Here is a 1,115,584-nt window from a genome sequence, read left to right as displayed (position 1 = left end):
GCAGCATCTCTTCCCTCTGTGGTCCCCTTTACCCATTCCATGACGTGGTAGACACAAAAAAGATATTTATTGCAAGGCCCTCTGTGTTTAACTGCATATGTTTATGTATTGCTTGAATTATTTTTGTAAATTTAAAAAAGGAAAGGCAAAGTCGTTTATAGTGAGGCCGGATGGACTGGGCACCCCAAGTGTAGATGCCATATGTTTCTTCTGCTTCACATGCTTCCCCCTGGAGAGAACCAGGCTGCCAGAGAGAGCCTGTGCTGTTTGCAGCAGCAGAAACAGTTGCTAGAGGAAAGGTGTTAATTCCACACTCTGAGGACCAGGCTGGTCCAGATACCCACAACTCCGTAGGCCTCACAAGCGGGAGATGGGGACCTCCTCTTGTTTTTTTGTGGATTGATGGTAACCCAGACATAGACTTGATGCAGAAGCTGTGATTTTTTTTCACAAGAGTAGTGAGAAGGAGCATTGATTCTTAATTCACACTTAAAAGGGAATACTTTTATTTTTAAAAATATAGTTTCAGGCCGAGTATGGTGGCTCATGTCTATAAGCCCAACACTTTGGGAGGCTGAGGTGGGTAGATCACCTGAGGTCAGAAGTTCAAGACCAGCCTGGCCAACATGGTGAAACCCCATCTCCACTAAAAATACAAAAATTAGCCATGTGTAGTGATGGGTACCTGTAATCCCAGCTACTTGGGAGGCTAAGGCAGGAGAATCACTTGAACCTGGGAGGCAGAGGTTGCAGTGAGCCAAGATGGCACCACTGCATTCCAACCTGGGCGACAAAGCGAGATTCTGTCTCAAGAAAAAAAACTATATACACACATACACACACACTACACATATATATATACATACAGTTTCAGGATTTTACCTTCCCTTCACCTAGCAAGGAATAATGCATCTTACCTTGCCAGATAGTCACAGAAGGTATTGCCTTGTCTGCTGCCTGTGGATGGGTAAAATACATTTTGTTTTGTTATTGAGATGGAGTCTTGCTCTGTTGCCCAGGCTGGAGTGTGGTGGTGCCATCTCGGCTCAGTGCAACCTTCACTTCTCGGGTTCAAGTGATTCTCCTACCTCAACCTCCAAATAACTGGGACTACAGGCGCGTTCCACCACGCCCGGCTAATTTTTTGTCTTTTTAGTAGAGATGGGGTTTCACCATGTTAGCCAGGATGGTCTCGGGCTTCTGGCCTTGTGATCCACCCACCTCAGCCTCTCAAAGTGCTGGGATTACAGGTGTGAGCCACTGGGCCCGTCCAAAATACTTTTAAAATGTTTTATTTTGGCCAGATGCAGTGGCTAACCCCTGTAATCCCAGCACTTTGGGAGGCACAGCCAGGCAGATAAGGTTGGAGATCAGCCTGACCAACATAGAGAAACCCTGACTCTACTAAAAATACAAAATTAGCTGGGCATGGTGGCACATGCCTATAATTCTAGCTACTTGGGAGGCTGAGGTAGAAGAATCACTTGAACCTGGAAGGCAGGGGGTTGCGGTAAACCAGGATCATGCCATTGTACTCCAGCGGGGCCAACGAGAATGAAACAATGTCTCAAAATTTTTTTTTGAGTCAGAGTCTCAGCCGGGTGCTGTGGTTTACACCTGAAATCCCAGCACTTTGGGAGGCTGAGGCAGGCACATCACGAGGTCAAGAGATCAAGACCATCTTGGCTAACATGGTGAAACCCCATCTCTACTAAAAATACAAAAATTAACTGGGCGTGGTGGTGGGCGCCTATAGTCCCAGCTACTCTGGAGGCTGAGGCAAGAGAATGCTTGAACCTGGGAGGCGGAGGTTGCAGTGAGCCAAGATCATGCCATTGCACTGCAGCCTAGGCAACAAGAGCAAAATTCCATCTAAAAAAACCCACAGTCTCATTCTGTCACCCAGACTGGAGTGCAGTGGTGCAGTCATAGCTCACTGCAGCCTTGAACCCCTGGTCTTAAGCAGTCCTCCCACCTTGGCTTCCCAGAACGCTGGGATTAGAAGTGTTAGCCTGTAATTTACTGCCTGGCGGTAAAATACTTAATTGTGCTCTTCCCTCCTGCAGGCATGCTATGTTGCCCGGGCTATTGCTGAGATCATAGCTCAATATAGCCTCTATCTGTCAGGCTCAAGTGATCCTCCCATCTCAGCATCTAAGAGCAGCTGGGAATACAGGTATGCACCAACATGTGAGGCTAATTTTTTTTTGGCATGGGATCTCACTATGTTAATACCCAGGCTGGTCTTGAACTGCTGGACTCAAGCAATCCTTTCACCTTAGCTTCCCAAGGTGTTGGGATTATATGTGTGAACCACTGCGCCCAGATTTCTTTTTGTTACTTAAATTTTGTTTTCAAGAAGTTTGAATCTGATACTCCCATATTTTAAACATATCCATCAGCAGGGCAAGTTGGCTCCCACCTGCAATCCTAAGTGCTCGGAAGGCTAAGGTGGGAGGATCACTTGAAGCCAGGAGTTTGGCATCATCCCAGTCAACTCCATCTCTAAAAAGATAAAATGAGAAAGTTGGGTGTGGTAGCATGCACCTGTAGTCCTAGCTGCTCTGGAAGCTGAAGTGGGAGAATCACCTGAGTGCAGGAGTTTGCGGCTGCAGTGAGCTCTGCACCCACCTGGGTGACAGGAGGCCCTGTCCCTTTAAAAAAAAAAAAAAAAAAATCCATGACAAAGGAGTTAAGCAATCAGAGACTGGGCGTGGTGGCTTACACCTGTAATTCCAGCACTTTGGGAGGCCAAAGCAGGTGGATCATGAGGTCAGGAGTTCTTCAAGACCAGCCTGGCCAATACGGTGAAACCCCATCTTGGCCAGGCATGGTGGCTCACGCCTGTAATCCAAACACTTTGGAGGCCAAGGCGAGCGGATCACCTGAGGTCAGGAGTTCAAACCAGCCTGACCAACATGGTGAAACCTAGTCTTTATAAAAAACTAAATAAATAAAAATAAAGAAAGAAACCCCATCTCTACTAAAAATACAGACGTCAGCTGGGCATGGTGGTGCGCTGCTGTAATCCCAGCTACTCGGGAGGCAGAGTTTGCGGTGAGCCAAGATTGAGCCATTGCACTCCAACCTGGGCAACAAGAGCGAAACTCCGTCTCAAAAAAACAAAACAAAACAAAACAAAACAACTGAGCTGGGTGGCTCACGCCAGTAATCCCAACCCTTCGGGAGGCCAAGGTGGGCGAATCATGAGGTCAGGAGTTTAAGACCAGCCTGACAAACATGGTGAAACCCCTTCATGCCTGTAATTCCAGCACTTTGGGAAGCGGAGGTGAATGGATCACCTGAGGTCAGGAGTTAGAGACCAGCTTGGCCAACATGGTGAAACCCCGTCTCTACTAAAAATACAAAAATCAGCTGGGCATGGTGGTGAACGCCTGTAATCCCAGCTACTCAGGAGGCTGAGGCAAGAGAATCACTTGAATCTGGAAGTTGGAGGTTGCAATGAGCCAGCTAATTTTTGTACTTCTTAGTAGAGATGGGGTTTTGTCATGTTGGCCAGCCTGGGCTTGAACTACTGACCTCAGATGATCCACCCGCCTCAGCCTCCAAAAGTGCTGAGATTACAGGTGTGACCACCTCACCCAGCCCTAAAACACCATCTCTTAAAAGAATAAAATAATCCGCTGGGTGTGGCAGTAGCTGGGATGCTGGAACCACAAGTGCCTTGTTAAGGGCTGAGTGCAGTGCCTGACACATACACACCCTCCCAGGAATGGCATGGAGAATAAACTTCAATTGAGTGCTGGGGAAGCATGCTTGGTAACCCTCAGCAGTCACCTACCAAGTGACCACCTCTTTCCAGGTTTACCAAATCCAAGTTCCAATGCCCCAGGCCTATTCTGGTCAGAGACACCCTGGTACTGTGCCGCAGTCCCCAGCTTTGAGTTCTGGCCTCAGGGAGTGAAGTCCCAGTCACCTTACACCTCCCCCTCATCGTTGTTCCCATCAACTCTAAACCTGTGAAACCACCCTTAGGTCCACAAGCAGCACCACCTAAGGCTCCCTGAGCTGGGTGTGATGATGGGCGCCTGTAGTCCAGCTACTCAGGAGGCTCAGGCAGAAAAATCATTTCAACCTGGGAGGGAGAGGTTGCAGTGAGCCGAGATGGAGCCATTGCACTCCAGTCTGGGTGGCACAGTGAGACACCACCTCCAGCATCTGTTCCAGAGATGGCTGTTTCTTCCTCTTCCCTTGTACCATGTGCAGTCAAGATGTGGGTCGCAGGCTCAGCACAGTGGTTCACACCTGTTATCCCAATACTTTGGGGGGCGCTGAGGAGGGAAGACTGCTTGATCCCAGGAGTTAAAAGTCGACCAGCCTGGGCAACATGGTAACCCCCCCCCCTTTTTTTTGAGACGAGATGGCACCACTGCACTCCAGCCTGGGCAACAAGAGCAAGACTCTGCCCCCCCCCAAAAAAATTGCAGGTCGCCTGTATCATGATGGAAATGGGGCGTGTAGAGGCAGGGCTGTGCCAGAGGGGAAAACCTGGCTTAGATGCACTCCCTAAGAAGTGGGGACAGTGCAGCCTGTGGCTACCCAAATGCATCAGAGCCTGATGGAAACCCGAAGACGTCACATTAATAGAGGCCAAAGTGATTAAAGGACAGCTGCTGCGAGGAGCTGCTACCAGGAATTCTCTCCAATGAATTCCTCTTAGAAGAAACAGAAGGGGGGACGAGTTGAATTTTAACCAAAATGCTTGGAGCCTCTCAGATTTCAGTGCCATGGGGTTTTAAGAGAGCAGAGTTCAGGAACGAGGTGCTCCTTTGTAGCGGGTGTCTGGGTATATCCCATTCCCCCAACATTCTCAGTCACAGCTACCTTCCAGAGACCACCTTCTCCCCACCATCATGCCCATTTCAGAACAATGAAGAACTAGAGAGCTTTTTCTTTTTAATTCAGAAAGAGAAAGGGAAGGAAATAAAAAAGTTTGTTTAAATAACTATTGCAGAAAAGATGTGGCTGGATGCTGGGACCTACCTCTTAAAGGATGGGTATTTAATTTTTTGAGACAGAGTCTCGCTCTGTCGCCCAGGCTGGAGTGCAGTGACACAATCTCAGCTCACTGCAACCTTCACTTGGGTTCAAGGGATTCTCATGCCTCAGCCTCCTGAGTGGCTGGAATTACAGGTGCACACCACGATGCCCGGCTAATTTTTGTATTTTTTTGGTAGAGACAGGTTTTGGCCATGTTGACCAGGCTGGTCTTGAACACCTGACCTTGAGTGATCTGCTCACCTCGGCCTCCCTAAGTGCTGGGATGACAGGTGTGAGCCACTGTGCCTGGCCAGATTCATGATTTAAAACAAAGAAACAAGAAATAAATTATTTTGCTCAATACTGTTTGGCATAATTGCATTGTTTTTCATATTTTCAACACTCAAAACAGCCTCTTCAGGAAACACTGAGATGGGAGTGGCAAGACTGGCTGGGTCCTAGCTCTCTAAAACCGTGGGGATTGGGGGCGCCCCAAGAGGCATTGTCCTCCCATCACCCCCATTTTTACTCTTCCTACTTTCGGAATTGGGAAGGACCACATTCAAGCTAAGTTCCCAATATATTAACTTTCAGAGGTGCCCACTGCCCGTCCCAACCCTCTCCTAACCAAGTCCCCTGCCGGTCCCTGTTCCCCCATCCAGCTGCAGGAACCCACCAAGGGCCAGGAGGCTGCCTGGTGGTGTCAACTAGGAAAAGGGGGAGCATCTGCACCGTCACTGTTGGGAAGGGGGTTCTATTAGTGGTCTGAGAGCTTCACAGAAGCCCTTGCCCCCTCCTAAACTTCCCCAGCCTCGAAGGGGGAGAATTCACCAGCAGCCCAGTCAGGGACCTAAGCTGGGTTCAGCCATGCAAGCAGCTTCCAGGTGGAACCCTAGCCGCGAGCTTCTCAGCCCTTCTAGAGCAGGAGATGGAGAGCGGGGTAGAGGGAGATGACCTGCTGTGCACAAGTCTCCTCTTCCCCGGCCGGCTGCGGGTTGCGGGCTGGGCCAGCTCAGGATTTGCAAATAATCTGCGGGTCGGCCACCCTTGGCAGCTTCGGCGTAACCAAAACATGAGCCCTAGGCAGTCATCCCCAAGCGAGAGGCGATGGATGAAGGAGGTGCATGCAGCGAGCAGCCGGGCCCATCGCCAGCCTCCTTCCGCCATTCAGCCACCTCCCCAGAGCTGGCCAAAGACTGGGGAAGGGAGGGAGCCGGGAGGCAGGGTTTTTTTCCAGAGCAACAGGTAGGCTGGTGAGGAGGCCCCGGGCCCAGGGAGAGGCGCTGAGAAGGCTGCGGGTGAACAGGAGGGCCGAGGGCACACGTGAGTGAGAGCACCTTGCACTGGAGGGGACAGGGCTTCCTGCCCTGTCCCCTCCACCTGTCCGGAGTTCGGCCCGGGCGCACCCCACCCTGCAGGGGACGCCACTCCCGGCTTCCTGGAGACGCGAGAGGCCCTGGGGAAGCGGCCGTCCCACAGTGCTGCCGAGGCGGGGCGGGGTGGGACAGCGGGTCCCGCGCCCCGGGCTCCGCCCCGACGGCGTTTCTTTGGTGGGTCTGCACGCGCCCATCCGGGCCGGCGGGGAAAGGGGCCAGGCGGCCACCGCTCTCCTGAGGCCCGCAACGACTGCGGAGGGCGCCCACTCCCCTCCCGGGCCGGCCAGCGACTGAGACGCTCCTTCGGCGGAGCCTGAAAGAAGTGCTTCGCCAAGGCCCACAGCATGCTCTCCTCCTCAGAAAGCGGGAAAGAAAACGCTAACCCAAAGCATAAGAAGTGGGGACTGAGCGGCCACCGGCCCGCCCCCGAAGGCCATTGATTGGAGGAGACGGGACCCAGCACCGGAAGTTCTCCTTGAGTCGCATGATTAGCGGGGAGAAACAGAAGCTCCGCCCGACTGCAGCGCTGATTGGTGCCAGGCCCAGCCGGTCCCGAGTCTCATGATTGGCGGGGGACAGCAGGCGCCCCCTGTACTGCAGCATGATGGGTCCCAGGTCCAAGGTCCCAGGTCCCAGGTCCCGGGCCGGAGCGCGGGCGCCTTACGGTTGTGCCGGGAGGAGCACGGCGAGGCCCGGCTTAGTTACCCCGGTAGACCTCAATCTTGCTGGCCTTGGCCAGCATGTCGATTATGTGGGCCTCGAAGTCCGCGTCGTGTACGCCTGTCTTCCGGAACTCGCCCGCATACCGGTTGTTCTCCCAGTAGTGGTGCCAGTTTCCCCGGCTGTCGGCCCCGAACCCGTACACGTTCACCTGCGGGGAAGCGCGGCGCAGCGTCACCCCAGGTGGGGACCCAGAGGGCGGCTGGGGCGGCCTTGGGATGACAGGGAGGACAGGGGAGAGGGAGGCCCCAGGGAGATGCGGACCCGTCAGGCCTGGCCTAAGGATACGGACTCAGATGGGGACACCACCTTCCCTTTGCAGTTGTCCTTCCTCTCCAGCCCTTGCTAATTCCTCCTTTCCTTTTATTTTTTGAAATGGAGTGCTTTTGATCAGCACAATTGCAATGAAGCACTTGCTGGCAAGGTGGGCGTACTGGACCTCAGCTCTGCTCTTGGTGTCATGGCAGCCCCGGCCACTGGTGGAACGGGTTCTCTGAACGACTAAGTTCCATTTTTACACGAAGTAGGCTTGGGGCTCAGAGCTGGTGGGGGCAGCCTTTCAGTTGGAATTCAACTACGTACACTCTCCATTCTATTTATATTCTTTTATTCCTTTTTTCAAGACGGAGTCTTGCTCTGTCGCCCAGGCTGAAGTGCAATGGTGTGATCTTGGCTTATTGCAACCTCCACCTCCTGGGTTCAAGTGATTCTCCTGCCTCGGCCTCCCGATTAGCTGGGATTATAGGCGTGCCCCACCACATCTGGCTAATTTTTTGTATTTTTAATAAAGATGGGGTTCCCCCATATTGGCCAGGCTGCTCTCGAACTTCTGACCTCAAGTGATCCACCCACCTCAGCCTCCCAAAGTGCTGAGATTACAGGTGTGAGCCCCTGCACCCTGCCAATAATTTAACTTTTTAATGAAATGACTTCGGACTTAGTAAACTCATGACAGCAAAAAACATTTGGGAAAGGCAGATCTATGCTTTACAGCCTAGAGGTGGGGGAAACCAAGGCCATGTGGATTCTGCCTACAGAACCACATTCCTCTGGAAGCCGGCTAAGACTGGAGAAGGGCTGCACTCCTCTGTTCCATGGGTTCCCACTACCCCCACCACAGGCCTACCCACCTCATCGCACACATGCAAGGCAAAGAAGAGCACCAGCATCCCTGTGGAAGGGTACCGCCCATGATGCTCTGTCCACCTGTCGTGGATATACTTGAAGAAGGCTGGGTTGTAGATCTGGACCTGGGAGAAGAGATGACAGGTACATGAGGGGTTTAGGAACAGATTCAGGCTAGACTGATCAGATTCTGCTTGTCTATGCCCATCAGCAGACATATGTCTGTGTCTCCTGGCTCCTGTGACATCTGCTGGGGACAGGTATCCCAGCACATGGGGACCCTGAGCTTCTGGAGGGGAACTGGAACACACCTAAGCCAAAGGACCAGGTGCACGGGCTGGGCCAGCACTGTTTCCACTGAAGTGGGGAGGAAGTGAGGAGCTTACCTTTTCTTTATCCACTCGAAGGAAGGACTTCACTGGGGCGTAGGTGCTGTAAGCAGACAGAAAGATAACATTTCAGGCCAGATGCGGTGGCTCATGCCTACAATCCCAGCACTTTGGGAGGCCAAGGCAGGTGGATCACCTGAGGCCAGGAGTTCGAAGCCAGCCTGACCAACATGGTGAAACCCCATCTCTACTAAAAATACAAAGATTGGCTGGGTGTGGTGGTACATAGCTGTTATCCCAGCTACTTGGGAGGCTGAGGTTTCAGTGAGCTGAGCTGGGAAGCAGAGGTTGCAGTGAGCTGAGATCACACCACTGCACTCCAGCCTGAGTGACAGAGTAAGACTCCATCTCAAAAAATAAAAGAAAGGTAGCATTTCAGGTAGCCCCATGGGATCTAGGGATACCCCTCCCCACGAAGTCTGAGTGACATCAGCCCGACACCTTCCAGACTGCTCTGCTTCTGGACTGCTCTTCCCCGGCTCGTTCATCACTGCCATGCCTTGCTCCAGAGCCTCCAATGGCTCCCCACGGCATCCAAAATAAAATGGGGATGTTTTAGGCAAGTGCTGAGGCCTTCCCTAGTCCAGCCCCAACCTTCCTCCCCCAGCTCTCTGCTGTGAGCTCTCCATTAGAGCTGGCAATCATCTCAAAGCCACCATGTTTCTGTTCTCACACCTGCCCTCGATCCACTACCCTCAGGCTTTGCACAGACCCCACCTCTCTGCAGCCAGCCATGGCCCCCGTAAGTACATGCCTTTCTCTGAATGTCTATGGTACTTCAACTCTACTGCACTCATTTTAGCCCTCAGGTCTCCCAAACATGACATAATGAATATCCTCAAGTCAGGAAACTATAACTCATTACTTTTGCGTTTATAAAATACATGGTGACAATAACCAAAAGGTAGTAACAAACCAAGTGTCCACTGAAGGCTAAGCAGATACACAAAACAGGTATATCCCTAAAATGGAAGCTTTTTTAGCCTTTAAAAAACACAGGAAATTCTGACACATGCTACAAAATGCATGAACAACAAGGACATTATGTTAAGTCAGTCAGACAAAAGGACAAATATAGTTATGATCTGACTTAAATGAAGCATCAAGAATAGTTAAATCAAGCCGGGTACAGTGGCTCACATCTGTAACCCCAGCACTTTAGGAGGCCAAGGCGGGCGGATCATGAAGTCAAGAGATCAAGACCAGCCTGGCCAACATGGTGAAACCCTGTCTACTAAAAACAGAAACAATTAGCTGGGTGTGATGGCATGTGCCTGTAGTCCCAGCTACTCAGGAGGCTGAGGCAGAAGAATCTCTTGAACCCAGGAGACGGAGTTTGCAGGGAGCCAAGATCGCGCCACCGCATTCCAGCCTGGCAACAGAGCGAGACTCTATCCCCGAAAAAAAAAAAAGAATAGTCAAATCAGGCCAGGTGAGATGGCTCATGCCTGTAATCCCAGCACTTAGGGAGACCAAGTTGGGCACATCACTTGAGGTCAGAAGTTTGAGACCAGCCTGGCCAACACAGTGAAACCCCGTCTCTACTAAAAAAGAATGAACCCCATTACTGTAATCTCAGCTACATGAGAGGCTGAAGCAGGAGGCTGAAACAGGAGAATCACTTGAACCCAGGAGGCAGAGGTTGCAGTGAGCCGGGATCATGCCACTGCACTCCAGCCTGGGCAACAGAGCGAGACTCGGTCTCAAAAACAAACAAAAAAAAGAATAGTCAAATCATAGAGACACAAAGTAGAATAAGTTTACCTGGGATTGAGGGGCGGGGACAATGGAGAGTTAGTGTTTCATGTGTACAGTTTCCATCTGGGATAATCAAAATGTTCTGGAAATGGAGATGGCTATGCAACAATATGAATATACTTAATGTTACTGAGCTTTACACTTAAAAATAGTTAAAATGGTAAATTTTATATAGTGTTTATTTTACCACACAACAAAAATACATGGTAAGACAGAGAGTAAATTAATGGTTGCCTTGGGCTGGGTGTGGGAGGAGTGGGGATGATGGCTTAGGGACCCAGGGGTATCTAGATTTTTATTTTTAAAGACCCCTTAGACCATGAAAATGTTCCTTTTTTTTTTTGAGGCAGAGCCTTGCTCTGTTGCCTAGGCGGCAGTACAATGGTACAATCTCGGCTCACTCTAACCTCTGCCTCCCAGGTATAGACGATCCAATCCTCCCACCTCAGCTTCCAGAGTATAGAGGCATGCCAGTATATCTGGCTATTTTGTGTGTGTGTGTGTGTGTGTGTGTGTGTGTGTGTGTGTGTGTGTATTTTAGTAGAGACAGGGTTTCATCATGTTGGTCAGGATAGTCTTGATCTTCTGACCTTGTGACCCACCTGCCTCAGCTCCCAAAGTGCTGAAATTACAGGCTTGAGTCACCATGCCCGGCCAATTGTTTTTTTTTTTTTTTTTTTTTGAGACAGAGTCTCTGTCACCTGGCCTATAGTGCAGTGGTGGGATCTTGGCTCACTGCAACTTCTGCCTCCTAGGTTCAAGTGATTCTCCTTACCTTGGCCTCCCAAGTAGGGATTATAGGTACCCACCACCATGCCCAGCTAATTTTTTTGTGTATTTAGTAGAGACGGGGTTTCACTATGTTGGCCAGGTTGCCCTCGAACTCCTGACCTCGTGATCCACCCGCCTCTGCCTCCCAAAGTGATGGGATTACAGGTGTGGGCCACTGCACCTGGCCATTTTTGTATTTTTTATAGAGCAGAGTTTCACCATGTTGCTCAGGGTGGTCTTGAACTCTTGGGCTCAAGCAATCCACCCTCCTTGGCCTCCTAGAGTGCTGGGATTACAGGTATGAGCCACTGTGCCCAGAAGAACATGATAATGTTTTAAAATTAATTGTGGGGCTGGGTGTGGTGGCTCATTCCCTGTAATCCCAGCACTTTGGGAGGCCAAGGCGGGCGGATCACCTGAGGTCAGAAGTTTGAGACCAGCCTGGCCAACATGGCAAAACCCCATCTCTACTAAAAATGCAAAAATTAGCCGGATCCGTGGTGACTCACACCTGTAATCCCAGCTACTTGAGAGGCCGAGGCAGGAGAATCGCTTGAACCTGGGAGGCAGAGGTTATAGTGAGCCGAGATTGTGCCACTGCACTCCAGTCTGGGCAACAGAGTGAGACTCCATCTCAAAAACAAAACAAAAACAATTAATTGTGGGCTGGGTGTGGTGACTCACACCTATAATCTCAACACTTTGTGAGGCTGAGGCAGGTGGATCACTTGACATCAGGAGTTTGAGACCAGCCTTGCCAACATGGTGAAACCCTGTCTCCACTTAAAATACAAAAATTAGCCAGGTGTGGTGGCATGTGTCAGTAATCCCAGCTACTCGGGAGGCTGAAGCACAATAATCACTTAAACCCAGGAGGCAGAGGTTGCAATGAGCCAATATTCCCCTACTGCACTCCAGCCTGGGCGATATAGTGAGACTCCATCTCAAAAACATAATAAAATTTTTAAAAAATAAAATTAATTGTGGTCGTGGTTATACAACTCTGAATATATGAGAAGTTACTAGATTATATACATTAAATAGGTGAGATGTATGGGATGTGAATCATATCTTGATAAAGCTGCTAAAAAATATACTTGGTGAACTAGATTTCCCATGGTTCCCAGCTATGATGGGATAACTGCCCCCAGAGAAAGTCCTCAGAAGGCAGAGCTCCCTCAGTTGGGAACCGTCACCCAGAAAGGAGACCAAAACCTCATCTTTCCACTATCAGTATGCTAGGTGTCACCACGCAGGAAGTGACACAGAGCAAGCTGTGCCTTCAGCTCACCCACCATCTTAGGCCCTCCCTTCTCACCAGCCCCTCTTGGCCAAAATGTTCAATGAAAGGAATTCTACAGTCTGGCCACCAGGAAGACTCTGCCCAAGGTGTTCCTGTCACCCATATTCTACCAGGGCCAGCAAGAGGCTCACAATCGGATCTGCCCTGTGGACAGGGCGCTGGCAATCCACAGAAGGTCCAGGGCCTTGAAGGGGACCAGCACGAAGCTGACGTTGGCGGGCAGGTTCTTGGCACTCTCAGGGTACATGAAATGGTGGGTGGTTCGGCTGCCAACATCCTGCTCGAAGCCCACAGTTGGTGCCTGATTCATCCTGCAGGGACAAGAGGGTGACAAGAGAACTCCCATGGAAACGGGTACAAGATTCTTAGAGGACAGTTTGAGGCCATCCATCAAAAATGCAAATAATGTATACTCCAACACAGCAATTCCACTGCTAGAAATCTATCCTATAAAAATGGCTGCATAGGTGTGCAAAGGTATGTATGAAGATATTCACTGCAGAATTATTTACAATAGTAACAACAGAATCAATCAAACAGGCCAGGTGTGGTGGCTCACGCCTGTCATCTCAGGACTTTGAGAGGCTAAGGTGGGCTGACTGCTTGAAGCCAGGAGTTTGAGACCAACCTGGGCCAACATGGTGAAATCCCATCTCTACTTAAAAAAAAAATACAAAATTAGCTGGGTGTGGCAGCATACACCTATAATGCCAGCTACTTGGGAGGCTGAGGCAGGAGACTGGCTTGAACCTGGGAGGCAGAGGTTGCAGTGAGCCAAGATCACACCATCACACTCCAGCCTGGGTGACAGAGCAAGACTCTGTCTCAAAAAATAAAAATAAAAAGCAATGGTTACTCTCAGAATAAGATTGGGGGCTTAACCCATTTTTATTATATACGTTTTCATTTATTATTATTATTATTATTATTATTGTTTAGACATGGTCTCACTCTGTTGCCCAGGCTGGAGTGCAGTGGTGCTATGTCGGCTCACTGCAACCTCTGCCTCTGCCTCCTGGGTTCAAGCGATTCTCCTGCCTCAGCCTCCTGAGTAGCTGGGACTACAAGCACATGCCAGCACGCCCAGCTAATTTTTGTATTTTTAGTAGAGACGGGGTTTCACCATGTTGGCCAGGCTGGTCTTGAACTCCTGGCCTGAAGCAATCTGCCCACCTCAGCCTCCCAAAGTGCTGGAATTACAGGCGTGAGTCACTGAGCCTAAACAATTTTTGTTTGTTTTTACATCTCATCTGTCACCCAGGCTGGAGTGCAGTGGCATCATCATGGCTCACTGCACACTCGACCTCCTGGGCTCAATTGATCCTCCAGCTTTGGCCTCCCAAATGGCTGGGACCACAGGCGTGCATCACCACACCGTATTTTGTTCTCTGTTTTGTAGAGACGAGGGTCTCACTATGTTGTCCAGGCTGGTCTCAATCTCCTGAACTTAAGCAATTCTCCTGTCTCAGCCTCCTGAGTAGCTGGGACTACAGGCAGATGCCACTATGCCTGGCCTACTTTTATAATTTTTTAAAGAAATAACTTTTAAAAACAGCCTTCCACAGCTTCCACTGACCTGGCTATTCTGCCAGGTTTCTATAAGGCGAAAGCAAGATAGGAAGGTCAAGCCTCCCCTCAGCCCCTGGGCTGGATGGAAGTCTCACTCCTGCCACCACCCACCACCTTGTTCCTATCTGCTGCTTTAAGACCCTGTGGGCCCTTCTACTCCAAGGCCAAGAGAAATGCCCCAAGTTCTGATGGTGTCTGCTGTTGGTGTCTTTCTCGTGATGTGCAATGTCCCCTCTCTCCTGCTGCTGTCTAAAGAGGGGACATTGCTGTGGCTCCTGTCTAGAAACTCTCTCCATGGGTATAATAGCCAAGAAGGCCTCTACTTCCTTTCAATTTGTGCAAAATATAGGACAAGTAAAACCAAAGTTCCCCTTTTTAATAATCATCTTACATAACAGGTGAACCAGGCTTAAACACAAACCTGTTGGTCTTTTTTTTTTTCTGCTATGACTGTTCATGAGGACATTCCTGTCTCGCCTGGACCACCTTGTGGAATAATAACTACCAAGACAGGGTGACTGTAACCTGGCCCTCCACTAGGAGCACAAGGACCTGGGGAGGAAGGGAGTGCAGTCTCTAGGTGGCTCTCCCGACTTTTTATGCCAGTTCTGTAAAACCAGCACAAACATTCCCTGTCCTTACAGTGGCTGGCACCAGCTAGCTGGGCTGGGTGAGGACTTGCTGTGTTGCACGGGCTCCCACGCTGTCCTCATCAGGGACAGGACTGGGGAGGACCATGGGCTGTGCTGTCCAGGATCCCTTCGCCCCACTGGTCCCACGGTTGTGTCTCCTACCTCTCATTTTCCCTTCCCTTGAGGGTCTGGAGGGTGCTTTGGGGTGGGAGCCCTCAAAGCCTAGAGAATATCTGGGCCTTAACCACTTCTGTTCTAGCTGGCTTCAAACAGATGTCCAGAATTCCCTCCAGAGAAACTAACATGTTCTGTCTCCAGAACAAGGATCTAGTTTCTGCCTCCCTCTCCCAAATTCATGTTTTTCAGTGAACTGCCCCTTTGAGCCTGGTCTTTAGGGTTCAGAGATCCTATATCCCAGAAGAGCTGAGAAGTATTTTTCCCACCCATGAATAATTCCTAACAGCTCGTGGGCTGCTAAACTCCCACGCAGGCACTGGTGTCCTAGGGTTACACTGACACAGTCTGGATCTGCCTACGGCCAAGCACTCTGGGACCTGTGAGGAACAGAGCAATTGGAGAGGAAGCCTTAACAGGGGATGCCAGAGCCAGAAGTATGTCTCAGCTGCCAAGGGTACTGCAGGGGTAAGCAGGAGGTGGAGGAACTGGGCTGGTGACACTCAGGCTGGCTGGGATCTGGGCGGGGCAGGAGCTAGGATCAAGATGTACTCTTCCTCTTTTTTAAAAAACTAGAGATGGGGTTTTGTCATATTGCCCAAGCTGGTTTCAAACTCCTGGGCTCAATCAATCATCTCGCCTCAACCTCCCAAAATGCTGGGATTATAGGCATGAGCCACCATGCCCGGCCAAGATATATACTTGAGAAGACCTAAGTGATGAACTTCATCTCATCAGAGATGGTGAGGCTAAGAGATCCTGCAGTGCACCGGGCTACAGCTGGCCCCAGCTGGCTTCTCAAGACCCACCATCCACCTTCTCCACTGACTTGGCAGCCTGAGCTATCATGAAGTCCCCATGGGACCTGTTAGCCAGGCTTACCCTGCCTTCTGCACGTGAGTGGCCATGCTACAGAGCCTGCCCCTCCTCCCTCGCTTCCCCTGTGTCTAGGGGAACACCAGCTTCCAAACATCTGGGAATTAAAGGAGCAAGAGGTCCCAAAAAATGTTTCACAGCCTCCACGGGAAAGGGAAGGAACATGGCACTGTAAGGGGGACAAGGTTTTGTTTCAAGGCTCTGATTCATCCTGGAGAAGCCACACCCTGGAAAGGGGCCAGAGCAGGATGGTGAGGATGAGCTGCATCTCTGGGACTCAGGGACACAGCATTCTAGAAATCTATCTGTCCTTGGCTGCCTCTAGCAGCCAAAGAAGTACTCAGGGACAGGGGCGCAAGCAGGGTGTGTGCTCTCTGGCTAGGACCTCATATTGGCTGCCTAGTCCTCTTCACTCCTGCATGTATCTGTAGTGCGCCTACTGTCTAGCAGGCACTGTTCTTGGAGTTGTGGATGGATCTGCTGGCCAACTAAGGCAGGACCAGCTCAACTGGACTTGGAGTGGTCCACAGGGGCTCAGAGGACAAATAGGAGGAGGAAGGGGTGGTGAGGCGGGCAGGGCACAGGTGGGTTAGGCCATCATCTTGCTGTAATTCAGCTCAGCCCTCCAGTGAGTCTTTTGTTGGTCTTGTTTCCAGAAACACTGGTTCCAAACCTGGATATGCCTACAATTGAAGTCACCCCCACCGCCATCTGTTGTTTTTGTTTTTGAAATGGGGTCTTGCTCTGTTGCCCAGGCTGGAGTACAGTGGGGCCATCATAGCTCACCACAGTTTCAAACTCTTGGCTCAAATTATCCTCCTGCCTTAGCCTCTCACGTATCCAGGACTGCAGGCTCACATCAGCAAGCCCAGCTTATCCACTGCCATCTGGTTCATTATACACACCAGAAGACAGCCAATTACTACCTGGGTCACCCCTTCCAGAAAGTGATTCTGGGGTCCACTCTATACACCCCCCATTCCTCACCTGGCCCTGTGAGGAAGCATCTATAAATTGCTTCTTTCCTCTCCTCAGCAGACAGCCAATTACTACCTGGGTCACCCCTTCCAGAAAGTGATTCTGGGGTCTGTGAGGAAGCATCTATAAATTTCTCCCCTCTCCCTCTCTCTCTCCCCCTCTCTCTCTCTCTCCCTCCCCTCCCCCTCCTCCTTCTTCTCTCTCTCTCTCACTCTCCCCCTCCCCTCCCCTCTTTCTTTCTCTCTCTCTCCTTCTTTCCTCCAGATGGAGTTTCTCTCTTGTTGCCCAGGCTGAAGTGCAATGGTGTGATCTCAGCTCACTACAACCTCTACCTCCTGGGTTCAAGCGATTCTCCTGCCTCAGCCTCCCAAGTAGCTGGGATTACTAGCACATACCACCATGCACACCTAATTTTTGTATTTTTTGTAAAGACAGGGTTTCACCATGTTGACCAGTCCAGTCTCAAACTCCTGACCTCAGATGATCCACCTGCCTCGGCCTCCCAAAGTGCTGGGATTACAGGTATAAGGCACCGTGCCCAGCCTTATAAATTTCATTCTGATAGTACTGGCAAGGTGACTTAGAGCCAGTCCTTTAGGGCCTGAATCCGGGCTTCCACCTAGGAGCTTCCTGACCATCACTGAGGTGCCTGCCCAGTGAAAGCTCAAACTTGATGCAGGTGCTTCAGGCACCTGAGAGCACTGTTCTGGGCTTTCCGAGTGCCCAGGGCTGCACTGAAGTGACAGATGCCTCAATCCCCAACCTGGTCATGGTCTCTGGGGAAGGGAGTGGCTCCTCTAAGACCAGCTCCCATCCCATTTCCCTCCCATTGGGGTATCAGCAGTTGGGGGATACGGACACCCTTAGGTTGCTCAGAGTCCTGGACAGGGTGTGGTCTATTCTGCTCACCCTCCCACGTGCACAATTTCCCAACGCGAGGAAGGTCTTACATGGAATGCTGAATGCCTCCAAGATATATTGCTGCCTTCGTGTTGCTATGGAGACAGGAACAAGACAAAGCCCTCCCTTCCGCCTCCTGGGAAACCTGGTCTTCCTGCAATGCTCATCCTAAAAGATGCGTGAAAACTGGGCATTGGCAGGAGCCCTGTTCTTCAGGCTCCTCCTCTACCAAGGAGTTGGGTAGAAGGATCCCCACTGTGGCATTTCTTCTCCCCAGCCAAGTCAAGGGGGGATGTCAGAAAACACAGGCTCTGGAGCAGAGCGAGCAGCCTACGTTCAGGTCACAAGCCTGCCCTCTATTCCCTGTTCACACCCAGGCCTTCACTACAGAGTCTCGGTCAGGACTGAAGCTCCTCCCAACCCTTCTCCCTTCCTCATGGCTGGGCATAGAGGTGTTGGGAATGAATGAGCCCCAGAGCAAATACCAAACAGCTCCTTTCAGTGCCCAGAACATCTGTCTTCCTTGCGTCTGCCAGAGAGAATCCCTGTTGCTATGAAGCAGGATGCTAGCTGTGCTTGGGGCCTTCATTCCTTGGCCAGCTACTGATAAGATGAGGAGGATAGGGCTGGTTTCTGATGGGAATTTTGGTTTTTAAGACAGGGTCTCAGTCTGTTGCCCAGGCTGGAGTGCGCTTGTGTAATCATAGCTCACTGTAGCCTCAAACTCCTGGGTTTAAGCACTCCTCCCACCTCAGCCTCTCAAAGTGCTGGAATTACAGGCGTGAGCCACCCTATAAAAAAAATCCCTCTCGTGGGATTTTTCACTGAACGTCAGCCAGGAGTCTAATGTCAGCTCTTTCCAAAGGAATTCAGAGCCTTGGAAACAAAGTGCAGGCCTCCAGCAAAACTTAGATTGGGGATTCTGCCTCCCTATCCACCCCAAAAGGGCAAAGGAGAGAGCTGCAAGCCTGCCACGGAAGGCTCTGGGAGGCAGGGCCCCACAGCACCCTGGTAGCTGGCAGCGTGCACCCTGCCAGACAAGGCGGAGGAGGCAGTCGCCCTCCCAGAGGCCTGTGGTGGGCCCACCCTCGGGCTCTGCAGCGTCTCACCTCATGATGAAGTTGTGCCCGTCTATGTCCTGCCCGTAGCCAGAGCCCCGCAGGTTGCCTGAGTTCCCCACCACAGCACATCGCCAGCACTGGTGGGGGTCCCGGAAGCGGTAGGGGTTCTCGCCGGGTACTATCTGGAACAGCTTCTCCAGCACCTCGTTGGTATTGTGTGACTTGAACTGAGGCTGCAGCATCTGTGGAAGGGAGGGGAAGACGGGAAAGGAGGAAGGGGAGAGGCATGTCAGTAGGGAGGAGCCCTGGCCTCCCCTCCTCTGTCTTCATTCTCCAGTGTCTGGGCACAAGCCTCTTTATCCAGGGCTTTGCCAGGGAACAGGGATTCTTTCCTCTGGTCAGTGAGGGTCCCTCCCTCTCTCCATGACAGCAAAGTCCCCAGTTGTGAGTCTCAATGTCCAGAGATTGGGTGCCCTACTAGTCAAGGGCGGCTCTGAGGCACTGGAGGGGGCTCAGGGGTCAAGGTGCCCTCCACACATTTTCTGGGGACCTGCAGGCCTAGGCCACAGAGGAGAGCAGCCTCCTTCACAGGCTCCTTCCCAGTCAGCCTACAGGGGGCATCCCAGGCACCTCAGGCTGAGGACTGCAGTTACAGAAGCTACCTCCAGGGGACAATCCAGCCAACTCCCTGAGTTCCCAGGGCAGGGCAGAGAGGCTGATAAATTCTTTCAGAGCCAGAACGGGTGAAATAAAACTGGTGTCTGCTCCTACCAGTGAAATCTATACCAACCAGCTGATGGTCAAAGACCATGAAACAAGGCAGTGCCAACCACTTACAGGCCAGCAGGTGCCGCACAGGAGTGATGTGGCAGGTGAGGTCCACAGCCAACAGATCTGAGCCCCGGCAAAGAGGGGCAACTTAAGCCAACTGCTGCCACATGGGATCATCAGCCCAAAAGGGCCAAATTTTCTCATTTTTCAAGAGACACTGAAAATGATGATTTCATGAAATAAGAAAAATAAAATCCTGATTTTTTTTTTTGAGACAGATCTCACACTGTTGCCCAGGCTGGAGTACAGTGGCACAATCTCAGCTCACTGCAAACTCCGCCTCCCAGATTCAAGCCATTCTGCCTCAACCTCCCAAGTAGCTGGGATTAAAGGCACCTGCCACCATGCCCAGCAAATTTTTTGTATTTTTAGTAGAGATGGAGTTTCACTATGTTGGCCAGGCTGGTCTCAAACTCCTGACCTCATGATCTGCGTGCATCAGCTTCCCAAAGTGTGATTTTATTTATTTATTTATGTGTTTATGTATTTATTTATTTTCGAGACAGAGTTTTGCTTTTGTTGCCCAGGCTTGAGTGCAATGGTGGGATCTTGGCTCACCGCAACCTCTGCCTCCCAGGTTCAAGCAATTCTACAGCCTCAGCCTCCAAGTAGCTGGGATTACAGGCATGCACCATAATGCATGGCTCATTTTGTATTTTTAATAGATACAGGTTTTCTCCATGTTGGTCAAGCTGGTCTCAAACTCTTGACCTCAAGTGATCCAACCATCTTGGCCTCCCAAAGTGCTGGGATTACAGGCATGAGCCACTCACTGTGCCCAGTTGAAATCCTGATTTCTAAATGTTGGTAAGTAATGCACATATTTTAAAAACACTGAATGAGCTGCACTTGGCCCATGGGCCACCAATTGGTAATGTTAATTAAAATGCTCTGTGGGGGCCATGCGCGGTGGCTCATGCCTGTAATCCCAGCACTTTGGAAGGCTGAGACAGGTGGATCACCTGAGATCAGGAGTTTGAGACCAGCCTGGCCAACATGGTGAAACTTTGTCTCTAGTAAAAATACAAAAAATAGCTGCTCGTGGTGGTGGGCACCTGTAATCCTAGCTACTTGGGAGGCTTAAGCAGGAGAGTCACTTCAACTCAGGAGGTGGAGGTTGCAGTGAGCTAAGATCAAGCCACTGCACTACAGCCTGGGCGACCAGAGTGAGATTCCATCTCAAAAAAAAATAAATGTTCTGTGGCCAGGCAAGGTGGCTCACGCCTGTAACCCCAGCACTTTGGGAGGCTGAGGCGGGTGGATCACTTGAGGCCACAGGTTCAAAACCAGCCTGGCCAACACAGCAAAACCCAATCTCTACTAAAAACACAAAAATTAGCCAGGCGTGGTAGCACGTGCTTGTAATCCCAGCTACTCAGGAGGCTGAGGCATGAGAATCACCTGAACCAGGAGATGGAGGTTGCAGTGAGCCAAGATCGCACCTTTGTATTCCAGTCTGAGCAAAAGAGCAAACCTCTGTCTCAGAAAAAAAAAAAAAATGGAGGCTGAGACAGGAGAATTGCTTGAACCTAGGAGGTGGAGGTTGCAGTGAGCCAAGATCACGCCACTGCACTCCAGCCTGGGTGACAGAACAACACTGTCTCAAAAAAAAGAAAATGTTCTGTGGGCCAGTCATGGTGGCTCATACCTACAATCCTAGTGTTTTGAGAGGCTACACTGAACTAATATTATACCACCCCACACCAGCAGGGATGATAGAGCAAGACCCTGTATCTAAAAACATAAAAATAGGCTGGGTGCAGTGGCTCATGCCTGTAATCCCAGCACTTATGGAGGCCAAGGCAGGTGGATCACTTGAGGTCAGGAGTTTGAGACCAGCCTGGCCAACATGGTGAAATCCTGTCTCTACTAAAAATAAAAAAATTAACTGGGCGTGGTAGTAGACGCCTGTAATCCCAGTAATCGCCTGAAGGAGGAGAATCACTTGAACCCGGGAGGCGGAGATTGGCAGTGGGCCAAGATCATGCCCTGCACTCCAGCCTGGCGACAGAGTGAGACTCCATCTCAAAAACAAAAACAAAAACAAAACCACACACGCATACATAAAAATAAAATAAAACGTTCTGTGGGTGGAGCCATAACTTGAAGGGTTTGTGGCTGAGCAGGGCCTGCTCAGGGATGGAAGATTGATCTGTAGAGGGAGTTTGGCTCTGAGACAAGAATTCCTATACAAAAATTAGCCAGGCGTGGTTGCCTGCACTTGTAGTCCCAGCTACTCTGAAGCTCAGGTGAGATCGCTTGAGCCTGGGGCGTCAAGGATGCAGTGAGCCAAGATTGTGCCACTGCAGAGACAGGGAGAACTTGTCTCAAAAAAAGCTGTCACATTAAGAGCCCACAGGGCTCCTAGTGGCCCCAGCTCTGCAGACCCTGGTCCTCGGGCACTCTGACAGTCTGGGCCAAAAGGCAGGTTCTGTGGCATCGTTCTGATAAGCCTGATCACCTGAGCTCATCCCTCATGGCTTGGGAGCCTGTGGGGGCTCAGTGCTGACACAGCTCCATCTTGACATGTGCAGCAACCAGACAGCCTGCAGACCCTGTGGAGCGACACTGCAGAGGCTTGGCATGAGGTAGAAGGAATTAAAAGTAGTGGAAAAGTGATGACTGGAAGGACAGGGAGGACCCCTGCAGCCCCGCCCCTTCACCTCCCTTATCCCCTGAGGGTCTCTTTTACTTACTTTTTTTTTTTTAACTCTATAATCAGGCAACACTTTATTTCATAAAATAGATTAAGTCTTCCCTACAAGGCTTTCTTATCCTAGCTCAGTAAAAAGTCTTCCAGCAGTTGTAAAGAACCAAGCAAGGGACTCTGCTCTCATGGTATTTACAATTATTTTGGCTGGGCATGGTAGCTCACACCTGTAATCCCAGCACTTTGGGAGGGTGATGCAGGCGGATCATCTGAGGTCAGGAATTTGAGACCAGCCTGGCCAACATGGTGAAACCCTGTCTCTACTAAAAATGCAAAAAAATTAGCTGGGTGTGGTAGCGCATGCCTGTAATTCCAGCTACTCAGGAGGCTGAGGTAGGAGAATTGCTTGAACCTGAGGTGGAGGTTGCAGTGAGCGATCACTGCACCACTGAACTCCAGCCTGGATGACAGAATGAGAATCTGTCTCAAAAAACAATTATTTTGAGCCAATGTTTATAAATTAGAATATTTTAGTTTTAAAAATTGGGATTCCTGGGTTTTCTTAAAAGAAAACCCAGATCCAACTTCATGCAGTAACAACTGCTGGGGCTGAGGGGCGGCTGCTTCCTACTTCCGGGGCAGGCCCCCCATGGCCGTGCTCCCTGCTCCCACCTGCTCCCTGCATCCATGCTGCCTGCCTGGTCCAGGAGGCACTTCTGGCCTATGCTCAGCTCCTTACAAGCACTGGAAAATACTAGCTCCTTTCATCAGGTCAGCACTCTTTGCCCTTCAGTAATCTGTGATCCTATTAATGGCTCTGGTCAAAAGGGCATTACACTTTGTCAAGGCTCTGGGGGCCAGAAATCCAAGAGGGGGCCCTGAGTGGCTCTAAAACTGGGGACAGACCCCCAGAGATGGGCAGTGACTCTTACCATCCACCACCTCTGGACATCAGGTGGAAGATCCATGTTCTCTCGGGTCCAGACGGGGGAAATGTTGCCATCGAAGTGGCTGTCAAACCAGTCGGAGGCACCGGCGTTGCCCATGCAGCGGCGACAGGCACAGCTCTTGCCCGAGAGACCCTCCTTACTGAGGCGCTGCAGGCCGGCATAGCCAGGCACCAGCTTCACCCGGTGCGTCCCGCCCAGGGCCGCCGAGTCCAGGTAGGGCAGTGTGGCCATGCTGTGATGTGAGTAGGTGAAGAGCAGGGACATGATGAACACCAGCAGGAAGGCCACAGAGAGGAACCACACCCGCAGGGAGCACTTCATGGTGCTGGCAGTCACACGGCGGTCACCGTGGCCACTCCTTTCCCAGCCCACTGAGGGGCCAGCCACGGCGTAGCCTGACTGTTGTGGCACCACATGCAAAGGGCATAGGGGCAGCTGCTGCAGCAGGGGACAGTGGCAGGGCCCTTGCTACGCCCTCCCTCAACGTGGGGAGAACGCACGTTGGCAGGAGTTGCTGTCCTGTCCCTGAGTCAGGCGGGCCCCTGCTTAGAGCTTCATCGGGTCTCTCCGTCACTAGCTGGGCCACAGAGGCTCTGCCTCTTCCGCCACTCTGGCGAGGGGGAGGTCAGTCCATCGCAGCCCTTTAGTCCCTTGGGATTGCTGGCTGCCAGCTCTAGGGGTCCCCCTCTTTGGTGGCTTGAAATAATCCAGTCTGGAGCAGTTGGGGACTTCGTGGCTCATGAGCAGACACTGAGGCGGCCCCTCGTCCCTGGCAGCAGGGAAGCCCTAGAACTCCAGTCTCAATGGAGAGCACATGGACTTCAGGGGACCTGGGTTCCATGCAAGGGTTGTCCCACCTTGGCTGATCCTCTTGGCCCAACACCTCTGCTGGAGGAGGGGAGCTAGACCCCAACCCTGAGAGGAGAAAAACAGGAAGTGCTGTGAGCGTTGGAAAACTCCACTATAGACTGAGATCCTTCTCGTCGGAGTTCCTGTCCATCTGAGGTGCTGGTCCCTTCTCCTGGTGGCCACAGTCCAAGCTACAGTCACGTAAGGGTTGCAAAGCTCCTACTGTGGCTGTGGGGTCCTCTGGCACTGGGCAGGGCACTGTGTCCAATATCTTCTGGGTCAGGCGAGCATGTGTCGAGCTCCCCGCCAGGGCCCAGGCCTCCTTCCTGGTACCTCTGGCCAGGGTTCGGCAGCAGCACTGCCCATCCCCACTCCCCCGGGGCCAGCCTGTCCTGCTGTTAGCTCGTAGTAATCCCCTGGCAGGTTTCCCTTCACTTGTGAGGCGCCAGGCTGCCGCAGCACGACCCTAGAATGACAGAGAGGGGAAATAATGTGTGGATGAATAGCAGGGATACCGGGCTCTGTCCCAGCTCCACCCCAAGTCCCAGAGGGGACAAAGCTAGCAGGAGAGGAGACGCCCACATAATCAGATGGTGGACATGACCAAGGGGGCTCTGCTCTCTAACTGCACAGACAGCATCACTCTGTGGGACTCCAGGGCCTGGAGGACTAGATTAGCCCAGAGTTTTCACTTCTTAGCCAGAAGGTAAACAAGGAGTAAAGTGATTTTCCCTAAGCCACATGCTGGATGGATCAGGTTTAGAAAGTTCCTAGTCCAGCTATGTGCAGTTAATTTCAGGCAAAACGTCAGGGAAAATGGCCCAGAGAAGATCCCAGGGGAGTATGGATTGACTGCCCCCAACAGCACTCTCTGGAGCCTGTCAGTGCCTGCAGAGGTTTCTCCCAGTAAGAAGGGAGGGCTGGCCAGTCTCTGTGACTGCCCCACTTCTCTTGTCTGTGGATTATCAATGAAGCATTGCTGGGTCCACTCAGTGAACCATGAACAGTCCTGCCAGCTCTGGTGCTGGGGAGAACCTGTCTGTGTCAGGAGGTGCGGTTGCTGGGCTTGATCCTGCCCCCGACAGCCCTCTGGGCAGTTGCCTACCTCCATCTGAACATTATAACAAAGTGAATGCCAGGGTCCCTAGCAGCACTGACAGGCTGAGGCCCCATGCTGCCCAAGCAGGCAAGAACAGGGAGAAGAGGCCACTTGTAGGGCAATTGGGGTCTCAGCCATAAGGAAAGGAGCTCAGATCCATGCCAGGTGCAAGGGAGCCAAAGTGGGTCAGAGGAACGCTGAGAAGGGAGCCCCTGAGCGCTGGCTCCGTGCCTTGGGAATCCTACAAACCTGGCTGCCTCACCTCTCCCAACCCCCCTCCAAATCTGCCTAGCCACACTGCTGACCTAGCCCCTGGGCCTCACAGAGCAGCCCTGCTCCCTGTCCTTGTTGAAGTCTCTAGCCCCCTTTTGGGGTCTCCTGGCTGTTTCCAGCAGCTGCAGACAAGGTCTCTCAGGCTCTGTGCTTAAGAAACCAGCTGCCCCTCCATTTGTGGCCACAAAGCCAGCAGGGAATGGAACAAGCATATTACAAAAAGGACATTATTCTGGGTGGGAAAATGATGTTCACAAAAGTAGAGGAACTTATCTAAGGTCACGACCTTGTGAATGGAGGTGGCTTTGGGATGGGCCAGGGCACAGAGGTGAGAGGGAAGGGGACATGGAGTTGGCTTCTCAGGATCAAGAGTGAAGCCCCACCCACGGGCCTCACTAGTGCTCCTGGCTTTACTCCATGGAGATCCCAGCAGCACTGGCTTAAATATGCTTCTTCCAATGTTCTGCTGTACCCATTTAGCAGATCCCACTCTAGGCATGGCCTTGGCTGAACTGTCTGTAGATGGGAAGCCAGGTCATTGTCTCTTTCCATTCTCTCTTTGCCAATGTATGCCCAACATCTAAAGAAAGAACTTGAGTTCTTCCAGGGTCCCGCTCCCAGCTTCCTGTGACCTGAGGAGAGCCAGTCACCATGCAGGTGGCCCTGGAAGGCAGTGATTTTGCAGCTGATGGGAGCGAGACATCCTGGCTAGGCAGCCCCCCAGTGGCCACTGAAGCCAGGGGCTGCACAGAGCTGGCACAAGAGGCTTCCAAAGGAAGCAACTCCATCAGGAAAGTCATTAACTCCTGGGGTTCTGGATCAATGCAGGAGGCATCTGAGGTAACCGCACTGCCTGTGAGGAGAGGAAAATCCCTGGTTTTGACAACATGGCTGGAAAGAGCAGAGAAGTAGAGCATCTGGCAAAGGCCCCTGCTTTGGGAACCCCAGGTCCAGGTGTTACTGTGAACTTAAGCTGCTCAGCTTGTGGTGGTGAAGGCAAATAGAGCGATGAGGAGGAGCTAAAAAAAAAAAAAATTAGAGGTCCCCAGACATGCACTAAAGATCCCAAAAATCACCAGGCGCTGACCCTCTCACAGTTCATTTCCACCTGTGCCCCTCAGCAGCTCCCCTTCACAGCTACTCAGATCATTCACAATCCATGCACACCTCCATATAAAAAGCTCAGAGAAGGCCAGGCACCATAGCTCATGCCTGTAATCCCAGCACTTTGGGAGGCCAAAGTGGGAGGATCACCTGAGGTCAGAAGTTTGAGACCAGCCTGACCAACATGGTGAAACCCCATCTTTACTAAAAATACAAAAAATCAGCTGAGTGTGCTGGCGGACACCTGTAATCCCAGCTACTCGGGAGCCTAAGGCAGGAGAATTACTTGAACCTGGGAGGCGGAGGTTGCAGTGAGCCGAGATCATGCCATTGCACTCCAGCCTGAGCAACAAGAGCAAAACTCTGTCTCAAAACAAACAAACAAACTCGGAGGGGGCTGGGCACAAGTGGCTCACACCTGTAATCCTAGTACTCTGGGAGACTAAGGCGGGCAAATCACTTGAGGTCAGGAGTTTAAGACCAGCCTAGCCAACACGATGAAACCCCATCTCTACTAAAAATACAAAAATAAGGCAGGTGTGGTGGCACATGCCTATACTCCCAGTTGCTCAGGGGGCTGAGGCAAGGAGAACCCTGGAGGCGGAGGTTGCAGTGAGCTGAGATTGCACCACTGCACTCCTGTCTGGGCAAGACATCGAGACTCTGACTAAAAAAAAAAAAAAAAAAAAAAAAAAAATTAGCCAGGCATGGTGGTGTGTGCCTCTAGTCCCAGTTACTTCGGAAGCTGAGGTAGGAAGATCACCTGAGCCTGGAGAGGTTAAGGCTGCACTGAGCTGTGATGATACCACTGCACTCCAGCCTGGGTGACAGAGTGAGATCCTGTCTCTAAATAAAAAAATAGCATTCCCATCACCCCAGAAAGTTCTTTTTGCTCCCTGCCAGTCCATACCCAAGGCCCCTTCACTTTTCTGACTTCCGTCACCAAAGGTCAGATGTGCCTGCCCTTAAGCTTCACAGAATCACCCAGGACAGATGCACTTGGGTGTGCCCTGGGGATCCGCTTTGTCTGCTGTGTGTCAGTTGCTTGTTCTTTTCCCACGTTCGAACATTTGAGTGTTAGGAAAAAAGCTGCATGAACTTCTTTGCCAGTCTTTTCGTGGGCACATACTCCCACTTCTCTTGGAAATAAATACCTGGGAGTGGAACTGCTGGGTCATAGGGCAGGAGGGTGTTTAATTTACCAGAAATTATCAGCCTCCAAAGTGGTTGGAGCATTAGGCATTCCCACCTGTGAAATATGAGTTCCAGAGTTCCATTTGTTTCATGTCCTTGATATTTTCAATCTTTTTAATTTTAGGCATTCTGGTGGGTGTCTAGTAAACGCTACTGTTTTTACTACTAGGTATGTAGGAACCTGTGCACCAGGACCTGTACAGGAATGTTTATAACAGCACTGTGTAATAGCTGAAAACTACAAACAATTCAAATGTCCATCACTATAGGATCAATAAATTGTGGTGCATTTGTACCATACAGTAAAATGAATAAACTCCAGTTTTAGACATGAACAAAGATGAATATGGCCAAAAAACTATTATGTCAAGTTGAAAGAGTGGTCATGGATAAATGATCACAGCATGAATCCATGAAAAGCTAAAAAATATGTAAGACATTGTCTACGTCTCTCTAAAAGACAGTAATAGAGAAAATCAAGGAAACAACATAAAATTCAGGGAATTCCTCTGGAAGGGGAAGAAAGGTAGATGAAATAAGGAGAGCTGGAGTACTGGGTACCTCATAATCCAGGTGGTGGGTACAGAAGTTTTTTTTCTTTTGAGATGGAGGCTTGCTCTGTCGCTCAGGCTGGAGTACAATGGTGTGATCTTGGCTCACTGCAGTCTCCTCCACCTTCCAGTTCAAGCAATTCTCCTGTCTCAGCCTCCTGAGTGGCTGGGATTATAGGCACATGCCACCATGTCCAGTTAATTTTTTGTATTTTTAGTAGAGATGGGTTTCACTATGTTGGCCAGGCTGGTTTTGAACTCCTGCCCTCAGGTGATCCACCCACCTTGGCCTCCGGAAATGCTGGGATTACAGGCGTGAGCCACCATGCCCAGCCATGGTGTATTTTTTATGTTTACTCTTTATATTTTTTATTGTTGTTTTAATGTGTTGCAATTCACAATGTTTATTCTTTCTTTTTAAATTTATAATTTTCTTTATTTTTTTGCCAGAAGATATTCTCATCTGAACAATATTTATTCTTTAAAGAGCACACGTATAATATATACTACTTTGAGTCTGTGATGCATTTCATAGTAAAATCTAAAATTCTCTTAGGTTAAAACATGTTTTGTTTTATTTTTACTTATATAAATAAGTAAAATATAATAAATACATAAATAAAATTTATTTATTTGGGAGACCAGAAAGGAACTGCTGCAATATCCCAGGTGGTGGAGAAATGGTTGTATGTACTCTGAAAGGCTTAACTAGTAGGGTTGGAGGGTACAAGGAGGGGGCCCATGGGGAGGGGAAGCAGGTGGGAAGAGAAGGAGAGGAATCAAGGAAACACAGAGCCTGCAGCCTGAGCAACCTGGTGCACGGGGGTGCCATTCACTATACAGAAAAAAAAAAAAAACAACTATGGGTTTGGGTGGGAAAAAAACAAAAGTTCTGGTTAAACTTAAGATATCTTTAGGCTGGGTGCTGGGCGCAGTGGCACGTGCCTGTAGTCCCACCTACTAGGGAGGCTGAGGTGGGAGGATTGCTTGAGCCCAGGAGTTCTAGGCTGTAGTGCTCTATGCCGATTGGGTGTCTGCACTAAGTTCAGCATCAATATGGTGACCTCCTGGGAGCGGGGGACCACAAGGTTGCCTAAGGAGGGGTGAACCCGACCAGGTTGGAAACGGAGCAGGTCAAAACTCCCGTGCTGATCAGTAGTGGAATCGTGCCTGTGAATAGCCACTGCACTCTAGCCTAGGCAACATAGCGAGACCCCATCTCTAAAAAACAAACAAACAAACAAACAAAAAACATATCTTTTAGGCCGGGTGTGGTGGCTCATGCCTGTAATCCCAACATTTTGGGAGGCCAAGGTGGGAGGATCACTTGAGGTCAGGAGTTTGAGACCAGCCTGGACAATACAGTAAGACCTCATCTCTACAAAAATGTAAAAACATTAGCTGGGCATGGTGGCATGTGCCTGTAGAACTAGCTACTCAGGGGGCTGAGACGGAAGGATCACTTGAGTTCAAGGTTGCAGTGAGCTGTGATCATGCCAGGGCACTCCAGCATGGGCGACAGAATGAGACCCAACTCAAGTCTTTTAGACATCCACATGCAGATGGAAAGACAGTTGGACACACCTGTCTGAAGCTCATGGGTGAGGTCACAATAAGAGGGATGTATTTGAGAGTCATCAGAGTACAGATTGTTCTTAAAAGTATAGGACCAGAACAAATCTAGGGAGGGCCTGCCACAGACAAGAGTAGATGCCTCATGACAGAGCCTGGGGCACTCTGCTGTCCAAAACAGAGGCCTGGAAAGAAACAGGAAACGAGGCAGGGGGAGAAACAGCCCTGTATCTGGGAAGCCAGGAGAAGAAAGGTTCCAGAATGAAGGAGGAATCAACAGTGTCAAGTGTTGTGAAAAAGTAAGGTGAGAACTGAGAATTGACCACTGGAAGGAGGGCGGTGGTGACCTTCATAATGACTGATCCAGGGGTATCGTGAGGCTGCAAAAGCCAACAAGCACAGGAAAAGATGCTCAACGTCATTAATCAACAGGGAAATGCAAATCAAAACCACAATCAAATGCCATTTCCTGCCCATCAGGGTGACTATAATCAACAAGACAGATAATAACCAGTGTCAGTGAGGATGTGAGACATTAGGACCCTCAGACTTTGCTGGTGGGAATGTGAAATGATGCAGTCACTTTGGGAAACAGTCTGGCCGTTCCTCAAAAGAGTAAATGTCCAATCACCAAAATATATGACTCAGCGATTCTACTCCTAGGTATGTACCCAAGAGAAATGAAAACTTAGATACACATAAAAACCTGTACCCATGGCTGGGCACGATGGCTCACCCCTATAATACCAGAACTTTGGGAGGCCAAGGTAGGCAGATCATGATGTCAAGAGATTGAGACCATCCTGATCAACATAATGAAACCACATCTCTATTAAAAATAACAAAAATTACCTGGGCATGGTGGCATGAGTCTGTAGTCCCAGCTACTCAGGAGGCTGAGGCAGGAGAATCACTTGAACCCAGGAGGCAGAGGCTGCAGTGAGCCGAGATAGTACCACCGCACTCCAGCCCGGCAGGAGTGAGACTCCGCCTCAAAAATAAATAAATAAATAAAAAATGTTGTACACAAATGATTTATATCAGCATTATTCTTAAAAGCGCCAATGTCAGCAGGGAAATGCAAATCAAAACCACAATCAGATACCACTTCCTGATGGAACTCAAAGTTCCATCAACCAATACATCAATAAACAAAATGTGGTATATCCATACAAGGGAGTATTATTCAGACATAAAAAGGAACGAAGTTCTGATACTTGCTACAGCATGGATGAACCTGAAAACCCCATTTAAGTGAAAGGAGCCAGGCACAAAAGGCCCCATGCCGGATGATTTATGTAAAATGTGCAGAATAGGCAAATCCATAGAGACAGACAGTAGACTACTGGTTGCCAGGGGAGAATGGGGAATGACTGCCAGTAGGTTAGAGTTTCCTTCTGAGGGTGATGTTCTAAAATCATTTGTGGTGAATAGACTAAAAGCTACTGACTTGTATGCTTCAAATAGATGAACTGCATGGTGTGTGAACCACAGCTTAATAAAGGAGGTTAAAACAAAAAGAGGGAATGGGGCTGGGTGGGGTGGCTCATGCCTGTAATCCCAGCACTCTGGCAGGCCAAGGTGAGCAGATGACCTGGGGTCAGGAGTCCAAGACCAGCCTGGCCAACATGGCAAAACCACTTTTCTACTAAAAATAACAAAAATTAGCCAAGGATGGTGGTGGGAGCCTGTAGTCCCAACTACTTGGGAGGCTGAGGCAGGAGAATTGCTTGAACCGGGAGACGGAGGTTGCAGTAAGCTGACATCATGCCATTGTACTCCAGCCTGAGTGACAGAGTGAGACTATTTCAAAAAGAAAAGGGGGGCGGTGCTGGGCGCAGTGGCTCACACCTGTAATTCCAGCACTTTGGAAGGCTGAGGCAGGCGGATCACCTGAGGTCAGGGATTTGAGACCATCCTGGCCAACATGGCAAAACCCCATCTCTACTAAAAATACAAAAATTAGCTGAGCGTGGTGACATGCACCTGTAATCCCAGCTACCTGGGAGGCTGAAGCAGGAGAATGGTTTGAACCTGGGAGGTGGAGGTTGCAGTGAGCCAAGATTGAGCCACTGTACTCCAGCCTGGGTGACAGAGTGAGACTCTGTCTTGAAAAAAAAAAAGAAAAGAAAATGGGATGGAAGAGAGTAGAATGTGGAATGGGGTTTGGCTGGAAGATGGTCCAGAATGTATGTATACTGATAGGAATGATTTACTAGAGAAGAAGAAATTTATGATGCAGGAAAAAGAGGTGAACAGAGGAACAAGGGCTGGGAGCAGCAAGAGAGGATGATGGGATTGAGTGTTGTCCTGGAAGGGCTACTTATGGGACAGGTGGCAAAGCAGAGCAAGTGGCACAGACAGTGAGGGTCTCTTTATTGTTGGGGTTGGAGATTTACAGAGAGAACAGATGTGAAATAGTCTTCTAAGAGAGAAAGGGAGTGACTAGGGAAATTTAGAAGGTAGCAAAGCAACACTATGGTCTATTTTCTTTTTTAACAGTCTTACTCTGTTGCCCACGCTAGAGTTCAGTGGCGCGACCTCGGATCACTGCAACCTCCACCTCCTGGGTCCCAAGTAGCTGGGACTACAGGGCCTCGCCACCATACCCGGCTAATTTTTGTATTTTCAGTAGAGACGGGGTTTCACCATGTTGGTCAGGCTGATCTTGAACTCCTAACCCCAAGTAATCCACCTGCCTTGGCCTCCCAAAATCCTGGGACTACCAGTGTAAGCCACTGTGCCCAGCCAACACTATGGTCTTCTAAGAGGTGTGGTCACAAATATAGCAAATTTGAGGAGACCATTTATCAATATATGTCCCCTGAATGACCCATGTCAGGGCAGCAAGGGCCCTGAAGACCCTGCCTTCCACCATCAGGAGATGCAACCTTGAGCTACTTCCACCTTCCGGTACAAGGAACCTCAAAGGAGACACTCACCAGCTCACAGATAAACATAAAAAAACCCAAAAGCAATGGACTGAGGAGGAGAGTGCCCCAAAAGGAGAACAGCAGGGACCGCTTTGGAGGCTGTAGCAGCTTTAGAGCCATTCTCGGTCAGATCCCAGGAGACAGCCATCATCGAATTAACCTAATGGAGCACAGAATAGCACGGCTTCAGACCAGCACAGCTGAACACAACCTTCCTGGCAGGCAGAAAAAAGAAACGTCAAAATAAGGCCCTGAGGCTGGGGGGATGGGTGCCGCTTGCCTCTGGGAGGGAGGGGAGAGGGACAGAAGCCTAACCCAACACTCAGATAGAGCCTCTCGCTACCCACTTCCACACAGCCTGAGGACATGTCCCAAAGCTCATTCTAAAGGCATCAAGCCACAGCCTACTGCTCCAATGGCCTGATGCTTTATGAACCTCTGAGTGTTTTCAGGGATAGCCTCTCATTTAGTATGCGCAGAAGTCCCAGGACCAGCTGAACAAGGTCAGCCAGGCAGAAGTGAAGATGCTTTAATACCATGCCAGGTCTGATGACTTCAAGCCTAAAGCTCCTTCCACAAGACCCCACTGCCTTCCCAAAGCACTCTTCTACTAACTGGGATACAACCATTAAGATTCCCTGTGCCCCAGATCCCTGCCAGCCTAGTAACCCAGAACACTCCCTGTCTCCTAGGGGAGGCAGCACCTGAACCTGGCAGAAGAAGCTGGCGGGGTTGCGGGGTGGCCAATTATCTTGAAGAGACCGAAAGCCCTTCCCTCCCTGACAACTCAAATGCAGCAAGGCCTGTCCTTGACCTGTCTGAGAATGGGCTGCTTCAATACCCAAGCTTGGTTAACTCAAGTTACCCGAATTGCAACACCCTGGCATCAGCCTCTGGCATGGACTCTTCAGCACTACCCTAGGGACTCAAGGCCTTTCCACTCCCCAGTACCAACCCCTCAGGCAGCCCCTGCCTTCCTGCAGAACATCAGCCTTATGTCCAGCTGAAATCTCAGCTCTGGTACCTCCAATGCTGCCTAGAGTTTGTAACCAGAAACCCAAAAGGCAAGAGCTAACATACTTCTTCAAACCAAGAGTGTCACTTTGGCTTTCAATGAAGTCCTAGAAAAACAAACTCAGCCTTCACTGCATGAGGATTGAGGTTGCACCCTAACAGCCTCTTCCTGTAGGAGATAGCTCAAAGAAACAAAATAAATAATAATAATAATAATAAAGAAAAGGAAAAAAAACAAAGAACAGCCTTAGAGGGGGAAGCTGGGCCCTGAAGCACAGGGAGGGGGCGCGGCAGCGGAGCTGGGATGAAGGGTCCCTTCAGATCCACCAGCTGCTCTGCCCTTCACCTGCTCCCTCAGGAGGGAGCCCCACTATGTTTTGAGGCAGGGTAGGCAGGGGGAAATTCAGTGTCTTGTTGTACCTATCTATACTAAGGTATGAAGTAACGTCTAGAAAGACAATTCTCAGGCCAGGCGTGGTGGCTCACACCTATAATCCCAGTACTTTGGGAGGCTGAATCACAAGGTCAAGAGATCGAGACCATCCTGGTCAACATGGTGAAACCCTGTCTCTACTAAAAATACAAAAATTAGCTGGGCATGGTGGCGTGTGCCTGTAGTCCCAGCTACTCGGGAGGCTGAAGCAGGAGAATTGCTTGAACCCAGGAGGCGAAGGTTGTGGTGATCACTGCACTCTAGCCTGGCTAATAAGAGCAAAACTCCATCTCAAAAAAAAAAAAAAAAAAGACAATTCTCGACTGGCTGTGGTGGCTCACACTTATAATCCCAGCACTTTGGGAGACTGAGGCCAGAGGGTTGTTTGAGTCCAGGGGTTGGAGCCTGGGCAATATGCTGAGACCTTACCTCTATTTTATGAAAAAGTTTAAACCACCTGTGTGGGGAAGATGAGGTCTCTCCACACTCTAGACAGCTTTTTTCCCCCGCTTGCTCTGCTGCCCAGACTAGAATGCTGTGGCACGATCACAGCTGACTGCACCCTTGACCTGCGCTCAAATGATCCTTCTACCTCAGGCCCCCGAGTAGCTAGGACCATAGGCACATGCCACCAGATCTGGCTAATTTTTTTTGTAAAGACAGGGTCTTGCTATGTTGCCCAGGCTGGACTTGCTCTCTGACTCTTGTCTCAGCCTCCAAGTAACTGGAACTACAGGGGTACACCGCTGTGCCCAGTCTACACTACTTCTTTTGTTTTTTTGTTGTTGTTATAGATATGATGTCTTGCTGTTTTGCCCAGGCTGGTCTCAAATTCCTTTTCTCAAGTGATTGTCTCAACTTGGCTTCCCGAAGAGCTGGGATCACAGGCATGAGCCACCTTGCTCAGCCCTCAGACTTCTTTGCTTTTTATTTCATCTGATACTCTGTTGTTGCTATTTTCAAACAGACTGAGTTTAATCCATTTCACTTTGGATTTATGTTACTATCTTAGTGTTTTGTCTACTCTTTTTTTCTCTTCCTGACTCCAGCCTCCCTCACCACATGTCCCCCACTCCTGGTTTGGAAATTATATTCCTCTTCTTTTAGTGATTACTCTTATATTGTTAGCATATGTACATTTGGATGAAGTCTTCAGTTTTTCAGTAATGCCATTCTCTTCTTTTTTTTGAGATGAAGTTTCGCTCTTCTTGCCCAGGCTACAGTGCAATGGTATGATCTCGGCTCACCGCAACCTCCATTTCCTGGGTACAAGCGATTCTCCTGTCTCAGCCTCCCAAGTAGCTGGGATTACAGGCATGCGCCACTACGCCTGGCTAATTTTGTATTTTTAGTAGAGGTGGGGTTTCTCCATGTAGGTCAGGCTAGTCTCAAACTCCCAACCTCAGGTGATCTCCTGTCTTGGCCTCCCAAAGTATGGGGATAATAGGCATGAGCCACCACACCCAGACAGCAATGCCATTCTCTTAACAAGACAGAAATTTGGTGTGGCTTAAAATTATCTACTTTATTTTTATTCTTCCTCGGTAATGTGATCAACAATTCTAGTTTTCCCTTTAAAAAAAGAATTAAAGGCCGGGCGCAGTGGCTCAAGCCTGTAATCCCAGCACTTTGGGAAGCCAAGGAGGGTGGATCACGAGGTCAAGAGATCAAGACCATCCTGGTCAACATGGTGAAGCCCTGTCTCTACTAAAAATACAAAAAATTAGCTGGGCATGGTGGCACGTGCCTGTAATCCCAGCTACTCAGGAGGCTGAGGCAGGAGAATTGCCTGAACCCATGAGGCGGAGGTTGCGGTGAGCCGAGATTGCACCATTGAACTCCAGCCTGGGTAACAAGAGCGAAACTCCATCTCAAAAAAAAAATAATAAATAATAAAAATAAATAAATAAATAATTAAAAGCCTATTTAGAACCTGGTGCTTTTTTGGGTTGTTGTTTCTGTGTTTTGCCGTCTGTGGCAGATACTGCTGGCTGCCTACCAGTGGCCACTCTCTGTTTTGCTTGCCAGCAGAATCCTAATTTGTTAGGGCAGCCAAGGACCCCATCCTGGCAGATGATGCAAGAGTGGCCAAAGCCAACCAGAGCCAACCACAGCAAGCCTGTCCCTTTTTCACCAGGAATTGGTCTTAGGATGGACCAGCTCAGGCCAATGACATCCAAGGGAGCACCTGCTAAGGCCATGTTGGAAAGATTCTCCTTTCCAAATAAGGGGCTGGGTGCAGTGGCTCATGCCTGTAACCCCAGCACTTTCCGAGGCTGAGGCAGCCAAATTACCTGAGGTCAGGAGCTCAAGACCTACCTGGGCAACATGGTAAAACACCATCTCTACTAAAAATACATAAATTAGTGGAAGTGGTGGCAGGTACCTGTAATCCCAGCTACTCAGGAGGCTAAGGCACAAGAATCACTTGAACTTGGGAGGTGGAGGTTGCAGTAAGTGGAGATCACACCCCTGTACTCCAGCCTGGGTGACAGACAAAGACTGCATCTTAAAAAAAAAAAAAAAAAAGCAGCACATGAAGAGAAAGCTTCCTTTCTCCTAAGATCTCCTTGTCTTCCTGCCTGGGATGTTACAGGGTGATGATATAATGTCTGAAGTTGTAGCAGCCATCTCACAACCATGAGAAACGTCTTGCACCCTAGGATGGCAGAGTAGAAAGATCCAGGGTCCTTCATGTTGCTGTGTGACTACTGCTCCAACCCTGGAACTACTGACCTCCACACTTCTTGCTATAAGCTAATCCACTGTTTCCCAGTTTAAGTAATTGTGGGTTATTCTGCTACTTGCATCCTAATATCCTGTTAATAGTTAATTCAATTTACAAACATAACATGTCCACTGCTGTGCTCACTGTTGGCACTAACAACCTGCTCTTTCTCCAGGGGTTTACTTTTCTTCTTACTGAAGTACATCAACAACCATTCTTTTTTTTTTTTTTTTTTTTTTTGAGACAAAGTCTTGCTCTGTCCCCAGGCTGGAGTGCAGTGGTGCAATCTCGGCTCACTGCAACCGCCACCTCCCAGGTTCAAGTGATTCTCTTGCCTCACCCTCCTGAGTAGCTGGGATTATAAGCATGCACCACGATGCCTGGCTAATTTTTGTATTTTTAGTAGAGATGGGGTTTCCCACACCCGATACTGCAGTGAGCTGAGATCAAGCCACTGCTTTCCAGCCGGGGCAACAAGAGTGAAATTCCATCTCAAAAAAAGGAAAAAGTTAGCTGGGCATGGTGGTGAGTGCATATAGCCCTAGCTGCTCAGGAGGCTGAGGTGGCAGGATTGTTTGAACCAGGGAGGTCAAAGCTGGTGGCATGTTCCTGTAGTCCAAGCTACTCAGATCATGCTACTGCATTCCAGCCTGGGCAAGAGAGAGAGATTCTGTCTCTATAAAAAATAAAAAGCGGCCAGGCACCATGGCTCAAGCCTGTAATCCCAGCACTTTGGGAGGCTGAGGCGAGTGGATCACGAGGTCAAGAGATCGAGACCATCCTGGTCAACATGGTGAAACCCCATCTCTACTAAAAATACAAAAAATTAGCTGGGCATGGTGGCACGTGCCTGTAATGCCAGCTACTCAGGAGGCTGAGGCAGGAGAATTGCCTGAGCCCAGGAGGCAGAGGCTGCTGTGAGCCGAGATCGCGCCATTGCACTCCAGCCTGGGCAACAAGAGCGAAACTCCGTCTCAAAAAATAAATAAATAAATAAAAAGGTAAAGCCCCAGGAAATGGTCTGTAGCAACTTTTCTCAGGCTACTTTCCAGCCTATGAATTCAAGCAATTTCCTAGCTCTAATTCCATGCTCCAAGTGGAGCACTTTATAACTCTGTTAGCCCAAATTTCTGCTTCCAGATTCAGAGACCGGCAGGCCTGCAACTTCAGCCCTGCTGTCTTCTTTGTGTTGCTAGTTCTCATCCACAGGGATGTTTATCATTTTGAGTGTGGTAGGGGGTAGAAAAGTGGTGGCATGGATAAACATGTTTTCAGAGTTTTATCTTTTTATGTATTACTGCTATGTGTTTAGAGTATAAATTTACAGTGCTATCTTGACTGGATGAAGTGGATTTAACTATTTGTACCAGGGAACTGGGGATCCCTGCCAATACTAATCTCCTGGGAATAGGTATCAAACCATCTCTAAAAAGATTCATAGAACCCTAGCCAACACCATGAGGGAAGGAGACTGAGATACCCTGGGGTAAACTGATCAAAAGCCCCAATTGAAACTGCTCTCCCATACCTAATGCTACCTTCATTCCAGTCCACAGAAAGATAGGCACAGGGCGTGCAGACATGCAAACGGGATCTTTCAAATGTGGTCTGGGCAGGCCCTCACTGACCAAGTAACATGTGCCTTAAGCCTCTTCCTCACCACTTGACCATTTCAGACTTGCACCTGACTAGTGAAAACTGCACACTGGCTGTACGAACGCCCCTGATGGAAGGCCCATCTAACTCTCTTCAAATCCTCAGTCTGCCTGCACAGGCCCAGCCTGAAGTTCCACTGAAAATCAGAACAATTGATTCAGGAGCCAAATTCTAGTCTAGACTATCAACCAATAAGCCAAGCAAGTTACTTTTAATTTCCAAGCAAATATTTTGTTTGTTTTTGAGATGGAGTCTGACTCTGTCACCCAGGCTGTAGTGCAGTGGTGTGATCTCGGCTCCCTGCAACTTTCACCTCCTGGATTCAAGCAATTCTCCTGACTCAGCCTCCCCAGTAGCTGGGACTACAGGCACCCGCCACCATGCCTGGATAATTGTTGTATTTTTAGTAGAGATGGGCTTTGCATTTTTGGCCAGGCTTTGATTTCAAACTCCTGACCTCAGGTGACCTACCCACCTAGGCCTCCCAAAGTGTTGGTATTATACGCGTGAGCCACCGTGCCTGGCCAAGAATTAAGGCTATTTTGTTTCTTTTAATTAGAGACAGGGTCTCACTCTGTCTCCCATGCTGGAGCACAGTGATGTCACCACGGCTCACTGCAACCTCAAACTCTCAGGCTCAAGTGATCCTCCTGCTGCAGCCTTCCAAGTAATTGGGACTACAGGCACATGTCACCACACCTGGCTAATTATTTTATTTTTGTAGAGATGGGATCTTGCCTTATTGCCCAGGCTCCAAGGCTCTTTTTTTTTTTTTTTTTTTTAAAAAAAAACACAGGGTTTCGCCGTGTTGGTCAGGCTGGTCTTGAACTCCCTACCTCAGGTGATCCGCCCACCTTGGCCTCCAAAGTGCTTGGATTACAGGTGTGAGCCACCACACTCAGCCCTTTTTTTTTTTTTTTTTGAGATGGACTCTCACTCTGTTGAGGCTGGAGGGCAGTGGTGTGATCTTGACTCATTGCAACCTCTGTCTCCTGGGTTCAGACGATTCTCCTGCCTTAGCCTCCTGAGAGCTGGGACTACAAATGTGCGCCACCACACCCAGCTAATTTTTGTATTTTTAGTAGAGATGGGGTTTCACCACGTTGGCTAGGCTGGTTGGTCTCAAATTCCTGACCTCAAGTGATCCACCCACCTCAGCCTCCCAAAGTCCTGGGATTACAGGCATAAGCCACCCTGCTCAGCTTCCAAGATTCTTTAACAATCAAAAGGAAGCAGTCCTACCTCCTCTCTTCCTCCCGGATGACTTCAGTATTGGTTACTGCTGACCACCACTCTGACTCCCGGTCTTACCTATTTCTTTCAGCTGCTAATGTATTTCAAAAGCATGAGATGGGTTGCCCTTATTCATGTGGCCAAGGTCAAGATCCTTAACATAAACAGCATTCAGAGATCCCCAAGGCTCTCCTCCCCAGCCTAATCTCTTATCAGACCCTGCTCTCTAGGGCTTACAAACTAATTTGGATCCCAGGCCAAATCTGACCTACATTTATTAAGATTCTACACTGAAACTAAAAAGACATGTATGTGCCTCTCACTTAGAAACCCAACACCTCTGAGGGTACAGAGACCATACTATTTAATTCCTCATCTCTGTACCACTATAAGGCCTAGCACTGTCCTGCAAGGAGGCATCAGTAAATGTTTGCCCAACTGAGGATCATCTCTCTGCATAAGCCCAGGGCTATAAAAATCAGAAGAAATTATGTTTATAAAAAAATGCTTTGAAACCATTTTTATGAATTATATAAGTATGCATATGAAAGTGATAATTATATTCTGCCCCCACTTTTCCATCTCTGACATTCTAGAAGTGAGAGCTTTCTCTAACTTCTCTTGGACCACCCAGAAACATGAGGCCTTAGGTATAAACCAGATTGAAAAATCGGAGCCTGTGGGAAACGAGTGTGCACGTAAAGTGGAAGCGGCTGCCTGGACTGTGACAGGGACAGTGGGAGCCTGCTGCTTTTAAGGGCCTGGGAACACACACTGCTGCTGACCTGGAACTCCTGCGGCTCACTCCCCTAAGATCGCAGGCTCAGTCCTCCCAGCTGGGGCTTTCCAGATCACTCATCTGTTCACCTCAGCTCAAAGCATCTCCAGATCAACAAAGTACCTAGAGAAACTTGCATTCACATTGTGGGTTTGCCACTTGTCAGCTAGTGCCATGTAACTTGTCGCATGGTCCTGATCTGTGCAATGGAAATAGCACCCATCTCAAAGGGGTTCTGTGAGGATTATATAAAGGCACATAAAGCACCGACTCCGTGGCTATGGCTGGGTCCTGGGCCACAGTTCTGTAGAGTTCATGGCCCTGGATAGGCATCACAGGGAACAAACCCCTCCCCCGCAAAGCCCTGACTCTGGCTCCATAGCACCCCAGCACTTCCCTGCCCGCCCTCTCCGTGTCTGGCTAAGCACAGGCACCCTCCTCCCCACAGCCCTGCTCCCAGCAGGCACCAGCCTCCAAGAAGGTTGTGGTTTAAAGGCCAGCTCTTCCTTAGTTGATCCTTACCCCTAGACCCAGCAGAGGAGGGTGCATGTCCATTCTGTGGGACACGGCCATGACCCCTTCCCTAGCTCCCACTTTAGCACACCATGCAGAGCAGAGACCTGACCTGAGCTGGCTCTAGATGGCCTCCTGAGGCTTGAGGCTAGAGAGCCACAAGCCAGGAGCAAGAGTCTAGAATACAAAGCTATTATAATAAGAGGTTTCTCTGCAGCGCCAAAAGCCTTAGACATTAACAGAGGCAGAAGATGGGTGGAAGACCCTGAAGGTAGGAGATAGGGAGAAACCCAAGTCTCCTGGGAGACTTCTGGAGGAAGTGGGAAGTGGGATGAATAAACAATGGTCCAGGGGAAGCCAGAGAGGGTCTGGAGAGTGTGGGGTGGCATGGAAGGGGTTATTAGAAGTTTATCTCCCAACCCTGCCCTTTGACTGCCTCCAAGGGGCCATTAAACTGGACCACATTACCTCCCAGGGCGAAGGGACTAAGGTGCTGACAGTCTGCTCTGATTTCCTTTAAAGACAGGATTTCAGAAAGCCGGGCAGCTTGGCTGCTCATCACTGCTTATGATTCTGATCTTGGTCACACTATAGATGTATAATAAGGAACCACCGAGGAGCTGTCAGGGTCCTTTTGTCCCTTCTACGCTCGTCTGCATGTCTGGAGTATGCTTTGAATCACAAGAGAAAAGCAGAGGATGCGTGCGTTCTGCACGGTTATTGATCGACACTAGGCAGTGGCAGCCAGACTGGGAAGATCCCTGGCCACCTCCCTCACGGTCAGGGGCTGTGTCACTGACCCCTTAGCCAAGCCCTTCTTCCAATGGCCTGGTGGCTCCCTCTGGAAACAATCAGGTCAGCTTCCTGCTCCGTTGAGGAGCACAGAAATGGGGCTCCTCTGTTTTGAGGACTTACCTGCAAGCCCTCCAGCCTACCACAAAGCCAGGGCTCCTTGGTTTTGACAGCCAGCCTTCTGCCAGGAGGGCTGGACTTCCAAAGGTAGCAGGGGCAGCTGAGCTCAGAGACTGGCAGCCTGGGGGTCCCAACTGTAGGCTTTCCCCTCTGTAAGGAGGCAGAGCTGGTGACAGAAACACTTAAGCACCAGTGGGGCACTGCTGCTGAGGGCAGAGTTAGGGCTTCAAGGAGGAAGAGGTGGGTGCAGTCCTCCACTGAGCACCCCTCAGCAAGCAGGATCATGCTCCCTGCCAAACTCACCCTCATCAAAGTGGGCCCTCCTCAATCTTCACAGAACACGGGTCAGTCCGCTCCTCCCCAAGCCCTGGCTTCCCCAGATACACAGACCAGCCTGGTTGTGGAGGTCCAGGTTAGGTGTGAGAGGGTTAGAAAAGAACCTCTGTGTGCTTCACTGTCCTCTCCAGAAGAGGGGTAAAAGGGAAGCAAAGTGAGCAGTATCTCCAGGTAACCTTCAACCCTCTGGCAGGAAATCAGCTCGTAGCAACAGAGCACCCCACACCACAGGCTTCCTGGAACAATCTCCACCAAGGGCATACAGCAGGAGGAGGAGATTCCAGGGCGGGGACACAAATGCTCTCCTAAAAAGCCGAGCCAGGGCAGGTCACATGAAGTGGCAGGGAGGGCAGGGCATTCCCTCCCCGTCTCCCAACTCTTGGATGTCAACATCAAGGACTCCAAGACTCCGGCCACTCTGCCCCTCGCCTAGGAGAAAGCAATGGGACTGGTGCTTCTGCTGTCTGCCACTGCCCTTGCCTGCCCCTTCCCAAGGCTGGACCATGGCAAAGGGCTCTAGTCTGGGTCCTACCCTCCCTCCACTGTAAGCTCTGGCAGGTTGGCCACCCTGGAAAAGGTCAGACCTGCTAGACCCCAGCAGGGGCTCATGCCAAGGGGCTAAGCTAGGGCACTTCCAAGTCCTGCCCATGCATACATACCAAGGGAAAGAGGAGATAGGCTCTGGAACCTCCAGGCCACAGTCCTTTCTGCCCAGAGTTGAAGGACTGGACTTAAAAACCCAGCATCTATCCCCAGATCCTCTGATGTGGGATGTGAGAATAGGGAAGAGAATACCAGGAGAGAGGTCGCAATCCAACCACCAGCACTGCGAACCTGCAAGATGGGCCCAGGCAGTGGGGGAAGTGACTGCTTCAGTGAAAAGGAAAGCCACAAAACAGGGTCTGTGGAGTCACTGCATAGGCACAGAGGCCCTCGGGAAACCAGAGAGCACAGTGATCTGGCTGGCATTCTGAAACAGGCTCGGCCCAAAGCTCCAACTCACAGGACAAGCTAAGCCCCTGAGAATGCTGGGAGCATCTGGGACACAAGGCCCTGAGGGTGCAGCAGCCTCGGGTCTCAGAGGCTTCCCTGTCCTAGCCTGGCGACCAGAGGTCAGAACAGTTCACTCGCCTCGCTAGTAGTGGTGTCACACTTGAAAGAACAGGTTCTTGAAAGACAAGGCTCTTATCAGCCACAGTCATGCGCCTCACCTCCTCCACAGGGCCAGTATGACCTCTGCCTGTAAGCTTTCAGTCCTCTGGCCCAGCCAAGCTACCAAGGTGGGGTGTGTGCCAGAGCTGATGGGGCCAGGCAATATGGTGACAGCAACAGTCCAGGCTGCAGGCATGGAGGCCTACTTTGTACCAGCAAATCTCTCCAAAGGGCTCCTATGTTATCAGTCGGGTGGGGACAGCACAACTGACAACTTGACCCCTCTTCTTTTTTTTTTTGAGATGGAGTTTTACTCTTTCACCTAAGCTGGAGTAAAGTGGCATGATCTCAGTTTACTACAACTCCGTCCCCTGGGTTCAAGTGATTCTCCTGTCCCAGCCTCCTGAGTAGCTGAGATTACAGGCACCCGCCACCATGCCCAGCTAACTTTTGTATTTTTATCTACTAAAAATTTTTTTATCTACAGGGTTTCGCCATGTTGGCCAGGCTGGTCTCGAACTCCTGAACTCTGGTGATCTGCCCACCTCCACCTCCAAAAGTACCAAAAGTGCTAGAATTACAGGTGTGAGCTACCACTCCTGGCCTTGACCCCCCTTCTTAGTCTATCCTGCCCCTACTTTTCCCCGTGAGGCAGTGGTTCTTTTGATTTCTTGGGACCGCAAGTGAACACCGAGAATGAAATGGGTATATTGTGCATGCCAACAAGCAGCAGCCTGGAGTCTAGAGTCTGGAGCCACCCAGATGCTAAGCAGGATGCAGAGCTGATGCCACAGGCTGGAAACTGAAGTTTGTGGCCAGGATCTTATCTACTTTCTTCATTAACATGTGCTGGGGATTTTCTTTCCCCCCAAACCTAGAACACTCCTTTCCTCCAGCCTACCCAAAAAACTTCCATCAACCAGGCCAACTTCTAACTTATCAGTTACTATTCTTGTGGCCCAGTGGGAGGAAGGAACCAGGTGGGGAGATGTCTGTAGTTTCCGCCAAGATCAGATGTTGGAGAAAGCCTTTTGTATGGCAGATCGTGGGCTAAGCTGGCCTGAGCAGTATGGCAAGAGGTAGGTCATATTACAAGGCTTACTTGGAACAAGACTGCGCTCCTAAAAGGTATAGTCCCATAGACGCCAATCCCCTAGGAGACCTAGGGAAGGAGGCATCCCTCCCTTCACCACCACAGCCAAGAGCCGTGGGTAGAGAACGGGGCGCAACAAATATCTGACCACAAGGTGGTCAAGTAGTCTGGAGAGGATTCCTTGTGGGCACAGGAGAGGCTTCCTGGTGGCACAGGCTCTAGAGGATAACCTAGACAGGAGGCAAGCCAGCACTGAGAGGCCAGAGAACCTGACAAAAGGGCCTGCAGACATCTGCTGACCCTGGACGTGGTTATCTCCTGGGAGGGGAAGAACAGGGCAGGGTCTGAAAGCCCTGGAAACAAACCAGTAACCTGTTCTTTGTGAGCCAGGCTGTTTTTATTCTTCACGCACTCTATCTTTAGCTTTCTTTTGCTCTCCTTTTATATTTAGTAATGCCTTTGAGAAGGTCAGTCTGTGGCAACTATGCTAATGGAACTCAAGGAAGGTGTTTGTATCCATGCTTGGACCAGAAGATTAAAGGGAAGCCATGTCGTCCCACCCAGCCCAGCCCCTCCAGAGTGAAGGTAAAAAAAACACAGAGTAAAAGATGGAGGGAACCAGAGGTGGGCCCCTTGCTCAGCTGCTGTGTCCTGTGGACATTTCCTTTTCAACAGGGACCCCCCGGTAGTTCCAACTAGGAAGAGAGGTCGTCATGAGCCCAAGGCCAGCCTGGTGCCATCTGATAACTTCCAGCACCAAGCCTGCAGGTGGCTTTGGGAAGAATCACTGCCCTGCACCCTGCTTTTCCTGGTCACTCAGGTTCAGCCCTGGTACGTAGGCTGGGGAGGACAGTGCCCCGAGAGCCCAGCACACACCTGCCTTCGTGTCTCCTGAGCTCCAGCTGAGGAGTATTCCTCTTTCCTGAGGAGCCGATGACGTGCTGTGACCTACTCAGGCAGGCTCCCTGGTTGCCAGGGAATCACTTTACCACCTCTGGAAAATGGCAATATCAGCTGCTGTGAGTAGACCCAAGGGCAGTGCTCCCTGGCACTGCCTCTGAGCCTCACCTCTGGGTGAGAAGAGTGAGGGTGGGGGAGGCCAGGGCCCCTCCTCAGTCCCTGCTGCCCATCCTCAGGAGTGGTCTGTCCTCCTGGATCTGGCCTACGCTGAGTTATAAGCTCCCTGCCAAGACAACATCCATCATGCCATGCACTACTGTTGTCAACTTTGGGGGGATGTGGAAGGGAGGGAAACACAGACCTTGGTCCATTACAGTGGCCCCAGGGAGCTGTCTTTGTTATCTGGCTTTATTATATAGCTTGCGATGGCCCACAGGGGATCGCCCACATGATGGTGCTGTCAGGGACTGGGGCTGTGCAGGGATGACCTGGGGGCTGTGAGGTGGGGGCCCAGAGCCCACCTTCAAGGCCCCCCTCTTTCTTTGATAAAGTCTTACTCCAGCCCATGCTGGAATACAGTGGTGGGATCATGGCTCGCTCCAGCCTTGACCTCCTGCCTCAGCCTCCTGAGTAGCTGCGACCACAGGTGTACATACCACCACCTCTGACTCCGCTTTCAAGCTATTTGCCTCCCCATTGTGAGGCTAGGGTATCCCCATCCCCACATGTGATAAACTCATACCTATGAGTTACCATTTTGTTTGTTGTTATTGTTTGTTTTTATAAAGCCAGGGTCTCACCATGTTGCCCAGGCTGGTCTTGAACTCCTAACCCTGATTCTCCTGTCTCAGCCTCCCAAAGTGCTGGAATTATGGGCCTGAACCCATAATGCACCCATTTTACACTACCCATGATGCACTAACATTTTACAGTGAACAATGGACCAATGCTGGAGGACCTTGATTCCAGGACTGCTGTGCTCAATAGCAGAGTAGCTGTAGGTCTTTGGGCAAATCATACCTCTCTGGGCCTTAGGTCCTCCATTTGTAAAATGACCATGCTAATACCAGCCTGCTAACCTCACACACTCCCTGCAAAGATTAAATGAGCAATGACTGTAGGCTGTGGAGTGCTACATACCCAAATAACATCAAGTTTCAGCCTCACAGAGAGGAAGGAAATAGGGACAAGAGGGGATACTGTGGCTAAGCCAAAGGCCACAGAAATGTGCGAGACGAGGCTGGGGGATCAGTTAGAACCTGGCCCCAGACAGAAACAGACAGGGTCCTCTGGGTGCCGAGCAGGAGAGGCAGACAGAGGTCAGTCTGGGCTGGCAGACAGTTCAGGAGAGAACTGGCTGTCAGCAAACATCTGAAGGGCAAGAGGAAAGACACAGGAGGGAGAGGCTCAGAATAAAAGAGGCATCCAGTTCCAAACTTCACTCCCGAGAACCAAGGAGCTGGTGAGCACTGCCCCAAAGCTCCCAGACGCGATAGCATTTTGTTAATATACACATAATGCCACACCCTCAAAGTGCCCAAAGCCCTCATGAGGCCAGCCTTGCCCTCTGGACCAGAGATCCCAGCAAAGTGGCTCACTTGTGTAAGACTGAACTGAGGTCTTAAGACAGAGGCTCAAAGCCCAGAGCACACTGCTGAGATCTTCCTACAACACCCATTCCTGACTCTGCCAAGCTGAGTCAAATACCTGTCCTCTCACAAATTGGAGGTGACAGAGAATTGAGTCCAGAAGAGCACCATTTTTGTCTTTCTGTACCTAAAACTGGCACCACTGTCCTGGGCATACTCTTCCAAAGGAAGAGACAGATGGGGAGCATGACTTGCCCCAAATCCCCCAACAGAATCCAGAAAGCACAGCCACACCAAAGCCATGTCCTCATCCCAGTCCCAGCAAGAAACAGACCAGGAGATGGGTGGGCATTCAGGAAGCTGATGTCACTGAGGGTCTGCATCTCAGACAGAGCCCTTCCTAACACCAGCCACCATACAGATCACCCCCAAGCCATTAGGAGAAAGAGACCATTTGCCAAAAAAGTCAGCACTTCAGACCAGGCTCCGGTGGCTCATGACTGTTAATTCCAGCACTTTGGGAGGCCACATTGGGCAGATCACCTGAGTTTGAGTCCAGCTAGGCCAACATGGTGAAATCCTGTCTCTACTAAGAATACAAAAAATTAGCCAGCATGGTAGCACATGCCTGTTGTCCCTGCTACTGGGGACGCAGGAGAATCGCTTGAATCTGGGAGGTGGAGGTTGCAGTGAGCCCAGACGGAGCTACTACACTCCAACCTTGGCAACAGAGTGAGACTCCATCCCGAAATAAACAAACAAACAAAAAGTCAGCACTTCATACTGGAAAGAGCCCCCTGCCTGCCTGCAAGTCACACAACCTGGTCTCTTGCTTCAGTTCTTCTGCCTCCTGGTTTGGGGACATTGGGCAAATTTCTCAACTTCCACTTCCTGATCTGCAAATGGAATGACTCAATGATTTTAAGTTCCATTCCATTCATTCTAACATTCAATTTGAACAAAGTAAATTAATAAATGGCAACAGAACTAGGGCAAAGCAAGTTCTCCATGGGTCATAATGGTACCTGGCACTGCCTCAACATATCACATCTTTTATTTTTAATTTTAATTAATTAATTAATTTTTTTGAGACAGAGTCTCACTCTGTCATGCAGGTTGGAGTGCAGTGGAACAATCTTGGCTCACCTCAACCTCTGCCTCCTGGGTTCCAGTAATTCTTCGGCCTTAGCCTCCTGAGTAGCAGAACTACAGGTGCACGCCACCATGCCCAGCTAATTTTTGTATCTTTAGTAGAGACAGGGTCTTGCCATGGTGACCAGGTGATCCGTCTGCCTCGGCCTCCTAAAGTGCTGGGATTATAGACGTGAGCTGCTGCGCCCAGCCTATCACATCTTTTTTATGTTGCCCAGGCTGTACTTGAACTCTTGGACTCAAGGAATCCTTCCACCCTAGCCTCCCAAGTAGTGGGGACTACAGGCATGCGTCACCATGCCTGGCTCAATTCATCATGAACAATAGTTCTTTGGGGAACCATCTCTCCCCAGCTGCCACCTCTGTGCCCTGTAACCCAGGCTTGGGTGCTCAGGGTACCAAATGCACCCAGCCACAGTACATGGTCTGGGGTTGTATACAGACTCCATTTCAGAGTGAACCCAGGACTCTTGCAGGCATCCTAAGAAGAGATCCTGAGAAGATGAAGGCCTGTGCCAAGAGCAGGCACCTTCTATCACATGGGAACCAAGAATGGCATCATTTTCCCCACATGCAGCCAGACACACCCACAGGCACCTGAATCAAAGGTTTCCCTTTCATCAAAGGACACTTTAAATTGGATTTTTGGATGGTGTAATTAAAGAAGTCCAAATGATACAATCTTGCACACATGTACAACCATTTTCCATTTAATTTGCAAGAACTTTATAAAGCTCCTTACTTGACATCTGATGCAGAAGGGCTGCCCTGAACCCGCCCTTAAAATACCCACCCTTGGGCCAGGCATGGTGGCTCATGCCTGTAATCCAAACACTTGGGAGGCCAACTCGAGCGGATCACCTGAGGTCAGGAGTTCAAGACCAGCCTCATCAACATGGTGAAACCCTGTCTTAAAGAAAAAATAAATAAATAAAATAAAAAATAAAAATAAAATAAAATCCCCACCCTTGATAAATCAACCCAGGTCAGAGGCCCACAAGAGCAGAAGTGGTCTGGGTACTGACGGTCAGGGATTCCTGTAAGTGGCTCAGCTCTGGCCAGGACCAAAGTCCTTCTCCAGCCAGGGACACTGCCCAGACATGCAGATGGCAAGGGAGAGACCCTGACTACATGACCTTCCAGGGTGGCCTAGAGTAAGCACTGCCCACCATCAGAGTCCCCCAACCACAGGGATGCCTCAGCAGGGAAGGGTGTCATGCCTTTTGCTGTCGAGCGGTACCTTGAACGAGCTGAAATGGTCAGGAAAAGAGAACATGACCATGAATATAGAATGTAACAGAAATTTAGGATCCTACATTCCATTTCTCATCTTGCAATACATTACAGGGTTATGGGGGCTAAAGCCTTTTTTTTTTTTTTTTTTTGAAGCGTCTCACTCTGTCACCCAGGCTGGAATGCAGGGGCACGATCTTGGCTCACTACAACCTCCGCCTCCCAGGTTCAAGCGATTCTCCTGCCTTAGCCTCCTGAGTAGCTGGGACTATAGGCACATGCTACCACACCCAACTAATTTTTTATATTTTTAGTAGAGATGGGGTTTCACCATATTGGCCAGCCTGGTCTCAAACTCCTGACCTTGTGATCTGCCGCCCTGGCCTCCCAAAGTGCCGGACTTACATGCGTGAGCCACTGCACCCAGCCCTCAAAAGCATTTTTCGGCCAGGCGTGGTGGCTCACGCCTGTAATCCCAGCACTTCGGGAGGCCGAGGCAGGCGGATCACAAGGTCAAGAAATCGAGACCATCCTGGCCAACACCATGAAACCCCATCTCAATTAAAAAAAAAAAAGTGTCTTTCAACCTTTAAGAATTATCCCTGGGCCAGGCATGGTGGCTAACGCCTGTAATCCTAGTATTCTGGGAGGCCAAGGCAGGTGGATCACAAGGTCAAGAGATCAAGATCATCCTGGCCAACATGGTGAAACCCTATCTCTACTAAAAATATAAAAAAATTAGCTGGGCATGGTGGTGCGTGCCTATCGTCCCAGCTACTTGTGAGGTTGAGGCAGGAGATCTGCTTGAATCCGGAAGGCAGATGTTGCAGTGAGCTCAGATCGCACCACTGCAATCCAGCCTGGCAACAAAAGGAAGATTCTGTCTCAAAAAATAATTAATTAATTAATTTTTTTAAAATGGCCACAACAGAAAAAAAATTATCTCTGGACTTTCTTTGTTTTGAGAAAGGGGCTTGCTCTCTTGCCCTGGCTGAAATGCAGTGGCACAAAAATGGTTCACTGCAGCCTTAACCTCCAAGGTTCCAGCAATCCTCCCACCTCAGCCTCCTGAGTAGCTGGGATCACAGGTGTGTACCACCATTCATTCCCAGCTACTTTTAAAAATATTTTGTACAACAGGATCTTCCTATGTTTCCCAGGCTGGTCTGGAACTCCTGGGCTTAGGCAATCCTCTTACCTCAGCATCCCAAAGTGCTGAGATTACAGACATGAGCTACCATACCTGATCATCTCTGGCTTTTCAAATTATTACAGTCACTCCCCTAAACACCAGACCCATCCATCCCACTAATTTCTGGATGCTATCTTTTTGTCTGTTTTTTTGTTCCTTTTTGTGAAGAATGGGGTCTCACTATATGGCCCAGACAGGTCTCGAACTCCTGAGCTCAAGCTATCCTCCTGCCTCTGCCTCCTTAAGAGCTGGGATTACAGGTGTGAGCCACAGTGCGTGGTTCTGGATGCTATCCTTTAGACAATATACCTTAGAGGTATCCCAAAAGTACTTCAAACTCCACCTGCCCCAAATCAAACTCATGCATAATCCAAGCCCCTTAAACCCAGTCTTCTTTCTGTATTCCCAATTTCTGGGAAAGGAACCCCCATCCATCTAACCCTGAAACTTAAGAGTCATATGTGAGCCCCTCCTCCTCAGCCTCTCACAGCCAATCTATTACAAATCCCAACTGATTTTTACCACCAGAATGTCTCTCAGATCTATTTCCTGCTCGATCATTCCATCCAAGGAAATGTCATCCTTCACCTCCAGCAGGCTCCTAACCACTTAAGCCCCAGATCTACTAAACAGACCCCTTCCAATTCCTTCTTCATAGGGAAACCAAAGTGGTCTTCACACAAGCAAATCTCATCAGATCCTCATCTCTAACTCAGCCAGACCTCCCAGTGCTCTGGGGTAAAGGCCCCAGGTCTGGCTGGCTGAACTGCAGGGTAATCCTGAGACCAAAATGGAAGAGAAAGGTCTGGAAGTCATTGCTCTGTCCACAGCCCTGGCGCCACTCCTGAGTCAGGCTCAGAATGAGCTCAGTCTTGCCGGGTTTGCCCCCTCCCCCAGTGCAGAGCTGACCGCAGATGGGAAAGGGAACCCGTGGCCAGGCAGGGGAAACCCAGCTGGGCTGAAGCCAGGAGCTGTGTATTTCTGGAGGAGGTGACAGAGCTGCAGCAGCACCACAATCAACTGTCAGTATCTGTGGGGCCAGCTAAGAGAAGACAGCTACCTGGGATTACAAAACTCAAGGAATCTATCTCTTCCCTCTTATCAGACTTAACTTTGGCAGCCTTGCAGCCTGTGAACAAACAGCCCTTAACAATCCCTCCCACAATCCCTATAAGCACAATTCTTTGTGACCAGCCCAGCCCAGCCAGAGGCTGCCGGAAAGCCTGCCCCTTCCTCCCTGTTAGGGTGGGGCTTGGGGGCCATCTCTCCCCAGACCCCTGTATCCTAAACCCTTCTTCAACACAATCCAGGAAATCTTATGCTGTATTCAAACTGGATTCCCCAAGGTCCCCAAACATTCCCTGCCTTCTCAGTTCAGGCCTTTGTATCCTGGTATGTGTGGCCTTTTCCTCACTATCTTCCTCCTCTTCTCTACAATGAGACCCTACTCCGCCCCTTCTAAGCCGGTTTTCAACTCTTCACAGATCCTCCACGTGGCTGTGCAGCTAACCCAGCGCCTTCCAGGATCAACTTGTGATTCCACCGCCCACCCTGGCTTTGGGGAAAAAAAACCTGGCTAGAGCAGAGCACTGGACATAAAGGGGTGAGGGAGAACTTGGCAAAGAAAAAAACCGGGAATCCTATTAACTTTCACCCCAGGGCCTAAATGATGGCCAAAGTAAGAAGGGAGGAGAGGGTCCAGATGGAGTTTTCTGCCTAAATCCAGGACAGAGCAGGAGTTGGAAGTGGGGGTGAGGAACTACTAGACACAGGGGAACTGAGCACAGCTCCCTTGGCTGCAGGAGCCTGAGTTCTCACAGAAGATGCCAGAGCAGGCTGGCTGCCGCTGAACAAATCCAAACAGGTTAGGAGAAAGTTCAAGCCAATTCCCACAGACATCTGGACCTCATGATGGACTCCTGGGCCCCCAGTACTCCTCCTTACTCAGGCTGTGGCGCACTTCTGTCAGTCATATTGACCAGATGGCTTGAGAGTGAATCCCTGAGCACAGTCACAGATGAGGTCTCCCAGACTTAGAGAGGGAGTGACTTGCCCTGTGTCACACAGCACGAAAACCCTGTGGGCAGCGAAGGCAGCAAGAATCCTATATGCATCCACCCAGACCAAGCCCTGGACTATGTGCCCCCTGAGAATAACAAGCTGCTTCCCCTTGAAGACAGAAAAACAGGCCTGCCCTGAGGCTCCTGGGCCCTCGGTCAGCCCAGACCTCCACCTGGGCCTCTGGACTGCCAATAGATGGCCAGCACTCTGTCCACACAACATGAGTGGCAGGGAGTGCCCAGGGACCCAGGCTGGGCAGGAACTGCCAGGACTGGCAGCATGGGTGGAAGATAATGCCCTCCAAAATACCTGAGCCAGGTCTGAAGGGGCTGAGGAATGCAGACAGCTGGGTACTGCCACTTGAGATTAAAACTCACACTCATTCTAGAAGTCTGCCTACTGCGGCTTTAAGCAAGAGTAAATTGCTTTTCAGGCACTGAGAAAAATCCTTCATCAAACAGCGGCCACTGTGATCTTGGGCTGCACCTTCTTGATATAAACTATCGATGTGCTCCCCATGCCTCAGCCTCTTCGGTCTAGTGCCAGTGTGGGCCCCCTCAATGAGGGGAGCCTGAACAGGGTCCCCATTCCTCTCCTCACCATCTCCTCCAACCCATGAACGTGGGATCTCCTCTGGGCCACGCTGGATGCCCCAGGAACCAGCCAAACACTAAACAGACCTGGATCCAGGGAAATACTAAACCTTTACTTGGGACAGGAAGAAGCAGAGAGAGGGCCAGGCCCCAGAAACTCCCTTGCGGCCTGGCAACCCAAACCCGGGACTCACACTGCTCCCTAGAGCACCCAACAGAGATGGGAACAGAGGAGGCAGGGGTTCTCTCCTCTCCCTTCCCTTTCCCATGCAGCCTCATTCCCTTAGGTTGCTGCCATCTTTTCTTGTGCAGCCTACAGATTCCACACAGGCTCATAAAAACTTTCACTTCCCCCTGAAACTCAGGTTCCAATTTGCTGCCTACATCAAATTGCTGGTACTTTGTGTTTAACTGAACTTGAGTAGGAACAGAGGTTGGGGAAACCTGACTAATGGAGCAGGGGAGATTCCACATTCTAATAATGTCCCTTGCAAACTCAAAGGAAGCCTGCAAAAAAGGCAGGAAGGAGGGAGTGTGGGGGAGGCAGCAGGGGGTGGAGCGGTGGGGGCAGCAGGGCAATCCCCTGACCTGGCCTCTTTTCACCCTCCCCTCTTCACCATCAGCCCTAGTCCCTCTAAGTTCCCTTTAGCCACACAAATAAATAACTTGTTGATTTTTGCACACCAGAGTAGTTCCCTGTAGACCAATTAGCCATTAACTTTTGTTACCAGTTTTCTCCCTCCAAAAGCTGCTGACCTGCTGAGGCTGGGGGTTGCAGCCTGGCCACAGGGCTAGGACTGCTGAGTCAAGAGAGAAAAGGCAGAGCAGGTTCTTGGGTCATGCCTCAACACCTTAGGGTCCCCTCACCGCCCCTGAGCCCTGTAATGCCACCTTCCAGGAGGAGGGGCCCCTTTGCCTGGGAATTAATAGCATCCGAAGGAAGAAGCTGGGTTGTTTTCCACATCTGATACCAGAACTATGTGTGTTATGTTAATTTTCACCATCATGCAAATAAAATCTAGCCAGGTGGGAAGATCACTTGAAGCCAGGAATTTAAGACCAGCCTGGGAAACATGGCAAAACTCCCATCTCTGGCGGCACCTGTAATCCCAGCTACTCAGGAGGCTGAGGCAGGAGAATTGCTTGAACCCAGGAGACGGAGGTTGCAGTGAGCTGAGATTGGTACCACCACTGTACTCCAGCCTGGGCAACAGAGATTTCTTCTAAAAAAAAAAAAAACAGGCCGGGCGCGGTGGCTCACGCCTGTAATCCCAGCACTTTGGGAGGCCGAGGTAGGTGGATCACGAGGTCAAGAGATTGAGACCATCCTGGTCAACCTGGTGAAACCCCATCTCTACTAAACATACAAAAAATTAGCTGGGCACGGTGGCGCGTGCCTGTAATCCCAGCTACTCAGGAGGCTGAGGCAGGAGAATTGCCTGAACCCAGGAGGCGGAGGTTGCGGTGAGCCGAAATCGCGCCATTGCACTCCAGCCTGGGTAAACAAGAGCGAAACTCCGTCTCAAAAAAAAACAACAACAACAACAAAAAAAAACCAAAACAAACAAACAAACAAAAAACTCCCATCTCTAAAAAAAAGAAAAAAATTTTAAACTTAGCTGGGCACAAAATAGTGTACACCTGTAGCTGCAGCTGAGGTGGGAGGACCCTGAGCCCAGGAGGTCAAGGCTGCAGTGAACTATGCTAGCACCACTGTATTCCAGCCTGGGTGACAGACCAAAACCCCATTTAGCATCATTGGCAAAATAAAGAAAAATTACATTTTTTTCTCTAGATTTCCCTTGTCCCTTGTTCACCTTATTATACACGGTAGTATCCACTGCATTAATAGACTGTAAAACAGCACATATATTTGAATTGAGGGAAAGTCCTCTTCACTCCAGGAAGATGACCTGCTCTGAGATTCTGCAGGGATAAGGCACCCTTCAGCATAGCTCCTCCTGCCTCCAGGCAAGACAACTCTTGCATGAAGTTCCCTCCCTCCCACCCATTTCTGCAGCAGGAAACCACCAGTACTCAACTAGAAAGCTGGGAGTGCCCAAAGCCCAGCCTGTGCCCTGGAGCCCTACAAGGTCTGCAACTGCAACATGAGAGCTTGACAGTATGTTGTAACCACAACAGTGATTTATAAATAGCAATAAGAAGTACTCTATGCCAGGCGCGGCGGCTCACACCTGTAATCCCAGCGTTTTGGGAGGCCGAGGCAGGTGGATCGCAAGGTCAGGAAATTGAGACCATCCTGGCCAACATGGTGAAACCCCGTCTCTACTAAAAATTCAGAAATTAGCTGGCACGATGGCACGTGGCTGTAGTCCCAGCTACTCAGGAGGCAGAGGCAGGAGAATTGCTTGAACCCAGGAGCGGGTGGTTGCAGTGAGCTGAATCGCGCCACTGCACTCCAGCCTGCGGACGGAGAGAGACTCTATCTCAAAAAAAAAAGAGGCTGGGCAAGGTGGCTCATGCCTGTCATCCCAGCACTTTGGGAGGCTGAGGTGTGTGGATCATGAGGTCAGGAGTTAGAGAGCAGCCTGGCCAATATGGTGAAAGCCCATCTCTAATAAAAATACAAAAAATTAGCTGGGTGTGGTGGTGTGCATCTGTAGTCCCAAGCTGCTTAAGAGGCTGAGGCAGGAGAAATGCTTGAACCCGAGAGGTGGAGGTTGCAGTGAGCCAAGATCATGCCACTGTACTCTAGCCTGGGCGACAGAGCAAGACTCCATTTAAAAAAAAAAAGGTACTCTAAAATGGCTGGTTAGGGACAAGGCAGGGGTCCCTAACGAGGATGGCATAACTGGAGGAAACTGTTTTCCCCAGACAGCAGGCAAAGTTCAGACCCTCTCCTTGTGACATGTCACTTGGAGATGTCTGATGAGGATTTATCATTAACAAGCATTCTGAGTAAAGAGGAAGGACAACTCCATCTCAGAAAGCAGGGCCAGGCCCTTTAGTTGGTAAGGGCTCAGGTGTGTGGGAACATGGTGTGGGAGGGAAGCTGGGACATGGGAACTAGAGGACAGAAGGGGAGGAGAAACCCATCCAGGACTGCCTGTGGAAACAGAAGGGATGCAAAAGCACTGAGCTGGCCAACAGCCCCAGCTGTGTTCAGGATGTAGAGAACCTCTGGGGCTTGGTGCCCCCCACCTGCCCTGCTTCAGGGCGAGGCCCTCAACCTCAGGCAGCTCACCAGGATTCCAGGTGTACCGTCAGCACGAGCACACAGCTCCTCCAAAGCAAGGGCACATCACCTCCTCCTGAAACTCTTCCTCCTCCTGAGTGCCCCGTTTCAGTGAAGGAACCAACTCCTATCACCAGGCACTGAAACTCCAAGCCCCCAGCACATCAAGTGTCTGTCCCGAAGGTATCTACTTTTGCAAGCTCTCTAGACTCAGTCCCCTCTTTTCCACTTCTACTGCCAAGTGCCAGCCTTCATGACATCTTATTTGGACTTTATCTAGTTGTCTATGTCCTCCCTGTCCCCTTATGACCCAGCCATACCCTGCTGCCAGTTAGCCCTCAGAAATTAGTCAGACTAAAGCCCCCCACTCCGCCACCTGTCAGTTCAGGTCGTCATCCAACACCTGTCTGTGCTGATTTTTTGCAGTGTCATTTCCTCTCCTTCTGGAGACACTTGTTTTTGGATACGGTCTAGGGGTTGCAAGGGAACTGCCCAGCATGCCACCAGCCCTTCCCTGGCCCAGGAAGGGAACAAGGAAACAGGGCCCAGCCTGGGCCAACCAGGCATTTCCTCCCTCAGATATGAATCCCAAGCAGTGATGACAAAATGACTCAGCACAGCTGGAGCAGATGCATCCTGCCAACAGCGGTGCCCCGAAGAGACTGCCTTTGGTCCCTGCTGCACCCACTCCAAGACCCTGGAGGGGACCTGGGTCCTGAGTCATGGCTCTGATTTTATAGTTCCCACAGCTTCCCGAGAATTGTTTTCCTGCCAAAGTCAGCCAATTGCTGCTTGCAACCAAACAGGACTCCTTTTTACTTTCTAAATAAATCCCTATGCTCTAGACAAAGGGACAACTCCCTAAGTGTGCCCTGTGACAGCCTTTCTTTGTACCTGTTGGCCTGCACAACCCTCCAGCCCAGAGGCACTGCTTGGAAACCTTCCCTTAGAGGCCCATGCCAAACGCCTTTTCTGAGCCCTCTATGGGGATGACTTCAACCTCCTTTTACTGGCCACACATCCGCTGTGCATACATTGCTAGACTTGTCTTATCCCCTCTTAGGGGACAGCAACTTGGACATTACTATCTCCTCCACAACACTCAGCAGAGTTCTTGGCTCAAAAAAACTCAGACTTGGCTGGGTGCAGTGGCTCACGCCTGTAATCCCAGCACTTTGGGAGGCCAGGCAGGTGGATCACAAGATCAAGATTGAGACCATCCTGGCCAACATGGTGAAACCCCATCTCTACTAAAAATACAAAAATTAGCGGTCATGGTGGCGTGCGCCTGTAATCCCAGCTACTCAGGAGGCTGAGGCAGAATTGCTTGAACCCAGGAGGCAGAGGTTGTGGTAAGCTGAGATTGCACCACGGCATTCCAGCCTGGGGACAGAGCAAGACTCTGTCTCCAAAAAAAAAAAAAAAAAAAAAAGCCCACTTTTGGGGGCAGACAATCCCAAAGGACAATTAAGGTTTGCTGAGCACGACAAGGAGCAGGAACTAAGAGCAAGGGGTGTGCATCAGAAAGATGTGTTTCAATCCCAGATCTTCCTGCTATCTGTTTGGACAAGTCTCCTAAATTCTCTGTCTCAGTTCGTCATCTACAAAGCAGCAGCAACAACGCCAACCTGTAAGGATTCACTAACACCTGAGAGCACCTAGGATGATGCCCAGCTTGCAGCAAGCCCTCAATGAACAGCAGCCATTATTCAAGCTATTAGCAGCAACTGGTTTAGCAGCCACTCAGTAGGTGTTAGAAGCAGGAGTTCCAGGGTCACTGTGTGACCCACAGTGGATCTCTGTTCCTCAGTAACCCTACCCGGGTCTGTATCTGCCTTATAAATGTTCCACTGACCTGTAAAACAACAGCTGGAAAATGCTTTGCAAAGCACAATGTAAGTGATGCCTCCTGCTTTTCTGAATTTCAAAGACTCCCAGGCATCCCGTCCAGTGCGCAGCCATGGCAGGACTCCACTTGGCAGGCACCCCAACTCGCTTGGTTGGGGAAACAGGCACAGGGCAGACGAGGGCCGGGCTCAGCAATTTGCTTCAGTATGGCCACACAGTCACCTTTTTCCAAAGCCATGGCTCCTAAATTTCCTGCTTGGTTGTGGAGCCTTCCTTCAAAAAGGAAGCCTTCCTTCAAATAACCGTGGGGCAGTGTCCCCCAGTCATTGCCAACCCTGGGCAGCATCAGAGTGAAAGAAAGGCCAAACCAGTGCAGCTGCCAGAACAGCCTGCTAGGAAAGTAAGGTGGAAGAAGGTCTCTCTTAAGACTTTACGTGTAGCTGGGCACGGTGGCTCACGCCTGTAATCCCAGCACTTTGGGAGACCGAGGCGGGTGGAGCACCTGAGGTCAGGAGTTCAAGACAAGACCAGCCTGGCCAATATGGACACACCTGCCTCTACTAAAAAAAAAAAAAAAAAAAAAAAAAAAAGACTTTACATCTGCCTGGATTAATCTCTCAAGCAACTGTAATGGCCCCAAACTAGTGGTTCTCAAAGTATTAGCCCCAGGGAGCTGGAGAGAGATGCAAATTATAGGCTTCACCCAGAGTAAACCACAAGACTCTGGCATGGTGCCCAGCAATCTGTGCTTTAACCAGCTCTCCAGGAGACTGACTCTCGGTTAAGCGTGAAGGACCCTTCCCTAAACCTGTAACCATGAGACCTTCTGCCGTAACTCATTTAATGAACACCCACTATGTGACAAGGACCAAGCCAGGTGGTGGTATTTCAGAAAATGAAGACACATTTAAAAAACATCCACAGTCTAATGAGAGCCAAAATCAAGTACACAAATGCCACCAAAATAAGGCAGGAAGTGATAAAAACAACACAAAGGAATCTGTTTCCAACCCCTCTCCCCAGACCCTACCCCTCAGGTCTTCTTTTGTCATGAAGAGACGGAAAAGCCAAGCTGCCTAGCCTCCCAGAATCCCCAATCCTGGTACTGCAGACTCCTTAATCCCAGGTGCCCTCTCAAGAAGAGTGATCCTAGGCCAGGCACGGTGGCTCATGCCTGTAATCCCAGCACTTTGGGAGGCTGAGGCGGGAGGATCACAAGGTCAAGAGATCGAGACCATCCTGGCCAACATGGTGAAACCCCGTCTCTACTAAAAATACAAAAATTAGCCGGGCGTGGTGTCATGAGCCTGTATGTAGTCCCAGCTACTCAGGAGGCTGAGGCAGAGAATTGTTTGAACCCAGGAGGCGGAGGTTGCAGTGAGCCGAGATCGTGCCACTGCACTCCAACCTGGCGCCTGGCAAGTTGAGACTATGTCTCAAAAAAAAAAAAAAAAAAAAAAAAATGGTCCTTACCCTGACACTTGGCTGGAGTAGAAATGCTCCCCAGAGGCCACAGCCTGTGGTTCTTAGAAGGTTGATTTTATCTGGGATTTGCACTCTGAAAGTTCCCAGGAGCCCTCAGCATGCCACAGCACATCACAACAGTGCACTCCCAGGCAGGGTCACTCCCACAGGCCCCTGGCAAGCTTGCAAGCAAGTGCCCAGAGGCAGACATAAACATGCGCACAGACAGTTGGCCCCTGGCCTCCCTTCCTCCATTCTCAAGTTACAAGGTTAAAAGCATCCTATTCACAGCCAAGGGGGAGGGCTAGGAAGGGGTTGCTAAAGCAGTGAACCATCTGGTTCAGATCAAGATTGCTCCTTCAGGACCCCACAGAACTCCCGGAGCCTCCCATCCCTCCCTTCCTCCATCCATCCCACTGGGAAACTGGGGATTGGGGTTGCATGTATGACCACCCCCACCTCCACAAAAAAAAAAATCTGAAGACAACAAAAAACTGAATTATACAGGCAAGTCTGTGCCACCTCTCTGAGCCCTCGTTCCCTCTAAATCCTGAGCACCACGACTAAACTTGAGATCACCGCCCACAGACTCTGTGCCTTTCTCCAGAGATCAGGGCAGCCAGCAGGCATCCCTCCCTGAAAGGGCAACCCCTCCAAAGTTAGCAGCAGAAGCAAGATGATGCTTAGGGGTGTGGTCTCCCAGACTCCTCTTATGCCACGATCTCCCTAAAGGCCAGCGATGCGTTCCACCTCGGAGGGGCTTCAGAGCCCACCAGGCAAGGTAAGAGGAAGGGGTGGCCAACCAGCTTCCAGACATCCGTCCCAAAGACAAGGCGGGAGTGTAAGTTACTGGCCAGAGGCTCCAAAGTGCCCTGTACCCCCATCGGCTTTGACTGAAAAGAGGCCGCAGGCCCCTGTCTGCCCCCAGAGCCTCTCTAGCCCATTTCCCCAACACCACCTTTGACTCAGTCCTCTGCTCCTTTAGGCAGCAGTTAAAGCAAGAGGCAAGATGTGAGAAGAGAGATGGATGCAGTTGACAAAAGAGAAATCAAAAGGCTAACTTAAGCAAGCAAGCAATGGGTGGTAACTCCTCTACAGGCAGAGAGGGCCAGGAGTGGGCTATGCGAAGGAGGGAAGGGCAACAGGAGGGGCAGGAAGCTAAGTGACTCAAGTGAGCTCAGCCCAGAGCTGTGGCAGGGGGTGGAAGTTTGGTCCAGTCAATGGGGAATGACTCGGGGGGAAGAAATGACTTCCATTCCAAGGCAGAGAAGGAAGAGGAGAGAGGAGAGTTCTCTCCCTAAAAGCCAGCCTGGTTCAGGCCAGCCTCCACGGGACTGGCGCATTGGCCAAGTTTCTGGCTTACGCCGTGCCTCAGTTTCCCCAAAGTAGGAAAGTCGAGCTATGAGAACTGGGCCACGAGGGTGGCTAGGGGGGCAATGCCCGGTAAGGGAAAGATCACAGGGGAGAGAGGAGAGAGGTGCTGATGGGGCAGACAGGCTCTGGCCAAGAGAGGCCCAGGTGGAGCAGAAGCCGGCAACGCCAGGGGTTGGGGGTACGAACTAGGGAGTGGACTGGAAGTCGGGACCAGGGCACGGAGCTCTTCTGAGGGCTGGGGCTGGGGCCCGGGGCTGGGGGCCCGGAGCTAACGGCAAAGGAGCGGAGCGGGAACTCCGGGAGGCTGGGAACCGCTGGACGTGCAGAGCAGAAGGCGGGGATCCGGATTGAGGCCAACGCGCGCGGACCCGCACCCACGCGAGGGAGCCCGGCGCCCCAGTCCGGGGGAAGTTGCGGGGCGGGACCCGGCCGGTTTGGGCCGCTGGGCTGCGCCAGGGAGATCTGGGCAGCCAGGGGCCCTGGGCACTCGGCATCCCGCCCGCCCTCATCCCGCCCGCCCTCATCCCGCCCGCGCACCTCAGTCAGCGCCCGGCGCCGCGCGGGCCATGCTCGCAGCTCCTGCCGCCGCCACCGCCCGCGCAGAAAGCCGTCGCAGCCGGCGTCCAGACCCGTTAGCTCGCGGCTCTCTTGTCCGCGGACCGTGGGCTAGTCCCGCCCTTGCCCGACCCAGCCCTCCGGAGCGCCGCCGCCGCCGCCGCCGCCGCCGCCGCCGCCGCCGCCTCAGCCCGGCCCCTCCCCCAACCTCTGCCCGGCTTGAAGGGAAGGGTGGGGGACAGGGGCGTCTGCCCCCACCCTATTCACATCCTCCCCGTCTCTCCCTCCCTCCGCCCCCAGCACGCGCGCAGGCATGCTGGAATATGAAGTCCAGCCGGCGCTGGGCCCCTGGGGGTGTCCCGCGTCCAGGACTACATCTCCCAGAAGATAGCGCGCGCACCTCAGGGATTGTGGGCTTTGTAGTTTCGCTAGGGCTCAAGGGGTCCGCCGCTCAGGAGGGGAGAGGGAGGGGGATGGGAAATCTTCTTTCTTAGAACGCAGGACTCTGGCGGCTGGAGCAGACCGCCCCAAGCCGGGTCAGATACCTGGGTCCCCAGGGAGGTGCATACTAGCCCAGGACGCCTCTCAGATGCTGCTGTGGCCAGCTGCGGACAAGCCCAGCCGGAGGGCTCTGTTCCCACTCGCGTTCTCAAAGAGCCGCGACCCGAGGCCAGCTTGGCTTCACGCCTGGTCTCTGCAAGTCGGAGCTGCGGTGGGGCCGCTGTGCCCTGGGCCTACGGGAGAAAGACCCCATCAGTGGTGTGGGTGGGGGTTTGGCCTCGCTGGACTTCGTGTTGCCCACATGGGAAAAGAGGGAAAGTGGGCAGAGTGTCTGTGGGTTCCTCACCTGCCGGGGCATCTCCCCATTGCAGGCTCTCTCTTAGATGCCCGTAGCTTCCTACTGTTGAGGGTAAAGTGAATGCATTTTAAATATTTTCCATGTCTTTTCTTAGCTCATCCTTCCTGTAACTTCCGCACCTAGTTCAAAACCTTAAGAAACTCCAGATAGACGCAGTTTCACCCTCCAACAGACTGAAGTGAGGCTGAAGTGGTTCTGAATTTTTGGTGTGTATGGGATCCTCTTGGGGAGGTTGTTCAAATGCAGATTGCTGCCCCTTACCCTCAGCTTCTGGTTCTTTAGCTGTAGGGCAGGGCCCAGAATTGGCATTGCTACCCGGTTTCCAGGTGTTGCTCAAGCTGCCAGTTATTACTTTGATAATCTGATAACCTCTGCTGTTGGTGTTTGCTGCTAGCACACTGGTATTCTCTTTCAAGGATGGCCCTCCTGTGGGATAATTAATAATGACCCTGAAGCGCCAAACTCAGAAAGGCAAGGTCCCAGTCCTGTCCAGTTTAACACAGGAATGCTCTTTGTTTTTGCTCAAGGTCTCAGTGTCACCCAGGCTGGAGTGCAGAGAGGAGATCACAACTCACTGCAGCCTCGACCTCCCAGGCTCAATAGATCCTCCCACCTCAGCCTCCTGAGTAGCTGGAACTGAATACAGGCATGTGCCACCACACCTGGTTAATTTTTGTAGACATAGGGTTTATATGTTTGTTTGTTTGACACAGAATCTTGCTCTGTCCCCCAGGCTGGAGTGCTGTAACACAATCTCGGCTCACTGCAACCCCCACCTCTTAGGTTCAAGTGATTCTCCTGCCTCAGCCTCCTAAGTAGCTGTAGTTACAGGCGTGCACCACCACACCTGGCTAATTTTTGTATTTTAGTAGAGATAGGGTTTCACCATGTTGGTCAGGCTGGTCTCTAATTCCTGACCTCATGATCCACCCGCCTAGGCCTCCCAAAGTGCCGGGATTACAGGCATGAACCACCATGCTCTGCCAGAGCATGTTGCCCAGGTTTTGCCATGTTGCCCAGGCTGGTCTCAAACTTCTGGGCTCAAGCATCCCAAAGTGCTGGGATTACAGATGTGAGCCACCATGCTCTGCCAGGAATGCTGTCTTTAATAGTAATAAATAAATCAGTGCACTCCTTAAAGGAAGATACCACTTGGGCCATCTGTCTGCAGGTGTTCCAGGCCTTAACCCTTGAAATTTCCCCTAAAGCTGGGAAGGTTTTTCTTGTGCAAGGTGGACACCTGGTGCTACCTTCCAAGCTATGGATACAAGCCAGGGTTTGTGATATCAAACCCTAGGACAAGGTCAGTTCACCTCTGGGTGGGCTGTGACCTAAGACAGGCTAGGGAAGTGAGAGTTGGGGAGGTAGATTCCTGGCTTGTCAAGTACTGAGAAAGGTTCTCATTATTTTTGTTTGTTTTGAGACGGAATCTTTCTCCATCGCCCAGGCTGGAATGCAGTGGCACTATCTTGGCTCACTAAAATCTCCGCCTCCTGGGTTAAAGTGATTCTTGTGCATCAACCTCCAGAGCAGCGGGAATTACAGGCATGCGTCACCACACCTGGCTAATTTTTGTATTTTTAATAGAGACAGGGTTTCACTATGTTGGCCAGGCTGGTCTGGAATTCTTGAACTCAAGTGATCTGCCCACCTCAGCCACCCAAAGTGCCAGCACCGCACCCAGCCAAGAATGGTTCTCGTTCTAACCCAGGTGAGCCCTTCTTACTACTATTATTCTGTTCTTGCAGCTACAAACTGCTGAAAAGAAAGCTTATTAAGCACCACCCTCAAGCAGGAGGAACCCAGACTCTTCCAGCTGTCAGCTGACCAAACTCCTTGACCAAACTCTAGATAGGCTCCCCTAAGCCCTCTTCTCAACTAGGCCTCAATCTTGGCTCATAACATATACAGACTCTTGGTCTGGGTGTGTTGGGTCACACCTGTAATCCCAGCACTTTGGGAGGCCAAGGTGGGCAGATCACTTGAGGTCAGGAGTTCAAGACCAGCCTGACCAACATGCTGAAACCCCATCTCTTCTAGAAATAAAAAAGTAGCTGGTTGTGGTGGTACATGCCTATAGTCCCAGCTACTCAGGAGGCTGAGGCAGGAGAATTGCTTGAACTCGGGAGGTGGAGGTTGCAGTGAGGAGAGATGGTGCCATTGCACTCCAGCCTGGGCAATAGAGCGAGACTCAGTCTCAAAACAAAACGAAACAAAATGCCTGCCTGAGAAAGCCCACCACTGCCAAAAGAATTGACTGTTCCAGACAACAGCCAACCATAGGCTCCAACTATACTTTCTCATCAGGGCATTTACTAAAAAGGGCTCACAATTGTGAGTTCCTTCTCTGATCCTCTGAGATGTGTAAGTATGATCTACAACTCTAGAGGGTCTTTCTCAAAGACCTGACAGCCACTCCTTGAATGTCATCATCCTGAAGTGTAAGGCCTCTGTCTCCCATTTTTTGTGGGAGGATAGAATCCTAACTTTGACAATTACCAGTTAGTGGACAGAGCTGTACACTGACCAATCCTTTGCAACTTTTCATGTCCCTGACTCTACCGAACCACTGCTTGCCACCTTCCCTACTCCTTCATCCACTTTAAAACACAGCTAGGCCAGGCATAGTGGCTCACACCTGTAATCCCAACACTTTGGGAGGCCAAGGCAGTTGGATCACTTGAGGCCAGGAGTTCTGATAGCAGCCAGGCCAACATAGTGAAACCTCTCTCTACTAAAAATACAAAAATTCCAGACACGGACAGGATTGACAGATTGATAGCTCTTTCTGGATTCTGTGGGTTTGGTGCATGGCCGTTCTTAATTGGTGGAGCAATTTGTCTGGTTAATTCTGATAATGAACCAGACTCTGGCATAGTAACTAGTCCCATGACTCCCGAGCCCAAAAGAGAGCCCACATAGCCAAGTCAATTCTAAGCAAAATGAACAAAGCTAAAGGCATCACACTACCGGACTTCAAACTATACTGCAAGGCTACAGCAATCAAAACAGCATGGTACTGGTACCAAAACAGATATAGACCAATGGAACAGAACAGAGACTTTGGAGGCAACACCACACATCTACAACCATCTGATCTTTGACAAATGTAACAAAAACAAGCAATGGGGAAGGGACTCCCTGTTTAATAAATGGTGTTGGGAAAACTGGCTAGCCATGTGAAGAAAGCAGAGACTGGACCCCTTCCTGACACCTTACACTAAAATTAACTCCAGATGGCCGGGCGTGGTGGCTCATGCCTATAATCCCAGCACTTTGGGAGGCCGAGGTGGGTGGATCACGAGGTCAAGAGATCGAGACCATCCTGGTCAACATGGTGAAACCCTGTCTCTACTAAAAATACAAAAAATTAGCTAGGCATGGTGGCACGTGCCTGTAATCCCAGCTACTCGGGAGGCTGAGGCAGGAGAATTGCCTGAACCCAGAAGGTGGAGGTTGCGGTGAGCCGAGATCGTGCCATTGCACTCCAGTCTGGGTAACAAGAGCGAAACTCCGTCTCAAAAAAAAAAAAAAAAAAATCTGGAGGCAACAGATGCTGGAGAGGATGTGAAGAAATAGGAACACTTTTACACTGTTGGTGGGAGTGTAAATTAGTTCAACCATTGTGGAAGACAGTGTGGTAATTCCTCAAGGACCTAAATATAGAAATTCCATTTGACCCAGCAATCCCATTACTGGGTATATATCCAAAGGACTATAAATCGTTCTACTATAAGGACACATGCATAGGAATGTTCATTGCAGCACTGTTTACAATAGCAAAGACCTGGAACCAACCCAAATGCCCATCGATGATAGACTGGACAAGGAAAATGTGGCACATATACACCATGGAATACTATGCAGCAATCAAAAACGATGAGTTTGTGTCCTTTGTAGAGACATGGATGAACCTGGAAACTATCATTCTCAGCAAACTGACACAAGAACAGAAAATCAAACACTGCATGTTCTCACTCATAGGTGGGTGTTGAACAATGAGAACACATGGACACAGGGAGGGGAGCATCACACACTGGGGTCTGTCAGGGGGAAATGGGGGGGATAGAGGAGGTGGGGAGTTGGGGAGAGATAGCATGGGAAGAAATGCCAGATATAGGTAATGGGGAGGAAGGCAGCAAATCACACTGCCATGTGTGTACCTATGCAACAATCTTACATATTTTTCACATGTACCCCAAAACCTAAAATGCAATAAAAAATAAAAATAAAAATACAAAAATTAACCAGGCATGGAGGCAGGTGCTGGTAATCCCAGCTACTCGGAGGGCTGAGGCAGGAGAATTACTTGAATCTAGGAGGCAGAGGTTGCCGTGAGCCAAGATCACACCACTGCACTCACTCCAGCATCAGTGACAAAGTGAGACTCTGTCTCAAAAAAAAAAAAAAAAAAACCAGGCAAAGTGGCTCATGCCTGTAATCCCAGCACTTTGAGAGATTGAAGCGGACGGATCACGGGGTCAAGAGATGGAGACCATCCTTGCCAACATGGTGAAACCCCATCTAAAAAATAATAATAATAAAATAAAAAATAGAAAGAAACAAATTTGGGATATGGTAAAGATGTCTTTTAACTGTGTAGGGGAAGCAGAGAGTCTTCCAAAAATGGTGTAGGAAAACTAGGGAACTTTCTGCTAACAAAGTTAAGTTTACCCTTAATAAATTAATTAATCTAGGCAAAAATCACCAATGGCTACTAATATCAAGAAAAAGAGATCCTGTGTAATTTGAAGAGATAGAGATTATTGACTCCTGATGAAAGTACTTAATACTCTCCAAGTACTGTTGAAAAAAGAAATCACCCTAAATCTGACAGCGGCCAGCGTCTGGTAACTTGAGAATACGGTCATCAGAGGAACATGTTGAGCAAAACCAGTGGTATGGAATCAACAAAATACGGTAAGAAACTCTACAGACCACATGACCCAGTTTCTTCAATGAGCACATTGCAATTTTTTTTTTTAAGACATGGATGGGAGTCTATAAATTAAAAAGAGATATATATGCCACACTCAGTGGCTCATGCCTGTAATCCCAGCACTTTGGGAGGCTGAGGTGGGCGGATCACCTGAGGTCAGGAGTTAGTTTAAGACCAGCCTGGCCAACATGATGAACCCTCATCTCTACTAAAAATACAAAAATTAGCCAGGCGTGGTGGCACATACCTGTATTTCCAGCTACTTGTGAGGCTGAGGCAAGAGAATTGCTTGAACCCAGGAGGTAGAGGTTGTAGTGAGCTGAGATCATGCCATTGCCCTCCAACCTAGGCAACACAGCAAGACTCTGTCTAAAAAATAAAAAACAGACATATCAACCATTGCTACATATGGACTTTTAGAGATAGGATCTTGCTCTGTTGTCCAAGCTTGACTACAGTAGCAGGATCTGAGCTCACTGCAGCCTCAACCTTCTGGGCTCAAGAGATCCTCCCGCCCCTGCCTCCACAGTAGCTGGAACTACAGGTGTGCACCACCACATCCAGCTAACTTTAATACTTTTTTTTAGAGAGGGGGTTTCCTTATGTTACCTCCTGCCTTGGCCTCCTAAAGTTCTGGTATTACCATGAGCCACCACACCAAGCCTCACTTTTTTTTTTTAATGTCTTGTTTGGCTAGGCATGGAGGATTTGGAGGCTCATGCCTGTAATCCCAGCACTTTGGAAGGCTGAGGTGAGCAGATCACTTGAGGTCAGCAATTTGAGACCAGCCTGGACAACATGGTAAAACCCTGTCTCTACTAAAAATACAACAATTAGCCGGGCATGGTGGCAAACACCTGTAATCCCAGCTTGGGAAGAGAAGGCAGGAGAATTGGTTGAACCTGGGAAGCGGAGGTTGCAGTGCACCAAGATTGTGCCACTGTACTCCAGCCTGGGTGACAAAGCGAGACTCTGTCTCAAAATATAATAATAAAAGTAAAAAAGAGGACGGGCGCGGTGGCTCATACCTATAATCCCAGCACTTTGGGAGGCCGAGGCGGGTGGATCACGAGGACAAGAGATCACGACCATCCTGGTCAACAAGGTGAAACCCCATCTCTACTAAAAATACAAAAATTAGCTGGGCATGGTGGTTCGCGCCTGTAGTCCCAGCTACTCAGGAGGCTGAGGCAGGAGAATTGCTTGAACCCAGAAGGCGGAGGATGCGGTGAGCCGAGATTGTGCCATTGCACTCCAGTCTGGGTAACAACAGTGAAACTCCATCTCAAAAAAAAAAAAAAAAAAAGTAAAAAAGAGAAGTATAGGCTGGACGTGGTGGCTCACACTTTAATCCTAGCACTTTGGGAGGCCAAGGAAGGCGGATCACCTGAGGTCAGGAGTTCGAGACCACCCTGACCAACATGAAACCCCATCTCTACTAAAACTACAAAATTAGCCAGATGTGGTGGTGCATGCCTGTAATCCCAGCTAATCAGGAGGCTGAGACAGGAGAATCACTTGAACCTGGAGGCGGATGTTGCAGTGAGCAAAGATCGTGCCATTGCACTCCAGCCTGGGCAACAAGAGTAAAACTCCTTTTTTTTTTTTTTTTTTTTTTCCTGAGATGGAGTCTCGCCCCATCACCCAGGCTGGAGTGCAATGGCGCAACCTCTGCCTCCTGGGTTCTCCTGCCTCAGCCTGCCGAGTAGCTGGGGTTACAGGCGCACGCCACCATGCCTGTCTAGTTTTTTATATCTTTAGAAGAGACGGGGTTTCACCATGCTGGTCAGGCTGGTCTTGAACTCCTGACCTTGTGATCTGCCCACCTCGGTCTCCCAAAGTGCTGGGATTACAAGGCATACACCACCAAGCCCAGCCAAAACTCAAAAAAGAAAAAAAAAAAAAGAAAGAAAGAAAAAAAGAAAAGAAAAGACAGATAAACCAATTGCAATGTATGGACTTTTAGAGATAGGATCTTGCTCTGTTGAGCAGGCAGGCTGCAGTAGCAGGATCTGAGCTCACTGCAGCCTTGACATTCTGGGCTCCAGAGATCCTCCACCCCTGCTTCCCAAGTAGCTGGGACTACAGGGGTACACCACCACATCCAGCTAATTTTAAAAATTTTTTTGTGGGGAAGGGATCCCATTAACGTTGCCCAGGCTGTTCTCAAAATCCCGGCCTCAAATGATCCACCTGCCTTGGCCTCCCAAAGAACTGGGATCACCATGAGCCACCAGACCAAACCTTATTTTTTGTGTGTGTGATGGAATCTTGCTCTTGTTGCTCAGGATGGAGTGCAATGGTTCAAATGATTCGCCTACCTCAGCCTCCCATGTGGCTGGGTTACAGGCACGCACAACCATGTCTGGTTAATTTTTGTATTTTTAGTAGATATGGGGTGTCACCATGTTGGCCAGGCTGGTGTTGAATTCCTGACCTCAGGTGATCCACCCAACTTAGCCTCCCAAAGTGCTGGGATTACATGCATGAGCCACTGCAGCCAGCCATTTTTTGTTTGTTTGTTTGTTTGCTTTTTTTTTTTGAGATGGAGTTTCGCTGTTGTTACCCAGACTGAAGTGCAATGGCACCATCTCGGCTCACCACAACCTCCACCTTCTGAGTTCAAGAAATTCTCCTGCCTCAGCCTCCCGAGTAGCTGGGACTACAGGCGCGAACCACCATGCCCAGCTAATTTTTGTATTTTTAGTAGAGACGGGGTTTCACCTTGTTGACCAGGATGGTCTCGATCTCTTGACCTCGTGATCTGTCTGCCTCAGCCTCCCAAAGTGCTGGGATTATAGGCATGAGCCACCGCGCCCGGCCGCTTTTTTTTTTTTTTTTTTTTTTTTTTTTTTAATGTCTTTTTAGCTGGGTGAGGAGGCTCATGCTTGTAATCCCAGCACTTTGGGAGGCCGAGCTGGGTGGATCACTTGAGGTCAGGAGTTCAACACCAGCCTGGCTAACATGGTGAAACCCCATCTCTACTAAAAATACGAAAATTACCTGGGCATCGTGGCGGGCGCCTGTAGTCCCAGCTACTCAGGAGGCTGAGGCAGGAGAATCACTTGAACCCTGGGGGCAGAGATTGCAGTGAGCCAAGATCACGCCACTGCCTTCCAGCCTAGGCAACAGCCTGCCTCAGATTCCCGGGTAGCTGGTTCTATGGGTGTACACCAACATACCTGGCTTATTTTTGTATTTTTAGTAGAGCTGGGGTTGCACCATATTGGCCAGGCTGGTCTTGAACTCCTGGCCTCTACTGATCTACTGCCTTAGGCTCCCAAAGTGCTGGGATAACAGGCTTGAGCCAACACACCTGGCCCTAATACAAAATAATGACGCAAATCTGTAAGTAAATGACCAAATAGACAACTTGGCAGGGTATGAGGTGAGGATCGCTTGAGCCTGCGAGGTCCCAGTCCAGGCTGCCGTGAGCCGAGATTGTGCCACTGCACTCTAGCCTGCTTGACAGAGCAAGACCTTGTCTCAAAAAACAAACAAACAAACAAACAAAAACAGTAAAAGGAAAATGACTGAGTAGCCAATAGGAAATGGGCAATCATACAGTACTTGTCCTCTTGTGACCAGTGTATTCTACTTAGCATAATGTCCACGAGGTTCATCCATGTTGTAGCATATGTCAGAATTTCCTTCCTTTGTAGAGCTGAATAATACTCTATTATATGTACATACCACGTTTTCTTTATTCATTCATCTGTCAGTGATGGGCTGTTTGCAGCTCTTGGCTATTTCTAATAATACTACTATGAACATGAGTGTACAAATATCTCTTTGAGCTCCTCCTTTCAATACTCTTATTGTCTTCTCTCTTTTTTTTTTTTGAGACAGGTTCTGTTCTCAATTTTTGCTTCAAAATAATGTTGCCGGGCATGGTGGCTCACGCCTGTAATCCCAGCACTTTGGGAGGCCGAGGCAGGGGGATCACAAGGTTGGGAGTTCAAGACCAGCCTGACCAACATGGTGAAACCTCGTCTTTAAAAAAGAAAAAAAAATACAAAAATTAGCTGGGTGTGGTGGCACATTCCTGTAATCCCAGCTACTCTGGAGGCTGAGGCAAGAGAATTGCTTCAACTGGGACCCAAGAGGTGGAGGGTACAGTGAGCCAAGATCCTGTCACTGTACTCCAGTCTGGGCTATAGAGTGAGACCCCGTTTCAAAAAATGATAATAATAATCCAGGGTTGGGGTGTAGGTATGGAGACAACAAGGTTGGTTAAATTTATAAATATAGAAGATGAGGCCAGTTGCGGTGGCTCCCACCTGTAATCCTAGGACTTTGGGAGGCTGAGGCCGGCAGATGACTTGAGGTCAGGAGTTTGAGACTGGCCTGACCAATATGGTGAAACCTGTCTCTACTAAAAATACAAAAATTAGCTGGGCTGGTGATACATGTCTGTAATGCCAGCTACTCGGGAGGCTGAGGCAGGAGAATCGCTTAAACCCAGGAGGCGGAGGTTGCAGTGAGCAGAGATCGTGCCACTGCACTCCAGCCTGGGAGACAGAGCAAGATTCCCTCTCAAAAGAAAACAAAGCAAGGTGTGGTGGCTCATGCCTGTAATTTCAGCACTTTGGGAGGCTGAGGTAGGTGGATTGCCTGAGGTCAGGAGTTCGAGACCAGCTTGGCTAGCATGGTGAAACCCCGTCTCTACTAAAAATACAAATATTAAGCCAGGCATGGTGGCACACAGTGGCTCACGCCTGTAATCCCAGCACTTTGGAAGGCCGAAGCGGGTGAATCATGAGGTCAAGAAATCAAGACCATCCTGGTCAACATGGTGAAACCCCGTCTGTACTAAAAATACAACAAATTAGCTGGGCATGGTGGTGCGTGCCTGTAATCCCAGCTACTAAGGAGGCTGAGGCAGGAGAATTGCCTGAACCCAGGAAGCGGAGGTTGCGGTGAGCCAAGATTGCACCATTGCACTCCAGCTTAGGTAACAAGAGCAAAACTCCATCTCAAAAAAAAAAAATTACAAAATTAGCTGGGCATGGTGGCACGTGACTGTAATCCCAGCTACTCAGGAGGCTGAGGCAGGAGAATCACTTCAACCTGGGAGGCGGAGGCTGCGGTTAGTTGGGATTGAGCCATTGCACTCCAGCCTGGGCAACAAGAGCAAAACTTTGTCTCAAAAAAAAAAAAAACAAAAACAAAAATTAGCAGCCGGGCACAGTGGCTTATGTCTGTAATTCCAGCACTTTGGGAGGCGGGTGGATTACCTGAGGTCAGGAGTTCGAGACCAGCCTGGCCAACATGGTGAAACCCCGTCTCTACTAAAACTACAAAAATTAGAAAAGAAAATTAACTGGGTGTAGTGAAAAAAAAAAATACAAAAATTAGCTGGGTATGATGGCAGGTGCCTGTAATCCCAGGTACTTGGGAAGCTGAGGCAGGAGAATCACTTGAACCCAGGAGGTGGAGGTTGCAATGAGCCAAAATTGCACTATTGAATTCCAGCCTGGGCAACAGAGTGAAACTCTGTCTCAATTAAAAAAAAAAGAAAAAGAAAAAGAGAAAAAAAGAAACAAAAAGTAAGGAAACAGAGGAGATGAGTGGGTTACTCTGGGTTAATTAATTATAACATTTTTTTCATCTTTGGATATATTTGAAGTTTCCATAATGAAATGATTTTTTGGCTGGGCAAAAACTAACCGGGCATGGTGATGTGTGCCTGTAGTCCCAGATACTTGCAAGGCTGAAGCAGAAGGGTCAATTGACCCTGGGTGGGGATCCAGGCTGCAGTGAGCCATGATTGTGCCATTGCATGCAGCCTGGACAACAGAGCAAGTGAAATTGCTAAATCATATAGTGATTTTTGTTTTTTGCCCATAATCAAAAACTTTATTGAAAAACTGACACCAAAATAGACCACTGTTGTATATATTACAAAATCAGACATAATTAGGAATACATTATCTTGGTAGATGAATTAGAATTGCTAGATTTGGCTGGGTGTGGTGGCTCATGCCTGTAATCCTAGCACTTTGGGAGGCCGATGTGGGTGGATCACCTGAGGTCAGGAGTTCAAGACCAGCCTGGCCGTCATTGAAACCCCATCTTAAAAAAAATAAATAAAATAAATATTAAAAAATAATAACAAAAAAAGAATTGCTAGACTTATGATAAGGCTATCTGTGAGATAACAGAGATTTAGGAAGCGGTGTGGATCAGCACATTTGTGTTGCTTTTCTCTAAGTGAACACCCTCTGTGAGTCTGGCCTTTCCTTCTGTAGGCTCATACTGTGGAACAGCCCATGCAAAGAACTACTGTCTGAGCATGGCTGAAAACTATGGTAATTTTGAGACAATCTGAACACCCATAAAATAAGAATTTGGACTTTGAACTAACAGTTTCTTTTCTGATTTTTCTTTTCCTTTTCCAAAGATGGATGTAATAAATCTCTAGCCAAAGACATGTTGACCCTTTCACAAGCCCTGCCTGTCCCATCCACACCTAGTAATTTTTTTTTGTTTTTTTTGAGGAGCGCCATACTGTTTTCCATAGCTGCTGCACCATTCTACATTCCCACCAACAGTACATGGGGCTCTGACTTCTCCACATCTTCACTAACACTTGTTATTTTCTCAGAGCATCACTCTTCTTTTTTTTTCCCCCACTCTGTACCTCAATGGGATGCAAAGGGAGCATCATTTTTTCCCCTTCCCCTTTCCTTCCCTTTCCTCTCCTCTTTCTTCTTCTCCTTTTTATTTGTTTATTTTTTAGACAGAATCTCGCTCTGTTGCCCAGGCTGGAGTGCAGTGGCGCAGTCTTGGCTCACTGCAACCTCTGCCTCCTTGTTTCAAGTGATTCCCCTGCCTCAGCCTCCCCAGTAGCTGGGGCTACATGGCGCGCCACCATGCTTGGCTAATTCTTTCTCCTTCGCCTTCTTTTTCTTTTGCAAAGACAGAGTCTGATTGTGTTACCTAGGCTGGTCTGTGACTCCTGGGTTCAAAGTGGTCCTTCTACTATGACCTCCTAAAGTGCTGGAATTATAGGCAAAAGCCACCATACCTGACCAGAGTGTTACTCTTTTTTTTTTTTTTAGGCAGAGTCTCAGTCTGTCACCAGGCTGGAGTGCAGCAGTACAATCTTGGCTCACTGCAACCTCTGCCTCCCAGGTTCAAGTGATTCTCCTGCCTCAGGCTCCCTAGTAGCTGGGTCTACAGGCACGTACCACCACACTCGGCTATTGTATTGTATTTTTAGTAGAGACGGTGTTTTACCATGTTAGCCAGGATGGTTTCAATCTCCATCTCGTGATCTGCCCTCCTTGGCCTTTTTTTTTTTCTTTTGGATAGAATGCAGTGGTGTGATCTTGGCTCATTGCATACTCTGCCTCCTGGGTTCAAGCGATTCTCCTGCCTCAGCCGTCCCAGTAGCTGGGACAACAGGCATGTGCCACCACACCTGGCTAATTTTTACATTTTTAGTAGAGATGAAGTTTCACCATGTTGGCCAGGCTAGTCTTGAACTCCTGACTTCAAGTGATCCACTAGCCTCCCTCCCAAGTGCTGGGATTACAGGTGTGAGTCATTATACCCCGCTGAGCATCACTTATTATTATTATTTTCAAGATGGAGTCTTGCTCTGTTACCCAGGCTAGAGTGCAGTGGTGAGATCTTGGCTCACTGCAACCTCTGCCTCCCAGGTTCGAGCCATTCTCCTGCCTCAGTCTGGAGAATAGCTGGGATTACAGGCGCCCACCACCAAACCAGGCTAAATTTTGTAGTTTTATTAGAGGTGCGGTTCAGCATGTTGGCCAGGCTGGTCTCGAACTCCTGACCTCATGATCTGCCTGCCTTGACCTCCCAAAGTGTTGGGATTACAGGCCACCACTCCTGGCCAAATTACTCTTAATAAAAGAGATGCAGGTGAAAACCACCACACTGAGATATCATTTTTCACATATCAGATTGGCAAGGATCAAAAAGCTTGATAATTATCTTGGGAAGAGTGTGGGGCATTCTTTTTTTGGTGGGGGCATTTTTATCCACTGCTAGTGTAACTGGAAATCTGTGCCACCTCTAAGAACAACTTGGTAATATCTTCAAAATTACAAACGCACAAACCATTTGACCTAGGAATTTCTTTTTTTGTTTGTTTGTTTGAGATAGAGTCTTGCACTATCGCCCAGGCTGGAGTGCAATGGTGTGATCTCCACTCACTGCAATCTCTGCGTCCCAGATTCATGTGATTCTCCTGCCTCTGCCTCCCGAGTAGCTGGGATTACAGGCACATGCCACTACACTTGGCTAATTTTTTACTTTTTTTACTTTTTTTTTTTTTAGTAGAGACGGGGTTTCACTATTTTGGCCAGACTGGTCTTGAACTCCTGACCTCATGATTCACCCACCTCAGCCTACCAAGGTGCTGGGATTAGAGGCGTGAGTCTCCATGCCCAGCCTAGGAATTTATTTTCTAACGAAGTATCTCATTTGTATATGTTCAAAGTTCCACATAGAGATGAACATTTGTTGCAGCATCGTCAGAGCAAGAGCACAGTGGCTCACTCCTGTAATCCCAGCCCTTTAAGAGGGTGAGGTAGGAGGATCACTTGAGCCCAGGATTTGGAGAACAGCCTGAGCAATATAGTGAGGACTTGTCTCTATAAAAAGCTTAAAAACTGAGGGCCAGGTTCAGTGGCTCATGCCTGTAATCCCAGCACTTTGGCAGGCCAAGATGGGTGGATCATGAGGTCAGGAGTTTGAGACCAGCCTGGCCAATATGGTGAAATCCCATCACTACTAAAAATACAAAAATTAGCAGGGTTTGCTGGTGCATGCCTATAGTCCCAGCAACTTGGGAGGCTGAGGCAGAAGAATCTCTTGAACCTGGGAGGCGGAGGTTGCAGTGAGTTGAGATTGTGCCATCGCACTTTAGCCTGGAAAATGAGCGAGACTCTGTCTCAAAAAAAAAAAATTAGCTGGTTGTGGTGGCACGTGCCTGTAGTCCCAGCTACTCGGGAGGCTGAGATGGGAGGATAGCTTGGGCCTGGAGCCAAAGGCTTCAGTGAGTAAAGATTGAGCCACCACACTCCAGCCTGTCTCAGAAAAGAAAAATAGACCTTGTCTCAAAAAAGAAAAAAAAAATGATCTAGATGTTGGCCAGGCCTGGTGACTCATACTTGTAATCCCAGTGCTTTGGGGAGCCAAGGTGAAGGGATCATTTGAGCCTAGGAGTTCAAGATCAGCCTGGGCAACATAGGAAGACCCCTTCACTACAAAAAATAAAATAAATAAAATTTAGCTGGGCATGTCGGTGAGAGGTTATAGTCCTAGTGAGTTGAGAAGCTCAGGCTGCAGAATCCCTTGAGCACAGGAATTTGAGATTAGACTGGGCTATGATTGTGCCACTGTGCTCCAGCCTGGGCTACAGAGCAAGATCTGGTCTCTAAAAAAAACAAAACATAAAAAAAATACACATGCAAAAAACCAATCAAATTAGAAAAGTGATTAAATGAATGGAATTAAGAAAGCTTCAGTTCATGGTGTCTTTTGTTGCCCAGGCTGGAGTGCAATGGCATGATCTTGGCTCGCTGCAACCTCCACCTCCCAGTCACCTTCAAGCGACTCTCCTGCCTCAGCCTCCCAAGTAGCTGGGATTATAGGCATGTGCCACCACACCTGGCTAATTTTTGTATTTTTAGTAGAGACAGGGTTTCTGCATGTTGGTCAGGTTGGTCTCCAACTCTCGACTTCAGGTAATCTGACTGCCTCTGCCTCCCAAAGTGCTGGGATTACAGGCGTGAGCCACCTCGCCCAGCATCATGGTTCATACCACTTGTTCATACCACTTTACTAGATAATAAACTATAAATTATTGTAAAGTAGGGAACTTGCCTTTCCTTCACTCCCTCCTTCCCTTCCTTCCTTCCTTCCCTCCCTCCACCCCTCCCTCCTTCCCTCTCTTCCCTCCCTCCCTCACCCACTCTCTCCCTCCTTTCCTTCCTTCCTCTTTCTACCCTTCTCTTTTCTTTTCTTTTTTGATTGAGTCTTGCTCTATTCCCCAGGTTGGAATGCAGTGGTGCAATCTTGGCTCACTGCAATCTTTGCCTCCTGGGTTCAAGTGATTCTCCTTCCTCAGCCTCCCAAGTAGGTGGAATTACAGGTGCCCACTACCACACCTGGCTAATTTTTGTGTTTTTAGTGGAGACAGGGTTTCTCCATGTTGATTAGGCTGGTCTCAAATCCCCGACCTCTCAAAGTGCTGGCATTACGGGTGTGAGCCACTGTGCCCGGCCTTTTTTACTTTTTTAGTTTTATTTCTCCAGTGTCAAGGAACTGCCTTTTTTTTTTTTTCTTATTTTTTTCTTCACTTTTCTTTTTCTTTTTCTTTCTTTCTTTTTTTTTTCTTTCTATCTTCCTGCTCCAAAAGGAAGAGGAACTGCCTTTTTTTGGTTACAGAGTCTTACTCTGCTGCCCAGGCTGGAGTGCAGTGGCGCAGTCTTGTCTCACTGCAATCTCTGCCTTCTGGGTTCAAGCCATTCTCCTGCCTCAGCCTCTCATGAAGCTGGGATTACAGGCATATGCCACCATGCTCGGCTACTTTTTATTTTTGTGTATTTATTTATTTATTTTTTTTTTTGAGATGGAGTTTTTGCTCTTATGGCTCAGGCTGGAATGCAGTGGGACCATGTTGGCTCACTGAAACCTCCACCTCCCAGGTTCAGGCAATTCTCCTGCCTCAGCCTCCTGAGTAGCTGGGATTACAGGCATGTGCCACCACGCTCAGCTAATTTTTTGTATTTTTAGTAGAGACAGGTTTTTACCATGTTGGTCAGGCTGGTCTCGAACCTCTGACCTCAGGTGATCCACCCATCTCGGCATCCCAAAGTGCTGGGATTACGGGCATGAGCCACTGTGCCCAGCCTCGATTGCATTTTATGTTCCAGAGCTCCCTGTCCAATCACATTGAGGCTAGAGTTAAGTGAACGCGTATCTTTACTTGGTTTCTTTTCCTGCCCTATCTTGCTTTCCCTACTCCCCCAATAAATTGCTTACATAAGAATTCCTGTCTCAGGCTCTGCATCTAGGGAGCCACCTAAGATATCCTTGTGAACTGTCCTGGCTCCTAGAGGGAATTCCTGCTACCAGTAATAGCTACACAGCTCATCAGGGGCCCGAAGATTTCACCTTCTCCAAGAAGGCCTCTCTCCCAGACCTGGACCCTCACATTCTGGCAATATGTCATTTGTTTAACAATAAGGAGGTTGGATGCCTACCCTGTACTAGGCACTGCGCCAAACCCTTTATGTTCATTAGCTCACTAAACCCTCCCAACAATGTAATTCGATAAATTCTTTTTTTTTTTTGAGGCAGAGTCTTGCTCTGTCTCCCAGGCTGCAATGCAGTGGTGAAATCTCGGCTCACTGTAGCCTCTGCCCCACCCCTCCCCATCCCCTGGTTGCAGTGATTCTCTTGTCTCAGCCTCCTGGGTAGCTGGGATTACAGGTGTATGCCACCACGCCCGGCTAATTTTTCTATTTTTAGTAGAGATGGGGGCTTCACCATGTTGGCCACGTTGGTCCCAAACTCCTGACCTCAGGTAATCCACTCACCTCAGCTTCCCAAAGTGCTGGGATTACAGGCATGAGCCACCGTACCCGATCTGGTAAATTTTATAATAATCTCACAGATAAAGAAGCTGGCCTAAAAGAGGTTGAGTGGCTTGCTGACACAGTTAGAAAGTGATGAGAGGACAGATATGGTGGCTCACACTAGTAATTCCAGCACCTTTGGAGCCCAAGGTGGGAGGATCACTTGAGCCCAGAAGTTCAAGACCAGCCTGGAGGTCGAGAGTCGTGGCTCATCCCTGTTATCCCAGAAGTTTGGGAGGCTGAAGCAGGTGTATCACCTGAGGTCAGGAGTTCAAGACCAGCCTGGCCAGCATGGTGAAACCCCATTTCTGCTAAAAATACAAAAATTAGCCAGGCGTGGTGGTGCATGCCTGTAATCCCTGCTACTCAGGAGGGTGAGGCAGGAGAATCACTTGAATTCAGGAGGTGGATGTTGCAGTGAGCCGAGATTGTGCCACTGCACTCTAGCCGGAGTGACAGAGTGAGACTCCATCTCAAAAAAAAAAAAAAAAAAAAAAAGGATGGGCCTGAGCAATGTAGTGAGACCCAATCTCTGCCATGTAAGAAAAAAATATTGTTTTTAAAGGGCTGAGTGTGGTTGCTCATCCCTGTAATCCCAGCACTTTGGGGAAGCCAAGGCAGGAGGATTGCTGGAACCCAGGAGTTTGAGACCAGCTTTGGCAACACAGCAAGACCCTGTGTGGTGGGACACAACCTATAGACCCAGCTACTTGGGAGGCTCAGTCAGGAGAATCGCTTGAGCCTTGGCGTTCAAGGTTGCTGTGAGCTGTGATTGCACCATGGCACTCCAAACTGAGTGACAGAGTAAGACCCTGTCTCAAAAGAGAGAAAAAAGAAAAAGAAAAGAAGAAAGTGATGAGGGCTGGGAGGATCTGTCTAAGTGTAATCCGTGGATTTAACTCTGCTCTACTTTATTTTTATTTTATTTTATTTATCAATTTTTTGAAATGGAGTCTCACTGTGTCGCCCTGGCTGGAGTGCAGTGGCACAATCTTGTCTCACTGTTATCTTTTGTCTCCCAGGTTCAAGCGATTCTCCTGAGTGGCTGGGATTACCAGCACGTGCCACCTTGCCCAGCTAATTTTTTCATTTTTAGCAGAGACAGCGTTTCACTATTGTCCAGGCTGGTCTCGAACTCCTGACCTTGTGATCTGCCTGCCTCAGCCTTCCAAAGTGCTGGGATTACAGGCATGAGCCACCACACCCAGCCGACTGTGCTCTATTTTATAACAGAGAGAAAGAGAGAGAGAGAGTGGTTCATGGCTCTGTGTACCCCAGAACGTGTGTGTGTGTGTTTGTGTGTCATGGCTCTGTGTACCCCAGACGGTGAGACCATGTACAGCGCAGAAAGCTACACAGTTTTGTATCTACTGCTGCACTTAGGGCTTCATTTTACTAAAAACCTTCCTTGTGTATCTTTGCTTCTCAGGCATGGAGATGCCAGAGCAGCCTGGAAGCTACGTCTCCTCTGCCAACCATACTGCCCTAGGAGGTAGGGTGGAGCCCTTTGCCTCTGAGCTCCTTGGGGGCACATTGTTTTTTTGAGCTCCTGCCACAGCTGCAGTTGCAGGCTTCCCTGCCTCCTACTTTACTGCGGAGCCCAGGCCCTGCATTGCTGAGAACAGCAGCAGTGGGAGGCAGCTCATCACCTCCCTGGAGGCCTCCTGGGTTCACAGAAGAAAGAGCAGGCATTGAAGTGGGAGAAGGAGGATAAGACCTGGGCCAAGTGAAGACGGGGGATGACTCCAGTGGGAAGACTGAGGGAAGGAGAGAGTGTGGGGAGCTGAGCAGGAGATTGCTCTTCATTCATTCAACCCATTGTTTCTAACCACCTACCATGTCCTCAGCACTGATCTAGGGCCTGAGGATACAGTGGTGAACAAACCAAACACCCTGCCTAATGGAGCAGGATGGGAACAACGACAGTAATCATAATGGTTAATATATATATATATATATTTTTTGAGACCAAGTCTCACTCTCACTCTGTTGCCCAGGCTGGAGTACAGTGGCACAATCTCGGCTCACTGTAATCTCTGCCTCCTGGGTTCAAGTGATTCTCTGCCTCAACCTCCTGCATAGCTGGGACTACAGGTGTGTGCCACCACGCTGAGCTAATTTTTGTATTTTTAGTACAGACGAGTTTCACCATGTTGGCCAGGATGGTCTCTATCTCTTGACCTCATGATCTGCTCACCTCGGCCTTCCAAAGTGCTGGGATTACAAGCATGAGCCACCGCGCCCAGCAATGGTTAATACCCCTTTTGAGCATTTACTATGGAGTCAAGTATTTATCCTACCCTCACAACAATCTTGGACATTTGATACTATTATTAACCCACTTTACAGATAGTTACAGAGTTAGAGCAGGGTCCATTTCCACTGTGACTGACCACAGGGCCTCTCAGGCTCCTCGTTATTTAAAAATTTACATATATTTTATTTTATTATTTGAGATAGAGTCTTGCTCTGTCACCCAGGCTGGAGTGTAGTGGCAAGATCTCAGCTCACTGCAGTCTCCACCTCCTGGCTTCAAAGGACTCTTCTGCCTCAGTCCCAAGTCACTGGATTACAGGCACCCACCACCATGCCTGGATAATTTTTGTGTTTAAAAATTGACCACTGGCTGGGCATGGTGGCTCACGCTTGTAATCCCAGCACTTTGAGAGGCCAAGGCCGGTGGATCACCTGAGGTCAGGAGTTCAAGACCAGCCTGAACATAGTGAACTCCCCATCTCTACTAAAAATACAAAAATTAGCTGGGCATGGTGGCACATGCCTGTAATCCCAGCTACTCGGGAGGCTGAGGCAGGAGAATCGCTTGAACCTGGGAGGTGGAGGTTGCAGTGAGCAGAGATCGCATCAATGCACTCTAGCTTGAGCAACAGAGTGAGACTGTCTCAAAACAACAACAACAAAAAAATTGGCCAGGCTGATCTTGAATTCCTGACCCTCAGTGTTCTGCCTGCCTCAGCCTCCCAAAGTTTTGGGATTACAGGCATGAGCTACCACACCCACCCCTAATTTATATATATTTCAGAGATGGGGCCTTGCTATGTTGCCCAGGCTAGTCTCAAACTCGCGAGCTCAAGCGATCCTCCCACCTTGGCCTTCCAAAGTGTTGGACTACAGGTGTGAGCCCTTGTACCCAGCCTTAGGCTCCTTATTAACGACAGATTTGGAAAGTACATTCTTTTTTTTTTTTGAGACGGAGTTTTGCTCTTGTTACCCAGGCTGGAGTGCAATGGCGCAATCTTGGCTCACCGCAACCTCCGCCTCCTGGGTTCAGGCAGTTCTCCTGCCTCGGCCTCCCAAAGTGCTGGGATTACAGGTGTGAGCCACCACACCCAACTTTTTTTTTTTTCTGAGACCGAGTTTCACTCTTGTTGCCCAGGCTGGAGTGCAATGGCACAATCTCAGTTCACCACAACCTCCACCTCCCAGGTTCAAGGGATTCTCCTGCCTCAGCCTACTATGCCTGGCTACTTTTTTGTATTTTTAGTAGAGACCGGGTTTCTCCCTGTTGGTCAGGCTGGTCTCAAAGGTGATCTGCCCACCTTGGCCTCCCAAAGTGCTGGGATTACAGATGTGAGCCACTGTGCTCTGCCTTTTCTGAGTCTTTGATCAACCTTTCACATGTGAGAGGGGAGTAGAGGAATAGTCATTTATGCATTCATCTAGTTCAGTGAATTTGCATTTTTACAAAATAAAAAATAAACATAGGGCAGAAGAAGCAATGAGATATGCATTTGTCTCAGGTGAGCAGAGAGATAACTTTGAGTTCTGCCAGTCCAGCACCTGTGAAGATAAGCTATCACTTTACACTGTCAGGGTGAAATTCCACAGAACTGTTTGAAGGTACAGATCTTGGGGTCCAGAAGGAATTTCCTAGTGGGCAAATTGTGAGGGCCAGGCCATGTCTAGCGTTTTATCTTTGTAGTCATCTTATTAAGGAATAAAATGGGAGGTAGGTTTGCATGATGAAGGCCCCAGATTGACTTTTCCCTTTGGCTTAGTGACTTTGGGGTCCTGAGATTCATTTTCCTTTCACATAGTACCTTAGAGAGAGACACTCGGAGTTTTTGCAGTTTTCAGCCATGACAATCAATGCTGCCATTCACAACTTTCCCCAAATCTCTGCAGATCCCCTGCCCACTACGGAGTTGGAAAGTTTCTTCCTAAAGGACCCACGTGAGGAAACCAGCGCAATTTCTTCTAACTGCAAATCCAATGTAGCTGCTTCCACTTGGGCAAAGTGTGATTTTTCTCCCGAGGAAAACGGCAGCTCTGGGTCCTGGCCAAAGAGGTTAAAGAAAAAAAAAATCCCAAGCCAGAAAACAAACAAACAAATAACAAAAAAGCAACATATTACTTGGATCCCTGAGTCTCAGAAAAGGGGCCTGTGTCTTTAAGGCGCATCGGTCTTTTGGGAGTTGTAGTTTCGAGGGTACAGGAACGGCCCTCTCCCCACCTCCCTTCTCAATCGCAGCCCCGCTGCCCTTCAGGAAAGCGCTGCCCCGACCATCCTCGCTAGCCCGTGCGGTGGCACCGAGCGTGTCGTTTGCCGGGCGGGGATCCGGCCAGGCGGACGCAGAGGTTAAACTACATTTCCCAGTGTTCGCCGCGAGGGTCGCGCAGCCTCGCGTTAAAGAGCCCGCTCCGCCGAGCACCGGGCCGCGGCAGGTACGTCTGTCCGCGAGGGTCCCCGCAGCGCCCCTTTGCCCCCGCGGCTTCCCGGTGCACCCTCCCTGACGGGTAGCACCGAGCTGAGCCGCGAGCTGCCCGGGGTCTTGACAGGGAAGAGTCCCCGGGAAGTCTGCGCCACCCGGGGAGCCCACAGGGGCTTCTGCGCTACCGCGTCCCCTTGGCCTGGTTCTTCTAGGGTATCCCCGCGACCCGTCTGGTGCGGCGGGACCTGCGGGCGGCTGGGACCGGGAGGGATGCGGGCCCCAGAGGATCCTCGTCCTGAAACAGGTGGGGCCCGGGATGCCGGCGCTGCTCTGAATTTGCTTTGAGGCCGCGTCTCTTGCCTCAGTTTACCCGGCCAGGGGTCAGTATTATGCACGAATCTCAGTGATATGTTGTTGGTTAATTTACAACACGATTTTACTCCTAATTAACTTCTTTCGGTCTGTTATTCAGAAGGCAGCAAATACTCCGTGAACCATTTTTTTCCTCTTTAAAGTTCTAAAATGTGCAGTCCCTGACCCACCTCTCTTCAAAAGGTACATATGAAGAATTCTTTATATTTTATTCTGTCTCTGGCTCCCCCACCCTATCCCAGTCTTGGACATCGTGGGGCTGAGGAGACTAAAACATTTATTTTTCTTTTTTTGAGGCGGAGTTTTGCTCCTTCGCGCCTGCTGGTGTGTGGTGGCGCGATCTCCGCTCACTGCAACCTCTGTTTTCCAATTTCAAGCGATTCTCTGGACTCAGCCTCCTAAGCAACTGGGATTGCTGGCACCCGCCACCACGCCTGGCTAATTTTTGTATTTTTAGTAGAGACAGCGTTTCCCATGTTGGCCAGGCTGGTCTTGAACTCCTGTCCTCGTGATCTGTCTGCCTCGGCCTCCCAAAGTGTTGGGATTACAGGCATGAGCCACCTCAATGGCAAGATCGCACCACTGCGTTCCAGCCTGGATGAAAAGAGTGGAATTCTGTCCCCCCTCCCCCCAAAAAAAAGCCAGGCATGGTAGCTCACACCTGTAATCCTAACCCTTTGGAAGGCCCAAGGGGAGGATTACTTGAGTCGGAGTTGTAGGTCAGCCTGGGCAACAAAGCCAGACCCCATCTCAACAAAAAATAAAAAATTAGCGGGACTCATGCCTATAGTCCCAGCTACTTGGGAGGCTGAGATGAGAGGATCACTGGAGCCCAGGAGTTTGAGGCTGCAGTGAGCTGTGATCATGTCTCTGCATTCCACCCTTTGGTGCCAGAGCCAGACTCTGTTTCTCAAAAACAAAACAAAAACCTAGCCTGCCGGTACTATTTTTGTACCAACCTAAAGCTACGTTTCTGCTTTTGAAACTGTGGTTTCCTTATCCAGAGCTTCTGTGAGATAAGAGTCAATTCTTAGGGCTGCTGGGTGGTTCATGTGAAGTAATGCTGAAGTGCCTTTGGCATAATGCCTGAAAAAAGCACTCCATATGTGTTAGCTCCCTATCTCATTTTACCTTTTGCATTAATCCCTCAGGAAATCAACCCCTCAGCCTTGCTTGATTTCCCCATGGCTTCCCTGATTGTTTTCTTCTTCAGGGCGATCTTGAACTCACAGAATATTTGAGAGCTTCCAGTCCCTCCTTCAGGGACAGGTTAAACTCTCCTGCTTCCTTGTCTGGCTGGAAAGATCTGTCACTCATTGTGTGTCATATACTTTACCTTGTATTTGATGCTGAAAACAGTCCTGGGAGGTTGGTATCTTTGACCATAATTTTCAGATTAGGAAACTGAGTCTTAGAGAGGTTAAGTAACTTGTCCAGGATCATACAGGAACAGGTAGGGATGGAGTCAGAGCCTTATGGGACTGATACTTAGCCCAGGACTGTTCCTCTGCTCCTGCCATTAGGAAGGGATACCCTCACCACTCTGGCCGTGATCTGTCACCTGCTCATGTCTCTCCATCACTATGTTGAGATGAAGACTGGGCTCAGACCTTCTGGGCCATTGAACTTTATTTAGCGCATTTCTTTCTTTTCTTTCTTTTTTTTGATTTTTATTTTTGCCAGGTGCTGTGGCTCATGCCTATAATCCCAGCTCTTAGGGAGGCAGAGGCAGGAGGATAGCTTGAGCTCAGGAGTTCGAGACCTGCCTGGGCATATAGCAAGACCCCGTTCTCCACAAAAAGGAAAAAAAAACAAAAAAAGCATAAATTTTTATTTTTGAGATGGAATCTCACCCTGTCAGCCAGAGTGCAGTGGCATGATCTTGGCTCATTGCAACATCCACCTCGTGGGTTGAAGCAGTTCTCTGTCTCAGCCTCCCGAGTAGCTGGGGATTACAAGTGCCCATCACCACACCTGGCTAATTTTTGTATTTTTAGTAAAGACAGGGTTTCACCATCTTGGCCAGGCTGGTGTTGAACTCCTGACCTCGTGATCTACCTGCCTCGGCCTCCCAAAGTGCTAAGATTACAGGCATGAGCCGCCCTGCCCAGCCTCTTTTTTTTTTTTTTTTTTTTTTTTTTTAGGACATTGTTTCACTTTTATTGCCCAGGCTAGAGTGCAATGGCGTGATCTCAGCTCACTCTAGCCTCTGCCTCCCAGGTTCAAGCAATTCTCCTGCCTCAGCCTCTGGGGTAGCTGGGATTACAGGTGCCTGCTACCATGCCCAGCTAGTTTTTATGTATTTTTAGTAGAGTCATGGTTACACCATGTTGGCTAGGGTGGTTTCGAACTCCTGACCTCAAGTGATCCACCCACCTCAGCCTTCCAAAGTGCTAGGATTACAGGTGTGAGCTATCGTGCCTGGCCTTCTTTCTTTTTTTTTCTTGAGACAGAGTCTTGTTGTGTTGCCTAGGCTGGAGTGCAGTGGCGCTATCTTCACTCACTGCAGCCTCTGCCTCCTGGGTTCAAGTGATTTTCTTGCCTCGGCCTCCTGAGTAGCTGGGACTACAGGCACATGTCACTACACCTGGTTAATTTTTGTACTTTTAACAGAGATGGGGTTTTGCCATGTTGGCCAAGCTGGTCTTGAACTCGTGACCTCAAGTGATCTGCCTGCCTTGGCCTCCCAAAGTGCCTCCCAAAGTTCCATTGTGGATGTGAGCCACCTGTGCCCCAGGCATTTCAGGGATTTCTTTCTTGCTGTCTTTTCTTGTTTCCAGACAGGGTCTGGCTTTGTCACCCAGACAAAGCAATGACACCAGCTTACTGCAACCTCTGCCCCCAGGGCTGAAGTGATCCTCCTGTCTCAGCCTCCTGAGTAGCTGGGACTATAGGCACACTCACTATGCCTGGCTAATTTGTGTGTGTGTGTGTATGTGTGTGTGTGTGTGTGTGTGTGTTTGTGTGTGTGTGTGTGTGTGTGTGTGTTTGGTAGAGATGGGGTTTTGCCATGTTGTTGAGGCTGGTCTCAAACTCTTGGGCTCAAGTGGTCCACCTGCCTCAGCCTCCCAAAGTGCTGGGATTACAGGTGTGAGCTGCCACGCCTGGCCTCTTGCTGTCTTTCAGTGCCTTTGCTTGGGACCAGATATCATTATCACCGTCACTTGAATAAGAATCCAAAAGACCCAGGTATGTTACAACTTCGACTCTAGTGTCTACTGGCCTCTGTAAAGTGGAGATAATAATGTTTATCTTGGAGGGTGTAAGGGTGTTGTCAGGATAAAAAAAAAATCACAGCACCTTAACTACTGTCTAGAGTGGATTAGCTCAGTCCAAGTGGCTCTGATTAATTAATTAATTAATTACTTTTATTTTGAGACGGAGTCTCGCTCTTTGACTAGGTTGGAGTGCAGTGGCGCGATCTCAGCTCACTGCAGCCTCTGCCTCCAGGGTTCAAGTGATTCTTTTGCCTCAGCCTCCTGAGTTGCTGGGACTATAGGCATGTGCCACCATGCCCAGATGATTTTTGTATTTTTTTAGTAGAGGCGGAGTTCCATCATGTTGCCCAGGATGGTCTTGATCTCCTGACCTTGTGAACTGCCCACCTCAGCCTCCCAAAGTGCTAGGATTACAGGTGTAAGCCACCATGCCTGGCCGACATTTTTTAAGTAGATGAAACTATAGCTTTAGAGAGCAGATCAGTGGTTGTCAGGGATTAGGGGTGGAGGAGAGAGTGTATGAGGAAGTTTTTTTGGAGTGCAGATAGTGGTGATACCAACAAGAACCTATACACATGTTAAAATCATAGAATTGTATACAAAAATAATTAATTTTACTTATGCCAGCTTAAAAAATAGTTACATCTACCCATCTTGCTGTCTCAGGAAGCCTCTCCGCTTGGCCAGAATGGAGCAGCCAAAAGGAGTTGATTGGACAGTCGTCATCCTGACCTGCCAGTACAAGGACAGTGTCCAGGTCTTCCAGAGAGGTAGGGGACTCCCCCTTCCCACAAAGCTCCTAATGGAGAACCCCCTCCCCTTCCTGGCTATGTCCTTCCAACCCTAGGTGCCAGGCAGACCTGGGTTCAAACCCAGATCACCTTCTCCCTAGCCATGACATGCTTATGTGTCATGTCATTTCCTTGTGCCCCAGGGTTCTCATCTGTAAGATGGGAGTAATAGGACTTCTCTCACCGAGTTGGGTGAAGATCTAATGGCCTCCTACATGGAAAGTTAAGTCAAGGATGATCAAACACTGACGATCAGTAGGCTCGCTCAGGTGCTTCAGGCCAGGACACTGAGCTGGGGGGCAGGTCTCAGCGTCTCTTCCGACCTTAGAACTGGAGGTGCGGCAGAAACGGGAGCAGATCCCTGCTGGGACGCTGTTACTGGCTGTGGAGGACCCAGAGAAGCGTGTGGGCAGCGGAGGAGCCACCCTCAATGCCCTGCTGGTGGCTGCTGAACACCTGAGTGCCCGGGCAGGCTTCACCGTGAGTGCTTACCAGGGCCACCTCCCTGGTCCATGTCCCTACTAGAACCAGGTCATTTCCAAGATTCCTGGCTCCTCTGGCTCCATCTCCCTGGCCAATTCAGCTTTGGCTTCATCATTAGCTTCAGTTTTTGTTTCTGTAAATTGGGCGGATTCATCTCTGCCTTGCCATCCAGGTGAGGGTGGAAGGCAGGGCCAGCTTTTGCACTGTTTTTAGAGAGTTGAAGCAAATATCTCAAAGTGAGGCTTTCTGGCTTCTCTAAACTTTCAAAGGTCTTGCCAGCCTGGGCTATCATTCCCACATGGCACCTAACTGTTCACTGGAACTGAGATGTGGCCGCCTGCTTTGGGCAGGGCATGTGAGTCAGCATCCCCACTGATCCCATGTCTCCCATGCACCCAGCCACTTTGCCCAGTCACCCTGTCTGCATAGCACCCTTGTGTGGAGTGTGAGGTTGGGCACAGGTGTGGACGTGCTCTGCAGAGGGAGATGGCACTAGCAGAGGAGAGGACCAGCGGAGCTGACTCCGCTGCGTCACCCATCTAGCCCCAAGCTGTGGCCTGTAACCTCCCCTTCAAAACAGGCAGCAGAGGCCGGGTGCGGTGGCTCATGCCTGTAATCCCAGCACTTTGGGAGGCCGAGGTGGGCAGATCACCTGAGATCAGAAGTTCGAGACCAGATTGGCCCACATGGTGAAACCCCATCTCTACTAAAAATACAAAAATTAGCCAGGCCTGGTGGCACACGCCTATAATCCCAGCTAATCACTGTAATCTCAGCAATTCTGAGGCAGGAGAATTGCTTGAACCCAGGAGGCGGAAGTTGCAGTGAGCTGAGATTGGGCCATTGCACTCCAGCCTGGGCGACAGAGCAAGATTCTGCCTCAAAAAAAAAAAAAAAAACCAGATAAAAAAAATTTAACAGGTAGCCAGGCGTGGTGGTGCACGCCAGTAGTCCCAGCTAGTTTTGAGGTGGGAGGCTTGCTTGAGCCTAAGAGATTGAGGCTGCAGTGAGCTGGGATCATCCCACTGCACTCCAGACTGGGTGACAGAGTGAGACCCTGTCCCCAAACAACAACAACAACAAACCAGGCAACAAGAAGGTGGCCCAGGTGGAGGGCCCTGGGTTCCCTTATCCAGGAGGGACGAGGGCTGCCCCTTGCCTGCCTGTGGCCATTGGTTTGACCTTGCCTTTTGTCCCTTGGGTACCTGAGTAAATTTGTGTTGGGGTCTCTCTCTGGATTTGAGGGTGCCTGCCATCCTCTAGGGAGCATTTGCCTCAGGCCTCTGTTCACAGGGCTTTCCTGCTCCTGCAGGTGGTCACGTCTGATGTCCTGCACTCGGCCTGGATCCTCATTCTGCACATGGTAAATGAACTTCGGGGCAGGGGCCAAGGAGAAGGCTGGAACTGCAGTTCTTGGAGTTGGGCAGGACTTCAGGGGTGTTCTGCCACAGTGTGTGCAAGGTGTAAATCTGGAAGATTCAGAGTCAATCTAAACATTCAGAAATTGGGAACTGGCCAGGTGCAGTGGCTCATGCCTGTAATCCCAGCACTTTGGGAGGCCAAGGCAGGTGGATCACCTGAGTTCAGGAGTTCAAGACCAGCTTGGCCAACATGGTAAAACCCTGTCTCTTCTAAAAATATAAAATAATTGCCGGGTGTGGTGGTGGGTGCCTATAATCCCAGCTACTCAGGCGGCTGAGGCAGGAGAATTGCTTGAACCAGGAGGCGGAATTGCAGTGAGCTGAGATTGCACTACTACACTCCAGCCTGGGCGATAGAGCGAGACTCCTGCTCCCAAAAAAAAAAAGGGAACTGGCTAAATATATACCACATATCCTTCCAGCAGAATATTAGATTAAAAGGTCTATCAAGGGCCAGGCGTGGTGGCTCATGCCTGTAATCTCAGCACTTTGGGAGGCTGAGATGGAAGGATATCTTGAGCCCAGTATATTGAGACCAGCCTGGACAGCATGGTGAAAACCTGTCTCTATAAAAAATACAAAAATTAGCTTCCGTGGTGGTGCATGCCTGTAGTTTCAGTTACTCAGGAGGCTGATAGGGGAGGATCACTTGTGCCTGGGAGGTTGAGGTTGCAGTGAGTTATCACACCACTGCACTCCAGCCTGGGTGACTTTGTCTCAAAAAACAAAAATATAGGCTGGGTGCAGTAGCTTACGTCTGTAATCCCAGCACTTTGGGAGGCCGAGGCAGGCAGATTATGAGGTCAGGAGTTTGAGACCAGCCTGGCCAGCATAGTGAAACCCCATCTCTACTAAAAATATAAAAAATTAGGGCAGGGCGTGGTGGCTCACTCCTGTAATCCCAGCATTTTGGGAGGCAAAGGCGGGTGGGTCACGAGGTCAAGAGATCGAGACCATCCTGGTCAACATGGTGAAACTCCATCTCTACTAAAAAAAAAAACACAAAAAATTAGCTGGGCATGGTGGCGCGTGCCTGTAATCCCAGCTACTCAGGAGGCTGAGGCAGGAGAATTGCCTGAACCCAGGAGGCGGAGGTTGCGGTGAGCCAAGATTGAGCCATTGCACTCCATCCTGGGTAACAAGAGCGAAACTCCGTCTCAAAAAAAAAAAAAAAAAAATTAGCTAGGCATGGGGGCGTGTGCCTGTAGTCTCAGTGGCACACAACTGTAATCTCAGGAATTTGGGAGGCCAAGGTAGGCAGATCACTTGAGGTCAGGAGTTTGAGACTAGCTTGACCAACATGCTGAAACCCCATCTCTACTAAAAATACAAAAATTATCCTGATGTGGTAGTGCACGCCTATAGTTCCAGCTATTTGGGAGATTGAGGCAGGAGAATTGCTTGAACCCAGGAAGCGGAGGTTGCAGTGAGCGGATATTGCACCATTGCACTCCAGCCTGGGCAACAGAGCAAGACTCCATCTAAAAAATTGCAATGCAATGCATAACATAACTAAAAAAATATTGAAAGAGAAAATATCAAGAGAACTTTCTTTTTTTTGAGACAGAGTTTGGCTCTTGTTACCCAGGCTGGAGTGCAGTGGGGCGATCTCGGCTCACCGCAACCTCCGCCTCCTGGGTTCAAGCAATTCTCCTGCCTCAGCCTCCTGAGTAGCTGGGATTACAGGCTCGTGCTACCATGCCCAACTAATTTTTTGATTTTTAGTAGAGACGGGGTTTCACCATGTTGACCAGGATGGTCTCGATCTCTTGACCTCATGATCCACCCGCCTTGGCCTCTTAAAGTGCTGGGATTACAGGCTTGAGCCACTGCACCCGGCCAAGGGAACATTTTTTATCAGCCCTGCCCTGGATGGCTTTCTGCTTGCTCAGCTGTTGAGGTGGCTTTGGGCTCTGTGGATCTTGGGTTTCCTAACCAGTTCTCCTGCTTCCAGGGCCGAGACTTCCCCTTTGAGGACTGTGGCAGGGCCTTCACCTGCCTCCCTGTGGAGAACCCCCAGGCCCCTGTGGAAGCCTTGGTCTGCAACCTGGACAGTCTGCTGGACATCATGACCTATCGGGTGAGGCTGGGCGGTGGCCTGTGGGGCCTCATCCTAAATAGAGCCACTTCCTTCCCACTGTTCCCCCAGCTATAACCTATACTGGCTTAGCTGGGGACCCCAGTAGGAATGGTTTTGAGAGTGCCTAGTGTTAGTTAAGAGCTTCAAGAAGTTAATTCTGTCTGGGGGCAGTGGCTCATGCCTGAAATTTCAGCACTTTGGGAGGCCAAGGTGGGAGGATCACGTGAGGTCAAGAGTTCAAGACCAGCCTGGGCAATGCAGTAAGACCTCACCTCTACAAAAATTAAAAAAAAAAATTAGCTGGCCATGGTGGCATGCACCTGTAGTCCCAGTTACTCATGAGGCTGAGGCAGGAAGATCACTTGAGCCCAGGAGTTTGAGGCTGCAGTGAGGTATGATCGCACCATTGCACTCCAGCCTGGGTGACCTTGTCTCAACAACAACAAAAAATTAGTCTTGGCCACATGGGGGGCATTGTAGCGCCAGGCTGGACAGAGGGTGGGGGCAGACCAGGTCTTGGAGGCCCCTGTTATGTCAACAGCACAGTATCCCAGGGCAAGGAGGGGCAGGTGAAGGGCTGGGCCAGGCACCAGCTGTGTTCTCTGTCTCTGCAGCTGGGCCCGGGCTCCCCGCCAGGCGTGTGGGTCTGCAGCACCGACATGCTGCTGTCTGTTCCTGAAAATCCCGGTGAGCCTGAGACTCCCTGGGACCACCTTCCCTCGTCTCAGCCACAGCAAGAAGCCAGCTCTGCCTTTGTCGCCCACCCTGCCTCTGGGCCTGCCCTGCTGCCCTGTTAGAAGGGTAGCTGGAGGGTGTGGAGAATGAAGCCCTGAGAAGGCGGGGGTTCTCCTGCCTTGCCTCAGTCTGCCTGTCTGTAGGACGGACAGAAGCAGTCCTGCCCCTTCTGCCCACAGGGCTCTGCGGAAGGACTCTGGGAGAGGAGGGTGGGCATTCTCCCAGGGGAATGTCCATTTGGCTTGGAAACCATATTTCCCTTTTAGAGGTGCCCAGGTGCCCCAGCCCTGGGCTCTGGCTTCCTCCTGGAGGGGGACTCCCTGCCTTGGGTGGAGGCCCCTGGGAGCCTCCTGACTGCCCCACCCCACAGGGATCAGCTGGGACAGCTTCCGGGGAGCCAGAGTGATCGCCCTCCCAGGGAGCCCGGCCTACGCTCGGAATCATGGCGTCTACCTCACTGACCCCCAGGTAGTGCCCCTGCGGGCAGCGGAGCCGGCCGGGGCAGCCTTCAGCCTTCCCCCGTCACTGGGCAGCCTCTCATCCTGGATTTTCTCGCATGCCCCTGAATCCAGCGAGTTTCCTCTGTAATAATGGCGCCGGTGCTCCCTTACTCTCACCAAAAATACATTTCACACTGACTGCCTGCCCTGTCTCGATGCCTGGGCTCAGGGCTGCAAAGACATTTAAAGCCTGCCCTCTGCCATCACGGAGTAGAAATCTCAGGCCCCCTGAGAACACCAGCGACTGCCAGACTTGCATCCTCAGCTTTCCTTTGGAGGACGCCCTTGCTGCCACCTGTGGCTGTGCCCTCCTTCCAGATCCCTTCCTGCCCGCTCCACTCACTCTGTTTCTCCCCGCACATAGGGCCTCGTTTTGGACATTTACTACCAGGGCACTGAGAGGGAGATTCAGCGGTGTGTCAGGCCTGATGGGCAGGTGCCACTGGTATGGCTGCTGGGCCCAGGTTGCGGGGCTTTGGGGACCTTATGGGACAGGGAGGGAGGGTTTGCCTTTTGACTCCTAGAAGCCTGCAGAACAAGCTAGAGCTAGAATCTGAGGACAGAGTAGCCTTGGAATTCAGGGTGTTGTTCTGAACCAGAAAGCCTAGAACCAGGCTGGGCACGGTGGCTCATGACTGTAATCCCAGCACTTTGAGAGGCTGAGGCAGGTGGGTCATCTGAGGTCAGGAGTTTGGGAGCAGCCTGGGCAACATGGTGAAACGCTGTCTCTACTAAGAATACAACAGTTAGCTGGGTGTAGTGGTGTGCACCTGTAATCTCAACTACTTGGGAGGCAGAGGCTTGAGAATTGCTTGAACCCAGGAAGTGGAGGTTGCAGCGAGTGGAGATCGTGCCACTGCACTCCAGCCAGGGTGACAGAGCAAGACTCTGAATCAACCCCCCAACCTGCCAAAACAAAACAAAAAACTGTGAGCAAGTCAGGGAGTGCGGTGGTGGTTGGAGGAGGTTAGAGCCCAACTCAGGACTGCTTCCAGCACGAGGGGCAAGGATTGGAGAGGCGGGGAAATCTGGGAGTGGACCACAGTGAGAGTAGAGAGCTGGGGTCAGGAGAAGGCCTGAAAGTTGAGGGGGTCCCATAAGGTGCCTTGGTGGGAGTTGCCCCAAGTAATCCTGGAGTCTGGGTGCTGGAGTGGTCAGAAGGCGACACTCCCTGCCTGGTGTGGCACCCAGCTTCACGTGGCCCGTCTGCATGTGCCTTCCTGAACTTATAGCAGGGTTTGGTCCAGAACCTCCCTCTCCGATCCTTTTGGGGTCCCTTCCAGGTGTCTGGGGTTGTCTTCTTCTCTGTGGAGACTGCTGAGTGCCTCCTAGCCACCCATGTGAGCCCGCCCCTGGATGCCTGCACCTACCTGGGCTTGGACTCTGGAGCCCGCCCTGTTCAGGTGACTGGGGGAGGGCAGCTAGTGGGACCTGGCCTGGGGACAAGGCGTTGTATGACCTCAGGCCAGCCACTTCGCCTCTCCAGGGTAGAATCTCTGCAGATGGGACTGCCCTGGCTCAGCCTCAGAACTTGAGGGCTGAACCCCTGCTGTGCCAATAGCTGTGCTTCTTCCCCTTCCCCCAGCTGTCTCTGTTTTTTGACATTCTGCTCTGCATGGCTGAGAACGTGACCAGGGAGGACTTCCTGGTGGGGCGACCCCCAGAGTTGGGGCAAGGTGATGCGGATGTAGCGGGTTATCTGCAGAGCGCCCGGGCCCAGCTGTGGAGGGAGCTTCGCGATCAGCCCCTTACCATGGGTGGGTACTGCTTCTCAGCTCCCTGGGGTGGGGAGACCATGGGAGTGAAGACCCCAAGAATGGAGCTGCTCACTGCATGCTGGGCCAGGCAGCCCAGCGCAGGGACTGGGCAGTTCTCCTGACCTGTGCTGGAGCCCCCCACTGAGCTGCCTCCTTGTCTTCCTTTTGTCTCATTCCTGGGCTCTCCCAGCCTGTCCACTTTTTTTTTTTAAGCGATCCTCTACACTGTATACTTTTTTTTTTTTTTTTTTTTGAGATGGAGTCTGGCTCTGTCGCCCAGGCTGGAGTGCTGTGGTGCTATCTCAGCTCACTGCAACCTCTACCTCCCCGGTTCAAGCAATTCTCCTGCCTCAGCCTCCTAAGTAGCCGGGATAACAGCTGTGTACCACCACACCTGGCTAATTCTTGTATTTGTAGTAGAGATGGGGTTTCACCACATTGGTCAGGCTGGTCTCGAACTCCTGGCTCCAGGTGATCCGCCTGCCTTGGTCTTCCAAAGTGCTGGGATTACAGGCATAAGCCACCACGCCCGGCCCTAACCTGTCTACTTTTTAGCTGTGTGGCTTTGGGCAGGTTCCTGACTCAGCTTCCCCTAACCAGCTCATCGCCACGCCTGCCCCCATGTGTCTCTGCTGCTGGGAAGCCGGCCTGGCCCGAGTTGCAGCAGGAATGGGGTTGAGGTCAGTACTTATGTCTTTACAGCCTATGTCTCCAGCGGCAGCTACAGCTATATGACCTCCTCAGCCAGTGACTTCCTGCACAGCCTCACACTCCCCAGGGCCCTTGGGGCCCAGATTGTGCACTCCCAGGTGGAGGTGAGACTCTCTGGCCCTCCAGTGCCTGCTGGGTACCTGGGGTCAGGTGGGATGTAGATTTCTGGGAAGAGAATAGGTCACGCTTGGAACAGATGACCCGAGTGCAGGTGTTACCCCTGTTTCACACATGAAGTACTGGAGGCTCAGAGAGGCTAAGTAACTCACCTAAGGCCACAGAGCCAGTCAGTGGCCAAGTCAGGATTCTGGATCGAGCATGCCTGATTGAGAAGCTAAAGGAGACCTTTCTTCGGGGTCTTCCTGGGGAGACAGTGGTGGGCCTGGGTCAGTTCAAAGGTGGCCCTCTGGATGGCAAGGTTGGGCGTAGCTGGACAGATGGGATGGAAATAGACCTCAGGCTGGGGCCAAGGTAGGTCCAGAGAGGAGTCTAGAGGGTGCAAGGCAGGGGAGCCACAGGCCTGGATGCTTTACATGCAGATGCTTGGTGGGAGGAGGGTTGGAGCAAGCCTGGCCCTTGAACCTCACTCCCTTCCTTCCCTGCTACACAGGAGCAGCAGCTCCTGGCGGCTGGGAGCTCTGTGGTCAGCTGCCTGCTGGAGGGCCATGTCCAGCTGGGTCCTGGGAGTGTCCTGCAGCACTGCCACCTGCGGGTAAGGTCTGAGGGTGTGGGCAGATCGGGATGAGGGCGCTGGTGTCCTGTGTGTGTTGGGGGGTGCTGGGTGCCTACCCACCCAGGATGCCTGCTCTGTCCCCCGCCAGGGCCCTGTTCACATAGGCGCTGGCTGCTTGGTGAGTGGCCTGGACGAAGCCCAGTCTGAGGCCCTGCATGCCTGGGAGCTGCATGACCTTGTCCTGCAGGGACACCATATACGGCTACATGGCTCCCCAGGCCGTGCCTTCACCCTCGTTGGCCGTCTGGACAGCTGGGAGGTAGGCACTCGCCCTTCATTCCTTCAGGCTTTGGGGAGTCCCAGGGAGTCCTGGCCCCCACCCCAGTGCAGGGTTCTCTGAGCACTGGCGCATGGGACAGGATGTGGGGAGGGGGAGGGTCGGTTGTAGGGAGGAGAGGATATGGGAAGGAGGTAGGGTGAGGATAGGCCGTGAGACCAGCAGCATCTCCATAGGCCTTTACCTCCCTGCTTGCATCTGCTCTGCCAGGTGGGCTGGGTGGGGACTTTGTTTTTTTTCTGGAGCTGGAGTCTTGCTCTATCACCTAGGCTGGAGTGCAGTGGCCCAATCTCAGCTCACTGCAACCTCTGCCTCCCAGGTTCAAGCAATTCTCCTGCCTCAGCCTCCTGAGTAGCTGGGATGACCAGTGTGCACCACCATGCCTGGCTAATTTTTTGTATTTGTAGTACATGTTGGCCAGGCTGGTTGGGTGGGGATTTTTATCCCCATTTGACAGGCTAGAGACAAGGTGACCCACCTTGGGCTACAGCCTGTTGTGGTGGGCTGGGCCTGGAACCCAGGGTTTTGCTCCAGATTTCAGGCACCTCAGCAGGAGTGTTGGTGGGCTGTAGAGCTAAAAGCAGTTTCAGAACTTGCTCCCTGGCTGGATATAGTGGCTCAGGCCTGTAATCCTAGCACTCTGGGAGGCTGAGGTGGGAGGATCTCTTGAGGCCAGGAGTTTATACCTGCAGTGAGCTATGACTGCACCACTGCACTCCAGCCTGGGTGGGTCGAGTATGTCCTATGTCTGTCTTCCTGCCCTCACTTGAGCACTTGAGCAGCTCCCGGCCCCCTGTCTTAGTGTCTCTAACCCCTGTGGCCCCTTAAGCCCTGACTGCTTCTTCCTCTTCCCCCAGAGACACGGGGCAGGCACGTATCTCAACATGCCCTGGCGTGAATTCTTCAAGAGGACAGGTGTTCGGTAAGCTGGGTACCCTGAGGGCCTCTGTGGGCCTGGGCAGCTGGGGTGACTGCTGCTCTTCCAGGCATGTCCTTCTCGTGGCCCGGAGCAGCACCGGCCCTGCTACCATCCAGGGGCCTGGGTTGTTTTATGCAGCTAGATTTTTCCCCTAGGCAGAAAGTCAGTCTCTGGCTGTGCCGACTTTAGCATTCTTGTTCAGTGGTCTGGGAAAGGACGCAAGGGAGCCTGGCCCCTGACCCGAACTGTCCACTTGTGCTACCTCGGAGAAGTCTGTCCTGTCCCACGAACTGATGGGTGACTCAGGGCTTGGGGAGGACACTGGAGCCTTTGCTTCTCTCCCCCGAATGTGCCTTCTCCCCACATTAGAGCCTTGGACCTGTGGGACCCTGACACACCACCTGCAGAGTGCTGCCTTCCCAGCGCCCGCCTCTTTCCTGTGCTCCACCCCTCGAGGGCCCTGGGGCCCCAGGAGCTACTGTGGATGCTGGATCCCCAGGAGGATGGGGGCGAGGCCCTGCGAGCCTGGCGAGCCTCCTGGCGCCTATCCTGGGAGCAGCTGCAGCCGTGCCTGGATCGAGCTGCCACACTGGCCTCTCGCCGGGACCTGTTCTTCCGCCAGGCCCTGCATAAGGCTCGGCACGTGCTGGAGGCCCGGCATGACCTCAGCCTGCGCCCGCTGATCCGGGCTGCTGTCCGTGAGGGCTGCCCTGGGCCCTTGCTGGCCACGCTGGACCAGGGTGAGTCTATGGGCAGGTAATGCTGCAGAATCAAGCCAGGGGCACCTGACCTCCCTGTCTTCTGAGCCATCCCCTGAGGGGACTAGGTGGCCATGAGGTGCTTAAGCAGGGAAGGGGCATGCCAGAGTTTACCTTTAGGATTGTGGAAGGCCTCATTCTTGTTAGCTGGGTTTGGTCAAAAGTTGAGGGCTAGCAGCTGAGCTCTAGGTCCTGGGCACGTCAGCAAACCCTACATGTTCTGTACCTGGTGCCAGGATGTGGGTGCAGAGTGTGGGGAGGGGACAGAGTTCCCCAGGGGACGTGGTCAGCTCTGCATGAGGTCCCAGGCACACTGCTGGGGGCTCACAGTCTTAGCCTCCTGGGCTGCACCTCATGAAAGGTGCCAGGACCATGGACACCAGAGCCACACAGATAGCTGGTGGTGAGGCTGAGACCTGAGCCCAGGTGGTTTGACCCCAGAGCCCGAGCTCTTCACCACTATGGGTATCCTGGGTGGGGGTAAAGAGACACCTATGGGCTGGGACTGGCAAGATGAGAGAATCTCTGCCAGGCAGGGAGTAGGGCTGTAGCTACAGTCAAAGATACATTTTGGGGCCGAGTGCGGTGGCTCAAGCCTGTAATCCCAGCACTTTCGGAGGCCGAGGCAGGTGGATCACGAGGTCAAGAGATTGAGACCATCCTGGCCAACATGGTGAAACCCGATCTCTACTAAAACTACAAAAATTCTTGATTTGCAGTAGCTTTGAAAAAAAAAAAAAATTAGCTGGGCGTGGTGGCATGCGCCTGTAATCCCAGCTACTAGGAGGCTGAGGCAGGAGAATTGCTTAAACCTGTGAAGCGGAGATTGCAGTGAGCTGAGATCGCGCCACTGCACTCCAGCCTGGTGACAGAATGAGACTCCTTGTCAAAAAAAAAAGAAAAAAAAAAAGATACATTATGGGCTGGGCATGGTGGCTCATGCTTGTAATCCTTGCTCTTTGGGAGGCTGTGGCAGGCGGATCGCGAGGTCAGGAGACGAAGACCATCCTGGCCAACATGGTGAAACCCTTTCTCTACTAAAAATACAAAAATTAGTGGGGTGTGGTAGCGTGCACCTCTACTACCAGCTTCTTGGGAGGCTGTGGTAGGAGAATCACTTGAACCCAGGAGGCAGAGGTTGTAGTGAGCTGAGATCAAGCCACTGCACTCCAGCCTGGTGACAGAGCAAGCAAGACTCCATCTAAAAAAAAAAAGATACATTGTGGGCAAAAGCCAGGAGGTGTGAGGGGCCTGGAGCCTTTAGGGACTGCTGAGTAGTCTCTCGGGGCAGAGGACAGGCCTCCTCCCCTGCCACCCCTGACTCCTGGTCCCTCAGTTGCAGCTGGGGCAGGAGACCCTGGTGTGGCGGCACGGGCACTGGCCTGTGTTGCGGATGTCCTGGGCTGCATGGCTGAGGGCCGTGGGGGCTTGCGGAGTGGGCCAGCTGCCAACCCTGAGTGGATGCGGCCCTTCTCATACCTGGAGTGTGGAGACCTGGCAGCGGGCGTGGAGGCACTTGCCCAAGAGAGGGACAAGTGGCTAAGCAGGTGGGTTTGCTAATAGATCCCTTGGAGAAGCCCCTGGCCATCTGGGAAGTGGCCCTTGATGGAGGAAGCCCAGAGAGAGGTGGGGTACCCTCGAGTCACCCAGGACAGTCAGGACCACAAAGCCAGGTAATCTGCCCCCAGCTTGGGGCTGCCTGCCGCCATCCCTCCCTTTCCTCTTGGCAGGCCAGCCTTGCTGGTACGAGCGGCCCGGCACTATGAGGGGGCTGGGCAGATCCTGATCCGCCAGGCCGTGATGTCAGCCCAGCACTTTGTCTCCACGGAGCCGGTGGAGCTGCCAGGACCTGGGCAATGGGTGGTGGCTGAGTGCCCAGCCCGTGTGGATTTCTCTGGTGAGCCCTTTGTGGCAGGTGGGGGTGAGGGTAGCTGCACCACAGCCAGGCTGGCAGCTTCTGTGACCAGCTTGAGTCTTGCCACACCATCATAGGGGGCTGGAGTGACACGCCACCCCTTGCCTACGAGCTTGGTGGGGCTGTGCTGGGCCTGGCTGTGCGAGTGGATGGCCGCCGGCCCATCGGGGCCAGGGCACGCCGCATCCTGGAGCCTGAGCTGTGGCTGGCAGTGGGGCCTCAGCAGGATGAGATGACTGTGAAGATAGTGTGCCGGAGCCTGGCTGACCTGCGGGACTACTGCCAGCCCCATGCCCCAGGTCAGGCACCCCGGGACCTCTGCAGGTGGGCTGGCACACGTAGCCAGCTGGGGGCTGGGGACAGAAGCGAGAGACTACAGGCCACTGGGGCCTGACCTGAGGGCCACCTAGTCTGGGTGAGGAGCCTGAATGGAAGGAAGGGGCTAGGAGTCACCCTGCCTAGACACTTACAGAGGAAGTAGAGATGACACATGTGTCCATGTCTGGGAGTCCAGAGGCCCTTTTATGGCTTGGGGATGGGACCAGCATTGCTGCTGGGCTTTCTTCCCATCAGATGAGTCCCACACTGGGCTGGGAAATCACAAGGGTGGGTGGGGTGTCTGCATCTGCCCTTGGAGACCGAATTCCTCTCATGCCTGTCCATCTGCAGGGGCTCTGCTGAAGGCGGCCTTCATCTGCGCGGGGATTGTGGATGTCCACTCTGAGCTCCAGCTGCGTAAGCAGCTGCTCCGCACCTTCGGGGGTGGCTTTGAGCTGCACACCTGGTCTGAGCTTCCCCACGGCTCTGGCCTAGGTGAGCGGGCCCTCCCTCCTGCTGCCCACCGACTGTCACAGCACTCCAGCCTTGCCTGTGATCTCCCTCCCTGGCCTCTGCCCTGAGAGGGAGTCAGGCAGGACTAGACAGGGTGGAGGCATTTCATGCCTGCTTTCTCCTCTGCGCCCTGCAGGCACCAGCAGCATCCTGGCAGGCACTGCCCTGGCTGCCTTGCAGCGAGCCGCGGGCCGGGTGGTTGGCACGGAGGCCCTGATCCACGCAGTGCTGCACCTGGAGCAGGTGCTCACCACTGGTATGTGACTGCCTTGGAGCTGGGGGAGGTCACTGACACTTTCCCTAGGGCCTGTGGTGGGAAGTGGAGCTCTCCTGGATTTATATGTGATTGGCCAACAGCCAGATGACTGTGCTACTCTTTACAAATTTCCTTCTTGTCACTTTGACCACCTCTGGTGGTTGTCAACTTGAAATATTCTACCTCCAACGAGGTGTTTCACGAGCACCTACTGAGTGCCAGATTCTGTGCTGTGCCTTTCATGCTTGTTGGGACCAGGTGCTGTGCTTCGTGACTGTGCCTATCCAGGGCTGTGCTTGGGTGGGGCTGGCAAGCTGGTTTGGACCTTCCACCTGCCCTTCTGGCATCATGCCATTATTTGAGATAAAATCACTGGTGCCCCTGCCCCCACCTCCTGGCCATATGGTGGTACAGCAAGAGCCCAGCAGTGACTGTGATCTCATGAATGTCACCAGCACCAGGCTTCCCGCTCTTCCTGGCCATGGAGCCCCCTGGAATCCATGGCCAATGTAGAGCAGCCACAGGCTTATATGGTTCCAGGTGCATCTCAGGGTGTCAGGCCCCATCTCTAACACACCCCTGGAAGGAAACTGCTGCAAAGGCCTACTGGAGCCTGACTGTGGTGTCTTCTGTCACTGCAGCTCAGGCCTCTCATTTTGCTGCAGTGACTCACATACCATCATAGTTAGTCTGTGAAAGGAGCAGATGGGGAAGCCTTTTCAGTTTTCTTTTGAGGTATACCATTCAAGTTCTACATCTGGCCAACGGACAACTATTTATTGAGAACCCATTCTGTGGGTCCCTGAGGATAAAATGAGCAAAAATGGGTTCCTGCCCTCGAAAGTCCTGTGGTCTCCTGGAGACAGACATCAACCAGTAACTACTCAGGTGCATGTGTATTACAAACTGTGCTCTGAAGCAGAGGGGAACCGTTAAGTCTTGACATTTCAAGACTTAACAGCTACTTTGCAGCCACCAGGTTTTGGCTGCAAAGTTCCAGATGGCTCCTGCCTTTTGCATTTCATACTTTAAACCCTTGCAGGCCCTTCCCTAAATATCAATGGCCTGTCCCATAAGCAGCTCAAGTTTTTTATTTTTTGTTTTTGAGACAGAGTCTAGCTCTGTCACCCAGGCTGGAGTACAGTGGCATGATCTCAGCTCACTGCAGCCTCCACCTCACAGGTTTAAGCAATTCTCTTGCCTCAGCCACCAGAGTAGCTGGGATTACAGGCACCTGCCACCATGCCCAGCTTTTTCTTTTTTTTTGTAGATGTGGGGTTTCACTGTGTTGGCCAGGATGGTCTCGAACTCCTGAGCTCATGATCTGCCCACCTTAGCCTCCCAAAGTGCTGGGATTACAAGTGTGAGCCACTGTGCCCTGCCTAGTTTTGTTATTTTTATATAGCTACAAGGGGGAAAATGATACATACTTTCATTACTGAAGATGGAAAGATGTCTAATAAGTTACATAAGAGAAAAATAGATCCCAACGAGCTTCTTTTCAACATAAACCACCTGTAAGAAGACAGGGTGCAGGGAGACTCAGGCTACAGGGAAGGTACTTGTCAGCCTCTCCTCTAAAACTCCCCTAGGAGGGGCAGAGGTTAGTGTAAAATCTTTTTTTTTTTTTTTTTTTGAGACAGAGTCTCATGCTGTCACCGAGGCTGGAGTGCAGTGGTATGATCTCAGCTCACTGCAACCTCTGCCTCAGTCTCCCAAGAAGCTGGGATTACAGGGTGTGTGCCACCATGCCTGGCTAATTTTTATAATTTTGGTAGAGATGGGATTTCACCATGTTGGCCAGGCTGGTCTTGAACTCCTGACGTCAAGTGATCTGCCTGCCTTAGCCTCCCAAAGTGCTGTGATTATAGGCATGAGCCACTGCACCCGACCATAGTGTAAAATCTTTACCCTTCAATGTGGTTTATCCCAATTTCAATTACACATTAGGTCTACAACAAAACTCAGGCCTTGGGAATTCCAAGCTTTGCTCTGGTGTGAAGCCCATTCCTTTGCTGGGATTGTCCTGGGGACAGAGCTGTGTAGCTCACTGTCCCATGGAGTTGAGGGAAGCTCTTTCCACACTGATCCCAGCCAGGGGTACAGGGCCGGGAGCCTAGGCTGGGAGAGTGAAGCTGGGCCAGGTAGACTCCAACAGTGACACGTCCTGGGCTCACAGGAGGTGGCTGGCAGGATCAAGTGGGTGGCCTAATGCCTGGCATCAAGGTGGGGCGCTCCCGAGCTCAGCTGCCGCTGAAAGTGGAGGTGGAAGAGGTCACGGTGCCTGAGGGCTTTGTCCAGAAGCTCAATGACCACCTGCTCTTGGTGTACACTGGCAAGACCCGCCTTGCTCGGAATCTGCTACAGGTGAGCCCCAGCCCCACCATGAGGGAGGTAGGGAGGGGGGCCACCGGCTGGGCCTGGGTCCTCACTGCCCCTTCTGCCCTGTCTGCAGGATGTGCTGAGGAGCTGGTATGCCCGACTGCCTGCCGTGGTGGAGAATGCCCACAGTCTGGTGCAGCAAACCGAGGAGTGTGCTGAAGCCTTCCGCCAAGGTGAGGGGCTCCTTCCAGGGGGATCAGGGCACCAGGAGCCAGTACCCTGTCACTTGTGGGTTTGAGGCCAGGGTCATTTGCAGGCTTGGCACAAGCTCCAGATACTCAGCCTCTGGGAACAGAAGCCTACTGTCTATCCTCTCCAGGGTCTCACAATCAGGGGGAAGTCACATCTAAGGACAAAATTTTCATCATGGGAAAGGCCCTCTAGCCCCACCTAACAGGAAGCAGATAGGGGAAGGGACTTACCCCATGGCTGAGTTCCAGGGAAGTGTGAGCTAGGCAGGGTCCCCAGTCTGTGGCTTCACAGCTCTCTGGGTGCGGGTGATGCTGGGTGTGGTGGTTTGCTTCCTGCACATTGGTCCTCAGGCAGTTCTGGGAAGTGGGCTTGCTTCTTCTGGCTCCAGCCAGCACTGGAACCTGGCTTCTTTACCATGACACTGGCTCAGCAGCACCTCTTGGCACTTCACGCAATCTCCAGATGGGTTCTGAGTGAGTATCTTGGCCCAGGCACGCCACTTCCCTCTGTCCCACCTCAGGAAGCCTGCCTCTGCTGGGGCAGTGCCTGACCTCATACTGGGAACAGAAGAAGCTCATGGCTCCAGGCTGTGAGCCCCTGGCTGTGCGGCGTATGATGGATGTCCTGGCCCCCCACGTGCATGGCCAGAGCCTGGCTGGGGCAGGTGGTGGAGGCTTTCTCTATCTGTTGACCAAGGAGCCACAGCAAAAGGAGACCTTGGAGGCTGTGCTGGCCAAGACCGAGGTACTACTGATGGGGTTGGGGTTGGCCCAGAGACCTATGAGGGCAAGAGATCTCACTGTGGCCCACTAATTATCCAGGGGCTATATCTGCAAGTCTCCCTGGTCCTGTAGCCTCAGTCCAGCCTCCAGAAGGCCTGATCTTTCTGCAGAACCTTCTAAACACTTGCTCTCCTGTCCAGGGCCTTGGGAATTACAGCATCCACCTGGTTGAAGTGGACACTCAGGGCCTGAGCCTGAAGCTGCTGGGGACCGAGGCCTCAACCTGTTGCCCTTTCCCATGAAGCTGGCTTCTCACTGCAAGAAGAGAAAACCTGGAGCTACAGTGTCCCCCACCTTCCTTACCCCACGAGAACCTCCACCTCCCACTCTCCATCCACCTCTGTGAATCCGCTCCCAAAGGAAGCTGACTGAAGCAAGACCTGGGCAAGCAGAGTGCTTGGGACAAGACTGTGACCTGGCTGACAGTGGCCTAGGTGTAGCCTGTTCCTCTTACATATAAGAAGGTCCCAAGCTTAGTGTCCCATGTGGCCTTTACAAATCCCATGGGTGGCCTTCTCATTCCACGAGGGCCCGGGAAAGGGTTGACCTCCAGCCTTGGCCTATGGCTGGAAGTCCCTTGGCAAGGCCAACCCTGAAGAGGCCCTTCGAGGCATTTTCTATGGCCTTCCTTAGAGTTGTAGAGACTTCACGCTCAACCCTCATGGGCAAATGGAAATGAGGGTGGTGGTCCTTTGCCAAGTTGGTGGCAGTGACCCAGCGATTCACTGCCATCCCAGGCCTTAACCAGCAACACTACGGACCGTGCCAAGTGACCTGGTGCCTGTGGGAAGTGGGTTCTCAGGACTGGCATTCTTGGAATAAATTCACTCTGTCCTTGTAGGTGGTCCTCGTAAAGTCACTTTGGCTCCTGCTGGGAGCAGTTCCCTTTCCCTAGCACCATGGGGAACTGACTCTGGAATGATCCAGCTTGTGGTGCTGAGGGCCCAAGAGGACCTTGAGGATCTGGGACTGGATGGGGTCTCCTGCCATCATGTGGGGCCTGGACACAGCTGTGCACTGTGCTGTGTGTGGGGAGGAGGCTGAGGTCTTGGGTTTGCCTTCCTATTCCAGTGCTACTGGTAGACCTGCCCTGCCCATAGGATCTGGTCCTCCCTGGAAACGGCACACTGGCATCTCTTCAAGGAGTAGCTTTATTCAGGGATCATAAACATCACAGCCTTGCCTCGAAGTCAAGCCTAATTGCTAGGTCCCCAGATGGACCCAAGTTGTCTAAGGCTGGCAGGGGCAGCTTGTTTGCTGTAGCATTTGAGGGCAAGAGACTGACCACCCATGCAGAAAGCCAGCCTGGGCTGCCTGCTGCTGCCTGCCATGACTTTCTCACCTCATTAGGAGCCCAATTCTCTGGGTGGGGAAAGACCGCCCCGAATGCCTCGCCAGGCTAGGTCTGAGGGCAGAGCATGGAGTGAGTCCAGGCTGTCTCTGCTGCCACCTGTAGAAAGGTCTGGGCTGTCAGAGCTCCTCCAAGGCAAACAGCCTCGTTCAGCTCCTTGGCTGGGGCCCCTTAGGGAACAGGCTCAGAATTGTGATGAGCTAGGTGTGCTCATCCAGGCAGCTACAGGCGCAGCCTCTTGATGTCTTCACTGCGGAAGTCTATGCGCAGGGCCAGCACCTGGCGCACTTCAGCAGGGGTGAGACGCCACGTCAATGGGCCGGAGTTGGGTCCCCAGTAATCAAGGATCTCCGTCACCTGTGGGGAAGGACAGAGAGACCAGTCGGCAAGATGGGGCTATTCTGAAAGAAGGCTCTGGCCTCTACCAGGGGCAGAACAAGAGCACTCAAGAAGGGGAAGGTGTCCTACAGAGCTGGCTGCTGGCAGATACACGATTTAGAGGGAAGTGGCAGGGATCCATCTTTGCCTCTTTCAGTCACCCCTCCCTGGCTGGGCCAAGGGCGCCCCACCTACCCGCTCCAGATTGAGGATGGTGGCCATCTGAGAGAGCCGGGCAAATTTGTCTCGGATGGTCCAGGTGGTCACCGTGGTAAGGTAGGCAATGAGTGACCTCAGCTCCTTGTCAAATTGCAGACCGCCCAGCTGCAGGAGAACCCAAGTCCAGTCACTACTTAGGCCCGGCCAAGCAGAACTGGCCTCCAATTGCCCCCAGAGCTGGGTGGCAAGGCCGGCCAGGTCTCAGGTGCCCTGTGGTTCCAGTTTGCTCTAAGGCCTCAGAAGCCAGGGCAGGACTAGACCCAGACGTGCAGGGCAGCAGACAGTGGGGACACAAATCCTGGGTGGTGGCATGACTTGTCTTCCTCAGAGGAGAAACGAGAGCTGCAGACCCATGACCCCTTCACCTTACCCGGTTAAAGGTGGATTTCAGCACCACTTTCTCCAACTCCACGGCAACAAGGCTGGTCATGAGGCCGGTTAGGCTGTCGTAGATGACTGGGGACAGGCTGGCCTGCACACAGAGGCTTGACATCAGCCAATCCCCACCTAACCCCTCTGCCTCTCCACTGGAGTCTTTGGGGGTGAGGACAGTTATGTGAGGCCACAGGGGAGTGTTTCTATAGGTTAGGGTTGGAAGGGCTTTCAGGGTCTCCAGAAGGAATGTGATGAGACCCTGCAGGCTGCTGGTTTGGGCAGAGGTGGGTAATTACCTAAGTGGATCCCTAGGGCCCCTGCTCACCTTGAACTCTGCCATTTGCTGCTCCAGGTTAAGGATGAACTGTTGTACCCAAGGGTCGTTGGCCTCATAGTCATTGAATTCTTCCTGTTGTCAGGAAGCAGGGTTGGTCACCACAGGCCCCTACGAAGTACCATTCGCTGCCACCCACCTCTACCCCATTAAGAAAATAAGGTAAGACGTTCTTCCTTCCCTGTGCCTTCTGACTCATCTAGTTTAAAACCAGCTCAGACACCCAGACTGGCAGAAACTGACCAGCAAACAGCTCAAGGCTGCAGCAGTGGCCCACATAATGGCTGAAGTTCCTGGCATTTTATTCCTTCTTGGATCTCATGTTCTATAGGAATGAAATCACTAGGCCAGGAGGAAAAAATGCTCCTAAGTCTATCATAAGTAGGGCAAAAAGAGCTCCAATACAAGAGAATGAGTTAGGTCAAGGCAAACTCCTTATCTTTCTGAGCTCTTCTGACTAGGGACAAATTGCTTCCTGGGAGGAACCTAGTGTTCAAGGGTGAGGGTCGGGGAAGTGGGCCTGGGAGGCATGGAAGATCTAGTCTGTTCCTGGCTCCATTCCCTCCAGCTGGAGATGGGGGTGAGGGGTCATCAGGCTGGATGGCTGCCTGTGGCCAGGCTGACCTCCTCGATGTTATGAGAGACGGAGAAAAAGCTGTTAATCCAAGGCTGCACCTGTGGCTTGATGGCTGTGCTGTTAAGCTCCGTGAGCCCTTCCTGCACAAGGACAAGGTGGAGACATGTCAGACACAGCAGGCACACCCCATTCCTTCCCTCTCTCTTCTACCCATCCCTTGATTGCAAGGCGTTCTTCCAGCCCTGAGGCTTTCTGCAGGTCCTGTTAGAGGTTGTAACAGAGCTAGTGCTAATGAAAGGAGGACCCAGGAACATGCCCCTCTCCAGATCTCAGCTGATTCAGGCCCAGGGTGAAGATGAGGCCTTGAGGCTGTTCTGGTAAACTCTCAAGAGAAATTTCGGAGTGCCCAGTGCTAGGCTATGGCCACAGGTCAGAACCATGTGGCTCCACTTCCTCTGAGCATTTTCTAAGGGCTCCTGACATGTGGGGCCAAGCGGAAAGTCTAGAGGAACCAGATGGTGGCTTGTCAGTGTGACAACTTCACTGATGAAAAACCAACAGGGCCTTTAGTCTCAAGGGACCGTACAACTCCAAACTCCAGGGCTTGCTGGCTGCCCCCTCACCCGTCCTCCTGGCTTCTTTGCACACGATGAGCCAGCTAACACTCTTCTTAGAGCAATGTACAGGCACAGGATTCAGTTAGCAGTTGAACCTGGGGCTTACCTGCAAGAGGTCTCGGAATTTGCTGGACACGGCGGCCAAGTCAGAAAGACAGCTGTCAAACTTGGCCTTGGCCTGCTCCCCTCCAATGCCCTGGCTGAAGAGCTTGGTGCAGTCACTCTAGGGGATAACACTGCTGTAAGACCACTGAGCACACGTGGGCCATGGGAGTGTGAGGAGAGGCAGAGAGGAGGTCAATATGCCACCAGCTAGTTCTACTCCTCCAGCCTTCTCTGGGCACAGCTATGGCCTATTGAGAGCCCTGGATGGGTTTCAGGTTTCAGAAAACATGAATTCTCTCCTGATGGCTATCCACTCGGCTCCCACTGCCCCCTCTGTAATATGTGGGTGCCAGTGTCAGGGGAAGTGAATAAGAACCGAAATACCAGAAAGTTTTTTGTATCTTTAGAGTCACACATTCCTAGGTTCAAGTCCTGGCTCAGTCATGGATTAGCTGAGCGACCTTGGGCAAATAATTTAAAGTTTCTGAGCTTCAATTTTCCTGTTTATAAAATGGGAACATGAATTCCACCTCCTCATGTATGAGATGAAGCTCATACATGTAGCTCAGTGCCTGGCTCAGGAGACACTAGCTATTATTGCTAGAGTTTCTCCTTTTTTCCCCACTTTTCTATTTATTTACTTCTCCTTTTAAAATTTTATTTACATGTACAAAAAACCACAGAAGCCAGTTTCTCTTCTTAAATATTTTGGTCTGGCTACCAAAGAAAGATGGTCAAGATCATAATTAAGGTTTAAGGGCTTACTGTATACCTGGCTTTGTTCTAAGCATTTTACTTTTATTAAAGTACCAGGCTGGGTGAGGTGGCTCATGTCTGTAATTCTAGCACTTTGGGAGGCCAAGGTGTGAGGACCACTTGAAGCTGGAGTTTAAGAACAGCAGCGAAACATAGTGAGAAGCCATCTCTACAGAATATTAAAGAATTAGCTGGATGTGGTGGTGCGCCCCTGCATCCCCAGCTACTTGGGAGGCTGAGGTGAGAGAATCCCTTGAGCCCAAAGGTTCAAGGTTGCAGTGAGCTATGACTGTGCTACTGCACTCCAGCCTGGACAAGAGTGAGACCAAAGTATCTATTCTCCCTAAAAATAAAACAAAATGAAAACCCAAAACCCCCACAACTGTTTTAAGTTACTTTGACCTTCATAAAAAAAGTATCTCCTTTATTAAGTAGGTAACATTATTATCCCCAATGTACAGATGAGGAAACTGAGGCATAGAAGTTAATAATTTATTCAAAGCTGCCAGATGTAGTGGCTCACGCCTGCAATCCCAGCACTTTGGAGGCTGAGGCAGGCGGATCACAAGGTCAAGAGATTGAGACCATCCCGGCCAACATGGTGAAATCTTGTCTCTACTAAAAATACAAAGATTAGCTGGACGTGGTGGTGTGTGCCTGTAGTCCCAGCTACTTGGGAGGCTGAGGCAGGAGAATCGCTTGAACCCAGGAGGCAGAGGTTGCAGTGAGCTGAGATTGCACCACTGTACTCCAGCCTGGTGACAGAGTGAGACTCCGTCTAGAAAAAAAAAGTATTCAAAGCCATGATAGTAAGTCTTGAAAAGCTGTGGACAGTGGCTCAATATTACAATCCCTGAACTTTGTGAGGCCAAGGAAGGAGGATCACTGGAGCCCAGGAGTTCAAGACCAGCCTGGGCAACAAAGCAAGACCCTCTCTTTTTTTTGGAGATGGAGTCTCGCTCTGTTACCCAGGCTGGATTGCAGTGGCATGATCCTGGTTCACTGCAATGTCCGCCTCCAGGGTCCAAGCAATTCTCCCACCTCAGCCTCCTGAGCTGCTGAGACCACAGGCATGTGCCACCACACCCGACCAACCTCTGCATTCCAGTAGAGACGGCTTCACCATGTTGGCCAGGCTGGTCTCGAGCTCCTGACCTCAGGTGATCCACCCACCTCGGCCTCCCAAAGTGCTGGGACCACAGGCCTGAGCCACTATGTTCTCTTTTATTTTTTTTAGATGGAGTCTTACTCTGTTGCTCAGGCTGAAGTGCAGTGGCATGATCTCAGCTCACTACAACTTAAATCTCCTGGGTTCAAGCGATTCTTGTGCCTCAGCCTCCTGAACAGCTGGGATTACAGGCACCGGCCACCACGCCCAACTAATTTTTGTCATTTTTAGTAGAGATGGGGTTTCACCATGTTTGCCAGGCTGGTCTTGAACTCCTGACCTCAGGTGATCCACCTGCCTTGGCCTCCCAAAGTGCTGGGATTACAGGTGTGAGCCACCACGCCTAGCCATTATTTTTACTTTTTAAATGACAGGGTCTCATTATGTTGCCCAGGCTGGCCTTGAACTCCTCAAGCAATCCTCCTGGCCCCAGAGTCCCAAGCAGCTGGGACTATAGGCATGAGCCACCCAACTACTGTTATTTTTAACTGTTAATACAACTAATAAGTACCACTGCATGCCTCTCACGTTCATCTCACATTCATCTCACGACAGTCCTGTCGGGCAGAGGCCATTATCCCTGCTTTATGAATGAGGAGACTGAGGCTCAGGGAGGTTACAGAACTTTTGCTGGGTAGTGGTCAAGTGGAGATTTGAACTTGAGGTGTCTGGCTTCAAAGCCCAAGCAATTTCCACTATACTCTGCTGCTTTCCTCTAAAAAATAACAGCTACCAGCTTTATAGAGGATTTGGCAAGCCTTATCTTAATCTCCTATATTTATACAGGGATTTGTCATTTTTATAAGGTGCTTTTGATCCTGATTAAAAAAAAATTTTTTTATAGAGACAAGGTCTTCCTACATTGCCCAGGCTAGTCTCAAACTCCTGGCCTCAAGTGATCTTCCTGCCTTGGCCTCCCAAAATTTTGAGCTTATAGGTTTAAGCAACTTGGCCTCAATCCTGTGTTTTCATTAGCCCACCCAAGAAACCCAAACTAGGGCAGGATGAAGCTATGTATCTCATTTCATAGATGAGAAAACTAAGGCTCAGAGGGTTAAGGGACTTGTCCAAGGTGACACGTCAACTATGTGCTAGAAGATAATAATTTTTTTTTTGGAGACAGAGTCTTGCTCTGCTGCCCAGGCTGGAGTGCAGTGGCATGGTATCGGCTCACTGCAACCTCTACCTCCCGGGTTCAATCGTTTCTCCTGCCTCAGCTTCCTGAGTATCTGGGTTACAGGCAACAGCTACCACACCCAGCTAATTTTCATATTTTTAGTAGAGATGGGGTTTCACCATGTTAGCTAGGCTGGTCTCAAACTCATGACCTCAAGTGATCTGCTTGCCTTGGCTTCCCAAAGTGCTGAGATTACAAGTGTGAGCCACCTTGCCCAGCCTGGAAGATCTACTCTGAATTCTGATCTTCCAACTCCTAAGCTTTTCCCACTTGTCTAAGGATGCCTTGCTATCATGTCAGTCACCAAGGAATCCCTTCAAGTGTGGCTCAATGTCACCAGGATGAGTGCCTTCACCAGGATGTATGTACAGAGCTCTCTCTCAGCATGGGAAGAGGTGGCTGCTGACTGTTGATAGGCAATTTCCCTTGTACCTCTAGTGTCTTCTTCAGAGTGGAGATGTTTTCACTGCAGACTTCCACATTGTTCAGAGTTACCTGGGAGATGAGGAAGGAAGAACGTGACTTCCTGCTGATGGTGCCTGCTACCCACTCCAATGCCAGACTGGCTGATAGCTGCGTTCCACGAGGATTAGAGAAGGACTTGCTGGAGTTCAGACTTCAGCTAATGAAAGGCCACACCTCTGCATCAGGCAGGACACTCAGATCTTGGATCTGGCAGAATGGGGAACCAGCCTTGCCCTTTCTGGTTGCCCGATGCCAGGGAGCCTCAAGTCATGGTCTTTAGGTCTTTTTGTACTGTTACCTACAGATCAGAAATGACTCAGGCATACATGTCTAGGATAAGTTCTAAGGCTCCAAATGGCCAAGCCCCAGATCAGTGATACAAAGCCTGACATTCATTAAAGAAAAACTTCCAGAGGTCCTGCCACCTATGAGGCATTTTCTCATTCTTTATCTCATGGAATCTGCCAAATACCCCCCATAGAACAAGCATTATCAAGCCCAGTGCATGGGAGGAAATGAGACTCCTCATTTCTTCAGAAGGCAAAGTGATTTGGCCAGGTGTGGTGGCTCACACCTATAATCCCAGCACTTTGGAAAGCCAAGGCAGGTGGATCTCGTGAGGTCAGGTGTTCAAGACCAGCCTGGCCAATGTGGCGAAACCCTGTCTCTACTAAAAATACAAAAAAATTAGCCAGGCATGTTGGTGCACTCCTGCACTCCTGCAGTCCCAGCTACTCGGGAGGCTGAGGCAGGAGAATCACTTGAACCTAGGAAGCAGAGGTTGCAGTGAGCCAAGACTGCGCCACAGGACTCCAGCCTGGGGGACAGAGCAAGACTCTGTCTCAAAAAAAAAAAAAAAAAAAAGAATGTAAAATGAGTCATCAAGGTCAGACAGCAACTGATTCAGCTAATATTTACTGAGCACCTGGATGTGCCAGGTATGGTTCTAGGCACTGAAGAGAAAGCAATTAACAAAACAGACATGGTCTGCCCTCACAGGGCTAACATTCCAGCAAGGAAGCCAGATAGTAAACAAATGCATTATATAATACCAGGAAGAATAATAAAGCAGGATAAGGGACAGACATCAGAGTGACAAGTGCACAAAGCTGGAGCCAAGCTTAGAATTCACGTCTCTGAGCTTCCAGGAGAGTGGCCACCCTGGGAGGGCATGGAAGCTCCACACCCCTTTCCCCATAATTAGCCCTATTCATCTCTTCATCTGTATCCTAGATAACATCCTTTATAATATACCAATAAACTAAGAAAAAGAATTCTGATCTCCCTACTCTGGTCCAAAGATGACTTCTTCCTTTTTTTTAATTAAAAAAAATTTTTTTTATAAAGACGGGGTTTCACGATGTTGGTCAGGCTGATCTTGAACTCCCGACCTCAGGTCATCTGCCCGCCTTGGCCTCCAAAGTGCTTGTATTACAGGCATGAGCCACCACGCCAGGCCAAGACGACTTCTTTCATAACTTCTTTGTGCCTTATAGACTAGGTGCAGAAATACCAATGATAAAAGTAATATGGGCACGGTGGCTCACACCTGTAATCCCAGCACTTTGGGAGGTCAAGGCGGGCAGATCACCTGAGATCAGGAGTTCAAGACCAGCCTGGTCAATGTGGTGAAACCCCATCTCTACTAAAAATACAAAAATCAGCCAGGTGTGGTGGCAGGCACCTGTAATCCCAGCTACTTGGGAAGCTGAGGCAGGAGAGTTGCTTGAACCTGTGAGGCGGAGGCTGCAATAAGCTGAGATTGCACCATTGCATTCCAGCCAGGGCAACATGAGTGAAACTCTGTCTCCAGTAAAAAGGAAAGCAGCATGGGGCAAAAATAAAGGCACTAATTGCTCTGGCCATTCGGAGGCAAGAACAAACTGTTTCGGTGTGAGGAATCTAAGGAAGGTTCCATGGCAGAGGTGGTAGCTGAGCTGAATTAACATAAAGGAGTGGAACATTAGCTTTGCGCAGTGGCAGTATTGTAGCCAATGAGGTTTATCCGAGGCATGATTATTGCTAACTGAAAACTTTCCCAATACCCCGCCATGACGACTTACAATATAGTTGGCATTGGCAATTTTTGATAGTCTCTACAGAGACTAAATAAAAAAAAGAGTGGAACATAATTCTGATAGGAGATGAAGGTGAGAACATTTCTCCACCCCATCAGCCTCTCTCTTCTTCACTGTTTATTTATTTATTTTTTCTTTTCTTTTTTAAAAAAGAGACGGGGTCTCACTATGTTGCCCAGGCTGGAGTGCAGTGGCTATTCAGAGGCGTGATCCCACTACTGATCAGCACGGGAATTTTGACCTGTTCTACTTCCGACCTGGGCGGGTTCACCCCTCTTTAGGCAACGCTGGTGGTCCCCTGCTCCCAGGAGGTCACCTTATTGACGCCAAACTTAGTGCGGACACCCAATCAGCATAGCGCAGTACAGCCCAGAACTCCTGGACTCAAGCGATTCTTCAGCCTCCCGAGTAGCTGGGACTACAGGCACATGCCACTGTGCCTGGCCCTATTTGATATTTTTTTAACAGTCCTTAGGATTTCCCGACATTCTCTGGTTTATCTGTTTCTTGTCTGCACAGGTCTGGCCTGTTTTCTTCATCACTGCATCTCTATACAGCACTGTCTACCTTTCCGGATGATGGAAATAATCTAACTGCACTCTCTGGTATGGTAGCCCCCACACGTGTGGCTATTGGGCACCTGAAGCATAGCTAGTGCAACTCAGGAAGTGGATTTTTAATTTAAATGTAAATTTCAATAGCCACCTGTAGCTCTAGAACCCAGAACAGTGCGTGATATATAGGCGTTTCTCAATAAATATTTGTGGAATCAGGAAGAGAGTGAATGAACATACTCTGGAAAGGGGATAATATAAGCAAATGCAGAATGGCAGAAAACCCAAAAAGGTATCTGGGAGATAGCACAGTCAGTTCATAGACATGTGCAGGGAAGTGGCAGGACATAGAGCTGTGAGGGAAAGAGCCTGATGGGGACTTGGGTGCTCTGCTGCAGTTACCTCTGTGTCCTGTGGACAGTGGGCTGGCATTGAGGATTTTTAAAGCAGTGAATGCCACATAAGCACAACTGTGGTTTGGGAATACTCATCAAGATGCCACATGTGGGAGGAATTAGAGGGCCTGGGGATCCCACTGCCTGTGAACTGGTATACTGGTAGCATGATCAGCAAGGCAGGGTTGAGGTAAGGAGGAGCCAGTCTTCAAGACATGAGTCAGGAGCTTCAGGATTTCAGGGTAAAAGGAGGATCTCAGAACCCCAGGGGCTGCAATTAGAAAGTCCGTCTCATCTTCCCCAGAGTGTTTCCCTTGTCAGTGTCCTGCAGTCAATGCTGAAAGTTATGATGCTGATAGTGCTGCTCAGGCCACTCTGATTGTGGACAGATAAGCCAAGAGGTCTTTCTTTAATATACCACAACAAAAGGCCGATCATGTGACAAGTTTCCAAATAACTCCTGTCATGACAGCTGAAGGATGAAGGCCATAAGTGTTTTCCAACGCATTTAAGAGCACCAAGAATAATTGTCATAATAGAACTTATGGATTTGAGTCCAAATGGTATTGATTTCAAAGTTTCCCTTGTACTGACAGCCCTAGTAAGCATGGATTCACTGGGCTTATTCCCTGCCCACGGTGCATGATGTCAGTATGGCTGGGGAATTCATCTTGACAGCCAAATGATCAAGGTGACATAAAAAAATAGGCCCTGAAATGGGAGTGATGACATTTTAAATACACGGTGTCAGGAAAACCAGAAACCTGTCACCAAGCATTTAGCATTGCCTTTCTTTTTGGTCTTATCTTCTGGGGCCTCAAACAATGAAACTGTATTAATGGGAGGTCCTCACAGAGCAAGCATGCACTGGCCAGTTTTAGAGACGTGTAGTCAAGTGGTGGAACACAGAACTGGAAAGGTGGGATGGGTTATATTTAGGAGACATCTAGCTTTGATGTGGCAGGCAGCAAGGAGTCAATGATTATTTTTGAGCACAGAAACGAAAGTAAGTTCTGTAAAAAAATGAAAGAATACAAACAAGATAAAAAACTTAAGTCATTTCACAATCATATGATGCTGGTTGCTAGGCACTTTGGCAAAGGTAACAAATTTCACAGGCAAAGTTCTTTGGAGCTGACCTGTTTTTGGTAGCAACCATATCCTTTGATTGACAGAAACCATGCCCAGGGCAAATATTTTCTCTGACAGGAAGAGAGTGGGGCTGCCTAAATAGCTTTTGTATTGAATCTGTCTGATAACCATTACTATGGGTTCCTCTGCACAGGGGTTGGCAGGTACTGCAAGTTTAGGCTTCTGTCTTTGAAAGTAACAACTCTGAACTCTTTTGGAGGTCACAGACCCTTTTAAGAATCTGATAGCTGGGTGTAGTGGCTCACGCCTGTAATCCCAGCACTAAGGGAAGGTGGATCACTTGAGGTCAGGAGTTTGAGACCAGGAGTTGAGGTCAGGAGTTTGAACATGAAAAAACCCCATCTCTACTAAAAATACAAAAATTAGGAGGCTGGGCGCGGTGGCTCACGCCTGTAATCCCAGCACTTTGGGAGGCTGAGGCGGGTGGATCACGAGGTCAAGAAATCAAGACCATCCTGGTCAACATGGAAAAACCCCGTCTCTACTAAAAATACAAAAAATTAGCTCAGCATAGTGGCACGTGCCTGTAATCCCAGCTACTCAGCAGGCTGAGGCAGGAGAATTGCCTGAACCCAGGAGGCAGAGGTTGCGGTGAGCTGAGACTGCGCTATTGCACTCCAGCCTGGGTAACAAGAGCGAAACTCCGTCTCAAAAAAAAAAAAAAGAGAAAAAAGAAGAGAAAGAGAAAAAAAAAAAATTAGGCCAGGTGCGGTGGCTCATGCCTGTAATCCCGGCACTTTGGGAGGCTGAGGTGGGTGGATTGCCTGAGCTCGGAAGTTTGAGACCGTCCTGGCTAGCATGGTGAAACCCTGTCTACTAAAAATACAAAAAATTAGCTGGGTGTGGTGGCGTGCACCTGTAGTTCCAGCTACTCAGGAGGCTGAGGCAGAAGAATCACTTCAACCCAAAAGGCGGAGGTTGCAGTGAGCTGAGATCATGCCACTTGCATTCCAGCTTGGGTGACAGAATGGACTCTGTCTCAAAAAAAAAAAAAAAAAAAAATTAACTGGCTGTGGCAGTGCATGCCTGTGATCCCAGTTACTCAGGAGGCTCAAGCAGAAGAATCACTTGAACCCGGGAGGTGGAGGGTGCAGTGAGCCAAGATCGTACCGTTGCACTCCAGCTTGGGCAACAAGAGTGAGGCTCTATCTCAAAAAAAGAAAAGAAAAGAATCTGATAAAAGCTAAGAAACCTGTGTCCAGAAAAACACATGTGCACATTTTTCCATCCAACCCCATCTGTGGACTACAGATTTACAGCTGTGCTACTAGATGTTTCTTTCAGGCTCTGAGCCTCAAGAGTAAAGACTCAGAATGTGGCTAATGTGGGGGATGGAGCAGAATGGACCTTGGTCTGTGCCACTCCTGTGCATGCTAAGACAGTGTGAGCCAGAGAGGGCTGATCTTGAGCTTAGGATTCATTTATGTTCTCTCTGGCTCATCATAAACTGGCTGTTGCTTTATACAAATCTTTTCGTCTTTCCATGCTTCTCCTTTCCAAGCTGTCACACAATAGTAAGACTTGCTGCTTTATCACATCTGTCATTCTGGGTAGCAAAGGGCTTTAATAAGGCCTCCTTTCCAGAGGAAATTGAAAGCCTAAGATGTGCTAAGCAGAGCAATGCTGGCAGGCCAGGAGGACTGGCGCCCACTCATGCTGCAGGCCTCTGCTCAGAGAAGCAGTCTGGTGGCCTGGCACAGATGGTGCTGTTGGTTCTGTGGCAGATGCAAGCCAAGCCTGATACTCAGTAGGCTCCCAAGCAGCTGGGCACTGCTCTGGGGAAAGAATGCTAGGTGACAGCTGGGCAGCCCAGCCTCTATCCTAGCTCAGGTTGCTCAGAATATGTCCCTGAGTAAGAAATGCTTTCAGAACCTTCTAGGAGGAACTTTCCTTAAAGGAGGAGTTTTCATTCTATATAGACACTGGAGGAAAAGTCTCTAGCTAGAGGCCTATTATACTGTGGCTTAGCAGTCATAATGTAACCTCTCGAGATAAACCAACCCAGCTTGTGAGCTGTGGGCTACCTACCAGGAAGGACAGCTTCGCTTCATCAGTACTCTCGATGCCTTTTGTGTCAAATTTGCCCTGCTGGAGGCTGCTGTGCATGATGTTCACAGCACTTGTCACCCCACGCTGGATGTCCTGGAAGGTGGTCGCTGGGAAGCCCAACCGCAGCTTGTTGCACAGAACATCCCTGGGGGGCAGGAAGGCATAGAGGGATTGACACTGCTCAACTTGGCCTCCAGGACTGAAGGGCCAGAGTGTCCACCACCCTGACCCAGCAGCACAACGTACTCTTTTAGGGGGAATAACCAGTCCTTGAGACCACTGTAGGAGACCTGAGGAGCCAGGGTATGAAAGTGACCAGCACCCACTCAAGGACACTGATGTGACAAGAACATAGAGAGGAGACTGGCCAATCTCTACTGTTTATGAAGCTTTTAGCCATCACCAGTGCACTCCAACAAACAAAGCCTTGAGGCTTAGTGAAGGCAGTACTACGTAGGAGTTGAGAACAGGTTTTGAGTCACTCAGCTCTGAATTCCATCTCTTACTCCTAAGTGGTGGATCTTTGATGAGGATGGAATCTCCCTAAAGCCCAGTTTCCTCATCTATAAAACAGAGCTAATAGTTCCTACCTCATAGGGTTGTTAGTAGGACCTCAAAAGGCGAGGAGAATAGCATAGTGCTCGGCCTGTAGCAATGGTACCTATTACAACTACTGCTTTCATCTGAACGGCCTGTTCTCTTTCCTATATCTAAGGGCTCATAGCCCCTTCAGTCTAGTCCAGAGAACAGAAATTTGGCCCACAAGATATCTGGCTGATCGACAGCTTCCTGGAGCCAAGGATACTCTTTTAGGGACAGGAGTTTATGTCCTATATATAACTGAACTAGAATCATGAGGACAAAGGGCAGAAATAAACGGGCCTCAGGAATCAACAAGGGCCTTTCTGGCCAGAAAGGAGAAAGGGAGTCAACTGTACCTGAAGTCAGACTCCAGCTCTGTGGTGGCGAGGTTGATCATGGCACAGAGACAGTCGATGCTAGAGCTGGACAGAGCCCGCCCAATGCACTTCTTAACAATGTAGAAGACATCATCCACCATGCTGGATGTCAACTGGCCCTTCTCATAGGTGTCCAGAGCCACAGCCTACCCAAAAGGCAAAGCCAACATTGAGGGTCCCAGTTCTACATGTGACATTCTAGATAACTCCGGTACAATGGTCCTAGCTCTGCTCCCTTTTCTGTACCTTGTCCATGTTTCTCCCAACATGGTGTGTTCTGGTCACAGATTGGTGTGCATCTTCCTTGTCAAAATAGCTCATTTCCCTATTGATCACTAGGTGAAGAAATTAAATATTTTGGGCCTTAGTCTTGTGGAGATCCATTAGTTGAGGTGTAAGACATCTGCAGAGGCCCTACTTCCCTGAAGTTCCTTACCCACATATCTTCAGGGAGGTGGGGAACAAGTGAGTTTCCTGAAGAGCTGAGCTGAGCTGTTCTTTTGTAATTCTTGGGGAAGAAGTCCTAACTAGGTACACAAAGATCACAATGACTCCAAAGATGCTCTTTAACCATACAAAGTCATACCACTCCATCTACATGCAAGAGTATTCTCAAAGCAGGACCAAGAAATATGACATGCCTCAGCCATTTCCTTCAGCCTGGCTTCTTGGACCGGAAGCCCCATTTCCAAGAGATGCGTCCTATGTCCTACCTTATTGACAGTCTCCCTCATGAAGTACTCCTCCATGGTAATATATAAGCCAATCAGCTCCTGCATGGTACAGCTCAAAAGGCAGTTATTGAGGAGTTTGTCCAGACACTTCTGGTGCTCTAGGGGACAGCGAAGAAAGGAATACTCACTTTTTTTTCCCCAAGGGAAACAGAGCACCTTTTTTCATTTTTTCAGGTCTTTCTTCCAAATATGTACATATTTTACATGGTTATAATCATGATACAGATAGCAATTTTGTATTCTGCTTTAAAAAATTATATCATAAATATTTTCTGTGTTTCCATCTACCTTACTAATTTTTCATGACTGTGGGATTTCATCAGGTGCATAATCCACATTTTAAAAACTACTTTTATTTTTAACTTTTTTGTTGTTTTATGTGAAATTGAGAAAAAAACCACTCTATTTTTAGATATCTGGTTATTGCCAAACATTTTGCCATTACTGGAGATAATAAAAGATCACAATATTGGAGATTATAGTGAATGCTTTTGTACAAATAACTTTTTACTCCTTTTCTTTTATTCCTTTAGAATTAATTAATAGGAGGCAAAAGATGTAAGTTTCCATGGCAAAGACAAAAATATATTGGATATAGATGACTTCATTCTTTACACCAGTATTGTCCAGTAGAATTTCTGTGATAATGAAAATATTCTGGTCAGGTGTGGTGGCTCACACCTGTAATACCAGCACTTTGGGAGGCCAAGGTGGGAGGATCACTTGGGTCCAGCAGTTTGAAAACAGCCTGGGCAACATAGCAATACTCTGTCTCTATAAAAAATAAACAAACAACAACAAAAAAGAAAATATTCCCTATCTGTTGTCTGATATAATAGCCACTAGCCATGGTAGCGATTGAGCACTTGAAATGTGATGAATAGAACTATAAATAAATATTAAAAAAAAAAAAATGTAAATATATAATATAAAATAACTATAAATAGCTATAAATAAAATACAAAATAAGAACTATAAATAAAATAAAATGTAAATAGATGTAAATGCATAAAATAATATAACTATAAATAAATAGTAAGTATAAAAATAATATAAAATAAAAAATAAATATAAATAAATAAAAATAGATATTTATATATATATATATTTTTGAGACGGAGTTTCGCTCTTGTTACCCAGGCTGGAGTGCAATGGTGAGATCTCGGCTCACCGCAACCTCCGCCTCCTGGGTTCAGGAGGCAATTCTCCTGCCTCAGCCTCCTGAGTAGCTGGGATTACAGGCACGCGCCACCATGCCTAGCTAATTTTTTGTATCTTTAGTAGAGACAGGGTTTCACCATTTTGACCAGATGGTCTCGATCTCTTGACCTCGTGATCCACCCGCCTCGGCCTCCCAAAGTGCTGGGATTACAGGCTTGAGCCACCGTGCCCAGCTATATTTTTTTACTCAATTTTTTTTCCAGAATTTAAAATTTTATTTAATTGCAATTAAATTTGAATTTCAATTCATGAATGGCTATGTATGGAGAGCACAGCTCTGAACAGTGGTAGTCATCATTGACATCGACAAGCAAACTCCAAATGAGCATACAATCTCCTTCATACACTGATTCTGTAACTCCCCTGCCACGGATTATTGGCACAAGCCATGCAGAATGCCAAAGATGCTGGGTGGGTCTCAGGTCCCCAATCCAAAGAACCCCGCATGTATCTGCCCAGCAGAATTTTTTTTTTCTTTTTTAACTCTTGCTTTAGTAGCCAGCAGGAATTAAATGGTTATCTTAAAAACGTAGAGAGTCAATCTGTAAATGAAACTGGACTCTAGTATACCTTTTTAAAAAAATTTAAAAATGTTTATTTTTTATTACTAATTTAATTTAGTTTAATTTTTTAGAGATCAGGACTGACTATGTTGACAAGGCTGGTCTCAAACACCTGGGCTTAAGCGATCTTTCCTCCTCAGCCTCCCAAAGTGCTGGAATTATGCATGAGCCACCACACCCAGCCAAAATTTTTATCTTTTAATATAGTGACAGAGTTTTGTCATACTGCTCAGGCTGGTCTTGAACTCTTGAGCTCAAATGATTCTCCCTCCTCAGCCTCCCAAAGTGTTGGAATTACAGGTGTGAGCCACTGCACACAGCCCCCTTTTTTATCAATGTTAATTATTCCTTGAAAAATTGTGACTGGGGGAACTGGGAGACTGAGAGGGGATGAGCAGATTCCTATACATTATATATTCTTTTTTTAGAATATATAGTCTCGCTATCAACCAGGCTGGAGTGCAGTGGTGCGATCTTGGCTCACGCAACCTTTGCCCCCAAGGGTTCAAGCAATTCTCTTGTCTCAGCCTCCCAAGTAGCTGGGACTACAGGCACATGGCACCATGCTTGGCTAATTTTTGTATTTTTAGGAAAGACAGGGCTTCACCATATTGGTCAGGCTGGTCTGAAACTCCTAATATCAGGTGATCTACCCACCTCGGTTTCCCAAAGTACTGGGATTACAGATGTCAGCCAGCATGCCTGGCCTACATATTCTTTTTTTTTGCAAAGAAATACCTTATTGAAGTATAATTTATATCCCATAAAATTTAAAACAAGGAATCAATGTTCTCATCTGTAAAATGATTAGACAGCCTCAAAGATCTAGTCTAATTCTAAAATCCAGTAAGTTTAGATTTCCTCCTGGGAGTCAATTTGCCTACAGACCACCAGGGGCTAATTAAGTCCCAATTGTTTCCTTAGTAAGAGATCTGTGGCTTAACCATTATGAAACACTGCCAATTATATCTCAACCCTCCCAAAAAATAGGGGAAATACTTTTACCTTGCTTTACTTCTTCTGAGGCCATGGAGTCCCCCACCTCAAAATCAGAGCTAATCCTCTTCCTGAGGAAACGTAAGTACAGCTCACTGCGGGCATTCATCAGGGTGACCTCAGTCAGGATGGGGTCCAGTTCTCTGAGACACACGGAGCAGAAGGAACAGGAGGACAGTGGATTGCCTTAGACAAAGGGCTAGAGGGCAAACAGAGTCCCAAATTCCCCCTCCCCACTGGGCCCATAAGGATTGGCTCTGCTGACCCAATATAGAATCAGAGATAGCTGTCAACCACATTTTCCATAAATACCTGTTTCACCTAAATTATCCCCTAAAATTCTGCCAGAGGTAAATAAAAGTTTGAGAGGTGTGTTTTCTTTTTGAGACAGAGTCTTGCTCTGTTGCCCAGGCTGGAGTGCAGTGGCACAATCTTGGCTCACTGCAACGTCTGCCTCCCGGTTCAAGTGGTTCTCATGCCTCAGCCATATGAGTAGCTGGGATTACAGGTGTGTGCCACCATGCCTGGCTGATTTTGTATTTTTAGTTGAGATGGGGTTTCAGCATGTTGAGTAGGCTGGTCTCGAACGCCTGGCCTCAAGTGATCCTCTTAAAGTGCTGGGATTATGGGCATGAGCCACAGCACCTGGCTTCTTTTGTGGTTTGAATAAAGATTATGTCTCATGTGAAAGAAAACTCCCCAATCTCTAATTTAGCCCTAAGGATGTTAGGAAATACCATTAAACTGTGCCCTACACCCATTCATTTATCCGGATAAATAGCTAAAATAATCTTGAAAGAAACAAAGTTGGAGGAATCCCACTTCCTGATTTCAAAACTAACTATAAAGCCACAGCAATCGACTGTGGTACTAGCATATGGATAGATATATGGATTAATGGAACAGAATTGAGAGTCCAGATGATTGATTTTCAATGAGTACTGGGACAATTCAATAAAGAATGAAGGGTCTTTTCAGCAAATTGTGCTAGGATAACTGAGATCCACATGAAAAAGAATCAAGTTGAACCCCTGCCTCACAAGATATACAAAAATTAACTTACTTTGCACACCGAAGTCCAAGAGATCTTTTCTTTTCCCTCCCTCCCTCCAACCTTCCTTCCTTTCCTCTCTCTTTTTTCTGAGATAGGGTCACCCTCTATCTCCTAGGCTGGAGTACAGTGGCACAATCATAGCTCACTGCAGGCTAAATTTCCCTGGGATCAGGCAATCCTCCCACCTCACCCTCCCAAGTAGCTGGGATTATGGGAGTGTGCCACCACGCCCAATTAAATTTTTGTGTTTTAAAAAATTTTTTGAAGCACTGTGGTTTGTATAATTTTTGCATTTTTGATAGAGACCGGTTTCCCCATGCTGTCCAGGCTGGTCTCAAACTCTTGGGCTCAAGCGATCTGCCCAACTCAGCCTCCTAAAGTGCTAGGACTACAGGCAGGGGCCACTTTGGCACCTGGCCCCAAGAGATCTTCACAAACATAAATCTGGTCATACCATATAGTTTCCATTGCTCTCAGAATATAAGACTCTGAACAGCCTGACTCTAATGATCTCTCCATATCCACCATTTCAGGCTCTCCCCTACTCTTTGCACTTCAGCTACACTGGCCTTTTAGTTTTCAAAATACCCATGAGCTTTGCACATGCTTTCCTTGCACTATCTGGAACACTCCTCACATCTTACTCCTACTTACTCTGAAGGTCTCAGATCTAAGGTCATTTCCTTAGGAATTCTTTCTTCAGTTTTCCCAGATTAGGCCACATGCCTTTAAGTGTAGGCCCACACCCTACACTTAGTGTATCACAGTGGCTGACGGCATCCACTCTAGTGTCAGACTGCTTGGACTCCATTTCTCGCTCTGCCACTTCCTAGCCGCATGACATTGGGCAAGTCATTTGACCTCTCCAGGCTTCAGTTTCTTCATCTGTAAAATGCTTATGGATTAAATCATTGGTTTTCTACTAAGGGCATTTTATTCCCAGCTCCCCCATTCCCCTACCCATACCCGGCTGGGGACTTTTAGCATCCAGTGGATAGAGGCCAGGGATGCTTCTATGCTGTTCTATACAATGCATAGAACAGTCCCTGCTAACAAAAAATTATCCAGTCAAGGCTAGGCACAGTGGTCTATGCCTGTAATATCAGTACTTCAGGAGGCTGAGGTGGGCAGGTCACCTGAGGTCAGGAGTTTGAGACCAGCCTGGCCAACATGGTGAACCCCTCTCTCTCCTAAAATTAGCCAGGTGTAGTAGTGAGCACCTATAATCCCAGCTACGCAGGAGGCTGATGCACGAGAATTGCTTGATCCTGGGAGGTGGAGGTTGCAGTGAGCTGAAATTGTGCCACTGCACTCCAGCCTGGGTGATGGAGTGAGACTCTGTTTAAAAAAAAAAAAGAAAAATTATCCAGTCAAGATGCTGTTAGTGCAGAGGTTAAGAAACCTTAGATTAAATGATTTAAATTTGTTAAGTGTTTAAATTTGTCAAGTGTTTAGAACAGTGTCTGGCATGTAGTTGATACTACATATGTGTTAGCTACGGTTATTATCTGTCTACTTCACAGACCATAGGTGCCAGAATTACATTTGTTTGCTCACTTTGCTTGCTGCCATATCAAGGACCAGTATCTGGCCCAAATGTGTATTCAGTAAAACTTTGTTGATTGAATGAATACATTTAAGTTTTGATTTTCTTTTAACAATCATATATTATTTTTATTATAAAAAAGTAAAAGTTCGGCTGGATTACAGTGGCTCACGCCTGTAATTCCAGTGCTTTGGGAGGCTGAGGCCGGAGGATCACTTGAGGTGAGAGGTTTATGACCAGCCTGAGCAACACAGCAAGCCCTCATCTCTACAAAAAATAAAAAAAATTAGCTGGGAGTGGTGAATGTAATCCTAGCTACTCAGGAGGCTGAGGTCGTAGGATCACTTGAGTCCACAAGTTGGTGGCTGCAGTGAGCTGTGATTGTGCCACCGTACCACTTCACTCCAGCCTGGAAAACAGACCCTGTTTCTAAAAAAAAAAAAAAAAGAGTAAATGTTTAAAATTTTAGGATAGTAGTTACAGGAGGGAAAGAGGAGAGTCACTCTGGGGGCTTCAAAAGTGTAGTCATGCCACATAAGAACATTTTGGTCAAAAATGAACTGCTGGGCCGGGCATGGTGGCTCATGCCTATAATCCCAGCAATTTGGGAAGACTTACTGAGGTAAGAGGATCACCTGAGCCCAGGAGGTCGAGATTAGCCTAGGCAACATGGCAAAACCTCGTCTCTACAACAAAAAATACAAAAATTTTCCCATTGTGGTGGTGTACACATATGGTCCCAGCTAATTGGGAGGCCAAGGTGGGACGACTGCTTGAGCCCAAGAGGTCAAGGCTGCAGTGAACCAGGATCATACCACTGCACTGCACTCCAGCCTGGGCTACAAAGCAAGACCCTATCTCAAAATAAAAACAAAAACAAAAACAGAAACAAAAAACCCCCCAAAAACTGTATCTATATACACAATAGTGGTCCAGTAATACTGTATTTTCACTGTACCTTTTCCATGTTTAGATACACAAATACTTGCCATTGTGTTACAATTGCCTAAAGTAGTCAGTACAACAATATGCCATTCAGGTTTACAGCCTAGGAGCAATAGGTTGTACCATATAGCCTAGGGGTATAGTAGGCTAAGTACACCCTGTGATATTCACACAGTGAAAATCGCCTGGCTCAAGCCTGTGATCCCAGCACTTTGGGAGGCCGAGGCAGGTGGATCACGAGGTCAAGAGATTGAGACCATCCTGGTCAACATGGTGAAACCCCTGGGTAACAACGCTCTTGTTACCCAGGCTGGAGTGCAATGGCGTGACCTTGGCTCACTGCAACCTCCGCCTCCTGGGTTCAGGCAATTCTCCTGCCTCAGCCTCCAGAGCAGCTGAGATTACAGGCACGCGCCACTATGCCCAGCTAATTTTTTGTATTTTTAGTAGAGACGGGGTTTCACCATGTTGACCAGGATGGTCTCGATCTCTTGACCTTGTGATCCACCCGCCTCGGCCTCCCAAAGTGCTGGGATTACAGGCTTGAGCCACCGTGCCCGGCCTGACAAAACATTTTAAAAACATAGACCACATTGTAACACAGTAGTCTGAATCATACATGATTACCAATTCAAACTTCTGTGGGCTGAAGAGAGATGGATTATTACCTTGGTTCGATTTTTTCTGTTGTAGAATTTCTCATCAAGTTGTTCTGAACATGCCGGAACTGCAATATACCACAGGAATGAGAATACTCTTCCCCACAGGAATGAGAATACTCTTCCCCACCCCACCATCTACTGGTCTCTTGCTGGTCACTTCAAACTTTTGGCATACAAGAATGTTTAGGCTTAGTTTGCTTACTAGGCTTACCTTTCCTTCAAGCCAGCAGTGGGCTTTCAGGATGACAGGCCAAAGATTTGTTTTTGGGTTGGATGCTAATAATACTCACCTCTATCACTGTGCTTAAAAGTCATACTATTGGTGTTCCAATGGATGACTGTCTAGTCTCCTAGTCTGGAATTCTAGAAATACAATTGTATGAGGCCACTCCTATTTTTATGTCCTACTTTTACTTTCTCTGCTCAAAGGAAGGAAAAAATAAAGTTCTGAAAATGCAAACATTATCTTTAACATCTAAGGAATGAAGGGGAAATTGGAGACAATTATTTGGACATTTAATACCACCTGAAGTAATAGAATTGTCATTATAGCACCAGAGGGCAATGGTGCACATTTTGTGATAGAGAATTGGTCTACCACTTCTGTTGTTTTCCTTTCAGGACGCCCCTTTTATTTCCTTCTCAGTCTTGAACTGAGGCCACCATCAACTCAACAATACCTCAAGTCCAAATTAAGCTGACAATGGCCAAGATGCAGGCCAGTCTGCACTCAGCATTTATTTTTCTCGTTTGCACCTTTTTTCATTTTTTCCCCTCCAATTTATCCTACACAGTGTTCCTGGCTAAAACTGCTACCAAACCACCCCTGCTCACCTGCTGATGGTAGTCCCTTTGTTTGATGAACTTGTCTACCACCTTCTCCACCTGTCTGTCACATTCCACCTGCAGATATTTGATCAGGGTATAGAGTCTCCCTGGCCCATAATAGGTCTCCACTATTGGTTGGTGGGTCTCCACAATGCGAGCAATCCCTACAAGGGAGGAAGCAAAAGGGTTGTATTCCAAGTATTCTTCTTATAACTTGCTCCCATCTGAGACTAAAGAAGGGTCTAGTGCAATCCTTTTGGCCACTACACTTTCTGATACGAATACAAACAGGCCTAATCAATGCTAGGGGTTGCTAAGCAAATATGTTAAATATGCACAGTGCTTGGTACACCAGCAGGAATTTGGTAAGTTACATTGATACTGTTTTCTACAGCAGCATCTTTGGAAATCAGCATTACTTGCTTTCCAGCAATTTATTTTAGGATTAAATTTATTCTTACAGAGTTTGGGGCTTGAGGATTAGGCCGGATCAGAATACTGGATATACTCTAATCATTGTTAATAAGGCACTGAATCTGGAAGTTATTTAATTATCCAACCAATTAAAACACAGCAAACTACACGATTAAATTAAAGTAATCAGGCTAGAAGGGTGAGAAAGGCTAGGATGCAGGTGTCATACAGAAATGTCTCTAGTCTCTCTAGAGTGGAGAAGAGGCTCACCTTCAAACAGAAGAGTAAGTGTATCTGCAAAGATGACTGCAGCTCTCCGATCACTCATGTCTGTCCCCAGCACCAAGAGCAGATTCTCCTCAGCTTTACTGGCCACCTAAAACAGGGGAAAACTCACAAACATTTCTCAGAAAGGCCAGCCTCACACCACGTATGTCTCAGTTTTCCAAAAAGGCCTCCCATTGGCTTTCTTTTTTCTTTTTACATTTCTCTTGATGTTTGGAAGCCCAGGCAGCAGAGAGAAAACTCCCTTGAGGGACAATGGGCTGTCTGAGCCTCAGGCAGGACAAGGAACATGGGCATGGTGGTAGCTCTTCTTTCATTATTTCCTCCTCATGGAAAATACGGACTGCCATTAGCCAAGGGAGAGAGTCCCCAGTTTCAACAATCTTCTCAAAGTGTAGCTTTCTATCATTTTTAAAAGTAAGACAGGGTCTCACTCTGTTGCTCAGGCTGGAGTACAAGGGAGCCAAAGTCATAGTTGACTGTGGCCTTGATCATCTCACCTCAGCCTCCTGAGTAGCTGGAACTACATGCAAGAGCCATCATGCCAGGCTAATTTTTAAAAAATTTCTGTAGAGATAGGTTTTTTCTATGTTGCCCAGGCTGGTCTTGAACTCCTGATTTCAAGTAATCCTCTTGCCTCAGCCTCCCAAAGTGTTGGAATTACAGGCATGAGCCATTATGTTTGGCATGTTATCATTAACAGTGGTTTGTCAAGCAGGACAAAACCTGGCTACTGCAGAAGGGATTTTGACTGGATTAAAGGTAGAAGCCATTTCTAGGTCCCAGGTGGCAAAGTATACTGATTAAAAAAAAAGTACCATAGAGCTGTTGTATTTTGTTTTTAATTAATTTTTTAGAATGAGTAAAACGCACACTTAAACATTCAAAAGGAACAAAGGAATGTTCAGTGAAAAGTGGTTCTTCCTCTAACCTGTGTCTCTTAATTTCCCAATTTTCTTCAGAGGTGACCATTATTAAACCTTCTAAAATAAACCCTATGCTTATACAAATATATCTTGATTACTAACTCCCTCATTTTAAACAGGAATGACAACATATTGTTTTGTACCCTGTTTAACAAGCCACATGTTAAAAAATAAAATACATCAGCACTTAGGGAATGGTCTCATTTTTCTTAACAGCAGAATAATGGTCTGATAGAGAATTTTTGGTGAGAGGGGAGTAGACACAGACATATAGCTAAAAAATGTCTGAGTGAGGTGGTAAGTCCAGGACTTTGGGAGGCTGAGATGGGAAGACAGCTTGAGGCCAGGAGTTTGAGAACAGCCTGGGTAACACAGTGAGACCTTTTCTATAAAAAAAAAAATTAGCAGGGCATGGTGGCATGTACCTGTAGTCTCAGCTACTTGGGAGGCTGAGGCGGGAGAATTTGCTTGAGCCTAGGAGGTCGAGGCTGCAATGAGCTGCGACTGTATCACTGCACTCCAGCCTGATCAAGATGAGATCTTGATCAATCAATCAATCAATCAATCAATCAAAACCCAACAACCCTCTGCACAAATGCCTGCTGGACTTGCTTCTCTCCATCTAAGGGGTGAGAATAGGGAAGCCTTGAGACTTTAACCGAAGTCTGTTTCTTTATCAGGATTTAACCTTATATGGTCACCTCCTTCATCTCAATGTGGCTTATTTTGAGACTCAAGCTTGGTATTGAAAACCACTAACCATGAATTCCAATTGCTCTTAAAAGAAGTCAGTTCCTTACTGATAGCTTGAAAAGAGTGATTCAACTTGTCAGAAAACTTGCATTTTAATTTCGTATGCTTTCACTTGGTCTGTTGGAAATGAAAGTGCACTGGCAGATGTCTTGGCCATGCCTGGTACACAGCAGGCTGGCAATGGGTGTGCTGAATGAACACATGCATCCAGTCTTGCCAGCCTACATAGCAAGGGCAGAAAGGGGGGTCAATCCTGAAGAGATAAAGTATCCACAGAAACTGGATCCATCAAGTGCCCCAATCTGCAGGCAGAGAGTCACACAATTATACTGCAAAGCAATCAGGGTCCATACCTGCTTGCAAAGGTATTCTGAGAACTTGCTTAATCCCTCCTCATGTAAACCCAGCAGTGGGAATATCTTGAAGAAGCGCTCCACCTGGGGCAGATCACCTTCCTTGGTGGCAATGGCAAACTTCTCTGCTACAATGGCTTTGAGACGTTGCTCAGCTTCCTGCAGCAATTTCAGGTTGGCATCAATCATGCTCCCTGCTCAATGGGCAGAAAATGAAAGTTCAAGTAAAGAATGGTACTGTGTCAGGTCCATGCCACTTTGTCTGTGTAATACTATGCATCCAACAAATATGTATTAAGCACTTACTATGTGAAAGATGCTGTGCTAGCAATATGTATAATTACAAGATGAATCAGCCATGATTATACCATCATAGACGTTAGGATCAAGTAGAAGAAATAAAGTTTGTGCACAAATAATGATGATGAAATACAGTAACAATAAGTGTCATAAGAAAGGTGCCAAACATCACATTCTGGTTAAAGTAATCAGAAAGGGCTTCCTAGAGAAGGTGACATCCCACCTCTCGAAGATGGGCAGGATTCTGATACCTGCACAGGTGGAACAAACATTCCAGGCAAAGGGAATGAAATAAGTAACAGAAGGCAGAAAGATGAAAAGAATATCTGCAGAGTATTGCAAGCAGCATGCTCCCTGGCATATGGAGGAGCTTGAGAAATATTTGCACAATGAATGGATGCATACGTGAACACCATTAAACAAGGCTGGAAAGACAGAACGTGTAAAGATCATGGACGATCTAAAACATCAGGCTAAGAATTTCATTTTAAAAGTAGGCAATATGAAGAATAATAAAAAAAAAGTAGGCAATATGGTCAAGGGCAAAGAACTCACTGGCCAGAGAATCAGTAGATCTGGATTCAGTTTCCTCTTCCATAAAATGGGAATACAGTAGTCCCCTCTTATCTGTAGGGTATCTTTTCCAGGACCATTATGGATGCCCAAAACCACAGACAACACTGAACCTAATATATACTATGTTTTTTCCTATATGTACATACCTACAATAAAGTTTTTTTTTTTTTTGAGACGGAGTTTCGTTCTTGTTACCCAGGCTGGAGTGCAATGGCGTGATCTCGGCTCACCACAACCTCCGCCTCCTGGGTTCAGGCAATTCTCCTGCCTCAGCCTCCTGAGTAGCTGGGATTACAGGCACGCACTACCGCGCCCAGCTAATTTTTTTGTATTTTTAGTAGAGACGGGGTTTCACCATGTTGACCAGGATGGTCTCGATCTCTTGACCTCGTGATCCACCTGCCTCAGCCTCCCAAAGTGCTGGGATTACAGGCGTGAGCCACTGCGCCCGGCAACAATAAAGTTTAATTTGTAAATTAGGCATAGTAAGAGATTAATTACAATAATATATAATAAAATAGGATAATTATAACAATATACCATGACAAAAGTTGCGTAAATGTGGCCTCTCAAAGTATCTTACTGTACTGTCCTCACCCTTCTTGTGATGAACAGACAGACAGGGTGGTGCAAGATTTTATCACACTACTCAGAACAGCAACCAATTTAAAACTAGTAAGGTGTTTATTTCTGGAATTTTCCCTTAATATTTTTGGACTGAGGTTGACGATCAGTAACTGAGGTTGCAGGTAACTGAAATGGCAGAAAGTGAAATCACACTTAAGGGGCACTACTGTAACAAAACCAGCCCCAGGATGGTACAGGACCTACGTATGGCCTACCACCAGATAAAAAAACTTCCTGTCTGGGTGTGGTGGCTCATGCCTGTAATCCCAGCTCTTTGGGAGGCCGAGGCAGTTGGATCACCAGAGATCAGGAGTTCAAGACCAGTCTGTTCAACAGAATAAAACTCTGTCTCTACTACAAATACAAAAAACATTAGCTAGATGTGGTGGTGTGCGCCTGATCCCAGCTACTCAAGAGGCTGAGGCAGGAGAATCGCTTGAACCCAGGAGGCGGAGGTTGCAATGAGACAAGATTGCTCCAGTGCACTCCATCCTGACAAGAGCAAGACTCTGTCTCAAACAAAAAAAAAAAAGAAAACTTCCTACTAACTGATAAGTTTTTACTAGTCGAGTCTGCCTACTTCAGATTACAAATTACAGATGATTTTAACTAAACTAAAAACCAACAGTTTGGGATGCTGACCCTCTTTGCCCTGTCGGCTGAGCTCAATGACTGACTTGTCGAGGCACAAGTAGCGATGAATGTGGGCTGCAGCTTGCTCATAATCTTCATTCCTCAAAGCAGTCTGAACTCCATCCATGCAGAACTTCAGGTCCAAGATGTCATCAGCTCTCTGAATGGCCTGATAGAGGCGGTTCTGCAAAAAGATTTGGTACTTAGAAACAATGTCCTATTCTTTCAAAAACACCTCCCAAGAAGGTAGGGAGATTCAGGAGCTGAATCTGGTCAACCATATGTCCTTTTAAGCTATCAAGAGCAATCTCACAAACACCACCACGACTGTTAACATAACTGTTACTGATGATGATCAAGACTATTGATAGTTATCACACAATTTTTAATAACATGTTCAAATCATTTTCTCTTTATTTCAGTCTCACTCTGTTGCCCAGGCTGGAGTGCTGTGGCACAATCATGGCTCACTGCAAACTCTGCCTCCTGGGCCTAAGTTATCCTCCCACTTCAGCCTCCCAAGTAGCTGGACTATAGTCATGTGTTACCATGCCTGGCTAGTTCTTGTATTTCTTTTGTAGAGACAGGATTTTACCATGTTTCCCAGGCTGTTCTCAAACTCCTGAGCTCAAGTAATCTGCCTGCCTTGGTTTCTCAAAATGCTGGGATTACAGGTCTGAGCCACAGAGACCCACCTTTTTTTTTTTGACACAAGGTTTCACTCTGTTGCCCAGGCTGGAGTGCAGTGGTGCAATTTTGGCTAACTACAACCTCTGCCTCCCAGGTTCAAGCAATCCTCCCACTTCAGGCTCCCAAATACCTGAGATTACAGGAGCACATCCCTATAACCAACTAATTTTTGTATTTTTTGTAGAGACAAGGTTTTGCCATGTTGCCCAAACCCAGGCTGGTCCTGAACTCCTGAATTCAAGTGATTCTCTCTCCTCAGCCTCCCAAAGTACTGAGATACAGGAGTAAGCCACCACACCTGGCCTACTTCATTTTTTTACCTAAATGCCCTGGATAGAACCATATAGCCACCAACTCACATATTAAAGTTTTTTTTAAACATGCTTGCTTGTTCTAGAGACATGGTAAGAGAATGCACCCTTGTCTTGTTCCTCATCTTAGGAGGAATCACATCTTTTACCACTAAATATGATGTTAGCTGAGGGTTTTTGTTTTTTTTTTAATTTTTGTAGAGACAGGGTTTCACTGTGTTGCTCAGTTTGGTCTCAAACTTCTGGCCTCAAGAGATCCTACTGCTTTGGTCTTTTGGTGTTAGGATTACAGGCATGAGACACAACACCTGGCCAGCTGTGGTTTTTCACAGATGCCATTTATATAAAGGCTGAGAAGTTCCTCTCTATGCCAAATTTGTTGAGTGTTTTTACCGTGAAGGGGCACTGAATTTTGTCAAATGTTTTCTTCTGAGTCTATAAGGTGATCATGTGTTTTTGTCCTTTTTTCTATTAATATGGTATATTATTAGGTTGGTACAAAAGTAATTGTGGTCTTGGCCATTACTTTTTTTTTTTTTGAGATGAAATCTTGCTCTGTTGCCCAGGCTGGAGTGCAGTGGTGTGATCTCGGCTCACTGCAACTTCTGCCTCCCGGGTTCAAATGATTCTCCTGTATCAGCCTCCCAAGTAGCTGGGACTACAGGTGTGCACCACCACGCCTGGCTAATTTTTGTATTTTTAGTAGAGATGGGGTTTCACCATATTGGTCAGGCTGATCTTGAACTCCTGACCTCATGATCCGCCTGCCTCAGCCTCCCAAAGTGTTGAGATTACAGGCGTGAGCCACCGTGCCTGTCTGGTCATTAATTTTAATTGATTTTCAGATGTTAAATCAACCTTGTATTCCTAGGATAAATTCCACTTGGTCATAGTATATAATCTTCTTTATATATTGCTAGACTTGCTTTGCTAGGGTTTTATTGAGTATTTTTATGTCTATATTCATAAGAGCTACTGGTCTGAAGTCTTCCATGATATTTTTATCTGGCTTTGGTATCTTACATTAGATTTCTATTGGCTGGTGCTCCTCTAATCTTTATGTGGTAGCTTTTTTTTTTTTAAATAGAAACTGTCATTTATTTATTTATTTTTAATTCGAGACAGGGTCTCACTCTGCACCTCAGACTGAGTACAGTGGCATGACCTTGGCTTACTGCAATCTCTGCCTCTTGGGGTTAAGTGATCCTCCTGCCTTGGCCTCCCAAGTAGCTGGGACTACAGGTGTGCATCATCACACCTGGTTACTTTTTGTATTTTTTAGTAGAGACAGGATTTGCTATGTTGCCTAGGCTGGTCTCAAACTCCTGTACTCAAGTGATCAGCCTGCCTCGGCCTCACAAAGTGTTGGGATACAGGTGTGCACCACCATGCCCACCTAGTTTTTGTATTTTTTGTAGAGAAGGGTTCTCCTATGTTGTCTTGGCTGGTCTCGCACTCTTGGGCTCAAGCATTCCTATTGCCTTGGCCTCCTAAAGTGATGAGATTATAGGTATGATCACCACACCCAGCCGTAAGGACATTTTGATGTTTGAGTTAGTAGAGGGCAATAAAGAATCTATTGGCCAGGCAAGGTGGCTCACATGTGTAATCCCAGCACTTTGGGAGGCTGAGGTGGGCGGATCACCTAAGGTCAGGAGAGCAAGAGCAAGCTGACCAACATGGAAAATTTCCGTCCCTATAAAACATACAGAATTAGCTGGGCATGGTGGTGTGTACCTGTAATCTCAACTACTTGAGAGGCGGAGGCAGCAGAAGCACTTGAACCTGGGAGTCGGAGGTTATGGTGAGCCGAGATTGTGCCACTACACTCCAGCTTGGGCAACAAGAGCAAAACACCATCTTAAAAAAAAATTAGCAGGGTATGATGGCACATGCCTGTAGTCCCAGCTACTCAGGAGGTTGAGGTAGGAGAATTGCTAGAACTCAGGAGGCAGAGATTACAGTGAGCTGAGATCGCGCCACTGCACCCCAGCCTGGCAACAGAGTGAGACTGAGGCTCAAAAATAAATAAATAAAATAAAGAAGCTACTATGTTGGGGTGTGGTGGCTCATACCTATATATAATCCCATCACTTTTTTTGCATATGGACACGATGTCTTCTACTTTTTTTATACCTCCCTGTAACTTTTAGCTTAGTTTGCTCTACAGTCAACTTTTTCTTGAGGGATGTCAAGGTGGAAGGGTAACTTGAGCCTAGGAGTTCAAGAACAGCCCAGGCAACATGGCAAAACCCCATCTGTACAAAAAATATAAAAACTAGCTGGGCATGGTAGTGCATGCCTGTAGTCCTAGCTGCTCAGGAGGTTGAGGTGGGAGGATTGCTTGAGTCCAGAAAGTTGGGTCAGTAGTGAGCTGTGATTGTACCACTGCACTCCAGCCTGGGTAACAGAGCAAGACCCTGTCTCAAGTAAAAAAAGAAACTCCATGTATTACCTTGGCCAGATCAAGCTGACGAACTTTGCTGGACACATTCTCAGCCAGGTTGCAAGTAAAGGTGATCATTCCAGCCAGTTGCTTTGCATCTCCCTCAATTAGCTGCAGGTTGGGACTGGAGAAATACATTGTCAGCACACACATAACCACAGGGCAGTGGGTAAGAGATAGAAACTTTTTTTTTGCATATGGACACCATGTCTTCTACTTTTTTTTATACCTCCCTGTAACTTTCAGCTTACTTTGCTCTACACTCAACTTTTCTCAAGAATGTTTGACTGTACACTCACACCTAGACTTGATAAAAAAATTTTTTTTTTTCAGATGGAGTCTGGCTCTGTGAACAAGTTGGAGTGCAGTGAACCTCTGTATCCTGGTTCAAGAGATTCTCCTGCCTCAGCCTCCTGAGTAGCTGGGACTACAGGTGTGCACCAACACACCTAGCTAATTTTTGTATTTTTAGTAGAGACAGGATTTCACCATGTTGGCCAGGATGGTCTTGATTTCTCGTGATCCATCTGCCTTGGCCTCCCTAAGTGCTGAGATTATAGGTATGAGCCACTGCACCCGGCCAAAATTAACTTCTAAAACCAATAAAGACACCCCTAAATAGGTATAGCCAAAGAACTAGAGAACAAATTCTCTCAATTGCTAAGTGAGCATAAGATGCACTAACCAGTACTATCTGAGAGGATGGTGAGATCAAGGAGCAACTTTTTTTTTTGAGGATGGTGAGATCAAGGAACAACTTTTCACTTTGCCACCCAGGCTAGGGCATGGTGGCACGATCATATCTCAACACAGCATGATCATGAGCTCCAACTTCTGGGCTCAAGAGATCCTCCTGCCTCAGCCTCCTGAGTAGCTAAGACTACAGGCGTACACCAACATGCCCAGCTAATTTATTTATTTTTATTTTTTTTGTTTTTGAGACAGGGTCAAAAGTAATCCTCTAGCTTCAGCCTCCCAAAGTGCTGGGATTGCACCCAACCAAGGAATAATTTTAACGACTCACAAGTATACACTCTTTTTTTTTTTAAAGACGGGGTTTCACCATGTTGGTCAGGCTGGTCTTGAACTCCCGACCTCAGGTGTTCTGCCCACCTTGGCCTCCAAAGTGCTTGGATTACAGGTGTCAGCCACCATGCCTGGCCAGTACATATTCTTATTAATATGGTGGTTCTCTGCTGAGCGTGGTAGCTCATGCCTATAATTCTAACACTTTGGGAGGCCAAGGTGGGTAGATCACCTGAGGTCAGGAGTTCCAGACCAGCCTGGCCAACATGGTAAATTCCCGTCTCTACTAAAAAATACAAAATTAGCTGTGTGGTGGCAGGAGCCTGTAATCCCTGCTACTCAGGAGGGTGGGAGGGTGAGGCAGAAGAATTGCTTGAACCTGGGAGGCGGAGGTTGCAGTAAGCCGAGATCTCACTACTGTGCTCCAGCCTGGGGGACAAGAGCAAAACTCCGTCTCAAAAAAAAAGAAAATAAGGTGGTTCTCAAACTTGGACTATGTATTAGAATCAATGGATCACTGGATAGGCTTATTAAAAATACCTCTTCCTGGATCCCACTCCCAGAGTTTCTGATTTGGTAAGTTTGGAGTGGGGATCTAGAATTTGCATTTCTAACAAGGTATGATGCTGGTACTACTGGTCCAAGGACTCTTTGAGAACCATCCAACTAATACCCTTAGGTGTTCACTTTTCCTTGAGATAATACCCTCTATTATACTTCAAGCTCAACTAGTGTTTATAACAGAAAGTTAAACAAAATGGTAACTTGTCAAATTGACCCTGCCGGAATTTACATTAGCTCTTGCTGAGACGCACAGACTCACCCCATTCGGTGGAGAGTGACCATCTTACTTTCAATGGTGTTTTGCTGTTCCAAAAGAGCATCTAGCTCTCTTTCCACCACTTTCTGAAACACAGAGAAACATCCTGTCAGCAGAAAGATCAAAAAGAACCCTAAGAGTTATCTAATCCAATCACTTGGCTGAAAGGTCAATCTCATTTCCAAATCCTTTTTCCCTTCCACTATGCTCTCCCTAGACTTTAACCATACTTCAGTTTGCACTTACATTGCATGATAGTTATCTTACATATATCTTATTCCATCTGGCAGATGAGCATCACAATGGGAAGAAATTAACTTTTAATCAGTATCATTAGCATAATGTCTAATACAGGAAGTCATTTAAAATACAATGCCTGGCCTGGCACAGTGGCCTGTAATCTCAGCACTTTGGGAGGCTGAAGTGCGTGGATCACCTGAGGTCAGGAGTTCGTGAGCAGCCTGGCCAACATGGTGAAACCCCATCTCTACTAAAAATACAAAATTAGCTGGGTGTAGTGGTGGGCGCCTCTAATTCCAGCTATTCAGGAGGCTGAGGTAGGCGAATCGCTTGAACCTGGGAGGCAGAGGTTGCAGTCAGCTGAGATTGCACCATTGCATTCTAACCTGGGCAACAAGAGTGAAACTCTGCCTCAAACAAAACTAAAAATAAAAAAAAAATTAAAGTCTAAACAATTAAATTTCCAGTGACAGTTACAAAAATTTTTCTTGGTGTATAGTCAGTAGCAAGAGGTAATCAATACAATTCTAATTCTCTCTCATTCAAGCCATTTATTGTGCAACCTCAACTTATGTAACATTTTAATGCTTCTGTTTTTTCATCTGTAAAACAGGGATAGCAATACATATCCCATTGGGCTGTTGAATGACTCAAACAGGAAACCACACAAAGTGCTTAACATGGTATGTGGCATACAGTTCAACAACAGCCATTAAAATTAACCACACATTTTTATTTTTTGGGGGGGCAGGGGCTCAAGAACTCTTCCTACTTCAGCCTCCCAAATAGCTGGGACTACAGGAGTGTACCATTCTGCCATGCTCACTGTTTAATTTTTTGTAGTGATGAGGTCTCACTATAATACCCAGGCTGGTCTCCAACTCACAGGCTCAAGCTATCTGCCTATCTCAGCCTCCCAAAGAACTGGGTACTTATGCCCAGCCAGCTATACTTTTTTTTTTGAGATGGAGTTTTGCTCTTTCACCCAGGCTGGAGTGAAATGGCATGATCTAGGCTCAATGTAACCTCTGCCACCAACCCCCCACCACCCAGCAGCTGGGATTAAAGGCACCAGCCACCATGCCCAGCTTTTATATTTTTAGTATAGATGATGTTTCACCACATTGGCCAGGTTAGTCTTGAACCCCTGACCTCATGTGATCCACCAGCTTTAGCCTCCCAAAGTTCTGGGATTACAAGTGTGAGCCACTACACCAGGCCATATACATTTTTATTAAAATCGTTCAGTAGGCTCCAGAGGGAAACTTCCTCCTGACAGTCATCAAATGCAAATACAGAACTTACTTATTTTGTCTATAAGATTTCCATAATTTTCCACCCAACGTATTGAATGCCTTAATGAATGCAAGCTTAGGAATGTTAAGTCAAGATACTAAATTTTTTTTTGAGACAGAATTTCGCTCTTATTGCCCAGACTGGAGGTCAACAGGACTATCTTGGTTCACTGGGAGACTTGAGCCTCCCAGGTTCAAGGGATTGTCCTGCCTCAGCCTCCCGAGTAGCTGGGATTACAGGCATATGCCACCACACCCAGCGAATTTTGTATTTTTAGTAAAGACAGGGTTTTGCCACGTTGGTCAGGCTGGTCTCCAACTCCTGACCTCAAGTGATTGGCCCATCTCATCCTCCCAAAGTGCTGGGATTACAGGTGTGAACCACCATGTCCGGAAAGATAGTAAATTTTAAAACACATCTTGCTGAGGCCAAACAAAAAACAAACAAAAACACACACTAAACTAGGCAGGTATGGTGGTGTGTGTCTATAGTTTCATAGATTGATTGCAGCACCACTGCACTCCAGCCTGGGCAACAGAGAGCCGCCCTGTTTCTAAAAATAACAAAACAAAACAAAAAACCCACACACATCTTGTTGAAAAATGTGTCAGAAACTGCTAGAGTTAGTGCAGGTTTATACTTCAAAATACTCAAAGATATCAACGATTCCCTCTCCCTCAGGCTGAAACTGCCTTTTGTGCTCAACTTTGCTATAAGTGTGGTCTGGGAAATAGTTGAAAAGGGTAAATTAGAGCTTAGATCTCTTAACTGGCAAGGAACCCTAACTGACATTCCAAAGTGAATTGACAGCATCGGGTTGCCATTGAAGATTAAAAGAGGCAGGAGACAGAACGTTATGAACTGAAAGGAATCGGAGAATGTAGTCCACAACCCTCATTTGATAAAATGTCAAGGGTACTAGAGATGAAGTGACTTGCCCAAGCTTAGACAGTTATACCTGAGTCTGAAAATAAGCTCAAATCTCTACAAAGATGTGCATTTGGCCGAAACACTAAAATCATACCCATAAATCACTTCCCAAAAGAGGAAGTCTTAAAACACTTCAAGAAGTTTATCTGCAATGCCTTCCCTCTTAAATGAGAAAACAGGATGAAAGCGTTTCATAATTTGTAAATTAAGCCAATGCAAAATAGCGCTTATTATTTTGAGAACCAAGCACTTTGGCATATATTCTCAGACTAACTTTACTCCCGTGGAGAAACCGGTGGCTATGGATCAGGGAAATCCATGGGGGTCTAGGGAGGAGAGGCTGCAGATCGCCCAGGTAACAGGGAAGACAAGCTTGGGGCGTCGGACAGCGTGAAGAGTTGACAGTTCTTCTCACATACCCGACTACCCTTCCGCTTCTTTGTTTTCCCGCTTTTTTGTATCCCCCCAGCAACGAGAGCTTCCCACAGCCCGGATTTCCCGACTGAAAGCTCCCACTATCCCTAGATCCTCCAAAAAGGAGGAGGCTCAGTCCCGCACCTCCTCGCCGCAGAGCCGTTCGTATACAGCCTCCAGCTCTTGCAGCTCTGTCAGGGAGCGAATGAGCTCTGCGGAGATTTCGGAGCAGCGGCCACCTCCCACCCCCTCAGACGGCGGCTGCACCCCTGACAACTTCGGAAGCGACTCGAGGTCCGCCATCTTGGTCCCCGTTCGGCACTTCCGGTCCCGCGAGGCTCCCCTCTTCGTTGGCGCCTCTTTGGGGCTGCCCACAGAAGTGCCCAATGAATTATTGTGTGTTGTTTTTCAAAGTCTACTTCTAAAAGCCTATTATTTTTCTCTTCTGCTGGAAAAATCAAAGCCAGAAAGCATATTTAAATACTTTTTAATGCTGTCTGGCGGCAAGACGGAAGCATTTTTTAAAACTTATACTCTTCAGGCGCGGCTTAGGTACCTTTTTCCGCCGCGCGCCACCGAAGGTCCCTGTCTTGAGGTCTAATGGCGGACGACAGTAGGTTGGAGTAGGTGGTGGCTTAGTTTTTGAAGGGAGGTAGCATCCGTCGGATATCCACGCCATCTTTCTCGCTGCACGGTAAAAAAACAGTCTGGAGACTTCCCTGGGCCCCGGGAGGCGGAGAGCGGCCATATAGAAGGGCGGGGGTCCGAGATTTTGGCGGGTGCGAGGCCTGGGACCAGGAGGAGGTGCAGAGGGGATGGTTGGGGCGCGAAAACGGCTTCCTGCAATCATCTCTAGCTTCCATCCGCAGGGTGGGAACATGTCCTAGTTCAAAATAGGTCTTGTGGAGATTGCTTTTAACTTCTGGGGCCTCGGAAGAGGGAGGTCTGACAAGCAGCGGGAGATATGGATGTCTTCCTCTGTGAAGAGTAAATGGAACACCGATGAGAAGGTGGAAAGATGGAGCGTGTTAAAAGCGTAAATAACGGAAACAGTCTTTAGAGCCAAGACTCGGGTTTGAATTTGTATTTTGGTAGTTAGGCAGCTTTTCTCCTCTCAGCCTCTATTTTCTCATTTGCGAAGTGGGGGACAGAGTTTAAATGCGATGATGTTTCTCTGGAAGATGGGGAAGATGCAATGAGCAGTCATACCTGCTTTTTGTAATAGTGTTAAACAGACATGGGAAAAGTCTTAAAGCTTACCAAACTTATTTGGTATATATATATTTTTTGTTTGTTTAGTTTTTGAGACGGAGTCTCGCTGTCGCCCAGGCTGGAGTGCAACGGCGCGATTTCGGCTCACTGCAGCCTCCGCCTCCCTGGTTCAGTGATTCTCCTGCCTCGGCCTCTCGAGTAGCTAAGATTACAGGCGTGTGTCTTCACACCCGGCTAGTTTTTGCATTTTTAGTAGATGTGCGGTTTCACCATGTTGGCTAGGCTGGTCTCGAAAGCCTGACTTCAAGTGATCCACCCACCTCGGCCTCCCAAAGTGCTGGGATTACAGGTGTGAGGCACCGCGCCCGGCCCTCTGTATATATATTTTTAGTACTGAATAGATCTTCTGAAATGCGCCTTCCTCCATCACCCGACATTAAGTGTCACTGGAGAACCTGAATCGAACTAAGTTTGGGAAAAATGAATTCTAGAGGTTTGTAATGAATTTTATCAGTTATAAGGAAAGTAGACTTTTTTGGTCAGCTACAAAGTATGAAAAGTAGCTTGAGGAGAGCTGTTCAGGGATTCCCAAGCGGCTTTTAGCTTCCTCTCCTTCTTCCCTTTTTTTGTTGGTCATTTCTCCACTCCCTGGTCTTTCTACTCAGTCCTTTTCATCTTTTCGGGTGTTCCTAGAGCATTAAAGATATACCTTAGTATCAAGTAGAAAATTTTACGTCTCAGGACCCATTTCTAGCTTGGAGGATTGATCTTACCACCCTGCTTTTGCCCAGCCCAGAAATTATTATTTATGAGGATGTTTACTCATAGTTCTCTCTTCTGGTTTAACAACAAGATCAAATTTGTATGTTAGTTATATCCCAGTGACGTTGGATTTCTCAAGGTCCTTTGCTTTTTTTTTTGATATGAGTTCTTACCCTGTCGCCCAGGTTGGAGTGTAGTGAGTGACACCCCAACTCAAGCAGTCCTCCCGCCCCAGCCTTCCAAGTAGCTGGGACCACAGGTGCGCACCACCACACCTGGCTAATTTTTTGTATTTTTGGTTGAGATGGGGTTTCCCTGTGTTGCCTATGCTGGTCTCGAGCTCCTGAGCCCAGGCAGTCAGCCCACCTTGACCTCCCAAAGTGCTGGGGTTAGGGATGAGTCCGCGACTGGCCTCGCATGCTTTTGTTTATAAATACACTGGGGAGGCCGGGCGCGATGGCTCAAGCCTGTAATCCCAGCGCTTTCGGAGGCCAAGACGGGTGGATCACGAGGTGAGGAGATCGAGACCATCCTGGTCAACATGGTGAAACCCCGTCTCTACTAAAAATAAAAAAATTAGCTGGGCATGGTAGTGCGTGCCTGTAATCCCAGCTACTCAGGAGGCTGAGGCGGGAGAATTGCTTGAACCCAAGAGGCGGAGGTTGCGGTGAGCTGAGATCGCGCCATTGCACTCCAGCCTGGGTAACAAGAGCGAAACTCCATCTCAAAAAAAAAGAAAAAACAGGGAAAATAGTTTATTTTGTAGTGGTAACTATAGGTATAGTTTTGGGTAATTATGGCAGAGGTACAGTTTGTGCTGTCTTCAGTCCTGTCTGCTGAGAAGGAATGCTTTTCGGTGACTTTATACTCCTTTAGGGAGGCTGCCTCCTGATGAGACGGAAATGATGAGGCCCCCTCCTGAGGTTTTGTTTTAGTTTTTGATGAGTAAGTTGAAATTTTAAATTCTAAGCAGTCTTTGAATATAGAGTTATATGAGAGATGCAAATGAGAAAGAAGTACACTTAAGAAACCAATTTTCTTCATTAGATTAGCAAAGGTCAAGTCTTATCATTTTGGCTGGTTGTGGGGAAATGGGGCTTGTACACTGCTGGGCATGTAAATTGTTAGTCTCTTTGGAAGGCAATTCGGTAGTACCTAATAGTATTTCAAATGTATGACTTCCTCAATCCAACGTTTCTACTACGTACAGGAATTAATTTTAGAGATATACTTATGAGCATGTGAATTATCTACATACAGGGGACTTTCTTTTTGGCAGTATTCATAATAGAGATTGGAAACACCTGAATGTTCAATGGGGTGTTGGCTAAATGAATATGCCCATCCTTTGGAATACTCTGCAGCTGTAAAATAAAAACAAGACAGCCCTTTGTTTATTGTGTAGATAGAGTAATACAAAATAAGGTGCGATATAGTGTGAATGTATAAAATATAGTACTCAACTCAACCCTTTATTAAAAAGGGTTAATAAAGTGCTATGAGCCAGGTGCTGTGGCTCCTGTAAGCCCAGTTCCTTTGGAGATTGAGATGGGAGATTCCCTTGAGCACAGGAGTTTGAAGCCAACCTGCCCAGCATAGTGAGACCTTGTCTCTACAGTATATGTTCTTATTTATAGATATAAAAAATATTTGGAAGGATACATTATGACTTAGTGAAGTAGATTCCCCCAGGAGAACTGGATGGCTAGGGAATGGGTTGGAGGGAGCTTTTTGCTATGCCTTTGAATTCTGACTAAGTTAATGTATAGCCTGTTGGAATACAAGTAAACATAGATCTGCTTAGTTTCTGTGACAAATTGCCTAATACTGCATTAATGTTACAGATTCCAGTTCTCACACCATTTTCATTTGTTAAGTGACCTTGGGCAGGTGATTTAATCTCTGAGTTTGTGTTTTCTTATCTATAAAATGGATATAATACTGCAACTTAATAGGATTCTTACGAGGCTAAAGGCAAAATATATGGCATTGTGACTTGGCATTTAGAGGTTGCATTTAATTTTTTTTTTTTTTTTTGAGTTGGAGTCTCACTCTGTAGTCCAGGCTGGAGTGCAGTGGCATGATCTCTGCTCACTACAACCTCTGCCTCCTGAGTCCATGTTCAAGCGATTCTCCTGCCTCAACCTCGCGAGTACTACCTGGGATTACAGGCACCCACCACTATGCCCAGCTTATTTTTGTATTTTTAGTAGAGATGGGGTTTTACCATGTTGGCCAGGCTGGTCTTGAACTCCTGACCCTGTGATCCACCTGCCTCAGCCTCCCAAAGTGCTGGGATTACAAGTGGGAGCAGTGGTACGATTTCAGCTCACTGCAACCTCCACCTCCCAGGTTCAAGTGATTCTCCTGCCTTAGCCCTCTGAGGAGCTGCGATGAGCCACCTCGCCTGGCCTATTGTTTCTTGCTCTTACTCCACTAGTTCTGCTGTCTTCAACCAGAATTTCCCATACAAATATGTCTGTTGAAGTAACAGTCTCCCAGCTATTTTTCTGTTTTCTGTTTCCTCAGTTTGCTTGCATTCGGTACTCTTGGTGTGCAAGACCTGGAGGCGTGGATTAGGTTTGCTGGCTCAGATTTGCTGCAGCCATGTTCCTGTACAACTTAACCTTGCAGCGAGCCACTGGCATCAGCTTTGCCATTCATGGCAACTTTTCTGGTAAGTTCTTTTGTTAACATCTTTCGAAATTTTAAGTGGATTAGTACATATCTTGCTTAATCTTTTGTGGAGGAAATTTTTCCATTTATGACAAAACAGTTGTTGGTAAATGTAAACAATTCAAATTATGAGATAAGGTGTTAAGTTCTGATGCATTATCTATTACCTATTTCGGGGACATTTCCTAAACACATTGTGTAATGATTCTTGTCTGGGCACACATTTCTTGGCTGCCTACTTAGTGCCAAGTCGTGTGCTTATTGCTGTGAGACATACTGAGATGTGTAAGACCTGATCCTTGATCTTGAATTTGACATCAGGTTGGGTAAAAAGAATGTCTGAAGGTGTTTGTCAGGTTATCAGAGAGTGATTTAAGTTATCATAGAGTGATTTAAGTAAAGGGAAAGTTGGACCTTGGTTTGGTGCTTGAAGAGCTAAAACTTTTGAATGAGAATGGAGAAAGTGCAATTTAGGTAGTGAGTGCTGCCTGCATAGAAACAGGTCATTTGCTTATGTCCATGTCGGGGATATTTTTGTAAAGATGGATTAAAGTCAGGTTTGAATTGTGTGAAATTTCAAATACTGGGTTAAGAAATACATAGTTACCCAAAAAAAGGTACTAATGTTTATAAAATAACTTTTTCTTGCCATTTACAGATTTAACATTTGTGAGTTAATCCAAGTAATGCAGGAGGTTCATGATGGTGTAGAGTATTACATAATTTTGAGGTATAAATCTGAAAACTGAATGTGTGGTAGTGAGCAGCAGCCTAATTGACCACACAGCATTCATATTTCATGTTACTATTTTCTCTGATCCTCATTATGGCTCTTTGTGGGTTTGAGGCTTCATTTGGGTAATTTAGTTATTTGCTGTGTTTGATTAAGGAAATATGCATATGGGAATTTGGAGATTTGTGACTGACTTCATTATATAATGTAATGAATCTCAGCTGGAGTTTGGATAGAATTTTTGAAAGTACATTTTTTTTTTCCTTGAGACGGTGTCTTGCTCTGTCACCCAGGCTGGAGTGCAATGGCACGATCTCGTCTCACTGCAACCACTGCCTCCAGGGTTCAGTTGATTCTCCTGCCTCAGCCTCCTGTGTAGCTGGGATTACAGGTGTGCACCACCACGCCCAGTTAATTTTTTGTATTTTTAGTAGAGGCAGGGTTTCACCATGTTGGCCAGGCTGGTCTTGAACTCCTGACCTCATAATCTGCCCACCTTGGCCTCCCAAAGTACTGGGATTAGAGGCGTGAGCCACTGTGCTTGGTCGTTTATTTATTTATTTGTTTTTAAAGAGACGAGGTCTTGATGTGTTGCCTAGGATGGAGTGCAATGGCAGGATTATAGCTCACTATGTTCTCTAACTCCTGGGTTCCAACTCTCCTCCCAGTAGCCTCCCAAGTAGCTGGGACTAGAGGCATATGTCACACACCTAATTTTTTTTTTTTTTTGAGATGGAGTCTTGCTCTGTTGCCCAGGCTGGATTGTAATGGCACTATCTTGGCTCACTGCAACCTCCTCCTCCCGGGTTCAAGCGATTGTCCTGCCTTAGCCTCCCGAGTAGCTGAGATTACAGGTGCGCGCCACCATGTCTGGCTAATTTTTGTATTTTTGGTAGAGATGGGGTTCACCATGGTGGCCAGGCTGGGTTCTAGTTGTTTATAATCTTTATTTTTTGGTGATCTAGGAACCAAACAACAAGAAATTGTTGTTTCCCGTGGGAAGATCTTGGAGCTGCTTCGCCCAGACCCCAACACTGGCAAAGTACATACCCTGCTCACTGTGGAAGTATTTGGTGTTATCCGGTCACTCATGGCCTTTAGGCTGACAGGTGGCACCAAAGACTACATTGTAGTTGGCAGTGACTCTGGTCGAATTGTTATCTTGGAATACCAGCCATCTAAGAATATGTTTGAGAAGATTCATCAAGAAACCTTTGGCAAGAGTGGCTGCCGTCGTATTGTTCCTGGCCAGTTCTTAGCTGTGGATCCCAAAGGGCGAGCCGTTATGATTAGTGAGTGATTTACTCTACCCGCTGTGCATTCTTGGTTTAGGGTCACAATGCTGTGATCTTGGTGGTGTGCCAGTTAATTACCTATGTGGGTTTGACATATTTGGATTTACTCTAGGTTTAATGTTGCATTACTTTTTAAAAAGAGTTGCATTTTCTTTTAAAACAATGGGAAAAATCTTAACACACCTTTCTACTTCCCATCTAGTTGGAAATTGGTGTTTTCAATTCCTTTGTCTTTGGCCAAAAGACTGCAATGAAATGATATTATGTTATTAGACAGTGAATATAGTTGCTCTCATCAGCCTGAGGTGATGATTCACCTTCATGTCTCTTCTCAGAGAAATTCTTGAAGAAAATTTTGTGTAATCTGATCAGGCCTCTAGAGGGCAGTCCTCTCTGAGCAGTCACAAAATCGTTGGATCTAGTGAATAAAGCTGATAATTTTATGAATTACAATTTTTTAATATCCTTAAATCTAGGACTCATTAACAAATTTTGATGAGGTTGAGGGGTAGTGTTTTTTTTATTTTTATTTTTGAGATGGAGTCTTGCTCTGTTGTCCAGGCTAGAGTGCAGTGGTGTGATCTTGGCTCACTGCAACTTCTGCTTCTTGGGTTCAAGCGATTCTCCTTCCTCAGCCTCCTGAGTAGCTGGGTCTACAGGCACCCGACGTCATGCCTGGCTAATTTTTTTGTATTTTTAGTAGAGATGGGGTTTTACCGTATTGGCCAGGCTGGTCTCAAACTCCTAATGTTGTGATCTGCCTGCTTCGGGCCTCCCAAAGTGCTGCAATTACCGGTTTGAGCCACTGTTCCCTGACAGTGGGATATTTAAGATTCCTATTAGGAAGGAGGGGGCCACAATGATGCCATTGTCTTTTTTTTTTTTTTTGTCACCCAGACTGGAGTGTAGTGGTGTGCGATTTGGGCTCACTGCAACCTCCGCCTCTTGGGTTCAAGCGATTCTTTTGCCTCAGCCTCCTGAATAGCTGGGATTACAGGTGGCGTGCCACCATGCCTGGCTAATTTTTTGTATTTTTAGTTGAGATGGGGTTTCACCATGTTGGTTAGGATGGTCTTGAACTACTGACCTTGTGATCCACCCATCTCAGCCTCCCAAAGTGCTGGGATTACAGGTGTGAGCCACTGTGCCCAGCTGCCATTGTCTTTTTGAAAAACTATTTATTTATTTATTTTTAAAAGAAATGGGAGTCTCTCAAGAGATCGAGACCATCCTGGTCAACATGGTGAAACCCCGTCTCTACTAAAAATACAAAAAATTAGCTGGGCATGGTGGCGCGTGCCTGTAATCCCAGCTACTCGGGAGGCTGAGGCAGGAGAATTGCCTGAACCCAGGAGGTGGAGGTTGCGGTGAGCCGAGATTGCGCCATTGCACTCCAGCCTGGGTAACAAGAGCGAAACTCCGTCTCAAAAAAAAAAAAAAAGAAATGGGAGTCTCACTATGTTGCCTAGGCTGGTCTTGAACTCCTGGGCTCAAGCAATCCTTCCTTGACTTCCTGAAGTGCTGTGATTACAGGCTTGAGCCACTGTGCCTGGCTCTACTATCTATTGTCTTTTTTTTTTTTTTTTTTTTGGTGAGACAGTTTTGCTCTCGTTGCCCAGGCTGGAATGCAATGGCACAATCTTGGCTCACTGCAATCTCTGTCTCCCAGGTTCAAGCAATTCTCCTGCCTCAGCCTCCCAAATAGCTGGGATTAGAGGCATGCGTTACCACACCCAGCTAATTTTTTTGTATTTAATAGAGGTGGGATTTAACCATCTTGGCCAGGCTGGTCTTTAACTCCTGACCTCTTGATCTACCTGCCTTAGCCTCCCAAAGTGCTATTTTGATGATTGAGAACAGAATCCTGAGTTATACACTTACAGAGTTAGTGCTGTTAATAATTACTGAAAGAAAACCGGCTGGGCGCGGTGGCTCAAGCCTGTAATCCCAGCACTTTGGGAGGCCGAGGCGGGTGGATCATGAGGTCAAGAGATCGAGACCATCTTGGTCAACATGGTGAGACCCCGTCTCTACTAAAAATACAAAAAATTAGCTGGGCATGGTGGTGCGTGCCTGTAATCCCAGCTACTCGGGAGGCTGAGGCAGGAGAATTGCCTGAACCCAGGAGGCGGAGGTTGCAGTGAGCCGAGATTGTGCCATTGCACTCCAGCCTGGGTCACAAGAGCGAAACTTCGTCTCAAAAAAAAAAAAAAACAACCATGAAATGACTCTAGCTGTTCTGTAAGTCTCTCTTCTCATTATCTGGGAATCTTTTATGTTTTATCTCCTTCAACTACAGGTGCCATTGAGAAACAGAAATTGGTATATATCTTGAACAGGGATGCTGCAGCCCGTCTTACTATTTCATCTCCCCTGGAAGCCCACAAAGCAAACACTTTAGTATATCACGTAGTTGGAGTAGATGTTGGATTTGAAAATCCAATGTTTGCTTGTCTGGAAATGGATTATGAGGTAATGGGGACCATGTCTCTTTGGATTTCTTTCAGTCACCTCAGTGTTTAAGATTGTTTTCTTCCTTGTGCATCTTTTTTTTTTTTTTTTTTTTTTGAGACAGAGTCATGTTCTGTTGACCAGGCTGGAGTGCAGTGGCACGATAACAGCGCACTGTAACCTCTGCCTCCCAAGTTCAAGCTGTTCTTTAGCCTCAGCCTCTTGAGTAGCTGGGACTACAGGCGTTCCCACCACACCCAACTAAAAATAATTGATGTATTTTTAGTAGAGATGGGGTTGCACCATGTTGGCCAGGCTGGTTTTGAGCTTCTGACCTCAGGTGATCAGCTCACCTCAGCTTCCCAAAGTGCTAGGATTACAGGTGTGAGCCACCTTGCCCAGCTCCTTGTGCCTATCTTAGTTCTGTCTTGCTAACAGATCTCCATATTACAAATGCCTTAGTGAAATTCTTTGGGATGTTTCTGAGGTTAACCAACAATTAAATAGCCTTTCTCTGATTTAAGTAATCTCCCTATGGAAACAAGGTTTTTATTGGGAAAAGCTTCATGCAAAAGCTGAAGCTATGTTTAATGTATTTTTTCACAGAGCATACTGTTCTTTGCCTTGAATGGAAGGCAGTATCCTCTAGTAAAGAGATCCCTGGATCCAGAATTTGGAGATTCCACTTCTTCTAGCTCTGCCATTATTTTGTAGTATAAACTTTGTCAAATTATTTGGCATGGTGTAGTGGCATGTGCCTGTAGTCCTAGCTGTTTGGGAGCCTGAGGCCCAGGAATTCTAGGCTGCGGTGAGTTAAGATTGTACTACTGTGCACTGTAGCTTGAGTGACAAGAGTGAAAACCTGTCTTTCGACAACAACAACGAAAATTGACATCTATGGACCTCTGTTTCCTCATTTGTAAAATGGAGTCCTGATGTCCTTTCCAAATCTGTGCATTTTTAGATTTTATGCTGCTGATTAGTTTTTATGCCACTGTTCTCTGTAGGAAGCAGACAATGATCCGACAGGGGAAGCAGCAGCTAATACCCAGCAGACACTCACTTTTTATGAGCTAGACCTTGGTTTAAATCATGTGGTCCGAAAATACAGTGAACCTTTGGAGGAACATGGCAACTTCCTTATTACAGGTACTTATCTTTCAGAGCTGCTCTGTATCCTTTTAGTTGTTTCATTTTATACCCAAACCTAATAGGTTTTGCTTAATAGGGTTTGAGTATTAATTCATTTGCGGTAAATCTGAATACCTTGTCTCTCTTTTTGAGAGGTTAGAATTTCATGTGGTGGAGTGATTTTTAAAAGTGTTGGAGATAGACTGTCTAGCTCCTTAATAACTCATATTAAGGACATATTAAGTAGACAAGTTTAAGGGAGCAGTCAGCTTGGAATATTGATTACTTACTGTTAGTTGCTGTGACAGTTTGGCTATAGTCACTCTTTACCCCTCAATCAAACCTAGCTCTTTGAAAAGCCAAATGAAATGGACTAAACCCATCAAGATAAAACTTGTGAATTTGAAAACGTACACAAAATAGAAATATTTTTGAAGATGGTTACCAGATTGATCCAAAAATAAATTAAGAACCTCAGTAGAACAGTATTAGAGAAATTGAAGCAGTAGTTAAAAATCACTCTCCCAAGAGATTTAGGTACAGGATTTTCACGAAAGTTTTTATTTTCTTGTTGAGGGACATACATGTATTCTGTTTTAAAACAAGTTTCTTGGCTGGGCGAGGTGGCTCACACCTGTGACCCTGGCACTTTAAGAGGCTGAGGCAGGAGGAGAATCACTTGATCTCAGGAGTTTGAGACCAGCCTGGGAAACAAGGTGAGACTTTGTCTCGATGAAAAAATAAGAATTTAAAAAAAGTAAAATTCCTCCAGAGTACAAAAAGAGTAAATGCTACTGTGCCACATTATGAGTCTGGTATAACTACAACATCAAAAGTAGGGATGGACAGTAACAAGAAAAATTTGCAGGCTAGTTCATACGGTTGTAGATAGGAAAACCTAACATTCCTGCAAATCAGATTTAATGTTTTAAATGCCCATAGCTAAGTAACGTTTTTGGTTGAGATAAAAGAAGCAAAATCTTTTCACCTTTGGAAATCAGTTCACCATTGGAAAATCCATATTACTGATCCATTATATTAAAAGACTAAAGACTACAGCTACATTTGTGGTCATATGCATTTCAACAGGCTTGGGTTAAACTGATCTAGTTCTATTTTGAGTCATTTGCACTTGAATTGATGTCTAAAATAAAATGTCTTTGGCAGAAGATATTGGAGAATAATAATAAAGGATAGCACTTACCTTTGAGTAGTAAATCTTAGAGACTGTTAATACATTAAGCAGATAAATTATGGAAAGTGGATTACATATTTCGTTACTTGTAACGTATTGCCATACCTTTCATTTACAAGGGCTTCTTCATTCTCTTAACACATGTTTATTGAGCCTTTGCATTCAGTATGGGCTAAGTCAGTCTGTTGGATCTTGGGATTTCAGCGGTGAAAAATTAGATGTGGTGCCTCCTTTGTGCAAGATTGAGTCTGGTGGTGAATACTGATAAATAATCAAAAAATTACCAGAAACTACCAGATGCCACGATAGCACAGAGAAGAGGTTCCCTAAACCAGGAAAGGAAAGGAATGTGTTAGAGAAAGCTTGCTGGAGTCTCTGAGACCTGAGGACTAGTTAGGAGTTAGCTAGGTGCAGTTAGGGTGGGAGAAGAAGTTTTAGTTGTAGGCAAACGGAACAGCATTTACAAAAGCCTAAATACAAGAAATAACATGGTTCATTGAAAGAATTAAAAGCTCATTATGATTTATTTATTTACTTTTTTTTTGAGGTGGAATCTCGTTCTTTCACCCAGGGTGGACAGATCTCAGTGGCTTGATCTCAGCTCACTGCAACCTCTGCCTCTGGGGTTCAAGGGATTCTCCTGCCTCAGCCTCCTGAGTAGCTGTGATTACAGGCATGTGCTACCATTCCTGGCTAATTTTTGTATTTTTAGTAGAGATGGGGTTTCACCATGTTGGCCAGGCTGATCTCAAACTCCTGACCTCAGGTGATCCACCTGCCTCAGCCTCCCAAAGTGCTGGGATTACAGGTGTGAGCCACCATGCCCGGTCTGAACACACTGTAGTTTCAGATTACCTGTGGAAGTTCATGTCCAGTAGGTGATTTGATGTATTATAGGTCTTACGATGAGAACTAGATTTGGACTTAGAGGTAAACATTTATGTGTTAACTAGGCTGAGATCAAACCTTCCATATAAACACAAACTGTTCTTCATCCTTATCTAGTATGAACATAAGGGAAGAGAAACACTTGGAGTGTTTCTTAGTCTCTGGCACATTGCCTCATCAAGTTTTGCCAAAAGAGAGGAGGAGTTGAAAGTTGAAGAAATTCATGTCTGTGTTAAAGTCACTGCTAAGTTTTATTTTCTCTGACAGTTCCCGGAGGGTCAGATGGTCCAAGTGGAGTACTGATCTGCTCTGAAAACTATATTACTTACAAGAACTTTGGTGACCAGCCAGATATTCGCTGTCCAATTCCCAGGAGGCGGGTAAGATCTTTGATATAAGAAGAGAGATATTTGTGTTTAATTTTTGTGATTACAGTGTAGTCTGTTTGTTAGCAAGTTAGTTTTTTTGTAAATTAAAAAAAAAATTCAGTGGTCCCGGGCAGGGACGTAAGTGTTGTTTTTAATAAAGCTGGTAAAACATTTTAGTAAAAGCCAAACATATTCTTTTAGCAAGAGAATTAAAACTAACCTAATTTCCTTTCAGAGGAACCTATGGACAGTTAATTAATTTGAAATTCTTGAAAGTTTTTAGTTTGGAGAAACCAAGCATTTGTTAGAGATAGATTGCGTTTTATTCTGTTTGGCTTTTTTCCCCCAACATTTTATCTTGAAAATTCCAATATACAGAAAGTTTAAAAATAATAAACTATGACTTCCCATATGCTCATCATTTAGGTTAATCAGTTGCTAATATTTTGCTACTTTAGTTTTTTCTTGTGATATATCTGTATACTTTTCTAGGCTAAGCAATTTGAAAAGAAGTTACAGGCATTATGATGCCTCACTCCAATAATCTGAGATAATGGCTCCTGAGAACAAGGCCATTTTCCTACTTAATCAGATTACCAATATCATACCCTAGAAATTGTAAAATTTTGTGTAATATAGTTATCTTATGTGTAGGTCATATTCATATTTCTCTCATCCAAAAAAGTTTCTTCATAAATGGCCTTTAGTCTCCTTTAGTTTAGGGTTTTTCCTTCTCACCTTTTTTTTTTTTTTTTTTTTTTTGAGACGGAATCTCGCTCTTGCCCAGCCTGTCGCATTGTTATGATCTTAGCTCACTGCACCCTCTGCCTCTGGGTTCAAGTGATCCTCCCACCTCAGCCTCCTAAGTAGCCAGGATTACAGGCGTGCACTGCCACACTCGGCTAATTTTTTTTGTATTTTTAGTAGAGACAGGGTTTGTTGTGTTGACCAGTCTGGTCCCAAACTCCTGATCTCAAGTGATTTGCCTGACTTGGCTTCCCAAAGTGTTGGGATTACAGGCATGAGCCATTGCGCTCTACCAGTCTGGACTAATTTCTTTTTTTTTTTTTTTGATAGACTCTTGCTCTTAATCCCAGGCTGGAATGCAGTGGCATCATCTAGGCTCACTGCAACCTCCGCTTCCTGGGTTCAAGCCATTCTCCTGCCCCAATCTCCCAAGGAGCTGGGACTACAGGCACCTGCCACCACGCCCGGCTAATTTTTATATTTTTAGTAGAGACGGGGTTTCACTGTATTGGCCAGGCTGGTCTTAAACTCCTGACCTTGTGATCTGCCTGCCTTGGCCTCCCAAAGTGCTGGGATTACAGGTGTGAGCCACTGTGCCCAGCCAGCCAGTTTTCTTATGGCCTGTCCCGTAGTCTGTTTCCTCATGATTATATTGAGTTTGATATTTCTGATATAATTACTAAATAGGTGGTGATGTATATAGGTGATATATATTCTCCATGTTGTCACACATTGTGCATATATAATGTTGATTTATTTCATTGAGATATTAAATTAGTCTCTTTGTTAAGGTGGTACCTGCCCATTGTCTTCACTGTAATGATATCTTTTCTTTTTTGGTAATTGATAATGGAATTTGATGGTGATCTTTGAGACTAGTAAATATCCCTTTTCCCCAGCATCTTTTCACCCGGTGGTTTTGGTGTGGCTCCTTTGCCTGAATCAGTAAATGTAATCTTTCCCCTCACCTCTGGATTATTTATTTGCCTGGTGTTTAACTTTAGGGTTTAAGTTATTTAATCTAATACATAGTATGCAAGTAAGATTCCATTAATTTTAAGTTAAATTGTTCTTGTTAAGGGATGGGAAGTCACTAAGTTAATTAGACATTGAGCACCTAACTGTGCCAGGCACTGTACTTGGCTTTGCAGCAACAGAGAAGTCTATAACTTCTTGCAGAGCTTACTTGGTGAGAGAAATAGAAACTGTTGGAAATGTTAAAAAATGCAAGCCAGGTGCAGTGGTGTGCCTGTGATCCTCAGCTACTTGAGAAGCTGAGATTGGAGGATCCCCTGAGCCTAGGAGTTAGAGACCAGTCTGGGGAACATAGTGAGACCTTGTCTTGAAAAGAAAAAATATTCTAAATCATAGTTAAGGAGGTGCCTTTTAGGAATCAAGGCATTTCATGTACAACAGGGTGGTTTAGATGGAATAGTGTTTCGGTCACAGCCTGAAAAGATGACTCTTTAAATTTCATGTCTCTTCTCTGACATTTTTCTCTGGAGTTAGTTTTTGCCTTATGGCTCTGATCAGGCTGTAGAGTGAAATTGGGACTCTTTTGGTTACCCTGGTTTTATTAGATATAGCAGGTGAATTTTTAGCTGTGAACTTCCATTGCTCTGGGTTGGCAGGCTGTTCTGGATCAAAGCTTGTGCTTGTAGGCCCTGAATGTCGTGTTTAACCCCTATTGCTAAAGTGCTGAATTCCAGAACTAAGAAGGACCCATTTCTAAGATGTTGATTGTGTATTTGACTTTGCTAGAATGACCTGGATGACCCTGAAAGAGGAATGATTTTTGTCTGCTCTGCAACCCATAAGACCAAATCGATGTTCTTCTTTTTGGCTCAAACTGAACAGGGAGATATCTTTAAGATCACTTTGGAGACAGATGAAGATATGGTAAGTAGACCATGGATGGACCAGTACAGCTACTCTATGAGATGAGATAGGCAAGACAGGTAATAATTTACAGGTTAAAATAATGAGAACTTAAAAAGTGGTTGCCCTTGGAACACATCACATTTTTGGTCTGGTATTCTTACATACAATATAATGCCACTTGTAGTGATTATTTTCAGGTGATAATAATTGGTGAACTGGGTAATAAACAGGATCTCTTACTTGTTTTGTCCTGTAGAGAAGCTCTGTGAATAGTTTCTTAGATAGCTGTTTGGATCAGCAATTGGCAAACATTGTTTTGTAAAGGCCACGTAGTAAATATTTACAGCTTTTGTGAGCTACGGAGTCTCTGTCTCAACTACTCAGCCATGCTGTTACAGCACAAAAGTAGCCATAGACAGTACTGATTGGCATGACTGGCCCATGAGCTGGAGGAAATACAGTATTTTATTTGCTACTTAGCCTGTGCTGTCTTATAATAATACTGGGCTGACTTCACTTGTTTGTACACCAGAATCTTTCTTTTCTCTCCAGGTTACTGAAATCCGGCTCAAGTATTTTGATACTGTTCCTGTTGCTGCTGCCATGTGTGTACTTAAAACAGGATTCCTTTTTGTAGCATCAGAATTTGGAAACCAGTGAGTAATCCTTCTGTTACCCTAATTTGCCCTGGTTACTATAAAAGTTGGTAGCAGGGGCTGTGATCAGCACTTTGGGAGGCTGAGGCGGGCAAATCACTTGAGGTCAGGAGTTCGATACCAGCCTTGCCAACATAGTGAAACTCCATCTCTACCTAAAATAGAAAAATTATCTGGGCATGATGGCGGATGCCTGTAATCCCAGCTACTTGGGAAGCTCAGGGTGGAGAATCACTTGAACCTGGGAGGTGGAGGTTGCAGTGAGTGGAGGTCATGCCACTGCACTCCAGCCTGGGCAACAAGAGCAAAACTCAAAAAAAAAAAACGTTGCCGGTAGGAAGGTGTGGCTTCCAGGCTTACGGAGCTTTTCACAAGAATGTCTTCTTTAAAAACATAAATTTGTTTTCTGTTTCCCTTTAGCCTCTTTCTTTTTCTTACCTTCCTTTGTTTTAGTGGCTTCAGTCAGTACCTCTGGGTATCTGCAGAACTATCTTTAGATTTGATGTCTCTTCTGAGCTTTTTGCTGAACATTTAATTAAATAAATATTTATTGAAATACTTAACTACTTCTGGGTGCAGTGACTCATGCCTCTAATCCCAGGACTTTGGAAGGTTGAGGTGGGCGGATCACCTGAGATAAGGAGTTCAAGACCAACCTGGCCAACATGGTGAAGCCCCTTCTCTACTAAGAATAAAAAATTTAGCCCAGTGTGGTGACGGGTGCCGGTAATCCCAGCTACTTAAGAGGCTGAGACAGGAGAACCGCTTGAACCTGAGAGGGAGAGGTTGCAGAGAGCCGAGATCATGTCATTGCACTCCAACCTGGGCGACAAGGGTGAGACTCTGTCTCAAACAAAATAATAAGTAAATAAATAAAATGAAATACTTAACTGTTAAAGAGCTGTTCCATAAGCACTTGATTGGTACCTGTCTAGAGTTGAAGCTTATCAGGTCTTACCTGCCCACACCTATCAGCAGTCCTCCCATCCTCAGTATTTCTGTTAGTGACTTGTAATACGCTAGTTATAGCAACTAAAGTGTGAAATCTCAAAAATTTCTTTATTGTCCAACACTTTCAGTCATGTGCTAAATTCTGTATTTACTTCTGTATCCCTATTATTGTGATGCTAATCTTCAGAGTATGAGACTGACGCGCTGCCCACTGTGCTAAGAGGGCGATGTGATGCTAATCTTGAACTAGTTCACTAGTTGTCTTATTTCATTGCCTTTCCTGTAAAACTCAGCCTTTTGTAGCATCATCTCAGCCAGCAGACAAGACAACCTTGTTGAAATCATTTCCCCTATCCCTGTATTGTAATCATAAGTGGCTTTTCATTGCCAAGTGGAAGAAAGCTGAATTCAAGCCTCAAATTTAAGACCACCGTCTAAGACTCCAAATTATTTACATAAGATAAGGTGACAAGGTCTTGCCAGTATCTGCTAAAGTGTAGGCAAACTACATTACTGATCTAATGCTCAGTTTCTCCAAAATCAAAATGAAATACTCTCTAGGATTCTGGCAAACCACTTTACTAATCTAATGCTCAGTTTCTCCATAATCAAAATCAAATACAGTCTAGCCATTTCTGCCTTGTCTGTAGCTATTCTCTCATTCTCAAATTGTCTTTTAATCCTCCTCACTTTTTTTCCTTTCATTTTTTTAATAGAGATAGGGTCTCACTGTGTTTTCCAGGCTGGTCTTGAACTCCTAGGCTCAAGTGATCCTTTCCCCTTGTCCTCCCAAAGTGCTGGAATTGTAAGCACTTGAACCACCACATCTACCCTTCTTAGTTTTTTTTTTTTTTTTTTTTTTTGAGATCGACTTACTCTGTCACCCAGGCTGGAGTGCAGCGATCTCAGCTCACTACAACCTCCACCTTCTGGATTCAAACGATTCTCCTATCTCAGCCTCCAGTAGCTTGAACTACAGGCATGTGCCACCATGCCTGGCTAATTTTTCTGTATTTTTAGTAGAGACAGGGTTTTGCCATGTTGGCCAAGCTGGTCTCAAACTCCTGACCTCAAGTGATCCATTCACCTTGCCTCCCAAAGTGCTGGGATTACAGGCCTGCACTACTGCGCCCAGTCAAGACAACTTAGCTTTTTGGCTTTTTGTTGTTTGTTTGAGACAGAATCTCACTCTGTTTTCTGGTCTGCTGGAGTGCAGTGGTGTGATCTCAGCTCACTGCATCCTTGGCTTACCAGGCTCAAGTGATCCTTCCATCTCATCCTTCCAAGTATCCGGGACTGTTATCCAGGTGCATGCCTGGCTAATATTTGTATTTCTTGTAGAGTCTCAAACTTCTGGACTTAAGTAATCCACTTGCCTTGGTCTCCCAAAGTGCTGCGATTACAGACATGAGCCACCAGTAGCCTCTGTTAGAACTTTATTCCTTTTTATGGCAGAATAATCCATTGTACGTCTATACTGTGTTTTGTTTATCCCTTCTATTGTTGATGTACACTTGGATTGTTTCCACCTTTTCACTGTTGGGAATAATGCTGTGGTAGATGCTGGTGTGCAAATACCCATTTGAGTCCCCGTTTTAGGAGTGGAATTACTGGGTCATGGTAATTCTGTTTTTGAGGAACCACCAGACGTTGTCATAGCAGCTGCATCATTTTACATTTCCAGCAGCAGTGTATCAGGGCTTCAGTTTCTCCACATCCTTGCCAATTTGTTTTCACATTTGTGATTATGGCCATCCTGCAGGTGTGCAGTGGTGGCATGAAGTGGTATCTCATCATGCTTTCCCTTTCCCTAGTGATGAGTGATATCGAGCATCTTTACATGTGCTTATTGGCCATTTTTGTATCTTTGCTGGAGAAATGTCTATTCAAATCCCATCACCCATTTTTTAAGAATTGTCTTTTTGAGTTCTCTATGTGTTCTGGGTATAGACCTTTGTAGGAAATACAATTTGCAAATATTTTCTCTAATTTTCGGGTTATCACCTTGCTTCCTTTGATTCACAAAAGTTTTAATTTTTTTTTGAGACGAAGTCTTACTCTGTTGTTAGGCTGGATGGAGTGCAGTGGTATGATCTCGGCTCACTGTAACCTTCACCTCCTGGGTTTAAGTGATTCTCCTTCCTCAGCCTCCCTAGTAGCTGGGACTCCAGGCACCTGCCACCACACCCGGCCAATTTTTTGTATTTTTAGTGGAGACGGGGTTTCACCATGTTGGCCAGGATGGTCTTGATCTTCTGACCTCATGATCCACCCAGCTCGGCCTTCCTAAAGTGCTGTAATTACAGTTGTGAGCCACCGTGCCCTGCCAAGTTTTAAATTTTGATAAAGTCCAGTTTATCTGTATTTTCTCTGTTACTCGTGCCATAAATAAAACACTCACTTGCACTTCCCAGATATTCTCCCTGAATTGTTTTGAAACAAATCCTAGCTGCCGTATTTAGTGATAACACCTAAAAATAATAAATGTCTTAATAAATAGTTTGTGCTTTATGTTGACATCAAATATTATCCTCAGTAGAGAACTCGTTACCTAAAGTTTCTCTTCTCTGCTTCTTCCCAGTTACTTATATCAAATTGCACATCTTGGAGATGATGATGAAGAACCTGAGTTTTCATCAGCCATGCCTCTGGAAGAAGGAGACACATTCTTTTTTCAGCCAAGACCACTTAAAAACCTTGTGCTGGTTGATGAGTTGGACAGCCTCTCTCCCATTCTGTTTTGCCAGGTTTGTGGGCCTTTCCAGTCCCTTCCACAAAGAGTCTAAAGTTAAACTGAGGTCTAGTCTAAGTAGCTTTATTAGCATTAATAAAGCAGGGGTAATAAATTCAATTTTGCAGCAGTGATGAGAGTAAATGATAATTGGTGATATCTACAGACCTAAAAGTGACATAAATGAATGTTGTTTCTGTTGGTGACAAAGTTTATGGAAGGAAATGTTAAATTTCACTTGAAGGCTGTGGAACACTTCATATGTCTAAATGTGAAAGTTCCTTTGTTAACTTATAAATTGATTTAAGCCTTGGTTGGGAAAACCTGCTGCATCAAACTGTTGTACTTTTTAAAACATTGGGGCTTTTCTCTTTATATCTCGGGGCTGGTAGCCAATATATTAGCTTAATAGAGTCAAAAATAGTTTGTCTCCCGAGAATGTGAGTCGTGTTTGAAAACAGCACTGGTAGATATTTTTTCATCTTTTTCTCTGTGCAGATAGCTGATCTAGCCAATGAAGATACTCCACAGCTGTATGTGGCCTGTGGTAGGGGACCCCGATCATCTCTGAGAGTCCTGAGGCATGGACTTGAGGTAAGATTGCAGTTTCTAGATAATCCACAGAGTTTGGAGGGAAGCATTGAAAAAGTAGTTGATAGTTTTACTCTGATATCGTCAGAGACATAGTTGCGGGATCTGTGGAAAAGTATGTTCTTTCTCCCTGACTTCCCTGAAGTTTATTCTTTAGACTTTCTTTTTGTTCCTGAGACAGGGTCTTGCTGTGTTGCCCAGGCTAGTGTTCAATAGTGTGATCTTGGCTCACTCTGTAGCCTTGACCTCCTGGGCTTAAGTGATTGTCCTGCCTCAGCCTCCCAAAGTGTTGATTACTGGTGTGAGCCACTGTGCCCAACCTGTACTTTTGATTTTCTATTTCTTAACTTGTTAGCATGATAGCCCATATGGTCATTAGTCATGACATGGAGGCTAGGAAATATTTCACTCTTTACATCTAGTCTTAGTTAAATCAACTATATTGATGCTATATGTATTTTTGTATCTTATTAAAGTTATTCCTTATTACTGTATGCTCTTAAATAGCATACTTTTATTTATTTATTTATTTTTGAGATGGGGGTTTCACTCTCAGGCTGGAGTGCAGTGGCGCCATCATGGCTCACTGCAGCCTTGACCTTCCTGGGATCAGGTGATCCTCCTACTTCAGCCTCCTGAGTAACTGGGGTTGACAGGCATATGCCCCACCCAGCCAGCTAATTTTTGTATTTTTTTTTTTTTTGTAGAGATAGAGTTTCATCCTGTTGGCCTGGCTGGTCTTGAACTCCTGGGCTTAAGGAATCTGCCCTCCTCAGCCTCCCAAAGTGCTAGGATTACAGCCGTGAGCTACCACACCTGGCCAAGATGCATAATTTTTAGTGTTTCTGTAATATTACAGCAAAGTGGATAGATCAGAATTTATTTAGTGAATCTTTTACTGCTGAACTTTTTAGGGAATTTGGACACCAGAAGTTATCTTCTCAGCCAGGCGTGGTGGCTCAAGCCTGTAAACCCAGCCCTTTGGGAGGCTGAGTTGGGCAGATCACCTGAGGTCAGGAGTCTGAGACTAGCCTGGCCAACACTGTGAAACCCCGTCTCTATCAAAAAATAATAAATAAATAAATAAATAAAGTTATCTTCTCAAGTCCCTTATTCTCTTTGTATCATAGTCTTAATGACTTCTAGTGAGGGCCCTGAACTTGAACTTGTTAGGAATAAAAATAAAAAGCTTCCTATAACAGTTTGTTTTGAGAACTTGAGAATGGCAAACTGTAGCTCTCCAGAGGCCTGCTGCCTGTTTCTGTAAATTTTATTGGAACATGGTCAAGATAATCTGGGGTTTGAATCCTGGCTCTGCCACTTAAGAGCTATTACTTAGCTTTTGTTTATTCTGTAAAATGGACTTAATAATGGTACCTGCCATGAAGAATTGTGTGAATTAAATGAGATGATACATATGAAGCACTTAGCTTAATATATGGCATGATGTATTCAATAAATGTTAGCTGTTAGGCCAGGTGAGGTGGCTCATGCCTGTAATCCCAGCACTTAGGGAGGCCGAGGTGGGTGGATCATGAGGTCAGGAGATTATCCTGGCCAACATGGTGAAATCCCATCTCAATTAAAAAAAGAAAAATGTTAGCTTCTAATACTGCTGTTTCAGGGAATTTAAAAATGTTTTGTCTCTTCCAAAATGTATTTTCAGTTCACCAAAATTTCAAGGACTCAGACCCAATTTAGAACCATAGGTCTGTCGTTTTTTTTCTTTTTGAGTGCAGTGGTGAGACCTTGCTTCACTGTAGCCTTGAACGCCTAATCTCAAGCAATTAGTTGGGACCACAGGTGTGCACCACCACACTTGGCTTATTTGTTTATTTATTTTTGGTAGAGACAGGGTCTTGCTGGGTTGCCAGGGCTGGTCTTGAACTCCTGGGCTCAAGTGATTCTCCCACTTCAGCCTCCCAAAGTGTTGAGATTACAGGTGTGAGCCACAGCGCCTGGCTAAGAGCCATTGCTTTTGATTCATTACTTCATTAGATCTTAGTGAGTATATGATGAAAGCTAGTACTTTACACAAAAAAAATGCCTATATGTGGCTGGGCGGGTAGATCACCTGAGGTCAGGAGTTTGAGACCAGCCTGGCCAACATGGTGAAACTTCGTCTACTAACACTACAAAAATGAGCCAGAAGTGGTGGTGAGTGCCTGTAATCAGGAGACAGAGACAGGAAAATCACTTAAACTGGGAGGTGGAGGTTGCAGTGAGCTGAGAAAACACTACTGCACTCCAGCCTGGGCGACAGAGTGAGATTGTGTCTCAAAAAATTTTTTAAAATGCATTTGTGCATTAGCAGATGATTTTTATGAAGTGTAAGAGATAAAGGGCTCAAAAATCATCATTTTTGAGTTTCCTGCTGCTTCTCTTCCCACTTCAAATCTGTAGACACACCTTTGTTATATATAAAAATATTTGAGAATTGTTGAATGTTGCTTTGTTCCTTTATGACTGTTTGTTATACCTTGTTCTCTAACTAGATTATGCTCACAACTGAGCCAGGGTGACTTGACAGTTTTACATTTGGTATAGAGTGTAGCATAATTGACAGTTGAATTTTATTCATGAGAAAGTTCTTAGGTCTTCCTTCTAAATATCAGTAAACCAGGAAAGGGCTATTCCTCCTGTGAATATACATGAGTTTTTCCTATAATATGTGGGTTACACACTATATATAAGTGGCTACTTTATTGTGTCTAGATCATTTAAAAACATTTAATAATTTTAATTTTATGATGATTTTACATTTATAGAAAAATTGTAAAGATAGTGCAGAGTTTCTGTATAACCCACCTCCAGTTTTCTCCTCTAGATCATTTCGAATTTGGCTTAGATGTTTTGTTTACTCTTATGTTTGAGAACCCATGGAACATGTAGAGAATCATTCACTCTGACTTTGAGGAGCATAAAAATCTAATAGGAAAGACTAAAACAGTTAGTGCCCTAAGAAGTGGTGACTGATTTCTTCTTTTTGGAGACACGGTCTCGCTCAGTCCCCCAGGCTGAAATGCAATGGCACAATCTTGGCTCACTGCAACCTCCGCCTCCCAGGTTCAAGTGATTCTTCTGCCTCAGCCTCCTGAGTAGCTGGGATTACAGGCGTCCACCATCATGCCCGGCTAATTTTTATATTTTTGTAGAGATGGGGTTTTACCATGTTGGCCAAGCTGGTCTTAAACTCCTGACTTCAGGCAATCCACCCGCCTTGACCTCCCAAAGTGCTGGGATTACAGGTGTGAGCCACTGCATCCAGCCAGTGGTAACTTATTTCTATGAGTGTTTATAGAAGAGAGGGGTGACTGCCAGCCAAGGGGATAAGGGAATAATTTTTCTAAAGGATGTGGCATTTGAATTGGTCCAGGTGGGATTTGGTCTTATGGGAGTTAGGGAAAGAAGTGGGATGCCAATTTAGATGGCATGATTCATTTCCAGTGGATACTGCTGTTCTGAGGACAATCATGGCATGTTGTACCTGAAGGAAAGGGGTATGGTTTTGGCTGCAGCAACTGTACCCTCTTAGACATCCTGTGACTTTTGCTTAAAACTGTCAGGGGGATTGCTGCTGTCTCTAGCCTGTTTGGTTCTTAGGTTCTTCTTTCATTAGGTTGTTTCACCCTTTAAATCCGGCAAACTTTGTGAACCCTGCCTTTGAGACCTTATTTTCTGGTGTGATTGTAAGAAGGTAGCTGAGTTGCATGTTCACCGGATCTGTGGCTTCCCTCCTCTCCTGTCAGGTGTCAGAAATGGCTGTTTCTGAGCTACCCGGTAACCCCAATGCTGTCTGGACAGTGCGTCGACACATTGAAGGTAAGCAGCTCTTTCCCAATAGACAAAATGAGGGTCTGGGTGCCATTGCCATAGAAGGCTTAAAAGGCAGCGTTCTTAATACTTCTGTATCATTCCCTTTAGCACCATATACCAGAAACTTTTTCTGGCCCAACACTGTTTTTGAGGCTCTTCTAATCAGGATGCCTTCACCTACCATTTCTTTTTGTGCAGGTGGGAAAGGTTGGGGGCATAGGTTGGCTGTCTTATTTTAGTACATAAACATTTCATAGAGCCGTCAAGTGTGGTGTTCTTTGAGTTTATATTGATAAAGGCTCTGGATTCCTCTGTGTAAGAGGTATGAGGTGAGGTAAAGTTGTGCTTTTTCATTTTTCTTCAACTATGTTCTTTCAATTGTTTTGAAACCACAGTGAAATTCAGGGTGGTCTAGGAATTAAGAGATTTGGGAAAGCTTGTTAGTCTTGCTAGTGCTTAAGGACAGCAGGTGGAATTGAGTGGAATTAGAATTTTAGCATGAGTAGAAAAGTGGGGACAGGGAAGGAGAAGGGAGTTTGAGTTCCTGGATATAAATGGTCACCTGATCCTAAAACTTTGCAAGTAATAGGAGAACGCCTAGTAGTTAGTGCAACAGCAGGGAAGTCTTGTGATAGTCGAATTGCAGTCTCACAGAAAGAAAGCTCAGTCATTTTTCTGTCGATTCACTTTGGAGCTACGTTTTTCTCTTGTTCTCTCAGGAATCTGGGATGGAAAAAGCTGGCTGGCAGACAGTTTTTTCAAGAAAACAGCTGTAATTCTGCCTGATATTTAGATATTCTGCTTGTATGAAACATTTAACGAGTTGGGAAATATGTAGGAGGAAAACAACTTACTATTAGTAGAATACTCATTTTTGTGGAATTAGTTTTCATTGTAGGCATTTGAATTGTATCCGAGTTGAGTAGAAAGGGAAAAATGTGAATAAGAAATTGGTAGGCTTATGAGCTGAAAAGATAATTATTAGGCACCTGGTTTTGTGTATAATGTCTGCATAAAGTAGTTGCTCCTTGTTGGTGTTTAACTTTTTAAATAAACTTTTTATTTTAAAACAGATTCAGGGCTGGGTGCGGTGGCTCACACCTCTAATCCCAGCATATTGGGAGGCCGAGCTGGGCAGATCACCTGAGGTCAGGAGTTTAAGACCAGCCTGGCCAACATGGTGAAACCCTGTCTCTACTAAAAATACAAAAATTAGCTGGGTGTGGTGGTGCATGCCTGTAATCCCAGCTACTTGGGAGGCTGAGGGAGGAGAATCACTTGAAAGTGGGAGGTGGAAGTTGCAGTGAGCTGAGAATGTACCACTGCAGTCCAGCCTGGGTAACAGAGGAAGCCTCCGTCGCAGAAAACGAAAAAGAAAATGAATTTAGGTTTACAGAAAAGTTAACCCTGACTGTTTATGAAGAATACAGGAAGTTATAGGGGTTGACCATCTCAAGACATAGTCTAGGTAGTGGGGACAGAAAATCCTGTTTCCTGAATCTCAGTCCAGTGTCCATTTTGATTAACTGCAGTGAGAGTCTGTGGGTCTTGCTGGTTTCATTCAGGATAAGTTTCGTTGTTTGAGTCCCCACCATGTACTCAGAGTAATTAAGATAGCGTCTTTGCCTCAGAGCTCTTGCCATCTAAAAAAGAAGACAAATATACAAAACTGTTGTGTGTTGTGATGTGGTGAAAGGCATGGGTACATTGCCAGGAGGGGTTAAAGGAGGGGGCAAGTGTTTGAAGATCAGGAGAGGTTCTTAAGAGGGACAGCATTTGCTAACTTGGTGACTGGCAGTTTGTTGCATGATGGAACTTGTAGTTGAAAGTTTTTCTCCTTTATTAAATGTCAGAAGTCTCGGAAAGGACTATATCCTGCTAAATTATATTCTTTCGGTACTGTAATTTGGGAGTCACCCATAAATATTGGTCGGGTTCTCTTGGTTCACTCAGTTTCCAGATACCCCAAGTTACTATTGAGTGAACATTCCTTCTGTCCGCACATGCTGCAGTCTTCCAGGCAAATACTAACCTTGGCTGGTACTTGGTGATACACACTACCAATACCAAGCCTTTTTTTCTCTTCCACAGGTGGCTGGTGAAGGTGCTGATCACCACAGGTGTGTACCTACTGCTAGGGTTGACTGTGGGTTCTCATACTTTATCCAGGGAGAGGGACCTGCACAATATATTGAGGCTGCTCTGATAGTGTCTGTCAGAGGGTAACTTTGCACTTGGATGTCACTGGGCATAATAGTGCTATACACTGTCTGCCTGTGATGAGATGGTCTGAGGCAGGAGTCTGCCTCTCTACTTTCTCCCATAGAATTTGTCAAATATGGTTAATTTGTCTTTTACCAAGCTAAAAGAGTCTCTAGCTAGAGAACTTTAGCTTTATACTCTCTTGGAGTTGTACATTCCAGGTGTCCTGACTGAAAGATCAGGACCTGGAGAAAGCTTTTGAGTATATTCAGGACTTGCTGAAGCAAGATTAATCTTGTCTATGAAGTGAGAGTGAGTTAGTGGAGGTTTCAGTTATCTGGATAGTCGCTCACTTTACCTTTTGGAGTGAGCTGCTGGTTGAGCCTTAAATCCTAAGGCAAGGGAAGTAGAAGAGAAAAACATTCCCTCTTCTGGGGTCCTAAGCAGTGTTCAGACAGATGGAGCCCTGCTGAACTGAGACCTAAAGATGCATTCTCATACCCTGATAGATTCTTCACTGAGGTATGAACTATTGTTCTTTCACGTGAGACTTGCATCTCTTAGAAAAGGGCAGTGTGGATGATACAGTTCCTAGTCATTTATCTTGACTAAAGCTTGGCTTTGTTCTAAACTCCAACTTTTTTTTTTAATAATTCTTTGGGCTGGGTGCAGTGGCTCATGCCTGTAATCCCAGCACTTTGGGAGGCTGAGGTGGGTGAATCACCTGAGGTGGCAAGGTCGAGTCCAGCCTCACCAACATGGAGAAGCCCTATCTCTACTAAAAATACAAAATTAGCTGGGCACGGTGGTACATGCCTGTAATACTCAGCTACTTGGGAGGCTAAGACAGGAGAATTGCTTGAACCCGGGAAGTAGAGGTTGTGGTTAGCCGAGATCGCGCCATTGCACTCTAGCCAGGGCAACAAGAGCAGAACTCCATCTCAATAAATAAATAAATAAAAATAATAATTGTAATTTTTTGTGGAGTCGGGGTCTTGTTATGTTACCCAAGGTGGTCTTGAACTTCGGAGCTCAAATGATCCTCCCTCGTCAACCTCCCAAAGTGCTTGAACCACCATGCCTGGCTTGAACTCCAACTTTTAATCTGTAATTACTCTAGTACATAAGAGTTAATCTGCTATAACTCTTCCTTGCGGTAGAAGGAAGGGGTAGAAGTTATAGTGTGTTTGGTGTTCACAGGACAGTGTTTATTTTGAGAAAATCTGTGATTTAAAGCAGCTTTGAGATGTCATTGACTCACGTTTTGAATTGTCTAGCAAAAGTATGACCCTATTTGAATCCACTGAGCATTTATTTTCTTTTATGTTTGAGTAATCTGGAGTCTTGGTCAAAGGAAAGGTACCCTTCCTCCCTTCCTTTCCCCATTCTCTCCCATGAAAGTCAAAGGTTGTATGGTCTGTCTTCTGGAAGGCCCCCTTTTCCCCTTGGTGAAGAACCGAGACCAGAAATCCTGGCCAGTTACAGCCTTTTGTTGCTTGGCTTTAATTTGCTTTGACACACTTTTTAAGATTATTAGGTTTCAGTAATGGGAACACATGAAATGGTAATGTTAAAATTAAGCAACTTCTGTTATTTTTACACAACAAAAATTTCCAGTGCAAAAACTGAGAATTGGAGTAAAGGTTCCAAGCTTGGTGTTATATAGAGATTTTTTGGTTTTGTTGTAAGCTATTGAGACATCCATTTCAGAGACAACCATGTCCTCACTCGTGATAGTGAATAGTGCTTAATTTTACAAAGTCACTTTGTAAGACGTCCTCAAAGCATTTGATATGTAATGACAGTTCTAACAAAATGATGAAAAACCAAGTATCTTCATGTCCAGTATTATTCCTTATGATTTGGAAATTGAACCTTTACTCTGGATTCCTGGTCTAACCATTAGAGCATGCCCATTAAAAAACCTTTGAGCCTTGTTTTACAGCCACCACGGTAAATACATATATATATAATATTAACTGAAACAAAAGTCTCACAAAACAGTAATTATTTTACTATATATGAAGCAGCATCGTTGATTACATTTATTTCTGTTATAAAGTGCCTATTGTGCAACCCATTAAATTGATTTTATGTCCTGCTGATAGGGCAGAACACTACTGTAGGCCACGCCAATGATACATCTTGTTGTTTGTTTGTTTGCTTTGAGACAGAGTCTCATTCTGTCACCCAGGCTGGAGTGCAGTGGCACAATCTCGGCTAACTGCAACCTCCGCCTCCTGGGTACAGGTGATTGTCCTGCCTCAGCCTCCTGAGTAGTTGGAATTATAGCTGCCCGATACCATGCCCGGCTAATTTTTCTATTTTATTTTATTAATTTTTTTAGTAGAGACAGGCTGTCACCATGTTGGCCAGGCTGGTTTCGAACTCTTAACCTCAAGTGATCCACCCACCTTGGCCTCCCAAAGTGCTGGGATTATAGGCATGAGCCACCATGCCCAGTCGAATGATCTACCTTCACTTGACCCCTGCTTCTTTAAAGAATGCTGATTCTGCATTCTGCAGAGCCAATCTAGTAATCTTAGTTCAGCTGAACCTCATTTGAAGTCATCAGAACCAAAAGTATGCTCTTCATGTGGGTGGATAGACCAGCCCTCTGGCATTGAGATCTTGACAAGTGCTTAGGCAGACAGGGTCCTATAGCTGCTACTACTAGGAGTGAGGTAGCCACTACATTTTGGTACTGTTTCTTGTTCTGTTCTTTTTTTATCTGATTTCTGGGCAAGGGGGTGTTGATAGAAAAGTTCAAATGTAAAGTAGGAAAATCTCAACTCTTAAAAAATTAGCATGCCTTTACTCAACTTTTATCAAGCTGTATGCCATACATTGTACTGGATGGGGACATTTGCAGAAGGTGTTTTTTGTTGTGGGGTGAGATATATGGGAAACAGGGATCTGCAGAAGAAATTTTGAGGGTTTCTGATATATACCTCAAGTCCTCTGACTTCCTTGAGAAACTCATTAGTGTTTGTTTATTCAACTACATTTCATTATAAAAAGCAAATTCTAATAGGATTGCTCATGACCACGGGATTGTTCTATTTCTAAGTAGTGAAAAACCAGAGAGGTCAAGGTATAACAATATAAACACCGCCCCCCCCCCCCAATTCCTGGTTATCTAGTTTTCTTACATCATTCCCTTTGGGACTAGGAGTCTCAGTTTCCAACCCTAGAATGACTTAGTCTCACAGAGGCTTAAGTAATCCCTATTTTATTCATTAAAGCTTGTGTTTATTCCCACATAAGCTGCTTTTGGAAGAAGTTAGGGGTCTTTCCTAGTTAAAAGGGGTATCTCTTTTTAGGCAGGGATTGTGGATTGACAACTGGCACAAATAAATGAAGCTCTAGCTCAATATGTTCATGCATCAATATTGTATTAAAAATGTCCTCATGCCTCCAATTCCTTTGCTTTGTCCTCACTTCTCTAGCAGATGTCTTAAGAAAATATTGAGGACAGAGGGTATATCTGTAGGCTCTTATGACTTCCATTTTTCTTTTGGCTCATCCTCTGCTCTGTGCATGTGTTGTGTGTAATAACTACACATAGAAGTGCCTTGGAAGGTTCCGAAGAGAACTCTTAGTGTTTCATTTGGCTTTGTAGTTCTAATGAGTTATTATCTAACCAACTCCCTTCTTTTGTTTTTCAGATGAGTTTGATGCCTACATCATTGTGTCTTTCGTGAATGCTACCCTGGTGTTGTCCATTGGAGAGACTGTAGAAGAAGTGACTGACTCTGGGTTCTTGGGGACCACCCCAACCTTGTCCTGCTCGTTGTTAGGAGATGATGCCTTGGTGCAGGTGAGGATTCTCAGAGCTTACCTACTCGGCTTGCTTTGTTCTTTCTTGGCCTTTGTTGTGGTGTAGGCTGCTGTGTTCACGTCTCTTTTCACCCTCACCTTCCAGCAGGCCTTAGGGAGGGAACATATGAGTTTGGCACATAATATCCCCTCTGTATTTGCCTTTTTTTTGGTTACAGAGCCACATCACTGCTATCTACATCTCTAGTAAATATAAGTGTTTTGTTAATAAGATTTGAACTTCTTTGAAGTGGACATTGCAAAATATTATTTAAAAGTTGACCTTGCCTGGGGCCTATTAAATAACTCTTTTGTCATTGACTCCACTGGTGCCTCAAATGCGATGGCCGCAGGTCTGATCATAGTGAGAGATCTGATAGGTGTGAGGGTCATTCTGAGTGATGAGTCAAATCATTAAAGTCAGTTTCTTTCTGTTATTGACTCTAGGTCTATCCAGATGGCATTCGGCACATACGAGCAGACAAAAGAGTCAATGAGTGGAAGACCCCTGGAAAGAAAACAATTGTGAAGTGTGCAGTGAACCAGCGACAAGTGGTGATTGCCCTGACGGGAGGAGAGCTGGTCTATTTCGAGATGGATCCCGTATGTTCTTTTATCATTGCTTAGTGTAGGGTCCAAAGGGAAAGATGGCCATTGTAGTCTAGGCATTTAGATGACAGTTAAAGAGAGTCGAAGTGTCCACAAAACGATTTGGCCATCTTTTCACCAGCATCCCAGTGGTGGGGAAAAGGGTAAGTTGATGCCTAATTCTTGGTGGATTTATGAAATCCCCTCTTAGCAATTAAACACTTGCTCCTCCTGCATTTCACTCTCTACTTTTCCAACAAATATTTGGCATAGATTTAATTTCTACAGTCTGAATCTATTTCTGAAAACTTCTGTATGGGAGGATATTCAGTACACTTAACTATCTTGCTCTCAGGAGTTTTCTAGTGTGGCAAAATTTGTAGTCTCACTGTACCTTTGGTTGAGATTTCCTTGTCTTTAACCGTATTTGCCCTTCACCCAGAGTATTCTCATAAACGCATAAATAGTTTTATATATCTCCATTTCCTGAGAGCAAAGTTGGCTTAGAAAATTGGTGGAACATTGGCCTTCTCAAAGGTCTTTTCATTCTCCGATTGGTAGAGATACTCTTTTTGCTTGCAGTGTGCCTGTTAAATTCAGTCTTGGGAACTCAGGAAAATTCTTGTCATTGACTATACTGAGAGGAGTGGGGGGAAGCAGAACAAAATTTAACAGCCCCCCCTTCATTCTCTAGGTCCAGGGTTGGGGTGAATTGGAGCATCTAGACTCACCCCTTTGTAGTTTTGACTTCACTCTGTTTTTCCTCCTGTAGTCAGGACAGCTCAATGAATACACAGAACGGAAGGAGATGTCAGCAGATGTGGTTTGCATGAGTCTGGCCAATGTACCCCCTGGAGAGCAGCGGTCTCGCTTCCTCGCCGTGGGGCTTGTTGACAACACTGTCAGAATTATCTCCCTGGACCCCTCAGTGAGTGGCACTCTAAGCTTTAGGGATCATCTGGTTGGAACCTGACCATCTGGCCCACTCCTGATGTCCATTGTCCATCTCTGAGATCAGCTGGGTTAGACCCCAAAATCTGTACCTACTGCTTCATTTGTGTTGCAGTGTGTTTCGGGAGTCTCCTGCTGGGTGCTGTGGTTTAAGGATATGATCCCTGAGACTACAGAAATGCTTCTTTGGCTTAAGCTTCAATTCCCTTTTCTTTGTTAAAAACCAAGACCGCTTAAATTTGACTTGCTCCGGGACCCTAGATGACTTTGTGGGAGGTGTGCTTTGTTTTATTACCTTTACCATTATCTCCTTTGACAACAGGAGAAAAGCATGATCTTCCTGAAGCTTATTCTGAGATTTGGTGTAACTAATAATTCAATACTCTCTTAAAACTCACTTCCAGGGGTTTTTCTGTGCATAATCTAATTCTAGAATTAGATTTTCCTAAGTATGTTTTTTTCCCCCCAATATTGTTGTTTTCTGTGTTTTTATGATTTCTCTCTCTCTCTCTCTCTCAGGACTGTTTGCAACCTTTAAGCATGCAGGCTCTCCCAGCCCAGCCTGAGTCCTTGTGTATCGTGGAAATGGGTGGGACTGAGAAGCAGGATGAACTGGGTGAGAGGGGCTCGATTGGCTTCCTATACCTGAATATTGGGCTACAGGTAAGAGATCCAGAGGCCTACATTGTGGACATCAGGCCTTCTGTAGGTTTCATGCACTCCCTTTTTTTGATAACAGACATTTTCTCTCTCCATGGTTTCAGATCCTCGCCTTATGAAAAGTAAACAGTGTCACTCTGGGTTCTGCTGTCTTAACTCTTTAATTTGAACAAGTTAGGCTGGGAAAGAAATATTTTCATAAAGAGTCTTCACATGTGATAAATGCTTTCTTTTTTTTTGAGACGGAGTTTCGCTCTTGTTACCCAGGCTGGAGTGCAATGGTACGATCTTGGCTCACTGCAACCTCCGCCTCCTGAGTTCAGGCAGTTCTCCCGCCTCAGCCTCCTGAGTAGCTGGGATTACAGGCACGCACCACCATGCCCAACTAATTTTTTGTATTTTTAGTAGCGACGGGGTTTCACCATGTTGACCAGGATGGTCTCGATCTCTTGACCTCGTGATTCACCCACCTCGGCCTCCCAAAGTGCTGGGATTACAGGCTTGAGCCACTGCGCTCAGCTCTGATAAATGCTTTTTGATAGCTGCTCTAAGTCAGAACTGGATGGGATCACTTGTAGTTACCACTATTCATTTCTGCTTTTGGAATGAATACCTCTCGGTTCGTAATTGGCTTCGTTAGCAATAAAGGACCTCTAAATGTTCCCTGTTGCCAAAGTTGCTGAGCTCTTCCTGCTGTGAAAAAGTGTGCTTTGACACTAACATAGTGTCAGGATTCTTGATCATGTATTTTTATTTTCTTTAATCATTATTGACATCTAAGTAATCTAGCCCAGGTATTTTTTCCTTTTTAATTTTACTTCCTGATTTCGAAATCTCAAACACAACCAGAAGGTAGAGAAACTAATACAGTTGAACTTCCATGTACCCAGTTTTTTTGGGGAGGGTTGTTACTGTTTATCATTTTTTTTCTTTTGTTTGATTTTAACTGGCTGCCACATGTATTTTCTTTTTTTTTTTTTTTTTTTTCTTTTTTAGTTTTAACAGCTAACAACATTCTGCTGTTTCTGTTTTATCTTTTCCCTGGACTATTTTTAAAGCAGATCCAAGATGTTGTCATTTCATCTACAGATAATTGATAATGTAGCTCCAACAGATGTCTGTTTTTGTAAGACATTAGTATTATCATGCTCAGCAAAATACAACAATAGTTTTTTAGTACCATGTTCCAGTTTTTCCCGTTGTTCTTCTTTCCCCCAAAGTGGCTTTAGAGTTGGTTGTGCTCAGCTTCTCAGCATAGCACTCTACGCTTTTTTCCATTTGCTTCATCTGTCTTTTTATGTCTCTTAACCTGTCCTACCCCATTTTGCAGCATTACAAGATCACATCATTTGTCTTGTACAATTTCCCACCTTCTGGACTTGACAAAGTCATTGCTTGTGTGTTCAATGTTTCTGTATCCTCTTTATTAAGCTGGTGGGTAGAGTTAAGACCATGCCATCCGTTAGAAATATAAGGTGAGCTACAGGTGTAATTTAAATTTTCTAGGCCAGGTGGGCAGATGACTTGAGGTAGGGAGTTTGAGACCAGCCTGACCAACATGGAGAAACCCCATTTCTACTAGAAATACAAAATTAGCTGGGTGCAGTAGCACATGCCTGTAATCCCATCTACTTGGGAGGCTGAGACAGGAGAATGGCTTGAAGCCGGGAGGTGGAGGTTGCAGTGAGCCAAGATAGTGCCATTCCACTCCAGCCTGCAACAAGAGAAAAACTCCATCTCAAAACAAAAAATTAAATATTTGTAGCCACAAAAAGGAAAAAAGTAATTTGAATGTTTTTTTTCTTCTTCTTCTTCTTCTTTTTTTTTTTTTTTTTAAAATGAGATAGTCTCTTGCTATGTTGCTCAGGCTGGTGTTAAACTCCTGGCCTCAAGTGATCCTCTTACATTGGCCTCCAAATGTGCTGGTGGGATTACAGGCATGAACCACTGTGCCTGGCCAGTTTTAATGTTCTTTTAACTCTGTATATCTAAAATCATTCCAACATGTAGTTAATATAAAAATTGCTAAGGTACTTTACCTTTTTCTCTCTCTTTTTTTCTTAATTAAGTCTGAAATCTGGTATTTGGTACTTTACACTTAACAGTCAGTCTTAGTTCTTTTTAAAATCTATTTTTACGAAAAAATTTTTTTCCTTGAGAAAGTCTTGCTCTGTTGCGTAGGCTAGAGTGCAGTGGTGCGATCTCAGCTAATTTTTTGTGCTTCTAGTAGAGACAGGGTTTTGCCTGTCTGGTCTTGAACTCCTCAGCTGGTCTTGAACTCCTCAGCTCAAGTGATCCACCCGCCTTGACTCCCAAAGGGCTGCGATTACAGATGTGAGACACCACTCTAGGTCCTGTCTCAGTTCTGATGAGCCACATGTAGCTTGGTATAGCTATAGTATTGCATATTGCAGATCATGAAATTGGTTAGATTCAGATTTAATTATTGGGGGAGGGGGCATTACTTTGCTTACTGTAAGTACAGTTTATACAGGAAAAGGATACTTTTTTTTTTTTTCATTGTTCACCTGTTTTCAGAGTAAAGAGTAAGGGCCATAGCACGTGGGGACCAGTAAGGTGGGCTTTTTGCTGTTTTTTAGAGTAACATTGGCCAGGTGCTGTAGCTCATGCCTATCCCAGCACTTTGAGAGACTGAGGTGGATGGATCACTTGAGCGCAGGAGTTTGAGACTAGCCTGGGCAACATAGCAAAACCTTATTTCTACCAAAAATGCAAAAAATAGTTGGGAAAGGTGGTGCATTTCTGTAGTCCCATCTACTTGGGAGGCTTAGGTGGGAGGATTGCTTGAGCCTGGGAGGCCTGGCTAAAGTGAGCTTGTACCACTGTACTCTAGCCTGAGTGACAGAGTGAGACCCTGTCTCAATATATAAATAAAAATAAAATAGAGTAACATCATAAACTTGTATGGATTTAACTCCTCTGTGTGTGTTTTTTTTTTAATAGAGTCTCACTGTGTTGGCCAGGTTGCTCTTGAACTCTTGGCCTCAAGCAGTCCTCCTTCCTTGGCCTCCCACAGTGCTGTGATTACAGGTGTGAGCCACCTCACCTGGCTTTTTTTTGTATGTGTGGGGATGCTTAATTGCCTCATTCTAGAAAAGTGGAAATTTCTCTTTCAAGTTGGTTTCTTTGTCTTTTTAACCTGACCCCACTATTTGTGAGGGTTTCCTTTCCTTGTTGCACAATAAGATGTCCCCACATGTGTCTGGAACATTCTGCTCCAGCTCCAGACGAGTCTTTACTTTTAGAAACCTTGTTCCTTTAAGAGGAATGCTGTTTAGGGACCGTGGTTGATATGGTTATTTATTTATTTATTTGAAATACACATTAATGAGGAAGGATTTAACATACATGGTAAAAATAAATTTTAACGAGATCCAATGAAAAATAAGTTTGTTTTTACTTAGTAGATGGTCCATAACTTTGAATGATTAAGTGATTTATGAGAGAATGAATGAATGGCTATCTGATTATTTAGGATCTTTTTTTTTAAACAACCAAGTTATTTCTTTCCATCTGCTCTGATTTCTTATATGAAGTAGCCAAGGGGGAAGTTTCCCATCATAGCTGCTAGGCTTCCATCATGAGTAGGCTTCACCCGCTCCTCTCCTTTTGATTAGAACGGTGTGTTGCTGAGGACTGTCCTGGACCCTGTCACTGGAGATTTGTCTGACACTCGCACTCGGTACCTGGGTTCCCGTCCCGTGAAGCTCTTCCGAGTCCGAATGCAAGGCCAGGAGGCTGTAAGTAATGAAGGTTGGGGACAGGGAACATGTTTGGGATTTTAGTGGCACCATCTGAGAACAGTCTTTGTTGTAAGCTTTACTTCCACTAATTTACCACTCCGTCTTGATTGGTTTTTTTAATGTGGGAAGTCCTGAGTTTCCTAACCTAGAGCCTCCTCATTGGGCTTCCATGGTACCATGTCATTTATACGTGGGTTGAGATATTGATCCCTTTAGTCCCCTCATTGGTCAAATAGGGCTGGAAACCTCCCATCTAGGACACCACTAGCCATGAGAATTCTTCTGAGTTTTACCCCAGTCTTAGATCAGTACTGACTTTACTACCTAATGTGAAAGAGATTGGGAAACATTGTATACTGTGTAGTTAAGAATGTTAGTGTTTCTGGGCACTGTGCTGATTGATTCCATGTAATTCTTTTTTTTCACTCTGTTGCCCAGGCTGGAGTGCAGTGATGCTATCTTGGTTCACTGCAAACTCTGGCTTCCTAGTTCAAATGATCCTACTGCCTCAGCCTCCCCAGTAGTTGAGATTACAGGCACCCGCCACCGTGCCCAGCTAATTTTTGTATTTTTAGTAGAGATGAGGTTTCACTGTGTTGTCCAGGCTGGTCTCAAACTCCTGACCTCGGGATCTGCCTGCCTCGGCCACCCAAAGTGGATTACAGGCATGAGCCACCTTGCCTGGCCTTCATTCCGTTTAATTCTTGGAGCTGTCTAGCCTTGTGGCACTATTTTCATTTTACAAACATGGAAGCAGGCTAAGAGAGATGATGTGGTTTGTTTAGATCATATGGCTCGTAGTCCATGCCTTTTGCATATGCTCAGCTACACTGCCTCTTTCTAACCCTCTTTTTCTTAAGACAGCCTGTTAGATTTCCAGGATATCTTAGGATACTCTGCACTGAAATTTAGGGATAAGGTTTTTGGTCAGTTTATCATGTTTGTGTTTTTTCCCAAACTTAGTGGAGCTGTGTTTTTCCCCTCAGGTATTGGCCATGTCAAGCCGCTCATGGCTGAGCTATTCTTACCAATCTCGCTTCCATCTCACCCCCTTGTCTTATGAGACACTGGAATTTGCGTCGGGCTTTGCCTCGGAACAGTGTCCTGAGGGCATTGTGGCCATCTCCACCAACACCCTGCGGTGAGTGAGTCCATGTTTCAAGCCCAGCAGGAAGTCTTTCTGCCAAGGTCTCAGACTAGTTCTGCCAGAGTGTTAGAGGACGCTGTGAAGAGGTGGCAGAGAACTGCCTTTCCCATGAGACTTGTGTGTTACAATTGAAACTTTCATTTGGCTCAGGATTTTAGTACCTGGAAGCCAAGTTTCGGTGTTTTAGCTTCTGTTAAGACTTTCACGGCCAAGCTTCAGTACTGAGCAGTACAGTCCAGTCTTCCTGAGATTTCAGATTTTTGTTCTCTAGCAAAAGGGCATTGCCATTGAATTAGTTTTAGAGCAAGTATTGGATCACTGCATTGATAACCTTTCTTACTCTTATCATTTGCAGTGTTAAATCTTAAATTTTAACCAACATATGTCATTTAGACCTTTTTCAAGTTGACAAAATTGTTCTTCCTGGTAATATTGATAGGAAGTTTGAGCACTGTATGTAATATTCCTTGTAAGATGGAAAATAACCTGAAATAACCCAGTCAGTTTGGCTTCCTTAAGTTTTCGGGGGCTTTTAAACTTAGGCCACCAAAGTTGTTCACATCCTGGTTATAACTATTGGCTGTTCATAATGGAACTGGCCTCTTTATAGATTAATCACTATTGCTTATCAAATGAGCTCCCAAAATTTCTTTGCAACAGCTTTCAGGGTCTTTTCTTGGTCATTGCCCTTTTTCTTTCCGTCATCTTTGTATGTATCTTCTGCTCCAGCAGACTTGATCTCCCTGCACTTCTCTACATCACTTAATATTTTTTGAATCTCTACCTGTCCTGGAATGCTTCACCCACTTACATACCTGCCTGTCAAAGTTCTCCTTGTTTTTTAAGCCCAGTCTTACAGCCTCATCTGTGGTCCCCCTAACTCCTGAATTGCTATAGATTTAGACAATCCCTACAGATTTTTAGATTTCCTAGCAACAGAACTTACTTCCCCCTAAAACTAAGTTAGGGAAGATGACTGTTTGAGACAAATAAAAGCAGAGTTCTTGGGAGCAGTTTGTTTATTTTTAAAATTTAATTATTTTTAAATTTATTTTTTGAGATTAGGTCTTACTCTGTTTGTTGTACAGGTTGGAGTGCAGTGGTGGGATCATGGCTCACTACAGCCCCAGCTTCCTTTTTTTTTTGTCTCAACCTCCCGAGTAGCTGGGACTGTAGGCACATGTCATCATGCCCAGCTAATTTTTGTTTTATTTATAGAGATGGGATTTCACCATGATGCCCCGGCTGGTCTCGAGCTCCTGGGCTCAAGAGACCCTCCTACCTCAACCTCCCAAGTAGCTGGGACTATAGGCATGCTCCACCACACCCAGCTTTTTTTTTTCTTCTTCTTCTTATTTTTAGTAGAGTTGGTGTTTCAGTGTTGCCTAGGCTGGTCTTGAACTCCTAGCCTTAGGAGATCTGCCCACCTCAGCCTCCCAAAGTATTGGGATTGCAGGTGCGAGCCACCGTGCCCAGCCTCTACTTTTTTTAATGTAGAGAATAAACTACAAATAAAACTCCATCATTAGAGAGCAGGTAACTATATAGAGTTCAGGTGATTCTCCTGCCTCAAGTCTCCTGGGTAGCTGGGATTACAGGCACATGCCACCACGCCCAGCTAATTTTTATATATTTAGTAGAGATGGGTTTCACCATGTTGGTCAGGCTGATCTCGAAATCCTGACCTCGTAATCTGTCCACCTTGGCCTCCCAAAGTGCTGGAATTACAGGCGTGAGCCACTGCACCCAGCCAGGTAACTATATTTTTTAGAGTACCTGAGTTCTGCTCATTTTGCATAGTTTGTCTTATGTGTGCATCTCTGTCCAATTTGACAGAAATTTTTAGGTCCCCTATTTCTGTCTCTTGCATTGACATAGTTTTCCTAAACCGAGGTGATTTTTTGTTGACAAAGGCATCCACTTTATTTTATGAAGCACAATCACTACAAATACTATGTATGTTCAGGTAATTGCAGTGTTTCACAACAAATTTGGGATTGATACTCTTTATTAACATTGGAGTGATTTAAAAAAAAGTTTTCTTGACAGTTGTTTGTGTTTCATTGGTGGGAACTAGAATTGTCATAATTGTGGTAGGATGTTGCTGAATGGGAAGGCCCTTCCTGGATCTCTTTGTCTACAGTGCAGAATCTTCTAGATTAAGGAGATCATTGTTTAATGCCAACATTAAAGCTTCAGGGCTTAATGTGTTTGCTGACTGCTCAAAGTCTATTTCAACACCAATTTCTAGGTTCCGAGGAGTATCAAATAACTGCTTTGCTTTTTGTCATAGGATTTTGGCATTAGAGAAGCTCGGTGCTGTCTTCAATCAAGTAGCCTTCCCACTGCAGTACACACCCAGGAAATTTGTCATCCATCCTGAGAGTAACAATCTTATTATCATTGAAACGGACCACAATGCCTACACTGAGGCCACAAAAGCTCAGAGAAAGCAGCAGATGGCAGAGGTAATGAGACTGCCGTTCAGGGGTTCTATTAGAAGATATGTGAAATTGGGTTGAAAAGTTTAAACCTTCCAGCACTTTGGGAAACTGAGGTGGGAGGATTGCTTGAGGCCACTAGCTCGAGATAAGCCTGGGCAACATGGCAAAACCGCGCCTCTATTAAAAAATTTAAAAGTTAGGCCGGGCGCGGTGGCTCAAGCCTGTAATCCCAGCACTTTGGGAGGCCGAGGCGGGTGGATCGCGAGGTCAGGAGATCGAGACCATCCTGGTCAACATGGTGAAACCCCGTCTCTACTAAAGATACAAAAAATTAGCTGGGCACGGTGGCGCGTGCCTGTAATCCCAGCTACTCGGGAGGCTGAGGCAGGAGAATTGCCTGAACCCAGGAGGTGGAGGTTGCGGTGAGCCGAGATCGTGCCATTGCACTCCAGCCTGGGAAACAAGAGCGAAACTCTGTCTCAAAAAAAAAAAAAAAAAAAAATTTAAAAGTTAGCTTGGTATGGTGGCGCACACCTGTAGTTCCAGCTATTTGGGAGGCTGAGGCGGGAGGATCACTTGAGCCCAGGAGTTCAAGGCTACAGTGAGCTATGATCATGCCACTGCATACCAGTGGTGCTTTGGAAATGAGACTGTATTAAAAGTTTAAACTCCTTTTACTGTTATTATATTTTTTGTTTTTAAAGATCTAGGCTGCTTTCAGCTTCTTTAAGCAGAGGCCTTTGCCCCAAAGTACTTCATTTTAGAGCCTTTCTTTTAACCCAGGACTATCCTCTGACCTCCATTTATTCACAATTAAGTTCCCTTTCTAAAACAGAGTTCTCCAGTCCTCGAGCTTCCAAAATAGACTATTTTCTGGATTTGGGCCCAAAGGAGACAGCTTTCATTTTCTCTACAACACCAGCTCTTTCTACAACTCGTTTCCTAGCCAAAACCAAGTAGCTACAACCATGTAGAACTGGATCCAACCTGAAAGAATGGAGACAGAGTAGTCTTAGCAAGGGAAATCAGATGGGTTGGATAGAAAAATGGGGATTTCATTGTCATTTTTCTCAGACCACTAGTCCAGTATTTGTCACAGCTGCTGTTTTTGGTGTTTTCTACTAATATGTAACTAGCCACGTCTGGATTTCCCTTTTGTGATCTTCTGTTTTCTCTAGTCTGTATACTTTTCCCTTTAATCTTCATTTTGGGAAATCCTGGTTGGGATGACAGACTTTGCTGCTTTATGTATTAAGAGGCCCCTGAAGTGTTCTTACTACCTATCCTCTTAGCCAGCCCCAACTCTGAGCATGCCAACTCAGTTATTTGTGTTTTTGGGTTTAGGAAATGGTGGAAGCAGCAGGGGAGGATGAGCGGGAGCTGGCTGCAGAGATGGCAGCAGCATTCCTCAACGAAAACCTCCCTGAGTCCATCTTCGGCGCTCCCAAGGCTGGCAATGGGCAGTGGGCCTCTGTGATCCGGGTGATGAATCCCATTCAGGGGAACACACTGGACCTTGTCCAGCTGGAACAGAATGAGGCAGCTTTTAGGTAAGGAGCCCAGGACAGTCCAGGGTTTGGTAGACTGGAACAGGAGCTCTCTGGGTTTTGACCAAGGCCTGTGACTCTTGCTTCTTCCTCTGTGTGTAGTGTGGCTGTGTGCAGGTTTTCCAACACTGGTGAAGACTGGTATGTGCTGGTTGGTGTGGCCAAGGACCTGATACTGAACCCCCGATCTGTGGCAGGGGGCTTTGTCTATACTTACAAGCTTGTGAACAATGGGGAAAAACTGGAGTTTTTGCACAAGGTAGGAATCAGCCAGTGGCTCTCCTAGTTCTTAAGTCCTATTGAATTCTCCCACTTTGCTTATATTATAGGTCAAATCTTTTGGGGATCATCTCTTTCCAGCACACGGAAAATGCTGGGGCCTTCTAGCTACAGTGATGTTCTTGTGCCTGTGTGTTCCATTATGTGCTAACTGCTCATAATGGGGAGATAGATGCATACTTAATGAGCCCCTTGTGTACTGTCTTAAGCAGGCAAGAATTTGTGACCAAAATTCAGCAGTTTAATGAATTAAAATTCTGGCCTGGCATTGTGGCTTATGCCTGTAATCCCAGCACTTTGGGAGGCTGAGCCAGGTGGATCACCTGAGGTCAGGAGTTCGAGACTGGTGTGGCCAAGATGGTGAAACCCCATCTCTAATAAAAATACAAAAATCAGCCAGATATGGTGGCGGGTGCCTGTAATCTCAGCTACTTGAAAGGCTGAGGCAGGAGAATTGCTTGAACTCGGGAGGCAAAGGTTGTAGTGATCTGTCCAGCACTCCAGCCTGGGTGACAGAGAAGATTCTGTCTCAGAAAAAAAAAAATCTTATCCACCAGCATTTCCAGAAAAAAAATAAATGAAGTTACTTTTAATGGGTACAGAGTTTCAGTTTGGGAAGATGAAAAAAATTCTGGACATGATGGTGAAACAACAGTAAATGCGTTTAATGCCACTGAAGTGTAGAGTTAAAAATGATTGGCTGGGCACAGTGGCTCATGTCTGTAATCCCAGCACTTTGGGAGGCTGAGGTGGGCAGATTGTCCCTGAGGTCAGGAGTTTGAGACCAGCCTGGCCAACATGGTGAAACCCTGTCTCTACTAAAAATACATAAAATCAGCTAGGTGTGGCGGTAGGCGCCTGTAATCCCAGCTACTCGGGAGGCTGAGGCAGGAGAGTTGCTTGAACCCAGGAGGCAGAGGTTGGCAATGAGCCAAGATTGTGCCACTGCACTCTAGCCTGGGTGACAGAGTGAGACTCCATCTCAAAAAACAAAAAAAAACGATTAAGATGCTAAACTTTATATTATGTCTCTTTTACCATAATTTTTAAAATAAAAAGAATATTTTCCTCTCCACACTGACAGCATGTGGATTCCTTCAACCCTACCATAAGAGGAGTATCCTCTAGGAAATACTTCATAGACCCTTTTGCTTGTTAAATTTGTCTCTCCTTTACAAGTACGATGTCACTAGGCTGGGTGTGGTGGCTCACGCTTGTAATCCCAGTGCTTTGGGAGGCTGAGTCGAGCAGATGACTTGAGCCCAAGAGTTCGAGACCAGCCTGGGCAATGTGGTGAAACCCAATTTCTACAAAAAAATACAGATAATTAGTCGGGCATGGTGGTGCATGCCTGTATCCCAGCTACTTGGGAGACTGAAGTTGGAGGATCACCTGAGCCCAGGAAGTCCAGGCTACAATGAGCCATGATTATGCCTGCCACAGCACTCCAGTCTGAGCGACAGTGAGACCCTGTTTCAAAAAAAAAAAAAGATGTCACTTTTTACTAGCGTTTTTTTCCTGTCCCTCTACAAATGACAGTCCCATCTTAGATGCTCAGGCTTCACTGTTAGAAGGCCAGTTAAACCAAGCACAGGCTCTGGGCAGCAGTCATCAGGTACCAGAACTCCTTGTTACTTGTAGCATTGACCCCTCTACTGGGTGAAGTGCAGCACATATATGGGTCCTGTTCACCCCAACACCCTGATTCATTAGAAGCTACTGTATATGTCTTTTATTTCTCTGATGAGCAAAATAAGATCACTGGTATTAATAGGCTCCTGTGGAAGAAGCCATTTCTGGGCAGAAGGGCGGGACCCGTGGCTGGCTGGCTGTTGTAATAGCTGCATTAACTGCTTTTCCTCTGTAGACTCCAGTGGAAGAGGTCCCTGCTGCCATTGCCCCATTCCAGGGGAGGGTGTTGATTGGTGTGGGGAAGCTGTTGCGTGTCTATGACCTGGGAAAGAAGAAGTTACTCCGAAAGTGTGAGAATAAGGTAAATGTGCTAGCATTGGTGCTGAGATCTAGCTCACCTGTCAAGGGGGGAGGCATTGGTGGGGTGGTGGGCATTGATTTTTAAAATCTTATCTTTATTTGGGACTTGTGTTGCCCCAATTCCAGCTTCAGAATTAGGCCCTTGGGTTTTTTTGTTTTTTTTTCTCACCTTGTTGCCCTGGCTGGAGTGCAATGGCGCTATTTTGGCTCACTGCAGCCTCCACCTCCTGGGTTCAAGCGATTCTCCTGCCTCAGCCTCCCAAGTAGCTGGCATTACAGGTGTGTACCACCAAGTCCGGCTAATTTTTTTGTATCTTTAGTAGAGACCAGGTTTTACCATGTTGCCAGGCTGGTCTTGAACTCCTGACCTCATGATCTGCTTGGCTTGGCCTCCCAAAGTGCGGGATTACAGGTGTGAACCACTGCACCCAGCTGGCCCTTGAGTTTTGAGAGGAGCAGGAGTAGAAGGATCTCATTTCTTGATTTATCAAGCAAGAACCAGCTTTCTGTCTTGCTAGCTTTTTTTTTTTTTTGAGACAGAGTTTCACTCTGTCACCCAGGCTGGAGTGCAGTGTCACGATCTTGGCTCACTGCAACCTCTGCCTCCTGGGTTCAAGCGATTCTCCTGCCTCATCCTCCTGAGTTGCTGGGATTACAGGTGTGTGCCACCACGCCCGGCTAATTTTTATATTTTTAGTAGAGATGGGGTTTCACCATGTTGGTCAGGCTGGTCTCAAACTCCTGACCTCAAGTGATCCACCCTCCTCAGCCTCCCAAAGTGCTGGGATTATAGGCGTGAGCCTCCGCACCCAGCCGCTAGCTTCTATGAGAGTTAGGCATATGTTTGCACTATATAAAAAGCTGTTTGGCTTTTTTTTCTACCTAGAATTCATTCCTGACTGCTGTTCTTTGATATTTGCTGTTCTGCTGACCCTGTATATGTCATTTGGATAACTGGACTTTGGGTTCTGAACCCCAGGGTTACACCCACTATTGTCCTTGTTTTTCCCAGCATATTGCCAATTATATCTCTGGGATCCAGACTATTGGACATAGGGTAATTGTATCTGACGTCCAAGAAAGTTTTATCTGGGTTCGCTACAAGCGTAATGAAAACCAGCTTATCATCTTTGCTGATGACACCTACCCCCGATGGGTCACTACAGCCAGCCTCCTGGACTATGACACTGTGGCTGGGGCAGACAAGTTTGGCAACATATGTGTGGTGAGTTGAAGTTGTTAACTTGCATTACAGTGATGTGTAGGAAAGCTGGTTCAGTTTGTTGTGGGTAAAGCTAAGGACACAGCATCATGATCTCCAATCTGAGAAGTACAAAGGGTATAAAATTCTATTCTATTAAAGGCAACTGTACAAACAATCTGTTCTTTAAGCCTTCTTACTAGTCTTTGGATTTTTCTCTGTGGTTTATCTCCCTCCTCCCTATTGAACATGATTTAATAATACATTTAGTTTGAGCTAATGGCTGTATTTCTTTTCATGTTTTGTAAGAACTTTGGAGTGTCTCTTATGTTGTGTGGTTTTGCTTTTACTCTTAGCTGTGTTAAACCCTTGCTCATGGGTTGATTCTTTTGAGTTTCTTGTTCTTAAGACAAAGCTCCTGTCCACCAGAGAAGGTGCAGTACATGTGGGCTCAGGCCTCTGCCTAGGCACTGCCGCTGTGGCTGACCTGCAAGGACCTGGGCCAGACATGTTGCTTGGAGACCCAGTTGAGCAGGTCACGGCCCCAGCACTGTGACTTGTGTTACTTCCTTGTAGGTGAGGCTCCCACCTAACACCAACGATGAAGTGGATGAAGACCCTACAGGAAACAAAGCCCTGTGGGACCGTGGTTTGCTCAACGGGGCCTCCCAGAAGGTAAGATTGCAGAATGGGGCCTAGGGAGGGTACTGCTTAGTGCCCTTTCCTGTTGCCCTCACTGAAGAAATTGCCTTTGGTGAATTATTTACAGTGCACATGACTGTGCTGAGTGCTCTCCATCCATAGTCCTTTCTTACCCATCTGCAAAAATGTCCTTGGAGGATAGTGAATTCCTTAGAGAGGGTCCATTCCCAGTCCTCTGCTCTGAGGTTTATCCTGGGCTTTACTATCTCCCATAGGCATGCGCTGCTTTAATAGAGCGTCTCTGGACTTTTGGAGAGATCTCTTTTAGAGGACAAGCCTAGTAATTGCGAGTTTGTAGTTTTTTTTGTTTTCCTTTTTCTTTTTTGGCAACTTGATAAATTAAACAAAATGGTTCTTATTGTTTAAGAAATGATGAACAGTAACTTTAGCATGTTTTGTGAGGCATTACGCGTTAAGTAAATGAGAGAATTTTAAAGTATTTTTAGGTTTTAATAATTTTTGGGTCTCTGTCACCTGGGCTGGAGTGCAGGTGACACTCCACAGATCACTGCAGCTTCCGCATCCTGGACTCAAGTGATCCTTCTCCCTCAGCCTCCTGAGTAGTTGGGACTACAGTACATGCCCCCAAATCTGGCACATTTTGTGGGTGTGGGTATATGAGGCCTCACTGTGTTGCCCAGGGTGATCTTGAAATCCTGGGCTCAAGCAGTCCTCCGACCTTGGTCTCTATAATAATTTTTGGATGTTAATAGATGGTGAAATGTGCCTTTGGGAGCACTGCTTGCTCCTGGGAGTCCAGGGAGGCTACTGAGGGCACACAGTCACTAATCTGTTTCTGACTCGCAGGCAGAGGTGATTATGAACTACCATGTCGGGGAGACAGTACTGTCCTTACAGAAGACCACGCTGATCCCTGGAGGCTCAGAATCACTTGTCTATACCACCTTGTCAGGAGGAATTGGCATCCTTGTGCCATTCACGTCCCATGAGGTGAGAGTGCCCACATTGCTCTTCCCTTGGCTTTTAAGGTTGTTTCTTGGTGTTGAATCTACCGAAGAGGTCAAATTTGTTTATCCCCACATATAATGAATAATGTTTTGGAAATTATAAAGTGACAGAAGTACTTGGGGAGATAGGAATCTTGATTCCCCATACCTGGGGAAGGCCGTTTGTTTTTATACCGTACTAGGGTTTGCTTCAGTCCGATGGAAGTTTACATGGTTAGTCTGAGCCCAAAGCTCCAGAACCTGACTCTATAGACTAGGATTGACGGTATTGATGGGATGGTGCCTGCTGAGGCGCACATCATCAACTTGAGGTTTGGCAGAGTTTGGCGTGTTTTGTTCCAGCCACGGAAGCTGGGATTGGGAATCTGACCTCACAAACCCTTCTTTTTTTGTGGCATTTTCTCTTGCACTGCAGATGACATGAGGTCTCCTTTTGGGTTTTAACTACCCTGTTTAGCAGAAAAACCTGTGATTATCAGAAAGTGATTAGATATTTCCCATGTGTTTGTGTGGTAAAAATCAGTAGCTTGTCTGTTCCTTGTGCTTCTAGAAACTATAGTTGAAATCACTTCTCAGTGACAGACTTTTTTGTTTCTTCTTCCAGGACCATGACTTCTTCCAGCATGTGGAAATGCACCTGCGATCTGAACATCCCCCTCTCTGTGGGCGGGACCACCTCAGCTTTCGTTCCTACTACTTCCCTGTGAAGGTAGGTTGGGGAAATCTGAGCTGAAAAGGGAGATCCTGGGTAAGGGAGCAATACAGAGTGTGAATGGATTGATGGGAATAATACTAGGGAGGGCAGCTCCCCTCAGGGCAGACCACAGCCAGAGCAAAAGTTTCACCTGCTTCTGCCATTCTGAACTCTGAGTACCAAGAGTCCACTTAGATGGTGTTCCTGGCTCTGCAAGTGGTGCTCAGGTATCGGGTGGAGAATAAAAAGCATTCCCTGGTTGGGCGTGATGGCGCACGTTTGTGGTCCCAGCCAGTTGGGAGGCTGACCCCAGAGTTTGAGAGTGCAGTGAGCTATGACTGTCCCACAGCACTGCAACCTGGAAAGTAAAATCAGCTTTCCCTACAATTGCTGCCTTAGTGAGTGCCATTTTCTTTGGGCATCTCACTTATTTTTCTTCTGCTTTCTCCGTATCTTAGAATGTGATTGATGGAGACCTCTGTGAGCAGTTCAATTCCATGGAACCCAACAAACAAAAGAACGTCTCTGAAGAACTGGACCGAACCCCACCTGAGGTGTCCAAGAAACTCGAGGATATCCGGACCCGCTATGCCTTCTGAGCCTTCCTTTCCCCGTGGGGCTTGCCAGGGACAGTGTGTTTTGTTTCCCCCACCACCATTAATGCCACCTGGCTTCTGCCATATCGCAGGGTGGTAACTGGATAATCAAGACTGCATTTTGAAAGCCAACAGTTCTTTCCCCGCACCTCTTCTCATGGAATGACCGGCTTCCCCTCAAATTGGCACTGAGATTTGCTACACTTCTCCCAACCTAGTACATGATACATGACCACAGGCTCCAGTGTGGAACACGATGCCCCTATTCCCCATAGCCGTCCCTACGTTGATATGTCTGGCTCTCCTGTCTACTTTTGCACACACTCGTAATTTTTAACTGGTTTTCCTGTAAATAGAGTTTTGTACAATGTTGTCTCTGGGAGGAAGGAAGGCAGGCTGTGGTGGGACTGGGTTGGTTATAGTTTCAATCCTGAGTTCTACCGCTCTAGAATCTAACCAGAAATAGAAACCTAGTTTTTAAGGTGACTAGCGTCCATGTGTCTTTTTCTGAAAATTAGGATGTAGGTGGGAGGTTTGAGCCCAAGTTAGAGCAGGAAGAACCGAGTAGTCTCCTTCCTTTCAGATGCTACTTGGACTTGGAGCACTCTGTGGTTCCCCACTCCCAGGTCTATGGTGATTTCTGGTTTTTCCTGGTTCTTTTTGCTGTGTTGATGAAACATGGGCTCGACAACCATGTGGACAGCCACCCCTCTTTCCATTGGATATTGAGGAAGGGTGGCTGATTCTTTCCCTGTTTTAGCTTCCTTCTACCTTGAGGATTTTAGTATGGGCATTTTAGCATGAATTCCAGCTGGGGAGTCTTAACAGATGCTCGTTTTACTGATAAAGCACCTGAAGAGATCTTTGGCTCAATAGGACCATAGGAAAGGTCAGAACAGAAGAACCCAGATACTCCCCTGCCCGTGGGAATGGTGTATATGTGTGCCTGTTTCTGCAGCACCCATCTCAGCTGGGTTCCTGAGGGCCTTTAGGGCATAATAAGAGCCTGTCTGCTGGAAGAGGCCCAATTCCAGAAACGTTCCAGCCTTCCCCTAATAATTCCTCCTGCTTAATTGTATGGGAAGCCTTCGTTTTCCTGGCTGTTGTGACTTGAACCTGGAGAAATGAGCTCACTGTTCTTATTACTTCACAAAGTAAAATGTGTGCTCAGCCACCTAAATTGAGCATATCCAGTGAGCATTGGGTTAGAATCAGGAATGGTAGTGATGAGATACGATCTGAACCTCCCAGAGCCTAGTGCAGAGGGTTCCTGACACTGTCTCCTAGAACTAAGTATCTTGAATCAGGATTAGGTTTTAGATCAGTAAAGGGAGACCCAGGTTTTGCTAGAAATCGAATCCCTAAATGTCATGCTTTGTTCTCACTTAGCTCATGGATTTGCATAGTAGACAGTAGTTCTGAATTAGATTTGGAAAACCTAATTTCAGGGCTCATTTTTTCTTATGGCCCTAAATTCATTCTATCAAATTTTGTGATGTTGACACGCAAGTCATCTGAGGAAGTCAGCATAGATACTTGAGCAGCTTCTTGCCCCTTTTCTAACTCGTTTGAAATACATCCACTCCATACGGTTGGTAGGGAGCGGTTATGTAAGAAAGGAAAACTAATTTCTCTGGAATCGAGTTGTCACCACCGAGCTTCCTCTGGAAGTCTGCCCATCAGTTTGCTGGTTCTCTGTAAGGGGTAGGGCTAAGGCAAGGAATTGGGATGGGATATGGAAAGGAATTTTCGTAGCTGTTGCTGCAGGGCCTACAAAAGTTCAAAATGTACTGATTGGATGTGGCTCAATGTCAGGTCCTATCTTCGTAATTGTTAAGGGACCTGATTGACTTACATGGTTTGATTGAGCAACCAGGTACATAGGGACCTCTCTCCAGCCTTGCAAAATCCACTTGCAAATCTGCTGCTGCAGAACTCAGAAGGGGTAGTGAGACAAATGCATCTGCCCTTGGGTTTGCTTCCATCCTGTTCCTTTGCTAAGTCCTTGTGACTTAGATCCTAGGACTGAAAAGTTTTAGCTGCCTCAGCTTTCCCCTGACATTACAGGCAGAGGTTCTGTAGATGTTTCCTTTGGAAGATCTCTTGCCAAGAATAGCCTTCCTTTGGAGGAAGGGGGTTCTAGTTGGAGTGTTGCTTTTCTTGGTTAGTATAAATGTTTTGCTAGCGAGACAGCTGCCAGCATTGGAAAAGGCTTGTCTCACAGGGAGAGTGCTGGTCCCCAGAATGTGTGCTGTTCCCACGCTGCTGCCTTTCTTGAGCGTTCAGATGGGACCAACCTGGCTTTCAAAATTTTTTAACTTCCTAAATTCTGTTTTATTTTTAAATTTTTTAGTTTTTACTAGAGACAGTCTTGCCTAGGCTGGAGTACAGTGGAGTGAGATTATAGCTCAGTGGGGTTTGAACTCCTAGGCTCAAGTGATTCATGTCAGCCTCCAGAGTAGTGGAGACAACAAGTGGGTGCCACCGTACCCAGCTAATTTTTAAATTTTTGTAGTGACAGGGTTTCCCTGTGTTGCCCAGGCTGGTCTTGAACTCCTGACATCAAGCCGTCATCCTGCTGTGGCCTACCAAAGCACTGAGATTATAGGTGTGAGCTGTTGTGGCTGGTCCTAAATTCTTATTTGTTTGTTAGAGATAGAATCTCTCTTGCTGAGGCTGGACGGCAGTGGTACAATCTTTGCCCACTGCAACCTCCTCCTGAGCTCAAGCCAACCTTCTGCCTCAGCTCCCAAGTAGCTGGAACTACAGGCATGCACCATCATGTCTAGGTACTTTTGTATTTTTGGTAGAGAAGGTTTCACCATTTTGGCCAGGTTGATCTTAAACTCTTGGCCTCAAGTGATCTGCCTAGTTCAGCCTCCCAAACTGCTGGGATTACAGGCATGAGCCACTGTGCCCAGCCTCTAAATTCTGTTTTCTATTCAAAATAGGGAATGACGTGTGTTTGAGTCATCCACTTGCTCATTTGCATATGGAATATTGTGTGTTTTATTACACCCTTAAAATTAATTTTCAAGGGCTATATGTAGAACTCAGAAGAAACATCTCTGCTGCTGAAATGAAACGGTCTAAAAAAAGAAACAATGGAGGAGAGGGACAGATGGCTCGGGCACAAGGCAGGTTGATTGACATTTGAGTGATCTGATAGCCCAACACGCCGCACACTTGTGAAGTTCAGGTGACCTGAAATGGGCAGGTATAGGCTACACACCAGTTTAAACCAGCATAACCAAGAGCTGTTTCTCTTTTTTTGAGATGAAGTCTTACTCTTTTGCCCAGGCTGGAGTGCAAATGGTGCAATCTTGGCTCACTGCAACCTCTGCCTCCCAGGTTCAAGTGATTCTCCAGCCTTGCAGGTGTGCACCACCGTGTCTGGTTAATATTTTTATTTTTCATAGAGATGGGGTTTCACCATGTTGGCCAGGCTGATTTTGAACTCGACCTCAGGTGATTCACCTGCCTTGGCTCCCAAAGTGCAGGGATTGCCACCGTGCTTGGTCAGAAGCTGTTTAAGCCAACATCAGGAGATATGCTGACCCACTAGAAGAGTCTGCTATGCTTATTTCTTCCACAGACATTTACTGGGCACCTAACCATGAACCACCCCCTCCCAGCTCTGTTCTGCACCCAGAGGCTGGAGGAGAGTTTATAACCTGGCAGTCTCTTCCTGTGAGGTTGGTGGGGAGGTGAATCTGTCAGAGGGCCTGCCACCAGTTTAAGAAGAGCCTACGGCCCATGTCTGATTTCGTCAGCCACAGCCTTGGGACTTTTGTAAAAATCAGAAGGTCCCATGTCTGAAAAATGAAGAGGTGGCGAGTGTGCAGCCAGGAGTTTTAGGTCAGGAAATGGTAGGAAACCTGTAGCTGTGGTTCTTGATGGTGTCTGCCCCGATTATTCAGGAATCTGCTTGTGGTTGGGTGCAGTGGCTCATGCCTGATAATACTAGCACTTTGAGAGGCCAGCCCAGGAAACAGAGACCCCATCTCTATAAAAAAAAATTCAAAAAGCTGGGCGTGGTGGCACATGTAAAGTCCTGTTTCAAAAGTCTGCTGGTGATGTCTGGGCATCTGTCTGGTGTTACGATCAGTAGCTGTGATGGACGAGTGGACATTGCTGCTTGTTCAAAATGAAGAAAAAAATGTTACCAAAGAAAACCAAGTTTGGAAATTGCAGTTTTGGAAAAGGAGTTGGGCCAGCCCACCTGGAGTAGCTGAGGGGCCCTGTTAGCACCACCTACCCCATCCCACCCCTGTGTCCAGCCCCTCTGGCAGTGCCCAGAGGCAAGCCCCCTTCCTCTCACTCTGCCTTCCAGAGCCCAGTCCTCAAGTTTTCAATTCTCAGGTCCACCCTACAGAACTTGCTCCCTTTTCTGACTGCAAAGTCTTGGAAAGGAGAGGTGCTTTCATTTGGGTCACTGGGAATTATTTAGTCTCAGAAGTTACTAATTTGGGGTCATGAGTATATGCGTTTAAGCTAGTGACACGTGGTCAAGGGAAGCATTACCATTTATTGTGGGTTATTAGGGCCTCCTGCTGTTGTGAGGACATACTGGGGAATCTCTTGCCTTTAGAGAGTCGATGTTATAACTGGAGAAAGGCAACATTGCCTCATAAAGCAATCAGAAATGAGATTCCACCTGCCAAATGCCAAGAGGCAGCGACGTCCATGAAGAGAGCACTGTACACAGTCAGATGACCTGGGCTCACTAGCCTCTAAGCATAGTCTGTTTCCTGCTTGTAAAATGGGAGAATGACTGATCTGGGTCCGGCATGGTGGTTCACACCTGTAATCCCAGCACTTTAAGTGACCGAGGCAGGAGGATCCCTTGAGCCCAGGAGTTTGAGACCAGCTTGGGCAACATGACAAAACCCCATCTCCAAAAATACAAAAATTAGCCAGACGTGGTGATGCACACCTGTAGGTGGGGCTGACACAGGAGGATCACTTCAGCCTAGGAGTTTAAGGCTGCAGTGAGTTATGATTATGCCACTGCACTCCAGCCTGGATGACAGAATGAGACCTGCCTTAAAAAACCCAAAAAGCAAAAACTGGTGTCCTGGGGTCATGATAGCATGAGGGCACATGGCTGAGTGCCCAGGGATTCTGAGGCTTGTCCACTGACTTGGGGCTCTGGCCCTGGGACTCCTGGGAGATCTGGGGGACCTGCCGTCCTATGTGTGATGCTTTGAAAGAAAGGGTCATCATTCCAAGCCAAGAGGCCCCAGAGAGGGCACCATGGCATTTTTTCAGGTTTCTGTGAGGCCCCAGTGAGATCCTGTGGCGGTGACCCCATCACCTCCACCCCCTCTGACTCCCACGAGCTGCGGATGAATTAATCCACGAGGCGGATGAATCAACATCTTGGCAGAGCTTTCCAGCAGGGCCTTTCAGAGAGTGTGTGTGGCCTGTGTAGCCACTCCTTGGGGATAGGGGTGGGGAGTTAGCCGGGAACATTCCAGCGTGGGCATTATTGTCCTGTTGCAAGTTCAGGGCAAAACCAGGAATCCAGTTTTGTCGATTCAATTGGGAAAACATTTCATGAACAACTACTTGTGGCACGCATTGGCCCTCAGAATAAAGCGTGCTGTTATCACTAGGTGGGCATTTCTTTTTCTCCTTTTCCTTTTTCTTCTTTTTAAAATTTTATTTGAGACCAAGTCTCTGTCACCCAGGCTGCAGGGCGGTGATCTCGGCTCACTGCAACCTCCACGTGCCGGGTTCAAGCAATTCGCCTGCCTCAGCCTCCCGAGTAGCTGGGATTACAGGCACCCACCACCATATCTGGCTAATTTTTGTGGTTTTAGTAGAGACAAGGTTTCGTAATGTTGGCCAGGGTGGTCTTGAACTCCTGACCTCATGTGATCCGCCTGCCTTGGCCTCCCAAAGTGCTGAGATTATAGGCATGAGCCACCTCATCCAGCCAGGTCAGCACTCCAGACTAGGTCGGTCATGGAAGACTAGGTGTTAATAAGGGGTTCCTAAATCAAGGATTCTGTGCTCACATTCAGTGAAACACTACAGACTCCACTCTTGGATAGTTTGAGGGTTTGAACACAGCTCTTCTCTTATCCTCCCTCCCCCACAGGCCCACCCCTAATGAATCCAAATGCAGTCTAGTAAAATCTGGAAGCCTGCTATGAAAACTCCTCAGTAGAGGTTCTGAAGATACCCCTGCAGGTGCCTGCTCTAACCCAGGTCAGAAGGGAGAATGGCTGTACCTTTGGTGATGGTGCTGAGGGAAAGGACCTCAGCTCCCATAAGTGCTGGGTCTGAGGCCATGTGTTTCACCAGGACAGGTCCTGTGTCCCTCAGGAAAGCCTGGCTTTGGGGTCAGACCTCAGGAAGCAGCAGAATCTTAGCTAAGATTCTCTCTCTCTTTTTTAAGAAAAGAGACAGGATCTTGCTCTGTCATCCAGGCTGGCATGCAGTGGCTCAATCATAGGTTGGTGCAGGCTTGACCTCCAGGGCTCAAGTGATCCTCCTGCCTCAGCCTCCCGAGTAGGTATGACTACAGGCATGAGCGCCACCAGGCCCGGCTAATTTTTTAATTTATTTGCAGAGATGGGGTTTTTCTATGTTGCTCAGGCTGGTCTCTCTAACTCTTGGGCTCAAGCCCCAGAAAAAGGGCGAAGAATCTTATCCAAGGCCAGGCTCCGTAGCTCAAGCCTGAAATCTCAGCACTTTGGAAGGCTAAGGCAGGACGATTGCTTTAGCCTGGCAGTTTGAAACCGGCCTGAGCAACACAGGGAGACATCTGTATCTACAAAAAATAAGAATTTAATAATTAGCTGAGTGTAGTGGTCCTAGCTACTTGGGAGGCTGAGGTGGGAGGATCGACTGAGCCCAGGAGGTCAAGACTGCAGTGGGCTGTGATCGTGCCAATGCACTCCAGCCTGGGCAATAGAGTAAGACTTTGTCTAAAAAAAAGGTCAGGCGGCCAGGTGCGGTGGTTCATGCCTGTAATCCCAGCACTTTGGGAGGCCGAGGCAGGCGGATCACGAGGCCAGGAGATGGAGACCATCTGTGGTGAAATCCCATCTCTACTAAAATACAAAAAATAAGCCAGGTATGGTGGCAGGCACCTGTAGTCCCAGTTATATGAGAGGCTAAGGCAGGGAAATCACTTGAAACTGGAAGGCGGAGGTTGCAGTGAGCTGAGATCACGCCACTGCACTCCAGCCTGGCAACAGAGCAAGACACCATCAAAAAAAAAAAAAAAAAAAAAGGGCCAGCCGTGGGGGCTCATGCCCATAATCCCAGCACTTTGGGAGGCCCAGGTGGGCGGATCACCTGAGGTCAGGCGTTTGAGACCAGCCTGGCCAACATGGTGAAATCTCATCTCTACTAAAAATATGAAATTAGCCAGGTGTGGTGGAGCATGTGTGTAGTACCAGCTGTGAAACTCTGTCTCAAAGAGAAAACAAAACAAAACAATTATTCACCTTTTGGAGCTCATGTCTTCGTCTGTAGACTCAGTAATTCATCATTGCTCAACAGGGATGATATATCAGAGAAAGGTCTTCTTTTCCACCTAATGGACCCCCATTCCCATACACACACACACACACACACACACACACACTCTCCAGTCACCACCACATCACTCACTTTTTGTTTTGTTTTATTTTTTAGAAACAGGATCTTGCTATATTGCCCAGGCTGGAGCACAACGGGTATTCACAGGTGCAATTACAGCTCACTGCAGCTTTGAACTCTTGGCCTCAAGAGAGTCTCCCACCTCAGCCTCCTGAGTAGCTGGGACTACAGGCTTGTGTCATTGCACCCAACTCCCCATCACCTGGCTTTATTTAGTTTTATGAGAAGAGGTTTTTGTCTGGGTCCGAGTGTTCTGGAGAGGAGCCGGGGTAGTCCCTTAAAACAGTCCAAGCTACTTGGGAGCCAAGGCCTGGGTTTTGGGGACTTACCATAGTCAACTGGCTGGTGCCCTCAGTCGGACCAGTGCCCAGGCTGGTCCTCTGGGTTGAAGGCTCCCTCCTATTCCACACTCCAAGGCAGGCGGGGGCCATGTAGCCCTGCCCCGCCCCTGCTGGCTCCGGTTCCTGATTCGAGCTGCCTTGGCCTGCTTTCCCCGCCCTTCTCATCAGACAGGAAGCCTGGACTGTGGGCTGGGGGCAGCCTCAGCCTCTCCCACTTGGCACCCACTGCCTGTGGCCCCTAGGCACCTGCTTGGAGCCCTGGAGCCTTCTAAGGCCACCAGCAAACCTTAGGAGACCAAGTCCTGGCACGTGAACAGGTAAGAAGAAGGCAGCAGTCTTTCTCTCCCATGCCTCGCTTTCCTCTGCCTCTGACGGCCTGGCTTCTCCACTCCGATTCTGTTGCTGCTTCACTGATCCCAGCAAGAGGGACTTGAGCTAGACTTGACAAAGATAGTCGCAGCCAAGACGCTCTGAAGTATGCCTCAGAGTAATGGTGTGAACTGTCTGCTCTGGGTTTCAATGTTTAACCTTTGCCTTCACCAGCCTTGCAGGAAAAAGCAGATCCACATAACCAAAAAGGAAGTCATTTCTGTGTGCACCCTTCTGAGTTGAGTCAGTTGACAAACCTACATTCTCAAATTGTTGGCATGGGTTATGGGGCACTGCTCCACTATATATTGCCATAGGTCTTTGGCCCTTATGTACTGTGTGTGTGAACAATCACATGCATGTATTACTTTTTTTTTTTTTTTTTTTTGAGACAGAGTCTGGCTCTGTTGCCAGGCTGGAGTGCAGTGGCAATATTTTGGCTCACTGCAACCTCCACCTCTCATGTTCAAGAGATTCTCCTGCTTTAGCCTCCCGAGTAGCTGGGACTACAGGTGCATGCCACCACGCCCAGCTAATTTTTGTACTTTTAGTAGAGATGAGGTTTCACCATTTTGGCCAGGATGGTCTTGATCTCTTGACCTCATGATCCGTCCACCTCAGCCTCCCAAAGTGCTGGAATTACAGGCGTGAGCCACTGTGCACGCCCGTATTACTTTATCAAAAATTAATTGACTTGGCCAGGTGCGGTGGCTCACGCCTGTAATCTCAGTACTTTGGGAGGCTGAGGCAGGCAGATCACTTGAGATCAGGAGCTTAAGACCAGCCTGGCCAACATGGTGAAACCCTGTCCCATTAAAAATATAAAAATTAATTTGGTGTGGTGGCGCACACCTGTAATCCCTGCTACTCGGGAGGCTGAGGCAGGAGAATCACTTAAACCGGGGAGGTGGAGGTTGCAGTGGGCTGAGATCATGCCACTGCACTCCAGCCTGGGTGACAGTGAGACTATGTCTCAAAAAAAAGAAAAAATTGATTTCAAATTCTTTATTTGAAATTTAAAATTTAATTTTTGAATAAAAAATGTCAATGGCATAGGTAAACCTTTCTCGTGCAGATGGGATTTCTGAAATTAAAATGAAGTGTTCTGCTTTTACACTTCACATTTTTTTTGTTTGTTTTTGAGATGGAGTCTTTCTGTGTGGGTCAGATTGGAGTGCTGTGGCATGATCTTGGCTCACTGCATCCTCTGCCTCCCTGGTTCAAGTGATTCTCCTGCCTCAGCCCCCTGAGTAGCTGGGATTACAGATGTGCACCACCATACCTGGCTATTTTTGTATTTTTAGTAGAGATGGGGTTTCACCATGTTACCCAGGTTGGTCTTGAACTCCTGACCTCAAGGGATCCGCCTGCCCATTTGGGCTCCCAAAATGCTGGGATTACAGGCGGGAGCCACCGTGCCCGGCCACCTTTGCATTTATTTTTAAATGCACATAAACCAACTAACTAGATGTTGTTTCAGGTCCACGTGATACTCACTAAGTTAACAGACCCATCCCAGGACGGGCAGCCTCTGCCACTGATGGTGAAGTTGGGTGCTTCTAAGTTGTTTTGCAATGAATAATTCAACTTTTATGGACAACTCTGTGGAAATAACTTTGTTTTTTCTTTTGGTATTTTAAGTTGTTTGGTTTTTCCCTTCTCCTTGGAGTTTATTCTGCATCCAGAATGAATACTCTGGGTTAAGGGCAAGAACATTTTTGCAGCTTAGCTCATGGTATGCGTGGGGTCAGCTCACTCACCAGAATTACAGAACTAATTTTCTAATTTCCAGGGGCATGGTGGCAGAATGGGCTGGGTGGAGGATATTCTCAGGAAGGGACAGAGACAGTGTAGCATAGTGGTTAGGAACCTGGCTTTCGAAGGCTTAGTAGCCTGGGTTTGTATACAGTAGTTGCCTGACTGTGAACTTCCACCATGAAACTTAATTGTGCCTTAGTTAGTTCATGTGTAAAATAGTGGTTATAAAACTTTTTAGAGGCCGGGCATGGTGGCCCATGTCTGTAAGCCTTGCACTTTGGGAGGCTGAGGTGAGTAGATTGCTTGAGCCTAGGATTTTGAGATCAGCCAGGGAAACATGGTGAAAGCGGTCTCTCCAAAAACAAAACCTTGTTAGGGATGTTGGAAGTCAGAAATCCTGTTTGTGAAGCATCTAGCATAAGGTCTGGCACTTAACAAGCACCCCTGGAGGCCCCCCTTCCCCAAGCCTGGTGCTTTAACAAGCCAGGCAAAACTGAGACGGTCAAGGACATCTTCCTGGCCCATAGCCTATTCCTTTATTTATTTTAATTTTAATTTAATTTTATTTGAGACAAAATCTCACTCTGTTGCCAGGCAGGAGTGCAGTGGTGTGATCTTGGCTCACTGCAACCTCTGCCTCCTGGGTTCAAGCGATTCTCCTGCCTCAGCCTCCCAAGTAGCTGGGACTACAGGTGTGTGCCACCACACTCAGCCAATTTTGTATTTTTAGTAGAGACGGGGTTTCACCATGTTGGCCAGGATGGTCTCGATCTCTTGACCATGAGATCCATCCGCTTCGGCCTCCCAAAGTGCTGGAATTACAGGCGTGAGCCTCTGTGACTGGCTGTTAGAGCCTATTCGTACCCAGCTTCATGGTAACTGGTGTGAAAGGTGTCATCACCTGTTTGAGGACATTTTGACTAGGCTTCTTTCCGTCCCAAGACTGGGAGATGGAGCATGAGGCTCAGGCCTCCCTCTGGGGGGGGCCCCAAACTTTTATGCCCCTCTGTTGTCACATCTGGATGCCACCATTCTTATCTCTCAGCCACCCTTCTCACCATGCAGGTTTAAGGGATTCCTGGACAGAGAGGAGAGTTCCCGGAACGTCTGCTGGTGTACCTGCCCAGCCCCGGTCTGCCGTCACCGAGGTCAGTTGCGTACATGGCTTAGCAGTAGGAGTGTAGGCTCTGGAGCTGGTCAGGCTGGATTCCAGTCCTGGCTGCACCACTTCCCACCTGCGGGCAGTCACTGGACCTCTCTGACCGCTGGTTTTCTCATTTGCAGAATGAAAGTGTTAATATCTGTGGCCTAGAATGATATGAGATCACACGGATAAAGCAGCTGGCCCCAGGCAGCCCTTACCATAAAAGTCCAGGCTGCACTCCAGAGCCTTCGGGAAGATACTGGAATTAGGCATAAAGGACAGGCAGAAAATCCATGTGTTCATTTTTTCGGACAATAAACATTGATTGGGTTGGCCAGCCCTGGTGTTGGGAACCAGAGAGAGACATGCACAAGACGCCTCTTTGCTCTTGACAGCACATGCCCCCCTGCTGCAGAAGCAGGAAAGACAATGACCCAGTCTGCCTGAGTACTTGGGAAATGGCTCCATGCTTAAAGATGAGGAATGATTGATTAGGCAGAGATTGGAAGGAAGCTGGTGTAGCAGGCATGGAAGCTGAGTTGAGTTTGGAGAAGCGGGAGAGGGAAGAGAAGTTTGGGAGGCCTGCAGGGCTGGGTGTAGGAGGAGGAGGAGCCGGAGATGAGATGAGGGGAGGCAGTGAGGATGAGATTTTGAAGACCTTTGAAGGTCAAGTGAGAAGTTTGATTTGATCTCGATGATGAGGAATTTTTTTTTTTTGACAGTCTCACTCTTTTGCCCCTGCTGGAGTGCAGTGGTATGATCTTGGCTCACTGCTAACTCTGCCTCCCAGGTTCAAGCGATTCTCCTGCCTCAGCCTCCTGAATAGCTGGGATTACAGGCACCCACCATCATGCCTGGCTAATTTTTGTATTTTTAGTAGAGATGGGGTTTCACCATGTTGGCCATGCTGGTCTCGAAGTCCTAACCTCAAGTGATCTGCCTGCGTTGACCTCCCAACGTTCTGGGATTACAGGCCTGAGCCACCATGCCCGGCCCAGGGCAATTAGGCTCTTCTTACAGCTCTTTCATTCTGGGGTTCTGTACAATGTTTCTGGAAGTCACAGCTTCCCTTCCCCTGACCCCAAAGCAGTACTGTCCTGTGGCCTTCCCTGATCCAGCCTTGGAGGAAGAGACATCTTGTCTGAGATGGGCAGTGTGGTGCTTTGACCTGGAGAAGGACTCTATGGAACTGTGGCCTCCAGGCATGGGACCATCCCAGGGTGGCTCTGGGCTCCAGCTATCATGTATGCTTGTGTGTGAGGGCCACGTCCCATAAGTAAGGGGCAGTGTCCCCTGGGAACTGGGGTGCAACTGGCCTGGGAACCTGTTTCCTCAGGTTCCCAGGGACTGTCTGGAGAGCTTCCAGGATGCCTGAAAAGCAGACAGACTTTCCTCTTGGGGTCCTCTTTATGTTGTAGGATGTGGATGGGTTGAGACTTGCCTATAGCTAGAAAGGTTCCGGTCAAGGTGATAAGTTGGAAAGGCCAAAGAGATGTGGACTTCCCAGCAGCCACTGAGAAAAGTTAGCACTCTGCTGCAGAGCTTCCTGGGGTGCTCATGCCTCTCCCAGCATGAGAAAGTCCACATTCTGGCCAGGACTCCACCACAAAGTCCCAGCTGCCCTTTGGCTTTGTCACCCACTCATCTTCTCGATATTCCCTTCCCTCTTTCCCAAGAGCCAGCCCTTTGCTCTTTCCTTGTCTTCCTACTTTATCTCTCTCTCTCTCTTTTTTTTGAGACGGAGTCTTGCTCTGTTGCTGAGGCTGGAGTGCAATGGCACGATCTCAGCTCACTGCAACCTTTGCCTCCCGGGTTCAAGCGATTCTCCTGCCTAAGCCTCCGGAGTAGTTGGGATGACAGGGAAACGCCACCACGCCTGGCTAATTTTTGTATTTTTGGTAGAGACGGGGTTTTTCCATGTTGGCCAAGCTAGTCTCAAATTCCTGACCTCAGATGATCCACCTGCCTCAGTCTTCCAAAGTGCTGGGATTACAGGCATTAGCCACCATGCCCAGCCATCTTAATTATTTTTAAGGTTACAGTTCACTAGTGTTAAGAAAATCCACATTGTTGCATCACAGACCTTCAGAACTTTTTTCATCGTGCAAAACTCTCTTCCTATTTTTTTTTTTTTTTTGAGACGGATCTCACTCTGTTGCCCAGGCTGGAGTGCAGTGGTGCGATCTTGGCTCACTGCAACCTCCGTCTCCTGGGTTCCAGTGATTCTCCTGTCTCATCCTCCCAAATAGCTGGACTACAAGTGTGTGCCACCATGCCTGGCTACTCTCTTCCTGTTAAACAACTCACCAAACTCCCCATTTTCCTCCCCTCAACCTCTGGGCACCACATTTAAGATGTCTGTCTCTGTGAATGTCACTGCTATAAGTACCTCATGTAAGTGGAACCACAATCATACAATATTCATCTTTTTGTGACTGGCTCACTTCACTTAGCATAATGTCCTCAAAGAGTCTTGCTTTGTCACCCAGGCCAGAGTGCAGTGGTATGAACACGGCTCAATGCAGATTCAAATGATCCTCCCGCTTCGGCCTCCCAGGTTGCTGAGACCACAGTCATGTGTCACTGTACCTGGCTAATTAAAAAAAATTTTTTTTTGGAGAGACAGGGTCTCCCTATGTTGCACAGACTAGTCTTGAACTCCTTGGCTCAGGCAGTCCTCCCACTTCAGCCTCCCAAAGTGCTGGGATTACAGGCGTGAGCCATTGCATCCAGCCTCCTTCCTTTTTAAGGCTGAATGAAACCCTATTGTATGTATATACACCGTATTTTGTTAATTTATCTGTGTACGGACACTTGGCTTGCTTCCATCTCTTAGCTATGGTGAATAACACTTCTGCCAACATGGGTGTACAAAAATCCCTTCACGGCTGGGCCTGGGGGCTCACATCTGCAATCCAGCACTTTGGGAGGCCGAGACAGATCACTTGAGTCCAGGAGTTTGAGATCAGCCTAGGCAACATGGAAAGACTTCATCTCTGCAAAAAATAACTGGTGGTGTGTGCGCCTGTAGTCCCAGCTACTTGGGAGGCTGAGGTGGGAGGATCGCTTGAGCCCTGGAGGTTGAGGCTGCAATGAGCTGTGTTTGCTCCACTGCACTCCAGCCTGGGTGACAGCAAGACCCAGCCTCAAACCAAACCAAACCAAATAAGGATGAATGTGTTACTGCTCAGAGAAGTCACCTGCAGAGGCCGGATCCTTACTCCTAAAGCTCTGCCAACCCCTCCCGTGGTGAGGGGCAGAGTGACACGGGGTTGATGTAGAGTACAGAGGAATAGTGTGGGAGAAGACAGGGGTGGCAGGCACCATCTGGGCCTGCCCTCCAGCCTGGCGTTGTATGTCTGCTGCTCACTGAATGCTCACAGCTCCTTGCAAGGTGAAATAGAGTCTCCCCCATTTTACAGATGATGAAATTGAGGCACACGGAAGTCTCCCAGCTTGCCCATGGTCATGCAGGCGGGAGGTTACAGTGATGGGAGGTGGCCCCAGATGGGCTGTGTCCTGCTTCACCCGTGGCGGCCTCCTGATTTGGTCACCTTGCTGGTGGTCCCCCTGCTGTCCTGCAAGATAATCTGAGAGGTTGCTGGCTCATTTGGTGGCTGCTAAGCTCGCCCTGGGGCCCTGGTCCTGCCTGCGTGAGATGGAGATCCCTCCCAGAATGCTAGCTAGTGTCAGTGTCAACTAGGTCAGGGGCCGGGGTTGGTCTTGCAGCTCCTGGGATCACTGCCTCCTCCCTGGCCAGGCTCTGGGTGGAGATCAATGCTGGAGGCCCTAGGGCAGCCACTGAGCAGTGACACAGCAAGGATTTGGGGATGAAAGATGCTGAGAGCACCACACAGCCACGGACAGCGCTGAGATTGAATCTCAGCTATGCCACCTGCCGCCTATGGGACCTTGGTGGAGTCATCATGCCTCTCCACTCCCACTTTTCTGAGCTTAAAATGGGGATAAATACAGAGTCTCCCTACAAAACACTCCCTCACACCCGTCAGGATGGCTGCTATCAAAAAAAACAGAAAATGGCTGGGCGCAGTGGCTCATGCCTATAATCCCAGCACTTTGGGAGGCTGAGGCGAGGGGATCACTTGAGGCCAGGAGTTCAAGACCAGCCTGACCAATATGGCGAGGTCCTGGCTCCACTAAAAATACAAAAGTTAGCTAGGTGTGGTGGTGCACACCTGTAATCTCTATTACTCAGGAGGCTGAGGCATGAGAATCACTTGAATTTAGGAGGTGGAGGTTTCAGTGAGCAGAGATTGCGCCACTGCACTCCAGCCTTGGTGACAGAGTGAGACCCTGTCTCAAAAACAAACAAACAGAAAACAATATGTGTTAGTGGGATGTGGAGGAATTGCCACCTTGTGCACAGTTGGTGGGAATGTTAGCTGGTGCAGCTGCTATGGAAACTAGTTTAGTGATTCCTGAAAAAATAAAAAAATAGAGTCCAGGTGTGGTGGCTCTCGCCTGTAATGCCAGCACTTTGGGAGGCTGAAGCAGTTGGATCATCTGAAGGTCCAGAGTTTGAGACCCGAGACCAGCCTGGCCAACACAGAGAAACCCCGTCTCTACTAAAAATACAAAAATTAGCCAGGCGTGGTGGCACATGGCTGTAATCCCAGTTACTGGGGAGGCTGAGGCAGGAGAATCACTTAAACCCGGGAGGCAGAGGTTGCGGTGAGTCAAGATTGTGCCACTGCACTCCAGCCTGGGCAACAAGAATGAAACTTTGTCTCAAAAAAAATAAATAAATAAAAATAAAAGTAGAATCACTGTACAATCCAGCAATCCCACTTCTGCATATATACCGAAAAGAACTAAAAGCAGACTCTCAAAGAGATGGTTGCACACCCATATTCATAGCAACACCATTCACAGTAGATGAAAGGTAGAAGCGATTACAAGTGTCCATCAGATGAATGGAAAAACATTTGCCATAAATATATACAATGTGCTATGATTCAGCCTGAAAAAGGAAGGGAATTCTGACACGTGCTGCAACATGAATGAACTTTGAGGAAATCATATGAAGTGAAATTAGCCAGGCACAAAAGATAACTGCTGTATGATTGTGCTTGTGCAAGGGAGCTAGAGTAGCCAGGTTCATAGAAACAGAAAGTAGAATGTAGATACATTGTGGAGATATCTATGGTAGTTGCCAGGGGCTGGTGGCAGGGCAGTGGGGAGGAAGGAATGGATATAAAATTTTGGTTTTATAAGATGAAAATTTCTGGAAATGGATGGTGGTGATGGTAATGTAATAAATGTATTTAACACCACTGAACTTACACTTAAAACAGAATGCTAGCTGAGAGTGGTGGCAAAAAATGATAGCCAGGTGTGGTTGTGGGCACCTATAGTCCCATTCTCTCGGGAGGCTGAGGCAGAAGAATTGCTTGAACCCCAGAGGCGGAGGTTGCAGTGAGCCGAGATCATGCTACTGCACTCCAGCCTGGGTGACAGAGTGAGACTCAGTCTGATGGCGGGGGAGGGGAAGAAAACAATTGGTTGAGATAGTAATTTTTTTTAACTTTTATATTAGATTCATGGGTACACGTGCAGGTTGTTACACAGGTAAACTCGTGTCATGGGGGAGTTGTTGTACAGATTATTTCATCACCTAGGAATTAAGCCCAGTACCCAATAACTATCTTTTCTGTTCCTTTCCCTCCTCACCTTCCCATAGGCCCCAGTGTCTATTGTTCCCTCTATGTGTCCATGAGTTCTCATCATTTAGCTCCCACTTATAAGTGAGAAGATGCAGTATTTGGTTTTCTGTTCTGTGTGACTTTGCTGAGATTAATGGCCTCCAGCTCTATCCATGTTCCTGCTAAAGACATGATCTCATTCATTTTTATAGGTGTATACATTTTACCTTATGTGGTTTTTTTTACCATGTTTTTTTTTTTTCTGAGATGGAGTCATGCTCTGTCACCCAAGCTGGAGTACAGTGGCGCAACTTCATTTCATTGCAACCTCTGTCTCCTGGGTTCAAGGGATTCTCCTGCCTCAGCCTCCCGAGTAGCTGGGATTACAGATGCCTGCCACCATGCTGGTCTAATTTTTGTGTTTTTAGTAGAGATAGGGTTTCACCATGTTGGCCAGGCTGGTTTCGAACTCATGACCTCAAATGATCCACCCCCCCCCCATGACCTCCCAAAGCCCTGGAATTATAGGCGTGAGCCACCATGCCTGGCCTTACCATAATTTTTTAAAAACAAAGGAAAAAATAGTAGGTCCTTTACAGGGTTTGTTGAGGACTGGGTGAAACAATGCACGTGAACTGTGTTATTAGCATCAGGCCTGTGGGAATCCAAGACTTTCTGCCTTCAGGAAGGTGTTGCTAGAGAGATGGACGGACCCATGGAGAGGAGGAGTGTCTGTGTCCCTGTGGAAGTGATTACTCCATTCCTCAGAAGCTGCTCAGAGTGGGAGAGGGCTGGGGTTCAGGGAACCCCTCCTGGAGCTGTGACCAGGCCTGCTTAGGGGATTCCTAGCATCTGTGGGATGGGCATATTATTGGAAACTCCCTGGCAGAAAAATCACTCCCACTTAGGGGCAGTTGTAGGGAGGAGATTTGAGCTCAGCCTAGAGAACTCGTGATCAGAGATGTCTGCCTGAGGAACAGGCTGCTTTGTGGAGTGGGGAGCTCCTCCTTAATGGAGGCAGGTAAGGAGGTGCCTATGTGAGGTGGGGTGGAGCCAAGGGGTCTCCGAGGCTCTGCACCTGTCTGATGTGACCCAGTCCAGACAAAGTTGCATATAACAAGCCGGTGTAAAGGTGGTGCTCAGTCAGAGGGAGGGAGCAGCCAGGTGGGAAGACTTGTCCCAGGTCTAGCGCAGAAGTAGCTGCTGCCATTTCTACTGGGCCAGGCGCTGTGTTAAGCTGAACGGGTTTGATCTTAAATCCACACCACAGCCCTGTGCGATCGGGGCCTTCAATACCTGGGAACCAAGGCTCAGAGGTTAAATCACCTGCCCAAGATTAGCCAACAGCTGGCATTGCTGGGATTCCAACCCAGGCAGTCTGGCTCCAGCCCTCCATGCTGGGTGGAAGTCTCCAAAACCCTTCCCCCTGCAAGTTGGCGTCTCCCTGCCTCCTGTGGCAGCCCTGGCAACTGGTTCCTGGGGTCCGGGGTACCCTGCCATTCCCACAATACAGACTTAGCTGCTGTCCCCTCCCTGCCCCGTTCCCTGGTGAGTCAGCGCTGCCCCTCCCTCTGGCTGCCTTCACACTTTCAGTGCTGGCTTCTCTGTGGAGCCAGAGCTGGGTGCAGCCTGCTCAGGTCTCAGGGTCTCAGGATGGCACTGTGAGGACCCTGCTGACCGAGGCTGGGAGAGCTAGGCTTTGTGTTACTCAAAGCCTTCCTTCTCCTGCCATTCAATGAGACACTCCTAATAACTCTCCTCCAGGCCTCAAAGTCTGTCCCATAGCTGTTGAGCTGATTTTGCCTTTTGTGCAACTGTGTTTTCTGACTCAGCTCTCTGGATGCCAAGACCTCGTCCATGTGATTCAATTTGTTCAGCTCCAACCTAGCCCCTGATAGGCCGTCAATGCCATTCCGGAAAGAATGACCCTCACTGTCCTCCCACCCCACCCCTGTTAGCTTGGGTGGCATTCACCTTGTATGAAGGCACAGGGAGCTGTCATTTACCTCTGTGCCAGGCGGGGTGCTGAGCCCTATACAGGCACCATCTCCCTGGCTTCCTGCAGGGCCCAGCTGGTGAAGTGCAGCTGATATTCCTATACTGCAGATGACAAAACCGAGGATGTGAGAGGTTAAGTCATGCCCAGGAGCCCGGCTTCTCCCCTCCTCTGGCTCTGGGCCTGAGGCTTGGTGCTGGGGCTGGGCTGGGGCCGACAGCAGTGATGGTTGTGCTCCTCACTGCTTGGAGGAACCAAGTGCATTTACCTTTCTCTTCTCACCACTGCCCTGGGTGGGGGCCCTGGTAGTGCTAGCTAGTGATTAAGAAGCTGCTTAGGATCTCCTCCAGGTTTCCACAGTGGGAAGGGGCACCAGGGGGCAAGGTGGTGATTCTTCTCCTCCCCCGCCACCTGCTCCAGGCTTGTTCTTGTGTCCACCGCACTGAGTCACTCCATAGCCCTCCTCCTGGCCTCCCAGGGCCTAGTAAAGCTATGCAATGCACTGAAGGCCCAAAGACCTGCTGGCCCGGCTGAGGCTGGGCTGGGGCCAGGTGCTTTTCGATGTCTTGTCACAGGCAGGAAACCTTTGTTGGATAATGTCACTGGTGCGAGTGCCTCCTGTCCTTCTCACCCCTGTCCCCGTCTCCAGTGTACCCCACCCTGATGGCCTCCTGAGGGGTAATAGAAGGGCCCACCTCTCTGCCCATGAGAATCAGCATAATTTTTGACTCTTATGCTGCTGTGACAGAGTTCTGGAACCCTGAACCCAACCCTGAAGGTGTGGCTATAAACCCCAGAGGAGGAAGCGTGGCAGGCTCAGGATTCTGAGACTTGACTACTGGGCTATCTGCCTGAAAAACCAGTACCATTTGCTGAATAATTATTTAAAAAATAGCTTTTAAATTTCCTTAAAAAATCAACAGACTTTTCGAAGGTAGTTTTATTTATTTATTGGTTTATTTTTTATTTTTCTTAAAAACACAGTTTTAGGCTGGGTGCGGTGGCTCACGCCTATAATCCCAGCACTTTGTGAGGCCAAGGTGGGTGGATCACGAGGTCAAGAGATCGAGACTATCCTGGTCAACAAGGTGAAACCCTGTCTCTACTAAAAATACGAAAATTAGCTGGGCATGGTGGCGCGCGCCTGTAATCCCAGCTGCTCGGGAGGCTGAGGCACGAGAATTGCTTGAACCCAGAAGGCAGGTTGTGGTAGGCCGAGATTGTGCCACTGCACTCCAGCCTGGGTAACAACAGCAAAACTCCATCTCAAAAAAACAAAAAACTAAAAAACAAAAAAAACCCCACAATTTTATTCTTTCTCTCTCTTTTTTTTAATAAATAGAGATGAGGTTTTTGCCTCAGGGTGGTCTCAAACTCCTGGCCTCAAGCAATCCTCCCATGTCAGCCTCCATTTTTTAACTGGGTTGTTTGTTTTCTTATTGTTAAGTTTTAAGAGTTCTTTGTATAATTTAGATGCAAGGTCTTTATCAATATGTCTTTTGTAAATATTTTGTCATTTTCTTATCAGTAGTGTGTTTTGCAGCTTTTTAGTAAAGTCTAATATCAATTTTTTATTCCAAGGATCCTGCTTTTGGTATATAGAAAAACACCACCAAACCTAAGATCAGTTAGATTTTCTTCTAGAAGTTTTATAGTTTTACATTTTATGTTTAGTGTCAAGTTTCATTTTGAATAAACTTTTGTGAAAGGTTTAAGGTCTAAGGTCAGACCTTAGAATCAAGATTTCTTAGTATCTAGTTTTTTGTTTTTTTTTTGAGACAGTATCTCACTCTGCTGTCCAGGCTGGAGTGCAGTGGCATGATCATGACTCATGGCAGTCTCAAACTCTGGGTTCAAGTGATCCTGCCACCTCAGCCTCCTGAGTAGCTGGGACTACAGGTACATGCCACCATGCTCGGCTATTTTTTTCTATATATATGTTTTTGGTGATAGGGTCTTGCTCTGTTGCCCAGTCTGATCTCAGACTCCTGCCCTCAAGCACTCCTCCTGCCTTAGCCTCTCAGAGCACTGGGGTCAGAGGTGTGAGCCAGTGCACCTGGAAATATCTAGATTTTTTGTGTGTGTGTGTATGTGGACGTTCAATCATTCCAGCACCATTTGTTGAAAAGACTATCCTTTCCCACTGAATTGCCTTTGCTCCTTTGTCAAAGTTCAGTTGACTATAATTATGTGGGTCTATTCTTGGCTCCCCATTGTTCCATTGATCTATTTGTCTGTTCTTTCGCCAATACCACACTATCTTGATTGCTCTATCTTTAGGCAAGTCTTGCAGTCAGGGAGCGTCAGTTCTGATTCTTTTCTTCCTTTTCAGTATTTTGTTGTCCTTCTAGGTCTTTTGCTACTCTGAGTAAACTTTAGAATCACCTTGTAGATATCACAAAATAACTTTCTGGGATTTTGATTGTGTTGCATTGAATCTACACAGCTGGGGAGAACAAACAACAGTATTGAATCATCCTATTCATGAACATGGAATATCTCTCCATTTATTTAGATCTTTGCTTTCTTTCATCAGAGCTGTAAAGTCCTCCTCATACAAATCTTGTACATATTTTGTTAGATTTATAGTGAAGAATTGTATTCTTGGGGTGCTCATATAAATGAGGTTGTGCTTTCAATAGGTAATATGTACACATAGTAAAAACATTCAATAGATGGAGATTTGTTTTTAATGAAAAGTAGCTTCTGGCCAGGAGTGGTGGCTCACGCCTATAATCCCAGCACTTTGGGAGGCCGAGGCGGGTGGATCATGAGGTCAAGAGATCGAGACCATCCTGGTCAACAAGGTGAAACCCCGTCTCTACTAAAAACACAAAAATTAGCTGGGCATGGTGGTGTGCGCCTGTGGTCCCAGCTACTTGGGAGGTTGAGGCAGGAGAATTGCTTGAACCCAGAAGGCGGAGGTTGCAGGGAGCCGAGATCGGGCCATTGCACTTCAGTCTGGGTAACAACAGTGAAACTCTGTCTCAAAAAAAAAAAAAAAAAGAAAGAAAGAAAAGTAGCTTCCTTTACTTCTCATTTGCTAGGCCTCCATTCTTCTGTCTAAAGACAGTTACTGATGCCTGGTTCTTATAAGTCCTTCCAAAGATTGTATGTGTATGCTCAACCTCATAGTAATAATTATGATTTATTCAACAAATGTCATGAGCATTTCTGATGGGCCAGACACAGGAGATGGGCAGAGCCCAAAACAAAGTCCTGTTCTCCCTGAGCTTACATGCATTACAGTTAGCACCACTGACCGTAATGTCTAATCCTCACAAGAATTCTGCCTGGCAGGTCTTATTATTGCTGAGGGAGGCTCAGGGTCCCAAGGAAGACTTTTTGGGGAGGACTCTCTTCCTCTCCAAGAGCTCAAGTAGAACATACTCGTCCTGCCAAGATCTAGGGGCATGGCTGCTGCTCAAGACCAGAGGAAGCAGGTTTTGGAAGGGAGGGCTTCTTGCCAAGCCAGTGGGTAGAGATGAGGAGGAGGTGAGGAGGAGGCTTTGGGAGGCTGCCAGTCTACTCGGGGCAGATTCATATCTAAGACTCTATGCCTTGGAAACCCTCGTATTTCCAGGTGGCTGCGTTTCAATTTCTCTCTCTCTTTTTTTCTTTTTTTTGAGACAGAGTTTCCCTCTATCACCCAGGATGGAATGCAGTGGCACGATCTTAGCTCACTGCAACCTCCGCGTTCCAGGTTCAAGCAATTCTCCTGCCTTAGCATCCCAAGTAGCTGGGGTTACAGGTGCCTGCCACCACATCCAGCTAATTTTTTTTTTTTTTTTTTTTTGGTATTTGTAGTAAAGACAGGTTTTCTCCATGTTGGCCAGGCTGGTCTGGAACTCCTGACCTCGGTTGATCCACCTGCCTTGGTTTCCCAAAGTGTGGGATTACAGGTGTGAGCCACCGCGCCTGGCCTGCATTTCAGTTTCATAGTTTTGTTTCCTCTCTAGTTTTCTTCTCCTTCTCTTTCTTCCTCTTTTTCTTCCTCCTCCTCTTCTTCCTTCTCCTTCTTATTCTTCTGAGACAGGATCTCACTACTGAAGCTACCCTGTAGTCTGGCTGGAGTACATGGCTCACAGCAGCCTTGACTCCTAGGTTCAAATAATTCTCCTGCCTCAGCCTCTTGTGTAGCTGGACCACGGGTGTGCACCACTGTACCCTGCTAACTTTTATTTTTAGTAGAGATGGGTTCTCGCTTTGTTTCTCAGGCTGGTCTTTAACTCCTGGGCTCAAGCGATCCTCCCACTTCAGCCTCCCACAATGCTGGGATTACAGACATGAGCCCCCACGCTGGGGGCTCCTCTCTAGTTTCATAGGAACATTCTTCTGGGGATTAGTCTAACCTTGTTTGGCTGACTTCAAGAGAAATGGGATTTGTCTTAGTCTGTTTGGCCTGCCATAAGAAAATCGGGCTGGGTGTATTGGCTCACGCCTGTAATCCCAGCACTTTGGGAGGCTGAGGCAGGCGGTTCAGTTAAGGTCAAGAGTTCCAGCCCACCTGAACCAACATAGTGATATCCCGTCTCTACTGGGCATTGTGGCATGTGCCTGTAGTCCCAGCTACTTGGGAGGCTGAGACAGGAGAATCGCTGGAACCTGGGAGGCAGAGGTTGCAGTGAGCTGAGATTGTGTCACTGCACTCCAGCATGGTGACATATCGAGACTCCATCTCAAAAAAAAAAAAAAAAAAAAAAAAGATCGATCCAAGATGGCCGACTACTAACAGCTCAGGATTGTAGCTCCCAGTGAAAGCCCAGAGAACGAGACGACGCCACACTTTTAGACGAATTTTCGTCACTCACCGATCAGCTGATTCCCAGTGGAGGAGCCCCACGGGTCGCCAGCGCGACTCTTGTGGCCCCCGCAGTGGTTTTGCCGACGCCTTGGCGCAGCAGCTCTTCATGCAGAGCCAACGGGACCACTTCCCCTACTGACCGGAGTTTGGAGCTCCGGGAAGTCAGAGCCGCTTGTTGTGGACAAGAGGGAAGCCAGACCGGATATTCCGGGGCAGAAGAGCACCATCAGTCTTATCGCTGCTATGTAGGCTGCCACAGTGGGTTGCTCGGATCCCAGCACTGGGAATCAATAAGTTGGATGTCGACTCAGAAACCTAATTAGAAAGGCGGTTCATCTACAATGAAGGGAAAAAAACAGCCTAAGAAGGCCGAGTATACTCAAAATCAAAACCCATCAGCAACGGAACAAACCCTGATGGAAAAGGACTCATCAGTAACGGAACAAACCTTGATGGAAAAGGACTGTGTTCCATTATCTGAAGTAGGCTTTAAAAGGTGGATGATAAGAAACTTCTGGGAGTTAAAGGAACTTGTTCTAATCCAATGTAAAGAAACTAAGAACTTGGAAAAAAGGTTAGATGAAATGTTGAAAAGAATAGACAATACAGAGAGGAATACAAATGAACTTATGGAGTTGAAAAATACAACACGAGAACTTAGTGAAATATGTACAAGCTTAAACAGCCGAATGGATCAAACAGAAGAAAGGGTATCAGAGGTCGAAGATCAACTTAATGAAACAAAACAACAAGACAAGAATAGAGAGAAAAGGATAAAAAGGAATGAGCAAAGTCTCCAAGCAATATGGGACTATGTGAAAAGACCTAATATACGCTTGATTGGTGTATCTGAATGTGATGGAGAGAATCAATTCAAGCTGGAAAATACTCTCCAGGACATTATCCAGGAAAATTTTCCTAATTTAGCAAAGCAGGACACTATTCAACCCCAGGCAATACAGAGAACACCACAAAGATATTCCTCAAGAAGACCAACCCCAAGGCACATAATTGTTAGATTCACCAAGATCGAAACGAAGGAGAAAATATTAAGGGCAGCCAGAGAGAAAGATCAAGTTACCCATAAAGGTAAGCCTATTAGGCTTACAGCAGATCTCTCAATGGAAACCCTACAAGCTAGAAAAGAGTGGGGGCCAATATTCAATATACTTAATCAACAGAACTTTCAGCCCAGAATTTCATATCCTGCCAATTTAAGCTTTACATTTGAAGGAAAAATAAAATCTTTTAGGAACAAGCAAGCACTCAGAGATTTTATTACCACCAGGCCTGCTTTACAAGAACTTCTAAAAGAAGCATTATACACAGAAAGGAACAACCAGTATGACCCTTTCTAAAAATACACCAAAAAGTAAAGAGCATTAACATAAAGAAGAATTTTTATCAACGAAAGGACAAAATAGCCAGTTAATATCAAATGGCAGCAACCCTAAATTTAAATCGACCAAATCTCCCAATCAAAAGATACAGACAAAATCTAACGGTATATCCAAAGATATACACAGACTCAAAATAAAGGGTTGGGAAAAAAAAACGTACCAACCAAATGGAGAGCAAAAATAAATAAATAAAAATCAGGAGTTGCAATTTTCACATTTGACAAAATAGATTTCAAAGCTACAAGGATACAAGGGTAAAAGGATTAATGTAATAATAAGAGATCTTAACACCCAGATACATAAGACCCATAATGAGATTTAGATTCAACGAGACAGAAAATTGATAACGATATCCGGGACTGGAACTAAGATCCAGAACAAATAAACTCAATAGAGCTCGCCATTTTAAACACACAAAATATACATTATCCACAAAATCTAACGGTATACCTAAAGATATACAAAGACTCAAAACAAGGGGATGGAAAAAAACTCACCAACCAAATGGAGAGCAAAAATAAATAAATAAAAAGCAGGAGTTGCAATTCTCACACTTAATAGATTTCAAAGCTACAAGGATGCAAGGGTAAAAGGATTAATGCAATAATAAGAGATCTTAACACCCAGATACATAAGACACATAATGAGATTTAGATTCAATGAGACAACAAATTGATAACGATATCCAGGACTTGAATTCAGAGCCAGAACAAATAAACACAATAGAGCTCTCCATTTTAAACACATAAAATATGCATTAACCACTTTAAACACTCAAAATATTGATCGGCCATTATTGAAACCCATTTTAGGAATGAAGTAATATTCCTTTTTCCCTCTTTTTCTTTTTTTCCCCTTCTTTTTCTCTTTTTCCCTCAAAAAAAAAAAAAAAATACCACCCCACCCCAGCACTCCCTACCCCCAGCAAAAAAAAAAAAAAAAAAAAAAAAAAAGAAAATTGTATAGATTGGGAGGCTTGTAAAAAACAGAAGTGTATTGTTCTAGAGGCTGAGAAGACCAAGTTCAGGCACTGACAGATTGTCCTAGGTGGCTGTGTTTCCCTGTAGTCTCACAGGCAGAAGGAGTGAGGGATCTCTCTGGGGTCTCTTCTATAAGGGCACTAAGCTCATTGATGAAGGCTCACTGTCATAACCTCATCATCTTCCAAAGACTCCACCTTCTAACTCTTCACCTTGGGGTGATGACTTTTGCAGGGGGATGCAGATATTCATACCATGGCAGGATTTATTTATGCCAAGACTAAGACTGCTCAGGAAGGTGGCCAGGGCATCCCCAGAGGCACAGAGAAGACCATGGTGATGACAGGCTGTGATATGGAGCCAGGGAGAAGCGAATTGCTGCAGACCAGGCATCTGAGTGCCAGTTCTGGGCCAAATTAACCTCCTCCCGTGTCCCCCTCCTAGGCTGGAGGTGACTCTTCTCCACACGGCATTGGACACAATGGCAACTAATTACCCACCTCTGCCTCAGAAACTGGAGCCCCTGCAGCCACGCGTATGTGTCTCTGTACCCGTATCCCCTACCCTGCCAAAAATATTTGTGTTCAGTTGCAATGAGCCTGTAGCGGCTATTGTCCGTGTGTGTCATGCTTATAGTAACGTTAGCTTACCACTGACTAGGCCCAGGGCTAATCACTGCAAATTTCATTCACTCTTTATTAAAAAAAATCATTTTTTTGGCTGGATGTGGTGGCTGATGCTTGTAATTTCAGCACTGTGGGAGGCTGAGGTGGCTGGATCACAAGTTCAGGAGTTCGACACTAGCCTGAGCAACATGGTGAAATCCCATCTCTACTAAAAATACAAAAATTAACTGCGCATGGTGGCTCATGCCTGTAATTCCAGCACTTTGGGATGCTGAGGCTGGCGGATCACCTGATGTCAGGAGTTCGAGACCAGCCTGGCCAACATGGTGAAACCCTGTCTCTACTAAAAATACAAAAATTAGCTGGGCATGGTGTCAGGCACCTATAATCCCAGCTACTCCAGAGGCTGAGGCAGGAGAATCGCCTGAACCCAGGACTCGGAGGCTCCAGTGAGCCAAGATTGCGCCACTGCATTCCAGCTTGGGTGACAAAGTGAAACTCGGTCTCAAAAAATAAAAATAAATCTTTTAAAGAATTAAAATTAGTTTTATTCAGAAGTCTTACTGAAGATGATAGATGGATATGTGCAGCCTAGTAGCTGTTCTTCTGACTACTCTAAGATAGTGCTTCAGCTCCTAGCTCATACACAGGCAGTAGGGGTTCAGAAGGTGCAAAGTCACATCAGACCTGCTCAGAAGTTACATTAAAGTAGAACCACATCAAGGTTGAGTGTAAGAGTCCATCCAGTTACAGATTAGAGGCTTATTACCAACCTTGTAAGATGTTATCTTATGTGCAGCGAAAGGCAAGGCTCAGGTCATGCATGTTTTAAGGAATATACTGACTCAGGCAAGAGATGGTGGGGGTCAAGTTCTCTGTCCTGTTTTGTCTTCAGGCATTTTTCTGGAGAGTTACACGTTGTCAGCCAAGGGGCTTTGTGAAATGGCAAGCAGAAATAAGCAAACAGGGATTCTAAGGTTTATTACTTTGTCTTATACCTGTTATGTCTGGCTTCTTTTTTTTTTTTTTTGAAACAAAGTCTCATGATAAGATCTCGGCTCACTGCAACCTCTGCCTCCTGGGTTCAAACAATTCTCCTGCCTCATCCTCCCAAGTAGCTGGGACTACAGGTGCCCACCAACACGGCCAGTTAATTTTTCTGTTTGTTTTAGTAGAGACGGGGTTTCAGCATCTTGGCCAGGTTGATCTCCAACTCCTGATCTCAGGTGATCTGCCTGCCTGGCCCCAAAGTGCTGGGATGACAGGCATGAGCCACTGTGCCGGCCTATTTATTTATTTATTATTATTATTTTTTGAGACAGGGTCTTGCTTTGTGGACCAGGATAGAGTGCAGTGGTGTGATCACAGCTTACTGAAGCCATTGCACTCCAGCCTGGGTGACAGAGTAAGACTCCATCTCAAAAAAAAAAAAATCCAAGCATGGTGGCTCACATATATAATTTGGGAGCCTGAGGTGGGCAGATCACGAGGTCATGAGTTCAAGACCAGCCTGGCCAACATGGTGAAACCCTGTATCTACTAAAAATACAAAAAGTGTCCAGGCGTGGTGGTGCTTACCTGTAATCCCAGCTACTCAGGAGGCTGAGGCAGGAGAATCACTTGAACCCAGGAGGTGGAGGTTGCAGTGAGCTGAGATCGTGCCACTGCACTCCAGACTGGTGACAAATCGAGACTCTGTCTCAAAAAAAAAAAAAAGTTCCCTTAGGCAGCATGTGGTGGCTCATGCCTGTAATCCCAGCACTTTAGGAGGCCAATGCAGGTAGATCACTTGAGACCAAGAATTGGAGACCAGCCTGGCCAGCATGGAGAAGTGAAACCTTGTCTCTACTAAAAGTACAAGAATTAGCTGGGCATGGTGGTGTGTAATCCCTGTAATCCCAGCTACTCAGAGGGGATGCTGGGAGAAACGAGAAGATGTGGAAAAAGCAGAGGATGCTGGGAGAAATGAGGGGATGCTAGGAGAAGTAGGGGATGCTGGGAGAAGTGGGGAATGCTGGGAGAAATGAGGAGATTCGGGGAGAAGCAGGGATGCTGGGAGAAGTGGGGGATACTGAGAGAGATGGAGAATACTGGGAGAGATAAGGAATGCTGAGAGAAGTGGAGAATGCTGGGAAAGGAGGGGAGAGTGCCCTAATGGGCATCCTGCATGGATTCAGCATTCCTCCTCTCCATTCCCCTGTCCGCTGTTTATGTGCTGCCTCAGAGGCCGATTCCTTATTTATTAAAAAAAATTTTTTTTTTAAATTATAGAGACAGGGTCTTGCTATGTTTCACAGGCTGGTCTTGAACTCCTGGCCTCAAGGTATCCTCCCACCTCAGCCTTCCAAATTGCTGGGGTTATAGGTGTGCCCCATCATGCCCAGCCTGATTCCTTCTTCATCTTTTTTTTTTATTTTTATTTTTGAGACAGAGTCTCGCTCTGTCACTTAGGCTGGAGTGCAGTGGTGCGATCTTGGCTCACTGCAACCTCTGCCTCCCGGGCTCAAGCAATCCTCCCACCTCAGCCTCCTGAATAGCTAGGACTACCCTGCCCGGCTATTTTTTTTTTTTTTTTTTTTTGCATGTTTAGTAGAGATGAGGTTTCACCATGTTGCCCAGGCTGTTCTTCATCTCCTGACCTCAAGTGATCTGCCTGTCTTGGCCTCCAAAAGTGCTGGGATTACAGGTGTGAGCCACCACTGCCATCTGGCCCTAATCCCTTTTTTATCAGAAGCCAGCCTCCCGCTAGGTTTCCCAGCAGCCCCAGGTGGGGTTGGGATATTGGGAATAAAAGGCTATCTTCCCTTATCTGGGAGGGGCCTTCTCATGACCCTGGCAGAACCAAGGTTGCCTCTGTCCAACTGGCTGCCTTGCTGGCAGACAAGGAAACTGAGCTGCCAGCCCCAGGCAAAGCCCAGACAAGCATGGTCTTGGGGAGACAGAAGGAAAAGGGGCCATAGATTTTCCAGCTTTAGAAGAAGTAAAGATGGCAAACCCATCCATAGTGAAGTGGAATTGCTCCTCTCTAGGTCCAGCAGCTCTGGACTACAGCTGGAGTGGCCTATCCTGACAAGCTCAAGGTAGGGCACGCAACCCCTGTGTTCAGACTCTGAAGTTGCAGAGGACTCAGGTCTCCCCACTCCCGTGCGAGATCCTCATAGTTGCTGTGAGCTGTGTAAGGCCAGCCTCCTTTGAGCTCACAGTCAGGCTTTTGAGCTGCACAGAATTGCTGGGTTGGGGGAATGTGGTCTTTTCCTTTGCCTTCAGACCATTGTGGGGATGTAAAGTTACAGCAAGAGCATGACCGTTAGGCTTAGATTTCATAGTTGCTCCCCGACTTGCTAGCTGTGTGGCTTTAGGCAAGTTGCCAAACTTTCTGAGCTTTGGTTTCCTTATCTTTAAAATGAGGGTGAGCCAGGGACCTCTGCAAACATGCATTTCTCCTACATCACTGGCTCCACCGAGTTTGAGGAGGAGCTTCTCAAGTTCCATTGTTCAGATGGGTAAATTGAGGCCTGGAGAAAGGAAATGATTTGCTCTCTAAGTCCCAAGTCGGGAAGTGGAAACCAAAACCAGGCATTTGGCAGCCTGTGGGTGTCTGCCCAAGTCTCCACAGTCCATGCTCTATCTGCCAACACATGGGAAACAAAGATGACTTGTTCACCAAGAATGCCATTTTCCCCATTGTTCTCCACTAGGGCCATTTCTGAGTTAGTAAAAAAGGAACCGGTTCAGCCCCAGTTCCTGGCAGTGGATCAGCTGTGCCAGGTCTAGATGGACTCGAAAAGTCAGGAGACAGAAAGGAGTTAGGCAAAGTCTGATAAGGAGCTTCTGGCCTGGTGCCCAGGCACAAAGTGATGTGGAGGATACTTCCAGAAGGCTAAAGGAAGAGCGGGGACCGAGGGTCTGGGGGCACAAAAAGGCCCCTTGGAGAGGCTGGCAGCCTCCTTCGGCTCAAGGGCTGAAGTCAGAGAGCCTGGGTGTGTGTGTGCGTGCATGTGTGTGTGTGCATGTCTGTGTGTGTCGGGAGGGTTCTGCTGCTAGTGGGGGATGGGCAAGGCCTCTCAGAGCCAGGATTAGGCTGGTGGGGGAAGGGAGAAAGGTGTTCTGCTTATTGGAAGCAGCAGGTGCAAAGGGGCGGAGGCCAGTTAATATTAGGGCGAGGGGTGGGGACTGCAGGGGTGGAGACCTGACTCCCTGGAGATCCTGGGTCTGTGGAACAAAGGATCCCGAGGGCCTTGCCCTGTGAGAGGGCAAGGCTGTCTGTCCCATGGGCAGAGAGCTGTCCGGAGCCTCTGAGGACAAATGTCCCCTTGGGAGGTTTAGAAGAGCCCAGGACCCTTCTTCACATCAAATGCAAGTGTCCACTTCTATGTGATTCAGATTTTTAAAAAACATTTTTATTGTGATAAATGAAACATAAAACTTACTATTTAAGCTATTTTTAAGTGTATAATTCAGTCACATCGGTGCATTCACTGTGTTGTGTAATCCTCACTGCTATCCAGTTCCAGAACCTTTTCATCATCCCAGATAAAACTCTACCCATTAAAGAACTCCTCTTCCCTCTTCTCTCCAGCCCTGGAAACCTCTAGGTGAGGATTACACAACACAGTGAATGCACCGCAGCCTCTGCCGGGAACCCTGAGTAGCTCAGGTGAGTCAGCCCAGGTGAGCCTTAGGCCAAGGTCATGCAGAAGACTGCTCCCCACAGCACGTGCAGGTGGGGCGGGCTCTGCTGCCTCACTTTCTTGCCTGGGGAGGCACCTGGGGCTCATCGTGGGATCAGCGTGCAGATCATCAGCTCAGCCTCACGCCTCATTCTCTGCATCTGGGAAGAGGAGCTGGTGCGGGGGCGGGGAGAGCTCAGGCGGCGAGAAGGCTACAGGACCAGCGGGCGCCACTCAGACCCGGTTGGAATTGCACTTCCTTTGACCATAAAATGGAGGCAATCATTGCCTTCCTTCAGGGCTGCCATATGACATGAGCCGATGGTGACAAACCACTTAAATTAATGAGATGAAAGCGGGGTTTTAACATTTTTATTTATTTATTTTGAGATGGCAGTGGTGCCATCTCAGCACACTGCAAACTCCGCCTCCTGGGTTCAAGCAATTCTCCCTGCCTCAGCCTTCCGAGTAGTGTGTGTGCCACCATGCCCAGCTAATTTGTGTGTATTTAGTAGAGACAGGACTTCACCATGTTCACCACGCTGGTCTTGAACTCCTGACCTCAGGTGATCTGCCTGCTTCTGCCTCCCAAAGTGCTGGGATTACAGGTGTGAGCCACTGTGCTCTGCCTGAAAGTGGGGTTCTTGAAGCTGATGCCACAGCTCGAAAGCTGTAAGTCCTGGGACCAGCGCCTTCATCTCTCAGCCCTAGTCCTCTGTAAAATGGAGATAATGACACCTGGAGGTGTGGGACTCCCAGGATAAATTGATGTCATACCAAGTGCCTGGCACCTGGGAAATGCTGGGGGATATTAGGGGATCTCACAGGTGCCAGAGACAGGCACACTGAGCAGAGACTGTCTGGGACTGCAGCCAGGAGGTGAATGGCCGATCTGAGGGGTAGGGATTTATCCTGCTTTGCTTTCAATTTGCAGAGGCCTGTGTCTGAGTGACTGATGTTACCCTCAAGGCCAGTGCTCCCAGCAACCCCATGAAGCTGGCATGGTCACTGTGCTTCTTGCAGGTGCCAGTGGGGAGAGGGAGGCTCAGATTTATAGCTAGAATTGGAACCCAGATGCCCCTGGATATTTTGAGAGGTTTGCACCATTTACAGTGTGAATATCAGGCCAGACGTAGTGGCTAATGCCTGTAATCCCAGCACTTTGGAAGGCTGAGGCAGGTGAATCACTTGAGGTCAGGAATTCAAGACCAGCCTGGCTAACATGGCAAAACCCAGTCTCTACTAAAAATACGAAAATTAGCCAGGCATGGTGGGCACCTATAATCCCAGCTACTTGGGAGGCCGAGGAAGCAGAATCGCTTGAATGCGGGAGGTGGAGGTCGCAGTGAGCGGAGATCACGTCACTGCACTCTAGCCTGGGTGAAAGCGAGACTCCATCTCAAAAAAAAAAAAAAAGTGATTGTCTTTCCAAGGTAGGAGCAGAGAGAGGGACGAGTGAGAGGAGGGAGGAAACAAAGGGCCAAGAAAACTCTTGGTGGATTCTCTCCTTCTTCCCCATCCTGGTCTTGTGCCCTGGTTTCCTCCAGCATCTTGGAGTACTGAGTGTTCAGTTGACCTAGTTCTCCTTCTCTGCTGGAATTTTGGCCTCTGGCCCATGGGTCCAATTTATTCACTCAGATGTGATTTGCTAGATGTTAGAGGATTTCCTTTGTGCCAAGCAGATGCCAGGCTCTGAGGCTACAGTGATGACACCAGAATCAGGCTCTGTCCCCAGGGAGGTCATTCCCATGGGGAGACGGACACACAGCATACAACTGAACACAGTTAGGATAACGTTGAGTGGCCAGTGCTGTGCGGAGTGCCTCAGAGGGTGCGACGGGGGTGACCTCGTGGCCAGAGAGGGCATCTCTATGGAGGTGATGTTTGAGTTGTCAGGAAGAAACCAGCTGGGGAGAAATCTCTTGTGGAATATTCCGATAAGATAGAAGGCAAAGTCTTTAGGGAGCAGCTGTATGTGTGGGACAGCGGGTGGAGCTGGGGGGAGAGGAAGGAGGGGCCGCCTCCAGCCTGCCGGGAAGCCACAGGGAGCAGTTAGGGTGGATTCTGAGGGCAGATTTCAAGATTCTTCTGGAAATGAGAAGATGCTTGCATTTTTTTCTCCCCTTTCATCCTTTGTGATTTGGGTTTCCTTCCTTCCTCCATTCCTCCCTCCCTTTCTCTTTCCTTCTTTCTTTCCTTTCTCTCTTTCTCTTTCTTTCCCTTCCTCCCTTCCTTCCCTCCCTCTCTCTTTCCTTCCTTCCTCCCTCCCTCCTCTCTTCTTTCTCTTTCTCTTTCTTTCCCCTCCCTCCTCCCTCCCTCCCTCCTTCCCTCCCTTCCTTCCTTACTTTTGTTGTTGTTGTTGTTTGAGACAGAGTCTCGCTCTGGGGCCCAGGCTGGAGTACAGTGGCCTGGTGCAATCTCAGCTCACTGCAATCTCCACGTTCCAAGTTCAGGCGGTCCTCCCACCTCAATCTCCTGAGTACCTGAGACTACAGGTGCGCACCACCACGCCTGGTTAATTATTCTGTTTTCAGTAGAGATGAGTTTCTCTGTGTTGCCCAGACTGGTCTCAAACTCCTGGGCTTGGGGGGCTTCGTATTTTGAAACACGTGTGAGAGGCTCTCAGAACTGGAAGGAAGGATTGGTGCCCTCAGACTGCCTGAACTCACTGATGTACCCCCTTCCTAGTTGCTGTGAAGTGGGAAGGGCTGCCTGGGATGGCAGATCAGTGTCCTCCTCTCACCTTGCTGGAGATACCTGGGAGTTTATACCACTCTACACCTGCAGGGGGGCCACTGAGTGATTTCTTTGCCTCAAAGGGGACAACACTGTGGTGCTATTTAAAAATAGCCTTCAGGGGGCCACTTGGTCTGAGCCACGCTGAAGTCGGGTGGGTAGTTTGTTTTGACACCCGACTGCATAAGATGATGATGTTGAGACCGAAGGTGGAGAGGGGTTTGTGGTGAAGCTTCGGGGCTTGCACTGGTCTTGCTCGTCCCATGATGTGCAGAGGTTTTTTTTTTTTTTCTGACTGCGAAATTCAAAATGGGGCTTAAGGTATTTGTTTCATCTACACCAGAGAAGGCAGACTGTGTGGCCAGGTTTTGTTGAACTTGAATCAGAAGATGAAGTCAAAATGGCCCTGAAAAAAGACAGAGAAACTATGGGACACAGGTTTGAAGTATTCATCAAACAACATTGACATGGATTGGGTGTTGAAGCACGCTGGTCCAAATAGTCCTGACACGGTCAGTGATGACTTCGTGCGGCTTAGAGCGCTTTCCTTTGGCTATAGCAAGGAAGAAATGGTTCCGTTCTTCTCAGGGTTGGAAATCGTGCCAGACGGGATAACATTCCCAGTGGACTTCCAGGGGAGGAGTACGAGGAAGGACTTTGGGCAGTTTGCTTCACATGAAGTAGCTGAGAAGGCTCTAAAACACAGGGGAAGAATAGGGCTCAGGATATTGAAATCTTTAAGAGCGGTAGAGCTGAAGTTAGAACTCACTATGATCCACCATGAAAGCTTGTGGTCATGCAGCAGCCAGGTCCCTATGATAGACCTGGGGCTGGCAGAGGGTATAACAGCGTTGGCAGAGGAGCTGGCTTTGAGAGGATGAGGCGTGGTGCTTCTGGTGGAGGCTATGATGACTACAGTGGCTCTAATGATGGCTAGAGCTTTGGGTCAGATGGATTTGGAAGAGACCTCAATGACTGTTTTTCAGGAATGTCGATCACAGATACGGGATGGTGGCTCTACTTAGCACAACAGGACACTGAGTGCACGTGCATGGATTACCTTACAGAGCTACTGAAAATGACATTTATAATTTCTTTTCACCGCTCAATCCTGTGAGAGTACACATTGAAATTGGTCCTGATGGCAGAGTAACTGGGGAAGCAGATGTTGAGTTTGCAACTCATGAAGATGCTGCAGCAGCTGTGTCAAAAGACAATAACACGCCACACAGCTGCGTAGAACTCGAACACCACAGCAGGAGAAAGCTGCGGTGCTTCTGGTAGCCAAATGGAGAGAGGCTTGAGCTCTGCTAAACTCGGGATCTGCTTCACCAGTTACTCTGCCATCAGGACCAATTTCAATGTGTACTCTCACAGGATTGAGCGGTGAAAAGAAATTATAAATGTCATAAATGTCAAACCAGTCCAGTTATGGTGGCCAAGCCAGCTAGCAGCTGAGTGGTGGTTATGGAGATGGCTATGGTGGCCAGAGAAGCATGAGTGGATACAATCAAGTTTTACAAGAAAATTCCAGTGATTTTCAATCAAACAGTGCACAGGTAGCCAAGGAGCAATGAATCGCAGCTACTACAGTAGTGGAAGCCGTGCATCTATGGGTGTGAATGGCATGGGAGGGATGGCTAGCATGTCCACTGTGAGTGGTGGATGATCACTGACTCTTGGTCAACTTTTTTTTTAAAGATAAAACCACGGGAGCCGCGGTGGCTCTGGCCAGGTGTCCTGGCGCTTGAGGAGGCGAGGCTATGAGTTCAAGGCCAACCTGAACAACATAAGAAGCTCTCATTCATTAACAAAAACAAAAAAAATTAGGCCAGGCACGGTGGCTCACACCTATAATCCCAGTACTTTGGGAGGCCAAGGTGGGTGGATCACGAGGTCAAGAGATTGAGACCATCCTGGTCAACAAGGTGAAACTCCGTCTCTACTAAAAATACAAAAATTAGCTGGGCATGGTGGCGTGCGCCTGTAGTCCCAGCTACCCGGGAGGCTGAGGCAGGAGAATTGCTTGAACCCAGGAGGTGGAGGTTGCGGTGAGCCGAGATCGCACCATTGTACTCCAGCCTGGGTAACAAGAGCAAAACTCCGTCTCAAAAATAAAAAAAAAAAAAGAAAGAAAAAACCAAAACTTCAGTTTAACAGTTTCTGCAGTACAAGCTTGTGATTTATGCTTATTCTCTAAGTGGAAATCAGGATTGTTATGAAGACTTAAGGCTCAGGGCTTTTGAATACAGTACTCATCTAGGATGTAACAGTGAAGGAGTAACCTATAACTGTTACGGTTCCAGCTTTTCTCAGGTTTGTTATATTATAGGATGAATTTGTTAAATGTTGCCCTTTGCTACCTTATATTGAACACTGGATACATGTTGAAAGACATGCTTTTTTTAAAAACTCAATATAGGAGCTGTGTCTACAGTTAAAAGTGAAACATTTTGGCATGTTTGTTAATTCTACTTTCATTTCATAACCTGTAAAGCACATAAATTTAAGGTTTTTTTTTTTTAGTTAATGGAAAAAATTTGAGATGCAATACTAATACTTTAGAATTTTGGTCTTGGTGTTTGAATGAAATGCTGAGGCCTTGATTTAAATCTTTCTTTGTATTGTGATTTCCTTTTGGGTATGTTGTGCTGAGTGAAACTTGTCAAGTAAATCCTCCTTTTAAAAACTGCTAAAAATAAATAAATAGCCTTCAGGCTGGGTGTAGTGGCTTACATCTGTAATCCCAGCTCTTAGGGAGGCTGAAGCAGGTAGATTGTTTGAGCTCAGGGGCTTGATTCCAGCCTGGGGCAACATGGTGAAACCCCATATCCACACAAAATTTAAAAAATTACCAGCCTGGCTAACATGGTAAAATCCTGTTTCTACTAAAAATACAAAAATTAGCTGGGCATGGTGGCAGGCACCTGTAATTCCAGCTACTCCAAAGGCTGAGACAGGAGAATTGCTTAATCTCACGAGGCAGAGGTGAGATTAAGATCACACCACTGCCCTCCAGCCTGAGTGACAGAGCAAGACTCTGTCTTTTTTTGAGATGGAGTTTCACTCTTGTTGCCCAGGCTGGAGTGCAATGGCGTGATCTCGGCTCACTGCAACCTCCGCCTCCTGGGTTCAGGCAATTCTCCTGCCTCAGCCTCCCAAGTTGCTGGGATTAGAGGCACATACCACCATGCCCAGCTAATTTTTTGTATTTTTAGTAGAGACAGGGTTTCACCATGTTGACCAGGATGGTCTCGATCTCTTGACCTTGTGATCCACCTGCCTTGGCCTCCAAAAGTGCTGGGATTACAGGCTTGAGCCACCGCACCCGGCTGAGACTCTTGTCTTAAAAAAAAAAAAAAAATTAGCTGGATGTGGTGGCACACACCTGTGGTCCCAGCTCTTCGGGAGGCTGAGGTAGGAGGACTGCTTGAGCGCAGGAGGTCAACGATGCAGTGAGTCATGATTGTACCACTGCACTCCAGCCTGGGCAATACAGAGAGACTCTGTCTATAAAAAAATAGCCTTTTCTCTTGAGGTTCCCTCCCTTCATTAATCATGTGAAGCCCAATGCCTGTCTCAGGCTGGCTTCTGGGAAAGCCAGCCTCAGACAGGCCCGTCGGGGCTATGTGTTCTGTAGTCTAGAAGTTGGGGTTCTGTATCTTGGAACCAGTGACCCCTGGGGGTATTTCCTTCCAGCTTTAAGAGTCTCTAAAGCTGTGTGATTTCCTCAAGTCACATATCAAGTTAACAGCAGAGCCAGGCCCACAAACTACTCACAGCCTGAAGGCACTGGGGGCTGGGGACTAGGGGGACCTGCTGGTGAATGGGGTGCAGAGGCCAAGGCCCAGGTTGTGATTCATCCAAGGCCATGCTCTCAGGTCAACCTCTAGATCTCAGGTAAGGCCTATTCTGCTGAGACTTTAATTTCCTTAATTCTGCTCCCTTTCCCTCCATATTAGAATAATTCTCACTTAAATGTGAAAGATTGTCAGCTCAGAACCTCCCCAGAAACAATGGATCCTGGAAAGAAAATGCTTGTTAACCACATCAATCTCTAATTGAATGAACTTTTTGATGGGGGATAAGGTGAGTTAGAAAAAATGCACATGGTGTTAAATCCGGAGACTTTGGAGCTCAGGAGGGATTCCTCACTTCCCCTACATCAGCTTCCCCACCCCATTTCTGCTTATCCCCACAATTAGAACACATTTTTTTTTGGGATACAGAGTCTTGCTCTGTCGCCTAGTCTGGAGTGCAGTGGTGCGATCCTAGCTCTCTACAACCGCTGCCTCCCAGGTTCAAGCAATTCTGTCTCAGCCTTCTGAGTAGATAGGATTACCACGCCCAGCTAATTTTTGTATTTTTAGTAGAGATGGGTTTCACTATGTTAGCCAGGCTGGTCTCTAACTCCTGATCTCAAATGATCTGCCCACCTCAGCCTCCCTAAGTGCTTAGGATTACAGGTGTGAGCCACCGTGCCTGGCCTCAGACCACATGTGTTGAGAAATGCATGTCCTCTTCAGGTTCTCACAACAGGGCCTGTCAAATGTGTGAGTCATCAGAATTCAAGGTGACACAACTGAAGAAATAATTTTGTCAAAAGTATTTTGCAGAGGCTGGTGGTTTGAACTAATCTCTGTGGTAAGTGGTTGATTTCTCAGGAGAGTGAAGGACTGTGCATGATTCAGTAAATTTCAATGCCATGTTCTGAAGGGCTGGCATCCCTTCTTGGCTCAGGCAGGCTTGTAGCATAGACCTGGGGACATGGAGTCAGGGGTGGAGCGGCGTTTCTGAGGCATGGCTGCCACACTGGATGGGGCCTCACCTGGTCTCTGCCCTTACTGTGCAAGTGCCCTTGGGCAAGTCACTTACCTTTTTAAAGGGACAGTTTCCTCATCTGTGAAACAACTGGAGTTGGGTATTCTGGAACCCTGGTACTCAAAGTGTAGTCTGCAGACCAGTGGTATTTGCAGCACCTGGGAGCTTGTCAGAAATGCAGAGTCCAAGTCCAGCCAGGTGCAGTGGCTCACGCCTGAAATCCCAACACTTTGGGAGGTCAAGGAGGAGTAGATCACCTGACGTCGGGAGTTCGAAACCAGCCTGGCCAACATGGTGAAACCCCATCTCTACTAAAAATACAAAAATTAGCCAGGCGTGGTGGCATGTACCTGTAGTTCCAGCTACTTGGGAGGCTGAGGCAAGAGAATCTCTTGAACCTGGGAGGCAGAGGTTGCAGTGAGCTGAGATTGAGCCACTGCACTCCAGCCTGGGTGACAGAATGAGACTATGTCTAAAAAAAAAAAAAAGAAAGAAAAAAAGAAAAGAAATGCAGAATTCAGCTGGGAATGATGGCTCACCCCTGTAATCCCAGTGCTCTGGGAGGCTGAGGCAGGAGGATTGCTTGAGGCCAGGAGACTTTGTCTCTTAAAAAAAGAAATTGGAAGGTGTGATGGTACACATCTGCAGTCCCAGCTACCAGGGAGGCTAAGGTAGGAGGATTGCTTGTGTCCAGGAGTCTGAGGCTGCTATGAGCTGTGATCATGCCCTTGTACTCCAGCTGGGGCAATGGAGCAAAATCCTGCCTCAAAAAAAAAAAAAAAAAAAAGAGAGAGAGAGAGATGCAGTATCCCAGATGCTACTCCAGACCTTCTGAATGAGAGTCTATATTTTAACAAGATTCTAGGTAATGTGTCTGCATGGCACAGTTTGAGGAATCCTTCTCTGGAGCAGATGCCTCAAATGTGGTCCTTGCACCAGCCCCATCAGTATCATCTGAGATAAAAAGCATGGTGGAAATGCAAGTTCATGGGCCCCTGTTAGAAACAAAATGTTTGTTCCTTGGTGCTGCAGGAAAAAATTAGCATTCAGACAAAAAGTTTTCTCAGAAAGGCAATTTTACTTTCTGCATAAAGGGTGCTGTCCATCAGCAATCTTGCCACAAGAGCACAATGAACAAATACAGAAGGAATATTTATCCCGTATGCATTGGGTCCTTACTGCTGTGTCCTGTCTCTGTTGGTTGGAGCTGGACCTCACAGTTTAAGCTAAACCCGACTGGCTAACAACTTAAAACTTTCCTAAATAGGTAAAGGAAATGGAGAACAAAAGGAAAATAGGAAGTTGCTTGCAAAAGAATTTAGAAAAATAGTAACATTTTCAAATAAGGAAGGGGCACAGGCTGTGAGCTGGGACATGCCTGAGCATGTCCAGAACAAGTATCTTGGTTAAAGTACAAGGGCATAGAATGTACTTATTCCCTTATATGTAACCGATACATAGGACAGGCTTAACGAAGAGTTATTAGCAAACAAAACCAAAACTAAACACAAAATAAAAAACAAATTTTAAAAAAGCCTTTGAAGGAAGTTAGTCTTTAAAAGAAACCATTATTTTTAACATTTATTATTTATTCTTTAACAAGAAGGGAAACTTTGAAGAGGAATTTTTTACTTTCTACAGCCCCGACCTACTGAATTGTATCTCTGAAGGAGGGGCCTGGAGCTTGTTTTTAACAGCTTCCCCAGGTGGTCTTAAGCCCACTGAGGTTTGAGAAGCACAGAAACTCAGATTCAACAGGTACCGTAGCTGAGGTATAGCTGTGGTGCAGCTGCTGAAACCAGAATTTGTTTTGTTTTTGTGCTGCTTTTGGAAATGCTCACACACTTGCACTTCACAGCAATTTTGTGATGTTGTTCTGTGCTGAGAACCAGCTTGGTCGGGAGACCCCCACCCAGGTGGGCTGAAAGCAGTGAGAGAGGCAGACACCCAGACAGTTGACAGAGTGGATCTACCCTGGGACCAACAGCCTGAGAGCCTCCGGGGCTTGCAGCTCTCCAGGACTGAAGGTGTGGAGCAGAGATTCATCCACAAATTTAGTTGCTCTTTTACAGGTGATTCTTATCAATACACAGGTGTTCTACATACACACATAACTCAAGAATACAAGTAGGCAGCTGCTACACCTATCACGAATTACAAGCTAAAAGGCGTCCTCCGCAAAGGAGCCGTGAGGGCAGGGTAAACTCAATGTTTCTCAACAGTTCTGTCCTTATCTTTGCTCTGCCTAGATGTAACTAGGTTTTTTGTTTTTTTAATAAAGACGGGCTTTCACCATTTTGGTAAGGCTGTTCTCGAACACCTGACCTCAGGTGATCTGCCCCACCTCAGCCTCCCAAAGTGCTGGGATTACAGGCGTGAGGCACCACGCCCAGCTTTTTAAAATTTTTTATTTTTAATGTAACTAGGTTTTAAGGGAGTTTATGTGAATTGCTCACACTCTGTCTCACAATGCCTTGCAATACCAATATTGACATAAGTTGTTTCTGGCAAGTGTCAGTGAGCTATTACAGGTGATAAAACTTCTTGTAAATATTTGCTTCTTGATTATAAACGACAGAGGTTCTGTTGGAACAGGAGCTGGGGTAGATCTTGTAGGTCTTGCCCAAGGCTCAGGAGCTGATGAACTGCAACTCCTCGGTTTTACGGCTTCATACTTTGATTAGAGAATAAATTAATATGGTTTCAACATCATGTAAAATAGAGCTGTAGCAAAGAGTTTTCTTCCCACACTTCTCCCATAACCAGCCTCACTGGGTAACTGTTTTTATTTTATTTGGTCTAATCAAATTAGAGCTGATCCTCAGGAAAACTGAGAAATCTCCTGATCTTTGGCTCCTCTATGACCCCCAAATCTCTGGACTTGTAGTGTGTGCATTTTTTTTTTGAGACGGATTTCACTCTTGTTACCCAGGCTGGAGTGCAATGGTGCGATCTCGGCTCACCGCAACCTCTGCCTCCTGGGTTCAAGCAATTCTCCTGCCTCAGCCTCCTGAGTAGCTGGGACTACAGGTGCGTGCCACCATGCCCAGCTAATTTTTGTATTTTTAGTAGAGACGGGGTTTCACCTTGTTGACCAGGATGGTTTCGAGCTCTTGACCTCGTGATCCACCCACCTTGGCCTCCCAAAGTACTGGGATTATAGGCGTGAGCCACCGCGCCTGGCCATGTATGCATTTTTGCAACTAATTTTACTACCCTGACTTAAAGTCCATCAAATAATTTACTTATTTGAGTTAACAGACATCATCTTTTACAGATACACTGTCTCTGAAAGATACCTGAGTTGCCAATATTTCACACTTTAGTATGAATTATTCTAATATGTTCTCTTTATGCAAATGCAAGCATATATATATATATATATAGACCAGGAGCAGTGGCTCATGCCAGTAATCTCGGCATTTTGGGAAGCTAGGTGTTAAACTCTAAATTCTTGAGGTTAGGAGTTCGAGACTAGCCTGGGCAACGTGGTGAAACCCCAACTCTACCAAAAATACAAAAACTTAGCTGGGTGTGGTGGTGCACACCTGTGGTCTCAGCTTCCCAGAAGACTGAGGTGGGAGGATCACTTGAGCCCAGGAGGTGGAGGTTGCAGCAAGCTGAGATGGTGCCACTGCACTCCAACCTGGGTGACAGATCTTAATCTCAGTTACAAAAACAAAACAAACCCAAACCCGTTCCACAAATATTTATGATAAAAGTTTGCCACCTTTGCTGAACACAGCTTCCAACATAGAATACGCGTCGTTCAGTGTCTTGCTTGTTTTACTGAATATATCATGCTATACTATTGTGTGTGAACATGCAGGTTATCCCATCTGTTATACGGACACTGCTGAGATGACAAAGCTTATACACGTTGCATGTTGCAGGTGCATACGATGTATGCAGGATACATTCCCAGAAATGGGATTGCTAACTATGTGCATTTGTAATTTGAGAGTTATTGCCAATTTCCACTCTATAAGATTAATATCAGTTTACACTTCTATCAGCTTTGGATGAAAAATTAGTTTTCCTCCATCATTGCCAACACATTAAATTGGATTTATATAATGGGATTTTTACCAATCTGATAAAAGCAGTGACTCAATGTAGTCTTCATTTAAATTTATTATGAAAAGTTTTACATTTATATGTTTAAGGCCTGTTTCTTTCTCTATGACTGTCTTACTCATATTGTTTATTTTAAAAATTAAATTGTTGTCTCTTTCTTATATATTTCTAGGAGCTTTTTACATATTAGTGAGATGAGTCTTGAGCCTTTGATATAAGTTGCATTCAGTTTAGTGTTTCTCTTTCGTTTTGTTGATTTTTTTTTTGGTTTAGTGTACACAAGTTTTATGGAGTCAAATTTATCAGTCTTTTATGGTTTCTGAATGTTGAATCACAGGCAGTGAAACCTTTCCACTTTAAGAAAACACAATGTGGTTTTTGTTTTGTTTTTTGAGATGGAGTTTTACTCTTGTTGCCCAGGCTGGAGTGTAATAGTGTGATCTCGACTTAATGCAACCTCTGCCTCCCAGGTTCAAGCAATTCTCCTGCCTCAGCCTCCCAAGTAGCTGGGATTACAGGCATGTGGCACCATGCCCAGCTAACTTTGTAGTTTTAGTAGAGATGGGGTTTCACCATGTTGGTCAGGCTGGTCTCAAACTCCTGACCTCAGGCGATCTGCCTGCCTCAGCCTCCCAAAGTGCTGGGATTACAGGCATGAGCCACTGCACCTGGCCAAAAACTTGGTATTTTCTATGTTTTCTTCTATTATTTTATATTCAAATTTTGATCCTTTTGGGATTTATCCTGATGGATGCTCTGAGGAGTAGGTCCAACCTTATTTTTTTTTCCAGATGACTTTTTTTTTCAGCTAAATTAAGAAGCTATTTTATCATAAGGCATTTATCATGAGTTCTTTTCTATATATGCATTTGAGTTTATTTCAGAACTTGCTACTCTTTTCCATTAGTTTCTCTTTCTATTCATGTTCATTAAAGTTCCCACTGTTTTGCTGATTAAGGTTGATAGTATTTAAAAATATGCATATTTCTTACAGAGACAGGGTCTTCCTATGTTGCCCAGGCTGGTCTTAAATTCCTGGACTCAAGGGATCCTCCCACCTCAGCTCCCCAAAGTACTGGGATTATAGGCCTGAGCCACTAAGCCCGACCCTAAAAAATGTATTTTAATATATGAAAGGGATGTTGCCCTTATATTTTGAGCTCTTTCAGGCTATTCTTGATTATTGCTTTTTTCCGTTTGAACTTTAAAATCTAATATCTAATTACATAAACACACAGGCTAGTGTTTTTATTGAAATTGTTTTGATAAAAGCTGAAGTATAACACACATACAGAGAAGTAAATAAATTAGAAGTATACAGCTTAATGAACTATCACAAAGTGAACACACCCTTGTAACTATTACCTAGATCTGGAAATAGAACATTACCAGCGTGTAGAAGCCCCACTCAGATCCCCTCCCCTCCCCTCCCTTCCCCTCCTCCTTTCTCTTTGAGACAGGGTTTTGCTCTGTTGCCCAGGCTAGACCACAGTGGTGCTATCTAGGCTCTCTGTAGCCTCTGCCTCTTGGGCTCAAGCAATCCTCCCAAGTAGCTGGGACTACCTGTACATGCCACCACGCCTGGCTAATTTTTAATTTTTTTGTAGAGATGGGGTCTCACTATGTTGTCCAAGCTGGTCTCAAACTCCTGGGCTCAAGCAATCTACCCATTTCAGATCCCAAAGTGCTGAAATTGCAGGTGTGAGCCACTGTGCCTGACCCTTATTTCTTGTCATAGATTGGTTTTGCTGTATTTTTAAAAAGACTTTATATAGATGTATTCTTTTGTATCCGACTTATTTTGCTCAACATTTAATTTGTGAGGTTTTATCCACATGCCATGAACATTGTAACACATGGCTTTTGGTGCCCGTGTAGACATAGTACTGTTGGATATTTACTTGTGAAAGAAATTGCTAAGCTGTGGGATATGCACGTTCAATTTCAGAAAATACTACCAAACTGTTTTCCAAACAGACGTGCGACAATGTACCCTCCTTCCAGAAATGTCTGCGGATTCCAGTTATTTCACATCCTTGCAGCACTTGGAATTTTGGTCTTTTTAATTTTGTTAATTCTGGTGTGTGTGTAGTGGTAATTAATTGTGGTTGTGCATCTTATTTTATACGTTTATTGGCCATTTAAATATCCTCTCTTGTGACATGCATGGGATTGCTTTAAATTTATACATTAACTTCAGAGAATTGGACCTACTCATGATATTACATCTTCCTTTCCAAGAACACAGCATATCTTTCCATTTGTTCAAATCTGTGTCCTTTAGCATTGTTTACAGTTTTGTAGTATATGTCTTGGGCATTTATTGATAAGCTTATTTCTAGGTATTTTACATTTTTTATTGTTATTGTAAGTGGACTGTTTTTAACAGGCTAGTGCATGGGTGTTTTTTTTTTTTGAGATGGAATCTCACTCTGTCACCCAGGGTGGAGTACAGTGGTATAATTTTGGCTCACTGCACCCTCTGGCTCTCAGGTTCAAGAGATTCTCCTACTTCAGTTTCCCAAGTAGCTGGGATTACAGGTACCTGCTATCACGCCCGGCTAATTTTTATATTTTTAGTGGACACGGGGTCTTACCATGTTGAACAAGCTGGTCTTGAACTCCTGACCTCAATTGATCCACCCGCCTCAGCCTCCCAAAGTGCTGGATCAAAATTTTCCTGAATCAAAAAGGATCAAAATTTATATTCAAATTTATTCAAAATATTCAAATTTTGATCCTTTTGGGATTTATCCTGATGTATGCTCTGAGGAGTAGGTCCAACCTTATTTTTTTGGAGTGCTGGGATTACAGGCATGAGCCACTGTACCCGGCCTTTTTTCTTTTTTGGAGACAGGGTCTCACTGTGTTGCTCAGGTTGGAGTACAGTGACTCAGTCACGGCTCACTATAGCTTCGAACTCCTGGGCTCAAATGATCCTCCCACCTCAGCCTCCCAAGGAGCTGGGATGACAAGCATGGGCCATTGTGTTCAATTTATCTTTATATTTTTAATGTGTAGACAGGGTCTTGCTGTGTTGCCCAGGCTGGTCTCAAACTCCTGTCATCAAGTGATCCTCCTGAAGCACTGAGATTATAGGCATGAGCCACTGGACCTGGCCCCTGGTTATTGTTTATAGCAGTTTCTTAGTTGATTCTCTCGGATGTTCTAGGTTTATAATCATCTCATCTATAAGTGGAAATAAGTTTATCTCCTCCTATTTAATTCTTGTATCTCTAGTTTGCTGATATAATTGCATTGGCTGCTATCTCCTGTATGATGGTAGTGAGCACAATTGTATTCTTTCTTTCTTTAGTGGGAATGCTTCTAGTGATTCTAAGTTATGCAAAATGCTGCCCTTTATCCGAGGTTGAGATATTTTATCATGTTAGGTAATTATCCATCAATTCCTACTTTTCTTGACTTTTGTCAGGAAAGGGTGTTGAATTTTGTCAAATGCTGATCTAGCATTTACAGATCTCCCAGAATCTATTACAGTTGTTCTTTTGTATACTTATGGGGCTGGTTCCAGGACCCCCCAAAGATAGCAAAAGCCAGGGATGCTCAGGTACCTCATGTAAAATGGCATAGTAGTTGCATATAAGCTACTCCCATCCTCCCATGTAATTTAAATCATCTCCAAATTACTTATAATAATTATTGCAATGTAAATACTATGTCAATATTGTTACACTGTACTGTTTGGGGAGTAATGACAAGAAAAATGTGTGTACATGTTCAGTACAGAAACAATCATTGTAGGTAGGCCTCACTACATTTTTTAGTGCAATGTTAGGTCACTTTATTTTTCTTGTATAAAAACCCTGTGTTGTAGCCACGGCTGGAACTTGGGTCCTCTACCCAGAGACTCTGGTGTGGGTCTTGACCAGGTGGTCAGTGAATTCCTGATAGGGAGACTTGGTGAATACAGTCTGCTTCCAGAGATCAGGGGTCAGGTAGCTGTAAGTCTTAGAGATGGCATCAAAGGTGGCCTTGGCAAAGTTGCCCAAGGTGGCAGTACAGCCCCTAGCTGAGGTGTAGCAGTCATCAATAGCAGCCATCATGAGCAGCTTCTTGGGCACAGGTGCTGAGATGATGCCAGTGCCCCTGGGCACGGGGATGAGGTACACCAGCACAGAGCCACAGTGGCCTGTCACCTTGCAAGGGACAGTGTGGGGCTTGCCCATCTTGTTCCCCCAGTAGCCTCTGCGCACGGGGACAATGGAGAGCTTGGCCAGGATGATGTCCCCACGGATGGCAGAGGCCTCCTCCTTGGAACACTTAGCACCCAGACCAACATGACCATTGTAGTCCCCAGTAGCAACAAACACCTTGAACCTGGTGTGCTGGCCAGCACGGGTCTGCTTCTGCACCAGCATAATCTTCAAAACCTCATCCTTGAGAGAGGCCCCCAGGAAAAAAGTCAATGATCTCAGATTCCTTGATGGGCAGAGAGAAGAGACAGATCTCCTCCAGATATTTAATCTTCATGTCTTTGACCAGGCGGCCCAACTTGGTGACAGGCATCCACTCCTTATCCTCGGCTTTGCCTTGGGGAGCTCCGCAGCCTCGCCCCGGCCCGGATGCCACTGCCGAAGCCTCCGCGGTTCCCCATCCCGGGGCTCCCGGGGCCTCTGGCATCATCCGCCATTTGGTGTTTTATCAGAGAAGAAGCTACATTGTTTTTAATTTGAAACTTCTGTGGATATGTAGTAGGTATTATATTTATGGGGTACATAAGCTATTTTGATGCAGGTATGCAATGCTTAATAATCACATCAGTGTACATGGGGTCTCCATTTTCTCAAGTATTTACCTTTTGTGTTATTATCCAATTATACTGTTTCAGTAATTTTTAAATGTACAGTTACTGACTGTAGTCACCCTGTTGTGCTATCAAATACTAGGTCTTATTTATTCTGTCTGTGTTTTTGTACCCACCAACCATCATTCCTACTTCCACCCATTGACCACCCTTCCCAGCCTCTGGTAACCATCCTTCTTCTGTGTCCTTTAGTTTAATTGTTTTAATTTTTAGCACCCACACACAAGCGAGAACATGTAACATATATCTTTCTGTGCCTGGCTTATTTCACTTAACACAATGATGACCTCATGTGGTTACAAATGACAAGATCTCATTCTTTTAATGGCTGAATAGTACTCCAGTCTGTATATGTACTACATTTTCTTTCCTATTTTTATTTTTTGAGATGGAGTCTCTCTCTGTCACACAGGCTGGAGCATATTGGCCTGATCTCAATTCCCTGCAACCTCTGCCTCCCAGGTTCAAGCAATTCTCCTGCCTCAGCCTCCTGAGAAGCTGGGACTACAGGCATGCACCACCATGCTGGCTAATTTTTGTATTTTTAGTAGAGACAGGATCTCACCATGTTGATCAGGCTGGTCTCAAATTCCTGACCTCAGGTGATCTGCCTGCCTTGGCCTCCCAAAGTACTGGGATTATAGGCATGAGACACTGTGCCTGGCCTCTTTCCTTCTTTCTTTTCTTCTTCTTCTTCTTCTTTTTTTTTTTTCTGAGACAGGGTCTCACTCTGTCACCCAGGCATGATCAATGCAATCATGGTTCACTGCAGCCTCAACCTCCTAGGCTCAAATGACTCCCAAATAGCTGGGACTACAGGTACACTGCCACACCTGGCTAATTTTTGTATTTTTTTGTAGAGACAGGGTTTCACCATGTTGCCAAGGCTGGTCTTGGAATTCTGGGTTCAAGTGATCCTCCGGTCTCAGCTTCCCAAAGTGTTGAGATTACAGGAGTGAGCCACCAAGATCGGCTCACATTTTCTTTATCTATTCATGGACACTCAGGTTGCTTCTAAATCTTGGCTATTGTGAATAGTACTGCAGTAAACATGGGAGTGCAGATATGTCTTCAGTATACTGATTACCTTTCTTTTGGGTATATATCTGGCAGTGGGGTTGCTGGATTATGTGGTAGCCTGAACTACATTTTCAATCTGTTGTTGGTTGAAACTGCAGATGCAAAACCACAGACACAGAAGATTGACTGTGTTATGTTATATTAATAATATAATAGTTCCCAACTTCCTGATATTGAACCATCCTTGCACTCTTGGAATAAAGTCTCTTTGGTTCTTCAGTGTTCTGTGCCACCCAACTGGAGAAGCCCCTTTGACTGAGCCAATAACTACTGTGGACTCTTGTGGACAGGGCCAGTACCCATAGACTTAAGTCTCCTTTTCTGCAGTAAGAAATTATTGGTTTGATTCACTTCCAAGAAACCCCACTTGAAGTCCTTTCTGGTGTCAGGGAGAGTAGAAACTGGGTTTTCCCATGGAGTCAGAAAAAACTGCAGTCTTTTCCAGTTTAGCTCTTCTTGTTTTTGCTAACTTTTGAAACAAAACAAAACATACTAAAACCTCAAAAACAAAACCAAAGAATCTTCATCCTGTTATAATCAGCTTTGTTTATATAATGTTTTGGAGGATGTCCCAATGACCTTTTAGAGTCTCTGGGCTGTTATAAAACTAAACTTGGAACTCACTTCCCTGGTGTTTCTTAAGAAGAGTAGAAAAATAAAAAAGTTAAAATAGTCTGGGTCAGTAACAAAGAAAAACCTTTAGGTTCTTGGTCACTGGAGAATGTGATACCTAATCCCTAAAACAGGTACACACTTGTCAAGGCAGCCCAGTGGTTAAGACTGTCCCTGCTTTGCAGCTTACTATGTGTGTGACCTCTGACAAGTTACCTCATCCCTCTGGTCCTCCATTTCCTCATCAATTTGAGAAGATAATAATATTGAGCCCAGGAGTTCAAGACCAGCCTGGACACCATGGTAAAACCCCATCTCTACAAAAATATTATAATGCAGGAAGTTAACTGAGTGGGCTGTTGCATGCCTGTAATCTCGGGTGTGGAGGTTATAGGTGTGATGGTTAATTTGGAGGCTGAGGTAGGAGGATTATCTGAGCCTGGGGAGGTTAAGGCTGTAGTGAGCGGTGATCACGCCACTGCACTTCAGCCTGGGTGACGGAGTGAAACCCTGTCTCAAAAAAAAAAAAAGAGAGAGAGAGGGGGAGGATGATAGTTCCCAACTCCAGCCTTGTTGTGAGGCAATTTGTTAATACTTGGAAAGTTCCCTGGGACATGGTAGGCGCCTGGTGAATGTGGAGGAGTCTTCGTGGGGATGAGATCATGCAGTAGAGATTGGGCTGGGTGGTCCCTGCATTCAGCAGCCATTTCCGACCTTCACTGACCCTAATCCTCTTGCAGACATCTGCAAGGTGTGCTTAGACAAATGACGGGCCTGTTCTCAAGGTCTGGGCTTCTACCATGAAGCAAAATAAGTTTTTTAAAAAAGTCTCCTTTTGTAAATGTTTAGGCTTTAGGAGGAAAAGGGATGGAGCTGAAGATTCCTTCAGGTGGGCATTTTGGGCAACACACCTATGAATGAATGGGAAGAGGAGCTGGGCCAATGCTCTTGGCTCCTGACCAGGCAATCCTGAGGGCTCTAACTCCAAGGAAGGGAGTGCTCTGACAAGCGGGCCAGTGGCTTTCAAATGGAGAATCTGCAAAGTGGGTCTCTGGGGTAGTGCTGCACAGAGAGCACGTGGTGTTTGTGTTTGAGAGGGTGAAGGGGGCATTTTTGCTGTGGGCAGAAGGGACAGTTTTTTGTGGTAGATGAGCAAGAAGGGAGAGCCATGGGAAGGACCTAGTTGGTCAGTGCCCAAGTACTGCCTCTCGAGGTGAATTCAGAGTAGCACGGGGCTGGCTCTCTTTCGGGGCTTCATTTGATGAAGCATGAGCCAGGTTGGAACCTTCATCACCAGCTTGCTGTGTCCAATGAGCAATTTTATATTGTTAAAAAAATAGAATTTTTTTCTATTAGATAATTTAAATAGAAAATTTTTCTATTAAAATTGGAATATAACTTACTTAAAATAAAATTCTTCCTTAAAATGTGTCTTGGAATGTGGTGGCACGACCATGGCTCACTGCAACCTTGACCTGGCTCAAGTGATCCTCCCACCTCAGCCTCCTCAGTAGCTGGGACCACAGGTGCATGGCACACCATGCCTGGCTAATTTTTGTATTTCTAGTAGAGACAGGTTTCTACTAAATTTTGTATTTTTAGTAGAGATGGGGTTTCACCATGTTTCCCAGGCACGTCTCAAACTCCTGAGCTCAAGTGATCTGCCCTTCTCAGCTTCCCAAAGTGCTGGGATTGCAGGCACCCAGACCGATTTTGTTTTATTTTTTTTGAGACAGGATCTCACTCTGTTGTGCGGGATGGAATACAGTGACGTGATCATGGCTCACTGAGGCTTTGACCTCCCAGGCTAAAGCGATCCACCAGCCTCAGCCTCCTCAGTAGCTGGGACCACAGGTTAGCACCACCGTGCCTTGCTAATTAAAAAAAAAAAGTTTTTTTCTCTAGAGACAGGGTCTCCTATGTTGCGCAGGCTGGTTTCAAACTTCAGGCCTCCAACCTCTTCCTTCAAATGATCCTTTAACCTCTGCCTCCCCAAGTGCTGGAATTCCAGGTGTGGGCCACTGTTCCTGGCAGAAGTAAACAATCTTAGGTGTTCAGTTTGGTGGTAAGGATGTTTCCCAGAGCTTCCATAAGAAAGTACCAAAGTACCACATTTGGTGGCTTAAAGCAACAGAAACGTATTCTCTAACAGATCTGGAGGCTAGAAATCCAAGATCAAGGTGCTGGCAAGGCCAGGATCTCTCTGAAGGCTCTAGGGAAGATCTTTTCTTGCCTCTTCCCAGTCTCTGGTGTCTGTGTGCAATTCTTGGTGCTGCGTGGCCTGTGGACCTCACTCCAGTCTCTAAATCATCACATGGTCTTCTCCTTGCATCTCTCTCTCTCTCTCTCTTTTTTTTTTGAGACAGAGTCTCACAGTCATCCAGGCTGGAGTACAATGGTGCATGTGATCTTGGCTCACTGCAACCTACGCCTCCCAGATTCAAGTGATTCTCCTGCCTCAGCCTCCTGAGTAGCTGGGATTACAGGCACATACCACTATGCTCAGCTAATTTTATACTTTTAGTAGAAATGGGGTTTCGCCATGTTGGCCAGGCTGGTCTCAAACTCCTGACCTCAGGTTAGAGTCACCTTGCGTCCCCCCTCTGCGTCCCAAAGTGCTGGGATTACAGGTGTGAGCCACCATGCCTGGCCATCTCTCTCTTCTTATCAGGACACCAATCATTGGATTGGGCCAACTAATCTGGTGTGACCTCACTCTAATTTGACTAATGATGTCTGCAAATACTGTTTCCAAACAAGGTCACATTCTGAGATTCCAAGTAAGATATGAACTGGGGGCAGGTGGCACTGTTCAACCCAGTACAGATATGTTTTATTGACAATTACGTATACCCATGAGACCGCCACTGCAACAAAGAGACAGAACATTTCCAATCCCCCAGAAAGTTCCCAAATGCCCCTTTCCAGTCAGATCTTACCACCACCCACCCCAGATAACCACATTTCTGATTCCTATCACCATAGATTAGTTTATTAGCCTGTTCTTACATGCAAATAGTTGGAATTGTGTAGTGTGCATGCTTTTGTGTCTGGCTGCTTTTGCTGAAAATAATCTTTTTGAGATTCAACCATGGTGCTGCACAGATCAGCAGTTCGTTTCTTCTGATTTCGGAGCAATATTCCACTGTCTGACTATGGCACAGTTCATACGTCCAGTCTTCTGCTGGCGGATATCTGGATGGTTTTCAGTTTTGGAAGTGCCTATGATTCATAGTATAAGTATAGCAGCAATATGCATTCTTGGTCACTTGTCTCGTGGCCATAGAGTTGATTTTCCTAGGTTAAATTCTAGGGGTGGGATTGCTGGGTCAGAGGCTAGGTATGTGTTTAAATTGGTTAGAATCGCCAGTCTTCCAAAATGACAATCCCAGCGTATACTCTCAAGGACAATGTGGAGGGCCCCAGTTATCATGCATTCTGCAAACTCAAACTGATTTTCTTGGCGACAGATATTTTCTTTGATCCGTAGAGGGGTTAACCCTTCTGTAGAGGTTCCCATCTCAAGCTAAACACCCTTCAACCGCTGCCACCTACCCTGATCCTTTTTGCTTTGTTTTCTTATGTCTCCTCCTGCTCCCAGGAAGAACAAAGGCCTGTTGGAGGCCGTTTGTCTACGGTCCCAGCACCAGTGTGGATGCTCCACAGTCTGTTCTTTTACTCTTGAGTCACCTTGCTAGTCACAGGTCAGAGGGTGGAGGTCAGGGGTCAGAGGTTGGAAGCTGGAGTCCTTCAGAGGAACATCCGCAGCTTCCTTGAGCAGGAAGGACCCATTGAGTGGTCCCACGTTGGGTTTCTTTCTTGCCTTCTTTCACAATCAAGTAAGTCTTTGCTCACAGATCTCTATTGATAGTGCAAAAGCAACAGCAAAAAAGGAAATGATTCAAAAATAAAAGAGAAAGCCTAAGTTTTTCCAAAATGCATTTTTTACTATCAGTGATACTAGTGAGTAACAACAACAGCAAATACCAAGACAGTGTGTATTCTATGCCGGCTCATGTTTTAAGTTTTCTATGCATAGAAATCCAGTAAATCCTTACATAGTCCTTTGAGGTCAGAATTTCATGTCCAGCCCAATTTACAGATGAGGATGCTGAGGCAAAAGAGAATCTTCACCTTGCCCAAGGCAAGGTGGAGCCAGAGTTTGAACCCAGGCAGTCTAGTGTCAGGGTCTGTATCTTTTTTTAAAAAAAAAATTTTATTTTTGAGACAGTCTCACTCTGTCATCCAGGCTGGAGGGCAGTGGCATGATCTCAGCTCACCGCAGCCTTTGCCTCCCTGGTTCAAGTGATTCTCCTGCCTCAGCCTCCTGGGTAGCTAGGATTACAGGCGTGCTCCACTATGCCTAGTGTGACCTCACTCTAATTTGGCTAATGATGTCTGTAAATACTCTGTTTTAGTATAGACAGAGTTTCTCCATGTTGACCAGGCTGGCCTCAAACTCCTGGCCTCAAGTCATCCCCCTGCTTCAGCCTCCCAAAGTGCTGGGATTACAGGTGTGAGCCACTGTGCAGGTCCAGGGTCTGTATTTCATACCTGCATGTTTTCCCTTAGGTTCATTTACAGTCTAGAAATGTAACCACATTTATTTAAAAAGGAAGCTTTGTATCACTAGCATAAATGGAAGATCTACATTGCTTGACATAAAGAGATGATAACCATAAAAAAATGAATACTCTGACCTAGTGTGGTGGCTCATGCCTATAATCCCAGCACTTGGGGAGGCTGAGGCCAGGAGTTTGAGACCAGCCTGGGCAACATAGCAAGACCCTGTTATTACAAAACAAAAAAATAAGATAATTAGTGGGGCATGATTGAGTGCACCTGTAGTCCTAGCTATGTGGGAGAATGCCTTGAGCCCAGAAGTTCGAGGCTGCAGTGAGCCTGCTTGTGTAACTGCACTCCAGCCTGGGCAACAGAGTGAAACCCTGTCTCAAAAAAAGAAGACGGAGAAGAAGAAGTGGAGGAAGAGGAAGAGGAAGAGGAAGAAGAAGGACAAGAAGAAGAAGAGTACTCTGATATAACAGCATAACATGATTCTAAATAGCACCTATTGCTCCTTCCCCATTTTAATTTTTAAAATTTCTTTTCTTTTCTTTTTTTTGGAGGGGGAATGGAGTTTTGTTCTTGTTGCCCAGGCTGGAGTGCAGTGGTGCGATCTTGGCTCACTGCAACCTCTGTCTCCCAGGTTCAAGCGATTCTCCTGCCTGAGCCTCCAGAGTGGCTGACATTACAGGCATGTGCCACCATACCTGGCTAACTTTGTATTTTTAGTAGAGATGGGTTTTTCCATGTTGGTTAGGCTGGTCTCGAACTCCTAACCTCAGGTGATCTGCCCACCTCAGCCTCCCAAAGTGCTGGGATTACAGGCATGAGCCATCGTGCCCGGCCTATTTTTCTTTTTTGTTTCTAGCTTTGCATGGATAATCCTTACTCATTTTTAAAGTAGTTTGTGCTGCTTTGGGTATCATATATAGGAAAATTTTGCCCAAATCAAAATTACAAAGATTTTCTCCTAGAAGTTTTAGGTTTTACAATTAAGTCTATAGTCCATGTAAAGTTAATTTCTTTTTTTTTTTTTTGAGATGGAGTTTCATGCTTGCTGCCCAGGCTAGAACGGTGTGATTTTGGCTCACTGAAACCTCTGTCTCATAGGTTCAAGTAATTCTCCTACCTAAGCCTACCGAGCTGGGATTACAGGCACACACCACCTCACCTGGCTAATTTTAAATTTTCAGTAGAGATGGAGTTTCATCATGTTAGCCAGGCTGGCCTCAAACTTCTGACCTCAGGTGTTCTGCCTGCCTTGACTTCCCAAAGTGCTGGAATTATAGGCATGAGCCATGGCACCTGGCCAAGTTAATTTCTATACATGGTATGAGATAAGGGTTATGTTTAGTTTTTTATATACATATATAAGGATGTCGAATAGTTTCCGCAGTGTTGATTGAATAGACTCCTTTCCTCTGTCTTCTTTGAATCTGACTTTTCTCAGAGACTGGGAGGTTTGAGACTCACAGTTGCTACAAGGATAGAAAGTTATAATTATTTGGCTATGCTCTATTTAAAGCAATCGGCACAATCAGCACTCAGGATATACCGTTTCCCAGATGTTGCTAAGCAGTTTTCTGTGGTTTGGCATTTAGGTGGTTTCCAGGTTGGTTTGTTTTGTTGTGCTTTGCTTCAAGTGTAAACAGGAATGCAGTGGATAGTTCAGGCATTCAGCTTTTTCTTCTTTGAAATTATTGTGGAGTGTATTTCTGGGTCTTGCTCCATACTAAAAATCAGTATAAAAAGTGGACCCGGCCGGGCGCGGTGGCTCACACCTGTATTCCCAGCACTTTGGGAGGCTGAGGCGGGTGGATCACGAGGTCAGGAGTTCAAGACCAGCCTGGCCAAGATGGTGAAACCCCATCTCTACTAAAAATACAAAAATTTTCATTGACAAGCCTAAGGTAAAGATGAACAAACAAACAAACAACAACAACAACAACAAAAAAACACCCCAAAATTAGCTGGGTGTGGTGGTGTGCACCTGTTATCTCAGCTACTGAAGGCTGAGGCAGGAGAATTGCTTGAATCCGGGAGGCAGAGGTTGCAGTGAGCCAAGATCGTGCCACTGTACTCCAGCCGGGGTGACAGAGCAAGACTCTGTCTAAAAAAGAAAAAAAATGGACCTATGCACTCTGCCAGAAGCCATGGATTGATTTTGAATTAGCCCTGCTTCCAACCAGAGGGAGCTCCCTGGGAGGTTTGAAACATGGAATCAGGCTGGGTGCACTGGCTCATGCCTGTAACTGCAGCATTTTGGGAGGCCAAGGTAGAAGGACCACTTGAGCCCAGGAGTTCAAGACCAGCCTGGGCAACTTATTGAGACCTTGTCTCTACAAGAGAATTGTAAAACTTAGCTGGGCATGGTGGTGCGCACCTGTAGTCTCAGCCACTTGGGAGACTGAGGCAGAAGGATCACTTTGAACCTAGGAGTTTAAGGCAACAGAGTGAAGACCCTATCTCAAAAAAAAAAAAAAAAAAAAAAAAAGAAAGAAAGAAAAAGAAAAAGAAAAGAAATGGAATCATCCCCTTCCCTGGGGAAGCTTTCCGGCTTTCTGACCTCCCTGCTCCCTGCACTCTATCCCTGGTCCTCTGATTGATGGTTTCTTATCCTCCCAATAGCTGCATATGCTTTCCTGTGATATTTTATACTTATTTATTTATGTATTTATTATTTTTTTGAGACAAGGTCTTTGTCACCTGGGCTGATCTTTCTCTGTCACACATGGCTCACTGCAGCTTGGAATTCCCAGGATCAAGCCTCTTGAGTACGTGGAACTACGGATATGTCATCACATCTAGCTAATTGAAAAAAAATTATTTGTAGAGATCAGGTCTCATTATGTTGCCCAGGCTGCTCTCAAACTCTTGGGCTCAAGCAATCTTCTTGCCTCAACCTCCAAAAATGCCAGGATTGCTGGTGTGTGCTACTGCACCAGCCCAGTATTTTTGTTTTTTAAACAAATAAACTTGTTTAAGGAAAAAAGGTGAGTGGCTGTAGGGAAATCTAACTCCATGTAGGTAGTATCTGGCCCAGGAGTGCTGTGGTAGGCACCTGGCTCTGTTAGGAAATGCTGACTAAGGCATCGTCCTGTTTTGGTGTTTCTGTCACTTGTAAAGATGGCATGGATTTTCATGTTTTGTTTCACCTGAGCTTGGGAGATGCCCTTGGAATGTGGTGTGGCACTGAGGTTTCCAGATGTGCTAACATTGATCACAGATATGTGGCACCCACTAGAAGTGTATAGCCTGGATCCAGGAGTGTGTTTGATCAAATTCATTCAGATGTCATTGGGTCATATGGGAAAATGCATGTCCAGAAACCAGCCAATCTTGTTTGAGAAGCAGTCATTTGAAAGCAAATTCCATGGGTCTGGAGACTATCTGATTTCAGGCAGAGGTCAGAAACAGGAGGAAAGCACAATATTCTGTTTATATCAGACACCTTGGCAAAGCTGTTCATCTGCTACTGCCTCTGCTTGCCTCATGGGGAAAGACTTAATCAGAAAGTGAGATGAATTTCACGTTTAGCAACCCTCAGTGAATTAATGAGTCTAGGCATTTAGCGGCATTGGCTGCCAACATCAGCAAAGAGTGGAGCGTAGTTGTCATGTGCCTTCTGTTGAAAGAACACAGCACCACTTGCATCGTGACAAAGGGCTTCAGCTTGAGTCTGTTCCCACTACAAATGTGCAGAAAGAGAAGACAGGGGAGGCCAGGCATGGTGACTCATGCCTACAATCCAGTAGTTAGGGAGGCTGGGGTGAGAGGATTGCTTAAGCCCAGGAGTTTGAGACCAGCTTGGGCAACATAGTGAGACCCTGTCTCTACAAAAAATAAAAATAAAAATGAGTCAGGTGTGGTGGTTCATGCCTGTAGTCCCAGCTACTGGAGAAGCTGAGGCAAGAGGATCACTTGAGCCCAAGAGGTAGAGGCTTCAGTGACCTGTGATTACACCACTGCACTCCAGCCTGGGTGACAGAGGGAGACCCTGTCCCCTTCAAAAAGACCAAGGAACATATTGAACTCCACTGTGAATCTGCAAACAGGAAACTCTAGGCAATAGCCTGAGGATACTTCTTAAAAGAAAAACTTTGTGTGCAGATCTTGCAGGATTGTTGCATAGGTACATGCCATGTACAAACCACATGCCATGGTGGTTTGTGGTCTCCATCCCCCTGTCACCTGCATCAGGCATTTCTCCCAGTGTTATCCCTTCCCTCCCCTCCCCTAGCCCCCGAAAGGTCTGCACATGTACCCCAGAAATTAAAGTACAATAAAAAAACCCTACATAATAGAATTGGAAAATGCCTTAGCTTTCTAAGACTGATTTGGACTAAAGTAAAAACAACGAGAAAGACAGACTAGAAAAAGAAGTAAAGACAGGCCAAGCAGACCTGAAACTACTCTGAAATTATAATTAAAATGATTTCCTTCCTTGGATTCCTTTTTATTTTATTTTTTAAATTTTTGCTGGAGGTTGGTTTATTTTATTATTTGGTAGAGACAGGGTTTCACCATGTTGGCCAGGCTGGTCTCAAACTCCTGACCCCAAGTGATCCATCCTCCTCAGCCTCCCAAAGTGTTGGGACTACATGCATGAACCACCATGCTCAGCCGTTGTACACTTTATTTATTTATTTATTTTAAGAGAGGATGTTGCTCTGTTGCCCAGGCTGGCGTGCAGTGGCATGATCATGGTTCACTGCAGCCTTGACCTTGCTGGCTCAAGTGATCCTCCCACTTTGGCCTCCCAAGTAGCTGGCACCACAGGCATGTGCCACCGCAACTGACTAATTAAAAAAAATCTTTTTTTGGTAGATATCTGTTCTCACTATGTTGCCCAGGCTGGTCTCAAAGCCCTGGGCTCAAGTGATCTCCTGGCTTCGGCCTCCCAAAGTGCTGGGATTACAAGTGTGAGCCACCACACACAGCCTGTGCACTTCAAAATGGTATATTTTATGGCATGCAATTTATATCCTGATTTTTAAAAAGAAAAAAAGGTCTTAAGAGGCACATCAGACATTAAGAAATAACCAGAGAAAATGGAACATGGATTCTATATTAAATCATATTAAAGAGTTATTAATTTGAGGGTTGTGTAATAATGATATTGTCATTATATATTTTAAAAATCCCTACATGCTGGCAAAATGGCATGTTTGAGATTTGCTTTAAAATATTCCTGGAAAAAAAACTGGGAGTTGAGTGAAACTGGAATGACAGAGGATTGATATTTTTTTGTTGTTTTGAGACAGAGTCTTGCTCTATTGCCCAGACTGGAGTGCAGTGGTGCAATCTTGGCTCGCTGCAACCTCTACCTCCTGGGTCCCAGCGAGTCTTGTGCCTCAGCCCCCTGAGTAGCTGGGATTACCAGTGTATACCACCATATCTGGCTAATTTTTGTATTTTTAGTAGAGACAGGATTTCACCATGTTGCCCAGGCTGGTCTCAAACTCCTGGCCCCAAGTGATCCGCCCACCTCAACTACCCAAACTGCTGGGATTATGGATGTGAGACACTGCACCAGCCAGATTGATAAATTTTTTTGTTTTTGAGACAGAGTCTCGCTCTATTGCCCAGGCTAGAGTGCAGTGGCATGATCTTGGCTCACTGCAACCTCCACTTTCCTGGGTTCAAGTGATTCTCCTGCCTCAGCCTCCTAAGCAGCTGGGATTAGAGGTGCCCACCACTGCGCCCAGGTAATTTTTATATTTTTAGTAGAGATGGGGTTTCACCATCTTGGCCAGGATGGTCTCAAACTCCTGACCTCATGATCCACCCACCTTGACCTCCCAAAGTGCTGGGATTACAGGTGTGAGCCACCATGCCCAGCCCAGATTGATAATTTTTGAAGTTGAGTAATAGCTATTTTGGGGTCCATTATACTATTCTGTCTTCTTTCACTTTGTTTTGACAATTTCCATTATAAAAAGCTGTAAACAATAAATCAAATATGGCAGAGAAAAAAAAGTCTTGACTAGTCCTGAATTCTAGAAAGTTCCTCTTCCAGCTGAAGATTCTGAGCTGGGTCCTATGGCAAGGACAGCACACTTTCATCCTCAAAGGCCTCCTGACTGGGGACTGAGCTTCAGTTTGAGAGAAGCCACCTGAAGCACTCCTAGAAGTTGTTTGGGGTTGGGTCTGAGCTGGTGTACAGAGCATTTTGGAGATGGTGTACATTTGTGTTGTATCAGTTAGCTTCTACTGTGTAACAAATCATAATAACACTTAGTGGCTTCAAATAAATAAATATTTATTATATCTCATGATTCTGTGGGTGGACTAGGATGCTGGGATGACTTGGCTGGGGCCAGCTCTTCGAGGATAGCCTCCCTTAAATGTCGGGGGCTTCAGCAATGCCTCCTCTAGCAGGCTACCAGGATTACTTACATGATATGAAGGCTCCCTGGCAGCAAGAGAGGGAAAGTCCCAATGCACAAGTATGTCCCATTGGTCACAGCAAGTCACATGGCCTAGCCTAGATCCAGCGGGTGGAGGAATAGAGGCTCCTTTGCAGATTGGACCTGGGATCTAAGAGTGCTGGCCAGCATGACTGAGACCACCTCTCTGAATGCAACTGACATCTAGGTGTGGAGTGGTCCTCTGTTATTCATGTGCCCCATGTCTGGAATCTTCTTGCCACTGTTCAGACAGGGTTGGTGGGTAAAATATTACTTAGAAATATAGATCCCGGGCCCAGGCATGGGGGCTCACACCTATAATCCCATCACTTTTGAAGGCAGAGGTAGGCAGATCACTTGAGGACAGGAGTTCAAGACCAGCCTGGGCATCATAGTGAAATCCCATCTCTGCTTAAAAAAATTTTTTTTAGTCAGGAGTGGTGGCTGGAGCCTGTAGTCCCAGCTACTTGGGAGGCTGAGGCAGGAGAATTGCTTGAACCAAGGAGGTGGAGGCTGCAGTGAGCTGAGGTATGCCACTGCATTCCAGCCTGGCCAAGAGAGCGAGACTCCATTTCAAGAAGAAAAAAGAAAGAAAGAAAGAAAGAAAACATTAGATCCTAGGCTTGGACTAATGGAATTAGCCAGAAGAAATGGTTCCTAGTTCTGCTGTTATTTGTCTCCCTTTCTCTGCGGCCTAAACTCAGATTTCAGTCCTTTTTTCCCTCCACCTCCTCTTGTGTTGGACATCCGGGACTCACTACCTTGATCACTTCTTGTGATCCTACATTCTTAAGGGCAGACTGGCTTGATTCAAAAGGGGAAGATGGGGTGGGGTGAGTTGGTGACTCTGTGGCCTTGGGCCAGCTCCCTTCCCCTCTGAGGTTTTGCTTTCTCATCTCTAGGATGTTGGATTGTATGGTACAGCTCTGAGAACTTTTTGGTCCTGTCCTGCTTATAGGGAAGTGTTCAAGTAGGGCAGGTGATTCAATACTATATCCCTTGGGACTTTTACACACACACACACACACACACACACACACACACACACCCCTCCTGCCCTTTGCAATGTGATTTTGCAGCTCCTTTTATCAAGAAGTTGAGTCTGTCCTCCCATCACACACCTTGAATCTGCTTTGAGCAATGTGATGGAAATGATAGTGTGATTATTCTGAGCCTAGGCCTTAAGAGGCCTTGACTTATTTGCTTACTTTCCTGAAGCCCTGCTTCTGCTGTGAGAACAAGTCAAGGCTAGCCTGCTGGAGGATGAGACATCCTAGATAAGGCCAACCTAGACTAGCCAGCACCCTGCCAATCCACCAGCAGGAGCAAGGCTACCCAAATCAGCAGAGCTCAGCCTGAATCAGTCAAGTCCAGCCTAGATCAGCCCAGCCCAGCCTGGAACAGCCAAGTACAGCCCAGATCAGCTTAGTACGGTCTAGATCAGCTAAGTCCAGCCTAGATCAGCCAAGCCCATCCTAGATCAGCCAAGTACAGCCCAGATCAGCCAGAGACAGCCTAGATCAGCTAGAGACAGCCTAGATCAGCCTAGCCCAGCCTAGATAACCTAAGCTCAACCTGGATCAGCAGAGCCAAGCCTATATCAGCCAAGTCCAACTTAGATCAGGCAAATTCAGCCTAGATCAGCCATATCCAACCCAGATCAGCCAAAGACAGCCCAGGTCCGCCAAATTAAGCCCAGGTCAGCCAAGTCCAGCCCAGATCAGCCAAGACCAGCCCAGATCAGCCCAGCCCACCCTGGATCAACTGAGCCAAGCCCAGATAAGCCAAGCCCAGATCAGCCAAGTCCAGCCTAGAACAGCTAAGTCCCAACCAACCTGTAGTTCATGAAAAATATCATGTGATTGTTTTCAGTCACTATATTTTGGTGTGATTTGTCATATGACATATTGAGTGGGTGCTTGGGGTTTCTCACTGGCTGTGTGTGTCCTGAACATGAAACTGTACCACCTCTTAAGGGCTGGGGCACAAGCTCTAGAGTTAAACTGCCAGGATTTTACTCCAAGTTTTATATTCCTTTCCTGGGGGGGGGGGTAGTTTTGGTTTTCGGACAGGGGACAGAGGAACCAAAAACAAAGCAGTTATCTCAGGAAAGGAGGGGGCAGTGAAGTCCACAGGATGAGCAGGGCCTTACTGCCCCAACTGGTGGACATCACAATGCAGGCCCAGCACAAGAATTTATTTATTTATTTTTGTTTTTTGAGACAGGGTCTTACTCTGTTGCCCAGGCTGGAGTGCAGTGGTGTGATCCTAGCTCACTGCAGCCTTGATATCCTGGGCTCAAGTGATCCTCCTACTTCAGTCCCCTGAGTAACTGGGACTACAGGCATGTACCACCCACCTGTCTAGGGATTTTTTTTTTTGAGATGGAGTTTTGCTCTGTCACCCAGGCTGGAGTGCAGTAGTGCAATCTTGCTTCACTGCAATCTCTACCTCCTGGGTTCAAACAGTTCACCTGCCTCAGCCTACCGAGTAGCTGGGACTACAGGCACCTGCCACCATGCCTGGCTAATATTTGTATTTTTTAAAATTTATTTTATTTTCTAATATTTGTATTTTCAATAGAGATGGGGTTTCACCATGTTGCCCAGGCTTGTCTTGAACTCCTGACCTCAGATGATCCGCCTGCCTCAGCCTCCCAAAGTGTCGGGATTATAGGCATGAGCCGCTGCACCCAGTGGGAATTTATTTGTTTTTAATTTAGCTTTTATTAAGTCAAAGTTATATCTGTACCTGAATTAAAGAATCAAATAGTTCAGTGTGACATTACACACAATAGCAAGTCTCTGCCTGTTCCATTCTTCCTGTTTTCTGCTTTCCAGACATAGGACTTTCAACTTTTTTATTTTTTAATTATTTATTTATTTAATTTTTTTAGAGATGGGGGTCTCGCTATGTGGCCCAGGCTGAAGTGCAGTGGGTGTTCCCAGGCGCGATCCCACTACTGATCAGCACAGGAGTTCTGACCTGCTCTGTTTCTGACCTGGGCCAGTTCACCCCTCCTTAGGCAACCTGGTGGTTCCCTACTCCTGGGAGGTCACCATATTGATGCTGAACTTAGTGCAGACACCAGACTGGCATAGAGCACTACAGCCCAGAACTCCTGGGCTCAAGCAATCCTCCCACCTCAGCCTCCCGAGTAGCTGGGACTACAGGCATGAGCCACCATGCCTGGCAGGACTTTCAACTTATTAAAGTCCACAGGATAAGCAGGGCCTTACTGCCCCAACTGGTGGACATCACAACACAGGCCCAGTGCAATAATTTATTTTTTTATTTTTGTTTTTTTGAGACAGAGTCTTGCTCTATTGCCCAGGCTGGAGTGCCAGGCTCTCTATATATCAGTGATATATAGAGAGATAGATAGCATTCTTTTTTCTTTTCTTTTAAACAAGGCCTTGCTCTGTTGCTCTGGCGGAAGTGCAGGGCCATCATCATGGCTCATTGCAACCTCTGTCTCCTGGGCTCAAGCAATCCTCCTACCTCAACCTCCCGAGTAGCTGGGACTACAGGTGCATGTATCGCACCCAGCTAATTTTTGTATTTTTTGTAGAGATGGGGTTTCACCATGTTCCCCAGGCTGATCTCGAGCTCTTGGGCTCAAGTTATCCTCCTGCCTCAGCCTCCCAAAGTGCCACAGATGTGAGCCACCATGCTCGGCCTAAAAAGCATTTTAAATAGCTGTGTCTTCATTTCAGGCCGTATCTATTGATTTCCCACCAGGGAAGAGTTAGCTCTTGTCACCCCCTTCCCTCTCCATACAACTGCCCTCTCTGACCTTCATTTCCCAGTATCCTTAAGTCATGATTCAGTGAAATTAATATTCACTTTTTACTCATTATTGTGACTTTGAAAATGCTTTTCACCACTGAATGATGTAGACTGCTATGACAGCTTTTACTTCTTGTGCAACTTTCTCTGCCTGAATTTCCCAATGACTGCTGTAAGCCCCAGGGATGGGCAAGGTATGTTCTCAAACTCTCACCCCACCCCGTGCCAGCCCTGAGAGAGAGACAGAGACAGAGAGAGACACAAAGAAAAACAGAGACAGAGAGATACAGAGTGACAGAGAGAAATACACAGAAAGCAACAGAGACAGAGGGAGAGATAGGGAGACAGAGATAGAGACAGAGAGACAGGAAAGCAGGGGCAGAGATACACAGAGAGAGACAGAGACAGACATACACAGAGACATGGAGACAGAGAGACAGAAAAACAGGAACAGAGATACACGGAGAGAGACAGAGTGATACACAGAGAGAAACAGAGAGACAGGGAGGTAGGGACAGAGAGACACAGGGAGACAGAGATGGAGAGGTAGAGAGAGACAGAGAAAGAAAGGAGAGACAGAGAGAGAGGAAAGAAAGACAGGCCGGGCGCAGTGGCTCAAGCCTGTAATCCCAGCACTTTGGGAGGCCAAGGTGGGTGGATCACGAGGTCAAGAGATCGAGACCATCCTGGTCAACATGGTGAAACCCCGTCTCTACTAAAGATACAAAAAATTAGCTGGGCATGGTGGCACATGCCTGTAATCCCAGGTATTCGGGAGGCTGAGGCAGGAGAACTGCCTGAACCCAGGAGGCGGAGGTTGCGGTGAGCCGAGATTGCGCCATTGCACTCCAGCCTGGGTAACGAGCGAAACTCCGTCTCAAAAAAAAAACAACACAGAAAGACAAAGAGACTGAGATAGACAGAGACAGAAAGAGACACACAGAGAGGCAGAGAGAGGCAAGCTGGGATCCTCCCGGCCATTGGGGAAGGCCACTCTTTTTTTTTTGTGATGAAATTTTGCTCTGTCACCCATGAAATGGCACTTTCTCAGCTCACTACAACCTCCGCCTCCTGGGTTCAAGCGATTCTCCTCCTTTAGCCTCCCATGTAGCTGAGATTACACATATGTGCCACCATGCCTGGCTCATTTTGTATTTTTAGTAGAGACAGGGTTTCTCCATGTTGGTCAGGGTGGTCTTGAACTCCCAATGTCAGGTGATCTGCCCCGCTCAGTTTCCCAAAGTGCTGGGGTTACAGACATGAACTACTGTGCCCGGCCTGGGAGGGCCACTCTTTTGGGGACAGGTGGCAGCAGACCACTGCTTAGGATCCTTTGGCAGGGAGGGGCCCTGAGGCCTGGGGGCTGGGTCTATTTCAGGGGCTCTGCGAGCAGCCTGCTTTCCTGTGTCCTGCTGCCCAGTCCTGGTGTCTGTGTCATTGGGAACTCACTCTGTTCTCCCCAAGCTTCCTTATGGTTTCTGCATTTCCATGGGGCCCAGGCTTGGGATCAGCAGGTGTGGCTTGGAGGTGGCCGTGCCCCATTATTCCTCACTTCCTTTTCTTCCCCATCAGGGTATGTGGTCCCAGGTGCATGGCAGGGCTCTGCACTGGGGGCTTCTCTTGGCGATTTCTGAATGAGGAGGGTACTAGGAGAATCTTTGGGGCAAGGCCAGGGCAAAGAGCGTGGCTCTGGTGTGTGTGCCTATTGGGCCAGCCTGGGGTCCGAGCTATGGGATCTACAGTTCTGTGCACAGCAGAGCCATGGCCACAGGAGCAGAAAGTCACTGGCCAGGCCCCTGTGGCAGGCAGGCAGAGCCCAGGAGGTCTGAAGAGCTGTGATACACGACTCACAGTTATAGACCAGTCCCGAGGGACGGAACTTCCCCCACACCCAAATCTGTACACTGAGGCTTGCGATGGTTTATTCACAATTCCCAAAACCAGAAACAGCCCAGACACCCTTCAACTAGTGGACAAACAAGCAGTGATTGGTCTGTACAGTGGAATACACAGGGAGAGACACACAGGGAGACAGAGATGGAGAGGGAGAGACAGAGAAAGAGGAGAGACAGACAGAGACAGAGGGAGAGAGGAAAGAGAGACAAAGAGACTGAGACAGAGATAGGAAGAGACAAAGAGAGACACACAGAGAGGCAGAGAGAGACAAGCTGGAGTCCTCCCAGGATTGGGGAAGGCCACTCTTTTTTCTGAGATGGAGTTTTGCTCTGTCACCCAGGCTGGAATGAAATGGCACTATCTCGGTTCACCGCAACCTCCGCCTCCCAGGTTCAAGAGATTCTCCTGCTTTAGCAAGAAAAAGGAAGGGACACACACGGTCCCCAACTTACAGGGGCTTCACTTACATTTTCATTTTTATTTGTTATTTTTGAGACAGATCTCACTTTGCCACCAGGCTGGAGTGCAGGGCTGCAAACATGGCTCACTGCAGCCTCAATCTCCTGGTCTCACGTGATCGTCCCACCTCAGCTTCCCGAGTAGCCAGGACCTCGGGCGTGTGCCACCATGCCTAGCAAATTTGTTGTAGAGATGAGGTTTCACCATGTTACCGAGGCTGGTTTCTAACTGCTGAGCTCAAGCGATCTTCCCGCCTTGGCCTCCGAAAGCGCTGGGGTTGCAGGCGTGAGCCATTGTGCCTGTCTCACTTACAATTTTTTGACTTTACAATGGTGTAAAACCATCACAGTTTTGAAGTAATGCACAGTATTCAATAAATGACTTGAGATATTCAATACTTCATTATAAAATAGACTTAGCGTTAGATGATTTTGCCCAACTTTAGGCTAAGGGAAGTGTTCACGTTTCAGGGAGGCGAGGGTAAGCAGGGTGTTGGGAAGGTTTGGTGTATTAAATGCATTTTTTTTTGAGATGGAGCCTTGCTCTGTTGCCCAGGCTGGAGGACAGTCTCGCTACCTTGGCTCACTACAGCCTCCACCTCCTGGAATCAAGCAATTCTCCTGCCTTAGTCTCCCGAGTAGCTGGGATTACAGACATGCGCCACCATGCCTGGCTATTTTTTGTATTTTTAGTAGAGAAGGGGTTTCACCATGTTGCCCAGGCTGGTCTCGAATTCCTGGGCTCATGCAATCCTCCCTTCTTGGCCTCCTAAAGTGCTGGGATTACAGGCATGAGCCACCGCGCGTAGCCTTTTTTTGGGGTGAGAGCACGTCCTCTTTTTTAACCTGCTCGGCAGCCTGAGTCATTCATGGCCCTCGATGTGTGAACTCATACCACCTGTTCATTCTTGGTCCTGCTTTTGTTGAGGCCCCAGGCTGCCAGCTGGTGTCATCGCAACTCACTCATGGGCTGGGGATGCTCAGGTGTCCCGAAGTCGTTTCTCATGTGAGCCCTGTCCAGTTGCCAGGGCAGGGTGGTCCTGTGCAGGCTTTACATGTGGTGGGCACGGTGGCTCCTCCAAGCCTGTGACTGATGGCTGAGTGGTAGCACTGCTCTTATATAATCAGTTTCTCCCCTCCTTTCTCTTCCCAGAGCCAAATTTCATACTGAGCAGCTGCAGTCGGAGAAATCAGAGAAAGCGTCACCCAGCCCCAGATACGGAGGGACCTGCCAGGGACTCTCTCCTCCTGCTCCTCGGAAAGAAAGACCCTGAGGTCACTGGCTCAGACCCACTCCTGGGCTGCCATGGGACTCGCAGCCACTGCCCCCTGGCTATCCTCCATGCTGCCGGGCAGATAAGGGCAGCTGCTGCCCCCGGGGCACCTGCCCGCTGCTGCCCAACCACTCCTCCAGGGCCAGCCCTTCCCTGACTCAGTGGCCACCTCTGCTGCCCCTAGGCCATGCTCAGGCCTCCATAGACACTCCACTGGGGATGGTTCCTGAGCTCTTGGGGGGACGAGGAACACTACCATGCCCTGGGGCTTCGCCTGGCTGCGCTGTGAGTACTGGGGTGTCTCTGGGGACCTTTCCTGGGAAGCCTTGGCCGAGATCCAGGCTCTGCCATGGCTACAGCAACCAGGGCATTCTCGCTGGTGAGAAGCTGTGATGCTTCCCAGCCTGACAGCAGACACCCTGTGGGATTCCCACGGCCACCCTCTGCCCTGTCTGCTGCTGACCTCAGGCTCCAATGGGCAAACTGGGTGGGCGGTTCTGGCTGGGTGGGCATGGTCCCCAGGGTGGTCTTAGGTTGGGACAGGCACTGGGGGTAGGTGGCAGCATCTCACCTTTCCAGGCTCGTGGGTGCTGGGGAGCCATGTGCAGGCAGCAGCAGCATAGTCCTGGGCGTGGCCGGTGGGGGTGGGGCAGGGGCTGGTGAAAGTGTCCAGGAACCCAAAACCCACCGCAGAGAAGGCAGCCTGTTCCCCTCCAACTCTCCCTCCATAACAAAAAAATTCAGAAGCAGAAAGATAACATTGTTGGTAAAAAGAAAAATAAGTTGAAATGAGGACAGGAAGTAAAAAAAGGATCTGGAAGCCTCTCATGTCTGCTGGGTGGGACGTCAGACCAAGATCCCGTCACTCTCCAAGATTCAATTTAATGGACTCAAATTCATCACATTTTTCTGGTGCCTTCCACGTGCCCACTGCAGTCACTCCCATGACAACAAGAACCTTGCTGTCTCGTGCCTCTGTCTCCAGTGCCTGGCACAGGGTTGACTGCTCAGAAACTGTTTGAGGTCATGGGTATGAGCCTTGGAGGGATTCAGAGAAGAGTTGGCTCCACCCTGGCCCTTGTGACAACAAAGGGTTGGGACATTAGGGACAGGCGGTGGACCTAGTGTTCTGGAAGCTCCCAGGTCATGAGGATCAGGGGTACAGCGTGGGGGATGGGCTGCTGGAAATGGTCTGGAAGGTGGGGTGGTGTTCGTACAGGTAGACCTGAGGTCATGAGGCCTGTGTTCCGGGGAGACGGACCAGTGTGAGCAAAGTTTCGGCGATAGGATGATGAAAGGCCAGGCTGGAAGCTGGTTTGGACCCGGGTGGCTGAGGCCTTGGAAGCCAGGCAAAGCGTGCCTCCTCACCTGAAGCAGGCAGCCCTGGAGGATTTGAGAGCCAGTGGGGGTGGTTGGGGGAGTCGTGCTTGGGAGTTCCTATGCTCCTGAAGATCAGTCTGGCAGTACTTGTAGGAGTTGCTGTTGGTACTGTCTGCACAGGAGGAAATGAGGGTCATTCTGGAGGTGGAGTGTGAATGAAAGGCAAGGGATGCTGAGCTGGTGGCTCACACCTGTGATCCCAGTACTGTGGGAGGCCATGGCAGGAGGATGGCTTGAGGCCAGGAGTTTGAAACCAGGCTGGGCAACATTGTGAGACCCCCCATATCTAAAAAAAGAAAAATTAGCCGGTGTGGCAGCATGCACCTGTAATCCCAGCTACTCAGGAGGCTGAGGTGGAGGGAATCACTTGAGCCCAGGAGATTGAGGCTGCAGTGAGTGAGGATTGCATCACAGCACCGCAGCCTGGACAACAAAGTGAGACCCTATAAAAAAAGAAAGAAAGAGGGAGAGAAAAAGAAAAGACAGAAAGAAAGAAAGGAAGGAAGAAAGAAAGGAAGACAGAAAGAAAGAAAGCAAAGAAAAGAGAAAAGCAAGGGAGAGGGGAGGCGTATCCAGGAGGCCTATCTTAGGACCGGGCTAGGTCTGGCTGGGAGATGAGGGACAGGAGGGGCAGCAGACTGAGGTGGGGGCTGGTGCTCAGGGGCTGAGGTGCTGAGGAAGTTGGGCTGCCATAACCAATTAGTACTCTTCCGGGGGCTTAGAGCAACGGGAGCGTATTGTCTCACACTTCTGGAGACTGAAGTGTGAGATCAGGGTGTCCACAGCGCCAGGTTCCCTCCAAAGGCACCGGGAAGGAGCCTTCCTTGCCTCTTCCAGCTCCTGGCAGCTTTGGCCTCCTTGGCCTGTGGCCAAGTCACTCGGATCTGCCTCTGTCTTCATGTGGCCAGACTCTGTGTGTCTCTGTGTCCCCTCTTTTTCTTCCAGGGACACTTGTCATCGGATTTAGGGACCTGCCTAAACACCGGATGGGCTCATCCTGACATCCTTCATTTAATAACACCTGCGAGTGGCACAGGACAGGCAAGCCCCCAAGTGGGGCTTAGCTTGGGAGGGTTCTTGGCTTTGGCTCAGAGAGAATTCAAGGCAAGCTGATGTTAGAAGAAAACAGCTTTACTGAAGAGGTGTTACGACTCCATGCCAGCTCCTGCAGAATAGGGCTGTGCCAGAGGAGTTGTACTGGGGAGCAGCGCAGGGCCATTTGCAGTCATATTTATTCCCACTTCTAATTGCATGAAGATTAAGAGGCAGTTTATACAGACATTTCTTGGGAAGGGGTAGTAACTTTTGGGTCACTGGGTCATTGCCATGGAAAGGAGTGGTAACGCCCAGGTGTTGCCATGGCAATGGTAAACTGACAGGGCACACTGCTGGGCATGTCTTTTTGAATGCTGCTTCTGCCCATCCATCCCTATTTCCAACACCTCTGGGGTTGGTCCTACCTCCTACTTCTCTGAGCCCCTATTTCCAAACAAGGGCACACTCTGAGGTTTGGGTAAATGTGGATTTGGAGGAGATACTATTTAACCCACAGCACAGGTTCAGATTTGGTCCCTGGGGCTGGAAGTGACAAGGCTTACTTGTCACTGCACATAGGGTCATCACAGGGAGGGGGCAGGTCCCTCTTGCCCCCCACCTGGGGCCAGGGAACCAGGAAGGGAGCACTGTACTCATGCGAACCTTTCTTCAGCCTCTCTCTGTCTTGCAGGTTGTTTTATTTATTTAAAACCGAGTCTCGCTCTGGTGCCCAGGCTGGAGTGAAGTGGCACTTTTTCAGCTCACTGCAACCTCTGCCTTCTGGGTTCAAACAATTCTCATGTCTCAGCCTCCCGACTAGCTGGGACTACAGGCACCTGCCACTGTGCTCAGGTAATTTTTGTTTGTTTTTTGAGACGGAGTTTTGCTCTTGTTACCCAGGCTGGAGTGCAATGGCATGAGCTGGGCTCACTGCAACCTCCGCCTCCTGGGTTCAAGCAATTCTCCTGCCTCAGCCTCCCGAGTAGCTGGGAACAGGTGCACGCCACCATGCTCAGCTAATTTTTGTATTTTTAGTAGAGATGGGGTTTCACCATGTTGACCAGGATGGTCTTGATCTCTTGACCTCGTGATCCACCCGCCTCGATTATAGGCATGAGCCACTGTGCCCAGCCATAATTTTTGTATTTTTAGTAGAGATGGGGTTGGCTAGGCTGGTCTTGAACTCCTGACCTCAGGTGATCCGTCTGCCTTGGCCTCCCAAAGTGCTGGGATCATAGGCATGAGCCTCTGTGCCCAGCCTATCTTGCAGGTTCTTGCCTCTGGGGTAAGATGAGGGAAGGGGGGGGGGTCTCTTGACTAGGGTCGGGGGTGGCACTGGCTGTGGGGTTCCTGATGTGCAGAGCATGTTGGGGACAGTGGCCTTGAGGTTGGAGCTGTGCTGCCTCTGCCTGGACCCTGTTTGTTAACCTGTTTCTCTGGGTGGGTGAAGGCAGCAAAACAGACAACTGATACTTAGGAGTGATATTTGGGCTGCAGCCTTAGAGGAAGGCCACCCAGCTGGGGAAGGGACAGATCTTCTGTGGACAGGGCTCCCAGGGCAGCCTGTGTGCCCACTGTGCCAGGCTGGAAGGCGCAGTGTCATTCCAAGGCACAGTCCCTGCCTTGAGGCCACAGCTGCTGGGTTCCCAGGGCCCCAGAACAGGACACAGAGAAGGGCAGCTGCTGTAGGATTGGGGGGTGGAGTAGATGGCCAATGGTGATGGCCACACAGGAAAAAAGACCCAGTGTAGACAGAGGTACTGATTTTTTTTTTTTTAATGAAAAGCTGAAATTGTGAATTTTTATGTGAAATCCCTGTGGACCGGAGGTGGCTGTTGGGACACCAGCTTGCAACTGTTGCTGTAGGTCTGCGGTTCCAGACCAATGGCCACAGCTTTACCTGGGAACTTGTTAGAAAGGTAGATTCTCTGGCCTCATCCTAGACCTGCTGAGCAGAGACTCCGGGGCGGGGCTGGATGACCTGTGCCTTAACCAGCTCTCAAGGGATGCTGATGTCTGCTCCCATTTCTACCCCTTGAAGCAGATCCTCAAATGCACATGTAAAGTGTTCAGCACACTGGACTGTGCGGTGTTTAACTGCTTTATGGATTCACATACCACAGTCAAGGTCATGAGTGAATGGGGAAGGTGGTGCTGAAGACAGAGACCAGTTGGGGCTGGTGCAGGCAGGGGAGACCCTGGTGGGGTGATGGGGGGAAGAGAAGAGTCTCTGGGAGGCTTTGAAGGAGGTCGGTCTGTAGTGGGAGGGGGTACCCAGCATGGACACAGCATGAGCCCAGGAGGCAGGGATGATCTTGACCTCCAGGGACGATCTTGAACTGCAAGGGTGGGTGCCAAGCTGAGAGGTTCAGGACTTAGGACAGAAAGCAAGCAGATATCGAAGGGGCAAACACTGGTTCAGTTCATGTTTATCTGTTCCTCTGGCCCAATACTGTGTCAGGCACAGGGAAAGAAAGAGAGAGGAAGTACAAGACACATTGCAAACTCACAATCTGGCAAAAAATGTGGGGCTATATGGGGCACAGGGCTTGAGGAGACCTGAGGCTCTGAGCTGAGCAAGGGCACTCCCATTGGGAGGTCCCAAAGGAGCAAAGGCCAGGCAGGAAACCTGAGCAGGGCAGGTTTGGAGAGGGAGGTGGGGAAGTGGCAAACGGGTGGTGTGGCCCAGACCAGAGGGGCGGTAAGTACAAAAGTCTTCCGAGATGCTGGGAGTGGGGAAAGTCCAATCAGTAATTCCTACTCATAGCTGCGGGTGGCTCAGGGAGGTGACAGCCTGCCTGACTATTTTTGAAAAAAAAAAAAAAAAGATGGCTATTGCTTTTGTCTATAACAGTAATAGATATGGATTATAGCACATAAAAAATGTCCTGTAAGGCAAGGTGTGGTGGCTCATGCCTGTAATCCCAGCACTTTTGAAGGCCAAGGTGGGAGCATCGCTTGAGTATAGGAGTTCGAGACCAGCCTGGGCAAAAGAGCAAGACCTCGTCTCTACAAAAAAATTTTTTAAATTAGCTGGGTGTGGTGTTGGCACCTGCAGTCCCAGCTGCTGGGAGGCTGATGTGGGAGGATTGCTTTAACTTGGGAGGTTGAGGTTGCAGTGAACAATGACAGTGCCACTGCTTTCCAGCCTGGGTGACAGAGCAAGACCTTATTTCAAAAGAAAAGCACTAAAAAATCTCCTGTAGAGATGTGGTACAGTCATGCTATGAACACAGATAGTGTTGAGTGATGGTTTTTCAAGTTCACGCAGCACAGGCGAAGCTTTGACAATGTGATTTTTATGGACACATGTATTACAATGGGTCATCTAGGCCATTTCCAGCTTTTCACTATTATAAAACAAATGTTGCTTTCTCTGTTTTTGTTCATAAATTTTTGGTTATATCTTTTGCTTTTCTTCCAATTTATTTCTAGACGTGAATTTAGAGGGTGAAAGAGCGTGGACATTTTTAAGGCTTAGTGATTGGAAGCGGGTGGATACCATCAGATCCATTAACAACAAAAATTGCTAAATTGCTTCTCAGGACAGCACTCGCTGCACTGCTTGCCTAGCAGCACCGTGAACATATACAGCATAGTTGTTGTTGTTTTTCAGACGGAGTTTTTTACTCTCATTGCCCAGGCTAGAGTGCAATGTTGGCATCTAGTACTAATTATTCATTATTAAAACAAAATGAGCTTTTAATAATTTTAATAATATGGCCAGGTGCAGTGGCTCACGCCTGTAATCTCGGCACTTTGGGATGCTGAGGCAGGAGAATTGCTTGAGCTCAGGAGTTTTGAGGCCAGTCTGGCCAACATGGCGATACCTGTCTCTACAAAACATACAAAAAATTAGCTGGGTGTGGTAGCCCCTGCTTGTAATCCCAGCTGCTTGGAGGCTGGGGCATGAGACACAAGAATTGCTTGAGCCCAGGAGGTGGAGGTTGCAGTGAGCTGAGATTGTACCACTGTACATCAGCCTGGGTGACAGAGCAAGATTCTGTCTCAAAAAACAAACAAACAAACAAAGAAAACACCTGAGTGCAGTGGCTCCCGGCACTTTGGAAGGCTGAGGAGGGTGAATAGCCTGGGGTCAGGAGTTCGAGACCAGCCTGGCAAATGTGGTAAAACCGCATCTCTACTAAAAATGCAAAAATTAGCTGGGCATGGTGTTAGGTACCTGTAACCCCAGCTACTTGGGAGCTGAGGTAGGAGAATTGCTTGAAGTTGCTTGGTTGCAGTGAACTGAGATTACACCACTGTACTCCAGCCTGGGCAACAGAGGGAGACTCTGTCTCAAAAAAAAAAAAAAAAAAAAAAAAAAAGCTCGGTGCAGTGGCATGTGTCTCTCATTCCAGCTACTTGGGAGGCCACAAGAGAGCATCGCTTGAGACTAGGCATTTGAGACAAGCCTGGGCAACATAGCAAAACCCTGTCTCAAATAAGTAAATAGCCCCAACAACCCAAAACCCACAAAAAACGTTTTCATTTGAACATGCGAAAAATGGGCTGAGCACAGTGGTTGATGCCTATAATCTCAGCACTCTGCGATGCTGAGGCAGGAGAATTGCTTGAGCTCAGGAGTTTGAGGCCAGTCTGGCCAATAAGGCAGTAGTACCCTTTCTCTACAAAAAATATAAAGATTAGCAGGCATAGTGGCGTGCAACTGTAGTCCTAGCTACTTGGAGCCTGAGGCGGAAGGATCCTTGAGTCTGGGAGTTGTAGGTTGCAGTGAACCATGATTCCATGACTGCACTTCAGCCAGGGTGACAGAGGGAGACCCTAGCTCAAAAAAAAAAAAAAAAAAAAAAAGAAAACTTATATCTGATTGTTTTCATGTGAATTTCTTTATTTGGTTTATGAGTCTGATCTTTTGGATACTTGCTGGCCTTTTTCTATTTTATTCTTTCTGCTCTGATGGACTTTATTCACATTTGTTGCGAATTCTCTCCTATTTTTTCTGTTAAGGCACATGGAAATCGTATAGGCTGTTTTTGAAGTCACAGTGACCCCCAGTGGCAAAGTCTGGTAATGTTCCAGCAGCTCCTCATTTGTGGCCGGAAGAGACGCAGCCAGTGTGCGATCTGCTTAATGTCCCAGAATGACCAGACTGGAAGGCGCTACAGACCCGCTGGCCCAGTTAGCTGTGAGGGACACTAAGATCAGATAGGGCAGGGAAGAAAGTGGTGTGGGTGACTGAAGAGTCATTTGTCAAGTTGGAACCAGAATCCAGGATGATTGATTTCCTGAATGCCTGGCTGGAAAACCCAGCAACGAGCTTTGAAAACATGTCACCTGGACACCAGGGGCTGAAGTTGTCCTGGGTGGGAGGTTTTGCCTGCCCCATGGAGCAAGAGAAGCAGGGACACCAGATGTCGACCTTGGGGCGTGCCTCCTGAGGGGCTCTGGTGGCTGGTGTGGGGTGGGTGTGGACCCTCTGGACTGCTCCTGCCTGCCTGCCTTTGCTGTTCTGGAGCCAGACCCCAGGGAAAGCATTCCAGATCCTGTCCCCACCCCCACCACCACATCTTTCCTAACAGTGCATGTCACCTACGAGAACAGATGATGGTCACTCGGCTTTGGACGTTGTGGACTGTGTGGATGAGATGCAGGATGCTCATGTGCCCTTGTCGCATGTGGTCCACAGATCTTGGCATCCTCCTCAGCATGGCCTTGGGGAATGAGCATTTGGAGATGTGGCCCTTGACGCAGAGCAAGGAGTGCACTGTCACGGGTTTTCTGCGGGACAAACTGCAGTACAGGAACCGACTTCAGTACATGGTAACCATGTGGGCACCAGCTGTTTCCTTGTCCCCAAGTGCTGGGGCTCACCTGGCATAGGTCTCTGGACATTCAGGGCCCTTCCTAGGACATGTGTCAGCCCTGAGCAGACCATGGCTAGTTTCTCTGCCTTTTTCTGAAACCTACCCATGCACTGGTCTGCACTTACCGACCCCTCTCCTGCCATCTCCTGGGGCTGCCAGCCCTCCTCCTTGGTCTCACTTTAATCCTTCATGGTGGCACTCACCATGTGACTCAGAAACGGACACCTGGAGTTCTTTGAGGAACCCCAGGCACTTATTAGCCGGGAAGATAAAGACCTAGAAATTGGAGCATTTAGTTCTTTTTGTAGAGTGGAAATATCTGTGTGGCCCTATGCTTTTTTTCTTTGTTTCTTTCTTATTTTTTTGAGACAGGGTCTTGCTCTATTGCTCAAGCTGGAGTGCAGTGGCATAATCTCAGTTGACTGCAACCTCCACCTCCCAGGCTCAGATGATCCTCCCACCTCAGCCTTGCTAGTAGCTGGGACTACAGGCATGCGCTATAGTCCCATACCCAGCTAATTAAAACTTTTTTTTTTTTGAGATGGAGTCTTGCTGCCCAGGCTGGAGTGCAATGGCATGATCTCGGCTCACCTTAACCTCCACCTCCTGGGTTCAAGCGATTCTCCTGCCTCAGCCTCCTGAGTAGCTGGGATTACAGGTGGGTGCCACCATGCCTGGTTAATTTTTATATTTCTAGTAGAGAAGGGGTTTTACCATGTTGGCAACGCTGGTCTTGAACTCCTCACCTTGTGATCAGCCCACCTCAGCCTCCCAAAGTGCTGGGATTACAGGCGTGAGCCATCATGCCTGGACAAAACATTTTTTGAGTAGTAGGGTTTCACCATGTTGCCCAGGGTGGTCTTGAACTCCTGGGCTCAAGCAATACACACACCTTGGCCTCCCAAAGTGCTGGGATTACAGGTGTGAGCCACCATGCCTGACCTATGTATCTTTTAAAATTAATTAACTTTTAGAGACAGGGTGTCACTGTTGTCCAGGTTGGAGTGTAGTGGTGAGATCACAGCTCAGTGTAACCTCAGACTCCTGAGCTCAAGTGAATCTCTCTCCTCAGCCTCCCAAAGGGCTGGGATTACAGGCTTGAGCCAGTGCTTGTGAGTGAGAGTGAGTGTCAGCTTTACTGACATATAATTTATGTATTTACATATGAGACATAATTCAGCTCCTTAAAGTGCACAACTCAATGGTTTTTAGTGTGTTCACAGAGCTGTGCAACCATCACATAGTAATATGTTTTTCTTGAAGTAGTGAGTCCTCACTCTTGAGCCTGAAACTTCTGTGTTAACAGGAACTGTGTGTTTTGTTCCACCCTCCCCGTGTCCCAGAGGAAAGTGAGCTGGTTTTTTATTTTTTATTTTTTTGAGACGGAGTTTTGCTGTTGTTACCCAGACTGGAGTGAAATGGCATGATCTCGCCTCACCACAACCTCCGCCTCCTGGGTTCAAGCAATTCTCCTGCCTCAGCCTCCCGAGTAGCTGGGACTACAGGCACGCGCCACCATGCCCAGCTAATTTTTGTATTTTTAGTAGAGATGGGGCTTCACCATGTTGACCAGGATGGTCTCGATTTCTTGACCTTGTGATCCACCTGCCTCGGCCTCCCAAAGTGCTGGGATTAGAGGCATGAGCCACCACGCCCAGCCCTAAAGTGAGCTGTTTTTATCCCAGTTGTGAGCCAGGCATACCTCTCTGTACAGGACCACCTCTGCCATCAAAGGGCTGGGCCCTGAGTCCTCTCCTCTTACATCAAAATTCATCTGGAGGCCAGGTGTCGAGGCTCATGCCTGTAATCCCAGCACTTTGGGAGGCCAAGGTGGGAGGATCGTTTGAGCCCAGGAGTTCAAGACCAGTCTGGGCAACATGATGAAACCCCATCTCTACAAAAAATTAAGACATCTGGGCGTGGTGCCATACACCTGTAGTCCCAGCTACTTGGGAGGTTGAGGTGGGAGGATTGCCTGAGCCTGGGAGGTTGAGGCTTCAGTGAGCCATGATCCTGCCCCTTCACTCCAGACTGGGTGATGGAGTGAGACTGACTTTAAAAAAAAAGATCATTTGGGAGGTTGGGGAGCCTGCTGGTCATTTCTACCTCTGGCCTCACGGTTTGTTCTTGTGCCTCTCTAGAAATATTACTTCCCCATCAACTACAAGATCGGCGTGCCTTATGAGGAGGTGTTCAGAATCGCCAATGTCACCAGGCTGGTGAGAATCCCCTGCTGGGCTGGGGGGACCCTGCCTCCCATGACATCCAGTGGGCCCCATCCTCAGAGGTGCACTGGACTTGGCAGGTGGTGCTCCTGGCCTGGGGCCTTTCTCCAGCCTGAGAGCAGGTTAGCCCTTGTGCCTGGGCCAAGGACCAGCCTGCTCTCGGGGCTTGGGAGAGGCCCCAGGCCAGCAGCACCAGCTGCACTTACTGTCCACAGCGGATGCCCCCGTCTGCTCCCTCTGCAGGGGCAAGTCCCTGGTGAGAGGGTGGTCCGAGCCCAGAGGGCTCTCGTCTCGGGGGTTGCAGTGACTTCCCTGTCTCTGCAGCAGAGGGCCCGGGTGAGCGAGCGGGAGTTGCGGTATCTGTGGGTCTTGGTGAGTCTCAGTGCCACTGAATCGGTGCAGGATGTGCTGCTCGAGGGCCACCCGTCCTGGAAGTATCTGCAGGAGGTGCAGACGCTGCTGCTGGATGTCCAGCGGGGCCTCACGGTGAGCCGTGCAGCGGGTGGCAGGCAGGGTGTGTGTGTGCACAGGTATGTGCATGTGCGTGTATGAGTCTATGAGGTGTGGCCAAGGGCTGGTGAGGAGAGGGGTGAACACTTGGAAAGATGGGCACCAACCAAGGAGCGTGGGAAAGTGGGGGAGGGGTGCAGGCAGGAAAAGAAGCCTGTGGAAGGAGGAGGCCGCCACTGTTCCATGCCAACCAGGCTTGGGGTGCAGGAGATACCCCTGAGACTGTTCTAGCCTCTGCCTCTCTCCCTCTGGATCCTGGGCCAGTCATCCTACCCTCTTTGTTTCTGCAACGTGAGGGTCCTGGAGGTGGGGGAGGGAGAGTGGGGAAGAATAGATGGAGCACAGGGAATGTTTGGGGCAGTGAAACGGTGCTGCAGACCAGCCATGTCTCATGCCTATAATCCCAGCACTTTGGGAGGCTGAGGCGGGCGGATCACCTGAAGTCAGGAATTTGAGATCAGCCTGGCCCGTCTCTACTAAATATACAAAAAGTGGTCAGATGTGGTGGCACACGCCTGTAATTCCAGCTACTTGGGAGGCTGAGGCAGGAGAATTGCTTGAACCTGGGAGGTGGAGGTTGCAGTGAGCTGAGATCCCATCATTGCACTCCAGCCTGGGTGACAAGAGTGAAAAACCTGTCTCGAAAAAAAAAAAAAAAAAAACCCTAACAATAAAAAAGCAAAAAACCCCTGAAAACTATGCTGTATCATTGTTCATGGTGGATACGTGACAGCACACATTTGTCACAACCCACAGAACTGTACAACAAAGTGTGAACACTAATGTAAATTATGAACTTTGGTTAATTAAAAAAAAAAACAAAGAGATTCCCCTATCTTCACCCCATTCAGAGAAATTAATCCGAGGCCTCAGGGATATTGTCCTCTAAAGAGCCTGAGTTGTAGTAAAAAAACAAGGTGGCGGGATTACCCATGCAGGCTGTGTGTGCTGTGGGACCCCTCCCTGTCCCCATCCACCCTCCTCAGGAGTCTGGTGCACACCTGTCCTGGGGACCCACCTGCTGCCCTGCTTAGCCAGCTGCTGACAAGGTCTAGCCTGTGGGCAGAGCATCCCAGGCCAACTGTAAGCTTCGGATGGTGAAAGGGCTTAGGGACCAGCACCTGTTTTTGCAGCTGCCTAGAGCTTTCCTGGGAGGAGACTGGTGGGAAGGCTCCCAATTCTTACAAAGCCAGGAGACTCCTTGATCTCCTTGGTGGCTCTTTTTCTTGTTTATTTAATTTCATTTTGTTTCATTTATTTATTATTTTGAGATGGGGGTCTTGCTATGTTGCCCAGGCTGGTCTTGAACCTCAGGCCTCAAATGATATTCCTGCCTCAGTCTCCCAAAGTCCTGGGGCTACAGGCATTAGCCACCCTGCCTGGCCTCTGTGGTGGCTTTTGTTTGTTTGTTTGTTTTGTTTTGAGATGGAGTCTCGATCTGCCACCCAGGCTGGAGTGCAGTGGCATGATCTTGGCTCACTGTAACCTCCTGGGTTCAAGCAGTTTTCCTGCCTCAGCCTCCTGAGTAGCTGGGGTTACAGGTGCCTGCCACCATGCCTGTTTTTGTAGTTTTAGTAGAGATGGGGTTTCGCCATGTTGGTCGGGCTGGTTTTGAACTCCTGACCTCAAGTGATCTGCCTGCCTCAGCCTCCCAAAGCGCTGGGATTACAGGTGTGAGCTGCCACGCCCGGACGTCTCAGTCTTTTCATGGCCTTCCACCTGGTGTTTCCATGTCTCTGTGACCTTTCTCTGACAAGGACATCAGTCATTGGATTAGGGCCTACCCTAAATCCAGGATGATGTCCTTCTGAGATCCTCTGCAAATACTCTATTTCCAAATAGGGTCACCTTCACAGGTACCAAGGGGTAGGACGAAGACACAACCTTTTTTTTTTTTGCTCTTGTTGCCCAGGCTGGAGTGCAATGGCGCAATCTCGGCTCACCTCAACCTCTGCCTCCCAGGTTCAAGCGATTCTCCTGCCTCACCCTCATGAGAAACTGGGATTACAGGTGTGCACCACCAGGCCCAGCTAATTTTGTATTTTTAGTAGAAACAGGGTTTATCCTTGTTGGTCAGGCTGGTCTTGAACTCCTGACCTCGGGTGATCCACCTACCTCAGCCTCCCAAAGTGCTGGGATTACAGGCGTGAGCCACTGCACCTGGCCAAGACACAGCTTTTGCGGGGAGGAGATGGACACAATTTGGCCCAGGACATGTTGCCTGGGCTGTCACCCCCTTCCAGAAGATCACCCCCCACGTTTCCCATGATGCTTTCTACAGTGACCTTGACCTCCTGCCTGGGGACTTCCCTCCCTCGGTACCACGGTGCACCCCACATGACCTTTTTGTTGAGTCTCGTGGAGAGAAACCACCCAAGCTTGGAGCTGGACATCCTGCCCTGCCTATGTGACTTAAGCCTGTGTCCCTCTGAGGGCCTTCTGTTGTTCCTTGGAGTTGATGGAAGTCTTTGCTTCCTGAAGGACAGTTTCCCCAGGTCAGGGGGTCCTCACGTGGTGGTGGGTGGCCGTGCCTGGGTGCGGGATGCCCCAATTTCCTCACTGTCCTGGCCTGCACCCTCTACTCATTTTTCCAAAGATGGAAAAGCGGAGCCTTGGAGTTGTGCATGGGTGAAGGGTGGCATCTGGGACCCTCCTTGCGCCCACAGGAAGAAGATGGTGAGAAATAGCGATCCAGGCTCATGGCCACAGAAGTCTGGTCCTTCTTCCATGGTTTGGGCAGCTCCAGGTGACTGGACAGCCCCCACGGCTCTCCTGGGGTACAGCGCCATCTTGCCACCGCTCCTGACGGCTTCCTCCTTTCCAGGACGTGGAGGTCAGCCCCAAGGTGGAATCCGTGTTGTCCCTCCTGAATGCCCCAGGGCCAAACCTGAAGCTGGTGCGGCCCAAAGCCCTGCTGGACAACTGCTTCCGGGTCATGGAGCTGCTGTACTGCTCCTGCTGTAAGGAGCTTCTTTGGGGGTGAAGCCTGGGGGCGGGAGGCCGGGCATCAGGGCCCAGGCCAGCTGGTAGAGCCGGCATCCTCCCCGGCATACCCTCTGCTCCCCAGGGCTACAGGTCATTTCTGGAAGCCAGGATAGGCCCTGGTTATGGGGGGACAAGCACACGTGGCTTGGCTTCGTGAGGGGGGCGGTCTTGAGCACTGCTACAGTCTTTTTTTTTTTTCTATCCCTTGCAGGTAAACAAAGCTCTGTCCTAAACTGGCAGGACTGTGAGATGCCAAGTCCTCAGTCCTATAGCCCAGAGCCCTCATTGCAATGTGTGGCCACCCAGCCGTATCCTCCGCCTCCACAGCCCCCCAGCTGCTCTCCTCATTCCACCGGCTCATCGAGGCCGGTCAGGACACAGAGCAAGGGTCTCTTGCCCTGAGCAGCCTGGATGGTGACTGCAGACAGGGCAGCCAGACCAGCTCCCACAGGAGTTCATCTGGGCCTGAGACTTTGAGGGGTGCTGGTGGGAGCCCCTCCTGGGAGATGACTCCTGGGAATGATGTTCTTCCTTTGAGGGGGATTCTTTGCCACAGCAAGGCTCAGATTCCTGCCTTCCACAACTGTCATAGCCTCACATGCAGCAGAGGGGACCTGGGGACCTGGGGACCTGAAGGTGGATGGGGATAGAGCTTCTGGCCCTTCCTGGCACTGCCCTCACTGTCCCCCCACCTGAAGGGGGTGCTGAGCCTCCTGTGACCTGCAGCAGCAAGGCACAGCGGTGGGTTGCAGGGGAGACAGGCAGCATGACGTAGTCAGTCATTCTAGGACCTCCCCCCAGCCTGGCAGACTGTGGACTTCGGGGCAGAGGCCAGTGCCAAGTGCCATATATTGCCACAGTGGATGCTCTTCCAGTTTCTTTTTTCTATTAAGTGCCCCACTTCATTTGGTTTGCTTGGCATCTTCAGAGGTGAACCTGGAGGGGGATGGGAGGTGGCCAAGTGCAGGAGGTTGGGGGGCGGGCTGAGGATTCGGATTTGCAGTGGGTGGAGCCTGCCCAAGGGACTTGGGATGAGATGGGTGCCAGAGATGGAGTTTTGGCCCTGCCTAGCCCTGGGGCCTCTGCAAGCCTGTGTTGGCCAGGAGGGAGGGAGTGGTGTTGGCCTGGCCTTGACCTTTTCCATCCTCCCTCCATCTGGCTGCCCCAAGGCAGCCCCTAATAGGAACACATGGGAGGCACTTTAGAGACCCAGGTCTGGCCCTGGCCCCCACATCAAGATCTGAGATCCTCTGGGAGCGCCCCCCGCCGCCCCTGCCCCCTGCAGCCGGGATCTGGGGTGGGAAAGGTGAGGCTCCGGGATGAGGTGGGGAGGCAGCGGCAGCCTAGGGAAGCCAGGCAGAGGCAGGGTGTTAATTACAGTACACCTTTATTAATACTGGAATCTTCACAGTGCATCTGTTACTTGTCGCAGAGACTATTTAAATCAGGGGGCGGATGGTGTGGAGGGGGTAGGGAGGAGAGGAGAATTTTTCCAAAATCTGACATAAAGAAAAGAAACAAAATGGTTCAGATGGGGGGGGAGGGGGAAGGGTGAGTAGGAACCAGGAGGGCTGCCTGGGGTGGGGGGGAATAAATTAAAAAAAGGAACAAGTTAACAACAGCACCAGGAAAGTTACTTCAGTCAAAAGACGCTTTTGAAAAGAATATTTCTCTGTACAAAATGAGAAATAAAAGAACATAAAGAAGTCCCTCAAACCAAAGTTTGTGATGTGGGATGGTGGGCTCGGATCCCGAGGTGGGTGGGCCTACGAGGTGGTTGCTAAGAGGACGAGAGGGTGGGGTGGTCTCGGGGATGGAGTAGAGTATGTACAGCCCCCGGGGCTCGCAGGGGAGGGGGATGGGAGAGTTGGTGGGGGCTGCATCATGCAAGCCCCCCTCTCTGGGAAGCCCCTGCCTCCCTTCCCATCAGGACCTCTGAAGTCCAGGCCTGCCCACCCACTGCCCCTCACACTGTTCCCACCACATCCTGAATCCTGCTCCACCACCCCCCTGCCTCAATAAACCCCCGCAGCCCTGGGGAGAATATGCGGCAGAAATTCCACCCGAGACTTCCCCAGACTGGTCACCTGCTCTCCTGGCCCCTAAAACCAGGGCTCTGGTGTCGGCCTGAGCTCCACAGGCTGAGTGCTTGCCTGGCCAGGCAGTTCTTGGACCTGGTGACTTACAGGGACCATTCTCTATCAGCTCCCTCTGAGGGGACTGTCCACATCGAGGCCTGCTCGGTGCCCGGACCTATCTGGGGTCCCAGCTCATGGCACAAGAACTCCCAGGAGCTCAAGCCTGGGGGGGCTCAGACCCAGCTCCATTCCATCAAGACCAAGGCTCTCCTGACCCCCAGGTAGGACCCCACCCTAGGCCCACGACGTCCTCTGAGCCCTGCTTTCCCTCCTGACCTACAGGGCCACCAGGACTCCCTCCGCTCGCCCTAGGTTAACGTGCTTTTACCTGCGTGACTTGGTGCTTGGGGTGGGGCAGCCTTGCCCCTCCCCCGACCCTGCTGCCAGCCGAAGCCTGGACTACAGTGGGGGCGGTCCTGGGATGGCATCTCCTCTGGCAACAGAGAGTCAAAGCCAATCTTCCCAGCCCCGCTCCCTGACCTGGGCTTGCAGCCCGCTCACACAACAGCAGACAGGCAAGGGGGCCCCCAGCCCTATTTTGGCTATCCTTAAGACGCCGAGAGAACAGTAACTTCCCCCCGCCCCCGCTTTGGGAGAGCCATGTCCCTCCATTCTCCTCCTGCCACAGAACCACCAGGCCGCTGGGGGGTCCTGTCCCTCAGGCACTCCCAGACACACACCCTATATCGTCCCCTCACCCCACACACAGTCCTCGTCCACAGCCAGCTCCATTTTATTACATCCATCAAATGACCCCATGCCACCTACTGCTCCAGTCCCCACCTCCACAGGTGGCTGAAACTGTGACCCCAAAGTTAAAGGATCGATGTGGCCAATGAGAAGTGGACATCTGAAAACAGCGCCTTTGTGGCTGACCAATGACCCCAGGGCCTCTGTCCTCCTAACCCTGCTGCCCTAGTTCCCCAGGAGTGCCCTGGCCCTTACTCCCGCCAGCTGCACGGGGTGGTGGGGGGTTGAGGGGTGGGAGCCACCACAGGGCCCCCGAGATCCCCTAAGCAGCCACCGGTTTCCTCCCTGAGACTCCGCATGGGCCCTGGAGGTCTCTTCCCCCATAGTGGGGCCTGGCCTCCCAACTCCAACCTGTTGCCCCCGCCCCCAGCAGACATCCAGCCCAGCACGCACCTGGCCCCTCCACAGCTGCCCTGCTTCTCAGAGGGAGAAGGTCCTGGGAGAGGCAGAGAGAAGGCAAGAGGGGAGGGGGGGCTCAGGCACGGGAGAGGAGAGGCCGGCATTCTGGGAGGAGCTGAGGCAGGGCCGGCCCTAGGAGAGGCAGGGATGGTGAAAGGCAGGCCAGCCCAGCCCCTCTGTCGTGGGCTGGCCCTGGCGCTTATGGGTACGGAAGAGGCAGGGCACGAGAAGGGGAAGAGGAGGGGCAGAAGGGCATAAAACAGGCCCCAAACGAGGCCCAGGCCCCAAACGAGGCCCAGGCCCCAAACGAGGCCCAGGCTTGCAGGCTCCCTCCTGGTGTGGCTTGTTAAGAAGTTGCTTCCCATTTAAACGCTGGAATTCAAGCGAGGCGTTCCTTTCCGTCAAGCGGCACTGCCCCTGCCCTGGCTCTGTCCTGTCTCCAGGCTGGGCCTTCGCTGAGTGCCTGTGGCTCACAGACCAGGCCACCTCTCACACCAGGGCCTGAGAGGAGAGGGAGGGTGGCGCCATCATAAGATGCGGGGCGCCGACCTGTCGTTGGTGACGGTCCTGCGGAGCCGGACCCCACGCCGGATAGCCACGAGCATGTCTTCGGCTGGGGGGTCGCTGGTGGCGGCAGGAGGCGGGGTCGGCGTCTCCTCCGTGGGGGTGGCCGACAGGGCAGTGGGGAAGGGGAACTGGCCCTCGCCCAGTGCGTGGGCGCCCGCCACCAGCTCCCCCAGCTTCTCCACCAGGCTGTGCCTGTTGGCCGCCAGCTGCTGCTGCTCGTCCTCGGCCCCAGCCCCGGGGTACCCGGCTGCCTCTGCGGACGGGCTGCCCCAGGCTGTGTTGGGCAGGCTGAGCCTCTTCGGAGAGGCCTTGGCGAGGTCCGGAGCCAGGGGTGAGGCGGCCTCGTCGGTGTAGAAGACACACTCCTCGCTTCCCGCTCGCGTGGGCCCCACGTAGCCAGGTGAGTCAGGCACCGTGGGCGTCTTCACAGGGACGATGGGCGGCCGGATGGGGATGGGGCCAGTGCTGGACAGGGCGCGGCGCACGGTGGGTTTGGTGGAGGGCGTGCGGCGGATGGTGGCCACGCCGGGGGGTGCGCCCGAGGGCAGGCCGGTGGCTGTGGGCAGCCCCGCGGTGGAGGCCGGGCGCTTGGTCTGGATGAGGCGGCGGTAGTTCTGGGCGATGTTGCTGTTGCGCGGGATGGTGGACGACTTGTCGAACTCTGTCGGGCCCTCGCTGTCCGCGTCCCCGTTCACGGAGTAGCAGTCGTAGTCGGAGCCTGGGGGCACGGGACACAGTGAGGCCGGGGCCCAGGTGGCCCCTGGCCCCCAGCCCACCAGGGTAAGCACGGAGGGGGAAGGAAGGGGCCCTTCTGGGTGGCTCAGTCCCAGCCCCGCGGGCCTGCCTTGGGAGGGGATGGTGTCCTCAGAGCAGGAGGGCGTGGTGGTCTGTGTGCTGTAGCCGCTGGAGTACTGCAGGGAGTCCCGGCTGCTCTTCTGGTGCTCCAGGCTCAGGCCGCGTGTCAGCACCATTGCTAGGTCACTGGCTGCGGGGGACACCTCCTCGCCATGCTGAGGGTGAGAAATTGCAGGCTGAAGCCTTGCACCCCCCAGTCCCCTCTGCCCAAACTCCAGGCAGCCCCACCTGGTAGTTGGAGCTGGGCCTGAGGCCACTGGCTGGGCCTCCTGGCACTGACCTGGGAGTGAAGTGGGGTCCTGGCTGGCCTACCTTGGCTGCGATGGTGGCAGGGGACATCCGGGGTCGAGGTGCTTCTTCCCCACTGGGGCCCAGGGTGCCCCCACTGGCAGGACCTGGCTCTGTGTCTCGCAGGAGCTCCACTCGGTCCTTCCTCCGCTGCAGAGTGGCACCCGAGGGCTGCTCATGGGAGCCAACCTTGGACCAGTCCTGCAGGGAGGGCGTGGCAGGTCAGGGGGTCCTTTGGCCCCACCACCTATGGCCTGGGGGCCCCTCACTGTTGCTGAGGCTCAGGGTGTCCAGGGCTATCAGGGCCCTCTGGTGCGCAATCACAGCCAAGGGCAGAGCATGGAGTGTGACTGTGACTCCTCAGTCTCACCAGGCCCAGGGGTTAGATGTGGCTATGGGCAGTGCCTGCAGGAGATGGCCAGGTGGCCTGTCTCTTGGGGACAGGTGTTGTGTGCACCCCTGGCTGAACCCAGGCCCTCTGTGTGGTGATGGCAGCGGGTGGGGAGGGCATGAGAGGGGCAGCTGGTGACTGGCCTGGGGCTGGGCTGGGAGCACTGACCGAGGTGGGGGAGCTGCACTCGCTAACAGACTGGCAGGTTTCCGAGGCCTCGGAGGATGCGGAGCTGGAGGACTTCTGCCATGCAGAGGCCAGCAGGCAGTTGCAGACAGACAGGGGCCAGCGGGTGGCGAGGAGGAGAGGAGAGAACAGTTCTGGTCACAGAGCTGGCATGCAGGGATGGTTCGATTCAGCGCCTCGCCCAGTGCCCACACCCCACCCCTGTCCCAGGGCCATGGCTGCTGAGTGTCTTCAGCAGAACGCAGCAGCCCAGGGTGCACACAGTGGGCACTGACCTACCCGACAGTCCAGCCCAAGACCTGCGCATTTTAAAGACTGACCACAGGACTCACTGCTGATGGCCTGGATATGGCCAGTGAGGGAAAAAGAGACTAAAGGTGGTAGCTGGGTGTTTGGTCTGAGCAGTTGGGTTGATGGTGTCACAGTTTTCTCAGACAGAGGACACGGGGAAGTGTGAAGCCCTGGGTGCCACGCTAAGCACTGAACTGAGCTGTCTGTGAGGTCTTGTGCATGGATGCAATGCAGGCTGTCGTATTCACAAGCTGGAGTGCAGGAGAAGTTGGGGTTGGAGCTGTGAATGCAGCAGTTTTGGGGTGGGATGAAGCCACCCAGCAGTGACTGCAGTTAGACAGGATTTGAGGGCTGCTGATGTGCACAGCTGGAGGAAGTGAGTCCCGTAAAGGAGAGCAACAGGGAGCAGGCAGAGAAGTGGGAGGAGAACCATGAACACGTGATGCCCCAGAAATCAGGAGAGCCTGCAGTGCAGAGCAGGGGACCCACTGTGCTGATGCTGCTGGGCGGGGCCATCGGCTGGGGGTAAAGGGTGTCCATGTTGACCCTGAGGAGAACTGCCTTCATAGAATGGGGTGGGAGAAGCCTGTTTTAAAGTGGACTGAAGTATGAAAGGGACACACTTGCTCTGGGCAGTGGGGTGGGCTAGGTGTGCTGGGAGGCCTGCCATTCCTAAACAATTACAAAGAAGAAAGAAAAAAGCAAGGTAGACACAGGCCCGTGAACTGCTGAGCATGTGTGATGGGCAGGGTTCCCTGGGGCAGGCGCCGGCTTCAGTACAGCAGTGGGGTCATGGAGCACGGTGAGGCGTTAGCCTAGGAATGAGCCAAGGTAAGCCAGGGCAGCCCCCTTCCTCCAGCTCTTGGCATCATTCAGATTTAGATCCCCTGATTTCCTGCAGATTCTAATGAACCAAGATCACCAAGATAAAAGGAAACCAGGCATTCCCTGTGAGGATGTGGAGGAAATAACAAGGGCAGACTTCTGGCAATATGATGGGTAGAGTAAAAAACTCAATGGAAAAAGTATGTGGAAAACTCAGTGAAAAAGCTCAACACTTGCTCATGTAAAAACAAAGACACAAGCATGGAATAGAAAGGAAGTTGATCTGATAAAGAATATCTATAAATGCATTGATACTTTCCCTCTGAGATTGGGAGAAACGCAAGGATGCCCACTCTCATCACTCCTGCTCAGCACTGGAAATCTTAGTCAGTGCAATAAAGCGAGAACAGGAAATAAAAAGCAAATGGATTGGAAAGAAAAGAAAGAAAGCCCAGTGTGGTGGTTCACAACCTATAACCTCAGGACTTTGGGAGGCTGACTTAAGAGATGCAGGAGGATCACTTGAGCCCAGGAGTTCGAGACCAGCCTAACATAGTGAGACCCCTGCCCCTACAAAAAGTAAAATAATTGTCCAGATGTGGTGGCAGATGCCTGTGGTCCCAACTACACAGGAAGCTGAGGCAGGAGGATAAGAATTCAAGGCTGCAGTGGGCTGTGATCACACCGTTGCATTCAGGCATTCCAGGGTGGGTGACAGAGCAAGACTATATCTCAAAAAAAAAAAAAAGAAAATGATCACTATTTACAAGTGACATAATATATGTAGAATATTAAAAAGACTGCAAATTCATATTACAGTTAGTAAGGGATTAACGTTTTAACAAGATTATTGGAACAAAGTCAGAAAAAGTCAAATTGAATTTCTAAATACCAGCAGCTAACAGGCAAAAAAAAAAAAAAAAAACCACCTGAAACACCAATGTAATTTTTTTTTTTGAGACGGAGTTTCGCTCTTGTTACCCAGGCTGGCGTGCAATGGCGCGATCTCGGCTCACTGCAACCTCCGCCTCCTGGGTTCAAGCAATTCTCCTTCTTCAGCCTCCTGAGTAGCTGGGACTACAGGCACGTGCCACCATGCCCAACTAATTTTTGTATTTTTAGTAGAGATGGGGTTTTACCATGTTGACCAGGATGGTCTCGATCTCTTGACCTCGTGATCCACCTGCCTCAGCCTCCCAAAGTGCTGGGATTATAGGCGTGAGCCACCGCGCCCGGCTAACACCAATGTAATTTATAATAACGTCAACAAACACCAAATACCTAGGGAAAAAAAGTCCAATGACAGATAAGCAAGATCTTTATACAAAAACTACAAAACAGGCTGGGCATGGTGATTCACGCCTGTAATCTCAGCACTTTGTGAGGCTGAGGTGGGCAGATCACATGAGGCCAGGAATTTGAGACCAGCCTGACCAAGAAGGTGAAACCCCATCTCTACTAAAAATACAAAGATTAGCCGGGTGTGGTGTTGCATGTCTGTAACCCTAGCTACTTTGGAGGCTGAGACAGGAGAATTGCTTGAACCCCGGAGGCTGAGGTTGCAGTGAGCTGAGATTGTGCCACTGCACTCCAGCCTGGGTGACAGAGTGAGACTCCATCTCAAAAAAACCCAAAAAACAGAAACCTCTACAAAACCTTTCATTGAGAGCAGGTAAAGTCTAAACAGATGGAGAGCTATGTGCAATTCCATTCACATCCCAGGAGCTTCTCTTTTTCTCTTGGTGGGAACTGACAAGCTGATCCTAAAAGTTATAAGGAAATGCAAAGGGCTGAAAATAGATAAACTGGTGCCAAAAAATAACTAAGCTAGGGGACTTCCATGACCAGATACAAGATTTTTTGTTAAGTCTAGCCATGCGCAGTGGCTCACACCTGTAATCCCAGCACTTGGGGAGGCTAAGGCAGGTGGATTGCTTGAGATCAGGAGTTTGAGACCAACCTGGCCAACACAGCAAAACCCCAATACAAAAAATGCAAAAAATTAGCTGGGTGTGGTGGTGCACTTGTAATTCTAGCTACTCAGGAGGCTCAGGCATAAGAATGGCTAGAGCCTGGGGGCAGAGATGGCAGTGAGCCAAGATTGCACCTCTGCACTCCAGCCTGGGGGACAGAGTGAGACTGTCTCAAAAAAAAAAAAAAAAAAAAAAAAGATTTTTAATAAAGTTATAATAGTTAACATGGTGTGGCATTGGTATAAGGCAGATGAATCAGCAAGCAGGATAGAATGCCAAGTCTAGAGAAATAGCCACACACCTACAGACACCTGACTGATGATGAAGGCAGCACTGTCGTGCACTGGGGAAAAGAAGATGCTATGCTCCAAATGTCTATGTTTCCCCCAAATTCCTCCATTGAAATCTTAACCCCCAAGATGAGGTACTGAGAGGTGATTAGATCTTAAGGGTGGAGCCCTGATGAATGTCAAGAATCTTATGAAAGAGGTTTGAGGGAGCTAGTTCGCCCCTTCCACTATTGAGGACACAGCAAGAAGGTGACATCTATGAACCAGAAAGTGGGTCCTCACCAGACACTGAATCTGCTGGTGTCTTGATCCTGGCCTTCCAGCCTCTAGAACTGTGAGCAAAACATTTCTGTCATCTAAGCCACCCAATTTATGGTATTTTGTTATGGTACTTCAAATTGACTAAGACAGATTTTTTTTTTCTGTTTTCAATATACTCTCCTAGGTCCATTGGATATCCATAGGAAAAAAGGACCCCTACCTCACACCACACCCCCCGCCCCCACACACACTCAATTCCAGATGAGCTGTGGATCTAAAGGAAAAGGGCAAAACCAAAAGGGTTTTAGAGAAAAATCTCTTTGTGACCTTGCAGTAGGCAAAAATCTCTCAAGCAGGACACAAATAGCACTAACAATTTAAAAATGGATAAACTGGACTATTTTAAAACTAAGGACTTCCGGTCATTAAAAGACCCCCCCCACTAAGAGAATAAAAAGGTACCCATAGGAGAGAAGATAGCCGATGAGGAACTTTATCTGCAATACCAAAATGTTCTACAAATCAGTAAGAAAAAGATAGACAATCCAGTAGAAAAATGGGCAAACGATTTAAAAAGGTCCTTCATGAGAGAAAATATTCTAATGGACTTTAAAAGTATGAAAAGGTAGCTGGGTTCAGTGTACACATCTATAGTCCCAGCTACTCAGGAGGCTGAGGTAGGAGGATTACTTAAGCCCAAGAGTATGAGGCCAGCCTGGGCGACATAGCAAGACCCTATCTCTTAAAAAAAAGTATGAAAAGTTATTCAATCTATTTAGCATTAGGGAAATGTAAATAAAATATACAGAAAACTACTAATGCTATGCATCCACCAGAATGGCTGAAATGAAATCAGTATAAAATGCCAAGGGCTGGGGAGGATGTGGAATAGCAATGAACTGTCATAATCTTGGCCAGGCTTACTGGCTCATGCCTGTCATCCCAGCACTTTGGGAGGCTGATATGGGTGGACTGCCTGAGGTAAGGAGTTTGAAACCTGGCTGGCCAATGTGGCGAAACCCCATCTGTATTAAAAATACAAAAATCAGCCAGGTATGGTGGCACACACCTGTAATCCCAGCTACTCGGAAGGCTGAAGCAGGAGAATCACTTGAACCCCAAAGGTAGACATTGCAGTGAGCTGAGATTGTGCCACTGCACTCCAGTCTGGGCGACAGAGTGAGACTCTATCTCAAAAACAAAACAAAAACCAAAAACCAAAACCAAACCAAGCCAAAACAAAACAAAACAGTGTCCTAACCTTGCTAACAAGAGTGTAAACTGACATGAACACTCTGGATTACTGTGTGGTAGTACCTATCCGATCCGAACATGTGCACATTCCATGACTTTGCAATTCTGCTCCTAGGTATGTGCCCCACGGAACTGTGCACTAGAACGTTCACAGCAGCACTGTTAGCAGCATCATAGCCAAAAAACTGGAAACTATGCAAATGTCCATCAAAATGGCTAAATTATATATTCGCACAATGGAATGCTATATAGCAATGAGCATGGTCTACAGCTCTACCAAAAACATGGATGAATCTCATAACCATAACTGAGCAAAAAGCAGCCAGACATAAAGGATACATAGTATATGATTGTATATATACATGTAGAAAGGATAAAAGGGCCAAACTAGGCCAGGCACTGTGGCTCACTCCTGAAATCCCAGTGACTTGGGAAGCTGAAGTGGAAGAATCACTTGAAGGCAGGAATTCGAGACCAGCCTAGGTAACATAGTAGACCCCATCTCTATAAAAGAAAAAAATTAGCCGGGTGTGATGGTGCACACCTGTAGTCCCAGCTACTTGGGAGGCTGAGGCAGGAAGACCACTTGAGCCCAGGAGTTCGAGACTGTAGTGAGCAAGGATTGTGCCACCATACTCCAGCCTGGGTGACAGAGTGAGACCTTGTCTCAAAAAAAGAAAAAAAAAAAAGTCAAAACTTGTCAGGATAGTGGTTACCCTTGGGTGTGTAGTGATTTAAGAGAGCACTGGCGGCTTCAGGAGTGATGGTTATCCTGCTTACGTTCTTGTTCTTGGTGTGTTTAGAATATTTCAATAAAAAAGTTTGTTGGCCAGGCACGGCGGCTCACGCCTGTAATCCCAGCACTTTGGGAGGCTGATTCCGACGGATCACTTCAGGTTAGGAGTTTGAGACCAGCCTGGCCAACACGGTAAAACCCCATCTCTGCTAAAAATACAAAAATCAGCTGGGTGTGGTGGTGCGAACCTGTAATCCCAGCTACTTGGGAGGCTGAGGTGGGAGGTTCGCTTGAACCTGGGAGTCAGAGGTTGCAGTAAGCTAAGATCACACCATTGCACTCCAGCCTGGGTGACAGAATGAGACTCTCAAAGAAAACAAAAAGGTTCCTGAAAGACTCATTGGTAATGGGCTATAACCCAGAGAATAAAAGACATATTTATGAGTCTGCATTGCTAAAAACAAAAATTAAATAGACAAATAAATGGGGGAGAAGAGACAGATCTTTTTATAGTAGAATCTCAATTAATAAACAGAGGAATGATGGAAATAGAAAGTCACCTAGTTTAATAAGCAAGAATCATCAGTGGATGCCAAAATTAGTAAGCAAAAGTACGAGGAGAAGCAGGACATTTGCATCCTCTCAAAAGTATCCCTTCATGGGATAGTTTATTAATTAAAAAGGAGGAAATCATGACTTCAGTGGAGAAACATGGCACATGCCACCTTCACCACGGATCAAGGTCAACAGCACCAGTCACACGGCACAGTGACATCGTGCAGCATTCAGGATGCACCAAGACGGGGCAATCCACTTCTGTGATACTCTTGCCAAAACTGTGTGACTTGTACTTCTGAATGAAAAGCTATCAGATAAGGCCAGATTTAGAGGCAAATCTAAATATCCGATCAGTATTCTTCAAATGTATCAAAGTCATGAAAAACAAAGAGGGACATGTTTGAGAAACTGTCATGAGCAGAAGACACTGGGGTGACACCAACATGAAACACTGTAGGGTCCTTGCCGGGCGCGGTGGCTCAAGCCTGTAGTCCCAGCACTTTGGGAGGCCAAGACAGGCGGATCACCTGAGGTCAGGAATTCCAGACCAGCTTGACCTACATGGTGAAACTCCGTCTCCACTAAATACAAAAAAATTAGCTGGGCATGGTGGCACATGCCTGTAATCTCAGCTACTTGGGAGGCTGAGGCAGGAGAATCGCTTGAATCAGGGAGGCAGAGGTTGTGAGCTGAGATTGTACCACTGCACTCCAGCCTGGGTGACAAGAGCGAAACCGTCTAAAAAAAAAAAACCTCCCACCTGTAATCCCAGCACTTTGAGAGGCCGAGGAGGGTAGATCACAAAGTCAGGAGTTTGAGACCAGTCTGGCCAACATACTGAAACCTCATCTCTACTAAGAATATAAAAAATTAGCCTGGTGTGGTAGGGTGCGCCTGTAATCCCAGCTACTTGGGAGGCTGAGGCAGGAGAATTGTGCGAACCCAGGAGGTGGAGTTTGCAGTTAGCTGAGATCGTGCTATTGCACTCCAGTCCAGGCAACACTACAAGACTCCATCTCAAGAAAAAAAAAAGGAAATATTACGTAGGGTCCTAAATTGGGTCATGGACCCCTGGACCAGCAGAAGGACAGAAGAGAGAAAACTGGCAAAAATAGAAAAACAAATGTAGATTACTTAGTATTATACTAGTGTTAATTTCTTGGTTTTAAAAATGTTTTTGGTGGTTACGTAAAGTAAGATGTCAACATTGGGGAAGACTCTGGGAAGGGTATGAGGGAACTCTACATATTTTACAATTCTTCTGCAAGTCTAAACTGATTTCAAGATAAAAAGTTAAAACAAAAACAAAAAACCCTCTGTGGGTAGGTTACATAGAAAAAAAGAGAAAAAGTAGTATTTTTTAATTTTATTGATTGGAAGATAAAATTGAAGAAATGATTCAGACTCTATCTGGAGAAACAAGGAGATAGAAAATATGAGCTAAGAGATGCATAAGATAGAAAGAGAAGCGGCCATGCATCCAGCCAGAATCCCCACAGGAGAGAATAGACAGAATGAAAGTGGGAATAAAAAGATAATCACTGGCTGGGCGCGGTGAGTAACGCCTGTAATCCAAGCACTTTGAGAGGCTGAGGCAGGCAGATCCCTTGAGGTCAGGAGTTCAAGACCAACATGGGAAACGAGGCAAAAATGCCATCTCTACTAAAAATACAAAAATTAGCTGGGCACGGTGGTGCATATCTATAGTCCCAGCTGTTTGGGAGGGTGAGGTGAAAGGATCGCTTGAGCCTGGGAGGAAGAGGTTGCAGTGAGCCAAGATTGCGCTACTGTGCTCCAGCCTGGGAGACAAAGTGAGACCTTGTCTCACAAAACAAACAAAACAAAACAAAACAAAACGAGATAATGACTGAAAATTCCCGGAACAAATGAAAGACATGAGTACAAACCAAGAGATGTTAAATAAAAACAAATCCACATTATAGACACATTGTGGCAAGACCGAAGAGAAGGCCTAGAAGTGCCCAGAGAGAGACGGAGATTCTTCAGGAAGCAGCATCAGTGTGACTGACAGCAGACCTTCCAACCAGTGGCGGAAGCCAGAACACAGTGGGAAAATTCCTTCAGTGTGGATGGGAGACAGCCGTCACCCCCGGGTAGTGTCCCCGGCAAAACTGACTTTCAAGAAAGAGGATGAAATAAAACATGTTTACAGATAAACAAAAAGAGTTTACTCCTACAGATGTATGCTAAGAGAGTTTCTTTACTTCAGAAAGAAAGAAAATAGACTGGAGGATTTGAGATGCAAGGAAAAAATGACAAGAAATGTCTATTAACATATGGGTAAATCTAAACAAGCACTGTATGTATAAAAAAATTCAGAAGAAAAATGTCATTTGTGGGCACTATAAAAAAAGAGAAAATAATGTAGCTTATAAGTCTGAGAGGGAGTGGTTGACAAGTATAATAATCTATGTGAAGGGCCTTGAATAATTCAGGAGGTGGGGTTGTGACTTTGTAAGTATGCATGGTACAATTTCAACGTGACCTATAAAATAAAAGAGATAGAGTATAACTTACGATCCAGTTGAGGGGAAATAAGAGAAAAGGAAAAACAAAGGCAAGGGTAGAGACAAGAATTCAGGACAAATAGAAGAAATCCAGAAGTCCAAACATGTCAGTAATCACAATAAGTAGGAACGGGCTGAACATGCCAACTAAAGATGGAGGTGGTCAGATTGGATAAAAAAAGAAAATCTAGGCATCATGCTGCTAACAAGAGACTCATTTAAAATATAAAGATAGGTGAATTTAAAAGCAGATATAGAAAATGATAATATAAATACTGAACAGAATAAAGGCCTCAGGGCCTTCAGGCCAGTCTCAACAGCAATAGTGGCCCCACATGTGACTTGCCTGATGCTGGCATAAGGCTGTGGCACCCCACCCTGATTGACCCTCCTAATGCCCCCTCACCTGGCTGGTGATGTCTGAAGGCATAGGCGAGGGGGGCTTGGAGTAGGTGGCGTCCTGGGAGACGAAGCCAGAGTCATGGGAGGAGACGCTGGAGAGGCGAGTGGTGGTAGTGGCTGGCTGCGCCAGGCTGCGGTAGCGACAGGTGGAACTGGGTGAGTATGTTTGGGCACCCCCAGGCCATGGGGCTCCGCCACCCTTGGCACTGCTACTGCTGCTGGGGGCACTAGGGGAGTGAAGGAGGAGGGCACAGCAGCCAGACAGGGAGACAGAGGGGTGTGTGTTTGGGAGAGGGTGACAGACGAGGGTGGGGAAAGAGGTGAGGGGCAAAGGAAGGAAAAGACAATGTCAGACTAGGAGGTCCTGAGACCCAGGTACTACAGAGGAGCTGTGTTCTGGGACGGTGCGGAAGGGGAGGGCCAGAGCAGGGTAACCCCAGTCCTAGCGCTGAGGGGAGCCATGGTCAGGGAATGCCCAGGGTGAGGCAACCTCTTTGCCTCCTATTCTGCCATTAGGAACAGCTGTTTGGGCTGGGTGTAATGACTCAGGCCTGTAATCCCAGAACTTTGTGAGACCAAAGGTGGGTGGATCACTTGAGGACAGGAGTTCAAGACCAGACTGGATAACATTGCAAAACCCCATCTCTACTAAAAATACAAAAGTTAGCTGGGCATGTTGGTGGGTGCCTGTAAATCTAGCTACTTGGGAAGCTGAGGGACGAGAATTGCTTGAACCCGAGAGGTTGAGGCCACAGTGAGCCATGATTGTGCCACTGCACTCCAGCCTGGGTGACAGAGCGAGACCCTGTCTCACACAACAAATCAAAAACCAAAAAAACCTATTGGCTTCGCCAGATACCTTAATCTAGATTCTTATATCCTATATAAAGAATATATATTTATCACTGATGACCCCCATTTAAATAAAATAGGTTAATGATGGGGAAACTGAGTCACCAGGCATCAAACAATTAGAGCCAGACACAAGTCTGATCATTTCTAACCCACCTTCTCAAAATTTGGTATTTGCCATCCAATCCTAACTGGATATGGATGCATCTAGCATATGGTGATGGTGTGTCTGGGGACAGAGCTCACCTTCCAGGTGGGTCCTGCACCCACCATCACCCTCACCCTCTCCATTCCCTCAAGGGTGTCTGGCCCTCTATGGCTCACACCCTGAGCACAGCAATTCAACCTTTGGGCGGTGTTCCTGGCAATGAAAGTTGCCTTCTCCCTGAGTGTGACCCTGAAGCCTCCCAGCCTCTGCCCCGCTTGTGGCTGTTCCCTGCAACCAGACCCTTCACCGTGGATGGCCACCCATCCAGGGTCTGAAGAGCCTCTGTGGGCCCTGGGCCCTCCTCTCTCTGAGGTAGTAGCTGATCGCTGTGCCTGGCTTCTCCCAAGCCCTGGATGTCCAGCTTGAGTGATTCTGGGGTGAAGGGTGCCATGGCAAAAGGGGAGCCCCGTCAGCACGTTTCTCTGTGCTCACTGCCCTCCCCACACAAGGAAGGCCCCCGATCCTAAGCCTGGTTGGTGACTGCGAGATCCTTGGCCTCTCCCCAGCTCTTCGAGGTCCCGAGGTCAGCCTGGGTCAAGGCTAGAACTGTGGCAGCTGCCCCCATGGGAACCAGCACTTAGGAGCCAGCCAGGCTGGAGTGTCCTATACCTTGTGGCTCCAGCGCACGTTCCCAGAAGCCTTCCCATCCCTCCCTGATCTTCTCTTACTATGACCCCACACCATGCTGGGCCTGGCAGAGTCCAGTGGTTAAATGCTGAGACTCCATACGTCAGTTTCCCTTTCTGTGAGATGGAGATAACATACCTGATAGAGGAGTGTTAGGATCAATGAGAAGAAATGCATAAAGCACTTAGCACAGCACCTGGCACGTAGTGGATGCTCCATAAATGAAGCTGCCGCCGCCCCTGCTCCCTATCCTGCCAGCAACGCCTGTGCCAGTAGCAGTCTTGGGATGACAGGGCACATTTTCCCTCTACATATGCAAATTCCTCAGATGATGTAAAAGTTGTGAATTTTGAGGCCCTGAAGTAATTTCTGATGCAGCTTTGCTGGAGCGTCCCCACTTCCTCTTGGGATACTGCCCCCCACACCCCCGGGAGTCCCACCGCCACTGACCTGCACATGCTGGACTTTCGGGAGCTGGAGCTGCTGGGTGAGGAGGGTGGGGTCTGGTAGGACCAGCTGTAGTCCGAGCCTTTTAGGTCTTTGATTACCTGCACAGGGACATGGATGGGGGCGGGGGTCACTGGAGGCAGCCCCTGGGAGCTGGTAGGGCCAGAAGCCCCCCGACTCTCTTCCCAATTGTGGACCATACCCTAGAAGACCTAGGAGTCTGAAGTTCCCTCCCCCAGCCTTCTCCTAATTTGGGGAACAGGGAGACATGGGGGGACACTGATGCTCCTCCGAGCCCCTTCAGCTCACACACACTGAGTAGAGATTCTGATCTGACCCTGGCCTCATGGGGTACAAGTTGCTCCTGTGCCTCCCTGAGTTTGTTTTCTCCTGCGAATCGGGGCCACCTGTTCCCGTCTCAGAGTGGAAGATTCCCTGACATAACTTGGCAGATGCCGGGCATGTAACAAGTGCCTCTGGAGTGTGCTGCCCTGCAGGCTGTGGGTGGGACCGGTCTGAGTGGAGTGGGAGCAGGGCTGGCGAGGAGGATGAGGTGGCCAGGTCTGCCTGGGTCTAGGGGAGGGGATGGGGTTTCTGGGCACAAAGGGTGGAGGGGTGTCTCCAGATTTGGCAGGTGGTCCGCACAGGTGGAGCAGGGCAGGCAGACTCTGGGCTTGGCTGCATGGACCCAGAACGTTGCACATCTGCTCTGAGTCTGAGAACGCCACTGGCCAGGGCGTACCCTCCCTCACCTGGGCAGGTGCTCTGGGACGGCCTGCAGTGGGTGTTAGAAGGGGTCTGGTCTTGTGCCCTCAGCTGCCTCCCCTAAATGCCATCCCCTTTTCCCCTCTACTTTTCCTAACCTAAGGCAGCCCATCTCCTCTCTGCCCCTGCCCCTGGCCCGAGGGCTCCCGCACCTGCTCACTGGCGGGAGGCAGCTTGTGGGGTTCCGAGGTCAGCACCACCAAGTCATCGATGATGCCCTGCAGGTGGGTGATCTCTCCCAGCATGGTCAGCTCTCCGTTCTGAGGAAGCAGCGAGTCAGCCCCACCGGCCCTGCCGCCCACCCGCCCTGGAGAAGCAGGTCTTGTTGGGCCTCTCCTCTCACCCTTTCTTGCTAACGAATGCTGCTTTGGGGCTGGTGCAGGCGGGGCCCACACAGCCTGGATGGCTGGCGTGGTCTTTCCAGACCAAATCAGTACACGGGGAGCTACGAGACCTGCCTTTGGGCCAGGAGCATGCGGCCTTGATGCTCCTAGCCAGGGAATGCTGAGAAGTGACCTTTCTTGGAGGTCAGAAGGTCAACCCTGGGCCCAGCCCACCCCTCTGGGGTCTTCGAGTCCCCAGGAGCCCCACCACCACGGGCTGCAGGAAGGTGATGAAGGTGCAGAAGCGGCCCCGCTCCTCGATCAGCGCCCGGCGCACAGCCTGCTTCTCCGTCTCCTCCAGCAGCAGGTACATGTCGTTGACGTCTTGTAGGGCACTGTCCAGCTGGGGCTGCAGGTCTCCTTTCCCTGGAGGGGTGGGGAGGAGAGGCCTTGCTGGGGATGCTGGCCTGGCCTGCCACACCCACAAATGGCTCAGACTCTGATGGCAGCATACCCCGGCCATGGGGCTGGGTGCTGCCCTGGGGCCAGGGACTGGGGAGGGCAGTGGGGACTGTGCGGCTTGTGGAAGGGCTAGTCCCATCAAAGCAGGCAGCGAAGACAGACACACGCACAGGAAAGATGCCAAAGCTGCAAAGCCACCCCGGATCGGGGCACCTCCAGGGAGGCTCTTGGAGCCCAGGAGCTCTGCTAACACGGAGCCTCGCTGGCCTCCACCCAGGGCCCGGGATGGTGCCCCGAGTTGGGACAGAAGTGGGACAAAGAGTGTGGGGCTCAACTGTAGGCCAGGCCATGGGGACAGGAGTCAGGAGAGCTAGGGCTGGGCCTTGAGGGCAGGGAAGGGGTCTGTCTCAGTGTGAGTCCCCACTCAGCTCAGGGAGCAGTGCACACAGACAGCAACAGCGACACAAGAAGCAGCGAGAAAGAGAGAGGTGAGAGGATGATGCAGAGGAGATGATGAGATGGCAGGTGTGGAGGTGACAGGTAAGGACACAGGCCAGCCTGGTGAGGGTGGGGCAGCCAGGGCCTGTGGCCCCACCCCACCCCGGCCAACCCCTTCTGGCCTGGCAGACTGACCCAGCAGTGGCCCCAGACTCATCCCTGGCCAGGGGCCCTGGGGGCCCCAGGGGTACTGTGCCCCAGGCCCCTCCCTCGCGGACCGACCGCCTTCCTGGCTTCTCGTTGGCCCGGAGAGGTTCCTTCCAATGGCCCTGAGCTGAGGGAGACAGACAAATGCGACAAGGGCGGGAGGAGCAGCTGGAGGGACCGACATTTGACTTACCAAGTAGCTCTACAGGAAGGATGTGGGAGGAGAGGAGGAGAGACAGAGAAAGAAAGAATGTGTGAAAGACGCCGGATGGACAGAGCCACTCCTGGGGCAGGGCTGCCTGGGCCTCCTGCTGCCTCCCAGAGGGAGGTTCTGGACCAGGTCTGGGGGGCAGGGCGGCTCCCTCTGTCCCACCCAACAGGTTGGAAGGTCCTGTGTCAGGGACAGCGCCCCTTTGGCCAGGATGGGGCGCCCCACGGGGCGGCGGGGCTGTGGAGCGGGGCCACGGGGCTGTGGCTTGCGGGGCCGCGCCGGGCACTACCTTTGCGCGCCTTCTTTTGTAGCTTGAGTGTGTCGGACGACTTCTTCTTGATCTCATGCCGGGCTCGTTTGTACTCTGTGCAGAGTGGGAGAGGGGAGCGCTCTAATGGGGTCCCTGAGGAGTGGGGGGCAGGAAGCCCGGCCCCTCGCGGCCCCCACCTTTCGCGTGGTCCTTATCCAGCTGGTTGGCCGCCTTCTTCCAGTCCTCGATGCGCTCCTGCAGTGGGTTGATGAGGCTTTCCAGCAGCGCGCTGCGGAGGGAGGGCGGGTGGGAGCGCATGTCAGGGCAGTGCTCCCCCGCCCCGCCCCGCCCCGCCGCGCTGCCTGCCCGCCCGCTGTGCACTCACTTGGTGAACTGCCGCAGCTTGGTCTCAATGCTGCGGTGGCGCATGCACATGCGCGTGAGCGCCGAGCCGATGTCCCGCGTGGCCCCTGGCGAGGTAAGCGCGGTGTGGGAAAGGGCCAGCTGGGGCCTGCGCAGTCCCGGCCTCAGGCCAGGAGGGGGCGCCCCGCCCCCACCGAGCCTCAGTCCCACCGGCCCGGGGGATTAGGGGCCTCTTCCTTCTCCACTAGCTCTTCCTCCGCCATCCCCGGCTGGGAGAGGCGGGCGCCAAAGACCATTCCAGGAGCCGGCCAAACGACCCTCCTGGTGTGCCCAGATGCAGGTGTGGGAGTGTAAGCATGCCCAGGGCCCAAAGGAGCAGGAGCCCAGGTCTCTGCCACTCCGACCAGTGGGCAGAGGAGGCGCCAAGCCTAGCGGCGTGCTCACCTGCCCCCGCGTGCTCTCAGAAGGGCACGCAGGCACGGGTGGGAAGAAGCCCTAAGGAGAATCTCTGTGCGAAAGGGGGAACAGCGTGGCTGGAGGGGGGAGGGTCACTTGAGCAGCCCACAGCAAGAAGGGAATCCCCAGGGACCACTCCTGTCACCACTCACCTACTCCTGCTTGCATGCCTCTTGTGATGAGGGGCTCATTCTTTCCACGACCAGCCCATTCCATTAAGGAACGGAACTCAAGGTCCTGGGCTTGGCATCTTCTCTCTGGCCCATCCTCTACTCTGCCTTTCCAGCCTCCAGGCCCACCCTGGGGCACCCCCAACCTCCAGCCATGCCCCTCCCCACCTCGGGTGTTGGTAGCCATGTCAGCCACTTTCTGGAAGGCATCCAGGAAGGCCACAGCAGCCAGCACGGTGGTCCTGGGGAGAGGGACAATGGCACAAATGGTCAGGGGATGGGGGTGCTCTCTCTGCCTGCCCCTCCCCTGTGGGGGTGCCCTGGGCCACCTCACCTCAGCTGGGAATGCAGCTTCGTGGCCTTGGAGTTGAAGTCCTCCCAGATGGGGTAGGAGCTCTGCCGGTGAGATGGGAGAGGAAGTGAGGTTCTTGCAGCCCTGCCCCATGGAGAGGGAGGCTCTGGGCCCTCTGGGAGGGACAGAGAACCAAGGACAGAGCCACCAGGCGTGAGCAAGGCCTGTCTCTGGGAATGGGCACCTTTGCCACGCCCTGCCTCCCTGATGTCAGGATGTCTACCCTACAGGCTATAGGGTGTCCATATCCTCCCTCAGGGGAAGCGGAACAGGAAGTAAGTTTCTGTCAGGCAGGTCCTGTCCCCTTGGGGTTTCCCAGGGCCTGGCAGGGAATCTGGGCTGAGCCCAGTGAGGGGCTTGTGTTTCTGGGACATGTGCCTGGGACAGTGGCACTGACCGGCCCACCAGAGCAGAGGTACAGCATGGAGGGCAGGGCTGAAGGCACACCAGGTGTAGACTGGGGCATCCAAGGCCCCCCACCCTGTGTCCTGGAAGCTGTCATCCCAGGCTAGCAGCCGTGGCTCCCAGGGCCAAGGAGGCTGTGGCTGCTGCAGGGCCTGGCCAGCCTGCCCGGGACAACCAGGCCCTCGGCTGAATGGGGCCTTGTGCGGCCAATAGAGCCACCTTTCTCCACCCCCTTCTCCCCTCCCCTCCTGGGGAAACAGTGTGGCCTTTATCCCAGGCTGGCCCAAGGCTCCAAGTTGGGAGGGGGTTTCCCAGTGGGGAGGTCAGACTCCTGGCGACTGAGCTGTCCAGTCTGATTATGGGGCTTTTCTGGCTAACGCGTGCCCTGGGGTCCAGGGGAAACCTAAGCCCTGGCCCAAACGCCCTGTGGTGGTCTTCCTCCTTGAAGGGGAGCCCTGGGCGGGCCAAACCCCAGCCCACAAGGGCTGCTGACCCTCCCCTTTATGTAGGATGGGGCACTGGAGGCTGGGGCTCTTCCCAAGGAAAGGGGAAAGCGGAGTCCCTGGAGAGCCAGGGACTCAGAGGGAGGCTCTGCCCAGCTGCAAGGAGTGGGCTTGGGCTGGGCCTGCCAGGCTAGGAGAGTTTGCAGGGTGAGATGGAGACAGGTCGGCTTTAGGGACCTCAGAATCTCCCTCCCCTCCCAGCCCAACCAAACCAGTGTCCAGAGAAACCAAATATTTGCAAAGTCCACAGAGCTTGAAACAAGAGTGGGGAAGCTGTGGGGGGGCTGTCTCCAGGCCGGCATAGCTCAGGGCGAAGCGGCCTGGGAAGCTGTTCTTGGCCGTCCCAAGGAGTGGACTCATGCCACTGTGTCTGGGTACCCCTAAGGGTCTTCGAAAAGGGGGCACTTTCCCACTGCCTAGAACCCCACCCCACCTAGTCTTGAAGCCTTGCTAAGACCTCCCTCTAGGGAGTAGAGAAGTTGCTAGGGGCGCCGGGGGGTCCAGAGCCAGCTGTCCTGGCACCCAGAAACCTTCTTAGCTCCCGAGCAGCCCTGGGGCAGACTCAGAGATTAAAGCCTCTTCCCTGGGGAGGGGACAAGACGGGGCGCAGGGGAGGCCAGGCCATTTTCCCTTCAGCAAATGGACCCAGGTGCCTCAGTCTCTAAGGACCTGGACCCACCCCCCTCCCCACGGTAACCACATAAATGACCCAAGACAAGGAGGTACGCCTTATTTGTTTATATCTGCCTCTTCACGATAGGTCAGTTTTTCTGGTTAAAAGTAAGAGACATTGCTCCAAGAACAGCATCCTCAGCCTTCATCTGAGACAGGCCCAGGCAAACAGCCTTCCCAGCAGCCCCATGGGATGACTACCACGACTGCCCCCATTTCACGGACGAGGAAACGGAGGCCCATAGAGGTTAGCTCATTTGCCACACAGCCATAGGGTGGCCGGGTCTGGACCTCATCCTATGTCTGCCTAGTCACTGGACGCCAGGTAGAGGGGACTCCCTTACAATGCAGGGAGACAAGCACTGAGCGTCAAGGTTGGGGAGGCAGCAGGGACTGCCGGGATGCAAGAGACACCCAGTTCCGCCCCAAGCACAGTGGCTGCTCTGGAGTGGGGAGGTGAGGGGCTTGTCACTAGAGGCTCCCAAGTGGATGGGGATGAGGAGGCTCTGTCTGTCCCGGCATTGGCTGTGGTTCAGATGTGGAGTACGGGTGAGCAATCCAGCCTCCAGTTCCAGGGAGTGGGCTTTCCATGTGCCCCTGGGAAAGGGCCTGTCTGAGCCTCGTTTTCTTCACCTATAAAATCAGGAGCGGAAGGGCACCTGCCCCACCAGGCCAGTGTGGAGACTGAAGCAGACTGCCCAGCCAGCATCGCGCAGTGCCCAGCACACAGTAAGTGCTCAGTTAGCACTGGCTAGCCATACGCAAGCCCTGCCCTCTGCCAGGGGCCCCTAGCAAAGGCCTGGCCAGGCTTATGTGACACACGCCACTCTTGAGGGGGTGGGCGAAGATTATGACCGGATTTTTTGGATGGGCCAACAGTAAGTGGAGGCCTTATTCACCTTGAATAAGGTGAATTAGGCACCGTGCCCAGGCTGGGGACCTTGGGCAAGTCCCTGCTCCTTTCTGGGCTTCAGTGGGCAGCCTGACACCAGCAGGCATCTGACCTCGGCCCCTGCTCAGTCCAAGGTCAGGGCCTCCCAGGGGCCCAGGGGAGAGGGCTTTTGTGGGGTCTGTGGAGTCGCTGTGGGGTGGCCTCACGGGGCAAGCTCAGTCTCCTCAATCCGGCTGCTGCTGGTTGCCTTCCTCTGTGGAAGCCCTGCTGCTCAGGCCACCGAGGGAAAAACTAGCAGCTGCCCTCCAATCCAGGCGGTGAGCTTCCAGGTGGCCTGTCCCCTCCTCTGCCCCTGAACACGCGCCTGTGTCATAGTTAGGGGCACATCTGTCTTGGCATCATCCCAGCTGAAGCCTCTCCTGTTTTGCCTCCACATGTTGGCAAATCCTGCCCAATGTCTGGCTTGAACCTCTTGCTCTGATCTGGGCCCACTTCCGTCTCATCCCAAAGTTCCTTGCAAATCGGCTAGAGAGGGAGAGAGATGGTCCGCTTTTGTGAGCAAAATCTGCTGCTGTCTGCCGTGGTTGCTATGAGGTTGCCAATGGTGGTGGGTGATGGGGTGTGGGAAGGCCCATTCTTAGCCAGCCCTGGGATCAGCCAGGGGAGGGTGGTTTGGGTGGCCCAGTCCCCGACAGGATTCTGGAGCCAGGGCTGTGATGTCTACAGGGCAGGTGGGGACTGCTGTGGGCTGGCGGAGGGGCCCGGATGTATAGTTGTAAGAGATGGGGGCCCCCCGGAGAGTACACCATAAGGGGCAGGGGGTGGGGTCCATCTACAAACTGCTAACTGGGTAGTCCCAGGCCAGGCTGGCTTCAGGCCTCTTCCGGGGGCAGGGATCTGGCAGCTGTCCCTGGGGCTGTTGTCCTGGCAGCACCGGGAGCCTCGACCTTCAACCTGCCAGCAACTCCCACCCCTCAAGGGGCCTGTCCCAGCAGCACTGTGCTGGGTGGCATCACCCCCATCCCTGACCTGGTGGGATTCTGTGTTGTGCACTTGAGAGTGTGCAGTGGTGGGTTGTGGAGGTGGGGGCCCTTGGGAGTTCCTGTGGGTGCCTCCTTTTTTCCCCTTCTCCCAGCCCCCAAATCCTGCTCCTTCATCCAGGAAAGGGGGCAGGGCAGGAGGGCTGGTTTCTGGCCCCCATCCTATCACTGGAGCTGGGCCCTCTCTGCCTAGTCAGCCTAGGGCAGCCTTGCCAAACCTTGTCCTCGTTTTGGGAGAGGAACCCACTAACTCTCTCAGGAGGAAAAATGGGGGCTGAGGTCAGGGGCAGGGTCCAACAGTCTCCTTAATGACCTTGAGCCATTCCCAGGTCTCAGTTTCCCCACCTGGTGGGGTGAGGAATGAATGGGTAGCCGGCTCCAGCCTGACCTTAGGCAATCCTGAGGGGGGACGGGGGCTCCGAGCTAAGAGCCCAGGGTGGTAATGGGGTAGGAAAAGCGCTCCCTTGGGGTTGCTCCACCGACCCCAACCTTCATCCCGACTCCTCCCAAGGTGACGATGAAGGTCTATCCTTGGGATGCAGGGACATTCAGCCTGGAGACCTTGGAGTCCTGAAGCTTCCGGGGGGCGTTGGGGGTGGGGCGGGGCTGGGGGCAGCAGTCTCAGGGTACGGCGCAGAGGCCTAGGTCGGCGGGGAAGGAGTTAACGGTTCTCTGCTTTAATATTTTTTACTGCTTCGGCGGTGACAGCATTGTCTGGGCTCCCGGCTGTGGGGGAACATGGTGGTGGAAGGGGGCGGAGGCCCGGGAGACCCCGGACCGTTAAAGGGCCCTAGAGTCCGTCCGGGAGACAAACCCCATTCATGGTTTGGGGGTCTGGGACGCAGGGAGCCTGCGTGTGCACAGGCTTTGGGTCAGGACCCACGGGGCTACGGCGGACACCGCATGGACACCCCGACGCATGAGCACCCACACACCCAGACGGGCGTCCGGAGACACGGGCGCCCAGCAGGCGCAGGCAGGACGCGCTCAGACAAGGACACACAGACACTGCGGTGCGCGGCCACACCGGGCTCGGAAGCTCACCGCCACGCGTCCCCAGGGGGACCTGCACCCACCGCCGCGGGCCCGGTTACCTTCATGTCGTTCACGATGGCCTGGAAGAGCCCGCCCAGGGCACCGCATTCCTTCTCCGCCGTCTCCATGCTCGGGCCTGGCCGGGCCGCAGCGGCGGGGCGCACGGAGCGCAGGGAGCCACGCAGGGGAGGGGGCCAGGCCGCGCCGGCGCTCGTTCCGAGGCCGGGCCTCCCGCCTAAGTGCAGCGCTCAGCGGCCCGCCGTGCCGCGCTCCGGGGTCGCGGGCCTCCCGCGGGTGGCGCGGGCCATGTCGCGGCGCTGGCGGGCGGCACGGGGGGCGCGGCGCGGGCAGCTCGCGGTGCAGCCTCGGCGCGGGGACTGACGGTGGCGGTAATCCGAGCTGCTGAGGCTCGGGCGTCACGTGGGCGCGGCGGAGGGGGGATCGCAGGGAGGGAGGGAGGGAGGGAGGGAGGGCGGGCCGGCCGGCCGCGCGGGAGGGAGCTGTGGGAACGGCTGTGCGGGCGCAGGCCCATTCGCGGCCAGAAACCAGGGCTTTGAAATCCGAGCCCGGGCGCTGCCAGACTGGTCCGGCGAGCGGGGCGGCGGGCGCGGGTCGCGGGGCGGCGCTAGAGCAGGGTCTGCCCTGCCTACGCGGGAGCGGAATGGGTGGCTGAGTTTCGGGCTTCACAACACTTTCCGGCTTTTGGTCTGTGGTGCAGGGGACTTCCCGTGCTTCCAAAGACGGGCAGTGGGTACAGCGGCGGGATGGGATACACAGCACAGAGCAGAGCGCAGGGGGTCGTGGGGCCGCCGGTCTTGGGATGTTTCATCCCAGGCCCAGACCTTCCTCCTTACTGACCCTTCTAAGTTCTTTGACTCCTTTTACAAGTGCAAGTGGTGGTGATGCCACCCAGATGGGGTGCCCAAGGCAGGGCTTTTGAGGGGGCAGGGGCCTCAGACAACCTCCTTCCTAGCGGGTAGGGGCTCATGTCTGACAGAGCTGGACTGTCCCTGGTCTCTGCTACCTGGGTCCACGGTGGGTTCGATGCACACATGTGCATGGGGTGACAATGTTAAGTGCAGTCTGTCCTGGAGACTCCCAGGTGGGGAAACCCACCCTAGGGGGCAGCATGATGCGGGGGTGGGGAGTGGGTGGGTGGCACTCTGGGGAAGAGCAGGCACAAGCTCCTTCTCCCCTACTCCAGAGGCCAGAGGGAGCCAATTACAAGCTCATTAGGAGACCAAGCCCAGGGTTCCCAAAGCCTGGGGACAGGTGGTATCCCCGTGGGTGAGGAGGGGCTCTTTCAGCCAAAGCACTGACTGGGGCACCTGTCCTTCCCTGGACTGCTCTGGGCTTTTCCTCCCCTTGCTCAGCGATCTGCAGTGTGCATTGGCCTTTCATGCAGGAACTCCTGGGGCTCAGCTCCCATCTGCCCAGTAGGGAACTCCCATTGCCCCAGGGAGTCAGGATGGAGGCAGGATGAGAAAGGTGGATTAGAGGCTGGGGGAATGCAGGGTTTTAGGGTAGGTCGTGCGTGGTGCTGTATAGGAAGATGCAGGTTCCAGAAGCGGAGACCTAGGCTCTAGGCCCATGGCCCCACTCAGGTTGAGTAGGGGAACAGGCCCTGGGGCAACCACTTTTCCTTAGGGCCATCCTGAGACCCGATCTCCAGGACAGGGTGAGGCTCTGCGGCAGCTGCAGGTGTCAGCTGGGAAGGAGCAGGCGGGGTTGGGTTGAGGGTTTTCTGTTATTTCTTTATTGGGGTGGGGGTGGGATGCATCATTCAGATCTTTGTGCTGGTGCCTATGTGTATACAAGCACACACACATACAGGCATGTGTTCACGTATGTATACATATACACACAAGGCCAGAGCTCTGGTGTGTGGGGGAGGCCCAGCTCTTTTTCCAAGAGGGTATTAGATAGAGGTTGATTCCACAGGATGGGTGGTGTCTGAGGTTGTAGCCCCCTGCAGGGTGGGCAGCCAGCTCCGTGTGAATGCCAGGATGCAGCCGACAGCGCTGGAGGCCTTTGAGCTGGGCTTTGAGACGAGCTTGGGCAGACGCAGCAGCCTCTGGTGTCCACACTGCCCTGGGCTGGCAGGCCTAGCCTTGGTCCTGAGAGTCAGGTCCTTGAGCTCCTTGGGAGGGCGTGACGACCCTGAGTGCTTCATGGGACCACTCGGCGGGCCCTCCTCCAGCCAGGCCGGTCAGAGGACAACCCTCCGGTCCAGGTGATCCCCACGCCCACTCCGTTGGTGCCGCACTTCCAGGTGCTTGTTCTGGACCTTCTCAAAGTGCTGCAGCAGCTCTGCGTAGTCGATGCTGGGGGAGTCAGCTTTCTGGGACTTGGGGGCTGCCTTTAGACTGTCTCTGGGAAGAGGGAGCAGAAACGCTCAGTCAGGGGATCGGCTCACACGGGAGTGGCTGCTAGAGGTCAGTGGGGTCAGGGGAAGAGCTGCAGGCTGGTGGGCTCGGCTTCTGGGCATCTGTCTCAGACCTGGCAACTCTTCCTCCACAGCCAGCCCCAGAGCTGGGAAGCTCCTGAGCATCCCCCTCTTCCACAGTTGGTGGGTACAGCCCACATTGCTGCTTGGCTGTTGCCCTCAGCCTGTGGGCTGCGATGGCGCCCGGAGAAGGCATCGCATTGGGAAGCATTTCCTGTTTACGAGTGGCTCCCTTTGGGGTGAAAGCCAGGGCTAGCAGCCAGCCAGGAAGCCAGCTGGGGCCTGGAACAGGGTTGGGGGAAAAGGGAGGTGGTAGCCTGGCCCTTTCTCTGAGGCAGGGCTAGGACTGGGGAAAATGGGGATTGCTGAAGAGCCTCTGCTGGGCCCTCCACTTGGCAGGACATTTGTTTTTGAGGGTTGGGGCCCTGTGGCCTGCAGTCACTCACTGTCCCTGCTGGGAGGGATGCTGGTCTTGCCACTGGACATGCCGAGTACTCCTCCATTCCTGATGCTACAACCCTCTCCAATTGCTCTGTACAGCAACACAGGTTGTACACTGTACAACTAGTGTGCACGGTGCTCCCTATAATCCTGCAGTGCGGTAGCCTTGCTGTCCCCAACCAGCCCAGTGCTTAGCTTGCCCCGGGGACGAGATCCCCGTGGGGTCCTGTCCCATTCCTACTCACCCTCCAGCAGCGTCTTAGGAAATGTTCTGCTCCCTCCCTTTGGCCTCACAGTTTTGGAGAAGCAGATCTGTGTGGGGTAGGTAGTATCTACTTCCAGGCCCTGAGGCCTGGTGGCCTTGGCAAGGGGTGTCAGGAAGACTCTGGGCTGCTTAGCTAAGCAGAGAATCTTGGGGGCTTCATGTTCATGAAAAGATGCCAATACGGGGGGTGGTGCAGGCAATGGCAGAGCACAGGAGCTAGACAGACCTGGACCCAACCATAATGCCACTGCTTCCTAGTGGTGTCACATAGGTATGTGACTATTTCCTCATCTGCAAAGTGGGGGCTATCTCAGGTGCATCCCTGGGGTGGCTGCCAACATGCCTTGATACGACGTGTAAGTGCTTTGCCTGGTGTCCAGCCCCAGCCTAGGTACCTGGTGGGGCCCACTGTGGCTACAGGTCTGCCCACCTGACGTAGGGCCGGCCGGGGCCCAGTAGCTTGAGGGTGGAAATAAAGGAGGTCATTTTGGGGAGACACAATGGAGCTCCTCCAAAACACACCCTTGGCAATGAGTTCAGTCCAGCAGGAAGAACCAACGGCCAGACAGTTGCCTCTGATGGCCTGCCAGCCTGCTGGGTAGGACCGGGGCAGGGGGACTCTTCCAACAGTTGAGATGCCATCTGGGGCCCGGAGGCAGCCTTCTGCAACCCCACTCAGCTCTGCCTGCCCACACCTGTTCCCGTCCCGCCTCCCAGCTGAAGATGCACACCAGAACACATCATCTTGGACGTGTCTGTGGCTGCTGCTTTTCTAGGCCTGGCACTCCTGCCTCCCGAGCGGGGCTTGCTGACATTAGTTCAACAAAGATCCAAAGCAGCCAGCTGGGACCCACTCTAGAGGGCCAGGCTGTGGTTGCTCTTGGGAAGGGACCTCCCAGGCACTGTAACCCTGGGGCCCAGGTGGCACTGCTCCAATAGTGGCCTGGACTTCTGAGGATGACAAGGAACACCCTGGAGCTTGGAGCCCTAAGTCCAGGGTGTGGCCGGATGCTCCTCTAATCCACTTAGGCCAAGGCCACAGGTATGACCCTAAAATGTTTTCTGATGGTGAGCACCCATGGGTCTGTGCGCTGCTCCCCCATGACACTCCTGGCAAGCCAAGGCTTTAGGGAGATGCTTCTAGCACTGGACAGCAAACCTGGGGAGATGGGCACTGGGGTGGCGGCGTGGGAAGAGTGGGCCACATCTGCTCCCTGGGCCCTTAGGGTTGCAAGAAGTCCTGCTACCTGTGACAGGAAGACCCTTCCTGGCTGGAGGCCTTGGGAGCACGGCGGGCTGTGTCCCTGGGGGTGGGAGACACCGCCTGGGCTGCTGAGCACAGAGGCCAGGGCCGCTCTCCCACCTAATGAGCACAGCCACGGCCGCTCTCAGGCCCTGCATGTCCTCTGTAGGTTCATAACCACCCTTGGGCACTGAGGCTGAGGCCAGCCCACAGCAGTGTGGGGAGTCCTGGACTCAGGGCCGGCTCTCGCTCCTGCCATCCCACCCATGCCTGTGTCGCCAGCTTTTTCTTAGAGGTTCCCTCCTGCTTCACTGAGGAGACAGTCCCTGGGGAGTGGCCCAGAAGACCGGGGGGTGGGGTGGGAGAGCTGTGGTCCCCAGGGCCCCGATGGCGCCTGGAGCGCACAAACTCCCCCAGCTGTTCCCGACTGCAAGGCCTGCCCCGCAACACGACCTGGTCTGCCAGCTGCCTGCCCTTCCCAGGGCTGGGACTGTCCTCAGCTCTGTTCCCAGGACCTGAACTGTCCTCTGGGCCCCACCGTGCAATCTGACCCCTCCCCCAGCTGTTCTGGAGGTCCCTGGCATACCCACTGCTCCTGTGCCCCTATCTATGGTAGCTCTCCCTAAGTCCTTGCAAAGAAAGGCTGGGGGGCCAGAGGCTTGAAGGCTATGAGATGCCTCACACACCCATTTGGTCCCAATGTGCATTTACTGACCAAGTAACTAAAAGCCCGGAGAGGGCACTGGGCTTGCTGGAGGTCACACTGAATCCATGGCAGAGCTCACACCAGATCCTACTCTAGGCCTGCAAACCATCCAGTGACCCTCAGAACCTTCTACCCAGAGGCCTCAACCCCTTGGCTCTAGAATTCCCTGACTCTGATCGTGGGAGATTCTGAGGAAAGCCGTGAGCTGGCTGCCTTCCCAGCTGCCCTCTGCAAACTTGTCCTACCCTGGTTTGGGGAGATGGGGAGGGGTACGACTGCTCTGAGCCTCTGCTCCCCTCACAAGAAGAACTCAGCACGCAGAGCCTGAGAAGCCTCCCAGGAAGGCAGGCTGGTTCCCACTTGGAGACTGCAGGTCACAGGGAAGCAGCCCTCCCTGCCTCCTCCCTGCTTCTAGCTGCACCTTTCCCTCCTGGTGCCTGCCAAGGCGGCTCTGACACCATGAGGCATTGGAAGGGCCAAGGCAGAGGCTGGGCAACAGCGAGGCAGTGTGGCTTCTGGGCCTCTTTTGGAGTCTCCAGAGCTGGCAACACTCTGGCCACAGGAACCCACATGGATGTCCTACTCCATGGCTGACCCTGCATCACATGATCTCTCCTGGGGACCACCTGGCAGCACCCTGGACAGCTGGGAAGGCCTAGTCCTGCCATGGCAGAGCACTGCCTTCTAGAGAAAGGGGGCAGGGAAAGCAGGGGCCTGTCTGGGGGCCACAGTTTCTGGTGGTTCAGCCTCTCCAGCTAGCCTGGGTCGGAGGGCCTATCAGGTGCCCTACACTCAGCTATCGCAGGGCCAGTCTGGGTGCGAGGGGCAGTGGGAGCTGACGCCCACCGATGTGGTGGGCATAGGGGCTCTGGGCAGGCCTTTCTCAAGGCTGCCTATGTCTGTTGCAAGGGTGAGCGCCTGAGGCCCTTTGCTAGAGCAAGGCGCCAGGCCTGCTGAGTGGCGCTAAGGGCCTGGGAGGGAATTCTAGACACACAGGGCATCTGATGCAAGCTGGGTGCACTCCATTCAGCGTAAATCTTCTCAGTGGCTCTGCTGGTTTCCATGGCGACCTGACAAGTGAAATTTTCCATCTCGGATGCCAAATGCCTGTGGATGAGGCAAAGCCTCCAAGGGTTACCAAATATAGACACAGCCCTACAGGCTCTGGGGTAGGGGCCAGCCGTGGGTTCAGGGTGGGAGCCGGCACCCCTCTGCCCAGAGGCTGCCAAGCTGGGCCTCTCGGTGGAGGGGTGCCTAGGACCTGTTCCTTCTATAGGCAGGACCTGAGCAGGTGAGCCTTGAGTGCACCCCTGCCTCCCACCCTGCCCAGGAGGTGACTGAGAAGGTCCCAGCAATGCTGAGGTCTCCCAGTGTCCCAGGGTTGAGCCTCTGCCACAGACAGGGTGGGGAGGGGCTCCATGAAGCCTGGTAAGTGCCCAGGACTGGGCCCTTTCTTGCTCGATGGACACTGGGGCCCCCATCTCTAAGCTGAGGCAGGAACTCCTTCCCTTGCCCAGAGCTTCTCTCCAGCGTCCTCTGTCTGGGTCACTCCAGATGCCCTCAGATTTTTTTTTTTTGAGACAGACTCACACTGTCACCGGGCTGGTATGCAGTGGCGTGATCTTGGCTCACTGCAACCTCCACCTCCCTGGTTCAAGCAAGCTTCAGCCTCCTCAGTAGCTGGGATTACAGGCACGTGCCACCATGCCCAGCTAATTTTTTTTTTGTATTTTTAGCAGAGACAGGTTTCACCATGTTGGCCCCGCTGATCTTGAACTCCTGACCTAATGATTTGCCCACCTTGGCCTCCTAAAGTGCTGGGATTATAGGCATGAACCACCATGCCTGGCACCCACCACTGCCTTTTTCATTTTGAGACAGTTTCACTCTTGTTGCCTAGGCTGGAGTACAGTGGCTCAATGGCTCACCGTGACCTCCACCTCCCGGGTTCAAGTGATTGTCCTGCCTCAGCCTCCCAAGTAGCTGGGACTACAGGCATGTGCCACTATACCCAGCTAATTTTGTATTTTTAGGAGAGATGAGGTTTCTCCATGTTGCTCAGGCTGGTCTCAAACTCTGGACCTCAGGTGATCCACCTGCCTCTGCCTCCCAAGAAGGACTGGGACTACAGGTGTGAGCCACGGCACCCAGCTGTCCTCAGAGTTTTTAGGTTTTGCTCGGCCTCACTTGGCTCAACCCTGATTGATTGCTTGGAGGTGCTGCTACTCCCTGCCACTGTGTGAAAAGTCTCAAAATCCCTGGCCTGGTACTCTGATGTGGACATAAGAGGGCAAGTGGCTGCTGGGGGCGGGGGGGGAATGGTGGCCATAGTGACAAAAGGGGTGGGATGCTGAAGTAAGGGAGGCCTCGGCAACCCCCCCCCCAACAGTCCTTCCTCACCAAGCTCCTCTGGGCCTGTCCCGGCTGGGGAGGGGAACAGACGGTGGGGGCACTCACTCTGTCTGCAGCAGCTCGGGGTTGGGCACGCACTGGAGTCGGTGCGAGAGCAGCTGGAAGGCGCTGCTCTGCGGCAGGAGCATGAGCAGGCCGTAGAGGGCCTTGATCAGGTAGGGGTTGTTCTTCACGTCCAGCAGCTGCAGGCGCAGATCTGGGGTGGGCAGAGGGCAGGGGTCAGCGACCTGGCACTGCTTTGGAACAATGCTTAGCCTATACTCCCTGGCTCCGCCTGGCCAGGGCCACTGGGACCATGGTACCCACAGCCCAGGGACCCAGCTGTGTAGGCCCAGCCAGGTGGCCACAGCCTCTGGCAGGGGGGCATTCCTTCACAGTCAGTTGCACTGCCCCCACCTCCACCAGGAGTGTCCCAGCTATTCCATGATCTCATCTTCCTTTCCACCTGCCTGTCTGATCTTTCCAACAATCACCTCAGCCCGACAACCCCTAGACACACTGTGGGGCCTGGTCTGTTCCCGCCCCGCCCCCTGCTCAGCTGCCTCCCTGGTGATACGAGGGCTCGGGGCGTAGTGTAACAGATTCTCCAGTCGGCTCTGCACGTGCCAGCACGGGAGAGCTATAAATAGGGTGTGCTGGAGAGAAAGACGGTGGATTAGGACAGCTTTAAGGGAGGGCAGGATGGAAAAACACTTTTGTGTGTAGTGAGAGACACAGCAAAGCCCCGGAGTGTCTGGGAGGTGCTTCTGGGGCTCTAGCTCACATGCCAACCTTAGCACCACCCTGCCAGGGGGAAAGAGACGCAGCCAGGGGACTGCTCAGCACACTCCAGCCCATGCTGCTGCATGGACCCCGCTGGTGGCTGGCTGCACCACAAGACAGTCCCGGCTTCCCCAGGGCCCAAAGGGGAGGATTGATAAGGGGCTCTCACTTCTTCTCTCCCATGAGCTGGGAGAATCACTAGCTTCTACCTTCTTGTGTCCCTAGGCCCAGTCTAAGCATTGTTTGTGGAAGATGTGTCACATGCTTTGGGAGAGGGGCTATGTCGCCCCTGCAGCGGCCACACAGGGAGTCCCGCTGACTCAGGGAGCCGAGGAATGGAGGACTCTTGGAGCCGGGGGGGGGGGGGGGGGGGGGGGGGGGGTTTCTCCCCAGGCCTGGCTGCCCCTGCAGAAGTGTGAGCCTGTTTCCAGTCCTTTCTTCCCTTTGGGCCTTGGGGAATGGGCATTGCCTACAGCCAAACCAGCCACCTCTAGGATCCAGGCAACTCAGGGCTGGGACGGTGGTGGGTGACACCAGGGTGGGCCTCTCCTGTCACCCTGCCCCAGCAAAGCCCTGGGCTTGAGGAAGGTGGTTGGAGTTCCTAGGGAGGGCAGTCATTTCAGGGATGCTTCTGGAATGCCAAGAATGTGTAACTGGAGATGAATCAGGACAGACCAGCAGCGGGAGCAGGGTCTTCTTAGGACCTGACCTCAGGTGGCTGCATGGGTGCCTGTGTCCCTGGGAGGCCCTGGGGGAAGTGAAATGTCAGGCTGGGCATACCTGGGACAGGCTTTCGTGCACTCTGCTGAGAGCGGAGTCTCCCTCCTGCCCTCTGTCTCCAGGGCATCAGTCCCCACAGCACCCTGCTTCCTGGCCAAGCTGCTCTTTGAAGGGGGGTCAGTACGGGCTCCAGGGCTCAGGCTGATGGGCTTAGGCCAGGCGGGTCAGAGACACTGCCAGAGAGTGCCAGAGGCCTGGGTGGCCAGCTTGGCAGGGAAAGTGGCCACCAGCAGGGTGGCCTCCTGGCTTCTCTGCACATTATAAACACACAAGTGTCATTCAAAATGTGTATGTTGAGGCGCCAAGAGCTGTGCTTGCCCCAGCCAGCTGCCACTTTTGCACATTCAGCCTGGGTGTTACTAAGCAGGCAGCTCCTGCCCACTGGCTCCCAGCAAATGCCAACTCTTCTTTCAGAGAGGTGCTGGCATGGCTCTTGGGCAAACAGGCACCTGCGGAGGGGCCCAGGGTGACCCACAACTTCAGAGAGCCAGGGCACATGCAGCAGGCTCGGAGGGGTGGCTTGGGACAGCTCAGGGGCAGCCTTCAAGGGGGGGGTTCTGCTGTCAGCGCTGGCCCACACCCACGAGACCTACCTTGAGGGACACAGGCAGGACCTGGGTTCTGATGCCATGTGCCCCTGCCCTGTTCCGCCTGGGCTCACAGTCCTGTCATCTAGTCTTTTTTTTTTTTTTTGAGACACGGTCTTGCTCTATCACCCAGGTTGGAGTGCAGTGGTGCAGTCATAGGTCACTGCAGTTTCTACCTCCTGGGCACAAGTGACTCTCCCACCTCAGCCTTCTGAGTAGCGGTGACTATAGGCATGCACTATCAAGCCTGGCTAATTAAAATTTTTTTTGTGGAGATGAGAGCTCACTGCGATGCCAAGGCTGGTCTCGAACTCCTGGCCTCAAGAGATGCTCGTCTCAGCCTCCCAACATGCTGGGATTATAGGCGTGAGTGACACTGCAGCCCCCAGTCTCAGATTCTCCACATTCCAGAAGCTTCCCTGGGATGACTGCTCTTCCTTCCTCCCCAGCCAAGAGAGACCAACTGGAGACTGGCTCCAGCCACCCCACTGCAGGCCGGCCCTGGGCTCATGGCATGAGATATGGTGGGAGGTTGTTCTTACATGTGAAGATGGGGCACTCGATCAGCTGCACCAGCTTGTCCACCTCTGCGAGGAAGTCCACGGTGACCTCCAGGTCCCCACTGGGTGTGCAGTCAAGGAAAGTCTGACTGCCAGGCCAGTACAGCCGTAGCTCAGAGCACCACGCACCCTCCCCACCCATGCCTGGCTTCCCAGGAGCAGGATTTGGTGCACAAAGGACACCAGTCTCTTCCCTGCTCCTGCCTTTCTGTCCTAAATGGAACCCCCACTTTTGGGAGCTCCAGGTTCCGCTCCAGCAGCTATCTCCTCCACACCCTCCAGGCTTGGGGAGGCTCTTATCATAGGGCTGCAGCCCGTTGGGGGAGGGCCAGGCAGGAAGGTCTCTCTCCTTTCCTGCCGGCAGGGCTTCACTAGGGCTGCAGCGGGTTTGTGGCGCTGGGCAGTGGCCCGCCAGTCCTTGGGTCACAGCAGTGGCTGAGAGGGGCAAACCCAGGTTGCAGAAGGGAAGCAGGCACCCTGCAGGAAGCCAGGCAGGGCCAAACCTCGCCCTCCACGGAGGCACCTCATGGCCCTTTCTTCCTTAGTTCCAACTCCTGGCTGGTCATGTTGCCTTTGAAATCGCACTCCAATCCTGGGTTGCATGTCAGGCACCCATGGATGAGGCTGATTTGCCTCTCAGTATTTAAAAAAAAATCTGGCCAGGAGTGGTGGCTCACATCTGCCATCCCAGAACTTCGGGAGGCCGAGGTGGGCAGATCTCTTGAGGTCAGGAGTTTGAGACCAGCCTGGCCAATATGGTGAGACCCCGTCTCTACTAAAAATACAAAAATTAGCTGTGGTGGTAAATGCCTGTAATCCCAGCTACTCAGGATGCTGAGGCATGAAAATTGCTTGAACCCAGGAGGTGGAGGCTGCAGCAGTGAGGTGAGATAGCCCACTGTACTCCAGTGGGTGACAAAGCGAGAGACTGTCTCAAAAACAGAACAAAACATCTCATCTAACCCTGATGCCTTTTGAGGAGCGTGGTGCTGAGGTGAGCATGGGTGCCTCCCGTTCTGGAGGCCTCCGCCCAGCCCGCTTCTCCCCACCGTGTCATCCTTAAGCCTGTTAGGCTCTAGTTCTATGGCCTCTGGAAGCCCACGCCTGGGCTGGAGCCTGCAGGCACACAAATGCCTGCTCCAGCCATCCACCCACATCCCCAGCTCCGGGCCTTCTCCCCCAACCCCACACCTGGCCCAGGAAGAACTACAATGAACAATGAAGGCAGCCACCTTCTCCCCAGGGTAGGAGCTGGGGTTCTCTCAACCCAGCAAGATGGCTCAGCATCACCGGCTGGAACCTGCCAGGCTGGGCCTACTCAGACCCAGTCCCAACCCACAGGGTTTCCCCCGGCCCAGCTCCCCTCCAGGAGTCCCTCTTTGTTACCAACCTCGTTCTCCCAAATACGTCCCTCACCTCCCAGCATCCAGGCAGCCCTGAAGTCACAAGCCCTGAGGCTGGGTGGAGGCAGGGGGAGAAGATGGCACTTGGGCCCACCTGTTGGGTAGAAACGGGGCACCCGACCCCTTCCTGCCCCTCAGTGGCCCAACCCCAGCAGGGACAGGAAGGATACAATTTCTGGATGAGGTCATAGGCGTGCCGGTAGTTCTGGGTGAGGAAGCAGAGGGACACCGTGGTGACTGGGTTGTGGCACCAAGAGCGGTACAGGCAGCAGAACAGGTTCTGGCTCTCCTGTGAGGGAAGAGGCATGAGCCGTGAGGGACCCCCTAATCCTTGTCCCCTCCTGGTCCATGGGGGTCCTGAGGCAAGGGTCACAGGTCTGAGTCCCAGGGGCCTCGGTGGGGAGGCGGCTGGAGCCAGCTCAGCACCCCAGCTGTTTAGCAGCTCTGCTGGGAACGAGCCGTCACAAAGGAAACGCTGACAGTTCCTCCACAGACCCTGTCATTACCTCTGGGTCCCAGAGCCGTGTGGTGGCTGTCCTTTGTGCTGGCAGGTCTGCTCTTGACAAAATCACAGTAACTGTCCCCACTAGAACTCTGTGGTCCTGGAGTCTCACGGGGCTGGGAGGGTGATGGGGGAGTGGGCAGGGAAGGAAGGAAGCACCCTCAAATGCCATCTCCTCCCCACCTCTGCAGGCCGCCTCAAACACTTGGAGACTGCCCAGGAGCCAAGCCCAAACTTGGGGGAGCCCCTGCCCCTGAGGAAAATTCTTAAGGACTCTGCAAATGTCTGGAAGGAACCACAGGAGGGAGGCAGGGCTGTGGCCTGGATCATCGGAGCCACTTGGCCCCAGATGCCCTCAGTCATGGGCCTGGATATCCCCAAGGTTCCTGAGGAGGGTGCAGGCAGGGCCTGAGCCAGCAGGGGGCCGGGGAAATGAAACCCCCAGGACGCTGCCTGTCCCTGCATGGCTTCTGCAGCCACCACCCTCTGCCAGGACACAAGAGGCCTGGGACCTGCATCTCTCCTTGTTCCTAGGGGAGTGAGAGTGAGTGTCCCCTCTGCTTTTGCTGACCAGTCATTGGTGTGTCCTCACCCAAAGCCTGGGATGGATGGGCAGCAACTGGACACCCTGGCTTACAACAGATGCCTTAGGAGGTAGGTAGGCCAAGGAGGGTAAGAACAGTTAACCCGATTCTCTGGCAAGGTTATAACCCAGAGGCCTATCCCTGAGAGGGTGGCCCTGCCCATTGGGGCCCATGGCCAGCAGAGTTTCTGTTTTCAAGGGGGCAGTGCCTGGAGTGGGACTGGGGTGTCCTGGATACAGCATGGAGCCTTCCTTGGGCAGAGACCTCAGTGTGGGTGACGTGATACACCTGTGGTTAGCGTTGCATGCAGCCACTCACCCGTGATCCCTATTTCCCACTAGACCAGGGGATGTACCAATTTCAACCCCCTCTTCTCCCTGAGAGCCTCCAGTGTGTACTCCCAGGCATGCAGGAGCACGCCAGAGGTCAGAGCTGCTGATGCCGCCTACCAGGGTCTTCAGGTCCTTTAGCTGGTTCCGCAGCTGGAAGAGCTCTGTGGAGGTCAGCAGGATGGTGTTGAGGGCGTGGACCATGGTTGAGGCGAACTTGAGGTCCTCCTCCCGCAGCAGGATGTCTGCCATCGAGTGGAAGATGTTCTCTGCGTTCAGCAGGAGGCACAGCTGCCTGGAAAGCAGGGGCAGGGTTACTGCGCAGCCGTCCTGGAAGCCAGTGCACTTCAGCCTGGGAGGTGGCCTCTTGTTTTTGCAGCGTCCTGGGGAAACCTGCTCCTTCCTAAGGCTGGTGTGGGGGCACGACTCTGAGGCCTGTGGGTGCGGGGGCCTCTAGTAAGGATCCCATGAGCTAGCCAACACTTCTGCTGTTAATACTGTCTTGGGGCTTTGCAGCCCAGCGATCTGGGTTTTCCTACTCTGCAGACCTAGGGTAATCTGGTGTCGAGGCAGGACGCAGCCCCACCTCCTTCCCAGCGGCAGGATGGGAGTCAGCCTCAGTGGAGGCCCCTGCGCTGCTGGGCCCCAGAGCAGCCTCTCCAGGCTCCGCCTCCTAGGGCAGGGGTGGCTGGGCCAGTGGCTGGAGCATGGGGGGCCTCAGTGCTGCTCTCTGTGGTGCCTGCTCCCACCTCTCCCCTCCCTTCCCCTCTTGTGGTGCTTTAATTAGAGACACTCAGAGGGAAACACCTCGTGAGGAAGCTTATGCTCTGGAGTCTCCTGGGATGAGTTGCTTCCCAGGGCTCTTCAGCCAGCAAGAGAGTGCAAGAGGAAGGTCTGGGCAGGGCAGCCCAGCCAGGCCAGGGCTTGGCCTGATGAGTGACAAGGGCAAAAATGTAACGTCAGGCCATTGCTTTCCACACACCAGTGTTTGCATGGCATGAAGAGACCTGCCTGGGCATAAGGGGAGAGGATGTGCTGGGTGGGGGTGGCTTTGTCCAGGGACCCTGGGTCCTTGAAGATGCGTGCCCTGAAGGAATTAGAACTTTCTCTTGGAAGGGGCTGGTAGGAGGGACATGCGTTCCTGACCGAGGCTTCACTGAGACTGGAGGTTGGAGCTGAGTCTCCAAGGTCTGGAAGGAGTCTGCCACGTGCTGATGCTGGCCGAGCCACCAGGCCAGGGAAGAGCAGGTAGCCCCTCTAGGGCCATGTGCACTTAGCAAGGTCAGGAACCGAAAAACCCAAGAGGCTAGAACACCAAGAGTGGAGGAGGGACAGCAAGAGGGAAGCTGGAGAGGACCCAGCAGGAGGTGTGAGACCCTGCAGGCCGAGGTGAGGGGCTGGGTGTGTTTCAGATCCAGGAGGAAGCCGTTAGCCAAGTCCCAGGAGGGAGGGAACGCTCCGGTCATCACATTTTAGGATTGTTCGGTTGGTGTGTGGAGGGTGGACTGTGGGGGCAGGAGAAGCAGTATAAGGCAGATCCTGAGACGCAGGGAGATGGACCAGGCAGGAGAGGCTTTGCCAACCTCCAGGCCTCCCAGCATTGGGCCTACACATGTCAGGGTGCTCCATGCTATAGTAATCACCCCGCAGAAGAGAAACAGCTGGGCCTCCAGCTACGCTAATTAGTCCTGGGACCCCTGTCACCTTCCTAAGCTCCCATGTGCATGCGCAATGCCCTCCACCCCAGGCCCAGACACCCCTGTCCCCTGCGGGCCTTTCTTCTCTTGCTAGAGTGCATCTTCATCCAGCCAATTCTCCACACATCAGTCACCTGTTTACCGCTCCCCTTTCTCCTCCTGAAAGCGCCCCAGGTCAGGGATTTGTGCTGTGCAGGCTGTACCCCGCTGCCTGGAGCACAGATCCTTGTGTGATAAGCGTTAGGACCCTTAGTTTTTTCTTCATTGTACACATGGTGAAACTCTGGTAAAGTGACCTGACCCAGGTCACATGGTCACTTAGTGCCAGAGCCTAGCTCGCTGGCCCTGGGCCATGATCCCTTTCCCGTCTCTTGTTTAGTAAGAGTCATGCAGGGCTAAGAACTGGACTTTGTTAAGAGGAACCTCCACGTTATGCAAAAAGTAAACAAGAAACCCAGAGAATGAAGAGAAGTGGTTTCCCTACGATCCCCGGGCAGACAACACCAACAATGAGAAGTCGGTGGTGAGGACAGGCTTGGAGGAAGCTGCACTGCTTCTCCACGTCCCCTTGGAGGCCTGGCCGGCAGGGGAAGGGCACCTGGGCAGTGCTTCCCAGTTGGAGTCCCAGGGATTCGGGAGCTTCCCCACAACAGCAGAGTGCAGGCAGGGTGGGGCCAGGTGGGGTGGCTGGTGGGAGGGTGGTGTGTAGCACTGCCCTTCCTGACTGCTGGGCTGGCAGCAGATGGCACCCCTGCCTACACCACCTCCTGTCTGGGGCTGAGCTCCACTGCCTGACACCGAGTCCCATCTCCGGGGAAGCATCACCACAGGTCTGACACGGCATCGGAGGTTGCACGGTCTCGGGTGCTCAATGACATGAGCCCCGCTTCTCAGCGGCAGGCCCAAAACACATCCACCTCCTCCCAGGTCGCTGGACTCATCCTCTGCTCTGCATGACCTGGGCCTAGCCTCCTGAACGCCTCTGAATGGGAGCCACGGCTCTGGGGCCAGCTAGAAGATTCCGACCCAGCCCCAAAGCAACCCCAGAGCATTTGGTAACAAAGACGCCAGACCACGATGTGCAAACAGTAGGCTGGCCATTCCAGTCTAACGCTGGCTGGAGCCTGCAGGCCTGGGCAAGAAACCACGAGAAATGGAAACAAGACATGCAGGGCGGGGGTGGTGGCCGCACCAGTGAGGGCTGCTTAATCTCCCCGCACACGCCACCAGGACCCTGCCATGCTGAGGGCTTCCCTGGGGTTAGGTGGGAGGTGAAGGCCTCAGCCTGGTGTCCAGCTGTGTGACCTCAGTGTCTCCGTACAATTTCTCCACCTTAATTAGGGGCAATACCTAACTGTGAAATAGGGGAAGTTCTCAGAGGACAGCTATCTGGCCACATGACACCATTGTGGGGCCACAGCTCCGCTGAAGGTGAGGAGGTGGTGGCCCCGCTGAAGAGCCCAGACAGTGTTTCCTGACCCCCCCCTGTTCTCTCCCGTCCCCCGTCCCCTGACCCCTCCATGAGCCCTGTCTCCACAGCTGTGGGACAGAAATGTTCCAGAAGGGCAGGCATGGGAGGAAGGGGGGCGTTCTGACAAATGGTCACAAGTGCCCGTCGCCAGCAGCTGCTGCCGTCTCCATGACAGGGGCCAACAGCTGAGCTGCTGCCAGGCAGCACTCTCCAGGGATGCAGGCCGGCAGGCAGGACCCACCGCAGCGGAGGGCAGGCTGAGGTGGGTGCAGAGTGAGGGATGGACAAGGGGCTAGTGGTGAGGAGCAGTGGGCACCCAGGCCTCCTGGTGTCTCAGAGAGGCCGGGGAATGCTGACCGTTACAGAAGGTCAGGGATAGTGGAGTTTTCTGGAAACTTTTCTTGCTACCAGTGACAGTGCCTTCTCCTGGTTTTCCTCCCACCTCTCCCCCAGCACTGGGTGGCCTGTCCGCTCTTCTCTCTCTAGTTTGCGCCTCTTGGTGGTCTGTGGTTTCCATCAATGACCCCTGAATGTGCCCTCTGGCCCTGAGCCCCCAGTGGGCTCAAGATGGAACAGCTGCTTCCCTAGTAGAAGGCCCTGCCTGGCTGCCTAACAGCCGTTTCAAACCTCGATGGGGCCACAACCAAACCTTGGTGTCCCCACAGACCTGCCACCCCCTCCTCACCTCAGTAATGGTGGCACTGCCCACCAGCTGCTCAGGCCTAAACAACAGTCATCCCAGCCCCTCCGTCGGGTCCACTGGCAGGTACGGGGGCCTTGCCCTGGGAGGACAACCTACATGGATACCCTGCCCCCAACACCCAGCCCCATGCCTTGGGGGGCCGTCGGCCTCTCCTGCCTGGTCCATCTCCCTGCGTCTCAGGATCTGCCTTATACTGCTTCTCCTGCCCCCACAGTCCACCCTCCACACACCAACCGAACAATCCTAAAATGTGATGACCGGAGCGTTCCCTCCCTCCTGGGACTTGGCTAACGGCTTCCTCCTGGATCTGAAACACACCCAGCCCCTCACCTCGGCCTGCAGGGTCTCACACCTCCTGCTGGGTCCTCTCCAGCTTCCCTCTTGCTGTCCCTCCTCCACTCTTGGTGTTCTAGCCTCTTGGGTTTTTCGGTTCCTGACCTTGCTAAGTGCACATGGCCCTAGAGGGGCTACCTGCTCTTCCCTGGCCTGGTGGCTCGGCCAGCATCAGCACGTGGCAGACTCCTTCCAGACCTCGGAGACTCAGCTCCAACCTCCAGTCTCAGTGAAGCCTCGGTCAGGAACGCATGTCCCTCCTACCAGCCCCTTCCAAGAGAAAGTTCTAATTCTTTCAGGGCACGCATCTTCAAGGACCCAGGGTCCCTGGACAAAGCCACCCCCACCCAGCACATCCTCTCCGCTTATGCCCAGGCAGGTCTCTTCATGCCATGCAAACACTGGTGTGTGGAAAGCAATGGCCTGACGTTACATTTTTGCCCTTGTCACTCATCAGGCCAAGCCCTGGCCTGGCTGGGCTGCCCTGCCCAGACCTTCCTCTTGCACTCTCTTGCTGGCTGAAGAGCCCTGGGAAGCAACTCATCCCAGGAGACTCCAGAGCATAAGCTTCCTCACGAGGTGTTTCCCTCTGAGTGTCTCTAATTAAAGCACCACAAGAGGGGAAGGGAGGGGAGAGGTGGGAGCAGGCACCACAGAGAGCAGCACTGAGGCCCCCCATGCTCCAGCCACTGGCCCAGCCACCCCTGCCCTAGGAGGCGGAGCCTGGAGAGGCTGCTCTGGGGCCCAGCAGCACAGGGGCCTCCACTGAGGCTGACTCCCATCCTGCCGCTGGGAAGGAGGTGGGGCTGCGTCCTGCCTCGACACCAGATTACCCTAGGTCTGCAGAGTAGGAAAACCCAGATCGCTGGGCTGCAAAGCCACAAGACAGTATTAACAGCAGAAGTGTTGGCTAGCTCATGGGATCCTTACTAGAGGCCAGACTGAGGGCAGAGGGTATGACAAGTGGGCCCTTGAGTCAGGAAGCTGGAGAGGGAGAAACGATTCTCCACTACAGTCCCCAGAGTTGCCACAGGCCTGGCGCTGGGCTCTGAGCTTCACCCTCAGTGTCAAGCCAAGTCCTCACACAACTTGGGCAGGGTTATCACTCCCATTGCAGAGAAGAGGAATCTGAGGTTCAGAGAGGACCCAGCTCACCAGAGGAAGAACAGGATTCAGACCTAGAAGAATCGACTTCCAGAACCTGCGTTCTTCCTCACCACTCTGCTTCCCCAGTGCCTGTTGAGTGGGTACCGGGGCTGTCCCTGCCCGGCGGAGGCCTGACAGATGGCTGCCTCGCAGGGTTGCTGCGTCATCGATTCTCTGCTGAGCCCCAGCCCAGCTTGAGCTGCCTGCCTGGCTCCCAAGCACAGCATCAACAGTGGAACACAGCTTGCAAGCATTAAACATGTGCCCATATTTTCCAACACCCGCATGAAAACGCTATTCGTCATGAGACAATGGCCTGGAATGTGCTTGGGAACCAGGCAGAGAGCTAGGGTGGGAAGGAACCTGAACAGGGTCTGAGAGAGCACAGGGGACCTCCTGTACCACTCTGGGGGTCCACAGGGGAGTGGCTGAGTCAGTAAGGGGGCCTGTGACTCAGACACAGGCAGGGGGAAGTGGCCGGAAGGCAGGGACACATGCCATTTAGGGAAGGCTCCTCCCTCCGTGGCGATGGAGCTTTTGGCCCAGCAGGGGCGGTGCTGCTGGCTGTGCCCTTCACACACAGCCCAGAGGCCCCGTGGACGCGGCTCTGCCTCTCCATCTTGGGCTGCTGGCTGCCGCCTGGACAGCTGCTGCCCCTTCCAGGTCCGCTGGGGGCAGGACCAGCTTCTCTTTGGTTTCTCTGAAACATACCAGGAGCTCTCAGAGGAGCAATCTGCCCTCAGCCTGCTCACAACTTCCTGGAGCCCAGCAGAGGGGGTGGTCACTTTTCCTTAAGAACTGAGTCCACACAGCCTTGCCCATGGAGATTCCTTTTGGGGCAGCTCCAAGGCCAAGGCTCATGCTGGGACCCGGGAAGGAGAGATGTGGCTCTGCATCCCTAGCAGCCTCTCCACTGCCCTGGAGCAGTGTCTGCTTGGAGGTGACTGCACCACACCTGCCAGGCTAGTGTGAGCCTTTGAGTCACTGTCCCTCCCATCACTAATACTAGCAAGCATTGAACACACCAGGCGCCAGCCCTGGACAGCCGCAGGCCTCAGTGGGAGATGCTCTCCCAAACCACCACCTGGCATCCATACATAGTTCCTGCTTCAGGTGAAACCCGGGCCAGGATGGGCAGGAGTAGTAGTAAGGTGCCAACTGGCTTTGTAGGTGCTGCAGGTGTCTGGGTGACTCTAGACTGGCCAGTCACACTCTAAGGTCATGTGGTCTAGGCTGGCAGGAGCCCTGCCTCATAGCAGAAGGGGTGGTGGGAGAAAGGCACGGACAGGCTGGATGGGAGCCAGGAGCCTGGCACTATTTTCTTTGTCCTGTCCTGGGTTGGGGGAAGGGGCCACACACTGCATCTCTTCCAGGGATAAGATAGGTCACTGATTTGGGCAAAGCCAGGCCTTGATGTAGAGGACAAGACTTCCTAGGGCCTTCACCCTACAACACCCCCTTCTCCAGGCTATGTGCAGAGCAGAAGAGCTGCTATGCAAACACCACTCTGAGGGTATAGCTGGCTGTGGCCAGGGGCCTCTCCCACCCTGATTTGTTCCTGCAGGCCTGGAGCAGGGAACGGGGAGGCCCAGCTCATAGTGGGAGAGAGGGAGAAGTTCCTTGCAGAACACTCTCACCCTGGGGAGGGCAGGGCCTGGCCCATTAGAAGCTGGGGACAGCTGGGGCCTGCTCGGGAGGAGCTGGGGAATGGCTCCTTCGCCAGGTGTCTGTAGGAGGAGGGCCCTGTGCTGTGGGTGAAGCCCAGGAGGGCAGAGGACGGAGCTTGGGTCTCCTTGGGAGTTGGCATTCTGGCACCCTGCTGTGCTCTGCCATGGGAAAGCTAGACTTCGCCATGTGCCTTCGGGGAAGACATGAGACTTCGCATGACCTCATGTCCCTGCACCCTCTGAAAATAGGACCAGCAAAGTGACCAAGGCCAGAAACACCTCCCCATCCTCACTGTCAGCTGATCCTTTCCAGGTCCCTCGGCTGTTTGCTCAGGATACTTGTGCTGGCTCCCTTTGGGGACCCTCCGCTGGCTCTGGTCACTAAGTAGGGGTACATTGTTGCTCCCACCACCCCCACCTGCCTGGTGATTCTTAGGACGCTGAGCCATGTGCTGGGGATGTGAACCCATGCACTCACTGGGTGCAGGCTCTGTCCTCCCCACCCCTCCTTCCTCGGGTCTGGCCTCTTTAGGAGGGTGACCAAGGGAGCAGCAGATGATGCATCTGACCTGTGGTGGGGGTGTTTAGGGTGAGTGCCCAGCTGGGGAGGAGGAGAGGCTGAGGGTCCAGCCAGGAATGCCCCTCCGCCAGCTGGCCTGCCAGCACTGGCCTCCAGAGCCCTCGGTGGATGCAGCCTGCCCCTCTGGTGAGCCAACCTGGGACTCATGGGCAGAGATGTCGACGGGGCAACAGATGAACTCAAGAAAGTTTACGGGGAAGTGGAGACCGAAGTGACCATCCCCTCCCAGGGGCCTCTGACATTCCTGACTGTCCCAAACAATAAGCCACCAGCAGTGTGGAGAACAGCTGGCCCAGTGGGAAGATACCCTGGACCCAAACCCTAAAAAGAGACAGCAAGGTTGAGAAATGAGTGTGGAGGATGGGGGCGCCCGCTCCTGATCAGCATGCTCTCAGCTGCTGTCTCTACTCCAGCCTTCACTGGCCCCACAACGCTGCCCTCCCCATGACGAACAGAGGACTCAGAAGAGTCCTCTGAATTTGCCTTAGCTGGCAAATTCCAGGCGGGATAGGTGTACCCCAGCTCCTCAGTTTTTCACTACGCTCCACCTTGTCCACTCTCGCGAGCCATGATGGGACGTCCTTCCAAATGGAGCCTTGTTGGTGGCCCCATGAGGCAAAAGTGTGGGTGATTTTACTTGGTACCTCCTGTTAGGCTGGGTCACACAAATGGCCTCAGTGGATACAGATACAGGAAGGGCTCCTCCTGCTGCCCGACCATGCCCTGCAACTAGCCACCGGGTTCTTCATGCCTCTGCATCTCCAGTCTGGCACCAGGACCCCCGGGTGGCGCCCCTCTCCCAATCCAGTGGGTCCAGTTCTCCAGCCCCACTGGCCCAGCTGGGACCTGGCTGCAAGCCCAGCTCTTTGGTTAGGGAGTGTTGTGGGTCACGGAGTCAGTGATCGATGCGCTCCCTGGCAGGCTGTTGGCAGCTCTGGACAGGGATGGGGTTCTCATATGGGTGACTGAGCAGGCAGTCCTGGCTCCAGGTCCCTCATAGGCTGGGCTGGATGGTGATTCTGAAGAGAGTGTGGGGTAGGTGAACTCCACTGGTCTCTCTGCAAGCAGCCTTAGGGCTGGGCGAACTGGTAGGAGGGCAACAGGCTTCGGGTGCCTGCTGAGGGCAGGGCATCCTGGCTCAGAGGCCCCTCCCTTCTCCCTGTAGCCAGGCCTCCTTCCTTCATTTCCATCCCTGGCTGCTGCTGGTGGCTCACTGACCAAGCACAGAAAGACAAGCTCTTGTTTTTCTTTTCTCTTTTGAGAACGAGTCTCACTCTGTCACCCAGGCTGGAGCACAATGGCGCAATCTTGGTTCACTGTAACCTCCGCCTCCCGGGTTCAAGCGATTCTCTTGCCTCGGCCTCCTGGGTAGCTGGGATTATAGGAATGTGCCACGATGGCAGGCTAATTTTTGTATTTTTAGCAGAGACATTTTGGCCAGGCTGGTCCTGAACTCCTGACCTCAAGTGATCCATGTGCCTCAGCCTCCCAAAGTGCTGGGATTACAGGCGTGAGCCACCTTGCCCGGACTCCCCTTGTTTCTTTTCTATGCTGGACGCTGGTTGGTGCCCACATCCCTCCCCTTCAGTGGTCCAAGGCCAATGGCCAGTGCTTTCCTAGGAGACAGCTGGAGTCTCACGGCCAATAAATCTGAGGTGCAACCTAATATCAAGGCTAAAAACTATAGAGAAGGCCTGGGGCCGCTCCCACCGGAAAAGGGCCTCCTCCCTGCCTTTCCTGCCCCACAGCTGGGATCCTTTAGGAATTTAAAGTGGAAGCAGCTTTTGGGTCAGTATACTGTTAGGATGGGGAGAGGAGGGAGTGGCCTCTCATTTAGAGTCCAGAATGCTCCAGAATCTCACTGCATCCTGCCCCTCCCCCTCTGCTCTCTTCCCTTCCAACTCTCTGCTTCCAAGTATGAAAATTGTGAATCCGTTTTATTTATTTCAATCAATCCTCGGCAGTGTGCCCCTCAGGGCAAAGGCAGCCATGGTAACCCTGCCAACTCATGCCTTAAAAATTCATCGTGTTTAATGCAGTTGATGCGTCTGGTACACTTTAAAGTTTCTTTCGGAGAGTGGAGGTGGGAGGAGGAGGAGGATGCAGGACTTGTTTTTCTGGGTTTTGCTAGGAGCTGGTGAAAAGGGGATGGAGGGTGGAGGGGCACAGGAAGAGGCCTTCAGTCCTCTTAGCCATATCTGTCTCTCTGTGCAAGAGGAGCTGCCATCGGGCTTTGGGGGGTTCCAGACAAAAGGGCTGGGCTCATCTAGAGACCTCCAGAGAAGGTCTCATCTGGATGGAAGCTGCCACAGAAAACCAAATAGTCTCCTGGAGGCAGTGGGGGTCCCAGTCCCCCAGGATGAGCAGGTCCCTCACCCTAGGTTTGGGGCTTGCTCTAGGGATGGAGTTGAGAGCGGGGCAGAGCAGGAGAGATGACTCCCGCTTTCTGCACTGCCCAGGGTGGAGTCAGGTGGCCCTTGCTGCCATGGGAGGGGCTCTGCCTTCTCCTCAGGGTGGACGTCATCATCTGCCTGGGCCCATCGGGCTGGCTTGGCCTTTTTTCTTTTTCAGACAGAGCCTTGCTCTGTTGTCCACTGCAATTTGATTGGCTCACTGCAACTTCCGCCTCCCTGGTTCAAGTGATTCTTCTGCCTCAGCCTTCTGAGTAGCTGGGATTACCAGCACACACCAACACACCCGGCTAATTTTTGTATTTTTAGTGAAGACAGGATTTCACCATGTTGGCCAGGCTGGTCTTGAACTCCCGACCTCAGGTGATCCGCCACTTTGGCCTCCCAAAACAGTGCTGGGATTAAAGGGGTGAGCCACCGCACCCACCTTGGCCTGTGTTCATTCACAGGTACTCAAAGCCCCCTGCCCTTTCCCAGGACAGCCCTCCCCTGTCTCCTGCCTCAGCTGCTGCTAGTTCCCACCAATTTCCTTCCTAAAGAGGTGCTTGGCCCCTGAACCTTGGTGCCTTTTCCACTTAGACCACAAGGCCTAGGGCTGGGACCCTACAGGCAATGGGGGAGATGAATGCTTGTAGGACAGAAAATTAATGGCCAGGAAGGGACAAGGTGGCCTGGGTTACTTTGGCCATGGGGCTGGGCATGCAGGCGGAACCGCAGGCCGATGGGCCTGGGAGACTGGCAAGTGTTGGACTGGGTTATCAGGGTTCTTGGGGGGTGTCTGGCTCTGGCAGAAGCATTTCACAATCTGCAAGGAGCCCCTGTGAGGGGAATCAGTAGGCGTATGACTCCCAGTGCGGTCTGGGTTTGTGTCCCAGAAAAGAGGCTGCGCCTTCTATCCCACATAGAGACACCCCAGAATATGGCTGGATGCAGGTCAGATGGCGGGGCTCGTCACCCTGTGCTGGAGGCTCTGAAGCTGAGATGGCAGAGAGGACTGACGGGGACTCTGCTGAGATAGCGTCTCCGTGCTGGAGCAAAAGGCAGTGTGAGGAGGACAAGGCCGGGGTGAGTAGACGACGGGGTGCGGGAGCAGGGGCAGGGGTGCGGCCGGTCTGGGCCTGCCTGGGGCCTTGGCACAGAAGCAGGGACCTTCTGCATGTTGAATCCTCAGTGCAAACAACAACAAAGGGACTGGTCACTAAAGGAAATCCTCTTGTCTCCCTGACAACTCCAAGAAGCGCTGAGAAGGGCCCAAGCCCTTGGTCCCTGCTAGACTCCTGCCTTCTGCCACAGGGATGTACTCTAAGCTGGAATCACCATTTCCTTCCTAATCCTGGCCACAAATAACAGTACATTAGGAACATCGTGTATATTCAACTCCCCAACATGGGCCATGGGTGATTTCAGAGGCCTTGCCAAAGTCCCGGCAGGTCAGCCTGACCCCAGCACCCAAGTACACATTGCTGCCCACACGCCCCCTTGTCCCCCAACAAGCTCCAGGGCCCAGACGGCACAGAGCCTTAGACATCCTTTTCTGGGAAGACAGTCTGAACCACCTGAGCTGCAGAGATCACCGGGCCTTCTGGTGGACTGGAGAGAGTTTCTCCAGAAGCTTCCTCTGGCTCCGGGGCAGTGTATCTGCAGCCAGCTCCTTCCACCCCACTCTCTCCTTGAAGCCCCCTCTGTGGGTGGATGGCACTGACCACACCTGGCTAGGATGGTGTTGGCCTGTGGTCCATCCTTAGTTCTGCCCTCTGGGGGAAATGGTTTGTCTCCAAGGGTACGGGAGGGAAGCAGGGCCTTGCAACTGCAGCCTGAACCCAAACTCAGACCTGGGGGAGAAAGTCCATGGGGCTGACTGCAATACCAGTTCCCAGAAACCAGTTAGGAGCAGCAGACCTGAGTGTGGGAGCCAGGCCAGCTGCTGCCTGAGGTCCAGGCTGGGGTGATTTTAATATAAAGACTCCTGGTGCCCAGGGAGACGTGCCAGGGCTTGTGCTCTGAACTCACTTGCGCTGCCAGGGAATGGCATCCCTGAACCCTAACTGCCCTGGGGCCTCCTGGGCTCTGCTGGGAGAACTGCAGATGTGACCTTTCTCTCCCTTTCAAGTCCTCTGGGCTCCACCCCTCTAAGCAGGACTTCCTCCTGGGGATGTTCTCAGCTGCCCCTGTGGAGGCCAGCCCTGCCCATGAAGAGGCTGCCACCGCCTGGCATGCTGCTTCCTGGCCCTGCCTGCCCTTCCATGCCCCTGCCACCCGCATGGGACAGGAAGAAACTGAAGCCAAAAAACTGGTCCCAGGCCACACAGCCAGGGCCACAGAGGGGCCAGAACTTGGGTCCCTGACCTGGCATTCACATTCCCACGAACATGTTCCCACGCTCTGTGGCATCTGCCAGGGACACAGAACTCCCTTCCCTGGCCTGGCTCCCCTTCCCACCCATTCTCTGCAGCTTGTATGCCCAGGGAAGAGACATGCCTTCACCCCATGGCACATGATCTCAAGCAGGGTCCTCTGAGATCTGGAGTCTGTATTGGGACAGGTAATGGAAAAGCACCCCGCACCTCGGCCATTTTCCCCTGCAAACTGTGGGGGGCTGTGTGAGGAACGAGGCAGGTGAGCAACAGCGGTGCTGGGGCCCAAGTGAGGCCGCCAGAGCTACTCCGGCCCCAACAATGTCTGGGGACGTCCCTTGCCCGTCTTCTCATCACCAAGCTGTTCATTTTCCTTTACTTCAGGCGATAATTCCCAAACTAGTCCCTTTGTTCCAGGCCAAGGAGCACCTTGCTGTGGCATATTCCCGAAGTTTACAGACGGTGAGCACCCCCTTCTGCCTCCTCGGTGGTGGACCCAGACACTGAGGCCTCGGCAGGGCCCATACTCGGACCCTCTGGCCTTAAAGCCACGTGCCCGACGTGGGTCCAGCAGCCCTAGTGTCTGTGTGGCCACAGCCCCGTGTGGAGAATGCTTCCCTCCCCCAAAGTGTTTAACCAAACAGGCTGTCCTCCTGGTCATGGGCCATGGGTGATTACAGCGAATTACTAGTATCTTGTGTTCCCGTGGCGACTTTCCTTCAGAGGACCCCCTGCACTCTGAAGGAGTTCCAGCCAGGGGCTGCCATTTTGCTTTCTGGTGGCACCTCCAGTGCTCTGCCTTAGGCACCATGCGCATGGTGCCAGCTCCACACCCCTTGGCGGGGAGCCACCAGCCCCTGTCCCATCAGTGTCCTCATCTACCCAGAAGGCTGCACATTTACCCTCCAGAACAGGGAGGGTCCCTCAAGCCAGGAATATCCTGAGGGGCCCCAGAACCTGGCTGTATGCCTGGACCACAGGAGCCCTCACCTCCAGGAGGTCCAGGATCTATACTCTCAACAAGCTTCCTGGGTGGCCAGAAACCTGCTGCCTGCAACTGCCTCACCAGGGCCAGTGGCTTCAGGCACGGTGACGCCCTCCTGAGGGAAGGGGAGATTTTGGCAGCAGTCTCAGAGGATGGGTGGCAGTGCAGCCTGGCTCGGCCTTGGAGCTCTGGGTGGGAGGCCCTAATGCTTGCCTTCTTGAGGCCTCAGCCCCACCTGCACAAAGCCTGGGTCCTGGTTTAAGTTTCTACTTGGTATGTCACTGTTTCCCTGCTGGTCTCTACCTTCGTGGTTCCAAGCCTGCTGTGCACAGCCCTGACCTTCTCTGTTCAAACAGAAAGACAAAGAGGTCAGCTCTGGGGCAAGACCCGTGCTTGGACTCTTCCTGGCCTCCTGGCAACCATGTGGCTGGGCCCACCTGTGTAGCCCCAGCACCCTGAGAGGAAGCACAGCTCGCAGCTGCTGCCCTGGGCCCACGCGCTTCCTGCCTTCCTGGCTCCGATCAGGAGCTAGAGCCATGAGCGCCCTTCTTGTCTTCACATCTTCAGTCTGGGGGTTTTGTGAAATTTTATGCACTGAGAGGGCTTTCTGTAGGCTTTGTAAGTGCCCACTTAAAGGGCACTAAGAGCACTGAGATAAGTGTCAGAAAACTGGATGAGAAGTTAAACACGCATACCCACCGCTGGCGACAAAGAGCAAATATCAGCACCCTCACTGCAGCCTCCGAGATGCTGGTAAAAAGATCAGTCTCAAAGGGCTGGGAGGACGGAGGGGCCAAGGCCGCAGTGGTGGGCCCAAGCGTGGTGGGAAGGAGACTCCTCCAGCCATTCTCTGCCAAATGGAAGGGGAGGGGTTCTCCTATTTGTACCTCCCCCACCCCCTGCCAGGAGGCTGAAAAAATTCCTTTTGTGATCAGCCATTTTCAGGGAATTTTAAGACGCATGAAATAGGCTTTTCATCCACATGTTCCCTGCCAGCCCAGGAAATCTCCAGGATTAAATGCGTGAGAAATAAGAGGACTCCAGACATGAGGCATCCTTGGAAGTCACCCCAGGAGACATGTCTTAGTCCCAGCTCTGGGTGACAGGCCAGCTCCCTACAGCAGAACTTGTGCTGGTGGGTGAGAGGCCTGCTCCCTCCATTCCCTGCCAGGATCACGCCACCAGGTAACCACATACAGAGAAAGGCAAGTGGACAGATTTTTTTTTTTTTTTTTGAGATGGAGTCTCCTCGTCTCCCAGGCTGGAGTACAATGTCGTGATCTTGGCTCACTGCAACCTTCACCTCCCTAGTTCAAGCAATTCTCCTGTCTCAGCCTCCTGAGTAGCTGGGATTACAGACATCCACCACCATGCCCAGCTAATTTTTTGTATCTTTAGTAGAGACAAGGTTTCACCATGTTAACCAGGCTGGTCTCGAACTACTGGCCTCGTGATCCAGCCGCCTTCGCCTCCCACAGTGCTGGGATTACAGGTGTGAGCCACTGTGCTCTGCTGGGTGGACAGATTTAACACCGGGATATGGTAGCCTCTGTGGCGAGGGTCAGTGACCCTGACCCACTGGGCTCTGACTGGGAGTGTACAGGATCCAGAGGGAGATGTGTTCTGTGCAAAGACCGTGAAGCGGGTGGACCTGGGCAAGCTGCAGAGCTCTCTGAGTCCAGAACCCACTGCAGCCAAACCAGCACCAGACTGAGCCTCATGCTGATAAATGCACAGAAAGGGCAGCAGAAGGAAACATGCCAAGCTGACCCCAGAGGCTACTTCTCCGGGAGGTGGCGGTGGGCAGTCAGGGGGTCTTTCCCATTTCCCACTATACCATTCTGCATTATTTCAGGTTTTATTTTATATGGTTCAATATTTCTGAACAGAAAATACAGTATTCAGAATCCTCTGTGTGCTTCTCTTGGACTCCCTCTCAGGGAGGCTCCGAGGCGGAGCCTGAGGGCAGGGCTGGGGAAGGTGCTACTTCCCCAGGGTGTGCTGCTCCGGCCTGGCCGTGATAGTGGAGCTTTCCTCTCCAGAGGGGCTGATGCAGGTTTAACAATGGAAACAGGCATTTTACAAATGACAGGATCAACAGCCGGGAAATGGTATTTTTAGCGACGGTGGCTCTTTGCTTCAAAGGCGTATGTTTCATCTAAAACCAGGCAAACCTCCTACAAAGTCTGCCTGCTTGCAAGGAGTGATTAGCATAATACGAGCACGGAAAAAAAAAGGCCTGGCTCCACTTTGAGGCAGGAGTGCCTACTACAGGGGGAGGCTTTCTCCTAAAATAGAATCGCCAGCAGATGAGGAAAGTCTTATCAATGGAGACGAAGCCCCTGTCTCCACTTAGAGCAAAAAAGCTACCGTGCACAAATGGTGTGGCTATGATGGGCGCACTGCAGCCACCAGCACAGAGTGAAGTCGGGATTGAAACACTGGCCACAGCTCTGCCCTGAACACTGCCCTTCTGGGTGCTGTTTCAATCACGCTTGCCTCAGGCTCCCACCTTTTTCCAATTAAAGTACAAAGGGTTTTGGGCTGCTTTTCCAGACATCCTTCCTGGGGGTAGGGAAGAGCCTAGTCAAGAATGGCCAGGGGAATGGACATGGAAGGATGCGGGCTTGAGGAGACACAGATGATGAAATCTTAGTGAGGCGCCCACTCCAGAGGCCACACCACTGTGAGTCAGATGTCTGCTCCTCTGAGTGCCCCCATCACGCCAGACCACCTGCCTCCTGGGCTCCCCACTCTCCTGCCCAATACTATCTTTGTTTATTTTTTGTAGAGATGGAGTCTTGTCATGTTGCCCAGGCTGGTCTTGAACTCCTGGGCTCAAGTGGTCCACCTCCCTCTGCCTCCCAAAGTGCTGGGATTACAGGCGGGAGCCACTGCACCCGGCCTGGCCTGCAGATGCATATTTGATTGCCATCTTTTCTCTCCTAGAAACCCATTAGCTGGCTTGGGGAAGCCCAAACCTGGGGCTGTGTATACGTGGAGAGAGGCTTGAACAACCTCCACAAAATACCACAAAAATGAAACGGAGGCCATGACCTTCTAGGAGCGGTAACTGCAGATACCAATCTCTGCAGCTGCTGGAGACAGTGTACTCGGCAGCTGCTCCAGCGCCCCTCCCTCCTGTGGCCTGCAACCTTGCGATGTAAGGGTAGGTGAGGGTGAGGGGGAGGAGACTAGGGCAGAGAGGTGGTATTTTTTCTATTTTAGGCTTCACTGGCAGGAATGAGAGAAGAGACTGGAAGGATGGCTCATCCCTCCATCACCTCTCTAGCCCGGGGCGCCCCACAGGGGTAAGATCATAGATGAGTCTTCCCGCCAGGGTCTGGGAATGGGAAATGCTCGCAGACGGGGTGTGCAGCTGAAGATCTGAGAAACCAATTACCATGCTACTGGGGGGCCCAGGAACAGCAGAAGGAACTGGACCGGGACGGCCGCTCAGGCTTCAAGGGCAGGAAGGAAGGTGACTCCAGGAACCTGTCAACTGTGAGGGCAGGGGGCTTCCTGGAGTCACCCGCACAGAGGCAGGTGGGGATCTTCAGGAAAGGGGCTGGAAGGAGGGGCTCAGCTCATGAGAGAGGAAGGAAAAAGCTGACTCTTCTCAGGAAAAATGAGTGGACAAGGAAAGTTGGCTGAGTTCACAGGCACCTGGAATTAACTGACTGAAGCCAGTGTACCCTGAAGAGTTAAACAAGTCCAGGGCGTGGATGTCTGGGGTGTCAAGAGGGTTTTACACTTGGTCCAGGTGATCTGTTTAAACTGCCTGTCCTAGCAGCACCAAACCTTCCAAAATGACAGAGCAGCAAGAACCCTTGTCAAGCAAGCTTCCTGACTAGCCTGTGGCGTTTCATGAGACCAATGGCAGAGGAAAATGTGTAGGGCCACAGCTGTCACGGTGAACAAGTGAGGGTCTCACCACCTGCCCCTACTGGTGAGCCCTGGACCCCATTTCCCTCCGTCCCACTGGAAAGCTCTGCATGCCAACCACCTCAGGCATGGCCTGGCACACACTCGCTGCCAATCCGAAGGCTCCTCTCAGGGACTTGGGCACCCTCACACAGGGGGAGGGTGTTTTCTGTTTTCTGAACCCACTTCAGTCCTCTACTGGCTCACAGGGTACCCCAGGGCTGCTGGTGAGGCCACTAGGAGCTGCCCAGCCACACTCCAGGTCGCCCAGAAGGCGTGGGGACTAGCCTCTGGGCTTCTGAGCAGACTGCTTGCTGGTCAGAAACACCTCCCTACCCCTCTCTTTTCTGTCCCCTAATTCCCCAACCAGTTCCTACTCATTATTCTTGGCTTGGCTTAGACGTCACATTTCAGAAGCTTTCCCAGACCCCCCCAACAGGCTGGGCACCCCTCCCCCACATCTGTTCCACCACGCTGTGATGCTACGCTTGTGATCATGGCTAACCCTGTTGGGCAGGGACTAGCTCTGCCCGCTGCAGTGTTCCCACTGGTGGGCACTGTGCCCGGCACTGACGGACACCCAGGATGGGGCTGCTCACTGACACACGGCTCTTCCTGGCCCCCCTGCCTGCCCAGCAAAGCAGCAGCGCCCCCCACCCCCATGGAAACTCTGATCTACCCTTAACGGGGAGGGGGCTGAGCTCTCGCTCCTGGCGGTTCCTTTCTCAGAGAGGCAAGTGCTCTTGCCTGGCCTGACAGCTGTGGCCTAATTTCCAGGGCTATAACCGGGCTCCTTATTTTTACCCACTTGGTATTTTTCATTACTGATGCACGGGAGATGGCGAGGGACTGGGAATGGGGGAGGTGTGGGCTAATGGAAGACAGGAACGCGGTGGAGTCAGGGCTGTTGGGCAGAGGCGAGGACCTGCAGGCGGGATAGAGATGGGTGAGGCGGACCAGACGGATAGACGTATTTTCTAATTTTACAAAAGAAAACGAAAATCCCAAATCCCACCTCCTTGTTTTTCCTCAGTAAGCATTTTCAACAAGGTCACAAATGCGCTGGCTCTATAGATTTTTGGCTCCAAACCACATTTCAGGCAGCCTTTAAAAGCCAATTCTTGGCATAGCTTCAACGGAGCCTGAGGAGAGGGGAAAACTAGGGCACTTTTATGCTTTCAGAAAACCTCGGATCCAGGTCACAGCTTCCTGGCTCTCCTGACGCTGTGGGGCACCCCCCTTCCCACGGGCCTGACCTGAGGACCGCCCCCGTCTCCCCCAGTGTTTTCTTCAGAGCATGGATCACAAGACTAGGTCACCTGTTTCTTCATTACTTGTCCCTGTGGGCCCCTCCCATGAGGCTGCAGCCCCAGGGGAGACAGGAGCCATGCCAGAGCTGGTGTGGGGCCTGGCACATCCCAGGCACTCAGGAATATTTGTGGAATGGCCCTCTGTGTGGAGTGAGTGAATCTTTGACCCCCGTTCACCAGCCAGGGAGCTCTCTCCTTATGAACTCCCTAGCACTCTTGTCCACCCCCGCCACAAGATGTTCCCAACTCACTGAAATACCTTCTCCCAGGGCTGTGGAGGTTGGGTCCATGTCAGCCGGCCCAGGCCCTCCTCCATACAAAGGCAGCAGGCAGTAAACATTAACAAGAGAAATCAGAGTGTCAGTTTCTTCCTATATGAAAGAACCCAGCAGGCCGGTAAGGCCCCTCTCCTGGCCTCTCTCTGACTGAGACTCTCCAGGACTCTGATCAGTTTTGGCCCTGCAGCCACCATGCTTGAGCCACACGTGTGGAGACAGAGCCCCAAGCAGGCCCTGTTAGGAGGTACTGGGCCTGCCTCCAACCCCAATTCCACACACAACAAAGCGTGGAAGAACCGTCCGCTCTGTTTGCACTGATGCTCCCAGACATAGTGCTGTGGTAGAAGGAAGTCACAGAAGAGGGATCAGCTGGAGGCCACACCCCACTGCCACCTCCTTACTGCCTGCTCCCACTGTGGACCCCGAGGGTCGCTGGGTCACACATACAGCTTCACTCTCCCACTGTCCTGCAGGGAGGAAGGAGTTGGCTGCTGGGAGGTGAAAAAGTCACTCCTTCAGCTACCCCATGGTGTCCCTGCCTCACACTCTTCCTCTGTGAGCATTTACACTCAGACCAACAGGGGCCCACTGCTGTGGGCTCTGCCTCCTGATGTCCACAGCCTTGGACCGTGGCTCCAGAACCATGACGGCGCATGGACACCTGTTCCTGCACCTGAGCAAGGGCACCCGACCCTGTTCAGGACGATTGGCACCACTGTGCTCTGGTCACACTGCTGGGTCCAATGGGACATCAGTCAAGGACAGGTGCTGAAGTCTGGGTGCTGAGAGGGCCGGAATGAGCCATTTGGCCACAGAGCAGATGGCCTGTCCATAAATGGGGCAGATAGAGAAGGAAGAGCCAGCTGTGGCGGGGGAAAGGGAGACCTGAGGACAGGAGGTGGCCTGGGCCTTGAACGTCTAGGTCTTTTTTTTTTTTTGAGGCGGAGTCTTGTACTGTTGCCGGGGCTGGAGTGCACTGGTGCAATTTTGGCTCACTGCAGCCTCCGACTTCTGGGTTCCCATGATTCTCTTGTCTCAGCCTTCCGAGCAGCTGGGATTATAGACGAATACCACCACACCCAGCTAACATTTTGTATTTTTAGTAGAGATGGGGTTTCACTATGTTGGCCGGACTGGTCTTGAACTCCTGACCTCATGATCCACCCGCCTCAGCCTCCCAAAGTGCTGGGATTACAGGTGTGAGCCACCGCGCCCGGCTGAACTTCTAGTTTCAAATGAACCCATCCTTGCCTCTGCCTGCACGCTACCTTTTTCATTTTTAAAGAAAGTATAGAATTTATTTTCTGGATATAGACTGGCACACTGAACAGTATTACACCTTTGTTCTTCTTCCTGTAAGGGCGGGAACTGGCTTTCTGTCAAGTGCTGTCCAGAGTCCTGACTGGGCAGCACTGGACAAGGGCTGGTGGACAGAAGGGGGGGAATGCTGGGGTTTGAGCATTCATTTTTGTCATTTTCATTTTGTTTTTTCTTTGAGACAGGATCTCACTCTGTCAGCCAGGCTGGAGTGCAGTGGCACCATCTTGGCTCACTGCAACCTCTGCTCAAGCCACTCACCTCAGCCTCCTGAGTAGCTGGGACCCCAGGCGCATGCCACCATGCTCAGTTAATTAAATTTCTTTCTTTTTTGTACGGCAACAAGGGTCTCACCATGTTGCCCAGGCTGATCTTGAACTCCCGGGCTCAAGTGATCTGCTTCCCAAAAATGCTGGGATTACTGACATGAACCACTGTGCCTGGCCTTGAGCACTCATCTGAATGACTTAAGACTTTCTCTCTTACCCTTCTCTAGAAACAGGAGAAAGTGAGTCAACCCCAGAACATTCTTCGAGTTCCAGGAGCTGAGCCTGAGGGAGCAGCCAGGCCAGGCCCAGCTCTGTGACCAACCACTGCTGGTCCCCAGGACTCTTCTACTCCTTACAGTTACCAACTAGTTGCTTCTGGTACCGAGTGCATGGTTACTAGGTGCCAGGCTGTCTCCTAAGCACTTTCCATATGTGATGTCATTCGGTCCTCACAGGATTAGGAGGAGATAGTGATGATCCCCGTCTGCATTTCTATTTTAAGGAAACTGTGTTCAGGAAGGCAGCCTCGTGGCCAGCCCCTGTGGTCCTCATGACTCAGCATCTCATGGGAAGAGTGGTCCCTTTTCCCTAGGAGCGCTGTTGCTCCCCCATTCCACATGGGGTTCCATTAGGGCTGCCACTCACAGCACCCCTCAGCCCCACCTCCCTGCCACTGGCCCTGTCTGGGCCAATCAGAGCTTCCCTCTGGATAATGACCTGCCAGGATGCAATGCCCAGGTGATGTGGTGGCCATGTCTCTGCCACTTGGAAGAGACCAAAACATCAAGGCTGACTTCAAATAGGGCTGGAGAGAACATGGTGACCCTGGTCTTGGTCTGGATACATAGGCCAGCCAAGTCCCTTTGCTCATTTTGGCGCTGTTGACCTGGGTTCCTACCATATGCCACTCAAATGGTGATGCCCAATACAGTAAGATTAGTGGTTCCCAGATCCAGGCTGCAGACCACTGCTGGCCTGGCTGCCCCAGAAGCCCCTTGGATTCTGGCAGGTCGGGAGGCCAGGAGGGCTGAAGGGATGGCTAGGAATCTTTGCTTTTACAAAGCACAAACAGGCTGGACTAGATGGTTTCCAAGAGCCTGTCAGGAACCAAGAAAAAACACCTCTGGATTCCAGGTGGGTCATGCTCAGCATCCACCTTACTGGGAATGCTGAACAAACATCACTCAGAAACGGGCAGCTTTGTTGGTATGTTTCCATGAGCTTCTAATTTTTAAAAAAAGCACCACAAAACAAAACAAAAACAATGCTAACTGTAAAGAAAAATGGACTACCTGGACTACATTAAAAATAAAGAACGTGTGTTCATCAAAGGACATCATTAAGGGAGTGATGAGGCGAGCCACAGAGGAGCAGAAGATAACGACAGTATATGCAGTTGAGAAAGACCCAGATTCAGAATACACAGAGGATTTCCGCAAATCAGTAAGAAAAACACCAAAAACCGAAAATCCCAGAGAGAAGGCAAGACCAAACCAAAGATCCCGGAGACATGGCAAGACCAAACCGAAGATCCCGGAGACATGGCAAGACCAAACCGAAGATCCCGGGGAGACGGCAAGACCAAACCGAAGATCCCGGGGAGACGGCAAGACCAAACCGAAGATCCCGGGGAGATGGCAAGACCAAACCGAAGATCCCGGGGACATGGCAAGACCAAACCGAAGATCCCGGGGACATGGCAAGACCAAACCGAAGATCCCGGGGAGATGGCAAGACCAAACTGAAAACAAGCTGCAGTGTCTCGTGGTGCAGTAGAGCTTCCCCAAGGCACCTTCCTCTGAAGCAGTGGGAAGGGCGGGGAGGTGTCAAGTTTGGATGAGTGTCCTTCCTTCAGAGGAAAAGGAGTGGATATGCAAATAGCAAGCCTGGAGGCAGAAGGGCCCACCTGAGGACACAGGTTTACTGATGACTAGGTGGACGGCGAAACCGAGACACAAGTGCCACAATGAGGGGGAAGAAGATGCTCTCCCAGGGCAATGAGGAGGCCCCGATTGCCCCACGTGGGGGATATCCGCCCATGTGGTCTGGAGCTAGAGGTCATGCCTGGCGCTAGGTTATGCCACACCTCTTCTGAGGGAACAAAGAGTCGAAAAATTTAGCACATAAGGAAGCAGTTTGCGAAAGAAAAGTGAGAGACTGGGGTCAAAACAGACTGGCGGAGGACTAGAAAAAAATGAGCGTTGACTTGAGTGCACCTGAATCATCTCAGCTTGGCTTTAAAAAGAGGCCGACGTGGATGAGGCGAGCCACTGCAATAAGCCAGGGGAAACACGAATCCCCTGGAAGAGGGGGCGACACACGTCCTCCTGGGCAAGAATTGAAAAGAAGATTTAGACCAGAAGACACATTCACCGTCAAAGTACCACGGAGCTCCTGGGAGAGTATGCCAGCCAGAGACCAGAAGTGGGCCAGGATAAGGGACAGGCCAGCATGGAAGGGCTAGGGCCTAGAAGGCAGCCAGGGCAGATGTGCAGACTGACTTGCTGCTTCACCTCTGCCTGAGTGGGTAGAGCCAGTGGGAGCCATCCCAGGCAGGGATGAAAGCCCTGGGGCCAGGGGACTGGGAGGAGGGGAAGGAGGAGGAAGAGGAAGAGAGCAGGTGAAGGAGAAGAAATAGGAGGAGGAGGAGGGAAGAGGAGAAAGAGGAAGCCGAGGAGGAGGAAGAAGGGGAGGATGGGGTGAGGGAAAGAGGAAGAAAAGATGAAAGAGGAGGGGAAGGAACGAAGAGGAGGAGGAAGCCAAGGAGGAAGAAGAGAAGGAAGAGGAGGCTGAGGAGAGGTCTTTGTGGGATTTTTCTAAGGCTAAACAACCCTGGGTAGGATGGCAACCCATGAGAGGGCCTGGCTTCTCTCTAATGAGGCTGATCCCTGGGCTGCCAGGTCTGGGGTCCTGCCCTGGTGTGTGGAAATCAGGAGATGTCGGCTTTCGTCTCAGCTCTGTCCCCATGTGCTGCATGGGACAGACACTGTGCCTCTCTGGGCTGCACAACATGAACTCTCTAGACCCAACTGTGAATCGTGGGCTTTCGGATCTGGCACTGCTCTGCACACGGGGTTAGGTGAATCCCATGGTTCCAGTCCTGGATGGCATGTGCCCCCTGGGCCTGTGTGATGGTGTTCATGGCAGGCCATCACTCTCTTTCCCCATAGCACAGGACCCCAGGCCCGGCGGAGGGAACCTCAGCTCTGGGGTCTTTGGATGGCTATGTAGCACCATGCAGGTCACCTCCCGATGCCACAGCCGAGAACCTAGGACTGGGGGCAAGGGCAGACGCTCAGGTGCCACAGGGGCATTTAAAAGACGCAACATTGACGATGACAACAGCAAACGACCTGAGGCTTCCGCTGTCCTGGGACTCCCTGCATCTAAGCCCTGAACTACAGAAAGCTCCCTCATCCACTCAGATCCCAAGAGCCTTTTTGGGGGGTCATCCCTGCCTGGGCTATGAAAAGGACTCAACCCACCCCGTACCCTTCCCCGGGGACCGTGTGCTCCCTTGCAGGGTGGTGAGTGCCATGTGAGGCAGAATTCTGTGCCATGGCTCCCCCAGGCCAGGCCTCTCTCAGGGCTACATCACTCTTGCTGAGAGACAGGAGCGCTCTCCTTCCCCGTGGAAGAGGCACCTGGTCCGGAAAGCTTTTCATAAACTGCATGCAGCAGAAACCCTTCTGGGGGTGTTTCTGTGACAGGGGCCAGGGCGTGGGTTAAGTGATCTTTGTGACTTTGTGACTCTGCTAAATCACATGAGGAGAGAGAAAAGAGAGGCGCACAGAGGTCTCCAAGGGCGGCCCAGGGAAACGCCGTGAAAAGACACCATGATAGGAGAAAGAGCTTCCTGAGAAACGCATTCTACAGTGATGGACAAGACACTCTCGGTGTTTAAAAGCACTGAAGACAAAGGGCACCCATATTTGTCTGTCCTGGCTCAGACGCAGGCCTACCCCAAGGAGGCAGGAGAATGGAAAATGGCCTCTAGGGGCCAGTTCCAAACCTGCCACTGGATGTGTGTATATGTATATACATGCACTGTATGTGTGTATATTTTTTTGAGACAGTCTCACTTTGTCGCCAGGCTGCAGTGCAGTGGTGCGATCTTGGCTCGCTGCAACCTCCGACTCCTGGGTTCAAGAGATTCTCCTGCCTCAACCTCCTGAGTAGCTGGGATTACAAGAATGCACCACCATGCCCCGCAAAGTTTTTTTTTTTTTTTTTTTTTTGAGACGGAGTTTCGCTCTTGTGACCCAGGCTGGAGTGCAATGGCGCAATGTCGGCTCACCACAATCTCCACCTCCTGGGTTCAGGCAATTCTCCTGCCTCAGCCTCCCGAGTAGCTGGGATTACAGGCACGCGCCACCATGCCCAGCTAATTTTTTGTATCTTTAGTAGAGACGGGGTCTCACCATGTTGACCAGGATGGTCTCGATCTCCTGGCCTTGTGATCCAACCGCCTTGGCCTCCCAAAGTGCTGGGATTACAGGTGTGAGCCACAGCACTCTAGCCTGGGTGACTGAGTGAGATTCTGTCTCAAAAAATAAATAATGATACCACATTATGGTCCATATTAGTTACTTGTTAATTACTGAAGCTGTTGGAGTGACCAATGTCAAACGTTTCCAAGTTTCTTGGCATCTTTAGGTGAAGTCTAAAGATCCAGAGAAAACTGCAGGTCCCATGTGGAAACAACTTCTCAAGCTTCAGAAAGAAATTCATTATCAAGTTCTCAGCCCCTAAAAATAGTTCCTGACCATCACCCCAGCAGCCCTGCTGGTTGCCTGAGCTATTGGCTGGTGGAGGTGGTGCTTCTCAGGCGTGTAGACTACAAAGAACGCGCTTTTAGTGAAAGGCTTGCAAGGGGCCCACAGGTGCCAGTGTGCACTAGAGAGGAGTCTGACCATGTGCGCCATGTGGTGGCCCGAGGCAGGAGCTTTCCCACCAATCCACTGCTGGGTCCTCCCCTCCCTCACAGGAGCTCCTGGAAATAAGGGTGACAGCTGATTTCGTGGTAGCATGGCTGCTTGGGCTGTGTGAACAGGGATCACCCTGAAGGACAGATGGCCACCTCTTGCCAAGTTTACCTGTGACCTCTAGTCTGCTCCCATCAGCCCTGCCCAAAGCAAGTGGACCCCCCAAACACCAGGCCCTTTGAGGCTCTTGGGCCCCCTGAGCACACTGTGCCGGGCTCCCTCTGGCCAGCATTTCCTCTCCTCCCCTCAGGCCTGGGGTCAGACCTAATTCACGCCAGCATGATTTAGCAAGGCCCGTCACATGTGGTATCCATTTTGCAGGAGAAAAGCCATCCCTTCTTACAGGGAGTGCCAGTGTCTATGACAGTGTGGGGACTGCTTGGAGAAGGCAGAGCAAGGCCAGGACTACCCTCCTCCCCATCCCCAGCCACTTCTGGATCAACAGGGAACAATTTCATAAGCTTCTGTGAGGTACGGGGATGCTGGTCACTTTGCCATGGACTAGGGGCAATGGAATGCAGGCTGGGCCAGGCTCTCTGGACTTCCCGAACTTTCTACCTCACAGGGCATTTTTTTTTTTTTTTACCTTGGAGGGCAGCACTCTTTTTCTACTATCAATCTTTTCTGTGAGTCAGACTGGACCTCCTGGGTCCCCTGCCATTCCCATTCCCAAGGGGTCTCCAATTAGGAGATGAGAAACCAAAAGCTGATTATCTAAAGCAGCTCTGCTGCACACACCCCTGCATGGCAACAAAAGCACCCCAGCCCTGTCCCCTGGGCGGAAAAACAGCTGTGGAAAGCTCCAGAAGATTCACAAAAGGAGCTGGACAGGCAACTCAAGCCAGCAAGAAGAGAAGCTCTGCTGAGAGGGAAGCAGGAAGTTCTGTGGAAGAATTCCTTCCGCCTGTTCAATGTCCCGTTTCCTGCCCCTCAGCTGGGGGCCCAATCGATATGGCTGTGGACTAAGGAAAGATCAAAACCCATCTGCATTCTGGGCAGGTGGATCGGGGCCTCTTCTAGCAAACAGACTTAGGTTGGCGCACATTTGCCACAGCAATTTATTTTTATCCTGAACGAAGGAACGCAATCCATTAAAGGGGCAAGAGGAAGAGAGGGGCTGCCTAGGAGCTCTACTTGTGAGCTAGGGTCAGAGGCAAAGCAGGGATCTGGTCTAGTCGCTTCACTCCAACTCGCCTTCCATTAGCACCTGCACAATGGGCTTCTGGGGGCCGGCCGATGCCCCCGGGCAGGTGAGAGGGCACACACAAAGATTCACAGAGTGAGGAGGGGGTCCAAAATGTTGAAAAGACTCCAGGCTGGGCAGCTGGGGAGGATGACGGAGCCCAAAGTGGGAGCCGGGCTTGGGAGGGGCCCGTGGTGAAGACAGCGGGTGGCCCTGGACGCCATGGTGATTTGGCCCCAAGTAAGGGCCCTGTCCACAGGGCAGAAAGCAAGAGGCCAGCAAAGTGGAATTTCCCAATTACGGCCTCAAAGAGAGCATTTCTCAGGCCCTTCCCCCAGGCCCGCAATTAAAAACAAGTCCAGTTTCTAGTGGCTGCCCGGTCGCCCACCCCCTCAGTGACCAATCAGCTCCCCACTCCACTTATCCCTGATCTTTCCAACACAAGGGCTCTTATGCAAACCCAGGACACTGGGGAGGGGCAGTAGCAGGGGCACATATTAGGGACTCTGAGCATTTGCTCAGCTGGAGAGGCTGCCATGCCCGTCTGTAGCAGGGGCGAGAGGAGGCCCAGAATGAACAGGAAGCCTTGTTGCTGGGCTTCTCTGGGTCAGGATCTCATGAAAGAAGTCCCATGACCGCTTCCTCCTTTCCCATGTGGGCCCCATCCTCTTCAAATGCCGTCCCCTCTGATAAGTACCCTGTTTTCCTGGGAGGTGGCTCGAACTTCATCTACCATTACCTGGGCTGGTTCGGGTCAGGGCCTGGCCTTCACCGCATACAGTGGCTCATTACAGATGCAAGCATTCTCCGGCCAGGCCTCTCTGAAAGGCAGCAGGGAGGAAGAGGAGGAGAAAAACGCACAGTTGCTGAAGCCAAAGTGCGGCTGGCCAGAGGGCTGTGTTGGCAGGCAGAGCGACTGTCTTCAGACTTGCTCGCTTCCCAGCACAGAAGCAGGCCTTGTAAAGATCACAGCTGTCGGGTCATGCTGGAGTTCATATCACAGTTTATCAAAGAGGCTGGGTTTTCTCCCTCCTCTCCTTTCTACTGAGTATAAGTGGCTGGTTCACGGGGAGACAAGGACTGGGCTTGTTCTGCCTGCATTAGCATGGAGGGTGGGAAGAGGCCGGGGGAGGGCAACACACACCAACACCTACTTTGGGCAGAGTTATTTTAGCGGGGCCAGGCCAGGCCACTGGTGGGTGCCCTAGGTGCTGGGGCAGCAGGGCTGGTGCACTGGAGCCAGCTCTCAGCACGGAAGGTGCCATAATTTCACCCCTCAAGTGGGTCTGGTTTCCCATCCACAGACCACCCTGGGAGGCAGAAGCCCCATGGGGGCAGCTGAACAACAGCCCCGCTGTATCATTCACAGCCAGCGTGGGGCTAGAACATGGGCCATTTATGTAACCCCCACTGCATGACTTGGTAGGCACTGCTATCATCGCTGTGTCACAGGCAAAGCAGACAGGCCTTGGAAACAGGTCACATGGTTAAAAACGGGAGGAATTGGGGTTTGAACCCCAATCGAGTGCCTGCAGGAGGCTCATCTGCCCTAGTCTTGCAGAATCCTGTGGAGGGAGGTGGGGTACAGCACCCCACTGCACATGTCCCCATCCTCCCTCAATCTCTGGGCTCTGCCTCAAATCCCTACTGCTAAGGGAAGGGCCTGGGGCCAGAGTCGCTGGCTGAAAGATGAAGGTTTTGGAGCCACTGGCTTCACCTCGACATGTGTCTAAACCATTATGTCCACCAGAAAAGGAGGCCATGCGGACACCAAGAGGATGTCCAACCCACTCAAGGCTGGCTGGAGCTGGGGGACCTGGTTCTCACTCCCCTGGACTCTGACATGGAGATGCGGCCTGGGAAAGCTGCCTGAGGAAGAGGAAATGCTCCCAGGGTCTTCAGGGAAATCATGCAGCTTCCTCAATGGCAAGAGCCCCCACCAGATGTTTGTCTTCAAGAACTCCCGATGCCTCTGTCTTTCTACAGCAGCCGCTCCGGGGCCCAGAGCTAAACACACTTCTGCCAAAAGAATGGCTTTTCACTTGCTGGCCAGAATAATCTCTTTCCTTCTCAGTGTTCAATTTTGGAGGCTGAGAAGAACAACTTCGAGTTTGCCTAACAGCTAAGGAGAGGGTTAAGAAATCAGCCATTGTGCTCCTCATCAGGCCTACGGCTTCACGCCAGTATCTGCAGACCCATCACGATGTCTCTCTATTTCTCCTTTATTTCTTGAGACAGAGTCTCACTCTGTCACACAGGCTGGAGTGCAGTGGTACGATCTCGGCTCCCTGCAACCTCTGCCTCCCAGGTTCAAGTGATCCTCCTACCTCAGCCTCCTGAGTAGCTGGGATCATAAGAGTGCATCACCATGTCTGGCTAATTTTTGTATTTTTAGTTGAGACAGGATTTCACTATGTTGGCCAGGCTGGTCTTGAACCCCTGACTTCATGATCCACCCATCTTGGCCTCTCAAAGGGCTGAGATTATAGGTGTGAGCCACTGCACTTGGCCAATGATGCCCCTCTTTAAAGCTGACACAGGAGAAAAGGAAGTGTGATGGAGAAGCAGGAGGGCAGGCGGACACCCCCCACCCCAATGGCTCTTCCCCAGCAAAGGTCTTATAAAGGACCTCAGGCCCCCACAGGACTATGGCAAGGTTGGAGGAAGCCACATGTTTGCAGGGCCTACTCCATGTCAGATGCTGTGTGTGTGCCCAGACTGGGTGGCTGGGCCTACAACCCAGGGGCTGGTCAACAATGGCATGGGGGGCTGGCAGAGTGGGCAGCAAGCTCCTGAGCCAGCTGGGCCGGGTGGCTATCTGCCAGGACGCATACTGACAGGTGTGGGTGCTGCTTTTGAGGGACAGCAGTCTGCACAAACCGGGTAAAGGACTAGGAGAGACCCAGTCCTTTGTGAGGGGCCCAGCCACAAGGTTCCTTCTGTCCCAGCCCACTGGGCTTTTAGTGTGGGTGCCAATGGCTAAGAGAGCCTCTGTGGCTGTGTGGGTGGAAGTGAGGCCCAGCCTGGAGGCCAGGCTCGATTTCCACTTGAGAACCTAGTGAGGACAGCTTTGAGCCCTAGAAGAGCAAGCGATCGCCATGCTGGATATACCGAGCCCCTGGAGGATAGGAAGGGAGGGCTCACTGGCCCAGCTCCTGAGCACTCTGAGGCACTGGGCCTCAGCTGATCCTAGCACACAGGCTGTTCAGGGCCCCTCACGGCACCAGGCTCTGCAGTCCACACCAAAGGGACAAAGTGGCGGCTGCTGAATTAGCAGAGTGCAGGAGTTTGCAGCCTAGCTCCTGCCCAGCCCGGGGGGTACATTACTGCCTCTCATTTTCCCTTCTGCAAAATGACAATTCTCGTGAGTCCAGGAAGCCCAGGAGATGCACTGCAAAGCAAGCAAAGCTCCCTGGCCTGAAGTCTGTATCTGGGAACATGGTGGCAGGCTGGCCTCCAGCTTCACAGAGCCTCGGGCTCCGAGTGGGTGGGGAAGGCGCGCAAGTGTGCCCACGGGTCCTGCCCTTCTGCTCTGTGCAGCCTGGGGATGCTGGGTACTACCCCAAGCTCCCTCTCCCCATGCCTCTGATTGGGCATGTGGGGCTAAGACAGGGTGGAAAACCCGTTTCAGCCCAGTTCTCCAGAGGGGATGCTAGCTACAAATTCCTCCTTCAAAGGCCTCTCCTTCCAAGGACTCCCTGAAAGTCATCCAGGCAAGGAGAGCTCATCATGAGAACTGATGCCTCTGCAATTTGGAAAACCATATGATGTTAACTGCCACTCTTGTGGGAACATTCCTCTGCTTTCCTGGTAGGCAGTGAGCGGGCGGTGGGGGGTCTCTTGCACCCTAGCTAACCTCTACCTCAATCCCGCCAACTTGATGGGAAGAAACACCATGGAAATCTTCCTCTTTGGCCAATGAAGGTCAAGAATCCATTTCTGTCTCTGAAATGGTGGGTCTCAACCGGGTGATTTTCCTTCCTAGGGAACATTTGGCAATGTTTAGAGACATTTCGGACAGTCCCAACTGGGTGAAAGCAAGTGCTACTGGCGTCCAGGGGCAGAGGCCTGGGATGCTGTGGACATCCTACAGAGCACAGGTCAGCCGCCATCCCGAAGAGTTATCCAGCTCTAATGTCAACGGTGCTGAATGTGAGAAGCCATGTTCTAGAAGAGCCGAGAGAAGCATGAGGGTGGTGACAGCCTCCCCACCACCACAGGGGCATCCTTTTGGTGGTCCAGACCATCAGAAGCTCCTGCCGCCCACTGTGGTCCTGCTCTTTGTCTTTCTGGTTGGGCAGGCCTGTCCTCTCCCATGACTCAATCCTGAGGCCCCATCCCCAGAGTGCCTTCAACTCCACCTCAGCTCCTGGGCTGGCCTGTCACCTCCTGTATGCTCCCCTCCCTCAGCTTCCCCACCAGCATTCAGGCTCCTACAGGCAGACCACCTCCAGGTCTCACCTCCCTCACTGCCTCCTGCCACCTCCCTTCTCAGCCGCTTCCTTTACCACTCTGGCCCTTCGTCACAGCCTCCTTTTCTGGCTTCTCCTTCTTTTCCCAACCACTACAGTCTGGAGCTTTTAGGGCTTGGTCTCAGACCCCTTCGCCTCTTCTTACTCCTTAAGAATGAAAGCTCCGCAAGCATAGAACCATCTAGAACCATATCTCGCACAGAGTTAGTGTTCAGTAAAAATCGGTTGAATGAATGAATGAACGCATGAATGACTATGCCATCAATATCAAGATCTGTATCTTAGACCTTGGTACCCGCCGAAGAGCCTAGTACAGCAAACTTCTTCTTTAACACCTTCCTTTTGAGGTCCCCAAAGCAATTCAAACTCAAACATGCAACCCCTCCTCACTCCCTGCTGCTCTTCTGGGCTCCCACCTCAGGGACTGGAATCACCATCCACCCAGCTGCCCATACCATAGGCCTGGACAGTCTGACACTCCCAGCTCCCTCTCCCTTTGCTCTCTCCACATTAGTCACCAGAGAACTCTACTTCCCACTCAGTATCAAATCCTCATTCTCAAATCCAGCTGCTGCTACCCATCCCCCTGACAAGCTGCCACAATCTCTGCTTGGACAACAGCCTCCCAGCTGGCTCCACCTCAGCCCCTCCAACCCATTTGCCCCAGCAACAGTTGTCTTTCAAACCAGAAATCTGGTCACAATGATTCTCCATTCAAGCCCTTTCAGTGGCTCCATGCTGACCCGAGTAAGGTCTCCGATCCTCACTGCAGCCCACGGGCTGAACCTGCTTTTTGACCCATCTCGGCTCACTGCAATGTCCGCCTCCTGGGTTCAAGCGATTTGCGTGTCTCAGCCTCCGAGTAGCTGGGATTACACGTGTGCACCACCACGCCTGGATGATTTTTGTATAAGGCATTTTTTTGGTTTACAGCAAGATGAACTCCACGGGCTCTTCCGACTTGAAGCCCCATGTAGCCAGGGGCCCTGCTGGTACTCCTTCAACTCCCGACCCCCAGATCATGGCAGTCGGCGGCCTACTCAGTCCCAAGCACCCCAGACCATTAAGAACCCCATCCCCCAGAGGTTTTGATTTCACTTGTCAGAGGGAGGCCCAGGCCTCTTTTTTTTGAGATGGAGTCTTGCTCTGTTGCCCAGGATGGAGTGCAGTGGTGCCATCTCGGCTCACTGCAACATCTGCCTCCTGGGTTCAAGCAGTTCGTGTGTCTTAGCCTCCTGAGTAGCTGGGATTACAGGTGTGCACCACCATGCTCGTGCCCGTGCCCGGCTAATTTTTGTATAAGGCATCTTTTTTAAAAAGCCTCTCCAGGGAGGTAGGGCTGAGAGCCATGGCTGGACAGCACCTAGGGCCACTGGGACCACTCTAGAAATCTCCTCCACCTGGCTTTGGTGTAGATCCTGGAGGCATTTATGCCCCTGCTCTAGCTTTCACCAGGCTGAGCGTGACACGAGGCCACTCTTCTGGTGACCCTACTTCTTGGAGTTGAGTTGGTGGCAAAAGACTAGCCCCAGACATGCTGCTACTGATGACAGTTCTGGACACCTCCAGCCACTGGGGCTGGTGTCCTGCCATCATCCTGGGCTGGGCTCATATAGACGCACAAGCCTGGCTCTACCAAACCTGGCCAAATCCTGCACCGGGGGCTGGGCCTGGAGCGCAGCCCCATGTCCCACGCCATCTGGCTCATCTCCTTTCCTCTCCGAAAGCCTGACAATGGCATTGAGTAAGACGCTATTCCACCTCAGGGGATGAAAGTATCTCAGGAAGCAAAAAATGAATGCAGTTTTGTTGAAAAACAACAATGACCTGTCTGTTTCATGTCAGAAGCATCAGCAACCAGTATGAAGGGGCAACTTTCTTTGTTTCTTTTAAGAACAGACCCAAAGGTCAGGAAAAGGAGGAGAGAGAAGGGAAAGAGAAGGTGGCTGCTTTGACACTTGAATGGCATGAAAGCGAAAAGCCAGGGTGGTGGGAGGAAGAGAAGAAAGTGCACCGGCGAGACTGACCTGATGATGAACGGGCCTCTGACCTCCAGGAGCTTCCGTTCGCTGCTGAATCTCTTGAGAAGGTTGATCATGAACTTATAAAAGTAGGAATTCATGGTGGGAGTGGAAGGAGAACATTCTAAACCTTTGGTACCTGTAGAGAAAGGGACAGGGCAAGGAATTATTCTGATTATGCGTCCACAGGGTGAGGAGAGTCACACAGACTATAGACGAGTATAAATGCCAAAAAGGTTGGGGGTGGGGCGTTATAACGCAGTGAGGGAAAATCTCCAATCAAGGGACATGGAGCAACAGAGAAAAAAGCAAGGTTGCACAAGCAAATACAACTTGACTTACTGCAAAAATGCCCATTAATTAAAGTCCTACTTATAACTTGAAAAAAAAAAATCCCATTACTATCCACCCCTTTATCCAAGCCCGAACCACTTAGTGAACATCTCAGGTGTGTAAGACCCTGCTAGGTGCTGTGATTTTAAAAAAAACAACAAAACTCTACTCATTATCCCAATAAATGAAATATACTTGGGGTCTATTTGGGCCATGAAGGACAAACAAGAAATCAGAGAAGAAATGGGTAAGGTGGGTACTTGTGTCAATCATTGTGGCTCAATGATGAACGAAACTGACAGACCCCAAAGAGGCAAAAGCCAATCTCCTTTCCTAATATTACTCGAGAAAAAGAAATTATGCACACACACACTTGGTTACAGACAGCAAACACAACTGTTACAAAGTGTTTTAAGTTTTACCAAATGTTTTGAAATCAAAAACTCTTCCTCATCCTCAGGCATAGACTTTGAAAACTTTCAAAGCCTGACGTGGCTTTCTAACCAGAAGCACAAATGTCTCTGACATATGTCCCAGCAGGAAATACACCAAGGTACAGATACCACCTCCCCTTCCAGCCTTCCCCTGCACAAGTACCCCTTGGTAAAGTACCCAGCACCAAGGGGACAAGGGAAGGGCTGATGGAATACTTGGATGATCTGGGGTGGTGTATCCGTAAGCCCCTTGGGGTCTTCCCTGGTAGTCTCTTCTAATATATGCCAACCTCCACAGCTCTGTGAAAGGAGTTACCAGGGGATGGAAGGAATCCTCACTCACTGCCCGAGGCAGGGCATCTTTTATTTATTTATTTACTTATTTATTTATGAGACTGAGTCTTGCTCTATTGCCCAGGCTGGAGTGCAGTGGAGTGATGCTGGCTCACTGCAACCTCTGCCTCCTGGGTTCAAGCGATCCTCTCACCGCAGCCTCCAAAGTAGCTGAGATTATAGGCATGCACCACCACGTCCAGCTAATTTATATGAGAGAGAGAGAGAGAGAGAGAGAGAGTATACATATACATACATATATATATATATATATATATATATATATATATATATATATATATTTTGTTTTGTTAGTTTGTTTTCTTTTTTTAGTAGGCACAGGGTTTCACCATGTTGGCCAGGCTGGTCTCAAACTCCTGACCTCAGGTGATCCACCTGCCTTGGCCTCTCAAAGTGCTGGGATTACAGTCATGAGTCACTGTGTCTGGCCCGAGGCAGGACATTTTTTAAAAGAAAACAGGTTTATTGAGATAGGATCCATATGCCCTAAGCTTCATCCTTCTGCAATTCAGTAGTACTCAGGACATTCACAAAGTCTTGCAGCCATCACCACTAATTTCAAAACATTTTTATCAACCCCCAAAACCCCATACTCATCATTCTCACCTCCACTGGCCCCTAGCAATCACTGATCTACTTTCTGTCTCTAAGGATTTGCCTCTTCTGGACATTTCCTAGAAACAGAACTAGGCAGTATGTGGATTCTTTCATTCGGCATGTTTTCAAGGTTCATCTATGTTGTAGTATTTATCAGTTCTGTACTCATTTTTAGGGGCAAATAATATTCCACTTCATGGCTATTCCATATGTTGTTTGTCCATCAGTTGGTATTTTCTCCCATTTTCTTCCTTTTTTTTTTTTTTTTTTTTGAGACAGGGTGATATTATATTCTGAATATTTGTCCCCACCCCAATTGCATGTTGAAATTTAATTCCCAGTGTTGGAGGTGGGGCCTGGTGGGAGGTTACTAGATGATGGGGGTGGATTTCTCATGAATGGTTTAGCACCATCCCTTTGGTGTAATACTTGACATAGCAAGTTCTGACAAGATCTGGTTGTTTAAAAGTGTGGGACACCTCCCTCACACTCTCTTGTTCCTGCTCTGGCCTGCTGTTTGCTGCCCCTTTGCCTTCCACTATGATTGTGAACTCCCTGAGGCCTCCTCAGAAGCTGAGCAGATGCCAGCACCATGCTTTCTGTAAAGCCTGCAGAACTATGAGCAATTAAATCTCTTTCCTTAATAAATTATCCACTCTCAGTTTTTAAATAGTAATACAAGAACAGCCTAATATAGTGTCTTGCTCTGCTGCCCAGGTTGTAGTGCATGGGAGTGATTACAGTTACACTGCAGCCTCAAACTCCTGGGCCCATGTGATCCTCCCACCTCAGCCTCCCAAGTAGCTAGGACTACAGGTGTGTACCACCACACACAGCTAAATTTTTTAAACATTTTTTTTTTTTTTTGTAGAGATGGGATCTCCCTATGTTGCCCAGGCTGGTCTCAAACTCCTGGACCCCTGGCCTCCCAAAGTGTTGGGATTATAGCTGTGAGCCACCATGCTCAGCCTCTTTTTATTAAAAAAAAAAAAAAAAAAAAGCAGCAGCACAGACAGGATCCAAGATGGCTGAATAGGAACAGCTCTGGATTGCAGTTCCCAGTGAAAATGCAGAGGGACAAAGATAGCAGAAGAAGAAACTGCCAGCAACTCTTACTGTTCTGCAGCCGCCACAGGTGATCCCTAGACAAGCAGGGTCTGGAGTGGACCTCAGCAGTCCTACTGCAGAGGAGCCTGACTGGTAGAAGGAAAACTAAGAAACAGAAACAAGTAACTTCATCATCAACAAACAGGATGTCCATTCAGAGACCCCATCTGAAAGTCACCAACTACAAGACCACAGGGAGATAAATCCACAAAGATGGGAAGCAATCAGTGCAAAAAGGATGAAAACACCCAAAACCAGAACGCCTCTCCTCCTCCAAGGGATCACAACTCCTCACCAGCAAGGAAACAAGACTGGATGCAGAATGAGTCTAGTGAATTGACAGAAACAGCCTTCAAAAGGTGGGTAATAAGAAACTTCTCTGAGCTAAAAGAACATGTTCTAATCCAATGCAAAGAAACTAAGAACCTTGAAAAAAGGTTTGATGAAATGCTAGCGAGAATAAACAGCTTAGAGAGGAATATAAATGAGTTGATGGAGCTGAAAAACACAACATGAGAACTTCGTGAAGCATACACAAGTTTCAATAGCCGAACTGACCAAGCAGAAGACAGGATATCAGAGATTGAAGATCAACTCATTGAAATAAAATGAGAAGGCAAGATTAGAGAAAAAAGAATAAAAAAATGAACGAAGTCTCCAAGAAATATGGGATTATATGAAAAGACCTGATCTATGGTTGACAGGTGTACCTGAATGTGACGGAGAGAATGAATCTAAGCTGGAAAACACTCTTCAGGATCTTATCCAGGAAAACTTCCCCAACCCAGCAAGGCAGACCAATATTCCAGTCCAGTAAATACAGAGACCACCGCAAAGATATTCCTCAAGAAAAGCAACCCCCAAGGCACATAATCGTCAGATTCACCAGGGTTGAAATGAAGGAGAAAATGCTAAGGGCAGCCAGAGAGAAAGGTCGAGTCACCAACAAAGGGAAGCCCATCAGACTCTCAGCAGAAACCCTACAAGCCAGAAGACAGTGGGGACCAACATTCAACATCCTTAAAGAAAAGAACTTTCAATGTAGAATTTCATACCAGCCAAACTAAGTTTCATAAGTGAAGGAGAAATAAAATCCTTTATGAACAAGCAATTGCTCAGAGATTTCATTACCACCAGGCCTGCTTTACAAAAGCTCCTGAAGAAGCACTAAACAAAGAAAGGAATAACCAGTACCAGCCATTCCAAAAACATATCAAATGGTAAAGAGCATTGACACAATGAAGAAACTGCATCAACTAATGGGCAAAACAGCCAGCTAGCATCAAAATGGCAGGATCAAATTCACACATAACAACACACACACACACACACATCTTTTTTTGAGATGGAGTTTCGCTGTTGTTACCTAGACTGGAGTGCAATGGCATGATCGTGGTTCACTGCAACCTCCGCCTCCTGGGTTCAAGCAGTTCTCCTGCCTCAGCCTCCTGAGTAGCTGGGACTACAGGCACACACCACCATGCTCAGCTAATTTTTGTATTTTTAGTAGAGACGGGGTTTCATCTTGTTGACCAGGATGGTCTCGATCTCTTGACCTAATGATCCACCAGCCTTGGTCTCCCAAAGTGCTGGGATTATAGGCGTGAGCCACCGCGCCTGGCCACATAACAATATTAACCTTAAATGTAAATGGGCTAAATGCCCCAATCAAAAGACACAGACTGGCAAATTGGATAAAAACTCAAAACCCATCAGTGTGCTGTATCCAGGAAACCCATCTCATGTGCAAGGATACACATAGGCTGAAAATAAAGAAATGGAGGAAGATTTAACAAGCAAATAGAGAGAAAAAAAAAAGCAGGAGTTGCAATCCTAGTCTCTGATAAAATAGACTTTAAACCAACACAGATCAAAAGAGATAGAGAAGGACATTACATAATGGTAAAGGATCAATGCAACAAGAGCTAAAGATCCTAAATATATATGCACCCAATACAGGAGCACCCAGATACATAAAGCAAGTTCTTAATGAATTACAAAGAGACTTAGACTCCCACACAATAATAGTGGGAGACTTTAACACTCCACTGTCAATATTAAACAGATCAATGAGACAGATAATTAACAAGGATATCCAGGACTTGAACTCAGACCTGGACCAAGCAAACCTAATAGACATTTACAGAACTCTCCACACCAAATCCACAGAATATACATTCTTGTCAGCACCACACCACACATACTCTAAAACTGACCACATAATTGGAAGTAAATCACTCTTTAGCAAATGCAAAAGAATGGAAATCATAACAAACAGCCTCTCAGACCACAGTGCAATCAAATTAGAACTCAGAACCTAACTCAGAACCGCACAGTTTCATGGAACTCAAACAACTGGCTCTTGAATGTTGACTGGATAACCAATGAAATGAAGGCAGAAATAAAGATGTTCTTCGAAACCAACAAGAACGAAGCCACAACATACCGGAATCTCTGGGACACATTTAAAGCAGTCTCTAGAGGAAAATTTATAGCAATAAATGCTCACATGAGAAGCAAAGACAGATCTAAAACAGACACCCTATTGTCAAAATTGAAAGAGCTAGAGGAGCCAGATCAAAAAAACTCAAAAGCTAGGAGAAGACAAGAAATAACTAAGATCAGAGCAGAATTGAAGGAGACAGAGACACAAAAAACCCTTTAAAAAAAAATCAATAAATCCATGAGCTGGTTTTTTGAAAAGATCAACAAAATAGACCACGAGCCAGATTAATAAAAAAGAAAAGAGAGAAGAATCAAATAGATACAATAAAAAACGATACAGGGGATATCACCACAGATTCGACAGAAATACAAACCACCATCAGAGATTACTACAAACAGCTCTACGCACATAAACCAGTAAACCTGGAAGAAATGGATAAATTCCTGGACACTTGCCTCCTCCCAAGCCTAAATCAGGAAGAAGTCAAAACCCTGAATAGACCAATAACAAGGGCTGAAGCTGAGGCAGTAATTAACAGCCTACCAATAAAAGAAAGCCCAGGTCCAGATGGGTTCACAGCCGAATTCTACTAGACATACAAAGAGGAGCTAGTACCACCCCTTCTGAAACTATTCCAAACAATCCAAAAAGAGGGAATCCTTCCCAAATCATTTTATGAGACCAATGTCATCCTGATACCAAAACCCGGCAGAGACTCAACAAGAAAAGAAAACTTCCGGCCAATATCCATGAAGAACACAGATGTGAAAATCTTCAATAAAATACTGGCAAACCGATTGCAACAGCACATCAAAAAGCTTATCCATCACGATCAAGTAGGCTTCATCCCAGGGATGCAAGGCTGGTTCAACATATACAAGTGTATACAAGTAATTCACCACATAAACAGAACCAAAGAAAAAAACCACATGATTATCTCAATAGATGCAGAGAAGGCTTCTGACAAAATTCAACAGCCCTTTTATGCTAAAAACCCCCAATAAACTAGGTATTGACGGGACATATCTCAAAATAATAACAGATATGACAAACCCACAGCCAATATCATATTGAATGGGCAAAAACTGGAAGCATTCCCTTCGAAATCTGGCACTAGATAAGGATGCCCTCTCTCACCACTCCTATTCAATATGGTATTGGAAGTTCTAGCCAGAGCAATCAGGCAAGAAAAAGAAATAAAGGATATTCAATTAGGAAAGGAGGAAGTCCAAGTCAAATTGTCTCCATTTGCAGATGACATGATTGTATATTTAGAAGACCCATCATCTCTGCCCAAAATCTCCTGAAACTGATAAGCAACTTCAGCAAAGTCTCAGGATACAAAATCAATGTGCAAAAATCACAAGCATTCTTATATACCAATAACAGACTTAAAGAGAGCCAAATCAAGAACGAACTGCCATTCACAATTAATACAAAGAGAATAAAATACTTAGGAATACAACTTACAAAGGACGTAAAGGACCTCTTCAAGGAGAACTACAATGCACTGCTCAATGAAATAAGAGAGGACAAAAACAGATGGGGAAACATCCCATGCTCATGGTTAGGAAGAATCAATATTGTGAAAATGGCCATACTGCCCAAAGTAATTGACAGATTCAATGTTATCCCCATCAAGCTACCAATGACCTTCTTCACAGATCTGGAAAAAACCACCTTAAACTTCTATGGAACCAAAAGAGAGCTCGCATAGCCAAGTCAATTCTAAGCCAAAAGAACAAAGCTGGAGGCATCATGCTACCTGACTTCAAACTATACTACAAGGCTAGAGTAATCAAAACAGCATGGTACTGGCACCAAAACAGAGATATAGACCAATAGAACAGAATAGAGGCCTCAGAGGCAACACCACACATCTATAACTAACTATCTGATCTTTGACAAACCTGACAAGAAAAAGCAATGGAGAAAGGATTCTCTGTTCAATAAAGGGTGTTGGGAAAACTGGCTAGCCATGTGCAGAAAGCAGAAACTGGACCCCTTCCTGACACCTTACACTAAAATTAACTCCACGTGGATTAAAGACTTAAACATAAGACCTAACACCATAAAAACCCTAGAAGAAAATCTAGGCAAAACCATTCAGGACATAGGCATAGGCAAGGACTTCATGACCAAAACAACAAAAGCATTGGCAACAAAAGCCAAAATAGACAAATGGGATCTAACTAAACTCCACAGCTTCTGCAGAGCAAAAGAAACAATCATTAGAGTGAGTGGAGACCAACAGAATGGGGAATAATTTTTGTAATCTACCCATCTGACAAAGGGCTAATATCCAGGATCTACAAAGAACTAAAACAGATTTACAAGAAAAAAACAAACAAACCCATTCAAAAGTGGGCGAAGAATATGAACAGACACTTTACAAAAGAAGACATATATGAGGCCAACAATGTACAAAAAAATGCTTATCATCACTGGTCATTAGAGAAATAAATGCAAATCAAAATTACATTGAGATACCATCTCGTATCAGTTAGAATGGCGATCATTAAAAAATCTGGAGACAACAGATGCTGGAGAGGATGTAGAGAAATAGGAACAGTTTTACACTGTTGGTGGGAGTGTAAATTAGTTCAACCACTGTGGAAGACGTGTGGGAATTCCTCAAGGACCTAGAAATAGAAATTCCATTTGACCCAGCAATCCCATTACTGGATATATATCCAAAGGATTATAAATTGTTCTACTATAAGAACACATACACATGAATGTTCACTGCAGCACTGTTTATAATAACAAAGACTTGGAACCAAACCAAATGCTCATCGATGACAGACTGGACAGACTGCACATATACACCATGGAATACTATGCAGCTATAAAAAATGATGAGTTTGTATCCTTTGTAGGGACATGGATGAATGTGGAAACCATAATTCTCAGCAAACAGACACAAGTCAACAGAAAATCAAACACCACATGTTCTCACTCATAGGTGGGTGCTGAATAACAAGAACACATGGTGGACACAGGGAGGGGAGCATCACACACTGAGGTCTGTCAGGAGGAACTAGGGGAGGGACAACAGGGGGTGGGGAATTGGGGAGGGCTAAAATGGGGAGAAATGCCAGATATAGGTGATGGGGAGGAAGGCAGCAAACCAAATTGCCACATATGTACCTATGCAACAATCCTGCATGTTCTTCACATGTTGTACCCCCAAACCTAAAACGCAATATAAAAAATTGAAGCACAACATTTTAAATTTTGATTAAGGCTAATGTGTCTATTTTTTCTTTGGTTGCTTGTGCCTTTGGTGTCATAGCTATGAAATTATTACCTAACCTAAGGTCATAAAGATTTACTGATATATTTTAGGTCTCTCGTCCATTTTGAGTTACTTTTTTATATGGTGTGAGCAAGGGGTCTAAACCTTTTGTATATGGATATCCAACTGTTCCAGTATAACACAACATCTTAATAGCCAATTCATAGCTACTATCTATTGAACACCTACTATGAGCTTGGCCTGCCTAAACCCTTTACACATAGTATCTAACACCCTCGAAAAACCCCCCAAAACAAAAAAACACTTGGAAAATATGCACCATTATTATTCGCATTATATACACATAGGAGCTGTGAATTTGGGTGAGAATTATACAAAGTCACAGAGCTGGCAAGTGGTAGAGTTGCTGACCCAGGCAGCTGGTCTTCAGAGCCCATATTCTTTGCAGCTCTGCCAGACTGCCTGTCTCTTGGGCACTAATGTTTGGATATGTTTGGGGCTCACAGATTAGGAGGCTGTGCCGTGGTAGGCAGAAGGGCAGAAGATGGCATAAAGATGAAAACCCAGGTCCTGTCAAGCTGAGACTGAGGATGCAGGAAATGATGCTGTCAAGAGCTATGGAGAGAACACCTGGCCGTAGCTCTCTGGAAACCCAGGGAGGACACTGGGAGAAGCAGAGTGGCTGGCAGAGGTATCCAGGGCCATCATTTTCCAGGCTGGCCCCTTTCTGGTCTAGAAGTTGTATGGGAGCCTTCATTTTTTCCCTAGGCCAGGGAGGAAATGGCCAGGCGCCAGCACAAGATATGGAGGCTCTGGGAACCGAACTTGGCCAGAAGCATCAGATGTTTCCAGAAGCATCAGCCCAAACACGAAATAAGAACATGCAGAACCATCCAGAGTATTCCAAGTGAATCTCACGGAGGCACCTGGACAGACTGACTGTATTCAATGCCAGTGGCCAGGAAGCAGCTGCAAGGCTCTCCACCCAGGAGTTCCGTCTTTTTTGCTGAACTCAGACTTCCCTTACATCCTGTCATGGTCCTTCCGGAGAGATGGCTGGCTCTAGAAAAGACTTTTTTCTCTTCTGTTTTTCCCAGCTATGAATCACTCCATGAGGGATTCCTCACCAGGAGCCACACCTCCAAACTGTAGCATCCTCAATCCCAAGAATCTCCTAGATAGCTCCCGTGAGCCGCAGGAGCCCTGAGTGAGAAGGCCAGTTCAAGGCCAGGCCTCATTCCACTTCTTCTTTGGACTGCATTGTTCTGGGTGCCTGCCTGAATCAGCCTGGCTCGGGAGGTCCTGAGCGACTCTGGAATGGCAAACAATCTCTGCTTCCTGGCCCAGAAGGGCTGTTTGCAGAGTCAAGTGTCACATTCTTACAGATTGAGTTACCCCAGGCCCAGCTGGGGCTGATCTCTAAAGAGGTGGCTGCAGAAACAGCTGTTGAGACAGCCCTGCCTCACTGTTCCCACCCTCAGGAGATGAATTTGGTGAGCCTCAGTGGCCTGGCTGGAGGGCACTGGCCATACACCACCGCCCACACTGGAGGCGCCCAGTTCACTGCAAGCTTCTCCCAGGTGCTTGTTTTTGAAGCTCCCTGTGTCCCCTCCTCCTATATGTGCACCCCCAGCCTAACCCAGTTCCAGGCCTGGGGCCACTTAGGCTCCAAAGCATTCCTAAGAACAAAGGGACCCATGACGGAAGTCACCACAAAGAAATCCTCCCAACTGGGGCCATCAGGGACCAGAATCTCCACTCCTAAGGGGCTAGGTGCTGTGGGCAGCCACTGGGAAGAGGTGCGGGGCCGTTCCAGCCTCACAGGGGCAGTAGCAAGTGCTGAGCATGGTGTTTAAGCCTGTTTCCTCATCTGTAAAGTGAGTGCAATAAGAGCCACTATGAAAAGAGACAAAAATATGTAATGTGCTGGGTCTGGAGGCTGCCACAAAGTCTGCACTCAATAAATGGGGGCTCCTTTTATTAACAAGTGTCCCATAGCTCAGAGCACTGTGCAGGGCAGGCTGTTCTCATTTGGAGTCTCAGAATGGATGTCTGGGGCTGGTCTGAAATGGCTGAGTGGGGAGATTTCATTTCTGGCAAATTCACAGTGCTCTGTCAGGATGCTCTGAGGAAGAAGTGGGGGCCACCTGCGACTCCCATACCACATCAGGGGAGGGAGATCAGCATACCACTCCTCTGACAGTCTGGCCAAAAATGGCAGAAGAGAAGGCCTGGGCTGCTGTGGACACAGCTCTGGTCTCCTTAGCCATGGCCCCCAGTTTGGACCCAAAATGGATTCTCAATGTTCAGGGCTGCCCCTTGGGCCCTGGAGCTGAGCACCTTAGTGGAGGGGAGAAGGAGGGCAGTGTCACAGCTGCGAGAAGCCACGTTAAGTGATTCACATTCTCAGCTGAGTGCAGTTCAACCCTCAGTGCTCCCACTGCTCAAAGACTTTCTGACCCTGTCCCTCCAGGCAGGACAGGGCTGGGGGCCTTGGAAGGTGATGCACTGAGACCACGGGTTTTAACAGGGCAGTCTTCTCCTAGCAACAGAGGGGGGGAGAGGGGCCACACTTGACGGGCAGGGAGGGTGGGCTGGACAGGGATGGGAAAGGCCTCAGTGCTCAGCAGGATGGGGTGGCGGCTGCTTGCTCTCTCCCAGCCTCAGGGGCTCCCTTCACGTCCAGCCACTCTTCTGATCTGAGCTGCCCTTTGGCTTGAAATGCTCTCTGAGGCCGGGCTGCAGGCTTGGGAGGAGGAGATGAGTGGAGAGAGAACAAGCACACCCTGGGAGCATTACTATAGGAGAAATGGGCCCCTCAAGTGCGCTGATTTCTGCTTCTCTGCTGCCTGCTTTTCCATCCACCTCTGGCTCTGGCTCATCTGCTCTTGTAATTGGGGTCCTGGGTTGGGTGCTACAGACACATGAGGACAGGGGCTTGGCCGGGACACTCAGGGCACGTCCTCCAACATGGCACTCCAAGGACCTCAGTGGTTTTACTCAGGGGTGCCACTGAAGCATAGCCCCCTGGAGATGGTGGGCAGCTGCTCCAGTGGTGGGTGGAGGAGAGGCGCGCCTAAGAGAGTGGGATTTCCATTCCCCAATCCTGCAGAAGGCAGGAGGCACAAAGGAGAGCGCCGTCCCTCAGCTGAAGGCCGCCGTGCCCTGCATTTCTGGTTAGCGCAATCAAGGAGGCTGCCAGGCCCTGGCAGGAAGTACACGTGACCGGTGGCTGGCCAGGGCACAGAGACGCACTTCACACAGAAACCCAGGCCGGCGGGGTGGGCGGCAGGGGAGCCACCCCTGCAGATGTTACAGAGTGAAACCTGATGTGGCGACATGAGAAGCCACAGAATGTCTCGCAAACAACCTGCCCCGGGATGTTTTGGATTGAGTTTTGTGGTTATGACGTGAAGGAACCTCACATGTTGGGATAAAAATAGCCCTGGCTTCAGTACATAATGCAAGTTACAGTTCAACAGAACCAGATGTGAAAACATCAGCCACCCAGTTCAGGCCTGGCAGGGTCCCTGCTCCACTCTGGCCTCCATCCCTGCTGGGTCGGGGTCCATGTCCCTGGACAGCCTGTTGTGGGCTCAAGATTCGCTGCCTGGAGGATACAAGAGAAGGGCCAGAGGCTGCCCAGAGCACCCAGAGTCCAGGCGACCACACCATATCCAGGCCCTGTCACTGACTAGCAGGGCAGGGGACGCAGCGCTGCTTCTCAGAGGCCGGCTCCTCTCCTGTGAACCAGGCAGGGCTAAAGAGCATCATGTCATGTGTGGCACAGGAAGTGGTCCACGGAAGGGGTGGGTGATGGAGAGGCTGGTATAGAACCACGAGGACAGGGTGAGAAAGGGGTAGCTTCTCCCAAAAATCAAGTAGCTGGGAGACAGGGAGGTGAGCGGGATCTTGGGGGTGTGGAGTCTGCAGAACTGGAGGGGGTGCACAGCTACGTGGACAAAGGCCGCCGCAAAAGCACACCATCTTGGGACCTTACCCAAGAGGTGACCACTTTCTCATCTGTGAGCTGGCGTTGGTTGGCAGGACAGGAGCGCTGGAGGCCGCACCCATAGCCAGGAGACTGCCGCTGCTCAGGTCAGAGCGAGAGAAGCTGATGGGACACAGCAGGGACCAGAGGGGACTTCCAGCTAACGCGGCAGCGGAGAGGTCACAGAGCAGCCTACCACTGGGAAAGAGCTGTTGCTGCAGGGTGAGGGCTGGGCCAAGGGTCCAGAGGAGAGGGGGAGGAAGAAGGCTCCTGGGGCGGGGAGTGGACTGCTGGGGCTGGTTTTCCAACTGGTGATGAGGGCCTGGCAGCACGGGTATCAGAGGATGCTGTTCTGGGCAGCAGCGCTGGGGGCCTGAGGTTCACTGTCAATAACAGGGTGATCGGTACCCCCTGCCTTCCATTATTTTAATGAACTCTCAAAAATTGGTACTGACTGTTACTGGGCACCTGGTGCCAGGAATTTGGGGTGAGTAAACTTGGCCTGTGTGGCCAGCGATGATGCTATTCAAACTGAGCTGATCACACAAATCACCCAGCACTGGGCAATGCTGAGGAGCCCCCGCCTGCACTTTCAGCGGGAGGTCTAAGATCACAGCCAGGAGGGTGCAGATGCGAACTCTGCCACCCACCCAGGCAGACTGGGGCAGACTGTGTCCTGTAATAACCAGGACACAAGCAAATGCTCCCTTCACATGCAGGGAGCATTTAGTTTAGCCCCTGCTATGTGGGAGGTCACAGAGCCCCCAAGTCCCCCAGCACGAGGTTTAGAGAGGGAGGAGGTGGCAGAGTGAGGCAGAAGCCTGGTTCAAGGTCACAGGATAGGTGGGCAGAGCAGGGCTGTGAACCCAGATCCCTCCGACCCCAGTGTCAGTGCTCCCTAACGCTGCCTCCCGAGGCTGGGAGGGGGTGAGTGGGAGGAATGGGAGGAAGGGACTGGTGTGGCCGGAGGAAGTGGTAGGGGGCAGCAAAAGACAAGAGATGAGGCACTGCCATGGCCTGAGGCTGGGAAGGGGTCTCTGAAGTCACTGTGAAGAGAGGACACACGCCCTCATCACTGCCAGGCTGTGGCCATGACCTGGTCCCTCTGCTCCTCCCCTCCAGCCATGGAAGCTTCCAGTGCTGCCAGGTGCAGGTGGGATTTTCCAGAGAGGGGTGAAGAGTGTGGGCTCTTGGGCCATGCTCCCGGCCCAAACAAGCGGCGAGTAACACAGAGCTGGCCTCTCAGAGCTGCTGCGAGGAGCCCAGGAGCTCACCAGGGAGCCAGCAAGTGTGAGTACTCAGAGTAGGTCAGGTCCTAATGTGACCTTAGCCATGATGATTGTTGCCATGATTACTGGGGAAAATGGTTTTCTGGCTATCTTCTGTCTGGTGACATGAAGATATGCTGACATTTGGCTACAATACAATGTCCTGGGCTACAAGGAATGAAACCGAAGATGAACATTTCATTTTTTGATTTAGAGCCAGGGGTAAAAACACCTTGGATCACTGAGCCCTGAAAGATATACTGACATGAACAGTTTTTTTTGTTTTATGCTTTTTGAGATGGAGTCCTGCTCTGTTGCCCAGGATGGATGCAGTGGCACTATCTCAGCTCACTGCAATCTCTGCCTCCTGGGTTCAAGCGATTCTCCTGTCTCAGCCTGCCGAGCAGCTGGGATTACAGGCACATACCACCACGCCCAGCTAAATTTGTATTTTCAGTAAAGACAGGGTTTTACCATGTTGGCCAGGCTGATCTCGAACTCCTGACCTCAGGTGATCCACCTGCCTCAGCCTCTCAAAGTGCTGAGATTATAGGATTGAGCCAACGTGCCTACGACATGAACAGTTTTTATCTCACCAGGAACGGGCTCGGTGGCAGGCAGGGAAAGTCAGGGAAGACTGGGTTTTTGGGGCAAACACAGTCCTGGGGTGACCTTTGGCCCCAGACTGACACATTGTTGTACATTGCCGAGGATCTGAGGGCTGCCTGGCTCTCCCCAGGCCTGGCTGCACCCTCTCTGGCAGCAGAGATATCCAGGCCCAGGGATGACAGGCATGTCTCTAACAAAGGGCTGACCCTAGAGGCTGCCTCTGTCCTGCGAAGCTTTCTGCACAGGCTCAGGGTATGATGGGCCCACAGGCCTGTTTGACATCCCTGTCCCCAGAGCCAGTAGGACCCCTGCAGACTCCCCTGAGTGGAGACAGGGCACAGGAAACACAAAAGGAAGAGATACAGGAGACCCCAGGGGTGGGAGGCAGGAAAGTGTGGTGTTCCTCCACCAGCTTCCCTCAGAGCTGCCCACCCAGGCTGCTCCCCATCCTGTTTGGCCCCAGGTGGCTCTCTCCCCAATCCTAGGGCTCTGTGCCGGTCAGGAATAAAGGAGGCGGGGTGGGAGAAGCCTCTGCCTTAGCCACTCTGCGGGGGAGGGAGAGATGTTTATCCTAGGCCAGGAGAGAGGAAAATCCCATGTGGGCGACTCTGCCTCAGGGGGCCCTGGGAACCACTGCTGTGGTGCATTTAGGCCAACACAGCAGCTACCCAGGCATGTGATGGGCTTGCTTCTCCACTGCTGTGTGTGATCCGCGCCATTTGGTTCCCTACAGATAGCACTGACTTCATCTTTGCTAGGCTCCCTGCCTCTGAGGCTTTCCAGACAGTTCCTTTGTGCCTTTGGGACGATCTACTCTACAGGGACACAGCAGTGCTGCCTGCAAGTTCTCTAAGTTCTCAGGGCTGGGCCCTGGAGAGCCAGAGGCAGGCAGAATCCAGACAGGAAGAGGGTCTGGCTTCAAAGCCTTGTCCATGTGTCTGGCCAGAAGGAAACAGACAGAACGAGCCCCTCACATGCCTGAGAAGCAGTCTGGGAAGGAGCAGCTCGCGGAGGGAGGAGTGTGCACTTCCTGCGTGCCTTCTGACCTCAGCGCCACCCCACGCATCCTCCGTGCCTGGTGCGTGCCCTCCTGGGGCTGCGGAGGTGGGAGAGGGATAGGGCACACTCTGGCTTTCCCGGTTGTTCTCTTACTGGCTTGAGCTGACCTTTTAAAATTATGGCCCCATTTGTGCAATCTGATGCCAGCTGTGGACACGCACGTGTGAACACATGTGGATCTGCTCGGAGCCTCCAGGCCCACACGTGAGCTCTCAGGTTAAGAGCTCCTGGTCGACAGAGTGTGGATTCTCCCCCTGCATCCCCCACTGCTCCCTGGGTGTGGATTCTTGAAGCAAGAAGTGTGACTGGCTGCAGGCATTTCCTTGGTGTTCTATCTAGGATGGAGTTCCTTCCCATCTGGCATGCTTCACTGTTTTTCTATGAATTCCAAGTGAGTCCCTGGCTGATGTGAGCTAATCTGACAGCCTCAGTGAGCTGGGGCAAGAGTCTCTACTGCCTTGGCCTTGTTCAAGGTCCACCCATCTTGGCATGGCCAGGAGCTGGGGTTGAGAGTGCCCTGCCCTACAGTGCCCCGACCCTGGTTCCCAAGCAGCGCAAAGTCCTTGATGCTACACGCATCCTACTCCCCAGCCCAGGCTGCCCTTGGCAGTCTCCTGGTCCTCATTCCATGAGCAGGGGCCCACATCATAGTCATCAACTTCTCTGTGCCCCAGAGGAAGAGAAAAAACATATGGAGGACAGGTCACTGAGGGCCTGGGAGGCCTGGGTGCCCTGGCTCCATCGCAAGGCTGTGCTGCCCTCAAATTCTCTGCTGCTGCCACTTTGAGGAGTAGGGAAGAGGTGGTGGCGCCTGGGTCCTGGGGAGGGAAAGTCAAGGGCACACCCCCAGGGCTCCTCTGCCCGGGCCTCCTCCCTGCAGGATGCCTCCTCCTGGCTGCTGCCTATCTTCTGGTGGGTTCTCGCTGCTCCTCCCCACCCCACCCTCCCTTCCTAAGGAAGAACTCTCCCTTTCTCTCTCCTTTCCTACTAACTTCACTGGGCCCCCACACTCCACCTCTGGTATTCCTGCCGTCTGTTCGTCTGTTCCAAGGACGTAAGGTTGGCCCCCTTATGTTGACTTGGGGACACAGGATGGAGAATGGACTTGCTCACCCAGGGGATAGAGGGTGGGAGCCTCAGCAGAGGTCCCAGGATGAGGATGTGAGAACCGCTTCCCTGACCACAGCCACTGACTGCCTAGAACTGGGTTCCTGGGCGAGGCCCCACACGGGCCTTCTGTGACTTGACCTGGCATGTCCTGGGGCATAGGCAGGCCTGTGGGGCTCTGGCTGCCCCTTGCCAGGCACTGGGCCTGGTCTCAGGGCCAAACAGGGCTGGGGCGCCTCCCACTGAGGCCAAGGAGGTGCTCTCGGGGCTGTGGGGGGAGGCTGCGGCTGCAAGACCCATAAACCTCTATGACTCGAGGCTGCATCAAAGCATGGGCTGACTAGGACCCTGGGTATGGATGTCCAGAGGGGCACAATGGACAGAGAACCCCAGGCAGACACCTGAGATTCACTGGGAACTTTTCTACCAACTCGTGTCTCCAGGCATTTTCCAGGACTGCATCGCCAGAAGGAAGTGGCATCTGCTGGGGCCCAGGGAGAAGAGCCGGCCTGCTGTCTAGAAGGGACTTGGAGGTGAGGACTGGGAACGCTATGGCCGTCTTTACTTCTAAGTTACCTCTCTGACCGGAAACAGCCTGTTGTGAAGGAGGCTGTCTCCTGCCTGGGCTGCCTGCCACATGGAGTGCTATTTTTAGCTTCTCAGTGAAGAAGGAAATGGCCACCTAGTTTTCTTCCACCTGTGAGACCCCAAGACCAAAGCCCCTGGCTTCTAGACTGGAGAGACGGGACCCAGGCAGAGAGACGAGCAGCCGACCCATAAAAGCCGACGATGGTTTTATGTTTAGCCAATGGCTCAAAGGCATCGAAGGTGCAGCGAAATGCGGAAAAAGGTCTGTGAGGATCTCTGGAGGCTGCTGGAGGATGAGGGCTGCCTGCCTCCGGGGCGTCTTGAGGTGGCAGATTGCCAGGAGCAACCCAAAGACCCTGCACACCCTGGAAGAGCTCCAGAGATCCTGAGCAATAGCCCAAAGGACTACTGTGATCCAGCCCGAGACCTGGACTTCTAAAGCTCCTGAGGCTGGAACCTTCAGAAGACTTACCGGAGGTGTTCAGTAGGCCGGCTCTGCTGGGGGTGGGCACCTGGAGCTCTGAGTGGCTGGTCCGGAGGTCAGGGCCATCAAGGGTGCCTGGGTCATCTGTCTGGCCTGCGGGGGAGGAAGCAATTTCTGCCAGCACCTCCAGGTCCTTCAGGATCACCTGGGGAGAGAAGAGGGACAGGAGGGATGAGCTCTCCACTGTGAGCTGTGCTGACCTGGGCAGAGGTGTGGTCGGCGGCCCACCCACCGGTTGGGAGTGGTCTGCAGATGACAGCAGGCTGGGTAGACATTAAGGCCATAGCTGCGCATGCTCAGAAAGGTGACACAAAGGACACGGATTAAAGGGAACACAGACCACAGTGAACAGGGCCTCTGGAAGAAGGAAACTGGAATCCGAAGATGGCAAGTCAGTTTCCCCCAAATCCCTCTTTTCTTGGGTCTCCTGAACTAGGCTCTGAGGCTCCCCAGGAGCCACGGGACTCAGGAAGCAGGGTGTTCTCTGCACAGTGTGCATTTCAAGGCCTCCAGGATGCACAAAGCTCCCAAAATGCCCTCTAGGCCATGTGTGACTGTGTGCGGTAGCCACGGCCCCACCCACCCTTGGGCCACAGAGCAGCTTCTTCTGCAGAGCTGACACCAGCCCAGTGCAGACCCTACAGGGCCCTCCACATTTGGCATGCTACTCTGGGCTCCAAGATAAAGGACTTCTTAATGTCCAGACATGTCAGGTGGTCCTCAGTGGCTCTGAAGTGTCCCTGCACAGGTTTGGGTGGGGTGAGGCCCCACCCAGCCTGACCATCTATCTGCTAAGTTCTTCTGAGACAGAGGCAGAGTGGGGTATGGGGCCAGGGCCCACTCTGAGTGTGAGTGCAGGTCAGCGCTGTGTCACAATGTCCCCAGGGCTACTCTATAGCCCCTGTATCCTTAGAAGACTTTCCTCACACGGCACCCATTTCTGCTTGGCACCAAGAGCTGGCACTGTGCTGCAATGGGCAGTGGGGAGAGAGGCTGGGGCCCTGCCCTGCTGGGACAGGCTTCACTGTGTGTGTGTGTGTGTGTGTGTGTGTGTGTGTGTGTGTGTGTGTACACCTGCTTCAGGGGCTGCTGAGGCTTTCTTTCTGGCCACCTTCTGCTGGCTCTGCTCGTCCTGCAGGGAACTCCTCACACTGTGGGTGGTTGCCTGCTCTTTCTGCCCCTCACTCCTCTCTGGCTCTGAAAAGGGACTGTGTCTGTCCACTCAAAAAGATGTATCTCCAGGACTGTCCCTGCACCCAGCAGATGCTCAGCAAACATCAGGTGAATCGGTGGCTGCCTGCGCCTCTTCCTGGGCTACTCTGAGCCCAGGCCAAGAATAACCATGGCAACCAGGGGCTTCAGCCCTGGACCAAGAAGTGGGACAGAGCCTGATGGGCAGGGCCATGTGGGCCAAGACCAGCCAGATGGGTGGAATATGGGAATACAAGATAAAGCTAGCACTGTAGGGTTCCTACTGGGGGATTAAAACGTTCTGGAACTAGATGGGGGTGATGGTTGCAAAAGCCTTGTAAGTACACTAAAAGCCAGTGAATTCTATACTTCAAAAAGGCAAATTTTATCTCAAAAACAAAAAAGATAAGGCCTATCCCCTCGAAAGCCATTCCTGTCATAGCAAACACAGGGCAGTGCCTCTCCCACACTGCCCAATTGTCACTCCTTCTCCTGGTTCCTCTAGGCCAGTCCCGGCACACCCGGCTGGGAACCCCTTTGCTTGCTCACCTATTCCCACCCCTCAGCCTTCAAACAGCATCACGTGCTGGCACGCAACCTCCCGGCCAGCTGCAGCCTGGCCTCACCCAGGCAGGAGCTGGCACTCACTCACACAGACTCATTTACACAGACCCGCCTCCCGCTGTCCAATTCTGTCCTTCCCCTCATGGCTCTTCCACACGGAGACTGGGATGTCTGTGGGCCCCTGCTCTGTGCCAACTGCTGCTCTGGGTTTTGGGGCTGTACAGGTGAGTCACAGCCAGCCCTGCCCATGGCCTGGTGCACAGAATAGAGAGCTGATGATCCACGTGGCTGAGAAACGTGGCTGCCACACAGCCCAGTCATATGGCAGGAACAGGGGGCTGCCTCTTCACCCAGGCCAGGAGCCCGGGAGCCCTGGTGGGTCTCAGCCTAGAAGCAGGGAGGGCTGAGGCCTCCACTTACACTGAGGACAGAACCTCCAGGGATTCTTTGATTCAGCCACAGAAGAAAGACGCACAAGATGGAGAGAAGGATGGGGAAGCAGCACAGCAGTGAGTGATGCTGAGGTCCTGCCTGATTCATCCTGCCACAGCATGATGTACACAGGCCACACACCCCAATACTTGCTCGACTGTCCAAACACAGCCAGGGAGGGGCTCGAGATCAGGAAATGAAGGCAGAGGGGTGGGGGGAGGGGGGAATGACTCACCCAAAATTAAACAGGCAAGAATCAAGCCAACAGCTCCCCAGACAGTTACCCAGAGAGCTGCCACAGGTAGACACCCACTCCTAGGTAGTTACCAAGAGAACTGCAGACATCTGTGCCCATCAGACTTATATATAAATGCTCACAGTGGCATTATTCCTAATAGCCAGAGAATGGAAACCACCCAAAGGAAGTGCAGTGGAGACATGAAGAAATGGAACGTGGCACAGCGGCACCAGGGAATATTATTTGGTAATAAAAAGAAATGAGGTACTGGTACCTGCTACGCGTGAATGAACCTGGAAAACACGTGCTGAGGGAAAGAGGCCAGCCACAAAGACCATACCCTGTATGATGGCTCCATTAACTGGCAAATCCACAGAGACAGAGGGTGGGTTTGTAGTCGCTAGGGGCTGTGGGAGGGAGGCACAGGGAGTGACTCCTAATGGGTGCAGGGTGTGTACAGGGCTTCTTTCTGGGGTCATGAAAATGTTCTGGAATTAGCAGTGATAGTTGTATAATCTTGTGAAAATACTAAAAGTTACTCTACTGCATACTTTTAAAGTATACAATAGAGTGGTTTTATGAATTTTATGGTCTGGGAATCGTACAAGAAAAAGAGGGGGGCAAACCCCCAAATCAGCAACCTAATTCCTAACCCATCTGCTCTTGTTCTGCTCTCCAAGGTGGAGGGCTCTCACCCACTCCCTGTGATCTCTCGCCTGATCCAGGAGAGATGAGAAGCATAGTGAGGTGATGTCTCTTTACATCAGTTCACCCCCTGACCGCGTGCTGCCCATCCCAGCCAGGTGTGTCTGTATAGGGGGACAGAGGCACACGTCTCTGGGCAGCCAACACTAGTGGCCACATGCACCAAGGGAGGAAAGTGGGAAGAAAAGTGTGAGCCAGTAGGGCGGCTGGGGCCAGGCTGGCACTTGGCAAGATCCCTGAGCCACGAGGACAAACTGACTGACGCTGGGTATCTGGCAGGTGCCTATTTCCCTGTTGGAAAGAGGGCTGGGAAGAGCCACCGGCACGCGAGAGGCCTGGCCTGTACAAGCTTGCCTCCACCTCTCAAGTGGCTCCCGAGCCAGACTGCAAAGAACAAGGAGGCAAGAGGAGCAGGCTGTCCTTGCTCCCGGCCACAATGAGTGCCCTCACTTGTCACCAGTCTCACCTCACACAATACACACAAGGGATCTGAGACTTGGAGAGTCACCTGCTCAAGGTAACGGTGAGTCCATCTCAAACCCGGCTCTGGTCCCCACACCTGAGCCTGCTGGTAACACTACACAGGGCTCTGTGGTCAGACAGGGCTGCCATCCAATCCTGACCCTGGACCAGTTAACTACAGCCACACAACCCTCCCTCTCCGGACAGCTACTGAGCAGCTGCTGTGGGCTGCTCCTTTGCTGGCTGTAAGACACACACAAGGCTGAGCAGGCTAGGCTCTGCCTTCAGTGAGGTCACAGACTCCTGGTGGAGACAGGTGGTGAGCATTTACTGATAATACAGGGCAGGTGCCACGGACCCAGAGACAATGCCTGAGGGGAGCCCAGAGGCTCTGGAAGTAGTTGAGCATGAGCTGGCCGAGAGAACAAGAAGGGAGAGGACGGCATTCAAAGCATTCTCTTACCTAGCATAAGCCATTCATGGACACAGAACCACGTGGCATATTACAGGAAACTAGGCTTTGGGGCTGGCTCGAGTGGGGAATGGGGCCAGAGGTGGCAGTACAGTCAGAAATCAGGCCAAAGTGTTAGGCAGGGCCAGACCTTCAAGAGCTCATGACACAAGGCCAGGTGTCGCGGCTCACGCCTGTAATCCCAGCACTTTGGGAGGCCGAGGCAGGTGGATCACCTGATGTCAGGAGTTTGAGACCAGCCTGGCCAACATGGTGAAAGCCCCTCTCTACTAAAAATACAAAAGTTAATTAGGTGTGGTGGTGGGCACCTGTAATCTCAGCTACTTTTTTTTTTTTTTTTTTTTTTTAGGAGGCTGAGGCAATAGAATCGCTTCAGCAGAGGTAGTGAGCTGAGATCGCACCACTTCAGTCCAGCCTGGGAGAGAGAGAAAGACTCCGTCTCAAAAACAAAAACAAAATGAAAAAGAGCTCATGATGCACACAAATAAGTCTGAACTTTGTTTTGCAGAGGACGGGAGCCTCAGTTTCCCCATATGCACAAATGGAGCTATGACCTTGCCAGGCTGTTGTGACGATTACAAGAGTTACTTGATGTGCAAAGCACAAAAAGCAGGCACACAGGGAAGGCTGGATCACCACTTCATTACAAGATTTCTGGTCCCACAGCTGAGCTGTTACCCGGCCTGGGCTTAGTGACTGAGCACCAGGTGCCCATACCAAGGGCTTCCCACCCGCTTTCACTCCCGTAGAGAACGTGCTTAGCCCACCTCGGTACCACTGCCTCCTGCCCTGCTGCAGAGCACAGCCAGCAAAGCTGCATATTTTACATTTTCAATTCTCTTATTTTAGAAAGTTTAACACCAAATGGCAAATGAATGCAAATTACACTTCAATTGCACAATTAAAGCCGGAAATGTTGTCTACAGGTTGCTTCAGTAATCCCAGCCACTCCTCTTGTGCTTATGTATCACGGTCCCCAGAGGCTGGCAAAAAGCCCACAGCCCTGGCTGGGACGACACTGAGTGTGCTAGTGTGCACAAACACACAGCAGCCCTCTAGTCCCTTAAATAAAGCAGGACCCGGGAACAGCATCCCCATCTTCCTTTAGCCTCCTAGAGGTGAGGAGAAGGCACCACCCAGATGGAGGGCAAGGAACAGCTTGACGTGCGGCCTGGGGTGCTGGGAGCCGGCTGACACCCGGCTTCTGTGCCCATCCAGTCCAGCTGCTGCTTTGCTCCCAGCTACCAGCAAACCTGACTCAGCCTAGGGGTTGACCTTGAGGCTCTGGAGCAACAATATTCATGGGGACCTTGGTCAGGACTCTGCCTCTGCCTGGGGTGGGAAGAGAGGCGCTGGTGAGAGGAAGGCCCTGGGAGGCAACCTCGACAGGGGGCCTGGGACCCAGCAACAGAGACCAAGGGGAGCCGCCCTTCAGTTACACCTGGCTTTCAGCCTCTGTGCTGGGCCAGGGTTTTGGTGCTCTGTCCACCTGGATACCCTGCAACCCTTGGTGTGTGGGCAGAAATCTCTGGACGAGGATAAGATGATTCAGTGGCCTGGCTGTCTGTGTGTCCCTCTCAAGAGTTGAAGATACACTGCTAGGCCACTCCTGCATCAGCCTCTAGGAAAACAGACCCAGTCCTCCTTCCAGTGAGCAGGCTGGCTGGAGCTGGCTGGAGCTAGCAGTCCCGGCTCCAAGGATGAGAAAAGGCCCAAAGAAAGCAGGAGGAAGCCACACCAATTAGTATGCGCTACACAGCTTTTTTGCAAAATGAATATAAAACACTTGTGCTTTCTTTTTGTGTGAGAGAAAGACGGGAGGAAAGAGAGGGAGGGAGGGAGGTTATAAGAAAGCAATATTCTGCAGGAGCAGGAGAGCCTGCTGTTACCACGGCAACAGGTGGGGGTGGGGAAGGCCCATCAGCTGGCCCCTGGTTTCGGAGTGGAGTTAGCTGGCCATCAGTGGAGTGAAAGGGTCAGGGTGGGTGGCACCTGGGTGTGGGCAGAATCTCACAAAGCAGCTCTCAGGAGGCCTCAGTGTGAGGGGAGAGGGCTTCTTGCCTTCCATGGAGGTGATTTTACACCAGCAAAGGGCATATTTCAACATGGGAGGAGGGTCAGTGTCTAGGTGGGGCCATCACAGGCTGTGGCCCCACTGCATTCCAGCAGGGGCAGCCTAGTCTCTCTGGGATGGTGGCTGCTCCCCCTCTTCTCTAACTGATCCATCCAGACATTCACTGTCCCAACACTTGGTCCCAGACCAGTCCTAAGAGACCTCGGCGTGGGAGGCTCCCTGCTCCCACACTCCCCAGGGTGCTGTGGATGCTTCTTTACACGCCAGGAACAGCTAGGGACTGGACACCAGCTTTGCATGTCAAGTGTCTAGGCCGGGAGGACCATTCTCACCTCCTACCAGGATTCCTGAACATAGAGTCCCAGGGTGAGGCACTCAGCCTAAACTAAAGAAATACTTGCTGACCTGCAGTGTTGGACAGGAAAGGGAAGAAGGATGGCTCTGAGCAGCTTCTGCCAAGGGGGATGGAAGGAGAGGCCATCTACTTCACTCTACCCACTTGTCCTTAAGAGACTTTGTCAAAGGGCCACACAAGCCACTGGGCTGCTGATGAGGTCCTAGAAGTCAACTGACTCAGCCTTCTAGCTCCTGAAGAGGGAACCCTTCTTGTGTTGACAGGAAATCCCCAAGCTGGGCCCTCTCCAGGCCTGGCCAGGAAGAAGCTGCAAGAATGTTTCCAAGGGACACGCTTGGTACTGGCAGGGAGAGATGAATTCAGGCTAAAGGCCTTGGAGGCTGAGGTCTGGCCAGTGCAGGCCACTGCCAGGGCCTATCCGATGCCTCTGCCTGGAGTGGCCAGGTTGCAGGGCCTTGCCTGAGATCGGGGTCAGGTCCAGCCACTCCTTCTTGTGAAGTGGAGCTAGAGTTAAAGTGCACAGGCCCTGAGGGAAGGCATGCATGGAAAACCTCGGGGTCTTCTGCTTCCTTCCACACAGGAGCCTGGCCCCTTCCTTTGTGAGGGGTGCAGTCTGGCTGGCTAGGCCTCTTTGGTCCCTGACCATGTATGGAATGGCTCCTGCTGCCTGGTTTAAGGGCATCAGCCAGAGAGCTCACCCTAGGAAGCCAGGCTGCTGTGCCCAGGAAGAGTTCCTTGAAGGAGCCAAGGGAAGGACAGCAAGGCTCCCATTGCTGAGAGCATGGAAGAAGGAACCGGCACCAGCTGACACCAGGGCCAGAGGCCTCTGCCCTGGACAGGGAGAGTAACCACGAACCGCAGAAGGCAGCAATCAGACCCGGGCCCTGGCCTGGGAAAGGGGTGGCCTTCTGAGAAAGGCCCCAGTCTGCACAGGCTCACAGCAGCCCTGCCTTCTGCAACAAAGAAGGAAAGCGTTGCCTAAAGAACACTTAGATCTGGTGGCAGGAAAGGAGCACTACTTAGGCCTAGACCTATTTTATTTCCCACTGAGAAAACCATCCTGATAGAAAATGGTTTGTCTTGGTAAAGCAAAAAAATAAAACAACAACAACAACAATAACAACAAAACAAAAAACCTAAAAAAAAAAAAAAAAAAAACTATAAATCTTAGTGTTGTGTGACTTTGAACACAAGCCCTTGGGGATGAGGACGGTGTTCTCTGTTTAAACATTTTGCCACCTTTCCTTCGGTGCCCGGCCCTGTGCCACATATGCCAGCGGCTGTGCCTAACGCTGACTGTTAGGTTCCACTGATGAATAGTGACAGCACTGTGTGGGTCTGGCAGCTGAGGATACTCTAGCGGCCATTCCTCTTAGGGTAAAGGAGAAAAGAAAGGCCAGCCTCTGGTAAGACACTGTGGAGACCAGATCCCTGACTGCTGCCTTCTCTCTAACCCCCCAAGGTCTCCGCCTCCTTCCAGCTGATTCCAGCCATTGCTCACTTGCTTCATCCTGGGCCCTGACCCAGAAGGTACGTTCTCAGGGTTATAAATTCTCCCCTTGAGCTGGGCAGGGACGGGATGGTGCCTGCTGCACTGAAGGCAGCATGAGTGGTGCCCACATACCCGCTATGGCTCTGTTACCAGGTGATGAGCCCAGAGGCCATGGCAGCCAGGAGAGGGCTCCTGCTTCCCTCTAGCACTCCTGCCTCCCTCCAGGGCCTGCTTCATTCTGGTTTACTTGCAAGCCACGCATAGCCCCTGAGCTAAGATGCAGGCTCTACCCCATAGTCCTAGCTTCCAATATGCTGTGGAAGGGCCCAGTGTAGCAGGGAAGGCCCTAGATGTGGGGTACGCCCAAGGAGATGAGCTCCTCTTTCAGCCAACCTCTTATTTGTTCACTTTCTCAGATGTTTCTGAGCACCTACTGGGGGCTGGATGGACCATCCTCACAGAGCTCCCAGGATAGGAGGTCTGAGTGACAGGGAGACATAAAGACACAGAGGGAACCTGGCATAGCCTTGATGTGCAGGAGAGGAGGGTGTGTGTGTGTGTGTGTGTGTGTGTGTGTGTGTGTGTGTCCCAGACAGATGGACAGATAATCTAGGCTTCATGGAGCACCTAAGTGAGATCTGGTGTGTGTGTGTGTGTGTGTGTGTCTGTGTCTGTCTCAGACAGATGGACAGATAATCTAGGCTTCATGGAGCCCCTAAGTGAGATCTGGCCCATTATTTAACTTCCCCCGTTTCCTCTTAGGGGAAATGGGAAAAGCAATGGGACCTAACCATGAAGGTTGTCTGATTGTGAAGATGAACTAAGATCACTCACAGGGGGCAAGCACAGGGTGTGGAACAGAGCAGGCCAGTGTGAAATGCTAGGTCTCGTTAGCAGTGGAAGGGAGAGGCCCAGTCCTCTATATCTCTGGGCTCGCCCGGGCTCACTCAAGCTCCTGCCCAGTCTGCGGGCCTTGTGACTTGCCAACAGGGAGGTGCCTGGGAAATTCGGCCGATTCAGCCTTGGCCATCTCCAGAGGAGGAAAAACCAACATATGACTTGGATGAAATTTTGACTTCTGAGGACACCAGGAATGCTAAGTGGGGTGAAAACCAGGGGCTCTGGCTTGGCTGCCACACCTAGGGCTACACAGAGAGGGCCCCAGAGCTGAGAGCTAGGGGCATACAGCCTGCAGTCTCCAAGCAAGATCTCATGCTGGTTCTGTGCTCCCAATGAGCGATGTGCACCAAACCCACCAGGGAGCATGTGAAAAATACCAGTCCCTGGGCATCCAGGCTCTGCTTGAGGGACAACTGAGAAAGGCTAGGAATGGGGTCCAAGCAGCTGGATTTTAGAAGCTCCAGGGAATTCTGGTGACAGTCCTGGTTTCGATGGGTCTGCTGTGTGACTTGAGATGGGGCCAAATAGTGTGCTCCGCCCTGCAGGCAACTCACCCTACAGCGTGGCTCTAGGAAGAGTGAGCGAGACAGGCCCAACCTTGCCTCAGGGAAAGGCCAGCTACATTGGCTCCACTTGGCGGGGTTCCTCCTACCGCCAGAGGCACAGCCTCTGGGAGAGCAGCCTACCTTTCTCCCATGCTTCTCAGCCCAACCTCTGCCTTCACCAGGAGCCAGGCAGTACCCTCCTGGCCCCCAATCCACTCATAGCAGTTACTGTGCCCAGGTCTGGGTCCTCACTGGTCCATCTGCCCAGGGCAAGGAATGTGGAGAGGTGAACACTCAAACCCTCCTGGCACAGAGCCCTGTCTTCCCTGGAGGGAGGTGATGAGGCTGTCCGTAGTTACCGGGGGTCCCCCTGTGCTCTGGGGTGGCTATGTGTGGGCACTGAAACCACAAGGTGGGAAAATCTGGAAGAATGAAGAGTGGGCAGAGGCCTTCTCGGTGGATACAGTTCTGGGACTGCTTATCTTGCCGTTCCCCTTGCTTCCCTAGCAACCATTTGCTGTCAAGCCTCATTTGAGAAGACCACAGTCCTCCCTGAATCCCCAGTGGTGGCTGCTGGTACCTCTGCTGGGGGGCTGTCCCTGAGGAAGGAGGCCCAGGACTGTGACTGGAGTTTAGATGTTTCACTGGCTGATGGTGGCTCTTCTCCCTGGCTCATGGCTCCCTTTCCCTTGCTCTCAGAAGCCCCCCCACAAAGGTGCCGGGACAGCCATGGGAGAGGTGATAGAGGGCAGTGTCCCCTGCCCTAGGCAAGGCCCCAGGAGGGTGCCTCAGGAAGAGGGTCCCCGGGCCATCAGTGACCGCCCAGCAACTCTTCCCCTCCAGGCTGGGCTCTTGGCAAGAGGAGTCAAGTTCTCTGGGCACCGACACGGTACCCCTCTGCTCTCTGGGCTGAGGCTGTACCTTAGTGCGTGATCTGAGTTTAAAGATAGCCACAGAATTGGGGTGGGGGTGGAGGGGTGTTTTTGTTTTGGGGAGTGGATGGAATGAAAATTGGAGGGAAGTGAACACTAAGGCACAAATAGGAGGAAAAACAAGTCCTGTTCTTACGGAAGAATGTCCGCTTCTAAGCAGTCAGCATTAGTATTCCAGGGAGTGGAGTCAGGACCACACAGATTCAGGGCTGGAAGGGACCTCAGACCATCCAGTCCAACGCCAGCACTCTGGGAAGAAAACTGAAGTGAGGTGGTGTCGTGTGACCTGCCTGGACCTGTGGAGAGGTGGGTAGCGAGGGGGCAGAGACCAGCCCTCCTGATCCACACCCAGGCAGCTTCCACACTGCCCTGCAGCAGGCCTGGCCACTGGCCTCAGCCCTTGTGGGAGAAGACCAGCCAGGTGGAAGATGGAAAGGGCTTCTGGACCGAGCCCTGGAGGGGAGCTGGGGGCCCCCATGTCAGTGAGCAGCCAGGGACAGCTATGGGGCCTGGGAAGGGGCAGGGGAATGAGGTCAAAGCCAAATGCGCAGAGGGAGAAGGTGCATCTAGAACTGAAGGTCAGCCAAGGACAAAACCCCATTGGGTCAGCGGAGGGCCTGGATAAGGCAGTGCCTCCACCCTGGGCTGGTCCCTGCTCTGCAGTGAGGTGACTCCTTGTGTGGGATGCTGTGGAATCAGATTTGACTGCCGATTCTTGGGCAAGTGATCCTCCTCACACCTGGGGGTAACAGATCACTCCTGGACCGCCTTGTGGATTTATTAAGACACAGACGCAACGCGCTCAGAACAGGGCCCAACGGCCGCAGACTTCAGCCTGTACCCTCTCTTCCTCGCATCTCCTCCCACTGACGTGAGCGGTTGACAAACAACCCATCGTGCTTCCTGAAGAGAGCTGCAGTGGGGGTGGTGGAGGGGCCGTCATTGGCTCTCTAAGCTGCCCTCAAATGAAGGGGCCTCTATTTCAGTGGAAGCCCCATTTTGGGGTGGACGCTGAGGGATGGCAGTAGCAGGCCCTCCCTCTGGCGGATGGAAGATAGCAGCCTCAGCCACCTTGGAACCTAGGGCACTCTGCCTGCCCCCCAATTCCTCACAGCACAGCTCTGGGGTTTGGGGCTTCCCCTAGGTGGGACCCCAGGCTGGGGTTATCAAGAATTAAATTCTTTTAAAGCCCCCGTTATCAAGAATTAAATTCTTTTAAAGCAGGCAGATGAGCCCCGGGACCCAGCTGGCTGACCCACCAGATCATGGTGACAACGACTGCTTGGGAAGGATAAGGTAAGGGAGGACTTTTGTGGACTGGGTGGCATGAGGCTGGGGAATGGAAGAGGCATGATGGGGTGACACACAGGGCTGCTCCTGCCTCGAGGCAGGAAACCAGGCAGCCTCCCCTCAGCATTGCTCTGCTCTGGGCTGGGGCTGCAGGCAGGCGTGGCACTGCCAGCCCAAGCTGGGCTGCTCCTCTGGGCACCTAGGCAAGCCCCAAGATTTGCTTCTCTTTCTGGTGAGTTGGCCTGGCCCCAGTGAGCACTCTCCTTTCAGATCTGAGAACTTCCGGAGTTTTTCTGATCCATTTCTCCTAGGACGAGCACCATGAAAACAAATTAAATCTCCCTTTCCTCCCATACCAAAGTAAATCACACCTTAAAATACAGTCTAGGTCACAGCAGGGACTGCTTCCCAGCACCTACCCCGCTGGTGAGGGGCTGAAAGGGCTGTGACCAAGAAGGGCTGCATAGGGCATCTGACACCAAAGAGAAGAGCTCCTCAAGGAGTCCTAATCCTCTCCCCTCAGAACTGAGCAGAGGCTGGGACAGACCCTGGGGTTCTATCCCAGGGGTCAGACACTTCTGGTATCTGTCCTCAACCCAGGTACCACTGGGTCAGGGAAGTACCGGGCCACCTTGGACTGAGTACATTGCTGTACCCATGGTGTATGTACCTTAAGCAATGTACAGATGCTTTTCAGATGCCCTAAAATCACTCCCTTTCCTCCCGAGTCATGGCTGTGCCACAGTGGGTGTGACGGCTGGTCCATGTTCCTCATGCAGTGAGTAAATTCCCGAACTAGAAACGCTACCACTGCCATGAAAAATGTCCTCAGAATCCTATTTTCCAAATTTTCCAGAAAGGTGGTTCGTATTTCTTTTCTCTGCATCTACACCAGTCACATGAGCCACAAACTCCCACTGGCAATGTTTCTGTTACTTTGAAGCTGAAGGAGGGGGAAGAGGGGAGTTCCTCCTGGGTTGAGACCCTCTTCTCCAAAGTGTTAAGGATGCCCCGGCTCCGAGATGCTGGAAAGACTCTGGGGACACTCTCTCTGTAGGCCCAGATGCAAAGAAAACAGTTCATGCTGGTGACTGGGCCCAGCAGGGCATGCCTTGTGGATCTCAAAGGTTTTACTTCTGAGTGAGAGTTGTGGCTGTGGAGGCCCCGATGCAGGTCCTCTGCTGATGACACCACTTCTCCTCTCCCTGGACCCAGTGTGGCCAACTGGAGCCCTTCTGCCTGCAAGTCAGGGAAGTGGCGCTATGGAGTTGCTGACAATGGGGCTCTGATGAGTGAGGCTTGTGCTGAATGCAGCCTCGCTCCTGCTCTGGCAGTCCCAGCCCAGGAGTGCTGGGGAGGTTGGAGAAAGGAGGACAGGAGGGGAGAAAAATGCACAGGAGGCCAGTCCTGTGGCCCACTGTGTCCTCGTCTGCCTTTCTATGACCTCAAAATGCAACTCAAGTCCCTTGAACACCTCTGAGGTCCTCCGGCCTCTAGAGATAGGCAGGAAAACAGAGAGGAGCTTCTGTCCTGGCTTTTGCTGCTGAAGCGGAGCCAGAGAGGACTTGGAGCAGAGGCGGAGCCTGTCACCCTGATCTCAATGTGCATCTCCAGGCCCTTCATAGAAACGACCTCCCGCATCATAGGAGCTACTGCTTATCATGGGTTTATGTGTGCTGGGTACTGAGCTGAGCATCTGACATTCATGATCTCATTTCATCCTTATAACAAACTTGGGAGTAGGCTTCCATTATTATTTTCTGTTTACAAATAAGGAACCTAAAGCTGAGAGAGGCTAGGTTACCAACCATTAAGTGCCAGAGCCCAGGGTGGACTCCAAGACTTCCTGAACCCAAAGCCTGTGCTCTTAACCATAGGCCTCAGTGTCACCTGAAGACGTGTCAGTGTCAGGGAAGGAAGCAGGAGGGAAGTCATTCAAAATCACAACAAAATTACAAAACACTGAGAGTATTCATCAGGAGCGAATAAAACCTACAAAAAATACTCTAAAGCATTACCGAAGGACATCAAGATGGCTCACAGGACTAGGAAGAGTCTGGCTCCTGGGTGGGGGAGTTCACCACAGTGACAGGCTAAGTTTCCCAAACAAACTTTTAATGACAGACAGATCATTACAAGGGGCTGAGATCTGGGTAGGGGCTTTACACTTTCTCTTTTAACACGCCTATAAGGCAGGTGTAGACATCATTAGCCCCCTTTCACAGGCCCAGGGAGGTGAAACTCCTTGCCCAGGCTCCTGGAAAGGCAGGTTTAGAGCTAGGATTCAAGGTGGTGTCAACCCGGTCCGGGACGCCCATGTTCACTCAGAGGGGAATAGATATCCTTCCAGGATTTTCCTGAGACTGTGATCACCCTGAGACGTCTAAATGAGGGTTGGGAGGCGGTGTGCTTAGGAGTTGGGGACCACCTGAGATCTCACCATCAGGACCATGGAGAGGGCCCCCATCCCATGGATATTCACAGGTAAGGCTATGGCCATCTTACAGACAGCACTCACTCAGGCAGTATGGCGGCTGCCTGGCTGCCAAACAGCTGACCATTGGCATCTTCTGGGCAGGGGAAGCAACAGCCCCACCTCCCAAAAAGGGACCGAGCGGTATGCTGTGAGCATGCACCCTGCAGTCTGCACTGTGGAAATCAGGGTCACGTTTTCACTTAAAAAACAATTGGATCTGTAGCTATGGGAGGATTTCTACACCAGTGCCAGGAATATTAATTTGACACCTGCAAATTCTTTTTGACAAAAGGGATTTTCAGATAATGTCTGCAAGGAGCAGGCGGTGCTGAGGAAACAGCCACTTATCTTGAATAATGGGAAGGCAGAGACAACTGAGGATGCCAGAGGGCGGAGACTAACGAGGTGTCACTCGGTGGAACTGGGGAACAATGGCAGACGAGACACCCCAGTGAGGCCACGCGCTTGTGGGACTGCGAGAGATGGCTGCGCTCTCTCTGAGGCTCTGCTGTGCCCATGCCAGCTCTTGTATCACCAACACCTGAGCGCACTGTCCCCTGACAGCAGTGGCTCTCAGCAAGAGGGAGGAGCATGTGGGTTTTTCACAACCATCCTGGGAGAGCAAGACCTTTGCAACACAGATGACAAAGCGAATGTCCCAAATATACAAAGAGCTGCTACAAATCAATAAGAAAAGCAGACGAAGAATATGGGGGCTGAAGGGGGAGCTTTTCCAAAGTACACATACTGGCTGGGCATGGTGGCTCATGCCTTTAATCCCAGCACTTTGGGAGGCCAAGGCGGGCAGATCACTTGAGGTCAGGAGTTTGAGACCAGCCTGGCCAACATGGTGAAAGCTCATCTCTACTAAACAAACAAAAAGTTAGCCGAGTATGGTGGTGCATGTCTGTAAACCTAGCTTCTTGTCTATAATCCTGGCTGAGGCAGGAGGATTGCTTGAACCCAGGAGGTGGAGGCTGCAGTGAGCAGACATCGCACCACTGCACTCCAGCCTGGGTGACAGAGCGAGATTCCATCTCAAAAAACCGCCCAAAGAACAAAAAATATATACCCCTCTCCATGCTTAAGAACTGAAACAAGAGAAAAAGACTATAAAACCTTCCCCTGGTGAAATCACGAGGAAATGAGGAGGGAGATACCATCACACACAAGCTCCCTGTCCCGCTGCTAACACGGGGGCTGGGGGCACGCTGGCTGAGACTCCAGCCCCGTGAGGAAGCGACTAAGGGGTCGGGCTTTAGTGTCAAACAAATCTGGCTCTGGGTTTGGACTCTACCACCTCTTGGTTGTGTGCAGATCACAGGACCCCCTCAGGACTTAGTTTTCTGAACTGCAAAATGGAAGTAAGAGGACTCCCCACAGAGAGCCTTCGTGAGGGTTCTACAGACACAGGTGAAGGGTCTAGCATGGTTCCTAACACGGTAATGACTTCCTACAATTAAGAATCTTCCACCACAACCAGTGCTGCAGGGCTGCCAAGCTGGATGTGCGAGCCTTTGCAGGGAGCACTGAGGTTCACTTCCGTGAGTATGGACTCTGGTGGGAGGGGACCCGTCTGTCTATGTTCCTGCTTGACCAAATGGGCTTCCATCATCTTGAATCCCAGAGAGCTCCAATTCAAGATCAGAGCTGTGTATGGAAATATTTGAAAAATCCCGAGAGCACTTCCTAGATGTCCTAGAAAGGAAATTTCAGGAGAAGATGGGCTTTGTCTCGTTCATGGCTGTGTTCCCACAGAGCACACCCTCAGGCTCAGCAAAGCAAAGGGGACACTGAGGAATGTGATTCTGGAAAGGAACCAGGACGTGGCAGAATCAGGACTCACCACTGATTAAGGTCCCCAAATCCCTCCTCTAGAGAGAAGGGGAAGCAGGGGCTCTTCGCTGCCGTTATGGCTCCCCCAACTGTCCTCAACTGTCCCCCAGAGCAGCTTCCATGCTCTCCCCAGTGCAGGCCCACAAGACGTGCCCCAAAGCCCTGACAACATTTGGCACTTCAGCAAATTGAGTTTCCACAGCCGAAGCCTGAACAGCGCTGTTTAATGGACTGCATCTCCGCCCGCTCCCTTTAAATGCACACGCACACAAAAACCAATTTCCAGCACAGAAAGCTGGATGGGATTAAACAACTCAATTTAAAGGACTGAAAACTCAGCTGCTTCCAGCGAAGTCCTAGGGAAGGAACCAATCAGCAAAGCTCTGCTCTTCCTTTTTGTATTGAAATGAGGGATGTGACAGTGCAGTGAGTCACTCCCAACTCCAGGCAGAACGGGCCACGTCCACCTGGGCCTCGCACTGCAGGGGGTGGTGCAGGAAGAGAGCGGGTGTGTGTATGCATGGGGGTGGGGGGTAGGCAGGAGAGGCCAAGGGCACACTCACAGACCATCTGTTTTGGATTTTTCTGCTAATGCAGAAAACCTCAGAGGATCTAGAGGCTGATACCTGCCTGTCCATTTCTCTCTTCAGCCCAGGATCAGGAAAGTAAATTCAGGCTGCAGGACAGCTTCCCGGGCCCCCCACAAGTCTGGCACCAGCCCAGGGAAGACTGAGGAGCCTCACTCCATGGGGAAGGTGAGCCATAGCACGCTCCCTTCCCCCAACCCAGCCTCGTCCACTCTCTGCAGTGTGGGCAGGTCTGTTGATTCACAAGCCCGCTGCCTCATGGAGATACAGCTCCGCCCGCAGCTCACAGTGCCTTGGAGCTCAGATGCCGAAAGTGGGTTGAGGCTCGGCTTAGACCATCAGCATCTGACACGCAGCCTGACGGGCGGGCATGGACGGAGGAATGGGATGCAGCTGTGATATGAGCATGCCTGGCTGCAAATCCTGCCGCTTGGCTGGGAGGCAGGGGAGCCCCGTAAAGGAACACCACGCAATGGGCACGGCTGAGAATGGTGTGCAGAAAGGCGTGTGTGACTGGGGAGACTCTCGCCCAGAGGACAGGAGGACCCAGGTGCCCCCTCCACCTGCCAGGCCAGCCTCTGCACTCTGGCTCTCATTCGAGGGCTCCCTCCTGCCGCCTGGGATCTGGGTCAGCCTCTCCCTCTGCAGCAGCAGCTCTTGGTGGCCCCCAAAAGGCAAAGCTTAAGAGTCCAATTTCAAACTAGAGATGACGATGGAGTCCAGCTGAAATTAGTAACACAACCCGCGCTAATTGAGCGTGCTGCAGGGGCCCGGCATGGTGCTTAGCATTTTACATGGATCATTTTGCTCTTACATCCCCCGTGGTTACTACCCCCATTGATCAGAGGAAAACTGATGCTGAGATGTGGAGATACTAAATGTCTTGCCTTTGGGCAGCCCGACCCCAAGACCAAGCTCCCCACCTGCCCTCTGCCACCTCCCTCACTGACACCCCTGCCCCAGGTGCTCCAGAAGAGTCTCCAGTGAGTTTTTTTTTTTGAGACAGGGTCTCACTTTGTCACCCAAGCTGGAGTGCAACGGTATGATCTTGGTTCACTGCAACCTCTGCCTCCCAGGTTCAAGCAATTCTCCCACCTCAACCTCCTGAGCAGCTGGGAGTACAGGCAAACATCACCATGCTTGGCTAATTTTTGTATTTTTAGTAGAGACGAGGTTTTACCATGCTGGCCACACTGGTCTTGAACTCCTGGCCTCAAGTGATCCACCCACCTCGGCCTCCCAGAGTGCTGGGATTACGAGCGTGCGCCACTGAGCCCGGCCCCAAAGTGAGTCTTAAACACAGCTTTACCTCTAGGAAGGATGCACTGTACCAAAATAGGCATATCTCAGCTCTCAGCATCAGTCACTAACAAGGGGAGGCAGGGCAGCCAATGTTCCATAAGGACGGGTGGCAGTGGTGACTTACCTCGTCTGACTCGTCCGATAATGTCTGCAGTAGGATGGGGAAGAGGCTGTCCGTGTGCCGGAACATCTGGAGAGAGAGAAGGAGGGGTGCCCGTGAGCACGCTCCTTGCCCCAGAACTGCGCTAGGTGCAGTGTCCCACGGGTCTGCATGGACCACTTCCCTCCCTGATCCACCGAGGGCTCCTTGTAGCACCTGTCACTTCTCTGATGGCCAGGGTTTCTCTCAAAGTGCTATGACAAAAATCCTACCAACACGGACAGGCCCCTGAAAACCAAGGTGGACCCAGAAGAGGCTCCCTGGCTGGGAGGGGCCCGGGGCTCACCTTCCGAGGAGTTTTGATGTAAAGGTGGTAGAGCCACTTGAGAACCGCAATCCTTGTCATCATCCCAATGGCCGTGTCACTGAGGTGGCAGTTTAGGACCTGCACGATCCCATCAAGGTGAAGGGTCACTGGAGCTCTTTCAGTGCTGTGGGTAAGACCGGAGGGAGAGCAGAGGTGAAGCCCACCATAGCCCTCTCCCACGGAGTCACAGCACCACCTGGGCCTGCACATCCTGTACCACACACTGCTAACCACTGTCCTGGGAAGGGTGGTCGGGGGCCAGAAATGACCCAATCCCACACATCCTTGCTGGTCTCCCACCAGCCCTGCCCAGCCCAGCCCAGAGGCTTGAAGGGGGGCTTCTCTCTCTCCCTTTCCAAAAGTGTTTGGAGCTTGATGCTGGGCTAAAACCATGATAAGCACGTCTGGGGAACAAGGACGGATCTCCTGGGCTCCCACTCACTTCCTTTTCTTTCTTCAGCACTAGCCTGCCTTGTACAGGAAGAGAAACCCTCTCCAAGTCACTGAGCTGATCTGACCAGGCTTAGGCCATGACATTTAGACCCTTTCTTGATAAAACAAAATCACCAGATCCAGACCGTATGAGGGAAGGTACCAATAACAACTGTTGACCTCTGCCAGGCCCTTCACCGGCCACCTGACGGATGTTTCTCGAGTGAGGTCAGGATTGAGGCTAGTCACTGTGCCTTGTCACTGCACCCTGCTCCAGGGCACTGAGAACATCTGGCCTAGGAGAGACGCCTTGAGAGTTGCCTGTGAGGCCAAAATGAGCTCCTTTGAGTTGGGGAAGTGGTAACAGAGCTTCTACCTATGAGAAACTGATATTGCTCAGGATGTGTTTTTATTCTGGTGGGCACAGGAAGCCCCCCGGCTTCCGTGGACTGAAGCTTTGCTGGTCCCCAAAGTCCTGCTAAGTAGCCTGTGGGACGGCAGGTGCTGCTGGGAGGCTAAGAGTTTGTTTTCCATCCAAAGCACTGCTCCCTGGCACAGGCTGGATTTTCAAGGGTGGGGACATCATGGGTAGAAAATGTCAGGATGTCGGGGAGGCGCTCCCTTCCTACCGATGCAGTACACTGTACTTCTCAAACGGAGCCTAGAGGTGCAGGCCGGGGGCTGCGTTTCCTGAGGACCTGGGCCAGGCAGATCAGTCCCCTGCAGGTACAAAATGGTCTTCTGTGGCATTTCTAGGCTGCTCAATTATTCATTTGCATCAGGAACTGATGGCTGTGCTTTCCTCACTCGCCTGCAGCCTCTCTGAAGCTCATTTGATGTGAATTCCTAAAGGGCACAATTCTGCGCTCTGTAATTGCTGAGAGGAATTGCTATTTAATATGGTTTGATGATCCCCATGGTGCATGTTCCAGGGGTGAGAGTTGGCACATCTATCCTCTGGTGGCCAGGAGCTCTGGGCATGTGATATGGCCACAGAGCCCAGAACTGAGCCTCTGGGTGGGTAACCACTGTGATCTGCCTAGTGGCTACATGGCTGGAAGTTCCTAGTGTCTTCTGAGGATACCAAAACACTTAAATCTTTGCTAGCCTGAGACAGACAGGGACTGCACAGACAGAGGAGTCGAGGATGGTTTTAAACACCGGCTCCACCAATCTCTTAATCAGTTTCTCTCAAGTGCACTGTCTAGCAGAAATACAACAAGAGCCACCGATGTAATTTTACATCTTTCACTTTTAAATTAAAAAGGAGAAAGAAAAAAGTGAAATAAATTTTAATGCTATGTTTTAACTGACCCAATGTATCCCAAATATTAGCATCTCAATGTGTAATCAATATAAATATTCCCAACCAAATACTTTATATTCTATTCTGTGCCCTAAGCTTTTGGGACCTGCTGGGTATTTCATGGTTATGGTGCACCTCGGTCCAGAGCAGCCACCAGGAGCTCAGTAGCCACGTGGCTGCCGCACAGGTCACACGGCAGTCCATGCCAGGGCTTTCTGAGTGTTTTCTTGTCATCTCTGGCAGCCAGCATTTACTGTTTTATCTCCCTGTCCCTCTTTTGCCCACTCTGGCGTGCCTCCTGCAGAGCTCCTTCCCTTGCGTTCTGTTCCATATGTTTCTTGGGCCGGCAGAATCCCCTGGCTAGAGAAGCTCATGTCCTGGGGGTGGAAGAGATGACTCCTTGCAGCCCAGGGCCTTATGGAAAGCAGGTGTACAGAAGCCACCCTCACCCACAACCTGGTCTTTCCTGACCCTGTGAGCCCCGAAGTCTGTAGTGAGCCCCTTTCTAGCAGGAGCCACAGGGACATGTCAGCTGCCAGGGTCCAGGGTGTCACAAGGACCCCATGCCTGGCAAATCACTGTGACAAGCTAAGCTGAAACAGCCCCCAGGGAGGAAGGCCTTGTTTTTCCTTGTTTCCCTGGGAGACTCGGGACTTCCCTGGAGCTGCTGGTGAGGAGGAAGGCAGTGCTGTGACCAGGTCCCCTACTCCACTGGCATGGGGAAGGCCTAGCGGTGCGTCTGAGCCCCCGGGGGAATAACAGCTCTGATAATGACGGCCATGATGGTTCTGAAAGGTGAACGCTCTGCTGGGTGCTTTCCTACACAGCCTCATGTCACTCCTTAAAAAGCCCTATGACCTAAGGCGCGCCACTTCCATTTCGGAGAAGAGGGAACTGCAGCACACGGATATGAAGTAACCCGCCCAAGGTTACACAGATGGGGGTGGTGGGGCTGGTAGTCTGGATCTGATCAGTCTGACTCCAGAATAATCTCACCTGCAACACAGCTCAGCCTCCTGACTAGGACAGCAGGCTCAGAGAACGTCCCTGGTGGCATCACCTCCACTGTCTCCTGGGAGGGGCAGCAGAATGGCAGCTCCTGTGTGGACCGGCCCCTCCAAGCCCAGGGGATACCTGGCAGCTCCAGGAGTCAGTGGAAGGAGGTTAGCACGCATTTTTCAGTGTCCTTTCTTGTCAGAAGGGGAGACAGTGGCTCACATCTGGAATCCCAGTACTTTGGGAAGCTGAGGCAGGAGGATGACGTGAGGCCGTAAGTTCGAGATCCAGCCTGGGCAACACAGCAAGACCCCGCCTCTATTAAAATTTTTTAAAATTAGCTGGATGTGGTGGCACATTCTTAGGGTCCCAGCTACTTGGGAGGCTGAGGTGGGAGGATCACCTGAGCCTAGACAGTTGAGGCTATGGTGAGCTATGATTATGTCACTACTCCAGTCTGGGTGACAGAGCAAGACCCTGTCTCAAAAAAAAGAAAAAGAAGGAGAGACAGAGGACACGAGGGAAGCCTGATGCTCCCACCTGTGCAGGGCATGCTCAGAATCCAAAAGGGCCAAGACACAGGCTGGACAGCCCCTCTGCAAGCAGAGCTCTGAAGTGCACAGTGGCCCTCAGATGCTGCTGACCAGCCTGTGGGGCCTCTCCTGCAAGGGGTGCTGTGTCATGGCAGCATTTCAGGGAGCTGGTATGTGAACTGGCAGCATTTTTCATATTAACCTTCTCTGACTAGCAAACACCTGAACACAGCAAACCTGAAGATATGGGCATCTTCAGGCTGCTGCTGAGGTGGTCCTGCTGTACCCAACCCAGAACTTCATCACTGAAAGGGAACTCATGGGCAGGTAACCCAATCCTTCAAGGCACGGATGAGCAAGCCCCAGGTCCAGAGGCAGTATGAGACTTGTCCGAGGCCATGAGGCCATATACCAAGCACTCATTCCCTGGGCTGGAGACACTCCCCCTGGGCCTCTCTTCCCTTGCCTGGCTGGAGATGGAGTCACAGGAAGCAGGTGGACCCTAGGGCACCAGGGAAACTGATCTTAGTGCCTGAGAAAGGGAGGGTCAAGATCCCAGCTGCTGCCAGCTCCCAGCTGCTCTGCTGGGCAGGGTTGGCTGCCACTGCCAAGCTCTGTGCATGCTCGGCAGGGGAGCTGGGGCTCTGGGACCCTGGACCCTGCACCCTACCTAAAGGGGCACACTGCATGATGCGCTCAGCTTGCCAGCCGGCGGGCTGGAGCCTGAGATGTAGCACCCTCCTGTCCTGGCTTACCTTACTCATCAAGAACAGAGGGAGCTCACTCAGTTTAAAATACATCTCAGCATCAGTTCCAAAAAGTCTAGACAAGTCACTCCTGGGGGCTTCTGAGTTATTTCAAGGTGTCTACAAAATTCCATTTTCACGGAGCATTTTCTCATAAAGCATCTCATAATGAATGTCTTATACATACACATACTATAGTTTTCAAATGCATGGCACTACTATGGCCATTAAAATACAGACTTACTGAATAATGCTTCTGATACTACCAATAAATAATAACAAGCTCCATTGTTCTCCCTGGGAGATAGCACTTCATTTCTGTCTAACTTTTTATGGTCTTCAGGTTACATCTCCAATGAAACTAGAAGAGAGGGAAATCTAAAAACAAAGTTGCTTCTGAAAGTGAAGTTGCTTTTCAAAATATAAATTTTTTCAAACAGCAGATGCTAAAAGCTGCGAAATACTGATTTCTAGAACTTTCTGCCTGCTTATGTATAGGGCAGCCAGCTACCCCAGGAGAACTGGTATCACTGAAAACATCATGACCCCTTTCCACTGCCTGGGTGTCAGAGGGGGGACTGTTCATATAACACCTGTTTGAGAACTCCTGCATCTAATGAGTTAGGGAGGCCAACTGCAAAACTTCTGCAATTCTCCAACTGCAACTAATAAAGTTAAATGCATGGGCTCTGGAGTCAGGCAGATCTAGCTTGAATTCCAATTTGGCTATTAATTAGTTGAGTGACTTTGGGCAAGAAGTTAACTTCTCTGGGTCTGTTTCCTCTTTTGTAAGATGGTAATAAGGTTCTTGTAATAACAATTGTAGCTAAAACGTGTAAAGTGCTTGCTGTGGACCAGGCACCACGCTATGTTCTTTACATGCTTAAAAAACTTTTTAAAATTATTATTATTGAGACAGAGTCTTGTTCTGTCACCCAGGCTGAAATGCCGTGGTGCAATCACGGCTCACTGCAGCCTTGGGCTCCGGGGCTCGAGGGAATCTCCCACCGCAGCCTCCTGAGTAGCTGGAACTACAGGAATGTGCCACCATATCCAGCTCATTTTTGTATGTTTTGTAGAAGTGGGGTTTTGCTATGCTGCCCTGGGCTAGTCTCTGACTCCTGGGGTGGAGCAACCAGCCTGCCTTGGCCTCCCAAAGTGCTGGGATTATAGGCGTGAGCCACCACGCCTGGCTGTTCTTTACATACTTTAACTCACTGAAGAGTCATACCCCTTTGAGGTCAGTACTATCACTACACTGAGTTGAAACATGAGCAAACTGAGGCGGGGGAAATCAAGCTACTTGCCCAAGGCCACAGCCAGGCATTCTGGAGTTAGGGTGTGGATCCAGGCAGCTGGCTCCACCACCCAGAGCAGTCACGAGAGAGAGCACATTCAGGAGAGACATTTCTCTTAACCCTTTCCTCAGCTGCAAGCATGCTTCCTCCATCCTGGTTCCTTCACTTTCCATCCCTCCCTGGGGGGTCCAATTTTCAATCGCCCATGTATTTCCCCTGCTCTGGAGGGTGGAGGAACGCAGACCTAAGCCACCTCGTCACCCCCTGCTTTTCCAGGTGGCTTTCTTCTGTGGCGAAGCCAGGGGCCACTAGGAACTTCTCCAGCATTGCAGGAAGAGGGGAGATGAGGCAGGGGGAAGAGGGAGGCTTCCGCTCTTGGGTTTAGCCAGTTAAATCTCTCTGTGATTCGGTCCAAGTGAGAAATCTTTAATGAAAAGATCTGGGATGCAATGATTGCTTCCATGGTGATGCTTGAACCCCTGAAAGTGCATTCAGAATTTCATGTGTATGTGCATTTCGTGTGTGTGTGTGTTTGTGTGTATATGTGTGTGTATGTGTGTGAGATAAAGTCTTGCTCTGTCACCCAGGCTAGAGTGCAGTGGCATGATCTTGGTTCACTGAAACCTCTGCCTCCCGGTTCAAGCAATTCTCCTGCTTCAGCTTCCTAAGTAGATGGGATTACAGGTAAGTGCCAGCACACCTGGCAATTTTTTTTTTCTTTTTTGCTATGTTCCCCAGGCTGATTTCAAACTCCTGACCTCAGGTAATCCACCTGCCTTGGCCTCCCAAAGTGTGGGATTACAGGTGGGAGGCACTGCACCCAGCTGTGGATGTGCATGTTTTTGGAAGAGGGTCCATAGCTTTCATCAGACTCTCCAAAGGTCAATGGCCACTCAGAGGCACACGACTGCTGGCACCATGGCAGTTTTCTGCCAGGCGGGAATGCCTTTCTGCCGTGGGAGGAGTCTCCATTCCAGCTACCACCATGGGCAGACCTGAACTAAGTAAACTGGTAACCTCATGTGGTGCCCTAGGCAAGCAGTGAACCGGAAGAATCACAGGGTGGGGCTGGCTATCTGGTGACCCTGCAGGATCCCACTGTGTCCAAGCTCAGTCTCACTGTGTCAATACCACCTGTGGGAAAAAGGTGGTGGGCTGGGGCCTGAGCCTCTTGGCTCCGGTTTTACAACTCTGAAGGCACCCACCTCTTGAGCACAGCTGCTGACACAGACTATACAGCTGCCACGCAGGGACCTCTGTCACCAGGAGTCAGGAAGCACTAGATCAACTGTTGTTTTTCAGGTAGAATGGTTTGGATTTTAGGTAGGATTTGGCATTGGCTCCTGGATGACAGGTATAAACCAAAACCCTGGTTCCAGTCTAGCAGTTCCTGGCCTTAGCGTAAGAACTGAGGGATCCTGTAGGCCCGTCCCAGCCACCACAGCACACTCTGTCCAGCGAGACAGCGGACAGCTGTGCCCCCTCTGCATCTTATGGGTTAAGCCCTACCTCTGCGTTCTCCGAGACCTCCCCTGACCTCTCCCTCAATCCCCGCAGGCCAGATTAGAGACAAGTCTACAACAGGCTTTTGGCTGCCAGACGGAGGATGCTGCAGTTCCCACTTGTGACGCTGTCTCCACAGTCTGCAGTACAAAAGTTAAGCCCTCTGCAGGAGGACTGATGTCAGTCCCCGAATGTCTGTCCGACCGCTCCCTGGGTTCCAGGGACCAGTACCTGAGTCTGCCTCCCCGCTTCTCCTGGGATGCTCAGAGTTACCTGGAACAGAGCTCTTGACTGCCCCAACCACACCTGCTCTTCCTTCCAGTCCCAGTGTGTAAATGACACCAAGACAGCCAGGGTCTGGCTCACACTAAACTTCTAGAAGGCAGTCTTTCCCTTGCCTCTCTCCTGCCTACCTCACCCCACCCATCAGCTAGTCCTGTTAATTCTGCCTTCAACATGGAGCTCAAACTCACCCAAATTTCTCCACATGTTGCCCCCTCCCCAGCCTGAGCCCCCATCCCCTCTGATGGGGACAACAGTGGTGGCTTCCTGGTGGGTCTGTGTCCACCCGAGCCCCTCCGAGAGCCACTGTCCACAGAGCAGCCCCTGTTCTTCCCTCCCTTCTCATACCTGCCATGAAGTAATACTACTAACCCCACAGGACTCAGACAAGGCTAAAGGATCCAACACAAAGGTTAAGCACCGCGCTGGGCCCTGGACGCCTCGCTGCGCTCCCTGGCGTTAGCTGTTATTCGCAGCCACTCTTCTCAGCGCCTGGGCTCAGGCACCATGGCCCTCCTTTTCCAGGAACTTCACCCCTCACAGCAATTGCTCCCCTTTCCAGTAACTTCCTGCCTACTTCTCTGCCTCGCCACTAGAGTAACTAAAAGGTCAGGGACACGTTCGGGGCGGACTCTCATCTCGGAGCCTGCAGCGGTGAGTGTGGGCAGGTGCACTGCAATGCATGACAACTAAGTGAAAACGAGAATGGGCAACGTTCACTGATCTGCTCCACCAGCGTGGGGCTGGCTAGGGGCACGTTTTATACTCAGCTGTACCTGTGTGCTTAGAAAACATGCTTGGGGTGCTGAGGGATGAGGAGAAGTTCACAAATGACATCAACGGGGAGGGGTCCTAGGAGTCTGGGGAGGAGAGCCTCTTGGGGCAGAGTCCACATTTTCTCTTCATGAGTAACTGGCTCTCCCGGGGCCCAGGTTCACTGTCCAGCTCAGAGGGGAGAAACCCCTGTATGAGACCCGCCATCCACTCTAGTCCCAGAGGTGCCAATGCCACCCAAAGAAAAAGTGACATGGGGCAAGTCCAGGGAACTCAGGCCAGGGCAGAACCTTGACAGTGCTCTCCCCTGGGAGTCCCATCACCTTGTAGGGGGTCTGGAGGGAGCTGCAAAGAGGAGAATTATTTTGCTGCTTGGCCTGCACTGCCCCCATGTGGAAGACTGCGCCATTGCAGCTGACCTAGGAGCACAGGAGAGGACAGCTCGTGGGGCCTGTGATTTACTCTTAATCTCAGAGATGATTAATGACTGCCCACGCTCCAGGCTGTCCTTGAACAGACTTCCCCTTGTCAGTCTTGTTGGCCCCACATCATCCTGGACAAACAGAAGTGCTGAGTCAAGGCACCTGTGTCTCACCGCAGTCACCACGTATTGGCTGTACTTTTACTTGCATTTACTGACCTTCAATAGCTTAAGTTTTTAAAAAAGTATTTAAAAATAAGCAAGAACAATCCATTTTCTTCTATTCCTTTTTTTTTTTTTTTTTTTTTAAAGACATGATCTAACTCTGTCATCCAGGCTGGAGTGCAGTGGCATGATCTCAGCTCACTTCAACCTCAGCCCACCTCAGGCTCAAGTGATCCTCCCACCTCAGCCTCTCTAAGAAGCTGGGACCATAGGCACGTGCCACCACGCCCAGCTAATGTTTTGTATTTTTAGTAGAAACAGGGTTTCACCACGTGGCCCAGGCTGGTCTTGAATTCCTGAACTCAAGCGATCTGTCTGCCTCAACCTCCTGAAGTGCTGGGTTAGAGGCGTGAGCCACCGCGCCCGGCCCCCAGTGGCTTCTAATTCACCCTATCTATCCATCAGCCTGGATGGGGTGGGCTTGCTCAGTGTCCTTCAGATTCCCTCATCAAGTAACTCCTTTGTGTATGATGGTGTCCCAAAAGAAGCAGCCGTGAGCAGTGTTTGCCTTGGGTCATCGCTGTACTGCCTCCAGGAAAGATGTTTCCACAAACCCTCTGGCTGAAACAAACCACTTACCTGGCAGCAGTGAAGACGCTGATGCCGCAACTGAAGCTGGAGTCACAGGAAACATCTGGACCTCCTGGGAGAGGAAGAGGAACAAGCGGTCACGAAAAGCTGTCAGGTCTCTTGAATAAACCAGACCCCTGTGACAAGCACACACACAACTCTCCAGTGCCCCCAACCTTGATTCAGGCTCTTCCAAAGGACCATGACTCTGGAGCCCTGAGGATCCAATGCCGAGTCATTCTCCAAAGCTCTTGGGATAGACCCCACGCTTGTAAGTTTGAAGGCACAGTGATCTCACAAGGAGGCGACACCAGTGCTGAACACATCCAGCAAATCTCAGAGGGGATCCCTGGCCTGAGGGGAGTGGATGTTTAAAATCAAAGATACCCAGCATCCTTAGCCATCAGGAAAATGCAATCAAAACTACGAGATATTACTGGACACCCATCAGGATGGCTAAAATAAAAGACAGATAATTGCAAGTGTTGGGGAGGATGTGGAGAAACTGGAACCCTTGTACATCGCTGGTGGGAATGTAAAATGATGCAAGCTGCTTTGGAGAACAGTCTGGCCATTCCTCAAAAGGCTAAACATGGAGTCAACACATGACTCAGCAGTTGCATTCCTAGGTATATACCAAGGAGAAAGGAAAACTTATGGCCACATGAAACCTGGTACATCAGTTGTGTTCACATCAGCATTATCTACAACAGCCAAAAAGTAGAAGCAACCCAAATGTCTATCAGTGAATGAATGGATAAATGAGGTGTGGTATAGCCACACAATGGACTATGATTGGCAATAAAAAGGAATGAAGTACTGATGTGTGTATGCCACAACATGAATGAACTTTAAAAGCATTGTGTTAGGTGAAAGAAGCCAATCACAAAAGACTACATATTGTATGATCCCCTTTCTCGAAAGCGTTAAGAACAGGCAAACCTATGGAGAGAGAAAGCAGACTGGATGTTGCCTAGGACTGGAGGAGATGGCGGAGTAGGGTATAATGGCTAAGGGATTCTTTCAAGGGCACTGAAAATATTCTAAAATTGCTTGTAGTGATGGTTACACAACTCTGTGAATCTACAGAAGTCACTGAATTGTACACTTAATGCTGGGTGGATTGTGTGGTATATGAATTCTATCTCAATAAAGGGCTTAAAAAATGACTTTGGAGAAAGGACTGTGACTGCATTGTGCCCAAGACTTCCTCCAAGTGGCCAACTCAATACATGTCATCAGTATCTAACTTACTGTCACACAACCCAGGGTAGAAAAGCATCTTTCTGGCATCAACTATTTATTTTTTCCCCATTAAGGAATAACCTTTAAATTCCAACTTTTTTCTTTTGGCATCTAATCAAATTTCCTAAAGAGCCAAGATGTTCCAGATCTGGAAGGCTGCCAGTAGGATCCCGTTCGCCTTCAGCCTGTTTGGCTCTCACTGCACTGAGAAGGGAGGAAGGGGCTGGCAGTCTGCAGTGTGTGGGGTGGGAAATGCTCTGGGAAAAAATTCCATACTCCTATTTTTTTAGTTGTGAAATAATTTTAGATGTACAGAAATGATGCAAAAAGAGTAGAGAATTCTTTGTATATCCTTCAGGCAGCAGTCCCTAACGCTAATATTGTACACGCCCATAGTTCAATTATCTTTTTTTTTTTTTGAGACAGAGTCTCGGCTCTGTTGCCCAGCCTGGAGTACAGTGGCACAACCTTGGTTCAGTGCAATTTCTACCCCCTGGGCTCAAGAGATTGAGCCCACCTCAGCCTCCAGGGTAGCTGGGACTATAGGCACATACCATCAAGTCTGGATAATTTTTTTTTTTTTTTTTTTTTTTCCAGTAGAGATGGGGTTTTGCCATGCTACCCAGGCTGGTTTCAAACTCCTGGGTTCATCTGATCCGACTATCTCAGCTTCCCAAAGTGCTGGGATTACAGGCATGAGCCACCACACCCGGCCCTATAGTTCAGTGATTAAACCCACAAGTTTCACATCAATTCAATACCACTAACTAAACAGTTACCCTAATTTGAACATCACAAGATTTCCATTCCTGGTCTTTTGTTCCAGGATCTCACACTGCATTTAGCTAAACTGGCTTTTTTTGTCTCCTCCAATCTGTGACAGCCCCTCAATCTGTGTGTCTTTCAAAAACCTGACATTTTTAAAGCCCTGGTCAGTTACTCTGCAGAACTGTCTCCCTGTCTGGGTTGGTCTCATGCTTTTTCATGAGTAGGGAGTTACACATCTTTGGCGTAATGTCACGGAAGTGTCGCGCCTCAGTGCACCCTATCGTGGGCGCGTGTTGTCTGCTGGCCTTGTTATTAGTGACGTTAACCTCATTGCCTGATGAAGACAGTGTCTGCTCAGTTTCTCTCCTGTAAGGCTACTGTTTTTCTGTTTGTAATTAATAAATACCTTGGGGAGGATACTTGAGATTAGACAAATATCCTGTTTTCCCTCAAACATGTCCCCAGTGATGGACTGCAGCACTCAGGCCTACAAACATTATTGTGGAATTGTGGAATTTGCCTTATGGTGATCCCCTCCCTCCCTCCTTTCTTTCCTTCCTTCCTTTTTTTGGACCAGTTTGACTCTGTTGTCCAGGATGGAGTACAATGGTGTGATCTCAGCTCATTGCAACCTCCGTCTCCCAGGTTCAAATGATTCTCATGCCAAAGACTCCCAACTAGTTGAGATTACAGTCAAGTGCCACCACGCCTGGCTATTTTTTTTTCTTTTTTGGACAGAGTGTCACTCTGTCATCAGGCCAGAGTGTAGTGGCAAGATCTCAGCTAGCTGCAACCTCCGCCTCCCGGGTTCAAGCAATTATCTGATTCTCCTGCCTCAGCCTCTTGAGTAGGATTACAGGTGCACACCACCACACCTAGCTAATTTTTGTATTTTTAGTAGAGAGAGGGTTTCACTATGTTGGCCAGGATGGTCTTCACCTGCTGACCTTGTGATCTACCCGCTTTGGCCTCCCAAAGTGCTGGGATTACAGGTGTGAGCCACTGTACCCAGCCAATTTTGTTTTATTAGTAAAGATGGGGTTTCGCCATGTTAGCCAGGCTGGTGTTGAACTCCTGACCTCAAATGATCCACCCACCTCAGCCTCTAAAAGTGCTGGGATTACAGGTGTGAGCCACCAGGCCCAGAGCTGTCCCTTCTTCACCATTAGTTAATTCAATTATTTATGTCATTATGGATTCCTGGATATTGATATTATTCCATGGGTTATAAATCAAAACGATCATTATTTATATCATTATTCAAATGATACCAGAATTGGCCTCTTAAAAGTGTTAAATCATACAAGTAAAATATATCCTCATTCTAAAAATTTTGAAACACAAAACACAACCTCTTTCCTTCCTGAATCTTCAGTCTTACTTTTCTCTACCTGTAGGTCACACTCCCCTGGGTAGGCAAGTACTCCATGCTGGATTGCGCTGTCCTACTTCTTATTTTGTAAACATAAATGGGATCACAGTGTATCTTCTGCAACTTCTGTCTTTCACTCTGTCCTGTGGCTTAGAGTAGTGCTATTCTAGGTGTGGGCCATACACCTCTTCTCCTAGTAAAGGGGGCCTTTATTTCCATGTCTGTACTGCCGCCTGTCCCTGTAGACCCAGGACACAGTTTGGAGGGGACAGGGGCAGCTGTAGCAGGGAGATGGGCCTGCTGAGATGCTCGTCCTCCCAGTGCCAAGGCCCAGGGAGCCTGATGTCTGACTGTGGTACCAGGGCCTGGGGAAAGGTGGGGAGGGAAAGCCGGGCAGGATAGACTGGAAGAGCAGCCAGGACTCCATGCCCCTGGAGGGCATCTTTTAGAAATACCCACATTTATGGATGAAATCATGTGGTGTCAGAAATTAGCTTCAAATTAATTTCGACTGTTTCCTGATTTTCACTCTTACATGCATCCTGTGCTTCCATGCAGGGTAGGGCTGCTGAGGGGAAGGATTGGGCATATTTTATTTAGATGGAGTCTCACTCTGTCACTCAGGCTGGAGTGCAGTCGCGCAATCTGGCTGCAACCTCCGCTTGCCAGTTTCTAGCAACTGGGACTACAGGCATGTGCCACCATGCTGAGCTAATTTTTTGTATTTTTAGTAGAGATGGGATTTCACCATGTTGGCCAGGCTGGTCTTGAACTTCTGACCTCATGATCTGCCCACCTCAGCCTCCCAAAGTGCTGGGATTACAGGCATGAGTCACAGTGCCCACTGTGAGTCACTCATAAACATGTACTAAAACAACAACGAAGCTCCCGTTAGTGTTTGTCATGTACTAAGTGATTTACGTGTAAAAATCTTTTCTAAAACACACATCATACAATAGATTAGGTATCACTACTGTTACCCTACTTAACAAATAAGAAATCTGAGGCAGCTGTCTAAGAAGAAGCTGAGCCAGGACTCACAGGCAGGTTGTTCAGACCCCAGAATCTCTGCTGCCACTCCTGAGACAATCAGGACACGTCCTGAAGGGGCCCAGGCTGGACACATTAAGTGCCATAAGAGCTCAGAACCAGGGAAAGGGCACTGTGCTGTGGATGCCCCCAAGTGGCAGGCCAAGAGGGAGCTGGAGCAAGTGAAGAGGCATAGAAGAGGGGCTGCCCTGACTGGGGGTCCCATGGTCCGAGGATAAGGGGGAAGATCCAGAGGTTGGGGCAGGGGTGCAAATATGCACACACGTAAAGGTTCTTGCCTGGAGGTGTACTATGAGGAACGTGGTACTGTCGGCGGATCGGCACAACTAAACAAGGAAGACCAGGCAGGAGGTCCTGTCTTTAGCCAGGTGGGCCAGGGTGGGAAGAGACGGAGCAGAGAGGGAAGAGTGAACAGGAGAGGCTGTGATGAACCCGTCCCTGACCAGCAAAGCCATCTCTGTCTTGCGGCTGGCAGGGACTTTCTCCTGGGCACTTTGGTAAAAGACTGGTGAGGAGTTAGTTACAAGCTAAGCAGGGCTGAGAGTGGATGTGAAGGCCCCAAATTAGCTGTTACCATCTCTGGGAAGTAGTACAAAGTGAGCTTTTCATCTACTGAAGTGCTGTTTATGAGGCAGTAAAATCTAGAGCCAAGAGGCATGAATTTATCCGAGTTAGGGTAATACTCTCCTAGGCAAGCAGCTGTGTGAAAAATGCTTGGGAAAACCATCTAAAAAGGTAGACAAGCTGCATTAGCCGGGAATCGAACCCGGGCCTCCCACGTGGCAGGCGAGAATTCTACCACTGAACCACCAATGCTTCAGCTGGCAGGGAGGTTTTTAGTTGAGGCCAGAACCCACAGGATGGAGTGGTTCTTCTCCAGCGCGACTGACTTCTTGCCACGTAAGCAGAAAGTTGGGTTCTAATTTAGGGGAATAGACACTGACTTTTTTTTTTTTTTTAATGGAGATCTAACTCATATAACATAAGATTTCACATAATAAAAAATTCACCATTTTCAGGTGTTCAACCAGGTAGTTTTTAGTACATTCACAAACTTGTGCAACCACCCCCTTTATTTAATTCTAGAACAGCTCCATTATCACCCCCACAAGAAACCAGGTATCTCTAAGTAGTCAGTCCCAATTCTTCCTTTTCTGCAAACCCAGGCAACTATTATTCTATTTTCTGACTATGGATTATGAGGCATTGTGAACTTCAAACAGAGCATAAAGTTGTGTAAGCTGTATGGTCCTGTGTGTGTGTGTGTGTGTGTGTGTATGTATAAAACTGGAAAAAAATAGGCCAAAATTTGAATATTCATTGCCTCTTGGGGACAGTCTTATTTCTTTGCATTTTTCTCTACTTTCCAAATTTTCTAAAATGAGAATTAGAAAACAAAAATCAAACACTCATATTTCAGTGTAATCCTGAGTCTTCTAGTTTCTCCCAGTAAGAAAGCTCCTCACTTAGAAGGCCCACACTAGCTTGTCTCTCCAAGTTAACTTATTTCTCCAAGTTTTCTTTTTCCAGGAGCTGCCAAAATGCTGTCAGCTGCTGCATTGGCCGGGAATCGAACCCGGGCCTCCCGCGTGGCAGGCGAGAATTCTACCACTGAACCACCAATGCTCCAGCTGAGTGCTGCTCTGCCTCCAGCTGTTTTGCTGCTCTGGCTCACAGTGGTGATGGCACAGCTGTAACCTGACACCCAAGACAGGCCCAGCATGGACAGCTGCTGGATTTTACCAGCCAAACCCACGGGAGGAGGTGGGGCACGCATGCTTGAGATTCTGCTCAGCTGTTCAAAAGAAAAGTCCATGAATGGCAATGGGAGAATTCTCAGCCGTTCTTTTGGCTCCCGGGGGCAGGACCCAGACTTTACTCTGTTATCCTTAAATATCTGAGTGGGTTGTACCTCAGTTTACTCTCTCGCTATTTCTGCAAAGGAGGACATCACCCCAAAGCTGATCAGTGAACCCTCAGTGAGGACAGAGACCTAACATATATGAAAGCATCAGGGTTCTAGGTAACATCTCGAGTCAAATTCCAGATGCCAGTCAGCATAAATGCGGCTTCTTTTTTTTTGAGACAGTGTCTTTGCTGCGTACGTTGGAGTACAGTGGTGCAATCACAGCTCACTGCAACCTGGGCTCCTGGGCTCCAGTGATCCTCCCTGAGGGGCTGGGACTATAGGCGTGCACCACCACACACGACTAATTTTTGTAATTTTTTTTTGGTAGAGACAGGGTTGCCCAGGCTGGTCTCAAACTCCTGAGTTCATGCAGATCACCTCAGCCTCCCAGCTGGAATTATGCAGCCTGGCCATAAATGTGGTTTATGTTACAGATAAACAAGAAAATTATGTTAGAGGAGTCCGAAAGGAGAGCAGAGCCACTTCACTTTTTAAAGGCACTTACTCGGGCAATAGAATTTTCAAGTACAGAATAAATCGAAGCTAGAGCTTTCTTACCCCTCCCACCCTGAGAATGACCCACAGGGCAAAAGCAGCCAGCCTTCTGGGTGGCTGGATGTCTACGGCCAAGAATCAAGTGCACCCTGAATCCTGGTAATCCTCCCTCCGTGCCGCAAACTTTCCTGCCCAGAAAACAACTATTTCCTGTAGGTGAACCCTGGAAAAAGATGAAGGAAAGGTGTTATGGTCTTTGAGGTAGGAAGGGTTAAGATCGTGGCCACTGGGGACAGCCTGCCTGGGCTCCAATCTGGTTCCAGCCTTCACTAGCTGCAAGTGTGTGGCCATGCTGCTCAGCTTCCCTGTGTCCTGTCTGCAGAAAGGGGAGAAGCACTCTTGCCACTGCGCTAGGTTGTGCTGCTACAATTATGTGAGCGGAATATATAAAGTAGTTCTTGTTGCTTAAGTGAGGTTACTTAAGGCAAGTCCTGTGACTTCTGGCTTCCCAGGCCCCTGAAAGGAGACAAGAGATAGGGGCAGAGTCGACTCACCACTAGCTGTGCCTTCCTGCTTTGGCAGGGCATCGTCAGGATTGGGCTCTGCCGGCCTCTGCCCGGGCCTCAGCTCGTCCGGCTCGTCATCCTCCGGGGTGACCAGCTTCATCAGGCTCTGGTTGCACACGTTGGCCACCTCTTTGATGCCTAGTCCACTGAATTAAGGAGTGTGATCTGATTTGGATGTTTGTCCCTCCAAATCTCTCGCTGACATGTGATTCCCAGTGTTGGAGGTGAGGCCTGGTGGGAGGAGTTTGGGTCACGGGGGTGGAATCCTCTCCAACTGCTTGGTGCCCTCTCCATGGTACTGAGTGAGTTGAGTGAGTTCTCTATTATTATTCACGTGGGAGCCAGTTTTTTCAGAGTGCTACCTCTGTTGCACCCTCTCTTGCCACGTGACCTGCTGGCTTCCCCTTCACCTTCTGCCATAACTAAAAGCTTCCTGAGGCCTCACCGGAAGCTGAGCAGATGATGGCACCATGCTTCCTGTATAGTCTGCAGAACTGGAAGCTGAAGGAATCTCTTTTCTTTATAAATTACCCAGCCTCAGGTATTCCTTTACAGCAACACAAAATGGGTTAATATAGAGCGGCCCCAGCCAGGGGAGGCGTCCTTCAACCTGGTATTCCTGGTCTGGAGCTCAGTCCTCCTGGGTCTACGTTAGGCAGACAGGCTCTCTGAACTGAGTCCCTGCTCTCCTTGCCACACTGTGCTCTGTGAGATGCTCCTATTTCTTTCTTGGCACCCCCTCCTAAACCCTCCCACCAATGGGATTTCCCCAGCCCAAGGTGGGGCAGTGTGAGCTCAGAGGGTTGGAACTCTGAGGCCCGGGAGAACTGTACCAGATCTGCAAGTGACCAGGCAAGGTGTGGGCACAGCCAGCATCAGCCCCATGTCCCTGGCTTTCCTAATCCACGTTTGGCTCCACTGCTTGTTCCTGACCTGCTAGGGAGACTGTGGAAGAGCAACGGATCCTAAGACAGCCCTCAGCTCCCGATGCGGGGTCCCTCAACTTCATAATCCCTTTGGAGTTTCTCTCAATTCTTCTCTCTCAGAGCAAAGGATACTTTTCTTGCGGTCATCATAGGCCAGGCAGGGCAAGACAGCAGTCAGGATCCCAGAGGAGTAGGGCAGCATCACGCGGCCCGCCAACTGGATGAACTCCCGCATCCAGCACATGGCTGTCAACTGGATGAGGTCGTCTGGAAGGGGAATCAGGGGGTTCAGAGGGGCCAGCATACGCAGCTGGAGTGCTCCCTCCCACTGACCATACTCGTGGGATGGGGCTGGAGACCTGTGGAACCCAAGGGCTTGACGTTTTCCAGCCTCACCAATGCTCTACTACCTGTATGTTTTGCCTTCCAAAGGTGCAGATACAGGCTGCGATGGAGCAACAAGCCTGTGCTAGACTGTAAGGGCAGCATATCCCTGCCCCTCTGCACTGGGACCCTGCTCCTCTTCTCATCAAGAAGTGGAATTAACCACCCCTTGAATCTGGGCTGGCCTTGCTTCTTTGGCCAATGGAACGTGGTGTGGCCGCAACAGGCCTTGCTCACTTCTACTCTCTGTCTTGGAACCCCACGGATGCCATATGAGCATGCTCAGGCTAGCCTGCTGGAAGACGAGACACATGGTCCAGCTGTCCCCACAGTCCCAGCAGATAGCCAGATAACTGCCAGACATGAGTGAGGCCATCTTGGGCCATTCACCCCGGCAACCCTACCATTAACAGCAGGTGCATGATTGAGTTCAGCCAAGCCTGGCCCAGGTGAGTGGAACCACCCGGTGACCCACAGACTCATGATAAGTGACTTGTTTTAGGCAACTATGTTTTGTAGTGGTTTGATACTCAACAGAAGTGAACAGATACATTATCCCATGCTCCAAGCATTTCAAGTCTCAGGGCTAAGGACAAGTTCGCCAGCAAGGAAACCCCCAGATCTTACTCCACACAGGCCACACACAGCAGGTGAAAGGCCCTCCATGTCTCTGTGGTGACAGAACCTGGACCTCCCTGTGAGAGACCCAGCATTCCACCTCACCCAGGGCCCGGTGTCACACTAGCTAACGCTCCTTCCAGAACTCTCTCCTGCCCCTCACTGAGGCTGAGATGGTGAAAGGTGCTTCTGCGGAGGGGGCAGTGGCAGCAGTGGCTGGGCCCCCCACACCCACCCGTGGTCTGACAGTGGATCACCAGGATGTTGGCCATCTCAGCAAACTTCACACTGGAGGGGTTCTTCTTAATTTCTTTTAAGAATTCTCCAAGAACAACCTCACACCTATGAATAAGAACAGAAAAGTGGAAACAGCGTGGGTCAGCCAGGGCTGGAAGAGCCTCAACCAGCCCCCATTTCTGTGCTGGGACAGTCACACAGAGGGCGACCTGGGTTTTGGACTTGTCAGGTGATCATTTTCAGAGGCTGGGGGTTGAGGGGCTCTTGGCTCCTTAAAGCGGGAAGCATGAGAGCCAGGAAGAAGAGCGAATTTCCTGCCCTCCTGCAGCTGCCTGTCTGTGGGTGTGAAGCGTGTGGGCACAGCCGGGGGTGGCAGCAGGTGGCAGCTTCCTGCCTCTCACTCCACTCACATCTTACGGATCTCTTTGCCATTGTCGCCCAGGATCTGGAAGAGTCCATCCAGGATCTCCGGCAGGTAATCCAGCAGGTTAATGTCTGGCACCGACTCCAGAACGAGGATCTGACCGGGGGAAGGAAACAGGAGGGGAAGTCACACCCGCCCCAGAACCCTGTCTAACTTCTGGGACTGGGGCGTGGGAAGAGGACCCCGCTGAGACAGCATTTCCCTGCAGTGTGGGCGTCTCATGGTGGAGGCGGATGCCAGGGACAGCCAGCACTTTTTGTTTTATGTGCAGGAGAATGGTCATTTGACTCTAAGGAAATTTGGATGCCCAGGGGAGAAGGAGATGGATGGGGAAGGACAGACAAGGCTAGAAAAAGTGGGACTGCTGGAAGTAGCACTGCTGTCTTTAAAGAGAAATCTGAGTGTTTTATGAGGAAAGAACTGGACCCTTCAGGGGCAACAAGAACTGGGACCCCTTCAGGGCCAACACAGTGGGTTTCGGGGGCAAAGCTGAATAAGGTTTTTGAATTATCAGGTGTCAATGGCTATTCGAGGGAGAACATGGAGGGTGCCTATAGCCAAAGGGCCTGGCAAGGGTGTGCTAGGGAGAAGACTGTCCAAACTGGAGGCTGGAGAAACAGTGTCCGGCCAGGCCTTACCCAGGAGATGATGAACTGCCGAGCATACTGGTTGTTGGAGTAAATCCTCTCTCGCAACAAGGGGATGAAGCCCACCAGGTCAAACTTGTTGCTCTCAGTCACAATGTCCTGTGGATCGGAGGAAAGTGAGCTGCCGAGAGCCAAGACCAGGGCTGCCTGACCTCGCTCAATCACTGGCTCAGGGCTGGCTCCAGCGCTCAGGTGGACACCGCAGAAAATGGCAGAGCCCGAGCTAGGCATGAGAGGCCTCTGGAGTGTTCATCCTGTCCCAGGCCACAGGACAAGCAAAACGGGTAGAATGAAAGCTAGAATCAAAGTCGAGAGAATCAATTGAACGGCAAGACCCTACTCTCTGTGGTCTGGATGTAACGCTGAGGCCCCTGCTGTCAGGGCCAGCTGGTGTGGAAGGTGACAGGCAAGCTGCTTTGCTCTAGGTGGCAGCCACAAACGGGGACATTTAGGGTGACGGCACCGTTCTGTATTTGACAATGGTGATAGAGATCTATATTCTTGTCATAGAACTGCATACCAGGGAGTACATTTTACTGCATGCAAATTTTAAATATATTTCAAATTCAAGAACATTCCCAATGATAGAATTTCTAAGCTGTACAGACAGATGGAAGAAATAGACTGTGGAAATAAAAGTGGGGACAAAGTACAAATACCTTTAAAAGGCGGTCTAGGAGCTCGGATCCACTTTTCACATTGGGGTCCGGGTCGGCTGCCAGCTGTGAGAGGCATAGAGAAGGGAGGTGACACAGAGGCGGGGGTCACGGTTGGATGCAAGACCAGGGATGTCCTGCAGACTAGCAGCCCAGGCCTTGGGACAGCCTGGAACAGCTAGCAGGCCCCACCTTCAGCAAACACATTTGGGAAAGGCTAGGAAAGCAGGGTGAGCGCAATGGAGCCTGCTCAGGAGCCAGATGCGGGGAATTCCCTCTGTTTAGGGACTTCTCCTGGGACCTGCTGTGGTTCCTGTTTCCTGCTGCGACTGGGTCAGGGGGTTGCTTCCCGTCAGCCTTCCCCAGGGGTTTCCAATCTTAAAGCACTGGGTCCTGGCACCACTCCTGGAGGAGGGGACAGAGAGCTGCGAGGCTGATACTCTAGAAATGCCACTTCCATGGCATTGTGTAGGGGCAGTAGCATTGCAGGGCTGCTCTGCACCTGGGAGGGGAACTCCAGGAGGCTGCGAGCAGCACGGAGGAGAGCTTTTTCTAGGGTGCTTGTGAGCTAGATGAAGTGCTGCCCTCCCCACAGGGAAGTATGGTCTGGGGAAGATGGCTTCAGGATCATCCCCTTCTATCAGGGAGGCTAGTGTTCCAGATTATCAGTTTCTTCCCTCAACTGTGTGGTAGACTGATTCTTACACCAAATGCAATAAAAATGAATTAAAAGAGAAACAAAAAAAAGTGTAAACGCAAGTCCATTAAAAAATGATCAGATTCAACAGTGTCCCTTGCAGCCACATGCTTGTTTGCTCTGCTTGCATCTGGGAAAAGGGGTCCAAGGTCTCAGAAGGTCAACTGAAGTGGGTGAACTGAGCACAGCCCAGTGAGGAGGAGGGCAGTTACCTTGCTCAACCCATCAAAGAGCACATTGAAGTGGGGCAGCACAGCGCCCCGGGCCACCTTGACGATGTTGTAGAGGGCCTCGCAGGCATAGTAGCGCAGTCTGCTGTCTGCATCATTGAAGCAGGTCAGCACTGGCTCGATCAGCTCCTTCAGGTAGAGCCCTGAGTCCTGCAAGGGGGGCAGGAAGACGAGAAGACAGCTCAGAATGGGTCAGGGTCCAGACCCTGCAGCCTGCAGTGCCAGCTGACATCCCAGCTCCCTTGGAGGTGTACAGGCCTTTGCATGAGGGCTGGGCTCAAAGACCCTTCCCAAGCCTGCTTCCCAGAAGAGGGCCCATGCCTAGGGGACCAGGCTAGAAGGCGACAAAGCCAGCCTTGCTGCTCTCAGGCGTGGATAGAGTGGTAATAAAATGTAGGCCTGCAACACCCTGTGGGGTCTCGAGAAGAAAGGAATCTGGATGGCTTGGTCAGCATCAAGGCTGGGATGGGTGTGTCTGTCCCTTGGGTGAAAGGCCCACCTTGCCCAGTGCGATGGAGCAGGCGGCCAGGCCGATGAGGCCCCCTTTCCGGCTGTGGGGGTGCTGAGACAGGGCAAACTCCTGGGACAGGGTCTGGATCACATGCTTGATTTGCACGGTATTGTTCTGGGCCACGAACTCCCGGACCAGCCTGGAGAGAGAGGAGAGAGGGGCTGTGGGAATCAGGCAACCTCTGCTGTGGCCTCCAGGGCCTGGGGCTGCAATGAGGAAGGGAGATGACCTGTTTGGAAAGAGGAATTGGGAGTCAGGTGTCTCAGGGCAGGTCTCAGTTCTGCTGCTGGCTGAGCCATGGTTGTTTCCCTACTCTGGGTCTCAGTTTCCCTTTGTGTACAATGCAATAAGGAACAATGGTGCTATCTCACTTCTGGGAACCTGGAAGAATGCAAGTGAATGTGTCACTGGAGACCAAAACAGTGCAATGCATCATCAGTTGATCAACTGTCTTTTTTTTTTTTTTTTTTGAGACGGAGTTTCGCTCTTGTTACCCAGGCTGGAGTGCAATGGCGCGATCTCGGCTCACCGCAACCTCTGCCTCCTGGGAATTCTCCTGCCTCAGCCTCCTGAGTAGCTGGGATTACAGGCACGCGCCACCATACCCAGCTAATTTTTTTTGTATTTTTAGTAGAGACGGGGTTTCACCATGTTGACCAGGATGGTCTCGATCTCTTGACCTCGTGTTCCACCCGCCTCGGCCTCCCAAAGTGCTGGGATTACAGGCTTGAGCCACCACGCCCGGCGATCAACTGTCTTTATTCAACACTTACTCAGCTTTCCGTTTGTGCATCTCAGAAACTCTGCATCTGAGTGACTATTTCCAGGGACGTTGCTGGGACACACAGCTGAATTAGGCCCTGGTATAATGGGGGAGATCCACATGCAAACAAGTAATAGTAGCAAAATGGTGCCAGTGATATCACAGAAGCAAGAAAATGTAATGGGCTAAGTCTCCCCGGGCTGTCCAGGAGGGTTACAGGGATGTGCTAGTTGAGTCCAATTTTTTTTTTTTTTTTTTTTTGAGATATTGTCTCACTCTGTAGCCCAGGCTGGAGTGCAGTGGCCTGATCTTGGCCCACGGCAACCTCTGCCTTCTGGGTCCTGGTGATTCTCCTGCCTCAACCTTCTGTGTAGCTGGGATTACAGGCATGCACCACCATGCTCGGCTAATTTTTGTATTTTTAGTACAGACGGGGTTTCACCATGTTGGCCATGCTGGTCTTGAACTCCTGACCTCATGATCCACCCGCTTCAGCCTTCCAAAGTGCTGGGATTACAGGCGTGAGCCACTGCGCCTGGCCTGTCAGATTTTAAAAACAGTAACAGGCACTTTCCAGGTAAAGAAAGGAAAGCAGGGCATCTTGGGCACAGGGAAGAAGAGCCTGGCCAAGGCAAGACATGATGACATGGCATATCTGGGCCAAGCCGAGTGCTCTGGTGTGTGGAAGGGGTGGCTAGAGACAGGTAAGGAAAAGATGAGCTGGGGGAAGTTTTCCAGCAAGGGATGACATGCTCAGCCCCATGTTCCAACTGGACACCTCTGGTAGTGGCTGGAGAAGCTGGACTGGGGAAGGCGTGGGTTTGACGGGAGACTGATGCTGGGATGTTCAGGAGAACACTGTGGCTATGGGGTACGGAAGTCCTGAAATGTGACTGAGTCAGGGGAAAAGAGCACAGGAAACTGTTTCTAGAATTAAACAGAAGAGCGTTAACAGCTGACTAAGAAGAGGAGAGAGGAGGGTAGGGTAGACGGTGCCCCCAGGGCGTCTCCCTGGGCAGTGACGCTGACAGGGAGAGGTGCAGGTAGGAGGGAGGCTGCCTTCATGGGAGGGAGCGCCTGCTGGTCACCCAGGGAGGATGCATCCCCAGACAGGCCCTGCCCTGAGCGGAGGAGGTGAGGCAGGCCTGGCTCCACCAGCCAGTCTGTCTTCAGAGGCCCATGGCCATGAAAGCCAGGCCTCTGCTCTCCCAAAGCTCATGGCATCTCTGCAGCACCAAGTCTCGCATGGGATATGGTGGCAGGAGCACCCCAGATCACTGATGGAGGAGAGGCAACTGGGGTGGTCAGGGAAGTCTTCTGGAAGTGGGATGGAGCTGGATCTTGAAGGAGGCAGGAGGAAAAGAAATGGGCCTTCCTAGCAAAAGGAACCCTGTCAGCAGACATGAGGATGGAGAAGTAGCCAACCTTGTCTGGGGCCGCTGAGAACAGGACAGCAGCGGGAAATGCGAGGATAGGCTGCTGGCGGTAACTGGGGCATCTCCAGTGAAAAGAAGAGATTTCAGGTACCAGGGAGCTGAGCATATGAAAGACTGTCTTAAGAAACCTGGAGATGCTTGTGAGATGATGGGAGGTGCGAGGGATGATACTCATGGAGCCATTGAAGGTGGAAGAGGGGTCTAGAGACCTCAGACTTTACAAAAAGTAACTGCAGGCATTCTCTCTCCTTGCTTTGCATCCAGTCATGGCAGGTACCTCGCTCAGCTGTTGCACAAACGGGGTCTCAAGCCGACTTGAACAATAGTCATGTCCAAAAGGTGTCCATGAGTCTCTGTGGTTCCAGCTCAGGAGCTTTCTAATAATTAGAGCTACGACTTTCTAGTAATTAAAAAATGTGCTGTCCTGTGAGACAGACACCAGCAGAAAGGCCGTTCAAAGAGGGGCCGGGCAGTGGTTTGGTAAAGATTTAATACAGCCAGTCATATGGAGCACCTATCATGTGCCAGGCGCTGTTCATGTAAGAGGTGACAAAACAGGTCTCGCTCTGGAGTAATGGATGTTGGAGACATGATGGATGCTTCAGGAAGGAGCTGTACAAGTGGCCTGTGAGTTGCCCCTTGCTTTTATCTTTATGAGGCTGGGACTGTGGATGAACCCACGGCTTCTGGATAGAATCTGAACTCTAGTTCATAGGCCTCAACTCCCAAAGCAGTGTACTAAGGCCTGGCAAAGATGGTTCTACATCAACTTGTCTGGTCTCCCAAACTGGACAAACCAGCCAGGTGAGACCTGATCATCTGTTAGTACCTGTCTCTTTGACAGAGACAGCCACTTACCAAAAGCCCTGCAGATGCTCTGGCAAACAGCTGGAGCATTGGTGGTTCAGTGGTAGAATTCTCGCCTGCCACGCGGGAGGCCCGGGTTCGATTCCCGGCCAATGCAATGCAGTGTTGCTTTTTTTGCCTTTTCCTGGCCAGTTTCCTGACAGAGAGATCCTGCTAAGGAGCCAATAAGTCTCTCCAACTACACTAGACCTGCAGCAGCCAAGGCTGCCCACAAATCTGGAACCACACTGCCCTGCTGAATTAGCAACAGAGCTGCTGGGTTCTCTGGAGAGGCACTCACTACTGGCTGTGGAGTCATGAACTTGATGCCTTCACCTTAAGGGAGCTTCTGCTGGGCTGTCCTCAGCCTTGGCCAGTCTTCCGCAGGAAGCTGGCATGAAACCTGAGAACAGTAAAACAGTGTAACACAAGACTAAACGCAGAATGCAGTGGGAGGACTCAAACATCACAGGGGAAAATGTCCCCCAAAGTCTTAATATACTTTTGCTCCCGAGAAAGACTCAAGCTCTAGTTTCTGTCCTGAGCTCTGAAGGCAAATCAACTGGACAAACACATGCACATCTTTGCGCTTCCTGCCTTTTCCCTCCTGCCCTGCAGTCTGAGTGTTCCATTCTTGCAACTGTGCCGATGTGGCAGCATCAGAGACTGGCTTCATATCCTGTGAATCAACTTATACGCAAGAAGGCCCAGGAATGGGGTTAAAGGGAGGTGTGCACACAGCTGCTAACATCTGCAGCACTGGTGGTTCAGTGGTAGAATTCTTACCTGCCACGCAGGAGGCCTGGGTTTGATTCCCGGCCAATGCAGCAGCAGACCTTTTATAATCCTAAGAGACTGAATTTGGGATTTCACATTGCCTTAAGTATCTATGAATCCACTCTGAGAACTGAGAATGACTTGTTTCTGGTTGGAATTCAAATGCCTTCGATGAAAACACTCAATTTCCTAAATTCTGCAAAGATCTAGAACCTCATCTCCTTGTTCTCAAAGAGTCCAGGATGTGAGGATGTGCCAAGGCCCACTAAAGCAGCTGTGCCTCTCCACGCCTACCCAGACAGCCTGCCCGGGAAGCCAGGACATGTTTCCGCTTGGTACAAGTTACGGCAGCACTAGGAGTGGGAGTGGGGACATCCTTGAGGCTTCCGCAAGGGGTCCAAAGGAAATCCAACCTGCACGGCAGCACAGGCCTGGAGCCACCTCCTCTCCTGTCTCCTTGTTTCAGGTCACAAACATTCCCTGAGCAACTGAAGAGGGAACTCCTTCCGTGTGACAGTCAGTGGATGGGAGCTATTCCCTACCTCTGAGGAGCTCTCTGCCAGGGTGGGAAGAGGAGGAAAGAAGAGAGGGCTTAAGGAATACTGTGCAAACTGAGAAAAAACATTTGGTAAGAAGAGTAGGAGGCGAGCAGGGGCAGGCTGGAAAGAGAATGATGGGTATCTGCAGGGAGGGGATGTGCTGGGACTCCATAAGGGTCAGCATCGCTGGGTTTTGAAGGATGAGTAGGTGTTCGTTCTGGAACTGTTTAGGATGAGGCTGAATAAAGGCTCAGAGGAAGGAGGACCAGGCATTTAGTTTGGAAGAAAAAAAGAGCCACAGGTGGAGGGGAAGTGGGTGACAGGGTTGGAAAGTTGCTCTCAGTCATGCGACGCAGGACCCTGGACCCTGGCAAAGGAACTGGCATTTAGCCCCAGTGGCTGTGAGGAGCTGCAGAAGGCCATGAGCCCGCAAGTGGTGTAAACTTTAGGAAGGGCAGTCTGCACTGGCGGGTGGTACAGGTTTGAATGGCACTTAGGGAGCACTGAGGAGAACGAGGAAAGTGGCTCTGATGTCAGAGTGACAGCCTGCAAGAGTCACAGGGCCTCCTGAGGGAGGACATGGGAAAGGGGGGGATTTCTGTGCTGGGCATCCCCTCCCCACCCCATCATCTTTACAAAGAGCAAATGCCTCCTTGCTTGGCACCAGCTGGAAAGCCTCTCCCACCAGAGTCCTGCTAGGACTCAACTCAGGACACCACAGGCTACTACAAAAATTCAAGCCCAGTGGCCCCAGGAACTCCAAGGTTCTACAGCCTCTGCCCCTATACTTAAGGGTAGAATATTCTTCATCTCCAAGAAAACAGGTCTCTGGCAGACAAACAATGGCTGGAGGGAAAACTCTGGAACATGTCCTCACCAATATGTCAGCCTGGAGCACACCAGGCCTGGGGTCAAGTCCTGGACCATGGGCAGGAAGAATCTGTTCCACAAATCAAGCCCACCCTCCTTATCTGACACTTGGGAAAAGCAAAACAGGGCCAGGCCGACCTCTGCAGCCTTCCTGCTGGGCTCCCAGCACAGGCTTCAACTTCAGCCAGGCCTGCCTTCTTACTGCACCCTGCCTGGTCCACTGCTGCACCTCCCATCTGCCCACTCTCTAGGAAAGCTCCTGGTCCCTTTCACAGTCTACCTGTCCCCCAAAGTCCAGCTCAAATCCAATTCCCCGCCTTCCCTGATGATCCCGTGAAGTGAGTGTAGAAGGACTCAGGACCTTCCTTCTGTGCCCAGCAACATGCTGTCGAATGTCAGCAGGTAAATTCCTTCTAACTCCTTCTCATGCATGATCCCTACCTCTACAACTCTTTTTTTTTTCCCTTTGAGACGAGTCTCGGTCTGTTGCTCAGGCTGGAGTGCAGTGGTGTGATCTCAGCTCACTACAACCTCTGCCTCTTGGGTTCAAGCGATCCTTCTGCCTTAGCCTCCTGAGTAGCTGGAATAACAGGCACCTGCCAGCACGCCTGGCTAATTTTTTGTATTTTTAGTAGAGACAGGGTTGTACCATGTTGACCAGGCTGGTCTCGAGCACCTGGCCTCAAGTGATCCACCCACCTCAGCCTCCATTATAGGTGTGAGCCACCATGCCCGGCCCCTCCACAACTTCTTGATAAACCCCTTGAGGACTGACAGGCACCATGTATCTGCACCTCTAGTACCAGGCCTCTCTCCAAGCCCAGAACTGTGTGTGCAGTAGGTGGGGCAACACCTGTCAAGCCTGGCAGGGGTGACAGGCAGTTTGAGCTGCAGGGAAAACCTGGCCAAAATCTCACACTGCTATAGTGGTGACATGGGGGTGCTTTGCAAGCCCAAACCTAGCCTACTGGGTTAATCAAGAAGGCATCTGGATGGTCTCACTCTCTAGTCTAATAATCCAGGTTAGCAGGAGTGAAGGCCATCATTATTAGGACCAGAACATGCACACTGAGAAGGGCCCAGGTCTCCAGAGCTGTGGCTGGTGGCCAGGGAAAGATGCACATATTCACATGAAGCCTGAAGGGCAGTTGAAGGTGCACTCTGACCCCTTGCTAGGTGCTCCAGAACTGCCCTAGTCAGCCAGCCTGTGATGTGGTCTTTCCACTCCACAGCGCAAGTACAGAGACAAAAAAAAAAGCAACTACAAGGGGAAGCAAAGTAAGTGAAGTTGAAAACCTGGGCATCCCCAGTTCCAGGTTTAGTGTCTCTTCAAAAGACCAAACTGTCCCTCCTTTCATCTACAGGTTGGGAGCCAGAGGTGGGGGATCTGAGGCTGAACTAGTTTTGAAGTTAATATCTGGCCCAGAAACTCTCACGATCACAAATCCCTGGAGACCTTCACTAACGCAAAGGTCATGGGCACTGCTGTCTTATACACCAGAGAAGAGAATCTGCCTCTGCCTGGTTTCCTCCAAAAGGTGCTGAAGAACTCTGGGGCAGAGGTGTCTTCTAGAGGCTGCTCAAAGCCTTCATTTTCAACTGGCCAGTGGCATTGCAGGATGGTAGGAACACCCACTCCCCAGAAGATACAAGCCCCGAGGTGGGCCAATGTCAAGCTCTTGACGCCACCCTTAATGTCTCAAAGACTGTCACATCGACTACCCACTCCCTGAAAGGAGAAGCAGCCATGGGCAATGCAAGATACATCTGGACTTTCATTACCCAAAGGAGAACCTGGGGCCACCCAGCACAGCCACAGGACCCCTTAGCCTCTGTACCACAGCATGGTGAGAGTCGCAGGTGACTATCACATGTCACACAGGGGCCACTGAGTTGACCACTTCCCAAGCACTCACACTCTGCTACATATTCCAGGGGTCAGTTATTCCTTAGGACACCTCCTTCTGAGCCATTTTTATTCCCATCTTCCAGATCTAAAACAGTCTAAAGGAAGGTCTGACATCCATACTCTTTCAACTATGCCACAGTTCCTCCCTCCCATCTCCCTGAGGCACTTCAGCTGCAAACTGAACGCATTCAATTACAGATGGCAATTCCCTTACACAGAATCAAAGCTCCCAGGTGAAACGCAGTTTTCTCTATACACTTTCCCACACTGCTTGGTCATCGTCAAGCCATTCCTCCCCATACACACGGAGTACAGATGAGGTACCTACTTGAAATGTTTTGAAATGAGGCTCTAGCAATGGTTTTCTGTTAATGCAGGAATGGAGTAAGTAACCATTAGCTGAGCACTTACTATTTGCCAGGCAATGTGCTGCATGCTTTACATACAAGATCGAACTGAAACCTTACAACAATCCATGGAGTTGAGTACCATTATACCCATTTTATAGCTTGCGGAAACTGAGGCTCAGAGAAGTTAAGAAGCATACACAGAAGAGGTGGGGGGATCCAAGATGGCCGATTAGGAGCAGCTCTGGATTGCAGCTCCCAGCAAAAGCCCGGAGGTGAGTGGACGCCACATTTCCAGATGGATTTTTATTGCCCACAGACCAGGAGATTCCCAGGCAGAGGAGCCCCATGGGTCGCCAGCAAAGCTGTTTTGGCTGGCGCAGCCGGTCTCTGCACAAAATACATGAGTCTGGGCACCATTTTAGCTGGTGATTGGAGCGCCATTTTATTAGTCACCCGTTCAACTAATAAAAAAGGGACCGAAACAGGGAGCCAGGCCAAGAGATTCCCAGGCGAAAAAGCCCCATGAATCTCCAGCGTGGCTGTTTCAGCCGGCGCAGTGGGTCGCTGCATGGGAAATCACACAGATCCCAGCACCTTTTCAAAGGGGACTGGAACACCTGGGAGACAGAGTTGCCCGTTCAACTGAAAAAAAGGAGACTGAAAGAGGGAGCCAGGCCAGGAGACTCCCCGGCAAAAAAGTGCCACGAGTCTCCAGCGGCTGTTTCAGCCGGCACAGCAGGTCTACGTACAAGAAATCACACAAATCCGGACGCCATTTCCAGTGGTGATTAGGACGCCTGGGAGACAGAGTTGCCTGTTCAACCAAAAAAAAAATAGGGGTCTGAGGCAGGGAGCCCGGTGATCATTCTCGGCTGAACCTAACCCCACAAAAAACAGCAATCTGAAACGCTCTGGATTGAGAGTTTCACAGCAGGCACAGTTGAACCCAGGACGGTCCACGTCTGTGGGGGAGGGGCGTCTGCCATTACCAAGGCACTCTGCCACTACCGAGGTAGTCTGCCATTGCCAAGGCAGCCCACAATTGCTGAGGTGGCCTGCCATTGCGGAGGCAGTTCTAACTATATCCCTATAAACAAGACTGCAGGGAAGTTCACATGGCAGCTGGGCAGAGCCCACAGCAGCTCAGCAAAGTCTCTGTAGACTGTGACTAGGCTGCCTCCTCACTGGGCAGGGATGCCCTGAAAAAAGGCAGCAGCACAACGGAAACTTATAAAGCCCTAACACCCTGGGACAGAGCACCTGGGGAAAAAAAGGCGTTAATGGGCTGGGTGCGGTGGCTCATGCCTGTAATCCCAGCACTTTGGGAGGCCGAGGCGGGTGGATCACGAGGTCAAGAGATCGAGACCATCCTGGCCAATATGGTAAAACCCTGTCTCTACTAAAAATACAAAAAATTAGCTGGGCATGGTGGCGCATGCTGTAATCCCAGCTACTCAGGAGGCTGAGGCAGGAGAATTGCCTGAACCCAGGAGGTGGAGGTTGCGGTGAGCCGAGATCGAGCCATTGCACTCCAGCCTGGGTAACAAGAGCAAAAGTCTACCTCAAAAAAAAAGGGCGTTAATGAATTCTGCTGCAGCAGACTTAAATGTACCTGCAAAGCAACTCTGAATGGAACAACAGAGCTCACAGCTCAGCACCTGAGCTCCTATAAGAGACAAGACTGTCTCCTCAAGCAGCTCCCTGACCCTCATATATTCAGAGTCACCTCATAAAGGAGAGCTCAGAATGACATGTGGCGGGTATCCTTCTGGGACAAAGATAGCAGAAAAAGAAACTGGCAGCAACCCCTACTGTTTTGCAGCCGCTGCAGGTGATCCCCAGGCAAGCAGGGCCTGGAGTGGACTTCAGCAGTCCTACAGCAGAGGGGCCTGAATGTTAGAAGGAAAACTAAGAAACAGAAAGAAATAACTTCATCATCAACAAACTGGACGTCCACTCAGAGACCCCATCTGAAAGTCAACAACTACAAAGACCACAGGTAGATAAATCCACAAAGACGGGAAGAAACCAGCGCAAAAAGGATGAAAACACCCAAAACCAGAATGCCTCTCCTCCTCCAAGGGATTGCAACTCCTCACCAGCTAGGGAACAACGATGGATGGAGAATGAGTCTGGTGAATTGACAGAAACAGGCTTCAGAAGGTGGGTAATAAGAAACTTCTCTGAGCTAAAAGAACATGTTCTAACCCAATGCAAAGAAACTAAGAACGCTGAAAAAAAGTTTGACGAAATGCTAACAAGAATAAACAGCTTAGAGAGGAATACAAATGAATTGATGGAGCTGAAAAACACAACACGAGAACTTTGCATACACAAGTTTCAATAGCTGAACTGACCAAGCAGAAGGATATCAGAGGTCGAAGATCAACTCAATGAAATAAAACAAGAAGGCAAGATTAGAGAAAAAAGGGTAAAAAGAAATGAACAAAGTCTCCAAGAAATATGGGACTATGTGAAAAGACTTAATCTACGTTTGACAGGTGTACCTGAATGTGACAGAGAGAATGAATCCAAGCTGGAAAATACTCTTCAGGATATTATCCAGGAAAACTTCCATAACCTAGCAAGACAGGCCAATATTCAAGTCCAGGAAATACAGAGAACACCACAAAGATATTCTTCAGGAAGAGCAACCCCAAGGCACATAATCATCAGATTCACCAGGGTTGAAATGAAGGAGAAAATGCTAAGGGCAGCCAGAGAGAAAGGTCAAGTCACCCACAAAGGGAAGCCCATCAGACTCACAGTGAATCTCTCAGCAGAAACCCTACAAGCCAGAAGAGAGGGGGGGCCAATATTCAACATCGTTAAAGAAAAGAACTTTCAACCTAGAATTTCATTTCCAGCCAAACCAAGTTTCATAAGTGACGGAGAAATAAAATCCTTTATGAACAAGAAATTGCTCAGAGATTTCATCACCACCATGCCTGCTTTAGAAGAGCTCCTGAAAGGAGCACTAAACAGAGAGAGTACCAGCCACCCCAAAAACATACAAAATGGTAAAGAGCATTGACACAATGAAGAAACTGCATCAACTAATGGGCAAAACAGCCAGCGGGCATCAAAATGGCAGGATCAAATTCACACATAACAATATTAACCTTAAATGTAGATAGGTTAAATGCCGCAATCAAAAGACACAGACTGGCAAATTGGATAAAAAGCCAAAACCCATCAGTGTGCTCTATCTAGGAAACCCAGGTCACATGCAAGGATATATAAAGGCTCAAAATAAAGGGATGGAGGAAGATTTACCAAGCAAATGGAGAGAAAAAAAAAAGCAGGAGTTGCAATCCTAGTCTCTAATAAAATAGACTAAACCAACACAGATCAAAAGAGACAAAGAGGGTCATTACATAATGGTAAAGGGATCAATAGAACAAGAAGAGCTAATGATCCTAAATATATATGCACTCAATACAGGAACACCCAGATACATAAAGCAAGTTCTTAATAAATTACAAAGAGACTTAGACTCCCACACAATAACAGTGGGAGACTTTAACACTCCACTGTCAATATTAGACAGATCAAAGAGACAGAAAATTAACAAGGATATCCAGGACTTGAACTCAGACCTGGATCAAGCAAACCTAACAGACATTTACAGAACTCTCCACCCCAAATCCATGGAATATACATTCTTTTCAGCACCACACCACACCTACTCTAAAACTGATCACATAATTGGAAGTAAATCACTCCTCAGCAAATGCAAAAGAACGGAAATCATAACAAACAGTCTCTCAGACCACAGTGCAATCAAGTTAGAACTCAGAACTCAGAAACTAACTCAGAACTGCACAGCTTCATGGAAACTGAACAACTGGCTCTTGAATGTTGACCGGATAAACAATAAAATTAAGGCAGAAATAAAGATGTTCTTCAAAACCAATGAGAACGAAGACACAACATACCAGAATCTCTGGGACATATTTAAAGTGGTGTCTACAGGAAAATTTGTAGCAATAAATGCCCACATGAGAAGCAAGGACAGATCTAAAATTGACACCCTATCATCAAAATTGAAAGAGCTAGAGGAGCAAGATCAAAAAAACTCAAAAGCTAGCAGAAGACAAGAAATAACTAAGATCAGAGCAGAACTGAAGGAGACAGAGACACAAAAAATCCTTCAAAAAATCAATAAATCCAAGAGCTGGTTTTTTGAAAAGATCAACAAAATAGACCACGAGCCAGATTAATAAAAAAGAAAAGAGAGAAGAATCAAACAGATGCAATAAAAAACGATACAGGGGATATCACCACAGATTCCACAGAAATTCAAACCATCATCAGAGATATTACAAACAACTCTATGCACATAAACTAGTAAACCTGGAAGAAATGGATAAATTCCTGGACACTTGCATCCTCCCAAGCCTAAACCAGGAAGAAGTCAAAACCCTGAATAGACCAATAACAAGGACTGAAGTTGAGGCAGCAATTAATAGCCTACCAACCAAAAAAGTCCAGGTTCAGATGGGTTCACAGCCAAATTCTACCAGATATACAAAGAGGAGCTGGTACCATTCCTTCTGAAACTATTCCAAAAAATCCAAAAAGAGGGAATCCTTCCCAAATAATTTTATGAGACCAACATTATCCTGATACCAAAACCCGGCAGAGACGCAACAAGAAAAGAAAACTTCAGGCCAATATCCATGATGAACATAGATGCAAAAATCTTCAATAAAATACTGGCAAACCGATTGCAACAGCACATCAAAAAGCTTATCCACCATGATCAAGTAGGCTTCCATCTCAGGGATGCAAGGCTGGTTCAACATATGCAAGTCTATAAATGTAATTTGCCACATAAACAGAACCAAAGACAAAAATCACATGATTATCTCAATAGATGCAGAGAAGGCTTCTGACAAAATTCAACAGCGCTTTATGCTAAAAACCCTCAATAAACTAGGTATTGATGGAACGTATCTCAAAATAATAAAAGCTACTTACAACAAACCAACAGCCAGTATCATACTGAATGGGCAAAAACTGGAAACATTCCCTTTGAAATCTGGCACTAGATAAGGATGCCCTCTCTCACCACTCCTATTCAATATAGTATTAGAAGTTCTAGCCAGAGCAATCAGGCAAGAAAAATAAATAAAGGATATTCAATTAGGAAAGGAGGAAGTCAAATTGTCTCTATTTGCAGACAACATGATTGTATATTTACAAGACCCCATTGTCTTGGCCCAAAATCTCCTGAAACTGATAAGCAACTTCAGCAAAGTCTCAGGATACAAAATCAATGTCCAAAAATCAAATGCATTCCTATACACCAATAGCAGACTTAAAGAGAGCCAAATCAAGGAAGAACTGCCATTCACAATTGATACAAAGAGAACAAAATACCTAGGAATACAACTAACAAAGAACATAAAGGACCTCTTCAAGGAGAACTACAATGCACTGCTCAATGAAATAAGAGATGACACAAACAGATGGGGAAACATTCCATGCTCATGATTAGGAAGAATCAATAATGCAAAAATGGCCATACTGCCCAAAGTAATTTACAGATTCTATGCTGTACCCATCAGGTTACCAATGACCTTCTTCACAGAACTGTAGAAACCACCTTAAACTTCATATGGAACCAAAAGAGAGTCTGCATAGCCAAGTAAATTCTAAGCAAAAAGAACAAAGCTGGAGGCATCACCCTACCTCACTTCAAACTATACTACAAGGCTACAGTAATCAAAACAGCATGGTACTGGTACCAAAGCAGCATGGTACTGGTACCAAAACAGACATATAGACCAATGGAACAGAACAGAGGCCTCAGAGGCAACGCTACACATCTACAAGCATCTGATCTTTGACAGACCTCACAAAAACAAGCAATGAAGGAAAGGATTCCTTGTTTAATAAATGGTGTTCAGAAAATTGGCTAGCCATGTGCAGAAAGCGGAAACTGGACCCCTTCCTGACATCTTACACTAAAAGTAACTCCACATGGATTAAAGACTTAAACGTAAGATCTAACACCATAAAAACCCTAGAAGAAAATCTAGGCAAAACCATTGAGGACACAGGCATAGGCAAGGACTTCATGCCTAAAACATCAAAAGCATTGGCAACAAAAGCCAAAATAGACAAATGGTACCTAATCAAACTCCACAGCTTCTGCACAGCAAGAAAAACAGACATTAGAGTGAACTGGCAACCAACAGAATGGGAAAACATTTTTCAATCTACCCATCTGACAAAGGGCTAATATCCAGAATCTACAAAGAACTAAAACAGATTTAGAGAAAAAAACAAGCCCTTCAAAAGTGGGTGAAGGATATGAACAGACACTTTACAAAAGAAGACATACATGAGGCCAAGAAACATATGAAAAAATGCTCATCATCACTGGTCATTAGAGAAATGCAAATCAAAACTATACTGAGGTACCATCTCACACCAGTAGAATGGCGATCATTAAAAAATCTGGAGACAACAGATGCTGGAGAGGATGTGGAGAAATAGGAACACTTTTACACTGTTGGTAGGAGTGTAAATTAGTTCAACCATTGTGGAAGACAGTGTGGAGATTTCTTAAGGACTTAGAAATACAAATTCCATTTGACCCAGCAATCCCATTACTAGGTATACATCCAAAGGATTATAAATCGTTCTATTATAAGGACACATATGCACACAAATATTCATTGCAGCACTGTTTACAATAGCAAAGACTTGGAACCAACCCAAATGCCTATCGATGATAGACTATACAGGGAAAATGTGGCACATGTACACCATGGAATACTATGCAGCCATAAAAAAGGATGAGTTCATGTCCTTTGTAGGGACATGGATGAACCTGGAAACCATCATTCTCAGCAAACTGACACAAGAACAGAAAATCAAACACTGCATGTTCTCACTCATAGGCGGGAGTTGAACAATGAGAACACATGGACACAGGGAGGGGAGCATCACACACTCTGGGGTCTGTGTTGGGGAGAAACAGGGGAGGGACAGTGGGGGGTGGGGAGTTGGAGAGGGATAACATGGGGAGAAATGCCAGATATAGGTGATGGGGAGGAAGGCAGCAAATCACACTGCCATGTGTGTACCTATGCAACAATCTTACATGTTCTTCACATGTACTCCAAAACCTAAAATGGGATAAAAAAAGAGAAGCATACACAAAGTCATGCAAATTGTAGCTGATGGATCTAAAAACCAAATCAAGGTTTTATTAACCTCAAGGTCTAAAATCTTACCCACTGTATTACACTAGCCCCCTCCCCAAATGGCAAAGCTACCACTAGCTGGATGCCCACTGTGTGCCAAGCATGCTACATTTGTGATTTCATTTAACTCCAATCCCATGTCATTTGGTAATATCCCCATGTCCCAACCTCTGTGCTAGGTGGCAGAGGTTTTAGCCACTGACCTCAGGTTCCCATGTGTTCAGAGGAGAATCCTCAGCTGTAAGGTGGGTTTAATCACTACAATGACTTTACAGTGCTTTTAGAGAATTAAATTAGATAATCACATATCGTGCTCTCTATTGCACATGTTCAAATAACAATATTAGTGCAAAGTCAGAATCAGAGACAAGCTGTGGTCTTATACACACCACACGAGGTTGTGTTCATTCCCTAAGTGTTGGCTGAGCAGCCACAGTGCTCCTGGCTCCAAGACAGATGTAAAGATAAACCTGTGGGTGACATTTATTCCTGTGTTGTGAAACTCAGTACGGACTTGGGGCTGCTGCTGTTTCCCCCTGCAAGTCCAACTATCCGTCCCGGTTCTCTCTACAACACACCACACTCGGGTGGCATATCCAGGCAGCAGTGTCCCAAACAGCATCTGGGTAAACATCTCTGCCAGCTGCTTTGCTGAGGATTTACGTAATTTGGTTTCCCCTGGCACACCAGTCTCCAAAACTGAATGAGAAAAGTGGAACATCTGCCTCTGAGGAAGAACCAATGCCCTTTTGAAAAGGCCTAGGAATGAACTGATCAGAAATGAGCATGTATGACGTGGGAATGAGCACGTACTGAGCAAACAGTGGATCCAACCAATGGAAAAAGCTATAAAGAAGAAGCGAGAGTCGCAGACAGCAGAGGCCTGTTTTGATCGCGGGTGAGGACGTTGCGACCACCGAATAAGCACTTCCCTCATGCTGTAACAAAACAGCACTAATTTAAGAACTGAAGCACAATTCACATAGCATAAATTCACTCTTTTAGCATGGAGACATCAGCAGATTTTCGTATATTCACAAAATTGTGCAACCATCATCATCATCAATTGCAGAGCATTTTTTTACCACCTCCAAAAGAAACCCTGCACCTGCTAGCCGTCACTCCCTGTTCCCCGGAATCTCCACCCTGAGCCCTAGGCAACCCAGGTCTACTTTCTGTTTCCACAGATTTGCCTGTTCTGGCCATTTCATATAAATCAAATCACACAACATGTGCCCTTTCACGGTTGGCTTCTTTCACTTCACATAATGTTTTCAAGGGGCATTTTTTTTTTTTTTTTTTGAAGATAAGAAAACTGAGGCCCAGAGACGTTAAACCAGAGAGCAGAAAATCAAATGCTCACAGGGACCAGGCAGGAGATGCAGGGGGCAGCCCCAGCAGGTAAAAGAGGCTCTGGTTAACCTGCCAACAGGTGGCAAAGCTCCTGCCGATTTGCTTTGCACGAATGCAGGCCCCCAGAGCCACATCGCCCAATCAATAAGATAACCCAGAAACCTGAATTTCACTGTGAAATTTCTCAATTTAAAATACTATGTGATCCAGGCTGAACCAAACAGGTCCACATGGTGGTCACAGCCCCTAGAGGCCAGCCTGTGACCCTGGGATTAAGCAATTTACACAGGGACCCACTGCTGATAAACAGCCAAGCTAGGTGGAATTCTGACCTGCACTCCAAAAATTACCTTGAGCCACTGGGTAATAAATACAGTATGTGCCACCCAAGGACATTTTGGTCAACAACAGACTGCATATTCCACAATGGTCCCGTGATGATAATATTGTATTTTTACTATACCATTCCTATGCTCAGATATATTGAGGTACACAAATACCACTGTGTTACAATTGCCTAAGTACTGAGCAATCACATGCTGTGCAGGTTTGTGGACTAGGGACAACAGGCTCTACCATAGGCCCTGGGTGTGTGGCAGGCTGTACCATCTAAGTCTGTGTGAGTACGGTCTATGTTGTTCACACAATGATGAAACTGCCCAACAACAAATTTCTCAGAACGCATCCCCCTGAAGCGACACATGACTCCAGTGTCTTCCCCACAGACGTAGTAAGCTTAGAAGAACCAGGTCAAACCCTACAGTGCAACCTTTGACTGTTCACAGAGCTCCAGGGACTCATGTCCCCCATAGCCAGCAGCCAGGGAGGCGTGATTCAGGAGCTTTGCTCCCAGCAGCTCTGCTCCCAGAATGCCCCGTGAGAGCTTTGGGTTCTCAGGGGGCATGGCCTGGGCCACCTAGCAGGGCATTTGCATTTGCTGGCTTTTGAACTCAAAGCCCAAGGACAGGGTCAGGTGTGTTCAGGGAGGTAGGACCACAGAGGGAACTCAAAGCTCAGGACCACTAGAGACTCGACCATGAGTGGTGCTGTCTCTTCCCAGCCAGCAGTGAGACAGTGCAGGCCCCGCCTCCACGATGCCTGGCAGAGCAAGCACCCACCATACTGATCCGAGGGCCGGCTAGCATTTCTCCCCCACGTTAGACTCTTCTGGGAAGACAGCGTGGCATCTTCCCACCCTTTTTATTATGACTGATCAATGACTATATTAAAATTGAAAAGCCACAAAACCGGAAACAGCCATTATAAAAATCCTAACCTGAATGCCGTAGCCTATAGGAAATTGTGTGGTAATGTGGGAATAAGGCTGTAGGGGCTAATGTTCTCCAGGACTTGTGCACAACTGGCTCCCAACATTCAGCCAGTTAGTGTGGTCACTTAACACACTGGTGGTCTTAAGATTCTGGATCCAGAGGTCCTTGAGCTGAGACAAGCATCCATCTCTGCATTTTTAGTGGCTGAGAGGCTTGTCATCATGATACAATCCCCTCTCATTTGTGGTTTCTCTTTTTTTTGAGATGCAGTCTCGCTCTGTTGCCCAGGCTGGAGTGCAGTGGTGTGATCTCGGCTCACTGCAAACTCTGCCTCCCGGGTTCAAGTGATTCTCCTGCTTCAGCCTCCCAAGTAGCTGGGACTACAGGTGCATACCACCAGGCCCAGCTCATTTATTTCTGTATTTTTAGTAGAGACGGGGTTTCACCATGTTAACCAGGATGGTGTCAATCTCCTGACCTTGTGATCCACCCGCCTCAGCCTTCCAAACTGCAGGGATTACAGGTGTGAGCCACTTCGCCCGGCCTATTAGTAGTTTTTAAATCCTCACTGGGACACCTTATGCAGGACTGGCTCTGTCGTCTGAGCTCTGGAGAACTGAAAGTGGCAGCTAAAACCACCATGGAGATGTGCAAGGATGAAATTCCTTTCATGATAAGCATGTTCCCTTTTTGGTAGGGAAAACCAGTCATGCAATGGGTACGTTTTACACACATGAACCTGACTTTTCTAGCTAGGTTCTAGCTGTAAAACCATGAGAAGATTACTTAATCTCAAGAAGCCTGTTTCCTCATCTGTAAAATGGGGTAACCCCGCCATGCTCATACGGCAGCCATGCAAAATAAATCAGATGAGGGGTATATGACGGCCAACGGGAAGCTTTTCTATATCCTCCCAACAGTCCAAAATGGGGCAGATCGGCACTTTACATACATGCACTCCCAGGCTTCACTATGATCACTGTGATGGACTGAACTGTCCCCCAGCCCCCAAATTCATATATTCAAGTTCTGATCCACAATGTATTTGGAGGGAGGGCCTATAACGAAGAAATTAAGGTTAAAAGAGGTCATAAGGGCAGGGCCCTTGATTCCATAGGATCAGTGTCCTTATAAGAGGAGAAACGAACTGGGGCAGTAGCTTGTGCCTGTAATCTCAGCGACTGCTTGAGGCCAGGCATTCAAGACTAGCTGGATGTGGCGGTGTGTGCCTTTAGTCCTAGCTACTTGGGAGGCTGAGGTGGGAGGATAGCTTGAGCCCAGTTCAAGGCTGCAGTGGGCTGTAATTGCACCACTGCATTCCAACCTAGATGACAGCAAGACCTGTCTCTAAAAGAAAAAAAAAAGAGAGACACTAGAACCACCACCTCACCCTCCTTATCCAAAAGAAGAGGTCATATGGATCCAAATCACACACATGAGATGGCAACTGCCTAGAAGCTAAAAGAAGCCTCAGGATGAAACCTACTTTACTGACATATTGATCTTGGATTTCCCAGCCTCCAGAACTACAAGAAATACATTTCTGTTCTTTAAACCATCTAGTCTGTGGTATTTTGTTATGGCAGCCCCAGCAGACTAATACAGTGTATTCCATCTTCTGGAGATTGAATCAAACCCTACCATGATGGCCACCCTCAGGCTAACAGAGAAGCTGTGGGTTGACTATTTGATCTGGGAAAGCCAGGGGCAAACCATATGAGCAGTTAGTGCTTCAGCCTTCTGCTAACACCTGCCAAGTGCTGGCAAGCCCTGAGCATATGAAGATAATATGGAGGCGTGGATCCTGCCTTCAGGAAATTCACAGTCTGGGCAGGGTGGCAGATTCTGAAACAATGGCAGGACAGTTGTAATAGTCTTCTATTTTCTACAGTAATAATTACCACAATCTTAGTGGCTTAGAATAATATATAGTTGGCCAGGCACCCTGGCTCATGCCTGTAATCACAGCACTTTAGGAGGCCACAGTGGGAGTACTGTTTGAGCCTAAGAGTTCAAGACCAGCCTGGGCAACATAGCGGGACCCCACCTCTATAAAAGAAATTTAAAAATTAAGACAATTCAAGAACAACACATTTATTACTATGGGTCTTACTAAGCTAAAACCAAGATGTTGGCAGGCTATGCTATTTTCTGAAGCTTTGGGGGAAAATCCATTTTCTTGCCAGTTTCTAGAGGCTGCCTGCATTCCTTGGCTGGTGGTTCCCTTCCACCTTCAAAGCCAGCGATGACTGGGTAAGTCTTCTCACATCACATCACTCTGACACTGACTCTTCTGGTTAGGGTTACACTGGGCCTACCTTGATAATCCCAGATAACCTCTCTATTTTAAGGTCAGTGATTAGCGACCTTAATTTCCCACGGCCATGTAACATAACATAACATATTCACAGGCTCCAGGGATTAGGATGGGGCAAATATGGGAGGCTATCATTCCCCCTACCCAAAAGTAGTAAGAGCAGTACTGACAGATGACAACTATGTTATATACATATGTTACAATTATGACAGTTATATAAGAATTCTCTCTATATATAGTTTATAACAATTACAATATGACCAGTACTGCATTAAGTACTTGATGTGGTTTGGATCTGTGTCCCTACCAAATCTCTTGTCTAACTGCCCCATCTCCAACAAGTTCCCAGTGTTGGAGAGGGGGCTGGTGGGAGGTGGGTGGATCATGGCGGTGGATTTCTCCCATGATGATGAATGGCCCAGCACCAACTCCTTGGTGCAGTTCTTGTGATAGTGAGTTCTCAAGAAATGTGGCTGTTTAAAAGTATGCAGCACCTCCCTGCTCACTCTCTTTTGCTCCTGCTCCCGCCATGTGAGACGCCTTGCTCCCTCTCTGCCCTCCATCATGACTGGAAGCGTCCTGGGGCCTCCCCAGCAGCAGAAGCCACTATGCTTCCTGTACAGCTTGCAGAACTGTGAGCCAAATCAATCTCTTTTCTGCATAAATTATCCAGTCTCAGGTATTTGTTTACAGCAGTGGAAGAAGGTACTAATGCAGCACTTGATAACATTAGCTCAAACAACTCTATACATATTATTGTTATTATTCCCATTTTACAGATGAAGAAACTGAGACAGAGGTTAATTAGCTTACTTAGGCTCACCTAGCCAGAAAATGGGAGCTCGAACCTCAGCTCCAGAGCCTGCTCTTAACCACCATGCCATGCAGCTTCTCAAGAAATAGGGTGTCTTAAAAGGGGCCGCTTACCTAAGAACAGGACTAAGCACTTTCATTTAGGGAGCACACGAACTGACTCTTCTACACTACACAGATAATGCCAACATTCAGACTCTTACTGGGCATCTGCAGTCTGATTAATGAGAGATTAATTAATAGTCTGTGTTTGATGAGGGTCACTCTGACCAGGCCAAATAAAGAATATATTAAAACATACAATAGCCTATGTGTACCTAACACACAGAAAGTGTTCAGACACACAGAAGGCTGGTAAAGCACAGACAGTTAAGTCAGTATCTGTCTCTAAGCAATTTGTGAAGCACAGGCTTTGAGGAAGGCACCAAACTAACTGGCCATTCTTCATTCTGCCCACGATTGGAGAAGGCTGGAGAGGGTCTTTGAGGCTGGTGCTTCTCAAACTTTAAGGTGCACGCAATTACTCAGGGATCTTGTTAAAATGCAGATTGACTCCACAGGTCTGGAGCAAAGCTGGAAAGCCTCTAACAAGCTCCCAGGTGATCCTGATGCTGCCATCTGTAGGCCATGCTTTTGAGCATCAAAGTCCTTAGCCTGCAATGTTATTTCGCCGCTGAAAATGTGTGGTCATTCCTTTGTTTGGACATCAACCATCAAGTGCTGCCAGGCACTATGCTAAGTGTTGAGGATAAATAAAACATACATCAGCAGAACTCTGTGCTCTTAAGGAGTTCACAGTTCAGTTAAGGCACTAGTGAGTTTCTCCAAATTCCACAAATCAACGGCGATGTCCAATACAAAAGGAACTCCATCAAAGACAAAACCCTTACAGATCTGTCTCGAGTGAGAACAGATAGACAGGTGGTGCTGGAAACAACAATAATGTTCAGACGAATACCTCTCTCCTCAAGGACTCAACAGATGACTCAAGCTATCATAAAACCAGATATTCCTGAGAAGGAGAGTGGGTGAGGGACAAAACTAGGTGTCAAAGCAACTTCAAAGCCACCAAAACTCCATGGACACGGAACCATGCCTATATATCATCTCTGGGTCCCTCTATTCAGTTTGGCAATGTGCAATAAGACTTGCTAGCATTTGTTAGAGTCAGGTAGAAACAAAAAGCTATATAAAAGTTCAGTTAAGGCACTAGTGAGTTTCTCCAAATTCCACAAATCAACAGCGATGTCCAATACAAAACGAACTCCATCAAAGAGCAGTTAAGAAAGTGACGTCTGACGAGAGAAGCAGCTAGATGTCGGTGGACATACTGAGTATGAGGGCTGAATGGAGGCAGGGTGGGGAGTTTCTTATCAAAGTCCAAATCCCTTAGTTTAGGAGGAAATTAAAATCCAAAGCAACATTTGGATTACAAACAGCAGTTCTTAACCTGGGCAATTTTGCTCCTTCAGGGGACATGTGGCAATGTCTGAAGACATTTTTGACTGTTAAAACAGATAGAGTGCTACTGGCATCCAGTTGGAAGAGGTCAGAGATGCTGCTACAAACCCTGGAAGCCACAGGATAGTCCACTACAACTAAGAATCATCTATCTGTCCCAAAATGTGAATGGTGCAGAGGCTGAGAAACCCTGAGTTAAGGAATTTGCCCCAGGTTAAAGAATGAATGTCACTCCATGGAATAGATTAGAGCAGTCCAACAGAACACCCTGCAACGATGGAAACAGTCTATAATCCGTGCTGCTCAATGTAGCCAGCAGCTACATGTGGCTATTGAACACTTGAAATACAGGTAGTATGACTGAGAAACTAAAGTTATCTTTAATAATTGAAATTTATAATAGCTATGCATGGCCAATGGGTACTCTACTGGACATTAGAGAACTACAATCTACCTTTTCTGACTTCCGGACTGGTGTTTTTCCCGTTTCACAGCCTGCTTTTTTCCACTCTTCTGAAATCACTCAACTCACTTGAGTTTAACCCTATGATGTGACTGCCAAAAAAACCCCACAAAAGTAAAAATAATACTGCAGCAAAATAAATAAATAAATAAAACATTCGCAGTTAAACATTCGCTGTTTTGTGTATTGGGAAATAAAGTAAAATATCCGTTCATTGTTACACATACATGTAACAGGACTGCAGAAGCAAGAAAGGTCAAATTATTTCTACTTCCGCTTGCAGGGAAGGGTGTTATAACACAGATAAAACAAACAGCTCTCTGAGTCTTGAGATCATGAGGGTTCCGACTTGATTTCTCTACGTGGTCACTAACAGTCTGTTTCACTTCTCAGAAGCTGAAACCAGCTGGTCAGCATCACCCGCATAATTCTCCAGCTTCTGACTTCTCTCCCACCAAAGACACAACTCTCTCATTGGCTGGCTTGGGTGACACCGCACCGAAGACTCACCATGTGCCATGCACTGTGCCAAGCACTACTCACACATTATGTCACTTCATTCTCAGTGCAGCCCTTTGTGGAACCGAGAGGTTAAAGAACTGGGACCAAATCACATAGCCAGTCAGGAGTAAAGCGGGGACTCCCAGATGACTCCCAATCTGCTCTTAAACACTGCACTAAGGTAAGGGCCTGAAACCTGGGAAAGTAACACTGGCTGGGAAGGCGTGAGTAGTCTCCCTGGGGAGCAGAGCAGTCAAGGGCTGCATAGCCAGGGAGGAGTCCTGACAGCTCTTACTTCTCAATTTCCAGCGCTGCCACCTTCCGCTTTTCGTATAGCTTGTCATTGAGGGCGCGCACGATGTTAGGCGTGAGCGGCGCGAAATCCTTCTCCGGGTTCATGGTGAAAGCTCCGGGAGCCTCGCTACTCCTTAGCCGGCGGCTGCCGGGGCCGCGCCGGAGCCAGGGGAATCTGCGGCTCCGCGCTGCCCCCGGCGCCGGCGCATGGACCACGCCGCTCCGGGCTTGTCTGCCTTGCCCCGCCGCTGCCCTCTGGAACCCGGGCCTGGACCCTGCTCCAGCACACCTGACCCTGGCCGCCTAATAGCTCCCGCCCGGCACTAGCAGCACTTATGGGACAGCGGCCATATTACTCGGGTCACATGACTCTACAGCACTTCCGCCTTCCGCCGCGAGGACCCGCCTTTTTCCAGCCACGCCCCCACCGCGGGCCGCGTGTGGATTAACCACGCCCTCGCAAGACTCCACCCCCACGCGCACAACATCCTGGCTGGGCGCCGGGTAGCTGGAGTTCGGTTTGAGACGTGCTTTAATGGGTGTGTATCTCCCGTCCAATTGATGGCACGTGGTGGGCTTCTGTAGATGTTCGTGAGATCGAATGGGTTCCTGGAGTCTGATTCACTTAACATGATTTATTCAATACTCACCGAATTCACTGGTTCATTCAGTACGTGGTCACTTACCAGTTTTGTAGATGCCCATGTTTCCCTAACTGGAGTTAACACCGTCATCACTTTCACCATATTTTAGCCACTTGTATTAATACTATATCTATTTAATGTTTTCCTCAAATCAATTCACTAAAATAAAAACCCTTAAATCTCTTTTAGTTTTGCTTATGCCCTAAAATAATGTTTGAATAGGTATATTTTTTCTAAACACATCAAAATAAATTCTCAGTTAAAAATGGCACTACCTGTCTACCACCTAAGATCTCAGTTACCAACAGTGTCTGTCACCCCACCATTTGGGACTTGAGGTGTGTTTACCACGCTCTGATGCCTAGGAGGGCTGGTTACAGACAGATAGAAAGGCCCCAGATTTGCTGAGTGCAGGTCTCTAGATGTGTCCCCTGGAAAGCAGCCCCTTCAAATGCTTTGGGAATCACACTACATCGTGGAACAGAAATCCCAACTATGTGGCCAAATATTTAAAGGCAATTTATGGCTGGAGTGTGGTAAACATGCAGTGACAGAAAGATGAATCAGACTTTATCATAAGCTTTCAGAGTGAACAGGGACTTAGGACAAGGGCTAGATTACAGTGGAGCTCAAATAATATCAAATATAAACAGTTTTAGAATAGATGGTGATACTCTTCTCTAATGAATGAAAGGTGCTTTATAACAATCTTGAAAATGGAATATTATCCTCAACTCATAGATCAGAAACAGGGACACAACGAATGAATGGCAAAGGTAGGCAGAATTCTAGAACGACCTCCAATATTCCCACCCCTTTGTGTACATGACTGTATTATCCCCTTTTTCAGTGTGAACAAGACTTGTAAACATAATGGGCTGTGTATCACTCACATGATTATATTATTCAATATTGCAGAAGAGATTTTGCAGATGTAATTAAGGTCCCTAGTCAGCTGACATTGAATTAATAAGAGAGATTAACTTGGGTGGGCCCGACTGAATCAAATGAGTACTTAAAAGAGATGAGAAGAAATCTCAAGTGGAAGAGAGACTCTCTTGTAAGGATTTTAGTCACATGGCCACAAGGAAATGAATTTTGCCAACACACTGAGGGTCCTTGGAAGCAGATCTTTCCATAGTTGAGCCTCCTGATGAGGATGCAGCTGGCCAGCACCTTGATTTCAGCCTCGTGGAACCCTGAGCTGAGAATCCAGGTCACACCAGACTCTCAACCCAGGGAAACTGTGGGCTAATGTTTGTATTGTTTTAAACTCCTAGTTTTGTGGAATTTGTTATGCAGCCATAGAAAATGAATACAAAGGCTAATCCCAAACTCAGCAAGTCATGAAGATAGGGTGTCTAGAACAATCCATAAAAAGTGTATTTTCCTGTACTGGTGGGGTTTTCACAGCTGTTAAAATCTTCGCCAACACAATCCTATCAATGAACGTAGGTGCACTAACAAGCGGTAGTAGTACTGCCAAGGACATCTCCAAATGTCTTGCAAAGTTTGATTTTAGGATTTTGATGATGGTTGCTGCAAAACACTGAAAAAATGTAAATCAATGGGAATGATTTAGTTGTATTTCTCCAGAGTGTGTTGATCACCATGGGATCCTTATCTAATATAATAGTTCATCTTTTTCTTTTTCTTTTTGGTTTGGCTTTTTCTCAGAGGTGAACTGAATTTCCCAAGGGTCAAAATGTGATACGGTTTTTAATAATTCAAACAGTAAGGAATTTTTTTTTTAACAGAAGTATTCTTTTCTCCTGAAATTACATTCTGACTCAGGTTACTAAGTAACCAGTTTCTTATTCAAGGCCCAGACCAGTGTTTATCTTTAAGTCCGAAGTTCCTAGAAAGAAGTGTTTCTTTTCTCTAATATCTTGAAAAATGCCAACTAGGTAAGATTATTTATGCATAATTGAACTAGCAGTGGTGCTAAAAATAAAGCCCAAGGGCCACCCTTGCCTTCCACCCTCGTTCCTCTTCTCTGACCTGTGGCCATTCCTGTCGAAACTCTTCTAGATTAGGGGATAACTGATGTGCCCGGCTGCATACTGGTCATTTGATGGTTATAATTCATCTGCATCTGTAGAGGCTCGGATGAAGCAAGCATCTCTTATGATGCTAGAACTTGTAATAATTCTGTAACAACTATTCATAATCACTATTATGAGGTATGTAAAAGTTATGACATAACTTGTAGTAAGAGGCTGCTGGTGACATTGTAAGAAATTGGACCTAAATCTTGAACCGTGCAAAGCAGTTTCTCTGACAGCAAAGCTTGCGTTCAAGGAAACTTTAGTTTAATAATGGCTCCAAAGCACATGGGTAGTGATGCTGGAACAATTATTAAAATTGTTCCATGTTATCATTAGTTATTGTTGTTCACCTCGTACTGTGCCTAATTTATAAATTAAACTTTACCATAGGTATGTATGTAAAGGAAAATACCACAGTATGTAGAGTATTCTGTACTATCTGTGGTTTCAGGCATCTCCTGGGAACCTTGGAACATAACCCCTGAGGATGAGGGAGGACTACTGTAAAGGTCTGTGTTTACAGAAGAAAAAGCTTCTTTGTTCCTGGAGTATACTGGGCTAGAGTTGTAGGAAGGTGCAGAAGAAGTAGAAGAGTCTCCCTCCATGAAAGCCACCTCTGACAATTATAAAGGGCTTGCTAAAAGATTGTTGGGCCACACCTGTAGACTTTCTGATTCAATAGATCTGATGTGGGGACTGAGAATTTGGATTTTTAATAAATTCCTAGGTGATATTACTGTTGCTGGCACAGGGACCATTTTTGAGACCCACTTCTTTATGGCATTCATTCCCAAGAGGCCATCTTCTTCCAGCCTCCTCCTCCTCTTGCAGGAGGGCTGTGGAGGATGAGTGTGTGGAGCAGGTAGATGCAGGGGACCCTTAGTCAGAGGTGTATGTCTGCAGAAGCAAATCCATTCCAGGGCCAGACTTTAACCATCTTTATTTCAAAAGGTGACACTGATAGGTGAGTGGTCCTATTAACACACACCACGAGACCCACGGGAAGCCAAGTCTCTGGGCTGAGGCAGGTGCTCCACTGCTTCTTGGAGGTGAAGCTTCCAAAGTGATGTTTGAAAAAAGACACTTAATCACCATGCTTTGGGTGCACACAAAATAGGGGCAGTTGCAACGTATCAAACTGAGGTGTGGTCCTTTCCCTGGCAGGGATTTCCTAACTCAGTTGCAGCACAAATGGCTGGGCAGGTGACTGATCTGTGGCACTGGTTCTCAACTCTGCTGTACAAGTTATATATATAATAAAGATGCCCACACCCCTCTCTGGACCAATTAAATCAGATGGGGTTGAGGGAGGGTCTGAGTGAGAGTTAGGTGGTTCTGATGTGCAGATGGGTTGGGAATCCCTGCTCTCACTCCAAGTGCTATCCAAGGCTGGGAGTGTGTGTGTGTGGCAGGGGAAGCTGAGATCTCTATTAGCCATTCTCCAGAGCCTGGACTTCAGTGAGAACTTTCTGTGTAGGACAAATGTGGGATTTGGACACTGATAGCATAAAAGCCAAGAGAAAAAGTCATGGAGGTGTCCCTGGGTGCCCTAATGTTATCTGTCCATCCCTTTGAAAATACTCATTTGGCTTTTATGTGAAAGCAGAATAAAATGCCGCATCAAAATAGTCATGTTTAAGGGCTTTTTAAACCATTTTGGATTTTTAAAAATCAGTTATCACTAGTTTATTATAAAAGAGAGAGATGGGAATTATTTACATGATGGAAGATTTCAGAACTTCAGTGGAACGGGCAGCTTCACATTGATGCCATTTCAACAGTGACTTATTTCAGTCTACGTACTTTCCAAGAACGTCACCATCTCTAAATAGAAAATAATCCTTGTCATCTAGAACTACTTTGGTGCCTCCATATTCTGGGAGAAGAACTTTTATCTCCAAGTCTCACGCTAACTGGATGAATCTCTCCACCCTTTCCTTTAGAACCCCATCCAACAGTGACTACTGTTGCTTGCAATACTTTTCCTTGAGATTTTTCTGAAGCGTAATGCCTCCTTTGGTTACAGTTTCAGCAGCACTCCTTTCAACCAATACTCGGTCAAAGAGTGGGAGAAACTTTCTAAACGCCTGTCCTGCCATGACTCCCTTCGCCTCAGACTGTACTCTGCTCTGGCGCACCGCGGCAAAGAGAAACCCCACCCTTTTGGATTTCAAAAAGAAACTCAGGGCCCAGGGTCACACGCTGCTAAGTGTTGTATGGTAGAAGGTTATTAGTGTGATGCTTGTGCCTTCCTGTAAAAAATGGAGATTATTACAAAGTACTTGAGCTTTGGGGCGATGTCAAGAAACTAAATTTAGGGACTTACAAGGATTCAGTTGTCTAAAATACGGATCTGTTGTGTGTAGTTATAATGCTTAATATGAATAGATATTTCATATCTATATTTGGAAAACATGTAATATGGAAATAACTGCCCCTATAATTGTATGAGAAGAATAAAAACAGTTCCTTTAGAATTTTTATTGTTTTCTCTCTTCTTTGTCAGGCTAAGACAATGCATAACTTTTGGTTGATGCAGGTAACTCTGGTTACCACTAAAGGGTGATCCCCTTCAGATAATAAACCCATTTAATTCCAGTTTCACTGCCTTCACCAGGAGGGCAGCTCACAATCAGCTTGGTGGTGATGGGGGTTTTGCTGCCGGATGGGTTTCCTTCAAAGAAGACTGTGATGTTGTTGATCTTCTTGGGCCGCACAGACTCCACAGCGCGAATGCTGAAGGCTGGGTTCTCCACGATGATGGAGAAGGTCACCATGTGATAGAAGATATTCTTGAAGGGGATGATTATGCTGTATCCGGCTCTGATCAGGAAGGGACCTTGGGGCTTGGGAGGCAGAGCCATTCCAAAGAGGGGGATGATATACTCCCCACCTGCAAGTGATGATAGCATGAGGATGCCCTTGGTCTCACCCAGGTGGCTGGGCTCGAAGAAGACTTCCACACTGGCTTCAGTGCCGCTCTGGCCTCCTGGGGCTGCATTAATGATTTTTTCTGTGTGGAAGTCTGTGCAGTCAGTCTGAAAGGGGAACAAAGAAATTCAGCTCACGTGAGATCCTGAGGAGCACATCAGGACCTCAGGTCCACCCCAGTCCCTCCACCTCTGGACATCAAGCTACTTTGTCTGTGTGAGACTGGGAATGCTATAAAGTTGTGTCCTTGTAACTCCCTTGCAGGGTAGGCATGACTAATTATTATTTCCATTTTGCTACAAAGAAACAAAGGCAAAGAGATGTTAATGATGTGCACTGAGACACACAGCCAGATTATGTAAATAGGGCAGTCACAGAGGCTGGTCCCCTATATCGGGTTCTTTCCTTCCACGCACACGGAAGACCAAATGTCCTGGCTACTTGCAGATGGGTGGGGCTAGTTTCAGACAACTGGCTGTGAGCAGAAGTGAAAGGTACGCTTGCATGCTAGAGCCTTTCATTGCCAGTTTAACTTCTGTCAGGGTCTTTTCACCCCTCTGGTACTGTACTGGAAATATCTGAGATGCTGCTGGAATCCCGAGGGACTGAGATCAGCAGGTTCCCCTGCCGGTCTCTCTGGTAGATAGCTCAAATGAGGAACGAGTCTTCATCTTAAGCCTCCGTGGTTGTTACTGCATATAACTTAGCCTCTCTTGGCTGATAAGACTCATCGAGAGCCTCTGCCTCTTGGTTACAGCCACAAGATCTCTGATTGTACCTGGGCATGTGACCGCCCAGTACAAAAGCTACTTTTCCTAGGTCCTTTGCTGATAAGTGTGGTCCTGTGAAGTTTGGTTTCAGGGAATATTAGTGGAGGTGATATACGCAGCTGTCCCCTCTTCCCTTGTAGCTGGCAGGAATGTGGATGTCCCGATAAACCATCTTGGCCCATGTGGACCAAAACAACTCCCTGGAGAGGGCAAAGCATTGGGACAGAAGGTGTGGGGTGCCTGGTGTCAGCAAGCTGCGATTCCAGCTCAAACTGCTTATGCTCAGACTGTTATTTGTGAGAGGAACCAACATCTAATTTGCTATTATTTGTGGTTTCTGTTTTTAAAATTTTTTATTTTATTTTATTTTTAAAAATAGAGACGAGGTATAGCTCTGTTGTCCAGGCTGGTCTTCAACTCCTGGCTACAGTGATCTTCCCCGCTGCCTCTCAAAGGGTTGGGATTGCAAACATGAACCACTGCACCTAGCTTTGGGTTTTGGTTTGAGTAGTTGAACCTATATTTCAACTGATATAACAGCTAATGTATATGGGGCACTTACTATAGGCTAGGCTCTAAGAAAATGGCTTTAGATACATATTTAAAATCCTTACAGCAATCCTGCAAGGTCGGGGGTATTAGTCCCATTTATAGATAAGCTTAGAGAGCTTAAGCAAATTATTTATACAAAGAATAAGTGGTGAAGCCAGGATTCAAACCCATGTCTGTTTGATTCCACAGCTGATGTCATGACCACTAAGCTATACTGTCTCCCTCTCTGGATCCCTGAGTGTGCGATGGGAAACAAAACTCCCCTACCCTCCATCACAGCTTGTTAAGACAGAAAGTCTACAATGGCAGAACTCAGGCCTGATGCTGTTTGTTTCTAGCTGGGCATTTCCAGGCTAGATTTAGGCCTCTGAGGCAGGTGTCGCCATGGCGATGAAGCACCTGAGTCTCTCTGAGTCTCACATTCATTCTCCCTCTGTGTCTCCTCTCATTGTTTTTGGGCCCAGCATTTTTGCAAGGGAAGGGTAGAGGGCAGAGCAGGGGCTGCTCACCCTGCAGTAGTATTCTATCCTCTGCCGTGTATAATTGATGAACTTCACAAGCATGTTTTGGCTGCTGCCAAGGACAGTCTGGAAGTGAACGGGCTTTTCCGGAAGTGCTGGCGTGGCTTTCAGATTGAGCTCATACTGGTAGTAACCCAAGTCAGTACTGTGCAAAGTCAGTCTTCCAAAGGTTTCTCCAGCTTTCAGGGGCTGGAATTCAAATGAGAACGTGCCCTGGAAGAGAAGACAGAGGCTCCTGTCATGCTGAAAGACTAACTCATCACCTACCACCTACAGACCTGCCCAAGGCTCCATAGGCAGGTTGGGGGCAGAAATTGTGCTCCTGCTCATGATGATCGTGCCCCTGGGGAACCTCTGTCCATACCAGCCCACCCTCCCTCTGCTTTTCCCCTCCTAGCTTTCTCTAGTCCGGGTGATTCTGTTTCTGGGATCCCTATGAATCTGGGTGCAGGTGCTGGACCTTCTCCTGAGAAGCATGCCTAGGGAGATGTGAAGATGGGTAAGTGCTGCCTGTAGGAGGGCTGAAGCTTAGGCAGCTCCTTCTTTGCATGGCTAATCTCAGAAGAGTGCCCTGGATTCTGCCACCCTTCATTATTGCCCATAGCAAAACAAAGCAAGAACCAAAGAGCATTCCTTATAGAGCAAAACGAGGAAAACAATTCAAATGTATCATTAGTAGAAGACTGGTTAAATAAATTACAGTTTTCTCACTTCAGTGGAATATTGTGTAGCCACTAAAAAGGATGAGGTGGAGCAATACGCATTGAAATGAAAGGTGTTGATGATATTTTAAGTGGAAGAAAGGAGGTTCCAGAAATGCATATATACTATGAGCTCTTTTTCTGTAAAGAGTATGTCTATGCATCTATAGAAAGAGACTGTGAGAATGTATCCCATACTGTTACCAGTAGCTATGTTAGTGTGGGAAAATGGGATTCTGGAGACTTATTTTCAATTTTATATACTTTTATGTAGGTAAAGTTTTATTCTACTATGAGTAGGTATTTTAAAAAATAATTAGTTCTTACTGAAAAATACCAGGCGGCTGGGTGCAGTGGCTCACACCTGTACTTTGTGTGGGTGAGGAAGGAAGATCACTTGAGCCTAAGAGTTTGATACCAGCCTGGGCAGCATAGCGAGAGCCTGTTTCTACAAAATAATTTAAAAACATTAGCTGAGTGTGGCAGCACATGCCTGTAGTCCTAGCTACTCAGGAGGCTGAGGCAAAGGAGCCCTTGATTGCAGGAGTTTAAGGCTGCAGTGAGCTATGATCACACCACTGCACTCCAGCCTGTAAGACACAGTGAGACCACATCTCTAAAAAAACGTTTTTGAAAAGAAAAATATCACCTACACAACAATCCTGCATGTTCTTCACATGTACCCCCAAACCTAAAACGCAATAAAATACAAGAAAAAGACAAAGAGCAGAACAAAGAATATCACTGATGTTATAGATGTTTAACAAAAAAGGATATAGTATAAGGATTTAGATAATTTTATCACAATTCAAAAACTAGATAAAAGACACATGTATAAACAAACATAACTTATAAAAACAGACCCAAGAAGACATAGAAAACCAACATAGTTCTATTAATATAACCATTAGAGAAATGTGATCAATAATAAAAAAAAATCCTTAAATAAATTCCAGGTTCCTAAAGCTTTACTTGTAGATTATACTAGATAATCAAGGATGAAGGAATGCCAATATTCCACAGATTCTCTCAGATGTAAAACAAAGAGGGAACCCACTCTAATCAACATAAAGTTGATAACAAAATTCAGCAAGAATAACAGGAGAAACAAAAATGGGATGCCAGTCTTTCTCCTGAACATAGTGAATTTTAGCGGATAGCTGGATACAAAGTCAATATACAAAATAAGTTAATTACAGCCACATGCAGCAGCTCACACTTGTAATCCCAGCACTTTGGGAGGCCCAGGCAGGAGGATCACTTGAGGCCAGGAGTTCGAGACTGGCCTGGCTAACATGGTGAAACCCTGTCTCTACTAAAAATACAAAAATACCCATGCATGGTGACACACTCCTGTAATCCCAGCTACTCAGGAGATTGAGGCATGAGAATCAGTTGAACCTGGGAAGAGGAGGTTGCAGTGAGCCTGATCATGCCACTGCACTCCAGCCTGGGTGACAGAGTAAGAAACCAACCAACCAACCAACCAACCAACCAACCAACCAACCAACCGGAAATAAGTGAACTGTAAAAGATGATTGGATACAAAATCAATTATATTTCTATCTGCTTACAACAAATAGAGAATGAAAATTTAAAAAGATACTATTTATAATAGCATAAAAATATATAAAACCTAGAAATGAGCCTAGCAGAAGATGAACAAAGTCTCTACATAGAAAACCAAAAAAGTGCTATTGAGAGAACTTAAAAAGGCCTTAAACAAGCGGAGATTTGCTCGTGGATTGGAAATCTCAATGTTGTAAAGATATGAATCCTCCTTATAATAGACAGGCTCAAAATGGTCCTCAATGATCCCCACCTCTGGGGATTCCCACCTTCCTGTAGTCCTCTCCATGATGCCAGGGCCTGACCTATGTGACCACCGGTATACAGCAGAAAGGATGGCATGTTACTTCTGAGATTAAATGATGAAAGACTGTGGCTTCTCTTCTTGTGCACTCTTTCTCTTAGATCTCTCATCCTCGGGGAAGCAAGCTGCCATGTTGAAAGCAGCTCTAGGGAGAGGCCCAAATGCTGAGGAACTGAAGCCTCCAGCCAACAGCCAGCAGGGAGCTAAGGCCTTCCCAGCAGCCACATGAGTGAATTTAGAAACAGATAATCTAGCCCCAGTCATGCCTCGAAATGACTAGAGTCCTGGCTGATAACCTGACTCCAACCTCCTGCAAGACCCTGAGCTCAAACCGCCTAGCCAAGGTGCTGCTCTTGAATCCCGAGCCTCAGAAACTGCACAGACAGTAAACGTTTGTTATTTTAAGCTGCTAAGTTTTGGTTTATTTGTGATGGGTCAACAAATAACTGATATATTCTCAAAACAATCTATAGGTTCAATGTAATCCCAATCAAAAGCCCAACAGGTTATTTTTCTTTTCTTTTTGTTTTTTATGGAGGAACTTGACAAGCTGATTTCAAAATTGATATGGAAATGTAAAGGGCCAAGGATAGCTAAAATATTCTGGCAGAACAATAAGATAAGAGGTTAGTAAGTCTCAACATAAAGCTGGAATGATTGATTGCTTTACCTTACTCTAAGTGGGTAGTAATTAGGATGCTATGATATTGGTACAAATTCACAAATTAAATCATTATGATATCATAGAAAAGCTAGAACAGACTCATGCATAAATGAACTTGATTTATTTCATAAGTGGTTCTGCAGAGCAGTTGGGGAAAAGATGGCCTTTTAAGTAAAAACAGCATGAGACAATTTATATCCACTTGGGAAAAAAAAAAAAAAACTTGACTCTTGCTCACAGCATGTGAAAAGCAAGTCCAGGCTCTGGGCAAGATGATTGCAGCAACATAGTTTGTTATCTCCCCAAATCTCCCCACAAAACACACAGATCTACTAGGTTAACAGCGGCAAGAACACATGGTCAACATTTATTTATTTTTGAGATGGAGTCTCACTCTGTCTACCATGCTGGAGTGCAGTGGTGTGATCTGGGCTCACTGTAACCTCTGCCTCCTGGGTTCAAGCAATTCTCCTGCTTCAGCCTCCCAAGTAGCTGGGACTACAGACACATGCCGCCCACACCTGGCTAATTTTTTGTATTTTAACAGAGACAAGGTTTCACTGTGTTGCTCAGGCTGGTCTTGAGCTCTGAGCTCAGGCAATCCACCTGTCTCGGCCTCTCAAAGTGCTGGGATTACAAGCATGAGCCACTGCACCTGGCTGCATGGACATTTACAACAAAACTAAGTGCAAAGGTAACCCCTCAAATCCCAGAATACTAGCGGATAGGACCAAACTACTAAACACCAGTAGATGGTACAGTATCAGCCACTATATGGGAAAAGCGGAAGGAAGGCAAAGGATCATCATCAGTCCTGAGAGCTCGAGAACCCAGAATCATCTCTGAATTGAGGGATCTCATACGACCTGGGAAACTTTTATTCCTCTGACATTGTATGAACAGGCAAAAACCTGGAAAACCCAACAGGTCAATTTGACAATAGCAGCCTAAAGTAGAGGAATGATTTCAGACTCCAGTTTATGGGAAATTGCAAAAACTGTTGTGATAGAACTGGAAATTATGGGGCAGTATAGGCCATTTGAATGCGCAAAGCCAAGTGACTGAAGCTCCTTTCTAGGATAAAACTCCTGCACTGAGAGAAATCTAAGAAAGTAGAATCTATTTGACCACAACTGAGAGACACTAGGGGTAAAGGAAAAATAGAACTCAGAAAAGAAAAATGGGAATGAGAGCAGAGAAAATAGATGTTAAAAGCATAAGGCTGTATTTGAAAAAAAAAAATCAACATTTTGCAGTTACAATAGAGCTACCTTCTCCTTCCAAGAGTATGGAAAAATCTAGCATGACAATGGAAAAGGAGGATGGTAGAATTATACACAAAGTTATTACCTTAAAAGAGGGAATGATGAGCAGAACAATAATGAAGACAAGAGGGGAAGAGAAATTTACAAAACAAAGGAGAAAACAAATACAGAACAACCCGGATAATGAGAAAGCACATGGGGGTATGTAAACTTGACCAGGTCAATTTATTAAATACAAGTAATGTAGACGCTCCAGTGAAAAGTAAAGATTGCTAGGATGGATTAAAAAACCAAATACGGCTGGAAGTAGTGGCTTAGGCCTGTAACTCTTGGGCTCAAGCAACCCACCTGCCTCAACACTTTGGGAGGCTGAGGCGGGTGGGTTGCTTGAGCCCAGGGGTTCAAAATGAGCCTACAAAAATATATCAAAATTAGGCAGGTGTGGTGACGCGCACCTGTAATCCCAGCTACTTGGGAGGCTGAGGTGGGAAGATCACCTGAGCCCGGGGAGGTTGAAGTTGCAGTGAGGCATGATCATACCACTGGGAGACACAGTGAGATGAAATGAAAAAGCGATGTCACATGAAAAAGGTAATAAGATATTAACAACTTTATACCAACATTTTAATATATGGAGGAAATGAACATGATCTTATTACTGACTCAGGAAGAAACAGAAAATCTAAGCAGTTCAATAACCCATTAAAGGAACTGAATAGTAGTAGACAAAAAAGTATATTCCACAGCAGCAAAGATAAATGAACCTCAGCTGCGTGCAACAGAACGGACGCGCATCACAATCACGACATTGAGCAAAAGAAAGAAGACGTCAGAGAAAGCATGTGCTCTGATTTCTCTCACAGAAAGGTCAAAAACAGGCAAATCTAAATTTTGTTGCTCAAAAACAACAACCAAAAAATGATCATCACAAAATAAGGACACTGGTAACTCTGAGGGGTGAGACAGGGAGGGTGTTGTGATTGGGGAGGGGCACGTGGCTGAAGGTTTCTGCAGTGATGGCAATTTCATAGTTCTTGGCCTGGGTTTTGCGTACAAGGATATTTATTTCATAATTATTTGTTTGAAATACACGTTGTAACACATTGCAGGAATATATATATATATGTTTTATAGACTTTTCAGTATAGATTTTATAGTTCACACTAAAAAGATCAAAATTAAAGGGCATGGAGACTTGCTCTGAAGAACAAAGTGGACTGTAGATTCTGAACAGGAAGGAAGTCGGCGGGGCCTGGAGTGAGGAACTCATCGGGTGGGCTGAAGGTGGAGAAACAGAAGACATTTGATAGAATCTGGGCAGCGAGAATTTGGAGCGATAACCTGATAAAAAGAATCTAAAGCAAGTTCATTTCTCTACCAGTTCACAACTCTTTAACTCCAGCCACGCCCTCCTAACCACTGTCAAAGTTTTCCTCTGCTCCTTCCTGAAGTAGTACATCCTTGTGCGCATGCATTAAGTGCCTTGTTTTCCTTTCACCACACCTATTCTATATTGCTTTTATTTTATTTTATTATTTTGAGACAGAATCTCACTCTGTCGCCCAGGCTGGAGTGCAGCGGCACGATCTCGGCTCACTGCAACCTCTGCCTCCTGGGTTCAAGCAATTCTTCTGCCTCAGCCTCCCGAGTAGCTGGGATTACAGGCACCCGCCACTACTAGTGAGCTAATTTTTGTATTTTTAGTAAAGACAGGTTTTCACCATGTTAGCCAGGCTGGTCTCAAACTCCTGACCTCGAGTGATCTGCCCTCCCTGGCCTCCCAAAGTGGTAGGATTACAGGCATCAGCCACCGTGCCTGGACTCTACACTATTTTTGTAATTATCAAAAAACAAACAAAAAGTTTTAGCTGGAACAAAGCAAGCAAACAAATCATAGGGACAAGGTTCATAAGAGAGAATTCCAAACTACATGCCCAAGCTCATGTGAGGACTTCATCAATAAGGAAAGGAACATGAGGGTGATGGTCCCATTCCTTGCCTTCCTGACCACTGCCAGGGCCGGCCCACCCTCTGAGGATGCAGAATGTGGATCCAGAGGTCTCAGGGGTGGAGGCCACTATCACAGCTCTCAGTGAGCCCCTGACAGCCAAGGGGCCATACCTCGGAGTTGGGAGGCACCACAAACTGGGAGGGGAGGGAGATGTCCGGTATCCGGCATTCCATGGAGAAGGTCACCAAGTAGGGCAGAGGGTTCTCCAGCTTGATGGAGGCTGATGCAATCTGCCGGACGGGGGTCACCATCTCGATGGTTCTGATGATGCCTGAAGAGATGACCTTGAAACTCACCGTGTAGTACAGGAACTCATTTGTAATCTCGTTTCGGAAGATCACCTGCATTCACCGGGAAAAAGGGAGGAAGGAGGGAAGAGCAGGGATGAGCCGAGGGTCCTCTGCACGTTTTCAAGAAGAAGCTAGAGCAGGACTGTCCAGTGCCAGCACTTTCCTGGTGGGAATAGCCGGCCATCTCTGGAAAACAAGTGAGACTTCTGAGGTAAGTGACAATGGGCTTTCTTTCTTTTCTTTTTTCTTTTTTGAGAGTGGGTCTCACTCTGTAGCCTAGGCTGGAGTGCAACGGCATGACTCGGCTCACTGCAACCTCTACCTTCCCGGTTCAAGTGATTCTCCTGCATCAGCCTCCCAAGTAGCTGGGATTACAGGCACCTGCCACCATTACTGGCTAATTTTTGTATTTTAGTAGAGATGGGGTTTCACCATGTTGGCCAGGCTGGTCCTGAACTCCTGACCTCAAGTGATCAGTCCATGTCGGCCTCTCAAAGTACCGGGATTATAGGTGTGAGCCACCACAATGGGCTTTCTACCTATTCCTGTTGCTGCTGCCATAGTTTAATAACAACAATAGCATCTAACAGTTAATTAGTGATTACTGCGTACCAGGGAATAGAAATAATTAGTTAATGCACACAATTCGTAGGCACTGTTATTATGTCACTTCACTTTTTTAAAAATTTTTTTACTCTTGTCACCCAGGCTGGAGTGCAGCAGCACGATCTCAGCTCACTGCAACCTCTGCCTCCCAGGTTCAAGCAATTCTCCTGCCTCAAGTAGCTGGGATTACAGGTGCCCACCACCAGGCCCAGCTAATTTTTGTAATTTTGGTAGAGATGGGGTTTCCCCATATTGGCCAGGCTGGTCTCAAACTCCTGACCTCATGATCCACCCGCCTCGGCCTCCCAAATGGCTGGGATTACAGGTGTGAGCCACTATGCCTGGCCTTTTTTTTTTTTTAATTAAGGGAACTGCCGCTCAGCAAAGTCAAGTATCTTGCCTAAGGTCCCATGCAAAGTAGTGTCAGGACCAAGGTTTGAACCCAGGGTAGGCTGACTCCAGAGTTTGCACTTGTAACTACACAGTACTGTCCCTTCACCCCTGCAACTGACTTCTTGTAATGTTTACCTTTTTAAGTTCTTTTCCCTGGTGACTGATAATGTTCAGCATCTTCTCATGTTTTTATTGATCGTTCACATAGCTACTTTTGTGAAATAGGATCTATTCAAGTGGTCTGTCCTTTCTAATACATTGGGTTGTTTATGTCATTATTATTAGGTGGTATAATAGTTCTATATATAGTCTGGCCTTTCACTTTCAACTTCTTTGTGTCCTGAAGAGCTTCTAACATTTAAAGTGATTGTTTATATGTTTGGCCCGAAGTCTGCTTCCTTGCTACCTATTTTCCACTTGTCCCTTTTACTTTTCATTTTTCTGTTGTTACTTTCTATTTTCTTTTGGATTGATATGTAATCTTTTGGAATATATTTTATTTCCTCTACTGGCTTCTTACTCATATTTTAAAACAATTTTTTTGGGGGGATGGAGTTTCACTCTGTCACCCAGGCTGGAGTGCAGTGGTGCAATCTCAGCTCACTGCAGCCTCTACCTCCTGGGTTCAAGTGATTCTCTAGCCTCAGCCTCCCAAGTAGCTGGGATTACAGGCATGCGCCACTATGCCCGGCTAATTTTTTGTATTTTTAGTAGAGATGGGATTTCACCACGTTGGCCAGGCTGGTCTTCAGCTCCTGACCTCAGGTGATCGCCCGCCTCCGCGTCCCAAAGTGCTGGCATTACAGGCGTGAGCCACTGCACCCTGCCTTTAAAACAATTTTTAGTGGTTCCTCTAGAGCTAACAACGAATCCTTATCAGTATTTATCAAAGGTTAATATTTTATCACTTCCCACTTGACAATGGATGCTTCCTGGTTCCTACCTCACACTGGTAATAAGAATCACTTTTTTCGCCTGCCCACCCCATCTTTGGTGCTTTTATTGTCATGCCTTTTACTTCTACATACATAAGAATATCCACTTAGAATGGTATTATATGTTATAAACTGTCAGTTGTCTTTTACCTCCAAATATACAGTTTGTATTTCCCTAGGTATTTAACGTTTCTAGAGCTCCTCTTTTCTTCTTGCAGACTGAAGTTCCCACCTGATATCATTTCCCTTCAGACTGAGGAAGATATTCACACGTTATGCAGTAATGTAAATCTACTGGCAACAAACGCTCACAGGTTCTTTTATATGCAAATGTCCACTTCATTCTCAGTTTTAAAGGACATTTTCAGTGGATAGTTTTGGATGAACCGTTTCCTTTCCTTTCAGCACTTTACAGATAGCTTCCACTCTTGCCTAGGAGAAGCCAGAAACCTAGGAGAGTCGTTGTTATCGCTGTTCCTCTTTCTGTAATATGTCTTTTCTTCCTCTGGTTGCTTTAAGCTTTTCTCTTTATCTTTGCTTTTTGGCAGTTTGAAAATGAAACTATGCCTGATGTGTATAGGCATAGTTTTATTTGTATTTCTCCTGCTTAAAGTTTGCCAAGTTTCTTGCATCTATAGTTAAAAAAAAGTCAAATTAGGAAAATTTCAGTACTTATTTTTTTCAAATACAGCCACATCTCCATTGATTGCACTTCACTTTATTGTACATCGCAGATATTGATTTTTTTTAAACATATAAATTGAAGGTTTGTGACAACCTGTGTTGAGCAAGTCTATTAGCACCATTTTTCCAACAGCATGTGCTCACTTTGTGTCTCTGCATCACATTTTGGTAATATCTGAAAAATTTCCATTATTTTTATTTTTCATAAAGATGGGGTCTGGCTGTGTTTCCCATTCTTGACTTCAAGCAATTCTCCTGCCTTGGTCTCTCAAAGTGTTGGGATTATGGACATGAGCCACCATGCCTGGTTGTTTCATTATTTTGGTATCTGTTATGATGATCTATGATTAGTGATTTTGGATGTTGATATAGTTTGGCTTTGTGTCCCCACCCAAATCTCACCTTGAATTGTAATCCCCACATGTCAAGGGAGAGAACTGGTGGGAGGTAATTGGATCATGGGGGTGATTTGCCCCATGCTGTTCTCATGATAGTGAGATCTCACGAGATCTGATGACTTTATAAGGGGCTCTTTCCTGTTTGCTCACCACTCTCTGTCACCTGCCACCATGTGAGATGTGCCTCTTCCCCTTTTGTCATGACTATAAGTTTCCTGAGGCCTCCCCAGCCCTGTGGAACTGTGAGTTAATTAAACCTCTTTTCTTTAGAAATTATCCAGTCTTGGGTATGTTTTATAGCAGTGTGAAAACAGACTAATACAGATATTACTATTGTAATTGTTTAGGGGTGCCATGAACTGTGCCATATAAGACAGTGAACTTGATCAGTAAATGTTGTGTGTGTTCTGACTACTCCACTCCCTGCCTATTCCCTCATCTCTATCCCTCTCCTTGGGCCCCCCTATTCCTTGAGACATAACAACATTGAATTTAGGCAAATAATAACCCTATAACAACATCTAAGTTAAAGTGAAAGGAAGCATCATATGGCTCTCACTTTAAACCAAAAGCTAGAAATGATTAAGCTTAGTGAGGAAGACATGTCAAAACCTTAGATAGGCAGAAAGCTAGGCCTCTTGCACCAAACATTTAGCCAAATTAAAAATGCAAAGGAAAAGTTTTTTAAAAAAATTAAAAGAGCTATTCCAGTGAACTCACAAATAATAAGAGTTATTGCTGATACGGAGAAATCTTTAGTGGTCTGGATAGAAAATCAAAGGAGCTATAGCATTCCCTTAAGCCAAAGCCTAATCCAGAACAAGGACATAACTCTCTTCAATTCTATCAAGGCTGAAGAAGTAAGGAAACTGTAGAAGTCTGAATATTGGTTCATAAGGTTTAAGTAAAGAAGCTGTCTTCATAACATAAAACTATAATGTGAAGCAGCAGATGTTGATGTAGACACTGCAGTAAGTTATCCAAAAGATTTAGCTAAGATAATTGTTAAAGGTAGCTACATTAAACAAAAGATTTTCAATGTTGATAAGCCAGCTTTCTATTGGAAGAAGATGTAATTTAGGACTTTCTTAGCTAGAGAAGAGAAGTCAATGCCTAGCTTCAAAGTTTTAAAGGACATGCTGACTCTTGTTAGGGGCTAATGAACCTGGCAACTTTCAGTTGAAGCCAATGCTCATTGACTATTCTGAAAATCTTAAGGCTTTTAAGAATTATGTCAAATCTACTCTGCCTATGCTCTTGAAATGGAACAACAAATCCTGGATGACAGCACAACTGATTCTGATTACAGTGTGGTTTACTGAATATTTTAAGCCCACTCTTGAGACCTACTGCTCAGAAAATAGATTCCTTTCAAAGTATTACTTCCCTTTGATAATGCATCTGGTCACCCAGGAGCTCTGATGGAATTATGCAGGAGGTGAATGTTGTTTTCATGCCTGCTAACACAACATCCTTTCTGCACCCCAAAAATCAAGGAGTCATTTTGACTTTCAAGTCTTGCTATTTAAGAAATACATTTCATAAGGCAGTAGCTGCCATAGATAATTATTATTCTGATGGGTCTGGGCAAAGTAAACTGAAAACCTTCTGGAAAGGATTTGCTATTATACATGCCATTAAGAACATCTGTGATTCACTGGAGAAGGTCAAACCCTCATGTATGACTTTGAGAAGTTCAAGACTTCAGTAACTTGAAAAGTAGAGGAAGTAACTGTAGATGTAGTGGAAATAGCAAGAGAACGACAATGGAAATGGAGCTCAAAGATATAACCGAATTGCTACAGTCTCATTATAAAACTTGAATGAGGAGTTGCTTCTTATGGATGAGCAAAGGAAGAGCTTTCTCAAGGTGGGATTTACTCATGGTGAAGATGCCATGAACATTGTTGAAGTGATCACAAAGAATTTAGAATATTCATAAACTTAGTTGATAAAGCAGAGGCAGGATTTTAGAGGACTGACTTTAATTTTGAAAGAAGTTCTCTTGTGAGTAAAATGCTTTCAAACAGTGTCACATGTTACAGAGTAATTTTTCATGAAAGAAAGAGTCAATTGATATGGCAAATTTCATTGTTGTCTAATTTAGGAAATGGCCACAGTCATCCCCACCTTCAGTAACTGCCACCCTGATCAGTCAGCAGCCATCAACATCAAGGCAAGATGCTTTACCACCAAAAAGATTATGACTCTCTGAAGGCTCAGATGATTTTTTTTTTAGCAATAAAGTAATTTATAATTCAGGTATATACATTACTTTTAAAGACCTAATGTTATTGCACAATTAATAGATGACAGTATAGTATCAATATAACTTTTATATTTCCCAGGAAAAAAATTGTGACTCACTTTACTGTAGTATTTGCTTTGTCATGGTGGCCTGGAACTGAACCCACAATATCTCTGAGGTATGCCTGTAATTTAATTTTCTGCCTCATTCTCATTCTCTTCTTCTTGGAGAATGTAATGTTCTAACAGTTGCTGTGAAGTCTTTGCCTGCTAAATCCAACATCTGGCCCATCTTGGAGTCAGTTTCCATTGATGGCTTTTTTTTCTTGACTATAGATCACATTTTCCTGCTTCTCCACAGGTCTAGTAATTTTTGTTTGTGTACTGGACAATGCTGATGATCATTGTAGAGATTCTGGATTCTGTTGTCTTCCTTTTAAGAGCGTTGATTTTGCTCTAGGAGGTAGTTCAATTACTGATTTAAATTTGTGTGGGTTTAGTTTTATGCTTTGTTAGAGCACATCTGTGTAAAGCTCAAGGTGTTGATCAGGACCTTCTGACTTGGTGGGATTCAATCTCCAGATTCTGTCCTCCCTGTAGATCTTGTAGGTGCTTAGTTTTAGGCTTTTTTTAAGGGCTGGTAAAGAGAAGGCCTTATACTAAGGGAATGGCCCTTTCTCCTAACCCTTTCTCCTGGCCTTTCTAGTATTTCAGCTGGGTTCTCACGATTTTAATGAGGTATTAATGTAATGTCTTTCCTCTGGCTGGGCCAGACCGCCAATGTTCCCCAGCACTGATTTACACAGCTCCTCCCTGGAAAATCTCATGTTGTCTCACCCTGTGCATGTGGATTCCAACTCTTAGCCAAAGATAGTGAGGGGAACCTCATGCTGTCTTCTGACCTGTCCTCTTCACTCATGCACTGCTCCCTTCTTCTGGTGTCCTACACTGTAGAGACCAGACTTTTTTAACTGCCCTAAACTCTGATTTATGCCTCCTCAGCTCTTTGAAGGCTGCTTTGCTTTGCTTAGACTCTAACTCACTACATTGCAGTCAGGAAATTGTCCCTAGGCAAAGAACCAGGATAATTGTGAGGATTCATGTCATGAGTTTTCCTTCCCTTTGGAAGATTACAGTATTGTGTTGCCTGTTGTCCAATGCCTGAGAAAAGTTGCCTCAGAGATTTTGTTGAGTTTTATGTGTTTTTTTTTTAATAGTGGGAGGAGTATAAAATAAAGTATTATAATCATTATAACCAGAAGCAGAAATGCTTTTTATTCTTTAAAAAACTTTGTTGTTATTTTAAATTTCAATATGTATTACTATAAGGAGACTGGTGATCTGGGTTCACTCTGTCATTTTTACCCCAAAGTCTTATATTTTAATACAAATCTTTACTTGTTTTTTTGTTTACATCTACAGTTTATGAATATCTCTATTCTCTTCCTATCTGAATGAAAAAACTTCTCTTATTTCCCCCATTCTGTTCCTCCAGATTGAGCATGTTTGTCATTGCCTTGTTTTATTCTTCCCCTTGCTATTTCCTATGTTCAGGTCATATGAATATTTATGGTAGATTGTCTTTTAACAATTATTTAAAATTACTTATCAATTTAATTTTGATTCTTTGCTTACTATATTCTTGTACTTTCCTCTTTGATTCACTTTTTTTTTTTTTTTTTTTTTTTTGAGACAGGGTCTCACTCTGTTGCCCAGGCTGGATGGAGTGCAGTGATGTGATCTTAGCTCACTGCAACCTCTGCCTCCCGGGTTCAACTGATTCTCCTGCCTCAGACTCTCAAGGAGCTGGGACTACAGGCATGCACCACCATGCCCAGCTAATTTTTGTATTTTTAGTAGAGAGTAAAAAATTTAGTAGAGAGTAGTGAAACCCCCATGTTGGCTAGGCTAGTCTTGAACTCCTAACTTCAAGTGATCCACCCACCTCAGCCTCCCAAGGTGCTAGAATTACAGGTGTGAGCCATAGCACATGACTCACTTACTTATTTTTTAAGCTTTGCTAATTTAAAAACTTTTAATTTTATAATATTTATTTTCAGATGGAGTTTGTGCATAATAGGTGGGTTAGGTTTTTTTTTTTTTTTTTTTTTTGAGACAGGGTCTTGTTTTGTTGCCCAGGTGGAGTGCAGTGGTGTCATCTTGGCTTACTGCAGCCTCAATTTCCTGGGCTCAATCAATTCTCCTACCTCAGCCTCCTGAGTAGCTGGGACTATAGGCACGTGCCAGCCCACCTCGGCCTCCCAAATTGCTGGGATCACAGGTGTGAGCCACCGTGCCTGGCCCTGGTCAGTTACTTTGAGTCCTTGCAAGTCCATGTTTTGCTGTCATAAGAGTTTTGTCTGGAAAAAGAGTTCTAGATTGATAATCCTTCTCACTCAGAAATTTGGGTAGCTTATACCATTATCTTCTTGTATTTAGTGTTGCCACAAGAAGTCTGATGCTACTGTGATTATTATTTCCTTTAGAATCATTTAGGACTTTCTTTTTCATCCGGTTTTCTCAAACTTTGCTCTGATGTGTTCAGATGTGAGTATTTCTCTCATCCACCCTGTGTGACAACTTGGTGGACCCGCTCGATTAGAAGACTCGATCTTAAAAAGCTCTGGAAATATTTCTCCAATTATTTTGTTGAATATTTTCTTCCTTCTAGTATCTTGTTACTATTTCAGGAGCTCCTATTACATAGATATTAGAACTTCTTGATTTATATATTGTCTCATATTTCCTTTCATTCTTTTTTTTAACAGCTTTATTGAGATATGACTCATATATCATACAATCCTCCATTTAAAGTGTTCTATTTAGCGGTTTGTAGTATATTAACAAGGCAGCATAGCCATCTCTACAGTAAACTTTAGAACATTTTCATTATTCCTAAAACCCTGTAACCATTATGACTCCTCTTTTCCCCAACCCATTCCCTCCATCCCTAAGTACCACTCATCGACTTTCTATTTCTGTAGATTTGCTTACTCTTCAAATTTCATACACCTGGAATCATATAGTATGTGAATGGCTTCTTTTGCCTACATTTTTCAAAGCATACATTCACTTACATTTCAAAGTATACATTTGTTACTGGCCTCTTTCACTTCGCATAATGTTTTACAGCATGTATCAATATTTTATTTCCATTTCTTTTTATTGCCAAATTCCATTCTACTTACACACTGAACAGTTCACGAAAATTTGGGTTGTCCCTACTTTTTGGCTCATAGAAATAATGTTGCTATGAATATTTGTTATACAGATTTTTGGGTGCACATATGTTTTTTATTTCTCTAGGGTATTACCTAGGAGTTAAGTTGATGAATCATATGGTCACTCTATGTTTAACCATTTGAGGCACTGCCAGACTGTCTTCCAGGGCAGCTGTACCATATCATACCCCTACCAGCAGTGTATGAGGGTCCCAATGTCTCCATATCTTTGCTGATGCTTGTTATTATTTCATTTCATTTCATTTCTTTGTCCTCATGGGCTAAGGTCTGGCGATACTACTCAGCTCCATCTTCTAACTTATTAGGAATCTCTGTTATAAAGTCCATCCTTCCTCTATGGTTTTCTATTCTAAATATTCTATTTTTCATTTCTAGAGTCTCTAATTGATTCTTTTTCACAATAGCTTATCCTTATTTCATGGGTGTGATTTTCTCCCTTTGGGGATATGAATAATATTCACCTAAAGTTTTCTGTTGGTTTTAATAACTCTTTCCTTTCAGAGGTTCTGATTTATTGAGTTGATGTTTCTATTTTACGGTAACTTTTTAAAAGATGTTTCATGATTTCTTAATTTTGAGATTCTCTTAAAATCTTGTCCGTCTGTGAATGCTGATCCGAATAGATGTGATTAGAACAGCCTACTCAGTTATTGTAGAAAAGGAGATCTCACACTGCTGGATGTGTCTTGGCAGCCTCCCCCTTCCCTCTGCCCCCTCCCCCTCCCCCTCCCCATCTCCCTCCCTCTTCCTCTCTCTCTCTCTCTCTCTTTCTCTCTGTGTTCCTAGGTACTTTCTTTATTTTACTTTGAAGGGTTTCCCCTGGTGATTCCATCCCACATACCTTCAAATACTATCTATAAGTGAAAAATTCCCAAATGTTATCTTCAACCCTGCCCCCCCCATGAGCTACAGATCCACACATGCTCCTTTTCTTCAAAGCACTTATCTCATTTTGTAATTATACATCCACAGTGCAATTATTTGAATAATGTCCATCTCTCTCCACTAGACTGTGTGTTCCACGAGAACAGAGATTGTGCCTATTCAGGTCACGGATGTGTTACCGGAAATCAGTGTGTGCTGAATAGATACTTGTTAAAGGCATAGGTGCTAAATAGATCTTTGTTAAACCACTAAATGAATGAGGTGAAACAACTCTTGTGTAAGAGATTCTGTGATGTCTTGGAGCAGTGACTGCGGGCGGCCATCTTTACTTGCTAACACTAGGATCAAACTCAGGGTAAATGTCCTGAGTTCCAGGGTGTGCCTTTGCCATGTAGATACCTTTGCAGTGTACATTCCCTCCTTGTAGGAAAAGAAGTTCAGCTTGTAGTCTTTCTTAGAGCCAGACAGTACATCAATGTAATCAAGGCCCTTCATAGTAACGCTTAGGTCTGGCTTCTCCGGTTTCAGTATTTCCACGATGACCCTGAATCTGGGGCAGCATAGGAGAATACAAGAGGGGAGAGGAAATGAGACCATTAACCCAAAGGAAAGAGGAAAGACTGCTAGCTGTATTGATTTTATGGGAAGTGCAAGGGTTCAGCGTTCTAGTCTTTACTCTGTCACTAACAATAATGGGAACTGCCATTACTGACCACCTATTATGTGCTAGGGACTGAGTCAGTGCTCTGTGTGTTACAGGCATTAATCCTTGCAGTATCTGTAGGAGGTATTAATACATAGCACTGTCATCACCATGTCACTAAACAGAGGCCAAGAGAAGGAAGATAAGATGCTCAGGTAACATGACTGGATATTGGCGGAACCAGGATTCAAATTTAGGTCGGGCCTTTACCCACTATGCTAAGCAGATAGCCTTCAGTACTTTGTGCTTTGTCGCCCAGTCTTGAGTTCCTTCTCTGTAAAAGAAGGGGACCATGCTCACTGGCCTTGAGCTCTCCTGGTGCCTGATTTCCACTCTGTTCCTATTGTAAGGACAAGATCCAAGGACTTGCTTCTCTGGCCAGTGGCTTAGGTGATAAGACAGAGGACTCAGTAATCACAGTGATGATTATCGTTATGATAATGATAACAGCTAACATCTATCAAATGCTTATTTTGTGCCAGGCCTTGTTCTAGGGGACTTACAAGTAACTAACAGCACAGAAAGGAGAATCTCTCTAGAGGATTAGTGTTCAGGAAATGCCTGGTAACATCAGGGAACTCTGTCTCTGACTCCTCGAGCCCCTCCACATCCTTTAGAGGCCCTAAGTAGGGGAATGACTGGGCTAGATGGTGGAAGTCCTTCTTCCATCTCTCCACCCAGACCCCTTGCCCCATCCCCTTACCTCTGGGGCTTGCTTAGCCAGTTGGTAATTGGCAGGAGTTCAGTGTAGGGGGTCTTACATGGTACTTCACGGTAGATATTGGCTACAGCTTTGGGGAGCTCAGCAGTCCCGTGCAGAGCATACAGCCAGCCAGTCCCATCTGGGAGGGGGAAGAAGAGGGTGCCCTAAGGAGAATAAGGATGAGATCAGAATGACACACAGCATTTTTTATTAGGTACCTATCCGGCATGTAGAGACTCAGGATTAAGGGAGGACAATGGAGGCTCCGCAAATAAACGTAATTCTTTGGAAAGCATCTTTCAGGAGATGGTGGTATATTTCAGGAGACAGGTAACGTTCGTATGTATCTGAGCCAGGAATCCCATCCCAGAGAACTTACTGAAGAACAATCCCTCCATAGGAAAAAGTTGTGCGTATTTATGAGAACCACCTATAATGTCGATGAAAATTTGTCGATAAAGATTCAACAAACGGGAATGTTAAACAAATTGTGGAACTTCATTCAGTGAAATATTAGGCAGTTAGTAAAAATAATGATCACAAAGACTGCGTAGTAAAATAGAAAAATGCTAGTGACATATTGTAAAGTGAAAAGAAACAATGCAAAACCGGGTACATTATGATGGCAGTTATGGCTGCATCTGAGTAAGGACTGGTAGTGAAGATAGAAGAAAAAAGCTCATTTTTTAATAGGGTGAAAGATTGTGGCCACTTTTCTTTTTGTTACTGTCACCATTATGTTATTTATGCAATTAAGTGAAACATTAATTACTTGATGCTTGGTCTGGACTGCATTTTAGAACTGAGCCCCTGGCTCTATGAGAATCCCCTATACATGAAAAAAGGAAGCCACAGCTTGATAATCTGTACAGTTCCTCACGATTCCAACATGATCTGGGTGCTCCCCATCCAACATTCTCTGAACTCTCAGCTTCCAAAATGTATTTTCTTTTTTTTTTTTGAGATGAAGTCTCACTCTGTTGTCCAGGCTGGAGTGCAATGGTACAATCTTGGCTTACTGCAACTTCTGCCTCCCAGGTTCAAGCCATTCTCCTGTCTCAGCCTCCCAAGTAGCTAGGATTACAGGTGTGTGCCACCACGCCTGGCTAATTTTTGTATTTTTAGTAGAGATGGGGTTTTGCCAGTTGGCCAGGTTGGTCTTGAACTGCTGACCTAAGACGATCTACCCGTCTCAGCCTCCCAAAGTACTGGGATTACAGGTGTGAGCCACCGTGCCTGGCCCCAAAGTGTCTTTTAACCTCATTCATACAGCGCCACCTTCAACTATGCCAGGAAACCAGTGGGGAGGCCTCAGCCTACCTGGTGCTTGCGGTTCTCCAAGTTCATGGTGCAGGGCCTGTAGGTGATCTCATAGGGCTTGTTTTGCTGGTGGGGCTCCAGGGTGATGAACTCAGGTCCCTCCCAGTGCTCACCCTCAAAGATGGGATGCAGATTCCAGGTCTGGTTGGTGCGGTTTGACAGCAGGATGGTCTGTGTGTGCTTGGACCGCACCTGGCACGTGAAATTCACCACCTGGAAGAAACAGGCACCTCATCTTCCACGGCATGTCCCCTTGGTCTGTCTCCGGGGCCAGAGGTAAAGAATCTGTGCTGGGGAAGACTGATTTATTTTATTTTATTTTAATTTTTATTGTACTTTACGTTCTGGGGTACATGTGCAGATCATGCAGATTGTTGCATAGGTACACACATGGCAATATGGTTTGCTGCCTCCATCCCCCCGTCACCTACATCTGGCATTTCTCCCCATGTTATCCCTCCCTGACGTTCCTGGCCCCCCGCTGTCCCTCCCTTGGCCCCCCCAACAGACTCCAGTGTATGATGCTCCCCTCCCTGTGTCCATATGTTCTCATTGTTCATCATCTGCCTATGAGTGAGAACATGCGGTGTTTGATTTTCTGTTCTTGTGTCAGTTTGCTGAGTATGATGGTTTCCAGATTCCAGTCCCTACAAAGGACAAAACTCAGCATTTTTTATGGCTTCATAGTATTCCATGGTGTATATGTGCCACATTTTCCTTGTCCAGTCTATCATCGATGGGCATTTGGGCTGGTTCCAGGTCTTTGCTATTATAAACAGTGCCACTATGAACATATGTGTGCAGGTGTCCTTATAATAGAATGAATTGTAATTCTTTGGGGCTGGGTCAAATGGAATTTCTATTTCTAGGTCCTTGAGGAAGCGCCACACTGGAAGACTGATTTTACCAGTGCTTCCCATCATGAGTTTCAATGGATCTGTTTATTTTCCTTTCATTCACTCAGCACATACTTATGGGTACCTTCTATGTGTTAGGCATGGTTCTTGGTGGTGGAGATACAGCAATGAACAAAATAACAAAAATCTCTGCCCTTGAGCTGAGATTCTAGTGGGGAGACACATGCACACAGTGGAGTATAGAGTGTGCAGGGTAGAAATAAGTGCCAAGGGGAAAGACAAAGCAGAGTGGGTGCCAGACTGGGAGTGGGTTTGAGTTTTTACACAGGGTGATCAGGAAAGGTGTAACTGAGCATATGAATTTGATTACAGAACAAGAATGAAGTAGGGGAGATCTGGGGAAGGGCCTGAGTGAGCCAGAGTGTAACTGGCAGAGGAAATGCCAGTTACAAAGCTCCTGGTTTTGACAAAAGGCAGGGAGGCCAGTGTGGCAAATGTGAAGTGAGTGAGGGGGAGATAAAGGAAAAGGGAACAGCATGCAGGGCCCTGGAGTCATGGTAGAAAAATTTTTTTTTAATTGAAAAGGAGGACTTATGAGTGTTTTGGGTAGAGTGACCCGACCTGATCTATGCTTTAACAGAACTGCTCTAGATGCTTGGAGGTGACAGAGGAAGAGATTAATTAGAAGACACTTGCATTAGACCAGGTGGGGGATGACAGTGGCTTGGGTGGCACTGGTAGCACTGGGGATGGTGAGAAGTGGATATATTCCAGTTGTACTTGGAAGAGCCAATACATTTAGTGCTGTATGGTATCTTGGGTGTAGGTGGAAGAAGGTTCAAGAATGACACCCAAGTTTTCAACCTGAGCAATGAGCAGAATGGAGATGCCCTTTACTGATGTGGGGTTGACTTAGGGAGGAGAAGGCTTCAGGGAGAGATCAGGAGCTTGTTTCATACATGTTGAATTTGATATGCCTATTAGTCAAGCAGGAAGTAGAATTTACAAATCTGGAGTTCAAGGGAGGAGTCCAGGCTGGAGATAAAGATTTGGAAATTGTCAGCAGAGCAATTTCATTGTTGTTGTTGCTGTTGTTGTTTTGTAGAGATGGGGGTCTCACTACATTGCCCAGGCTGGTCTTGAACTCCTTGGCACAAGCATTCCTCCTGCCTTGGCCTCCCAAAGTGCCAGGGTTACAGACATGAGCCACTATGTTCAACCTGTTTTTTTTTAAGACCAAGAAACTGGGTAAAATCAACAAGAAGTGATTATATTTAGAAGAAAGAAGGAATCTAAGGACTAGTTCATGATTGACAAACTCCAATGTTAAGAAGAATCAGAAGGTTGGGCATGGTGGCTCATGCCTGTAATCCCAGCACTTTAGGAGGCCAAGGTGAGTGGATCACCTGAGGTCAGGAGTTTGAGACCAGCCTGGCCAACATGGTGAACCCTGTCTCTACTAAAAACACAAAAATTAGCTGGGCATGGCAGTTGGTGCCTGTAATTACAGCTATTCAGAAGGCTGAGGCAGGAGAATTGCTTGAATCTGGGAGGCAGAGGTTGCAGTGAGCCGAGATCGTGCCACTGCACTCCAGCTTGGGTGACAGAGCGAGACTCTGTCTCAGAAGAAAAAAAAAAATTAGAAGATGAAGAGAAAGAAGCTGGTGAGTAGGCGGGAACCCAGGAGAGTGCTGTGCTGAATCCAAGTGAAGGAAGTGTTTCCAGGAGGAGGAATGGGTTTATGGTGTCAAATGCTCCCTATAGTTCAAGAAAGAACTGGCCGTTAGATTTAAAAATGTGAATGCTTTTCACAAGATGGTGCCGAAAGCAAAGAAGGAAGCTCCTGCCCCTCCTAAAGCTGAAGCCAAAGCAAAGGCTTTAAAGGCCAAGATGGCAGTGTTGAAAGGTGTTCACAGGCCGGGCGCGGTGGCTCACGCCTGTAATCCCAGCACTTTGGGAGGCCGAGGCGGGTGGATCATGAGGTCAAGAGACTGAGACCATCCTGGTCAACATGGTGAAACCCCGTCTCTACTAAAAATACAAAAATTAGCTGGGCATGGTGGCGTGCATCTGTAATCCCAACTACTTTGGAGGCTGAGGCAGGAGAATTGTTTGAACCCAGGAGGCGGAGGTTGCGGTGAGCCGAGATTGCGCCATTGCACTCCAGTCTGGGTAACAAGAGCGAAACTCCGTCTCAAAAGAAAAAAAAAAAAAAGGTGTCCACAGCCACAAAAAAAGAGAAGATCTGCACATCGCCCACCTTCCAGCGGCCCAAGACACTGCGACTCTGGAGGCAGCCCAGATATCCTCGGAAGAGCGCCCCCAGGAGAAACAAACTTGACCACTATGATATCGAGTTTCTGCTGACCACTGAGTCATGAAGAAGACAGAAGACAACAACACACTTGTGTTCACTGTGGATGTTAAAGCCAACAAGCGCCGGCTCTATCAGGCTGTGAAGAAGCTCTATGACACTGATGTGGCCAAGGTCGACACCGTGATTCGGCTGATGGAGAGAAGAAGGCGTGTGTTCGACTGGCTCCTGATTACGATGCTTTGGATGTTGCCAACAAAACTGGGATCATCTAAACTGAGTCCAGCTGGCTAATTCTAAATATATGTCTATCTTTTCACCATAAAAAAAATGTGAACAGTGTGGTTTTGGCATAAAGATGGTCAAAGAGACCAATAGAGAAGAACAGAGTTCAGCAATAAACCCACATACATATGATCAACTGATTGTCATTTATAATCAATGACAACGTGCAAAGGCAATTCGGTAGACAAGAGTCTTTTCAACAAGTGGTACTGGAACAACTGGATATCCATGTACAAAAAATGTTTTGATCACTATCTCCCACTATATACAGAAATTAATTCCGAATAGACTGAAGACCTAAACACAAAACTTATGTTCGGAATGTACAAAGAGCTCTCAAAACTTTAATAAGAGGACCAATGACCTAATTAAAAATAAACAGAAGATTTGAACACACACTTCAACTAAGAAAACATACGGCTGGCAAGTAGCTTAACATCATTAGTCATTAGGGAAATAAAGCCTCAATGATTAGATTGGCTGAAATGTAAAAAACTGACTCAATTACTGACAAGGATGTGAAGTAAGTAAGAAACTTTGTGAGAAACAGTCTGGCAGTTACTTACAAAGGTAAACATACACCTACCACAAGACCCAGCCACCCCACAACTAGGTCTTTATCCAAGAGAAAAGAAAGCATATGTTCCTGCTGAGACATACACACAAGTTCATAGCATGCTGTATGATTCCATTCATATAACATTGTTTAACAAAATTATAGACAGGGAGATTGAGTGTCGTTTCTACCATAAGCAGTGTTGCCAGGTAACACAGCTGACGGTTCAGTTAGGTTTCCAGGAACAGGGCTAGCAGAGGGATATAGCAAGGCCATTTTTTTTAACCATAGAAAAGGAGAAAGGTGTTAATGCTTTACTCATAGATCTTAGAATTCGATCTAGCCAGGATGTCAAAGCAGGCTTCCTTGAGAATGTAATGCTTCAGATGAGAGCTGAAGAATGGAAAGGAATAAATTAAATGAAGAGGAGAGGAAAGAATATTCCAGCACTGGAAACGGTGTATTCACAGGCCTCGTGGAGGGAGGGGGCTGGCCTGTGTATTTGAAGGAGACCTGGCTGAGTTCACTTGCTGGGGTCTCTCCTGCCACTGGGGCACCCCAGGCAGCGCCTACTAACCTCTTTTACTGCAGGTGGTCCCACGCAGACTCCAGACAGGGTTAGGCTCAGAGGACTGCCTCCCTGGATGAAGCAGAGAATGTTTTTACAGAGGCTCTCCTTTCCCACCTCGGTGGGATGGTAGGTCACTTCAAAAGAAACCTCCATGCCTGAGGTAATATAGCCTTCTTCTGGGCTAATGGAGAAATGAGGCTCAAATTTTTTGATGTCCCATTTAAACCTTTTCCAAGACAAAAAAAGACAAAGAAGAGAGTTTATGGATGTTGCAAGGGTGTCCTCAAAGCTACTGAGAACAAGAGATTCTGCCTGGGCTGTGAGGTTCACCTTCCTTGAGCACATCCCAGGACCTAGGAGGACAAAGAGCTACCAGACAGAGCAGAAGCACTGGGGAATGTGGGCTAAGGTCACCGGGCAGGTGGACCTGGCTTCCTTGCAGAGCTGAGCCAAGGGCAGGAAGTGGCTGCATCTTATTATCCATGAGTGACACATCAGGGAATGTATGAACACACAAACACACATGTCATGTACTCTAGGTCACACAGCTAGGAAGTGCTGGGCTAGGACAGAAACCCTTCCAGGACTGTGGCCTTAACTGTTCCCTGCCCTGCCTCTCAGTTCAGATCCAGGAGGGTGGCGACAATCCCTTCCTGTGAGAGTTGCCTGTGTTCTGGGTGGCACTGGTATCCCATGACCCGGTGCGGTCCTCACTCTGTGGTCGGGCACTCACTTGTCTATCAAATGGGTTGGGAGTAGTCTTGGTCTCATGGAACTGTAATTGGATTAAATGACATGTGCCATGTCAAGGCATGAAACAGATATGGAGTAAGTATCTTCTGTTCTCTCAATTGCAATAATCATAGTAGCAGCAATCACCCAGCAAGGCCACTGCTGACACATCTTGAGGGAAGTAGGGAGATGGAGAAGGGAGAGGACAGAAGTAAAAAGTGACTGCACTTACAGAACTAGTCCCGGACAGATACAGGGCCTAGCAGTCATGGTAGAGACTTTTCTGTTTTTTAATAGAAAAAGGAAGGGTTATGAGTGTTTTGAGTAGAGTGACCTGATCTGATCTATGCTTTAACAGAACTTCTCTAGATGCCTAGAAGTGACAGAAGAATAGAGGTTAACTATAAGACACTTGCAATAGACCAGGTGGGGGCTGACAGTGGCTTGGGTGGCACTGGTAGCACTGGGGATGATGGAAAGTGGGTATATTCCAGAGGCCTCTGCTGCAGCCTTGGGGTGGGAGGCACCACTCACCTACCTTGCACCCACGTCGCCTGTGTTCAACATGAGGATGCGACGCATGGCTTGTGTCTGATACACCACGGGTCCGAAGGGAATATGTTCCTGGTCCAGGGATATCTCCAGGGCCTGGCAGCAGCCACTAAGGAGGAAGAGGGGGCGCAGGAGCCCCATGCATTCCATGAACACCTCCTCAGAGAAGGGAGGGATGCGCTTCTTTGGGGCAAAGATGACGTCCAGTTTGCAGACTTCTCTGGGCTTCAGCGTGATGTTGCGGAAGGGCACCAAGGTGATGACCTGAATGAAACACCCAGAGTCAGCAGCTGAGGGCAGGAGGCTCCTAAGGCCTCAGTGCCCTGAGGTCTTGCTTCTGGGATTGGAACAGGGGTCAGATCTCACTCCTGCTCTCCCATCAGCTATGACTGCTTTGGTAAATTACTTAAACATTCTGTGACTTACTCTATGTTGAAGATTAAGATCATCTCTATAAAATCTGTGGCACATAATAGGTATTCAGTAAATGTCACTTCCCTTTCCTAACTCTTTCCTAACTTATTTTGTGCATTTCCCTCTTTCTTCCTCCTCCCTGATAGAGGAAATAGAAACAGGAAATAGGAAACACTTAGCACTCTGGTGTTTCTCCAGGAGTGTTCTCTGACTCAGTTTCCCTGCATGGTTGTTAAAATGCAGATTCCAGCTGGGTGCTGTGGCTCATGCCTGTAATCCCACCACTTTGGAAGGCTGAGGTGGGTGGATCACTTGAGGTCAGGAGTTTGAGACCAGCCTGGCCAACATGGTGAAACCCTGTCTCTACTAAAAATATAAAAATTAGCTGGGCATTGTGGTGCATGCCTATAGTCCCAGCTACTCAGGAGACTGAGGCATGAGAATCGCTTGAACCCGGGAGGCAGAGGTTGCAGTGAGCTGAGATCACACCACTACACTCCAGCCTGGGTGACAGAGTGAGACTCCTCCTTAAAAAAAAGCAGATTCCTGGATCCTGCCCCAGACCAAATGAATCAGAGTCTCCTGGGGAGAGCCTGGAATCTGCATTTTCAAAAGTTCCCCAGGTGACTCATGTATTCTAAACTCGAGGACCACTGCACAAATGTGTTCAGCTTTTTCTTTCCCTCTAGTCCTGGTAAAAACCAAATCCAAGTCAGCTTTAAGGAAGCCAAGTCCCTTTTTATCTGTAAGCTCTCTTTGGTACAGAGCACTAACCAGTCACCAGTGAATGGACGGTGGCAGCAGGGAGTGAGATTATGGGCTGCGGAGCCGTGACAGGAAAGTCACCTTAGAGACTTCTCTAACATGATGATGTGGGAAGCAAGCCTCAGGGTGTTTGGTGCAAGCATGGGGCACTCTGGCAGCTTAACCTGACCAGCTGAAGAGGCAGATTTGGTATGGCCAAACTGTTAGGGACCCTGACATGCTGGAAGCAAGGACTTTAATTTGGATTAGTGAGGAAAAGGAAGCAATAAGTCTTCCGTGCCTTGCCCAGATGGCAAAGTAGGCACATGGGGTTCTGGAATGAGGTGCTCACAGGGTCTCTTACCTTGGCTGGCCTCTCACAGCCAGCTTCTTTGTACCTTGCCATCCCCAAATGGCCTACAGTGCTCTTTCCACACCCCTTCCTAACCTGTTGAGGGACACCTCTTCACACTGCAAAGTTCGGTACAGGCCCCTCTCCATGGGAAGCCTTCTCTAATCCCCCGAACCCTCCTCCGAGCAGCCCTGATCCTGATTCACACTCTGTCTCTGTAGTTTCTACATTGTCCTGGGACTGTTTATGTGTCTGTGAACTTCAAAGACTGCGATCTCCACCAGACCAAGGTCTGTGTCATAGTCACCTTTTATTACTGGCACCTAGCATGTATTACTGAGCGAGTGTAAGAATGAACCACAGGAAGGAATGGATGGAGTCTGGTCTAGGAATCAAACATATTCGGTGCATTTTCAAGGGTCATGCAAAAACGGACGGCTGTAAGATGAGTAGCTGGCAACATAGTAGCTTCTATGTTCAGGGAACTGGAGGAAGTAGACTTGACAACTAGCATGCTTTCCTCTCACTGCTGGTGGGTGTGCAAAGAAGTGGGATAATCTTTCAGGGGGCAGATTGGCCACACATATTGAAACACACTTTCCCTTTTGAGCCAATGAGCCCACTTTGAGGAATGTATCTCAAGCACAGAGTCAGGGATGCACACAAAGGCTTGAGGAGAAACACCTGAAATGAGCAACAATAGAGAACCGGCTTATCTACATAGTGAAGACGTAAATAAACACGAGAATGAATGACGTGGAAAATGAAATGAAAATGCAAAATAATGAAAATAATGTTCATTTTCACAAAAACAGTACAGGACTAGTGCACCCCGTAAAGCCCTATACTGTTTTTGTGAAAATGAACAGAGAGAGCACACGGAAGGCTCTTGGAATGGTCTGGTGCGTTACAGATGCACACGAAATTGTGAGCTGTGAGTGCTGCTAGCACGGCCATCCTCATCATCAGGGAGCATGAAGGGGCCCCTAGAAGCCCCTCTGAGCACCAACCTTGGGTTCCTGGAGTTCTGGAATTGAGAACATAACGGACTGGTTAAATGTGAGCTGGGCCAGGCTGTTGTTCTTGACGGAAACTGTTCTTTTCACAACCTGCCCTGGCAGGACAGCTCCCAACTTCACAATCCTGTTGGCTGGATCTAGGACTACAATCTGTGGGACAAGAAAGAGTAGGAAGAAGAGCTCATTAGTTAAAGAGAAAAATAAACATATGTCTACTCCGGTGAGGCAAGGTGCTTCCTTCTCTTTCTGTGACCTAACTTCTTCATATTGGGTGGGCACTGTCCTAATCAGTAAGCATTTAAGTGCCTGAAATGCCCACTGAGGTACTCATCACACAATTATACAACTACAACTGGGTTAAAATATATGTAGGCAAATCTCAGGGCACCTTGAGAGCATATTACAGGGGGCTGGCAGCCTTTCCAGCTAGGGGGCTTTCAAACTAGGCTAGGGGGCTCAGGGAGCCTTTCTGCAGATGGCATGTGTATATTGAGAGCTAAAGAAAGATATGAGCTAGTCAGTTTGAGCCAGAGCATGTGTGGAATTGGAGAACAACCTAAGGCAGGGAGATAACCTGTGGCCAGACCCTGAGCCAGAGGGAGTGGCCCAGTTAAGGGCTGAGGCTGGGCCCTAGGACCTGAGAAGATGACGTTAGTGAGGTGGTCAAATCTTGCAAGGCCTCGCCGGCCACTGCTGAGTGAGAAGTGGGAGACTGGGCTTCATTCTGGGAGCAAGGGAAGTCAGTGAAGCATGGAGTTTGTGAGAGAGCTCTGGCTCCTTTCTTCACAGAGAATGGGCTTGAAGAGGGCAAGAAAGAAAGCAGGAGTGAGAGGTGAGGGTGGTTTGGATTAGAACAGTGGCAGGAGAGGCAGAGAGAAGTAGTTATGCTTCCAAGTCCTCAGGAAGACACTGTTTAAAGTGGTGCCTGGATGTGGCCAAGGCCAGGCTGAGCCTGCCCTCTAAAATGGCACTGACCCACAATGAGCAGCACCCACTGGTCACTGTCATGTGATCAGTCACTAAACTGCACCCCTCCACCCAACTGTCTTTAAACCCAGCCCACATGTTTCTGGTTTGTCTAAAAAGGCAAGAGAGTCTCCTCCACCAGCCATGAGCTCCTGGATGTCTGAGAACATGTGTAAGTCACTTCTACATCTTCCCAAAGTACCCAACACACAATGGGTGCTAACTGAACCAATGAAAGACCAATAGGAAAATGAATGCATCAATGGCATCAGACTCTGTCTCTGGCTTGGGTCCAGATACATTAGTTGGCAATGTCCTGTTGCTCCTATGGCTTGATGGAAAGGCTGCCAGGAATATACCCATCTCCTGGTTGCTGAAATACCCTATGCATTCTTTAAAGTCTTGGAAGGGTTCCAATATTCCAATACCTTCTATTAAAATACGGATAATCCCATCAGACAAGTACCTCACATGCTTACTAGCCATGAGAAGGAAACTAACGAGCAGCAAAATGTGATCATTCCCTTCCTATCCAGAGTGCCTGGGTAAAAGGAATGCCCTGAACCAAATATCACCCTGGGATCTGTGGCTGGCTGGAGAATGCTAATCAATGGAGCCTTGATCTAAGGAAAGATGTTCCATCACTGAAACACGTGTCTGTATGCACTGCTTAAAAATGTTATCTATTCAACCTGAAACCCACTGCCCTAATGCAGAAGGAAAAGGATATACTTGGGGTGCTGAGTTTGAAAGTCTCAAATTTCTCCAAGGAAAAGAATGTTTCTCTAGGGTCTGTATTACCTGTGTCCTTTCACACAGAAAAGTTTGGTATTGAATATGATCTATGATTCAGTGAGTCTGATCTGGCGATTCACCCCTTTGTGTTACTAGGAACATCATTTCAGTGGGACTGGCTGACTCCAACAGAGCAGCCTGGGGCAGAGAAGCAGAGGGGCTAGAAGGGTGAGGGGGTTCTGGGGGGCAAAGAAGGATGAGAAGGGTAGGAAGGAGTTCCCGACTATCTGTTACCTTCATTTCAGCACCCTTCCCTTTGATTTCAACTGTTTGTTGTGAGAGCCCATTGATTTCAAAGGGGATGAGTTCTTGATAGTTGATACTTTCTCGAGGATAAAAAGTTATTGGAACCTCCAGTGTCTTTCCGGGCTTTATCACATCAACACGGCAGCTCACCTCCAGGTAAGTGGTGTTGGTGTACAGACAATCTATGCTGCAGAAAACCAAGAGGAAGAGGCATAAGCTCCGGGAAGTCTGACCTAGAGGGACAGAGGCTATCTCCTTGTCTCTTTGGGTTGGGCACTGATGGGTTTCCTGCCCTGCTGTCCGAGAGTTGCAGAAGTCATTTAAGAGCTGGAAGGGAGGTCGACAATGACCCAGCCCATGCTCTCTAAGACATAACCAAGTTGCTCCAAGTCATATTCTGAGATCCTGGATGAACTGGGTTTCAAACTCAAGGCTCATCACCCTTTAGCCAATATTCTTCACTCTATTGATTCTCTCTTTCTTTTTTTCTTTTTTCTTTTTATTTGGAGACAAAAGTCTCACTCTGTCACCCAGGCTGGAGTGCAGTGGTGCGATCTCAACTCACTGCAACCTCCGCCTTCCAGGTTCAAGCGATTCTCCTGCCTCAGCCTCCCAAGTAGCTGGGATTACAGGGGTGTGCCACAGTGCCCAACTAATTTTTGTATTTTTAGTAGAGACGGGGTTTCACTATGTCGGCCAGGCTGGTCTGAACTCCTGACCTCAGGTGAGCTGCCTGTCTTGGCCTCCCAAAGTGCTGGGATTACAGGCGTGAGTCACCGAGCCCAGCCTGATTCTCGATGTCTTGATAATGCATCTCGTGGTTTTGTACATGAGGGCTTTGTACCCTCTCATAGGAAGGAAGTGCTTTCAGAAGGAATGAGGTGACAAGGCATAGTAGAGAGGAGTGTGTTCTAGAGTCAGGCGGAGAGGAGTCTGGATCCAGGCTCTGTCACTAATTAGCCAGATGATCTTAGAAGGACTATATAGCCCACTTGGGTCTCTGTTTTCTTATCTGTAAAATGGGGGGTAGTGGTAACTATTTTATAGGGCTGCTGTGAGGATTAAGATTAAGTGATTGAAGCAGTCATTAAATAGGGCACAGAGAACATATTTCATAGAGGTGATCTGCCCTAATAATAATAATTATTATTACTAATTGTTCAACTAGAAGGTGTCTTAAAAGATCATGTCCACCCTACTCCACATGTGGGTGGGAAGGCATGTAGGCCTCTCCATTACAACCTCTCCTTGTCTGCCTTACAGTCTGTAGAGGAGTCTAGGTAGGCCAACACATAGAGCTCAATGCCGTAAGCAAACTAAGACTGAGATTACATTACATCATGCAAGAAATAGCACAGACAGATAAGATTTAAAATTACATGACACATTTATGACTTAATATTCAGAGCACTAACAATAATCAAAACAACAACAGCATCAGCCGCTAACAATAATTGGGCATGTCTGACGTTCTAGGCAGTGTTCTAAATACTGTTCCTAGGTGAACTAATTTAATCATCCTAATAGTCTTAGTAGATGGTATTATTATGACTCCCATTTCAGGCAAGGAGACAGAGGCATAGAGAGTTTTAAAAATTTGCCCAAGGTCACACAACTAGGGAAGAGTTGAAATTTGAACTTAGATCTGTGCTATCCAATATGGTGGTCACTAGACATGTGGTTATTAAAATTAAAATTAACATTAATAAAAATAAAATAAAAAATCAGTTCTTCAGTTTCGCTAGCCACATTTTAAGTGTTCCAAAGCCACGTTCAGCTATAGGTCACTGTACTGGACAGTGCAAATATACAACATCTTCATCATTATGGAAAGTTCTCTAGAGTACTGATAGAGAGCTCTGAGTAAACACAGGTCTTTGGGCCAGCCCCTGAAGGTTCTGTCTCATTAGGTCTTGAATGGGGCCCAGAACCTTGGACTAGAACATACAGGGATGGTACAGAGAGGCTAGATTTGAATCAGAAAGCTTAGGCTCAGTACAGAGCTCCTATTTACTGCAAAGCCCCTAGCCTGAGAAATTTACCTTTTAACTATTCAAACTTCAGTTTCCATGTCTATTACATGAGAAAATAAATGGAAGTCATAAAACCTCTTATTAGGTCATTTGGCATTGCTCTTAGAACTCCACAAAGGGGATTTTTAGCAGGGTAGCTCGTGGCTACCCAAGTATTAGTGTTAGTTGTTGGGACAGGGACCCAGGATTCATACCCACTTAGGTTTGACTCTTTCCCATAATCATTTTTTTTTTGCCTTGGGAGCACTTTACCTCTGTGGAGGCTATAGGACCCACGAGCAGCTGCAGAATCGTCTGGAGCCTCTGGGAAGCCTGCTTACCTCATAGGTGTTTCTTCCTTGTTGGTAATGACCAAGGTTTGTTTGTACGGGGGCATCCCAGCCTGATATATAAAGCAGGTCCCAAAGTTGTAGCTGGTGAAGGAGAAATGGATAGCCGGGCTCACAGCACAGCCTGAGATGCTACACATCAATGTTGGGCCATGGCTGATCTGTGCGGAAGAAATGGCAGGGGGACCATGATGAGGAGAGGGCTCTTAAGTCCTCAGGTGAAGCAGGAAAGCAGTTGGTGCTTTAACAAATACAGGTCTAGGGGTACCATTTCCAGAGATTCTGATTCAGTAGGTTAGAAGATTATGTATTAAAGAAAAGCTCCTCTGTAATCAGACCCTACATTGCCTCCCACTTTGCTCTTGCAGCAATGATTCAGCTTGAAGGCCCAGGGGTATACCAGGCACTGCTAGTTACTACCCAACATCTGCTCCCCATGGCTTCCTTCCTAACAGAACTCTGATTGGATGCCAATGTGCCTTGGTGCAAATGCTTCATTTCACACCTTCCCCTTGAAGCTCAGGATGAAACTAAGCCATCAGACATAGTTCCAGTGATTGAGATGTAAACAGAAGAGGACAAGAGGGTGTTCTATCTTGAATAAAAAGGCAAAGCCTTGCTGGGGAAGTTCTCTGCCTTCAAGCTCTTCCCCTTTCTTTTCACTCTGGAATGCAGACATAGGATGCCAGGTAGAATGGTCGTCTTGTGACCAGGAGATGACAAGAACGAGAACAAGGTTAATATGCCAAGGATGATAGAGTGGGAAGACAGAAAGAGCACAAGTCATCATCTGGACTTTTAATCACAAGGTAGTATGTGACTCATTGGTACATGAACTGAATTTGCTCTTCACAAACTCCCCATAATATGAACTTTCACAAATTGATAATTGATTTCAGATAAATTATCTATTATTCATTCTAAGCATCATTAGAATAAAATTATTAGAATAAACATTCATTTGAAACATGATTAGAATAAGTCAACAGTCATTGGTACAAGCTATCATAAACAACTTTATAAATTTAAAAACATTTTCTTATTCAAAACTTTTTTATTTTTCTTTTTTTCAACTTTTATTTTAAGTTAGGGGTACATGTGCAGGATATGCACACGCTTATGCAGGATATGCAGTGTTTACATTTTGTGGCTGATTCAATGAAAAGGATGTAAATTTATCACGTTCAACGATTCTGCCAACTAGAGTAGAAAGATCTTATGTTATGTTTCTGTTTGGTCTAAGAAATCTAAGTTCTGAAGAAGACAGTTCTCAAAAGGAATAGGTCCCTCCTGAGGCCACAAACCTGGCTTTTCTCAGAGAAGATGGCTGCAACTTTTCTGCTGAGTTCCAGGCCAAGAAAACAGAGGATCTTCCTGAACTCCCAATGGCCAGTGACACACCTTGGATTTTTTTCATGGCTTGAATGTTTGTCCCCTCCAAAACTCATGCTGAAATTTAATTGCCATTGAGACAGTATTGGGAAGTGGGACTTTTAAGAAGTGTTTGATTATGAGGGCTCACCCTCATGAATGGACGAATGCCATCATTGTAGGAGTGAGTTTGCTATGGCAGGAATAAGTTGACTGCTTCTTGCTCTCTCTCTCTCTCTCTTTCTCTCACTTCCTCCTGCTCCCCACCTTTCTTCCCCCAACCATTGCCCTTTCATCATGTGATGCCATCTGCCATGTTATCATGCAGCAAGAAGGTCCTCACCAGATGCTGGCAACTTGATATTGAACTTCCCAGGCTCCAGAACTGTGAGTATAAACATTCCTATTCATTGTAAATTACCCAGTCTCAGGCATTCTGTTATAGAAGCACAAAACAGATGAAGACAGGTTCCAATGGTTTTACCCCACTTTTCTGTCAATCACCTTCTTCTTGAGGATTTGGTAAAGATGACGTGTTAGACTGGGCATCCCAAACTTCTTTTCATTGTGGTTGAAGAACATGCTTTGCATGATTTCAATCCTTTTAATTTATTGAGGTATGTTTTATGGTCTACTATCTGGTCAATCTTGGACAATGTTCCATGTTCACTTGAGAAGAATGTCTATTCTCCTGTTGTTGAATGAAATGCTCTCAATATGTCTGTTAGGCCTAGTGCCTTCAGGATAATCCCAATTGTTCCATCTTCAAGTTTGCTGAGACGTTTTTCTCTTTTTTTCAACTATTTTATTCTATTTGCCACAGCTGATTCTTTCTTTTGCCATATCAACTCTGCTACTGAGACCCTGTCGTGAATTTTTCATTTCAGCTGTTATGCTTTTCAACTCCAAAATTTATATTTTTGTAATTTCTATCTCTTTACTGATATTATCTATTTGGTGAGACATTGCTCTCATCCTTTGCTTTAGTTATCTAGACATGGTGTCCTATTGTTCTTTGAACATATTTTAAATAGATGACTTCAAGTATTTGTCTATGAAATCCAATATATGGGCTTCCTAAGAGACAATTTCTATTGATTGCTTTTTTCCCTGTATATGGGTTATATTTTCCTGTTTCTTGTCATGTCTCATTTTTTTTTTGTTGGAAACTGGAGATTTAAAATAATAAGTGTAGCAACTCTGAAACTCAGATCACCGCCCCCCCACCCCAGGGTTGGTTACTGTTGTTACTCTTAGTTTATTTAGTAACTTTTTCCAGTAAAGTCTATATTCTTATTTATGCATTGCCAATAAAGTCTCTGCTCAGTTAGTTTAGTGGTCACCTTATGACTGAACAGAGATTTCCTTAAATCTGGAAACAATAAGTCTCCCAGCTTTTGCTGAGGGGCTCTTTGTGTGTGGTGGACATGCCTTTCACACTCAGGCGGGCAGTTCCCAACTCTGCTTTGGCTTTCCTGGGACCTAAAGGTTAGTCAGAGGTAAGAGCTTAAGGCCTTCACAGGTCTTTCCTGAGCAGTAACACAGCCTGGAGGTACACACATCCTATACATGCATGGCTTTCTAGACTCCAGGGAATATGTTGAAGCTTTTCAGAACCCCCCATGAATAACTTGTTCCCAGCCTCTCCTTTTTAGTTTTTCAATCAGCTTCTCATTTGCCCCTAAGGTCAATGCTCCCTCCATCAGGGGCAGTGTTAAATTACAATAGATTGTTTCTGAGCAAGCTTGCAGTCAGGTCAAATAGAAGCAATCCCCATGAGGGGGTTTCCATTGAACTTCTAGACAGGGCAAATAATGACAAGTCTTTTAGAATGGGGGCTTTTGGGAAGTTCTAATTTGTTCTACTTTCTCCAGGGTCTGATTGATTGCTGACTTTCACTTTGATTGCTGAACTATTGGTTTTCAAGGCTACTGCAGAGCTGGAGTGAGGGAGGAGGGAGAGAACAGGCCAAGTCAAAATGCCGCAAAGTTCGCTGTCCTTATGGGTATTCAGCCATTTTTCCTGGATTAGTACTCCTAGAATTGTTGCAAGCTTATCAATAATTTTCAGAATTCTGAAAAAGTTGATCTCAAAATTTTTTTCCAGTGGTCTCATTGCTATTGAAGAGCAGTGTTTTAGTTGTCCTCCTCTGCCATTCCTGCTGACATCACCATTCTTTGTTTTTTTAATTCAATAATTCATCTTAGAAAATGGTGTACATATTCTTTCCCTGCCCCCATCTATCACTGTTATTTATTTTAATGGGTAAATGTATTGCAGTGCAACTGCTTTTCAATCCACATTTACTCCCCAGGCACCTCAACCATGGATGAAGCCTTTGTATTAGACATTGTGAGGCTGTGTCCAACACAACTATCCTCTAGGAGCTTCTGGACATGTGGAGAAGACAAAGAACACACAGGAGAATTACCCTGTTTCCAGGCAGCATGCTGAGAGTACTTTTGGAGTTTGGACAATGTGAAATGGACTTGCCTTTATTGTGAGTTCCAGATCTGTCAAGACACACTTCTTAACTGGATGAAAAGACAGGATGGCATGTACACTCTGCCCCACATCCACAATGCTGTTAGTGGGTGAAAATTCCAAATACTGCAGCAGGGCTTTGGAGCCAGACAGCTCTGCCTGGAAGCTGAAGGTGAACTTTCCAGTGTTGATAAAGTTGAATTCACACTGGACACATTCATTTAACTCCACCTAGGAGACAGAGAACAGAGCAGTGAGTGCGAACCATAGTTCCCTTGTCTGGGGTCAGCATTTGGAACATGTCGATAAAAAATATCCTGTGGGAAATAAGGATGGCAGATGATGTTGGTGATTTGGCTATCTTCACCCTAATGGAGTCAGATATTCCAGCAAGAGCTACTAAGTTTTGGGTCCTCTCATATCTCAGAGAGCGAAGTGGCAACTTAGTTCCTAGACCTTCGCTGGTAGTCAGATATCCTTCCCGGATGTTTACCACAGGCGTTCTTTCTCCTCCCCACTGTCTCTCCACCCGCTGAAAAGTAAAACAAGAAAAGCATTCACATCATATCTACATACGTTCTGGGGATAGAGCTGCTCTTGGAGGGTTTCTGTTTTCCTGGTCTCTTTGGCATTTGAAGCAGAAAGACTCAGCTCATATTCATTTGTAATACTTTCCCCAGTCAGAATGGAAGCTGAGATAGACGGCACCTTTACCTCATAGAAGTTGATAACATTCTTCTGGTTGGGAGTCAGCAGAGTGACGGTGCCTGTCTTGTCCTTGCACTTGATCTCTGCATTCATAGTGTAGCCCTCAGCCTTGACATTTAACCTCAGAGGGTGGACTTTCTTTTCCACATTGCAGATCAAATTAAAGTTCACATCTCCTTCCTGCTTTGGTGTGAAGAAAATATCAATTGGAAACCTGGTCAGGGAACAAAAGAGCAGATTAATTGACCAGGCCAACTTGTTAAAACCTTAAAAAATATGAGCCTACTAGAGTAGCAGATTCATTATGAGAAAAAGACATAACTCCAAATTACGATGAGACTTTAAGATTTGTGGCTACGGTAACCAAAACACCATGGTACTGGCATAAAAACAGACACACAGACCAATGGAAAAGGATAGAGATCGCAGAAATAAAGCCACACACCTACAATCATCTGATCTTTAAAAAAGTCAACCAAAATAAGCAATGGAGAAAGGGATCCCTATTCAATAAATGGTGCTGGGATAGCTGGCTAGCCATAGCCAGAAGAATAAAACGGGACCCTTACTTTTCACCATATACAAATATTAACTCAAGATGGATCAAATATTTAAATGTAAGATCTCAAATTATAAGAATACTAGAAGAAAGTCTAGGAAGCACCATTGTGGACATCAGCCTTGGGAAAGAATTTCTGACTGAGTTCTCAAAAGCCCTTGCAATAAAAACAAAAATTGACAAGTGGGACCAAATTAAACGACAACAAAAAAGCTTCTGCACAGCAAAAAACCCACCATAAACAAAGGAAAGAGACAACCTACAGAACGGGAGGAAACATTCGGAAACTGTGCATCTGACACAGGTCTAATATCCAGAATCTCTAAGGAACTTAAACAACCGAACAAGCAAAAAAGCAAATAACCCCATTAAAAAATGAGCAAAAGACATGAAAAGACACTTCGCAAAAGGAAACAGAAAAGTGGCCAACAAACATATAAAGAAATGCTTCACATTACTAATCATCAGGGAAATGCAAGTCAAAAGCACAATGAGAAAACATCTCATACTAGTCAGAATGGCTATGATTAAAAAGTCAAAAACAACAGATGCTGGTGAGGCTGCAGAGAAAAGGGAATACTTAAACCTGTTGGTGGAAACATAACCTTGTCTGGCCACTGTGGAAAGCAGTTTGGAGATTTCTCTAAGATCGTAAAACAGAACTATCATTCAACACAGCAATCTCATTACTGGGTATATGTAAACAAACAAACAAAGCAAAGCAAAAACTTGAAGTCATTTTACCGAAAAGACACATGCACTCTCATGTCCACTGCAGCACTCCTCACAATAGCAAACACATGGAATCAGTCTAGGTGCCCACCAACTGTGGACTGGATAAAGAAAGTGTGGTCCATGTACACCACAGAATACTATACAGCCTTGAAAAGAATGAGGTCATTCTTCGCCGCAACATGGATGCAACTGGAGGCCATTATCCTAAGCAAATTAATGCAGAAACAGCAAACCAAATACCTCATGTTCTTACTTACAAGTTGGAGCTAAATATCGGGTGCACATGAATGTAAAGATGGCAACAATAGAAACGGGATTACTAGGGGGACGGGAGGAAGGGAGGCAAGGATTGAAAAACGAATGATTGAGTATTAAGCTTAGTATCCGTGTGATGGGCCCACGTGTACCCCAAACCTCAACATCATACAGTAAACCCGGCAGCAAACCTGCATGCATACCCCTTGAATCTAGAATAAAAGTTGAAAAAAATAAAAAAAAGACTTTAAACTAAGTCTTATAACGTAAGTTAATAAAAAAGAGGTTGCGGACTGAAATGTAAAGCTATAAAACTGATAGAAAAATTATGGAAGGACATTTTCTGAATCTAGGGCTATTCAGAGATGTAGAACAGACATGAAAAGGACAGTCCATAAAAGGACAAATAGATAATTTGGACTCCATCAAAAATAAAAGGTTTTGCTCTGTGAATAACCTTGTTAAAAAGAGGAAAAGACAAATTACAGATTGAGAGAAAATATTTTCAGACCATGTGTCCACTATGTATGTAAAGAACTCTCAACAATCAAAAATAAAAATCAAACAGGCTGAGCAGAAAACTGGCAAAAGACAAGAAGAGACATTTCACTGAAGAGGCTCCATAGAAGGAAAATAAGCATGTATGTGTTACATGAAAGGAGAGTAGGTTAGCACTCCCCTTGACAATGATGGAAGAGGCCCTCGGGCCTGACAACACATATATGGAAAATAAGCACATGCAAAGATGTCCAATATTATTATTCATTAGGAAAATGCTAATTAAAACTACAATGAGATATCACTATACACCTATCAGAAAGCTAAAATAAAAAATTGTCGCCAGGTGCAGTGGCTCATGCCTAAAGTTCTAGAACTTTGAGAGGCTGAGGCAGGTGGATCACTTGAAGTCAGGAGTTCGAGACCATCCTGGCCAATATGGTGAAGCCCTGTCTCTACTAAAATACAACAAAACAAAACAAAACAAAACAAAACAAAACAAAACAAAACAAACAAAAAACCCAAACTAGCCGGGCATGGTGACGCATACCTGTAGTCCTAGCTATTTGGGAGGCTGAGGAAAGAGAATCACTTGAACCCAGGAGGCAGAGGTTGCAGTGAGCCAAGATCGCACCACTGTACTCCAGCTTGGGTGACAGAGCGAGACTCTGTCTAAAAAAAAAAAAAAATTGTGACAACACCAAATTTTGGTAATGTTGTGGAGACTCTGGAACATTCACAGATAGCTGGTGGAATGTAAAATGGTGCAGCCAGTCTGGAAAGCATTTTGGCAGTTTTTTTTTCCTTCTGGAAACATGTCATTATCATACGCCCAGTAATTGCAGTCTTGCTCATTTTCCCCTCTGACATAAAGACACACAAAAATCTGTACATGAAAGTTTATAGCAGCTTTATCCATAACAGCCCAAACTGGGAACAATCTAGAGTCCTCCAGTGGGTGAATAGTTAACTAACTGTGGTGCATCCCTACTATGGAATGGAAGCCAGTCATAAAAAGGAAGAAACTCTCAAAACAACCTGGATGTATGTCCAGAGAATTATGAGTGAAAAACAGCAATCACAAAAGGAACGTATGCGTCTGTTAATACAACATTCCTGAAATGACAAAATGGTAGACATAGAGGAAAGTATTGGATTCCAGGAGGTGAGGAGGTGTTGCTTGGGGGAAGAGAAAAGGGCGTGGCAACAAAAGGGTCACACGAGGAATCCTCATGGTAAGGGAGCTGTTCTATGTCTTGACCCTATCGATGTCAATACCAGGTTGTGACATTTTACTGAAGTTTTGCAAGATGTTACCCTTGGGGAAAATCTGGTAAAGAACACGATGACGTCTTTGCATTGTTTCTTCTTCCCTTTTTTTTTTTTTTTTTTTTGAGATGGGAGTCTTGCTCTGGAGTGCAGTGAGGTAATCTTGGCTCACTCCAACCTCTGCCTCCTGGGTTCAAGTGATTCTCCTGCCTCAGTCTCCCTAGTAGCTGGGATTACAGGCATGCACTACCACACCTGGCTAATTTCTGTATTTTTAGTAGAGACAGGGTTTCACTGTGTCGGCCGGGCTGGTCTTGAACTCCTGACCTCAGGTGATCCACCTGCCTTGGCTTCCCATAGTTCTGGGATTACAGGAATGAGTCACTGTGCCCAGGGGTCTTTGTATTATTTCGTACAACTGCCTGTGAATTTACAATTATTTCAAAATGTAAAATTTTATTTGATTATTATTTTTTGAGACAGATGCTTGCTTCATCACCCAGGCTGGAGTGCAGTGGTGCAATCTCAGCTCACTGCAACCTCCGCCTCCTGGGTTCAACTGATTCTCATGCCTCAGTCTCCCAAGTAGCTGGGATTGCAAGTGTGTGCCACCACACTTAGCTAATTATTGTATTTGTTTGTTTGTTTTTTTGAGATGGAGTCTCACTCTGTTACCCAGGCTGGAATGCAATGGTGTGAGCTTGGCTCACTGCAACCTCTGCCTCCCAGGTTCAAGCTATTCTCCTGCCTCAGCCTTCCAAGTAGCTAGGATTATAGGCGTCTGCCAGCATGCCCAGCTAATTTTTTTGTTTTTAGTAGAGATGGCATTTCACCATGTTGGCCAGGCTGGTCTGGAACTCCTGACCTCAAATGATCTACCTGCCTCAGCCTTAATTATTGTATTTTTAATAGAGATGGGGTTTTGCCATGTTGGCCAGTCTGGTCTTAAACTCCTTACCTCAAGGATTTGCCTGCCTCAGCCTCTCAAAGTGCTGAGCTTACAGGCATGAGCCGCCACGCCTGGCCTGAAAATTAAAAGTTTAATTAACAAAGAGATTAGCCATGAAGTCCTTGCCTACTCCTATGTCCTCAATGGCTTTGCCTAGATTTTCTTCTAGGGTTTTTATGGTGTTAGGTCTTAGGTTTAAGTCTTTACTCCATTCATTACTAAAACACCAAAAGCATTGGCAACAAAAGCCAAAATAGACAAATGGGACCTAATCAAACTCCACAGCTTCTGCATGGCAAAAGAAACAGTCATTAGAGTGAATTGGCAACCAACAGAATGGGAAAAAATTTTTGCAGTTTACCCATCTGACAAAGGGCTGATATCCAGAATTTACAAAGAACTCAAACAGATTTACAAGAAAAAAAACAAACAAGCCCATTCATAAGTGGGCAAAGGATATGAACAGACACTTTACAAAGGAAGACATACATGAGGCCAACAAACATATAAAAAAATGCTCATCATCACTGGTCATTAGAGAAATGCAAATCAAAACTATACTGAGATACCATCTCACGCCAGTTAGAATGGCGATCATTAAAAAATCTGGAGACAACAGATGCTGGAAAGGATGTGGAGAAATAGAAACACTTTTACACTGCTGGTGGGAGTGTAAATTAGTTCAACCATTGTGGAAGACAGTGTGGCGATTCCTCAAAGACCTAGAAATAGAAATTCCATTTGACCCAGCAATCCCATTACTGGGTATATATCCAAAGGATTATAAATCGTTCTACTATAAGGACACATGCACACGAATGTTCATTGCAGCACTGTTTACAATAGCAAAGACCTGGAATCAACCCAAATGCCCATCGATGATAGAATGGACAGGAAAAATGTGGCACATATACACCATGGAATATTATGCAGCAATAAAAATCGATGAGTTCGTGTCCTTTGTAGGGACATGGATGAACCTGGAGAACATCATTCTCAGCAAACTGACACAGGAACAGAAAATGAAATACCGCATGTTCTTACTCATAGGCGGGTGTTGAACAATGAGAACACAGGGACACAGGGAGGGGAGCACTACACACTGGGTTCTGTTGGGGGGAATAGGGGTGGGACAGCGGGGGATGGGGAGTTGGGGAGAGATAGCATGGGGAAAAATGCCAGATATAGGTGAAGGGGAGGAAGGCAGGAAATCACACTGCCACGTGTGTACCTATGCAACTATCTTGCATGTTCTTCACATGTACCCCAAAACCTCAAATGCAATAAAAAAAAAAACAGAAAAAGAGATTAGCCAGGCAAGCCTGAACGTTGCGCTGTGGATTCACATATGCAGTGTATAGCAAGGAAAAGAATACAAAGAGAAAATATTTGAGATAAAGGGCTTAGAATTCTCAATGCTCCATATTGATCCGGAAAACAGATATCAGGGAGTAAGTAGGATGGAGATGGAATTGTTACGATCTAATCTTAGAGTTGAAAGTGATTATATAAATGGGGCACTCTAAGTGCTGGCAGGCTCGGTGACTGGCAGTGTCAGAAGGATGCAGACAAAGTGAGACCTTCATTTCTGTTTACCTGGACAGTGGTGGGAGCCAGCCTTCCATGGGACACACAAGCAGGCTGTTGCTGAAACCTTCAGAATAGCGGGAGTTGTCCTGGAAGGAAAAATCAAAGCCCTGCTCCTCCTTGTTGATGATCTGCACAGTCTCCCTGGCTTCTCTGCCTGAGGAGGAAACACAAGCCCTCAGTGGGGCCTCCTGCCTGCCCGGTGGAATCTCTCAGCAGACACCCGCGCCACAGGCAGGAGAGACCCTTTTTAGAAGACTTTCCCCAACCTCTTCAGCCTTTGTCTGCCTCTCTTCTTTCCTTTTCCTCTCCAAGTCACCTTCCTCCTTTCGGGGATTCCATGTCTTTCCTCATCAGTTGCCTGCTCCTGCTGGTGTCTCCTATGCCCTGGCCATAGCTCTCCTGGGATTCTGCTGACACTGTTTTCTTCCCTTGCTCCTTTAGACCCAAGAATTGTTAATCCCTCCCTGAATTCATTAATGGGGGCTTCACTTTCCTTGGTTGACCCCTTTAACTGCCCATGTATCCATAAATAATCCTTGCATCGAATTCTTTAAAAATAGACCTTGGGTAGGCTGGGCACAGGGGCTCACAACTGTAATCCCAGCATTTTGGGAGGCCGAGGTAGGCAGATCACGAGGTCAGGAGTTCGAGACCATCCTGGCCAATGTGGTGAAAACCTATCCCTGCTAAAATGAATATATATATATATAAAATAGATCTTGGGTGTGGCATGACTATCCTGGCCAGGGCCCTGACTAACACATCTTCTCTCACTGTAATCTTTTGCTCTCCTCTTGGCTATTAGAACATTTATTCTCCCATGTAAACTTTATAATCATTGTGTCCAATTCTCTCCTCTTCCAATTCTTTTGGGATTCAGCTGACAGATTTAGCAAATAATTTTTTAGTATAAATATGTCCCATGCAATATTTGGACATTCTTACACTTAAAATTATTAATTGCTATTTGAAATCAAAATTTAACTATGCATCCTGTATTTTATCTGGCAACCCTAGTTGGCATTCTAATTGGAACTTGATTAAATTTGCTTTTAATTTTAGAATTAACAAATGATCCGATCTCGTTTGGGGAGATTTTAATCAGATTTGATAGTTTCCTTTATGTAGGTCTTTTCTTGTGTGTATCTTGTTACATTTATCCTTAGCTATAGGATAGATTTTGTATACGTTTTGCCAGTACTAAGTGGATGTTTCCTTTAGATTTCTGTTTCTAGGTCCGAGTGCTAAAAGGGGAAACACTATGTTTGCATATTTGTCTTGCATCCGCCTACCTTTCCAAATTATTCTGTTGGGTCTAGTAGTTTGTTTTGCTTTTCTCTAGAGCCTCTTGTGGTTTTATGTGTATAAAATCATCAACAAAAGCAAAAAAAAGATAATTTTATCCCTTTTTCCCAATGTTTATATAAATTATTTAATTTTCTTGTTTGATCAGATTTGCTAAAGTCTCCAAGCAAGTGTTCAATAATGATGGTGATAATAAACATCCTTGCCTAATTCCTCATTTTAACTGAAGTAGTTTTAGTCATTTACTACAGGATCATAAATGCCTCTTGATTTTGGTTAATCCTTTTTTCCATCAACATCCACTTTGCTATAAGAGCTTTTGCTGGGAATGTCTGCTAAATGTTGGCAGTGGCTTGTCGGTGTATATTAATATTATCACATGATTGTTCTTTAGTCTATTTTGTCTAATATTTATTTATTTATTTTAGCAGAGATAGGTTTTCACCACGGTGGCCACTGATGTAATGATTATATTGAAATGTACCACTGTTGAATTCTTGGATTAAACTCTTACAGTTATTATTCTTATGCTATATTGCTTGCTTCTTTGTTCAAAATCTTAATAAATGCTGTAATCCCCCCTCCCACCTACTTATGTGTATCAGTAAAATACATATCCAGCTGTTAACACTGCTTTCCTCTGGGATGGAAAGAGAAAGATGAGACAGGATGAAAGCGGAGAGGTTAAACTTTTTCTTACACAACACCACATTTGTGGACTTACTAGAAAGAATATTTTATAAAAAAACCAACATATTATTAAAAACACCTTGACTTTAGTTGTATTTTATACACTCAACAGAGAGAGATGTCATAACCATGGGAAAGATACATGGGGTTATAAGGGACCTGGCAATTACTTCCTTTGTTTCTCTTATGTCTCTGCTTAAACGTCACCTTCCCACTGTCTCCTGGCCTTCCTTATTCTCCCTACCCTGCTGTCCTCTTCTTTAAAGCACTTATCACCATCTGACATGGTGTGCAGTTTACATAGTTTCTTTTGGCAGCCTGTTTCTTATTTCTAGAATGTAAGCAACAGGATAGTAGGGACTTTGGGCTTTATCCATTAGGGCAATCCCAGCCCACAGAAAAGTACCCGGGCCATTCTACAGACTCAGTGATATTTGCTGAGTCAAATAAATGCACAAAAGGATGAGAGAGGAATCTGACCACTGTGACACAGACCAAGAAACAGACACCCCCCCCATAAGCTGGGGGCAAGTGCAAGAAGGATGGGGCCATATTGAGGCTCCAGAAATAAACAGCCCATGTCTTAAAGGAATCTGCCAAGTAGGATCTTTAACAAGACTCCTAAATTTCCTGAAGCTATTAATTGTGGGTTTAAAAGATACTTGGTGGAAATTAGATTGAGAGGTAAATATTTGGTGGCTTCCTAGAACCTGATTGAGACCCTCTGATATGCTTCTGGAAGACACCAGGAAAGGCTTCCTATGTAAGCTTGCTCCTGGAGCTCTTGATGACCTTGCCCAGATCATGCCAACTCTAAATACATACCAGCAGGGCTGCCTTACCAATGAGGAGAGAGCTGAAGTTGAGGTGTGACTTGTTCAGAGAGATAAGAGGGTCAGTAGTTTTGCCCACCAGCAGGAAAGGGACTGTGATGTTGTGTTCAGGGATTAGGAAGGTCCACAGTGATTCAGTGATGTCCAGATGGAAAGGTGTGAACTGGAACACGATCTAAGAAGACAATTTGGAACCAAGTGGTGAGAGACACTTCTGTTTGCTTACTCCAAGAGCCCCTGGGGACTTGTCAGCATGAGGGTCATGAAAGTTGATTATTGCTACATTTCTACAATCCATGCAAAGGCACATAGGTGAGGCTGTACCAGAAACATCAATGTCCATCTGCCCTGCTCATGTGTTCTTCTAAGGGAGTCCCCCCAAACCACAGCCTTTGTATTTGTGCCATGTCTTTGGATGGCATGGTTGTACTATAGCTGACTGGAACAAAGAGTTGGCACCCATCCCAAGGAAAGACAATCCCCATACTTGTCCATAGCTGGACACACAGCCAAAGACAATATGATTAGCAGGGCCAACCAGATTTCTTTCTCGGAAGTTTGGAATTAGAAAATGAGTGGCCAGGCCAGCTGGCAGTGGAGCTGATGGTGAAAGGTACCATGCAGGTGAACTGGGCTATGGCATGTCATTACCAATTTGCTAAGTGATATTACAAAGCAACTGAAGAATCAATCAATCAACAGTGAAGAAACTGGTCAGTGGCGAGAGAAAGGAGTAGATGGGAAAAGAGAAGCAGACAGTCTGAGGAGGAAAGTCCAATCTCAAAAGCTGCCCCAGGCTCGCTTGCGCGCTCTCTCTCTCTCTCTCTCTCTCTCTCTCTCTCTCTCTCTCTCTCTCTCTCTCTCTCTCTTTTGAGCTAACTTGAGTGCATTTCTTTGCAATCAATCAGTCAGGACCAAATGAAGGAATAATGGTGTTTGGCCAAAGAGGAACCACACAGGTTAACATGCATTGTCCATACCACTGCCAGGATGATGCAGGGAGGTGCTATGGAGATGTGCCACCTCAGTGACATTACTGTCACTCAAAGACCAGCATGGCCCTGGATGATGGATTTTGGAACTTGCCTCTCAGAATTGAGCTCACGTTTGAAACATTTCTGGGCTGAAGTGGGAGCCATGATTCAGGTAGGATTGTGTCTATGGTGGACCCAGCTCCTGGACCTTACCACATTTAACTAGATGGCCTGGGTACTGACATTATACAGAGGTCAAAACCAGGTGGAGAGTCTACAAGTATGTTTTGTTTGGTTTGGGAATTGTTAAAAAAAAAATCGAACTAGCCACCAGCATGTAAAATAGGGAGCTTCACATAGAAATTTGGAATCTTGTCTTTTCCACAGTTTGGGTGAGTTGGTCCCCTTGACCGCCCTTGTCTGCAAAGTGGTCATCTGCCAGAGAAGCCCTGTGGCCAGTGGCCCTGGTGCCCTGTGTTACCCACGGATGCCCCCTTGGCCTACTTTATTCATTTGTGTGACACTCTTGAGGGCACTGGAATTCATAATTTTTGTTTCATGGATTTATTTCTGTCTTCAAGATTCTCTGCAGTACTGGCTGGACATGGGGCTCACAGATCTGTTTTGGCCAGCAAGTTCATATTTCTTTATTTCTGCCCCATATTGTGAAAATATTTAGGACTAAGTAACGGGACATGGCTCCACTCTGAATTGACCTTTGGCCTAACCAAGTAAAAACACATCAGTGTCCTTTCACTGTTTTTGGTCCTTTGACAAAAATAATTTTTTATTCTTGGAGTGATTCCTAGGATCCCCAGGCATTGGTGTCCCGTTACCCTTTGCTGCCTAAATATTCTCAGTTTTAAAAAGCTGCAAATACGAGAGCTCTCTGCTTCTCCTTGGCTAACCCAAGAGAGCTCAGGTCTGTCTTGTCATCAGGATTGCCCAATGTATACTGTGGCCACTCACTAAATACTTGTTGAGTGACACACCCTTAGGCACTTCTCCCTAATTCCACTTACTGTCTATGGCACACTTTTTACACAGCAGTGGCTAGAATGATCTAAGCCTTGGGTTGAGTGGTTCTCATTTGCACATACCTCAGCTTTTTTTTCAGGGTGGATGAAGCCCTTCTCTGTAAGACATGTGAATGCTGTGGGGTTCTGGAGACTTTCAGTTTCTTCAGAGGTCCAGGAGAAGGAGTAGGTGCTATTGGTTGGGTTTAGGATTGTAAAGGTCCTGGCCAGGGAGGAAGAATTAACAGCAGAGAGTGAGACAGGGGATTGAGGATTACGAGAAGTTTTTTAGAACCTGGCCCTAACCCAGTCCCCTATCTGGGAAGCAGAACTGTTCAGAGCCATTTTTTACTGCGGAAATGAAAACTCCATCTCCTCTAGTGATCCAGTCAGTGTAGCGTTCTGGACATTGGGCTGACAATGCTGCCAAGGGCACAACTGTGCCAGTGATCCTCTGTGGACAAGGAAGTGGTCAGGTATTATATTTTTATGTCTTCCACATTTTCCCCAGTGGCAAAACTAAGGAGATAGAATTCAGCTTTCTTAATGTAACAGTTCTCTAAAGTCAAAGTTTGACCTCTAAAACTGAGGTCAAACCCCAGGACATCAAGCCTGCTTATAGGAATCAGTCTAGCTCATCAATCTGAATTCTTCTAGAGTTCTTTAGGACTGATGTGAATTCGAATGATGCAAACCTAAGCGACTCACCGGAGATTCTTCCCTCCTAGGCCCACAGCGGCGAACTCAATCACCCGGATGTTTGAATCCAGATCTCCCCCACCAGGTCCTCGGAGCTCTGGGTTGCGCTGATGGCCACTGATGTAGTCTGAGTCTTTCAGATCAAAATGGCAGATGGGCAAGATGCTCCGCCCTTTTGCTACCAGGACCGGACCTTGCTCTCCAGGTGGCAGGTTGGGAATCCTGAGAGGATAAGGTTATTTTTCTTTATGTTTTATTTTGTTATCAGTCGTTGCTTTCTTAGTTGGTTGGAAATGAATATTATATCCACCAGAATGTGAGCTCTATGAGAGCAGAGGCTGGGTCTACCTTGGTCAATAGCATTACTCAGTGCCTTGAATGCATGAGTGAGCTGAGCATAAGCAGCCTGAATTTGGCTCCTTCTGTGTACCTAAGTATGGCCACGTTACTTCCTCCATCAATGCTGAGAAAATCTTCCTGCTGCAAAATGAGCACAGCCGTACCCTCTGGGCTCTCTCATAGGCATTTAGTGGGATATGGAAAGTGACCTGGAAATCCTAAAAAAGTATCTTGAGCTCCTTAGAGAAGGTGAACTGGCTATGGGCAGACACTCAGCTCCAAGACCAAGCTAAGGTGGCCTAGGTGTGGGAAGGGTTTCTGTGTTGTGACTGCAGGGGATCAAGGAGGCCCTGACAGCTCACATATGTCTCTGTCATCCTAGACTATAGCCCACAGGATTTTTCTGTAAGGTGACTATACTTCAAGCTTTCCTGGGAGTGGGTACCACATCAAGGACTTTCATTGTCAGATGTCATTGGATTAGCTTCTCTCACTGCGATGTACCAGGTCCACCACTACCACCATCATCACCACTACCACCACCATCACCACCATCAACCACCATCATGATCACCACCACCACCATCACCACCACAACCACCACCACCATCACCACCACCACCATCACCATCACCACCACAACCACCACCACCATCACCACCACCACCATCACCACCACCACCATCATCACCACCATCAACCACCATCATGATCACCACCACCACCATCACCACCACAACCACCACCACCATCACCACCACCACCATCACCACCATCACCACCACCACCATCACCACCACCACCACCATCACCACCACCACCATCACCACCACCACCATCATCACCACCATCAACCACCATCATGATCACCACCACCACCATCACCACCACCACCACCACCACCACCACCACCATCACCACCACCATCAACCACCATCATGATCACCACCACCACCATCACCACCACCACCACCACCACCACCACCACCACCATCACCACCACCACCATCATCACCACCATCAACCACCATCATGATCACCACCACCACCATCACCACCACCACCATCACCACCATCAACCACCATCATGATCACCACCACCACCATCACCATCACCACCACAACCACCACCACCATCACCACCACCACCACCACCACCACCACCTAATGTTTATTGTACTTAGTATGTGCCAGGCACTGATGTGAGTTATTTGAATTAACTCATTTAACTTTCCCAACAATTCTACCAGGTGGGTATTATATTTGCATTTTATGCATGAGGAAAATGAGTCTCAGAGAAGGTACAAGAAAGATTTCCTAAGTTCATGCTTGGACAAGGACCGAAACCCAGCTGGCTGTCAGCAGTTTGTTGCTCAGTGGAATCCTATCTGCAGTTGGGAAGGGGAAAGTAAGAGCATCTGGAGAGGTTGATGAGCAGGACACAGACCAAATTATCCTTGTCTCTAAAGGCTGAACCTTTGGATTCTTCCAAAGGGGAAAGGGATAATTTGGGACTGTGCAGGGGTCTAGGGCCAGAAAGGATAGTGGCAGTCGCTAGACAGAAGAGGGGACAAGAGCCACAGAGCTTTGCACCTGCCAAGAAGCGGGTTATGGCGAGCACATTTTCTTACTGGCAGAAAAGGTTGCTCTCGAAGTCTCCAATGTCCAATGGAGAGAATTTCACTTTGAGCTTCTGAATCTTCCCCACAGGCACGATTCCAGAGGAGGGCTCCACAGAGAAGGGTTGTGGGGAACCTTCAGTCCAGTGGTCCATGGCGCTGTCCAGGGTGCTGGCCGTGTGCATCGTGACCTGACTAAGCTGATCTTTTTGAGTGGAACCTGGGGGCAGACAGAGAGTGGGTGATATTTTGCATTTTCAGTGAGAAGCAGATGGAAGGCAGCCCACTCACAGATCCTCAGGGGCCCTCTGTGGGATTGGTGGACTCACATTTTGTACCAGGTGTACTTAACCTTGGGCACCAGAGGTAGAGAATTGCTCATATAGCTTACAGAAGACTTATGAAAAAGATTTCTATTTATTCCATAGGGTTTTCAAATTTTTTTCCTTTTCGCTCAAGGGGGTGAGTCAAGAAGATGTTTGTGCCCTAGAATAATGGGCTGTGAACATATCTTTTGGAGAATCATTGTTCTAAAGTAGGGATTTACAGTTTGAGGACCCAGGGACTAGGGTCTGTGACCCATTCAAAAGTTCTGTGCATCTCCAAAGTTGAAATAATAATAATAATAATAATAATAATAATAATAACTTGCCTACCAAGTGTTGGGCCATTTTACAGTGTTTCATATGTACAAACTGCAGACTTGGACATGGGTGTGTATCTTCCTGGTAAAATGATTCGTAACTTTCATCAGTTTCTCCAAGGGATCTATAATCTCCCCCCAGGTTAAGACCTAAGAGACAAGATTTCTAGTTACCTTGAGATGGGGCATTGGCCTAGTGCAGGGGCAGAGTCCAGACTCCAGGAGGGTGGAAGTAACTTTTGGAGTCCCTCAGGCCATTTGGCTCTGCAGACACCACAGGGTCTCTGCTTTTCTTTTCTTTAGCTACTTAGGAGGCCCTGGGAGCAGTGCCGGCCTCTCTATGAGCAAGACTCTTCTGACTGGTAACTCAGCCTGGGCCCTGGCTTTTACTTGTCATTAAATTTACCGTGGTGATCTGGTTTTGCAGAGCTGACTGCCTTTGAGGAATCTTCTGAGACCCAGCTAAATTCCAGCTGCACACGTCCTGAATTAGTCATGTCAAACCTGCAAATTGATCAGGGAACAGATTTGAGAAATGTGCTGCAGGTGATTTTGGTCCTGGCTACATGCCATCTCTACTGTACTTAACCTTTTAAAGTCATGTCACTTTGTTTCTTAAATATTTTTAAAAGGTACATTTTAGATAATTTTATCAGAAATCATGCATGTGACATACTCGAACAATAAAATATATACATAGTGATTTAAAGTAAAAACATAAAAATATTTAGCACTCGAAAGCATTTTGCATTCTACCAACATCCTGTGCAATGAGCCCTCAGCATGCATCACAGTAACCCTAAAACCCCCCATGAGAGAGCAAACAAGATCTGTTTCACATGACAGCACCTCCCTCAGGAACATATTCTACAGGCCCTCCCTTCCTGAATCATCTCCCACCAGATACAATGTCCCTGGCTGGGTGCAGTGGCTCATGCCTATAATCCCAGCACTTTGGGAGGCCAAGTAGGGCTGATCACTTGAGGCCAAGAATTTGAGACCAGCCTGGCCAACACGGTGAAACCCCAGCTCTACTAAAAACACAAAAATTATCCAGGTGTGGCACACGCCTATAGTCCCAGCTACTCAGGAGGCTGATCCATGAGAATTGTTTGAAACCAGAAGATGGAGATTGCAGTGAGCTGAGATCATGCCACTGGGCCAGAGAGCAAGACTCTTTAAAAAAAAAAGAAGAAGAAGAAGGAAAGAAGGAAAGAAAAAGAAAGAAAGAAAGGAAGGAAGGAAGGAAGGAAGGAAGGAAGGAAGGAAGGAAGGAAGGAAGGAAGGAAGGAAGGAAACAACGTCCCTGTGATCAGAAGCCATTTGACCCCTGCCTGTGACTCCTCTCCCGACTGAGGGAGAGATTTGAATTTTAGTTACTTCAAACTCAAATTCTGAATCAGCAGAGGCTTTTCCTGCCTCAGATTTTTCTACTTTAAGACAAGAACAGGGCCAGGTACAGTGGCTCACACCTGTAATCCCAGACCAATGTGGGTGGATCAACTGAGGTCAGGAGTTCTATACCAGTCTGGCCAACACAGCGAAATGTCGTCTCTACTAAAAATACAAAAATTAGCTGGGCGTAGTGGTGGGCACCTGTCGTCCCAGCTACTTGGGAGGTGGAGGCAGGGGAATTGCCTGAACCCAGGAGGTGGAGGTTGCAGTGAGCCGAGATCACGCCACTGCACTCCAGCATGGGTGACAGAGTGAGACTCCATATCAAAAAAAACAAAACAAAACAAAACAAAACAAAAACAAAAACAAAAACAAAAGACAAGAACAGGGAGACAGAGGTTTTTTTGTTTTGTTTTGTTTTTTTCTCTCCTGGAATCACTATTAAACTTGATCACAGTTAAGAGCAGAGAGATAAAGCCCTGGCACAAGAAAATAAATACCCATGCCCTTCCTGGTTTTAGGGGAGTAGTAAGAGTTAGGAGTTTGGGTGAGGGGTAGGTCTAGGGTAAGATGGATGTAGAGATTTGATTTCCACCCTCTAGTCCAGGTAGACAGACCATTCAGTTATGCCTGAAATCAAGTACCTTGATCACAGGGGCTTGTGTTTATTTTGTGAATTTAGAGCACTGGTATTTATTCTAAAGACAATTTTTGTAAAGTGGAGAAATCTCAGTGGCACAGAGTACTTTTCATAAAAAGAGTTCTTAGTTTAGAGGTTGGCAAACTTTTCTAAAGGGCCACATAGTAAGTTTTTTGGCTTTGTATCCCATATGGTCCCTGCAACAACTCAGCTCTGTCTTTGTAGTGGAAAGGCAGCCACAGACAAGTCGTAAATGAATGGGCATAGCCACATGCCAGCAAAACTTTATCTATGAAAACAGGCTACAGGCCACAGTTTGCTGACCCCTGCTTTAGGTGAAATGGCCATCAGCAGAAGATCACACCTCCTGACATTTATCTTTCGGTTCTTTTGTAATTTCCAAAGACATTAAAATTCAACAAATGCACAATGAGTTGAATGAGCTAATTTTTAATTTGCATACAGTAGAAATGTCAGTGGCTTACTTTTTTGTCCTTGTATATGTTGTATATGTTGTGCTCTCTGCCTAGAGAGAGCCCTTCCTTCTCACGTCTTTACTTGGTTACCTCCTATCTGTCCTCTAAAGTTCAGCTGGGAAACTAACTTGTCCAGGAAGCCTTCCTTGACTCTCTTATCTGCCTTAGATACCCCTTTGCTTCATGCATATGACACCATGCTGTAATGAACAATTCTCCTGTTTCTACCCATCCCCTTGCTGCCACCCTCAGATGATGAGCTCTTGGAAGGCAGGGCCCATGGCATCCCTGAGTCCCTGCATCTGAGTGTGGCTGAAGGGTTAATGTAACTTTTTCTCCTTCTCAAAGATGAATTCGACTCTGAATTACCTTTCTATCTCTGTTCCCTTGGAAACCAGATAAAGGAGGAAAGTCAGTTATATTATTAGGTGATGCTGTTTATACTAAAAATGGCCCCTGATGAGTAAATAATATATGCACCAGGAGGAACTATGACCACCTAGAGGGAAGCCATAGCTGTGGGGTTCTCTGAGTGTAGTGACTCTTGTAACTGGGCATATTCTCTGCAGGGATCCCAGAAGAGATATCTACAGAGTGGTTAGGAAAAGCGGTGGTCTTTTGGGCCTGGGCTTCTAAGCTTGGATGGACCCCATCCCCACTAACGTGGATATTGTCTGGGTTGTCATTTGGTGCATGGGCAACAAGAACAGATCCTGGGTGGCTGTGTAGGCTGCTGTAAGAAGAACTGTTCCCACTAAAGTGGACTGTCTGACCCCACCCTCCTGGTAGACTATGTTTCCTGGCCTATATCTTGATTTCAAGTGTGAACTTCAATAGCTCTGTGAGGCTGAATGTTTCATTGGACCTAAGACAACACTCTGGTGCATCCTATACAGATATGATGCCTAGCAGATACTGCTGTAGATAACAGATGTTTGAAGAGTGAGGGAGTGAGTGAATGATGGAATGAGAGAGCTTTTCCATCTAGTGTCATGAGGCTTTTGATCACTCACTCAAACACCCGGGTCTGGTAAACCAAGGTTTCCTTAAAGCACACATCTCTTGTTTGGCAGTGGTAGGAAGCAAAATCCACATTGGCGCTGATTTGAAGCTGCAGTTCTGGGTAGTTTTCTTCTACTACTGAGTGAGCAGGCTCAGGATCCGTCTCTATCACCTGCAAAAAAGGCAGCTGTGTCCTCAGAGATGCAGAGTGCAGGGACAGAAAAATTGACAGTGGAATAGACTAGAGAGACCAGAAACATTCTAGGCAAATATGAAATTTAGGTACACTATATGACAATAAAGTTCTGACAGATCACTAGGGAACAGAGGGGACAAATGAAAAAAAAAAAAGGAATCTAGCCAGATTAGTCATCTAGATGGAACTGGATTCTTGCTTCACAACATACATAAAATCCAGGTGGGCCAAGAGCTGAAATATCAAAAAACAAAACTCTTAAAAAAATATATACGTGAACGTCTTTCTGGGAGGAAAGAATTTTAAAAATAAGACACAAAAAGTAATAAATAAGGTATTAATAAACTTGAAGATATTAAAATTAGTAACAGAAAAGATAAACTAGGCCAGGCATGGTGGCTCAGGCTTGTAATCCCAGCACTTTGGGAGGCCGGGGTGAATGGATCACTTGAGGTCAGGAGTTTGAGACCAGCCTGGCCAACATGGTGACTTGTCTCTACTAAAAATACAAAAATTAGCCAGGTGTGGTAGTGCATGCTTGTAATCCCAGCTACTCGGGAGGCTGAGGCATGAGAATCTCTTGAACCTGGGAGGCAGAGGTTGCAGTGATCAAAGATTGTGCCACTGCACTCCAGCCTGGGCAACAGAGCAAGACTCTGTATCAAAAAAAAAAAAAAGATAAACTATAAATTTGGTAATGATAGTTGCAGACAAATAATATGAACAGAAGAGTTTATAAAAAATAAAATAACTGATACAAAGTGCAAGTACCACAATTGAAAAATGGGCAAAAGGCATGAAAAGACATTCTTATAAGGGATAATTTATATGACCAGTAATCTTATGAGGAAATACTCAGCCTTATTTGTGATCGGCGATCAGGAAAATGCAAAATAGGCTCATAATGAGACCATTTCCCATTCATTCAAATGATATAAATCAAGAAGTCTGACAATGCAATGCCAAGTGTTGGAGAGGATGTGGATCAATAAGATCTCTGTCGTAGGAGTATAAATTGGTACAGCTACTCTGGAGAATTAGTTGGGCATTATCTTGGCAAGTTGAACATTCATATATCCAATAAGTCAGCCATTCCACTTCTAGCAATATAAACTCTCACAAATGAACACCAAATGAACAATAATGCCTGTGATAGCAAAACACCAAATAATTTTCAAAAGGAGAGGGAATAAATAATAATGGAATTTTATGTAGCAGTGAAATGGATATATTACAGTCACATCCAACAATATGGATGACCACATACAATAACTTTTTTAAAATTAAAAACTAAAACTAAACAATATATGTTTTATTTTTATTTTTTGAGAAAGAGTCCACATGCTGTCTTCCAGGCTGGCGTACAGTGTGATCATGGCCCACTGCAGCCTTGAACTTGCCGAGCTCAGATGGTCTTCTCACCTCAGCCGCCAGAGTAGCTATGACTACAGGTGTGCCCTATCACACCCAGCTAATTTTTCTATTTTTGGTAGAGATGGGGTTTCACCATGTTGCCCAGGCTGGTCTCAAACCCTTGGGCTGAAGCAATCTGCCTGCCTCGGCCTCCCAAAGTTCTGGGATTTTATAAAGTGGAGAAATCTCAGTGGCACAGAGTACTTTTCATAAAAAGAGTTCTTAGTTTAGGGGTTGGCAAACTTTTCAGGCACATGAGCCACTGTGCCTGACCTGATACAGCTTTTAGTGTGCATAGGTTAAAAAAAGAACAAAAAACAAAAAACCCAGGGAGTAAACAAGTCAAGATAGTGATTACTTCTAGGGTGGAGGCAGAGGGATGGAATGGCTGAGAATCACACAGGTAGCCAATGTTCTACTTCCTGTGTTGGGTGTGGGTTTATTTTTGTGCATTATGTTATTTTAAAAAAACTAACCAAGGCATGAATAAAAGAGGGGCACACATGGACCAAAGATGAGATCCCGCCATGTACTGAAGATGATGACTAATGTGATTCTGGACACCTGAGGGAGAAAGGAAACAACTAAAAGATTAGTCTTGACATTTTTGAAGAAGAAAAAGGTGGGAGAACTTGTTAAACTACTTATGAAGAAGCTAAAGGTCTACCAATGAAGATATGTGGTACAAGCAGCATGGATGGAGGGCAGCATGTGTGCAAGTTTGGTTTCTTACTTTTGGAATCAAGGTCAAATAGAATGGTAACCTTTTCTTTTTTCTGTGAAGAAAGGAAATGATGAGGGATTTGAGAACAGTAGGAATCCAAGCATGGAGGTCTAGTCAGATTGACGCTTAATGTCTCCACTTACTTTTCTTTTTGTATTGAGAGTTCCAGGCATGTTTCTGGGCACGTCCACCCACTTGACTGTGTGCATGCGGTCATCCCAATCGGAGACCTGGTCTGCAGGGACCTGAAACATGATCTTGGAGAGCTTGCACTTGATCTGCATGTTCTTCAGGTTGATGGGTACATCTGACTTCAGTGTCACCACTATGTCCTTGGCACACCCAGGGTGGAGGTGGCCCATCTAGGGAAGAGCCTCATATTAGTATTTTTGAGAATCTAATTTTGAGGACTCTTTATATACGCTGGTGATATTCTAGAGAAGGGAAGGAGCTAAAGATCTTGGCAAAAAATTCATCAGTCAAGCCTGTGTATGTAGACAGAATTAAATATGTACAAGAGGTTCTTAGGTAGAAACATAATAACAAGAATAGCTAATATTGATCAAACTTACTTGATTCAGGCATTATTCTAAACCTTTACACAATTCTCCTAATCCCAACAACAAACCTGTGAGATGTACAGCTATTATTCCCATTTTATAGACAATGAAACTTTTAACTTGCTGAAGGTTCTTAATTTTGGAGGAGTTGGATTTAGACCCAAGCAGTTGGACTCCAAATGTCATACTCTTAATCAATATAATCTATACAAATGATGGAAAGAGGAATACAGTATACTAGCAGTTCTCCAAAGGGGTTCTAGTGACCTTGGGATCCCCAAGACCTTTTCAGGGGGTCCATGAGGTCGAGACTATTTTCATAGTAATACAAAGATGTTATTTGACTTCTTCACTCTCATTTTTCTCATAAGTGTACAATGGAGTTTTCCAGAGGTTATGTGATATATGGTGATATGGTCTGGCTATGTCTCCACCCAAATCTCATCTTGAATTGTAGATTCCATAATTCTCACATGTTGTAGGAGGGACCTGGTGGGAGATAACTGAAATCATGCGGGCAGTTTCCCCATACTGTTCTTGTGGTAGTGAATAAGTCTCACAAAATCTGATGGTTTTATAAGGGGTTTCCCCTTTCACTTGGCTCTCAATTTTTTGTCTTGTCTGCCACCATGTAACATGTGCCTTTCACCTTCTGCCATGATTGTGAGGCATCCCCAGCCACATGGAACTGTGAGTTCATTAAAACTCTTTTTCTTTATAAATTACCCAGTCTCAGGTATGTTTTTGTCAGCAGCATGAAAATGGATGAATACAGTAAATTGGTACTGGTAGAGTGAGTGGGGCACTGCTATAAAGATACCTGAAAATATAGAAGTGACTCTGGAACTGGGTAACAAGCAGAGGTTGGAACGGTTCAGAGGGCTCAGAAGAGAACAGGAAAATGTAAGAAAGTTTGGAACTTCCTAGAGACTTGTTGAATGGCTTTGACCAAAATGCTGATTATATGGACAACGAAATCCAGGCTGAGATGGTCTCAGATGGAGATGAGGAACTTTTTGGGAACTGCAGTAAAGGTGACTCATGCTATGTTTTAGCAAAGAGACTGGTGGCATTTTGCCCCTGCCCTAGAGATTTGTACAACTTTGAACTTGAGGGAGATGATTTAGGGTATCTGGCAGAAAGAATTTCTAAGCAGCAAGGCATCCAAGAGGTGACTTGGGTGCTCTTAAAAGCATTCAGTATTAAAAGGGAAGCAGAGCATAAAAGTTCAGAAAACTTTCAGCCTAATGATAGAAAAGAAAAACCCATTTTCTGAGGAGAAATTCAAGCTGGCTTCAGAAATTTGCATAAGTAGCGAGGAGCCAAATGTTAATTGCCAAAGCAATGGGAAAAATGTCTCCAGGGCATGTCGGAGACATTTGTAACAGCCCCTTCCATCACAGACCCAGAGGCCTAAGAGAAAAAAATGGTTTTGTGGGTGGCCCAGGGATCCCTTGCTGTGTGCAACCTAAGGATGTGGTGCTCTGTATCTCAGTCACTCTGGTCATGGCTAAAAGGGGTCAATGTACAGTTCAGGCCATGGTTTCAGAGGGTGCAAGCCCCAAGACGTGGCAGCTTCCACGTGGTGTTGAGCCTGTGGGTGCACAGAAGTCAAGAATTGAGGTTTGGGGACCTCTGCCTAGATTTTCAGAGGATGTATGGAAATGCCTGGATGTCCAGGCAGAAGTTTGCTGCAGGGATGTGGTTCTCATGGAGAACCTCTGCTAGGGCAGTGTGGAAGGGAAATGTGGTATTGAAGCCCCCACACAGAGTCCCCACTGGGGCACTGCCTAGTGGAGTTAAGAGAAGAGGGCCATTGTCCTCCAGACCCCAGAATGATAGATCCACCAATAGTTGCATCATGCACCTGGAAAAGCCACAGACACTCAATTCTAGCCAGCGAAAGCAGCTGGGGGATGGGGGACTGCACCCTGCAAAGCCACAGGGTCAGAGCTGCCCAAACCATGGGAATCCACCTCTTGCATCAGCATGACCTTGATGTGAGACATGGAGTCAAAGGATAACTTTTGGAACTTTAAGATTTGACTGCCTCATTGGATTTCAGACTTGCATGGGCCTATAGCCCCTTCATTTTGGCCAATTTCTCTCATTAGAAACAGCTGTATATACCCAATGCCTGTACTCCCGTTGTATCTAGGAGGTAACTAATTTGCTTTTGATTTTACAGGCTCATAGGTGGAAGAGACTTGCCTTGTCTCAGATGAAAATCTGGCACGTGGACTTTTGAGTTAATGCTAAAATCAGACTTTGAGGGACTGTTGGGAAGACATGATTCATTTTAAAATGTGAGGATATGAGATTTGGAAGGGGCAGAATGATATGGTTTGGCTGTGTCCCCACCCAAATATCATCTTGAATTGTAGCTCCCATAATTTCCACGTGTTGTGAGAGGGATACTTGAATCATAGGGTTGATTTCCTCCATACTGTTCTTGTGGAAGTGAGTGAGTCTCACAAGATCTGATGATTTTATAAGAAGTTTCCCCTTTTTCTTGGCTCTAATTTTTCTCTCTTCTCTGCCACCATTTAAAATGTGCCTTTTGCCTTCTGCCATGATAGTGAGGCCTCCCTAGCCACGTGAAACTATGAGTCCATTAAACCTCTTTTTCTTTATAAATTACCCAATCTTGGTATGTTTTTATCTGCAGTATGTATCCAATTGAATATAAAAGTAGATACGAGAATCCAGCTGTCTTCTATTAAGCCAGATAGTAAAGAAATTTATAAAAACATAAAACAACACCACTTCTTTTACTCAAATTTTTGAAAATATAGTTATTCTCATAAAAATATGGTATTGATATTAACATGTAGTGGGTTTATGATATCTTGAAATAAATAAATACATGTTTTTAAACATCCTCATTTTTAATTTCAAGTATGGTAAATTATGGTAGACACAGTCCACATAAACCAAAGCTCTTGTGGATTTTCAATAATGTTTAAGAGTATAAAGAAGTCCTGAGACCAAAACATTTGAGAATTGCTGAAGCATTTCAGATATATGGGAAATCCAGTTTGGGCTGTAGAATACAATCATTTATGATTTTGCATACATGAACATGCACATACGCACACACGCAAATATACCATATCTATGACAGTTCTATCATGTTTCTGACGATAAAAGTCTCCCTACTCCGGAAAGTGAGGCAAGAAGAAAGGTTTTTCCAAGGCATATCTGCGTGTGTGTGCATGTATGTGTACCAGTGATGTGTATATATAAATGAAGTATAAGCAGCTTTTCTCTGCCTTTTTTTCTTTTGCTACAGAGTATCCTCTGTCCCCTAGGCTGGAGTGCAGTGGCATGACCTCAGCTCACTGCAAACTACATCTCCAAAGTTCAAGCAATTCTCCTGCCTCAACCTCCCAGGTAGCTGCGACACTACAGGCACATGCCACCATGCCCAGCTAATTTTCGTATTTTTAGTAGAGATGGGGTTTCACTATGTTGGCCAGGATGATCTCGATCTCTTGACCTTGTGATCCGCCCATCTCAGTCCCCCAAAGAGATTATAGGCGTGAGCCACCATTCCTGGCCTCTCTGCCTTCTTTGACTAACGCTTTGCTAACAAAAATAATGCACGAAAGCAGATTACCCTATTATATTGTACTGTGTTTGTCTCTTCACAGGTAAAATGCAGATAATAGTAGTATCTATGGCCGGGTGCAGTGGCCACTGCACCTGTAATACCAGCACTTTGGGAGGCCAAGGCAGGTGGATTGCTTGAGCTCAGGAGTTTGAGACCAGACTGGGCAACATGGTGAAACCTGTCTCTATTAAATGTACAAAAAAATTACCCACGTGTGGTGGTGCATACCTGGTCCCAGCTACTTGGGAGGCTGAGATAGGAGGATCACTTGAGCTTGGGAGGTGGAGGGTGCAGTGAGCAACACTGGACTCCAGCCTGTGTTTAGAGTAAGACTGTCTAAAAAGATAATAGTATTTGCCTTACAGCATTGTTGAGAAGATTAACCAAGGTCTTAGAACTATGTCTGGCATCTAGTAAGCACTCAACTTGGAAATAAAATGGTATATTAGCTCTCTTCAGGGATGGATTTGGACCATGTTGAAATGGAATAGTCAGGGTCCTAACGAACTTTACATCCCTCCAAAAAAGCAAAATTCATCCATAATAGCATGCAAAGATTTAGAGATGACAAAGCAGAATCCCCAACCCCCTTAGTCCATCTCCTTTGAGTACTGTGCTTGAGTAGACTCAGTGGCTGTGTGTCAACAGAGCAGGAGGCAGTGAAGAGACTGGGGTGTGCCAGTGCCCTGGGAACTCAGAAGTGAACTGTCTACAGAAAGCAACCACTGACCAGAGGCAACCATCCGCTAGAACAGTACCCTAGACCTTGTTCAATGTTAAGCTTTAGTCAGCAATTCAAAACTGTGTGCTGTGGAGATGTGAAAACAAGGGGTTAGAAAATTCCAGGTAGGCCAGGTGTGATGGCTCACGCCTGTAATCCCAGCACTTTGGGAGGCTGAGGCGGGTGGATCACGAGGTCAAGAGATCGAGACCATCCTGGTCAACACGGTGAAACCCCGTCTCTACTAAAAATACAAAAAAAAAAAAAAAAATTAGCTGGGCATGGTGGCATGTGCCTGTAATCCCAGCTACTCAGAAGGCTGAGGCAGGAGAATTGCCTGAACCCAGGAGGTGGAGGTTGCAGTGAGCTGAGATCGTGCCATTGCACTCCAGCCTGGGTAACAAGAGTGAAACTCTGTCTCAAAAAAAAAAAAAAAAAAAAAAAAAAGAAAATCGCAGGTAAAACAAAGTTAACTAGGTTATAATATGCCAAACGGAACCAGGAATCTTTAAGAGAAAGATGGAACCTGAAACATTTTATAAATCTCAGATGTCCACAGAACCCATCACCCCCATTCTAGCCTTTGGTGAAGCATTTTGAAGGACTGTTACTCTAAAGGACACACACCTAGGAGAACATAGCTCCACACTCTGGGATAGGAAGACTAGGACCTGTATCCATCTAGAGAGGCCTCCACAGGGCCCCTTGACAGCAGCCTAGCAACAATCTTGGCCAACTTCATTCTTTGTCTTTCCCTCTTAACCAGGGGAGACATGAACAGTGTCCTCTGCTACCAGGTATAAGTGAGGGATGATTCCTGGGCTGTCTCTCAGCTTGAGATACATTCATTCCAAGCCATGCATCCATAGGAAAGGGCTGACAATCAGTCTGGGGTTGGCTTAGGGCTAAGGGATTCCAGAAAATGATGAATGACTTTTATTTACCTGTGGGGAGAAAGTAACTGTAGCTAAAACAGGCCATTCAAACTGTATCACGTTCACTTGGCTGTGATTTGTGACTGTGAAGCTCACATTATAGCTGTGTCCAATGTGGCAGTCCCCAAACTGGATATGGTCCACCAGAGCAGCTAGGGATTAGAAGCAGAAGGCTGTGAGTTCTCCCTGGCCTCCACTGAAGGTTTGCTTCCTTAAGGAGGCATAGTGCTTCACTCCCATACAATCTTTCCATCCTTGGATGGTTATATTTGAAAAACCTAGAATCTCTGAATAACAAGATTTCATTCCTCAAGAAACCTACCTACCCATCCATCCATCCATGCATCCATTCATCCATCCATCCATCATCTACCCACCCATCCATCCACCATCTACATATCCATTATCTACCCATCCATCCATCATCTATCTATCTATCCATCCATCCTCCTATCCATCACCTACCTGTCCATCCATCCATCATCCACTTATCCATCTATCCATTATCCACCCAACCATCCATCCTCTACCCACTAACCCAATCAGCCATCATTTACCCATCTGTCCATTCATCCATCCATCACCCATCCATCTATCATCCATCTACCCCCATCCAGCCATTATCCATCCACCCACCCACCCAGCCATCCATTATCCACTCATCCATTATTTCCACACCCACCCATCCATCCATCCATTATCCACCCTCCCATCTATCCATCATACACCCATCCATCATCTACCTATCCATCATCCATCTATCCACCCATCCATCATCTCCCCATCCATCCATTATCCATCTATAATCCACCTATATATCCATCATCCACCTACTCACCTGCCCATCCATCCATCTACCAACCCACCCATCATCCATCCATATATCCATCCATCATCCATCCATCGATTCATCCATCCATCATCCACACACCCATTCATCTACCATCATCCACCCAGCCACTCACCCATTCATCTATCATCCACCTATCCACTCACCCATCATCCACCTACACACTCAGCTCTCTACCCATCATCATCCACCCATCTATCCATCATCTACCCACCCATCCACCCAACTATCCATTTATCCTTCCATCTATCCATCCATCCATCCATCAACTCTCCCATCTATCCATCATCCACCCATCCATCATCCACCTATCCATCATTGACTTACTCATCCACCCATCATCTCCCCATCCATCCATCCATTATCCACCCTCCACCTATCCATCCACCATCCACCTACTCACTTGCCCATCCATCTATCACCCATCCATCCATCCATCCATCCATCCATCCATCCATCCATCCACCTACCCACCCATCCACTCATTTATCCATCATCTACCCACCCATTCATCTATCATCTACCTACCCACTCACCCATCATCCACCTACACACTCAGCTATGTACCCATCATCATCCACCCATGTGTCCATCATCTACCCACCCATCCATCCATTTATCTTTCCATCCATCTATCCATCATCCATTCACGTACCTTAGCCCTCACCTCCATTTGTACAAGAGAAAATAGATCCCCAACTCCATTTGCTTGGTGAGACAATACTATAAAGGATTGGGATTGCCAGATAAAATACAGGAGTCTCACTTAAATTTGAATTACAGATAAGTAATGAATAATTTTTAGGATAAGTATATCCCATTCCATGTTTGGGATTACACATACTAAGAATTATTCATAGTTTAACTGAAATTCCAATTTATTGGGGACTCTTTTATTCTAATTGGCTTACTATGGCAATCCTATTATGGGCATGAAATCTGAGTTCTGAACTTAGATTAACTGCTGGCTCCTGCTTGATCCTTGATAAGAGAGATGTCACTCTGCAGCCTCAAACAGGGATGAAACACCAGGTATATGAGGAGTTTTGATCTCAACTCATGTTGTGTAGACCACCTAATGGCACATTCTAGGACTGTAATTAAGCCTCTGGAAAAACTGTGGGGCTCTGTTTATAACTCACTTTTTAGCAACCAGCCATATAATTAGGGCACTTAACTTTTTATAACAATGAAGTAAATTTTTCCAATCCCAAAAATGTCAACTAAATGAAGCTTCAGTGCTTGGTAGACTGTAGCACAACATATCTTAAGCTTTAGTATAAACACATATCACCTGGGATCTTAAAATGTGGATTCTGATTCAGTAGGTCAGGGCAGGTCTGAAACCCCTAGTTATAACAAGCTCCCAGGTGATGCTGGTGCTATAGGTTCTCAAACTGCTTACTGAGTAGTGAGGCTGTGCAGATGTTCTAGAGGTGGCCCAAACCTATACTCTCTCTAATTAAACAAGATCGACAATGCCCATGCAAGCCAGCTAATAAATGCAGACAGGAAAAACTGTAAGGCATTTATTTACCTATTAGTTGAACTGGAATTTGAATATCACAGTATAAGCTCCTTAAGAGTATAGACTTCCTTGTTAATTTTGAAACTGCAGGGATCAGCATGCCGGGAACATGTACTTGGTGCACCATACATGTTCCTCAAGTGAACACATGAATAAGTGGAAAGATGGATGTCATGACTGAGCCAGGCAAGCCACAGTTCAGTGAGGAGAGTGAGACAGTGAGTGAGGAGAGTCAGTCCTAAATTCTCAGGGAGCTAACCAACCTGTTATGTAAATTTAACTCTTGTTTAAAACAAATGACCCAGTAGCCAACACTTGTCAACACCCACTACTGCTTCTCCCACCTGCCACCAAGTCTTCCATATCATTGTCCTCGAGGATCTCTGTGAACTCAGAGATACTTATGCCTTCCTGACTGGTGGAAGCCACCAGCCCGTGGATGTTGTCCAAGGTGATGTCATCCTCATAGCCCTCTCCCACCATGCGGATGATGGTGTCCTCATACTGGTTGTTGATCACTGACAAGTGGATGATTCCTTTCACTCTCCCAACCTTCTGGGAGTGGAAAAAGACATCAAATTCAGCTGTATCTCCAGGAGAAACAACCAAGGAGGCTGTGTGAGCTTTCTTTGCTGCAAAAAGAAGAGAGGTTATGATTTAGAACCAGTTTCAAGAAATGTGTATCCATAAAGACCCCAGTTGAAGGGAAACTAACCCTAAAATGGGAATGAGCCTTAGCTAGAGGCCAGTCGTGATGAGAATGGGCATTCCTCTCTGGCTGGGCCCTGAGTGATCCCCTATGGAAACAGCTACTGAGATCCATTGTCCTCCAGAAGCACCTTTCCCACACTTACCTTTCTCATGTGGTTTGTTTTCCTCTGTGATGTAGATGTACGAGGTGGTGGGCCTCCCCTTCAGGGAGAAGACTCCTAGGTCATCCTGCAGGTCAACATGCAGCTGGCAGAAGGAAAGCAGGACTGAGTTCTAGGCTTACAGGCTGCTCATAGGCTTTGAGTCTGGGGTGAGATACTGTGCTGGGTTTGGCGTAGGACCCCAAAAAGTTATCGTACCTACTGTTTACAATAGCAAAGACCTGGAACCAACCCAAATGTCCATTGATGACAGACTGGACAAGGAAAATGTGGCACATGTACACCATGGAATACTATGCAGCCATAAAAAACAAGTTTGTGTCCTTTGTAGGGACACGGATGAATCTGGAAACCATCATTCTCAGCAAACTGACTCAAGAACAGAAAACCAAATACCACATGTTCTCGCTCATAGGTGGGTGTTGAACAATGAGAACACATGGGCACAGGGAGGGGAACATCACACACCAGGGTCTACTGGGGGGTGGGTGACTAGGGGAGGGATAGCAGGGGGTGGGGAGATTAGGGAGTGATAACATTAGTAGAAATACCTAATGTAGGTGACAGGAGGATGGAGGCAGCAAACCACCATGGCATGTGTATACCTATGCAACAATTCTGCAAGATCTGCACATGTACCCCAGAACTTAAAGTATAATAATTAAAAAAAAGAAGGAGAAATAGACACTTCACCACCAGCAGACTCACATTAAGAAAATACTAAAGAGTATTCTTCAGTTGGTAAGAAAAGGATGTAAGATGATGATATGGTTTGGCTGTGTCCCCACTCAAATCTCATCTCGAATTGTAGCTCCCATAACTCCCATGTGTCATGAAAGGGACCTGGTGGAAGGTAATTGAATCACGGGGCGGGTCTTTCCCAGGCTGTTCTTATGATAGTGAATAAGTCTCATGAGATCTGATGGTTTTATAAATGAGAGTTCCCCTGCACAATCTCTCTTGTCTGCCACCATGTAAGACACGTCTTTCTCCTCCTTTGCCTTCTGCCATGATAGTGAGGCCTTCCCAGCCATGTGGAACTGTGAGTCAATTAAACCTCTTTTTTCTTCATAAATTAACCAGTCTCAGGTATGTCTTTATTGGTAGCATGAGAACTGACTAATACAGATGGAAAACTGGAGACCCAGCAATAAAAATTATTAAGAAATGAGTAAACCTAAGTGAGTCATAAATGTATAAACAATAAGAACAACAGCAGCAAGAACAATAGTAAGTTTAAAATAGAGAATCCCAGGCCTTCCACAAGTTGTTCCATTACTGTATCCTTGCATTTTTATCTTCTTTGCTCTTCTATCTATGTCTATGCTCTCATGAACCTGGGCGCTTACTAGATCCTGCAGTAGCTTGCACTTTTTCTTTTTCTTTTGGCTTCTGCACGTTTAAATCTTTCTCTCTCTTTCTGGTTTGCATGGACTGACAAATGCCGACTGGCTGAAACCCAACTCCTTCACAGAGCCCCATTCAAATGTCATTTAGAGTGACTTTTCTCTTTATCATCTAGATGGGAATAGATCTTTTTCAAAAGTCCTACAGTCCCTTGTAGAGTACAGTACATCACCTTTTTTTTGGGTAAAAATAAAACTATAATGTAATCAGTGAATCAATATACATTTAGATGTTGAATCTCTCACCCCTACTGAAATTTCGTTTATCATCTTATCCTCATTACAAATGCAAAGTTCATTATAGAAAACAATTAAAAATAAAGACATTAAGAATACCCATAACCCTACCCACTCAGCTTGGTGCATATCACTGCACACTACCTTGGACAGTAGTTAATGATATATTGTAGAATCCAGTTTCCTACTTTCCTTGAGGACAAACACCATGCCAGATTCCCCTCTGCATGCCCCTGACACATAGGTTAGTGTATGTGGATCAACAGAGAAGTCCTCATGCATTAGGCATGGCAGAGTGTAACTTTTGGATTCTTCTCCCTTTCAGCCTCATGCTTCACCCTCTAGTATTACCTGGGCAGGAAGGATGCCATTGTTCTTGAGGATGAGAGGCAGCTTCTCTGAATGACCAAGGAGAAGCCTCTTAAAGAGGAGCAAGGGGTTTCCATGTTGGTTATGAAGAATTGGCCGCACAACCGTCACTCGAGGGAGGTTCCCCTCACCAGCGATGTCAAACACAAGGCCTCGGCTCTTGACCAGGGTGCTACAGGGAACAGGAAGATTGCAGCCTGTCAGCCTGGCATGGTGGGAATGACACTCCGTGGGGAGTGTGGCCTGTAGCCCTGCTGCAGGAGAGGGAGCTGGGAGCTGGTACCTGGGCAAGCCATCCAAGGTAGCCTCGAAGATGCACTGGTAGTTCTGCATGATCTGCGGGGTGAAGGACACCGTGGCAAAGGCATGGGAGTGACTGGCAATGCACATCTTGTTGGGTTCCACGTCAAAAATGTCGACGATGCGGGCATAGGGCTGGTGATGGGGGCAGAGACCAGAGTGTGTCAGCGCCTTTGCATTCTCATTAGGCTTGTTCCTCATTTTCAGGAGCTCCCCCAACTGCCTCATCTAAATGCGGTGGTGGACATGCTCCACTGCCTGCAGGGTCGGGGCCCTGGAGGGAACAGCCTGGGACCCATCCCTGAATGATGCCTGGCTGGATTTGGCTAGACCTATGATTTTTGACTCAAATAGATGAACTAAGCCAGGAAGTCAGATATTCTCCCCACTACCCCACCCTGTTAACTAAATTGGGATGCCCAAAGATTGGTGTTGGTTGGTATTTAAATTCTTTTTGAGACAGGATCTTGCTCTGTCACTTGTGTTGGAGTGCAGTGGGATGATTAAAGCTCACTGCAGCCTCAACCTCCTGGGCCCAAGCAATCCTCCCACCTCAGCCTCCCAAGTAGCTGGGTCTACAGGTGTGTGCAACCATGCCCGGCTATTTTAAAAAAAATATATAGATGGGGTTTTGCCATGTTTCTCAGGCTGGTCTCAAACTCCTGGCCTCAAGTGATCTGCCTGCCTCAGATATGCCAACCATGGTGGGCCAGGGGCCACTGGGAGTGTCTTACCTTATTGGAGACAGGCCTGACTACAACGTTGACATCACAGGCAATCTTTCCCACGTTGCTGATCTTGAACCGAGCCTTGGCTTGGCAGCCTACCAGGACATTGCAGAAGATGAACTTGTTCTCGTCCTCCACAAACAGCCCCCCACTCTCTATGGTCTGCAGGATGTGGTACAGGTTGGCGCTGGTGCATATCTGGTGCTCTTCAAATATCAAGGCATTGTTTTCAGTCACGAAGGCTGGGGAGTGAAGGGAAGGCTGTGAGATGCTGCCTGATCGCTGGATTCTGGCTCTGTAATTCCTAATTTGGAGCTTTGGATTCTCACAAAAGAGAACCACAGAGGACACATAGGGGAATTCATGCAAGGGGGTGTTTGGGATGGGAAACACTCTGTCTTGTCTTCCTCTTCTGTATTGTCCTTGCTACACTCCAGTGAGCATTTTTCTCCCAATGGTAAGATCCAAGATCTAGGGTGGGCTATGGAGGGAAGGGGGCAACTGGGCCACTTTGCTTCAAGGCTCCAGGGATCCTATGGTCAAAGCATGAGGCATTCTCTTTGCACTTCATCTGCAGTCCTGTGGGGTTACAGATTTTGCATGCTCAGTTACTGAACATTGCTCTGTCATTCACGTTGGAATGCAGTGGCACGATCATGGCTCACTGCAGCCTTGACCTCCTGGGCCCAAGCAATCCTCCCACCTCATTTGTTCATGGGAGTGACCTGGCCATGAGTGGGACTCAATGGTCCTGGCTCCTGTGCCACAGCCCATCCCATCATGATTCTCAGATAGATTATTCATCTAAGAACCCAGGAGAAGCCTCCTGGGAGTGTAAAGCTGTACCATCTCCCTTAGGCATGCATGCCCTGTAACAACGCAGCTGAAGACACTAGAGGAAGGTCTAGGACCCCAAAGCAAGCAGTCCAGCCATGTCTGCCAGACATCTTTGGAAAAATTTGCAAGAAAGGGGTAGAGGTGTTACAAATGAAGGTCATTTATTTATTTATTAATTTTCGAGATGGACTCTCACTCTGTTGCCCAGGCTGGAGTACAGTGGCATGATCTCGGCTCACTGCAAACTCCACCTCCTGGGTTCAAGCGATTCTCTTGCCTCAGCCTCCCGAGTAGCTGGGATTACAGGCATGCACCACTGCACCCAGCTAATTTTTTGTATTTTTAGTAGAGACAGGGTTTTGCCATGTTGGCCAGGTTGGTCTCAAACTCCTGACCTCAGATGATCCGCCCATCTCGGCCTCCTAAAGTGCTGGGATTACAGGCATGAGCCACCGCACCTGGTCTCAGATGAACGTCTTTTAAGTGATGCTGTCCAATATGAGTGGTCAGTACCTGGGAGACAGGCTTCAGCCAGCAGAGTGTAAGGAATGCTGGTAGGCTGGTCTGTAGGGTCTCGGCCGGAGATATCAATGGCTATAAACTCCTCACATCTTCCCACGGGGTCAGCCACACAGTCAACATTGATGACCTGCTGTACTCCGGCAGGGATGGAGCCAAACCAGGGGTACACGGTGAACATGCCATGGGAGAAGCGGGCCTGCAGAACAAGGGTGGGAGGGAAGGAGGCTTGGAGGTAGAGTGAGTGACAGCCAGACTGAGAGCTGGGAGATGGTGTGCAGAGTAGGGGACATGTGGGGTTTCTTCTCACAGCCACTCTCTGGGCCCTCACTCTTTTCTTCCTGGAGGGACAGAGGGCCTGGGATGGGTGGTGGGGTTGGGGTGGTCTTCAGGGATAGGCTCTCTCAGTATTTCCTTCCACGTAAATTCCTTCAGACCAATTGTGTTTGAACTAAGGGCTTAAAGGAGCAGACAGACTCCACATCATATGGCACGTATTCAGCTGGGCATCTTGAAGCGGAGGGGTGCAGAATGTAGTAGTGGGTATGGTTATGGGCTTTTGGGTGAGATACACCTGGGTTTGAATCCCAGCCCTGCTAAATATTGACTGTTTGACCTTGAACGAATGACTTCTCTGAGTCTCAGTTTATTTACTCATAAAATGGAGCTAAAGCCCCGATCCCAGAGATTGCTGGAGGTTTAAATGAAAGAACAGGTATGAGGCACATGACGTAGCATCTAGTATAGAATTACTGCTAAAAAACAAAACAAAACAGGATGTTGGTGCAATCCTTAGATGTCCCGGCTCTTCTCTCTCCTGCTTGCAGTTTTCCAGATGGTAGAAAGTGCTGAAAACGCAGGGGCCTGATATAAGGGAACGGTCCGGAACAGTCCAGGCTCTGTCCTCATCCCTCCTAGAACAGGATGTCTTGCACCTTAGAGATCCACGTTTCCTCTGAGGCACAAAACCCCAGGACCAAATGCTTTTGGTGCCTTTCAGCTGCAGTGTGAAGTGGGGCATGCATAGATGGGACTTCATCCAGCCCAGGCAGCTTTCCTGAGCCTTGGGAGACCAACTGTCCATGGATACTAGGCTTCTATTGGTTTTCGACACCTATCTGATCACTTGCTTTGCGTGACTTGTGTGAGTGGTTCTGTCACACTGGACTCATACCCTGGCAGTTGGATTTGAGCAAAACCTCTGTCAGCTGGGGTTTGTGAAGGACCTCCTGCCAGATGTAGGAACCCCAGCAGATACTGGTGAGGTGGTTAGAGGTCTCCCCTGGGAGTGATGCCAGTGCACAATATTGGCAAAGTGTTTAGAATTCTCTCCTGGGATTGGTAGCTGGCACATGGAATTCCCTTCCCAGGGACTGATGCTGAGGCACGGTATTCTGCTTCATAGTCAGCATGCATGCCTGTGGTACTCATGAGCTTTCTTCCTCTTTCTCATTTTCAGAAAGCTGTCAAAGGCAGTCTGATTTATGTTCTCTCTCTTTAGGGCACCTATTGTACCATGCCTGGAATCTATCACAGTGGTGAGGTGGTAGGTGGGGACTCTGTTACTGATGAACTTTCAACCAAATTCTGCTCCTCTTCCCTTTGAGATGCATTCTTTCCAGTGGCCTGTCCCTTGATCTCCACTAAACCCCTTCAGGTATATTCTCTAGTAATGGTGTATTAGGAAGAGGTCTGTTCTGACAGTGCTCAGACACGGACTCTGCATTCTTCAGGGTATTCGAAACTTCTCTTAAGTTCTTACCATGGCTGCTGCAAGTGGCTGGGTAGGTGGTACGCTGCACACCTCTAGGGGGCACTCTTCACACAGGCAGCTGTGTGGAGGCGGCCCCTAGCATTGTGCGGTGTGACTGCACAGACATACATGGAAGCTCTCAACTAACTTGTTCGCTATTTACTCTGAATACCTACTATGTGCTAGGAGATGTCGTGGGCACTGAGATTCCCAGATAAACCAACCTGACAGAGGAGAAGGTTGGAGAGTAGTAAGAAAATGGCAGGACACTGTCTCAAAAGAGCAAGGAGCAAGTCATAGTGAGGGCAAAGAACTGAGGTGCAGAGAGCTGGAAGAAAGGGAAGCGGTCAGAGAAAGAGGTCTTGGAAGTGAAGGATTCAGAAGCACCTCAGTTTCCTGTGAGGCCAGATCCAGGCTGTGACCATGAAAATAAGCTGCCAACTTAGAGGACAGGACAAGTTCATTGAAACTGAAAGGCAGAGTGCTGGAGAGGCTGTTTCACTGAAGGCTGAGAAGATATGTAGGCAAAGAAGTAAAAAAAAGTCTCTAGAAGAGAGTTAAATAAATATGTGTAGAAAATTATGTAGGCTAATAAAATAGTCTTTGCTTGACAAGAGGAAACCACTTGAAAAGATCTAAAAACCAACATGTAGAAAACCTAGTTCACGTCAATCAATAATTATTTGTGTTCATAGAGTGCAGAGTACCTACTTCTGTCATTGCCTTTGATGCAGAGGTGGTGGCTGGAGCTGCAGCAGCCGTCTTGTAGCCATAAGGGAAAGGCCAAGAGAATCACAAATAACAACAAACAATTAAACTGACACCAGCAACTGCCTACCCCATTTATATATACTGTATTTGTTTAAACCACTAACTTTGGATTTTCTGCTATCTACAGCTAAACATGATTCTGATACACCAATCAAGCACCTCCTCCTCTGTGAAGCCTTCAATGGCTCTACATAGCTACCAGGAAGAGTAAGACTTCATTCTTCCATCTTTCCAGAGTCTATCCATGTACATGCACCTCAATGATAGTATTTGCCATCTTGCTTAACAACTGCTCATTCACCTGTTTTTTATGAGGAATTCTTATTGTCTGTCTTCAAGTCCATTGATTCTTTCCCCTGTCTCCTCTCTAAAATATTTCCTCTACATCCATTTAAAACCATATCAGACAGCATTATAGGGTTGCTTCCATTGATAAAGATAATTTAGAAAACCCAGGAAGAGAAGTAAGATCTTCTGAATTTACCTACATTATTGCTTACCACTATTTTTTCTTCCTTGTTGATGTTCCATGATTACTTCGTTATTTACTTTCTGTTTAAAGAACTTCCTTTAGCCATTTTGGGATAAGTCTACTGGTGACAAATTCTTTTAGCTTTGTTTCATTTGAGAAAGTCAATTTTCCATTTATTCCTGAGAAATATTTTTGCTGGATATAAGATTCTGGGTTCACCATTATTGGTTCTCTACACTTGAAAATATTGTGCCTCTTTCTTTTGGGTCTCTACCGTTTTTGTAAGGAATCTGCTGTCATTCAAGGTTCATTTCTCTCTTGATGTGTTCAAAATTTTTAAATTTTTAAACATTTTCAGAAGTTTAACTATGATATGTGTTAGCATGGTTTTCTTTTGGTTTCTCCTATTTGGGTTTACTCAGATTTTTGAGTCTGTAGGTTTATATCTTTTGCCGAACTTGAAAAGTTTTCTGTCATTATTCCTTTGAGTACCTTTTCAGTCCCCTTTTGTGACTCTTTCTGGAACTCCAATGACAAGAGCATTAGATCTTTTGCTCTGGTTCCGCAGATCCCTGAGCATCTATTCATTTTTCTTCAGTAGACTCAAAAAGACTTTCAAGAGTCTCAAAATAGAGTCTACTTTCTCTCTTTTGTTTAGACCGGGCAGAATAATGGCCTCCCAAAGATGTCCACATCTTACTCTCTGGAACCTGTGAATATGTTACGTTACACAGCAGAGGACTTGGTTGACGCGATCATACTAAGAATCTTGCAATGAGGAGATTATTCTGGATTATAATGAGCCCAATGCAATCACAAGGGTCCTTAGAAAGAGAAGAGAGTTAGAAGGAGATATGATTATGAAGGTTAGAGTAATGTGATGTGAGAAGGCTCCGACCCCCTGTTGCTGGCTTTGAGGATAACAGAAGGGGACTACAAGCCAAGATATGTGGGTTGCCTCTAAAAGCTGGAAAAACAATGAAAATGATTATTTCCTGGTGTCTCCAGAAAAGAATACAGCCCTGCCAACACCTTGATTTTAGCACTCTGACCTACAGAACTATAAGATAAAAAAGTGTGTATTATTTTGAGCTTCTAAATTTGAGGTGATTTGTTGTGAGAACAATGTGAAACTAACACAGGAATCCCTATTGTCTGTCTTCAAGTTCACTGATTCTTTCCTCTGCCCCCTCTCTGTAGTTGAGCCCATCCATGGAGTTCTAAGTTTGGTTATTTATTTTCATTTCCAGAATTTCCATTTGCTTCTTCTCTGCATCTTCTTTCTTTGCTGAGATGTGCTATATTAAAAATTTTCCAGGAATGCTTATAATTGCTCACTGAAACATTTTCAGCCAATTCTGACACCTCTGTCATCTCAGTGTTGTTATCTAGCATTTATCTATTTTCCTTCAGTTTGATTCTTCCTGGTTCTTGGTATGATGAATGATTTTCAGTTGAAATCTCGAAATTTGGGGTTATGCTATGAGACTCGGTTTCAGCTGGCTTTCTTTGGCACTACCCTGGCAGGGGAAGGAAGTGCACTGATGAGCTACTGCCAGGAGAGGGCAGTAGTCCAGATTCCCACTCAGACTCACTATTCCTGCTGGGCAGGGGTGGGTGTTCCAGCACTCCACTAGTCCTCAACTGATACCTCCCTTCTGGGGACAGGTGAGTGCCTGCTACTGTTCTGCTGATGCCATGGGAGATGAAGGTCCTCTGGCACCATTCCAGCAGGGGACAGGGGAATGCTTCATTACCACTAGGTTAGGTGGATGTCAAGCTTCCCCATGTGGTGTCTCCACAAACAGCAGTAGAGGTGGTGAGGGACCTCCTGTTTTTTTTTTTTTTTTTTTTTTTTAATATAAGGAATTATTTCATAAGGAGGTGGTGGGGGACCTTCAGTTATTTTTATAGGGAATTCTTAATGTCTATCTTCAAGTTCACTGATTATTTCCTCTGTCCCTTTCTTCTGTCTGTCTAAAATATCTCCTCTACATCCATTTAAAACCTTATCAGACAGCATTATAGGGTTGCTTCCATTGACAAAGAAAATTTAGAAAACCCAGGAAGAGAAGTAAGGTCTACTGAATGTACCTTCATTATGGCTTACCATGTTTTTCCCTTGTTGTTACCACCCATGGGAATCAAAGTTTTGACTTCCTGCTCGACATTCTCTGAGACAACCCTGGCAAGTAGGTGGGGCACCTCAAGACAGCTTGGAGAGGGTGGAGTCCAGACTCTCTATTTGGCCTTTGCTAGCAGGGGTGGCTTGGGGCCAGATATTTTTCTTAGGTGTTTGGCTGGAGTAGAACAGTTATTATCTAGAAGTTTTCTGTCTTTCTAGGTTAACTGTTGTCTTTAGGTTACTATCAAAAGTTTTCTGTCTTTCTAGGGGCAACCTAGAAAGGCAGAAAGAAAGTAGGAGTAGGCTTCTGTTGGGGCTTGTTTTCAGTCTGTGTCTGTTGATGTTTTGGGGTTGCTGGCTGCTTCAGCACTCAGTCTGGGAGATATGAGGCAAAAAGAAAACTTGGGAACTCACCACCTTGATGTTCCTTGGGTCCCAAAGACCCTGGGGATGGTCTGGTTTCTTTTCTCTACCTTTCAGAGTCTGAAGTCTGTTTTATACACAATGTCTAGGGTTCCTAGTGGTACTTAGTTGGGAAGAATAGGAAAAAGTACATCTAGTTGATCTTCCAGAAGCAGAAATCCTCGAATTTTCTTTTATTTAAGCCTGTTTGGAAGGGCTTCTCTTTCTTATTCTTGATTAAAATACGTATGAAGAGTTGAAACAGTTTTAAGGCACTGGCGAGTCAATGAAGGTTTTAAAGCAAAAGAGAACATCCAAATTAAAGGTAATAATGTATTAGCTTAAAATGAAAGTGACACCTCAGTATGTTTATTTCCTATTTCTGCTATGATGGATTCAAATCCTATTATCCGAGGGAAGTGATGTGGCAAGAGCTAATCGGGAGATGGCCTTCCTGGGTATGAACAAGGAAAAGGATACATACCTGGCCTGTGCTGATCACTTCCTTCTGAATCAAGTCAGAGAACTTGTATGTTTTGGAAGGGCCAGTTTTGTAGAAGCTCTCACTTTCTCGGGATCTTGCTTGTCTGATGTGGCTGACCCTGATTAAAGAAGCAAGAGTGTACCCTTAGGTTGCAGGGTGTGGGGGTAAGACACCACCTGTCTGTCTGCTTGCAACATCCTTTGTTTTAGGAATGGAGGAAAGGGTTCTTCTTTGCCCAAGAGGACATTGGAGTGGCACAGTTAGCTAGTTAATCACTGACCAAACTCATTTCACAATTGCAAGGAAGCTGGGCAGCGATTATACTTATCAAATATGATTGATAGGGACACTGAAAATTACTGCAAGAAAACAGTAATTTTTAAATGCCTACTTGAGTTCACTGGAAAGCAGTGTGTGGAAAATCACTTGCGGATGTCAAATATTTCACTTAATCTCATTTTAAAAAGTGAAGTGGCAAATAAATTAAGCTCTGTTTTCTTCTTCACATTTATAGTCATGATTTTTGAAGGTTTAGTATAAGCAGGTCTTGGTAGTGTTCGCTTGCCTTGAAACTAGTTCATCCAATAGTTAGTTTGCCTAGAGACCAGTTCACCTGAAATGTTCAGATGTATCTGAAATGCAAGTTAAATTTTTGAGAATTTTACACATGCAAGTATTCACTTTCTTAACGACCAGAACACCAGAAGTTCAACCACCTTTTGTGCGTTTAGCGTGAACCTGTGCATGCCAAAATGAAAAGCAAATAAAAACCAATTTAAAGCAAAACAGAATTAAGCTATAATCATTAGAGACATTATTACATTGTAATAAAATAAATTGTAAAAATATTTGGTTGAAATTAAATTAAGAAGAAAGGGACCTGACGCAATTAACTCTACATTTTAAAAAATGTTCAAACTTTGCCAAAACAGAAAAGAATAGCTACAAAAATATAAAACTACAAACAATGTAAAGGCATCATCTAATTTAAAAGAATTAACTAGAAAATCAACATTAAATTAGAAGTGCCTCAGGAATTAGTAAAAACCATCCTTAATTTGCCCAAAAAGAGTATGACAGCCTAATGGAAGCCAAAGCACTCAAAAGACAAGTTGTTTTGGGTGAATTGATTGACAGCCTCCTTTTGAAGAACATGGCGTTTTGCTGTTGGAACAACTATTAAGGTAGCTTTGTGATGGTGAAGCTACCTTAATGGGAAGAAGGCAATAACAATAACAGTCCCTGGTAGGCTGAAGGCATCACCACACTTCCTCTCTTCTGGGCTTCCAGAGCGGCCCCACCTGAAGCACAGCTACAGTTTCTTTTGATTTATCTTGCTGTGATAATAATCTCTTGGCATTGTACAGAATGACACATACGACAATGATCTAATAAGTCCTTTAGGACTCCAGAAGCACCAGGACAACAGACAAAATCCCAGGCAGAAGACTATGTTTGTTCAACTAAAATTTATGATATATTCTACAGAAAATCGACAAAACCTAGAGTCAGAAGGTTTGTGGGCTCACAACCAAGATCCACTGGTAATTTCATGTATAATTTTTTTTTTTTTAAGATGGAGTCTCACTCTGTTGCCCAGGCTGGAGTGCAGTGGTGTGATCTCGGCTCACTGCAACCTCTGACTCCCGGGTTCAAGCAATTCTCCTGCCTCAGCCTCCCTAGCATGGGACTACAGGTGTGTACCACCATGCCCATCTAATTTTTATATTTTTTAGTAGAGATGGGGTTTTACCATGTTGGCCAGGATGGTCTGGAACTCCTGACCTCAGGTGATCCACCCGCCTTGGCTTCCCAAAGTGCTGGGATTACATGCCCAGCTTTTGTGTATAATCTAAATGAGCCATTTATAAATCTTAGTGACCTCACCCACGAGAGGGGATTGGGTGAATTTAAGTAAGATATACCAAAGCTCTTTACAAAATATAAAGCACAAATTAATAAGAGAATGAAATGAGTTAAGTAAATACTGGTCTTACGCTTTCTTTTGATGAATGGGGCTCTCCCCTGTCAGCCGATAAAGGGAGAACTTGAAGTCAGTAACACCTTGATTTTCTATGGTGAAGGTGGTGCTTTTACGAGCGCCACAGATCAAAGCTCCAAAGTTGATGATGGAGGAGGGGCTGATGTTGTATTTGGAATATACTGCATTCACAGAAAACTTAATTGGGATGCTGGCAATGATCTCACCTCCTTCTGAAATACTGGGCTCAATAATCTAGAAAGAGAAGAAGAATTACAAGTCAGCCACTGCTGTAGCTACAGAACCCCATTCCCTATTTTCATGACTGACATGAGGCTATGTTCTTTATTTCACTGTCTTTGTATTAGTGCATCAACAATGATATTAGCAAACACTAAAGCAGAGCTTGCTGTGTACCAGCCAAGGGTCAACATAGTCAGCTTTTCCTCCTGCTTTCAATTCCCCGCTCATCCTTTGCACTTGATGATGGGACTCAGCTTCCCTGCCTCTGATGCTCCCCAGAGACTTGGGGGCACATTTCCTCTCTGGCTCTATTTCTGATGACTTTGCCTGCTAGTTAGGACCAACCCCCGGTGTATCCTATCTGGTTGTCACCCCGGCCAGGCCTCCCTTTTTCCCCCTGGAGCATGGATTAGGCCAGGTATCCTCTTTGCAACAGGAGTCCCATGATCCTGCCATCGAGGCAGCCCCTCCCTTCAGAGCTCTCTTACCTGACAGTGCAGAACAGGCTGGTGCTCGATCTTCACTTCCTTTTTTGCATGGAAGAAAACTTGGACATTTGTGGGTTTTTCTGTTGGGGTCAGTGAACCCTTTTTGGGTTGGACTGAGATCATGGAATTTATATTAGGTGTTGAAATCCCTACAGAGTCCACGGAAAAGCTGAAAGACAAGAATGAAAAGTCAACCTAAGTCATTATCCCGGGAACTCAAGATACCAGAGAGGAGACTAGATGGCTGAGTGCCTGCTGTGTCTCCAGCCCTGTTCAGCCACTATGCCCAGCAGAGTCCACTGTGCTCTGTATGCTCTGATCGCCTCTCCTTAGCCAGGACTGACAGGACCAGGAATTGATGCTTGAGGCAAAGATAGCCACACTCTATCCAATGGTCAAGAGAGGCCATTGCAGGAGATCTCTGTCCAACAGGGACACTGGACACCGAAAAAGGACCAACTAAATTAATTCTCTCTCTCTCTGTGTCTGTCTGGCTCTCAGTACATGCAGAGCAAACAGTGACACAGAAACCAGGGAACCTGGGGAGAGAGAGCAGAGAGGGGGCAGGGGCCCTGCAGTGGAGGCACTAGGGAGGGAAGCCCATGGCATACTGGAGGTGAGGCGAGAAACACAGGAAGCAGCTGGCTCATGAGACCGAAAGAGGCACTGGCATAGGCCCAAGGTGTTTCCCACCTAAGCAGAGGAGGGATGCCCGGAGTTGCTGTGGGACTCTGAATGTCACCCCCATGCTCCAGGAAACCCTGGTTGCCCAGTTACTTGCATCCCTGTGCTTCCTCACTTCCCTGAACATTCTTTCAACAAACCCTCTCTCACATGTTCCAGCCTGTGACTCCACTCCATGCAGCTCAAACAGCACAGCTAAAGCCCCCGTCTTAATCTAAAAGAAAACTCACCAACAGGCAAGATTCCACTTAGCACTAATTCCAAAGTGACAGGGGAAAAGTCCCTTTGTCAACTGTGAATTCTCAGGGAAGGAGAACCTTCCATGGAATGAAAAGTGCAGGCACTGCCACGAAGGGCTGTGGGGCCCTGTCTGAGGGTGTCATGCCACCCTTTTGTTGCTGAGGAACCTCCAATTCTCCCATCACAGGCTCCCAAGTAGCTTGGACTACAAATGTTAGGACTACCATGCCAAGCTATTTTTTTTTGTATTTTGTAGAGGCAGGGGGTTCTCACCATTTTGCTCAGGCTGGTCTCGAACTTCTGGACTCAAGCAATCTACCTGCCTTGGCCTCCCAAAGTGCTGAGATTATAGGCATGAGCCATCACACCCAGCCTCTGTGTTTCATATTTAATCTCAAGGGATGACCACAAGCTGGAGCTCTATTTTACTAAGCCACTATTTGAATTCTATAATGTCACCGTTCTTAGAACGTAATGAGAAAAGAAAACCCTCTCTTCACATGAAATCTGCTGTAGAAGGACTCCTTGCAAAACAGATAAGAGCTGGCAGCAGGCAGGACAGCTTGAGGCCAGGTCCCCCATCTGCAGTCTCTCCCTCCACCCAGGGACCTCTTCTCATCCCTAGAATCTCCCCCTCCCAACCTCTTCCCCCAAGTCTCTTCCTCCACCCCCAGAAACCTGTGGTTCCAACCAGCCAGGTACATCCAGGCCACTTAAAGGCCCCCGTTAAACCGCAGAGTTGAGAACAGCATGAAAATCTCTGCTCCCTTAGCAGGTGGAATTCCATTCATTTGAAGTCAAGGGAGGCAAAAAAGCAGAGATGGTTCTTATGATTTCCTTGACTGACTGATAAGAAAAGTTTCCCAGACCACGCTCCTCCCGACGGCGGACTTGGCGGCCGCACACCCGATGGGATTCCGGTTACCTGAACCCGATCTCGTATTTCCCACGGTTCTTCAATTGCAGGGGCTGCTTCACCTCCTCTGTGACCCTGACAATCCCAAAGTCCAGGCCTCCTTCAGCTCCTGCACAGACCAGGGGCCAGGGCAGAGAGGGGTGAGCGGGCATGAGAGTGAGAAGCAGGGGAAATGCCTCTTGAAGTTCACATGGAAAATGCACAGTGACAGTTTAAAAGAATTTATTTCTGAAAGCACTGTGGCTAGAAAAGCCTTTTCTAATTGAGCCTGGGCAAACAAACAACAGATGCTGCTCTTGATGCACTCTCAGGGCTATTCCTTCCGGATTCCATCCATCCCAGGCTTATTGCCTTTCATGTCTACCATCAGCTAAAACTTGCAATATTTAAAAAAAACTTGCAAAAATTGGGATATTACACATACATTTATGTTGTTTTACTTAGCATTATATCATAAGCGGTTCCCCAAATAATTAAAAACTCCTCATAAGTGTGATCTTAGTGGCTGCATAATGTCTTACGATATGGTGGTTCCATAATTCATTTGGAATATTAATTCAGAATTATCTTGATCAGCCCAATATAATCACAATGGGGCTTAAGAGCAAAGAGGAAGGCAGTGTGGGAGAACCAGAGAAAAGGCAAGATGAGATGGAGTTGGCCCAACCTTGCTATTTTTGAAGGTGGAAGAAGGGGATCATGATGGAGGAATGTGGGCAGCCTCTAGGAGTTGGAAATGGTACAGAAATGAATGATCCCCCAGAGCCTCCAGAAGGGAAGGCAGCCCTGCTGACATCTTGATTTTAGCCCAGTGAGACCCATTTTGCACTAGTGACTTCCAGAACTGTAGGGTAATATGTTTGTGTTAAGCCAGAAAGCTTATGGTGAAATTTTATGCAGTGATAGAAAACTAATACCGGAAAGAGGAGAGGTGTTTACTGTCACACGACTGCTCTGAAAAGAGCTCTGCAAACTGTACATCTATGACCACTCCCTTGCTATTTCCTGTTGGAGTAATTACTATGTGTAGTCATGCTGCTAATATCACTCTGGGGCTCACATTACTATTTATCACAGTTGCTCCCCCCACCCCCAATCCCTGGAATACTAACAACACACTAGCCTTTCTCTACCCAGAAATACACAATACAAAAGACCCAACTTCCAAACATCCTTTCCTTGAAGGGCCCAGCATACCTTTGGGGAAGGTGATGTCCAAGGCGATGTCGTATGCCTCTGCAAAGACCATGATATTTTCAATCTGAACAACACCGAGAAGATTTTCTGCATCTAAAACCTACCAGGGTAAGGGAAATTCTTCAGTAAAAGCAAGACCCGTGAGGCGCTTGGAGCCTGAAACATGTAACATCCTAACGGGGATATGGCAGGGAATGTTTTTGAATGTATTCCCCCGTAGGTATTTTATCTTCACCCACCATTTGTGCTCCTCTTAGCACTCTCTGGGGAATGCTTGTATAAACAATACAAGAATGGGGAAAAGGGACTGTCTTTTTTATTGTTGCTACATTACTGAAGTTTGGGCTCAGAGGTGACATTACAGGAAAGTGGTTTTTTATTTTGTGACAGGCTCTCACTCTGTCACTCAGACTGGAGTGCAGTAGTGCAATCTTGGCTCACTGCAGACTCGACCTCCTGGGCTCAAGCCATCCTCCCACCTCAGCCTCCCGAGTATCTGGGACTACAGGAGTGCACTGTCATGCTCAGTTAATTTTTGTATTTTTTTTTTATAGAGGTGGGATTTCACCATGTTGCCCAGGCTGGTCTTGAACTCCTGAACTCAAACAATCCTCCCCTCTCAGTCTCCGAAAGTGTTGGGATTATAGATGTGAACCACCATGCCCAACTGCTTTTTTTTTTTTTTTTTAACTTCTAAATCAAATAAACCTTGTGAGCATCACCCTGACAGTGGAAATGAAATTTAGGCTCCAAGTCATCCTTGCTCTACTCATTTTATAAATCTGAATCATTTTGTTCTTTGTATGTGGCTTAACCTGCGGGAAGGTGCTAGACTTTTCATAGAAAGCAAGTGTTTAATGTTTGGAAATACCAAATGTTATATTTCTGTGACTATCATGGTGATTAGGGCCGTTTTGTTGTCATGCTTGTGGGTGGTCCCTCCCTCATCATTCTCAGACACCTCTGAACTGCTATCGCTGTCAGCCTGACCTGACTGTTGACTCTGCTTTCTTCTTCTTTATAAACATCTATATTTTATTTATTTTTTTTGAGACAGAGTCCCGCTCCATCACCAGGTGCCAGGCTGGAGTGCAGTGGCACGACCTCGCTCACTGCAACCTCCACCTCCTGGGTTCAAGCAATTCTCCTGCCTCAGCCTCCCGAGTATCTGGGACTACAGGCGCTCGCCACCATGCCCAGCTAACCTTTTTGTATTTTTAGTAGAGATGAGGTTTCACCATGTTGGCCAGGATGTTCTTGATCTCTTGACCTCGTGATTCGCCCGCCTCGGCTTCCCAAAGTGCTGGGATTATAGGCATGAGCCACCGCGCCTGGCCTCATCTATATTTTATTTTAATAGGTTTTGGGGGTACAAATGGCTAGAGTGACAACCCACAGAATGGGAGAAAATATTTGCAAACTATGCATCTAACAAAGGACTAATATCCAGAATCTATGAGGATCAAATCAGCAAAAAAAAAAAAAAAAAACAAACCCAAATAATCTCATCAAAAAGTGGGTAAATGACATGAACTGACTGTTGCCTCTTGAGACTAGCTAGGAGTTGGTAAAGGGTCCATCTGTCCAGGGAAAGAGCTGGTGGGCAGTGGGGAAAGCTTTCCTGTGCCTGTGTGGAGCTCACCTCTGTCTTTGCTGAGACCTCCAGTTGAAAACCCAAGCCACCCACTCCCCAATTGCACATACTTTGGGTGCCAAGGGGAAATTTCCAAGAGGAAATTTGCAGCTGTCACCAAACTCAAGTTTTAAATTAGAATTTCTTTCTTGTCTTTCATTAGACATCTGCCAGTGCTTCATGGAGCAACTTGAACCGACTTGAGTTTCGCCTTCTTTCTCTGACTGCTTGCCCTCTGACGGGTGGCAAGATGGGCAGACGGGATTTATGCAGCTCCTCTCTCCTGAGGCATGGCAAGTGCCTGGAGCCTCCTACTTCCTTTGCTTCCCCATGGCGAGTTGGAGGCAGGGGGGAGACTGAATTTTAGATTGAGGAAAATAGGAAGGACAATTGAAGAGTTACACAGATGAAATAAAACAAGTTCACCAAATGCTTTCCGAAGGGACCGGAGATGAAGGCATTTCCTCCTGTGGATGTGGAGGTGAATGTAAGTTCACTTTGGGGTCTGACAGAGGCACATACTGCTTGTGCAGAGCCCTAATCAGGCTGCTGCTTGGCTGGGACACACAGAGATGGTCACAACAGTTGTGAAAATATAAAAATGTGATGGTGCAGTGGCTCAGCCTGTAATCCAGCACTTTGAGAGGAAAAGGTGGGCAGATCATGAAGTCAGGAGATCAAGACCATCCTAGATAATGCGGTGAAACCCGGTTTCCACTAAAACTACAAAAAATTAGCTAGGCATAGTGGCATATGCCTGTAGTCCCAGCTACTTGGGAGGCTGAGATAGGAGAATCGCTTGAACCCAGGAGGCGGAGGTTACAGTGAGCTGAGATCACGCCACTGCACTCCAGCTGGGGCGACAGTGAGAGACTCCATCTCAAATAAATAAAAAAAAGTCAATGACATTCATTCATTCATTCATTCATTCATTCATTCATTCATTCATTCATCAGATTCTGCTGCATGCCTACTTCAGCCAATCTCATGCTAGGCACTGGGGATATGATGGTACAGGGGTGTTGAAAGGTGGTTCCAAAAAAAGGATGCCCACTTCTTAACTCCTGGAGCCTGTGAATGTGACCTTATTTGGAAAAAAGGGTATTTGTGGACTGAATTAAGTCAAAGATGTAGAGATGAGATCGTCTTAAATTATCAAGGTGTGTCTTAAATCCAATGACAAATATTCTTATAAGAGATGGAAGAGAAGACACAGACAGAAGAGGTGTTGTGATGATGAAGGCAGAGACTGGACTGATGCAGCCACAGGCTGAGAACACTCGCAGAAGACCCCAGAAGCTGAAGGGGAGAGAGAGGAAGGCTCTTCCCTGGAGTCTTCAGAGAGAACATGGCCCTGCCAGCACCTTGATTTTGCACATCTTGCCTCCAGAATGGTGAGAGGAATGTCGGTTGTTTTAAGCCACCCAGTGTAGGGTAATTTGTCATAGCAGCCCTAGAAGAACTAAGACAGGTTCTAAATCAGGTGAGATCCTGCCCTGATACAGTTCATATAAGAAAGTAAAGAAAGAAGTAGGATAATGTCAGGAAGAGGTGGTCCTCTGAAGGATGGAGGACGGGGTGGGTTATTGTGCATAAGGGGTATTCTCTCAGTGGGATGATTAAAGAAGCCCAGTTGAAGCAGCAATGTTGGTGGTGGTGGGGGGGCCTGAAGCAGGAGCCTAAGGGCAGATTCACAGCAGCGTTGCAGCAAGGTCAGGGGCTTGAGCCAAGAAAGAGCCAGGACAGTGCGTGAGAGCCAATGAGTGAGGGCGAGGGTGGAGCAGGTTGAGATGCTGAGGCAGGCAGTGCCTCAGAGGCAGGTGAGGACCCAGGCTTTACTCCTACCGCAGCAGGAAGCCAGTAGAGTGTGTTAGGAGGGGTCATAACCTGTTTGAATGACATTGTAAAGATCCCTCTGGACACTGTGGGGAATAGCAACAGGGAAACCAGTTAGGAAGCCTCTGTAGAAGTCCAGGTGAGAGAAGCTGCTGGATGCCTGGACAAGGTGGTGGCAGCAGCGAGGAGAAAGAAGTGGATGGGCAAGATACATTAGGAGGCACCATTCCTGTAATCCCAGCATTTTGGGAGGCTGAGGCAGGAGGATCATCTGAGGTCAGGAATTTGAGATCAGCCAGGCCAACATGGCAAAACCCTGTCTCTAGTAAAAATATAAAAAATTAGCTGGGTATAGTGGCACGTGCCTGTAGTAGTCCCAGCTACTCGGGAGGCTGAGGCAGGAGAACAGCTTGAATCCGGAGGTAGAGTTTGCAGTGAGCTGAGATCACACCACTGCACTCCAGCCTGGGTGACAGGGCGAGACTCTGTCTCAAAAAAAAAAAGACACATTGGGAGGTAGAATTAGCAACCTTTGCTGGAGGCCTGTGTTGGAAGGGAGGTCATCAAGAAAAGGGGGAATTAAGGCTGATAGCCAGGTGTCTGTTGGGAGGCTGACATTTACCAAGATAGGAATCCAATAGGTGACTGGCTTTAGGAGTGTGAAATCAGGACTCTGATGCTTACCTAGGTATAGCAACACTATTTGTTCATTTGCTAATTCATTCATTCTTTCATTCACTTATTTGTCCCTTTCTTCCACATTGATTGCTGTGTTCCCGGCACTGGGAAATCAGGCATAAGCAATAACGCCTTTATGGAGCTTGCAGTTGTATCCACAGCAAGATATTGTGGACTGGTGATATCAAAAGGGAATCAGATGGGAGCATGTAACAGGGAGACCTCTGTGTGTGTGTGTGTGAGTATACATGATTTGATAACCAAGTCAGTGGACATGTGAAGCCTCACCTCCAACCGAAAAGCCTTCCTGATGTTGATAGGCTTGGTGGGCTGAAAGTAGAGATGAAGGCCATACTCAGCCTTGGGGGGGATGGTTCCCTGCATCATGGACACAGTGAAATCATCACCCAAGTGCTCCAGGTTGGTGATCCGCCAGGCCACCGGCAGGAGTGTGACATTGCGGAGAAGAACTACCCTGGCTTCCTGTCTGCAGAGACAAAAGGAAAGTTTGAAATTTCACTTCAAATTTTGTAGTTTTGTATTTTTTAAAAAACTTTTAGTTTCAGAAGTTCATGTGCAGGTTTGTTATACAGGTAAACTTGTGTCATGGGGGTTTGCTGTACTGATTTCATCACCCAGGTACCAAGCCTAACACCCCAAAGTTATGTTTTTCTGCTCCTCTCCCTCTTTCTACCCTCTACCCTCAAGTGTCTGTTCTTCCCCTTTTTGTGCTCACTGGTTCTCATCACTTAGCTCCCACTTATAAATGAGAACATGTGATATTTGGTTTTCTGTTCCTACATTATAGTTTGCTAAGGATAATGGCCATTATCCTTAGCATATGATTTTTTTTTTTTTTTTTTTTTGAGACAGAGTTTTATGCTGTTGCCCAGGCTGGAGTGCAGTGGTGAGATCTCGGCTCACTGCATCCTCCACCTCCTGGGTTCAAGCAGTTCTCCTGCCTCAGCCTCTTGAGTAGCTGGGATTATAGGTGCGTGCCACCACGCCTGGCTAATTTTTGTATTTTCAGTAGAGACGAGGGTTTACCATGTTAGCTAGGCTGGTCTCAAATTCTTGACCTCGTCATCCACCCATCTTGACTTCCCAAAGTGCTGGTATTACAGATGTGAGCTACCACACCTGGCCAAGCATATAATTTTTAAAAATCACAGTTTTTCTTTCATGTATGGGTGCTGAACAAGATTTCTCAATGCTTTTTTGAATTGTTTTATTTAGGTCTGCCATATTTTCAATTTGTGTTTCATTAAAAAAAATCACTAATAAGCAGACCCGCCCAGTTCAAACCTGCATTGCTCAAAGGTCAACTGTATTTTTCTTTAGCACATTAAAATTGCCATTCTATTGTCTTCCAGCTTCCTTTGTTACTGATGAGGAGTCAGTCATACTGTATTTCATTTTCTCCTGGCTGCTGTCAAGATTTTCTCTTATTTCTGGTTTTAAGAAGTTGGACTAAACTTTGCCTTAATGTGGTTTTCTTTCTTGGTTATTAATCTATTATATAAAATAGGTGAAGTTGATATTATTAATCCCAGATGACCTATAAAAAACCTGAACGTGCTGGTCGTGGTGGCTCAAGCCTGTAATCCCAGCACTTTGGGCAGCTGAGGCAAGCAGATTCCCTGAGCTCAGAAATTGAGACCAGCCTGGGCAACATGGTAAAACCATGTCTTTACTAAAAATAAAAAAATAAAAAATATTAGCTGGCTGTGGTGGCACATGCCCATAATCCCAGCCACTTGGGAGGCTGAGGCAGGAGAGTCACTTGAACCTGTGAGGTAAGGTGGCAGTGAGTTGAGATTGCACCACTGTATTCCAGCCTGGGTGACAGAATGAGACTTTGTCTCGAAAAAATAAACAAAAAATCAAACAAACAAAACCCTGAAGCTTAGAGAGGTTAATTGATGGCCCTAAAGTCACAGATTCAGTGGCAAAACTTGGGCTATAACTATATTTATCAAGCTTAAGGTTTGCTAAGCTTCTCGGAACTCTTAAGTTTTTGCTTTTTCAACAAATCTGGGAAAGTTCCATCTATTCTTCACGTATTTTTGGCCCCTTCCCTCTCTCTTTTCTTTCTGGGACTCCAATCACAAATATGTTACACTGCTTGATGTTGTCCCACTATTTACTGAATGTTCATTTTTTACCACTACTTTTCTTTCTATGCTGTTTTTTTTTTTTTTTTTTGAGACAAGGTTTTGCTCCGTCAGCCAGGCTGGAGTGCAGTGGTGTGATCATGGCTCACTGGAGGTCAGAAAAAGCACTTTTGGTTACTTCAATTATTACTTAGTTCTTTAAGCAGTATTTATCAGGAAAAGGGGCCTGGTGGTGGCGATTACAGAATGCAGGATACATGTCACAACAATATTCTCTCCCAGAAGCCGCAGAAGTAAACATTCTTTCTACTTAGAATAATAATACAATTCCAATTAATGAATACGTCAGTTCTAGTTTTGGTCTAATGTTCTGCTTTTACTTTAATTTCTGGAGCAAATATTCTTTTTTATTTTAATTTTTTTATTATACCTTAAGTTCTGGGGTTCATGTGCAGATGGTGCAGGACTGTTACATAGGTATACACGCACCATGGTGGCTTGCTGCCTCCATCCTCCCAACATCTACACTAGGTATTTCTCCTGTTAGTCCTCCCCAATGCCCCCACCCCCTGCTATCCCTCCCCTAGCTCTTCCACCCCCCGAGAGGCCCCATGTGTGCTGTTTCCCTCCCTGTGTCCATGTGTTCTCATTGTTCGACACCCACTTATGAGTGAGAGCATGTGGTGTTTGGTTTTCTGTTCTTGTGTCAGTTCACTGAGATAACTTCTTTGGGCAATAGACTGCTTTGAGAATCTGAAGAAAGCTAGTTATTCTTCTGAAGAAATGCAGATAATACGCATATTTTGGTAGTTGATCTTGGGGAGGTCCTTGGCCCTGCTGAAGTTCATCTACTGAACTAACAGTCTGTTAACTAGATAGGTTCACTAACCATCCTGGTTTGCACAGGACCAAGGAATTTCCCAGGGTGCAGAACTTTCAGTGCTAAAACCAAGAGTCCAGAGTAAATCGGGATGAGTTGTTTACTCTAGAACTAAAGGCTCCTCAAATTCCATTCCAGTCCTGACATGATCTAGAACTCTGACCTGTGCAGCAAGAGCCGGTCAAAATGTAATTGCCTGGGTTCCAACTCTAGTTCCGGGCGGATCCCCTGGCAGCTTAACTGGAAGATGACTGGCTCTGGGTTATCATTGATGCAGCAGACGATACTGTCTTCAAAGACACCAACTGAAGTAGGGTAGGCCCATACGTTTAATATCTGATGGAAGGAAAAGTCAAAAGAAAGTACATTTATACCAAGGGTGCCAAGGCCTCACATTTCCCGAGAAAGCCTTGCTTTGTGTCCATATGACTGTACCTGCTTCTCATTGGGCTTCAGGACCATGGTGTTGGGTTCCAGGAAGTATGTGTTTGCTTTGACATCATTCTGGAAATAGAAGAATGCCTCCACCACCATTAAGGAAGTGTTCAGGATTGTGAGCCTCTCCATGTTGCCTGGGAATACTGATGACTTGTACCTGGGGATGAACAAGAATGGGGCTAAGGGTGTGAAGACTGAATGAGAATGCAGGTGGAAAAGAAGCCTGTGATGAGAAAGGCAATTCAAAGGGACAGTGTGGCTGCACAGAGGCAGTGGCATGGTGGCAAAGAACATGAGGTTTGTAGTTGTGCAGACTTGCCTTGGAGAATAAATGCTACACTGTGACTTGACTCCCCTGAGCCTTGGACTCTTTATCTCTAAAATGGGATGATAACACCACTTTGGATGGCTGAGTAGGAAGTGAGATCACGCATCTAAAGCTCTCAGGACAGCTGCAGATAGCAAATGCCCAATGAATGTTAGCTACGATTATTGCAAAGAATTTTAACTGAGAAATATGTAGATCTATCCTTCCACTTTCTCATGTCCCCGAGAGAGATTATCACTTGAGTAACTTTTTATTTCACATCTGTTTTAGAGATGACCTCATTCACCTCCTTCTCCCACACCCTCAGAGAATGCTACTGTTCTGATATGAATTCATTTGGCCTTGTTCACTGTTAGGAGGCAGTGTCTGTTCCTTAGTGCCTTAGGGAGAGATCTGCAGAGTTGAGCACTGTGGGCATTTGCTCAGTTAATAGTAGCTGAGCAAAACAAAGCAGGAGAAGGCCTGAGGGAAAAAAGTCACATCAGAGGTCACAGCACAGGCTAGGAAAGCAGAAACAGTCTGAAAAAGGTTTTAGATAGGCCATGATGGAGGATGAAAGGAGAGAGAATGACAGAAACCAAATGAGAGTCAGAGACACAGAGACCTCTCTGTGTGGATAACTGCCAAGGGGTGTGTGGCCTTCTCACCTAACCACTAATCACCTCCACCCAAGCCTGTGCTAAAGGCTCCATGTGCATTACCCAGTTCAGTCCTCACAAATCTGAGGGGGGTCCTGTTGTCTTCCCATTATACAGATGAGGAAAATGAGGCTCAGCAAGGTTTAAAAGAATAAGTGAATAGGCTTGGCGCAGTGGCTCATGCCTGTAATCTCAGCACTTTGGGAGGCTGAGGTGGGCAGATTGCTTGAGCTCAGGAGTTTGAGACCAGCCTGGGCAACATGGCGAAACCACATCTCTACAAAAATACAAAAATTAGCCAGGTGCGACGGCACACATCTGTAGTCCCAGCTACTGGGGAGGCAGAGATGGGAGGATTGTTTGAGCCTGGGTGGTCAAGGGTGCAATGAGCTGAGATCACACCACTGCATTCCAGTCTAGGTGACAGAGTAAGACCTTATCTCAAAAAAAAAAAAAAAAAAAAAAAGACCCTGCGCAGTGGCTCATGCCTGTAATCCCAGCACTTTGCTTAGGTGGGCAAATCACAAGGTCCAGAAATCGACACAATCCTGGCCAACATAGTGAAACCTCATCTCTACTAAAAATACAAAACAAAACAAAAAATTAGCTGGGCGTGGTGGTACGTGCCCATGGTCTCATAGTCCTGGGAGGCTGAGGCAGGAGAATCACTTAAACCCAGGAGGCACAGGGTGCAGTGAGCCGAGACCGCACCACTGCACTCCAACCTGGTGACAGAGTGAGACTGTCTAAAAAAATAAATAAAGCTTAAAAAAAAAAAAGAAAAAGAATAAGTGAATAATACCCAGTTGTACTGGAAGTTGTTTTGAATCACCGTCGTCACTGCCCTCCCAGATCAGTGTCATCTGTCCCCACATCCCGGTGAATTCCAATGCTGTCCCAAACGGGTACCTCCTTGAGCAGCCTGACTCCCACCCCCAGACTGTTCTGCACCTCATGTCCGTTAACCTGATCACACTTCTCCCTCCCGAGCCCTCCTATTGGGCTTTGTATTTCCTCTCCATCATCAGCAAACTCCTTTCACCTTCACTTTTTAATCCAACATCTCAGGGAATAAAGTGGAGGTAATGGGAATGGAGGACAAAGACGGCCACAAGCTGCACTGAGGAGGCCCAGAAATTAACGACCTCTACTTAGCACAAGAAATGCTGTATGGAGTGAAGACATGGTGGAGACCTTGGTTCCAGTTTTGGTTTCATTTCCTGCCTATATGATATGAAATTTGTATATAACTGAAAAAACCAGTCTAAGAATGTATGATCACCAATCTCACTAATAATAGGTGAGATTGGGTCCCCAATTCCACCTGATAATCTTAATCTGTTTCTCTAACATGCTCCCTCTCCTACTTTCCACAAAACTGTTTTTCATGCTCTCTCTATTTCTTCAAGATTTCAAATTTCCTCAACTCCCCTCACTGCAAGGGATGATCTCACATCATCTGTCAAGGAGGAAAAGACATGACTGTGTAGGAGCCTCCTCGCTCTTCCAACCAAATTGTAAGCCTACCTTCTGCGATGCCATCTTGCTTTTTTCCTCACTGGCATGCAGTGATGGTCCCTCTTCCTGGCATAGGCCAGCACCCCCACATCCCACTGTGCTGCCTCAGGGAGCTATGCCATTGATGGCCCTTACCATCTCCTGAAACTCCAACCTCTTCCTTCTGTCTCCTCTCGGCACGCAAGCATCGTAAGAACAACAGTGCATGAACAGCCTGCTCTGCGCTCCAGGCTCTCCTCCCATCTCCCTTCACAGCCAAGCTTCTCCAAAGAATTATCCTCACATCTGACTTCTCACTTCGCTTTGCTTGGGCAAAGGACTCTTGCTAACGCCCCTAGTGACCTCCATGTTGTTGAACTCTGTGGACATCTATGCCCTCATCTTTCTGTACTTTCTGCAGCATTCAATGTAGCAACCATGACCTCTTCTCCACGACACTGGTCTTTTTGGTTTCCCCAATACTGTTGGCCTCTTTCTCATCTCCTGGCTCCTCCTTTGGTGTGTATTGGAGTTATTCAGGGCTCTTTCTCTTCTTACATATACAGTCTTCTCTCAGGTGATCTCATCTATATCTGTGGCTTTTGTTGCCTTGAAGAGTGACCTCTCCTTTGAGAACCAAAGCTGTACAACCTATTCTCTGCTTCATGTGACTACCAGAAATATCTTCCTGGCAATTTAAACTGAACATACGCCAAAGTAAACTCTTGATCCTACTCTGATCAAGCCTGAAGCCTCTCTCAGGCTTTCCCATATGGGAAATGGCACCCTCATTCCTCTGGGTGTCCAGCAGGAAGTTGGGACACAAGAACCCAGTTCTCCTGATTTGTGGTTAGGGGCTAAGAGAGGCAGCATTAGTAAAAGCTACATCTGTGTACATAGGAATCCTACCTGTACTGTTTATAAGCCCAACCCGGGAGTCTGAAATCTGCTTTAAAATAATGGAACACTTACTTATCTCTTGATTTACCACAAAGCAGTGGCCCGAAGTAGTATGTCTCCACACTCATAACATACTTCTTAAAGACGACCTCATTTATCTTCATGTCCATCTTCCTCTGAGGAAATATCACTCTGAACACAGAAGAGGAAGAGGTGAGGGGAGGCTGCCTGAACAGAAGTTCAATGCTGCCATGTGATGTTTATATAAATCCAACTCTTTGTCCCAGCTCCTTCCCACCACTGGAGAAGACATTATGATCTGAACTTGAAAAAAAGACTCCCAGTGGTGTCTTCCATAATGAGAGTGGTGACAGAGCTGAGTCAGATGTTTCGTTCTAGTGCACCCAGCTAAAAACATTCCTGCGAACCCCTATGGAAAACCAGTTCCAGGAGACAGAAATTAGCTTCTGAGTCCCTTGGTTGAATGTGGCCAGTTGCTGAGCCAGGTGCTTTTCTGCAGTGCATGAGCTGCACAGTGCTGTTCAGTAGCTTGGAAAAAGTTCACCCATGCAGAGTCACACAAGGTTTCTTTTTCTTTTCTTTTCTTTTTTTTTTTTTTTGGAGACAGAGTCTCACTCTGTCATCCAGGCTGGAGGGCTGTGGCATGATCTCAGCTCACTGCAACCTCCGCCTCCCTTGTTCAAGCCATTCTCCTGCCTTAGCCTCCCGAGTAGCTGGGATTACAGGTGCCTGCCAGTACACCCAACTAATTTTTGTATTTTTAGTAGAGACAGGGTTTCACCATGTTGGCCAGGCTTGTCTTGAACTCCTGATCTTGGTTACACATGGTTTCTAAATTATAGGATAGAACTGCTTTAAACTTGCTTAATAGTTAAATAAGCAAACTCATTTGCCAAGGGAAGACTTTTTTCCTCCCACTTTGCACCTATGATCGTCTTTATTGCAGTCTGGGAATCCCTGGTAATATCACGTCCCCCCTGTGGCTCTTAGTCAATGTCCAAGATAGGGAAGCTGATACAACAAGAGGGGCTGGGATGCTGCCCGAGCTCCATGTTATGATGAGAGCCACCTGTTCAAAGTGCCACGGAGGAAAATAAAAACATAGCAGTCAACCTTATCTTTTAAAATGAAGCACACTTACTTTGGGTCTTGGGAAATGTATGGGTAAGTGCAGATGCCTCGGCAGTGGAGCTGGTACTGGCGGCAAGTCCCTAGGATCTCAAAGTTAAAGGTTTGGTCAAAGTTCCCCAACTCGTCAGAAGAGAAGTACACCTGCAACGTTACCTCGCCGTTGGCTGGGACAATCCACCGGAAGTGATTCAGTCTGCAAATGACGACACAGGTTTGTAAAGTGAGAGTGCTCCCCTCTGGCCAAGAGAAGACAGGAGAGCTGCCTGGAAGTCCTGTCCTGTTGGGCTAGTGGCATCGTGGCCCCTGGAGCCCCACAAGCAGGACAGCTCTGTTCCCCTCCAGTGCTGTGACAGCCACACCCTCAACGTGGGCTTTGGCATTCCACTCCCTGGGTTGCTGGGAGGCCCACCTGACGAGTTTCTCCTGGGAGTGCTGCCCGTTGAAATTGTTCAGGTCTGTATCTGACAGCAGGGAAATGGTTCCAGCAGGTTCCCCCGAAAGGGCCTTCTTGGTTAAGGCTATGCGACGCTTGTCCTTCTGAGTCTCATAGACTTGGTCTATCTTTTCTTTCATTTTCTGTCTGCCTGTTTTAGATGAGCTGGTCTGCTCCTCTTGAACCTTAATTAAAAATAAGCGTGAGGTCTTAAATATTCACTTTTTGTACACACAAATAGAAGAGAGAGATGACTACAACATGTCTACATGTCTGTCATCTGGGGAGATGGTTCTGCAGGGTCAGGAGGCCTAGAGCAGGGCAGGGTCTAGTCTTGGGTAGTAACAAGACCAGTGCATTCCTTGGCACCCTAGTCTCTTAGGAGGAGAATAAAACCCTAGAGAAAACTTGAAGCTGGAGTGTGTGTATGGAACTCAAGTCTTAGTTCCTGGCAGTCCCCAACATGGCCAGCAGGGCTTGTAGCTCTCTTGGCACCGCTAAGCCAGTTACCCCCATCTGCTTGCTGTCTACTTCCTAATACTTTGTTGACATATAGCCCTCACCACTAGCTCTCTCCCATTCTCTTTGTTCTTAAGAATTATACATGAATAGAAAATCTTACAGTTTCTACAGAGGGAGAGATAAACATGTGATTAATCTGCTACATTTAATAAGAAGCTCCCATTTTTCTAGTGGTATTTTCATGTTTCCTGATCAAAAAATTTTTTTGCCTTTTAATTTACCATTTCCACCTTTAAATTTTTTTTTTTTACTTTTTATTATTATTATTTTTTGAGATGGAGTTTTGCTCTTTGTTCAGGCTGGAGTGCAATGGTGTGATCTTGGCTCACCGCAACCTCCAATTGCTTAGTTCAAGCAATTCTCCTGCCTCAGCCTCCCGAGTACCTGGGATTACAGGCAGTCGTCTACGACTGGCTAATTTTGTATTTTTGATAGAGACAGGGTTTCTCCATGTTGGTCAGGCTGGTCTCAAACTCCCGACTTCAGGTGATCCGCCCACCTCGGCCTCCCAAACTGCTGGGATTATAGGCGTGAGCCACTGTGCTTGGCCCCATTTCCACCATTTTTTTAAATTGCATTTTAGGTTTTGGGGTACATGTGCAGAACATGCAAGATAGTTGCATAGGTACACACATGGCAGTGTGATTTGCTGCCTTCCTCCCCTTCACCCACATCTGGCATTTCTCCCCATGCTATCCCTCCCCAGCTCCCAGGCCCCCGCCGCTGTCCCTCCCCTATTCCCCCCAATAGACCCCAGTGTGTAGTACTCCCTTCCCTGTGTCCATGTGTTCTCATTGTTCATCACCCGCCTATGAGTGAGAATATGTGGTATTTCATTTTCTGTTCTTGTGTCGGTTTGCTGAGAATGATGTTCTCCAGATTCATCCATGTCCCTACAAAGGACATGAACTCATCGTTTTTGATTGCTGCATAATATTCCATGGTGTATATGTGCCACATTTTCCCAGTCCAGTCTATCATTGTTGGGCATTTGGGTTGGTTCCAGGTCTTTGCTATTGTAAACAGTGCTGCAATGAACATTTGTGTGCATGTGTCCTTATAGTAGAACGATTTATAGTCCTTTGGATATATACCCAGTAATAGGATTGCTGGGTCAAATGGAATTTCTATTTCTAGGTCCTTGAGGAATCGCCACACTATCTTCCACAATGGTTGAACTAATTTACACTCCCACCAGCAGTGTAAAAGTGTTCCTATTTCTCCACAACCTCTCCAGCATCTGTTGTCTCCAGATTTTTTAATGATCGCCATTCTAACTGGCGTGAGATGGTATCTCAGTATAGTTTTGATTTGCATTTCTCTAATGACCAGTGATGATGAGCATTTTTTCATATGTTTGTTGGCCTCATGTATGTCTTCTTTTGTAAAGTGTCTGTTCATATCCTTTGCCCATTTTTGAATGGGCTTGTTTGTTTTTTTTCTTGTAAATCTGTTTGAGTTCTTTGTAAATTCTGGATATCAGCCCTTTGTCAGATGGGTAAACTGCAAAAATTTTTTCCCATTCTGTTGGTTGCCGATTCACTCTAATGACTGTTTCTTTTGCCATGCAGAAGCTGTGGAGTTTGTTTAGGTCCCATTTGTCTATTTTGGCTTTTGTTGCCAATGCTTTTGGTGTTTTGGTCATGAAGTCCTTGCCTACTCCTATGTCCTGAATGGTTTTGCCTAGATTTTCTTCTAGGGTTTTTATGGTGCCAGGTCTTATCTTTAAGTCTTTAATCCATCTGGAGTTAATTTTAGTGTAAGGTGTCAGGAAGGGGTCCAGTTTCTGCTTTCTGCACATGGCTAGCCAGTTTTCCCAACACCACTTATTAAACAGGGAGTCCTTTCCCCATTGCTTGTTTTTGTCAGGTTTATCAAAGATTGTATGGTAGTAGATATGTTGTGTTGCCTCTGATGCCTCTGTTCTGTTCCATTGGTCTATATCTCTGTTTTGGTACCAGTACCATGCTGTTTTGATTACTGTAGCCTTGTAGTATAGTTTGAAGTCTGGTAGTGTGACGCCTCCTGCTGTGTTCTTTTTGCTTGGAATTGACTTGGGTATGCGGGCTCTCTTTTGGTTCCATATGAAGTTCAAGGTGGTTTTTTCCAGTTCTGTGAAGAAAGTCAATGGTAGCTTGATGGGGATAGCATTGAGTCTGTAAATTACTTTGGGCAGTATAGCCATTTTCACGATATTGATTCTTCCTAACCATGAACATGGAATGTTTCTCCATCTGTTTGTGTCCTCTCTTATTTTGTTGAGCAGTGGTTTGTAGTTTTCTTTGAAGAGGTCCCTTATGTTCCTTGTAAGTTATATTCCTAGATATTTTATTCTCTTTGTAGCAATTATGAATGGCAGTTCATTCTTGATTTGGCTCTCTTTCAGTCTGTAATTGGTGTATAGGAATGCTTGTGATTTTTTCACCACCATTTTTTTTAAAAATAAAACTTTAAGAGTTGAAGGCCTGGTACAGTAATAACTAGTTTTAGCAGTTGTCACTTTTTCTCCTGAGTCATTTGAAGATATGCTGCAGACATGATGACTCTTTGCCTCTAAATACTTACACCTCCTCAAGCAGGTACTGTCTCTGCAATCCTGTATCTACTATCATCACACCTAAGAAAATGAACACTAATTCCACACTTTTGTTCTGGCACACAGTCTATATTAACATTTTCCTATTTGTCTCAGGCATGTCTTTTACAGACATTTCCCCCCAATAAATACCTAGTCAAAGTTCCTATATTGTGTTTCTTTGTTATGTTTCTTTTTTAAGTTTTTTAATGATTTTTCCATAGGTTGCTGGGGGTACAGGTAGTGTTTGATTATATGAGTAAGCTTTTTAGCGGCAATTTATGATTTTGATGCACCCATCACCCGACCAGTATATACTGTACCCTATTTGTAGTCTTTTATCCTTTGCCCTCCTCTCACCCTTCCCACCAAGTCCCCAAAGTTCATTGTATCTTTCTTATGCCTTTGTATCCTCATAACTTAGTTCTCACCTATCAGTGAGAACATAAAATGTTTGCCATTCTTGAGTTATCACAGTTTCTTTATCCACTTGTTGATGATGGGCATTTGGGTTGGTTCCATGATTTTGCAATTGTGAATTGTGTCGCTATAAACATGCGTGTGCAAGTATCCTTATGATTCTCTTCCTCTGGGTACATACCCAGTAGTCAGATTGCTAGATCAAATGGTAGTTCTACTTTCAGTTCTTTAAGGAATCTTCACACCGTTTTCCATAGTGCTTGTACTAGTTTACATTCCTATCAGCAGTGTAGAAGAGTGTTCCTGATCACTACATCCATGCCAACATCTGCGGGTTTTTATTTTTATTTTTTGATTATGGTCGTTCTTGCAGGAGTAAGATGGTATTGCATTGTGGTTTTGATTTGCATTTCCCTGATCATTAGTGATGTTGAGCATGTTTTCATTTCGTATATCTTCTTTTGTGAATTGTCTGTTCATGTCCTTAGCCCACTTTTTGGTGGGATTGTTTGCTTTTTTCTTGTTTGACTTTGTTGTAGATTCTGGATATTAGTCCATGTTCAGGAGTACAGATTGTGAAAATTTTCTCCCACTCTGTCGGTTGTCTGTTGACTCTGCTGACTGTTCCTTTTGCTGTGTAAAAGCTCTTTAGTTTAATTAAGCCCCAGCTACTTATCTTTGTTTTCATTGCATTTGCTTTTGGGTTCTTGGTCATGAAATCCTTGCCTAAGCCAATGTTTAGAAGGGTTTTTACAATGTTATCCTCTAGAATTTTTATAGTTTCAGGTTTTATTAAATCCTTAATCCATATTGAGTTGATTTTTGTATAAGGTGAGAGATAAGGATCCAGTTTCATTCTCTTACATGTGGCTAGCCAATCATCTTAGCACTATTTGTTGAAAAGGATGTCCTTTCCCCAGTTTATGATTTTGTGTCCTTTGTTGAAGACCAGTTGGCTGTAAGTATTTGGATTTATTTCTGGGTTCTCTATTCTGTTCCATTGGTCTATGTGCCTATTTTTATATCAGTACCATGCTGTTTTGGTGACTATGGCCTTAGAGAATAGTTTGAAATTAGGTAGTGTGATGCATCCAGATTTGTTCCTTTTGCTTAGTCTTGCTTTTGCTACATGCTATATGGGCTCTTTTTTGGTTCCATATGAATTTTAGAATTGTTTTTCCTAATTCTGTGAAGCATGATGGTGGTATTCTGATGGGAATTGCATTGAATTTGTAGATTGCTTCTGGCAGAATGGTCATTTTCACAATATTGATTCTACCCATCCATGAGCATGAGATGTGTTACCATTTGTTGGTATCATTTATGATTTCTTTTAGCAGTGTTTTGTAGTTTTCGTTTTAGAGGGCTTTCACCTCCTTGGTTAGGTATATTCCTAAGCATTTTATTTTACTTATTTATTTTTTTGCAGCTATTGTAAAATCAGGAGCTACTGAGTTCCTGATTTGATCCTCTGTTTGGTCATTGTTGGTGTATAGAAGAGCTACTGATTTGTGAACATTAATTTTGTATCCAGAAACTTTGCTGAATTCTTCTGTCAGTTCTAGGAGCTTTCTTGAACTCCCGATCTCAGGTGATTCACCTGCCTTGGGCTCCAAAGTGCTTGGATTATAGGCGTGAGCCACCACGCCTGGCCCTAGTTCTAGGAGCTTTTTAGAGGAGTCTTAGGGTTTTCAAAGTAAGTGATCATGTCATCAGCAGTTTGACTTTCTTGTCTGATTGCTCTGGCTAGGACTTCCAGTACAATGTTGAAGAGGAGTGTTGAGATGGGGCATCCTTGTTCCAGTTCTTGGAGGGAACACTTTCACCTATTCCCCATTCAGTATTATGTTGGCTGGGGGTTTGTCATAGATGGCTCTTATTACATTGAGGTATGTTCCTTGTATGCAGATTTTGCAGAGTTTTAATCATAAAGGGATGTTGGATTTTGTCGAAAGCTTTTTCTGCATATATTGAGATGATTGTGTGATTTTAAATTCTGTTAATGTGGTGTATCATATTTATTGACTTGCATATATTAAACCACCCCTGCATCTGTGGTATGAAGCCCACTTCATCATGGTGGATTAACTTTTTGATATGTTGTTGGATTTGGTTAGCTAGTATTTTGTTAAGGATTTTAGCATCTATGTTCATCAGGGATATTGTTCGGCAGTTTTCTTTTTTTGGTTGTGTCCTTTCTTGGTTTTGGTATTAGGGTGATGTTGGCATCATAGAATGAATTAGGGAGGGTTCCCTCTTTCTCTATCTTGTGGAATAGTGCCAATAGGATACCAATTCTTTTTTAAATGTCTGGCAGAATTCTTCTGTGAATCCACTTGGTCCTGGACTTTTTTTGTTGTTTTTGGTAATTTTAAAATTACCATTTCAATCTCACTGCTTGTTATTTGTCTTTTCAGAGTATCTAGTTCTTCCTGATTTAAGCTAGGAGGATTGCATTTTTTTCCAGGAGTTTATCCATATTTTCTAGGTTTTCTAGTTTATGAGTGTAAAGGTGTTCATAGAAGCCTTGAATGATCTTTGGCATTTCTGTGGTGTCAGTTGTAATACCTCCTGTTTCATTTCTTATGGATGTTACTTGGATTTCTCTCTTTTTTTCTTGGTTAATCTTGCTAATGGTCTATCAGTTATATATATCTTTTCAGACCAGCTTTTTTCCTCCCACTTATCTTTTGTATGGCTTTTTGTTATTGTTGTTTCAGTTTCATTTAGTTCTGCTCTGATATTGGCTATTTCCTTTCTTCTGCTGGGTTTGAGTTTGGTTTGTTCTTGTTTCTCTAGTTTCTTGAGGTGTGACCTTAGGTGGTCAGTTTGTGCTCTTTAATTCTTTTTGATGTAGCCATTTAGGGCTATGAATTTTCCTCTTAGCATCACCTTTGCTGTATCCCAGAGACTTTAATATGTTGTATCACTATTGTCATTCAGTTCTAAGAATTTTTTAATTTCCATCTTGATTTTGGTTTTGACTCAGTGATCATTCAGGAACAGGTTATTTAATTTTCATGGATTTGCATGGTTTTGAAGGTTTCTTTTGGAGTTGATTTCCAGGTTTATTACACTGTGGTCTGAGAGAGTGACTGATATAATTTCAATTTTTAAAAATTTATTGAGGCTTGTTTGTGGCCTATCATACGGTCTATCTTGGAGAAAGTTCTATGAACTGTTGAGTAGCATGTGTAGTCTGTGGCTGTTGGATGGCATGTTCTGTATATATCTGTTAAGTCCATTTGTTCCAAGGTGTAGTTTAAATCCACTGTTTCTTTATTGACTTTCTGTCCTGATGACCTGTCTAGTGCTGTAAGTGGAGTATTGAAGTCCCCACTGTTATTGTGTTGCTGTCTATCTCATTTCTTAGGTCTATTAGTAATTGTTTTATAAATTTGGGAGCTCCAATGTTAGGTGCATATATGTTTAGGATTGTGATATTTTCCTGTTGGACAAGGTCTTTTACCATTATGTAATGTCCCTCTTTGTTTTTAAACTGCTGTTGCTTTAAAGTTTGTCTGATATAAGCATAGCTTCTCCTGCTCACTTTTGGTGTCCATTTGCATGCAATGCCTTTTTCCACCCTTTTACTTTAAGTTTATGTGAGTCCTAATATGCTAGATGAGTCTCTTGATAGTTGTTTGATTAATTCACATCCATTCTGCAGTTCTGTATCTTTTAAGTAAGGCATATAGGCATTTACGTTCAATGTTAGTATGGAGATGGCAGGTACCATTCCATTAATTGTGCTATTTGTTGCCTGTGTGCCTTGGTTATTTGTTTTTTAAAATTGTATTTTTGTTTTATAGATCCTGTGAGATTTATGCATAAAGAGGTTCTGTTTTGATGTTTCCAGGATTTTTTTTTCAAAATTTAGAGCTCCTTTTAGCAGTTCTTATAGTGCTGGGTTGGAAGTGGCAGATTCTCTCAGCATTTGTTTGTCTGAAAGAGACTGTATCTCTCCTTCATATATGATGCATAGTTTTGCTGGATACAAAACTCTTGGCTGATAATTGTTTTGTTTGAGGAGGCTGAAGATAGGGCACCAATCCCTTCTAGTTTCTAGGGTTTCTGCTGAAAAATCTGCTGTTAATCTGATAGGTTTTCCTTTATAATAGATTACCTGGTGCTTTTGTCTCACAGCTCTTAAGATTCTTTCCTTCATCTTAACTTTAGAAAACCTGATGACAATGTGCCTAGGTGATGATCTTTTTGTGACGAATTTCCCAGGTGTTCTTTGTGCTTCTTGTTTTGGATGTCTAGGTCTCTAGAAAGGGTGGGGAAGTTTTCCTCAAGTATTTTCCCAAATATGTTTTCCAAATTTTTAGATTTCTCTTCTTCCTCAGGAACACTAATTTTTCTTAGGTTTGGTAATTTAACATAATCCAAGACTTCTTAGAGGCTTTGTTCATATTTTCTTAATCTTTTTTGTCTTTGTTGAATTAATTCAAAGATCTTGTCTTTGAGCTCTAAATTTCTTTATTTTACTTGTTCAATTCTATTGCTGAGACTTTCCAGAGCATTTTGCATTTCTCTAAGTGTGTCCAATATTTCTTGAAGTTTTGACTTTTTTATGTTATGTACTTCATTGAATATTTCTCCCTTTACTTCTTGTATCATTTTTTGGATTTCCTTGCATTAGGGTTCCTTCCGATGCCTCCCTGACTGGCTTAATAACTAACCTCCTGAATTCTTTCTCAGGTAAATCAGGAACTTCTTGACTTGAATCCATTGCCAGTGAGCTACTGTGATTTTTTGGGGGTATTAAAGAATCTTGTTTTGCCATATTGCCAGCGTTGGTCTTCTGGTTCTTTCTCATTTGGGTAGGCTCTGTGAGAGGGAAGGTCTAGGGCTGAAGACTGTTGTTCAGATTCTTTTGTTCCACAGGGTGTTCCCTTGATGTAGTATGCTCCCCCTTTTCCCATGTATGTGGCTTCCTAAGAGCTGAGATGTAGTGATTGTTCTCTCTCTTCTGGGTCTAGCCACCTAGCAAGTCTGCCAGCCTCTGGGCTGGTACTGGGGATTATCTGCACAGAGTCCTGTGATGTGAACCATTTATGGGTCTCTCAGCCATGGACACCAGCTCCTGGTCTGGTGAAGGTGGCAGGGGGGTGAAATGAACTCTGTGAGGATTCTTATCTTTGGTGGTTTAATGCTCTATTTCTGTGCTGGTTGGCCTTCTGACAAGAGGTGGCGCTTTCCAGAGAGCATCAGCTGTGGTAGTATGGAGAGGAACCAGTGCTGGGTGGGGTCCTAGAACTTCCAGGAGTATATGTGCTTCATGTTCAGTTATTAGGGTGGGTAGGGAAGGATCATCAGTTGGGGGCAGGGTTAGGCATGTCTGAGCTAAGAATCTCCTTGGGCTGATCTTGCTGTGGCTGCTGTAGCGGATGGGGGTGAGGTTCTCAGGTCAATGAAATTATGTACCTAGGAGGATTATGGCTGCCTTTGCTGAGTCATGCAGGTTAAGTGGGGAAAAGCCAACAGTTAGAGGCCTCACCTAGCTCCCATGAAATCCAAAGGGACAGTCTTACTCCCACTGTGCCCCGACCAATAGCATTGAGTCTCTTTCCAGGCAGTGGGCAAGCAGGGCTGAGAACTTGCCCCAGGCTACCAGCATCCCAGCTGCAGAAGCAAGTATGACTTTAGTTATTCCCCTGCCTGTGGAGTCTGTGTGCTGGATCTGTGCCCTCCCCAGAGTTCTGGCCAGGAGGCTTCTTGTCCAGTTCAAATTGTTACAAAGTTCAGCTGGAGACTTCCTTCACCCTGTGGCATTTTCTCTGGGCCTCTGGCTACCCTCCCAAAGGATCCCTGTGATGCCAGAAAGGAATGGCCTGCTTGGGGACCTAGGGAGCTCCCAGGGCCTTTCCCACTGCTTCCTTTACCTCTGTATTTCACTCAGCTCTCTAAATGGACTCAGCTCCAGGTAAGGTTGGAATCTTCTCCTGTCAACTAGACCTTTAGTTTCCCCAGTGTGAGTGTGTGTCCAGGGGCGGAGGATCTTCCTTTCCCACTTCCACAGTTTGGGCACTCACAGTATTTGGGGTGTCTCCTGGGTCCTGCAGGAGCTGTTTGCTGATTTCAGAGGGTCTGTGGATCTCTTCAGGTATCCTAATTTATTCCTGCAGTTGTTCTGGAGCTAAAATTCACAAGGTGGGCCTCTGCACGCCGCTCTGTACAACCGAGTTGGAGCTGCAATCTAGTCCTGCCTCCCGTCCACTGTGATCTGTTATGTTTCTTTAGTATCTTTTAATCTAGACCCTGCTGCTCCATCTCTCAATCACATTGCATTTTTGGAGACACCAAATTTGTGTTCTTACAAAATACCCCATAGTCTGGATTTTTCTGACCATTCTTACAGTGTCATTTAACGTATTCCCTGTATTTCCTGCAAACTGAAAACTAGGCTTAAAAGCTTAATTAGATATGTAGATGATGCCATGGACTTCATACTCCATCACAACAGGAACAAGTCAGGATGACCCATGGTTGCAGATGCCAAGTATGTTACTGTTAAAAACATGGTGTCAACCCACGGTGAACTGCATTCTTCCCTGTGCAGCCGGCAGTCACCGGACCTGTGGCTGGTGTTCAGGCTGGTGTGAGTGTCTTCTTTCCCAACAACCTTCCTGACCTGTGGCTGGTGTTCAGGCTGCTGTGAGTGTCTTCTTTCCCAACAACCTTCCTGACCTGTGGCTGGTGTTCAGGCTGCTATGAGTGTCTTCTTTCCCAACAACCTTCCTGACCTGTGGCTGGTGTTCAGGCTGCTGTGAGTGTCTTCTTTCCCAACAACCTTCCTGACCCGTGGCTGGTGTTCAGGCTGCTGTGAGTGTCTTCTTTCCCAACAACCTTCCTGACCCGTGGCTGGTGTTCAGGCTGCTGTGAGTGTCTTCTTTCCCAACAACCTTCCTGACCCGTGGCTGGTGTTCAGGCTGCTGTGAGTGTCTTCTTTCCCAACAACCTTCCTGACCTGTGGCTGGTGTTCAGGCTGCTGTGAGTGTCTTCTTTCCCAACAACCTTCCTGACCCGTGGCTGGTGTTCAGGCTGCTGTGAGTGTCTTCTTTCCCAACAACCTTCCTGACCTGTGGCTGGTGTTCAGGCTGCTGTGAGTGTCTTCTTTCCCAACAACCTTTCACCTAGTGCTTTTTGCATCTTTTGATGATCCTTAATCAAATATTTCACCAGGGATAACAAACAGTAATTTTCAAGTTTAACCAATTTTTCTAGAATTTTAAGCTGCCAGTCTTCTAGAATAAAGAGTTTTCATTTGTCTACTGGGGAGGAAGCAAGTTTCCTTCTAAAATGATAGGTTAAACAATTATTTCTTTTTCATGGCTTTCTTTCTCTTTCTCTCTCTTTCCCTCCCTCTCCCCTCCTTCCCTTCCCTCCCTCCCTCCTTCCCTTCCCTCCCTCTCCCCTCCCTCCCTTCCTCCTTCCCTTTTCTCCTTCCCTCCCTCCTTTCCCTTCCCCTCCCTTCCTCTCTTCCTTCCCTCCCTCCCTCCCTCCCTCCCTCCCTTCCTTCCTTCCTTTTATTTTCTTTTATTTCTGCACAATTTTGTTTTCATTATTTATACTTTAATCGAGCTGGAATGTATTTTACTATATTGTGTCAGGCTAGGACATAAACAGTGACTTTACCCAAAACCTCCAATCTTCCCATCCTAATTTCTTTAATAATTTATCCTTTCTGTAATGACATGTGTGCCCTTAACTCACGTGTGTTGATTCTTATATTCTTACACACTGTCCGAATCACCTTAGCTTCAAAATACATTTTTACATTTTTAAAAAGGTTAGATCTTTTAAAAAGTGCTAGCTTTGCTGATTTTTTATTGTGGGTGTGCTGAAGAGTAATTCAACAAGTTTCCTAAACCCTCCCATGGGGACGGCAAAGGTTGTTAGGTGAGAATCAATCATTGTCAGTTTCCTCTTGGGACGCAGGACAAGTCAGACCCAGGGAAGGTGCAGTGCAGGGATTCTCATGTGAGGTTTTCAGGGAGGATCCCCAACAAGTTGAGGGAAAAGAACCCAGTGAGCAGAACACCTCATGCCAGGCTCTGCTTTCGGGACCTTTTCTCCCTGCCCGCTGAAGTCCTGCCAAGGTTAGGAGAATAAATTGCTCATGTGTTACCTTGATAGTGTTTGTGGAGGCCAAAAGGTCTGATTCTATTTCCATTTCTCTTCTTTCATCGAGAGACGCGTCTTCGGATGGTGGGGTCACAAACACAAAATGCCCCAGGGTGTCTGTTCCGGACAAAGGCGGCCGTTTCGCAGGGTAGGAGACGATTGAAAACAAGGCAGGAGGCGGAATGGGTGGTCCGGAGGAACCCAGACCCAAGATGTCTAGGATCTAAAGGAAAGACCCATTGTTAATTTCCTGTGTAAAACTCTATGCCTCTACCACAGCCTTTGTCACACTTTATTGCAATTGTTTAACTGTCTGCCTTCGCAACGGGACTGTAAACTACATTAGGACAGTTAGCAGGTGGATATGGCACACAGCCTAGCACACAGTGGGCAATCAATAAACCTGTGTTTAATGTGAAGAGACCAGCTCTTAAGGTTCTAATGTCCAGAGTATACGCTTGTTCCATCGATTTTCAGATTCCATGTTCATTTTTCTTTTTGCCTTAAATGTTCCTTCCTTCCACAGGTGAAACAAAGTTGGGATGGGAACAAGTCAAATACAGCAAAGAAAATAATAAAGCAAAGGTCCTGGGACTGGGATAGAGAAGGGGAATGAAGAGAGAAGTGAAAATAACCTGAGAGAAAACATGGATTCCTCCAGCATTTTCCCATTCTGCTCTCATATATAATGAATGAGTAATTTCCAGAGCAAACGGGTTAAAATTTTCACGGCTACTTCCTGCCTAGCATGTAAAGACCCTCAGAATAGACACGTTACCCCTAGACTAACAGCCATTATCACAATAGTCAAGGTTACAGCCCACCTGAGGGCCCAGCCTGCGGACCACTGGACCTATTAGGTCCAGCAAGTAACTAAGTAACTTCATGTAATCCTGTGCTTCTCATCCTGCATGTCAAGGAGCTAAAGGCATTTCCTGACTAATATGCAGCTGAGTGAACTCCCAGGATTCAGAATGTCTATGAGGAAAGGCAAGAATGATTTGTAGCAATTGTTGAATTACCAGAGCCAGGGAGTTCTTCAAGCAGCAGTCTAGCCTATGATTTGGAAGGCGGAACGTATTAAAAGAGGAAAGAAGATTCTTATTATAGCCCTCAAAAACAACAACTCATTTCTGGGGAAAAAAATCACAATTCCTGAGCTACGGCTGGCCTTAGGAGAAACTGGGAAGGGCAGGGAGCTGGTTTGTGTGTCCCCCAGCTGTTCCTCCCTCCTTTGGTGCCACCCGGGACCACTGTGGCAAGGCTTTTACTGTGGGGCCACAGCACATGGAAGTCACGTGGATCACGTGGATGATTCTAATCCTCCCGTCATCCCTGATTGCTGTGTATCGACTCTAGTCTCTACTTTTAAAAGTTGGCTCATGCCTGTAATCCCAGCACTTTGGGAGGGTGAGGCAGGTGGATCATTTGAGGTCAGGAGTTCGAGACCAGCCTGACCAACACGGTAAAACTCTGTCTCTAGTAAAGCTACAAAAAAATGAGCTGAGCCTGGTGGCACAGGCCTGTAGTCCCAGCTGCTCGGGAGGTTGAGGCAGGAGAATTGCTTGAACCCAGGAGGCCAGTGAGCCGAGATCGTACCACTGCACTCCAGCCTGGGCGACAGAGCGAGACTCCATCTCAAACAAAACAAAACCAAACCTTGCACCTAGTTTGTGATGAATGAAACAAGAGGGCAGCAAACCATGGTGCCCTGGCGAAATCTGGCCTGCTACTTTTTCTAAATAGACTTCAATTGGAACACGGCCATGCCCTTCCAGTTACACATTGCTGGTGGTCACTTTCATCCTTTGAAGGCTGAGCGGAGTAGTTGTGATAGAGGCAGTATCACCTGCAGCCTAAAATACTTTCTAGTCCTTTACAGAAAAAGCTTGTACCTGGACAAAAGGGTATAATAAGCCTCTCCTCCAAACTGCTCGCAAAGGTGGCTTTTGGATATACGATACTTTCGTTTATAGGAACAAAGAGCTAATAGGATAATTTCTGTCACTGTGGGACACCTGTGGGAAAAACATTTTGGAGTGGATAGGTCTCTTGCTTCACCCCAAAGCCTCAGTTGCCTTGCCATTCTGTAGCACCCATATTATCAGTATTAAAATTCAACCATACAAGTGGCTTTCTGTAAGGTTGGATGGGCTCATTTAGATGTGTGACACTTTCTGTGAATTTTCTTTGACCAAGTAGAAAAGGTCCTTTAGTCATTACTGTCTTAACTCCAAGGGGGGCATCAGAGATGAATGAAGTTGAAGGGATATGGGTTTCAGGTAGGGAGAAGCACCCCTGATGATATTAGCACAGTGCCTGCTACCTTACTTGTGACATCCCCATCCTGGAGGGGGGTCCATACCTGCTCCCCTTTGGGAAGCCTGTCACTCTCTAGGGCCTGCTTCCAGCTCAAGCCTTCAAAGTCTGGTGCCTGGATGTTGAGGAAGGGCACGCCCAGGTCCTTCTCCTTCTTCCCTTCATGGTCCTCCTCACTTTCCCCCTCCCAGTCGCTCCACTCCTCCAGGGCTCTCAGCTTCTCCAGGCGTTCACGCTCCGCCTTCTCCCTCTCTAGGCGCTCCTTCTCCGCCCGCTCCTTCTCCTGGCGCTCCCTCTCCCGGTCCCTGCGGCCCCTGCGCCCACTGGAGGGGCCCTGGCGCTGGTCGTTGGGCTCATGGGGCACCTCCTCCATCCCCACGGGAGGCAGCTGGACTCCTTGCTTCCGGTCCCAGTACATAAGGATGTTCTGGACGTCCTTCAGCGTCAACTCATAGGCCTTAAACTTCTGGGCCAGTTGCTTTTCGGGGTCCTTCGAGATGTCCCCTTCGCTGTCCTCTTGATCCTGGACAAGAGGAAACCCATGCGTGCTGACATCGGTCATGTTCTTTTTCTTCTTGTTTAGCTCTTCCTTGTCAGATGTTGCTTGTTCCTTAGCAGATATTTTCCCTTCGACCGTCTCTGTCTTGACATCCGCTTTGGTGGAAGGAGGAACCTAGAAGGCATGACACAGAAAAGATGCGTCAAACAAGGGGGAGTAAACACATAAGGAGCTGCAAAAGGACGTTTTGTTTCATGAGAAGGCCTTCGAGGATCCGGGCAACTCCCATGCACACTAAGGTTGCCCTGGGAGACATCTTGGGGGCTTCTATCTAAATATCCATTCCATGGTCCTTCTCTGTTCAAGACCTGGCTGGGTCCTGGCATTGTGCCTTTGGGAAAAGGTGCAGAGTGACTTTGATTTGTACTCCTGGTTGTGAGCTGCTGTTCTGCATGATCGAGGGGAAAAGACCAGCAGATGCAAGCCATCTGCACCTGCCTCAGGTGCCCTGGGATGGGCCATAGTGTGTAGTGGTCCAATCCCGGCTGCACTGCTTGGTAGCTGTGACCATGGGAGAGGACCTAGCCTCTTTCTGTCTCATCTGTAGAATGGAGACAGCTATATTGATACCTACTCCAGAGGACTCCTGAAGATTAATTGTGTGACTGCGTGTAAAAAGCTTACAATGTTGCCTTTGCAGTTATTAAAACCACACAGGTATTATATACAGTGGGCATTTTGGGGAACAAATGGGAATTTAGAATCTGGCTGTACCTCAAGATTTTAAGATACGTATTTATTTAATGCACTGGGCATAGAGAAACCAACTTTACTCTTTTTCTTACTGCTCTTTTAAACTTGCTTTGTGGGCTCTGATTTTCTCCTCCCCTGGATGAAATCCTCGGGTAGGCTCCATAGATTTTTGGGTCATTCTTTGATGATACTATACAAAATCCAGTCCAGTCTAGTGACTGCTCTCTGCAGCACAGCCCAGTGTCCCCCTTCCCAGGTCTAGCTCTGCTCCTCTCTAACTTCAGGCCAACATCAGGCTTGGAGACGTGAATGACCAGGGGCTGGCTTTTCCCCTCATCTGGCTGCCCTTCCTCTTTCTCTGCTTCTCCATCTCTAACACAGCCTGGGTAGGCAGCAACACCAGAGACGGGCACAATATCTCATGCGGGGAGGCAGGGACTTGGCTCCTACTCCTTCATGCTTTGCCAAGACACCTGGATTTTTCATGGAAGACGGAGCCCAGTGAGGGAGGGACTTGCACTTGCAAGACTGTGGGAGCCCAGCATAGAGCAGCCGGAGGCTGATGATACACTACAAAGAATATAGACGATTTTAACAACTTCATCAGGGGACTTGAGCAAATAGATGCAGAAAGAAAATACACACACTATTCAAATGCACGTGGAACATTCACCGACACCAATCACCTATGAGGCCACACAACAAGGCTCCACAGATGCAGAGGATCAGTATGACATAGAACATGTACTCTGCAGATAGTAATCAAAATCAGAACTCAAAAAGAGAAGGCCAAATGAAGCTGTTCATTTGGAAATTAGAAAAGATGCTTTGAAATAATTCATGGATTAAAGAAGTAGCCATAAAGGATACTAGAAAGTATTTAGAATTGAACAGTGAAAACACCGAATAACAATAATTGAGGAATATAAAAAATAATGTTTGAAAGCGTATATGTCTTTGCATGCTTTTGTAACTTTTCTGTTTTTTTTTTTTTTTGGATAGGTTGGAGTGTAGTGGTGCGATTTTTCTGGGCTTGGTGATCCTCCCACCTCAGCTTCCCAAGTAGCTGGGTGTGCACCGCCATGCCAAGCTAATTTTAAATTGTTTTTGTAGAGACAGGGTTTTGCCTTGTTGCCCAGGTTGGTCTTGAATCCCTGGGTTCACGTGATCCACCCATCTTGGCCTCCCAAAGTGTCAACATTACAGGCATAAGCCACTGTGCCTGGTGCCTTTTATAAATTTTCATAAATTGGAAAACAAAAATGATCGAAAATTAATAAGATAAGCATCACTTCAAGAAGTTAGAAAAAGAACAGAATAATAATGCAAATAAAGTAGAAAGAAGGGCCAGGCACAGTGGCTCATGCCTATAATCCCTGTATGTTGGGAGGCCAAGGTGGGCAGATCACCTGAAGTCAGGAGTTTGAGACCAGCCTGTCCACCATGGCAAAACCCTGCTTCTACTAAAAACACACAAATTTGCCAGGCATGGTGGTGGGCACCTGTAATCCCAGCTACTTGGGAGGCTGAGGCAGTAGAATAACTTGAATTTGAGAGGTGGTGGTTGCAATGAGCTGAGATCATGCCATTGCACTCCATCCTGGGTGACAAGAGCGAAACTCTGTCTAAAAAAAAAAGTAGAAAGAAGGATATTATTTAAAAATAAGAACAGAAGCTAATAAAGCAAAAAACATACAATGAAGATAATCCACAAAGGCAAAAGTTATTTCTTTGGAAAAATAATAAAAATGACAAACTCCTAGTAAGGTTCATTGAGGAAAAACAAAGAGAAGGGTATAAATAAACAACATGTGAAATGATTGAGAGGAAATAATAGAAACAATAGAAGAATAATAGAAATGATAGAAGAGGTGAAAAAGATAGTAAGATAAAACCATTAATTTTCTTATGCCAATAAATTTGAAAATCTGATAAAATTTATACTTTTTCAGAAAATCATGAATGACCAAATTAACTCGGAAAGCAAAAGGTAAGCTGAATAAACCTTTAAGACCAAAACAAATTGATCCAATAATGCCATATGTAACCTATTGTGTGATCCTACTAAAGAAGAAAAAGAAATACAATCATGTCGATGGATGCAGAAAAATCACTTGTTAAAATTCAGCACCCACAAGTAGAAAATCTTGACAAAATGTTTAAAAAACCCATGTGTCTGAAAGCACTGGAGAGCCATAAAGGCAGTTTCAGGCTAAGATCTGGGAGAGGAGAGAAATAGAGAGAAGCAGGCCCAGTGTCTGGGGTTGCTTTTCCCTTGAGGGCATTTGTAGCTGACAGTGTGGCTGAGAAGCTGAGCAAAGCTTCTGACAGACTCGTGGGGCTGGGGTTCAAATATTAGACTCCAGGCCTGCCAAGGAAAAGAGGTCCTGGTAAATCCACTTGGGCCTTTGGGTTAAGACTCCAAAAGGCTCCATATTAGGAATAAGGGTCAATCTGTCCTTTGCAGGGACATTGGATGGAGCTGGAAGCCATCAGGAATAGAAAGCCAAATAATATGTATTCTCCCTTATAAGTGGAAGCTGAATGATGAAGACACATGGACACATGGGTGGAGGGACAACCCACACTGGGGTCTGTTGGGGGTTGAAGGGTGGGAGGAGGGAGAGTATCAGGAAGAATCGTTAATGGACGCAGGGCTTAACACAGTGGCACACGTTTACCTAGGTAACAGTCCTGCACTTCCTGCACGTGTACCCCTGTACTTAAAATAAAAGTGGAAAAAAGAAAAATAAATAAAAAGGTCAACCACTGACGCTCAGTTTTAAATGATCTCAATACCGATTGAATCAAGATTTCTAGTACTCTTAGCCTAGCTGACTGCCAGCATCAAACAGTGGTTCTCTCTGGAGGGAGACAACATTTTTCAGAGCCTCAAAAAGTGTTTTTTCATTCAATATCTGGCCCTTGATAAAAACCTGGGTTGGGCATGGTGGCTCATGCCTGTTATCCCAGCACTTTGGGAGGCTGAGATGGGAGAATTGCTTGAGGCCAGCAGTTCTAGACCAGCCTGGGCAAGCAAGACCTCCATCCATAAAAATAAAAATAAAAAAACCTGGCAACTAAAGAGTCAAGACCATATGACTGTAAACCAAGAGCAAAAGACAGACAGGAGACAGGACTGCCAGGGAATCCATGTATGGCATTATCAGACAAGGACTTAAAACATATTTAATACACTGAGGGAATTAAAACCCTAATGAGAATTGAGAATCTTGAAGAGAACTAGAAACAATAAGAAAAGAATTAATGGATTCTTAATGCAATAGCAAAATGAAAAACTGAAATGGAGAGAGGAGAAGATGGCGCTATAGGAGCAACTCAGGATTGCAGCTCCCAGTGAAAGCACAGAGGGTGAGTGGATGCCATATTTCCAGACAGATCTTTATTGCCCACAGTCTAGGAGATTCCCAGGTGTAGGAGCCCCACAGGCTGCCAGAGTGGCTGTTTTGGCTGGCACGGCCATTTCGGTCTGCGCCGCAGCACAGCGGCACTCTACAAAATACACTGGTCTGGTTGCCCTGTTAAACCAGCAATTTGAGATTTGGGAAGGCAGATTAGCACATTCATCTAATTAAACGGGACTTAAACAGTAAGCCAGGCCAGGAGATTCCCGGTAGCGATGTTGTTTCAGCCGGCACAGTGGGTCGCTGCATGGGAAATCACACAGATCCCGGCGCCCTTTCAGCAGGTGATTGAAACACTTGGGAGAGAGTCAACCATTCAACTTAAAAAAAAAAAGGGCTCTGAGGCAGGGAGCCAGGTGACCAGGCTCGGCGGGTCCCACCCCCACAAAAACAAACAAAACAGCAATTGGAAATGCTCAGGGTTGAGAGTTTCACGGCAAGCACAGCTGAACCCAGGATGGTGCAGCTCGGTGGGGGAGGGGCGTCTGCCATTACCGAGGCACTCCACCCCTACAGAGGTACCCTGCCATTGCTGATGCAGCCTGCTGTTGCTGAGGCAACCTGCCATAACAGAGAGAGTCCGCCATTACAGAGGTGGGCCACCATTGCCACAGCAGTTCTAACCATACCCATATAAACAGGACTATAGGGAATTACACACGGCAGCAGAGCGGAGCCCATGACAGCAGGGTGGAGCCCATGGCAACAGGGCAGAGCCCACGGCAGCAGGGCGGAGCCCAGAGCAGCTCAGCATAGCCTCGGCAGGCAGGCAGTGACTAGACTGCCTCCTTGCTGTGTAGGACAGTGCAACAGATACTCATAAATAAAGCCCTAACTCCCCAGGACAGAGCACCTGAGGAAAAAAAGGGGCTGTATGAGTTCTGCTGCAGCACAATTAAATGTACCTGCCTAGCAGTCCTCAATGAACAACGGAGCTCACAGCTCAGCACTTGAGCTCCTATAAAGTACAGACTGTCTCCTCCAGCAGCTCCCTGACCCCTGTATATCCAAAGAGTCACCTCACAAAGGACTGATCAGACTGACATTTGGTGGGCATCATTCTGGGACAAAGATAGCAGAAGAAGAAACTGGTAGCAAACCTCACTGTTCCGCAACTGCCTCAGGTGTTCCCCAGGCAAGCAGGACCTGGAGTGGACCTCAGCAGTCCTACAGCAGAGGGGCTAGACTGTTAGAAGGAAAACTAAGAAACAGAAATACTTCATCATCAACAATCTGGATGTCCACTCAGAGACCCAATCAGAAAATCAGCAACTACTCAGATGACAGGTGAATAAATCCACAAAGATGGGAAGAAACCAGCGCAAAAAGGAGGAAAACACCCGAAACCAGGACACCTCACCTCCTACAAGGGACCACAATCCCTCACCAGCAAGGAACAAAGCTGGATGGAGAATGAGTATGATGAAATGACAGAATCAGACTTCCGAAGGTGGGTAATGAGAAACTTCTGTGAGCTAAAAGAATACGTTCTAACTCAATGCAAAGAAACTAAGAACCTTCAAAAAAGATTTGAGGAAATGATAACAAAAATGGACAACTTAGAGAGGAATATGAGTGAACTGATAGAGGTGAAAAACACAACATGAGAACTTTGTGAAGCATGCACTAGTCTCAACAGCCAAATTGACCAAGCAGAAGAAAGAATATCAGAGGTTGAAGATCAACTCAATGAAATAAAACAAGAAGGCAAGATTAGAGAAAAAAGTGCAAAAAGGAATGAACAAAGTCTCCAAGAAATGTGGGACTATGTGAAGAGACCTAACCTATGTTTGATAGGTGTACCAGAATGTGATGAAGAGAATGAATCCAAGCTGGAAAATACTCTTTAGGTTATTATCCATGAAAGTTTCCCCAACCTAGCAAGGCAGGCCAATATTCAAGTCCAGGAAATAGAGAGAACACCACAAAGATGTTCCGCAAGAAGAGCAACCCCAAGGCACATAATTGTCAGATTCACCAGGCTTGAAATGAAGGAGAAAATGCTAAGGGCAGCCAGAGAGAAAGTTCAGGTTACCCACAAAGGGAAGCCCATCAGACTCACAGCAGATCTCTCGGCAGAAACCCTACAAGCCAGAAGAGAGTGGGGGCCAATATTCAACATCCTTGAAGAAAAGAACTTACAACCTAGAATTTCTTATCCAGCCAAACTGAGCTTCATAAATGAAGGAAAAATAAAATCCTTTGCGAACAAGCAAGTACTCAGAGATTTTGTCACCACCAGGCCTGCTTTACAAGAGCTCTTGAAAGAGGCACTACACATAGAAAGGAACAACCAGTACCAGCCACTCCAAAAACATACCAAATGCTAAAGAGCATCAACAAAATGAAGAATCTGCATCAATAATGGGCAAAACAGCCAGCTAGCATCAAAATGGCAGTATCAAATTCACACACAACAATATTAACCCTAAATGTAAATGGGCTAAATGCACCAATCAAAAGACACAGACTGGCAAATTGGATAAAAAGCCAAAACCCATTGGTGTGATGTATCCAGGAAATCCATCTCACATGCAAGGATACACAAAGGCTCAAAATAAAGGGATGGAGGAAGATTTACCAAGCAAATGGAGAGCAAAAAAAAAAAAAAAAAGCAGGAGTTGCAATTCTCGTCTCTGATAAAATAGACTTTAAAGCAACAAAGATCAAAAGAGACAAAGAAGGACATTACCTAACGGTAAAAGGATCGATACAACGAGAAGAGCTAATGATCCTAAATATATATGGACCCAATACAGGAGCACCCAGATATATAAGGCAAGTTCTTAATGACTGACAAAGAGACTTAGACTCTGACACAATAATAGTGGGAGATATTAACACTCCACTGTCAATATTAGACAGATCAACAAGACAGAAAATTAACAAGGATATCCAGGACTTGAACTCAGACCTGGAACAAGCAAACCTGACAGACATTTACAGAGCTCTCCACCCCAAATCCACAGAATATACATTCTTTTTTTTTTAATTTTTTATTGCATTTTAGGTTTTGGGGTACATGAGCAGAGCATGCAAGAAGAATATACATTCTTCGCAGCACCACATCACACCTACTCTAAAATTGACCACATAATTGGAAGTAAATCACTCCTCAGCAAATGCAAAAGAATGGAAATCATAACAAACAGTCTCTCAGACCATAGTGCAATCAAGTTAGAGCTCAGAATTCAGAAACTAACTCAGAACCGCACAGCTTCATGGAAACTGAACAACTGGCTCTTGAATGTTGACTGGATAAACAATGAAATGAAGGCAGAAATAAAGAAGTTCTTCGAAACCAATGAGAACAAAGACACAACATACCAGAATCTCTGGGACACATTTAAAGCAGTCTCTAGAGGAAAATATATAGCAATAAGTGCCCACATGAGAAGAGTGGAGAGATCCAAAATTGACACCCTATCGTCAAAATTGAAAGAGCTGGAGGAGCAAGATCAAAAAAATTCAAAACCTAGCAGAAGACAAGAAATAACTAAGATCAGAGCAGAACTGAAGGAGATAGAGACACAAAAAACCCTTCAAAAAAATCAATAAATCCAAGTGCTGGTTTTTAGAAAAGATCAACAGAATAGACAGACCACTAGCCAGATTGATAAAAAAGAAAGGAGAGAATAACCAAATAGATGCAATAAAAATGATAAAGGGGAAATCACCACAGATTCCACAGAAATTCAAACCATCATCAGAGAATATTACAAACAACTCTATGCACATAAACTAGTAAACCTGGAAGAAATAGATAAATTCCTGGACACCTGTGTCCTCCCAAGCCTAAACCAGGAGGAAGCCAAAACTATGAATAGACCATTAACAAGGTCTGAAGTTGAGGGAGCAATTAAGAGCCTACCACACAAAAAAAGCCCAGGTCCAGATGGGTTCACAGCCAAATTCTACCAGACACACAAAAAGGAACTGTTACCATTCCTTCTGAAACTATTCCAAATAATTCAAAAAGAGGGAATCTTCCCAAATCATTTTCTGAGACCAACATCATCCTGATACCAAAACCCGGCAGAGACTCAACAAGAAAAGATAACTTCAGACCAATATCCATAATGAACATAGACGCAAAAATCTTCAATAAAATACTGGCAAGCCGATTGCAACAGCACATCAAAAAGCTTATCCACCATGATCAAGTAGGATTCATCCCAGGGATGCAAGGCTGGTTCAACATATGCAAGTCTATAAACGTAATTCACCACATAAACAGAACCAAAAACAAAAACCACATGATTATTTCAATTGACACAGAGAAGGCCTTTGACAAAATTCAACAGCCCTTTATGCTAAAAACCCTCAGAAACTCAGTATTGATGGAACGTATCTCAAAATAATAAAAGCTATTTAAGACAAACCCACAGCCAATATCATACTGAATGGGCAAAAACTGGAAGCATTCCCTTTGAAATCTGGCACTAGACAAGGATGCCCTCTCTCACCACTCCTATTCAATATAGTACTGGAAGTTCTAGCCAGAGCAATCAGGCAAGAAAAAGAAATAAAGGGTATTCAAATAGGAAAGGAGGAAGTCAAATTGTCTCTATCTGCAGACAACACGATTGTATATCTAGAAGACCCCATCATCTCAGCCCAAAATCTCCTGAAACTGATAAGCAACTTCAGCCAAGTCTCAGCATACAAAATCAATGTGCAAAAATCACAAGCATTCCTATACAACAATAACAGACTGAAAGAGAGCCAAATCAAGGACGAACTGCTATTCACAATTGCTACAAAGAGAATAAAATACCTAGGAATACAACTAACAAGGAATGTAAAGGACCTCTTCAAGGAGAACTACAAACCACTGCTCAAAGAAATGAGAGGACACAAACAGATGGAGAAACATTTCATGTTCATGGTTAGGAAGAATCAATATCGTGAAAATGGCCAGACTGCCCAAAGTAATTTACCAACTCAACGCTCTCCCCATCAAGCTACCAGTGACCTTCTTCACAGAACTGGAAAAAACCACCTTAAACTTCATATGGAACAAAAAGAGAGCCCGCATAGCCAAGTCAACTCTAAGCAAAAAGAACACAGCGGGAGGCATCACACTACTGGACTTCAAACTATACTACAAGGCTACAGTAATCAAAACAGCATGGTACTGGTACCAAAACAGAGATATAGACCAATGGAACAGAACAGAGGCATCAGAGGCAACACAACATATCTACTACCATACAATCTTTGATAAACCTGACAAAAAACGAGCAATGAGGAAAGGATTCCCTGTTTAATAAATGGTGTTGGGAAAACTGGCTAGCCATGTGCAGAAAGCAGAAACTGGACCCCTTCCTGACACCTTACACTAAAATTAACTCCAGATGGATTAAAGACTTAAACATAAGACCTGGCACCATAAAAACCCTAGAAGAAAATCTAGGCAAAACCATTCAGGACATAGGAGTAGGCAAGGACTTCATGACCAAAACACCAAAAGCATTGGCAACAAAAGCCAAAATAGACAAATGGGACCTAAACAAACTCCACAGCTTCTGCACGGCAAAAGAAACAGTCATTAGAGTGAATCGGCAACCAACAGAATGGGAAAAAATTTTTTGCAGTTTAACCATCTGACAAAGGGCTGATATCCAGAATTTACAAAGAACTCAAACAGATTTACAAGAAAAAAACAAGCCCATTCAAAAATGGGCAAAGGATATGAACAGACACTTTACAAAAGAAGACATACATGAGGCCAAAAAACATATAAAAAAATGCTCATCATCACTGGTCATTAGAGAAATGCAAATAAAAACTACATTGAGATACCATCTCACACCAGTTAGAATGGCGATCATTAAAAAAATCTGGAGACAACAGATGCTGGAGAGGATGTGGAGAAATAGGAACATTTTTACACTGCTGGTGGGAGTGTAAATTAGTTCAACCATTGTGGAAGACAGTGTGGTGATTTCTCAAGGACCTAGAAATAGAAATTCCATTTGACCCAGCAATCCTATTACTGGGTATATATCCAAAGGACTATAAATCATTCTACTATAAGGACACATGCACATGAATGCTCATTGCAGCACTGTTTACAATAGCAAAGACCTGGAACCAACCCAAAAGCCCATTGATGATAGACTGGACTGGGAAAATGTGGCACGTATACACCATGGAATATTATGCAGCAATCAAAAACGATGAGTTCGTGTCCTTTGTAGGGACATGAATGAATCTGGAGAACATCATTTTCAGCAAACTGACACAAGAACAGAAATTGAAATACCGCCTGTTCTCACTCATAGGCGAGTGATGAACTATGAGAACACATGGATACAGGGAAGGGAGCACTACACACTGGGGTCTATTGGGGGGAATAGGGGAGGGACAGCGGTGGGGGGAGCTGGGGAGGGATAGCATGGGGAGAAATGCCAGATGTGGGTGAAGGAGAGGAAGGCAGCAAATCACACTGCCATGTGTGTACCTTATGCAACTATCTTGCATGTTCTGCACATGTACCCCAAAACCTAAAATGCAATTTAAAAAAAAGAAAAAGTGAAACGAAGTCTGAGTAGCATATTAGACATTACTGAAAAATAGACAGTGAACTAGGCAATACATCAGAATAAAATATTTCACATAAAGAGAGGACAAATGTATGTAGAACATAGACTAAGCACAACCGACATGTATTACTGTGAAAAGTTTGCAAAAAGGCCTAGCACATGTATGACTGGAATCCTAGAAGGAGAGGAGAGAAAGAACGAGGAGAAGAAATTTGGAAAAATTACTGGCTAATGGTTCCCTATCCACATATTCAAGAATCACTAGAAACCCCAAGTAGGATAAAATACAAAGAAAACCACACCTAGGTGAATCGTAGTAAATTACCGAATGAAGACACAACATCTTAAAGGCGTTGAGACCTTAAAGACAAACGGAAACATCTTAAAGGCAGTCAGAAACAGAATGAGGCAGGAGGCAGGGCTCAGACGCTGGATCAGATTGAGGACTTGCTAAAACAAGGCAGGGGTGGAAGCAGTTTTCCAAACAGACATACCCCCCAGTGTGCCATGTCAATATATCATCGCCATGGCAACACCCAGAAGTTACCACCCCTTTCCATGGCAATAACTCAATGACTCAAAAGACCTCTTCCCTAAAATTTCTCATAAACTGCCCCTTCATCTGCATGCAATTAAAAGGGTATAAATAGGACTGTCAACTGTCCTGAGCTGCTCTCTCTGTCTTCGGGGTAGCCCTGCTCTGTAGGAGCAGTCACAGAGCTGTCACACTGCCTCAATAACATTGTTTTCTTCCACCTCCACCTTGCCCTTGAACACTTTCCTGGGCAGAGTCGAGAACCCTCCAGGCTAAGCCCCACTATGGGGCTCACCTTCCCTACATCAAGACTAACATGGAAGGAGCACAATAATGCTGACAGCCGACATCTCAACAGTCACAATGAAGACCAAGATAGAAAAACAATATCATCAAAGTGCTGAAGAAAAATGGCTGGTAACCTAGAGACCTGCCTAGAAAAAAACACTCTTTAAAAATCAAGGTGAAGTAAAGACATTTCGGACAAGTAAAACTTGAGTAATTTGTTGCCAAAGAAACTACACCTAAAAAAAAAACACCAAAGAATGTCCTTTAGGTAAAAGAAAATGGATACGAAAGATGTAGAAAGGAGTTAAAAGAGTGTCTAGGGGGGTACTGAGAAATGTGGATTGATAAATATCGATAAATGGGCATGTAGATAAAAATAAATGCATTTTGATTGTTTTAATCAATAACAGTAATGTCTGTGCATTACAAAATATATAGTGAAAATTCAAATACATAGCAACATTAGTATATCGTTTAGAAAAGGGCACTTTGGGAGGCTTAGGCGGGTGGACTGCTTGAGCCCAGGAGTTTGAGAACAGCGTGGGCAACATGGTGAAACCACATTTCTAAAAAAAATTTACACAGGTGCCGTGGTGCACCCCCACAGTCCCAGCTGCTCAGGAGGCTGAGGTGGGAGGATTACCTGAGCCCGGGAGATAATCTCTTAATCAGGCTGCAGTGAGTGGTGACCACGCCAAGCACTCTAGCCTGGGTGACGAAATGAGATCCTGCCTCAAAAAAGAAAAAAAAAAGGAGGTAAATGTGGACTCCTGTATCTTCAAATGGAAATACCTCAAGGCGGTGGCTGAGGAAAATAAAACTCTGTCTAGTCTATTAACACACTATTTAGTCAAGTGATTAGACGGATCAAACTTCCACTAGGCTTTGTTCAATCTTTAATAAATAACACCCAATACAAAACAAACCATTGACACAAAATATAAATATAAAGGTAAACTTTGTTTTTAAGGAATAACACTTGGGAGAAAATTTCCTTTTATAGATTTGGAGTAAGAAACGATGGATGGCAAGGGCTTATTTAAGGGAGGAAGGCAAGTTGAGAGGGATAGACTTGGGTTTAAGATTAGCTGGAGGGTAGAGAGGAGGATTTTGGACAGAGAAAGAAGGAAGCAAAGGAAAGTTCAGAGGCGAAACAAGGATGACGGCCAAATGCAAGACTTTCTTCTTTTACAGTGAGAAACCATCATTCATTTGTTTAAAACAAGATTAGATTGGCTGGGCATGCTGGCTCACGCCTGTAATCCTAGCACTTTGGGAGGCCAAGGCAGGTGGATTACCTGAGGTGAGGAGTTCGAAAGTAGCCTGACCAACATGGTAAAACTCTGTTTCTACTAAAAATACAAAAATTAGCTGGGTGTGGTGGCAGACACCTGTAATCCCCGCTACTTGGGAGGCTGGGGCAAGAGAATCACTTGAACCTGGGAGGTGGAGATTGCAAGTGAGAAGAGATTCTGCCATTGCATTCAGCCTGGGAAACAAGAGCGAAATTCTGTCAAAACAAAACAAAACACACACACACACACACACACACACACACACACACACACGCACGCACCCCAAAAACATCAGGATCAGATTTAGTTAAAGTGCACTTTTTTGGTTATATTTTTGAAATGAAAATTTTAAGAGATAACAAGCTTTCCAGTAGGACAGAGAAGACTGCAGCAGGAAGGGAAATTAGAGATCATCTAGGGATGAGATACGGAAACTTTGGCCCAGAGGGTATATGACAAACTCATAGCTGCACAGATTAGTTTTTGAGTTTCCAGACTGACAGGTGTATTTCTCGCTTCCTGTCCTGTCTCCCATTATAGCTGGTTCTGTGATTTTTTTTTTTGTCCAACATCCCTTTATTTTTCCCATCCTTTATTCTTGCTCTGTGCCAACACCTCTTATTCCAGGATTAAGTAGATGATTCAGAACTGACCAGTCACAGAATGGCATCCTCCTGGCCAAGGTGACTGGTTCAGAGCAGGCACATGGCACTCTCCAGTGAGAGTGAGAGCCAGCACCATGGCCAAAATGGTGTTTTAATGAAGCACTCCTTTTCAGCTGGGTTTGGACCTGGGCGAATCTAAGCCAGAACTTTTGGGGTTCTCATATGGAGAGCATCAGTCAGAGAGCAAAACCGGCACAGGTAAGCCAAGAGATCCAGGCAAAGAACTCTGCATGGGGGCTTACAGTTCTCGTGTGTGAGAATGAACAACCAGCAATAAAACTCCCTGAGAGCTCTAGAGACTAAACAAATTAGGCAGTTTACAAACGGGGTGTTGAAATTTGGAGTAAGAGAGTTGCATAAAGTGAGTCCTCTTTCCCCTTTTTTGTGGCTTTACTGAAGATAGTCATGGCAGTGGTAGTAGCTGATGGCCACACTGCAATAGAAAAACCCACCAACGGGGCCAGGCGTGGTGGCTCACACCTCTAATCCCAGCACTTTGAGAGGTTGAGGTGGGAGGATCACCTGAGGTCAGGAGTTCGACACCAGCCTGGCCAACATGGTGAAACCCTGTCTCTACTAAAAATACAAAAATTAGCCAGATGTGTTGTCACGTGTCTGTAGTCCTAGCTACCCAGGAGGCTGAGGCAGGAGGTGGCTTGAACCTGGGAAGCGGAGGTTGCAGTGAGCCAAGATTGCACCACTGCACTCTAGCCTAGGCGACTGAGCAAGACTCCGTCTTGGAAACAAACAACAAACAATCAAACCAATCAACCCACTCTAGCCTAGGCGACTGAGCAAGACTCCGTCTTGGAAACAAACAACAAACAATCAAACCAATCAACCCACTCTAGCCTAGGCGACTGAGCAAGACTCCGTCTTGGAAACAAACAACAAACAATCAAACCAATCAACCCACCAACCTTCATTCTAGAGGAGCCGGAGAAAGAAGTTCTGGGGCATTCAGAGCCTCCAGAGAGTGAAGGGGAGACCCCAGGAAGAAGAGAGTGTCAGAGAAGAGGAACTCTGGCTGGCTGACTCTTGAACTATGCGTGTGTGGGGCAAACTAAAAGCAATTTGTAAATAAGGTTTAAAGAATGGAACTGACATCTTAGTCACTGACCACTGCAGATGTGAAAGACCAAAACTTGATCCAACCAAGCTTAAGTGTCTGTTAAACCTAAAATACCAACATTCTTTGGAGAACTGTAATACGATACAGAGTCTACAACATAACGTTAAAAAATTCCAGGATTTGATACAAAATTCCTTGACATATGAAGAGTCAGGAAACTGCCACAAATTATCAAAGTTTCAGCCAACCTATGCCAACCCTGAGGTGACTCAGCTGGGGGAACTGTCAGACAAGAACTGTATGCGGTTATTCTAACTATGATCAGTAAGGCAGAAGGAATTCTAAGCAGATAAATTGAAAATTTTAAAAAGAACCAAGAGGAAATTTTAGAACTGAAGAATACAGTATCTGAAATAAGAATTCAGGATGGAACAAGCCATGAATTTTCATATATGTGAGCAAATAAATGTTATATTTTAAAAGTGTTTTGAATAGGGTTTTCTGTGTCTTTCTTCTGCTGCTGCCTTTTTTTTTTTTTTTTTTTTTTTAAGACAGGGCCTTGCTGTGTTGTTTTCCAGGCTGGATTCAAACTCCTGAGCTGATGCAATTCTCCTGCCTCAGCCTCCTGAGTAGCTGGGACTACAGGTGCACACCACCTCAGATAGCCTGAATCGAGTCTTCTGTTGCTTGCAGTTTAAAGATTCCTGACGATATAGCCACTGGAGACTGTGCTTTGGCTAACATTAATGTTGGCTGCTAAGCAACTGCTTAGAGCCTTTCTACTCAGAGTGTGACCCAAGAGCCAGCAGCATGAATGTGACCTGGGAGCTTGTTATAAATAGAGTCTCAAGCCCCAGCCAAGACCTACTAAATCGAAACCTCTCTGCATATTAACAGGATCCCTGGGTGATTTGTGTACATATTAAGATTTGAAAAACCGATATAGAGAAAATCAGAATCACCAGTAGATTTCATTTTATAGGATAAACAGTTAAAGAACAGTAGGCTACTAGATGGAAGGAAATCTTCTGATTAGAAAGGTAAAAAGAGGCTGGGTGCGGTGGCTCACACCTATAATCCCAGCACTTTCAGAGGCCGAGATGGGTGGATCACTTGAGGTCAGGAGTTCAAGACCAGCCTGGCCAACATGGTGAAACCCCATCTCTACTAAAAACACAAAAATTAGCCAGGTGTGGCGTCAGGTGCCTAATCCCAGCTACTTGGGAGGCTGAGACAGGAGAATTGCTTCAACCCGGGAGGCGGAGGTTGCAGTGAGCAGAGATCGTGCACTCTAGCCTCATTGACAGAGCGAGACTTGTTTCAAAAAAAAAAAAAGAAAGGCAGAAACAATCCACAAAAGAAATAAAAATGATTGGCCAGGCGCAGTGACTCACACCTATAATCCCAGCACTTTGGGAGGCTGAGGTGGGCAGATCACTTGAGGCCAGGAGTTCAAGACCAGCCTGGGCAATTATGATTTCTTTCCATGGACATTAAACTAATTTGTCAATAAGCAAGAAAAACAGAAAAACACACTTTATATTTCTGCAAACTGTGCCCTCGTCCCCATCCTGTTTCCAGAACTAGAAGACCAGGGGGTGTGATGATAGAATTACCTCCCATCTACACAGTACCACAGCAAAGGCGAGACAGCTGGGGACAGGGGAAGAAAGGAGAGCCCTAGTCTGGGACAGGCTTGAGAACGATTTAGGAGGGGAACTCCCTCACCAGAGCTCCTGCTTGGTCACGGGTGAAGGTGAAGAGGCGGCAGTCAGGGCGACTCTGGGATTTGGGCCTGGGAGCTGAAAGAAGGGTTGGGGAGGAATATACAGCCAGGAAGAGGTCTGGGAAAAAGGCAGCATAGATGACGAGCTTAGTGTGGGCTGTGTTGAGTTACCAGTGTCAGAGGGACAACCTGAATTAGTGTCAGGAGCCATGGATGGACTAAGGGCTTGGGAGGCGGTGCAAGACCCAGGGAAGGGAGTGCCTGCTTTGGAGTTGGACAAATTGGGCCTGCCTCCACCGCCTTCTGGCCATGGGACCTTGGCTATATCCCTTAACTGTGCTGCATTTCAGCTTCCTCATCTCTAAAATGATGGTGGTGATCATGTCTCCCTCTGCGGGTGTTGTGGAGATTGGAGATTGGTCACAGGCAGGAATTCAGCACACAGTAGATGTTAGTTGTTAAAACATTGGTTTAGCTCTTTTTCATGTGGCACCTGCCTTTCTATGTACCCTCTTTGGGGCCGTCCCTCTGGTTGGAATGCCCTTCACTTTGCAGTGGAATTTGCAAGCTTTTCCTAACTCCCCTCTTCTTCCTCCGACCTATTATGAATGTCCATGGAGCAGTGAAGTCACGCATGTGATGGGGGTCAGCCTTAGACTAAGTAGGAAGAGACAAATGCTGAGGCTGGAAACCTGCAGAGTGACTAAGAATGGATGGAGGTGGGTCCAGAAAGAAGCCAGAGAGAAGGGGGAAGCCAGAAAGGTCGGGCCAGGACACTAAGAAAGAAGAGAGATAAAGGAAATGTGGTACCTATACACCATGGAATGCCATGCAGCCATAAAAAAGGATGAGTTCATGTCCTTTGTAGGGACATGGATAAAGCTGGAAACCATCATTCTCAGCAAACTCACACAAGAACAGAAAACCAAACACCGCATGTTCTCACTCATAAGTGGGAATTGAACAATGAGAACACATGAACACAGGGAGGGGAACATCACACACTGGGGCCTGTCACGGGGTGGGGGGGCTAAGGGAGGAATAAGAGCAGGTAGGGGGATAGGGGAGGGATAGCATTAGAAGAAATACCTAATGTAGATGACGGGGTGATAGATACAGCAAACCACCATGGCACATGTATACCTACGTAACAAACCTGTACGTTCTGCACATGTACCCTGGAATTTAAGTATAATTTTAAAAAAAGGAAGAAAGAAGAGAGATCCAAGGGAGGTCCGGTTGACAGTGTAAAGCTCATGGAGGAGAATGTCAATCAAGTCAAGGCCTGATCCATGCCCATTACATCTAGAAATGGACAGGCTGGAGCCTTGGATTCAAGGTGGTGGTAGAGACAGGAGTCAGGATACGAAAGGGGGTGGCAGGAAGAAGGGGTGATGAGGCAAAGCCAGCAAGCAGGGACAAGTATGAAAGAAAGGAGAGGAATGGGGTTGCTGGAGGGCACCAGGGTTGAAGAAGAATTTTTTTTTTTTTTCATTCTAAAAGTGGGCAATTCTCGAGCACATCTTAAAAGCCTGTGAGAAGAGATTGAAGCCAGAGCAGAGAGGAAAACAGGTGTGCTGATTGTGTAAGACATAGAGCAATCCTTTTGATGAGGAAGCAGGAAAGTCTTTAGTCCTTCCCTCTCACCTTGGCACTCCCCCTGGAATTTTCTTTCACTTTCTGAGAGCGCATCTAGTCTCAGCAGTTTTTCTTGACCTTGAGTGTTTTCAGACCAGGCAACTGCATTAGTCCAAGAGTCTCAAGAAGTCCCCCCAGGGAACATGATTGATTGTGCTTTGTGCTAAGCTCAAATGATACACAAGCCTGTCTCCCAATGGACAACGGTGATAAAGTCCTTACCACCTCCATCCAAGGTCAACGAAGCACGTGCAAAAGTACCTGGCCTGAACCCGGTAGTGGGTCGGGGTCGGGGGATGGGGTAGGTGCTCAGGCGGTAGCAACTTGAACTGAGAGTAAAATAGGAAAATCCACATGTTCCTACTTAAAAGTTCCAACAGATTCCAGATGGAGACACCAACGACGGAGTCAGTGGGTATAATGTGAGGTTAACTGTGCGGCAAACAGTCTCTCTTTTAATGATGAATGAAATGTCTTTTAAAAGCAAGCTTTGGAAGGTGACTTCTGCAGCGATTATCCTGAACTTATGCCACATAAGAAATTGACTTTAACGGCAAAAAGAATGGATGAAACACACAGGTACTCAAATTCTCCCTCCTGACTTCATGTACAAAATCACCTAGGAGAGGTAGGGATTGGTCCTGGTAGTTCTCTCTTAGGGACCCCCTTTTGTTCTCAGCCTGAGGTGTCATAGATTTCCTTCAGGTCGGTATCAGGCATCCCAAATCTGCCTAGATCTGTTTGCTTAGATACGGCTCCGTCCTCAGCACTCCCTGGTCGAGACCCCTGCACACCAATTTCTCTGCCCTCATGTCTGCCCAGCCACTGTCACTGTCTTTCACTCACCTACTTAGACCAGTCTGCACCCTGTCTGGAGGCTGGTTATAGTTTCACCCTCAGGACTCGTGGCTGCCCACACCAACTGGTCACGACCGTCAGCCAGGATCACCACTGTGGGGGCTCCTTTAGCCTCTCTGCCCTTCTAGTGCCACAGGGGGCAGGGAGGTGACTGCTACTCCTGGCAGGCGGATAAACTGCTGGCCCTTGCCTGCGAGGATAAGCTCATGCCGAAGTATCTTACTTGACGGTTGCCAAGGGTATGCTCCTGATTGGACACACCGGCTCACTGGCTTTGTGGTTTCCTGGGAACACATCTTTACTATTAGCCCATCCTGGGCCCTGCAGGGGGTGGTGTAAGCAGCAAGGACTGTGGACAGACCCAAGTAGGTGAGGTCCTGGAACTGTCTTCATTTCTCTGAACCTCACAGGGTGACAGGGTTGTTTGGTACAGGCACAGCACTTCACATACAATCCGCCTTCAATGGCACAGCACTTCACACACCGTTGAGTGTTCAACAAATGCTGGTCCCTCTCCTCCTGCCTTCTGCCTCACCGCAAAATCCGAACATGATCAGGCTAATTTCCTGGAAGGGGAAGGCACCAGGCTGCCCTCCACATCTGCCTCCTGGCGAGGAGCGACTGAGGGGTGTTACCTGCTTGTTTGCGGCTTGAGATTTCTTCAGGGATGGCTCCTCCTTCACGACTCCCTGCTTTCCTTTTTTGATCCTCCGTTTCAGCCCATCCTCTTCCTTTTGTCGCTCTAGCTCCTGCTGTAGCTTCTTTTCTTGCATCTCCTTTGCCAGCCTCTCCTGCTCCCTTCATCAAACAAGGCAGAGAAAAAAGAGTTCAGGGGCCCCCATGACCCACCCCTCCACTGCCTGGGATTTCCAGGTGGAGGGACATTGGGCAGAACTTTCTTGGGCATAAAGAGAAAGAACAAACTAAGCTGGATAAATAGAAGGAAAGGAGAAAGGAAGAGAAGGCAAGAAAAAAAAATGACTCCCATCTATGTTTGAATGGTCATTCAGCAAGACTGATTCATTGAAACTTAACTGGGAGGAATTCTCCATTTATATGTATTTTGAGTCTGAAAATCAGCATGATTTTCAGCACTTAAAAAAAGCAACTTTCAAAGACTGTTCTGGTATTAGTGCAGATGAGGCCCAGCCTCCCACAGCTGAACATGTTTGCTATTCAGACAATAACAAATAGTGTAAGAAATGGTAGATATATATATATATTTTTTGAGACAGTCTTGCCCTGTCACCCAGGCTGGAATGCAGTGGTGCAATTAGCTCACTGCAACCTCCGCCTCCCGGGTTCAAGTGATTCTCCTGCCTAAGCCTCCTGAGTAGCTGGGATGACAGGTCCCCCATGAGATGAATGCCTGAAAGCAACAGCACTGGTAAAAAAGAAGAGATTCCTCTAAAATCTCAAAGCAACACACCTGGCTAATTTTTGTATTTTTAGTAGAGATGTGTTTCACTCTGTTGGCCAGGCTGGTCTTGAACTTCCAATCTCAGGTTGATCTGCCCCCCACCTCGGCCTCCCAAAGTGCTGGGATTATAGGCCTGAGCCACTGCGCCTAGCCTGAAGTGGTATTTTCAAAGCAGTCTCTGTGGTGGCTAGCTTAGAGCCAGGGTGCTCAGCCTGAAAGCCGTGTTCCTCTCCTCCACCCTCTCTTTTCCTTTCTGCTGTCAATCAGCCGCTCCTGCCCCTGCTGCTGACAGCACAGAGTGCACCAAAGCCAAGTACCAGGTACAAACAAGTAAGGGAATGGCACTTCTGAACATAGTGCACCCAGTTATTTTCATCCAGGAATCCCTGTTTCTGGTGCCATGGCTCTCTGCCCACTGCAGCCAACTCATCTACTTCATCATGTGTGTGTGTGTGTGTGTGTGTGTGTGCGCGCGTGCACGTATGGTGTGACACAAACAAGTTGTTGCTGCTCTTTGAGAATCAAATTTGCATTTTCCAAGTCTACCATGAGATGAATGCCTGAAAGCAACAGCCCTGGTGAAAAAGAGTTCCCTCTAAAATCTCAAAGCAGGGCTTTTGGTAACTCTGGAGAACTGGGCATTTCTACAGTGGACCATGCCACAGAAAGATTAGCGCACACCCAGCTGGGCACGGTGGCTCACGCCTGTAATCTCAGCACACTGGGAGGCTGAGGTAGATGGATCATTTTAGCCTAGGGGTTCGAGACCACCCTGGCCAACATGACAAAAACCTGTCTTTACTAAAAATACAAAAAAGAATTAGCTGGGCATGGTGGTACATGCCTGTAATCCTAGCTACTTGGGAGACGGAGGCAGAAGAATTGCTTGAACCTGGGAGGTGGAGGTTGCAGTAAGCTGAGATCACGACACTCGAGGCATGGTGGAGGCACTCCAGCCTGGGTGACAGAGCGAAACTCTGTCTCAAAAATAAAAGATTAGGGCATACTGTAGGGGCACAGAGGGCACAAGCTCTTTCGGGTCAGTGGGAGAAGTGTGGAGCTGCAGCAGAGGAGAGAAGGGCAAATTGCAGGTGAGTATCTAGGCTCTCTCCCTGCAGCGCCTGTAATCCCAGGGAGGAGGTGGGCAATAGAACCACTGCCCCCCATCCCATCCCTGCAATCTTTGAAGATCTGAGGGCAGAAAGGACACATGTCCCACTGCCCCCAAAACCTCTGAGATTGCCTGAGGTGGCAGTCCTAAGTATCCTGGGCACTAGGAGGCATGGGGGGATCAAGTCATTTCTGCGTGGTTCCCAGTGAGGGGCACAGAAAGTGGCTGAGGGTGAGCCCGCCTGGGGACTGCTCAGGCTGAGGATTCTATGACTGCTAGACCTCAGGGGATGGGAGGCACCACCCAAGGCCAAGAAGGGGACCCAGGCAGAAGGAGGAAGAGCTGAGATCTGGGGAGCAGTCGCTATGCCCAGGTCAAGAGAGTGGACCGTGGATGACCAGCTGTGGATACTGAAGCACGGAGGCAGTGAGCACAGAGACTGATAAGCCACACTTGGGGGCGCTGGTCAGGTGGGCCAGCAGGGGCACCAGGGCAGCACAGGGGCCAGAGGCCCCTCCTCCAGGGCCACCCATGACATTACAGCCTGGTCCCAAATGCCCTTCAGTGAGAAGGAAGGGGAGTGGGAGAAACCCTGAATGGTACAGCTGCCAGCACCCTGGAGTCTTCCTGCTCCCTGCAGGTCATCTTCCAGGGCCTTTTGCAGCTGCTGCTGCCCTCCTGGAAGACAGCCCAGGCTCACACCCCAGTCCTGGTCACTCTGTGGGGACGGTCCCGGGGAACAACTTCTGCTGTGGCCAGCCCTTGGCCCTGACCTCTTCTTCCGCTCCCGGAGCACCTGCTGAATCCCCCGATCCAATGTCATTTTCTCCTCCTCGGTCAGGGCATCATATTCGTCCTCATCCATGTTTTGGAGACGCTCCTTCTCTTTCTCAAGAGCCTCCTTGTGCTTGCGTTCTGTGAGGGGAGCACAGATGGGAAGGTGAAAAGCCCTTCCCAGACTCACTAGCAACCTAACCAGGTGGAGGAGGGTCTCAGTGTGGGGCAGCTGGTGTGGTGCCTGGTGTGCCTCATCCCTGCGGTGGGGGGTCCCTCATCCACACACTTCCATATTTGGGCTCTGTCTGCAGGTGGCTGAACAGTGGCCCCCAAAGATGGCCATATCCTAATCCTCAGAACCGGTGACCGTGCTGTCTTCCATAGCAGAGGGATTTCGCAAATGTGATTAAATTAGGGATCTGGAGGTGGGTAGATTATATCGGATTATCTTGGGGGGCCCAATCTAATTATAAAGATCCTTTCGAGGGAGGCAGGAGAAGCAGTCAGAGAAGGTGATCATGTGACAGTGGGAGCAGGGGTTACAGAGCTGCAAGGAAGGGGCCAGGAGCCAAGGAATGCAGGAGGCCTCCAGAAGCCGGAAAAGACAAGAGAAAGAGGCTACCCAACAGCCTAAAAAGGAACGTGGCCCTGCCAAGAAAAATCCAGAGCACTGACCAGGCATCCCTCAGCAGTCATCCAGCCTCCAGCTGCCTAGTTTTCCGGAAAGTTCATTTCTTCATAATGATTCATTTGAAACTAATGACCACTTTTCATTTTCCCTGTTATCTTTGGAACGAAATTCCTCCTGTTTAAATTGTGGACTCTTCTCCCCTAAATCACCTGCATTTGAAATGTCCTAAGATAGTGTACAGTCATACTCTTATTTCATTAAAATATCATGTTTGTTGAACATGTATGAACACACCGGGCACTGGGGAAAGCACTTTACATGATCGCTTATTTAATCTCCACAATGGCCCTATGAGGGAGGAGTTATCATTCTTATCTGTGATTATCCCTTGATAAGTGACAGAGAAAGATGTTAGGACTTCTGACCCCGGAAGTGCAAGACAATAAATCTGTGTTGTGTTAAGTAACCAAGTTTGTGGTTGCGATGGTGTAAATGTTTGTGTCCCCTCAAAACTCCTATGCTGCAATTTAATTCCCCAAGAAGATGATATTAAGAAGTCAGACCTTTAGGAGGTGATTAGGTCATGAGGGTAGAGTCTTCATGACTGGGATTAGTGTCCTTATAAAAGAGGCCCAAGGGAGCTTGTTTCAGGACTTAGTGAAAAGATGCTCTCTGTGACCAGAAGGTGACCCCTGCCTGACACTGTTTCTGTTGGCACCTTGATCTAAGACTTGCCAGCCTCCAGAACTGTGAGAAATAAATGTCTGTTGTTGACATGCTACCCAATCTATGGAACTTTGTTATGGCAGTCTGAACAGACTAAGACAGGGGTAATTTGTCACAGCAATGATAGAAGACACATATATCACCCACTGACTTGACTCATTATGAGCATATGCCACTAATAGGATCATGGTGACAGGGCCATTTGCAAACCAAGGGGAATCCCCTTCCCTGCCTGGTGGTTCACACTTAGGACAAAGGCATCAGCTTCCTCCTCACACCTCCCTTCCTCACACCACCATCATCCTTGCAAGTTTGAGCTGCAGACTCAGACACCTGGATTTATTTCCCTGCCATTTATCAAGGGATAATCACAGAGAAGAATACCAACATAGGGCCGTTGTAGAGATTAAATATGTGATCATGTAAAGTGCTTCCCCCAGTGCCTGGTGTGTTCATAGATGTTCAATAAACATGAGATTTTAATGTAAGAATGCGTGATGCCATGCCATCATAGGACATTTGAAATGTAGATGATTTAGGGGAGAGGAGCCCACAATTTAACTGGGAGAAATATCATTCTGAAGATAAGGAAAAGGAAATGTGGTAATTATTTTCAAGTGGATCATTATGGAGAAATGACTTTCTGGATAACTAGGCAGCCAGAGGCTGGATGACTGCTGAGGGATGCCTGGTCACTGTTCCAGATCTTTCTCAGGATGAGACTATCCGGAAGCTGACTCTGAGTTCTGTTCAAGGACTGGGACAGCCTAATGCTTGGAAGTATTTCCTTATTTGAAAAAGTATTATGATTTGAATAGATTGTGCTAGAAGGGAGAGGTAAGCCAGAGTGAGGAAGGGCAGTTGTGTGGCTGGAGCTGAGGCTTCTGGGAGATGGGGCTCTGATTCCCATGGACAGCGTCACCATCCTCTGTCCTTCAACCCTGCCCCCTGGGTGGCCAAGATTTGCTGGGGCTGCTTCTGACTATATTGGGAACTTAAGCTAACATTACTTGTGTGTGTGTGTGTGTGTGTGTGTGTGTGTGTGTGCGCGCGCACGTGCATGCATGTATACCTTTCAATTATTAACATTTTTTCCCAGGCCACTGGTATAATGAGGGGAATAGCAAAGGTTTTAGAATTACATGGACCCAGTTCTCCTACTAATTGGCAATGTGATTTGGCATAAGACTTTTGCTATCCCTGAGCTCTATTTTCCCTTTCTGTAAAATGGGGGCAAGATTCACAGGGTTATGAGAATGAAATGCCCCAAAGTACACAAAATGTCTGCAATGGTGCCTGGTGTGCAGCAGGCGAAGGTGTAGGTGTTTTGGAAAATTTCTCAACACCTTGAGTTTTATAAGAAATGCATAGTTGGGCTTAAACAAAATCAACAAGCAAATCAGTTGCCTGAGTCAGGATGCGACCCGTAATGGCTGTAATTGCAGAAAGGATGGAGGGCGTACAGTGTGATGGGAGGGAAGCAGGAATGCACCTGCTGTCAGCAGAGCCTTCACCACAGAACCTCCCAACAGGCCACTTGCATCCCAGTTCCCTGCCAGCAAAGTAGAAATACAAACTCCCGGCCACGTTACAGGGCAGAGGTGAGGCACCAATGGAATAGCAAATGTCAAAGTTTCATCTGAGCCCAATGGGAAGGAAAGAGACCTTGCCTTCTTGCTCCTTTTTGGCTTTCTCCTGGGCCTTCATGGCTGTGTAATCCTGGGCCATGTTGAGAACGTATATATGCTCCCGGCTGCCAATGGCCTTCAGCAGGCAGAGGAGGGCGGCCGCGGCATTCCGAGCAAAGAGTGTGTCAAGGCCGTCAAACACCACCCCTCGGTAGCAGTCACTCAGCTGAAACCAGAGAGAGCAAAGACAGTTACCATGGCCACAACCTCATTTGTTCTGTTTCTGCTTTGACTCGGATTGCAAAAGGTTCTGCAGACCTACTGGGCCCCAATGCAAACATCATGCCTTTCTGCTTGCTAAATCCAAGGTGTTGTTATAAAATAAAAGGGAAGGATCAGAGTGTTTAATCAGCCTTGGTCGTTTTTTTTTTTTAAATGGAGTCTTGCTCTGTCACTCCAGTGCTGAGGCTGTCACGCAATGGTGCAATCTGGGCTCATTGCAACCTCTACTTCTTGGATTCAGGTGATTCTCCTGCCTCAGCTTCCAGAGTAGCTGAGATTACAGGCACCTGCCACCATGCCCAGCTAATTTTTCTATTTTTAGTAGAGATGGGGTTTCACCATGTTGGCCAGGTTGGTCTCGAATTCCTAATCTCAGACGATCCGTTTGCCTTGGCCTCCCAGTGTAGGGATTACAGGTGTAAGCCACCACGCCCAGGCAGATGGTCTTTATTGTATATATCTGTAGAGTAAAGGATTTATTCTGTCTGTAGAAATAAATGAACATACAAAAATGTCAAAGGGCCAGTCTGGGAAGATCCATGAGGTATGCAAAAATGAGATGAAAAGGGAAAGATGTTCCCCAGCACAGTTGCCGGCAGCAGGGGCACCAGTGATGGGCTTTCTGTATTTTTCTTAGTGGTCTTACTGCCTTGGAGTATAATGATTTTGGTAACAGTAACCACTGAAGAACAGCCTCTGCCTTACTCAGTGTTACTCAAAGTGTAGCCCATAGTCTGGCCACCAGTGAATGAGCATTAGGTTTTGATGAGACAAGAAGCTTGTGTTATAATGTAAATGACCTGTGCCACTAAACACACTATTTGATTCAGCTGGCAACTGAACAGGTACCACAGCCACATCATTCTTTCTCTGTGGCTGAACTTTGTAGCAAGACTTTGCGATGGAAGAAGCTGTGTAAGCTCCATGTGTCATCAGAGACCAGCACTTGGAGCAGCACAGCCTCACTGGCTTACTTTGGGGCCTTACCTGTGTTTCTCAGTCTTTACTCTGGGTGTCTAAAACCCTGGTACACTTATGGAAACATACTGTTCAAAGCAGTTGAGAGTGATAGTGCCTTTAATGAAGTAGCAGTGAAAATCTCAACATAAAAAACTCTCTGGTGGGATATTCCCCCTCCTCTGGGAGCCTCAAGTCTAATTTTGTTATATGTAAATGTGCAATTAATACTGTGGCCCTACATGAAAAACGAAAGCAAACACCCAGAGCCGGCACCTGGTGAGCAGTATAGACATGTCTGCAAGCCATGAGCAGAAACCGGCTTAAGTGATACCCTCCTCAATCCTGCTGACCTTATTTTCTTGTTGTTAACTGTAGAACAGTGGGAAAAAAACTAAAAATTGGAAACAGCGTTATTGTTTTTCCGACTTTAAAAGCAGTATGTCATTGTTAAATAATTGAGAAATGTATAAAGAAGACTAAAATTCTATAATCCTGCTACCCAAAGATAAGCTCAGTTAACATGAATTTTCAGAGTTTTTACTGTGTGTGTAATATACACATTTACAGATATTTATGTAGGATGTTGTTATGTTTTAGCCACTATTTCCTAGTTACTTCTTTTGAACTTAATAACATTGAAAATATGTTTCTGAAGCAGTTAACATAGCTCCACATTTGGAATTTTTAACACACCACTCTGTTTCTGGTAATTAAAAAAATGTGTGTGTAGTCTTCTGCTCTCTGGTCCTTTAAGAAGGTGAGTGGCTTCAGGCTGTAGACTAGGCCAGGGTCAGCGAGTGACAAGAGCTGTCAAAAGACAAGCAAATGACTGCCTTCTGAACCACCGTGGGCGGCCGATGGCCCAGAACCTCTGCCCAGGGCGTGGGGATGGTGTTTGAGTGCTGAACCCTGCAGCTCTGTGCAGGCCACACGGACTCACCTGTATCCGCTCTGCCAGGATCTGCGTGAGAAGTTCATCTGGGAGCGCACAGCTCATCAGCCCCGTCTCGCCTCCGACACTGGGTCTGACACTGAGCCGGTGCTGAGGGGGCCCCGGAAGAGGGCTGGAGGAAATCTATTGAGTGGGAGAAAGATCAGAAGTCAGAATCTGGCTTTGTATCTCAACAACTCCTACACTTACCAGCTACAGGACCTCGGGAAGATCATATGATCTCTCATTTCCTCATCTGTCCAAGGAGAACTGCATTAGAAAATGAAGGTATCCTGTCTTCCTTAAAGAATGGCTGTAGGTTTCAAGTGGGAATAGCGTGGAAGGTACACTGTGTGTGTGCTGAACTGCACGCAGTTTTCATTCATTCAACAATTATTCACTGAGCACCTGTCACACTCCGGGCAGGCTGAGGTACTGGGGATACAACTACAAACAAGGTCGTCAATGGTGCTGCCCTCGGGGCCCTTGCATTCCAATGGAGGAGACAGGAACAGCTGCTTTCCTCCACAAATCAAGATAATTTCAGAGTGCTGAGTGCTAGGAAGGAAATAGCCAGGTGAGGGAATAAGGAACATGACAGGGTTGGGGAAGGACAGGTTGGGCTATGTAGAGAGGATACTCACATTACCTGGGTTACGTGAAAGAATGAGAAAAGATCTTGGGAGCAGAGCCTATCTGGGAGGAGACAGCAAGCTCCTTCAACAAAAGGGTACTTGAGGAATTTGGGGGGCACACGAAGCCCAGTGTGGCTGGAACTGAGTGAGCAATGGGGAAGATGGTCAGGGTTAAGGTCAAAGACACCATAGAATATGGAGGGCCTTGTAGGCCATGGTAAGCTCTTTGTATATTACTCCAAGTATTGTGGGAAGTTGGTGTGTTTCACAGACAAATAATCTGATTTTCATTTATATATATATTTTTTGAGATGGAGTCTCACTCTGTTGCTCAGGCTGGAGTGTAACTGTGCCATCTCAGCTCACCACATCCTCTGCCTCCCGGGTTTAAGTGAGTCTCTTGTCTTAGCCCCCCAAATAGCTGGAATTGCAGGTGTGTGCCACTGCGTTTGGCTAATTTTTGTATGTTTTTAGTAGAGACAGGCTTTCGCCATGTTGACCATGCTGGTCTCGAACTCCTGGCCTCTGGTGATCTGCCTGCTTTGGTCTCCCAAAGTGCTGGAATTACAGGCATGAGCCACTGTGCCTGGCCTGATTTTTAATTTTAAAAGACCACTCTACTTGTCACATGAGGTGACATGAGTGGAAACAGGAAGATGTCACTGTGGTCAAGGCAGAATATGACAGCAACAGAGAGGAGGATGGCGGTGGGGAGTGACATGAGGACGGTGGTGCTGAGAAGTGGCTCATACAGGATACGTTTTGGAAGTAGGGCCAGTAGGACTTTGGATGGATCATAAAAGTGGGCATTGAACAATGAGAACACATGGACACAGGGAGGAGAGCATCACCCTGGGGCCTGTCGGCGGGTAGGGAGCTATGGGAGGGATACCATTAGGAGAAATACCTAATGTAGATGGCGGGGTGATGGGTGCAGCAAACCACTATGGCATGTGTATACCTTTGTAACAAACCTGCACGTTCTGCACATGTACCCCAGAATTTAAAGTGTAATAATAAAAAAAAAGAAGATTCAAAAATGATTCCTTGAGTTTTGACCTTAGCAACCTGGAAAATGGTGAAATTATTTATTAAGAAAAGAAAGACTGGGAGAAGAACAGTTTTGGGGGAGCAGTGGAAGCAAGAATCCCTTTTTGGACATAAAAATTTTGAGATGGCTCTAAGACCTTCAAGAGAGACTGAAAATGAATGTGGATATACAAACTTGCACTTGGGAAGTTTTCGTGATAGAATTTTTAGTGATAGAAGGTTTTTAATGATAGAAGGTTTAGTGATAGAACTTTTGGGAAGGGCTGGTGATAGAATTTTGAGAGTCATAAGCATGTCAAAAGTACTTAAATATTTAAGCAATGCAACGGAGTGAGCTCACCTGCAAAGACAAGGTAGGTAACAAAAAGGAGAGTAGTAGAAGACTTTGTCCTGGGCTATTCCAACAACCAGAAATTTGGAGATCCAGAAGCTGGGGAAGTAGAGGAAGGAGCTGCTAATGAGGTAGAAGGAAAGGTGGAAGAGTGTGGTGTCTAAAAGCCACATGAACAAAGTGTTTCCAAGAGGAGGGGGTTATCAGCTGTGAGATGAAGACAAAACTGACCGCTGGATGTGGCCAGGTGAAGACTATCAATGATCTTGAGCAGAGAAGCTGTGAATGGTGGGGACAAAGGGCCCACTGGAAGTAGTGAAAGAGAGGATGGGGGTGGGCATGAGGATGAGGAGGCAGGCGACGCAGCAGTTGTTTGGAGGAACGGCAGAGGAGAGGAGCTGAGAGAGGAGGTAATAGGTGGATGGGGATATGGGGTCATGGGAAAGCATTTAGGGATGGGAATAATAATACAGCATGCATAGATGCGGATGGGAGCAGACTAGGGGGATAATGGGAGACAGGGGACAATTGCAGGAATTTAGCCCTTGGGTAAGAGAAGGGGTGGGGCTGGGTGCCCATGTGTAGGGATCAGCCCTTGGTCCCTGCAGGGCAGACACTCAGCTGCTGGGAAGACACAGCCGGGTGTGTGGATGGAGGCTGCTGGGTGATTTGGTGGCCAGAGGATAAGGTCGTTGTCTTCTGATTGCTGCAGCTTTCTCCATGAAATCAGAAGAGAGATGATCAGCTGACAATGAGGAAGAGAAAAGTATTTTGGAGGCTAGCAGAGTGATGACAGCAATAAAACAGTCATCTTGAATAGATGGAGGGCTGGGCCGGACCAAAGCGTCCACTGGAGACCTGTGGTCCTAAATTTAAATTAAGATCCTTCAGGAGAGATGAGAATCTTCTCCAGCTATGCTCAGCTGCTCTGCATGGAGTAGGTGGAGGATTAGGTTTGCCAGGGCTGAAGCTCTGTTTTTGAGTATGGTGAAGGGGAAGTTGCAAGGGGGTGCTATGGTGGTGGACCATGGCATCCAGACTGGGTAAGGAGGGCATGGGGTGGGTGGTAGGTAGTGAGGATGAGGACTGGAGGTTCTGATGGGGCCAGTTGCTTACCAGAGTTAGTCATCTGGAAAGTGAGAAGATGGCTGCTGGAAAGCAGGACTATGACAGAGAGATCTTGGAGTTTATGGGTAGTGATGAACAATGTCTAGGGTGTGATCATAGAGGTGAGTAGCTGAGGAGGCCATGAAATTGAGAAGCAAGAGTGTGGATTAAATATCATTTGGATATTTGGATTAAATAACATTCAAAAGATCAGGATTTCTAACTGGTGCTTTTCTGAATAAAGGAGATTTATAAATAAATGACCTTATGGGACACATCTTCAGTATATAATATATTTACACATTTCTTTCCATTTGCAACATGACTGAAATATCAGCCACTGGAGAATTCATGCTTTATTGCCATTTTCCTGCCTAAGTGCTTTGACAGGGGGACCCTGTGGTCTAGGTCATTTGAGTCCTGTCACACTGGGCAGTGGAGGTAGCCACAGGTGGGGGTCTGCCAGCTCTGATTTCTACTGTGATCTTTACATTTCCTTACTGAAAGGAGTTTGGAGTCAGAATTGGGAAGTTCTGCCTTTGAAGAATTCTAAAAAGCTTTATTTGCCTGTCCAGATGGACAGGCAGTACCAAAGGAAATGACTCTCTGTAACACCCTATATGGTAGCAGAGAAATGAGTTTCAGTTCATCCATAAACATCTGGGTAAAGAACACTATATTGGATCCTGGAAAAGAGGATGAAAAGGATAGTGATCTAAAAGAAAATGAATCAATGGTTTTCGTTTTCATAGTTAGAAGACCATAAAATGGAGTGACAATCAGATTTCACCTGGCTCACGTTCAGCCCTGTGGGCTGCTCCATCCAATCTGCAGGTCTTCCCTCCCTTGAAGACCTTTGCCTCTGCTCCATCCCCTTGCCTGATCTAACATTAGGGCCTCTTCTCCTACAAGGACCTACATCATTCATTCATTCATTTATAGATGGAGTCTTACTCTGTTGCCTAGGCTGCGGTGCAATGGTGCCATCTCTGCTCACTGCAACCTTTGCCTTCTGTGTTCAAGCGATTCTCATGCTTCAACCCCTTGAGTAGCTGGGATTACAGGCATGCACCACTACACCCAGCTAATTTTTTATTTTTATTTTTAGTAGAGATGTGGTTTGATCATGTTGGCTAGGCTGGTCTTGAACTTCTAGTCTCAACTGCTCTGTCTGTCTCAGCCTCCCAAAGTGCTGGGAGTACAGGTGTGCGCCACTACACCCCACCTAGGGACCTACATCTTTATTCCACCCACGTGCTCTATCCAATTAACAGATCTCATTTCTCTTGAGGACCTATAATTCTTCTCCATCCATCAGCTCCTCCCAGTGCATGGGCCTCCTCTCCTACCAGGACTTTCACTTCTGCTCCATCCACCTCCCCCACTGTCCCTACAGCACACTCAGGCTGTAATGAGATTCACCCTTAACCCTTTCTGCTTCTCCTGTTCTATGTTCTCTTCTTAATTCCTTCTCTACTGAGAAGATGATGCTACCCTCAACTCTCTTGCCCCTAGTTCTGAGCACACACCCTCTCCTCAATGATGACATTCTTCTCTCTCCACTCCTAAATGGGAGCTGCCAGGTCCACTTAGAGAAATCTTGCTAGGCATGGTGGTTCATGACTGTAATCCTAGTGCTTTGGGAGGCAGAGCCAGAAGGATTTCTTGAGGCCAGAAGTTCAAGGCCAGCCTGGGCAACATAGTGAGATCCCATCCCTACAAAAATTTAAGAAATTAGCCAGGCGTGGTAGGACATGCCTGTAGTCCCAGCTATTTGGGAGGCTGAGGTGGGAGGATTGCTTGAGCCCAGGAGTTCAAGGCTGCAGTGAACAAAGATCATGCCACTGAACTCCAGCCTGAGTGACAGAGTGAGACCCTGAGTCTAAGGAAAAAGAGAGAGGGAAAGAGAAAGAGAGAGGGAAAGAGAGAGAGAGAGAGAGAGAGAGAGAGAGAGAGAGAGAGAGAGAGAGAGAGAGAGAGAGAGAGAGAGAGAGAGAGATTTCACAACTGTATAGTTTCCAGTCTTGTTGGGCCATGATCTTTCTCAACTATTTATTCCTTGTCCATCACCAATTTCTGCTTCTATTCACCATAGTGGGGACACCAGTACCCTACCACTCCCATCAAGCATGCTTTGTAGCCCCACAAGCATGCTTTGTAGCCCCAGCCTCCTTGTTGCTTCCCTCAAAAGACCATGCCTCCTGCATGCATGATAGCACCACATTCAGGAAGATCTTCTCCAATATCCATTCTCCATTTGGCTTCTTTCACCTTTAGCTGTGTCTGGTTTTTTTTTTTTTTTTTTTTACCTTTACTAACCCTGAAGGAAGCCAGCTCTCTTCTCCTTTAATTGTACTGAATTTTGCTCTTCCTACTGCCTCCCAGGATCTCATTCCCTCTTGAGTGGATTGCCACATGGCACCTCTCCAGGGGCTCGATGCTTCATAGACCTGCTTCTGCTTCTACTTCCTTTTTGAGAATGGACTCTGCTGACCCTGGCTTTGCCCCTCTACTACTCTCTCATTTTTTCCCTTCACTTTCAAACATCATAAAAGCCTACACTCACCTGATTTCACTTCTCCACCTACAACTCATTACTCACTGCACCCACAGTCTCTGGCTTCAGCAGCATCTGCCAGTCGGCTGAGATTGCTAAGTTCCTTGGCACATTGCTCAAATGCTGCGACTTCTTTCTGACTTTCCAAGACTCGCCCTGCAGCCCTCCTGTAACTTAGATTAATGGTTGTATCCTTAACACTCCTTTAGAATTAGGTTGAGCCATAGGAAATTGCTATTATGGAGTTCTAAAAGGATTGAATTTTGGCAATTTTCTGTGGCACAGCCTCATTCCTTTTTCATGCTTCTTTTGTTGCTAATTTCATTGCAAATGTGGTTATCTCCTTCATCAGACTCTTAGTGCAGGGATTCTGCTTTCTTTATTTGCACTTCACCAGTGGCTACAGCATAAAAGATGCTAGCTGAGCATGGGCTGGGTGAACATCCCTTTCAGAATGAGGGGTGGAGGGATGGCGCTCAGGCCAGTCTGGTGAGACCAATGGAGGGATGAAGAGCACTGACCTGGCTGCAGGATGCTGGGGAGGAGGAAGATGCTAGCCCTCCTGCTGGAGAGCCCTGATTGGTACCTGTGATGTTTCGGACTGCTGCAGGTGATGCTGCTTCTGCGACCCGGAGCCATGGCTATCCACCTTGCTTTTGGAGTTTACCAAGCTCCCACGAACGCTCTTTCCAGGTTTAATTTCCGGGGCCACCAGAGCCATCTCTGAGGTCAACCTGCCCAAGATCTCACTGCTCAGTTGTCTTTGCCCCACGGCATTTTGACCCACAGCAGCCTCCTGGGCTACAGTAAGGAGAGGATGAGATTTTTATTAAGTCACTTTAGAATCACACATACAAAAAATGACAGTGGGGATGGTACCCTGAAGTCTGCTCTGTTCAACAGACATATAATGTGAGTCATATATGTATGTAATTTAAATATTTCTAGTAGCCACATTAAAAAGGTAAAATTAATTTAGGGACATATTTTATTTAACCCAATATTTTCAAAATGTGATCATTTTAACATGTAATGTGTAAAAATTGCTACTGTGTTATTTCCAAGTCTTTTCTTCATATCACATCTTCAGGGTTCCCATGAGTGCTGTACACTCACCACACACCTTGGTTTGGACCAGCCTGGTTCACATGTTCAGCAGCCCCCAGGGCCAGTGGCTACTGTACGGCACAGGCAGGTTAGGGTTCATGGCTGCCCCTTCACTCCAGCCTACTGACTCCACCATGCAGCAGATGCAGGGGAGATATTAGGGCCTAACCCCCCGACTGCAAGGGCTCTCTCCAAAGACACCAGGGACCTCCCGACTGAGAAATTCAGGTGGTCTCTACTCAGGGCTCATTCTATTTGGGCTTCCAGCAGTCTCTAATTCTGTTCATTTATTGATTCAATGAATCCTTTATGAATCTTTATTATGGGTCAGGGATTCTTCCAGGTGCTGGGACAACACTGGGGAAAACGAACACAAGCCTCTGCCTCCAGAGCTTACATGGGGTGAGGGTGGACAATGAAGGAAGTAAGTCAGTGTTAGGTTAGCTAGACACGTGGCTGTGAGAACAGGCTAGCAGGAAGGCTCGCCCTTCAGCAGGGCTCTGAGAGGCGTGAAACTCCTCCTCTCTTCTCCCTTTCCTAAGGCTTCAGGGCCTTTCCTCGACTTCCCTGACAGTCCCTGTGACCCTGGCTCTGCTGTCTCTGCCTCCCAGCTTCCCCATGACTCCTCCTGAAATGTACGTGTTCCACATGGTCCTGATCCGCCTTGTCCATTCCTCCTGGCTCATTCTGAGCTGTTCTGGGCTGCTTCATTTACCCTAGTGGCTTCACGGAGAGAGACTCTCCCGCTCTGTCTCTAACTTGATGTTACTTTCTCAGACCAGGAGCTCAAATTCACCCTTAGGCACAGGACATGAACCTGGCTCTACAGATCACTATGAAATGTAGATTATTTCACAGAAAAGGAATAAAAAAATTAAGAGAACCAGCATTAGGGCATAGCCAGAGGTTCTCACTAAAGAGCTATTTCTCTTACCTTCCCAGCAAAGAATTTTCCACTTCCTTAAGTGTCCCACACAGAGGTACTGAGGGGAGGGGACAGCCCTGAAAGCCCCAGCCAGTTTTATCAGTTAGCAGGCTGGAAATACTCTTGGGGATTACATCAGGCCATGGGTACTGACACAGGCAGGCTTCCACTCTGAGCAGGTGCTCTGCTTGGTGTTCAGTATATTTTCCCATCGAGCAGCTGCTTGCCTGCCCTGAAGTTCCTCAGATAGCCTGATGGAGCCCGAATCCTCAACTTTTTGTAAGAAGGCCACACCAGGCCTCCCCACTTGGGATTCCAAAACTCAATTCAGGCTACGCATGGTGGCTCAGTCCTGTAATCCCAGAACTTTGGGAGGACTGCTTGAGGTTAGGAGTTTGAGACCAGCTTGGGCAACATAGTGAGACTCTAAAAATACAAAAATTAGCTGGGCATGGTTGTGCATGCCTGTAATCCCCTCTACTCAGGAGGCTGATGTGGGAGGACCATCTGAGCCCAGAAGGCTGCAGTGAGCTATGACAGCATCACTGTATACCAGCTTGGGTGACAGAGAGAGACCCTGTCTCAAAAAATAAAAAAAGAAGGAAGGAACGAAGGAAAGAAAGAAAGAAAGAAAGAAAACAACCCCAACACCCTCTCTCCCTCAAACCCAAAACAATTCATTTTCCTCTCCAGTAAACTTTCTCTTCCTTCTGTGTTCCCCATCTAGATAAATGACATCACTCTCTCCTGGTTTCTCTCCTGGTTTCTGGGAATCTGGGCATGGTCATCTTGAATGCCTCTCACTTCTTCAATTCTCCACCATGCAGGTGGCTGTCAGGTTGGCTGACGTGGGCCCATTTGTCTGCAGCTTCACTATTGCTCTCTTCACATGATATTCAAGAGCCACCTTTCTATTGTGATTTTCCGTCCATTTCTCCAGAGTGTAAAAACTGTCCCAATGGCTCTTTTCTGTTAACATAAAACTAAAATTCCTAATCTTGGCATTCAAGGTCAACATTGATTGGCCTCAACCTGCCTTCCCATCCCCAATTTAGGATCAGCTTCCCTGCTTTCTTGGTCTGGAATGTTCTTGTCCCCATCTTTGCCTACTAACATTCTCTTGCTTCTTCAAACCCGTTTTCTTGAAAACCTCCCAAATCACCCTTGTTGGAACCCATTCATCCCAAACTTGCTCTTTCACAGGAGCTTGTATTTCTGTTGCAACATTATTTTCCTCTGCTCTGAGTGACCCCATCCCTGCTTCCCCACCAGTTGTCAGACTTCCAAAGGTGTGGGCTGTGTCTTATTCATTGTCCTGGTCCCTACAGTGGCAAGAGCACGCCGACACTGGGCAGGGCAGGACACCCAGGTGCTTCATGAGGAGAATCCTCCTCTGGGCTATGAAGTTGGCAGCATGCTGTAGGGCAGCCTTCAACCAGGCTGTGGGAGGAGAGCTCAGTGGGGCACAGAGAAGATGGGTGTTGCCAGTGGGGGTGCTGGTGACTTGACCACAAAAAGCCGGGGAGAATGGGCTCTTACCAGCCTCCTCTCCTTCCTTCATGGACTGCTCTATGGCAGCCCTGATGCAGAGCTCACGGGCCCGGATCCCTGGGAGGTTGTTGCTGTCAGACACGGCTTCCAGCACGATGGAGTCGATGCTCAGGCAGGCTGCATTGTAGTACCTGGCCATGCTGACAGCGCTGGCTGACTTTCCTATCAAAAAGACGAAGGCGTTGAATTTCATGGTGCTCTTTTGCTCAGTGTCCCAGACAGAAGAGGTCTTAAGAACAGAGGTCCCTGCGAAGTGATCTCTCTGAGTGCTCTGGCTCCTTCTCGTGTGGCTGGAGGTAGCAGCAGCAAAGAGAAGGAAGACCCCTGCCTGGAGTCAGGGCCGTGGGTCTGATCCTAACCTTGCCACTGATGCACACGTGCTGTGGCAACCTCCATCATCACTGAGTTTTACCTCAGTTACCGTGGAATACTATGCAGCCATAAAAAAATGACAAGTTCATGTTCTTTGTAGGAACATGGATGAATCTGGAAACCATCATTCTCAGCAAACTGACACAAGAACAGAAAACCAAACACCACATGTTCTCACTCATAGGTGGGTGATGAACAATGAGAACACAGGGACACAGGGAGGGGAACATCTCACACTAGGGTAGATCAGGAGGTGGGGGGCCAGGGGAGGGGAGGGACAGTGGAGGGTGGAGTGTTGGGAAGGGATAACACCAGGAGAAATGCCTGATGTAGGTGACGGGGGACGGAAACAGCAAAGCACCATAGCATATGTGTACCTAAGCAAAAATCCTGCAGGATGAGCACATACACCGCAAAGCTTCAAGTACAATTTTTTTTAAAAAAAGGTTCTTTTTTTCTTTTTTTTTGAGATGGAGTCTTGCTCTGTCACCCAGGCTAGAGTGCCATGGTGCAATCTTGGCTCACAGCAACCTTCACCTTCCTAGTTCAAGTGATTCTCCTGCCTCAGCCTCTCAATTAGCTGGGATTACAGGCACGCACCCCCACGCCCAGCTAATTTTGTATTTTTAGTAGAGATGTGGTTTCACCACGTTGGCCAGGCTGGGCTCAAACTCCTAACCTCAAGTGATCCGCCCATCTCAGCCTCCCAAAGTGCTGAGATTACAGGTGTGAGCCACTGTACCCAGCCTGTTTAAGAAACAGATTCTATCAGACGATATTTAAAATACTTTGTAGTTCTTCCTGTCTCTGATTCTAATAGGAAGACTTTTTTTGTTTGAAGGAATAACTTGTGTTGATTTGTTTTGTCATTTCAAAGTACTTTCATTTAAAAAAAAAAAAAGCAGAACATTCAGAAATAACAGACAAGAGAAAAGAAAGAAAACCCATCCACTCATTCGGGGATAGTACAGTTAGCCTATGGTTGCTAAGTACACAGGCAACTATGTTATTTGTATTTCTTATAAAAAAAGAAACAGGTTATGTGGCAGGCTGAAAATGGCTCCCCCAAAGATTTCTACATGCGAATTCCTGGAACCTGCAAATATATTTCCTTCTAGGGTAAAAGAGACTTTGCAGATGTGATTAATTTATAGATCTTGATATGGGGGGGTTAGCCTGGATTATCCTACTGGGCACAATCTAATCACGTGGGTCCCCATGAGAGGAGAACAGGAGGGTCAGAGTCAGAGCAGGTGATTGACCATGGAAGCAGCAGGAGAGACTGGCAGATGCTATGCTGATGGCTGGGAAGGAGGAGGAAGGAGCCAGGAACCAAGGGATGCCGGTGACATTTCTAGAAGCTAGAAAGGACAAGGAAACAGATAGTCCCCCAGATCCTCCAAGAAGGAACACAGTCCTGCTGACCCATTTTAGACTTCTGACCTCTGGACCTATGAGAGTGTAAATTTGCATTTGTGAAGCCATGAAGTTTGTGGTCACTTGTTATAGTAGCGACGGGACACTAACACTAACTACTATGGCACTCTTTCTCATGTGAAATGATATCTCATGAACAACCTTCTATTCATTTAGTACACTTATATGACACTGTTTCTGTTGTGGTAAAGTATACATAACAGTTATCACTGAAATCATTTGTACATGTATAGCTTAGTGGCACTAAGTGCGTTCACACTGCTCTGCCCCATCACCACCATCCGGCTCCAGAACTCTGTCATCTTCCTGAACTGAAACTCTGTACCCATTAAGCCATAATTCTCCGGTACTCACCACCCTTCCAGTCCCTTGGAAACCATCATTCTGTTTCTCTTTCTATCTCTGTGAATTTGACCAGTCTGGATACCTCATCTAAGTGAAATCATACAGTATTTATCCTTTTGGGACTGTCCTATTTCACCTCGCCTAAGGTCCTCAAGGTTCATCCATGTTGTAGCATGTGTCAAAACCTCCTTCCTTTTTAAGGCTGAATAGCATCACATCATACCATATTTTGTTTTTCCATTCATCCACTGATGGCCATTTGGGTTGTTTCTACCTTTTGGCTACTGTGACTAATGCTGCTGTGAACCTGGGTGTACAAGATGCTATTTTTAATGGGAATAAAATTCACTATGTAAATTACTGTGGCCTCATTAACCAGTCCCCCATATTGAAAATTGCAATTGCTTTCAAGTTTCTATGACAGCATACAGTGCTGCAGTGAACAATCAGGCAGTTCATCTTGTCCACATCATTATTTTTCCTAAGAAAGTTTTAGAAGTAGCGCTGCCAGGTCAGAGTCTGCACATATATTTCTCTCTCTTTTTAAATAATTTAATGTCTTGGATTTTTTTCTTTAATATATAATTTGTTTTAATTATGGAAAGAATACAAGTTCAAAGCATTCAGAGATGTGTACATTCCAAATGAGGTGTCTTCCCTCTCCTTTTCAACCCCTTCTCTGAGGTCAACAATTTACCAGTTTGGGAATAATCCTTAAGTATATAGATTATAAACAAATGAGCCTCTTACTGCCTTCAAAAGTTGTATGTGCTAACTTCACCATAAACAAAAGGGGCAAAAATAACTTACATCGATCAGCCTGACTTTGACATGACTATTAAGCTGTTCATGAAGATTCTTTGAAAGCTGTAAAGCTCCATAAAAATGCCAGCCTTGTTATTACTGTAGTTCACACTCTCATAGGCTTTTCACCCGCAGATGGAAAGTGACTGAGCCCTCCGCTAGAACACGGCTGGGGCTCTTTCCAGGTCAGTGCATTTTTGGTGTTAACTCTCCAGCCGTCTGCAGTTTATGGGTCCATAAACCATCTTTCCGGCATTCCTTTTAGTGCCACACAAAAATGGCATGAGGCCGAAAGTGGTGTGTGTGTGTGGGCGGGGGGGGGGGAGATCTTGAAAACATTTCCAGTTATGTTCTTACTTGCCTTGTTTGATTTCCACCTGATCTAGACTTCTACTTTTCAGGTCCTGGTTTATAACTCCTCAAGGAAACGTTCTTCAGAGGAAGGGGTAATGAATGGTGACATTTTTAGATTCCTAAGTCTCTCGGTGATTAGAACTTCAAAAATGCTCCGTAAATGTTGTCTGTATGAGTGATAGTAATTGGGTCAGAACAAGATTTCATGGCCCTCCGTCAAGTGAGCCGAAGTTAAGAGAGGTGATAGTATGAGTGATAGTAATTGGGTCAGAACAAGATTTCATGGCCTTTCGTCAAGTGAGCCGAAGCTAAGAGAGGTGGCAGGGCATCCTCCGAATATCCCTCTGCTCTGCCACTTTCTAACTGGGTGACCTTGGGCAGATGTCCTTGAGTTTCTCTAAATCTTAGCTTCCTATGAGGTAGGGGATATCAAATTCTCTTTTCTGAGTGATTATGAAGTTTAACTAGACAGATGGATGGGAAGGAGCCCTGTAAACTGTGAATTACTATACAAATAAGAGTTCTTTCCAATGCAGGTGATTTTGCTCCTTTGGGTTTATGGTGAAGTTAGCATGTGTAATTTTCAAGGTAATAAAGGATTCTTATTAAAGAATATATTTTTTTCTTAATCAAGGGCTCACCCCTTGACTGGTTTATGGTTAGGAAAAATATTCCTCGAGAATATTTAGCATGTGATGGGAGCTTCTTTTCAATGAGGATTCACACTGCAGATATGGTTATAATTGTGAATGAGAATAGTCATCACAGTAATAACAATAATACCAACACCTTTATGTTTGAGAATTTACTATGTGCCAAGTATTGAGATAAGTATTTTTTATAAATGTTCTCATAACTATCCTGTAAAATAGATAGTGTCAATATATCTATAGATAGATGTTATATTAAATTCTCATGACTATCCTGTAAAGTGGATAGTGTCAATACCACTTTCCAGGCAGGAAGACTGATCACGGGAAACTTAGTGAATTCTCCCAAAGGCACACAGCTATAAATGTGTAATCACTATCCTATTTGTTCTTCAAATAAAGCCATTAGTATTTGCCATAACCACACAGCTGATGTTGCCACCCTGGAAGCCGCAGAGTTTACAGAGAAGACATGGCATCACTGGTCTTAACCACCCCTCAGAATTACTGCGTACCTGACAAGGGTGTCCCATGGATGATAATGGCAATGCCTTTCCGGTTCTTAGCCAGGCGACCTTCTGCAGAAATGTCAATACCCAGGTGGCGAGCAATTGCTTTGCTCACTGGGTTGTTTTCTACCTCTCCAACTTCCTCCATGGGGTGGTTGTCAATGCTCTGAATCTTGTCAGCTGTAAATTAAAAATATATGTGTGTGCACACATGGGCATGCATGGCTACACAGCCAGAATTTACACGGTCACTGATGGAAATGGGAATGAATATTTCTTTTTAAATGCTGTTCTTTTAAATGGCAAACATTGCAGCAGTCCCAACTTGTAGTGTAAGACAACGCCCTTTTGGGCTAATAATTTCTTTATACCTAATAAAATTTACAGCTAATGATTTGTTTATAGCTACTAAAATGAAAGAAACAGATTTTTTGACTCTACTTCTGTTTTAGAGAATCTCTCTTGCTGAAAAGTAGAAAGGGCATTTGTGTGGAGAGGAGGATGGCTTACAGTGGCAACATATTAGAAACTGGTGAAATTTGCAGCATTAAAGGAAATGGCTGAACAAATGGTGGCATATTTATATTACAGAATCAACAGACAGCAGCTATTAAAATGATGACTTCGATACCAGGGACTAGTCAACTAGTCTATACAAATAAGACTGTTTGCCAGTGCAGGTGATTTCTGATGTCAGTCATCCCAAATACATTCAGTGTTTTAATAAGCAAATCTGTCCTGCTGCTTGTTTTTGTAAATAAAGTCGTACTGGAACACAGTCACATCCTTTGATCACATAGTGTCTTTGTCATCACAGCCACTCTGCAAGGGCAGGGTTGAGTAGTTTCAGCAGGGACCGTACGGCCTTCGAAGCCCAAAATATTTACTGTCTGGCCTTTAATGGGAAAAGTTTGCCAAGCCTTGATTTATCAAATGTATTGGCCTAGAGGAACGTTCCTAATAGAAAAAAGCAAGCTGCAGGATCATATGTGTAATAGCTTATAGGGTAGTACATAGCCAGCTACATACAGTCATCCCAAATACATTCAGTGTTTTAATAAGAAAGGTAGGATGACACTCTGAATTTTGTTCTGTAACTTGATTTCACATAATACATCTTGGACATCTTTCCATTTACTTAAATACAAGTCTAGCTCATTCTTTTTAAATAGCTGCTAAATAACTCCCACTGTATGGTTCTGTCGCAGTTTCACTAGTTCCCTACTGATGGGCATTTAGATGGTTTTCATCCTAAGCACTACGGTGTGCTTTCTTCTCTCTGGGGGTGTCCAGGGTCAGCCCTGGAAGAGCTCAGGCATGGGGAGCAGAGTCAGGGTGTATGGGGTGGGAAGGGCTGCTGGGAGAGACCAAGAGCCACCTGGGGGTTTGCCAGTATAGCCAGGGTGGATTAAATATGGGGCATGGAGCCAGGAATTTCTGTCTTTAATCTTAGTTTTACCATTACATGCTCCTGACTTAATTTACTCACCTGGTTGATGAGGGCTACAAATGACAACTTAACTCCTTAAAGAGCTCCCGAGCCTCGCCCGTGATTCCTATTCTGGGGGTAAGCACATGACGAGCTGCTTATGCTTATCATGATTCACAATGACCAGCAAACAAATGGCCCTTATGAACTCAGTTGTAGTAAATCCAATTTTCTAAATACAGTTCCAACATCTTGTAAAACTTGGAGAAAATAAATGGCAGAAAATGGGCCCATAATGCCGGGAGGTCGAGGAGAGAGCTCTCTAATAGTCCCATTGTGGGGGACACTGGGAAGAATGTCCCTACCCCCATAATGTTTCTCTAAACACCTCCCAGTCTGCCAGAATCTTAGCATGAAAGGTTCAGGCTTCCACTGAGTCTAGTTGAAACACAAATAACCGTGGCAAGAAGATGCTGTATGCTAGACTCATCATCCGACTCCCAAGCTCATATCCTAGGGTGAGCGGCAGATCAGCGCTTCCCCACAGGGCAGCTGTGGGAGGCAGGGCAGCACGGGCTGGGAGCCACACCAGGAGGCTTGGAGAAAGTGACAAGGTACTGAATATTGTCTTCCGACTTCTGCTTGGAGAGAACGAGTATCAAAACATTAAAATGCTCGGTTACTTTGGAACATGATGTTTTCCACACTGTCCTCATCCTCCTCTTCCTCTGGATAGGTTCTGGACTCGATCAACAGGCCCTGCTGCTCTTCCAAGTTGGACGTGGCAGAGATCCCTTGGCTCAGCGATGACCTCTTCGTGCTAGAGGAGGTTCCCTGATCTGATGTGAGCATGTCTTCTTCTTCTGCCAGGGAGCAAAGGATGAGAACACAAGGGGAAGAGTTGGGAGGGGCGCAAGGGAGATGGGGACAGAAAAGGTTAAAAAAAAAAAGATGAAGAGGAGACTCACCATACTGGCTTTCATCACCCTGGACCATTCAACCCAAATAAACAAGAGCTGCAGTCAGTCGGCTATTCCTCGGTTTCTCTGTGCATAGTGTTTCTACATTTTAACATTTATTTAGGAACCAAAATTATGCATTTGCTTAGAAAATGGGGAAAACTCAGAAGAGCCAAAAGTGATAGAATTCAGCTACAAAAAGAGGTGGAGATAGACAAAGAAATGGCAACAGAGAAGTTGTATAAATGTTACCACGCCAGCATGGGAGAGCTGCAACCTCAGATTTTTAACTGTCTGAAACTAAGCGTGGGGTCATATTGCACACACTGACATGTAGCCTGCTTTCCCCTTTAATTTACCATGAACACTTCCTGTGTCAATGGTAGGGACAGCTACCATTTTGTTAGCCCAACACCTTCCTCATTGATTGCCCATTATTCTATAGCACTTCAGGGTGCAATGGGCTCTGACCGCATGAAGTGACCACCCTCTACTACAGGGCAAGACATTCTCTGTGTCACTCAAGGTAGAAATTAAGCCTGAGGGGTTGAAGCTCTCTCAGGAATGGTGGCCTTTTGACTTGGGGCTGTGGGCTGTCCCTGGAAGGAAGGGAAGCAGAGGAGGATGATCTATAGCATGAGAGCAGAGGGAGTAGACAAGCTCATCAGAGAGGTTCTGGTGAGAAGCAGGGCGTGTGGCTTCCTGAGTTCCCTCTGCACCCACTGATCCTGGCTTAGAACACTGTCCATTGGGCCAAATGGATAAATGAGCCGACAATTGTGGTGTGTAAGGATGAGGGGAGCACCAAGGCCTTCTCTGCCCTTGCGAGGTCCTTTGTGCATTGCAGCTCTTGCCACCCCTGCCTTGGGCTGCTAGGCAGTCCCTCTGATGGGGTGTCTCTCCTCCCACTTTCTTCATGACTGTGGCTCTCAAAGGCAGGGATTCATTGCCTTTTCTGATTTTTTCCCCAGCACTTTTTTTACTGATTTTCCCCCCACCACTTCAGCTTAGTGCTTGCAACACAATGGGTCCTGGTGACGGGCTTAATTGTGTTCCATCCTAATTCATATGTGGAAGTCCTAACCCCCAGAATCTCAGAATGACTGTATTTGGAGATAGGGCCTTTAAAAAGGTAATTAAGGTAAGATGAGGTCACATGGGTAGTCCTAACCAGTAGGACTGGCGTCCTTATGAGGAGAGGAGATTGGGACGCAGACACACACAGAAGGAAGACCATATGAAGACACAGTGAGGAGACAGCCAACTGCAAGACGGGATTCAGAAGAACGCAACCCTGCTAATACCCAGCCTTGGACTTCTAGCCTCCAGATCTGGGAGAAAAGAAACTTCTGTTGGTTAGGCCACCCAGTCTGTGGTATTTGTGATGGCAGCCCTAGCAAACTCAAGGAACGCAACTAGGAGACTGGGTGGGTGGCAGCTGCCTTCTCTCATCTTCTCCTTTTAAGCCAAATTAATGTCTCTGACTAGCTTCTCTTTCCTACAACGAGATAGACCCAAGGGCAGGACAAAGAACTCCATTCAATCCATGAATGCATTCACTCACACAGCACCTATTTATTGGGTACTATTGGGTCAACTGCTGTTCCATCCACTGGTTTTACTGTGGGGAATATGTGATCAATGCCTTTCTGGGACTTCTTGGCTAGTGGTAGAGGCAGTGTGAAGAAACTAATTGCATGTATGACTGCTACACAGAAGAGAGCAAGGAAGAACAAGGTAGGCACATTTCCAAGGTGAGGTTACAGAGAATCAGGAAGGAGATGATGTATCCTCATAAGCCACAGAGTCCCACAAGTCAACAAGGAACCTTTATGGGCAAGCACACAAGAGCCCCTGGGCACATGATGGGATAACTCAGGGCTGGTGGGCCAGAAAGGGCATGATTCTGAGACCACATGACAGCTCTGTGATTGGAGTTTGGCCTGAGGACTATGGAGGGGCTGGCCTTTTGCTTGTGTGAATGCCCACCCCCTGCTTTTAGGGTACCAAGTTTCTACAATGACACATTACTTTGCACTACCAAGGTCTACCCATAGGAGGCAGTGTTTACCATTATGGACTCTGGAGTCAGAAAGCCCTGGGCTGGAATCCTGATTCTGCCACTTAAACTGTGGACCTGGCCTCTCTGAGCTTCAGTTTCTCATCTGTATGGGCAAAGCCCTCAACATGGCATCCAGTAAGTGTTCTTCCATCTATATCAGCTGTTTCTAAGTCATACTACCTCAATAGGGCTCCAGTGACAGCAGAATGTTTTCCAGCCTCCGCATTCATAAAATGGGGATAATGTGACCCATTTTGTAAGCATTAGAAATAAAATGCACAAGGCAGGCAGTACCTGCCTGGCATCTGGCAGGTACTCAGACATGGGTTGGTCCCACAGCAGGGGTAATTCAGAGGGGCGAAGGCATTGGTTAGAGCCAGGGATTCTCCATGTTAAGTTCTCACCATTCTCCTGTGCCAGATTCTCCAGGTATTTCACCCTTATCTGCTCCTCTTTTGACTTCTTCATATCCTTAAAGTACTCATACAGTTCTGGAGGCAGCTTCTCCCCCGGGTTGCGGGGAGGCAGCAGCAGGGTGTTGTAGGAATCATAGCCCTTCATCTTCCGCAAGATCTGCTCAAGGGGAGAACAGGAACCCTGTTGGTCTCGGTAGAACTCTCCCTGCAGCTCTAAGTGAGTCTGTGCACTGATTTTATAAAACTCCTGCTCATGCCCGAGGCCGAGATTTGTACAGATACTTTCTAGATTTCAAAGAATGGGGCCCTTTGGAGAGGTCTCAGAAGTAAGGCTGAGCTCTGAGTCTGTGGGGATACATGATCTTTATTTTGATACATTTCAGTCTGGGCATTTCACATGTGGGTATAAATTTTCTTCTTGTTTTAAAAACAATATGCATTCTTTTCCCATCTTGCCCCATGACAAAAGTACAGAACTCCATTATCTACCATGAGTGACACATCCATTCTTAATATTGTGGTTAACGATTTTACACTAAGCAATGTTGTGGTCTCATAAATAGAGGATCCAGGGAAAAAATGAACAATGAATAACTTTTTAGCATAAATACGTCCTGTGTAATATTTGATACATACTAAAAAATATTTGTTATTTATCTGAAATTCAAATTTAACTAAACAGCCTGTATTTTTTCTCCTGAATCTGGGAATCCTAGCGTGTGCATTTATAAGGTGCAGTATAATCAAGCTTTAAAAAGCATTTACTTCTTCTACAGCTTCAATTATTGGTCTCAAAAATCTGCTTTGTTAGGTAACCCATCTTTAGGATTCCCATTTTTAGTCGTTTGAACACCACTGCCAGTAAGCTCATTCTAAAATTTACATGGAAGGGCAAAATTAAAGCATTAGTGAAAAGAAATAAAAGAAGGGTATTACCCCACCAGATAACAAGCCTTATAAGGAAGCTGTAGTAATAGAATGGCAATGATGCTGGAACAGACACACTGACCAACGAAATAGAAGCGAGAGCTCAGAACTGACCCATTTATTTATGGAGCTGTGATAAAGGATAGAGGTACCATAGAGAATCAGTGGGCAAAGGAAGCAATATGCCAAAGACTGGTTGATGTTGGGCACAAAAGCCTGACAAACTTGTAGCAACTGGGGCAACTCCAAAGGGCCAACCCGGCTCCAGAGTGTCCTGTGTGATTAGCTGAAGTCCTCGTTGCCATCTCATCACAGTTCATCTCTCTCTGCCCAAATCTGCTGTCCTGTTCTTCACATGTGTTCCTGAGAGTGCCCCTGAGAAACCTCCCAAGTGCAAATCTCAAGTCTTAGATTATGCTTTGCACAGAGCCTGACTCTCGCTGGAAGGTGCTGTGCCAACAAAAGCCACTGAGGATCTCATACATTCCTAATGAGAAGACTCCCTCTATAGGGGCAGATCACCATTCTGAGAAAAACTTCTGGGAGCAGACTGCAAACCAAGCAGGCTGCCAACCCTGGAAGTAAAGAAGACAGAAGATTCAAAGACTGAGTGGAGAAGGGTCCAGAGGAAGCAGAACCACCTCAGCTAAGCCAATTTTCTATTCACAGAAAGCACGAGATGACCAGTGTTTCTTTTATTATATCTTATTTATTTATTTTTTACTTTAAGTTCTGGGTATATGTGCCGATTTTGCAGGATTGTTGCACAGGTATACAGGTGCCATGGTGGTTTGTTGCCTCCATCCTCCCGTCACCTACATTAGGTATTTCTTCTAATGTTATCCCTCCCCTAGCCTCCTATCCCCCAACAGACCCATGTGTGATGCTTCCCTCCCTGTGTCCATGTGTTCTCATTGTTCAACACCCACTTATGAGTGAGAACATGCAGTGCTTAGTTTTCTGTTCTTGTGTCAGTTTGCTGAGAATGATGATTTCCAGATTCATCCATGTCCCTGCAAAGGACATGAACTCATCCTTTTTTATGGCTGCATAGTATTCCACAGGGTATATGTGCCACATTTTTTTTTTTTATGCAGTCTATCTTTGATGGGCATTTGGGTTGGTTCCAGGTCTTTGATATTGTAAACAGTGCCACAGTGAACATACGTTTGCATATGTCCTTATAATAGATGGATTTATAATCCTTTGGGTATATACCCAGTAATGGGATTGCTGGGTCAAATAGTATTTCTATTTCTAGATCCTTGAAGAATTGCCACACTGTCTTCCACAATGGTTGAACTAATTTACACTCCCACCAACAGTATAAAAGTGTTCCAAATTATTTCTCCACATCCTCTCCAGCATCTGATGTCTCCAGTATGAGATGGTATCTCAATGTAGTTTTGATTTGCATTTCTCTAATGATTAGTGATGATAAGCATTTTTTCATATGTTTGTGGGCCACATAAATGTCTTCTTTTGAAAAATGTCTGTTTATCTCTTTCACCCACTTTTTGATGGGGTTGTTTTTTTCCTTGTATATTTGTTTTAGTTCTTCGTAGATTGTGGACATTAGCCCTTTGTCAAATGGGTAGATTGCAAAAATTTTTTCCCATTCTGTTGGTTGCCAGTTCACTCTAACAATTGTTTCTTTTGCTGTGCAGAAGCTCTTAAGTTTAATTAGATCCCATTTGTCTATTTTGGCGTTTGTTGCCATTGCTTTTGGTGTTTTAGTCATGAAGTCTTTGCCTATGTCTACGTCCTGAATGGTATTGCCTAGGTTTTCTTCTAGGGTTTTTATGGTGTTAGGTCTTATGTTTAAATCTTTAATCCATCTGGAGTTAATTTTTGTATAAAGTGTAAGGAAGGGGTCTAGTTTCAGCTTTCTGCACATGGCTAGCCAGTTTTCCCAACACCATTTATTAAACAGGGAATCCTTCCCCGCTGCTTGTTTTTATCTGGTTTGTCAAAGATCAGATGGTTGTAGAAGTGTGGTGTTGCTTCTGAGGCCTCCATTCTGTTCCATTGGTCTATATCTCTGTTTTGGTACCAGCACCATGCTGTTTTGATTACTGTAGCTTTGTAGTATAGTTTGAAGTCAGGTAGCGTGATGCCTCCAGCTTTGTACTTTTTGCTTAGAATTGTCTTGGCTATGCGGACTCTCTTTTGGTTCGATATGAAGTTTAAGGTGGTTTTTTTCCAGTTCTATAAAGAAGGTCAATGGTAGCTTGATGGGGATAGCACTCAATGTATAAATTACTTTGAGCAGTATGGCCATTTTCACAATATTGACTCCTCCTAAGCATGAGCATGGAAGGGTCTTGACTTTTTATCCAGTTTTCCAGTCTGTGTCTTTTGATTGGGGCATTTAGCCCACTCACATTTAAGGTTAATACTGTTATGTGTGAATTTGTTCCTGCCATTTTGATACTGGCTGGTTGTTTTACCTGTTAGTTGATGCAGTTTTTTCATTGTGTCGATGGTCTTTACCATTTGGTACATTTTTGCAGTGGCTGGTCCAGGTTGTTCTTTCCATGTTTAGTGCTTCCTTCAGGAGCTCTTACAAGGCAGGCCTGATGTTGACAAAATCTCTCAGCAATTGCTTGTCTCTAAAGGGTTTTATTTCTCCTTCACTTATGAAGCTTAGTTTGGCTGGATATGAAATTCTGGGTTGAAAGTTCTTTTCTTTAAGGATGTTGAATATTGGCCCCCAGTCTCTTCTGGCTTGAAGGGTTTCTGCTGAGAGATCCACTGTGAGTCTAATGGGCTTCTCTTTTTGGGTAACCTGACCTTTCTCTCTGGCTGCACTTGGCATTTTTTCTTTCACTTCAACCCTGGTGAATCTGACGATTATGTGCCGTGGGATTGCTCTTCTTGAGGAATATCTTTGTGGTACTCTCTGTATTTCCTGCATTTGAATGTTGGCCTGCCTTGTTAGGTTGGGGAAGTTCTCCTGGATAATATCCTGAAGAGTGTTTTCCAGCTTGGAAATATTCTCCCTATCACATTCAGGTACACCAATCAAACATAGATTAGGTCTTTTCACATAATCCCATATTTCTCGGAGGCTTTGTTCATTTATTTTCAATTTTTTTTCTCTGATACTGCCTTCTCATTTTATTTCATTGAGTTGGTCTTCAATCTCTGATAGTCTTTCTTCAACGTGATCGATTCAGCTATTGAAACTTGTGTATGCCTCATGAAGTTCTTGTGCTGTGTTTTTCAGCTCCTCAAGTCATTTATGTTCTTCTCTAAGGTGGTTATTCTACTTAGCATTTTGTCAAACCTTTTTTCAAGGTTCTTAGTTTCTTTGCATTGGGTTAGAACATGTTCCTTTAGCTTGTAGTAGTTTTCTTATTACCTACCTTCTGAAGCCTGCTTCTATCAATTCATCAAACTCATTCTCCATCTAGTTTTGTTCCCTTGCTGGCAAGGAGTTGTGATCCCTTGGAAGAGGAGAGGCATTCTGGTTTTTGGTGATTTCATACTTTTGCACTGGTTTCTTCCCATCTTCCTGGATTTATCTACCTCTGGTCTTTGAAGTTGGTGACTTTCGGATGAGGTCTCTGAATGGATGTCCTTTCTGTTGATGTTGAAGCTATTTCTTTCTGTTTTTTAGTTTTCCTTTGAACAGTCAGGCCCCTCTGCTGCAGGACTGCTGGAGGTTCACTCCAGACACTGCTTGCCTGGGAATCACCTGCAGAGGCTGCAGAACTGTAAGGGTTGCTGCCTAATCCTTCTTCTGCTATCTTTGTCCCAGAAGGGTACCTGCCAGACGTCAACCAGAGCTCTCCTTTATCAGGTGCCTCTTTGGATATACAGGGGTCAGGGAGCCACTTGAGGAGGCAGTCTGTCCCTAATCAGAGCTCGAGTGCTGTGCTGGGAGCTCCGTTGTTCCATTCAAAGCTGCTCGGCAGGGATGTTTAAGTCTGCTGTAGCAGAACTTACAACCACCTCTTTTCCCAGGTGCTCTGTCCTGGGAAGGTGGGGCTTTATTTATAAGTCCCTTCCATGCTGCTGCCTTTTTTCAGAGATGCCCTGCCCGGCAAGGAGGGAGTCTAGTCACAGTCTACCTGCAGAGGTGTTGATGAGCTGCACGGGCTCTGTCTAGCTGCTGTGTGAACTTTCTTGTGGTTTTGTTTACACTGGTAAGGTCAGTACTGTCTTGGTAATGGTGGGCTGCCTCAGTAATGGCAGATGCCCTTCCCCCGCTCAGAGCTCAATTGTCCAGGTCGCGCTCAAACTGCTGTGTTGGCTGCAAAACTCTCAAGCCAGTGTGTTTCAGATTCCTGGTCTTTGTGGGTGTGGGACCTGCTGAGCCAGATCACCTGGCTCCCTACCATCTTTTTCAGGGGAATGTGCATCTCTGTCTCATAGGTGTTCCAGGCATCAGTTATTGATATCACTATTTTGAAGCTATTTTGTTAATTTGTTTTTTTTTTTTTAATTTTGTTTGAGACAGGGTCTCACTCTGTCACCCAGATTTGTGCAGGTTTTTGTGCTGGAAACCCACAGCACTTGTCAGCTGGCAGGACTCTCCTCATCTGTGGGCCATAAAGACCATGGGAGAAGCACAGTATCTAAACGGGAGTACCCGGTGGCTGAAAAAGCCCCTGGTCACCTCCGTTGGGTGGGGGATGGGGGTCCTCGAGTTCACTGCACTTCCTGGGTGAGGCAGCGCCCCACCCTGCCTTGGCTCACACTCCTTGGGCTACACCCACTTTCCAACCAGTCCCATTGAGATGCACCTGGTACTTTGCTTGGAAATACGGTGATCACTCGCACTCTGCATTGCTCTTGCTGGGATCTGTGCTCTGGAGCTGTTCCTATTCAGCCATCTTGGCAGAGCTCAAGTGTTTATTGTTTCAAGTTGCTAAGCTTGGGGCTAATTTGTTATGCAGCAAAAGATAACTAATATAGCATTGGGCTTCATGAACAGCAATACCTTATGAGGAAACAATGGGGCAAACATTTACAATAGCCAAATTAAGAAAATGTAAGCCAAGAATATTGTATCAGATCTTCAAAAGTGACAGATAAATGGTTACAAATGTTCGAATACTCAGAGAATATCATTCCCATGAGCCCTTCCTGAGAAATCCACCAGAGAATGAACTGTATATATCCTAGAAGTGATTGGAGAAGCTTCATTATAAGGATTGATGATGGGCATTGATTATGTCTACGTGTAAAACTAAGACTCCATAATGGAAATTAAGTCCTGACATCTTACTACTATATGCTCTGACAATATAGATAAAATAAAAGTAGCAAACATGGGGGAAGCATACATGAAGTGACTACCTAGTTGGTATTCGCTGGAAATAAAAGAATGCCATTTTAAATTAGAGGATGGAAAGGGGAGAGGGAAAAAGATATTACTAGCTAATTTCAATATTGCTCATAGGAGGGAATTAAGAGGCAGTTTCAAAGAGTAGGGCACTAAGGTTATCAGACAAAGGTGTAGCTCAAGGTAGTGCATTAGGGTGGGGAGCATGAAATGTGGATCTGGGGGAGCAGCTGAAACACAGCACAGAGGCCTCACCATACTTGTGGATAAAAGGACTCAGTAGTCCTATTATTAATATGGTTAGTAGGAATATTGATATCACTATTTTGAAGCTATTTTATTAATTTGATTTTTTAAAAATTTTGTTTATTTTGAGACAGGGTCTCACTCTGTCACCCAGGCTGGAGTGCAGTGGTATGATCTTGGTTTACTGCAGCCTCCACCTCCCAGGCTCAAGTGGAACTCCCACCTCAGCGTCTCAAGTAGTTGGAACTACAGGCATGTGCCACCATGTCCAGCTAAATTATTATTATTATTATTATTTTGTAGATAGGGGTTTGCTACGTTGCCCAGGCTTGGCTCAACCTCTTGAGCTAAAGCAATCCTCCTGCCTTGGCCTCCCAAAGTGCTGGGATTACAGGTGTGTGCCACTGTACCTGGCCAAATGTATATTTTATAAGATAAATTGATAAGTAAGTTTATAGCCATGATTTTCAAGAGAAAGAAGAAAAAATATATTATTAAAGAATTTAGATAAAATCCTATCATCTTAAATTGGAATTTGAAACATGATTGTGCATTGTGATTTTTTTCTCACTCTTAAAAATCACATTTTCTAATTCTTTTGATTAAAAAGACCTAGAAAGTCACAATCCAGTGGTCCAGACTGTGATCTGTAAATGCCATATCATACTAAAAGGAACAAGGGCTCCTTGGAGAGATGACTGACTCCAGGTCTGGGCAGAAAATGAACCTGTCAAGTCTGGGACATCTTAGGAGCATCTTCCCTGGCAGTGGGTAACAAGACCTCACCTCCCTCCAAACCTGTCAGTAAAGACCATATAGGAAGCTTGGACTTCTACATCCATCTGGTGGTAAAGAAGTGTCCCTCCTCCTCTCTGCTGGGGTGGTATCAGATGAAGTCTAATGGAATGTCAGAACTTTTGCCATTACCCAGTGGTCTTGGATAGTATGGCTATCCCTCTATTTTTCCATGTAGAGTCAGTGGAGGCTGTGTGGAGAGTAGTAATGAGGCACCCCTGGCCCTCCCAGCCAGTAAGGTATCAATGGAGGCCTTGCAGAGAGCCAGAAATACCTACTTCTGCCCAGCAGTAATGAAGAGCCCCTCCTACTGTTTGTCAAAGAAGGCCAAGGAGGGAACCTAGACTATTACCCACATCTGTCAGTAAGAAGGGAGTGCCCCCTTCCTCCTTGCCTATGTCCTTTCAGAAAGGCCAGTTAAAACAGAAAATTTAAATAAGGTCCAGAGTCTCATAATGCAATACCAAAAATATACAGGTTCGAGCTAAAAATCCTTCATCATAGTAACAACCAGGAAAATTTCACCTTGAATGATAACAGAAAATGAATAGATTAGTTGAAGCAACTAATATCACTTCAAGATAACAGTGATATTAGTTATCTTGCAAAGATTCTAAAGCAGCCATCATTGTAATGCTTCAGTGAACAATTATGAACATATTTGAAGCAAATAAAAAAAAGAAAGTCTTAGCAAAGAAACACAAGATATAAAAAAGAACCAAATTCAAATACAAATTCTAGAACTTAAATATACAGTTACCAAAATAAAAACTCAATATATGGGCAGAATAAAATGGATAGAGAAGAGAATTGGTGAACTTGAAGATAAAATAACAGAAATTACTTAATCTGGATAACAGACAAAATAGACTTAAAAAAAAAGAAAACCACCTCAAATAACTGTAAAACTAACAAAACATCTAATACAAGTGTCATTTGAGCCCTGGAAGGAGAGTAGAAAGAGCACAAGGCTGAAAAAGTACTCAAATGAATAATGCCTGAGAAACTTCCAAATTGGAAAGAAGATAAAAATCAACAGATTCAAGAAACTCACCAAGTCCCAAACTGAATAAACCAAAAGAAATTTATGCCAAGAAACATTTAGTCAAACTTCCGTAAACTTAGGCACAGAAAAATTCCTGAAAGCAGTGAGAAATGAAATCCTCCTTATAAAGAAAAAAAAATTCAAATGACATTGAATTTCTCATCAGACCATGGAGGAGGTCAGAAGAAAGTGGCATATTTTTCAAGGGATGAAAGATTGTCAACTCAGAATTCTATATCCAGTGGACAAATCCTTCAAGTATGAGGGGGGAAATCAAGGCATTCTCAGTGAAGGAAAACTAAGACATTTCTATTAGCAGGTGTACCCTAATGGCAGAGCTAAAGGTAGCTCTCTAAACAGAAAGTCAATAATAAAAGAAGAAATCTTGGCATATCAGAAAGGAAGAAAGAACAGAAAAAGTAAAAAGAAAGACAAATATAATACATTTTCCATTTCCTCTAGGGTTTTCAAATGTTGTGTTTGACAGATTAAACAATAATTATAGTGCTAGATAATATAAGAAAAACATTTAAGACAGTGACATTAAAAATCAGAAGGCTGAAGGGACTTAAATGGTGGAAAGTTTTCTAAATTATACTAGAACTGGTAAAATGTCAATACCAGTTGATTATAATGTTATATATAGATAAGGTAAGACCTACAGCAACAACTAAAGAAGCTACACAAAGAGATACATGCAAAAAACATCCTGGGTAAATAAATAAAATGGAATTTTAAATAATGTTGAAGCAACTGACAGGAAAGTAGGAAAAAGCAAACAGACCAAAAAAAAACAGAACATACAATTAAGTCCTCTTGAGTCCTGGCATAGCAATAATTACAGTAAGTGTAAATGGTCTAAATACATCAACTAAAGCCAGAGATTGGCAGAGTACATTCTAAAAAATGACTCAATTACATGCTGTCTACAAGTAACTCAACTTCAAATATAATGATATTGGCAAGTTGCTACATACGGTTCTTTACGGTTTGAATTTTAACATGAACATGCATTAGTTTTTCAATTAGTTGCTTAAAATGTATAGGATTCTACTCAGGTCAAGGGAAGTAAGTCAGGAAAGGCTATAGAGAAGTAATCACTAAATTGACAAGGAAGAATTCAATGGGAAAAGGTGGGAAAGGCCAGGAGGTTGTTATTTCATGCAGAGAAAAGAGCGTGAGTACATAGCAGGGTCCAGCACATGTGGAAAAATAGAGTTTGGCTTTGGCCTCTGCTCACCTTTTCTTCTATGAGATATTGCTGATCAAATTCTAAGGAATAAAACTCAATGGGGAAGTCACAGGGATTCTTCACTATCACTTCGGCCTCATCTCTAGGTGCACAAAGTAGCAGTGGCCCCAGGTCCAGGACTGAAGGACTAAATTCCAGGCGTGGCTCTAGACCTTGCCCATATACCAGCAGTGTAAGCTTTTGAGTACTCTGGGCAATCTGAAACATTAGGGTTTGGCTGTAGAATTTCTGAAAAACATAAAAACAAAACAAGCATCTGAATTTATTTCTATTACATGGCATGTAAAACAAAACACTGCTGAGAGGAAAAAAACTATTTATTTAGATTGAGAGAGGTAAGTTATTATAAAATTGCATAAGAGTAATTGATATTACTAGATTAATATAAGTACTGGGTATTTAGCATGCCAGGCATTGTACTAAGTGCTAGGTATAAAATAAATTCTGAGTATCTAGCACTGTAGCACTTGTATCAAGTGCTTCATTATTTGTAGCAAGGTCTCTGTCACTGTTATATCCTTCAGATCTTTCAGTGTGCTCGGACTTCCAACTGCCACAGTCTGTACCTCTGGGCCTGAAGGTTCTCATTTCATGAACCCTCCTGTCTATGGGAAGGGGAAGGCAGGGCAGAAATGCCAGGGAAATAATATTTTCTGGAAGTAGTTCTCAAGCAATGGCTCTAGGGATTTATTGTAAAAAGACCCCAGCTCCCTTGCTCCTGAGGAGTATGATTCTAAAGAGCATATTTAGTGTATTTTCCCAGAGCCTGGCAGAATGCCAGGGCTAGGGCATTCAGTTCATCAGATACAATTACAATCAAATACTGGATAATAGTGTCTTGAACTTCCGACTTCAGGTGATCCGCCCGCGTTGGCCTCCAAAGTGCTTGAATTATAGGCATGAGCCACCACGCCCAGCCTGGATAATAATGATATCACAACTACTTACATGTTTTCTCAAAATGGTACCAAAGTCTACATTCCATTCCATAGTTCCTAATCTGATTTCATTGGGGAACCTATTAAACATGCAGATCCTCAGATTCCATCCCTAGAAATCCTGACTCCCTAGGGGCAGAGTAAGATTTAGCATTTTTAACCAGATGCCTAGGTTATTGTGGTATAGCTGGACTTGTGGCTTGGTGTGAGTGGAAATTGTGCAAACCACAATTTGAAGACTTTCTATCTTAGCTTGAAGGGAAAAAGCAAATGGATGGAATGTATACAGACACACACACAGAAATATCTATTGCTGGACAAAAGATAAATTATTGGCTAAGAGGGGTTTCTATATAGCTATTGGCTTAGTACCTTATGATTCAAACTTCTATATTTTAATTACTCCTTATGGAAATCTTTCTAAAACATTTCATTCATTTTCTTGAACATGCTATAATGCCCAAGAATTGTTGCTGTGGATGTCAGTGATTTCTTGGTACTGTTGATGTTGATGATGATGCAGATATGGATTGTATGGGTTGTAGGACTAACCAATTCCTCGTATAGAGATAACACATTTCGGCCGGGCGCCGTGGCTCAAGCCTGTAATCCCAGCACTTTGGGAGGCCGAGGCGGGTGGATCACGAGGTAAAGAGATCGAGATGGTGAAACCCCGTCTCTACTAAAAATATAAAAAAAAATTAGCTGGGCATGGTGGCGTGTGCCTGTAATCCCATCTACTCGGGAGGCTGAGGCAGGAGAATTGCCTGAACCCAGGAGGTGGAGGTTGCGGTGAGCCGAGATCGCGCCATTGCACTCCAGCCTGGGTAACAAGAGCGAAACTCCGTCTCAAAAAAAAAAAAAAAAAAAAAAGAAAAAGAAAAAGAAAAAGAAAAAATATTAAAAGAGATGACACATTTCTCTCTTATTTGGTAGAAACATTTTTATTGACTTTGACCAATTCCAACTCAACATTCATGAAACTGCTTTCACAAATCCATTATTTTTACGATGTTTCCCAGATTAAGTAATGGGGAAAAAAATCCACAATCTTGAGTAAACCCTTTGAAAATTTTAAGACTCTTTAAGAATGATAAACATATTACTAATTTTCTTTGAAACAAACTGGGAAGATTTTGATAATGATAAAAACATGGGTTTTATTTTAGAATGAGATATGAAGTCATTTGCTTTTTTCTGTTTTTCACTGAAGGTATTTAAGCATTTTGTCAAAGCCATTACCAGGAAAATGGGAGTTAACCACAGCTCTTCTATAAAACACACATTAATTTTCCTGTTAAAAGAACAGAATAGAGAAAAACATATTTCCCAAATGCCTTAGGTTTTGAACAAAAATCTTTATGGTGCAACCTCTTGAGATTCTCTCTGGTTCTAGAATCTTATTAATTTTACTGTGTTCCTGGTCAGAAGTAGCTCTGAGTTAATAATGTTCACAAAAGAAACATTTATGAAGCTATGGGAGGTCATATACTGGGATGTACTTTTCAGGACTACTGAAGATAATAGTTAATAGATATTGAGAGACTTACTATACATAGAACAGCATTCAGTGCTGTGCATTGAATCCTCAAAATGATTTTAGAAGGTAGTCATTGCAGGTTGACAATATCTTATCTGAAACCTAGGGCCAGATACTTTCAAATTCAGATTTTTAAAAATAGTAAGCACAGTGCCTATACCATATGTTACCTAATACTTTTAGCAGGGTCTGGGGCAGTTCCCCCATACTCAAACACATTAATATTTGTTGGCGATGTTTGACTCTGAAAACTAAGTGGTATAAATAAAGGTTAAATGGTCTCATGTCAGTTCAGACGAGACTTTTCTGCCAAATGAGTTTTTGTCCGAAACTTATGAAATCTCAAACCCCCCACCCCCATTTTTAGTTCTTACTGGGTTTCAGAATTTCAATAAGGGACTGTTGATATGCAATATTATTACTTTTTCTTTTATCTATGAGTGAACTGAGGCTGAATGAGGCTAAGTAATTTCCTCAAAGACACACAGCATGGAAGTGTGCAGAGGCAGAAGGCTACAAACCCAGGCCTGCTGATGATAATTGATGTGTTAGTCTGATGATTCCGGACCACTAAGCCACACAGCCCCTATGTGAACCAGAAGTGCTTGGGATGCCATATTCAGAAAAGCGAGGCACAGATCACTCACAGTTTCCCTTGAGACTCAGACAAGCACGGACTTGAGTAAAGCTCAAAGAGGTCCAGATAACCTAAATGAAGCCACGTTTCTTTAAAGCTCACCTCTTCTTTTGGCATGAATTTCACTTGCACGTTGGACTTCTCACCAGGATCCAAGACTCCAGAAATGGGCTGGATCTCAAAGATCCGGATCTTGGGCTTTAATTCTGCACGCAGTTTCTGTCTTAAGTATTTTGGCATGTGTTTCTCCAGCTGGTTGACAAATATTAGACAATCAGATCATCCTCTATGGAAAATAAACTCATTCACCTTCCACTCACACAACCAACCCACATTTCCTGAATACCTCTTAGGTGTCAGGGAATGTGTAGATACCAGAGGTACAAAGATGAATAAGACATTCCACCCGACAGTATGGCTTGACAGGACCTCAAGGGCTGGGATAAGGGCCCAGATTTTATTCAGGAGGCAATGCAAGTCTTTGAGCCGGAGATTGAAATGATGAGTACAAAGGCCTAGACTTACAAATCTGGCTGAAATGGAGATGGAGAAAGGAGGATCAATGGGCCACAGCTCCTTTACCTTGTCAATAGGCTTTTGGCTGTGGACAAACCATTCACAAGGGACTTGGAGATGATTGGAAAGCTGAATAGTTTCCACCAGGCACTGTCCACACTGAATTGTGGCAAAGTCCACTTTTTCACGAGAGAGAGTCATGGTTGGAATGGTCACCTTGGCTTGAAGACAGATGTGAACTGGTGGCCCTCCAACCACCTAGAGCAGGTATAAACTGAAGTTACCATGTGACATGGGGTTGGGGAAAGGAAGAATCATAGCTCTGACATAATAACTGAATCATCCCAGGGGCCATCAGCAAGCAGAGCAGGAAACCTGCAGGGCTGGGTGGGCCCAGTGGTGCCTCGTACCTTGATGGGCAGAATGACTTCTTTGCTTCCAACAGGTAGATTGGCCCCCTGTGGGTCAAATCTCACTTCAAACGTTTCTGTTTCACAGTAAGGCAGATTCTTTACACGATCTAGCTCAGTACTAAATCCTGGACCAAGACAAAAAAATATCTAGGTGGGAAAGAGAAACAGCAAACAAGAACTGCTCTAGAGAAAGCCCCCACTGGGTCAGAAGGACCACTCAGGATCATTGAATAGCCCAAGAATCCTTTTAGCTGATCGCAGAGGCACAAATGCTGCTCCAGGAGGACAGTACTAATGGGTTCCTTGTGAGAAATGATCAAGTATAATAGGAAAGGGCCTCACCAGCCTGGGTACCTGTCTCATGAAGGACGCGCTTGTCTGCGTGGAACGACACTGGAAACTGACTGGTGTTGGTGATTTTGATGATGTGGGTTCGGACTTCACCAAGGATGATGTAGCCGAAGTCCAGGATGTACTCTGGCAGCTGGACTCTGAAATGGTTAACAGTCCTTATTAGTCACTTTCAAACCTGGAAGGCCACTTTTCAAAAGTGAGAGAGCCTGACTTTTTTTTTCTATCTCCTGTGTACAGTTTTATTCTCTAGAGTGGAGAGCAATGAACAGCTACCCAAATGGAGACTAGAAACAACATAACTCCCCCAGAAATTCACACTGCTGTTTGGGCCATTTTCTCAGAACACGTTCCGCATGGGCCCCCGTGGATCTGAAACTGGGTCTGTTTATTAGACTCAGCTCTAATGTTGTCACTTTAAGAGGCAGAAACCTGCCCAGTTGGCCTGATGCTAGGGGATGACAGATAACAGAGGCGAGTGGATTTCATTTCTAGATGATCAGCCCGTGTTTTGGGAGTGCTCTGCATCAGGCAGCACTGCTTGCTCTGCTGCATTCTGAAGCAAGCACAGCACAGAAGGGCAGTCACTGGAAACCACTCACTTGGCCAGTTTGCGGCGATTCCGAAGGCTGAAGCAGGTGTCTGTGGGATCAGGGGTGATCGTTTTCTGACGTTCTAGGACATAGCTTTGGACAATAAGTCTCTCTACTTCCATCTGGATATGAGAACTTACCTGAAGCAAGAGAAGGGCAAGTCAGCAAATTCTTTAGGAACATGGATTTTCAACAGGGACAATATCACCCCTAAAGAGGCAAAAATTAGTTCTTGGAGGGTGGTGGAAAATACTGGAAATATTACAATGGTTTGTGGCCCCCCAAGGGCCACAGAACATAAACAAATACACAGTATGTTTAAGGCATTAAATTTTTCCTGGGAAGGGTGCGGGGATGGTAAGCAAATTGGTATGTCCATACCATGGAATACTCAGCAGTAAAAAGGAATGAATTATTGAGGTGCACAACTTGAATGGAATTACAAGGGCATTATGTGAAATGAAAAAAGCCAATCTCAAAGTGTGATGTGCTGTATGATTCAACTTATATAACATTCTTGAAATAACAAAAGGATCAAGATGGAGAACAGATGAGTGGTTGCCAGAGGTAAGGAATGGGGAGAGAAGGTGGGCGTGGTTATAACGGGGTGGGGGTGGGGCATGTGTAAGATCAAACACAAATGGAAAATGAGGCTTAGTTCTCCTTGTTGAAAATAGAGTTCTCTTCTTACTTTTCTTACAATATTTAGTTTACAACATTTGTAATTTTAAGTTCTTTGAAATGTTATCGCTTTGAAATGTAGATAAATCTTTTTAAAAGTGAAATAAGCCTCTTGCCAGCTTTAGGACCCAGAAGTGTCTATCTCAAGGCATCTCTTTGAAATGTAATCAACAAGGAAGATGAAGTCCCTATTTCCAGTTTCTGTGAGAGGATGGGAGCCTAGCTTCTATGGGACCCTGCTAGAAAGACAAGTTTGTTTTTCCTTGGATAAAGCCAATTAGCTAACACAGCTGGTCACTTTAATTACCATTTTGATTCAGGATAAACAATGTGTGACAAATGATGGTGTCAAGTCCTCTTACTTGAGACTAGCTATTATTTATTCTGAGAACATGAATGAAATGCCTTGGATCTGCTTGGCTCTGCAAGAGGGGCAGACTTCCTCTGTCTTTGCAATCTTTTAGTAGTGGGTTGCCTGTGATGTTTATCACATTCCGGTTTAATGCTTCTTCAATAATAAAATTGTTTTCTTTCTCTTCTACCTTTGTGGATAGATTTTCTGGGTTGGAAAGAGATTTTGTTTTTAATTTTGTTTCCCCAAGAAGCACAAGGAATCCTTGTAGCAGTGGAATAGTTCTGGATCTTAATTGTGGTGATGAGCTCACATATCTACGTGTAATAAAATTGCACAGAACTACACACACACACACACATGCACGCACACACACACACACATGCACGCACACACACATGCACACACACATGCACGCACACACACACATGCACACACATGCACGCACACACATGCACACACACATACACACACATATGCACGCACACACACATATGCACGCACGCACACACACGCACACATGCACGCACGCACACACACATGCACACACACATGCACACGCACACACACATGCACGCACACACACATACACACACGCATATAAGAGTGGTTAAATCTGAATTCGCTCTGTGGCTTGTACCAGTGTCGATTTTGTGGATTGATACTGTACTATAGTTATACAAGATATTACTGCTGGTAAAAACTTTTTTTTAAAATTCCCTGTAAATCTATAATTATTTCAAAATATAAAGTTGAAAAAGTATATATCAAACTATTCAAAGAGATTCCATTTTGTATATAATAAAAATATTTCATGGGGAGTATTAGGAAAAAAGGTCTAAAATGAATTTTTAGGGGGTGATAATGGAAAAGGTTGAGAAATGCTGTTTGAAAAGGGCTAACCCTTAAATCTAGGGCCCAGCAGGAAAGGTTAATGTGTACCATGGCCCACAGTGAGGCACAGGAGGTGAGAGTGATGTGTGACAAACTGGGAGAGGAGCAGGGCCTGCTGACATCATTCCCAGTTACCTGCATTCTAGAGGAGCAAAGCCAACCCTGTGCTTGGCTCCTGAGCCACGAGTGGTCCACCCTGTCCTACTCAAGGGGATCAGCTTGGCTCTGCGCGTACCATTATGTTCATAGAAACCCCACCCCACAGCTATCCTAGGCTTTGATGAGGTGCAGCCTGGGAATGTGGTTAGCAGGTGGAGACACACCACTGCCGCCAGTGGGCAGCCCAGGTCTGGTAGGAGAAGGCAGAGGCTAAGAGCACCATCTTAGCAGCTGGGCAGGCCTGGGTGCAAATCCTAGCTCTGGGCTTGCCTTGGGACATGTCCTTCACTTCTGTAAAACTAAAATTTAGATGACAGTGGCACCATTTTTCCCCCACCCTCATTATGGGAAGATTTAACAAGATAACAGTGCAGGTTAATAGTGTGACACAGGCTTAGTACAAAAGCCGAGTAAATGGTAGCTGATGTTATTAATTATGATCATCCTTGGTGCTAAGGTTCACTTTTGGCATCTTGTGCTTGAACCAGGCTTCTGCAAAGCAAATCATCGCTGGTGGCCTTTGGTGCTCCCAGTCTCCCCCATGACATCTTTCTCTCCCACTTTAGAACCCCTTTTAACCAGCCTAAGGGCTCTCTAGCCACATATATGATTCTTCCTTAGAACAATATTCTCATGCACATTTGCATTTTGAAAGAAGGGCACAGGGGGATGGCAGCTGTCATGGTTAGGAACAGACTGTTAAAACAGGACTTTCAGGGGTGATGAGGGCAGACATACTGAGACTTTGCCTTCCTATCCCAGCCTCTATTTACAAGCTGAGACGCTCCCTCCTCCAGAGACCCTCTCTTGGCTCCCACCTCTGCAGCATCACAAGCTCCTGACTTTTCCAGAACCTTTTGGTCACCCCTTCTCCCCCATTCAGATGCTGGGGTACTTTGGGGCTCCATTCTGAATCTGCCCTTCTCCCTGCTCACTAGACACACTTCCTAGGGAATCTCCTCATTTCCTGTGATTGCAATAGGCATCCATTGTCTCTCAAGTCACTTTCTCCAACCTCTCTTTCTTCCCCAGGCCCCCCAGCGGTGGCTCCAGTTCCCTACTGGCTGCTCTACGTGGATGATGCACAGAAATCTCACATTCGGGAGCCACCGGAAGCAGCTGAACTCCTTTCCCTTCCAACTCCTCCCATCAAGACTTGCTTCCCCTGTTGCCTGTCTCAGTCCCTCTCCTTTCCTGGTCATCCAAGCAAGACTTCGAGGTCCCCTCCACCCCAAGCCCATATCCAATCAATCCCTAAGTCTTGACCATTCCACTTCTGGAATATTCCTTGAACCCACCCAGTTTGCCCTATTCCCACTGTCACCATTGCTTTCAGTACCACCATCTCTCACCTAGAATTACTCCATCAGCTTAAAAAAAACTGTACAGGTGGAGTTTCACTATGTTTCCCAGGCTGGTTTTAAATGCTTGACCTCAAGTCATCCTCCCACCTTGGCTTCCCAAAGTATTGGGGTTATGGGAATGGGCCATTGCACCTGGCCCTCCATTGGCTTCCAAAATAACTGATCTCTCAAATCTACTCTCATCATCCCCAAGTTCCTGTCCCCTCAGAGTTCTACAAGGCAGCCAAAGGGATCTCTTAAATATGGGAAGTAGATTAGGCTACACCTTTGTTTGCCCTCAGGATGAAGTCCAAAGACCTTAATGTGCCAGCCACCTGAGAGCTCATCTCCCGGGCTCATCTCGCCTCTCCTAGCTTCCAGCTTCTTTGCTTTATCTCTGTCTTTCTCCTCTCTGTACCTCAGAGACCATGTCCTTGCCCCTGGGCCTCTACATGCAGTGCCCTTCTACATATGCATCCCACACACGCTGCACACAGCACCCCTCTGCACACACATCCCTTGCACACACCGCCATCCTGCACTGGTGTCCCATGCAGGCTGCAGCTGCCTTACCTCTGCAGACTCATCTTCTGGCACTTCCTCGGTTATTATGTCAAACTGATCGACTGTTTCACATTTGTTATACTCTTTGTCAGTGTTTTTCCTGGCCTGATTCAAGAAGGTTTCATACTTTTCATTCGCTGTGCCAGGGCGGGGAGTGGGGGATGAAAGGAGAGCAGAATCAGGAAGGTTAGAAAAATATGAATGATGTCCCAAACACAGCCTTGCTTTCTCTGCTTCAGAGGGTGAGGTGATTTGAGAGTTGAATATGTATCAGAGACCTCAGTGAGTTCAATGAGATTATGTTTTGGTAAATGACTGGCTGGTTCTCCAGAACTTGAAGGTAGTAACATTTGAAGCCACTTGTAGGGTGACCCTTTTGATCCTGGTGTGCTTGGGGGTTTCTTGGTCTGGCACTTAAACCCCGAAGCTCTCCCAGTATTGGACAACCCAGGCAGCTGGTCATCCTTTAAGTCAGTTTTTATGTTTATTAAATCTCAATTAACAAAAAATATGTTTGGGTCAAGTTGCTTTAATTAACACTAAATATGCCACAATATCCTGAATCAGGGAGGGTAGGTAATTGGTAGAGAGATTCCCACCCGAATTCACCACTAAGCCAGTACAAATCCAAATACTTTGAAAGGCAAGGTAGGAAAGTCATTTAAAATGACTACTAAAGGCCAGGTGTGGTGGCTCATGCCTGTAATCCTAGCACTTTGGGAGGTTGAGGCCAGTGGATTGCCTGAGCTCAGGAGTTCAAGACCAGCCTGGGCAATATGGCGAGACCACATCTCTACTAAAAATACAAAAAGGTAGCTGGGCATGGTGGTATGTGCCTATAATCCCAGCTACTTGAGAGGCTGAGGCATGAGAATAGCCTGAACCCGGAGGCAGAGGCTGCAGTGAGCTGAGATCCCACCATTGCACTCTAGCCTGGGTGAAAGAGTAAGACTGTTTCAAAAAAAAAAAAAAAAAGGAAGAAAAAAGAAAAGAAGCCTATTATAACACAATAGGAAATGCCGTGACTGTAGTGAACTGGAGAACAGAAGACTCAATCAACGGTGTTCAAATTTAAATTATTTTAAAGCCCTTACTGGCCAAACCGTATCTACTGCTCTGATGAGGCTAGCTGGGTGCCCTGTTTTCACTCATATGGCAAAGGTCTTCCTTCCTGAAAATTACATGTGGAGCTGGAGTAACCCTTGCCTGGCTTGAACTCTAGATACGAGAGTGTAACATGGTCTTGGCGTTAGTGACATTTATTGCCAGGCATTATGGCTCAACGACTGTAATCCTAGTGTTTTGTCAGGCTGAGGTAGGAGGATCACTTGAGACCAGGATTACAAGACCAGCCTGGGCAACAAAGTGAGATCCCATCTTAAAAAAAAAAAAAAAAAAAAAAAAAAAGGAGGCCAGGCATGGCAGTGTATACCTGTAGTCCCCGCTACTCAGGAGGCGGAGGCAGGAGGATCCCCTGAGCCTAGGAGTTAAGGTTACAGTGAGCTATGATCGCACCACTGCATTTCAGCCTGGGTAACAGAGTGAGACCTTTTAAAATAGACAGGGTCTTGCTCACATATATATACATACACACACACACACACACACATATATATACACACATTATATATGTGTGTATATATATATATGTTTTTTTTTTTGCAAGTTTTCAGGGAGAAGACAATTAGAATTCAGCAGATGATTAGCAACAGGAGAGTTAGTGACTTCAGGGAATGTGGTAAGAGGAAAGGCTGGGTGGGAGGATTTAGTCTGAAGTTTTTGAGGGAAAGTAGATTTCAATGAGCTTGAAGAGGGATTTATGAAGGGTGAGAAGTTTGCCTGACCCATCATCCTGTACCTGATGTCTAGAAGAAAGAGCCAGGGACAGTCTATGGCTAAAAGGGCCTGCTCAGCTGAGATCTGGAACCCACCAAGACAGAAATATTCTGGTAGGAAAGAATAGTCCCAGGCGCCAGAAATAACTGGAAAACGTAAGTGGAAGACAATTATTAAAGTCTAATTTAGCCTTTACCTTGTGTAGTGCCAGAATATTGGCTCAGGATCTGTTTGCCCTTCTGTGCAGTTTATACTTTGAGAATTGTACGCCTGGAAGCACGTTGGCTCTCACCTTCCCAGTGGCCGTCTAGGAGAATACCACTGGGAAAGGACAGCTCAGGGAAAGACCAGGGCTGGTAGGAAAGTGCACAAGTGGAGGAAAAGGAGGTGAATTTCCCGATCCCTCTGTAAGTAATTCAGTAATGGCCAAACTGACCAGGGTTCTTCATCTGGGACTGCCATAGATCATTTCTTGTCTCACTAAACTCAGGTTACCAATTTGGCAATTGAGGAATAACATGGAAGAGAGCCACACGGGATCTCTAAGCAAATAAATTAAGTAGCCAGCAACCTTCCAATAAGCAAAGCTAAAATGTTTGTTTTGCCCCCCAGTGGAGAAATATTCCAATGTGAAGTAGTACCTGTGAGGTTCCTGGGGAGATCGAGGCAGATTTGGGGAAAGATTCCCTCTCCACTCAGAGTGATACTTTCTGGGTCCAGGTGGGCGATCTGTATCTGGAAACTCCTTTTAAAGACCTCAGGTACTCCAGGTAGGTAGTAAACTTTCAATACCTGCTCTTGATGTGAACTGATAAAACCCTACGCAGTAGAAAGACCAGAAGAGGGAGAACAAGTATGTCACAGGCTCAACTCACTCAGTGAGTTAAAACAACAACATCAACAATGACTAAGTAAACCTGAGGAAAGAAGGAAACGAGTAAGAGATTTAATGAAACAGAGTGCAAAGAAATAGACGAGGTTCATAAATCCAAAAACTGTTTATTTGAAAAATGACAAATCAAATACACAAAACTGGCGAGACTGATTAAGAAGACAAGGAAAGAAGTAGTAGATGTAGTAAAATAGTACATAAATCATATATGATTATGAGAAAACTTTATTTCAACATATTGAAACGTTCGTGAAATTAATAATTTCCCAGAAAAATATGAATAACCAAATTAAAAAACCCCAGAGTGATCTGTATCCTATATAGAAACTGAAAAATGAAGAAAATTACCCTGGCAAAGGAATACACGGCATTAGAAGCAAGGTCTACCACTCCTTCAAAACAGATCATCTCTTTAGTTTATGAGCCATTCAGGAAACAGAAAAAAGAGAAATGCCCATTTTTTAAAAATCTGATATCCAAACTGATGAAATGCAGCATGAAGAAGGAAATTTATTAACTAACAATTGCTATAAAAAGGTGCAAAAATTTAAAGTAAAATAGTAGCTAAGTGAATCCAACAATATACATGTATTTTAAATGCAGATGGTAGCATATAGAGTGTTTTTCATCTTCTTTTTACCTAACAATATATTTTACAATTAACTCAATGTTAGTACATCTAGAGCTACTCCATCATTTTTAGTTGCTATGTATTATTCCACTTCATAGGTTTAATATATTTTTAAAAACTAGTTTCTCAATGATAGACATTTAGTTAGTTTCTTGTCTTTTGCTATTGCCATTACAAAATATAGAGAAAATAATCTTACAAACACATCATTGTGCAAATGTGGGAACATGTATGTAGAATAAATTCTTAGAAGTGAAATTTCTGGGTCAAAGTCTAATTTTAATAGATAAGGCCAAATTGTTCTCTGTATGGTCATCAATTTACAATAACTGCAGCAATGTAAATTCAAATGCTTTTAAAAATTTAGGAAAAGGGCAAGGAAAACATAGCAATTGTGTTAAAAAGATAGAATGAAAAGGAAACACTAAGGGAATTTTAAAAATAGACAAACAAAATCCAATGAAGGAAATAACAGTAAGTATTTCAGTTTTGCTAATTATAAGAATGTGTTAAATGTTCCTATTGAAACTGAAGGGCTCTCAGAGAAAATTAAAAAATAAATTTGAAATACACATGTTGTATGTGATCTGTTTTGAAGAATGTGTACTCTTCAATGTATAAGCCTAAAACAAAATGAAATAGACTATGGGCAAACGATGTAAGGTAAAAAGAAAGCAGCAATCACAATACTACAACCAAACAAAGTGGAATTCAAAGCAGAGCATTCAAAGGGAACAAGAAGGCAATTTAAGGTAGACAAAACACAGTCCATGATGAACACAGAATAGCCATGAGATCTTCTGTGTCGACAGAGAAACAAAAAAGGCATAAAACTAAAAGGTGCTGTGTAGAAAACAATAGAGAAATGGACAAAAGTTTTATATGCCACTCTCGAGTCTTAGAAAAAGATAGAGAAGATTTGAATGTTATAATTATTCAGGTTATTTTACTAGAGATTCCAGGTATGATAATCTCCATTCTATAGCCCAGGTAACATTATTTTCAAACATATTAAAAATCACTTCAGGGCCGGGCACAGTGGCTCAAGCCTGTAATCCCAGCACTTTGGGAGGCCGAGGCGGGTGGATCATGAAGTCAAGAAATCGAGACCATCCTGGTCAACATGGTGAAACCCCATCTCTACTAAAAATACAAAAAATTAGCCAGGCATGGTGGCGCGTGCCTGTAATCCCAGCTACACAGGAGGCTGAGGCAGGAGAATTGCCTGAACCCAGGAGGCGGAGGTTGCGGTGAGCCGAGATTGCACCATTGCACTCCAGCCTGGGTAACAAGAGCGAAACTCTACCTCAAAAAAAAAAATCACTTCAGGTCACTAAAATATATTAATAAATTAACTAAGTAGGAATTTAGAGGGCCATATTATCTGATCACGATTCAAAAAAACCTCAATATTACTAACAGTTTAAATAACAAAAGCAAAAATCTTAGTCATTTGGAAATTTAAAAAAGAAAAATATATTTTAAATTATATTTGCAAGTAAAACTATAATATTAGACAACTTAGAAAATAATGAAAGTTATAGTAGTAAATATTAATGTGTGAAACATACAAAATTGACTTCTACTTTTTTATCTGTAATTTTCTTAAAATATAAGGAATAAGGCTAAAGGTGTCCTTAGGCAAATGAACAATCTTACAATTTTTCGTTATTGACTAAGAAAAAAAAGAATGCAGGCATTCAATTTAGGAGGTTAGAGAAACAAAACATAAGAGTGAATTTGGGCTGGATGTGGTGGCTCATGCCTGTAATCTCAGAACTTTGGGGTAATCTCAGAACTTTGGGAGGCTGAGGCAGGCAGACTCTTGAGTTCAGGAGTTCAAGACCAGCCTGGGCAACATGGTGAGAGCCTGTCTCTAAAAAAAAAAAAATGCAAAAATTAGCTGGGTGTGGTGGTGCATGCCTGTGGTCCCAGCTACTTGGGAGGCTAAGGTGGAAGAATTGCTTGAGCCCAGGAGGCAGAAGTTGCAGCGAATCAAGATCTTTCCACTGCACTTCAGTCTATGCAACACAGCCAGACCCTGCCTCAAAAACAAACAAACAAACAAACAAAACACCAAAAAAGTGAATTCAAAAGGTGAGCTAAAATACATTGGGAAAAAAACAAAAGGGGAGTTGACCTAACAGATATTAATATGTATTTTAAAGCCACAGCAATAAAAATAGTATAGTATTAATGTCGGGACAGACAGATAATGCAGGGACAGACAGAGCAATGAAGAATAAATAGACCAGCAGTAAACTCAAATATGTGAGATAATTTAGGGGAAGAACAGACTTTACCATCAATGATGATGGCACTCATTATCTTGGGATTACAAGAGTATGAATAGTTATACTTTAAAAATATTTTCATTTTTTTCTGTAACAATTGTGTGCTATTTTCATAATAAGAAAAATTCAAGAAATGTTCCTTAAAACTGGTAGATCAACATAATATGAACAAGAAATCACTTCCTCTGTTTGCTTCTGAAACCAGTTTGGCTCAGCACACTCTGCTGGTGTTTTCACACCTGCTAAAGTCAGTGGAGAGGAGGCCCTCGGGAATTACAAGGGCAGTGTGAAGACACCGGTGGAAATAAATTAGTCTCATTATCATGGTTAAAAAAAAAATCCATGGGTTGCATCTGTCTTATTGATTGCTGTATCCCTGGTGCCTGGAAACTGACTACTTGGGGACTAAACAAATATCTGTTTAATCAGTGATTGAAGTGGCTTGGATTTATTTATTTTTTTCTGCTTCTGAGAGTTCTTCAGTTTTAATAAGAAGAAAAAGTCACACCTGTAGTCCTGGCTGTGAATCCTCACATGCATCGGGGTGAGGCTTGTAGGTTTGAATTCAGGCCCCTCCCACTGTTTACTTACCGAAAGAGGCAGAATTAGTGGCACTCCAGGTAGAAGGTTGTCTGGAGAAGACTGGTGGTCAGTCAGAACCTTGAACTCAAAGCTGACTTTCCCCGTGTTCATCAGCGTGATTTCCCTCTCTGTGATGTGGTCAAACAGCTTGAGAAGAGAAGGGGAAGAGTGACTCCTTTGCCACCCACTTTTGGGATATGGCTTTGATCATGACAAAGGTGCAGAAACATGCCTCATGGATTAGAATGTGACAGCTCCTGATATAAACACTGGTCAGTCTATATCTTAGCATCACAGCAAATGCCAACTGGAAACCTAGACTCTGGAAAACTGGCTCTTAGTTCTTCTAAGAATGGATTTAGTTTAGGTTTGGTTGTGGGGTTGAGCATTTAACCTTCCTGGGTCTCAGTTTTTTCACTACAGGAACTTGTGATAGAGAATCTTAAAGTAACCTTTCTACATTAAGAAGATTCGCCTTCTGGATTTTGTCCTGTAAGAAAAACAAAAGATTTGAGTTTAGAATGTTCTAGAATAATTTTTTTTTCCATTCAAATGGAGAACCATGGGTGTAACAGGCCAGTCATGTTCTTTTTCCTGGAATTTTGCTAACATAATTCACCAGCTGGGTTAGCAGGCCCAATAACTACAAACAGGCCACTTTAGGGGTCCTCAGGAAAAGCTAGGGTGAGGACTGGCTGCTTCAAAGACTACACTCACAGATGAGCCAAAAGCAAGTGCCCAAAGGACCCTGGAGATGAGGAAGGAAAGAGAATTCTATTTGGTCAGCATCATGGAGATAGTCTCTGTAGGTGTTAGGTGAATCTAATTTTAGGCACAATCTTTGATCGACAAACACACATAGATGCACACAATTCAGTAATTATACATGCAGGAGCTATGTAACAGAGATTCCGTCTTCACTGAAATTTCGTAGGAGATATGGTCTCCCAATCAGAATCTGATTGGGAAGAGAATATGTACTGATGGAATTAATTGAAAATTATTCCAAAGCTAAAATGGGAAAGTATATTATATTACGGCAAAGAGTATCACTAAGTGCCAAGGGAATGTAAAGTAAAAGATAACTGAGGAAGGAGCTGAGCTGGGTCTTACAGGATGCAGAGGTTTGGGCTTGGCAGAGTGGAGGATAAGAGGGATAAGGTAAGAGAAAGTGTAGCCGCATGAAGGGCTGGGGTTCAGTGGGACCAGGGGGTAGACCAGCTTGGCCACACTGAAATGTATGGATTATAATAGGGAAGTATGGAAAATGAAACTTACAGTGTAAAGATCACCAGTTAATGGAGAGGCTTAGGATAGCCTCACCCAGGTAGAGGAATGGGCTCTGACCTGAAGGAACTCACGACAATTGACATCCAACTCTAACCCAGCACAGCACAGAATGGACGCCAAATAATGACAGCTCCTGGAAGGACAGGCCTGTTACTCCATTCCCATCTTATAGATGAGGGACACTGAGGCTTGGAGAGGCAATATGCCCAGGGCCATGCAGTCAGGAGGAAGTAAAACCAGAATGTGAAACCACGCTCTGGTCAATATTACATTGCTTTCCCAAATGCTTCAGGTTTTAATTGGCCAGGGATTGATGGGATGACAACACCATTTGGAAAATGTCTCTGGACTTACTGAATCGGAATCTGCACTTGAACAAGACTCCCAGGGGATTTGTAGGCACATTACAGTGTGGGAGGAACTGCTGTAATAATTTAGGAATGGCTTGATGAGACCCTGTTATGTAATAACAGTGCCAATGGGAAGGGAAAACTGACTCAGAGAGGGGACCCTGTTGATGAGTCAGCAAACCCTGGATACTTATAAGGATATAGAGAGGTGAAGGAGAGATGTGGTGGAAAAGCCCTGGAGATTGTAAACCTAGGGGTGTGAGAAAATGGTAGTGCTCTTGAGAGAAATGCAGAAGCTGGAACAGGCTCCTGGATTGAAAGGGAAAGTGACCTTGAGTATCTAACATGCTGTGTTTCAGGAGATAATAAGAAAAACAAGTGCAAGTATCTGGCAAACAGTTGGGAGCAGGAGGATGATCAGGGTTAGGGAGGCAGACTGGGGATCAAGGGCAGGGGTGATGGTGAGACTGTGATGATCAGGGTTCAGGAGAAGATTTGTTTAAGATGCTTAAGGCAAAACCAGAAAACCTCCACCTGATGGTTTGTGATACCTGTAATCCATAGTGAATATCCTTGGTGTCAAAGGAATAGCTGACCAGGGACGCCTCTCCCTTTAGTGTTATTTCATAGGTGGGTCCGCCTTCCACTTCACACAGAGCTTTAGCCTGTGAAATGATGTTACAGTGTCCATAGAAGGTGAACGACACTTGGTGGCTGCTGTGTGGCTGCAACACTCCATAGAGGGGCAAAATATCAAAAACCTGCAGAGAAAGTCATTCCATAAGAGAGCAGCTATTGGGATGAATACCTGCCAAGGGTAAGTGAAACTTATGTCAATTTATGGATTAATTTCAGTCTTTAACTCATTTGGTAGAAGGTAGCCCAGCACCTTGAAAACACATAATGGTAGTGATGGTAACAGTGTTCTGGTGAGATTTAAGTTTCTAATGTGGGGCAGGTGCTCAGCTAGAAAGGAAAGTCAGTACCTGATAAGGTCAGGAGTCTCACGGTGTCACTTACTTCTTCTATTCCGATGGAAAGCATCTCATTTGGTTCACAAGTCTGTAGGCATTCCTGATCCTCCACCTGGCTCTGGCTTGAGTATATTCTTTCTGTTTCAGCAGAGCTAATTTTTAATTCCTAGAAATTAAAGATGTGAGGAAATGCTGGCAAGCATTCAAAATAGATCATCAATTGACAGAAAAACAAAGTTTGTTGTATATGATTATAAAAATAGCACATCTTTTTCCCCAGGGAGATAACTGAGCAAATGACTAAAATGTACATACAAGGATGTTTACTGCAGCATTATTTATAACAGCAAAACTTTGGAAGCCAACTCAGTGCCCATCAATAGGAGGTCACTTTAAATGAAGTATGTGTGGTACCTCTATCCATGAAGGAAAATGCATGTATGTTTATGTATGGAAATGATGTGTACAACATATTATTGAGTGAACAGCAGTTCCATTCACGTAAAATTACATATGTCTTGTGTCTGAAGGTGCGAGTGTGTGTAAATTCCTTCAGAGATTTGCATATGCAAATATAAATATCGGGGAGGTTCTCTGCTAAGAATTTCAGTAGCATCTTTCCCAGTGGGGTAGAAAGAAGATAGGAATTTTGAGGATGTTTGCTTTAATTTTTCTGTATTATTGAGTGCCTATGTACACATGTATATATACATAGATATACACATATGTACCTATATGTACATATATGTGTGCATATGTATATATATATATATATATATATATAGAGAGAGAGAGAGAGAGAGAGAGAGAGACAAGGTGTCTGTCACTGTCACCCAGGCTGGAGTGCAGTGGCATGATCAGAGCTCACTGTAGCCTCGAATGCCTGGACCCAGGTGATCTTCCCACCTCAGCCTCCCGAGTAGCTAGGACTGCAGGCAGGCACCACCACACCCTGGAGTCTTGCTATGTTGCCCAGGCTGGTCTTGAATTCCTGGCCTCAAGCCATCCTCTTGCCTTGGTTCCCAAAACACTTGAAAAAAGGTTTGACGAAATGCTAATGAGAATACACAGCTTAGAGAAGAATATAAATGACCTGATGGAGCTGAAAAACACAACATGAGAACTTCACAAAGCATACACAAGTTTCAATGGCTGAATTGACCAAGCAGAAGAAAGGATGTCAGAGACTGAAGATCAACTCAATGAAATAAGATGTGAAGGTAAGATTAGAGAAAAAAGAGTGAAAAGAAATGGACAAAGTTTCCAAGAAATGTGGTATTATGTAAAAAGACCTAATCTATGTTTGATAGGTGTATCTGAATGTGACAGACAGAATGAATCCAAGCTGGAAAACACTATTCAGGATATTATCCAGGAGAACTTCCCCAACCTAGCAAGGCAGGCCAACATTCAAATCCAGGAAATACAGAGAACACCACAAAGATATTCTTCAAGAAGAGCAACCCCAAGGCACACAATCATCAGATTCACCAGGGTCAAAATGAAGGAAAAAATGCTAAGGGCAGCCAGAGAGAAAGGTCAGGTTACCCACAAAGGGAATCCCATCAGACTCACAGCAGATCTCTTGGCAGAAACCCTACAAGCCAGAAGAGACTGGGGGCCAATATTCAACATCCTTAAAGAAAAGAACTTTCAACCCAGAATTTCATATCCAGCCAAACTAAGCTTCATAAGCAAAGGAAAAATAAAATCCTTTACAAACAAGCAATTGTTCAGAGATTTCCTCACCACCAGGCCTGCCATACAAGAGCTCCTGAAGAAGCACTAAACACAGAAAGGATCAACCAGTACCAGCCACTGCAAAAATGTACCAAATGGTAAAGAGCAGGAACACAATGAAGAAACTGCATCAACTAATGGGCACAACAACCAGCTAGTATCAAAATGGCAGGATCAAATTCACACATAACAATAATAACCTTAAATGTAAATGGGGTAAATGTCCCAATCAAAGACACAGACTGGCAAATTGGATAAAAAGTCAAAATCCATCGGTGTGCTGTATCCAGGAAACCCATCTCACATGCAAGGACACACATAAGCTCAAAATAAAGGGATGGAGGAAGATTTACTGAGCAAATGGAGAAAAAAAAAAAAAAGCAGGAGTTGCAATCCTGGTCTCTGATAAAATACACTTTAAACCAACAAAGATCAAAAGAGACAAAGAAGGGCATTACACAATGGTAAAAGGATCAATGCAACAAGAAAAGCTAACTATCCTAAATAGATAATGTACTCAATACTGGAGCACCCAGATACATAAAGCAAGTTCTTAATGACCTATAAAGAGGCTCCCATACAATAATAGTGGGAGACTTCAACACTCCACTGTCAATGTTAGACAGATCAATGAGACAGAAAATTAACAAGGATATCCAAGAGTTGAACTCAGATCTGGACCAAGCAAACCTAATAGACATCCACAGAACTCTCCACCCCAAATCCACAGAATACATATTCTTCTCAGCACCACATCACACTTACTCTAAAATTGACCGCATAATTGGAAGTAAATCACTGCTCAGCAAATGCAAAAGAACAGCAATCATAACCAACAATCTCTCAGACCACGGCACAATCAAATTAGAACTCAGGATTAAGAAACTAACTCAGAACCACACAACTTCATGGAAACTGAACACTGGCTCTTGAATGTTGATTGGATAAACAATGAAATGAAGGCAGAAATAAAGATGTTCTTCAAAACCAACGAGAATGAAGACACAACATACCAGAAACTGTGGGACACATTTAAAGCAGTGTCTACAGGGAAATTTATAGCAATAAATGGCCACATGAGAAGCAAGGAAAGATCTAAAATCAACACCCTATCATCAAAATTGAAAGAGCTAGAGGAGCAAGACCAAAGCTAGCAGAAGACAAGAAATAACTAAGATCAGAACAGAACTGAAGGAGGCAGAGACAGAAAAAAACCCTTCAAAAAATCCAGAAGCTGGTTTTTTTTTTAAATGATCAACAAAATAGACAGACCACTAGTCAGATTAATAAAAAATTAAAGAGAGAAGAATCAAATAGATGCAATAAAAAACGAAAAAGGGGATATCACCACTGACTCCACAGAAATACAAACTACCATCAGAGATAACTACAAACAATTCTATGCTCATAAATCAATACACCTGGAAGAAATTGATAAATTCCTGGACACTTGCCTCCTCCCAAGCCTAAACCAGGAAGAAGTCAGAACCCTGAATAGACCCATAACAAGTACTGAAGTTGAGGCAGCAATTAATAGCCTACCAACCAAAAAAAGCCCAGGTCCAGATGGGTTCACAGCCGAATTCTACCAGACATACAAAGAGAAGCTGGTACCACTCCTTTTGAAACTATTCCAAATGATCCAAAAAGAGGGAATCCTTCCCAAATCATTTTATGAGACCAACATTATCCTAACACCAAAACCAGGCAGAGACTCAATAAGAAAAGAAAACTTCAGGCCAATATCCATGATGAACATAGATACAAAAATCTTCAATAATATACTGACAAACCGATTGCAATAGCACATCAAAAAACTTATCCATCACCATCAAGTAGGCTTCATCCTGGGAATGCAAGGCTGGTTCAACATATGCAAGTCTATAAATGTAATATACCACATAAACAGAACCAAAGACAAAAACCACATGATTATCTCAATAGATGCCGGGAAGGCCTTTGACAAAATTCAACAGCACTTTATGCTAAAAACTCTCAATAAAGTAGGTATTGGTGGAATGTATCTCAGAATAATAAAAGCTATTTATGACAAACCCACAGCCAATATCATACTGAATGGGCAAAACCTGGAAGCATTCCCTTTGAAATCTGGCACTAGATGAGGATGCCCTCTCTCACCACTCCTATTCAGTATAGGAAGTTCTAGCCAGAGCAATCAGTCAAGAAAAAGAAATAAAGGGTATTCAATTAGGAAAGGATTAAGTCAAATTGTCTCTATTTGCAAATGACACAATTGTATATTTAGAAGACCCCATCATCTCAGCCCAAAATCTCCTTAAACTGATAAGCAACTTCAGCAAAGTCTCAGGATACAAAATCAATGTGCAGAAATCACAAGCATTCCTATACACCAATAACTTAAAGAGAGCCAAATCAAGAACAAACTGCCGTTCACAATTGCTATAAAGAGAATAAAATACCTAGGAATTCAACTAACAAAAGATATAAAGGACCTCTTCAAGGAGAACTACAAACCGCTGCTCAAGGAAATAGATGGAACACAAACAGATGGAAAAACATTCCATGTTCATGGTTAGGAAGAATCAATATTGTGAAAATGGCCATACTGCCCAAAGTATTTTATAGATGCAGCACTATCCCCATCAAGCTACCTATGACCCTCTTCACAGAACTGGAAGCAACCACCTTAAAGTTCATATGGGACAAAAAGAGAGCCCGCATAGCCAAGACAATTCTAAGCAAAAAGAACACAGTGGGAGGCATCACGCTACTGGACCGCAAACTATACTACAAGGCTACAGTAATCAAAACAGCAAGGTACCAGTACCAAAACAGAGATATAGACCAATGGAAGAGAACAGAGGCCTTGGAGGCAATGCCATACCTCTACAACCATCTGATCTTTGACATACCAGACAAAAACAAGCAACAGAGAAAGGATTTCCTGTTTAATAAATGGTGTTGGGAAAACTGGCTAGCCATGTGCAGAAAACAGAAACTGGACCCCTTCCTAATACCTTACATTGAAATTAACTCCAGATGGACTAAAGACTTAAACATAAGACCTACCACCATAAAAACCCTAGAAGAAAACCTAGACAAAACCATTGAGGACATGGGTATAGGCGAGGACTTCATGACTAAAACACCAAAAGCATTGGTAACAAAAGCCAAAATAGACAAATGGGATCTAATTAAACCCCACAGCTTCTGTACCGCAAAAGAAACAATTATTAGAGTGAACCGGCAACCAACAGAATGGGAAAAAAAATTTTGCAAGCTACCCATCTGAAAAAGGGCTAATATCCAGAATCTACAAAAAGCTAAAACAGATTTACAAGAAAAAAACCAAACAAACCCACTCAAAAGTGAGTAAAAGATATGAACAGACACTTTTCAAAAGAAGACATTTATAAGGCCAACAAACGTATGAAAAAAATGCTCATGATCATTGGTCATTAGAGAAATGCAAATGAAAACCAGAATGAGATACCATCTCACGCCAGTTAGAATGGTGATCATTAATAAATATGGAGACAACAGATGCTGGAGAGGATGTGGAGAAATAGGAACACTTTTACACTGCTGGTGGGAGTGTAAATTAGTTCAACCATTGTGGAAGACAGTGTGGTGATTCCTTAAGGACCTAAAAATAGAAATTCCATTTGACCCAGCAATCTCATTACTGGGTATAGATCCATAGGATTATAAATTGTTCTATTATAAAGGCACATGCACACATATGTTCACTGTGGCACTGTTTACAATAGCAAAGACCTGGAACCAACCCAAATGTCCACTGATGATAGACTGGACAAGGAAAATGTGGCACATATACACCATGGAACTATGCAGCCATAAAAAATGATGTGTTCGTGTCCTTTGTAGGGACATGGATGAATCTGGAGAACATCATTCTCAGCAAACTGACACAAGAACAGAAAATGAAACACTGCATGTTCTCAGTCATAGGCAGGTGTTGAACAATGAGAACACATGGACACAGGGAGGGGAGCATTACACACTGGGGTCTTTTGGTGGGGTATAGGAGAGGGACAGTGCAGGGTAGAGAGTTGGGGAGGGATAACATGGGGAGAAATACCAGATACAGATGACGGGGGGATGGAGGCAGCAAACCACATTGCCATGTATGTACCTATACAACAATTCTGCATGTTCTGCACATATACCCCAGAACCTAAGTGCAATAAAAAAAAATATATATATATATATATATATGAAAGCTTTGAGCTTAGAGCAGTGCTCAGTAAGTGTTGGTTGCTTTTATTGACTTTTTCTTCATACGAATAGCAGCACACAATATACTTTGTTTTGCACTGAGCATTTTTTCTTAATACATCAGAGATTGTGCCAAATTAATATATAGAGAACTTTATCATTTTAAAAAAGAATTTCATAGATTGCCTTGCATAGATGTAATTTAGTTTATTCAGATGGTCTCCTATTGGAGGAATTAAGTTATTTCCAACATTTTTTGCTTTTATAAACAAAGCTGCAGTGTACAAGGAAATAAAATGCCTTATGCAAATGAAGAGGTGTATCTGGAGGATAATTTCTAGAAGGGGACAACACATTTTAAATTTTGATATACTTGCCAAGTCGTATGTTATAGAGGTTATGCCAATTCATACTCCCACCCACACCACAGGAAAATCCCACTCAGCACTATCTTAAAAGTTTGCATCTCATCATGTAATGCAGGAATTTAGTTTTCCTTTTTTGCTCTTTCTAAAATGTTGTAACAAGCATCTTTGTATGCATCTTTGTATCTCCAATAGTTTCATTAAGCTATGACTCTAGAAGGAGAATTTAAGGGTATTAATTTTGAAGCTCTCTTGCTTTTGTTTTTGCTGTGGAATTACTAAGCAAATATTTCTCCTTAGCATCCTCCGTCTAGGGTATAGGAACATTGCAAGATCACCAAAGTTTAGAGATAAATGGCTTTTCCATTGTAGAGAAGTTCCATGTGCTAAGGTGTTCTGGGTTCTCCCTGAGTGTTGGCTCTGGGGTGTTTGGCTGGGAAAAGATGTGGGTAAAACTGTGCAGCCGTGTCCCAACTAAATCCAAGCATTGCACTGGCCACTCTGCTTCTGGTTCTGTCTTTGTTTTATGGGAAGGACCCTCGACCTGCCAACCCTCCCCAGGGAAAGGACACCGTACGTCTGAGACCACACTGGACACTTTCGTTTTTCTGAGCTCTTCATTCACAGGACTGGCATCTTCATTCACGAGGAGAGTCCTGGGGAGGTGAATGAAATGCAGAGATTCACTCATTGGGCTGTCATCACCGCAGTCTCAGGTGTGTAACTGCCCTGTCTTCCTCTTCTCCCTCTATCACACCTCAAAAAGTAGGGGGTTCCCAATCAAGGGATACCTTTCTCAAGAGGTCAGCTGATCAGAGGTCTGCTGTCCTATGCTTCCAAACATGTGATCTAGGCCACTAAACTGGTCAGTTTTGCCCGGGTCCCAACTCTTCTTTCCTGGCCCATCAAGCCCATGTCCAGCTTACAAAAAGTCCTAGGAAGCTCTACCAATTCTTCAGACAATTTGGGTGTCCTTTGTGCTCAATGTTAAGTTTCCTTATTTATTGGAGCATTTTATTGCAGGGATATAATGTTTGGTGAATTGTTATATTCTTCCCTGCTTGCTACCCTGGATCTAATCCTGGCTGTAGACCTTGGACATACAGAGAGGACAATACTATAGGAAGGGCTCAGTCCCCCAGGGCTCATGACGGTACCCCCTCCCTATCCCAGAGGTCTAGTTTGGGGTCTACGCATAGAAGACACTTACTAAACTGTGGACTGGGGACTGGATGAATGAACTAGTGAGGGATGAGTGGTGAGAATTAAGTCAGTGTAAAGAAAAGAAAACTATTAAAAAATCCATGTTGGTTTTGCATTTGCACTTACTTAACAGAATTATTTAAATCCATCTCGGGGGACTCTACTGCAACTCGGAGTGCTGGTGAGCTGGCAGTCGGTGAGGTTGCTGGGATGGACTCTGTATGGGACAGCGGGGCACTGTAGGGCTTTGGCATTGTCACAAACCTGCAAAGGCATGGGGCAGGGAATGTGGGGAGACAGGAGACATCAGTTTTTGCAAATCAGTGCTCAGTGGGCTCTCAGTTTCTAAGGCCAAGCTCCAAATCCTAGACCAGGCAGGTCTAACCTATACCCTCCCTTGAACTTGCCTTCTTCAAATCTTAGCTGAGGTTTCACTTGCTCTTAAAAAGTTTTCTGACTGGGCCGGGCGCGGTGGCTCACGCCTGTAATCCCAGCACTTTGGGAGGCCGAGACGGGTGGATCACAAGGTCAAGAGATTGAGACCATCCAGGTCAACATGGTGAAACCCCGTCTCTACTAAAAATACAAAAAATTAGCTGCGCATGGTGGCGCATGCCTGTAATCCCAGCTACTCGGGAGGCTGAGGCAGGAGAATTGCCTGAGCCCAGGAGGCGGAGGTTGCGGTGAGCCGAGATTGCGCCATTGCGCTCCAGCCTGGGTAACAAGAGCGAAACTCTGTCTCAAAAAAAAAAAAAAAAAAAAAAAAAGTTTTCTGACTTCCAGTCTGGGCCCAGTATCTTTCCTCTCAGTATAGCCCCTGGGCTTCCCCTTTCACATTTATTTTTACCATCCCTGCTAGATGTGGACTTGCTGAGGACTGGTGTCCAATATGGTGTTTAATCCAGAGCCTGGCCTGGAGTAAGTAGTCGCCATGGTCATGAATGAATGAATGAGCCACTGCGGATCCTGTTCCCAGATCACCAGAAAGCACATATATGACTCGGCTGAGGCCTGGGAAGCACTCTCTGATAGAGGCCTGGAAATGCAGGCTCGGGTTTCTTACGCGACCTTGTCTCCTACAATGTGACCTCAGTGCCTTGCTTGCCACAACCTAGTCCTGGTCCTGCCAACAAGCTGTGCTGCCACTAAAGTTTTCTGAGCAGAGGAACCCAGGGGAAAAGAAGCAACTGTACCAGCTGGTGCTGAAGCTCATAAGTCCAGGTTTCACTGATTAAAAAGGCCTTTGGATGTCACAAAGAGAAAGGTGGTGGGGTCTCCCCCATTCTTCCTATTTCCCTTTGGTGCACGGCTTTTTCTGGACCCCTCTCTGCCCCTCCTCTACCTATTTTAAGCTCTTGATGTGAATTTCAATTCATTTAACTTATATATTCATTTTGGCCCCATCTGTACTTACAGCCTCCCCAGAAATGTCATCCATTATGTGAAGCTCCCACCACTGGCCCATCTTCCCGCTGGAATAAATTATGCCTCCCTTGGAAGTTTCACAGCATTTCATCTGCACTTCTTTTAGGATACTGTACACTCTAATCATGTCCTGGAGTATCATTTCCTAAATTTCAGGCATCCCACTACCATCTTCACGATTTGTAAGGACACAGTTTGATGAGTTTTATGCACATCTGTGGCGCTATCATCATATTAATATACAGAATGTTTCCATCATCCTAAAAAGTTGCCTTGTGCAAGCACTCATCTGCTTGATATCACTAGAGATTAATTTCCCTACACTTATATAGAAATGGAATTGGAAATATGTACTAATTTGTGTCTGATTTCTTCTGCTTGGTGTGATGTTTTTGAGATTCATCCATGTTGCTGCATGGAGCAGGGATTGGTCCTTTTTTCTGGAGCAGTATTCCATAGTGTGGATGTACTCCCGTCTTGTTGATGGACACCTCAGCTATTTCTAGCTTTTGGATACTACGAATCAAGTCGCTATGAACATCTACATACAAGTCTTTTTGTAGACATATGTTTTAATTCTTCTTGGGTAAATTTCTTGGAAGCGAATTGCTGGGTTGTATGGTATATGTATATTTAACATTACAGAAAAGTGCCAACCAGTTTTCCAAAGTTGTTGTACCATTTTATACTGCCACCTGCATTATGACAGTTCCAGTTGGTCTGCATTCTCATCCACACTTAGTAGTTAGTCTTTTAAATTTCAGTGATTCAAATGAGCATATGGTGATATCACATTGCGGTGTTCACTAATAGGCTTATTTTAAAGGAAAATTCTATGTCATTACTATAAATGAAAACACAGTATTATCTATCATATTTAGAAAAATCAACACAATGGAAAAAAATCAATGTAATTATTTTCTTGCCTGGGTGAGGGCTCTGAGCTGAGCTCTGCTTGCTCTTTTTAAGAAGGGAAAACACTGGGCTGGCATGATCTGTGGATGGGCTTATTACCATATAGAAGGAAGATCCAGGGTATCCCCTTTACAGACCCTATTGTACAGGGTCTTATATTTAGAGCCCAAGCTCAACAGATGTTTGAATGAATGAGAGAATGGATGAATGGATGGATGGATGGATGGATGAATGGGTATGTGGATTGTTAAATGAGAACAGCTGAATACCATGGAGGGTAATCTGACTATTCTGCACCCTCTCTGTCAACCTGTGATAAAGAGTGGGGATGGGAAATTAGCTGGGCATGGTGGTGGATGCCTGTAGTCCCAGCTACTCAGAAGGCTGAGGCAGGAGAATTGCTTGAACCCAGGAGGCAGAGGTTGCAGTGAGCCAAGATTGTGCCACTGCGCCCCAGCCTGGGTGACAGAGTGAGACTCTGTCAAAAAAAAAAAAAAAAAGAAAGAAAGAGGGGATGGGAAAGCGTGGAGAAGTCACAGAGTATGGAGAAGCTCTTTGCACCTTCTGGCCTGAGCTTCCATTTGACTTGATCCAGACTAGATGTCTCTAACTGACTTTATCCCTGGCTGAAACCACTCCATTAGAGGCAGAGAACACACATTGGGCTGGGTGCTAAAATCTTCTGGGAAGCTTGTTAAAATGAAGATTCCTGAACCTCATCCTCTGACAGATTTTCCAGTTCAGCAGGTCTCAGGAGTTAGATTTTTAAGTCTTGCCAGGCAACTCTATTCGGCAGCCAGATTTAGGAGCTGCTATGGGTAGGAATGGCAATATGACAGGTGAGGATGGAGCTGATAATTAACATGGGGCTATCACTGCAGCCTTACCAGCTAGGGACAGTGAAAATCAGCCAGGGAAAATTCTGAACACTTATTAAACCACCGCAGGTCAGCAGAGATGCCTGGGGAGGCTTTGCCGGCTCGCTGCCCCACCCAGCCGCACTCTCCCATCCAGCCTTTGCATCCCTGTGGGATGTTGTGCTGTATAAAGAAAAAGCATATGGGAATTTCCGTTAAGGAAAAATACAAAGCTGTGGAGGGTCTTCATACCTGAGGACAAACCACACCTCAGCCGACAATGCTGCCTGGACAATTGGGAAGCGAGAGGTCTCTTCAGAAATCAACAGAGGAAGGCAGGGCAGCCCTCCCTGTTCGCTGCCTGAGCCACAGGAGGCAGAGAAACCTTTACCGTAATGAGGGCTTTAAGTTATTAAAACCGGAAAACCTGCTCTGAAAAACTGAAATAGGACATTGGTAGAGTTTTTTCGATCAGATTTCCTTTTACCCTCAGGAACAGATGATTACTCCCCTGGTATCCTGGCCCAAACAGGATTAGGTTCAGTTATTTTCAAAAGGGAGTGCATAGCAAACAAGAACAATCGATACTGTTTCGATTCCAGAGCTCCTCTTTCCAAATCAAGGGAGGAGCCAGGAAAGAAATGACCCCTGTAGCTACCGGAGAATCACGTGCAGGTCATAGCACTGGCTTGGGGGCAGTGGTTTCCCTCCTCATGTTTTATTTTTCAACTCTTGAGGAAGGACCAACACAATCTTTTGTGCTGCAAAGTAAAAAAGAAAAAAATTCTACCATACTTATTTCCTGATCTTTCTTCATGGGAAGCAGTGTGGTGCTAGAATAAAACACTAATGAACAAGCTTGTATTTCCATTAATGTTCTGTGTTGCAGCTTCCATGATCTTTGTAGATGGGAGGCTGGATGCTGGACACCCATTGAAGACTGTGCAGTGCAGTCCTGTGGGAAAAGGTGGCAGGGGTGGGCAGCCCTGTAGGAGACACAGTGACTTCTAATTCACTGATTCATTAGACTTGGGTCCTGGGAGTGTCCACTGCAGAGGATGAAATCAGCCACTGGCTGGACAGGAAGGGCCTGCATATGCTGTTTAATACTTTTTTTAAACTGGTGACAGCAGCAGATGCACTTTATTAGGGTGATGCATCCAGGCGCTGTGAGTATGGAGCACTGCCATGGCCTGACGGGAGATGCCTCACCCACCCTGAGCTGCCTTCCCTCTCAATAGGGTATGACTTACAGGAAGGAGTGACTGATAGGGGTGGCAGCTATGAGAGCCCAGCCTCCTTGTCTCTGAGTGAGATAAACTGTGATGTAATTTACACTCCACAGCTCCCCCAGTTGTGTGCTTTATTTCTATTATTATTATTACATTGTAATATAGGATGAAATTATTATACAACTCATCATAATGTAGAATCAGTGGGAGACCTGAGCTTGTTTTGCTGCAACTAGATGGGTCCCATCAGTGGGTAATGGGAGACAGTGACAGATCATCAGTCATTAGATCCTCATGAGGAGCATGCAACCGGGATCCCTTACATGTGCAGTTCACAATAGGTTTTCTGCTCCTATGAGAATCTAACCCGCTGCTGATCTGACAGGAGGCAGAGCTCAGGAGGTAATGCAAGTGATGGGGAGCGGCTGTGAATATAGATGAAGCTTCGCTTGCTCACCCACTGCTCATCTCCTGCCATGTGGTCCAGTTCCTAACAGGCCATGAACTGGTACTGTTCCGTAGGGGGTTGAGAACCCCTGCTCTAAAGGAAATAGGAAGGAGAGAACGTGGATTCCCCAGGGACAAGGAAGAAGTCTGTTGTGGGAGCGGGTATGTGTAGGTGCCCAACGTAAGCAGGTGATGATGACGATGATGATGAATACAGAAGCAATGAGGTGGGGTCGGTGATGGTCAGCACTGGGGGTGGGCATGACAGGAAGGGGGATAGTAGCCATGGGGACGGGGAAGGTGCTGATGCCCCAGCTGCCACTGCAGTCTGGTACTTACCCCAGCAGTCACTGTGACTGCTGTCATGGACCTCTTCCTCCTGGCATTGAGCAGTTAACATCTACTGAACCTTTAAGCATTAGCTTAGATGTTACTTTCACTGGAACATCTTCCCTGACCCCCAAGACCAGGTTCAGGGGTCATCTCCATACTTCTACATCCTACATTATAATTTATTCATCAGCAGGGGCAGGAGCCATGTCTGTCTCTCTCACCACCATCTCCAGCACTGGGCACCATATCAAGCTTAGAGTCATGCCTAACATTTGTTGAATGAAATTCTAGTCAAGAGTCCTGTAGTTAACTCCCTGTAGTAAAAAGGGCTATAAAGATCTGGTTTTCTTCAAATGTTATATCAGATGGTCTATTATTTGTTTAAAAAAAATCCCTCCAATTCTTGTATTCACAACTCTTTGTAATACAACTTTGCCTCTCCTCCCATCTACAGATGGAGTCTGTTTTCTTCAGGTCTTGCACCTGGGGTTGGCTTGACTTCTGTGGCCAATGAGGCGTTCAAAAATATGATGCAAATGGCAGCTTGAAAACCACCTAGCTGATTCACAGATTTATGAGAACTAATACACATTTTCTGTTTAGACAATTATGTTTCAGGTATTTGGTTGTGTGGCAAAAGCTAACATACACAGGTTGGTTTTTTTCTCCCTAGCACAGTGCCCTGAACAAATATTCTCAATAAACAACTACAGAATGAACAAGTGGAATGAAGACATTTCAAGTATAGAAATAAAATGTCAGTATTTTTAGTGGTGCAAGCTGGTCATCATCCTTATAAATCACTGGTATCAAAATGAGAAGATGATCCATATTAGCCACTGGGTGTCTTGCATGGTCAGAGGTCCAGTTATGAGAGTATCCAGCACTCCAAGGGTCGGAATGTGTGCTGGTGGCCTCTGTGAATTAATTTCATCAGCGATTATTTTCTCCTGCAGTTCTAGTCTCATATCTCCATTGTTACTAATTTATAAATTGGTGCAAACCACACATCTTTATTTGTCAGATCTTACCAGGTGGTTTCCCAAACTCCTATTCTTGCTCTCAGCTATCTGACTTTGCTTCTCTCATTTTGTAAACTCCCTGCCTCCCATCCTTCCTTCTTTCCTCTGACTCTACATATTGCAAATCTGCTCCAGATTAGGCAAGCCCCTGACTGCTGTTTCTAAAGGGAGCAGATTATAATCATTGCTTGAAATTATATTAAAAGTGAGCATATTTCTAAGCCCCTCTGGGTGCAAACACGAAGTCCCTGCCATGTTTCCATATTTATTGTCTGAATTTGTGGTCCTACACTTGCTCATCCTCCCACATTGGGAAGCAAATGACAGATGGAAACAGATGGGCTGGCCCAGCGCCTTCCCTACCAGCATGGTCTAGCTCTGCCACGTGAGAAGGGGAAGCCAACTAAAGACATGTATCTATTATGGAAAGTGGCCTCCGTGAGCCCTCTGACGTTATACCACAAAATACTTCCAACCGGCCACATGTGCTAAGGTGGAAACTGATGAGAGATTGCTGAGAGGCTGAAACTCAAGTTACTCAGAGGTTAGGAGATGAAAACCATCTTTTTAAAGGTTCTCAAATGGAGTTGCTATTGGAGCCTCTCGAACAGTGGTTCTCAGTGTTGGCTATCCATTGGGATCCTTCATGGACCCTTAAGAAAGACTGAAGCCTGAATCCCAACCATAGAGATTCTGATTTCCTTGGCATCAATCTATTTGAAACTTCCCAAGGTTATTCTAATACGCATTCATGGCTGAGAACCACTGACCTAGAAGATGGTGGTGAGAAGGTCATGAAGAAAATAGTGGAAAAGCAACTGTATCAGGTAAGAGGCCTAATTAAGTAACTGCAGCTGACCTCATTCATCACTATGCCCTACAGAAACGAAGAAGCACTTGATAAGCACTGCTTCATTTCATCTCCACAACAGCTTGAGGAGGCAGTTAACTATGACTATCCTGTCTTCAGATGACAAAACTGAGGCTCAGAGGACAGGTCAGTGGCTGCATTAGACCCACACCAAAGCTCATGCTCTTAGTGACTTTGCTGGAGAGTCCAGCCAATCCACGGGTGAGGGCTTCTCCCAGGTCCTTTCGTGTCATGCCATACCCAGGGCAGGGACTCTCAAAGCAGGATTTTTCATTCCAAAAGTAAGTGGAACCCACAACACGTGGAACAAAACAATGGGCTGTCTAGGACCTTCGAAAGAAGAGGAACCCATTCTGATTGTCATCTGGATGAGAAAAAGCAAGGCACCTTTGACTTTGCCTTTAAATAACTTGGCAGAAACAGTTTTGCTGTCTGGTGACTGGTGGAGGAATGTGCCTAGAATCTACCTCGAAGCTCTCTAGAGGGAATTCTATGTAAAAAGGCCACTTCTATAAAGCTCCAGAAGGTGTCCCCACTGCTACATGATCTTAGAAAGGTTGCCAAACAGGTAGGCTGTGAAATCTCCCTTATAATCAGCTTCAAAGCTCTTTAGAAATACTTTCAAAACAGGATGGTTTTTAAAGTCAATTTCTTTTAATGTCTGGCTTTCAGTAGATGTAGCTAGCTTTGCGAGGATTTTAATTAACATGAACACAGAGATCAACCAAATGAGCCCTTTTTATGAACAAAATTGGACCCAACCCTGACTGAGGTTCAGATAGGCACTGACAGTTTCTGCCAATTTCATTAGAAGCTGGATTAGCTCACACTGAATCACTGGAAGACTGATGCCCTCCACTGATATTGGAAACATTGAGAAAATGCCTTAAAAAGAATGAAGCTATAATAAGGTGACTAGAGTTCTATAATAACACAAAAGCAGGACAAAAGGTTTTATAACACTCACAATTGAAATGAAAATCAGCCCAACTCAGTTATCTATGGGGTAATGGATATGGTAACTCAGGAAATGGGACTAAGCTGATAGCAAAAAGAAGTAGACTGCATGGGCCTTAACATGGAGATAGCTTTTAAGTTAATTATAAAGAGACCTAAAGGCCTATCCTGCTTCATATGTCTCCCTGTGCTTGGCCCTGAGTCACTTGCAGGTCGGCTACAAAGGCAGGAAACTTGTTTCTGGAAACTCAGATTCCAGAGATGGCAGACAGCCCTCATTAGCCTCAGTGAGTAATCTGACCCCCTGGTCAGGTAAATTAGCTGACCCACTGCAGCAGAAGAGGAGATTCTAGATGAACAGGCTATAGGAGGCCTGGATGATGAAGGCTCTGGGAAGGTTCTGGGGACACCAGGGGTGGAGTATAACGTGATCTCCTGCTCTCAGGGGACTTCTATTTACTAACAGTATCCTATTTGTAACAGGGATCATGAAGCAGGGACACCGATTTATGCCTCTCAAACTGTGTATATATGTTGCATACACTTTTGCACATACAGTATAGTTTCACAATTATAACATCATTGCTGACCTTCTGCAGAGGCAGTTTTGGTCAAGTGAGGGGGCCAAAAACCAGCTTAAATTGGGTGGGGAATGAATGGAGGCAACCAGGGTACTCTGTTTTCTTCCATTGCCTGGTAGAGTTGATGATTATACAAGAGGATTAAGAGAAGGGCTTTCTAAGAGGTAGAGCACTTGTTCTGTAGGCAAAGGAATAGGAAGCCTGAAGACATTGAGAATGAGAAGATTATTGCTAGAGAGAACAGACAGAAAGCTTGGCCTGGAAAGGCAACAGATGCTTTTCTTCTGTACAGTCACCCTCTGCATCTGTGGGTCCTGCATCCGTGATTCAACTAACCAGGAATCAAAAATTCTGAGAAAAAGAAAACAACAAAACCCAACAACACAACAATTAAAAAAATATATAAAAAGCCAATACAATACTGCAACTATTTACATAGATTTACATGAGGTATGGGTAATCTAGAGAGCATTTAGAGTATACAGGAGGGTGTTGGAAGGTTATAGGCAAATAGAACACCATTTTACATAAGGGACTTGAGCATCTGTGGATTTTGGTATTTTCAGGGGCCCCAACCTTCAGTGGATACCTCGGGGATGACTGTGTATGTGAAAATATTCATGGAGTTTTAAAAAGTGAAGGACTCATCTTCCTCCTGAATCATGGGGAAGGAAATATGGGGTGGTGAAAGCAACAGCCTCAAGAAAAGTAATCTCAGGTGGTCTGCAGCCAGGGGAGACCAGAGGGAAGAAAGCCACCAGCAAAGTGAGGTAGGGAGCCTGGAGGGAGGATTCCTGGGCAAGAGGATGAAAGCCAGGGCGGGTCCAGGAGACACTGCGGAGGAAAAGCTGGTGGAAACACTTGGTGTGATCGTATTTTTGTCCAATCTGGTGGATATGTAATGGTGTCTAGTTGTAAATGTTGTAATTTCCATTTACAAAATTACTGAGGTAGAACATCTTTTTATCCTCTATCGGCCTATTGTTCATATCTCCTCCTCTGTGAAATAACTGCTAATTCTTCTCTCCCATGTTTTAGTTGATTTCTGTCTTTTCCTTCAAGGGCATTCTTTATATAGTATGTGCCCTGACCATTTGAAGACAGTCTGTATGCCAAAACTGCTGTTTGTGCCTTGTCTGTGTACTCTTTTAATGGTATCTCTTGATGAAGAAAGTTCTCCCATTCAATGTAGAGATGATGGATAGTTTCATTATGATTTTGTGCTTTTTGTATCTTGCTTAAGAAATTCTTCAGACTGAGGACACATGAGAAAAGAAAAACAAAACAAAACAAAAAAAGAAATTCTGAGGTTCTTTGCCTCAACTTACAGGTGTCAGGCAACTTCTGAGGCAAGTTGCCTGACACCTGTAATCCCAGCACTTTGGGAGCCCAAGGTAGGAAGATTACTTGAGGCTAAGAGTTTGAGACAAGCCTGGGCAACATAACGAGACCCCTATCTCTACAGAAAATTTAAAGGGAGCATTAGCCAGGTGTGGTGGTATGCATCTGTAGTCCTAGCTACTTGGGGCATTGAGGCAGGAAGAATAACTTGAGCCCAGGAGTTTGAGGATGCAGTGAGCCATGATCGGGTTACCACATTCCAGCCTGGGCAGCACAGTGAGACCTTGTCTGTTAGAAAAAAAAAAAGAAAAAAAAAGAAATTCTTCTTTATTCAGAGTCAGAGATCATCAAAGCATTAGCTTACTTTTTCTTCAAATTAAAAAAAATTGACTTACACCTTTCATGTTTATATCTTTAACACATTTGGAATTAACTTTTTTTTCTTTTTTGAGATGGAGTCTCCCTCTATTGCCCAGGCTGCAGTGCAGTGATGCAATCTCAGCTCACTGCAACCTCCACCTCCCAGGTTCAAGTGATTCTCCTGTCTCAGCCTCCTGAGTAGCTGGGACCACAGGCATGCACTACCATGCTTAGCTAATTTTTGTATTTTTAGTAGAGATGGAGTTTCACCATGTTGGCCAGGTTGGTCTCAAACTCATGACCTTGGGTGATCCGCCTGCCTAGGCCTCCCAAAGTGCTGGGATTACAGGTGTGATCTTGTATAGTGTGAGTGTAGGGATCCACTTATGCTTTTTTTCTATATAGATGATATATTGTTTCTGGATCATTTACTGAATACGCCACGCCTTCTTCTTTATTCAAATATTTTAATTTTGTCATGTTTCCATACATGTAAGGAGCTGGTTCTGGGCTTTTTATTCTGTTCCTTTACTCTATTTGCCTATCTGTGCACAAATACTGTGCTTTAAACTTTATTTTATTTTTATAATAGGCTTGATATCTAGGAGCTTGGCTAGTCTCATCCATCTTCTACATAAAGCTTAGGATCAACCTGTCAGGATTTTGATTCGAAGTACACTTAAACTATAGATCATTCTGGGGAAAAATAACATCTTTACTAAATTGAGTCTTTTAAATCAATGAAACAAATATGTCTCACCATTTATTTAGGTCTTCCTTAATGATTTCAAATAAAATTATTGTTTATCCATAAATACTGTGTTTTTAAGGTAGATTTATTTCTAAGTACATTTTTACTGCATTGTATTTTCTATTTATTCCTGCTATACAGAAATGCAATTGAATTTTGTAACTTTATATCAATCCATCCTCCTTACTAAACTCTTTTATTAATTCTAGTAATTTGTCTGTTGATTATTTTGTGTTTCCCATGTAGATAATCATTACATGACTTTTATTTCTTCCTTTCCAAATCTAGTCTCTTTTATTTATTTTCCTGTCTTCCTACACTGGCTGGGATCTTTAGTAAATTGTTGAACAGAAACGGAACTCTTGTCTTATTTCTGAATTTTAAAGAAAATGACTTTAACATGTCTTGATATTTTAAAACGTCATCCTTGATCAGGTTAAGGAATTTTCATATGAATAGTTTGTTTGGTTCTACTGAATATTTTTCCTTGATTTATTAAGATGATCATATGGTTTTTCTTCTTTAATGGGGTAACATAATAAATTGAATTATTAGATTTTGTAATGTTAAACCAACCTTGCATTCATGGAATAAATTCAACCTCATTATATCTTACCCTTTCCTGCTTTGCTGGATTCAGTTTGCTAATATTTTGGTGAATGCGTTCCATTTATGTTTTTGAATTAACGAGTCCAAATGGCCTGAAATCTTTATGTCCCTGACCTGGTTTAATGGGTTTTAGTATGGAAATTAAGTTATTTTTATAAAATAAGTTGGGCAATATTGTCTCTTATGTGAATTTAATTTTGAAATAATTTGTTCCTTAAATCACTGGATGAACTTTTCTTTATTAGGGCTTAGTGTGTGTGTGTGTGTGTGTGTGTTTTTAATGTGGATATTTGAAACTATTTCATTAATGGTTATAAGAGCATTTGGATTTCTTTTTTTAAAAAAACTCAGTTTTGGAAAGTTGTATTTTTCTAAGAATTTGTCCATTTTATCTAAGGTTATTCAGAAGTATGTTTAAAAATGTCTAAGCCTGTGTTTTTGTTTACTTGTTTCTTGTTGTCTATTTGCTATTGACTTCTGACAGAACAGATTATTTTGTAGAGATTTGCTTTAGGCCCTTGTATACAGTAATTTTTCATAACTGTGCAAGGGGCAGGAAGACTTTTTTTATTGCAATGTTCTACATATGTTAATTATAGTAAGCCTGTTAAATGCATTCAAATTGGCTATAATAGTGTTGTTTGCTAGAACCTTAAGCAATGATAGAAATATTCTCTATCTGTGCTGTCCAATACATAGACACTAGTCATCTAGCACTTAAGAGATAATTTGGTTTAGATAAGGTCATGAGGGTGAGACCAGCCTCATGAAATTAGCACAATATTCCCTACTAAATGGGGTCTGGGATCTGCTGTGGGGGCTCAGGTGCCTAGATCCCTAAAAGCAGGTATTCTTCCTCACTCTGGATTGCTGTATGACATATAATGAGTCAGAATGACACCTGGCACATGGTGGGTACTCAATCATAGTTATTGCTGTTGGTCAAGATTACAGAAGCTTCCTCTCATTGCTCCCAATAGCTCCATGTTGAAGATTTTGCCACATACATCTGTCTACAGGAAATAGCTCCTACTTGAGACATATTCTTTGGGCTCTGGAGAGCTGTTAAAAGAGATTTTTCCCAATGTAAAGATATGAATTGTTCACACTGTACCAATAGTCTTACTCTAAGGTCTCAAAAATAGGCAGGTTACCTTTCCTAGAGAAAACGTGAAGGTGCCTACATGGCTGGTGCTTAGGGCTGCATGGTGCCAGGGCTGTTCTGGGAATGAAGTCTGATTGCAAGTTGTTTTTCCACAGTGCCTGAGGCGTAAACCAGCCTAGCACGTATCAGGGCGTTGGTAAAGTGGTCTTGTTCCTCCAATACCCTTCCATGCAGGTGGCACCTAATTTCATAATTAGATGTCCATTTCTTTGGCTTAGGATTAGCAAGGGAAAGGCAATGAGCCTGATGAGTCATGAAGGTGGAATCTTTCTTCTTTGCTGCCCAGAATCCATTCTCCCTTCCTCTGGTCAGGTACTTTCCACTTCCGTCTGGGAACTAGCCTATCTCTGACATTCAGCCTAGCCCAGGAGTAGGTGAGTTCCCCAGACCATAGGTGAAGGAAGCAGGAGTCAATCACAGCCAGTGAGTTACAGCAAAGCATTCCCAGGACTTACTTCAGAGAAAGAGCCTCTCTTTCCTCCTGCTAGACTTGAACCTGCATATGAAGAGCTGGAGCTGCTGAGTCATCTTGCAACCATGCATGTATAGAACCTGACTGAGAATGGAGGTAATATGGCAGAGGGCAGAGCTGAGGGATGATGGAGGAGACACTGGGTGCAGGTGATGTTTTTCAAGTCCTGGATCAAGCTGTGCCTGAAGCCTGAATCTAGACTTTTCAGATGCATGAACCAACAAATTCTGTTTTTTTGTTTTGTTTTGTTTTTGTTTTTGTTTTTTGAAAGTTTGCTTACAACCAAAAGACTCCTAATGATATGGTCATTAATAGAGGATCCATTTTTAAAAGCTTGCTTGGCCTGGAAGAGAGTAAAGGGAGTATGAAAACTCAATGCTTGTAATGTTGGAGGCTCTGGGTGGGTTGGATAGGGGACATCAAGATGTCAATGTTTGAATCCCTGGAACCTGTGAATGTTACCTTATATGGCAAAAGGGGCTTTGTAGATGGGATTAAGTTGAGGATCTAGAGAGGGGTAATTATCCTGGAGTATATGGGTCAGCCCAGTGATCTAACCACAAGTGTCCTTGTATGAGGGAGGCAGAGGGCTATGCTACTCCAGAAAGGGGAGGAGGGGATGCCATGTAGTGGGCTTTCGAGATGGAGGAAGGGCCAGAGCCTAGGAATACAAAGAATGAAAGGAATGAAGCTCTGGAAGTCAGCAAAGGCCGGGGATTTTCCCTGGAGCTTCTGGAAAGAGCAGAGGGAGCATGGCCCTGTCCATACCTTGGTTCTGGCCTAGTGAAACTGATTTCGGACTTCTGGCCTCCATAATGGGAAGAGTAGAGATTTGTGTTGTTCCCGTGCCCTTAGCTTGTGGTGATCTGTTACAGCAGCCACAGGAACTTCCTGCGGAGAGGGCCCCCATTCCTACTGGGCTCACTCTTTGTGCTGTAAATCTGCCATCCTGGCTCAGACACAGCAGGGAGAGAGTGGGGAAGAAAGGGGGCTGAGGGGGCAGAAAATGGACTGTGGCCCCTGATTCTGTTTCCCCTTCATGACCCTTTTGCCCCCTCCTTAGGGCCATCTTCCCTCTGGCCCCAGGGCCAAATGTTTGCTTTTGGCCTCAATCCAACTGTTCCCTGGGAGGTGAAAAAGAAAAACACAAATACTGGAGCTTACAGCATTCTGAGAGGTACAGGGTTGGTGGGGAAGAGAGGGATGTTTATGGAAGGGACAAAAACTTAGATCAGCAAGAGGCACCTGTGGCCCTTGGCCCCTGTGAGACCTCCCCATGTCCTGAAATGGCTCAGACTGATTGCAGGAGAAAATATCTCAAAACTGCCTCTGGGGTGCTGAAATATGGCCCGGTAGCAACATCAGAGAGGCATGCACTCATCAATTTCTTCAATAAAGAAGTGGCCGTTAGCATCCTCACCACATCCCTCAGTGGATGGCACCATTATTATTCTGCCTCATTTCACACAAGAAAGCTGAGGCTCAGGGAGGCTCAGCCACCCAACTGGGTCACGTGGGGCAGGTGGCTGAGGCAAAGTCTGACTTGGAGACCAGCACCCTGAACTGCCTGGGGACAGCTGTGGTTTAAGGGTACCTAGTGCCTGCCCTTGTGGGATTCAATAAAGCAATGTTTATTTTGAAAGAAAGAATAATCACATGTTGCCTAAACATTTTTATTTTCTTGTTGGGCCCTTGGGCAAAGCAAGGGAATGCCTCTAAGGCAAGGTCTGGGCTTATCTGGCTGCAGGGAGGAGTGATGGGTAGAGAGGGGAGGCCTGCCTGGCCCTGGCTCCCTTGAGCCACACACAGGCCACGGCAAAGTTTGGCTAAAGCCTAGCTTTGGCCTTGATGAATGCAGCTTGGTGTAAGAAAAGGATTTTCTATCCTTTGTCAGAAGGAAAAGGAACCTGGGTCCATCTGTGGGTGTCTAAGGACCATATAGCTCCCATAGGAGGACCTGTAGGAGCCCTTATTAGGGTTCTGGGGCTGCTTCGCTTAGCAGCATTTGGTACAAAGGAAGGGACTGTTAGAGAACCTAAAAACAGTCACCAATTTGGGAGTGCTCAGCATGCCTCAGGGACGTATGCATGTTATAGGCAGACCTCATTTAATCCTCACAGCAACTCTTTTAGGTGACTAAATCATCCCCAGTTTACAGGTGAGTAAACTGCAGCACAAGGCCACACGGCTAGGAGCACAGTGCTTGGATTCTAACCAGCCATGTCTGACTCCACATCCCAGGTTCTCAACGACCACTAATACATTTGAGAAAGTTCCGCTTTTGGGCCAGGAACAGTGGCTCACACTTGTAATCCCAGCACTTCAGGAGGCTGAGGTAGGAGGATCACTTGAGCCTAGGAGTTTGAGTCTAGCCTGAGAAACATAGCAAGATCCTGTCTCTACAAAAGAAGCAAGTGAACAAAAAACAATGAAAATCCAGAAATCAGCCAGATACAGTGGTGCCAGATACAGTGGTGCCTGCCTATAGTCCCAGCTATAATAGTTGGCTTGAGCCCAGGAGTTTAAAGCTGCAGTGAACCAAGATTGTGCCACTGCATTCCAGCCTGGGTGACAGAGTGAGACTTCGCTTCCAAAAAAAAAAGGCTGGGTGCTGTGGCTCATGCCTGTAATCCCAGTACTTTGGGAGGCCGAGGTGGGTGGATCATGAGGTCAAAACTTGGAGACCAGCCTGACCAACTTGGTGAAACCCTGTCTCTACTAAAAATACAAAAATTAGCTGGGTGTGGTATTACATGCCTGTAGTCCCAGCTACTCAGGAGGTTAAGGCAGAAGAATCACTGGAACCCAGGAGGCAGAGGTTACAGTGAGCTGAGATCACACCACTGCACTCCAGCCTGGGCGACAGGGCAAGACTCTGTCTCAAAAAAACAAAAACAAAAACAAAAAACAACAACAACAAAACAAAATCCAGTTTTGAAGCAACAGAAGTTGAGGAATGATGAAGACAGAGATGGAAATCTAGAAAATGAGGCTCTTCCTCCTGCTTCCTTCCAGGCCTTCCGCCTTCCTCTTCCAGTCTCAAAATTGGCTGGCTGGTGCTCCTCATAGAAAAATCGATGTGAGAATAACATGTTCCTTTGCTGTGGGACTTGGCTTCCCTTGTATTCAATTTATTTATACTCTGATTTGGAAATGAAAAACCAAAGCTGTCCATGGAGACCACTTGGCCCACGTGCTCTAAGTTCAAGCGCAGCCTCAGCTTCCTCGTTCTGAGGCTGGGTAGAGACACCAGCCAAGCCAGAGGCCGTTTAGCTCCCTGAGGGTTGGATCTCTAGTCTGGCCCCTTAAAGATAAAAGCTGGTTCAAGCGCAGCTGTTTCCTTCTGCTTCTCTTTCACACAGATGCCGTGAAGCACTGTGTTCTTATCAAACCAATCAGTTCCACCGAAGAGATGGACCTCATAAAAAGGTGGCTTCTGCCGTGACATCTGTGTGGGCATCAATACCCAGCCCTGGCACTTTATGCCAGCTTGCTCATTACATGCAGATGTGGGAGAGGGAGAGACTGCCATCCACCATGGTTGACCCAGGTTCCCGTCACGGGTATGAACTCACAGGCTTCTGAGACAGTGGCTGCCTTTTCCTTTCACTGAATGCGTATTTAGCTGCTTGTCCATTTTACTTCTTTCTTTGCTCTTAGATGTGACATGAGGGCCAACTTGGGGAAAAAAATGTGAGCTCAAACAAGAGGGATGCTTTAAATCAATGAATGAGAATTGCCTGCAGAGTCACATGCACACACATGCATGCACACACACTGCAGATGGACATGTGTTGTGAAGGAACGTGAGAGTGTCTAGGCAACCTCAGACCCGCCTAATAAAAGAAAAAGAGAACTCTCTCTTACTCTTTTATTTCTTTTACTAAATGTAAAGCTTAGAAGAACCCTAGCTGGATAAGAAAGTTAGAGTTTCTGTATATCTGATAAAAGTGACCTTTAACCAGAGTGGTTTATGTTTTTCAGACATCCTACACAGAGAGAGTCTGTCTGGAAACCAGGTGGCTTTTTTTTTTTTTGTCTACTCTTGGTGACATTTATGCCTGGAACTGTTCTACTTAGCGGGTGCCAGGAAGCTAAGAGAGGAATCTCAAGGCAGGTATGAAATGATCTCCTTCTCTCTACAAATACCCAGGTGGGAGCAGCCAATTCACCAAGAAACATCCTTTGAGGATGTACTCTGTGCTGGGGACTGTGCTGGGCTCTGGGGCTCCAGAGGTGACAGGGCAGGTGTGCTTGCTGGCCTCATGGGGATTAAGAGATGCTGGGAAGATAGACATTGAGCCGTAGATAGAGGTGAGATGGGAGCCACCAAGGAGATGGGACTACCAATGTCCATGACAGGGGATCTGGCCTAAGGATGAGTCTTGGAGAAGGTTTCCCTGCAGGATGGTGAAGGAGGGCCTGAAGAGGGGTCAGCAAGGTGGGGCTAGGGAGGAGCTTCCAGTAGAGAAGGGGCAGTCAGACAGGAACAGCACTGGGCAGGACAGAGGCCAGTGTGTTGGGTAAACAGAAAGGTCAGTGTCAGGAGGGGAGAGCGAAACTGAAGAGGAACGTAGGGACCAGCACATGCTGAGCCTTGCAGGATTGAGTGAGTGCTTTGTACTTGATTCCAAGAAGCATGGGTAGTCACTAAAGGCTTAACCCCAGGGCAGTGGCATGGCTACTGAGGGGAGTAGGAACTGTGGTTAATGCGTGGAAGCAGAGAGCTCAGGTAGGGCTGTGACCATGGTCTCAGCAACAGGTGATGGTGGCTTGAGCCAGGGTAACAGCAGTGGAAATGGGAATGAGGTTTTCAGAAGGCAGAATAGGTAGAAGTTGGTGGTAGATTTGACGGGGTGGGTGGGGTTAGAGAGGAAGAAATCCTGATGCCTCCCAGGAGAGCAGTGATGTCGTTTACTGGGACAGGGTGTTGAGGAGAGGCAGGGAGGAGCAGGGAAGGGACAGAGCTTACTTATGTGGAACATGTTAGGCATAAATCACCTGAGAGGCATCCAAGGGATGTCCAAGAGGAGATGTCAAGAAGGCAACAGACTTGGAACTCAGCGGAGAAGGCTCAGTCAAGATATGCACTGGGGAGCCTTGGCAAAAGCAGCTGACTGGAGTGTGTCAATTTCCAGGAAGAGAGGGTCTAGGACGAAGCCCTGTACCCTTCTACTCCTGCGGAGCTGCTGCTGGCAGAGAACTGAGAAGTTATTGAGGGGACAAGAGGAAAAGGAGGAGAATACGGTGTTCTGCAAGCCAAGAAAGGAACATATTTCAGGAAGGCAGGGTTGGTTGCTGTGCTGAATGCTGCTAAGCATTACCTTTCTGAAAAAACCTTTGTCACCTTCTTGATTACAAATCTCACCATTGTCTCCAAGAAAGAGTGTTAATTCCTTCTGGAATACCAGGCCTCTCACACACATCTGCCACTATGCCTCTCCAGACTCATCTTCCATAACTTCTCCCATCCAGTGAGGTCTGCCCACCAGCCATGCTGACGTACCCTCTGCTGACACCATGGTAGGAGCGTGTCATTTGCGCTCCAGCATCCATTCTCCCTCTGTCAGTTTTTGTTTGGCGATCTATCCCATTCCCACCCACTCCAGTCCATCTGGTTCTGAGATCATGATCTGCAACCTTTGGTGTGAGGCATGTGGCCAGGTCAACCATGATGAGTGTGTCACCCTCCTCTGACAGTGACTGATGAGGAGTAGGGACAGGAATGTGACTCAGTTGGTCAGATCAGAGTGAATCTCCTGGAAGTTCTGGGAGAAAGATCTCATCCTGTTTTCCAGTGGATCAGAGTGTAAAAGGACATGGCCCCAGCAGTGCTGGCAGCCACTGGGTGATAAGGAGAGAAAAGCTGATCTGAGAATGAGGTTAACACACAAAACTGAGCAGAGCTGAGAGACAGAGAACCTGGCTCTGATGATGACATTGTGTGATCCTTGCTTTGAGTCAGGCCAGAAGCCAAAATGAATCTGGAATTTTGAGTTGGGAAAACCAGTGAATTTCCTTTCCTTTAATTTTTGCTTAGGGTCAGGTTTTCAATGACTTGCAACAGAGTGAACACATGAATTCTAACTAATAGATGCATGCTATTCCTATTACTCAGAATGTCTCCCTGCCTCTCCATCTGGAACATTTAACTGTGGCTCCTCAGTTCAGCCTTTTCTGACTTCTCTGGGCACAGGCCTCCCACATACAGAGCTCAGTATTGCCACATGTCCACTTTGGTATATGTCAGCTTTCCCCACTAGCCTGAGGACAGGTATCACATCCTGTTCATTTTTATACTGCTGATTCCTAAATATGTGGCTGACAATAATCACTTATCAAATGTTTTCTGAATGACTCCCTGACTGAACAAATGAATGAGCAAATTATAAGCAGAGGCTCAATATCAAGAGATAGGGAGACGCTGAAGAAAGAGAAAAACGGTTAAATAAATGCTTATGCCAATGAAAAATTAAGTGTATCATCTTCAGTAGTGGCCAAGTACACTTTCAAGACTGTATCACTTTAATTATGAAAGTGGCCTCTTAAAAATAAAAAAATAAATAAAGCATGTCCTTCCTCCCAGATGGAATAAACTCATTTAGAGTTACATCAGAATCACTTCACAAGATCCGATATTTGAAGTGCAGTAGGTTGGGTTGGCTGATTTTCCCATAATTATATTAAATGTTCACCATCCACAGAATTTCATTCCGAACCCAAACAGTCCACGGTACTTAATGAGCAGACTCCAATGCTCAGGCCCAGGACCGGCTGCCAGCTTCAATGCTTTGCTAGGTCATCCTTAGATGTCTACGGAAGACATTCAGAGCGAGCCATCGTTACCGTGGTAACAAGTGCAGGAGAGAAAAGGGTGGCTGTCATACATAAGATGAGGATTATGGACAGGAAGCACTGACAAGCCCCTAAGGAAACAACATGAGGTTTCCTCAGTTAAGAATGGCCGTTCAATATTCACATGCTAACAACTGAGTGTCACAACATCCAATAAGGACATACACAAAGCCCATTAGTTCTGGTTGCCAACCAAGAAGAAAATGTAGCAATCGCTGCCTCCCACTATTTTATAATTATGTGTGTGTCTATACATATACATATATGAACCAGGACAGAAACCCATTGAAATACACAAAACAGACAACACGGAGCTCAGTGTTGCACATATTCAATGTAGGGTCCTACTCAGTCTGTGCTTTGACTTTGAGATGATTTTCAAGAAAATTCTGCAACAACAAAACCAAAAATAAACAGTAAGATCACATCAAACTAAAAAGCTTCTGCCTAGCAAAGGAAAGAATAGAGTGAAAATTCAACCTATGGAATGAGAGAAAATATTTGTAAACCATATATCCGATAAGGGGTTAATCTCCAAAATATATAAGAACTCCTACAACTCAATAGCAAAAAAACCACTAATGATCTAATAAAAAAAATGGGCTAAGGACTTAAATAGATATTTCTCCAAAGAAGATCTACAAATGGCAACAGGTATAGAAAAAATGCTCAGTCATTAATATCAGGGAAATAAAAACCCCAATGAGATACCACCTCGCGCCTGTTAGGATGGTGTTACCAAAGAAACATCAAACAAGTATTGGTGAGAATGCGGAGAAACTGAAACCCTCGCGCACTGTTACTGGGAATGTCAAATGGTGCAGCCACTATGAAAAAGACTACGAAAGTTCCTTTAAAAATTAAAAGTAAAACTACCACGTGATTCTGCAATTCAACTTCTGGGTATTCATCCAAGAATTGAAATCGGAATCTCAAAGTGATACTAGCACTCACATGTTCACTGCGGCAAGATTCACAATAGCCAACATGCAGAAACAACCTAATGTTTATTAACAAATGGATGGATAAAGAAAATTTGTTATACACATATGAAGGGCTAGAATTTTGTTCAACCTTAAAAAGAAGGAAACTCTGCAATATGCAATGACATGGATGAACCTTGAGGACATTACACTCAATGAAATAAGTCAGTCACAGAAAGACAGACACTGCATGATATGACTGGTTGCCAGGGCTAGGGAGAAAGGAAAATGGGCAACAGGCAGAAAGTTTCAGTGCAGCAAGATAAGTTCTAGAAATCTGGTATACTTATAGTCAACAATACTGTATTGTACACTTAGAAATTTGTTAAGTTGTATATAAAATAATTTTTAAAAATTCTACAAAGACTAAATATGAATTTCTAATGATATTACCACTAGATTCAAAACTAAAATGGGCTTATGGATGTTGTTTTGTTAATTCGGTGATGATTGGGACTTTCAAAGATGTTTTATCTATGTTTCCTGTTAGGAAATCTAGGAAGGATCACGATTTTAAGCTCCTTGTTAATTCTGTCTGTAATTAGTTGTCAAAACTGCAAATATTCATGAATGGCCAGTACATGGAACACAGAAAACCCTGTGAAAAGACTGAAAGAGAAAATGAATGAAAAGCAGAGTTGTGTGAGAGTTCTTTGCTGGTGGTACCTTATCTGATTTTCCTCATGATTCACCAAGAAGAACCAGCGGAACTTCACAACCAAGGGGCTGCAGTTGGTGATGGTAACGTAGCGAATGACCTCAGTATCATTCAGGATGCAGCCAAAATCCAACTCCATTGTCTCAAAGCTAAGGTTGGGGTAATGCACTTCTCCACGCAGGTCCAGGCTGTCTATCTGAGGGTGTTCCACATACTTAATTTCAAGAATTTCTTCTGCCACCCAGTTGATCAGATCGTTTCTGTAGGAGGGGTCAAACTTGATCAGCAGGTTTTTTTCTTCATCAATTTCCAGTTTAATAGGCTACAAACAAGATAATAGGGTAGTTACCAACTTTTGTATTATGCTTTTCTACCCTGCTACATGAAACAGGACAGTCAGACATACACATTATATGTATTTATGGACACATACAGATACACATGTATTTATGCACACACATATTAGTATGAAAAACATACATATACACATTCATATGTAAACAGCTAGTGCGTGTAAGTAAAGATACTTATGTATATGCATACATATTTTATTAGTTGAAAATAAAAGCAAGGAAAATATGGAATTATTTAAAGGAAGAGATTTTGATAAGTGTGTGAGGTTATAAAAATTGAGGAGTTGTAAAGGAAAAGTCAACAATGAAAAACTATTATAAAATATTCTTAACTAAAAATAAATTTGGTTGTGAAATGCCTTTAGGCAAGTGAAAGAAATTCTTTGCTTAAGAAATTTTTAAAAGGGTTTTCTAAAGCACTGGGGGGCAGGGGGACTCTAGAAGTGACCCAGAAAGGGACAGATTAGATAATTTAATTTCTTTTCTAATGTCAGCAATCCTAACTTTTAAGCACAGTGTCATCCACTTTCCGCTGTTTTCTATTCAACTTAAAATGACAGTCCTGAGCTTGCTTAGTACATTTTATTTGTTCTTTTCTGTCTTTTATTCCAATCCCTATGTGTTCCTTGATGCCAGTGTCTGCAGTAACACCTTCTCATAGAAAGGCTGGCTATGAGTTGGCTTTTTTAGGCATTGCTCAATTCCCACATTTAATGGGCATGAAAGCCACCTCGTGGTTTTGCAGCAAGTGCCCTGAGGCAGACAGGAAGAATGAACACAGGAATGAATCTCTTTTCAGTGCACCTCATCTTTCCACTGTACTTAAATGGTTCCGGTATTTAACTGTGCATTTAATGACATGATTAGATGGTTTTGGATGATAAAGCCACTCACCTAATTCAACAACCAGAGAGAGAGTAATGATTCTTCTGTTGGCCTCCTCCCAGTTAAAAGCCAGATCAGCCACCTGACCTTTGATTTTACCACTAGCACAAGGGGCTGGGCATTAAGTTAGGATCCACCCTCGTAGATCATGGCATCTGCTGCACTCGGTATTATCACACTTGGTATTTAAATATTTTGAAGATTGACTTAATTTTTTTTTCAGGGAAATGACTTTATTGTTTTGTAGAAATGATACAACAATTTATATTATATATAAACACACAAAGAAGAAATGAGAAATTTATCCTAAATTTCACAATACACAATCAGAGTTAATCATTTGGTAGATGTTCCTCCAGACGTGATGGAGGAATACTAAGATTTTACAAAAATGGAATTGGAGGATAGTATTTTCGAAAAAATATCATTTTTGAATTCCGCCCCCCGCAAAAAACCTGAAGAAATGTTTCACATACAAGGGATATTAATTCCTAAGATTAAAGGCTCTGGGGCCAGACTAGTTAGATCCAAATCCTGGTTTTGCCTCTTACTAGCTGTAAGACCTCGGGCAAAATACCAGGCCTCAGTTTCTCCATCTCTAAAACAGGGGTAATAATAACACTTACCTCTGTTTATGAGGATCTAGTTAATTAACGTATATGTGAGGTGTTTCGGGGCAGTGCCCTGCACATAGTGCAAGGTATTTAAATGGTTGCTATTACTATTATCCCTTTACAATAAAGAAGAGAGATGGCTAAATGTTAAGCAGTTTCAACTTTAGACAATCTCTTATTGACACCTGGCTGTAGAAGGGCATGAAATCAGTACACCTATGCTTCCTTCACCTCCCATTTTTTTATTAGCTATAGTGAATTTTAAAAAGGTGAGGTTTAAAACATTCTGCTCTGAAATCCAACTGTCAAAAGTTGTGTTGTCTCTGTTCCATAGTTAAATGGATCAAGTCCTCCTATCCATCTTTTCCTCATAGCTTTTTTTCATTCCTGAGCCCCTTTTTTAATTCTTTTAGATGACTGCATGTCACTGGCAAATTGGTTTTCAAAGATGAATCTAGCACTCATGCACCCCGTTGGAAAAACTAATTTGCTGAAGACGTGCAATCACCTAGAAGAATCAAATAAAGTGCTCAGGAATGAAAAAATGTCCTTGCATCTTGAGCATCCCTGTCTGTTATCTTTACACACAAAGTGTCTGTTACATTTACACTCAAATAGTATCAAAGGATACTTTAGCAAGTTATAAAATTCTTGAGCCAAATTTCCTTCCCTCAAAACTCTGTAGTCATTGCTGTGTTGCCATGTGGCATTAAGTGTTATTGTTCAGAAGGCTGAGGTTAGTCTAAAATCTTCCCTTGATGGGTCTCTTCTGTTTAGATACCATAGAATTCCTTGGTTGTCAATAAGTCCTGTAACTTTACTAAGATATGTCTCACTCTTGAATATTCCCTATCATTTTGTCCTAGCACAAGGTGAGGCCTTGTTTCTAAAAATATTCCATATCATTTTGTCCTTGGACAAGGTGAGGACTTATTTCTAAAAATGTTAGAAAAATATTGGCCGGGCGCGGTGGCTCAAGCCTGTAATCCCAGCACTTTGGGAGGCCGAGGTGGGTGGATCACGAGGTCAAGAGATCGAGACCATCCTGGTCAACATGGTGAAACCCCATCTCTACTAAAAATGCAAAAAAAAATTAGCTGGGCATGGTGGTGCGTGCCTGTAATCCCAGCTACTCGGGAGGCTGAGGCAGGAGAATTGCAGGAGGTGGAGGTTGCGGTGAGCAGAGGTCGCGCCATTGCACTCCAGCCTGGGTAACAAGAGCGAAACTCCGTCTCAAAAAAACAAAAAACAAAAAACAAAAAAATATTTCACTGATATTTTGGATAGACAGAACAATGAAAAAGCAAGTTGACTTTGTGTCCATCCCCCCATCTCTTACCTAAGCCAATAGTTTCCCTCCCTTGAGGAAGCCAAGGTTAAAAGTGTCTTGTTTACCTTTGTAGAGATATTCTATGAACATAAAATCATATTTGTAAATATTCTTTTATTTTTTGCACATGATAGCATATCATATACACTGTTCTATATTTCAGTTTTCTTGCTGGAAGATCACTTGATATCAGTACTATGAAGCTGCTTCATTCTTTCTAACAGCTGCATTTCATTCCATCATATAATTCTGCCATCTTTTATTTAACCAATGTCCTATTGATGGATATTGGTTCCCAATCCTTTGCTCTTATAATCAACATTGCAGTGAACATCCTTGCATATAAGTCATATTGTGTATTGTGTTTATGTCTGTAGGATAAATTCTCAGGAATGGAATTACCAGGTGAAAGAGTATGAGCATTTAAATTATTGATAGCTACCACCATATTGCCTTCCAATGTACAACATACACTGTCTAGTACTGCAGGAGACTCTTTCCACATGCCCTTCCAAAACACAGCACTAGCCAATTTTTGCTCTTTGCCAATCTGATAGGTTAAAAACTGTATTTCATGGTCATTTTAATTTGTATTTTCACTCATATGAATAAAGTTAAGCATATTTTTTTTTCCCTTCTGTGAAGCCCCTGTTATTTTCTTTGGCCTGTTTTTCTGTTTGATTGTTGGTATTTTTTCTTGTTGGGTTGAAGTTCTTTATTTTTTAAATTATGTGTGTGAGTTTCTTAAAATTATACACACGATCAATATAAAACGTGAAACCGTACTATAAGAGTTATTATAAAAAAACAGTAGTTCCTGACCTACTCTGTCATTCTGCTGACTCAGAGGCCACTGCTTCTCAATTCTTATAGTAGGGTTTGTCTTTTAAATAGTTTCCTTGGGCAGAGAGGTGGCCATGAAGCTGTGGACACAGCCAGATATCTGAATGTGGAGTGAGGAGGGCTTATTCTGGGGTCCTAACACGGGCAACATTAGAAGGACTAGATTTCCCCAGATATCTTAACCAATTTTATTTGGAGAACAGCACTATTCTTCTTAAGATAAAAGCCAGCTGTCCATGCTTCCTGAATGGGGGCTGGTGCACAAAGAATCCCTATAATTATTGCCCTGTCCTCATAATTGTTGCCTCTGATCCCAGAGTTACACCAGACCACAGGGCAGAACAATTGCTTCACCTTTTATAACTTCATTTGAACATTTTCTGGGATGCAGATTTTTTGTGTCTTTTTTCCAACCCACTCCAAACCTCATTCTATCTTCCAGAAATTGACTTCAATCTCTCATCATTTGGAGATGCCCATCCTCCTCCCCCTTTATATTATTGCTCTGGCTTCCTTCTCTTTTGAAAATTTCTGTTTATCTTATTAAGGTCTCAGAAGGGGCTGGGCATAGTGGCTCATATCTGTAATCCCTGCACTTTAGGAGGCTGATTCAGGAGAAATGCTTGAGCCCTGGAGTTCAACAAGACCACCCTGGGCAGCATAGCAAGACTTCATCTTTATAAATTAAAAAATTAGCTGGGATCAGTGGCAGGCATCTGTGGCCTCAGCTACTCAGGAGGCTGAGGTGGGAGGATCACTTGAGCCAGGAAGTTGAAGCTGAGCAAGCTGACATTGTGCGGCTGTGCCTGTTACTCCAGCCTAAGTGACAGAGTGAGACCCCATCTCAAAAAAAATAAAAATAAAAAAAGATCTCAGGAGGGATAAGAGTGGGCCTTGTCCACCGCCCAGACTGAGAAAGGTGCGCACGTCTGAATCTTCCTTTTTCCACCCATTTGTTCTCTGTGCTCTGAGTTCACTCTGCATCTCCTTTTCAATACCTGCATCTCCTCCTTGGGTTCTTTCTAAGGCCAGGCCATATTCTCTGTAATTGGTGTGAGAATGTAGGGAACACATATTTGTGCCTCTGGTCTTCTTTCTTGGGTGCTTCCCCTTGCAGTTAGTTTTCATCTGTTTTTGGCTTATAATCATTTCCTCTTTTCCTTTCTCCCTTCGAAGATCTTAGCTAGTTTCTTCTGAGCTCCTGCTTGAATGAGACTGTTCATTCAAAGCATCTGTGATGGAGGGGCAGGGTGTGCGCAGCCCACAGCCTCCGGTTGGTTACTGATGGGACACGCTGTCACCAAGTATGCTGTCCCCACTCTCCCCAAAGATCTATCTCCCAGAGTGTGGCTCATGGTAAATCTCCTTAAGTCTCAGCCTCCCTCTTCTGAGACCTCATGATTGCTGTCTGCCCCCTTCTCCTTCATACCCCATCTTCATTAGCTGTTTCCCTATTGAGGGAGGCTGAGCAGGCTGGAAGTTGTGGCTCATGCCTGTAATCCCAGCACTTTGGGAGGCCAAGGTGGGCAGATCATGAGGTCAGGGGTTCAAGACCAGCCTGGCCAATATGGTGAAACCCCGTCTCTACTAATAATACAAAAATTAGCCAGGTGTGGTGGCATGCACCTGTAATCCCATCTACTCAGGAGGTTGAGACAGGAGAATAGCTTGAACTCGGAAGGCAGAGGTTGCAGTGAGCTGAGACTGTGCCATTGCACTCCAGCCTGGACAACAGAGCACAACTCTGTCTCAAAAAAAAAAAAAAAAAAAAAAAAGAGAGGGAGGCTGAGCAAAACATGGGGTCTGGTTTCTCCCTCAGTTCTCCTCTCCTAGAGTGTCACAGGCCCATGGACCTACCATTCCCAATGCTATCCTCACAGCCTGCAGAGGATCACAGGGACAGTCTTGGAAGGTTGTTTAGAGAACACTGCATCCTGTTGCAGACTAGTGGCTGGGACAAGCCCATAACCTCCTCCCTTAGCCCCACTCAGACTTCTCCGTATTCAGAAGTGGGCTCACTGGTCTGGGGACGGGACTTGGCTATTTCCTAATTTCCTTGAGCATGGAGGTTTGGTTGGACTTGAGGGAGGAGAATGAAAAGATCTTAACTATTATCAGTAGAAGTCACTGCTATCTGTGGATCGGCTTCATTAGAAGGGGCAGGAGCGAAGGGTGAATTTATTGAGCTGAAGTTCTCACCGTGAATGGTAGTGTTCTACAGATGGGTAGTGGAATTGATTTACCACTCATTTTAAATTTTCTGTAGTCTTCCCTGTTTGCTTCCCAGATCCTTTACATCTTTCTGAGCTGAAGTTGGGTGGTATATCACTACTCTTTTCTTCCTTTATCACACCCACCCGACTCTGACAGCTTGCCAGAACAGCCCCCTGTTGAGGTACCTCAGGAGTTGCCGGCAGCAGGGATTTATCAGTCTCACATATAAAGAAGGGTTCAGATGTTGACAGCAACAAGTTCACAGGCAGGGTGGAAATGTTCTTTATGGCCAAGGGCTGGTAATCAGATTTCAGGATAGTGTTAGGTTTCTGCAAAAACAGAAAAAGAGGAAACAAATCAAGTTATGGTAAATACAGTAATCTTTAAGCAACAGTCTCAGGTTCATTGTTTAGAAAAAATTTAGTGATCTCTCTCTCTTTTTTCGTGTGTGTGTCTGTGTGTGTGCGTATACACACATATATATGCATATATAAGTAGATGTATACAAACATTTTTCTCCCTTGTAGAACTTTAGATAAATCATGTGGAGGCCAGGCATGGTGGCTCACACCTGTAATCCCAGAACTTTGGGAGGCTGAGGACGGTGGATCACCTGAGGTCAGGAGTTGGAGACCAGCCTGGCCAACATGGTGAAACCTTGTGTCTACTAAAAATACAAAAATTAGCCGGGCATGGTGGTGGGTACCTGTAATCCCAGCTACTCTGGAGGCGGAGGCACAAGGATTGCTTGAACTCGGGAGCTGGAGGTTGCAGTGAGCTGAGATTGCATGACTGCACTCAGCCTGGGCGATAGAGTGAGACTCAGTCTCAAGAAAAAAAAAAGATAAATCATGTGGAATGATGTGTGGTAGACTACTGAAAAATGGACCTACATAACCCAGCCAACGCAGATTAGATTTTTTACCCCCTTGGCGCTCAGTTGAAAAAAACCTACACAAGCCATGCTTCTGGATAAACTATTACTGTAGGGGTTTCCACAGTGTCACAAGACAAAGTCTAAAAAATTAGTTATATCTTATGCATAAACATAGCTATCACTATAATGAATAAAACATTTTTCCCTTGTATAATATTTTTCCATGCTCAAAATACCTGATTTGTAAATATCTTGTCATACTGACGAATGCTTACACCTATTTCCTGTAAATGTTTCCTGATAACACCAGGATAGTTGATTTTTAGAAGCATCTTTTTACGTTGTTAGATACATCAGATTTAATTTTTCAACTAGAGAAGGTAACAGAAATGAATCTCAAGTTGGAAGTTTCTGGCCAGACTGGATTTTTCTCATTCTGATGTCAGAGCTCACACTATTCCCTAGAAAGGGCGTTCTTTAATATCAGAAGAGAGTGACCATGAGCCTCAATCTCTGGCCTCCAAAAAGAACCTCCCCCCAATTATCCCTTGGGTCTTCTGACAAGGCTAGCCTGTCTTTCCTAAGCCTCCTTGTTTTCATTTGCATTTTCTCTTTATGTCAATTTCAGTTACGCCCTCCTATTTTCGTATTTGGATCTGACTCTGTCTTCCAGTTCTATACCTTCCACTGTGGTTCCTGGGTGAGCCTGAGTAACCAGTTTCCCTTGAGCCTCATGCCTGGGTCACCTGTGCACTCCCAAGGTGACTTCGGGGGTTAGGTCTGGCATTTACTGTGAGATACCAGCCTTTGTTTCCCTCCCTATAATATGGGGCAGCACAGAATTGGACTCACCTTGCTTTGCAGGTTTTATACTACAGTTTAGGGAGGGATGAAGCAGCACTTTGGGGCCTACTAAGGCTGCATGGAGAACTGTCCACCCAGTGACCTTCCCTGAAGGCTGCTGTGTCACTGCAGATGGCTTTGAAGCGCAGAAGTAACACTTGGTTGGTTTTGGCAAGAGGCCATGTAGAGGCTACTGATGAGAAGGAGTCGAGCACAGAGAAGCCATTCTATTTTAAAATGACCCCTTCTCTTTGGGTTGTTCGTCTCCCCAAATATCAGCAGACAGAATTTGCTGCTGGTACTTCATGAGGAAAAGCGGCTGCTAGTTTCAATTGACCTTTTCAATCCCACAGAGAAGTGGTTTCATCTCCGTTGCTTATGAATGGTATGATGGTTATAAAGGAGATCAGATCTGAGGAAGCAGTTATAGAAAAACTCTTCCCATGGACAGGGTCAGTATTATTATATTCTAATGTAACAAATCAGATGCACTGCCTTGAGCTGAAAACAAGGAGACAGAACTGATAATTGGATGTTACACAATTAAATCTGAATATTGAGACCTAAGAAGTCTCTTGTATGCTGGGTAACGAAGTTGCATTTCTTCGTTGTCCCTGACATGGATTAAATGTGAGCAGGAAATGAAAATGAAAAATACAGTAATAGGACAGACTTCAAACTTCCCATCTTTGTGGGGGAGGAGAGAAGGGTGGAAAAAAAATAAGTGGGGAATTGTAGCTCAATTCACTTTTTAATTCAATAAGAAGTTACTGCCATATTCAAAATGTTTCCATATTTTAATCTAGTAAAAAACTCGAAGAATAGACATTTAAACAAAAACATGTTCCCCCACTCTGCCCAAAGGCAAAAGGATAGAGAGAAGAAAAAGAGCACTCCCCACACATTTTTATGAGTGTTTATGGGCTTAGAAAAATGTAATAAGAAACCAAGCTGCATATTTAACATATATTACAACGTCTTGCCCAGAATAGCTATTCAATCAATATTCACTGAGTTTTCTCCCAGTAGAGACATTCAGAGAAAATACGATGCCACCAACTTCAGTGCAGCTGTTGCTAGTAAATATCTTTCCTGATTACTTACAAATGAAGAATTTAAAATGGAGCAATAAAGGTTAATGACTGTAGCAGGAACTCTTGTAGTATTTTCCTTTTACATGTCTCATGGAGCTTGTTGACTTCGTGTTCAGCTTGGGTTTGAGTGACAGGAAGTTAAACTAACAATGTCTACCTCCCCTACTCAGCTGTTAAGCCATGGTCTTTTAAAATTTAATTTAAGTTTATTTTATTTTGCTTTAAGTCCTGGGATACACGTGTAGAGGTGCAGGTTTGTTACATAGGTATACCTGTGCCATGGTGGTTTGCTGCACCTGTCAAACTGTCGTCTAGGTTTTAATCCCCACATGCATTAGGTATGTGCCGTAATGTTATCCCTCCCCTAGCCCCCCACCTTCCAACAGGCCCTGATGCGTGATGTTCCCCTCCCTGTGTCCATGTGTTCTCATTGTTCAACTCCCGCTTATGAGTGAGAACATGTGATGTTTGGTTTTCTGTTCCTGTGTCAGTTTGCTGTGAATGATAAGCCATGGTCTTTGCTGTGTCTTTTCTGCCTTATATATTTTAGGTGTCTGATAAACCTGCTCAAAAGTTACCTGTTGATTTGAACTGAACTTGTGCCTCTTGCCTCTCCTACTGGACCACAAGCTCCTTTCATCTAGCAGAACATTTTCCCCGTGGTGTGATACTCAATAGATACTAATTTGTTTTGATGAACAAAATATGATGGAATCCACTACCAAAATAAATGGTCTTGAACACTCTTCTGCAAACCACCTGGTAATGAAAGGAACCCCAGTTGATTCCCCATGACTGGTTAGGCACCGCCACACTCAGTGCTTCTGCGGGACAGCACAGATCACACTGTGGGGCAGTGACTTACTTAATGTTTGGTCTTCCCAGCCAGCTGTGAAATTTATCAGGGAGGACTCTTCTCACTGTTGTATCTCTAGCCCCCAACACTGTGCCCAGCACGTGACAGGCCTTAACAAACATTCTATTCAGCAGCCAGCATGATGGTTTCAGTGAATCAATCTGACCATGTCACTCCCTTCCTGGAAGCCCTCCAATGGCCAACCAGAACAAAACCCAAAGTTCAGATAATGCCTCCCAGGCAGGCTGCACATCCCCAGATGGAACTTTTGCCATCCTTGGCACATTCTCTGTCCAAGGTGGCCTTTCCTAACCCGAGCCCTTTGCATGAGCTGTTCCCTCTGCCTGCAATTCTCTCCCTGTCCCTTGTCACCAGACTAGCTTCTATTTTTACTTTGAGTCTTTACTTGAGACACTTGCTCAAGAAAGCCATCTGTGACCACACGGACAAACAAGGCCATACCTCCAGATACATGCCCTCCCAGCACCTTTCACCTCTTCTTCATAGCATTGTTTATAACAGTGACTTAAACAATTATATTTGAATAATTTGTTTACAGTCTATAACCTGAACCAGTCTTTTAGCTTTGGTTCTATCTGGCTCACTAGATTTTTGGTACCAGCTCAATCTCCAATTCAGAACAGGCATTCCTTACATGTCTTGAATGGTCACTGATTCTGCATGGAAATGGCCTAGGAGTAGGTCAAGCCTACTGTGATATCTCCTCCACCCCACCACTTCACCATCCTGACCCCCTGCCCTGAGCAGCAGCCATTACCTTCTCTCCCTTGTCCCCTAACTCTGACATTTACTTTCTGCCCTGATGTAGAGCCATTTAAGTTAAAGAGTGTGAATCTAATACTTGAAGTTGATTATTCTCCAGCTTAACCTGTATCTCAGTGTCCTCACGTGCATCACAGGAATGATAACAGAACCTGCTGCATACGGTTGCTGTGAGGGACTCTTGCGAAAATGTATGCAAAGAACATGGCTCCATGTCTAACATATGCTAACCAATAAGTGGTCGCTATTCTTACTGAGTATTATGATTATTGATAATACTCCAATCCTTTCTTTGCCTTGAGTTTATTTTACCTGATTTAAGTAAGATGACTGACTAAAATGCATACTCAGTGCACTGGAATACCACTTCCCTTAGGTCTTAGACATCAGGAATGATAGAAATAGAATTTCCGCAACAACTTACATGTCAAAGGATTGTAGGTTTAGATTCAGATGTTTTAGTTGAATGTGTACTGGTCTCTGAAGCTTGAAAGACATGGGCTGAATTTTGGGTGGAAAATGATGCCCATTCATTTAGCTTTCAAAATAGCAATGTAAACATGCTGACCCCAGTCGGAGTACCCAGCCCTCGCTAGCACAGCCCACTGACCTTCTCCAGTTGGTAGATGAGCTGTTTGGTGGAGAGCTGGATGAGAGGCGCAATGAACTCGCAGGTGATGTTCACAGTCAACAACAAGCTCTTCCCCTTCTGCATCCCGATGATGGCGTGGCACACCAGCTTCTCTTTAACTATCTGCCAATGAGATAAGCCAGCATTTTGGGAACAACTATAACTTAATACTTACTCAGAATACTTATTTACTCACTGAGAGAAAACTGATTCCCAACTTCCTGCCCGGGGACACAAGGAAGAGCACATTTTTCTGAATAGCGTGCTTCGGGGACTGCTCTTTGTCACATGATTATGTTATTGTTAGTTAAACATGACTTTGATGGATTCTGTATTTATTTCTGACTGCCCTGAGGCAGTCGATTTACATTCAGTTCTATATATATAGTTATATTATGATCTATTATACATCAGGAGGTGTGTTGGGTGCTGGGCGTACAAAACAGTGATGAACAAGACAGATAAAATATTTCATGGGGCTTATAGTTCAACAGTAGTTATATGATTTCTTATTAAATTAATTATTGCAAACTGTAGTTGAAAAACTTTTGACTTTCTTCTTCTTCTTTTTTTTTTTGAAATTGAGTTTTGCTCTTGCTGCCCAGGCCGAAGTGCAATGGTATGATCTCAGCTCATTGTAACCTCTGCCTCTTGGGTTTAAGCAATTCTCCTGCCTCAGCCTCCCAAGTAGCTGGGATTACAGGCCCACACCACCACACTTGGCTAATTTTGTGCTTTTAGTAGAGACGGGGTTTCTCCATGTAGGTCAGGCTGGTCTCGAACTCCCGACTTTAGGTGATCCACCCGCCTTGGTCGCCCAGAGTGCTGGGATTATAGGCATGAGCCACCATGCCCAACCAAATTTTTGCCTTTTATACTTAAACATTTAAAGATAATGCATTAGAAATTAATATTTCCTTGGACTCAAAAAGCCTAGATTTTCATAAAGCAGAAAGAATCAAAAGTGAACTTGTAGCATGAGGAGGTTAGACTGAAGAGTGCTCAGGTTAGGGTTGCTAATGCATTCCAATCTCTCCTCAATTATGTAGCATGATTTAGAAGAACATTCAAGGAAGTTTTAGTAAAGCTTAAGCTGAGTTTACTCCTCTAACAGCTCAGATTTAAAGCCTTTAAAAATATGGCCAACTCTTGATAACCACATTATAAACATGCTCTTTCAACAGGCTGTCAGTGTCTTGAGATAAGGGGCTGTGTTCTATTCATCTTTGCATCCTCAGTGCCTAGCACAGTATTTGTCACATGGTCTACACATACTACTCTCTGAATAACAGAGAGAAAGAACACATTACCTTTTCCATAATGAGAGAAAACTCCACTTTTCTTGGACTGAGGATGTGTTTGACCTGAGAATACTCTGTGAAGAAATAATCTAATGAAATAAATTGGAATCTGTGACCTTAGAGAAGTGAAGCAATGGACTAGCTTTCCAGCTGTGTCTACTGGGAGACAAAGGTCTTACTGCTTCCTATTTTATGTGGGGAAAAGTCAGTATTACATCCAAATTTGGGGACACAAGCAGGATCTTAAGCAAGCATCCTTTCTCATCTACAAGGTCTGCATTTTGTGGGGAGGGAGAAACTCTTAAGTGACTTTGAAAGCCTTGCCTTTAGTTTTTTAATGATTTCCACACCTGCAAGAGAATAGGGATAAACAGACCCATGATTTGGATTTACTGAAATGTTTTGCGTAGAATGTATGGAGATCATGTAAATAAAGGCAAGGAATCAGAGTTACTGAAGATAAATGTGACTCCTTAATTAATGCACAAACAGAAGATGTTTTGAAATGGGGGTTGTATTCAGGCTGGAAGGAAAGGAACAGGGTGTCCCAATACCTGAATAGGAGAGACAGCCCAGAGTATCTGCATAAACACCCTTTTTGAATGAATATTAAGTTAATCCTGCTACGTGTTAATAGGAGAATTTGCTTTGGCTGAAAACTGGATGTTTTCTACCACAGACTTGCTGGCTGGTCACTGCTCATCCTGGGTATGATAAGATTTATTTATCATAGGAACAAGGTAATGTGTTCCTTCTCTCTGTTAACTCTGCTTTAAGATTGGGTTCACAGTAGCTATAGAAACAAACCGAAGACTGAGCAGAGCTGTACCCTAAAAGCAATGGATGCTACCATGGTAACTCAGGGCTATGCACAATCCTTGAGAAACCATATCCAGGATAAATGTCAAGGGATGTTCCTAAGAAATAGATATAGTAGAGATTTATTCAGGAAAAAAACAATAGCTTCCAAATGTGCTGTCCCCTTACCCTGGGAGTAGCAGAATAGGCTTCAAGTGTCACATCGATTGTCTGGTCTGGGTACAGCTCCATCGTGGCGGGGTGGAGCTGAAATACGGGGCTCTGTGGATCCCTGGGCTCCTGAGAGCCACTGGGCTGAGGCCAGCCATGAGCATGTCCCTTCTTAACCCGGCCCTTCTTCCTCAGCTTGGCCTGGGGATGGAAGCTATCATTCATCCAGAACAACTGTTGGACCCGACGTCCCTTGTTGGTCAACTTAAAGCGGTAATAATGGGTATCCAGGCTGGAAAAGAAGAGGCAGGTATTGAGAGGATTCAGTTTAGGGATGTTCTGTTCAGCTCTACACCCTTGGGATTTACTCCTCTGTAAGTACTTTAAAAAGTGAGCAACAAAGGAAGCCTTTTTTTTTTTTAAATGTAGGAAGACTAAGTCATGATGGCTCTAGGAACTAACCAGTGATGGGACAAGGTAGTATCTACTTAAGGGGCCAACAGGTGTGGAATCACAGACCTGGGTTTGGTCCCAGAGTTGGCATCACCAGGTAAGGGGCTGTGGAAAATCCCCACTCCTGCTCAGTCTTCCCCAGCAGGCCCCACACGCTGCAGGACACACACAGTTGACATGAAAAGCAATCCCATTTAGAGAAATAGCTCTGAGGAGTGAGAGGAAAGCAGAATACCTGCTGGAGGAGAAGCAGGTTTCAAGCTGTGCTGAGTAAATTATTCCCGGCTGAGTGGAACGTCCTGTGATGATGGGCTCAATTTGAAGGAAACGTTGAAGAAAAACAATGCAAAGAGGACTAAAGCTTAGTCCTCTAAGCTTTTACAAAGACCAGGGGGACTGCAATGGGCCAGAACGCCACCAAGATTGGTCACCTATCTCATACTAATGTGCTTTAAAGATGTTGCAGTTTCATTTATTCACTTCTCATTCATTCATGTATTCCATACATATTTATTAAGAACAACCTGACTGCCTGGCAATTTGCTAAAAAAACTGGGATTTCTAAGATATTGGATATGATTCAAATGTGTTTTTGTTTGTTTGGGCTTTTTTCCCTCACAGGCTTACTTTAAAATATTTTCTTAGGGAAAAACTCATCTCAGGACTGTTTTTTTATTTTTTAAAATTTTACTAGGCTTTGAGATTTCACCCCATCTGTTCCTCCTTCGGAAATGACATCATGCCTGGTAAGCTGAACCATCAAATAAAGAATCAGAAGGAGTATTTGCTAGTTGACAGGTATATCCATTCCTATCTAAATGTGTTGTGAATATGTGTCCACAGGGCATGCTCGAGAGCTTCTTTACTTGGCAGTTTATGGCTAACAGTAGGCTTTTAGGGAAAATAACAAACAACATATACTGTTTATACAAACCATATACTGTTTATAAAAAACACATACTGTTTATAAAGACTAGGCAGGATGTCTGTTACTTATTCACAGTATGTCTTTCAATCATTATGGCAAGGATTTACTACCATTTTATAGATCAAGAAACGGGAGGTCGGCAAACCTAAGGGAGTCACTTAAATGTATGCAGTTAGAGCCTGGTGCAGTGGCTCATGCCTGTAATCCTAGCACTTTGAGAGGCCAAGGCAGGTGGATCACCTGAGGTCAGGAGTTTGAGACCAGCCTGACCAACATGGAGAAATCCCATCTCTACAAAAAATACAAAAAATTAGCCAGGTGTGGTGGTGCATGCCTATAATTCCAGCTACTTGAGAGGCTGAGGTGGGGGATCACTTGAACCGGGAAGGCAGAGGTTGTGGTGAGTCGAGATCACGCCACTGCACTCCAGCCTGGGCAACAAGAGTGAAACTCTGTCTCAAAAAAAAATCAATTAGAAGTGGGGAGCACATGGGTATGGGTATTTCTTTAGACCAGAGGTTGGCAAACTTTTTCTTTAAAGGGCTAAATAACAAATATTTTAGGTTTATTGGGCTACATGGTCTCATAACAGCTACTCAATTTTCCCTTGCAGTATGAAAACAGCCGTGGGCAATAGTTAAAAAATGGGCACGGCTATGTTCCAATAAAACTTTATTTACAAAAGCAGGCAGAGGGGTATAGTTTACCCAGCCCTGCTTTTGGCAATTCTGGAGATTGCGGGCATCATGATTTTATGTCAGAAAGTTTAGGCAGAGGGCAAATTAGCAACTAAAAGGTACAGTTTGGTTTTATATTCAAAGAAAACTGTTAGCCAAACCTCCAATTCCATGTAAGTATCTGAATTTCCTTTGAAGGCTACTTGACATTTGCAGATTTAAAAGAACATGTAATGAGGTCTGGTTTGGCATGTATTGTTTCCTGCAATTATATTTGCGTGCACGAAAAGCAATTTGAAACTAGAGGCACTGGTATGCAATCACAAACTACCCTAGCTTATGGCCAATAGACAGAAAGGGAGGAAGAGGCTTATATTTAGTCGACTTGAAAAATATAATTGGATAGCTGCCTAAAAGCATGCAGTTCAACCATATGACTTGCTTTTTACTTAATTTTCTACTAGTATATGGTATTTTCAATCAAGTCCTATATTTTGTAGATGGAACAGAGGGAAGGATTTTCGGGAGGGCTCCTAACTGATTATTGTCAGTCACATCTTCTCCAAGCACAGCATGTATGACTTGATTTCAGAGCCTATGAGCTCAGAAGGTAGGGGGAGTACCTTTCTGAGATCCGTTCGTAGCACTGCAACAAACAAGTTCAAATTCAACTGGCCCCAGGAGCCAACTAGTGATAGTGACATGACTCTCCTGAGGAATCAAGACTAAATCCCTGCACGTGCCCTCTACACTTAGCACTCAAACCTCATGTATACATTTATTTATTTAATTCAGGATGGGGTCCTGCTTTGTTGCCCATGCTGGAGTTGCAGTGGTGTGATCCTGGTTCACTATACCCTCAACCTCCCAGGTACAAATAATCCTCTCACCTCAGCCCCCCAAGTAGGTAGGACAATAAGCATGTGCCATCATGTGAGGTTAATTTTTTTATTTTGTGGAGATGCAGGTCTCCCTCTGTTGCCCAGGCAGATCTCCAATTCCTGGCCTCAAGCAGTCCTCCCACCTCAGTCTCCCAAAGTAAAGTGCTGGAATCATAGGCATGAGCCACTGCTCCTGGCCCAAACCCTGTGTGTGTGTGTGTGTGTGTGTGTGTGTGTGTGTGTGTAAGACAGGGTCTCACTCTGTCATCCAGGCTGGAGTGCAGTGGTGCAACCTTGGTTCACTGTAACATCTGCCTCCTGGGTTCAAGTGATCCTCCTACCTCAGCCTCCTGAGTAGCTGAGACTACAGGTACCTGCCACCAAGCTCAGAATTTTTTGTATTTTTGTATAGATGGGGTTTCGCCATGTTGTCCAGGCTGGTCTTGAATTCCTCAGCTCAAGTGATCCTCTCGCCTTGGCCTCCCAAAGTGCTAGGATTATAGGCCTGAGCCACCATACCTGACCCAAACTTCATTTTTAAATCCACATTTAGATTGTTCTGCTCAGAGGTTCCTATACTGTACCACATCTTATGTACATATTTAGACCCTTTAGATTTTCCTGAGTCATCAGACAATGCCAATGGAAACCATCTCAGTTGTTGGTGCTATGGTGGGGAGTTGAGTAGAGGACATAACCTTTGAAAAGGCTGCCGGCTCCGCAATACCTGATAAAATACACTTGCAATAAATATTCACCTTCCTCAGTATGTTCTACTTAGGTTACCACTAAGTGGTATCTGTATTTTCCAAATTTGTGGAGAGGGATTAGCAGTGTATTGGAATCAAAGGGGAGAAATTATGGTTATGAGTCTACATTAATCACAGAGTAGTCAGTTTGAGAGAAGAATGCATTTCCTACAAACTGTCTTATTCTTGCATGTAGAGGGACACAGAGTAGCGAATGCAACCAAGCTATGACTAGAGTATGTCTTCTCGTTGCCGACGTACCCATCAGGAGGTGGAAGAGTGAGGACAGGAGAGGAGAGGGACTGAGGAGGCTCATTTTAATGACTTAAAATGATTTTCCAAAGTGATGCTCAGCATATGCAGCATATGTGATTATCTATAAAAATTGGTCCATGAGATTTCCTTACCTAAAACGTGCCCCCAGATTGAGTTCTGGAGCAAAGGGCTTATCTGAAACAATAGTGGAACCAGTTCCGGAAGCCTGAACAGGAATCTGATAGGTACTGCTATTTTCAATGTCCAAAATGACACAGTCTTTGAATGTCAGTATGTCATTCAGGTTGGCAGTCAGTGCCAGCTGAACATCAGTTTCTGGAGGAACCATGCCTTCACTGGGTTCAATCGTCCAGAGGGATTTTTTGTGTGCCTGCAACACAAGAGTACAAGTTAACAGGGAAGATATTCTTGGCTTTTCATTCTATAGATGTCAAAGCCCTCTACACTTCAAATTGTTGGCACTGTGGAATTCAACATCAGAGACACACATTAGTTTTTGAATTAAAGCAGCTGGATGTTTGTTGGTTTTTCTTTTTTCAAAAAGCAATCTGATTCTGAAGAGCAAACCTACCATTTTACTTTTGAATACTCTGTGAAGATTCTTCCCATTTCTTTCCCAAGGTAACAGACCAATTCTCCAACAAGCTTATAATTATTATCTGCTATAATCTCCAGATTCTGAGATACCAACAGAACGTACAATATTCTTTATGGAGTTTGAAATTTTTATTTGTATTTATTTTTCCTTTGATTTTATTATTTTTTTGGAGTTTGAAATTTTTAAACGAAATTGTTTTTCAAATGCAACATTTCTAATGTTATAGTGAGGATGAACCAATTTCATTAATAAGTACAATATTAGAAGTCATCTGCATTTCTAATAATTTATAACAATTAATAATTAGCCTCATCAGAATTTCATTAGCTAAAATTACAAACTTATTTTGAAATATAGTCATGTGTTGCTTAACGACAGGGACACATTCTGAGAAATGTGCCGTTAGGTGATTTCGGTGCTGTGTGAACACTGTAGAGGGTACTTACACAAACTGAGACAGTGGAGCCTACTACACACCTAGGCTATGTGGTATAACCTGTTGCTCCTAGGCTGAAAACCTGGACAGCATGTTTCTATACTGAATACTGTAGGCAACTGTAACACAGTAGTATTTGTTTATCTCAACATATTGCTGTTTCTCAGCCTCATCTGCATTTTTGGTTGGTTATTTTCTGTGCTTCGTTTTTGATGCTTTCTTTTGAGCTGTCTTCCAGTCCACTAGTTCTCTCTTCAGCTATGTGTAATATACTGTCAAACACATCTATTCTGTCCTTAATTTTGATTTCTATGTTTTTGAATTCAGGTGTTGGCATTTTATATTTTTACAAGGTTTTCATCTCTTGAGGACTTTTATAATTCGGACTATGACATTCAACTTATTAGCTACTACTACTAATAATTAGGGACTACTCCTCCTAGCCCTTCCAAGTCTTCTGCAAATTTAATGGGCAAATTGTTTTTGGACTTTTCAAGTAAATATAACAAATACATATTCAAAGGCTCTGAGGTCCAGGGAAATACATAAACACCCCAAGGAGCTGACAGCAATGACATTAGTGAGATCAATATTTCAACAACAGAAATAGAATTCAGAAGGAAGCCAGAGTGAAAGTGCTTCTGGTGAATCTGACAAATGTACCGCACAAATTTTCTTTTCGCTCCAAATGTGAAATTGGGCTTAATCATCAGGTGGTGTGATTCCTGATTATATTGCACTATATTATTAATATTAATAAAATTCTAATTTGTTTAATTGCCTACGTAAACAATTGCCTCAAAGTTAATAAAAAGCATCTAATAAAAAACATCCTTTTCAATGAGGTCATGCCCTTTGCAGGGACATGGATGGAGATGGAAGCCATTAGCTTCAGCAAACTAACACAGGAACATAAAACCAAACACTACATGTTCTCACTTATAAGTGGGAGCTGAATAATGAGAACACATGGACACAAGGAGGGGAAAAACACATACAGGGGTCTGTTGGGGCCGGGGCGGCGGTGGGGGAGAACATCAGGAAAACAGCTAATGCATGCAGGGCTTAATACCTAGGTGATGGGTTGATAGGTGCAGCAAACCACCATGGCTCACATTTACCTATGTAACAAACCTACACATCCTGTACATGTTCCCTGGAACTTAAAATAAAATAAAATAAATCCTTTCCTGATTTTGACTGCTTTGTCATTTAGATTGATTCTGAAAGTCCTGCTTTATTTTGGGAAAGGCATTAATAAGAAGTACATATGTGGATTAATCTTCATAGAAAATATTTATTGATTACCAATATGCACTGAGAAAAAGCTGCAAAAGAAGAGATGTGGAGACTATTTAGATGCTTCCAGGAAAACTGAGAGGAAAAGTCACATTCTCCAGTACACCAGAAAAGAGTCTGTCTGATTATTCCTTCATGAACGTTCTTTGTGAATCTCCCAGGAAGCTTTGTGAAGATTCCTGAATTTCGTAGCGCAGAAGCAGCCCTCCAAAGTCACACATACAGAAGAAAACAATGGATTTGAAAACAAATGCAAAGTTTCCTATTTGAGTGGGACTCTAGAGGACATTCCAGTGTAAGATTATCCTTCTTTGATTTAATTCTATGATATACTTCTCCTAGCAAAAGGAAAAGAAGGAGAAATGTAAAAACACATGTAGCTCTATGGGGGCTCAAGTAAAATGGACTGGAAACTTCCTGATGAACTTAGGTCAGAGTTGCACTAATGATCTCTGCAAGTGACATAAATGTACACTGCAGACTGCAGGCAAGAGTTAGAGATTTCAGCAAGGCAGAGTCTCACAGGGTGACAGTGCCTTAGAATGTCACCAAAATGCTGGTCTGGCGCCAGTGCAGATTTAAAAAAACAGATTTGGTCAGTGGGCCCAATGGTCACTCTTAGGAATAGGCTCACAGGTACTTAAATAAGGATAACCTAATATTTAAAGCAAAATGTCAATTTCCCAACTTATAATTGAGGACAAATGTAAGACAGAGCAGAAGGCTAGTTACATTTCTTCCTGGTTTGAAAATCTACATGGGAAATAAGTAAATTGCATTTTAAAATTTAAATGAATTAAATAAAGGAAAGAAGAACATTTCTCGAGGTTTTAAACTGTATATAAATGAGGATGTTGATGAATGATAACGAAGAAATTTTAATGTTGGTATTAAGGGAAACTACAGATATAACTCTAAGTCAAGAATCCTAGTATTACTCATGATCTTCAAATATGGAAAATCCCAAAGAGACAGAAATAGGAAAAAAAAACAAACAAACAAACAACTAAACATTAAGTACCACACTAGATAAAGCAGGACCTGGATGGAGATGTTTGTATGATAATTGTATTCAAAGGACGCATATGAACAAAATACTGAATCTTGTATTTTTATTTTTTTAAAATTTTCTCTATAACGTTCCTACTCACACTAACTTGGTTCTAGCAGAGTACTAAAATATTCAGAAAACAGTAAACAAAGTCTCTGTCTTTCCAGAGCATGAATCTGTATTTGTTTATAATTTCATATTAAAATATAGCAGAAGATAATAATCATTATAAATTTAACGTTCAGGACTGTAGCTCAATTATTATTGGCAAAAGAAACTATAAGGAGTGAATGTTACAACTGTTCTACCCATAATTAGGTTCAAAGAAATAACTTCTGATGCAGCTTCCTAATTTATCAAAAGAAACATTTTAATAGTCTCAAAGTGAAAACACTAAAATCCTCTAACACATTAATCATAGGAAATGACATAAAATGTGTTCTAAAAGCTACAAGTGTACATTCAGTTTTCTATAGACATTTAAAAATGGATCAAGGTAGCTTCATTTCATCTTGAATTTAGATTACAGTAGACAGGAATCTTTGACTTTTATCATTTTCAGTTGGCCATACACAATCAGAGCAAGACATGGAAATGGATTTCTCAGGCTTGAGTAACCAGACCTTCTCCTTTCTTAGAACTGTTTTTCCTACTTGCTGTTTTGAAATTCTAGGCTATCATTTTAGATAAGTTTATGGTAGCTGTTGTAACAGAAAGACCCCTGATGCTCAATGGCTTTCTACAACAGAAGCTTATTTCCAGCCCACATGAATTCCAACTGGTGACAGGTGTGAGTGAGGATGGGCTTCTATTCCATTTAGTCATTCAAGGATCTCTACTCAACAGATTTGATTCTGACATATTTAACTGTTGGTTTCTAAGAGCTAGATATTGACATCCAGCTGGCTAGTAAGAGAAGAAAGAGAAATGAGGGTTGTGTGCTAGGACTTTATGCATCATGCCTGGAAGGGATGCACATCAATTCTGCTCACTTCCACTGACCAGAGCTGAGTCAACGCAGTCTAACCCCAATGGAGGTTGGGAAATGTAGTCTATCCCTGGGTCCAGAGTAAAGAGAGATGGGTGTGATGAGCTGCTAGCTGCTTTCTGCCAAAGCTTCCTTGTTGGTTCACTTTACTACTACATCCTCAGATCTTCCCCCAACTCTCCCAGATCTCAGATTTTGAAAGGTGAAGAGCTCACTCCATCAGAACACAGATCCTATGGGAATTGGCTTTCAGCCCCTATGGGAACTGTAGGCCTAGAGTTCACATCCATCTGCTTTAGGACAAATGGAGGGGCAGCTGGAGAGAAAAATAAGAAAGATCTAGGCAAGAGGATCTTACTTTCTTCCCAAATTGGTGGCCTGTTAGCATCCTACATAGTTTTGTTCATTTATGAGACTCAGCTTACAATGAAAACATAAATCAATGCCATTTTTGTCCTTTTATCAAAAAGCAAAATGCCTTGCTGACAGAGTACTGTCAGTGTCATCTTTCTTATTCCAATCATTTGTTTTCCTCCTCTAGCTGGTAGCACAGGCCAATCCTCTGTTCACGATGAAGTGAGAATGTCATCAGCATAAGCGCTATTTCAAGTCAGGGGACATTAGTTTTCAATGGATGTGTACCATTTCTCTTCTGTTTCCTGCTGACACAGGTTGGCTCTTCTGGAAAGACCTGAAGTTGTTCTTCAGAGCTGAATTGGTGAGTTTTCTGATGAAGCTTATTAATCAGTGCTTGGCAGGAAACCAGACAGCAAAATACATCATAGAATCCAAGACCAAGGCACATTAAAATGCCAGACGCTAAGGCACCGGACTATTCTTACCTTACACGAGTCAGCCTCTAAACTACTCTATCACACTTGTGTCTCTTTGGTGGCTGACTTTTAGGAGTATCCTTTGCTTTAGGGAGTGCTTGGTCAGTGTGACATCTTCTGTTATTAGATGGAAAATTTGACTAAAAAAGGAAAGAACAAATGATAATCATCATAGCTATGGAGGGCATTTCGTAAGTTTTTCAGAACCACAATAGGGCAAAATAGCAGCTGACAGAAATAGGCTGGGAGGGAGGGTGCTGAAGGAAAGGGATGTAGGTTTGAGTCCCCATTCTGCTGCTTTACAGATGTGGAACTTTGGGATGTCTCCTCTCTACATATGCCTGGTCTCGGGCTTCTCATCTTTAGCTCAGGATACTGACAGTACCTTCTGTATAGAACTGTGGGGATGGATGAGTGAGAGAGTGCAGGTAAAATCTCCACACAGTGCTGGGCACAAAGCAAGTCCTCAAGCACGAAAGCTATTGTTATCATTTTCCCCAAATCTGAAATGCCCCATGTGACATGCAATTATGAGCTCAATAGTATTTGCTTAAAAAAAAAGATTACAAAACAGAAAACAAAGATGGATGTTCACAAAGCATGTAACATTCAAGACTCTTGCCAGAAAAGAAGAGGCTGTAGAGCTGTGATAGGCAGAATTCTAAGTTGGTCCCCAGGATCTCCACCTCGTGGAGTATGATTATCTTCCCCCAGTTACTTGGTCAAACACAAATCCAGCTGTTGCTGTGAAGGGATTTGGCTCATGTAGTTAAGTTTCCAAATCAGTTGACTTGAAGATAGGGAGATTATCCTCAGCGGTTATGACTTAATCAGACTATACTCTTTCTGGTGAAAAGATTCCAAGCAAAGAGGACCTATGGGGGAGCCACATGGCAAGGGACGGTGGCTACAAAGTAGCTGAGAGCAGTCCCTGATGGAGAGCCACCAAAAAACTGAGGGCCTCTGTCATTCAACTACAAGGAAAACTATTCTGCCAATAACCTGGGGGACCCAGTAGTGGATCTTTTCCTCACCAAGCCTCCCAAAAGGAATGCAGCTCGGCTAACCTTGATCTCAGCCTCTTCAGATCCTAAGGAGAGAATCCAGCCTGATCATGGCTGGACCTCTTACCTATGGCAACTGAGATCATAACTTAGTATTGTCTTAAGCCACTATGTTTGTGGTAATTTGTTACCCAGCAATAGAAACCTAATACAGGGTTCCATATATTTGTTCCAAAGATGATATAAAATGAGTTTTCCTAAGCTTTTCGTGAAAATGTCAGTGTTTTTTCTACAAACTGGGGCTAGAAAGCCAGAGTCATTTGAACAGCTCATAAGCAACATGTACAGGAGGTATGTACGTGCCTGCAGGGAATATGACTGTGCAAAAGAGAGAAAATCTGTGATCTCTTGCAATTCAGAATTCCATGTCCACCGGTGACGAGTGCTAAGCCCTCTCCTCTGAGGTTTCACGTATTTAAAGATAACATTTGCTTTTTATTTGAAAATAGGGCAGCAGCACACTTAAGCAGTGCTCAGCTCCCAAGGTAAAGCAGCCAGAGCTTTTTATATGTTTCCTTATTGTGTATTTAATATTTCCCACGAAAGGCAGCAGTGAACACCATTGTTTGCACATGTCGCCCCCACAATCAGGGAGAGTATGGCTGTGCTCACACAGACCTGCTTTTTGTAGTGCTAATAACTAGGAATCTTGAAGAAAATAGCACTGTGCACCTTTCTCCCAAATAACTCATTTCCCAATTGAAATCTGCAAGAATTTCTTTCCACGAAATAAAGAGAGCAAATAACAATAGGAAGCAACGTGCAGAGTGAGGGATTTCTTTGGCGTTATGCTGTTATCTCAGCAGATGACCAATTCTTTGTAGAACAAAAACCATGGTCACCAAGGCCTTTCTCTTTTTAAAAAAAAAATTTTTTTTTTTAGATGAAGTCTCACTGTATCACCCAGGCTAGAGTGCAGTGGCACAATCTCGGCTCACTGCAACCTCTGTCTCCCGGGTCCAAGTGATTCTCCTGCCTCAGCCTCCAGAGTAGCTGGGATTACAGGCATGCGCCACTATGCCCAGCTTATTTTTATATTTTTTGGTAGGGATGGGGTTTCACCATGTTGGTCAGGCTGGCCTCTGACTTCTGACCTCAAGTGAACTGCCTGCCTCAGCCTCTCAAAGTGCTGAGATTATAGGCCCTTTCTCCTTTTTTGTCTTGGTGTCTCTTTTTCCTGAAGTGAATTACTTTGCTGCTTAAGAGAGTCAACTGAAAATTAAGAGAAGAGATGCAGAAAAAATGGTGTAGAGCTTTACGAGGGAGGCAATTTAAGGTCATAATCAGAAGTGTGGGCTTGAGTCTCATGACCTGGTGGTCAACTATGGACTCTGCCATTCATAGCCAAGTGACTTTGCACTAATTTTAAAATCTAGGTTTTGGTTTCCTTTTCTGTTAAATGTTAACTTGAAGATGAAGTAAAAGGGGGCTAAGCATGTAGCATCTCATCTATCATAAACTACATATTCAGTCAGTGGTGATCGTTCCTAATGTTAATTTTCCAAACTTCCCATCCAGTTCTCCTTCCTGCTGGCACCCTCCCCAGTCTACATTGCTGACAGTGAGAGAGACAGCGGGGACAGAGGAATTCTAGGCAGAAAAGATTGGGTCCCTGGCAAAACCCCACCCTTAAGCTGAAAAGCCTGAACCTGTGGCCCAAAGTGAGAACTTATATCCCTGTTTCCCCACTTGAATGTTGCCTTTCCCTAAACCACCCATGGCCCCACCCCATGTCCCAGCCTGTGCCTATGAAGACTCCACTTAATTCACATTAAGTGACTACAATATACTGTTAAGTGAAAATAGCTGGTAACAAAATAGTATTACCCCATGGGAGGGGGTAGGAATACAGCCAGACCACACACACTGTAAAAAATTCAGAAGATACACACCAAAAATTTAATAGTGGTTATCTGCATGATGGGACTATGAGTCATTTTTTGTTGTCATCTCTAACTTCTGTTTCTTCTATAAAGATACTGTTACTTATGTAACAGGGAGACACACATTTATATTTATTGAATAAATAACTCATCTTAGAAGGAGATGGTCACTCTTTTTAGAGCTCATTTAATTTTAATTTTGTTTGCTCTCTTGCTGCAGTCTCATTCCCAGTTTGTTTCTTAGAAGCTTTTAAAAAATAAATAATACACGTAGACAGCGTAACATTCAAATGAATTCAAAGGGGGAAGAGTCTCTCTTCTGCCTGTGCATGGTCACTAGTTACCAGCCCCAGAGGCAGTTGTTGTTATAGTTTTCTGAGGGACCTTCCAGATATACTTTATGATTAATATTTGCATGCATGTTTTCTCTTACATAAATGGTACAATACTCTACAGGCTGTTCTGCACCATGATTTAAAGTTTTAAAATTTGTATCAAAGGTATACATAGGCACAGTTTAAAAAGCCAAATGGTTCTGGAAAAGGCATACGGTCCTTGGAATCCGCCCTTCCATCTTTCCCATTGTGCTAATCCTTGCCCGTTAACACAGTACACCAATGTCAGTTCTTTCAGCTTTGGCTTTTTGGATTTGCCTCTATATTGCTAAGGACTCTACTGCTACTTCTTAAGTTTTCAGTTTGCACATTATTCATTTATTTCTCCCCATGGTAAATAATAATAGCTTTCTTTCTTGCCCTCTCTCCATGCCTCTTTCTCTCTCTCTCTCACTTTCTTCTCTTCATCCTCCCAATATAATTAACGTTCACTTTTTGCGAGATAGACACCTGTATTTGCACCATCATGAGTATACAAATACTAAACTCAGCTGAACTATAAAAAATAGTCTATGATGACATTTCCTTTCTTATACAACTTCCATGTTCCCAGGAATTGTTTTCACTTGGTTTCATGTATCTATCACGGACATCGCATCCATCACAAACTCATCCCCAAACTCTCAGCCAAAGAGACGAATTGCCTCTCAATATTTTTAGAAACATCTTCTACAAGTCCCATCTTCTTGGAGATAAATGTCTCCCGGAGCTGCCTGTTCTCCAGCTCTCATCTGGGCAGGCTGCCCTCTGGGATGTGGCTGGTGTCCCAGCACTGGCAGGCAGCAATGTCCCGTGCACCCCTCGGCATCCTCTCCCGTGTTTGGGCCCATTTGCTGAATCCATGGCTTCCTATGTGGTGTAGCACTCTTCAGTGGCCTCCTGACAAAAGGTATGTGGAATGCAAACTTTTTGAGATTTTGGATATCTGAAATGTATTTTATCCCCACATTTTGTTAGTCTTTTGGCTAGATGATGGATTTAAGATTAGGATTGATTTTCCTTCAGAAAATCATTTTTCCCCATAGTGTTTCTGTCAAGAAGTCTGCTGCTGCTCTGGTTCCTAACGTCTTGGGTTTTGACCATGATTTTTTGTTTTTTTTTTTAAATCTGGAAGTTCCTATAGCCTTCTGTTTGTGTCTCGTATTCTGGATCCTAGTTACAGTGTGCCTCCACACGGCCAGTTTCCATGCATCGTGCAGCATACCTGACGAACCTTCCCTGTAAATTTCTTTCCTCTGGTCTGAAAACATTCCTTCAGTTATTTCTTGGATACCTTTTTTCATCTCCATTTAAGAACGTGCTCTTTTGGCAGCACATATTGGGTCTGAGAACTCCTGAACAAACTGACTCATTTTCTTGTCTTTCTCCTAATCTTTTTCCTGTTTTCCTACTTTCTGATAGTTCCTCAATTTTATTTTCCAGATATTCCATCAAATTTTAAACTTCTGGCATTATATTTTTAATATCTATGAGCACACTTTTATTCTTGTTCTTTTAAAAAATATCACTGCTCTTGTTCATGGATACAAAGTCATCTTTCACTTTCCTGAGATTTTTAATTATCATTTCATTTTATTTTAAACTTTCTTCTTGCATTGTCTTTGTTTTCTCCAAGTTCTCAATTTTATGTTTTTTGGTTTCTTTCTTCTGTTTTCCTGGGTGAGCCTGGTCAAGTACTTATGTTTAAGACTAAAGCACTAAGGCTGGGTGCAGTGGCTCATGCCTGCAAGCCCAGCACTTTGGGAGGCACAGGTGGGAGGAAGATTGCTTGAACCCAGGAGTTCAAGACCAGCCTGGGCAACATAGTGAGACCTCATATCAAAAAAAAAAAAAAAAAAAGAAGAAGAAGAGTGAAGCACTAAATCTTCTGCATGCTTGAGTGCCAGCCCACCAAAGGCCCCCAGATATTTCACATGCCTAACGAACGGTTTATTTCTGCCTTTGGCTGGTCACATTGCCCAGAGACGAACCTTCCAATTTTCTGGCCATATTCTGAGAATTGGGGGAGACGGGGGATGGAACTGTACCTTTAAACGTGAAGACTTTTTTGTAGTTCATTTGTTTTCCTAATGATATCCCGCCCGCCGCAGCGCCTGTGAAATCAGCTGTCAGTTTAATATCCACCTTTTTTCCTGATGCTTTAAGATTCACTGTTTGGTTTTCAGCATCTTTACAATAACGTGCCTAGATGTGGTTTTATCTTGCCTGGTTTTCATAATGCATTGTGAATGTGTAGCTTGGTACCAGCCTTTATTTATCTATTCTCCCCCTTCTCTCCTCTTCTCTGGTTCTCCAATAACCATACCCCCATGTTTGCTTGCTTTATTATCTAGTAGTATTCCTCATCCTTTTATCCCGTTTCATTTTGGGCAGTTTCTTCAGACCTATCTCTGACTTCTGCAAGCCTCTATTCAACAGGGTCTAATAAACAGTTTAATTCATCTGTTGAGTCCTTAATTTCAATTGTATTTTTCAGGTCTATAATTCTTATTTGTTCTTTTTTTAATAGTCTCCACAGCTCTATAAAATTTCTAAAATTTACTTTTTATTTCCCTGAACATATGGAGCATATTTTAGTTTTCTACTAAGTTGTCTTGTCTCCTTATATGCCTGGTTATTTTAAGATTAAGTATTGGATATTGTATATACAAATTGTAGAAGTACTTTGAGGCCTAGAATAATGTTTTTGTCTTCCAGTGATGATAGATGTTTGCTTCTGGGAAAGTTGTGGTAGAAACTAGAATTTCCATCTTTCAGGCAGAGATGAAAATTATTTGAATGGAGAGTCTGTTTAGTTTATCCTTTTTCCTAGTGTGCAGCCTTTCAAAGTCCCTACCAAAACTCTGCAAGTTTTACCAGAGCCCATCCTCCTCTAAGTTTTATCTCTCTAGCCTGACCTGACTCCAATTTTTATTTCCCTGGACCTGTAAGTTTTTAGAAAGCGACTTTTAACTTTTCAACGTCTTCTGGAGCCATATCGGAAAAGAAGTCCCAAATGCTGGGCATACATCTCTTGGTTTTCTTTTCCTTTTGTGTTATCACTAGCTTTGTTGCTCCCCAATTTCTCAAACTCATGATTTTCTCATTTCGTCCAACTTTTCTCCTCGTCCTTAGAGGGAAGAAGTTTGGAATAATAGACTGAATAGAAAGGCCTTGATCCCTGAGGTTCTGAGAGTCCTTGTGGGTCAAGCAATTGTTCTACTGCTTGATTTCTCTATTTGTCAAAAAAAAAATAGTCTGTAAGAATTATGAGGCCAACTGATTTTGATTACTAGGGAGGCAAGTATATCTAATTCACATTGCTTTCAAGTAATATGTACCAACAATCTTATATGTTGCTAGCTTAGCATCCTTGAACAAAGAACATCATCTTTTGAGAGTCATCACCTTTTCAAGACTCAGTGAAAGGTGTCAGATCAAATGCAAGGCATGATGGTTAAAATAAAAGGAAAGATGGTTAAATAAATGGAAACAGGACAGATCCTGACACACAGGCATGATCTACACAGTGTTAGGAAGCATCTTTACAAACAAGTAAGCTATAAGAAGACAGAAAATCAGAAAGTTAATGAATCCCAAATTTCTAAATAGCAAATTATTTCCTAATAAACCCATTTCTTTGTTATGGAAGAACATTCATCAATACAGATATTTTATGCTTTATAAGATGGCTTCACTGTCAAAAATTAAGAGAAACAAGTCAAGAGTGTGGAAAAGGCAGCCTTAGAGCTCCCATTTCACAGAGATCTGTAATACATGGATCAGTTTGTTCTAAACCTTAAGGCTTCTCTGAGTGTCCCTTATGTATTTTCTTTTACTTATCTGAGAAAAATAAAAGACCTTCAAACGTAGTGCCACAAGAAGTGATGTCTTTTCACAAGCCATTTCACGTGGCTGTTTGCCCGTCAACATTGATACTCAAAGCTACCATTTGTTGAATGCTTATTTTTTTCAACAGGTACTTTTTACATATATTCACATCTAATCTCCTAGACACCACGATTAGTTCCATTTAAAGGGAAAGAACCAAAGGCTCAGACAGGTTAAATAACTTGCCCAGAGTTAGTAAATACAGAACCAGGATCATTTCAGATCTGTCTGAAAACAACATCCTCACTTTTGATGGTGCGGTATACTATCTCAGTACTCATACACTGAACAACTGTTTGTTGAAAGACTACCACATGTAAGGCAACTGTGTGAGACACATGATTGTGTCTGCCCTCAGATAATGTTGCCCTTCTCTCCCAGATGCATCCCAATTCAATGTCCTAACACCCCAGAGGGAGATCTTTTTCTTCCAAAGCACGAAATTTATTGTTGCATGCAATTTCATTGTATCTGGTATTAAAAGAAGACATACTCCAGGTGCCATCCTACATAGAGTTCTACCATGTCATATATGCTTCTTCAGTCTTGGTCATTTCATTTGTGACAGCAAAGAGAAAATGATACAGAGGGAGAGTATATAATTTAATGCCTAATAAACATCATACAATCTTGACGGATGTGTGTTGGGGACTTAATATCATTAATAAACCTCTATACGATACTACTTAATGTACTACTTCTTGTTTTCATTCATTACATAAAAACATTTATTTTATTTTTTGTTGGCTTAACGTTGAATATGACTGTACACTATCAGTGCACAAAACAGGAAGAATAAATGCTTTATTTGATAATGGCAATGACACCCATTTCTTAAATGGGTGTCGTCATTGATGATGATGCTGGTAATGTGGAAGAAACATAAATTTTCATGGGGGAGAGAAGGTGGAATTTAAAGAAAAAAAATCCCACATTAGATCCATAAAAGGAAGTTTTACTTTAATTTTCTTTTGTGATGATAGGTGCTAACTGTATAATTTAGTTAGAAAAAAATCAATTTTTAAAACCTAGTTAAGAGCTGAGACAGACAAAATGAAGATGAACAGGCTTGCAAGGCAAGCAGGAAACCAAGGGATTTTTCTTTTATTTTCTGGACAGCCCATAGTGACAAGGAAACCAAACTCTCCCCTTTAATTTTGGCTTCATGTTATTCTCAGATGAATCATATTCAATCAGTAGAGCTTTCATTCTAAATTCAAGGAAAGTGCTGACCCATCATGTTAAGTAACACTCAATCAATAGCTTTCCTTCTCTCAGTGTAGTTTATAATCAATATAAACTGCTGGGCTCTATCTTTTGGGTTTCACATTCAGCTTTTGCCAAAATGAAAGAGGTCTCAGGTGGGGTCGGGGGTGGGGGGTGAGGGACTCAGAGTTCTCTATTAAGCACAACCCTTTGCTTCTGGAAGTCTCTTAATACTATCATTACTGTGGTCACTGTTATCCTCTTTGGCACTAAATGGGTCACTTCAGATGGCTCAAGAAGAACCCAATCGATTTTGGAATGACCATGACTTTTATGTGGCAAAAGAATAGAAGCCCACCAAGATGAACTAGAATTTTCTTCAATTCTTATTCCCTTATTCATGTCAGTTTCTTTTTAAAATGATGTACTTTTCATTCTTATTTGACACATAATAACTGTGCATATTTATGGGGTACAGAGTGATACTTTGATACATGTATACAATATATAATGACCAAATCACGGTAATTAGCATATCCAGCTCCTCAAACATTTTATTATTCTTTGTCTTGAGAACATTCAAAACCCTCAATTCTAGCTATTTGAAAGTATACGGTAAAATACTGTTAACCACAGTCACCCCACAGTGCTACAGAACACTAGAACTTATGCCTCTTACCTAGTTGTAATTTTGCATCTGTTAACCAACCTCTCCTTTCCCCACATCCCTTCTACCCTTCTTAGCCTCTGTAACCACAATTTTACTCTCTACTTCTGTGATATCAATTTTTTTTAACTCCCACATATGAGTTAGAACATGTGGTATTTACCTTTCTGTGCCTGACTTATTTCAGTTAACACAGTTTCATCCAGCCTCATCTATGCTGCTGCAAATAGCAGGATCTCATTTTTTAAATGCCTGAAGAGTATTACACTATAGATATATCACATTTCCTTTATCCATTCCTCTGTGGACGGACACTTAGGTTGGTTTATATCTTGGCTTTTGTGAGTAGTGCTGCAGTAAGCATGTGGGTGCAGCCATCTCTTCTACACTGATCTCCTTCCCTGTGGATAAGTACCAAGTAGTGGGATTGCTGGATCACAGGATAGTTCTATTTTTAGTTTTTTGAGCGGTCTCCATATTGTTTTTAATAGTAGCTATACTAATTTATATTCCTACTAAAAGTGGATAAGAGCTTACTTTTCTCTGCATTCTTGCCAGCATTTGTTATTTTTTATTCTTTTAATAATAGACATTCTAACTTGGGTGAGATGAATCTGCATTCTTTTGATATGCATGATATCTCATGGTTTTGATATGTATGTGAGTTTCTTTTATAAATTTTTCACAGTTAAGGCAATGATAAAAAATACAGGAACAGAAAACCGAATACCACATTTAAGTGGGTGCTAAACATTGAGTACACATGGACACAAAGAAGGGAACAAAAGATACTGAAACCTACTCGAGGTGCAGGGTGGGAGGATAGAGAAGATCAAAACACTACCTATTGGGTATTATTAAGTGGGTGACAAAACAATTTGTACACCAAACCCCCATGACATGTAATTTTCTTGTATAACAAACCCATGCACCCCTGAATCTAAAGTAAAAGTTAAAAAAAGAACTCTGCTCTTATAACAACTGCAAACACATTTTACCATCCTTTTGTAAGTGCTCATGTGATAATACATCAAACACTATAAAAAGTAGCTAAGAGAGCTGACTATAAATCAACAAGTTGAAGCTTTAAAACATGCCCCTTACATAGAAAAATAGATACAATTTTGAAAAAATGAAGAACTAGGTATAGCTGTACTCCAAATCGAGATTAAAATCATATGGATCACAAGTAGAACAGAAACAAATGAGAAGCCTCAACCTACAGATCTACTGGGCTCTCAGTTCTAAAACCAGTAGAGGCAGCTTGAGAAAGAAAAACAGGAACCAAAATGATCCTGCAGGAAGCAAGGAATGAGGGCTAATGTCCCTTACTAAGTCAGCCTCCCTGCATTTGAAAAAACCGCTGAACAAGGTTGCAATGTTCCTGAAGCTATGAACTACACACAGATTTGTGCCAGTGGTGGTGGATGTGGTGGTGTTAAAGCAGAGACTGCCAGGTAGACAAGCCTGAGGCAAGCCACTGGCCAGTGCAGTGACAGAATCTGTTGATTTCTCCAACATCCCCATAGGAGGAGAAGCTCAAACTTGATTCTTGATTAGTGGTCACTACCTAGGCTGAAGGCAAATGTAAAAATGCTAGAAAAGAAGGTGTGAGGACTGAGAAGGAGAGATAAACACCCCCCATAGCAGATTGATTTATAATTTCAAATTCTAAATGCTCGGAAGAACAGCTGCAAACAATCAGGTAATGAATTCATTCTGGAACAATCAATAGAGCAAACTAAAATTGATTAGCAAATGCACCTGAGATCCTTAAAGAGCTACAGAATAAAAAGAATACATAAAACAAAGATTGTGAAAACATAACAGTGAGATAAGACTCAAGAATAAGTGGCTATAACCAATTATAAATTTTGGAATTGAAAAATATAGTCATTAAAGTTAAGCCAAAATGTAAATAGAAGGGATAAACTTTAGACTTGCCAAAATCAAAGACAGAATTTATAAATTGAAATAGGCCACTGAAGAGACAACAGAGAGAGATGAAGACATGAAAAATATATATGAGAGATAAAATAAAAATAGATATGTAGGATAATACAAGAATATACATAATATATACATAAGATACACACACACACTGGTTGGGGGGTGTGTGTGTGTGTGTGTGTTTTCTTAATGAAGGTAATAGAATGTCAGAGAAGAAACATTTCTGTTAAGAAGAGATAGTGGCTGAGACATTCCAGAATTTAAGGCTCAAATCGTCTGATACATTAAAGAGAAAATTTAAGAAAATCAAGGATAAAAACACAGTCTTAAGAGAAACTAGTGAGAAAAGGCAAATTACTTATAAAGGAATAATAATCAGACTAACAGCAACATTTTTATCACCAAAAATTAATGCCAGAGGTCAATCTTCAACGAGTTGAAAGAAAAGAAAAAAATCCGCCAAATAGAATCATAGGCTCAGCTAAACTAAGCATCATAAACTATGGATCTCTAGCATTAGAAAGATATAATTTAGTAAAAAGAAACATAACCACAAAAAAGCAGAGAAATTCAAAAAAGAAAAGAAGAAAAAATAAAAATCAACTATTTTGGTAACTAGTGAGTGATACAGAATAGATTCATAGCTCAAAAATTGCTCTGTGCTCTGCCTATTCATCCATCCCTCCCACTAATCCCTGGCAACCACTGATCTTTTTACTGTCTCCGTAGTTTTGCCTTTTCTAGAATGTCATATGATTGGAATCATACATGTGTAGCCTTTTCAGGTTGGCTTCTTTCGGTTAGTAATATGCATTTAAATTTCTCCCATGATTTTTAGCATTTTATATCATAAGACAGTATTTGGAATAATTTTATACCAATACATTTGTAAACTTTGATAAAGTTTTAAAAATTCTAGAAAGATTTAAGTGTGAACAGTCTTTATAGAAAATGATTCATTAGTTATGATTTCCATACATTTCCATGCATCTCCTACCATCCATAGCCACACGAGGATCCTGAGACTAAATGGTTTCATCATTAATGAATAGAACCTACTTTATATAAGATCTTTTCCAAAGATTAGAAAAAGAGATAAGATAACTCACATTATAAGAATGTAGTATTCTTGATACCAAAAGCAGAGAAATGCAACATAAAAAAATATAAAACAAAAATGCAAAAATATAAGTAACATGATAGCAATCATATCAACAGCATACTTTAATGTATGTTATGATTGGTTGGATTCATCCCAGGAACGTAAAAGTGATTCACAACCAGAGAATCTGTTAATTCATTATATTAACAGATAAGGAAAAAAAATCACATAATCATCTGAGTAGATATAGGAAATGCACTACATTTTAGCATATGTTAACAATAACAAAATAAGAAAGGATTTAAACTTTCTTAATGTGACATAGGCATTTACCAAAAACGTTATGTTTAAAATAAAACATTTGAGGCTTTTTCATTAATGTGGGGATTAAGACAGAGACATCTACTCTAACCTCTACTATTCAGCATTGCATTGAAAAGCCTTTCTAATGTGATAAGTCAGGAAAAAGCAGCAAAGAATAAGGATTGAAAAGGAAACCTGCAGATGAAAGTCTACAATTAGAACTAATGAAGAGATGTTTGGCAAGATTGAAAGTTGATACGAGAAAATTCAATGGTGTTCCTATAAATTATTATCTAGTTAGAAAATGCAATGCCCAAAAGTTACCATTCACAAAAAGCAACTTAGGAGATATGGCAAAGGATGTGTAAGACCTTTATGAAGAAAATTATAAGCCTTAATTAAGGGACATAAAAGAAATCCTAGTAGATATTCTTAGTAAAGCTCCAGTGTTTATTTTCTAGGTGTGCAAATTTGAGCTACTTATTTATCATCCCTGTGTCTAATTTTCCACACTGGTAAAATAGAGATAACAATAAAACCTACCTAGTCAAGTTATTGAGGATTATGTAAAATAATACATATGAAAAAAACTTAGAAGAGTGCCTGATACATAACAAGTGTGTTATTTATTATTGTTATTGTTAAGCTGTAGCTTTTAAGACAGTAAGGGTAGTGACACTGAGACACATCAATGGAATGTAACAGAAAGCTCAGAAACCTACTTAGGCACATATTAAGTCTGAAATATAACAGAGGAAACAATATAAATTCATGAAGAAAGAAAAGAGTGTGCAAGAACTGGTGATAGGATGAATGGCTTTCTTCATCAAAAAAATAGACTTTACTTGCATTAGATAAAAAAATAAATTTAGCTAGATTAAAGACATGAAAAATAAGAGTCTAAACCTATTCAAATAGAAGAATAGGTATGGATTTCCTAAACCATACATAGAAAACAGATATAGCTGGCTACAGTGGCTCACACCTATAATCCCAGCATGGGCGGCTAGGAGGGTGGATTGCTTGAACCCAAGAGTTTGAGACCAGCCTGGGCAACATGGTGAAACCCCATCTCTACAGAAATTATAAAACTTAGCAGGGCATGGTGGTGTGTGGCTGTAGTCCTAGCTAGTTGGTGGCTGAGGCAGAAGAATGGTTTGAATTTGGGAGGTAGAAGGCTGCAGTGAGCTGTGATTGTGCCACTGCACTCCAGCCTGAGTGACAGAGTATGAACTTGAAAAAAAAATGAAAGGGAAAAAAAAGAAACAAGAAAGAGAGAGAAAGGAAGGAAGAAAACACATACAATGAAGAAAATGATTAATAAAATTGACATCAAAATGAAAAAATCTTTAAAAAATCCAAAACTTCATTACAAAGAAAGGGCTAGCATTCACAATATATAAAGAACATCTATAAATAAATAATTGATAATAGATAATTGACAGAAGAGGACACCCAAATGAAAATTCTCAACCTCAATAGTAATAAGGGATATACAAATTAAAACAACAGTGAGATTTCATTTCATGTTCAGACTGGCAAAAACTTGAGTCGGACTATACTAAGTTTCGGCCACTAAATAAATAGATATCTCAAACACTCCTGGAAGGGCGCACTGATATAATCATTTTGGAGAGTAATTTGGCAACATTTAATGAGGTTGAAAATGTACCTGTTTTAAGAGCTAACAATTCCACTCGTAGATATACTCCCTATTTGTATACACGCAAAATTCTTGCCTGTGTACCTGAGGAGACACGTATTCTGTTCACTGCAGCATTGTTATAATAATCCAATTGTTAACAAGTAGGCAAATAAATAAACATAATAAATGGTAGATGGAGTAAGCACAGCAGCTAAAATGAAATAATTAGATTTATATGCACTAACATGGATGGATGTCGGAAATATGATTTTAAGCCTGAAAAATAAGTTGCAGAATGTCACATACAGTGATATGATTTGTATATAATTTGGAAGCAACAAAATGCCAGAATATAGTATTTATGAATACATATAACATATTATGTAATAAAACATAAAAACATGGCTTGGACGCACATCAAATTCATGATACGGTTACCTCTGGGCAGAGAGAAAGGACATAGGACTGACAGGGAGAATATATGGAACTCCATATACATTAACATTAACATTTGATTTCTTTAAGTAAAGGATCCGGGATAAATAAATGTGGGAAAGATTAACATGTTAGATTTTCATATCAAGTATGTTTCTTGAGTTTTTCTGTATTAAAATATGTTTCATATGTATAATGTCTGACCACCAGAATTAAATACTTCTGTGTTGAAACAGACAGGAAATTGACTAAAACGTGGTGAATCTGAGTAACGGCCAACTTTTATCATGCAACCTTGGCCAGTTCTCTTAACCAAGGGAACCTCGGTTATCTGATCTGCTGAATGTGGACACTGCAAACCTTAAGGGGAGTGGGTATATGTTGTGAACAGAGCAAATGCTATTGCATGAATCACATTAACACAGGAGTTTGTCTGTGAGCTAAAACTAAATAGCATATTGTAAATTCATCTTAGTGAACAAAGCTACTATTTTGTAAAACCTACCAGAAACAAAAAGAATATAAAGAGGCTTAACAACTGTAGTTGGTTTCTGATTCATGTACATTTCTTTCCTTTTTCCTCATCATTTCTTTCCACAGATGCAACAATTTAGAGGGCAGAGCTAATTTACTCATTGAAGCCTGAGAAACAGCCCAGTCTATCTCTTCTTCACATACATTATGGGGTATAATATCTTAATGATGTCATCAGTCAAAAGGCCTTGGAGTCTTATTGTTTGTCTATTAGAAATGTCTCTAGCGAGGGAATGATCCAAGATGGCCGATCGCTAACATCCCGAGATTGCAGCTCTCAGGGAAGGCGCGGAGAACTAGAGGACGCCACACTTTCAGACAAATTCTGATCGCTCACGGAGCAGAAGATCCCCCAGTGGAGGAAACACACGGGTGGCCAGCGCAACTCTCCTGGCCGGTGCAGCAGTTCCGCCAGCACCTCGATGCGGCAGCTCTCGGAGCAGAGTAAACAGGTTTGGAGGACCCACACGGGCCCCCAGCACGACGCCAGAGCCTGGCGCAGAGGCTGTGACCGTACCTCCGCGCGGCAGAGCTCGGAGCAGAGTAAACCGGACCGGTTCCCCTTCTGACCGAGGTTTGGAGCCCCGGGAAGGCAGAGTCGCCTACTACGGACACAAGAAGGAAGCCAGACAGGAGAATCCTGGGAAGAAAAGCACCATCAGTTTTAACGCCGCTGCTCTGGCCCTGGGAACTAACAACCTGGACGTCCACTCAAGAGACCTAATCTGAAAGTTGGTAAATTCAAAGACAACAGGAGGATAAATTTACAACGATGGGAAGAAACCAGCTTAAAAAAGCTGAGAATACTCAAAGTCAGCACGCCTCTCCCTCTAAAGATGATCACAGTTCCACATCAACAATGGAACAAGGCTTGATGGAGAACGAGCGCATCCCAATGACAGAATCACTCTTCAGGGAATGGATAATAACAAACTTTGGTGAGTTAAAAGAACGTGCTATAGCTCAACGTAAAGAAACTAGGAACTTTGAAAAAAGGTTTGCTGTAATCCTATTGAGAACAGACAACTTAGAGAGGAGTATGAGTGAATTAGTGGAACTGAAGAATACAATACAGGAACTCTGAGAAGTATGCACAGGTTTAAACACTCGAATTGTTCAAGCAGAAGAAGGGATATCAGAGGTCAAAGTCCAACTTAATGAAATAAAACGTGAAGAAAAGATTAGAGAAAAAAGGATAAAAAGGAATGAGCAAAGTCTCCAAGAAATGTGGGACTATGTGAAAAGACCAAATTTACGTTTGATAGGTGTACCTGAATGCAACGGAGAGAATGAATCCAAGCTGGAAAATACCCTTCAGGATATTATTCAGGAAAATTTTCCTAAACTAGCAAAGCAGGTCAACATTCAACCCCAGGTATTACAGAGAACACCACAAAGATATTCCTCAAGAAGAGCAACCCCAAGGCACATAATCGTTAGATTCAACAGGGTTGAAACGAAGGAGAAAATACTAAGGGCAGCCAGAGAGAAAGGTCAGGTTACCCACAAAGGCAAGCCTATCAGACTTACAGCAGATCTCTCGGCAGAAACTCTACAAGCCAGAAGAGAGTGGGGGCCAATATTCAACATCCTCAAAGAACAGAACCTTCAGCCCAGAATTTCATATCCAGCCAAACTAAGCTTCACAACTGAAGGAAAAATAAAATCTTTTATGAACAAGCAAGAACTCAGAGATTTTATTACCACCAGGCCTGCTTTACAAGAGCTTCTGAAAGAAGCATTACACACAGAAACAACCAGTATTAGCCTTTCTAAAAATACACCAAAAAGTAAAGAGCACCAACATAAAGAAGAATTTACACCAACAAATGGATCAAACAGCCAGTTAACAGCAAATGGCAGTAACCCTAAATTTAAATCGACTAAATCCCCCAATCAAAAGACACAGCCAAAACCCAACGGCATGTTACATCCAGACTTGTTTCACATGCAAGGATACACAAAGACTCAAAACAAAGGGATGGAGAAAGATTTACCAACCAAATGGAGAGCAAAAATAAATAATAAATAAATAAAAAGCAGGAGTTGCAATTCTCGTATCGGATAAAATAGATTTTAAAGCAACAAAGATATAGTGGTAAAAGGATCAATGCAACAACAAGAGCTAACGATCCTAACACCCAGATACATAGAGACTTAGACTCAATGAGACAGAAAATTAATAAGGATATTAAGGACTCGAACTCAGATCTGGAACAAGTAAACTTAATAAATATTTATAGAGGTCTCCACTTCAAATACACAAAATATACATTCTTGTCAATACCACAGCACACCTACTTATAAGTTTAAATGAAACATTGATTGGCCATTATTAATACCCAATTTTTTTCAGAATAAAGCAATATTTCCGTTTACTCTCCCTCTTTCTTCCTCTCCTTTACTTATTTTTTTTTCTTTCCTTCTCTCAAAAAAAAGAAATCAACTTGTAAACCTCTAGATCCAGGTCGGCAATGTCTCTCTCATTGCTTGATTTCCTTCCTTCCCTTCCCTCCCTCCCTCCCTCCCCGCTTCCTCCCTTCCTTCCTTCCTTCATCCCTTCCTTCCTCCCTACCATCCTCCTTCCCTCCCTTCCTGCCTTCCTCCCCCCTCCAAAAAAGAAATGTCTCTAGCATGGAATCTTCTAATACAGTCAGTTCCCCAAGGAGAAGATAAAGTTGCAGATCTACCGTGTGAGCTCCAATCTGCAGGGGTGATGCAGCGTATGAGGCATAGCTGCAGTTTAGAACGAACAAGTTGTTACAAGAAGTTTAAAATGAGCTCTCTGTTAATAGCCACAATTTTCACTCTCTCTGAAAATGGATCGAGTCCTGCACCAACAATCTCCCTTGATGTTAAATGCCTGCCAGCCAGTTTCCTTCTGAGATTGTCTATTTCCTTTGTTAAAGTAGGGGACGTAACTCTGAATTTTAAACTTCTACTAGCTATAGTAGTCAAGAATTTTTACACACATAACTAAATACTCTATGTTATACCACAAAGGATAAAGAAGTAGATTACATGTCTTTATTTCAGCAATACAACTGAAGGAATTTAGGTTGGTTGAAAAATAGCATTGTGGAGATAATTTGTATATGTACATTTCAACACTTCTGCATAAAATGATGTGTATCCAGTCCTTTTCTCTACTTCAGAAATACTCCTTAATTTCTTCTCTTGCCCTTTTAACAAATCTTGCTCCTCTAGGTGTGTCTACCTTAAAGCATCATTTATGAACATGAAACCGTGATCCTTTCACCACTTCCAAGCCCATTTTCATAATCACTGCTGGGGTAAAGTTAGGCAGTTCACTAGCGCAGTGGAAAAGAGAAGGAATCGGAAGTCAGACCCAGGCCTGTCACTTGCAAGCTGTGGCAATTAACCCATTTCTACCTCTGTTCCCAACCCCGGTTAAAATGGGGATAATAACAGTATTTTCTCACAGAATTGTAGTAAATGAAATACTGTATATAAAGTGATATATAGAATGAAATAGATGTTAGTCAGAATTACTGTCACCATACTGTCGTCATCATAATGGTTAAGTCAGCTGCTAGGTGCTGGAAAGTCAGTACAGAGACTACTGGCGTTTAAAGGAGACAGCCACATCAACAAATACATACAGAAAGGGAGTCCCTGCTTAAATGAGGAAATAACCCAGTGGCTGAGGGACTGAAGGAGCTGTGAAAGCCCAATAATTCTCCCTTGCTTCCATATCACTGTGTATGGCTGTGGCAAGTGACAAAGAAAAATAAATGTTTTAGAAGAACCATGCTTGGATGAGGCAGCAGAATTCCTGTTTCATGGATCCAGGAATTCTAAGTATCTCATTACAATGGCCTTTCCCTGCAGATCACGGAGGCAGAAAGCCACTACAAAGATGTCTCGGTGCTGTCTGAGTCCCAAGGTGTCACTGACAGCTGGACCCAAGGTTTGAGCTGAATGTCACCAAGGCTGAATTAGAGCCAAGTGCAAAAAGAAAATGATTCCAGATGCTTCCAAACAAGGGCCAAGCAAGGCATCTTTCCTCCAGCTCAATGCTGAGGTTCCTAAGGCTGTGGGGCACTGCTGCATCCTCACCTTTATTTCTGTTGCTCACAGGGAAGGGAAAGTCTCTCTTCCTGATAGAGCTCCCTGCAGACAAGCAGCACCCACATTCTCCTGCCAATAGGTCCTTTCCATTCTCTGTTCCCACATTCTGACTTTTTTTTACTTTTCCAAGCCAGAGGTGCCTTATTCAATTGTTCCAAATAAGTCAGCCTGCTGGGAACTGTTGATGGAGGCTGATATTCCAGGCACAGGCATTCCAAAGCAAAGGAGAACCTGCTGCTCCAGGTCACAGAACACCCTTCCTTTACTAATCAACTTTTTTTACACTCAAGATAAATTAAGTTTTAATGGAACATAAAAAATATAATCTTCAATGTTTCTTCTTTCCATACTATATGAGGAGGTCCCAGGTGTTTTTAAAAGTCATTTTTTGGGGTATAGTATTTGTTTCTGAGAAATTCAAAACTGCTCTAAGTGTCATTTATCTTCCAACATCACTGTGGAGGTGGGCTTCCAGCTTCCCATCTCCTGGCCCCTCTGGCTGATAACAAATAGATGTTTCTTGTTAAGGGTGAATCTAATCACAGTGGTGCTGTGCTGTGTGGCTGCACAAGAGGCTGAGTGTGACAGATGGCTGACAGTGAGTGCCACATCTGGGAAGGGCTGACATTCACCCATGGCCACAAGAGGAGAGACAATGACCCCTCCTGTGACCACGTCCAACAAGAAAAGAGAAGAACTTCCAGCACCTGAAATCTGTAATAGGCTTGAGGAACAAACTATTAATTGAAACTCTCTCCTAATGCTTAGTAATTCCTGTAAGATTGCATTTGAAGGTTCTGTACTGTACATCAAGTTATGTACTGTACATAATTTCTAAATTAGCATAATTTAATTTTTATAATGTTAATATATATTTACTAGGACATCCAACAAGAACCTTAGCTGAAATAAGAGTAATTTTCTTCTATGAGAATTACTTGAAGTTGAAATCACTTTTGTTCTTTTCCTTTCTTTTTTTTGGAGTTGGAGTCTTGCTCTGTCACCCAGTCTGGAGTGCAGTGGTGCAATCTCCGCTCACTGCAACCTCTGCCTCCCACGTTCAAGCGATTCTCCTGCCTCAGCCTCCCAAGTAGCTGGGATTAGAGGTCTGTACCACCACACCTGGCTAACTTTTGTATTTTTAGTAGAGACAGGGTTTCACCAGGTTGGCCAGGCTGGTCGCAAATTCCTAACCTTGTGATCTGCTCACCTGGGCCTCCCAAAGTGCTGTGATTACAGGCGTGAGCCACTGTGCCCGACCCAAAACCACTTTTATGCTACAACTCAATAAACACCAGTATTCTAAGATAGGATTGGGGGAAAAACACCTTCTACAGTAGAGCATATCTTTTTATTTCTTTTTTAAAAATTAGAGATGGAGTCTCACTGTGTTGACCAGGCTGGTCTCAAACTCCTGGCCTCAAGTGATCCTCCCATCTTGGCCTTCCAAAGTGCTAAGATTACAGGTATGAGGCACTGTGGCTGGCCAACAATAAAGCATTTCTATGACACATTTGGGCTCCCTGGAACTGGAGCTCGCTGACTGAAGACAACATTAGAGAGTCAGAAGATAGAATCATGAAACCTTTGTGGAAAGAGAAAGTCCCATTTTAACAAACCAGCTGGGTCATTCAATACACACACACACACACACACACACACACACACACACACACACTACATGAGTAAAACAACAACAAACAAACAAAAAAATGGAGCCTTAGTGTGCCTTTTTAAAAAAATGTACCAAAAGTTGCCATAAACGTTGCCATAAACAGTAAAACCTGAAGATATTTGAAAGTGGAAAGAGGGGTGGTAAGAAGGGAAGAGAGCTGTATTCACACGTAGGCTTTCTCATGGTCTCAGCCATCCTTCTCCTTCCTCTGTGATCTCCTCAAGCCCTCCGGTGCTCTCCCCTCATTGTTCTGGACCAGGACAGAGATTGACTCTTCCTCTCCCAGCATCAACTTGGCACTGAACAAAGAAGCAGCCCTTCCTAAGCATGCTTTCTACCAAACACATCAATTTACTAAGTGGATAAAGACTAGTAAAAATGTCTTTCCTACAGGATTTTTCTTTAAACATTATGAAACAATATTTTTTTACTCAAGATCCACAAAGTGCTAGAGCACGATTGGGGTTGTGTGAGAACCTCTGTTGAAAAGAGCAGAGACTGTATGTGCATGTGGCTGCCTTCATAACATGTAAAGATAAATGAGAATAAAAATAAATAATGATGACAAATGGCTGCTAACAGAACCAGAGTCTCTGGTGAGCTGTCACGAGTCAGCAGAAAATCACGTTCCTTAAATTTTATAAAATCAGTAATATTTGATTCTTCAGAAATACCTGACAAATGCTGAAACTAAATGTTAGTTCTCATTCAAATGCAATAATTTAAGGAGAGGCAGAGGGCTACACAATTAAAAACTTTATATTTAAATTTAGAAAACTAGTTCTAAAATCAGGAATACTTTCAATTATTGGATTAGAAATTCCTAAACTCCACAAAACTCCCATTTCATGTCTGTTCTTATACAAAAAATAAAAATTAGCTTATAGAAGACTAGCAGGTCTGAACGTCATTATGAAATACAGTTGACCCTTGAACAACATGGGTTTGAACTGCATGGGTCCAGTTATATGTGGATTTTCTTCTACCTCTGCCACCCATGGGTCAGTAAGACCAACTCCTTCTCTTCCTCCTCCTCCTCAGCCTACTCAATGTGAAGATGATGAGTATGAAGATATTTATGATGATTAACCTGCACTTAATGAATAATAAGTATGTTTTTGCTTCCTTATAATTCTCTTAATAACATTTCTTTCCTCTAGCTTACTTTATTGTAAGAATACAGCATGTGATACATACAAAAATATATGTTAATTGACTATTATTGGGAAGGGTTCTGGTCAACAGTAGGCTGTTATCAGATAAGTTTTTGAGGGGTCAAAAGTTATATTTCTTTTGCTGTGCAGAAGCTCTTAGTTTAATTAGGATCCATTGGTCAATTTTTGTTTTCATTGTAATTGCTTTTACAGTCTTTGTTACGAAATCTTTGCCAGAGCCTGTGTCCAGAATGGTATTTTCTAGGTTATCTTCCAGGATTTTTATAGTTTTAGATTTTACATGTAAGTCTTTCATCCATCTTGAGTTGACTTTTGTATATGGTGTGAGGAAGGAGTCTAGTTTCAGTCTTCTGCATATGACTAGCCAGTTTTCTAAGCACCATTTATTGAACAGAGAATCTTTTCCCCATTGTTTGTTTTGTCAATTTTGTCAAAGAGAAGATCATTGTAGGCTGTGTGGCATTATATCTGAGCTCGCGGTTCTGTTACATTGGTCTATGTGTCTGAAATGAAATCATGTCCTTTGCAGCAACTGGATGGAGCTGGAGGCCATTATCCTAAGCAAATTAATGCAGGAACAGAAAACCAAATATCACACAAAGAAGGGAACAAGAGACACTGGGGCCTACTTGAGGGTGAAGAGTGGGCGGAGGAGAAAATAAAAAAACTACCTATTGGTTACTATACTTATTACCTGGGTGATAAAATAATCTGTACACAAAACTTTTGACATACAATTTACCTATATAACAAACCTGCACATGCAGCCCTTGAAACTAAAATAAAAGTTTTAAAAAAGTTATATGTGAATTTTCAACTACGTGGGGGTTTGGTGTCCCTAATCCCCACATTGTTCAAGGGTCAACTGTACATAGAAATGAGACAAATCCATTTCTAAAACCATTTTACATCTATTTTGTATCTTCCTTTACTGTTTAATTTCTGTTTTTGGTGAATACTCCCTTGTATTTTATACATCCTTACAAACTACCTTAAAATATTGCTAGAAGGAAGAGAGAACAAAAAACAGAATATACCCAACAACACATTTGTAGTGAAAAGAAGTCAAATTAAAGGAAGCACTTCTAGTTACAGAGACAGCTAAAGAGTGGTTTCTTTGAGGGCTGGGGCTGGGCTTAGGTACAGTTAAGTAGAGGAGCTTGTTGACTTTTGAAGCATCTTCCTGAACTGAGATTCTGTTGAATGTACTTGCCTGTTTACCAAAAGATATGCACATTGTGTTTATTAATCAACAAAAGTATTATAATAGGCATCCCGTAAGCTAAGGCATCCCTTAATCAATAAAATTATTGATATATAAATTATATTAATAATTTATTATAATAAAGATGATTTGGGGATGGGAATGACATGGTTTAATACAACTTAACCATGCAAATCTCTGCTTCTGGTGATCATTTTCAAAGACATGTTGCAAAAATAGGGCTACTGCCTATAAGCCAAAGTTGTGTTTCATCATATGACAGTCCCATAACTTACCATGTGTGCCCGGAAAAATGCGGGAATGAGGGACTGGTTGCATAGGTTGAGAATCCTGGAAGAGTCTTGGAGGACGTAGATACTGCCAAAGTCCACTTGACTGGGATGGATGTAGATAACTGGGCCTTCTCCAACGCTCTTTAAGTGACATGCCTGAGTTCCACCAAAGAGAAAGAACACAGGAACAATTGGAAATGGCTAGCCACTTTTAGCCATTCCTTCAGTAAAAAGCAAGGGCATATGAGGGTGCTTATGAGAACTGGCATCCCTTCTCACTGGTGTTCTGTGGTCTCAGGAACACAGCCTCCAGGCTGGACTTCTTCCCCAGAAAGGATGAGCAGCTTCCCAGGTCAGCCCAGAGCCATGCACTGAGTGGAAACCAGAATCTGGGTCCCTTATCCCACACAGCACTCCAGCCCCAAGAACACTTAGTACTAGGTTAAGGGTCAGTACTTCAAAGTCAGATATGGCTGGGTTTGAGTTCCAGTTCTGTCGCTTTACAAGTGGTGTGGCAGGGCAGGGCCACTGCACATAGTTGTACAGGTTGGGGACTGAAATGCACTTTGCTTTGTTCTCTTCTCCTTGTACCCTGAGCCAGGCACTGTGTCTGCCTGAGGAAGACGGCCCTTTTCTTTCATAAAGTTCTGCCTGCTCAGCAAGCTATCCTTTCATGGGCTGCATCTGTGGAGGGAGCTGAGAGTGGGGTGGGGCACAGTGAGCCTTGGGGAGGGGGAGCTGAACTGGTGGCATGATTTGGGCTTGGTCTACCCTGGTGATGCTGCTTTATAAGTTAAGTGGCTTATCTACAGCATCTTATATGAAGAGGTAAAAGCAAAATCCTAGTGTTTTATGCACTCTAAGCAATCAGAATCACATCAAAGAAACATAAGCTGACATCACTAGTTCCCAAGTAAACCACATATCTAAGAATACAGAGCCTGTTGGGCAACCTCCTGTAGAATTCAGTGTTTATCCTTCAACTTAGCTTAAGCAATGGAGAGCTTTCCATGAATCCTTCTTTGTCTTGGAGAGGGACTATTTCTCTTAACAGCTTGACTAGGCTAATATGGGGTATGAGTCAAGTCAATACACAAAAAAAGTTCAGATGAGCAGTGAAGTAAACTGATCTCCCAGCCCACATGTGACAAACTAGTGATACCCAAACCCAGCTTTGCACCAGGAACAACTAAGGAGCTTGTTAAACATACAGATGTGCTGGTTCCCTCCTGTAGGAGATTCTCATTTATAAAGACTGGACAGGGGTCAGGCATGTGTGACTGTGTGTGTGTATGTGTGAGAAACTCCTGGTACCCTGTTGGGTTTAAGGACAATTGCTATAAAATACCACTTCTGTTAGATGTGGCCACAAACAGATTCCTTAAAGTCACATAGCACTGGTATTTTACAACTGCAGAGAAGAAACATAAAACCCTACAACTGGGGCACATGTGAATACAGTGTGGGCCTGAAGTGAGAAAGTGCAAAATGTTTGAGAAGAAGCACAGCAATTTCAACTGCAGTTCTCGAAATGGACTCTCACCAAAGGGGGGTCCTGGCTCCCAAAGATCGAGATGTAAACTGTGGACCTGTGTTTTCCGGTGACCTGGGTCTCCAGGGCCAGCGGTATATGGATGGTGCTGTTGGCCGGGATGACCCCGCTAGGGGTGGGGCTGGAAAGCAGCACAGCAGGTACATCCTCACACACCTGGCGGAGAGAAAATCGGAGGGGTAAGGACAGCACAGCATAGAACAAATAGCATATTCACTTATTTTGAAGTGTTCTCCTGAGTCCATAGAGGCCCTTTAGAAATGCCTTATTATTCAAGCACGTAAATGGGGAATGAGTACCCCAACTCAGCCAAAAGGAAATCTCGTTAAGTGGGGCGTGCATGAGGCCCAAAATTCAAAGTGCTCAACACAGCAACATGCAAAATTTTCCACAACACAAATAAGTTCAGGGCAACAGCTTTCCACTTTCCTTTCCACTTTCCAAGTTCCTTAATGTGGTCCTCTGCACCCCTACGTGTCATCCCCACTCCCTCACCCTTTGTGCTCCCTCAATAGAGGCCGCTGGTATTTCTGGAATCCATGATGCCGCTTCCCACCTCCAATCCTTTGCACTTGTGGTGACTCCTTCTAGAATGCCTGTTCCCGTCAGCCCATCTGGCACACTCATCCTGAATTCTCCCCTGGTTCTTCCAGGGCTCTAGGGTGGGAACATTTCCTCTGTCCCCAGAGAGCATCCTGTGCAGTCCTTGTCCACAGCATGCACTGGACAGCACCATGCCACATGCATTCCCGCTGACAACTTCTTAGCATACAGCTGGGCCTCTCCTCTCTACATGCCCACTTTCTGGCCCAAAGCATAAATGCTCGGTTTTTAAAATGAGGAATGAATGAATGAATGGACAAGGGTCCATGTTGACTAATTTGTATTTCTCAAAACCCTGTTCTACAGCATATTACCAGCTTTTATGCAACAAGAACACAAATAAAATTTTTAAAATTCCATTGTATAATTCTGGGAACCATTTCTCAGAGCCTCTGCTGCTCTGGAGGAAGACAGAGTATGCAGGTGTCATCTGCCTGGAGCACCCCACAGTCTTCCTGCATCTGGTCTGGTCTAACATGGCCCACTCTACCTCCTCTTCCCCGTGCCACAGGGCTCTGATGAGCCTTATTACAGCTTGAGATCAGACTGGTCTATCTTTACCTAGGTTTTAATATCTTGTTCATTATGGATTTTTTGAAATTATTTTTGATTTCTTACAATATGTCATGAAAATATTAGGTATCCTGACTGAGTGGTTGGCTTCCCTTTAAATTGTGGCCAGCCCTGCTGTGCCGAACTTCCCCTGACCCCAGATGCAAGCTCCACTCTGAGTTCTTGAAATGACCATGCACGATGCAGGGTTGGGCTGGCTGCTGCAGAGCGTCTGGCTGTTAGACCTTGTCTTCCATCACCCCCACCCTTGGCTGGTTCTGTCTCAGAGAAACCCATAGAATCATTTACTTCTCTCTTACATCACAGCCATTTACAAAAGGTGTGGCAGGGCAGGGCCACTGCACATAGTTGTGCAGGTTTACAAGTGGTGTGACTTGTGAAAGGTAGCTATGTTCTCCTAGCTAAGTCTATTCTGCTTCTTTAAACACACGCATGACTTGGATTTGCAGATGCCATGGATTGTCATTCTGGTTATTTTGCATGTGATGCTTTACTTTTTTCAAGTTTCCATTAGAAAAATACAATGCCATGATCTGAAGACAAACTTCTGGCTGTGTCCTGACTGGTAGCTATCTCCTTCCTTAACCTGAATGCGTAGTTCTCTGCTGCAGCCTAAACCTGCCTTGTTTCTGTGGCCTCCATATTGCTGTTTTATCTCCTATTGATCTTGTAGTCAAATAAACCCGCATATGATATTTTCGCATACATTTAAATCAGAATATTGTACTTACATAACTGAGTTTTATACCCAAATGCATTCTTGGCAAACTGCAGCTCAGTAGTAGCCTTCCATTACTCTAATCTGTACAGATTTTTAAAAAACTGTTTAGCCATCTGTGTTAAACTGCTTAGTCTCCCACCTAGCTGGGTGTAGTGGCATATGGACAGACACATTTCATAAAACATGAAGAGACAATTCCTCCTTTCTTATTCTTGTATTGTCTCTAGCTTTCTGGTCCAACAAATCTACTTATAAATATTGCATTACTTACTGATGCCATTCAAATCACAGCCATGGACATAATGAAAACTCCTAGCTCATTTCCCATGCATGGTTAGTTCACGGGCAATTATTTGCAGGTGCAATTCTGCATGTTGGCTTAATTGACACGTTCCCTTCTTTATCCAGGGTAATTTCCCAGGGAAATTAACAAGAGTTTACACCTGCTGCTGCTCGGGCATGCAGATAGCAATCCAACTACGACTTTACTACCCCATCCTTAGACTATCTAAGGGTTAAAAATCAGCATTACTTAAGGTGATGTGTTCAGGAATGTGGCACTTCGGAGGGATTTCTCTTTCTCATCAAGGGAATCCAATGGAAGAATTAACACTGAAGAAAGAGAAAGGAACTCACCTGAGGCTGCACCTCATAGAATCCTGGGAGGTCATCTTGATTGGCAAGCTGGAGTGTTTTCTTGTATGGGTACTTCAGGAAGCAGTGCCCAAAGTCCACCTCTGTGCTGACCAGGTAGAGGGCAGGTACAACACACCTGCTCGGAGGAGCCCACGACACAATTCAAAACAGAGAGCTTGTTTACATACAGAGAACGCAGTGTCCCAGGTGAGATACATTTGTCAGTGTCACATAGTAGTTTTTCTCAAATAACCACAGTAGTCGCTTTCAAAGCTTCTCTCCTCCTGTCTTCCATGTCTCTTGGCCCCCAGTCACCACTTTTTAATCAAAAAAGGACTAGAAGCAGAATTCCTTGAACAGCTGTCTGGTGGGTAATGACTCCTACTTCTATTGTTTTAGATATTTGGCCTTCCTTGGGCAAAGGGTCCACACGGTACAGGATCCTTAGGGTAGTGAATCTGTTTCCATGCTAAACAGGGCCAATGCCACCAGCATGGGGTCCTAACCAGCTGTGACACTTTGGACCAGTCAGAAAGGCCCCCAAGGACTAGGGACAGCTCACACCATCTAAATAACAGTAAACATGCCAATTCTTATGCAGAACAGCTGTCTTGGATACAGAAGCTCAGGCGGCTGCTCCGCCCAGAACTGGCACTGTGACTGTGACAGGGTTCTCAGTGTGCCGACATGGCGGGGGTGAGGTGGAAGGAAACGGAGGGAGGGCTGTATGCAGGAAAGAGAGGAGTTGAAGCCCTGTGTTTGCCGTTGGTGCACTATTGGGTAACCTGGGTTTTATTTGGTGTTTGTGAATCTCAAGGTCTAACTTATCCCATGCCATTGTTTCAGTACAGTGCCACGGTGAAGAGTACTGGCTTTTGAATTTGCAGAGCCAGCTTCGCAGACTGATCTTACTAAGTACGATCTGTGTGACCTTGGACAAGCTGCTTTCTGTCTCAGAGTCCCATTTCTCTCATAGGACAAATGAAGATAGTTCTAGTGATTGATGTTGGTGTTATAAACTCTTCTTAGGGTGTTGGAGGGGCACAACCCAGCACCAGGTAAGTGCTCAGTAAGAGGGAGTGAGCCTGTGGCAGAAGCATGGCAGGACGTCACTGCCAGCTCTCTGGAGAGAGTTACTGAGGCTGCAGTTCTAAAAGCAATTATTCTGTTAAGAGTCAGTAAGTAGTTCCTACAGATTATGCCAAAAATCAGAACATGAAAGAGCCTTTATTTTAACCCCAAAGTTTACACATGAGATGAGTGTTCATTTTTAGCTAGAATGGAAGTTGTCTGTTGACCCAGTGATTTTCTTAAAGCTGATCCTTTATTGCCTGAAATACTGTGACTGAGAGGGCTTACACTATTTGACTTGGGTCACAGAATATAAGTAGAAAACTCATAGCCTCTTTAAGCCTTTTTATGGTTTTAAATTTAGAATTTCTATTGATAACTGTAGGGAAAGGAGCTGGAAAGTATCTGAATAGCCTGCATAGGAAAGAAATGCAAGACTAGACTAAAAGGCAAACCTGGGCACAGAGAGGACCACATTAGAGTTTTTACTGTTTGTAAACAAAGAAAAAAATTAGGGCTTGCAGGAATACTAAGTGGGTCAAGGCAATGTAGTGGGAACCCTAAGTTATTTCTGCACTGCTGTTTATCTTCACCCAAGCCCAAGACACGTGAAATGGTGTCAGTTTTCTCTCCACCAGGCAGCACATCTGCCCCTTCTTTAAAGTAGGTATCTTCCTAAGATTCACAAGAGATCTGAATTCCAGAGACTGACATATTAGCATGATGATCAGTTTTACTAAGTCATGGTCTCTATTTCCTATATATAGCATTTTCATACATGCACCTTAAAGTCCCAGATCTGGACACGGTTTGCTTTGGGAAGAGTGTGGCCCCATGATTTTATTTAGGATCACATCATTATCAGTCAATGACACAACCACCCTCATCAGCAATGACTGTAGGTTGGTTGAAAAGACACAGTCAACAAATGGCTGGGTCATGATTTCAACCTGGCTGACTCTCTAAGAAAAAGAGAGGATTTGGAGGCGGTTCTGAGGCATGTACATTGTTAAAAATGAGTCTCATCTTGGGAGCCCACTCCTAGCCTGCAATTCAAGTCACAGCAACAGTGTCTTGGGGCAGGGACCTCTTGGCTCTACGGACCTTCCATTACAGGACTGACAGCAGCATCTTTGCTGCCTAACTCAGGGGCACTATATTCAAAGATGAAAATCAAAACCAGCAGCTCTTCAGCACTTCTTGCTAAAACCTTTCTGGTTGCATTCTTTGAAAGTCAGACTCATTAGAGAGGGTTGACCTATTTCTTCACTATTCTTAGTTTTCTTTGCCTAAACTCTACAAAACACACACACCTCTTCTTAATCTCTACCAAAGGTGCTTTACAAACATTTGCTGCTTTGTCATTTGAATATCAGATTCAACTTCCCTTCCCAGGAAGGCAGGATAAAACCAGTGTGCTTGGGTTGGCAGGCAAAGCTGCCTTCTGGGAAGCAGCCCGTTACTGGACACTCAGGGGAGACTCTGGATAAGAGCAAGCTGGGGAGAGATACCTTGCTGTAATTAAGAGTGCCAGCACCTCTTCTCCAATGCCCTCCACGTCCACCACCAGTGCCAGCTCATATTTCTGCACAGTGTTGGAGCATAAGGTCACCTGGAAAAAAAAAGTTGACAAGTTGCTTTTCTAAAAAGCAGATTCTCTCTCTACACAGGGGAGAGGAGCCCCGGGAGGACTAGTGATCAGTGTGGTTTCTAAGTGCTTTACGGATATATGGCATTTCACATTGTTAGCTGAACAAGTTACACTGTAGGGTCAGGGCATGCTGGGTGTTTTCAAAGGCCAGGGTAGAAACCAAATGGCTTTTAGTATAATGGCTTTGCTCATTTCTGAGGAGGTTTTGTCAAAGAAGCCACATACCTGCATAAAGGGAAAAATGAGCATGAACGATGAGCAATATTAAACCAACTTTAATTACTGCAATTTAAATTGTTCCCTGCCACTGGGCTATATGAATTATGAAAATGTAACACACTAATGAAACACTATAGCGCAAGTTCTCTTATAGTAAAATAAGTGGAAATAACCATGTCAGTTCCAAAAAATGACATGAGAATTAATCAGATAGTCTGCTTTACCAAAACTGTGCCTCCACCACCCCACAGTCTTTATTAGAGCAGAAAATAGAAAGTGCCAAAGAACGGTCTATTTGAGGACAATAGAACGTGGTCACAATATAAACAGATTTCAGAACTCATCGCTACTCAGGTTCCAATTCTAGCAAGTTGGAGTTAAGTAGTAATGAATGGCACGGACAATTCCTTCAAGAAGCTTAGCAGTTGCTAGGGAAGAATGAGGGTCAAGTGAGGCTGTTGAGGGGGGTGCTCAGAACATTTTACCCTGTGTTTTTATTTGCTGTGAAGCTGTACAATTAGACTTTCCAAAGCCTTTTTGCAATTTTTAATTGCTTCAAAATTATTTGTGCTGGAAGAGATACTTGCAAGTCTAGAACATGGCTTCTGGCATGGGTGAAGGCTTTTCTATCTATAAATTATGTATCTGGTACTAATTAACATGTTTTCTGTTGCAGAGGGAATCACTGGATGCAAATTCGAGTCCCCACAGACCTGGGGAGGCACAGATCAGGAGGAAAATCTATAGCTTGGAGAAAGCTTTTCTAAATATAAAGGAAAAATAAAGTGAAGATGAAGTCATTGATTTGGAAAGAAACAGAGAATCCTAGTGTGACTGTAGCCCCCTGTTTATGTATCTGGGCTGTGGCTAGAAGGAAGAACAAGTGGTTTTGGCAGAAGGCTGCTAGTGAGACGCTGTATCTTTTAAAATCTTCCTGAGATATCTGGGAAGCAACAACAACAGAAAAGATAAGTAACACATACTCTGAGTATTAGGAAGTGAGAAGGAAAGAACTCTAGTGCAGCAGCGCTTCTCACTCGGAAAGCCACAGTTAGCAATCCTGAGATGTTACGATCTATGTTATTGAGCCTCACTGGGCCCGTGGAGGAGCCAAAAACTCCTAGAAAAGCTTTAGGATGAGTGAATTCAAGCTGAGGTATCATGAGGCATTTACAACCAATTTGGGGGATAAAATGATAACCGGTTTAAATATTCAGTGCTAATGACCAAAGAGAAAACTACTACCTTTAGCTACGAAGTCTCATCTTTTTAAAATTTCCCAGGAAGTAAAAAAAAAAAAAAAAAAAAGTCAATTTAGTAGCCTTCAATATTGCTACACCAAACTGTTTGGAGGAGCAAAAATGAAGGAAGACAGCTAAGACGGAAGACAGTGAGGGATCCCTCCACTGGTGGCACTGTGAGGCCACAACCAAGGCACTGAAGTGTCCTTATTGCAGACAAAACATGGAAGAATGAGGAAGTGGACTTCTCATGGAACTGTTAGTGCTATCATACCCACCATGAAGCCCAGATTCAGATTACAAAGCTGAATAAACTGGATATCATCTTTGGTGTAAGTGTGGCTATTTATTGGTATCTAAGGGATCTGAGTCTGAAGGAAAGATAAACCTAAGTATCAGTAAGTTCTGAAATCTGTTGCTATTAGTACCGATGGGTGTACTGTCTGGGTATCAGTGGTTTCACTAGAAATACTGAGAACTCACTCTTCTGATAAAGGCAATGCATCTAGATTAAGGTAAAGCTACTGGAGCAGTGCCAATTTCCTTGCCCAATGTATTTGTGTCTGATTTATTTCCTTATAGGCCCACTTTTTTCTGTAAGTTGACAGCCACCCCCTCCAGTACCCTCCTGCTGGCACTGGACATACTAGAGCAAATCCTAGATGAGGGACCAGTGGCTGTTTTGAAGGTTCAGCTGCTTGGCTGTGTGTGGAGGAAGGCCATGCACTTTACCCTGATAGTAGCAAATCCCTGGGGGCGAATAGTGCCACAGTCGGGCGTGATGGTGAATTCTTTTGGTTTCATTGAGGATGTTTCTTCCTTGGTCCAAGACGGTCTTTTGTAGTCTGCATGCTGCTCACAACATGAAATGCTTTTACGGCCAAGGCCGTCCCCAGGGACACGCAGTTTGAAAGCCATGGGGACCAAAGAAGTATTATTGAGGGAACATATCAAGGTTTGAGGAAACCCTGGAAAACAAAATATGAGGTGAGAAATAAAAGCCCCCCGATACCTCCTTTGACCCTCAATCTCCCCTAGCAACTGCTAAGCTTCTTAAATGAACTGTTTGTGCAGTTCATTACTACTTAACTCCGACTTGCCCTAAGTACTCCATCAATAAATACATTTTCATTCATTACTGTATTTATCCATTCATTTATGCATTCACTTAATGAATATTTATTATGCATTTACTATGTGGAGGTTAAACAGCAGATACAAAACAAAGCCCCTGATTGCCACCCAGGCCCTTCCAGAGAGGCAGCCTCTGTCAGGAGTTTACTGAGTAGTCTTGCAGAAGTATATTTTGCATTTATTTCTTGCACAAAAATATATATTTTTTACATGGAATCATGCTTGCTTTTTATTTGTCCGTGTGTGAAAGAAAAAGCCTATGTGGTTTTGCCCACTGGGTGACCCAGAGCTTGCCAAGACATGGTAGAGTGTCTTGGACCTGCCTGGGGATCACGCTTTTAGGGCTGATGATACAGTGTCAAAAAATAGCCTCTACCAAGAGAGACATTACAAACTGCTTTAGAGCTGGCCAGAGACTAACACCTGACTTTACCTCACTAAGACAAACCTTTGTCATCATAGCCAGCTTTGTTCCTTGAAACTCCTCCCTGAAGAGATGTGGATCTTCTTTGCTTGGCAAGCAATACACTAAGCTCTGATTTTCTTTCTTTTTTTTTTTTGAGACAGAGTCTTGCTCTGTTGTCCAGGCTGGAAGTGTAGTGGCATGATCTCAGCTCACTGTAACCTCCACCTCCGAGGTTCAAGTGATTCTCCTGCCTCAGCCTCCCGAGTAACTGGGATTACGCATGTTCGCCACCATGCATCACCATGCCCAACTAATTTTTGTATTTTTAGTAGAGATGGGGTTTCACCATGTTGGCCAGGCTGGTCTTGAACTCTTGACCTCAGGTGACCCACCAGCCTCAGCTCCCCAAAATGCTGGGATTATAAGCGTGTGCCACAGTGCCCAGCCACTAAGCTCTGATTTTCTATTTCCTAGGTGGCTATTGGATCTGATACCACTTTCAGAACAAGAAGAATGATCTATAGACACAGGAGAACAAAACTGCATATTTTTACTAGATGGAAATGCTATCTTCTACCTTGAACCCCGCTGTAACAAAATGCACTTGGTCTCTTGGAGTAATGACTGCTACTGTCGGAGGTACTTTGAGTTGATCTACTTCTGCCCCATGTCTCAACTTTTGTCTATACATTAGGCCACTGGAGGAAACACAACCATGTACCTTTGTGATTACGCACCTGCCAACCTACTTGGAGGATATCTTTCATGGAAAAAAACTGTGAGACTGAGTGCACTTTCGGGTTATTCTTGGAAATTCCAGAGGAAGTGCTAGAAAGTCAGTTTCACAATCATGCTACATGTGACTTTCCTGAACTTACCAAATAATGACTCTTGAAACTATAGAAGGCTTACCCTTATTTGATCTGACCACTTGTGAGTTAGATGTTCTGTGAATGTGGAGTGCATTATGGAAAGGGGGTTTCTATAAAGATTCAGGTGGGTCTTCCATGCCGTTGCCCAGACTACTTCCTTAAAGCCAGAAGTTTTTCACAGAATAAAGCCAATTATGACCTCCTAGTTACAATAATTCCTTGTGCTAGTACCTGTAATATCCCATATTGCTTGTCATGAAGCCTAAAGGAAGGGGATGTTGATTTGTTAAAGACTGAAGGTCATAAATAGGAAAGTTATTCCTAGGTTTCTCCTAATACTATTCTATCTACAGTTCCACCTGAATGCAAGTGCTTTACAGCTGTAGACCTCTATGCTCCCTTCTTTTAACGTCTGGTAGACAAAGAAATCAATATTTATTTGCCTCTCTTCAAATAATTAACAACATAATTGCATGGAATGTCTCAAGGATCCACAGAGGCACCTGATATTTCTTCCAATAGTAGTAAACGATTTAAAATACAACATTCTCAAAAGGTTCAATTCTCCTCCCAGATGCTGCACCTGACCTAAAAAGCCCCTGGGAAGACTTGCAGAAACTAGCAGCTGAAGGTCACAAGGCTGCCAAGGAAAAATTACAATTCTTTAAAAATATAGTACATTATTTGGAACATGACTGCTCTACTAAAGAATGGACCCTATCTAATCAGAATCTTAAATTGATTCAGCAACATGCAAGACAAAACACTAAATTATAATTGAGAGACTTTGGAGATTCATGGAATATTTTAGGGAATGGATTTTTATTTTTCTAATAAAGTAAAAATCTCCACAAAGCAAAGGGAACTGTGTTGGCAGATCATTATGCAAATCAGGTGGCATGTTTGTCATTGTCCATAGAAATAATTCAGAATATGGGAAATCAATAAGCACATACACCCAATTCAGTTTGGAAATATAAAATTTAGCTTCGGATTTAGAAAACAAATGTTGCCTAAAATTGGGAAGCTCTGTTCATTCCAATGGTCTCTGAAATACCAAATATGCCCCTGAATCTAAGATGGTCTTTGACAAAAATGTTTTACCAGAGGTAAAGCATCACCATCACAGAAGAGAGGAAATAATCTCTGAATAAGAATCGATGGGAAAATGTCTCTGCAGCTGGTGACGTGGCTGGCTCCTGTCTCACATCCTGCTACCATATCCACAAACATTGGACAAGTGGGATGTCAGTCTCTGGAATATACGTGGACTGGGCCCAAACCACAAAGTTCAGAATATGTGCCTGTAATTAATTGGACACTCTTTGGATGGGTTTGAGCCTTTCTGTACAGAAAGATCACTGCTATGACTGTGTCTAAGGAATTGTAGACTATAATTTTCCCACCTGGGGAACGTCACCTTACACTACGAGAGTCAAAAAGAATTCTATAGTATGTTAGCCCTTTGATAAAAAATTTCACAATCCATAATTTTGGGAAATGTAGGGCATAAAAAGAGTATTCTTGATCTTAAGTTGGCCCAGTTCTCAGAAGTTCTTAGATTCCTTGATGAAGAGTTTTACCTTTAGCTCTGATGGTCATCAGATCTGGTTAGCTCCCTCAGTAACTCATAGACTATTCACTTTATGAAATAATAACTAGAAGATTCATGTGATCACAAGTATTTCATCAATCTGAATCAAACTTGCTTCATGCAGACATAAAAAAAAAATATTGTAAGAACCAGCTCATCTGTAAGTTCAAGAAGATTTTCCTAAAATCCCACCCTCAGAAGCCCTCCCCTCTTTCTACCTGAAGAAATGAGTACACTGAAAAATACACCAGTATTTTCAGTATTTTCTTTTTCAGAGCCTTCTAACAACTGACCTTGCAGTTAAACTGTGAGGTGGACCTCTGAGGAAAAAGATGCCCAGAGAAGCTAAATTACTGGCTGAAGACGTGTTGAAAAATACTCTCACTGGAGATCTTAAATAGAGGTTTTCTAAAAAACAAAAAACCTTCAGAAGCAAGTGACCTTCAGAAATAGATTGCTATTTCAAGTCTCTCAGAACAAGCAGACGTTACCCACAGTAGATAGCTTCTGCTCAAGACTGATGGGATGAGATTTTGTCAGATGCCTGACGTTGCTGCTTCTCACACTCTCCCTTGTGTGATTTTGGTCTTTATCATTTCACCACATTACTCCTTGTTTCCTATCTTAAGGTTATACAATTTTGATACACTCTGTGACGTCTCTCTTACTTTCTAAGATAATTCTATGATCATTAAATCCGGTTTTGCCCCCGACTCCCTCCTTTACACCCTCCTAGGGTCAATTTAGGTATTTCCCCTTGAGCCACATACTGCCAGTTCATATCAGTGCCATGGAAGAGACACCAGTAATGAGTCCTTCAATGCTTATGTTTATCTGAACAACTCTGTCACCAAATCCCAGACAGGTTATCATATTTTGTAATAATTTCTCTGTCCAAATTATCCAATGTCTGAGTTCAATAAATGCTCAGAGGTTTTCAAACTCCTTATTCTCATTCAACACATCCTTGTACCTCCAGAAAAACAGTGGGTTTGCAGATATTTAACTGACCCTTTAGTATATCAGCTACCATGTCAGTTGTTACATGGTCCATTTATTCTTTGACCAATCCAAGGATTCATCTGTGCCTCAATGTTCCTTCAAGTACAATCACCACCCAATTCTATTAGCTGAGTCTCTCATGCTACTGCAGCTGTAGTCAACAGAACTAATTATTGGGTATGTGATCCAACATCCAATCCTACCATCAAAAATTTTTATAGCCGGCCAGTCGTGGTGGCTCACGCCTGTAATCCTAGCACTTTGGGAGGCCGAGGCAGGTGGATCACGAGGTCAAGAGATCGAGACCATCCTGATCAACATGGTGAAACCCTGTCTCTACTAAAAATACAAAAAATTAGCTGGGCATGGTGGCACATGCCTGTAATCCCAGCTACTCAGGAGGCTGAGGCAGGAGAATTGCCTGAACCCAGGTGGCGGAGGTTGCGGTGAGCCAAGACCGCGCCATTGCACTCAAGCCTGGGTAACAAGAGCGAAACTCCGTCTCAAAAAAAAAATTTTTTTATACCCATGGAAATTTTAGAAACCAACATATAGTACTATTACCCACCACCCGCTATCCCAACATCAACAATCCCAATAGACCCTGATGCAAAATCTGTATTGAGTGCCAAGCAAATAAATGCCACATCTCCAACACTAATCTATAACAGACTCCTCTTTAGGAATGGAATTTAGTGCCAACACAAGGATAATACTGTCAACTTCAGTTAGCTTAATGTATTCCCTAGCACTATATTAGCCTCTGCAAACCTTTTTCCAACCCCACACAATATGTCTGCCATTCTGAAATAACTAAAATATTCTTCCAATTCTTGGCTCACTGCTAGAACAATCAGTTACACTTTTGCATCAGGACCTATATGCATCCCTATTAGTCTTTTATTCCTGAGCAAGCTTATGAACTCTTCTGTTTCATTAATGCCTTACTACTTGCACATGTGGGGTAATAATTAGGAAGCTTCAAATGCCTCTCCACATCCTCCAGTGCTACCATACTTCTTTGTAAAGAATCTGAGGAGAAGCCAATCCACCTGGGGAAATAATGGTACTTTGTTGGAGTCATGAGGCTTCAACTTGGGGTCGTATAATTAGAAATTATCACAAAATCGTCCCTCACTTTGTCTGATGCAGTGCGGACTCCAGAACCAAAGCAGAGTAGCCTACATCCACTGAGCCATGTGACTTTGGAAACAGATTGCCTTAGATTTCCTCTTGGCAGGCCCAAAAGTTATGTTATTGCTGACCCTTCCTGTCACGATACAGAGAAGATTAATTTGTAGCTAAACTAAAAGAAAAGATAACTTAGGTTTTGAAGGTGACTTAAGTTGGTTTTTGAGATGTTTTCATGTCTCAGGTTTGAGAAGTCTTGGGGGTCATGGTTCTTCAGTTTATCATCAAATGGTTCAAATAAGATACCACAAAAGAAAAGAAAATTGTTGCTAATTTTCGGCTAAGTTAATTACCAAAACTTTTAACCAAATCAGCTATAAGGAAAAGCTGTTGATTTTTATTTCTATAGCTCAAGGAAACTATGGATAAATTATCCAATGATAACCTTTCCTGGAGGAAAGATAACCTAATAAAGGAGGTTTAATTGGAAGACAGTTAAGGGAAAAATCTATCCCACCTTGGAGCATGCATACCTGGTTTTGTGTGATCTAGAGTGTGACTCAGAGCTCCCCAACATCAAAAACCCCACTCTAGATCTGATGGAGAATAATGTTATCAGTGTCATTGTTTTGAAAATGAATAAGAGCCTTGAAATGGACACATGGGTTATTCTCTTATTTGGCATAAGCATATAGGAAAAGGAGGTGATGACAGGAGAGTTCTGGCAAACAGGAAGAGGAAGTGGAAAGGCTACTCCTGTCTCAGTGAAGTGTGGGAAGGAGAAGAATAACTGAGTGGCCAGATGTGTACGTCATGGCGTCTCCCTTACATGCCAGAATCTCAGGGACAGGGTGGCTAAAGAGGTTGAGGGGATGCTGGAAGCAGAGGGACTTCTGCCTGGCTGTCTTGTTGGGAATCTCAGAGCAGACCACTTCACAGAACATCCTCATACCTGCCTGGGGCAGCTAACTATGGATAAAAATGGTATGGTTAGGCAGAAAGTACTGGAATATCTCTCAGTTCCCATGTGGCTAGAGAAGGACCCAGGCATTACACATGGATACACAGCACCCACTTCCTTCCACTCATGGTTCTGGAAGGTAGCTGGGTTGAGAACAGTAAACTTGCCATGGGTCTGAAACAGGGCTGCCATTGCAAGAGGCCAGACAACCATACCTCAATAGCTATGAAGGGAGAGGACAGTTGGCTCAACACTGCCCAGTGGAAATACAATGCAAAACACAAAGAGGTGACATTAATTTTAACAACATGGTGTATTTAACCGAATATGTCAGAAATATTCGGTTAAACATTTCAATGTGCTCAGTAGCCTCCTAAAAAAAGCACAGGCCTAGCTCTAGGGAGGATGGAGTCAATGGAAGCCAAGTCAGTGTCAGCTCTGATGGAGCCAAAAGGATAAGCCATCAGTGTTCCAGCAATACCTCAGTAGAAATGGGCACCATGGGTAAGTGGTTAGCTTCACGAGACACCCACAGACCAGTGTCTCAGCGCTCCCCAACTCCTGCCACACTTGCTTGATAGGGTGGGAACACATGAAAAACACTAGATGGATTATAAAAACTACTTACATTTTCTTTGCAAAAAACATCTAATATGATTAAGATTAAGCATCTTTTAATATCTTTCATAGACCTTCTATTCTGTTTACACACTTACCAATTCATACATGTCTATTCATCTATTTTGCCAATTTTTCTATTGGATAATTTAACTTTTCCTCATGGATTGGCAAGAGTTGGTTTCATGTATTCCAAAGCTTCATGTATTCTGATTTTAATGCTTTGCCTATTATTTATGTTGCAAGCATTGTCTTTTTACTGCATTCACAAAATCTTTTTGTCTGGAAATTTTCTTAATGCTAGGTAAAAGGTTAAAGAAACCAACTTGTTTCTTTATGGCTTTTACATTGGGCATCTTGTTTAAGACTTTCATTCCTCTACAGATCTGATATTTCATACTGAGCATGTATACATTCCCCTATAGTCATGGCTTTGTTTCTATTAGTCTATTTGCCTATGCTTTAAAGTACATTTTCATATCTGATAAAGTCCACAGTCACTGATCTTTGTTTAAAAATTTATTGGCTCTTCTGTGAATTTCTCCCTAGGGAATTAACCAATTATCCTCTTCCTGTAGTGTTTGCACATTTATTGTTAGGTTATTATACAGTTTTATATTCTTAAATGATATTTTTCTATTATATTTTCCAGTTAACCATTGCTATGTTAAAGAAATACTTTTTAATAATATTTTGTTTGAATATATTGCTAAACTCTTGTAAGTTTGAATGCTCTGTCGGTTAATTACTGACAAATTTACCAGTTAATTACTGGTAAATTACAGTTTTTCTAGGCAGAGAATAACACATTCTATAAACCATAATAGTTTTGGCTTTTTTCTTTTCAACTACATATCTTTTATTTCCTTATCACATTGGCTAGGACCTCCAGGACAATGTTGTATGATACCTTGACAATAGGTTTTTGTTTTTTTGCCTCTGAAAATAAATAAGAATGCTTTCAACATTTAATTGCAATATCCCAGTCCCCAGAATAGTGTCTAGAACACAGCTAAATGATTATTACTAAATGAAGGTTACTAAGTGAATAAATAAAGGTCTCTATTAAATACATTTTCCTTCATACAAAGGAGTTTCATACAAAGGAGTTTCCCTCCTACTTCTAGTTTTCTAAGAATTTTTTTTTTAATTATGAATGAGTGTTGGATTTTGTGGAGTATTTTTCTCAGTATGAACTGAGATGATATAAATTGTGGTAAATTACATGATTGGATTTCCTGTTTGTTATTGAACCATTTTTGCATTTCTGGGATAAATCCTACTTAGTCATGATGCAATTTAAAAAATACATCTCTATGCATGTAATTTGCTAATGCTTTATAATCAATGTTCATAAGTGAGATTGGTCTGTATTTTTCTTTTCTTGTGTTGTTTTACTGTGAATATATTTGTCTCCTAAAATGAGTTAATAGCTTTCTACATATTTCTGTGATGTGAGATACATCCATTTCTTCACCATTTAGTAGAACTCACTTGTAAAACTGTTTAACCTAGTGCCTTTTGTTGAGGGGTAGATACTTGACTTCTTTTCCAGTTTATTCTGCGATTACTTTTCTATTGAGGTTTTCTACTTCTTGTGGCAATTTTAATAACATATTTTTCTCCAACTCATCCATTTCTCCTATTGTTTTATGGAGTTGTATATAGCATTCTCTTATCTGTTTTTATTGCCTTAAATATCTGCAATTTTCTTTCTTTCCTGGTTCCTAATGAGAGTTATGAGGGTTTGTTCTTGTTGTTGTTGTTGTTTAGAGTCTTGCTCCTTTGTCCAGGCTGAAGTGCAATGGTGCAATTACAGCTCCCTGCAGCCTCCACCTCCTGGGCTCAAGGTATTCTCTTGCTTCAGCCTCTTAAGTAGCTGGGGCTACAGGTATGTACCACTACACCCAGCTAATTATTTTATTTTTTGTAGAGATGGGGTCATGCTATGTTTTCTGGGCTGGTCTTGAACTCCTGGGCTCAAGCAGTCCTCCCGCCCTGGCCTCCCAAAGTGCCGAGATTATAGATGTGAACTACTATGCCTGGCTGTTTCTTAATTGATGTTGCCCAGATTTGCTAAGTTACCACAAAATTGCTGGTTATCTCCCACTATCCTTTACCTTCTTCAGGAAGTAACAAAATCTCTAAATTTTGGTTGTGAATGTGGCCACCCAGAATGAGGCTGTATTTCCTAGTCTTATGTGCAGCCTGGTTGTGGCCACACAACTAAGTACTCACCAATGTGATATAACCATATATGGTATGTGCAACTTCTAGGAAGTGTCCTTAAAGGGAAAAGGTGTACCCTTTTCCTGTCTCTTCCTCCTTTCTGCTGGCTGGAATTGAGTATGATGGCTAAGGTTAGGGCAGATATCTTGACCAAGACATGGAAGTTACATGCTACCTATGACGGAACCACAGAATTGAAGGAGCATCCAGCTGCATACTATAAGGACAAATGTTTTTCTTCAGTTAAAAAATTCTCAGCCACCATTTCTTCAAATATTGCTCTTTGGCCATTTTCATTCTTTCTCCATCTAGAATTTCTATTAGATACATGTTAGAACTTTTAAATCAAATCAATATTCCATGTCCCTTTATTTCTCTTTCATATAGTCTAACTCTTTGGCTTTCAGTGCTACATTCTGGATGAATTTCTCAACATTAGTTAATTGTCAATATGTAAGTTTTATGCCTGTCAGTGTTTGGGGAGCTCAAGTGGAGGAGACAGATAAGGCACAGAGGAGTCTCACAATTTGCGATGCTGACTTGTACTTAAGTCCTTGATATCAATACTCCTTCTCTCAGCTACACCTGGGGTCCAGCAATCAATCCGTAAACCCTTTGGCTCATCCACTTCATGTATAAATCTCTAGTCTTATGTCAGTGTAGAAGAGACACAGTTGCCAAGCTGTAGAATGAGGGTAGGTAATGGATGGGGACTGAACAACCACATCTAGGATCTACAACTCATGCTCCATCTAAGGATCATGCAAAAGGAACATATCAAATGTTCAACATAAATGTATTTATTTTTAAATTACAGAGCTACCATAAAAACTCTTTAGCCAGTGATGATAATTTCTTATAAACAAAATCTGTCTGATAGGTATAGTTAAGAGAGTGACTACACTCTGCCAAATACATATTACTTTGAGTATCTTTACAATTTTTTTATCTTACCACAATCTTCTGCTGCCACCACTGTTAAAACTGTAACTAGAAATCACTAGTGATATGTACTACTCAACTTGGAGCACATTAAATGAAGTTATTCATGTTAGAAGTAGCCCCTTTATAAAAATCAGTACCTGCACTTTAAACCCCTGTGTTTGTGATGTATTTATGGTCATTGGTATTCACTGGAAACTGTAGATACTTCAAAGCAAAACAGCATTTTGAGGAAATTAGTGGCATTTTGGCATCTTCAGATATTCGTGGAGCTCAATAATGAGCTTACCGCTGGTATATAGCATTTACATTAACATTTCAGAACTGAACAATAGAGTAGAATCCAATGAATCGGTATGAAATTTCTTGGGGTAACTGACTTGGGACGGTTATGTGAACTGCTTCTTATGCGGGGCAATGAGATACAGGGCACATGTTCTGAATGTCCTTGTGCTGGGCTTTGTATTCCAGTGCTGTGGAAGGAGGGTTCTTTGTAAACCTTCCTCCTCCCATGTGGAGAAAAGAAATCCTATTCGAGTTCTAATTTAAAATGGAAAATTACTCACCAAAGGAAACATCACCAAAGTGCAGAGCCGGAACATTAAAATGGAAGGTTGGTCCAATAACACAGCCTCTGGAAGTAGGAAAACAAGGTGGAGAAGAGGGAGAGAATCCAGTGAATCACTCACAATCAGGAAGTGGGGCAAGACTAAGTACAAAAACCATAACTTGCCATTAAATCAATTATAGTATCTAGGATTTAAAGAAAGCATGACATGGTGGTCTATCACAGTGGTTCTTAAAATTCTTTTTCATGATTCAAAACTTATTTTTGGCAAACAATCATGTGGTTCATAATTGGAAGTAAGTCACTCCTCAGCAAATGCAAAACAACTGAAATTATAACACACAGTCTCTCAGACCATAGTGCAATCAAGTTAGAACTCGGAATTCAGAAACGAACTCAGAACCGCACAGCTTCATGGAAACTGAACAACTGGCTCTTGAATGTTGACTGGATAAACAATGAAATGAAGGCAGAAATAAAGAAGTTCTTCAAAACCAACGAGAACGAAGACACAACATACCAGAATCTCTGGGACACATTTAAAGCAGTCTCTAGAGGAAAATATATAGCAATAAGTGCCCACATGAGAAGAGTGGAGAGATCCAAAATTGACACCCTATCGTCAAAATTGAAAGAGCTGGAGGAGCAAATCAAAAAAACTCAAAACCTAGCAGAAGACAAGAAATAACTAAGATCAGAGCAGAACTGAAGGAGATAGAGACACAAAAAACCCTTCAAAAAATCAATAAATCCAAGAGCTGGTTTTTTGAAAAGATCAACAAAATAGACCACTAGCCAGATTGATAAAAAAGAAAAGACAGAATAACCAAATAGATGCAATAAAAAACGATAAAGGGGCTATCACCACAGATTCCACAGAAATTCAAACCATCATCAGAGAATATTACAAACAACTCTATGCACATAAACTAGTAAACCTGGAAGAAATGGATAAATTCCTAGACACCTGTGTCCTCCCAAGCCTAAACCAGGAGGAAGCCGAAACTATGAATAGACCGATAACAAGGTCTGAAGTTGAGGCAGCAATTAAGAGCCTACCACACAAAAAAAGCCCAGGTTCAGATGGGTTCACAGCCAAATTCTACCAGACACACAAAGAGGAGCTGGTACCATTCCTTCTGAAACTATTCCAAATAATTCAATAGACAGAATCTTCCCAAATCATTTTCTGAGACCAACATCATTCTGATACCAAAACCCGGCAGAGACTCAACAAGAAAAGAAAACTTCAGGCCAATCAATATCCATAATGAACATAGATGCAAAAATCTTCAATAAAATACTGGCAAGCCGATTGCAACAGCACATCAAAAAGCTTATCCACCATGATCAAGTAGGATTCATCCCAGGGATGCAAGGCTGGTTCAACATATGCAAGTCTATAAACATAATTCACCACATAAACAGAACCAAAAACAAAAACCACATGATTATCTCAATTGATACAGAGAAGGCCTTTGACAAAATTCAACAGCCCTTTATGCTAAAGCCACTCAATAAACTTGGTATTGATGGAACGTATCTCAAAATAATAAAAGCTATTTATGACAAACCAACAGCCGATATCATACTGAATGGACAAAAACTGGAAGCATTCCCTTTGAAATCTGGCACTAGACAAGGATGCCCTCTCTCACCACTCCTATTCAATATAGTACTGGAAGTTCTAGCCAGAGCAATCAGGCAAGAAAAAGAAATAATGGGTATACAAATAGGAAAGGAGGAAGCCAAATTGTCTCTATTTGCAGACGACATGATAGTATACCTAGAAGACCCCATCGTCTCAGCCCAAAATCTCCTTAAACTGATAAGCAACTTCAGCCAAGTCTCAGCATACAAAATCAATGTGCAAAAATCACAAGCATTCCTATACAACAATAACAGACTTAAAGAGAACCAAATCAAGAACGAACTGCCATTCACAATTGCTACAAAGAGAATAAAATACCTAGGAATACAACTAACAAGGAATGTAAGGGACCTCTTCAAGGAGAACTACAAACCACTGCTCAACGAAATCAGAGAGGACACAAACAGATGGAGAAACATTCCATCTTCATGGTTAGGAAGAATCAATATCATGAAAATTGCCATACTGCCCAAAGTAATTTACAGACTCAATGCTATCCCCATCAAGCTACCATTGACTTTTTTCACAGAACTGGAAAAAACCACCATGAACTTCATATGGAACAAAAAGAGAGCCCGCATAGCCAAGTCAATTCTAAGCAAAAAAGAAACAGCGGGAGGCATCACACTACCAGACTTCAAACTATACTACAAGGCTACAGTAATCAAAACAGCATGGTACTGGTACCAAAACAGACATATAGACCAATGGAACAGAACAGAGGCATCAGAGGCAACACAACATATCTACTACCATACAATCTTTGATAAACCTGACAAAAACAAGCAATGGGGAAAGGATTCCCTGTTTAATAAATGGTGTTGGGAAAACTGGCTAGCCATGTGCAGAAAGCAGAAACTAGACCCCTTCTTGACACCTTACACTAAAATTAACTCCAGATGGATTAAAGACTTAAACATAAGACCTGGCACCATAAAAACCCTAGAAGGAAATCTAGGCAAAACAATTCAGGACATAGGAGTAGGCAAGGACTTCATGACCAAAACACCAAAAGCATTGGCAACAAAAGCCAAAATAGACAAATGGGACCTAAACAAACTCCACAGCTTCTGCACGGCAAAAGAAACAATCACTAGAGTGAATTGGCAACCAACAGAATAGGAAAAAATTTTTGCAGTTTACTCATCTGACAAAAGGCTGATATCCAGAATTTACAAAGAACTCAAACAGATTTACAAGAAAAAAACAAACAAGCCCATTCAAAAATGGGCAAAGGATATGAACAGACACTTTACAAAGGAAGACATACATAAGGCCAACAAACATATGAAAAAATGCTCATCATCACTGGTCATCAGAGAAATGCAAATCAAAACCATACTGAGATACCATCTCACGCCAGTTAGAATGGCGATCATTAAAAAATCTGGAGACAACAGATGCTGGAGAGGATGTGGAGAAATAGGAACACTTTTACACTGTTGGTAGGAGTGTAAATTAGTTCAACCATTGTGGAAGACAGTGTGGCGATTCCTCAAAGACCTAGAAATAGAAATTCCATTTGACCCAGCAATCCCATTACTGGGTATATATCCAAAGGACTATACATCGTTCTACTATAAGGACACATGCACACAAATGTTCATTGCAGCACTGTTTACAACAGCAAAGACCTGGAACCAACCCAAATGCCCATTGATGATAGACTGGACTGGGAAAATGTGGCACATATACACCATGGAATATTATGTAGCAATCAAAAACGATTGAGTTCATATCCTTTGTAGGGACATGGATGAATCTGGAGAACATCATTCTCAGCAAACTGACACAAGAACAGAAAATGAAATACTGCATATTCTCACTCATAGGTGGGTGATGAACAATGAGAACACATGGACACAGGGAGGGGAGCACTAAACACTGGGGTCTATTGGGGGGAATAGGGGAGGGACAGCGGCAGTGGGGGGAGCTGGGGAGGGATAGCATGGGGAGAAATGCCAGACGTGGGTAAAGGGGAGGAAGACAGCAAATCACACTGCCACGTGTGTACTTATGCAACTATCTTGCATGTTCTGCACATGTACCCCAAAACTTAAAATGCAATAAAAAAATCATGTGGTTAACTTATCTTATTTCTACCAATGAATGGGTGAGAGTCAGAGCAGGTGGCAGGTGGATCACCAAAGAATGGCAAAATATGTTGTTATTTTGAATGAGACACGTATCATGTAGTTTTTAACATGTTGAGAAATAAAAATTATAGGTCTAATCATGTAACACACATGAAAGACTATCCTTGATACTAGTAATCCCTTTTCATGCTTTCATATAAACTGTTCTAATTCCATTCTAACCACTGTGACATTCACTCACTGTGATGGTGGCCAGCTACTTAATCAGCTTCTGTTTCTCTTCCTCATGTAAAAAAGAGAGGACTGGACTAGGTGACATTGAACGACCCTTTACTCTAAATGTTGATTCAATTTCTCTCTCAGTGCAAGGCTTCATGATCTTGGAGAGATATTGTAGCTTAAAATAAATAATAGAGAGATTTTATAACTTCTAGCTTAGAAGGTATGGTAGGTAGAATAATGGCTCCCAGAGATATCTAAGTCCTAATTCCCAGAGCCTATGAATACATTAGGTTACATGGCAAAGAGGAATTTAGGTAGCAGATGAAATTAGAGCTGCTAATTAACTGAATTTAAGATAGGGAGGTTATTCTGTCTTATCCGGGTAGGCCCATTGTAACTACAACAGTGGTTTTTAAAAATAGAGGAGAGAAGCCAAAATAGACAAATGGGATCTAATTAAACTCCAGAGCTTCTGCACAGCAAAAGAAACAACCATCAGAGTGAAGCAGCAACCAACAGAATGGGAAAAATATTTTGCAAGCTACCCATCTGACAGAGGGCTAATATCTAGAATCTACAAAGAACTAAAACAAATATACAAGAAAAAAACAACTCCATCAAAGAGTAGGCAAAAGATATGAACAGATACTTTTCAAAGGAAGACATTTATGTGGCCCACAAACATATGAAAAAATGCTCATCATCACTGGTCATTAGAGAAATGCAAATCAAAATCACATTGAGATACCATCTCATGCCAGTTAGAATGGCAAACATTAAAAAATATTTTTTTTATGGAGACAACAGATGCTGGAGAGGATGTGGAGAAATAGAAATGCTTTTTACACTGTTGGTGGGAGTGTAAATTAGTTCAACCATTGTGGAAGACAATGTGGCAGTTCCTCAAGGATCTAGAAATAGAAATATTATTTGACCCACAAATTCCATTACTGGGTATATACCCAAAGGATTATAAATCCATATAAGGACACAGGCACATGTATGTTCATTGCAGCACTGTTAACAATAGCAACGACTTGGAACCAACCCAAATGCCCATCAAAGATAGACTGGATTTTAAAAAAATGTGACACATATACACCATGGAATATTATGCAGCCATAAAAATGGATGAGTTAATGTCCTTTGCAGGGACATGGATGAATCTGGAAACCATCATTCTCAGCAAATTGACACAAGAACAGAAAATCAAACACCACATGTTCTCACTCAGAAGTGAGTGTTGAACAGTAAGAATACATGGACACAGGGAAGGGAACATCACACACTGGGGTCTGTTGGGGGGTGGGGGCTAGGGGAGGCATAGCAGGGGGTGGGGAGGGTTGAGGGGGAGGGATAACATTAGGAGAAATACCTAATATAGGTGACAGTGGGGATGGAGGCAGCAAACCACCATGCCATGTGTATACCTATGTAACAATCCTGCAAGATCTGCACATGTACCCCAGAACTTAAAGTAAAATTTAAAAAAAAAGAGGAGAGAGCCAGGCACGGTGGCTCACACCTGTAATCCCAGCGCTTTGGGAGGCTGAGGCAGGTGGATCATGAGGTCAGGAGATTGAGACCATCCAGGCCAATATGGTGAAACATACAAAAAAATTAGCTAGGCATGGTGGCACATGCCTGTAGTCCCAGCTATTTGGGAGGCTGAGACAGGAGAATTACTTGAACCCAGGAGGTGGAGATTGCAGTGAGCCGAGATTGTGCCACTGCACTACAGCGTGAGCGACAGTGCAAGACTGTCTCAAACAAAACAAAACTAAACAAAACTAAAAAACAAATAGAGACAGAAGAGAAGGTCAGAGTGCTGCAATCTGAGAACTCAACCTGGCTTTGAACACAGAAGAGGGAAACCATGAACCAAGGAATGTGAGCAGCCTCAGGAACCCAAAAAAGGTTAGGAAATGGGTTCCCTCTAGAGCCTTGAGAAGGAAACACAGCCCTGCCAACACTGATTTTAACCCAGCAAGACCTGTATTAAGTCTACAGAACTGTAAAATAGTAAACATGTGTTGTTTTAAGCTACTAAATTTGTGAAAATTTGTTACAACAGCAAAAGAAAACTAATCTATTCAAGTATCTTGTTTACCTTCAGAGCGATAATTATTTTTCTCCATGGTCCACATCTTTATTTGTAGGTCAAAGGTAAAAAGGTAAAAATGAAGTGTCCCATCTGTGTGGCAAAACTTAAATGTTATAGACACACAGATAGCAGAAAACACACTTCTAATTCACCAAGCTCCAGATGGTGGTGGCGTGTGTGTGTCATACCATGCAGAATATGTTGGTGCCTTAGTGTAATCACAGCAAAGCCTCAAGGCAAAAAGTTTTGAGTCTTACTTTCTCATGAGCATTTAGTGTATCTCATGCTAATGATCTGAAGTGGTTTTAAGGGGAGTGGTTGGGACTCAGCCAGGAATTAAGATCCAGTTGAGAATGAAGTCAACAAACAGGCCGATAGGCTATATGCTTAACTTTTAAAAGAAGCTTTTAAGGGCCGGGCGCGGCGGCTCAAGCCTGTAATCCCAGCACTTTGGGAGGCCAAGGCGGGTGGATCACGAGGTCAACAGATGGAGACCATCCTGGTCAACATGGTGAAACCCCGTCTCTACTAAAAATGCAAAAAAATTAGCTGGGCGTGGTGGCGCGTGCCTGGAATCCCAGCTACTCGGGAGGCTGAGGCAGGAGAATTGCCTGAACCCAGGAGGCGGAGGTTGCGGTGAGCCGAGATTGCGCCATTGCACTCCGGCCTGGGTAACAATTGCAAAACTCCGTCTCAAAAAAAAAAAAAAGCTTTTAGGGACCAAATTAACAAACAGATCAAAAGTGTCTGACATGCACAAGATACCAAAGAAAGTAGAAAAGAAGTTAAAAAAAATTTTTTTTAACAATGCAGACATTTAATCAGCGCAGAAGTTTAAACAGTCAAAGATACCTGACACTTGTTCAAAGGTACGTGTAACTGAGGGAACTGTGGCTGAGCAATCCCATCTAGTTAATGCCAGAGGCTCTGGTATTTTCCTTCTTTTTTATTGCCAGGTACTCATTTCTCAATACCACATAAGCTAGTATTTTAGCAAGTATGCCTTGAAAGATCAGGACAAATATTATATTTTTACTCTTTCTATTTACTCTTTCAATTACTTGACACAATATTTTCAGTGGCTGGATAAACAACACTGTACAATGAATGTGATTTTTAAAATTACCTGTGAGCAGTTTTCTTCCCTCCTATTTTTACATATGTGAATTCATAAAGTTTGAACCATAGCACATATTTTGTATTCAACTTGTCTCACTTACATATTATAATAATTGATTCATTCTCTCTCTTGTCTTTAAAATGATAATTTTAACAGACCCTTGCACAGATTTATGGTACAACCTTGGCATAGACCTGTCCAAACATTCTGAATCCCTGTGAGAATTAATGTGACCATATCTAAGTCACATTAAAATAGTCACAGGCCTATTTTAAACATTTCATATAAATGAAATATAGTGTTTTTTGTGACTGACTTCTTTCACTTCTCATGTTTTAAAGGTTCAGGCATTTATGATACCATTATAAACCTTGAAAACAACATTCATCCATTATGAACCTTGAAAACATTATGACAAGTGAAAGAAGCCATCACAGAAGACCAGGGTAGCAAGGTTCATCCATGCTACCATGTTGTGACATGTATCAGTGCCTCATTTCCTTTCCATTCCTTTTTATGGTCAAATAACATCCCATTGTATGGATATACCACATTGCATTTATCTTTGGCTACTATGAATGATACTGTTATAAACAGTCATGTACACGTTTTTGTGTGAATACATGCTTTCAGTCCTTTTGGGTATATACCTAGGAGTGGAATTGCTAGTCATATGACAACTCCGTGTTTACCTGTTTGAGGTACTGATAAACCATTTTCTAAAGTGGCTGCATGTCTTACATTCCTTTCAGTGTATAGGGGTTCTCATTCCTCTACCTTTTCACCAACACTTACAGTAGTTCCTCATCTGTAGTTTGGATTTCCTGTTGTTTTTGTCTGGTTTTGGTATCAGGGTAATATTGGCCACATAAAATGAGTTGAAAAGTGTTTCTACCTTTTCATTTTTTTGGAAGAGTTTGTGAAAGATTTATGACAGTTCTTCATTAAACATTCAGTAGAATTCACCAGTCAAGATACTTGATCCTGTTTTTTGTTTGTTTACTTATGGTCAACACGGTCCAAAAATATTAAATGAAAAATTTCCAGAAATAAATCACTCAAACATTGTGAAGTGACTGTCATTTTGAGTGGTGTGATGAAGTCTTGTGTCATCCATCTCTGCTCAGCCTGGGTCATGAATCACCCTTTTGTCCAGTGTATTGACACTGCACATGCCACGCCCTCTTGAGGCACTTAGAAGCTGCCTTGGTTCTCAGATCAACTGTCACAGTATTGCAGTGTTTGTGTTTGAGTAACCCTAATTTTACTTTTGCACATTGGGACCTAAAAATGCAGAAAAAGGGAAACTTCTGTATTTTTCATCTTAAAAGTATTTGCCATCCAAGTGAGCGTGAAGTAGTATCTCATTGTGGGGTTTTGATTTACATCTCCCTGAGGATTAATGATATTGACAGTCTTTTCATGTGTTATTAGCCTTTTGTATATCTCCTTTGGAGAAATGTCTGCTTAAACACTGTCTCCATTTTTAAATTAGATTATTTATTGAGTTAAAATTGTCCAATAATTTATTGTCCCTTATCAGATATATGAGTTGCAAATACTTTCTCCCTTTTCATAGGTTGTCTTTTCACTTTCTTGAAAGTATCCCCTTTGAAGCACAAATTTTTTTGCATTCTGATGAAGTCTAATTTATTTTTGCTTTCATTGCTTGTGCTTAGGTGCTGATATCTGAAAACTATTGCTCATTTGGTTTTTGGATATACATATTATCCCTTTTTATTTTTGAGACAGAGTCTGACTCTGTTGCCCAGGCTGGAGTGCAGTGGCACAATTTCAGCTCATTGCCACCTCCACCTCCTGGGTTGAAGTGATTCTTCTGCTTTAGTCTCCCAAGTAGCTGGGATTACATCCACACATAATCATGCCTGGCCAATTTTTTTAGATTTTTATTGGAGACAGAATTTCACCATATTGGCCAGGCTGGTCTCAAACTCCTGAACTCAGGTAATCTGCCCATCTTGGCCTCCCAAAGTGCTGGGATTATAGGTATGAGCTACTGTGCCAGGCCTATCTCTATGTTTTCTTCTGACAGTTTTTTAGTTTCACATTTGTTTCACATTTCAGTCTCTGAGCCATGTAAAGGCAGTTCCCTTCTACTCCTAGTTTGTTAAGTTTTTTGTTTTTTAATCATAAAAGGGTGTTGAATTTTGGCAAATGTTTTTCTGTGTTTATTGAGATAATCATGTGGTTTTTGTCCTTTATTCTATTAATATGTCATGTTACATTGATTGATTTTCATATGTTAAGCCAACCTTTCATTCCTAGGATAAATCCTACTTGGTATGAGGTATAATCCTTTTCACATGTTGCTGGATTTGGTTTGGTAGTATTTGGCAAAGATTTTTGGGTCTAAATCCATAAAGGTTATGGGTTTTTAGCTTTCTTTTCTTGTAATTTTTTTGTCTGGTTTTGGTAACAGGGTAATACTGGCCTCATAAAATGAGCTGAAACGTGTTTGTACCTTTTCATTTTCTGGAAGAGTTTGTGAAAGATTTATGACAATTCTCAAACATTCAGTAGAATTAACCAGTGAAGCCACATGATCCTGTTTTTTGTTGGTTTGTTTGTTTGCTTTTTGGTCAGAATATATTACAGGTCTATTCAGATTTTCTATTTCTTCTTGAGTCAGTTTTAGTAGTTTGTGTCTTTCAAGGAATTTGTTCATATCACCTACATTATTTAATTTTTGGCGTACTACTGTTCATAGCATTATCCACTAATCCTTTTAATTTCTGTAAGGTTGGTAGTAATGTTCTTTCTTTTATTCCTGTTGGGTAGAGTGTGCTGTAGATGTCTGTTAGGTCTAGCAGGTTTATAGTGTTCAACTATTTCCTTTATGATCTTCTGTTTTTTTTTTTTATTATTGAAAGTGGTGTATTTACATCCCTACCATTTTGCTGAATTGTGTATTTCTCCCTTCGATTCTGTCTGTCTGTGCTTCACATATTTTAGTTCTCTGTTATTAGATGTGTGTTTATAACTGTCATATATTTTTGATGAATTCACTATCTTATCATTGTAAAATGCCCTTCTTTGTCTTAAGTAACAATATTCGTTTTAAAATCTATTTTGTCTGGTATAACATAGCCTCTGCAGCTTTCTTTTGCTACTGTTTGCATGGTATACATTTTTCCAGCCTTTTGGTTTCAACATATTCATATCTTTAGATCTAAAATGTGATGTCTTGTAAAAAGCATATAGATTCATCATTTTTTTGGTTTTGTTTTGTTCTAATTCATTCTGCCATTCTCTAACTTATAATTAAAGTATTTAATATATCGACAACTAATGTAATTGCTGATAGGGCAAATACTACTTATTTGCTATATGTCTCATGTCTTTTCTGTTCCTCTATTCCTCCATTACTGTCTGTCTTTGTGTTAAATGGATATTTTCTACACTTTTAAATTCCCTTATTTCTTTTATTATATTTTTAAGTGAGTTTAGGGAATAGTTTAGAGAATGGGCAATCCTGAATTTGGTTAAATAATTTAGAGTCAAACATAAGGGGGGTAGTATTCATGCAACAGGAATGCCTAACAAACCCAAATACACGAGTTACTGCACCTAATAGACAACCTTGCTTGAAGGAGGTACTCAATAAGAATCTATTAAACAAATATCCAAAACACACATTCATTCCTAAAAAGAGTAGCTATGTATGTGTGTTGATGGTAAGACATAGTATTAATTATTAGGCCTAAACTTAAAATGAGGAACGGCCAGGTGAAATTGGAATAAGCTTTTTTATTAAACTTGAGGGGCAGTTAGCTTTCCTTGGCTAGCATTTTCCCTTTCTTTTGTCCACCTGAAAAGTAAAACTGCTCCTTTAACGTCCCATACTTTCCTACCTACAGATAGGGCCATTATTCCTTTTATCATAAATTTTTTTAAGAACAGAGCTTATAAGTTTTATCTTTGCTGCTTATGTATGAAGGCTTGCTTATGATACTAGATGTTGTTATAGGTATTTATAATTCAAAGCAATACTTCCTGATGCCCAGTAGTCAGAAAGCTTCCAAGAGTTGATCTGCTGGATCTTATCAAAGGCCCTTATGGGACCAGAGGATCCGTGAACTAGAGACAAGGTTATATTCACAAGTTTTGTTCTTCCTGCTTCTTCACTGCTTGTCATGAGAGATGAGATGTTATGAAGGTAGGAAGTGGGCTGAAGTTCATATAATATGAAAGAGTATTTCCATCCTTCTCATATTGTATACACACCCAAAGGATGTCAACTATGGGCTGGGATAAGTGTGGCGCATCTTTGTGAAGAGTCAATGTCATTCAAATATTTAGAGGACAATCCTTATTTTTCCTCTTATAAAACACACACACATATTATGTAAATGTCTTGTGAATGTTTCAGATAAGCCTTGGGACTTGAAAAAAAAAAAAGATTATGATTGTGACAGGCTGCTTTAGCCATGCCACAGAACCCTTGAGGCACACACATCCACTCTCCTTAGTTGCTATAACAAAGTGCCCTAGATGGGGTGGCTTAAACAACAGAAGTTTATTTCTGTCACTGTCAGAAGGCTTGGTGACTGCAGGGTTATTTTTTTCTGAGGGTCTCTCTCTTCGGTATCTCTTTACTTTTTCACATGGCCCTTTTCTATGTGTGTGTCTGTGTCCTAATGTCCTCTTCTTATAAGGATACCAATCATATTAGATTAAAGTCCACCCATCTGACCTCATTTTGCCTCAATTACCTCTTTAAAGCCCCTATGTCCAAGAAGAGTCACATTCTGAGGTACTGGGTGTTAGGACTTCAACACATAACTACTGGGGGACACAATTCAGTGAATAACAGAAACACTTAGGTAGAAGAGTTTGAGAATCAATCACCATTCTGCTAATCTTGAGATTCTGAATGTATAGTAGGTATCATGAGATCAGTACATTTTCCTTGGATCCTTCAGGTCATATGTCTCTATCTCTTTTCTATGTTATCCCCGGGTCTTGCCCCAAGGGATACCTCAGCTTATAGATGGAGGGAAGTCTTGCTAGCAGTCACCAGAATAAGAGAAAATGCCATGATAATTAACAACCTGCTCTGTGGGAATCCTTATTTTATAAGATAATAACTTGTAGAAAAACTAGATCACCAAACAGCATCTGTATCTATATTATAATAATTTATATATGTTCACTAGGGAAATGCTGATGGAAATTCAACACACTCTGTTATGCTGATGTGTTCTTATCAACAGAGATAGTTATGAACATCTAAGACAGGATCTACTTAAAAAGCTTAAAAAGGCAATAGGTCAAAACTTCAGTTAGTTTCTACATTAGTTATAAATGTACCTTACCTAATGGTCAGTTTCACAGGCTCAGGTGACCCATTGATATCGACCAGGAACTCTTCTTCAAAGTTTCCCAGAATGGCAGAGCTGAAGGAGATCTGGAGAGCTTGGACTCCACTTGGTTCAATGATGCCTTCCTTGGGACTGAAAACAAAGCAGGCCCCCAAAGGTGAAGTTGAAGGGGCCATGCTGAAGAGAGCGTCGATGCTGCCTTTGTTGTACAGTATCGCCTATTATCAATAAAAGGCAAGAACGTGAAGGTCACTGGACTTCTGGCCCATTTTCATATAAGCATGTGTCGGTACTGTTTAATACAACAAAGGGAAAGTTGTGGGAATTAACAGCAAAAGAACACTCCAGGACAAATGAATGGTCTGATGCCTTGAATGTTTGAATATAGCTCTGAAGCCAGAAAGTAATTTTACATTTTTAGTCTCCTCTTTAAAATGAAATTAGTCAAATATATTATGCTTGTGCTACAGAGACTGACCATCATCACATACACTGTGAAGAGCCTTAAAATACCCCCTTTTTTGCTACTCTCTATAAAGTAACCAAGGGAAAGTATTTCTCTTATACGCATGAGAAGGCTGAGGTTAAGCCACATACTTAAAAAGCAAGTTAGAATAGCAGAGTGAGAATTACCTATACCTGTGTTTATAATGTAGATTGAAGAATGTAAATGAGACATCATTGTGGATTCCAGATGACAAGGGTTCTCTTTGTTGTGCTATCAGATTTCCTCCTATTGAGATATTCTCATCTCAGATTCTACTGGATGGATGATTGTTTTGAGATTCTTATGCAAGCAACTGTTTTACTATAAAAAGTTATATTCCTGTATTCTAGTGTTCTGGAAGAATGTTACTGCCCATATGTGGTCGCACGCTGGGTTTAGTGTGTGCATGTGAAGAGCTCATGCCTGAGCTCCTTCATCACACTCATGACATTCGGATCCTTCGTGGCTCAGTCTACCGCCCCTGCAATTCTTGTGCATGAACCTGCACTATAGCCATATTGTTCTATCCTGGCTTCCAAAGACACCACCTCTAATCCTTGCCAATGCTGTCCTTACACCTACAGGGTGAACAGCATGTTTTCCTGATTTATATAGGAACCACCCTCAACTACACTTAAGGCTTTGGAGGACAAAGAGCATGAGAGATCTCAAAGAAACTTTCAGAAGGATAGCAGGCAAATGTGAAGTGTGTCAGGAACCCAGAAGCTGAGGGAGGAGGATGCCCAGAAGTCATATGGGAACAGAGGTTAGGAGCGTAAGTTTGGAGCAAAGGTGATAGATTTGTGATTTTTAGTTAGAGGTTATTGTCATCCCTTACCTTGAGGAACAGAGTAATTCCAATGGGGCATGATTGCGGAATCCAGAGGACAAATGTTTAGGGGACTGAGTGGGTGCACAGGGAATAGTGGTTGACTATTTTTGGTTCCTGTTTTGAGAAGATGAGTGGTGAAAGGTGAGAATAGAAGTGGCAAGGCTTTGGGGAGGTACTGTAGGGGAGAGAGCGTATTTGTAATAAATGAGATAAAAGCATACTCAGTGCTCAGCCTAGAGGAAGCCCTCACCAAAGTGCTTCCGGTTGTTGTTGTAAGAGAAGAGAACTTGGTAACTAAGGGAACAGGGTCTGAGTGGATGCAGAGGAGGATGAGTTCAGGGGCTCAGGTTGCAGAGAGGAGGGCATCCAGAACATATAGTAGAGAGAAAGAGTCAGCAGCCTCTGCAGAGGAAGACAGTCTCTTCTGCCAAGAGAAGATGGACAATGCACCAAAATAGAAGCATAAAAAATTGCTCCTTGCTATTTTATTCATCTTTTTATGTTTCTTTCCCACCTCCCTCATTCTAAGCTCCCTGCTAGTAGGAACCAGGCTTCACCCTTCATTCCTTTTAAAGAGACCACGTAGAAAAGTGATTATGGCCAGAGACTCTGCAGCCAAATTGCCTGGGTTCAAACTTCAGCTTTGCCATTGACTTACTAGCTCTGAAGCCTTGGACAATCTACTTAGTTTCTCTGTGCCCCAGTTTCCCGATCCATAAAATTTAAGTACTAATATCTTCTCATATTGCTATAAAATTAAATTTATTAGCAAGTAATTTTTAGAATTGTGTTTGGCAAATATTGCTTAAAAATGACAGAGGCTGTTGTTATGTTTTTGCTTGTTTTTTTGTTTTTTAAGAGACAGGGTCTGGCTCTGTGTTCAGGCTGGAGTGCAGTGGTGCCATTATAGCTCCCTGTAACCTTTAACTTCTGGGTTCAAGCAATCCTCCTGCCTCTGCCTTATGAGTATCTGGGGCTATGGGTATGTGCCACCACACCCAGCTGATTTTTGTAAGCTTTTTGTAGAGAGGGGGTCTTACTATATTGCCCAGGCTGGTCTCAAACTCCTGGACACAAGTGATCCTTCTGCCTCAGCCTCCCAGAGCACTGGGATTACAGACGTGAGCCACCACACAGTCAGTGACTGCTATTTATATCCCCAGTGCCAAACAGAATGGGTTTAAATCTTACCTGTGCTTATGAAGTGACTACTACATACGAGTGCTAACATGAAGACAAAATGAAGGCATTAGTGGTAACTTAGAGGACCCTGTTCTTCTCTTTGAGAAGATGCATGCCTTTTAGTTTTTTTGGCTAGCAGAAATGTTTTGCCCATATTTTCTGTACGGTAAGAATTCCTCCATTTTTAAGAAGATGACATCATTCTTCTCCTCCTAACAAATAAGCACCTACTTATGAATAGAGAAACCAGCAATAGTTTTGGGGCACAATTCAGAGGCCTTTTGATTACTGATAATCATCTTTCCCTTGAGGTCTAGCTCCTTGGAGAGAAGAAAATTTATAATCAAACTTTGCCTCTCATTTGTTTTCCTTCTTAATTACACTGGGGAATAGGGTATACTCTTGGGGTTATGGTTTATTCTTTTCGTATCTGCTATGCTCAGCAATGACTAAGGGCAATAGCTAGTTACTCAAATTTGTCTCAAGTAGGTAATGCAATAAATTGAAAGAGAGATGCAATGAAGCATCAGCATTAAATACGCAGAGAGTGCAAAATATTCCCATAAGAAGCACCTTACCGTGTCCTTCTCTGCCACTGCACGGCTCTCAAAACTGTGCACTCTGATGCATCACCTCATTTAACACTTATTTAACTGGCTGTGGTTTGCTTTACTGTTAAACTCAGGGAGGGTGGGAAGTGGTGGCCTCAAGTACACTTATGCTGAATTTATATTCAGGGAAACCCTACCCGTTCTGCATCAGAACTAAAGGTTCTTTTCTGATGTAGCACTCATAAGTTCAGTCTGTAAGATGTAAAGGAAATTCACACTGGATAAATTACAGACAGAATATCAGTTTAATGAGAACGACTGGACTTTGCTTCCTTCTCCCCTAAGTGACCTCTCAAATGCAACCTGGGACAGTGTGGGATATAGCTGTGTCACTTGTCACTTCATGACAGCCATGAGATGGACTTCTTCATTTACACTGTGTTCCTATGCACAATCCATCTCATCCTGACATTAACATCTCTGTTTACCTTCTGCATCGTCCCATTTAGGCCACAGTTACCGTAGTGAACATGGGAACGCAGGGCACTATCCCCATGCCAGGTTAAGTTGGGCTGAGAGTAAAGTGGGTTGGGTGTATCCAAGGGGAAACGGTGGGATGCTGAGAACCTGAAGGACTGAGAGGCCAGCAAAGGCCTTCTCTTCCCAGAACAGGAGAGAGAGCCTTAGTCCTCCAGGGCTCACTAACATTACATGCTATAGGACCCTGCCAAGTTACTTAACTCCTCTAGCAGTCAGGTTTTTCTTTCCTAGAACCCATTTCTCCTTTTTCTGTGCATGCAGCTAATGGAATATGAATGTAAGTGAAATGTGCTACCTTCTATAAAAACATCATATGCGTTCCCCCATGCCCTTTCCCCTTTTGCAGTCTTTGTAGACCATGTGGTAGGGGTGGCTAAGCATGAGATGTTCCAGCCTCTCTGCTGGAAGAGAGCACCTGCTCACTAGAAACCTTTCTTTTGACCTTTATGTAAGGCATAAAAGAAACTTGTAGCATATTGGAGGTATTATGTATTTTGTATTTGTTACAGTATCTGGCATTACTTAATTTCTCTAAAGCTCAGCTCATGCTGCTATAAAATGGGAATAGTACCTGTACCTCACAAATAGTTCTCACAAATAGGGTGTTTTTTTGTTTTTGTTTTGTTTTGTTTTTTGAGACAGAGTCTCACACTGTTGCCCAGGCTGGAGTGCAGTGGTTTGATCTTGGCTCGCTGCAACCTCCACCTCCTGGATTTAAGCAATTCTCCTGCCTTAGCCTTCTGAGTAGTAGGGATTACAGCTGCCTGCCACCACGCCCAGCTAATTTTTTAATTTTTAATTTTTAATTATTTTTTTTTTGAGACAGAGTTTCGCTCTTGTTACCCAGGCTGGAGTGCAATGGCGTGATCTCAGCTCACTGCAACCTCCACCTCCTGGGTTCAGGCAATTCTCCTGCCTCAGCCTCCCGAGTAGCTGGGATTACAGGCGTGCGCCACCATGCCCAGCTAATTTTTTGTATTTTTAGAAGAGACGGGGTTTCACCACGTTGACCAGGATGGTCTCGATCTCTTGACCTTGTGATCCACCTGCCTTGGCCTCCCAAAGTGCTAGGATACAAATAGCATTTTTGTGAGGACTAAATGAAAGAATGAGTGTCAAAGCACTAGCACTGTACTCAACGCACATTAAGGGAGATGTCGTGTATGGTATTAACCGCTACATGATCCAAATTATGCAAAATAGACGTAATAAAGCCTAACTTTCACAATTTGGTAAGAATTAGAAATCACACACAAATACACAGACATGCACACATAAGCATGAACCTGACACCTATTTGTCACTCATTACATGAATGCTTTGAATACCTCTATAAAAATACAAACATATACAATTGAGGAACCTTTACAAAATGAAGCTTCACGGCTTATAGCCTGATACAGTGTAAAAAATGTGCCCTGCGTACAAATTCAGTGATGGGGAGACAATGAAGTAAACACTGATCCTGAGGGACTCGCGTACATCCGGTAAAATTTCACTTTCCAATTAATTGGAAAGATAACGCAGGAAAGTCTCTTCCACAAACTATGATTGGTTTTTAAAACATGGATTGGAGACCAGTGCATTAAGAGAAAATTATGAAGTGTGAAAACAGCTATGCTCATTAGGACATTCTAGAAAACGGAAAAGGTTCTCTATCCTCTGATCTGTGGAATTTACGTTGTCAGAGAACAAGCACTAAACAGACGGGGAGATGTATTTATGGGTTTTCCCTTTGCAATCTAAAAAACAATGACGATAAAACCAGTTAAACTATGGCTTTGATGCTTTTATCTTTTACTAAAGTGAGTGAAGGCTGATGAGGATAAAAAAGTTGCTCCCCTCATGACGGCCGAGCAAGAAGAGGAAGAATCCAAGCACTCTGGGGCCTCAGTGAGGAGGAGTAATGGCGAAGATGTGATTGCACACAGTTTCTATCAAATAAAAACACATAAGATAAAACACACCCCAAAAGCCAAGTACTGTTTGAAGTCTGAGCGAACACCTCTAGTGCTTACCTCATAACAATGTACAGATCCAGTGAAAACCTTCCCAATATCCAGCAATTCAAAGTTGAAGCGAATCTTGGGTCCCATTCCTTCCCCTTTGATTCGGAGGGGAAGACGGATTTCTCGGCCTAGAAAAACAATTTAGACTTTATTATCCAAACGATGCTTCATTGCCCCAAATTACAGTCCCTCGTGTACGTTACCAATATAAATAATCAAAATTATTAAATAGTTTCCTGCACTGCACCAAGAGAACTGCAATTTAATGCTGAAGATTTATCCTATCTGGGAGCCAATCATAATCCTGAATGCCAAAATCCTGACTGCTGAAATTGTGAAACACCAAAATCCCAAAGATATAATTCTGGAAAAACAAAAGACATTCTTTAAAATGTAATTATTTACTTTTTTTTTTTTTTTTTTTTGAGACGGAGTTTCGCTCTTGTTACTCAGGCTGGAGAGCAATGGCGTGACCTCGGCTCACCGCAACCTCCGCCTCCTGGGTTCAGGCAATTCTCCTGCCTCAGCCTCCTGAGTAGCTGGGACTACAGGCACGCGCCACCATGCCCAGCTCATTTTTTGTATTTTCAGTAGAGACGGGGTTTCACCAAATTGACCAGGATGGTCTCGATCTCTTGACCTCGTGATCCACCTGCCTCGGCCTCCCAAAGTGCTGGGATTACAGGCTTGAGCCACCGTGCCCGGCCAATTATTTACATTTTAAAGGGGAATTTACTTGAGAAACATATAAAAACACAACAGAACACTTCAAAGGCCACTTTGTACAATACAATAGGCAATAACAAAACATGTATTTTTGCAAGCATTACTGTAACCGAGCGAGTTACAGAGAAAGTGGCACACTCTGAGATTGAATCAGGAGTCCTTTATTGCCGGTGACCAAGAAACGGCTAATGCTCAAAATTCTCTCGGCCCCGAAGAAGGGGCTTGATTCCTTTTTATACCATGCTTAGAGAAGGCGGGTGGGCAAACTGGAATTAAGCAGAAGCAGAACAAGCAAGTTCAATAAGGAAGCTGGTAACCAGGGGGCAGGCGGTTCCCAGGACTGTTGGTTACCAAGGGGAATAGCAGGGGGCACTTTCCATACACGCAATCACCAAGGGGGGTAAGTTAGTCACATTAGCAGGTAGACTTGCCAAGCAGGGTGTAGTTACAACAGTTACAAGGTACTCGGTACAGCGTGACCCAGCTGTGCACCCGAAGGACAAATGGCGGGGAGGGAGAGGCTAAGATAAAGTTTGTCAGGCTCACATCTGAGAGGCAGTCTGTTAGGCTATCACAGCATAAACACAGGCAGACCAACAGTCACATGGGTCTAACAGTTATGAGTACACAAGCTGTATTCATAAACAAACAGGTAAAAAGGGCAATGTAAAATGCATGTCATTATGGTTGGTAACTGCGGGCACCCAGCTTTGTAATTGTGGTCACCTGAAATACCATGACAAACAACCTAAGTCTTTTGACAAGATAGATCAAAACCATGATGGGTCACCCCCCACGTAGGCAGTTTCCCAAAGAACTGAGATCTCCAGAAATTTTATATTTCACAAATTCAGATGTGCACAAAAACATCTCTTCATTTATTAAGGAAGTGTCAGCATTTTTACATACACACACAATATGCTTACGCACAAAGGCAACGTGATAATGCACTTTCATGGTGTCAAATTTCTCATGTCCAAGGCAGCAGAGGAAAAGTTTGTCCCAGCTCTCAGAGACAAACGAATGTGCCTTCTGTATTTGTTCTCTTCTGAGTCCCTGGCTGGTTGGATGGGGCCTGTCAACACTGAGGACAGGTTTTCCCCATCAAGTCCACTCAGACTTACACATAAATCTCTGGAAACACCCTCACAGATACACCCAAAATTATGCTCTACGAGGTTTCTACCAGTTTCTACTGGTCAAGCTGACATCTAAAATTAAGCTCACAGGCCCACCCCTTGTCAAGCTGGCACCCATACATTAAACCATACTAAATTTCCCAATAAAGACAACAGGTAATAGTTCTACCTAACATGATGCAATCAGCATAATGCAACTATCCTGTGTGCAAATGAAAACACACCAATCCCTTCCCCGGAGTTGGGTTTTCCGGATTTCATCACTTGGGATTTTAATCTTTCGGGACTGCAATTTTGGGATTTTAGACACCAGGGATATTAGACTTTAGGGATTTAGATCCTTAGGGGTTTTGACGTTTCAGGAACTCAAGATTCGGGATTACGGCCTTTCGGATTGTGCCTTTTGGTATTGTGATCCAAATATTTTATTTTAAGGAAATAAGAATACAGCTAGTTTTTTTATCTTTAGGGAGCAGACTGTATTGCAATTTAGGCTTCCATTTTAGCAGAAAAAGAATTTTTTTTAATGTAACCCTATCCTCAACATTATTCCAAAGTTTCTTATCAAGAAAAGTAATTTTAAATCAGAGAAGAGTAACCACTGATTGATGCTTCTCATAAAATGAGAGCCAACATGGGGCTTCAAGGAAGATCCAGAGTCCTAGGGATCTAAGTCTCGGGGTCTTATCCGAAGCTTACTTTTGCTGAGTTTCTTACATGTAGAGGTAATGAAATGCACTTAATAATATCCATTTTAACACATCTACAATGGACCTACGGGCAATACAGACAACACAACCTTTGAAGTATTGACTGGTTTTGTTCCCCCTTTTTAAAATGAAAGTATTTTTGTTCAAAAATACAAAATTTGAAGAGAATGTGAGTAAAATTATCTTACAATTGCACCATCCTAAGATAACCACCGTTAACATTTTGGTGCCTATCCTTCTATATTCAACTGTATCCCAATATTGCTGATGTAAATGGTAGTGTATACAATATTATTAACCTGCTTTTTTCACTTAACAATACCTTTGGAACACTTTAACATGTCATTACCTAAAGATTTACCTTATCCTTCTTAATGGTTACGTGGTCCACTGTTGGAGGCAAATATTTTTAAATCTCTTATTGGACATTTAAGAGGCTTCCAACCTTTCATTACAATTTACAGAGTAATTACTAGAGTCAAACATGTATCTGCAAACAATTTTTCCATATTTTCTTCCAGCACTTTGAAGATTTTATAGCTTTCCACTGTTTCTGTTGAGAAGCCAGCTCAGAGTCTTATTACTCATTTGAAACAATACGTCTTGTCTTGTGATAGATTTAATTTGTATGCACACGTATGGATTTATTTTCATCTTTAGCTTTTAGTGGTTTTACTATAATGTTCCTAGGCATGGTTGCATTTATCCTCCTGGGGGCTTGTAGTACTTATTGAATATGTGAGGCCGGGCGCGGTGGCTCAAGCCTGTAATCCCAGCACTTTGGGAGGCTAAGGTGGGCAGATCACGAGGTCAAGAGATCGAGACCATCCTGGCCAACGTGGTGAAACCCCGTCTCTACTAAAAATACAAAAATTGGCTGGGTGTGGTGGTGTGCGTCCGTAGTCCCAGCTACTCGGGAGTCTGAGGCAGGAGAACTGCTTGGGCCCAGGAGGCAGAGGTTGCAGTGAGCCGAGATTGTGCCACTGCAGTCCAGCTTGGTGACTGGCGACAGAGTGAGACTCTTTCTCAAAAAAAAAAGAAAAAAATGTGAACAAATGTCTTTCATCAACAGTCATTATCTTTTCAAATACTGTTTCTTCTCCACTTTCACCTCTCTGTCTTTTGTGTGTGTGTGTGTGTGTGTGTGTGTGTGTGTGTGTGTGTCCTTTTTCTATATTTTGTCTCTACATGCTTCAGTATTTTCAGATATCTCTATGTCTGGCTATATCTAACAAGTTGTTAAATTCATCCGCTGAATATTAAATTTGTTATAACTTTTCAGTTCTAGACTTTTAATTAGAATGTTTCTAGTTTTCAGATCTTTGCTTAATTTTGATAAAAATATTTTTAAAATCTGTCTCTTATAATTCTATTATCTGATTCTCCACGGGTTTGCTTCTGTTGTTTTTACTCTGGTTTTCTATCAGACTGTCTTACCTCCTCGTGAGCTTGGTCACTTTTTGATTGAGTCTGGATCTGTATATATAAAAATTATAGACATAATTTAAAGCCGTAAGATGATATCTCCCTCCAGCTTCTAGCTGGTGACTGGGGAGAGCGTAGGCATTAGTAACCCTAGATAACGTAATTCAGCTGTTCTCAGCTAAGGTTTTGTGAGAGAATTAAGCCCTGCAGAAAATCTTTTGAGTGATTATTTTCTCAACTCTCCCAAGAAGGGTAGGCAGCTAGCATCATCCTAGAAATAACAGAGAAAAATTAATTCCTCATAAGCAATAGATGCCTTAGAACACCAGGGATTAATTATCTTCTGGATCTCCATGGAGAACTGTCTCAAATCAAATCAGTAACTGAACAATGATTCAAAGCTGAATTTCAATGCCTGCGAGGACTGGTCCATTTCCAGCTCACTAGGTCCTACCCTAAAGCCTGGGGTTAGACTACTGGGGCCCTTCCTCCTGGAACATACCATGGACTTCTATTTTCTTTTTAACCTTGCTTAACTTTTCAGCCTCTCTGCAGTTTTTACCAACAAAGGCGGTGTCTTTAAGGATAAAGTGGCCCCCAAAGTCTGATGGTCTTGGTTTCTTTCTCCTGGATCTTGGCCCCATGCACTGGTAGTTCTCTCTTGCCTTAAAAAACAGATTAAAAAAAAAAATACATTGCCTGCTTTCGGGTGTTCTTAGAAAGAGTTAATTAAAATTACCAGCTTAGCATTTATGAAAGATTTCCAGAAGAAAGGGATGCACGTTTGATATTTTGATAGCTACAGCATCAGACTATCATACTGCCCTCAAGAATCGTTGTGCTAATGACACACAAACATCTGTAGTATTTAAGGGTTCCTGTCTCTCCACATTCTCCCTAGCAGTGGAGATATCACCACTTTGAAAACCTTTGATAGTTTGATTGTTTTCCTTAAATGCCTATCATTTAAATTTCAAGTTCTCTAAGGAAAGAAGATATATTTGCTCTGTATGGACATTTTGTGGCTTTCCTTAAATGTCTATCATTTAAATTTCAGGTTTTCTAAGGAAAGAACATATATTTGCTCTGTATGGACATTTTGAATGTTCAAAATACTTTTGATGCTTCATTGATGTAGTTTTCGGTATTACAGAAAGTTCGCTTAGAACATCCAAGTGATATTACTTTTATTATCATTTTAATGCCTTGTGATATTTTATGTTCCACTATCTTCTGTTGCTGTTTAGCTTTTGTATCTTTAATGATTTTCCCCCATGAATGTCCTTTAAAGACAGAATACTTGTCCTTTTATTCCTTCTGCTGCTTGGCAACTTAGCGATCACTAGACAAGCATTACTTTGATTATAAGAAGCAAAAGCTATCCTTGGGATGACTGATTTATTCGAAGGGTTCCCCTACTCCATCCAATCCCTGGAAAAGAGGTTCCTCTAAAGGTCAGGTGTCAGTGGTAACAACAGACTATAAATAAAACTTTCAAAGGGCCCAAATCTCGTTATCCCACTCTATTATTTTTGAGGTCTAGACACTTGGTGATAATTTACTCTTTGGCCAAGAGAAAAGTATTTTGATTGAGATCCAACTTTTAGAATGGAAAAGAAAGAGAATTGCAAATATATCATGGAATAAACTGCAGGACTATTTATAACTGTCAGGCCTAAAACTTTCTCCATCTGTTACCTTGACTGCCTTTCTTAAAAAAAAAAAAAAAAAAAAAGATGTGTTGTAATAAAGCAGTGAGCCAATGTTTCTTTGGTAGGCATTAATTACTTCAAAGGAGTTTGCTTTTTTGTAGCTAGCCACTTCCCTCACCCAGGATGGGACAGGAGTACAAGTAATCCCTAGCCTTGAGTTTTTAAGTGTTAGTCTAAATGTTAGGGTCATATTACAAATGCTACTTTTCCACAAGATTTTCTAAGCAGTTATTTTTCTTGTCTTGGCAAAAGGCAGCAAGAGATACAAGCATGAAGGAACTAGTAAGCTTTAAGGGCAGACTCCGTATTAGAAGACCAAAATATTAAACTATTTTAAAACATAGAGCAGTTCTCATTTTTGACAGTAGTGTTCTGAGTTCACACATGAGAAGCAGGAAGATGTGCTGCAGAACCCCTTTAATGACCTTGAAGTCGCCAAATGCAACAGATTCCATGGCATTACATACCATAAAATGCAAACCATGAGCTTTCAAAAACTGTCCATCTGCTATGGTCTGAATGTTAGCCTCCCCTGAACCCCGAACTCATATGTTGAAATCTTAACTCCCAAGATGATGGTGTTAAGAAGTGAGGCTTTTGAGAGGTGATTCGATGATGAGGGTGTAACCCTTAAGAATGGGATTAGTGACCTTATAAAAGTGGCCCCAGCAAGCTTATCTGCCCCTTCCACCATCTACTGGTGCCTTAATCTTGGACTCTCCAGCCTCCAGAATTCTGAAGAATAAATTTCCGCTTTCATAAACCACTGAGTCTATGGTATTTTGCTATAGCAGCCCAAACAGACTAAAAAACCTTCTAAGATATTTTAGATGCTCAATATTATTTTTGAGTTCCATTCCTGTGCAGTAAGAAAAAACTCAGAGGAAAAAAAAGTATAAATAGAAGAATAAACTGCCATTATTTACTCATATTAAGACTGTCAACCTGAAAAATAAATAAATCTATAAATAAATTTTTAAAATTAATAAGAGAGGGACTGTGTATGATGGTTTATGCCTGCAATCCTAGTGCTTTGAGGGGCTGAGGTGGGAAGATCAATTGAGGCCAGGAGTTCAAGATTAGCCTGGGCAACACAGTAAGACCTTGTCTCTACAACTTAAAAAAAAAAAAATTAGTCAGGCATCATGGAGTGAGCATGTAGTGCCAGCTACTTAGGAGGCTGAGGCAAGAGGATCACTTAAACCCAGGAGTTCAAGGCTGAAGTGAACTATGATCACATTGCTTGCACTCCAGCCTGGGCAACAGATAAGACGCTGACTCAAAAAATAAATAAAATAAAATAAACAAGAGGGTAAAACTGAGGAGTAACAAACATTTACAAAAGTCAACTGTATTTCTATACCCAGCAATAGTCAGAAAAATTTAGTTTTCAAGATTCTATTTATAATACCCACAAAAATATAAAGTATCTAAAAATAAATCAAAAAAACCTTCAAAGCAAAACTTATAAAACTTTATGGAAAGACATTAACAAGGATTTAAATAAATGAAAGAATAGAAAACTAGACCATATTCTTGAAAAGGAAAATTCAGTATCATCGAGAATGTCCATTTTCCCCCAAAAGATTTGTATCTATAAATTCAATGTACTGCTAAACAAAAGGCCAGCAGGAAGAATTTGGTGGAGTGTGGTGGGTTGATTCTAAAATTTAAATGGAAAATCAAGGGGCAATAACAAAAAGACATGCTGAAAGAAGAATAAGTTGGGGAACTTGCCCTTTCATCAACGATAGGATCTGTAGGAGACGGGTCTATAGTAGAAATGACTTTTACATCTAGTAGAAAGTGACTGCAATTAAGATAGCGTGGTACCAGGGCAGAAGGTGCAAAATGACAAAGGAAACAGAACAGAAAACTCAGAATAGATGCACACATACATGTGAATTTGATTTGTATCAGAGCAGGTATTGAATATCAGTGAGGAAAGATGGCTACATAGTTTAAGAAGTTAAATCTGCTGATACCCACGGGGGATCTGTCGTAGGCTGAATAATGGCCACCAAGGATATTTACACTCTCACTCCTGAATCTAAATATTAACTTACACGGCAAAAAGGGTGAATATTGCCTTGTATGTCAAAAGAGGTAATTAAATTAATAATTTTGACATGGGGAGATTAACCTGGATTATCTTGGTGGGCCCTAATATAATCACAAACGTCCTTAAGGGGAAAGCAGAAGGAACACTGACACAGAAGATGAAAGACAATGCAATGATGTAAGCAGATTAGAGTGATGTAGCCACAAGCCACGGAATGCTGGCAGCTTTAAAAGCTGGAAAAGACAAGGAACAAATTTTTCCCAGGAATCTCCAAAAGGAACCAGTCCTGTTGATACCTGATTTTAGCACAGTGAAACTGATTTCAGACTTCTGAATTCCAGAACTGTAAGAGAATAAACGCGTGTTGTTTTAAGTCACTAAGTTAGTAGTAACTTGTTTCAGCAGCAATAAGAAACTAACATAGAGTCTTTTCCATCTGCTCCACACAAAAGTCAACTCAAGTTGGATCAATATGATGGTAAACTACAAAACTTTTTAGAAAGCAATTTAGAATGATCTCTTTACCGACTTGCTGTAGAGAAAGGGATTTAAACAATATTAAATGAGCAAATGATAAAACAAAAGATTATTAAATGCAATTACATTAAAATTCTTGTTCACTAAAATCACCTTAATGAGAGTGAAGAGACAAGACGCAAACTGGGAGAAGATATTTGCAGTACATATAAAGCCAGAGTTTTATCCCAAATATATCAAGAGCCCCTATGAATCAACAAGACAATGACTACACAATAGAAAAATGGGTAAAGGTCAAACAGGAATTTCACAGGAGATGAAACACACATTTCATCCAGTCAATATAACATGCTATTTTCATTAACAAAATGAAATTCATAATTGCAGAAATATCAATCAAAGCCATAGTTAGATTCTATTTTGTGCCTAGCAGAGGAGGAAAATTTTAAAAGTTGATCAATTCTAAGAGTAGTTCAAGATTAAGGAGTAAGGTTATAGGCACATCTCCTGCAGGCAGGAAAGTAGACTGGCACAACCCCTTTGGAGAAGTCTAATGGCCTAGTAAACCTGAGTGTGTACACCCTGTATGTCCTGGAGTTGCCACTCCTGGGGATATATCCTAGAAAAACTTGGCACCATGTACCTAGAAACGTATTCAAGAATGTTCATAAGAGCATTATTCTCAACAGCATAACGGCATTAAACTAGAAAAAACACAAATGTTCAACCGGAGAGGAATTTTTATATATTCAAATTATAGAATATTAACTGTTAAACTATAGCCTCATTCATGACACGAGAGAATCTTAGAAAAAAAATAGTATGATGATGTTTATGTAAAGTTTAAAACATGCAAAAATAAGTTATATATTGTTATGGGTTATACCCACACATGGCTAAAAAACAGTGTGGAAAAAATCAAGGAAATGATTAACTGACTACACAAAATTTTAAATGGATAGTTACCTCTATGCAGGGAAGAGAAGGACACAGATAAATCTAAGATATGGTAAAGTCCCATTTCTTAAGGTGGGTGATCGGTTCATGGTTGTTTATCTTACTATTATTCCTTACACCTTAACTTTATATTACAAATATTTTGGGCAATTTTTTTTGACAGGAAGTTTCACTCTTGTTGCCCAGGTTGGAGTGCAATGGCGTGAGCTTGGCTCATTGCAACCTCTGCCTCCTGGGTTCAAGTGATTCTCCTACCTCAGCCTCCCAAGTAGCTGGGATTACAGGCATGTGCCACCATGCCCAGCTAATTTTGTAATTTTAGTAGAGACGGGGTTTCTCCATGTTGGTCAGTTTGGTCTCGAACTTCTGACCTCAGGTGATCTGCCCACCTCGGCCTCTCAAAGTGCTTGGATTAAAAGCAAGAGTCACTGGGCCCAGCCAATTTTGTGTAATTTCAATATAAATTTTAAAAACACAAAACAAAACTTACTGAAATGTTAACTAATACATTTTGTTGCATGTTTGTGTGCACAAAATTGTTTATTATACAAATATTTCTTGGAACTCCAAAGCTCATTATTAGAATTTTCACATTCAATAATAACATAAGTTATTTTACCTAAATTCATTATCTAAATGAAAACCATACTATAATATGAATGTATGCAAGTGCTGACAAAAACATTTATGTCTGCTTGAGTTTCAACAGTAAAATGTACTGTGTGTTATAGCCTAACCTCAGCTGTTCTGACGAGACAGATTTGTTTCATGCTTTCCTTGTTGAAAATGTATTATGCTTTATCAGCTCATCTTCCCCAATATCCCTGATGGTTTAGTCCTTCAAGGGTTCTGGAGTTTGTTTCTGCCAGGTACTGAGGGCAACCACCAACCAGGGAAAGATTTAGACAAAATCTTTAGATTCTAGACTTTTAGAATCTTTAACACTTATTTCATTGTTTGTATTACAGTTCACATTTACAGCAGTGTAGAAAGAAAATGTAATCCATGCCTAAAATTGTATGGTGTCTTTACATGCTACAAACCAATACACCCATTTTATAGACTTATTTAACATTATAGAGGTAATTTGTATGTTTAAACGCCTTGTGTAATACAGAAATCTTTGATGAGTTGTTATATAGGTGTTTTAAAATGTTTTAGAAAAACTGGATAGAGTTTCTGGATGGGCTGGGAACCTGCACATTTCAGAGGAACCATGTTCTTTATCAGGTAATGTAGTACAGGACAGAGACCAGGACTGTCGCAACCTAGAATTTAAATCTTGAATTAAGAAGCTTCACAGACAACTCGCCTAAATTTTCTAAGCTTTAGCTTTCTCATCTGTAAAATAAAGACAATATCTCCAGCCTATTTCACTGAATTATTGAGACACAAATGAGATTAATATACAAATATATTTGTGTTTATATACAAATGTGTTCATATACTATAATGTGAACATAAAATTATTATGTAAATTTGATTTATGAGAGCTCTGATGCTGAATATCAGTCAGGAAAGATGGATTAGTGTAAAGAGCTAAACAGCTAGAAATCCACACGAGATCTATGACAGGCTGAATGATGGCCCCCAAAAATATTCACATCCTCATGCCTGAGTCTGTAAATATTACCTTATAAGCCAAAAGATATGACTAAAAATTTTGAATGGGGAGATTATCCTGGATTATCTTGATTATAGAAGCTTAGAAATTGTCTTGAACTTTGGTAGTAGGAATCCCATCATTTTATTCTTCTTTCCCAAAGTTGTTTAGGTTATTCTAGGTTGTTTGCATTTCCATATGCATTTTAGGATTAGCTTGTCAATTTCTACAAAAAAAAAATCTTGGATTTTAATTTTGATTTTAGTTAAATCCATAGATGGATGTAGGGGAGAAATGACATTAAGATGTTATTGAATAAATATGTTGAGTTTACCAACCTATGAACAAGCCACAGTTTTCTATTTGTTTAGGTCTTTAATTTCTCTCATTAATCTTTCAGTTTTCTGTATATGGGTCTTGTACGCATTTTGTTAAATTTATCTCTAATCATTACATATTTCTCAATACTATTATAAGTGATACTGCCTTTTAAAATTTCAATTTCCTGTTGTTCATTGTTAGTACAGAGAAATATAATTGATTTCCCTCTATATAGATCTCGTATCCTGCAAACTTGTACTAGTTACTTACTACACTTATTTTGCAGTCTTTGTTTAAAATGAATGTTCTCCAGAATCATCTCCACAGATTTTGAGTCAATAAAACATAGATAAAACCCAAGAGTCGATGTTCTTTTTTTTTCTTTTTTGAGATGGAGTTTCACTCCTGTTGCTCAGGCTGGAGAGAATCTACATTCTTAATGAGTAGCCAGGGGGATTCTGATACAGATTCTCTAAGAACATTACCTTGATAAATGTACGAAAATTAATAACATTAACTTCCGATGGCATGTCCAAGTTAACTGATGCAAGTTCATTCTTTTACCCGATAGGCAAAAAAAAAAAATTAAAATTGATGAAAAACATGGCAAATATATATATTTTAATGCTTTTCCAGGTTCAAAATAAAGGAAGGAAAATATCAGGTTCGAGAAATAAAAAGGGAACTAAGCTAGCATAATAAACTAGTGAGAGGACCCAAAGAAGGGCCAGAGATTTGTAGAGAACATACAGACCTTATGGTTTAGTGGCTCCAGTTTTATCTGGGAATGGGGTAATTAAACTAAGATACAGCATAAATCCAAGACCCTATAAAGACTACCTCTTTCACAAAGGCAACTAGAGAAATTCTACTCATTGGTCTAGGGAAACAGTGATGAAGTCTGTCTTCTACTGAATTCTGAATAGGAGGAAGAGCCTCCAATGAGAAATCAAAATCCCACGTACACATATGAGATCCAAATTTATTCTTTCTGATAGGTGCAAGAATCAGAAGCTGAGAAAATAAAAAATCATGGGACTCTTTGCAGAAGAAATAAAAACCTGCTCTGAGAGAACGGTTTTATGATTCAGTACCCATAGTAAAATTGAGTTCACGATACAAACATTTCAAACCATCTGAAGAAACAATCCAGTAGGAGGAAAATCAGTGATTACTACAAACATGTGAGATCATACCCTAAGAGTATGAGATAATTTTTAAGTCTCATATAGCATTCTTAAAATCTTTGAAGCAGCAAATGGAGAAAAAAAACAATAATGAAGAAATAAAATATGAAAATATTCAAACTAAATGTAACTTCCAAAAATAAAAAAACCAAGTCAATGAATTAAAAACTAAATAGATAAATACACTGAAGAGTAGATATAGCTGAAGAAAGACTTAGTTAACTAGCAGCAAGATCTTAGAAACATACCCAGAATGTATCATAGTGAGACCAGGAGATCAGGAATGTGCAGAGAAGTTTAAGAGACATAGTAATTCCATGGGAAATACATATATCTAAAAAAATTCCAAAAGGAGAAAATTGAGATAGGAGAAAAACAGCACTGAAGAGATGCTGAGTGACCAATATGTAGAATATTACTCACTTATTACTCTGAAAACTCAAAAATGTTTTCAATGATTGGGATGATTTTCTTTTTTTTTTTTTTGAGATGGAGTTTTGCTCTTGTTACCCAGGCTGGAGCGCAATGGTGCGATCTTGGCTCACTGCAACCTCTGCCTCCTGGGCCCAAGCAGTTCTCCTGCCTCAGACTCCTGAGTAGCTGGGACTATGGACGCACACCACCAGGCCCAGCCAATTTTTTGTATTTTTAGTAGAGACGGGGTTTCACCATGTTGACCAGGATGGTCTCGATCTCTTGACCTCATGATCCACCCTCCTCGGCCTCCCAAAGTTCTGGAATTACAGGCTTGAGCCACCGCGCCCAGCCGGAATGATTTTCTTTTTAATACATCTAATTCAATCTCCATTATTCAATTAAGATAAAAATCAAAAGTCCTAAATTGTCTTAAAAACTCAAAATTTTCCCTCTTATGATGTACAGAAAGCAAATGGACAATGAGATTTCATTTTCATCAGGTCTCTGAAGGAAGTGGGAGCATCTGGAATTATTTCTATCATGCTGTTTTTCTGTATTTGACTCTGAAGCAGCCATTAACAATGTTACCTAGCAATACATTTCACAGTTGAAATTAGAGAGTATTACCTCTTTTTGAAGTCTGCTGATCCAAACCAAATATGTGTAGTTCCCCTTTGTTTTTTCTTGTATATTTGCTTTAGTTCTTTGTAGATTCTGGTTATTAGCCCTTTGTCAGATGAATAGTTTGCAAAAATTTTCTTCTATTCTGTAGGTTGTCTGTTCACTCTGATGATAGTTTCTTTTTCTGTGCAGAAGCTCTTTAGTTTAATTAGATCCCATTTGTCAATTTTGGCTTTTGTTGCCATTGCTTTGGTGTTTTAGTCATGAAGTCTTTGCCCATGCCTATGTCTTAAATGGTATTGCTTAGGTTTTCTCTTCTAGGGTTTTTATGGTTTTAGGTTTTACGTTTAAGTCTTTAATCCATCTTGAGTTCATTTTTCTATAAGGTGTAAAGAAAAGTCCAGTTGCAGATTTCTGAAGATGGCTAGCCAGTTTTCCCAACACCATTAATTAAAGAGAGAATCCTTTCCCCATTGCTTATTTTTGTCAGGTTTGTCAAAGATCAGATGGTTGTAGATATGTGGCATTATTCCTGAGGCCTCTGTTCTGTTCCATTGGTCTATATATCTGTTTTGGTACCAGTACCATGCTGTTTTGAATACTGTAGGCTTGCAGTATAGTTTGAAACCAGGTAGCATGATGCTGAAACCAGGTAGCATGATGCCTCCAGCTTGGTTCTTTTTTCCTAGGATTGTCTTGGCTATATGGGCTGTCTTTTGGTTCCATATGAGACTTAAAGCATTTTTTCTAATTCTATGAAAAAAGTAATTGGTAGCTTGATGGGGATAGCACTGAATCTATAAATTACTTTGGGCTACAAATTACATTGAATCTATAAATTACTTTGACCGTTTTCATGATATTGATTCTTCCTATTCATGAGCATGGAATATTTTTCCATTTGTTTGTGTCCTCTCTTATTTCCTTGAGCAGTGGTTTGTAGTTTTCCTTGAAGAGGTCCTTCACATCCCTTGTAAGTTGTACTCCTAGGTATTTTATTCTCTTTGTAGCAATTGTAATGGGAGTTCACTCACGATATGGTTCTCTATTTGTCTGTTATTGGTGTATAGGAATGCCAGTTAGAACAATGATCATTAAAAAGTCAGAAAACAACAGATGCTAAAAAGGATGTGACAAATAGGAAAGCTTTTACACTGTTGGTGGGAGTGTAAATAAGTTCAACCATTGTGGAAGACAGTGTGACAATTTCTCAAGGATCTAAAACCAGAAATACCATTTGACCCAGCAATCTCATTACTAGGCATATACCCAAAGGATTACAAATCACCCTACTATAAAGACAAATGCACACATATGTTTATTGCAGTACTATTCACAATAACAAAGACTTAGAACCAACCCAAATGCCCATCAATGACAGGCTATGTAACAAACCTGCACATGCAACCCTGAATCTAAAATAAAAGTAAAAAGTTTTTTTAATCATAAGCAAAAAGTAAAAATAAAAAATAAATTAAAAAAAAAAGCAAGGACATGATGGTCATCAAGAACAGATGGTGGTGACTTCAGGGGAGGAGTATGATTGGGAAGGATCACAGAGGGCTTCTTAGTGGCTGAAAATATTCTATTATTGATCTTGGTAGCAATAACATAGTATTTGCCTTATAATTATTTGTTATAATGTACAGGTATGTGTTTAAGTTTCCAAGTGCTGCTACAAGAAATTGTCACAAACTTAGTGGCTTATTATAAAATGTATTATCTGAAAGTTATGTATGTCAAAGGTCCAAAGTGATCTGATCGCTGTACATTATGTGTATTGAAACATCACTATGTACTCCATTAATATGTATGTTTATTATTTGTCAATTAAAAAATTTATTTTAAAATATAAAAAGTTGCAACTATAAACAAACAAAGTCCAAAATGGGTCTCACTGTGCTAACATCAGGGTATTTGCAGGGCTGCATTCCTTCCTGGAGACTCTGGGGTGGGAGGATTCGTTTTCTTGCCTTTTCCAGTTTCTAGAGGCTCCCTGAATTGCTTACCTTGTCCGGCTTCACTGTTTAGAAATGACTGGTTGAGACTTTCTCATATTACGCCCCTCTGACACTGAAACCAATCCTTCCGCCTACCTCTTCGACATTTATGGACCTTGTGATTATACTGAGCTACCAACATGATCCAGGATAGTCTCCCTATCCTAAAGTCAGCTCATTAGTAACTTAAATTTCATCTGCTGCCCCAATTCCTCTTTGCCATTTAATGTAATCTGTCCAGAGATTCTGGGGGTTACAATCTGGACATCTTTGGGAGGCCACTTCTGTGCCTATCACTAAATGTATTATGTATTTTCTGAGTCTACATTCTATCAATAATGACACGTTTAAAAATTAAATTGTGGTGTATAAATACAATGGATTCCTACGCAATCATGAAAAGAATGACATCTTTCATTTAATGTTATGTGTAATCTCTGGGAAATATTTTAAAAACAATGTGTTCAAACCATTATATAAATTATACTATCATTAGGCAAAAAGACATGAGGAGGAAAGCATTATCTAGATGTATTTGCTTCTACAGGCCACATATATCTCAAATCAAAGCAAAACAAAACTAAACAAAACGAGGGAAGAAGCTTTTTGTTATCTAACAAGAATTTCTTAGTGACCTAAGACCAGGAGGTTTTACCAACTTGTTAAAGATAACAGTAAGGAATCATCATCAGCTCTTGAACAGACACAAAGAATTGCATAGAATTTATAAGGAAGATAACATGGAATTACTATGTAAGCAAAGCTCCTCCCTGGCAAGTGTATCTTTTAATAATCCACTAACAAAATAAAGAAGAATGCTGTGCAGATGGAAAATTACACTATTCGGCTTACCCAGGATGTGAATTCTGTGGCAGAATTCAGAATTACGAACAAAACAATAGAGAAATCTGACTTGTTGTGTGATGGCTGGGAACCTCCTGGAGAGCAGCCAACCCTCTGGAATAAGGCCAAGCACGACGTCTGTAGGGAGCTGCAGATGGGAGGGAGGTCCCACCACCTGCAACATGGGGGCCACTGGAGCATTTCCAGCCCACATCTGACACTACTGTGCTAACATTCCTCTAGACCTAGTAGGTTGTGCATTGTAGGTGATGCTGATCTGCAGGGTGGAGACAGACTTATGTCAATCCAAAAACTTCCAGTCCATTCTGTATTCATTCTGGGGTTGTCTGCAGAATTCTACACTCACGTGCAAAGGCGAGGTCAAATCAAACCAGGACTCATCCACTTAGTCATTTTTTGTTTCCATTTGCTTATTTATTTAATCAACTTCTATTGAGTAGCTTCATTTTCTTGGTGCTAGCAGCATAAGATATACTGGATGAGTCCTGTATATATATATATACACACACATATACATCAGTTTCAAAATAGATACCAATATATCAATTACAAAAACAGGCAAAACTGTACTCTTTTGCTTAGGGATGAATATGAAGGTGGTAAAATTATACATGATAGCAAGAAAACAACTATCATGAAAGTCGAGGTGATGGTTATATTGAGGAAAGGTGAGGGAAACATCATCAGGAGAGGACACACACCTCAGGGAGAATGCAGGGTAGTACAGGCTTGGGCCAGGCAGCTCATCTTTCTGCACATTCTTAGACCGCCTGAGCCTCTTTTACACAGAAAAAAAAGTGACTGCATAAATATGGGCTGAAAACAGCAGGGTGTAGCAGAATAGGGGAATTTTTGCACTTGAAGGATGCAAATGATGTACATTCTTGCTGACAGTGCAGTCTTATACTTTTCCCCCATCCCCCGCCAGGTTTAAAACAAACACAGGAACCTGGGTTTCCTGGGAAACCAAGACATAAAACAGCAGAGGTAAGTAGCTTAGCACTAGCTACCATCAACATGAAAGCCATTTTTGCATTCTTATATACACATGAATGGGCATGGATCAGAAGGCATTGGAAGGAACCCATGAACGCATGAAAGACAAACAGCTGACATTACAGGCAATTCAGAGAACATAGATTTATTTTTTTAAGAAATGAAAGTTCAGATGATTATCCTCAGCTCAATGAGAAGAAGTTGCATCCATAAAAGAACACTTAGTTATGAAACAGGAGTAGAGAACAAAAGAGGTCTCGAAAATTAAAAACATTGTGGAAATGAACAATCGCTAGGAAGGATTCAGAAAAAAACTGAGTTGAGTCTCTTGCAAAGCAATTGGCAAATGCTTACCACGTTCAGTGCTTGACCTTGACTGCAAAAAAGTAAACATTCCAAGTTTTTGAGTAACACCCGCTTGTACGTCAGCAAGAAAGTTCCAAAATGGAAGATGCCCTGAAACCAATGTCGCAAAATGCTTTCTTGAACGTGCTCAAGACAGGCAAGGAAAGTTTCAACTGCAAAGGGAAACAATTCAAGTCCAAGAGTAACTTGGGTTTGTTGTTGTCTGTATAAAAGGGAAAACTGCCATTTGAATAGCAGTAATGTACCAAATGGACTATTTAAGCTCAGGGCGGTGGCTCTGCACACCAGGAATGATGCTGCATGTGCTGGCCACAGGTCTGCTGGTGGCTGCGCAGAGCCACAGCTACACAGCACACTCCTGCCATCTTTCCTGATTCATGAACATCAGTGTTTCTCTAGGCATAGCTTTGAATTATATTTAGTGTCGTTTCTTAGTAGGGTTGGATAATTAAAATCTTGTTCTTTGACAAAAAATGATCAATCGTCCAGATCTAACACTGGATTCATAGGTTTTCCAGAAGAATAAAATGGAAAAATGGAGGAAAGAATATCAACGAAACAACATTTCTCAGAGCTGAGGTGATGTGAGTCATCAGACGCCAATGGCCCACAGAAAGCTGAGGAAGATGAATAAGAAACAACCCACTCCCAGACACGACTTCATCGCATTTCAGACCCCAAATACGAAAAGAAGACCCCCGAAAGCATCCAGAGATAAAGAACAGGCTGCCTAGAAAGGAAAGGACATTAAATGACCTCAGCCTTTGGAATTTTTCCAATCAAGAAGTCACAAGTTCTCCAGTGTTCTGGGGAGAAATGACTTTGAACCTGGGAACCTATAGTCAGTCAAACTACTAGGTGAGTATGAAGACAAAATTAGGTATTTTCAGCAATTCAAGGATCAAAGTGTCCACTTCCATATTTTATATACATACATTTTATATATATAATTTCCAAGGAAGTTACCTGAGCAAACTGAGAATGAAAAGGTATGACTGAACACATAGAAATATACATTTTTAAAAACTTCTGGATAACAAGTGTTTGTTCAGGAGGTGACTGATCTGAATTAAAATAAGAAGTTGATAGGCTGAGAAGTGTCTTCAAAGAGAAGAGAACAAATTCTGACATTAGACAGCAATGAAGAAATAAAGAATTAGAAACCATGGGGGGAGATCAAAAGCTGTACAGAGAGTTATGAAGTAAACTAAAATGAGGCATAATTGTGAGTAACTGGTAAATTGGTAAAGAAAGAGTATACTTGATACAGGCCTTAGGGACATTCTTCGAGTGACTGAACAAACTAGATAAAATGTAATCCCAGAATCCAATTGGCCCTTCGGTGTGTAATATTTATGTAAGAAGAAGACTTAACAATGGTTATCAATAATGATTATGTAAAAGTGGAACAGCTCACGGAGGCTGGGGGAGAAGGCGAGTGGACTGTTCAGGGGTAACCTAGTTACAGGCACCAATATCCTTACACATCAAGAGACTATGTAAAGTTGATGGAACAAAAAAATACTAATTACATTCCAATTTCAAAGTGTTTGGCTTCACCTTCTTCTCCAAGTTTGTATCTCCTTCCTCCAATAGTGAGAAATACTGTCAGCACCCCCATCAGCCTCAATGGATTTACTTTTTTGCTTAATTCCCTGTATGTATCAAATCTTCTGGTGTCATCATCAGGTTGCCACCCCACCTGTACACCCTCCTGGTTGCTCTGGCCTCTGCCAGGCTGCCTTTCCATCCCCTTTGGCATTATTTTGGTAAAACTTAAGAAAAAAATTAGTAATCAAATACTATAAAAGGAACAAAAAAATGAGCTTGTGGGAATTTGTTGCAAGCAACATTCTTACTGATCTAAAAGTCATGGTCCCTGATACGGTTAGGCTTTGTGTCCCCACCCAAATCTCATCTTGAATTGTAATCCCCATAATTCCAACATGTCAGGGGAGAGACCAGGTAGAGGTAATAGAATAATGGTGGCAGTTTTCCCATGCTGTTTTTGTGATAGTGAGTTCATGAGAGCTGATGGTTTTATAAGGGGCTCTTTCCCACTTTGCTCAGCACTTCTTCCTCCTGTTGCCTTGTGAAGAAGGTGCATTGCTTCCTCTTCACCTTTCACCACGATTGTACATTTCCTGAGGTCTCCCCAGCCAGGCTGAATTGTGAGTCAATTAAATCTCTTTCAATTATCAATTGCACAGTTTCTGGCAGTTCTCAGCAGTATGAAAATGGACTAATACAGTTCCCATTTCTCCCACATACTGCCACAACTGTAAAGCACTTTAAAGTTCAATCTCTTCTAGAAAGAAGTGAGGGGGCATGGCTTGGCTCCGTAATTCCCCTAATTGATATTGTGCACTGCTCATGGCTTCATCACACATGCACATGCACATGTGTGCACACACACATACTCAGGCACCACACTTCATGCTCTGGGCACTTGGTAACCTGAGTTTACTACTTGGCGGAGGTCACTACCTGAAATGTCGCAGTAAATGGTCTGTTGATAGAGCTTGGCTTCTAGTGGGTTAAAGTACACGGTGATTTCAGCTGATGAATTGGGCCAGACATCACCTTCCTGAAAAACATGATAGAATCATTAGAAAACAATAGGACAAAAGAAAGACACTCCTTTTAAGTGTTACTGCATTATAACTCCATGAAATTTTTTTTCACAAAATTGTATATATTAAAATATACAACATATTTTGATATACATTTGCATAGTGAAATGATTACTGCAGTCAAGGAAATTAACATATCCATCTCCTCACATAGTTAACTTGTAGGTGTGTGGTGGGAGCACGTGGTCTGTCTACTCTCTTACCAAGCGCCCAGCATATCATACATTATCATTAACTATAGTCATCATGCGCTATATTAGGTCTCCAGAACTTATAACTAAAGTTTGTACCCTTTGACCAACACTCCCCATGCGCCTATGCCTTGTAACCACCAATATCTTACCAAACTGTTTCTATGAGTTTGACTTTTTTTTTTTTCAAGATTTCACAAACATATAAGTGAGATCATGTGATATTTGTCTTTCTGTGTCTGGCTTATTTCATTTAGCACAATGTCCTCCAGTTTCATCAATGTTGTCATGAGTGACAGGAACTCCTTCTTAGTAAGGCTGAATAATATTAAATTGTATGTATACACTTCTTTATTCATTCATCTGTCAATGGACACTTAGGTTGCTTCCATAGCTTGGCCATTGTGAATAATGCTGCAGTGAACATGGAGGTGCAGAGACGTCTCTGAGATCCTGATTTCATTTCCTTTGGGCATACACCAGATGCGGGATTGCTGGATCCCATGACACTTCTATTTTTGATTTTTTGAGGAATCTCTATACTGTTTTCCATAACGTCTATACTAATCTACATTTCCACCAACAATGTACAAGGGTTCAATTCCAGGAAACTTAAAAAGGAACATTTTTCTAACAAATACAAGAAAGCATTCTTTCATCCAGCAGATAGTGAACATATACTTCTTGGTAACTTATGAGGTGGTACAAGTTGGAAACAAACTTCAAAGATAACTTTAGTGAATTTATGAATACATAGTGAGTTACTAAGGGAAACTAGGATGTATAAGACATTTTGAAATGTATATTCAGTGACTATTCACTGCCCAATGTGTTCCCAGTACCAAGGCTTCATAGAAGCAGAAAGGTGTGGGCCATGACTGCAGGGAACTCATACCTAAGTGGGATGATAAACATATGTACAAACATTTTACAGTATATGTGGGAAGTGCTATGTCTATATAAATAAAGTCCAGCGGGGTCACAAAGGAAGAAGTACTTGACTTCCATGTTCCTGACTTTTGAGGTGACAGCATAAGGAAACATTCTTATTCTACAAAAACATAGCCATGGTCCGAGGTAGAACAATGACTTGGTCAAACCCTGCTTCTGCGCCTGTGTGGTATTTCTCCCTTTGATCTGAACCACCCAAAACTCATAATGATGAAACCAAGTTTTAAAATGATAATGCAAAATGCAATCTATTAGAATCTCCTTGTTAGGTATTCTTTGATTAAATTTTTTTAACTATGTAATCTTCAGTCTATTAGCTTCTCAAGGCTGTAAAAGGAGATGCTGATGGCACTTGCCTCAAAGGATTTCCTAAGGTCTGACAAAGTCATGCAGGTCAAATGCATTCCCCCTTGCTTAGGCAGAACTCAGTAAATAACTAATTACTATGATGGATGTTATTTTTGTGCTACTCAGAAGGACTAAGATGAAAGTATTGAAAAGTGGAAAAGGCATATGGTTTTCATGTGATTTTTGTAAATAGGGCTAAATGAGCATAAATGATCAACACATCCAAAAATCTATAAACAGTCCCACCAGCTAAATAGAAAACTAAGGAAAGGCAACTTGATAAATAATTAGGCTCCAGCTCCAGACAGTCCCTGGTGCATTCTCTATTTGCAGTCTGGCTAGAAATGAACATACTTCTGGAATAAAGAATTTAGAAAATAACAAAAGGACTTAAAAATGCAGATATCAAACAAGAGGGGGAAAATAAAAATCTAGAACCAATTTGGGTTTATTTATTAATACAATCAGTCTGATTAGTACGCTTTGCAGGCAGTGTCTCTCCTGACTTCAGAATGACGGTGGCACAGGGCTTAACGTAGTAAAGGAGAGGGCTGTGACTATCAGGCAGGTATGACACCTCGGGCCATGGCTATGTTTTTATAGAATAAGAATGTTTCCTTATGCTGTCACCTCAAAAGTCAGGAGCGTGGAAGTCAAGTACTTCTTCCTCTGTGACCCCACTGGACTTTATTTATATAGACATAGCACTCCCCACATATATTTTAAAATGTTTGTACACATGTTTACCATCCTACTAAGGTATGAGTTCCCTGCAGTCATGGCCCACACCTTTCTGCTTCTATGAAGCCCTGGTACTGGGAACACATTGGGCAGATAGTGAGTAGGTACTGAATATACATTTTTAAATGTCTTATACAGCCTAGTTTCCTTTAGATCTTACATCCCCAGATCAGCCCAGAGATGGCTTACTCTGGTTTGGTTAGGAGTAGAACAGCAACTACCCTCATGGAGACTTCATTCTTCATGGCTCTTAGTAGGTACTCAATAAATATTTGTTGAATCAGCAACAAACATTTCCTGAATCAATATCACAGATGAATAGGCGTCTGCTAATGACTGCACAATACTTTGCACATTGTGTAGTCATTAGCAGACACCTATTCATCTTTGCAATCTACTTCTACCATTTTCTCTTCATCCAAAACCTCCAAAGTCATACAACTGTAGAGTCCAAAGAGACCTATGAGATAATATGGGGAAGAGAGAAGTTCTGAACACTCTAATTCATTGAGGCATTTCACTGTGGCATATTTCCAAATCTTGAAATAAATATCTGTTCTCTTCTCATAAATGATGCATGCCTGGCCCCTTTTGATTGGTAGGAGTTTTAGTGATATGGAGTGTTGGAAACACTCATGGCTAGACTCAATGGTAAGGCCAGGCAGATGAGGCAGCTCAGCCAATCAATGGTGTATCAGTAGGTATCTCATCTCAGGACTACCGAAATTCTGGGCTTCTTACTCACCCATGACACACACGTATTCACTTGGTGGGTTTAGACTCTGCTGTTTGGAGAATGGACACAGCTAAACTGCTCCTACACAAATTGACTGACCAAAGGGCCAGGGACCATCTTGCATCCTGAGAGAACCCAGGCTAGAGAATTCTCACCAGAATTGTAGGAAGTGGCCCCCACTGGAAATCACATAAGCTCAGTACATGTGGGCAAGGGTCTTATGGTTTGGAGTGGACTGGAAAGCTTTCAAAAGCATGATCCCAGCAAGAGAATCCAGGGCCATGTGCAGAAGAGGGTAACACACTTCAGTTCTCTCTCAGAAGCACTCTTGGACTGCCATCATCAAAGAGGTCTGATTAGCAAAACTGGTGGGATGGGAGTGTGTGGTGACAGATACACTTCACAGAGGTGACTGGAATTTCCCCAGAAGAGGGAACATTGACAATTGACATTCAGATGTGATTGATGAGAGCTCATCTGATCCAGATGCTCTCGGGAGATGGAGAAGCCCTTCTGCTTGGTGAGAAGACAAGTGCAAGGAAATCTGAGTCCATAGGTTCAGACCGAGCAAATGGAGCTGTGGGCTCAGTGCTTACTTATTGTTGGCTGCAGCTGTCTTATTCTGCCTGTGACATATACTTGTAACTTGCAGCCTTCGCCGAGCCAGAGCTATAAAGTGAGGACAAACCCTATTTATTCTAAAACCCTCTCCGGGGCTTGGAGCAGGTACCCCGTATTAAAAAGGTTGTGTGTATCTGAAAACAGCATGCTTATTTGATTTCCTCTCACAGAGGGATGCTTTCAATGTTAGGTCATTTGAAGGAGTTAGGAACATACAGAATATTTCTATTTTTCAGTTGGGATTCAAGTAAAAGAGAAAGAACTTCTATTCCCTTATAGCAAAATCTCAATATAGCATTTTCTAGCAAATTGGAGTGCAAACCTTGGAAATAGGTGATAAGCCTCAACTTTAGACCCCACCTTCCAGTTTCACGTCTTTGAAAGATTTCATATGACTTCTCCAACACTTCTGAAATTAACTTCCATGTCATTTACATCTCCGAAAAAAAAATCCTTCTTTCTTTATTACTCAGTTCTAACATTTCTGAAAATCAAAACATCCAGAAATTTCTCTTCTGGCTCTGACATCAATATCCCTTCTTCCCGGTTCTACAAAACCTGCCTCATCACATAGATCTGGGTCCCCCATTCTGCGAGCCTTCTACACACGACCCCTCTCCCATGACTGCCCATTTTCCTGCTCCAAATGAGAAGTTGAATACACAGGATTCAATTTGTAAATGACTGTGACCTTGCTGGTTGAAAATAATTGTCAAAATGGCCTTCAGTTATATTGTAATTATATTCTTTCTTGGTCTTAATGTTTTTCCTTCAGATCCGTAATGAGTAAAGTAATTGCATTTTACTTATTAATAAAATGACCTGCTAGAAAAAATCAACTTTAAATTTTGAAGCCTAAAGCTAATTCCCATATTGAGATTTTTACCCAATTTATTAAGTATCTCTGGATGTGGAACTTTATGCTTCCTTCTGGAGCAAGAATAAACAACCAAGTGACTCGATGGCCACAGTTCTGAGACTTTCTGAAAGCTGTCTATGAACAAACAGCACTGGTTTGTGACAGATGACAAATATGATCACGAGAAACGTGTCATTTAAAAGTGTTCACCTTTAAAAAATTTTATCAAAAATATGTAAAGGGGCTTAAAAAAAACTCCCTTGAAAATCCTTAAACAAAAATCTTTTATAAAAATGGCTTTCCTTTCCCTCTCTCTTATTAACCCTCTACCTCCTTCCCTTTGTTTCTCCCTCACTTCTCCTTTGAAAGACTATTTCTTACAAATCTTGTTAAAAAAAAAAAAAAACCCAAAGTGCAAGAACAGAAAGTTATATACACATTTAACTTACCTGGTTTATCTGAAAAGTAATTTACAATGACTCAGCTTTTACATTTATCAATTAAAATAGTTGCATTCTATTTCCCAACTTACATTTGGAAGAGTGATCTACATGTTTGCCCATTCAAGTGCTGTAATTACCAGTCATCCTCTGTAATCTGACAAGAGACAAGTGTGTTTCACTACAATCACAATATGTATAACCACCCACTGAGCGCTCCTGTCCCCCTACTGTGTTAAGTGCTTATACACATTAACTAGTTCAATCATTACCACCTTGGGACGTAGTATTATCACTTTAAAGATGAGAAAATCTAGGCAAAAAGAAGTATCTTATCCAAAGCCAGGCCAATAGTAAGTGGCAGAGCTAAGATCTGTAGTATTTTTTTCCCTAGCTTCCCTAAACCCACTGTAATTATAAAAAGAGTCAGGCCTCACCCTTTCCACAACATTATAAAAAAGGCCAGAAGAAATTGAAAAATACTGCAACTCAAGCAGGCTTCATAAGACCTGGTGTGCCTGTCTGCTAAACACAGCATGACACCCTGCGTGTTCGTATCCTTCCAGCCACTTCTGGAAGGTGACTCAGGGGAGGTTCTTTTGGATGGCAAAGTGAACGTTCATATGTTGCAGTCTTGAGAAATGCACGGTAGAGCTGTATGAAGCTATCCTGGTGTGGTGAAGGTCACCATCCAGCCAGCGCAGAGCAGGGGGGTGAATAATGACATCAAGAGTAATTATAATAGGTGATGAATTCCACCCTGTTTCACCCAAATGGAAATGTTCTTGACTATATAAACAAATATTTTCAGCTGCCTTATAGTTTTTCTTAAAATATTAGAAAAATATCAACATAAAGAATTTCTCTTGGGAAATGAAAGCATGCTCTAAAAGCCACATTTCTATCAAAGAATAAGAAAAAAGAATCACAGATTATAGCTTCTATAATCTGTTCCATTACCCACAATTGCTCATCTAGATTCTTCCAGATCAATAAGAGAAATCATGGCCCTCTGTAACGTCACCCAGGGCAGACAGCAGTTGTCTTAAAGAGAAACAGAAAAATAAATAGAAGCTAAAAAATTGAAGCTAAACTCTCCTAGTTATCATTGAGAGAAAAGTTCAAATTGACACATAACAGGCAAGGGGATTTTTCTGCTTCATTATTTTCCTGGAACAAGAAACTATGAATCAAGTAAAGTTATGATTCTCAAAAATAATGACCATAAAAGTTTCAAAGACAGTGCTCTAAGATTTCACCTCTGTCAGAGGAAGCTTCACAAAAGGTGTATTCCATCTTGATCTCACTTCCAACCCAAATACAGTGAAAAGTCCACTTAGAACCATAGGTTCTGTAGAGCGGAGGTAGTTGTGTGTGATGTTCATACCTTTCTCTGGGGAGAACAGAACTGTGTCTTGTCTAGCAAGGAAGGCTGTTAACTTATTTAATGAGCCCTGAGGAACCATGCTGTTTCTAAGGCTTCCCCAGGCCTCCTGCTACCTATACTGGTTCTGCAATACAGCAGCGAATGTACCAGAACAATTGGGAAAAGTGTGGCTGGGCACAAGGGACTGAAAGGCCGAGGAATGGGAAAACCACACTGATGGGGAAGCTGTGACTTGTCAAGGACAGTTTGCGCTCAGCAGATCCCTGTCCTTCCTTCTCCTTTCTGGTTTCCATTTCCAAAGAGTCAGCTTCCACATGTTTGCAATGTGACTCAAGGCTATAACGGTAGGAGAAGTGGAAGGAGTGTGGAGTGAAAAGCTGGGTCTTTCTTCTTTGGTAGCCATCTGGGCTTCCACCCAACCTGGTTCTGCTGAGCTCACATGCTATGCCCACTTGGGAAAAATAAAGTAAACTAAATTTGAGCTGTGCTCTCAAAGTCTGAATTGCTGGAACAGCACGTTTTCTGCAGGCTTAGATGACGACGAAGCATGGTTTACTATTACTTATATGGTAATAAAGAAATTATCAAGTTTCTCTCTCTTTTTAAGGCTTAGTTAAATTAGGCTTAAGCTTCCCTAGGGATACCAGATGAAGTTTTCTTTAATAGAGGAGATACTTGCTAACAGAAGCAGAAATGTTCCTCTGCTCACTGATGTCCACCAATCACTAAGACCAGTTTAGGTAAATACCTTTAAATTATCAGACTTTTCTTTTTGAGAAAATATCAAGCATTCGGTATTCAGAAAATTGGTGACCTAAGCCAGCAGCATCGGGGTTCAGAAACAAGGCCAGCACATTTGTGCTGCCATTTCTCAGAGGACTCCTCGATGCCCATGGAAAGCAAAAGCTTAATTCTCTCTTTCTGCCCTATGATATTCTTTGGCCTCTCAATTCTCAGGACTGTTTTTTGTCTTTTAATCTCTCTCTCTTTCACGGTATCCAAGGGACACAAGCAGATAAAATAACAGAATAAGACTGTCAAAATTCTGTAAAGCCAGAGCCTTTCCAATACAAATAGGATATTACATTTCTGAAAGTAGCCAGTTCTACTTGATTTTCTGGAAGGCACAAAACATGCATAATAGAACTTCAATTTTGCAGTTCTTTTCCAAAGGTGGAAAAACCCATTTGGGAGCAGGTGGCTTGAGAATGATCAGTATTCTACAGAACCCAGTACCTTCCTTAGGCAAGGAATAATGGAAAAATGTAGACTAACGAGAAACTTGACATAACAATGATAACATGCTCCATGCTTTAATGACCAGAAAAACAATTCTTTGGATGCTTCAAAAATGCAAACAAACTATCAAGTACTGGGCTCTTTTCTACCTGTGGCCACTCTTTGATATGGTTTGGCTGTGTCCCCAACCAAATCTCAACTTGAATTGTGCTCCCATAACTCCCACATGTTGTGGGAGGGACCCAATGGGAGATAATTGAATCATGGGGGTGGTTTCCCCCCTACTGTTCTCATGATAGTGAATAAGTCTCATGAGATCTGATGGTTTTATAAAGGGAAACCCCTTTCACTTGGTTCTCATTCTTTGTCTGCCAACATGTAAGACATGCCTTTCACTTTCTGGTATGATTATGAGGCCTCCCCAGCCACGTGGAACTAACTGTGAGTCCATTAAACCTCTTTCCTTTATAAATTACCCAGTCTCAGGTATGTCTTTATCAGCAGCCTGAGAACAGACTAATGTACTCTGGGTCCATACTCCCTTTCTCCACCAATGAACACTTTTGGGGTCTCTCAAAAGACAAATTCCCGCCTCTGAGCCCAGGAGCAGCCACCAGCCTCCCTCTGTTCAGATCACAAGGAAGAGAGGGAAGCAAGCAGGCCTGGTACTGTGCAGTGACATCAATGCCCAGGATGCCCAAGACTAACTCCTCAAGGCTTGATCAATGGATCCTACGGCCTCATTAAATGATGAACATGACAATGAGGTGACAGAAGGGAAGCAACCTGTGGCCATGTGGTTGGCAGGTGGAAGGGAAGAGGAAGGAAATGCAGTTCTAGAGTTTAGAGTCTGGCATTCTTATAGCATTGAATCAAACTGCTTCTTACATGATACTATTCACGAAATTTTATTTAAATTCAAACCAGTCACTACCTCTTGGCAACTTAGGGACGGGGCTAATCTCCTGATCTTGAAACTCCTTGCTTTAAATTGAAAAAGCCTCAGAAACAAGAACAATGCTTCTATAAAATACTCGATAGGCAGGGAATACAACTAGGGCTAAACTAACCTTTTGTTTTCCCTGATGTATCTGAAGAAGCGAGATGGAGAGGTAGAGGTCTGAGAAAGTAAGCATATGTTTCTTATTTCTTTCCAGACCTTGAGGTAATAGTTTTAGTTTTTCTTTTTAAGTTTACCTCTTTTGAACACAATGGCTTTCCTCAGTGGTCAGAAGCTGAAGACTCCATCAGAAAGCAAGGTGGTCTCTAAGCCTCTTCATCACCCTTTTCTTTTCTGTTCATTTTTTGAGCAGGGTATCAATTAGAGACTGCTTCTTAGATTAGCAGGAAACACTGCTTGGTTCCAGTCATCTCTGTTTCTACTGTGAACTCAACTCACATCAACAAACTAATTAAAAGGAATCACACCTAAGAAATAACCAATCACTGAGGCATAACTCCACTGTCAGAAATTAAGTAGTAGCCACTTAGCACAAATGACCTGATAGTGAGCAAGATTCAGAAGAGACGCTTCAGAAACAAATGGCGCTGAACCATGTGTGTTCGGTGCAGACAGAGATACAAGCCATGACAGGCTCTCAGCTGGCCAGCGCTCCTCCTGATGCCTTCTTTGCGAAGTCACAGCTTCCCCTCTCTCGCAGAGCCTCTAAATGTGGGTGCCTGGAGACCCTCTTCAGCCCTCTGTCATTTTCCTTTTTGCTCTGCTGTTAGAGTTTCCATCTGCTTTTCATGGCTTCAGTGAAGATCTCCACAGAACACTCACAAATCTTGCTTCTGGTATTGAATTCCCTCCCATAAATTTTAGTCCTAGATTTGCAAAACGTTTGGAATATCTATAGTCATCTTAAATTCAACATGTTCAGAGCCAAACTCATCATCATTTGTTGATTTGCATTTGTTCATGCATTCATTCATTCATTCATTCATTCACTGGCACTGGGCACAAATGACGAAAAGGACCTCCCTGACTTCAAGAAGCTCAGAGTCTGATCTTAAATTGGAGTCAGAATTTGTAGATCAAAAAGGATGTGACTTACCTGCAATACCCTGTTTGTGTACAAGTCAACTGAAGCCAAGGGAGATCATAGGGCTTAAGGGCATACTGCTATTGGCAAAGCTAGCAGTTAAACTCAGGACTCCTGACTTGTGCATTTCCATCAAAGAATCATAATTCTCCCAATTTCCTCAGTACAGCTTTGGAGGAACACAAATGAGATTCCTCAGTGTCTCACCTAACCATCAACAGCCAGTCAATCAAAAAGCACTTCAGTGTCTTCCTTTTGACCATCTCCCATTTCTGCCATTTCCTTAATTTCTGACCACCTGGGCTGTTCCAGGTCAGCATCACCCTCATACATCACCTGACCCTGCCTGTGGAGATGGTCAGTCTCCCTGACCCTTACTGCACTGGGCATTTCCGCTACCTGACCTGCACCACTTATCTCATCCTCTGTCTCCAGTTCAACTCACATGTGGCTCCCAGGACAATCCTTCTAAAGCCCTGTAAACACATCATGCTCCAAACATGCAGTGAGTCTCAGATACCCTCAGCACCATTTATCAAACTGGGATCCACAAAACATGGATCCCAGTGGATGCTCTGTGGAGTCGGGGGTCTGTGGTCATAGGAAAATGCTGCTTGCACTCCATTGCTTGGAGAGTCACCTGCTTTTGAACCAGTATTTCCCAAGCTTATTTGACCACAGAACTCCCCCTTTGCAAGGAATGCACATGACCACCCCCCAGACCCAGTGTTTCTGCAAAAGTGTGGTGGGAGATGGCAGCCTACAGTCTTTTAAGTACAGTGAGTTGGTCAGGTAGCTCAAGTTTCTTCTATTCTCCTTCCCTAATGGTATGTTTTTACAATTTTCCCAATTGGAAACATCCTCCAACATCACTTGAAGTCAAGGTTCATGTACGGAAAGAAGGTTGGAGACGTGTGTCAAGGATGAAACTTCTGTCATGTCAGACAACTATCCAGGGCTCAAGTGAGCAAAGGGATCTCAACTTATAATGGGTTAGATCACGATTAGGACCAAAATTGTAAATAGGTCAAGCCCAGAGACATGGAAAAGATCAGGAAGGAATCATTGGTGCACGCAGGCAAGTGCTGGAGCTGGGCTGAGGAAGGGAAGAGCAGTCAGTCGTGGTAATCTTAGATGTACTGCTAAGATTCTTCTTATGGTCCAAGACTCTTCTCAGTTGGACTGGAGATCTAGGCTGATGACTGCTCCTCCTGGGGATGGGCAGCCCTGGACCATAACATGGAGGTCAGGAGGAGGCTGGGGGTTAGGCCACAGGTGAGTCCTGCAACATGGAGGTCAGGAGGAGGCTGGGGGTAGGCCACAGGTGAGTCCTGCAACATGGAGGTCAGGAGGAGGCTGGGGGTTAGGCCACAGGTGAGTCCTGCAACATGGAGGTCAGGAGGAGGCTGGGGGTAGGCCACAGGTGAGTCCTGCAACATGGAGGTCAGAAGGAGGCTGGGGGTAGGCCACAGGTGAGTCCTGCAACATGGCGGTCAGGAGGAGGCTGAGGGTTAGGCCACAGTTGAGTCCCGCCCATTTCTATTTCAGAAGTAGGAAGAATGGAATTACCTCAGTTATCTTTCTTTGTTTTTGTAATTTTCCCATTTGGAAACATTCTCCATCTCCTTTTCCACTTAATTAAATCTTACCCTTCCTCCAATATTCAGTTCAGATCTCTCTTCTAAAAATTCTTTCCCAGCTCCCTCATCTGAGCATTTATTTTCCTGAATCAGAAAACCAAAACCTCAACAGTTAAAAGCACTCTTGGCTTGCATTTGTGCCAAGAAGCCTGGGAAATGGTAGAATTTTCCCATTAAATACCTTTAAAACTAATGTATAAGGTAAGATTTTAGTACATTCACAAACAAGAACTGCATTTATACGAAACTTTCAGGAACTATAGTTTTTAAGTAAGGAGATTTAACACCAGTAAGCAATTCATTATAGCTGATACTGAGCTCTGGTGTTTGACCAGAATAACTTTGGAAAAACTAGGAAAGTTTCATGCCTTCATTTTCACTTTGCAAAAATTGTCAACCAGCGAATGAATACTATTATGAGAAGAAAGACTGAATAGTGCAGAAGGAAAATAAAATCATGATAGATTCCATAAAGACCATTTATATTGTAAGAGAATATTTCCATCTTTCTATTTCTAGCATTCCCACCCCCAACAATACAAATAAAATTAGTCTCATTTGCTTAAAAATTATCATTTTGGTATAATTTCTGTGTATTTCTGAAACATTTTTCTTCCTAAGGGAGAAAAGATGCCTCGTAATAAGAATGCTCAATTCAGTTCCTACCTGGAATTTAAAAACTATCACAGTAGACACCATATATTAACACACATACATCAGCTTCACTGAGCTGTGGGTTATGGAAGGAAGCATGAGGAGAAGCACATTGGAGGTAATTCCAGTATGTTGACCTCTGAAATAGAAATGGGCCGGACTCACCACAGGTGGCTTATCCCCAGACTCCTCCTGACCACCACGTTGTGGTCTCAGGGCCGCCCAGGAGCAGTAGTCATCAGCCTGGATATCCAGTGCAGCTGGAAACAGTCTCAGATGGCATGGACCTTACCAGTACATTTAAGATGATTATAACTGACTGCACTGCTCTTCCCTGCCTCAGCCCAGCTCAGGCACCCGTTTGCATGCACCTATCATTCCTTCCTGACCTTTTCCATTATCTCTGGGCTTGACCTGTTTTCAATTTGGTCCTCATCTTGATCGAACCCATTATATTTGGAGATCCCTTTGCTCACTTGAGCCCGGGATGGTCCTCTGACATAACAGAAGTCTCAGCCTTGACACGTATCTCCAAACTTCTTTCCCTATGTGAACCTTTGACCTCAAGAAACTAATCTACTCATGGAGCCTTGGGTAAACCATGCCATGCACACCAACAATTTCATTCTCCAAAAGGCCTGTCCTGTGAGACTCAGGCCCAGGTTCTTCTCTCAAGAAGCCTTCTCCAACTTCTCAGCCTATGAAAACCACCTCAATCTCTGAACTAGAACACTTACTGTCTCCTCTAGTGACTCACATAGCAGGCCCCACAAAACAGTGTCCCAGAGGGTGCCTCCAAGGGAAAAGCTCCCTCTTGGAGATTAACAACACACATTAGCATATTAAAGGCTTTCAGAGTCTTAAACCCAAGAAACCTTTCATATAATATTGAGCCTCGTGTTTCTCAAATTTATTTAGCCATGGAACTCCTTTTCCATGCTACAGCCTTTGACAACAATTTGGAAGTGCAGGTGGAAGGAAAATGAGCCTGCCTAAGTCAGTGACATTTCTCACAAGCAATCTTGTATTCTCAAGTGTCCTCAGGTCCATGTCTCTTCTCCGCCTGATTTAAATGGCAGCAACTCGGCAGCTCTAACCAGCTGCAGGCTTCCTCACCTCTCGTTGCTGTTCTGATCCTCACATCACTCTCTGCCTGGTGGGAGTGAGCTAATGCACAGGAGGCCTGTAGCACAGCACCTAGCATAGAGTCAAGAGCAAAGCTGCTAGCTATTTTGAATTTGGGGCAGTAGGGAGAAAGAGTGGTTAAGAGTTTAGTCTGTGGAATCAGACAGGCCCCATTCTAATTCTGGCACAGCTCTCACTAGACAGACTATGAGGTCAAGGATCATGTCTGTTTTGTCCATCAATGTCTGGCACAGACACAGTGCCTGATAGAGACCATGCAGTCAATGAGTATGCAATGAATGAATGAAGGACAAAGCAATTCTCAGCCCAGGTGTTTTGTCCAACAGAGCATATTTGGCAGTGTACAGAGACAGTTTTGGCTGTCACACTAGCATCTAGTGGGTAAAAGTAAGGATGCTTTACATGAAACATCCTACAATGCTTAGGACAAAGAACAATCCAGCCCCAAAGGTCAACAGTGCCAGAGTTGAGAAATCCTGCTCTACAGACAGGTCAATCAGGGATGAATTTCTAACCATGGACCCCAGCTGTTAGGCCTTGAGCAAGTCAGAAAATTTCTGTCTTAATTGAATGGAATTTTAATGGGATTTTGTATCATACATTTGCAAGCAAATACATATTCAAATGAGATGAACTGGGTAAGCCAGAGCAAGTGGTTAACACAGTGATGGTGCGTGAAAATCGTGACCTATATACGTGTCCCATAACATTCTTACCATTGCCTCCTCTATAATGTCTCAGGTGATGGTGAGGCTCTTTAGGTGGACTCTTCACTCTCTTGGAACTCACTGTCTCAGTCCCCAAGTGAGTACTCTTGTCAAAGTAAGCCCTATGCTCCCACTTAGGTTTCCTGTATGGTCAACTTTTATTTATATGCTCACCAGGGGCTCCACAGTGAAAACGCTATTGAAGAAGATCATGCTGTCTCCCTGCACCGGCCTCCTCTGATTCGCAAAGGTTCGGGAGAGAACAGAAAGACGTTCTCGGAGTGAAGGATCAGCAATGCACTCTTCAAAAAACTCATCAGTCTCATCCTTCTCCTCTTTGAACTGATCATCACCGACCCTAAAGAAAACAGGAAATGTGAGATTCGTGTGGGTCCTCTCATGAAGAACTTTGTAAAGGGTTTCTCTCCAGTCCCTCCTCCTGGAAATGTCCTCACCCATCACCCTGGAGTGGTCCCTCCTTGCCCTGAGTCTGTAACCTGCTGCACTTGCACTCGGTCCTCAGAACTCTCAGAGCCTGTTTGCTCATTTTCAGCCACCTTCTTTAAGAGGGCCTCCCTGGATTCCTTTCCTATTCAGTAGTCATTGCTTTACTCCTGAGCCCTTACAGATATCTGGACAAATATTTTCTTTCAGGTAATTGTGTTTTCCGAGCTGCCTTTTAAATATTTAACATCTATTCTGCCGCTCACATGGCAAGGACAATTTTGTTCCTTTTAAATTTGCTTAGCCTTAATTCTTTCTTAGCTGTTAGTTACCTGGATAATAGAACCTGGGGCCAGCAGGGACTAGGTTTGCACAGTGATTCCATGATCTATTTACTAGCTCTGGGACTTTGGGAGTTACCTGATTCCTCTAAGCCTCAATGCCTTCATAGGAGCTGCTCCATCAGAAACGTGTTGAGGGTTAAATGTAATCAAGCCTCTAGTGCAGTTCCTGGGACAAAGCTGGCAATTCCATCAATACCAGTTTTCTCTGTCAACCGTAGGCAATCACCAAGCTGTCAAGCTTATAAAATGCTCAACCTATGCCTTCAGGGACCTCCTTTTCTCTCTCTTTCTAGCTCTTAATATCCACTGTGATAAGAGAACAGCAGGTTTCCCCAATCCTCCACTCACTGCCCCCACCGGAGCTGTGTTCACACTTCTCCTGAACTTTGCAGACTGAATTTTATCTCCTCCCAGGACATATGACCATGTTCCCATCATTGTACTGGTATTACCAGTGGTGAGAGACAAATTATATAGCAATATAAGTGCTGAGTGGGAACCTAGGATCACTGAGTTCCAGACCCAGTTCCAACTATTGTCAAATAACTCTTTTTAAATAACTTATGTGTTCAGGGTGCTTTGGTCACACTGCAAAAAGAAGTCAAAGAAATGGGCTCAGCGTGTTCTGGTTCCAAGGAAGAAAGCATCTTGTACTTGATATTTATTGCCAGGTGGAAGGCAGTGTCCAAGGTGACTAGCAGCATTCCTTCCATACTGCTGGGCACAGCAGGGCAAATTAAAGACAGCTCAGTTCACAGAAAGAAAGGAATCTATTGCTTTTTTATTTGAGATTTTGTTATCTGATACTGATTTGAAAACCTTACAAATTATATACCCTTAAGAACCAAAAATATTCCACTTGCAGGAATAAATCTTAAAAACAATCATGGATATAAACAAAGACACAGCCACAAAGATGCTCATTAAAGTGCTGGAAGGACACCAGATCAAGTGAGCAAATTTGATGTAAGATAATGAAGCGCTGGTCGAACCAAAATGGGAATCATGAACATTATATTTGTTGGGTACTTGTCAAACTTTTCACATACATCACATAATTTAATACTCGTAACTCCCAGAAGGGTCATTAGCATGTTGATCATCATTCCCACTATACAGATGATGAAACTGAGGCATTGAAAGGTTAAGTAACTTGCCCCAGATCACACAGCTGAAAGACAGCCTGGACTTTGGGGTCTTTGGAGGTTTGAATCCCCTGGTGCTAACCAATATGCACACTGCCTCGTAAGAATCCAGGGAATATTAGGGAATAATAAGCAGCTAGGAAAGTGGGATTAAATAGAATATTTAACATCATTTTCAAATGTCTGAAGTATTTTTAAGGTGAAAAACAAAGTGGTAAAATGTAACATATACAATAATCCCGCTTTTGCAATAAAAAAGTAAAAAAACCCATACTTACTGAGGAAAAAAAAACAGATTAAGAGATACCAAAATATTGACTATGGTTTCTCTGGCTGGAAGGATTAGAATGAAATTTCGCCCTCATCTTTGTGCTTGTCTTAATATTTTCTAAATTTTATTAGTGCACAATGTATTTCTTTTTAAAACAGAAAACAAGTCATTTACGAAATTAAATGCCAATCAGTTCTCAGGCTGAAGCACTACAGTTTTGGCCCGGTTGCCTAACATGCCTGTATTGGCATGAGCCTGTGGATGCCCCTCCATAAGGATACACAGGGGAAATGTGGGGGAGACACAATGTGGTCTGGTCTGCAGAAGGTGGAGACAATGGATTAGATACACACAGAGCAACGTGAAAGGATGTTAAGCGTACAGCCTCGTGAAAAAAAGGAGAAAATGGAAAAAATATGACTTCTGTCTGTCTCTCCCCTAAGATAATATATATTTGGAAATAACAGATTCACATAAAAAGATAGACACATTCACATCCTGGAATGATATCTTTGGGGGAATTAACAGGAGTGGGGTGGGGAATGTATGCGAATAAATAAAATGCTTTGTGTGGACTGAGGATAAGGATGATAATACTCCATGAACTGAGGAGTATGAGAAATGTAATCCCTGCACCAGAAACCAAAGAGAACAAAACAAATGCTGAAATGCTGCTCTTCTCCCATGCTGTTGAAACTCCAAATCGGTAACAGCCAGTATAAGGGAAAGGGAGGCAAGAGGGTAGTGGATTCTTCTTCTTTGCCTCTGACGGAGAATTGGAGCCATGACTAAGAGTCTAAGGAGGAGGGGTACAGCCACACCTTTGGGCGGCCTGACTCCAACAAGGGCTTCTATTTATCTCAGTCTAGTGTTTTGCCATCTTGTCCTGCTGATAGTCATGGTTTCCTGCATTCAGAGATGGTTTTCTTTATAGAGGAGACCTTTCATCAGACAGCCTAATAGCAGGCCAGCCTTGGACTGTAACCATGGACTTAACCCATTTTACAAATGGTCTAGTAGCTATCAACCCCTTCACCCTCATGCATCAAGGACAGGCCAGCCTGGACAACAGTCAATGGGGAAGACTTGTGTCTCTGGTGCAGCAAGGTTGAATCAGCATAGTCCCTCATCTTTAGGTACTCAAGACCTGTAACTTGCTCCCTTCAGCACACACAAGAGGTGCCAACTGAATGCTGAGGAGATTAAAAATTAAGAGCCATGGTCTTGAGAGCTGGAAGAAATACTCCCATGTCCACACTTGGCTTGGAACCCCACACTCAAGACCTGTAACCTGCTCCCATCAGCACCCACAAGGGGTGGAGCCATCCACCTTCAAATGAAAATGGACCACATGACCCTGAACAGTTAGCAACTCTGTGATGAATGTCACAAATGAACTAGGGATCCTCTTCTTGTTTGCCAGTACCACATACATCTTCAGATTTTTCTATAAACCCTACGGAAGGAAAGGGTCCTGTAAACATAACTGAGATTGAGTTTATTACAACCCAGGTGGGTAGGCTCAAAGCCCAGTGAAAACTGCTCTATCTAAAGAAAGGTGTCATTTCCTGCATCTGCATGTAACGGAGTAAATCCATGCTGACCACTCTGGGGGGCTCCATTGAGAATTGTAGGAGCTCTTGTACAGAGCAAATCAAGAATTAGAGCCAGCTGCTACTGAGAAAATGGCTGGGGAAATGGGGAGCAAAAATCCTTAAAGCCCACGCCAAGTCTCTGAATACAGTGAACGTGATAAGAATAAGTATAAAGAATCTTGCAGAATGTTTTAAAATCCCTCAGGACAAGGTTGAGGAAGCAAGGAGGGATGAATGCAGCCTCCATTTCTAAAGAGATTAATTTCTCTGCAAGTCCCAGAAAAACATCAAGAGAAAGAACTAAAAGGTGATGTTTTAAAGGTCCCTACACATCTGATTCTCAAGTTAAAAAAAAAAACAAAAACAATTTTAAAGCACAGAACTTCTTCCTAGAGGAAGGAACATCATCACCCAAGCGTGTAGCATGGAAGCAACCCTCTGTCCCCAAACCTGGACAGGTGTCCTAAGGTTTTTAGCAATACTTTGAGGCAGGTGTGGAGGAAGGCCAAACAGTAAACCGCCAGAAAGGAATAGGGATTCCTGGGGCTGAAATTCCTCCACTAGAAGAAGAGATATTCAAGTCTTTGTCGTCAAGCTACAAGAAGACAAGAAAACTTGATGGCTAGGATGGGACTTGAGTGTATCTGGTAAAGCTATTAGCATTGTTGAAGTGACCTCTGAGCAACTTTCAGCCCCTGGAGATGAATGCCAGAGGACATGCTTTAAGCCATGTTGAAATGCCAGGAAAACAGTGGGCAGGCTCTTGAGCGTGACCTGAAAATTTACAAAGAAGTTAAATCTTTTAACCATAGAGGCTGCTGAAGGATAGGGAACAAAGGAAGAAGGTGCAACCCATCGTGAGCAAGAGAGTCAGACATAAAGACGGTAATGCCACATTCACCTGTGCAGGCCTTCCTGGGGTGCTCAAGAGAGGATTCACCCCATTAGCTAAAGATCTCGTTGCTGCTTTTCAGGGATGGGCAGACGTCTGCCCATAAGCAAGCTACCAAAGAACATTTTGCTTTACAGGCCCAATGTGTGACCTGGGACACAATCTGAGAATTTGTGACCCAGAGGAGGAGGGGCCTACACTCATAGCAAGAGCACCGCTGCCTGCAGAGCGCCACTGCCCTGTCCAGAGGCAGGAACTAAATGTTCAGTAAAGGGCAAATTTGTCTGTACTCGCCTTCCTTTCCAAGAGGTTGGGCATTTCATGGTGGTTATTTCAAGGACAAGAATTCATGGCTTATAATAGGAAAGTTGTTTGATTTCTTATTATTATGATTGGGGATGTATTGAGGAACAATGGAGAGTAGAGCAAGAAGTGCCGCCCTGGTGTAACAAGAGACCAGCATGACTGGCATCCTTTCTGCCTCTTGGCCTAGCTCCTGGCACGCAGGAGAGAGCTGGGAGGAAAGAAAGGGGCAGCATAGGGCCGGGCGCGGTGGCTCAAGCCTGTAATCCCAGCACTTTGGGAGGCCGAGGCGGGTGGATCATGAGGTCAAGAGATCGAGACCATCCTGGTCAACATGGTGAAACCCCGTCTCTACTAAAAATACCAAAAATTAGCTGGGGATGATGGTGTGTGCCTGTAATCCCAGCTACTCAGGAGGGTGAGGCGGGAGAATTGCCTGAACCCAGGTGGCGGAGGTTGCGGTGAGCCGAGATTGCGCCATTGCACTCCAGCCTGGGTAACAAGAGCGAAACTCCGTCTCAAAAAAAAAAAAAAAGAAAGGGGCAGCATATCACAGATATGCATATCACAGTCCGGTTTGGAGAAACAGGAGTTCTGGGCCTGTATGTCACCCAGAGTGAAAGCAATGGTATTATTTATCTGAAGCCACTTTTCAAGTCTGTTGTTTAAGAGGTCATGATTCTAGATGATAAAAATCAGGCTTCCAATCATGGTTATGAAAATACTATCCTATGTTTTTCCCCTTGTTACAAAAAAGTTGCCAGGAAAACGAACAGAGCAAGGGAGATAGTTAAAGAAAACCATGCAAGAGAAAAGGAACAATAAAAGACAGTATTAAGGAGATAGGGGTGTGAGTTTCAGGGGAGGTGAAGTGGGGAAAAAAATGAAAATCAATGCCCATCCACTGTGGCTGAGATTATATTCTCTGCAGTTCAGCATCTCTGAGAACCATTGGTTTTAATCTTTCTAGAGTTTAACTGCTGAAATTAACCTCCTAACATAGCTTTTGGGCATTGGCATGGCATCAGTCACATACTAACCATACAGTCAAATGCACAGACAGGGCTGAAATTAAAGCTGGCTTTCCTTCTCTCTTACAAGTGTATTCATTCACCACAAAGGGTTATGCCCATAGAACAAGAATGATACTGAAACACTACTTTGCTGTTTCACTTTCTTTTTTTTCAGATAGAGTTTTGCTCTGTCATCCAGGCTGGAGTGCAATGGCGGAATCTCGGCTCACTGCAGTCTCTGCCCTTGGAATTCCAGTGATTCTCCTGCCTCAGCCTTTTGGGCAGCTGGGATTGCAAGCATCCGCCACCATGCCCACCTAATTTTTGTATTCTTAGTAGAGACAGGGATTCACTATTGTGGCCAGGCTGGCCTCGAATTGATGACCTCAGGTGATCCCCCGGCCTCAGCCTCCCAAACTGCTGGGACTGCAGGCGTGAGCCACCTCGCCTGGCCGCTGTTTCGCTTTCTTTACCTGGATCTCCTCTCCCACTTTCCCTTCAAAGCATGTTGGGTCATTTTGATTGCTGGTGAGCACACATGACCTGGGGAACCCGGACAAAGGAAGCAGTAGCAGATCCTTTTCCTTGTGCCTTTTAAAACCATGGCTATTTCTATGCTCTAAGGCCAAAGGAAGTTTTTAGGCATAAGTGGTTTTTCTTTCCTCATTTTTTTTTTAAAGACAGCACAGTGGCAATTCAGTGATTAAAGCTCATTGTCTGGATGACAGAGCTTCTGGCCCACTGTGTCCTGTCATTGTCATGGTTTCTGATTCAATTAGGGACTGCACACTGAGGGGGGGCGGGGGGGTTCTTCCTGGTTTCCAGGGACCTAAGATTTATTTTTATCACCCCGAACTTGGTTTTAAACAAAGCTTTGAAGCTTCCCAGGGCTAATCTTTAATGAAAATGGAGAGGCAAATAAAAAAGGCTGAAATAAATTCCAATGAAAGCAGCAAAAGAGTTAATTCAGAGAGGTTGGAAGGAGATAAAAATGAAAATGGAGCTTAAAAGAGGCAAGCATGGATTCAGTACAAAGAAATCTTCAAAATTTAACAGTGATGAGATTAGCTACAACCATTTGGTTTTACATTTTATTAATTTTTTCCACTGCCTGAAGTGTCATTTTAAAAAGCAAAATATTAAAGATGCCAGTGAGAAATCATTATTAAATTATATAGTTTGCAGGGACTAAGCAATGCTACTAAAACGGAGACTATAAAAGCCATTATATCTAAGCCCTTCTTTTTCCTCACTCTCCATATTTTCTAGAAGTATCTTTTTACTGAAAAAAATTCCACATTGATGCCAATCCAAATAGATTATTTTTAGGAACTCTTTATAAAAGCTGATCAACCTGGCCAGGCACCATAGCTCATGCCTGTAATCCCAGCACTTTGGGAGACCAAGGTGGGCAGATCGCAAGATCAGGAGTTCAAGACCAGCATGGCAAACATAATGAAACCATGTCTCTACTAAAATTACAAAAAATTAGCCAAGCGTGGTGGCAGGCACCTATAATCTTAGCTACTTGGGAGGCTGAGGCAGGAGAATTGCTTGAAGCCAAGAGGGAGAGGTTACAGTGAGCTGAGATCCCACCACTGCACACCAGCCCCGGTGACAGTGTGAGATTCTGCCTCAAAACAAACAAACAAACAAAACAAAGAAAAAACACCTGATCAACCTGGTTAGGCTTATGAAAAGTAATAGAGAGAGGCAGATTTGTTTTGAAATAAAGAATGACAGGTTTGGTTTTCAAAATCTAGGCATTCCATTACTGCTAAACTATAACCACGTTACATTAACCCAGAATGGATATTCTGTTCCACATAGCGCAGCTCACATTGTTCAAACGAACAGCTTCAAAAGAGGGCCTTACACCAGAACCAAGTTAGGAAAATGTGACATTGGTTGAGTTGGCTAAAAATGTAGTACAAAATTTACTGGTTTTTCATAACTGAGTTTTACATTTCCCCCACCACAAATTACTGCATATAGGTGATTTTTGTTACAAACCTGTAGTTTTCTCTGTCCTCTTCTTGCTGGGTAGCAAATACCTTCCACAGGAAACGGGCAATGATATTACTGCGGTTGTGAATGGTTATAGTTCGCCGATTGGCCAGAGATATATAGGTTTTCTCGATGGTCAGGGAATTCTTATCCAGCCTTATATTCATGTCTATGGCAGCTCCATAGAGAGATACGAACACCTTTTCACCTAGGAATTAACAAAGCACAAACAAACTTCAAGATTTATTCTAGAATGACATTCCTAGGCTATCCTTTTTTCAAGCTGAAGCTAGGCCAGGCAGCATAAGCATCAGGATTTCATTATTTCCACTGAATCTCCATCAGTCCAGAGATGAGATATAATCAGAAAACTTAAATATTATGCTTGGTGCAGTTATACAAAAATCAAGTTATCTTGCTGGTCATTGTAAGAAATATATAAAATATGAATTGTTGCTGTGGGCGCTCCAAAACATTTTCTTCTTTTAAAATAGCTTTCAATTCTACAGCCTGACAAGAAGGACAATCGAGTTCTAGAATTTTACTCTATGCCCCATCTTTAGCTCATGCATGAGCTTGATTTGTGGTTCTTAAAATGCTTGTACCAAGTATACTTGAGAAGAGCTACTCAGCATGAGAGAATTTAAGTCCATTTGAGAATAGAGATCAGGAGGGAAAATTCAGTAACTTCAAAAATAGAAAACTAAAAGAAACCACATCCCTAAACAGCAATTAAAACAAAACAAAACACACACACACACACAAACAAACATATGCGCATATGCACACACACACACCCCTGACATGCCTGGATAGTGGCTATATAAAAAGAAAACAAAAATAGACAAGAATCACATTTAAATTTAAAGTTTTTTAAATATTAGGAACCTCTTCGTTCATATGGCAATTTAAGCCCCTGACTTTATGCAGGCTGCACCAATTACCTTGATTCTAAGTTTACAAGTGAGTTTCAAGAAGACACAAACCTATAAACTATATTCAATTTGATCTCTGCAATGTCACAGCAGGTGCATTACTCTGACATCACACAGAAAAAATAAATATTGAAATACTATGAATGCTTTGCTGAACTGTGTTGCTAAAGTTTTAAAGCATCATTACTTGCATTTTATTTTTTGGCAGACATTTCTGCTCCATTCACTATTGTATGAGCCAGTCATTCAGGAAATCAACAACCCTTTATACATTTTAAATGTTCTTTAGGCTCCATAACTTTGGATGCAGAAAAAACTTTCCTCAAAGAAAGAAAAAGTAAGAATCTAGGCATTTGACTCTAAAATTTTTATTTTAAAAAACTTATATAGTCAAATTTCAAAACTAAAAATTGTAAAATATATTTCTCCCCTTTAGCGAACTGCAGGTCTGCTTTTTAGAGGTAAGAACTGTCAATATTTTGATGCACATCCTTTCCAATAAAAGATATGCACTCATGTCAACTTTTTTTTTTTTTTTTTGAGATGGAGTTTGACTCCTTACCCAGGCTGGAGTGCAATGGCGCGATCTTGTCTCACTGCAACCTCCACCTCCTGGGTTCAGGCAATTCTCCTGCCTTAGCCTCCTGAGTAGCTGGGATTACAGGCACGTGCCACCATGCCCAGCTAATTTTTTGTATATTTAGTAGAGACGGGGTTTCACCATGTTGACCAGGATGGTCTCGATCTGTTGACCTCGTGATCCACCCGCCTTGGCCTCCCAAAGTGCTGGGATTACAGGCTTAAGCCACCACGCCCAGCCCATGTCAACTTTTAAACCTTCTTTGAGTGAAATGTAACAATCTGATAAGTGAAAACTCATTGCTACTTTAATTGGAATACTCTTAAATATGTATGATGTTGAACACCTTTTCATATGTTAATTGGCTTAAACCAAAGAGAAAACCCCTCCCCCAAATAAGCTAATACTCGAAGAGCTATGCCTTCAAGATGAGGATAAATTGAAAGTAGATTAGCCCTAGTTCAGAGTTGAATATCATGCTGGAATTGCCTATGTCTTGCAAATAACTTCAAACCTTGAATTTGATAATGATTGACTGGTTATACCCCGCGATACATGGCATAAGAAACTCATTTCTTTTTGGATAAAAGTACTTGCATCCAAAGTTTCAAATTTTTCAACATTATTTATACAGCACATAACCAGAACAAAATGATGCAATACAGAGACATAAAACTCCATGCGTTGGAACCAGCAGATACAAGAAAAATGGAAACAGGCCCACGAAAATTTCAGACACTAGGAATCATCAGATAGAAACCATGAACAAATTATACATAGCATATTTAAAGAAAGAAATGATGAGGTTGAAGCTATATGTAGAAAATAGAAAATCCACAAAATCTTTAAAAAATTTGAAAAGAGCCACACTGTAGGACTTATGGAAATGCAGCCAACAAACATATGGAAAAAAAGCTCAACATCACCGGTCACTAGAGAAATGCAAATTAAAACCACACTGAGATACCATCGCACGCCAGTTAGAATGGCGACCATTAAGAACTTGGTAAACAACAGATGCTAGAGAGCATGTGGAGAAATAGGAACGCTTCTACACTGTTGGTGAGAGTGTAAATTAGTTCAACCATTGTGGAAGACAGTGTGGCAACTCCTCAAGGACCTAGAACTAGCAATTCCATTAGTGGGTATATGTCCAAAGGATTATAAACCATTCTACTATAAAGACACGTGCACACATATGTTTACTGCTGTGCTATTCACAATAACAAACACTTGGAACCAACCCAAATGCCCATCAATGACAGACTGGATAAAGAAAAGCTGGCACATACACACCATGGAATACTATGCAGCCATAAAAAGGATGAGTTCATGTCCTTTGCAGTGACAGGGATGAAGCTGGAAACCATGATTCTCAGCAAACTAACGCGAGAACAGAAAACCAAACAACACATGTTCTCACTTATTAGTGGGAGCTGAACAATGAGAACACACGGACACAAGGAGGGAAACATCACCCACTGGGGCCTGTCAGCAAGTAGGGATCTTGGGGAGGGATAGCATTAGGAGAAATTCCTAATGTAGATCACGGGTTGATAGGTGCGGCACACCACCATGACACATGTATACCTATGTAACAAACCTGCACATTCTGTACTTATACCTTAGAACTTAAAGTATAATAATAATAAATAATCCAAAGATGATGAGAAGGAATATATATATTCAGTGTGTGTGTGTGTATGTGTGTATATACACACACACACAGCAGGGTTATTTATAATAGAAAATGGAAATCAGTGCAAAGGTTCACTAATCACAAATGTCTAATTAAATTGTGGTATATAATGTGCTAGAATATCATATTGCTATTAAGACAATAATTATGAGGGCATGCTGACAATCTGGCTCATGCCAATTTTTTGCTAGAATTTAGTCATCTGGAAATTATGAATATATGAAGCAAAATTTATGAAATTATGCTAAGTGAAAAATGGAAAACAAAAAGAGTATACGTGTTCCTGATTAAAACTATGTAAAAGCTATGTACGTCTATGCCCAACATGAAAAGAGGTTTGGAGAAAAAGTATTTTTTCCTAATAGTTAAAAATCTATTTTATAGTGTTTTTAAAAAAGATAAAAATAGAAAAGATATTCTATCTGTTGTTGGAATCAATTTCAAAGCATTTATTACACAATGACTATTGTAAAATCTAGTCATAACAAAATAATAATGCTCAGGTGAAAATTCAGCATTTAATGTGGAATATAAAATTGGGCAGATTACCTCCTGATTGTTATATTTGCTTCAAAAACATGTGCCAACAAATCTTAGGAAAAAAAGTGTCTAGAACTCCTGAAAATTAGATTAAGGCTTTGATTTATGACAGAAATTTAAAATTGGCAATTTAGTTGTTATTACTTTTTCAGTGTAAATATTTGGTCACATTTTTAGAAATGAGTATCCCAAATTTAGGAATTTTATGAAAAATTTCCTACCTGGAATACCTCTCTTCATAGAAGTTTAATTTGTTCACTGAATTCTGCAGAATAAAAGCATTTTTCACAAAAAAGAAATAAATAGCATAAATTATAAACAACTCAAAATATATCTTTAATAAAATAATGTTATTACATTTTACGAAAAATTACTGAAATGGAAGGTAGTTCAGAAACCACAAAAGGTAATATGAAGAAATAAAAATACATGAGAAAATACAGTGGATAAGATACAAGGAAGATAAAGTGAGAAGGTCTAAAAGTATTGAATCGGAAACTCAAACGGAGAGGAAAGAAATAACGAAGCAAAGACAGTATTTCAAAAGTGGTGGGAACCAGCCCAGCCCTGAGTCCCGACAGTACCGAGGGAGTGAGAAAAGACGTAAGACAAAGACGAGTAGAATTCACATGGGTCCAGGGCGCCAACACACTCTCTGGCGGGGTGAACTGCATTGGCACTGAGCTCTGGGCTCCACAGGCTTTTATTAGTTGCATTATCTTGTTAATCTTGCAGGCTGTGGGGAGGCCGGTTGAGAAGGAAGATGGGGTGGGGTAAAGAGCGAGTGTCTGCAGCATTCAATAGCAAATGTGGTTCTTTTAAGAAGTGCTAACTAAGGACACCGAGTTTTACCACCTATTGTCTATCCAGGCGCACCTGCAAAGAGGCACAGTGGATAAGGCGCCATACTGTTTGACCACACACAATGTGTCAAGGGGCTTTTATCTCTGGAGCATTGTGGACACAGAGCAATCAGAATTACTCCATATTCTGAGAACATAGGCAGAGCCTGTGGCATTTCAGTTATCTCTGCCCTGCAAGGCTTTCTGGCTTCCCAAGCTCCCATCTGCAAAGACCCTCCTGAGTCTTGTGAGCAGAGGTTACATTCCTTCCCAGAGTTCTTGCACAAGCCCTCTTTACGAGACCCTCAAGCAAACCCTATGTTGGGAAGAGATAGTGGGACCAAAGCAGTCTTTGCTGCCTTGCAACCACACCACAGCATTCTGCAGTTATAAAGCGCTCTCTGATGGTCTTCACCATAGGCCTCCTGTTACCGATTGATTTCGGCTTTTACAGACCTTAAACAATTTTTCTTTTACTGCACCACAGTTCGGAGTTTTCTTTAATTCAGTATTTGATCCATGGCACAAATCTCAGGGTATAAAAAGCAAAGCAAGCTTGTGACCATTTAACTATAAGTAACACAGGTCTGCCCCTGGTGATCTTTTCCTACAAAAAGATGATGGCTAAGAATTTTGTTTGGAATTAAAGATATCAGTTCACAGTTCAAAACACCAGTGAAAGTCAAATGGGATAATTTTTTTTTTTGAAAATCAGACCTAAATATACTGCAGTAAAACTGAAGAAAATCAAAGACAAAGAAGAAATCCTGAAAGCGGCCAGAGAAAAAAGGATTATTTTTAAAGGATCCATACTTGGAATTACACCTAACTTTTGAACTGAAACAATGGAAACTAAAAAAATAATGGAATGATATCTTCAATATGATGAAGGTGAAAACAATGCGATTCAAGAGTTCTACACACATTTGCCAGCTTTTTTTCTGTCGGCAAATATCTTTCGTGCTCACTTTCTAAGGATATTTTCAATAGTTTTATTAGCATTGTTTTCTTTCAATATTTCAACGATGCCATTTGACTGTCTTCCAGCTTCCATAATTTTAGCAGAAAATTTTGCCATCACTATTCTTAGTGTTCTTGTTAAGGTAATATGTCTTTTTTTCTCTGGGCACTTTTATAATGTTCTCTTTGCTTTAGATTTCAGCAATTTAACCATCATATGCCTAAGTTTGGTTTTCTTTGTACTTGTACCACCACAGGCTTGCTGAGTATTTGTAAGCCTCTAGACTAATGTCATGCATCACTTCTGGAAAATTCTCAGCCAGTATTGCTTAAAATATTTTTTACCCCATTATTCCTCCTCTACTTCTGAGACTCCAGTTACATGTATGTTGACCTTTTGACTGTGTCCCACTTGGGTTTTTCTTTCTGTTCTATTTTTTCCCCATTCTTTCCTATTTCTTTCTGTGCTTCCATTTGAGTATTTTCTATTGCTCTGTCTTCAGGTTCACTAATCCTATCTTTTGCTATATCCATTTTGCTGCTAAAGTCATATAATTAGTTCTTAATTTCCAATACTATATTTTTCAGTATAACATTGTTATTAAAATCTGATAAAGATATGACAATGATATAAGCCAATCTATAGGCCAACTGTACTTCTGAATAACAATGTAAAATTTCTGAATAAAAATGGCTAATCATAATATATCAGCACATTAAAAGAATGATACTTCATAACCAAGTGGAATTTATTCCAGAAATATAACAATGTCCCACTATTAGAAATCTGTTTATGTAGCAATAGATCTAAGGAAAAAAGTGATATGATCTTCACTGATGCTGAAAAAGAATTTGACAAAATTCAAAATGCATTTTTAAAAATCTATAAAATGAAATTGATAGAATTAAAATATAGTAAAGTCTCAGTAGTTAAAATATTAATAGCATGGTAGCAGTGCATGAAGAGACAGATTAATGGAATCCAATAAAGTCAAAACAGACCCAATGCATATTGGAATTTAGTATATTATAAAGGCAGTATCTCAAATCATTGGTAGAAAGACAAACTTTGTAAAAAAAGAAACAAACAAACAAAAACAAGTATTATTAGGACAACATCAGAGCCATATGAAAAAACATACCTCACATCTTACATCAGAATAAACATCAAGTGAGTCAAATATTTAAACATTTAATATGAAGCCATATATATAACAATATAAAAGATAATTTCTTCATAACTTTAGAGGGAAAAGTTTTCTAACTATGACTCAAAATCCAGATCTCTCTAAAAAACCAAGAAATTTGATAACCCAAAAATGAACAAGAAGTTCATTCAAAAGAAATGAATACATGAGCCATCCAAAAACTTGAATGCAAAAAGGATATAGGGCCTCCAAAAAACACGTACAGCTGCAAGATAGCACTAGTAATAAAAGAAGTATAAAATAAAATATCATTTCATGACCATCAGATTAACAAACAAAAATCAGTTTTATAATATTATTTCAGCAATATATTGGCATAAATATGAAAAAAGAATTTTTGAATACTTCTGATGAAAGTATAGATTGTCACAACTTAACAAGCCAATTTAGCATCCAGTAAAGCTCAGGATAACTTCGCCCTATACCCCAGCAACTGCACTTGTAGGTATTTATCCCAAAGGAAAATCTCACACAGTTGCCCAGGAAGACAATGTACAAAGTTGTTCAGTGCAGCACTGTTTGTAATAGCAAAGAAGTAAATATCCAATTTTCACATACTGGAATGTGGCACATTCATTAAAAAATGAATCAGCGCAATGTGTATCTACATGTTTAAATCTTTAAAACAACACTGAATGAAAAAGGCAAGTTGGAGAATGATCTGTATAGTATGATGTCAGGCCTCCATGTGCAAGCCAAGACCTAGAAAGTCTGAAGTCCTGCCTGCCTCAGCGGATCACCCCCCACCCGCTGCCTGCATTTTCCATGATCCCTGATGGCCCAGTAGAGCTTCCCCAGACATTAAGCTTCTTAACCCACCCTGCTAACCTAACTGTTTTTATGATAATGTGAATACTCCTCACCCCACCCTGCCATCTTAACTGTTCTTGCTCTGTGAATATCTCTCCTCCCCAACCTACCATCTTAACTACTCTTCTGCCTTACCCCACCTGCCATTGTAACTGAATTTATGGTAATGATACTCCTTGTCTCTACCCCCACCACTGTAACTAATCTTACTCTGTAACACCCCTGCTCCCTCCCAAAAAGATTTGCCCCAACTATAAAACCAACTCGTATCCCAATGCCCTTCACTGATACCCTTTTTGGCCTCAGCCCACCTGCACCCAGGTGAATAAACAGCCATGTTGCTCACACAAAGCGTGTATGGGGGTCTCTTTTAACATATGACACTATCCATGTGAAGTTTATAACTGTTCAAGACAATACTATATTTTGTTTATGGAGAAGTAAATATGTAGGAATAGCATTAAAATGCAGCCAGTACAGCTCCTCTTAGGAGCAAGATATGAGAATTAGATCAGAAAAGGGTAAAAAAGTAGCTTCAGATCTGTAATCAGTCTGATTCTCCAAAAAATAAAACCTCTAAAAAGAAATACGTAAGGCAAAGGGTTGAGATGTGTTAAATGTAACAGGTGTTGATTATATCATTCTCTGTGCTTTTGTGATTATCTGAAATATTTCATTGTTTAAAAAATTAAAGAGAATAAAAGATCAAAGGACTTATTTCGTGCAAACCTATGGGTCACAGACTAATGTCATTAATCTGAGCTGCTCACTGCAAGTCTTCCTTCCCAGACATAGAGCAAAAGCTATTATTTTTTTCAAGAACCATCTAATATTGATTTTTTTCACCACTACCTTCCAAAACTCATCAGCTCCACAAAGTGAAGGAAGCAATAACTCTTCTCCTATCCCCAAAGCTGTTGAAGTACTTGGTTTTTATAATACCTACTTTTATAGAGACAACCTTAAAAAGGTTCCCCAACCCTTGGCTACTTTGAAGACTGACAGGATGGAAGTGGTGTCATGTGCTCGGGAATGGATGGGGATACTGTTCTTCAACATTAGCATTTTTGTGTCCTTGAAGGACCTGTTCCCACACTGGTGCCTTTTTGGTTTCTGGAGCTGCATGCTGCAATCATCATAGATGGGCTTAGGAACAGTCTTTTATTACATTCCAGTACAGATATATTCTGTGGAAGGTCTCATTATCTTTTGCCAGTTTTTCTACCATCAGTCAAGTAAAACCAAATATGAACAAAACTAATTTTACAAAAATGAATGTGAAGCTAACTATACACACAATACACATCATACTGTGGTTTCTCAGACAACAGACGACACTAAATTAAATATATGAGTGGAGCCATAGATTTTCCAGGGAACTAACAAGTTGATGGAAAGTTTTTCATCACTTGGTCACAAGAGGGTCAAATTCACTATGGTAGTGCATTGCTGAACCAAACTTCTTTGGAAGTGCTCTTTGTTCAGGAAGCTTGAATTACGCAACTTGACGGCTCACCCAGCATGTCAGTGGCAATGCCAAAACCAGTATTCTCAATCTGCACTGAAGGCAGTAAGATGCGGAAAGTGTGCTGGCCTCAAGGAGTCCCAAAGAGCTGGTTAACATCTCTGGGCCTCAGTTTACTTATCACTAAAATGAAGGGAGTTAAAGAAATGTCTCTTTAAATACTAAACCTGGTAATTTAAAGTCTTCGCTTGCTATGAATTTATGGAAATCTTATCTCACTTCCCTAAACATTTAAATTCCTGACAATCAGAATGTCTTAACTTCTGCTACCCCCGTCCTAAACTATGGAATGAGAACAAAGAAAACAAGGTCAACTAATGTTTCCATTGCCTCTAAAACCATGTTAAAACATTTGCTTCTTTTGCAATACCTGTTTGGCTAGATTTTCTAATTATAACAGCACACATTTATAATTAACAATAATCCCACCACTGAAACAAAGTTGATGCGGGTAAGTTTGCATAGACATTAATAGATTCAGAAACTATTTAGCAGTTTCAGCTGCAAAGTAGCAATATCACACTCAATATTATATTTTGGTATACCTTTATTGGCCTTTTTGAGAAAAAAGAAAGAAATTACGGTTTTAGAAAGCTTACTAGAGTAAGATATGTAAATTACTATAAAGCTGCCATGTGAAGCACTAACTAATATTATGACTGGGTGCATATTTAATAATAACACATTATCACATCTTTGGGGAAAAAGGTTACTTGCCAACTTCTGACTCCTAAAGTATCTTCTCTTTGGTAAGACACATAATACTTTTAAAATGCTGAATAAATGCATCAACTCTATTTCCTGAGTATGCCAATGGCTGATGTCACTTCAAAGGTGAGATGAGCATCCTCAACAGGCACTGGAGAAGAAACCCTGCTGTACTACTATTTCTGGTACCCTTCCTAATAGCCAAAGTTCCCATACAAACGTCTTTTTTCTTTTTCTTTTTTCCTCCCTTTTATTCAAATGTCTTTTTTGAAATGCTATTCTGAATAGTAATATCTCCTTGAACCCATTGATTATATTTAGTTTCTCAAGACTCAGCTGAAAAGTGTAAAACTTAAGCAATTAACCATTTGTTTGTCTCTTCAGAGTCAAGATACTTCCACTTATTCAGTTTTGGATTTGCTTTTGGTTTCAGTTTTGTTGTTATCAATATAGCCTTGAATAATTATATTTTTAATCTCTCCTGGAAGGATGAGTTTATAAAAGGTTTCACATGGCATCAGTTCTTTCTTAATTTTAGACTAGAATACAAAAGATAACTAAACCAATTCTCAGGTAAAATCAACTGTTTAAACTTGATTTTACTACATGCAGGCACCCACAGGAAGAAAGACGAAAAGAGAAAGGAGGGGAGAATTCTGGTTCAGAACATTGATGGGTAGAATATTAGATACTGCGGAAACTTTATATTCAATCTCCTTAATTGCTAGAGCACTGGTTCAAACTCAGGTTGTCAGACAAAGCAAAGCAATCTCCTAGCTTCATTTAATCAAGAATATATCCAGTGGAGGGCCAGAAACTGAAGGAAGAAACCAACTGTTAGGAATGTGATTGACTACCTCCTGCTGAGGAGTGTCAATGCTGCACCTTCTGGAACACTGTTTTAGGAATTATACAGAAAAGACTCATCAACAGGCCATGTTAAATTTCCTTCCCCAAATAAATGCATATTTCAAACAGCTGCAGAAAGTTCAATCAGATGCTTATTTAATGAAATGAAAAGCCAGTGATCATGGCTGCTTGGAAAAGCTTCATGATTAATACTGTTTAGGCAGTTATTAGCATTTTTCACTAATGGAAGGTTATGGGTTCTGGTCATTAATAACCCACAATAAAGACTGAAAGCATATTCTTAGCAGCTATCATTTCATGGAAGGAAAAATGCTCTAAGACAGTTTATCTCTGCAATCTTCAGAATATGACTTTATTCGTTCACCACAGGTGACACCAGAACCTCGGTGGGTAGAAACCAACTTTCCTATGAATGATTAAATTTTAACACACAAATATTTATTGTGGTTCAACCTATCTTTCCTTTAGCATGCAGTACACATGTAAGTATGGGTGTCATTCCAATATTTATATAAAGTAAAATTGAGATCCAGGGAGACTGGGAAAATGCAGATGCATTTCAAAGGCAGCAGATCAAGAGAGCAAAAATGCACTTACCGTCATATGGGAGATTAGGTGACCTGCTGTAGGCAAAGAGCACTGCCCAGGAGTTAAGAGGCTGAGTCTGGCTTCTAACTGGACTTTTAGTTGGGCTTCTAATGAGTTCTGGGGCCTTGGGTGAGCCACTTAATTCCTTAGGGCTTCAGTTTCCCTATCTGTAACATCTAAGGGCTGGATGAGGTTATCACTGACCGTGTCGCTCAAGTTTTGATTCTATAGATCTACAAGCACTCTAAATCAGCTGAACTCAAAACCCAACCAAACAGCATTTTTTGAAATTATACCCCGACATATGTAGAGTTGTTTACTTATAAATTATACCATGTGACACATGTGTACATTAAAAATACCCACAATGAGATCAGATGAAATAAACAATATGCTTACCAACAATTATTTTAATGAGTATAAGGGTTGACTATCCTTCATTTTTCTCAAACTTCTGACTTAAAATCTTGTGACACAGTAACCCAGATGTAATTCTAAGGCTACATTCATTCTGATACTTAGTTTTAGCAACTAACATAAGCAAAATAAACAAGGATATAAGATGTAGGAATCAACAAAGATATGGAGATTCAGAGAGAAAAAAATATCACTGACCACATTTATTAGCAGGCACATGTTTCTTCAGTTTCATCCACTATCAGTACCAGTAACACAATGATTTTTGGCTGAAATTTAGGTAATAATTTTACCATAGTGGGAACAATTGCTTAACAGTCAAACAGGAGGTTCAAATATATCCATAATCACATTTAACATAAAATGACTGACTAGTACAATTAAAAGACAAAGATTTTCAGACCAGATTTAATAATCAGCCTCATTGGTGATGCTTCCAAATGTCATACTTTAAATGTGAGGAGGGTTGAAAGTAAAAGGATGAACAGATTGTACTATGTCCACACTAATCAGAAAGCTTCTATGTTGTATAAATATCAGATTGAGTAGACTTTAGTGTCATAAATCTTACTAAAGATTAAGAGACATTTTATAATGATAAAACGGTTAATTCAAAAGGAAGTTATAATAATCCTACATGTGTATACACCAAGTATCATGGTCTCAAAATATATAAAATGAAAATTGTCAGCACCAAAAAATGAGAAACACCTAAGTCTGATTGTGGATTTTAATTACATCTTCCAATAACTGATAAAACAAGGAGACAAAAGATTAGTAAAGATATAGATTGAATGGCATTATTATTAACAAATTTGACCTAATTGACATTTATGGAAGGTATACCCTTTTCAAGTACACAGGGAATATTTACCAAAATGGAATATATTTTGGGTCGTAATTTAAGTCTCAACTCATTTCAAGGCCTGAAATCATATAGAACTTGTTTTCTGTCTCTGAGAGGATTAAGCAAGAAATCAATAACCAAGAGACCTAGAAAATTCCCTAATGTTTGAATATTCATCAACACATTGCTAAATAGCCCATGGGTCAAAAAATAAATAAAAATGTAAATTCTAAAATGTTTTCAATCAAGTGTTGAGAAAAAAATATGTAAAAACATATAGAATGAAGATTAGGTCAATTTTAGAGGAAATGTATTATCTTAAATGCATGTATTTATAAAAAAGGTTGAAAATCAACACTCTAAGCATCCCTGTTAAGATCTAGAAAAATCATAACAAAAGTAGGATTGAAAAAATGAAGAGCAGAAATCAATGAAATTGAGAAGTGAACACTAAAGATAATCAACTAAGAGGTGGTTCTTTGAATAAACTAAGAAAACTGACAGAGCCCTGAAAATATAAATCAAGAAAAAAAAAGAGGAGGATACAAATTATCAATAATCACCAAGGATCTTATAGCAAACAAAGATTAGGAAAGGTTCTAAACAATTTTATGCCAAAATTTTAAGATTTTAGATTAAATGGAAAAGTTTATTGAAAAAGTTTAACAGAATCAATAATTAAAAACCTGTCCACCTTTTAAAAAGTGAGGTTAAACAAATGGCTTGAAGAATAAAATTTTCAATTGTTTAAGGAAGAAATAACATGAATCTTTAAAAGAATTTCTATAGAGAATTAAAAGGAAAGAACAATTCCCAATTTGTTTTATGAGACCAATTTGTTTTGTTCTGACAAGGGCATTACATGAACAGAAAATTACAGGCCAATCTTTCTCATGAATTTGGATATGAAACTCAACAAAATATTAGCAAATATAATTCAATGATTTATTAAAATTATAATACACAAAACTTGAGTTTATCCCACAACACAGCAGGAATTTAGCATTTCAAAATCAATCATCACATTAGAAGAATAAAGGTGAAATAATGTACAATCATGTCAACAAATGCAGAATATTTGATAAAATTAAACATCCATTCAAGATGAAAAGTCTTAGAAACCTAGAGATAGAAGGAAAGTTTTTTAACCTTGTAGAGTACCCACTAAAAACCTATAGTGAATGTCATACTAAATGATGCAGTACTGAGCACTTCTCTTTTGAGACTGCGAACAAGAGAAAGATATTTGCTATCATTACTTCCAATGAACAGCATACTAAATATCTAGTCTATGGAAGAAAGAATAAGAAATGAAGAGCATAAGATTTGACAAAAAATAAAAACTATTATTATTTGCAAATGACCTGATCGTGTATACACAAAATCCAAAATCATCTACATATAAGTCAGAAGTAAATTTAGCAAGGTCTGTAGATAAAAGCTTAGCCTACAAAATTCAACTGTAGTTCAATAATGCCACACAAATTTAGAAAATAGGCTTAGGAAGAAATACCACACTAGCTATAAAATTAAAATTGATAAATTGTACTTCATCAAAATTAAATTGTTCTGGTAATAAAAAGACATCAAGAAAATTAAAAAGGCAATCTAGCTGGGCATGGTGGCTCAATCAAGCCTGTAATCCCAGCACTTTGGGAGGCTGAGGCAGGTGGATCACAAGGTCAAGAGATCGAGACCATCCTGGTCAACATGGTGAAACCTTGTCTCTACTAAAAATACAAAAAATTAGCTGGGCATGGTGGCGCGTGCCTGTAATCCCAGCTACTCAGGAGGCTGAGGCAGGAGTTTTGCCTGAACCCAGGAGGCAGAGGTTGCAGTGAGCCGAGATTGCGCCATTGCACTCCAGCCTGGGTAACAAGAGCAAAACTCCGTCTCAAAATTAAAAAAAAAAAAAAAAAAAAAAAGCAACACCAGTGACCATGAAAAAATGTTTACAATAATTATTTCTGAAAGACTTATATAAACAATGTATTTTTTTAAACTACCTCACTTTTTAAAGTCAATAATAAAATGATAAAATACCCCATAAAGAATAGGCAAAAGACTTAAACATGTACTTCAGAAAAAAAGACATCAAATGGACAAAAGCACATGAAAAGACACTCAACATCATTAGTTGTTAAAAAATGCAAATTAAAACCAAAATAAGATGCCACTTTATACCAAGTAGAATGGCTAAAATTAAAAGAATGACATGACCAAGAGTTGATGACACTATGGAGTTTCATACATTCATTACTGGTGGGAATATAAATAAAATGGTCCAACCACTTTAGAAAACCATGTGGAAATTTCTTACCAAGTTAAGCATATGATGACTCTATGATTCAGCAATTCTACTTTTAAATATTTACCCAAGAGAAATTAAACATGTGTATCTGCACACGTACACATAAATGCACACACATATGATGTGTACAAGAATGGTTAAACCTATATTCATAATAGCCCAAAACTTCAAAAATCCAAATTTACATTATAAAAGAATGAATAAATTATGTACAACCATATAGTAGAATGCTTCTTAGCAATAAAAAGGGAATTACTGCCAGACACAAGGACGTGGATAAATCTGAAAAACATTATGTTGAATGAAAGAAACAAGACACAAAAGAGTATATAGAGGTGATAGAGGGTGATAGAAATCAGAACCTCTGGGTATGGGATGGAGGGGTTGCCTGGGAATCAGCATAAGGCAGTAGATGTTCTGTCTCTTGAATTGGGCAGTGGGTACATAGCTAGTTACACTTGTCAAATCTTATCAAACTGTATATTTACACTCTGTGCGTCTTACATTTAAATTATATCTCAATAAAATTATGAAAAACTACTTATACTAACATAAAAAACCACTGAATGCTTACAAATTAATAATAAAAGAACAAGTGAAGAAGGGACTTGAATAGGATTAGATCTAATGAAAATATTCAAGACTTCTACACAGAAAACTACTGATGAGAGAAATAAAGAAAACCAAATGCATGGAAGGATAAAAACGTTTATATCATGATGTAGAGAAAGGTCTATAAAGTAGTAGGAAAGAAGGAGCTGGTCTATAAATAATAATGACCAATGTGAAAAAAAGGCATAAACTGGAGTCACTTTCAGGCAGTCAGTGAAACTAGGGACTTCATCGAAATATTTGAGAAAATATTTTTATTTACTTGATTGATTGATTGACTGATTGAGACAGACTCTCACTCTGTTACCCAGGCTGGAGTACAGTGGGCAGAATCACCACAGTCTCGACTCCCAGGCTCAAGCAATCCTCTCACCTCAGCTTCCCAAGTAGCTGGGACTATAGGCATGTGCCACCATACCCAGGTAATTTTTGTTTATTTTTGTAGAGACGAAGTCTGGCTGTGTTTCCCAGGCTGATCTCAAACCTCTGGGCTCAAGCAATACTCCTGCTGTTGCCTCTTAAAATGTTGGAATTACAGGCATGAGCCACTGCACTCAGCTGAGAAAGTACTTTTACAATTGCTTTTAAATTCATCACTAACCTGACAGGACAATGAGGACATCAAAGTGAAGACAGACATACCAAGAAATAGTCTAGTGCCAAGGCTGGCCTGTGCCCTAATGGCTTTTGTGAACCTTCGAACTTTTGCTTTAAAGATTGCATTATGTGCCTAGGACATCCGATAAAGTCCAGGGCCTGCCCAGAGTTGGAACTCCTAATCCAAAAATTACAAAACACAAAATGACATAAGATACCCTGGTTGGAAACCAGCAGAAACAATAAACAGCATACTAAACAGCAGACTTAATTTATTTGCATTATCAGATATAAAATATTAATAACCACAGTTAATATATTTAAGAAATCAAAAAAACTGGAAAAAAAAGGAAGGGAGGAAGAGAAGTCAGATTTGATAAGAACCAAATAAAACTTCCAGAAATAAAAATGATCATAATAATTAAAAAATTAAAACTCAGCAGGTGAAACTTCACTGCAGAGGGGATTATTGAATGGAACAATGAATAAGAAGAAAGTAATCTAGATCAGTCTACAAAGAAAAAGAAATTAAAAACATAGAGGAAAAAAGGAATGAATAACAGCCTAATAACACTAAATAATGGAAAAATAGAGTAACTATTCTGTATTCCAAAACAAGATGGAAAAGAGCAAATAATGTATATGGGGGAAAAATGACACACAGCCTCTACATCACACATACACAAATATTATATCAAAGATGGGGAATTAACCTAAACCCAGAGCTAAAACTAGAACATTTCCATAAGTAAACATGGGAAAATATATTCATGATCTTGGAGAAGGCAAAGATTTCCTAGGATGGAGGTAAAAAGAGTTAATCTTAAAAGAAAAGAAAATTGATAACATGGATTTCATCAAAATTCAAAATCGCTACTTATTAAGAAATATTATCACAGAAATGAAGGCAAGCTACAGACTTGGAGAAAATATTAACAATACATATATCTGACAAATGACTAGTATTTAGAATACTAATAAAAGATACTCACAAATTAATAACAAAAGAATAAGCAAAGAAAGGTCATGAGCAGACACTTAAAAAAGATACAGGAATGTCCAGGAAGCTCCTGAAAAGGCACCCAACATTATTAATCATTAGGGAAATGAAAATTAAAACCTGTTAGACATCACTTTATACCACTAGTATATCCAAAATTACCAAAACAGCGCTATGTGTTAGTTGAGGATGTGGAGCAACTAGAACTCTCATGCCTTGCTGGTTGGAATGCGAAATGACACAACTACCTTGGAAAACTGATGTCCCAATGTGTTATGAGCTATGCTTTTTTAAACAGACCGTTCTACCCTTTGGTTACATGGGTCAAACGTTCTCCCTTTTGCTTAAGCTAGCTTCTCTTGCTAAAAGCCAGTGAAGTGTAGCTAACACTAATAGATAAAACAGATAGACCACTTCATTGGCTGTGTGTTGTTCTGCTGGGCAATGTGGAGCCCGGGCCACTTAACCATGGGTCCTAAGGCAAGGGCTTGAGTCATCCTGCTCAGATACCTTCCACAAAGTCAGCAACTCTGAACTGTACCCTAAATGTCTTGTGCTGCTCCTTCTCTGGGTGTACCTTCAAGTTTCTATCTATATACAGCTAACTTCAATCTACCAGTGTGACTTCTGGGGATGGGTTATTTCCTGAGCCCCATATTCCTCAGGCTTTCAAGCATCTCTATCTGACTTCATATCATTTCTACGGGTTCTTTATCTTGCAGCTTACTTAGCTTACTCTTTCCCCGGCTGTGTGCTTCTGTTTTCTCCCTACAATGCCCTTCTGCAGATAATCTGGGTCAATCAACATGAATGAGTAAAACAAAAGGGAGAAGGAAATGAGAAAAATCATAAAATAATAAACAGCAAAGTAAAATATTAATCTGAAAGCCAGTGTTGGAGACTGCATAATGTACATGCCATCTACATGACCATAAATTGACTATTTGCAACAACAATGTGTAATTTTCATGATTATGGAGGGTGTGGCCTTCAAGAAAATGCTAGTGGCAACAGAGTCCTATATTCGTGTAAGATGTTACATAAGGTATCTGCATGTTCTAAGGGTTAAAGTAACTGGATCTCACGTAGACTAGTGGGACAAGAACATTCTGAATTGGGGTTTACATTTTTAAAATGCTAGACAAATATCACAATAAATCAAATTGAAAACCCATGGGGCATTAAATTACCTACAAATTTTAATATACAGACAACCTCAATCCACCAGTGTGGCTTCTGGGGATGGGTTCCTTCCTGAGCCCTGTATTCCTCAGGCTTTTAAGCACTGGGGACACCAGGTAGGTGAGATTTCTATCTGACGTCACATCATTTCTACTAGAGGCATTCATTGGTTTTTTATCTTGTGGATCTTAGCTTAGAATGCAGCCAAAATAACCATTTCCTATTCAGCTTTATCATATTTCCCATCTGACCTTTCTTTTTATATTTTTTAAAATTTTATTATTATTTTATTCTTAATTTGAATAGTTTTTTGGAGGAACAGGTAGTGTTTGGTTACATGAATAAGTCCTTTAGTGGTGATCTCTGAGATTCTGGTGTACCCATCAGAGTGCAGACAGTATACACAGTACCCAATGTGCAGTCTTATATCCCTCACTCTCCTCTCACCATCTTCCCCAAGTCTGCAAAATCCATTGTATCACTCTTATGCCTTTGCATCCTCATAGCTTGGCTTCCTCTTAGGATTGAGAACATACCCACCTGACGTTTCTTAACATGCAGAACTTTTAACAAAGATTAATGCATACCTGTGTCATAACACACGATAAGTCTTCCACTGTGATCGCCCACACTCTGTGGCTCAAACTCCACTTCCAGTTGCATGGACTCTCCCACATTAAGAGTTCCAACAGCTGGTTCTACAGAGAAAGGCCTGAAACACACAGAGAGGCACATCATCAGAGCATATTTCTGACTAGTGTGAGAAGGGGAGGAGAGGAGATGGGAGTTCTAGGTCCGCAGACAGCTCAGACCCAGCACTGCAATTTCATGATCTAGAAGTGAAGTAGACTTTGACTCCCTAATGTGAAAAACATTAGTTTTAATGTTAAAATGACAGTATTAGATTAGCAAGCATAAGGGCAAGTTAAATGCTGAAAAAACATTCTTGTTTGTGTCCTTGCCATTCAGCCCTCCTTTTAACATTCATTGAGGATCCTGCTGGGCTCAGGCACTCGTTAGGGTGACTGCAAATGAATAAAATCCAGCCTTTGTCCTCAAACATGGAGATTTGCTGTAAGGAACAGGCTTAAAATATGTATGCAAATATTGTCATTTTCAAAAGATCAGTGCCTTCAAAGGGATAAAAATTGAGTTTTGTGAGAATTCAGAGGAGAGAGGGCATCATAGTGGAAAAATATATCAGAGACCCAAAAGGAAAGGGATGGGACCCTCACTCGCCTTAGGATAATTCAGGATAGATTAACACAGCGTCTATTTTAAAAGGATGGGAGTGGTGGAGGAACTACAGAAGATGATGCAGTAGCCCAGCTGGTAACATTAGTGCTGCCACCAAAGAGTCATGGGGAAGGCATGGTTTTGAAACCCACAAGGAGGGGCCGAAGAGAAGCCTGCCTTATAGAAAGCAAGGAGATGTAGCCAGGGGAGACAGCAACCCAGGTGGTCTCCCAGGAAAGACAATGGGGAAAACGTATCCTGACCTTACATCCCCTCCCATCTCATTGCCTACCAGACCCTCAAGGGATGAACACAAACAGAGCCAGAAATGGGAGTCGAGGGCTCTTGACCCAGGACATGAACTTGTGTCCTTTCTATTCAGCCCTTCTTTTACCATTCATAGAGTATCCCTGCTGGGCTCAGGCACTCAGGGTGACTGTCAACCCACCCCAGCACTGACGTGGAACATGACAGGTGTATAGGATATTTGGACAGATGTATGTGTGTAATGAAAATGCAAAAACCTGTTGGGAACAGATTGTGTGGGACCTGAAATGCCTCGGAGTTCGAACTCCTAGGCATTTGTAAAGCACCCAGGGATAGAGCGAACTGAAGAAGGGTGGAGAGTGCATTTGAAAAGGCAAACTCAGGATAAATTCTGTGTCTTGAAAATATAATTTGGGATGCAGACATTGTGGGAAGTGAGGGTTGATTTGGAAACAGGAAATAGTTTGTTTCAGAAGTGAATAGTAAGAGAGAAGCTGGATCTGATGGCGAAATACTTTAAATAATGTAGAGAATTCTTCCTAAATAGGAAACCCAGCCCATTTAATTATTTTCATGGTCCATTTCACTTCTTTAAACTGCTAGTTTTTCAAAGTAAAGTGTTGCGTAATGTATCTGGCAGACCGAGCTGCTTCTGATTATTTACTTCCATCACAACAGTTCTTAGAGTTGTCATTCCTTAAATCTTCCCTTAGATGAGGAACTCAATTTCAGAAAATCTAAGCTTCCTGCTATAAGGATATAGAGTTTATGGCAAGGGTAGCACTGGGTGGCATCTGAGAGTATTACTACAGGACCTCAGGTGTTTCTTATTATGAGTAATTGGTTATTTTCTCTGGTGCTTTCTATTTGATCACCTCTCTTTTTTAAATTTTTTTTATCTTTTGTGGGTGCACAGTAGGTGTATATATTTATGAGGTACATGAGATGTTTTGATACAGGCATGCAATGTGAAATAATCCCATCATAGAGAATGGGGTGTCCATCCTCAAGCATTTACCTTTTGTGTTACAAACAATCCAGTTATACTCTTAGTTATTTTTAAATGTACAATTAACTTATTGACTGTAGTCACCTTGTTGTGCTATCAAATAGGTCTTATTCATTATTTATAACTTTTTTTAATACCCATTAACCTTCCCCCACCTCCCCACCCAACCCCCACACCCAATCCCCCACCCTTCCCAGCCTCCGTTAACCCCCACACCCAATCCCCCACCCTTCCGAGCCTCCGTTAACCATTCTTCTACTCTCCATGTCCACAAGTGCAACTGTTTTTATTTTTATATCCCACAGATAAGTGGATCTCCTCTCTTTTTACTTCTTGATTTTCCTTGCTTCCTTTCTGTGTCCTGTCCCCATACCTATGGCACCAATCCACCAGGGAACCCCAGGCATTGCTGTAGAGGCACTCTGGGGTGGTGGTTGCTAGCCCGACTTCTAGAGCCAACTAAATGAGTTCAAAACCCAGCGTGGTCGTGACCTTGGGCAAGTCACTTAACCCTCAGTTTCCTCAGCTGTAAAAGGAGGGTAATAATAGCACCTACTTCATATGGTTATAGCGAGGACTAAAAGGGTTGATATAGGTCAAGTGCTTAGAATAACGTCTGGGACACGGGAAATGCTATACAAGTGTTTATTATTCTTTTTGTTATGGCTATTTTTATCTCCATCACTGGCAGCCTCTAGATGCTGTGTGATGAATCTGTGGATGTGTTTGAGTGTTGCAATGAGTTCAAGCTTCTATCATTCTCCCCTCACTCCTTCACACTGTTCTACAGAGTGTAAAAAACACACACAGGTCATAACACATCAATCTCTTGTTCAAACACCTTCAGCGGTCCTCATCATCTGTGCAATCAAGTTCAAACTCCGAGGCATTTCAGGTCCCACACAATCTGTTCCCAACAGGTTTTTGCATTTTCATTACACACATACATCTGTCCAAATATCCTATACACCTGTCATGTTCCAAGTCAGTGCTGGGGTGGGATGGGAGGCAGGCTTTAGTCTCTTCACCCACAACCTCCCCCAGCACTGCACCTGCTCTCCCTTCCCGCCAGACTGTGGCCCCCACATAGACAATCAGAAGTGCTAGGATCACATCAGATGATGTGCCGTTTCCCACATGCCATACTCCTTCTGAAGCCACCTCTCACAGCCCAGATTCAAAGTCACCTCTTACATAGAATCTTTCCTGATTCTCCCTTTTGTAAACAGTATCTCTTTCCTCTCAGAGACTATAACTTCCCTTTTAGTTTTTACAGTGGTTTACTTTGTACTTGAGTTAGTTTTCATGCGTGCCTCTCTCAATAGCTATAAACTCTCGAGAAGAGAGGGAAGGGAAACACAGTATCATGAGCACATATTCTATGCCAGGTCCTACACTGGGTGCTTTACATATGCCCATTCTAATCCTCACACACCCCTGAGAAAGTCCATATTGTTATTTGCATTTCAGACATGGGAAACTAGATGCTCACACGGGCAGGCAACTTGCCCAAAGTTGCCCAATTTAGTAGTGGTGGTGCTGAGAGGGAAGTCCCTGTTCTTTCTGCCTACCCCAAACCACCCTGAACATGGAAGCCATGTGGTTAAATTCATCTTTGTGTCACTCACCACCCTCTACACCGTACTTTACTCACAGGAGCCTCACAGAAGAGATTGCTGAATTGAACGGCAATAAACTCTGAAAGGTAAATAGAAGTATTCGTAATCAGTCATCACTCTTTATGACATCGTGGTGGAACGAGAAGGAGTAGACCTTCAGTAGTTCAGGAATCTGTGCCTCATGGGAAGTGAAGGTGAGTCTCCCAGTCTCAAAGTTCTTTCCTTCCTTATGGCCTCAGTAAGAATCTAAAGAGGTGAGAACCGAGCCCGGTTCCCTGGCTTGGGGAACTACACCACAATATTTTCTTCTATCCTTTGCCTCCCTATTTCCTAATATCTTTCTTCCTGCCCTGTGCTTTCATTTTATTTTCAAATATTTATTGGTAGCAAAAGAACAGTTTTATACTGTTCTTTGAATATTACATTGCAGAACCTAAACTATTTAAAATTTTTACAGAGAAAGTGACACTTATCATCCCATCTGCACAACCTCCAGGAATCCGAGTTCCACGGAGTGCTGAGGGTTACCTTGCCTTTGTGCTAATCGTTGGGTTTAGATTACAATGAACTTCTTCAACAGTTATAATCACCTAGGATTGCCATTGCTACTTAGAGCTGCCTAAGCTTTCTTAATAAGTCAGATGTTAATTGCGTAGAGTGTGTTAAGTTCTGGAGCTTACACAATGTCTATAATTTGATTTTGTACTTCATTTTACTAAAAGGCAGACAGGCTGAACGGGCTAGAAAATATCAAGTATCAGAAAATGCTCTTGCAAAGAAGGAAAAGGGTTGTTCTCTAAGGGTATAAGGATAGTTCAGTCTATCAAAATATTTGGTTTTAATATCATATCTTGATTAATACCAAATAATTATGGAGGGAGTTTGGTTTTGTGAAAAACCATGAGCCATGAAAAAGATCTGAGTTTCTGTTCAATCAATCATGAGCTCTTCTTATGAACTAAAACCATCCAAATGATTCAATATTTTAGCAGAAGACTAAATACTGGTCCTACAATATTAAATATTAGATATAATATTAGTATTTCTTCTTCAGATGATCTTTCTTATTTAATTCCTTACTTGAGTTTTTTAGATTTTGAAATTGCTTCTTTATCCTTTCTATTTCACCTTTCAATGTTAATCCTACTTTAATCATCAAAGTTATTCTGATACCTACTAGGGTTTTAGGTTAAATTTAACAATAATTGTTTCTGTTCTGTGTACGTTTTATAGCGCATTGCAGCTTCTTTTATTGGTGTAAAAACATTATGCTTATTTTATAGTACTTGGAGAATGTTTTCTATTTTATTTTATTATAGAGGTTTACAGCTGTAGTTTTGCCTTTGCGATATATTGTTGGTTGGGCATCTTATAAACAGTTATTGGGTGCTTATTTATTCTAGACAGTTAGATGCTGGGGACATACAAATGAAAAGAGTTAGCTACAATCCTTGCCTTTGAGAAGCTCACATTCAAATAAGGGTAACAGACATTTAAAGAAAGTCTTAAGTTTTTGTGATTTATATGAACCTAAGCATTTTATAAACTTAACCATGAATTAAATCATTACTTCAATGAGAAAAGAATGATCTGTTTTTTTAAAGCAATTTCCTGTTGCACATTATTTCTGGCTGCATATTTACACTAAAGTGGCAGGACCGCGGGCTTTTCACTCCAAATTCTCAGACAGTATCCACTGCTCTACCATGTCTATTAACAACCATATTAACTGAAGAACACTGTCTAGGAACAAAATCGTCTGTGTGGTTTTTAGAATGGATCCTTGTCAGGGCATCTCCTTAGAGATTCTAATTCAATATGCTGTGACCACAAATTCAACCACATTCTTTCTCATTGAAGCCATCAGTGTTCTCAGTTGCAAACAACAGAAGCCATCTGTGGCTAATTTAAGCAGAAAAGGGACTGACTGGAAGGACCTGAGGCAACTCACAGAATCAATGGTGGTTGAAAAACAGGCATTTTGTGGAAAGAACATAAAGCTATTATTTCATGAAGAATCTAAATAGGAAAACCAAAATATTTGCAAACAGGGAATTTGAGACACTTGGTTACACAGAAGATGGGAGAAGTGAGAAACCCAACTGAAGATGATGAGACAGCTCTGAGATTCCTAACAGTGGTAAGCTATTTCCACCTCTGGGCTAGAAGCAAAAGGAGAAGACGAAGTGTTATCAGATCCCCAGGATATGAGGAAGTGTTATCAGATCAAAAAGTGTTATCAAAAGGAGAGGAGGAAGTGTTATCAGATCCCCAGGTTCTAGCCACTGTCAGGCTGGCCTGCCATGGTTTTAACTTCTGCCAGGTGACAGGGTCTAGCCACTGTCAGGCTGGCCTGACAATGGCTAGAACCATGGAGGAGATGCAGTGGCAGCTGGGAACTCTGCTGAAGACAGAGGGAGGAGGCTTCTTCTTTCTTCCTACTCTCCAGCCTCCTGCTAGTGCCTCTGACTAGTCAAACCTAGGGGAATCCAGCTGAGCCAGGAGGCTAGGAAGGCTCACGAAGCCCCACGGTGACACTGGGCATTGCTGGGGAATGGTGAGACATGGACCTGAGGGCAAACAAGCCCAGAAATGGCCCATGTTTGCATGAATCCAGGTTCTGATGTTAACTTACTGGGGGACCTTGGGTAAGTCATTTCACTCCTCAGCCTTTACTCCATTGTAAAATGGGAATGCTGAGCGGGCATGTCTACTATTGATGATTCCTGGCCAGTCCCTGAGTTGCCTCTCATTATACCTTAGAATTGTTTCTATATTAGGAAAACACGATAATTCATATTCATAGGTAGATGGATAGAAAGGTTTTAGATTTTTTTGCAACTTCACACTATTAAATCTGTGAAGTGATTTTTGCTTCACATTTACATGAATCAAATATATAAGAAATTGCCATTTTGGGGTGGTTTTTTTTTTTTTTTTCAAATTCACCCAATTTCCCGTTGGACATTATTTCAGTCCAGCAAGATATGTCCCTTCACTTGCATTTCTACCTTAGGTGGATTCTTTTTTTCATAGAAAAAATAACAGTGTAATAGTTTTTAATAGGATTATGAATAATGGTTGTAGAAAACCATTTTTTTTCCATTGAAAAAGATGGGTTATTTTTTCTTTTCTTTTTTTTTTTGAGACAGGGTGTCTCTCTCTGTCACCCACGCTGGAGTGCAGTGGCGTGATTATGGCTCACTGCAACCTTGACCTCCTCGGCTCAACCAATCCTCTTACCTTGGCCTCCCAAGTAACTGGAACTACAGGTATGGACCACTATACCCAGATCCCCTTTTTTTTTTTTTTTTTTTTTGTATTTTTTGTAGAGAAGGGGTTTTACCATGTGGCCCAGCCTGGTCTCGAACTCCTAGGCTGAAGTGCTCTATTCACCTTGGCCTCCCAAAGTGCTGAAATTGCAGGTGTAAGCTACCATGCCTGGCCAAGATGTGTTATCTCTAAGTCCTGGTAAGCTAGTTGAACAACCTGCTTTTTTCTCCCTCCATCAAAATATGTGGGGTGTGCCATGAGACAACAAACAAGACCTGTAAAGCACTTATAAACATCAGGAGACACTGGTTTCCAAAAGAACTTTTCCTTTGTTTTTAGTGGTTGATTTATTTAAAGTGGTTAAGAATCTTGCTTCTACCTAGGATGCAGAAAGCTGGAAAGAATGTTTTCTTTACCCTAATAATGAGAAAAAGTGAGATAAATGACAAAATCACAAATTTCTTGTGCTTGTTAGAGAGCTGAGGTAGCACAGCAAATAGCCTGAAATCTAAAGACAGACCCATTCCTCCCAAGGGAGATGGGACATGTACATACTGTTTAGACTGTGGCTTTCGCCTGTGGTAGGCAGAAATTTCCTACAAACAGAAGAAAACGTGAAAGAGGATGGAACAAAAAAAATTTGGAGATGTAATAGCTGAGATTTTCCAAAAAATAATGAAAGATTAAGAAAGCTCAGAGAACCTCAAGCAAGATTAAAACCCAAACCAAGAAAAAGCAAAACAAAATCCTTAAAACAAAAAGAAAAACATAAACAAAACCTACACCTAGATATATTATTTCCAAACTGCAAAAACCAAATAAATCATGGAAGCAGCCCAAGCAAAAGAGACAATTACATACAGAGGAACAAGGATAAGAACTACAGCAGACTTCTCATTAGAAAAATGTAAGTCAAAGGACAACTGAGTGACATATTTAAAGTATTGGGGGAAAAAAAACCTACATATAATTGTTGGCCCAGAATTCTATATGGTGCAAAATATATCTTTCAAAAATGAAGGAAAAATAAAGACTTTTTTTCCCCAGATAGACCAAAACAGAGATTTTACAGTAGACTTGTGCTATAAGAAATATTAAAGGTAGTTTTAAACCAGGAGAAATAGGATATCAGACAGAAATGTGGATCTAACATGAAATAATTCAGAGACAGTGATTCTCCTAGAATACTTGGAGAAATAAACACACATTCCCTCCCAAAGGATCATGCTGCTAACTACAGTATGGCAGAGTGGGTCACTTGAAAAATTGTCCACCAGAAAATACCTAGAAAGACTGGCTAAAATATAATGTAATTAAATGCATAACTGAGCATGCACAAAAATAAGAAAAACTCATATGATTCTAAAACAAAGAGGAACCTAAGAACCACAGCAGTAAGCCATGGAGCTAATGATAGGTCTGCACTGTGTTCCCAGTAGCCCAGAAGCCTGGTTTTTCAACAGCCCTGCTCAAGGAGGAGACAAGGCCTCACAATGGTTAAGTTAGGGGACTGGTACCAGATTCCTCTATAAACCTGAGAAATGTGAAGGACTCCCCAAACATTCTCCCACCAGCAAATTAAAGAAACAAAGTTTCTTTAGAACATTCATAACTTGAACTTGTGTCTTATGAAAGCATGGGGTTTGCATATGAGCCATCAGTCCAGGAACTCCTAAGGCAGGAAATTACCAAAAGAGTACCCCATAGCAGCCTAATTTTTGGGAACCAAGTGGAAGCAAATTCCAATCCCTTCTCGACAAATGAGTTCATTAAGCCAGCAAAGGATGCCACAGATAAAGCCCTTCTGAAAGAGAACTTAAATCCAGTTCACACTACTTTTTAAAGAGTCATCGAAAAGAACTTGACTCCGCTTCCTGTCTTCCCAAGCTGGTTGTTCTTTTTAAGACCCCATTGGTCTGCCACTTGCACTCATTCCCCAAAACAAATTCTTCTTTTCCATCTTATGAGAGAGGTCCTTGAGAGATGGGGTTGTCTCATCATTACACCAGCGGTCCCCTACCTTTTTGGCACCAGGAACGATTTCATGCCAGGCAAGTTTTCCACAGATCAGAGTGGGGTGGATGGTTTCAGGATGATTCAAGTGCATTACGTGTATTGCACATGTTATTTCTATCTTATTGCATTGCAATATACAGTGAAATAATTATGCAAGTCACCATAATGTAGGTCAGTGGGAGCCCTGAGCTTGTTTTCCTGCAACTAGACAGTCCCATCTGAGGGTGATGGGAGACAGTGACAGATCATTGGGCATTAGATTCTCATAAGGAGCACACAATCTAGATCGTTTACATGCACAGTTCACAACAGGATGTGCGCTCCTATGAGAATCTAATGCTGCGGCTGATCTGACAGGAGTCGGAGCTCAGGTGGTAATGCAAGCGATGGGGAGGAGCTGTAAATACAGACGAAGCTTTGCTCCCTTGTCCGCCCCTCACTTCCTGCTGTGCAGCCTGATTCCTAACAGACCACGCATTGAACTGGTACTAGTCCATGGCCCGGGATTTGGAGACCCCTGCTTTATACTGTCCCATGGTGTCTACACTGTGGCTAGTCTATAAATATTCAGATTAAAATCCAACTCTATCACTTACTAGCTCTGTGCTCTTGAGGAAATGATGCCTCTCTATCCCTCAGTTTTCTCATCCTCCAAAGCCAGCAACAGCAGGTTGAGTCCCTCTCACATCTCATCACTCTCGAGTCTTCCACTTCGCTCTTCTATTTGTAAAAGCCTTTGTTGGTTACATTGGGCTTTTACATTGGGCTCATCCTGTGAACCCAGGATTATCTCCCGATTTTAACATTAGCTGATCAGTAACTTTATACCTGCAATATTAATTCCCCTTTGCCATGCAACATGACACAATCACAGGTTCTGGGGATTAGGATATATATGGACATATCTTCAGAGCCATCAAAGGAAAAGAGCAAACACTGATTCTATAGCACTTGCTATGTACCAGCAGTTTCTTTGATTATCCCAACAACCTTATGAAGTGGCCAGTATACTTTTCCCCATTTTCCAGATGAGAAAACTGAGGGCCGTGAGCCAAAAAATGTGGACATCCCCTAGAAACTGGAAAAGGCAAAGAAATGTACTCTCTCCCCTTAAGCCTCCAGAAAGGAATGCAGCCCTGCTCTCACTTTGATTTTAGCCCAGTGCAACTTCTGACCCACTGAAATGTAAGATAATAAATTTGTGTTGTTTTAAGCCTCTTAGTTTGTGGCAATTTGTTACAATGGCAACAGGAAACTGATCAAGCCAGTTATAAAATTCTCAATCCAAACAAATTTATTTCTATATTCCTATGGGCCATTCTCTGTATTGAAAGAAGCACTTTTATCCAGCATTTTGAAAAACCAAACAGGTAAGAGGATTTAGTGTAATGTGGATATGAGATATGAAACCTTGAATTTTAGTTTCCTCTGAGGATGAAGAGGAAGTATATCCTTCATCAGTGAGGTCTGCCAGCTTTGCAACTGAAGACTGTAACAAGCAGTTCCACCCCCAATGTTATTGTAGCAAATCACTTGAGCTGACCAGATTTAGCTATAATCAATCAAAAACAAGAGTCAAAGGCATGCATACCTACAAGTTTTGATGTGAAATACAGCATTTTTATTGCCAATGTTTCGTACCAGCAGAATCTTCTGGGTGCTGTATTTGACAGGGCAGGTGGAAAAATTCAGCTTGTCAGGAAAATCGAGAATGGCTCGTGCGCCTCTAGCTTTGATGGGTACAATAAACTTTTCTCTTTCAGTAACACAGGTCAACATATGGGCATAATCCTACAAGGGAAGGGTACGATCATTATTTGTGGAAAAAGCAACATGATCAAGGTAACTGTGCAAGGAAAAAGGTCATATGCGAGGCATTTTGCAAAACAACTTCTAGTGTATTTCTATGAAAACTTAAGACAATTACAGAAGTACTTTCAATGACATTGTCTTTTCTGAGAGAGAGAGAACAGATCTAGTGTTAAAACCTACAGCTGGCAGAGAAGCTATGCTTCGTGTTTCCCAGGAAATAGGGGGGTAGGATAAGGGACAGTGGCAGGACAAGCCTGTTTCTCCTGTAGATCCAAGGAGATTCACAACTGTTCCCTGAGGTCCTCCTTCCAAACCCTAGTTCTCCTTCAAGCCTGTGTATTAGAATGATGTTTTAAATTAATGGCCTCTTTCTGCCCATACTGTTTGCAATGTGACTTCACAGCTTCTCCATCAAGAAAGGAGCCTCTACTCCATTTGCTTTGAGCAATACAAGGTGGCAGAAGTTATGCTATGCCAGTTTCAAGCTGAGACCTCAAGAAGCTTTGGGCATGTCCAGTCTTGCTCTTGGAACCCTGCCACTGGCATGTAAACGAGCCTTTTCCAGCCTGCTGCCAGATGTGCACCTGGATGCTCCAACCAAGACCATGCTAGAGCAGCCTACAGCCAGCTGACCCCCAGATACATGAGTGAATCCAGCCACAATGAGCAGGATGCACAAGTGGGCTCAGCCAAGACCAGAAAAACCGCCCAGTTGAACCACGGTCTTGTGAGCAATAATAAGTACTTATTATTGTAAGCCACTAAATGTGGGATTGTTTGTAATTACACAGCAATAGATAACTGATACATAAGTCAGTTGAAACCTCACCTCTTGCACAAAGCCATTTCTGACCTTTCCAAATAAAAATACTGAGGCCCTAGGCATCTCTCTTCCTCAGTTATGAGTCTAAATGCAACAGAAATGCTGAATAAAGTCACTCTTTTTGTCATCTCGTAGGATAGAAATAGAATACTTGCCTGCAATGCAGCAAAGAAAAAGTTAAAAGAGGTCACCATGAAAAGTACTTGATATCTAAACCATCTTTATTGTCCTTCATTTTAAGTTTTCTCATCACTTTAATGTGGGTTTTAGCTGCAAGGCAATCGATTAATGAAAAGTCATTTTGAACATAAATTTCCTTTTGGTAACCAAGCGATAAATGGTAGTGAGTGGTAGAGGATTTTAAAAAGCTCTTTTTGGGCTTTGGGCATAGAATGAGAATGGGACCATCTGGCATAGAAATTGGCATATAGGGCTGGCCACATACTCAACTTCATGAAGCCACAGAACAAGCGTGAAGCAGTGGCATCCCCAGTTTATTCATTCAGCTGTGTTCATTAAGTGCCCCAGGTGCCAGCATGGACTGTGTTAGGTCTAGGAATGCAACCAATCAGGAAATGCAGGCATGGTCACGGTCCTCCTCCAGCTCACATCAGGGTGGAGGAGATGACGAACAGATGAGTAAGGGATATGTAATGCACAATGCAACTCACATATAAATAAATATAAAGCTAAAACTGCCAGGAATGCTCACAAATAGCCTTTACGCCTGTGGTTCTATCTGTTCCCTTGAGTGCCAAGCTCATAACCAGCTGCGCAGTCAGCATCTCATTGGATATAAACTTATATCCCAAACCAAAGCCCCTAATAAATGACACTGCCTGCAACTGTACATCAAGAGTTCCTGCAGAGGGCCAGGAGTGGAGGCAAAACAGCTTCAGCCCAGAGGGGGAACCTTTTTCTAATACCCACAGAGGCTCCACAAAGCCAGCTGACGTCTGACCTTCTCTCCGCCCCAGCCCCATGCCCTTGCAGCCTCCTGGTCTCAGTACCCTCCTGGTCTCAGTTCTGGCATCTGCATCTCTCCAGCAGTCTGGCTTTAGAACCCTGAAATGAGGCATCCTTTCATGCTCTGTTTCTCAATTTCTTGATACAACCCATAGGATCTACCTTCAAAATATATCTGAACTGCAATCGCTGCTCACCACCTCTACCTCTGCCACCCTGGTCCTAGCCACTCCAATCTTTCCCAGGCTAACAAGACTTTCTATTTCAATCCTTGCTCTCCTAAAGTCTATTTTCCACCCAAGGGCCAAAGGGATCCAGTAAAAATGTAAGTTGGCTCAGGCTGCTGCTCTGTTGAAAAGCACCTAGGCTGAGGCTGGCATGCGTGTGAGGGTCCTGCGGCCTGGTGTCCTCATCATTTCTCTGGCCATATCTCCTCCTCTCCCCGGGCTCCTCCTGCAGCCACAGGCTTCCCCTTCTGAGCCTTCACACATGGTGTCCTCTCCTTCCCTCTGCTTATTCACGGTGCTCACTCCCTCACCTCTTCAGTGCTTGGCACAGTGATCCACTGCCTCCCTGAGGCCTTCCCTGACCACCCGATTTTCACTAGAACTCTCCCTCTCCTGTACCATCACTCCCTTACCTTCTGTCCAGCTTTAGTCTTGCCCAGAACCACCTAGTATATCATATATTCTACCTCCTCAGTGAGTATAGCATGTTTCTCCCTTATTTCCATGTCAAGGGGGATTTGCCCGTCTTCTTGCCTTCTGTATACCCAGTACCTAGAACAGAGCCTAGCCCTTAGCTAGGCTCAACAAATACTGGCTGAAGGAAGGAAAGTCAGTCATGGAACACTGGGTAGTGATGACTGAAGATAAAATAAATCATGATATGAAGACAGAGAGACTTGAGAGCTCTTTTACATGGGGTGGGGGCTCAGGAAAGGCCTCTATGAGGAGGTGACACTTCAGCAGAGACATGAGTGACAAAGGAAGCCATGTGGATGGATGGCTATCTGGGGGAAGTGTGATTTGGAACCTGTGGTCAGAGAGGAGCAAGGGAAAGAGAGTGGTTAGACACACGGCCAAGAGGTGGTGGGGGCCAGATCTCGCAGATTTTATAAACCATTGAGAGGAACTGAGAGGGCTGAAGGCATTCCCGAGGCTGAAAGCTGATCATGGAGTAACCTGAGTAACGTTTTAGAAAAAGGCACTGAAGCACTGGCTGCGATGTGGGCCACAGACTGCAGTGGGAAAAGGGAGGCCAGCTAGGAAGCCACTATTGTAGCCCAGGCATGAGATGACACAGATAGGCACTTAGGTGCGTAAGTACTGAACCTAGCATTTAGCAACCAGTAAGTATGCAATAAATGTTCGCTGTCCTTATCAAACTTTTGTATTAAGTATAATCTGTGTAAGGCATATAGAAAAAAATTCAACATATGCTTACTCTCGTTGGTAGGGAGCCATCTAGCCATCCGTATACTGATACGGATAATAATAATAGAACAAGATAATTTCAGAAAGTGATGAGAGCTTTGAAGAAAAGAAAGCATGGTGAAGTGATAATATTGGATGGGACTGATTTTGATTTAGGTTAGAACAACTAAGGAGGTGACCTTTGGATGGGGACCTGAACAGCAAAAGGAGCTAGTTGGGTGAGATCTAGGAACAGAGTGCTCCTGGCAAGGGGAATTGTGAACATAAAAGCCCTAAGTCGCTGGGTGCAGTGACTCAAGCCTGTAATCCCAGCACTTTGGGAGGCTGGGGCAGGTGGATCATGAGGTCAAGAGATTGAGACCATCCTGGTCAACAAGGTGAAACCCCGTCTCTACTAAAAATACAAAAATTAGCTGGGCATGGTGGTGCGTGCCTGTAATCCCAGCTACTCAGGAGGCTGAGGCAGGAGAATTGCCTGAACCCAGGAGGTGGAGGTTGCGATGAGCTGAGATCGTGCCATTGCCTTCTAGCCTGGGTAACAAAAGCGAAACTCTGTTGCAAAAAAAAAAAAGTCCTAAGTCAGGAGTGAGTCATAGAAAGGAATAAATAGTATTTATAAAATTGATTGGGTTGCCAGTATATTTATAAATCACTTAAAGAACATAACTGGATTGTGAGGAACTCATAGGATAAATGCTTGAGGGGATGGATACCCATTCTCCATGAGGTGCTTATTTCACCTGGAATGGTTCTATCAAAATATCTCATGTACCCCATAAATATATATACCTACTGTGTCCCCTGAAATTCCTTTTTATTTAAAATATATTTTTTTAAATGGCTGGACACGGTAGCTCACATCCGTAATCCTAGCACTTTGGGAGGCCGGCGCAGGTGGATCACTTGAGGCCAGGAGTTTAAGACCAGCCTGGCCAACATGGCAAAACCCAATCTCTACAAAAATTAGCTGGGCATGGTGGCTCACACCTGTAGTCTCAGCTACTCAGGAAGCCGAGGCAGAGAATCGTTTGAACCCGGGAAGCAGACACTGCAGTGAGCCGAGATGGCACCATTGCACTCCAGCCTGGGCGACAGAGTGAGACTCTGTCTCAAACAAATAAATAAAGTAAAAATAAAAATAAAAAAATTGAGTTGTTAGACTCTAAGCTCTGCAATTGATTCTAGTTTCCAGAGGGTAATACCAGACTCAAAACTTATTATATCCAGACATGAGGAAGTACAAATTGCACTAAGCACACTTGATCTTAGAAAACCCCACCGAATTCAACAATACAACAGCCTCGTCTGATTACTACAGAATCCTAAAGAGATAAGTACTATTTTTGCTTTTTCTTAGATCAAATCCAGCCAGCACACGTTTTGTTGGGAATTATAAACTGAAAAGCCCCTGGCACATGTAGAGACTGAGCATTAACTGATTGTTGAGAGCTAGAACAAAAGATGCTGCTGAATCCAGGATAAGAGGAGACCCTGAAGTGTTTGTCTCATTTTATTCTATATTCACATATCGGCTGCCTTGTTCTAGAAGGAATTAAAGGCAGCTGAAAATAGTTTAGGAGGCTAATCAAAATACTGAGAGAGATGTTTTCGAACCTTTTCAAGTTCCCAAATGAGGCAGGTTTGAAGTTTGATTAGAATTATAAATTTTTTCATAATCAATTCACACATCCATAAAAGAGTATGAAGTTCTCTAAACAAGTCCCTTTAAATGTATTTCAATCTCTAAAGTAATGCATTTAATAAGACTATACTAGACTATACAGCATTATATATTGCTCTGCTGGCTTACAATTAATTCAGATATTATGAGCTGGGAGGCTCTGGCAGCCTGCAGGCTTAAGCCATCACTTCAGTTATGAACTGAACACCCAGCCCCACAAAACTGCTTTTTCTCCTCTGTTCCCTATCTCCATAAATGACACCACCATTTGACCATTTGTTAGCCAAAATCCTACTGTTCAAACTAGGTGCATTTCTTTCTCATACCCTTCATCAATCCATCAGTAAATCCTGGCAGCTGTACAATAAAAGTATACATCTTGCTGGGTGCGGTGGCTCACGCCTGTAATCCCAGCACTTTAGGAGGCTGAGGCAGGTGGATTGCCTGGGGCCAGGAGTTCGAGACCAGCCTGGCCAACATGCAGAAACCCCGTCTCTACTAAAAATACAAAAAAAATAGCTGGGTGTGGTGGCAGGTACCTGTAATCCCAGCTACTCAGGAGGCTGAGGCAGGAGAATCACTTGAACCCAGGAGGTGGGATCATGCAGGGAGCTGAGATTGCACCATTGTACTACAGTCTGGACAACAAGAGTGAAACGCTGTCTCAAAAAAAAAAAAAAAAAGAAAAAAGAAAGTATACATCTTTACTCCTCCTACTTTTCATCACCATTGCTGTCACCGCCCTCAACCAAACTTTCCTTATCTTTTACCTGAACTAAGTATGGCCCCTGTATGCATCAGGGATCAGCCAGCTATGTTAGAACAGGAAAAACAGCAAAAATAAGAGGAGTTTATACTAGGTAGAAGTTTACCTCTCTTATACAAAGAAGTCCAGAGGTAGGCAGGCCAGGTCGGCAGGGTGGCTCAACAGTGTCATCAGAGACCCAAATTCCTAAATTCCTCCTCTACCATTCTAGCATGCAGCTGCCATCCCTGATGTCACCCTGTGGGGCAGAGTGATTCCTGGGACACAACTCTTTCACAGTCAAGCTGCAGGGCAGGAGGAGGAAGGCAGAAGGGACAGGGTATCTTCTGCTGTGTCAGCCCTCTTCAAGCAGGTGCCTTGGATCTCTACTCACATCTCATTGGCTGACACTTACACACAGCTGTGAAGGAGGCTGGGCAATGTAATCTCTTATTTCAGGCAGCAGAGTCCAGTCAAAATCTGTGGTTCTCCCAGTACACTGATGATGGGAATGTAAATTAGTACAGCCAGTATGGAAGACAGTATGGCAGTTGCTCAAAAAATTAAAAATAGAACTACCATATGATCTAGTAATTTCACTTCTGGGTATATATCCAAAGGAAATGAAATCAGTATGTGAAAGAGCTACCTGAACCCCCACGTTCATTGCAGCATTATTCATGATAGCCAACATGTGGAATCAACCCAAGTGTCCATCAATGGATGAACAGATAAAGAAAATGTGGGCGGGGCACACTGGCTCACGCCTATAATCCCAGAATTTGGGGAGGCTAAGATGGGCAGATCAGTTGAGCTCAGGAGTTTGAGAGCAGCCTGGCCAACATGGAAAAACCCCATCTCTACTAAAAATAAAAAAATTTTGAAAAATTAGCTGGGCGTGGTGGTGGGCACCTGTAATCCCAGTTACTTGGGAGGCTGAGGTAGGACTGCTTGAGCCTGGGAGGTGGAGGCTGCAGTGAGCTGAGATTGCACCACTGCACTCCAGCCTGGGCAACAGAGTGAGACTGTCAAAAAAAAAATGTGGTATATACACACAATGGAATACTGTGTAAGCTTAGAAGGAAATTCCATCATTTGTGACAACATGGATGAACCTGGGGGCAATTATGCTAAGTAAAATAAGCCAGGCATAGAGATACAAATACTGCATGATTTCAATTATATGTGGAATCTAATACAGTCAAACGCATAGAAGCAGAGAATAGAACGGTGATTCCCAGGGGGTGGGGCTGGGGAATTCGGGGATGCTGGTCAGAGGGTACAAAATTTCAGTTAGACAGGGAGAAGATGTTCAGGAGATCTACTATACAACTTAATAACAATGTATTGTAAAATTGAAAATGCTAAGAAAGTAGATTTTAAATGTTCTCACTAAAAATAATTACAAGCATGTGAGGTAATGTATATATTAATTAGCTTGATTTAGCCATTCCACAGTGTGTATATCTACTGAAACGTCATGTTGAACACCATAAATATATATAATTTTTATTTGTCAATTAAAAATTAATGTTTTAAATTGTGGTTCTCTTACCAGCGAGGAAAGAGAAACTGAATGTCAAGGGGAGGCCACTAGCTGTGACGCCTCACGTACCCCCGCTTCAGTCTGTTCTCTACTCGGCAGCCAGAGTGGTCCTAAAATGTAAGTCGGATTGTGTCATTCCTAATCACAACCCATTAGGCTGGAGAAAAGGAGAGGACGAGCATTTCTCCTATCTTTCCAGAACGGACTGGAACTCGGGGAAGCTGAAAAGCTGGTGAGGGAAAGTTTTGGTTTTGTTGTTGTTGTTTTTAGAATAATTCCAACCAGTAAGTGCAAAATAAATTACGGAATTTGAAGCTTAACCCTCGGTGATGCAGGGAATGATCTTTATTGGCTTCTTGACCAAAAAGAAAAAAGAAAAAATTAAACGAATCTAATCAAGGCTACAGATCTATCAGTTACAGGCAAAGGGGGAAAAGGGTCATTCTAAACGAAGTGATGGGAATAATGAGCAACCCTTGTTTGGATCCTGATTTAAGAAAATCAATTAAAAAAAAAACTTTTTCTTAATTGTGAACCATTGTTGCACTTAGTATACAATGTTGTTGTTTTTTTTAACCAACATTTTTAAAGCTGGTTTTTTAAAAACAAGATCCAAACTATCAACTGGATATGTGACGACATTAAGGGGTGACTGGCTTTTTTAGGCACGATCATGGTACTGTGGTTTTGCTCATTTTTAAAAAGGCCCTTGTCTTTTAGAGAAAAATAATGAAATATTTACAGATGAATTGCTTCAAAATCGACTGGGGCAAGGAGCAGGACGGATGAAGCCAGACAGGTCATGTGCTGAGATTTAAAAAGCTGGGTGATGACAGTTCACCATGCTGTTCTTTCTACTTTTGCATATGAGGAAAATAAAGCCTTCCGTAATAAAAATATTTTAAGTACTTTGTGGTTGCTTCCTATCCCACTTTGCATGGCTTCTAAGATCCTTCATGAGCTCACCTTCTGCAATCTCATTTCCTACCATGTTTCCAACAGCTTTCTCTGCTCCAGCCCCACTGGTCTTGTACTTTCTCGAGCCTGCTATCAAGTGTGTTTCTGCCACAGGGCCTTTGCACTTGCTGTTCCTGGTCCTAGATAGCCCTTCCCTCAGATATTTGCATGGCTTATATTAGTTCTCTGCCCAGATGTCACCAGAGGAGTCTTCCCTTGATCTGTGTATCAGAGAAGTACTCTTTGACCTTACTTTTGAAAGAAAACAGAGCCCTTATCATTCCCTACCCTCTATTATGTCAATTTCTGGCATTAAATTATACATATTTGTTTGTTTGTTGATTCATTGTGAAATGTAAGCTCCATGAAGGCCAAAGCTTGTTCTATTCTCCATTGGATCTGGCTCAGAAAACTGGTGCTAGCACAGAGTAAATGAAAGAATATGATTTATTTTTAATATGTTCTCTTTTTAATATCTACACTATCAAGAGTTTTTCCATAAAGAAATTTCCTTGTCAACTGATCATAGAAAAAAAAAGTTTACAGAATTAAAAAAATTTTTTCCTAAAATCATTGTTAGCCTTATCAAATTGTATTTATGAAGTCCATAAAGCTAAAAAGTATTGATATGACTATCTGAAAATATGAAACAAAAGGAAGAGAAACTTCTAGAGAAGACTTCCTAGTCATCTTAACTGAAATGACAAGGAAGAAAGTTAACATCTAATATATTCATGACACAAAAAGATATTTGAGCCCTTTTTACATTCTCTTATCATCTGTAGGCAAATCTCAAGTCAAAGAAACTTCTTTATATTTTCTTAGATTAACTTTTACTTACTTATCTCACTCCACAAATACTTAACTGCACCCTTTCTCTGTGTCAAGCCCTGTGCCAGGTACTGGGGCTACAGGAGTAGTCCAGATAGAACTGGAGAGTGAATTTCAGGCAGGAGGAAAATAAAATCCTGATCATTATTTTTGCCAACAAAAAGTCATTGATTGTGGGCAATTTTATGACACTTACATTTAAATTCAAATTGCTGGCAGTATAAGTTTTATTACTATTGTATACATAGATAACATAAAACATGATTGCATTTTCTATTCTTCTTGGGCTATGGTTTTTAAATTTCATAGTGACAAGTTGGAAAAACCATTCTGACAACAAATTAGACATTTTCTTAAACCATAACTGAGCCACCCAGTTGCATCACTTTCTTCAAAGCTTGCTGCCATTTCCCTATGACAATACATTGCAAATCGATGGTTTAAGTCCAAGGAAGGACTATGTTTTGCTTGCCCACAAAAGCCTAATATTTTTCATTCTCATTTGAATGGTAAAGATACAAACTTAAGAGGTCAAGAAAAATGTCTGGCTCTAGAATATTATATGTTATTTTATGATGACATGAACTATTATATTTCTACAGTGTATGATATGTAACACTAGGATTATTAGATTAATAATATATCCAATCATTTTTTTAAGTCTGTGTGAGGAGAGATAAGGAAAGCCAAAGTGAATTTGCTGCACCTGTTATCTGGGCATTTGGCATTCTTAACAAGTTCCATTCCCCAGACAGCCAGATTAATAGATGACAGGGGGAAAAATGTAAATTGCATTATCATCTTCGATGTGCTAATATACATGGGTACTGAAAATCCAATTGAAAGGGGACTGGCTTATTAACTGTGGCATGCTGCAATTTACATATCTCACCCTCCAGATGTGAGGACGGTAAATGAGAATGGAGTGTGCTCAGATCAGCAGGGGATAAGAAGGAAAAAAGCACATATTTTGGTTATCGATTTTGCCAAGTGAAGAAACAGTGACACTTAGTGAAATGAATGACTTTTACTTTTCCTAAAATAAATCTGGCTCTAGCCACTTGTTGGCTGCATTCTGGAGCAGCCCGAAAGACATGCCTAACTGTAGCAGGTCATTCTGTGCATGGCCCTGTTGCCTTTCCAACAGTGAAAGTGAATGTAGGTACTGACTACGCCATCATCAGTGTTAGCTAGCCAGCAAAATGAGAAAACAACTCTGTCTTTGGAAATAAACTATACAGTTTAGAGCCAAGTCCAACACAAGATCTTAATGTCTCTAAAACTGCCTAGCTGAATCTCTCACAGGTAACCATTATCTTCACTATGTCTCCTCAAACATACATGTAGCTTTTGATAACTTTCTATTTATTTATTTTTGCTCTCCATTTTGTTGGTAAATCTTTCTCCATCCCTCTGTTTTGAGTCTTTTCACATAGTCCCATATTTCTTGGAGACTTTGCTCATTCCTTTTTATCCTTTTTTCTCTATTCTTGTCTTCTCATTTTATTTCATTAAGTTGGTCTTCGACCTCTGATATCCTTTCTTCTGCTTGATCAATTTGGCTATTAAAATTTGTGCATATTTTGTCAAGTTCTCGTGTTGAGTTTTTCAACTCCATTAGTTCATTTATATTCCTCTCTATATTGTCTATTCTTGTTAGCATTTCGTCAAACCTTTTTTCAAAGTTCTTAGTTTCTTTACATTGGGTTAGAACAAGTTCTTTTAACTCTCAGAAGTTTCTTATCATCCACCCTCTGAAGCCTACTTCTGTTCATTGAACACAGTCCTTTTCCATCAGGGCTTGTTCTGTTGCTAATGAGGAACTATAATCCCTTGTGGAGGGAGAGGTGTTCTGATATTGGGTATTCTCAGCCTTTTCAGGCTGGTTTCTTCCCTTCGTTATAAATTTATCCGTCTGTCATCTTTATAATTACCACCTTTCTAATTAGGTTTCTGAGTAGACGTCCAATTTATTGATTCCCAGCGCCGGAATCTGAGCAACCCACTGCGCCGGCCAAAACAGCGGCATTAAGACTGATGGTGTTCTTCTGCCCGGGAATCTCCGGTCTGGCTTCCTTCTTGAGTCCGTGATAGGCGACTCTCAACTTTTAGACTTTCAACTATTTAGAAGTAACAGTATAACAACATTTAACTTAGTTAATTTTTTAAATTAAGGGTTTCCCAACAGACATGCAATGCTGGATAAATGGAATGGTAAGAAGGAATGAAAGAGCTGAGAGTGAGATGAACAGCCACAAAACACAGTGAAGTAGTAATCCTCAGCAGAAATGTTAGCATTTCATGTTGATAAACTATGTAGCAACAAACTTTAAATAAATTTCAACTATTTCTTTGCTGGATAGATAAACAGTAATAAGTCTCTCTCTTCTTTTAGCTTTTGATTATGGAAAATTTAAAACATGAACAAAGAAGACGGACTAGCATGACAAGCCCCAATGTACCCATCACTCAGATTCAATAACTCTTAACCCTCTATTATTCTGATTCCCTCTATCCCTCTATCCACTCCCTCCCTCTTCTATTGTTATATAGGCTTTTTTAGGTAAAATGTATGTATATATTGAAAAGCACAAATATTAAATGTTTTGACAAAGGAATTCAGCCATGTAATCCTCATGCCAATATAGAACATTCCATCTCGAGAAAGTCTCATGTATCCCTTTTTCAGTCAGACAGGTGCAGGTACAATACTTAACCAACAGAAGACAAATTTTTTCCAGCACAGAAAAAACTAAGGAAACCCCCTCCTGAAATCCAGTACGCTTTGTATTTCAAGCTGCACAAAGGCTTATGATCAGCTTTCTACAGAAAAGATGGTGTAGGAATCTCATACGCAGAGTAAATCCGGACACTGTTCTCCCCACAAATAGTATTCAGACAGAGAGCCTCCAGAAACATTGAGGACTTCAACAATATATAACAAAAAGCCCTACATCTGGAGTTATCTCTTAGAACCTCAAACAAAATTACAGTTTCATAAACGCAACCCAAGATATAAATAGTAATACTACAAAGTGGCAAAATTATAACTAAGCTATTATTATAATGGAATTTCTAACCACTCACCACAAGGAGTATGCACTTAACAAATCACATCAAATTCTCTATCCTTGCTCTCCAGAAAAGTAGTAACAACAAGCAATAGTAGAGGGAATGCTGGTAATGACACTGACAGCGGCGGATAGGTATCAGCAGTGAGGAAGCTGGTTCTGACTCCACTGTGCTCTACTGATTCCAACCATAAGAGTGCAACACCGATAAGGATCCCTGCTGTTAACAGGGTATACAAACTGCATGTTATTCTGCATATTTCAGACTTGTTCTCTGTCCTCACTCCTCCAATCATGCTGGTAAAACTCTTTTCCTCACATTTAGGCCCACAAAGAAGAAAAATGACCGACAGTTCTACCCTCTGGAGAAGGGCTGGGGAGGAAGCCTCCACCCTCAGGCCCCCATACCTGTTCTGTCCCTCCTGGGAGAAACTGGAATTTCTATCACTGAGGAAAGTGAGACTGGGCTTCATTCCCCTCCCCACCGCTGCAGCGGTGCTGAGGGAAAATGGCCTCCTTTTAGACTGCAGGCTCTTCCTAGACTGCCTGTGAGCCGACAGGGTGAGAGGCCAGGCAGGCCTCTGCTCTCAGCTCTAGCTTTACCATTACTGAGGCAGATACTATGATATTATGTTTGAGGTTTGGGTTTCTTTCACACACTAGTTATAATCTGGGGAGGGAAGTCCTAACCAACTAAGGCCCTAAACTTCCTAAAAGCCAAAATCTTTGTCCTTTGTCTCAGCACTCCTCTCACAACTACTCCCACCTACGCCACCATCGACAGCACTATCACCATCTATACCACCATCACCATCACCAATCAATACTACTACCGTCTACACCACCGCCACCACTACCCACCAAGACTACAAATACTGACACCACTACCACTACCACCTACTCCACCATCAATGACAGCACCATCACCATCTATACCACCATCACCATCACCAATCAATACTACCACCATCTACACCACTGCTGCCACTACCCACCAACACTACAAATACTAACATCACTACCACTTAAGCACCCACCATCCACCAACACTAAATACTGACAACACCACTACCACCACCATTAGTGACAACAATATCACCACCATCTACACCACCACCCACCACTACCCACCAACACTACTAATAGCAACAACACCAGTACCGACATCAATACCACCACCACCATCCACATCATCACCACCATCAATATTACCACCACCACCATCCACATCATCACCACCATCAATATTACCACCACCACCATCCACATCATCACCACCATCAATATTACCAACACCATCAACACTACCACCATACCACCAACACTACCAACACAAATATCAACACCAAGACCACCACCACCTTTGTAAATATTCAGAATTGAATTGCAATCTGCCAGTACAAGTATCCAATTTCTTGCCAGTCCTGGTATTACCTTGTTCTCCTCTGGAGTAAAGAGGATTCGGAATACGGAGGGCACTCCAGGAGCCACTTTGCGGCTAACATCTTTGGGGCTGATTACTTTAAAGTAAGGTGAACTTTCCTCCACAACTTTCACCAACCTCGGAATCTGCAGGGAAACACACAAAGAACATTGTACATGTGAAAACACAGACTAAAATCTCCATCAATTACTTACTAGATGTGTCACCTTGGTCAGGTCTGAACTTCAGTTTTCTCAAGTATAAAAGGAGATGATGGTAGTACTTATTTTTTTTATGCCATACAAAGTAAGCACCCACTACCTTTAAGCTTTAATTTTTATTAACATTATTCTTACTTTTATAAATATTGCAAGTCTTTATTCATTTTAAAATTAAATCATTTAAAAGTGATGATCTTCAAGGTCTAACTGCTAAATCAGCTAAAACTCACCCACATAACAGAGTTAAGCTGGATTTCCCGACATTTGAGCATTTGAGAAGTGCCATGAGAGAAGTCACACTTCCTGCGCCCCTTCAATGGCCCATCTACAGCACATGACATGCCACCTCATCCTCGCAATAACCTTTGAGCTTCATTATGACTCCCATGCTACAGACACTGTCCAAAGCAATGCAGCTCCACCAAGCAAAGGTGCTGGAGTCAAGTCCCAGCCCAGCTCTGCCCCACCTCTCCATGGGATGGTCCTGAGTAAACACACCACAAAGCAAAAGCTAAGAACAGCAGGATATCCCCCAGGCCAGTCTCATAACAGCTTCCAACTTCTGCTAGAATATGAACCCAGATTAGTCTGACTCTGGAGTGTGGGTCCTTATCTTTGTATCCCAAGTAAATTATGAGTGTTCTGGCTTATTCTCATCCTGTGTATGAGAGAGAGAGCCACAAAAATAATAACCTAACAGTCTTTATCTTTTGTACCTCATGCCAGTGAGGAAGCAAATAAAAGGTGAATGGCACATAAAGCATTTCTTGGGACCCTAAATCTCTCCCATGCTTCTTTATGAGACTGTGAACTAAGGAAGCAGAGGAGCAGGTATATCAGCCACCGGGTGTGAGGGTCCTGGAGTCACCAGACGACAAGTATGTCTCGCCTGGAGAGAACTGTCTGCTTGCTGGTAGCTGGACATTCCTTGGATGGGACCCTCTTTCCATGTGGCCAACACTCTGGCTGCATCTTAACAAGAGATGTTGGGTTATCCATGAGAACTGAGTGTTTGGCAGACAAAATTCACACATGCCCTTTACCCCAACTTGCTATTAAACAACCACTGATGACCATTTCTTGTTTAAGGTCAGAGAGGGCCGGCCAAAGGATGCTTTGTACTGTACCATTTTAGCAGTCTAAAAATACCTCAGCCAGAGTCAAAAAGTAATATAGAAAGGGAGAAGAGAGTCAGAAGAGAGAACCGAACTGCACGGAAAGATAGAGTCCTAATGTCTGTGCAATGCTCCTCTTCCGAGGTCTAGGAATGTAACCTTGTGCACCTCGGGATCTTTTCCTTCTCTTTCGCTTCTGTCCCGTGAGCCTATCTTACTAATGCTACTGCAGAAAAGAATGAAACAGACCATTTTCTCCAGAGTCTGGCTTTGCTGTCACTAAGTCACCCTTTGATCTCTGCGAGGCATCACTGATTCCCTTAATGAGCTACTGTACCAAATGTAACTGCAAGTCTTCCCATTTTCTGGGGATTCTTGCATAGTCTTCACTTATTTTCTATTTTGTCTTATAGCTAGAACTGTTTGTCTTCATGTTCTTAGACCCCTGAAAGTACTCCTCCTTGTCTTTATAACCAGAGTTTCCTGTTTCTCCAATGCTTTCCTCCACATCTGATTACTTTTCACACTCAAGTGTGCTTCACGCTGAACTTCTGCTCTTTTCTTGAAATAAACCCCAATTTATCTCTAAAGAAAAAGTCATTAGGCTGGAAAAGAAATCTTCTGTTGCAATTACAAAGAGACAAGATACAGGCAGTGAGAGAAGCCTTCCAAAACTGACTGTAGACAAACTCTGAAGGCTATCTCCGACAGAAAGAAGAAGACAGAAAATAAGGAAAGGGACCTACACTTTTTGGAAGTGAAAAAGAAAGATATTTAAAAGGTACAATTTGCAGAATATAAATATAAATGCTCAACAATCGCAATTCTTAAGATTAGAGTTTATACCTTGAATTGGGGAAATAGGGTCTCTAATGAAGATTACATAAACATTAATAGTAATTTCCCTGTCTTAAACAAAAACCTAGCTCAATTTTTCATACTTGAAAATCTCATGACATTCATCTGGTCAATGCTTTAATCCACAAAAGTTAGTGCACATGTTGAGAGCTCACTACTTGTTAGGCACTGGTTAGGACTTAACATACAGCAACAAACAGACAGACACAGCTTTGTCTCCCTTAAGCTTATAATCAAAGAACATGTGTCCATACTATTGTCCTGAGTCTATCAAATTAAAGAACTTACCAGAGATCTTTCCAGATCCTAATTTACTTTAACCCATTTTCATATATCCTGGAAAAGTTCATTCCCAGAGAACATACTCACTTTGTCATTGTTCCTCAAAGTCAGTGGAACTTCATAGACTTCACAGGGAGTGTAGTTCTGGAATATAATTTCTGACGGAAAGGGCTGGAATAATGCCTGATCCAGGTCAATTCCTGAAAACTTCAGATGAAAGAGTAAATTATTGTTACAGTCACACACTGCCAAAAGTGACCGGGGAAGATAATAAAATACTACATAGACCTGTGGATATTAAAACTAAAGATGGGAAATACCCAAAAAAAATCCATACCCAGCTACATAATTATAAAAGCACTGAAATCACAGGACAAAAGAATGTGTGACAGAAACTGAAGGGAAGAAAAAAGAATATTTAACTTCCAAGGAGCAAAAATACATGCCTACTTTTCAACATAACACAAGTCAGAAGGAAGAGGAATAAATTTTTTTAGATCCTGAAAAAAAAAAAAAAACTCTGCAGGCAGAGTATTTTTTACCTGGGAAAAGTCCCTTCAAAAACAAAGTTTGAATAAAGACATTTTCAGAGAAATGAAAATTTAAAAATGTTGTTACCAACTTCTAAAGGAAATACCAAAGGGTCTTCTTTATGGAGAAGAGAATTTATCTTAGAAATTCAGAGATCCAGGAAGGAAAGGAAAATAATAAAGGGGGAAATACATGGTTACTCTCAATGAATTCTTATTATACAAAACAATAATCAAAATAACAAGCTTACTAATAGGATGTGTGCACTAGCTGGCACTGCACAACAGAACCAATTTGGACTTGGCCCCCTCATTTCCTGTTCTATTTAGATTTTCACAAAGTACTTGCTTTTTATCTAACCAGTCACTGAGAAGCCAGGTTTGTAAAGTATGACATCATCAAAGTGAATACAGGATCATCTAAGGCCGAAACTACTACTTACCCCAAGCTAGTAGCCTGTTTAGCATCCAACCGATTTTGGGTATTGCCAGGTTTCCCTTGAAAATTTAGACTATCCCATGATGCCCTGTGAGTTCATGGTTACACCCTGGGGCATCTTGGCACATAGTTTAAAAACTGCAGCTGTAAGTATCCATCTTAATAAGTTAGAATAAACAGCAACATAAACCCAAAGAAAGAACAAAATTAGCATGACAAAAACAAGAGAGGAAATTAATGAAATAAAAGCAACTGTACTATGAAAACAACAAAGTGAAATTCAGGTCTCTAAAACTGACAAAATACCTAGTGAGTCTGATCAAGAAAGTAAGACAGAAGGCACAAAGAACAAATACAAAGAATGGAAATAGGAATATTACAACAGAACCCGAACTCAGTAAGAAGATAATAAATATTATGTCAATAAATCTGAAAATATAGATAAAATACAAAACCCTAGAAAAAAACAATAAAAATTTATCAAAACTGGCACACAAAGAAATAGAACATCTGAATAGCTCTAAAACTATTATAAAAATCAGATCTGTAAACAAAAACCTTTTACAGAGAAAACTCCAAACCCAGATAGCTTTACAAGCAAATTCTACCAAGCATAAAAGAAACAATTCAAGTATTATAGCAACTGTCCCAAAGAAAAGAAAAACAAAAAAGGAAATGTCTCCCAACTCAGTTTATAAAGTCAGCATAACCTCCTTTATATACTTGAGAAAGACACTGAGGGAAAAGAAAACTATAGGCCAATCTCACTCATAAACCATAGCTAGACAGACAGATAGATGAAAGAGAGAGAAAGAGAGAGAGAGACATTTGTAAACTGAAACTGAAACTGGCACTGTATAAAATGGATAACACATCATGTCCAAGCTGGGTTTGTCTCAGAAACTCAAGGTTATTTTAGTATTAGAAATCAAACAAGATGAAATGAAACTGTCATTTTCCCCAAAGTAATTGTTTATTTTGAAAATTCAAAATAACCTACAAATAAATAATTCTAATAATTATCTTATTAGAATTAATAAGCAAATATTAAGGTCACTGACTATAAAGTCAATATACAAAAATCAACCCTATATCTCTGTATTAGCAATGAACATTTAGGAAATTATTATTTAAAATAGTATCCTAAAATGTAAAACACATTGAAATAAATCGAATGAAAGATGTATAGGACCTTTATCCAGAAACTAAAAACATTATTGAGAGAAATTAAGGAAGCTCTAATTGAATTCAGGAATATACTATTTTCATGAATTGAAAGACTCAATATTTTAAGGATTTCAAATCCTCCCCAAATTTATTTAAAAGTTCAATGCAATCATTAAAAAAAATCCCAGCAGGTATTTTTTTTAATGAAAAGACTGATTGAATTTATATGGAAATGCAAAGGACCAAGAACAGACAAGATACATTTGAAGAACAAGATAGGAGGATTTGCCGTATCAGGTAGCAAAACATTATAATTATATTATTACATGTCATATACTGTTACTTACCACAGTAATTAACATAATGAGATATTAGCACAAGATTTATCATAATTAAGATCATGAGATATTAGCACAAGATTTATCATAAAAATAAATGTAAAAGATTAGAAAGCCCCAAAACCAATGATTAAATATATGGTCACTTGATTTATGACAAAGGTAACATGGCTAATCTATTTCTCACATCATAGGTTAGTTTTCTTGATTATATAAGTGGAATAATACAGTATATATTCTTTAATTTCTGGCTAATTAAATTCTGCCATGAAGCAATCAGTCTTAACTACATCATTTCACTATAAGCTCAAAGAACATAATGGAAAAAAAGATCAAAGAGCACAAAGCAAATATTTAAGAATGTAAATAAGTGACCAGTTAGGAGAGATTAAAAATTCATGTCTTCATTCAATAAATACTGAGTTTCCAACATGTGCCAGGTTCTCTTGTGCATGCTGAATATATAGTGGTGAACAAAGCCAAAGAAATCCCCTAACCTCATGAAGCTGACGTTCTTGAGGCTCAAGTGATCGTACAAAAAATAGAGAAATACGTAATATAAAGTCAGGAAGGGAAAGGTTGTGAAGAAAGCTAAAGCAGGACAAGGAGATAGGGGAATGGGAGGTGGCCGCTCTTTCAGACAGGCAGCCAAGAGAAGGCCCCTCTAAGATGACTTCTAAGTAGAGGTCTGAAGCAAGTCATGCGAAGGTTTGCGAGTAGCACTCCAGTTAGAAGGGAAAGCAAGCGCAAAGTCCCTCAGGTGGAAATTGTCTCTGAGTGCTTGAAGAGTAGCACAGGAAAAACACAGTGAGAAGAGAAGGAGAGGGAGAAGAGAAGAAGGGAAAGAGGTCCGTGAGGGAGGCAGAACTAGATAGTACAGGACCTTAGAGGTTATGGCACTGAGTTTAGATTTTATTATGAGAGTAACAGGAAGTTACTGGATGGTTTTAAACGTGGAAATAGCATGTTTTTTTCTGATTTACGTTTTAAAAAATCACTTACTGCTTTGTGATAATAGGGGCTGGGGGAGAATGAGATGGAAACAGGGAAGCAATTTTGATATTCCACATAATGGTGGCTTAAACTGGAATGGTGGTGGAGAATATGGTGAGAATTGGTCTGATTAAAGATGCATTTGTGAAGGCAGAATTTACAGAACTTATCATTGGATCACAAGATGTAACAAAGAGAGAGGCATCAGAGATACAACTCCAAAGTGTTTGGTCTGGGAAAGCAGATAAGTAGGGGTATGAAAAGCTGGAGGAAAGAGACAAAAGAGGAAAGATCAGGCTTTTAGAGACGGAATGTAAAGCTACAATTAGATATTAAATACATTAAGTTTGAGCTGCCAACCATACATTGAGCTGACTTTTGCACTTGCTTTCCCTTCTAACTGGAGTGCTGTTCTCAAACCTTCACATGACTTGCTTCAGACCTCTACTTAGAAGTCATCTTAGAGGGGCCTTCTCTTGGCTGTCTATCTAAAAGGGCAGCCACCTCCCATTCCCTCATATAGTCAGGGGATAGACTGTGGCAGGAGATATAAATATAAAAGTAATCATCCAAAAGTAGATTTAAAGCCTTTCTTTCTAGAAGAGATCACTTAAGGAGCAAGTTCAGAAGAGAAAGAAGTTCAAGTGCCAAGTAATAAGCGCTCTAATATTTAGTGATCAGAAATGAGTAAATAATCCAACAAATAAAATAAGCAAAAAATCAAAGGAGTATACCATGTCAGATACAAGTGAATAAGAAGGTACAAAAAGTGATGCTCACTGTGTCAAATGCTATGAGACAACATGGAAGTGATATGTTTACATTTTTAAAAATTACTCTTACTGCTTTGTGATAACCGGGGCAGAGGAAGAATGAGATAGAAACAGAAAAGCTATGTCAGTATTCTAAATAATGGTGGCTTAAGCTGGAATGGTGGTGGAGGAAGTGGTGAGAAGTGGGATTATAAAGAGGTCTGTTGAATTAGGTCTGGTCTGGTCAAAAATGAAGCATAAAAACACATATACATAATTCAAAAAAAGGGACACAGAGGATAGCCTAATGAATGTAAGGACAATGAAATGGAAATGAACAGAAAGTTACAAATAAGCGAGAGAGGAAAAGCAAGCTGTAAAAGGCCAGACAAAGAAGGTCCAACATATTCATAATCAAAAAATAATATGAAAAAAACACTTCATAATTCAAGAAAAACTTTCTGAAAATAAAATAAAGGCCCACAGTACCTAAGGAATAATGTAGTGTTATCCTAATACTGAACTTCAAGTAAAAACAATCTTTGGGGGCCGGGCGCGGTGGCTCAAGCCTGTAATCCCAGCACTTTGGGAGGCCGAGGCGGGTGGATCACGAGGTCAGCAGATCGGGACCATCCTGGTCAACATGGTGAAACTCCGTCTCTACTAAAAATACAAAAAATTAGCTGGGCACGGTGGTGCGTGCCTGTAATCCCAGCTACTCGGGAGGCTGAGGCAGGAGAATTGCCTGAACCCAGGAGGCGGAGGTTGCGGTGAGCCGAGATTGCGCCATTGCACTCCAGCCTGGGTAACAAGAGCGAAACTCCGTCTCAAAAAAAAAAACAAACAAACAAACAAACAAAAAAAAAACAATCTTTGGGCACATGGGCTAAAAGATTAATTTATAAGGGGAGAAATCAAGCTGGCTTCAGACTTCTACATACCATCATTTAAAGTCAGAAGGTTGTGAGGAACAGCCAAGCTGTTATGAGAATTTGTGGCCCAAGAATTTCATAAGTAACAAATCTGCAGTTCAGTATAAAGGCAAGACACAAATATTATCAGACACATAAAACAAAGAAACACAGTCTTCATAAGCTCTTCTTGAAGAAATTAGTAGATGACTAACACCAATCTAAGAGATAAATGGTTAAATTCAGAATATAAATTTAAAAATAACCAACTGAATTAAGAGGAGAGGAGAGATGATGTAATGGAAAGTGATCTGATTTCCTCATCCTTTATAGCAGTCAAAACACATTACACATACACTAGTAGTACACATGATAAATTCCTCATAGCCAGATTCGTGTTATGCTTTCAGAAAAGAGGAAATGGCCCTGAATTAGAATAAATGTCTTGGAAAAGACCATGTTCCCTCCCCTCAAATTTAGAAGGTTGTTGTAGGGAACAGACAAAGCAATAGAAAGCTAGCCATGCTCAAAATGGTGAAGTTTATGCAAACCCTGGACAAGGGAAGCAACGGCGTAGCAGTAAGAGCAGACAAGCCTCGAAGACTCATTCTTCATGAGGAATATAACATTGAAAAACTCTCAGGAATTTTCAGAGGAAAATTCTGGGGAACTCTTTGAGAAGAGGTTAATCTTCAGCAGCCCAACGATTGGAGGTTCATACCATAATTTGTGCATTAAAAGTAAAGGATATAATTTTAGAAATTAATTAAACAATAGGAAACCAGACCTTTAATAATTATATGCTCCTAAAGCCTAGAATGTACGCTTTACATTTGAATATAGAAACACGACAAAACTGCTTTTTTTTTTTTTTTTTTGAGACGGAGTTTCGCTCTTGTTACCCAGGCTGGAGTGCAATGGCGCGATCTCGGCTCACCGCAACCTCCGCCTCCTGGGTTCAGGCAATTCTCCTGCCTCAGCCTCCCGAGTAGCTGGGATTACAGGCACACGCCACCATGCCCAGCTAATTTTTTTTTATATTTTTAGTAGAGACGGGGTTTCACCATGTTGACCAGGATGGTCTCGATCTCTTGACCTCGTGATCCACCCGCTTCGGCCTCCCAAAGTGCTGGGATTACAGGCGTGAGCCACCGCGCCCGGCCAACTGCTATTCTTTAGAAACTGAAAGGATACATATTATTGGAAATGAGCCAGAACAGATGAAAATGAATGCCTACTTTAACAATTCCACCTCCTTCCTTTCTAGTGGGTGGCTCAGGTAAGGAGAGATTATTTGTTAAACTAAGACAATAACTTAATTGGGCTTGACTAACATAATTCTTACAGTTACTCCTAACCTGTGTAAACCATAGTGTCAAATAGTATTTGGAAGTAGCTAAGAAGTGTGACTAGTCGAAAGTTATTTTAAAAGAGGTTTGCACCTGTTTATTGCAGTCTTCACCACACCATATCACAGATATGAAGATATGCAGAGGCAGAAAAGGAGGATTGAAAACTAACCCAATAAAAGATTAGGTAGCCAAGAAAGAAATTTTACTTATTGTTCTGGAATTTTTGCATTGTGCCAAGGTCCACTTTATATGCAAGTATGACAGAAAGCAGCTACCTTCTGATGTGTTGTTTCTCCCATATCTAAGAGTTCAATGATCTGCGGTCGGCACATCAAACGTGTTTTTGCTAGTCTCTGCTCGGTGGTAAGGGACATTTCCTTTAGGAACTCTGAGGGCATCAGCTAGAAAGTAAAACAATAAGAACCAAAGATTCGTAAGTGGTTGTACTGAAAAGGTGTTTTCATAAGTACTGGTAATGAATAATTTGTGTCAGCAGCTCTCAGGATAACTCTGGAATGCCACTAAGTTCTCTTATAAAATATTTAAAATAAGTAAATTATGTAAGAGAAGTACCCATGCACTTTTGAGGTCTTTGCACAGTAATGTAAAATGACATGTGGTTTCTGCTTCCTCATGATTTTGAAGGAATCACACAAAGGAACCTGAGGAAAAAAGTCTAAGAAATTGCACAGAAACATGTCCAAAGAGCTTAACATTTATGCTCAGAAGAGGCATCTGAGCATAAAACTCTGTTTGTAAAATCACTTAAGGGCTTCAAAAATAAGGAGTTTGAAATACCTCTATTTCTCGAATAACATTACAATATGCAAATAAAGCTTTTGTTTGTTTATTATATGATGTTAGAGAGAAATCTTATAAAATTATAAAGGATATAGGAAGTGTGACTCCATCACTTAGGAATAAGTTTGAACTTTAGAGACACCACAAGAGCGTATTTAGACCTCACTTTGAAAGAGCTCTGAGCTAAACAGCAGATTCTACAGCCAGTCACATTCAGACACCCCAATAAGAACACAAATTGCTTTTACCCTTTTCAATGTTATGAGATAAAAATGTAACCTATCATTTAAATAAAACTAACTCAACAAGGAATTCGTTACCCAGAACCAATGATAGTTACTGTAGTTATGGAATGTTCTATTTTATGTGCAGGGAGATTATGATCATTGGCAGCTACATAATGCTTAAGTATATGCCAAGATTTTTTTTAACATGTGAAGATACATAACTTAGCTGATTTATTTTGCCTTGGGTTAAATACAATGTACTTTAAGAATGCTTATTTTTCTGCAAATTTTATTTCTGTGATTGAATCCATTTAAATGAAGGTATATTTCTAATACAGCTTTCAACTTGGTTAAGTTTTTATTTTATTGGAATCCAGATAAGGATAATAAAATGTTAAGAGGTGTCAGGTATATTGTGATTTAAATTAAAATAATTAGGTCTTAAGAGCAAAACGCCAGTAGTTTCTTTAAATATGTACAAACAACTACCATGAAAGAGAATAATGATTGATTTTATTTCTCTAGTTGAAATGCAACTTAAAATTAGTTTTTAAAATGTAGTGAATACTATCCCTGGCACTATACATTTTTAGTAATATTTTCTATAGCATGTGGTTCACAATTAAATTATCACCAATCATTATAAATAAAGTTATAAATAGTTTTCTTTTAAAGAATAGAAAAAATACATATTTTTTTAGATACCACTTAGTCATTATTTTAATTATCTGTGTTCTATAAATATACAAACAAAAATTACTCTTGCCAATCAGTAGGTAGTAAATTATTACATTGAATCCTATGAAATTCTGATATTTGACTGTTTTTGAAACAAACAACAGTTTTTCATGGTGGTACCTAATATTAAGAAAATCTTAATAGTTCATTTGTAAAGTCTCACTTCAACAAGCCTCTACTTTGAAGTAGGTATGCAATTTCAAAACTTCTCAGGCTTTAAAAGGTACCTACACTCTGCAGAAAGCTACCATTAAACTAAATTGATATTCATCAGTCAGTAATTCTGCTTGGCATTCTGAGAAGGCCAAGTAGCAACTATCATTCTCCTAAGGAGACTGCATCAAGTATTTTACATATTAATTCCCTGATACATTACCATTTGGTTTACTTCTTCTTCTGTAACCACTTTTGGGCTCAGGGGTGGCAAAACCTTGCTTTGAAATCCTTTGAACATATTGACCAACCCCATCTGAACAGCCCCCATGGACTCCTCAAGTCTTCTACTTGTCATTTTTATTAATTTATTTTTCTTACCTAAGAGTGAAAAAAGAAGTCTTAGAACAAATACAGTTCATTCCTGAATATAGGTCAATTTTTTAAGCTTTTTCAAATACAGAAAGGTTTAGAAATACTGATCTTCCAAAATCCGAAAGCTTGAAACAAACACCTTAACAAAGGATTCTATTCCATGTGACTAGATTTGTCCGTCTCCCAACATCTAGAATCCATTTTAGACAGAATAAGGAATTCTAGATTAAGCTCAGGAAGACACAGAAATATGAATTGCTTCTCCGTTTTACCCCTTTTTTCTTCCCAATGGGAAAAACAAACATTGCCCAATAAACATACTAAATAGTTCAGTAATTTATCTACGTATTTGAATGCTCTCTCTTATGAGAATCAACACTTCAAACAGAATAAACACAAGGTTATAGGCCTTCACAGCTGGACAGAGACTCAAAATAGCATGAAATGAGATGGGGAAAGGAAATTTTGGGGAAACATTTTACAGTCCTAAATAAGCCAGTAAACAGTCACCCAATATCTCCGAATCAAAGAAATATGGCACTTCCTTTTGCATATTCTTGCTCAGACTTCAGGCAGAACATTTGCAATTTCAGGAAACCATCTATGACTAGGTAGGCATTTTTATTTTTATTAATAGAAGGCGAGGTTATCCAGTCCTTGGGCTAAAAAAAGAGAACTAAAATTTTTTTATAAAATGTCAAATTAAAAACCCTAAAACCATTAAAAAAAACTCACAAGACAGTAAGGAAGTACCAGACCAAGACATAAGAGGAAAAGCTGTATAAAAGAAAGTATATTTGAAGAAAAATATAATAAGGCACACTGAAATAAAGCAGTAAAACTCCCAAGAAAATAAATATGAAATTTTAAAAAAGGAAAAAGAGGTCATTATGACAGAAAGCTTCTAAGATGGCAATCAGTGAAACAGAAGACAGTCAAGGAAGATACAATATGCTATAATTGGAGCTCATTAAGAAGAAAAGAAAGTAATGGAATGAAACCAATATTGTCCTACATTTGAACAAGCTGATGAAAGCTCAGGAGTTCCCTCCTTTGGCACCAGTGGAAAGTTCAAACAACACAAGGCCCAGACTGCATAAAAACCATTATTACAGCCCCACCCTTAACCACAGTAAAAGCCAATCTAGTATATTTTCCATATTCTCAAGTGATTTCTTTATCTTTAAAATATTTCTTCCCAAGAAGAGGAATTCCACCTTCTTTTTTTTTTTTTTTTTTGCCAGGGTTTTGCTATGTTGACCAGGCTGGTCTTGAACGCCTAAGCTCAAGCAATCCTAGGCCTCCGAAGCAGCTGGGACTACTGGCTTCAAGCTACTTTTGAACCTGTTTAGGAGCCGGCCCTGCTCTCACAGAGAGCCCCATTATGTGAACCATAACCTTTTCATATCTTCCAGGTGTATGAGTGGCATCACCACTCTTGACATCCAAAACAAATTTTGGTTGGGAAGCCCATTCTGTCACAGCTGGGTGGTGACAACAACAGAAGCAATAAAAAAGCATAGATTGTGATATTGATTTTAAGATAGATTAAAAAGATCATTAACAAGACAAAGAGTAATATTTTAGAGAGCTAAATGCCATAATTCAAAATGATGATGTAACAGTTATTATTATCTATGCACCAAAATAGCACAAACACCATCCATATAAAGTAGAAATTATGGGAGATGCAAGGAGAAACAAATACACGAATAATAGGAGATTTTGATAAACTACTCTCAGTAAGACCTGTTAGGTGGACAAAAAATAAGTAAGACCATAAAAGATTTGAACGACATAATGCATTAAATAGGTTTAGGGATATATATATCAAACATGACCTCCTAATAACAGAAAATATGCCTCCTCAGCTGGGCACAGTGTCTCACATCTATAATCCCAGCATGTTGGGAGTTCGAGGTGGGTGAATCATCTGAGGTCCGAAGTTTGAGGCCAGCCTGACCAACATGGAGAAACCCCATCTCTACTAAAAATACAAAATTAGCTGGGTGTGGCAGCACATGATTGTAATCCCAGCTTCTCTGGAGGCTGAGGCAAGAGAATCGCTTGAACCTGGGAGGCGGAGGTTGCAGTGGGCCAAGATCATGCCACTGCACTCCAGCCTGGGTAACAAGGGTGAAACTCCGTTTCAAAAAAAAAAAAAAAAGAAAAAGAAAATATGCCTCTTCAATAGCAAATGGAATGGTCATAAAAATTTGGTTATATACTAGAGAACAAAGAAAATACCATGGTTCTATAATCTAGAAATACTATGATCAACACTCTGATCATAATACAATAAAACTAGAAATTTAAAAACAAAACAAAGAAACAGAAAGGCCCATTCACCTTGAAATTTTAAAGCCTTCTATTAAAGGACAACATAAAGTAAAAATCCATGAAAGGAAGGAACTACATTATCATTTTTGACTATATGATTACAGTTACAATTAACTAAAAATATGGTGTTATAAAATATCTAGCCCACTTACATATGCACATGTATTTGACTAGCAATCCCTATTTTAGGAATCTATCCAAATGATGTACTGGCTTAAAATATGAAACAATACATAAACCAATAAGAGTGGCTGGTTACCTATAAGAGGAGTAAAGGAATAGGGAAGAGGAGACAGGAATGAAAGAGAGATTTCTCTGAACATACCGCACTATGTAGTGTTGATTTTGAACCATGTAAATGTTTTACATATCAAAAATGAAAAAGAAACAAGAGGGAAAAATCAATTATTAAAAATAAAGAAGAAGCTTAAGACAAATGAAACTTGCTGTATATCCAGGTGGCGTCACAACTATAGAAAGAAAACAATTATCCCAACTGACCTTAAAACACAGTATTTTTACTGTGTTCTCAATAAGATATGCTGTCAAAACACAGAGAAGAGCAGAAAAATTTATCATTTTATTCAGTAATCTTGCTGTTGGTCACTATATTAGTAATAATACTTTTAAAAGAAATAAATAGTTACATCAATATTGTTAGGAACAAAGCATTTTGGCATCTTTAAAAGTATAAACCAAAAAAGTATTTATATTAAGAAACCCTATAATCCTAACATTTACATTGAAAATAAATACAAGCTCATGATGATTTTCTCTTTTTAAATAAGCTGCCTACTGAAAAAGCCTATAAGCAATGAAAGTCCAGTAGCAATGACAGTGCAGAGACCTAGATTGTGGTCTCCAAACACTGTTTACCAGCAAAAGGAATCACGCTCCTTGGAGAAATAGGTAATTTGAGGACAAGGCTACAAAAGGTATACACTGAACTTGGCACACTGTCTCATACCATAAAACAAGAACGTTATCAAGAGCTATACCAGGGTTGTCAGGGATCCAGAGCAACTTGAAAGAGTTCCCATTTACCACAAATGAGACAATTTGAACACTGAAAAAAATCAGCAATGGATTTGCTTTTTAAAATCTGAATTTAAATGATACTTGAATAAAACTAATTGGTCACCTTTGGAAGTTGCTAAACCACTAAACTAATTATTTTGCAAATAATAAAAGGAAAGATTCAACCATTTACTCTGCACTATTTTTGTACAAATTGCATTGTAGGTTAACCGAATAGTTGATGAAAGAAAATTATCTTAAGAATTCCAACTAAGAAATGCAGAAAAATGATAGAAAAATAATCACCATTTTTTCAGCCCCTAATGAAATGAAGGATCATCAGTGCTAAAACAATTAAGTAAGATGTCGCTGAAGAACTTCATAATGGTTCAATCAGGCTGACAACAGCTGAGTCCTCTAAATTAATCTTAACACTAAAAGAGTAAAACACAGGCATTATGTGCCTCTTGATGTGACACAGTACACAGCACCACCTATGTAGTACTATTAACACAAATCTAAACCTAAATCTAACTAAGCCTCTGACCTACCAGCCCAGTTGCAGGACATAGAGGGAAAGGAGGAACATGACGTTCTGTAAGAATACAATTAATCTGAATCCAGAATGTGAAAAATGTTATAGGAAAATGACTCAGTTTATTCATAATAAACTTAGCATGAGAGAGAGAGGAGGAGGAGAGAGGAGTGAGGAAGAGAAAAGAAGGGAAGGAGAGAGAGAGAGATTATGAATTAAAAGAGTCTTACACCAACCAAATATAAGAGTAGACCATGTTTGAATTATGATTTTAAAAACTGAATAATTTATGATATAAAATAACAACTGTTCATCAGATTAAATATTTTTAACTCATTAATTCTTTTATCAAACTATACTCATTCCAAAAAAAAAGTATTAGTGCTATTGTTATTGTTATTATTAGTTAAGTATGTCAATAAACATAAAACAGTTTTATAAAGTGTTATTTATTTTGTTGGGAAGGATAATAGTATTATGAGTCTGATTTTTTGTAAATGTTATTATCTGATATTTAGTTAATTATTTACAGGTAAAAATAAATCTTGTCTGAGATATACTTTAACATACTACAGGAAAAAATATATGTGTTTGTGTTTACCTTTGTAACAAACCTATGCATTCTGCACATGTACACCAGAACTTGAAAGAAAAATTTAAAAAAAGAAAAAAACAACAACATGAAAACATCAGTTTTAATATCTACATAATATTCTATCATATCAGTCAACCAAAATCAATGTACTTGTTTTCCTAATATTTAACATTTAGATCATTTATATTTTTTACTCATTAAATATTTATGATAACAATTTTAAAAATGTTTACGTTTGTATGCATGTATAGGACAGATTAAATAAGAACAGAGGAATGTTGGGAATTGTTGAAGCTGGATTTTACTATTGCCTCTAATTTTTGCATGTTTTAAAATTTTCACAATGAAAATATTAATACACTAGATCTATTTTTTAAACTGGAAAGTGACTTCTACTACTGATAAAATAGAGCAAACTTACTTGTTCCTTCCATTAAAAATAGCTTGGCTCATGCCTATAATCCCAGCACTTTGGGATGCCAAGGCAGGTGGATCATGAGGTCAAGAGATTGAGACCATCCTGGTCAACATGGTGAAACCCCGTCTCTACTAAAAATACAAAAAATTAGCTGGGCATGGTGACACGCGCCTGTAGTCCCAGCTACTCGGGAGGCTGAGGCAGGAGAATTGCTTGAACCCAGGAGGCGATGGTTGCAGTGAGCTGAGATAGCACCATTGCACTCCAGTCTGGGTAACAAGAGCAAAACTCTGTCTCAAAAAAAAAAGCTAAAAAGTATAGGCATTTTACACACACACACACACACACTTACACACACACACACACACACTAAACAAAAGAAGATTGAAAGGTTCAGAAAAGAATGCAGACTAGCTAGGGACCTCAGATCCAAGGAATAACAGACTGATGAGTTCCCTCAGTTTTCTTTTGCCTCATGTACTCCAAACTTTGTATTGGAGAAGCCAAAAGTTTGGAGAGGCTAGCAAACATGACAAAAAAAATTCCCCCAAAATCATGCTGTCTCAAAAAAAAAAGAAGCAGAAGAAAACAACTACCTAGCAAGACAGAAAATTTTTAGGCAAAACTGTTCTACTGTAGCCACATACCAGAGGAAAAATTGCAACCCCACTAACAAACACAGAATGGGGAAACTAGACTTTCACCTTCAGCAGGTTGTAACAAGGTGCCTTAACACCTCGGTCAACATGGTGTCAAAGAAGACCAAGTGAGGTGTACAGACTTCCATTCCTGTTAGGCACTTAAGTAATGAAAACAACTCATAAACATACCTTGATGTCAGTGGAAACCATGTGGGGAGACTGGATGCCTGCTTCACTCAGTGGTAATAGGGTCTTCCAAAGCCAGCCCTACTCTGCCACACTACAGTGGTGTCAGGGGAGGCCTAGTAGAGAGTCGGGATGCAATGAGGCAGTGCTCCCCCTCCCTGCAAGGCGGAGCAGTATCAGAGGAGGGCTACTCTAACAGATGATTCAGGTAAGACCCAGAGTCTCATAATATCCAAGTGCCCAGGTTTTGACAGAAAATCACTCAGCATTTCAAGAACCAGGAAAATAGCATCTTTAATGAGAAAAGGTAATCAACAGATGCCAAGACTGAGATGACAAAAATGTTAGAATTTCTGACTAGGATTTTAAAGAGGTCATAATAAAAATGCTGCAACATATAATTATAAACACACCTGAAGCAAATGATAAATCTCATCAAGGAAATACAAAGTCTCATCAAAGAAGCAGAAGCTATAGAGCAAATAAACGTCTTGAAACTTGTGGGACTATAACAAAAGATCTAACATACATGTCATCAAGGTCCTAGAAGGAGAGGAGAAAGAGGGGTAGGCTGAAGTATTTTAATGAAAAATGGCTGAAAATGTTCCAAGTATGGCAAAAACTGACAAAGTCAAAAAGCTGAATGAATGCCAAACAAAATCAGTCTAAAGAAAACCATGTCAAAACACATCACAGTCAAATTTCTGAAAACTAAAGTCAAAGAAAAAAATCTTAAAAGCAGCAAGAGAGAAATGTTTTACCTACATGCAGAGGCAAAACAATTCAAATGGCAATGAATTTCTCATCAGAGACCATGAAGGCCAGAATGAAGTGGCACAGCATTTTTCAAATGATTTTTTTAAAACTACCAATCCAGAAATCTATATCCAGCAAAAATATCCTTCAGGAATGAAGGCACAATCAAGACATTGTCAGAAAAGAAAAACGATGAGAAGTTCTCAATAGGAAATGTACTCTAAAAGAACAGCAATAAAATTATCTAAGAAGAAAGAAAGTATTTTTTAAAAGGCATCCTGGAACATCAAGAAGAAAGAATAACAGAAAGAGAAAAAAGCATATATATAAGTACAATGGTCTTTCCTTCTACTCTTGAGTTTTCTAATGGTATGTTTAATAGTTGAGGTGAGGCAAAACTGGTAACACTCTCTGATGTGGTTCTAAATTTACATAGATGAAATATTTAAGACCATTATGAAATAAATTGGGATGCTATAGTGACATTAAGGAAGCCTTCTATACTTCACTCAAATTGGTAAAATGTCAACACCGGTAGACTATGATAAGTTGTGGGGAGTGTGTATGTCTGCGTGTGTGTGTGTATGCATTACCTAGAGCAACCACTAAAAAATACTACAAAGGTAAAATGCAAAAAAGCACTAGAGATAAATCAATAAATCAAAATGGGATTCTAAGGAATGTTTTTATAAAAACTAAAGGAAGAAAAAGAGAAACAATAAAAGAGAAAACAAACAATAAATAAAATGGGAGACATAAGCCCTAATTTATCAATAACCATATTAAATGTAAACTGTCTAAACCAATCAAAGTACAGAGATTAATAGAATAAATAAAACATCTGAGTAAAACAGAATGAATAAAACATACTATCTATTGTCTATAAGAAAATCACTTCAACTATAATGATATAGGAAGACTGAAAGTAAAAAAATGGAAAATGTATACCATGAAAATGTTAATCCAAAGGAAGCAGGAGTGGCCATAATAAGATCAGATAAATTTAACTTCAAATCAAAGAAAATCATAAAGGACATAGAGGAACATTATGGAATCTAAAAGGGTGAATCCACCAAGAAGACATAGCAATCCTAAATGTAAATGCGCTAAACAACAAAGCTTTAAAATATGTGATACAAAAACTGGTAGAATTGAAAGGAAAATCAGACATCCACAATTGTAAGTGGAGACTTCAACACCCCTTTATTAATATCTGATAAAACCATTAAGCAGAAAATCAACAGGCTATAGAGAAACTCAATAACTTCAACCAACAGGATTTAATCAACAATTTATAGAACTTTATAACTAACAAGAGCAGAATGCACGTTTTTCCAGTGTTCAGGGAATATATACCAAGACAGATCATACTCTGGATAACAAAACAAAATTCAATACAAATTTTAAAATATGAATTATATAGGGTGTGCTGGTTGGCCACAGTGGAATCAAACTGGGGGCTCATAACAGAAAGATAATAGAAAATCTGCAAACACTTGGAAACTAAACAACACACTTCCAAATAATGAATAAATAAAAAAGGAAGTCCCAAGGAGAATAAACAAATATATTAAACTGAATGAAGATTAAAATATAAACTTTCAAAATTTGTGGGCTATATCTGAAATAATGTTGAGAGAGAAATTTAAAGCACTAAATGTTGATATTATGTCTAATATCCAGAATCTACAAGGAATTTAACAACTCAAGCAAAAAATAACCACATTAAAAAGTGAGCAAAGGATATGCGCAGACACTTTTAAATTATTATTATTATTATTTTAAAGACAGGGTTTCACCATGTTGCTCAGGCTGGTCTTGAAATCCCGACCTCATGTGATCCACCTGCCTTGGCCTCCAAAATGCTTGGATTACAGGCGTGAGCCACCACGCCTGGTGAGCAGACACTTCTTAAAAGAAGACATACAAGTAGCCAAAGAAACATGAAAAAATGCTCAATATCACTAATCATCAGAGAAATGCAAATCAAAAGCACAATGGGATACCATCTCATACCAGTCAGAATACTTATTATTAAAAAGTCAAAAAATAACAGATGTTGGCAAGGCTGCAGAGGAAAGGGAATACTTATACATTATTGGGGAAGATGTAAATTAGTTCAGCCACACAATGGAAAGCACTTTGGGAATTTCTTAAAGAACTAAAAACAGAACCAGCATTCAGTCCAGCAATCCCCTTACTGGGTATGTACCCAAAGGAAAACAAACTGTTCTGCTAAAAAGACACAACCACTCCTATGTTCACTGCAATACTATTCACAATAGCAAAGACATGGAGTCAACCTAGGTGCCCAACCACAGTAGATTGGATTTAAAGAAATGTGGTATATACACAGCATGGAATATTATGTAGCCATAAAAAAGAACAAAATCATGTCCCTTACAGCAACACAGATGCAGCTGGAGGTTATTATCTTAAGTGAATTAACGTAGAAACAGAAAACCAAATACTGCATGTTCTTACTTATTATTGGGAGCAAAACACCAAGTAGACATGAACATAAAGATGGGAACAACAGACACTGGGGACTATTAGAAGGGGGATGTAGGGAGATGAGGGTTGTAAAACTACCTATTGGGTAACTATGCTTACTATCTGGGTGATGAGATCAATCATACTCCAAATCTTAGTATCACACAATATACCCATGTAACAAAACCTGCACATATACCCCATGAATCTAAAATAAAAGTAGAAATGTTTAAAAAAGAAAACAATAAAATCTCAAATCTCTCAACTAAACTCCTAATTCCAGAAAAAGAAAAGCAAATAAAACCGAAGAAGACAGAAGGAAATAAAATAAGTCCATAAATAAATAAAATGGAAACAGAGAAGCAATAGAGAAAATTAATAAAACAAAGAACTAGTTCTTTGAGATCAGTAACACGGACAAATCTCTAGCACAGAAAGATACCAATTAACAATATTAGGAATAAAACAGGCAATATCACTACAGACCATGCAGATACCAAAACAATAGTAAGGGAATAAATACTATAAACAACTCTACACTCATGAAATTGATGACGTGGATGGACTGCACCAATGTCTAAAATAACCCACACTAGTACAACTCACTCAACATGAAATACATACTTTGAATAACCCTGTAACTATTAAGGAAATTAGATTCATAATTGTATAACTCCCAAAGAAGAAAATCTCCAGGACTAGATGGTTTCACTGGAGAATTCTACCAAACCTTCAAAGAAAAACTAGCACCAATTTTACCAATCTTTTCTAGAAAATGGAAGAAAAAGGAATACTTTGCAATTTATTTTATAAAGCCTAAGATAAAACCAGGCCAAGAAAGTTAAAAAAAAAAACCTAAAAACCAATATCCTTTATAAACATGAATGAAAAAAATTTAACAAAATATTATCAAATTCTTAACAAGATATTTAGTAATATCTAAAAAGAACTATACACCCTATTAAGGCCAGAGATGTAAGCCTAGTTCAATGTTCAAAAATCAGTGTAATCCATAATATTAGTAAGCTGAAGAAGCAAATAATATGATCATATCAATTTATGTAGAAAAAGCATTTGACAAAATTTACCACCATTCTTGACAAAAGAAAACTCCCAGAAACTAGGAATATAGGAAACTATAATAAAGGAAATATACAAAAAACCTACAGGTAACATCCTACTAAATGGTAAAAGACTGAGTGCTTTCCCCAAAGGACTGAGAATAAGGCAAGGGTATCTACTTTCACTCTGGCTATCAAAGTACTAGAATTTTTAGTCATTGCTAAAAGTTCAAAAATATAAATAAATGGCACTCAGAGCAGAAAAGAAGAAATGAAACTGTCCCTATTTGCAGATGACATAATTGTTCATGTAGATACTCCCAAAGAATCTACAACAAACCTCCTACCTATAAAGTAAGTATAGCAAGCTCGCAGGATACAGAGTAAACATACAAAAATCATGCATATTTCTATCTAATATAAATAAAGATATGAAACAAAGTTTAAAAAACCATACCATTTATAACTGCCACCACCCCTTCAAAAAAGAAGTAAATTGAACAAAACACACATAGGGCTTTTATGCTAAAAATGACAAAATGCTGATGATAAAAGAAAGCAAAGAACATTGAAATAAAAGATCTGTGTTCATGGATTTGAAGACTCAACATTGGAAAGATGTCAATTCATCTCATAGGTTTAATGTAATTTGTATCAATATATCAAATTTGGAGTTTTTAGACATAGACAAGCTTATTTTCAAATTTATATGGAAAGGGATAGGCCCTAGAATAGCTACAACAGTCTTGACAAAGAAGAAATCGTGAGAGGAATCAGACTATCCCATTTCAAGGCTTATTATGTAATTATAGTAATAAAGACCATGCATTTTTGATGGAGGGATAGACACAGATCAATGGAATAGAAAACTCAGACCCACATAAACGTGTCCAACCGATTTTTAACAAACGTGCAAAAGCAATTCGATGGAAGAAAATAGCCTTTAAACAAATAGTGCTGGAGCAACTGGATATCTATAAGCAAAACATAAACCTCAATCCAAATCTCACATTTTATATAAAAATTCAAAATGAATCATACGTTTAAATGTAAAACATAAAACTACAAGACTTTTAGAAAAAAGCATAAGAGAACATTTTCAAGAACTAAGGCTTGGTCAAAGGTACTTAAACATGATTCCAAAATAATAATCTAGAAAATTAAAAATGCAGTAAAGAGGATTTCATTGAAATTTAAAACTTTAACACTTCAAAAAATCCTGTTAAGCAAATGAAAATAGTAGAAGCTAAGAGAAAATATTTACAAGCCATATATCTGACAAAGGACTCACATTTAGAATACATAAAGGACACTCAAAATTCAAAAATAAAAAACAACAAATGTGTATGTTTTCTCTTGCTGCTGCAACAAATTACCACAAACTTGTAGTTCAAAAAACCACAAGTTTACTAACTTAAGATTCTGAAAGTTAAAAGTCTGATGTGGTTCTCACTGGACTAAAGTCAAGGTGTTAGCAGGCCTGTGTTTATTTCTGGAAGCTGCAGGGGAAAATCTGTTTCCTTGAGTTTTCCAGCATTCAGAGGCCACCTTCATTTCTCAGCTTGTGGTCCCTTTTCCTCCATCTTCAAAGCCAACAATGGCAGGTTGGGTCTTTCTCACATTACATCGCTGTGACCTCCCTTTCTGCCTTCCTCTTGCACTTAAAAATGCTGCTATTACATTGAACTTACCCTGCTAATCCAGGGTAATTTTTCTTACTTAAAGTCACCAGATTAGGAATGATAATTCCATCTACAATCTTAATTCTCCTTTTCCATGTAATTAGAATATTCACAAGTTACTGGGATTAGGACACGGACATATTCAGGGATGGGGCACGTTATTCTGCTTAACACACAATCAATTAAAAATAAGATACGAAGAGACATTTCACTAAAGAGGGCATACAGATAACCAAAAGCATATGAAAAGAAGTTCAATATCACTAACCATCACGTAAACACAAATTAATAGCATGAGTTAATAACACATATATCTGTGAAATAGTTTGAGTATGTGTCCCTAAAAAATTCATGTTGAAATGTAATCCCCAATGTTAGAGGTGGGGCCAGATGGGAGGTGTTTGGGTCACGGGGGGTGAATCCCTCATGGCTTGGTAGTTAAGTGGGTGGCATCTCCCCCAACACTCTCTCTTCATTGTTCCCATCATGTGAGATGCCTTCTCTCCCTTCGCCTTCAGCCATGATTGTAAGCCTCCCTGAAGCCTCCTCAAAAACCAAGCAGATGCTGCTGCCATTCTCCCTGTACAGCCTGCAGAACTATGAGACAATTAAACCTCTCTTCTTCATAAATTACTGGGTTCTTAGGTATTTCTTTACAGCAATGCAAGAACAACCTAACACAGTATCAGAACAGCTAAAATAAAAAATAGTGAGATTGTCAAATGCTAGCGAGGATGCAGAGAAACTGTTTCTCTTGTTGCTGATGGGAATGTAACACAGTACAGCCACCCTGAAAAATGGTTGAGCAGTTTCTTAGAAAACGAAGCATATACTTACCATATGAACGAACTATCACATCCCTGGGCATTTATCCCGGAGAAAACTACGTCTGCACCAAGACCGGTACGTGATTATTCATAGCAGCTTTATCTGCAATAGCCAACAACTATAAACAACCAAAATGTCCCTCAGTAGGTGAATAATGAAACGAAAACGTGGTCCATCCACATCATGGAATATTACTCGGTAATAAAAATAAATGAATCACTGATACAACAACTTGGATGCATCCTGAGCAAAACAAGAGAAAAAGCTAATCTCAAAAGGTTACACACTGTGATTTCACTTATATAACATTTCCAAAATGACAAAATTATAAAGATGAAGAGAAATTAGTAGTTGCTGGAGATTAGAAATTGTGAGGAGGTGATTATAAAGGGATAGCACCAAGGAGATGTTTATAGTGATGGAACAGACACATAAACAAGGAATAAAATGACAGGCAAAGTCTAGAGGTTTTGGGGTAAATAAGAGAAAATTGGCTAATAGGAAGTTTTTCACTTCTTATAAGCTATGAGTTCATTTCTATTGTATTACTGAATCTGCGATTCCAGTCTATAGTACTTGGATCATGCCTGTGCCGTTCTGTATCAAGGATTAAGGTATTTTTGCTTAAAAACGTGCTCATGTTTGCTCCTTCTGACTGCAATGTCCTTCCACATCTGTGCAGATCCCTCTCTGCTTCAAATGTCATTTCCTTATTAAAGCGATTTCTGATTTCATCAGCTGGGAGAGATTGTTCAGCCAGTTTGACCCTTCTAGTTTCTTACTTTTTGTTTCTTTCTGCAGCACCTAAAACCTTCTACTTGGCAGTTCTACATGTGCTTATTCTAATCTTAATAGACTTTATAAGCTCCTTGACGTAGACACTATAATGCATAGCAACTTGTCTATAATGGATGCAGGTGAATATCTAATGAATAATCTACCAGTAGGCTAGACGGAGTCAACATTCAATAGTAGGGGTAAAAAATCATTTAAAAATGAGTCACCTAGTCCACTGCTCCAATGTCTAACAAAGAACTAAATAGATACAAGTGGGCCACATGCCTTCATGTTTCTCGAATTCCTTGGGTCATGCACTAATCCACGGGTCAGTTTAACACCCTGCTTTTAAAGACGTTGCTCAGGTCAAGATATAGTAAAAGTGTCTGTGAACCAAAGAATTTCTTAACTAAAGAGGTCTGCATAACAAACTACCTACTTATTTTTTCCTCTAAGAATGTTCTTTTTTTTTTGTACTTTAAGTTCTGGGGTACATGTGCAGAACATGCTGCAATGGCAACAAAAGCCAAACTAGCCAAATTGGATCTAATCAAACTAAAGAGCTTCTGCACAACAAAAGAAACTACCATCAGAGTGAAGGGGCAACCTACAGAATGAGAGAAAATTTTTGCAGTCTACCCATCTGACAAAGGACTAATATCTATAATCTACAAAGAACTTAAACAAATTTACAAGAAAAAAAAGAAACAACCCTATCAGAAAGTGGGCAAAGGATATGAACAGATACTTCTCAAAAGGAGACATTTATGCAGCCAAAAAACACATGAAAAAAAGCTCATCATTGCTAGTCATTAGAGAAATGTGAATTAAAACCACATTGAGATACCATCTCATGCCACTTAGAATGGCGATGACTGAAAAGTCAGGAGACAACAGATGCTGGAGAGGATGTGGAGAAATGGGAACACTTTTACACTGCTGGTGAGAGTGTAAATTAGTTCAGACATTGTGGAAGACAGTGTGGCGATTCCTCAAGGATCTAGAACTAGAAATACCATTTGACCCAGTGATCCCGTTACTAGGTATATATCCAAAGAATTATAAATCGTTCTATTGTAAGTGCCTACTTTTAAAATGTTTTTACTTTTAATTTTTGTGGGTACATAGTAGGTGCCTATATTTATGGTGTACTTGAGATATTTTGATATAGGCATGCAATGTGCAATAATCCTATCAGGGTAAATGGGATATCCACCACCTCAAGCATTTATCCTTTGTGTTACAAACAATCCAATTATACTTTTTTGTAATTTTTAAATGTACAATTAAATTATTATTGACTCTAGTCACCCCGTTGGCAAAGCACCTAATTTTCACAGGACATTTACTGTACCAGTGAGACATCCAAAAACTTCAGTTTCCATCTAGAATACATTTTATTTTTTAAAGTTAATTTCACAAACTCCTAGAATTACATTTTCATTAAATAGCCATTATATTCCTCTGCACCTCTCCTCCCCTGTGTATGCACACACACACTCCTTGTTCTGTCTCTTCCTCTATTTCTCATAATCTCAATTTGTCATGTCTCAAACCAGTAGTCCAAGTTTTGCTGTCATAGCTAGTAAAACCCTAACACTGGTCAATCCAGCTCTTCCGATTTTCTACTACACCCATGCTGTTAGGACTGCCAGAGAAAACCACACAGCAGCCTAGACTCACAATCCTGCAAATTCAGTGTCTGCGGCCTCTGCTGAGCCCCTCAGACCACCTAAGCTCTTTCCTTTATCAGCTCTTTTCCCAGCAGCTGTTTCTCTTCCCAGCATTCTAGAGGGTTTATCATACTCAAATCTCTTCTGAGCTCAAGCTCCTTTGAACCAACTGCCTTCAAGATGCTTCCACTTAGGTGTCCACAGGCACCTCAAGCTCAGCATGTTCCCCTAGCTCTGCTTTCTCCTGTATTCCCTCCATGAATGAATTATCATTCACACAATTGCCCATATCCCAAGTGCAGGCATCACCTATGACTTCTCTTTCCTCAAACTAACCATATAATACATATTTGTGGACTACTTACTATGTGCCTGACAATGTTCTAAGCATTGTATGTTTTAGTTACTTTAATTCCCACAGCAACCCGAGATGACAGTATTATTACCCTTCCCACATCACAGATAAGGAAACTGAGGGACAGAGGAGATAAATAACCTGCCCTAGTTCAAACAGTAGCAGAGGATAGAGCCTGGAGTAGAATCAGTTACTGTGGTCCCAGAGTCCATGCTTTTGATCATGACATGATTTTGCCCTTACCTTGCTTGGAACTCTACCTCCTTAGTATCTCACAAATTCACCACTCCCTGCTGCCCCCCCTTTGTTAATGTCACTCTCACATCTTGCCTGGATGACCGCAACAACTTAACCGACCTACCCAACTTCAGAATCAGACCCTTCCCATACCCCAGCCATTCTCCACACTGCAGCCACAGTGACCTTTCCAAAAGGAAAATTTCATGGCACTTCCCTGCTTAAAATCCTTTAGTCCAGGGGAGGACTCAAGATGGCGCTGTGAGAACAACCCAGGATTGGAGCTCTCGTTGAATCCGCAAAGAGGTGAGTCGGAGTTGCATTTCCAGACTGATCTTTGTTGCCCACAGAACGGGGAAACTCCCAAGTGTAAGGGAGACACGGGACGCCAGGCAGTAAGTCTGCCTGGCGAAGCCGGCAGCCGGGGCGGCGGCGGCCGGCCCTACCCAGCAATCCCCACAGGGTGCGCTTGTCCGGGTGCCCTGTTGAACCGGCAACCTGAGACTTGAGAGGGCTGGACTTGAGACTGAACGAGACTTGGACAGTAGGCCAGCCCAGGGGATTGCAGGGACAGAGCGTTCGGGGTACCCAGTGGGACGAACAAAACCGCGATTTCAAACTATCCTGAGAAGACGGTCCGAGACGCTCTGTGGGGGAGGGGCGTCCACCACTACAGAGGCAACCCGCCCTAACTGAGATACACGCCCACTGCTGACGCAGCCAGCCGTTGCCGAGGCAACCCGTCCCTACTGAGATACACGCCCACTGCTGACGCAGCTTCCCGTTGCCGAGGCAACCCGCCCCTACTGAGATACACGCCCACTGCTGACGCAGCCTGCCGTTGCCGAGGCAACACGCTACAACGAAGAGACTCCGCCGCAGGGCGTGGCAGAGACCACAGCAGAGCCTGCAGGAACAGGGCGAATCACACAACAGCAGGGCGGAGACTCGGCAGGCAAACAGTGGCTAGTCTGCCTCCTAGCTGGGCAGGACACCTCAAAGAACATAGAAAAATAAAGCCCGAACCCCCCAACACAGAGCATTTGAGAAAAAAAGGGTTTTTTAAATAAGCTCTGTTGCAGCAGAATCAAACATAGCAGCCTAACAGCCCTGAATGAACAACAGAGCTCACAGCTCAGAAATTGAGCTCCTAAAAAGAACAGACTGTCTCCTCAAGTAGCTCCCTGACCCCTCTATATCCAAAAGACTGACATTTGGCAGGCATCATCCTGGGACAAAGATAGCAGAAAAAGAAACGGGTAGCATCCCTCACTGTGCCACAGCTGCTAGAGGTGCACCCCAGACAAGCAGGGCCTGGAGTGGACCTCAGCAGTCGTACAGCGAAGGGGCTAGGCTGGTAGAAGGAAAACCAAGTAACAGAAATACTTCATCATGAACAATCTGGGTGTCCACTCAGAGACCCAATCGAAAAGTCAGCAACTACGCAGACGACAAGCGGATAAACCCACAAAGATGGGAAGAAACCAGTGCAAAAAGGAGGAAAACACCCGAAACCAGAACACCTCGCCTCCTAGAAAGGAGCAAAACTCCTCACCAGCAAGGGAACAAAGCTGGACGGAGAATGACTGTGATGAAATAACAGAATTAGACTTCAGAAGGTGGATAATGAGAAACTTTTGTGAGCTAAAAGAACATGTATTAAATCAATGCAAAGAAACTAAGGAACTTAAAAAAAGATATGAGGAAATGATAACAAGAATGGATAACTTAGAGAGGAATATGAATGAATTAAAGGAGCTGAAAAACACAATATGAGAACTTCGCGAAGCATGCACAAGTTTCAATAGCCGAATTGACCAAGCAGAAGAAAGAATATCTGAAGTCGAAGACCAACTGAATGAAATTAAACGAGATACCAAGATTAGAGAAAAAAGTGCAAAAAGGAATGAACAAAGTCTCCAAGAAATGTGGGACTATGTGAAAAGACCTAACCTACGTTTGATAGGTGTACCAGAAGGGGACGAAGAGAATGAATCCAAGCTGGAAAATACTCTTCAGGACATCATCCAGGAAAACTTCCCCCACCTAGCAAGACAGGCCAACACTCAAATGCAGGAAATACAGAGAACACCACAAAGATATTCTGCAAGAAGAGCAACCCCAAGGCACATAATTGTCAGATTCAACAAGGTGGAAATAAAGGAGAAAATACTAAGGGCAGCCAGAAAGAAAGGTCGAGTTACCCACAAAGGGAAGCCCATCAGACTCACAGCAGATCTCTCAGCAGAAACACTACAAGCCAGAAGAGAGTGGGGGCCAATATACCACATTCTTAAAGAAAAGAACTTTCAACCCAGAATTTCATATCCAGCCAAACTGAGCTTCAGAAGTGAAGGAAGAATAAAATCCTTTGCGAACAAGCAAGTACTCAGAGATTTTGTCACCACCTGGCCTGCTTTACAAGGGCTCCTAAAAGAGGCACTACACATAGAAAGGAACAACCAGTACCAGCCATTCCAAAATCACACTAAATGCTAAAGAGCATCAACATAATGAAGAATCTACAACAACTAATAGGCAAAACAGCCACTTAGCATCAAAATGGCAGTATCAAATTCACACATAACAATATTAACCCTAAATGTAAATGGACTAAATGCACCAATCAAAAGACACAGACTGGCAAATTGGATAAAAATCCAAAACCCATCAGTGTGCTGTATCCAGGAAACCCATCTCACATGCAAGGATACACAAAGGCTCAAAATAAAGGGATGGAGGAAGATTTACCAAGCAAATGGAGAGCAAAAAAAAGCAGGAGTTGCAATTCTCATCTCTGATAAAATAGACTTTAAAGCAACAAAGATCAAAAGAGACAAAGAAGGCCATTACATAATGGTAAAAGGATCGATAAAACAAGAAGAGCTAACGATCCTAAACATATATGGACCCAATGCAGGAGCACCCAGATACATAAGGCAAGTTCTTAATGACTTACAAAGAGACTTAGACTCCCACACAATAATAGCGGGAGACATTAACACTCCACTGTCGATATTAGACAGATCAACCAGACAGAAAATCAACAAGGATATCCAGGGCTTGAACTCAGACCTGGAGCAAGCAAACCTGATAGACATTTACAGAACTCTCCACCCCAAATCCACAGAATATACATTCTTCTCAGCACCACATCACACCTACTCAAAAATTGACCACATAATTGGAAGTAAAGCACTGCTCAACAAATGCAAAACAACTGAAATCATAACAAACAGCCTCTCAGACCATAGTGCAATCAAGTTAGAACTCAGAATACAGAAACCAACCCAGAACAGCACAGCTTCATGGAAACTGAACAACTGACTCTTGAATGTTGACTGGGTAAACAATGAAATGAAGGCAGAAATAAAGAAGTTCTTCGAAACCAATGAGAACGAAGACACAACATGCCAGAACCTCTGGGACACATTTAAAGCAGTCTCTAGAGGAAAGTATATAGCAATAAGTGCCCATATGAGGAGAATGGAGAGATCCAAAATTCACACCCTATCGTCAAAATTGAAAGAGCTAGAGGAGCAAGATCAAAAAAACTCAAAACCCAGCAGAAGACAAGAAATAACTAAGATCAGAGCTGAACTGAAGGAGATTGAGACACGAAAAACCCTTCAAAAAATCAATAAATCCAAGAGCTGGTTTTTTGAAAAGATCAACAAAATAGACAGACCACTAGCCAGACTGATTAAAAAGAAAAGAGAGAACAACCAAATAGATGCAATAAAAAATGATAAAGGGGAAATCACCACAGATTCCACAGAAATTCAAACCATCATCAGAGAATATTACAAACAACTCTATGCACATAAACTAGTAAACCTGGAAGAAATGGATAAATTCCTGGACTCCTGCATCCTCCCAAGCCTAAACCAGGAGGAAGCTGAAACCATGAATAGACCAATAACAAGGTCAGAAGTCGAGGCAGCAATTAAGAGCCTACCACACAAAAAAAGCCCAGGTCCAGACGGGTTCACAGCTGAATTCTACCAGACACACAAAGAGGAGCTGGTACCATTCCTTCTAAAACTATTCAAAATAATCCAAAAAGAGGGAATCCTTCCCAAATCATTTTATGAGACCAACATCATCCTGATACCAAAACCCGGCAGAGACCCAACAAGAAAAGAAAACTTCAGGCCAATATCCATGATGAACATAGATGCAAAAATCTTCAATAAAATATTGGCAAGCCGAATGCAACAGCAAATCAAAAAACTTATTCACCATGATCAAGTAGGATTCATCCCGGGGATGCAAGGCTGGTTCAACATATGCAAGTCTATAAACATAATTCACCACATAAACAGAACCAAAAACAAAAACCACATGATTATCTCAATTGACGCAGAGAAGGCATTTGACAAAATTCAACAGCCCTTTATGCTAAAAACCCTCAATAAACTCGGTATCGATGGAACGTATCTCAAAGTAATAAAAGCTATTTATGACAAACCAACAGCCAATATCATACTGAATGGGCAAAAACTGGAAGCATTCCCTTTGAAATCTGGCACTAGACAAGGATGCCCTCTTTCACCACTCCTATTCAATATAGTTCTGGAAGTTCTAGCCAGAGCAATCAGGCAAGAAAAAGAAATAAAGGGTATTCAAATAGGAAAGGAGGAAGCCAAATTGTCTCTATTTGCAGACGACATGATAGTATACCTAGAAGACCCCATCACCTCAGCCCAAAAACTCCTGAAACTGATAAGCAACTTCAGCAGTCTCAGGATATAAAATCAATGTGCAAAAATCACAAGCATTCATCTACACCAATAACAGACTTAAAGAAAGCCAAATCAAGAACGAACTGCCATTCACAATTGCTACAAAAAGAATAAAATACCTTGGAATACAACTCACAAGGAACGTAAGGGACCTCTTCAAGGAGAACTACAAACCACTGCTCAACGAAATCAGAGAGGACACAAACAGATGGAGAAACATTCCATGTTCATGGTTGGGAAGAATTAACATCGTGAAAATGGCTATACTGCCCAAAGTAATTTACAGAATCAATGCTATCCCCATCAAGCTACCACTGACTTTCTTCACAGAACTGGAAAAAACCACCATGAACTTCATATAAGAAGTTCCGCATAAGAGAGAAGTTCTTCATAAGAGAGCCCACATAGCCAAGTCAATTTTAAGCAAAAAGAACACAGCGGGGGGCATCACACTACCGGATTTCAAACTATACTACAAGGCTACAGTAATCAAAACAGCATGGTACTGGTACCAAAACAGAGATATAGACCAATGGAACAAAACAGAGGCACCGGAGGCAACACAACATATCTACAACTATACAATCTTTGATAAACCTGACAAAAACAAGCAAGGGGGAAAGGATTCCCTGTTTAATAAATGGTGTTGGGAAAACTGGCTAGCCATGTGCAGAAAGCAGAAACTGGACCCCTTCCTGACACCTTACACCAAAATTAACTCCAGATGGATTAAAGACTTAAACATAAGACCTGGCACCATAAAAACCCTAGAAGGAAATCTAGGCAAAACTATCCAGGACATAGGAGTAGGCAAGGACTTCATGAACAAAACACCAAAAGCATTGGCAACAAAAGCCAAAATAGACAAATGGGACCTAATCAAACTCCACAGCTTCTGCACGGCAAAAGAAACAGTCACTAGAGTGGATCGGCAACCAACAGAATGGGAAAAAATTTTTGCAGTTTACCCATCTGACAAAGGGCTGATATCCAGAATTTACAAAGAACTCAAACAGATTTACAGGAAAAAAACAAACAAGCCCATTCAAAATTGGGCAAAGGATATGAACAGACACTTTACGAAAGAAGACATATATGAGGCCAACAATCATATGAAAAAATGCTCATCGTCACTGGTCATCAGAGAGATGCAAATCAAAACCACATTGAGATACCATCTCATGCCAGTTAGAATGGCGATCATTAAAAAATCTGGAGACAACAGATGCTGGAGAGGATGTGGAGAAAAAGGAACACTTTTACACTGTTGGTGGGAGTGTAAATTAGTTCAACCATTGTGGAAGACAGTGTGGCGATTCCTCAAGGCCTTAGAAATAGAAATTCCATTTGACCCAGCAATCCCATTACTGGGTATATATCCAAAAGACTATAAATCATTCTACTACAAGGACACATGTACACGAATGTTCATTGCAGCACTGTTTACAATAGCAAAGACCTGGAATCAACCAAAATGCCCATTGATAATAGACTGGATTGGAAAAATGTGGCACATATACACCATGGAATATTATGCAGCAATCAGAAATGATGAGTTTGTGTCGTTTGTAGGGACATGGATGAATCTGGAGAACGTCATCCTCAGCAAACTGACACAAGAACAGAAAATGAAACACCGCATATTCTCACTCATAGGCGGGTGATGAAAAATGAGAACACATGGACACAGAAAGGGGAGTACTAAACACTGGGGTCTATTGGGGGGAAAAGGGGAGGGCCAGTGGGAGGGAGAGGTGGGGAGGGATAGCCTGGGGAGAAATGCCAAATGTGGGTGAAGGGGAGAAGGAAAGAAAAGCACACTGCCACGTGTGTTCCTACGCAACTGTCTTGCATGCTCTGCTCATGTACCCCAAAACCTAAAATCCAATAAAAAATTAAAAAAAGAAAAAAATCCTTTAGTCCAGAACATTCTCCACACTCCTTAGCACACCATTCATCCCCAAAACTTGCCCGTCTTGTACTTGATGCTCAACCTGAAGTTCTGTGTCCTGTGCTCACACACCACAGACTCACACGTAACAGCAGAATGTCTTTCTTGCTCTCCCACCCCATGGCAGCTAATTCCCATTTGTCTTTCTGGATTCAGCTGTTACCTCTTTCAGAAAGCTTTGCATAACTCCCAAAGATGCCCCTTAGAATCTCACAGGTCCTCGTGCTCACTCCTATCATGGTTATTGATCTATCTCCCACCAACTGGGCTCTTAAGTTTTCTGAGAACAGGAACTTTGTCTATTTCATCACTGTATTCCCAGCACCCTGTACAGGGCCTCATACGCACACTGATATGATAAATATGGTTAATAATTAATTAGTTATTCAATCCATCCATCAAAATGACTTTTCCCAAGTCCCCAAATGTGCCAGACTATTGCACACCTCTATACCTTTGTACAGATTCATCCTTTCCTCTCACATCCTGATCCCCATCTGCCTAGCAAACTTCTGTTCATCCTATAAAACCCATCTTAAGAAATCTGCAGAATGAAGGCTCTCTAGTGCACTTGAGCAGTGCCAATGCTGTAACTCTTCGTTCACATATGCCCCTCTAATTAAATGCATTGAAGACACCGCACTGTATTTATTTGCTTACAAACCGAGCACATACAAGGAGCTTGGTAAATAATTGTTGAATTAAATTAATATTAAATTGCATTTATTAAAAGAGAATTTTCACTAGGCCAAAACATCTCTCAGAGGAACTATTTTGCTCATTTGGTTTGTTTTTCTTAATTTAAAATGTCAACCTTTGGCTCCTTCCAATGTTTCTATTTAACAGAGTGCAGGTTAAGTAAGAGTTCACTATCTATGATGTAATGTCTTCTTTCAGAGAATACTAAAGAAAAAAGTTAGAAAATATATATTCTCAGCTAACTCTTAGGAAAGAGAACCAGACAGAATAGGGTTTGCCATTAAAGTTCTGTCTTTATAAATTTGTACCACTGAATTCTAAAATCATAAGGCAGCTGAGTCTAAAAAAGTTCAAATTTAGAGTAGATTGCAGCCTGGTAAAGCACGATTTCGTGATGTGTATTATTAAACTAGTGAATGCCTCCAGATGCTGCAGGGACATGGACATGTCACATTAATAACTATCATGATCTCCATAATCATACCCCCACCCCCAACTCTATCATCTCTCTTTGCTTTTTCTTTATCTTAATGTCTCAAAAACTCATTTCCTACATTTTTTTCTGCCATTTTCTATTTCCGAACTCCTCCCTTCTTTGCAGAGAAGCCAAGCAAAAAATCTTTTGCTCCCAGTTAAATCTTCGAACAAGGTAAAATCCTTTCTACCCAGGACACAATGTGTAAAATGTAAACAAATCTCAAAGAACTTTAATGTCAAACACTGCCTTTTCTATTTACACATGCATTACAGTAGCCCAGATCGTTTAACACAGTTAAATAAATATAAACACTGATTGATAAAAATATTTTCCCACAGTTTAAAAAAATAATTTTTGTTTTCCTCTCAGAAAGAACTGTCAGCAGTAACAACCCAAAACTCTGAGAACATATCTTGTTTCCATTAAGGCCAAAGGTTTGGGGGTCATCAGACCTAGGTTTAAATCTTTCTGAGCCTCAGTTTCCTCACCTAAATAATGGAGATAACAACAAAAATAGTGAGCCTACTCTAACAATTTCCTGTTGCTATCTAACAAATTGCCCCAAAACTTAAGGGTTAAAAACAACACTAAACACTACTTACTTAACATAGTCTCCATGATTCAAGAATTCAAAAGAAGTTTGGCTACATGATTCTGGCTTGTAGTCTGTCATGAGATTGTAGTCAAAGATACTGCCAGGTCTACAGTCATCTGAAGTACTGACTACAGTTAGCAAATCCACTTCCAAGATGGCTCATGACCAGCAAGTTGGTTCTGGTTGTTGGTGGGAGGACTGAGTTCCTCCTCTCACAACTCTTACCATGGCTGCTTGAGTGTCCTCAAAGCATGATGACTGGCTACCTCCAGGGCAAGCAAACCAAGAGACCATGGGAGAAGCTGCAGTGTTCTTTTTGATCCAGAAGTCACACACTGTCATTTGCACATCTATTAGTCACACAGATCAGCCCTATTCAATGTGAGATAGGGCACACATTTACCAGAATGTAAATACCAGGAAGTCAGCAGGGCGCGGTGGCTCACACCTATAATCCCAGCACTTTGGGAGGCCGAGGCGGGTGGGTCACGAGGTCAAGAGATCAAGACCATCCTGGTCAACATGGTGAAACCCTGTCTCTACTAAAAATACAAAAAATTAGCGGGGCATGGTGGTGTGTGCCTGTAATTCCAGCTACTCAGGAGGCTGAGGCAGGAGAATTGCCTGAACCCAGGAGGCGGAGGTTGCGGTGAGCCAAGATAAACTCCGTCTCAAAATATAAATAAATAAATAAATACCAGGAAGGCATAATAACTTGGAGCCATCTTAGAATCCATCTATCACATCCATTTCATACATTTATTAGGAAGATTAAATGATATAATGTTTGTAAAGTACTTCACTTTGCACAGTACCTGGCGTATAATTGTTACTGGTGTTAACATTAGCAGAAAGTTTGGTTAAAAAAAAAGAAAAGAAAAAAATTAAAGTGAAAGAAATTCTATGCAATTAACCTTGCTTGCTGGAAGTGAATGTGAATGCATAAAACTGTTCACATGTCTTCAATTTATTCTTCTGCTACAGTGAGGGCAAGGGCTACTATACTCTGGAATGCTGATAATATTATTTTTACCCCCAAACACCATTTTCACAAGAAAATATCATATTAAAATAAGGAAAATACTCAAATGCCATATGACTTTGGTTGTCAGTAGGGGGTTTTCGAGGCATTCACTGAGTCTAAGGATTAATTTTCAATTTTTAATCCTGCTTCATCTTCTAGCTTTCTACTGTCTCTAAAGCTGTTGTGTGCTATGGTTTTCTATCTATCTTTTAAAAATTGGATTATTTCAGGTTTTATAGGTTTCACATTGGCCTCTGCTCTCTTCCTCTTGAAAAACTCCATGAAAACAATCTGTCTCTGCAGGTTGTGTTCCTTCTTATATCTTAGGTAGATAAAAGAAAGACAAATTCCATTAATAATTCACTTATTTGATCAATGTTAAAGAAAAAGAAAATCCAGATGCATAATGGAAAGTAGTTTTTCCAAGTCCTCAAATTACAAAATGAACTGCTTCTCCGAAGGAAACTACCAGGTACTAGAAACTTGTTCAAGCTGTAAAAGTTTCCAGGCCAGACACATGCAAAGAAAAGAAATCAAATAGCCAACTAAGGACCACGTAGGAAGAAGGAAAAAACAGAAACAGAGAGATGCATGGTTGCATAAAGTGCTTATTATGTGTACCTCATTTACATCATTTTTAATAACTTAGTCCAAGAACCTACAAGCAGACTTACAGTTTCAAAGCAGACTACTTTTGTCACAAGGAAATTATCTTATTTTTCAATTTAATAAGTAGATGTGATAAGTAATTTTATGTGTCAGCTTGACTGACTGGGTCACAAGATACCCAGATATCCAGCTAAATGTTATTTCTGGACATGTCTATCTAGATGTTTCTGGAAGAGACTCACATTTGAATCAATGGGGTGTGTAAAGTTCACTGGCCTCCCCAGTATAAGTGAGCAGCATCCAATCACCTGAGGGACTGAACAGAACAAAAAGTTGGAGGAAAGGAGGATTTACCCTTTCTACACCTGACTGCTTGAGAGAGACATCAGTCTCTTGCCCTCACTGCTCCTAGTTCTTCAGGCCTTTGGATGCAAACTGGAATCTATACCATTGGCTCTCCAGCTCTCAGGCCTTCAAACCACACCATCAGCTTTCCCTTTCCTGGATCTCCAGCTTACAGATGGTTTATTTGTTAGAGGAGTTTGAACCAGAGTAACTCCATATTGAATAGGGGCTAGGTAGAATGAGGCTGAGACCCACTCATCTTCGTTCCTAGCCAGTGAGGCATTCTAAGTCACAGGATGACATAGGAGATCAGTATAAGATCCAGGTCAAAAAGACCTTGCTGATAAAACAGGCTGCAGGTAAAGAAGCCAGCTAAAACCTACCAAAACCAAGATGGCGACAGGAATGACCTCTGGTCATCCTCACTGCTACACTCTCACCGGCACCATGACAGTTTACAAATGCCATGACAATGTCAGAAAGTTACTCTGTATGGTCTAAAAAGAGAAGGCATGAGTAATCTGTCCTTTGTTTAGCAGATCATCAAGAAATAACCATCAAAATGGGCAACCAGCAGCCCTCGGTGCTGCTCTGTCTATGGAGTAGCCATTCTTTTATTCCTTTACTTTCCTAATAAACTTGCTTTCACTTTACGCTATGGACTTGCCCTGAATTCTTTCTTATGCAAGATCCAAGAACCCTCTCTTGGGGTCTGCATCAAGACCCCTTTCCAATAACACACTGTAGAACTTCTCAGCCTCCATAATCCCATGAATCAATACCTTATCTTCAATGTCTTCCTAGATATAGATATGGATATAAATATGGATATGGATATGCTATTCATTCTGTTTCCCTAGAGAACCCTGACTTAAAGAACGATGTTAATTCTAAATAAAAACATCATTTTTGAGCATAAAGATGAAACTTAGTGATATGGTTACCAGCATATGGTAATAAGCACTTAGAAATCCAACTGAATTTTGACCTGGACTCTGCTTATCTGCCCACAATCAGGCTTGGTTCACATCTCTAAGTGAAAAGCATTGTTAGAATTTGATTGAGAAGGTGATAAATTTTAATTTTAGTTTCAGTGAGGTAGATAAAAGATAAAGTGACATCACCTTTTAAAAGTTATTACTGTAAAATATTATATGCATACAGACGAGTGCCTCACAAATGTATACCTTAAAGAACTATTACAAAGTGAACACCTGCATAATAATTGCTAAGGTTAAGAAACGGAATACTACCAACATCCCAGAAGGTTCCTCTCATCTATAGACCCTCTCTCCCCACTAAAGGTAAGCACTAACCTGACTTTTTGCAGAAATCACTTCCTTGAATCTTTTTTTGTTTGTTTGTTTGTTTGAGATGGAGTCTCAGTCACCCAAGCTGGAGTGCAGTGGCATGATCTCAGCTAACTGCAAGCTCTTCCTCCCAGATTCAAGCGATTCTCATGCCTCAGTCTCTCGAGTAACTGGGATTACAGGTGTGCACAGCTACATATGACTAATTTTTGTATTTTTAGTAGAGACAGGGTTTTACCATGTTGGCCAGGTGGTCTTAAACTCCTGACCTCAAGTTATCTGCCCGCCTCGGTCTCCAAAAGTGCTGGGATTACAAGTGTAAGCCACGATGCCGACACTCTTGATTCTCTTTTATGACGTAAGCCTGCATCCCTAAACATTATAGTTTTGCCTGGCTTTTAATACTTAGATGAATGGGAATCACATATTATGTACTTTTTTTGTGTTTAGTTTCTTTTACTCTAATGTGCCTATTTTATTACATACAGCTGTAGTCTATTTTGTGTATAATAATCCACCGTTTGAATTTACTGCAATTTATTTATCCATTCTACCACTGATTAACATTTGAGTTTTTTCCAACTTGAGGTTGTTTCCTATCATGAATAATGATGCTATAAACATTTCTGCAAATGTCTCTCTATGCACAAAGGGAAGCAGAGTCTATATCTAGGAAAGAAACTGCTGGATCATAGAGTATGTGCAGGATAGGCTCTCTGTGTGGTCTTGTACTGACTCTGTCCCCCCCATCTCTTGCTTGTAGTTCTCAAGAATAACTGTAGTATGTGCTAGGAATGCAGCATCCTGAGATGGACAGGGAATGGCTGGAATTGGCTGGGATCTCTTCCACTACTCCCCTAGAAGAGGATGTCTTTCAATGCTTTAGCCCACTGAGTCTTCTTATCCCAGGGTATAAAAACCAGAGAGGGCTACTTTCCAGGGTTCCTCAGCTGCGGTGCAAAGTGAGACTCCATCTGCCCTGAGCAGCTTTCCTGACCCTTGGGGGACTGGCTTGCAATGCATCCTGGGTTTCTGTTGTCCCTTGTAATAAACTTACTTCATATAATTTGTTGTATGTGAGAGTTCTGCCTTAACAAACTCAGACAAGTTGGTAACCAGCACACAGTGAATCTGCTTCATAATATGCATATCTTAAGCTATAGTAGCTAAGGCTGAATAGTTTTCCAAAGTAGTTGTACATATTTGTACTCCCATCAGCAGTATATGAGAGATCTGGTTGCCTTCCAATCTTGCAAGTCCTTGTTATTGGCAATCTTAATTTCAGCTATCTGGTGGATTTGTCACGATAGCTCATTGTGGTTTTAATTTGCATTTTCCTGATTACTAATGAGCCTGCGTATCTGTGCATACATTTGTTCTACCATACATGCCATTTGGATCTCCCCTTTTGTGAAATGCCTTGTGAAGTGTTCAAGTCTCTTGGCTCTTCTCTGTTAGGTTGTCTTTTTCTTGCTGATATGTAGAAGTCCTTTAAATATTTTAAATAGAAGCCCTTTGTCAGTTACATGTTTTTTTACAAGTATCTTTTCCCACTCTCCAGCTTGTTTTTCCATTTCAAATGGCCTCATGGGTCTACCTTATCCCTACTCCTTTGAGGCAGCCCTTTGAAAAAAAAAAAAAAAATCCAAAGAGATGGCGGCTCTCTCTATCCTTTGCAGGCCCTGGTCACCAATCTCTATCGCATTAGCCCCAAAAGGCTGCCCATCCACTCAGTCTCACAGCTTTTCCTTGAAAATTACATGTGCTCTCAGGGGAAGAAAAGGTTCCATGTTTGAGGTTTACCTCCGTGGGCCTCTACCCTCCCCTAGACTTGGCCTGGTAATCCTTCACCATATTGTTAGCCTTCTAAAGCCCTGAAGCAAGCTTTTGTTTATAATCTGTCCAGCCTTTCTAGTCACCCTTAGGAAAGGGGCGGGCCTGAACTACCTAGCCTACCGTTATCAGAAGCAGAAATCCCCCATTTATAAAGTGAAGATGGTATGCAGGGAGAGATACTAATCCATGCCTAAAGAACTTTCCAATTCAGAAAAAAAATATTTAAAAATTTGAAGAGAAAGGGGCAAAAATGAAGCACAATGCAAGTGTCAGAGGGGTGTGAATCAGACCAACTCCATCTTGAGTAGGCTCTGGGTAAAGTGACACTGAGAGCTACTGGGCTGCATTCCCAGACAGTGAAGGCATTCTAAGTCACAGGATGAGATAGGAGGTCAGCACAAGATCCAGGTCAAAAAGACCTTGCTGATAAAACAGGCTGCAGTAAAGAAGCCGGCTAAAACCCACCAAAACCAAGATGGCAACAGGAGTGACCTCTGGTGGTCCTCACCGCTACACTCCCACCAGTGCCATATCAGTTTACAAATGCTGTGACAACGTCAGAAAGTTACTCTATATGGTCTAAAAAGGGAAGGCATGAGTAATCTGTCCCTTGTTTAGCAGATCATCAAGAAATAACCATCAAAATAGGCAACCAGCAGCCCTCGGCGCTGCTCTATGGAGTAGCCATTCTTTTATTCCTTTACTTTCCTAATAAATTTGCTTTCACTTTATTCTATGGACTTGCCCTGAATTCTTTCTTAGGCAAGATCCAAGAACCCTCTCTTGGGGTCTGGATTAGGACCCCTTTCTGGTAGCACAAGAAGTGACCAGGACTAGTAAAAGTCTACTGAGAGCACGGCTCAGATTTCTGAAATTAACTAGGATCATCCATTCATGCCACCTAATCCAAGACTTGTGCAGCTCAAGTCTTGACATCTCGATTGCTTCATTTTAGGTATCAGGCTAAGATACAATTCCTGTTAGCTGAGATGGGCATTAGTGTATCAATACTTAATGGCTACATGCTGAATTCCAGTGACCAAAGTGAATTTTTTACTTATCTACCAAGCAAGAAATGGCATATTTTCCAGACCCTTCTCACTTGAAAAACACAAAAGAACAATACATTTTTTTAAAAGGTGTTAAAATTGAGGTTCTCTGAACTTTATCAAATTCAAGCCTGGATTACTAATCTTCTTCCAGAAAGAGTGATGATCCATGCATGGATCTGGACTAGGAGATTCACTGTCATGGACACCCTCAGACACCCTGGGTAAATGCACAGTACTTATCTCTGAAACATCCAGACTCTCCTTCTAAGTCCATTAACCCAATTGGTACACTCTCTCCCTCCTCTGTCTAGGTTCTCCCTATTTCCTTTGATCAAACTGTTTAAGGGTAAAATGCCTAGAACCTTCTTATTCAATCCTGTCTCTTTGGCCATGCCTTCGACTCATCCCACAGATCTCAGCTGAAATCTAGAAAGCATTTCTCTGAAGGCTTTCTAGATCCTTGACCTCGCTGAAGTCCTCTTCCTGTATGTCCTCACAGCAATGCACTTTTCACATAAGAAATAAATAGGTAACTACATTTTTATGTCTTCCTTCCCTACCAGAGAGTAAGCTTCATGACATCAGAGATCTCAACCACCTTGTTCATTGCTGTTATACATGCCTTGCATAGTGATTAACATAGAGTCAATAAATATTTATTGAATGACGGGATAGCTGAATCACTGAACTGTTCATTACATTTTCCTTCTCAAAGATCTCTTAATTTAAAAAAAGAATAATTTGGCAGATATTTATTGGTTTTTACTATCCTGCATCCATCTCCCCACACCCTTGCTGGGAACAATGTCATGTGTTTCCCTAAGGAAACCCCTCACTCCAATCCAGGAGTGGTCTATTCCAGTATTACAATTCCCTATCTATATAGTTTAGAACACAGCACATGACCCAAGCCAAGCCCATCAACGCCAACACGGCTTCATTATGATTTGGGGGTGGGGTGGAGGGGATTGCTGCAAAAGAGGCAATGCTTGAGGTGCTGAAATTGGGATTTGAGCCTGAAGCTGCTGGCAGCCATCTTGCCCCTAGGAGGGAAGAGGCTGTCTGAGAACAAAGTCCCACAAATGACAGCAGTGCCCAGAGACCAAGTTCTTAGGAAATCATTTGAATTCTTAGATACAGCAGGAAACTTTTGAGTCATCTGAGCCAGTCAATGTTTTTTAACGTGTCATCTGAGCTGTATGCTATGACCATAGTATCTTGACAAAATGAATTCCTTAGAAATAATTGCAGTCCATCTATTATTTGTAATGTATTATTATAGCATGAATAACTTGAATAATCATCCAGAATGTAACTTGCAAAAGCAGTTTTTGATGGTCTTTTTCAATTTGTCAAATATGCTAATTTAAACATGGCAGACAAGCTATTTTAAAGTCATGTTTGCCAACTAAAATATAATAACTTCTATTTTATATGCCTTTGAGTCTGTCAGCACCAGAGTCTGAAAGACTGGTAGGATTTCAGGAGCACACAGTGAGAACTCCTTTTGTTTCTACAGCCATTACACATGACAAATGCTCATTTGTAGAATTTGCTTCAACTCGGACAGACACATGCCTGGCATGTGCACACACATACACACCACTTAAGCCAATCTATTGTATGAGATTCTTATGAATGCTAGGCAATTCATATCATTTTCATTGTGGCAAATTCTTGAACAAACAAACATTTGTTTACACATTTGCTACAATGAAGAACAGGTACTGAAATTACCATTTATTGATAGCTAAAATTCCTTACTTTGGATCCAACCATCAAATCAATGAAGGCTTATTCATATTTTAATGTAAACAATAGATGTAATGGCCCTCTTTTTCTTGTTTAACAATAAATAAATAAGTGGCTCTCTACCATTTCTTAGTGACTTCTTTAAGAAAGAAATCTAAGCAAAAGAAATCTTGACCAGCCTGGGCACGGTGGCTCACGCGTATAATCCCAGCACTTGGGAGGCCGAGGCGAGTGGATCACGAGGTCAAGAGATGGAGACCATCCTGGTCAACATGGTGAAACCCCCATCTCTAATAAAAATACAAAAATTAGCTGGGCATGGCGGCACGCACCTGTAGTCCCAGCTCCTCAGGAGGCTGAGGCAGGAGAATTGCTTGAACCCAGGAGGCAGAGGTTGCGGTGAGCCGAGATCGTGCCATTGCACTCCAGCCTGGGTAACAAGAGCAAGACTCTGTCTCAAAAAAAAAAAAAAAAAAAGAAATCTTAAGCATACTAATTTCTTTTCCTAACACCGGCAACAATCCATCCTTTCATCCAGTTGTTGTACCAATGTTTCTAATCTATGGAATTTTCTAGCATGAGAAAATGTCTTCTCATATGCATATATAATGAATTCAGTAGATCATTTTCTCAAACCTATTTATCTTGCTTGGATTCAAGATTGTGTTTTCAATTAAAAAAGCTCTTGGCCCTTTTCAAAAATCAGTTAAAAGATTTCTTTTGGCTATCCAGTGTTAATTTCCTCTCCTTCTTCCCTCCCCTATTCTTCTTCTGGTAAGAACCCGCTGCCCTCTCCAGAGAGGTAGGCACACAGCCAATCATAGTATCCTATTTTCTTCTGCTCTGATTGGTCTTCAGGGTGTACATGTGACCCTAACAGTGCCAATCAGAATCCTTCCCTTGAATGATGGCTAGATGTTGGGAAAAAGAAGTTCTTTCTTTGGGCTTGCTGAGCCAAAATGAATTTAATGGTATTGGCAGCCCCATCATGTAGAGAAGTCCTTCCGTAGAACAAAGCCAAGTGTATAAAAGCAGAGATGTAAGCAGCATGTCTGGATGCACAGATGCATGGAAGGAGATAAGATGAATAACAGTGAATCATAGCAAGTATCAGAGCAGTTCCAAACCTGGACACCCTGATGTCTGTGGCTCATCTTTTGATCCTGTGAACCATTCTAGTGTCCTAACTAAATGGACTAATACATTTCTTAGTTTGATTAACTTGCTGAAGTAAGTTTCTGACACTTGAAATCCAGCATTCTCTAATGATAATTACTATATGTGTAGGCATCATACAGTTATCTGAAATTTATTCCTGGAGTTTATTAGGAAGATTTGCAAATACACTATGCAATGGCATGAATTGCTATTTCCAAGCAAGATAAAAATGCCTCAATTCTATTAGAATAGGAGAGAACAAGCCTATACTTTTGTACCTATGTATAACATATAGACTAATTAATCTGTTCCAAGGACAGTTAAGTATGCTTTACAATGCCTAGAAATTTAGAAATTATGGGAAATAGCTGGATCTCTGGATTAGGTAACCCAGGACAGGTAATTCCATACACAAATTATTCTGTTCTTACGAAGCTCACATTTGAATATGACCAGCACATACCAATGTCTTTCCAGAGACTCATGTGGGTCCAAAGAATTCTGGTCATCCAGAATGTATGAGTCCAGAACAGATAATAGAAAATAGTTCCCCAGCACATTGGGAGGCCAAGGTGGGTAGATCACTTGAGCTCAGGAGTTCGAGACCAGCCTGGGAAATATGGTGAAACCCCACCTCTACAAAAAATACCAAAATTAGCTGTGCATTGTGGTGCACACCTGTAGTCCCAGCTACTTGGGAGGATGTAATGGGAGGACAGCTTGAGCCCGGGAAGCAGAGGGTACAATGAGCTGGGATCATGCCACTGCACTCCAGCCTGGGTCACAGAGCCAGACCCTGTCTCAAAAAATATATATGTGTGTGTGTGTGTGTATATATATATATACACACACATATTTAATTATCACATTCTAAGGATTGGGAAACTGACACATTTTACATGCATTTTCTCCAAGTGCCAACAATATGAGTTATTTTTGCAAACATTATTAAACATATTAATATTTTGCAAACATCATAAATAATTGATCTTATTTGTTAACTAAATTCTTCTGATAAAAAAAGTAACACCTTGGAATCATATTTCCCTTCACAGAAAAGTGCTTAGAATTTCTTTTAATAAAGCCAGCTATACATATAAGAGCAAACTTGGATCTACTCATTGACACTTCAGTGGTTCCAGCTGAAATCAGTAAAGAAAGGGACCAGTGCTTTCATCAATCTCTACCAGCCATTAGGGATGTGGCAATTTCCAGAAGCAAGTGAACAGCAAGCTAGTTTGACCCTTCTCAACTGAGTGCTTTCAACATCGATCACTGGCTCATACTTCCTTACTAGCAGATGCTTGTTAAATGCTGCATGTCCACCTTTTATTAAAATGTCAAATATAATTATTTTAATTCGCATTGGATGGGTGTCATAACACCACTCAGTAATGAAAACCAGTGACAGAGATTGGTTACATAATATAACACTGTACTTGAGCTGTCTGGCATGTAACAGGGCCATTTTTCTCCTTTCAGTTATCACATTGGTAAATATTGAGAGGAAATTCTTAGTGTGCTGCTTTCACAGGATTTGGCCAGATGAATTTCCATTAAAAGCACGAAAAACAACTGTATCTACTCTGTATCTCTAATAAGGAAAACAAGAAGATATTCTAAAATTAAAGAGGACTTCCACTTCTAGTAATGGCAACAAGCAGTTAGCTGAACCAACCATCCATGTGAATATAAAGAAAAGCTCTAGGTGAAAAAAAATTTAATCTCCTTAAAGAGCTGTCAAGATAGTAAATGATTACCAGACCAAACCTAAAAAGAAATCAAGCACCACAGAAGTAAGCAAAGCCCTAGAATACCATAGTCACTTTTGTCCTTAGAGCATTTGCTGATCCAGAAAAACTGGGGCCTTGGTTTTGGTGGCCTTACCAGTCAATGAGATAGAGGTCAGGCACTATGACGGCAGAGCAAAAGGAGCTCATGTGCACCACTCTCATGGAGAGAGAACAAAAAGGCCAATGAATATGGACTCTGCAGACTGATCATCTGAGAAACCACATTGGGATCCATCAGGGCAACAGGGAAACACAGAGAACAGAGAGGAGCAAAGCTGGGCACCAGCCTATCTAGGCTCAGCATGGATCCAGGAAAGGCTCTCCAACATGGGAAAGGGTGAGTGAGTGAGAACCCTTGGGGGATTCACACTCTCCACAAAGGCCTATGCAAGACTGGGAATTACAGAATCACCCTATCTCCGTGAGACTCATTCCCACACTTAGAAGATGAGGCAGAGAGCCACCCCAGTGCTTTATATGGGTATCTCCTGAGTCTAAGGGGACCTCCACAAGCCTTGGGCCCCAAAGGAGACCAGTACCAGTGCCAGAGCTCCAACAGAGGCCACAGTTGTGGTGCTGGCGAGCACTAACATTGCTCTGCCACTAGTCAGCCAGGGCTCAGTGTCAGCTTCTGTCCCACCTTCGGGCTGAAATTGGCTGGTCACCTCTCCTACCCCCGCCATTGGTAGCCGGCTATGCAATACTCGCTAAAGCCTCCAGCCCAGTGGTTTCATTTTTGTGTGAACTCAGCTAGAGGGCACAGCCTCTTGTTATCACAGGCAACCCCCAGAAGACCCTACCCACCCCTGCCACTGGTAGCCAAGTGGGTGACACTTGCTAGAGCTTCTAGCCCAGCAGCCTTGCTTCTATGTGAACTCAGGTAAAGGGCACAGCCTCGTGTTGTCCTATACAGCAGCGCATGTGACCCTATTGACCCCAGCCACTGATAGCCAGGCAGACAACACCTTCTAGAGCTTCTAGCCCAGCAATCCTATGTCTGCCTGAATTTGCTGAGAGATGCAGCCTCCTATTGCTTTGGAAACACCCAGACGGTAGAGCTGGCAACCCTGCCCAACCCAAACCGCCATAGCCAGATGGGCCACACCCACTAGAGTTTCCAACTCAGCAATCTCACTTCCACCTGAACTCTGTGGGTGGACACAACCCTGTGTTTCTCCAGGAAACACATGGACAGCAGATTAGGGCTGACCTGGCAAGGACACGTCTTATTGGCCACTACGGCCCCAGCCTGAGGGACCCCTGTGGACCAGAATACCCATAACAAAAGCAATATAGGCACAGAGACAGTAATTGGAGGGGACATCTCTAAGACCCAGAAGACTAGAATCAAAGCCAGTCAACTGAACTCGCCTTATACCATAATGAAACACTCAAGGGCATCAAAGAAAAAAATCAAAACAATCCATCCAAAGGACAAAGACTGAAAGAACATTGGCTCACACAGATGAGAAAGAACCAATGCAAGATCTCCAGCAACTCAAAAAGAGGGAGTTCTTTCCTCCAAACAACCACACTAGTTCTCCAGCAAGGGTTCTTAACCAGGCTGAGATGGCTGAAACGACAGAAATAGAATACAGAATATGGGTAGCAACTAAGATCGTCAAGATTCAGGAGAATGTTGAAACCCAATCCAAGGAAGCTAAGAATCACAATAAAATAATACAGAGCTGATGCACAAAATAGTCAGGATAAAAAAGAATGTAACTGACCTGATAGAGCTGAAAAACCATTACAACAATTTCATAAAGCAATCACAAGTATTAATAGCAGAATAGACTAGGCTGAGGAAAGAATCTCAGAGCTTGAACACTGACTTTCTGAAATATAACAGACAAGAATAAAGAAAAAAAGAGGAGAACGATCCAAGATGGCCGATCGCTAACATCCTGGGATTGCAGCTCTCAGGGAAGGCGCGGAGAACTAGAGGACGCCACACTTTCAGACAAAGTCTGGTCGCTCACGGAGCAGAAGATCCCCCAGTGGTGGAAACACACGAGTCACCAGCGCGACTCTCGTGGTCGGCGCAGCGGTTCCGCCGGCACCTCGACACGGCAGCGCTCAGCGAGTAAACGGGACAGGTTCCCCTTCTGAGGTTTGGAGCCCCGGGAAGGCAGAGTCGCCTATTACGGAAACAAGAAGGAAGCCCAACAGGAGAATCCTGGGCAGAAAAGCACCATCAGTTTTAACGCCACTGCTCTGGCCCTGGGAACTAACAACCTGGACGTCCACTCAAGAGACCTAATCTGAAAGTTGGTAATTTCAAAGACGACAGGAGGATAAATTTACAATGACGGGAAGAAACCAGCGTAAAAAATACTCAAAGTCAGAACACCTCTCCCTCTAAAGATGATCACAGTTCCACATCAACAATGGAACAAGGCTTAATGGAGAACGAGCGCATCCCAATGACAGAATCACTCTTCAAGGAATGGATAATAAGAAACTTCTGTGAGTTAAAAGAACGTGTTGTAGCCCAACGTAAAGAAACTAGGAACTTTGAAAAAAGGTTTGATGAAATCCTATTGAGAATAGACAACTTAGAGAGGAGTATGAGTGAATTAATGGAACTGAAGAATACAATACAGGAACTCCGAGAAGTATGCACAGGTTTAAACACTCGAATTGTTCAAGCAGAAGAAGGGATATCAGAGGTCAAAGTCCAACTTAATGAAATAAAACGTGAAGAAAAGATTAGAGAAAAAAGGATAAAAAGGAATGAGCAAAGTCTCCAAGAAATGTGGGACTATGTGAAAAGACCAAATTTACGTTTGATAGGTGTACCTGAATGCGACAGAGAGAATGAATCCAAGCTGGAAAATACCCTTCAGGATATTATTCAGGAAAATTTTCCTAAACTAGCAAAGCAGGTCAACATTCAACCCCAGGTAATACAGAGAACACCACAAAGATATTCCTCAAGAAGAGCAACCCCAAGGCACATAATCGTTAGATTCACCAGGATTGAAACGAAGGAGAGGATACTAAGGGCAGCCAGAGAGAAAGGTCAGATTACCCACAAAGGCAAGCCTATCAGACTTACAGCAGATCTCTCAGCAGAAACTCTACAGGCCAGAAGAGAGTGGGGGCCAATATTCAACATCCACAAAGAACAGAACCTTCAGCACAGAATTTCATATCCAGCCAAACTAAGCTTCACAACTGAAGGAAAAATAAAATCTTTTATGAACAAGCAAGAACTCAGAGATTTTATTACCACCAGGCCTGCTTTACAAGAGCTTCTGAAAGAAGCATTACACACAGAAAGAAACAACCAGTATTAGCCTTTCTAAAAATACACCAAAAAGTAAAGAGCACCAACATAAAGAAGAATTTACACCAACAAATGGATAAAACAGCCAGTCAACATCAAATGGCAGTAACCCTAAATTTAAATTGACTGAATTCCCAATCAAAAGACACAGCCAAAACCCAACGGCATGTTACATCCAGACCTGTTTCACATGCAAGGATACACAAAGACTCAAAACAAAGGGATGGAGAAAGATTTACCAACCAAATGGAGAGCAAAAATAAATAATAAATAAATAAAAAGCAGGAGTTGCAATTCTTGTATCGGATAAAATAGATTTTAAAGCAACAAAGATATAGTGGTAAAAGGATCAATGCAACAACAAGAGCTATAGATCCTAACACCCAGATAGGAGACTTAGATTCAATGAGACAGAAAATTAATAAGGATATCAAGGACTCGAACTCAGATCCAGAACAAGTAAACTTAATAAATATTTATAGAGCTCTCCACTTCAAATACACAAAATATACATTCTTGTCAATACCACATCACACCTACCCATTAGTTTAAATGAAACATTGATTGGCCATTATTAATACCCAATTTTTTTCCAAAATAAAGCAATATTTCCATTTACTCTCCCTCTTTCTCTTCCTCTTTCTTCCTCTCCTTTACTTATTTTTTTTTTCTTTACTTCTCTCAAAAAAAAAAAAGAAATCAACTTGTAAACCTCTAGATCCAGGTCGGCAATGTCTCGTTCATTGCTTGATTTCCTTTCTTCCCTTCCCTCCCTCCCTCCCCGCTTCCTCCCTTCCTTCCTTCCTTCATCCCTTCCTTCCTCCCTACCGTCCTTATTCCCTTCCTTCCTGCCTTCCTCCCCCACACCAAAAAAAAAAAAAAAAAAAGAAAAAAAGAATAAAAATGAATGAACGAAACCTCCAAGAAATATGGGATTATGGAAAGAGACCAAATCTATGACTCACTGGTACCCATGAAAGAGATGGGGAGAAAGAAGCAACCTGGAAGATGTATTTCAGGATACCATCCATGAAAATTTCCCCAACCTAGGTAGAGAGGCCAACATTCAAATTCAGAAAATGCATAGAACCTCCTAAAGACACTTTACAAGATGATCATCCCCAAGACACATAATCATGAGCTCTCTAAGGTTGAAATGAAAGAAAAAATGTTGAAGGTAGCTACAGGAAAAGTGAAGCCCATCAGACTAACAGCAGATTTCTCAGCAGAAACCCTGTAAGCCAGAAGAGATTGGGGGGTCTTCAACATTCTTAAAGAAAAGAAATTCCAACCAAGAATTTCATATCTGGCCAAATTAAGCTTCATAAGCAAAGGAGAAATAAGATCCTTTTCAGACAAGCAAATGCTGACGGGGTTTGTCACCACCACATCTGCCTTACAAGAGCTCCTGAAAGAAGCAGTCAACACTGAAGGACTCTATTACCAGCCATTACAATAACACTCTTAGCTACACAAACCAGTGAGACTATAAAGCAACCACACAAACAAGCCTGCATAATAACCAGCTAACAATATGATAACAGAACCAAATCCACACATATCAATACTAACCTTGAATGTAATTGGGCTTGATGTCCCAATTAAAAGGCACAGAGTGGCAAGCTGAATGAAGGAGCAAGACCCAATGGTGTGCTGTCTTTAAGAGGCCCATCTGACATGCAATGACACCCGTAGGCTTGAAGTCAAGGGATGGAGAAAAATCTACTAAGCAAATGGAAAACAGAAAAAAAGCAGAGATTACAATATTAATTTCAGACAAAAGAGACTTTAAACCAACAAAAATCAAAAAGGACAAAGAAGGGCATTACATAACGATGAAAGGTTTAATTCAACAAGAAGACCACACCCAGATTCATAAAGCAAGTTTTTGGAGATCTGCCAATTGGCTTAGATTCACAAACAATAATAGTTGGAGATTTCAACACCCCACTGACAGTGTTAGGCAGATAATCAAGGCAGAAAATCAACAAAGAGATTCAGGACCTGAACTCAACACTAGATCAAATGGACCTAGCTGTATACTAGAACTCTCTGCCTAGAGACAACAGACTATACATTCTTTTCAACACCACATGGCACATTCTAAAATTGACCATGGAATCTGACATAGACAGTCCTCAGCAAACTCAAAAAAACCAAAACCATACTGAACACATTGTCAGACAACAGCACAATATAAATAGAAATAAAGGCCAAGAAAACCACTCAAAACATACAACTATAAGGAAGTTAAACAACCTGCTCCCAAATGAGTCTTGGTTAAATATTGAAATCAAGAAGTTCTTTGAAACTAATAAGAACAAAGACACAACATACAAGAATCTCTGGGACACAGTGAAGGGAGGGTTAAGAGGGAAATTTATAGCACAAAATGCCCACATCAAAAAGTTAGAAAGGTCTCAAATTAACAACCCAAGATCACAACTAGAAGAACTAAAGAAGCAAGAGCAAACCAGCCCCACAGCTAACAGAAGACAAGAAGTAACCAAAATCAGAGCTGAACTGAAGGAGACAGAGACACGAAAAAATACCAAACATCAAGAAATTCAGGAGTTTGTTTTTTGAAAAAATTAATAAGACAGATAGACCACCAGCCAGACAAATGAAGAGAGAAGATCCAAAAAAACATAATGCATAATGAGAGATGACAAAGGGGACATTACCACTGACCCCACAGAAATACAGATAACCATCAGAGACTCTTCTATGCACACCAATTAGAAAATCTAGAAGAAATGGATAAATTCCTGGACACATACATCCTCCCAAGACTGAATCAGGGAGAAATTCAATCCCTGAACAGACTAATAACAAGTTTTGAAATTGAATCAGTAAAAAATAGCCCACGAACCAAAGAAAGCTGAGGACCAGATAGATTCACAGCCAAATTCTGCCAGATGTACACAGAAGAGTGGGTACTGTTCTTACTGAAACTAGTCCAAATAATTGACAGGGAGCAATTCATCCCCAACTCATTCTATGCGGCCAGCATCATCCTGATACCAAAACCTGGCAGAGATACAACAAAAAAAGAAAATGTCAGGCCAATGTCCTTCATAAGCATAGATGCAAAAATCCTCAACAAAATACTAGCAAATCCAATCCAGCAGCACATCAAAAAGCTAATCCACTACCATCAAGTAGGCTTTATCCCTGCAATGCAAGGTTGGTTCAACATATGCAAATCAATAAATGTGATTCATCACATAAAGAGAACTAAAGACAAAAACCACATGATTATCTCAATAGATGAAGAAAAGGCTTTCAGTAAAATTCAACATCTCTTCATGTTGAAAACCATCACTAAACTAAGCACTAGGTACTTCAAAATAATGAGAGCTGTGCAGGACACACTCAGAGCCAACATCAGACTGAATGGGCAAAAGCTGGAAGCGTTTCCTTGAAACCTGGAACAAGACAAGGATGCCCACTCTCACCACTCCCATTCAACACCATACTGGAAGTCCGGGCCAGAGCAATCAGGCAAGAGAAAGAAAGAAAAGGCATCCAAATAGGAAGAGAGGAAGTGAAACTATCCCAGTTTAGAGATGACATCATCCTATAGCTAGAATCTGCCTCAAAGCTCCTTGAACTGATAAGCAACTTCAGCAAAATTTGGGGATACTAAATCAATGTACAAAAATCAGTAGCATTCATGCACTAACAGCACCCAAGCTAAGAGCCAAATCAGGAATACAATCCCATTAACAATTACAACAAAAAGAATGAAATACCTAGGAATACAGCTAACCAGGAAGGTGAAAAGTCTCTATGGCAAAAATTACAAAACACCGCTCAAAGAAATCAGAGAGGACACAAAAAAGGGAAGAACATTCCATGCTCATGGATAGGAAGAATATCATTAAAGGGTCCATACTGTCCAAAGTGATTTATAGATTCAATACTATTCCTATCATACTGGCAGTTATTATTACAGTCTTCATGAAACTAGAAAAAGCTAATGCTTATATACTGCTGGTGGGAGAGTAAATTAGTTCAACCATTGTCAAAATCAGTGTGGCAAATCCTCAAAGAACTAAAAACAGAACTACCATTCAACCTAGACAATCCCACTACTGAGTAGAGTCCCAAAAGAATATAAATCATTCTACCATAAAGACACATGCACATGTATGTTCACTGCAGCACTACTCACAATAGCAAAGACAAGGATCAACCTAAATGCTCATCAGTGGTAGACTGAATAAAGAAAATGTGGTACACATAGACTGTGGAATACTATGCAGCCATAAAATAGAATGAGATCATGTCCTTTGCAGGAACTTGGATGGAACTTGCTCAGCAAACTAACACAAGAACAGAAAACCAAGTACCATATGTTCTCACCTATAAATAGGAGCTAAATAATGAGAACACATGCACAGAAAGAGGGGAACAACAGACACAGGGCCTACTCAAGGGAGAAGGGTAGAAAGAGTAAGAGGTTCAGGAAAAAAAAATACCGAGTACTATGCTTAGAACCAGGGTGATGAAGTAATCTGTATATTAAACACCAAAGTCACAAGTTTATTATATAGTAAGCCACACATGGACCCTTGAACCCAAAATAAAAGTTAAAATATTTTTTAAAAAAACAAATTCTCTGTGAATGCCAGGTATGTCAGCATGTCATTAACTTCTATCTATAATTAGACTAAAATTTTACTCATTTAGATGAAATAAAAATGTATATGAGTAAAACCTGTGTTTCTTGGCCCCACAGAATAAAATGCAAATGTATTGATTTCAGAAAAACATTTCTAACTGTTAGTAGTAATACTAATATAATTTTTACAAATTTATGTATATTATATGATAAAGCAAATAAGTCAGCACCAAGGCATAATCTGTAAAAGAGATAGATATATAATAAAACAAGTTAATAAAAATCATCTAACATTAAATTAGAAATATTAACACACACACACAGATAGAAGTCAGTGATTAGAGCCTGCACGAGATGGGAAGTATGAGAAACCTTCTTCACCTTAGACTGGGATGCAAAATTAAAGCTGGCCACTCCACTACATCTCCAGCAAGTCATAAAACCTGTCCTGGGGCTGAACAGAAAAAAAGAATAAAAAGAAGAGAACAAATACCCAAAAGGTGAGGTTAATTCTGACTCAAATTTGCAGCCAATGTCCATATCACTTAAACTGACAAGAGAACTTCAAGCCATGAGTTAGGTTTAGGGTAGTCCCAGACTAAAAGATCCTGAGGTACCTGGCAAATATAAATCCTCCCTGGAAGAAGGAACCATCATCCCAGACCACAAAGAGTAAGAATACCTACAGATAATATTTCAAGGACAATGAGAAACACATAGTCAGAAGTAAGCAAACACACAAGAAAACAAGCCACCATGGGCAAAAATGTGCAGAAACTAAAGAGAGCAGAAATATCATGAAAGGCTTCACATAGGGGAATTATTAGATACAGACTACAAAACAACTATGTTTACTATGTTTGAAGTACTAACATGCAAGCTTGGCAGTATCTGCAAGGCACAGGAAGCTAAGAAAAAAATGATACAGCAATTCTGTAAAACAATTGGACTCTTAAAAAATGTCAATGTGCTGAAAAACAAAAAAAAAAAAGAAAGGCAACTGTTCTACACTAAAAAAGACTTAAAGAGCTCAATAACTCAATGCAGTATATGATCTTTGACTGGATCCTTGAAAAAATTTTAAAAACACTATAGTGGACATTATTGAAAAATTAGAAAAATATGAATATGGATTGTAAATTAGACAATACTGCTTCAATTTTAAATGTATGGGCTGTGATAACAGTGTTGTGGTTATGTAAGAGAATGTTCTTGGTCTTAGGAAATACCAGCTAAAGTATATAAGGGATAAGTGTCATGATATCTCCCTTACATAAGTCATAAACTTACTTTCAAATGATTCAAAACAGAGAGAAAGAGAAATAAGAGCAAATGTGGCAGAATGCTAACAAGGAGTGACTCTAATTAAAGGGTATATGGGTTTTCATTGTACTATTATTTCGAGTTTTCTTTAGGTATGAAATTAAATAAAATGTTACAGGGGTAAGCTGTATAGAAGATCTGAAAAAGATTCAAACAGAACACCTAGCAATGAAAGATACAGTAACGTAATTTAGATATTCCATGTAAGTAAAGAGTATATTTTAAATGGCTGAAGCAAAAAAATTACTAAACTAGAAAATAGAAGAACTATGCAGGACAGTACATGGAAAGACAAAAAGATAAAAAATAAGCAAGAGACCTGGAGGATGGAGTTCTGACATCACCCAAGGCTTGAGTAAAATAAGAGAAGAGAGCTAAGGAGTCAGAGGCAACATCTAACAAATAATAGCTAAGAATTTACCAAAGTGTTGAAAACACTTGAAGATTTAATATGAAGATTCAAAAAGCCCCAAAAGTCTCAAACTAGATAAATGGGGGGAAAAAGTCTTATCTAGACTCATCCTAGTGATGGTGAAGAAAACCAAAAATAAAGAGAAAATTACTAAAAGAGCCAGTTAAAAAAACAGTCTCCAAATGAGCCATGGTTAGACTGAGAGCTAACTTCTCAATAGATTAGAAGCCAGAAGATGGTAGGATGATGCATTCACATGTGCTGAAAGGAAAAACTGTCATCTCTTAATTCTAAAACCAGGACAAATATATTTTCCTGAATATCTTTTCCTAAATAAGGGCAAATAAAAGACAATTTAAGATAAAGAAACTGATGGATTCACCTTAGCAGACTTTGAATAAAGAAAAATCTAAAGGATATAATTTGGGCAAAACAAAAGTGATCCCAAGTGGAAAAATTTAAGATGACAGAAGAAATGGGTGTGTGGGGGGGAACATGGTCAACAGTGAAGTGATTTGAAATGAACATGAGTGCGGTCATGAATTTCAAAACTAATATTAACAGTTAAAATAGACTTTGAAGAGATTTTAAAGTAAACAATATCAACATTTAAGTCAGGAGGAGGGTATATGGAGTTAAAGAGCTCTGAGAGCTCTCTAGTGTCCGGGGCAAATAGAACAGTTTTAATTAACTGAGAGTTCTCTAATGTCCAGGAGAAACAGAACAGTTTTCAATAACTGAGTTAAGTATACATACATATTGGATTCCTAAGGAAGTAGTGAATTAATGGAATGAGAGTGACAATGCCCAAACTAGAAGAGGAAAAAACTGAATAGTACAAAGATTACTAATCCAGCAGTAATATATTAAAATAGGTTGAATTTAACCAAGAATGTAAAGTTATATTAACATTAGCAAAGCAATTAATGTAGTTCAACATTCAACAAAAATTAAATAATAGTCTCAATAGATGCAGAAAAAGAATATGATAAAATTCAAAGGCATTCATGATTTTTGAAAGTTATTAGCAAACTAAAAAAGCAAGTAACTCCCTCAACCCAATAATGCATATCTACAAATGCATAAAAATCTACAGCAGAGATAATGCTTAATCAGTACACATTGAAAATTTTCACTTGATATCAAGAACAAGATCCTTATCTATTGATACCCATCATCACCGTTCCTATCAACAGAAATTTAAGGTCCTATCTAAAGCTGGAAGACAAAGAAGAAAAAAATGAAAAACTGGGAAGGACATAACAAAACTCAAATTGTTAGCAAACAATATGAATATATAACTTTTTTAGAAAATCCAAAAGCTAACATAAATTATTAGAATCAATACATTTAGCAATGTTGCTATATACAAAATAAATATATCCAAAAATTACATTTCTATATGCTCAAGATAAGTTAAAAAATCAAGCTGTTAATTACAATACCATAAAAAGTTCAAATTCCTAGGGCTATACTGCAGATGCAAGGATAATACATTATTAAGAAAAATTAAAGATGACCTAAGTAATAAAGAGATACACCACACTCATGGGTTAGAAAATTCACTATTGTAAAGTTATCTTTTTTCCAGATTGAACTGGAAAGGAATCAAAACTTGAAAAAATTTAGTCCTCAAAAACACTGAATTTCTGATGGGACTTGACATGCTGAGTCTAAGATTTTTATGAGAATTAAAAAGGCAAGGAATAATGAAGATTATATTAAAGAACAAATTAAATTATTGGAGGATTTTTGTACCCAGCCTCACATCCTCTAGGCCCACCAATATCGTCCCACAGTGTAAGCTGGAAGCACCCCCTCAGCTGCACTGCAGTATTTCACTTTTTCTGTCCTTGGTTTATCTGATAGGAACCTCCTAGTGCTCACACATATGCAGCCTGGAAGTGTGAAGGACATATTCCTTGAGCAATGGGAGACAGTCAGAAGTTAGTGCATAAAAGCTACACTCTTCTATTCTTTGGATGGACAATTTTGAGGTGCATCCTATAAGGCTCTTCAGAGGGTCCCAGTGGGACAAAACCTGAGTTGTCCACAGTGATAGCCAATTTAAGAGCACAGCTTTAAACTGCTTTTATTTCCTTCCCTGCCTCACTCTTTCAGTCCCTCACTCCTCCCTTGCAATCACTTAGCAAAAATAAACTACCAACCCTCAAGTCCTAGACTCAGGCTCTGCCTCCTTGGCAGACATCCAGGATAAGACAATGGAGAGACCTGCTCTATCAGACATCAACATTTATCATAAAGCCAAGTCTGGGGCAGGAAATAGACCAGATGAGTCTGAAACACCTGGTTATGCCTGAAAGCAAAGAAACTATCACAGACTATGCAATCCATCCATCCATCCATCCATCCATCAATCAAATGCGACGGAGTCCAACTTGCAGGGTTCTCCCATTGGCCAAAGACAGGATAAAACTAATTAGCCATCTTTAGATGTCACTAGAGCACCAATTCATTATTCTGGCGAAGGAAGGAAGGAAGGAAAGAGAGAAGGAGGAAGGGAGAAAGGGAGGAAGAGCCAAGAATTCATGCCTTTCTTGTATAAAATGTAATTCATGGCAGCAAAATAGTAAATGAGAAAAAGTTCTTTACAGAAAAATTCTAGCTGATGAATGAATGTACAACAAATGATAGTACTATTTGAAAAGCATCACACTGCCACTCCTACTGAAAGGATTTAAGCCCTTATGCTAAAACTCTGGAGTGATACCTTGATGGGGAACATTATAATCAATCAAGCTGGCTGACAACATGTAAATCCTGTAACCAATCTTAATGCCATTAAAAAAACAAACAAAAAAAACACTAGCCAGGTGTGGTGGCTCATGCCTGTGATCTCAGTACTTTGGGAGGCTGAGGAAGGAGGATCACTTGAGCCCAGGAGTTTGAGACACCATATAAAAAATGAAAAGACAAGTCTCAAAACGGGAAAAGGTACTTATGACACATAATCGACAAAACTCCTGTACCAAAATATTTAAAGAACTCCTACAAAACAATATATATTTTTTAAAAAACAGACAATCCAATAGGGAAAAAAAGGCAAAAGAATAGGCTCTTTACTAGAGAATATCTAAATGGCCAATAAATACATAAAACATGCCCAAACTCATCAAAAACCGGGGAAATGCAATTAAAACCAGTATTATGCTGTTCTTCTCTCAGATAATCCATCCAACAGATCATAAGAACAATGTACAACCACTGCCGAAAGTGATTTTGAATTGACTTATGCACAAATTTACCCCCATTTTAAGTCTCAGTGATGCCCCCAAGTTGTCATTCAGACAAGTTCATACATACAGGTCCATCTGTGTTGATGAACCATTCTCCACAATGAGAAGCCAAAGTCATTTGAACTAAGTAGAGATCTCATCTGTCCCTGATTCATGACAATGTCTGTCCTACAGTCCTGTATTAATTATTTTGTCCAAATAGAATACACTATCCATATAAGAATTTCACTTCTGAACAAAACAAAATAAAAACCCATGAGTGGTGACCTCAAAATGAACTGGTTAAATTTAAGGACTCATTTTTAAAGGTCAGTGTCCTTTTGCTGCAAATACAGTTCCTATGCAGATGAGAAGTTGAACCTGCCCTATGGAGCCGAGCATAATTAGCCAGCTGCACCCTCATAATAAGGTGCAGATGGTTAATTGCACCAGCAAATAACTGCTTACTTGTGGGCACAAAAGCCTGTACCTAAAATCATTGAAAGTATACTCGGGACTATTTATGCTCATGGCAAACAAAACACATTTCCAAGGTTTCATCTGTGAACGGATCACAGCCAGCTCCAACACCCTGCTTTGGGGGAGAGCCATTCATGCTGCTGAGGTCTGGTTCAAGGGACAGACCACTGGCTACAAAGCCACATATCAACTGGTGAAATATTTCTTGGGGTGCTGAATCCTTGCTGAAAAATCTCCCGAATTTGTTGTAACGAGGATGAGGGAATCAGTCAATATGGTAAGACTTTGGTTTCCCTAGAACCAAAGTAAATTCTATATTGTTTTGATTAAACCCTGAAATTTTATTTTTCATAAACACCTCAACATTAGTTTTCTGAATAAGAAAAAAAAGACCAATTTTCTTGTGCCCTTGAGGAATTTCATGCACTAGCTAAACTCCTAGAATTTAGCAAGCTGTGTTAGATTCAACATGCCCATTGGCTGTTAGACTGTTCCAACGCTTCATTCTAAAACATGTTCTATTAATCCCAACGTGGTAAGAATAGGATATGGGGAGAAAACAGAGTAGGGATAACTACTCCATAAAATCTATGTTTGGGAAGTCCTCAGTCAGCTGCAAAGCTTTCAGTTGAGCAAGAGGTCAAGATAACAGGGCTGGGGAACAGAATACTAATCTACTGGAATCCACACAGAACCCTTCTTCTGAAGAACTCACTGGGTTATGTGATTCTATTCAGTGTAATTGTGTACTGGAGAGGAGGAAAAGCTGTTTGCCATGGTTTTAATTGCTAAGAACACACTATCTTTTTCAGAACCATCTGTTTAATTGTAATTACAAACAGCGATGTAGAAACGCAAATGATTAACAAGTACAAAATTTCCTACCACTAACAGTTTTAACATAACAAGCCATATTGTGAAAGAGTATGTTGCCTTTTCCCTCCCTGCAATATTTCATGATTTGGCAACTGACAACCTACCATTTTTTTACAGAATCTCAGTCTGGTAGAGCTAAAGTTATTAATTAATATTCTTATATTACATCCTCCTGTTATTGCTTTTTATTAAATTGTAATTCTCTCTAGGAGTGAAGGGATTATATCAGAAATGAAATGCATAAGACCCCTTTGTTTCCATCTCCCACCAAAATCTTTGAGGTTTCACAAGATACACATCATCTATAATGAATCACCGGGCATATTCCAAAGCATTGCAAGACTAAGTTTTGGCTTTCATCAACACAAATTTCTGCTTTCCTGGTTTTGAAATATGCTTCCCACACTGTTATTATTTTAAAAGCCAGGAGTACTGGTAATTGTTTTCAGACATCAATAAAATAGCTTACCCTTGAAATTTATTTTAATTAGGGATTTTTCAAAGCCACTGCTGCAAACTTGGGTGGATTGTTTATAATAAAAACGAGCATCAACAACATAGTTGTGCAGAACATAGAATTAGGCAAAGTTGTTTAACTTAGGCTTATAATAGCAGTTTAAAGAAATAAAAACAGACGCAGATACAGTCAGATCATAATGTTATTAGAGCAACCTTACATTCAGGACATTTTAGATAGCTTATTAAAAACAAGAAGATGCCATTTTAAAATAAAGGGGGGATTTGTGAACTGCCAGTGAAATTATAAGAGACATTTTGAAATGACTTTTTTCTAGTCATTTCACACTAATTTTTCTTTAAAGTCGACTTTTTGGTACTCATATTAAGATGTAGATCACCACTTTAAAAATAGATGATCTAATATAGGATAGCCTACTGCATTTGAACCAGTGCTTTCTAACAAGCCTTTCTATCAAGCACAGAACAATCTTTAGAAGTCTACTTTTCCTCCCTACCACCTCATGGGATAAATATGAACCTTTTAAAAATTGGAGGATGAAAACATTTTAAATCCAAGTAAATTAAAAGACTGCACAGTTTTTCAAATTAAATTGCATTAGAGGCATTTTATGATATGTCAGTTTTCCTCACTTTTCCTTCTCTGCCCAACCTGAAACGCTTCCAGCAATGATCCTACAATTATTTTTGCATTATTTCAAGCCCCCATCCCTCTCAAAAGACATTTTGTATGAAGAGCAGCCAAATGCTAAGTGCTTCTGCAGTGTTAATGAGGAAACAGATCTTGGAAGAAATTATTTGATAGGAAAAGTTTGCCCTCAGGAATGAGTTGCCATTTTACTTTTAATGATGGTAACTATGGTTGAGTGTATTTCAGTCCATTGCGTTCTGAAACGTGCTCATCCCAAACCAGTGATCTTTAATCGTTGTGGTCCAAGTGCTACCGGGAATCTGATGATGGCTATGAACACTATCCCCCAAAAGATTAATATAAACAGAAAATCTGAAGGCCCAACATCCAGGATCAAGAATCTCTATTACACAGATCCTGAATGTGTACCAATTAAAACATGGTTTCGATACTAACAGGCTGTGGGAGTTTCCTTTCAAACTTGAGCATTTTTATATTCTAAACGTTTTTGCTGCTAAAGTGAAAAAAAAAGTCTCAAAACTATCCTTGAAGGCTGTGAAACTATGTAACTACTAAGGGGTAATAACTTCCTTCTACTCTGTGATTGCACAAATCATTCTCACACACAAGCCAGAAGTATTCCTTCCCCCAAACAACTCTAACTTTGCCTTATTTTATCATAAAATAAAATACCACCTTACAAGTATCATTTTCTAAGAGCTTTCAGATATGCACTCACGGTCACATCTTTAGATCTAATATAGAAAACTCACTTTACATAAAAAGAAAATATTAAAGTCCCCAGTCTGCATATATACATTCAGTTCGCATTTGCTAAACCAGAATTTTTCCATCTTTGTCACACATGTATACAGCAAATACACCCAGATTTCACAGAAGATTTACTCTGATGCGCTCAATAAATAATTCAATACAAAAATTATTAAGAATAGTTGCCTTGGGGAACCAGACTAGGAGAGAGAGTGGAGTAATGAGAGGGCTTTCACGTTTACATTTCTAAGGTATTAAATTTTTTACAAGGAGTATGTAAATGACTGTGCTAAAAAAATGAGATTACAAAGTAATACGTTATTTTCTAATGTAGGATATGCTGGTTTATTTGAACCAACTCTAAGGCTGAAAAAACTGAAAATGCTAGTTAAAATATTTTTTAATCTTCTCAAAAGCATCAAAAAGCTAACAAGACTGTAAGGAATTACCTAGTCAACATCAAACTGAAAACAGGAACCAAGAAAGGTAAGTGGAGCACTGAAACAAATTGGGTAAGAGATCATCCTCTAGACAAGGACACCTTGAGCTCTGCTTGTGGCTGCTTTGTAGAGCTTCCAGGAAAGGTCAACATCCAGGTTCCAGCAAAGAGGGGAGATTCCACTCCAAAGGACTACACTTTCACTATCTGGACCCAAAATAAACCCTTTTTATCCCACCATCCCCAGCTGAATGCAAGGGAAGATTCCTTGGCACCTAACAGACAGAGACGTATAAAGAAAAAACAACCTGAAAGGTTAGCATTACAGCCAACTCTTTTAGAGATGTGCAGCCAAATTTACATCACCTGTGAACTCACTCAGAAAGCCTCAAGGTGTGATTTTTACTTTAAAATGAGCCTGGACAGGTAGTTCCCTGAGGTACCCAAGAGAGGCAAATGCAAACCCTCTCTGATGATCCTCCTTCCCTGAGGACGTCTTTGAGATCATGCTTCATCTTAGTCACCAAACACTTCCCATAAATAACTTTCCAAGGAAGATAAGCAGCTCTCAATAAAATAAACAAGCACACTAAGAGAGTAGGAAAAGCTCCCTAACAAGAACCAGCTAAAACATCCTGTAGGAAAAGAAACTCAAGAAGTGAAGACTAAAATAATTAAAATTAAAACTCAATAAATAGAATGTATAATTCTAAGATGAATGTATTTCATAGCAGAGAGCCCCTGCATCTACTTCAACAGCTAGAAAATAAAATAGAAAAATTACCAAAATCATGTATTTTAAGACATTAAAGAGACTAAAGGTTTGGACTAAAGGTTTCTCTGTACATTGTGAACTATAACCTAAATGAAGCTGTAAACAGACTGTAGCCTATTCCTGTGCCAATCACTGAGTTTTGGCCAATCAAAGGTGGCCAACTTTTCAAACTGTGTTCAGATAAGACAAGCATTGAGCTGTAACTAATCTGGCTGTGTGCCTACTTCCATTTTCTGTACATCATTTTCTTTTCTCTAATCACAAATCATCTTCTACCACATGGCTGCACTGGAGTCTTTCTGAGCCTACTCTGGCTCAAGAGACTGCCCACATAGCACACAAAAAAGATAATACATCATGATCAAGTGGGTTTCATCCCAGGAATGCAGAGATGGTTTAACATTTGCAAGTCAATAAATATGATAAGTCACACAAACAATTAAAAACAAAAACCACAGATTATCTCAATAGATGCAGAATATGCATTTGAAAAAAATCCAGCATCCCTTATGGTAAAAACCCTCAACAAAATAAGCATAGAAGGGATTTATCTCAAAGTAATAAAGGCCATATATGACAAACCCACAGCCAACATCATACTGAATGGCAAAATGTTGAAAGTCTTCTCTGTGAGAACCGGAGCAAGAAAAGGATGCCCACTTTCATCACTTCTATTCGACATAATACTGGAAGTCCTATCCAGAGCAACCAGCAAGAGAAAGAAATAAAGGGCATCCAAATTGGAAAAGAAGTCAACCTGTCACTGTTCACCAGTGATATGATTATATACCTAGAAAATCCTAAAGACTCATCTAAAAGGCTCCCAGATCTGAGGAACAAATTCAGTAAAGTCTGAGGTTACAAAATTAACATACACAAATCAGTAGCACTGCTATACACCAAAAACAACCATGCTGAGAATCAACTCAAGAGCTCAATCTCTTTTACAACAGCTGCAAAAAAAAAAAAAAAGAAATGAATAACAGAGGACATAAACAAATGGAAACACATCCTATGCTCATGAGTGGGAAGAATCAATATTGTGAAAATGACCATACTATCCAAAGCAATTCCCATCAAAATAACATCATCATTCTTCACAGAACTACAACAAACAATTCTAAAATTCACATGGAACCAAAAAGAGCCCACACAGCCAGAGCAATACTAAGCAAAAAGAACAAATCTAGAGGCATCACATTACATTACAAGGCTTCAAATTACACTACAAGGCTATAGTTACCAAAACAGCATAGTACCGGTATAAAAATGGGCACAGAGATCAATAGAACAGAATAGAGAGCCCAAAAATAAAGCCAAATAATTACAGCCAACTAATTTTGACAAAGCATGTAAAAATTTTAATTGGAGAGAGGCCACCCTATTCAATAAATGGTGATGGAAAAATGGGGAAGCCGCATGTAGAAGAATGAAACTGGATCCTCATCTCATACTTTATTAAAACATATCAACTCCCAATGGATCAAAAACTTAAATCTAGGACATGAAACCATAAAAATCCTAGAAGATAACATTGGAAAAACTCTTCTGGACATTGGTTTAGGCAGAAATTCAGAACTAAGACCCTAAAAGCAAATGCAACAAAAACAAAACAAATAAATAGGTCCTAATTAAACTAAAAAGCTACTGCAAAGCAAAAGAAATAGTAAGCAGGGTAAACAGACAACGCAGAGTGGGAGAAAATATTTGCAAGCTATGCATCAAATAAAGGACTAGTATCCAGAATCTATGAGGAACTCAAACAAATCAGCAAGAAAAAAACAAATAATCCCTTCAAAAAGTGGGCTAAAAACATGAATAGACATTTGTCTTTTTTTTTGAGACGGAGTTTCGCTCTTGTTACCCAGGCTGGAGTGCAATGGCGCGATCTCAGCTCACCACAACATCTGCCTCCTGGGTTCAGGCAATTCTCCTGCCTCAGCCTCCCGAGTAGCTAGGATAACAGGCACGCGCCACCATGCCCAGCTAATTTTTTGTATTTTTAGTAGAGATGGGGTTTCACCATGTTGACCGGGATGGTCTCGATCTCTCGACCTCGTGATCCACCCGTCTTGGCCTCCCAAAGTGCTGGGATTACAGGCTTGAGCCACCGCGCCCGGCCGACATTTGTCAAAAGAAAATATACTACCAGCCAACAAACATGAAAAAAAATGCTCATCACTAGTCATCAGGGAAATGCAAATTAAAACCACAATGAGATACCACCTTACTCCTGCAAGAATGGTCATAATTAAAAAGTCAAAAAACAATAGATGTTGGTGGGGATGTAAATTAGTACAACCACTATGAAAAACAGTAGGGAGATTCCTTAAAGAACTAAAAGTAGATCTACCATTTGATCCAGCAATCCCACTACTGGGTGTCTACCCAAAGGAAAATAAGTCATTACATGAAAAAGACACATTGGCATGCATGTTTATAGCAACACAATTTGCAATTGCAAAGATATGGAACAAACCTAAGTGCCCATCGACCAACAAGTGGATAAAAAACATGTAAAATGTATATACCATGGAATACTACTCAACCAGAAGGAGGGACAAAATAATGTCTTTTACAGAAAGTAGGATGCAGCTAGAGGCCATTGTTCTAAGTGAAGTAACGCAGGAATGAAAAACCAGATATTTTCTCCCTTATAAGTGGGAGCTAAGCTGTGAGATGCAAAGACATACAGAGTGATGAACTGCAGGGGCTCAGGTGGGGAGGTCGGGAGTAGGATAAGGGAAAAAAGACTACTTATCGGGTATAGTATATACTGCTCAGATGACAGACAGGTCCACTACAGTCTCAGAATTCACCACTAAAGAACTCATCCATGTAACCAAAAACCACCTCTATGCCAAAAATGATTGAAACATAAAATTATAATTTAAAAAGAGGCTGTCCAATTTGCAAATTTTTCTTTGCTCCGAAATGATTCATGAATCATTCTTTAATTAAATTAAACTCAGTTAAATTTAATTTGGCCGCGGTTTTTCTTTTAACAATAGACTAGAAAAACCAAAATTTCAGAAGGAAAATGGTCTGTCATCAATGAGTTGAGGTTACTGGTCATGTTTTTCTCTGGGGACGTTTGCTAATTCTAGGCACAAGGAGACAATCCAGCTTGGCTCAGGCAGAGGATTCTTAAGGTAAGAGGAGGCACCAACAGAATATCTGATGCTTGTAAAATCTGGCAAGACAAACAGGAATCTAAAACGCCAGGGCCAAATTCCCCTATGGGCGATTTGCTGAGAAGTGGAACAGCATGAGAGCTCTGAAGTTGAATGAGAAAGAGTATAGGGTCCTCTGTTCACCCTACTTTCTTTCTGTGTCCTGACTGCTCTGTGATCCAGCCAGTTGCAGGTGTTTTGTAGCAGACCCAAACCTGGGCCTTGAATATTCCTAGGAACTGATAAAGATACCGAGGTTGCTGCCTACAATACTGAAAAAGAAACTAGCCCTGGCCCTGAGCCAAATTCCTTAAACTCTCATATAAACTCCATACCCTGACCCCTTCACTGCAGTCATACCTAGGTAGAACACCCATTTTGTCTTGCTGTCCATTTTGCAAACTGCTGCAGCACTCTGTATGTTTCCTTAATAAATGCTTTGAATTGACCACTCTGGCATTTAGTGTTTCCTTCTTTCTTTGGAATCCCAACTGGCCCCATCTCTGGACAGTTTGGGGCATTCCATCATGGGAAATCTTCTGCTGTCATTTTTGGGGGTGATTCTGGCCACAGGTGTGACGGGACGAAACACAGAGTGAAATATGCTATAGTCTGTTGCTGCTTAGAACTTGAAGTTTACAAAGAGGGAGGGGAGAGGCTTGCAACAAACATAACACAGTTCTCCACCTTAAGACATTTGAATAAGGTTTAACATTTGATTGGGTATGAAACAAGGAATGAACAATTGGAAATGGAAAATTTTAAAACAGTATCATATACAATAGTATCAAATAGTATCAAAAAACATGAAATACAGAACTAACAAAATATGTGCAGAAGTTGCATGTTAAAAATTTTAAAACATCATTGAGAGAAATGAAAGAGGACCTAAATCAAAGGAGATATACTGTGTTCATAAATTGGAAGATTCAATATTGCTAAGATGCCAGTTCTCCTCAAATCAATCTATACTCCAATGAAATCTAATCAAAATGCCCACAGATTTTTTTTTTGTCGATATCAATCTTTAATTCTAAAATCTGTATGAAAAGGTAAAGGAACCAGTGTAGCCAAATCAATTTTGAAAAATAAGAACAAAGTAGAACTCAAGTCACCAGATTTCAAAATTCACTGTAAAGTTATCAAGAAATCAATTTTATGCTGTTAAAATGACTGGCAGTTCATTTCAGAAAAAACACTATTCATATTTTTCTGGAATATTCTCTTCCATTGATAAATCAGAAACATGTATTCACACATACATGATCAATTGATTATTGACAAAAGTGCCAAGGTAAGTGGAGAGAGGAGAATCTCTTTAACAAATGGTTTTGAAACATTCACCCTTATGAAAAAAAAAAATACACTTCAACTCTTGCCTGATGTCTCACACAAAAATTAATTCAAAACTCATCAAAGACCCACATGTAAAACCCAAAGCTATGAAACTCTGAAGAAAACATAGAGGAAAATCTTGTTACTTTGTGTTAGGCCAAAGGTTTTCAGATATCACACAAAAACATAAAAGAAAAAATTAGTAAGATTAGACTTCATAAAAACTTTTGACTTCAAAAGACATCATGAAGAAAATTGAAACCAGCCCAATTTCCTCATAGAACTGATGTTTATGGTCTTTTTAAATAAACAGAAATTGACACTCCTGGTCTTAAGCTTGAAAGTTAAATTTGTCTTATCTGAGTTCCTTTCTTAGAAAACTGACCCTCAGGCCTCCTAGATAGTATAAAGGAACTGAAACTCACCAGATCACCACATCCAGACAATGAGAAGCCAGATTCCTCTTCCTTACCCCTCCCTAATTCCTGTTTTCTACATTCTTTCCCTGGTATTTAAATTTCCAATTTTAGTCAGTTAGAGAGACAATTTGAGACCTATCTCCTATGTCCACAGCTGCGGCACCCAAATAAAGCCTTCTTCCCTGGCAGTACTCTTTGTCCCAATGATTGGCTTTCTGTGCTGTAAACAATGAGATCTAGATCAAACCCCTGGCATTTCCATAATAAAGTGTTTTAAAAAGGAAAGATGTGTCACATACTGGGAGAAATTATATGCAAATTAAATATCTGACTTTTGTCATATATGTACATATATATGAATGATATGGGCAAAAGATACAAACAGAAACTTCCCAAGTTTACCAAACTTCTTCACCAAAGATACAATAACAAATAAGCATGTTATTCAACATCATTAATCACTGGGAAATGCAAATTAAAAGCAGAATGAGATACCCCTACATAGCTATAAGAATAGCTAAACTTAACAAAATTATCACCTGCTAACAAGGTTGCAATTTGGCGTTTCCTGTAAAATTAATACTTATCATATAACCTAACAATCCTCCTCCCAGGTATTTATCAAAATAATTAATAACATATATCCATACAAAGACCTGTATGGGAATATTTATAACAGTTTTACTTATTCATAATTATCAAATACTGGAAGCAATCCTAATGTCCATTTGTTTGTGGTACATCCATTCAATAGAATAGTACACAGCAATGAAAAGAAATGAGCTACTGTTACATACAACAACATGGCTAAATCTCAAAAGCAATATGCTAAATAAAACAAGCCAGACAAAAAGTGCTATATATGTTATAATTCCACTCATGTGACATTCTGGTTAACACAGAATCAGAAAACAGATCATTGGTGCTATGGGCTTGAAGTGGGGAAGGAGCACTGACTACAATGTGGTACAAGAGAACTTTCTTAGCTAAATGGAATCATTCTATATACTTACTGTGATAGATATATATTATGGTTTGGCTGTGTCCCCACACAAATATCATCTTGAATTGTAACTCCCTAATCCCCTTGTGCCATGGAAGAGACCCCATGGAAGGTAACCGAATCATGGGGGTAGGTTTTCCTGGGCTGTTCTCACAACAGTGACTAAGTCTCACAAGATCTGATGGTTTTATAAAGGGGAGGTTCCCCTGCACACACTCTCTTGCCTACCATGATGTAATATGTGACTTTGCTCCTCCTTTGCCTTCCACCGTGATTATGAGGACTCCACCGTCAGTGGAACTGTGAGTCACTTAAACCTCTTTCCTTTATAAATTACCCAGCCTTGGATATGTCTTTATTAGCAGCATGATAACAGAGTAATACAGTAGAGAACTCTGTATTTTCAAAAGTCATGGAACTGTACACATAAAAGGGGTACATTTCCCTATATGTAAATTATATATCAATAAATCTGACTTTAAAAAATAGCTAAGATCATACCAGGAAAAATATTAATTTTAATTATATCTCAACATAACATACAAAGCACCAATATCCAGGGTATGTACAGCACTCTTACAAATCAATACCAAAAGGATCACCAAATTTAAAATTGGGCAAAGATAAAGTCAGGCAACTCACAGAAGATCTAGGAAGTAAAATTATAAAGTAACAACCATTATTTTCCCATCACAAAAACAAGAGTTTACGACCCGTAAATCAAGTGTTGATGAGTCTGCAAGGCAAAGACCCCAAAGAGTTGCATCAATGGGGACGATGAAATTTCAACTATATTCATACTTGGCTAAATTGAAAGGCAGAATAATAACCTTTTAAAGAGTGATTGCCTTTGCTATTACAATTAATGGACCTCTGTCTAGATGAGCTGAGGTGGTCCTGAATACTCTGGTGAGTTTCATCAGTGCTGGAATAATCAGTCAATCCTTCCAGACATGGGAGGTATCCACAAATGATTCTAAGGATTTACCCAACCACCAAGCAAAGAGTGATGTCCAAATAACCACATAAATGGTGACAGCCCCCTTGATATTTTGAAGGAAGAAACTCAAGTGTGAAATGAAGGCACAGCAAAATTTAAAGAACAAAGAAAATGAAACTGACAAATGTATTCTTCTACTAATTCATGTTGACAAATGGGAAGAGTCTATAAATCATAATTTATGCAATTTGCTTAAGTATTCTCAGAATCAAAGCTTTCTAATGGCTCAGTTTCTGAACTGGGTTGCTCCTGGGTGATTTAAGGAATTTTCCAAGGATATTTTTGACTGTGTTCAACTTTCACCTGACTTAAACACTCTCTTAATTATTTATTGTTTATTTTTGAGATGGAGTGTTTCTCTGTGACCCAAGCTGGAGTGCAATGGTGCTATCTTGGCTCACTGCAACCTCCGACTCCCGGGTTCAAGCGGTTCTCCTGCCTCAGCCTCCCAAGTAGCTGGGATTACAGGCATTACAAGTGCATGCCACCAGGCTGGCTAATTTTTGTATTTTTAGTAGAGACAGGGTTTCACCATGTTGGCCAGGCTGGTCTCGAACTCCTGACCTCAGGTGATCCAGCCTATGGCAGAGTGAGTTCGTGACTCCATTCCATAAGATCATCAAAGGCACAGATTCAGTCTTACAATATTTATTTTCTCCTGCAAAACACCTAGGTTAGTACTTGGACCATGAAGTAGGACCTCAGTTACTTTAAGGAGTAAAGAAGGAGAATACGAAAGAGTCCTCTCAATAAAATACATCTGGGTTGACTATTCGGAAATGAAAAGGGCAAGACCCAATAGGGGCAGGGAGCAAGACACTCCAGATAAACAGGTGAGCCTACAGAGGCTAAAAGTCATACAAACAGCCACGCACCAGCCTGACCAAAGGACACCTTCTGAGCCCAGATTGCTCAACAGTAAAGGCAGGTTAATCATTACGGGCGCTTCCTAGGACCGCTGAGGCTATGATAGGAGATCATACAGATAAAGCACACCTGGGGATGTACTGATCCTACATTTGACCCTCACAGTCATCCGGAAAAGAAAGCTGGGGAAGGAGCTGAAGGAGTGGGGCTTGGCACCTCATTTTCCCAGGTAAGAGAGGAAATGATTCATCTAAGGCCTGGGAGCTAATTCGAAGTTGGAAACAAGGCAGCACCCCCAGGCCTTCTACTCTTCAGGCTACCTGTCTGGCAGGGGAATCCCAAGAACAAACTCCGAGGTCCCGTAACTTTCACGGGAGTGAGAAAGGACCAGGGAAGGCTAAGGAGGGGAGGGATTTGGAAAGTCTGGGGAACCCCTGGGACGCAGGGCGAGGACGAGAAGAGCAAGCAGACGCCCCGGCCAGTCCCCACGCCCCCCACACTTTGACCCCACAATCTCTGCGAGGGTCTCTGACCTTGTTGCACTCCGGATCCCACATTTATTCCACCCCCATTTCCCGCCCAGACCCCGCGTCCAACTCACAGAGGCCGCTGCCACCGCCGCGGGCGAGGGGCTCCATACCTAGCTTGAAGCCTCCCGCATTCAGTCTGAGCCGCCGGAGCTGTTGCTGTCCGTTGCCACGGCAACCACGGAGCCGCACAGCCTAGCAAGCGGCGCGATAATTGGAGGAGGCAAGCGTCCATAGCAACCGCCGCCCCAGCTGCTCGTTGCAAAAGAATTTGGTTTCTAAGGATTCTTAGGACACCACCTCTCTCCAAAGGCACATTTCGCCAGGCACTTGTCCTAGTTCTTTAAAGATGCTTCGTGCATTATCTCATTGAACACCTGCCTCCCAGTGTTGCTGTGGGAATCTCTTATCTCTACAGGAATTTTTAACTTGTGGTCCTTTGACCTCTTCAGGAGGTCCACGAATACCCTTAAGTTATGACCAAAAGTTTGTGGCCATGTACCCAGTCAGATGGTCCATAGCTGTAGATTCTCAAAGGACTTGGAACCAGAACTCTGGTCGCCCAGTGCCCAAGACGGCATAAGAGTATAAATCTCATATGCATTAACTCCATTTTCATTCTCAGAGACAGCAGACAAATAGAGGGCGGTTCTTCCTAGACTCCACTTATGTTTAGTCAAATCATGACTTGAGACATTGCCCAAAGACTTTAACTCTTGACCTTCAGTCATTCATTCAAATAAATATCTATTGATGACTAATTATGGGTCATATATTTGTCATAGAGAAACTTTTCTAAGCATTGAAAGAAGCAATTGTCAAGGCAATTTCTTGGAGCTTTACTTCTGATATGGGAGACAAAAGAAGCATAAACAAGATCATCTGAGATCGTGGTACTAAACAGAATGTTAAGACGTGATGAGCCCAGTAGATGGGTGGTTAGGGAGGGTATCTTTGAGGAGACGATTGAGTTTGAGCTGAGATGTGGGAAGACACCAGCTATAGAAGAGCAAAGGAGAGGGTGGGCAGCACAAGAAAAAGCAGCAGAAAGTTAAAGGCAGAAATGAATTTGGAGTGCTTGAGAAAATGAAAAGTCAATGTGGCTGCCTCAAACAGACACACTCAGATTGCCCTTCCCTGGCTCTTCATAATACTATCTCCTTCTCTGTACTTCCTTGCTCCTCTGTCCTCCATCACACCAACCATGTCACCCTATTTATTTCCTTCAAAGCTCTTGTAACTTTCAATTGTCTGTGAGCTCCATAAGAGACTGTGTCTCCCTTATGGTATCCCCAGCACCTAAAATAGTAACTGGCCCAGCATGGGCACTAAATAAATATTTGTTGATTGCATCAATCTACGCATCACAATACTAGAAACTGTGGTTGACTGGGAGACACAACAGAGAACAAGATGAAGACACTTAAGCCTTTGAGAAGCTTAAATGCTTGTGGAATAATTGAATTACAAACTATGTGAGCCAACTAATTGGGTGCAGAATCAAATAATTTAGAATGTAAGTACTGTGGGAAGACATTGAATGATTCCCTTGGCAATTTTTTTCATTCTTTCAATTATATTTCAGTTCAATTTCACAAATATTGAATGCCTACTCTATGCCAAACATTGTTGTTTATAACAATGAATGAGACAGACAGCAACTTTGCCTACAGAACTTACAAGCTACTGCTGTACTGTCCACTACAGTTGCCTCTAGTCATTTGTGGCCACTGATCACTGAATATGTAGCTGGTCCGAACTGGAATGTGGAGTAAGTGTAGACTCCAGATTTCAAAAACTTAGTGCAAAACAAGAATGTAAAATATCTCATTAGTATTTTTAATTGATTTCATATTCAAAAGATAACGCTTCAGATATGTTACATTAAAGAAGACCTACTATTAAAACTCATTTCACCTGTTTTTATCTTTTTTTAATCTGGCTGCTAGAAAGAGTTAAATTACATAAGTGCCTTGCATTATATTGCTATTGGACTGTGCTGGTCTAGTGGGAGCTTAATGCTATTTGAATAAACAAGTAAAATCTTGTCGGAAATGTTAAAATAGACATTTTGGTACAGGCATGAAAAATAGCAAATTTCAAATAAATAAAACAGATGAATTTAAAAAGAAAACAAGATAGGCAACTCAAATTCAGTTTATACCAACACTGAAGGTATAAAAGGGTCAGGAGTGGGAGATTAGAAAGAATTTCTAAAGAGGATTTTCATGAAGGATTTCTTTAAAAAGAGCAGAACTGTGAGTCCCACCTCCAAATCTCCAGTCAAAAGAAAAGGGCTTTGAGGAAGCCACTGGATGTTTAACATATGGCACCTACAGTTCAGGTGGCACAGTGGGCTTGTGTCTGAACTCCACCTGGAAATTCTAAAGGGCAAGAGATATGCTCACCAGTCAGCTGCTTGATTAGAAACAACTTCCTTCTTCCCCTAGTATTTATAGGTAAAAACTGTGTTTTTTCTATGAAGGAGATGAAGGTCACTCAAGAAAGATTGTGCAGGGTCATTTTAGACACTTTCCATCTTGTTAAGTAAAGAGGTCTCAGAAAAATGAAACTGAGTGCTATGGTTTGAATGTGTCCTCTCCAAATTCATGTGTTGAAATTCAGTGGCCAATGTGATACTATTAACAGGTGAGGCCTTAAAGAGGTGATTGGTCATGAGGGATCCTACGTCATGAATAGGGTCAATGACCTCATAAAAGGGCTTGAGGGAGGGAGTTCATGCCTCTTACTCTTTGGCCTTCTGCCATGTGAAGACCCAGTGTTCTTCCCCTCTGGAGGATGTGGCACTCAAGGTGCCATGTTGAAAGCTGAGACTGCCCACTCACCAAACAACAAACCTGCTGTTGTCTTGATCTTAGACTTCCCAGACTCCAGAACCATGAAAAATACATTTCTGTTCCTTTTTTTTTTTTTTTGAGACGGAGTTTCGCTGCTATTACCCAGGCTGGAGTGCAATGGTGCAATCTCGGCTCACCGCAACCTCCGCCTCCTAGATTCAGGCAATTCTCCTGCCTCAGCCTCCCGAGTAGCTGGGATTACAGGCGTGCGCCACCATGCCCAGCCAATTTTTTGTATTTTTAGTAGAGACAGGGTTATAGCAGCACAAAAACAGGCTAACACACTGAGGATATTGCTCGTTATCGAGGGATCAAGAAAAAGCAAAGAACCAGCCAAAAGAAAGATGTGTTTGACCCCAGTAAGAGAACTGCAGGATACAGATTTCCAGCAATGAGAGTGAGCTATCTTGAAAGACTCTGAAAGTGCCCCACCAGAGGATGTATCAACTTAATCACGGCAGTATCAGACAAGTAACAACTTTTTGTCTTTTCCTCTCCTCCGCCTATGCCCCAGTGCCAGAGAGGCCATGAAACGGTTCTCCAGCTGAGGGTACAGGTGTAAAGATGTCAATGAACCCAGAAAAAAACAACAGAAAAGAGAGAAGAAGGTGGCTATGTTTCCATTCTCCAACTGTAGGTCTCCTGTCTGCAACAGGCCTAAAATAAAAGAAGAGAGAAGCTGCAACTTTTAAAAGTTTTTATTATCACCTTGGACAGAACATCTGAGCAATTGCATTACGGCTGTGTTTTGACACCTACAAGAGTCCATAAAAGTCTTGGCACCTAAGTGAGTTTACTCAAGGGCAGGGAAATAATTGGCCACAAATAGGAAATTTAAAGAGAGACTAGAAGACAAATATTAAGTTGCTTTATGACTGCCACCCACAAGTCATGCTTGTTTGGCTCAAGGGCTCCCTAAAAATATGAAATAGGCTATAAATAAAGACAGAAACATGTATTCATCTTGGGGTGAGGAAGCCAGTGGCTTTTTGAAGCGTACAGAACAGAAGATGTATAAAGTTAAATATTAAAGTGCATATTACTTCAGGGAGGAACATGGATTATCTAAAGTCACATAGCACCTGCACCTCAAACCTAAGACCAGTGATTAATCTCCTATCCCCAGGGGTTTAGGGATGCTGAGGCTGCAGAGACCAGTGGCCAGCAGTTATGGGGCTGCTCCTCTGAGGCTGGTATGTTCTTAGTGCCAGATAGACAGGCAGACAGGCATGCAGCCTTCTCAGGAAAAGCAATAGAAAAAAACCAAAAAGCCATTCAGTACAAATGCATAGTGCACTGAAGGTTAATTACACTATTAAAAAGTAAATCAGATTTGAAAAAATATATATTTTTTGTTAACTTACATTTCCCCTAAACTAAAGAGGCTAACAGAAAGGATGAAGACCTCTCCATTCTTAATGAGAGCTGCCTGACTCCTAAGGAATAACATACTTGGATTAAGTTGGGGTGAGGAAGCCAGTGGCTTTTTTCTAAGGAGTGAGCAGATAATTGAGTCATTGAGCAGTGAAAACTGAGCTTCTTCAGACTTCATAGTGGTTAAGGAGGCTGGTTACACTGAGAGCCCCAACCCTCTGACTTACTCAGGCAGAGGAGGGTTCTGGGCAAGAACTTGGGTGACAGATATCAAGAAATCCTAGACTCACCATTGTAAAACACCTTAGAGATCAACGGGTATAAAACTCTTATAACATAGCAGTTGCTCAATACATGAGCAATGATTTTTCTATTAGGAGATGACTTGAATTCCACCACTTACTGCCTGTGTAGAGTTTGCTGCTTAACCTCCCTGTGGTGCAGTTCCCATTTCTGTAAAAACAGAGGCAACTGCCATATAGGGTTCTTGAAGATTAAATAAGATGATAACAGCTGGGCATGGTGGCTCACACCTATAATCCTAGCACTTTGGGAGGCTGAGGAGGGTGGATGGATTGAGCTCAGGAGTTCATGACCAGCCTGGGCAACATGGCAAGACTCTGTCTCTACGAAAAATACAAAGATTAGCCTGGTGTGGTGGTGTATACCTGTAGTCTCAACTACTTGGGAGACTTAAGTGGGAGGATTGCTTGAGCCCAGGAGGTAGAGGTTTCAGTAAGCCAAGATCACACCACTGCACTCCAGCCTGGGCAACAGAGCCAGACCCTGCCTCAGTCAATCAATCAGTCAATCAATAATACAAACCAAAGGCTTAGCAAATGAAAGCCATCATTATTATTAATATCTTTATTCTTCAGTCCAGTCTTCTATCTTTTTGACATCATCCCAAATAGTCACTCAGGCTCCGTTAAAACTTCTGCTGTTCATTCTGTCATTTATTAAGGAAGCACTGACAGAGAACCTGCTAAGCACTAGACCCTGTGATAGGTACCGAGAATACCAAGAGGAACATGACATAGTCCCCAAGGGGCTCATGGTTTTTTTTGTTTTTGTTTTTAGGATGCTTCCTTCTTTTTTTTTTTGTGATGGAGTCTCGCTCTTGTTACCCAGGCTGGAGTGCAATGGCGCAATGTCGGCTCACCGCAACCTCCGCCTCCTGGGTTCAGGCAGTTCTCCCGCCTCAGCCTCCTGAGTAGCTGGGATTACAGGCACGCGCCACCATGCCCAGCTAATTTTTTGTATTTTCAGTAGAGATGGGGTTTCACCTTGTTGACCAGGATGGTCTCGATCTCTTGACCTCGTGATCCACCCGCCTCAGCCTCCCAAAGTGCTGGGATTACAGGCTTGAGCCACCGTGCCCGGCCCCTTCTTTTTTTTTTTTTTTTTTTGGTTCAGACGAAGTTTCACTCTCGTTGCCCAGGCTGGAGTGCAATAGCATGATGTCAGCTCACTGCAACCTCTGCCTCCCGGGTTCAAGTGATTCTCCTGCCTCAGCCTCCGGAACAGCTGGGATTACAGGCATGCACCACCACGCCCAGCTAATTTAGTACTTTTAGTAGAGAGGGGGTTTCTCCATGTTGGTCAGGCTGCTCTCAAACTCCCAACCTCAGGTGATCCACCCACCTCTGCCTCCCAAAGTGCTGGGATTTATAGGCATGAGCTACCATGCCAGGCAAGGATGCTTCCTTCTTACACTTTCTAGAACTCAGATCAGGCATCAGGCTGCTCCATTTTGAACTGCTAAAATTTTTGGAAACTCCTTCCTAAATTAACCCAGAATGTGACTCCCAATAAAACATCTAGTTATTCTTACCCATGATAGTCCTTCAAGTTTAAAAACCATCCATCACAGCCCTTTGTTTCGTGGGGTAAACATTCTAAGCATCTTCAGCAGATTCTCATGTGATATGATTTCTAGCAATATTATTTCTAGAAACAAACAACTTCTGTTTCATGTAAAAAAAAATTCTGCTCATCCTTATTTTGTGAGTAGCCACTATCAGAATTTTCTGTTGTTTGTGTGGCATTGATTACAGTCTTAAGAAGACTGAAGATTCACCATCTTCCCTACTTGTCCAGTTGTTCTATTTTGTCTGTCATTATAAATTACAAACCAGCAAATGAAAAAATTTGCTGAAAAATTCAAGTAAATTCTAGAACCTGAAAATGGCTGGGCTTCCTGGGAGACTGATACTAAGAACTGTAAAGTTAAACAGAACCAAGCAGAGTTTGTTTCTTGGTCTCTCTTGGCACTCAAATGTCCCTTTATTCTTGCTTCTCTCTCTAGATAACTTTTCTCCTTCACCTTAGACCTGTGTTTTTCTACTTCTCTACCTAAATCTTGCAAAATACTTTGTGGGCATTTCTTGAAGCAGCCATAGAAAACTCATACAAGTCTTAACTGCAGATTCTTAGGAGAGAATCCAACAAGTTTAGGCTGACTCAAATGCAACCAATCCCCTGGTCCAGTTATCTTCTGCCAGACAGATGAGTCACATGAGATGAATATGGCTGCTGGGGCCCATTCCTATGTGGAGGATGGGTGTCATTCTCAAGAAAGTGGAGGTGGAGCTGCACAGGGACCCCAAGAGCTGCCTTCTACATGGGAGTTCGCCAGCCGTCCAGGTCCAAACTCTGTCTCCACATCCTGTTCATTCAGCATTTTTGGACCAGTTCTCTCTGCCTCCAACTTTTCACTTGCAAATATTTTTCAAAATTTTCCTTCTTTTTAACTTCTTGTCAACTCCTCTGCCCCTGCTGTACTTTGCACCAGCATTGTACTTGCCTTGCTCCCCTACCAGTTTTCAAACTGTGCCAGGCACCTCAGGGGGTACAGTGAACTCAAAGGAGTGTTTCAGGATGTTTTTAATTTTCAAGGGAATCACAGCAACATTTGTCAGACACTGTGTAAACTACTAACTTGAGGTAGTTCACAGTTTCAAAATTCATTTATTATATTTCTTCCAATGACGTCAAATCTCTTCAAAGCTGGGTTTCCAGCAATGGCTATGATGAAAGGCAAGTATCCCTAAAAAATCAATGTGGAACAAGAAATGAGAGTGATAGTGTCTGATCAAATTCCAAGTCTTGAGAAAGTGTGCAGTGTCCAACAGGCGCTAAATTGTTTGTGTATAAATTCTTACCAAGCTATTTCAAAACGTAACTACTTAATAAATGGAACTGTTAGTTCTTTCTTCTGGTCCAGAGATGCTGTGAAACAATTACTAAGACTCTAAAAACATTACCCACCTTTTCATCCTTATTTTATTGAGAGTAGGAGATGAAACTGACTCTCATCTTAAGGGTAAGCCATGTATAACCCATAGTTAATGTCCCCTAGGAAAGAAGATTAGCTGGACTCTTCTGAACAGAATGACTTTCTGAGATCGTTTGCTGTGTCACTTAGAAAATACAAATTTTCTTTGTTTTCTCTTGTGGGAATGTCTAATATGTTCAAGTCAACTCAAAAAGCATATATTGAGCATTTACTGGGTAGCTTAGAATAAAAAACACGAGACTCGGGGGAACAGAGGTTGGAGACTCAGCTCTACAGTCTATTAACCTTATGCCCTGAGACTAGGTACTTCACCTCTCTAAAGTTCAGTTTTTACAGCTATTAAAGGATATGTTCAATCATTAAAAGATGTTATTGATGAATCTACTATATGCTCAGGACTAGACAGAGTACTCAACCTCTTTTTTTTTTCATTATCCTAAGGAGCCTTTTAAAACATTTTTGTCCTCATTATGCCCTCAAATGCTAATACCATGCATATACGATATACCTATTTGGGTGTTATGTTTGTGCTTTATACATAAAAGAGTATATACAACTATCATGGAGCCATAATTATTATTATTTTTAAACAGGGTCTCACTCTGTTGCCTAGGCTGGAGTGCAGTGGCACAATCTCGGCTCACTGCAACCTCTGCCTCCCAAGTTCAAGCAATTCTCTAGTCTCAGCCTCCCGAGTAGCTGAGACCACAGGAGTCTGCCACCACCCTTGGCTAATTTTTGCATTTTTTGCCGAGACAGGGTTTTGCCGTGTTGCCCAGGCTGGCCTCAAACTCCTGAGCTCAAAGTGATCCACCTGCCTTGGCCTCTCAAAGTGCTGGGATTACAGGCATGAGCTATTGCAGCCAGCCAAAAACTGGCTGCAAGATGTTTTTGGCCCCTCAAGAGCCACCTTTTGTCCCTTTGAGGGTGCTACTGCCCCCGCTGATAATACACATTCTGAGGAGACACAGTAGGCAAAATTGCTGCCCTCGGAGAGCTTATATTCTAAGGTGAGAAGATGGATAAAAAATAAGTCAAATATTAGAGAGTGAAAAATACAGTGAAATAGTAAAATAAAGCACTATGACGGAGACTGACTGAGGATGGGAGCTCAGTGCCTCTCTGAAGTGATCCCAGTGGTAAGGTCTGAATGAGGAGTCGGGGGGTCACCAAGGGGGAACCTTACAGACCAGAAGCCCCCAGCATGGAGCCTCCTTGCTGAGCAGGAGCTTGAGGAGCAAGGACAGAAAGGCAGAGCTAGCACGTGAAAGGTGACACAGCCACCCACGGGGCATTTTGAAGACTTCGTAAACAACAGACTGCTAAACGAATAAGAGGGGCTATTAGGTACATTTTCTGCTCCTACTTTTAGGCAAGTAGGAGCAGAAAATGACTAAGCTCTGACCCCAGAGAACAAAAAGAGATGTCTTTAGGAAACAGCCAAAGAAGTTGGATTCTGGGAGAAGGTAAACACAGCCAAAGACATCGGTTATCTAGGTCTCTAGACAGATCTAGAAGAGAGTGAAATGTTAGAAGAAAAGAGATGATACCTAACATTTCTGAAGTGCTTACTAGATGTGTCTATGCTAAGAGCTTTATGCTTATGAGGGGATATTCTCTACATTTCACAAATGAAGAACTAAGGCTCAGAAAGCATACACGACTTGCCTCAAATCACCCAGGTTTTAAGAGGCAGGACTTGGGTCTGTCCGACTCACATCTAATGTCTTAATCAAGACAGCACAACCTCCAGTTTCTCCCAACACCATTGTTCTTTGCAGCACTCCATCCTCTCACACTCTCTCCTCTGCCCTCAATGATTTCTATTCATTCAATCTGTAGAACTGAACTTATCCTGCTAGAACATCAGACTCAAGTTCAACAATGAAAAGACTAATTATAATACCTCACAAGGACCTAGGAACAAAAGCTATGGGTACCATGTTTAATTACCCACTCTATTGTTTACAGAGAAAAAAATATATCTTTTTTTTTTTTTTTGAGACGGAGTTTCACTCTTGTTACTCAGGCTGGAGTGTTACCTAGGCTGGAGTGCAATGGCGCGATCTCGGCTCACCGCAACCTCCGCCTCCTGGGTTCAGGCAATTCTCCTGCCTCAGCCTCCCCAGTAGCTGGGACTACAGGCACGCGCCACCATGCCCAGCTAATTTTTTGTATTTTTAGTAGAGACAGGGTTTCATCATGTTGACCAGGATGGTCTCAATCTCTTGATCTCGTGATCCACCCGCCTCGGCCTCCCAAAGTGCTGGGATTACAGGCTTGAGCCACTGCACCTGCCACAGGGAAAATATATCTTACTTTATGTCCTGTGAGTCAGTATGGACTATGTCTGGTTGGAAGAAGTTTAAAAGCAGATTTTAGTCTGTTTTGGACTTCCTAAAAATGTAAATTTAAGGACTGCCAACAAGACTATAATGCCCGTGATTAACCGTGAAGAGGACAGCCAGAGAGAAACACTTGTCAAAAGAAGACACTGGACGCTTGCTGTGTTTGATGGCCCTGGGACAAAATTTAAAGAGCAGTAGACGTGAACACCCAGGATCCTGGATTGATTCATGCTGTGACAGTGCCTTAGTGTTCTGGAACTGGAAGCACCTGACTGAAAAGACCTAAGGTTGAAAGAGAGAGGAGCCGGAAGCGAGGCTGTGAAAAATTCTTCCAATCAAGGATCAGGTGTGTACAAATGTAGCAAGAGGATTTGATCTTCCCAACACCCAGGCACAGGGAAAGTGAATTTCTGTTAGAAAAATCTTGATACTGTAGTACATACAATTAGAGATGTGCTATCGTTTTCTTTACTCCCAGAATTATATAAGCTTCAAACCCTACAAAATCTGAAGTAGCCCCTGGATGGAATTTATAATCAAGGGGAAGGAGGCAACACAGACAAGCAAATATTAATAGATAGTACATCGCAGAATAAATAACACTGTGATAACCCACAAAAACATTCAGTAGGCTGGACATGGGGCTCATGTCTGTAATCCCAACACTTTCGGAGGCTGAGGTGGGTGGATTGCTTAAGTCCAGGACTTCAAGACCAGCCTGGCCGACATAGTGAAACCCCATCTCTACAAAAATACAAAAATTAGCCAGGTGTAGTGGTGCATGCCTGTAATCCCAGCTTCTTGGGAGGCTGAGGCATGAGAATTGCTTGAATCTAGGAGGCAGACATTGCAGTGAGCCGAGATTGCACCACTGCATTCCAGCCTGGATGGTGGAGTAAGACGCTGTCTCAAAAAAAATAAAAAGTAAAAATCAATAAACACAAGAGTGGTTAAGAAGGGAAAGACTATGGTTGGCTAGAGTTATCAGGAAGTCTTTGGGGGAGGGGGGTTGAACTTGAAGTGGCCATTGAGGTGGCCACCAGCAAAATTGTGATTCACTTACTAAATGTTCTCTGACTGATTCATCAAATATTATATTTCATTTTTGTTGTAGCAGATAGTGTCAACTACTGTGGGGCCACAGAAAACCCTCAGCCCCCTTGGTTGATTTATTTGACATCTTCAATGCTATTCAGCAAGCACTTTCTCCATACTAGGCACTGAGGATACGATGGTGAACCAGTTAGAGCTCCCCAGCAGAGAGGAAAGAAGGGGTGAGGCCTCCAGATTTGCAGGGAGAGTGTGGCATCTCTGTACGCAGCTCGTCAGGGCTCACCCATAGTGAAGATGACAATTTCACAAAAAATCTAATCTTAGAGACTTGAGAACAAAAGTCTGGAAAGGAAAAAGAAAATGCTAAGCACCGCATAAAGGGGAAATCAGAAATGGTGATGGGCTACTGCTTTGAGCCGAGAGGGAAGGGGCTGAGACACATCTGCTTCTCTTTTCTTTTTCTGGCAAAATGAGGAAGGATTTGTGAAATGCCCAGACAAGATGACCTAGACGAGAAGAAGGAAATGTCTGAGTCCATATAAAAATTTTCCTCTGATAATTACAGTATCCTGTTACAGAAATGGAGAGAAACTGTGAGCACACCTCCCCAGACACTGGACGTTCGAGGTCCTATCGGCTATGCCACATCCCTGTGTGGGCACAGAGAGGAAAACCCGCAGTTGTGGATTATCCAGCTAGACTAGATGTGAAGGGGGACAGTCTCTGTAACAGCGCCGTGGCCACAGTTCCTGAGAAATTCATCCTTATTTCCATCCCATTTATAGCTGTCATCATAAAGTAGGTCATCCTTACAACTCACTTTGGGAAGTAATGTAGGGCAAGTGAGGTTAGTTCCAGTTTAAAGGTGGAGAAACAGAATCAAGGACTAGACCAAATCCTAGCATTATTTAGCAGGGGAACTCAGAATGGAATTTGCAGTCCAACAGCCAGCCTCCTCCACATCTTCTTATTTTTAAATAACACTTCAAGTCCAGGAAAGCTTCGAGGCCACAGGAGGACTCTAACAGCCTGATTAATGGAGCTGCTTATAACTTACTGAACACAGCCCCGTCCCACACGAGGCTGGGCACCATGCCTGTCTTTTAAGTAGAAGCCAGTGGGAGTCCCAAGACTCATGGCCTTCCCTCATTAACAGAAAAAAGAAATAGTTAAGAAAAGTCACTAGGGAGAGGGTCATGAAGAACTGAGATGAAAAGATGAGCAAAGCACTCTAGAGAAAGATGCATTCCCTGAGTCACTTTTCACAACAGAGTTAAAGGGACAGGCCCGGCACTGATGCCCAAGGGAACAGCAAGTGTGGGAGTGTTCTATTCTGGGAGAAAGCACTCACTCCTGCACAAACAGGCACCCCGTGGGCCCTGGTCTCTCTTCAGCCTAGAGGAAAAGGAAGAGGCCGGGCGTGGTGGCTCACACCTGTAATCCCAGCACTTTGGGAGGCTGAGGTAGGCAGATCATGAGGTCAGGACATCGAGACCAGCCTGGCCAACATGGTGTAACCTCGTCTCTATTAAAAATACAAAAATTACCTGGGTGTGGTGGCACCCACCTGCAATCCCAGCTATTCAGGAGGCTGAGGTAGGAGAATCACTTGAACCCAGGAGGCGGAGATTGCAGTGAGCCGAGGTCACAACCCCAGCCTGGCAACAGAGCAAGACTCTGTCTCAAAAAAAAAAAAAAAAAAAAAAAAAGAGGAAAAGGAAGAAGAATCACTCACAATACATAATTTCCTTTCTATGGTGCTTTATGGTTTATGAAAGTACGTACGTTTTGAAAAGCTTAAGGTTTCTGTAGGCACCACAAGGGGAAACCCTGGGTTATCAGAGGAATCATTCATTCATTCATTCATTCATTTACTCATTTATTCATCCAGCCATGTTATTTGAATATTTTTGGGTCCATATGCTATAAAAAGCACTGAGAATACAAAGATTAATACGAGATAGGCCCTGCCTCAAAAGCCATGGTGTAATAGAAGGGGTTCTAGACCTTCAAATACTGCTGTGCTAGTTACTAACCAAGTCACTTCAGGCAAGTCACTTGTCCTCTCTAAATATTAGTTCTGAAGTCTATAAAATAAGTCTAATCATACCTGCTTTTCCCATTCCGAAATGTTTGTAAGTTCAAGGGAGATCATGGACATGAAAGCATTTTGTAAACCACAAAGTTCCCACCTGGTAATCTTGCCCTGTGACTGAGGGATGCATGGCTGTCTGCAGATTCATTATCCAGATGTGGTGACAATTGTATGGGGGCCAGAAATTGGCATGCACAGAGTCAGTGATCTTTCATAAATTGACTGGGATGGATATTAGGAGGAAACAAGAAAATCAAACTTAAAAGCAGCCCATTACCCTCATCCTCCCATTAGACCAAACCTGAGGCCTTGGTGAGTCGTCAGGCCTCTGGCCTCATTAGAAAAGCAGATGGATATATCAGAGGGGTTAATGGCAGCCAGTGATGACCCTGATCCGATTTGGTCCTAGCTCCTGCCCTTCTAGAGATAGTGATGACTTTGAAAACTGCAGGACTGACTTTTGGTGGGGAACGAACAAGGCAAAATCTAAAATTATGTTAAGATTTAAGAAAAATAATGCCCCTTTATAGGAATAGAACAAAAAAGGAGAAATAAAAATTAAAATAGAATAATAGCAATGTTGCAGACTGTTTGTTAAATATTGCCTACCTGCACTAAGAAAGGTAGTCATGCGGTGGGTAAAACACCAAAAAAAAAAAAAAAAGTATTTCAAAATATTGTTAGTGGTTCCATTAATGAGGGCAAAATTGGAAGTCTAGTGGAGGAACATAGTGGCTGACGTGTGTGTGTGTGTGTGTGTGTGTGTGTGTGTACACACATGTATATGTATGTGTGTGTGTGCCCATGCTCATGCATACCTTTTGAGAGCCAAGAGGAAGATGAGGACACAAACCTAAATCCACGTGGATAAGGTGGAATACACGCCACGTCTTTTCTATTTGTTGTTCTTCCTATTTCTGACCAACTTGGTCTATCAATGTCTGCCCCCGCCACAAAACCCTTAATAAACAGTCTTAACTTATGCTACCGACAACTCTAACTGCCAGAGTTATCAAGCACCATGGAAGACTGAAACCTTCTCTACCCTGAATCAACGGGACTCCCAAAGAGGGTGACGATACCAGTGGTTTGATTTACAGCTGCTGCTTGTATCAGATGATCCATGGACGTTTTCCCACCCCGGAATAACAGTTTTTGTTCCTCTCTCAGAAAAGAGTTTGGTTATTAGCTCAGGAAATGAAACAGTTTCCAAATCAGTGGTGACTATTTTTGCACAGTCTCTGCCTTTTCCCACAGCACAGCTTCACTGAGCTGGTAACAGCTCAGTCTTCATAAATATGCAAAGACAGCATTCATCTTCCTGATTAATTAATCCATAACTGATCCAAGCTCTTGCCTGTGAGTGCTCTTGGACCCATGGCTCCTATTCTCTCCACTCTGGTTTCCTCGCCTGGGTCAGCCCTTCTCTTCACCTGTTGTTAACAAAAGGGGTCCCTGGTCTAGATTGTTCCCACATTCTCCAGCAGGCTGCCTATGATCATTTCACAAACTCCTCATGCGCTTTTAAACTTTAACAATGAAGACTGTGGACTTAATGTGAATAGCGACAGATGGAATTTGAAAGCCAATTAATTTTGTTCATTAAAATATAATATAGGACAGCCGTATTACACAATCAAGCATGATGAATTCTTTTTACATCCTGTGATATAGACAACTGGTTATCCCATGAAAGAAGGAATTCAATTTGCATTTAAATGCCAGAGTGTGACAGAGCTCTCTGCATTATATAAGTTGAAGTTTGGCCAGTGAATTTTCAGAAGTGTTTGTGATGGAAGTACAAAAGTGAATGGGAAAGCCAACACCTTGATGAGGGATCTTGTGAATGACCCTCAGCCAGGGGAACCAGCTGAGCTGTGCAGGGGATTCCTGACTCACAGGAACCAGGAGATAAAAGGTACTCCTGTTTTTTGTTGTTGCTTTTTTTAAATGTGATATTCAAATAATTGTCTCTGAGGTAGGAATTTCTATCTTTAGTGTGCTGATAAAAAATCCATTTCTCAGCTGGCTTGCTGTCCAAAGAATTTCATCAATTTTTTAATGTGACCAAAAATTATTATCCATGGATTATTTTTTCTTTTTTTAAATTATACTTTAATTTCTGGGGTACATGTACATATCTTGCAGGATTGTTGCACAGGTATACATTTGCCATGGTGGTTTGCTGCCTCCATGCCCCATCCTCTACATTAGGTATTTCTCCCAGTGTTATCCCTCCCCAGTCTCCCCACCTCATTATCCCTCCCCTAGTCCCCCACACCCCTACAGACCCCAGTGTGTGATGCTCGCCTCCCTGTGTCCATGTGTTCTCATTGCTCAACAACCACCTATGAGTGAGAACATGTGGTGTTTGGTTTGCTGTTCTTGTGTCAGTTTGCTGAGATGATGGTTTCCAGATTCATCCATGTCCCTGCAAAGGACATGAACTCATCCTTTTTTATGGCTGCATAGTATTCCATGGTGTATATGTGCCACATATTCTTTATCCAGTCTATCATTGATGGGTATTTGGGTTGGTTCCAAGTCTTGGCTATTGTAAACAGTGCTGCATGAACATTTGTGTGCATGTGCCCTTATAATAGAACAATTTATAATCCTTTGGATATATACCCAGTAATGGGATTGCTGGGTCAAATGGAATTTCTATTTCTAGGTCCTTGAGGAATCGCCACACTGTCTTCCACAATGGTTGAACTAATTTACACTCTCACCAACAGTGTAAAAGTGTTCCTATTTCTCCATATCCTCTCCAGCATCTGTCGTCTCCAGATTCTTTAATGATCACCATTCTAATTGGCATGAGATGGTATCTCAATGTGATTTTGATTTGCATTTCTCTAATGACCAGTGATGATGAGTATTTTTTCATATATTTATTGGCTGCATAAATGTCTTCTTTTGAAAGTGTCTGTTCATAGCCTTTGCCCACTTGTTGATGGGGTTTTTTTCTTGTAAAATTGTTTCAGTTCTTTGTAGACTCTGGATATTAGCCCTTCGTGAGATGGGTAGCTTGCAAAAATTTTTTCCCATTCTATTGGTTGCTGGTTTTAATGATTGTTTCTCTTTCTGTGCAGAAGCTCTTAGGTTTAATTAGATCCCATTTGTCTATTTTGGCTTTTGTTGCTATTGCTATTGGTGTTTTAGTCATGAAGTCCTTGCCTATGCCTATGTCCTGAATGGTATTGCCTGAGTTTTCTTCTAGGGTTTTTATGGTTTTAGGTCTTATGTTTAAATCTTTAATCCATCTGGAGTTAATTTTTATAGAAGATGTAAGGAAGGGGTCAAGTTTCAGCTTTCTACACATGGCTAGCCAGTTTTTCCAACACCATTTATTAAACAGGGAGTCCTTTCCCCATTGCTTGTTTTTGTCAGGTTTGTCAAAGATCAGATGGTTGTAAATATGTGGTGTTACTTCTGAGGCCTCTGTTCTGTTCCATTGGTCTATATCTCTGTTTTGGTACCAGCACCACGTTGTTTTGATTACTGTAGCCTTGTAGTATAGTTTGAAGTCAGATAGCATGATGCCTCCAGCTTTGTTCTTTTTGCTTATGATTGTCTTGGCTATGTGGGCTCTTTTTTGGTTCCATATGAAGTTTAAGGTGGTTTTTTCCTGTTCTGTGAAGAAGGTCATTGGTAGTTTGATGGGGATAGAATTGAATCTGTAAATTACTTTGGGCAGTATGGCCATTTTCACAATATTGATTCTTCAAATACAAACTACCATCAGAGAATACTACAAACACCTCTATGCACATAAACCAGTAAATCTAGAAGAAATGGATAAATTCCTGGACACTTACACCCTACCAAGATTAAACCAGGAAGAAGTTGATTCCCTGAATAGCCCAATAACAAGGTCTGAAGTTGAGGCAGCAATTAATAGCCTACCAACAAAAAAAAGTCCAGGTCCAGATGGGTTCACAGCCGAATTCTACCAGATGTACAAAGAGGAGCTGGTACTACGTCTTCTGAAACTATTCCAAACAATACAAAAAGAGGGAATCCTCCCTAACTCATTTTATGAGACCAACATCATCCTGATACCAAAACCAGGCAGAGACACAACTAAAATAGAAGATTACAGGCTAGGGCCGGGCACAGTGGCTCACGCCTGTAATCCCAGCACTTTGGGAGGCCGAGGTGGGTGAATCACGAGGTCTAGAGATTGAGACCATCCTTGTCGACAAGGTGAAACTCCATCTCTACTAAAAATACAAAAAATTAGCTGGGCACGGTAGCACATGCCTGTAATCCCAGCTACTCAGGAGGCTGAGGCAGGAGAATTGCCTGGACCCAGGAGGCGGAAGTTGCAGTGAGCCGAGATCCCGCCATTGCACTCGAGCCTGGGTAACAAGAGCGAAACTCTGTCTCAAAAAAAAAAAAAAGAAGATTACAGGCTAATATCCATGATGAACATTGATGTAAAAGTCTTCAATAAAATACTGGTAAACTGAACGCAACAGCACATCAAAAAGCTCATCCATCATGAAAAGGTAGGCTTCATCCTGGGGATGCAAGGCTGGTTCAACATACATAAATCTATAAATGTAATCCATCACATAAATAGAACCATAGACAAAAACCACACGATTATCTTAACAGAAGCAGAGAAGACCTTCCACAAAATTCAATAGCCTTTATGCTAAATACTCTCAACAAACTAGGTATTGATGGAATGTATCACAATAATAAAAGCTATTTACGACAAACCCACAGCCAATATCATACTGAATGTGTAAAAACTGAAAGCATTCCCTTTGAAAACTAGCACTAGACAAGGGTGCCCTCTCTCATCATTCCTATTCAACATAGTATTGAAGTTCTAGCCAGAGCAACCAGGCAAGAAAAAGAAATAAAGGGTATTCAATTAGTAAAAGAGGAAGTCAAATTGTCTCTATTTGCAGATACATGATTGTATATTTGGAAGACCCCATTGTCTCAGCCCAAAATCTCCTTCAGATGATAAGCAACTTCAGCAAAGTCTCAGGATACAAAATCAATGTGCAAAAATCACAAGCATTTCTATACACCAATACAGACAAACAGAGAGCCAAATCACGAGTGAACTCCCATTCACAATCGCTACAAAGAGAATAAATAAAATACCTAGGAATTCAACTAACAAAGGATATGAAGGATCTCTCTCTGCTCAAGGAAATAAGAGAGGACACAAACAAATAGAAAAACATTTCATGCTCATGGTTAGAAAGGTACTCTTGTTTTAAGCCACTATAAAAGAAAATTGAGTAGGGATCTTGTTGAACAACTATACACACACTTCTAGGCAAGTATGTTTTCTCCTTGCCATCTTCTCATTTTTTCTAACTTGATACAAACAATGCAGCAAGTAGACAGGATGTGTTCACCACCTTTTGGGCCATGGGTACCTAGAGAGAGATATGCATCCCCAGTGAGATCTGCACATCGTACATGCATGTGGACATATGCACACATACAAATATACACAGTTTCATTAACTCTTCTGCAGAAAACAATTTTAGAAAATGCCAACTTCTTTTTTAGGTAATTAAATGTCTACAAGCCACTAATTATAGAATAAGGGAACTAATGTTTACCATGAGGTCATTTGGAACTAGCACCTGAAGAGGCTTGCATTCCACACTAAAAATTTGAACGTTATTCTGTATGTGACAGAACACCATTCAAAGATTTCTGATGATGGAGATGGTGTTAAACAGCTAGTAAACTGATAGTATTAAGAGAAATAAAACAGAGAGGTAGGGAAGTGTAACCTAGGAAACCAGTTGGGGCTATGGTAATCATTTATGGAAAAAATAATACAGGGTTAACCAGAGGCAGTGTGGATGAGAGAAGGGGAAAATATGGAAGCTCTGGGACAATGGCTTCTTAGAAATTGGCTAGGTAGGTGGAGGATGGAGAGGAAAGAATAGATGCAATTTCTAACCTTCATGACTATGTGTGTGATGAGACCATTAATAGGAGTAGGAACTATAGGAGGAAACAGGTTTGAGGAAGAAGGGAAAGATGATCATACTCTCACATTTCAAAAAGTTTGCTTATTCCTTTGATATGATGGGATGAAAATACTATTTTACCTCTATGATCTTCCTTCTCTAAACCCATAACCCCAGTTTAATTGTGTGAAAAACAACAGAAATATTCCAAAGAGGGGTACCCTATAATATACTTGACAAGTACCCCTTAAAACTGTCAAGGTCAGCAAGGAAATCTAAGAAACTATTGGATGAGAGAGGAGCCGAAGGGGACATGATGGCTGAATGCAATGTGGGACCCTGGAGGGGATCCCTGAATAGAGGAGTTCAGATGTTAAGTAAAACTAAGGAAACCTGAATACATTGCAAACTTGAATGATTAAGAACGCATCAGTATTAGTTCATTAACTGCAACAAATGTATTATGGTAATGTAAATGTTAGTAATAGGAAAAACTGTGGAGCGTGGGGTTTGGGGCAGACCTATGAGAACTCTGTAAAACACCCCTTATACAGAGTGGTGGGGGGTTTGCTTATTAAAGTTTTGTTTGGTTGGTTGATCTTTTTTCTTCATTTTAGGGATAAAGCCTTGCTCTGTTGCCTAGACTGGAGTGCAGTCACACCATCACAGCTCACTGCAGTCTTGATCTCCCAGGCTCAAGTCATCCTCCCACCTCAGCCTCCCAAGTAGCTGGGACTACAGGTGCATGCCACTACCTGGCTAATTTTAAGTAACATTTTTTGTGACAATGTGGTGTCACTGTGTTTCCCAGGTTGGCCTCAAGTGGTTCTCCTGCCTTGTCCTCCCAAACTGCTGGGATTATAGGTGTGAGCCACCGTTCCCAGTCATTATTTTGATGTCTGTTAACCAATCATGGGAGTTGGGGGACACAGAATAAATAAGCCCTTACTCCCCATCTGCAATTACTCCATTACAGATCAGACCACATCACTGACAACGATATCACCTTTCTACCACCTACCTGGATGAAAAAGCTGAGATGGTGGAAAGCAACTTGTTGCCTTTGCTTAAAAGCTACAGTTTCTTATACTGATGTTGAAATGGCCAGAGGGGGCATGTATGGGTGACCGAGTCATGTGACTGTGGAGAGGAAAGCCAGCCTGAGAAGGACACGTTTTTTTCAATGACTGAGTTGGGGCTGCAAAGGTACTGAGTTCATACTTCAAAACTGTGCCTTTGAGGTTGTTTGTTCCTCTGTCGTGTGTGTGTGTGTGTGTGTGTGTGTGTGTGTGTGTGTGTGTGTGTAGATGAGGTCTCACCATGTTGCCCAGGCTGGTCTCAAACTCCAGGGCTCAAGCAGTCTTCCCGCCTTGGCCTCCCAAAGTGTTGGGATGACAGGCGTGAGCCACTGCACCCCGTGTGTGTGGGGTGGTGGGGAGAGGGAGAATGGGTGGGTGGTGTGTGATCTCTGGGCCTTTGGAGTTCATCCAGCAAACACACCTCCTGGGCAAGCTGAGTATTGTTAGATGTTAGGGATACAAGGATGAATGTGTTAATGTGCCACATCTGCTGCCCATAAGGAGCTTAGTCTACAGACAGGACGGTGAACAATTACAGTACACTACAAGAGCCAGAATGTTCTGTGTTAAAAAGAAAAAGAGTGTTTTAGAAGTGCGAGGACAGGAACAATGAACTCTACCCAGGAACGTGGTGAGAGAAGGCAACACTAAAGAAAGAACTTGTGAACTGGGCTTTCAAAGATAAGTAGGTTCTTGCCATGTTAAATGGGAAAGGTACTCTAGGCAGGTGATTCAACATTTGCAAAACACAGCAACATTCAACATCATGTGCTTGGGGAAGTGGCAGCTGGAGCATCCGACAAGGGATTCACAACCTGGGAGCTGTGAGAAAGGTCTATTAGGGAGAAGAAGGGCTGAAGTCAGGGAGACCAGGTAGGAGCCTATTGCTGTGATTCAGGCTGGAGAGGATGAAGCCCTCCGATCATTGGGAAATGTTAAAAGATGCCTTCACACCTACCTTCTCATTTCTCCACCAACACATTCAAGCCAAACAAACTTGAGTCCTGAAAGGCCTCTGCTCTTGGCAACTCAGGAAGGCCTAGCATCTGTTTCTTGAGCAGAAGCCCCAGGTTGGCAGGGCCCAAGCTTCTTCTTATTTAAGAGCCCTGAGGTACACAACCATGCCCATTCCAGAGCTCAGTGGGGAATTCCACACACATGCCACTGTCTGCTAGGTAACTTTTTCTCTCCTGTTCAAGTCCTCTCAGTTCTAGCTGCTAGAAAGTGCCCATGTTCACAGCCTTTCCAGGATCACTTCGACAAACCTTCCAATTTTGAAGCTAAGAAGCTGCAGAGAGGACTGATTAACAGTCTTTTTTGTTTCTAAGAAGAGAGACAACACCATGAACATGCAGGTTTCCTCTTCTCTTGAAAATCAAGAAGATAACTTCTAGTAGAGAGTTTGCCCTGAAGCCAGTTGGCCTCATGAAACCTCAAGGGTTTAGTCTCAATCTCCATTGTTGTTGTCAAGGGACAGAGCTCAAGGATCTCAAGCCCTGTGAATGGGTACAACCGTTCCTGTTAGAACCCTGGCCCCATGGCTTTGCTGTACTGTTCAGCCACGTAGCTGGATGGCAAAGGCTCACTTTGAATCCTGGCTCCATCACGTACTGGATGCAGAGAGTAGCTAAGGTCATACAACCTCAGATGACTGGCTTTACCTCTCTGCATCTGTTTTCCCTTTTGTAGATGACAGAACCCACTGCAAAGGGCTATTGTGAGGATTAAACCTTATGCGCTAAGTAATGTTAATATACACAGCCTAGCACATGGTAGTCACAGTTAGCTGGTAGATGCCTTTTGCAAAGTCAGCCTGCACTAGTTCTACCCTGCACACACATACCAAACACATGCTGCTTGTTTGAGTAGAGGCCCAGAGGGGCAGTGGTGTGTCCAGGTGAAGGGTTGGACTCAGCAGTCAGGATTTGAATCCTAGCTACTGCACTTCCCAGTTTACAAACAAGGAATCCAGAGCCCTCACCACAATTCTTGTTCATTCCAAACAACTTAATTTTTTTCTTTGCCCTCTCTTGTAGCTCCTGCATTCAGGCCTTCTTAATTTTACCTCTGGGGGACCTGCATGCAAAGCTTAGTTCCCTCATGGGTTTCTGCAAAATATTCACTCTCGCTATGCATTTAATGAAGTAAGCAGCTTCCCTCATTAGTAAAATGGGAGCAATCATAGGAATTGCCTCACAGGGTTACTATAAGGAGTAAATGAGCCTCATCCATTGTGTGTAGTTAGAGTTCATTCATTCTCATTGCTACATAATAGTTCATGTTACAAATAGACTATGATTTATTTATTTATTTATTTTCGAGACTGAATTTTGCTCTTGTTACCCAGGCTGGAGTGCAATGGCACAATCTTGGCTCACCGCAACCCCCGCCTCCTGGGTTCAGGCAATTATCCTGGCTCAGCCTCCTGAGTAGCTGGGATTACAGGCACGCACCACCGTGCCCAGCTAATTTTCTGTATTTTAAATAGAGACGGGGTTTCACCATGTTGACCAGGATGGTCTCGACCTCTTGACCTCGTGATCCACCCACCTCGGCCTCCCAAAGTGTTGGGATTATAGGCATGAGCCACAGTGCCCAGCCTAGACTATGATTTATTTATCCATTCTATTGTCGAGGAATATTGGAATTATTTCCAGTTTGGAGCTATTACAAATAGCGGTGCCACAAAAATTCTTGTACTCATCTTTTGATGAACACATGTTTACAATTTCTGGGTCAGAGGTATGTTTTAGTGGATACTGCCAGCAAATTTTCTAACGTGGTTGTTCCCATTTAAATCCCAACTAGCAGTGTATGAGAATTCAGTTGCTCCATATTCTTACCAAACTTAGTATGTTTCTGATGTTTTCGTTTTGGCCACCCTAGTGCATTTGTGGTGCCGTCGTATGGTGGGGGCAATTTGCATTTCCCCGGCGACCAATCAAGCTGAACATCTTTTCATGTGTGGACTAAACACAGTGGGGGCACACAGTTAGCATTCAACAAATGTTAGATATTCTTATTAGTACTGCTGTTATCGGATCAGTGAAACTCAACTTTTTCCAATGGGGACAGGGGCAGAGACTTGGGGAAGGTTTTAAAATGTTAAAGTTTCTTGGCCTATCATTATCATCCATGTGTGTGTGTCCCAATGCCTCCCTCTTCTCCTGGTTAACGTCTCTGTAAATAACACTCCACTCCTCACCTCTCCCAGAGTCCAGACATGTTAAATAATAGAAACCAAAAGCCAGGTGACACTTCTGACCTGCACCCCAAACAGGTTCCCACCCCTCTCAGATATGTCACCTCCAAGAGAAGCAGAATGGACCCCTCTCCCCAGAAACTGCCTGGAATCTCATCTATCTGGCCCCACTCCTTCTAGCCTCTTCCTGATGAATGGCTTTGACAACTTTCTCATTATTATGGCCTTTCATCCAAGACTGACTTGAATCTTTAATGCCTTCCGTTAGGAAAAATGCATCACTTGGTTTTTAAGATGCACAGACAACTCCCCTTGCAGAGCCATATCCTGAGAGGTTTGTTAATGCATCAAATCATGGACTTCTGAGGACAATTTCTCATCCCCAAAACAAGAAGACAGTTAAGGTCTACCCTTAGTTTACCTCCCACTGGCAAACTCCAGGAAAAAAGAAAATAACCAGCATTGTATAACTGGGGGTGGAGTTACACCTTACACCTTGGGAAAGGGAAAAAAGGAAGGCAGCTTAATAATTCCCAAACTAGGTCAAAAATTTATATCCATGTGTATATAAAATAGTCTTCATTGTGTAATGTAATAAACATGATTTTCTTATCTTAGTCACTGGGTTAAGAATTCCTCTTACTGAGACCCAACTTTGTTAGGAAAAGTTCTTGGTATAACCTCATGAAATAAAATGTGAGACCCTTGCTACCAGGGACCTTGGGGGACAGGAATACTCCAGATAAGACAGAGAACAAATTTGCTAATTGCAACAAAGACTGAAGGGACAGTGAGAAGCGAAATGGATGATTAAAGGCTGTCCAGTGGAATCTGTGACCTCCTTAAGTCTTCTAGAAATCTACTTCATTAAATGCAGAGTAAGAGTGAATCTTTTGCAAAAGTCCTTGAAGGAAGTCAGCTTTGCATGCAAGTCCCCCAGAGGTAGAATTTAAGAAAGCCTGAATGCAGGAGCCACAAAAAAAGGGACAGAAAAAAATTAAGCTGTTTGGAATGAGCAAAAATGGTGGCGAGGGCTCTGGATTTAGATAAGCTCAGAGTGACCAACTTGTCACAGTTTGTCCAGGACTTTTCCAGTGTTAGCCTTGAGAGTCTCACAACTCAGGCGACCCCTCTGTCCCAGGTAAACTTGAGCCAGAATGTACAATTGAAGGTTCGACTTTTGTTTATCTAAATTTATTAGGCTCAAGGATGTCCAGTTGATGGCCAAATTTTAATTAAAATGGCACCTAGACTGTTCAACTTCTGGTTTCTGGGTTTGACAACATTTGACACACGAACATATATACAGAAACAAATACCAAAAGTATATGCTCAAATGTTAAGCGTGTCATAACAAGTGAAATCCCCCTCCTGGTCAAGAATTTCAGTTTCACCACAGTTTACTTGGGAGTTTTCTTTCCTTTGCGCATTGAGGAGTCATGGCTTTGCCAGCTCCTCTCCTAACCCCCCAACTTAGCAGCCTTTCCATGGAAAGACATTCCTTCTGACCTTGGTCTTTTGAGATAGAAAGAATAAATCGTAAGAGGCAGGGCAGGTGTGGTGGTTCACGCCTGTATTCCCAGCACTTTGGGAGGCCAAGGCGAGCAAAGCACTTGAGGTAAGGAGTTCAAGATCAGCCTGGCCAACATGGCAAAACCCTGTCTCTACTAAAAATACAAAAATTAGCTGGGTGTGGTGGTGTGCACCTGTAATCCCAGCTACTCAGAAGGCTGAGGCATGACAATCACTTGAACCTGGGAGGTTGAGGTTGCAGTGAGCCAACACTGGGCCACTGCACTCCATTTTGGGCAATAGAGCAAGACTCTGTCTCAAAAAAAAAAAAAAAAAAAATTGCAAGAAGCTCCTTTCACAGACTCACCACATTGACCCCATTTTTCTCCTTCTGCCATTCTTCCCCCCACTCCATTTGCATGCAATGTTGAAGAACTGATCTAGGGAAGATTTGTGCACTTTCAAGAAGCTGGGTCCACTGAGGTCAGCTCCAATTAAATTATGTCTTCAATATGTTTAACTCAGACTCTGGATTTTTGTAGTCCTAGAGACCAGTATAAATAAATTTATTAAGTATGTGATCTCATCACTAAAGATTCACTCAGCCCCTTGACTTCCAAATTAGAGGACATATTTCAGGAGCTGGGTCAGAATTCTATCTTCACAATTCTGGGGTTAGAATAAGGCAATATTATCCAGGTGTGCTTTATGGCAAGACATGCCTGAATTTTAATTAACACCTGGCAGTATGGGCTTGGGCGTATTCCCTATCAATGATGGGTATGAATGAAAGGAATCAAGGATTCAGACCTGAGGAACTAAAGTAGCCAACTGAGATGGTAAAGGCTGTAGGTAGAGCAGGTTGAGGATGAAAGATCAAAAGTTCAGCATAGGATATGTTAAGGAGAGAGTTCTAAGTTGGAAATAGAAGTTTGGGAGTCACTGGTATATCAATGGTATTTAAAGCTCTGACTAGATGAGATCACCACGGAAGTGACAGCAGAGAGAGAAATGTCTATATGGCCATGCCTGCACTATTCTAGGAAGAAGTTGGCTGACCAGTATTCCCTCCAGAGCCTCCTGTCTGCCTGCGTTCAATAGATCCATCACAGCGGAAGGTTCCATGCCCATACATGGGGAGTTAGTAAGTGCAGAGCAAGGAATCTCAGGTTTGGAGACAGAAGAGGGCCTGGAGGGCCAGGCATGGTGGTTATGCTTATAATTCCAGCACTTTGGGAGGCCAAAGCAGGCAGATCACTTGAGGTCAGGAGTTCAAGACCAGCCTGGCCAACATGGAGAAACCCCATCTCTATCAAACAAAACAAAACAAAACAAAAATTACCTGGGAGTGGTGGTACGTGCCTGTAATCCCAGCTACTCAGGAGACTGAGGCACAGGAATTGCTTGAACCAGGAAGTGGAGGTGGCAGTAAGCAGAGATTGCACCACTGTACTCCAGCCTGGGCGACAGAGGGAGACTCTGTCTCAAAAAAAAAAAAAAAAAAAAAAACAAACCAAAAAAAAAAGAGGCAGAGGGCCTGGAGCTCAGTTCACCTCTGCCACTTCTGGCTCTGGGCTATGTTATTTTGGGAAAATCACTTAATCTCAGTGAACTGCAATTTCTTCACCTGTAAATTGGAGATAACATTGCCTCCCTCGATGACTGCTCATTTGCATAGCTATAACAAAATACCACGTACTGGGTGGCTTACACAACAAACATCTATTTCTTATGGTCTTAGAGGCTGAGAAGTCCAAGACCAAAGTCACAGCAGATTTGGTGTCTGGTGGGGGCCTACTTCCTGGTTCACAGATGTCCATCTTCTCACTGGGGTCAGGGGACTCTCTGAGGTCTCTTTCACAAGGGCACTAATCCCATCTATGTGGCTCCACTCCCATAACCTAATCACTTTCCAAAGGACCCTCCCCCTAATACCACTATACTGGGGCCAAGGATCTCAACCTATTAATTTGGGGGGGCGAGTGGGACACAAACATTCAGTTTGTAACCCTCCCTTACAGAATACCTGTGAGTGTTAAATAAATTGAACAAAAATACTTTGTAAAATACTTTATACATCATTATCATTGATCCCACTATAATCTCTGATAATTTCAGGGAGAAAATGCTTTAGTGATTAAAGTTTAGAACAGTATCTACCAATGTTAAAAATCCATATACCATACCCTTCAATGCAGCCATTCCAACTCTCCTACAGATATAGTTGTACACGTATAAAGATAAACGTGCTAGACATTGGTAATGATAATGAGAAACTGGAAACAATGTATATCAGTAATGGATTGGGTAAATAAGCCATATATATTCACACTGTGGAATACCAGTTGCTAAATATAATGAGAAAACGTGCATATAAAGACATGAAAAGATGCCTAGGATATTTAAAGAAATAATAAGCAAGTTGCAGATGTCTCCATGGCATGATCCCATTTCTATTTTACATTTATATGTATTTATATTACACATTTTGATACAAGAATATCAAAAACACTGAAGGCCATACATGACACCAGAGAATAGTCACTAGGGTCTCTGTGCATGTCACTTACCTCTGGTAAAAGTAACTGGTGTTGCAGAGAATTACTTTCACTTCCTCCTTTTACACTTAGGAATTGTTTGAATTTGTGTAACAAACAAAGTATATTTAAAGACATACCACAAACCAATCCCTGAGCCCTGAGGTTCTTAAGAGGGTGGGGGCACCAGGAACATAAATCATACTTTCAGGCCAGAAAACCATGCCTCTGCTGGGTTCCCAACTATATTTCAATCCTGCAAGCCACAGCTGTGCTTCCCACCAACCCAGGCACTAACACAGTAGCAGCAGCCCAGAAAGGGGAAAACATAGGCCCGAGAGAAGGGCCTCTTTGGGTAGGAAAAAGAAAATGCAAATGTATTCTGAAAGCAGATGGTGTCTGGAAGAGAAAGTGTGTTTGGCAACAAGAAGGGAATCACAGGGGAAGGAGAGAAAAGCAGTAAAAGAGAGACAGCCAAAGGAGGTGGTAATTAAGTGCAAAGCTGAAGATTTCCAAGGGATTTTTCAGCGTTGGCAAGAGTCAGGCCTCTGGACGATTCTGTCGAAGTGTATAGAGCTTGTTTTTCATTTCTTTTCTTTATTAAAAGTATTCCACTAGAACAGTACCTCTGAACCATGATATTCTAACATGAGTTTGTGAGCAATGCTCCAAATATTAAAGTTTTCCAATAATTTACTTTTCTTTATAAAGAGGAGCTGAGGTTGGCTGCCTCCTCACTGCCATTCTGATACACTTTCTGGGGTGGGAGAGACAAAGCCACCACCAGCCAGGGGTGAGCGAGTTGTGTACAACCCACACACTATTTTTCTTGCCACCTCCTGACACTGTCACTCTTCTCGGGGCTCTGGAGCTTCCTGTGGGGTCATTGTCTGTAACAGACAAGAGTCACGCCCTTCTCAACCCTTTTACAGCATTAACCAAGGCACAAACGTCTGAAATATCCAATAACAAAGAGATTAATTGATGATTTGTTTTGTACCAAATTGCTTGCTGCCACAGCTGCTCCAAATGTTAATAAGCACTGCTGAACTATGGCCGCTGCAGCAGGGAACAGCTGTAGAGGCTAGAGGCCAGCTCCCCTGCCCAGTGAGGGACAGATGTCCTTATGTCTATATCAACCCCTCCGCTCACACCAGCAACAGTTCACAGACAGGACTATGAAGGATAGGTTTTGCATTTGGTCCTAAGTAACCTTTTAATGTCACATAACCTGAGCCAAAGCCAAGAATACATTATGACAGTCCAAATTACCAACTCTCCCTTTGGGATAAGATGTATATTATGCACTAAACTGAAGGTCAGGAGACAAGTCTTCTGCTCCAGACATGATCAAAACCTTTCTGGGTCTTATAAAATGGGGCTTGTGATTCAAGTCTACTTTCAACAGGAAGCTTTTGGATTAAATGAGCTCAAACATTGCATGTAAAGGGCTGAGACTGCAGATACTTATATAATCTCAAGTTTAAGCTCACATTTTATATATACTATATATAAAGTGATGTATGTATATACATACATATATAATGTATATATAATATATATATAATGTGGGTGTATGTATTACGTGTGTGTATACATATATATGGAATAGTAAATTAGATAGTCTTTTCCATATTCCACTTATATCTTACTTACACCCCTTGAAGGTAGAGTTCACTTGTAAATATGTCAGCTGCCTCTCCCAGATAAGGACATTTTGTTAACATGACTACAATGACTTTATCATGCATAACAACATTAACAAGTCCTTGACATCATTTAATTCTCAGTTCATATAAACTTTCCCCAATGACTCAAAATGTGTTTTTACAATTGGTTCATTTGAACCAGAATACAAACGAGGTCCATTCATTGCATTTTACACACACACACAGTCACTCATACACACTTATGTATTTTTCTCTAGCTCTATCCACTAGAAGTGTAAAGGGCTGGGAGCAATAATGCCCTAATGGTAATGACACCTGATCTTGATTTCTAAATACTATTCTTTACTAAAAGGAATCAGGACTTGGAGAAACGTCTGTTTCAAGAGTTGGGGTAAAGAGAACACCAGATATGCCCGAGACATGCTGAGCCAGAAAGCAAGGATACACTCAAAGAAAGATGGGGTGTGCCAAGTGGACACAGAAGCCAGATTGTTGGAGGCTGACATCGCTAATCTAAGAAATGTGAGCATCAAAATCCATACTGATGGAAACAAATTATCTACAACTTGCTGAATAAAATGAGAATCCATGAATCCGACTGATGTAAATAAATGAATAAAATGAATGTTTGACAAGAAACAGGATATTTAAAGATTTTCAAAGTATCTCCTCATAAAATACTTGTTAGTAACAAAGAGAAGAGAAACTTGGCAGTAAAGGTGGCTGACAGGCACTGCCTTAATCAACCGATCAAGGTGAACCTCATCAGAGATGGGATACACCAAAAAGTTGTTTCACTTGACAATAAAATGCAAAAGGAACAACACAGCCTCAGTTCTGTGATATTCTTTCCAAAACTGCACAACCTGAAGCTCATCACAAGGAAACCAAGCAAATCAAAATGGAAGGACAGACTACAAAGTAACTGACCTATAATCATCAAAAGTGTCAAGGTCGTGAAAGTCAGTGATTGAGAAACTGTTCCAGAATGAAAAAGACTGAAGAAACTTAGCAAATAAATGCATCACGTGATTGCAAAAATAGGGTCCGTTGGCTCTAAAGGATGTTATTGGAACAACTGGTTTATCAGTTGTTAAATTTCTTAATATTAATTGGAGCATGGTTATCTAAGAGAGTGTCCTTGTTTGTAGGAAATGCACACTGAAGTGTTCAGGAATGATGGGACATCATGTTGGTAACTGACCCTCAAATGGCTCCGGAGGAAAAAAGTAGTTTCTTATGTCCTACGCTGACATCTTCAGTAACTTTTAAAATCAGAAAAAAATGCAATAAAAAGAATAACCTGCCTCATCAGTTATTTTCCCCTATATTCATAGAGAAAAATCAGATTAACTTCTGGATTCTGAAGCTTCATTAATTTCCAGAATAATGAGTTGGTGCCATAGAAATTTACAATGATAACAGTTTTCTAACGTATCAGTATGAGCTCAGATATTTTTATGTTTGATATGCTTCAGTCAATTGCAGTGATGATTCTTTTTGATTCTCGCAATTGTTTCTGTTCCATTCCCACAACTCTGGTAGTCAATCATTTTCTTTCTTCCTGAACATAACAAAATGTTCCAGGTTCATCATTTACATTTCCTACCCCAAATCTAGAATCAGTTTTTAGACTTTGAAAAACTCAGAGGAGAATTCCTTCCCTTTTAAACTAACTTAATTAATTCCTCTTTAAAAAAAAAAATAGAGGGGCCTGGTGGCTCATACCTGTAGTCCCAGCTACTCTGGGAGGATTGCTTGAGCCCGGGAGTTTGAGGCCAGCCTGGGAAACAAAGAGACTGGGAGATAAAAATTTAGAACACCATATATTCTCAACTTCCTTGAAATTTGTTCCTTTTTTTCCCCCTCAAATATCCAACTAGTTCTGGACTCCTTCCAAGAGGAATGGAACACAGAAAAGAGCTTACTCTAAGTCAACTTCTGTGGGCATGACAACCACCTGCTTCTTCGTGTGGGGAGAAGCTGGTGGAGGACTCATCTAATTCTTTTATTAACTCTCTTGAAACAGAAATGACAGACAGTGTTTAAATTTTATAACTTTTCTCATTGCAAGCACTGAGAGGTGTGAGTTGACTCACTGGATCAATGAGTTGACTCATTTATTTCCTCAGTAAAAAATATTTACAAGTAGTAAGCGGGACAATTTTCAGAAACCTCTCATCCTAAAATGCGAGCTGGCCAGGGGTGCATTGTTCATTCCAGCCTCCCAGTGATCAAGTGAGGTCTTCATTATTTTGATGGAAAGAAGGCGAAAACAAAATCCACTCACCGATGACAGAGAGAATTCACTTACTCGTTCACGCACCCATTTTAGTGGGAATCCACTACAAGCTGTTCTCAGTACTGAGGACACGGCAGGAACACGGAGAATAAACTGCTTCCTCTGTGGAGTTTACATTCTAATGGAGGAAACAGACCCTAGCAAGATAGATAAGTAAATTATAAAGTGCAGGAAAAACAAAGCATACAAAAAAATGCAAGGGAGATACAATTTAAATAAAAGGTTTTGAGGTGAGGCCCACTAAAAAGGTGACATTTGAACAAACACGTGGAGGAGGTGACACAGCAAGCCATGTGGTTTTCTAGAGGGAGAGAGTTCCAGGCAGAGGAAACAGCTTGTGTGAAGAGCTTGACGTGTGAAAGTGCTTTGAATATTTGTGAAATCATAAGGAGGCTGCTGTGGCTGGGTGGTTCATGCAAGATGAAGAGAGAAGGCCAAAGACAGAATGTGAGGGCTGGGGACACAGAGCACCTAGCGCCTTGTAGGCCATTTTAAGGATTTGGAGTTTCACACCCAATGACATGGAAATTTGTCTCTGGTTTTTGAACAGAGAAATGACTTTATCCAACTTATTTTTCAATGAGATCACTTTGGCTGCTGTGTTGGGTATAGAATAAAAGGAAGTAAGACAGACACAAAGACACCAGTTAGAAAGCGACTGTAATAGTCTAGGGGAAGCAGTGGTTACTAAGACAGGGCAGTAACAGTGAAGGAGGAGAAAAGTTGTCACATTATTAATACCTTTTAAAAGTAGAGCCAACAGGATTTGCTGAAAGACTAGATATAGGTGCAAAAAGAAGAGAGGAGTCAAGGGTAATCCGTAGAGTTTTTGCCTGAGCAATTTGAAGGGCAGAGGTTCCACCCACTGACATGGAGAAGAATGTGAGTGAAGCAGGTTTTGGGGAGGTTGCTGAAGAGCTCAGTTTTGGACAAAGTAGGTTGGAGATGTCTACCAAACATCCAAGCGGAGATGCCAAGTACGTGGCTGAATATATAGTTCTGGAGTTCAGGAGAATGCTCTAGTCTGGAGACATATATTTGGCCATTGCTGTAGGCAGAACAATGTCCTTCCAAACGATGCTCATGGGCTAATCCTCAAAATCTGTGAACATATTTCCTTACATGGCAAAAAAAAGGGCTTTGCTGATGTGATTAAGGGGATGGACCTTGAGATGGGTGATTATCCTGGATTATCTGGGCAGGCCCAGTGGAATCAAATGGGTCCTTACAAGCAGAGAACTCTTCCTGCTGTGGCCAAAGAAGGCTCCGAGAGAGAACATTTTGCGGGCTTTGAAAATAGAGGAAGTAGCCACAAGCTCAGAAATGCAGGTAGCACCTAGAAGCTGAAAAAGGCAAGGAAACAGATTCTTCCCTAGAACCTCTAGAAAGGAAGGCAGCCCCGCTGACCAGCTGATTTCAAGTTAGTGAGACCCATGTCAGACAGTTGACCTAAAAACTGCAAAATGAATTCACGTTGTTTTAAGCCACTATAGACAATTAATGCCAACATCATCAATATAGAGACGATATTTAAATCCATAAGAGTGGAATGATTAGAGACAGAGGGAGAAGATGTCTTGAGACTGAGCCTTGGGGTATTTGAATGTTAAGTCAGGGAAATGAGGACCCAACAGGGACGACTGAGAAGCAGGGGACACAAGACAGGAGAGAAACAGGAGAGAATGGTGTTCTAGTGGTCAAGAATCTGTGTCGCCTGCTGCTACATGGTTACATGAAATGGAGATCAAATTAGGAAACAAAGACAGAACAGGGACAGCATATATGCTCAGGCCAGCTGCTACAGAGAAGGAAGAATGCGGACCCTGGTACTTACTACAGGAGAGACAGGCAGGGTACAGTGGCTCATACCTATAACCCCAGCACTCTGGAAGGCTGAGATGATAGGAGGATTGCCTGAGTCCACGAGTTCAAAACCAGCCTGGGCAACAGGGCAAGATCCCCATCCCTAAAAAAAAAAAAAAAAAAAAAAAATACAAAAATTAGCTGGGGGTGGTGGCACACAACTGTAGTCCCAGCTACTAGGGAGGCTGAGATGAGAGGATTGCTTGAGCCTGGAGGTTGAGGCTGCAGTGAGCTGTGATTGCACCACTGCCTGCCAGCCTGAGCAACGGAGGGATACCTTGTCTCAAAACAAAACAAAACAAACACCCACGGAAGAAACACATGAATGGCACACACTCAGAGTGCTGACTTTTTTTATACACAGGGACTCTGGTCACTAGGAAACTTGGCCCAACTAGAATACTGGAATATTTCCAAACACATTGGTACTCTCTCCCCTTGAGGAGGGAGGGTGCGAAAGTCAGTAGTAGAACAGGAAAGAAGAGAAAAGAGAAACAGAATCAACTTTCAACTTTCTCTGACATTATCCCCTTTCCTTTTACCACCCAACATAGTCTTAGCTCTCCAAGGCCCTCACTTGACAAGTGTCGTATTCCCTAAGCCCTAGGAAGTTAACATAACAGCTCAAGACCAGAATATCATTTTCTCTTAAAAGAAAGTATGATCTAATCCAAATTAAAATACATAACCTTCCATTACCTGGCATTTGACGTCAAGCATAGCTTCAGACAAGGTTTTATGTTTTGCCTTTCTTCGCCTCGAAACTCAAAAGCTAATTGATCATCTATGAGAGACTGAAGTCAGGTAAGGAGAACCCTTGTGACTTCAGACAAATACAGCCCTTATCACACTGTCTCACAATGACTTGTAGTTGTTTGTGTACCTGTTCATCTTCTTCACCAGATTTGAGTCCTTAGAGAGGGGAGACTGTGCCTTTTCATCACTGAATTACAAGAAAAATAATTCACAAACTGCCCATTCATTGAACTTGTCATACGTGTCAGACATGGAGCTAATTGCTTTCAGGCATTTAATTGTCAGACAACTCTGTGAGATGAGCATTATTTATTCCATTTTGCAGGAAGGTTAAGAAATTTACATAATAGTCATATTAAATGGGAGGGTGACAGAGCAGTCCAATGCCCCAATCTGTGCTGAATGATGGCCCCACAAAGATGTCCACATCCTCATTCCGGGAACCCATGAATGCTACTTAATATGGAAAATGGGACTTTGCAGATGTGATTAAATTACAGATTTTTGAGATGGGAAGTTTATTCTGGATTATCCAAGCAGGCTCAATGTAATCACAAGGGTCCTGAGTGGGAGGCAGGAGGTCAGGTTGAGCAGGAGGATATGCGAAGAGAGAAGCAAAAGTTGAAGTGATGATGAAGGGGTCATGAGCCAAGGAATGCAGATGGTTTCAAGAAGCCACAAAAGGCCAGGAAACACGTTCTTCCCTAGAACCTCCAGAAAGGAACAGAAACAGTCCTGCCAACATCTTGATTTTAGATTTCTGGACTTCAGAACAGTCAGATAAGAAATATGTGTTGTTTTAAGCCACTGAGTTCATGGGAATATGTTACAGCATCGATAGGAAACAGATGCAGTGCTCTTTGCCTCTGTCCTTCTGGGATCCTTACACCCTGGGACCCAAGGCAGCACCCAACATGCAGAGCGCTCCATTAATGTTTGCTAAGTGAACTGCTGAAGCAGGAGGAGATTCTCCTCTAAGCCTTTTCCAGCCTGGCACAACCTAAACTCCTGACCACAAGAATCCAGCCTATCTCAGAGAGAGGCAGGCAGGAGTAGCCCAGGTATATCTGGGTTGGTGTGTCTTTTCCTTATTGCTAAATTGGATGGATGAGCTAATTATAGTCTGAAGCGTATTTTTTGTCAGTCATTGCACCCCTGGAAGACATAACAAAATATAACCCTAATTTACAGCTGTGATTTAGCATTCCAGGGGTGGAGGTGGGTCAAAGGAAGAGACCTATCTATTTTTATATCAACAACTTAGGGCTTTTCCCCATTTTCTACAGTACTGCATTAGATATCACAAATGATCCAGCTGAAATTATAAGCAGTAGTAGTAAAAAGATGAGCGGTGATCATATTTCACAATTGAATTCCTTTATAAAGGTATTTCATGACAAATTGGAGCAAGAAATACACACACATGTATGTAAAACACATAACTCCACCTTCTCCTTTCCCTGAAACCATCCTTGCCTGTTCTTTGAACAAGGAAGGTAATATTTTCTATGTTAATATTCATAAGGGGACATTTTTCCAAATTAATAAAATCAATATGTCAGAGGCATTCAAGCCAGAGCGACTCCATCTTGAATAGGGGCTGGGTTAAATGAGGCTGAAACCTGCTGGGCTGTATTCCCAGGAAGGGAGACATTCTTAGTCACAGGATGAGATCAGGGATTTGCACAAGATACAGGTCACAAAAGACCCCACTGATAAAACAAGATGTGGTAAAGAAGCCAGCCAAAACCCATCAAAATCAGGAGGGAGACAAAGACGACCTCTGCTCATCCTCGTTGCTTATTATACGTTAATTACAATGCATTTGCATGCTAAAAGACACTTCGACCAGCACCGTGATAGTTTACAAATGCCATGGCCACATTGGGAAGTTACCCTATATGGTCTAAAATGGAAGAATCTTCAGTTCTGGGAATCCCCACCCCTTTCCTGGAAAACTCATGAATAATCCATTCCTTGTTTAGCATATGATCAAGAAATAACCATAAAAATAGCCAACCAGCTTTCTACTAAACTGCCATTCTTTTGCTTCTTTACTTCCCTAATAAATTTGCTTTCACTTTACTCTATGGACTCTCCCAGAACTCTCTCTTACACAAGATCCAAGAACCCTTTCTTGGGGGTCTAGATCAGGACCACTTTCCAGTAACAAATACACCCCATAGCTTAGCTGCTTAAGAAATAAAGCTGCTTTGGAAACCTGGAAATTATTTAGATTTCACAAATGGCTCATGATGCCATGCAGGGTTATTTTCCTTTTGGTATCCCAGTTTCTCTAGTCAGTGAAAATCCTACACTTAGAAAGTTCAAAACATTTTCTGATCTTTTAAAGACACATACTATATAAGCAGAAAGATAGTCACAACCCCAACTAAAAGCAATCATTTACAACTGAATCTCAAATTCATGTTTGTAGTTCATAATCTATTTGTAGTTGACCAAGAAGGTAAAATAAATTATTAGGGAGATGTAAGCTAAGATCAGTCACTGCCCTTAGTCTAGAACTTCTGATTAGATTGGTACCTCCCATGGCATTCCTCAAAGCTCTAAGTGGTCCTGAGTAGCTTTAGAATCTGAATAAATCACACATACTAGGGGTCCATGGAGACCACTAGAAACTCAATTTATTTGTGTCCTGAGGCAGGATTTTATTGCTTCTCAAATTAACAGTTAAAAACATTTTGCTTTTCTGCCTCAAGGGTATTCATTGATGTATGACGCAGGGAGATTATTAAATCTCTGTTGCCTTCCAAAGATGTAAATTAAACCACAGCACTTCCTTAGCCACCTTCCGTTTATGAACTGCTGATTTATTATTAACTTGTCACACTTGCATGCTCATCAAAACAACCACACTATGATTAATTACTCCTGTTTAGTTAAGGGTGCTTGTCATTCTAACATTTTGCAGACAGGATATTACAAAGTCTCCTGATCTCTTTGCAGAACAGTAGCATGAAGACGTTTAAAGGACTAATCATTTCTGTGGATATATTTTAAAAGAACAGTGCATGTGTGTAACTATATCTTTTCTATTCATTTTAAATAAAGCTGCACTTCGTTTTGGTTTCCCTTGCCTGGTCACAAACATCACACTGGCTGATTTTGTCCATCTGGACATCTCCCAAAGACTTTGAAGTGGTCTGACATTAAATGGTCCAACATGAAATGGTCCAGCATAAACTCTAGTTTTTGTTTCAGTTTTGTCACTCACAATTCAATTCAATGAAGACAGTATTTATTTATCTTCTATGTGGCTGGCAGCAAATGTGGAGGTGTTCATTCATTTCTTCATACAATATTTATTTAATGTCTTTTATGTGCCAGTAATGGTAGCGGGTATATTGTTCACTGTTTCAACAGTGAACAGTCCTTTCCTCCACTGGATTTACAGCCTTGTTACTTCCCTTCCCAAGACATTTGTCTCTACATATTATGAGCAGGCGAGAATAAAATGACAATGCAAACCTGGATAAAAGGGAAGAAAACCACAGCGTTCTCCCTCCAAAGTTTGCACAGAATAGACAGTAAGTTGAGTCAGGTTTAAGAAGACATCTCCAATGCTCATTCCCACATAGCGGTCCAGGGCGGGTCTGCAGGACTGAACTGCATTGAAACCATGGCATTTTACCTCTTTCTATTCTCCTTGACCTGTCATATAACAGATCATATGGTTTGCTGAATAATCATTGAACCAAAAAGTTTTGAAATGAATTTTGGAGGCACAGCTGCCTGGCATCTCTCTCTGCCACAAGAAAAATTCATCTTTCTAGTTTAAATGGTAGAATAATCATCTTTTTTTTTTTTTTTAAAGATACAGATTCCTGATCAGATCCTTATCTCTCTTTAAAAGTTTTTACTATCTTGGGAGGCCAAAGGAGGAGGATCACTTGAGGCCAGAAGTTCAAGACCAGCCTGGTCAACATATCAAGATCCCATATCTACAAAATGTAAAAAATTAGCCAGGCATGGTGGTACACATCCGTAGTCCCAGCTACTCAGGAGGCTGAAGCAGGAGGATCATTTGAGCCCAGGAATTTGGTGCTGAGTGAGCTGATCATGCCACTGGACTCCAGCCTGGGTGACAGAGTGGGACTCTGTCTCAAAAAAAAAAAGATTTTATTATGGAAATTGTCAAACACACACAAAAAATTGTCACAGCCTGGATGACAGAGTAAGACTATCTCAAAACAAAAAGGTTTTATTATGGAAATTGTCAAACACACAAAAAAATTGAGATAATAAAATAATGAATCCCAAGTACCTATCACCTAGCTTCAGTGATTATTAGCATTTTGCTGTTCTTGTCTTTACCTACCACCTCTCCCCCTCCACTTTTCTTTCTGTGTTTATTTAAAAGTAAATCTCTCCTATCATATAATTTAACCTCTAAATCCATCAGAACATATCTCTAATAAATCAGATTTTAAAAACACAACTACAATATAATATCTAATAAAATAATAATTCTTTAATATCTTGTAATCCCTAGCCCATGTTCAAATGTCACTGATTCTCTTTAAAAAAAAATCCTTTGGACTGAAATCGGATCTAAACAAAGTCTACGCATTAGATTTGACTGATATGTCTTTCACTTACACCTTTTCTCTCCATGTCCTTTTGAACATCACCAAAATCATCTTCAATATTTGATTCTTATCCAGAATAAATAAGTCTGTCCAAACCTAACACATGCTGCTGGTGAAACCGCATTGTATAATATTTTCAAGGACAAACTACCAAAAGAAAAGGTGATCATACAATTTATCATGCAAATGGAGAAACTGAGTGAAAAATAAGTGCTGTTAATAATTATACTGGTGTGAACCAGGACGAACAGGTACCCTCCAAATAGAAGATATTAGGGGTAAAAAGGAGGATCAGGTTTCTGGATTCAACTTTGGACCTGGGGAGCTGGAAAAGAGCTGGAAAGGATGCCTCTGCCACACTTAAAATTAGAAAAAAAAAGTTGAACGAACTGCAGGTTAACAACTTTTCTTGGATTCCAAAGAAGCAGCACCAACTAGCCCAATATCAGAGGCGAGAGAAGTGCCTACAGGAAAACTCAGATGCAAGCGCTTGTTTACTTGGTGCAGTTGAACACCCGGAAGAATTGGGAAGAAACTGGTGGAATCTGATTATTGGCAGGTGACAGAATATGGCCTCAGATACAAGGGGAATTTACACCACTCACAGGCTTCTCTCTACAGGCCCTAGTGGGGGCTCATAAACAATGATGGCAACAGTCCTGAAAAGACATGCTTAGGGGAGGCGAGAAGCAGCTGCTGCAGGAAGGGCGTGGATACCTGCCCAGATCCTTCTTCCCTATCTCTCCTATTAAAACAAAAGAAATACACGAAAACCCAACAACTTTACCTCAAGTGGGGAATAAGGGCAACATACACCATTTCCCTTAGAGCACTCCTTAATACCCCCTGCAGCTTTGAGAAAGAAATTATTTTTTTTTAAATCCTCTACACCTCAGAGAGGAGCAGGAATATATGCTGGGCTCAGAACTATCACTGGGGAGAAAGAGAAGCATTAAAAAGTCACACAACTGAGATCCAGACACAGTGTCCATGCAACATTGAGGCTTAGTCAGAACAACAGGGAACACTTCCTTCACCTGCCACCACCAGAGCAAGAAGCATCACACAGCAACAGTGGACACTGATGAGAGGGCCCAGAGAGAAGCAAGGACATGGAGAGAAACTCTCTAGGGGTCACTGCGTAAGGAGAAAGTGTAAGGCTAAGGGGTGGCCTGACATTGAGAAAAGCCCATTCAATGGGTAAACCAGCCTTCCTCCTAATGCAATGTTTTGCTAGAAGAATTTGAAGTCTCTGGTACACTGAGGATAGCCCTACAAATAATAAACCCCCAAAGCCACATCAATACCTGTCTAGGCTGATTCACATTCCACACTAAAAATCTAGAAAAAGAAAAAATGTACCCTATTTGCAGGCTACTATTTACCTCAATCTGTGCTGTCCAGTGTTCAATATAAAAGTAAATAAAGTATGGGGTATATAAAACAAAATAAAAAGCACTCAATAGAACCAGATTCATCATTTAAATTCCTTATCTAACAGATACTGGAACTATGAGATGAGGAATTTAAAATAGCTATGAAAAATGTATCGAAGTATCCAGTAAAAGAACTGGACAACATGCATTGTCAGACAGGTAATTTCAGCAGAGATAATGAGAAATGTAAGACAAAAAATCTAATGAAGCTGATAGAAATGAAAAACACAGTAACAGATTAGCCGGATTGTCATTGACAGGTTCATCAGCAGACTTAACAGGGCCAAGGGAAGAACTGGTGAACTTAAAATCATCCAAACTGAAAGAGAATAGACAGTAAACAATAAAAACAGAACACAGCATCCAGAAACTGTAGGACAATACAAAATGAACTAACCGATGTATAGCTAGAATTCCAGAAGGAAACAAAGAGACAGAAATGAGGTGGCATAGATACAAGTAGGGGTAATGCCTGATAATTTCCAACATTAATTACACACATTAAACTACAGATCCAAACCACCAACCAAGATAAATACCCAGCCAGAGATAGACATATCATAGTCAGGTTCTAAAAACACAAAACAGGCAGGGCGCGGTGGCTCAAGCCTGTAATCCCAGCACTTTGGGAGGCCGAGGTGGGTGGATCACGAGGTCAACAGATCGAGACCATCCTGGTCAACATGGTGAAACCCCGTCTCTACTAAAAATACAAAAAATTAGCTGGGCATGGTGGTGCGTGCTTGTAATCCCAGCTACTCAGGAGGCTGAGGCAGGAGAATTGCCTGAACCCTCAGGAGGCAGAGGTTGCGGTGAGCCGAGATCGCGCCTTTGCACACCAGCCTGGGTAACAAGAGTGAAACTCCGTCTCAAAAAAACAAACAAACAAACAAACACACAAAAAGAAGTCTTGAAGGAAACCAGCAGGGGTGAAAAGACACATTAACATGGAGAAATAAACAGCCATCTTATTAGAAACCATGCAAGTCGGAAGACAATAGAGTAATATTTTTAAAGGGTAAAAGAAAAAATAGTGACAACATAGAATTCTCTACCTGGTGAAAATATCTTTCAAAAATAAAGGATAAAAATACTTTCTTGGAAAAAAAAAAACTCAGAAACTAATTGTCATCAGGACTAAACCATACAAATTTTAAAGAATATTCTTCAGAAAAGAGAAATCTGACAAGAGATAGAAACAAAGATTTAGACGAAGCAACAAATAATGAAGCTAAAACCATTCTTAGAAGAAAATTAATTGCATACAATGCTTATATTAAAAAAGAAAATCTCAAATCACTCACTTACTGATCTAAGAAACTAGACAAAGAAGAGCAAATAAAATCCAAAACAAGCAGAAAGGAGATTTTAAAATATAGAAGAAACCAATAAAACTGGGAAAAAGTACACAAAAAGAAATAAAACCAAAACATGTCTTTTAAAAAGAGATCAATAAAGTTGATTAAAACCCTAGCCAGATGAGGAGGAGGAGGAAGAAGGGGAGAGAGAGGGGGGAAGAGAGTGAGGAGGGGAGGAGGGGAGAAGTGGGAGAGAGAAAGAGAAAAAAAGAAAGAAGGAAAGAAAGAAAGAGAGAGAAAGAGAAAGAAAGAGGAAGGAAGGAAGGAAGGAAGAAAGGAAGGAAGGAAGGAAGGAAGGAAGGGAGGGAGGGAGGGAGGGAAGGAGGGAGGGAGGGGAGAAAAAGGAGGAGGAGGAGGAGAAACGAGGAGGAGGGAGAGGTTAAAGAGGAGGGGGAGGAGGAGGAGGGAGGAGGAGTAGGAGAAGAAAACGGAAAGTATGAGTTTCAGGAGTGAAAAAAAGGATGTCACTACAGATGTCACAGATATTAAAAAGATAAAAGAATACTATGAAAGACTCAATGCCCACGAATGTTAAAATGTAACATGGAGCAATTCCCTGAATGATATCAACTACTAAAACTGAGTTGTATGTCTGTTAAAGAAATAGAGTTGCCGCTGCCAGCCCACACACCCCTGCTCTCCTACAACTCCACTGCCCAACTCCTCTGCCTGCTGCAATGGAAGAAGAGAACGCGGTGCTCATCATTGACAATAGCTTCCGTGTGTGCAAAGCTGATTTTGCTGGGGACGACACCCCCTTGGCCTGTGTTTCCCTTTGTCGTCAGGCGCCCCCCCCGCACCAGGGTGTGATGGTGGGCATGGATCAGAAGGATCTCTACGTGGGTGACATGCAAACAGCAAGCATGGCATCCTCACCGAGTGCGGCTATAGCTTCACCACCACGGCCAAGGGAGAGATTGTGTGCGACATCAAGGAGAAGCTGTGCTAAGTCACCCTGGACTTCCAGCCAGAGATGGCCACCTGCAAATCCTTCTCCTCCCTGGAGAAGAGCTACCTGATGGCCAGCTCATCACCATCGGCAATGAACAATTCTGGTGTCCGGAGGTGCTGTTCCAGCCTTCCTTCCTGGGCATGGAATCTTGTGGCATCTACGAGACCACCTCCAACTCCATCATGAAGTGTGATGTGGACATCTGCAAGGACCTGTAAGCCAACATGGTGCTGTCTGGCAGCATCACCATGTACCCATGTATCACTGACAGGATGCAGAAGGAGATCACCACCCTGGCACCAGCACCACGAAGATCAAGATCATCGCGCCCCTAGAGCATAAGTACTGGGTTTGCGTTAGCAGCTTCATCCTGGCCTCACTGTCCACCTTCCAGCATATGTGGATTAGCAAGCAGGAGTATGACGAGTCAGGTCCCCTCCATTGTCTACTGCAAATGCTTCTAAATGGACTGTGAGCAAGATGCATAGCATCTGCTGCATGGGTTAATTCAGAAATATATAAATTTGCCCCTAGCAAATGTATATACCTCATGCTGGCCTCATGAAACCGAAATAAGTCTTCGAAAAGAAATTGTCCTTAAAGCTTGTATCTGATACCAGCACAGGATTGTAGAACTTGTTGCTGATTTTGACCTTGTATTCAAGTTAACTCTTCCCTTGGTATTTGTGTAATACCCTGTACATATCTTTGGTTTCACCCCTTAGTACCTGTGGCTTGCTCACTTTGTGGCTGATGTAAGAACATGCTTGTGGCAGACAAGTCTGTGGCTTGCGGGTCTGCGTGGTTAGAAGTCTCTGACCTGTGCAGTTTTAATGTGTCAGGGCTGAGTGTTCTGGGATTTCTCTAGAGGCTGGCAAGGGTTCCTGAACCACTTGTTTGTCCCGCCAGTCTGTCAGGGTTGGAAAGTCCAAGCCATAGGACCCAGTTTCCTTTCCTAGCTGATGTTTTCCTGCCATAACACTGTGGGATGTTACTTGCCTTGAGTTGGAAGCGGTTTGCATTTACACCTGTAAATGTATTCACCCTTTTGATTTATGTAAGATTTTTTTTTGTATGCAGTTCTCAATTCTTTAAAGAGATGACCCCAAATTTTGGTTTTCTAATGTTATATGAGAACATTAGGCCCCAGCAACACATCACTGTGTAAGAAAAAATAAAAGTGCTGCCGAAAAAAAATAAATACCTAAAATTTGTAGTTAAAAATCTTCTAACAAACAGAAATTCCAGTTGCAGTTGGTTTCACTAGAGATTTATATCAAACACTTAAGAAAGAAAAATCAATTCTACATAATTTCTTCCAGAAAATAGAAAAGAGAATACTTCCCAATACATTTGATGAGGCCAGCATTACCCTGATCCAGAAACCAGACATTACAAGAAAACTGCAGACCAATATTTCTATGAGCATAGATATCAAAATTCTCTAAGAAATTTAAATCCAGAAATACATGAAAACGATAATATAACCAACTGGAGTTTATCCCAAGGATACAAAGCAGATTCAACATTCAAAAATTAGCCAATACACCTGGGTGCAGTGGCCTCACACCTGTAATCCCAGTGTTTTGGGAAGTCAAAAGGGAGGATGGTTTGAGCCTCACTAATCATAGTGAGACCCTCATCTTTACAAAAAAAAAAGTTGTTTTTTAATCAGCTAATATAATTCACCATCTTAACAGTCTAAAGAAGAAAAACCACATGGTTACCTCTACAGTTACAGAAAAATCTTTTAACGAAAGTCAACATTCATTCATGTGTTTTCTTTTAATCTCGAAAAAAAAATAGGAATAGAAATGTTCTTAATAGGATGAAAGACTTTTACTGAAAAACGCTGTATCTAATACCGTAATGATGAAAGATCCTTTCTCCCTAAGATTAGGAATGAGGCAAGGAATTACCTTCTCACAGCACTCTTACTCGACATCATAGTGGAAGTCCTAGCCAGGGCAAAATGGCAAGAAAATGAAATAAAAAGCAGAGAGACTGGAATAGAAGAAATAAGTACGCAAATAAGCTACACAAACTAAGAAAAACAACCAGTTTCAGTGTTACAAAACGGTGACGGCGGAAGGTGAATGGGGCTAGGGTTAAGGTGAAATGAGAAGTCTTTCTGAAAAGATAACTTTTGAGCTGAAATTTCAAGGATACAAAAAAGCCCACCATGAAAAAATAATTACACACACACACACACACACACACACACTGAATTTGTATGTTATTCTCTATCCAGGATTTTTCAGCTTCTAAACTTACAGTTTCGGAGCTCACTCCTCACTGCCTCTAAGTTCTCTAGTTGCAAAAGACTTTGATCAGCTGAAATCCTCTTTTTGTCTTCCATTACAGACAGCTGAGCAAACTTGGTCCAATCAACTGGTAAGGGAGAGGGTGGGCTGGAAGGTGAGAAGGTCACGAGGTTTAAGCAACAGGGATTAGGCAAGTAAATCTTAAAAGGTGAAGGGGAGCAGTTTAGCAATTATTAACATTTCTCTGCATAAACAAAATTCATAAGCCTCTATTCATATGTAAAAACTGATTGACCAATAAATTCCAAATGGTGAAAACTGATAAATCCAGATGAAAGATACAAGAGAGTCATTGTACAATTATTGCACGCTTTCTGTAGGTTTCAAATTTTTCAAAAAATAAAGTTGGAGGGAAAAAAGAAACCTGCATATCTTGCATTCTTGAATACATGTTATAGATGACATAATTTGGAATTCTTTGTGAGTCAAAGCAATTTTAATACAAATGGCAAATACAAAGATTAGAAAACAACTTACCTGTATACTATTGTATCCCTGGTCTTTGAAATCCTAGTTAAAATTCCTCTGCTAACTATCAGAGTCTCCAAAATTCACGCTCTTAACTGCAGAGTTTACAGAAAAAAAAAATTCTTTGACATTATCTGCCATTTCAATAGCACAAGGGCAGAAATAATACTTAAGTAAGCAAAGTACAGTGTAACTCTGGAAGTCTAGTTAATGGAAATTTGGAATTTAAAAAGTATTAATTACTTGCCCATTATTCTGCTAATTGATTGAGCGACCAGAAATACAATAATACAGCTAATACACACAGAGACCAACCTATTTAGCCTGGAATGAATTCCAAGTTTTCTCTACCACCTCAATTTTCATAAGAGATTTAATCAACATTAGCAGAAATATGTATATTCCTAAAACTGTGCTCAGGCATTAGCAACTATGTTTAAAAACCACAGGTTCTTTGGTGACTAATTAGTGACTATTAGGCCAGGTGTGAACTATATTAATAAAACCAATTTCATCACTGTAATTAAATTTAAGTATAGAGAAGCTAAAAAAAATACTGTTCTAAAATACCTCTGCATTTATAGTGGGGTAGCTTGTATAGGTTTAACTCTCTCTAGCAGATAATAATTATAATGCTGAACAAAATGTTTTTTGAAAGAAGTTATTGGAAGGTACTGTAGAGAGACAGACCAAAAGGCAGCAGAAACTAGAGGGGAGTTGACCTCTAAACTAAGGTAACTAAGATAGAGGAATATTTGCATTTTAAAGGCTTTTCACTTAAGGTTGCTCTCCAGTCTGTTTGCCATGCGAAGGCTAAAATGCAAGCAGAAATCTGTAATCCTATTGGCTTATTGAGCCAGATAATAGAGTTGGAGTCTCCAATAGTAGCTGAAAAGGGGAGAATCCCAATAAGAAGGGGGTCAAAAAAGTAAGAGTTCTAAAATCTCTCTATATTTGCTACCCAATCCTTGACCAACTCTTGAACTACAAATGCACAGAGACAACTATGAGGTTGCCAGCAAATGACAACAGCTGGAAAGGCTGAAAAAACTAAGCAGAACTTTCAGGGGCTGCCCAAAACATGGGAGGAGTCTGGAATTTGAGCCAGCCAAGTTAACTACCCATAGAACAAAAATCCACACCCTTCACAGTAATACAAGAGATTCAGAAATTGTCACAACATATCACCCACAATAGCTGGTGGCCAAAACAATTACTAAACATGTGAGGAAACAGTACATTGGAATCTACAGTTAGGAGAAAAACCAGTCAATAAAATCTGACACTAAGAGAACCCATTTGCCAGAATTACTAGAAAAGAAATTTAAAGTCACTATTATAAGTAGGTTAAAAGACTTAAAGAAATATATGATTATATGAAATGAACATATGGAGAATATCGGCAGAAAAATAGAAACTATAAAACAGAATCAAGTGGGAATCACAGAACTGAAAACTGAAACACCTGAGATGAAAAATGTACTAGATGGAATTAACAGATTGAAGATGTCAGAAGAAATAATCAGTAAACTCAAGGATAGTAAAGTAATGAAGAAACCTGGCAGACAACATCTTAACCAAGCGATCAAAGTTAACATTACTAACACTGGGAAAAACCAACATCCTGTGCCTCCTGAAATGATGCACAGAAAAGGAAATATCACTTGCATGGGGTTTTGCCAAAAATCGATAACTTGAATCAAAAAACATAAAGCAAATGCAAACTGCGGGCCAATATATACAATAATTGACCTAAACACTGAAAATTCCAAAGCCAAGAAGACAAAGAATGGCTGAGAAATTATTCCAAACTCAAATAGACTAAAACAGACATAAAAACCAATACAATAATGATCATGTATCAGATCTGGACTGGAGACAGTGGGGCAGGGAAGCAATAAAGAACATTAATTAGACAATTATTGAAATTTGAATATGGACTATGAACTAGAGAATAGTATTATACCAATGTTAAATAGTCTGACTTTGATCATTATACTGTGGTTACATAAGGGAATATCCTTGTTTTTAGAAAATGCATACTTAGGTATTTAAGGGTGCAAAATGTCTCCAAGTTTCTCTCAAATGGTTCAGATAATAAAATTATATGCACCCACAGAATGATAAAGCAAATGCAGAAAAATGTAAACAACTGATGAATCTTTATAGAGGATATGTGGGAGTTCCTTATACTATTCTTGCAATTCTTCTGTTAATTTTAAAACTATACTGAACTAAGTAAGTTGCCAAAAATGACTATACCCTACTGGAAATCTGACACATGACTACCAGGAGTGTAGATTAGTATACTACTCTGGAAAACTGTTGGTAGTATCTACTAACCACTTGATAATTTAGCAATTCCACTTCTAGGTATATACCTGTCATGGTTTAAATTGTGTCTCCTAAAACTTCATATGTTGAACTGCTAACCCCAGTACCACAGAATGTGACCTTATTTCGAAATAGAGTTGGTGCAAATGTAAATAGCTTATGAAAAGAGGAAATCTGGACCCAGAAATACTTACAGAAGGAAAACTGTCTGAGAAAACTGAACTTACAGTACTGCAAGTCAAAGCATTCCCAGAAGCTAGGAGACAGGCCTGGAATAGATCCTTCCCTAGTGCCTTCGGAGGGAGGATAGGCCTGGCTAACATCTTCATCTTGGAGTTCTGGCCACAAGAACTGTGAGATAGTAAATTTCTGTGGCTTAATTCACTTAAGTTTGTGGTACTTTGTTATAGCAGCTCCAGATAATTATTCCAATATCCAACAAAAATACATTCATAGTAGTATCAAATGGTGTACAGAAGAATGTTCATAGTAGCCCAAACTGAAAATATCTCAAGTATCAGGCAATAGTAGAATGAGTAAGTTGTAATATATTTATATAATGGAATTCCATACATTAAACAACATAAATTAATCTCACAAACATTATGAGCGAAAGAAGCCAGACACAGATGAGGTAAAAGAAAAGAGAAGGTTCAGATAGTGGTGAAGGAGGAAACTAGGGAAGACAGAGCTTTGAAAGCATTCTAAAGGTGGCTACACACAGAGGGCATATTTTAAAATCTTTTAAAGTAACACTAAGGAGAATGTCCTGAAAATATTGTGCTAGGAAAGCTATCTATTTTGGTCTACTTCTACTATCACACAGGAACATAAAAGTTTCTAAAAGCTCAGGAAAATGCATAGCATTTAAACAAGACCCATAGAAAATGATTGCAATTAAACCTATATAGAGAGAGATTGCAAGGAAAAGGCAGAAAATATGAGAAACATAACCCCCCAAAAAAACACTCAAAAAAAAAGTCACAAGATGGATTTAAGTGATATTAAAGAAGTTAGGAAAACAGAAGCTCTAAAAGAACAACATGAATTAAAATAGAAAAATACAGGTTACATGATTAGTCAACAGGAAGACAAAAAAACAGAGCTCAGTAATGTTAAATCAAGTTTAGCCTGAAGCTGCCTCCTTATATATTTTAAGTTTGGCCTAAAGGTTTCTCTGCACATCATGAACTATAACAAGTGGAGGTATAAACAGACTGTAGCTTACACTTGTGCCAATCACCAAGTTTTGGCCAATCAAATATAGCCAACAGCTCAAACCGTCTTCAAATAAGGCAAATGCCAATCTGTAACCAATCCAGTTGTTTCTGTACCTCATTTCTGTTTTCTGTATATCACTTTCCTTTTTCTATCTATAAATCTTCTACCACATGGCTGCACAGGAGTCTCTGAGCCTACTGTGGCTCAGGAGGCTTCCCAATTCACAAATTGTTCATTGCTGAATTAAACTCCTTTACATTTAATTCAGCTGAAGTTTTTCTTTTATCAGTAAATAAAAAAACCAACCACTTCACATATGAATTTTAAACATAAGAGCTAACATACATAATGGAAAACAGTAATAGAAATAGAAAAAGAAAAAGAAAATTAAAAATCAAAAGAAGATAAAAAATAATTTGAGAGAAAGTAGTAGACACAGAAGACAGGTGCTAATATACAACATAGATTAACATAGGTTAAGCAGTCCCTTAACAAGAAAAACAAAGAAATAATATAATTAAAACAATGAATTATATTAATAGAATTAAAGAGAATATGTTCATATCTACTGATTTTATTTATTATTATTATTTTTTAAAGATGGGGTTTCACCATGTTGGTCAGGCTGCTCTTGAACTCCCAACCTCAGGTGATCCGCCCACCTTGGCCTCCAAAGTGCTTGGATTACAGGCGTGAGCCATAGAAACATTTAAACAAACACTGATTTTTTAAAATACCTCAAAAACTAGGAATACCACCTTAATAAAAATAGTAAACTAAAAAATCAGCACCTAATATAACAGGGAAACAATAGAGTAGCAGTTCTCAACGTGTCGTCCATGGACCTTTTCAAGGGTCTGTGAGATCAAAACTATTTTCATGGTAAAACTGAGACAGGAAATCAGCAGGAATTGTGTTCCCAGCACCCGGTGAACAAAAGGAGCTGATAAAACAGGACTGGGCAAAGAAACCAGCCAAAACCAGCTAAAACCAAGATGGTGACCAGAGCAACCTCTAGTTGCCCTCGTTGCTCATTATATGCAAATTGTAATGTATTTTGCATGCTGAAAGACAGATATAACTCCCAGTAGTACCTTAACAGTTTACAAATGCCATGGCAACACCTGGAAGTTACCTTATATGGTTTAAAAGGGGAGGAATCCTTGGTCCCAGGAACTCCCCACCTCTTTTCCAGAAAAGTCATGAATAACCTGCCCCTGACTTAGCATATAGTCAAGGAATAGCCATATATACTGCTAGACAGCAATCCACCATGGCTGCTGCTGCTGTCTGTTGTTTGAATAAATTTGCTTTTGCTTTGCTCTGTAAGTTCACTCATGAATGAGTTCCTGCATGAAGCCAAGAACCCTCCTGGGCTGAACCCCAATTTTGGGGTTTGCCTGCATCAAAACCAAGACATTATGCATCATTTCCCCTTTGACAATATCAATAGTGCACTGACGATGAAGAACAGTAGTGAGCAAAACTGCTGTTGCCTTAGCACAAACCAAGGCTGTGGCACCAAACTATACTAGTAGGCATTGTATTCTTCATCATATGCTTAGAAGGGAGCCATTTTTACTTAAGAATGTCCTTGACGAAGTAGTAAAGATAGATCAATTGTATTACATCTTGCTCTTAGAGTACATGACTTTAATAATATAGGTGAAGAAATGGAAAGTTGTGTATACGTAACGCTCTTGCTGCACACCAAAGTAGAATGAGTGCCTCCAGGAAAAGCATTTGTGTAATTGAGTTGCAAAGTCAAATGGTGCATTTTTCATGAAACATCATTTTTACTGGTAAGAAAAACTGGCAGACAAACTATAGTTATTGAGACTTGAGTATCTGGCAGATATTTTATCAAAAATGAATAAAGTGATCTAGCACTTCAAGGAAAACAACTGTCAAGCATTTGTTGCCATGATAAAATTTTAGAATTCAAGTAAAAATTAGAATTTTATAAAACTTGCGTCCACCACTCGGTGCTTGAAAACTTCCCAATACTTAATTTGTTTGATGAGATCAGTGGTGATGTTTTAAAATATAATTTTTTGTGTAATGTATAATCAAATGTGTCAACATTTGCATGATCTGCATAATTCAGTGAACCAGTAATTTTTAAAAGGCAAATTCATGGTGTTAAAAAGAAAATCCCATATGGGTAAATGATTCATTAAAAGTGTAAGACAGACCAATGGTTTTTAGTGTAAGAGTCCAAAAAATTCAAAATATAGCTTGATTCTTCATTGCAACCAATGTTTAAGAAACTATTACCTGTCAAAGTTTGATGTAACATCAGAAAAATCCATAATTACCTGAAAAGGTTATTAAAGTACTCCTTTTCTCAATTTCATATTTATATGAGGCCATATTTTCTTAAATATTTCAACCAAAACAATGTATTGCAACAGATTGAATGTAGAATCAGATGAGAATCCAGCTGTCTACTGTAAAGACATAAAAATGATTTGCAAGAATGTAAACAATATCACATTTCTCACTAAATTGTTTTGAAATATTTTTCATAAAAATTATTTATAGCATATAATAGTTTTATTATTCTTATATTAAAATTAATAAAATTTGCCTGTTATTAATTCCTCATATGAGTTATATCAAGAGATATAACTCCCAAACAAAAGCTCTTTGGGTTCCTTGATAATTATTTAGAGACTAAATTTTGAGGCCCAACACTTTGAGATCCACTGCACTATAGCCAATGAAACTGGTGAATATTATGCCAGAATGTGTGAAAGCTATCAGACTGCTGAATTACACTTCAAAAAATGACAAAGGCATCAACATGAAGGAGCCCTTCTCCTACCCAGCAAGCCAAATCTTTGAGTGACTTGAATATCAAGTAAGAATAGTCATAATTGACGAAAACATATCCAGTATACAACCAACCATACATTCCTAAAGAGAGTTTAAAAACAACCACAACCAAGAAATCTCACTGGTCACCTTTCAAGGTTGCTAAGATACAAATTTATCTTTGTGAAAATTGATAAAGGGTTAAAGAAATTAAGCATTTGTCCAGCTTTTCCTAAACTACTTCAGAAAAAAAGTTGATGAGTCCATCTTCATAAAAATCCAGTTAGGAAAACACTGTTTGCAACCCTTAATAAATAGAACTAGTATCCATATTTAATGCATGCTAAACCTATTAAGTGAAAGACTGATAGAAAACCGATGGATCAGGTTGACAATATCTAAACTGATTAACCTTAATATAATTGAGGGGGGCACCTAGCCAATTTGTGCTTGTGAAGTGATAGAAAGGAAGTACACACCACCCTCATGAACTATTCTTGCCAAAAGCAATCAATTCGGTAGACTTACCTACCGATCTATGAGAATCTGTGGCATAGAAATGCAATTAAAAAGTAATCACAAATAACTCATCAGCCAAATTAAGATTATAAAGAAGGTTACAGGACAACCAGTTCTTCAGCAAGTTTAAATGGCACGGCCAACAAAATGTTGGGGCTTGGCTCCAAAACAGGGACTAAATAGATTAAGGGAAACCTCAAGAGACATCAAATAAACAGAAGGAGCCTTATTTGGCTCCTTAGCTGAAAAACGATAAAAACTAATTTCTGAGACAACATGGAAAATGAGTATTGGGTGATACTGAAAATGGTATTAAACATGGACTGGGTATTTGGTGATATTGTTAGGTTTGGTAAGTTGCTTATCTGTTAAAGACACATATGTATTTCTATGTATGTATGTATTTAGAGGTATGTGTTTCATGAATTTAAAATACTCCAAGAAAAGAAGTAGCGGGTAAAACAAGTTCAGCAAAATGCTGATAGTTACACAACCTGGATGCAGGTACATGGGGTGGGGGTGGGGGTTGTTCTATCATTTTAATTTTGTGTATGTCTGAAGGTTTTCTATAATAAAAACAAAAGCAAACAGCATTTTGGAGATACCTATATTGATGATATAGCATACAAAGTAAGTACATTTCATGTACTTATTCACAATAAGCATGTGCTTGATAAATTTATCCTAAAAAATGAAATAATGAAAAAAGACGTAACAGTGTAAGATCACTCAGAGTAATGCTCAAACTGAATGATGAAAGCAGTAAGTGCAATAGCTCCACAGATTAACATTACTGGAGTTGCAGGAATATTGTTTACCCTACTAAAAAGAAAGCCACTCGAAAATATTTATGCTTGTTTTGAATTTTCCCAGCTACTCTGTTATAGACTCAGATTTTTCAATCCTGGGATTCAATGGAAGCAAAATAGAAACGCTTGAAAGTAGTTAGAAAAAACACATCTGTCTTGCCCAGTAAAATAATTTGGTGTTGGGGCAAAATCTTAAATAGCAAAAAGATGCAGAAACACATAAAATATGTTTATCCGCAAAGATAAGAATATTTCAATGTAATCAACACAAATAAAGAAAAATCTTTACAAATGTTTTCCTTAAATCAAAACAATTTAAGCCATATATTAAAATATGGCTGTAATATAAAGTAATACTACACGTCCCATAACAGCCTAAACTGATGTGCTGCACTTGGTATGAATGAACACAGAATAATTACACCTACTTGATATAATCACTCTGAAAAGACACAAAGATCAAGATCTCGAAAAAGACAAACATTATCATGGATACAATTTATAAATGAGTACACAACCTATATGTGAACACGAGTAGACTGGACTAAAAGCTTCAGTTGAGTGAAATTAGACCGCTCGGCCACGCTATCACACACAGGGTGGGTTGAGTGGATTTAAATGCTAGCTATCCTTAGTGACATTTTTATAATACAGTTTTTTGTAACTTTTCACTAATAACGCACTTTCATGTATCTGTGGTCATAAAGAAGCTTCGCCTCCTCCCAAATCATTCCAGCATAAACTTATGGTTATCAGAATAAGTTATTGGCATTTCTGTTTTGGCCAACAAAGAAAAAACAAGTATTAAACAGACAATAAGAGAATGGACAGGGCAAGGGAGAACTCCTTATTCAAAGCCTGAAACTTTACATAAGCTAAAAAATGCATTACAGTCTCAAAATAATAACTCATTATATATATATATATCTCCAGGATTATTTTAATTACACCACCTAATACCTACATACTATGAGTCACCATATGTAGTATCAAGCTTTCAGTTTACTTGCTACTTGGCCGATCAGGCCAACCCTAAAAAATAAAATGGAAAATGAATTTCCATTTCAATATTGAATTTGAAATATTCATATTTTGTTTCAATATTGAAATTTTTTAGAGTGAGTTCTGCTCCTAAGATCAGCCTGAAATGTTTTATCCAGTTTTGTTTCAAGCCTATTATCAAATAATCGTGTCTCTCTTTTCAATGTTAAGTATGTGGGAAACAAATTTGTAGCCAGGTCTTGTATATCTGTACCACCTAGATATAGTAATTTGCCATCATTCTAAGTGTATAATACTTGCATTAAGTGTATGTTTTGTTCAAATTAAACAGATTATAAATGAAACTTGATGTCTGTTTTTTAATAGACATCACAAATTAAAAATCTCATAACCTGTGGAGGAAAAAAATGTTTTTAAGAACAGTCTACGTTGGTAAAACATGCACATTCTCATTCTTAATTGTTCTCTTCTACTTTTCCATTCTTCTTTTGCATAGCATTTTTCCTCTTTCTCTGCGCTATTCATATAAATCATTAGTACCTGTCATCTATTAATACAACCAGTTCAATGTGAACCTTCCTCAAGTCACATCTAACCTCTAAAGCAATTTGAAACCAGTGAGTCAGCTGAGCAATTAATTCCAAAAGCCGTGTTAAAAAGCAAAATACATTTGACTATACTCCAGTGTTCTATATTCCAATACAGATTAGCATCAAAAAAAACAAAACATAACACTATGCATTCAATATTTATTTGAAGGGCTTAAAGACAGTCATAATGCTGGAATCTGGACCCATGCTTTCAACATCATTCTTATCAAACAGTTAAAATAAGTAAAAATAAACTGTGTTATTATTAATATATTGAATCCCACTTAGCAAGGCATAAAGACTATTAAGTGCAAAATGGTTTTCCAAGAATGGTTTTTCTTCCTGGTTTCAACTTTCTATCAGACTCCATCATCATACAACTGGAATTCCTTCCATAAAGTGTGTCCTGCTTCCAGTCGGAAATCAGATTTCTTTCAAAAATCTAATTCCAGGCCTCCACACACTCTCCTCCCAACTCCCCTTAAGTATTCAATTTCTTTCCTGAAGTAAATCTTCCATAAATATTACAAATATTAAGGACTAAATTTTAATGAATGCAAATCAGAGAAAATGAAAGAATATTAATTCTTATGAAAACCTCCCTTTAAAAATCTGTTTCCAGTCCCTCCCCATTCCAAATTGCAGCATAAGCATGAAGCACTAAAAAAAAACAAAAAAAGTCTGTTTCCAAGATATATTTTTAACTTCCCCCATGATTCCCTTTAAAAAAGATGAACACAAAATCTCTCTAGTAATGACTTTATTCATGAATTTATAATGGAATTCAAATTCAGCAAAGAACATGAAAATTTTCAGACTTTTATTAACCAAATGCATCATAAAATACATCTATTTTCACATAACAAAAATGCTTAAAATGCACATGTGAGAAATGAATATTCTCCACTTCATGGAACTTCAAGATAATGAAAATTGCTTACTACAGTTTGCCACAAAAACTCATTACACTGCAAATACAAAAGAAATAAAAAAGACTCATTACACTGCAAATACAACTGGCAAAATAACCATCTCAGGGCTAAACTTTTGGTAAAGTGCTATTTTCATGCTGAAAAAAAGAAATGAGTAAAGATCAAAAATTTTAAATTCTGAACCATGCTTCTGAGTTTTCTTTAGTATCCACTACGTTCATCGCATTCATGTGTTCCCAACATGAGACTACGCACTATCTCAAAATTTTTAAAAATCGTTCCATTCACAGATTCTTTCCTGGAAGTTAAAAATTATTATACCATTGCTAAATGAAGCTTTCATGATCCAGGTGTCCATTAGATACAACAAATAATTTTTCATTGTTTAAACATGATCTTTGGCTTAAAGCTGTCCTGTTATCTTTTGTTAGCTGGATGGTGTGGTCAGTAAAAGATACATACTGCAGCACACTAGTTTTATTTGAGCCATATAAGAAAATAGGGTCAATCGCCTAAGGGCAATGAATGGCATATATCAGGAATTTGGAGAGATGAATTCTCTAAAATTTGTAACTGATGTGTTAACGGAAATCATTGTTGCTGAACAGTGACTGTCACTCACTCCCTTTCATCAATTACCTCTATCAATTCATTAACAACATTAACCAATGAGAGAAAATTAGTTGGAAAATTCATTAACAGAATTAGCCACTGAGAGGAAATCAGTTGGGGAAAAAAAAAACTAATCTGAATGAAAGCACACAGATGCAAATCTTAGGCAGATTAAGACCAACTAAACTGCAAATGTAAGTATGGCGGTGTCCACCCATACACATACACACACCTCATACTTAGAGTGTGAATATCTACCACTGCATAGATTCCACCACATGGAAGAGCTCTATGCCTATGGGTGCATATATCCTAGAGATTAGAATGGACAGTTTTCCCGAATTAATGAGACTTTGAATGATGCAAACATTGGCCTTTCCCCAAAAGGTCTTTAAATTAACAGAGCAACAGGATGCAATACTGAGTAAATTACATGAAGTTATAAAGTTGAATCTCAGAAAGAACACGTTCAGTTTTGTAACTGAAGCCTGCTGATAATTTCATCTCTCTCTCTTTGAATTATGAAATGCAAATGTCTTTTAGCAATGGCAGCATTCAAATCCCACAAAAAATCAAGCAATGTTCCCTTAAGGAGTACTTCCATTGGCACAAACTGTAAAACCTGCTGGGGTGAGTCAGAATTGAGCAAAGTGCTCAACAATTCATTCACATTCTGCAGATACTGGAAAACTGGATTTGGAAGGTCCTGATAACCAACACATAGCAGGGCTGCACAGGGCCTCAGGGGATCAGAGGATGTGGGACAAAAAAAAGTGATGAATCTAAAACAACTGTGGAGTACAAAGATCAAACCAGCCATAAATCTTGTGAAACAAGAAAGTACAGGCAAAATCATAACATCTCCTGTATGAAGCTCCTGCAATGAATGTAGAAGGCAGTCCAAAAATAAATGCTGGTAAGTAGGATCTCCATCATGAAGCAAAGAACAGCTGAAAGTCGTGAGTTCAGCTGATTCTAAGAGTTGAAATTCCAACGGTAGATGCATTTTGATATTATGGGGAGTAGAAAAGCCCACAAGCAGGCACTTTATTTGATTGCTGGGTTGTACAACCTGCTTATCCTGAAGGCACTCGGTAAGGCTAAACAACTCAGAAAATATCAGTTCTTCAGAAAAAACATGACACGAACAAGAATACTGCTGTTTTGGCCTAAACTTGGAATCCAAATTAAAAGCTCCTCCTAATGACTTTTCAATTGCTTCATTAAGAGTTTTTAAAATTTCACCATCACAAAAAGGAGAACACTTTACCTTTGGCAGTTTCTTTCCCTCCAAAATATGCCACGAGTGACACTCAAGATTGAAAGCTGTTCCTTCTAAAATAGAACTTTGCCCAGGATGATATACACCATGTTCTTCAGCCCAACTATTAAAGTATCCTTTGGCTACTTTATCGTTCCATGAAAGGGCTTCTAGCATCTTCCTTTCATTATAGGTTTTAAAGTATTTGTTCCTCTGCCCAAACCATTTTGTATTTGTACTACAACCAATACTCGATTTTTTTACTAGCCAATTATTTCTGGAAAGATGTTTCAGTTGAAATTTTTGCATAAAATATTGTACAGCACAATCCCTTAAATTATTCAGCTTTTCTTGTTCCACTTTTCCCATGCAGTCAAACAGACGAATGTTCTCAGAAATAGTTTCTAGCTGATATTTATGAAAGAACACACAACATTCTTCATGTCTCTTAAGAAAAGAATCAGGAATCACGTGATGGGGAAAGAGGGCTTTCCTTTTCATTTCAGTCCCAAAATTTAAGATCATCTTAGATAACAGAGGATGGATGGCCTCTCTCCCCTTATAGTGTAGACAAACCACATAGACTTCGGAGTTTCCTGCCTTGCTAGTAGCAGGTTTGAAAACATGGACTTGGTCAAAGCAACAGTTTAGCAGGTACATCAAGTTTATGGAACAATGTTCAAACATAGTAAACATCTTCAGAACAAAAGAGCCACCATTTCCAAGAGTGGTCAGAGCAGTGACAACCTCACAGTAATGCAAAGAAGAAACTAAAGCCTCCTGTTCACCTGGGTTTCCTTGGCAATCAAAACTCCCATCTGCCGTGATCAAGTGAATGGTAGCCATGCTGCTTATGAAATTCTGAAGTCCAGTCAGGTATTTCAGGGTCATGATGTCACCAGTATTATCTGGACCAAAGTACCACCAATGCAAGGTATTTGCAATAAGCCGGTCATCCATAATCATCATGAGGTCATCATTTGCTTCATGGTATGGATTCAGAGTATTCGCTACCCAATTCCAATCACAAGGAAACCGATGAGATTTTAAGTAGTGGTTGAGACTAGCTATAAAAGCTCCTGGAGCTTCACAAAGGTGTAGAGAATTCAGTTTTCCATTCTGAAAAGCTTCCTGTGGAATAAGTGGAAAGCTGCACAAAATCTCATGGAACTTACACCATGCTTGAGTACAAAGTTCAGCATTCACAGATTTTCTAACATGAGAAATGATTTTCCCTGCTTTATTAGTGGAAGCAGTGTGCTCATGCCACTCATCCAGTTTCTTATCACTCAGTAGGTTTTTTACTTCATTTAGGGAGTTCTTCAAATCAAGAAATGCATTAAATTCATTGTGGTCACAGGTGAAAATCTCACTGGGATCTGGTAATTTCCACTCATTATCAAGTGGCTTGCCATAAGAAAACTTCTTGGCAAAGAGTTCAAAAATCTCAGCAAGAACATCTGGGCTGAATGACTCAGGACTTGCTAGCTGCTGAACTGGTGGCTTTCTGCACTTACTCATTTTCAAATCAAATTAAAATCTAAGAAGAAAAAACACATAATTAATTGAATCAAATGTATTAGTGAGTGAAATCTCAAGAGCAGCAAATATGATCACACTTATGACAAACTCCAGAAAATGGGAAGGCTCATGTATCATATTCTGTTACATAACCAGGTAATTTGGAATAATGAAAAAGTAAAGGCTTCCAAGACCTGGGTTCAAATTCCAGCTCTGCTACTTATGGCTTAATAAGCAGCCTTGGGTAAATTCCATCTCTGGGATTTGCTTTCTTCTCATTTAAAAAAAAAGGGGTCTTTTTTTTTTTTTTGAGATGGAGTCTCGCTCTGTCACCCAGGTTGGAGTGCAATGGCACGATCTAGATTCACTGCAGCTTCCACATCCCAAGTTCAAGCAATTCCTGCCTCAGCCTCTGGAGCAGCTGGAACTATAGGCACATACTGCCACACCCAGTTATTTTTCTTTGTTTATTAGAGACGGGGTTTCACCATGTTGGCCGGGATTGGTCTTGATCTCCTGACCTCACGATCCGCCCGCCTCAGCCTCCAAACATGCTGGGATTACAGGTGTGAGCCACTGCACCCAGCCGGCATATCATTTTTTAAGAAGATACAACATACTAGCAAATTAAAAATATATTAACAAAGAATAATCACCAGTGAATGACAGCTCTTCTTATCATCGTAACCCATCTAACTCCTCCCCAAAGTTCTTCAGTATCGACTGCTGTGACAACAGCTACATGGCCTCAAACAAACACACTCTTAGAGATTCATCCCTGGACATGACCTTTGTTCAAGCTCTAACAAGTGACTTTTTGTTTTAGTTCCTGTAGAAGATCACGCACCTGACCCAGTACTGATCCTGCCACCAGCCATTTACCCCCCAGTAGGATTACTGAATACATCCTCCGTCCACATTTCATTCTCTAAGACATGCACTTTGGTGGTACCAATTACCTATATAGGTCATCAACTAATGCTCATGAGCTTGTAAACTGTGTTGTACTTGACTGGTTAGCCTTTTTCTGCTTGATGCAGAAACTGACCAACTGTTTACCCTAGTATGTCTCAAATTCCTGCCTTTCATATGGTTCAGACAGCTCCACACTTCCACCATAAAACATCATTATTTCTTCTAGCCACTAAAACTTCTTAACACTTGGATAGCAGAATTTTATACTGAAGAAATACACTTACTGAATATACAAATTACAAGTAGTCACTCTACATACTCTGGCAGTCAACACTGCCAAAAAACCCGAAATATCCGTCTTCTGAAGAGGAAAAAGGATATGAGAAGTATGGCTTAATGGCATCGTTTTGGAAAAGTTACAAATTCCAGTAGTGAGAGCAATGAGTACTACATGGTACCTGTTAGTGCAATGTAAATCAACAGATGCTTTAGTTCATAAATTCTGCATTTAGTACATACAATGCATTCTACAAATCATTTTCCAAAAAATCTAAATTTGCTAAATGTGAAAAAATGGACAATCACATCATCATCCCAGAAAGGCAGATGTTCGAGGACAAAATGAGAAATAGGACTACTGCTATAATACAATGATTTCAGATGACTTTTCTTTTAGCATCTACTTTGTATTGCTCTTTTAGCACACTTTTTTTCATTCTTTCTTATTTTATGTTTAAATTATTTGCAAGTCTACTCAACCAGTTTGTCATTTCCCTGAAGTAACAGGTGTCATCTTAGTCATTTGTTTGCCACCTTATATTTAAGATAAAAAAATTTTTTTTCAAGACAGGGTCCTACTCTGCCACCCAGGCTGGAGTGCAGTGGCACAAATCACAGCTCCCTGCAACCTTAACCTCCTCCCAGTCTCAAAGGATCCTCTCACCTCAACCTCCAAAGTAGCTAGGAAACAGCTGTGCACCACCACACCTAGGTAGTTTAAAAAAAAAATGTAGAGATAGGGTCTTGCTCTCTTGCCCAGGCTGGGCTCAAGCAATCCATCCACCTCGTCCTCCCAAAGTGCTGGGATTACAGGTGTGAGCCAAGATACCTATTTTTTGTTTGTTTGTTTTTTTACTGGTAGAACTGTATTTAGACAAATTTCTAAAGGAAGACAAAATTGAGGTGTTTCCACATTCACTAAAATCTTAAATAAGGGTAAATAAAAGTTTTTACAACAAGCTCCTCTGTCTTAATTCGCATTGTGCTTGCTGGAAATTACAACTATGTTTCACTCTCACCTATATTCTATTTTGGAAAAAGTCTAATTTTAGTCATTAACTTCACATACTAATTAATGGCTGTAGTTAAGCTGTGAAATCTTACCTAAGGTAATAGGTAATTACCTTCATATGAGGACAACTTAAATGACTCAGACACTCCACCGTTTTGACTACACTTTTGCTGTGTTGCCGCCTTATTCTTATTATTACTCCCTTACTCATTCCTCCAGCCAAACAGGCCTTTCTGCTGTTCACTGAAGACACCAAACACATTACAAGCCAAAAGTCTTTCTGCACTGCTCGTCCCTCTGCCTGGAATGCTCTTTCCCCAGCTATGAGGACAGCTAACTCCTTCACCTCCTTCCAGTATTTGCTCTAATGTCATTTTCTCAGTGAAGCCCACCTAGTTAAGATTGCATCTTGCATTTCCCCATGCTTCTTACCTCGCTGTATTTTTTTACTATGGTACCCATTTCCTTCCAACCTATAATTTACTTCTTTATGTTTACTATTTATTACGTCTTCCCTAAGTTAGAATGTAAGCTCCACAGGGCAGAGATCTTTGTTTTGTTTACACATAGACCATTCCAAGAAGTTAGATATTGCGTGGTACACAGTAAACACTCAGTATTTACTGAATAAATGAATGGATATCATACTTAGCACAAAAGGCACCTCTCCAGGTTCTGAATATGAGTCATAATAGTGCATTTCAACTTCACTCAAGCATTTAAATGCATGACTTAAAAAAAAAAAAAAAAGCATGTGGCTTACAGGGTATGTGGAAAAATTTTCCAGTATATGATCCTCTGAGTCTCCATTGAGCTTTGTGGCATCATAATTCTGCTAAGTGGGTTGCTATTACCATTTTTACATGGCAAACTCAAGTAGGCAGATACGTAGCCTCGCCCAAGAAAATGCTTGGAAAATTCGTGAACCCAAAACAAAACCCGAAGATCTCACCAACAGTTTTTACCTCTCAACACTCAAGTGCTTCCGCCAATTCCTACCAGCAACTGTGAAAAGAACAGCCAATGAGTATCCAGGGCTGACTCTGGGCGGGGGCACCCCAAATCTCATTTCATCTAGTGGAAATGAGTCCCAAACCCCACTCTAGCGGCCCAGTCCCTGACCTGGAGGAAACTCAGTCCCAGCCCCTGGCTTACCGGCTGGAAAGTCGAAGGAGGGCCGGGTCTCGTACCCAGGCCTGGATTACCTTCGCTCACGCCCACCTGGGCCCCAATATCAGGATAGGCTGCACTTCACTACCTCGAGGAAGCCATTCTGCACTTCCGCTCCCAGGACTGCTACCCGGGGTGATCGCTCCTTTGGGTCCGCTGCGCCTCCAGCCGCAAAGCAGGGAGGTGGTGCGCGGGAAGGCGGTCCAGACCCGCCCTCGCGGCACCTGAAAACCGAGCGCACCTCCAGGCCGCGCAGCCGCTGACGGGGTCCAGGGCAGCTCCAGTCCCACTGCGCACGCGCCCTGTAGCCGGGCCGGCGTCACGTGCGTTAACGTTACGCACGCCGGCGACTCGCGCCTCGCCTAGGCCTCCGCTCCCTAGGTTTTGCTCTGAGGGTTACAGAAGCTGGGAGGCGCCAGCCTCCCGCCCCCGGCCACTATGGCAACGGAAGCGGTGGGCGCAGGCAGAGCGTTCTTTGGTTCCGCCCCGGAAGAGGTGGAGGGAAGGGGCGGGGAAAACCTGTCAGTCAGGACGTGCTGGTTCCGCCCACCTGGCCACTATCCCCAAAGGCTTTCAGGCGCTTGTGGACAGATGTTAGTTCCTGTACAGACTGGGTTAAAACTGCAGCTCAAAAGACAATAGGAGGTTAAAAGCCAAACTAGGGATAAAAGCCAAACTGCGAGATAAGATTGTTTATATATACATGACATAATATATATTCATTATGTTGCTTAATAAACCAATAAGAAAAAGTCCAACGACCCCAGAAGGAAAATGAGCAAAGATTAGAACAGGCTTCCCAAAAAACAAAAAAAGTCAAACAAATAGCCAATAAGGATATACAAAGCTGTTTAAACTATTGTTAGACAAGAATGGAAATGAAAACAGTAAGTTTTCTTTTTACTCGGTTTAGCAAAGATTTAAAACATTGGTAATGGCCACTGTTGGTGAGACTATGGGGAAACAGGTTTATATCTGTGTATGGGAGAAAAACGTTATTATAAACCTTAGGAAGGCAAACTTTATTTGTTTATGGAAACAAGGTCTCACTCTGACCCAGGCTGGTGTGCAGTGGCTTGATGTAGACTCACTGCAGCTTCAATTTCCCTGGGCTCAGGCGAGCCTCCCCGAGAGATGGCGTCTCCTCATGTTACGCAGGCTGGTCTGGAACCCCTGGACTCAAGCGATCCACCAGCCTCGGCCCCCCAAAGTGATGGAATTACAGGCGTGAGCCACGCCACCTAGCCCAGAAGGCAAACGTTAAAAAGAGACATGCATATTGGCCAGGCCCGGTGGCTCATGCCTGTAATCCCAGCACTTTGGGAGGCTGAGGTGGCCAGATCACTTGCAATTCCTACTCCTAGCAATTTATCCTTAGGAAATAAACAACTGGCACTCACTTTGGACAAAATGTTCATAACCAAATGGAAATACTCTAAATGTTTACTTTATGAAAATTATTTACAGTACATCTACATAATGCACATATATGCATTATATGCAGCCATTAATAGGCTAAATATGGCAACAGTATTGCATGAAAATAGAATGTTAGAACTATGTGTAAAGTTTTTAACCATTTGTGTAAATAGATATATAGACATAAATGTAATATTCATTTTTTACAGGTGTTCTAGAACATGAACCAATGGAGAAAAGACATATTGCTACGCCATTTGAGTCTCTCCATGGAAAAAAATTTTATTTGAACCCTCCTCACATCATAAACAAAACATTTGGATGTCATAAACATTTCATTTGGATGTCAGTCTATATTTTAAAAGTTAATAAGAGAACATCTTTGCAACAGGACAACAAAACACTAAACATAAAGGAAAAACATAAATTGAACTATATTAAAACTAAAAATATCTGTTCATCAAAAGACACCATGGAGAGTGAAAAGGCAACCTACAGAGTGGGAGACGATGTGTGTGTGTGTGTGTGTGTGTGTGTGTGTGTGTGTGTATTTATACAATAGAAAAACAGAGGCTGGGCCTGGTGGCTCATGCTTGTAATTCCAGCACTTTGGGAGGCCGAAGTGGCCAGATCACTTGAGGTCAGGAGTTAGAAACCAGCCTGGCCAACACGGTAAAACCCTGTCTCTACTAAAAATGTTTTTAAAAATTAGCCGGGCTTGGTGGTGGGTACCTGGAAACCCAGCTACTCGGGAGGCTGAGGCAGGAGAATTGTTTGAACTGGAGAGGCAGAGGTTGCAGTCAGCCAAGATCGAACCACTATACTCCAGTCTGGGCAACAGAGCAAGACTCTGTCTCAAAGAAAGAAAAGAAAAGGAAAGGAAAGGAAAGAAAGAAAAGAAAAGAAAAGAAAAAGAAAGAAAGAAAAAGAAAAGAAGGAAAGAAAGAAAGAAAGAAGGGAGGGAGGGAGGGAGGGAGGGAGGAGGAAGGAAAGGGAGAAAGAAAGGAAAAGAGAGAGAGAGAAAGAAAGAAGAAAGAAAGGAGAGAAAGAAAGAAAGAAGAAAGAAAGAAAGAAAAATGATCAGACACTTCAAAAAAGATATATCCAAAAGGCCTATAAACATCTGAAAAGGTATTCAGCTTCATTAGTCCTTGGGAAAATGCAAACCAAAACCACAATAAGTTACCATTGCACACCCACCAGAATGGCTAAAATGAAAACACTGTAAAAGTATTAGGGAGATGGAGACAAACCAATGAAAAATGTTTGAAAGAATATGATCTTCCAGACTCACTGGTTGGTTGCCTTTTCTTCTTTTTCTTTCCTTTTTTTAAATATATTTCAGTTTTTTGAGGTGTACATATATACAGTGAAATGCTCAGATCTTAAGTGCTCTATTCAACCACTTTCCACAAATGTCTATTAAAAATTCCAGAAAGTTCCCTCGAGCACCATCCCAATCCATCTCCCACCTTCTAGAAGCATCCACCGGTCTGTTTCCTATCACCATAGTTTAGTTCTACTTATTCAAGAACTTTATATAAATTCAATCATTATGGTTTATGCCTTTTTGTTTCCAGCCCCTTTAGATTCAGTGTAATTTAAAAAATATTTATCCGTGCTGTTTTATGTGTCTAGTATTTCCCATTAACATGTAAAACAGAGCTCTGAGTGAGCATTGAGTGAACAGCATCAGGCTTGGGGGAGACAAGGGGAATGTGCTTATAGCTCATTTGTTTGATCTGTTTGTTTGATTCAGTGGAACACCACACAGCATTGGTTTTGGCTATTATAACAATCTTAAATCGTTCCTATTCTTTGTCACCTCGAGTTCCTTTACTCTCTTCTTGTTGCATGGAGTGGACCACTGGTTAAAGGCAGCACAGACAGTGCTCCTAAGGGAACACTAATGTTGAAATCCAGAAGTTGGTAAGAATTTTGAAACTGATAATTCTTCCAGTTTCCCTTAAGAGTTTTATTAGATCTCTTTCTTGCTTTCTTTTTCTTTTCTTTCTTTCTCTCTCTTCCTTCCTTCTCTCTCCCCTCCCTCCCTCCTTCCCTGCCTCTTTCCCTCCCTCCCTCCCTTCCTTCCTTCCTTGCTTCCTTGCTTCCTTCTTTCCTTCCTTCCTTCCTTCTTCTTTGAGATAGGGTCTTGCTCTATTGCCCAGGATGAAGTGCAGTGGTACCACCATAGCTCACTGCCACCTCAAATACCTGGGCTCAGCGGATCCTCTTGCTTGGTCCTCTCAAAATACTGGGACTTGAAGCAGGAGCCATTGCTCCCAGCCTTTTACTAGATCGTTATTTACCATTTGGATCAAAATTTTCACACAGCACTTATGATATCAAAATACAATGTTAAGAGAAAATATAGTAAAAATTATACCCAATTCATGTGTTATACTATTGGGTAGAAGATCTACATTGTGGTATTCGTGGGAAAGTGCTTATAAGCAGCAGCCTGAATCTTTTTTGTTACTGTTTAGAAGCAAAAGTTACGAAAGCAAACTAATTAATCTGTAAGGATAAATACAAGAATTCCAAACATCAGGTCATGAAAGCAGTTTTTGTCTCCTTTTAATGCTGTAACACACAGTTAAAATTCATTTTAAACTTCATACATTCAGGACTAAAATTCAATGTGAATTTTAAGAAAAATTTGTTTCTCAGTAATTCATATTTTTTTCTTATATAGTGAATTTAAAGTTAACTAAACAATGTCAGTCACTAAGTTGGGGAAAAGTCAAAGTGTATTTTTAACATGCTGACCCCAAATATGTTTTTACTGAAAATAGTTCTTTACAGACTGAATTGTGCCTCCCCCCACCAAATGCTTATGTTGAAGGTCTAACTCCTGATTGGATTTGGAGCTAGGGCCTTAAAAGAGGTAATTTTTTTCGGAGATTATAATGGTGGGGCCCTAATCTGATAGGATTGATGCTCTTATAAAAAGAGGAAGAGACACCTGAAATAATCTCTCCTCCCTTCCTCCCTCCCTGTCTCCCTCCCTCCCTCTCTCCTTCCCTCTCCATCTCCCTCTCCCCCACTCTCTCCCTGGTTCCCTCCCTCCCTCTCTCCTTCCCTCTCCATCTCCCTCTCCCTCCCTCCCTCTTCCTCCTCTCTTTCTCTCCACACACACAGAGGAAAGGACGCAGCAAGAAGGCAGCTGTCTGCCAGAACAAGAAGCCTCACTAGAAACCAAACCTGCCAGCACTTTGATCTTGGACTCTAGAACTGCGAGAAAATAAATAAATTTCTGTGAAATCACTGTGTGTTGTAATATTTTGTTATGGCAGCCAAGGCAGACTAATACATACTTCTTTATTTTCTTTCATGCAAAAATGACCAACATGACTTTATGACTTTTGAAGAAAAATCATGAGTTTAATAGAGAATGTGTATTGCTATGAGATGGGCTCAGGCATTTAAAAATATTGCGTAACACTGATACATGGAAGAATGCAATATGTGGCCCACCCTTGAAGAGTTTATCATTTCTTTGCAAACACAAGATGTTTAAAAATAACATTTTAAAAAAATAATGAAAGCATGGGCTGCACGTGGTGGCTCATACCTGTAATCCCAGCCTTCTGGGAGGCGGAAGTGGGTGGGCTGCTTGAGTCCAGGAGTTTGAGACCAGCCTGGGAAACACAGCAAAACTCCATCTCTACTGAATATACAAAAAATTAGCCTGGCGTGGTGGCATGCACCTGTAATTCTAGCTATGAGAAGGCTGAAATTGATCACCTGAGCCCGGGAGATCAAGGCTACAGTGAGCTGAGATCACACCACTGCACTCCAGTCAGTGCAACAGAGACCCTGTCTCAAAAATAATAATAATAATAATAAAGTACAGAGATTTGTTGCAAAGTGAAAAGTACACACTCAATAAATAGCATTTATATAAGTAAGTGCTATATGGTGCAGTACAGGTTAAGTATTGTACGAGTTTAAAGGATGTAAAGTTAGTAGGGAAAATGTGGGAAAAGACTAGGGAAAAAGAAACTTTAATTTTTGTCCCTCTAAGAGTGAAGTTTCTCGGGGAAGGGGAGAGCCAGCCTAGCTCAGGAAAATAACATGGGTGAAAAAACAGGCAAGAGGATAGGTAATGTAGGTATGCAGAAAAGGGATGAACAATTAATACATTTAAATGCTACATAGGTGGCTTAGGTGCTATATACAGTGTCTTAGCTTGGGCTGTGTATTAGTTTCTTCAGTCTATTTTCACGCTGCTAATAAAGACCTACCTGAGACTGGGTAATTTACAAAGGAAAGAGGTTCAGTGGACTCACAGTTCCGCATGGCTAGGGAAGGCCTCACAATCATGGCAGAAGGCAAAGGAGAAGCAAAGGCACACCTTACCTAGCAGCAGGCAAGAGAACCTGTGAAAGGGAACTCCCCTTTATAAAACAATCAGCTCTCATGAGACTTATTTACTATCATGAGAACAGCATGGGAAAACCCACCCCCTCACCCATGATTAAATTACCCTCTTCTGGGTCTCGAACAACACGTGGGGATAATTACTGTAAGAGTTAAAGAAAAAGGAAAGAAACATGAAAGGAGGCTCAACAGTCAAAGACAGGTTTATTTTAGAGAAAAAACATGAGAGGGGCTTCTGGCCAATTTCAGTCAGGAGCTCTTTCTCTTAGACTAAGAGTATATATTGGTTTTAGGGTGAGGGGGCTTATCAAAAGCTTGGGATGTATCTGTGTTGGGGAGAAGTATATATCAGGGTTGGAATGTCTCTGTTATCTTGGGGCTGTCATCTTTCCTGCCAGAGGGGAGTTATCCAGAGGCTGGCATTTTCCCAGCTGGAGGGGGCTTATCTTGGGGCTAGCATGTTTCTGGACGAGGAGGAGTTTGGAATGTTTTTGGTCGATGATGCTATTTGTGATTTATGGTCATGCTGATCTTAGCCATTAGGCTGATGCCTTTTGAATTTAAGTGGTTTTTGGTTAAGGTGAATTTTAAAATGACAGTCCTTTTCCAAGATTGCAATACTTCTGCATTGTCAATTACAATTCAAAGTGGAATATGGGTGGGGACACAGAGCCAAACCATATCAGGCTGTTACAACAAAATACCAGAGAGTGTTGCTTAAACATCAGAAGTTCATTTTCTCAAGTTTGGGAGAGTAGGAAGTTTGAGATCGAGGTTCCCTTACTGGCTTGCAGATGGCCAGCTTCTTGCTGTATCCTCACATGGTGGAGAGAAAGCAAGCTCTTTTTTTCCTTCTTCAAGAAAGGCACTGAGGACCCCATCCTCCCGGCTTCACCTAAACCTAATTACCTCCCAAAGGTAATTGTGACTGCCAAATTGCCGTCACATTGGGGATTAGGGCCTTAACGCATGAATTTGGGAGGGTGGTGGGATTCAGTCTTTATCAGGTATTGAGGAACCAGAGTACAGAATACCATGGAAGGTGGACTGAGGCACCAGATTTGCTGCAATAAGAAATGGTCAAGAGGGAAAGAAATAACTAAGCCTGGTTCTTAGAGTTAGGAACAGTGGTATAGTCAAATGGAAATATCCACAGGGGAGTTGGAAATCAACGGGTGGCTAAAGTCAGGTGAGAAAACTGAACTGAGGTAACCCCCAGCCCTGTGGACTATCAGGTACCTACTTTATTATTATTCATTATTAGCAATCATTATGATACTTAATTTAGAAGTGGAATCAATACCCAAAGTTGTTAAAGGACTAGCCTTAGGGACTCTCTCTGTTCATAGTTTGCCTAACACTGTGGGAGACTGGGATCAATACTTTTTTTTTTTGAATGCAGAAGGACATCAGCTGCGGCATCTCAATGCCTGGGTTAAAATTGCCACCTATCCTGGGCTAGGAAGACACGTCTGTCCACCGGGTTGTATTGAAGATTACCAAATAAATGTAAAGTGCTTAGAACAAATTCTTGTACTTTGCCGGTATCTGATAAATGTTAGCTGCTCCAAAAAAAAAGTCAGTTCTTTTTGGAAGATGGGGTGCTAAATTCAGACCCTTCACGTAGAGTTTTCTCTCTTCTGCTGTTTCCTTTTACATTCAAAATCCTTAATAGAGCAGGAGAGGAAAAGGGAGATGGGAAACTAAGAAAAAAGGGAAAAGAGAGAAAACAATTGAAGCCAAATGATTTCGTATCTGCTACAGAGAAGCTGTCGGATATATCTGCTTTCTATCTTAAACAATTTGGGTAGTTGTCAAAGAATCAAAAGAAGACAGGCTATAAAATGAATGAACACATGAATCAACACAAAGGCATTTCAGAAACATAGCATGGAATGTTAAAGGCGAGTTGCAGAACAATGTTATTTGCCTTACCATTTTTGTAATGTTTAAAAACATGTGAAACAGTTCTGTTTAGTGTTCATTGATATAAATATGGCAAAAACACAAAAACGTGGACGAAGAAGACACACACCAACCTCTGGAAAGTGGTAACCTCCAGGGAGGAGGAGAGAATTTGGGAAGGGAAGGAGGCATAAAATGAACACCAACTGCATCTGTAATAATTTTATTCTTTTCATTGATCTCGGATGCAATGGCAAAATGCTAGTACAGATGGCCCTCTGTATCTGTGGCTCCTACATCTGTGGATTCTGCCAATCACAGAAAATATTTGGGGGAAAAAATCAATGTCGCATCTGTAGTGAACATGTACAGACTCCTTTTCTTATCATTATTCCCTAAACAATACACCATAGCAACTAGTTGCACAGTATTTAGATCGTATTAGGTATTACGAGTAATCTAGAGATGGCTGAAACTGTATGGGAGGAACTGCATTGGTTATATGCAAATACTCCACTATTTTACATAAAGGACCTGAGCATCCATGGATTTTGGTATGCTGGTAGAGGGGTCCTGAAACAAATCCCTCATGAATACTGATGGACGTTTATTTTTAAAATCTAAGTAATGAATACATAGGTGTTATATTTTTCTCTTTACTGAATGTGAAATGTTTCCTTAAAATGATAAACATAATAAAGGCGAGTATCTGCTCCATCCCTAAATTCATTCAAACTCCCACACATTTTTAGAAATTCCTTATTTTCTCGGTTAAATCACACATAGGAACGATTTCCAGGAATCAGTATGCATCCTAGACTCAATTGGAAAGGACAGTGGATCTATTAAAGATAGGTTATGTATTCGTATTATGCTTACGTTGCCGAAATATATTCCGGATTCTGAAACATCTGGGTTGAATGACACATATTATCATATCATTATTAGGTTTTCATTTTGTTTAATTTTATTAATGATCAATAGTAACCATAATCATACCACATTTTAAGGCGGGGAGGTGCTTTGTAATTAACAGACTGCTTGTGTATGCATTAAGACGGGGGCTATCAAATAGATTTCATCTCAGGGGCCAACTTCCACTAATCAGTGGTGGCTGCCCAGAAAGCTCTGTTGAGACACATTGTGAAGCTACATCTGGACTCAGCAGGGAGGGCAATGATCAGTTAGAGAGGCATGTCAAGGGCGGAGTGCTGGCGTGGTACCTAATGTGTGTTCCACTGATATTTCAACTGCTAGCTATGTAACCCTGGGCTAAGAAGACACCCCTCTGCTACCAGGTTGTATTGAAGGATTACCAAATGAAAGTAAAGTATTTACAACAGATTCTTGCACTTAGCCAGTGTCTGATAAATGTTAGCAGCTCTGGAAAAATGTCTGTTCTTTTTTGGAAGATAGGGTGCTACATTCCTAAAATAAACCAGGAACACGTTCCTGATTCTCCTTCTACCCCTCTCACTGCTCCTTCTCAGTCTCCCTTTCCTTAGACTTTCTATGGTGGCGCTTTCCAGAATTCTGCCTCTCTGATTCTCTTTGATCTTTACTCGTACCACACTAATCCCAGACTGGCTTCATTCTCAACCATAGCAACTTCATATGCCAATGTTTCCCTTCCAGCCCCATCCAAGCCAGGTAAAACACCTCCCCTTCATCTGCACAGCATGCACATAGCATTTATCTCTAAGTATTCCAACTATTTGTTTATCCATCTATCTCTGCTACTTGGAAATGACAAGGCTAGATCTTATTGATTTCTGCACTCCCAGCTTCTGGCACATAGTACCAATCAATAAATGTTTGTGAAATGAAATACTGATTTAATGAATGGTGTCCTTATTTTGCAGAAAAGGAAACAGACTCAGAAGTTGGATTTTTCTGAAGGTTTCCCTTTCTCCATAGCCTTCCCATCTTTCCTGGAGAACAGGGATTGACAGTCATTCTCTGGAAAGTGCCAGATAGTAAAAACTCTCATCTTTGCAGGTGATAAGGTCTCTGTCACAAACACTCAACTCTGATGAAGCTGGAAGGCAGCCATAGATAATATGTAAACAGGTGAATGTGGCTGGATTGCAATCAAACTTTATCACAAAAACAGGCAGTTGGCTGGATTTGGCCCATGGGCCCTTATTTGTGGACACTTGCTGTAGAAGATGACAAATAGACACTCCTACAGGTCTAATTTCTTTTTCTTTGTTGAACATTCTCTTGTTTCCCAGCAAAAGCAGCTCAGTGCTCATTGTGTTAGAAGCCAATACTATGATAGTGTGTGTGGGTGTTTGAGAAGGTTGACAAGAAGAGAGGAGTCCAGCTCAAATCTGTCTTCCTGTGCTGACTTCAAGGCAGTATTGTGTTAGAAATGGTTTGGCGGTGGATTCTGGGAATAGTCAGTGATTGGTGGAAGGAAAGAGAAGTTCTGAACGTCCTTGGGCTTTATACTTCCGAATGGGTACCATCGTGCAACTCGGGGAGTTCGTATAAAGCCTGCAGTGGAAATTCATGATGTCAGCAAGCTCAGTCCATTGCCATATTGGTTTCAACTGATTTCAGATAGTTTTGTTATTTTATTTGTAGAGGAAGTTTCAGAGTTCCACCAAATTGTTTTTTTCTTTTTCTTTTTTTTCCTTTAAATCTACCATTCTGCAAGGTCAAGAATTTTTGCTGGTCATTGGTTTCTTTAACTCTTTAGGGCATGGTTTTACTCGCTGACTCAACCCAAATCCTAGGATCCTCATTCCAGTGTTTCTGTGGTCTCTATTGGAAGGCTCTCCAAAGAACAGGCTTCTAAGATGGATAAGGAGTTTCTTCCCAAGGCTCTTAGGAAACCTAGAGGCATTCAAGCCCAGCTTATCCACATCCTTCCTGATCACCCACTTTGAACACTCATATCATTAAAAAAAAAAAAAGCAGGCCGGGCGTGGTGGCTCATCTTCATGATCTCAGCACTTCGGGAGGCTGAAGTGGGAGGGTCTCTTGATGCCATGGGTTCAAGACCAGACTGGGCAACATAGTGAGACCCAGTCTCTAAAAAATAAAAATAATCAGGCAGTCCATGTCTTTTAGAAAAAATTAATAAATAAAATTAAAACAAAAAAAGCCTGTTTATTGAGAGCAGCAAAAAAGAAAAAAATGGAGCAAGTAACTCCTCTCCATTTTTCCCACCCTCTTCTGTGTTTCTAAATGATCAGTCTTTTTTTCTTTCTTTCTCAGGGACTATTTCAAATTTCTCCCACTCTTCTCATATTTCCTACTCCATTGTCTTTTCACTCATTGTCAGGAGATGACCTCCCCTCCAACTTCACGAAAGAAACAGAAGCTATCAGAAGAGAATGCCTTTAGAATCCTGCCACTCACCACAAACTTATCTGCATTTATACCCATTCTTTCATCCTTCCTATCATAATGTAATGGAACAGCTGTGTAAGACCAATCCCTCCTTCTCTGTGTCCTCGGTCGTTCCACCTTATTGAGGAATCTGATTTGATCAATTGTCCCTCTCTCTCTCTCTCTCCCGTGCTTTCACAACTTTCTTTCTCTCAACCTCTCTTTTTCTGGACTTCCTCCCAAAGATACAGAAGTTTCTCTCTCCCTTCCTGCCCTCCTCTTCCCTCCCCTCCCTTCCTCTCTCCCCTCTCCGCTCTCTCCTTCTCTCTTTTTCTCCTGGAAACCTTCCATCAACATTTAGTCATGCATAGCTCTACCGCCTTGAAAGTAAGTCTCTCCTCCTCCAATTGCTGCCCTCTCACTCCCTCTACCTCCTTCACAGTCAAAGTGCTTGATGGGGTTCTGTGTTCACTGTCCCGGTTCATCATCTTCCAATAATTTCTCAACTAATGATAAATCTGCTTCTCCTCCATTATATTCCTGAAACGTTCTCACTGAAGACCCCAAATAACTTCCTGTGCTGCTACATCCAACCTAGAATTCTTTGCTCTTTACTAAATCTCTGACACTCTTCCATCCTGTTGAAATGAAACATCCTCTTCATGGTTCTGGTGACAACATGATCTCCTGATTTTCCTCCTATGGTCATTCTCCCTGAGCCTTCTTTGCTGCCTTTGTAGACCTACAAAGAAGCCTACGGGAGAATGACCATAGGAGAAAACCTTGCCCCAAACATTCTGAAGATACAGATTGTTAACAAATACCTCTGCGGTTTATTTGTTAAAATAGTTCTCTACTAGGCCCTCTACGCTTAGTCTACATATTCCCCTAGGACATATCATCTCGTCTCTAAACTTTTTTTTTTTTTTGAGACAGGGTCTGGCTCTGTAACCCCGCTGGAGTGCAGTGGCTTGATGTCACCTTACTGCAACCTCTGCCTCCCAGGTTCAAGTGACACCACCCATCACTTCTCCAACCTCAGCCTTCCAAGAATCTGGGACTACATGGGCATGCCACCACACCCAGCTACTTTCTGTATTTTTTGTAGAGACAGGGTTTTGCCATGTTGCCCAAGCTGGTCTTGAACTCCTGAGCTCCATTCCCCTGCCTTGGCCTCCCAAAGTGTTGGGATTACAGGCATAAGCCACTGTGCTGGGCCACATCTAGGCAATTTTAAATATAATGATGATTCTCCAGTTTATTTCTCCAACCCAGAGTTCATCACTGAGGCTAGAATCAGCTGGCTGGTTGCCTAACAGAATTAGAAATCATCCCTCTTAGCCTTACTCACCACATCCACTTTCATCTTTAAAAAATAATTATCGCAACCCCACCCCCAACCAGGTATCACCTATTTCTCTGCCCTGTTTGCAGCAAAACTTCTTGAAAAACTTGTCTGTATTTACTGCTCCAATTCCTCTCCAACCGTCTCTCTTAAACTCCCTCGAAGCCGACTTTCAACTAGACAGCTCCACCGAAACATGCTTGTCAAGGTCGCCCGTGACTTCCGCATCGCTAAAAGCCATGGATAATTCTCAGGTCTCATCTTACTTTGATCTTTCAGCCACAGCTTGCACAGCTGATGGCATTTCTCCTTGATACGTGTCCCGCCCTTGGCCTTCCAGACACCCCCGCTTCTGGTTCTCCTCCTTCATCATGGACTTGCCACCTCAGTCTTCCTTGCTCATTCCTCCTCTTCTTCCTGGTTTCAGTTTTGTTTTTCTATTTATTCATTTTTTTTTTTTGGTTTTGCTGAGACAGAGTTTTGCTCTTGTTGCCTAGGCTGGAGTGCAATGGCGCAATGTCAGCTCACTGCAACCTCTGTGATTCTCCTGCCTCACCCTCAGGAGTAGCTGGGATTACAGGCACTCCACCACCACTTCCAGCTAATTTGGATTTTTAGTAGAGATGGATCAGGCTGGTCTCAGACTCCTGACTTCATGATCTGCCCACCTTGGCCTCTCAAAGTGCTGGGATTACAGGCATGAGCCACCACAGCTGGCCTTCCCAATTTCTTAATATTGGAGTGAACAAAAGCTTATTCCTTGGCCTTCTTCTCTACACTCAGCCCTTGAGTGATCTCATCCGATCTCAAGCCTTAAATACCCCCTGTATGTCTATGACTCCCAAATGTGTATCTTCATCCCAGACCTGTCTTCCAACATCTAGTCTCTTAGATCCACCTGCCTACTCAGCATCTCCACTGGGATGCCTCTGAAGCTTCTCACATGGAGTTAAAATTGAAGTTCAGTTCTGAATACCCCTTCCACCCATAGCCTCCCACAGTCAACTGCTGGGGACTAGAATGAGATGGCAACTCATTCTCCCAGTTGTACAGATGCAAACCTTCTCATCATCATATATAAAAGCTGATTCACTTTGAGTCCTTAGTAAAAGGACTCTATGGTTTCTCTATTTATGCTTTTTTTTTAAAAAAAACTCATGATTTCAATACTCTTGGCTTTTTTTTAAGAGAGCTTATAGATTCCAAGTTTGGGCAAGCTTAAAATGTCTCCTATCGGCCAAGCATGATGGCTCACACCTATAATCTCAGCACTTTAGGAGGCCGTGACGGGAGGATAGCTTGAGTTCAGGAGTTCGAGATGAGCCTGGGCAACATAATGTGACCTCATCTCTACAAAAAATAGGCAAAAGTAACCAGGCACAGTAATGCATGCATGTACTCCCAGCTGCTCAGGAGGCTGAAGTGAGAGTATTGCATGAGCCCTGGAGATCGAGGCTGAGGTTGGCTACGAACACGCCACTGCATTCCAGCCTGGGTGACACAGCAAGACTCTGCCTTAAAAAATAAAAATAAATGTCTTCTATTGCCTTTACCCCCAAAGGACATTTACACTTTTCTTCCCCCACAGGTTTGCGGCAGTTGTTCCATGATTCCTTGGGAATGAGCATCGCAGTCCTTCTTCTTTTCGGCCTCTCCATTTCTGTTTTGCTTTGTTGAATTTCATCACTGAAGTATTTGGGTTTTGTTTTGTTTTGTTTTTGGCTCTTGTCTTATTGAATTCATGTTTTTAATAATTTCCTCTGCAGCTCAAAGTAATTGCAAGAAACTTTTTCTAGCTTCCTTGGGTATTGTTTCTTGAGTCTTGCCTCCGCTTCTTGCCTGCCATGCTCATTTCAGTGTTTGCTTTCATTGTTTTCTCCTGCAAAATGCTTGCGTAGTTACCACATTGCTTCTTTTCCTCTTGTTCTTGCTTCAGGCAAACAGCTCGGTCCAGTTCTTCTTTTGGCTCTGACAAAAAGAAGATTCATTCTCAGTGAAACCTTCCCAACCTTACCTGGGGTCTTTTTTCCATTCCAGATACTATGTTAATGCCTGGGTCCAGGAACTTGGAAAGAGCTTGGCAAACTTTCTGCAGCCTCTGGTATAGTACTGGGCTTACCCTCTCTTCTAAGCTTTTGGTAATGTCCAGTTTGGGGTACTCCCTCTTCTCATGGAGTGGGACAATTCTTAGGCTTCGAATCAGTCCCCGGATTTAGCACAGAGTCCTGGGAGATGGTAACACTTTGGGGCTTTTCCTGAAATCTTTCCGAGTGCAGAGGCTCCTATGTGTGGCTCAATTTCCTGGCTCAATTCAGGTTGAATTCAGGTTGACTTGAGCTAGGAAATACTGAAACCACACATAGGAGCCTCTGAACTTGGAAAGACTTCTTGGACTTTTTTCTAAGCCCCCTACTCCCCACTTTGTCTGCTTCTATCCAATCAGAGGGTATTGGTGAAAATTTTCAAGGTTTTGCAACTCACTTCCTTTTGTATCATTCTGTAGGAAGAGGAGCTGCATTAAGTCACACTAAAATCTTCTGCTTTTATTCTTCTTGGATATTTTTCAGTTCAGAGCAGGAAGATTGACTCTTTACTTGTCTGGTTGTTTCTAGTCATTTTTTAAATTGGTTTATTTCACTGAGGATTGGAGGGTGATTCTGGAAGCAAAAACAAATATATATATACTGGCAACCTTCCCCTAGCATCCTTAGGGAAAGGATTGGGGTGAGGGAGATTAAATGCAGTGACTCCCACCAGACCCCAGAAGCACCCGGCTTCATGGCAGAGGCAGGCTCTCCTCAGGGGGACTGGCATAGTCTTGTAAAGGGTAGCTGCGCTTTGTACTTCTCATTCAGTCTTTCTGCTGCCCTTTGTTTTCTCAGTGAGGAGTAACGTCGCTTTTCACACAGAAAGGGCTTCTGTTGTGCCTGACTTTAAGACAGGAAAAGTAGGGAGCTAAGGAAGCTACCTATACTGCCCTCACCCCCAGCAGCCAGGCCCAGGAAGGACGAGGCACAGAGCTGTGAATGGATGGAGAAGAGGGGACCAGTAGGCTGAGCCCCTGACTCCTGGAATGAACACACAGCCATGGTGGGTAGGAAATCTGAACTTCAACAATGGCCTTGGGCTGGAGCAGTGAAAGGATGAAAGTGAGGAGGGGTAGGGAGACCTCTCCTCTCCCCCTACCCCTAACCTCTCCCACTACCACACAGGTCTGCACCTCCCAGTGGTAGAAAGACAGCATCCCAAGGAGAAGGGAAAATACAGGAACTGAGCATTTGTGCTTGGAATTAATAAGCAAATCCCATCAAACCCTTGACATCATGGGCTTTGGCCTCACAAGGCAGAAACCTTGAAAGTGCCCGTGATGATCCCTATGTGCCAGGCTTAGCTCTGTGGTAGACTGCCACCTGCACAGCACCCTGGCACTTCCATGCACAAAATAATTGGCTGCAGAAGGTTGTTGGATGCCTTGCTGTGGGAAGAAACTACAAAAACAAATTCTATTCTGTCAACTCAAATTGCTTTTTTATATTTCAAATCTGAGAGCACTCATTCCATTTTTATTTGTCTTCTCCACGATATGTGATTGTTCTTTGCTGTGTGACCAAAATGAGCGAAATGAAAACAGTTCTCTACATTTAGTAGTTGAATAGCCATTTGCTTCAAGATTTTTGGATATTTTATGCTCCTTTCCATATCATTTCTGTAAGGAGCACAAAATCCCCTGGATTTCTTTGAAGACAGAACTGAGGCACCAGTGGCCCAAATGCGTAGGGTCAGAAGAGCTGTGACATCTCACTAACAATAGCTAAACTTTACTGATATTGTTAATTTTCATAATTAGTTAATACTAATATACCTAAGCTAAGTGGAAGTCCTGGGTTTGCTCATTTAGTCCTCACAGCAACCATATTGTTATTCTATTTTTTTTTTTTTTTTGAGACAGAGTTGCACGCTTGTCACCCAGGCTGAAGTGCAATGGCACGAGTTCAGCTCACTGCAAACTCCACCTCCCAGGTTCAAGCGATTCTTCTGCTTCAGCCTCCTGAGTAGCTGGAATTGCAGGCATGCATCATCACATCCAGCTAATTTTGTATTTTTAGTAGAGACAGGGTTTCTCCATGTTGGTCAGGCTGGTCTCAAACTCCTGACCTCAGGTGATCTGCCTGCCTCGGCCTCCCAAAGTGCTGGAATTACAGGCCTGAGCCATTGTGCCTGGCCTATTATCTCTATTTTACAGAAGAGAATGTGGCTTGAATAGGCTCCGTGACTTGCACAAGATCACAGCTGGTACACGGTGAAGCAAGGACAAGGCACGGGCATCTAACCTCAGAGTCTCTCCAATCATGAAATGCCTGTGTTGTCTGTTGCTGCATAACATAGCCCCAACATTTAGTAGCTCACGGACAGGAATTTCTGCAATGGGAGGGTAAAACTTAGTGGCTTAAAAGAACATCTGTCATCTCGCAGTTTCTGTGGGTCAGGAATCTGTGCATGGCTTAGCAGGGTGCCTCTACCTCACGGTCTCTCATGAGGCTGCCATCAAGGTGACAGGCAAGGCTGCGGTCATCTCAAGACTGAACTGGGGAAGGGTCCACTCCCAATCTCTCTTCCCGATTGTTGGCAGGATTTAGTCCCTTGCTGGCACTAGGCCAGGGGCCACCCCCTGTGTCCCTTGCCACATGGACCTCTCCCCAGGGCACACACAGCAGCTTGCTTTCTCAGAGCATGTGAACAAGAAGAACCAGAGAGAAAGAGTTTGTACAAAATGGAAGTCATGGTCTTCTGTAACCTAATTTTGGAAGTGATAGCGCCTCACTTTAGGCAGAATTGACTCATTAGAAGTGAGTCCAGGTCCAGCCCTTACTCAAGGGGTGGGCATTACACAGAGCTGTGAATACCAGGAGGTCAGGATCACTGGGAAGCATTTCAGAAGTTGCCTACCACCGCGCCCTTCTCAGACAACTGCCCGCCCCATCGCTCCCCGGGGCAGGCTAAATGGTGTGCTTGTGTTCTGTGACTGCGACCCCCCTCCACCCCCAGCCACAGCTGACTGGACCAGAGATGGACACCTGATCCAAACTAGGCCAATTAGATTCTCTCCCCCAGGAATTGTGAATTGCAATTCAGAGACCCTGGTTGGTTTTTGCTAGAGGTTTGAAATGAAATAATTGGGAGCTTTGGGACAGCAATCTTCTGTTGTGTTCAAAGATAAGTAGAGATGGCTGGATATGAGCGAGAAAGAGAGAGAGAGGCATAGAAACAGAGAGAGAGTCGTAGAAACAGAGAGAGAGAGGTGGAGACAGAGAGAGAGACAGAGAGAGAGACAGAGACAGAAAGGATGGTTGCAGTTCTTCCCCTGGATTTGGAGAGGTACAATAAAAACTAGGTTTCTGTGACTTGCAACCAGGGGTGATATTTCCATTTTTTTCAATCAGCAATTTTGTCCTAGGAGAGATTAAGATGTATAGCATATGCTACTTTTTTAACTAAATAAAAAGAGAATATATATATATGTGTATATATATATATATATATATATGTGCAATTATAATTCTTTTTTCCAAAGCTTTAGATGAATTAATGTTAACATTTAACAACCAATAATGTCCAAATACCAACCAATCTGGAAGGTGCTCACCATAAACAGCTAGTGTGGTCTCACTGCTGAATGCTGGGTGCCCACCAGCTGTCTGCCATCCATTCCCCAGGCCACTGCAATCTGACCTCAACCATACTGTGGCTCGGAGGCATGCAGGCTAGGGAAAGATGGAGCCTAAGAACCTCAGATCACCAGCAGTGAGTCACGGTGGCGTAGCACAGAAACCTCCGTGTGATTGCAGATTTGCTCTGTAACGCACTGGGGAGTCAGTATCTCTGGCAGACAACTCACAGCAGAGGCTTTTGAGACAATGTCCAGTGCTTTTCTGGCTCACTCACTGTAATCCCTGGAATAAGACACACAAGTGCACTAGACAGGGATGAAAAGCCTACATCTGATCTGCATGAGAGGGGTCTGGGAAGAGCCACCTCTGGGTGTTGGGACTTGAGAAACGCCGCTTCCTCTAAAACAGGATCTGCAACCTGGGTCTATGGATCATAAAGCCGTTGATATTACGTGCAACATCCACAGCGTGTAGCTAACACCAGATACTTCAAAGACAGGACCAACGTAAGACAGAAAAGTGTCTGGGGAGAGGGTCAAGTTTTTTTACTGTTTTTTAAAATTAACTGAGAATCAACAAAATCAACGAGTGCTCACACAGCGTAATTCTATCCAGGAACAAGGAGTTGACACAGCATTCCTCTGTAAACTGGGAGAATTTCCCCATGACTCCTACCTGCTCCCCAGTTTCCCCCCTCCATTAGGAATAAACACCATATACAATCTGAAAGCTGGCAAGGAAGTGATCCTTGAAGTGTCACTCTGAATTTGAATTAAACCTAAGTCTAGCTTCTTTCTGAGATCTCCTGATGAGTTATACCTTTACACAAGAGCTACCAAGTTAGAAGATTTTTTTCTCACCTGAGATATTGTGGATAATTGCTCTGCTTTCTTGTTCAAAAAAACATAAGGTAAATCATGACCACTCACAACCCAAAGACATTTATGCTCTAGTCTAATACAAGAGCACAATGTGCATGTTTCTTTTCTAAGAAAATAAAGTTGACCTCAATGCAGTGGAGTTCAATTTTCATAATTATAAGTCATAACTCACAATTCAAATTTTTTTGAATTGGCATTTTTGCCCTAGGAGAAATTTGGGATTAAGGTCTATAGTACATGTTCCTTTTTTAATTAAAGAAAGGAGGGAATATGTGTATATATTTGTTGGAAAATATATATAGCGACATATATATGTTACTTTAATTAAAGAAAGAAGGAATATATATACATACACATACAATATATATGTAACGGCAATTCTTCATTTAGTCAAAGCTTTAAATGTATTAATTGCAAAACTCTGTTCTGGATTACCACTTAGATCTGTAGCAAACACATGGTGGTGTGTAAGATGTTTTTTGAAGATTTAATTCATCACTATTAGTAAAAATGCTTAATATTTACAGAGTGGTCACTGTATGCCAGGCACCATGCTACACACTCTACATATATTATCCCACGTTATTCCCACACAATTCTTTCCATCAACTATAATCCCGCTTTGCAGAAGAGGAGATCGAGGCATACAGCAGTTCCGAAATTTGGCCAAAGGTGGAGCAAGCATTTGGAATCAGGTCAGTCTTATTCCGGTGTTTACTCTGAATCATCATTTACCTACCATCAAACCTGAGACTTTAAAAATATCACTACTGACTTAAGTATTTAGCAGTACAGTTAATACGTTGGTCACTTTTCAGATAGTCCTACCCAGTATTTCCCCCCTCCTTCTTTGCTATGGAAAACTTTAAGTAGTGTGTCATTAGCTATTGCTGTGAAACAGACTCTCTCAAAACTAAGTGTCGTCAAACAATAAGTATGTATGATTGTTCACAAGTTGCTATAGGTCAGCTGAGAATTCTGGTGGCAGGTGGACCTGCTCATGTACCTGGGGTCAGCTGTGGTCAGGTAGGCAGTTCTGCTGATATTAGCTGGGCTCTCCCACATGATTGGAAGTCCACTGTCTGAGCCCTGCCCGGTAATAACCTCAGTTGGGAAACTGGACTCACTCTGCTCCATGTCATTCTCATCCTCTACTAGGCTAGAGTCTCCATACAGTGGTGGCAATGTTTCAAGAGCAAGCAAGGGAGAACGGAAGAGTTCAAGGACCTTGGAGGTCAGCCACTTTGGCATTTCGCTGACCAAAGCAAGACCCAAGTCCAGCCTGGACTCAGAGTGGGTAGAAACTAGCAGGTCCCATAGCAAACGGTAGCTACAAGCGGACGTTAACCAAGGCCATCAATATGATCAATCTTTCACACAGAGTAGCTATGAAAACAATCCATCTCTTATTTTGATACTAACAGCAATATTGATTGAATGCAGAGTATGTGTGGGAACTCCACCAAAACTGCTGTGTGAGATGGACACTGTTGCCATCACCCCTCCTATGAGAGGAAACTGAGGTTTAAAGAGATGGAGAAATGCGCTCACAGTCTCACACTCCTGTACAGAGGATATAGTCTTAGCTTTCACTGGCTCAGTCTAGCCAATCGAGCCCTGAGCCGGGAGCACTGGTGACGTCTTTTCTTAACAAGCACAAATAAATGATCTCTTCTCACCTTCTCCCAAGTGTGTGTTCAAAGGGATACAGATAGTCCTTTGACTTTGCATTCTTTCCGTGGAGGGCCTGATGAAATTGACAGTACCCCAGAGTCTGTGCCTCTGAACGAGCCCCTTCTCAATTTATTTCCTTGGCAGCTCTTGCTCTAATTCCAACGTGTGTGTGCGGTGCCCCCAGGGGCAGAACATCCTTCTCTGCAATGAAAAACAATGGACACCTGGGCTTTTGGCTTTCACATCCTAAAAGTGTATCAGAAGAAAGAACGGAGGCTAGGGACCAGGCGCCTCTCTAGGTCTCTGTTTCTGCAACATGTTTAATATAACCTGACCCCATCTCTCACAGAATATCCAGGAGGACCCAAGAAGGTAGTGGGTGTGAGAACGCTTTGCAAAGATAAGAGGTAGGTGACTGAGCAAGGAAGCAAATAAGAGGAAGAGACAAGAGTGAAAGAGGGAAGAGTAGAATCCTGGAGGCGAGAAAGGAAAAAGGCGGAGTCTTCTACTCACAGCCTGCACAGTTAGGTGCAGTTTTAGGTTGCATAAACTTTTTCCCCAGACCCTCGTGTGAAAAGCAGTCAGCCCCTCACTCACAAGTAATATGTTGGCTACGCTGCCCCCTGCTGACCATTATGTGTAAGAGCACAGACGCCGACAGCCACTTGAAATAATGGACTTGGGTTTTGGAGACCAGCAGAGAGAGGCTGGAAGAGGGTGAGAGGCTGGTGGTCATGTTCCAAGAAACCTGTGAGGACTTGTGCCTACTCACTGCCAAAGCTACTTATTAGCCCAAAGTTCAATGAAACTCCCCCTCCCCCACTTTCCTTTTTCTTTTTCCCCAGGGATCCAGAGAATCAAGGTTTTCGTTTCTTTCAGGTGCTGTTGCCATGTCCATTCTATAAACTGTGGGCGCGACATGGGACCCAGCTTCCCCGTTTTTCCATCCTTTGCAAAGACAAAGCTCAGAGGTCATATGTCTTTCCCGAGTTTTATTATAATACTAATCACCATGAGAACATGGGGAGGGGAGAGGATGTGATCAGGCAAATATTGTAGCCACATTACAAAAGTTATAGAATCTCATCAGGTCATTGGATCTTTGTCTTGGTTTTGAATCTAGAGTGTCTGGCTCTCTCTGAAATGTTACCTGAAAATGAAAGCCCCTAAACATCCTAAGGATTTTTCTCTTTGTTTTTATGCCTGAGGAAGGACCTCTCCAAACAATTTCCCTAACCACTACCTGACATGATGCTCATTTCCCCAGGACTCACTTCCTCCCAGATGGTCTCTTTCCCCTGCTCTTGTTCTGATGATGAAACTGTGGCAGATACTCAGTTGCCCCATAGCCAAAGCAGAGCTTCCAAGGGGGACACACTCAAAACTAGGGAACTCTAGCAGAGATGGATCACTTGTGTACTTCCTCCCAGCTCCCCTGGAATCCAAATGAGTAAGAATTTCATCTGGCTTCAAGAAAACAATAACTTCAAACAAACGTCTCTTGAGCCCCTGCTCTGGGCCTAGTGTTTCAGTTACCCAGAATACAAGGGAGGAGACTTCTTTGCATGATAGCCTAAAATGTGGCTCACATTCACATGGTGTGACTAAATAACAATGACAGTATTTGCTAAATGCTTCCTATGGCCAAACACCATTCTAAACTCTGTGCATATGTAAGTCTATGAAGCATAATCTATTCTTCTTCTTCTTCCTAGTTTATAGATAAGGAAATAAAGGCAACGAGAAGTTAATGAAGTAATTCACCCAAGGTCACAGAGTTCATAAGCAAGAGAGCTGGGATTTGAATGCAGGCTTTCTGGCCCCAATAACCACCTGCATGGCCGCTCTACTATCTGCCCCTCACTACAAGCAGTGAGACTGGTCTTTGAGGCTTATGGGTTCTGGGAGTTGGACCAGGCTAGGTTCTAGTCCTCACCCCACCACCCTGTCACTTGCTATCTGTGTAAACATGGAAAACATACTGAAATTATTGAAGCTTCAGTTTCCTCATCTGTAAAACAGAATAGGATCCATCCCAGATAATTGTGACAAATATTAAATAAAATGGTGCTTATAAAGCAATCAATTAAAGTGATGCCTACGAGGGACCTGGCAAACACTAAGCACTTAGTAAATACTAACTACTCTTCTATTTGTATATTTTTAAACTGTACGGAATTCATTTGTTGTTGGAAGAAACATGAATTTTTACTCTAGGATCTGCCAGTAAGTTGCTATACAACTGAGGATTTCTCTCTCGTTTGGATCATAGCATAGCCTCTTACCTATATTCCCAGCTTCTCCCATGCCCATCCAGTGGACTATTTTCTCCTTGGACAGGAGAGTAATCTTTTAAAAATAAATATATCACTTTACTTCCCTGCTTAAAGCTTTCCAGTGGCTTCCTATTGTGCAAAGAATGAAACCCAAAACCCTTGCTGACTTACAGAGCTATACTTGACACCACCACTGCCCATACATGACACAGCCACTGAGTTACTCTCCTCCCCACTCCTCACCGTGATCCAGGCACACCAGCTTTCTTTTTTGAATTTCGCAACTTCTTCCCACATTTTGGTATTTGCCAGAGGAGCAGCCAGAAAACCCTTCATCTTGAACTCTCTAAGTCTGGCTCCTTCTTGCATTCAGAGCTCAGCTCAGATATCACTCCCTGTCAAGGCGGGTTCCCTTGCTGCTGTGTCCATCCCTTGCTTTATCTTCTCCACTACCTGAAACTATGTTACTCATTTATTTATTGACTGGTTTTCTCTTCTGTGTCATTCTATCAGAATGCAAACTACATAAGAGCAAAGAGCGTAGTTAGAAGAACGTTTTTACTTATGCTATTGTAGTCCATGAGTTCAGTGCCTGGCATCTAGGAGATCTTCAAGACATAGATTTCAAATTAATGAATAAATGAAGGAATTCATTAGCACAAGACTCATTTATGAAACACAGTAGTTTGTATACGGTGATATCAAAATTTCTTCTTAGCTCTAAATTCCAAGAATCTTAGAGCATTTTGGGGTCTTAAGCCAATAGAGAAATGAGAGAAAGGTCTGGATTGTGGAATCCTAAGGCATGCTATTGACAATATTTACCAGATATGAGAACAAGGCTCTAATCATTTTCTCTGTAACTGAAAAAAGGTATATTTTGTCCATATGTCCCCAAAAATTATCTTGCTGTAATATTTCACAAGTCTCCCTAAGGTTTAACTTTCTCACTTCTTTATAGCTCTGTGTTCACATCTCAGAACAAGCATAAAGGCACTATCAGAAAAAATGGTCGTGGTCAACTAACTGGCTGATGTGAATGTTGTCCCCACTTCAGAGATGTTCGTTGACTCTGAGAGTTCTCATAAGTATTTTCTTTTGGGAATGTCCCATCATATACCACCCAGGAACAATGAAAGGTTTCTAGATGAATCTGGAATTTATTGAAAATACTTGCCCTAAGAGTACTTACGCATACACTTGGGTACTTACCCATATCATTTTTTCATTACTGAGTTCAACAAACATGTATTCAACACCTACCATAAAAGTCAAAGGTGATCAAAATAGATATCAATACCTACCCTTATAGAGTATTAATTAACCAAACACCAAAATTATGTGTTACTTGTCAACCATGATAAAGTTGGTGGTGAAATAGCGTCAGGAAAAAAAGTATAGATTGTTATCTTGTATAGTAGCTAAGAGAATGCAGGTTGAAAGAGCAGAATAGTATTTTTTGATGAGGAAAAAACAGTAAGAAGTGTTAACCCACAATGTAAGTGGAATTCAGAAGAGCTTTCCACACCTACCCTGTTTGAAACCGCCCTCTTCCGAGCCTTGGCTTGTTTATGAGGTTCTAATTAGCTTGTTTGATTACAAGTCAAGGAATCATGGGGAGCTGAGCCTCTCATTTCTACACAAAGAAAACTGGCTTCCTTAAAATCCTGATGTCACTGGATGCTGGCCTTCAATACACACATTAATCTGTGTTCATCCCTGAGGAGAGAAAAGAGGAGTTTGCAGAAAGAGAAGAAAAGAACCAAAAGAGAAAGGTAAAGCCTCAGGCAATACACAGAGCTCCATACTAAGCAGCTCTGGAAGGGAGGAGATTGCATCAACTGCAATAGCAGATGAGCCTTGACTTATTTTTCTTTGCTCATCTGACCAGGTACTCCATAAATGTCAGATGGAGGATGAGAAGAAGTAAACACGTTATTATAAGAGAAGAAGGGAGACATTTGGTTCATGGCAGTTGTCTAGATTGTAAAATATTGCAATGCCCAGCTGACCTTGAGAAAGCTTGCACTGGTGTAATATTGACCATTTAAGTAGATATATTAAACTCTCCAGTTTGAACTGAAGAGTGTATTTATGGGGATTGCAAATGTAGGTGCTCTTTGAACACGTGTGCTCTCTTCCTGCTTTCTTGAATTGGCTGTGTTCTAGTTGGCTGAATTTGCTCTAAATCAACATATAGACATGTGGAAGGTACATTTGCTGTTCTGGAGGGTCTGCTGTGTTTAGCAATCCTCCAAAACATAAGGGAAGCATTTCTCCAGATGGCAGGGTGTTTTCAGTTCAGAGCAATGTGTTTTTGGCCATCAGCAAGTCTCAGTCATCAGTGTTGGCCAGTCACCCACACTGAGCATCACGTGCAGTTGTGCACTGTGACAATCCACCAGCAGCTCTGGGCCCTGGGGTGAGTACTGTTATTTGAGCAGAAAACTAAGACCTTCTGTCCAAAGCAAATACTGCACTGGTATCGATCTAAATTATTCAGCCTGCATACCTACACATCTGAAGGAGACTATTTTACTAAAAATGTTTAAAGTCAGAAGAGGTCTAGACTGAAGTCTCCACTCCACTCTACGTAACTGTGCAATCTCAAGCAAGTTATACAATCTCCTTGAGCATCAGATTACTTATCTGGAAAATGAGGATGAGAACAATGCCTACCTCTTATGAATGAGGTTATTGTAAGAATTAAAAGTGATACTATATGCAAAGTGCATGGGGCAGTGGCTGACTGCACGTCACACAGTCGCACACACTTCTGCATTGCTATATCCAGCACTGTAGACAGAGAATATAATCAGGATGGGCAAAGGAAAAAACTAAGCATAAAACTGTATCTTTCTCAAAAGGCCTTAGGATTTTTTCTTTTTATGTACCAAGTCAATTTTGTGGGCAGAAATCAGCACTGAGGACAGCTCCATTAATTGCAAATAGGGGCAGGTGGCGCTGGCTTTAAAATTAAACCGTCTATATCAGTGTTTTTAAAATTGTAGGCCTATACAAAATCAACACTAAAGGGCTATAACCAGCACTTTAAAAACAAAGTAAAGAAGGAAAGAATAAAATAAAAATGCATAGTGTATTTGCACATAGTCAGGGTAAGTATTGTTTGATGAACCTATTGTCTTGCTCTGGTTTTTGTTTCTGTGTGTGTGTGTGTGTGTGTGTGTCTGTGTGTGTGTGTGTGCGTGTTCAGTGAGGCCAAAAGTTGGGAGATCGCTGATCCATTAGGTTACTTTTCTCTAGAAAAATCCATTCTCAAACTATTTCCGGCTTGACTGTTTGGTCTCTGCCTCTGATCAAAGTTGTACATGGCATTTCTCCTGGTATAGCCACAGTACATAAAGCAGCCCCAATGGCCCAGCAAACTACATCTCTGGGGAGGGGGTGTTGGGTTAGTACCCCAAATGTCAAAACACCTGAGTCAAAAATTCAGTCACACATCTGGGATTTGATCTATTTAATGCTAAAAAAAACTGAAATTTTTTCTCCGCAAAATTTACAAATTAAGGAGTTTTCGCTAGAAGTTGGCTGACTGTTGGGCATCAGTAAGACTGCTTATGAACTGAGGAGGCCTCTACAGAGTCACTTTCTGCCTTTGAACATCAGCCTGTGTAACCATCAACCCAAGACAGATACTGGGAAGTTTCCATGGTCTCTGACTTCAGAAAAGGCTCCTAGAAACTAAATGAAAGGGCTTGGACTCAGAGAAAGATATCCTGTTAATTAAATCTCTCATCTCTGTCTTTATGTGTGTGTGTGTGTGTGTGTGTGTGTTTCCTATACTAAGCTCAGAGCTGAACAAAGGCAAAATCATTCCAGGTACAATGATCCTTCTCATTAAATATACAAGCCTAGTTAGTATAATTGGGTAATATGGACACATGTAATGATTGAGAGAAAAAGACATTTCTTTCTCATAAATGGTTTGAGTATGAATACAGCCAACATTTTGCAATAATTATTTATGGCAAAACTCATCTTCCCACCCCACAATTACTCTACTGATTAGCAAGGGACCAGTGTTTTTCTCCCCCATATCTGAAAAGGCAATGTATTTGAATATGTGTTGCCTTTTGACCACTCAGCATCTGCTTCTCTCTTATAAAAACACTCCCACTTCCTTTGGGAATGTGCTTCTTCTCTCTGGGATACCAGCACCCAGGTCTTTCCCTTTGCCACTCAACGTGTGTCCTTGAGCCCGCAGCCTTCAGCACTCAGACCCTCCTTCCCTAGAATTTTATATGTGAGCAGAAGGCCAAAGAAACTGACCCAGGTGGGGTCCATTCCTAACCAGCATCCATGTTCTAATCAGCTGGGGACTCCAGCACTGTTGTTCTCCAGATTGGCCTTCGTTCTGCCCTGTCCCCAGCCTGGTTCTTCAGCCTTCAAAAAAAAAAAAAATCTGTGAACTCTCACTTTCTCCCACTGAATTCCCCTGTGCTTAAATTCATTTGAATCTGTTTCTATTGCCTGCCACTAAGAGGAGTGTTCAAAATCTTGAGAAACGATTCCATGTGAACAAAATGCACTGAGCAATGAGAACAGGTGTCAGCCACAGATCTGGTGGGACTGTGCTGGTGTGTCCTGGCTACACATCAGCCCAGTTTGCAGCCAAAGAAGCACAACAAAAACCCAGGCCACAACACCCCAGCATCTGTGGCCCACAGAAATAATCTTACTTAGAAGGAAACACAGGGATGGGGAACTTTGCCAGGCTCAGAATAGAGATTTAATCAATACTGAGTCAATGAATGAATTAATGAAGTAATAGGTCCCCAGAAAAACACATAGGAGAATGGCACATCTGACCTACTGCCTATGGATAATCCAGAGCTGGGCATAAACTTCTTTCCTTACAGAAGGATTTAGCCTAATGTATTCTGTTAATGACCTGTAAGACAAGTGTAATTAACACATAGATAAACATTGATAAAGTGATAATAATGATGTGACATTATCATACCTTTTTGTTACCTTATGTTTATGGCAAGTAATATTGGTTTTTGATTAATGGTGGTAATGAGATCAATTTTCTTTTTTCTTTTTTTTGAGACAGAGTCTCTGTCACCCAGGCTGAAGTGGAGTGGCATGATCTCAGCTCACTGTGCAACCTCTACCTCCTGGGTTTAAGTGATTCTCATGCCTCAGCCTCCCAAGTAGTTGGAACTACAGATATACACCACCACGCCTAGCTTATTTTTGTATTTTTAGTAGAGACAGGTTTTTGCCATGTTGGACAGGCTGGTCTTGAACTCCTGACCTCAAGTGATCCACCCGCCTCGGCCTTCCAAAGTACTGAGATTACAGGTATGAGCATCTGACCATTTTTCTTATAAAATGCATTATTTAAGTGAAAATGTGGGTCTGTTTTTAAAAATTATGTAAATAATAGTATAGGTGGTAAAAAGATATAGTAAAAGCCATTCCGGCAGCATAAGAACACCTGGTATTTAAGAAACACTGTATTACACATGGTAGAAAAAGAATCTAAACTCGGCCGGGCGCGGTGGCTCACGCCTGTAATCCCAGCACTTTGGGAGGCTGAGGCGGGTGGATCACGAGGTCAAGAGATCGAGACCATCCTGGTCAACATGGTGAAACCCCGTCTCTACTAAAAATACAAAAAATTAGCTGGGCATGGTGGCGCGTGCCTGTAATCCCAGCTACTCAGGAGGATGAGGCAGGAGAATTGCCTGAACCCAGGAATTAGCCACGTTTGTTGCAGTGAGCCGAGATTGCGACATTTCACTCCAGCCTGGGTAACAAGAGCGAAACTCCATCTCAAAAAAAAAAATCTCAACTCAAGATGATGACTTGAATCTTGGCTTCTTCTTCTCAGGCCTTCCAAAATAGCCTCCCCTCCTCTCTCTCTGCCTCAGTCTCTACATCCATTAAACAGGGATGACAATGCTAGCAGTATTTGCACGATTGTTACGAAGGGCAGCACCTAAGCACAGCCACAACATGGTATAGAAAACCAAATGATGAAAAGCAAACTGAGATCCTGAGCCCCTTGCACATGGTCTGCTGAGCAGCTGTTGATGCTCACGTTTTAGGCAGTTTTGCCTTGGGCTGGATTCAATTCAGTGACCTAGACGTGAAATACTGTCTGTGTCCCAGTTCCAAATTTCTGAGTTGTGTTTCCCATTCCTTTGCTTCTACTGTTCATATAAAAGTAGACTCCAAAATACCGAAGGAGTTTCCTATAATAAATTCCTTTCAGTTTTCATAAGCAAGATGGCTTTAAAAATGAAAGGAGCATTCACATAACTGAATGTATGTTTATACATACATTCATTATGCCCACATTAGTAATCTTTCTAGGCAAAAGGCATATTTCAGAGAAATTATTTTTAAGGGGTAATATTAGGACTAAAATTCCAATCTTGAATTTTTTTAACAGACCAAAAACCAACAAGATGTTAAATGGGAACTGTCACGCTTTATCTAATCAAGGGAAGTGCTGTTCAGCAGAAACTGTACACCAACAGCCCACGGATTGGATCAGACCCGTAGAAGGGGAAGTGTGGAACAGCAGGCAGGAGAGGATTTATTAAAATATATTGCTCAAATCTTAAAATTGGGAGCTCTCACATGAAAGTGTTAATCTCCATCTTCTTGTGACAAAATGTAAATACCTGGCAACACTAGGCTCAGGACCACAGTCAACTCGATTTGAGAGATGATTGTCCCCTATGGGTGGGCCATGCATTTTCCAGGTGGCCACAGATCCCACCTACCTCTATTGTGCTACACCCAACCTCTTTCCTTCCTTATATTACCTGCCTGAGACCAGAGAATGGTAAAAAGTCACTGTTACTTCCCAACAAGGAATTAGCCACATTTGTCCAAACATACTCAACATGGAGACGGTAAGTTTCATGAGGGCAAGCATGCACTTTGCCTATTTTATCTTCCATTCTATCCCCAGCATCTCTCACATACCAGGTGTTTAATATATTTCTGGGATAGGTGAATGGAGAGAGGACACATGGGAAGGAGGAAGAAAGAGACAGATAAGAAGATCTTGGGCCCCTCATTGGAGGAGGGGGAATATGTGGAACACTTCAAAGTCATCAGACATCACTGCCTTATTAGTGTGGCTCTGGAGAAATACAGGGGACCCAAAGCCCAGCCAAAGAAAGGGTTATCACCCCATGCTATATTCATTGTCCTAAAGACTTTTTCTTGAAGAGGAAAGAAGCAAATGAAGGAAAGAGAAAAGAGAACTCCCCAAAGATTTTTTTTAAGAGCACATAGGCTAAGACCATGGACACTGGTGTCTGAACAATCTATATTTGAATCTTGGTTCTTTTCACGTTGGCTACATTGTTTTACCTCTCTGGGCCTCAGTTATCTAATATTTAAAATGGGATAATGCTTGCCTTGCAGAGTTTGTCAGGGTATTTAATGAGATGATTCATATAAAGCACTTACCAGAGTGAAGGCAAATATAAACATCTTAAAACACATTGTAATTATTGTCAGCTCTTTTTACTGAAACATCGGTTTTTTCATTCTCCACTGAATTATTTTCTTAAGAATAAAACACACTGAAACAGCTCCTGTTTTTAAAAATGTATATATATTTTTAGTTTATATATATATACACACATATATATATAAAAATAAAATCCATCTCTTGATCCATATCCCTCTCCAGATACCACCCCATTTCTTTGCTCTTTTTTAGAACAAAACTTCTCCAAATAAAAGTTATTTAAAGTCCATGTCTCCAGATCCTCTCTTCCCATTCTCATTTGAAGCTATCAGGCTTTTATCTCCAATACTTCCCTGAAAGAGCCCTGGTTGGATTACTAAGGATGTTCCCATGACAAAATCCACTGATCAAATCTCAGTTATTGTTTCACTTGATCATAGACACAGATGATCCCTCTCTCTTTCCTGAAAATCTTTCCTCACTTGGCTTCTGGAATCCACTCTCCTTATCTCACTGGCCACTCCTGAACCTTCCTTGCTCACTCTTCATCTTGCAATTGATGATTGTTTTCTAATTAGTAGAAAATTGTATCCAATCTTATGACTTTATTGCCATTTTCATTATGATGACTCCCAAATGTTTATCTTCAGCCCAGACCCCTCCCTGAGCTCCAGCCCTCTCTACAGAACTGCCACTTATGTATATATATTTACTTGCATGTCAAAGGAGAAGGTTTAACTTAATATTACCAAAATGGAACTCTTAGATTAGAAACAATGGCATCCTATTAGCAATAAGGGAAAACCTGGCATCTGTACCCTGTATCTTGGTTTCAAATACCATTCTCCAATAAAAGGAACCAGGGCGGCCGGGCGCAGTGGCTCAAGCCTGTAATCCCAGCAGTTTGGGAAGCCGAGGTGGGTGGATCATGAGGTCAAGAGATTGAGACTATCCTTGTCAACGTGGTGAAACCCCATCTCTACTAAAAATACAAAAAATTAGCTGGGCGTGGTGGCGCGTGCCTGTAATCCCAGCTACTCGGGAGGCTGAAGCAGGAGAATTGCCTAAACCCAGGAGGTGGAGGTTGCGCTGAGCCAAGATCGTGCCATTGCACTCCAGCCTGGGTAACAAGAGTGAAACTCCATCTCAAAAAAAAAAAAAGGAACCAGGGTTTCTTAAAGAAATGGATTATTCTAGGGCTAGGGCAGAAAACAAAAAAGACCAGCCTGGAGCATATTATAAAGCCAGAAAGTATGGAAGTTCACACACACACACACACACACACACACACACACACACACACACGTGGCATCTTAGGACTTTCTACCTTATGATCTCTCTACCTGAAATTCTTTCTCCTCCAGATAATCATGTAACCTCTTCATATCCTTCAAATGTCAACTTCACAAGTGAGGCCTTTCCTGATTGTGCCTGTAAAATAAGAGAACACTCCACCACAGTATGCCCGATCCCCCTCAAACTGTCCTACTGTTTTTTATAGAATTTGTCATCACGACAAAGAAAAAGCAGTCCCTGACAGCCAAGAGCTTGCCTGAAACTCTCAGCTATGCTGGGGTGTTCTCCCATTGAACATAAACAATTTCACAGAACAAGATCAGACAAGATCTCCTCTGTGTCCATGATGGATCAAGACAAAAGCAAGACCACTCCATAACTATGTTTGAACATAGACAAAAACATGAGCATTATCCAAAACACAGCAGTGATCAAACATCCTGATATTCTGCTAATAGGAGTGACCACTGCTGCTTCACCAATGACAGATTTGGCCTTGCTCTGTTTGCCTTGCCTTCTAGACAAGAATTATTGAGGTACTGTGATAGGCAGAAGAGTGCCCCTCTGAAGACGTTCACATCCTAATCCCAAGAACTTGTGAATATGTCACTTTATATGGCAAAAGGGGATTTGCAGATGTGACCAAGTGGAAGATTTTTAGAAGGGGAGATTATTCTGAATTACCCAGGTGGACCCAATGCAATCACAATGGTTCTTATAAGAGGAAGACCGTTTGGTTGGAGTCAGTGAAGGGGATATGATAACACCATGCTGCTGGCTTTGAAGATTAAGGAAGATTTCATAAGCAAGGAATGCAGGTAGCATCCAGAGCTGGGAACGGCAAGAAGATAGGCTCTCCCCTGGAGCTTCCGGGGAGAGGAACCAGACCTGCTGGCACATTCACTTTTAACCCAGTGAAACTGATTTTGGACTCCTTCCTCCAGAATTTAAGATAATTTTTGCTGTTTTAAGCTACTAGGTTTATGATGATCCATTATGGCAGCAGTAGGAAGCTAATACAGATACCCAGATGCAGAATGACCTCCGCATCCTGGAAGCATCAATCTGCAGCAAAGAACCACTTCCTTGAATCCTCCCGCAAATCGCCAACACAACTCCAAGTCCTATCATTTTTTTTTACCTCCTAACCTCTCACTAAAAAGTCCCACAGCTCCCCAGCATACATACTCTCTCACTGCCAAGATCCAATAAAAGCAACTTCACTCAGTTGCAAGGATAATCCCACTGCTCTTTGGCTGTAGGGTATTGACAACCTTCTGGTGTTCCAAATATTTAACTACTTATTGTCTGTCTAACCCAACGCTGCATCCCCCAATCCTGGATCACAGATATATAATAAATAATAAGCCAAGCTGTCAATAATAAATCAGTATTATTAAGGATCCTGAGACAAGTATGATGAAATAGAAGTGTTTTAGGACTGTACGTTAGGTAAGCTAAGCCAGCCAATCCAACTTATGGCAGGTGAATGTTTATTTCCTGAATTTTTAAAAGAAAATAAGTGTTTCGAGTCACTAGAAGGGTTTATCAATCTTTCTTTTGCACTTGTAAAGTTTCACAAGTAAAATTCTGGCCTTGGCAAAATGGGAAAAGGTAAGGTCTATATTGCAGCCAGGAGAACCTATATTGGATGCCGGGTTGGGAGTGGACAGAAAAGAGCATCATTCTCAGCAAACTGACACAAGAACAGAAAACCAAACACTACATGTTCTCAGTCATAGGCGGGTGCTGAATAATGAGAACATGTGAGCATAGGGAGGGGAGCATCACACACTGGGGTAGGTTGGGGGTGGGGAGCTAGGGGAGGGACAGCGAGAGGTGGGGAGGATGGGGAAGGAAAACACTGGGAGAAATGCCTGATGTAGGTGACAGGGTGTGGGGGTGGAATGGAGACTGCAAATCACCATGGCATGTGTGTACCTACGTAACAACCCTGTGGGATGTTCACATGTACCCCAGAGCTTAAAAAAAAAAAAAGAGTGATCCAGGGACCTACTGTCACGGTGATGTCACAGTAACCATTACTGTGGTCTTTCTGCCAGGTGCCAGGCACTCTCCACAATGCATTGTCTCAGGCAACCTGTAAACAGCCCAAGAGTTAGATAAAATTGTTGCTTCATTCTACTAATGAGAAAAAGTGAGTCTCCAAAAGATGTTTGCCTAAGGTCAAACAGTTAACAGGTGTTAGAGTCTGGGTTTGAGCCCAGGTCTGTCAGATGCTGAGGCTTGATCATCTTTCTACAGCAACCAGAGCCCAGGAAACCCACCTGTGATGGGGCAGGGATGGAGTAACAGGTCAGGGCTCAGGAGGGAGAGTGCTGGAAATACCTAGATGCTAGTTTTTTGGGCTCACATTTTTCTAAACTCCTGTACAGCTGATGATTAAATGTGAGTTATCAGAGTTCCCTGAAGAACTTCCTGGCTCCAAAGTCATTAGTTACAATTTATTCATGTATTCATTCAATCAATGTTTATTCATGGAATGCCTAGGGTGTGCCAGCACTGAGGCAGGGTACAAGGCGCTCTACCAAATTATTTACAACTGGAAAATATTCCCCATAGGTCTGCTTTACCATGGTGCACCCTGGAGATCTAGGAGTGAACAAGATGATGATAACGTTCCCTTCCAGCTTTGGGTCTGATGATCCTGAGTGCTCCTGAAACTGCTCAGCTGGCCAGTGAGTGCCCCCCACTGCTAATTTCTACTCAGAGTGATTGACAGGAGAGACAACAAGGTCCAGGGCTGCATTCAACCCAGCAGCCCATGCATCTGAAATGCCTGCAGTGCTCAGCTTTTCAACAGAGCTGAGGAGTCTTGAAAGAGGCACATGGTATTCCCTGTGGGGTCTCCAGGCAGCTTTGATAAGTCCAGTTGGCATTTGCTATAAAAACTTATTAAATCCAGGCCTTTCTTCTACAGCTGAGACTCCAGGACAGCGGCCCCCACCAAGCAGTAGAGATCTCGAAGTCACATCATGGGCCGGAACCAGCAAAAAGAAAAAAAAAAAAAAAAAAAACCACTTGTCTGGCCCTGGCAGAATAATAACTTCATCTGATGCTGCTTTTCCATAGGGGCCACTGCAGGGGCCGTCCTGGAGGGAGTCACAATGCGGGAGGACCGTGGCAAGTTCAAGAGCTACTGCAGCTGGGGAACAGCAGGACAGCAGCGTGTTCAAGGGCTACTGCAGCAGGGCATAGCAGGGAAAGGCCTCCCTGGGTCTAACCAATTTACTCCTATTGATTTTCAGATCAGAGGGGTTCAGCTCACAAATCAAAAGATGCTTTTCCCTCCCTCCTGCTACATCTGCAGCCTCTCCCAGACATCTCACAAATCTTGCTTTGGTCTTGATTAGCCTGGATGCTTCTAGGTTGGAAACAGTATGGAGGGGGCAGGGATCTAAGGGTAATCTGGGCTGCACCAGTCAGCCTGGCATGGACTGGTACATGTGCATGTGCTCCAGAGGTCCTGGGTGATGAGGCTGGGCAACTCAGTGGTGAGAGGGCTGGGAGCAATATTTCCCAGATTCTCTTGAATGGCCAGGTGACTATGTTGTGGGTATTGTTGCCCGAGGGCTGGGAGCTGAGTCCTGATGTGGGCGTTATGACCCACTTGTTTATAACCTTTTACACTTAAACTCCCTAGGCTCTCTTTTTCTCAAATGTCAAATGGGAATAAGAGCCACTCTAGCCTTATGGCTAAAAAAACTGGAGCTTCAGAATCAAACAGAACTGGGTTCAACTCCCCCATCTATGTCCTGTGTGACCTCAGGCAAGTCACATCACCTCTCTGAGCCTCTATTCCTTCATCTGAAAAATGGGCTTCCAGCACTTCTGGTCTCTCAGGGTCACTGTGAGAATGACTCAAGATGATGCAGGTAGAAGTGTTTAGCACTTGAATGGCTTCTAGCAAGATCAAGAAACACCACGTGTTACTATTAAATGGGGCTTTGGTAAGAAAAAAGTGTGTGCAAAGTGCTTTGAAAAGTACAAAGGACTGAAAAGACTCTGAAGGCTTCTGGAAATCAGTTTACCACATTTTGGAGCTGGGGTTAGGAAAGACCCTTGGAGGAGGATCCAAAGAAAGACACCCCAGAGCAAGATGAAGGAGGCCCAAGGGCACTCTGCAGCACAGGGCAGGCCACTTTCCAGGGCTCCAGGTCTTTTTCTATGTGATTGTGATCTTGATGCTCTCCACCTCACCCCACTGTCACACCCAAAAATGCCGGTTCTATACAATTTCTTTTACAAGTGGGAGTCACGCCAGTAACACTGAGTGTCATCAGAGCCTTCCAGCTATGGCAAGGATTGCTTGTTGCTATGCCAACAACCATTCTTACCTTCCTCCTTTATAACAGGATGCCCATTGTATTTAAGCAGCAATATTTCCCAGATTCTGTTGAATCTGTATGACCAGGTGATTATGTTGTAGCCAACAAGATGTAACTAGAAGTGCTCTATGGAGCTTTTGAAAAAACTCTTTTGAAAAGGAAGCCGTTTCTCCCCTTTTCCCCCCTTTATGACAAGGCCCACAAACTGGCATGGATATTCACTGGCTGGTGCACCAGTAGCCACATTAGACTATGAGGTGACTCAAGGATGGCCATGTACCAGAGGTAGAGACAGGATTCTCTCTGATGACAGCCTACAGCCTCCATTACCAGGCCTGGACCAATCACCTCTGGACTTCTTCTACATGAGAGAATAAATCATTGTATGTTTAAATCTGAGTTATTTCCAGCTTTTATATGGTGAGAAGATGTCTTGCTAACTCCAACTGTTTAAAATTCTGCTCAGAGGCCCGTGCCGAGTAGGCTATTCCCAGCCTGAACCCTGAGCTGAGACTCATTACTAATGGCTTTTAAATCAGTGGGAAGCAAGTTTGAAAACCTGTTCATCATCCTTATTGGTAAATATTGATTAAAGTTCCACCTGTGCCTTACAGGTAAGCAGTGGTGTTAGCTTCACTGCTAAGGTTTTATAACACAGAAATCTTCAAGTAGAGAAGTACTGTCTCCTACTCTAGTTGGAAAAACTAAAGAGAATTTCATGGAGGGTTTTATTTTGGGGGCTAGGTCTCAAAAAATGATGAGAGTTCCCATCAGCATGGGAACACTTCCACAAGCTTGTTATAAGGCCAGTGTGATCTGATATCAAAGCCATAGACACGATAGGAAAAGAAAACTATAGATCAATATCCCTGATGAACATGGATACAAAAATCTTCAGCAAAATATTAGCAAACCAAAACTGACAATGCATTAAAAGGATCATATACCATGACTTAGTGGGATTTATTCCTGAGAGGCAAGGTTGCTTCAACATATGCAAATCAACCAGTGTGATATACAACATTAACAAATGAGAGATAAATCCCCATGATTATTGATGCTGAAAAAGCTTTTGACAAAATTCAACATATAATTCATAATAAAAATGGTCAATACATTAGGTATAGAAGGAACTTATCTCAACACAATATATATTCATAGATGAACAACCTATAGCTAACATCATATGGTGAAAGACTGAATGCTTTTCCCCTAAGATCTGGAACATGGCAAGGATGCTACTCTCACGACTTCCATTCAACATAGTACTGGACATGCTAGCCAGAGCAGTTAGGCAAGAAAAAAAAAGACACCCAAATCAAAAGGAAGAAGTAAAACTATAAAAACCCAGAAGGAAATCTGGGCAATACTATTCAGGACATAGGCATGAGCAAAGATTTCATGACAGAAATGCCAAAAGCAATTGCAAAAAAAAAGTAAAAATTGACAAATGGGATCTAATTAAACTAAAGAGCTTCTGCACAGCAAAATAAACTATCATCAGAGTGAAGAGACAACCTAAAGAATCTGCAATCTAGCTATCTGACAAAGGTCTAATATCCAGAGTCTACAAGGACCTAAACGAATTTACAAGAAAAAGCAAACAACTCCCACTAAAAAGTGGACAAAGGACATGAACAGACACTTCTCAAAAGAAGACATTTATGCAGCCCACAAACATGACAAAAAGCTCAACATCACTGATCATTAGAGAAAAAGAATTTCAACCAGCCAAAAGGGTAGGGAGACCAGACAAAGCACCAGCACAGGCAAATAATAGATTTTGGAGTAAGATGGAGTAGCATGAGCTACAGACAGCTTTGGATGTTGTACCAGATTACTCGGGCATTATTATGTAGAATTGCACCTCTGAGAAGTTCAATAAGGGATCATTACTTTTTAAAAATGGTCTCAAGTCATAATTGCTAAGAACTACAGTCTCAATTTCATAATATTATATAGACTATAAATATACAGACTGCAATATAGACTATATATATAGACTATAATATAGAGATTTCATATATATAGTACACATAAGTTTTTTAAAGGATTGCAATGGGTTAAAAATGATTGCAATTTTTTAACGCTGATTGAAGATTTATTGCATTCTGGGTGTTCTTCATGCCTTAGTTCTTTTTATCCCCATGACAACCCTTTAAGACAAATATTGCTATTATCCTTATTTTGCAGACAAGAACTTCAGTAACTTGCCCACGTTGTCACATTTAGTAAGAGGCAGTGTGAGGATTTGAACACTGCCTGGGTCTGTTTAATTCTAAAGTCCGTCTCCTTAACCACCAAGCCCAACTCCTTACAAAATGATTCACACCAACATGTCAACAGCAGTTACTTTTAGGTGGAGCAATCATAGGGAACTATTTTCTATTTTGTGCTTTGTACTATTTTGTTCTTTTCTGTAATTTTCTACAAGTAAGGTATATTACTTTGTATTTGTATTGTGAAATATAGCACATATAGAAAGATGTGTATGAAGCATAAATTTATAGCTTAATATACTGTAGAATAAACCCCATGGAACCATGGAAGTATCATCCATATCAGCACCCTAGGAGCCCCGTCTGATCACAGTTCCCTCCCACGTAAAGATAACTGTTCTTACTGCCAAGTCGTTATGCCCTGGTCTTTTTTTAAAATCACCATCTAATCATATATCTCTAAAAAAATGTAGGTTAATTCTGCTCATTTTGAATATTATATAAATGGAATAACATAGTCTGTGTTCTGTTGGGTCTGGTGCCTTTTGCTCAACATGTTTTTACGAATATTATTTTCCTAATCTAAAAAAAATCATTAGTGGTATAAAATATTTTAAACCTGGAATTACAGAAGGACCTCCTCAACCTGACTCAACTGATACTTTCCCAGTTGTTACCTGCTAAGCCGGGCCAAGCCACCTTATAAACTAGAATTTGTTTCCTTCAAAAATCATGGCCAGAGAAAAGAGGGGTCAGGGCCCATAGCTGGTCCCCCTTTCTTTCCTGGGCCAGCTTGCCTTCCACCAGGCCAGCTCAGCCAGCTGCCTATAAGTGGATTATTCAATTCACTGCCACATTTTCTGAATCACTACCTGGCTCACCAATCATGGGTTTCTCAGCCTAGGGGCCACTGTGACCTTTGGTGCAGAGGCTGAGCTCCTTGGAGCTGCCTGCCTTCTTTCTTGGTGAACAACCCAAAATGCCTTCAACTTGAGGACCTAGAAAATGCACTCTCTCCTCCTCCTCTTCCTCCTCTTCTCTTTCTACTCGAATTTTTTTTTTGATGGAAATTTCCAAACATACACTAAAGTACAGAGAACAGTATAATGAACCCCCATGTAACTTCAACAATGATCAACACTTTCCATCCTTTTTTCTCCTACATGCCCACCCAATTTTCCCCCATTCCTACTGGATTATTATTTTTTCAACTTTTATTTTAGATTCAGGAGGTGCATATGCACACATGAGTTTAATGCATCATGCTGAGGTTTGGGGTATAAATCATCTCATCACCCAGGTACTGAACATAGTACCCATCGGTTAGGTTTTCAACCCTGACGTTTTCCCTCCCCATTTTTGAGTTGCCAGTGTCTATTGTTGCCATCTTTATGTCCATGAACATCCAATGCTTAGCTCCCACTTATAAGTGAGAACATGCAGTATTTTATTTTCAGCCCCTGCATTAATTTGCTTAGGATAGTGGCCTCCAGCTTCATCCATGTTGCTGTAAAGGACATGATTTCATTCTTTTTAATGGCTGTGTGGCATTCCATGGTGCATATGTACCACGTTTTCTTCATTCAGCCTGCCATTGATGGGCACCTAGGTTAATTCCATGTCTTTGCTATTGTGAGCAGTACTGCAATGAACATTGTAGTGGGTGCATGTGTCTTTTTAGTAGAATAATCTGTTTTCTTTTGAATATGTGCCCAGTAATGGGACTGCTGGGCTGAATGGTAGTTCTATGTTAAGTCCTTTGAGAAATCTTCCAACTGCTTTCCACAGTGGCTGAAGCAATTTACATTTTCACCAACAGCCTCACCGATATCTGTGGGGTTATTTATTTAGTTTTTCATAGTAGCCATTCTGACTGGTGTGATATAGTATCTTATTGTGGTTTTCATTTGCATTTCTCTCATGAGTAGCGACGTGAAATATTTTTTCATGTTTGTTGGTTGCTTGCATGTCTTCTTTTGAGAAGTATCTGTTCATGTCTTTTGCCCGTTTTTAATGGGTCCTAGTAAATTATTTTGAAACAAACCCAAGATGTGTCATTTGTGAATATGTCAGTATATATCTTAAAAATATAATATAATATTTTCAGAACATAGCCAAAATATAATTCTCAGAATTCCTTAATTTCATCGAATATCAAATTGGCCTTCATTTTCCTCCATCACTTTGTAAATGTTTCTATACAGTTATTTTATTCAAATCAAGATCAAAATGAGGTCCACACACTGCATTTTGTTCAAACATCCTAGTTTTGTGGGAAATGGTATTTGGAGACTATAAACTGGGATTCTGGATTTCTCACTGCTATAGTTGGTCAGTGCTTCAAGGCCTTCTTGAGTTTACAGATGTAGGAAATACAAACTGTGTGTATGTGCGTGTTTGTGTGTGTTTAAAACAGAGCTATAGTGTAAGTTTAAACAGATATTTCTTTTTTTTTTTTTGAGACGGTCTTACACTATTGCCCAGGCTGTAGTGCAGTGACGTGATCTTGGTAAATATAAAATTAAAGAGTTCAAGTAAAAGTTCTGTAATTTAAATTTTGAATTAGAAATATCTGTTTAAATGGCCAGGTGTGATGGCTCATGCCTGTAATCCCAGCACTTTGGGAGGCTGAGGCAGGCGGATCATGGGGTCAGGAGTTTGAGACCAGCCTGGCCAACATAGTGAAACCCTGTCTCTACTAAAAATACAAAAATTAGCCTGGCGTTGTGGTGGGTGACCATAATTCCAGCTACTTAGGAGGCTGAGGCAGGAGAATCACTTGAACCTGGGAGGCGGAGGTTGCGAAGAACCAAGATCACACCATTGCACTCCAGCCTGGGTGACAGAACAAGACTCTGTCTCAAAAAAAAAAAAAAAAAGGTACATTCCAAGAAGTCAAGAAGTCTAGCCGGCTAGCCTCCGTTACCTCCACCTGTTCCTTTTCCCTCTGCCAATAGCTAACTAGGTTTTCAAAAATTATTGTTATTGTTGTCATTATATCATCTGCTAACAGATACAAATATAAATAATATATAATAAATATAAATAAAATACAAAAAATATAAATAAAAAGAATGCATTTCCGAATGGCAAAGAAAGATTTCTGCTTTTAAACAGTAATCATAAAATGCTTTGAAGTGAACAGCATTGCTACATTCCTTTTAAGATCTTCCCTCTGAATAACTTCTGAGTATCCAGAGTCATTTACAAAAAGAGATAGGATTTACCTATTTAATGGACAAGGAAATAGGAAAAGAGGAAGAAATTTTCACAAAAGCACAAAGCAAATTCTGCCAAGATTCCAACCAGCTACTTTGCAGGCGCTGATCTACCCAACAGATAGCACAGGCCAGCCCCAACCCACAGACATTCTGATTCTCTCTATCTGAGTGGGGCCCAAGCACCTGTTTTGGCAAAGCTTCTCAGGTGATTCTGAGCAGCAGTCTGGTGGACAAGTCACTAGTATAAGCTAGTGATACCCAAGCAGGCCTCTTTTGAAGAATCTCGAAGCAGCTTGTCGTTATGGGAGCAAATCTCGCATCCAAGACTCAGGACTGCGAGAAACATGACCATATTTTCCTTTACTACAATTTAATCTGTTTGATCTCTCATTGCACCAGAAAGCAGACACCAAATGTTGGCCAAAATGATGACTGCCCCCGTCCACAACCCCATTTCCCAGTTGTGGGAACTGCTTCTCAGTTCCCAGGAGCATCGAGGGGTGGGGGTAGAGGGAGATCTGATTCAGCCATCACCTTATCCACCCTCATTGCGGGGTCTCACAGAAGGCTGCTAAGTCGTGGCTCATTCTGGCCATGGAGTTGTTCAGTTTCAGCAGCTCCCTGGCCAGCTCTGATATCATATCCATAGCACTGATGTCATCCCACTGGGCTACATCCTCAGGGGCCCTCACTGTTTAGACTGGATTTACCATACAACTCTTTCTTTTTCTGGAACCCCACCCAGGAAATGGGAAATGAGTCCCCGTGACTCTTAGATTCCACAAACTGACCCGAGGATTTTTGCCATATCCACCTGCCCTAACCTGGATTTGACCCAGAAGGCAAAGTGCAAGATCCTCTTCTCAGCGAATTAGTAACTTCTATGCACTTGTTGCTTCTCTTTTCTACAGTCCAAGAAAACGGGGCTAAAGTATCCTTGTTCTTTGTTATCCAGTATTTCTCATCCTTTTTATTATATGTTGTTTACATTTATATCTGTTAGCAGATGACATGATGATAACAATAAGAACAATGCTCCCAATAATCTACACTACCAGCTCCTTTTGTTCCCCCTAAGGCCAGGATTTTGCATCCAAAATCTTGAAAGCATCACCCTTTTTATTTGTTGCTACATCCCTTACCAGGGCTATCATGTTGCACAGTTCCAGGTGTATTGTGCACAAAGCCCAGGTGGACTTATTCAGTGCACAACCTGAACAGCTGTATGGTTATGCACAGCTGTATGTTCTGCAGAAATGTTGACCATATAGCTACACACTCTGAATGGGGAGAAATAAATTCCACTGGGGAAATAACATTAGTTAGTGCTTCAAAAGCATTGTACTTCCACTTAATAAAGATGGGGAGTATGGAGGGTCATTTGGATGCATGGAGCAAAATATTAAAGATGAAAGTGACCTTCCTCCCCTTGTTTTTCTGTACCCTCTTGCCAATCTTATCACCTTGGTATCCCAAAGAAAATCTCAGCCTGCCTCATCTGAGCCTCAAACAACCTGGGATCCAAGAGGATAAGCTGGAGATACCACAAATACTCCCCATAAAAGCCCTTAAGACCCCTGCCCAGTGAGAGGAAAGCACTGAGTATTGGCATCATGGAGCATTTGACCAAAGTCAGTTCTCATTCATGAGCTTCCAGACACCAGAATGATTTCAAAAAACAATCATCTTCAAAGATACCTGGTCTCTGGTCGGTACCCAGTCCCCAAGTTCTAAAAATCAGACAGTTACCATGGCAGCTGCTGCCCAATCAAAACATTCCCATTTATAGAAACTGGCTGAAAACATTTGAATCTGATGGGGTCTGGTCACTAAGCAGAGGATATCACTCCCCCAGACACAAAGGATGCTTTATCCAGAAAGCATGGATAGCGCCTGGCCTGAGAGACAGACTCCAGGTCCTGGCACCAGTGTGCCACCAATGCACTATGAAAAGGCATCCCACCCAGACGTTCCCACTTACACTTGTGGTGCCTATGTCATCATCATCCATTCATTCACTAGATGACATCAAGCACCTTCTCTGTGTTGAGCAAGGTACTGAGGTTAAATGGTGAACAATGCTGTGTTCCCATGGTCACCAAGGCAGTTTTGATGAGGAAGCTGACAAAAAAGCAGAGAATGGCAACTCACTATGATTTTAAAAATAACAATTATAAAATAAAAACCATGAGAGCAGATGCATGGGGACTGTGTAGGCACCCACCCAGGCATGGGGTCAAGGGTGTTTTCCAGGTGAAACCTGGGTCTTGACGGTTGAGCAAGTGTTAGCGAGGATGCAGTGGGGAGTGCATAGGAAGAAGGTCCCAGCTGTCTTGGCCCTGGGCGAAGACATACATGCAAAAGCCCAGGCAGGGGGAAGAGCATTCCATCTAAGGTGCCTCAAGAGTAGCTCAGTCACTGGCTCAGAATGAATGAGGGCAACAAGAAGAAATGCAGCTCAAGAAGGCTGTGGAAACAGGAAAAGGAAGGTCCCTTGCTTCTCGGCGGGCATCTCATTGCCTGGTTTCCATTTAAAGTGGAACAGCCCAGGAAGAGATTAGTTGAGAACTAGCTAAGAGGAGGTTCTGTGTTTTGAGGGAGAAAGGGTAGTACCCTCAAGAATAAAGGATCTAAGAGGGTAAAGGCAGGGGCACCGTGGCTGCAGCTCCCCATTTCCTGTGCAACCATGAGCTGGAGAAGCAATCATAGGACATTCCCCCACCTCCAACCTCCCGCCTCCTCAGAGCATCTCTGCTACCCAGACCCACAGGATCATGCCACAGCAACTTCCCAATCATTCCATCCAGCCCTTCTAGGAGGTGAATAACAGCTCATTGCACATGAACCTAGGCATGGCACTGTGCTCAGTACTTCCCATGTAAAATCCATTCATTTCAAAGATCACGTTTGAGGGTGGGCATAGTGGCTCACGCCTCTAATCCCAGCAATTTGGGAGGCTGAAGTTGGAAGGACTGCTTGAGCCCAGAAGTTTGAAGCCAGCCTGGGAAATGTGGTGAAACCCTGTGTTTACAAAAAATGAAAAATTAACCAGGTGTCATGGTGCATGCCTGTGGTCCTAGCTACTCAGGAGGGTGAGGAGGGAGGATCACTTGAGCCTAGGAGGTTGAGGCTGCAGTGAGCCATGATTGCAACTCTGCACTCCAGCCTGGGTGACAGGATAAGACCCTGTCTCAAAAACAAACAAACAAACAAAATTTAGAACTGGGCACAGTGGCTCATGCCTGTAATCCCAGCACTTTGGGATGCCATGGTGGGTGGATAGCTTTACCTGGGAGTTCAAGACCTCATCTCAAAACTGGTGAAACCCTGTCTCTATTAGCTGGGCATGGTAGCGCACACCTATGATCCAGCTACCCAGGAGACTGAGGCATGAGAATCATTTTTTTAAATTGCATTTTAGGTTTTGGGGTACATGTGAAGGAGAATTATTTTAATCCATGAGGCAGAGGCTGCAGTAAGCTGGGATTGTGCCTCTGCACTCCAGCCTTGGCAACAGAGTGAGACCCTGTCTCAAAAAGAAGAAGAGGAAGAAAAAGAGGAACAGGAAGAGGAAGAGGAAGAAGAAGAAGAGGAAGAGGAGGAGGAGGAGGGGGAGGAGGAGGAAGAGGAAGAAGGCGAGGAGGAAGAGGAGAAGGAGGAGGAGGAGGAAGAAGAAGAAGAAATCAAAGAATAATGACTTTGTAGCCAGCTTAGAGAGTAAACTTCCTCTTCAACAGAGGTCTCTGGATGGGATAGACGGAGAGAATCCAATTACTTAATTTAAGATTGTAGGAAATTATACTGATAGAGTCTTTGTGAATGTGGTAAGTATTAGCAATAGGCACAGAGAAAACGAAGCAGATATTTAGCATTTAGCGGCTTCTTGGAAAAAAAAATTTAAGTCATGTTTGAGCACCTTCTATGCAACAGGCAACATAATTCAGATACTGGTGACATGGCCCTGGGAAAAGATAAGCTCCTTGTCCTCGAGGAACTTATATTCTTGGGAAGGGGTAATAGACAAAAACCAAACAGATATGTAAGATGACAAGAGGTCACAAGCAGTCTAAGACAAATAAAACCCAGTAAAGTAACAGAGAATGATGACGAGGGAAGAGGGTCAGTAAAGGGGTCATCTGAGCCGAGACCTGAGTGATGTGATGGAGGGAGCCACGTGGAATCTGGAGGAAGGCATCCAACTGTGGGAGAAGTAGGCGCAAAGGTCCTGTGGCAGAACACATCAGTGAGGCTAAGGACTAGGGCAAGGTGAGAGCTGGAGGACCAGGTTGGAGAAGGGCCAGGCAGTCAGATCAACCTCATAGCAACACGACAGAGTGGGGTACTGTTGTTCCCACATGACAAACGAAGAAACCGAGGTTAAGGAAAATACCCAGGGTCCCTAACCTTTGCCAGGCAGAGCTGGGATTCAAACCCAGCCATTCAATCTTTAATCATGTGCTTCTAATTATTTCCTTAGAGTGTCTGTGCCAAGGAGCTATGGATAACTTAAGATGGGTAAGGTTCCAACCTCCCTCAAAGTTCCCCTAAACCCTAGCCACTCCACACGTAAAAATGTAAGAAGATCGTCAAGAACTTGAACATAGATTTAGCTACTTTATTTATAATACCAAAATGATTGCAAACAACACCTTCTCCTTAATAATAGGCAATTGAAAAAGGAAGTTATATTACACACACGCAAAGGACGTACCACGCACGGTCATTTTTAAAAGACATTGTAGAAGAGTGTGCAACGACATGGAAAGATGTCAAATCCATCATCAGAACTTAGCAAGACATACAGGAGAATCTCAATTTTTTGTAGTAAACAAATAATGTGTAAATGTTAACATTTACCTACACAGAGGCAGAGGCAAAAGACTGGACAAAAATCAACCAAGATGCTAATAATGGCTAACCCAAGGAGTGGGATTGTGGGTGATGTCTTGGTTTTGCTTAGCAGTATTTACTACAATGAATATAAATTATTTTTGCCCAGCTTGGGCAACATAGCAAAACCCCCTTTCTACAAAAAAATACAAAAACTTAGCCAGGCATGGTGGCATGCACCTATAGTCCCAGCTACTTGGGAGTCTGAGGTAGGAGGATCTCTTGAGCCTGGGAGGTCGAGGCTGCAGTGAGCCACGATCACATCACTGCACTCCAGCCTGGGTGACAGAGCAAGACCCTGTCTCAAAAAAAAAAAAAGAATAAATGATTTTTGCAAAGAAAAAGTTTGCATCTGCACATGCATATACAGGTGCACACACACAGTTCATCAGAAAGCCTTCCAGGTTGGCCAGCCACCAGGCACAGGGGTCCTGAGCTCCCCTAGGCCCCCACCCTACACTCCAATGTGTGCAGAAAATGAGGTTCCGCATATCACCATTAAAGTCCCATTGAGGTTGGAGACCCCGATAATGAGGCAGCTCCCTGGCCAGAGCTGGAAAATTTAGGACATACTAGTAGCCTCATCTCCCTTCTCAACAAAGACTTCATGATGCAAAGCTGGGGTTTGGGAGGGTGCAGATCACAGCAGAAGCTTCAGTGGCACATCAGCAGGGGTATCAGAGCTTCAGGGTAATTAGCGCTAGACTTGTCAAAGGGCCTGGTGCTATTTTTAAAATCTTTCCAACACATTTGGTTTCATAAAGGATTCCAGTTCTTCTCAGTCCACCCAGTGCTCTATGAAGGCGAATGAACTAATTAATAATTTAGTGAAAATCACCCAGAGCTTTAGGGGAAGATGCGTTCACCCCCATATATTTGCTACCCTTCCTTCTAATTAAGCCAATCAGAACTTTTTCACCTGCACCATTGTTTCTTTCGTCCTTGGAGTCACCTGGAGCCACTCTCTGACCAGAGCATACTAAACCCTGCTGCAGACACATTTCAGCAGAGGAGTTCCAGATCCAATCTGCTGGCCCTGCTGCTCACCAGTGTGTGACCAGGGGTGGGCTATTTCACCTTTAGAGCACTCAGCTTCCAGGGGTGTTGTCCTCAGTCAAAGGTCAGCAAACTATGGCCCTCAGACTCAATTCTGCCCACCTGTTTCTACAAATAAAGATTTATTGGAACACAGCCAGGCAGATTCATTTACATATTGCCTATGGTTGTGTTTGTGCTACAGTGACAGAGTTGAGTAGTTGTGGCAGAGACTACATGGCTCACAAAGCCTAGAATATATATATTACATATGTGTATACATATAGAGAGAGAGAAGAGAGAAAGGCGGGGTGAGAGAGAGACTGAGGATCTCACACTGTTGCCCAGGCTGGAGTGCAGGGCACATTCATGACTCACTGCAGCCTTGACTTCCTGGGCTCAAGCAATCCTTCCACCTCAGCCTCCCAAGTAGCTGGGATTACAGGCACATGCCACCACACCCAGCTGATTTTTGTATTTTTCAGTAGAGACAGGGTTTTTGCCATGTTGCCCAGCCTGGTCTTGAACTCCTGGACTCAAGCGATCTGCTCACCTTGGCCTCCCAAAGTCCTGGGATTACAGGTGTGAGCCACCATGCCAGGTCTAGAATATTATCTGGTCCTTTACCAAAAAAGTTTGCCAACCCTGCCTTAGATCAGGCTCCCAAAAGCAAAACTTGAGATGAGGATTTGGGCACAAACAACTTACCAAGGAAGTTCGACCAAGAGAAGCCAAGTAGAAAGCAAGAGAGGCAGCTCAGTGAAGGAAAAGAGGGCACGCAGAGGCGTGATGTCAGGCAAAGTCCTGCCCCAGCCTGCTCCCATGGGAGACCTTCTGGATCCCGTGCAGGTGAAGTGACTCAGGCAGGCCCTGAAGAGGTAGCAGGTGTGAGCTGGGAGGAGCAAAGCCACGGCTCAGTGGGGAGGCCCAGAACATATTATGGGGATTGGAGAGGTTCTGGGCAGAGCTCTGATGGGTTGGCCTCAGCTGTTAATAACTGCTCCAATTTAGGACGCTTTGACAGGGACAAGGACTTGGGCCAACACACATTTCCATGTTTACTTCTTGCCACAGCCTTAGGAGTGGGAAGTATCTGACGCCCACTTTGCAGCTGAGAATGAAATGACATCATGCAGACAAAGTACTCAGCCCAGCACCAGCCCCAGAGAAAGCACTCACTACGAGGAAGCTGAATGTGTCTGGAAGCTGGCCGTGTCCTGAGTCTGGGAGACAGAGGGGTCATTGGGGAAACTAGCATGTAACTGGCAAGAACTTCTAACAGAGCCCTAGTCAGTCATCCTATCAGGGAGGTCAGAGAAGGAGGCTCTGGGGAATCTTGAAGGAGGAGTGGGAGTTGCCAAGTTGGGGAAAGAGCTTTTTCCAACACAGGACATAGCAACACAAAAGCTACGTGGTGGGGAAGAATGGGCACATTCTGGCAACCTCGAGGCGTTTGGTGTAGGTGGGGTGAAGACGGAGAGGGGTAGTAGGGGGAGATGAGGCCGAGGGGAGGAGAGTACACCCTCGGGGATGGAGAGCCAATGAAGATTCTAAACCAGGAGTTGTGTAGTGAGGCTGGCATTTTGGAATGCTCGTCCTGGTTTTGGTTGAGAGCACAACTTAGAGAACAGAGGATGGAAGTGGCAGGCTGGAGTGAGAGCCTACTGCAGCTGTCCAGCCAATTAAGCCCTGCAGGAAGAATGGCTGATGCCGCAGTCTATGGGATGCTGAGCAGCAGTAGCCAGGCTGACCTGGTCCCGCTCTCAGGCTGTGACTGACCTTCAGATGCAAGCAGCAGAGAGGAGGACAAAGGTGCACCACTGGGGAAAGGCAAGCAGCTGGCACCCTGGGCACCAAAGGCCTGCACAGCGAGCATCAAGACCAGCAAGGACACAAAGCCAGCTGTCACCTGTCCTCTGGGCCAAGCCAAGGGGGGTTGGCATCCTGGCCACCTCCTTGGGAGAGCAGTGGTACCCCCATTGTCATGACTCGTTCGCAGATTCCCAGACCTCCCAGTGCTATCAAAGGAGCTTCATACTAGAGGTTGATTTGTTATTTTTTCAACTGCGCATTTTTACGGATTTAGGGATACAAGTGAAATTGTGTTATGTGGCTATACTGCATCATAGTGAAGTTTGCCGTTTCATGTACTCATCACCCTATTTGAGTTTTCTGGTTTTTAATTTTTTTTGTTCCATTGCCCAGGTTGGAGTGCAGTGGTGTAATCATAGCTCACTGCAGCCTTGAATCCCTGGGCTCAGGCGACCCTCTGCCTTAGCCACCTGAGTGGCTGTGACTATGAGTGTGCATCATCATGCCTAGTTTTAAAATATTTTTTTTGTAGAGATGGAGTCTTGCTATGTTGCCTAGCAGGTCTTCAACTCCTAGCCTCAAGGGATGCTCTTGCCTCAGCCTCCCAAAGTGCTGGGTTTACAGACATGACCTCCCATTCCCAGCCCATAGAAGCTTAGAGTTCACATCAAGAGTGGAGGCACCTTTTCTAGCCTGTCCTTAGAAGTTCTGAAAGCCAAGAATGTGGAGCACATACTACTCATTCCCAGGTAGTTCATCCACCAAATAATCTATTTCTCCATTTCCTTTGGTACCGGGCTCTGAAGCATCCAAGCTTCCGCCCTTATTATTACAGATCTGTGTGTGTGTGGGTCTTGCACCTGTGCACACACACACACACACACACACACACACACGCACACAATCAGACACATTCCACAGTTCCTCAAATGCCACCATTGAAAGATTTATTCCTGTAGTCCAACCTCCTGGGAGAAGAATACAAGAAGTCACCAATACCTTAGTGTGAGTTTTTTAATCGATCCTTCCCTCTGCATCAGCCAGGTGTCTAGAAAATACCAAAGATTGGAAGAGAAAGCTTACTGAAAAGGGATGGAATTTTTGGCAGGGGTGGGAAGGGAGGGGACTGTCAGCAGCGTGGATGTAATTTCCCTTTCTGCCCAATCTTGCTCTTAGTCAGGAGTCAGCAAACTTCATCCGAAAATGACCAGATAGTAAACATGGTCAGCTTTGCAGGCCATAGAGTCTGACGCAACCACTCAGCCCTGCCATTGTAGCACAAAAGTGGCCAGAAACAGTAAGCAAAGGAATGAAGGCAGCTGTGTTCCAAAACAGCTTTATTTATGGACACTGCAATTTGAATTTCATATAAATGCTCACAAAGTATTATTCCTCTTTTATTTTTTCCAGCCATTTACAAATGCAAAAACCATTCTTAGCTTGCAGACCACACACACACACACACACACACGTACACATACACAGAAATACACACACATGCACACATACACATACACACACACACAGAGGAGATGGCTGGATCTGCCCCCGACCCTTTTTTCATCTTGCTGAGACGCCCTCTCCCCAAGGACAAGCCCTTGATCTTTCTTTGCTGGGTGCCATCCTTGCCTCCCCTTCTCCAGGCCTAGAGGGGAAAAAAAAGTGGCTCCTTGCTCTGTGTGCTTTGTCAACAATCCCTGGGGATCTGCTTTCAAGTGTGGAGGCAATGACAGGGTGACAAATGGCTGGCAAGCAGGTAAGCGGCTGGCAGCGGGCTGCTGGAGAACAGTAGCCATAGGGTTCACGCCAGTTTGACTGAGAAGCAAGCCCAAGTGGGCTCCGTCTGCCTGCCACTCCCCAGCCCACACCTATGCATCACACCTCATCTGGTCCTTCTGCCACACTTCTGGGACACTCTTCAGGCACCTCTCATGAATCCCAAGGGTATGTATTGTCATTTTTACCAGCTGACTTGACACATATAATTCCCATTAATAAAAATAACAATACTCACTTCTTACTGAGTACTTAGTGTGTGCTGGGCGAGAGCTAAGCTCTCTGGCTCGTATTTCACTAAGTGGGCCAGGCTCCGTGTGAAGTGCTTTGCATGCAACTAGTGCACTCAGGCACCTACGGCTTCAGTGCTATTATTAACTTCATTTCATGGATGAGAAAACGGAGGCCAGAGAAACTTACAACATCCAAGGTCACAGAGCTGGGCAGGTCTGTGTGACTCTAAAGCCAGGTTCTTTGTCACCAGGCACCCCTGCCTCTCCCTATCTCACAGCCACTCTGCAAGATTGTATTAGGATTCCAGGTCTTTGGATGCAGAAATAGAAACTCTGAGAAGTCAAAGTCTTGGTTCAAGTTCATACAGCAGATAAAGGGTGGCGTGAGAACGCTTTGTTGGCACGCCACTTTTACGGAGAGACGTGGGGGTACCTGCCTGTATGTGAAAATGCACGTATTTCTGGAAGCTTCAGAAACTTGGGTCCTAGATGAAGGGTTGGGGCTTCAACAAGTGGTGAGAGACAAATTTTAGCCTGAGAGCACGTCTTTGGTCTGCTGGAAAAGTCTTGTGCGGGTGTGTTATCATAGAAGGGCTCTAAAGCATGGAAAGAGCCAGAGGAGAAGGTTGGGCAAGGAAGAAGTGGAGGTGCAGGTTCTGCTGAAGTCTGGCCCCAGCCTGATCCCACGGGAGCTCTGGGGCATGAATGGTACTGCAGGGTTTTCCCACCTCAAGGCAAGGCACCAAGCCTCCATACCTCTTATCTCTCAGTCACTGGCTATGTCCCAAGGTTGGGGTAGGAAGGGCACCTCTGTGCAAGGTGACAATTCTCTGGAGACTGGTCCAGGTCTGAGCCTCAGCACCCAACACTCACAGCAGCTGGAGAATTGTGCACGATTGTCAGAGGGGATCTTGGCAGGTGCCATTAGCATCTACTATAAGCAGGAGACCCAGGAGGCCCAGGTATCATGGACTGGCTCTGCAATGCCTCGAAAATCACATGCCTTTCTCTTTCCTCCCTTCCACTCCCATTCTTCCTCTTCCCTCTTGATCATCTCCCTGGCAGGCTGGGCTGGTCCCAGGCTTCTGGTGCTTGTATCATACCATCAGCAATGACAGCCAATCTGCAGTCTCCATGAAGCACCCCACTACGGCTTCTTCTGGCTTTGGCCTGCTCACCACTTGCCCCCTCCTGCGACCTGCCTGTGAGGGGATTCCCACTGACGTGCTCAGGAAGGCAACTCAGGGAACAGCTATGAGCCAGGCAGCTCCTCCTGACCAGACGGTGCCAAGGCCCCCAGCAGGGCAAGCACCTGCCCTCCGGAGGGCAGCCCAAGTGGGCTCACTGCCTGGCACTTGCTTGCCAGGAGCTGAGCTGTCCTGGTACATGCAAGGGGTCATTTCTAGAGCTTCCAGAGGGGTCTTGATTCTATAAACAGAAACATCCTTTTCCATTCATCTGACCTTCATTCAATCCTTCATTCATTCAACAATCACCCCTTGAGTGCATATGGGCCATGAATGGTGCTGCAAGCTGGGAAGAAAAGTGATGTGCAAAATCTCCTACCTGCATTCTTGCCGGGGAGACATGCAAGACTGGGTGCAGAGGGTCACAGATTCTCTCTGATAGATGTGCAGAGGAAATATCTTTCCTTTGTTTTCCTGTAATTGCTCTGATCTTCCTCAAGGGAACGGGAGATGAGGTGAAGAAATACCTTAAACTTACCTATTTATGGTTCGAACCAACATGTCTGTCTTAGGAGGGGCAACTGTCACTTTTAGTGAGACTCATGATCCGGGAGGTGAAGAGCAAGGCCATGGACACCTTCAACCTTGGAGCCGCTGCCTCTGCCCTCAGTGGCTGCTGGGCATGGGAGCAGTGGGAAGTGGGCTTGGAGATAGTACCCGAGGACCCCGAGGCAAAGAGCAGCCAGGTGTGTAAGGCTGGGCCCAGTGCAGTTTCCATACCCAGGGATTCCCAAATGCACCTTTCTAGCCCAGACCTCGCCTCCAAACTCTGGGTCCATAAATACCCTGCCTGGTTCATGCATTCCCTTAGACGATGTTGCAGTCAGCTCAGACTTCTATAACAAATGCACCATAGACTGGGTGGCTCAAACACAATTTCCCCCCAATTTTGGAGGCCGGGAAGTCCAAGTTGAAGGTGTCAGCAAGGCAGTGTCTGGTGAATACCCACTTCGTAGTTTGCAGATGACCGTTTCTGGTATCCTCATATGGCAGAAAGTACAGAAAGAGATCCTATGTCTCTTCCTTTTTTTGAACAAGGGCATTAAGCCTATTCATGAGGGCTCCACCCTCACGATCTAACCACGTCCCAGTGACCCCACTCTGAATACCATTACGTTAGGGACTAGGCTTTCAATATCTGAATTTTAAAGGGATACAAAGACTGATTCAAAGACAACTCAAACTCAACACATCCAACAAACACAGGGTGTATCCCTCTCAAGTCCAGTCCTCCGCCAGCCTCCCCCATCTCAGTCAGCAACTGCTTTTCTCCCAGGTGCCAGTACCAAGGAGGGAATGTCCCTCTCCCTCACTGTCCATACCCAACTCATGGCCAAATCCTTTTTCCTGCCTACATAGTTCCTGACCACTTTGCTCCATATCCACTACCCTTTCTGGAGGCCCAGTTATCTGGGCCAGTTATCTGGAGGCCCAGCCATCTTTCCTGGGCAGCCACAGGAGTCACCTGATAGGTTTCCCTATGTCCACTTACGCTCCTCTCTAGTCACCCCCTACACAGAAGCCAGAGGGAGCCCATCAAAAGGCAATACTGGTTATGTTTGTTGCTGGCAGAGAGCCCTTTGATAGGTCCCAGTGCTCCAGGGTCTGGCCCTGCCAACGTCTCCAGGGTCACTTCCACCATTGCCTCCTAGTCCCACTGGGCTCCCTCCTCTCTGGCTTTCTTACAGCTCTGCCAGCATGGAGCTTTGGTGCATGGGGTTTAAATCCAGGAATGCTCACTCCCGTCTCCTCCTGGTTAGTTCACTCTCAGGATGGCCTCCTACCCAAGCTAGATAAGGTTACTCCCTGGTAGTCACTATGTTTTCACGTATGTGTGATTGTGTGGTTTCATCAATTGTCTGTCTCCCCCACTGGACTTTAAACTCCTGAAGGGAGGAACCTTTTCTGTTTTGCTAACCACTGAATCCCTAGGCCCTAGTAGAGTGCCTGGCACAAAGTAGATGGCTCATCAATATTTTTTCCACAGCATGAATGAGTAAAATTTGTAATGAATTCATGAGTGAATGAAACGCAGCCCTTATGTCTGAACATCTCATTCTCACATCCCTGCTGCATTCTGGGGAATCCTGGAAGTGGGACACTGCCCCTCTAGGGACACTTTTCCCATCCTTGGTAAAAGAATCCAAATTCCTGGCCACCTGGAAGTCCTTTGCTGGCAGGAAATAGAGCAAATTTGTTTGCAAATCAAGCCCAGAGCTCCCTGCCAGGTCCCCAGGCAGAGCCAAGCCCGACTCACATGGAGGGACGCCCTGCAGATCTGGACTCACTCGCTGCTACATTTCCCTTTGTCCTCCTTGCCTGTGCCTTTCTCTTCCTCCTCCACCTCCTTTCCTTAGAAATCCCATCTCACCTTGGGAAGGGACGTGATCAGCTTCCAGCTCCGCTCAGAGATGATGAAGGGACTCTTCTAGATTAACCAAGCACATTGGTGGATCTGGAACCCAGTTATTCTCAAAGCCCACTCAACAAAAAAGGGAACAAAAATAGCCAACACCCATTGACCCTGTGCCAGTCACTGTGCTAAGTAATTTACATGGATTATTTTGTGGAATCATTACAATGATCCTTCTACATAGGTTCCATTAGGGTTAGACAGAAGCTGGAACTCATTTAACAGATGAGGGTCAGTAAACTATGCCCCACAGGCCAAATTAGGCACACCACTTAATTTTTTTTTTTTTACTAAAAGGAGTATTACTGGAACAGAGTCATGTTCCTCTGTTTACACATTATCTATGGCTGTTTTTGCACTACAATATCAGGGTTGAGTAGTTGAGACATTATCTGGCCCATTACAAAAAAAAAAGTTTGCCAACCCCTGTTTTAGATGACACCCTTCCCCCAGATTCTCCCTTTAATATTTGGATTTGTTGGTCAGAATGTTTTTCACCCGATTTTAAAGCAGACGTGTTCCGTGGCTTGTTTGAGTTTTCTGTGTTGAGCTCCCAACACTAGAGACGTCAGTTAATCCCACCACGCCCACGGATGTCCCTAAGGGAAATGGGCTTCTCTGTGCTGCCCACTGCCCTCCTGAGACTTGTCCCCAGCCACAGCTGATTGGACTAAGAGATGGCTGCCCACCCTAGGGGACCTCGCAAGGCAGGAAAGCAGCCGATGATGTGAATAGCTTGGCATGAACAGATAAGCTAGACCAACTAGAGTCTTCTCTCGGAAGCCTGGAATATGGAAACAGGGGCAAGGTTGTTAGGGGAAATGGAAGGTAGAGGAGAGTCTTGAGGACAAATTGTGGCTGGTGACTATGAAAGGCAAGGTTGTAAGGCTGCCTGCTGGGAGGGAGTGGAAAATAGACACACAGCGCACACAGTCTGTGAAGGAGGGGCCCTGGTGCTCTAAGAGAAAGAGGGAGGGAGAAGTTTGGCTCCAAAAGGTTGTCCTTTCCATCTCCCATCAGGACAACTGTCCTCTTTGTGGATTATCAGTCAGGCCTTTTTTGTTGCAAATGAGAGGAAACCTACCATAAATGGGCTTGAACACTAAAGGGTATATGGACTCCGGCAACTGAAGTTGTTCAACTGAAGCCAAAGGTACTTCAGGCTCAGCTTGATCAAGTAGTTCAAATGATGTCACCTGTGACCTGATTTCTTGCAGTCTCTCTGCCCTGCCTTTTGCAACATTGGCTCCATCCTCAGTGTCTACTCTGTGCCCTCTCCCATTTCTCCTACTCCAGACTCTGCACTCATGGTGTCAAGATAGCTGCAGCGATTCCAGACCTCACAGCTTCATACCAGACTGTCTACAAATAGAGAGGGGGCCCCAGTTGCTCCTTTGCATTCTGGGATATGATGTTTCATTGGCTATCCCTGAACCCGTTGGTTTGGCCAGGGTGGAGATGGGTTGCACTCATTTGGATTAAACACGCCATCACTTGCCCTTGGTTTTCTCCCGCGTGATAACAACATTTGAATGTCTATTTTGTTCCAGGCCTTGTGTCCTCCTTAACATGCATTACCTCTCTTAATGTTCACAAAAGCCTCTGAGGCAGTTACTAGGATTATACCCCATTTTACCAGTGAGGAAATCCCAGCTCAGGGAGGGTAGGCACCTTGCCCAGGGTCACAAAGTCAACACATGGTAGAACTGCCAATAAACAGCAGATCCAGGAGCTGAAAGGGGCCTGTGGAATTCTGGAACCTGAACCCTCAGCCCCTGTGTCCCTGCCCAGGGAGAATCACCCAACAGCCCTCAGCTACTGCTGTCACCTCCTGTTGCTATCCTGGTGACCCAAATCCTTTGCACAGAGGGAGCAGTCCACAGATCTCAAGCTTCAGACTGGGTTATTCAAAAGTCCTGCTTCCACCTCTGGGTTCCTCTGGTTTCTCTATTTTCTCCATCACCTCAGTTCGTTTCCATGGAAACTGTGGGCTCCTGCATCCCTTTCATCCTCCTTTCTGGGAAGCAAGGCCAGCTCTCCAGCACTCCGGTACCCAGGCCTGACCATTATAAAAACCAAAGAAGCAATATCTGGAAGAAACATTTCTAGGCATAGGGGGGAACCGGTCCGCCTTCTCACTGTTTCTTTTGAAGTGCTGCAAAATAACACCAGGTGCTCTGAGGAGCTCTGCCAATTACCGAAGCCCAGTGGATCCTGGCTGGAAAGTTGTTTGTCATCTGTCCTCTGACATCTCACCGCTTCACAGTCACCAGGTCTCCCTCCCTTCTTGAGGGAGTGGTTCTAGGGTCCTGGGGCAGAGGGACAGTTGGGCGAGTCTCCTTGCCAGTCTTGTTGTCAGATCACAGCACTCAGGATGAGTTGGTGGGCTGATGATGTGAAAGTGATGGTGGTTCCCAGTTTGCCCTTCTGGTGAAGGGAGGAACCAGCCCTCGGAGAACTGGGGGGCATCCTGGAACCAGTGGGCCTTGCTCCTCAACACTGGGAGGGGCCCTGTGGCTCCGATGGCCAGGGTCTGGGAAGAGCTTTATACATAGTGCCCAGGAGCTTGGCACCTCGTCCACAAAGACTCCATATACCCTGGAAACTGGAGGGGACAACGTGTTCTTGAAACCCCACCCCTCCCAGGTCTTGGTTGGGTGTTAATCTCTCTAAGCCTTGGCTTCCTTATCTTCGGAATGGGTCAAATTCTTGCACTGCACACCTGATAGGGTAGTTGTAAAGGCATTTAAAGGCATCCTCATGGTTCTCGCCATCATCGTCAACATCATCATAACAAAACTCGAGGAGAAGTCCTGGCAGGGAAGCAGAATCCCAGACATCTGAAAACAGTTGCAAGAGTCTTAATTCATGATGTGCTGATAAAGGTGCTCCGTCTTTACTGTCATTGCTTTAAAATATGCTCCTCGAACTGCCCTTTCCTATCCCTGAGTGATTTCTTACCTGAGTCCATGTTTCTCCTCACATGTTCAGTTTCTGAAACTTGGACCAGTCCAGCTAGAACTCCAGTCTCTTTTCCAATTCAAAGCTCTTCTTTCCCATTGCCAACTGGACAAGGGGCTTGTTCTGAGGCTGAGTCTGGAAAGAAGGGGTGGCTGGCTCCGAGACATCCCCTTCTGGTAGGGCAGAGGGAGCTGCAAGGAGAGATGAGGGGTCCTCCTACCTATCTGGTCCCCTTCGGGTTGTAGGAGCATCCCAGGCTCTGGCTCCTGCTGCTGGTCTCTGAGGAGTTTGAGGGCCTGTGCATAGTGGAGTAAGGGTTTTCTGGAGCAGTCTTCAGCGCCGCTCTAGCTTCCTAAAAACCAAGGATGTCACAGACACCAGAAAGTATCTGGCTTTGGCTCCCCCTGTAAACTAGATACACCTTTCTCAGGAGCCACAGCAACCCCCAAGGGCTGCAGAAAACCGTGGTGGCACCCATCTTTCTTGTAGACACAGGACAGGGCAGTCTAGGCTGCTTTCATAGGCGGAACCAAGTGCCGGTCCATCTTCAGGTTTGGCCCAAACTCCAGAATACTGCTCACCCCAGCCCACTCCAGAGCCAGCTGGGATCTCCACCCCCTCCTTACTGCAAGCATCCCCACAACCTGGAGTGGGTTTCTGGGGGTTCCCCCAACAAAACGTGGCTTCAGGGCAGCCACGAATGCTGCACTCCCTGAAGGCCAAGGCTCCTCTCTCTCTCCTGCACCCAGACATCTCCCCCTGAAAATCCCTGGTCTTGATGGGTGGTGGTGGGCGGACTGAGCAAGCCAGGAACACACGAGGTATCTGATACCTGTGATTTCAGATGAGGCCTAAGTGCCACTATTTCAGAACAACAAGAAAACTCCTCCTAACATCCTTGCATTGGTAATCATACCTACCTATGAATGCGGGGGTTCTTGCTAGCTAACCCCTTGATTACATTATTTTTGGTCCTTGCACTGACTTTGTGAGACTAATTACCTTGATTTTTACTAAGGTTCACAGAGGTTAAACAGCTTTGCCCAAGGCCTCACCACCAGCAGGAGGGTTTTGAGCCCATATTCTTTGACTGCAGGGCAGGAACTTGTAACTGCTAAACGTGGCTGTTTCTGCAGGACTCAACTTGGGGATAAAGGACAAAGGCACCTGCTTGGGCTCCTTGGTCCTCCAGGAATGGGCGTTCCAGAAACAGACCACCTGTGCATCTGAAAAGAACGACGCAAAACTGTACCAGTAGAGTTTAAAGGTCACCGTGGCCACCTTACCGTCATACCCAGAACCATCTCCCCCGATCTCAGTGGGAGTTTCACTCTTGACTCCTCACCAGGAAGATCAAAGCAGCGAGGGGTGCTCCTTGGAGAACCATGGATGAGCTCTCTCACCCCACCCAGATCTGGGACGGGGGCCTGAATGACAGGTGTCAGAGCCCACAGGGCTGAGCCTGGCCCCCTGGGGGTCTGTGCAGCACAGTGGTTAAGAACTTGTGTTCTGGAGATAGCATCTGTCTTAGCCTTTCCCATTGGCCTTTCTGCGGGGTCAGGCCCTCCAGGAGCCATCAGCTACCCCAGGGGAGGAAATGCTGACTGAGAAATTTCTTGCCAAATCAACCACTGTTCACTGGCCCCATGAAGGGCAGCAGGAGCCCCAACTCATTTAATCCTCAGAGCAATTCTAAAAGGAATAAGCCCACACTCCCATTCTGCAGAAGAGAAAAGCTGAGGCAGAGACAGTTTATGTAATTTGCTCGAAGTCACACAGCTTATTCTGGGATTCACACCAAGCAGCCTGATTCTCAAGGGTCTGCTCTTGACCACCAGGCCATCCTGTCTCCCTAGGGGCTTTGGTGAATCTCTCAGCAAGGTGAATGGGTACCTCTAAAGCTCGCTTTCCCTTCTAGTCTGTTCCTGCAGGGAACTCTAAACACATTCACCCTGGGCAAAGGAGTTTTGAAACCTGTATTCTCTATTGCCCCTTTGAGACTCGCTCTGGACTTGGCCCGCTCTGCAAGGGACAACATTCCCCCTCTCTGTCTCCTCCTGGGTTCCCCTCTACCCCAGCGGCCTCCTTTTCATTCTCACTTACCTCCTTCCCTTTCGCTCGCCTCTTGGAAGGTGCTTCAGCTAACACTCATTAGCACATGTTAATGAGCATCAATTCAAGTCTCAGTCACTTGGTAGCAGGAGAGGAGAGAAAGGATGGATGATGCTGTCACTCGGTGAGAAAGGTGTCTTACCTTCCCACAAGGCCAGGACAGACCCCGACGGGCCCAGACTAAAGGAGAGAATGGGAGGGGACTCAGCTCCCTGCTTGGGGTGGGAGGGAGCTGTTTACTCCCCTCAGGATGTGTCCTCTGAGACCAGCTCAGAACATCCCCAAGACAGAGTTGGAGGTTGTTCTCTGCCCACTGCAGCAGGCCCATTCCCACGATTTCCCTAGGTGGGCGTGGTTAAGACCTGGTACGGGTTGATCTACTTCTGCCACGCCCTGGCCAAATGTCTAAAAGCCCCCCAGCCACGGCCAGGGTGAGGCAGGTACCAGGGGTAGAGGGAGGCTCCCAGGAGGACGGATATACCAGGACGCAAACAGACAGTGGAAGCCTCCCTGCCCCACCCCACTCCCATCGGAATCCTCCCGGGGCACTGCTGGTTCCAGCTGCTCCCCACTAAATAAATAAAGCCTTGAGAACTCTTGGCTGCTCTGCAAGACTGGGCCCCATGAAGGAGCCACGTGGGGTGTGGAAAGAGTGCTGAGTTCAAATTCTAGCTCCGCAACTAATTTGCTGGGCAAGTCACCTAATTATCTTAAGTCACAAGTACCTCATCAGAAAAGTGGTCCCTGCTTTTCCTGCTGTGAAAGGATCAGGAGAGCGGAGGCGCGAGAGATTGAGTGAACTCCGGGGCCTGAGTGCTAAATATTTGTCAAATTGCTGTTAGTATTACTATTAGTGCTGTTACTACGACGAAGGAGGCAAGGGCAGCCTCTCCCTCATTTTCACCGAAAAGCCTCCAGCTGTCCCTGGCCCGGCGCAGAGAGGTCTCAGCGAAGAGGTGAGGGCCCCGCAGGAGTCCAGGCCAAGCCCTTCTCGTCGCCGCGCCCCGGCCGGATTCCCTGAGCTCGCCTGCCCCCTGCTGGCGGCCGGGCGCGGGCGCAGGCTCCGGAGCATATATAAGGGCGCCGTGGCGCGCAGCCCCAGCGCGAGCGCCAGTGCCAGAGTCGAGCCAGCGCGGAGCGGGAGCGGTGCAGGCTGAGGTCTCCGAGCGGCTCGCCATGGCTGGCCCGCAGCAGCAGCCCCCTTACCTGCACCTGGCCGAGGTGACGGCATCCCAGTTTCTGGAAATCTGGAAGCACTTTGACGCAGACGGTCAGTAAAGCTCTCAACTTCTGTGCCCATTGGCACCCAGGGGACCTGCGGTAAGGGGGCAAGGGGCGGCGCTGAATGCGGGCGGGTGCACGCTTGCCCTCAGGAGGTGGTCTGGTCGCAGAGCCTGCTGGGGTCAAGGTCCCGAGTTTGGGAGACATCCCTCACCTCTGGGGACAACTGTCAGTAACTTTTCTTCCCTAGCATAGAATGACCCAGAGCCCACCACCACTTACAGCCTCATTCTGAGCAAGTGGGAGCTTTCCCGAGAGGTGGCCCGGGCTGGGAAGGCCTCCGGGTTCCCCTTACCATCTCTCCCACTTCCCCTGCCTTCAGGGGCTCCAGCCTCAGATCTCAGAAGCCCACTCATTTCTTTCCTCCTCTTCCCCTTTTGTTGAATGTCACGTTAGCCCTGTCACCCTGCTGGAGGCTGGGATAAACTAGGCGATTGTGATGGGAAACTTGGCCTCCCCAGCTTGGTTGGGAGGGAGCAGAAGTGGACAATGGCACTGGGGGCCCTGAACACTCCCTGACTTCCTTTGTCCATTTGCCAGCCCCATAGGCATGTGGATTTCCCAACACAGCAGTAGTGGGTGTGGTGGGGGCAGCTTTGGGATGCCAGCCCCAGACCTGTTCCCTCAGAGTGGTCATCCTGGGTGCTTTTGGTGACTTCGGCTCTGGGTAGGGGGAGGTACCTCCCTCACTGCCTCTGTGACCAACCCTCTGCTCTGTGTGGTCTTGACACTGACTCACCCAAAAAGCAAGGGCCAGACCGAATGACCTGTCCTGGAGGTAGCCCCCAGCACTGAGTTTTCAAGAGTCTGTGGTGGTCTGACTCAGGCATAAACAATGGCCCCCTTTAGAGGCTTCTGATATCACTAGATTCTGTTTCTGTCACTCTGAAAAAAATAAGTGATCTGATTTCCCTCTCTGCGCACAGACCTGGCTAAGATGAGCAACACCTCCTGGCATCTCAGACATTTTGTGGGGTCTGTAGCTACCCTCCCCTGGGGTAGCTCCTGGAGGGGCTGACCCCAGAGGGAGACCAATGGGAAAGGCTAAGACAGAGGCTGTCTCCAGAACACAAGTTCTTAACCACTGTGCTGCACAGCCCCCCAGGGGGCCAGGCTCAGCCCTGTGGGCTCTGATACCTGTCATTCAGGCCCCTGTCCCAGATCTGTGTGGGGTGGTGAGTGGTGGAGAGAGTGGTGGCTCAGAGAGTTTATCCTGGGGTCTGAGAGCAAGGGGGTTGGAAAACAGAGGAGTATCAGGTGTGCCTCAATCCATTCTTCCCTCCTCCCTTCCTCGCCTCGGCCGGGTGTGGAGGTGTCTAAACAGAGATCCTCTGCCCAGAGTGCTATGGGGAGGCAGGGATTAATGTCTGGAGAGGCTAATGGGTGAGATTTTGTTTCTTTGGAGCCAACTGAGAAAGCTGGAGGGGCAGGGGGAGGAGGCATTTGAATACCTGGGTTAGGACTGTGATCTGCCTATGAATTACCGAGGAGGTGGGTAGATTGTTAAATCTGTAAAATGGGGCTAAAGAGGGGTTGCATTTCCAATCCCCAGCTCCTGCCATAAAATTCCCTTGGTACAAAGGGCTCTCCTAAGAGAAGTGCAGCCTTTTAGTATTCCAGATGACATGCACATTCCCTAAGGAGGCTCCTGCCAGTTTATCTGCACCAGTCTTGTGTGATTCAAGGCAAGTTACCAAGCGGCCAAGGTTACACCACTGGCCTCCTGCTCGATGAGTCAGCTATAAACCGAGGACTCCACAGTTCTGCTTTCCCCATTCTCAGAGGGACAACCGAGGGCACCGGCCGTAACCATGCTGGTCCTTAGGTTCATCTGAGACATTTTACTTTTCAAAACCCAACTGCACCTGCTCAAGGTGTGAGGCTGCTGCGCAGACCATAACTCCCCTTGGACAGATGAGGAAACAGACACAGGGGTTGACTTTTCCTAGGTCACTTAGCAAGTTAGTGGTGGGACTGGTTCCTGCCCAGCGTTTATTTCCCCACTCTGGCTCCTGGACACCTGCCTGGTTTGGAAGAGGTTTTTTTTTTTTTCCATGATGATAGGTACTAGTCTCCCTCTCATTCTCCCAAAGAAAAGCCCCCAACCCAGCCTTGGGGGTGATGGGCAGTTTCGTGTATCCCAAAATGGGGTCCTTGGCTTGGCTAGAGTATAGCTAAGCTACCACCAAACCCAAGATCTTCAAAGTCTCCCAAATCGTGCCTCTGGCTCCCTCCTGCTCCGGACAAAGGGGGAGCTCAATGCTTGCATCTCCTTCCCTGTCCATCAGTCTCCCACTGCCATCTCTGTATCTCAGCCTCAGGGAAGTCCCAAGAAAGTGCCATGGACCCAACAGAGAAGGAAGGCAATGAGGATTAAAACACCAGAGATGAAAGAGGTGACTTAGGAAAATATGTACACAGCCAAATTGGAATTCCACAAAAGGATCTAGAGTTAGGCTTTGGGAGACCTTCCTCCCCTCCTGGACACCCAGAGGCTGCAGATGAGCCCAACACCGCACTGCCTGAGGTGCTCCCGGCCCTATTGAGGCCTCTCTCCTACCAATTCTGGCTTCCGTTTTCAAAGTGGGGTTTCTTCCCAACTCTATGACTGCCCCCCACCACTTGCAATCTTAAAAGATGCCTGAGAGAACTCTCCCTTGCAGCTCTCCAGGTCCCTGAAGTAAGCTCGCTGGAGCCCAATTAATCACAGCCCCCAGAGAGTGGGAGCCACCTCCCCACCCCTTCTGGATGCTGGCTCATAGCAAACAAAGACAGAGACCTTAGGAGGCAGCTGGATCCCAAGGAGAGGGGGGATGGGGACAGGAGGACCCTTAGCCCATTCCAAAACAGAAAAAGCCACCATCCCCTAAAGAGTTGGATTATTTTTCAAATTCTTAGTCGCCTTGTGGTAGAGAAGGGAAGAAGTGTATGTTTGGAGCGTGAGAAACTGCGACTCAAAGAGGCAAAATTATTTTCACAAGATCACACAGCAAAGCAGGAAGAGGTAAAGAGGGGAACCAGGAATCTGGTGTCCTAAACCCTGGTACCACCCCACCAACTCTGCCTCAGCAGGCAGCCAAGGGCACGTACTTGGGAGGATTCCAACGCTGTCTCTCAAAGGCTGGGGTAGGGAAGATGGCAGCCAAGCCCACCCAATGACCCTGGAGGGGTCTAGGGCTCTTGCACACATCACCTCCATGCTCCAAGTGGACCTGATGTGGCCTTACATAGCTGAGCCCATTACTCTGTGGCTTCCCGGCCACTTCTGCATCAGGAACTTTCCCACTCTAAAGGATCCAGGTGGCTGAGAGATGCCTCATTCAGAGTCCACACTGTCTTTTATTTGTGGTTCCGATCGGACAGGCCACTGGGCTCCTATTTTGCTGACCATCTGTGAGCAGCAAATTTGTGGCTCCAAAGAGAAATGCCTTAGCTTTTGCTACTCCTTTGGAAGCAACTAAGAGTGAAGAGATAAGATACGTTCTCTTCCAGGGGCAAGCAGACATTCATGGGACCAAGTTGAACATCCTACTCACTTCCAGGAGTGTAACCTACAGAGATATACCCATATGTGTGCACATAGTTACACGAACAAGCATGTCTATTACAGTATTCTTCAGAATTACTAACAATTTCAATGGGCGGAGGGAGGAATGTGCTTCAGAAAAATAAATATGGTCATCTCTAAAATGGAGCATTATAGAGCAAAGTGAAGCTTTTGCAGTGACATGGAAAAACGTCCGAGATGTATTCTTAAGATATTGCTTAAAACTGTAGCAGAACCCTATTATATGGTATAAGCCCATTTTTATTATGAATGACGTATGTATGTTACAGAATATTTAGAAAAATACAACTGAACAATAGTGGTTCTCTCTGAAGAGTGGCTGAGCCAAATCAAAGGGGATTTTCTTTTACTTTCTAAGTTAATTTCTGTAGTGCTTGAAAATTTTACAAGAGCATCTGTTTCCTGTGTAGTCAGCAAAACAATAAAGATATAAGAAGGAAAGCCAGGCACAGTGGCTCAGGCCTATAATCACAGCACTGTGGGAGGCCGAGGCAAGAGTATCACTTGAAGCTGAGAGTTTGAGACCAGCTTGGGCAACACAGTGAGACTCCTGTCTCTTCTAAAAATTTAAAAATTAGACAGGTGTGGTGGCACACAACTGTAATCCCAGCTACTTGGGAGGCTGAGGCAGGAAGATGGCTTGAACCCAGGAAGTATAAGGCTGCAGTGAGCTGTGATTGCACCACTGTGCTCCAGCCTGGGCAACAGGGCCAGACCCTATCATTAAAAAAATAAATAAGGCCAGGTGTGGTGGCTCACTGCTGTAATCCCAGCACTTTGGGAGGCCGAGATGGGCAGATCTCAAGGTCAGGAGTTCAAGCCCAGCCTGGCTAATATGGTGAAACTCCATCTCTACTAAAAATGCAAAAATTATCTGGGCATGGTGGTGCGTGCCTGTAATCCCAGCTACTCAGGAGGCTGAGGCGGGAGAATTGCTTGAACTGGGACCTGGGAGCCAGAGGTTGCAGTGAGCTGAGACTGTGCCACTGCACTCCAGCCTGGGCTACGGAGTGAGACTCTGTCAGAAAGAAAGAGAGAGAGAGAAGGAGAGAGGGAGACAGGGAGAGAGGGAGAGAAAGAGAGAAAGGGAAAGAAAGGAGAAGGAAGGAAGGAAAAGAGAAAGGGAAGGGAAAGTGTCTGTCACAGCAATGACAGACACTTTCCCTTCCCTCATAAGAAATATGCGTACCTCTCCAGGTGGGGGTATCTGCCTAGACTCTTCTGGGCCTCTGTCCACCTCCAAATGTGCCTGGTGATGCAGGGGGTGCTCAAAGCCTCTCACAGGGACTGAGTCCTCTTCCTTATCTATGTGGGCCCTGAGGATTTTGAAAATAACGATAGAGGCCACAAAGGGCTGAGGAAAGCTCGGCCCAGGCTCCCATCCTGGCCCTCTGAAACCCAGTGACCTGGCAGCAGTCTTCTCCAAGCCCACACAACGCTGAGGGGCACTCAGGGCCAGACCACATTGCCCAGGCAGGCTCTCCCAGAGTGTAGCTCACTGCTAATTTGTTTAGGGAACAGGGAGAAATATCAGAACAACAGCACCTCTCAGAGGTGAACAGGAACCTGGGCAACTGGCTGCATGAGGGTCCTACAATACCAAAATGAAAGACATGCCGAAATAGGGTCACAAAGCACGTGATGTGTATTAAGTATTTATATGAATGTCACAACAGTTACAATGAATCGTAACTGGGCTATTTATAAGGTAATCATAGGATTTATCAAAATGACTGGGTCTTGGCCCATTAAATTCAACAGGGTCTGGTACTGGGAGCCAAGAATCACATTGTCAGAGGATGGTCTGTATACCTCTCAGTCAGGTGTGGCATGATGTCAGAATATGAGGCTCATAGGGAACAGCCACCTGACCCATCTGGGGTGGGCCCTGGAAAATGTCCCCCACCCCTGCCTCTGCTCCCACCCCCAACTCCCCAGTTGTTTCACTAACAGTGTCCTTGGGCTGTGGAGTGTCCATGTGTGCCAGCTTTATGCTGGATACCTCCAGGTGGGCTCTTGCCCCCTCTGGCTCTGCTTCTCAGACTGTGATTGCACCAGCCAGTAGGGGGAGCAGCTGGTCTGTGAAGAGCTGGGGCTCCCTGGGGAGGCTGCCTAAGGGACCCATTTCACAAACAAGACACCAGCCCCACATTGCCAGGGCAGCCACTAGCCCAGCCAGTCCAGGTGTGCCTGCCCTGCTCAGCTTGTATATTCCCCTCCGGACTGCAGCAGCTGTACCAGCCAAGCCCCTGGGGGAGGTTTCCAGGGCTAAGGAGACCCCTCAGGGAAATCAATTCCAACACTAAGGAAGCCAGAATTACTAGGGCAGGCCCGAGGCTCTTGAAGAACAGTGTCTCTCCAGCCCCAGCCCTCAGTGGATTGCATCACAGGCTCTCCTTTGCCAAGCAGGCCCATCTGGGGCCTCTGGCTTCAGCCCTCCCCGTGTCCTTGTTGGCTCTCCACTACCTCCCCTCTCACCCAATCTGCCCTATCCTTCTGGCCTCCCTCACGCCTGGGACTCAGCCCAGCATTAGGCTGCCAGATGTCCACAGGTTCAGGGGACCCAGCCCAGCTCCAGAGCCACTGGTCCAAAACAGCACAGCCCAGAAACACAGATTGAAATTCAAGTGCCCAAGCATTCAGCTGGTAGCTCTTCACTCTGGGGCTTTTTTCCACAGCCACTGGAAGAAGTGTGTGTGTGTGGGGGGGGGGGGAAGGCGGGGGAGGGGGCGGCCAGGACAAATGCAGATATGGACAGACATTGTCCCTGGGATGAATAGAAGGAAGCCAGGATGGTCCCGGACCTCTGTCAACTGCGGCTGAATCTCCTTCCCCCTCCGACTCCTCCTTTCTGAGATGGGGTTGATAACTGTTTACCTGGCAAGGTGGTAAAGAACAGATGAGGTGGGAAGCAGAAAGCTCTCTGTGAGTGGTGTGCATCATGCAAAGCAAGATTAATACTGGGGCAGAGACTGGGAAGTCAATTTCTTACCCCAAAGGGTAGGATCTGACCATCCCAGAGAGTGCTCCAGATGGAGGTTGCCTTCAATAAATCTGAACTCCAGACAGACCGACAAGTAGCCTGGTCTCCTGGATGCCTTCTGGTGCAGCCTAACAAGGAAATTCGAAAGGCGTTAACCTTCCCTCCTTTGACCTCTCTAATCTATGGACTGCAGACTGCTACACAGACTGGTGCACTAGAAGCAGCTGGACACAACATCTTGAGTGTGCTGGGGGGCAGGTTAAAACACAGGCTTCTGGGCCCCATCCCCAGAGACTCAGATTCTGTAGGTCCTGGGTCAGGCCTTAGAATCTGCATTTCTAAGAAGCCCCCAAGGGACACTGATGTGTCTGGTCTAAACCAAAATTTGAGAACCGCTGAGCTCGTGCTTCTCAGATTCTAGCATATTGATGAATCACCAAGACAGTATGGTCAATAGATTGTTGGGCACTGCCCCCCAGAGAAAGAGGTTCAGTAGGTCCAAGGTGGGGCCTGGGATTCTGCATTCCTAACAAGCTCCCAGGTAGTTCCAATACTACTGGTCCACAGACAGCACTTTGCACAGCACACTCTTATGCTCCAATCCTACTGAATTAGAGTCCTCACTTTAATACAATCCCTGGGTAATTTTTATGTGCCCTAAAGTCTGAGATATGCTGCTCTAAAGCAGTTCCGAACCTTGACTGTTCTGCAGAGCTTTGAAACCACCACCACCAACCCCCCACCCCACCACGGCATCCATTAAATCAGAAATTCTGGGGATGGCGTCCAGGCCACAGTGTTGTTTTAAAATCTTACCAAGTGATACTAATAAAACAGCCTGAACTGAAAACAAGTATTCTTTTCCTTCTTTCGGAGAGAGAGTCTTACTCTGTCACTCAGGCTGGAGCACAGTGGCAGTCTCAGCTCACTGCAACCTCTGCCTCCTGGGTTCAAGCAATTCTCATGCCTCAGCTTCCTAAGTAGCTGGGACTGCAGGCACGCACCACCACATCCAGCTAATTTTTGTATTTTAGTAGAGATAGGATTTCACCATGTTGGCCAGGCTGGTCTGAACTCCCAGCCTCAAGCAATCCATCCACCTCGGCCCCCCAAAGTGCTGGGATTACAGGTGTGAGCCACCACACCTGGCTTGAGAACCAATTCTAAGGAAAGCAGTGGTGCTGGAACTCTTCTGGTTAAAGGGTTTTCGTCTATAAATTGACTTAGAAGAATTTAAGAGGAGGGAGTTTAAATTCGTCCCTTCCGTTTATGTGCGATTTTACATTTTCCAGAGCACTTCCTTCCACATTACCGTGTACAGCTGTCACTATACTTTCTAAAGCAGAGCGGGCATAAATAGTTATGCACGTTTTAGAGATAAAGAAACTGAGGCTCAGAGAAATCGACGTACTCAATGTCATATGGACAGTCATACAGCAGGTGGTAAAATGATTAATATTATACCTCTCACTCAGGTACCTCCTACCTGTTCAACTTTTAGAAAACCTGAACATATAAGGCTCAGAAAGAACAGAGTCTCCCTGAGGTCTCTTTCTACTGAGGGCTGAAGCCTTCTGCAGATATGGCTTCTCAAGTGTCTGTGGTCAGACGAAAGGTAAAGAGGTATTATCTCACTTTAAACTGAGGGAAACTGAGGCACAGTGGTGGTGAGGAATGGTAGCAAGAGTAGACTAAGGAAGGATGCAGGGTCCCTGGCTCCCACCTTGGCTCTGCTCCCGCATGTCCACAGGATGTGGTTTGATAAGAGGTTAGAGTGATGGTTGCCATGGTAACCACATCTTTATCGATGCCCATTCGCATGAGCCTTCCTTGGTGACCAGTCGCCCCACCCCCTGAAAGAGGGTCATAGAAACAGCAGACCATTTGTCCAGTGCCCAGGTCCACCTAGAAGGGTATCCACCAGCCCCTCCTCTACCCCACCTCCAGTGATAAGGGCCTCCTGGAGTTGGATGGGGAGTTGCTTTGAGGGAAGCCAGAGCAACGAAGGCCATTTTCCATCCACAGTTGGAGGCTGGGCGTGGAGTGTCCCTTCTGGGCCCTGCAGCGCCACTTGCCAATCTCTCCTCTGCTCCTCACCGTCTGCCATCAGCCCCCAGTCTGCCTGCCTCTCCCTGCCTCTCCCAGGCTGACCATTAACGCTCTTGGGGAATGAGCCCACATCTAAAACTTGGTGAAAGCTCTCCAAGCACCAGTCACAAAGTGGAACCGGGGCTCAGTTCAAAAACATCGAGGCTTATTGCACCGAACCACATTTCTGTTCTGTTGTTGGGGTGCGCACAGGGAGGTAGTGGAATTCCTAGCGTGGGGAGAGGGTTCCTCCTGGCCCGGGAACCTCCTGCTGCCTGTGCTGCTCAAGCTGAATTGAGGGAGGCGGCTTCTCTCCACAGTGCTGCCCTTCTAGCTCCTGGACCCCTCTCCCTGCCTTCAGTTTTCCTCCGTCCTTTCTCAGTCCCCTTCCCAGAGGCTGAGCTTCTTGGGAGGTCTTCCCTGCTCATCCCGTCCAAGACGCCCTGGAAGTCGACCTCTACATTACACTGTCATTTCGTCATTGCTCTTGACACTGGAAACACCAGGTTTAAATTCATTTTCTTGCTTGTTGTCTCTCCCTGCATCACCCACACCCCACTAGAGCATAAGCCCCACCATGGCAGGACCTAGCTGGCCTTCACTCCTCCAATGCCTGCACAATACGGATGCTCAACAGAGGTTCCCTGATGGGCCGTGCATGGTGGCTTACGCCTGTAATCCCAGCACTTTGGGAGGCCGAGACAAAGTGAGGTAGATCGCTTGAGCTCAGGAGTTAAAGACCAGCCTGGACAACATAGAAAAACCCTGTCTCTACCAAAAAAACAAAAAAACACCAAAACTTAGGCATACGCCTATAGTCCCGACTACTTGAGACGCTGTGGTGGGAGGATGGCTTCAACCCAGGACACTGAGGCTGCAGTGAGCCGTGATCCAGCCACTGCACTACAGCCTGCGTAACAGAGCAGACCGTGTCTCAAAACAAAACAAAACAAAACAAAACAAGTTTCCTGGAGTGAATGAATGAATGAATGAGTGAATGAACCCTGGATCTCGATCAGGAATTAGGACACTTCCATTCCCGTCCTCCCTGGCTGTGTGGTCCTGAGCAAGGTGCCTTCTCTCACCAGAAAATGATTCTACTCTGCTGTGCCCATGTAGAATTGTTTTCTACATGGAAAGATTGTGTGTGAGTTCATTTCCCCAACAGCAACCCACGCAGGCCTTACCCATGTGAGGGCTCAAATTACCTGGTGGAGCAAAGAAAGAGGGCAAAAGTGCTTTGAAGAGTTAAAGACATTCCGCTGACCTTCAGAATGTTCCTGCCGGGCAAGGCACTGGCTGAGTTTCTCAAGGTTGTTAAACTTCCTTCAAACCTTTCTAGAAAAAAAAAAAAATAACAGGAAGTAAAAATACCTATTCTTTCTAAGTCCCAGAAAAACTCCAAGGAAAAGGTGGTCCTAGAGATCTGTACTTTTCTTCTTTGGGTTCAGATCGTTTGGTGTGGTGGGGCTCCATGCTAGCCCTGCATGCTTTGGCCTCCCTCTGTGCCCCTAAAATTCCAACCTGAAGAGAGTAGCCCAAGGCCAAGGTGTTTGCAGCACACCGGGAGGCACACACAGTGGCCATGATCGGGTAATGCCCGCCGGCATGTGTGAGGCTCGATGCAGGCCAGTGCTGAGTGTTATTGTCCCCTTTCATCTTCATGGCAGCTGCATGAGGAGGGTGCTACCATTGCCCCATTTCATAGGAGAGGAAACTGAGGTTCACACAGATGGTGTCCTATAATCTGGGTATGATAGAGGGAGGAGAAGCACCAGGTCTTGGTGCCTCAGCAAGAAAGGCCAGTGACTCCACCGACCCCCTAAATGATAGGTGAAGGGACCAGAGAACAAATGGCAGAACATGGAGGACATGGTGCAAAACAAGGATCCATGGAGGGATGAGGGGCACTGTCCAGAGCTGAGTGGAGGCTGCTCTTAGAAACATATCATGCTGCTCTGCAGGCTTCCGCAAGCCAGTTCCTTTCACCCACCCCGATACACTCATGAAACAGACACACACTCCCTCCTGTGTCTGCTCAGCCCTGGATCCTGTGGCCTCTGCTTCACTGAACCATGCCATGCACTCCTGGTGCCAGCCCCCACCTCCCGCCCCAGCCTCGGGCTCCTGGAAGCTGCAGATGTACTCAGGGCTGAGCTCAGCTTTTCGCCTCCCCATCTGACTCTACAAAGCCTCCGAGGAGAAGAGTGTGACTTTGCCTTCTCAGTCGAGAAGAAATTGCACCTCGGCGATAGGAGAATAGCCAGAGCACTGCAGGGAGTGACCAGGAAGAGAAAAATTACTCATTCTTCCAACTCAGAGCATCATCAACTAGAGGAATGTCTTTTTGCCTAGAAAGCCCACTCCCTCACTTTAGCCAGCCTCATAGCAACCACACTCTTCTGAAATTCCAGTTCTCTTAAGAAGCTTTACAAATATCCTAGGAGAAAGATAACCACCCCATTCTAGGATAAAAGGGAAGTCAAATCTGGCTCTGCGAGCCCATTACAATCTTATCTTTTCCCTACAGACAAAAAATACATAATTTATCTCATATGATTCTTGCCATACAATATTCATTGTGGCATATTCTCCACTAAAGAGTGCCTCTAAGTTTATTTATTCAGAATTTAAATTCTCAGGGGACCCTAGAAGGAGAAGCTGGGAAAAGCCTCCCCCTGCAACCCCTCACAGAGGCCAGGGTAAATGCTCCTTTATTTTCTCTGTTATGTTTGTAATTCTATTTGCCCTTGGTGAAAGCTACCACCTCCCTTCCCCTTTGAGTTGAATCTCCTCTATGGGAATCTTGCTCAATGGCGTTAGATCAGATTTAGAACTTAAGGTCAGTGGATGTCAAACTTTGCTGCACAAAAATTCACCTGGGAGCGTAAAAAAAAAAATCATGGTGCTTAGTTTACACCCCAAACAAAGTCTAGAGGTGGGGGCCAGATATCCACATTTCTTAAAGATTCCTGGGACCTGTAGTCCCAGCTACTTGGGAGGCTAAGGCAGGAGGATCACTTAAGCCCAGGAGTTTGGGGCTGTAGTGTGCTATGATCATGCTTATGAATAACACAGAACTCTAGCCTGGGCAACACAGTAAGACCCTGTCTCAAGAAAAGGAAAAATCCCCAGGAGATTCTTTGCTGCAGCAAAGTCTAGGAGGCATGGCCTGAGCCTTTTCAGATTTCACACCCACAAATGCCTCCTTCCCCATCACAGCACTGACCAGTGACCGTGACCATGCACTCAGCTTGGTCCTGTTCTCTAGACCATCCAGGCTCAAGATGTGAGAGCCTAAAGGACCTCACTACTTATGTGAACTTGCAAGTCAGGCTCTGACCTCGGGACCTGGTTCTGATCGCTGCACTTTCCCCACAGATTCATTCCCACCTTAGACACAGGTTCTGGCAATGGAACTCAATAATAGTATTTACGCTGCACTCACAATGACTAGAGGGTGGGCTTTCCATACAAAATCCTGTTTGATATAACAACCTACTCTGCAGATGAGATGGGTTAAATAACTGTCTCAAAGTCACACTGTTGGTACGTACAGCAGGACCAACTTTAAATCTGCACTCACAGGCCTCAGAGCCTCCTCTCTTCCTTACCAGCTGGGATGCCTCTCCTACTCTTGATCCCTGTGACCAAGTCTCAGATGGGGCAGGGGGTGGGGGGTGGCGTCCCATAGGACAGATGCCCCGTGGTTCTCTTTTTTCTGGGCCCTTCTGTTTTTGTTTCCTAGGACTGTCATGACAAGGCACCGCAAACGGGGTGACTTAACACAACAGAAATGTAGTCTCTCACATTTCCAGAGGCTGGAAGTGTGAAATCAAGGTGTCGGCAGGCTCTGCTCGAGCTCCAGGGGCAAATCTGTTCCCTGCCTCCCTCCTGGCTTCTAGTGGTTGCTGGCAGCCCATGGTGCTCTTTGGCTTGTACACATACCACACTGGCCTCTGCCTCCATGAAGACATGGTCTTCTTCCTGGGTCTCTGTGTCTCCACGAGGCCTTCTTATAAGGACACCAGCCACTGGATTTAGGGCCCACCCCAATCCAGTATGACTCATCTGAACTAACGGTATCTGCAGTGACCTTGTTTCCAAATAAGGTCCCATTCTGGGGGCACCACTCTAACCCACCACACCTTCTGAACCCCAGGGACCCCAGTTCTACCCCTGACCAGGGCCCGTCACTTGCCAATGACCCCCGATGCTGACGCCTTGTCTCCTGTCACACCTCAGTCATAGTGCTTGCCCATGCATGAAGGGCAGATATGGAAGCTGCCAGCTTCTGCACTCCTCTGTCCTCTCAGACTTTGTGCAAGTTCCTCCCAGCATTTTCTAGCTGCTGAATGTACGATGTTCACCTTGGATCTCTAGGTGTAAATGCCCTGAGGGCTGGACCCACATCCCTAGCTCCACTGGCCTAGACCAGCTTGTGGACCAGCTGGGAGAAGACATTCTCCATGAAGCCCCCGACATGCCCAACCCATGCCCCCCTTACTATTTAGCACTGAGATTAATTTTTTTTCTGTCTCTCTTTACAGGAAATGGGTATATTGAAGGTAAAGAGTTAGAAAACTTTTTCCAAGAGCTGGAGAAGGCAAGAAAAGGCTCTGGCATGGTAAGCCCAGCCCCGTCTCCCATTGTTTGGGATTTTCCTGACCTATGCCTTTGAGCATGCTCTGTCCCAGTTAGGTATCCCATAAGCAGGCCTCATATCTCTGGTCATGACACAGCATTTTATTTGTAAGGGTAAAAAATAGACTATTCCCTAAGAGTATGTTATCTCAGTATCCCTGGGTGTCTGGAATTGAGGGAGATTCATGAATGGACACCAGGGGTTGATGAACCCTCCTGCAAAACCGCAAAGCTTTGTCTGCAGATGCATGTATTAATATATATACTACTTTTTCCCTAGGGACAGAGTCCATAGCTTCTGTACCCTAAGCAAAGATGCTGAAGGGTCATGACTCCAGACTGGATGCCTAGGAGGTTTCAAGTGCCCTGATTCTAAACCAGAGTTTCTCAGCCTCTGCACTGTTGGCATTTGAGGTAGAATAATTTGTTGTAGGGCTGCCCTGTGCATTGTAGGAGTTCAGCAGCTTTCCTGGGTCTACTTGTGAGATGCCGCTATTATCCTTCAAGCTGTGACAATTGGAAATGTCTCCAAACATTGCCAAATATCCCCTTGGTGGGAGAATCACTGCTCTAGAGCAACGTGGGCTAGAATCCCCAGCAAGAAATAGAGGAAAATTGAGGATGGCTCTAAGCCAGTGTCTGAACCAGATGGCACTGGCTGGCTTCATTCGTGGTGGAATCAAGACCTTCTGAACTTCCCCAAAGTGACTCCAGATCACATCTCAGCCCTGTAGGGACAGGATTGTTGCTTTCTCTGGTGCTAACATAGCACTACTGAGTTTGCTAAAGCCTCTTAGGGGAGGTATTAGAAATATTGCAAAGCCCAGGTGATGGAACTAGTCTGCTGTGGTTCCCATGGCTGGTTCTGGAGTACATGGAGTCAGCCCCACAGCCTCCCATCAGCTCCCTCGGGCCCTCTGGAGGTGTCTCTACTATCCCCTGCTGCGTGTCTGTTAGCCAATCCACTGTTTATTTGCAGCGCTTTGGGGAGCAGTTTAGGAGATGAGTCATAAATCCTCCGGTGAGCTCCCTGTTTAAAGCTCGGCAGAGCGCCCCAATGAGAAGGAGGTCAAAGTGAAGGGCTTAAAGGGCTGGAGCTGATTCATGGGTTTGTTTATCAACAGTTCTCCCATCAGCTCCTAGGATAATGAGGCCTGGATCACAGAAGGCATGGGCTTCAGAACTGATTCTGGGATCATGGGTGAGGCAGAGAAATGTGTTTTCACAAAGTGCTTTGCATCTAAAATCCTTTTCTTAGTCATTCCCTTCCTCAGATGTCATTGGGGTAATTTTCAAGTCTATCAACAATCCCAACTGATGTCATCCATGACCAGTTCTCAGAGCAGCTGTTATATGGTAGAAAGAATATTGGCCTAGGAAGCAAAAGCCATGAGTTCAAATTCTGGCTATACTCACTGGGTGACCTCTAGAGAATTCATCTTGGCCTCCATTCATGTGTAAAATGGAAGGGCTGCTAACGTCACAGGGGCTTTTACTGTAAAACCTAAATAGGATGGCCACACTTGTGACAAGTGCCTGGGATCAGACTATCTACCTTTGTAAATAAATATTGATAAACAAATAAATATTGGCAAATTGATACCATTTCCAAAAGTAAAAAGCGATCAGATGGATTCAGGAGACTCTCTGAAGTGGTAGGATTTCCCTTGGCCCAATCCTGGGGAGCACAAAACTCATATGGAAGTAATCAGCTGAGTGACGCAGAGGCATCAGCCATGCAAGGTGGGCTCATCATTGACCAGGGAGAAGGAAGAGCTCCTTAAGGCAAGCAATTAATCAGCATTATCTCAAATCAGGGGAAAGCTGGAGAGCTTCAAGGCTATATTTAAGATAGGCAGCCATGGGCTGGAAAGAAGGTTTTAAGTTCTTTGCTTTCTGGTAGTCAGAATAATTGGGTGGACTATTTAAATTACCCTTCAGCTACATGATGACTTCCTCCTCATGTTCCTTCTGGCATGAAAATCAGGAGTGAAAATATTGTAGAATTGCCAGTTAGTCTTTAAAGAAGAAAATGAGCAATCCATCTTGCTATGATGAAGTGCTTAGAACCTATGAGGGGGCACTGAATTAAGTTCAGTTTGCTCACACGCTGCTTTAGTAAAATGTTGAGGCCTTAGTTCTCACATCTGAGTGAAGGGAACAAGTCTAAGCCCTTCCTATAGAGTTGTAGCTTAATCCATCTCAAAGACAGCAGGGCCCATTTGATTATGTGGTATGGAACATGGCCACTTGTCCTTTGAAATTGATATGACTGAACCTTGAAGAAGAGATGACTTGGTTTGGAGGGAATCTGCAAAGGAAAACAACACAGCCTCGATCAATCAGAGCAGCAGCATAACCTGCTTCTGCAAGCCCTTATCCAGGATGCAAAACGATTTCCAAGCTTCCTGCTCTGAGATCGTGATTCACATGAGCCACAGCAGCAAAAATCAGCCCCCTTTGTCTTTCCGCAGATGTCAAAGAGTGACAACTTTGGAGAAAAGATGAAGGAGTTCATGCAGAAGTATGATAAGAACTCGGATGGGAAAATCGAGATGGCAGAGGTGAGCCCTGTCTTGCTGGTGAAGAGCGGTGTGGGAGGGGCCCTGGGTCCCCTGTGCCTTTCCAGGCATGAGCATCCTGCTAAGGACTGGAGTGAGGGGGGCGCCTCAGAGCTCCCGCTACCCCAGCGCCTGTGCTGACCAAAGAGAACAGCTGGGGCTTTTCTTGTGTGTCACCCAGCAATGACCTAAGATGGGGTGGAGACCTTAAACACCCACAGGGGCCAACAGGTATTGTAACCAAGTGGTGAGCCCAGCTGAAGACAGTAGGGAGGCTGAAGACAAGTGAACAGGAGACTCCGTGCCCCACCTAAAAGCATCTGAAGGCATAATGTTTTAAAGTTATGTACATAATTTACACAAATATAATCTATACATTTATAGTTCTCATTGGCAATTTACATATATAAACATATAGAATTTAAATATAACATAATTTATACATATCCATATATCCATTCATATGTGCACACATATATACACATACACACACACACTCACACATACTCATATGCAGGTGCATGTCAAACACCTCTGGCAATCAGTGACCACAGTCAAGGGCTCGAGAATGCTGGCCGGACTCAGTGGCTCATGTCTGTAATCCCAGCACTTTGGTAGGCCAAGGCAGAGGACCCTTGAGGCCAGGAGTTTAAGACCAGCCTAGGCAATATACCAAGACCTCATCTTTACAAAACATGTAAATAAATAAAAAAGAATGATGATGGTGGCACATGAATTAGGGCAGAGCTCCACCCAGGTACATCGTTGGGATGCTGCCTTAGGTTGGATGCTTGAGACAGAGATTTGAGTGGAAGTGACTTATTTAGGGAGAACTCTCTAGAGAAGGCAGCAGGAAAGGGCAGGGGACAGTGCAATGCAAGGATGCAGGCTCAGCTGGAACCTCACCTTGGCTAGGCTCAAGGAGACTTTGGAATGCAGACTGTGTCACAGGGTGGGTCCCACGTTGAGGCAAGGGGGCTGGTCTATTGTACCCTGTGTTAACCAGTCATTGGATGCAGGCTTCCCTTCATTGGACAAGGAGGGGACCCATGGAACTTCCCCAGTGGGGCAGCTCTGGTCTGGCTGAGGGAAGTTCACACCCAGGGGCAAGGCTGAGCTGTTAGCAGTCTGATGTCATAGTAGCTGAGAGATGGTCACCAGCCTATTTACAGAGGAACAGGGATAGGCACCCAGAGTGGCCACTGTAGATGCCCATGCTGACTCAAGGGGGCTTAAACCAAGGGTTGGCAGACTTTTTCTATAAAAATACAGATTAAGCTAAGTGTGTTAGGGTTTGTGGGCCATCCAGTCTCTGCCACAGCTTTTCAGCTCTGCCACTGTAGCACAAAAGCAGCCATGGGTGGTATGTCCATGAGTGGGTGTGGTCACATAATATCAAACTTTACAAACAACTCCTGGGCCACATTTGGCCTGAGGGCCATAGCTTACCATGAGAGGCTCCTAACAGAAAGGCCAGGGGAAGGGTTGGCTTCAGGTAGAGGCCAGGGCTCCCACTCTGCCTCCCTGCAGTTCTCTTGGTTCTGTTCTATGCCCTCAAAACACCTTCATCTCAGGCTACTAGCAAGATGGCTGCCACAGCACCAGGCATCACATCCACATACAACCACGCACACCCACAAACAATACCACACACCCACATACAACCACATACATCCACATACAACCACATACAGCCACATATATCCACATATATTCACATACAACCACATCTACATACAGCCACACATATCCACATATAGCCACAAACATCCACATGCAACCACACATATCCACATACTACCACATATACCCATACACACCCACATACATCCACACACACCCATACATCCACACACACCCACATACATCCACATAAAACCACATGCACCCACACACAACCACATCCCACTACATGTACCCACATACAGCCACAGACAACCACATATGCCCACACATGTTCACATACAACCACATGCACCCACACACATCCAAATACATCCACATACAACAACATGCAACCACACACACCCACATATACCCGCATGCATCAGCATACAACCACATACACCCACACAAAACCACATACATCCACACACAATCACATGCACCCACATATAACCACATCCAACTACATTGCATCCACATCCAACCACATGCATCCACACACAACCACAGACATCCACATGCAACCACATACACCCCCACACACCATATACACCCACATGCATTGACATACAACCACATACACCTACACAAACCACATATACCCACATACATCCACATACCATATGCACCCACATACAACCACATCCAACTACATGCACCCACATATGTCCATATGCAACCACTGTCCAGCTGCAGAAAGGGCCCCTCTGAAGTGCAAGGAAACATTCCCAGAAGTACCCACTGCAGCCCTTTCCCCACATTTCATTGGTCAAAACTGGGTCACTTGCCTACCTGCAAGCCAATCTCTGGCAAAGAGAATGAGAGGCTCACACTTCACCGAGGTAGGCTCATCAGGATTGGCCTGTGACCCATGCGTTCCAGGAGCTAAAGAGGGGGCAAGGCCGGTTGGGTGGGCAGCCAGCGGTGCTTACCGCAAGAGGTACCTGCATCTTTCAAAAATCAAATTGTTGCAGTATCAATTTACATACAATAACTGCATCCATTTGAAGTGTAAAATTCCTTCGGTTTAGATTTTAGGCCATGAAATCATCACCCCAATGAAGATATAACCTTCCTATTACCCCCCAAAAGGTTCCCCTAACCTGGTGCAGGCCCTCTTACCCCAGGCAACCACCCATCTACTAAGTTTTCAGAATTTTACATCCATGGAATCATCTGTTAAGCATTCTTTTGAGTCTGGGTGCTTGCCTTTTGAAGTAGCAATTGTACCCCTCCAGTTGCTCATCCCCTAAGGTTGGGACAACTCAAAAGCACTTCTCTGAACACCCTTCTTTCCCTCTGAAGGGCTGCCAGCACCCGTTCTCAAGGAAGGAAGCAAAATGCAATTCCCACCCTGCCCGCCACTGGCCCTTTCCATCCTCCTTAGGGGAAAGTCTGCTCTGTTCCCTGGCAAGTCCCTCTGTAATGTTAGTGTATTTTCACAGCTGGCGCAGATCCTGCCAACCGAAGAGAACTTCCTTCTGTGCTTCAGGCAGCACGTGGGCTCGAGCGCCGAGTTTATGGAGGTGAGGCCAAGGCACTAGATTCTTTCTAAGCACTGGGACCTGCCTTACTCCCATGTTCAGAGCCAGACCCACCCTCCTGCCTGGTAATGGTCCCTGGGAGATGCCAAACCCCCTAGAGCTCTGCTACTCAAAGTGTGGTCCATGTACTGGCAGCAAGGGTATCACCTGGGTGCCAATTAGAAAAGGAGAAAGGGGTTGGGAGCTGTGGTTCATGCCTATAATCCTTGCACTTTGGGAGACTGAGGCCAGTGGATCACCTGAAGTCAGGAGTTCAAGACCAGCCTGGCCAACATGTCGAAACTCCACCTCTACCAAAACACACAAAAAATTAACCAGGCGTGGTGGCAGGCAGCTGTAATCCCAGCTACTCAGGAGGCTGAGGCAGGAAAATCGATTGAACCCAGGAGGCAGAGGTGGCAGTGAGCCGAGATTGCACTACTGCACTCTAAGCCTGGGTGACAGAGAGAGACTCTCTCAAAAAAATAAAAAAAGAAAGAAACGGAGAGAGGCCTGTAATCCCTACTCAGAGAGGCTAAGGCGGAAGGATCCCTTGAGGCCAGGGGTCAAGACCAGCCTGAGCAACATAGTGAGACCTTGTCTCTGCAAAAATAAAAACTACCATAGTAAAGAGGAATTTAAAAACAAAACTTGGTGGGATATGTTGGTGCACACCTGTAGTCCCAGCTTCTCAGGAAGGCTAAGACAGAAGGATCATGAGCCCAGGAGTTCGAGGCTGAAGATCACACCACTGCACTCCAGGCTGGGCCACAGAACAAGACCCTATCTCAAAGAAAAAACAAAAACGCAAAAAGGCAGACAGACTCCCTGACCCATGAATCAGGATCTACGTCTTAACAAGATCCCCAGATGACGTGTACGCACGTTAAAGTGTGGGGAATAAGACGAAAAGTAAGCTTGGGTCGAGTACACTTGGGAAATACTGTGTACAGGCATCTCTTATCTGGGGATTTGCTGTGGTCATTTGCATATTACAGGCTCTGACAAATCATGCAATAAAGAAAACTGTGCCACTCAGTTTGGCTCCAGGATCTCCTGCCACTCAGTAATGATGTGTCTCTCAAAGTCATGGTTCAAAGAAATGGGCTTGGGAAGGGTGGACTTACGTACAGTTCTGCAGCTAGAAAAGTCCCGTGAGGATTCCAGTTTCTGGTATCTTCCACATTTGATCTTTGACTATGGTTAGGTTTCGGCTTTCCTTTTTAAAATTAGCATTCCCATATGGGCACCGTGCCCCACGCCTATAACCCCAGCATTTTGGGAGGCCAAGGCAGGTGGATTGCTTGAGTTAGAAGTTCAAGACCAGCCTGGGCAACATGGCAAAACCCATATTTATTACAAATACAAAAATTAGCTGGGTGTGGTGGTGCATGCCTGTAAATCCCAGCTACTCAGGAGGCTGAGACAGCAGAATCGCTGGAACCAGAAAGGCAGAGGTTGCAGTGAGCCAAGGTCACACCACTGAACTCCAGCCTGAGCAACAGAGCAAAACTCTGTCTCAAAAATAAATAAACAAATAAATAAATAAAATTATCAGTCCCCTCTTGGCAATATGATTTCCTTGAGATCCTCATGTAAAATATGATGTTCAAACTCATGTGTTTTGAGTAATATTCACCTGATAAATTGAACTATATGAAATAGATTATATTTTACCATTTTTGACTTACAAAAAGTGGAAATTCTATGTGGTTCAACCAAATATATTATTAATCCTGATGTCCAGCAAACTACCAATAATTTCTCCCTTAGTTCCTGGGACTCCACACTCCGCGCTTGATCTTAGCCAAAAGGCCAAGAAGCGATCCACACTCTAACCATTCAGCGTACGTACGCGTCCCTCAGAGTGAAATCCAACCCATACTCCCGTCACGAACTGCCTCCTCTGATGGATAATGACTGGCCTGGCCTTCAACGTGACTCTCTTTGCTGTTCATCAGGGTTAAATCCATTTCCAGCCACCGGTAATCCCCTCTCCATGATTCACTGCCCTAAACAACTGGAGAGCTGGCCTGGAAACCTACATGACAGCAAGTTCCCCTCCCGGGCAGAGAGTCAGTGAGAAAGAACCAGTTCTCAGAGTGGAAAAGTCATTTTTTTAAGTGACAGCTTGCCAGAGCATCAGAGATGGATTTAATTTTATAGTGCGTTAAGAGTTTTTTCTCCAGTTTTTTCAAGATGGCCAGATTCCACAAGCTGATAATTGACTTTCTGGCTTCTGTTCTTAGTCCTTCTCTAGCCTGCCTGGGAAGAGAAAAGTTCTGCATATCCTTATAACTTGTCAGGGTGTTACTTTTGTATCAAGTTTTCCAACTATAGAAAAGGGAGCATCAAGCCTGACCCCTTTCCTGATAGAGACAGCCAAAGTTGGCCTCTCTTCCACCTCTGGTCTGGAAACAGGGATGGCTTGCAGGAGTGCGGGGATGCTTACAGAGGAGCTAAAAGCATCTCCCCCGACCCTTTTCCCTTTCTCTTTCACAAAATCATTAGTGGCTTTCCTCTGTGGCTGACAGGATTTCATATTCTTCTGTTGCCCAGGCTGGAATGCAGTAGCATGATCTCGGCTCACTGCAACCTCTGCCTCCCAGGTTCAAGTGATTCTCCTGCCTCAGCCTCCCAAGTAGGGGGGACTATAGGCACATGCCACCACACCTGGCAAATTTTTTGTATTTTTAGTAGAGATGGGGTTTCACCATGGTAGCCAGGATGGTCTCGATTTCCTGACCTCCTGATCCGCCCGCCTTGGCCTCCCAAAGCACTGGGATTACAGGCGGGAGCCCCGCACCTGCACATTTCATATTCTTATATGCATTTCCCCTTCTAAGCCTCAGCATAACCTCAGAGCAGACATGCGCACCAAGGTTTCTGGGACCCTACCCTCCCACAGTACCATCCCTCTGTCACTTCCTGGGGTCTGTTCCATTTGTTCCATTTTTACCAGCCGGAAACCTGAAATGGTCCCTTGGTCATCCTGAAAGGTTTGTGCTCTCAGCTAGCTCCCATTCAGCACTCAGCACAGCAACTTCTTATTTTAGTGATGCCTTGGGGTTTCTATGAGATGTCACAAAACCCAGGCCTCTTGAATGCTTTTCTTGAACAAGAAGAGAATAAGGATGCATTGGTGATGATGAGCACAAGTGCTGGAGGGGAGAGGAGGCATGCAGGGGAGCCCAGGGCTGGCGATCAGTGGGAGTGCATGGTCGGGAATTGACCCAATGCAAGATGGATTGGAAAAGCAGCTGCTGGTGCTTTGCTCTGTGCAGGGACTGGGGTTCCTTCAAGTTATCCCCCTTTTAGGCAACTTGGAGCAGGGTGTCTTCCTCTTTTCAGTCAAGACTCAACTTAGATGAATGAAACTCTAATGCACTAAGGGTTGGCGAAGTCATATTTGGAAATCCTCACACATATCTTTTAGTACCCTTTCAAGGGCAGACTTTTGGCCATGGGAAAGAGTATTTCAAAGAGTCTAAGGCATTTTTCTGCAGGGAAAAGACACTCTTGTAATCAAATACTATCTGCCTGGGTTGCATATAGTACAAATCTATCCTTTTTTTTTTGAGGAGTCTTGCCCTGTCAACCTCCGCCACCTAGTTTCAAGTGATTTTCCTGCCTCAGCCTCCCGAGTAGCTGGGATTACAGGCACCTGCCACCACACCCAGCTAATTTTTTGTATCTTTAGTAGAAATGAGGTTTCATCATGTTGGCCAGGCTGGTCTTGAATTCCTGACCTCGTGATCCATCTACCTTGGCCTCCCAAAGTGCTGAGATTACAGGCATGAGCCACAGCACCTGGCCTAAACCTACCCTTATCTTGGAATTTGCTCCTGTCTTGTAACTTAAAAAAATAAATAAAATCCATAAACTAACACTCCTGTCAATGAAAGGGGCACATTCAATGGAGACGTGAGGGAAGTAGGAGATTAAACAATTAGTGGTTGCTGACTCTCAAAAAATCAAGTGTTGCTGGTCTTTAGGTGTGCTGTTGGGACCTTGTGGAGAAGAGAAGAGAAGTTAGGGGAACGAAACTTGGAAGAAAATCTGTAAGCCAGGCATGATGGCTTATGCCTGTAATCCCAACACTATGGGAGGCTGAGATAGGAGGATCACTTGAACTCAGGGATTTGGAGACCAGTCTTCTGGGCAATACAGTGAGATCCCATCTCTACAAAAAAAATAAAAAGTTAGCTGGGTATGGTGGTGCATGCCTGTAGTCCCGGGCACTTGGAAGGCTGAGCTGGGAGGATCACTTGAACTTGGGAGGTGGAGGCTACAGTAAGCTCTGGACACCACCGCACTACAGCCTGGTGACAGAGTGAGATCCTGTTGCAAAAAAAAAAGACGAAGAAGAGAAAGAAAGAGAGGAAGAGAGGAAGAGAAGCAGAGAGGAAGGGAAGGGGGGAAGGAGGGAGGGGAGGGAGGGGAGGGAGGAAAGGGAAAGGAAGAAGGGAGGAAGGGAGAAAGGGAGGGAGGAAGGGAGGGAGGGAGGAAAATAAAGATCTTAGAAATATGCAGCACCAAATAGACCAAAGATTTAGGGGAACACAGTTCTCCAGGTATCTCTGCCACAGATATGAGCAGTCCCCTCTCCTTCACCACTCCCCCTCCTGTGGCTTTCCCTCATCTTCACCAGATGACTTGGTAAAAGGCAGGGATGTCAGAGCGGTTGTATACAGAACCATATTTTCTCAGGACCATAGAATGAGTTATTTATTGCTGTGTAATAAACTACCCCTAAAACTTAGCAGCCTGAAGCAACAAACACTGATTACATCCCAGTTTCTATGGTCAGGAATTTGGAAACAGCTTAGCTGTGTGGTTCTGGCTCAGGCTCTCATGAGATCACCATCGAGACACTTTCTCTCATTTCCTCCTCTGATGACCCTGAAGGGCCTGGGCTACATCATCTCCATGTCTCCGTCCCATTCTGATATCCTTGAAGGTCAAGACCTTGGCTGGCCCATTAGAGGGGAATGGAAGGGAGGTGGGTGGATTTTGATACGTCTCTGCTAAGAGGTTGACATTCCCATTGTTGCAGGCTTGGCGGAAGTACGACACAGACAGGAGTGGCTACATCGAAGCCAATGAGCTCAAGGTAGGATTGGCCTTGGGGAGGGTGTGAGGCCAGAGTGGCGGTGGGCCCAAGGAGCCTGGGGAGGGAGGAGATACTGAATGAGGGGCATGGGTTTGCGGGCTGCTTAGGAATACTCAAGCCTGGCACTGAATTGTTGGACCTGTTCAGAGAAGTCAGGGGAGATCAGTAACATAGAGCTGCGGGGCTGTGGAGTTCAGCCAAACCCAGCTCCTCTGTACCTCTGTGCTCGGGACAGGCGTCCTCTAGGCAATTTCAGAAGATTGGCCTTCTGGCTCCTAGGTCTACCTCCAAATTTCTCTGCCTACCCAGTGATTCCCCAGGCACTGCTTAGCCCTATATAGCAAGCTCCAAGGAGGCAGAGCCAATCTCTAGCACCCATTCTGTGGGGCAGGGTTGCACAGAGGAGCTAGTAAAGCCTTTAAAGTCACTCCCCAAGAGTTAAGAATTGTGAGGACCCTGAGTATAGAACTCATAGACCTGGGAAACACACACACACACACACACACACACACACACATATTGAGAGACTGTCTGAATGAGCAGGTAAGTGAATGAATGAGGGACCTAATGCATAAGTCAAAAGTACTAAAGAGGCCTTTTGTGTTCCAGGGATTCCTGTCAGACCTGCTGAAGAAGGCGAACCGGCCATATGACGAGCCCAAGCTCCAGGAGTACACCCAAACCATAGTGAGTGAACAGAAGTGTCCCTCTTCCCCAGGCACAGGACTTGGGCCCCAAGCCATGGGGGTTCTGGCGTGCAGGGTCTTTTGTTTGCTAATTCTTCAGGCCCAGGGGAAGTGACTCACAGTGGCAGCGGGAAAAAGGGATGCTAGTTCATGGCTTCACATACCCTTTGAGGTCCTGGGCGCAAGCTGACCCAAGGGCCAATGTTAGCATCTGTCTCCATGGCAACCTCTGCAGCTCCCGGAGAGGATGACCTTGGAGAGAGTGGGCCTTCGGTGCTGGCCTGCTGTGCCCCAGCTGCCCCCGTCCCTAAGAAGGGGAGAGATGAGCAGTGAACAAGCCCTGTGACCCCCCAGGGGACCCCCATGACTGATTTAGGCCATGTTGGTGCCTGGCCCCCAAGGACCTCAGAGGAAGCATGAGCACGTGTCACCTGTCCTCCTTCCTCTCCTCTCCAGTAGAAGGGATGTCAGGTCAGAGAAGTTCAAAGCAAGTAACCCCAGGCACCTCTTTCTGTCCCCAACAGCTACGGATGTTTGACTTGAACGGGGATGGCAAATTGGGCCTCTCAGAGATGTCCCGGTAAGCACCTCACCCCCAGGGTCACTGATACTGATGCCTGCAGGTTATTCCTGGGCTACCACCCGTCTCTGAGATCAACCAGTGGGAAAGTGATAGGTGCAGGTGTCAAGAACCTCAAGACAAAGCGGGATAGTATTGTGAGCGTCAACACCTGGCCTTGTCCGTGTCCCTCTGTTTGGAACTTCCCACTGATTCTTATTAAGAAGTGCTCAGAAACCGTTTCTGTAACTGCAGGCGCCGCCTCTGCCTTCCCCCGGCTCCCGCTTGCCCTTGTCTATGCAGCCTCCTAATCTCTGCTCTAACATTTTTCTCCCCAGACTCTTGCCTGTCCAGGAAAACTTCCTGCTTAAATTTCAGGTAAAACTTTGCTTTCCTTCCTTCCCTCTTCCCTCATCCCTCTGAGCCTGGCCCTGCATCCTCCTTCGCCCAACTACATACTACACACTATACACACCCACATACAACACACACAGACCACACAAACATAACACACACAGACCACTCACACTGCACACACCACACACGTAACACACACACCACACACAGATGACACACAGACCACACACACTGCACACATATCACAAGCATACCCCACACAGACATACCACACAGAGACCACACACCACACACACACATTACACACACACCACACACACCCCACTGTGCTTCTGCTCTGTCTTTAATACCCTCGTTCTTGCAGGGCATGAAGCTGACCTCAGAGGAGTTCAATGCGATCTTCACATTTTACGACAAGGTAAGATGGGGAAATGGCATGGGAGGGAAAATCAGAAGCCCATCAGCCTTGTCAGAAGGGCTCAGCCTCATCCCTGGGAAGAAACAGCTTTCCAGGGGCGGCCTGGGCCGTGTGGTTTCTTCCTGCTGCATCTTCTGTTGTATGAGAAGGCAAATGCCATTCTCCACCGGTGGCTGATGGAGCCCAAAGGGTTGGTTTCTTCAGAGTGCAGCTAGAATCGCCGGGGGAAGAAGGCTGTGTTCAGAGCGAGGCTGTGACCACGCTGTCAGGGGCCAAAGGGAAGAGACACTCAAAACTGTCCTGGTGCCAGATCACAATTCTGCCCAGAACCTAGTCTTTAATTTGGAATTTGGAAGTGGGATGGCCTCCCTACCCATCCCTCCCCGGGCTGTCCCCTGCCCGTATGACTCCAGTGGTCTTCTTCATAACTAAAGTGTGGGAGGTAAACTTTAAATAGCCCCTGGACTCAGGGAGTTAACCAAATGCTTCTTGAATCTCGCTTATATTTTCAATGCAAATAAAAAACACCACAATGAAAGGCTACACCAAGCTTGCGCTCACTGCCAGCTTCCTGCCGTGCCTGATCAAGACAGAAGGGATGCATTATTGTGTCATTACATGATCTGAACACCTCATTTTGCACAGAGTAACAGAGAGGCTGGACTCTTAGACATTCCTGGAATGGGTCAGGATGTCGGGGGCCCGGGCTTTAGAGCTCTGGGCTGACTCTGTTCCCATCCTCAGGACGGAAGCGGCTACATTGACGAGCATGAGCTGGACGCCCTCTTGAAGGATCTATATGAGAAAAACAAAAAGGTGAGCTGCCGAGCCTGAGGCCCGGCCACCATCCCCAGGGCACGGGAGACGCTTCTGCAGGAGAGGAGGGGAGAGGTGCCTGGACCTGTTCTCTGCTCCCTTCTGATCTGCCACAGCAAGGCAATAGCCATTTTGTGGGTTTGCTTTTGGTTTTTAAATTTCTGGTTGGCTGATTGACTAATTGACATTTCTTTTTAAAATTTAATTGTGGCAAAAAACACAGGACAGAACGCTTACCATCTTCACCACTTTTAGCATGCAGTTCAGTGGCACCGAATACCTTCATAGTATTGTGCATACATCACCACCTTCTCGTCTTGCAACACTGAAACCTGTACCCATAAAAAGTAACTCCCTCCCCTAGCCCCCCAGCCCCGGTGTGTGATGCTTCCCTCCCTGTGTCCATGTGTTCTCATTGTTCACTCTCACTCATGAGTGAGAACTTCTGTTCTCGTGTCAGTTTGCTGAGAATGATGGTTTCTAGCTTTATCCATGTCCTTGCAAGGACATGAACTCATCCTTGTTTTTATTTTTAATTGTACTTTAGATTCTGGGGTACATGTGCAGATCATGCAAGACTTGCATAGAACTCATCCTTTTTTATGGCTGCATAATATTCCATGGTGTATGTGTGCCACATTTTCTTTATCCAGTCTATTAGAGCAGAGAGTGGGGGGACAGGGGAGGGGATAGCATTAGGAGAAATACCTAATGTAGATGAGGGGGTGATGGATGCAGCAAACCACCATAGTACGTGTATACCTGTGTAACAAACCTGCACGTTCTGTACATGTACCCCAGAACTTAAAGTATAATTAAAAAAAAAAGAAAAAGAAAATTCTAGGGAAAAAATAACTCCCCATTCCCCTGTCCCCCAACTCCTGGCAACCACTCTACTTTCTGCCTCTGTAAATTTGACTGCTCTGGGTACCTCATGTAAAGGAAATCGTATGATCTTTCTGTGCCTGGCTTATTTCACTTTGCATAATGCCCTGCAGGCTTATCCATGTTGTGGCATGTGTCCGAATTTCCGTCCTTTGTAAAGCTGAATTTTGTTTTGTGGACCCTTGGGTTGCACCCATCTGCTGGCTATTGTGAGGGGCGCTGCTGTGTGGTGAGGACAGTGTTGTTGACGTGGCCCCACGTGTGAAAGTGTTAGCCAAGCCAGGTGCGGGGGCTCACGCCTATAATCCCAGCACTTTGGGAGGCTGAGGCGGGTGGATCACGAGGTCAAGAGATCGAGACCATCCTGGTCAACAAGGTGAAACCCCGACTCTACTAAATATACAAAAATTAGCTGGGCATGGTGGTGCGTGCCTGTAACCCCAGCTAGTCAGGAGGCTGAGGCAGGAGAATTGCTTGAACCCAGGAGGTGGAGGTTGTGGTGAGCCGAGATCGTGCCATTGCACTCCAGTCTGGGTAACAACAGCGAAACTCCGTCTCAAAAAAAAAGAAAAAAGAAAAGAAAGCATTAGCCAAATTGCCAAGAACAACAACAACAAAACACTTGCCACACAGAGAGATTCTGAAGGACAGGGGCCAGTGGGAGGTGAAGGGCTACTGTGGACTGATGCACTGCAGAATCGGGGCTGGGAGAGGGGTTCAAAGGAGCCACCGAAGAGTTTGTTCCTCTCAAAGAGAAGGCAGAGAAGTGAATTATTTTGCCTGGTGTTGCCTCCTGGGAATACCCTGGGAAATCCTCCCCTGGGCTCAGCTTGGTGCACCGGGTGGAGGAGTCAGGTGGAATGGCAGCCAGGAGTCACAACTTTGCAGCTGTCTTCCTTCACCGCCTGGAAAACGTCTTTCTCAAAACCAAAAATGGTTTTGCTGCTTTCTTTACTTAGGCGATGAAAGCTCTGTAATTCCTTGTCTCACCGCCTTGGCTGACAAGCAAGAGCTAAATTTAATGCTCAGTTTCAGGAAAAAATTCTCTGCAGCCTCTGAGTCTATTTATCTCTCTTTCCAAGTGCTTTCTGATCTCTTTATCTTAAATATCATCCTTCATTTATTTCATCTTTTTTGAAAGATGTTACCTACAATTACTCTTGAAAGAGGCAGAAAATAAATAAGGAAGCAAATACTTCCTGGGAAGAAGGAAGTACTCACCAGGTGTTCTAACTTGGCAAACTTTTTTCTTTCTCGGCACTAAATTCTAAAAGAAAATTATGTATGTGCCGTTATGCATCCAAGGAATGTTGGACACCATTGTGGAAAATATCTTTGTGTGTAATTGTATGAATGAGGTGTAGTTTGTCTTCGTGAGACCCTGCCTCATACCTGAGGTGGAGAAACCCTGAGGACATGCATTAAATCTCAGAGTGACCTGAATTCCCTGGTCATCAACTCACTAGGCCCCTTCTTGGTTCCCACAAAGGGCAGCTTGGGGTGCTGCACAGCTTGACTCCAGGTATGGAAACAAAAGTAATGATTCAGGGATTGGGATTTGGAAGCCACTCCAAAGGTCAGAGAATAGGAATACTAACCAAGCTGTTTACCCAAGAGCCTTCCACTGCTACCAAGTTTCAGATTTGGCCACTGGGGACTGAGAGAGTGACTAAGTAGCAAGAGAGAGCTGCATGATTATAAGTCACAGAAGGAAAGAGCCATTTCTGGCAAACCCATGGAAGCACACATTCCATTTGGATGGCGCCTGCATGGAGTGTGATAAGGTTTCTGAGCAGATTAATGTTTGAGGCTCCTGGAGGGGACAAGCTGATGGGATTGAACTTCAGTATTTCTCAGCATTCCTGAGGCCATGCCAACTCTCCACAGCCTTCCTCAGTTTTAAGTGAAACTTACAGACCTTGGAAATAAGCAGCCCCTCCCCCCATGCTGCTAAGTCCTCACTGCCACAGTTCACCGTGGAAGTTGTCCCAAGCTTGGGGTTGATATATGAGGTCCCTTCCTTGGCTCCTGATTAAGTGGCAGATATCTCAGGTGCACGTCATTGTTACGTGACATTTCCAAGAATGTCACAACTTTAGGGAAGATACCTCTCAAAGCTAGACATGCTTGCAAAGTGCCCTCGGGTTTCGGTGGCACCAAACCAGAAATTAATAACATAAAAAGAGAAGCCCTGGCACAATGGGGAAAAAAACACACTAGCCTTTGAGCCCTGAAAAAGAGGTGACAGAATAGTGCACCAGTGAAACATTAGACTTCAGGGCTCATGATTAGACCACAAGTATTCATGAGCATGACTGTACCTCAGTTTTCTTACTAGCAGAGTGGAGATAATGACCCATCAGCCTAGAAGAGAAAAAATTTTTCAAGTATCTACCAACATTTTCAATACAAAAGAATAAAAGTAAGAAGAACTGGGTGTGGTGGCACACACCTATAGTCCTAGCTACTTGGGAGGTTCAGGCAAAAGATCGCTTGAGCCCAGGAGGTCAAGGGTGTGGTGAGCTGTGATCACGCCATTGCATTCCAGCCTGGGTGACAAGAACAAGACCTTGTCTCAAAAAAAAGAGGGATGGAGCAGGGGAGGAGAAGAAGGAAAGAAAGGAAAAGTTAAGTGATTTTTTCCAGTGTTGATGATGGCCTAGCTATATTTCAGACCCACTGGTTATTTGTATCTTAAGTAATCATTGTAAAGCATGTATTTAACATCAGGTGAATCAGGTGTTGGTATTTAATTTGGGCTTCCATTAATATGAGACACTGGGCATATGTTCATGGCTCACCTGTCTCAGTGGCCCCTGAACACAAGAAGCCAGTGAACAAGAAGTGGGCTGGGGAGCTTTATTGCTGGAGAAGCTGGGATTTAGAATTCCTTGCTTAAATAGGGGCTGGGTGTGGTGGCTCGTGCCTGTAATCCCAGCACTTTGGGAGGCCGATGTGAGTGGATCACCTGAGGTCAGGAGTTTGAAACCAGCCTGGCCAAAATGGCAAAACTCCATCTCTATTTAAAAAAAAAAAATGCAAAAATGAGCTGAGTGTGGTGGCAGTTGCCTGTAATCCCAGCTATTCGGGAGGCCAAGGCAGGAGACTCCCTTGAATCTAGGAGGCAGAGGTTGCAGTGAGCTGAGATCATGCCACTGCACTCCAGCCTGGGCCACAGAGCAAGACTCTGCCTCAAAAAAAAAAAAAAATAGAATTCATTGCTTAAACAGATGAGGCTTAGTAAACAGTGGTCCAGGAGGCTGGAAGGCAAGACCAGGGAGCTTTCCCGGCCTTCTTTTCATCCCCTGCAGAGAGCCAGATTGGCCTTGAGTTAATGGAGGCCCAGTGAGGTAGAGGAATATATACAAGTTATACATAAATCATGACTGTCACAATAGCTACCATTTATTTTTTCGAGTGCTTGCTGGTGTGGCTTATACTCATTCCCTCATGTAATCATCACAACACCTCGATGAGACATGCACTTTTAGTGTACCCATTTTACAGGTGAGGCAGCTGAGTCTTAGGAAGCTTGATTACCCTCCCCAAAGTAATGCAGCCAGTAAGTACAAGGGAGGCTTCAACTGCATCTGTCTGGCTCCAAAATCCATGCTTTGCATTCTTCTAAGCCACTTATCCTGGGATGAGAAGAGACAAAGGTGCAGGTGTTTGTGCTTGTGAACGTGGATGTGGGCTCCTTGGGTTGGGGCCATCCTCTGAGCCTGCTCTTACCCTCTCCCTGTATCTCCTAGGAAATGAATATTCAACAGCTCACCACCTACAGAAAGAGCGTCATGTCCTTGGCGGAGGCAGGGAAGCTCTACCGCAAAGATCTGGAGATTGTGCTCTGCAGTGAGCCCCCCATGTAAAGTGGGGACAGAGGCTGCTTCACCACTTCCCCCAAACCCTGCTCCTGCTGCCCTGATGCGTCTACCCAGACCCAGAGACCGTGAGCGCCCCGCCCCCACCCCTGCAGCCTCCACACACCTGCCTGCAGAGCAGGAAACGAGAGATGGAGGATGGGCTGCTGGGGCGGGGGGCCGTCCTGAGCCCCCTGCACCCACCCCTGCCCAGGCAGACTGCTCCGCCTTAGTGGATCACACACACAGAAGGTCATAGGGGCATGGGTGGAGGGTCCCTAATTCTCTTCGCTGTGATGCATGAGCTCCCTCGCTGTATGATTTAGGCTTCTATGTCCAACAGAGTGGACTGTTCCCTCTCGCTCCCTCTGTTTGTCCCCCATGCCACCACCTACCCCAAACTTCCAGGTTCCACCCACCACCTTGCTAATGGTGTAGCTGTCTTCTCAGAGCTCCTGCGTGTGGAGGGTGCCCGCCCTTTCCTTGCCTTCTTTACTCAGCGTGCTCCTTTTGTCTTTGGGTGTGTTGTTTACCAAAGAAGAGTTTACAGACAATAAAAGGAAAAAGTCCTGCTGTGGAAGCTTACCCAGCCTTGTCTAGTGGTCAGCTTCTCTCTGCAGTTAGCTCTGTTTGACAAAGGGAGGGCCTATTCTCATGTGGGTAGGGGAGGGCAATGGGACCCACCTAAGTGGGGCGTAGGACCCCCAAGACTCTATGGCCTTCACTCTCCGTTCATCGCCTGTCTGTTCACTAACCTGAGTTACTTCTTTGTTTCATGTCTGTTGCTGTATCTCTGAGATTGGTGATGGCATAGCTTACAAGTTCACCGAGGTCTTACTAAGGGTAGTGTTAGTATTGTGCTCAACCATTGACCTGGAGTATCTCTCTTAATCCTTTGAGAGAAGTGCTGTGATTGCCTGCACTGTCCAGGCAAGAAAACTGAAGATTAAAAGGTTTTGGGCCAGGTGTGGTAGCTCATGCCTGTAATTCCAACACTTTGGGAGGCCAAGGTGGGCGGATCACCTGAGGTCAGGAGTTGAAGACCAGCCTGGCCAACATGCTGAAACCCTGTCTCTACTAAAAATACAAAAATAAGCCAGGTATGGTGGTGTGTGCCTGTAATCCCAGCTACTTAGGAGGCTGAGGCAGGAGAATCACTTCAATCCAGAAGGCAGAGTTTGCAGTGAGCCGAGATCATGCTAGTATACTCCAGCCTGAGCAACAGAGTGAGACTTTGTCTCAATACATACATACATACATACATACATACATACATACATACATACATACATAAAGAGGTTTAGTAATAAGCCCCAGCCAGTTGGGGCAGAGCGAGGGTATAAATCCAGCGGATTGGATCCACCTCATAGTAGAGACACCAGTGGGGTCCCTACCACTGAGACCAGGTGATCTCCACCAAGCAGGAAAAGGACCTCCAGGCAGAAGCTCTGGACCAAAATTCAACTTCTCCTCCTCAAAATGCAGGTTACCCAGCACCCGATCGTATGCCTCTTGGTGTAGAGCCAGCTTGGCCTTTGGGTCCACAGAGCTCTTAGATCCTAGGATAGAGAGAGGACTGAATTTTTTTCATGCTGTCATGTACTGATTGTCTACAAGACATATTTTGATGACACTACCTCATTTAATCCCACAATGATCCTACGAGTTGGATACTATCTTCAGATGAAAACAACCGAGGCTCAAAGACATTAGAGGGTAGGGTGGGGAAACTAGGGACTCGCATTTCTTTGCCTACCTCATGTCTCAGGGCCCATGCTTTTCCCATTGGCACCTTACCTTTGGGTAGGGGCTCTGCCTCTGCAAACCCAGCACCTGTCAGTTCAGCCCTATCTGCCCTTGGACCACAGGAGATGAGGAACTCCTTCCAGCTCATCCTAGGGGTCTTCTTAATCTTCATGTGTGCTCTTAATTGTATTGTTGTCGTTTAAAAACTCAGTCAGACAGGGTGGCTCACACCTGCAATCCCAGCACTTTGGGAGGGGGAAGCAGATGGATGGCTTGAGCTCAGGAGTTTGAGGCCAGCCTGGGCAACATAGCAAAACCCCATCTCTACAAAGTATACAAAAAATTAGCTGGACATTGTGGCCTGCGCATGTGTTCCCAGCTACTGGGAGGCTGGGAGGCTGAGGGTGTGAGGACTTCTTGACCTCGGAGGTTGAGGCACTGCAGTGAGCCAAGATCACGCCATTGCACTCAGCCTGGGTGACAGATTGAGACCCTATCTCAAAAAATATATCTTTTTCCTTATGCGTACTCTAGAGCCACAAGAACGCTCCAGATGACCCCAGAATCTTTAAATTCCTTTTAATTGCCGTAGGAACTAAGTACCACAACCACCTGAAACCTCAGTGCTTTACCTCTACTCACCTATTGTCCCCATCCCTACTAGTGATCATTTCAAGATTTATGAGGCCACCACCTGTGATGAAGAATCCATGTTCTGTTTCCCTCTGACAAAGAGGCCATCTCTGTCTTTCTTGAATGATTTATCAACCCAACCCCAGAATATCCAGACCTCATTTCCTAGGGGCATCTCCAGTACCAGTTACTAATTCAGGGTAGTCCCAACAGAAAACGATGGCATCTTCCAATCATATCATTCAAGTCGGATTTGTTCACAAACATCTATACACATGCAGGTGAAATACAAGGGACTCATAAGGGATAGTGGAGAACCAGGGACTAGTGACAGGTAACTAGTGCTTTTACCACACTTAGGCCCAAAGGAATGAGGGGAACCCAGAAAGGTAGAGTCATGCAGGGAATGTCACATGTTCTGTTCAAGCACACAGCCAAGCCCAGGTTAGCTCTTATTGAGTAAACCCACACCCCCTCCTCCCTGCTTCCTTCCCATCTCCTTCTAGCGTTCCACGTAGCCTGAAGCCAGAGGGCCAGGAGCCTACTAATGGAGTCCACGCAGGCCAGCCTCAAGGACAGAAAACAAGCAGAGAAAGGTGGGGAGTGATGAAGAGGGACAGTGGGGACACACCCTACATACTCAGAAACTAGAGACACCAGTGGACATTATATATGTGAACCTGAAGTTCTGGAAGATGTCAGGGCTAGAAATAAGAATTTGTAAAGCATCTGTGCAAAGATGGGGTTTAAGGTAGCAGGAATGGCATGAGGTTCCCCCAGGAGATACTAGAAAGGAGGTCTGAGAAAGGATCTCTGGGCCCTCCCACAGCAAGAGCTCTGGAAGGGAAGAAGGCATGGCCAAGCAGGCAGAGAGAAACCAGGAAGGTATGGTTTCCTGAAAGATAAGTGAAAAGTTATGTCTGAAAATGAGGTAAATGACCAAAGGTATCAGATACTGTTGAGATGTATGAGGGCTGAGATTTCAATGCCTGGTTGTCTCCTTATCCAAGTCCTCCAAAAGAATAATGGGAACTCCTAGAGGCGGGCGCTGTGTTTTTTGAGCAGTGCATGGCTGCAAGAGTGCACACATGAATGAATGAGTGACTCCACCATCAGGGCAAGAGGATGGATGTGACCCTGAGCTGAGCTTGAGAAATCCTTTAGGGAATCATAAAATAATTACAACTCCAAGAACCGTGGGACATGAGCCAGTCAGAACATATTACCTTGGCAGTAGTCAGGTCTTTGGAAAGTGACAGAAATCCAGGTACAACTGGCCCAGGCAAAACAGAGAATTAGTGGATAGAAGCTGGACTCTCTTGTATGTCTGGAAGGGCCTCCTGAACAACCTGAACTGGGAACTCAAATATTGCCAGGACTCCTCTCTCTCTTATTTCTGCTTTGCTCTAACTGATGGCTTTATTTTCTCAGACTGATGTCTTCCATATGGCAGGAAACATGACCTTAGCTGGCTGTATCCTCATCATCTAGAACAATGCCAAGCACACAGTAGGTGCGCAATAAACATTTGTCACATGAACTCATTGGCTCTAAGCTACGCATCTGGCAAAGACAGACTATTCCTCTTCCCTTAGTTCCAGTTCAAAATGCCACAGAGGAGGAGCTCTAATTGACCCACCTTCCATCACATGCTCACCTCTGACCAGTCACCCATGGCCAGCAGGTGGGGTGATCCTCTTAGAATCAGACATGTGGGACAGGGGCTGGGAATTCCAAAGAGTAGATGAATGATCCAGGTCCCAGAGCAGGGAACAGAGGTCACTCAACAAATCCCCATTTTACAAATAAAAAAAAATCGAGGCCATAATGTTTAAGTATCTTTCTCCAGATCACAAGACCACCCAGAAGGAAAGAGTTGTGCAGAGAATGACACACGTTTAGCTCAAGCACTAGAGCCCAGGTCTTCTTGACTCTTGGCCCGCTGGCAGTAGGAAAGGATTGAAAGAGGAGAGGGCAAGACAACAGCAATTAACATGTTAGAATTCAAAAGCTTGGGGGAAGGGATGTTAGATGCATATGGAAGATGGGGTACATATGTCAACACGTGGGCATGTATGTAAGTGAACCTGCAAGAGGGTATAGGATGCATCTGTCAGTGCGTGCACAGGTACACAAGTAGCCAACAAGGGGTCTGGCAGACCACCTCAGGACTGATGGTGGATGTGGAGGAGCGTGGGATTGGGTATGATATGTAGAGTGAGACTGGAACTTCATCCAGAAAACCCTTCTTCCCAAGGCGTATTCACATCCTGCTGGAGTCATAACAAATTCGAAACTTCTCAGCCCTCCTTCTCCTAGTTCTGGGTAAGGGTGAAGACAGAACAGAGGGACTGGGGCTGTGTTTTGACTCTTTGGGGCCCCGAGCACTTTTGCTTTGGTGAACGCCTTCCTCCATTAACATTATCATAAAATATACTGTATGACTGCATTGGTATAAAGACAAATATGTTGATATTCTGTTGTTAAACATTTTCTTCAACCTAAGACTCATCTTTCCTTGGCTTTTAAAAAGAAATTAGGACCTTTTGTGTGTTCTCTAAAGTGGCCTAGGTGCTGAGCACTGTACTGACCAGATCTGATGGAGAAGACAGATTGAACAGGGAGTGGCCATCACACTTCCAGGTGGGCTTTGGGTCAGGAGCCACACACACATAGAGGCAGGGGGTTTTGTTGTTTTGAAGGCAGAGTGGCTAGATGTAGTTCCTACCTGAAGCCAAAAAGAATATGTGGGGTGAAGGGGTCTCCAAATGTCCTATCAGGAAAACTGCTCCGGAAATAGAAAATGGCCCAGCACAGAGAACCATGGAATCCCTCAACAGGGCTCCCCTTCTGATGATCAAAGTATTTTGGACCTTTACTTTATTTCCCATTTTCTTCTGTTTTGTTTCAGGGTAACTGATGGCTAAAAGTTGAGTGGGTAAAAGCATACACACAAAATATTAGAGACCATTAGAACAGGTTTTGGGGGCACATACCCTGTGTCAGGTTCTCTTGTAGGCATATTCCTGGGGTTGGCTATCTTGGTCCTCATACCAGCCCAGTGGGAAAGGTACTACTATTATTTCCTCCTTATAGAAAACAGTGGCACAGATCAGCGAAGCAATTTACCCAAAGTAACAGCGTCAGAATTCAATGAGAGAGTTTGATCCCATGACCTGTGTTAACAATAGCTGTACTGTTCAGCACAGGGGCCAAATAAATAGTAGAGAGTGTTTATTCATCTCAGATAAGTACTGAACACCTGCTATGATCTAGGCCCCATGCTAGATGCTAGGGACACAGTAGTGAATGTGACAATCTCCAGCTGCTGGAAGCTTCAAAATTGAGATGGGGAAACTACCAACTCAGTGTGATGAGATGATACTAGTGGGTCCAAAGCCCAGGAAGAGAACCCTAACCTAGATTTGGAGCAGGGCTGAAGTCCTGGGTGGGGTAATGAATGAGCTGAGACCTGGAGGTAATGTAGGATTTGGTCAGGAGAAGGGGGAAGAGGAAAGAAACCCATCTCAGGCAGTGAAATGGTTTGGCTGTGTCCCCACCCAAATCTCATCTTGAACTGTAGTTCTTATAATCCCCATGTGTCGTGGGAGGGACCCAGTGGGAGGTAATTGAATCGTGGGAGCAGTCACCCTCATGTGGTTCTCATGATAGTGAGTTCTCACAAGATCTGATGGTTTTATAAGGGACTTTTCCATGTGAAGGACATGTTTGCTTCCCCTTCTGCACGACTGTAAGTTTCCTGAGGCCTCCCTTAGGAAGCCTTACAATAAAAGCAGGAAAAAAAAATAGCATCGACAGTGGCACCTACCTTATAGCCATCACTGGAGATACTGAAAAAAAAAAAACAAAAAAAACCAGTGGTACCAAGGCTAGAGGTAGCCCGTTTCATTTGGGGAAACTGCAAGCTGCTCAACAGAGAGGGAGCTCAGAGGGAAAAGCAAGAAATGAAACTCGAAGTATAGCCAGAACCAGCTCACAAAGGGCCCTGCAGACCTGCTGGGTCTTTGGACTTGACTCTCTTCCCAGTCTGCAGCGAGGCTCCTTTTCTCCTTCCAGGCTTGGCTCAAATGTTGCCGCTCTAATTGAAGTCTGATTAGGCTGCAGCCTTCTGCCACCCTCTACTCTCCACACCCTCCCCAGCCATATTTTTCTCCATAGGATGTTGGCCATGTGAGATAGGTTTTGGCGGCTCCCCCAGTAGAAGCCCACAAGTGACTCACATATTGCTTTTCCTGCCTACATCTACTGAACCCACACCCTAGGGGTACCCGCCCCTTTCAGGGCTCCTCCTCCCCAGAACAATCAAGTCTCAGGGGCCAAGCAAGCTGTGGAAGGTTGATTAATCCCCACCAAAGCTGTTGGTGTCCTAATCCCATGGATGTGGTGACGATGTGATCTCACATGGCAAAAGGGAATTAAGGTTGCTAATCAGATGACTGTAAAATAGGGGGTTATCCTGGAATTTTTGGGTGGGCCAGTATCATCACAGGGGACCTTCCATGTGAAGGAGTGATGCTGTGGAAGAAACCCTCCACCAGCCATGATGAGGCTTTGAAGATGGAAGAGGTGGCATCTAGAATCTGGAAAAGGCAGGGAAGGAACACAGCCCGGCCAAGACCTTGATCTCAGCCAGGTGAGATCCAGTTTGGACTTCTGACCTCTGGATCAGAAGATGCTGCCTCTACTTCCAGGTGTCTGTTCTGTGGCTGCCCCAGGGCTCACAGGGACTCAGGAACTTCCATGTTCAGAAGTCCTTAGACAAGGCACCTACCAGGTACACTCTTTCCTGCTTAGCAGGTCAAAGTCCTCTTCCTCTGAACTGTATGCCAAAGGAGCAGCTGTGCTGAGTTGACCTGCACATACCAATCCCACCGTGGGACAGAAGAAAAGCCAAAGAGATGGGGGAGCTCCAGAGTCTGCCCAGAGGCTTGGCTCAGTGTGCTCTGTCCTCCCAACATCTTTCCTCGGTTTCTACTCAGAGACCACAGTTTGCTGTGGGAAAATGGCCAGCCATCTCCTTTTGGATCTCAAGTCCCCCATCTGTAGAATGGGGAGCTTGTAAGAGATGGCATCAGAGCATCCTTCAGAATCTTACTCCCTAGGCCAGGCACAGTAGCTCACACCTATAATCCCAGCACTTTGGGAGGCCAAGACAGTGGATCACCTGAGGTCAGGAGTTCGAGACCAGCCTGACCAACACGGTGAAACCCTGTCTCTATTAAAAATACAAAAAAATTAGCCAGGCATGGTGGCTTATGCTTGTAGTCCCACCTACTCAGGAGGTTGAAGCAGGAGGATCACTTCAGCCTGGGAGGCAGAGACTGCGGTGAGCCAAGATCATACCGCTGCTCTCCTGCCCGGGCCAACAGAGCGAGACTCTGTCTCAAAAGAGAAAAAGAAAAAAAAATGAATCTTACTTCCTAAATGAGTGGCAAACAAACATATAAAATATGGTGAACATCATTAGCCATTAGAGAAATGCAAATTAAAACCACAACGAGATACCCCTGCACACCAGCACGAGTCAAATCTCATTTTAGAATCTTTTATTACAGTATACAAAAGCAGAGTCCACTAAATTGTGGTGTGTTACATGGCGCGAAAGAAGAGGTTTCCTTTTAGAGCCTGAAAATAGAACACTGAAACAACCTTAACACGAGTTTAAAAAGAACTATGTTGAAATTCCCACAGCACCTCATGCAGTCCCGTGTAATAAATTCTTGTTCCACTGGATCTTGGATTCATATTCTCTGCTTTCATGAAGTCATTAAAAAAGAGTCCTAGAAATCCTGACTCCGTCCACTGTTACAATCTTAGAGCTGCTTAAGTGATGCTAGCTCAGATGCTCGTGCTCACGAGTCTATAAAATGCAGATAGTTGGAAGTGCCTGGTCCAGTCATTTACCACCAGGCTTTAAAACTGTTCTTTTTGTTGATGACACCAACTGCAGCCTGTAGCTTAGAGCTGGACCTTCAAGCGAGCATCAGAGAAAACCAAAAACTATCTGCAGATGACACAGACTTCATAGCTGTGGTTAATTTATTACTACAACCAATGATATCAGAATGGAGGAGAGTAAACTTCTCTATCAGGAGACAGTACAAACTATTTCACAACAGTCTGGATCTGTGTTTTCCCTGAAGGTAAAGGGATTCCGGGCGGTGAGGGCATTGACAAATCACCAGGGACTTCCCATAAACACACAATTTCTAAAATATATAATAATTTATCAGTAACATTTTTGTCTATGTAACTTTAACCTGGGGAAGGCTGAGCATCTCTGCCAATTTGATAATTCTTCTCACGTAAATCTTATCATAGAAACACAAACAAATCTAGCACCTCTCATTTTATATAAGGTGGATGAACAAATCTCTGTCACTTTCCAAGGCTCCTCTAGGAAATTACCATAGGTGTGCAAGATATCCCGAAAGCCCCTTTTTATTTATTTCTTTCTTTCTTATCTAATTTGGCAAGGTAACATCTAAAGAGCTGTCAGATTTGGATGCTTGATAAATATATGCTCGTGGGTGCCTGAGAAACAATCTTTGGCGACTCATTTAATTGATACGAAGGCATTAAAAAATAAACAGACCCAAGAGTATCGAAGACATATGTCCCCATAAAAACCTGCACACAAATGCTTCTGGCGTCATTCATGATAGCTAAGAGTGGAAGCATTCTAACTGTGTATCACCTGATGAATGGAAACAGAAAATAGATCAGGGGTTGTCAAGGGGTGAGGGGTAGCGGGAGAGTAGCAGGAAGTGTCTGCTGATGAGCGTGGGCTTTCCTCTTGTAATGTTCTACCAGCAGACAGGGGTGGTGTCTGCAGAGCCCAGCCATATACTAAAAGCCATTGACCCATCCTCTTTAAAAAGGCAGACAGGATCTCAATTTCTTCAAAAGCCTATGCAGACATGAACTGCAAAATACATAAGTAAAATAAACAGAGAAGTATGCACATAGCTTGCTCCTGAGCGAGTAACTTTTGTTGTGTCCTATTCTAGGGCATTACGAATTGAACATGAAACGCCATAAAGCATTCTGGTATGATACAGAACCTTTGCTATCCAGAATCACCTCTCCTGTTTGAGGCAATGGTGTTCATCAGTAACCAAGGAGGCAAGCTCGTGAAACCAGAGCAGATTTTACTAAAATGTAGTATCTTTCAGTTTCTTTCCAGAACCAGGTATTATAAAACAACATAAATAAAATTCACTTTCAAAATTTTGTCCCTCACAGTACGCTTTCATATTCTAAAACAAACTGACACTTAACTAGGACAGGAATTCTGCGAGGTCAAAACAATTTTCATAATAATGCCAAAATGTTATTTATGTTAACATGCAATGAGTCCATCACTACTATTCTCAAACGAATTCTTTCAAGCGTCTCCATTTCTAACGTAGTACACAGCAACAGTGTTAGCCCACATAAACAAAAGCTCTTTGGGAAATCTCAGTGAGTTTTAAGACTTCAGAGAGGACAGTCACATCTTAAAACATAGCACTGAATGAGAAAGGGAGGAGGAGGAGAAATGGTAGAATGATACCATCTATGTGAATTAAAAGCACCTACATGGAAAACAGTGACAGTGATTTGTTCGAGTATTTTTTAATTGCATTTTAGGTTTTGGGGTACATGTGCAGAACATGCAAGATAGTTGCATAGGTACACACATGGCAGTGTGTTTTGCTGCCTTCCTCCCCTTCACCCACATTTGGCATTTCTCCCCAGGCTATACCCCCCCCAGCCCCCCCTGCTGTCCCTCCCCTATTCCCCCCAATAGACCCCATTGGGTAGTACTCCCTTCCCTGTGTCCATGTGTTCTCATTTTTCCTCAACTGCCTATGAGTGAGAATATGTGGTATTTCATTTTCTGTTCTTATGTCAGTTTGCTGAGAATGATTCAAAGGCACCCAAGATACACTGGAACAACTGCCCGCCATGGGAGAGGGAGGCATAGGAAAAACCTCATTCAAAGGGAATAAAACAAGAGAGGGAACTCACATAGACCGCTGATCGTAAACTTCCATGTACTGCGGAGTGTGCTTAACTCACCCTCTGCACCAGAGGCTTCCTCCTTCCCTCCCACAGAAAAACAACCGCCAGGTCCCCCTGCTGCAGCTGCAGCTCCCCAGGACAGAGCGGAGGCCATTCAGAGACCCTCCCCTGGGCTCCCAGCATCATCTGGGAAGATTTTCTCCAGCAAACCCACACAAGGTGAGGAGCAGGGGGAGTTCATCTAAGGAGCAGCACTGAAGGGTAGGGAAGGCCGGTGGTGAGGCGGGCACACTGATCAGTCAGAGGTCACCAACACTGACTGGGCCAGTTGCAGGCCCCGAGTGGGAGCACCCAGCCGACCGGCAAGCACGACATCAGCACAGACACAGGCAGAAGGAGGCAGAAGTGGACGACGGGACCCACCACACCCTCATCCGGGTAAGGGCACATGTTCAAGGTGTATGCACTGAACAGCCCCATGCCCAGGGTGATGGGGAAGGATGAACAACAAACCCAGTAGCGATGCACAAAGAAGCCACAGTGAAGCGCCAGGAGCCCGAGGCAAAAAGTTCTTTGCAGGCACAGAACAGTCACAGAGTCCAGTCCCACTGACACGCACCAAAGGGCACAGGCTCCATCTCTTTAAGCCAGCAACAGAGATACACTCATCATCAACACCAAGTAACTCCCCTGGTTTCTGCATAACCAGCACTCTGGACAGGAAACTTGCTGCTTGTCAAAGAAGCACGCCTCACTGTCATACAGTGCGGTGGCTGTGACATTGCTCATAGGACATTTTTTGTCGTGAGCAGTCATAGGACAACTTCTTTTTTTCAAGCGTTAGTACAGGCTGTGCATTGTGAAGTCCTCACACCCAGGAGGGTACGGTGAGGCACAAAGGCAGCCCAACCCCCGCATGCACGCAGGAGCCCGGTCTGGTGATACAGCAAATAATCACAGCAAGCACAATGCTCCTGCCCTCCAGAAACTCATCCAAAACACTGGCCTCTTCATCCTATCCAACCCCTTTGCTAAGCAAGCCCCTCCGTCCCCCTCGGTGCTCTCCTCAAGCCCAACCTCACAGCCTGCAGCAATCAGCTCAGGACAGCCTTCTGCCTTGGGACTGTCCTCTTTGGGACCAAGGATATGATCTGTAAGTCCCAGCGCTGAAAAGAGATGCAGGGCCCCTTCTTCAAAAGTCATTAAGCATTAAATGATGAATAATCATTTAATTATTCAATTAATCATTAGGACAGCAGCAGAGCATTGAACCAAGCTCAGGGCCTGAAACCAGTCCTGCCCCCTCTTGAATGTGGAGACATGAGCATATCTCCAGCCTGGGACCCATTAACGTGTTCTGTCGTGACCAGGGGTCATCATCAGTCTCATCACTAACTGCTCTGAAAGCAACCCAGAGTCTCATCCACCCCCACAAACAACTTGCTGAAATTCGTCTGAACAGAAATTGCAAACTGAACTCCAAGGTGAAGGAAAAGCAAAGGTTTTTGATATGAGTTTTTAAAATTTGTGAAGAGTCCTGCCTGACCACAGAGCTATACCCTAAATCCCAAGAGCCCCTGGCCCTGCTGCAATTGTCCTCTCTCACCCAAGGCAGGGACAGTGGGGACAGGACAGAGGGTCAGGGCTTGCTGTGGGCACCCAGAGGGCAGAGGCTGAAAGGGTGTGAGCTGTGCCCAGAGACACCACCTCAGGGAGAGATACCCCACTCACCAGGTGGCCCTGGGAATCCTGGAGGAGGTGGCTGCTGTGGACTCCCTTTCCGCTGTGACTTTCCTTAACCTCTGGTTTTAGGGAAATCACTGAAGTCAGGATATTTGCTCAGAGGACAGGACATTTAATCAAGAACCAAGCACTTCAAAGCACATCCACAATCATTGTTAAGAAGCTGCAGAGACACAGGCAAAAGTATAGCAGGGAAAGAGATGGACTGCAAGGCTCCATCCCAAAGACTCCAGCTGCATGACAATGAATAAATGCACTCAGATAAAATTTCCAGTGAACAAGTGGGCTGGGGGTCGTGAGCTCCTCACAGGTTAACTCGTTGCAGTTCAGTGACAATGACTAGTCTGCCGTCTCCCCATTTACTCAGTATAGATTTAATAACAGAGACTTTAAGTCAACACACTTGTAGAGAAAGATTACACGCCAGATTCCGAGCCTCCACACCATTAGAGGGAACCCCGCCCCCTCGGTCGACCTCCCGCTGAGAAGGCCATCTGGCTCAAAGGTTAGTTTTAAGACCACAGGAGGAAACAAGTTATTCAGACGAACCCCTCAAGTACCTTAGCTATTTGCTTTTCTTATTAACTAAAGGTAAAGGGGATTTAGTCTGCCTTCATCTGAAACTTCTACTAAAACTACGCAAACTTCTTGGCCTTCCAAGAAGGTTCGTGACTATTTTCTGTAACTTTCTCTAATATTTTTCCCTTAATACTTTTGCCACCACCCTGAGTGAATCCCCACAGTGGCTCAAGAGGGCAGGGAGGCCACACATCCTGGAAAAGGGAACCCCCCTACCCAGAGCGTCCCTCAACCTATGAGAGACAGAGTTGGTGGGTCAACATCCCAATTTCCATTGCCATTGGCCATTGGCCATCGCTCACTGCCCCCACCCTGCCTGCCTCACCCTCCCCAGCATCCAAAGCACCACAAGTTAGAAAGCCGTTGAATCTCAGGGTAAGAACAAAGTCTGACGCGCCCACTCATGATGAACCCAGGGCAAAATACTGTCCACCATGGTTCAAAAGAGGCAGCCCTCTTCCCTTCCAGATGAAAAAAAGAGGCGTCACGGAACCATACCCCGAAGAACAAGGGAGGCCTGGGTACAGCCAATGCTCTCCCAAAAATTCAAGGTGAAACCTCACACCAGCCTTCGGGACGCGGTCTGTAGCAAGCCATGGTTTAGTAGTCCAAACAGAGTCAGGAAAAAAGAGGGAAGTTTAAAATGATGCAGCCTCCCAGGCCCAAGTGAGAGGCTGGGTCAGCTGGGCAGGAGAGACGGTGCAAGGATCACAGTGAAGGAGGCTGAACCAATGCTCATCTGGATAATGAAGGTACAATCTCACAGGCCTCCAGGAAGGCCATCGGCAAAAAGTCTGCCAGCGGACAGACACCGGATCAGGCAGGAGTGAGAGCAGGTGATGCTTGAGGAAGCGAAAGCAAACAACCAGAAAATCCAAGACCTGGCTAAAAAGTGAGAACCACAAGAAAGGCCTTGCACAGTTATCAGGTTGCTTTCCGAACGAGAACACCCACGAACCCCTCTCCATGCCACAGTCACTTGAGACATGTTTCAGGACAAACTGGAGACACGTTTCAGGGAAAACACACCGAAGAAGGCGCTTCAACCAACTGTGTCCCTCAAAACAGCCCTGAGAAGCAACAGTCATCAGAGACTTCCCAGAAGATACCCTCGACCCCTAGAGTTCTGGCCCAGCCCTGTAGCAGGTGAGGTCCCCCCCAACCACCCTGCCAACCACAATGAGCAAACCTGTGGGGTCTTTCTCTTCTTCCTAGAAGAGCCTAGTGTAGACAGAAGGCATCAAGACTAGTTCCTAGGGCCATCTGAGGCCTCCAGTGCGGTACCTACCTCCTATTACCTACAGCTGAGGCCCTACCAATACATGCAAGAAACCCACTCTCCTAAAGAGCTGGTTGTCACAGGCTGCCCATAGTTTCCATGATTTCCAAAGGAGGTCAATCCAGGGTCAGCCCAATCATCAGCTCTTCAGCATCCCTCCCTGGCTCTCCTGAGTTAGATTTAGAAGATTGGGGCCCCACCTGTGGAGGCTGGACGTGCTCCAACATTGGCTATGCTGTCTATATATACAGCAAATGAGAGGACTCGACGCTGCTAGGATAATCCACACCACAATCCTCTCTGCAGTGTGCCTGGCTTTAAGAGATGTATTCTTGGAGGCGTGTTTGCAATTGACTCCAAATCTGATACTCCAGCACTGTGGCCACCACACTCATGGGAAACCAGAATTTCTGATAACAGCGATGACCTGCAACACTGATTTTGTCTATACCATGTGGCAGCCAATGTTCGAGCGTCATTATTTCCAGAGTCCTGGGATAACAACCACCTCTGCAGAGAGCCTCTTCAATGCCTTGGAAACAGCCAGCAGCACTTCTACGGTATACACACATCACACAGCTCTGTTCATCTCCACGTTACCTTCTTCTGTGGCACAACCATGGTATCACAAGGTGCTAATTGGAATCTTAAGCACCAAGTTCACAGGACCAGCTGTGTGCCCAAATGACAGCCAGGTCTGCATGACCGGAAAGGAGGCTCCAATGGCCGCACCCAATACCACTGAGACATTTCTCCTAGAATTCAACTCCATGCTGATTCTTGTAATAGAAAGATACTCTGTGTGATACCTGGGGCCGTCAACCAACTCAGGGCAAAAGCTAGAACCTGCTTCCCTACACCAAGGCATAGAGTCACTCCTTTGCGCCAGCTGTGTTTCCAAAGCTTGCTTCTGGTGCTCTGTGCCATTCCTGGGAAACCTCAGCATGGAGCAATTACGCTGCTGCTAAACTTGTGAATGAAGGGCTGCCCCAAAGCAAGCTCTGGAATCACCCAGAAACAAAGATTCTCAAAGATCTGAAGAAAGATTCCTCACTCCTACTCAGCAACACTTCCACGGGTTGTATGGAATTCCTGGGGAGGTTTTTAGAGCAGTTATACAAGAAGCCCAACAAGAGAAGGACCGAACCATCCATGGAGGATGCGACAACAGAGCAGCAGCCAAAACGGTGTTGGAGACCTTCCTCACATCCAGGGTGCCAAAAGGAGGTGCCCACCCTGCTCCCCAGGATCTTAGGCCACCTCCTAAATAATGGAGACTTCAAATGCATCCAACTTTTCTTCCACCTCTGTCTCCTGCTGGTCCTTCCTCATTAGAACCTTCTCCAATCTTTCCCCTGAATGAGGAACTACTCAGAGAGAGAAACTACTGAGGCTCGTGGTTAAACAGAAATGTATTCACCACAAATGAAGACTACCTCAAGATCTTGCTCCCCACAAAACCGTTTCATTTAATTGTAGCTCGTATTTTAACTAATGGTAAAGGACTGAAAGATTTATGTTGCACTTTATGCTCTCAAAAACTTTTAGGGGGTGTGTGTGTGTGTGTGTGTAGACAGGGTCTCACTCTGTCACCCAGGCTGGAGTGCAATGGCACAATTATACCTCTCTGCAACCTTAAACTCCTGGCATCAAGTGATCCTCCTACCTCAGCTTCCTGTGTAGCTGGAACTACAAGCATGTGCCACCACACCCTGCTGAATTTTCTTTTCTCTCTCTCTCTCTCTTTTTTTTCTTTGTAGAGACAGGGTCTCACCATGTTGCCCAGGCTGGGATCCTTCAGGCTTGCATAAGGAGAAACACAGTAAGAACCAAGTTCCAGTTGATCGGGCTGCCTCAACCAATGAGAGGATAGAGTTTATATATCCAATGGGGCTGGAGTTTGGAAGAGCTGTAGTTGTCAACTTTCCCAGGATTGCTCTGGGTCCTTTAAGCAGTACACAGAAATAGGAGGAGATCGACAATGTCCAGAAGAGAAACCTTGCCAAACTTCAACACAGCAAATAATAACCACTTATCGAGGGCTCACTCCAACTCAGAACATTACAAAGTAGCAGTTCTCAGTTGGGGCAATTTTTCCCCCCCAGCACCTCCCCAGAGACATTGGACAATGTCTGAAGACATTTTTTATCGGCAAAACTAAGGTGGGGATGGAGTGGAGGGTGCTACTGGTGTCTTGTGGGTAGAGCCAGAGATGCTGCTACTCATCCTGCAATGCACAAGTCAGTCTGCAACAACAAGGAATGATTCGGCCCCAAATGGCAATATTCCTCAGGGTGAGAAGCTCTGGTCTAAAATAAAGGCACTTGAAACACCCCTCGCCCCAGGCATCCAATCTTTACGTCATGACCCCTCTGAGCATCTTAGTTAAACTATTGCCTTTGCTCCTAGGGGAAAAAAAATTTATATATGCATACACAAAAACAAAGCTTTGCAATTTAGGGGGGCAAGGTGATAGAGCGGGAGCCTCGCCGTCGTGGACTAGAACCTCATTTTAAAATCCACCTTAATCAAAAACCACCTAAAGCCAAAGGGCATCAGCCTAATGGCTAAGGTCACCATGGTCATAAACCACAAATAACATCTCCGACCAGAAACATTCCAAACTCCTCCGCAACCACAGACACGCTAGACCCAAGATAACCCCACTCCAGCTGGGAAGATCGCCCCAAGATAACCTCCCCTCTGCCCAGAAACACTCCAACCCTGCCATAAACTTCTCCCCAACCCAGAAACATTCCAAGCTTGTGAAAAGCCCCTCATCCCCAAACCAGTATGTACTCTTAGTCTGTAAGAGAAAGCACTCCTGTCCAAAATCAGCCAGAGCCCCCTCTTAGGTTTTATCTAAAGTAAATCTGTCTTTAACTGTTAAAGCTGCATTTCATGTTTCTTTCCTCTTGAACTATTACACAAGGGTTCATCAATCCCTGATGCCCACTCAGGAACACCCCTCAATCCCAGACGCCCAAAGATATTGAGGTCAGGTACTCCTTTTTGTAAGAATTCCCATTTTGAAAAATCTTTTTAAATAAAAAGAATGCTGCTGCAGAAAAACTTTTTGCATATATGACCTCATCGAAACCTCAGAGTCATCCATCCAGGTCTGGACTACTCAGATTGCCATGGGACAAAGAAGATTGAGGCACCAAGGGGTTTAGCTAACTTTTCCAAGGTGGCACAGCCAATGAGTGGCAAAGGACAGGAATGCCACCCCACCCCCGCCACAGCTGCCACCAGCACTACAGGTTCTGACACCCCATGGTGTGAAATCTCACAGTGGGATCCCAGCTTACCCAGGATGGTCCATCTCCACCCTAGCTTTCCCTCTGGCTCACACAGATGACGTGCAAAGGCTGAGCTCGAGAGAAACCATCAGAAGCATCTAGCCAGCCATATCACACTGCCCTCAACACTGACAGTCACTCTCCTGGCCAGATGCACAGGCACGGATGTGGATGACATCAGTCGTGGAAAAGAGTCAGTGCACTCCTCAAGCCCCACATGTTTGTGGGAAGCCAATCATGCCCAAACTCTCTCCCAGGTACAGAAAGGCCCAGGTGCAGCTCTGACAGGCTCGCCGCTCTTGGGGAGGAAACCTGCAGGCGTCGGTCAGCTCCTCTTGGCGTCGGTCAGCTCCTCTTAATCAGACACTCTCCATTTCTGACCTTTACTACCAGTCTGCCGGGCCCCTTCCTGTGGTCCTCGGGAGGCCAGCAGTCTGCCAATATCTGGAACTTAATGAAATGAGAGTAAAAGTGAATCCCTGAGGTTGCATCATTTTTCCTCCATTGAACCTCTTTCCGGTTCCCTGTCTCTCTCTGCCTTTGTTTCGTAGCCAGAGGCTGCATTTGGACCAGGTGAGCTAGTGGTCATGCAGGAGTCGAGCTTGCTGTCCTCCTCTGGCTGGACACTATGGCCTAGGACTGACTCCCAGCTCAGAAACTTGACCCCAGGAAGCTCATCCTCTGTCTTCACATCCTAGTAGTCACCCTTTTGGTCTGATTGCTATTGAAAACCACCCAACACAACACCTGCAACTCTGTCGGAAGCCGGTGGCAATCAAGAAACTGCATTCCACTAGACTGCATTCAGTGGTGCATGTGTCTTCAAGTTTGCAAATACACATATTCGAGTCTAAAATCTGTGTTTCAGAAAACAACAGCCAACCAGATTTAGTAGGTGCCATTTGCCATAGGTACACCAATTTTTTTTACTGAGTAAAACATTATTATTATTTGAGACTGTCTCTATCACCCAGGCTGGAATGCAGTGGCATCATCTCCACTCACTGCAATCTCTGCCTCCTGTGTTCAAGCCATTCTCATGCCTCAGCCTCCCGAGTAGCTGGGATTACAGGCATGCACCACCATGCCCAGGATAATTTTTATATTTTTAGTAGAGATAGAATTTCACTATGTTGGCCAGGCTGGTTTCAAACTCCTGACCTCAAGTGATCCACCTGCCTTAGCCTCCCAAAGTGCTGGGATTACAGGCATGAGCCACCACACCTGGCCAAAACATTATTTTAAAGCTAAGCTCCCCAACCCCCTTGCTGTTCCTTTGAGTCCCTTCTCTCCCCGGGACAAACCCCATTCAACTCCAACGTGCACCCATCTCTGGATATTTTTCACACAGGGCAGTCATGTAGCCAGTACTAATGTGTCCTAATGTCTAGTGCATTTGTCAACTAACAGAAAAGGGATTTGGGGAGAGTTTTTTTTGTTTTTGTTTTTGTCTTTTTGAGACTGGTTGGAGTACAGTGGCGCGATCTTGGCTCACTGCAACCTCCACTTCCCAGGCTCAAGTGATTCTCCTGCCTCAGTTTCCCAAGTAGTTGGGACTATAGGCATGCACCACCACGTCCAGCTAATTCTTTTTGTATTTTTAGTAGAGATGGGGTTTCACCATGTTGGCCAGGCTGATCTCAAGTGATCCTCCCACGTCAGCCTCCCAAGTGCTGGGATTAGAGCTTGGCTAGAAAAGAGATCTTCCTGTCCCTAGCTGAGCCCTATTCAGGATCAATCTCTTAGAAGGGCCCTCTCTCCTTTCCTGGGCTGAATCTCAATCCCATGATTGTACAAGGGTGGCTTTTGGGAAGAGGATGGGAAAAGTCTATCCCAGAACCAGGCCCTACAGCAGAAGTAAAAAAAAAAAAAAAAAAAAAAAAAATTGATTCCCTTGACTCTGGCCCCCTAAGGGCAACGTGAGCCCCAATAACCATGAGTCCAACTCCCTGTTGCCTGGAGAGCAGCACCACAGCCCAGGATGCCTTGGGGGATGCATTGGATAAGGGATAAATAAGCAGGCCCACAGAGGTGAGATGAATGTGTCGAGATCATACAGCAGTCAGGGCACAGCAGGGAGGAGACCTGTGCTCATGGACTGGGCCACTTTGCATTTCTGAATGGGCAGCAGCATCAGAACCTTCCTACTCCTCATCCCACGGACAGCAGGCTGTATGCATGGGGGTCTCTTTGGCCCTGCACCTGGCACAGAGGGAAGCCAGCCAGCTGCAGACAGCCACACCCAGGGCCTCTGAGCTGCCGCATTGCACCTGGGGCATCCTGCACCGAGGTGGACAGTTCCCAGTCAAGAGGGCGAAGACTAGGAAACCCGACCTGGGAACTCTATGTGGCGCCAGAGTGCCCCCTGCTGGCTCACCGCCAAGCAACCCAAACCTCACGTCTGCATCTAAGACTTCTTGTGGCTCCCGCCCTGGGGAGCTGAGGGTTGGGTTCAGGGCACACCTTCTCCTAGGAAGTTTCTCCTGGACCTGCTCTATCCAACCTCTGTCTCAGCTGCCGGCTGCAGGGCCCCCTGCTGTTGTGTATTCCTGCCCCACCCAGAGTTTTCCCTATTCATGTGGGCTACCCCCAGAACACTGGGAACGAGGCCCTTGTTTAAGGAATCGTCTTCAGCATCAGGGCAGAGGAGGAGCCCGCCCATGGCACGGTGGGTGCTGGGGTCTCAGGGAGGCCTCTCCACCATAGGCAGCGGCATTATTTTTCTAATCGTTCTGCGATTCCCATCTCTCTAGAGAAAAGGGCTTGAGATCTGACTGTTGGTGAACGAGATAGCCACAAGGGGGCAGCAGAGACAAAAAGCATCGCCTGAAAACTATTTGCTGAAGTTCTCCATCCACGAGGTGTAGCAGTTCCCAGTCCAGGCGGCACACAGGATTCACCTGGGGAGCTTTAAACGCTACCAACACCAAGTTCTCACCCCTACAAATTCTGGTTCAATGGCCTCGGGGTGCCATCATAACATCTTTTTTTTTTTTTTTTTTGAGACAGAGTCTCACTCTGTTGCCAGGCGCCAGGCTGGAGTGCAGTGGCACGATCTCAGCTCACTGCAACCTCCGCCTCCCGGGTTCAAGCAATTCTCCTTCCTCAGTCTCCCGAGTAGCTGGGACTACAGGCGCACGCCACCACGCCCAGCTAATTTTTGTATTCTTAGTAGAGACGGAGTTTCACCATGTTGGCCAGGATGGTCTCAATCTCTTGACCTCATGATCTGCCCGCCTCGGCCTCCCAAAGTGATGAGATTACAGGCTTGAGCCACTGCGCCCGACCCCTAACATCTTTTAAAAATCTCCCCAGGGAAACTCTAATTTAAAATGGAGAAGGGAGTGGAGGAGGGAAGAGTGACCTTTAGGGCCACTCTTCTACCAGGCTAGGGCTGAGGACCACTGGTCTAGACCCCTGTTACTGCAAAGCATGGCTCGTGGACCACCGGCATCAAGGCCGTCTGAGAGCCTGTTAGAAATGAGGACCTCCTGCAAACCTACTGAATCAGAATCTGAAATTTAACAGATTTTCCAGGGAATTCATATGCACATTAAAAGTCGAAGAACTTACGGTCTTAGTTACCAAAAAGGCCTTTGGGAAGTCCTGGCCCAATGCCACATCTACACTCTGGATGCAGAGGTTAAAGCCCCAAGGGAGGAGACCCTCATCCAAGGTCACTGGCTGTGTATTCAGTGGAATGGCACAGACCTGAAGACCCTGACTCCAGGACCACTGCTCCCTCTCCCACAGCACCCTGCTCCTCCAACCCAGAGGTGGACCTGGGCACAAGAGGGTGAGAAATGGTGGCAGGAGTTTGGTGGGCTCTTTGAATTTCCCTGTTAGCACATGTGCTGTGGGGATGCCAGGGTTGACTTACATAGTAGCATTCCTGGCTCAAGGAGCTTCTACCCTCATAGCTGACTCCAGACAGACACAGGTGGTATCAGCCAAACACAACCTCTTACTTTGAGTCATGTACTAGATCCATCTCCAAGTCTAGGAAAACAGAGAAGGGAGAAAAAGACCAGTTTGGATTTGAAACCTGGAAAGACTTCCTGCAGTCTGGGGGCTGCAGGAGGAGGGCGGCTTAGGTTTCAGGGGCTGGTGGAGGGAGGGGCTGCATTTCAGACCAAAAGACCAAGATGAATGTAGGGTGTTGATAGGCAAGAAAGAATCCACAGGACCAGGGCATCGGTACAGGCTGGGCAGTTGTGGGAGATAAAGCTGAGATGGGACAGGGCCTCAGGGCACAGACCAGACCCTAAAAGCAGTCAGAACACGGGCCAGGTAGAGCCAATTCAGACCCTGGGCTGGAGGCCACAGAGAGTCATGGATTGAGCCAGGGGAGGAGTCTGGGCCTTGGAAAGACCTTCCGGCATCAATCCTGTCGTGTTTTGGAGGTGACGCAATGAAGAGAGAGGCTACAGGAACCCTCATCCTGAGGGCTGACTGAGGACGTGGCTCGAGGATCATCCATCTCAAAGGCACCAGCCTTGGCCAGAGCATTAGCCCTTGGAAGGTGCCTGCAAACAACCATCTCTGAGGGAGACCAGCCTTTACCCCAAAGGGCTATTTCATTCTCAAGGTCTAGGCTGGGCGTGGTGGCTCACACCTGTAATCCCAACACTTTGAGAGGCAGAAGTGGGTGGATCACTTGAGACCAGGAGTTTGAGACCAGCCTGGGCAACCTAGTGAAACCCTGTCTCTACAAAAAATACAAATATACTAATATATATGCACATATATATATCTCCATGTGTGGTGGCATATGCCTGTAGTCACAGATACTTGGGAGACTGAGGTGGGAGGACTGCTTGAGCCTGGGAGACACCAGTAAGTCAGGATCGCACCACTGCACTCTGGCCTGGGTGACAGAACAAGACCCCATCTCCAAAAAAGGAAAATAATAAATAAATAAAACTTAAGGTCCAGATCAGAACAGGAAAAGCGGGTCATACTCTTGTGACCTTGAGCTCATTACACTGTGGGGTGGGGATAGCCATAGAAATTCCCTCCACAGATTACAGTGAGACTCACCTGTGGTAATTCATGTTACCTACCTAGCATCCAGCTCAATGTCATGGTGACTCCATTCTACCTGCTTTTCCCAGGACGTCCATGATGCAGGCAGTAGAAAAGTTCCTCTTCAAAGTTTCCTTTCTTATGTAAGAAAAATCGTAAGTATTAGAAATAACAGAAAGCCTTCTTGCTTTCTGCTAGTAGCTCTTTGTTAAGCCCTGTCTATGTGGCTGTTAGACTTGCTTACAGGCACGTAGTACATTCTGTGCCCTTGTACCTTAACCAAGGTGTCTGTGCTGGACGTGCTCACAGGCTTGTCCCCACTCAAAGCCTATGCACCTTCCTTATTTGGACTTCTTTTTGTTCTCCATCACTTTTATCTGTTCGGAAAAGTTTTAAGTTGTTGGCCAGTTGGGTTTTAGTTTAGATTACGAGGTCTGTCTCTAACCAACAGAGATCAGACACAGCAGTAAGGACAACCCCAAATGCGTAAGGGATAGATATGTCAGCTTTTCCTTTGTTCGTTGTACTCTCATGGCAAGATTGCTAATGAGGATACCCTTTCTGCAGGAAGTAAAAAGAATTGCTTTGCTGAGAGATCCTTTGTCCCAGTACTGACTTTTCTTTGTGGCACTGAAATTTACATGTAACACATGACTTGCACCATCGTAGTATTCTTAGTATTCTCTGGAGCCCCTTGAGTTGCTCCTTCAATCTCTTCTTGCCCCCTAATTAACAGCAGCGCTTGTTGAGTGCTTTGCCCATATTAAAACACTTTGCATATATGAATTCATTTGGTCCTACAGTCATGCACTGAGATGGGTTTGATTCATTCCCCAATTTAAAGATGAGAAAACTCAAGGGCAGAGCTGGCACATCAGCATTAACAGGGACTTGAATCTGATCATTGGCTCAAGAACCCCTCTCCTAACTACTCTTTCTTGTGACCTCCAATGTGAGACTGCCTAAGACTCTACCCTGGCAGCTCCACGACCCTCAGGCCACGCTCTCCTTCCATAACTCCTTATCTGACAGTTTTGGGAGCAAATCTCAAGTCTTTGTTCTGAGCCTTGGTCTTCTTTGACCATCACAGCCACGTGTCCAGAGAACCAGTGGGCTGGATCCACATGGACGTCTGTCTTCCCTGAAACCCAACCAGCCCCAACTCTAGTCTGAGCCTTGGGAAGCTTGCCCCTGGTCCTCCACTACAGCACTAAGTTCATTCTCTCCAAACATCTAGTTCATCAAAGCCCTGCTGGTTTCCAATCAGGACGGTGGGATCCTGGAGGGCAGGAATCTGTCCTCAGGTGCTTCTCACAGCCCCAGTCACAATAAGCACAGGACTTACCTCTCTCTCGCATCCCTGCCCAATTCACCTAATTCAGCCCACAGTGCTACCCTCCATCCCTTGACCCATCCCACTCCAACAGCTGCCTCATCACCCAGTGGTCGTGTCTGCTCAACTGCCAGGTCCAACTGCCTTAGATTGTTCACTCCCCAACATTCCACCCCACCAACTGTCCTCCTCGCCTTCACACAGGCTCCTCAGATGAAATCCACCCCACACTTGATTTTATTTTTTGAGATAGGGTCTCCCTCTGTCACCCAGCCTGGAGTGCAATGGCACGATCATGGCTCACTGCAGCCTCAACCTCCCTGGCTTGAACAATTCTCCCACGTCAGGCCCCTGAGTAGCTGGTACTAGAAGCATGCACCACCACACCTAGCTAATTTTTCAATTTTTTTGTAGAGATGGGAGTCTTCTTATGTTGCCCAGGCTGGTCTCAAACTCCTGGGCTCAAGTGGTCTTCCTGGTTCCGCTTCCAAAGTGCTTGGATTCAAGGCATGAGCCACCACGCCCAGCCTACCCCTTGAATTTTAACCATACTCTGCCCCTATTCAAGTTAGTTTCCAGCATGTGACTTTCCCAGTGAACTGGAAACTCCCTGGGGGAAGGAACTGTGTCTATTTTTGTCCCCACAACACTGCCCCAGTAACTGGTATATGTTTGAGGACCATTTTAACATATGTGTGAATTGCCCAAGTCTTTTCTCATTTTTCTGTTGAGTATTTCATCCACTGTTCATGAATTTTTAAGAGTTCTCTATATGTTAAGGATATTAGCCTTTTGTCTGTAGTATGTGTTACAAATATTTTCTCTCAATTTTTCAGTTATTTTGGTGTTTTGTGGTTTGGGGTTTTGTTTTGTTTTTTGCCATGTTCAATTTTCCAGTCTTTTATTTCATTGCTTCTGGATTCTGAGTGATGCTTTCAAATCATTTCCTTACACTGAAGTTAAGAGGAACTCACCCATGGACCTTTCCCCCCTAGTACTTACATGTTTTCATTTTTTATATTTAAATTCATGATCCATTTGAGTTTATCATTAAATATGCTGTGAACAATGGATCTAATTTTTTCTTTTTCAAAAACAGAGTACCCCATTATCCCAGTACCTATCCTGGAGGGCAGGAATCTGTGCTCAGATGCCTCTCCCAGCCCCATCACAGTAAGAGCAGGACTTACCTGTTCTCTTGCCAGCATCCCCTCCCAATTCACCTATTTCAGCTCACAGTGCTACCCTCCATCACTTGACCCATCCCTCTTCAACAGCCGCCTCATCTGCCAGTGGTCTTGCCTGCTCAGAGCCACTTCCAACTGCCCTAGATTGTTCACTCCCCAACATTCCACCCCACCAACTGCTCCTCCAGTAACTGGCATATGTTTAAAAAGCCTGGGCAAAGCACAGTGGCTCATGCCTGTAATCCCAGCACTTTGGGAGCCGAGGTGAGCAGATCACTTGAGGCCAGGAGTTTGAGATCAGCCTGGCCAACATGATGAAACCCCATCTCTACCCAAAAAAAAAAAAATACATACATATACGTATATATGTATATATACATCTATGTACCTACACAAAAATTACATATATATATATGTATGTATGTATGTATGTATATGTACCTACACAAAAATTAGCCAAGTGTGGTGGTGCACACTGGTAATCCCAGGTACTTCGGAGGCTGAGGCATGAGAATCGCTTAAGCCCAGGAGATAGACGTTGCAGTGAGCCAAGATTGCACCACTGCCCTCCAGGCTGGGCAACAAAGTGAGACTCCATCTCAAAAACTAAATAAATAAATAAATAGTCCATCATTGCCTCTGAGATGTGACATACCACCTTTATCATACACTAAATTTCCATTTGTACTTAGGTCTATTCTGCACTTTCTATTTTATTCCACTGGTCTGTCTGCCTGTTCATGTGGCCAATGCCACACTGTTCTAATTACAGAGACTTTATAGTTTGCTTTAATAGCCTGTGGGGCTAGACCCCCATTTTGTGTCAGTTTTTCCCTGGCCATTCCAGCATGTGCATTTCCCATACAAACTTTAGTATCAACTTATCAACTCCAGAAACAAAGCGTGTTGGTATTTTTATAGGAATGGCATTCAATTTGTTAGTCAACTTCAGGAGAATGGGCTTCTTGATGTTGAGTTGTGATCACAAAAAACAAGGGATGTTTTCCCACTCTGCCTGCTTTTCCATTTTCCAGAAGTATTGTAAAATTTTCCTTTTTTAGATTTAGCACATTTCTTTTCTTTTTTTTTTTTTTTGAGACAAAGTTTCACTCTTGTTGCCCAGGCTGGAGTGTGCAATGGCGCGATCTCGGCTCACCGCAACCTCCGCTTCCTGGGTTCAAGCAATTCTCCTGCCTCAGCATCCGGAGTAGCTGGGACTACAGGCTCTCACCACCATACCCAGCTAATTTTTGTATTTTTAGTAGAGACGGTGTTTCACCATGTTAACCAGGATGGTCTCGATCTCTTGACCTCGTGATCCACCGGCCTCGGCCTCCCAAAGTGCTGGGATTATAGGCGTGAGTCACCGTGCCCGGCTGCACATTTCTTATTAAGTTTTTAATCTTCCTTGTTGCTATTAAACATGGGATTTTCTTAAGTCCTCTAACCTAAGTATTGTTTGTGTATCTAAAGGCCATTGATTTCTGTGAGCAACCCGATTTTTCAGAAAAAGGCTAAAACTACAAAGGAGATGGTGCCAAGGCTTGAGCGCTGAGCCCAGCTGCAGATCTAAGTCGCTGATGTCTATGAAGAGACGCAAGCATTTTGAACTGGGAGGAGATAAGAGAAAGGGCCAAGTGATTCAGTTCGAAATTTCACCTTTTGTCTTATGATGAAGACAATAAAAATCTTGAGGTTATGTTCACTTCAAGAAAAAGAAGTGTATGATAAGTTTTACACTGTAAATAAATCCTTTTGTTGTGGGTGAGTAGCAGGCATTCCTCAGCTATCCCGGTGGGAACTAGGGGAATATAACAGACTGGCCTAAAATTTGGCAGCTCTGGAAGCCACTCCTACTTCCTAGCAGGGGTTCTTGAGAATAACTGGACTCACTCCACACCACGTGGTGAGGAGAGAGGGCTCAGTCAGGCCAGGAGGGATCCTCCAGCTCTAAGTGGCTGCAAGTCAGTGATCAGTGACAATCAGTGATGCACTGCCTTCCTGTGCTAGGCACATTCTGTGCACTCTACAATATAATTTCCCTCCAGCAGCCTAGTGAAGTAGATTCAGGTATGATCACTGTTTTATGGGAACAGAGAGGTTAAGACACTTGTCAAAGGTCACATAGCCAAGCATGACAGACCTGGGGAGGAACAGATTACTCCAACAACTGTGCACAGGACTGACCCCATCATTTCATGGAGGACAAACAAACCCAAAGACGGAAGAGACATTCTCAAGGTCACACATCCAGCCCAGGTCTCCCATGCAGGGCCCTTTGCATCCATTGCCATATATTGGGGTGTAAGATGCAATGCAAGGCTTCCCCTGGAGGAAGGGCCAGAAATTGCAGACAACCCTACCAGAGACCCGGGCGGCTTCACTCTGCATGATGGTGGATTTAGTGACCTACCCCAGGAGGTTCTCCTATATTTTATTATTTTATTTATTTTACTTTATATATTTTATTTTATATCACCCAGGCTAGAGTACAGTGGCACCATCTCAGTTCACCACATCCTCCACCTCCTGGGTTTCAGTGATTTTCCCACCATTCTCCAGAGTAGTTGGAACACAGGTGCACGCCACCACACCTGGCTAATTAAAAAATTTTTTGTAGAGACAGGGGGTCTCAAAGGGCTGAGATTACAGGCAAAAGCCATGGTACTCAGCCTGCTCTTCCCTCCCTTCTTCCCTCCCTTCCTTCCTTCCTTCCTTCCTTCCTTGTTTCTTCTTTTTTTTAGAGACTTCCTGGAACTTGAATCTGTAGGTCTTCAGTGAGTCAATGATTTCAGCCATGCAGTGAGAGGAAAAATTCCCTTGTGTATACTGGACCCCTGATATGACCTCACCAACAGGGTCCCGAAGATTCCACAGTGGGGCACTAGCAAGAGAGGAGCCCAATTCGGTGGCTCACACCTGTAGTCCCAGCACTTTGGAGGCCAAGGCAGGAGGATTGCTTGGGTCTAGGAGTTTGAGACCAGCCTGGGCAACAAAGCGAAACCCCCATCTCTACAAAAAAAAAAGTTAGTTGGGTGTGGTGTCATGCACTTGTAGTCCCATCTACTAGGGAGGCTGAGGCAGGAGGATCACTTATGCCCAGAAGTTTGAAGCAGCAGCGAGCTAAGATCATGCCACTGCACTCCTGCTTGGGTGACAGAGTGAGACCCTGTCTCACAAAATTTAAAAAGGCTGGGCATGGTGGCTCACGCCTGTAATCCCAGCACTTTGGGAGGCTGAGGCAGGCAGATTACCTGAGGTCAGGAGTTCGAGACCAGCCTGGACAACATGGTGAAAGGCCATCTCTACTAAAAATACAAAAATTAGCAGGGGCTGGTAGTGGCACGTAACTGTAATCTCAGCTACTTGGGAGGCTGAGGCACAAGTACCACTGGAACCCGGGAGGCAGGATGCAATAAACAAATGAACTGGCAAGTCCAAGACAACCATAATTTCTTCCCTCCATTTTCCGATTGAATTCACATTCTGGAATCTTCTGGAATCTTCCCTCCCTTCTTCCACCTCACCCTCAACCCGACCCCAGGGTCTGGGCCTGGCGATGTCACACCCCAGACCCCTTCTCCGCCCTCCTGCTTTCCTTCTCCCACGCGCGCCTGCTCGCCTGCTCCCCAGGGCCCTAGGCACCCCTGGCTCCGGGGTCGCCCCTGTCGCCCACCCGCGGCCGGCGTCGCACGCTCCAGCCTCAGTCCACTCTGCGACCCTGCAACTGTTAGTCACGCGACCCACTCAAGCGGCCGTCGCCCTGGAAACTAAGGACCCCAACTGGGGGCGCCCCTTGCAGCCTCTTCTCCCCTGCGAGCCGGTCCTCGCCACCCCCACCGCTTGCACCAGACCCAGCCGCAGGTCCTCTGCTTCCCCGGCGCCCCGCCCTGTCATGCCTCGGAGCTTGTCCCCACCTGGCCGTGCCCAGAGTCTGCGCGCCGGGCGTCCCACACGCACCCCAGGGCCCCACCGCCTCTGGGTGAGCCTCGGCGGCTCGGGTTCCGGATCCTCACGAGGATGCGCTCCCGGCAGGCAGCTTTCTTCCCGGCGCGGGGCTGGTTCCCTGAGCCCAGGCCGCTCTGTTCCCGCGAGAGAGCCTCCCACGTGTCCCCGCGGGGGGAGACCAGGGGCTTCTGCCTGCAGAGCCCGACCGTGCAGAAGCGACTTAGCGAGCGGAAGGTGCTGCAGATATTTTCTTATGAGAGGAAGAAAGCTGAACTATGTGGGAGCCCTCTTAGCGCAGTGGGCAGCGCGTCAGTCTCATAATCTGAAGGTCCTGAGTTCGAGCCTCAGAGAGGGCAGCTGTTTTGTTGTGCTACGATCTGCTCTACTCTACAAATTGAAAACATATGCAGCAAAGGTGGTTAGAAGCCGCTAGAGGGATGTCACCCTGCAAAGCACTCTGAACCGTGGGCAAGGAGTAAGTGTGCCCCTCAGGGACCAGAGGGTAAAGAAGTGTTGGACATCTGACAGCCAGGTGTACAGGAGAGTGGGGCCCCGCCACACGGCTTCTTAAGTACATGCTTAGGTAAACTCGCAAAGATTCAACCTCGCTCATAACAAAAGAAACTCAGATCACAGCCACAGGAATGGCCATTGTCCCCTCTCCAAGGTATTGAAATCCACAAATGAGGCCGGTGCATTGGCTCACATCTGTAATCCCAACACTTGGGGAAGCCAAGGTAAGAAGGAAAATAGCTTAAGCCCAGGAATTTAGAGACCATCCTGTGCAATATAATGTCTACAAATAAAAATTTAAAAATAGCTAGGTGTGGTGGCACGTGCCTTTAGTCCTAGCTACTCAGGAGGCTGAGGTGAGGATCACTTAGGTCGAGGCTGAAGCTACAGTGAGCTGTCATTAAACCACTGCACTGCAGCCTGGGTTTTTTTGTTTTGTTGTTTTTGTTTTTGTTTTTAGAAAAAAACAAAAACAAACCTCTGAAATGAGATAACACATATATTTGCGTGAATGTAGGCAAATAGACACTAAGCATTGCTGATGAGAGCTAAATTGAGTCAATTCCTTTTGCAACATCTGTGAAAATCAGTCTCCTAGACTACTCCCGATCCTTTTCTCTAGACCTTCCTCTGCTAGGAGAAAAGCCTTGTCTCCACCCTCCCTCCATCCCAGACCCAGTTTCCAAGAGCCACGAAGACCTAGGCAGTCAACGCCCAACCTCAAGAGATCCAGGAGACGGGGATGGGACATGGCTTGAATGACAAGCGCTGATTCTAGCTCTAGCTGAATCCATATTTTTCATTACAATAGCTTCTAATTATTTTGTAGTTTATTCTCTATTAGTTATTTAGAAGTTTTTCTTAATTTCCAAAATAGGAAAATTATAGTTTTCTTTTTATTATTTATATCTTAATTGCATTGTGGTCAAACAATATATTCTGTAAAAGTTAAATCCTTTGAAATTTTATGGCTCAAGTATATGGTCATTTGTAAATGCCATGTGTATGTGTGTGTGGGGGGGTGTATTCTGTAGTGGTTGTGTGTCTTGTTCTAAGTTTTCTAATCATGTTATTCAAAGCTTCTGTACCCTTATAAATTGTCTATTTGAACTCTTGGTCACTGTGAGACATAAATTTGACTAATTTGTTGATTTTTCTTTTTGTATTTTGAGGCTAAAGTAACAACTACATAAAAACAGAATTATTGTGTCTTCCAGATGAATTGAACCTGAATTGAACACTTATGTTCACCTTTATCTCAAATATTTTTTGTTTTATAGTACACGTGGTCTAATATTAATATAACATCAACTGTCTTTGATTTGTGCAGAAAGTATCTTTATCTATTCTTGCTGTACTTTCTGTGCCCTTATGTTTTAATGTATCTTTCAAAAACAGTTGAGATTTTTTAAATTGTTATATGACCTCTACAGATTAACAGGAATATTTAACCCACTTACATTTAATAGAATTACTGCTATATTTGGATTTAAATCTATCATTTCAGTAAGTGTTTCCTTTTCCGCTTCTTCTTTGTTCCTTTTTTCTCTTTTTTTGGATCATTATTATATATTATTCCAGTATTTTCCCTCTTTGCTTGGAAGCTGTACACTTGTTTAATATTCTTTTAGCAATTAACCTAGAGATTACAATGCTACTCCTTATCAACACTGCTATTAATTGGGACTTTTATCTTATTTCCAGAAAGCATTTAAAAATTCTTGTACTCTCACTCTCAATTATTACCCTCCCAACTTGTGTGTCTTTAATTCTCTTGGACATCTACTTAGAAGTGGAATTACTGAATCATATGGTAACTCTTTATTAAGCATGTTGAAGAACTTCCAAACATTTAAAAAGTGACTGCAACATTTTGTAATCCTACCAGCAACATATGAGGATTCTAACCTCTCCACATCCTTGCCAACACTTGTTATCATCTATTTCACTCTAGCCATCCTAGCAGATGATAAGTGGTATCTCCCTTGGGTTTGTTTTGCATTTTCCTAATGGCAAATGATGTTGAGCCCCTTTTCATGTATTTTTTGGCCAGTTGTATATCTTCTATGGAGAAATGTCTGTTCAAACCCTTTGCCATTTGAAAAAAATAGGTCGTCTTTTTGTTGTTGCACTGTTAAGAGTCCTTTATATATTGTGGATACAAATGCCTTACCAGAAATATAATTTGCAAATGTTTTCTCCTATTCCGTGGGTTATCTTTTCAGTTGCTTGTGGTGTCCTTTGAAGCACATTTTAAATTTTGATGAACCTTATTTTTTAAAAAATGAATATTGCACAGAGGTGAGGCCCCTTTCTATTCCTTTATAATCAAATTTATCCCCCTCTGTCCCTAGAGCTCACCACTATTCTGAATTTGATCTTTATAATTCCCTAGATTTTTTCTTTGTTTAAAATACACATAACATAAAATGTACCATCTTAACATCTTTAATTATATAGTGAATGGTATTTCATACATTATTGTGCAACCATCACCACCATACATTTTCAGAATTTTTTCATCTTGCAAAACAAACTCTGCCCATTAAACAATAATTCCCCATACCCCGTCTCCTCAGCCCCTGGTTACCACCATTCCACTTTCTGTCTCTATGAATTTGACTAAATATCTCATATGAGTGGAATCAAACACTTGTACTGTCCTTTCATGACTGGCTTATTTCACTTAGCATAATGTCCTCAAGGTTCAACCATGTTGTAGCACGTGTCAGAATTTCCTTCAAGGCTGAATAAAATTCCATTTTGGGTGTCTATATATATACACACACACCATATTTTGTATATTCATTCATTCATTCATTCATTCATTCATTCATTGATGAGCACTTGTTATAAATTTGAGTCTATTTGTTACTATAGCCCAATAGGATAGATCTACTGGTAGCGTCTGCCCTCTGTATCATATCTAATAGATCCCAGTTACAGTACTATAGAAGTTATTATTTAGAAGTGCACTGGGTATAGCAGATGTTGGAAACTATAGCCAGCAGGCCAAATCTGTCCCACTGCTGTTTTTATAAAGTTTAATTTATAAAACTCACATTTACTCACTTATGTATTATCTATGGCCACTTTCATGCTATAATAATAGCACAGTTGAATAGCTGCCACAATATGGCAAAGCCTAAAATATTTACTCTCTGGCTACTTAAGAAAAGGTTTGCTATTTCCAGAGCTGTAGTAACAAATAGACCCCCACATCAACAACAGGTCAAATACAAGCTTCTTTTTCTTCCATGCCATAGCCCAAGGTGGGCAGCTTTTCTCCGTGTCTGACTCATGCACACAGGATGCTCCTACCCTGTGTTTCTGCAATGCCCTGGGGCCTCCACGTTATTTGCCTGGAGCTGGTGGAAGGGGAAGGAGATCCTGGAGAAAACAGTCTGGCTCCTTTAGGCCTGGCCCAAAGCTGACACATATTATTCACTCACCATCCACTGGCAAGAACTAAGTTCCTGACAACATCTGCATGCTGCAGAGGATGGCAAACTTGGCCCTTGGCATTGCAGCTTCCTCCCAGGGAAAACGCCAAGCCATGAACTTCAGTGGGCAGCTAGCAGTCTCAGCTATACAAACACCAACCCAAAAAGAGGACGCTGATGGAAGAAGACTAGAAAGCAAGCCTATATGGCTTTTTTTTTTCTCAAGAGCTGGGACCTTTCCAGCCTGGTGAAGCCCAGATATAATACTACATTGTCAAATTCTCAAACATGAGGAAAGTGTTCTGAAACAGTGAGCTAGGTAGCTCTGATTAGCATCAAACACCAGAATTAGCATCAGGACTTTTAAAGAGTCGGAGACAGTGAAGTGGCATGAAGCAGGGAGCTTCTCTATCACTGAAGTTAGGCACAAAAAGGGAGCCAGTCCTCAGAACATGGCTAGCCCAGCTCCAGGACTTTTACCTGGGACAAGAGTTGAGCATTGCTGGTCTAGCAACACCCTGATCCAATCTGAAAGTCAGCACAGGGACTTACATTTCTTGAGCTTTAAGATTCCAAAAATTTCCCTCTTTAAAAAAAATGTTTACAAACAAAACTAAGTCTGGTCTAAAATTCCGTCCCCACCCGGAATTTGCTGAAGGCATAAGCAATCCATCACGAGTTTGTGACTTGAAAGGAAGGGACACATATACAGACCATTTTGTTTTCTGCTTTGCTATTTTATTCATTACAAAGGGATTTCAAGTTTCCTGCCAAAACCCAGAAATCAGTGGTAGAAAGATAACAAAGGAAAAAGCTCCAAGTTATTTGATTAAAATCTGGGAGTGTGGGCTGAGAATGGTGTGTTGGAGGGGAGGGATGACCTGCCACTAAAGCCAAGGCAGAGGAGGCGACAGCATTAGAGATGTCCAGCACCGTGAAGCCGTCCTCTCAGCCACACCAGCCCAAAGACTAGCCTTCACTGGCAGGACCATAGCATGCCACCTTTAATACAAGAGCTGGTAGATGATGGCACTGCTCTTGGAGCCCATGACCAGATACTGGTTGTCAGAGGACACGTCACAGCACAGGATACCTGAAGACTCCTCTACCTAGATGGATGGAAGGGCCAAAAAAGGGATCACATTTGGAGCAAGGATTGGGGCAGACACAGAGGCTTCATGTAGTCCTGTTTCACAGCTCAGCATGCACCTAAGGGGCAGGCTGAGGACAGGGCCAGGTCTCAGGGCTCCAGGTAGTTTGGGAGTTCCCAGAATAGTAAGTCCTCATTTCCCGCACTGTGTAAAACTGCCCTGGGTGCTATCTCACAGGTGTTTTCCAGCACCCCCTAGAATCCAATGAACTGGGATCTGGAGCTATAAGCTCTGAGTGCCTGGGTTCAGGCATCCCTGTGTCCAGTACCTGAAACAACTTTTGTAGAGAAGGTGCCTCCAAGCCACTGATGCACGCATCTTTCGCAGTCACAAAATAGCTCCCTAGTGAAGAAAAGAACAGATGGAGAGGGCAGAGACCAATCTGGCATTCTAGTTCCAGCACTGTCCCCAGCCAGACTAAGAAAAGGGCAATTCTTCTCTGCCTCAATTTCCTCATCTATGAAAATTAGACACACAAACTAAGCCATTCCCTGATTTGCCCCCACCCTCCTACCACATGCAGGATCACGGTTATCACGGAACCACAGAAGGACAATCAGATAAGGTTCATGCCTTTTCCATCTGCCTGTGTCTTTGGGCTATCATTCTGTGCAAAAAGCTCCCATTACCGAGGGAGCCAGAAAACGAAAGGGGGGTGAATAGAGAAAGAAGAGACAAAAGTGAGTTCAAAACTGGACACCCGGAGGTGTCACCTGACTTCTCACCACAAGAGGCAAACTTGAGGCTGTGGTGGCGGGTGTATTTTTTCATGACAACCTTAAACTTCTCATTCCGAAGAGTGTGAAGGAATGCGATATCACTGGTTCTCAAGCCTGCCAATATCCATTCTTCACTGGGGTCATGGGTAATGCTGAGGATCTGTTTGTGGAAGGAGGCTTGAGGTCAGCACCCAAAGTTGCCAAGGCCACCCTTTGTGCCCACCTCTCAAGGTCAGACTGCCGCCCCTGCCGCCATGAACAGTTCCACTGCAGGTGGCATTCTGCCAGTGGTGGCCAGCCAGGCACCTCATTCTCTAAGTCATATTGGTGCAGCCTCTGGTAGCTCCTCAGGTCCCAGGAATACAGGGTGGTATCTTCACCTCCCGTCCAGAACATATTGCCTGTGATGTCAACACATCGGGACGCGTATACAGGAACTTGGTGCTTCCTGATGGGTGGGAAAACAACTCAGAGGGTCACTGAGTGGCTTGGGCCCCCCGGAAGTTTCAAGGTCAGGAAGCCCCTAGGAGTACCCCAGATATATCCTCTGAACTGATTCACCCAGCCCTAATGCAAAGAGGGGACAGTGAGCCGTACTGGCAAGCCCTTGCCCAGGTGCACCTGAGTGGCTGTCGGGGGAGGTCATACCTGATCAGGATTTGGTTCTGCAAATCCCAAATCTCAACAAATCCTTGGAAACCAGCCAAACAGATATGGGCATCGGAGGACACAGCCAGGGAATAGCACGTGGGGCCTGTCGAGGTCAGCTGTGCCCTGACCTGTGGGGTAGGTGCCAGGTCCCAGAGAGTCACAGCCTGGGAGGCACCCCCTGTGATCAGGCTCTGTTCATCGGGGAACAGCTTACAGGTAACGACACAGTCCTGGCGGTCCTGTAGGAAGCGTTCACACACTGGTATCCTCTTTGGGCACTGACTCTGGGTCTCACATCAAGGCCCTGTCGGGTTCCCTGAGCCCTGTTGGATCCCCCTCACCTGAAAGTCCAGTTGGGCCTGAGGGACCTTGCCCCCCGCATGCAATGCACCCTCATCCCACACCCTGATGTAGCCAGAGCCACACGTGTACACGTGGTGGGTTGAGCTGCTGATGGCCACAGTGTAGACTCTCTTTCCATGGCGGAGTGTGCCGACCTTCCAGGAGCCCTGTGGGGCCCTCTTCTGCCTGACCACGACTTCATCTGGAATGGGGGGCTGGGCAAGGAGAGGGTGGGTAGCAGTGGCCCTGACCTGCTGTCATTAATAAGCCAGCCCTGTCTTCCAGCTAGATTCTTAACCACCCACCCATCTACCCACCAGCAGAGCCTGGCCCCTGGTTCCCAGAGTCACAGCCCTTGAAGAAATGAGACTGTGAGCTGAAGGCCTTACTTCTCAGGATGGGGGAACAGGGATCATAGCTCAAAAGCAGCAGAGCCCAGGACACCCCCCTACCTATGGGAGAGAGAGTGAACATGCGGACACATTGTTTCTTGATTAGGGGGGTAGGTGGGAAGGGAAGGATCCTGAGTCTGAGTATGAAATAAAATGAGACACTTACAATTGCTCTGAGCCATGACTGGACTTCTTCACTGGGAGGGGAAGAGCAAGGCTGGCCTGCAGGGAAACAACAACACCCACCTGCGCACAGAGCCCCACACTTCAGGGAGAAGGCTGCTCTGTTGATTCCAGGCCCCTGTTCCTAGTCCCCCATCTGGGCTCCAGCTTGGGCAACCGCACGCACTACCATGGCTGGTACTCACCAACCTCAGAACCCGGTAGGAAGCTACGACACAGGGAAAAGAGGGATAGAGCGTGAGCCACAGAGCTTCCTGCTGGGACCCTCTCTCCCCAGGCCAGTTCACCACCCCCACCCAGTTGTGTTCAAGCAAAACCTGCCTTGGGCCGGACTCTGCTGCTTCTCCTGGTTGTGCCTCAGGGAACCCAGCGGCCTGGAGCTCAGATCTACCCAGGCCCTGGAGATGCCAGTGCTGCCGGGTCACCATGCTTGTCTCTTGATCAGCAGGGCCATGCCATGTCGGGGGGCTGGGGGGCTGCCAGGGCACTCCAAATAGACTTCCCAGTTGGTGCTGCACTTGTGGCTCATGCTGAGAGGAAACGCCAGAGCTTTCCAGCACATCCCTCCTCTCCTCTGGCTCACCATAAACCCTGAGCATTCCGAACCAGGCCTCTTCCTTCGCTGCCTTCACGTTCCTAGATCAGTGAAGTGCCTGGATCACCCGGTTCTAGAGCTTGAGAAATATACCCACCAAACAGATCCCAGGTTCCCAATCTGTCCTGATCCCCTGTGAGGTGAAAAAGAAGAGAGGCAGCTATGCACATGTGCTCCGTAGGGTCCGAGAGGACATCCTTTGGTGAGAAGATTCAAAAGACTGGTTGCCAACTAACTTTTTATATTAGGTGCTGGTGGCAATGGCGTTAAGCGTGGAAGCTTCATACAGGCACTCTGAGAGGTTAGCACCAGACACTGTTTTTCCTTTCACACACGTAGACTGCATTTCTGGTCATTTAAAATCAAACTCACCGGCCTGGCACAGTGGCTCAGGCCTGTAACCCCAGATCTTTGGGAGGCCAAGGTGGGCGGATCACTTGAGGCCAGGAGTTTAAGACCAGCCTGGCCAACATTGTGAAACCCCATCTCTACTAAAAATACAAAAATTAGCCAGGCTTGGTGGCGGACACCTGTAATCCCAGCTACTTGGGAGGCTGAGGCAGGAGAATCGCTTAAACCCGGGAGGCAGAGGTTGCACTAAGGCAAGATCACACCATTGCACTCCAGCCTGGATGACACAGCAAGACTCTGTCTCAAAAAAAAGGGCCAGGTGCGGTGGCTCACGCCTGTGATCCCAGCACTTTGGGAGGCCGAGGCAGGTAGATCATGAGGTCAAGAAATCAAGACCCATCCTGGTCAACATGGTGAGACCCCGTCTCTACTAAAAATACAAAAAATTAGCTGGGCATGGTGGCACATGCCTGTAATCCCAGCTACTCAGGAGGCTGAGGCAGGAGAATTGCCTGAACCCAGGAGGCGGAGGTTGCAGTGAGCCGAGATCGCCATTGCACTCCAGCCTGGATAACAAGAGCGAAACTCCGTCTCAAAAAAAAAAAAACAAAAAACAGATGTACCAGCTGGAGAACAGCAGCATTGTTTGTGACCATGTTGTGACACTGTTTCTTTGTTGTAACCTTTGCAGAGCCAAGACTGTGACACTGCATTCCAGCCTGGGATTTGGCAGATGACTGACCAAAGCCCAAAAGGCCATGGGAGGAAACTAGTACAATAAGTTGAGTATAGCCATATTGTGGAATAGTATGCAGCTGTTAAAAATAACAAGGATGCATACATTGATATGGAAAATTCCAAGGTATATTAGTAAATGGGTGAAAACTACAAGGTTCAGAAAAATGTGCCAAATGTGCAACTTTTATGTAAAAGAAAAATGGAAATTAAGTTTATCTTTGTACATAAGAAATTAGAAACAGTGGTTGCCTTTCAGGGATAGAAACTGGCAAACAGAAAAGAATAATACTGCATAATTCAGTACTTTTTCTGCATATTTCTGGATATTTGAACCTACGTTAAAAATGACTGGACCTGGGCCAGGCACAGTGGCTCAGGCCTGTAATCCCAGCATTTTTGGAGGCCAAGGCAGGCACATCACGAGGTCAGAAGTTTGAGACCAGCCTGTCCAATATGGTGAAACCCTGTCTCTACTACTAAAAAATGCAAAAATTAGCTGGGCATGGTAGCACGCACTTGTAGTCCCAGATACTCAGAAGGCTGAGGCAGGAGAATCTCTTGAACCCGGAAGAGGGAGGTTGCAGTGAGCTGATATGATGCCATTGCACTCCAGCCTGGGCGACAGAGTGAGACTCAAAAAAAAAAAAAAATAGTACAATGGTTGGATCTCGTGCCTTCATCTTGCCCCAAAATGTTGATCCTCATGATTCTTAGTTGTTTAAATAATTTCACACACTCTCCCTGACTTGCATCAGGCTCCTCTAATTGGAGACATCAGGGCTGAGCATGGAGCATGGAAACTCCCAGCAGAGGCCACCGCTGCTCAGACACCCTTTTGGGGGCCATGCAAAGCTTAAAATCAGTGAAGCTATTTAACCAGGGCTTCAGACTCCAAATTCATCAGAATTTCACCCTAGGAATAAGAGAAGGCTTTGAAACAGCAGGAGGAAGAATCAATATCACCGATTCCCTTCTCTTCTCTCTCCCAGAGCTCGGAATACAGAGACACCCCACTCCCTTACCAGACAACTCTTTCCAAAGCCCCAAAAAATGCTGGTGCTGGGGGCTCACCCAAACCCCCCATGGCAGGAAACTCACCTCTGAAGGAAGACGATCAAGCCCTAAACATGGGAAGTCAGCCAAGCTAAGACCCAGCCAGGAGTAAGAATCCCCACTCCCTCTCCCAGCCCCATTCCCTCCCTTCCACACCCAGGTGCTGCCCCTATCCGGTGGTGCTGCTATTTCTAAACAAATATGAGCCTAATGGGTCATCAAGCCCTGGGTCAGAACCTCGGTAGGGTATCCCAGCCCTGAATGGCTGTCAATCAATCATCAGGCGTGGCCACACAGCCAACCCGACTGAGCTGAGCTACTGCTGGCGCTCTCTCTGGTTAACCTTTGAGTCCTTGAATTGGGGGTGGTCAGACAGGGATCCACCAAGTGTTTTGAGGGCAGGAGGCAAGATGGAGGGAGACATTTTTAGGGGGATACATCTTTGGACTGGATTCGAACCACCCTACAAGAGGCAGTGTCTGCGCAAAGATGGGGAGTTGAGTGGAGATTCTCATCTCCAGGTGAATCTCCTTTGCTTGAGAAGGCTGGTCTTGGCCTGAAGCCAATAGTGGGTGATTGTGAGAGGGACGTGGGGCTGCTCTTCTCTTCATCCCCTGCTCTGGCCGGAACTTGCCTAGCTCTGGGCCTCTTGTCTCTTCCCAGATTCCCTGAAAGCAAAGACTGAGGAACCCTCTCTTTTTTTTTGAGACAGTTTCGCTCTTGTTACCCAGGCTGGATCTCGGCTCACCACAACCTCCGCCTCCTGGGTTCAGGCAATTCTCCTGCCTCAGCCTCCGGAGTAGCTGGGATTACAGGCACGCGCCACTGTGCCCAGGTAATTTTTTGTATTTTTAGTAGAGATGGGGTTTCATCATGTTGACCAGGATGGTCTCAGTCTCTTGACCTCGTGATCCACCTGCCTTGGCCTCCCAAAGTGCTGGTATTACAGGCGTGAGCCACTGCACCCAGAACCCTCTCTTTTCCGTGGCTCTTACACTGGAGCACACATCAGATCCCCTGGAGGCCTTGTTAAAAGCGTGCTGGACCCACTCCCAGAAATTCTGATTCAGGGCTGGGCACAGTGGCTCACACCTATAATCCCAGCACCTTGGGAGGCCAAGGTGGGCAGATCACTTGAGGTCAGGACCAGCCTGTTGAACATGGCGAAACCCCGTCTATACTAAAAATGCAAAAATTAACTGGGTTATGGTGGTGCATGTCTGTAATCCCAGCATATTGGGAGGCCGAGGTGAGTGGATCATCTGAGATCAGAAGTTTAAGACCAGCCTGGTCAACATGGTGGAACCGTCTCTACTAAAAATACAAAAATTAGCTGGGTGTGGTGGTGCGTGCCTGTAATTCCAGCTAATTGAGAGGCACAAGAATCACTTGAATCCAGGAGGCGGAGGCTGCAGTGAGCGAGATTGTGCCACTGCATTCCAGCCGGGGTGACGGAGTGAGACTCTATCTCAAAAAAATCAATAAATAAAGAAAGAAATTCTGATTCAGTAGGCGCAGGGTAGGGCCTGAGACTGTGTTTCTAACAAGTCCCTGTATGCTGTTGGTGATGCTGCTGCTGTGGCCACCAGGCTGGGGACCACATCTGAGAGGCACTGGGGAACCCTTCAGTCTTGTGGTCTCTTTCTTGAAGGCGGGGAAGGGGTGATGAAGCTGGACCCCTTTCCTCCTCTGCTCCTTGATTATGCCTCCATTCCCTGATCACCCCCCCTCCCCCCATGGAATCTACTCTCTCCTCTCCTCCGATTTCTTTCTCATTCATTGGCTTCCTTCTTTGGAAGCAGGAGTTCTGAGATGGCTGCTGCTTAGGGAGGAATCTTTTCCCACCACTGACCTCCAGTCTCCAAAGCTCTGTCTCTCCCTTCTCCCCTCCGCCTCACTTACACCCCTTGTCCCCAGCACGTCTGTGGCTGCCTATTGCCTTCAAGATAATGTTGCTGGAAAAAGAGGGTCCTGATTCAGACCCCAAGAGTTCCTGGGTCTCACACAGGAAGGAATTAAAGGCAGGTCACAGAGTGCAGTGTGAAAAAGCAAGTTTATTACACACTACTCTGTTACAGAGTAGAGCATGCTCAGAAAGCAGGAGGAGGAACGCACCATCTTTTGTTAGTGTCTCTACTTATAAGAAGCCATAAGGGGTGGCTGGATGCAGTGGTTCACACCTGTAATCCCAGCACTTAGGGAGGCCAAGGCGGATGGATCACCTGAGATCACGAGTTCAAGACCAGCCTGGCCAATACGGCAAAACCCTGCCTCTAGTAAAAAAAAAAAAAAAAATTAACTGGGTGTGGTGTGTGCCTGTAATCCCAGCTACTTGGGAGGCTGAGGCAGGAGAATCACCTGAGCTCAGGAGGTGGAGCACTGAAGCCAGATTGCGCCACTGCACTCCAGCCTGGGTAACAGAACAAGACTCCATTGAAAAAGAAAAAAGTAAAAGTAAAAGGAAGTAAGGAAGAAAGAAAGGAAGGAAGGAGGGAGGGAGGGAGGAAGGAAAGAAGGAAGGAGGGAGGGAGGAAAGAAGGAAGGAAGGAGGGAGGGAGGGAGGGAGGGAGGGAGGAAGGAAGGAAGGAAGGAAGGAAGGAAGGCAGGCAGGCAGGCAGGCAGGAAGGATGGAGGGAGGGAGGGAGGGAAGGAAGGAAGGAGGGAGGGAGGGAGGGAAGGAAGGAGGGAGGGAGGGAGGGAGGGAGGAAGGAAGGAAGGAAGGAAGGAAGGAAGGAAGGAAGGAAGGAAGGAAACCATAAGGAGCTATAGTTAAACGTGGAATGTGCAGATGTGCTCACTAAAGTTAAGGGATATTGGTGCTATCCATGACCATTAACTCTTCAACCTAAACTCACTCATTAACATTACTCTTAATTAAAGTGGGCTGTATTTTAGGACACCTGGACATTCTGCAGGCTTAGTGGGAGATGCTCTGCATGGCTATAAATACTCTGTAATTATAATTGGTGGTCAGCTTTGGATGTGGCTATTTTCTGACCATAAGTGTTAACCTGCTCACTTCAAGATGGAGTCACTCTAGTCATGTTTTATTAAAACAGAGGCCTAGTAAGCAGGGTTCCTCTAACAATAATCCCAACTCCTGAGCCTGGTATGGAAAATCCATCCCCATCCACTCTTCCCCAGCTTGTACTGTTTCCACCAAAGCTCACTCCCAATGGACTGAACTGCACTTTTCCACAATCATGCTTTGCTTGTGCGCTTCCTTCATCCAGGAATTCTGTTCCTTGCCCACTCCATGGAAGCATGGAATGTATGCTTCCATTCCTGTCATGTGTCGCGTATATGCTTCCATGCACTGTTAAGCCAGGCTCATGCCGGGTGCCAGGGACCAGAGATCAGGCTAAGGCCCAGCCCATGTCCTTGAGGACCTCTGATTTGAGAGTAGGGATAAGGGGGCCACATACACATAAATCCCTGTCCTGACACTGATCCATTTTTGGTGCATTATCTCTTTTTTCATTCTCACAGGAAACACAACAGTGAGGCACAGAAAGCATGGGTTTTAGCCCCAATTTGGAAGTAGGATAATTAACTCGAGGGCTCAGTCCCTTGAAAAGACTTGTCCAAGATCTCTCTAAATGGGCAGAAGGGCGAGCTAGGCTGCAAATCCAGGCCTGCAGGACTTTTTAAAAATGTGTGTTTATGGGCCGGACACGGTGGCTCATGCCTGTAAACCCTGCACTTTGGGAGGCTGAGTCAGGCAGATCACTAGCTCAGGAGTTCGAGACCATCCTGGCCAACATGGTGAAACCCTGTCTCTACTACAAATACAAAATTAGCCGGGCATGGTGGCGGGCGCCTGTAATCTCAGCTACTTGGGAGGCTGAGGCAGCAGAATTGCTTGAACTCGGGAGGTGGAGGTTGCAGTGAGCAGAGATCGTGCCACTGCACTCCAGCTAGGGCGACAGTGCAAGACTTCATCTCAAAAACAAAAATGTATGTTTATGAGCAAGCCTTATTAAAGCACAGGGTTTCTTCATTCTGAGTGTGAATCCTTCATCAGACAATCATGTGACAATGATCGCCTGCCAGTCTGTGGTTTGCCTTTTAATGGTGTCTTTGGATGAATAAAAATTCTTAATTTTGCAGCCATAAAAAATAATGAGTTCATGTCCTTTGCAGGGACATGGATGAAGCAAGACACCATCATTCTCAGCAAATTAACACAGGAACAGAAAACCAAACACTGCATGTTCTCACTCATAAACAGGAGTTGAACAATGAGAACACACGGACACAGGGAGGGGAACATCACACACTGGGGCCTGTGGGGGGTGGGAAGCAAGGGGAGGGAGAGCATTAGGATAAATACCTAATGCATGCGGGCTTAAAACCTAGAGGATGGGTTGACAGGTGCAGCAAACCACCATGGCACATGTATACCTGTGCAACAAATCTGCACGTTCTGCACATGTATCCCAGAACTTAAAAAAACTTCATTTTAATTCTACCATTTATCTTTAAGGCGAATTCTTGAGTCTTATTTGGGAAACATTTGCAGATCCCAACATCATGAAGCTATATGCTCCTTGGTTTTCTTCCAGAAGCTTATTTTACCTTTCATATTTACATCTGTGAAATTCAAGACGTTGGCAGCATCTGGAATGGGTTGCAGGGAAAACAAAGGACCCAGGACAGCAGCCTGAGCCTAAGCGGAGGCAGCATGCATGGCAGTGAGGAGCCCAGGCCTGCCACCTCCAAGCAGCATGAGCCTTAATGGGTTACCAGCCGCTGCCTCAGTTTTCTCATCTGTGAAATGGAGCTGACAAAATTAGATCCTTCCTGAAGCTGTAGTCAGACCCAGAAGTTAATAAGGCCTTTGACTGTGCCAGATTTCAACTAAGTGCTCATTCTTAGACAAGGTAGCATGAAAAATAAAATTTATTCTTAAAAAGTAAATGCTCATTAAGGGTTGGCAGTTTCCAGGGGCCTCTCAAGAGAAAAAGTAAAGTGAGGCTGGTGAGAGGCTGGTAAGTTATAAGAAAAACTTGTCACTTTACTATAAGTAAAGTTATAGGGGGCGAGTGCGGCACCTGGAGATTTCTAGAAGGGGCATGGGGTCTGGATCACAGTTGGCAGGCCTTGCCTGAATTCTCATAGTCTACTCTCACAGCTGTCCTAGGACGGAAGCTTTCATTTAAGGAGACTGTGGTGCAGAGAGCTGAAGAAATTTGCTCAAGGCCACACAGCAAGGAAGTGGTGGAGTTAGGATTTGAGCCCAGGCCTGCACAACCCCAGGTGGCCCTCTACAGGCTGCAGAAAGAGAAGGAGGGGAAGGAACAGGGGGCCATTTGGCGTCAACAACCTGGATGGGGAGGTTTCTGTGCACTCTTGGGCCAGAAACTATAGATTGCTAAGAATGGAAGTGTCAGATGCTGAGAAGACGTGGAAGTGGGGGTGCAGGTATGGCGGTAGAGGACTCAACTGAGACATTTGAATAAAAGTGAAAATGGCAGCCAGGCACAGTGGCTCACACCTGTAATCCCAACACTTTGGGAGGCCAAGGTGGGAGGATCTGGCCTCTCTGGAGAGACTAGTCTGGCCAACATGGCAAAACCCCATCTCTACTAAAAATACAAAAATTACCCGCGTGGTGGTGGGCACCTGTAATCCCAGCTACTCGGGAATCTTAGGTAGGGAGAATCACCTGAACCCGGGAGACCGTGGTTGCTCAGCTGGAGCTGAGATTGTGCCACTACACTCCAGCCTGGGTGACAGGGAAAAACTCCATCTCAAAAGAAAAGTGAAAATGGGGACAGCCTGAGGAGCTGCAAGAGTCAGAGTGCTGTGGTCGTTAAACCCACAGGCATGTTAAAGGCAACTGGTGCCTTAAAAATTACTGGATATAAAGGAACAGTGCATCCTGTTGTTCCACAACCAAGGGACTCACCTTGAGCCGAGACTGTGCCGTGGCTGAAATTCAGGTGTTTGTGGGCAACAGGTGGGACCCCCTTGACTAAAACAGTCAAAACCAGTGTAAAGTTGATTTCATGAAAAGAAAGTAAACAGGGCTTATGATAGTAATCAAACACACCTGTGCCCCTTCCCCCAACACCTTTCCATCCACGTGGTCAGTCGTCACAGTCTTACTGAGCCCCGCTGTTGCTGGGCACTGAGGAGACAAGGCTGGGCCTACACAGCTGACCATGACCTGTATGCCAGTTTCTTTGGGGGGAAACTGACCATTGAACTGGAGATTACGAGTTAGAGTGGAAAGTGACATAACCTGGAAGTGAAAGGTGATAGGGAGTAGGTGAGGCTGGAAGGATGGAAGGACTCAGCAGTGGCAGCAGGGTATCGGAGAGCACAGGAGAATGTTCCAGGCAGACAGAAGGGCAGAGGCAAAGGATCGGAGGAGGAGTATATTCTAGCACTTGGAAGAATTTTCTGGGGGCTGGAGCACCAGAGGGTGTGTATTTTGGAGGCAGGGAGGGCAGGACTGTGTGCTCCTTTCCAGAGAGAGCTGGAAGGGATTTGTGGCTGGTTCTGAGCTGGGGGAGACATAATCAGAGTTGGATTTCAGAAGGAGAACTCGGCCTGTTCTTCTATGCATAGACTGGGGGGAGGGGACAAAATGGGAGGCTGGGACCCAGTTAAAAGGAAAAGACACTCAAATCACCAGTCATCCGGGAAATGGAAATCAAAGCCACATGCAGTATCACTTCACACTCCGTAGCACGGCTATGACACCAAAACCACAGAAAATAACAACTGTCAGTGAGAATGTGGAGAAATTGGAACCCTCGTATGTTGCTGATAGGAATACATGGGGCAGCCACTGTGAAAAACAGTTTGGCAGCTCCTCAAAGAGTTAGATCTCTGACCCAGCAGTTCCACTCTTAAGTATATGGCCCCAAAAATGAAAAACAGGGACTTAAACACCTCTTGTCCACCAACATTCACAGCAAAGTAGAAATAAGCCAAGTGTCCACCAACTGAAGAATGGATCGACAAAATGTGTTGTAACCATGCCATGGAGCACTACTTGGCCATAAAAAGGAATGAAACTCTGATACATGCTACCACATGGGTGAACCTGAAAACATGACGCTATGTGAAATAAGCCAGACACAGAGAGCCAATATTGCACGATTCTATCTACATGAAATATCCAGAAAAGGCCAATCCCTAGACATAGAAAGCAGGTTAGTGCTTGCCAGGGACTGGCAAAGGGGAATTGGACGCCACTGCTTAATGGGTCTGGGGTTCCCTTTGGGGTAACAAAAAAGTTCTGAAACTAGAGGGTAGTGATGGCTGTGCAGCACTGTGGCGCACCTACTGCCACTGAATTGTACACTCTGAAACAGCGAAGAGGAGCAGGGCGAGGTGGCAGGCACCTGTCATCCCAGCTACTGAGGAGGCTGAGGCAGAGAATCCCTTGAACCCAGGAGGTGGAGTTTGCAGTGAGCGGAAACCAGGCCACTGCACTCCAGCCTGGGCAAAAGAGCAAGACTCCGCCTCAAAAAAAAAGAAGGAAAAAAAAAAGCTAAAATGTTAAATTTCATGTTATGTGTATTTCACAAGAAAGACCCAAAACCAGACATCGAGTCATGAGTTAGGGGTCCCGCAAATCCCAACAGCATTTTTCCCTCTTCCCCTTTAGCCAGCAAACTCCAGGCAGTTTAGCTGGTGGTTTTCTTCCTATTGCTCCCCTAGAAGAGCCACTCCGCTGCAGGTGCCCCAGCCGGGGGGCTATGGGCAGCTGTGGCCAAATGGCCCGTGGGACCCTAGCGCCTACTGAGCCAACACAAAGGCCAGAGAGGGGGTCATCTGGGCAGGACTGTGACTGTCAGCCTCTAGATCTTTATTTGAGGGCTGGCGCGCCCTCTGGCGGCACCTGGAAGGGACAATGCACGGCCAGGCCCCTCCTCGCTGCTCCGCTAGTCCCCTCCCACTTCCTCCCTCCCAGTCACCGGGAGCCCCAACTCCCTATTCCTTGCCAAGCCCCCTTCCTCCCAGCATGATGGCATTGCCCTTCCCACAAGCACGGTGGCGTCTCCCGCATCCCGCACTGCTCTTCCCTCCCACCTCGCGCCCCGTCTCTGCCATGGGACACTTGCATTCCCAAGTCCTGCATTCCGATTTCTGTCCTGGCTCCATCTCTTATCTGCCCAGCGACCTGTTGGCAAAGCCCCGTGCTCAGTCACTGTCAGGAGCCCGCCAGCAACTTTCTGCCTCCCTCACAGTCCTCGACAGCAACTCTGTAACGTGAGCCTCGGAGCAGGATTTCACTTGATTGTTTTGTAAGAAGTTTACTTTTTGTTGCTGGTTGTGGTGGTAAAGACAAGGGTCTCACTTTGTTCCCCAGGCTGGTCTTGAACACCTGGCCCCAAGCAATCTTCCCGCCTCGGCCTCCCACAGTGCTGGGATCACAGGCGTGCGCCACCGCGTTGTAATGGCTGCGCTGACCGCTCTGAGCGCCCTTGGGATGCTGGCCTGCAGGGCGCGGCGTGCGCGGCCCGGCTTGCTAGGTCAGGGTCTCGGAGGTTATCTCCGCCCCCCACAGACCCCCATGCACCAACTCCCTGGGGATCCACAGGAGGCTTCCGACCAGGAGCTCGGCCCCGCTTTCCCGGACTCCGGGCAGCTGTGGCAGGGCCACTCCTCCCGGTCGGGCGGGGTCGAGCCCTCGCAGGGCCGGGGGCGGCAAGGACTCCTCTTGGCTTCTCCGCCCACGGCGCAGGGCGCAGAACCCAGAATCCCGGATGCAGAGCCCCGCACCCCTGCCCGCTTCCGCACGAGGCCAGAGCAGAGCCCCAGGGTCGGAAGCGCGGGCCCAAGGCCGGCGCAGGGGCAGACGGCGCCCCCGCAGGCGCTCACGCGCAGTCTCCAGCTCCAGGCCTCGCGGGCCCCAGCACCTCCGCGGGCGGCCCCAGCCAGGGAGCACGTGGGCTGCGGGGCTGCGGGGCTGCGGGCCAATGGCGGGGTGGGGACCAGCAGACGCGCGGGGACCCACGGCAGAATAACCCCTTACCGTGGCAGGGGCTCTGCGGTTCCTCGGGGCAACCGGAGGACAGAGGCTCAGTGCCGCAGGGCGGTCGGGAAGGCTTCCTGGAGGCTGGGCTTGAGCCGAGGGTGGGTGGGATTTCGGTGGCCAGTAGGGGGTAGGGGCCACGCCTCAGGAACACTGGAATCACTTGGGGAACGGGCGGCAGAGTGGGAGATCCAGATGGAGGAGAAGGCCGGAAAGCCGGCAGAGGTGGTCCGGACCGTGCACGGGAGCCCCTGAGACCATGGCCCGCACAGGATGTACTAACAAACCACCTGATCTGTAGTGCGTATCTGGGCCTGCGAGCTAGGGGAAGGGGCCACAGGGATCCCCGCCTTCCTCCAGGCTGAGACATTCCCCAGGAGAAGACAAAGGTTGACCCATCTAGGGTTCTCTGGCAGGTGGTCAAGCCCTGGCCGGTGGAAGGGACCTGCGGACATTGCTGGAATGGAACCTGTCGCAGGATATCCTCATCCTCTCCAGGCCTGAAGATAAAAGATGTGCAGGAGTGGAGATTTCAGAGGCCAAGAGAACAGGAGAGCATCCAGAAGCCTCTTCCCAGAACCCCCAGCCCCTGCAGAGAGAGGCCCCCAGGCCTCTGGGAGGCTGTGCAGATGACACAGGAGCCCTGCTCCCCAGCGCATGGACACCCCCCTTAGGCCTCTCACCAGGCTCTCCCCACGACCTGAGAGTGCCCTGAGACAGTGACAGCAACGGCCATGTTTTCCTCCAAGCTTCCATTTCCCCTCCTGATCTGGACAGGGCAGGCCCAGGTTTTCACTAAGTTCCCTTCCAATGTGACAGGCCAGGGGGGTCTGTGCACTCTGCACTGCAGGGACAGAACATGCTGATCCAGATTAAAGGAAAAAGACCTTAACTCCCACCCTTCCAGGCCCAGGGCTCCAGTTCAGAAAAGCACAAGTGCTATTGCGTAGGGAATGGGGTCTCCTGTGCTCAGGCTTCTTACTGTCCTGGTAAGGCCTCCACTGCACCCACATGGGAGACTGGGGTGGTGGACACCAGGGCTGCTGGGCATCAGGACTCCTGGGTGATGGGGACATGTGACTTCACGAGGCTTTGCAGGTGTCTGACTGTCTTCCTCACCCTCTGGTCATTGGGGTCTGAGCAGATGGACCTGCCCTGGACAGTAACAAGCCTATGGGGAGGGAGATAACCATCAGAGTCCTGGAACCAGCCCCACCCTGCACTGACCTGGAGCCAGAGTCCTAGAGAGGCCCTGGGTCACATGGGACATTGGTGGCACATCTATCAGGTTCTGTCCTCTGGGATTCTCAATCCTCCAGGAGTCCAAGCCTTGATCCTGCCATTGCAAAGAAGCTGTGGACCCTGCGGGAAGCCAGGACTGAAGGACTTCTTGTCCCACTTTACCAAGTAATAGCATGGCTGGGAGACCCCCACCCAGGCAGTGCTGAAGGAAATGAGAGGCAAACACCCAGATAGAACAGCAAAGTGAGACTATCTGGGGGGCCAGCAGCCTACCAAGCTGAGAGCCTCAGGGGCTGACAGCTTTCCAGGCTAAAGGCCTGGAGCAGGTTCTGATTCACGTATTTATTCTGTCTGAACAGGTGACTATTATTAACAAACAGGTGTTCTGTACTTTCCCATAACTAAAAAATATACCAAGTAGGCAGCTGTTACCTGCTCACCACTGATTACAAACTAAAAGATATTCTCCATGAGGGAGCCACAGGGGCAGGGTAAACTTAATATTTCTCAACATCCCTTGCACTGACTGCCATGTCTCAGAGACCTGCAGAGACTGTCCATCAACTGGGAAGGCTGGGGTGAACCCTAGCCTTCTGAACTCTCCTCTGGCCCCAGTGAGAGACCACATCAGCCACTGGTTTGCTGCATGACCAGTGGGTCATCCCATCCATCTCTAGGCCTCAGTTTCTCTAAATGTAAAACCAGAACTTGGACCCTTTGGCCGAGTCTCTCCAGGCTCTAGTGCGTGGAACAGCCCAGGGGAATAGGGCTGGCCGGTTAAGGGGAAGAAGTTTCCTGCTTTCCCCTCTCACCAAGGTGTGGCTTGGGAGATCCAGGGACTGCTTCCTCCAATGCCCAGCTCCCGGCATGCCTGGTGTGGAACCAACTTACGTGATGGCATCCCTAGAACACTCTGCCAAGGTCCTGTGCCATGTCATGAGCTTTCAGACAGGAATGGCTCCTTAGAAATACTCAAGGCAGCACTTCCGGCCAACACCAGCACTCAAGCTACAGAAAGCCAGCACAAAGCCAGTGTGTCTATGTGAGGGTGTGGCCTGTGGGGTGTACCATGTGTATCTCTAGGTGTGTCTGTGAATGTGGGGATCTGCAGGGTACACCATGTGTGTGTCTATGTGATGTGTGTGGGGGTCTCTGTGTGTTTATGTTGTATGTCTATGTGTGTGTGGGAGGGGTCTGTGTGTATGTCTGTGTGTGTGCATGTGTGTCTGTGTGTGTGCCTGTGTGTGGGGGTCTGTGTGTATGTCTGTATGTGTGTGTGTGTGTCTGTGTATGTTGGGGGGTTTGTGTGTCCGTGTGTGTGCCTATGTGTGCATGGAGTCTATGTGTGATCTGTGTGTCTGTGGATGTGGAGATCTGTGGGGTGCACCAGGTGTGTATCTATGTATGTGGAGGTCCATGTGTGTCTGTATATGTGAATGTCTGTGGGGTACACTGTGTCTATGTGTCTATGGGAAGGCCTGTGTGTGCATCTTGCTTGTGCCCCCTGGAGAGGGATTTGGGGGCTTCCTGCATGTGTGCACCTGTGCATGACTGTGCATGAGGTGTGCATACACTCAAACCACCACCCCCTTCACCACCTCTGGGTCAGGCTCTGGCTGAGCCTTTCCTGGCAGCAAGTAATTCAGGCCTCACAACCATATCTGGGAAGCAGGTTCTCTATCACCCCATTTTACAGATGATCAAATGGAGGCCCAGATATATGAAGACACTTCAGGCCTCAGTTTTCTGATCTGTGTGCCTATATAATTCAGATTAAATTCAATTTGAGTAACACTGATTGGGGCCCCACGCTTTCACAGCCCTGTGAACTTAGAGCAAACCTACAGCAAATGTAAGGGTGGGACCACATCATTTGCGTGATTGATAATATAACTTGAAATGATACAATTTCATGGCCATGAAAAGTTAAGCAATCTTGCTTCTAAAGCAGCAATCTTACTTCAACATTTCCTTTCCGAGTAATTTTTAAAATCCCTTTTTCTCATATGAGAAAATCAGCAGAAAGATCAGGGAATTGGTTTCAAGAGTGGCATCCATTATATATATACATATATATAACTCAGGAGTGACCGAAATGCTAATGAATAGTTCTGAGGATTGTTCTTTTCAACTGTGAAACCAGAATCACTCACCGTCTTTATCACCATCACGTAGGGCTCAATCACAGTTTGAATTGTGCAAAAATGTTGGAACTCACCAAGTGAATCCCGGGTGCTGGGGGCATCGTTGTTGCATTTCTTTTGCTACTGCCCCTTAAAATCCCCAGTGGGAACAGGCCTGTACTATGCCTCAGTCCCACTGCTCCCATCCTGTGCCCACAGATGCCTGGGGGACACCTTCAGGATGCCTCTCCCTGCTCTCACCTAGATGGGTGATTGAAGAGAAGGCCCCAGGAGGAAGGCAACCAGGAACAGCATCTCCAGGAGAGTCTTCATGCCCAGGAGGTGCCCTCTGTGCTGGGTGGTGAAGATGATCTGTTCAACCCCACGTCCTCCTGCCTCCCCACATCGCTCCCTAGTCCAGCACACGTGGAGAACACGAGATGATTCTGCAGGAGTCCAGATTTGGAGCATTTGTGGTTTTCCAGTGGGTGTCCAGAGGCGGGAAAGGGTGGGTACAGAACAATGATGATGCACAGCTCCTTCAAGGGGGACATGTGTTGACCCCTGCATTAACAAAAGCCCAAAAAGCGCTCTATCCTGAACTTAGTTTACCTATCTGCTGTATCTCGTAGGCTGGGGAGCTTCTACCAACAGTGGGCCCTGGGCAGTGGGCAGGTGGAGGGTGGGCAAGAAAGGCAGGGGCAGAGGAGATGCCTTAACCAAGCCCCGCAGACAAACTTTGGGTGCCAGGTGACCCCTCAAGTGGTAGAGAGATGGCTGGATGTGAGCAATTGGGTGTCTGTTGGGAATAGATGCCTGGTGCCACAAAGAAAAATTAGCCCTGAGAGAAAGGATCTTTCAGCAAAGCAATGTTTACTTCCTGGCTGCAGGAAGGGTACCCTCACTAGCCATCTTGCCACAAGAGTGTAATGAACAAAGGGAAACACACAAATTTATTCCTTATGCATTTGGGGTTGTCCTTACTGCTGTGTCTGATCTCCATTGGCTGGAGCCAGACCTCACAATCTAAACTAAAACCCGACTGGCTAAGAACTTAACACTTTTCTAAACAGATAATAGCAATGGAGAGCTGGAACATACCTGTGAGCACGTCCAGCACAGATACCTTGGTTAAAGTACAAGGACATAGAATGGACTACATGCCTGTAAGCATGGCATGTGTAAGGGCTACATAGGCTAGGGCTTAACAAAGTTATTAGCACACTTATTCTTTAATAAGAAAGACAACTTTAAAAAGGAATTTCTCTACTTCCCACAGACTATTACACTATGGTATTATAATCTTATGAGACCACTATCATACATGCAATCGTTGTCAACTGAAAAATTATTATACAGTGCACGGCTGTGTTTAGACTGGACAAGCCTTGGGTGCCAGGTGATCCCTCAAGTGGTAGAGAAATGGCTGGATGTGGGCAGTTGAGGGTCTCTGGGGGAGGGTACACAGCTGAATCTGAGTCTGAAACCAAAATAGATTTAAAAGGCTGGGCACTGACCAACGAAAGCCCAGAGGCTGATGGGATGTTTGTCTCTATCCTGTCCACATGTTCTGTTCCATAGATCTGGGAGCCAAGTTCCCAGAATAGGAGGACGTCATGCCTGAGGTCACAGAACAGAGAGAAGGAGTTGGTGGGAAAGAATGATGCCTCACTTCTAACAGGGCCACACCTGGGCAATTGGAATGAACACCCGACCCATGTCCAGACTGAGCCAGGTCCTGAGCAGTTTCCATGAGCCCCATGTGGAGCATCCTGCCCATCCCACACCCACAGTCTCACTGCATATGGGTCACTTCACCACTACCAGAGAAAATGACAAATTATCCACTTAGGTGTCCTGTTGACCAGAAGACAGATGGCCACTGGTGTCAGCCCCCCACCCTAGCTCTCTCAGAGTTAGCACTGCAAACAGCTCCAACCCCCAACTGTGGAGGCAAGAGAGTTAGTGGGGAAGCCTAAGGGGGTTGTGAGTATGAAGGGAGAGTTTGGGGAGAGGGAGGAAGGACGGGGAGGATGGGTTTCAGGGGAAGAAGACAGCAAGCAGGGAGAGGCATAGCTGGCAGTGGCCGTGGCATCAGGCCCCTGTGGCACCTCTCTGGAACCCTGGAAGAAAGTGACAACCCCCATCAAGGCTCTTCTGAAGTGGGGTTTGTTTTCCTTCTGGCGGTGCCCCCTTGCAGACACCGCCATAAATGGCTGCTGTATTCTGTTCTCACAGGTGAGGACACTGAGGCACTGAGAGGGTACAGTACCTACCCAGCCATGTCCAGGTAGCCACTGGTGCCCCAAAACCCAGGCCTGCTTGATATCTGAGCCTAAGCCCTGAGACAGTGTCCTCCTCTGTGAACGCATGACAACCTTATCAGGCCCACATCATGGGTTGCCCTGACATTCGAGTAGATGGCAGATGGGGCAGGCTTTGCTCCTCCCTCCTTTCCTGCAGGCCCAGCTGCAATCTCAGGGGGCTGGAACTGCATCAGTGCCACTCAGAGGGTCTCCATGCCCACCTGCCCATGTGGAACCTCCCTGGACACCACATTGCCCCATTGTGTGACCTCGGCAGTCCAAAGCCCTCTGCTGCTCCATCAGGTTGGTGTGCAGCTGGCTGCATGGGGCCTGGTCACTCTTCAGTGTGAGATCCCACAAGAGCTTGTCGGGCCTCAGGGATGTTCCTTGTAGAGTTAAACCTGGACTGTGTGGGGGGCACAGCCAGGACTGTGGATCTGGAGAATATGCGGCCCTCCCTTGTACCTGCTCATACCTACAGGTTCCCCTACTGAATAGGGCTGACTTGTAAAGATAAATTGCAAGCCTGCACCTATGGGTTTGGTTTGCTCTCCTTTTTTTCTTTTTTTTTTTTCATTTGAATGAGTTGCCTATGTTTAAAAATGTTGAGAGCAGGCCAGGCATGGTGGCTCATGCCTGTAATCCCAGCTCTTCAAGAGTCCAAGCAGGAGGATTGCTTGCTCCCAGGAGTTTGTGACCAGCCTAGGCAACATAGCAAGACCCCTTCTCTAAAAATAAAAATAAAAAAATTAGCCAGGCAAGGTGTGATCCCAGCTACTTGAGAGGCTGAGGTAGGAGGATTGCTTGAGACTGGGAAGTTGAGGCTGCACTAAGCCATGATCACTCCACTGCACTCCAGCCTGGGCAACAGATCGAGATCCTGTCTCAAAAAAAAATCACAAATATAGGCGTTGGCAATAAAAATGACAGAGAACTCCAAGGGCCTGTCCCTCAAGAGAAACACACACACACAAAATTAGCAAAATACTGTCACAATCAACTTTATTAGAACTCTGGAAAACAGCCAAATATTTATAGCAACCAACTGAATTCTTTTTTCTCAATCAATAAAAAAGCAACTGAAATCTGAAGGAGAGCTTTGTGGCATCTTGATTTGCCCTTGTCCCACCCCTTCCTCCCTAGCTCAGTGGCAGTCTTAAAGATGGCAACCCTTGTTCTTAATGGGGGTTTCTGATGCCTGCGGGAGCAGAGCAAACCTTGTTCTTAAATAATTATGTCTGTCTTCACCTCAAGTGGCTCCTGAAGGACCAATACAAAGCACTTACCTTTATTTCACTTTATTTGGAACTCTCTCAGGGCAGAGAAGCATGCGCATGGAGGGAATGTGTAGAAAATATTTAAAGGTAAATGAACCAGCTGCTGCCACCTAGGGTAAAGAATATCAGACAAGGCAAAGAATACAAATGCTGAAACACTGAAAGGAAAAGCTGGGGAGGAAAAGCTTTGGGACCAGGAACTTAGAAAAGCTTCCACATATTCCTAGGAATGTAGAAGGCCACATGCATGTCTAGGCTAGGCACATACTCACAAAAAATCTTGGAATGCCCTAAGCTGTCACTGCTGGCTGAACAAGTAAGCAAGTAGGAAGTGTGCAAGTAGGAAGTGTGCAAGTAGGAAGTGAAGGTGAAGGTGAAGGCAGAAGTGTACACCACACACTGAGTGTTGAAGGCATGCTTCAACTTAAACGCAGAGCCCAGATGTAAAGAATGGGAGGTTGATTTTTCGTTCATTTGTTTTTTCTCTACAGGAGTTTAAGAAATGCTCTATCAAACAACTAGCTGATTACTAAGTAAATGAAACAGAGACTTCAGTGAACACACATGCCAAATAATAGAGTCTTTAAAAAAATAGTCTAGAAAGTCACAAAACAAACTACAGCCCACAAGAAGTAACAATGACTAAGGTGGGAAGAGACTCCAGTTTTAAGTTACCACATTGTAATATTCAAGATGTATGCTTTTCAACAACAAAATATGCTGCACACAAAGAAATAAGAAAGTCTGAATCATTCGCAGGGAAAAATGAAATTCATGGGGAAAAAAAAATCTGAATTATTCTGTAAATAATTCACAGGAATCTAAATTCTTCCATGGAATAATTCACAGAAACCTGAATTATTCTGTGAAATAATTCCAATGTCTGGGAGGAAGCTATCCTCCTGCCTCTGGCCTCAAGCTATCCTCCTGCCTCTGCCTCCCTAAGAGCTGGGATTACTGGTGTGAACCACCACACCTGGCCCAACCAATTTTTGTAAAGCGTGTCAAGATCATTCAATGGAGATCAAATTGTACAACAAATGGTACTGGGACAACTGAACATCCACATGCAAAAGAATGAAGCTGAATTCTTAACTCATACTATATACAAAAAAAAAAAACTCAAAATGGATGATCAATCACCTAAATATGAGCTAAAACTATAAAACACAAGAAAACAAAGAATAAATCTTTGTGACCTTGGATTTGGCAACGGTTTCTTGCTCTGACAACAAAAGCACAAGCAACAAATTAAAAATAAATAAGTTGGATTTCACCAAAATTAAAATTTTTTTTGTGCCTTAAAGGGCACTATCAAGAAAGTGAAAAGACAAATCCACAAAATTGAAGAAAATATTTGAAAACCATATATCTGATAAGGGTCAAGCATCCAAAATACATAAAAACTCTTACAACTGAACAAACAAAAGATAAACAGTCTCATTTAAAAACTGGCAAAGAATTCAGGAACAGTAGCTCATGCCTATAATTCCAGCACTTCAGGAGGCCAAGGCAGCTGATCACTTGAGGCCAGGAGTTCAAGACCAGCTGGGCCAATATGGTGAAACTCCATCTGTACTAAAAATACAAAAATTGGCTGGGCCATCGTGGTGCATACCCCTAATCCCAGCTGAGGCACGAGAATTGCTTGAACCCAGGAAGCAAAGGCTGCAGTGAGCCAAGATCACACCTCTGCACTCCAGCCTGGGTGACACAATGAGACTGTCTCAAAAACAAACAAGCAAAAAATGGCAAAGGTTTAACTAGACATTACTCCAAAAAAGATACACAAACAGCCAGGAAATATATGAAAAGATGTTCAACATGATTCATTATTAGGAAAATGCAAATCCAAACCACAAGATATTACTTCATGCCCACTAGGCTATAATCTAAAAATTTTTAATGGAAAATAACAAGTGTTGACGAAGATGTAGAGAAACTGGAACCCTCATACATTGTTGACATGAATTTAAAATGTTGCAGTTTCTGTGGAAGACAATTTGGTGCTTCCTCAGAATGTTAAAGATAGAATTAACATATGACCCAACAATTCCACTCGGGTGTACCCAGAATTAAGAACAGATGTCAAAAACATGTACACAAATATTTTTAACAGCATTATACACAATAGCCAAACGATGGAAACAACCCAGATGTCTATCACCTGATGTATCATTTAAAAAGCAGGGCCTATTCATAAACAGAAAATCATTCAGCTATAAAAAGGAATGGATTTAGCAGGTCATGGACTCTTAAAAAACAAAAAAAGAGAATGGAGTCCTGATACATCTTACAAAATGGAGGAATGTAGAAAACATTAAGCTCAGAAGCCAGTCATAAAAAGTAACACACTGAATCATCCATTAATATGTAATATACAGAATGAAAAAGTCCATAAAGACAGGAAGGTTTGTGACTATCAGGAACTGGGAGAAGAGGGACATAGAGAGACTGCTATATGAGTTTGAGATTTCCTTTTGGGGTGATTAAAAAGTTCTGGAACTAGATAGTACCGATGGTTGCACAACATGGTGAATGTACTAAATGTCACTGGATTGTACAGTTTACTCTTTAAATTTTCTTTAGAGACAGGGTCTTGCTATGTTGCCCAGGCTGGTTTTGAACTCCTGGCCTCAAGCTGTCCCCCCGCCTCTGCCTCCCAAAGTGCTGGGATTACAGGTGTGGGCCACCAAGCCTGGCTATACTCTTTAAAATGGTCAAAATGGCAAATGTTATGTGGTGTATATTTTACCAAAATTTTTGAAAGACATTTTAGAAAAAAATGCAACTGCATGGGGAAAAAATATGAATACTGTTTGCATCTTTCAATCTTTACATCTATGTTCATGGTTTTTGATTGCTTAAATGTTGCCAGGCTTTCATTTTATCTTAGCTAATACCTTGTACAAAAACACAGCAAGCAGGTTTAAAAAAAATTTATGTGAACCATAATAAATGCATTTCTGCTTGTGGCATAAAAGAAATATATATTTAGTCTTTGTCCCAAGTTCCTGGAACTTGTAAAACCTTTGCAATTCCCAAACACTGTCTTCTGATATTCATAATAAGCACCTTTTTGTCACACCTGGGTTTATGTTAATGAGACTCCTGGTGGGCCCCTAGATAGCATCAGAAAGGAGGCTAGTTGCCAGAGGAAGCAACCATGTGCTTAGAGGGTTGGAATTTTCAGCCCCAAACCCTGACATCTGCAGAGACAAGCTTAAAAATGAGTTATTCACTAATGGCCAATTACTTAATCAATGCTGGGTATCTAATGGAACCTCCATCAAAACCCTAAATGATGGGGTTCAGAGTGCTTCTGGATTGGCCAACATATCCTGTGCTGGGTAGTGAACCCCAATTCCATAGGAACAAAAGCTCCTGTGCTTGGGACCGCCAGTCCTCACCCCAGGTACTTCTTCATCTGGCTGTTCATTTGTATCTCTGACAACAAAATGGTAACAGTAATGTGCTTCCCTCAGTTCTGTGCCATTTTAGCAAATTACTGAGCTGGAAGAGGGCGTCATGGGAACCCCCAATTTGTGACCATGTCACAAAGAAGCATGGTTAACCCAGGGACCCTCTACTTATGACTGGTGTCTGAAGTGTGGGGCAGTCATGTGGAACTGAGCCCTTAACCTGTGGGGTCTTCACTAATTCTGGAAGTAACTGTTAAAACTGTAGGACACTGAGTTGGTGTCTGCAGAGAACAGGAGAATCGTGTGAAAACCAACACATTTGGTATCAACGGTCTTATGAAAAGCAGTTTTTCTTTACTACCAATAACAGGTGATGATACAGATACAACCTGTGATAACCCTATTTTCTCTATACTCAGTTATACTGTCCTGATGTCCACAAATAGATTCTGCTGTATGATTTATTGAAGAAACCACCTAAAAATGTTGAAATTGTTCAAGAATTCAGGGACTTTAGCTAAAACTGTTCAAGAATTCAGGGACAATAAATCCTTAACATGCAAAAAACGAGACAGAGAGAAATTTAAGATTTTTAAAAATCTGATTTCTAACATTTTGAAGACTCAGAATATTTGGCATTACTGGATCTGCTTTCCTGCCTACCCAGATTTGCTACAGCTGAGGCTGCCTTCTTTAGGTAGGGCATGCACTCTTCAATTCTCCATCCTCCCTACTCCTTGTTGTCACTCTGACAGCCTCATTCATCTGACTGTGAGGACATTTGAGTATCTCTGGGCCTGCATGGATGCTTATGAAGATTTGGAGTTGGCTGGTCATGGTAAGTCTCATTTACTAGCAATTGCTTTTCTCCTGGAACATGAGGATCTGAAGGAACAGTGATGCTCCCAGTCCAAGTATCTTAAATAACTGTACCACATTCAGAAAACCTCCAGTGGTTCATCCTAAACTAAATGATTAGCTTCTGTTCTAAGGAGCCTAGGGTCCAGAGAGAGCCTTTGCCTTACAGAGCTCACAGGTGGGCATGGTAAAGAGGTGTGTGGTGCCTGAGGGAGGGCAGAAGTTATCATGTCCTTGTCTTGCCTGTGTTTTCTAGTCCCCTTCTTACTACTTACTATTGGGCCTGCTCTTCTTCAGCTTCCTGATACTTAAGTTTGCCTGTTCCTTTTATTGCTTACAATTTTTTTAAGTGGTGAGACATTCCCTTCTAAAAAGTATCTTGAGGCTTCCAGGATTTTCATCAGAGACCTTGAAAAGCACCAATGAGATCAGGAATCCAAGGCAGCTACCTTCCTTCAGGATCTGAAAAGTCATGTTTGTGGAAGAGTTCCAGTTATTACAAAATAGGAACCGTGTAACATGCTAATGTGTTGAAAACATTTTATACTTATATGAAGGGCATCTACAGTAAATGTTATCTTCAACAGCTGAATAATATCCCATGTATGCATATTTAACAATGTGATATGCAAAAAACTTATTAACTCCTTAGAGTACTACTGAGACTAAATATCTCTTCTTATTTTAACATTTTTTTTGAATCTGTTTAAAAGCTGCCTGTTAGTGTGTCTAAATTACTTACCTTTAGATATTAATGTTTTAAGAGATAGGGTCTCACTGCCACCCAGATAGCTAGGACTGCAGGCACACACCACCATGCCTGGCTAACTTTTTAATTTTTTGTAGTGATGGGGTCTTGCTATGTTGCCCATACAGGTCTGGAACTCAGGGCCTCAAGCAATCTTCCTGTCTCAGCCTCCCAAAGCACTGAGATTAAAGGTGTGTGCCACCATGCCCAAGTACTATACTTTTATATCACAAATTTCACAAAAGTATTTCCACATTTTGTGCTTTGTCTTTTAAACTTTAAAACAAAAAACATATAGAAATATTTAGTTTCTAGTAGTCAATTTATCAGTATATATCTTGTGGCTAGTTTCTGGCTTTCACCTAATGCTTAGAAAGGTTTTCTCTATTATATGAAAATAAAATACGTACTCAGATCTTTTTCCTTTTTTAAATAAATCTTTATTACTTTTCATCTTTTCAAAAGTAATGCATGCTTGTTGTCAAAAATTAAACAAATAAATTAAGGTAGGTAGAGTAAATATCTTTATTATGGGTTTTTCTATCCAAGAACAAGGCTTCTCTCTCTCTCTCTCCATTTATTCAAATTTCCTTTGTAAAGTTACCCTCAGGTGAAGACTTAAATTTCTCCATACAAGTCCGCCATAACTGTTTATTTCTAGAAAATCTACTTTTCTTGATGCTACTGGGAATGAAATATTTTCCTTCATTATATTTTCTAAGTCCTGTTGGTACAAAACAAAGCTATTTATTTTTGGATGTTTCTCTTTAACTGGTCATCCTTTCCTGATTAAAAATTGAATAGAATTAAAAACTGTTTCCATATGAAGACTCTGCCATATTCATCCCCTCTTGGGGGTTTTTCAATGGATGAATCTGATGATACTTGATCCATTTTGGCATTAACCTTGAGAGTTTTCTACATCCTTCTCATTATTAGGATTTTCCTTCACTATGGACACTCTGATGCTGACTGAGCTGGAAGCTAAACCTGAATGCTTTCCCACACACATTACACATATATGGTTTCTTCCAAGTGTGGACCGTCTGGTGTATAATGTAGTCAGAACTAAAGCTGAAGCCTTTGCCACATTCCACACATCTGAAGGGTTTCTCCCCAGTGTGGCTTCTCTGATGCCGAATTAAATGGGCATTAACATGGAAGGCTTTTCCACACTCTTTACACTGAAAGGGTTTCTCTCCAGTATGGATTCTCTGGTGCACAATATAGTTGGAACTACAGCTGAACGCTTTCTCACATTCCATACATTTGAAAGGTTTCTCCCCAGTATGTATCCTCTGATGCCTAGTTAGTTTGGCATTGATACTAAAAGCTTTCCCACATTCCTTACATTGAAAGGGCTTTTCTCCAGTATGGATTCGGTGATGATCAAGTAGGTTTCTTTTAGAAGTAAAGCATCTCCCACACTCATCACATTCAAAAGGTTTCTCCCCAGTGTGAATTCTCTGATGCCGCATTAGTTTCCCATTAACGCTGAAGGCCTTTCCACACTCATTACACTCATAAGGCTTCTCCCCAGTGTGAATTTTCAGATGCTGTCGAAATTGGGAGTTACACCTGAAGGCTTTCCCACATTCATTACACTCATAGGGTTTCTCACCTGTGTGAATTCTCTGGTGTTGGATTAACTTCCCTTTGACACTAAAGGCTTTTCCACATTCAGTGCATTCATAGGGTTTCTCACCTGTGTGGATTCTCTGATGCTGAATGAGTTTTGTATTATTACTGAAGCCTTTTCCACACTCCTTACACTGATAGGGCTTCTCTCCTGTGTGGATGCTTTGATGCTGCCTAAGCTGGGAGCTGCACCTGAAGCCTTTTCCACATTCATTACATTCATAAGGTTTCTCTCCAGTGTGGATTCTCTGATGTTGAATTAATTTTGCATTAACATTGAAAGCTTTCCCACAGTCATTACACTCATAAGGTTTCTCCCCAGTGTGGACTCTCTGATGTGTAATATATGCAGAACTACAGCTGAAGCCATTTCCACACTCCTTGCACTGATAGGGCTTCTCTCCTGTATGAATTCTCTGATGCCTACTTAGGCTTCCATTAACACTGAAGGCCTTCCCACACACCTTACACTGATAGGGCTTCTCCCCACTGTGGATTGTCTGATGTGTGATATAATGGGAACTGTAGCTGAAGCTTTTCCCACACTCCACACATTTGAAGGGTTTCTCCCCACTGTGAAGTCTTTGATGCCAAATTAATTTCTCATTAATGCTGAAAGCTTTGCCACACTCCAAACATTGATAAGGCTTTTCCTCGGTGTAGTTTTCTTGATGTTGATTAAGCTGAGAGTCACACCTAAAGGGCTCCACTAATTCTTCACATTTGAAAGCCCTTTCCTCAGAATTAATTATTTCATGCTTAACAAGTTTTGTATCAAAGCTGATGGCTTTCCCCAGGCCTGTACATCCAGAGGGCTGCTCTACAGTGATGGTATGACACGAATATGAGGTTGGACTTTGACTAAAAAAACACTCCGCCATGGGGCTTGTCTCATCTGTCACTGTTCCATCAATGGTGTTGCTTTTTTCCTTCTTTATATTTCCTGCAGAGTAGAGTTCCTGTTGTTTCTCCAGAAGAGAGGTTTCTAAAAAGCCTGTTTCCTGGGAAAAGTCCCTTTGAAGTTCAAATGATACATCCTCTTTCCTGTCATACATTTCCTTTGTGAAATCACTGTCAGTCTGAATATCTACTACAAAAAACAGAAAACATAAAATGTCATGCAAGAGAAATATTAGAAAAAGAGAACTGTGCTATAAAAGACCATAATAATCAGGGGGCTCCCTAAAATCATGGGACTAGGTCAAAGAACCTTGGGTTTCTCTATAAGGTGGGATAAGTAATATGTAGCTAGTAAAAGAATACAATAAATCCATATATGCTGACAGAAAAAGACATCCAAGATACAATCAAATGGAAAAACAAGTTGAAAAAACAGTATATAGTATATAGATTTTCATCTGTATAAAGATATAAAAGGCAGATATACATATTTGTACATATCTAGAAAACTTCTAGAAGAATCCACCAGAAACTACACAAACTGGCACAGGAAGTTTGGTGGACTTGCTTCCCCTTTTTATATTTTCTGTACTGTTCTGAGTATGTGTCAATATTATAAAGTAATAATAAAAAAAATCACCAGTCTCAACTGTGCCTAACGCAACGCCACTGTAGAGAAAATAACCAATCACATGAAGGTTAAAAGTGACGGCTGGGCACCATGGCTCACACCTATAATCCCAGCACTTTGGGAGGCCAAGCCAGGCAGATTACCTGAGCTCAGGAGTTCGCAACTAGCCTGGGAAACACAGTGAAACCCCATCTCTACTAAAATAAAAAAAATTAGCCAGGTATGGTAGTTCCAGCTACTCGGAAGGCTGAGGCAGGAGAATTGCTTGAACCCAAGAGACAGAGGTTGCAGTAAGCCAAGTTCATGCCACTGCACTCCAACCTGGGAGACAGAGTGAGACTCTTGCCCCCACCCCCCACCCCCCAAAAAAAAGGGACAGCAGTGGAATAAAACTCTAGGTCTTGTCCACCAGGTCAGCATTCTTTTCATCACACCATGCTTTCCTACATCCTGCAGTTTCCTCTTAGTTGTTCCTACAGCACTGAATTCCTTACTAAAAAAAAAAAAAAAAAAAAAAAAAAGGAAAATGCTGAAGGAGGGAAAGGCACAGGATCCAACAGGATGTGGCAACTTGGGGGATGACAAGAGTCAGCAGCCTCAGGAAGCAAAATAGAAATAATTTTGTTTCCTTCCTTAGAATGTTAACTGTGGAACTTCCAAAATTCCTCCTTCAACTTCATTTCTACTTTACACAGGTTCTATTTAAGGCCCATCTCATCTTATCTCTTCCCATTCCTCTCCAAGTACTGCTGCAGTAATCTTGCCTTTTCCTTCACTTCTTCCTCCAAACTTAAACTTAATCATTCCCTAAAAGTCTTTCTACAATCCCAGTAATCTTTAGAACTAGAACTACTGATCTCTGCATTTGTTCCCAAATTTCTCAAAAGCTTAGCCCCAAAATGTTGCCTCATGTTGTTTCATCTTTCATTATTCCTCAACCATATGTAATATGCCCCCTCCTCAATATTTCATAATTGCCCTCAATAAAACCCTCCAATGGCCTGGATTCCCCAGCAAGCATTTTCAAATTAATATTGGTCTTTTCTCAACTAAAAAAATAATACTCATCCTTTGCTATACACTGAATGTGTCCTCCCCACAAATTCATATTCTGAAATCCTAACCCCTGATGTGATTGTTTTAGGAGGTTGGGCTATGGGAGAACCCTCATGAATGAGATTAATGCCCTTAAAAAAGACCCCAGAGAGCTCCCTTCCTTTCCACCCTGTAAGCATACTGTGAAAAGATGGCTGTCTATTAGCCAGGAAGCAGGCCCTTGCCAGACAGAACCTGCCTGGACCTTGATCTTGGACTTCTCAGCCTCCAGAACTGTATGAAATAAATTTCTGTTGTTTATAAGCCATCCACTCTATGGCAGTCTGTTACTATAGCCCAAACTGACTAAGACATCTATACTATCATATGTCTAGTCACCATCTCTGGAATCTATTCCTGTTTTGCTGCACTCTCACCAACACTGAATATAATTTTTCTCAATATGATAGGTAAAATACCTCTCTTTGTTTTAATTTGTATTTCACTGGTTTCTACTGAGGGTGGACATTTTTCACATTGATTTCACATTTGTACTTAGGTGGACCAGTTACTTATATTCTTTGCCAATTTTTCTACACTGGTTACTTTCTATTTCCCACTGGTTACTTTCTATTTCCCACATCCTATTGGGTGGCATATGTCAGTATCCCTCCTCCCTTTTTTCTTTACTAGCACATCCTCTATTATTTTGAAGTCACAAAATTTTCCTGTCTTACAGTGAGGATGGCCATTTGACACAGTTGCAGCAAAGGAAAGACAGATATCATTGGATGGGCTTCTGAACATTTTTAAAAAGAAAGTCAACACTGCTGCCATGGGCCTCATGCCCTTCACTGTCCCTTCTGCCTGCCTAGAGCCTGTTTGGTTCCTCATCCCAATTAACCTACACACATTAACTACAATGTTTCTATCCCCAGCTAGGAGCATGATGGGTGCCTGGAAAGGTCAAAGACTTCAGGAGAGTCAGCTGCCTACACAACGAAATCCAGGCTCCTTCGATTAAGGACCTCACAATATCACTTCATTCCCTGTGTTTGTCAAGCACATTATGTGGCAAACTCTCCATTTCCAAAACATGCCTTCCTTGGTCATATATCATCTGATAGAATGATCAAAAGGAATAAAAACCCATAGAAACCATCTATGAAAAATGAAGACTCACTGAAAAAATGCAAGAGAATCTCACAGACCCTAAATGTAAGAAATAACAGGGGGCCTCGGGGGCGGGGGGGCGGGATGAGAAGTCATCTGGCAGCTACTCTGCTGGCACCAATTAGAGCCCTGCTCCTTCAAGTGTGATCTGGTAACTAGAAGTACTGGCATCACCACCTCACCAGGGAATGTCACAGAAATGCAGACTCCTGGCCCTGCTCCACACTTACTGCATATCTGTAAGACCTCAGGATTCACATTCACACTTAAGAAGCACAAATCAAGAGCACTTTCTCCCTTCCACATTATTTTCCCCATGTACAGCTGTCTTCCTCAACGCCAAAGTAAAAATATTAAACTGAGCACGCACTATAAGCCAAGCACTTATATGTGTTATCTCACTTAATCCTCAACCCACAAAACTAGTACTATACTAACCCATTTTCAGAGATGAGAACACGCAAATAACCCACTCAAAGTCACACAACCTAGGAAGCAGCACAGTTGGGAATGGACCTCAGAAAAGTCTCCTCTAAAGACTGTGCTTTTAACCACTTCTGTCTGTGTGAAAATGCTGTTAATTCTGTATCCTCCACACTAAGTGAACAATGCTTAGAAATGGCAAGGATCCCCAAAATTGCTGAGTCTATTAATTTTGTCTGAGAAAGGCAGGATTCCAAAATCAGGACTGAAAAGAGTCAGAATAAAGGATTTGGAAAAAGATGTATCCTTGCAATTAGACATAACAAACTTTGAAGACAGAAAGGACTGTACCTATCTCTATGAATTATTAAAATTTACTCCAACTTTACTCTGTATGACTGGCCAATAAATATAGCATGTTTACACGTTGCTAAAGTTGGCTTTCAGCTTCAAGTGCTACACTCCAACAGAATGGGAAATATGTACCTCCCTTACCAGTCCGGAGGACATGGAGGCCTGTTCCTGCAGCCAGTGGAGATGGGCCCCCCAGCTCACCTCCTCCCTCCAGTTGTGAGATCACAGCAGGTTTGAGAAGTGGAAATCCTGGTTTGGGAGAGGTAAATAGGAGAGACAGATGAATAATCTTCCACAGATAAATTCCTAAGTCTCTTCTCAGATTGTCTCAGTAATGGGAGGGAAGGTAAGAGCCCCAGGAGGTCCCACGCCTAAGGACTATGGGAAAGTATGTGGGGCTTAGGAAGGACTAGAGAGACCTTGGATACTTCCAAGGGCTTTGGGAGGCAAGTGTAGGGGTTGAGGGTTAAGGCTTGGGAAGGTGTGGGAGAGCCTGGGAAGGGCCCAGACTGTAGGCCTAGGAGACCTCATGCAGGACAAGCCGGGAGATTCTTCCCAAAGGGATACCACTTTTTGACCTTGGCCTGAAATATCCAGAGTACACTGAGATCCTTGAAAAGACTCAAGATAGGTAAGATGAGAGGGGACCTGAAGATGCCACTGTGGAACGGGTTCTCATTCAGTAAAAGATTACCAGAGATCTCACCAGTAACCTGTAAGGGAGAAGCAAGCCAGGAACCCCAACTGGCCGACTCCAGGTTCCCAGGGGAGAGAGGTCTTACCCAGGGAGGCCACATTCCCATAATTCTCCAGCATCACATCCCTGTACAGGGTCCTCTGTGCAGGGGACAGGCCATCCCATTCTGCCTGGGTGAAGTACACAGCCACATCCTCAAAGGTCACCGACTTCTGAAACAACAGGTTCCTGCTGCCCTAGGGCCAATTCCATGGCTCAGGCCCTAAGTGAGGGGCAGAGGGCAATATAAGGGCTTGGGGAGGGTGCTTGTGAGAGCACAAAATTAATATTAACAAGGGAAAGATCTCAGAAAAAACATCAAGAAGGTAAACTACAGGGTATCCACCTTCTCCCACAGCAGGGAAACCTCATGCCATTTTTTACACAAATAAGAGGTAACATAAGACAGGCTGATAGAAAAACATTTTCCATAAGCAAGTGCCTAAAGCCAACTCCACTCTTTTAGATAGGCTGCTCCCTCCTGGCAAGCACGGGGTCGACCGACCAGCCACTCCCCTGAGGTCTTGGCTCCCCTGCACCTAAACACAGCCCTGTTCTGCTCCCCGCATCATCCTCATCCTCACATCTCAAGCCACCCCTAAAGATCAGCCATGGCTTCTGTCTCACCCAGCCCCACCTGATTCCCCTCAAAGACCCCACAACCAAGGGGCTGTGCAGCCCCTGCTTGAACACCTCCAGCCAAGGCTGCTTCGTGATGCCCAGGCTGCAGGGTCTCCTGGAAAATCAGAAATTTCCTTACCCTCTCCCATTCAAGTCTCAAACTTTACAATTCTCCGAAAACTTTACTGTTTCTCCGGGAACATTTGGGAAAGCAGGGAGACGGGCCTTCCCACCGGCCAGCTACTCTCCCCTTTCCATCAGTAAGCTGTGTGGTTGGCACAAGCTCCACCACTCAGGGATGCTGTGTGTCACTCCCATGCCCAACCACCCCTCTTGGGTAGCTGTGGCCTCTGCCAGGCTCACCCTCTGCCCACCTCAGCCTGCTCTAACAGCCATGGGGGCTCACTGACAGGGATCTGCCGTTCAAACTCTCTCTGCCAGGAGGTGTCTTTGTGAGCCTACTGACCTCCACCCATCAGCAATTCTAGCCAAACTCTAGGTGTTTCTGTGAGTCTGCTTTGTGTGACCTTGAACAAGTCACTTCTCTGCACAAAATGTAATGTCTTCACTGTGTACCGCCACCACCACCTCACTACATTGGCACTTCCTTCTAAACTTACGCCTCAGCTGGGGCCAGAATCACCCGCACGAGAAACCTCGGCCGGAAACCTGGGGATTGTTCTTGACTTGCCGTCTTCCTTATCACCACTAATCCTTTGACTCTCTGTGTCCGAAAGATTTTTTTTTTTGAAATGGAGTCTCGTTCTGTCACCCAGGCTGGAGGGCAATGGCAAGACCTCAGCTCACTGCATCCTCTGCCTCCCAGGCTCAAGCAATTCTCCTGCCTCAACTTCCTGAGTAGCTAGGACTCTGGGATTCTTCTCTGTGAAGTGATCACCTTGCTTTTGAATCTACCTTAAAAATTATTCCATACACATCGCAAATCTGACCAAGCTAACATCAGCGGTTCCACAGCTGCCTTGTGGCTGAGCAGTTTCGAATCACACAATAACTCTGTGATCCTGGGGAAGTTACTCTACTTGCCCCGGATCACAGAGTTATTTGGTAGAAAGAATACAGCACAGCACTTATCACACACATAGGGCAGCAGTCAGGACCAAAAGACCATACAAAGGGCTGAGCATGGGGCCTGCAGCATAGTAAGCCTCAACGATACAACTGGTGTGACTGTGGCTATATTGTTCCCAACGTGTAGTACATGGAAGTCCATGGATGAGCTTCAGGGGATCCATTAAGTCCCTGAAAGTGTATGGAAAGTTTGGTTTGCAGGTTCATTTTTCTGGAGGAGAAGGGGGAAAGCTCTTCTCAGAGACCTGAGTCCGCATCCTAAGCCTTGAAAGCTTCACAAGAACAATGAGACACTCCATCCCATGGGACTCCCTGTCTTCCCCCTCCCTTGACTCCACTTCCTGTGACCTTCCTTTTCTCCTGAATTAGAGGCACAGCCATCGTTCTCTGATCTGGTCCTGCTATTCCTCTTCCCTACATCCCCACCACAGATAGCCCAATTCTCTGCAGACTGTCCTCCATGCATAGCCCTGCACAGAGCATCCCACGCAGGCGGCTTCCATGTCCCCACTCACCCAGAGCCCTATGCTGGCGGTGCTCCCATACAGAGGAGCAGAGACCCTCAGTGTGCAAAAGACCACCACCCTCCTGCTCTCCCACTCACTCTCCCACTGCCTCCGCTTGCTACTGTCCAGGTCTCTGCCGCCCTCCCTTCACACCACCTCTTTCCCACAAATTCCAGTTCAGCAGGTGGAAGCAGCCATCATCCCAAGGTTCACCAGCTCTCCTCAATTTTTTTCAATCTGAAACTTCCCAGAGGAAGAGCTGAAGGACCCACAGCTCACCTGGGGCCAGGCTGTCAGGTGTATGGCTGCCATCCCCAGGTCTCCCTCTCAGAGAAGGGCTGGAGCTAAAGAGAAATAAAAAGAGGGACAAGTATGAGGCAAGCCACCTCTGCCAGAGCAACATAGCCCCTCACAGAAAATGCAAGACACAGGCAGCTTGCATCCAAATGGGAGTGTGAACAGGAGCCGCCCAAGAAAGGAATGATCTGTTCACTGGCTCAGTGCCTAGGACTTCAGGCTATGACACTGAAATTCACTGCCAGGAACCCTAGGACTTTACAGTTCTGACACATATCACACAAACAGAAGAGTGTATATATAAAATGTAAAAATAAATAAACAAAATAAATCAAAAAAGAAGAAGAGTGTATATAAGACCTGCCAGGCACTGAGGCTCATGTCTATAATCCCAACACTTTGAGAGACCAAGGCAGGTGGATCACTTGAGCCCAGGGGTTCAAGACAAGCCTGGGCACATGGCGAAACCCTGTCTCTACCAAAAATACAAAAATTAGCCATGGGTGGTGGCATGTGCCTGTGGTCCCAGCTACTCAGGAGGCTGAGGTGGGAGGATCACCTGAGCCAGGGAGGTCAAGGCTGCAGTGAGCCAAGATCACACCACTGCACTCCAGCCTGGGTGATGAGAGTGAGACCCTGTCTCAAAAAAATAAAAAATAAAAATAAATAAAATAAAATGTATGCAGAACCTAAAAAAGAAAGCAGAGAGTCATGTATCAACAATTCAGTTCAAGAAATAGGACGGTACCAAGATCATTGACTTATTTCTCTTTCTCAAAACAAGCATCATCCTCAGTATCACAGCAGGAGAAGCTGGGCTGGCTGGGCTGCAGCCCCAGTAGACAGGCCTGGGGAGTCAGGCCCTAGGGAGGCAGCACCCGGAGAAGAGGGCAGCTGCTCCCCAGAATCCTGCCTCATTTCTTCAAAGCTCTGAATGTCCTCAAGAATCCTAACACCTCTGGAGAGGTCTTGGGAAGTCGGTCTCCTACATGGCCCAAGCTGTCCTTAGGAAGCTGAGCTGGGCGTTAGGGACCAGGCTGTCTCCCATTCTTTCCAGTCTTCTGATAGTGAATGAGCCAAGGCCTAGACTTCTGCCTCAGCTCCTGAGAGGAGATCACTGTAGCAGCCAGAGTCCCATGACGCAGCACCTCTTGTTTATTATATTCAAAAACACGCGGACTGGTGATTTTCTGACTTTTACTGCTCCTACAGTCAGTCTTGAAATTACATTTTCCTAAAGTATCATTCATTTCTTCCAGGATTTCAACTTTACTAGTATAGAGTTGCAGAAAATACTGGTTCAAGATTCTTTCCATCTCCTCCATATCTGGAGCTAGTTTGCTTTTCCCACTTCTTCTTTTGAATATATGTCCTTTCCAGACCTTTTTCCTAGGGTTAGGGTTACGGACTAAACATTTATGTCCCTGCCAAATTCATATGTTGAAGCTCTAGCCCCCAACGTGACTGTATTTAGAGATGGGCTTGTGAGGAGGTAATAAGAATAAATGAGTTCCTAAGGGTAGAACTAAGGTCCTAAGGTTAAGTGAGTTCCAATAGGGCTGGTGCCTTTATAAGGAGAGACCCAGAGCCCATGCACCCACTCACTCCGTGTCTCCTCTATGTGAGGATGCAATGAAAGGGCTACTGTCTATAAGCCAGGAAGACAGCCATGGCAGGAGCCGAAATCAGCTGGCACCTTGATCCTGGATTTCCAGTCTCGGGGACTGTGAGAGATAAATACGTTGGTGAAGCTGCCCAATCTATGGTATTTCGTTATGGCAGCCCAGGCAGATTAATACAGTTAGGCTGAGCAGTGGTTTGCTTATTTTAATGTGGTTTCCTTTTCTCTTCAAGGAACCAGCTTTTCCAGTTGAGCAACACTGCTTTCCTCTATTTGTTTTAAATTCACCAATTCTGCTGTCTTCGTTTGTTCTTTCAGTTCTGCAAGGGGCAGTTTAAGTACCACTCCAATCCTCTTGTTCGATCCTTAGTCCAGTTCTACAGAGGCTTTAGTCAGTTTTGAGAAGGTGCAACCTACCATGATCTTCACAAGGACCTACACCACCTATGTCTGGTTCCTGCCCTGGGGCTTCTCTGGTGTCCTGTGTGGGACACCTGTGGAAACCTGCTGGGCCCTGAAATGCAGGGGTGTTAACACTTATGGGATCCCTTGACCAATAGGGTACAAAAACCAATGGAGAAATGTTTCCCCTTCAGTCCCCCAGCGGTGCAGCCTTAAGACTCCAAGGCTCCTCAAAGACCCTGCAAAGCAGAGCCTGTTGAGGGCCGAGTGTACCTCGTATCAGAGTGGGAGAACTGATACGCATCCTTGTATCAGTTCTCCCACTCTGTTTCACTCCCCTTGTCTTTCATTCTGCCCCTGTGACCACATTCCTAAATAAGTTCCTACATACAAATCGTTGTTCCATGTTCCACTTTTGGGGAAACTTAAGACTACAAAGGCTTTTTTCCTACCTTCTTGAGGCTGCAAGACTTATTTATTTTCATTCTTTTCTGTTTGGCAATTAAAACCTATAAGGCCACAAATTTTCCTCAGAATATGCTATTTGCCACATTCCAGAGGTTTATATATTTCATGTTTTAATTGCTATTTTACAGTCAGTTCGCAATTCTGTTTTGTCTCTCACCTAGTAACTGTTTAGGATAATTTGCTGTTGTTAATTTCTTCTCTGTTCATAAGTTCTGGCTTTATTGCATGATGACTATATAACCCAATCTACTAACTTCTGCTTTCCACATTTTTCAGGATTTTTGTGACTCAAGTATCTATTTAAAAATATATGGTATCTGGTGTTTAAAGAGAAAACTTTCTCTTTCTGTGATGGGAGAATATATAACTCCATTTTTAGATAATAAACAAATTCTACCAATTACATATGTAGTGTGATGGATACCCTGCTCAGCTAGTCAAGGTTGTACAGTCAAGGGTGTACACCTGCTGCCTGAACTTTGACAGCCAGGCAGTGAGCCAAGACCACAGGGCTCAGCAGAGGAGCAGGTGTTTGCAAGAGTGCAAATGTTCTAGAGAGTATATGAGAACCTACCAAGAAAAGTCTTGTTGTTTAAATTCAGTAGGCAAAGAGCCAGAAAATTAGCTTAAAAGTACTTAGAGACGAGGGGCACCACAGATCTCTAAAGCTGTCCTGATGCCATTCAACAGTATGTACATAAGTCCTAATAAATTCATCCACTTGCCAAGCTGGACTTGTCCAAAGCATTCTTTGGCTCCTTCCCAGTTTAGAGGAAGGTTTTTAAAAATATGATTCCAGGTTTTTTCTTGTTATAACATTCTATAGATTTTCTACATAATCTGAATTACTTTTACCTAATTAAACCAAGTCAGCCAGTGAAGAGCTAACTCTCACAAAACACTGAGCTCTGATGTGTCATGAGCAAATCCATTCAAATGTTTCAGAAATGAGTAATTCTAACATGATGTAAACTGTGGCAGAGCACAGCAAAATAAGTTTCCCAATTCTTTCTGTGGTGCCAACACAATACTGATAAGAAAAACTATAGACCAGTCTCATTTATGAATTCTAATGCAAAAATTCTATCAAGGAATAGGCTCCAGGAGTTCATTGAAGTAATACATCATGAGTAAGTAGGATTATCCCTTGAAGATAAACCAAGCTCAATGTTAGGATACAAATTAGTATATTTTTCACATTAATAAATCAAAGACAGATAAACACACTGTCCATCTAAACAGATGCCAAAGGTATTTAACATAATTCAACATTCATGCCTAACTTTAAAAACTTACACCCTAGAGAAATTCTCATATGTAGGAGGTACGTACAAAAATATTCATTATCAGCATTATTTTAATAGCAAAACACTGAAAACAACCCACATGTCCATTGATAAATTTTCATACAGTTTTTACAATGGAACATTACCCAGAAGCTACACAGAATGAATTTGGGAACATAATATTGAATTATGTGAGTCACTGATTACTTATACACACAATGGTGCTATTTATATAAAGCTCAAAAACAAAAAAAGTTTAAGTACATTGCTTACAGATACATGCATATGTAATTGTAAAAATAATAGGGCTACAATTAACACAAAATTCAAGACAACTTTTACCTCTAGGGGTGGGAGACTGGGAGTTGGAGTGAGGAAGAGGAACACACTGATAAATTCAGCAGTACTGGCAATGTTCTGTTTCTTAACTGGGTGGTGTGTTCATGGATGTTTTTTACTACTATATAACACATAACATATAAATATATATTTTTAAATAAATACATAAACCAGCAAAGATGGGGTAAAAGGGAGGACCCAAAATGTAATACAAAGAACAGCCAGTGTGGCTAACTATAGTACAATGAACATAACCATACTTAGGTGGTAGGAAAGAAAAGTAAGCAATTTTGGAAAACAGTATTTTGACTAAAACATCCTAAGATTAAAGACAAAAAGACCTGTATCCAAGTACTGTACTTTAGGTAGTGAATTTGCTTTTCATGGGGGTATGAATTCGCGATTCTGAAACTACTAAATATATTCTAAAACTGACTGAATTCGTAATCACGTTGTAGACGTCATTCCCAGGTCACTGTCACCCCAGAGCCAAGAAAAGTAGGGCTGAGTTACCTTTTGGGACTGACACTGCTCCAGGAGACAGTGTCCTCCAAAAGCCGGGCTTCTTCTGCTGCCGGGTGACTGGGAGGGGCAGGTCTAATTCATGACCCTGTATCAGAAGCCTGGGAGCAGACGGTCCATACTTGGGATGCACATAGGTTAATGTTCCTGCCAGACCTCAACTCGTCAGAAGACTTGCAGTATCATCTAAGGCCGCTTCATGCCCACAAATATTCCACCCTTTAGCTGCACCACACATCTTCCCCCAGCAGACAAGTGCTAAATGTCCGGGGCCTCGTGGCTGTGACAGCAACACAGGTTTCCCCTTCCAATGGGTGCAACCTATTGGGCCACAAAGACCAAAGCTGGAGTCGAGGAGCGCAGAAGAGCACCCCGGGCCGCCTCCCTGCTCCCTCTCCCAGCCTGGGCCTCCTGGCAACACAGGCCACGGGAGACCCAGCTCCACCCAGGGTAGGAGTGCGTCCCAACCGGACCCAGAGCCCAAGGAACAGGGAAAGACGCACGGCACCCGCAGTCCTGCACTCACCCCCGCAGCAGGCGGCTCCCCGGCGCTGCCGGAAGTGCGTCACCAGGAGGCCCGGCCTCTCTAGGAGCAAGGTCTCTTCTTCTCGGTGTTGCTCTCTCCGGGTCCCCTGTGGCTGCAGCCCGATCGATCCTCCGGTTCGGGTCTGGCCCATGCTGACTGTTAGCCCTGGGTGATGGGGCAGGCAAGAATCAGAACCAAGCGGGGACCCAGCCTGGGAGGTGAAGCTGCAGGTGCAGTCTGGGAGTCTGGAACTGGACCCGGGGATGGCGCGCTGTCAAATCCAATGCCCCCTTTTCTAACAAATAGTTTGTGATGTTCATCGTACATAATGGCCTAGAAAATCATACATAACATACACACCTACATATTTAAAACTAATGTTATACGTTAAGTGTTATGAAAGAGAAAAAAAAAGAGGAACGTCATCTGTCGTTTAGAAACACATACTTCAATGTGTTTGGTCATGACTGTTGCAGGAGACCTAACAAGGTGGTCCAATAGTCGCCTTTACACATAGACGCTGCCCGAATGCCACAGCCACAAAGCTGTGACTTATATTGTTTCAAAAATCACAAAACTGATCCAAAACGGCAAACACTTTTTGGCGAAATTCTGAATGAAACACAGAATGATCTTCTCTTGAGTATACAATAATTACATTCCTGAAACATCAGTGTATCTTAAAACTGTGCAAAAATGCATGTGTTTATCCAGAAAACAGGTTTAGATTCTGATAATTTCGAAATAGGATTTTCACCTACCTGAATGTTCAGCAAGACATTTGAAACTGTGAACATTTTTTCAATGGACAAGACTGTCCTTTTCATTGCAGGATCCTGGCTCCCATCCACAACGCTGGTAGAAATGCTATCACCGCCAGCAAATACAACAAAATACCTCCCATAAAATTACAAAATGAGCCCTGGGGGAAGGGAGACAATACTAAAAGCTACTCCACCCCCTCACACACCCCGGAACTCTGGTAATGCAGGCTTTTCTTCCTTCCAGCTCTGATTTATCCAACGCTGCTGCACTAGAGAGTGGTGTTTGCCCCTACTCGCCTCTGTGGACTCTTATGACTCCTATTGATTCCCTGACTCAAGTACAGCCCTACATGCTAAAAATGCTGCTTTCTAGATCTAGAATGCTCTTCCCTTCCCATTCCTATCCTCCATCTTGACTGTTACTGGAAGTGTGAGCACAAATCCCATTTCCCATGGGAAGCAAGCCTTCCCTGATCACTCATAATAAGGCAGGGCACTCATTTATGTGCCACCCCAGCACTGTGTACTCATTTAATGAGGGTAGCTTATTTATATGTCTGTCTTCTCTGGTGGCTCCAAGAAACAGACACCATATCTATCTTGTCCAACATCATCATCCTCAGCTAGAGGATAACCTGGCAGAAAGAAGGAGAGCAATAAACATTTGTTTTTTCCAGCCCTAACTCTTAGGCAGAAGCCTACTTTGTGAATGAGGGTAGGATATGTCTTATGCCTCAGATCATGACAGTGACCATGACCAGGCACCCTTCTCTGCCTTGCTGTGACCTTGGTCTTCACTGTTTTCCAAAATAAGCTCATTAAGAATATGGTCCCCATGATTGGGCAGAGTGATAGCTGGAGATTACATTGCTCTTGTCAGTAAGTTCTGGTTTTCACTTTTTTGTAGGCTCAGAAATCAGGAGTGAAAGCTTGTTGAAAGAAATAGGAAGAAATCAGATCACATCAATGCTGGCCCCAAAGGTTTGCATCATAAACCCATTGCCTAATTTTACAGATAAGAAAATGAAGCTCCCTAAATAACCACAAAACTCCTACTCCTACTTCAGACATATAAGAAAAAATAGATAATAATGCACAAACCAATTTACAAAAGCTTTATGGTAGGTATGGAGAGATGGAGACCAGTTCATGTCTCTCAACCCCTGTTCTTTCATTTTTATACAGTTACAGAATCTCTAGCAAGGAATGTGACAGCTCAGGGGAAAAGCACACATTTCCCAGAATTCTTTAAAGCAAAGTGTGTCCATGTGACCAATTCTGGCAAATAGGCTATAACAAAATGTGATGCTGAATCCTTAAAGACAAGGGGCATGCCCTCCCTAGCCCCAAATCTTCATTGACCAGGTGGAATGTTGACAAGGGAGAACATCTTGGAGCAATGCAAATAAGGGTATGGCTGCTGGGAATGACAGAGCAGCTAAAAGGAAGAGGCACAGAGCTGCTATATTAGTCCCAGATGGCTTACTTTCTTACAGTACATGAGAGAGAAATAAACTTTCATCAAATTTAAACCACACTTATTTGGTTCTCCAAATTAATTTCCAAGCCCATAGCCTAATTAACACCCCTAGAAATGAGGAAAGATGGAACAATCACACAACACAACAGTTACAAAATTAAGCTGGCTCTTCAACTTCAGCATTCTAGAAGGTCATTTCCTTGCCAGGCCTGCAGCCATGTAGTGTCAGTTTCCTCCTGCTGAGCTCTAAGGCTTCTTCTCCTGCACCCTTTGTCCCTGCAGTCCCAAGACCTCCCTAAAACCCTTCCCCTCTGACCACCAGGGAAAACTGACAATCTTCTCATGATAAAAAATTATTTTTGTTGTTTCCAGTTTTAACAGAGTAAAGATGGTTTGGGCTGCTTCTTCTCATGCAAATTGTGGCAAAACAACAGTGTAGTTGGTGTTTATTACAGGAGTTCAAGGCTGTTTTTATGTTATAAAATTTTAATTTACTTATTGATGTTGTGAGTTATATGAAAAAAGTCATTTAATCTATGTGAAGAAATGTACTAGAGTAGGGAGAGGTCTTATTCTCAAAGCAACCAAACATATATATGAACGTTTACTAATAAATGCTTAAGACATACATTAAGAAAATTTTAAACACTTGGGGACTAAACCAATGAAAACCAGTTGTGTAAGTGGAAAGGCACAGGTAATTCCTCAATGGGAAGTGTATTGTTCTTTATTTAATTGAAGTCCAATGTTATACCAAATAAAACCCCTACAGAATTTGTTTTAAAACTTGTGAAAATGATTCTAAAACTTGTGTAGAAAAAAATGTTAGATGCAGCCAGGCACAGTGGCTCACATCTATAATCCCAACACTTTGGGAGGCCAAGGTGGGCAGATCACAAGGATGAGTTCAACAGCAGCCTAACCAACATGGTGAAATCTCATCTCTATTAAAACCACAAAAAAATTAGCTGGGTGTGGTGGTGCACGCCTGTAGTCCCAGCTACTCAGAAGGCTGAGGCAGGAGAATTGCTTGAACCTGGGAGACGGAGGTAGCAGTGAGCCAAGATCACACCATTGCACTCCAGCCTGAGTGACAGAGTGAGACTCCATCATAAAAGAAAAAGAAAGTTAAAGAATGGAAAATAGATATATCAGACAAATATTAAGTTAAAGAGAAAATGGCATAGTTATATTAATATCTTACAACAGTGAGTTTAAGACAATAAGTAGTATTCTATTCTATTCAGAATTCTGTTGAGGGCTATGTAGCAAATAATATCAATGAGAATCTCAAAATTTAGAATAAGATATAATATTCAACATCATTTTAAATACTTAGTGCACAGGAAAGTGTATCCAGGTACCAAAACCAAACAAGAAACTAAAACCAGAGGTGTTGGTTTGGCCTGAGGAGCTCAGCTGATGCTTTGGCCAACATGAGTGGGAATGATGAAGAGTTGTAAATCTTGATATCTGAGAAAGCAGATATATATAGGAGGCCGGCATGAAGCAAGGAATAGAAACAGATACTTTTCTCACACACATATACTCATCCAAATTCCTGGACCCA

At 45.0% G+C, this 1,115,584-nt stretch overlaps 12 protein-coding genes, 6 long non-coding RNA genes, 8 other non-coding genes and 3 pseudogenes across 107 annotated transcripts; 16 read left to right on the top strand and 13 right to left on the bottom strand.

The window, feature by feature from the left end:
• Positions 1 to 4,900: 4,900 nt before the first annotated feature.
• ST3GAL2 (ST3 beta-galactoside alpha-2,3-sialyltransferase 2) lies at positions 4,901 to 61,856 on the bottom strand. 5 transcript variants are annotated; one of them, XM_054248708.2, is made up of 9 exons: positions 61,627 to 61,856; positions 32,649 to 32,799; positions 30,559 to 30,697; positions 23,047 to 24,379; positions 18,682 to 18,875; positions 12,575 to 12,754; positions 8,609 to 8,654; positions 8,228 to 8,347; positions 4,901 to 7,248 (listed from the first exon to the last, which is right to left on the bottom strand). In XM_054248708.2, exons 4-9 carry the CDS (start codon positions 23,383 to 23,385, stop codon positions 7,075 to 7,077), a joined length of 1,053 nt encoding a protein of 350 aa, XP_054104683.1. In that variant the 5' UTR covers positions 23,386 to 24,379; positions 30,559 to 30,697; positions 32,649 to 32,799; positions 61,627 to 61,856; the 3' UTR covers positions 4,901 to 7,074. The 5 variants fall into 5 exon arrangements, with proteins under 5 accessions (XP_054104683.1, XP_035138101.1, XP_078213860.1 ...); XM_035282210.3 differs by lacking the exon at positions 32,649 to 32,799; XM_078357734.1 differs by lacking the exons at positions 12,575 to 12,754; positions 32,649 to 32,799.
• FCSK (fucose kinase) lies at positions 60,311 to 105,680 on the top strand. Of its 9 annotated transcripts, none has more exons than XM_078357708.1 (27): positions 83,683 to 83,740; positions 84,032 to 84,107; positions 84,200 to 84,282; positions 87,226 to 87,288; positions 87,984 to 88,087; positions 88,437 to 88,588; positions 89,904 to 89,954; positions 91,967 to 92,092; positions 92,707 to 92,779; positions 93,198 to 93,295; positions 93,692 to 93,772; positions 94,611 to 94,730; positions 94,913 to 95,084; positions 95,787 to 95,899; positions 96,406 to 96,507; positions 96,617 to 96,787; positions 97,663 to 97,727; positions 98,094 to 98,464; positions 99,819 to 100,029; positions 100,213 to 100,379; positions 100,475 to 100,696; positions 101,067 to 101,210; positions 101,365 to 101,484; positions 103,664 to 103,851; positions 103,940 to 104,039; positions 104,579 to 104,802; positions 104,981 to 105,680. In XM_078357708.1, exons 5-27 carry the CDS (start codon positions 88,006 to 88,008, stop codon positions 105,080 to 105,082), a joined length of 3,255 nt encoding a protein of 1,084 aa, XP_078213834.1. In that variant the 5' UTR covers positions 83,683 to 83,740; positions 84,032 to 84,107; positions 84,200 to 84,282; positions 87,226 to 87,288; positions 87,984 to 88,005; the 3' UTR covers positions 105,083 to 105,680. The 9 variants fall into 9 exon arrangements, with proteins under 9 accessions (XP_035138097.1, XP_078213834.1, XP_035138094.1 ...); XM_035282203.3 differs by having other exon boundaries at positions 83,940 to 84,107; XM_078357709.1 differs by lacking the exon at positions 84,032 to 84,107.
• A 293-nt stretch (positions 105,681 to 105,973) lies between these two features.
• Positions 105,974 to 141,464, bottom strand: COG4 (component of oligomeric golgi complex 4). Its single transcript, XM_008986188.5, has 19 exons — positions 141,283 to 141,464; positions 138,262 to 138,344; positions 136,422 to 136,536; positions 132,975 to 133,149; positions 130,830 to 131,023; positions 128,783 to 128,888; positions 128,105 to 128,262; positions 127,277 to 127,335; positions 123,073 to 123,206; positions 120,263 to 120,381; positions 119,529 to 119,695; positions 118,570 to 118,735; positions 112,330 to 112,392; positions 108,798 to 108,914; positions 108,122 to 108,214; positions 107,489 to 107,572; positions 107,159 to 107,260; positions 106,765 to 106,893; positions 105,974 to 106,548 (listed from the first exon to the last, which is right to left on the bottom strand). The coding sequence occupies exons 1-19, from the start codon at positions 141,439 to 141,441 to the stop codon at positions 106,414 to 106,416; spliced, it is 2,358 nt and encodes a 785-aa protein (XP_008984436.2). The 5' UTR covers positions 141,442 to 141,464; the 3' UTR covers positions 105,974 to 106,413.
• Positions 114,328 to 114,467, top strand: LOC118149826 (U4 spliceosomal RNA). Its single transcript, XR_004737536.1, has one exon. It is a non-coding gene; the product is annotated as a U4 spliceosomal RNA (small nuclear RNA).
• Positions 141,465 to 141,721: 257 nt separating the features above from the next.
• On the top strand, positions 141,722 to 189,262 carry SF3B3 (splicing factor 3b subunit 3). The gene is made up of 26 exons (XM_002761136.6): positions 141,722 to 141,832; positions 145,642 to 145,789; positions 147,487 to 147,813; positions 150,116 to 150,288; positions 151,275 to 151,416; positions 153,749 to 153,861; positions 156,358 to 156,495; positions 157,030 to 157,133; positions 160,666 to 160,831; positions 161,314 to 161,409; positions 165,156 to 165,228; positions 171,093 to 171,244; positions 171,691 to 171,846; positions 172,604 to 172,759; positions 173,302 to 173,445; positions 177,081 to 177,203; positions 178,193 to 178,347; positions 180,647 to 180,821; positions 182,142 to 182,347; positions 182,447 to 182,603; positions 184,491 to 184,616; positions 185,628 to 185,840; positions 186,393 to 186,491; positions 187,326 to 187,469; positions 188,091 to 188,195; positions 188,639 to 189,262. Exons 2-26 carry the CDS (start codon positions 145,720 to 145,722, stop codon positions 188,777 to 188,779), a joined length of 3,654 nt encoding a protein of 1,217 aa, XP_002761182.1. The 5' UTR covers positions 141,722 to 141,832; positions 145,642 to 145,719; the 3' UTR covers positions 188,780 to 189,262.
• On the top strand, positions 148,113 to 148,192 carry LOC118149807 (small nucleolar RNA SNORD111). Its single transcript, XR_004737523.1, has one exon. It is a non-coding gene; the product is annotated as a small nucleolar RNA SNORD111 (small nucleolar RNA).
• LOC118149806 (small nucleolar RNA SNORD111) lies at positions 156,043 to 156,133 on the top strand. Its single transcript, XR_004737522.1, has one exon. It is a non-coding gene; the product is annotated as a small nucleolar RNA SNORD111 (small nucleolar RNA).
• Positions 189,263 to 222,238: 32,976 nt separating the features above from the next.
• On the top strand, positions 222,239 to 225,331 carry LOC100398678 (heterogeneous nuclear ribonucleoprotein H-like; annotated as a pseudogene).
• A 10,304-nt stretch (positions 225,332 to 235,635) lies between these two features.
• Positions 235,636 to 236,429, bottom strand: LOC100398323 (small ribosomal subunit protein uS5 pseudogene; annotated as a pseudogene).
• Positions 236,430 to 256,615: 20,186 nt separating this feature from the next.
• On the top strand, positions 256,616 to 271,200 carry IL34 (interleukin 34). Its single transcript, XM_078357736.1, has 6 exons — positions 256,616 to 256,970; positions 264,751 to 264,884; positions 267,070 to 267,147; positions 267,478 to 267,639; positions 270,488 to 270,623; positions 270,860 to 271,200. The coding sequence occupies exons 1-6, from the start codon at positions 256,943 to 256,945 to the stop codon at positions 271,048 to 271,050; spliced, it is 729 nt and encodes a 242-aa protein (XP_078213862.1). The 5' UTR covers positions 256,616 to 256,942; the 3' UTR covers positions 271,051 to 271,200.
• Positions 271,201 to 272,018: 818 nt separating this feature from the next.
• MTSS2 (MTSS I-BAR domain containing 2) lies at positions 272,019 to 296,397 on the bottom strand. Of its 15 annotated transcripts, none has more exons than XM_078357711.1 (14): positions 296,078 to 296,397; positions 291,454 to 291,515; positions 291,102 to 291,361; positions 290,516 to 290,600; positions 290,328 to 290,419; positions 290,170 to 290,244; positions 288,831 to 288,988; positions 288,392 to 288,499; positions 287,478 to 287,575; positions 285,345 to 285,567; positions 276,205 to 276,279; positions 275,670 to 275,846; positions 275,347 to 275,512; positions 272,019 to 275,220 (listed from the first exon to the last, which is right to left on the bottom strand). In XM_078357711.1, the coding sequence occupies exons 1-14, from the start codon at positions 296,144 to 296,146 to the stop codon at positions 274,463 to 274,465; spliced, it is 2,406 nt and encodes an 801-aa protein (XP_078213837.1). In that variant the 5' UTR covers positions 296,147 to 296,397; the 3' UTR covers positions 272,019 to 274,462. The 15 variants fall into 15 exon arrangements, with proteins under 15 accessions (XP_078213837.1, XP_078213840.1, XP_035138083.1 ...); XM_078357714.1 differs by having other exon boundaries at positions 285,345 to 285,471; XM_035282192.3 differs by having other exon boundaries at positions 291,288 to 291,361.
• LOC108589290 (uncharacterized) lies at positions 293,183 to 308,779 on the top strand. Its single transcript, XR_008478214.2, has 3 exons — positions 293,183 to 293,298; positions 293,697 to 293,780; positions 308,660 to 308,779. It is a non-coding gene; the product is annotated as an uncharacterized LOC108589290 (long non-coding RNA).
• Positions 297,752 to 425,845, bottom strand: VAC14 (VAC14 component of PIKFYVE complex). Of its 3 annotated transcripts, none has more exons than XM_078357719.1 (19): positions 425,750 to 425,845; positions 399,910 to 400,060; positions 399,393 to 399,560; positions 398,487 to 398,549; positions 397,819 to 397,926; positions 397,167 to 397,276; positions 396,755 to 396,861; positions 395,650 to 395,784; positions 394,580 to 394,729; positions 387,196 to 387,259; positions 378,080 to 378,224; positions 377,758 to 377,823; positions 359,769 to 359,925; positions 342,151 to 342,283; positions 309,159 to 309,333; positions 307,794 to 307,912; positions 306,203 to 306,282; positions 303,577 to 303,727; positions 297,752 to 298,390 (listed from the first exon to the last, which is right to left on the bottom strand). In XM_078357719.1, coding segments are annotated over exons 6-19 (1,647 nt in total). In that variant the 5' UTR covers positions 397,169 to 397,276; positions 397,819 to 397,926; positions 398,487 to 398,549; positions 399,393 to 399,560; positions 399,910 to 400,060; positions 425,750 to 425,845; the 3' UTR covers positions 297,752 to 298,227. The 3 variants fall into 3 exon arrangements, with proteins under 3 accessions (XP_078213845.1, XP_035138076.1, XP_035138078.1); XM_035282185.3 differs by lacking the exon at positions 425,750 to 425,845 and adding an exon at positions 423,106 to 423,477; XM_035282187.3 differs by lacking the exons at positions 399,910 to 400,060; positions 425,750 to 425,845 and adding an exon at positions 423,106 to 423,477.
• TRNAG-GCC (transfer RNA glycine (anticodon GCC)) lies at positions 392,367 to 392,437 on the bottom strand. The gene has a single exon. It is a non-coding gene; the product is annotated as a tRNA-Gly (tRNA).
• On the bottom strand, positions 393,177 to 393,247 carry TRNAG-GCC (transfer RNA glycine (anticodon GCC)). The gene has a single exon. It is a non-coding gene; the product is annotated as a tRNA-Gly (tRNA).
• TRNAG-GCC (transfer RNA glycine (anticodon GCC)) lies at positions 403,014 to 403,084 on the top strand. The gene has a single exon. It is a non-coding gene; the product is annotated as a tRNA-Gly (tRNA).
• Positions 403,723 to 403,793, top strand: TRNAG-GCC (transfer RNA glycine (anticodon GCC)). Its single transcript has one exon. It is a non-coding gene; the product is annotated as a tRNA-Gly (tRNA).
• Positions 425,846 to 428,262: 2,417 nt separating the features above from the next.
• Positions 428,263 to 944,656, bottom strand: HYDIN (HYDIN axonemal central pair apparatus protein). 24 transcript variants are annotated; one of them, XM_078357699.1, is made up of 89 exons: positions 944,360 to 944,656; positions 933,254 to 933,385; positions 927,390 to 927,475; positions 926,863 to 926,999; positions 821,573 to 821,730; positions 819,706 to 819,831; positions 813,036 to 813,155; positions 810,484 to 810,618; positions 796,773 to 796,972; positions 786,349 to 786,473; positions 767,537 to 767,738; positions 759,691 to 759,874; positions 745,666 to 745,765; positions 725,605 to 725,723; positions 719,989 to 720,212; positions 707,458 to 707,525; positions 696,735 to 696,970; positions 694,403 to 694,503; positions 691,821 to 691,956; positions 689,279 to 689,443; positions 687,739 to 687,891; positions 659,169 to 659,407; positions 655,092 to 655,365; positions 652,783 to 652,926; positions 647,905 to 648,048; positions 641,489 to 641,802; positions 619,773 to 619,910; positions 619,021 to 619,099; positions 612,164 to 612,283; positions 611,695 to 611,904; positions 609,513 to 609,650; positions 605,746 to 605,923; positions 603,278 to 603,405; positions 599,285 to 599,415; positions 598,674 to 598,822; positions 598,329 to 598,456; positions 597,985 to 598,176; positions 597,505 to 597,654; positions 594,276 to 594,515; positions 584,718 to 584,886; positions 581,976 to 582,155; positions 579,870 to 580,043; positions 575,381 to 575,554; positions 572,396 to 572,610; positions 566,139 to 566,273; positions 563,999 to 564,182; positions 560,968 to 561,109; positions 558,299 to 558,461; positions 538,408 to 539,034; positions 536,047 to 536,265; positions 524,372 to 524,580; positions 523,973 to 524,155; positions 522,883 to 523,002; positions 519,445 to 519,604; positions 519,173 to 519,345; positions 516,304 to 516,502; positions 511,869 to 511,968; positions 510,681 to 510,780; positions 508,832 to 509,000; positions 508,117 to 508,355; positions 506,120 to 506,237; positions 500,107 to 500,311; positions 498,763 to 498,998; positions 498,012 to 498,163; positions 497,711 to 497,900; positions 495,699 to 495,801; positions 495,189 to 495,476; positions 492,476 to 492,618; positions 486,781 to 486,999; positions 484,316 to 484,476; positions 481,198 to 481,295; positions 480,161 to 480,368; positions 478,200 to 478,412; positions 477,576 to 477,714; positions 475,511 to 475,676; positions 472,680 to 472,827; positions 466,825 to 467,032; positions 466,120 to 466,341; positions 462,247 to 462,416; positions 459,882 to 460,080; positions 457,878 to 458,036; positions 455,344 to 455,621; positions 454,080 to 454,299; positions 449,491 to 449,703; positions 448,171 to 448,334; positions 447,164 to 447,314; positions 437,195 to 437,425; positions 430,559 to 430,783; positions 428,263 to 428,834 (listed from the first exon to the last, which is right to left on the bottom strand). In XM_078357699.1, exons 4-89 carry the CDS (start codon positions 926,945 to 926,947, stop codon positions 428,352 to 428,354), a joined length of 15,477 nt encoding a protein of 5,158 aa, XP_078213825.1. In that variant the 5' UTR covers positions 926,948 to 926,999; positions 927,390 to 927,475; positions 933,254 to 933,385; positions 944,360 to 944,656; the 3' UTR covers positions 428,263 to 428,351. The 24 variants fall into 24 exon arrangements, 20 of the variants coding, with proteins under 20 accessions (XP_078213825.1, XP_078213826.1, XP_035138060.3 ...); XM_078357700.1 differs by lacking the exon at positions 927,390 to 927,475; XM_035282169.3 differs by lacking the exon at positions 927,390 to 927,475 and having other exon boundaries at positions 598,686 to 598,822.
• LOC118149808 (U6atac minor spliceosomal RNA) lies at positions 469,013 to 469,128 on the top strand (annotated as a pseudogene).
• On the top strand, positions 881,914 to 912,621 carry LOC118149733 (uncharacterized). The gene is made up of 2 exons (XR_004737395.3): positions 881,914 to 882,030; positions 911,664 to 912,621. It is a non-coding gene; the product is annotated as an uncharacterized LOC118149733 (long non-coding RNA).
• LOC144580534 (uncharacterized) lies at positions 885,444 to 885,783 on the top strand. The gene is made up of 2 exons (XR_013530170.1): positions 885,444 to 885,583; positions 885,701 to 885,783. It is a non-coding gene; the product is annotated as an uncharacterized LOC144580534 (long non-coding RNA).
• Positions 937,418 to 944,656, bottom strand: CMTR2 (cap methyltransferase 2). 2 transcript variants are annotated; one of them, XM_035282188.3, is made up of 3 exons: positions 944,360 to 944,656; positions 944,170 to 944,209; positions 937,418 to 941,017 (listed from the first exon to the last, which is right to left on the bottom strand). In XM_035282188.3, exon 3 carries the CDS (start codon positions 940,996 to 940,998, stop codon positions 938,686 to 938,688), a length of 2,313 nt encoding a protein of 770 aa, XP_035138079.1. In that variant the 5' UTR covers positions 940,999 to 941,017; positions 944,170 to 944,209; positions 944,360 to 944,656; the 3' UTR covers positions 937,418 to 938,685. The 2 variants fall into 2 exon arrangements, with proteins under 2 accessions (XP_035138079.1, XP_008984433.1); XM_008986185.6 differs by lacking the exon at positions 944,170 to 944,209 and having other exon boundaries at positions 944,360 to 944,498.
• Positions 944,657 to 993,691: 49,035 nt separating this feature from the next.
• Positions 993,692 to 1,022,501, bottom strand: LOC118149683 (uncharacterized). Its single transcript, XR_008478237.2, has 5 exons — positions 1,022,323 to 1,022,501; positions 1,004,283 to 1,005,606; positions 1,002,180 to 1,003,405; positions 1,001,941 to 1,002,058; positions 993,692 to 1,001,605 (listed from the first exon to the last, which is right to left on the bottom strand). It is a non-coding gene; the product is annotated as an uncharacterized LOC118149683 (long non-coding RNA).
• Positions 1,005,392 to 1,037,883, top strand: CALB2 (calbindin 2). Its single transcript, XM_035281697.3, has 11 exons — positions 1,005,392 to 1,005,561; positions 1,018,762 to 1,018,838; positions 1,021,330 to 1,021,419; positions 1,024,527 to 1,024,607; positions 1,029,661 to 1,029,717; positions 1,030,327 to 1,030,404; positions 1,030,928 to 1,030,983; positions 1,031,301 to 1,031,340; positions 1,031,684 to 1,031,737; positions 1,032,482 to 1,032,553; positions 1,037,191 to 1,037,883. Exons 1-11 carry the CDS (start codon positions 1,005,468 to 1,005,470, stop codon positions 1,037,305 to 1,037,307), a joined length of 816 nt encoding a protein of 271 aa, XP_035137588.1. The 5' UTR covers positions 1,005,392 to 1,005,467; the 3' UTR covers positions 1,037,308 to 1,037,883.
• Positions 1,037,884 to 1,045,229: 7,346 nt separating this feature from the next.
• LOC103789491 (uncharacterized) lies at positions 1,045,230 to 1,066,221 on the bottom strand. The gene is made up of 4 exons (XR_008478236.2): positions 1,066,071 to 1,066,221; positions 1,059,672 to 1,059,771; positions 1,058,489 to 1,058,607; positions 1,045,230 to 1,055,058 (listed from the first exon to the last, which is right to left on the bottom strand). It is a non-coding gene; the product is annotated as an uncharacterized LOC103789491 (long non-coding RNA).
• A 163-nt stretch (positions 1,066,222 to 1,066,384) lies between these two features.
• On the top strand, positions 1,066,385 to 1,066,457 carry TRNAM-CAU (transfer RNA methionine (anticodon CAU)). Its single transcript has one exon. It is a non-coding gene; the product is annotated as a tRNA-Met (tRNA).
• Positions 1,066,458 to 1,070,782: 4,325 nt separating this feature from the next.
• On the bottom strand, positions 1,070,783 to 1,085,316 carry TLE7 (TLE family member 7). Its single transcript, NM_001370854.1, has 10 exons — positions 1,085,228 to 1,085,316; positions 1,073,817 to 1,074,223; positions 1,073,681 to 1,073,703; positions 1,073,479 to 1,073,534; positions 1,072,920 to 1,073,135; positions 1,072,576 to 1,072,817; positions 1,072,234 to 1,072,375; positions 1,071,934 to 1,072,087; positions 1,071,477 to 1,071,550; positions 1,070,783 to 1,071,166 (listed from the first exon to the last, which is right to left on the bottom strand). Exons 2-10 carry the CDS (start codon positions 1,074,092 to 1,074,094, stop codon positions 1,071,062 to 1,071,064), a joined length of 1,290 nt encoding a protein of 429 aa, NP_001357783.1. The 5' UTR covers positions 1,074,095 to 1,074,223; positions 1,085,228 to 1,085,316; the 3' UTR covers positions 1,070,783 to 1,071,061.
• Positions 1,085,317 to 1,095,829: 10,513 nt separating this feature from the next.
• On the top strand, positions 1,095,830 to 1,102,474 carry LOC118149761 (uncharacterized). Its single transcript, XR_004737466.3, has 3 exons — positions 1,095,830 to 1,095,967; positions 1,096,353 to 1,096,435; positions 1,102,346 to 1,102,474. It is a non-coding gene; the product is annotated as an uncharacterized LOC118149761 (long non-coding RNA).
• Positions 1,097,621 to 1,111,808, bottom strand: ZNF23 (zinc finger protein 23). Of its 30 annotated transcripts, none has more exons than XM_035282554.3 (7): positions 1,111,771 to 1,111,808; positions 1,111,236 to 1,111,565; positions 1,106,589 to 1,106,653; positions 1,104,140 to 1,104,316; positions 1,103,936 to 1,104,017; positions 1,103,499 to 1,103,606; positions 1,097,621 to 1,099,931 (listed from the first exon to the last, which is right to left on the bottom strand). In XM_035282554.3, the coding sequence occupies exons 4-7, from the start codon at positions 1,104,158 to 1,104,160 to the stop codon at positions 1,098,139 to 1,098,141; spliced, it is 2,004 nt and encodes a 667-aa protein (XP_035138445.3). In that variant the 5' UTR covers positions 1,104,161 to 1,104,316; positions 1,106,589 to 1,106,653; positions 1,111,236 to 1,111,565; positions 1,111,771 to 1,111,808; the 3' UTR covers positions 1,097,621 to 1,098,138. The 30 variants fall into 30 exon arrangements, with proteins under 30 accessions (XP_035138445.3, XP_078213784.1, XP_078213780.1 ...); XM_078357658.1 differs by having other exon boundaries at positions 1,097,621 to 1,099,928; positions 1,104,140 to 1,104,266; XM_078357654.1 differs by having other exon boundaries at positions 1,103,490 to 1,103,606; positions 1,104,140 to 1,104,266; positions 1,111,236 to 1,111,808.
• Between the last annotated feature and the right edge of the window lie 3,776 nt (positions 1,111,809 to 1,115,584).

This window comes from Callithrix jacchus, chromosome 20 (assembly GCF_049354715.1).
Source record: "Callithrix jacchus isolate 240 chromosome 20, calJac240_pri, whole genome shotgun sequence".
Taxonomy (NCBI): Eukaryota; Metazoa; Chordata; class Mammalia; order Primates; family Cebidae; genus Callithrix; species Callithrix jacchus.
The sequence above is the reverse complement of the archived record's forward strand: the minus strand, read 5'-3'. Positions and strand labels throughout refer to the sequence as shown.

What these genes read in the sequence shown, in the direction of transcription:
- ST3GAL2 (XM_054248708.2), bottom strand. Translation starts at nt 23,385, where the DNA reads ATGAAGTGCTCCCTGCGGGTGTGGTTCCTCTCTGTGGCCTTCCTGCTG. An exon ending in ATGTCCAGAGGTGGTGGATG is followed by an intron (nt 18,876 to 23,046) that starts GTAAGAGTCACT and finishes TCCCTTCCACAG; the next exon opens with ATGCTGCAGCCTCAGTTCAA. An exon ending in TTCGAGTGGATAAAGAAAAG is followed by an intron (nt 8,348 to 8,608) that starts GTAAGCTCCTCA and finishes CTCTTCTCCCAG; the next exon opens with GTCCAGATCTACAACCCAGC.
- FCSK (XM_035282206.3), top strand. Translation starts at nt 88,006, where the DNA reads ATGGAGCAGCCAAAAGGAGTTGATTGGACAGTCGTCATCCTGACCTGC. An exon ending in GTGCCCGGGCAGGCTTCACC is followed by an intron (nt 88,589 to 89,903) that starts GTGAGTGCTTAC and finishes CTGCTCCTGCAG; the next exon opens with GTGGTCACGTCTGATGTCCT. An exon ending in TGCTGAAGCCTTCCGCCAAG is followed by an intron (nt 104,040 to 104,578) that starts GTGAGGGGCTCC and finishes GTCCCACCTCAG; the next exon opens with GAAGCCTGCCTCTGCTGGGG.
- COG4 (XM_008986188.5), bottom strand. Translation starts at nt 141,441, where the DNA reads ATGGCGGACCTCGAGTCGCTTCCGAAGTTGTCAGGGGTGCAGCCGCCG. An exon ending in TGAAATCCACCTTTAACCGG is followed by an intron (nt 106,894 to 107,158) that starts GTAAGGTGAAGG and finishes GTTCTCCTGCAG; the next exon opens with CTGGGCGGTCTGCAATTTGA. An exon ending in CCATCCTCAATCTGGAGCGG is followed by an intron (nt 106,549 to 106,764) that starts GTAGGTGGGGCG and finishes CCTTCCCCACAG; the next exon opens with GTGACGGAGATCCTTGATTA.
- SF3B3 (XM_002761136.6), top strand. Translation starts at nt 145,720, where the DNA reads ATGTTCCTGTACAACTTAACCTTGCAGCGAGCCACTGGCATCAGCTTT. An exon ending in TCTATTTCGAGATGGATCCC is followed by an intron (nt 171,847 to 172,603) that starts GTATGTTCTTTT and finishes TTCCTCCTGTAG; the next exon opens with TCAGGACAGCTCAATGAATA. An exon ending in ACCTGAATATTGGGCTACAG is followed by an intron (nt 173,446 to 177,080) that starts GTAAGAGATCCA and finishes CCTTTTGATTAG; the next exon opens with AACGGTGTGTTGCTGAGGAC.
- IL34 (XM_078357736.1), top strand. Translation starts at nt 256,943, where the DNA reads ATGCCCTGGGGCTTCGCCTGGCTGCGCT. An exon ending in GGAACCGACTTCAGTACATG is followed by an intron (nt 264,885 to 267,069) that starts GTAACCATGTGG and finishes GTGCCTCTCTAG; the next exon opens with AAATATTACTTCCCCATCAA. An exon ending in TCGCCAATGTCACCAGGCTG is followed by an intron (nt 267,148 to 267,477) that starts GTGAGAATCCCC and finishes CTGTCTCTGCAG; the next exon opens with CAGAGGGCCCGGGTGAGCGA.
- MTSS2 (XM_035282196.3), bottom strand. Translation starts at nt 291,973, where the DNA reads ATGACAGCTTCCAGGACACAGGGTGGGGGGCCTTGGATGCCCCAGTCT. An exon ending in TGCCTCCCGCCAGTGAGCAG is followed by an intron (nt 287,576 to 288,391) that starts GTGCGGGAGCCC and finishes GTCCCTGTGCAG; the next exon opens with GTAATCAAAGACCTAAAAGG. An exon ending in CTGCCACCATCGCAGCCAAG is followed by an intron (nt 275,513 to 275,669) that starts GTAGGCCAGCCA and finishes TCTCACCCTCAG; the next exon opens with CATGGCGAGGAGGTGTCCCC.
- VAC14 (XM_035282185.3), bottom strand. Translation starts at nt 423,209, where the DNA reads ATGAACCCGGAGAAGGATTTCGCGCCGCTCACGCCTAACATCGTGCGC. An exon ending in TCCTAGACCGCCTTTTAAAG is followed by an intron (nt 397,927 to 398,486) that starts GTATTTGTACTT and finishes TCCGATCCACAG; the next exon opens with GACATTGTGACTGAGAGCAA. An exon ending in CGGCCTACTGAACACCTCCG is followed by an intron (nt 342,284 to 359,768) that starts GTAAGTCTTCTG and finishes CTTTCTCTACAG; the next exon opens with GTACCAAAGGTTTAGAATGT.
- HYDIN (XM_054248686.2), bottom strand. Translation starts at nt 880,059, where the DNA reads ATGATTCGGTTACCTTCCATGGGGTCTCTTCCATGGCACAAGGGGATT. An exon ending in TTACTCCAGAGGAGAACAAG is followed by an intron (nt 796,973 to 810,483) that starts GTAATACCAGGA and finishes CTTCCCTTGTAG; the next exon opens with GATTATGCCCATATGTTGAC. An exon ending in CTTCAGCTCTCTCCTCATTG is followed by an intron (nt 472,828 to 475,510) that starts GTAAGGCAGCCC and finishes TTTCCTCCTCAG; the next exon opens with GCAGAGAAGCCAGGGAGACT.
- CMTR2 (XM_035282188.3), bottom strand. Translation starts at nt 940,998, where the DNA reads ATGAGTAAGTGCAGAAAGCCACCAGTTCAGCAGCTAGCAAGTCCTGAG.
- CALB2 (XM_035281697.3), top strand. Translation starts at nt 1,005,468, where the DNA reads ATGGCTGGCCCGCAGCAGCAGCCCCCTTACCTGCACCTGGCCGAGGTG. An exon ending in CGAGCGCCGAGTTTATGGAG is followed by an intron (nt 1,024,608 to 1,029,660) that starts GTGAGGCCAAGG and finishes CCATTGTTGCAG; the next exon opens with GCTTGGCGGAAGTACGACAC. An exon ending in GGCCTCTCAGAGATGTCCCG is followed by an intron (nt 1,030,984 to 1,031,300) that starts GTAAGCACCTCA and finishes TTTTCTCCCCAG; the next exon opens with ACTCTTGCCTGTCCAGGAAA.
- TLE7 (NM_001370854.1), bottom strand. Translation starts at nt 1,074,094, where the DNA reads ATGCTCAGGGTTTATGGTGAGCCAGAGGAGAGGAGGGATGTGCTGGAA. An exon ending in AGTCATGGCTCAGAGCAATT is followed by an intron (nt 1,073,136 to 1,073,478) that starts GTAAGTGTCTCA and finishes CTCCTTGCCCAG; the next exon opens with CCCCCCATTCCAGATGAAGT. An exon ending in CTCTACAAAAGTTGTTTCAG is followed by an intron (nt 1,071,167 to 1,071,476) that starts GTACTGGACACA and finishes CCATCCATCTAG; the next exon opens with GTAGAGGAGTCTTCAGGTAT.
- ZNF23 (XM_008986173.5), bottom strand. Translation starts at nt 1,106,621, where the DNA reads ATGGCAGCCATACACCTGACAGCCTGGCCCCAG. An exon ending in ACCTGACAGCCTGGCCCCAG is followed by an intron (nt 1,104,267 to 1,106,588) that starts GTGAGCTGTGGG and finishes CTGTTGTTTCAG; the next exon opens with AAGTCGGTGACCTTTGAGGA. An exon ending in TGGGAATGTGGCCTCCCTGG is followed by an intron (nt 1,103,607 to 1,104,139) that starts GTAAGACCTCTC and finishes CTCCCAAACCAG; the next exon opens with GATTTCCACTTCTCAAACCT.